Source organism: Lepidochelys olivacea, assembly GCF_965140295.1.
Source record: "Lepidochelys olivacea isolate rLepOli2 genome assembly, chromosome: 5".
In the NCBI taxonomy this organism is placed as follows: Eukaryota; Metazoa; Chordata; order Testudines; family Cheloniidae; genus Lepidochelys; species Lepidochelys olivacea.
Genome location: NC_140415.1, coordinates 68,428,079 through 69,523,903, shown reverse-complemented (window position 1 = coordinate 69,523,903; position 1,095,825 = coordinate 68,428,079). Strand labels below are relative to the sequence as shown.

General features: G+C 40.2%; 2 protein-coding genes across 3 annotated transcripts; both read left to right on the top strand.

The window, feature by feature from the left end:
* Window positions 1-151,751: 151,751 nt before the first annotated feature.
* Window positions 151,752-639,997, top strand: FBXL17 (F-box and leucine rich repeat protein 17). The gene is made up of 9 exons (XM_084629250.1): window positions 151,752-152,879; window positions 159,667-159,789; window positions 163,056-163,313; window positions 172,280-172,411; window positions 280,273-280,380; window positions 320,962-321,092; window positions 483,263-483,339; window positions 617,511-617,653; window positions 637,521-639,997. Exons 1-9 carry the CDS (start codon window positions 152,145-152,147, stop codon window positions 637,656-637,658), a joined length of 1,845 nt encoding a protein of 614 aa, XP_084485376.1. The 5' UTR covers window positions 151,752-152,144; the 3' UTR covers window positions 637,659-639,997.
* Window positions 639,998-717,622: 77,625 nt separating this feature from the next.
* On the top strand, window positions 717,623-990,108 carry EFNA5 (ephrin A5). 2 transcript variants are annotated; one of them, XM_084627981.1, is made up of 5 exons: window positions 717,981-719,322; window positions 937,055-937,347; window positions 978,764-978,829; window positions 979,246-979,326; window positions 985,599-990,108. In XM_084627981.1, exons 1-5 carry the CDS (start codon window positions 719,198-719,200, stop codon window positions 985,718-985,720), a joined length of 687 nt encoding a protein of 228 aa, XP_084484107.1. In that variant the 5' UTR covers window positions 717,981-719,197; the 3' UTR covers window positions 985,721-990,108. The 2 variants fall into 2 exon arrangements, with proteins under 2 accessions (XP_084484108.1, XP_084484107.1); XM_084627982.1 differs by lacking the exon at window positions 979,246-979,326 and having other exon boundaries at window positions 717,623-719,322.
* Window positions 990,109-1,095,825: the final 105,717 nt, after the last annotated feature.

Here is a 1,095,825-nt window from a genome sequence, read left to right as displayed (position 1 = left end):
GGAGAGTGCTCGGGGGTGGATTTATCGTGTCTAGACTAGACGTGATAAATCAGTCCCCACTGGATCGATCACTGCCTGCCAATCTGACGGTAGTGAAGACATACCCTCAGGGGTATGGATTTTTCACACCCCGAGTAACATAATTATACTGCTATGCTGGGTCGACTCTACAGGTTTATAAGAGGAAAAGTCTTGATTTTTACTTTTACAGGAAATGGTTCTTGTGTCCTACTCACAGCTGAGATGACTAGAACTCTCATTCGTGATGGGAGAGTCAGAGTGACAGGCCACAGTTACTTTACACTCTCTTGGAGGGAAGTGCAGGGGTGTTCAAAGATGGTGAAGGAGAGGCTTGCACATTCATTTTTTCCTCAAGTTCATCTTAGGCTAACTTCTCCGAGCTTCCCTTCTCTCTCACTATAATGTCCTTCTCTCACCTGGACTCTGAAATACACTGCAGCTTCACCTACAAAAGTAGGAAGATAATGAATGTAATGCATTGCTGTAAATTCCCCAGAAGGACTGAGAAAGGATTCTTTAATAAGTAGATCTTACTGCACACTCATTTACTGCACTTAGAGTTACTGACAAAAATTCTCTGCCCTGAAGCTGCACTTTCCATTTCCACATTGCACTTAAAAGGCAGACTAACAAATTGTTTAATTCCATGTATGTTGTATTATGCTAATTAAAGAGCAGTAGATGCCTTACAGAAAACCATTTTTTCTGACTTTTTCATGTTACTATAAAATGGGTAAATCTCACATACTACACTTTTCACCAGGTTCAGTTAGGTTACTACAAATTCATAGATTCATAGATTCATAGATATTTAGGTCAGAAGGGACCATTATGATCATCTAGTCTGACCTCCTGCACAATGCAGGCCACAGAATTTCACCCACCACTCCTAAAAAAGACCTCACACCTATATCTGTGCTATTGAAGTCCTCAAATTGTAGTTTGAAGACCTCAAGGAGCAGAGAATCCTCCAGCAAGTGACCCGTGCCCCATGCTACAGAGGAAGGCGAAAAACCTCCAGGGCCTTCCAATCTGCCCTGGAGGAAAATTCCTTCCCGACCCCAAATATGGCGATCAGCTAAACCCTGAGCATATGGGCAAGATTCATCAGCCAGATACTACAGAAAATTCTTTCCCGGTAACTTGGAACTTACCCCATCTAAAAACCCATCACAGGCCATGATAATTGTTATGCTAACCTAGCTGAAGTCATGTACACATCATTAGATTCTAGTGAATGTGACTATTGGCAATATAACAATACAATCATGCTATCTATAGAATACATCATTAGTGCAAAGAGTGCTAGTAGTACTATTATGGGTATTTAGTATTTACTCTCTACTGTTTAGGATAGAATTTCCACACTACTAAAATTATATGATGAAGCATTAAACTGAACTCCTGACCACCTGTGATGATTAACAATATTAAGCACTTTTCACAAGAGAAAGGATGTTCTTCCAAGTACCCTGCCAAAATAACATTCTGGTTATCTTTATTCCATTTATAGTTTCAACTGATACATTATTTTTCACATTCTATCCTGAAAAAAAAAAAAGGAACTTCTGGTAGAATGCTGATTGTCAAAGTGGCTATATACCAGTGGAGAATGTAAATTCTGTTTATGTTGCAACCTATAAAAGACATCTCACAGCAACATGGTGTGAGAAGCCAAAACAAACCACCCAAAAAAGCTTTAAGTCCTCCCCTGTGTGAGATATAATAGTTCAACAAAAAAAGGCCTTCCTTCTAAAAAGGCATACACACGTTCAGATAAACATCCTTCCTGCTACCAATTTTTTTTTAATATGTAAATATATAAAAACAACCTCTCCCTTTCTGGAGTCCACCTATGGGCACAACATTCACCCATTGCTGGCTCTCCCCCATCTTGCTTACTTCCATCTCCTTTTATATCTAGCAGCTGGGCCCGACAAGTTATTGAGTTCAGCTGCAAGTATCTTACACTCCAAAGTGTAGAACAGGATCTTCCTTACTATTTTTAACTGAACCAGTGCGTTATAATGATTTTATTGCAAAAGTGTACCAGAGAAAGCAGTATACACACTGTACTAGTACAATGGCCAGACTCAAAGATCTGTAGCAAACAAGGAGGAGATCATTTTCCAAGATAATGAAACTGGCCTGTTGTCTTCCTGCACTCTATGAGTCAAGTCCATAAGAATAAAAATTCATCAAGCTTCTCCCCCGCCCCCCAAAAAATCACCAAAATATGAAAATCACCGTATGCTGAATATGAAAAAAAATGTGTGTCACTGACATCTATAAAGATCACCGTAGGGGAAGTCAAAATGCTCATTGTGATCCTTGGAGACCCTGCTTACCCTTTAATGCCGTGGCTCATGAAACCCTACACAGGGAGCCTTGACAGCAACAAGGAGCGGTTCAACAACAGGCTGAGCCAGGGCAGAATGACTGTGGAATTTGCTTTTGGCCATTTAAAGGGCCACTGGTGCTCTCTGTATGGGAAGCTGGACCTGGCCGATGACAGGATCCCCACAGTTATATCCGCGTGCTGTGCCCTCCATAACATTTGTGAAGGGAAGGGTGAAAGATTCACTCAGGCATGGAACTTGGAAGTTCAACACCTGGAGGCTGAATTTGAACAGCCAGAGAGCAGGGCTATTAGAGGGGCCCAGCACAGGGCTGCAAGGATTAGGGATGCCTTGGTGCAATTTGAGGCTGAAAGCCACCAGTAATGTCTGGTGCCCTGCACGGGAGTGAAGTGCAGTGGTTCCAATGTTAGTAGGAATCTGTGTTTGCTACGCTGACTTGCAGTGAATGTTTCTTTCCTGGGCTAAGGTATCTTTTACTTTGTGCAATAATAAAGAATGTTTTCAAAGCCAAAAAATTGAAAAGAAAATTCATTTATTGAAAAGAGACACAACTGCTTGGGAAACAGAAAGGGCAAGGGGGTGGAGAACGGTACCATCACAGATTTGCATATGTCCTATCTGGAGTACTGTGCACTGAGTGCTGCACTTCAGGATGGCTATACTGCATGGTGATGGGGGTTGAATGCAGTGAGTAAGGATCGTAGTTTTCAGGGCTGGGTGGTGAAGCTATAGGTGTTGGAGGGAGCTGGTGGCGGTAAGAAGCCGGATGTTGGGGAAAGTGGTTTGGAGGTGACATGGGGGCACAAGGGAAAGAGTTTTGGGACAAGGGCTGCGGGGGGGGGAGGGGGGCGTGGTAGTGCTCGGCCTCCATTGCTACCAGCGCCTGTATCTAGTCTGCTTGGTGCTCCATGATGCTTAGCAGCTGCTCCGTGCTTTGGTGCCGGCGATCCGCATTCTGCTGGCAGACCCTCCTTTCACTCTCCTGCCACTCCTGCACTTTTTGATTTTCATTACTTGAATGCTGCATTACTTCATGCAACATGTCTTCCTTGCTTCTACATGGCCTCTTTCTGATTCTTTGGAGTCTTTCAGCCGGTGATAAGACGGACGGCTGAGATCTCAAGCTTGCATCTGTAAAGGCAAAATTCAACACTTAACAGAGGCAGCATTGTTCACACCAGACAGAGCAATGATTCCCCCATACTTAAGGGCAAGCACAGTCTACACAATAGCAGAATTTGCCCATCCCAAAGTGAGCGCACATAACCCACGGGAGCCCCAAAATGGTGAGTAAGCACAGGGTCAAGCGTGACTGATTGTTTCACGGCTGTACTGTCCGCTGGGTTTCTGTGCCTTCGGGAGAGCTAACAGCGGCAGGGGCCCCCTATACTGAACACTGTCCCCACATTTTTCACAGGAATTCATCCTGGAAGATATCTCGCTGCTGAGGGTGACCTGGGAAGCAAGGGAGGGTCTTCTGCTACAATGCGGCTTCCGCCCTGGCCCATATGCAGCTTGCCTGTGTGCAGCAATGGTCCCCTTGCCCCTCATGGCAGAGTGGCATAGACAAGTTAGCCTGACTGGGACAAGGACCACAGTGGCTCTCCCGAGAAACCTGCACAAGCGCATTGCCCAAGTTCTGGATGAGACCTTTGAAGAGATCACTGAGGCCGATTACTGCAATGTGAGAGAGCACGTCAACGCCCTATTCCGCATCCAGGCATGCATGCAGCCCTAACCCTCCTTGCACCAAAAGCCTGCACCGAATAACTTCCTTCCCAAAATAAAAGCCACTTACCAGGAATCTCCTCTCGTGTTTGTCCTTCCCCAAGCACCGGCCCCCGCAACTGGCTACCTTCCTCCTGGCTGCATGCATCTAGGGATTCCGGGGTGTCTTCCTCCGCCTCAGCACCCTCGCTCCCGCTTTGCTCCTCCTCCTCCTGCCTTGTTGCACTGGGCTCTGAAGTTCCCATGGTGGTCCCCGGAGTGGAGGTGGGGTTGCCCCCAAGTATCGCATCCGGCTCTTTGTAGAAACGGCAGGTTGCGGGGGCAGCACCAGAGTGGCGGTTTGCCTCACAGGCTTTGTGGTAGGCATTCTGCAGCTCCTTCACTTTAATCCTGCACTGCAGTGCATCCCAGTCATGGCCCCTTTCCATCATGTCCCTTGATATCTGCCTGAAGGTATCGTAATTCCTATGGCTGGAGCACAGATGGGACTGGACAGCTTCCTCCCCCCAAACACTGATGAGGTCCAGCAACTCGCCATTGCTCCATACTGGGACTTGCCTGGCGCGTGGAGGCATGGTCACCTGGAAAGATTCGCTGAAAGTACTCCACGCCTGGCTGAGCAAACAGGAAGGGATTTTTCAAAATTCCCAGAGAATTTAAAGGGCGGGTCTGATGGTTGGTCACCTGAGGGCAGGGCGGTAGAGTTCAAAGTGATGACCATAGTGGCTAGCACAGGCATTGCGGGACACTTCTGGAGGCCAATCAGAGCGCACTATAGGACCAGGGCATCCACATTGGTGCCGCAGCTCTCCAGCGGGGGCACAGCAAACGTTATTCCACTCGCCAAGGTGGAGTACCAGTAGTGCTCTAGCCATGGAGTCAGAGCGCCCTACGTGCCTTGCCAGTGTGGACAGGTAGTGAGCTAGTGCGCCAGGGGCTCCTTTATTGCGCTGTAACTCACAACTGTAGCCAAGGCCTTAGTGGAAAATCATCAGAGGCATCACCAAACAATCAAAACCTCTTAGAGGTAAAAAAGGAACATTACAATAGACTGAGGTTTGCCCTGGCTGTGAATGGAAACAAAATACTGTTTTCAGTATAACAAAGTGTAGGAAAAGGCACTATTCATTCACTGAGGAAACCACTTGAGGAGCAAGGGTACTTTCATGAAAATTTGGGATCCTTGTTATTCAGAAAATACTGAACTTGGGGCAGGTGGGGTGGTGAGGAAAATCTGTATTAGATACAATAGGTAACTACTGCTTAAGTATAGCCACAGGTTCACATTTGATTATTTTATTTTGTATTGTAAACATTTGCTTCCAGCACTCTTTCTTCTTTCTATTTAAATTTTTATTCTTTCTTAAATAAACCTACTTTTGTTTTATCATAAGTGCTGTATGGTTTACAGGTAGTTTCAGGTAAAACTGGGGTACACTCCACCTTTGGGTGTAGAGGATCTGAAATTTCTATGAATAGTCAGTTTCAGGGGCTTGATACCACAGGGAACAATTCAAGGGTGAAGTTAGGGCTGGCATAGCCCAGAGAAGAGAGCTTGAGTGGCTGAGAGGCTGTTGGTGCCAGGAGTTTTGTCACAGGTGCCCTTCTCTGTTCTTTTGGACCACTGCAAACAGGCTGGACAGTTCCATGTTTATAAGCACCAGTGTGTTATTGATTGGGTCTCCTCTATCGGTTCACCAGTACAGTCTTGTGCAGCAACATACAAATTAGAAGTACACTTCCCCTTTGGGCCATTCTCCCAGAAGTACTCCTGGAGGGAATTCTGCACCAAAAAGTTAAAAATTCTGTGCACAATATTTTAAAAATCTGCATATTTTATTTGTCAGAATAACACAATATAATCATGCCAGTTTCAATTATTTTGGTAATTTATTTTAAAATTTCTGTCAACTAGTATGTCTGTAACAATACAGACAACAAAAAAGAGTCAGGAAATGTTTTTTGACAAATAGATTCCTTACTAGGCATATTAATATAGAACTTTGAGTAATAATTCATTGAAACTACAATACACAAACATATTTCCCGCACCCCTTAAAAGCAGTGCAAAGGCTTGGAGTAGTCAGGGGTAACAGAGGAGCTGAGGGAGAGAGAAGTAATTGCTGGGAAGGAGCCTGGGAGTCTACCTGGAGGGTTGTTGGGTGTGGATGGGAGAAATATCGAACAGGTTGGGGGGAGGGATTGTTAGGGAATTGGGGAGTCTCCCCCATGCCTGACTGACCCCTAGCATCTCCCATTCAGTCAGGCACATCTGCCTCTATTCCCATGTGTCCCTGCACTCCCCTGTCACCATGTGGCCCTGCACTCCATCCCTCCATCCACACGTGACCCTGTACTCCCACTTACCCTCCCATTTGTCCCCATGTGGCCCCGCACCCACACTCCCATTCAGCCCCTGGCTCAATGCTGTCATCCCACTAGCTCCTGTGCACCTGCCCCAGTCTGTTCCCCAAACTAACCATTCTGAAACCCCAGTTTGTGACCTCCCAGAAGCCCTGTGTGCCCCACACTGTCTGCCACCCCTATGTCCCTTACCTTTTCACCTGGTCCCAAGGGCAGGGTGCTCTAAGAGAATGAGCTCTCAAAACTGGAGACTCATACAAAACCAACCTTCCACACAAAATTCCACATGGCTGGACTTTACAAAAACAAGACAAGCCATTTACAACACACACTTGACTTCTCTACAGAGGAAAAAGGACATTAAACTATTTAAACTCCTACATGTCACAGGGGCTACAAGAGTGGTACCCTTAACTCATCCAACAATATTGTTAATCTATCCAACCACACACTTAGCCAACAGAAGACACTGTCCTATCTTGAAGACTCCCTTTCTGCCGCAGCCCACCCCACACACATGATACAGTTCTGCGGTGATCTGGAAGACTACTTTCGCCGTCTCCTACTCAAGGAATATTTTCAACACACCACTGAACCGAGCACTGACCTACAGGAACCCTCCTACCAACATTACAAGAAGAAGAATTCTGCGTGGACTCCTCCTGACAGTCAAAATGGCAGACTGGACTTCTACATAGAGGGCTTCCGCAGATGTGCACAGGCTGAAATTGTGAACAAACAGCATCATTTGCACCATATCCTCAGCTGTACAGAACGCAACACCATCCGCAGCCTCAGAAACAACTCTGACATTATAATCAAAGGGGCTGACAAAGGAGGTGCTGTAGTCATCATGAACAGGTCAGATTATGAAGAGGAGGCTGCCAAGCAACTCTCCAACACCACATTCTACAGGACACTATCCTCCAATCCCACTGAGGAGTACCAAAAGAAACTACAACATCTGCTCAAGAAACTCCCTGCTAAAGCACGGGAACAAATCTCCATAGACACACCCCTAGAGCCCTGACTAGGGGTATTCTATCTGCTATCCAAGAGCCATAAACCTGGAAATCCTGGTGCATTGGCACTCTTACAACAGGATCATCTGGCTATTTGGACTCTCTCCTCAGACCCTACGCTACCAGCACTCCTAACTTTGGGACACCACCAACTTCCTGAGGAAACAACCATGCATTGGTGATCTTCCTGAAAACACCATCCTATCCACCATGAATGTAGAAGCTCTTTACACCAATATCCCACACGAGGATGGACTACAGGCTGTCAGGAACAGTATCCCTGATGAGGCCATGGCACACCTGGTGGCTGAGCTTTGTAAATTTGTCCTCACCCACAACAATTTCAGATCTGGGGACAACTTATACCTTCAAGTCAGCAACACTGCTATGGGTACCCAGCATGGCCCCACAGTTTGCCAACATTTTTATGGCTGACTTAGAACAACACTTCCTCAGCTCTCGTCCCCTAACACCCCTCCTCTACTTGCACTACATTAATGACATCTTCATCATATGGACACACGAGAAGGAGGCCCTTGAAGAATTCCACCTGGATTTCAACAATTTCCACCCCACCATCAACCCCAGCCTGGACCAGTCCACACAAGAGATCCACTTCCTGGACATTAAAGTGAAAATTAGTGATGGTCACATAAACACCACCCCATACCGGAAACCTACTGACAGCTGTACTTATCTACATGCCTCCAGCTTCCATCCAGGATACATCACACGATCCATTGTCTGCAGCCAAGCTCTAAGATACAACCGCATTTGCTCCAGTCCCTCAAACAGAGACAAACATGTACAAGACCTCTATCAAGCATTCTTAAAACTACAATACCCACCTGGGAAATGAGGAAACAGATAGACAGAGCAAGATGGGTACCCAGAAGTCACCAACTACAGGACAGGCCCAACAAAGAAAATAACAGAACACCACTGGCCATCACGTACAGCCCCCAGCTAAAACCTCTTCAGCGTATCATCAGTGATCTACAATCTATCCTGGAGACTGATCCCTCACTCTCACAGACCTTGGGAAGGAGGCCAGTCCTCGCTTACAGACAGGCTCCCAACCTGAAGCAAATACTCACCAGCAACTACACACCATACCACAGAAACACTAACCCAGGAACCAATCCCTGTAACAAACACCATTGCCTACTCTGTCCCCATATCTACTCTAGCGATACCATCATAGGACCCAACCACATCAGCCACACCATCAGAGGTTCATTCACCTGTACATCTACTAATGTGATATATGCCATCATGTGTCAGCAGTGCCCCTCTGCCATGTACATTGGCCAAACCAGACAGTCTCTATGTAAAAGAATAAATGAACACAAATCAAACATCAGGAATGGTAACATACAAAAGCCAGTAGGAGAATACTTCAATCTCCCTGGACACTCAATAGATTTAAAAATAGCCATTCTTCAACAAAAAAAACTTTCAAAAACAGACTTCAAAGAGAAACTGCAAAGCTACAGTTCATTTGCAAACTTAACACCATCAATTTGGGCTTGAATAGGAAGTAGGTGTGGCTGGCTCACTACAAAAGAAATTTTCCCTCTCTTGGTATTGACACCTCCTAATCAATTATTGGGAGTGGACCACATTCACCCCGACTGAATTGGCCTTGTCATCACTTTTTCTCCACTTGTAAGGTAACTCCCTTCTCTTCATATGCCAGTATATTTATGTTTGTATCTGTAATTTTCACTCCATGCATCTGAAGAAGTGGGTTTTTACCCATGAAAGCTTATGCCCAAATAAATCTGTTAGTCTTTAAGGTGCCACCGGACTCCTTGTTGTTTTTGTGGATACAGACTAACACAGCTACCCCTTTGATACTTGAGGAAGGCAGCCTCTCCCCCCTCCCTTTCCATGGCAGTGAGCCAGCTGCTCTCTCTCTTCTGGCACCGCAGCAGCCCCTGGTGGGAAAAAGGTATAACTGTAGCACCGCCCTGGCAGAATCTATTATTCTATGGGTTGAAAAAATCTGGGAGGGGAACCTGGTTTCTGCACTTATGCAGTGGCGCAGAATTCCTTCAGAAGTATAAGAAGGAAGAGGACAAGTTCTTGCAATTCTGAGATCCTGTATCCCCGACCCCTGCCAGCCTTCCTCCTTGCACTTTCTTCCTGTTTTTAGCAGTTCCAAGCTGACAGATTGATTACTCTCATTAGCTTTTCAGTCTGCTGCCTAATAAAGTGAATGAAAACCTTTCCCCACAACTGAACCCACTCCAGGGAGGAAACAGCTAACTAATATCTTAGTGATCAGAGTGCTAGGTCCTAGCAGTCTGTCATAAGCTGACACCCAACTACCACAAGAAAGACTCCCCTCTCACTGAAGGCAGGTCCCCTCTCACTGAAGGCAGGGAGTAACAAGGTGACTCACAGTCCTGGATATCCTGAGAACCATCACAATAGCCATCAGAAGTTAGATGGGAATAGAAATGGAAGCCTACACTCAGACTTTAATACTGGGTCGAGACCAACATTTCCACAATTCTGAATTTCAGCCACAGTGTTCTCATTTTAACAGGGCATTGAGATGGGGGTCTACCGACCTTATGCTGAACCAAGGCAAGCAATAGAGCAAAACTGGTCTAGGGAAACCCCACCCCTCAGCAGGTGCAGGGCATGCTCTCACTGGAGGAATAGATTAAAAGGATGCGCAGAAAAAGTGTGCAGGTTGCAACAGGAAGCAAGGCTGATGCTCAGATAGGAGTAGTTACAGCTTTGTTAAGATTGTTATAGCAACAGTTGATTTCCCTACCCCTTGAGAACTGTAGGTTTCTTTATGCTAAAGTTCTTGACCCACTGCTGGTTATTCCAAGTCTGCATGACTATGTGATTCCACCAGTCTGTGCCTGTGGCCTTGCTCCAGAAGTACCAGTCTATGTGGAGGTCATCAGTGGTTACACTGAGAGTCGTAAGCAGCAGCAGCCAGTTCAAGTCCGCCATGTCTGTTTGTTCTCCATATCTGACAGGTACCTTTGATAGGTCAGAAAAGGCTTCCAAAATGTCCACCAGTATCTCATGGGTGCTCTGCCTGTTTCCTGAAACAGGAGTGAAAGTCCACACAGGACAAATTCTTCAAATGGTGACTCTTCCATGTTGCTGGCAGCATACAGACCCAAAAGATGGCTCAGCTGGATGTTGTGGCAGGCTGCAACAACTTCCTGTTAGGTGCTGGGGAAGACAGTCACGTTTTCCCATAGTGCCTCATGAACAAAGGGCTACAGTGACTTGGGTTTACTTGGGTTTGCATCATGCAGTGTAGATGCCTGAGCACAGGTGTGAGACCTGTGTTAACAAATTCTAAACCTCAGATAAATATTCAGTGTGGAGGCCCACATCTGGGCTTACAAACACTGAGGCTGCAGGCTTGAGTCCCACAGACTCTTGGTTTACATTGCAATCCAGATATACCCAGGGCCTAAGTCTCATTGAAAGTCAATGGAAGTTGGCATCCTATGTGCCTAATTCACTTTTGAAAATAGGACCTAGCTGTCTAAGTCACTTAGGCTTTGCAGCACTGGGTGAAGCAATGCCTAAACTTTGAAAATCTGAGCCTAGACCCTTATCTTGGATTTCAAATACCCTCTCTTTTAGATGAAAATAATTTGTAGTGTCAACAATTCTTTTTTAATTTAAAAAATAGTAATTAGGGCCTGATACTGCAATGAATCCAGTACAGTTCTCCATGTTGACTTTATTGCAAGACTGAGACTTAAAATTAGTAACTAGCTTGCATAAAACCAAATATGTATGCAATGGAAAGAAAATAACCAATAGCTATTTTTCTAATTGTAAGAGGAGATGTTTGTTAAGATGCCATTTTTTTAGGTTGGACTTTTTTTCAGCTACATTGAATTTGAGAAGTCTTAATTTAATTGCAAAAATGCTGAATAAACAAAGGGTTAAATTGTCTGAAGAAGCAACTGACACATTGCGGGTCATGGCTTAACTGCAAGTGTAGACCAGGTTAGACCTTACTGTGGAAGCTTGCTTGCATAAATAGTCCTTACCCAAGAGAAATTGCTCAAATGAATAGGAAGGACAAATATGAGTAAGGTAGGGTTTGTAGGATCTAGTCCATGGTTTAGATAATCTAGCTGACCTTGATTATTTAGAAGCTGTTTCAAGGTTAGGGTAGTATTTCTCCCTTCAGTTTTGTGGGAGAAGTTGAAACAGTTTAATCTTAAAAGCCAAACATTTTTTCCATTAAAGATGTTTAATTAGTTAATTTGAGACTGCCGCTACAGCATGCTCTATTTCAAGCCTTGCTAATGTTTATGCAATAAGAGGAGGTAAAAACAGAAATCACTTTGTCTCAAGACAACCAACCTCTATAACATCATCTGCTATATCCTTTGCCAGTTTCTTACCCATCAAATAAGTTCCAACCTTTCTTTCACACTCTATTTGACTGTCCCTATGGCCCTGGAAATCCCATGTGATTTTCTCCTTTCATAACAGCTTTTCTAGTCCTGTTCGATTAAGCTCCAGCTATCCAGAATCCTTTCCTTTTTGCTTTTCTGTCTGCTATCCCTTCAAGTTCACTACCAGACCTATATTTCAATGCTTTCTCTTAATTTTGAATCCTCCTCTCCACCCTTGTCTAGTTTCTTCTGCTTTCTTATACATAGTCTTAAATTCCCAAATGAAATTTGGAGTGTGTGCTGCACAGTGCTAATCCTTGTGCTGAGAAACCTTAAAGTTGTACTTAGGGGACAGATCACTACTTTGTGTTCCATTATTAGAAAGAACAGCACAGAGAACAATATCAAATTTTAAATGAAATTACATGCCTAGAAGGGGAGTATAAATGTAAGAGGGAGAGTACCTCATTATTGCTCCTCTAAGCAGCTAAAACAAAATTCAAGTAATTGTAAATTTAAAAAAATAAAAAATAAATCTCTTGGATATACTAAAAATGCTATTATGCACACAGCAATAATATGGGAAAGTTATTAGAGAGGGACATTAAGAGTAAGAAATTGCAGAGGCAGATTTCTGTGAGGGATAAAAAATAATAAGCTCATTAATAAATATCCTGAAGTAGTCAGCTCTCAGACTTTTGAGCAGAAATTGCATTCCTTGGAGTACTCAGCCAGTCAAGTGATATAAACTCTTCTAGTTCACTTAGATTTGCTACAGGTCTTTGCTGAGCCATGCATGAAAGTATGTATCAATAATGTACTGTATATTCTTGGAAAGATTTGCAACTGCCAGTGGTGCACATCCACAGTTTCACTCTCTTTCCTCCACCCCTTCTTCGATTTGCTACTACTGCAAGATAGGAGAAATATGGCAAAGGAGTTAAAAACACAAACTAGTGAAAAAAGCACTTGAACTTTTATACCAGGTGTCATAAATATAAAGGGAAGGGTAACAACCTTCCTGTATACAGTACTGTAAAATCCCTCCTGGCCAGAGGCACAAAATCCTTTTACCTGTAAAGGGTTAAGAAGCTCAGGTAACCTGGTTGGCACCTGACCAAAAGGACCAATAAGGGGACAAGATACTTTCAAATCTGGGGGGGGGGGGGTTTGGTCTGTCTGTTCTGTGTGCTTGCCAGACACAGATCAAGGAAGCAAGCAATCCAGCTCCATTAGAATTGGTAAGTACTAGCAAGGGAATGTGTAAGCTTATTTTTGTTTTGGCTTGTGATTTTCTCTGTGCTGAAAGGAAGGTGTATTCCTGGTTTTCTTTTTGTAATTTCAAAGTCTGGCCCAGAGGGTAATCCTCTGTGTTTTTGAATCTTTTGTTACCCTGTAAAGTTATTATTTCATCCTGATTTTACAGAGGTGATTTTTATCTTTTTTTTTAAATAAAATCCTTCTTTTAAGAACCTTTCTGATTTCACAGGGGTTTGGGTCTGTGATCACTTTGTAACCAAGTGGTTAGGATAGTATTCTCAAGCCTCCCCAGAAAAGGGGGTGTAAGGGCTTAGGGGGGATATTTTGGGGGAATAGGAACTCCAAGTGGTCCTTTCCCTGATTCTTTGTTAAATCACTTGGTGGTGGCAGCGTACCTTCCAAGGGCAAAGAATTTGCGCCTTGGGGAAGTTTTAACCTAAGCTGATAGAAATAATCTTAGGGGGTCTTTCATGCAGGTCCCCATGTCTGTACCCTAGAGTTCAGAGTGGGGAGGGAACCCTGACACCAGGAATGGAGAACTGTTATTGCTGTGTAAGGGACTTGTGCTCTTCAATTTCTTTTACATAGTGAATAACAATCATATGTTAACATGTAGTGGAATGATGAACTTGTGGGTAAGAAACAGAACTGGGAGTCAGGAGTTCTCTTCCCCACTCTGCCACAGACTTCCTATCAGTCTGACCTTGAGTAGGCCATTTTCTGTGTACTTCAGTTTTATCATATGTAAAACAGGGATAACAATACTGTTATAAGCTGTGTGAAACTTTTTTATGGTATTGACACTGATAGGTGTGAACTCACCCTTCAGTTAACATAATGGTAAGCATAAGCTCCTCCTAAGACAAAGGAAGTGTGTGAACCCATCCAGGAGCTGAGGATCATTTTAGGCAGATGTAAGTGAGTGAGAAAGCAGAACAAAAAGAAATTGAGAACAGACAAGAGAGCAAGTGCTTAAATAGGCAGCCTCAATTACAGCAGGGTTAATTGCTTCCCTTAGAAGAAAGCTGGTGCGGATGACATTTGGGGTGGGATGGAGGCTGAAAATAGCATTCTTGGTGCTGTGAGTATAAGAAGCTGTTTCCTTCTGCGTTCAGAGACACAAGACTTTGTACATTCTTTGTGAATAAAGAAAGCTGCATCCAAGAAATGTCTGATTCCATCAATACCCAGCTGGAGCACCCACAGGGCCTTAACTTTGACTAGCCACTCAGGTCAAAAGGGACAACAGTACTTTCCACCATGAACATTACAAGGAGTAATGCCTGGATACTCTGGTATCTGTGGGAGTAAGTGCCTAAATACCTTTCTAGGATCTGGGCCGAGGGCATTAACAAATGCCTTTCAGATCCTCGGATGGAAGATGCTATACAAATTTGTTTATTTTATTTTTATTTTTATTTTATTCTTTATTTTTATCATCATAGGGCATAGAAATCCCAGTCATTGATCAGGACCCCATTGTGATAGGTGTTGAACAAAAAGACAGATCCTGCCTCAAAGACCTTACAAGCTAAGTATAAGACAAGGGACAACTGATGGATGCAGACAGATGGGAAACAATAAGGCAACAGAATGACAGTCAGTGGTCTCAACACAGTGGCTGTCTAACTGTTTCCAAGTTTTTTGGTAGGTCTCACAGCAGAGTAGAATTTTAAGGAGGGTTTTGAAGGAGGATAGCATGGTAGCTCTGCGGATGTTTATAGGGAGCCTCTCCCGAACATGAAGGGCAGCATGGGAGAAAGTACAAAGGTGCTTGTTTGAAAATTAAACAAGTGGGCAGTAGAGGCTGGAATCAAGGGCAGATTCGAGGTGGGAATCAACTTTTAAATACTGAATGAGAAATGATAGGTAGGGCAGAGATAGGTCATAAAGGGCCTTGAAAGTGAAGACAAGTGGCTTATGTTTGATACAATAGACAAGCGGGAGCTCATGCGGGGATTGAAAGAGAAGGGTGACATTGTCAAGCCAATGGGTAGGAAAATGATCTTTGAAGCAGCATTCTGAATAAATATTAGCAGGGCATTTGTTATGTCCAGAGAAAAGGATGTCGCAGTAACCAGGATTCAAGATAATGGGAACCTCGATGACGACAGTATTAGTTGATGAATAACATTTTAATGATTTACATTGCAAACCTGTTGATCCCCAAAGTGTAAAATTTTAAATTCTTTTACACTCACTGCATATAGAGTTACGTGATTGCTTGCTATATTTTTCTACGAATGTTTTATCCTTCCTCCCCTCTCCCTTCTTTTGTAGTTAGTATTTTGAATTTCAATGTGTGTTGCCATGACAACATCATGATCTGACTGGAGCTGCTTTCTGAGTGTTTTCCAGTCTATGCTGTGCTATTTAAAACTACACATTTTCTGTTGAAGGTGCCTGGAGATTTCCTCAGAACAACCTGATAAGCTTTTCCCTATCAGAAGCTATGCTGCAGACACACGTTCGTGATTCCTAACACCTACTGTTGATTCCTATCCCCAGGCATAAATTACTTTGAAGAATTGCTTCTCCAGGCCATGCTGGCTAAATCTGAACTGGTGAGGATGGGTGTGGAATATATACTATATACCTAGCAACACTGTCATCCCACTTTCCTTCAGGAAGCAACATGTGAACTGGAACCCCTAGGCAAAATTTTCCAGAGAGATTGACCCCAGAATCCACCAGCTGCTACCATCAGCACCAGAGAAGAGTGGGAAGGAGATAGCAAGCTCCCTTAATCTCTACAAACCAGGAAGAAGTAGCCAACTCAGTCCACTCCCAGAGAGTCAGGACTCTGGGGCATTTGGCCCCAGGGTATGACATAGTTATATCCTCAAAAGCCTCATGATATCAGCAGTTCCAAACTCCAAGCTGCTATGTGGGCTTTGGGAAGAGACTGACTGTTGGGGAGGGCCAATGTAGGTAATAGGTAGGCCACAGTGGATTCTTCACAGCTCCGGGCTGTAATGACATCAGCCTATATGCTCCATAACTGATCAATGGACTTTCTGCTCTCCTGTAGCTGTCACTTTCAGGGACCCTTCCCTGGCCCCTGGACAGGAGCAGGGAAAGAGGAATAATTTTGAGGGTCCTGTGGTGCCCAATGTACATGGGACAGGTTTCACAGGGTAGGGAACTTCCGAAGAAGTACAGGGAGGTGAGATTGTTGTGGGGATCATCATTTTTTTTTAAAGAACTAATAATGCTAATCTGTATAGAAAGGTAGAAAAATACATGCTATGGAGGTGCCAGTTGCAGTCATTAGTTACAATTCAACAGTTCAACTCTCGCCTCTCCTAATGTTGTCTAAACTCCCATACAATTTACAACCCTTATTATTGACTGCAACAATTAGCCACAGTGTAGAAGACAAGAGCTGCTAAACATTTCCATTTTAAAACAACTTAGTAGAGAGCTTATGCGAGGTCACTGCAGGCACAGATCCCGAGTCTCACATAAACAAAACCAATATTATCCAGTACATCACAGGGTGACTTAGGTGCTGCAATGGTCAACCTAACTTTTAGGGGCAATGCCACAAAGTCGAATTCCCAGCTCTGAGGCACGCAGGCTCCCTATATAATGCCTGGAGAGAGTTAAGCGTCTAGAACAGGGATTCACAGATGCTAGCATTCTGAGTGCTGAGCTGCATAAGCTAATCAATAGGAAATGCTGAGGAAAGAGATGGGGACTAAGTCTCATCACTCAGAGGGAGTTAGGCACCTAACTCCAGGCCAGAGGGAGGTGTCTCGCTCCACTAAGGATTCACAGCCTTGAACCCTTTCCCAGAGTTAGGCACCTAAACACCAGGTCAGTAATTTTTCAAGAAAAACTGAGGGGGAGCTGCTGTCCTCTATCCAGAAGTCAGAGCACTAATCCAGGATATGGGAGAAGCGGCTTCAACTCTCCATTCTGGTTGAAGTGGAACAGAAACTTGAATTCAGGTCCCACAAACCCCCTGTGACAGCCCTAACCACTGGGCTATTAGGTATTCTGGGGAGGGTAGCTCTCAATCTCTCCTTTTAAAGATGATCAGCTTGGTTTAATATACTTTTAGTACCAAAAAAAAAAAAGAAAGAAAAAGATTATCTCTATAGCCAGTAGTTATGGCACTCATGTGAAATGTAGAAAACCCAGTTTTGAATTATTCTGAGTCAGACAGAGTGAGGATTTTGAACTTGCCTTTGCCGCAGCCCTGGACTAATGGATATGTGAAGAAAAGAACAGCACCACTATCTTCTTCTTTGGCTGTTTTTTATAGTAGGGGCGGAGGGAACTGGTAGCTATGCTCTAAGGCAGTCTCTGAACACATCTGCTGTGGAGATATAGGGAGGTAGGGATGCCTAGTTTGTGACTCACACAGTACGAGTTGAGGCACAGAGATGCTTAGTTGTGTCAGGATTGACATGGCTCTGGGCATGGCCATGGGCATGGCCATGAGCAAAAATTTAGCCACCTAGGGGACTTTACCATTGGAACGTTAGATGTCTAAAAAGTTTAGGCACCTCGAGGGTTAGGCAGCAACAAACCAGATCTTGAGGATCTAAATATTGTGCTTGGGCACCAAATGTGGCAGTTCGATGCCTCAGTCTCCACAGTGCCTTTCAGAGTAGGGTGACCATACATCCTGCTTTGGTCGGGACTGTCCCTTTTTTTAGGCCCTGTCCCAGGCGTCACGACTTTTTTGACAAAACTGGGTATTTGTCCTGTTTGCTCTTTTCAACTGATCATCAGAGGGGGGCCTTGGGCAGCCCCATGCATGGGAATGCGGCGGAGGGACTCCGATGACCGGTGCTCAGCTGGCCCCAGGGGGTTCCCAGGTGTCCAATTTTCAACTGAACACCCGGTCAAGAAGGGACCCTCCCCCCAGTCCAGTGAAAATGAGCGATTGAGTGAGGTGGGGGAGAGTGAGCGACAGAGGAAGCAGGGGATGGAGTGAGCAGGGCAGGGCCTTGGAGAAGGGGTGGGAGAAGGGTGTTCAGTTTTGTTCAGTCAGAAAGTTGGCAACCCTAGGCACCAGTGTGGAGGGGGACCTCAGGGTGTCCTCAGATGGGTGGGAGGCAGGGAGGGCTTGGCCCGGCCTTGTGCGTCGGAGGGGTTGCGTGGGTGAGCGGTGGGATTCAGGCAGCCCCAAGCATGGGGAAGCAGCAGGAGGTCTGGGGCCAGCCCTGGTGGGGGGAGGGACCTCAGTCCAGCCCTGCATGGGCAGGAGACAGGTGGGGCATGGGCTGGCCCCACACGGTGCAGGGCTCAGGCCGGCCCAGGGGTGTACCATTTTCCCTTTGGGAAAATATGGTTACCCTATTTCAGAGTGACTAAACCAGTTTGTTATCCTACTTCTAATTACTACAACCCACATTCCTTTTCCAGATCCAGGAATTGAATCCAGGATTCTTGATCACTAATATTCTACTGCAGACCAGCCAAAAGTTGTGTAACCCCTCCTCCAGGTGCTGGGCTAGAAAGGAGCTAGCAATTACCCTGAATCTCAACTAGTAAGGGCCTCAGCTAAAAATCTGAAGCTCAAGGGAGTGAAGCCATGCTGCCTATATATGTGGGGGGAAGGTATGGTTACATGTGATTCACAAAGTGAAAAGACCGCTTTAAAACAGTGACTTCAGCAAATTAAGGCAAATTAAATTCCCAAATGCATGGAATGTGTGACAGTCAGATGTGCTGATATGTTGAAATACAAGCATATGAGGTCACTATTAAGCATTTCTGTTAGAGTCCAAGTTTGGTTAAGATGTAGTACATTCTGCTTTGGGGTATCTGTGGGAGATGGAAGTGAACCCCTAATGGAGTCTTGGAGTGTGTTATTGGATGTGTGGGCAATATGAAGTTGAGCAAGTCTTTCCCCTTAACTTCTTAAGGTTTTGTGTAGATGGGGTGTGTCCTGTTGCAACCTTTGCTATTACTAAACATAGTTTTTTGTTTTGCTAATTGGATACATTTCGAGGCAAGATTCAGTGTTACTGAAGCCACAGACATCTCAATTAAACCCCATATGTTTTCCACATCACAGAATTATTTGCCAGTGCAATGGTCTGGGTGGCAGGGTTGAGAGCTTCTAGGGCAGTGCAGCTGCAGAGCCTGGCCTGACCTGATGCTCTGTGCTGGGCGGTGGGCATGACTGGCTCCAGCCGGGCGGCTCAGCTGTAGCAACACCAGCCACCAGTGCTCCAGGCAGCGCGGTAAGGGAGCAGGAAGCGGGGGGATTGGATAGATGGCAGGGGACTTCGGGGAGACTGGTCAGTGGGTTGGGGTGTGGATAGGGGTTGGGGTGGTGAGAGGGTGGGGAATGGGGGGGATTGAATGGGGGCAAGGGCCCCAAGGGAGCAGTCAGGGAGAAGGGGTGGTTGGATGGGGCAGGGGTCCGGGGGAGGGGGACTGTCAGGAATGAGAGGAGGGGTTGGATGGGGCGGCGGGGGGGCAGTCAGGGGTGGGGGTTCTGGGGGCCGTCAGGGGACAGGGAGCGGGGGGTGCGTGGATGGGGCAGGAGTCCTGGGGAGGGCCATCAGGGAACGGGGGGGTTGGATGGGGCAGGAGTCCCGGGGCCGTCAGGGGGCGAGAAGCAGGGTGGGGGGAATAAGGGGTGGGGACCAGGCCACACCTGGCTGTTTGGGGAGGCACAGCCTCCCCTAACTGGCCCTCCATACAATTTCCAAAACCCAATGCAGCCCTCAGGCCAAAAAGTTTGCCCGCCCCTGCTTTGGCAAGTCATAAGAAATACAAACCTTGGGTAGTGCTAGTGGCTAGAAACACTCCAAGTCAGAAGACATTTATGGTTTTATTTTTCTTTTGCTTTGAAATCTTTCTGGAGTGGTACCAGAATTCTCCTTAAAATTCTGACCATCACCAACAAGTGGGCTCTCAGCTTGACATTTCATTTTAGCAGAATGTGGTTTGGATTTCTAGGCCTCAATCCTGTGAGGTATTTAGTGTGTTGTTGTTCTTATTAAGACATGGAAAACTGGTATTTTAAAACTATTACTCGTTAAGCATTGCATAACACAGCAATAAGAGCCTGCTTCAAGCTACAGCTAGCTACAATCTGTTTTGCCTCGTGCAGTCCACAACGCCACCTTCCAAAATGGAGGATGGCCTTTGGTCTTTGCAGCCACAACCACATCTTTACACAGCAATGACAGCTATTCCACATCTTCTGCTTTTATACAAAAGCAAAAAACAAACCTTATTTCTACACCAATAAATTGAATCCCACAAAAAAATTCTTTTTCAATAAGTTTCTTGGGTGTTTATTTGAAAACTATTCTGTCACTACATATTGTTGCAGGTGTTAAAACAGACCATTTAGTAGAAGATCCTGGAATTGCAACTGCATGTTGTGGTGACATTAGTCCAACACATCATTACCAAGAAAGCACAGTGGTTCTGTGCCAGGGTATTAATATCCTTGGAAGTCTCATCTAGTTATACCATTTCTGTGCAGATTAGTATGGCTCCAGGCAAGTCCAGTCCATAGGCTGTTGTAAGAGTGAGCACATGTGCACATTTTTCCATATGAACCCTAGTAAGTCTTTGGCCGGTGAAGCACTGGAACCAGAAACAGGTGATTAAAGTTTCTTCTTAATAAGAGTCTTACACAATGATAACTACGCCACACACTGAACTTTTCCAGCAAGGTGCTGCTCACCTTCCCATTGAAGCCCTTGCTGATTATTGGGGGGCTTGTGCCCCGGCTTGCCCCTCCTTGTGCACACCTGTGTGCCACCATTCTCCTTCATGATGTTGTGCTGTGATTCAAGCAGGCTTCTCCAAACGACCAGTAACCAGGTTCCTGCCCCATTCCACTGAGCCTTCTTTAGTCCTTGGACTTATCTTCTTCTCTTTCCAAGCCCCTTCCCTTCTTGAGGCTCTGCTGTGATTCAGGCAGGCTGCCCTAGCTCACCAGTCTCCTTTCTGGTTTGGGATCTCATCTCAAAGGCCCTCTCTCCTGACTTGATGCTCCCCTGTCATTCTCTTCTGCTAGGAGTCACCTAACGGCTGGGTTTTAGCATGTTAAGGAGGAAGCTACCTGATTAACACCTGGCTTCAGCGAGTCTGCTTCTCCCTTGAATACCTGTTTCCTTGGAGCAGGGTTCGGCTGGCCCAAAGCACCACTATCCCTTAAAGGGGACAGACCATCCTGTTATATCAGACCACTTCCAACAAGCTCATATATCACCAGTAGTACACGTACCACAGTACTACAGTAAAGAAACTGTGCCCTCTAAATTCTGACGTAGGTTTCTACATGAGAAATACTTTCTGAATTAGCCTCTTCAACTTCGGTATTTAAAGGGAAAAATCAGCAGAAAATATTAAAATAGGAACTGTCTTCCCGGTTGCAAATATAATAATTGATCTTGTTTCAAAAAATATCTATTTTGTCTTTATCTCTATTTCAGTCCTGATTGTATCATAATTGTACATTAAGTGCAAACAGTGTGCTTCTTAGAAGATTGAAAAAAAAAAAAGGTTTTTTAAGTCAAGACTCTGTTCTCCTTCACTGATAGATGTTATTTAATGTAGATGATTGCATTTGCAGGACTACTTTGATATAATTTAAAAAAAACTAAAACCAAAAACACCATTAATGTATTTGACTAGGATGTTGTATAGCGTTACTGTATGTAGTTTATTTTATAGGCACTCATCACTATATTGATTTTTATTAAACACAGAAGTTGCTTGGCTGCCTTTCATTAACTATCTGGTACTTGGGACAATGTTTGTGTTTATGTACAAAGTTGTTGTTTTTTTGCAAAAACTACCTTAACATCTCTACGTCTTTTTTGGTTTCTTTTAGATATTCATGCCAATACACCAAGAACACACTATTTGTTTCTTTTTCATCCTTTTATGTCCCTTTGTCCTTTTTACATACTGTATGAATGCAAAGGCTTGCCTGAACTTGAAAAGTAGCACAGACTGCACCACACTGCCACAGAAATTTCTTAATCTAGGAGTGAAACTCACCAGGCAAGAAGGGGTTAAAGAGCAGCTTTGGACCCACAAGGCATGCCGGTCGTGGAGAAGGAGCCTTAAAAAGGAAATTTCAACCAAAATGCTACTGCTGTTTCCGAGAACAAGGTTAGGAAAAATGCATCATTTTGCCCACGTTAAAAACTTCCAGCAACTTTTTCTTTGAGAAGCTCGAGTGCTCCCAAGTTTTGGAGGAGGGTCTTGAAATCTGGCAGAAGTGGCCTTTGTGTCAGCTTTGAGCCTTTTGCCATCCCTGTGAAAAATTAACCCAACTTTGGCATGCTCCAGCCTGGGGTAAAGAAGAACTTCACTTGCATTTGGAAACTACTGGCTCCTAAGAGCCCTGTGGAGCAGGGACTCAGACCTGTGGTCCCTGACAAGGAGGAAGGGAAGATTCTTTCTCTGAATGATGTGTTTGTTGGTTATTTCAGTCAGGAGTGACAGTGGTTGTTCCTGACTCTTTCACAAGTCAGGAAGGCCATGGGTTGGATTCACAAATCTTGGGCCAGGACTCCTTTAGTATGTCCAGAACATCTTGATGAGTGAATGTAGTGAAATCTGGGACTGCAAGTGATTATTGATTAGTGGATATAGGTGGGCTGGATCCATGCTGTCTGAAAAGACTTCCCAAATGTGTGTGATGGTTCTTCTCAGAGGTTGGTGCTTGGCTCAGGTGCAGGTTGTAGGCATTCAGGATGGATTGATCCATTCATCACCCTGAATAACTCCTTGAGGAGAGATTTGACAGCCTCAGTGCAGGCTGATTAGAAGGTTCTCTTGGTCTGTAATATAGCTAGGCTTTGAAGAATTTGTTACATTTCATCCTGTCTGAATCATCTTTTGTTTCCTGCCATCAGTGCTGGAGTCTCCACTCATCTCTACTTGTCCAGTGCAGGGTGTCAAAAAAAAACCCAGGTTTCAGAGTAGCTGCCGTGTTAGTCTGTATCTGCAAAAAGAAAGGAGTACTTGTGGCACCTTTGAGAGTAACAAATTTATTTGAGCATAAGCTTTCGTGAGCTACAGCTCACTTCATCAGAATGCATCTGATGAAGTGAGCTGTAGCTCACGAAAGCTTATGCTCAAATAAATTTGTTACTCTCAAAGGTGCCACAAGTACTCCTTTTCTTTTTAAAAAAACAGGGAGATTTGTGTGGGTGTGAGGAGTAAGGGGCAATTTTGGGGCTAACATGTAAGTGGTAGAAGCCAGTTTAGAATGGTAGTGATTCACCAGGCCGCCAACTTCTTGCCCTATGGGTGGAATGGACTTGGACAGAGAGTTGTATGGGGAGAATGGGACTGGCTGGGCAAGGAGCCTGGACTGAGATAAGAGGCCTGAGGAGTGGAGATTGTTACCCGTATCTGAGGAGAATGGGATTAGGATAAAGAAACAGGACTGGCACAAAGGCAGGTTGAAGTGGATGAGGCAGAAGGAATCAAACTTGGAGCAAAAGTGCAGAAGCTTCTGTGCTCCCTAAAGCATGCTCCCCTCCAGAGCCTTGAATGGAACCCAAGATTCCTGAGTCTTACCATTCCTCTCTGGTTAGCAAATGTCTCTGGAGTGCTGTGACAAAGTGCCTCATCCCCATCAAGGTTGATCCACATAGAGGATTACATATTACAATTTACAGTGGCTAGCATTAACTCCATTAGCTCAAGTGGCTGAAGTTTGGGTGGCGGATCTAAAGGTTCCAATCTTACTGATGAAACATGGGTGACAGTATGATGCCAAATGATGGAATTTCTAGGGTCTGTTTAGTTTGATTTTAAAAAAAACCTAGCAAATTACTCACAAAAATTATATTAAAAGAACATTATTAAGGTTGTAAACTCAAGTACCCAAAAGTTAGTAAATGCTACAATTAAGATTTCCTATGCAAACTTAATTTTTCCTTCTTGTGCATCTGCTTTATGATACAGTTTTAAATTACATGATCACATACTATTTTCTCCACAATACCCCTGCCTCTTTAAGTGCACAGAATGGACCTGCTATATGGGTAAATCAGTGTTGTGTAACAAAAGGAGATTTTTATCCACAAACCCCTGCTTCCTCCGTGAAAAAGTTGGAAGGTGTGTCGTGAATGAGGCAGGGGATTTCAGGAAGAGAAAAGATGATGTCATGATTAAGATACTTAAATGTTGCCCAGGGGAGTTAGATTCTATCCTAGCCTCTGCCACAAAGTTCCTATGTGATGCTAAGCAACTCAGTTAAAACAAGTTTTTCAAAACTTTGCACAGGTAATCTTAATTCTGGCATTTCCTAAGTTGAATGCTTGACTTTGCGACCTTAACAATGTTCTTTTAATGTAGGTTTTTGTATATAAATATATAGTTTCCACTGAACTCTTTCTTTTCTCAGCTACAGGCAAAACACCAGGAAATCAATTGCAGAACTTCTTGAAATTTAGCTTATAATAATTGTGTTTTTTCCATTTTCTCATTGTTCAGTTTTTTAAAAACAATACAGCTCTCTCAAAATTGTTTCCCACATTCATCTTCATAGGCTGTATGCATAATTAGTAGCTCAGTCTCATATTAGCATGTGGCCAGCTGTCACAGGATGGCACTATAGGGAATCCAGTATAATTTTAGTACAAGCTGCAGAGTCACATCATCCATAAATCTAAAATTCACTTGATGGTTTATAAGGGACATAATTATCATCAGACCTGGAAACAAATCCTTCATTGCTTTTATCTTGAGTCTCATCATTTACTTGGCTTAAATTATTTTAATTATATAATAGATGTTGAAGCTCGTCAGTGATAAAGTTGCAAAGTACAGTCTCAGTTGCAGAACTCTTTTAAAGTCTTCCCAAAGGCCTCTGATTCTCCCGCCCCTCCCCAAGCCTTTCAGGGTTTTTGGTTGCTTTTTTCTTAATACTTTGCAGCCCCTGAAAGAGATCTGTGGGCTGCTATCACTGAAATGTCATATCTTATGATCATGACTAAAAATAATCAGAAGCATACGTGTGTAGCCTAACTGCAGCCTAGGAATTTCAGTGTGAGTACAGATTTTATTGTCGGAAAGACTATAAAAAGTGTCAAATGGTCACCTGCTCCAGATTTCTATCAAAACCTGACTGTTCACTTCCTTAATTTCTTATGCTGATTTAATTAGTAATCATTCTTTTATTTTTTCACATAAAACAGTCCTATAGTTTTCCTGAAAAAAGAGACAGAAGATGAAATTTAGCTCAGAATCATCTTCTTACTTTAGTAGGATCAGAGTCTCACATTCCCACTGTGTGTTTAATCTTTTACCATGCTTTACAAGCTCCTGTGAATTTTGGCATAAATCTCTGATTAAGGTGGCATAAAGCACTGAATGACTTCTAGAAAGTTTTTGAGAATGCAGTGTCTAATAATAAAATTTATTGTATTTGTATAGTACTGTCCAGCCCTAAGAATCCAAAAGTGCCTTACAAACTGTGGACCTGATCTTACAGTCCAGGTTCATGCTGAAAATAACAGGGTCTAGATCTTTGGAACCAGCCACATGCAACCAAGTGCAACTTTTGAGGGGCAGCTGCAAAGATCACTCTTACTGCTCATTGATCCTCAGGCTTCCAAGTTCTGGTCTAGTCCTAAAGCATTTTTAGAGTCTCTTATAGCCACTCTAACTTCAGCCACTTGTAGTGACCCCTTCAGGGCTATTGCAGCAGCTAGTGATCGCTGGTCTGCGGCAATACTCTCATCCCCTTTTCCTGGCTACATTGCCCTCGGTTGCAGGAGTATCGGGGCGGGGGGTGCAGAGAAGAGGTGGCGTAGCACTTCAGATAGCTGGTTAAGGCAAATATAAGTCTGCTCCTTGCTACCAGAGAGGCACTAAATGTCTCAACAGAGATTGTGATCAGACTTTGGAAGTGCTGCTTGTGTTATGATTGCAGGATTGAGGTCTATGCTTAGGAAATACTTCACCCACACCTGTGTGCAGCCACTTCTCAAACAGAATGACCGTGCTGTATCTTAAGCGGGGTGGGGGGAGGGCATTGTCTACATGTCTGGGGGACAGGGGTATACCTCTCTCAGGGCAGAGGCATGGATGTTGTTGCGGCTGCCGAGTGGATCAGCATGAGGACACTGACTCATTCCCTCCAGGAGACTGCTAAGAGGGGGGAGAGTAGATAGATGCAAGCTAGGCAGGAGAAGACATCTTTCACTCAGATTCTTCTGGAAGAGCTTTGGAACCAGAGGATATACACTGGGAGGAGCAAGTGGAAGTCAAAGGAACTTGCAGAAGTCAAAGAAGGATCAAGGAGGCTGGGGTGAATCAATAGTCCTTTGGGAGGGAAGCAACCCTGGGGGCTGCCCTGTGGAGTCTTTGAGGGCATACATGGCAATAAGACCGAAGAGTGATGATCTCCTTTTTGTGCATGGTGACAGGAATTGCCTCACAACATACCAGTTCATTACAGTGTTGAGATGGGGACTGGTGAGCCTGGGGCTCCCAGGCTATGAATTTGGTTCCCACTCATTCAGGATTAGGGTAGCAACAGCAGTGACACAGCTGGGTTTGGGGGCTAGGCCAATTCAGGCAATTGGGTGTTGGCATTCGGAATCATAAGGAACCTATGTGAGACCCCAGGTGGAGGAATCAATGTTCATTTTCTGTTGTGTTTTCATTCCAGATGTGGGAAGATGGGCCAGGCAGGCAGTGGTATGGATCTGTAGGCACAGTATTGTACTGGGTGCACAGGTGGGCTTCCATGTTGTCGGAGGGTTCGCAGCTGGGGCTCACTGATTAAGCAATCCTGAGCTGGCATGGAAGGAAGGGCATGTTATGTGATCAGCTGATGCTCCTTCTGTATGTTGTGGGGGCTCATAAGTGGGAACCACATATAATTGTGATGCACCTTGGGGGAAATGATTTGGGAGTGTGTAAAGGAGTAGCCTCAATGCTTAGAGTGAAGAGGGACCTGGGGGAGCTCTTGGAACTTTTTCCAGGAGTAAAAATTGTGTGGTTGGACGTGCTGCAACACAGGGTGTGGTGGGGAACTATGAAGGTCCCCTTGGGTTGACAGGCTAAGAGGTATGTGAGTAGGGAGGTGGCCAAATTCATGGGGGTCATATGGGGCTCAGTAAGTTTGAATCCTGATATAGCATACAGGATACGAGAATTATTCAGGGAAGATGGGGTTCACCTCTCAGACGTGGTGGCTGACACTTTTTTGGCTGATATTAAAGGGAACATTAGGAGACGCCTGGGAACCTGGCTGGGTATGCAGGGGAGTGGCCGCCTAGTTAATTGCTGGCACCTCCTTGTGACAGATGTCCAGTGTAGGTACTCCAGGGAAGGGATACCGTGATCAGACAAATGGTTTGGTAAAGGATTTGAAGGAGCTGTTTGTTCAAGTAGCGGAAACAGGGTGGGATTCAGGGTTCCTATGACTGGCACGGCAGGGAGCCACCCCTCCTTCTTTATAGCCTACCTAACTCTCATTCAAGGGTTGGGGAGATGGTAAGATCCCAGCACGGGGTTGGCTGGGGACCAGGATGAAAAAAAAGCAGGAGGGCCTGATGGAAGCCCTCCAGGTAGATATTGAAATGATCATAGAATTACCTGCACTGTACACTTTTATCTGCTGGGTACTCCCAGACAGTAATATAAAAGTTGTGGTCTAATTAAACGCATCCAGTTTTTGAGCTGTAGCTCACGAAAGCTTATGCGCTAATAAATTTGTTAGTCTCTAAGGTGCCACAAGTACTCCTTTTCTTTTTCCAGTTTTTCCTGTCCACTTTCCAGTATAGCTGGACAATGGATTTAATATTTACAAGGGGATTGGTTTATGTCTCATTTTAAAGAGTGCACCCCAGAACCTCATTTCTGTCTGAAGACTATGCTGAGGCACTTGAAGAGTAACATGTTTTATTTCTATTAGGCTGGGCCTGTTCACTCCTTGGATTTCTTAATTTGGGCCGCCTATCCAGAGTGGATATTGCTGTAGAGTAGTGACAGGATATTTTATTTTGATTCAACAGAAATGCCTTTAAGACCAACAAAGAAATTCCTAGCAAAACCAAGAAAGATCAGAGAATGATACAGACAGCACCAGCTTCACTGATGTCTGAACATCCTGTTACATTATGCGTCAGTTCATCTGTGTAGACTGATGGTGAGTGCCTTCTCATTCTAACAGCATACCACAAAGCTATCTCAGTTGGTTTATTCTGCCAAGCATCTGTCACTTCATGCTTATTGTATCCCCTATTGTTTTGGACCCCTGTCTGGAACTTTTTCTTCCCTTGCTTGATTTCTGTACTTCATTGGAAATTTTTTACTTCCTAATTCGTTTCTTATAACCCTGATGTCTGCACTAAATTCCTGCTGGTTTTCTTTGACCTCTAGCTATATTTCTGGCTGATAGTTGCACTTTATTTATTTTTTTGGATTTACTTTTACATCTACTGTTCTTTAGAAAAGTGCTCTCCTGACCAGTGTTGTTATACTTCAGGTTTTTACCAGCTATTTTTCAAGATGTGAGTGGTGTCAGAAGAAGTACTTTTTCTTTGATTGGCAGTTTTAGGACCCTACACTACGCTATGAAATTAGGTCGAATTTATAGAAGTCGATTTTTTAGAAAGGGATTTTATACAGTCAATTGTGTGTGTCCCACTAAGCGCATTAAGTTGGCGGAGTGCATCCAGAGTACCACGGCTAGCATCGACTTTCAGAACGTTGCAGTGTGGGTAAGCTATCCCACAGTTCCCGCAGGCTCCGTTGCCCATTGGAATTCTGCGTTAAGCTCCCAATGCCTGATGGGGCAAAAATATTGTTGCGGGTGGTTTTGGGTACGTCGTCAGTTGCCCCTTCCTCCGTGAAAGCGACAGCAGACAATCATTTTGCGCCTTTTTTCCGTGCGGGCATCATACTGCTTTCAGCAGAGGGTGCAATAGGATGGCAAACCATTGTCATCGAACGACCGCTTCCGCTGCCACTCTGCTCTCCTGATGCTATGAATCCACCTGCAGGTCCTCTATATGACCGTCATCATCCACTGCTTCTGCTGCCACTCTGCTCTCCTGGTGATCTCGCAGGGCCACTTCCGCTGCAGCTCTGCTCAGCTGCTATTGTCTCACCATACCACGGCAAGCGTGCAGCCCGCTCAGCTATTGTGTCCTGGCAGCAGACGGTGCAGTAGGTCTGCAAAAACGGTCATCCAACCACCGCTTCCCCTGCAACACTGCTCTCCTGCAGACGCCATACCACAGCAAGTATGGAGCCCGCTCAGATCGCCGTGGCAGTTATGAGCATTATAAACACCTCACGCATTATCATACAGTATATGCAGAACCAGAACCTGCAAAAGCAGATGAGGAGGTGATGGCAGCATGATGACGAGAGTGATGAGAACATGGACACAGACTTCTCTCAAAGCACAGGCCCCGGCAATTTGGCCATCCTGGTTGCAATGGGGCAGGCTCATGCTGTGGAATACCAATTCTGGGCCCAGGAAACAAGCACAGACTGGTGGACTGCATAGTGTTGCAGGTCTGGGATGATTCCCTGTGGCTGCGAAACTTTTGCATGCGTAAGGGCACTTTCATGGAACTTTGTGACTTGCTTTCCCCTGCTCTGAAGCGCAAGAATACCAAGATGAGAGCAGCCCTCACAGTTCACAAACGAGTGGCGATAGCCCTCTGGAAGCTTGCAATGCCAGACAGCTCCCAGTCAGTTGGGAATCAATTTGGAGTGGGCAAATCTACTGTGGGGGCTGCTGTGATCCAAGTAGCCAACGCAATCACTGAGCTGCTGCTATCAAGGGTAGTGACTCTGGGAAATGTGCAGGTCATAGTGGATGGCTTTGCTGCAATGGGATTCCATAACTGTGGTGGGGTGATAGACAGAACGCATATCACTATCTTGGGACCGGACCACCTTGGCAGCCAGGCATAAACCGAAAGGGGTACTTTTCAATGGTGCTGCAGGCACTGGTGGGACAAGGGACATTTCACGAACATCAACACAGGATGGCCGGGAAAGGAACATGATGCTTGCATCTTCAGGAACTCTGGTCTGTATGAACAGCTGCAGGAAGGGACTTACTTTCCAGACCAGAAAATAACCGTTGGCGATGTTGAAATGCCTAAAGTTATCCTTGGGGACCCAGCCTACCCCTTAATGCCATGGCTCATGAAGCCATACACAGGCACCCTGGACAGTAGTCAGGAGCTGTTCAACTATAGGCTGAGAAAGTGCAGAATGGTGGTAGAATGTGCATTTGGACATTTAAAAGTGCGCTGGCGCAGTTTACTGACTCGGTTAGACCTCAGTGAAACCAATATTCCCATTGTTATTACTGCTTGCTGTGTGCTCCACAAAATCAGTGAGAGTAAGGGGGAGACGTTTATCATGGGGTGGGAAGTTGAGGCAAATCGCCTGGCCGCTGATTACACACAGGCTGACACCCAGGCGATTAAAAGAGCACAGCAGGGTGCGCTGCACATCAGAGAAGCTTTGAAAACCAGTTTCATGACTGGCCAAGGTGCTGTGTGACACTTCTGTTTGTTTCTCCTTGATGAAAACCCACCCCCTTAGTTGCCTCTAAATTCCCTGTAAGGCAACCGCCCTCCCCTCCCTGCTTCGATCACAGCTTGCAGAGGCAGTAAAGTCATTGTTGTTTCAAATTCATGCATTCTTTATTAATTTGTCACACAAATAGGGGGATAACTGCCAAGGTAGCCCAGGTGGGGTGGGGGAGGAGGGAAGGACAAGGCCACACTGCACTTCAAAACTTATTCAATGCTAGCCTTCTGTTGCTTGGGCAGTCCTTTGAGGTGGAGTGGTTGGGTGCCCGGAGCTGCCCCTGCCCCCCGTGTTTTTGGGCATCTGGGTGAGGAAGCTATGGAACTTGGGGAGGAGGGCAGTTGGTTGCACAGGAGCTGCAGTGGCGGTCTGTGCCTTTCCTGCACCTCAACCATACACCAGAGCATATCAGTTTGATCCTCCGTAGCCTCAGCATTGCATCCTGCCTCCTTTCATCATGCTGCTGCCACCTTTCCTCTTGACCCCGCCACCTCTCCTGTTGCTTCCGCCACTTGTCCTCACATTCATTTTGTGCCTTCCTGGACTCTGCCATTGTCTGCCTCCATGCATTCAGTTTGGGTGGATTGCATGAGCTCAGAGAACATTTCAACGAGAATGCGATTTTTTCACTTTCTCATCTGCGCTAGCCTCTGGGACGGAGATGCTAGTCACAGCGTTGAAACATTTGCAGCTGCAGGAGGAAAAAAAGGGAGATTAAAATTGAAAAAGACACATTGGCCATTTAAAAGGAGGGGCTGATGTTTTCGGGTTAACGTGCAGCACAAACCCAACTAAACCTCCGCACACATCCAATTCTCTGGGATGATCGCTTCCAGATCTGTGTGGCTAACGGGGGGTGATTTCTTTTCAGCCACAGGCAAACATCCCAGCAGGAACGGGCACCTCTGATGTCCTCTGAATAAAATTCCCCTATTTCAACCAGGTGACCATGAATGATATCACTCTCCTGAGGATAACACAGAGAGATGAAGAACAGATGTTGTTTGAATGCCAGCAAACACTGGGACACACACTGCCATGCTTTCTTATGCAATGATTCCAGACTATGTGCTACTGGCCTGCTGTGGTAAAGTGTCCTAGTATGGAGGATGCAATAAGGCTGCCCTCCCCAAAAACCTTTTGCAAAGGCTTTGGGAGTACCTCCAGGAGAGCTTCATTGAGATGTCCCTGGAGGATTTCTGCTCCATCCCCAGACATGTTAACAGACTTTTCCAGTAGCTGTACTGGCCGTGAATGCATCCCAAGTCTTCAGGGCAAATTAATCATTAAACATGCTAGCTTTTAAACCGTGAATTATATTTACAAAGGTACACTCACCAGAGGTGTCTCCTCTGCCTTCAAGGTCCGGGAGCCTGGGTTGGGACAGTACTGTCTCCAGGGTGATAAACAGTTCCTGGCTGTTGGGGAGAACGGTTTCTCCGCTTGCCTGGTGTGCGCTATCTTCAACCTCCGCCTCCTCCTCATCTTCCTCATCCCCAAAATCCTCATCTCTGTTGAGTAAGACTCCCTTGCAGGAGTCCATGTACAGGTGTGGGGTAGTTGTAGGGGCGCCCCCTAGAATTGCATGCAGCTCATCATAGAAGTGGCATGCCTGGGGCTCTGACCCCGAGCAGGCGTTTGCCTCTTGGGTTTTTTGGTAGGCTTGCCTAAGTTCCTTAAGTTTCACACGGCACTGCTGCGGGTCCCTGTGATAGCCTCTGTCCTTCATGCCCTTGGAGATTTTTTCAACTATTTTGGCATTTCGTCTTTTGGAACGGAGTTCTGATAGCACGGATTTGTCTCCCCACACAGCAATCAGATCCAGTACCTCCCATTTGGTCCATGCTGGAGCTCTTTTGGGATTCTGGGACTCCATGGTCATCTCTGCTGATGAGCTCTGCGTGGTCACGCCACGGTGGCCAAACAGGAAAAGAAATTCAAAATTTTGCGAGACTTTTCCTGTGTACCTGGCCAATGCATCCAAGTTGAGAGTGCTGTCCAGAGCGGTCACAATGGAGCACTGAGGGATTGCTCCCGGAAGCCAATACCGTTGAATTGCGTCCATACTAACCCAAATTCGATCCAGCGATGTCAATTTCAGCACTAATCCCCTTGTCGGAGAGGAGCACAGAAATCAATTTTAAGAGCCCATTAAGTCGACAAAAATGGCTTCGTTGTGTGGACGGATACAGGGTTAAATCAATCTGGTGCTGCTAAATTCAACCTAAACTCGTAGTGTAGACCAGGGCTCAGAATATAAAATAAAAAGCACAGTGATTAGGCAATATTTACTCTACATGTTATATAGAAAGGAAACAAAGAACAAGGAAATCTATTGATATTCCAAGCCAAATGCTGACACTAAAATGGAGTTAAGGTTGAGAGTAAGTATGAATAACATAAGGGTAAAAATCTTTACAGGGACATTGTAATCATCTCAAAACCAAATATAACAAACCCAGGAAATTCAAAGTTAAGGTTACATTTAAAAATGCAAACATTAACAGTTAAGACACCCTAACAACTTTAACTTTGCCCTGAAATGATTCCATGCAATAACCAAGTGAATTTTTTATTTAAAAATTTTAGTATTTGTACTTAGATTAAACTGATTTTTAAACAGTTAGATTTTTCAGCTTTTTTCATTTTTTTTCTCCCCTCTTGGTGTCACTTTCCCTGCCTAAGTGGCTGAACCCTATAGATATTTGAGTCAGTAGAGCCTTTGATCTAACAGATCCAGAGGTCTTGGATAAGCCGTCATGGGATAAGACAGAAGGTCATCTCATGAATCAGTGGTTAAAAGAGGGAAACAAAGGGTAAGAACAAATGGTTAGTTTTCGGAATGGAGAGAAGTAAATAGTGGTGTCCCCCAGGGGTCTGTACTGGGACCAGTGCTGCTCAACATATTCATAAATGATCTGAAAAAGAACATGAACAGTGAGGTGGCAAAATTTGCAGACGATGCAAAATTACTCAATATGGTTAAATCCAAAGCTGACTGTGAAGAGTTACTAAGGGATCTTACTGAACTGGGTGACTGGGCAACAAAATTGATCAATATTGATAAGTACAAAATAATGCACATTGGAAAACATAATCCTGACTATACATAAAAAATGATGGGGTCTAAATTAGTTGTTACCACTCAAGAAAGAGAGTTTGGCATCATCGTGGATAGTTCTCTGAAAAGATCCACTCAATGTGTGTAGCAGCAGTCAAAAAAGCTAACAAAATTATAGGGGCCATTATGAAAGGGATAGATAATAAAACAGAAAATATCATAATGCCACTTGTGATGGGATATTCACCCCATACCCGCCTAGAAGGGCGTAATGAGGCTGAGGAGAGACCAATTAACCAGATAGGCCACAGCTGAGGGAAATTAGCTGGCCTAAGTAACCCCCTGAATAATGATAGAACTCAGCTTGGAAGCAATAGGTGGGGCTAGGATAAAGCCAGGAAGCTGGTAGCAGACTGGAATTGCAGTGAACACCTATAGCCATTCTTAGGATAGTGCAGCAGAAAAGAAGAAAAATCAAGTTGGAGCTAGCATAGGAAAAGGTGGTAAGGTTTAACAGGATGCAGACTTAGCTGCTGATTAGAGGGTCCCTGAGGTAGAACCCAGAATAGAGGATGAGCCTGGGTTCTACTGGGGAAGTGGCATGGTTTGGGTAGAGGAGGTAAAACTCTTCTCTTGGAAAAAAGTTTCCAGAAGGGGAAAAAAAACAGTGATTTGGCAAGAGGGCTATGACAGGAAGCACCCTGAGTCAAGCAGAGTGAGGGTGGATGGTGGTAGTATATGCAGCAAGCAGCTGAAGGAGGTGTTGGACCTTGGAAAGAGCTAATCCACTAGTGGTGAGTGAACCTCACAATGCCACTGTATAAATCTATGGTATGATTAAACTGTGAATACTGCATACAGTTCTGGTTGCCCTGTTTCAAAAGTCCTATTAGAACTAGGAAAAGTACAGAGACGGGAAACAAAAATGGTTAGAGTTATGGTACAGCTTTCGGAGGAGAGACTAAAAAGACTGGGACTGTTCATCTAAGCAAAGAGGTGACTGGGGGCAGGAGGGATATGTTAGATGTCTATACAATCATTAATGGTGTGAAGCAAGTGAACAGGGAAGTGTTAATTATCCCTCCACATACTACAGAAACCAGAGGTTACTAATGACATTGAGAGGCAGCGGGTTTAAAACAAAGAATGTACAACTTCACAGAGTTAACCTGTGGAATCTGTTGCCAGGGCACGTTGTGAATACCAAAAGTAAACTGGGTTCAAAAAAGAATTACCTAAGCTTATGGAGGATAGGTCTGTCAAGGCCACAACCCCATGCTTCAGGTGTCTCTAAACCTCCATCTGTCAGGACCTGGGACTGTATATCAGGGGATAGATCATTTGAAATTGCCCTATTCTGTTCATTCCCTCTGAAGCATCTGGCACTGGCCACTGTTGGAAGACAGGGTACTGAGCTAGATAGATCATTAGTCTGATCCAGTGTGGCCATTCGTATGTTTAATTCCTGCTGCCAATCCACCCAAAAATAATGTGTTAATATTTCTAATGATCTGAAAATATGAAATAACAGTCTTAAAAATTAAAATTTTAAAAATAATTTAACAGCAACTTCACTGAAATGCTAAAGCAGCAAAAAACAACCAGCGTATATGAGTGGGTCTGGCCTTTATTTGCAATTGACTGGTTGACTTAGATGACTGTTAGTGAGACCATTGCTAAGTAGAGGGAGAGTCCAATTCTTGAATCCTAATATGTCTGCCCTTTAAAGGGTTCTCCCTATGTTTCTGCCCAGTTTCCCTAGCCATGTTGTCTTCGTATATAGTGGTGCCAAGGTAGCATTGCCATGGGGAGTCTTTCAAGCACTCAAGCCCAAAATAGCATGTGGACACAAAACTTTTAAAAACAGGGATAGTTAGGCCACGCAATCAACAATGAGAACTTTTGACAGTGGTATATGGAAGTATAGACACGTGACTCACAACAATAGAATTATTGCTTGCAAAGTAGTTGTAGAATGGTTTGCCTTTGTCACAATAGTCATACTTAAAGCATTACCTGAGCTATGATGTGACCCTATCTGTAGCCTGTATAATAGTCATGACAATGAGATACAAGGTTTGTTAATTTTCTCTATAAGGAAAGTTTAGAGTTTTTGTTGTCCTATATTTATAATCACTTGGAACAAAGATATCAATGCAGCTGATTTTCTTTTTATTTAACTCAAACTAATTAGTGGATTTAATTGGAAATACCCTGATTTCTAGAATAAATTTTATGAGAAAGGGCTGTAACTTTGGGAAGTGTACTCTACCTTTCATACATTAATAAGGGGTTGGATTCCTGTTTGAAGTATAAAATGGTTCATGTCCCTGCTGCAAATCAGGTAGAATGGGGATTTGAAAACAGGTTTCTGATATACCAAGTGAATGCCTGAACATCTTGTCTATTTGGTATTCTGACACTTTCACACTTGCCTGAAAAATTCCTAATCTAGTCACCCCAGTTGTCTTGGGGTGAGGCCTGATTCAGTAGACAGGTGTCCTGGATTGAGCCCCACAGAAGATAGGAGGCAGAGAGCCTGATTTAAGGAGCCTGCCAAGGCTCATGTGTGAGGGTGGGTGGCAAGCAGCTTGGTAGCATTAGGACTTGGGCACTTTTGCACAGACTCAGGAGTGGCAATGTAGATAGTTTGAACTTTTCTGGGTGCCCACAGGTATAAGCAGCAGTGGAGTGGGATTTGAGGATCCCAGGTGGATTTATATAGTGGACTTTGCCACATAAACTGGCAGTTAAGAACCTATGTACCTCTGAGAATCCCTTGATCTCGGCCTGGCCCTCAATACTGTACCATCTGAGCGCCTGACATGAAAGCATATACAAAATTAGGAGTGTATGAAGGCACAGCTGGGAGCGATGTGATACTCCAAGTGGAGGGAGATAAGTCATGACCATGAAGGTGTAAAGAAGAAGCTTGAACTTTATTTGGAAGAAAAGAGGAAGTCAGTGTGTAGTGATTCAAAAAGTAGGGGAGGTATGGTCAATACACCATGTGCTGTATTATACATATGTTTATCACTCTATTATTGCAGCAGATGACTATTGGTATTTAAAAAAAATACAAAAGAAATCCCATTATCGCTGTACTAATTGTATTTTATTTGAGAAATATGGTTCAATTTTGAAAAGGCAGTACTTTTGACTGACAGTGGACATAGCAGCAGCAGCAAGCATGGTGATTCATAAAATGAACCATTGAGGCTATGGGAAGCACAGGAAAAAGTGAGATGAGCAGATGAAACATACCACACAGTAGCATTTCTTTTTTCTGTACATGCAGTTTGGTGGTTTTTTTCCTGTGCTTTTAGCAAGAGGAAAGGCACTGATTGCACCATCCCACTCAATGAGAAATAAGATATAAATTACAGTGTACAAATACTGATTATGCTTCTAGAACCCTACAGGAAGAAGCAATGCTATTTTGTCTTTGGCTGTGTGGGCCTGCCTTATCTTTCACCATAAGAGATTAAATTCTATAATCCTATTTTAATAAATTAGGATGCAAGGGCCATGCATAGCAGAAGGAAAAAGGAGCTGAGACTTAGAGTTGGAAAGACAAAGCATTCTTATGGGGGAGAGGGGAGGGGAGGATTCAGCACTGGAGATTTTTTTTTTTTTGAGTATTTGTTGGTCTTTTGTCCTGAAAGCTTTTTTTTTTTTTTTCCCCCCCCTGGTGTTGCATCCTGTCACTCTCCTCTTTAACACGAGGATCAGGCAATTTGGAGTTAGCTAGAAGATACCTATAGAAACTCTTTCAGTATGTTGATGACACCCAGCTTTTTATCGCCACTTCATCCCATACAGACAGTGTGGTAAAGCATGCTTTCAAAAGCTTGGTAGGTATTGGGTCATGGATGACAGCAAGTTGATTGAAGTTCAGCCTATGCTAAGGTGATGAGAGATTATGAAAAAGTTACATCGGGCCCCTTTGACAGTGTGCATCCATGAGTTCACTTGAGTTCCTAATTTGGGAGAATCTTGTTAGATTCCCTAGTGTTTTTAGACAAAAAATAGCTGCAGGGACCAGGATGGCTTCCTTTCATCTGCAACAAGTCAAGATACTCTCTTGGTGGGGATCTCACTATTATGATTGAATCCTTTGTTGGCTCAATATTAGATTACTACAGTGCACTCTATTTTCACCACAAAATCCATTTGAAAATGGAAGCTAGGGCAAAATACAGCTGCCAAATTGTAGAGTATGAGCACGTGAAATCTGTACTCTGGTATCTACACTGGTGGAATGTTTCTGATTACATGGTGCTGGCTTGACCTTCTAAGCCACCTTCTCCTTTATCACATCAAACATAAACTGCTTGTAAAAAGAAAAGGAGGACTTGTGGCACCTTAGAGACTAACCAATTTATTAGAGCATAAGCTTTCGTGAGCTACAGCTCACTTCCTCAGATGCAAACTGCTTGTATTCACTGTCAAGGTCCTTCACAGTCAATCACCATGGTATCCATCATTTCTCATTGAGCTGACAAGGCTCACTTTTGATTGCCCAGGTGCCAGACTCCACTGACGACTTGCTAAATTTTAAAACCAGCATCTTCATGCTTTCTCCCATGCTGCCCCACGCACTTGGAAGGCATTGCCTGTAAACATCCACAAAGCTACCTCATCTTCAAATCCTTTGCCATGATGCCTATGTAGAACTAGATAGTGGTTAGGCTGCTTGTGTGCAGAGACCACTGCCTACCATGCTAACCAATATTGTCTCATTGTTCACTCATATTTCCCCTTCTGTCTGTATCCATCTCTTGTCTCTTACTTAGGTTGTAAGATCTTTGGGGCAGGGACTGTCTTTGTTCTGTGTTGGTACAGCGCCTGACACAGTGGGATACAAGTTCACGACTGGGGCTCCTAGGCACTATAATAATACGAATAAACAATAATAGAAGTCTTGAGACCTGTTGGTTTGAAAGACTGCATCTCTCATTAGGCAAGAATGCCTCAGTTGTGACCAGCATTTGTGCTCAAGCCCCTTTATAAACACGACTGGAATCAGAGGACCTGGGATCTATTCTTAGCTGGTTGATATTGGGCAAATCACTTAACCACATCATACCTCAGTTTCCCCATCTGCAAAATAGCAACAATAGTATTTGATGATCCCCTTCATAAGGTACTTCAAAACCTTGAATGAAAGGCACTTTGTGATTAAGTATTGCTTTTATTATAAACGAGGGGGCTGTCTCAGCAGCAGCATTTTGTGAGGGTGCTTGATTCTGGAATTCTATTTTAAATATTAGAATAGTTTTAATTCAAACTCCTAACCCTAGAAAGAACGGAACCATTTTTCTTTTAGTAGTAGATGCTGTCTGTTGGCTCTATATACTATTCTCACCCACCCCTGAAAACAAATATCTTTTGTGTTTTGAAAGATTACATTGACAACAATTACTTGTTTAGGTCTTACATGCCATTGTTGTTTGTTCTGACTGGAAAATATTTTTCATTATAAATCTCACGGACCAGAAATCAGGATACAGTAATAGATGTCTTACATTACTTCGCAGTTTTTAAATACTGACTATAAAATGCCTTTAGTGTTTGAGAGGGGGATGCTGAATTACCCCATCATTCACTTCTTGACCTTTCTGCTCCAACTGGCAACAAGCATACCAATTGTTTCTGAATAGAAACTGGACTGAAACCAGCTGGCTGTGGCTGAGTGAGGGGTGGGTGATTTGTTGAGGAGATGGGGGAGTGTTCAACAGTCAGGAGTGGGTTAGAGTCGCTTTGCTCAACAGTTGGAACAGGATTGCTGGGGGGAGAGGAGGGAGAGCTTTTCAGAGAAGGAATTGTAGGAGGATTCCATAGAAGAGTTGTTCAGGTCAGATTCCAGAGCAGTATATTCACTGAACTACACTAAAGATGAAGTTGAGTCTGCAGTATTTTAAGGGATACATCTGGTGATGTTACAGACTAGATCCCATTTCTTTGTAATGCAAGCTGGTCAGTCTGGCACTGTTCTGTTAGCTTTTTTTTTCTTCTTGAATGAAGAGTGAGTAACTTGTTCCATTCTGTGACCCCCCCTCCCCCCGACATTCAAGGGTTGTCAAAATTTTGACAGCTAATATTTTGTGAATTGAAGTGACCTTTTTAAAATACTATGTTCTGGCCACATGGCCACCCCTTTCCTCTCTGGATTTTGGGACAGTAGCCAAGGCAAATACAGAATACTGAAAAGATTAGTATCACATTATCATAACTCAGATAGTCACAGAGTGATTCCTCATTCTTCTGACAAAGCTCCTCACAAATAAAGGAGGCTAGATGTACCGACAATTCACTTGGGTTTATTTATAGGCACTTACAAACATTTTACCTTCTATGTCCCATTTTCAAAAATGACTTGGGCACTTAGGGTCAGATATTCAAAGATACTTAGGCCAAAGTTGCTGATAGGTGCCTAGCCTGCATAGGCACTCTTGAAAATCACACTAGGCACCTGGGTCCCATTGATTTCAGTGTATTATTAAAACTGGTAATGAAGCTTTGAATGATTGGAATGTTAAAATAAATGGTTATCTATTTAGGAAGGATGAAATGTACAAAAAGGGAAGGAAGTAGCACTCTACTTCAAAAACAGCATTACCTGTTTGAGTCACTGCTAATTCAGAAGCAAATAATCTTGAATGCTTATAGATCGATGTGCTATCAAAGCACAAGATGGGGTATTAGTTGGTGTCTGTCACAGATCATTAAATCACACTAGAAAACAGCTTGATCAACTTATTTAAGAACACATCTGTAATGTGTATGGGGGGTGAGGGGAAAAGCTGTGTTATGTGGGACTTCAATCTGGGTGACCAACTGGAAGCCTCAGGGTGCAATAGTAAAACATCAGAAAACTATAGATTTCCTAACTCAGTGTTGCATCCAACATAGGGGAAACCTATATTAGTCCTCATTTTGATAAGTTAAGAGGAATTGATCACAGAACTAAAAATTAGTGGTTGCTTTGGTGCATTTGAGCTTGACTTGATTTCATTCGTTGTGTGCAAACAGGATAAAGTCCAAACCAGCACTTAGGAATTTAAAAGGGCCAATTTCACAAAGTTGAAAACAATTATAACCAAATTATCTGGGAGAAAAAAAAATCAACAGAAAAATGTGAATAATTGGCAACTGCTAAGAATATTTTACTAGATACCTGAGAATCCTCAATCAAGGAAGAATACTACAATGATTAAAAAGTTAACATGGTTTAGAGTGGAAATGAAAGCAACTATAAAATTTAAATATATAACACATGGAAAAAGGGGGAAGTTGATAGCAATGTACATAAACTGGAAGCTAAAGAATTGTAGAAAATAAAATGGAAAAGAAAGATACCAAGAGAAATCAATGGCTAGCAGAGTAAGGAGTTTAAGCGTATTAGAAACAGAAGGAATTCTAAAAATAGTATCCTACCATTATTTGCCTTTTCTGCATTATTGACAAATTGTACCATTTCCATGGATGTTCAATAAATACTTGTTTTGTAGTTAGGGATAGGCTATGAATACATCACTCTTCCCCTATGATAATGAAATACTTTCAATTCCAACAATAACTCAGGATGTTAAATAGCTGCTATAGTTAGAGTCAAAGGTGTATGCAGAGAGCCAAAGGTGTAAGGGGCTGTTGCCACCCAACTTGCTCTCTGCTCCTTTGCACCACATTATCACGATCCTAAAGTAGAAGGGAGAATCAGGGAATGTGTATGTGCAGAACACATTTTGTACAATAGTTACCATACCATTTTAGTGAAAGAAAAAAGTTACGTGGTGATGAACATATATTCCACTTCAGGTGACTCGCCAGCAATTCCCATGTCGATGGCTGAACTTCAGAACCATTGAATAATAACCTAAACACCAACATGCTGAAGTTTGCATTAGCTCAGGAAGTCTGGATAATGGCTTAGCACCTTGAGAAGGTTTGCCTAGATCATGTAGCAGCCCTGCAGATGTCTACAAGAGACATAGCTTGAGGCATTCTGGAATAAGCCATTATCCTTGTTGGAGGAATGAGTTTAGCAAGGTCATGGCAATATTTTTATAAACTCAAATACCCAAAGGAGACAGTCTTTGAGCTGAGACAGGTTGTCTTTTAACTCTCTAAGCATATGCTACAATCCACCAAGAAGATGCTCTGAACACTTTGGTCCAATTGATAGAAGATAATGCTCTACAGCTATACAAGGTATGAAAGCTCACTTCACTTTTATTTGCATGAGGCTCAGGACAAGAGATGGGCAGCTAAATCTGATTCAAATGAAAAGCTGAAATTATTTGGACATAATTTCAGGATGGGGCCTCTGAGTAACTTTGTTTATGAAATACCATGAATGGCTGGCTCGCTAAGAGATCCTGCAGCTCTGAAACTCTAACAGCGGTAACTGCTATCAAAAAAGCAGTTTCCATTGACAGGACTGATAAAGACTGTGGCAGACCAGGTGCCAGCTTATGCCAAGCCCCTAGGCCTCACTGAACAGTGACAAATGCATAGGTAGAAGCCTGTTTGCTATTAGATTTATAGAGGTGTGTTTGAACTTTATGAAATGTTTGTAGGATGCTGCATGCATTAATCTCACTTTTAAAATCTGTATCCCATGTTATAAGACACTAGTTAAGGGTTTTTGCTCTAATTATTAAAGCATTTTCTATGAAACCAGAAACCCCCATAGTCAGAGAAGCATTACCAACTGTGAAATACTAGTTTCTGATGAGGTGTCATCTCCTGCCCAACAAAAGAAGGGCTATACCAGACAAACTGTTTTTGTCCACTGATGTTCAACAGGTTTTGTTTTCCCCACACCAATTAAGAAGGGATGTGCACAAATGCTTGTCCCATCATGGCTTGAATTCATGGAGAAGGAAATAAAAATCCCTGTCAAGAAGAAACTATCAGAATGTTGCTTGGAATTTGGAGAGGGCAATATTTCTAAGAATAAGCAAGGAATCTCCAAGCTGCTTAACTTAGTTTAGCCCTAAAGGACACAGAGCTTGTACACTGTATACGACTTTTTGGAACCTCAGTCTAACTCATATGTTTACTTGCTTTAACCTTGTAAATAACTCATTTCTTTTTCCTAGTTAATAAACCTTGAGTGAGTTTTTATTATAGGATTGGCTACAAGCATTGTCTCTGAGAGATCTAGGGTGCACTTGACCTGGGGTAAGTGACTGGCCCTTTAGTACTGGGAGTAATCTGAATATTATGATTTTTGGTGTAAGGGACCAACTATGACAAGGGAGACCTGTCTAGGTGGCAAAATAGACTGTCAGACTGTCTGTGACTCCACATTAAGGCTGTTAGAATGCCTGAGGGATTCACACTTGATACTGGGTTGGTGAAATGTAAGTATAGAACACAACAAATTCAGGGTTTATGCCCTGGTTTGTAACAGTCTACCCTGAGGTTGGTACTCACAGCCATGAGCCACTCCACACAGCTTGACAGACTGTCACCATTAGTTCAAATGGGGGTCCTACTGAGCAAGACAGAACTAAGTTCAGGGGGGAACTGGAAATGACATGAGGATCATCTTAGACAAGACTTCTAAGGAATTTTTGTTACCATTGGGTGTGAGAACCGAGGAACTATTGATGGGTGGGTGAAAAGTTGAAATGGCCATCAAATGAATTAACACCAAACTAATTGAGAGATGTGCAGGTTTCAGATTGAATGAATGGTCCAGCATATGCATAACTTCAGTGTGAGAAGCTGAGAAACCATGAGACTGAGCCTAGACTGAACCTTTTCCTTTGAGCTGAATATAACTCTCATTGAGTCCTCTCTAGTGCTGTGAGTCCTGTGAGATGAGCTAAATCGTTGATCAGCCAGAGATGAGATGAAGGCTCTGTAAATCTGGATACAGAGTGACCTTGATTTTGAGATGGAAGATCTTCCATCAGGGGCATGATCAGCAACTGTACTGAGAATTGCTAGAGATCAACTAAAATACCAAATAGCCATTATCACAGAGGGAATCCCAGGTGAGTGCCCTAACCATCATGGTATAGAATCATTGGCCCAGTGACTATTTATCCAAAGACTTGCTCTTTAACCCTTGGTTCCCTAGTGTGGGGCTTATATACCCATCACATACCTTCCCTCTCTGGCTAGGACCCAGAGGCAGGTCTTCCTCCTGTCACCTCCTCCATCCCAAGAAAAGAAATTAGTGTTTGTGTGCCTTTCCCAGATGATGGCGTACCTGCAAGTCATAGGACTGCAGAGAAAGGTACCCTTTTGTGATCTGGGCATTGGTGTCCTTCATGGAGTTTAGCCAGTGGAGGTGGGCCATGGTCTGTAGTGTATAGAACAGAGTTCTTTAGGAGAAATCTCTGGCCCATTTTACAGCCAGGGCTTCTTTCTTGATCATCAGGTAGCCCACCTCTGGAGGGAACATCTGTTTACTTGTGAATAGGATCAGATATTCTTTGCCCTCGACCTCTCAGGACCACATCTGACATGTCCATTTGTGGAATGGATTGTTTCATGAAGTCAGGGTGGAAGAGAACTGGCCCCTGGATTAACTGGTTCTTTAGACTTCTGAAGGCCCTGTCACCAGCCTCCATCCACTGCTCCTCCTTCAGGGCTGGTGCCTTCCCACAAGTTGGTAAGAGGGGTGGCTACTGTGGCAAAGTTGGCCTGTAATAGCCAGCCAAGCCTAGGAATCCTAGAAGATTAGAGTTGGAAGAGACCTCAGGAGGTCATGTAGTCCAACCCCGTGCTCAAAGCAGGACCAACACCAACTAAATCACCCTATCCAGGACTTTGCCAAGCCAGTTCTTAAAAATCTCTAAGAATGGAGATTCCACCACCTCCCTCAGTAACCCATTCTAGTGCTTCACCACTCTCCTAGTGAAATAGTGTTTCCTAATATCCAACCTAGACCTCCCACTGCAACTTGAGACTTACTCCTTGTTTATCATCTGCCACCACTGAACAGCTGAACTCCATCCTCTTTGGAACCCCCCTTAACGTAGTTGAAGGCTGCTATCAGATCCACCCTCTTTTCTGCAGACTAAACAAGCCCAGTTCCCTCAGCCTCTCCTCATAAGTCATGTGCCCAACCCCCTGATTTTTATTGCCCTCCACTGGACTCTCTCCAATTTGTTCACATACTTTCTGTAGTGGGGGGCCCCCCAAAACTGGATGCAATTCTCCAGGTGTGGCCTCACCAGTGCCAAATAGAGGGGAATAATCACTTCCCTCTATCTGCTGGCAAGGCTACAAATGCAGCCCAATATGCTGTTTCCCTTCTTGGCAACAAGGGCACATTGCTGACTCATATCCAGCTTATCATCCACTGTAATCCCCAGGTCCTTTTCTGCAGAACTGCTGCTTAGCCAGTTGGTCCCCAGCCTGTAGCAGTGCATGGGATTTTTCCTATGTAAATGGAAAACTCTGCACTTGTCCTTTGTTGAACCTCATCAGATTTCTTTTGGCCCAATCCTCCAATTTGTCTAGGTCACTCTGGACCCTATCCCTACCCTCCAGCATGTCAACCTCTCCCCCAAGCTTAGTGTCGTCAGCAAATTTGCTGAGGGTGCAATCTATCCCATCGTCCAGATCATTAATGAAGATGTTGTACAAAACCAGCCCCAGGACCAACCCCTGGAGCACTCTGCTTGATACCGGCTGCCAACTAGAGATCAAGATGTTGATCACCACTCATTGAGCCTGACAATGTCATACCTGGTTTTTTTGGCTGACTGCATCAGGCAATTTCCCAGCACTTGGTCCTTGTCTGCTGGGGGAGCAGCCAGCTCTGCCCCATAGTGTATCTGAGGTATGTCACCGATCTGTCTGAAGTAGCACTTGGCAGGGTTCACTATAAGTCCTGCCCTCTCAAGGGCTCAAACAATTGTGGTGACATGCAGTATGTGATCTTCCCCATTACAGCTATAGGTGACTGTCATCAATGAATGTGGCTGTGTACTGATCACAGGGCCACAGTACCTAGTCCATCCACTGCTGAAAGGTGGCCAGAGTGGACTCAGCCTTTCCCAGTCTCTTGGGTAGCTCACCCACCTGGGGCATTGGGTATGTGCAGAACGTCAATATCTCATTGACTTTCTAAAAGTCAGGGCAGAATCACATCAAGCCATCAGCTTTTGGAACCAGCACAATCCAATTCCTCCTTTTACTGTGGGACATGTTAACAACTCCAGGTTAGCAGAGCTTGTAGTTTGTGGACCACATTCCTTGGCAAGGGTAGGTGACACTGGCATAATCTTGGCTCTGGTGATGGTGATGGTGGTCGCAAAGTGATGGTGGGTTAGAGCTTTCCCCAGGAGGGCCAACAACAGCCTGGGGAATGCCTGAGTCAGTGGCAGCATTTGTGCTCATTGCATCAGGTAGAGCTCTGTCTCCATTGGCATGGAGCCTGGGTTCAGAGATGTCATGGCTTGAGGCCCCCCACTTTGGCTATGGTGGGTACGGTGCTACCAGTGAGTCCTCCTGAGATTTCAGGCCTTTAAGAGGTTGAAATGATATGTTTGCATCTCTCCATTTTCCAGGCAGATGGATCTCCCAGTCTACAGGTCCTACCCTCACTGCTTCAAATGGCCCTTGCTACTGGGCCAGTAGTTTAGAGTTTGCTGTTGGGAGTAACACCACCCTGTCTCCAGGTTCACCCCATCACAAGTCCCCTCTGTTGGGGGTGTTTTTTTGTTTTTTGTGTTCTCTCCCTTCTATATCTACTGTATTTTATCACAACAATTTGTATTCAACCCAACTCAAAACACCTACACAAGCCTAATGGGACTCACTTACCTACTTCACTTCAAGCATATATGAAAGTATTTGCTCGATCAGGGATCTAACAATATATTTTTTGAAATAAAAGTTTTAACAGTTAAAGTGCAGGAGGTTCTTGCTTAATGTGCATCTCTCTTTCAACATAATGACTAGAGGTTGTTGGGAACTGGCATTTCCATTCTGTAGGAAATTCTGACATTTAAATTTAGTTCTGAATCAGAAACATCAACATTTCTTATGAAATGAAAATTCTGAAATTTTGACTCCAGACCATCAAAACATTTTGAGTGTCAGTGTTTCATTTTGTTTTGGCTTTTGTTTGTTAATCTGGTATTGAAAGGAAGCTATAAGTGAAAATGACTCTGACCCCTTCCCCTAGAAAACCTTGTCAAAATCATGTTTCTGCAAAACATTTGGATTTTTGACAAAACTGTATATTTTGACCAACTATTCCATCAAAATTTGTATAACGAGCTCTAATGATGTAGTTTCTACTTAGTGTGCAATGTCTGAGGTCACTGTCATTCCCCCTTCCTCCATAAGGTGTAGTTTCTACTCTCAGGAATACTCTATTTGTCAGGTATTGTGCTCCTACTCGCACTGAAAATCTCTTCCTTTACCTCTACTACAGACTAGTATTTGTTTCTGTTGCTAGAAATACTGGTACTTTTTTTAATCTTTGTTTTTTGGTGGGTTCCTCCCCCACCTCTTGCGCTATAGATAAGCGGCAGCATACAAAGCTTTGCACATGCATAAGTGTTTGCCTGACTGGTATTCTAGTGTCCTAAAAATCTATAGGTATCTGTCCTCAGGCATTTTCTGAGGTCTGCATAGGAGTCCCTTTAACTCAGTCAGTAATGGGACCATTATGGTTTGTAGATACTGCTGTCTAGTTTTATACAACTGTTTTTATGATATTGTACCTTTTTTGCTTTTTACATAACAAATGTAATATGAAGGAACAACATGGGCACAGGGCAGTCCAAATAATGTTTTTTACTTCCTGGATCCTGTACAACTTACAAAGCCTAGCTACACTGCAGTTCTGGGAGGGTTCTGGTGCCTTCTGAAACAGAGGACAATGAAGCCACTAGAAGGTGTCAAATCATTTCTAGGGATACCACCAAATTCCTGTACACAGCTAACTGATACCCTTTAAAGATGAAGTACAAATCAAAAGACAAATAGCATATAAACTTATACTTAGCTGATGCTCAATCTTCTCACTGTAGGAAGCATTCAGCACAAAAACACTTTTTTAACTTCCTCTTTTAAGATACCTCCCCCTTTACTGTAGAATCAGTGATTCTACAAACTCTGTGGTCCTTACTCAAGCACAACTGCTATTGTGTTCAGGGGAGTCTTTTGTTCAATCAAGGACTGCAGAATTTGGCCTATGGGTTACAACTAGACTTTTGGTATTTGCTGTCACAGTATGACACTGATACTATCTGGGATACTTATTTTCAGAGAACCAGGAAGTACCAAGTGGTTTACAGAGGGAAAAATATTTTAAAAGTGAGTTCAGTGTTTGTTTCATGGCCTTACCCGAATAGTCATTAGTGACTATTAGCGGAGTTGTCCCTTGGGTACAGCAAATCAGGGTGACCACTCCTGGCCCTGCTCTTTGGGAGGCTCAACAGGCCAATGCAATTGGCTGGCGTGATTGGTCCCAGAAGTGACAGATTCGTCTCTTTCACCCCAGGCCCTGCACCCCACTAGGGACAGCCCTGGCTATTAGTCACAATGATCAGGGATGCAATCCCATGCTCTGTGTCCTTAAACTCCGATTGCCAGAAATTGGAAGTGGACAATGGAGTGGATTGCTTGATAAAGTACCCTGTTCGCTTCCTCTGAAGCATCTGGTACTAGCCACTGTCAGAAGACAGAATACTGGGCTAGATGGACCATTGATCTGACCCAGTATGGCCATTCTTATGTTCTTACCCTGTTCTTCATGCTGAGTAATGAAAACTGTTTAGCACTTAATTTTAATTAATCATAGATTTAACTTTTGATTTGCAGTTCACCTTTAAAGAATAACTGAGCTCTTTTTGCACAGCACAACAATCTGAAAGTAAATAAGCTAAGAAGGACAGTCCAGTAGGAATAAGCTGTGGAAGGTAACTAAAATTAAAAGTTTTAATTAAAAATGACTTTTCTAAATCTACAGATTATGCTGGCCATTCTTCTTGGAAAAATTACACTGTTTGTGACAGACATAGGCATTGCACTCTTTCAGAACTTGTAAAACCAGCTCTAGCCTACTTTCATACTGCCTTAATAATTAAGAGGAGCATCTATCCTTAAAGAATTTTTTAATTCAATTAAGTTTAAGGATAGAAGCTCTTCTAACTCTTGTTAAACCAATATGAAAGCTGGCTGGAGACTATTTTACAAACTGACATTGGAATTTCTCTGCTAGTGTCAGAAATGTTATACTTTATAGGCAGATGGTTGTATGCCAGGATTAGCTTGAGAAGTGTCATTTGTAATTAAAAACAAACAAAAAAACCCCACCTCTTTATCTAAGCAATCATAACCCCTGTCTGGTATTTCCTGGCAGTTACTGACCAGCTGGAGTTGTTGAGTTAAAGATCCAAGGCTTTAACTGGCAGGAAATGATCTTCTAGATGGTCCTTATGCCTGTTAATTTTTTAAAATATTTTTATGGTTTAAGAAATAAAGCTCATTTTTAAAGTAATTTCTGATGCAAACTTAATTGTTGCCATGGACACTCTGTTTATAGTCCCAGGCCCAGATTCTGAGTCAAGATCCACCCAGAGAGGCTGCTGGGGTGGGGAACAAGTCAAAGAGCTGGTTATAGCGATTCACAGGCTGACCTGGCCCTGGGCCCTAGCATAAATTAGAGCAGACTTGAGCTGCTTTGATTTGTCAGCTTTTATCTCCATGTAACAGGTATGGGTGGGGATCTGGGCAGCAAAGCAGGGTGTGAGTGAAAGTACTTTTGGGCTTGGAATCAGGAGGTGAATCTATTGGAGTATGATGCTATCTCACCAACATAGTTTCCGCTGCTCATTGAGCTAGTTCTATTATATTGACAGAGCTCACTCCTGTTGACATAATGTGGCTACACAAGTGATCTTACAGCAACACAGCTGTATTGGTGCAGCTCTTAATTTCATTTTGTACTTTTCCATTTATATCTAAATTAAATCTTGAGATAGGATCTCCTTTTCAACTGGGTCATGATCAATTGAGCTCCAGTCTTTCACAATCTCACATAAATACATCCATATGCCAGTGCTGTGAAGGATTTCACTATTTCCTGGGACAGATACTTAAGGGAAAGTTCACAGCTGCTGAAAATCTATTTTTCCAAGTTTATTTTTAAACATGACACAAAGTTGTGCTTATATGATTAAGCTCCATTACCCACTACCTCAATCCTTCTTCAGACTCACTGTGTATTTTTAGGATCAAGCCTTCCTAGGAGGCTCTCTTAGCTTGGCAATAAATATATCTCTAATATGAAGATAAACAAAGACTTGAGGACAGGGTTGGCTCTAGGTTTTTTGCTGCCCCAAGCTACGAGAGCGCAACTGTCCAAGCCCCTCCTCCCCTCCCCCCCCCACAAAAAAAAAAGGGTGGCCGGAATGCTGCCCCAGAATTGTGCCACCCCAAACACATGCTTGCTTTGCTGGTGCCTAGAGCCAATCCTGCTTGAGGAATTAAGATTCTTTTTTCTGTTTGTAGAATCCTCCAACATGCTGTTTCAGAATACTGATGTAAATCAGCCACCATTGGTATTAAGAAGTTGAATTTTGTATCACTAATAGAATTACTTTCCAATAATTATTTGATGGAAATACCCATTTCATCTAAGTATCACTCTTGTGTCTATGGAACTTCATGTGGATTTGGCAGGACATCCTTTAGTTTAACATTCTAATCTAAGACATATGACCCAACATCTTAATGATAGGCTAAGACAGCTGTCAGATGAACTCTTAGGGAAACTTCCCTTTATCCTCCATCTCTGACACCTGCAGGAGGTACTCAAGTAGTTTTTTCTTTGTGGTTTTTTTGTTTTTGTTTTTTGGTATGAAGCATGTAAATGGATTAATTAGAGCTTTTTTGCACTAGACCACAAACAGTTTTTGCAGATACTAATACTTTCCATAGACATACTGTCTTGGTTTTTTTTTCTTTCTTGGCTGGTAGATGCCCACTAGATATTTCTTGTTGGACTAATCCCAAGCCTGCAGGGTTTCTTGAAACAGGAGACAAGCCCCTAACAGACCTTGCTTTATATGTAAAACTTAGTGGACTGAGTGGTGGCTGCAAACAATGGCGAAAACAACATGGGAAAACCAAGTCTTAGTTGTCTGCACGTTCCTCGATTTCCCCACTCCGGAGGCAGTGAGGCATTCAAATGACAAGAGGCTACAAAGAATCTCTGGTGCCAGGTTGCCAAAAGGAAACCAGACAACTCTCTCAGTGTGCACTTATAACTGCAGAATACTGACAAGGGAGGAATCTATTAAACCATCTCATGGAGGAAAAGGCAAAAACAACCTGCAATGTGCTGGGTGTTTGTGAAACATGATGAAAGAAGGAGATAGAAGTCAGCTGGAGGGATGGAAGCACGGTCCTTCTAGGAAAAGGAGAAGGCAGGAGGACAGTTGGAGTCAGATTCATCATAAACAAAGAATGGTCTTGAAAAATTCTCATTACATTTTAAGTCATTGCATATCAGGGTTCTTTACCTCCAACTGAACTGAAATAGTACCCTCAAATCATCCAGATCTATGCTCCCACAAGTGTATGCGAAGATGATGTGAAAGGATTCTATCAGGAATGGGAGGGAACCCTTGCCCAGAGTTCCACATATATGATTGTGATGGGAGATTTTAACACTAAGGTTGGAAGAGGGAGAGAGGGCAAAAAGTTCATAGGAAGGTACAGTATCAGAGAATGAAAGGTGTGAGGAGAACAACTAGCTATATTGGCAGAGACTAGGAGAATGTTCATTGGTATGATCCAGGTCCATCTTCTGTTGGCCTTCTTTTGGAACCAGGTGTTACCAAACACAGGCAAAAAATGAAAGATTATTTTCTGACCAATAGACAATGCATTGTGCAGGATATTTCAGTAGTGCCATCATTCAATATTGGCAGTGATCATCGCTTATTGAGAGCGAGCCTATTGAGAGCTGTGTTAGGGCAGCAAAAAATGGTCGCTGTCAAAGATTGAACATCAGCTGTCACACAGAGGGCAATGGAACAAACCATTTTTGGGCATTGCGCTCCACGATCACATCCCCAATGAAATAATTAGGCAGCAGTCTAGAGTGCGAGATGTTATTGAAAGCAGGCTCAGCAAAATGCAGCGGGCGGGACGTGGCCCAACTCAGTGACAACAGACGGACTGCAGCTATATCAGAGTGGTATCCGCGAGAACAGAAATGGCCATGCTGTCGGCCTCCAAAGAGGTGGGATGACTTCCTCATAACAAGGAGATATGGACAAGCATGGTGAAGGATGTCTAGAGCGAGAGAAGATTGGAAGATGTGTTGTGTTGTGATCAGCTCAGTCTCAACCGATAAAGGACTGACAGTCTACGCAGTGGACTGATTGCTGTTATGGAATATCCAGTCTCCAGAGTTTTGAATGAAGACTGGTAAAGCAGATGGCCCAAAAGAGGCTCTAGGTCTTAAATGGTGGACAGCACAGAACCTTTTGAGAACCATTACATTAGTGCTTTCGGGGCTACTTCTCTCCATAACAATAAATAAACCTGTAGTTCCTGGAGAAATTGAGAACTCTGGGTGAAGAATTCATCCCCATGAGCTGCCTGTCCTAGGTAGGATACATCATGGTTACGGTTACAATTTAGCAGTCCCTGCATTTCCACCACGCCAGAAAAGTTTGGAGGTCCATTTGAGATATGAAGTCTTTGTGTACATTGTGGCCACTTGGACCTCAGAATCCTGAGGTGGTCTAATGCCTTTGAAACTATGATTATTGTTAATCCCTCCTATCATGGACCTGTCTTATAGCTTCTGGTTCTGGCAAGTCCTTTTTTACCTGTTGTTCAATGGTCTGGATGCCAGTCTCAGTCAGGAAAGCTTTGAGATGTCTCACATATATGTATTCCAATTTGTTTCCAGGATGCTGAATAGTTCTCTTGAACCCTAATGACTCCATTACCCTGCTCGTGGGGTGGTCTGAATCTTGGATCTCTTCCTTGATAAGTTGGTAAAGGAACACCCATACTCCACTGTGTAAATATATGGTCACTATCATCAAGCATTTTGTAAAATTGGACAGTGCCAACACCAACTCAAATTGGTGATAGTGTTACAGTATTAGACATATGAGGTATGTGTCAAGTACAGGGTGCACCTGTGACAACAATTTTCAAGGTTGATATTCTGCTCTCCTGTTTAAAACAAAACCCTATTTTGAATTTTTCTTTGACCAAATAAGTGATGGGCCTCAGATGGGCCCGTGTTCTGCCCGTCTCCAGGACTGATGCCCTAAAATCCAGAACTCAGTGGGTCAGCTATTGCCAGACACTTTCTGTCCTCCTCCACCCCATCTCCTTTCGCTCCTGGAAGAGACAGACAAGGCAACATATCCAAGAGGGAGTTAATGTTTTTGGCCTTAGTGAGGGCTTCCAGAGGAAGTTCACACTGCTTCACAAGGATTCTGGTTCTTTAAAGCCTTATCCTGCACTGAAAATAGATACCAGATAGGAAAGCAACATAGCTGAGAGAACAAAATGCCAATGAGCTGAGACAAGCCTTCCTTTTAATTGTTTGTTGCTTTGCAGGCTTGGAGCTGGTGAAGACTCCTTACCAGGTGTAAATAGGTTTTTTTTTTTTTTTTTTTTTTAGGAATTTTTCACTAGTTTCCGATGCAAGGAATTCTAGGAAGCAGTCTAGGCTATAAAAGCCTAGATGTAACTGAAGACAGGATTTAGCTCTTGCTTGTCACTTGAGGATGACTGAAGAGTCTATTTCAAGGGAGACATTATGCAGAAAACCCTGGAACAGCTCTCACAGCAGGGGCACAGATAATTAGGTAGAGCTTATATGTTTGATTTTTTTTCTCACTTTGCAATAAACAGTTTAAGTTTTGCAGGATACTACATCAGGACACTATCAAGATGCCAGCACTTCTATCACAGTATCCTTAATTTAGATGCTCCACTCAGAGAGCAAGTATGACACAAAATTTGTGCCAACTAAAATTTAAAGGCAGTGTTATCTGTTGGATTGGATAGAGCTATCGCTTCATTTATTGGGCAATGACTCTAAATTATTCATACCTGATCTAAGCAGGGCCACCAGAGTGTTCACATGACAGATTAGGAACCAATGTGATTGGATGGCTACCCAATTATCCATCAGTATTTTACCACATCTGATCATTACAAATTAAGCTATTGATTGTCACCATTTTTCTATTTTTGCAAAGAGAGGATGCCTTCTGGCATTTAAAACTGCCTGCAGGGTTGGTGATCAAGGAAAAGAAAACATACAAACATAACCCAGAATAAATGATTCTTACATATATTTTGCTTCCACCTGTAGGAGTCATAATGTAGACTGATCCTCTTATTCTCATTTCTGCCAGTGACTAATCTAACTTCATTCTCCTATCCATACTGGCAAAAGTACCAGAATCATGTGAGGATGATTGATTATAGGTTTAATGAAAGGCCCTGTGTACTCAGGGGCATCATCAGCCTAGATCCTGTGGCAAGGTCCTATGGTTTTTTTAACATACCAGTTAAAAATTTAAAGTTTTAAACAGGAAGATTGTGATGAATTTTATATTTAATACAATCGTCAGAAATATCCCTTTTTATATTGAATTTAGTTTATTTTACCTCTTCCTTGAGGCACAGATTTGTTTTTTGTACTAATGATTCCTACCCATCTATAGGAGTTGCCCGAAGAAGCTGGAGGCTTTAGCAGCTGTGGAGGGGGCAAGTGGGCCTTTAACAATGGAGTAGCAAGAAGTTTGGGACTGGGAGATAAGCCATTAGCTTCATATTTCTGCTAAAATAAACATCAATAAAATAAGTGTTGACATTAAAGTGGTTGTCGTCATACATCAGCATGAATGCCACATTGAAACAGGATAATTACATCTAACTGTCAGCAGAGTAAAAAAGATAGGACTATATCCATTTTACACTTAGCCATTATGTACAAAAACCTTAAAACAAACTATCAACATAACTTTTATTTTTTTAAAAAAGAAAGCTTAGATGCCAGTGCAAAATTCAGTAGCAAGGGGTGGATTGTGTTAGATATGGTGTGTGCTAGACTGTGAACTATACAAGGCCTTGATTTAATGCAAACATAAATTAAGGACACTTTTGCATAATCCATGTTCTAAGCATGTATGTTCTGTTACACTCCCTGATGAGGGACAGTTTTAGAACTGGAATTTTATGACACTTGCTGCAAAATAACCAACACATGCCCCATTGCTGCTCAGTCCTTTTGGAACACATGCAACTTTGCTGCTGCACACCAGAGCTACCCCCATTGATCCTTTCAGGAGACTGTCAATCCTTAAAGGGACAGAGTACAGGTAAATCAAACGCTCATATTCCCTTATGAGTGCTACATATGCACTTTTGATCCTTTAGGGAAAGGAAAAGGAATAATGCTGAAAAAGATGTAGTAGTATTCATGACATCTCTTAAAATAGGAAACTGTCATTTATATAATCTACTGTGGCATGTCTGTCTCCATTTGTGTAATTTAAATGAGATTGTGCATCAACTGTTTTATAGAATGGAAAAACTAACTATAGTAACTAGCAAATTATGACTAAGACTTTGAAAAATACCTTCCTAAAATAAGGCTTCGAAGCCAAGATTTTCAAAGGTATGCAATGGCTGTCTGTTAAGCATCTAACATAGTGTCTAAGGTCCTTCTAGTTACCTGTGCCATTTTCAGAAGGGGGGATAAGCATGAATCAGGTCTTACTGGCATATTTCTGGGGACAAATAAGTTGTAAAAATTCTATGTCTAATGGGAAATGAGGAAAAATTCTGAAAGATATGCTGGCACCTAATTTGAGCTTTTTGAATGGGAACCACACTGACCTCATCAGGGGACCTATGGGATTGGTATACAGGTGATGCCTCCTAGGGGCAGTATAAATCCTGGTTCATGCCCCTTGTAACCCAATAGAGTGTGCGGATGCACTGGATATTTGCACATATAGAACATTAGGCAGGGTCAGCCAACAATTACCTTTCCAGGAGCAGGACCAGGTAGTCTTCACCAAAATATTGTGTGCATAAATTTAGATATTTATTAGGCCTTATCTACACAGCTAGTTACTGCGTGGTCAGCCAGTGTGTGAATCTACAGTGCACCAGCTTGCTGTGCAGTAACATCCCATGAGGACCCTGTTGTAGTGCAGTGAAAGACCTAGAGTATGGGTCGGCACGCTACAGTTTCAAGAAGTATTCTAAAAATTCCATCCCATAATCCTTATTTAGGATCGCCCTAAAGACTACAACCTAACTGTAGTGCTCATTTTTAAAAATTTTGGCCTGTCATTATGCGTGTAGTACAAAGGAGAGCTGTACAAACAGGGTCCTTTTCATTCAGATCTGGAGGACAAATCCTGGCCATCACAGGGTGTAGTGGAGAAATCTGAGGAGAATGTTCTGATTTCAAACAAATGACATTTACTCCATAGTTTAATCTATTATTGAAAAATTATCACATACATTGCTAAAGAAGCATTATTTTTATGCTGAAGTGAGACTTTTCCAGTTTTCTTAACTAATCCTAATTGGGTTAAGTGAGTTAGGTGTTATGCCCTTTTTTATATTAATAATAAATTAACCATATATTAAGCCACTTGGCCAAAGTGTTCTCCCTCCTTGCACCCCCCACACCCAAATAGGTTAGTTATTTGGTTTTGTAGTTTAAATGCTGTGGGCTTTTTTTTTTCCCCCCATCACACCCACCACGTAAGATACTTATGTGTGGAAATTACATATTAGTTAAAATCTAATTCTCCCAAACACACTTGTGGGCAGAGAGAAATATCACCTTGATATTTACTTCAATGATAGACCTATGCAGTCTCTCTGGAGCTGTGAAATTGTTATCTAGGACATAGTAATCAAAAGGGGAGGTGATCATTTAAATTCCAACATGCACAAAGCCTTGCTCAATGAAGGTCACTTATAAATCAAATCAATGTCATTTCATAAACACCCCTAAACAACTGTACTCCATTATCTAAATGGGAAACAGAGCTGTTAATGGGTATCTAAGGACTGAAATCAATTTAGCTTATAGGCACTCAGCTGTTCGAACAGTTGTGAATGTGTCTGAATGTTGTTAAACATTGGTTAGTATTACCATCCCATACACATTTTGTAATGGGGCTAGAATGAAACTTTAAAATCATTGAAGGGTGGGGCTTGCTGATAAAGGTTCAGTTTTCTTTATGCCCCGGGGTGTGTAGAGTTTACCATCAGCTTTATATCAAAGCACTAGCAGTGCTAGGTTCATGAGTCTCTAAGGTGCCACAAGTACTCCTTTTCTTTCTGTGAATACAGACTAACACGGCTGCTACTCTGAAATAGGTTTTGGAGACTTACTCCCGAAGGCACTCTTTGCTTGTGATAATGCTCTGAAGGAGAATGTGACTGGGCTGTAATGTGCAAACAACATACACTATTGCACTGCATGCTTAAAAAGCATCCATGGGAAGAAGAGACTTGGAGCCATGAAGCAGACCTGTAGGGGATGATGCAGATATTTTGAAATGGAGTTTGGAAGTTGCCTAATTATATAGCTCAACTGTCAGTGTCTTTAGCCCAGCTGTGTTTTTCTTGTGATTTTTTTTTTTTTTCATAACGTGATGATGTTACTGGGAAGGGAGAGCCTCTGGTATCAACTACAGCAGAAGTAGAAAAACTCACCAGAACAAAAACAAACATTTTGCTCTCCAAAACAGGTGAGGACCATGTCAGCTCCACTTTTTAGAGGTAATTAGAAAATGTGAAAAATTAAGGGGTAATCAGTCTGGTCAGACTCTACCAATCCACAAAGGTCTGAATGGTACTCCTGGGGGAATTCTGCGTGTGCCTAGAATTCATGTCCCTTGCAGATTTCTTTGCTTCCCTGCAGAAAAATGACTTTCTGACAGGGAAGCAAAGAGAACCTGCAAGAGCAGTCATGCACCACTCCCTAGCAGGCCAGGTACATAGTTTCAGGCACCTGGAGCAGCTGACAGAGACCTAGTGGCTCCTATCCTGAGGCAGAATCAGTTGCTAGTCCCAGCTGAGGACTAGGTAGGAGAGGATTGGACTTCCTCTTCCCCTGCAAGGAGTGGCTGGGGCTTTGTCAGATCCACCCCCAGCTGCAGGAAGCTCGGCATCCTCCCCTGCTTTCTACCTCCATCACTCATCAGCTGTGGAGGGAGGAGTCACTGTATTGGGAACTGCTCCCCCATCTGCCCAACCCCATGCAGCTGGACTTCCCATACCCAGATATGACTGCTAAGCCTCACCCTACACACCCAGAACTCATGTAGCACCCAAACCCCACCCCTCTGAACCTCAACTCCTCCATCTGGAACCTCCCTGCATCCAGACCTCCACCCCTACACACAGACCACCCCCCACTGAGCTCCCTGCACTGAAACCCACATCCAGACCTCCACGACCCTCAGACCTCGCTGCAGAATTTTAAAATATTGTGCACAGAGCTTTTAATTTTTTTGGTGCAGAATACCCTCAGGAGTAGAGAGGCAATGGAGTGTACTTGCACTATCTTGCCACTCTGAAATATTGGCTGAAAAGAAAGCTCTTTGATTGAACCAATTTTGACCCCACATCCTAAAGAGGAGTCTCTTCAGAAATGTGTGCCCTCGGAAGAAGAGAAAGTGAACTGGTTTTTGGGAAGCTGCCTGGTGTTCAAGAGTTTCCAGTAAAGAGTAGAGAAAAGACCCCATGGAATCAGAGTTTGAAGAAACAAAGAAAACTATGAAATAAATGTCTAAACTTGCAAAACACTCCTAAAAAAACAACCTTGGGCTGGAACAAAACTTGGAAGCACTTGGGAATTAAGTTAGGGTTTGAAATATGCATATTCTTGGAACATCAGCTTGGTTTTTTTTGAGCCCCAAGCCATAGCAAAGCAAATCACTTGTGGACACTCCAAATGATCCCATATATATCTATATATATATTATAATAAAAAGAGGAATTATAGAGCCCCTACAGGTAAAAACAAAGTGTACAATGGAGGAAGCACAACTACTACCTTGTGTAATACGTGACAGAAAGGGATTGCTGAAAGCAGCTAAGCCCATAAGGAATCACTTACCAGAGTTAACATATTATTTTTCTCTGGTCAAACCCCTGTCATGCAGGTTGATTCAATAGTTTGTATGTCTTAGAAAGGCCATAGAAAGAGTCAGGATTAGAAACAGCTACATTATTCTTAGCAAAATTGCAGATAATCTCTTGGCTCATTAGTTCAGCTAAAGCCCTGCTGGAAAAGATCCTTAAAGCCAACTGATCTAGCTCAGCTGAATTATCAGAGGAGAAAGGGCTAATGTTTAAATAGTAATTACTGCAAATAAGAGAATTTTTACTTTAGGGTGTGTCTACACTTTGAGCTGGGGGTATGATTCCTAGCTCAAGGAGCCATACCTCTGCTCGCACTCTCATTTAGCTAGCATACTAAAAATAGCCACAGGGGCATGAAAAGCAAGAAAAGCCAACAGAGTATATGCTTAGGGTCTTGGATGGGTACACATTCAGGATGGCTAATCCCTCTAGCTTCTCGCACTGTTGCAGCTACATTCTATTTTTAACATAGTTAGCTAAATCCAGAGGTAGTACATGTTTCCCTGAGCTGGGAATCACGCCCCCAGCTCAAACTGCAGACATACCCTTAGTTGCCAGACATCTTATTCTATTGCAGATGGATTTACTGTCTATCCATCAATGGAATGCTTTTCCCCCTTCTTCTGTTACAATTGTGTATAGCTGTATCACAATGGCAGTGCATACACAGTGAAAGCAATTAGGAGAATTCTTGTGGGCCATAGTAAGACAAAACTTACATTTTCAGCAAGTTACGTTTGACATCTCCCTATTAAAAATGGCCAAAATTTTCATATTTGGATAACTAAAGTTAGGCACCTAAATAAAAATGTCTTTCTTGCATTGGGGATGCTTCAAATTGTAGCCAATACTTGAGGAGGGGAAGGAAACTCCTCTTAGCATAAAGGATCATAGGAAGATCTCCCAGGTTTCTGTTTACAAAGGGAGCAGTAAAGATTAATTTTAACCCCTTTCTTCCTAGCATACAGCTCAAGTAGTAGTAAAATTTTCCAGATCCATAATACCTCCGACCATACTGTATTTGGTGTTCAGCCTATAGTCTTTTAGCCAGGGCTAGATTTGGCCATGTGTTCTTGCTCCAGGCTATTATTAGTACTATTTGTATTGCAGTACGGCCCAGAGGCCCAATTCAGGATCAGGGTCCTGTTGCTCTAGGTGACATACAGAAGACTAGGAAAACACAATGCCTTGTACTGGTGCCAAACATGAATATTCCCCTCTCCTCAGTGGCACAAAGTCATCTTACACGAGACTGGAGCACAGGTATTGAGCATGTGTGGCAAAGTGACTCATCAAAACACCCATTGGAGTTATCACTTTGGTCTTGGTCTCCCTGTGATTTACATGCTGTAAATGAATTGAATTTGCAAAGGAAGAAGACAGGAGACATAATGAACAAAGTGGAGCCACACTGCTGGGGTACCAATGCAAAGGCACCAGAGATGCAGTGCAAAGGGACAAGGAAAGGCCTCTTTGGATCTTGGGGAACTGCCCGTTTCTGAGACAGAACAGTAAAGCTGAATCTCTGTAAGATTTTCTCCCCCACATCCCTCTCCTGTGGGTTTTACCTTGGACATGAATGATCTGGGTCAGAAATGTCTTAGTGTAGCTAAAGTTATGTGTTATGGGGAAAGTACACTTGCCTAATCCTTTCCCAGAAAGTGTGTCAGATTGATGTGGGTAACCTAATTAACATGAAAAATGGAAGAGAGAAATTGTGAGCACAACTAGTATTACTAAGTTACCTGCATTGATTCATTTCATGGCAATAGGTGAAGATGGTAGCAGTAATTGTGGATACTTAGCATGGCTCTGCTGCTCTCATAACAACACCAGTCATCTTCTCTGAAAGTTGAATGGATTAAACAGTTGTTCACAGCGTTGGGCCAGTTGGTGCCTTCACCCTGGGTACCACCATCTTCTTGGTGTTTGTCTTCAATAAAAAAGGGAAAATTAGGTTAGGGTTTTTTTAATTAGTAATATTCATTCAGCCACAGAGCACCTGAACACATGAACAGCCTGCCAGATCTTTGTACACACTCAGAGGGCTAGTACCACACACTAACAGGTTGCAGACTGATGCAGAAGTACCATGAGAGCGATGCACTATTTGCTTTTATATCCATTGTGAAGAACTATTGCTGCTGTTCATTTAATAGAATTTTGGTGAAATAGGTGATTCTACTTCAATACACTGATTATATTTCATATAAAGAGTTAATAAGAGTATTTAATTAAGGAACAGATGTTGGTGTAGGTAATTCAGCTGCTGCTCTTCTTCCAGGTCCCAGTAATAAACTATGACCTCGAAGAAATGTTATTACTATAGATGTATTATGGCTGTCCTTATGGTGAAATTGCTGGTTAACAGTGAAGTAAGCTTAATTATTTCTGGATGCTATAATATTTAGAAGTGTTACATGAGGAAAGAGATGATAAAAGATAAAAGCAAGCTTTTTAGGAAGCCTGGAGATAAGACAAAACTTGAGGGATAAAGAGGAAACAGACCACAAGAGGAGATACTAATTCAAAGAAAAAAAGAGAAAAGTAGAGGAGAGCGAAAGACAGAAAAGGTAGTGACACATTACTCATTGGCAGGAAAAGCAGCCTGAAACTGTTGGTACCTGTAGGGGAAGTTTAAATAATCTGATCTATGCATTATGTGATTTTTTTTTAATTAAAATATTTTTGAAAGACCACTAGGGGATAGGAGAAGGGAAGGGAGCCTCATATGTCTTAGAATAACTTTCAAATAGACTTTTAAAGCACTTTTGAAAAATATACATGTGGAGGATTCCAGAACTTGTTCTCCTATTGAGATTCAAAGCCTTTAGCAAATTAAGCTTCATGCCCAAGCATTTCTATTATGGCATAATGGCAAGGACTTTAAAACATTTCTGACTCTGGGGGTTTAAAGTTAATAATGGCCTCTGCAATGCTTTCAATGTATTTATAGTTTTTGATCTAAGATAGACATAGTTTAATTGTGTTTAAAAAAAAACAGGTGAAATTTTTAGGAATTTTTTTGCTCAGCTACCAAGAACAACACTCACATGGATCATCCATTGTTGAGCTCCTAAAAAAAAATTAGAGGAAACGTTATTTAATATATGCATAGGCCAAGTTTACTTTTTCCAGATTGTTTTTAAACCAACAATTTTTGAAGTTATAGTTTAAATAAGAGAATAAAGTAATTTAACATGTTATATTTCTGGTTGAAGGTTTTTATATTTCAAAATTATATAGTCCCTTCCTGCAAACTCTGTACAACACAGTGCTATAACTATGTCTTTGTGTCAAGCATAACTAATAGAGCCTACAATTTGAATTGATATGCATTATTTAATAAAAACAGAAGATAATATGCCCTTAGGGACATTGTTTTTGGTCTGCTTGCATTACTTTATTGTATATTTAAAATATCTTAAAAGAAATACATGGAATAACCACATGTAATTCTGATCTAAACTTCTCTGTGTAAAAGGAACTTTGATGCTGTCAGAAAAATAAGCTTTTCTGCTATTCTTTTGAGGAGCAAAAAGAAAACCACTGATTAGGTTCTTATTTTTCTAATTTTCAAATGATTTATTGTACTGTATACTTATCTTTTATATGCCCGAAGGTAATTATGACATTCCAGGGTGCAATCCAGACCCGGGAAGGGGCTATATCACCACCTGCCCTGAAACCTTGAGTGCCTCACAATGTTTTGCTGCTGTATTCCCATCTGGGTTGCTCCAAACAGCCTGCCAGCATGCAGGTCACACCCTGAATGTCTGTGTTTAGCTGCAATCTTCCAGCACACTCCAGTTGCACTCAGGCTTCCACCAGCCTCGGTTACTACACAGAAGGTGACCCCAACATATTGCCAGTCCTGGATATTCCCCCCAAAACCTATGATCTGTACTAGGCAGCCCTCCCTTAAACAGTCCAAGTATATTATGTCCATTGCCCCTTGAAGGGGATCAAGATAAAACCGTTTGTCACCTCAAATGGAATTACCCACACAATTCACAACACTTTTTTAATTAAAGAACAAAAAAGTGTATTTAATTAAGAGCTGTTTTAAGCAAGTACAAGTATTGAGGCATAAAATCAGAAATGGCTACAAGAGAAAAAAAAAAACATGCTTTCTAAACTTAACAAACTAGACATGGTTCAAGAAAAGTCCCTTACCACATGGTCCAGTAACTTTGCTGACTAAACTCTCAGGCCAGGATCTGTTTCCAAGCTTCAACTTTTTTTTTTGTCCTTAGGTTTATAGTTGTCACCCTTTGAAATGCATTTTCCTGAAAGTGATCTCCTACATAAATTTCTTTCCAACTGTGACCAAAGAGACATTGACTCTGGTGGAGGATGTTCCATGCTTTTTCTTTACACCTGCATATGCTGAAACAAAGATTTGCCTTGTTTCTTGCCTTCCTTTCTTTCCATGCCAATGAATGGCTGCTTGATACATGATGGCCCATCAGCTTTGACACCTGGGTAGAAGCGTCAGCTTGTCCTTTGACTTTGAGATATAGGTTTACCCACTTTCTGGACTGCTCTGGTAAACACACTTCAGTCATGATTTCAGCTTATCTTCATAATTTTATATATAATGTTACTACATACATGTCACCATATTATTGACCAGCAAGTTATTAGTTTTCTAATGATACTTTACACGAGATATTTTGTACAAATATTATTACAGTGGGGTGTAGGGTGTGAATACAGGGGTTCATTCCACCACAGTAATACAGTGGTTGGACTATCTTTCCTGGATTCAAGTTACTCCATCTGTTCTACTTCTGAAGTTTTTCTTATTATATCAAAGCAACAGAACCTCTGAAGATATTTTGTCAGGATTCTCATTCCTTGGGCTTGTGCACAAGGTAGAAGGAACTCCTCAAGCTCTAAGGATTTGTTTGATCCGTGTGGGTTAAGGCACAGCCACTCCCTACTACAATGGTGGTGCATGTCACCTTCTAGATTTAAAAGTCACATTTGGAACCCTTCCAGTTAGTTCCAGATTTGACCAGGACATAAAGGTTCAGCAAAGAAAAATCAGTAAATCATTAAACAAAATCAGTGCCTCAAAAAGTTAGAACAACATCTTTGAAAGGTAAAACCGGGCAAACAAACCAAAAAGGTTCCCTTCTGAACACAAAAGGGAGGTAGGTGAGTGCAAATCCTACCAGAGTTCTGTCCGCAGAATTACAAGGAAAGTAATTCCATGTTATCTAAAGAAACTATCTTTGGAAGCTTTCAAAAGCTTTGGGTTTTTGATGTTTTGGAGAGGGAAGTTAGGCCTGCTTAGCTTATGTTGATGATGATGCTGTGGCCAAATGCCCTGTGTTGGGGGAAACTAAGCCCTTTTAAGTCAATCATTGATTTGAAAGTTTTGTAAATTGAGTATTTCACTTCATGGCTATTGGAAGGGGGGGGGGCATTTGATAAGACACACATCTAAAGGAAGGCAGAGTGACTCTTAACTCCTTTATCTTCTCTAGATAGGTTCTTGCTGGTATAGAGTAGATCCTATTCCATGCCTCTTGGTGGAATGTTGAGATCTGCAGCCAGTCAGCTGTGTGAACATTCACTCCTGAAACAGGGCTCTTGCTACCATATGCCTAAATCACAGGACTCCTGTACCTGATGTTGTATCACAGCCAGAATTTCAGGCACTAGCTTTTTAAATTCCTGATATTTGTCCTGTGAAAGAGATTCAATAAGGGCAAATAAATTTGTCCAGAGCTTGTACCTTTTGACTATGAAGGCTTGGTTATCTAAATTGTGAAGGGTAGCAGCTGCACACTGAATTTTGTTCAAGAAATCCCAGTACCAAAGCTCAGGGTTGTGGTGTATAGGTACCATGTGTTTACAACTGGTCTTTGTTCTGCCCATGGGCACTACAGATCCTGAGTTCTCTGGTGAGTGGGTGGAAGACATAACCAGCAGCACCCTCAGAGAGGACATATTTTTGATGCCTTTCAAGTCAGAGCAGTGATCTTAGGTGTCCCCCATACCTTCTTCGTCTATTGACCCAAAATAGGGTGGAAGGATACAGTAGCCCTACTGAACAGGGTTTTGTGGACCAAGTACCTCTGCACTGTGGCCCCTAAAGATACCTGTCTCAGATTCACCTGACTTAGCCCATCTTTCCATAAACTTGCTCTCATGCAAATAGTTCTAGCAGAAATGGAGATGAACATGATATTGATACCATAGGCTGCTGAAAAAGAAGTAGAAATCTTCAGGAACCACTCTTTTCTTACCCTAAACCCACGTAAGCTCTCTTAAACTAAGTAGGATTGGGCAGTGCTAACACTTCACTTAGAGACTTGCAAGAACAGCTAGGTGCCTGGGCCAATCCCCATCTCTAAAGGCATATGACAATGTAGAGCCAGGATTGTGTCGAAGTTTAAGAGTTGAAAAGGGCAGCATTCATTTCAGTGAGTTGCAGGGGATGATGCAACACAAAGCAGCTGTCTCAAAGCTCTGGCTCTCTGCCCAGCCTTACCTCCCCAAACTTCACCTTTGTGGCGTTCACGCAGCGGGACTTCCATGTTTTCTAAGGAAGGAAATGAAACCACATAGGTTCCTTTGCCTCCCTTTACTTACTTAATGGACATTTGGGGCTGGTATTTGTCCCCCTCTTGTACTCTTCCCACCTAAAAACAAATGAAATAATTGGGTCCAAAGTTTGTAAAAGACTTTGAGATCCTTCTGTATGAAAGTAATAATATATAAATGTGAGTTCATTCTCAGTCTTATCAGTTTTCTTAAATACCACACATTGTTAATCATTCTCAGGACAGTACTAGTTTTATTTGTTTGTTGTTGTTCTGTCTTTGAGGGGAAAATGCTAATTTTTAATAATTTACAAGAAATTAACATGACAAAGTAATTTCATACTGTTATTCTTTTTATTTTTGTGTTTTCAAATGTAAATGGCTTAACAGGCTTGTAGAGACCAAAGATGACCAGTATTCTGTATTCAGTAAGAAACTCTTTGATTCCTGTTGAGTATGGACAGCTGGATGTTAGCATTTGCATTGTGCTTAAGAGCCATCATGTAAAAAAGACGCACACACATAAAGGCTGATTGTTTTTCATTATGCCCTTGAGCAGCACATCATTAACAAAACTTTGTCCAATTAGTTTATGCTGTGGAGCAAAATTCTACTATACTTTCTAAATTAGCAGAGAGGAAACTCATTTAAACCTGCCGTAAGTTTCAAGCTAGTATCTCTTAGGGTTTCTAACTTACAGGAATGTAATAACTGACCTATTGTGCTATGCCCTAAAGCAACACAAGAGTTGAAACAGTATCTAATTAACCTCCTGCTAAACCTCAAATGTCAGGCAGGAATATCATCAAACCTAAAAGGTTTTTTAATACAGTAGACATGGATGGAATTAGTTGTTCTCGATTTTGAGTCAATTGCCCTGAAAGGTGACAAGTCACTAACAGATAGGCACTTTGCATTTAAAACCTGGGACTTTGCCAAAAGGGAAATCTAAGGTCTTCTATATTTCAACCTATGTTTGTAATGGTGAGACAGACACTAGTACCTGAAAATTACATTTTGCTTTTTTTTAAGCTTGAATTCGTTTGCAAGTAAATTGGTTTTCTGTTGGGAAGCTGTCATCACTGACCAGAATGTGCACATGATGATCATTCCAATTCATGTAAATGTAGAAAGGAAAACTTATTCACGTTGTGTAGCAATTCCAATTTGAACATTTTACTTATCTGCTTTATATTCTTGATACACAGATGTTAAACCTGGATATAATGCAGAAATTCATTAACAAATAAATTTCCCATATAGCTTAATAAAACAGAATCACAGGGAAAAAAAAGCTTAGAAATTAAGATGCTCTTGGTGGGTCCATATGCTAAGTGAGTCAGTATGAAAAGCACCTCAAATTATCTTGTACATCTGCATCAGAGGCTAGAGAACATAAACTTCAGTATTTTAATTGTTTATGCTCAAATGTGTAGAGTTATGTGCTGGGAAGATGATCGTGTTTCATTAACGGAAGGGTTTTGGTCAGAGCCCAGTTACGCTCTGAACATGGAGAGGTGTGCTCCGCACCTGGAATAGTAGTTCCATTTTATGCTATTTGTGAACCATAAACATCTTGTTAGAATGATTTTGCTGCTGTGCTAGCTGTGCAATGGAGAGAGAGAAAAGTTCACTCGAGGTTCAACTCTGAACATAAAGTTACCTCTCCAGGTAGCATTTTATTGCAGGGTTTGAGATTTTAGCACAAGTTTGGCTAATTAACTGCATTCCTTACATGCTCTTTCACAAGCAGCAAACTCGAAATCCCTTCCTCAGAAAGCACAAACCATACTAGTAGCTCTCATGTTTCCCCCAAACTCTGTGCTCTGGCTTCTGATACAACTCTCCTTTTTCCCTCCCTTCACTGTGGTGCCACACCCGTATTTTAAGGTTTTTAGCTTAAATAGTAGGATGACCGTATTTCTCAAAGGGAAAACAGGACACTGCCCCCCCCACCCCCCTGCCCCACTAGGCTGTCTCTGGAACCCAGCCTATCCCCTGTGCAAGGCTGTGGCTGGTTGGTGGAACTCTGTTTCCCCCCCACACACACACACACAAGCCCTGCCTGCCCCGTGCATGCTGGCACCCTACGTGCCCCTGCCAGAGCCCTGCCTCCCCCATTGCATAAGGCTGGCATTGTAGCTTCCCCCCAAACATTCCTCTGCACCGCACCCCACTTTTTTTGACAAAAGTGGGGATTTGTCCCATTTGCTCTTGCCAACTGATTAAGTCAGAAAGAGCAAATGGAACAAATGGCCACTTATGTCAAAAACAGGGATTAACAACCGGACTGTCCCAGCCAAAATGGAATGTATGGTCACCCTACTTAGACTCCATGACACTTAGGAACATAGGATAGGAAGGGACCTCCTGGGAAACCAAGTTCAGTCCCCTGTCATTGCAGGCAACCATGTCACATAAGTGCATTCATAAATTTATCAAGCTCCATCTTAACACTAATTAAGTTGTTTCCTGCACACACACTATTCCTATTGCCCTGCTGTTCCAGAACCTCACTCCTCTGATGCTTAGAAACTTTGTAATTTCCAGATTAAATTTATTCATGGCCAGTTTATACCTATTTGTTTGTGTGTTAACATTGTCCTTTCACTTAAATAGCTCTTCACCCTCCCTGCTGTTTACAGTCCTGGTGTACTGATAGGGGGCAATCATCTCCCCTCACAGCCTTCAGTTTGCTAAGCTAAACAAGACAAGCTCTTTTAGTTTCCTCATCCTAGTAGCCCTTCTCTGCACCTGTTCTAGTATGAATTAATCTTTCTTGAATAGGGGTGACCAGAATTGTACATGGTATTCCAGATAGTGTCTTTTTTTCAGTGTCTTTTTTTCACCTCGTAGCCTTTCTACTCTGCTGTGTAGGTTCGTACATCATTCTTATCTCTGTAATATCTGCACCTCCCAGCAGTGCATTAAATGATATAACATCTGTCCCGTGTTGTTTGTTCTCTCATCCTCTTCCCAGGCGGAAAAATATGTAAAGCTGAATGTCTTGTTTTGGTAAGGATTTTTTTAATTAAAAAAAAACCCATGTTGCTAAGGATTGGGCTATTCTACCGCGGTAAATCAATCTAACTTACGCAACTTCAGTTACATGAATAACGTAACTGAAGTCGATATAGTTAGATCCACTTATTGTGGTGGCTACATTGTGCTGTGTAGGCGGGAGAGCGTCTCCCATTGACTTCCCTTATGCTTCTTGGGAAGGTGGAGTACACAAAGTGATAGGAGAGTGCTCTCCCATCGATTTAGCGTGTCTTCATCAGACCCTCTAAATCGACACTCGCTGTATTGATTGCAGCACTGCCAATCTATCGGTAAGTGTAGACATGCCTTAAGTATCTGTTAAAGAAGGCCAGGTCAAAGTAGTATGCCTTGCATTTGGAGTGGAAGGTGGTGAGATCCATCCTGTCTATTCAGAATGTAAACTCCTCAGGGTGGCGATTGTCTCTCACTGTGTGTTTGTACAATGCATAGCAGAATAGGGTCCCTACCTTGTTTTGGGTATCTAGGGCACTACTGTAACACTGTAACTAATGATATTTCTGATTCAATCACATACCATATTACGAAGCTGTAGGATTACTTGAAAAGTTCTGCTTTATTTTAAAATAACAAGAGTACTTGTGGCACCTTAAAGACTAACAAATTTATTAGAGCATAAGCTTTTGTGGACTACAGCCCACTTCTTCATCAGCAGAAAAACAAAAACAAAAACTTTTGTAGTGATAATCAAGATGGCCCATTTAGACAGTTGACAAGAAGGTGCGAGGATACTTAACATGTGGAAATAGATTCAATATGTGGAATGACCCAGCCACTCCCAGTCTCTATTCAAACCCAAGTTAATGGTATCTAGTTTGCATATTAATTCAAGCTCAGCAGTTTCTTGTTGGAGTCTGTTTTGCCGATGAAGTGGGCTGTAGCCACAAAAGCTTATGCTCTAAAAAATTTGTTCGTCTCTAAGGTGCCACAATTATTATGGTTTTTTGGGGTTTTTTTTTTTGTGGATACAGACTAACACGGCTGCTACTCTGAAACCTGCTTTATTTTAGGCTCTGTCTAGTAAAATACATGTCAGTCTCTGGGTTTGCTCATTTTAGTTATCTCAGTACCTACAGTAAATAAACTTTTACTATTTTTCTATGCATGAAAATTTTTCATTTAAGAAAATTAGAAAGATTAAAAGACAGCAGTTATTGTATGGTGTGTTACTTTCTATTTATCTGTATTAGCTTCAGATGCAAGATAAGTCTCCATCGTTTCTGTAATGAACTTTGATTTTTGTGGTTTGCTATCAGAACAATTCTGATTTAGGACATTTTGTTGTTCTAACTAAAAATTAGAACTGCATAGATTAAGCTACGGGCATGCAATATGGTACGACAAGGAAATCTGGATTAGCTTCTCATCTTGATTTCTTGTTCCTGGGAAGAGGCAAGAAGAGAAATAAAGTTAGGATATTCTTCTGGTTGGCAGAGTTTGGGAGGAGATAGAACCCTTGACCACTTCTGGTCAAATGAAAGTGCTCATTGACTGACTGCAGAAGGAAGCAACATCTAACATTACTGGAAGAGGGGAAAGGTTTTTGTCACACCAACGGACTTTTGAGGGAGGATTAGCATGACCTGGAAGGAGAAAATTGATGGACTTCAGAGATGTACCAACCAGGGCTGATTGTGCCCCCAAAGATCTGTATGTAAGGAGAATCTTTATTGCACAGATCACATCCATGCTTCATGAAAATTGGAGGAGAGAGAGAGGAAGCAAAGAGAGGCAGCAACCTCCATGGCAGCAGCTAGCTGTCTTCCCCAGAGCCTGTGGAGCGAAAAGGGGATGAGGGCTAAGGGGGGAGGAGTACTGATGGGGTTGTCCCCTTCTGTGCCTTGTGAAATGTGGTAGAGAAAGTAATACAGTACCAGGTTGTATTATCTCTCCCCGTACGTGATGGTGATACCTCATTAAGGATTGTCCTGGAGTAGCTGCTGTCTGAGGAAGCCTCGACTCCACATCCAAACACACTGAAACTCAGCAGCTTGGCCCCAATTCCAGTTGTCATTTTTTAGTTCTCCTACACCTCTCCACTTTCTTGTTTGGGCTGCACCTGAAAGCAAAAATACCTAAAGCGGAGCCATTTTTCTGGTATTTCCACCAGTATTTCCAGTTTCTCCCCCCAGTAAACTTCAGGTAATCTACTCAGCTCTTCTCTGACAGGGACCTCTCAGAACCCCAAAATCTTTGTGGTTTGTTCATCACTGGTAAAGACAAAATCCTTTGTCACTATTTCTGCTGGGATATGTCATACATCAAGTTGCACCACTCTGATCACCAAAAATGTCATGTGGCATGGCAGTCTGATAAAACAAATGGAACAGTAGCAGGGTGCACTTAAGATGCAAGGGTTAATTTCTATTAATTATGTAAGGGTCATGCACAAGAAAGTTTGAAGTATTTTTATGAATCATGTAGAACCTTTCAAAATTCCTAGATCTGTTTAAAAGTCATGGCAGCAGGCCAGCTGACTCTGTAAGTTCCATATGAAGAAAGAGCAAGAGACAAGAACAGAAGAACATTGCAACTTAGAAGGTATTTAAAGCCTTGCTAAAACTAGCATTTCCTTGCCAAGTTTGATAGGGTATAGCTAATTTTAGCAAGTTTATTTCCCTATAATCTCCCTCTCTAGAGTATCACATGCCTTCAAAAGAGAAAGATTTTTTTATTTTCCAGTCTGAGTTCACCCTCAGCCCACACCATAATGATGAAATACAATGTAAAGAGTCATAAAAGTTTACGAATGACATATTTCTGATTACCTGAGGTTTCCTTTAGAAAATTCTCATCACAGATTCCACTGGGCATGATTTAGCCTAGTTGGGATTAAGGACACTCAGCAAGATATGTTCTAGTCTAGATAGATCCTTATAGTGTGCTCATCACAGTAGTATCTGAGCACCTTCCGGTAGGACATAAATAACATGACTTCTAAAATCTGACACATTTCCTCACCCCAGGGGGAGAAGCATGTGCTGTGGATTGTCTTGTTTTGTAAATCTGTTTTTTGCGAGCACGGGGTTGGGTGGGATTCATTTTGTGTTTTATTTGCTTTTTAAATATACATGTTGCTATGTATGTGTTAGAGGCTGCAAGGTTAAAGAAATGCACCTCACACTTGGAGAAGAGATGGTGAGATTTGTTATGGTCCTTAGTTCTTGTGGGATTTTGTTCCAGAATTTTGGGTCAGCCTCTGAGACAGGAGCCTCTGGGAGCCTCTGTCTCCCACACAGATGAGTTTTACCCTTACTGTGAACAGTTCCATTGTGCCAGAGGAGAGAAGATGTCGACCACAGTGCTCATTCAGAATCCTTAGTAGTCTTTTAGATATCCTGGGTCAGATACCCTGGACCATGAAGCACCTTGAACATAAAGTGTAAGACCTTGAACTTGATTTAAAATGTTCTGGGGAAATCAATGGAGAGAGCAAAAGGCAGGCGTGACATGCTCACACTAGCCTTGGTTGCTGAGGAGACACGCTGCAGTGTTTCTATACTTGTTGGAGTTCTTAAGCATTGAAGCTTTCATGCGCAGTTATACTGCATTACTGTAGCCCAGCTGAGAGGTAACAAAAGCATGAATAGCTGAGGCCAAGTCATCATCTGACAGGATGGGACAGAGTCTCCTAGCCACCCAGAGATTATAGAAAGTGTAATTCATGAATGCTGCTAGGTGAGAGCTTAGTGTGAATGAGGAATCCAAAGTAATTATGTAATTATTCTCTGTTGCTTAGCCTGATCAAGTGAATTTAAGAGGCACAAAAACAGTGAAAGAGAGTATCTGCCCACTAAATCTGAGATGCGGGTGAATCAACAACCTCACCACTTTTCACAAGTAATTTTACAACGGTACCCACTGAAAGAACACTGCACCCATTTTCCTTTACCTTTTCCCCTTATCGTTCAGAAAGGAAGAAGCAATTTTCACAGTGAAAACACTAATGCATTTAAAATACATTTGACATTTCTGGGTCCATGTTGGTCATTCCCGTCTTGCTGAAAAGTGACATTGGCAATATAACAACCCAAAAAGCAATAGTGCTGTAAGTAGGTGCAGCCATGTATTCCATGTAGGTGTGTATGAGCAGTCCCCTTCAGACCTGGCAAGTGAAGCCATACCACAGCTCACACTGCCCAGGCCACAGACCATGGAATTGAGGCCATTGCTGGGCCCAAAGGCCTCCTCGATGCTGGTGAACCCTTTGCCACCATTGTTGTCTTGGTGACAGATCCCATTGTCAAGTTCAGTGCTGGCATCCTCTGCCCAGTCGGGCTCGACACATGCCAAGCAAGGGGCCAAACGGTCATTTTGAGGATGTACGCGAGGGCGACCTACCAGACTGTTCCCCAGGAACCACTCCATCGTATATCCTCTATCTGCACACCACACTAATATCATCCCGGCCTGGCTTGGTCTTAAAGCCACTGCTGTAATCTAATCCAATCTAAGCAGCTAGGCACTGGGAAAGCACAGATATTACACCATCCAAGTGTGATGAAAATGAGACAAAGCTGCAGGTCATCTTCATACAAATTGTCTTGCAATCTTCTTCAGTGGCTTCATTGAACTTGAATAGGAGAAATTACAAAATCGAGCCTTGTGGAAGGTGCCACAAAAAATCCTTCCAGGCAGGCTACTGTGCAAAAAGCACCCTTTGTGACTTCTTGTGGAGGAAACAGTAGAATTAATCAAGAGCAACACCATCCACCTTGGCTGGGTTGGTAGGCAGGTTAACAAAACTTCAAGTCAACTATATCAAAGAATGCTGGCAAATCTAAAAGAATTAGTATGAACTTCTAAACATGATATCCTCTAACAAATCAGCCAATGAGACTAGAGCAGCCTCCATCCCATATCCATATGTAAAGTCAGCTCAAAAGGGACCAAGGAAGTCTGAGGCCTACAGCTGATGCCAAAGTTATTTTATCATAAAAATCCAAATCTTTCTCAAGGGAAGATTAAAGAGACAGAGATCATTAGCAACATTGCCAGCATTCAGAAATGGTTTTATGATTAAAGGTCAAACAACCATTGGTTTGAGAGAAGCTGGCCATCCATCTTCCCACAGGGAGGCTGTGGAGTGGACTAGTTGGTCCAGTTGCAATTCTTTCACCAAGCTGTTTTCCTTCCAGGCTTTATTTTGAGCCATTGTGTGCATTAGTTATGGAAAAAACCCCACAAGTGTTTTTAATATAAACACAGATCCAAGAGCAAGAAAAAGTCATACTCAAGCCAACAACCCAGCTCTTGAACAAACAAGTATAAAGGTGAACCTCAGAGACCTAACTTCCGATGACCATGTAGATGTTCTTCATAGAAATTTGCTGTGTTCTCTCTGAGAGCCTGATTAGGCCTTCAGTTCTCAGCTCCGTTTCATTACTTCACCTTGTCCACCGGCGTAAGAACTAAACATATTAACTCCTTGCTGTCTGGAAAAAAGATAGTGTCTCTGCACCTGACACACATGATTGACTAGAGTCTATTTTATCTCAGTTGGAGGGGGAAAAGGCAGCAGCACAGAGGTATTGACAAGCCCAACTAACAAAGGGACAGTACCTCTCCTCTTCTTTCAGCATGGATACGAGCAAAGCTAAAGAAGGAACTTAAAGTAGGGAACCAGGAGGTGCAAATCATTAGTTCCTTCTGTATTTCATTCACCTTTTTGATTATTGGATTCCCAAGCAAGAACGAGACACCAGCATACTGGAAGCACGTTTGAGGGTAGCCAGACGATGAGTTGCTTTCCTTGCTGGTCCTGCTACGAGCTGCTCAGTGAGAATAAAGTTTGACAGTGAATTGTTTTCTCATCATCAAGTTTCCATACTAAACTACAAAGAAACAGTACCTCATGAACTGAGAGCTGGCAGGGGATGTGAGCCTCCCAAAAAGAGAGGCTACTCTGCAAGCTACTTTCATTGCTCATGTGTCAGGTGAGTCTCACATTCAATGGTACTCACATCACAACTGAAGCAGAATACCAGTGTTCTTTTCAGCCTCACGTTGGATGTTTTTTTTTGCTTTTTTATCATCCAGGATTTTAGGTAGATGTCAACAAGTTTACTGTAGCACAATGAGAAATTAAATGTCACTTTTCCAGACTGGGTTATGATTATCTAGGAGTGCTGAACAATGACTAAGATAAAAGTGAATACAAAATTTATAACTGGCTAAAATCATTACTGTTTTACCCAATGGAATTACCCTGGATATTAATTTTATTTATTAAGACTAAGAGAATAGAGGTCAAGGACGCAAAGGACATTGGAGCTTATTAAGCACCGTACACAGTGCCAGAACAACTTCTGAATAGTACTTTTGCTTCTAACCTTTCATTGGAAGAAATAGGAAATAGCTTCATGAAAATCCACTGAAAACCTCTGTAGCATTTCCTGGTGTTTAATTACTAAAACATGGATCTTCAGTGTACTGAAACTTAAACCTTAATCTAGCTCTTTTTGTAAGAAATCCTCAATTATAAAGATGGGAAATCTAGGAGGGTTTGCTTAAGGGAGCTGTGATTTGAGACTATCTTCTTTTTTTGTCATAAAAGTTGAAGGTACCTGGGTTGTGAGAGAAAGGTGCCATTCATTCCTGTGCAGAGTGTCCACACAAAACTCATTCCGCACACTTATGCTCCATGGTAAGATCTTAAACAGCATAAAGGTCTTGTGTGGGTTCTCTGTACTGAGGTGAATAAAATGTCCCTCTATGGCCCAAATTCCCTGCTGGTGTAAAATAGTGCCGCTCTGTTGGGTTCCGCTGAGAATTTGGGCCCTAGGGCCTGGATCCACACAAACGTAAGCATTGTGATGCTGACCATTGCCTAAAGGCGCCTTAAAAATCACTGGAATCCATAAAGTCTGAGTTGGGTGCTCAGGCTATATACAATGCACAGGGAGAGAGAGAGGCCCCTATGAATGGGATCCACAAAAAACAGCACACTAGGCAGGGAGCCAGCTAAACTACAAGTTTGAGAGATGGCAACAAGAGGGGTGTATCTTAAGCCCCACCCTTCTCAGGGAGAGACTATAGAATCATTTTCACCTTTTCTCTGGCTCAATTAATATTTATTACAAAGCAGAACAGCTTGAAAACAGGAGACTTGCATCAGAATAGGCCACAGGCCTGTGGTTAGGATGTTTTGCCTGGGAGGTAGGAAACCCCTATTCCAATCCTTTCTCCTTATCAGGCACATGGGGGGAATTGGACCAGAGTCTCCCACATCCAGGTGAGTTTCCAAACCACAGGGCTAAAGGCTGGTTATCCTTCTCCCTGTTTTGTGTGGAGTTAGGCAGGTGCCAAAGCCATTCTTGCAAGAAATGCCTTCGGTGTCTAAGCCTATCTGACTCCAGAAGACAATTCCCAGCTGTGGATTGCAAGCAGAGATAGGCATCAGCACAGATTTAGGTGCTGAAGGCCAGATCTTTACATATATTTAGGCATCTATTGAGAATTTCAAAACATCTAGGTACCTAACACCCATTCAAATGAATGTGTTTTAGCCTAGGTGCTTTTGAAGATCCCACTAGGAGCCTAAATAGTTTTAAAAATCTGTCTCTGAGCACTGTAATGTCTAAGTTCCTTTGTGAATCTAGCCCTAGATTCTTAAGGGGTTGTTCAGTGATACCTAGGAGCATGCACCCTCTGCACAGGGTGAAGTTCATATATAGAGGACAGTAACTATTTCTCTTCATGAAAACCTGAGCTTTCTCCCCAGAAATCATTTCAACAGCCAAGCCTTTATACTAAACTTTTCTACATTGTTATGGAAAAGAGGGAATGACACTGTATATGGCTCTAGAGGGAATAGCAAATGCTTTGGGGCTAAAAGGAATAGGAGGTCTTCAAAGGTGAATGCAAACCTTACATGAAAATTGAATTAAGCCCAGAAATGTGTGCTGAATGTCTCCCTTAACTCGTCTCTGGGAGTGTGTGGGACCAATGGGATCCGGGACCTCACAAAATGATGTAATTCAGCAGACAGTATCAGACAATCGAACAGAAATGGAGAAATAATTATTTAAAAAGTAAATGATCCATTTATGTGTGTTCCATGTCAGCCATAGTCTGGTACTGTGGGCAGCGTTTTTATTAATTAGTCAACAATATTGCTGGTCTCTTTACAGACCAGGGTGAGGTGACAAGGGCCCTGCACCCACTCAGCATATTTTTTTTTGGACTAGTTCAATTTTCATGTTAACTGTGCTGTTCACCTTTAAGCTTTTGAGCTGTTTGCTCACGCTGAAGCTATTAGGATTCCCTTTAGTTCATTCCTGGAAACAGGCCTAGTGACCTCGGTAAGTCAAATGAAAGGGGGAAAATATTGCACAGCATTTCATGGGACAAAAAGAATTTGAAAGTACATCTGTTGTTGCCTATTGTGGTTACTTTGGGATTTTGTCACATTTTGACAAAACTGCCTTTTCTCTGGTGGCAAACAGGTCCATAATCATTATTCCCTATTTTTGACAGATATAGTCTGCAAGCCCAGGGCGCTTTCATCACATTGGACAGACTCCAAGATCAACCACTATGCTGTCTACACTTATCAGTTATGTGAACTGTGCCTATACTCTATGCCCTGGTCTACACTAGGACTTTAGGTCGAATTTAGCAGCATTAAATCGATGTAAACCTGCACCCGTCCACACGATGAAGCCCTTTATTTTGACTTAAAGGGCTCTTAAAATCGATTTCCTTACTCCACCCCTGACAAGTGGATTAGCGCTTAAATCAGCCTTGCCGGCTCGAATTTGGGGTACTGTGGACACAATTCGACGGTATTGGCCTCCGGGAGCTATCCCAGAGTGCTCCAGTGTGATCGCTCTGGACAGCACTCTCAACTCAGATGCACTGGCCAGGTAGAAAGGAAAAGAACCGCGAACTTTTGAATCTCATTTCCTGTTTGGCCAGCGTGGCAAGCTGCAGGTGACCATGCAGAGCTCATCAGCAGAGGTGACCATGATGGAGTCCCAGAATCGCAAAAGAGCTCCAGCATGGACCGAACGGGAGGTACGGGATCTGATCGCTGTTTGGGGAGAGGAATCCATGCTATCAGAACTCCGTTCCAGTTTTCGAAATGCCAAAACCTTTGTCAAAATCTCCCAGGGCATGAAGGACAGAGGCCATAACAGGGACCCGAAGCAGTGCCGCGTGAAACTGAAGGAGCTGAGGTAAGCCTTCCAGAAAACCAGAGAGGCGAACGGCCACTCCGGGCCAGAGCCCCAAACATGCCGCTTCTATGATGAGTTTAGGGGGTTCAGCCACCACTACCCCAGCCGTGTTGTTTGACTCCTTCAATGGAGATGGAGGCAATACGGAAGCAGGTTTTGGGGACGAAGAAGATGATGATGATGATGATGATGAGGTTGTAGATAGCTCACAGCAAGCAAGCGGAGAAACCGGTTTTCCCGACAGCCAGGAACTGTTTCTCACCCTGGACCTGGAGCCAGTACTCCCCCAACCCATCCAAGGCTGCCTCCTGGACCCAGCAGGTGGAGAAGGGACCTCCGGTGAGTGTACCTTTTAAAATACTATACATGGTTTAAAAGCAAGCATGTGAAAGGATTACTTTGCCCTGCCATTCACGGTTCTCCTGGATGTACTCCCAAAGCCTTTGCAAAAGGTTTCTGGGGAGGGAAGCCTTATTGCGTCCTTCATGGTAGGACACTTTACCACTCCAGGCCAGTAACACGTACTCGGGAATCATTGTACAACAAAGCATTGCAGTGTATGTTTGCTGGCGTTCAAACAACATCCGTTCTTTATCTCTCTGTGTTATCCTCAGGAGAGTGAGATATAATTCATGGTCACCTGGTTGAAATAGAGTGCTTTTCTTCAGCAGACACTCAGAGGAGCCCATTCCTGCTGGGCTGTTTGCCTGTGGCTAAACAGAAATGTTCCCCGCTGTTAGCCACAGGGAGGGGGGAAGGTTGAGGGGGTAGTCACGCGGTGGGGGGAGGCAAAATGCGACCTTGTAACGAAAGCACATGTGCTATGTATGTAATGTAAACAGCAAGGTTTACCCTGAAAGAGTGTAGCCACTGTTTTATAAAATGTGTCTTTTTAAATACCACTGTCCCTTTTTTTTTCTCCAGCAGCTGCATGTGTTTCAATGATCACAGGATCTTCTCCTTCCCAGAGGCTAGTGAAGCTTAGAAAGAAAAAAAAAAACGCACTCGCGATGAAATGTTCTCCGAGCTCATGCTGTCCTCCCACACTGACAGAGAACAGACGAATGCATGAAGGCAAATAATATCAGAGTGCAGGAAAGCACAAAATGACCGGGAGGAGAGGTGGCGGGCTGAAGAGAGTAAGTGGCGAGCTGAAGACAGGGCTGAAGCTCAAATGTGGTGGCAGCGTGATGAGAGGAGGCAGGATTCAATGCTGAGGCTGCTGGAGGACCAAACCAGTATGCTCCAGTGTATGGTTGAGCTGCAGCAAAGGCAGCTGGAGCACAGACTGCCACTACAGCCCCTGTGTAACCAACTGCCCTCCTCCCCAAGTTCCATAGCCTCCACACCCAGACGCCCAAGAACTCGGTGGGGGGGCCTCCGGCCAACCAGCCACTCCGCCACAGAGGATTGCCCAAAAAAAGAAGGCTGGCATTCAATAAATTTTAAAGTTGTAAACTTTTAAAGTGCTGTGTGGCATTTTCCTTCCCTCCACCACCACCCCTCCTGGGCTACCTTGGTAGTCATCCCCCTATTTGTGTGATGAATGAATAAAGAATGCATGAATGTGAAGCAACAATGACTTTATTGCCTCTGCAAGCGGTGATTGAAGGGAGGAGGGGAGGGTTGTTAGCTTACAGGGAAGTAGAGTGAACCAAGGGGCGGGGGGTTTCATCAAGGAGAAACAAACAGAACTTTCACACCGTAGCCTGGCCAGTCATGAAACTGTTTTTCAAAGCTTCTCTGATGCGTACCGCGCCCTTCTGTGCTCTTCTAACTGCCCTGGTGTCTGGCTGCGCGTAACCAGCAGCCAGGCGATTTGCCTCAACCTCCCACCCCGCCATAAACCTCTCCCCCTTACTCTCACAGATATTGTGGAGCACACAGCAAGCAGTAATAACAGTGGGAATATTGGTTTCGCTGAGGTCTAAGTGAGTCAGTAAACTGCGTCAGCGCGCCTTTAAACGTCCAAATGCACATTCTACCACCATTCTACACTTGCTCAGCCTGTAGTTGAACAGCTCCTGACTACTGTCCAGGCTGCCTGTGTACGGCTTCATGAGCCATGGCATTAAGGGGTAGGCTGAGTCCCCAAGGATACATATAGGCATTTCAACATCCCCAACAGTTATTTTCTGGTCTGGGAATAAAGTCCCTTCCTGCAGCTTTTGAAACAGACCAGAGCTCCTGAAGATGCGAGCGTCATGTACCTTTCCCGGCCATCCCACTTTGATGTTGATGTCCCTTGTGATCCACCAGAGCTTGCAGCACTATTGAAAAGTACCCCTTGCGGTTTATGTACTTGGCGGCTTGGTGCTCCGGTGCCAAGATAGGGATATGGGTTCCGTCTATGGCCCCACCACAGTTAGGGAATCCCATTGCAGCAAAGCCATCCACTATGACCTGCACATTTCCCAGGGTCACTACCCTTGATATCAGCAGATCTTTGATTGTGTGGGCTACTTGCATCACAGCAGCCCCAACAGTAGATTTGCCCACTCCAAATTGATTCCCAACTGACCGGTAGCTGTCTGGCGTTGCAAGCTTCCACAGGACTATCGCCACTCGCTTCTCAACTGTGAGGGCTGCTCTCATCTTGGTATTCATGCGCCTCAGGGCAGGGGAAAGCAAGTCACAAAGTTCCATGAAAGTGCCCTTACGCATGCGAAAGTTTCGCAGCCACTGGGAATCGTCCCAGACCTGCAACACTATGCGGTCCCACCAGTCTGTGCTTGTTTCCCGAGCCCAGAATCGGCGTTTCACAGTATGAACCTGCCCCATTAGCACCATGATGCATGCATTGTCAGGGCCCATGCTTTCAGAGAAATCTGTGTCCATGTCCTGATCACTCACGTGACCGCGCTGACGTTGCCTCCTCACCCGGTATCACTTTGCCAGGTTCTGGTGCTGCATATACTGCTGGATAATGCGTGTGGTGTTCAATGTGCTCCTAATTGCCAAAGTGAGCTGAGCGGCCTCCATGCTTGCCTTGGTATGGCGTCCGCACAGAAAAAAGGCGCGGAATGATTGTCTGCCATTGCTCTGACAGAGGGAGGGGCGACTGACGACACGGCTTACAGGGTTGGCTTCAGGGAGCTAAAATCAACAAGGGGGGTGTCTTTACATCAAGGAGTATTTCAGGCAGGACTTTACGGGGGGTTCCAATAAGAAATGGTGCACCTAAGTTATTGTTCTTATTGGAACAAGGAGGTTAGCCTGGCCTCTGATTGATACATGGCTAGATTTACCTCACTGCACCTTCTCTGTGAGTGACTGCAGTGTGACCTAGAGGAATGAGTCCCCTAGACAGGGGAGGAGGCAAATGAGTACAAAACAAATCTGGTCTATTTCTTGTTTTGATCCACTCCATCTATCTTTTACATCTTTGGCTGGCAGCAGACGGTGCAGAAGGACTGCATGCCATCCACATCTCATGGCTGCTCGGCAGAAGATGGTACAGTACGACTGCTAGCCATCCTCATCTCTTGCCTGCCCGGCAGAAGATGGTACAGTATGACTGCTAGCAATCCGTATCGCCTGCCTGCTCACTATAAGACGGTTCAATAGGACTGACTGCAGGACTAAAGAGAATGACCTAGTCAAGTCACTCCAAATTTAGTCCCTGCGCCCATGTCTGCCCAGGCGCTCCCAGCCGACATGGCCAGGAGCACCTCGGACATGACGATGACGGCTACCAGTCGTACTGTACCATCTGCTGCCACAAGGCAAGGGGTTGCTGCTACTGTGTAGCAATGCTGTACCACGTCTGCCAGCACCCAGGAGACATAGGGTGACGGTTACCTGAGCGGGCTCCATGCTTGCCGTGGTATGGCGTCTGCACAGGTAACTCAGGAAAAAAGGCGCGAAACGATTGTCTGCCCTTGCTTTCACGGAGGGAGGGAGGGAAGGGGGGCCTGACGATATGTACCCAGAACCACCCGCGACAATGTTTTAGCCCAATCAGGCATTGGGATCTCAACCCAGAATTCCAATGGGCAGCGGAGACTGCAGGAACTGTGGGATAGCTATCCACAGTGCAATGCTCTGGAAGTTGACTCTAGCCTCGGTACTGTGGAAGCACTCCGCCGAGTTAATGCACTTAATGCACTTAGAGCATTTTCTGTGGGGACACACACACTCGAATATATAAAACCGATTTCTAAAAAACCCACTTCTATAAATTCGACCTTATTCCGTAGTGTAGACATACCCTATGGGTGATACTCTGCCCAGTGAAGCATTCTGTTTGTTGGAATGAGCTATTCTCTCCCTGTTGACTGAAATATGCTACTACAGATGTGGGGTTTGTTCCGGTCAAAGCTGCTCTGTCCATGACACAGTCAAATTATTACCAAGGACTTGTAAACTTCCCTTTTGCCTTCAGTTCATATTGGTGTTTTTTCCTGTAATCATCCCCACTTCTCCTGTATATAGAATGTCCAATATTAAAAAGCAGTAAATCTGTGCAGTTGTGATGGTGTTTACAGATCCCACACAGAGCCTAACAAAAAGAAGGAGCAGTACTGGGCCAAAAGTTGCAAAGCATGCTTCAGGGGGAGGATCTGCTTAAAAGGATACTCGGTCAGGGGTGCGGTGTGACAATAAATTTACTTGAAAGGGTCATATAGAAAGTATTACAAACACATATAAAGGTAGGATTAATCTATTTAAAAGTATTGCTGAGATTAAGTGGCAGAACAGATAAAAAATTGGTGATGATGCTATACAGAGCATTAATAAGATCAGCCATATGTTATGGGTGTCCAGCCTTTAGTTCTGCATTTGGAGAGGAGCTTAAAAAGTTAGTCAATTCAAGCTCAAACACTACAAACTCAATGTGGTGCATTTCTTAATAACACAATGTCTAATGTAGGTAGCTACTAACTAGAGAAATGCCTGTTGATTTAAGGGTGAAAATGTTAGATCTGACACTTTGGGCTAAAGTTAAGGGAAATGGCACAGATAAGAACACTGAACAAATATATGAGGCATGTTGGGAATTAAGTGAACTAAATGTAGCCTGACACAGTAAACTTCATCATGCTCTTGGGGTTAAAATGTAGGTAAAAGAGTTAAGTGAAAAGGAAGGATTAGACGAGATTAAAATCTATGGCTATGAGGCAGAAAATGTATACCTGGAAAATCATCTCTCTGAATGTGGACTTAGAATTATCTAATAAAGTAAGGGGAAAGAAAGAGCCATCTTATATGACAGATAAAGTTTGAGTTTATACGTACTAAATGGAGTCACCATTGCTGAATATAGACTGACAAATTTAAAGATGAAAAATCAGGTAGAGTAGGAGTAGCATTTTGCATCCTTGAGATTGGAGTAAAGAAATCTAAAAGAATATCTAAGTTTGTAGCCAGCCTGACAGCTGAATTGGTAGGAATAATGTGCAGATGACTGCAGCTGTTATCTTTTTTGATTCATTATCAGGTATATTGGCAATTAAAAGGAGTACCTCAAAGCAGGAGTGACCTAATGAATGAAATATTGTTTTTGACAACAGTTAGTATGCTCAGACATGAACATAGCACTTCCACCCCCTCAAGTTACCTGGTGCCAACAATTCCCTCCTCTGAAAGCACCCAACAAGAGGGGCAGGCTGTGGGATGGACAATCCGGGGGGGGAAGCACCCATGTGTGAAAGGACCCCTCTAGGGTGGTGGTGTCCGCAGCAGCAATGGCTGGGGCTGGGGTCTCTTACTCTCTCCCCCAATCAAAGGGTCAGACCCGGATGGGGACACCGAGCAGAGAACCTCGGACAGCGCCCACCGCTCCTCAAAAGGATCAAGGGAGTTGGTGGACGCCACCCAGAGGAACTCCGCCCAGATACGTGAACGGACCGAGGATCGGAAAACGGCCCCACAGTCACAGGAAACTCCATCGGCCAACTTCCTCACTCTGGTTTTATAGATGGCCGTTTTAGCCAGGGCCAGGAGGAAGTTAACTAGGAGATCCCGCAACTTTGTGAGGCCACGGATGGGGAGTGCATAAATAAAAAGGTGAGGGGAAAAATGCAACCAAAAACGTAATAGGAGATTTGTGAGGAGCCGGAACAGGGGCTGCAGCCTGGTGCACTCCAAATATATGTGTGCCAGGGTTCCCTCACACCACAAAAGGGACAAGTATCTGGGACGAGGGTGAACTGCTCCAAGTACGTGCCTGTGCTCACAGCTCTGTGAAGGAGCCACCAACTGATGTCCCTGATGGGCCTCGGAACCAAGATGGAATATAGGCTGGCCCACTGGGGCTGCTCACCCTCCAAAGGTGGCAGAAGGTCTTGCCACTTTGTGTCGGGGCGGGACACTAGGGTGAGGGCGTGAAGGGTGTGGAGCACGAGCGTGTATAGATATTTCCTTGGCGCGGTTTGGAAGCGTACCGGCTGCAGTTCATGCAGCCGGCTCACAGTGAAGTGTGGGGGGGGTCAATTGGATCTGTGGGGCAGGGGTCCAATTAAAAAGTCCGGCAGGCCTGGGGTAGAGGGTGGGCGGGGCATGCCCTCAAGCAGGACCTGGTCGAGGTAAGCTCGAGCAGAGGGCGGCAAAGCGGCCTTCACCTCCTGAAGTACACACCGGGAGGTATGAGGTCTGGAGAGTCCCATGTGCCGGGCGAGCATCAGGGGATCCAGCCAGTCTCCCCAGTCGTAGTACAGGAGGTCTCTGACTTTCGTGACTTCTGCCAGGACCAACCTCTGGCGCACCGAGCGGGACTCCGCCACCTGCACACGGAGCTGGGGGTTGTGTAGCAGGGGCTCTGTGAGGAGATCTACCCCCTCGGTGGCCGCCACGGACCTGATCATTAAAAACAGTTTCCAAGTCCGGAGGAGGTCCTGGTAGAAGACCAGCAGCCCGGAGAGGTCTCGCGGAAGGCCTCCCGGACGGAGATAAAAGAGCTGCTGGTCATATTGGAGCCCTCGGATGCGGCGCAGGATGGCGTGCGCCAGTATGCTCCACGCCGAACTGCCTGCACCATAGAGGAGCCTCTATAGGGTCTGGAGGCGGAAGACACAGACCTGAGTGTGTAGACACTTCAGGCCCTGTCCTCCTTCCTTCAGGGGTAGATGAAGAACCCCTACAGGGGCCCAGTGAGTTCCTGACCAAAAGAACCCCAGAACCGGTGTCCGGAGGTTGGTCAGGAAACCCGGGGCTGGGACCAGGGTGTTGAGCCGGTACCAGAGCATGGACAGGACTAGTTGATGTTAGGGATTGTCTATAAATGAAACAATTCCTAAAAAATCTATACCACCAGTCATATTAAATCAGACTATTTATTTATGCTGTGCTACCTAGAAACTTCCACTTTAAATGAGTTGCATCTGCTTACACGGGGAAAATGCATACCTCATGAAGCGGTGCATAGGTCATGTGGTGACTCTCTGCAAAGACATGAATTTCACCTGGTTTGAATTCAGCCCATAGGGGCTCCCATATAAGGGAATTTCACTTCCTGACAGGAATTTGAAGGAAATTTAGGGCATGTCCACAAAGGAAACCCAGGAAAGTTGACTAATCAACTAAAGGTGTGAAATCAATGTGCATAAATTAAAGTGTGTTTAATCCTCTCTCTATCAAGGATACTGTAATTCAGGAATGAAGTGGTCTGTGTTCACTGTAATTTATATTCGTATAACAACGTCGCTCAGGGGTATGAAAAATCCACACCCCTGAGTGATGCGTTTGTAGCGACCTAATCCCCTGAGTAGACAGCACTACATTGACGGGTGGGCTTCTCCCCTCAACATAGCTACCATCTCTCATGGAGATGGATTAATGAGGTTTAGCAGAGTCTTCGCTGAAGCACTACAGTGGCTCAGCTGCGCCACTGTAGCATTTTAAGTATAGACCTGCCCTTAATCCTCTTTACCTAGGGTTTGTCTACACTGCAATCACAAGGTGTGATTGCTGTTCATGTATGCACACCTGAGCTAGCTTAAATCTAGCTAGTTTGGTTAGCAGTCGCAGTGAAGCTGCAGCAGGGCAGGTTCCACAAGCCCACCCAGAACACTGGATAATTGCTTTGCTGGCTAGCCTGCACTGAAGCCCATTGTCCTGCAGCTTCACTGCTCTAGTACTCAAACTACCTAGGGTATGTATACATGAGCTGTTATCACACCCCGCTATTGTAGTGTAAACATAACCATTGTGAGCCGAAAGGTATGCTGTTTTCTCATGCCCTAGTGGTAATAAACTCTGCAGGAGAGAAAGTGGCCCATATTTGCTATTGCATCAAATAAATTGTCTTCTTTAAATATCTGCTTTTAATTTATTTTTATTTTGGTTATCAATATACACAGGTCTCTTGAACTTACTGTTGGCTGATATGTGATACAGTATTGTGTACAGCAGGCTTGTCTAGTCTTTAGATGAGCAGAGCCCATTGTAATTATGTACAGCAACACATAAGTCTAAACCCTAAATTCCTGAAAGTGTGACCTTAGGGCCAAAACAGTAAAAACCTTTACTGCTGGAGTGAGTCTTCTAATAACCTCAGTAGACAATAAAGTTATTGGCACCACAAGCTTTGCATTTATAAAACCAACAAACAAACAAAAATAAAACAGGTGACTTGACATTTCATATTTGAAATCAGGAGTGTAAATACATGTACATAAACCTTTGTATCATGATCTAACTAAGGAGATGCACTGTGCTGCTGCAGGCTGTATGAGCACAAACCAGTTTTATTTCACTAGCTCAGGAATAACAGATGTCTGGTACAGAAGAGATAATCCTCTCTCAAGAGAAGGCCAAGTAAAAAGAAGTAGGCTGAAAAAAAAAGAGAGGAAAAACCAAAGGACTGGACTGAATTTTATTTACTTTCACTTTTGTGAATTATACTAGATATATAAAACTATTTATACAGAGACTGGCCCTAGTTCTCCAATGTACTCAAGTTGTACTAGGACATGGTGGAGAGTGGCATTTACTACCCACAACATGCACATTCTTTACCCTTGTGCTAGGGCTTGAAGGACCAGACTTATGACCATGGAAATTGCCTCTCTAGTGGGAAAATTCACCTGTGGGTATCTCTGGCTGGTTTAGGTTACCTTTGTGCTGCTTATATGGTGCAATGTGAACTTGGCAGGCCAGGAAATTTGGCCTGCTGAATTTTTAAAGGTCATACCAACCCTCATGTTACAGACTGGAGATGACCAGCTTTTTGGAGGGGGTCTGGCATTACTTGCTTGATCACATTCACTTCTCACCTTGGAGAAAGCCTAATTAAAACCCTAATTGAAAACGAGTGGTTTTTGAATGATTATGTATGCTTGGTCTATACTACAGAGTTAGGCTGACAAGCCAGCTGACACTGACCTAATTATGTCAGTGTACACACTATAGCCTTGCCCCTGTGGATGTAAGTGTTCTAGTACACCGACATAATAACTCCACCTCCACAAGAGGCGTAGGGCTTACGTTGGTGTAGTTAGAGCAACGAAGTGTCTGTGTAGACACTATGTTACTTATATTGGCATAGAGCCATGAAATTGACAAGAAAGTCAGGCTGTCAACCTGGGGCTGATGGGACTCTAGCTAGAGCCCAGCTGCCCCCGAGGCTCCCTGCTCCCATACCGGCTGCGCCTGCCCTACGTGGAGCTGGGCTGCGCCCCGGGTTCTGGGTCCCCAGCCTGGCTGCTGCTCAGGCTCCATGCTCTCCACTGGATTCACCCTGGATTTCCTGCTCTCTGCTGGGCTGGAGCCCAGGAGCCTCCTGGACTTAGGGTACGGAGCTCCTTGCTGGGGCAGGGTGGGCAGCTGAGCTCCCGCATGCAGAGTTGTGTGTGGAGCTGAGAGCCTGGATGGTAATTTACTGCGGTGGTTGTAGGGCAACCTACCACAGCTTGACTAAAGTTTCTAGTGTAGACATGCCCTTAGTTTACTACAGCATTTTAATGTCATGCATAATACAATAACAGTCACAGATGGAGACCATAAAAACATAAAAATTGCCATACTGGGTAAGATCAAAGGTCCATCTAGCCTAGTATCCTGTCTTCTGACAGTGGCCAATGTCAGGTGCTTCAGAGGGAATGAACAGAACAGGTAATCATCAAGTGATCCATCTCATCGCCCATTCCCAGCTCCTGGCAAACAGAGGCTAGGGACACCATCCCTGTTCACCTTGGCTAATAGCCACTGATGGACCTATCCTCCATGAACGTAACTCGTTCTTTTTTGAACCCCGTTATAGTGTTGGCCTTCACAACATCCTCTGGCAAGGAGTTCCACAGGTTGACTGTGCATTGTGTAAAGAAATACTTCCTTTTGTTTGTTTTAAATTTGCTGTCTGTTAATTTCATTTGGTGACCCTAGTTCTTGTGTTATGAGGAGTAAATAACACTTCCTTATTTATTTTCTCCACACCAGTCATGATTTTATAGACCTCTATCATATCCCCTCTTAGTCATCTCTTTTCCAAGCTGAAAAATCCCAGTCTTATTAATCTCTCCTCATACGGCAACCGTTCCATACCCCATATCATTTTTGTTGTAATTTCCTGAATCTTTTCCAATTCCAATATCCAATATATCTTTTTTTGAGATGGGGTGACCACATCTGCACACCGTATTCAAGATGTGGGTGTACCATGGATTTATATAGCGGCAATATGATATTTTCTGTCTTATTATCTATCCCTTTCTTAATGACTCCCAATATTCTCTTTGCTTTTTTGACCTCCACCACACATGGAGTGGGTGTTTTCAGAGAACTATCCACAGTGACTCCAAGAAGAAAAGGAGTACTTGTGGCATTAGAGACTAATTAATTTATTTGAGCATAAGCTTTCATGAGCTACAGCTCACTTCATCGGATGCATACTGTGGAAAGTGTAGAAGATCTTTTTATACACACAAAGCATGAAAAAATACCTCCCCCACTCTCCTGCTGGTAATAGCTTATCTAAAGTGATCACTCTCCTCACAATGTGTATGAATGCTTTTTCATTGTTCTCAGATCCAAGGGTTTGGGTCTGTGGTCACCTATGCAAATTGGTGAGGATTTTTACCAAACCTTCCCCAGGAAGTGGGGTGCAAGGTTTGGGAGGATTTTAGGGGGAAAGACGTGCCCAAACTACGTTTCCCAGTAAACCCAGTTAGAGTTTGGTGGTGGCAGTGGAGATCCAGGGACAAAGGATAAAATTAATTTGTACCTTGGGGAAGTTTTAACCTAAGCTGGTGAAAGTAAGCTTAGGAGGTTTTCATGCAGGTCCCCATATCTGTACCCTAGAGTTCAGAGTGGGGGAGTGTGCGGGGGGGGGGGCGGGGTGAGAAAACCTGGATTTGTGCTGGAAATGGCCCACCTTGATTATCATACACATTGTAAGGAGAGTGATCACTTTAGATAAGCTATTACCAGCAGGAGAGTGGGGTGGGGGAAGGTATTTTTTCATGCTTTGTGTGTATAAAAAGATCTTCAACACTTTCCACAGTATGCATCCGATGAAGTGAGCTGTAGCTCACGAAAACTTATGCTCAGAAAATTGGTTAGTCTCTAAGGTGCCACAAGTACTCCTTTTCTTTTTGCAAATACAGACTAACACAGCTGTTACTCTGAAACCAGTGACTCCAAGATCTCTTTCTTGAGTGGTAACAGCTAATGTAGACCTTTAGTCATGACCAGAAAACCAGCTGAAGCATATGTTTTTCATAAAGGCTTTGAGGATTTTTTTTCTGATCGTCTTCTTCAGTAAATTCGTATTGAAATTGAATATGAGACAAAATTGCTTTTAGAATAAGGCATAACAACATTGGGTCTGATTTTCAGATGTAATCAACACCAGCAGTTTCCACTGACTTAACCTGGCTTTCCGTGTTTAGCACTTCAGAAAAATAAATTCCCTTGTCATGTGCCATTTGGTTTGAAACTCACTGCCTCAGTGCCTCACCTTCTCCTGCTGAAGCAAAACTCAAAAATTTACAAGTAACAGAAGTGTGTGTGTGTGGGGGAATAATAAAAAGCAGAGTAAATAGTGAAGCTACCAGACAGAAAGTGGGGTTTTTAAGTTTTTTGTATTTTGTTTTCTTCCCTGTCTTCTCATCTCATCTTCTCCCACTTACTTCACTATAAGTTAACAAGGCATTTCTCCTCAGACCACCTGTCAGATATTTGTGATTAGAGTGTCTGCTTATATGGGGAGAATCCCAAGTAGTCTTTTGAATTGGAAAGAAGAAGCTTTAAAAAAAATTATTCATTTTTTTCTTTAAAATTTGAATAGTTAATGGGGACATTTTCAATATAACTAACTGGAAAATTATTCCTATTAAATGTGCTTCCTTTTGTGTTAGATGCCTTAAAATACCTTACCTAGATAGGTAATTACCATATCTTGGACACATTTCAAAATACAAATCATGAGAGGGCATGTTCCCACAGGAGGACCCCAAAACATGAGGAGAACAAATGAAACATGTACATGAACTTGTATGAATTAGCAAACAATTGTGAGTATAGGGACAGGAAACTGGAAACTGTGAGGGACAAGCCTGTCATAAGGACATTAAATAAAGAGTTTCCTTGAACTTGCTTGTCTGAGAGTAGCTGGCCCTCTGCAATCTTTTATTAAACACTCCAACCACTAAAACAACACAGCAAAAACAGACATAAAAAAAAACAACATAAAGGGTCAAAAATAGAGACCATACTCATGCAAGACAACCTAACCGTCCTCTTCTTTCTGTCTGATATTCCCTTGACAGGAGAACCTCAACACTAAAGGTTTGTGCCCATCCTCCAAATACCATCCATTTGGTGTCCAAAGTCCAATCCAAGAAGAAATCAACCTTGATCAGTTGTCCTTGCTCAATACCATAACAGGTGCTACATCTCTCCATAGAAAGCCCCATACATATGCTGAAAATTCTGCTTCTGGCATCCTTCCAAAATGTGGGTGCAAACACAGCTCCTTGATACACAGAAACACATCGTTCCATAAAAACCAAAGGATAGAGAAAGACAATCAGCCTACAGCTATAACAAAATCCTCAGTCATTACATAATACTGATACTCTGTGCCCCAACATATTAATCAGTTAACTATACTCTTGGTCCAATGTAATTTCCCCCACCTTATACAGTAATCCTTTTCCAATTCCCACTATATCATGAGCTAAAACACATTCCAACATCCTCTTACTCCTTCACACTTTTGTCCCAAATTTACTTCCAAAGGCCTTTGTGCCTATACACTGGGCTTTTCTCCCTCAAAGGAGAGCAGCCCAACCCAAACTCAATCCATGTTAAACTCCACCACGTCCTCTCCTTCTCTAGGCTGCATTTCCTCTCTGCATGCCCCAACACCCCCAGCTCCTTCGGGATTGTGTGCATCAACTCCTTCACAGATTCCCACATTAGAATCATAGAATATAAGGGTTGGAAGGGACGTCAGGAGGTCATCTAGTCCAACCCCCTGCTCAAAGCAGGACCAATCCCCAATTTCTGCCCCAGATCCCTAAATGGCCCCCTCAAGGGCTGAACTCACAACCCTGGGTTTAGCAGGCCAATGCTCAAACCATTGAGCTATCCTTATTTCCTAATAGGTCATAGGTTTCTTCTGAAACCACCACCTCACACCTTGCCTTGTACACAGGACCATGCTGATGAGATAGAAGGTCTCTCCTTCCCACTATACCAGACGTGATATACCAGCCTTGAAAAATCCCCATATCCCCATTGGGCCCTCTCTTGTCCTAAAATAACTAGCACTTTCAGCATCCTTGCTAATCCCACCTGAACCTTCTGAGCCCACAGGTATTCCCCAACAAATACGCCAGAGCCTTCTGGACCACCACACCCCCCTGAACACAGCTGTTGCCTGGGACGTGCCCAGTCTTGTTTTTGCCAGGTTATCTATACTTCCCGCACGGCCACTTTATCAAGGCAAAGCCTCCAGGCCATCTCTTTATATTTAAAGGGGACCCTCTGGAACCTTAGAAGTTTCAAAGCCCCCAAAATGACTGAAGGGCTAAAATCTATATGCTATTTATGTAACAACCTGAAATATAGACCATGTCAGCTCTTTTTACAGGCCCAAAGTCCAGAGTTTGGTCAAGAGGCCAGAGGCCTAGCAAATAGTGAACAGTATTAGCTAAGAAGCAGAATAAACAAAAGACAACCTTGCTTATTGCTGAGATAAGCTTGGTCAGCAAGATGTCAGGTGAAGAATTATAATTGGTGGTTTTATCTAAAAGTTGCAAACAGACCTAAGGAATGAAAGGGGCCCTGTTTCTTCTGTAGGAAGAGGTGCCTTTCCACACACCAACCTTGAATTTATGGAAGAGGTTCAAACATGTTAGTATGAGATATGACATCCTCCTTCTCACAGATGTACACCCCTCCTCCAAGCCACTACCAATGCCTGCCTTAGAAACACAAATGAGCAACTAAAAAGTAATCTTTATTGCCATGTGCTTTTCATTTGTCTCTTTGCTTTAACCCCTAGGTATGTACCTGTGGACAATCAGAGGAGCTACTTCATTCCTATGGACCCCAAATCAGAATTCAACATATATATTTTATACTAACACAGTTTATACATTTTTAAAGGAAAACACCTGTGTACTAATTGTATGTTACTTGTTAACCTGAAACCATGGGTGGAGACATTATGTAATCTTTTTACTATTGGCTACTGTGCTTATCTTGTCTTGCTGCTAGACCTATCCAGGGGTTTGGGACTGCCTACCCCGTCATTTCCTCTGCCCATGGAAAATCCATATAATCCACTGTAATCAATTGTTTGGCATTGTCTCTGAGCCTAATAAGCAAGTTGACACTCCGCCAGCGCTGTGTGTAACAAACCCACATGCTTGATTCTACACAGTGTCCGTTTGGTCCTTCAATGACTATCATCTGGACCACCAGCTGGCTGTAAAGGCTCATATACCTTAGCCTCCAACACCTGCTGGTACATCCCCTATCTGGTCTATCCTCCTCTCATCTCATCCCAGCATGTCCACCATTAGACAGGAGAGATTCCAGAGGACTGGAAAAGGGCAAATATAGTGCCAATCTATAAAAAGGGGAATAAGGACAACCCAGGGAATTACAGACCAGACATCTTAACTTCAGTACCAGGAAGATAATGGAGCAAATAATTAAAGCAATCAATTTGCCGACACCTAGAAGATAAGTAACAGTCAGCATGGATTTGTCAAGAACAAATCATGTCAAACTACCCTAATAGCTTTCTTTGACTGAGTAACAAGCCTTGTGGACAGGGGGGAAGTGGTAGCCTTTTCATACTCCATTTCAGAGTGTAATCTGGTTTTCCGAATCAGGTCTTGTAACAATCCCATCTTCCACTCTCGTGTCGTTGGTGCTCTAACACAATTCACATTCAATGTCCCCATCAGAGGATCCAGCTCCCCTGTCTGCCCCTGCCCATTTTGCCCCTGCAGGTCATATTCTCACAACACACCTTGTTCACTTCGGACAGGAAGGTGGGAGGAGGGGGGAAGAGAGAGAGAGACTGACTGTTAATAGCATTTTTATTGTTAAATCATTAGGAAGTGATCATGCTCCACTGAGGGGAAACTATATAAGTATCTACATAGAACAGCTAAGTTTGTGATGCAAAGACCATGCCAAACTAACATGATCACTCTTTTTTGACATAAGTGTTGGTGAATGAAAAGACTACAATTTATCTGTATTTTAACAATTTATAATACTACACAGAAAACTCAGTGAGTGGCTGGAGAAATATTGTTGGGCTAGTATACAGTAAAATGGGTAATCTAGTTACTTAAGAAAAATATTATTTATCCCGATCAGACCAAATTACTGTGCGAGGATGTGTAAAATGGGATAAGTCAATATGGGAACAAGCATTATTCACCATTGTCATTAATGACCTTGAGAAAAATGTTAATTCAACATGAATTCAGTTTGGTGATGAGACAAATAGAAGGTACAGCAAATATAAAAGCTGATATATTAAATGTGCAGAGGGTCTGGATTATCTGAAACACTGGGCAGAACAAAGTGAGATGAAGTTAAATATTAACAGACCTGCCAAGACTATTTTCCAATATAGACTACAGGTTTTTGTCTGCAGGAAAGCTCATGTACACTGCTGGTCTTGTGCCCACTGATGTAATGGTAAAGGCTCAGTGAGGGGGATTTCATATGAAATTAGAAAGTGGTGTGGGGGTAAATACCCTTGGTATTAAAATATTTCAGTCATCTGCTTTCTTGATTTCTCTCAATATAGATTAGCCAAATCCATATATCCCGGGTTCTCTCACAAGCAAGTATCTTTCTTTCATTTTTTTAATGTCCAAATTTCTCACTTCATCCTATTTAAAATTTACTATGAGAACTTATTGGCGCTACCATGGAATTTTACAAGTGGCTCTGAAGTCAGAGAGCCATCACTTTTGCATTTTTGAAAGAAGTTCATCCCTGACTTTTGAATCCATGATCTTAAAATATAACTACCAGTTCTTATAAGAGCACCAGTGCAGTCCTTTTGACATTTTTGTGGTTGTTATAATGAAGCAAGGGATAGTACTCCCAGGGAATCCTCCCCAAGTTACTGCTTGCCAAACTGGAAATGTGGTATGAATGCTTTTAATTTATTTAATGGATTTATATACAGTATGTGACAAACAAACGATTGAGTAAATGTGTGCAATTATACCCTCATAGTGGGGTTTGTTACAGCATAACTTTAAAAAAGGAAGGGTGATGCTTCTGATGATCTATGCCTGAATTTATACAAATGTATGAAAACTTAGTTAACTTGCAAATCTAACGCTTTGTTGCAGAGGATGTTGGCAGGTGTGTGTTTATAAAAGCCTTCAACATAATACAACTGGGGAAGTAATTCAGCAAAGATATATATTCATGAATTATTTAGAAATCAGTCATGAAGAGAGATGTAACTGAGTGGTCTGCCCCTTTAAGAGCTAGGGGACCTCAGGCCAGCCACCCTTATTCTGAGACAGAGCACCTTTAAGATTAGGTATTTGGGCCTGGGGATTATCAGACACTTGTGGGAAGGGCTTGGGTGACTCCTCGATGAGCACTTGATTCCTATAACCACTGAAGGAATGGGGTGCAGAGTACAGAAAGCAGGTTGGCTCATATGGCAGTTGCTAGAGTAGGGGGATGTCCAAGCAGATGGTCTGGGGAAGAGCTGCTAGGAACAGAGAGACTCTGGCAAGGTAACCCCTGGATCAGGGGAAATATGGTTTAGCTGTTGGATTTATGTTGAACTGTTGGGTTTTGCTGAAGATTATTGGTGCCTCTGATAAATGAAGTCCAGAGGAAAAGGGCCTGATCCAGACTCAGGGTGTGGTGCCAATCCTTTGTGGGCTAGGGAAACAGATGATCAGCCCTCAGAAGAGACTGAGGAGTAACGTTGGGAAACACACTAGATGAGTTCACAGCATAGTGTTGTGAAGGGCCAATACTGTTCTGGGATGTGTAGAAAACATAGAGGGATCTCTTCACACTGCATTGGTAAGAATGAACCTGTGATATAATGCTGGAGATTGTTTTGGTGCCAACAGCTTTAAAAAGACATTAGTATGATAAAATAAACCTAAAGAATGGTAACTAGAGCAATGAAAGGATTTCAGAACAGTTTCAATAATTAAATTTGTTTAAATAAAGCTAAGGAAGAAGGTGGTATCTTCATAGAAAAACATAAAAGGTAAATTATACAAGGGAGGGAAATACTATTTAGATCTAATAATACTAGTAACACAACAAGCGGGGAAGACAAATTCAACTTGGAAAATAGGAAAGTCTTTTTTGATGACATTAAGGACAAGCAGACAGCAGATCGGTTTGCTTAACAGAGGAGTTAGAGCAAACTAAAAGCAATTCAAGTCAAGGCTAGATCACATTATGTATAGTATAGACTGTTTCTCGCTTGGCAAAGGTGCTGCTCCCACCTCTGTAATCTCCGATTGTGTAGTGTTCTGCTTTAACTGAAGATCTGACAAATTTTGGCACTTGTGAACTTTTTTCTTATTTACAGTAGTAATAGATTTAAAGTATCACTCTTAATATTTTCTGCACTGTATTGACAAAAAGTGTGTGGTGCCTAAGTGCAATGTGAAAGCATACTTGTGTATGTATCAATATGTTTCCATAGCACACATTAGAAATGTAGGCACTATCCATGAAGAAAACATAGAGTTAACTTTATTAATCTGTTTCTGCCCTCATCCATTATGTTCAGTTCAGAATGGCTTATGTTAAAATATTTAATTTTTGTTATATATGTATGTGTTCTGAATGTTTTGGAGGATGCCTCTGTCTGCTAGGCATTCACTTGGCATTCCTGTCCATAGAATAAAACCATGTCTCCACACTAACCCAAACCAGACTAGAAAAATATCATTATTTGTATAGTAAAATGTGATGGTTTCAAAGTAATTCTTACCATATCTAAAGTTAATGAGAAATTCAGTGACTCCCTCACCTAGCTTAGCTGAAATATGCTTCTCAAAACATCCTTTAATTAAATTTTACAGTGTTTTGCTTTTTAAGTCCTATTGCTGTTGGCTGTTATGAAAATAGGATAAGCGTTACTGCTGGAAGGAGAAAAATCCATTTTTTCATCCAAGAAAGCACCCTTTGGCTAATCAGCATAGCGTGTAAATAGTGTGTTAGACGGTGTTTCTGTCTAAGGGGAAGGAACACTGAAGCTGGCAAGATACAAGTAGAAACTCAGCCAAAGATGCCAGGTAACTTGCTGTAGCCCCACAGTTTTTCCATTTGGAGAAATTAACTCTTAGTCATATTGATTTGGAGGAATAGAGGTCAGTGCGAAAACTGGATGAATCATTGTTTTATTTTTTGGGTACTCATGTGGGATACAGGAGACCCAAGTTCAAATCCCTGTTCCAAGTATAGATATAAAGCTTTAACAGAAGAGACTGAGGGAGACCCACCCTCCAGTACATGACAGTTTGGGGGCACTCCCCTGCAAAGAGGGAGACCTGGGTTCAAGTCTATGTTGCAGAGCAAAGAATCAAACATGAATCTTCAACATCCCAGGTAAATGACTTACTCTGTAGGTTAACTCATTGGGTATGAGGGGCCATGAGTACTGCTTCTGCTAAATCCCTTGTGAATCTAGTCTGAATTATTTTGTCTTAAACTGTCAAATATGAGAATAGTTTTAGTCAACCTGAGACTGCATTTTTTGGGCAAATAAACCATTTGTCTGAAATTTTTTTTAACTTGGTCCTAGCCAGAATATAATCCACTGTGTTCAAAGTGCAGTGTGTACTGAGTGAGACATGATCATCTCTTTAGCGGGGGGCGGGGGTGTTATCTCCTGGAAAACAACACATGCCAATGATATTTACTGCATTCCTAGTAAATGAAAAAGACTGACTTACTAAGTAAATTGCTTAAAAGGCCCCAGTAAAAATGAGATTTGTTTCTTCTCTCCTCCCCCCCAACCCCCCCGCCCCAAAAGAGAGAGGTCAACAAATGTAATAGTCATAGGCGCCGACTCCATGGGTGCTCCAGCCCTGGAGCAAACATTAGTGGGTGCTTAGCACCCATCAGCAGCCAGTTTCCCCCCTCCCCGACCCCAGTGCCTCCGGTCTGCCAGTGGCCACGCTGATCACTTCCTCTCCCTCCCTCCCAGCGCCTCCCACCCACCACAATCAGCTGTTCCGTGGCTTGCAGGAGTTGCTGGGAGGGAGGGGAGAAGCGGGGATGGAGCATGTTCAAGGGAAGGAAAGTGGTGGAGCAGGGGCTGGAAGAGGTGGGGGCTTGGGAAAAAGAGTGGGGTGGGGCATGGGGCAGAGTAGGGGTGGGAAGAGGCGGGGTATGGGTGGGGACTTGGGGGAAGGGGGTCAGTGGGGGTGGGGCCTGGGCAGAGCAGGGGGTTGAGCACCCCTTGGTCCCAGAGAAAGCCAATACCTGTGGCAATAGCAGATCCTGAGTTTCTACTTTATCTTCTTACAATTTAAATTGTTTACAGACTTACAGCTTAGATATAGAGAAGACATAGAAATTTACTTCTTTCTGAAGATGTCATCTCTGGGATTTCCCTCTTCTTTCCATCTTCCAATTACTTTGGGTGCTACTTTTTTAGACTATGAAGCAGTACTTCTCCTGAGCTAATAAGCTCCAGGACTTCTTGTTTTTATCCTCTGAGTTTTAGCCAATGAAATGGTTACTACCAACTTAACAGGGAAAGTGGTCAACTGTTATACTGAATGTATTATGATACTCAAATGTACTCTCCATCATCTCAGCTCTGCACTCTGGCTGCTATAAATCCTTCTGCTCCGATAGTCTATAGCCCTCAGGACCATATGCCCATACAGATAAGGATGCATTGACTTCTTATCCAGTCATCCCTCTGACCCCCACCTTCTCAAAATCTACCCTTTGATGATCCGTACCTCCTGAGGAAGGTTTCCTTGCCCCTTTTACTTCTTGAACTAAGATTAATTCTATTTCCAGTTACACTAACTCTAATTCTCATTTATACTCAGGCCCATTGTACTTAATATTTATTGTTAAATTGTGTGATAGAGTAGGAAGGGGAAAGGAGAAGAGGTGACCATACGTGTTGTAAGCAGTGTATTGCAATAAAGCAGTTTATTCCATGATTGATCAGTCTGAGCCTGGATCGAGGCAGCACCTGGGGGTTAACCCTGCAGCACAAGCTATATTCTTCAGTCTGTGCACTACAGTGTTGGAATTATTATTATTTATGCAGGGTATTAACATAACAGTAATTTAACCATAAAATCCTTTATTAAATCCAAAGGCTGAATGGTATTTATACAATTGCTTATTATTTAGGCTTTTAGGCTTGTTTAGAGCAATTCACTACATCCAAACAGGAACAAAATATTTATAAGCATTATCAACTGGCTAAACTCTGGGGTGCTTAGACCCATATTAATCAGCTCTAACTTGGTTAGGCAGATATTAGCAATGAACCCTTTAAGAGTTTGTTTTTATACCTTTTAACAAACAAGTGATGTCTTTGCCAATTATCAGATTTTAGCTAAGTCCAGATGAAGGAGTTTCTTATATAGCTAATTATATTCTGCACCTGATACCCAATTAACCATGTTTTATTTCTATTAATTCAGCCCAAACCTGAAATAAGATAACACTGGTATTTCAAAAGGCCTCTACAAGTTTAGCACAACAACTCTTCTTTCTCATGATTTCATTCTTTTTTGGTCATAGGCTTTGGATCTGTTGCTCATGCTAATATCCTAACTCAATTTAAAACCATAGTTCATACAGGTTTAATTTGGGCCTATATTCCTACATACAGAATATCTGCTTGTCCTGTCACCTGTATATGGTAGCTGTACTCTGTACTTACTGCACCTGGATCCTGTCTCATTACCATCACAAAGAACACTACAGGCTTATGGATGGGGAATTTTGCTGATCTCTACTGCTGCCTTTTCTCTCTTCCCCTATGCTAATCACAAAGTAAAAAATATGATCGTTTAAGCTTCATACACAATGTCACATCTTTGGTTTTTATAATCCTTCTCTTGCCTTTCTGTTCCTCTTCCTTCACTGTTATTTCTGTATTGGTCTAATTTATGCTCCCCATTCCACTTTATGTGGGAATAATCTTCAGGAACCATGCTACAAATTTCTCCTTCAACCTCCAGCTTCTACAAAACTACCCTCGAGGGATGGGATCCACATCACAGAGCGTCAAGCAATGTAAATTGTTGCAGCCTCTGTACAGTAATTTACTCTGCTTTGGCACACGTGTGTGTGCAAAAATGTGGCAGAAATTTGCCTATCTGTCCACATCCATTGAGCTGTGACTCCCTGGAGCATACCATGGAGGAGACATCCCCTGCCAGCTGTGAGCTCTATACCTAGGCTCCCTTCTGTTAGCTCTTCAGGGAAGGGACTGTGCCAGTTTGTTTTCTGCAAGGAATCTTGCAGATTTGTGGCACAATATGAATATTAAATAATAATAATCCTGAGGACAGTAACCAGTCAAAGCAGAGGGATTTACATAATCAATGTGTGGCTGTAACTGTGCAGTTATTAGGCATATGTCCCATCTCTGGCTGCAATGGCTCTCAGCCAGTCAGTATGACTATTAGCATACTATATTGTTAAAATACCAGTAATAATTGTATGAATAACTTCCTGACAGTTCTTGCCACTTGATGTCATAGAATCATAGAATATCAGTGTTGGAAGGGACCTCAGGAGGTCATGTAGTCCAACCCCCTGCTCAAAGCAGGACCAATCCCCAATTAAATCATCCCAGCCAGGGCTTTGTCAAGCCTGACTTTAAAAACTTCCAAGGAAGGAGATTCCACCATCTCTCAAGGTAACACATTCCAGTGTTTCATCACTCTCCTAGTGAAAAAGTTTTTCCTAATATCCAACCTAAACCTACCCCACTGCAACTTGAGACCATTACTCCTTGTTCTGTCATCTGCTACCACGGAGAACAGTCTAGATCCATCCTCTTTGGAACCCTCTTTCAGGTAGTTGAAAGCAACTATCAAATCCCCCCTCATTCTTCTCTTCCGCAGACTAAACAATCCCAGTTCCCTCAGCCTCTCCTCATAACTCATGTGTTCCAGTCCCCTAATCATTTTTGTTGCCCTCCACTGGACTCTTTCCAATTTTTCCACATCCTTCTTGCAGTGTGGGGCCCAAAACTGGACACAGTACTCCAGATGAGGCCTCACCAATGTCAAAGAGAGGGGAACGAACAGGTCTCTTGATCTGCTGGCAATGCCCCTACTTATACATCCCAAAATGCCATTGGCTTTCTTGGCAACAACAGCACACTGTTGACTCATATCCAGCTTCTCGTCCACTGTAACCCCTAGGTACTTTTCTGCAGAACTGCTGTTTAGCCAGTCTGTCCCCAGCCTGTAACGGTGCATGGGATTCTTCCTTCCTAAGTGCAGGACTCTGCACTTGTCCTTGTTGAACCTCATCAGATTTCTTTTGGCCCAATCCTCTAATTTGTCTAGGTCCCTCTGTATCCTAACCCTACCCTCCAGCATATCTACCTCTCCTCCCAGTTTAGTGTCATCTGCAAACTTGCTGAGGGTGCAATCCACGCCATCCTCCAGATCATTAATGAATATATTGAACAAAACCGGCCCGAAGACCGACCCTTGGGACACTCCACTTGGTACAGGCTGCCAACTAGACATGGAGCCATTGATCACTACTCGTTGAGCCTGACAATCTAGCCAGCTTTCTATCCACCTTATAGTCCATTCCTCCAGCCCATACTTCTTTAACTTGCTGGCAAGAATACTGTGGGAGACCGTGTCAAAAGCTTTGCTAAAGTCAAGGAACAACACGTCCACTGCTTTCCCCTCATCCACAGAACCAGTTATCTCGTCATAGAAGGCAATTAGATTAGTCAGGCATGACTTGCCGTTGGTGAATCCATGCTGACTGGTCCTGATCATTTTCCTCTCCTCTAAGTGGTTCAGAATTGATTCCTTGAGGACCTGCTCCATGATTTTTCCAGGGACTGAGGTGAGGCCGACTGGCCTGCAGTTCCCAGGATACTCCTTCTTCCCTTTTTGAAAGATGGGCACTACATTAGCCTTTTTCCAGTCGTCCGGGACCTCCCCCGATCACCTTGATGTTTCAAAGATAAAGGCCAATGGCTCTGCAATCACATCCGCCAACTCCTTTAGCACTCTCGCATGCAGCGTCATTCATGTCATTCAGGCCTAAGCAGAATACAAGCACCACTCTGACGCTTGTCTATAGAACAAATGCAAGGAGTATGGAGAATGAACAGGAAGAACTGGAAGTATTAGTGTATAAGCCAAATTATGATGTATTTGGCATCACAGAGACTTGGTGAGGTAAGTCTCATGGACTGGAATATTGGCAAAGAGGGATATAGCTTGTTCATGAAGGCCAGGCAGGGTAAAAAGGGAGGAAATGTTGCACTGTACATCAAGAATATATATACACTAGTTCTGACGTACATAAGGAAGTAGGAGGAAGACCAGTTGAGAGGCTCTGTGTAAAAGATAAAAGGGGTAAAAAAATAGGGTGATGTCATAGTAGGGGTTTATTATAGACCAACTCAGGAAGAGGAGAAGGAAGAGTCATTTCTAGAATAAATAACAGAAATATCCAAAACACAAGACCTGGTAGTAATGGGAGAACTACCAGACTTTTCTGTTGGAAAAGTAATATGGCAAAACACAAAATTTCCAAAAAGTTCTTGGAATGTATTGGGGACAACTTTTTGTTTCAGGAAGTGGAGGAAGCAGTGATTAATTTGTAATGAAAGAGTTGCTGGGGCTCAAACAATTTTTTTACTTTCATATATGATGGGGCAACCCCAGAGGTGCTGGGGCTATGAACTGGAAAGCCTAGAGGTGCTTGGGCTCAGCCCTGGCAAGCCCTGGCACAAATTAAGCACTGGGAGGAAGTAACCAGGGATACAGCCATTTTAGACTTGATTCTGACCAGCAGGGAAGAATTGGTTGCGAATCTGAAGGTGAAGGCAATTTGGGTGAAAGTGAGCATGAAATGATACATGTCATGATTCCAAAGAAAGGAAGGAATGAGAGCAGCATAATAAGGACAATGGATTTCAAAAAAGCAGACTTTAACAAACTTAGAACTGGTAGGTAATGTCCCATGGGAAGAAAATCTAAGGGAAAAAGGAGTCCAGGAGACCTGGCAGTTTCTCAAGGAGACAATATTAAAAGCACAATTGCATACTATCCCTATGCAAAGGAAAGGAAAAAGAGCCAATCTGGCTCCAGCAGGAGCTTTTTAATGAATTGAAAATCATAAAGGAATCCTCCAAAAAGTGGGACAAATTGCTAAGGAGGAGTACAAAAGAATAACACAAGTATGTAGGAATAAAAGCAGAGAGGTAAAGGCATAAAATGAGTTACACCTAGCAAGGGACATAAAAGGCAATAAGAAGACTCATAGACTCAAGAGGTTCTTTAAATACATTAGGAGGAAGAGAAAGACAAAGGAAAGTGTAGGCCCTCAACATACCAGGGAAGGAGAGCTAATAATTGGCGACATCAAGAAAGCTGATGGGTTTAATGCCTATTTTGCTTCAGTTTTCACGAAAAAGGTTAATGGTGAGCAGATACTCAAAACAATGAAGGGGGAAGGAATGTAAGCCAAAATGGGGGAGGGAGGTTAAAGAATATTTAGATAAGTTAGATGTATTAGACAGATAACTAGGGACAGGTATAAAAATATTGCTAGCGCATGCAGGGGTATAATAAGGAAGGTCAAGGCACGCTTGGCGTTGCAGCTGGCAAGGGATGTGAAGGGTAACAAGAAGGGTTTCTACAGGTATGTTAGCAACAAGAAGAAGGTCAGAGAACGTGTGGGACCCTTACTCAATGGGGGCAGCAACACAGTGACAGATGATGTGGAAAAAGCTGAAGTACTCAATGCTTTTTTTGCCTCAGTCTTCACAGACAAGGGCAGCTCTCAGACTGCTGCACTGGGCCACAAAGTATGGGGAGGAGGTGGACTTCAGTAGAGTTGGAGAACAGTTGTTCACAGTCCCCTTTATAACAGCCCTTCACATATTTGAAAACTGTTATCAAGTCCCTTCTCAGTCTAGTTCTCAAGACTAAACATGCCCATTTTTTAACTTTTTCTCATAGATGAGGTTTCCTAACCCTTTTATCATTTTTGTTGTTCTCCTCTGGACTCCCCAATTTTTCAAGATCTTTACAGAAGTATGGCACCCAGAATTGGACACCATATTCTAGTGGAGGCCTCACCAGTGCCAAGTAGAGTGGGGCAATTACCCTCCGTGTGTTAAATATGGCACACTGTTAATACAATGCAGAATGATACTAGCCTTTTTCGCAGCTGCATCACATTGACTCATTTAGTTTGTGATCCGGTAACACCCAGATCCTTTTTCAGCAGTACTAGCACTTAGTCAGTTATTCCCCATTTTGTACTTGCGAATTGGATATTTTCCCTTCCTAAATGAAATTCTTCGCACTTGTCTGTATTGAATTTTATCTTGTTGAATTCAAACCACTTTTTTAATTTGTCCAGGTCGTTTTGAATTCCAATGCTGTCCTCCAAACAAAGTGCTTACAACCCAGCCAAGCTTGGTGTCATCTGCACATTTTATAAGCATACTCTCCACTCCACTATCCAAGTCATTAATGAAATATTGACTAGTACCGGACTCAGGACTGATGCCTGCCAGACCCCATGAGATACGTCTTCCCATTTTGACAACAAACAATTGATAACTACTCTTTGAGCACAGTCTTTCAACCAGTTGTACACACACCTTATAGTAATTTCTTCTGGACCACATTTCCTTAATTTTCTTATGAGAACACCATGTGGGATGGTGTGAAAAGCCTTATTAAAATCAAGATATATCACATCTACTGCTTCCCTCTTCTCCACTAGGTCAGTAACCCTGTTAAAGAAGGATATTAGGTTGGTTTGGCATGAGTTGTTCTTGCTGGCTATTTCGTATCACCCAAATATCCTCTGGGTGCTTACCAATCGATTGTTTAATGATTTGTTCAAGTTTCTTTCCAGGTATCAAAGATAGGCTGACTGGTCTATAATTTCCTGGGTCCTCTTTGTTCCCCTTTTTAAAGATAGGTACTAAGTTTGCCCATCTTCAGTTCTCTGGATACTCATCCATCCTCCATGAGTTCTCAAAAATAATTGCAACAGTTCTGAGATTGCTTCAGCTAGTTCTTCAAGTACCCTAGCATGAATGTCATCAAGCCCTCCTGAGTTGAATACATAGAATCATAGATTATTAGGGTTCAGAGAGACCTCAGGAGGTCATCTAGTCCAATCCCCTGCTCAAAGCAGGACCAACACCAACTAAATCATCCCAGCCAAGGCTTTGTCAAGTTGGGACTTAAAAACCTCTAAGGATGGAGATTCCACCACCTCCATAGGTAACATATTCCAGTGTGTTACCTCCCTCCTAGTGAAATAGTGTTTCCTAATATCCAATCTAGACCTCCCTCACTGCAACTTGAGACCATTGCTTCTTATTCTGTCATCTCCCACCATTGAGAACAGCCGAGCTCCATCCTCTTTGGAACCCCCATCCAGGTAGTTGAAGGCTGCTATCAAATCCCCCCTCACTCTCGTCTTCTGCAGACTAAATAACCCCAGTTCCCTCTGCCTCTCCTCATAAGTCATGTGCCCCAGCTCCCTAATAATTTTCGTTGCCCTCCACTGGACTCTTTCCAATTTATCCACATCCTTTCTGTAATGGGGGACCAAAATTGGACGCAATACTCCAGGTGTGGCCTTACCAGTGCCGAATAGAGGGGAATAATCACTTCCCTCGATCTGCTGGCAATGCTCCTACTAGCTACAGCCCAATATGCCATTGGCCTTCTAGGCAATGAGGGCACATTGCTGACTCATATCCAGCTTCTTGTCCACTGTAATTCCCAGGTCCTTTTCTGCAGAACTGCTGCTTAGCCAGTCGGTCCCCAGCCTGTAGAAGTGCACGGGATTCTTCCTTCCGAAGTGCAGGACTCTGCACTTGTCCTTGTTGAACCTCATCAGATTTCTTTTGGCCCAATCCTCCAATTTGTCTAGGTCACTTTGGACCCCATCCCTACCCTCCAGCATATCTATCTCTGTCCCGCAGCTTAGTGTCATCTGAGAACTAGCTGAGGATTCAATTAATCCCATCATCCAGATCATTAATGAAGATGTTGAACAAAACTGGCCCCAGGACTGACCCGTTGATCATGACCCATTGAGCCCGACAATCTAGCCAGCTTTCTATCCACCTTATAGTCCATTCATCCAATCCATACTTCTTTAACTTGCTGACAAGTATACTGTGGGAGACTGTATCAAAAGCTTTGCTAAAGTGAAGGAACAACACATCCACCACTTTCCCCTCATCCACAGAGCCAGTTATCGTGTCACAGAAGGTGATTAGATTAGTCAGGCATGACTTGCCCTTGCTGAATCCATGCTGACTGTTCCCGATCACTTTCCTCTCCTCTAAGTGCTTCAAAATTGATTCCTTGAGGACCTGCTCCATGATTTTGCTGGGGACTGAAGTGAGGCTGACCGGACTGTAGTTCCCCGGGTTCTCTTTCTTCCCTTTTTTAAATATGGGCATTATATTTGCCTTTTTCCAATGGTCTGGGACCTCCCCTGATCGCCACGAATTTTCAAAGATAATGGCCAGTGGCTCTGCAATCACATCAGACAACTCCCTCATCACCCTAAGACGCATTAGATCTGGACCCATGGACTTGTGCATGTCCAGCTTTTCTAAATAGTCCTTCACCTGTTCTTTCACCACTGAGGGCTGCTCACCTCCACTGAAGGTAGGACAAGAAGTAATGGTCTTAATCTACAGGAAGGGAGATTTAGATTAGATATTAGGAACATTTTTCTAACTATAGAGCTAGTTATGCTCTTAAATAGGCTTCCAAAGGATATTGTGGAATCCCCACCATTGGAGGTTTTGATAGGTTGGACAAACACCTATCAGGGACGGTCTATGGTTACTTGGTCCTGCTACAGCACAGGGAGTTGAACTTGATGCCTTCTCAAGGTTTCTTCCAGCTCTAAATTTCTATGATTCTAATACTGTTTTCTTTTTTCAGCTGGTGGATCTATAGCTGCTGTACTTCCAGAACTACTACTGCTGGTTTCTTCAGTGGAGTTTTATTGAATGCTCATGTAGTTGAGTTATATGGAAACTTTAGGAGGTCTGTGTGTAGTAGGTCTGAAAATGTTCTGCAGAGGCTCACATCCTTCATGCTAATCTTCAGTGCAACAGACTGAACTGTTACACTGGTGTAAATCTGAAGTAACTTCATTATCTTCAGTGGAGTTACTCTGGATTCAGAATGATGTAATTGAGGTCAAAACCTGGCCCAACGCCAGAAAGTTTATGAATATACAGTTATGCTTTACAGCTGGACATCCACATGAGCTGACAGTCTAGTTTAAAATTAGCATTTTCCATAATTTCTTTCCTTGCCCTCATGTCTGATCTTATATTTGTAAGATTCAGTCCTGTGAAGTTATAAGTATCAATATATGCCATAAGGTAAGAATACAACTCCAGTGCTAAAAATCTGACATCTAGGCAATAAAATTATTTACAGTTTAAAAACACAATCCAACTCATATTTAAAAGATACTATCCTAGATCTTTAGCTTGGCTAAGGGGCTCACAAGGCAACTCAGGAGAGGGTAATAGTACAAGCGTGACCTTTGTGCTCCCCTAATCCTGTGCTGAGGGTTTGCCAAGCCCACCTCCCCACATAATTTATTGGAGCCTCTCCAAAGTTTCCCCAAATTATGCCAGCTATCAATTGCCCAAGTAGTCACTATGGCTGCTGTGGATCAGTGGGGTGGGCATACGGAGGCCCAAAAATGCCCTCTGCATCAACACCGAGGAAGAAAATTGGTACAGCAGCCTCTTTATCAAGTCAGTACTACTGCAAAACATCTTTACGGTTGTGATCATCCCCTGTCTGGCTATGCAGCCAGACTTTACTCGTGTGTGCTTGGATTTATTAATTTTAGCAAAATCTACCACCACCATAACATAATTTGAACCATTTGGTATTGGCTGGAGTTCTAGGCTCTTCTGGGACCAATTAGTTTTAACTTATAATGCTGAATATTACACGTGAGTAGTTACTGAATATTTTTCCCATTAAAACTTCCTGAGCTTACTGAAGTGGCAAATTTTGTTTTATTTGCATGAATATAGCCTCTGCATTGCATGTTCTTTCAGAAAGGTACTTGTTATACCAACAGAAAAGGTCTGCACTAGCTTGTTTTCGAGTCAGATCTTATCCTCCTTATAAATGTTTCGCATTTGACATGGTTTAAAGGGGGAAGAAAAAATCCACACAGTTGCAGTAGATGAACATTCCTGTGGCTCAATTTTAAAAACTAGCTGTTAGCAGGTTATATTGTCACTTGTATTGTTTTTCCTATGGAAATTCTTGATTATGAGTTACCCTGGAGGCAAGTGACTCAAATCTGTTAATATTTATATGTTGCTCTTGTTATTAATTTGCAACACACTAAATGGTCAGTTTTCAGAATGCAGAGGTAAATAGTGGTGTTCCTTGGCGGGTCTGTACTGTACTAGTGCTGTTCAACATATTCATAAATGATCTGGAAAACGGGTAAACAGTGAGATGACAAAATTTGAAGATGATACAAAACTATAGTTAAGTCCCAAGCAGACTTCACAGAGCTACGAAAGGATCTCACAAAACTGGGTGACTGGGCAACAAAATGGCAGGTGAAATTCAATGTAGATAAATGCAAAAGTAATGCACACTGGAAAACATAATTCTAACTATACATATAATACGATGGGGTCTAAATTAGCTGTTAGCACTCAAGAAGGAGATCTTAGAGTCATTGTGGATAGTTCTCTGAAAACATCCACTCAATGTGCAGCAGCAGTCAAAAAAGTAAACAGAATGTTGGGAATCATCAAGAAAGGGATAGATAATAAGACAGAAAATATCATGTTGCCGCTATATAAATCCATGGCATGCCCACATCTTTAATACTGCATGCAGATGTGGTCACCCCATCTCAAAAAAGATATATTAGAATTTGAAAAGGTTCAGAAGAGGGTAACATAATGATTAGGGGTATGGAATGGCTGCTGAATGAGGAGAGATTAATGACTGGGACTTTTCAGCTTGGAAAAGAGATGACTAACGGGGCATATGATAGAGGTCTATAAAATCATGACTGGTGTAGAGAAAGTAAATAAGGAAGTGTTATTTACTCCTCAGGTCACTTGTCAGGATCATCTGAATATCTTATTTAATCAATTTCTTGCCATTGCAGGGGCCTTAAGTATTGGTGCAGCTCGGTCCCTCCTATTCTCTGCCTGTGGCACATAATAGTTTAGTCCCTGAGGGCTGTAATACATTGGTCTAATTTCAGTTGTTGGGTTTAGTGTGCAGGTATTGGCTGGTGTTGGTGTCCTATGATACACAGGTAGCCAGACTGTGTGATGATCCCTCTGGCCTTAAATTCTGACTCTATGACTCTGTCTGCTTGAGCATGTAGGCAGCCTGACATAAAAGCTCTACAGGGTGTGAACTACCCTATGCATCTTAATAGGATGTTAACTGTTCCATCCCCACCGAAGACCATGTATAGCAGGAGGAGAAGAGCCCAGCTGGCCAGGTCCACCCATGCAAACATATATACCGCAGCTGCTGAGGTAATTATTGAGGCCCCCCTCTGCTGCTACCACTGCCTCTCCAGGAGAGAGGCTAAGGGAATCCCTGCTGAATGAGTGGACCTTCCGGAGTGAAGTCCAGTGTTGTTAATGGCCTAAAGGGTGAAGTCCTACATTGCCTTAATCCTGTCCTGACCTAGGCCCTAGTAAGGTTTTGTTTCCTTTCTCCTCTTTTCTTTTTCTTCCTTGCTTTGTAATAGGGTGGAAATTAAAAAATTTTTCAAGCTACAATAAAAGTAAAGAGGAGGGTTTATTATGACAAAAGCAAAAAATACTGAAATGGTCTAACTCTCTGTTATGTCTGGGTATAGCAGCAGATGGAACATTACTTTTATCCCTATTAATTAGACACCTATATATAATAGGATGAGCAGGACATCATGGTCAGTGAATATCAGCTGATTTCTTCATCCTATTTGTTCTCTGGTAATGAGCCACTTTTGATTCTGAGCAAATGCACAGATCCCCAAAATGCAAAAAATTCACTTCTTGAATATCAAGATCTGTCAGACAAGTCATTGCCTCTGAAGTGTTTTAAAATGTCTGAAATGATTCAACTCCATTAGGAATAAGTATTTTAAGAACTTCACGTTGCAAAGTGTGTGAAATAATTTTCATCTTTGAAGATGAAAAGCAAATAGTGTCTAACTTGAAGAGCTTTATTTTGAGCCTTCAGACAACTTTCTTTTACTTCCTGCCATATAATTTGTGATCCATCAGCATGAACGACTGCAAAATATAAGGAAATGATTTGTCAGTTTTAATAACTATTTCAAAACGATATTTTATGTACTTCTGTACCAGATATGGGCTGGTCACAGAACTTGCTTATGCACACCAGATGTGTTCATAACACCCTTTAATGCTCTTCCAGCTATGGCTCAGGTAAATAAGGTATTTTATGCACAGTATCACCTAGTGACTGAAAAGTATAATACAGTATAGCATTCCATTACAGATATCACTTCTGTTTCCTGCAAAAGTTGATGGAGTTATCCAGAAGACTATTTTTCATTACAAATATTTATCAGCCAGCCCTGCTGGATTGTTTTTGGGGGGATGATCACTGAATGAATGATGTACATTATAACAAACCTAGAGGAATGCTTTTATGTACTTAATTTCTTTTATTAAACTTGAGCTCTACCTCTTTTTCTTCTAGAAAGTGTGTGTGTGTGTGTGTGTGTATGTATATTTAAAAACCATTGGCAATAGCCACTTATCTGTAAGCACCCAAAACATATATTTAGTCAATTGGTAACCCTTTATAAATGATACTTGGGAATGGGTCTATATAGAACATATGCGATTCAACTATGGGCATATGGTGGGGCATACAAATCCCACAGTAGCCAATCAGCCCCAGCACACTTCATGTGCAAGAGCTGTCAGGTATGAAGGGTGCTCAGTCTGTGTAGTGAGAAAGTGGAAGAGGAACTATCTTCTGATTTTCATTGTGGGAAAAGAAAGGATGGTCGTGAGGCTATCGCAAAAGATAGGGAAATGAGTGTTGTGCATTCTATTTCCATTTCTGCAACAAGTTTCCTGTGTGATCTTGGGCAAGTTATTAACTTCCTTGAGCCTTACTTTCCCCATCTGTAAATATAGGATAATGTCAAACAATTAATCTTTGTAAAGTACTTTGTAATCCTAATACATAGAAGGCACATTAAATTGTACAGATCCCTGCAGCACTGTCACTGGAAGGGCTCTGAGTTGCACTTTTTCTCAGTTGGAGACTGATTGGGAAGGAAAGCAGACAAGGAGCTACCACGTTGCATGAGAAATCTGCATGGGTCAAGGAGCTAACTGAAGTATGTGATCTTGCAGGACCTCCTTGTGCAAGGGTAGACCTGACACCAACTGTTATTTTGATTTGTTATCAACTACCAGGAACCTGTTGGTGGGTGATAAGGCAAGCCACTGCAGCTGGGGCCTGCCTAAAAGGAAGAGAGCTGAAAGCTGAACCCACTAGTCACTAATTCTTTTTATGTATTTATCTATTTTTGTACATTGCTATACTAGCTGTTTCTATGCTAAGTCATCTTCCGTTTCACAGAACTGCAGTATTCTTTGACTAAATGTGTCTCTATATAGTTATTTGCAGCTTATTTTCTGAGGTCTAGAGGGTTTAACACGTACTCTGACTCAAAGTGTCTCATCTATAAAAACAGACAAAAACCTAACAGGAAAGTAGCAGTTACTAGTGTGCATAGCTGTGGGCTTTGCAAGAAGTGCCTAGAATTACAGCTTGTTGGAACTATAGGTTGTTGCCTTGCAGCAAAGGTGCTATCCCTCTACATGCCCTAATGGCATAGGATTGCAGGAGCACTGCCTCCCCCAATGGAGTTTCACCCAATGGAGTCTTCAGGACACTTTGGTTACTGATGACACCAGCCAAGTCACTGCGAGAATTCAACTCCTTTCAGAGGTACAGAGTCCTCAAGTCAAAATCCAACATAAACACAAACGAAAAGAATCTTCTGCCAGTGCCAATTCAGTACCTGCTGTTTACTATGGCTCTAAGTGGCAGTGGACCCCAGTCTTTATGCTGCTTTCTTGTTCTTTGCTATAAGCTGTGCTGCGATAGTCACAAACCATATCATTCAAGATTTTTGTGGAAACAGCCCGTGTCGCTGGAGGGCTCACATGCACATCCCTTAGGATCAGTTCATTTGGGACAGTGGCTGGGGAGAAAAGAGGAAGAGGGGCTTAAGAATGAAATATCCCACTTGTCCACGTCCATAAATTGGGAGGTAAGCAAGATAGATTATCTGCTGGTTCTGAGACCCTCAAATCAGTTCTGCTCATAAAAGCTCTAGGTTTATTTGCTATTAAGATGACAGTATTGGATCCTAACAGGTGGTATGTTCTGCTGTAACAAATACTTGCAAACTGAAGTGTCTCCATTATAATGCTATTGTTTTCTGCAAGATGTGTTCTCCACATGGATTCCACTCTTGATGATATACAAAGTCTGATTCTTTTGGCCAGCAGAGTCAAACTGAAACCATGTCTGGGCCTGAGGTGCCCTCCCACTTGAGGGCATAAAGGATGGAGCAGTCCCAATCACCCATCAGCACCTTTGCCAATACAGAAGTCCATAGGAGCAGTACTCCATAGTAGTTGATTCCATGACCCACCCTCTTTCCCCGTGTGAAAAACACATTTAAAAAACCAAATCACTCCAGAATAATACTGGTTTTTCCCCCCTCCAAGTGGTTGTCCACACAGATTCCACACTTGATGACTAACAAGCAGTTGTCTATTGCTTGGAGGTGGGCAACATGAGTCCTACTTAATTAGACTACAAATCAGCCTTACTAAAACTGGCATCCGATCTGGAAATCTCTGTTAATTAATAATGTATTGTAAATGTGTTTGAGCTCCATTTAGTGCTCTACAAATCTCAAACAGGCAGCAGAGGCTGCCTGAGCTCTTTTTATTATTTGTATTACAATAGCATCTACCAGTATGGCTACAGAGCAAAGAAAAACCCATGGGTGGCCCATGGGGGTTACATCTGTAACTAGGGTCAAGCCAGTGGCTTCACAGTAACACTCTTTACTGAAGTGATAAAGACACAAATTTAGGAGGAATCTCAGTCTTTGAGCCAGTGGATAGAAATGTTTGGGCTCTAGGAAGAATGCAAGTACTGTTCAGTGTCATTCTTTCTGTCAGCCAGTAACTAAAGTGAGAACTTTCAAAATTGTGAATGGAGATTTACAATTTACATGCTCAAATCCCAGGAACATTAGTGGGAGCTTTTTTACCTAACCTGCCTCCATGCCCTCCTCCCATACCCCACTTGTGCAGCTTTAAAGATGCAACTTTTAGTAGCATTAGCCACATCACACATGTTCCTGTCTGTAGGGACAGAGATTCAGTCAAAAAGCCATCTAAATAATGGTTGGTTCTATGGGGATAGAATAATGGGGTGCTGCAGGACTCATTTAAGTTACTTCAAACAGCAAAATCTTTAGGAACAGATCTAGGCTATTTCAGTTAAGTAATTTCAATTTAAACGTGGGCAAAACATAGTAAGCCTTTTTACCTATTTCAAATTAATGCCAATGCATAGAGAGAGAAAGCAGGCCCAGATTGTAACCTCAGGCTAACCCATAGGGAATGTAGACCTATAATTAACCATCATTAGGTATCACTACTGCTCAACTTAATTGCAGCTCAGAATGCATTTATCTAGCAGTGTAAAGTACTTTATATGTCTCATACAACAGCTTTGTACAGTTGCATTTCTAAATAAATCCACTTTATTACAAGAAAGCTTGGGTGGGAGGATTGGGAAGCATGAAGCTGTGTAAATATGAAACTTTATTAAGGAATAAAATTGTATGTCATTCAATGGGAATAGGTGCCATATGTTCCAGTTCTTGCACGCATTGCAGTAAATGGGAGTTTTGCTATTGACTTTCTGGGAGCAGGACTAAGCCCCTAGGATCACTGACCACTCCTATCTGACCACTGACATTTATTTAAACTTTAAAATAGAGGCACCTCCAAGGGTCTGCCTCATGATTTTTGATCTTTTAAGGTTGGCACTATTGCAGATTTTCTAAAGAGCTGTGCATGCAACATGCTGAGCTTTTCAGAAATCTGCCTTCTATTTTGATATATAAATGGCAGGCGAAATCTTTTGAAAAACTAGCTCAACATCTCTCATAGTTCCTGTGAGGGTGATGCACCTTTTCACCAGCTCATACATGGGACTGTGCCTTCAAGCCCTCTATATTTGCCTTTTGTAGTAAGGGTCTTTTCGCCTACTGATCTGGTGCAATAGAAATGTTGAAAAATCCAGTAGAGGACCTGATCCTACAACTTCTACACACTTATGTAGACTACATTGAGACTACTCATGAGTAAAAATTGCAGGAACAAGACCACATTCAGTGATCGGAATGCAGTATGGCATAACTATTTGGATAAGATTGTATCAATTTAGTAATTAACCATGACAAAATATTACAATAAAATATTAATCCTAAAAGAGAAAAATATATATATATATATATGAAAAAGTAGTATAATGGTAGAAAAACTAGAAATGCAAGAAAGTTATGTGTACATAATTATTGTATGTGTTTTATAGTTTAAGCGGGGCTTGCTATTTTGCCAAGAAATACTTGGCAGAAGATAGATGGTATCCATTGGTGCCACACATTATGGGTGTACCTGTAGTGGTCCCTCACTCACAAGCGAGGAGGGAGGCCACTCCACCTCACTACTGCAGGCAACAATAGCTGGGCTTACTGGCCCCCATAGACGACTGGTGCCTCCCCAAACTGGGCAATCTAAAAGGGAGGACATGTGACCACCCCATGTGTCTCCTCTGACCAGCAACACCCCCTGCGCCCAGTCTGGGCCCGCCGTGCTCTCCCCTCCCCATGTTACCTGCGAGGAGGGGCGGCTTTGTCCTTTTTCTGCTGCACCATGACCTTCCACCCACCACAGCACGTTTGACCATTCTCCCTCGCAGGTGGGCCCGGGCAGGGAGCAGGACAGCGCTGCTTCTCACGTGACTGAAGCTGGCTGCTCTGGGTCGCTGCTCTGTGCAGTGCAGCAGCTGCCTGAGAGCCTGGCTGGGGCAGCAGTGGTGGCCCGCCCCAGGTCTGGCTGCCAGGGACAGGAGCCAAGCAAGCTGGAAACATGCTGGAGCAGGTGGGGGGACTCCAGCTCGCTCGGCCCCTGTCCCTGGTAGCTGGGCCCGTGTTGGGGGCAGAAGGGACGGGCCGCCCCGCCACCTCAGGCAGCTGACATAAGAAGTGGCTAGTCCCACCCCTTCCACTCCCTGCCTGAGCCCAGCTGCTTGTGGGGTGTGGGGGAGCAGGTGCAGCGGGAGGACAGAGCCCCTCTCCCACCCACCCCCAACAGGCCAATATGAGGGAGCGTTTGACCCCGCATGCCCCCCACATGCGTTGCCCCAGCTAGAACCGCTGGCCGAGGCAGAGCAACAAGCAGTCCTTAATCCTAACCCTTCTGGCTGGGGCAGACAGCCGTCAACAGCCAGAGAGGAAGTGTACAGCCAACCCCAAGTATGGGTATGGCAACAGGGGTACAGGGGCCCAGGTCCACCCCACTCCACTGAGCCCCAGCCAAGGGTTTTGTTAGTGGAAGGTGGTCCCTTCATTAGGTCAGCAAAGAAACAAAAATACACTGCTTTGCTTCCTACCAGCACAACCAGACCAAAGTCTAGTTCTGCTGGACTACTTCCTACCCAGCTCAGACAGCTTTGCTCTATTGGCCCCAGGCTCCTTCTCACCGCTTCACAGTCGGATGGCGTCCTTTCAGGCAACTCCTCAGAGTCCTCTGCCTCTTCGGTCAGTAGGGCGCTAGTCTGCTCAGTTTCTCGTCCGGGATCCCGCAGAAAGCTCAGTTCCCCAGAAAAGATGTCTGTCTGTTCCAGCCCCAACTGAGCTACAGAGCCCTCACTTTTATACTTCCTGTCCTGCCCGGATACTTCCGGCAAGTGAGGCAGGGCAGGACAGGAAAATAGCCTCTCTCTAGCCCAGAGGGAGGCCACTCCGCCTCACTACAGTGCCCTTCAGGATCTCCATTAGAAAATGTGTGAAATAGAGGGATATGAGATAAGATGCTGTACCATTTTAATATAGGTTTTACCACGGCAGATCTCTTAAGTTACTGAAGATTTCACAGCTTTTCTGGCTTTGTTATGTTTGCATAAGGGTTATGTATACCTTCAGTTTGGGGATCTGCAATTGTTAGAAGGAGTGAAAATGTTTAACTTTGTTGCCCATTGGGGACTAGACTGACAAAGCTTCAAGGAATATTGAGAGCTGTATTTTCTCTGAAAGGTTCTGCCATGGCTGCTGCTACAAGATAAAGGGCCAGGTTCCATGTAGGTTTATGCTGGCATAAACCCTGGCAAAGACCACAACCTCATTTCCATGGAGAGACTGTAGGGACTCAGCTCTGCTCGAAACATTTCTAACGGATTATCATAAATGGCTCCCTGAAATAGGAAATGGGATTTGATAATTTTCTAGCCATATATATTTTTGTCACTTTTATGAGGCAATGTACAGGTTATGTTGATAGAGTAAACTGGGCAAAGTGAAAGATTACAGACTGTTCATTTACAGACATTTTATCATTTGGCTTTTTCAAAGAAGCAGAATTTTTGAAAAGAAAGTATATTTTTGGTGTTAGCTGAGCTTCCCGGAAACACACATTCAGTCTTAACTCCCTCTTCAAAACTATTAGTTTCCAGATTACTCTTTAAATATAAACTTTTCCTAAATAAAGGTAAAAAGTCTCCTGGCAAGTCTGTTACCACAAAGGTTTTCAGCCACATTGCCCTTTGGCTTGCATCACCTGTTTCTGACAGAATTTCAGGCACATACCTAGTAAGGTTTTTCTCAAGACAGCTTTTGTGTTCAGTCCTGTATCTCTTTTGGGGGCAACCTTCATCTTGGTCTGGACTTACTCATTCTCTGGCTTCCCATCACTTGGTAACCCCCAGATATTGGTCAGGTATTTTTGGGATTGGCTCACTCAAGTTTTCAAATTCCTTTCATCATCTTGTAGCACGGGGTGGCCAACCCGTGGCTCCGGAGCCACCTGTGGCTCTTCAGAAGTTAATATGCGGCTCCTTGTCTAGGCACCGACTCTGGGGCTGGAGCTACAGACGCCAACTTTCCAATGTGCTGGGGGTGCTCACTGCTCAATCCCTGGCTCTGCCATAGGTCCTGCCCCCACTCCACCTCTTCCCACCCCCTCCCCTGAACCTGCCATGCCCTTGCTCATACCCCCCCTGCCCCCCCGCCTCCTGCATGCCACAAAACAGCTGATCTGGAGATGCAGAGAGGGAGGACGAGGTGCTGATCGGTGGGGCTGCCGTGGGCAGGAGACACTGGGAGCAGGGGGGGCTGCTGACGTATTACTGGGCTCTTTGACAATGTACATTGATAAATTCTGGCTACTTCTCAGGCTCAGGTTGGCCACCCCTGTTGTAGCATTTTATAAGTTATTGCAACTAATTTAATGATAAATCCTTCCAAAGACAACTTTCTAAAGCATATTAAACAAAATGTAACCCATTTAAAACCACTTATTAAAAATAACAAAAATGCCAGTTTAAAAAACAGCAACCAGTTAAATGGCTTGTGCATGTTAATTAGGAAGTGTTTCATGCAGCTTCTCCTTTCCTTTCGGTAAGCAGGGGAAAAAAAGCCATCAAATTCAGCCAGATCTTCTCCTCTATTTTCAGTATTTATAACAGAGTAAACTAATTTAAACAGTGAGTCAGCAGAGCTACACTAATGATCTTCCTCTGAGTACAAGGAGAGAGGAAACTGAGGTTAATACCTAGTTCCTCAAGAAACAGGCACTGTTGTATGCATTGTCACACCTCTGTGTGGCATCAACAATTTTTTTTTTCCCTTGAAGGTTATTGGGGCTTTCCTGAAAAAGGATAATCCCTCCTCTCCGTTTGGTACTTAGAGTGGAAGAAACAATGAAACTTTCAAAAAAGCATTCTATATGACATACAATCTGTCAGTAACACTTCTCAGATGTATAACAAATAAGGAGCAGTCTAGATATACAGTGTCCCATTCTCATTTGCACAAAGACCTCTATGCTGCCAGAGTAATGTAAAATGGTTATAGTGTAAATGACACTCAGACTCATATACTTTTAAACGCCTTTGTACAGAATAGGAGATCCAATGTCACTGAGTACACTCTTGTATATAGATCTGACCTAATAAAATGTACAGTTGCATTAGAATCTGATCCTACATTCCTTACAAACCAAAACTCACTTTGCATTCATCAGGCATTCTGAATGTTCATGGAAAAATTAGGCCCATTATGTACAGCACTCAGTTTGTGATCTTCAGATTGAGAATATGGGATAAATAATATAATTTTTCAGAGCACAATATGGGCCCATGTGAAAAAAGACATAATAAATAAGAAATTGGTTCTAAAAAATGTTGCATAGATACCAAGGTCATAAGGATCATTGTGATCATCTCATATGACCTAGTATAAAACACAGGTCATAGAGTTTCACCAAAATAATTGCTAGAGCATATCTTTTAGAAAAACATCCAATCTTGATTTTACAAAAGTCTGTCTATTACATCAACACTATTACCTTTATCAACCAAACTTGTAATCTCATAAAAAAAAGATATCAAATTAGTTTGATATGATCTATTTTCTATAAAGCCATGTTGACTGGTATTAATTATATTATTATCCTTTTAATGAAGTCCTGCTTCATTAACTTGCCCAGGATTGACATCGGACAGAAAGCCCTATAATTACCTGGGTCATTCCATTTATCCTTTTAAAATATTGAAACAACATTAACTTTCTTCCATTCTTCTGCAACTTCAAGACTTATAGAAAATCAACATTAACAATCTAGTGAACTCCTCAGCCAGCTCTTTTAAAACTCTTGGATGCAAGTTATCTTGGGCTGCTGATTTAAAAATGTCTAACTTTAGTAGCTGCTCTTTAGCATCCTCCTGAGAAGTGGAATGGAATGGAATACTAGTGGAATGGAAAAAGTGTTATCATATGCTATGACTACATCATCTGTTCCCCCTCCCTGCAAATACAGAATACTCCTGTAAATACTCCTCCTCATCCTTGACTCTACTAGCCATAGATTTCTCCTTGTGTCCCTTTGTATCCCTGATCAATTTTTTACAGTTCCTAGCTTCTGATTTGTATTCATTACTATCAGCTTTCCCTTTCTTCCATTTGTTATCTTTTTTAATACTTACCCTCACTTCCCCTCTAAACCAGGTCAGTTTTTTTATCCAATATAGCCTTCTTCCTCAAATGTGGATTGTGACTTTTTGGGCATCTAGTAAAGAATGCTCAAATAATTCCCAATTATCAGTCAACATTTTTCTGATTAAATTTTTTCTGTCAGCTGATTTGGCTAATAATTGTTTTCAACTCTGTGAAAGTATCAAGTACATATATTACTGGTCTAGACTTTATTCTTTGTGCACATTATAAACATGATCAGGTCATGACTGCTTGTGCCTAGGCTACCATTAATTTTTAGTTCTGTTATCAGTTCTTCTTTATCTGTCAAGAAGAGCTCAGATATTGAATTCCCCTGTGTTGAAGGCAACGCTTTTTGGCTTAGGAGATTGTCATCTATAATATTTAGAAATTCCAAGGATGTTTCAGTACAGGCAGCATGAGACTCCAGCATGTGTCATTCAAACTGGAGTCCCCCATGATCACACAGCTTTTTTTCCTATACATTATAGATAGGTACATAAGGAGCACTGGCCCTGGTCTTCCACTAGGAGAATGGCAGCCATAGTGAGACAGTTCCCTGGTCCTCAGTTGACTTCTTGAAGTTGGAGCAGAAGGGGGAGCCTCCTGACTTCTACAACTAGCTGAAGGTCTACAACAGCCATTGGAGGATTAATCGCTATGGAGCTCTGCTCCTCCACACCCCCTTTTGTCCTTGGAATGACCCCCCTCTTCCCTGATGCTAGTGGCAAAGAGGTAGCTGGTGCAGAAACCAGTGTAGAGTTCCCCTACAGAAGAAGAATTCTCTACTGTCTGTCTCAGGCCATTTTAAGGCCATGTGGCATTAGCAAACTGGAGAATCCAGACTACTGTATATTTTATGCCACAGTTATTTATTTTACCTCCTGTGTAGTTAAGATCACTATATGATACCTTAGAATACAGAATCTATAGTTTAAATTTTATGGTAGCAAGGAAGTATGAACCACAGTCATAGAAGCACTAGTTATGTGTCCCTGAGAAAAAGGTAACAGACAGATTTCTGGGAGAAGTTCTGTCTGTAAAGGGACTTAGAACTGTGAATAAAGAATCTGTCTCCTGATGTTTGATTCCTATTGTATTCAGAGAAACAGGACATTTTTACATTCTTTGTAATTAAACAAGATTGTAGCAAAGAAATACCTGACTCCATCATCTGTTTCTCCCCCAGATGGAAACAACCCAGAAGACCCTGCAATGTGGCTAATTGCTCAGGTTTATATATTGTGATTGCATCTATACAGATGATCAAATCTTGTGTGTTACTGTAAATGTCTTAACCATTTAACAGCTGTGAGAAGGGCATTATATAAGTCCATGAGAGAACCAGGCAGCCTTGCTGATGGGTGCAGCCTGCAAATATGTGGCCTAAATCTTTTGATTTTGACTTCACACTTTGCCACTGCAGCCAAAGGCCCCACTTATAGTCATTATCAGTGCATCTGATCACACCACTTCTGAAGCAATCAAACTTTCCCCAAAATGGCATGGAAGGTCAAAACCAGAGGCCTGGACTGTTGGATCTGTCACGAGATAGGCATTGGCCATGTTTGTAGGTTGTTCTTGCCACCTACCACACCGCATGCAGGTGATACCAAGGTTCCTTTGGCAAATTGTCCAAATGGGGGTGACTTGAGCTGAGATGATGGCTCAGTGGATTAAATACATCTTGAAACAGGGATAGGTGTGATATGTCTTGCATCTAAAGGAGCATATTCCACAAGGTGGCTTGCACCTGATGTCAGGAGTGGGGATGTTGAACAGGACTGGCAACCAGGCCAGGTTGATCAGTATCATGGTACCCATTATACACATGGTTCCATTCAGCTGAGTATCTATTAGTCCGGAGGGGTGGGGGAGAAGGAGGAGGCTGAGCCACACTGGGGAGCAATACTCTGCCACAAAATAGCACAAGACATGCCAAGAGTATCTTAATGTCTGCACATTGGCTCCCCAGGTAGAACCAGCTAATTTGCTGATCAGGTTGTTTCTTGTCCTTATTTTCTGTGAGGTCTTGGTAAGATGTTCCTTGAAAGTCAAGGTATATTTCAGTGTAACACCTGAAAGTCTTTGGGTTGTGGTCCAGCCTATGACAATTCAGGAAGATGCTGAGCTGTTTGTTGGTCTTTGTGTGGTATAGATGGAATCAGCTGGAATGTCTCTTTTTGGTACTATATTTAAGTAACTTTCACAATAGTGGGTCAGATCTCTGATGTTATCATTAAGGACTTCTTCCAGGTGACTGACATCCTGGTCCTGTACTCCCAGACAGATAAAACACCAGGCAGTGGTGTTGATAAAACATCTGGCAGTAGTGGTATGAAAATCATTTTTAAAGTTTAAAAAGTGTCAATGCTAGACTTTAACCCTGAAGCAGAGCATTGTTATGGGACCTCCAGGAGCTATTTTGTGTGTGTGTTGTGTTGTGTGTTTTTTTCCAGGTAAAACTTGGAAAAGATGGCCTCTCAGCAACAGTTCCACAACCATGAGAACCCACTTCGTTAGGACCAATGACAGTTTGTACAGTAGGCCTGTCTATCAGATCGTGTCATATGCAACAGTAGGATCTAGGAGTACTGTCTTCTGCCTGGTCTGGAAGGAATTCTCATTGTAAATGGTGAGTGTCAGCACTTGAACACAGATATTTAGCTACACTCAGGACATCATCCAAGGTGGGGGCATTTCTTTGAAGGATAAGCTTTTCAAGTAATTTGTACACGCAGCTTAGCAAAGAGATGGGTTGGTAATTTATTGCAAGCTGGTGATCTCTCTCTCAGGTTTTGGCAGGGCTATTACTTTTGCTCTATGCCAGAATTTAGGTATTTTATTCTCCTGAATGGCTCTAGATGGAAAGGTGGCTAGCTTTTGTCTGCTAATTTTTCCCAGGTTCTTCAGGAATTTAGGGGAGTTGTTATCAAGCCCACAGGCTTTACCATTTTTCAAAGGTTTCATTGCCATTTCTATTTCTTCTGCAGTGAAAGGCTGGAAGACTTCTTTGATATGCACTGTTTACATTGCTGCCATTTCTTCTTTACCTCTCCTTCAACCATTTTGTTCTTATTCATCTTAGCAACATTTATCAGGTGGGTAGCAATCCTGTTTGGAGAGACTGGGTAATGGGGCTGTACTGGAAGCTTCCGAGAAGCATTAAGTTATCTGATGAGTGCAGGCCTTGTGGTAGGATCTTGACATGTTTAGGTCCAGGGTAGCCTGATTACACCTTGCTCTTCTACAAATGTTCAATCTGTCTAAAAGATGTGTGCCAATGACTGGATTGCCACTCTCTTCATAATTCTTGAAGAGTTCTGTACTCTCCTCATCTGGGCAGGGAACATATTATAACAGCATCTTGGAATTGACTTGGTGGTAACTTTGCAAATAGTTTTGGTGATCCGCATGTAAGCTTCTTCAATAGAGTTGTTGTGTGGGATACAAGTGATGTGGTGGTGAGTGAATTGAGCAAATCTGGGTCAGTTTGCTTTCTGATAGTTCTAGAGAGTGTTTTTATTAGTGCTCAAAATAAGCATGATTACTTTGACTTTGGTAAGGATCCGACAATGTTGACCATATGGAAAGTTTTTCAATACACTGCTTATAGTCAATTCTTGCCTGTGTTGATTGTCCAGGTGAGGTAAGGAGAGTAGTCTTACTTCCATCGGGTACAATGAAAAGTACTCAGTTGTCCCTGTTGATCATTCAGGTCGAAAGAGGTAACACCAGTCACAATTGATTTAGTAGGAGAAAAAGAAATTACTAGGAAGTCCATTTTGCACTTAAAAGTCACAGTGAGACACATAGAAATGAAAAATTGTAAGTAAAGCACTGTAGGTGAAATCGTGGCCCCACTGAAGTCAATGGAAAAAACTCCTGTAGATTTCAATAAGGCTAAATGAATGAGTTAACACAGGACAGTATGTGTGTAGCCAAATGCACAGAGTCCGATCTGGTCTGATCTGCCAACAAGGATCTTCAGAAAGCAATGACATTTATGGCCTTATTTTAGAAAGAGAAGAGTTTAATTTTGCTTAAAGTAAAGCCCTTTGAAGCAAATATGTCATTGGGTTTAGCCAGATTTTTATAACCTATTGCAAAAAATGCACTCTTCTTGTAAGTATAAAATATAATGCAGTATAGTAGGCAAAGGATGTTAAGGATGCACTTTTTAGCCTTAACATTGAATTTCCTGGATTATGTCAATTTAAAAAAGTCTTAATGTTATCTTTAACAATTTTTGTGTGTGTGAATTTATTTTCTCCATGTTACTTAAAAGACAAAAAGTTGCAGTGAGGAAACTACAATAATTCCAAATGAGACACTCTGTAGTTTTCTTGAAAAAATCTGTACTGAATGCTTGGAAAGTAGTATTTTGGTAATAAAGTAATATTCTTCTTTAAAAGGCAGTTTCTACTTTTAAAAGTTACAGGATAATTTATTTCAAATTTTGAGCTAATTTTAATTCAAAATTAATTTCACTGCTTTTTTAAATTTCAGGATGCATATTTTTGTCTAATACTGGTAATTCTGTATATTTTTCACTCAAAATTTGAAACTTGTAATTTTAAAAAAACCTTTGTAAACGAAAAGGAAGTGGTGCAGAGCTGAGACCTTTAGCACCTAAGTTTCTGTATTAAATAAAGTTTTATTGACCAATGACAAAGGCTAACCTAACAATAAGGATTTTAATGACACCATAGACAGCAGACATGTACTTATAGCAGTATTATGGGAGACCAGAATACACCTTTTTGGTAATCAGTGTAAATATGCTGTTTCACTGCAATCTCAATTATACAGGCTTTTACAGATGACAGCGATTTTAAGAAAATTATGGCAGATCAGAATATTTTGAAACATGTGCCACCTCTTTCCCCATCCTCCCTCCTCTTATTGACAGCCTGCCACTTAGGTTCTAGTTTTCTTTTAATTGTACCTTAGCACCTGAGCTGTATTTCTTAAATGTTTGTTTTCTGAGTAAAATGCTGCCATCTTGAGGCTGTCTTAATTAAAACAAACAAACAAAAAACTTCTATTTTTTCCCCTACACTTCATGAAGTATTCATAAATGTGGATTTTTAAAAAAATTATTGAAAAGTTCTTCAGCTCAAAAGAAGCAGCTACTTTTATAGCCAATCAATTAATGGAAATATTACTTCATTTAACAGGTGTACACACTCATATGCCCAAATCCTGCAAAAACAAACACCTGTCACGGATGTTCTACATAATACTTAGACCTGCCTCAGTGTAGTCCTCAGCAGACTGGACTAGATAACCTATGGAGGTCCACTCCAATCTTACATTTCTGTGATTCTATGTGCTTAACTTTATGCACATAACCACATGTGCAAGTCTTTGCAGGATCAGAGCCTAAGTTTTAATAATGAATCAGGTACTGACAGATTCTGAATTTATACTAAGAAAAAAATCTCTGACATAATCTTTAGGATGTTATACGAATGTATGTGAAAATGAAACTGGCAAACGTCATTTATTGCAGCAGACATTTCAGATGAACTGCATTAAGCAGGCTACAAGGCATTCAGCACATCAACAATTACATTAACTTTCCTTTTCCTTCCTCACATTGCCCTGGCTAATTGTGCTTAGCAAAGTGATCACATAATGCAGCAGAAAGAAGCACGGCTGGAGTGAAGACTGGATCTATAAAAGCTCTGATAACATAGTAGATTTTTTTCATTTAAAATTTATGACATGGTTTCCTTTTTAGTACTATATACCCCTGATGATATACAGTAATATAAAGATAGGAATTTTCAGATTACCATTTTTCCAAAGATTTTTGTTTAATGTGGCACACAGAAACCATCATACTCGCTCTATAAATATGATCTTATGTATGCCATCCATAAATAGATCAGGATTCCAAAAGGCAAAAGAAATCAGTACCTGCTTGATCCTGAAGCATATTTATGGACAAACACTAACCCAAATCATTCAATTAAATTAAAAAAAACAGTTAACATACTTTTAAAGTTGAAATATCACAAACTTTAAAAGTCAGAAATTCAAATTATTATTCCCATGGACATATTCAGTCACATTATATGTATTATGTTCTATTTTCTACTACTGTTTTATTAGTTAAATGTAAAATATTCAGGATAGCATGGGTGAGTTAATATTATGGAAATTACTTAATCTTTTGGGATTTCCTAAACTTTATGTACCTGATATTGGGAACTGGAACATATCTCTTCCAGTTGTGACTTCCACGAGCCTCATGAGCAAGAGCCCCGAGATCATTGCTGAGTCTGTCTCCCCCATATAGTACAGCAACATGTTTCTTCTGGATCCCGAGGTTAGTAATGTCACTGACATTTTCCTCTTTGTGATTTATTTTCACAACCCAAATCCAGTGAGAATAAACATTTTAAATTTGGTGATAGTGATGAACAAAGGAGTGGAGGGAGTTTAAATTAAATTCTTTGGAGCGCTTCAGTTAAAGCTTTGGGGTCATTTTTCCGTTTCCCTTGTGTCAACTATGATAGGATAAGAGACTGATCTTGTGGAAACAGATATATGAAAGTTTGTGAGATTCAGGAGATCAGATACTATGATAATAATGGCCATATCAGTACCATAGATAAAATGATTAAAGGAATAAAAACCTTCTCTGATCATCAATGACTTTCAATATGAGAAAAATCTCACTTAGAAAAGGAAAAGTCCTTGGCCAAAACTATTCTTGTGAAATGCCAACCTTCTATTCCTCGTAACGATCGTTTTACAAAATGTAATGCAGCCAGTTGCTGGGAATGAAGATAACTGAAAGTTGAAAGTAGACCAGTTCTCCTTCAACCCAGCTATCCTCCTTGGTGAGTATATTAATATCTGTATATGCCCTATATAAGTACATTATTAACCAACTTTTTAAAAGTAACCCAGAGTCACTGTGTAAAAGTGTATATGCTGCCTAGATGTCCAAATGCAATTTCCATAATTTCACATGAAAATAAAGAGTTAGGTGACTATCATTTGCAGGAACAGTCACTGTAATTTCATGGGCATATGTAGGCACATGACTGCCCATACATTTTGCAGATAGACCTCAAATCACTTTCTAAAAGAGTCTGTTGGCTTCTATGTATGCATAAATACACTGTACAGAATACATTTTAATTTATACTAGAGCCAAATTCTGCTCTCATTTACACCTCTGTAAATCTGGAATAACTCCATTGTTGTTGGAGTTACTCTAGATTTACATTGATAACTGAAAGTAGAATATAGCTTTTTTCCTCCCTTGCCTCTTACTCTTCCTGTTCAGCACAGGAGAGAAGGCACCTTCTCATTCATCTCATCATTTTTTCTTTATCATTTTATTTTATCAATTTATTTTATCAATTTATCATTTTATTTTCTTCCTATCCTTTCCCTCTGACAGCTGCTGACATGATGCTTTGTCAAATAACCTCTTCCTAAGCTAGACCCAATTGCACTCAAAGTTGCAGCCAGCATGGGAACATTGCAAGAGAAATAATGTTATCAGCAACCAGTCTCCTAGGGTCCAGGTCACCTCTATGTTTAACTCATGGACATAGATGCAAGCACAAAAAAGGTTGGGTGGATGGTGAGGGAATCAGTAGACTTATTTGGACTCACAAGTTGAGGGGGAGGGGCAACAAGCTAGCTTCACAGAAAAGCTTAGTTCTATTCTTCCCAAAGGTCTCCCCAGTAACTCCACAACCTATATTTACACCATAAAGGTATGTGTGTGACTATCTTTTGTGTACATATGTGTATACCCAGTGATTTGTCACCCCCTTCACCCCATTATTCTGTCCCCTTCATTCTCTCCCTTTGTGTTTTGTTCCCCACCAGCCTGTGTTCTTAGTCCCTTCTGCACTCCCCCATGTTCTCTGTTTCCCTCACCCATCTTTTGGATCCAGGCAGTATCTGCTTCCTTCCAAGCAGTACCTTCTTCCTTTCCATTGGGAAAGTCACTGCTGGGTGTTCTCTTCTTCCTCTCATAAGTTGCAGCTTGTGGGGTCACGAGGGAGGGGCTCTTCCTCCCTGCCCCTGTGAATATAACCAGAAGGTAGGAAGTTTGACTTTTCCCTCTGGTTTTCCCTGCTGGATCTGTATGGTGCTGCCTCTGCTCTGCCTGTCAGATTGTAAGCAGCTCTTATCCTCACTCATCATCTATTAGTAGACTCAACAGGGGATGGAAGCAAGAATGCTGAGCCCACTGCTGGTGGAACTCATCCCCATTTGCTTCCCCTCCAACACAAGCTCAAAGTTGGGTGAGAAAAGACAGGGGTTGTGCAGTCTCACAAGTAATGTTATTTTGGCCCCTGCTGCAGACAGTCTTGCAATGATGTGAAAAGCTATGGCCCTCATGCAATTTTTTAGAAGTAAAACTAGAGAGAAAGACGCATCCCCACACCCAGCAATGCCCCTGTAGCAGAAGCTTTAACTGAGAGTTTATAAACCATGAGCTCTAGTCTCAGCTCTTCCACTGACTGCTGTTAAAATTTCTGTGCACTTAACCACCCTTATTATGAGCAATTTCATTCCTTTTCTGGTAATTTTCATAAACCTATTTCACAGATAAGATCAACAAGAGCTTGCACAAAATCACTTCAGACAGAGCTCACAACAGAAGTGAGCTCTCTAATAATAGACCTAAGTCTTTGTCACAGTCTTTTGAGAAGAATTTGTGAACGTAGATGTTTGTTTAACTCTTACTAAGGCAGTGTGACTCTGTCACTGTCTACCTACAGCACATGTAGAGATTTATGGCTCTGCTACTACTTCCACACTGAGAGAGCTTGTTTTCTATCTGCAGTGGTAAATGCTCATGATTTCACATGCAGGGTCCCAGTCTCAACAGACTAACCAGACAGCATAGTTGTTACATTTGGACATGCTGTCTGTAATCACTAAACAATAATCTGCTCCCAGAGCCAGGAGAAGAATCCTGGTGCTCAGTGTTCCACTGCTATCTTACAAATACTGTAACCCACTAGCACTGTGTGTATTGTAGGGGATGGTTCACATATCAGATAACAGCATGCTTTCACTCTCTAAGGCTCCTCTTGTAGGTGGAGTGGATGCTATAGATCTGAATTTTGTGGTTTCAAACCTTTCTAACTGTGAATAAATTGAGCAACTGTCTTGTCAAGCTTAAATGGAATAGAAGTATTGCAAACGTTAGGCCTCAAACTTCTGTTTACTTTAAAATGTAAGCCTTGCAAAAACAAAGCCTAAGCTTGTGGCTTGTGGTCAGGACGTGCTGCAACCAGATAACAATTTATGCTGACTCCTATGTACTTATCAACCCCAAATTACCCACATTCAAGATCTAATTGGCTACAGAAAATAAACAGGCCTGAATTATATGAACAACTAAAAATTGGACATAAAAATTAAATATGCATCTGTCATAAATATAAAGGGAAGGGTAAACCCCTTTAAAATCCCTCCTGGCCAGAGGAAAAATCCTCTTACCTGTAAAGGGTTAAAAAGCTAAAGGTAATCTCGCTGGCACCTGACCAAAATAACCAATGAGGAGACAAGATACTTTCAAAAGCTGGGAGGAAGGAGAAAAACAAAGGGTCTGTGTCTGTCTGTATGCTGCTTTTGACGGGGACAGAACAGGAATGGAGTCTTAGAACTTTTAGTAAGTAATCTAGCTAGGTATGTGTTAGATTATGATTTCTTTAAATGGCTGAGGAAAGAGCTGTCCTGAATAGAATGACTATTCCTGTCTGTGTGTCTTTTTTGTAACTTAAGGTTTTGCCTAGAGGGATTCTCTATGTTTTGAATCTAATTACCCAGTAAGGTATTTACCATCCTGATTTTACAGAGGTAATTCTTTTCTTTTTACTTCTATTAAAAGTCTTCTTGTAAGAAAACTGAAGGCTTTTTCATTGTTCTAAGATCCAAGGGTTTGGGTCTGTGGTCATCTATGCAAATTGGTGAGGATTTTTACCAAACCTTCCCCAGGAAGTGGGGTGCAAGGGTTGGAAGTATTTTGGTGGGAAAAATGTGTCCAAACTCCATTTTTTTCAGGAACCCAGATAAAGTTTGGTGGTGGCAGTGGAAATCCAAGGGCAAAGGGTAAAATTAATTTGTACCTTGGGGAAGTTTTAACCTAAGCTGGTAAAAGTAAGCTTAGGAGGTTTTCATGTAGGTCCCCACATCTGTACCCTAGAGTTCAGAGTGGGGAAGGAACCTTGACAGCATCAATTATACAAGTATTGCAACCACATAAACAATGTGGCCAACCCTGATTGGTTGGTCTGTTCTAAAACACGGCCGTCAAATCAGATAAAAAGAACGAAGGCATGGGACTGTGTGTATGTGTGTGTTTTCGGTACCCACACCCCCTGAACCAAAGGGACATGCACTTCTCGACTGTCTGTATCTGGCCAATGCGGAAAATGGCTGACTGAAGGGTAACATATTTTCGGACGAGTGCAGGGTAAGTCTATGGCGTAACGAAGTCTGGTCACTCGAGCTGAATTGATCATAGTTGTATCGATACTGTAGTATAAAATCAATAGTAGGTGGCTGATGCATAATAGCTTTGCATGTATTTGTGCTTCTTTTTTAAGTAGTCTGAGCAGATGCATGTAGTGCTGTGGTTCACTAGCTCCTTATTCGTATAGTTGTGTTGCCACAATATTACATGTACTTATGCTTGTCTTCAATATAATCTGCCTTTTGTATTAATTCTTATTCAGTGCTGGTCTTTGGTTTTCCTTTTCTTGTTTTGTTTATGCTGTTATTGTCATTGAAAATCATTAAAAGCCTTTCTTGAGGAATAATTAGTAGTTATAAGGACACCACTTAACCTCATTACATCTGTGTTGAGTGGTGGGAAGTAGCGAACACCCCGGGGTGAAATAGGGCCCCAAGGTGTGCCTCCTTCTTCCTTTATCTCCGCATTAATGAGCCATGTGAGGGTAAAATACATTTATGTATAGAAATTAGTGTAAGGATGCTGAAATGATTTTATATTGCAAAAATCACAGAGCTAAAATATGATTTCATCTTTTAAAATCTGATGATTTGGGGGCCAACTTCATGGTGTTTGGGGGTGTCATAAATATAAAGGGAAGGGTAAACACCTTTAAATCCCTCCTGGCCAGAGGAAAAAACCCTTTCACCTGTAAAGGGTTAAGAAGCTAAGACAACCTCGCTGACACGTGACCAAAATGACCAATGAGGAGACAAGATACTTTCAAAGCGGGGGGGGGGGAAGGGTTCTCTCTGTCTGTGTGTGTGTTGGTTTTTGCTGGGCCCAGAGCAGGAATGCAGGTCAGAACTCCTGTAAAAAGTCAGTAAGCAATTTAGTTAGATATGTGTTAGATTCTGTTTTGTTTAAATGGCTGATAAAATAAGTTGTGCTGAATGGAATGTATATTCCTGTTTTTGTGTCTTTTTGTAACTTAAGCTTTTGCCTAGAGGGATTCTCTATGTTTGGAATCTGATTACCCTGTAAGGTATTTACCATCCTGATTTTACAGAGGTGATTCTTTTACTTTTTCTTCAATTAAAATTCTTCTTTTAAGAACCTGATTGCTTTTTCATGGTTCTTAAGATCCAAGGGTTTGGGTCTGTGTTCACCTATGCAAATTGGTGAGGATTTTTTTCAAGCCTTCCCCAGAAAAGGGGGTGTAGGGCTTGGGGGGATTTTGGGGGAAAAGATGTTTCCAAGTAGGCTCTTTCCCTGTTATATTTGTTAGATGCATGGTGGTGGCAGCAATAAAGTCCAGGGACAAAAGGAAAAATACTTTGTACCTTGGGGAAGTTTTAACCTAAGCTGGTAAAAATAAGCTTTGGGGGTTTTTCATGCAGGTCCCCACATCTATACCCTAGAGTTCAGAGGGGGGAAGGAACCTTGACAGGGGGTCTGACTCATTACTTTTGAACTTTTTGTGTTGACTACTTTTGTCGTCCTTCCCTGTCTGAAAATTGGAGGCAGGGAATGATCCTTGTGTCCCCTTTGTACTGGTACTTCCAATCATGGATAAATTAAACAATGATCTTCCCTTTTGAGAACGTGTTTACTTGAACAGATAATTTCACCCCTTGAGCACCTATTTGTGGGCTCAGCAAATGAAGTGCTCAGCAGTCTGACCCTAATATAGCCAAACATTTAAGTACATGTTTAACTTTCAACAGAGGAGTAGCCCCACTCAAAGTTAAGCATTGCTTAAATTCTTTGCTGGATCAGGGCCAGGGTTCTCAGCATCTTGCAGGATAAGCAGGTGATCTCTGTCAAATACACAGTTGTGATGCATGAGAGAGAAAAATAGAATAGCTTCATTTCTTTTAGCAGCCCAGAATGGTTTAGTCCTACCTTTAGCTCACCATTAACTACATGTATCCTGATCAAATTTGCAAGGAGATAACTTTGATAAATGTCATACATTCAGAAAACTTGATTGTAGTATATCCACTAAATCTTTAGCAGCATAAACTAGGTGGGATAGATAATTTTTTCAGTGTCCAGGTAGTGCATTTAATTGAATTTCTTGGATAGTTAGTTATTCAGCTTTTGGTTTTATGCCTTTTAATCTCAGCTAATATATGCAATAATCATTCAGAAATGCACTGCTAGTTATGTCCTCTTGCTTAAATTAAGGTAGTTAAGACTTCACAGCTGATCAGATTGCTTGATTACTCCATTATCTAATATTTCTGTCTCATCCCGCTGCCACAGCAAACCTTCACATGGTGCTCTTCTTGCATGAAGCAATAGTGACATCCAGTGACTAAATATATATATTAATCACAAGCATCTATGCCCATTGACTTCTATGTATCCCTCAGGACAAAAATTCCATAATTGAAACTTTATGGGTTTACAGCTTCTAATAGGCCAAATTCTCCTCTCAGCTACACCAGTGCAACCCTATTTGGCTAGCTGTGTAGATGTTTAACAGTAAGCAACATTTAAAAATGTTGCTTGAAGAATTACAATTACTTTAGTCTCAATACAAATTTACTGGGAAAAAATCTGACATACTCATAGATTATTAGATCACCATTTTACAAAAGATTATAGGACCAAACTTGCTCTACCTGATCATAGAAGATATATATGACCAGATTTGGATCTAATCTACTCTGAAGTTAATAATTCATTTACCCTATGATATTTGATATTTATATCTGGGAACAAAGAATGTAGGTCATACTTACAAGATGGGGGACTCTATCCTAGGAAACAGTGACTCTGAAAAAGATTTAAGGGTTATGGTGGATAATCATGTGAACATGAGCTCCCAATGAGACACTGTGGCCAAAGGGGCTAATGTGGTCCTGGGATGCATAAACAGGGGAATCTCGAGTAGGAGTAGAAAGATTATTTTACCTCTGTATTTGGCATTGGTGTGGCTGCAACTAGAATACTGTGTCCAGTTGTGGCATCTATAGTCCAAGAAGGATGTTGATTGGAGAGGGTTCAGAGAAGAGCTACAAGAATGACCAAAGATGAGAGAACATGCCTTATAATGATATATCCTAGGGCTCATTCTATTTAGCTTAATAAAGAGAAGGTTAAGAGGTGACTTGATTATTGTCTAAAAGTAACTACACAGAGAACAAATATTTAATAATGGACTCCTCAATCTAGCAGAGAAAGGTGTAACATGATCTAATAGCGAGAAGATGAAGCTAGACAAATTCAGACTAGAAATAAGATGTAAATTTTTAACAGTAAAGGTAATTAACCATTGGAACAATTTACTAAGTTGTGGTTTCAGAGTAACAGCCGTGTTAGTCTGTATTCGCAAAAAGAAAAGGAGTACTTGCGGCACCTTAGAGACTAACCAATTTATTTGAGCATAAGCTTTCGTGAGCTACAGCTCACTTCATCGGATGCATACTGTGGAAAGTGTAGAAGATCTTTTTATACACACAAAGCATGAAAAAAATACCTCCCCCCACCCCACTCTCCTGCTGGTAATAGCTTATCTAAAGTGATCATTCTCCTTACAATGTGTATGATAATCAAGGTGGGCCATTTCCAGCACAAATCCAGGGTTTAACAAGAACGTCTGAGGAAAGGGGGGGGAGTGGTAGGAAAAAACAAGGGGAAATAGGTTACCTTGCATAATGAATTAGCCACTCCCAGTCTCTATTCAAGCCTAAGTTAATTGTATCCAATTTGCAAATGAATTCCAATTCAGCAGTCTCTCGCTGGAGTCTGGATTTGAAGTTTTTTTGTTGTAATATCACAACTTTCATATCTGTAATCGCGTGACCAGAGATATTGAAGTGTTCTCCGACTAGTTTATGAATGTTATAATTCTTGACATCTGATTTGTGTCCATTTATTCTTTTACATAGAGACTGTCCAGTTTGACCAATGTACATGGCAGAGGAGCATTGCTGGCACATGATGGCATATATCACATTGGTGGATGTGCAGGTAAACGAGTCTCTGATAGTGTGGCTGATGTGATGGTGTCCCCTGAATAGATATGTTGGCAACGGGCTTTGTTGCAAGGATAGGTTCCTGGGTTAGTGGTTCTGTTGTGTGGTATGTGGTTGCTGGTGAGTATTTGCTTCAGGTTGGGGGGCTGTCTGTAGGCAAGGACTGGCCTGTCTCCCAAGATTTGTGAGAGTGTTGGGTCATCCTTAAGGATAGGTTGTAGATCCTTAATAATGCATTGGAGGGGTTTTAGTTGGGGGCTGAAGGTGACGGCTAGTGGCGTTCTGTTATTTTCTGTGTTAGGCCTGTCCTGTAGTAGATGACTTCTGGGAACTCTTCTGGCTCTGGTATTTTTGACGTCTCTGACTCAAGGAATATTTCCAACATACCTCTGAACAACATACTAATCCACAGAGACCTCCCTACCAACACTACAAAAAGAAGGATTCTAGGTGGACTCCTCCTGAAGGTCAAAACAGCAGACTGGACTTCTACATAGAGTGCTTCCGCCGACGTGCATGGGCTGAAATTCTGGAAAAGCAGCATCACTTGCCCCATAACCTCAGCCGTGCGGAACACAATGCCATCCACAGCCTCAGAAACAACTCTGACATCAAAATCAAAAAGGGTGACAAAGGAGGTGCTGTTGTCATCATCAATAGGTTGGAATATGAACAAGAGGCTGCTCAGCAGCTCTCCAACACCACTTTCTACAAGCCATTACCCTCTGATCCCACTGAGAGTTACAAAAAAACTACAACATTTGCTCAAGAAAATCCCTGAAAAAGCATAAGATCAAATCCACACAGACGCACCCCTGGAACCCCGACTTGGGATATTCTATCTACTACCCAAGATCCATAAACCTGGAAATCCTGGGTGCCCTGTCATCTCAGGCATTGGCACCCTGACAGCAGGATTGTCTGGCTATGTAGACTCCCTCCTCAGGCCCTACGCTACCAGCACTCCCAGCTACCTTCGAGACACCACGGACTTCCTGAGGAACGTACAGTCCATCAGTGATCTTCCTGATAACACCATCCTGGCCACTATAGATGTAGAAGCCCTCTACACCAACATTCCACACAAAGATAGACTACAAGCCGTCAAGAACACTATCCCCGATAATGTCACGGCTAACCTGGTGGCTGAACTTTGACTTTGTCCTTACCCATAACTATTTTACATTTGGGGACAATGTATACCTTCAAATCAGCGGCACTGCTATGGGTACCTGCATGGCCCCACAGTATGCCAACATTTTTATGGCTGACTTAGAACAACGCTTCCTCAGCTCTCGTCCCCTAACACCCCTACTCTGCTTGCGCTATATTGATGACATCTTCATCATCTGGACCCATGGAAAAGAAGCCCTTGAGGAATTCCACCATGATTTCAACAATTTCCATCCCACCATCAACCTCAGCCTGGTCCAGTCCACACAAGAGATCCACTTCCTGGACACTACAGTGCTAATAAACGATGGTCACATAAACACCACCCTATACCGGAAACCTACTGACCGCTATTCCTACCCACATGCCTCCAGCTTTCACCCTGACCACACCACACGATCCATTGTCTACAGCCAAGCTCTGCGATACAACCGCATTTGCTCCAACCCCTCAGACAGAGACAAACACCTACAAGATCTCTATCAAGCATTCTTACAACTAAAATACCCACCTGCAGAAGTGAAGAAACAGACTGATAGAGCCAGAAGAGTTCCCAGAAGTCATCTACTACAGGACAGGCCTAACACAGAAAATAACAGAACACCACTAGCCGTCACCTTCAGCCCCCAACTAAAACCCCTCCAATGCATTATTAAGGATCTACAACCTATCCTGAAGGATGACCCAACACTCTCACAAATCTTGGGAGACAGGCCAGTCCTTGCCTACAGACAGCCCCCCAACCTAAAGCAAATACTCCCCAGCAACCACATACCACACAACAGAACCACTAACCCAGGAACCTATCCTTGCAACAAAGCCCATTGCCAGCTGTGCCCACATATCTATTCAGGGGACACCATCACAGGGCCTAATAACATCAACCACACTATCAGAGACTCGTTTACCTGCTCATCCACCAATGTGATATATGCCATCATGTGCCAGCAATGCCCCTCTGCCATGTACATTGGTCAAACTGGACAGTCTCTATGTAAAAGAATAAATGGACACAAATCAGATGTCAAGAATTATAACATTCATAAACCAGTCGGAGAACACTTCAATCTCTCTGGTCACGTGATTACAGATATGAAAGTTGCGATATTACAACAAAAAAACTTCAAATCCAGACTCCAGCGAGAGACTGCTGAATTGGAATTCATTTGCAAATTGGATACAATTAACTTAGGCTTGAATAGAGACTGGGAGTGGCTAATTCATTATGCAAGGTAACCTATTTCCCCTTGTTTATTCCTACCCCCCCCCCCCCCGTTCCTCAGACGTTCTTGTTAAACCCTGGATTTGTGCTGGAAATGGCCCACCTTGATTATCATACACATTGTAAGGAGAATGATCACTTTAGATAAGCTATTACCAGCAGGAGAGTGGGGTGGGGGGAGGTATTTTTTTCATGCTTTGTGTGTATAAAAAGATCTTCTACACTTTCCACAGTATGCATCCGATGAAGTGAGCTGTAGCTCACGAAAGCTTATGCTCAAATAAATTGGTAGTCTCCAAGGTGCCACAAGTACTCCTTTTTCTTCTTAAGTTGTGGTTGATTCTCTGTCAATGGCAATTTTTAAATCAAGGTTGGATATTTTTCTAAAAGAGATGCTCTAGGATTTTTTTCGGTAAAGTTGTATAACTAGATGATCACAGTGATCTTTTCAATCTATGAATTAAGGGGGCTTCTCTGATTTTGCAACAAAGCTTTACAGTCGTTGAAGTTTATAGGATCCTGTCTTGAGCAGGCTGGGTCTTGTCTTCAGTTAATCAATGCTGTAAAAAGAATATTGGCAATCTGAGAATCCCATAGAACTTGCAAAGCCAGAGGGAACTCTGAAGACTAACTGCTAGAAAAATCCAGATTGCCTGAGACAAATATCTATTTGTAAATAAGTAACAGAGCAATTGAAAATAATATGTTAATTAGTAATTGGGTAAAGCTTCCATCCTTAGGTCCAAATACTGATTCATATGTTTCATATTTACTGTGTGTAAATAGTCTTTTGTTATGTGAATTGGCCCCTGAATATTCCCACTGTATTCCACCTCAAGTGCTATTGAGTTTCAAGGACTTTCTGGAAAGCAGTGCCCGCTGGGGTCACAAAAATGCCCTCTCACTGCTCTAAATGTTTGGAGCTAAACTCTTTCCTTTATGCAGCCAGTAGTGATTATAGGGCCCTTCAGTTTGTATCTGGAGTGATTTCTGGGTGTGTAGTCTAGACTACAGAGTTAGGTTGACGTAAGGCAGTTTTCGTCAACCTAACTCTGTAAGTGTCTACACTACAGCATTGCTCCTGCCAGTGTAAGGCCCCCATTATGCTGACCTAATAACTCCACCTCCACAAGAGGTGTAGCGCTTAGGTTGATGTAATCAGGTCAGTGTCTGTATAGACACGGCATTACTTACATCGTCTGTCAGCTCCACACCCTGCCCAGCTCCCTGTAGGGAGTTCTGTGGGGAACTCAAAGCTCAGCTTCTCAGCACCTGGCAGCCGGGCTCCCAGCATGGAGCTCCGTGGGGAGCTGAGATCCCAGGCTCTCAACGCCAGGCTTCCAGCAGGATGCTCTGCAGGGTTCTGAGAGCCCAGGCTCTCAGCCCCTTCACTGTCCCTCTTAAGTTGGTGCAGGTGTTCCTGGTGTGGACGCTAACCACCGCAGAAGGATAGTGTGGATATGAAAAACTGTGGTAATTACTGCAGTGGCTGTAAGTTGACCGAACATAGGTTGACTTAATTGTGTAGCATAGACAAGGACTTAATTTATGGTTTGTCATAACTAGTTACTTAAGTTTGGTAGTTCATTACCCAGTGTAATTAGGGGCTGATTCCGACGCCAGTATGGTACTTCAGCAATGTATAGGGGCTGTGAATGACTTGCAATTTCTCCCCCTTCCCCTCCAGAGAAGAAACACTGGGCCAGTGCAAGAGGCTATATGCTTCCCGCTCCTAGCAAACCTTGGACCAATAAAAGATGTTATCTCCTTCACCGTCTCTCTAATTGTTGCATAAGATTGTGTGGCTGCAGAGACCAATAGTCATTCTCCCTTTTGAAAGATGGGGTTCTGGACTGCAAGCAGCAAAACAAACTGTGGCAGACTGAATCTTTCAGCAGGCTCTCACTGCTGTGTTACATAATGCTTAAATAATAATAATTGTTAATCAGTCTTTCTATGCCTCAATAAGAACAACACCACAGATATAAGTAAAAGTAGCCATAGCACTCAGCATAAGGGAGATTCTGGGCTTCATTGGCCATTATCTTTGAAAATTTGTGTGATCGGAGGAGGTCCCGGACGATTGGAAAAAGGCAAATATAGCGCCCATCTTAAAAAAGGGAAGAAGAAGAACCCGGGGAACTACAGACCAGTCAGCCTCACCGCACAGACCAGTCAGCCTCACCTCAGTCCCTGGAAAAATCATGGAGCAGGTCCTCAAAGAATCCATTTGAAGCATCGGAGGAGAGGAAGGTGATCAGGAACAGTCAACATGGATTCACCAAGGGCAAGTCATGCCTGACCAACCTGATTGCCTTCTATGATGAGATAACTGGCTCTGTGGATATGGGGAAAGCAGTGGACATGATATATCTTGACTTTAGCAAAGCTTTTGATATGGTCTACCACAGTATTCTTGCCAGCAAGTCAAAGAAGTATGGATTGGATGAATGGACTATCAGGTGGATAGAAAGCTGGCTAGATCATCGGGCTCAATGGGTAGTGATCAACAGCTCGATGTCTAGTTGGCAGTCGGTATCAAGCGGAGTGCCCCAGGGTTTTTTTCAACATCTTCATTAATGATCCAGATGATGGGATGGATTGCTCCCTCAGCAAGTTCGTAGATGACACTAAGCTGGGGGGAGAGGTAGATATTCTGGAGAGTAGGGATAATGTCTAGAGTGACCTAGACAAATTGGAGGATTGGACCAAAAGAAATCTGATGAGGTTCAACAAGGACAAGTGCAGAGTCCTGCACTTAGGACAGAAGAATCTCAAGCACCGCTACAGGCTGGGGACCAACTGGCTAACTGGCAGTTCTGCAGAAAAGGACCTAGGGATTACAGTGATGAGAAGCCATTGTCCATCAATGGCTATTAGCCAGGATGGGCAGGGATGGTTTGCCAGAAGCTGGGAATGAGCGACAGGGGATGGATCACTTGATGATTACCTGTTCTGTTCATTCACTCTGGGGCACCTGGCATTGACCACTGTTGGAAGACAGGATACTAGGCTAGATGGACCTTTGGTCTGACCCAGGATGGCCATTCTTATGTTCTTAAGCCGGGTATGAGTCAACAGTGCCCTTGTTGCCAAGAATGCTAATGACATATTGGGCTGCATTTGTAGGAGCATTGCCAGCAGATAGAGGGAAATGATTATTCCCCTCTATTCAGCACTGGAGTACTGTGTCCAGTTTTGGGGCCTCCACTACAGAAAGGATGTGGACAAATTGGAGAGAGGCCAGCGGAGGGCAACGAAAATTATTAGGGGCTGGGGCACATGACTTAAGAGGAGAGGCTGAGGGAACTGGGCTTCTTTAGTCTGCAGAAGAGAAGAGTGAGGGTGGATTTTATAGCAGCCTTCAACTACCTGAAGGGGGGGTTCCAAAGAGGATGGAGCTTGGCTTTTCTCAGTGGTGGAAGATGACAGAATAAGAAGCAATGGTCTCAAGTTGCAGTGGGGGAGGTCTAGGTTGGATATTAGGAAAAACTATTTCACTGGGAGGGTGGTGAAGCACTGGAATGGGTTACCTAGTAAGGTGGTGGAATCTCCATCCTTAGAGGGTTTTAAGGCCCGGCTTGACAAAGCCCTAACTGGAATGATTTAGTTGGGGTTGGTTCCGCTTTGAGCAGCGGGTTGAACTAGATGACCTCCTGAGGTCTCGTCCAACCCTAATCTATGATTCTGTGCAGTGCAGCTAATAGGCAGCTGGGGAAAGGCTACTGCAAGTTAGGGCAAGGTTCATTGCACAGTAGCTGCCAGAGGGTATGCAATGGTGCATGTATACTGCTTAAGGAAAACCTTGCTCTCTGCTTTTGTCTATTACTCCCATCCTCTTCAACTCTGTCTAACTCAACCTTTTCTTTGTCTCCTCCTATTTGTGGCTCAGTGTTTCCCCCTGCTAAAATATTTCCTACACCTATAACTTACTTCCAAAGCTAGCCCACCTTTCCCCATCCTTCTCCTCCTTCAAATGTCTCCTTAAGAGACTTCAAACAAAGCTATAAGTTGTACACTTCCCCGCAGTGAAGTGCTCAAATCCCCTTTAATAGCTTATTGATAGCTTTCAAGTAGGGTTGTCAATTAAACAGTTAACTCACACAATTAACTCAAAAAAAATTAATCAAATAAAAAAATTAATTGCGATTAATCGCAGTTTTAATCTCACTGTTAAACAGAATACCAATTGAAATTTATTAAACATTTGTGGATGTTTTTCTACATTTTCAAATATATTGATTTCAATTACAACACAGAATACAAGTGTACAGTGCTCACTTTATATTATCATTTTTATTACAAATATTTGCACTGTAAAAATGATAAAAGAAATAGTATTTTTAAATTCAGCTCATACAAGTACTGTAGTGCAATCTCTATCATGAAAGTCCAACTTACAAATGTAGATTTTTTTTTTTTGTTACGTGACTGCACTCAAAACAATGTAAAATTTTAGAGCCTACAAGTCCACTCAGTACATCTTCTTGTTCAGCCAATCACTAAGACAAACAAGTTTGTTTACATTTATGGGAGATAATGCTTCCTGCTTCTTATTTACAATGTCACCTGAAAGTGAGAAGAGGCATTCACATGGCACTTTTGTAGCCGGCATTGCAAGGCATTTACATGCCACATACCCTAAACTTTCATATGCCCCTTCATGCTTTGGCCACCATTCCAGAGGACATGCTTCAATGCTGATGGTGGTCGTTTAAAAAATATGTATTTAAATTTGTGACTGAACACAGGGGGAGAATTTTAAGTCTCCTCCTCTGTTTTACCCACATTCTGCCATGTACTTCATATAGCAGTCTCGAATGATGACCCAGCACACATTGTTCATTTTAAGAACACTTTCACTGCAGATTTGACAAAACACAAAGAAGGTACCAATGTGAGATTTCTAATGATAGCTACAGCACTTGACCCAAGGTTTAAGAATCTGAAGTGCCTTCCAAAATCTGAGAGGGACAAGATGTGAAGCATGCTTTCAGTAGTCTTAAAAGAGCAACACTCCTATGCCGAAACTACAGAACCCGAACCACCAAAAAAGAAAATCAACCTTCCCCTGGTGGCATCTGCCTCAGATGATGAAAATGAACATGCGTCGCTCTGCACTGCTTTGGATCGTTATGGAGCAGAAGCAATCATCAGCATCGACACATGTCCAATGAAATGGTGGTCGAAGCATGAAGGGGTATATAGATCTTGAGCACATCTGGCACATAAATACCTTGCAACACCAGCTACGACAGTGCCATGCGAACATCTGTTCTCACTTTCAGGTGACATTGTAAACAATGTCAAATATTATCTCCTGGAAATATAACAAAACTTGTTTGTCTGAGCAATTGGCTGAACAAGAAGTAGGACTGAGTGGACTTGTGGGCTCTAAAGTTTTACATTTTATTTTTGAATGCAGTCATTTTTTTTACATAATTCTACATTTGGAAGTTCAACTTTCATGACAAAGAGATTACACTACAGTACTTGCATTAAGTGAATTGAAAAATACTATTTCTTTTGGTTTTTACAATGCAAATATTTGTAATAAAAATAAATAAAGTGAGCACTTTGTATTCTGTGTTGTAATTGAAATCAATATATTTGAAAATGTACAAAACATCCAAAATATTTAAATAAATGGTATTCTATTATTGTTTAACAGCATGATTGTGATTAATTTTTTAATCACGATTAATTTTTTTAATCACCTGACAGCCCTACTCTCAAGACAAATCCTCCATTAAGAACAAAAAATATTTACGGAATAAGATAACAACACTTCCTGCTAATCGCGAACTGTAGCCTGTGAATGCCTTGCCCTGTGCTCCTTCGTTTATCTCCTCCCTAGCATGTAGTGCCTCACAGAAAAAAACACAGAACTGCTTATAGAATGTACAGGAACTGTGGCATCTCTGCTTCTCCTGAGGACTCACTCTATAGCACAGCCCCCTTTCAATTTTTTAAATTTATATTTTATTAATTTTTTTCCCTCAAAAAATAAGGGGAGAACAAAACAAACAAACAAAAAAGGAAGGGGAAGGGAAGGAAAGGGGACTGGTAGGAAGAAAGGAATGCCACATCTCAGTTTCCATCTGCCAGGAATTAATCAAAGGTTTCTAAAATGTTAGAGCAAATCTTTTCAAATTTGTATTGAGGTCCCTCGTCTCCAAAACATTTCTCACTCTTTAGCTACCAAGTCAGTCAAGTTGCTGTGCCAAGCTTCTACCCGTGGAGGCAGTCTGCTGTTCCAGCTAAGCAATATGAATCATTTGGCTACAAGCACAGCTCAGCAGAACCAAACTTTCTATGAGTTGGAGAGTTTCCAAGATGCTGAGAAGTAAGTAATTTTAAAGTCGGTATCCATTATCATATTACTTCTCCTGCCGACTTCTAGCAAAGAGGATAGTACCCTGGGACGGTCCCAAAACATATGAGCCAGTGTGGCTCTGGGAGAATCACATCTCCAGAAGCAGTCTGTTTTACCAAGGCCCATGCACTGTAACCTGTGTAGGGATCAGTGTAAACAAAATACAGTTTTCTCTTGGATTAGCCTTAATCATAGATCAATAGTATGGTTTTTAACGTTTTGTGAGGCACTTATACATTGGCTAGGTTTCCAATATATCCATAAATCTTTTTTCCAGGCTTGGTCCAGGTAATCTAAATTAGGGAGGGTCTTTTGGGCCAGGACGTAATTTTTTTTTCAACTGACATGTTACATACACATTCAGTGTGTTACGTTCTCTTTTTTTCCCTTCCTTGATTTTGTGTTGCCTACTCTAATGTAAAGCTCCTTGGGGCAGAGTCTGTCTTTTATAAGTTTGTAAAGTGCCTAGCAAATTGTGGGTTCAACACAAACAATAATCAATCATTTGTAGACAGGCTTGTAGGAATCTTGAAAGAAATCTGTCTTCAACACAGTCTTAAAGAAAGAAAATGTGGGAACATTTCTTACAAAAAATATAAATCACAGTTGTGCGTTTGATAATTTGATTTTGATAGAACAATCGTTTTAAAATCACATCACAGACAGAATGTCTAAATGTAACCACCTTGTTTGGGCAGTTCTCTTACTATGGAAGTAGGAGCAGAGTCATAAACCTCTACATGCTAGAGGAAGACACGTCATTATACTGCATTAGTGTATGCATTACACAAGCACCTGCTATGGCAGGTATCGTCAGGTAGCACTGGTATACATAATCTTCAAATTTATTTTTCTTTGAGTGAAAACAAATGATAAGCCTTGGAAAGACATGATGTGTGTTGTTGTTAGTTTTGTTATGCAAGGTTCTGTGTAGCTGTTGTGGTCCTTGGAGGGGCAGTTGTGCAAGCAGCAGGAGCATTTGCTGTCTGCCTCAATCCTTGATTAGAATCAGTTCCTGAAGTAAAGTTGCTCTGTGGGAACCAGGCATTGATGTTGGACTGGGATTATTGAAAGATGAGATTGCCAGCATGCTGTTTGACCACCTCTGTTCTAAGAGTGGTTTACATGTGTAAATAAAACAAGTTACACTTAGAATATACTCAGACTCCACATCACTGACTTCTCTTCTCTGGGAAGGCAGCCTTCAAGACCCCAGCATTTACGAACTTTCAGGAGATGGGTGATTCTGGTGTTAGTATGAGATGCTGGTGTCTGGAGAAGGAACAATACTGTTATAATTTTTAAAGTGATATTGAATAGACTTGTCCATAACATTCAAGCCAATCATATTGACAGCAAAAATATCCCTACCAAAAGAATAATTTAAAAAGTTTACTATTTCTTTCTTAAATAAACATATTAGAATATTTATAAAATGAATTTCCTATACTTGGTTCTCCTTGCATAAATGGAACTAGTCTTAAATCTTAAATTTAAGCATCACCAAATACAAGTGATTTGTTTTGAATATTGAAAAGAGATGTGTAATAAAATTGAACTTGTTTAATACCTGAATTATCTCTTTGATTTTGTCAAGCTGAATTGTTAACTTAAAACATCATAATCTTCCATGAAAAACACTGCATTTCTTAAGGAACAATATACACTGCATAAATTCATCACAATGCCTCTAAAAGAAAACTTTCTGTTAACCCAGAACACACCAACTTTCCTCTGAAACATAATTCAACATGCACATAATAAAAGAACTCGTCAGAGCTTTGATTTAAAAAGAACAGGTTCCACAATAACATTTTTAATAGCTTAAAATAAGTTTAGGTAATTTTATATTTGAGAACATCATCAAGTTTTAGTGCTCTGTAATTTTACTGTAAATTGATAAAATGCTCTAAGGTTAAATCAGCTGGAATCAGAAGGCAACCTAGGTCACAGGCTGTGTGATCATGGAACAATGAAGTGATGGATCCTGCTCTGATTCTTTGAACTGTACTAAGGAATTCATTGATTCCAAGACCGATGAGACACAGTGACTTATAAACTTAGTATAAGGCATTCCTAAAAGTTCTGGGAAGATAGGAGCATTTTGAAATGCAATGTTCACTGCAAGGGTCAATCTTTGTTGCATCAATAGAGGACTAGAAATGTTCATACTAAGTCCGGCTGCATAAACCCAGAAGATAATGAATTTTTTTCAGGGTAGCAATTTCAGACTGGATAGTGTTCCAAAAACTGACTCATCAGACTCAGAAATCCAATATTTGCATGTATCTCTTTAGATTTATTCTGTAAAATACAAAATCCCTGAAAATGAAACTTCAATTCCTAAAACTGAGCAGCTTTAATACTTGAGCAGTTATAACTGTTTCAGAGCTCCTTTCATAGAGATTAACTATTATTCCAGTATACTAAATATTAAAAAATGGAATTTAAGCACATTAAAACAGAAGCTTCATAATGAACTACAAAAATAGGAATTCATATTGAGAAAAAGCTGCTGGCATCAGAAGATTTAGTAAATCTCATGTGTGTAAAGTGATGACTGTAAGTCAGTACATTCACCATATATTTTAAAAAGGACAGTCAAGTTAAAAATAATACAAAAACAAATAAATACATTTTACAGATGTAATGCCCTGCGTGTTTGGAGTGGTGCTTTGTCCCCCTGTAGTGTTGGCTAGGCCCTGTAGAAAATTATGAGCTTGCTACAGCCTTGGCTAACAGAGATGCGTCTTCCAGAGGTCCCAGGGTTGATCCTTGCTGCTCATGCCCATGTGTGGGTAGGCTTTACAAGTGGTGGCCCAAACAGGGATTTCAGGCAATTCAACTGGGAAACAGCCTCGGAAGCTTGGGAACATGTTTCCCTGCCCAGGGGGCGTATGTAATCACCTGCTTTCTCTGAGGGGCACTCATGTAGTGGTGGCTAGGCCCTCTAGAGCAGCAGTTCTCAGACTGTGGGTTGGGACCCCAAAGTGGGTCGTGACCCCATTTTAATGGGGTGGCCAGGGCTGGCATTAGTCTTGCTGGGGCCAAAGCTGAATCCCGAGCCCCACCTCCTGGGACTGAAGCTGAACCCCGAGGCCCACCTCCCAGGCAGCAGGACTCAGGTTACAGGCCCGCTGCCTGGGGCTCAAGCCCTTGGGATTCAGCTTTAGGCCCCTCCACTGGAGGTAGTGGGGTTCAGGCTTTGGCCCTCCTGCCTGAGGGGTTGGGGCTCAGGTGGCTCAAACTTCGGTCCCGCCTCCTGGAGATGGGTAATAATTTTTGTTGTCAGAGGGGGTTGCAGTGCAATGTAGTTTGAAAACACCTGTCCTAGAGAATGCTGAGCCTGTTACAGTCTTGGCTAATAGACAGGTGTCTTTTAGCTTGTGCAGTAGAAGCTAATGCATTTAGCTCCAGAGGTCCCAGTTTTGATCCCTGCTGCCAATGCCCATGTGTGGGTTGTTGCTACACATCTATTGACAGAGTGAAAGATAAAGGAGTTAAATAGGTGAATGGTCAAAATAAAACTATGATCCTAACTTTGCTCAGCAACTCCTACTGATTTTAGCTAGAATTGGGTGGGTGGTCACCACTTGTGGAAATAGAGCCTGAGAAATATCTATGTTCAGTGCCAATGCAATAAACCTAAAAACAAAAATAGAACAAAACCTAGAATGCTTGGCAATGGAAGAGGACTGTAACATAATGGACATTATTAAAACTTGGTGGGGCAGATCCTCAGCTGTCCTGCAGTAGAACCCCTATTTTATGCGCCAATTGAGGCAGTCTTAAAATTGAACATCTCAAAAGTACAGTAGGCACTATACATAAATTGCAGTATGATTCACTGCATTGCTTTCTTCTTGTCCTTCAAATCATGCAAAGTGATTTCTAATGCACTGAAGGCATCAATGTGAAGGGATGTCAACTTGTTCTTCAATGACATCACTTCTGTTATGTGATTCCCTCCTCCCCCCCATCAGGAATAATAACTTGTAAAACTGGTCATTTGTAAGATTGGTATTTGTAAAATGGAGATTCTACTGTCAGTGGAAAGATGACAAGTTACACCAACTGAGGATCAACCCTGGTGGTTTTACAAAAGTCCATAGGATACAGTATCACGTGAGTATAATCTATATAGGAAGGACAGATTAGGTCACAGAAATTGGAAAGTAGCATTATACCTGAAAGATACCATGTAATCTAATTAGATGAAATTTCTGTAGGAAAGGACCTTACAGTAAAACCTGTACTGATACAAATTCCAAGGCATCTGAATTCCAAAATATTAATATGGTTATATTTTTTAGTATAAAAACATAGAGACCCAAAAAAGTACCACCGTGGCTAAACAACAACTTAAAAGAAGAAGTGAAAGACAAAAAGGCATCATTTAAAAAGTGGAAGTTAAATCCTAGTGAGGAAAATAGAAAGGAACATAAACTCTTGCAAGTGAAGTGTAAAAATATAATTAGGAGGCCCCAGAAGAATTTGAAGAACAGTTAGCCAAGACTCAAAAAGTAATAGCAATTTTTTTAAGTACATCAGAAGCAGGAAGCCTGCTAAACAACCACTGGAGCCACTGGATGATCGAAATGCTAAAGGAGCACTCAAGGATGATAAGGCCATTGTGGAGAAACTAAATGAATTCTTTGCATCAGTCTTCATGGGTTAAGGAGATTCCCAAACCTGAGTCATTCTTTTTAGGTGACAAATCTGAACAACTGTCCCAGATTGAGATGTCATTAGAAGAGGTAAAGAATAAGTCTTCAGGACCAGATGGTATTCACCCAAGAGTTCTGAAGGAACTCAAATGTGAAATTGCAGAACTACTAACTGTAGTCTGTACCCTATCATTTAAATCAGCTTCTGTACCAGATGACTGGGGGATAGCTAATGTGATGCCCATTTTTAAAAAGGGCTAGAGGTGATCCTGGCAATTAGAGGGTGGTAAGCCTGATTTCAGTACCGGGCAAACTAGTTGAAACTATAATACAGAACAAAATTGTCAGACACAAATTAACATTGTTGTAAGCAAGACACAAGAAATAATTCTTCCGCTCTACTCAGCTCTGATTAGGCCTCAACTGGAGTATTGTGTCCAGTTCTGGGCACCACATTTCAGGAAGAATGTGGACAAATTGGAGAGCATCCAGAAAAGAGCAACGAAAATGATTAAAGGTCTAGAAAACATGACCTATGAGGGAAGATTGAAAAAACTGGGTTTGTTTAGTCTGGAAAAGAGGAGACTGAGAGGGGACATGATAATAGTTTTCAAGTATTAAAAGTTTGTTACAAGAAGGAGGAAGAAAAACTGTGTTTCTTAACCTCTGAGGATAGGACAAGAAGCAATGGGCTTAAATTGCAGCAAGGGAGGCCTAGGTTGGACATTAGGAAAAAACTGCTGTCAGGGTGGTTTTGCACTATAATAAATTGCCTAGGGAGGTTGTGGAATCTCCATCACTGGAGGTTTTTAAGAGCAGGTTAGACAAACAACTGTCAGGGATGGTCTAGATAATTAGTTCTGTCATGAGTGCAGGAGACTGGACTGGATGGTCTCTCGAGGTCCCTTCCAGTTCTATTATTCTATAATTTGTTGTGGAAGAGTCAACATGGTTTTTGTAAATGGAAATCATGCCTCCCCAATCTATTAGAATTCTTTGAGGGGGTCAATAAGCATGTGGACAAGAGGGATCCAGCGGATATTGTGTACTTAGATTTTCAGAAAGCTTTCGACAAGGTCCATCACCAAAGGCTCATAAGCAAAGTAAGCTGTAATGGGATAAGAGGGAAGGTCCTCTCATGGATAAGTAACTGGGTAAAAAGATAGGAAAAAAACAGGTAGGAATAAATGGTCAGTTTTCAGAATGGAGAGCGCTAAATAGTGGTGTCCCCCAGACGTCTGTACTGGGACCAGTACTGTTCAACATATTCATATTCATTCTGGAAAAAGGGGTAAACAGTGAAGTGGCAAAATTTGCAAATGATACAAAACTATTCAAGATAAGTCCAAAGCAGACTGCGAAGAGCTACGAAAGGATCTCACAAAACTGAGTGACTGGGCACCAAAATGGCAGATGAAATTCAATGTTGATAAATGCAAAGTAATGCACATCAGAAAACATAATCCCAATTATACATATAAAATGATGGGGTGTAAATTAGCTGTTACCACTCAAGAAAGAGATCTTGGAGTCCTTGGGGGTAGTTCTCTGAGAACATCCACTCAATGTGCAGTGGCAGTCAAAAAAAGCAAACAGAATGTTAGGAATAATTTAAAAAAGGGATTGATAATAAGATAAAATATCCTATTGTCTCTATATTAATCCCTAGTACACCCCCATCTTGAATACTGCATGCAGATGTGGTTGCCCTATCGCAAATTAATAAGCAGCAGGTTTAAAACAAACAAAAGGAAGTCTTTCTTCACACAACACATAGTCAAGCTGTGGAACTCATTGCCAGAGGATGTTGTGAAGGCCAAGACTATAATGGGTTTCAAAAAAGAACTAGATAAATCCATGGAGGATAGGTCCATCAATGGCTATTAGCCAGGATGGGGAGGGATGGTGTCCCTAGCCTCTGTTTGCCATATACTGGGAATGGGCAACAGGGGATGGATCACTTGATGATTATCTGTTCTGTTAGCTCCCTCTGGGGCACCTGGCATTGGCCACTGTTGGAAGACAGGATACTGGGCTAGATGGACCTTTGGTCTGACCCAGCATGGCCACTGTTGAGTTCTTATACTAATGGATTCCTATTCAGGAAAAGGATATTGTGTGCACACTGCTGAGGGAGATGAAATAGATAACTAAATCTAATACAGCAGTAATGCTCAGTGACTTCAACTATCTGTATATAATCTGATTGTATATCATGTGAAGACAAGGTTTACAGAAGCTATTTGTAGACATATGACTACTTCTTAGAATAAGTAGTTCTACACCAGTCAAAAGGAGAGGCTTTACTGGTAATTCACTGTGATGCTTCCTGGGGACACAGAGTTGTGAGGTACCTCGCTACCAGCTTAGTGTGAGGAAGTGTTGTCTGTGCCTGCTGTGAGTCAGCTCCCCAGCTCCACTGGCCATAGGCAATACAAGCACTGCCTTCCAGACCTCCACAGACCTGCTCTCTCTTTCCAGATTAGTGATAGGCACATATCAACTCCCGGGCCCTGTAATCATCTCCCTGGGTTTCCGGCCCCTGTTCTACTGGACACTCACAGAATTCACAGATTCACTGCTCCCAAAGGAACAGTACACTCCAGCTTACCAGTTTCACCTCAGATCATTACTCCATTTAACATGCAGCACTTACATATGTTTATAGTGAAAACATGTAAAAGTTTACTTAACAAAGTACAGAGTTTCACGTGATACCAAGGAGTATTAGACACGAATGATAACATCTAAAATAAACATACATAACATACATTCTATAACCCAGAGTTATTTAACTAAGCACTTTCATGTTTTATAAAGCAATGCTCTCTCAAAGCCTTCCATCATTTTACGAGACAAGTCACGCTGTCAGCTTTCCTCCTCAGTGAATGCTCCAATGTTTCTGTTTGCACCCTGTGGTGCTGGAAAATTTTTAAGAGTTGGGGTGCTGAAAGCCATCCCCCTTACCTCTGTCCACCCCACTCGAGAGCTGAGGCCAGGATCCTGGGTGCCTGGGGCTGGCAGCCGGGAGTTTGGGGGTGGTGCAATACCCCCCCCCCCCGCACCCTTAGTTCCCATGCCTATGTTTGCACTCCCAGATATATCAGAACAATCCTTTGTCCTTATTCATCACAAGATACTTCTGTGTGGGTTGTTTTTCCTGTATACTTTTTTATTGTAGATTTCACAATCCTTTAATCAGCATCTGGCTCAGTATGGAAATAGGCCTGCATTGTGACACATACAATACACAATGACCAGACAGGGAGATAAGCGTCTGTTACCCCTGGCCTGAAAGGAATCCATCCCAGACATGACACCTCCTTGTTACTTGCCTCAGGAACATAATTTTAAGTATAGACACGTAATTCCTTAAATATTATTTGTGCATACATTTCACAATGATCATGGTGACCAGTGGGCTACGGGCTTGCAGTAGAGCCAGCACGTGTCACCCTTCAGTTCCCTCTGCCATTTGGCACCAAGAAATCCCTGGGTCACACTCAGGTAACACTCAAGGAACATAAACCTCAACTTCAGCTTTCCCCCCCACCTAGTCATTCCTAGTTTACTGCAGGCAGTGGTGGATTAGCCACTTGGCCCCATGCCCAGAGGCCCCGACCAGCTGGTGGCCCCCTGGAAAAAATCCACTACTGGCAACAGAAGCCTGGAGCCCCGGCCACCAGGCGGGCAGGGTGGGGGAAGCCCCCGGTGGCAGCAGCTCTGAGCAGGTGGGGTGGGAGAAGCCCCAGTGCCCTGACCCCGGTCCCCTACAGAAGTGTAGGGGGGATGGCGGGGAAGTCCCAGCACCCAGACCCCCACTGCGGCCCTGGGACTGGAGGAGCTCTCACTCCCTGCTGTGACCCCGGGACCGGGGTGCAGGGAGAGAGCTCCTCCGATCTTGGGGCTGTGGGGGGGAGGGCGTGGTATGTGTGTGGCAGAAAGGAGCAAAGGGGTTGCAGGGCTGCAGTTCTGTGGGAGCAAAGTGGGCGAGAGACCCTGGGTGGAACAGGGGCAGGCCCTGGGGAAGGGACAGAAAGGGGTGGGGCCGCAGGCAGAAGGGGTGGGGAGGAGTCTCCCACTTGCTCTGGCCCCGGGCCCCAGCAAACCTTACTCTGTCTCTGGGACATACTTTGTGGGAAGCCAAACTCTTGGTGGTTTTGAGCCTTGTTAAGTCTTAGCCCATCATTGCTGAAGACTAAGGTGTCTACACTGCAATTAAAAACCCATGGATGGCACGGACCGGCTGACTCGGGCCTGTTTAATTGCAGTGTGGGGCTTTTTAAATGGAGTGTAGACATCACGGTTTGGTCTGGAGCTTGGGCTCTAGGATGCTGGTAGGTGGGAGAGTCCCAGAATTCAGGCTGCAGCCCAAGTTGGAATGTTGCAGCCTGAGCTGGAATGTCTACAAGGCAATTAAACAGCCGCACAGCCCAAGCTGGAGTCAGCTGTCACAGGCAAGTTATAGATGTCTAATTGCACCGTAGACATACCCTAAGTATGATCTTGAAAAATACATGTATAACTTGACTCACCTTGGTAGCCCTATTTAGTTCAATAGGAACTATACACATAAATCAAGTTAGTCCCATGCTTGAGTGTCTGCAGGAGTGGGCCTGAACATAGGTATAATGCAGTGTCAGTTGGTGCAGTACCTAGCAACCATGCTTGTAAAAGGAGAAGCAGTTACTTTGTGTGGGGCAGGGGAGGCAGGAGTGAGGCTGTTTTTGCGTGTATGTGGAGGGGGGAGAAGGGTTGTTGTGGGTGTATGGAGGGAGGGAGAGGGGCTATTGTAGAGATGTATGTGTGGAGAGTGGAGTTGTTGTGGGGATGGCGATAAGAGGAGGAATTGTGGATGTGGGGGAGTGGTAGGATGACCAGACAGCAACTGTGAATAAACGGGATAGGGGGTGGCACGTAATAGGCGCCTATATAAGAAAAAGTCCCCCAAACCGGGACTGTCCCTATAAAAACGGGACATCTGGTCATCCGAGCGAGTGGAGCTGTTGTGGGGATGTGTGTAGGCGGAGAGTGGGGCTGATGGTGTGTGCATGTAAGGGGAGTGGGGCTGCTGTGTCTGCTTCCGGGGAATGGGGCTGTTGTGGGGTGTGTCCTGGAGGAGTGGGGCTGTTGGGGGTGTGCGTGGGGGGTGAGGACAGCCCCTCGCCGTGAGCCCGGGGAGTGACTTCGCGGAGGGCGGGCTCCAGGCTCCTTTCCAGGCGTCTCGCTGAGCATCCTCGGCCCCAACAGCCGTTGCGGGTTGGCGGCCCGAGTCCAGCCCGGCCGCAGGCGGCAGCAGCAGCGCAGAGTGCTGGCCCCGAGGCGGCCCCTCTTGCTGGGCCGCGAGCGGCGCCTGGGTAAGGTCAGGGCGGCGGTAGCGGAAGCTTCTGCCGGTTCCATGTCCCGGAACAACCGGCGCCGCCTCCCGCTCGCTGCCACCTGCTGCCGCGCCCAGCGACCGGCCCCCGCCCGGGCACCATGACACCCGCCGCCCCTGCCACCGGCCGCAGTTGACACCGCGACGGGACCTGCCTGGGGGCGGCGGCCGGGCCCCCGCAAATCCCCGCTCTGGAGCTTCCTATATGGGCCACCTGCTCTCGAGGGAGGGAACCAGCCTAAGCCGGGAGAGGAGTCGCCGCCGTTGCGGGAGCAAGGTGCCGCCGCGGAGCCGGAGCTGCTTCCTGCGCGGGCCCTGCATGCTCTGCTTCATCGTGCACGGCGCCAGCCCGCCCCCCCCGGAGCAGCCCCTGCCCGGCCGGGACTCGCCGCCTCTCTGCGCGGCCCTGAGTTCCCCGGAGCAGCGCGCCGCCCGCCGCCTCCTGCACCTCTCGCCCGCCGCCTGGGAGCAGCGGGGCCCCTGCCAGCGCCTGCTCCTCTCGGGCCTGCTGCCTCCGCCCGTGCGGGCCTTCCTGGGCTCGGCACGGCCGCCCGGCGAGCCGGCCCCCGACATGGTGTGTAAGCGCAAAGGGGCCGGCCTGCCCGCCTGCCCCCCCTGCAAGCAGCCCCGCTGCGGCGCCACCGCCCCGCCGGAGCCAGAGGCCGCCGTTTGCGAGTGCCCGAGCGAGCAACAGCTCTCTCCCCCGCCCTGCGCCTCAGACCGCGCTGCTGGCGGCGGGGGGCCGCTGCCCAGGGGCTCCGCCGGGGAAAGTGGCGGCAGGGGGGAGCTGGCCGCTGAGCTGCCGCCGCAGGCGGAGGAGGAGGAAAGCAACGAGCCGGACCGCCAGGAGCCGCTGGAGAACCCCAGCGAGTGCTGCCGAGAGTCTCTGCAGCCGCCGACCCCTGACATCAATCAGCTGCCGCCCTCCATCCTTCTCAAGGTGGGTCCGGGTGCGGGGCAGGCCCCGCCAGAGGGGGCTGATTCCTCGCCAGCGGCTAAGTGGGAGCCGGAGTTGAAGGTGCTTCAAACTCCTTCTGCTGATGGTGGTGTCTGTCGTCATCAGGAGTGCTTGCACCGACTTAAGTGGACCATTAAGTGGACCAGTGTTGGGGGTGACAGCAGGAGTCTCTCCTTCCCCATCCTGGGGTCTGATAGCAGGAGTCGAAGTGGGGAGGCTCCAGCAGTGAGCTTGGGACAGGGCTGACAGACAGGGGTGGCAGAGCTCAAGCTGTGAGCCCTGGGGTGGGGCGGACAGCTAAGAGATGATGTAAGTAATACAGTATCTACACAGACATTGCAACACCCTAATTACATCAACCTCTTACAGAGGTGAAGTTATTAGGTTGATGTAGTGGGCAACTTACATCGGTGGGAGCAATGTTATAGTGTAGCTGTCTACAGAGTTAGGTCAACATAAGTTGCCTTACATCGACCTAACTCTGTAGTGTAGATAAGCCTTAGCTGCCTCAACAATGCCACTTCTCCTCTCTGCTGCATCCCTTTTCCTCTAGGACCTTGCAGGATGTGGATCCATGCATGGAGGTTGATGGGGTCTGCTTATGAAGATAATGGGCGTTCCGGAGTTGGGTGGGAAGGGAAAAGGCATGTGATTACTTCAGTAGCTTTACAGAATAATCTGGGAGACATTTAGTGAGGGTAACCTTGCCTACCTTCTACCTTGTTCCCTTCAGAGTTCCTCTGGGCGGTGTCCACTGGCTCCCTTGGCACCTTCGAGGAGCAGTGGGCACTGTCCGGGGGTCTCTGCTTGGTGTCCCCCTAGGGTTCCCTTTGTTTGACCCTTTAACGCTCATACCTGCCCCAGTTACATTTTTGGTTGTCCCCCTTAATTATTTGCATTCCTGGACCTTGTGGAATCTCCCCTAAGGCTGGGGGAACATCCTTTAGCAATGGACGGGCTTTTGCCCACCCGGTTCCCGAAACCCAATAGGACCTTGTTCCTTTCTGAGAGTCTTACCATGGGATGTGGAGTGACTGAGCTCTTAGTGGTAGGTAATGAGTTCAGTTTCAAGACTTAGCTCAAGGTTAATTTAAAGAATTCTAATGTGTTCTCTCCACCCCCTGAGCTCCTAAGGCATAATCTCAGGTGAACTTCAGATTTAACCTTTCCTTGCCAAAATTTTCTCTATCATGTAAATACACCTGTTTGTTACAGCTGACAAGTACTAGGCTGTTGGAGTTGTGTGTGATTGAGGGAGACACATGGGTGACCACTGATGGGAGAATAAGAGATGCTGATAAAATGGAAAGGATTTTCATTTGACAAGATTGTGACCCAACTCTTGGGTCACACTTCAGAGGAAGTGCTGTTCAAAATTTATTTGAAATTAGTTGTACGTATTAGGCAAATCTGACTCTGTACAACAATTGTAATACTCTTCCTTAGGCATATATTACAATAACGCCTTTTAATGTATGGTTCAGTGTGGGAAGTAAAATAAAATAATTCATGTGGACTTGTGTTACAAATTTACAGAAAAGTGCTTAACGTTTTGCCATCAGTTTCTATCTATTTTCCTTTGATTCTATTCATGTATAAAATTCTATTTGTTCTGTTCACTTCTTGTTCCACCCTTGGTGTTTAGTCTTCAGATACTTGTAGACTGTTATGTCTCCCCACTAGCTATTTTTTAGCCACACTTTTCATGTTTAGCTCTTAATCTTTCCTTATGCATCAAACTCTCCAGTTCCATATTTGCTTTGGTTGAGCATTCTGATAAAGAATTACACTGGAGTTGTACACATTGGGATAACTGCTTCCCTATCCTTCGTATTCCATGATGCTTATTTGCAGCTTAAAACTGCATTAAGTTTTTTATGTTGGCATATTGCATTGCAAACTTGTCTGTTTTGGTATCCATTACATGGGTTTCTTTTAGCAGGACTGCTTTCCACATTTCTCCCAACCTGAATATTATCATCTTTCCTGGATTATTTTTCTTAACATACTGTGTTTACTGTCTTTCCAAGTACAAATTGATGTGGTTTTCCCCATTTTGCTAATTTCTTGGTCCCTTAGTATTACTTTTGTCCTCACTAGTGATCAGAGTGCTTTCTCATTTTGTTACTTTTCTTTTTGTGTTGCTAACCAAGATATTAAATGAAATATTACTGGATCCAAAGATGGATAGTTGTTACCTCTTCCATAACTTAAAACATTGTTTCTTTACCTATTTATTTTCCTTACATACATTCCCCAAGCCAGTCCTACTCATACAATTCAGCTTTTGTGAGAGACTATTGAATGCTATACTAATACTCAAGCATGCATCATATTTCCTCATCGACTAAGGTCCCAATCCTGCTGACACTTAAGTATTTGCATAATTTATAGGAGCAGCTTCATTGAGTTGATGTGCTTTAAATGTTTGCAGGATTGGGATCTTTCTTCATAATGCTGTGAAAACAATTGCTTTGGTCTGGCAATATTAATTCTTTATAAGCCTATGTTGCTCATGGTCACAGTATTCTCTAGGGATGTTAAGTGTTTGTGTTTTTCTTCTTAATATTTGTTCTATTATCTTACTGTCACTGAGGATTACTTTTTTTAAGATCATTGGCACATTTGCTTTTCTTTGGTCTTGCAGTACTTCCCTAGATCCCCAGGACTTCTCAAAATAGCAGCTTGGTGAGCCCACTAGCCCAGTGGTTCCCAAACTTTTCTGCATCACGCCCCTTTTTTAATTTTCAAGAAACCCTCAAATCCTCATGCCCCCCATCTCTCCTTTACCATCATCCAATCCCCCCTGATCCTTGTCTGCTGACTGCCCCCACAATTTGCAGTCTCTTTGACTGTTGGGGAAATCACAGTTCTTCTAGACCAGCTGTCCATCTGATTTCTCCAACACCAGTAGCTAGTAGGGGAACCCAGACCCGCTACCTGCACTGGGTTCCAGACTAGGGACCCTATAACATGTACTGTACTGACCTAGTCCTTACTGCTGTTTCCCCAGGCTTCTACCTATATAACTGGCTTCCACCTTCTCTGGGTATGCCAGCCTCCCAACGCCCGTCTTTCAGGAAGTAACAGCAGCCTGCCTTCCTGCTGTCTCTTGTTGCTCTCAGCTTCTGGGCTTTATACAGGCCCAACCTGTTCTTGCCCAGCTGAGCCTGCTACTAATTAGTTTACAAAACTTAAAAGCTGTATGTTTATTTCCTCTAATTAGTGGCCTCTTTGTAGCCTACATCTCTCCCTGATTTGCTGCTTAATTGGTTAATTAGGTGTGCCTCCCTAATTTACTTTCTCAGAGCCAGTTTGGGGAATACACCCCATCACAGGTGCTCTCTCTGGACCTTGCTTAGGGCTCTATCTTAAATATTTTTCTTTAGCTAGTAGGCATTTGACAGACTTGAAGCTCTACCTCTCTCTAGGTTTGGGAAAGACCTTTCCATATCTTTTTCCTAACTTTGTAGCCTCCTGGCTACTGCAAGGAAGTAGGTAGAAAATAAGTTAGCATTATTCTCTCCAATTTATTCCAATTTTTTCCTACAGTTGTGCACAAATTTTTCCAAGCATGAAACTGACTTGGTAGGGTGTCTTTGTTTTGTTTTGGAAAGTTCACTGCTGCCCATAGCATTCCAAAAAAACAGTCTGAAACTGACTGGTCTTGTTAACCTCATCATGCTGCTTCTGGGTGAAGCTAGGAGTAGCATCAGAGGCACTGTTATTGTCAGAAAGATGTTTTGGTTCACGTTTTGAAGGCTATCTTTGCAACCATAATGTTTAGAAACTTTTTTTTAACATCTTAAATTCTGCAGAAATTGATGGCTTGGGCTTTTGCACTTGTCATTAAAAACTTCTGACTTATCAGTGTTCTGTTGTAAGCATGCTATGTACTATAAAGATGAATTTACAAAGAGTTCAGTAAGTGTCTCAATTTAAATTGCTGCACAATGGTATAGAACAGCATGGGAGAGCAGATCATAGGAAAAATGACTGGGGGATTGGGAGAAGAGAGGAGGCATATTTGTGAAGGGAAAGAAATAGACTGGCAACGGGAAAGAAGAGGTGGGACTGGTTCAGATGCTGTATGAATCAACATTAATTTTTGACAGGTTTCAGAGTAACAGCCGTGTTAGTCTGTATTCACAAAAAGAAAAGGAGTACTTGTGGCACCTTAGAGACTAACCAATTTATTTGAGCATAAGCTTTCGTGAGCTACAGCTCACTTCATCGGATGCATACTGTGGAAAGCTTATGCTCAAATAAATTGGTTAGTCTCTAAGGTGCCACAAGTTGACTCCTTTTTTTTTTCATTAATTTTTGGTGGCAGACTTATGAAAGGCAACCTTAAATATTTGAATGCTGTAAAGTAATCGAGCATCACCTGCCTGATTTTGCAGTCAGCATGAAACAATAGTTATGAGAGAAGTGAACTCTCATTCACTTTTTTTGGAAGCATCCATGGACTTTTCCCAAGATGTTGTGGAACACCTCCCACTGCAAAAATGCTATGCATTTTGCTGCAGTCATGTGCCTTCTGTCTCTGCCCTGCTGGAGTCAGCCTGTAGCTGCCTTTTGCTCTCTAAAGCTTTTCATAAAATTGGTTGGGGGTTAATTGGATTGTCGTATGTGTTCCTGAGCTGATTTGTAGAGCCAGACAATTGTGGATCAGGAAGTCAAGCTTGCAGCCAGTGCAGGGTGGGGATCCAAAAGGGCAGGCTGGGTACTTGGGCTGCCTTGTGAACAGCACAGAGCCAAAGGCTGAAGAGATGAGCTGTTGGAGGCTGGCTACCAGCCTCCTTTCCCTGACATGCATGGTGGGGAAGTAGGTTCCGAGATTGGACTGACTGAACAGCACTACAACAGTCAAGATTTATGGAGCTGCCTGGAGAGCATAATGAATAACACCATCAAAAAATAATCATTGCTGAATATAATTGATGAATTTCTCAGTTGAACATGCTCATTATGAGCTGTAGTAGTAAGTGAGGGAGGAGATGGGATAGAATAAAATATTACTGTGTAACTTAGTGATGTTTGTTACAGAATTTGAGCCCTTGTCCTACTGAGTACACATGGGACCATGCCTGTATCCGATGTTCAAGTGTTAATACAGTTTTGTGTTCAGAATGAACTTTGAAGATGAAAAGCACTATACTATATGAGTGCTATGTAATTTATCTAACACAGACTTCAGTTGTGTTCCATTCTTTGAGGTACCTGACAGCTAAATATATTTGCTTTTTTTCCGTAACTTTTTCCTGGGAGAAGTGTTTCAGAGAAAATATTTTTCTGTCAATTGTTGTTACCAGATTTGCCCAATATTTGGGGTGTGCTAATTGATTAGGGTTACTCTTCTGGGGTGTGTGTGTGTAATTCTATCAATGTACTGCTTGTATCACTTGTGTTGTCATACGGAGCTCTACTTCTCCCTGCTTCAAGTTCCCTCCCAATGGAGCTATCCTGCAGGACCTAGGTTCCCCAGGGCTGGGTTTTTCCAGCCCCAGCATCAGACAAACGCACACATTAACAGAGCACATCTTAGCAGCACTCCCAGGCAGACCCCTTATATGTTCCTGGACTCAGCAGGCTGGGTCAAACAGCACCTCCAAGCTGTCACCCTCAAATGCCATGGGCACCACACCAGAAGTGTGGGGCCCATGCTTGGGGTGGGGGCAGCACGCAGAGCCCCGTGGTCCCACTGCCTAGAAGCTGGACCCGCTGCTGGCTGGTTCCGATACTGAGTCTCTACCTGAACTTTGAAAAACACTGCTATAAAGGATTTACTGTCTCTGAGCTTTCCGCCATTGTGTCTGTTTTTACTTTCTTTTAAACATATTTAGGAGTTCCCTAAGAGTAAATAGTAGCAACAGTATATTATTATTAATAGGTGGCAGCATCTGCAGGACATAGGCTGGAGGGGCCTTGTCTGGCAACAGCAGCCAGGCTAGCAACTTAGAGTAGTAATTGTATACCTAGTACCTTTTTTCCTAAAGCTCTGGTAGCAATTTCTTTCACTTCATTTTGGACCAAGGACTTTTGGCTGACTTTTCATCTCCCACTCATTGTCTCCAAGTGCCATGAAAGCTTCCAGCATTTTTTCTTCAGTCTTATCTGTAGTCGCAACCTTCTTTTTTCGCATTACAGCCATACCTCTGAAAGAGGACTGGGTGTGACTCCTTTCCTAGCACCTCCGCTCCTATATACCCTCTCTAGAGTGACACGGATCATTCCATCTTTGAAGATCATGGTGTGTCTCTCTAGCATTCAAAGCCTCAAATTGGGATAAGGATAAAATGCTAATCCTGCACTTGGATGCCTTGCATTGCAGTGATTTGTATTGTTGAACCTCTGGGCTATCCTTGTATGTGATCTCTGAGGATGCTTTTTAAAAAATTAATGAATATGTTTGTTAATAAAGCATTGTCGCAGTGTTTAAAAGGTGTGCCATGTCTCAGGCACATGCAGAACATCAGATGTAAAACTGTGCCTGAACTAAATGTTTAAGTAGAATCCATGCTCTATACCATATGGTTTATATGACTGAGATAAATATCTCAACAAAGCTGTTTTGTTAGTCCTGTTTTTCATCCTTGGCTGAACAAGTTGGAGACAAAGAATAGAAACAAGTGGAAATTACAACTATATGAATATTTTTTCTGTCTGTCTTATACACAGGTTTTCATGGTCCACTAATAAGGAAAGCATTTAATTCTGTCTCTCATATATGGTAACCATATCTGACAAAGTTTTTCTTCTTTTACAGATATTTTCCAATTTATCCTTGAATGAGCGCTGCCTTTCAGCATCATTAGTTTGTAAATACTGGCGTGACCTCTGTTTAGACTTCCAGTTCTGGAAGCAGTTGGATCTCAGTAATCGTCAGCAGGTATGAAGACATAATTATGAAAAATTGAGTACATTTGGACAATTCAAAATTTGTTAAAACTAAAATCAAAATTGTGAAGTACATGCTGGTAGTTGGTGATCTTTGTTCCTTCACTTTTCAACTTTACTTTTCCTGTTAGAAGCAGAAGATGAGTGAATTATGTCTTAATTTAGATTTTCTAAATGCACTTTTGCTTTACTTTGAAGTCTGTTAGAGCACACCTTCATTCTGTTCTATTTAAACCAAGTGGTGTGTTACCTGTCATCTATTCATTGTATACTTATGTAAATAAGACTACCACTGTTTAATAGCTGATCTTGGAGTAGAGGCCTGCCTTTGCTTAAATTGTTGAGAATTGGTTGCTACTAGATCTAGTTTTTGTGATCTTTGTCCAGCTGGTAATTGGTTCAGCATAATCTTAGGGAGAGGCGTATCTGTGGTGTTTTGTGGGTGTGTTTTTTTTTTTTTTTAAATGACCCTCTTCATCAGTAGAGGGTGCACCACTTAAACATGGAGTCTGTGTGTCTCCTGGGTGAACCAAGTCCAGAATTAAACCTATCTAGGATTCACAGAGCATAAAGTCCATTTTGCTCCTCCCTTAGATTCCTTACGGTGTGTGACAGGAATCTTATTGGGCCTGGTGTTGGAGTTGTAGTTGTATATGGTTATTTTTAAATGCTGGATTCTTATTCTGTAACAGCCTATGTGATTATCAAAGTGACTTGAGAATCCACTCAAAACAGTGGTTACACACTGTAGTTTATCTTTGGGATAGACCTGGAGATTGAAAATATGAAGGTAGTACATTGGTCATGGTCAGATGAGCCCTTCCTTTAGACCAGGGTGGGCAAACTTTTTGGCCTGAGAGCCACATCGGGGAATATAAATTGTACGGTGGGCCATGAATGCTCACAAAAGTGGGGTTGGGATGAGGGCGGGAGTGAGGGCTCTGTTTGGGGGTGCGGGCTCTGGGGTGGAGTTAGGGGATGAGGAATTTAGGGTGTAGGAGGGTGCTCTGGGCTGGGACTGAGGGGTTTGGAGGGCGGGAGGGGAATCAGGGCTGGGGCAAAGGTGAGGGAAGGGGTGCAGGTTCTGGCTGGGGGTGTGGGCTCTGGGGCAGGGCTGCGGATGAGAGGTTTGGAGTGCAGGAGTGTGCTCCGGGCTGGGATCGAGGGGTTTGGAGAGCGAGAGGATATCAGGGCTGGGGCAGGGCATTGGGGTGTGGGGAGAGGCTCAGGGGTGCAGGCTCTGAGTGGTGCTTACCTCAAGCGGTTCCTTGAAGCAGTGTCATGTCCCTCCTCCAGCTCCTACGTGGAGGCGCGGCCAGGTGGCTCTGAACGCTGCCCCATCTGCAGCCACTGCCCCGGCAGCTCCCATTGGAGCATGTAGGAGCTGTAGTGGGGCCATGCTGTGGCTTCTGGGAGCCCGTAGTGCAGCTCTTGACCCAGCGCCCCGGCTGGAGTGGGGCTGAGCCGCGTGGTGTGGCCCCCGACCCAATGCCCAGGCAGAGCGCCGGGGCGGGGCCAAGCTGCAGACCCCGCTCCCCAGTGGGAACGGCTCGTGTAGTTTGCCCACCCCTGCTTTAGGCTGAGGTCAGGGCTTAGCCTTACTTCTGATAAAGTGGAGGTATTGGTCTTATGGTCTGCCCTACGACCATTGGTCTAATGCTCTGATGTAGGAGGTTCCTTGTTGAGTTTCCAAGTGTGATATTTGACCACTAGTCCATTTGGTTGATTATTTAATAGGATACTAAACCAGTTTTTTAAAATGCACAGTCATATCTTCCATCCTTATGGGTGGGGTGTGTGTGTGTTTTTAGAAGTCACTATGGTTTTACAAATAGCCATTGGCTGATTAAATAAGGGTGGAGGCTTGAGGACCATTAACGGCAAACCGATTGTTTATTCCTGTACTGTACAAGAAATGGAGGCAAAAAGTTTTTATTTTCATCTGCCCATAGCAAAACCAAGATCTCATACAATGTAACTGAGTGATGAACAATTTTGTCAATTTAGCTGGGTTTGCTTTACCTCTATTTTTAAAAGTAAACTTTTCTTCCTTACTGTTAGGAATTTTCTGTTTCTTCTTTTGGATAGGCTTTGTACTGTACTCTGTCCAATATGGTAAAGCTTTGAATTGATTCATAGGCTTAAACAGCTGGAATTTGGCTGTCTTTTCTACTTTAAAAGACTTATATTATGCTAATAAATTATTGGTTTGAATTGATGAAATGTGTTTAGGTGCCAAGGAGATGAGTGCTGTTACAAAGGAACTACTGTGAAAGGCATTGTATAACAATTCCTGGTTAATGATGACTGAGCGTGGGCTAACTGACATTTTTAAAAAAATCAAATTTTCTATTTTTTTTAAAATGAGAACATTATTTTTTAAGAGACTTTCTATTCCTGTTTTTTTTTTTCCCTGTCAACATATTGGATTTCCAGTTATCATCAGACTCTCCAAGCTGCTGCTGTCATTAAAAAACCGGGTATCACTGACATCACTGTAATGTTGAGATGGTAACAGCTATTGGATGGCTGCCAAAAGCTATCCAATACATAGCTTCTTAAGTGAAGAGCAATATCGAGTAATTCCAAGCAGCACGAGCACAATAGCTCTCTACTGTGTTCATAGAAAAGTACCACAGCAGGAGTGAGATTAAGGCCAGGTCTACACTCGGAAGTTAAGCTACATCACACAAGGGTATGAAAAATCCCAGTCCATGAGCAATGTCATTAAGATGACCTAACCACCAACACAGACCATGCTAGGTTGATAGAAGAATTCTTCCATTGACCCAGGCACCGCCTCCTGGGGAGATGGATTAACTATACTGATGGGAGATGGATTAACTATCCCCTCCCGTTGCTGGACTGAGTGTATATGCTGAAGAGTTACAGTGGTGTAGCTGTAAGTGTTTCAAGTGTAGACAAGTGCTTAGTTTTTTCCCCATGAAAGACGGTGGTCCCCTGTTGAGGGTGTGAGCAGGCCATTTAAAACTATAGCTTTAATTGTCATCAGGGATTGGGACAGGACTCGTACAAAGGTAACTGTCAAGTTGATTACAGTAATTCATGCTTGGAATCTGTAAAAAACAGAACTTTTTCCTCCCCTCCTTTGTGCAAATGCTTCCTGCTACCAAGTCATAGTACTCGTGTATTCACATATGATATCTCCTTCATTATTCGCTCTATATACATGTTTTTAATCTAAAGAATCAGATGACTATGAGAATATTAAATTGAGAATTTGAATTTTGTTGACAGGTCACTGATGAATTACTGGAAAAAATTGCATCAAGAAGCCAGAACATATCTGAAATCAATATTTCTGATTGTCGCAATGTGTCAGATACAGGAGTCTGTGTGCTAGCATTTAAATGTCCTGGACTTCAAAGGTATACTGCCTACAGATGTAAACAACTTTCAGACACATCTATCATTGCAGTAGCCTCCCAGTGTCCTCTACTTCAGAAAGTACATGTAGGCAACCAAGACAGACTCACTGATGAAGGACTCAAACAGGTAACCTTAAATTTTTGTCAGAGATACCAAACTTGATATTGTCTTTTGCAGTGATATTAGGTTGTGATGACAGACTTTCTTCTAAAATCAGGCTAGTCCTTTTCAGCTGTATGACGATTGTTATTAAAGGGGTACATAAAGAGGTCAGGAAACTGAGGATTTTCCATACAGACCTTCCATAAAAGAAATATTACTTGGAGTGCCTGGTCTGGTGTAGTGTAAATACATATCTTGCAAAATACGAAAAAAAGTAACCTTTTGCTCTGTTTTGTTATGGTTTAGAAAAAGTTAATCTTTTAGACCAATAAGTTTTCCCCTGATGCTTGCTCTTAACATAAGAATGGCCCTACTGGGTCAGACCAAAGGTCCATCTAGCCCAATATCCTGTCTTCCAACAGTGACCAATGCTAGGTGCACCAGAGGGAATGAACAGGATAGGTAATCATCAAGTGATCCATTTCCTGTCTCCCATTTCCAGCTTCTGGCAAACAGAGGCTAGGGACACCATCCCTGCTTATTCTGGCTAATAACCATTGATGGATCTATCCTTCATGAATTTATCTAGTTCTTTTTTGAACCCTGTTATAGTTTTGGCCTTTACAACATCTTCTGGTAAAGAGTTCCACAGGCTGACTGTGCATTGTGTGAAGAAATACTTCCTTGTGTTATGAGAAGGAGTAAATAACACTTCCTTATTTACTTTCTCCACACCAGTCATAATTTTATAGACCTCTATCATACTCTCCTCCCTCCCCCCCGATGTCTCTTTTCCAAGCTGAAAAGTCTGTCTTATTACTTTCCTCCTACCCCTAATTATTTTTGTGGCCTTTTCTGAACCTTTTCCAATTTCAGTACATCTTTATTGAGATAGGACAACGACATCTGCACGCAGTATTAAAGATGTGGGCATACCATAGATTTATATAGACAATATATTTTCTGTCTTATTATCATTTATCCCTTTGTTAATGATTCCCAACATTCTGTTTGCTTTTTTGACTGCCGCTACACATGGAGTGGGTGTTTTCATAGAACTATCCACAAGGACTCCAAGATCTCTTTCTTGAGTGGTAACAACTAATTTAGACCCATCGTTTTATATATATAGTTGGGATTGTTTTCCAATGTGCATTACTTTGCATTTATCAACATTGAATTTCATCTGCCATTTTGTTGCCCAGTTAGCTAGTTTTGAGAGATCCTTTTGTAGCTCTTCACAGTCTGCCTGGGACTTAACTATCTTCAGTAGTTTTGTATCATCAGCAAATTTTGCCACCTCACTGTTTACCCCTTTTTCCAGATCATTTATGAATATGTTGAACAGGACAGGTCCCAGTACAGAGCCCTAAGGGAACCACTATTTACCTCTCCCCATTCTGAAAACTGACCATTTATTCCTATCCTTTGGTAACTGGTTAAAAGACAGGAAACAATATATGAGAGGACCTTCCCTCTTATCCCATGACAGCTTACTTTGCTTAAGAGCCTCTGGTGAGGGACCTTGTCATAGGCTTTCTGAAAATCTAAGTACTGTAATGTACACTGGATCCCCCTTGTCCACATGGTTGTTGACCCCCTCAAAGAATTCTAGTAGATTGGTGAGGCGTGATGTCCCTTTACAAAAACCATGTTGACTCTTCCAACCCCCCAACCCCCCCCCAGAAATTATGTTGATCTATGTTTCTGCCAATTTTGTTTTGTACTATAGTTTCAACCAGTTTGACTGGTACTGAAGTCAACCTTACTGGTCTGTAATTGCCAGTATCGCTTCTAGAGCTCTTTTTAATAATTGGCGTCACATTAGCTATCCTTCAGTCACCAAAGCTGATTTAAATGATAGGTTACCAACCACTGTTAGTAGTTCTGCAATTTCACATTTGAGTTCCTTCAGAACTCTTGGGTGAATACCATCTGGTCTGGATGACTTATTACTGTTTAGTTTATCAGTTTGTTCCAAAATCTCCTCTAATGATACCTCAATCTGGGACAGTCCCTCAGATTTGTCTCCTATAAAGAACGGCTCAGGTTTGGGAATCTCCTTCTCATCCTCAGCCGTGAAGACCAATGCAAAGAATTCATTTAGTTTCTCTGCAACGGCTTTATCATCCTTGAGTGCTCCTTTAGCATCTCCATTGTCCAGTGGCCCCACTGGTTGTGTAGTAGGCTTCCTGCTTCTGATGTACTTAAAATTTTTTTTGCTATTACTTTGAGTCTTTGGCTAGCTGTTCTTCAGATTGTTTTGGGACCTTCCTAATTATATTTTTACATTTCATTTGCCAGAGTTTATGCTCCTTTCTATTTTCCTTACTAGGATTTAACTTCCACTTTTTAAAGGATGCCTTTTTGCCTCTCCATGCTTCTTTTATTTTTACTTGTTTAGCCACAGTGGCACTTCTTTGGTTCTCTTACTATGTTTTTTAATTTGGGATGTACATTAAAGTTGAGCCTCTATTATGAGGGCATTTTTTGGTGAGTTCTCCCTGGAAATAGGACTATACGAATATGAAGCTGATACCTTAGTTTTTTGCCTTTGGTCAGGATGCAGGAATTCTGAACTTTGCCTCAGTATTTGAATTATTTTCTCTTGCTCTGTATTCTTTCACCCTAAATACAGTGGTTTCTGATTTCCCTTTTGCAGATTAGACATATTCTTCTATTAAATGGACATAGAAAGCTGTGCTACTTTAAAAAGTAACTTCTAGTTTTTACTTTTTTTCCCCCTCCTTCCATCTGAATTTTTTTTTAAAAATTTCTGCCTCTGAAATCACAGTTAAAAGAACAAAGATTGGGAGACTCCTGAAACTAAAATCTATTTAAAGCAAAATAGACCTTCAAAATAGAACTTGGCTAATTAATGGGAGACTTGGTGGGTGTCTTTCAAGTTATATCTTGAGTTTTCATATTGTGTGGAAAGTTGAAATTTCCATGAATGTTTTTTAAGTCATTTATTTTAATATGAAATAAGTCTTCAAAAACCTCTGGGTTTTTTTAGAATGATTATTCATTTGTTTTATGTTGTTTTCAAAATCAAGATTATTACAAATTTTCATCTTATAATACACCAATGGTGACAAGGAAGAGAAAAACCATAGAGTTTAGAAGTGTGTGTAGGGATAGGAAACACCAATGAGGGAAGAAACATCTCTAGTTTTGTCTCAGTTCTCCCTACCCTCCTCCAACGATTTCTGGTTAGTGTGTTGGTGGTGAGGAGTTTAGTTTTCTGGGAAATTAATGTGTTGTAATTTTTCCTTCCACCTCTTAATAGCCCTCCCCCAACTCTTTCTATAGACCTCCCCAGTACTACTTGCCTTATTTGCCTGAGCAAGGACAATTCCTGGATGACTCTATCTGTACCCCATTCTGATTATATCCTCTGCAATAAGAGTAAGCAACAGGAATAGATGAATTATTAAGGAACACAGATCCTATATTCACACAATTACCTAGTGTTTTAATAATAAAAAATACAGACTAGATCATGTAAATTCAATCACTTTTTTTCAAAGCTCACCCAGGCATCAGCAGGCCTTTGAAGAAGATGGAAAAATTGAATGTTGAAGAGTAAGTCAATATTCGACTTCAACAAAACACAACACACTGATCTTATCAAAAGAAGTTTATTTCCCCAAGTACACTTTGAGATCACAGATGCCTAAAAGACTATATGAATTCAAGTTTCCAGTACTACTGTTTGTGATATCATCTGTGTCAGGAAAGATTCTGGAGTCTGGCCGGTTTAGTCAAGTGAAATGAATTTTCAGATTTTTTGAACAGTGCAGTTAGTAAGAAATGTTGATTGTACATATAAAGCTTGATATTAAAACGAACAAGTGAACCTACAAGCATGTCTAATTTTTATACACAGCTACTATGTGGGACAGAGTCTATGTAACTGGGCAGATTAATGCTGGAGTCTTAAGCAAAGAAAGTCATCTTGAATTTTTTACTTTACCGGGTTTTTGGTGTACCCTTCAATTCAAGCTCTTCCTGGACCACTGTTGTGCCTTGACTCTTAAATCTCAATGTCTCTGTTGCTCAGAAGAGCCTCTAGGAGCAGCACTGAAGTGAGGTGTGTGCTGACTTTGAGGAGGGAGTTAGGCGTCAGTAAACTAATACATAATGTATTGTCAGTCAACTGAGTATCATGATGATTTAATTGTGCATTCAGTGCTTGCCCATTTTTAAAAGTTCAGCGTATGGAACTACCTGTTCTCAGTTTTGTAGCATAATGTTGTTTTGGTGGGAGCAATTAACCTACAAAAACAAGTGAGAGAAAACAATCCTCCTTACACAGTGACTGTGTAATTGAACCACTTGTTGGCATTTAATAGGTTAACATGGAGGCTGGGAGGAAAAATGAAATTCTTTGGATTGTTCCAGAATTGTAATATCTACCTGAGTTTTTTGCATTTTTCATTATGAGCTGTACATCAGGCACTGTGACTATTGAATCACCTTCATTTTAGGCACGCATATATCTTGCTGCACATCTATGAACTGTAAATTAGGATAAAAGCTGAGAGTATAATCTTATTTCAAAGGGTACTGTAAGTATTCAGCCTTCCTATTACAGTTGTTATGTGGCAACCCAGTTCAGTTCAGGCTGACCACTGGCACAACTTCTTATATAAAGAAAAGAGGTGAAACGTTTTTATAAGCCAAGATTTTTAAAAAGTGTCTAGTGATTTTTTTTGATGATCTACCCCCCCCCCTTTTTTTTTTTTTGCTTGTCCATGTGACAGAGTGGCCTGTTTTTCAGAAATATAGAGCACTTAGCCAATGAAAATAAGTCCCCTTTAAGGTTCCTCAGGTTAGGCAATCAAAAGTGGTGAAGTTAAAATAGCTAGTTACTTTTGAAAATTTCAGGGATATGGTAGTAGCTGTCCATGCTCAAATGCCTATTAATGATTTGAAGAATGTAGCCCATGAACCATTTTTAGTAGTTGTTCATTTTCTTACTGTAGACAGGACTTTAGTGATCTGGCAACTAGAAGTTCAACTTGTTAAAACAAATACACTAGGAAGTTTTGTTGCAAAATGGAGATGCTAAACAGAATTGATGTATCTGTCTCTGAGGTAACTTTTCCTCAGTCTGTCTGTTTTTCCCAGTGCAGACAGTGCAGCAGATACCTCTGATTTTGCCTTTGGCCACAGACATTTCCCATAAAGGGATTTCCTTTACAAAAGGTCACTATTGTACAAAGATGTGCATTAAAATACTGGTTATTCTTGCACCCCAGAGAATTTCCATTTCTTGACTACTTCCATTAAAGATCAGGTAATAGTGTACCGCCAAATAGCTACACTTTTTCTTCAGTACAATGGAGCCCTTATCACTACCGCATTCCATCCTGCACGTGGGAGTGATTATGAATTACAAACTTCACAAAATATGTATCCTGAAGTGGTCTTAGTCATCCATTCATTATGCTTTAATTTTCTCAGACTGAGTGCAGTCTGAGTTTTTCAGGAATGACAGCCTTCTGCATAGACATTGTGATCTGGGCAAGGTTTCATGAGAATCTCTGCCGAGAGTCTTATTTTATTTATCCACCAAAATGGGTCACCCATGAACTAATGAAATACTGAAGCTGGTAGTAATCTAAGTTCAGGTTCTGATGTGGGCAACTTATCTCAGAACCAGAGGGAATGGTTATCACAACAAATGGACTTTTTGACTGTGGACTTTGATTCCTCGGACAAGTTAGTTCAGGATCTGTGGTCTCCACAGGAATGTCACAGGTGTATCAATTGTCTAGATCACTGAGCAACCTGATTAACTTATTGGGCAATAATTTCAGTAAAAGGTTGCCCCATGCTATCATTAGTGAAAACACCATAGCCATGTCTGTGTGAACAGGCAAGGAAAACAGTCACCTTCCCTATATGAGGAAATTGAATTCTATGTTTGTTAGATTTCAGAGTAGCAGCCGTGTTAGTCTGTATTTGCAAAAAGAAAAGGAGTACTTGTGGCATCTTAGAGACTAACCAATTTATTTGAGCATAACTTTCGTGAGCTACATCAGATGAAGTGAGCTGTAGCTCACGAAAGCTTATGTTTGTTAGAGAAACTCTTCCCTCCATTTGGGAACTTTCATAAGAAAGGTCTTTTTTTCATAGCAGACAAAAAGTGACCTGTTGAAATGGCACTTGCACAACACTGGCTTTTTTGTCGCTCTCTCTGTTGGTAAAGATTTGGCTATCTAGCTGCAGACTTTTTTGTCAGGCAAAATTACAAAAGACCTTAGCTCTAGATGCTCTTTCCTAGCCCTTCCCCAATTTGACCCCTGGTCTTTCATTAAGTACATGGCAGTACAGTGTATTGGCACCTCTCTTAAGCTGCCAGGTTGTGCCCCAGAATCTAAGCTTTAATTCTGAGTGTAACCAATGCAGAAATATTGATCTGTGTTTGCAGAGACCTGAAACAATAGTTCTTATTATTTTAGAGCTATCTTGTTTCCCTCAGTGAGATATCCTGATGATTTTAATATCAACATAGTTACCTATATCAATTCTAATCAAAGGATGTAAGAAGGGAGATGAAAGTTCACATTATGGAATAATGGTGGAAATCTCCTTTGCAAACAGATTGGAGAAGATCTGGAAGACAGGGTAATTGAATTCAGATTTTTGTCAGAACAGTGTGTTGTGGGATCTATCTTTACTCTCCGTAACTCCAGCACAATGGTGCCCTTGTTACTGGTATTGGTGGAACTTGCCAAGTGCTGCATCATCTCCTATCCCATTGCATGGTAGGAGGGGGGTTAGGGCTGCCCTGTTCCCTGGCTGGAGGAGTTGGGGGGCCTCTGGCTTGTGATCTGTAGTTGATATTTCCAAGCTCAAATCCAAATTGTGCTGGGAATGGCCCACCTTGATTATCATGCACATTGTAGGGAGAGTGGTCACTTTGGATGAGCTATTACCAGCAGGATAGTGAGTTTGTGTGTGTGGTTTTTGGGAGGGGGTGAGAGAACCTGGATTTGTGCAGGAAATGGCCCAACTTGATTATCATGCACATTGTGTAGAGAGTTGTCACTTTGGATGGGCTATCACCAGCAGGAGAGTGAATTTGTGTGTGGGGGGGTGGAGGGTGAGAAAACCTAGATTTGTGCTGGAAATGGCCCAACTTGATGATCACTTTAGATAAGCTATTACCAGCAGGACAGTGGGGTGGGAGGAGGTATTGTTTCATATTCTCTATGTGTATATAAAGTCTGCTGCAGTTTCCACGGTATGCATCCGACGAAGTGAGCTGTAGCTCACGAAAGCTCATGCTCAAATAAATTGGTTAGTCTCTAAGGTGTCATAAGTACTCCTTTTCTTTTTGCGAATACAGACTAACACGGCTGTTACTCTGAAACGTGTTGTTTTATGTAGCTCTATTTCTCATGCTTCCTAAGTAAAGCTACTGATAGTCTTAGCTCCAGAAGCTGTGGCTTTAAGTAAAATATTAAATATCGGGAGACTTATAATATTTCCAGAGTTCGCTACAGGTGTTAACGTTCCTAATTACAACCTAGTTTTTTAAATATATACACTGGTTGAATGCGGCTAATGACTTAACTGAATTGAAGGACAGCAAGCCAGATCTTTTACAATGTTTCTCACATTTTAAAAAAATTAACAGATTTTATTTTAAAATCCCCACATTTTTTTTTGTCCACAGCTCAAAGTGCTACAAGTTTGGGGAAGATGCACTTTATTTTGTGTATGAAATAAAGAAGTCGAATCCTTATTAAAGGGGAAAAACTGATCTCGGCCTTAATAGCGGCACTACTGCATATCTATAAAATATATAGACACGTAGGTGCAGTCCTGAATGGCACTGAACAACTTCTTTCCTTCCATATCTTAGGAGCTTCTAAAACAAATGAACAAGAGTTTTGTTCAGATTATTCCACGTGTCGTCTTAAAAAACAAACGAATCAATGTGAGCATTTTTTGGCTTGTCATGCAGGAAATACAAGTGCGTTATCTGGGTTATTTAATACTGTTTGGCTCATTTTCATCAATGAGGGAAACTACAATTAAAAGAAAAAAGGGTATAAGAGAATACTCTAAAATAATTTGTATAGTTTTCTTCAGCTTGCTTGATTACTCTGAAAATCAGTTTACGATCAAATATATTTATTTACTTACATCAAGTGTAAGTATGGTCAGTATGGCTATTGCTTCTCAATTTTCTTTACAAGTGTCTGCATGATAGTGTATTGAACCAAGTTTCCTGGTCAGTCAATGAAGGAGGCTCTGGAAAAACTGCTTGTTACCTCTGAACTTTTTGAGGTCGTCTTGGCTTTCAGAAAGTTGTTTTTATTTGCCAGTGGTTGCTAGGTCTGCAGTTAGTTGCTCTTTTTCCCAACTGCTGCCTATAAACCCCCAGTTTTTTTTTTCAGTGGTTACTTTGGTACCTAGCTTTTAAAATTACTTGTCAATTGATTAAATTATCTCTAATGTGTCAGTCTGGAGATTAATTGTATTACAAATTTTTGGCTATTATGCCTGAGTTTTTCAAGGCTTGACTGCCATTTGGAACTAAGGTTTGAGTATCTAACTTGCAGAATGAAAGAGAGAGTTACTTGATTCTGACTGCTTTTATTCTTATTAGGTATGCCCCTCAAAATTTAAGGAGAATTAGAATTAATGAACATATATTTTAAACTGGTATTTACAACACAATTATATATTAAAACAAATGTGTTGGAACTGGCGTGGGGCACAATCCTCCTGGGCTGCTCAAAGTTGTCCTGTCAGAAATCTGATTTTCCTAGGCAATGTTGTAAACTTCTTTCAGGTTCTTCAATTTCGTCATACTATAGGAACACAACAATCACACTAGTGTTATTCACAAACAAGAAAAAGTATCTTTCAGATGAGCATATGCTTCAAAAACATGCTACAAATAAGTTTATATTCTTGTATGTTTGCTGTTTTTCTTTAAGTATTAACATTAATTTACTTACTTGCAGCTGGGCTCAAAGTGCAGAGAACTGAAAGACATTCATTTTGGCCAGTGTTACAAGATCTCCGATGAAGGAATGATCATTATAGCTAAAGGATGTCTGAAGTTGCAAAGAATATACATGCAGGAAAACAAATTAGTAAGTACATGTTGAAATATATGAAATTTTAAAAATGCTCATGCTGTCCTTTGTTGTTCTGGGTCCAACTTTTCAGCATCAATATTTTCTCTAGATTTTAGTTCTTAATGCTATTTCTAAAAGTTTTTTTGAAGTTGCTAAAACAACTTCTCCTCAATTTGAGATTTTCAGTTCTCTATAGATAACACAGCTGACTGACAAACTGAATGTCAAAACTCTTTTGGTATGTACTGATTAATCCTCTTGGAGGACAGCATATCTAATACCACTCCAGGTAAGTGTATGTTTTTGCACTTGTTGCATGATCTACCCTACAGACTTTTTTTTTTTTTAAACTGCTTCAGTCTAGAAATAGATTTCTTATAAAATATGTTCAGGCGTCAGGTAGATAGATAAATAAGAACAAGTCAAGTCCATGCACAACCTTATGCAATAATTACACTCTTACCAATACATTGTTTAATAGGAAGTCAGTGCCACTTTCTCTGAACTTTCAGATGTGTAGTTTTTGTAATGCCTGATCAGAAATGCTTGCAAGTACAACAATTTAGTAGTCTAATCTGGAAATGTGAAACCATTTCTCAATCAGGTTCTAGTAGAGCAATCTTCTTTAGATAAAAGGATGCTATAACTGTGCAAGTAATTTATTGAAGAGTAATACAGCGTCTTTTGTGACCTAGATATTGGAGGCCATTTCTGAAGTGACAAGTTGTTACCATCAAAGCCAGCAACTGCTGAAAGCAATAGGTTAGAACAAGTGAGTGTCATGTATGTAGGTGAGCTGCATACTATAAGTGTATGTTTGTTTAAATGGTTCTTAGCCAGTTGATCTTTAATCTCAATTAGATAGTTTCACAGTACAGATACTAAAGCAGAATGGCTGTCTGTGTGTGGTATCTAATGAAAAATGAGCTACACTTTGTGGTGAATGATAGACACGAAAGAATACTTTGTATTTGCAGAGAAGTATGGGGTGCAGCAAAAATTAATGTGATTGCCAAATGTAGCCCAGAAGAACATGGAAAGGTCACTTCTTCATGGTGAAAAAATGGCATTTTTCAGTACAAGAGAGACTAAAATGATGGTAAATAATATTGACTCAAAGTGCCTGAAAATATTAAAACAAAACCAGATTTATAGTAGTATAAGTTTCCAAAGATCAGGAGAAATAATACACACTACAGAATACATTGGTGAAGAAATTTTTTTTTTCTTTTGAAAAGGCTGTTTTTTGCTTAGTTAGATTTAATGGTACTCCAAGGAAAGGCAGAAAAACAATCTCTGCCAGATGTGAAGACCCACGATTTGTGCATAATAGCATATGTAGATTTCAATAAGTAATAACTGCAGTTGTGCATACCAAGTTATTTTATGTATTTGTGGCTGCTAAAGAGTGGAACTAGCTGCTATTGGCATAATCACTATAAATATATGGTTATGCAGTTTCTTGTGTAATTTGACCCTCTGTGTACCTGTTTTATTTTAATTATGGCATCTGTCTTTACCCACTGTATTTTCATATTTCTCACCTGAAGTCATAGTCCTTGATTTGTGACATCCTAACTATTTGCATTAGAGAATTTTCATAACAAGGATTTTGCTACACAACAATTCAACTTATTTCTGAAATTATTTTTATTAGGGTCATTGTAGAATACTCATTTCTGAAATAATTTCTGAAATTATAACCCCCTTTTAGGGACACTGTAGTCAGAAATGAGTATTCTGCAATGACCCTAATATAAAATTATATTTTCAGAAATGAGTTGAATTGTTGTGTAGCAAAAATCTTGTTATGAAAATACAGAAGGTAGAAAAACTTTTTTTTTTTTAAACATTTCCTGTAAGTAGTATGCTGGTTTAAGTTGTAATTTGAAGTTTTGTCTTTATCTTCACTTATAATGTATTATCACTAAAGCTGAGCAGAAAATGGGATGAAAACTGAAATTATTTCTTTTGAGATTTCAAATCTCAACTATTTATAGGTTTTTTTTTTAAACTGTAATTTTAAATTTCCAAATGAAATATTGTTTTGAACTGGAAACTCAAAAGCTTTCATTTTAGGAAATGTCGAAACACTCTGTTTCGACAACTTCAAAACTTTTTTTAGCATTTTTTAGAGTTGAGAAATTTGTCCAAACTGACCTGTTCCTGCAGAAAGTTTCAGTTTGAATTGTATTTTGCAGCGAATTAAAAAAATTTCAGCTCTAACTATCACAAAAAGAAACTGAATTTGTCACAAAGTATTCCTTCTCTAGAATCTTGAAACTAGAAATGAATTGTGAGACTGAGAGAACTAGATGACACAGGATATTTAGTTAATGGAAATACTGTAATATTCAGTGATGATACTTATTGGTAGCAAAGCTTTCAAAAAGCTGCTAGGTTATTTAAAAACTCCAAGCCCTACGTTTTCCAGCCCCCTAATGCAAAAACCTCATCTGCTATGGGTCAGGACAGTAGGTTGTGAGTTTTAAACTGTGTCACAGTTGTGTGGTAATAATTTTCAGTTTAGAAAGCTGAAGGAAAAGGTTCAGAATCATTTGATGCCATGGGGTTGTCTGAAAACAGAGTGATAGTAAGTGGCAAATATGTGCTGATCTATGGTTTGCTTTAAGCAAGTCATAATTTTGTAGACTTAGCTTTATAAAACACCATATATTGCTGGTTGTGCTTAGTTTATTGCTCCTTTGAAATTATGTTCGCTGTGCAGATTGTTCTAGCATCTTGTCAGATTTCATTTAAACTGAGATACATGAAACAGATTTATCCATGGACTACTTCCCTCAAATCACACATTCTCTAGCAAAATAATTTTAAAAAAAGGCCTGACATATAATTTGTATAAATATATTCTTTTTTTTCTTTGTAATTTGTTTTATGGACTAATAACATCCTATAGAAAAGCTGTTTTTATTCTAAACGTTCTGTTGTGGCTTCAGTCTATAAGATTGCAGAGCAACTCCCTTCTCTCTCTGAGGAGTTGAAAATATGTACATTTCACTGACTATTTCTCCTAATAGGAAACTGTAGCAGTGCAGCATAGAGTGCTCCCTGGTGGCTGAGTTTGCATGTGGACTCATCTCAGAGTTTGTTATATTAAAAAATGAACAAACAAAACTAGGAAGCTTCAAGTTTACAGTGAAAACAAACTCATCAGTAAAAATTCAGCTTTTCTATCAAATGCATAAACAGTATAATTAGGTCCCTGTTTATACCCTGTGAAGGAATCACAAACTAATTAATGAGCTTATTCTGTCTGGGGGATCTTGAACAGTGTAAGACACACAGTGTAGGACTAAGGGTGACACCTGAATATCCCATCTGTAATTCAAGAATGGCTGGGCATAGCACTCTGGTATTTGTCTGGGAGTGACTTGCATGCTAGAGACTAGGGTGCGTGGCCATAGTGGCAGCTCAAATGGCAAAGCAGGGCATAGTGCACACCGGACTGGTGAGTTAAGGGGACGGCACAATGCAACAGTCCAGATTCTACCCTGGGATATGTCACATAGATCTCGTATCACAGAGCTGTGGCCAGGGGGAGGCTGGCACAGGAGCCGCTGTGCTGCCTCCACTAGGTTTAGGTGAGCAGCTAATTTCTGTACACGGGGAATTCTTTGCTGGCCACCTCTAGTCAGAATCCTATGGCCACTTTGCATCACCTTAGTAGTGCATAGTAGTTGTAGTGGACCAGTGAAGCTACCTCAGACGTGCAGGCAGCCTGAAAAAACACCTGAAAGTGGCAAATTGCCCTGTTTTTCTCACTGGATTGCGTCTGAAACCCAATGATTATAGTATAAATGTCAGCATTGTTAATGGTTTTATTGCAGATCACTTTAAACTGGCATTTCTCAAACTATGGGGCGGATCTTGCAAGGGAGGTGTGGGAGCATGTCAAGGGAGGTGCGAGCTGTGTGGTTTTTAAGAGCTTTGTCAGCCCCAAGTGGCTGGGACTTGTGCAGAAAGGCTGTGCACACCTGGTGGTGGGTATAAAGGAGGCAGCTGGAGCCCCACCATTGGGCTCAATCTCTCCTTCGCCCACCCCATCCCTCACCTGGAGGTGGCTGGGTGGCATCAGCAGTGCAGAAGTAAGTGCTAAGTCTGCTGTGAAAAATATTTACAAATATCACTTAGCCACTCTTACTTCTGTGCTGCTGCTGGTGCATGCTGCCTTCAGACATGGGCGCCTGGCCAGCAGCCTCTCCTCTCTGCTCTGCCTTCAGAGCTGGGTGGTGGTATATGTACTTGGGGAGGGGAAGAATAAACAACAACTGACACAAAGAAGGGGACCTGATCAGATAAGATTGAGAACCACCGCTTTAAACAGCTAGGTAAAGTGCTTATTCCATGATCTCCATACAAATTCCAACTGCTTCTGACCCAGCAGCCAAAACCTCCATTGCTCCCAACAGCTTTTGTAATGTAGTTGTAAGTTGCCAGTTCAAAAATCGGTAGCATATCAAACGAAAATGTCTTAAAATTATATTTGATATCAAAGTAACACCAGATGTTCTGTAATTTCTTCATTATTCATTTTCATATGTAAACACGTCCTTTCTTTTTTTTATTCAAAGTAAGTCTTAAAATCTTCCCTTTGCAGCACTGTTGCGGTGTAGTTTAGGTCCGGCTTGCTGTAGAGTAAATACACTTTTGCTTATAACAAATGGTTTGGAACAACCCATGCTATTACAGAGCCATCCAGCAGCAAAATGATGTCTTTTAGAGAGAGGATTGCTTTGCAATGAAATATAGATTAGTGAATACACTTCAGTTGCCTCTTATATTGCAGAGTAACTCCATTATGAGGCTGGTGGGTAAGAACAGGGAAAGCAGAACCTTTTTGTTTTTTTGGTAACTGGCTGTTCATAGCACCAAAAGCATGCGATGCACCTTACAAAATAGACAGACGCATTCCTTGCTTTGAACTGCTGACCGTTGAATGGTGGAAATGGTGTACCATAGAACCTCAGAGCTACGAACTGATCGGTCAACCATACACCTCACTTGGAACTGGAAGTATGCAATCAGCAGCAGAGACACCCCGTCCACCCCCCCAAAAAAAGCAAGTATAGTACTGTGTTAAACTACTATAAAGGAAAGTTTTAAAAAAAAGATTTGACAAGGTCAGAAAACTGTTTCTGTGCTTGTTTAATTTAAATTAAGATGTTTTTTCTTCTGCATAGTAAGGTTTCAAAGTTGTATTAAGTCAGTGTTTGGTTGTAAACTTTTGAAAGAACAACCATAACGTTTTGTTCAAAGGTACGAATATTTCAGAGTTACGAATATGACCTCCACTCATGAGGTGTTCATAACTCAGAGGTTCTGCTGCATTAAGTGGAAGTTACAAACAATAGACAGAGAAAGAAGATGGGAGAAGTTATACTGTCACTTGGTTACTTTGTGTACATGTCTTATTACATGTGGACTGTTTTATTTCTATCCCATTAGAATGTCATGCTTGCTTGCTTGATTTTATATTCTCTCTAAACAGGAGAGAAAATACAGGCAAAGCAGGGTGTTCTCCCCCTCCCCCCCCCACCCCCCATTGGGCAATTGTTCAGTCTGATAACATAGTAAAAAGTAACAAACATTCCACTTTGCAAGCTTGTTGATTTGGTTTGATTTTTATAATTGCTCTGACAGTTTCTGATTTTATAATAGGGTAAAAACTTACATCTAACTACTTTACAGTAGCCGAACATAAATGGAAAAACTGTTTTAGAACCAGACTTTCAAGTTTAACATATTGGTGTGAGGATATGGTTTTTACTTAGCTGCTGCTGCTGCTGCTATTATTTGTCTGGCTGGAGCTAACTTCTGCAAGGCAAATATTAAATATATTTCAAATGAAATAGTAATGTAGATCAAGATGGTAGGAGATGAATTGGTTAATATTCCTCACCCTATCCCTCCAAAAAAGGTGATTAGTAAATTACTGTACATACTAAATGAAGCACGTAATCCTTGTCCTGCATTCAAAGGCACTGAAACCTCTCAAAAAGTGTAAAGCAACAGTATGGTATTGCCACCCTTATTTCTGCAATGCTGCTGGCAGTTGCATTGTCTTCAGAGGTGGGTAGTTGGTAGGGTGACCAGACAGCAAATGTTAAACAATCGGGACGGGAGTGAGGGTAATAGGAGCCTATATAAGAAAAAGACCCCAAAATCGGGACTGTTCCTATAAAATCGGGACATGTCGTCACCCTAGTAGTTGGAGACCTCCCCAGGCTACCTCCCCTCCCTGCAGCAGCAGTCTTTATTTCAGCAGTTCTCAACTGGGTTTGAGACCCCTGTGAGCCCACAGTATGTTTTAGGGGGTCTGCCAAGCAGGACCAACATTAGACGCACTGGGGCCCAGGGCAGCCAAAGCCCCATCACCCTGAGCCCCGCCATCTGGTGCTGAAGCCTGAGCAACTTACCTTTGTGGAACCCTCTGTGGCATGGGGTTTGGCCTTTGCCCTGCTTGCTACCCCCTAATGGCGGCCCTGGCTTTTCTGTGCAGAAAGACAGTTGTTGTGGTACAGGTGGGCCATGGAGTTTTTATAGCATGTTAGGGAGCCTCAGAAAGAAAATGGTTGAGAACCCCTGCTCTATTAGGGAACTTGAAATATGGTAACCTGAGCACAAAATCTAAAGGTTATCACATTTTTTTTTTCTGATCCAGTGACTGTCCTACAATAGCCTTGTTGATTCCCTTTTGGGCTGGGACCCCCAGTTTGAGAAACTCTCTGCTCTTACCAGATTGGACTGGGAAGGGTGTTTTGTTTTTTTTTCCCCCCACCTCCACCCCTTCACCTTCCTGTCCATGTGTACTTGATAGCAGAATCTGCAACAAGTTGTTCCATATTTATAATCTTTGCTTTTCCCCATGCTGTTTTAGGTTTGTATCTTTTAACAGAGTAGAAATGGATTGTAAAATCTCATGCCATAATGATTAAATGTAGCTATAAAATTAAGAGTGGATGTAAAGTGGGCAATCATTATAGTCCCTATATAAAGGAGACACTAGGCAAGGTCAGTTCAAGACATTTCAGTATAAATGTTTCTATCTCTCTATTGAATACATACATGTATATATGTATGTATGTATGTAGAAACACTAACTTAAAAACATATTTATACACTAAGTGAAACCCTCCTCTCTCTCCTTAGTGGTACTTAAAACCTATAGGAGAAAATAAATTTGCTTCTAACTTCTTCCACATAGTTACTGTGAAGTAACTTGATCATTGATCCCAAGGGTATGTCAACACTGCAGTTGCAGTTGAAAACTTGCAGCTAGCCTGTGCCAGCTGACTTTGGTGTGTGGGTCTCAGGCTCAGAGGCTGTTTAATTGCAGTCTTTCTCCACATTAGGCAGATGGGTCCAGGATATGGTTTGACAGGGTTACATTGTAGAATTTTCAAAGATTCCAAATCATTTTCCCCTTCTTCCAGTATCCTCAAATCTGCAAAAGAGGCAAAATATGTAAAAGCCTATAGATTGTCCTTTGTGAATTGGCATGATAGAGTTCCTGAGACAGAGAGGTTCTCTGACCAGTACTTGGTCTTGTTTTTGGTATCTGGGAGATCCGGGGAAGACAGCACTGTGTTGGACTTTAAACACTTGAACAAATTCATAAGGAGAAACAGATTCAAAATAGACACCTTGAGGTCAATAAGGTGGTCTTCCAGGGAGATTACCTTATGGCCTTTGATTTGAAGGAGGCCTATCGTCGTGTGCAAATTCACCAGCACACAAGAATATTCTATGATTTATTCATAGGACCAATCTTTTCAATACTGCCTTTTGGACTGCCATCCATTTTCAAAGCACTGCCTTTTGGATTGCCACCCATGCCTCAAATGTTTGCAAACGTTCTTGTTGTTCTGTTGGCTTCTCTCAGGCAGAGCATGTCCAACGGGGGGTCGACACAAGAAACTCAGACCACAGTGCAACATCATGAATTTATAGTAAATTTTGATAAACCATCTGCGGCCATCTCAGTGCCTGCTTCACTGTGAAGTGTTGATAGACAGACAGGACCTCAAAATCTTTTCATCAGCTAGGAGATCAGATTGGCGATTACCCCTGTGAAATGCCTGAGGATGTTGGTAGGCACTCTAATGAATATTCTAAGGATGATTGTGTCCTGCATAGGGACAGTGCTTTGGGCAAAAATGTGTCAGAGGACTCTCCAGGGATTCTTCTATCCTTCCACTGCTATCTTCTGATACTTTCCATTTCAGAAGGTGAACAGTACAGTACTTGTTTGAATTCACTGGTTTGCTGGATGTGTCCAGAGAGATTCCAGGGAGGCCTGGCCATGGTGGAGCCAGAGAGGTCTGTCATAACTGACATGAGTTTGAAAGGCTGGGGATCGTTTCCTGAAAGTCAGTGATTCAGAGGATTTGGTTCTTCTCAGAATGAAAGAAAAGCACACATTGTCTCAAAGTGAGGACAATAAAGTATGCTCTTCAACAAATGGCTGAAGCATTGCTGAATGGTCACATCCTGGTAATGATGGACAACACACCAACGGTGGCCAGCATAAACCATCGGGGGTGGGTACAGGGTCAAAGGATCTACAGAAGGAAATGGCATCATTGATGCAGTGGACAGAAGGCCCATCTACCATCTGTCAGGGTCTCGCACATAAAGGGTGCCAGCAATATGAAAGCCAATTGGCTGAGCAGAAGGAGAAGAATCAATTTGGCAGAATGGAGTCTTCACAATTAATCCTTCTGGTTGATCCCCAAAACTTTCAGCACTCTGATTCTGGATATTTTTCTGTGTAAGGCAAACTGGAAGGGTCACCAATACTTCTCAAGTGAGAGAGAGCCAGGAGCCTTAGGCACATATGCCCTGCCATTCAAATGGCGAAAGGGCTTACTTCATGCTTTTCCCCGCAATGCCCATCATTGCCAAGGAAATACAAGTCAGGAAGGAGGAACAGAAGTGATTTTAATGGCTCTCCATTAGCCCGGGAAGTCTTGGTTTCCTGACCTCATGAACGTAGAATTGTACGGTTAGAAGGGACCACAAGGGTCATGTAGTCTAACCCCCTGCCAAGGTGCATGGTTTGTTGTTGTGTCTTAACCATTCAAGACAGATGGCTATCCAGCCTCCGTTTTCAAAACTCCAGTGAAGGAGCTTCTGTAACTTCCCGAGGCAGTCTGTGCTATTGTCCTACTGTTTTTACAGTTAGGAAGTTTTCCCTGAGATTTAATTTAAATATGCTATGCTGTAGTTTGAACACATTGCGTCTTGTCCTGCCCTTTGGGGTAAGAGAGAAAAAACTTTACTCCATCTTTTTTATGGCAATCTTTCAAGTATTTGAAGACAGCTATCATGTCCCCCCTTTAATCCACTCTTTTCCAAACTAAACATACCCAGTTCCCTTTAGCCTTTGCTCATATGACTTGCATTCCATTTCTTTGATCATCTTTGTCGTCACTTCTGGATCCTTTCCAGTTTCTTTGCATCCTTTCTATACATTGGTGACCAAAATTGGACACACTACTCCAAATGAGGCATAACCAGCGCCAAGTAGAGCAGTACGATCACATCCTATGACTTGCATGCTATGCCTCTGTTAATGCAATGTTAAATTGCATTTGGTTGCTTTTTTTTTTTTAATTTTTTTTTGCAATAGCATCACATTGTTGATTCATGTTTGAGGTCATGATCCACCACAACTCCCAGATCCTTCCCAGCAGTGCTTCCTAGCCGGTTACCCTGCATTCAGTATTTGTGCATTTGGTTTTTCTTCCTTAGGTGTAGCACCTCACATTTCTTTGTTGAATTTCATTTTGTTGGCTATAGCCCAGTTCTCCTCCAATTTATCAAGATCCCTCTGAGTTGTAGCTCTATCCTCCAAAGGATTGGCAACCCCCACTGGCTTTGTCATCTGCAAATTTGATCAGTATGCTCTCTATACCTACATCCAGGCCATTAATAATGGTGCCTCCACTGACGTGTTGTTCCTGAATCCAAGGCTGGATTTATCATCTGGCGGTCCAGTTTTTCCCCAGGATCCAAAAAGATTATATATAGCAGCCTGGCATTTGCAAGCAAGTTTCTAAAATGAAAGGGTTGCACGGCTTGTTGCATTGAAACTCTGTTGGCATCTAGGAGAAAATCAATAAATGGGGCTTATTTTAGGATGCGGTCTAACTTGAAAGCTTTGTTCACAGGGTGATGTGTTCAGCATCATGTAGCCAAAGTGTCTCATGTTCGGGAATTTTTACAGGATATTTTTGTTCTCAGGTTACAAGCTAATCACTTGAAAGTATGTTTCTGCACTGTCAACAATTTTGAGTGTAGCCAGAAAATCTTCCATTTCCCGCCATTAGGACATATGTTGCTTCATTAGAACAATTGAGATACTGTGTCGCCCTACAGCTCATAGAACTCTGTCTTGGGATTTGAACGCAGGCACCTTTTGAAGCTTTGAAATCAGTTTTATTGTAATATTTGACTATCAAAATGACCTTTGTGATCTCTATCACCTCAGCACCCAGGGTATCTGAGCTGGAAGCATTAACAGCTAATCCGTCTTGCTGCATTTTCCACAAAGATAAGGTGGTTTTGAGAATGGATCCCACCTTTTATTCCAAAAGTAAAGTTGCTTTTCCCCTCGTGCCCCTCCCCCCCCAATCAAATTCAGGAGATCTCATTGCCTTCATTTTTGTCCAAGTCCTTTTCATCCAAAGGAGAATCTATGGCATTTGCCGATTGTAAGGTAAGCCTTAAAGCTTTATATTAAAAGAACTGAGAGCATAAGGAAAAGAGGTGCAAAGGCATCTAAACCATCTGTCTTATGGTGGATATGCTGGTTCATTGCTGAGGCATATAGAGCAAAAGGAGTCAATCCTCCAAATAGGCACAAGAGCTCACTCAGTACAAGTAGTGGCAGCATCATGGGCTGAGAAAGTATGAGAACTCTTGTAATGAAATCTGTAAAGCTGCGACTTGGTCATCCTTGCATAGTTTACCAAGTTTTACAAGTAATTTTACTTGGTTTTCAGCTAATGCAGCCTTTGGCAGGCAGGCCCTGCTCAGTGTGGTGTGACTGCTTAGGGTAAGGGAGTACTTTATCTCAATGATGTTATTTTGTTCCCTGATAAGGTCTCTCACTGAGGATCTGTGGTCCTAGCGCTGAAAGAGATTGGGAGAATTTGTGGTTGCGCACCTGAAAAAATTCCCTTATTTGACAGGATAGGACCATAGATCCAGCCCTCCCTGAAAAAGGTAACTAATGGTTAAAGTTATCTGCAGTAATAAAAATCTCTTATTCATAGTGTTCTCTTTTTAAGGTTTTTTTTTTTTTAATTTTCTTTTTTTTTGCAAGGTGCTGATGAGGGTCAAGAGATTAGTGTTTTGTTTTGTGGTGCATTGTTGTGAATCTATGACTAGTATAGATACCTACGGTGCAAAGAATAGTTAAGTGTATTAGAGGAATACTCAAAGGCCAGCAAAGCTTTCTTCCTAGCTACAGTCTGATCCTTTGCTTATTTCTATGCATGAAAATCCTTGCCTTTTGATCCAGTTAAGAAGTTTCTATTTTGAAATATGTTTTAAGGGGAAAAAAAACCTTCTTGTCAATATCTCAGAGAAATATCGGTGTTCTTCAGATTTTTGGTTAAATATATTTGGTTAAAAGCACTTGAACTGCTATATAAATGTTTAATGTTTAATTTTTATGACAGTTCTCTGTAAATATTCTAGTACTAAATACACATCTTTACTTTGTGTATTGGCCTTTAGGTGGCAGTATTGACTTTGTAGATGGCAGTAACAGGCCTTTGTGTCCTTGGTATAACAATAATGAAATGCCAGTACGCAGGCTGTTTTTAAATACAGTACTGGTACTGTATGTTGCAGTATCCTTTATTCCTGTCATATACGAGTCACTGGATGACTATCTGTTTGTTGGTTTTTCTTTTAAAAGCCATTTTAAAATATGTTGACAGCGAGCACATAACAGGTAATTTAGCCTACATATTTAAATCTTACAATACAGATATGCATATTTTAGTTGCAATTTTTTTAAAAGCTTTGCTTTTTAAGTATAGGTCATTGCTTTGTTTCCAAAAATGTTAGCAAAGAATGGGGGGCAACTGACATGAGTTGTGGTGTTTGGGGAGTATATTAAACCCTTTCTTTTATAAAGTAAAGTTAGTTAATCGTGTAGGACAGCAAACATATCCAGGGCAAGGAATATATGGAGTAGAAAATAAATGTGCTGAGGCTAAACATCATGCATCCTTAGGGAAATGTTGGAGAGAAACAACTATTGTTCCTCGATTAGACTTTTGCCCTGTCTTAAGGTCGTATGTCTGTATTGTGAGTTGTGAAAGGTGAGAGGTTGGTGGTTGCTCATAGAGCACAAAGACCCCATCTTCTCAGGATGTGGTGTATTTGGGAATTCAACCTAAAGAGGATGGAAGTCTTCATCTAAGTACTGACATGCTGTCAATAATCAACAGCTAGTGTAAGGTGGTACCTCAGGAAATTGGAGGAAATTCTGACTAGAACTGTATTGTTCATGTTCAAAATAAAATTAATTTTATTTTACTTATTTCTGTGTGCATGCACATTTCTCTCTGATACTGTGTATTTTTTATGTATCATATTACGTGCCCTGTATAATACAAAATAAAAATACTAAAGCTCTTTGAAAATGTATCTGAAGAGCTATGTTTAGTTATTTTCAAGTCTAATATATTTTATTACTTCTGAGTATGACTTAAACAAATCCTATTTAACTCCTTGCTGTCAGGTAAGTCAATAGCTCCTTATCAGTTAGCACTGTTGCATCTCAGGTGCCTCCTCCTCTAATGTTATATTAACATTTTTTTCTTATTGCATAGTTTGTTCAAAAGGCATTTTGGTATGTGCAGGAGGAAGATACCGCTTAGAGTGGAGCAAATCTTTTTATGTACATAGTCACTGTTTGTTTTTCACCATCTTTAATAAATTAACTTAGTACTTAGGCCCATTATTACTTTTCAGAATTCTAATAACTTTATCAAGCAAACAGTACTTAAATAAAGTTAAATATATATTCAGCTTTAAAATAAATTTAGTGCTTTTGAAACATGCCAGATTGACAGCATTGGAAACTGAAGTCCTCTTTTTGTCCACTGAACAGGTACAACGTGAGCAGCAGCAGTGCAAGCTTCTCCACACTGCCCCACCCCTGTGCTGCAAACCCTGACCTAGAGGATTCCTCTAGGATGGGTAAGAGAGTAGTTCAGTCTCCATGCTTGTTCAATCGTTACTGTGGCTGCCAACGAGAGTCCCCATTTGTGATAGTTGATAGCATCAAGAACTGGACTGAAACCACCAGCTCATTTTACATTAACCACCGAACATCTGTCCATGGTAATAACTTCAGTTACAGCAGACCTGGACCATTGATAGAAAAGTGAAAGGCTCCATGTCCCTTTGCCAATTCTCCAAGTCTAATCAAATATATAAACATTAATTATGATCATTACTTTGTTATACTGTACAAAAAAGTGTACAAATTATAATTATTTTGTAAAGTTAATGTCGTACAATTTTTAAATGGCTACCTCCTTAAGATTAAGGGCCATAATTTAAAAAAAAAAACAAAACAAAACTTCAGTTACATAATTGTACTACTCTGTACACTGCAGACACCTTTAAGTGCCTTTAAGTTAGCGATTTTTTTTAAATGGTTTATATGACTTTGTCATTATACAATGTTACATACAGTATTTTTAGGCACTAAGCAATTTAAATTGTAATATGTATCAGCTTGTGCATTGTATATCTATTCTTTTTACTACATGAATTATGTTTTCAGTGCTCTGTTAGGTAATAAATGGGAGATAAATTGAATAAGAAATTTTTATAATTTTCCAATTGCTAATTTTAAGTTATCAGACACATTTTTGTATAAATTTATAATTTGGACATTTGATATTTATTAATAAAACATAAATGTAAATAGGTTATTGAATATCATTTGTGATATTTATTCAGGTGTTAACTTGTTATAACATTCCTGGCTATAAATATTTCAGATATACGTGAAAAACTTGGTGGATACACAGGAGCTGTGCAAATTGCAAATGAATATAACAGAAAAGATTACATTCAGCAGAGCTGGTTTTATGGTTTAGATAAGATGGAAATTAAAAAGTGATGGATACAAAGCACTGGTAAAAGCTGTGTCTATGATTCTGGTCAAAGCGTAAATGTGGTATGATCCTGACTATTCTTCCATAAACAACATATTAATATATTTTGCATACAGTTGTATGGATTCAATGCTTTTATTAATTATTGTTGACAGGAGACTTGCCAGTCATTAAAATGCAGGCACATTAGCACTACGTAAACTTGTACATTGAATTTACAGTGTATATTAATGGATTCTAGTTTTAAAATTCTTTAAATCTTACTATATCAATCATAGCGTAATGAGTGGAGTTCAAATGGAAAATACGAAATTTAAAGCTGAATGAGAGTTAAATCCCGCTTTGACCTGAGTAATCTAATGGAGTCCTATATTGTAATTTAAATTAATACTGCAGGTAATGGGACTAATCAAGTGCGTAAGGTGGAAGAGGTTTGTCCCTGTTTTTATAGAACATACGTTTTATTTTTATCAAATATCCTATTGATCTTTATTGTAATTAGTAGTTATTTAAAAATAAAATCCTAAAATTTCATTATTGCTGTGGTTTTTTGGTAATTTGAACTGTTGGCTTTTATGGATCAAGGAGAAATGTTAGCAAAATTAAACCAATAGAAAGGTTGCGTTAAGCAAATCTGCTCCAAACCAGGATATCGCTATAGTTCAGAAAAATTATTTTACAGAAGCTAAATATTTTACTGAAGGATATTTGTAAAGTGCAAGGTATTTATCCTGAAGAGCCACAATCACCTTTTTTGTGAGATTTATTATGCTTCAAATTTTTTACCAAAATGAGCAGAAAGAATTTATTAGAAAAAACTCCAAACTGTCTGAGCAGGATAATTCAATGTTGTTTATCAGGTTCGTGTATTATGTAGTGGACATCATAAATCTTTGGTTAATCTGAAGTATATGTACCTGATATTTATATTAAAAACAATCAAAAAATCTGCCCTGAGCTGGATATGGAGCCCCTTTGATTGCTTGAACATATGCATTATATTATAACCCAGGTCAGTGATGATCAAGCCATTACATTTTATACTTCTATAAAATGAGAATTCTATAGTGTTAGAGTGACCGAAAAGGGGTTTCCGCAGGTACATATGGTTAGGTGAGAAGAAACAGAATGTTTTAGCATTTCTGAAGTACTTGATATCTTTAAAGCACTGTACAAATAGTAAACCTCTGAATAAACCCGTGTGACCTAGCTAAGTGTTATCTCCATTTTATGGATGAGGGGGAAATGAAACATAGAGGTTGAGACCTGTCAGAAGCCACACAGTGAATCAGTGGCAGAGCTGGGGCTAGAAATCGTGATTTCATTCTATCCTGGCCTGTGTCTAGTCCATTGGAGCATTTACCTACCTGTAAAAAGCTAGGAGCAAATTTTTTCTAACTCGGGAGCCCAAAGTTAGGCACCTACATAAAAATGACCTGGCAATTCAGAGTTGGTCAGCACCCAGAGTTTCCACTACAATAATTTAAACAAACAAACAAAAAAATTCCACCCACCACTGTGGGACAAGAATGATTCTGAAAATCAGTCCATTTTTACTTTAGTGTCTCTCAACTTCCAAGCTTGAAAAACTTGATGCTAGCTCCTTATGTCACAACTAAATTAAATAAAGAACTATTCAGATATTTCCTTTTAGTGTAACAACATCTTTTAGTTGAAGAGAGCACTGAAAAACTCTAATTATATGCGATTCTCCATTTACATAGTCATAATCTTGACCTCTTTTGTGTTGCTAAAATTTCTCAGCCACTCACTTAAAAGTGAGCAATGAATCAAAACAGTTGTTACTTCCTGTGAGCTGTAGTGCCTTCTGTTGAAAAGAGATCACAGTTATGATGCTATGAAGTGAGTCCTCATAAGTGTTGGTATCATTTCTTTAAAATGGTAGCGATTTGCATCCATCAAAGATAATATAAAATAGACTTTTTATATCAACAGAACACAGACAAGTTTATGCAAAAATAAAATGCCAAACAAGCCTTCCTATTTAAATCAAGCAGCTCTAACAAATACCAGTAAACATCCTTTTAGCTTTGTGAAGCTAGGTTAAATGATCATATGTTCGTCCTTGTTCTCAGTTTTAAGCAGGACTTCAGCGATTTCTGTTCCCTCAAAGGAGATATTGATTATCACCATAAGTAGTTCAAAGTTTGGGAGTATAACAGTGCTACCTCATGTTCCATAGTCTATCAAATGCCTTTTTTAGTGCAAGAAACTTCTACAAATTCTCTTCATCCATGCCAGTATAGTGCACCTATCACCGTAATAGCTAAGCACCATGTGTAATCATGACCTTTTGATTTTATGTTTTGAGCTGATTTTAGCACAGTTACTACTGCATGGTTGGACACAGGTAACATTGTTGGCATATGCACAATAGAGGCCACAGACTGAATGGGCATGGAGACTGAACTATTCTGTCAGTGTTTAGAGGTAGTTACTCCTAAATCAAGGTTAAGCCTTTTTGCTTTTTTTCTCCATTGTTATGAACAACAGAACCATCTGTCACCCATGTTTACAATCTTGGGTTCCTATTTCATGCTTCACTTTCCTTCTTGCCAGGCTTCCTGGTTGTCACCATGTTTTGCCACTTCAGCAACGTAAAATCTTTCCTGTGCTGTACAGATCAAAACCACAGTCAAACCCTGCTTTAATTACTGTAACCTCTACTTTGGCCTTTCTCCCCACATTAGTCCTGTTTAGTTTGCCCAAAAATACAGCTGCTAAAATTATCTTCTGTTAATCAGGCCTTGTTGCTTCATTCTTCAAATCCCTTTACAGACTTACCTTTACTTGTCATTTCAAAGTTCTTGTCCTTGTCTGCAAAGCTATGCACAACTTCATTCTGGCTTCCATGTCCGATTCCATTTCTTACCATGCCATTGCTCAATGATTCTATCTTTGCCTCCTTTGCTGATTTCTTCCACTCCTGTCTTTTGCCTTCGTCCATGGTACCCCCATGCCAGCATCAACATGCCAGGTGCATTACCCTTTTTGCTGTTTTCACATACCTCCTACAGACTCTTTTGGTGTGAAGTCTTTGAATACTAATCTGTGTCAGCCTGATGTCCTCTCCACTCCAGTATTGTAGAAGAGGGATACTCACGCTTCATATATAAAAATTATCTTCTTCTGGGTTTCATAGTGAGATTTGTTTTGATTGTTTACCTTTATAAACTTTTGAGGTGTAGAGATTCTGTACTTATCTTGTGCAGCATTAGAACATGATAATGCATGCCAAATAATAAGACCCGTTAGTAGGGGATTGGGGGAAAGATTGCATTGCCACTGTCCCATGCTCCACTTATTTTGCAGATAAATCAGGAGACCAACTCTGTTTAATAGAAGAAATACTTGTTTACTGTGCAGAACTGGTTAAATATCTGTCCCTAGACGACTTAAATGTTTGTTTGAAAAGAGTGAACTACTGTTACAGTAAAATGCAATGAAAATGATCAAAGGGGAAACAAAAGTTGCTTCTTAATTTACTCATTTGTTTCTTGGTCTTGTGTGAACTTTACTTTTGTTCTATGTGCCTAACCCAAAAAAAAAAAAAAGTATGTTAACAATTTACGAGCTGTACAGAAATCCAGATGAAAAGAGCAATTAAGACTTTGGAAGGGTCAGTGAAAACTTGCTGCTGTTAATATTTTTGTGAAGCTCCAAAATATTTAGTTTGATGTGACAACTAATTATTTTATTACTATAGTACTGGTATTGGAGGGCTAATAGCAGTAGAAGTAACAATAACCAAATTTATGGTACTTTTTTAGCCTTTAAATGATTGGTTGAGAATAAAACAAAAAGGCTATTGTCAAATTATTTTTAAATTAATTTGAATTCATGACTGACAAAGGTGAAACACAAAATATTAATAGTTTCCAGGTTATACAATTCATTATGCTTTTTTCTTCTTCTGGCCTGGATTCAGATGTTGGTCAGACTGGTTAAATTTAATGGTCAGTCTTGTCCCTCAGTAGATGTTTAGTCAGCATAAAATATACAAACTTTGGTATATTTGACTTTACATCTCTAAAATAGTATGGAATAGTTGATCCAGACTGAAGAGCATTAGAGTTTGTAACTTTTTAGCTACTATGATGATTGATCTATAGTGCGATCACTGATAGGTACAAGGATATAGACAGCTCAGCACTGAGAAGGTTGTGGAGAAGACAATACTACAGCAGCAGCAATTTTGATTGTCTCATTCAGACCTCCTCTTGCAGCTTCCAGGGAGTATAAACTGCAGTGGTAACTCTCACTCTTTTTAAAATGATTCTTACCAGTGCTAAGGGCGGTGTAGTCATAACTCCACTATCACCGCTTCCTGCTCCGTTTGTAAATGCGGGTGCCAGTGTCTTTTTCACGGAACAGTAGGATTGCTTCTAGGCCACTCTGCATTGATATTGCTTGTGCCTCTTTCTTCCCACAGCCTTCCTTTTATATCCGTGTAGGGCTAGCCAAAGTATAAACCTCTTAAGACAGGTCTTTTTGCACTACCGAAGTCTGCTGTGTTCAAAACTCCTTTTATACAGTTATAAGTTGTTTCAGTGGTGCACAAGGCTCACCACTGCTTCAGCAGGTTGTTCTGCTCCATTGTAGTGCGAGTGTAAATCAAAAGTGCTGGTGTCTTTTAGTTGCACTGTTGCAATTAGTTTATCTATCACAGTTCAACAATACTGAAAAAGAAATAGGTCCATGTCTGAAGGAAAACTTATTTTTGGTGAATAAACCAAACGTTTTTCAGAATTTCAGCTGTGAAGAGCTTGCTACTGCAGAACATTAAAGGTTAAAATCAACCCCCCTCTCCAAATTCTCCCCAGGCAATCCCTTCTCCACTTCTGCTTGGTGGATGGGATGTGAAGAATCTCAGATGCACACATGACCCATACTAATGTCACTCTTAGAGGGTAAAACCGTTTTGGATTGTTAAGAAAGTTCACATGATCAAGTTTGTACAATATGTGTATATTGGGTCTCCTTTCTCTTGTCTCTCTCTAGTGAAAGCTTTTGGCAGAATTTTGTTCCGGATTACATAAAGGGATGCTGGTAGAACATTTTGACAGACTTTTCAGGATGAAAAGCTTATCTACAGCACCTTTTTCATTTATTGTGGAGCAGAATTAATCTCTGTCCTGGTTAAAGTTGATTTCCTATATTTAGGCCTGTGGTATGGACTTTTTTTTGCGCCTCCCTCTAAAATCCACTGCATCTTTTCAGAATCCTGTACATGTCTTAAGATTGTGGAACGGGGGGCTTAGAATCTGGGGGAAGTGAGAGGACGAGGGGGAGAATAGTAGGTCTGCAGCTACATGTTGCTGAACTGCAATGACAATGCTCCCACTACTGGTTCTCCATAGCCTGGCAAACTGAAAGCCAAGAGAGATTTTAGTGCTTTTGAGGAAACAGCAATTTGTTATGAGGTAATAGTTTTAGTGAATATACATATCAGATGGTACAATATCTCTTTATTGATGTGGGAGTGGGAATGGTTCTGCACCCCAGCTTCTTTTGAAAGCTCATCTGTGGTGTGTGTGAGGGTACCTCCAAGCCTAAATTTTGGTTGGCTCTGCAGAAAACTACTGGCATTTTTGCCACACATATGACAAATCTGGAAGGACAGCATGGCCATCTCTGACAGCAGTAGCCTACCTGAATCAAAAGTAGACTACTGCTGTCAGTATCTTTCCTGCAAATGGAAGTAGGGAATTAATTGTTAACGTATCATGCAAATGTAAATACTGTCTCTTTTTCCTTTGAAGCCGTCTATTTGCGGATCACTTCTACACCCGCAGGAATAGTAAGGAATTTTATAAGAGGCCATGCAGTATTCATTCACTAGTATAATCTGATGCTGCTGCCTTAGTTTGTCTTTTTTAATATCCCTTCACCTTCCATCAAGAGAATTTTGTAGCTTAGGAGCTAGATGGATGCAAGCTGTTTACTATAACTGTGAATTCAGAGCTTTTAAGGAGTTTTCCCTAACTTTCTTCTTTTATTTTTTAAGGGATGTAATTAAACTAGGGTGGGGTCATCTTGGTATCCAAAAACACTCTAATGGCAGTGTTAATTTAAAAATTGAATCCTAATCGCTATGAAATAAGGCACTAATTCTGGAAAAACTTAAGTCTTTGGTACTATTTGTGCATAAAGGTAACTGTTTGGAAGATTGGGACTGAGGGTTTTAATGTAGGTATTTAGATATCAAGTTTTAGTTAAAAAATGTACTCCTAATTTTAAAAAATGTATAGTTTGCAAAAAAAAAAATAAAATAAAATATGGAAAACTGCTTGCTGTTATTGACCATTGTGTCTGCTAGGAAATGTTTCCTAGTAACTTAATTTGAAATATATATTTATTTTAACTACATATGTGTGTGAGGTTTGAGGAATGCCTAATTTTTCTACTTTAGGGCATGGGAATAGTGCTATTAAGATGGTAATATACATTTTGGCTTATTCTCATTTGTTGCTTAATATTGGTCAAGTGATTAAAGATGGACAGGGTACCTGAGCATATGAGAGCTATTAAAGGAAAATGCACATAGACTAGTTATCCCTCCAGTAATGTTTAAGACCTGATATTTCTGGCCAGGAAAGTGTGTGCTTGATTACAGCTGGTTTCTGTTCTGCAGAGGATATTAGCTACACTATATTACCCTACAAAGGAATCAATGTAACTAAACATAAGTGATTTTTTTAGCATGCTGTTTGAATAACAAGAATTCGAAGATTTCATTACCTGCTTTTAAAAAAATTATTTTTAATAAAATTTGGATCCAAAAATGTAGGAGTTCATTTTTGTCCAGTAGTTCAAACAGAAATTTTAACGGGTTCATCTTGAATTTAACCATGCTATTTATCTTTCTGCTTCCAGTATTTTTAGGAAACATTGGTTTGAAAGAAGATAAATTTAGATGCATAAATGAAAGGCAAAAGACAGATTAAAGATTTAAATCCAGTGGTTCAAGACCTTGCACCCAAAATGAATGTGTTCCTTTTATCTGGTAGCTGTGTTAACGATGTCATTCTTTATGGATCAAATCTACCCTGCTGAAGTCATTAGTATGCTGAGACTGTATTTTCTAGAACATTTGGCTTTTACAGTACTTAAACTATTCATCAAATTGGAGTTTAATTCCTATTCTTTGTACCGAATACTAGATTATTCCATTGCTTACTTCTGACAAATTTTATTATTTTATAACTAAAACTGGATTACACCATCCTAACAGTTAAAATTAGTTTTTTAAACAGTGTCCTTTTTAGTAATTTTTATTTTCCTTCAGATTTCTTTAGGGAAGGAATTACCCTAAATAATTTTCTTTGCAGTACTGGTTGGGGGTGGGAAGCAGGGGAGATTTTATTTCTTTTTTTAATTGCTTTTGCCCATTTGGGGACAAATTCCACACTTCATGATTTTTGTTTTACTCTGGACTTATATTTACCACCTAGGATAATTAGGCAGATTCATGAATTAAAGTAGTAGGTATTATTACTCTCATAACCTACAAAAGCAGCATGTTTATAAAGGAAACTGGTTTTGGTTGATACATATATTGCAAGGGACCGTTTACTATTATTATTTATTTATTATTTATTAAACTATTTTAAAATTGGGACATTACTGGATAATTGATGATGATAATTTAGTTTAACGCCTCTAGTTAATGTTGCCAAATTCTATAAGACCCTATTTTCAGTTGCTTATAACTTTGCCAAACTTTTACTGTTTGTTTGGGCTGAAATTTTCCATGTAGGGTGTCTGTCTCAGGGTGATTGTGTGATGCTTCAGCAATAAAGGTTCAACTGTTTTTGAAAACCCTTAAGGTTAGAGAAAAATAAGTTGTTTTGCCAATGTGAAATCCTAGTGTCAGGGAAATGCCATTTGCTGTCCCTGTGAAGAAAATCGCCATAAAGTGAGTCAGTGTATAATCCTCTGAAAAATGCAATTTGAACATGTTCAGCCAAGATTTGTTGTTGGCTGGCAGCACTATTCTTTGAAAATTGTCTGTCTGCTTTGAGCATGCCTCATTCCCACACAGCTCCTATGTTCCAGCCGGACTGTGCGTGCACAGAGTGACAAAGCATGTTCTATTCCGGGTTGGAAGGGGCTACAAAGCAATTGCTCCTCCCGGGTGCCAGGAGCTGCTATAGTCCTAGTAACCTGAACTAAGATCTAGGAGTCTGAACTGGGTCCCTCTACGAGCACCCAGTAGGAACTACCTGACTCAAATACAAAGGGTTGAGGAGCAGAGACGGGAAGAGTTAGGAGCAGAGTGAGAAACTGAAGTCTGTGTAAACAACTAATGTACACTCCTTTTCTGGGCCTAGAACTGAGTTGGAGAACCTTGAATCTCAACATTCCTCAGATGCCTAGCCAATGGCTGTGAAACCCACTAGCAAAATGTCTCCTCTTTTTCTTATTGATCCCCATACAGGATAACAATCTACTACTCCTATCAATCTGTGACTCTAAAAGTCCTAATCTTGTTCATAATGTGGGGGTGGTCCGAATGCTTCTGCATGATGAAATTTTTTTCCCCAGTTTGTTTTTATAAAAACTTAGCAGTTTTTTATATAATTTCCTATGTTAGAATATTATGTTTGCAAAATCAAGCACTCAGATATAAGAAATTGATATTGCCAACCTCAGTTCTCGCATTTCCCAACTTTTTTGAGTGTTTGATTTTGCAATGTTAACTTTCTTCTAACATACATTTAATTACTCCGCCCCCCCACCCCAACAGCGTGTACACACACAAAACTACGTATAGAATGTTTAAACAGTTTAAACAAAAATCTGGTCTATTAAAAACACTGAAGCACAGTGAAACAAAACCCTGTGTAAGTAAATCTTTCATCTAATGTACATTGGATATCAGGTTTCAGGCCATAAACATGGAATAATATGTGAATTAATTGAATGAAATACTCCTGAAATCTCATTGGTTTATGTATAAATGCAGTCAGATCCTGTACATACACAAAGAAATTGCATCACTAGATCCATGCTTCAAAATGAGCCATAAAAAATTGTAGACCTTTGATATAGATTTTGTCCATGTTTCCAAATTAAGGTTGGGTGGTGTGTGTGTGTGTGTGTGTGTGTGCGCGCTGCCTCTTTAACTATTATTTTTTATATTTTAGTTCTACCACCAGTCTTCTTAAATGTTGTTCCCTTCTGGCAGCTGGCGGATAAGCAAGACAGTGTATGAAAATTTTTATTTCTGCAATATGCTGTTAATTTAGCACTTTCCTGAGAATATATTGGTTTCCATGCTGGTTTATGGAATTAGAGATGTACTATTCTATAGTAAATTCCACTCCTTTCTTTAACAACCTGTTGCACTTTCTTTCCATTTGCAAAGGCACTTAGAGCCAGTTAGCAATGATAAGGATCTATGCTGAAGGTTAATCAATCCTTCCAAGAATGGATGTTCAGGACTACTGGTCTCTGCCTCAGTTGTATGGGCCCCTTTGAGCTAGGTGTAGAGACCCAGGCTGTGTAGCCTCACTAAAGAACTTACAGTGGCGCAATTGCATTGGAGAAGCTCTCCTACCAACATAGCATTTTCCACACTGGTGCTTAGGTCGGTGTAACTTATGTCACTCAGGAGAGTGGCTTATTCACACCTCTGAGCAACATAAATTATATCGACATAAGTGGTAGTGCAGATATAGCCTAAGTGTCTTCTGACTAGGGAATAACTCACAACCTTAAGAATGAGCCCGTCTTAACAAGGTTCTTGCATATACAAATACTAATTATGGATAGGTTTTGTTTTTTTAAGAGTCTTTGAATGATCTTTCTCTCTCCTAGCTAATTGCATTCCAGCTCTACCTCTGTGCACCACAGCCCTGGTTGTTTGAAAGGTTCCAAATACAACTTTATCCAATAATAGTCATAATTGGTAGCTGGAAGCATGAGCTCTAATGTGGGGATATGCCAAACAACTGCAGCTGACAACATTTGTGAAAACTTTTTAGTCTAGGTGTTTCTGTACATTCTTTTGATTCTCTAATTTCCTGAGTTTTCCAGACTTTACCACATTTGTCAAACGTGGTAACTTCACATCTTGTAGGCACCACCTACATTTGCTGAAGGAGAGTCCGGCATCATAAAAAATTTCTATTCTGAGCTCTGATGTTAGAGGTAGCTTACAGTGAATCTTCTGGATGTTCTATATAGATATTAAAGCTGTGTGATACTTAGCCCAAAAAGAAGTGCCCCCTCCAAAATGCGGTATTATCGTTGACAGTTTGTCCCATTAAGTATTTTGATGACTACATTTATTTGTTACATTTATGCCTTAATTTGTGAACAGTGTGGCTGGTTAAAGTGGCTCTGGGAACTGTAGCAGAAGTTTTTTATACTATTTTAATTTGAGTACTACATTCAGTTATACTGTTTGAATTCTTTTATTTTCCCTTTAAAATTATGTAAAACATACATTTAAAATCTGTCTGCATGTGTTTTAAAGTACTTGCTTTTCTAACTGTAGGTTTTTGGTGTTTAATTTTTGGCAGTGCATTGGTGAATATTTGACAAGTCATTGGCTCATTATGTTCTTGCAAGGACTGAGCCTCAAAGCTCCACCTCTATCCTCATTCTCTGTGCTGTTTCCCAGCCAGTCTGAGCTCCATAAGAAAGGAGGAGGAATGCTCCTGAATTGGCCCTTGCTTAGCTCTGTTGTTGCAAGCTCTTGTCAGGGGAGGCATATCTTGTGTTTCTGAACATGGGTCTCATTCCCATAACCCACTCACTGACTTGTTTAGCCAACTGCGGGGGTGGGTGGGGAATGGCTTGAGCGTCTCTTCTCATCCATGTGTCTGTCTTAAAAAAAAAAAAAAAATTTGAAGAAAACTTCAAGATGTGGGAATAAAAGAGAAAAATAGAAGCAAACTGCTTAATTTTGAGAGGTTTTATATCTTCATTTCTTTTGGTTACTTTTACAATTAACTATCACCTTTAACTAGATTGAATTTTTCAGATAGTTTCAGAACTAACCTCTTTCCCCATTCCTCTTAAATGTTTTGAGCCTTCCCCTCATGAAAATTTAATACTCCACCCCACTCAACTCTTATTTGGAAAAGGGTAGGGCTAATAGAGTGATCTCATTATGGTTCATGTTCACAAATTTAATGCAGCCTGTGTCGACAGTGGTTTCTTTTCATCAGCTTGTAATGTCGTCTTTTCTGTTCAATTGCCTACGTTAAATTAATATTGTTCTATCTTCATGATGATGTGGGGTTTTTGTGTGTTCTGTTAAACAAGTTGACTTTTAATTGTCATGTTGTGGAGGGGTTTTTTTGGTATTGAGTTTCTCTTTGTTTCTTCTCTAATCTGACACGTTCTTTCTTTTTGCTCATAATATTGTTTCCTTTACAGTTTCTAGTGTTACTGAGTTCCTAGAGAAACCACATAAAGATTTGGACTTCTTTCTGTATTTCTGAATTATCAACAGCCCTTTTTTATATTCTATTCATCATATTGTGAAGATCACATTTTCATCTCTTTATCCACCATCCCTCCCTGGAGGCTAAATGTAATTGTGTCTGCAGAGATTTTAATATCTTTCCCACTGAATCAAAAGTGTGTAAGAAATGTCTCATTCATAAGACGTTTCTGTAACAGGGCGCAGGTGGGCCCCTCTATCTTTGGCCAGTTCTGTACCCACAAACCAGCCAGAGACCTCTGCTTTGGTGCATTCACCCATGCTCTTTATTTACAGTATAAGCTCCCACCACCTTGTAACTACAGACAGCGTTCAGCTTACAGCCTCAGGGACTGCTAGCTTCTGCAGCCAGCAGGGGAGAGCAGCCTCTAACTCCCTGGCTCCTCCCTTTCCTCTCCCCCCATGGCTTCCTTCCTGCCAGCCTTTATGCAGCCCCTGGCTAACGAGGCCTGCAGTTGTTCTCTATTTGCCACTTAGGCCTGGGCCTACTCAGCCAGGTCCAATTTCCCTTTCTGGATTGGAGCTGGCATGACAGGTCTGGCTCAGGGTTTCCTAGCCTGTAACAGTTTCATAATGGCTGTCACCATTTTTTTTTCATTGTGAGCAAGTGGTCTGCTTATATAAAATCTTCAATGTGCCTTGGTTACTTAAAATATATTTTGCCTCTTTATATTAGTGTTGTCTTGAAAAATACATGAAGGAGGCTGACGAGCCTGAAGTCATACAAGGCTTTCTTTAAAAAAAATAAATAATTTGTGTGTTACAGGTTCTTTCTCTCCATTTTATGACATGAACACTTATTTTTTCCCCCATTGTTGTTCTTCCGCTATGCTCTTGAGATACTTTATGATGTCAGTAGTGATGTTTTTTCCCCTCGAGCACACTTTCTCTTGACTGCTTATTTTCTCTGTTTGTTGTATCTTCACCGTTTATTTTCTGCTTACAGATGTTGGTGCCAAGGTCAGTTTGTAGAACTGTTTGTCTAGCAGTAAAACTCTGCTACCTTCTGTAGGATGCCATCTCGCTTTATAATTGTTTCATTGTTTGTCCTGCAAAAACTGTCACTTTTTTCATTTGAGAGTCATTTCCTTTTAGCCCTTTTTTCCTTCCAGAGTGATATTTTGTTTCTAGGATGCCTTTCTTTAGATCACCCATGTTGTCAGATGCAGAAATCACAAGGTGTATATCTCCATCTCTTCAGCATGTTTTTATTATGTTATGCAAATAATTTATCTTCTTTGTCCAGGGTTTATAGATGTATGGTTTATTAAATAAAACATGCTTTTCTGTGGTTTGTTTGCAAGAACTTAAAATCAGAAACTAATTTCAAGCGAGAGAAAAATGTACCATCTTTTCTAAGTTAATTCTCAATATTTTGTACACTGATCAGTTTTGTGTTATGCAGCTTTGTTGATCTATTTTGATTCCATTTCAAGGATTTTCATGTATTGGCACCCTGTGGTCTTTTCTTTTTTTTTGCTTTTTGTTTTGCTATGAACAGTTTTTTGCCAATAAGCTAACACTGTATATAAAAAATGAATAGTACTGCACATATTTAAAATATACTTATTTCAGAAAAAGGTTGGCTTAATTTTGCTGAAAATGGGAAATCAGCCTCCAGATTTCATATTTACGTAGATCATGGATAAACAAATAATACAACTGGATTAAACTAGTTTATGACCTGAGTCCCAGGGGAGCCAGCTGAGGCCACTCAGTTAGGGTGAACTGGAAAGAATGGTGCAGATAATCCCCAAAGAATGGTGGATATTCCAATATTTAGGTTTACCAAGCCAGCACAAAACAGCTTCTTTACTACCTCACTGGTTACTCAGAAGTCAACACCACAGTTCCCTTAAAATAACCCAGCCTCAGGCCTCCACATAGGCACCCAAGTCAGATATGATGAGTGTCAGAGTTCCCTCCCCACTCTGAACTCTAGGGTACAGATGTGGGGACCCACATGAGAGACCCCCTAAACTTATTTCTACCAGTTTAAGTTAAAAACTTCCCAAGGCACAAATTCTTCCTTGTACCTTGGATTAGGTAATGCTGCCACCACCGAGTGATTTAGACAAACTCAGGGAAAGGACCAGTTTCTACTCCCTAAAATTCCCCCAAGCCTCCACACTCCCTTTCCCGGGGAGGCTTGAGAATAAATAAGATGAGCATTGACCAACCTTGGGCTTTTTTAGGACACTAAAAAAAAACAACAAAACCCAATCAGATTCTAAAAGAAACTTCATAATAAAGAAAAAAGGTAAAAGAAGCACCTCTGTAAAATTAGAATGGAAGATAATCTTACAGGGCAATCAGATTAAAAAACACAGAGGATTTCCCTCTGGGCCAAACTTTAAAGTTACAAAAAGAAAATCAGGAATACACCTTATACAGAGAAAACCACAAGCCAAAACAAAAATAAGCTAATGCATTCCCTTGCTAGTACTTACTAATTCTAATGGCGTTGGATTGCTTGCTTCCTTGATGTGTGCAAGCACACAGAACAGACAGACCAAAACCACCTCTCCTCCTCATCCCCCAATATGAAAGTATCTTCTGCGCTTATTGGTCCTTTTGGTCAGGTGCCAGCCAGGTTACCTGAGCTTCTTAACCCTTTACAGGTAAAAGGATTTTGTGCCTCTGGCCAGGAGGGATTTTGCAGTACTGTATACAGGAAGGTTGTTACCCTTCCCTTTATGACAATGAGGATTAATGAAAATCTTATTATCATACAAAAAAGGTTTTACCAATCCCAAAGGATCAGACACATTACCTCCCATGTTAATGAGTATTCCAGATCTTAGTCAAATACCCACTTACAGCCAATTCTTATTAACTAAACTAAAATTTTATTAAAAAGAGGAGAGAGAGAGAGAGAGAGAGAGTATGGTGAAAAGATCAATATACATACAGACATGAGTTCAATTCTTGAGGTTCAGATTCATAGCAGAGATGGTGAGCTTTGTACTTGCCAAAAGTTCTTTTTGAATTTAGTCCATAGATTATAGTCTAATGTCCAATATCATATTCAGGGTGTTCCAGCTTAACTGGAACTCAATCTCAATCTTGTGACTCAAACTTCCCCTGATGAAGCTTAAGCAGATCTGAGATGACAGGATCAGGACCCAAGGATCTTTTATTAAATTTCAAGGCCTTCTTTGACAGATCGGAGTCTGTTAGCTTACAGTAGGCAATCAGGGTGACTTTGAAGTAGGTCCATCACCGGTACTTAGCTACATTAATTAACATAGGGCAGTTGCCTGTTGTTCCACCATTCGCAGATTTACTATACATTTCAAAGAGAGATTAATAGAGCGATATCCTATGTTTACAGTTCATTTAAATGTTAAGAAGTTATTTTGATCTCTGAATAACAGAATACAGCATAGACAGTGACTGTTGGATTATATTGTTGACCTCCAATATGTATGTAAATACACAAAAACACAAACATTATCTCCCCATATGTTTTTACGGGTTAAATTTGAGTAATTTGTTCTGCAGGATGTTTAACCCTTTCTGGTCATTTCACACAGTTATGAATCTGTACTGGTTTCTTATATTTAGATCAGTGAAGATCTGTGCTTTCCTTACAAATATATATGTGATCACTGTGCTGCTACTTTCCAAATTGTCTCCTCTGCACAAAACTGACACAAGCAATCTGTTGTGGCCTGGCAGTTTGTCCCTTGCCCCTTACTACTTTTCTGGTATGGATCTTGCAAGGGCCTGGTTCAAAATTCACCATGTTAAAGTGGTGATTGTGCACTGTATTAGAGTGTCTTGATGGCTGGGATGAGAATCTGAATTGATGCCTCTTTTCCGTATTTTCCTTCCTCTCTCTCCAGGAATGCTGTGGGTTGCAGATCAAGCAGTGGACTGTGACCCCCTGCTTACCTAGTTGATGATCTGGCCATGTGGCAGTCTGTGTGTCTTGAGGAGTTCTGGCCCAGATCTTCAAATGTGCCAAAAGTTAGATTCTGGAGCCAGATTAGCAGCAACCAGCAGCTCCTTTAAATAAGTTGTTGGATTTTCAGTTGAGTTTGGCTCCCATTCAAATATCTGTTAGGAGCTGCTGGTTGCTGCACCCTTCTGAAAATCTGCCCCCGTCATTTAAGTGCCAAACCAGGAGCTGAGCTCTTAGAAAAGTTTTGCATGTTGAGCACTTTTGAAAATATGGTCTATACATTTATTTTTAGTCTCCTGAGTAAAGATGGCCAGAGTTTCAAAGGCATTGAGCATACTCAGCTCCCATTACCTTTCAAAAGTGTTGAGTATCAATAGATTCCTTTGAAATCAGGCCACCTTTATTTCATGGATTATAGCTACTGAAATTTGTAAATTGACACATTCTTCACATGATGATAAAATGGGAACTGTATGAAATCTACTGGGCTATGCTTGTACTCTGAATAAGACCTTTTAATCTGTTCTTCCAGACTGAAGAATACCACCATTTTCAAATGTAATATCTGAATATTTACAGTTGGGTGTCCAAGATACTATTATATAATTACAGTAAGAGTCTGAGAATGATTTTAAACATGCTGCATATAGTGTTTTCATTTTTCTTCTTTGCTTTGATATAGTGTCCAAATACTGTGTGTTTCAGTGATCTTTGAAAAGATCATATATAATATGTAGTAGTCTTATTCTGTGCTGTAAGACTTCCTGAAAATGAAATTATTGCTAAAATACATAGCCTTACTAAACTCTGAATTAAAAAATCAAAATTTGTAATTATCCCATGTATCTGTTCTTCTATAGTTTATAAGTTGATCATAGTCCTCTTATATGAAATTTCTATGTAACTGCTAAAAGCTGCATGCTTTTATTGCTGTTTTTATGTATGTAAAAAACAAAAATTTAAAAAAAAAAACCCTTCTCCAACCCTTTTCCCTCCCCGCCCTTTCATTGCCGCTTGCCAGCTGGCCTGCAGTGACCTCACACAATATCAGTTGGAAACCTTTTTTTAAAAAAAGTCCTTAGTTTAACTACAGGACATTCAGTAGCTTTTGTTTTCTGAGGAAAGAGGATTTAAACAAACTTTCTATTACATTTGTTGAATGTTTATTTCATAGTAACCACCATGAAGTTCACAGCATTTAAGGAGACGACGAAGCTGAGATGAAAAGATATAAATTCATGAAGGCTTGGCTTCACAGTTGGCGTATAATCCTTTCTGCTGTCATTGGTACCCTAACCCCAGTACCCACCAGAACAAAAGAAACTGAATTGGAAATTGTGGGAGCTAGGGAATGTTCTGTTGGCAGCACATCTCATGGCCCATAGGCCTTGTCAGGTCTCAGTTTGATACCCTTTATTCTATCTGACAGATGTGAGGTAAGTTCTATGAAGGGGAAGTCATTACTAGAGTGAGGGCAGTGTCAGATCAAAAGTAACCAGTGATCAAACAAGGTGAAGGGCTGTGGAAAACAGGCTTTTTTTTCTGGCCTTGACACCTGCCTGATCATTGAGGGGAACAGTCCTTGTGTGTCAGGTTGAGTTGATTCTCTTTGATGTACAGTGAATGAGTGAAGATGGAAACTGAACTGGAGAATGGAAGATTTTGGTTTCCCTTTTCTTTCGGGTCAATTAAAGGTGCTTTGTTATGTGACACTGACATTTGGCTATACAACTGCATGTCCTGTGTATGAAATAAAATGTTCAGTCTTGGGGTATTGTATTTTAGGTGCCTTAGTCTTGCTAATTAAATTTGAAGTAGCACAAATTGTGCTTAGTGAAAAAACAATCTGGTGTATTAGTATTTAAGATACACTTTTCAGAAAAGAATCAACTCGTGGTTTAAAACACTCAATCTTTCTAGAATAACTTGTTTAAAATTATGATTAATATGTGCTACTGTTGGGAGAAAACTCTTCTATTTTGTGGAGTTACTTTGAAAATTGCAGGATTTGGAAAGTGTCTCTGCTGTTAGTATACTCACACAGTAATGTCTCTCTCTTGCCTTTCAATCTTGATTTCTACATTTTGGTAGAAAATAATACTTTTTTTCAAAAGTAAGAAAATTTACCCACAAAAAGTACTTTTGCTTGTATCATTAATAAAATAAAGTGTAAAATATTGAATACTTTCAAATGAAGCATGTCTATAGAAAGCACCCAAAGGATTTGTATAAATCGCTTATTGCCAGTTCAAATGTATTGATAGCACTTACTGGGGTTCTAAACCTAACAACTAAACATGTAGTCTGTTCAGCAAATAGAAATATATTATGTAAGGGCTAAATATACAAATATTATAAATAGAAAATGAATTTTATAGTTGCCTAGAGTTTAATTTTAGGCTCTCCATGCATTCCATTGAATACATGATTGTATAAGCTACTGTAGTTTCAGTGAACTTCATTGGATCCCACAATTAGGATAATTTCTGCCTCATTTCTTTGCATCCTTTTTGATCTCTAGTTCAATATTTTTTACAATATTTTCATATTTCTGATGGATGGATGTCTTAATATTTGTAATAGGAAATATTGTACAAAAATTCTATGGAAAAGAAATTCAGTCCGCTCATAAAGTGTGGTGTTAACTGTAACATGTTCACAGATACGTACTGAAATTAAATAAGTCTCATATTCTCATACCTCTAAGTATTGCACATCACATCACAACTATATTTTTGTTTTCCTCTTTGCAAAAGTATATCGGGTATACAAACACACGTGCAAAAATATTGAAAATTTAAAAAGAGACAGGTACTTTAAAAAAGAAAAGCATTTGAAAGAAGAACTGTTTGATATAATCTTAAAGAAGCTGTATTTTAAATGAAATATTCTATATTACTGCTAATTATGGTCTGTTTTTTTTTAAAGATGATAGATCTGTTTCCACGTGTTTCTATATGTTTTTGTAGTTAAACTGGAAATTTGACAATATGGATTTCCCATAAATTTTAGTCAGTATTGGACCTCTTCAATATTTCTTTTATTTTTAAAAATAAAATATTTAAGTTAGATTAAGTTAGAGATAAACCTACCAATTTTAATTAAAATAATGGAAACTCTAATTGTTACCATCTTTTCTAAGCAATGCTGAAATGCTTGTGCAGTTCTTAACATTCCAAAGTTCAAATTTGAAAGATCACAGAATTGACTGTAAACATTATTAAAACAGTCACACTTGACAACATACAGAGGAAATCTTTCTCTCTCTTTCTTTCTACAACTGTAAATTTTGTTTCTGTAGTAGGTCTGAGATTCCTATTAAAAGAGTAATTTGGCCGTCAGGTGGTCTCTTAATTTTTATTTATTTAGGGCTGTCAATTAGTTGCAGTTAGTTCACGAGCTTAACTCAAAAAAATTAATTGCGACTGAAAAGATTAATCACCGTTTTAATTGCACTGTTAAACAATAGAGTATCAATTGAAATGTATTAAATATTTCGGATGTTTTTCTACATTTTCATATATATTGATTTCAATTACAACACAACACAATACAATGTGTATATTATTTTTTATTACAAATATTTGCACTGTAAAAATGAGAAACAAAAGAAATAGTGTTTTTGAATTCACCTAATACAAGTACTGTAGTGTAATCTCTTTATCGTGAAAGTGCAATTTACAAATGTGGATTTTGTTGTTGTTACATAACTGCACTCAAAAACAAAACAATGTAAAACTTTAGCGCCTACAAGTCCACTCAGTCCTACTTCTTGTTCAGCCAATTGCTAAGACAAACAAGTTCGTTTATATTTGCAGGAGAAAATGCTGCCCGCTTCTTGTTTATAATGTCACCTGAAAGTAAGAACAGGCGTTTTCATCGCAAGGCATCGCAAGATATTTGTGTCAGATGCATTAAAGATTCATATGTCCCTTCATGCTTCAACCACCATTCCAGAGGATGTGGGTCCATGCCGATGACAGGTTCTGCTTGATAACAGTCCAAAGCAGTGCAGACCAACGCATGTTCATTTTCATCATCTGAGTCGGGTGCCACCAGCAGAAGGTTTGATTTTCTTTTTTGGTGGTTTGGGTTCTGTAGTTTCTGCATCGGAGTGCTGCTCTTTTAAGACTACTGAAAGCATGCTACATACCTCGTCCCTCTCAGATTTTGGAAGACACTTCAGATTTTTAAAACTTGGGTCAAGTGCTTTAGAAATCTCACACTGGTACATTCTTTGTGTTTTGTCAGATCTGCAATGAAAGTGTTCTTAAAAGGAACAGTGTGTGCTGGGTCATCATCCAAGACTGCTATAACATGAAATATATGGCAGAATGTGGGTAAAACAGAGCAGGGGATATACAATTCTCCCCCAAGTAGTTTAGTCACATTTAATTAACGCATAATTTTTTTAATGAGCGTCATCAGCATGGAAATGTCCTCTGGAATGGTGGCTGAAGCATGAAGGGACATATGACTCTTTAGCACATCTGGCATGTAAATATCTTCCGATGCTGGCTACAACACTGCCATGAGAACGACTGTTCTCACTTTCAGTTGATTTTGTAAACAAGAAGTGGGCAGCAGTTTCTCCTGCAAATGTAAACAAACTTGTTTGTCTTAGTGATTTGGCTGAACAAAAGGTTGGACTGAGTGGACTTTGCTTTATTTTTGAGTGCAGTTTTGTAGCAAAAAAAAATCTACATTTGTAATTTGCACTTTCATGACAGAGATTTCACTACAGTACTTGTATTGGGTGAATTGAAAAATGCTATTTCTTTTGTTTTTTACTGTGCAAATACTTGTAATAAATAAATATAAAGTGAGCAGTGTACACTTTGTATTCTGTGTTGCAATTGAAATCAATATATATGAAGATGTAGAAAACATCCAAAATATTTAAATAAATGGCATTCTATTAACAGAGCAATTACTCGTGATTAATTTTTTAAAATTACTTAGCGCTATTTTTATTAATTACTAATAAATATTACATTGTTTAATTAACCTGGGAATTAACCTCAGGCTACTCTTCCAGTTCAGGTTCCCCATATGGTCAGTTACTTATAAACACAAGCACACAAATTAACTTTTCCATCTGTGGCTGTTTATTAATATCAGCTTTTTGAAAGAGAATATATCAATACTTTGGTAGGACAGTGCTTTAAATTTTGATTATTTTCTATCTGATGTCATGACACTACAGCTAAGAATCCACCAGCCAATGGAAATTCACGACATTTTTGGTTTTTTAAAGTTTTTTAGGAGGGTGACCTGTTACAATTGTTTTCATCCTCTTGTATGGTGCCCTGAGTATTCTGGGAGGAGGAGAACTGTACAGATAAAATGATGAAGTGACCATTATACATTTTTTTTTTTTTTTACACTGAAGCAACTCACTGTGTAAGCTCCAGAGGGGTTAAATGCTTAAGGTCTCAGTGAAATGCAAAGCAATGATGCAGCTTTAACTAGGAGCCCCCATTAGTGTTTTCATAGTATTCAGTTTGTCTTAAAGATTTAGAGGATTATCATCAAGAGCTTTGCATTCAGTTTGACTCCTCTTAAAATGTTTATCATTTAATGTGTAGATTCAGTTAACATGCTTCTCTTTTTGAACATACCTCCTAACAACCCCCCCACCCCCCCCAAAAAATTCAGAAAACAACCCAACAATCCCAACTTTGTGTGGTGTCTATCAAACAAATGTGTACATGTGCTGTCAGGTATCACAAGTAATGCACCTAGCTCTTTTTGTTTTGTGGTTACAAGAATTTGTGCATTCCTCTTTAAACTACTGCTTCAAGAAGAAATTAAAATAAGAAAAAGTTGATTTACAGTAAAATATTTTAAAAAGTAGTAAATGTAAGTTAAATTGAAAACTAAATACCTTTATAGTATCCCACTAAGAAAACTGGCACTAATTTTGTAAATTAAACTACCAAGTACTTAAAGTAATAGATGCTCGTTTTGTGTGCATTGGGACTCCTTCGTAAAAGAAGTTTACTGGATTTGAAATGGACAGTTTGGATGCAGCATAAATTTATACTAATATTTAAATTCAGTTACTCAAATAGTTTAGTAGAATACTGTATGGTACTAAATAATACTGATTTTGTCATACCATTGGATGATTTTGTCTGAACTATTACTTCCCTAGCCCCAGGTATTGAAGGGGGTATTGGTTCACCCTCAAATTCTCCTGCTTTTTTAAGGATATTAATCTTGTGAGTCTCCATAAAGCGTGCCTGGAGAAAACCCCCAGCATTTTATATTTGTGTACATCTCTATCTCTGTCTTGATTTTGAGGGGTTTTGGAGAAAGCTGTGTATGAATCAGTTTTTTTTTTCTTTAACTGCCCTCAAGCACTTAATTCTCCTATGTTGCTGTAAAATGCATTTTTACCAAAATGTTTAGTTTTGCTAACAGTGCACAGAGCTGACTACTAAATATCTCAACTTTTCAGAAAACCAGGGAATTTCAAATAGCAAAAGTAACTTTATTTCAATTTAACATGGCAGATACTTCAGGTATGTTTTAAATGCTGAAACCTTTCTGTCACATCTGCTGTGCTATCCGTCATTAACATGCCATTAGAACCACCAGAATATTAGGATGTCTGGTATATTCAGCATGGCTAGTGTATTGTGCCTGGAACATTAAAATAATGAACAATTAAAATATTGTATCCGAAAATGGTATAAGCACCTTGGATATGAATATCCAAACTGTGCCTTGATGAGCATTTTAGAAAAATGTATATACTGTAGCCTGTAAAATTCTAATGATCAGCTTCATAAAAGCTAAGTCTTGAATTGTCACTGTTGCATTAAGGAATTTACAACTAGTTGTGTCTTAAAGTTGTTTTGACTGCTGAGGTATAATAAAATAAAACAGTCTCATATTTATAAAATCTTTACATTAAGAGGGGGAGAAGTTTGCACATTGACCAAACCAAACTGCATCTTGAACTTCCAAGAGAGTGGCTTAGAAGCAAGTGAGTAAAAAATAATTGTAGAAATTCTAAAAGGTGGGGGGTTTTTCTTTTTGGTTTGGTGTGGGTGTGATGTGGTGTTTTTTTTTTTTTGTTTTTTTTTTTAAGAGAGAGATGAGAGCGAGCGCGACATTTCAAGTAGTATTTTGGAGGTCGGAGGATATTTTCTTGGAGGAAGACTTAATTTAAATCCATTAGAATTCCAAAGACCCTTGAGATGCACTAAATTATAGAATCCTACTTAATATTAGTATCTTTTTCTCTCGACTGCTTTGAGCTAACAAGGGGGGCAGGCGGGCAGGGAGAGTTTGGAAGCTTTCCAAGACCACAGTCTATGTGTATGAGAAGTTATGATTTCTGGCTGTGAAGTCTGAGTTTTACTGGGCAGGCTTTTCTGGTGGGTTAAAGCCCCCCTCTATCCCTTCCCAGATGGTAACTGGCTTTTATAACAAGAATTACTTGACATTCTCAGACCTAACTAAATGGGGCATCCACTGTAGGGTTCACATGCTGCCAACTGAAAGAAAGTGACAAATGAGAACAGATGACAAAACAGACTGGTATAGTAAGAGAGAGGAAGAAGAAAAGAGAAAACAAAAGGTATGAATATAAAGAAAAGGGAGATGGACATTGGGGAAAAATGAGGAAATAAAAAACAGAGGTAAATAATGAGCTCCAGCAAGTTTCAGGACTTCAAAAATTTATTACAGGAGTAAAAATATGCCCTTTGCAATTAAGGATACAGTGAAGATTTGATGATCTTAACTATGAGGTAATCTAGTGCTCAGTAATAGTGAAATGGAATGTTATCAGCAAAGTTTGCAAGATATTTCAGTGGTCTTTTTAGGTAAGGCCGGGGGGTTTTGAGTCTTTTTTAGAACCATTTTTCGAGTGTAGCAGGTTAGAAATATATTTGAAATTGGTTTATATAATCTGATCTCTGTATTTACCTACTATTACTGGTTAGAACTGCCCTTTGATTTAATTGTCTAGAGAAACTTATCATTTGCATAGTGAATACCAATAAACAGAACAGATTTCTAGTAAAGGAAAAAATTACAAAAATATATGGGCCTTAGGTGTTAGAAAATGAATTCTAAAGAATTCCACACTTGAAATTATATATTTATTATTTTTAACTAACTATTTTAAACTACTTCCACTCTAGAGTACTTTTTAGTGTTGTAAAATAAAAATAACGTAGAATGTTATTTTTAAAATAGCCAGAGGAACATGAGAGCTCAACTGAATTTTGTTTGAACTGCTGTAAAATAATTCTGAACCTCTTTTACAGAACTTAAAAGGGACCAGTGAGTCCAATGGGAGTCTTGGCAATTATTTCAAGAGTAACAGGATTGGTCTAATTCAGTAAAATCTAATACTCTCCTGAAAAATTAAAATTAAAACAGAATCTAACACATATCTAACTAGATTGCTTACTAACTCTTTACAGGTTTCAGAGTAACAGCCGTGTTAGTCTGTATTCGCAAAAAGAAAAGGAGTACTTGTGGCACCTTAGCGACTAACCAATTTATTTGAGCATAAGCTTTCATGAGCTACAACTCACTTCATCGGATGCATTCAGCGGAAAATACAGTGGGGAGATTTATATACATAGAGAACATGAAACAATGGTGTTACCATACACACTATAAGGAGAGTGATCACTTAAGGTGAGCTATTACGAGCCGGGGGAGGGGACCTTTCGTAGTGATAATCAAGGTGGGCTATTTCCAGCAGTTGACAAGAACATCTGAGGAACAGTGGGAGGTGGAGGCGGGTAAATAAACATGGAGAAATAGTTTTACTTTGTGGAGAGTGGGGTGGGAGGAGGTATTGTTTCATGGTCTATGTGTATATAATGTCTTCTGCAGTTTCCACAGTATGCATCCGGTGAAGTGAGCTGTAGCTCACGAAAGCTTACGCTCAAATAAATTGGTTAGTCTCTAAGGTGCCACAAGTACTCCTTTTCTTTTTGCGAATACAGACTAACACGGCTGTTACTCTGAAACCATCCCCCACTGTTCCTCAGATGTTCTTGTCAACTGCTGGAAATGGCCCACCTTGATTATCACTACAAAATGTCTCCCCCCTCCCCCCCCGGCTGGTAATAGCTCACCTTAAGTGATCACTCTCCTTACAGTGTATATGGTAACACCCATTGTTTCATGTTCTCTGTGTATATAAATCTCCCCACTGTATTTTCCACTGAATGCATCCGATGAAGTGAGCTGTAGCTCACGAAAGCTTATGCTCAAATAAATGTTAGTCTCTAAGGTGCCACAAGTACTCCTTTTCTTTTTGCGAATACAGACTAACACGGCTGCTACTCTGAAATCTAATTAAAATCTAGTATTTTTTTAGCAGCTGTAATGCTCTTAAGCAATAACATCTCTGCCATCAGAATCCCTGAATTGTTTATGGCAGTCCTTATAATTAATTGAGCATTTTGAGGTCTAAACTATTATACAGCACCACGTGCATTTTAAAATGTAAATAAAGTGTCATTTCTGGGAAGTCTTAGGTATGACTGTATAAATATGTTTTTTGTTGCTGGTATTTAAAAAATGTATTGCTACATTCAATGGGTAGTTTATAATTGGACTTGTAGACATAAAAACCTAATAAATCTGCAAAAGTCCCAGATATGTATAAATGTCAAACATGTTTAAGTGACAGGAATCTGTTGTACATCCTAAAGGTTTGCAAGAAGGTGATTGTTAAATACCTTATTTAGAAAACAAAACAAGAAACCATCTCATCCAGTCCCATACTTAAATTGACCATCTGCTGAATACAAGGTTCACAAACCTTGGCAGCAGTGAGATATTTTAAATTCATATGCTAATATAAATAGAAATGCCAAATTTAAAGCTTTGATAAATCAGGAAATATAAAAGTTGCACTTGAAGGCTCAAACATTTTGTTCCAATTTACTGTCTGTTTTTCATAGTCTGAATATGCTCTCAGAAGGAAGTTTTCTTCTTATGATGGTAGTAGCAGTGTACCCTTTAAGTAAATTGCTAGAAATTGGTGATGCAATTTAATATTAGTTGATTAAAAGGGTGACTGCTGTTGCTGGTTGTGTATAATATTAAAAAGCTACCAAGCTATTTAAATTTTCACATTACTAGGATATTTATTTTGATACTTCTGCCATATATGTAATTTTCTAAGGAACAGTTAGAAAATCATATTACCGAATTTGTTCTGCATTTTTGTTTTCTATAAGAACAATTAAAATTTCAGGGCTTTTTTCCAAATACAGTAACCAACACATTAATGTCTTGCATTTTTTTTCTTAGTTTCTTGTCCTTCCTTTTTTCAGTGGCTGTTGCTCAATGTTCGAGTTAAAGAAATCGATAACTTGAAAAATAATGACTTTTCAAGCTGAAAATAATGTGAACTATTTTTGTTACTTAAGTAACTTAGTTACAATGTGGAAAGCAATTTAGATTGGAAGCTCCTTGGGGCCAGGATCTTGTTTTCTATTTTTGCCTCAAAAGCTCTGTTCTAAAGTAGTAAGATTTTTAATTCGGTACTTGGGGGTCCTATCATTCCTTTGCCAAGCATGATCCATGGTGTAAAGTTATCTATTACAGCCAAAGTCTTACTTTTCAACTACATGCACAAAGTGAAAATAACCAGTTTCTATTTTTGTAGGATTTTATCCTGTGTGGGGATAGCACTGAATTGTAACATGGAGACATTATGTCACAGCATACATGGGATTTGGGAAGGAGTTCCTCTTGAAGGGAATTCAAAATTTTGGAAATATTGCAAAGGATAGGGCAGTACCCACCAAATTAAAACCCTCTGTAAAAATTGCGGATGGTGGAAAATGTGTGTGGAGAAAGTCATTAGTAAAGCGCAGCTCACCTTTGCATCCTGTATTCTATTGTGTTTGTTCTCTTTCTTACCCCAAAGTAAATGAAATAACCTGGATGTTAGAGTGTAATAATAGAAATCGGCTGTAACACGGCTGCCAGTCTATTTCAGCCTTATGGAAAAGCCATTGCAAATACCTAATTACTATTCAAGGCAATCTAGTAACTTCTGCGCTGTTACAAAAGCATTTTTCCGACTTGCAAATAAAAAGCATCAACAATTCTCACGTCTCAGCAAAGATTTCGTATCATAGGGCTGTAATGAGGTCTCAGATTACCACGATTTCATTTTTACAAAAAAAAAAAAAAAAGAAGATAGAGAGAGAACATAATGACTTTATTCTAAATAATTAAAAGTAAGTTACATTTGTCAAAATAAATTAAGCTATGTTTTGTGATGCTCTAGCCTTGATTTTTTATTTTTTTCATTTACTTGCTACTTTACAAAGTTGAGCAATATTTAATGGGTTTCCTAGTTATTATTGAGGTTCTACTGACTGTTTTTGGACACGGACCATCTTTGGGATATGTGCTTTCAGTTCCAATTACTCTTTTGTTTTAAATAAGTAAATAAATCTAATAGGCCTCTGTGCCCAGTTATATATTTCCAGTTCCCTCAGCTCGCACAGTAGTTATTTGAATATATTTTCTGTAGTCTTCTTCACTATTTATTTGGTAGCATATAGGACAAAATGTAGAGGATTTGAACAAATGAGGCATTTTCTGTACTCTATCATATTAAGGATCACAGTATTTCATAAATCTAATGAGCATTAATGAAGGTAAGTAGCTTAAGGAAGGAATGTTTGCTTAAAATATTACTAACAATGTTCACAGCACTGGAAAAAATATATATGTAAAAATGTAAACTAAATCCTGCCTTTTTTCATCACCTCTGCTTGTCCATTACTCTTTTTCATAAAAATAGGGTTTACCTGGGAGAAATTGGGAGGGATAACTAGGCTCATCAGATTAAGAGGAAGGCAGTAATGATATTGTTTTAGGACCCAATCCTCTGAAATGCTGAGCACATTGAGCTGCTTTTTAACATCATAGGTATAGCCTTCTATGTTTTACCTTTTATTTAGGAAGTGTGAATGTTCATTTTTATTTCAAATTTAACTAGGAAATATGCATTTGACAAAAGCTAAACATGCAAGAAACTGGTTCTACATACTATTTGTCCATTTTCATACTCTGCTTGTATCAATATTTCTCGAAAATGCTTCAGTGTTTTATTTTTAAAATTGGAATAAATTAAATTATTGATCATGTAAAAGCACTTTAACTAATGGTTTTGTGTATTATCTACATTTTAGTCCTGGGTTAAATTGTTTTCTTTTTATGTTACATTAGTAAAAGCACATCCACTCTTGGTAATGGAGAAGATCATTGTAACAGTGTGAGCATTTTTGCACTCTCTCTTTATGTAAAGGAGATTAACAATTGTAGATTACAGCACAGCTGCTGGATGGGGTTTTTTTTTGGTATTTTTTGGGCAAGCATATTGGTTTCCTTTCATAGAAATAAGTGTCAGTTTGCAAATTACTCCAATATTTTGAATCTTGCCTTCTATATATAGAGGCTTGATCAATGTGCTTTTAAAATGTATATTTAATGTATATTCTTTTAATGTTCAGAATAATTTTATAGGGTACATAATTGATTATACCATATTCTTAACATCGTGATAAAGTATAATCAAATTAATTTACCGAGGCTTACTCTACTTTTGCGTTTTATATGCTAGTGAATGAAAACTACACAAGACTGTCAACGGAAAAGAGTAGTGAACACTTCCAATAAAACAAACCAGACTTAAGCATCTGTTGTGTTTAAAAACAATAGACCTGTAGGCACCTGGCTCATATTTGTATGCCTTCATTATAGGTTAGGTTCCATTGCTTTATTAAAGAACATTGCCATTTGTAACTTATATATAAAATCTGCATTTCAGTAAAGTACACTATGCGAATTAAATGCTCACATTTATACTATCTGTAGTCTTGAAAGATTTGGATATATGCAGTGGTCTTGATACATATTTAAAGTGATAATATTAAGACAGGCCTTAAATTTAAAGTATCTTTAAATTGTATGGGATATTATAAATTAAAATGTGATTTTTTTAATTAATTGTTTTCATCTAATTGTTCCACAAGGCTGAACAATTTAAAAAATGAGATTAAACAGAAAAGTATGGCACACAGTGTAGGTTCCAAGAATAAATAAAAGTGCTTGCAAACATGAAATTTGTGAAGATATGGTTATATATCTCTTTGTTTCTGTAGTACCTATTAGTACCACGGATGGGATAGTTGGTTTGTTTTTACTTAATGATTCTTGCAATATATTTAATTTTACCCAAAAGCACTATGAACATGTTGTGTTTTATTCCCCTAAGCCACATAATTTTTTAAAAAGAAGTTTAATTTTGATGGCTAAGCATGTTGAGAATTCCGGTAGTAAACAAAGGAAGAGATTTTGAAAGCTAGTTCAAGGCATATCTTCCCTTTCTAAAATGCACATGTGTAAATAAATTATATTTATGCACAAGCGTACATGCAGACACTGATATATATTTATGCCTGCATAATTTTTAATAACTGGAAAATCAAAATAAATTAAAAAAATTCACATATGCAGCTAAGTTTTAAACTCAAAGAAATTGTATGCTATATACTCTAAAATTAAACAGATTTTTCCACTTAAGATCAGACATTTTCAGTAACACGGCTTCACTAAGAAAACCAGTGGCATCTACATGAATATTTATTTGAATTTTTAAAATACAACTATAGGTAGAACGTAGCTAACCAATAAGATTTGAACAGTTTAATACGTAGTGCCCACCCATTTATTATGCTGAGAAAGCTAATCTGTCCTTTTTTAGGAAATGTCTAACTTCTGATTGCTTAGTGCAATAGTAGAAAAACATAATATGTGACTCATAATTTGGAGTTAGTTCTTGACATTTTAACGTGACTAGCCATTATCTAGCTGCTATCAAAGCTGTAATTTTACTTTATTGATAGCAAATGTAATCAATCTAAAATGCATAGTAGGATTTTTAGTTTGCATAGATAACACGATGGCTCTCAGAAATTGTGGAATGGTTTCTTATTGACACAGCTTCTGTGTACTGTTACCACACTGTAAAAGTAATTTGTTTGCTAGTAGTATCTTAGTGTTCTAGTAGGTTTCAGAGTAGCAGCCGTGTTAGTCTGTATTCGCAAAAAGAAAAGGAGTACTTGTGGCACCTTAGAGACTAACCAGTTTATTAGAGCATGAGCTTTCGTGAGCTACAGCTCACTTCCTTAGTGTTCAAGTAGTAGTACTTTACCTGGTAGCGTTTAGTGGAAAGTTTAGGTTGTGGCACACAGGCTAACCTGAACGTACTCAATACTTTACATTTTCTCTTTCTAAATTGTAGAAGTATTCTTGAATTGTATTATAAACTTAGTGTTAGGTTTGATACTGTGGAGACTTCAATGTTTGTAAAAAGAGAGTATTTTATTCATGTTAAATTATGATTAAAAATATTGTATCTATAAATAGGGTTTTATTTTGCTAGAAATATTAACCACTGTGAAGAATATCAGATATACAAGAACTTAACATCTTGCAATATTTGTCTGAATGGAGACTATATGTGGATGACAGATAACTTTGGAAGTGTTTTTTAAATCTTTTTTAGGTGGCTGCTCTTTCCTGTGCAATAATATTGTAATATGTTTTCAAGGTCCTTTTTTTTTTCTTAATGAAGTGTGCTCTGCTTCGATCACTGTGAATATTTTAAAAGCCACTACATTTTAAGGTAACCTGTTCTGATAGACTATTGTTATCCCTACCTTATGAGCTTTAATAGTTTGTAATATTTTATTTTGGCAGTAGCGTAGCTCTTGTAAGTGCCATTTTTGCTAAAGCGTGGTTTCTTGATTTATTTTTTAACATGGTACATTTATTTTACTTAGTTTATGAATGTTGCTTTTTGAAAAATATTTTAAAAGTATTTTTGTTTTTATTACGATAAGTTGAACAAAATGGTTTAAAGTAATAATTGTATATTGGCCTTCTGTTTCCTCTTAGATTTGCAGATCTGCTAAATGATAATTTGAAAGTAGATACTTTTTGCTATTAATAATAATGTTTTTTTTAATGCCAAGAGCCCTTAATTTTTTGTCTCTGTATTTGATTGGTATTCTAGATATGTCACAAGAAGAAAGGGGAGCTAATGTGATGCTGGCAACTCTTTTCGGAAATTCTTTATTGCTGAACATGAATAATAGAAAATCTGAAAATAAAAGAACATAAATGATAAGAAAAGATGAAAACAAATAAAACTCTATACTGTCAGAAAGGGTTCACTGAGGTAGGGGTTCATAAAATGTCAATAGTTAGTGCGAATGGATTTTTGGATCTTTATTGTTTGACTAGACTGCCTAGGTTTTGATCTTTTGCACGTAAGAGCCACATTATTCAGTGTAGTTTGACAAAACTAGAAAGTAATTAATCTATCTGCCATTCTGAATTGATTATTAGAGAACCTTGTCATAGTGTACATAATGTATGACTTTGTCTTCTGTCGATAGTGATATATTTACAACGTACAGAATTTAAACATGCGTCAATTTCTTTTAATATGTCCTTGAAACGATCTGCTTATACTACACTTTGTGAAAAACACTTAGTTCTTGACACAGCAGAGAAGTAATGTGTTACTAGAAAGTGTAACTCATTTTAGCTTTTTGCATGTGTTAATGCAGCATCATGGTAGTGGCACTATAACTCTGGTGCTTTTAGGACGTCTGAAAGTGGCTTGATTGGAATGAAACCTAGTTTCCTTTCTTTCCTAGTTTTCAGATTTGTATTTGCTATCACTGCAAGATCACAAAAAATATTGTTTCAATCAGTGTAGTGAAGTACTTTAATCTTTCATTATATGAAGGATGGTCTTGTGCCTAAAGCATAGGATTAGAAGTCAAGAAATCTGGGCTATATTCCTAGCTCTGCCTGATTATGGGACTTCATTTTTATTCCTCTTTCTTCCCGACAGCAACAGCCTAAAGGCCTGCAGGCTGGGAAGGGGAAGAGAGAATTAGTTATTTCTGTTGTTAAATACTTGAGATGTGCTCAGACACTATACTACTTGGCACCCTGTGAGGAGATAGATTAATGAACTTCCTGTGTTACCTTCAGTAAATTACTTAACTCTTCTGTGCCTTGATTTCTCAATCTGTAAAATGGGGATAATAATGTCTACCTCATAGGGGGTGGGAAGAATAATGTTTTCAGTGTACTTTGAAATCCTGTGTTGGGAAGGTGCTATGAAAGTTCAAATTGTTTTATGTGGTTTGAATCTTAGAGCATAGGAATACTTAAATTGCATTGGGGAATCAGAAAAATAAGGCTAGAGAGCGCCTTCTGTCCCATCAAAATTTAGCAATAATTTGAAGACAGGGCAACTGAAATGTCATTTATCCAGCCTTTTATGCTGTGACTGTTCTCCGAGTACCCAGGATTGAGAATCACCTTGTTACCTTCCTGCCTTCAGCATGAGAGAGACTTACTTGTGCTTAACTGGGGATCGGCTCGTTGAAACCACCAGTCTGTTAGGCCAGAGGAGAGTGCTTGGGTGGCTATGCCAGCCTTTACGTAGGCTTGTGGGTTAACAATAGGTGTACCCGAGTTCCTGAAGCCCTTTGAAGCATTCCCCTGTAGTATCCAGCCCCTTACCTACTGAATGCTCCTAGAAATACCAGGTCTGCTGTCTCCAAGGGAACAGTGTACATCCCAGCTTGTATGAATCAGCTTAATATCACAGCATTTAGATATATTTATAGTGAAATGAAGGATACATTTATTACCAAAGATGCAAGAATAAGGATAATGGAAACCAAAGGGTTACATATAAAACAAAAGCTTCACATGCTTTCTAGAGACTAAACTTAAGTGTTAGGTTGACCTCCTGTCTAGTGAAGTTTTTCACCCGAAGCCTTTTGCAGCATCTTGAACCAAAGCTGGTTGTGGTCCCATTTTCATGAGAGTAAACGCACTGCCTCTTTACTTCTTGATGGGGTGTCTTTTTTGTTCCCCAAATATAGGCCAGCAAACCTTTGAAGTGTATTGCAAGATAAGGTTCTCTTCCCCCATTGTGTGCTCTTCCTTGTTGACTTGATCTCTCTCTGACTTGGTATGCGTAAATGTGCCTCCATTGTGATAGCTTACAGTTTACATGCCAACAGAGAGACAGGTGAATAAACCGTTGTTTGTCTAACAAGAAACGTGTTTCTCCCCCTGTGGTGTGATACAGAATCTAAGAACATATTTTCAGTATAGCTCCATAACTCCTTACCTAATATCGGTCCAACATTTCACAACAATGACCAATGTGACCCTAGGTTTTATTTAAGACCTCACATGACATTCTTTGATGAATCAGAATGTACACACCAGAATCAGGATATTCTTCTAACCTACTTGACCGTTGCCATTGAGGGGTTTTTGGGTCATATCTGCCCACTAGCTATTTGCAGATGGGAGTGAATGTGACCTCTGACTGAAATAAAGAACAACTCAAACAAGGTGAGGATCAAGAAGAACTAAGGATGTATCTACATTTGAAGTAAAGAGGTGAGTAAAGCATTGGTAGGCATACCGGTGTTAGGTTTAATCTAGCTAGCGTGGGTAACAGTAGTAATCTAGAGGTCACGCTACAGTCTTCAACCTGGACTAGCAACCAAGCCTGCCAGGGACCCAGGGTACATACTTTGGTTGCTAGCCAGTGCCACCACATCTATGCTAGCTAGTTTGAACTAGCACGGATAGGCATACCGGTGATACAGTCACATTTTCACTTGCAGTGTAATCATACCCTAAATCACTAGTGTGATGGCCACTGCTTCTTGAGGCTGCACTCAGAGAAACAGAACCTGTGGACTACTATTCTCAAATATTTAAGTTGATTGTGCTTCTGCATACTATGCATTGTGGAGGTGCATTGTGGATAGATGAAGAAGAAAGATGGTAAGAGGAGAGGGAGAGATTCTGAAAGTGAAAGGGAAAGGAAAGAATACTGATAGAGGCAAGTGTTTAATACACGTCAGAGTTTTAATATTGGGAAGTTGTATGTGTGTAAGGAAAACACTTCACATCAGGTTGTCTAATTAAATCTGTCTAGTTCATGGTAATGTATATGTATGTTAAAAAGTTACTTGAAGTCAAAAAATAAATACTGTAGGTTTATAAAAATTCTGTTAAATTTGCAGTTTATATATTGAACACACATAAAAGATTTAATTGCCAGTATATAAAGATACAACGCATCAAAGTTATGCTGGCATTTTCTACTTGGTCTTTAGTTGGAAGGTACATTTTTTTTTTATAAATACCATTAGTTTTATATAAAACATGTAGTGACCAGAATTCATACAGTCTGTCATGATTTCCATAGAAGTTTTACTAAATTAAAGAAAAGCAAAATTAAAATTTTTAAGATAATGATTCCAGGAGTTGCATTTCAGTACTCTGTCTCTGAAATACTACTTTAATGCACCTGACGTTTGCAAAAATAAATACCTTGTCTTTATCGGTTTGGTCAATATACTTTGAATAATAAGACTTTGCTCTTATATAGCTCCCTGTTTTCAAACCACTCTAAAAATATTGAGTAATTAGTCCTCATTGAGGGCATAAGAATTTAACAGTTTAACGTTTCATACAACACCTCAGGTCCTTGGGCCTATAAGAAATTGAGATGTCTTCTAACTTTTGGGAAAAAAATTTTCTTGTTCACATTGTATGTACTTAACTGACAAATGTTCCTAATAATTGTGATATTTTCAGAACTCCATTCATTAATTTATATTCTGAAAATTCCTTTCTCTCCACTTTTATCCTACATATATCTGATTACCTACATGTCTAGAGTTCTTGAGCTCTGGATGTAAATATTGCAGACTACAGTTATATATGTGGACAGAGAATGATGACAGACAGGAAAAAAGCTGAACCATAAGAAAACATTGAAATGCTGGTCCAGATCCTTGGATATTGTGTGGCAGCTTTACACTGCACCAGTGGCACATTCTGTCATGAGAAAATCACCCCAGTGTAGAGAGATCTGTCAGTGCTTCAGGGCTGCAATATCTTCTCCTTTCACACTAGTGCTGGCATAAAGACATGGTTGGCGTAAAGGTGCATGGCTTGTGTTTCCAAATGACCGGCTGATTACCAACTGCACTATAGAGCTTTTGGGGCACTGGGAGATGTTGTGACTTGGAACAGACGTCAGGTTGCATAAATTACACTGGGAGCTGCCTCAGGATCAAGGGAGCAGAGCACATTGTCTCTTGAGTTGAATGCTCGCGCTCTCTATCTCTGTCTCTCGCACTGCACTGTGAGCTCTTTGCGTTATTTCTTTCCTCATCACTAGGAATTGTGAATGTTTGATGTAGTGATTGGTAAATGGGTTTTGCAGGAGGGCTGTTAAGAGCAGAGGGAGTAATGGTTAGAGTTGTGGAACAGGGTCTGTGGTGTACCGATGCTATTTAGTGTTTGCTTCTGATTGGAATTTCTACATACAATGCTTCAAACCTCGTTCTGGAGAGGAGAGCTTATTTAGAGATCCAGGTCTCACTGGCATATCAGTTTTACCTTGAATAGAAGCCACTAAAGGCCTTAACTTAAAAATGTGTTGGAATTCATCATGATTTTGGCTGTTTTTGAAAATACCTTCTAGTTTTTCAAATGTAACACAATTTGAAATAAAAGCCAGCAAGTTTCCGACAACAGAATGTAGGGCTGGTCTATGCTTGGAAGTTTATTTCAGGTTAACTCAGGTATTTTTCAGAATCAATTGCCTTGTGTCCAGATAAACTTTTCCCCAGAAATTTTCTGGCATCACATTCCACATTCATTAATCTACTATGGAAGTGAATTTACTCAAATTCAGAAGAAGTTATTCTGCCATAATGTAGGTGTGGATTCAGATAAGCTATTCCCGTTCTGGCAGTACTCTGGCTGCTGTCCTTTACTGCATTGCTGCACACCTGCTTAAGCCTGTCTGTTTGTCTGTGTGCCTTCTATTGCAGTCATCTTGATCTAATGTTGTTTTGCTATTTAAATTCTCATGCACAGCCCTTTGTGATTGCAGCTTCTGGAGAGTTCATGCATTCAGAGTCACATACTGGTTATACAGCAGCTGTATTCAGCAACTGTGCTCTGTACTTCCCAGTTGTTCCCTGCTGAGGACTTGGACTTCCTTTCCCTCTGGGGAGAGGAAACAGTCCAGTTCCCTCATAGCCCCAGGTACTAAAATGCCAAGATATATGATAGGATATCAAACCAAATGGAGGACGGGGGCACTCTAGGGCCCTGGTCTAGTGCCACAACAAAAGAAAGATGTTCCAGCCGGGTTATAAAAACAGAAGATTATGACGACTGTTCGGGAGGAGAGAAGGTTTGTATGGTCCTGAGCCTGCTGTGAGGAGCTGGACTGGATTTTTGCAGTGGAGGCCATCATCAAACCCTGACATTTTCTGGACAGCACTGAAGACACCCCAGTGGATGCTGATTAGGCAGATTGACTATCCATGGTAGGATTAATTTGATCCACAAAACCCTGAGATGCAGGTGAGATCCCCACCCCCATCCCAGGAGGATGGGACCTCTTCCAGTAAATGTTGGGTGCTATATTACAATGCAGTTGTCGTGGGGGATTTAAATAACTTTGTGCTGGGTACTGTCAAGGCACTGCCATATTGGGCAGATGTGAGCTAGGAGCCTCTCACCTTTGCTTGCATTTTTGGTTTAAGTTGGCACTAGATTTAAATTTGTACTGTTATGTTCAATAACATTTATAATTCAAATCTTGGTTCATTTATTTACAGCTTTCACCCAAGATACTTTCAAATTCTTAGCCAGATCCTTCCTATTTGTCAGAATCAAATCTTGCCTCTCCCCTCGTTGCTTTCTCCACCTTCTGAAATAAAAAGTTGTCTCCAATGCATTCCAAGAACTTGTTGGATAATCTGTGCCATGCTGTATTTTCCCAATAGATGTCTGAATAGTTGAAGTCTCCCATCATCACCAAGTCCTGTGCGTTGGATGATTTTGTTAGTTGTTTTTAAAAATCGTCATCCATCTCTTCTTCTTGGTTTGGTAGTCTGTAGTAGGACTCCCACCGTGACATCACCTTTATTATATACCTCTTTTATCCTTACCCAAAGACTTTCTACAGATCTGCCTCCCACTTTTGTCTCAACCTCAGTTCAAGTGTATATATCTTTGATATAAAAAGCAACACCTCCTCCCTTTTTCCCCCTGCCTGTCTTTCCTGAACAAGCTGTACCCATCTATACCATGTTTCCAGTCATGTGAATTATCTCACCAAGTCTCTGTGATGGCAATTATGTTGTAATTGTGATTATTCACTACAATTTCTAGTTCTTCTTGTTCCTTATACTTCTTGCATTCGTATACAGACATCTAAGATGTTCATTTGGGGTTCCTTCTACATTATTTTTTGTTTCCTTTGCCCCTGCTATGTTTACCCATATGTTCCCCATCTTCCCCAGATTCTGATCCTTCATCAAGATCTGTCTCACTTCCCCCCACTGTCAGGCAACCTTAATAGGTGGTGGTACACAGAGCATATTCTACGTGAAGAAATGGGATTATATGTAGATATATATGGTGAATTGAAACAAGCATCTAATAGAACATAGGCCATTTAGAAAAAGAGAGTAGGGCTTCTGGAAAAACATAAACCCTGCAAACCCCATAATTCTTCCTGTAAGGATATAAAATGAAGTATTTTAGCTTGTTCAAGGCACTTTTTCAGTGTAGTGTTTCTTGATAGTTGCAGTGGGAGAGGTTTAGATTGGATATTAGGAAAAACTTTTTCACTACGAGGGTGGTGAAACACTGGAATGCGTTACCTAGGGAGGTGGTAGAATCTCCTTCCTTAGAGGTTTTTAAGGTCAGGCTTGACAAAGCCCTGGCTGGGATGATTTAACTGGGAATTGGTCCTGCTTCGAGCGGGGGGTTGGACTAGATGACCTTCAGGGGTCCCTTCCAACCCTGATATTCTATGATTCTATGATATAATTTATTCAAGCAACTTATTGATGCTCTTTGATATTTGTTTGAACAGGAAAGAATTGGTGAGAGAGGCAGGCTGCTGTTTGCACAAGTTCCAACTAAAGAGAAAAGGGGCTTACTTGAACTTAAAAGATACAAGGTTAAGAATTATTCATTTGCTAGTATTGTTTGGAATTTAGCACTGTATGAAAATACTGCAGTAGTCAATGAACAAATAAATGTCTTTATAAATGTCATCAACTTTTGACTGATTATTACAAACAGTTTTTAAAATAACAGCACAGTCTAACTTATTCCTGGAATTGTGCATAGTGCTTAATAAATTGTTAGTTAAAGGAATGGGTATGTAAATTTTTTTGAGAGAGCCATGAATATGAACATAGGAACCAGAAAGCACTTATGGCTGGTAATGTAGAAACCTGATGGTCAAGCACAGGAATTACTTCCTCTAATTTTTTTTTCCAAATGTATGGTCTATTTGGTGAGTAACTCACAGGGTAAGTCTTACAAAAAAACAACGACCCGAGGTGTTCAGATACCTTTTTCCACAGACAAGGAAACAAGCGATTGGTTTTTCTAAGGATGGAACCCAGTCTAAGTATAGCACAAGAATCAGTCACCAAGGTTCTAGGCAGAAGACCTTCATTAACAATGCAACTACATCTTTATAATTCAATTTCCAAGGCTAGCCACAATAAGGGAGAAAGTTCTTCTGAACAGTAAAAGACTGTCAGACAACTTGCACCTTGGAGATCATGTGGGAGTAATATGCTCTGGGATAGAAAGAGATGCCTCAACCAAAGTTTTTCCAATGATCAAAATCCAGCAGTGCCCTCAAACATGAAGGGATTACCACTGAGGTTTCACATCAGTTACTTTATATTTACAATATTTTTAAACAATACCAGCAAATGGAGAATCATTCTTAACCTCATATGTTTTAACAAATATGAGATGCAGGATGGAGTCCCTGGATTTTTAGACAGCTTCCAGAAACATAGAGGATTTAATGTCTTAGATCTGGGGGATGCTTAGCTGTACTTCACGATCAGGAAATCATACCAAAGTGTGTTTGAGGTGTTATTAATAGAACAGACACTTTCATTTGTGAGCGAGTTCTTTTGAACTAGCTACAACTACACTTTTTTGTAAGCATGTGAATAATGAGTATTGCTTCCCTTTAGTCATTAGAAGTGCATATTTTCTCCTTTTTGGATGGCATTTTGACAAAGATATAATCTTTCAAGCTGTGCTGTTACCTGGTTGGGCATGAGGGAACAAACCTTGAAAGTGGTCACAAAACTATGACAACTAATCACTCAAGTGTCACAGTTTTGTGATGAATTTCAAGATCCGTTTCTTCATACGCTGGTAGGTGATTGATTTCAGCACTACCCCCAGATATTTAATGTAAGAAAAATGTTCCATAACATTGAGTCAATCATGAATATGAAATTCAAAAGATCTTAATTGGTTCGAGAGATGATGAGGGTTTTGGGTAGATGGTACCTTTTGTTATAGGTGTGACATGGGCCAAATACCTCTTTAGTTCCTTGAAAATGTTTAATCAGGGACCTAATTTTTCAAATAGGTCATGCAAGTCTACCTTAGAACCTAGGGCTAAGAGTTTAACTAAAATCCAGTAGAAATCATGGAAAAAAAAAAAAAAGGACAGACCTCTTTAATCTGTTATCTTTGCAAATCTCTCTTAGCCTATTATGTGTGGAATGGTCCTTCAGAATCTGTTAGTCAAGCCTCCGTCTGCCTCATTCAGATTACGACTATAGATTTGCTTCTACAGAAACAGTGTGCACACACACTAATATATGTATGTTTGTGTTTTCACTAGACAAAAGGGCTATCAAGACATATGAACACCCAACATCATAATTGTATATCTGAAATCCATGTCTTTCCTTACCGCTCCCCTTCCTGGTATATGTTATAGTCTTGTTTGTTTCAAATCCATCCATTAGTTTATAAACATTATGGGACAGGACCTATTCTTTATATGTTTTCTAGCATAAGTGTCTAGCACACTTGAGGGTGATATAAAATAGTTGGGATTTTTTTTTTGTGATGGCTTAGAAAACAAACCACAGATAAATATTCAGTTAATATATTAAAATGCTTTATGCAAAGTTGTTTCAGGAACATCTGTATGCATTGTCCCATTTTCTGTTTTGACTGATGAAGTTGAAATGCAAACATAAATAAGGTGTGTGTACAATATGTATATTAGTATAGTGTAGTATATGGTAATGTTAGGATTTTCTTTAATAGCCCCTTGACTACGTTTTTGGAGTATACTTCTATCTATATATCCTCAAACAGCTGAAACGATAGGAACTATAAAAGCATATTTGCCTTTTAGGCAGGAAAAACTAATGGCAAGGATTGTTAGAAATTTGTGTGAACTGGTTCTATTTCTATTTTCTCATGTTATTGTTTGTATGTGGTTGGTGGGTTATTGTTTCCAGCAGCACCTAGAAGAAGCTAGGTATTGTATAAACATAAAAGCAGGTATTATCCTTCCCCCAAAGAACTTACAATTTAAAACACAAAATGATGCCTCCTCTCCACCACTCCCTACTCAATTTTAATGTGTTGGGATAATTACAAACAGATGAAAAGTGAATTGAACAACCTCTGCTGTTGCAACAAGTGCTCTATAGAAGTCACAGAACTCAGCAGGCCACCACACTGTTGGTGTCCAATAATTTTTAATTAATGGAAGTATAATGGTAATTTTGCAGTAATATCTAAGGCCCTGTCAAACACCTCATTTAACAGAATAATTAGGAGAATATTTGCCAATTTGGATATTCAAATCTTGGAATCTTCCAAAGGATGGAATGGATTGATTGCGAACTGTGCTAGATAAAGCAGTCGTTGGAATGTTCCTAATATAATAAGCAGTGTTGACATTAAGTGTTCATAAGTAGACTTCAAAGTTAACAGCTCATTTAGATGAATGAGTGAAATTAATTCCTGATGCTTACTGTTTTAGTTTTTCCCAGTAGAAAACAATTCAAACATAATTCACATACTGAAATGGATCTGAAAGCTTTGAATACTAGCAGGCTTTTTAAAATGAATTACTAGATTCTGGACTTTTGTGGGAAAGACTGTGAATCTTAAGTAATGTAACGGTAAGGAAAATCTGTTCTATGTAAACATAACACTACCTAAGAAAAGTGAATAAACAATCACTACTGCCCAACATTTCATGTAACGTTATCACAAATGTTAGGCATTGTCCTCCAGGCCATAAACTGGAATGTTCTCAGTATCAGTGCTGACTAATATGAAGGCATGAGTGAATGAGATCCTGAAATGTGACCTTGTCTCTAATTCAGGGTCCATGACATAGGCTCATAGTGAAGGAGAATAAAGAGAAAATAAGGTTTATGCTAAAGAGTGGTTGCTAGCAATTCATACTGCTAAATTCTGTCTAGTTTGAGATTTTAAAAATGTTTGTTCTTAAATTTGTGGCACAGGTAGTTTTCCATAGGATATGAATAAACTTACTTAGAGTGTTATCAGATTTTCTTCAAAGCATTCAAAGACATTTTGAATACTGGAAACTCTTTAGTTTTATTGCACGTGGAATGGGATTATAATGTGTTGGTGTGTTGATTTTTTTTTAATGATGGATTAATACAAATTATAAAACTTTATATTTTTCATTGCTGTGTAATCATTAATTCTTATAACAAGCTTATGAAATACATTAATGTCATCTTCATTTATGGAGAAACTGAGGTATAGAGTGTGACTTGTATGATGTCGTGCAACAGGTCAGTGGAAGAACTAGGGGTAGAACTTGAGTCCAGGATCGAAACAGTGTGAAATTTACAGGAATGTGGTCATTTTGAGTGAGGCTAGCATTTCTAGCCAGCAATCAAGCTGACTATATTCTTGTAGTGTGCAGTATTGTAGCCATGTTGGTCCTAGGGTGTTAGAGATACAAGGTAAGTATCTTTTATTGGACGAACTTCTGTTTGAGAGAGAGCGAGAGACAAGCTTTTGAGCTTACACAGAGCTCTTCTTCAGGTCTGAGAAACGTTCTCAGAGTCACAGCTAAATACAAGGTGGAGCAGATGTTTTAGGATAAGTAGTTAACGCATATTTCAAGGGACCATTCAACGGAAGTGGCCCATTAACACCCCTAAAGTCATAGGGGGGAAAGAAGGTGTGGGAAAAGGCCGCTGTGTGTGTTTGGGGGTGTGTGTGTGTGTGTGTTGTTGGGTTATAGATTTGTTGTAATAAGCTCTAAATCCATTGTTGAAGTTGTGATTTTTAGCGTCTTACAAAGTTATGAATGTAGCCTCCCAAGCTTGTCTTTTGAAAGTCTTGTGCAAGTTTCCTTTTGAGGAGGAGGACCGATTAGACTGATTGCTTTGTGAAAAGTCTTCATCCACAGGTAATACAGTTTTTGTCTTTTATCATTTTCCTTTGTGTGTTCATTCGAGAGCATAATAATTGTCTGCTTTCACCCACATAGTTGTTGGGACATTGAGGTACACCATATGTTGTGATAGGCATGTGTTGAACCCATGTATCTTGAAAATGTTGCATGGGGTGTTGATCATCGTAGCAATGGAGATATGTCTGCAGGTTTTGCATCTGTTGTTCTGGCAGGGTCTGGTGCCACTTTGAATTGGTGTGTTCTGGTCTGTGGGGAGCTTGCTTCTGATAGTGAGCTTGGAGAGGTTGGGAGGTTGTTTGAAGGCTGGAAGAGGGGGTTCAAGAAAGTTTTCTTTCAGGTTAGGATCTCCACTGAGTATGGGTTCTAGTTGTTTGATGATACCCTGTATAGGTTCCAGTGTGGGGTGGTAGGTGACAACTATGGTGTGCAGTTGGTGGGGGCGGGGGAGGTTATTTCTTTATTGAAGCAGATTCTCTTGGGATATTTGGGTGGGCCATTCCATGATGCAATCTACTTCTCTGATGGAGTGTCCTTGTTTGATGAAGGCAGTTTTGAGTGTGTTAAGGTGTATATCGTGGATGTTCTCCCTGGAGCATACTTGGTGGTATCTGAATGCCTGGCTGTAGATAAGATTTCTTGATGTGTGTTTGGGGTGGTTACTGGATCTATGAATAATATGGTGGTGATGCATGGGTTTCTTATATATAGTTATCTGTTCGGTTCCATTGTTGAAGCTGATTCTGGTGTCCAGGAAGTTGATGCTAGGGTGGGAGTATTCCAGGGAGAGTTTTTAATAGATGGGTGATGGTTGTTGAAGTTGTGGTAGAAATGTATGAGGGAGTTTGTCCTCTGTCTAGACAATGAAAATATTATTTATGTATCTCACGTATATCATTGGTTTTGTGATGCATTCTTATAAATGGCACTGTTTTGCTAGTTGGGAACACGATCAGAAGTAGCAGAGGCAGACTAAATTCTCTGCTGCTGTTTTGATGGACAGAAGAAAATGAGAGACAGAAAATGTTTAAAGCCTTCACTGTATTTTTTTATCTTTGCATATATCTGATCATCCTCGATCTATACCATGCCTGATTATATCTTTCAAGCTTTTGTAGCTTGTCTCTCTTTCTATAAAGTCAATAGGTGTCAGGAGTTAAAATCGAGCACATTGCTTTGAAAATGGCTCCCTTCTTAATATAGTTATGATTTCTTTTATTAAATATGGATTTCCATTGAATGCTTTTATTTATTTTTAACGTTGAATTAGGAAGTCTGTGACTGATAATAGATATCAAATATATTTACAGGCATCCCATATCTTATCCATAGGGCAGCATGCAATAAGTCTGAACTGACATTTGCTTCTGTCAAAAAGGCATTAAAAATATATGTTGCTCTTTAAAATGAGGCACAAAAGGATCTGTATGTTTGTTTTTTCTACTGAGACATCAAAGTGAGTGCTAGGACTGTATCAAAATCTGAACCCTTATATATTAGTAATGTACAGTAAATAAATCCGTGCTTTTGGGTCTCTGAGAGGTTAGTCCTTTTTCTTTTAGGTTGTATTTCTTAAATAGCAAGTATTCCTAGCATAGTGATCTCCTATTAATAAAATATCTTTAATAAAACAGGAAGTTAGAAATGAAGTACTGCATAAAGTACACAACCTTTCCCCCCAAAAAACCCTGAACAAAACTCTCCATTCGTCACATGTACATTCTTTGTTATCATGAAAGTAAGTGTTTTCTTTTAAGAAGATCTTTCTGTTTTTCAATGGACTTTGAGAACTTGTTTGCAAATTGCTTGTAAAAAATTCACTTTCACCTGAAATTGGGTATATTGTACATACAGAGCTGTAATCTCAGACCAAAGTGAGTTAAATATGTTTTTAATAAATAATATGGAACAAATATTTTATTTAAAATTTTGCCTGGTGCTGTTTCTTTGAAAGAGTGTGCTGGCTATTAATCTGTACTATGGACTAATGTGTTTTACTTTAAAACAAACAAAACCTATTGTGGTTTATAAAGTAATTATGGTTTATGTGCCGTTCTTCTTTTATGTAAAGATTTTTATTAGGCCTTTTATGAATGTTCAGGTTAGCATAATGAACATTTAAAAAATCTAAATAGGAAATTTACCATTTCCCTTGAGTAAAGTCAGTTAAAATGCTTCATTTAGTAAAACAAAAATATAGAACTTTTACAGTCATAACTCTTCATTTTGTTTAGTGTATTAAATAGGACATCTGGTTTTAAGTCAGTGTAAAAAATAACAAATAATGTTCAGCAATGAGAATAGTAGAAATTTAAAGTTTTCAAAAGTTGAAATAAGAAGAAATGGTGAAAAATTATTTTATAAAATTATTTTATATTATTTTATATTTTATGGCTATTTTGACATAAGCTTCAACACAGAAGATTAACAATTTTTCCTGGTTTTGACTTGTGGTATTTGTAGAAAAAATCATTTTACTTGCTGTTAATATAAAGCTGTTTTGTGACTCTACATTTGCATTGATATATAATTCAAGAGATGTTATCTTCAGCCTTGATGTCCAGCAATCAAGTATATGATTAAACGGTTATGGATTGTTAGCAAGAAGTCTGTGTGTGTGTTTGCACTAAATGCATTTTTAATCTAAACAAAAATTAAAGTAGAACACATTGAACACAAGCTTCATGGCCAGGACATAGTGTCATAATTCATCTTCTGTTGTATTCCATCTGAGTTATAATAAAATTATTTGAATACTTGAATTAAAATTTCAAAATATTTCAAGCATGTTTTAAAAAAAGGTTAGTGTAGTAGGAAAAATATTTTCAGAAATGAAAATAAGTCATAAACACATAAACAATAACACTCTCAAAAGAAAAGTAAATGACAGAAAAGTTAAGAAAATGAAGAAATAGGGTGTTTTAAAGTTAAAGTTGACTTCTCACAGAGTAAGGCAAGATTATTAACTCTGAACCTTGTGTAATTGTAATGACAACTGACTGAAGCAGGTAAGTACCTACAATACTGACGAACAGAAAGGACCTAAATATTTTATGGACTGGATAAATACTGTTTAATAGTCAAAATGAGCTTAATTGCGAAATTAATAGCTTGATTAAATGTATGGTACATTTTTTCTGAATTATATTCAGTCTTTTATTACGGGTCTAACTATAATTAACAGAAATCTTAAAATACTTGTTTTTAATGTTGACCAATTTGCACATACATAAGTTCCTTAGTAGTGAATACAGTAGCTAAGCGAAAGTATTTTGCAACGTTATAAACTTGCTTTCACTTACTCATAACTTTCTGAATAAACAATTTTCTGCTGAAACTTTCCATGCATGTTCTCAGATGAAAGGTAATTTTTTTTTTTTAATATTTGAAGGAAAATGGTCAAGCGATTTTTGAGTTGTGTGAGGCAGAAGAAATATTCCCCCCCTATTGAAAATAAGTGCGCACAATTTTTTTTCCTGATCATTTTGATAGCACAGAAGGTTGTTGCTGGAATAATTGTATGAAAAAATTATAACTTTCTCATTGAAATAGAGAGAAAAATCCTCCAAGCTCTTTACCATATTAACATCAGGAAAGGAGAAAATTGTGGGCCTCTGAAAACTGCATATCCCATGATTTTGTGATTTCCCTACAATTTTTGCTTAATTCTCCAACGTTCCGCTTTCATTTAAAAAAAAATCTATCTTTCTTACTTGCTAAGATACAGATATATAAAAATGGGGAATATCTAATTGCCGAATTGCAGCATCAATGGTGTGAACTCAGCCTTCCCCAACCTCCTCATCTCAAAAAGATATGAACTGCAAATTCTAATTGGAACCATTTGAATGGTAACATATTAAGCGCAGGCATCTCTTCCCCGCCCCCCTTCTTTTATAAAAATGGAATGAAAAACTAATATGGCATTGACGTTTAACACTTAAAATCACAAAATGGCAGGAATTTCAAAAGCCAAAGTTTCCTTCAGCAACATTAGGTCAGCGGCGTTGCACATCCTGTGTTTTATGGCGTACATTTTATAGCTTTGATCCCAATCCTGCAAAACCCTTACTCATAGAGGTAGTGCTTACTCATGTGAGCAGTCTCATTCATCTGCATGAGGCTTCTCATTTAAGTACTTTGTGCATATATAAGATTTTCAGGATTGGACCTTTAATCAGTGATTTACTAAGCTATGCATTTATCCAGAGGAACAACATATGGTACAGTTGGAATGTAAAATTTTATATTTCCTTTGTTTTTGAAATGTACTTTGAAGTTGCATTAATGGTAATTTGCACTTGATATGGCACTTATTAAAACAATCAACTATTTTACTAGTATTATATCAATAATTTTTTCTGTTAAACTGTTCATTTTCTGTAGTAAACCTAGTGTAATTGTTCCTTTTCCATCATTAAATGTGACCAACAAAGGAAAATTAGATTGGGTTTGTCCCCCTTTTTTCTATTCTGTTTTTTGTGTGTATGGTATCTAAAGATGCGGAAATTGGTTTTGGTTCTTTTTTTAATATTTTTTTCTTCTTGTTTTACCTTAGAAATATAAGGAATATTATTTCCTATTTGGGAATGGCATGGTGGGGCATGGTCTATTTAGAGGTCTAAACAACTGTAAACTTTCCCAGCCTAATTTAATTGGTGGATGTTGAACTGTTAAAAAAAATATTTTCACCAAAGGGCTTGTCACACATTTGAGTTATGTGGGTGTTAACAAATATAAAAATAAACAAACAAAAAATCCCAGGATTTTAAACAGAGGCTAGAAAATTGCACCACTTTAAACTAAATCGTCGGGAAAAAAATCAGTCTGGTTAAACTGATGCAAGCCCCTCATGGAGACACACTTAAATCAGTGTAAGTCAGTAAAGAACCAATGCAAGCTTAACCAATTTAAGCAAAGCTTAAACACATTTGTATGTGTGTCAGGAGTTTGTTGATTTAACTAGATCAACTTTTCAATCACTTAAGCTAAACTGATGTTTTTTTCTAGTATAGATAAAAACTTAAACTTCTTCCTCTTGCTCAGATATCACTTCCTAAATACTTGCTATGTCATAATCTTCCTAGTGTAGTTCTCAAATCATCCACAGAGTGTGCAGGGGAGAACAAAGTAAACAAAGTCTGAATTCCTTATGGAGAAAAGATCATCAGGAACTCCCATTCTTTTTAGGGGAATTTTTTAGCTTTCTTTGTTCATCATAAAGGGCAGTAGAAAAGGCACCACCACACTTTCTCCCTCCCCTACCTTTTTCTGTAGTAAGGTATATACAGATTTTTTTTTTAAGAATACTGTATAATTTTGAGTAAAATTTCCTTAAAATTAGAAATTTTATATGTTCCATTTAGCCCAATCTATGAAATTGAGAGGTGAAGGATCCATCCTGCTGTCTTTTGAAGTCCATGGCAAAACTCTTGTTGAATTCAAAGAGAGCATGAGTGGTGCTCAAAACAGCCATTTTAATGCATGCCCTTGGATATTTTACTTTTGATTATTCATTTAAAAAAATGAATAGTGTCCTTTGAGAGCTATCTACTATTGATATTGACTTTTTGGGTTGGTAAATCTGAGAGTTTGTATACTTTCTGAGAGTACAGTATAGTAAAAGTCAAGTTTTTTATTCTTTCTAATAGCATCCATATAAATACCTTGTGTGTAACCTTGTTCAAATCTTTTCTCTTAATCAATAAATCTTATTTTACACTTTTGGCTTTGCCATCTATAATCAGGTGCATATCATGTAGCAGTTTCCAATAACTGAAATAGTTTTCACTTTACTTTTCATTTTAGAAAAGAAATCAAAGCTAATTGAAAAGAGAGCTATTATACTTGGTTGACTTTATTGATTATCATAATCTTATTAATATCGAATGCAACAAATCATATACATCTATTATTCCTGTAAAGGTGACTGGTCAATTAGAAATAATATGGAATTGGCGGCATAATGTTGTATGGCTATTGGACAGTTTTATTAGAGACAGTTTTCTGCTTTATCCTTTCCTCCTCTCCGTGAGTCATTTTGAGATTTTTTTTTTAAGATATACTGTTGTGTTAAGACAAATTGGTCAACAAATATTTAATTTAATCTGTGTCCAGTTAAAACATTTATGTGTAAATACTTGTATCCACATAGGTCTCCTGCTTTCTTCCTTGATTCAAGCCATTAGCCAGTATTTGTGTCTATGCAATATTTGAAGAAGATTGTTGTATGTGAAAATTGTGTTTTTTGTAATTTTTGTGTGTGCAAAATCTTAATGTTATGATTATACCAGTGTAATTTTTTGCATTTGCCACATTTGGTTTTTAAAGGAAGTCTATGGGAATAGTTGCACAGTGATATTAATGCACACAGTTTATTACAATATTAGCAAATATGCGTGGGATCACACATTCAACATACTGCATTTATATGAATGTATAATCGCTACATGAATTACTTCAGTGCTTTGCTGTCCAAATATATACAAGCTTCTGATGCACACTGAGACTGATAAGCGCAGTACAGGTTCTAAACAGACAATATATATGTTGGTTTTCATTTGTTTCATAATTTTTAACCACAGTTTTTTCAAACTTGGAAAAGCTTGAGAACTGTTATACAATCAGAAGTTGAAATTCAGACAAATGTGTTTGAGTACAAAAATGTCTTTAATAACTAAGGTGTGAATTTTTTTTCATTACCTGATTACTGGCTAATGGCTGGATTGAAGTTTGTCAAACTTCCCCCACAAAGAGAATACAGCCTTTGAACTCAGAACATGCATGAAAAAATTGGGCACAGAGAGCCATTTTCCTGGCAATTTACATGTGCTTGAAAACAGGGCCTTAGAATTTGTGGGTTTTTTCAAAACCATGGGTTAAATTGCTTCCTCCTTGTGAAAAGACATGGTAGTGGGTTCTTTTGGAAAAAACCTCTCTCAAGATTGCTTCATGGAAATTCTTTCAAATTATCCTAGTGGAAATAGGGAAAAGCAAAGTTTTTCTCTCAGGGTAAAGTGGTGCAGAGACCTCATTCAGACCTGGCAGATCCCATTAATGCCGCATTACTAGGGGTTCCCTGACCACACATGATTACATAATTTGGTATATTATCTTTTCTGGATAAATTCCACGAGGTTAGAAGTGGGGCCATTTGCATTCTCACCCACCCAGTCTTCATCTTGTTATCCAGAGTAGACCCAGAGAGAGCAGGGCAGAGGATGTGGCTGAGTTGTTAATATCATCTGTGTTGTGAATCCGACAGGCAGGATGTGCATACAGAAGAACTCAGGTTATCTACTTCTCATTCTAATTTCAGAAAAACAACTGGGGAAATTTTGGATATCAGCTTCTTGCTGATATTTTTTATTAATCTCACAAATTAGAAATGGGAAAATACTATTAAATCATCTAGTCCATATGACTTATGTTTTGATGGTGCCCATCACCATCTAAGTACAGTACACCATCCCAGTACAGCACTGGAACCTACAGTATGTTTCTACTTCTTTGTCCAGCGTAGTTTTAATGGTCTGAGACAATGAAACTTATGTCACTTTATCAGTGAAATTATTCCACAATCTAATGTCAGTGTCCATTTGTTTGCTGATATTCAGCCAAATATTTTTCTTCCATAATTCCTAATTATATAAATTTGTAGCAACCTAAATAATTCCTCTCCTTTATGTTTATACTCTTCCTGCTTTACACACTTTATATAATTGCAAATGATTATTATGGCTAAGACTTTTTTTAAAAATGAGTGTCCAAAGTTACACTCTCTTAAATAAGTAGCCTGATTTTCAAAAGTGCTGCGCACTTAGCAGTACCACACAGTTGGTCCATGGCTTTTCAAGTCTATCTCTCATTTTTTGTATATACATATTTACATACACATATTGATTAGGAGAGTCTGTGTAGATCCCTCAACATAGCAGCGAAATTACAACAATGGGTTCTTTTGAGTCTGAAAATTATTCCCCTATCCCAGGCTTGTGGACCGAAATATAAAAATTACATAAAATAAGACTGTCCTGGAATATAAATATCGTAGCATGAATGTGTTTCTTAAATGTGAACATACACTATGGATTGATTTCAAGTTTGGAATTAGATTTGTCCTTTTAGTGATGTCATACAATGATATGTTCAAGCGAATAGCAAAGTGCTGGTAATATTTTTTGGGGGAAGAGATTTATTTATTTTTAAAAATGATTCCTTTTCTGTCCTGTCCAAACAATTTGATTAGTGTGAATATTTGACACACAGATCTATACTTAACTCAGTTTTCTTTTTTGGTTTGCAGTTAACCTTTAAATAAGTTGCATTAGCCCTTAATCAGAGTAGCTTAATTGAGATACATGAAAGCATAGCTAATAGGATAATATTTTTTGAATGAGATGCTGTGTTTGAATTAAGAGATGTTTAAAAGTGAAACAATACTTTTAAAGTAGAATTAGCCTATAAATATAATTGTACAGATAGATAAACTTTAAAATAAAGTACTTGAAAATCTGTTGTTCCTTTCTGTACTTGTCAAGACACGAGTTTAGGTTTCTATTATAGATGACAAATCAAACCGCAAAATAAGAAAAACAGGGGATTCTGCTCCCTGCTGTTGAGAAATTTACCAAATAGTAGATGAGAAAAACAGAAACTGAACTTGAATTTTGTAATTGTGGGGGGGGGGATCAGTTTTTTCAGCTCCCATGGCTTCATTCAGAGTCTCGTGATTGGTGTTTTTCTTAAAGTCCTAGCTGCTGGAATCATGTGACAGCGTTAGAATATCAGCTTTTTAAAAAAAAGTAAACTTCTACCTCTTATGGTTGGAAAGTAAAGCCTACAACCATGAACGAAGGACTAAAAACAAAAAACGAACCCTTAGTAAAAGAAACCTAATTTACTATTTTTAACAATCTCGCGATTTTTAAGTCAAGGTCATGATTTTTGAATGCTTGGAGTTAACAATACTGAGGAGCAGATAGTTAGTTCTCTTAGGCCTGTATTTAAATTGCCTCTTGTTCCCATTCTCCTCAACTCTGTTGGACTGTCCCTAGATTGTGAGCTCAGACATGACTCACAATATGAAAATTTATTTTCTTAAGATACTGAAAATTTTTAATAAAAGCATGTAGTAGAGAAATCTCTTAACATCAATAATGTTTCTGAGCAAAAATTGCAACTTCATTTTGTTCCACTTAGTTTTTCTTTGTTTAAGTAACTTCTGTTTTCTGTTCAGATTTACTCTTGACTTTCAGTATACAGTATCTGTATTATTGCTGCTGCCTTTTGTATTCTGGAAATGCCAACAATGTGGTTAGTAATTTCCAAACACGCAGACACATAATTACTGCCCTGAAGAGTTGATAATTTGCTCTTAAAATAGTGTAACGTATGTGACCAAGCAGGAATTATATCCCACATATTCCTACGTGACTTGAAAACAGGCAATAAAAAAGATTCCTTTGACTGTGGAGTAGATGTTTTGGCATAGAGCACTTAAACTATATTTATTTTGTTCTTTGATTGCATTTAAACTAAACTGGCAATTGTTCCCCCTACTGTTTATTTACTTGTATTGCAGAGATGCCTAAAGGCCCACTGAAGAGGTTCCAAAGGATGGTGCATATATTTAACACCCCAAACTTTTCATTTCAGAAAAGTTGACCTAGATTGTCTTTTAATTGTACAGCTAGAATATCTATATTGAAGCAAAGAAGGTGCTTTACCCTATACACTATTTTTGAAGCATAACTGACTAGAAAAATCCCAATACTTAACAACGCTGGAGGGTAGGGATAGGATACAGAGGGACCAAGACAAATTGGAGGATTGAGCCAAAAGAAATCTGAGGAGGTTCAACAAGGACAAGTTCAGAGTCCTGCACTTAAGAAGGAAGAATCCAAAGCACCGCTACAGACTAGGGACCGAATGGCTCGGCAGCAGTTCTGCAGAGAAGGACCTACGGGTGACAGTGGACGAGAAGCTGGATATGAGTCAACAGTGTGCCCTTGTTACCAAGAAGGCCAGTGGCATTTTGGGATGTATAAGTAGGGGCATTGCCAGCAGATCGAGGGACGTGATCGTTCCCCTCTATTCGACATTGGTGAGGCCTCATCTGGAGTACTGTGTCCAGTTTTGGGCCCCACACAACAAGAAGGATGTGGAAAAATCGGAGAAAGTCCAACGAAGGGCAACAAAAATGATTAGGGGTCTGGAACACATGAGTTATGAGGAGAGGCTGAGGGAACTAGGATTGTTTAGTCTACGGAAGAGAAGAATGAGGGGGGATTTGATAGCTGCTTTCAACTACCTGAAAGGTGGATCCAAAGAGGATGGATCTAGACTATTCTCAGTGATGGCAGATGACAGGACAAGGAGTAATAATAGTCTCAAGTTGCAGTGGGGTAGGTTTAGGTTGGATATTAGGAAAAACTTTTTCACTAGGAGGGTGGTGAAACACTGGAATGCGTTACCTAGGGAGGTGGTGGAATCTCCTTCCTTAGAAGTTTTTAAGGTCAGGCTTGACAAAGCCCTGGCTGGGATGATTTAGTTGGGGATTAGTCCTGCTCTGGGCAGGGGGTTGGAGTAGATGACCTCCAGAGGTCCCTTCCAATTCTGATATTCTATGACGTACAGCTTGATTGTCCATGTCATTGCATTGGCTGGGCTTGTTCAGAGGGGTGCACGTCCGTGGGTTGGCTCAGGGCTCCCAGCAGGCTCCAGCAGTGCTGTGCTTCAAAGTTCTCCATGAGGCCCAGTGCCTACTACCTTGCTACTGGGGCTGTGAGGCTCTGCAAGGCATAGTTGATTTTATAATGCCTGCATCAAGATAAATTCAAGTAAAAATAATCTTTGTTTTGTTGTTGTTGCACTCTAAATTTCAGTGAGCAAAGCTATTTTTTTTTAATCTTATTTTGTAAGAATCTTTTACTGCACTGTCAGGAGTTGAATATTTTAGAGGAACATTGAAGCTGAACAGCTTTCTCATCAGTTTGTTTTGACAGTAAATGATGTAGAAGTTTATATACAGGTTGCTAAAAGTAGATGACAAAATATGATGCAGAAATAGATTTTCTAAATGGTTTTACAGAATATAGTTCTTTAAATAAAAATAACAGGACTCTTATAGGAAGCAATGTCATGAGTAGGTTTTGAGTGACAGAATGACGTATATTTTAGTATGAGCAATGTTTGGTTTAAATCAAGGCAAATCAAAATTGTTATGTTCAAATAAAAATATGTTCTTTAAATGTTCACAGGAAAACATCTTGCAAAGTAATAACTATTGACTAAGTCTTTAAACCTTAAAAGACACAAAATACATCTTCGTTCAAGTGGAGATATCGTAAGCCTGACAGTGTGAAGAAGGCTCTTCTCATAAATAACTTCATAAATAGTTCCAAGGTGTCTGAGTAGGAGTACTTGTGGCACCTTAGAGACTAACCAATTTATTAGAGCATAAGCTTTCGTGAGCTACAGCTCACTTCATCAGATGCAGACGTAGCTCACGAAAGCTTATGCTCTAATAAATTGGTTAGTCTCTAAGGTGCCACAAGTCCTCCTTTTCTTTTTGCGAATACAGACTAACACGGCTGTTACTCTGAAAGGTGTCTGAGTAGATTCTTGAATCACGTTTTTCTGGAATACTCTGCAAATGACATTAACTGCATTGGGATAGACATAGTTCACCAATATCCTGTGCTGTTCAGAATCATTACCTTATTTAAGATTTTCATGGTATTTATGGTGCTGTGTGTGTGAAAAACATGAGTGCTGGATAGTTCTTCCCCCTCTCTTCTCCCACCTTATTTAGAAATTATACTGCCAGTGTGCTTGTCAAAGAGCACTATGAATAGGGAGATAAAAATACCGGTAGTTAGATGGCAGTGTTTTATCCTTGCACGTTATTGATCCATAAAGACTTACAATGTATTATTCTAAGATTGCTATTGCTATAGGGGACCGAGGAAAGAATTAAGAAACTGCATGTTCAGATTTCAGAGTAACAGCCGTGTTAGTCTGTATCGCAAAAAGAAAAGGAGTACTTGTGGCACCTTAGAGACTAACCAATTTATTTGAGCATAAGCTTTCGTGAGCTATAGCTCACTTCATCGGATGCATACAAGTACTCCTTTTCTTTTTGCATGTACAGAAGTTGTCATTTTAATAACTGGCAATTTTGTTTGGGGTAGGTGGAGTAGTGAATAATACAATCAATCCTATCAGCAAGTATTTTTACAAATTTTCCTAGTTTATAACAAATGTTGTACATACCATCGAGGTCATTTGATAGTGTTCCCGAGATACCCTTTTCATATCATTACAATACTGGTGTTTTGAATAAACTGCCATGTCCAATTCCTTGGAGTTTCCTCAGCACAGTGAAGCAATGAGATAGGAAATAAGACAGCTGCAAAATGAGACAATCACTTCAAAGTAATAGTTCTAGTATTTTTTGTAATAAGCAGTTTTTAGTACAGATCCTCCTCTCTTCTTAGTCCCTAATAAATGGCTGGTGCCCAGGCAAAAAACATTTCCAGTAGAAGCAAAAGGCCTATGTTTGACCAGAATTCTGATAACCTGAGCAGATGTGTTTTCCTTCCTTTTAGTTTTTGCCTGCTGTCTTTAATGCTCCTTTGCTCTTGTAATAAAAACTCAATGGTAGGGGCAGAGATGGGAAACACACTTTATAGACTTGGGAAAGGTTGCGCTGAGGTGTATCCTCCAAACATAATTTGTGTAGGGCATAAATACATTTCTTTATCATGAGGAAGATAATACCAGATTTGTGTTAGAGATGGAACAAATCTAAAGCTGCCTTAATGTACAGTTAAAAGGTTCAGTCAGGCCTCCTCACAGTATATGTGATTGAATCCATGCCAGTCTGACAAGAAAAAGGGTTTTATTTAGAGTACTAGGTGATTATTACAGGGATTCATGTAAGTTAGTTTTGAGAATATTCTCTTCCTTTAAGGATCCCAAAAGGAAAAAGTTCAGTATTGTGAGGTATGGAAAACTTGGGTAGTTTCATTGAAAACCTCTACACAATAAAACATTCTTACATTCATTCAGTGGAAGATTCTTCTCTGTTGATTTCAGTGGAAGATTTTGGGAGATATTAAAACTTGGGTAGCAAGCATTTAACTATATTTTTTCTCTTTTTCATTAAGAAGTATCCTGGGGTAGCCATTTACTAGTACATGTTTATATTCAGCTAGGCTTCTGGATGTTATTCCTAGCCTGTCTCCTCCACTTCTATTCATATCTTTAAAGCCAAAGTGTTAATCTTGGCACAAGCATAAATAGTTATAAACTGAACATGAACAAATTTAGGTTGGAAATTAGAAGAAAGTTTCTAACCATGAGAGGGGTGAGGTTCTAGAGCAGCCTCCCAATAGGAGTAGTGCCGGCAAATAACTTAAATAGTTTTGAGAGAACTGGACAAATTTAACAGTAGAACTGTATGATGGGGTCGCTTGTGATGATAGAGGGCCTCACTTCTAGTTTGTGTTACGTTGCTAACGCTCATATTTCAAGGTTTCAGCCGGCCACTATGTTCTGGGTTGTTTTTTTTAATCTCCTCCTTCTGAAACATCAGGGATGGGTGTTGCTGGAGTTGGGACATAGGGCGGAGTGGGCCGGGCTCTGAGGTGGCACTGAGCATTCTCTCTCTCAGGTGCTTGGCTGGCTGAGGATCTAACTCATTGGTTCTCAAACTGGGGGTCGCTGAGCCCTGACACCAGCGTGCGAGCCCTGAAACCTGCACCAGGCTGTGAGCCCCGACTGTGACGCATGGCTGCGAGCCCGACTCCTGTGTGGAGCTGCGGGGCTATGAGCCTCGACCTGGGCACAGAGCTGCGAGCCCTGACGCCGACAGGGATGCGGTGCTGCGAGCCCCGACCCCAACCCTGGCCAGGACCGGGGCTCTAGCTCCGTCCAGACATGGGGCTGCGAACCCTGACTCTGACCCCCCCCATGGGACTGTGGGCCTAGACCCCAACCCTGGCCAGGAGCGGGGCTTTGAGCCCTGAGGTGGGGCATCCAGGATGCTGTGAGCCCCAACCCCTGTACTGGGTTGTCAGGGGGAGCCCGGTCATGCTGAGGGTTATCAGCCAGGTGATCTGCCAGGCACGAGGTTAACCTCCAGCCCTGCCACACACAGGGTTGTCAGCCCCGAGCCCTGCTACCTGCTGTGAGCCCGGCCAGGCACTTGATGATGAGCCACCATCATCACCATGTGCTGACCTCAGAGCCCCAAGCTCCTCCAGCCCAGATCCACCCCAAACTTGGCTCCACCCCCAACTCCACCTCCAGCGCTGCTCCACCTCCAAAGAAAGGGCACCAAATAGAAGTTTGCCCAGGGCGCCATTTTTCCTATGGCTGGCCCTGGTACCGAGACAACATTAGAGGGCTTGATTCGCAGCTGAACAAGTACTTTATTAATTAACAGTCAGACACACAAGTGCAAACTTTCTCCTGAAAACAATGGCCAGTTGTACTGCTAAAACTGCTAAAAAACAAAAGTATCTCGAGTCTTACATTATACTTGGTTTTACCAGTATCATCACCTCTGATATTGAAAAACTGTAATGTGTAATTTGCTGTGAAGTTTTTTCTGCTGAATCAATGAAACCATGCAAAGTGCAGCGACATCTTGAAACTAAACATCCTGAGCATAAAAATCGAAACGTGGATTTTTTTCAAACGCAGACAAGAAGCAACAAAAGGCGGCCAGGCTTGATGCTGGTGGACGTGTCCGACCGCAAACGTCCTCAGCTGTGGAGGCCTCTTTGTTGTGTCACTACGAGCTGCCCGTACCAAAGTGCCGCATACAGTAGGTGAGGAGTTTATTCTGTCAGCATGCAAAGAGCTTGTGGCACTTATGGTTGGCAAGGATACTGCCAGAAAACAGAATATGCTCTCTATGTCTAATGATACCATGAAACACAGAATATGTGAGATGCCTGACGATATCAAAAAACAAGTTGTACACAAAATTCTGCTTTCAGTATGTTCAACCTGCAACTTGATGAAAACTACTGATGTTACTCACTGTGCACACCTGATTGCATTTGTCCAGTATGTTAATGCCGGGGATATTAAGGATGAGTTCTGATTCTGTGAACAACTTGAAACAACCACAACAGCACAGGACATTTTCAATAAGGTGAATGCCTTTTTTTTCAAAAGCAATGGCATTGAATGGAAAAATCTTTATGGTATCTGTACTGATGGTGCTCCAGCAATGATGGGTGCATGGTCTGGCTTTCAGCAGAAGGTAAAGTGCGTCTCACCTAATGTGATTGTCACTCACTAATGTGATTGTGTGGAATCCATCGTCAAATCCTAGCTGCAAAGACATTGCCAATATGCCTTAGTGCTGTGGTGGATGTTGTTACATGAGCAGTGAACTACATTAAAGCTCATGCTCTGAATAGTAGTCTCTTTCGAGAGCTCTGCAATGAAATGTGTGGTGAATGTGAAGTTCTGCTTTTCCATACTCAAGTCCGATGGCTTTCTAGGGGACGCGCATTAAAGCGCGTTTTTATACTCCGTGAAGAGATGGTAGAGTTTTTCCTGCGAAAACAGAAACGAGCTGAACAAAATATTGACAAGAAATGGCTTCTCTGCTTGGCATACCTAGTTGATATCTTTGGTAGCCTTAATGATCTCAATCTGTCACTTCAGGGAAAACGTTCAACATTAATAGACCTGACTAATAAAATCAAAGCCTTCCAGATGAAGTTGGATCTGTGATGCAGGAAGCTGGACACAGACAGATACGGCATGTTTCTGACACTTTCCTCATTCAGTGAGGAAGAGGAGGAAGTTAACATTGATAGTGCTCTCAAGTCAAGCGATCAGTGAACATTTGAGAGCCCTTCATGAAGAGTTCTCACACTACTTCCCAGCACTACGAGAAGCTCTTCATTCCCTGGTGAAGAACCCTTTCAGTGTGACAGCTGAGCAGTTACCTACTGAAGATATTCACACACAGGAACAGTTTGTCGACCTGATCAATGATGATGAAGTGAAAGCAAAATTCACACAGCTGACTCCAAACCAGTTCTGGTGCTCAGTTGCAAGTGAATACCCACTGGTGTCTGAAATGGCCCTGAGAGTCCTTCTGCCACTTCCCACTACCTACAAATGCGAGAGTGGATTCTCCAGCCTTCTCACAATAAAGATGAAATCTCGAAACTGGCTTCATGTGAAGTATGACATCAGATGCACCCTTTCTAAAACAACACCAAGAATAAAACTTCTTGTGTCAAATAAACCGCATCATTCACCTCACTGATTTTTGGCAGCTTCAGGTCATTAATTGCTGTCAAGTATTAAAATAAAATTCTACTTAAAAATAACTTTTCCACTTATTTTTAGTTTGATAAAAAAGTGTTTTAGTCTTAATTTAAAAGCAGTGAGAAAGGTAAATTCATTTTAAGTAATAGGGTTTAAATTCACTATTTAACATGTTAAAATATTGTGTGTGTTAAATATCCAAAATGTGTTCTTAATTTCTAAGGGGGGGGGTCGCACTCAGATGCTTGGTGTTCAAAAGGGGTCACCAATACAAAAAGTTTGAGAACCACTTATATCTGTGTGTGGGTTTGGAAAGCAGTTTTCCCCCAGATGAGATTGGTAGTGACCTTAAGGGTTTTTTTGCCTTCGTCTGCAGCATGGGATGTGGGTCACTTGCAAAGATTATCTGGATATATCATTTAACTTATTTCCCTGCCATTGCAGATGCCTAGGGCCTTGGTGAACCTCATTTCCCTCCTGTTCTCTGTCAGTGACACACAATAGTCCAGCTTCCTGTGGGTTGTAATACTTTGGTCTAATATCTGTTGTTGGGTTTAGTGCATGGGTGTTGGGGGTATTCATGGTCTGTGAGATACAGGGGGTCAGACTGATCTGGTGGGCCCTTCTGGCCTTAAACACTATGACTCTGAATCCCTTCTACAGCATAGAGTTTCTAGTAGCTAGATGTGCATTCGCCTTCTGAAAATTCCACGAGGGAAGAGACAGGGAGAAGAGAATCCTACTCCCATGGTATGGAGTGGCGGTAAATCTACTCAGCAGCCATGAGACATTAGTACCAACCCTGGCTCGTGTACTTCTGCTCTGTAGTAGAAAATGGCTGGTGAATCAGTACAGCCTTTGCTCTGCTCCAGATTTTCCCTCTGAGTCCTCACTGAACTCCACACCCCAATGCAGGCTCCTCAAATCTTGTTTCTCCCTTCCATTACAGCAGAATTAGTGTGCCCGCACAGCTGCGAGGCATAATTTACCTTTAAATACATTGCATGAAATCGTGACTCTGTTAAAGTGAATGAGAGCTTGGCCATTGACTTCAGTGGGGCCATGATTTCACCCATTGCTCTACTTGGAATCCACAGGATGACAAGGAGTTGCAGTCTGACAGTGTTGGTAAATAAAATGGACTGACATATGTTTCAGCAAAGTATAGAAATAACTTGATATACATAAGTAAAACTTACTCAAACTCATCTCAATCCTTAATGGAATGTATAACAAAAGTATTGTAGTATATTACAGAAACTTACATTCTAGAACTGGATTTAATCTGTTCTCCTTTCATGTTTTTTATTAGAAGTTTGAAGTGCAAAAATAAATAAATGTTGTGTTCTACTAGTTGAATTGAATTCAAGTTTACTTTCAATTCTTATTTGCATTGCTAATTAGTCTCCATAAGTTCTTATGCATGGGTTGATTCTTAATATGACAACTTACTTTTTAGATATGTTTTGAAGATATTGCTGGTATGCTTGAAATAGTTTACATATTATTTAAACAGACACTTGTAACATTGCAAATATTGGTAGTTTTAGTTGTGCAAAGTATTGTATTTAAGTTCTGAATATATGGTTATTGTAATTGGTTGCTACCAGTGCACATTAGCTGTGTAATTCTCACTTTATTTTCATCACAGACAAAAATTAAATCTCTAAGAATTCTGTGTCCTCTCATCTTGTTCAGAGCTTCTCTAATGCCATCAAATTGCAGTTTTGGCTTGATTGCAGGTTTAGCAGATCCTGTTTTTCCCTGTCATTGATTGAGAGACTGTTATACTTCCATATTTGTATATTTTTGTACATAGTCATAAAAAGGAAGAAATATGAGAAAATATTTATGTAAGGACTTGGATGTATTGTGCTGATATGCAGGAAACTACATGAGGTTCCTTTATGGAGCACCAAATGCAGACTGGATGTATATGAGCACAACTCTAGGGAGACAAATTTATTTTATAACAGATCTAAGTTTGGCAGGGAGTATTTGCTTATGTGCCCACTGGGAAATACACCACATTGCTTAAATGGCTCACTCATTATACAACAATTTTTTGCTAGACTGTGCAAGAGCTAGAGCAGAAAGTAATGTGCAGGAACATTAGGAAACATATGAGTAATGGCCAGTCTTTCTTTTTCCCAAGATATTTTTCTCCATTTCGGGGTAGGCCGGAGGGGCCCATATTCAGGCATATTTACTTGAACCAACAAGAAATTTCCTAATTTGGGTCTAGACTTGTATATTCAAGTTTTTCCCTATCTTCTCCCCACAATATTTTTCTCCGTGGACCGGATCAATAATAGGTCTTTCCTATCTTCATGTCAGCTTCAATGTAATGTCAAGTTTTACAGAATGTTTAGTTTGAGTATATAATGGTAATCTTTCTCTCACTCTAGGAGACTGTCCAAAGAGCATCAAGTTTGCAGCCTAGGACTGATTATTACCAGCTAACATGGTGTTGAATCTCATGCAGACTGGGTATTGAGTGAGGTTTTGAATGAAGATAGCCCAGCTAAAAGCAAACCGATTTCCTAACCTAGACACACCCATTATGTAATCTTAGACTATAGTGTTGACCCCAGTTATACCTGTTATCCTGACTTTGTGGTCTGATAGTTCCTTACTATGTGCAATCAGTTGCCTTTATGGTAAAATAAAAAGGAATTCAATAGGTTCTGTTCTGCATATGCTCAAATTTGAGCAATTCTCATCTTTTTATTTTTATTCTGAAGATTGGGTCGCTGGTGCCTATGTTAAAGATCAAACTGGGTTTGAGGTGCATGTGTGCTTTCCTTTAGTCTTCCTGAAGCTGTTCTTGATGGACTTTTTCAGTAGCAGTGTTGCTAAGTTTTACAAAATGTGATGTTTTGTGCCAGGTCCCAGCTCTTGGAGTAATGTGATTATCTGAGAATCTCACCTTTCATTTTTTAAAAAGAAAGTGGAACAGAGTGGGGTGCTAAGATCCCAGTGCACAGAAAAAAGCCTGAAAAAGTGAAATGTCAAAATGAAAAAGGCAAATGAAAATCAAAACTTTATTTGTTTTGAATTGTGGCTTAAAAATTATAAATCTCATTACTTTTTGGGGCCTAGCTCATGATGATTGAATACTTGCAGTGGGCAATACTGCAGTAATAATTGCCATGACTAGAATAGGAATTGGCAATGAACTTTGTTTTTAGCACTACTGTGTGTGTTACACAGAAGTAAATTAACAGGTATAAAATATTTTTTCCAAATATTTAAGTTTAAAAAGAAATTAAATTTGTGTATTCATATTGTAATGGCAAAAGTTTAGGACTAGGCATTTCCCAGGACCTGAGAGAGAGCCCAGGGATCTGGTCATGAGAAGAGGACAGTATTCTATAACTGTCACTGTTGGTGGGTGGCTGGGTATAATTTCTGGAAATTTTGTGTATGGTTTGGATTACTTCAGTGAAAGATCAACAAGACTCATGTACATAGTGGAAATATGTCAATAAATTGCAGTATACCTGACTTAGGGTCACAGATTTCTTTAACAACTCAATCTGACTTGCTGCAAGGCCTGAAAAAGAACTACTGCTTGGTCAAAGCAACAACAGAATTAATACGGAATAGAAAAACTACTTCTTAGGCTTCTATTTATAATTAAAAATGGACATAGATGGTAAGATATAAAAGCAATCTGTAATAAAGAAATATAAAATTCCTTGCTGCACAGTTCAAACTGGGAATATTTCTCTTCATGTTACAATCCTAGATTTGTTTAGTTGAGTTGCAAGCAGCTCAAACAGTAGTACATCAGGGGGAGTACCTCCTATCCCTAAGAGATTGATCACAATCAAGCTTTAATTGAAAAAAAAAAAACCAACAACATATCTACCCTTAAAGGTTGCAAAGAAAACCTTCTAAAAGTGCTGAGTCTGCTATTGACAGAGAACCCAAAACTATTGCAGTAAAAGAGTATACTCCCCTTATTAATTTTAGTGGTCTGTTAATGCTAACAGACTGTCTCTGGAAGACATTTTTAAAACGTTTTCAGTTATTTATTTTAAAATCAGAATTGGGAGGGATGTCATTCTCTCCAAATCCCAGGCGGCATGAGAACAGGAAACCTATGGAAACCCATGCAGAGCCAGAGAAACTATATAAGTGTTCTCCATTAAAGGCAGGAGAGAAGGATGACCAAGTAGATGGGCATAGCTGGGGGCCAAAGACAAAGGAAGGGAATAATCGAAGCAGACTGTTGTGGAGGGTGTTGTATAAGAACCTGAGTAGCAGGCCTGGATTAACCAATGTGTACTCAAAGCACTTGTACAGTGCCTCATCTCAGGGGAGGGGAGTTCCCTGACCACTGGATAAAAACAAAAATAAAACTGAGTTCTGCTGTGACCCCATGCACCAGGTCACAATGCAACTAACTCATATGTGGCCTGGCCTCCTCTCCATCATGACCGAGGGATGTTCAGGCCAAACTGAGTGGCACAGGGCTGTGAGACTGTGGGGAGGACGATGGAAGTGAGTGGATCTGCCTTAGCCTTGGAGAAGTGCAGAGCACTGAGCTGGGGGGTACTAATGAGTGGCCACAAAGGTCACAGGGATGGTGGGTGAGAGGCTGGGGGTAAGTTGTTGGTGTGCTATGGGGTAAGTGGGAGTGTTGGTGGGCTGTGGAGTGTGGAATTGGAGGTGAGTGGAGATGTGGGTTGGGGTCCAGGATGTTGGGGGCTTGGCCAGTGGGGCTCTGGGGAGTGGCATACAGGTGAGTGCTGCTGGGATGTGTGTGGTAGCTGTCAGAGTGGAGGGTTGTTGGGGTTTGTGGTGTGGGAAGAGGTGAATTTTGGTATCTGTGTGGGATGGGGGAGCTTTAAGGAAGGTGGGGGTCCCCAGTTTGCATTTTGCACAGGGCTCCAAAATTCTTTAATCTGGGCCTGCTGAGTAGAATACAAGAGTACAGAATGAAGGGAGAAGGGGCCAAAGGAAGTGGAAGTGGACAAAGGGGCTACAGGATGTTAAATAGAACTAAGGATGGAAAGAGGCAAGAGAGGACAGGGATTGCCAGCTTCTTCTCAGACCCTGCTATGTTTGCATAGCGTAGATCATCACATATTTGCTATTCTACCTATGACTACAGCTAATGGAGAAAATTATTCTTCTTCTACTGTTACACAGCTGAAGAACTACTAACATTGTAAAATGACCCAGAATTATTCACTGCTGATGGAATAGTGTTTATTCATTGAGAGTTGACTGAATTGGTTGCTTTTCAAGAAAACCAGGATCTTGAAGATTTATTGCTTTCTATTCATTATATTTACACAAAGTTGGAGCTCATTTACGAAACAAAAAACCAAACTCATTGAATGATTAATAGTGTCAATGCTTAAATTTTTTCTGTGGATGTAGTGGCTCTTTAAGTAATTTATGTATTTTAATGGAAATAAATGTGATTCATACTGATTTAAATAATAAATATGAATAAAGAAAACAACTTTTCAGATACAGTACTGTGTATGTTGCACGTTGGATATAACACAGAGATTCATGTAAGCAGTAAGACAAATTGGGTTCTGTAGCATGAAGCCGAAGTTAGTGTTACTTAAGTCTTAATGGCGATATCCGTAGGACAGCTGACAATCTGTAGCAGGGGTGGCCAGCCTGTGGCTCCGGAGCCACATGGGGATCTTCGGAAGTTAATATGCGGCTCCTTGTACAGGCACCGACTCCGGGTCTGGAGCTACAGGCGCCAACTTCCCAGTGTTCCGGGGGGTGCTCACTGCTCAACCCCAGTCTCTGCCCCAGGCCCTGCCCCCACTCCACCCCTTCCCGTGCCCTCCCCTGAGCCTGCCATGCCCTCACTCCTCCCCCTCCCAGCCTCCTGCACACCACAAAACAGCTGATTGGGAGGTGTGGGGAGGGAGGGGAGGCGCTGATTGGAGGGGCTGCTGGTGGACAGGGGTCGCTGGGTTGGGGGGAGCTGGTGCGGGGCTGCTGACCTATTACTGTGGCTCTTTGGCAATGTACATTGGTAAATTCTAGTTCCTTCTCAGGCTCAGGTTGGCTACCCCTGATCTATAGGAAAAGGTTGATAACTCTACAGAGTTTTTACACCAAGTTCAGTGGAATATTTTTAAAATTATCTGCCAAAGACCTCCCTCCCCCCAGTTTAATTTAAAATACACTTGCAAACACAAGTTGTTTACGACATTATTTGTGTGTGACCTATTCAATAGTGCTCAATAAAATAGCTCTTCCATTTTCACATTTATTTTTTACAATCTCCCCTTCTGGGAGAACTTTTTGTTTTCCTCCCCTACATGAGAGAAGGAAGCCACTAGCCAGTTTGTTGCAAAGAATTCCCTCAGATCCAGTCATAAGGCCTGCCCCTCAAAGTCGAGGAATAGAAATTGAAAGGGTATGATTTCCCTTTTATCTGTTCATTAATCTCCTTATTAGTAACATCTGGCTGATGTCCAATTCCAAGTAAACATTGCCCACTCACAGTGCTGAGCTCTATGGATAAAATGTACTCTTTTTTTACATTGGGCTGACAAAGAGCTTCTGCACCACATAAGCCCTATAATGGAGATGTGTGTGGAGTTTCTTTTTCCTTCTGTGCATACCATGGAGAGAAGGAGGTTGCCAACAGGTCTGAATAGGATAATAGAAAGTGGGGATGGAGGAGGGCTATGAGAGGCCCTGATATCTATTACTAGGCTGATCCACCATCCAGTATTTGTGGGTCACAAAACCCACAAATGAAGTTTGTGAATGGATAGTTATTGTCTTTTCCAGTGTGTAGGCTGAAATAAGTGGCTGTATTTCAGTTGTGTGGCCTTTCTTACAGTTAAGAGCTGTTAATTTAATTTCCATAACCCTGGTTAGTTCCCTGTAAAGTAAGCCCCGTTATTAGTTTATTTCTGGAGTTCTAAGATTTTCATAGTGTGGCACATGTCATAATATAGGGAGTGCATTGTGAACACATTCCTTCCCATTCACAGTTGCACTGCCTCCCCTCCCATGTGAATTTGCCTGATATATCTGTGATAATGAAAGCAAAGACGTAAATGAAGAATTGTCAGGAGGTATATAATCTTAGTTCTCTTTAACCTAAGTGTTTTGTTCATTTCATAAAAATTAATCGCACTCTGTTTAATCCTTTACTCTTTTAACACATTTTTAAATGACAAATTTTGTTGTAAAATATGCTAAAATGAGCACAAAATAGAGTGGAATATATTTTATACACCACCTAGGGTCTGTTCTTATAGAACAATGCTATAGCTAAGAGCTTGCACATTATACTTCATTATATTTTTTAGATGATGTTTACAGTGCCAGTGTTCCAGGGCTCATACTTTTTAATTTAATGCTGGAGTAGGTTTATAAAAATAACCCTACATTAATAACCAGATTTCCAGTCAGATAGATGCTTGGGCATTGTCAGCTTGTGAGATTTTTTTGGTTTTGGCTTTTTTTGAGGCATATATAACAATTAATTTGGTTTTGGTCCTGCTTCAGCTCTCCTTTTTGGTTTTGTTACATTATTTTCAGTGATAGGTAAGTTTTTGCACACGGGGAAAAATCTGGTAAGTATTTGTCACACAAGTGTACCAAGAATATCACAGGTGCTTTCCACATAAATTGTATGAAGAGAATTTTTAGTAAATTCACACTGTTTGATTGCAACTCAGTAATGAGTTGGGTCGATGTGTAAAAATCTCTCAGAAGAGATATTTGACACTATTTGACACTGTGCACTGGGGTTGAAAAACATGGACTTGCCATAAAGCCAGTGTTAAAACCAAGTGAACATATGATCCTCTTTGAATTTCAGAGGAGATGTTTCAGTTTATTCCAATTGCTTTAAATTTTGCTGCCAAAATACAAAACTACGGTTTTAAAGTATACAAATAAATTATCTGTGTTGTTTTAAAGGGTACTTACAGTAGAGAAAAAGCGTCTCTTTACTTCTTGGTTTTGTTTTTAAACTTAAGGGTGAGAAGAGAATAGGTTAAAAGAAACAAGTTGAAATAAAAATAAATGTACTTTATTTAGACAAATTCAGACTATTAAGTAAGGCGTAAATTTTCAACGGTAAGGCTAATTAACCATTGTAACAATTTACCAAGGGTTGTAGTGGAATCTTGATCTCTGTGCAGTGTAAGTACAAGAATGGATGTTTTTCTGAAAGATATCCTCTAGGAATTATTTTGGGGAAGTTCTATGGCCTATGTTATACAGGAGATCAGACTGGATGATCCTTGGAATCTATATGAAGCTATGATTGTGTAATTGGCCAGTCATCACAGGCTATTAGGTGGAAACTGTTGTGAGCTGTTAATAATGGAGGCATAATCATAGAGTCGGACTTATGGAAGTTTTGTTCTTGCTTGAAAGAACACATTGATACATGAGTGTAATGTAATAGAAAAATCCATCTCCAATCCACTTGTTGAATCGTATTGCAACATGACTAAATGTCGTCCAAGCCCTAGTTACTAGAGGCTTCACATTCCTAAGTATAAAGCTAAAGCCAACCAATGATAACTGAAGACAAAGAATTATAACAATGAAAGAGATCGGGGGAGAAGAGAAGGAGAAAGAACACTCTAAGCAAAGTTGCTTAACTTATGACAGGTAATGGCAAACAGCAGAGTCCACTAATAGAGTCTAGTATGGCTAGCTCAATGCGAATCTTAATTACAGTATTCAGTAGATATCCACTTCCCTTAAGGAGGTAGTTCTTCATTTAATAAACATTTTTTTAATGTGGGCACTCACCAATTATTGTGGATCCTTGAGAAACCTTAGCTATACAAGTTCTGTTTTATTCTTGGTCACGCTTTTATATTAAGCGTACATTTTATATATAGTTTATAAAGGGATAATACGTGATAAATGTTTTAATAGTTAATTGTTGATTTCAGCAGGTCAATATGCTGAAAAACCATCTGCAACACACACCGGTCATAGTGTTACCTGAGGTTCTTTCAACCCAAAGCTCTTGGTAACTTTTACTCTGTGTGAGGTGGTGTCAGGAAATAAATCAGGGGAGACACGACCGTCCGACCGATAGATGGCTGGCACAAACAGGACAACACAAGAGTGCTTTCACTTAAAGCTAAACTTTACTTAGTCTCAAGCACTTATACACACGTCTGCAACAGGTTAGTAAAACACCCCAACCCTTGATAATTACCAAAGCTGAGTGTGGCTCTCGAGTGACACAGCGGCAGGCTTCCAGTGGCCAAATCTTCCATCTGCCGGTGAGGACTGCAAGATGTATCCTGAGGGAGAGTCCAAAAAGAGTCTAACTACCTCAAACTTTTTCCCCTTATTTATACATTAGTAATAGAATGACATGTCCCTTAAAGAAAATGTGTTAAGTAAGCAGTTTCAATAGTCAAGCAAGAGGTTCCTTCTGATTATCGATTAACCAGGTGGGAGGTTTTCCAGAATTTGCAGCCTTGAGGCCCCCAATAGACATTCCTGGGGTATATCCTGCTCTTCTAAAATGCATGTATCCGCCACTTCAACACAGTTCTTATCAGGAAGGACGTGGGGTCAAATTGCCCTCTCTGTGGCACCCAAAGACCTCCCTCCCTTCCTGCCTTGGTTAAGCTAAGCCTGCTGACTTGATGAATTTACAGCCTGCTGACTTGGCTGCTTTTAGCAATAAGCCATAGTGGTTTCCAGCACTTTACTGTTTTGCCAAAGTCTCCCCATACAATAGCTGCAACAGGCTTCTAACATACATTATTTATTAATTGTTTGCCGACTATTCATATATATACTTTTGAAATAAAGTGGGATCCTGTTCTCCTTAGGATCTTATACTGTGTTCACTACCAAGGTATCTTAATGATCCAGATTATGCAAAGAATTATATAGTTCAGCCAGGCACTAGTGGGAATTTGACTTAGCTGGCATTGTCAAAGTTCCTGGCATGGCGAGCTATTCAAACTAGAGGAAAACAGTTGGGAGACCAAATGAAAAGCTGGTGCTACTACTAAATGAATTGACAGAAGCTGTACAAGACTTTGACAAACAATTCTAGCGTGAAATATTATTGAATTGAAAGGAGTCATTCCTTGTATAGTTTTAACAAATCTGAAAATTTGATGGCAAGCGGATGGTCTCTAAAGTCACTTAGGTAAGGTCAGGTTTCTGTACGTAGAGCTTGATTGAATCGATATAGGAGAAATCAAAATAATTCAAGGAGGATTCAGTGCCAGAAAGAGAACTTCCTCGTGTATGTGTTATATGAATTTCTTTTTTGCTACCTACAATAACTGACTCTCACACTTACCTAAGGTCACCCACAATGAGAATCTCTTTGTTTTTGTAGTCTTTTGTTATAAATTATAAGTGGCCTTTCTACACAAATTGTTGGAAGAAGGCAGAGAAATAAAGATTTGAATAATTAAAGCCTATTTCTCTAATTTTGTAATACCAGTGAAAAAAACTTAGATTAGGTTGGCAAGGGTATATAATGGTAACAAAATATCATGTGGGGACCAGTGATAGGTAATCTAGCTTAGTACTAATTACAAAGGCAGGGTCTTGGGTGCTGCTAAGACTGTACAGTCAACTATTGTGTCAAGGAGGATTTAAAAATCGGATGTTGCTTTGCACTGGCCACTTTGGTCATTTTGAATGTGTTATTTCTGGGATTTTGAGTAAGCCTCACCCAGCCTTTGGAGAAAGGATCATTGAGACATAAAGGCATTTAGGGAGGGTGGAGTAAATGGGAGGGAAAAAAAAAAGATTATTGTTGCTCCCAGACTGACTGAGGGGATTCTCACTTCCAGAAATGAAAAATAAACAATTTGGAATTCTCTGCCCTGTGTTATGTAGGGGAGAGGATCATCATATAAAACATTGCACTTGTTTCCCATTCTTCCAACACTAGTGTCCCCTTTTTGAGACTGATCTTGGCAAATGTCCAGTGCATTGCAGACAGACTTCCCAGTGGAAGAAAATTCTGTGATGCAGAATTTGTGGGTATATTCTAAGTCTCTAACTTCTTATTTAGACACATACAGCAATCCTGGATTTTAACAATAAGATGATAAATGATAAAACAAAAATTCTTCATCCAGTAATTGGAGGAGATTGCAGAGTAAAATAAATGATTGCCTGTCTTGGATTACTGAAGGCATTTAAAAATATGAATTTAACTTATGAATTTAACATGTGATTGACAGCCCTGGTGACTGGTATCTTCTTTGTGCAGCGTACGTACAAGACAAATAAAATCGTAATCTTCTCCACACTGCTTGGTCAGTGTAGTTTAACTTCTGTCCTGAAAGGAACATATTTAGGGGGGAGATGGGATAGTTCTGTGTCCAGGCTAGTGTGTCGGCACCTTGGTACAACTGGGACTAAAGATGCTAACTGTGGTGGTGTCATATATGAATGACAGAAGATGATGTAAGAGTAAACAAATTGGGGTAATAAATTTTAGGGATAACTTCTTAGGATTTGGAAATTCTTGTATTTTTCTTTCTTAAAACTCTTCTATTCTTGTAAAAATAATAATGTAAAATTCATCAAAATAAGCAGAACAATGTTTACTCTTTTCCCAACAATTTTAATATATATTAAAGCATGCTGTAGGAAATAAAGTATGTAATAAAGACAGTATAGATTTCTAAAATCCTTAGTGAATAAACTATGTATCTGGTTTACAAATCTCTGTAGATCATTTTCAGTGCAATTGTGCTATGTATTCTGCAAAAAACATTTAGAGAGTTCTCTGCATTCTAAACATTAGCAGGATCTTATATAATTGCACTCTAAGGGAAGATTAAACGCTGTGCTTTGGAAGCAGTATTTTTAACAATCCAGACTAAACAACATCTTGAAATGAATAACATTTTAGCATGAAAGCAATATTTTAATAAGCTAAAGAAAATACTTATTAGTTTTAGAACTTTATTTCAGTTTCACAAGAAATAAGTTCAAACTTTTTGATAGTCCTGTTCAATATAACGGCAGTCAAATAGTGCTTTATTAAATGGTGGGGATTATTAATGTTGAATCAAAGATAATTTTACTGTAATACTGGTATTTCTTTAAGTCATAATTAAATTCTGAAGGCATGCGAGATGACTGTACATATAATTTTTCAAATTTCCTATGCTCTTTATTTGCTGAGATTTAGCCTCTGACTAGGTCAGCAGTTAAAGTAGATCAAAATAGGAAGGGAAACGCACCAATTTTGGTGGCTATCATCACAAATCTCTATGTGAAGTGATGTGATGTGATGATTTAATGACTGGGTGCATCCAGGCGGAGAGAATAGGACCAAAAGAAGAGATATTCCGAAAGGAGGAGGTTTGCGTTTGCAGGACCCTACCCAGCAAACAAGTGTGAGTGCAATGGGCATAGCTGGCCACTTGAATTATTAAACTACTTTGTAGCTCGTACAGATACAGACAGACATCATCTTCCTTTCCAAATGCAAACGGATGGACATCATACCAAAAGGACTGAAGGTAAAAAATCCATTACAGTCTACATACCACACAGACTATGCTGACAGATTGTGCCACACACTCTCAAAGAAACTGCGGAACCACCTGTTCAACGTTCTCTACAGCAAACAGCGAAAGATTAAGAATGAGCTCTCAAAACTGGATACTCTCATAAAAAAACAACCTTCCAAACAAACTTCCTCGTGGCTGGGCTTTACAAAAACTAGACAAGCCATTTACAACACACACTTTACTTCTCTACAAAAGAAAAAGGACACTAAACTATCTAAACTCCTACATGCCACAAGCGGCCACAACAGTGGTTCCCTTAACCCACCCAGCAATATTGTTAATCTATCCAGCTATACTCTTATTCCAGCAGAATAATCTGTCGTATCTCGGGGCCTCTCCTTCTGCCCCTCCACCCTTACGAACATGATACAGTTCTGTGGTGACCTAGAATCCTATTTTCGACGCCTCCGACTCAAGGAATATTTCCAACACACCTCTGAACAACATACTAACCCACAGAGACCTTCCTACCAAGACTACAAAAAGAAGGATTCTGGGTGGATTCCTCCTGAAGCTCGAAACAACGGACTGGACTTCTACATAGAGTGCTTCCGCCGACGTGCATGGGCTGAAATTGTGGAAAAACCAGCATCACTTGCCCCATAACCTCAGCCATGCAGAACACAGTGCCATGCACAGCCTCAGAAACAACTCTGACATCATAATCAAAAAGGCTGACAAAGGAGGTGCTGTCGTCATCGTGAATAGGTCGGAATATGAACAAGAGGCTGCTAGGCAGCTCTCCAACACCACTTTCTACAAGCGATTACCCTCTGATTCCACTGAGGGTTACCAAAAGAAACTACACCATCGGCTCAAGAAACTCCCTGAAAAAGCACAAGAACTAATCCGCATAGACACACCCCTAGAATCCTGGACACCTGGAAATCCTGGACACCCCATCATCTCAAGCATTGGCACCCTGACAGCAGGATTGTCTGGCTATGTAGAATCCCTCCTCAGGCCCCTACGCTACCAGCACTCACCGCTATCTTCGAGACACCACTGACTTCCTGAGGAAACTACAATCCATCAGTGATCTTCCTGAAAACACCATCCTGGCCACTATGGATGTAGAAACCCTCTACACCAACATTCCACACAAAGATGGACTACCAGCCATCAGGAACAGTATCCCGGATAATGTCACGGCAAACCTGGTGGCTGAACTTTGTGACTTTGTCCTCACTCATAACTATTTCACATTTGGGGACAATGTATACCTTCAAATCAGCGGCACTGCTGTGGATACGTGCATGGCCCCACAGTATGCCAACATTTTTATGGCTGACTTAGAACAACGCTTCCTCAGCTCTTGTCCGCTAATGCCCCTACTTTACTTGCACTACATTGATGACATCTTCATCATCTGGACCCATGGAAAAGAAGCCCTTCAGGAATTCCACCATGATTTCAACAATTTCCATCCCACCATCAACCTCAGCCTGGATGTGTCCATACAAGAGATCCACTTCCTGGACACTACAGTGCTAATAAGTGATGGTCACATAAACACCACCCTATACCGGAACCCTACTGACCACTATACTTACCTACATGCCTCCAGCTTTAATCCAGACCACACCACATGATCGATTATCTACAGCCAAGCTCTACGATACAACCGCATTTGCTCCAACCGCTCAGACAGAGACAAACACCTACAAGATCTCTATCAAGTGTTCTTACAACTACAATACCCACCTGCTGAAGTGAAGAAACAGATTGACAGAGCCAGAAGAGTACCCAAAGTTACCTACTTCAGGACAGGCCCAATGAAAAAAAAACCAGAACGCCACTAGCCGTTACCTTAAGCCCCCAACTAAAAGCTCTCCAACTCATCATCAAGGATCTACAACCTATCCTGAAGGATGATCCATCCCTCTCACAGATCTTGGGAGACAGGCCAGTCCTTGCTTACAGACAGCCCCTCAACCTGAAGCAAATACTCACCAGCAACCACACAACAGAACCACTAACTCAGGGACCTATCCTTACAACAAAGCCCGTTGCCAACTGTGTCCACATATCTATTCAGGGGACACCATAATAGGGCCTAATTACATCAGCCACACTATCAGAGGCTCGTTCACCTGCACATCTACCAATGTGATATATGCCATCATGTGCTAGCAATGCCCCTCTGCCATGTACATTGGCCAAACTGGACAGTCTCTACGTAAAAGACAAATCAGATGTCAAGAATTACAACATTAAAAACCAGTTGGAGAACACTTCAATCTCTCTGGTCACTCGATTACAGACCTAAAAGTGGCAATTCTTCAACAAAAAAACTTCAAAAACAGATTCCAACGAGAGACTGCTGAATTGGAATTAATTTGCAAACTGGACAGCATTAGCTTAGGCTTGAATGAAGACTGGGAGTGGATGTGTCATTACACAAAGTAAAACTATTTCCCCATGTTTATTCCCCCCCCCCCCCCGATTATCACTACAAAAGGTGTTTTTTTCTCTCTCTCTCCTGCTGGTAATAGTTCATCTTACCTGATCTCGTTATAGTGTGTATGGTAACACCCATTGTTTCATGTTCTCTGTGTATATAAAATCTCCCCACTGTATTTTCCACTGCATGCATCCGATGAAGTGAGCTGTAGCTCACAAAAGCTTATGCTCAAATAAATTCCAGCCTCTAAGGTGCCACAAGCACTCCTTTTCGTCTTGCAGATACAGACTAACACAGCTGCTACTCTGAAACCTGTAAACTACTTTTGTTACAGTCTTGAAAGTTGGATTATTAGTGAGATCTGATTGTGCCAGGTGCTCTGTATAAAAGTCAGTTTGACAAGTTTTCTATCAAGAAAACTTGTAGTGTTTGTTTAATGTTAGCCTTTAAAGAAAGGGACAGGAAACTCTTTTACCAGACCAAATCTTGAATTATAAGAGTATATCTATAGCAACTGCAGTAGGCTTGACTTTTACATTATATATGTTCTCTCTCAGAGTGAATGACTTCAGTTTCTAGGAAATAATGTAAACTATCTTAAAACTCACATCTGAGTAAAGACAACAATATAACTTTACTACGTTAAGTAAATGTTCTCACAGTTGAACACAAGCATATTTTTATCTTTTGGAAATATTTGTGATTAAACAAATGTGCCCTGTGCAACAAACAGTTTGACTATGCTAAGCAGACTTTTGGGGATGCTATAAGTTTTGTGTTCCATTGAAGCAAACCCAGTCAGTAAAATGTACTGAAAATGTAAGTGTTCATTGTTGTCTTCTAGGGTATGTCTTCACAGCAAAGGAAAACTCGTGCCTGCCTGTGCCAGCCAACTCAGTCTCTCAGCGCTAAGGCTGTGGAGCTGTTTAATTGCTGTGTAGACTTCTGGCCTTGGGATGGAGCCCAGGCCCCACGACTTTGCAGGGTGGGAGGGCTGTAGAGCTCGTCTCCAGGTGGAGCCTAAAAGTCTACATAGCAAGGAAACATCCCTGCTGCCTGAGCCCCGTGGCATGGACCAGCCACAGGTTGTTTTTTTTTTGTTGTGTAACAGACCCATAGTGTCTGGACCTTCATGAAAAAAAGATGCATCACATGAGGCTATCTCAGGGTGCAAAAGTGTTTATATGTATAACTTATTTTAACAAAACTCTAATGGATATAGAATTATGGTAATTCAAATGCTTTGATCTTAGCTACAGGAACCGGAATTGAATCTTGGTAGCTTTTGTTAGAGGCTGTATATATGTAAGAGAAGAAATCCTTTGAATGTTCCTTGCCCTTGGCCAGAAGAAAGACCTGATAAAAACTTAACTAGATTGCAATAATCAGTAGCAAAATTTGAGATGGCCCATTGTAACAAATGATGAGAGAATTGATGAGCCTTTGCCTAGTATTTCCCATTAAGCAGTATGTAAATCATTCTGAGACCTGTTACAGAAATACTAATGAAGCAGTACAGAAATTATTTTAGGTATTGTAGCTATAAAATGGCACTATGTCTTCCTTTTTTTAACCATCTCCTATTGAAAATCTTCATCAGAAATTAACATACATTACATAAACTGAAATTACACTATTGAATACTTGAAACATAGGTTGGATTGTGCAGTATTTTCAACTCTTAAAATGTCATTATAAATTCATAAATTGTTCTGAAATAACTTCATCAAAGAAGTGGAGGATATTGAACAACTGGTACTAGAGAGGGATGATTCCTGGAGCAGCTTCAGATCATGCAACAAGGTTTCTGGGCTTGAGAAACCAGCATGGATTGTTGGGAAAGGATTGGTCTGCGGATGTGGGATGACTAGCAGGGATGAGATAATTTCAGGATGGCAAAGGCAATCTTTTTTGAGATATGAGCTGAACTAGCCTTGGAGCTGCAGTGACAATGCACCAACACACAATACCCCATACCCATGGAGAAGGGAGTTGCCATTGCCATCTGGAAGCTGGTCACCCCAGAATGCTAGTGGTCCATAGCCAACTGATTCAGCAACGGAAGGGCCTTTGAATGTTAGGGCCTTTGCCATGCAAGTGTGTAATGCCGTGAAAAAAGTACTGTTGCACCGGGTTGTAAAGTTTGGTAATGCTCAGGAGATTATTGATGACTTTGCACTCATGGGGTTTCTAAACTATAGCGGGGCAATTGATGGGACCCATGTGCCTATTATCTACCTTCCTTCTGCCATGCCTGCTTCCCCAGAGCTCAGAATTTATAACAGAAAGGGGTATTGCTCCATGGTGCTCCAAGGCCTGGTTGACCACTGTGGCTGGTTTACAAACATATATGCAGAATGGTCTGGGAGGTTCCACAATGCTTGATCTTTTGGAACTCAGCTCTGTTTACTTTCATGGTTACAGGATAGCTTACCCACGTGGTCATGATGGACATTAAAGGGTGGAGATTGCTCCAGTTACCCTGGGAAACCTGGCTTATCTTTTGCTTCCCTGGTTAATGAAGTCATTCAGAGGCTGCTTGGACAGAAGGAAGGAACTGTTTAACTGTCACCTCAGTAGTTGCAGAATGGCAGTGAAGTGTTCATTTGGCCATTTGAAAGGAAGGTTGTACTCTTTGTGGAAAAGGTTGGTAGCTTGAGAAAAAAAGAGTACCTAAGATTGTAGCTGCATGTTGTAATTTGCACAATATTTGTGAGGATTAAGGAGAAAGCCTTAGTGAGGGTGGGATACTGAGGTGTGGAGACTTGCTCAGCGGTTTGAACAGCCAAGAAGACATCCAGTAGAAAATGGAAACCTCCAAGGCAGTATTGGAAGGGATGCCTACTATTGCTCTTATATTGACTCTCAGGTCTGAAAATGTGCAACTGTACATCCCAGCTGTTAGCCCATGGAGGGGCGTTGGGATGGATTGTGAGCAATGCAGTTTCATTTTTGGGTGGTGGATGTGGCATGTTGTGGCAGTCCTTATTTTATCTTGTCAGTGCCTAGATACTTTTTGTAAAACCCTATGAATTAATTAAAATGCACAGACTTTCTGTGTAAAATGCATTGATGCATCTTTATGAAGGAATTTTAAATGGTTATTATTAAACAATCTATGATTTAACACCAGAAATAAACCTTTAATAAAAACAATATGAAATAAACATTCCAAGTGACACAGTGCAGAGGACGGCAGACCAATGCAAGGGGAGGGGGGGATTCAAGTCACAAGCAAATATATGCCTTGCCTCTCTGCCTCTTGTTCTTGGGCGTTAGGGTGACCAGATGTCCTGATTTTATAGGGTCAGTCCTATAAAAGATTTTGGGGTCTTTCTTATATAGGCTCCTATTACCCCCCACCCATGTCCCGATTTTTCACATTTGCTGTTTGGTCACCCTATTGGGCATTCTTGTGTTGACTGGTGATGCTTGAAGTTATCAGGGGTGTTGGATGGCTCAGAAGAGCTTGGCTCCCAAACTTCTTCTTGCTGCTCTGAGCAGGGGTCTGTGAAGGGAATGACCCATGGGAGCAGAGCTGATGGGGTACAGTGGGGATGAGTTGCTGGTGTTCCCAACACACTGTATAGTCAAGGCGCTGCAGGACATGACTGGGTCCTGGTTTACAGCATTACATTTCCTTCCTGGTGCCCTAACAAGACCCTGGGTTGCAGCAGAGCACTCTGGCTCTATATTGTCTCCAGGAGTTGCCTCTGCATCTCCCTCTGTTTTTCAATTGTGTCATGGCAACACTGTGCTTGGCCACTGCAATGCTGCCTTTGGCCACTACAACAATCTTTCTGGAAAACTCCATTTCTTTTTCTCTCTCTGTCCTCAACTGCAACCAGCACCTCTCTGTTCTTTTGGGCTATTGTTTGGGGGTGGCGGTGGGGGAGGGGAGGAGTCTGTAATGAGGTTTGCAAATATTTCATCCTGAGTTTTCCTTTTTGCCCGTCCCCCCCCCAGGGTAGCCAGCCACTCAGACGTTGGTGAAGGTCCTGCAGGTGTTCCTGGCTGCTGCAGGTGCTGTGGCTGGGAGTAGGGAAAAACCACAAGTAGTTATTGTTCATATTCATATTGTTCATAGAGAGGCTAAGTTAGCATTTTTATATGCATTTCTGACTTTCCCTTCTGGAGAGTCTTCCCTGTATTGGGAGAACTTGAGAGAGGGTAAATGGTGTGTGCATGAGGGCTGTATTGGGATTTCTGTTTGCAGAGTATATGCTCTTTGGGTTTGACTTTGTGCCTTGGAGGGTGGGGAAGGGGTAATGGGAAATACGATCCTGGTTTCAGTTTGCAGTTTTGCTTATTTGGTGTCGGAGGGCTTAGCAGGGGCATCTGGGACTGAATTGGGTAGTAATCTCCTTTAGGCTGTCCCACTTACTTACTCAGAGGTAAGTAACTAGAAGGCAGAGAATGGCCATAATTCAAAAAGGAAAAGGGGAGACCATTGAGAGATGCTGTGAAGTTAATCATCAGCATATTCCTCCAGAAGTGCTGCAGGAGTGGAAGGGAGTTGGAGCTATACTGCGGAAATGACCATGCAGCTTCCCCTCATAACGGCTGGAGCAAAACAGAGCAATTTCTCTGTCTTAAATTCTGCTTTATCTCCCCTGCAGACATGGTGAAAGTGCCGAGAAAAATAGATAGGGTTCTGCAATGATTATCTGAACCTTTCAGTGTTCCCAGTTTTTCTCGGTGGAAGCCTGTAAAAAGCCATCACGAGCTTTGCCATCCCTAACATAAAGCTCTTTTCCTGGAATAATGAGTGTTATAAGGCATTTAAGCCTAAGTGGGGAGCTGTAGTCTTTGTACCTTTATGGGCATGCAGTGCCACATCTACTTCTTGTAAACTGACAACATGAAACAAATTTCTTTTCCTGTAACCACTGTCTGAGCAAACTGTTGAATTTTCCACAATTGAATGTTTCATTATCTGAATCTGCTGTGGAAGGTGGGGAGGGAGGATACTGTGGCTGTGCCACGTTGCCTGACTGCCATTTTGAGCTGGAGAACCAAGTGCGGGCAGAGTTTGCTGGGCAGGACAGAGGCGGGGTGGGGAAAGGAAAATAGGTAGATGAGCATATACCCTCTGAGTTGTTGGCTTGAAAATGGTCAATGGTCAGGGCTTTAACATGACACAGAGGCCGATTTGCCTGGCTGGAGCAGCTGCCATTTAAAAAATATGAACGGGGGCAAAACGGAGAGTGTGGGCTATGGGAGGGAGGGGAGCCAGAGACTCTCAAAGTCTCCTAACTCACATCTGCCTCAAATGGCTTTAGCTGGGGAACGTCCGGAACAGAAACTAACAGGGCAGTATAGCATACAAATAATATTAAATTGTAACTAGAGATACTCATATGATGAGTTTCCCTTGATAGGGTCAGCCTTCTTATTCCTGGCCTGTGTTTCTGGCTGGGAATTGGGCTTATTTCCTGCATGGCAGGAATTTAGTTTGCCTGTGAACTGACCAGTGTCAGGGTAGAGCTAAGAGAGCTAATTCTGGGTAAGCTCTTCACTGGCCTCCTGGTGTACATGCTCCAATGACTTCCTTTTTGGCCTCTGGGGAGGGGAGAAGCAGAGCCAGCAGCAGGGTCCACAACCTTCTTGGGTTGGGTAGTTGTGCAGTTGATCAAAATCCTGTCCAGCGCCTCAGAAAATGGACAGGTCACATGTCCACTGCTGGAGCTTTTCCTAGTATCCTTGGTTTTTAAAGTACATTTTTGTGAGCTGTTTGCTCTTTATCTTGCACTGATAGGCATCCTAGTTGTGGCCCCTCATGGCCATTTGCTTAGCAATGTCCACAAAAGATCCTGGTTCTGATGGCAGCTTCCAGCACCAACCCTTCTCCCCAGATGACAGTCAGATCTAGAATCTTAGCTCAACTCAAGGCGGCTGCTTGAGATATATTGTAGGGCTTCTGGAGTAATATCACAGCAATGCTGATATACTTGAATCTAGGACAAACGGGTAATTCCTGGCTATGCACCAGTTTTTAGACAGGGAAGGGGACGTCCGGTAACCTTGATGCTGGAGCAGTGGACACGTGCATGTAAACGAATGCCCACAAAAGCAGTATGGGATAGCAGTTGGAGGACTGCCAAAGTTGTGCTCTGCATCATAGTGTACACATTAACTATGGACCAAACTCACTTGGTTCGCATAAAACATCTTCCATTTTGAAAGAGGACTGCAGGGTTTGTGATAAATGCAGAGTTAGTGCACTATAGTGAATTGTGTTGTGTGAACACAAGCATTTTCAGACCAGATTAATTTGAACTAATCTGATTTAACCACCTCAAGTAGACAAGCCCATAGTCATAGAACTAGTCATTATGCACATGAGTAGCTTCCCTGACTTCCGTGGGATTATTCCCATTCGTAAGGTTCACTTGCGTTCCAGGTTTTGGCTCTGTATTAGAAATAATATACTAAAAGGCCAGGAAGGGCCATTGCAGACTCGTTAGTCTGACCTCCTGTGTAATAGAGGCCATTGGATTTCGCTGAATTAATTCCTGTTTGAACTAGAGCATATCTTTTTGTAAAAAACATCCCATCCTGGTGTAAAAATTGTCAGTGATGCACAATTCACCACAACACTATGGTAAATTACCCTCACTATTAAAAATGTATGCCTTATTTCCAGTCTGAATTTGTCTAGCTTCAACTTCCAGCCACTGGATCTTGTTAGAGCTTTGTTATATTCCATGTTTAGATTTCAGCTTTAAACACTAATGTATATTTCATGTGTCCTATGACTAGAACATGTGTAGGTCTTCTTCATTAAAATTCATTATTGAAAATGTCCACTGTAGTAAAATGTTCAGTTTATTGTTGATGTTCAAAAATTGGACTTGCAATTTTGGCAACATAACTTTCCCCATGTTTTGAAACAATCAACTAAATTAAGACATGAACGTTCATTTTTTGGTTAATAATCTAGAACTTTTATTGTCATATGGTAATATAGCTCACTTGAGCAACTATAAGATTATTTCTCTTTTATAGGGTAAAAAAAAACCTAGAAAAGTTTTATAAAGCCATATTATGAAGAGAATGTATAACTGTAAATATTACAAATGATTAAAAAGAAAAAAGAAAATTGGATAATTTCCTTACCTGCTGAGACTAGAGCACAGGAGTCTGTTATCCCCCTGCCACTCCTGCTCCCCCCCATGTTTATAATACTGAGTTGGCAATAAACCTGAAAGCTCTCTATATTACTGCAGATTTAACCCAGAGCTCTTGAGTTGCCTTTTTGAATAAATCCACAGTTAAATTATCCAGCTATTGTACTGAGCCTTAAGAAATTAGTAATGTGACCAAAAGCATTTAGATAAGGTGGGCATAGTACTGAACCATTAATGAAATTTGGATGTCTTGTACATTGAAGAATAATGATAAATTATCATCATCTTATCTTTTGCAGATGTTTTGTAATTACTGTAGGGATTTGTGAATTAAAATAGTCACTTCAGCACTGGTTGCTTTCCCAGAATGTTTGCTCCAATTATCATTTAAATACAGTATGCCATTTGTAAAAAGTAAGCATCTGTACCATTTCTTTTAAATTCTGTGAGAACCTTTCACTAAATTTTAGATAAGTCCTTTTTTATGTATTTATATTGAAGCTGTTTTCCAGCAATTTTGTCTGTGTGGAAATGTGCCCCCATACCGTGTGTGTGTGTGACAGAGAGAGAGAGCGAGAGAGAGCCATATTCCCATCTAACTCAATACTACCACTTTAAATTCTAAGTTTTATATTTGTGCACTTTAAGGTAGCATGGTCAATTTCTATTAAACTTTCTTTATTAATAAAGGTTAGAAATAAATGTTAATGAGTGCCCCTGGCATGCTAGGGGAAGGTGCCTTTAATTGCCTCTATACCCAAAAATGGTTGCTGCAGCCTGATGTAGAAATGGATTTCAGTGAAACTGAACAATTTAACAGTTCAGATTAAAAACGTAATAATGAATACTCATTTCTAGGGAGGCATCTCTTTTAGGCTTCTTTCAAGCTCATCTGTGATTGCAAGTTACATTTAGTCTTTGATGTATGTTCCTCTTTCCTTACTCAACCAATAGGGACATTCCAGAATATACAGTGTGATAGCTTCACCTATGAGGAGGTGAATAGACGAATCGGTGTGCACGCCCTGTATATAAGGTCCTGGCACATCTGTCATACTATATTTAACAGGTTTTTTTTCTTTGCCTCCTGTTCCTGGAAGCATGAAGCATGCCTTTGTTCTCATGCCTAAGTTCTTCTCTTCCCAATCCTGGAAAAAGAGTGAGGAAAAGAAACGAGAGTGTGCCGGGAAAATAGAAAACCAGGGGCAGAGAGTCCTTAACAGTGAGTCCTCTGCTTCCTTCCTATCCTCCTTGTAGGACAGGGTGGTAATAGCACCAGCAGCTGTGAAAGGCAAAAGCCCCCAAAAGCTTCCATCCCTAGGGGCTCTTAAGTTGCGTTGCGTAGCACTCATCCCCACTCTGTTCAGCCATCTTGCCTTGTTGAGCAACTGCCTCTATCTTAGCTTCTCTGAATCAGGAAGCCTCTGTCCATAGCTCTTCACATGTAAAAAGTGAAGGAATTTGTTTTGCAAATTAATCGTTTGTCATAAATGCTCTGTAAGATAATAGTGTAGAGGGACTGTCACAGGAATCGTGAATAACAGTTAGCCATGTTTGGCAGATGTGTAAGACGGGTACTTGCTTTCACGTTATGTACAAGTGAAAAATACAACTCCTCTGTCTGGTATAGAAAAAGTACTAGATAACTGCAAATTTTTGAATTAGGCTGTTTTGTATATGCTTAACTTAACAGTGACAAGGTAGATTCATTGTGCCTTATTGTAAAGCAATGTATTGCTTTTTTCCGTCCTCTTTCCTTTTGAAGGACAGTATCACAATTGTATCTCCTCTTCTGATAGGCTCTGATGTCTTCATAGAAAAACTTTGAATCGATTATAGTAAAAGAAACATTTTGATTGATTACTGTGCCAGTGCTCATTTACAAATTATAGGTTTCAGAGTAACAGCCGTGTTAGTCTGTCTTTGCAAAAAGAAAAGGAGTACTTGTGGCACCTTAGAGACTAACCAATTTATGCTCAAATAAATTGGTTAGTCTCTAAGGTGCCACAAGTACTCCTTTTCTATTTACAAATTAGTTTACCTCTTATTTTCCCAGCCATATAGCTTGATTTAATACAAAACATCCCTAATTATGCAAAGATACTGACAGTGCTGGTGGTGGCAGTATGACACCCAAAAGCTGGGCCCTGAAGTATGCATCTAGGGGTGACAGAAAGGTCAAAGGCTACTTTTCCCAAACTTGCTGGCTCCTATGGCTTTTTAAGAGCTTTTCAGGGCTGAGCGGAACAAGAGCTCTGGTATGCAGAGCTTAGCTTTTGACTGAGGCTTCAGACAAATCTCTTGGGCTTTAGTTGGCATTCTCATACCTGAAACTCTGTTAATTGGGGCTCGGATTACTGAGGTTGGACTGTATGCAGAATTGTATAATATAATTACTCATACGTTTCCAAGGTAGTTTTTCTACATTCCTCAGACAAACCCTCAGATATGAACTACAAAATGACAGCAACTAATTCATTTGTTAAAATCTCTTTGGTGACGGTCATTGTAATGTTGAGTACATTTACTAAAAATTCCTCTAAAATAATACCACCATGCTCACAGTTTATTACTCAGAAGGCAAAACTTTCCCCAAGTGCTCTTTAATCTGACTTTAAATGATCTAAATGTTTTCAGTGCTATTCTATAATAAGGGATTGACCATAAACCTCTCCGATTAAGTGGATCAATCGCTTGCATTGAAGCAATTGTCACAACTGCCTTATCCTTTTAGACAAAATGGCAGAGTAAGTCTCATCTTTAATTATGCTTTTGTAATTTGACGTGCTTTAGCAATGTGGTAACCAGATTTCTTTTCTGAACTGATTTTTAGTAGTACATTTACAGTAATCTCCGTTTACAATAGTACTTTTGCTTTTGTCTGTATTCGCAAGAAGGGTACACAGAAATAGGAACAGTTTTCCTTACCTCTTGCCTTATAACATGCAAGTAGTTGTCATAACTTTAAACATTTTCATTTCTTCTGTGTTATAAAGGAGCCTACTCCCATGTTGCAATAAAAGCTGGTAAAACCATTTCCCCCAAATTTCTCCTCTGGCATATTTATAAATGTATTTATTCTAAAGTTCACAGTAGTGAATTCTGTAGGGAAAATTGTGTAGATTTTCATTGTTATAGTTTTATGTCCTTAGATTTGTTGTAGTTATATATGATTGTAAATATAAATTTTTAAAAATGTGTGTTTGTGTATAGCTGTTGTGATATGCTTGAAGTAGTTTTACCAAATCCAACCATGTCATTGCCTGAACAGTAGCCGATAAATACCATGTTAGCACATGTTATTATCATCAATTACCAATTGGCTAACTATTATTTGGCTGATCTGAATGTTCTGAAAGTAAAGTCTTTAGCATTAAATGTGGGAATCACTGATCTTAAGGACTATTGCTCTTATAAATCATTTTCAGAAGTTGCTAACAACATTTCTTCAAATGAAAGAAGAAGAAAAGAGCAGTAGCGTGGCTGAAGTTAGTATATTGAAAGATATTTGTACAAGTCAGATGACAAATTATATTCTTACAGTTTATAATCCGAAAATACTAATTTATACTAATTATTCTTTTTCTCCTTAATGAATAGATTAGTGGAAGCCATTGAAATATTTGGAAAGAAATATGGTCTAGAGCAGTGGTTCTCAACCTTTCCAGACTACTGTATCCCTTTCAGGAGTCTGATTTGTCGTGTGTACCCAAGTTTCACCTCACTTAAAAACTACTTGCTTACAAAGTCAGACACAAAAATACAGAAGTATTTTAGAACACCATTACTGAAAAATTGCTTACTTTCTCATTTTTACCATATAATTATAAAATAAACTGATTGGAATATAAATATTGTACTTAGATTTCAGTGTGATATTCGAGCCTGTTTTTCACTTGAGTCTTGTCTGAAGCTGGAGCTCTGAATGAGAGGGCTGAAGCCTGAGCTTCGCTGCCTGGGGCTGAAACTGTAACTTAGCTTCACGGGGGCTCTTTTGGTGTGGGGCCCCAGAGAGTTGCCCTGCTTGCCACCCTCTAATGCCAGCCCTGCACTTGCAACCCCCCTAAACTCACCTTGCGACTTCCCTGGGAGTCAAACCCCACAGTTTGAGAAACACTGATCTAGATGAGTTGATGTACCCCTGGAAGATCTCTGTGTACCCCCAGGGGTACATGTATCCCTGGTTGAGAACCACTGGTCCTTAGTTTAAAGAAGGGGGTAAGGAGCCATTGAGAATCTGAATCTGTGTAATAAGTATCGATTACACAAACTTGTGGGTGCACTTAAGACTTCAAGATAAAAGAAGCTGCAAGAAGATAACTTTGGTATCTCAGATACCAGTGTGTTGGCAATTCTTGGAAAAGATTGATTTCTTATCTTAAAATTATACATTTTGGCAGTGTGTCTTTACACTAGATTAAATATTCTAGAACTAAAAACAGCCATGCAGCTAGGGATGCAGAAGTATCATGTCATGGGACAGGATTATGATAATCCCACTCTCTTATTATTCTGGTGTGACAGCCTCTGTGATATTGAGATGCCTCCTGGGCTCTTCATTATCAGAAAGATGGAAAAATTGGAGGCATTTTAGGAACGAGATCTGGAAATAGTTAAGGGGCTGGTAGTTTTATTTAAGATTAAAATATACGTACTTTTAGGTTAGCTAAATGATGACTACACACGAAATAAATTCACAGGTACTTGAAAGATTTAAACACCAAGGATAGACAGAAATTCTTCATATACTTATATATCCAGGTTAGAAGAGAACCGAGAAAGAGGAAGAGTGGCCAGGATGGACCAAGTTGGGCTGTCCAACCTTCTGAGTTCCCTCCAAAAGGCACCTTTGTAGCTCAAGTGATAACGGTCTGCAGTGACATGGTGAAAATTTAGGCCTCCAATCCTGAAGATGATGTATGATATGAGGGCTGTTTAATTTGCAGATATGGAATTTGCTTTCATTTCCTTTTTAAAAAAAAGTAATTACACACACAGTCTATTCAAAATGTTATGGTTTCGTTTTAACTGTTGCTTTATATAACCTTTTTATAAGTGTACCAAGAAAAGGGAAATGTTAGACTAATGATCAGAAAAAAGGTTTCTAACAGTGATTTCTCTTGGTTTGTGGCATAGCCTTCGTAATAAAAGGCGAAGAAAGCCCTGGAAAGAATACTCTTAAGGGGATCGTCATGCTGGCAAGTGGTCATTGAGATGACAGAATAGGTTTTTTCCACTTCCAATTTCTATGAAAGCATACCTTGTAGTTTCTTTTAGAAAATTATATTTCAATCAACCAGTGAGGGTCAGTGGGTGGGTGCGCATGAATTCACATGAGTGGCCAATCTTGTTCCCACTGAAGACAAGAGGTATCTCCCTTTATCCATTATGAAGAAGCAGAAAAGGGCTCAAACAATTTTTTCTTTGCAGGTGATCCTTAAAAATAGCCCTTAGTACAGCTAAAGGGACAAATACTGCCTTCCTCTGCAGGCATGGATGTCCCAAAATCCAGTGGCTCTATTATAGTTCCTGTAAGCCAGTGGGTTAACTCACTGTCCTGCATAACAAAGAACACTCTCCATCCACAGGAATCCAGCTCTACGTTGCTACTTTCTCCCAAGCGCACATGGTAGGCGTAAGGATGGGGGAGGCACCACCTGGGTCCTAATACTACCATACTGTGCAGGCTAAGCTAGGGTGCGCACACCTTGTGTGACACAGAACACAACTAGATGGGGGCTGCACACCAACATGTTGTTGTGCAGGAAAGATTTCAGGGTGAGCTGACAGAGACCTATTTTGTTTGTATGCATTGGGTTCCATTTTTAAAAATGTGGTCCTTGATATTAAAGCTGAGATTATGTACAGTAATGTATGAGTCTCAGGTGAGTTCATACTGGGTAATGTGTGGTTTAGTGCCTGTGCACCAGGTAGGTAAAAGTGTTTTGGTTTGAATTTTGGATTTCCTTGAATTTGTCAATTTGTGACCATTAAAAACACTAACTTTCTTTAAACATAAAGCTGAATTCAACTACAAGAGACAACAACAACAGAAATTCAGTCTGGCTTATATGAGCCCTGAAAATCTTTCTGTATGGAGAAAGAAAATCTGGAAAAATAAGAATTGCATGGTTGCACATTAACGTCAATTTGTAATATGCATTTATAAGTTAGGGAACACAATTCCTATTTTAATCCAAGCTTTATTTATAACATTAGCTCCTTTTATGTATTTCCAATTATTTCTGTTTCAGCTTCTCTTTAACTTTGTTAATCAGTTATTTTCAGTATTTTTTGTTGAAATTTAAGTAGCTTGTGTTATTTTTCATTTTTGTTTAGAATTATCACCTTTGCTTCAGAGATAATCTTTTTTTGCAGACTTGAAACTTGAATAGAATACCAAATAGGCTAATATTTAGTGAATTTAATTCAGAATATCCAAAATAGTGAATCTGAATAAAATAATGCAGAACTGCAATAATAGAAACTAGTCCAATAAATTAAAGGAAAATGGTTAAGCCAGGCCTAACTTATCATAGATCATTTTAATAGGTGAAAAATATCTGTGCCATTAGTTCCAGGCCAATGTCTTTCCCATTCACAATGCTTTAGTGCATAACTTATAAATCTCTGCTCATCAGCTTATATGACTATTTCAAAGCAAGACTAGCATTGAGCAAGGCAGAATGAGTGAAAGTCAATGAAGGTCGAACAGGCAATCAAATTATTACAGATTCCTCAATGAGCACTAATGTACTTTTGTAATGTGATTAGTTGCGAATTTCTGTGCCCTTGTTGACAAGGGGTCATTTTTAGTAGAACTATAGTATATTCTTTGATTTGCTTTGAGTTGCACTGACTAACCTGTGTGTGTTTACATGCAAAGAAAGATAAGGAAAAGAAAGTTATTTTGGTTGCAAAGTCAAGCACTCAGAAATTAGGAAATCCCAAATTTACAGATGCCTCTGCAACCTTATTTCTGACTCTTGTGCTTCCATACTGTGGACTGAATGATGCAGGGGTTCACTAAAAACAAATTATGTGATCATGTAAGTAATGATTATCATAATGCACACATACAAAGGCACAGAATTAAGATTGTACAGTCACTAAGTCTGACATTTCCTAACTTTCAAGTGCTTGATTTTGCAACCTAAATAACATTTTTAACACAAACTTTGTGTAATTTCTTAGTTGCTTTTTTAAAGGAAATGAAAGAAAATTCCATTATCTGCAACTGTAAATAGCCTTCATATATTGCATCATCATCAGGATTGGCGCCCTAAACTTTCACCATTGTAATGCAGACTGTTCTTACTTGAGCTACAGAACTAATTATGTTAGCTGGGTATAGAGGATGCCTCTGGGGGGGAATCAGAAAGTTGGAGAGCCCAACTTGGTCCAGCTGGCCAGTCAGTCTTCCTCTTTCTCTCTGATCTCTTCTTACCTGGATGAAGGTTTTAAACACCAAAGATAGGCAGGTCTGATTTAGTGTGGTATAAGGATTAGAGCTGGGGATTTCCCAGGTTTTCCCAGTACAGCTGCTGCTGCTGCTTTGGCAGCAGCGTGTACTTGGCCTAGAATTTTCATGTTCCATTATTATTTTGCCAGTGTTTTCCTTAGGCCCATTTGTGAAAGAAAGGAAATGGCGATTTTTACACTTTGTATCTTAGCAAAAGTTGAATGGAATTTCCTGGGACAAAGAAAGGGAACTTCTGTAATTTGAGGGCGTTCTCTTTGCTGAATATCAAAGGTCTTCTGCAAGCAGTGGAGTTGGGGAAGCTTCTCAAATAAAAGACTGTAAAAAGGTTTTATAATGTAAAGTGCAACCTGAATGTTACCAGCTCTTCCTATGAAATATTATAATTCATTCTCACACACACACACACACACACACACACACACACGTTTTGTTTTCTGAGCTGAAATCTTACACTTGTTATATATGTACATTGTCTGTTCTTATGTATTGATGTCTGTCTATTTATATACATGTTCTATTTATATATAAATCTCTATATAAATAGCAAACACAAAATACTAATAAAAGAACATTACGAATACAAAGTTAAGCACTCAAAGTTTAGAAGATGCTAGCATTAAGCTTGTCTGTGCAATCTTAATTTGGCCTCCTTGAGCATTTGCATTTTGATACAGTTTTTAATTACATGATCACATACTATTTTTTCCACAAAACCCCTGCATCATTCAGTGCACAGGATGGACCTACTCTCAGAATGAATCAGGGATGTGTAGTGACCTTTGGTTCATTTGTTGCAGAAGTTGGAAGGTGTGTAGTGAATGAGGCAAGAAGTGTGGTCTTGTGGTTAAAGTAATTTTGTTTTGTTTTTTTAAAGATGCATATACCTCCGTTTGAATAACTCTCAAAATTTTTGAAACACTTCTCTCCAGATGAAAACATTGCATTTTCTGTAGGCCTGTTGACTCTTTGCAAGGAAAAGTAATGTCCAAGTTAGGTTTGGTAATGGGATACTGTTATCAGTGATTCTGGCTGGATGCAATGCTAAAATATTTGACCACAAAGATATTTTTTGTTTGTTTGAAAAAAAAAAAAACAAACCCTCCCAATCCATCTCTTCCACCTCCCAAAATATCAAATCAAAACAGCTACCCTAAACACATCTAACACTAAATATCTGGCCAGACACTGAAGGACTTATATCCATTTTTCCATAGAAGTCTGTCGCTTTAATCATGTCCCAGCTGATTCCCATTTTTTATCGCAGCCAGGGAAAAGAGCAGCCATGTGTTAAAATTTCTGATTATTAAAATGTCTGGTGACATCTGTTGCATACTCCCTGGACACTGCAACATTAAAATATCCATTTGCCGTGTATAGCATTTGGGCTGAAAAAATTCAGGAACTCCTGAGTACAAGTATGGTGAGGAATGTTAACTAGGAAATTACAGTGCTGACCAAAGAAATTTTATAATTTTCCCTTGAAAATTTAAATTAGCCTCCACAGTTAGTGGAATTTCTGCTGACTGGCAGCCAAGGAGGCTATCTATTATTGAACTGAGTCCACAGTTGTTAAACTGTTTCAGTGCAGTACTGGTTTTTGCAAGTCAATATTTAAGAGCACTTGTGTATGTTAGCAATACCCTATTGATGTCTGTCTAAAATTTAATCAGTTCATGCATAATGTAAATAATTTCTATGAGACCGGAAAACATATGACTTGCATACTGTAGAAAAGGAGTGAGAGACCATATTTGATTGGGTGTATACTAAAATTATATATGACATTGAAAAGGTCCACTCAAGTAATAACCTATTTTACCAGTAAAATATCCTTTGTGCAAAGATTACTTGGTATGTAAAATGTTTTGTTGAGTACATTCATGTATTAGCAGGAAAGCATTGTGAAGTTTAGTAATTTTATTATTTGCAAACAAGTCAAATATTTGACATGTTTGTCATGTATTTAATATTAGTCATATATTTAATATTAATGTGAGAAACTGCAGAGCCTTATTATAAATCTATGGTATTTGACCATCTAACCCACTATTTGCCCACTCCATATCAGCACGGGGGAGGGAATGTTACGCCACACTGAAAGAAATGATGCTCATACTCCAAGATGAGGTGGAGGAGGGAGCGTCAGAGCTAGCTTCTTCTCCAATATCAGTGAATGGAGGAATGTGCATTGGGCGGGTGTGGGGGAGGTGATTTCTCTGCCTTCCATTGGCTGGCTAAAGGGGGGAGTAGAGCAGCCAGTTGGCTATCATTCCCCCCTCCCCCATTTCAAATGTCCCCAGGCTTTCAGTAGCCCTCTTACGCTCTTTGTCTACCCCAGTAACCCATCACTAGAGTGAACATAGGTCCCATAACAGTCCTATTTCCAGTGACCGGACCCTTGGGGAGCCAAACCCTGCCAGTGCTGCTTTTGTTGCTGCCCTGATCTGGAAGGAATGTGTGCAAAGTTCTCAAATTAATAAAGTTGCAGACTGCTACTGAAATCCATCTATAACAGGGTAGATGGCCCCTCAAATGAAATTGGACCCAGCTCTCCTGTTCCAGTCCAGATGTGCTATGGTTTGGTATAATGAGGGAGGGTAGGGCTATCTCTGGGAATTATAAATGAAAGTCCAGAACCCAGAGAAGGGAGAGTTCAGATCCCAGTGTCCAGAGTGGGGGACGGGTGAGATGGGAGAGTCCTGAGAATAGAGAGAGCTCAGAACAAGAGCAGGGCTGTGCTATGCGCTTCAGAGAGGGGATGCTCCTGAAGAAGGGAGCAGTGAGAATTCCCTAGTTGGGCACTGGGGGCACATCGAGCTGGTGAAAGCAGAAGGCAGCTAGGGGTCAGCTACAAACCTTCTCCAGGCCAGACAACCACAGGCAGAGCGGGCTGGTGAGGGATGAAGGCTGAGAGCATCAGCGGGAGATGTCTGCTGGCTCTCTAAGCCAGAGAGCTGAAGTAGGAAGGCTAGAAAGGGCTGAAGGCTGGGGAATAATGGAGGAGTGAGCCCATGGATCTCTCCAGGCAAGAGTTGGAACTATACCAGGAAAGGAAACAAGGCAGAGAAGCACCCCTGCTGGAGGGGCCTGGGTCAGGCACACTGAGGAACACTGCAGCTATACCTAAGAGCCAGAGCATGGTGAGGTGGCGTGTTGATGGACTGTTGGACTGGAGAATTTTGGACTATGGTTGTGGGATTTTGGGTAATAAATTAAGCACATGAAAGGCTGTTTATATGTGAAAAGCTATGGTGTAGAGTTACTGGGGACCCTGTCAAGAAAGGGAAAACTGAGGCAGGCTTGCTGATCATTCCTGTGTGTCTTGATCAATCTCCTCCAGAATTTTTTTTAACTTTTCAAGCTCCTTAAAAGCTTTAAAAAATTCTTTGTTGTTTCCCACATTGTTCTACTTTTCCTTCTACTCCAAAATGTGGAATTTCCCTCCAGAATTATCCTGGTCTAAGGTCAATAATGGCTTTTCTACACATAGAAATGTCATGAATTTAAATTTGTCTCATGATCCAAGAAGCCTAAAATTAGTCCTATCTTCCTGTGGGGACCCAGCAGCATTCTTTTCTAAGGTGCTTGTCAGCAAAGAGGACATGGGTGCATGCACACAGCATTTAGTTGTATTAAGAGCGTTACATGCATACTGTGCATGGAAAGGAAGATTTACCCAAATGAACATTCATTTTCACATGTCAGAAGTTAACCTTCAAAAAATATTCTAAGTAACTATTAGTGAAGAAAAAATGCTCTTGATAACATTCATTTTAATTTTCTTTTTATATTTTACTGATTATAAAAATAAATTTTAAATATATGATTTTAATTCTCATAACCTTGAATATTTTCCAGTTGATTTGTTTGTGGTTCAGCACTGTTTTGAATGCACAGTTTTAAATGATGAAATGTTGCTCATGTGTTAATGAGGAACAAAAACATCCTGTGAATGGCAGATAACAAAATGGTACTGAAAAAGAAGATCAATCAAAAGAAGGTGAAAAGAAAAATGAGGGCTTCTGAGCTCTCTTTAAAGTAATGTTGCAGACTAGAAATAGTGTCATAATGCTCACAGTGTTTCAAGAGAAAAACTTGAGACAAGTGAAGTTTAGAACATGTTAGAATGTATTGGAAAAGTTATTTATTGTATCAGAATTAGAACATGTACTGTAGAGCTGTACATGAGGTTGTAATGCTGTATACAGTAATCATTCTTCTTACTATTGCAGATAAATATTATAGTGTAAAACAAAGTATCCTCATACTTCCAAGGGACAGGAAACAAGATGCATCTAGATGTATGTTTTACTGCACTTAGAATCAGCTAACTTTTGTAGCACGGTAACTTTTTCAGCATATATACATTGGGGTCCAGTCCTATTCCCATTGAGGCCAATGGCAAAACTATCTATGACTTTAAGGCAGCAGACTTTTGTGCACTTTGCTATCTTTAACTGAGCATATAACTTTATATATGATGAACATCCTTTTGATTCAACCTCAGGAAAGTGGAAAATGAGAAGGGAAACATGATGAAGAGGTTTTATGACAATAAAAGCATAGACTTGATTTGTTTATGGTACGTTGTATATTCTTTGCTTTAAACAAGTCTTCAGGAGAAAATACAATACAAAACAATGCAAACTCAAAAAAAACAAACAAACCCCAAAACCACAAGTGGCAACAATGCCTATTTTGCATTTATTAATACAACCCTTAGCTTAAATATGCTTCAGGCATGTATTACATTTGAAGGTGAGCTTAATATTTCAACAGATGAATGTTGATGCCAGTGGCTTCATTTCTTTTAAAAAGTACCCCTTTTGATTTGTTTTTATATTATGCTTTTAATATACTGTACTTAAGGATGGTGAGTTTTCAATGTCTGCTTAAAGTAGATAAAGTTCTAAGCTGACATTCTTAACAAGTAAAGCCAGTGTGAAATAGGTATTTGTAGTGAAGAATAGAAAATCTAATAAAAATATGTAATTGTCTGGATAGTAAAATTGAATTCCAAACTGTGATGGAGAAAATTGGGTTTGGTTGATTTAAGCCATGCCTTAATAAACCATTGGGAGAAATACAGTAAAATATGGAGAAATATAAAGGAGTTGAAAATTTAAGACGACTAAAAGTTTAAGGAAAGGAGTTCAGACTATTGTCCTTCCAATGAGAGAACATTTTTGTGCAGAAAATCTAATATTAGAATATTTAAGCATCAAATTGAGTGCAGCACATTGCTCATGTTACATTTTATTAAGTTTTGTTGCAGATATAGACTTACTTTTTCTACATCTATATCTATCTATATAGAAAGCTTTATAATTAATATTCCAGAATAACAAAACACGCAGCCTGTACACCTGGCTTATAATGGGAGGTGGGGGGAGAAGGGGAAGGAGCAGAGATTAAATTGGAAAATTAGTCTCTCGTATGGAAAGTGAGGACAAAGCATTATTTACAACTGCTAGCCTATGTATAATACATTCACTTCTGTTAGTCAAAGATTTACTCATTGACAAGAAATTAGGATTGTGTTTTAAGATGAAAAAACCTTATTTATTCTAGATGGCTTAGATTTAGTGGAAGTTGTTTGAAAGATGAAGTAAAAAATCTTCTTGAAATATAACATAGTTCAAGTACTGTCTGCACAGCCAGTAATGGGGACCATGAGAGTCTGCAGGAGCTGGCAATAATTTTCATTTGTTGATGTTCTGATGTTGTGCAAAGTTATGTGAAAAACAGTTGGAATGGATTGTTTTTCCCCTGCAGATAAATTCAGTAGTAAAATTTGAAATTCACTGTCCATCATCTAGTAGTTACTGTCTTTCTCTTTTGCTGGGGGAGATGATTCTTTTTTATCCCATACATATATATCTGCAGACCTGTAGGCACGCTATACTTTCTCGCTCATACTGTCAAGACAAAGAGAACTATTGAACCAACAGTTCACCACTGTTGCTGAGATGCTTGCTAGATTTCATTGAATTGAGTAGATAAGAGTGTCATCTTCAACTGCTTTCTCTCTATCTCTTTGTGTAGGTGACAGATCACTCGGTAAAAGCATTTGCTGAACACTGTCCTGAGCTGCAGTATGTTGGGTTTATGGGATGCTCTGTTACATCTAAAGGAGTCATTCACCTCACCAATGTAAGTACAGTAGCTACAGTACTTAATTATCACCAAAACTGTTGGCATCAACAGTATTATGCTTGTACGTATAATAAAATAACTAGAACTGAGTAGAACGGAAAAAGATTTTTTTTGTGGTCATAAGAAAAAAAAGTCTTTGAAAAGTAAAAAGTGGGCTTTCCCTCTTCAACTGTATACCATAAACATGTTGTGTAAAAAATCTTCCCACAGAAAAAATAGTGTAAATGTCAAATGTCTTGTAGGCAATCAGTCAGATTAGATGTATAGATTCAATAGAAAAACTTTCTGAAGTTCCGTGCCCTCAGTTAATTGCAGACATAAAATTGTGGATGCAAATAAGACTTTAAACACCTGCCTGTGTGCACCAGCATATATTTTACATGTGTATGTATATGCATACATATACTATGTATATGGATATCTGTATTATGTAATATATAATGTAAATCACTCTTGATAATTATCTTTTATGTTTCCTTATTTCCTTTTTAATCAGTGTGGGAACATGAGAGAAATATGCCAGGCTCCAGAAATTGGTTTTGGGACTGGTCTTATTTAATATCTTCATTAATGATGTGGAAGAGGGGATAAACATATTAATTACATTCATAGATGATATTAAATTGGGAGATGATGCAAAACAACAGGAAGGACAGAGAAAAATGCAAGATTAGCAATATAGCTGGGAAATAACAATGACATTCAAATAGGAAAATGCAGTCTAGTACAACTTGTAGAAATAACCAGGAATAGGGATGTCACAGGGTGACTGGACCTTTAAGGGATGAGAGGTGCAGCCCAACTTGTGACACTTAGGTTACTTCTCCTGCTTGTCATGTGACTTTGTTTATATGCCTAAAATCAGGCTTTCGGGGTGGCAAGCCAAGGGAGAAGAGAGGACAGACAGCCTGGAGAGGAGCATTGCAAGGGGAAGCCTACCTGCCTGCTTCACAGCTGAGGAGGAGTGTGGAATCCCTTTAACCTATGGGAAGGAACTGAGTTCCCTACAAGCTTAAATTAGAAGCCACAAGGGGGTGAATAAGTATGGCTATGAAGGGTCAAAGGAGACTACATTGTATACTTACTAAATTAAGCTCTGGAAAGGGGGGTGTTACTTTAAGAACTCCAGGCTGTGGATAAGCTATTGGGAAAACCAGGAGGGAACTGAGTGCAGGTTATATCAAGACCATGCCATGCAGGTTAGTGCTGTGGGATAGGATCCTACCTTAAATGTGAGAGAGAAAACTGGTAAGCAATAGTGACCAAAGAGACCTATGGGTGGCAGGTGACATCAGAGAGCATATGAGATAAGAATTTGTAATGTAATATGGCTGCAAAAAATACAAATACAATTTTGTGATGCAATTGTGTCGGCCTCTTGTCATGATAGTGGTTAATTATAGACTCTCTGTACTGGTCAGACCATCTCTAGACTATTCTGTTAAGTTCACATCACCTCAGTACTTGAAAATGTTATTGAACTGGGAGGAATTCACAAAATTAATAAAGTGGCTGGAGGGACTAATTTACTTGAAAAGTTAAAAAGAATTAATTATGTCTAGTTTGGATACATGACCGTGTTGGATACTGAAATCATGTCCTAGCATCTGAAAGGTGTAAACAACATTAGGAGAGAGGAATTACTTAAGTGGGACAAATAGGACTAACCTTCAGTGTCTTAACTGATATGTAAGTATTGTCCTGGGTATGCAGGAAGAAAGAGAAGATGTAAGGAATATGGTTTGATTAGGCTGAGACTTTATTAACTTGTCTGAGAAATACCCTGACGATAACTTGTATAGTGCAGGTCATCATTCTTTCCTTTATCATTCCCATTGGTATGGGAGGGCTGCTGCCAGCTCTCCCCCTTCCCAACCTGGTTCCTGCTTGTTGTTGGAATTCTGCCACCTTCCTCTTACAGGACGGTTAAAGGGGGTTGGGCACTATACTATATATTAGGAGCGCCAATTCACTTTCGCCAGCTTCTTTAGGGGATGCCTTCCTGTAAGTCCACTTCTGACTGGTTTATCAGGGAACTGGACCCCCTATGGAATGAGAACCTGCCAAAGAAGGCAGCAGCTAGTTTGGTTGCCTCATTTTATCGTCAGCTAACAATTTCCCGATAGCTAACAGTTCCTACCCTAATACTGGCAAAAAATATATCCATGCTGTGGTCAGACAGGTATACCCCGTTATCCCTAAATAACTTGGATACCCCATACAATATTTCCTGATGGGTAAAGCTAAGATTTAGTTATGGGTAATTTTAGTAAAAGTCATGGACAGGTCACGGGCAATAAACAAAAATTAATGGCCCTGTGACCTGTCTCTAACTTGTCCTATATAACCCTGACCAAATCTTGGGAGTTCTGGGGGACTCTGGGGGCACAGCTGCTGGTCTGCATAGGGGGCTCTGGGGCACCTGCTGGTGCTTGTGGGGGCAGCACTCCAGCGTGCCTGATGAAGCTTGGGGGGCGAGGGATGGGCTGGGATTGTCGCTGTTGTGGTGGAGCAGTGCCACAACTCCTTTTCTTCTTGCTGGCCAGACAAAGCCTCACCACATTCAGGTTGCATTGACTTCATTTAATCTAACCTATAATTTACTAAGAAATAGAGAGGTTAAGTAATCTGTCTAAGGTCCTGGAGAGATCACCTCGCATGCTTTTGATGCAGGACCATCCTTTCCCTTATTCTAATCTAGCGTTATCTATTATTTAAGACGATTACATCATCTCCTTTCACCAAGTGATCTTAAAATATACAAATATTTGTTAATATTAAGAAAATATTAGGTTTCTTCCTCTGATTAATATTAATTCATTTTTCTTAATATTTTCAATGTGATTTTTTCTTTAATAAATGAGGTTTTGTCATATCTGCACGCCAGAGTTCAAACTGGCACTCGGTGAAATATAGACTAGGGGAAGACTAGGAGAACCAGCCAGAGGAACCGACAGGCTAGCGAAGGGAGTGTGTGGTGTTCTGGAAGTGTTGTGGTGCTCGCTGGGGGGTTTGTTTTGCTGTGGGTGGTGGTGTGTTGGTTTGGTTTGTGTTTCCTGGACTAACAGGACTTAGGTGTGAAGGCTATGACAGATACAGAGGCAGCAGTGGTGGTGACCCAAGCAGTGGAAGATACAATGAAGATGACTGGATGTGGAAGCTGTGGTATGTGCAGGATCCTAGAGGGAGTATCTGAAAAGAGTTTCATCTGCATGAAGTGCTGCCTGATAGAGCTGATGGAAGAAAAGATCAGAGGATTGGAGATGCAGGTGGAAACTCTGATTGAGTTTAGAAGCGGGTTTGAGCAGATGATGGAGCAAAGACATGAGGGGAGACTGCTGGGTGGGTGAGGAAAGTGGACAGTGGAAGCATGTGACTAAGAGAACCAGGCAGAGAAAAAGATGGGCTAGTGAAGGAAAAACAGAGCTGAGGAACAGGTTTGCGGAGTTGGAAAATGAAGAAGGGGCACAGCAGGTGGTCACTGAAGGTGGGAGGGCAAGGAAGAAGAGAAGAGCAGCTAGTTCTATAGGAAGAGACGAAGAATCAATGGAGATAACACCAAATATGAGCCCCAGGAGGATATAGGATGGGTTGCAGAGGATTGCAAAGGGAGGATAGGAATCGAGAGGACTTGCAGCCAGAGGGAATGGGATAGACCGGAGAATCGCACCATCACCAGGAAAAAGGCAGGTCTACATGATTGGGGACTCCTTACTGAGAAGAATAGACAGCCCTGTAACAAGAGCTGATCCAGAGAACAGAAGGGTGTGCTGTCTGCCGGGTGCAAAGATACGGGATGTGGACCTGAGGTTGAAGAGGATCTTAACAGGAGCGGGAAGGAATCCACTGATTGTCCTTCATTTGGGAACAAATGATATGGCTAGATTCTCGCTGGAATGTATCAAGGAAGACTATGCCAGGCTGGGGAAGACGCTTAAGGAAACTGAGGCTCAGGTGATCTTCAGTGGGATTCTGCCTTTTCCTAGAGAAGGGCAACAAAGGTGTGACAAGATTACGATGATCAACAGTTGGCTCAGGCAGTGGTGCTAAAAGGAGGGCTTCGGGATGTATGGCCACTGGGAGGCATTCCTGGACAGAGGACTGTTCTCTCAGGATGGACTTCACCTGAGTAGGGATGGAAATAGACTTCTAGGATGGAGGCTGGCACAACTGATTAAGAGAGCTTTAAACTAGGAATTTGCGGGAGATGGTTGGGAGATGTCCAAGTAATCTCCATGCCGGATTTTAACATTCAGAAGTAAGAAAGGATACAGCCGTGGGTAGGAGAATGGACATAAGGAGGAAGGGAAGTTTAGATACCAGTCTGATACTGGCGGTAGAATGTCTGTGCTTAATCAGGTAAAGAATGTGAGTGAAGCCAAACAGCAAAAATTAAGATGTTTGTACACCAATGCAAGGAGCCTAGATAACAAAATGGAGAAACTAGAGCTACTGGTGCAGGAAGTGAAACCAGATATTACAGGGATAACAGAAACATGGTGGAATAGTAGTCATGACCAGAGTACGGATCTTGAAGGGTATGTGCTGTTTAGGAAAGACAGAAATAAAGGCAAAGGTGGTGGAGTAGCATTGTATATCAATGATGAGGTAGACTGTAAAGAAATAAGAAGTGATGGAATGGATAAGACAGAGTCTGTCTGGGCAAAAATCACACTGGGGAAGAAAGCTATTGGAGCCTCCCCTGGGATAGTGCTTGGGGTGTGCTATAGACCACCGGAATCTGATTTGGATATGGATAGAGACCTCTTTAATGTTTTTAATGAAGTTAAATACTAATGGGAATTGTGTGATCATGGGAATCTTTAACTTCCCAGATATAGACTGGAGGACAAGTGCTAGTAATAATAATAGGGCTCAGATTATCCTGGATGCGATAGCTGATGGATTCCTTCACCAAGTAGTTGCTGAACCAACAAGAGGAGATCCATTTTAGATTTGGTTTTGGTGAGTAGTGAAGATCTCATAGAAGAAATGGTTGTAGGGGAATAACCTTGGTTTGAGCAATCATGAGCGAATTCAGTTCAAACTAAATGGAAGGATAAACAAAAATAGATCTGTGACTAGGGTTTTTGATTTCAAAAGGGTTAACTTAAAAAAATTAAGGAAATTAGTCAGGGAAGTGGATTGGACTGAAGAACCTGTGGATCTAAAGGTGGAGGAGGCCTGGAATTACTTCAGATCAAATTTGCAGAAACAATCAGAAGCCTGCATCCCAAGAAAGGGGAAAAAATTCATAGGTAGGAGTTGTAGACCAAGCTGGATGAGCAAGCATCTCAGAGAGGTGATTAAGAAAAAGCAGAAAGCCTACAAGGAGTGGAGGATGGGAGGGATCAGCAAGGAAAGCTACCTTATTGAGGTCAGAACGTGTAGGGGTAAAGCGAGAAAGGCCAAAAGCCATGTAGAGTTGGACCTTGCAAAGGGAATTAAAAACAATAGTAAAAGGTTTGATAGCCAATAAATAAGAAGAAAACAAAGAAAGAAGAAGTGGAACCGCTTAACACTGAGGATGGAGTGGAGGTTAAGGATAATCTAGGCATGGCCCAATATCTATACAAATACTTTGCCTCAGTCTTTAGTGAGGCTAATGAGGAGCTTAGGGATAATGGCAGGATGACAAATGGGAATGAGGATATGGAGGTAGATATTGCCACATCCGAGGTAGAAACCAAACTTGAACAGTTTAATGGGACTAAATGGGGGGCCCAGATAATCTTCATCCAAGAATATTAAAGGAACTGGCACATGAAATTGCAAGCCCATTAGCAAGAATTTTTAATGAATCTGTAAACTCAGGGGTTGTACCGTATGACTGGAGAATTGCTAACATAGTTCCTATTTTTAAGAAAGGGAAAAAAAAAGTGATCTGGGTAACTACAGGCCTGTTAGTTTGACATCTGTAGTATGCAAGGTCTTGAAAAAAATTTTGAAGGAGAAAGTAGTTAGGGACATTGAGGTTAATGGTAATGAGGCATGCATTTATAGTGGATTAGTTAACAACACTGTAAACCCAAGTTTCAGAGTAACAGCCGTGTTAGTCTGTAATCGCAAAAAGAAAAGGAGTACTTGTGGCACCTTAGAGACTAACCAATTTATTTGAGCATAAGCTTTCGTGAGCTACAGCTCACTTCGTCTGCATTAGTAGCTGTCATATTCATTTTGGCATTCAGAATACAATAATCATATTCTATTATGGAATCTACAATACCAAATATGTTTACATGAAATAATTTTTCTAAACAGTAGCAGAATTTACTTAACTAGGATTTGCTGTGGAACATAACCAATATATACAAAAATTAAAAATAAGGAACGCCATTACATAAAGGAAAAGTAGACAAAAGTGCTTATAATAATTTTATATATACAAAATACAGTGCTTCAAATAATTTTGAAAGAATTGCGGCTACTTTTTTGTTCAGAATGTGTATAGGTACATTTTCATCTGGATTTTTGGAAATTCATGCATCTGACTCCCAATGTACATACAAGTGTATAAACTCTGTTAAGTTATGAATTAATGGTATTGGAATATATAATATCCAGCTCCTAAATATAAATTTGCCTTTTTTTCCAGGTGGTTTTACAGTTATTTTTACTAGTAATTCATAAGTGATTGCTTCTGGGTTACCAGGTATTAGTTTCAGCACCTATGATTGGTTCCATTAAATATCAGTTTTATTTTTTAAATTGTAGATACATGTGGGAAATGTCTGATTCCATAATGAGGTGTAGAGCTCTTCCTATCCTAATGGGAGAGAGTGGCTTTACCAAATGGCTAATTATTTATCTCATCAAGGACTTTGTTTCGCTTGTCATACTCCTTTCCTATCTTTTCCCTAATGTTTTACTTTTAAAGATAAAGATTGTGATGGGTTCGGTCACAGAGATCCCCTTGGGACTGTCACCTGAAGTGCTGAAATTACCTCTGAGCCCGTTTTCCTTCCCAGGAAACCCTGCCTTGTTGAGCCAGACACTCTAGCCTGCTGCAACACAGACTCAGGGTCTGGGCCATGCCCCCAAAGCTGGAGACTTTAACCAAAAACTGCTCAGCAGATTACCTCTCCAGCACCAGACACCCAGTTCCCAATGGGATCCAAACCCCAAATATATCCATTTTACTTTGTATAAAACTTATACAGGGTAAACTTATAAATTGTCCGCCCTCTATAACACTGATAGAGAGATATGCACAGCTTTTTGCTCCCCCAGGTGTTAATAACTTACTCTGGGTTCATAATAAACAAAAGTGATTTTATTAAATATAAAAAGTAGGGTTTAAGCGGTTTCAAGTAATAACAGACAGAACAAAGTAAGTCACCAAGCAAAGTAAAGCAAAAACACGCAAGTCTAACTTAATACATTAAGAAACTGATTATGGTTTCTTGCATCTGAAGAAGTGGGGTTTTTACCCACGGAAGCTTATGCTCATATAAATCTGTTAGTCTTTAAGATGCCACCAGACTCTTTGTTGTTTTTGTGGATACAGACTAACACAGCTACCCTCTGATAGTTGAGTACAGGTAATATCTCACCCTCAGAGATGTTCCAATAAGCTGCTTTCACAGACTAGACTCCTTCCTAGTCTGGGCCCAATCCTTTCCCCTGGTACAGTCCTTGTTAGTTTCAGCAGACATATTAGGTGGTAACTAGGGGTTCTCATGACTGGCCACCCCTTTGTCCTGCTCCACCCACTTTTATAGCTTTGGCACAGGGTGGGAAACTTTTGTCTCTCTGGGTCCCCACCCCTCCTTCTAAATGGAAAAGTACCAGATTTAAGATGGATTTCATTATCAGGTGACATGGTCACATGTCATTGTAAGACTCCTAGTCTCCATTCTTCCTGGGTTAACCCACATGTAAACAGGAAGATTTGCAAGTAAACAGCCATTTACAGTTCATTGACTCTGAAGTACCCTTAATGGCTTCCACTTAATATGTTTACATCAGTAATACAAGTTTAAATCTTATTCTCCTAACTTCAGACATAGAAATAATAAATGCAAACAAATAGGATGAACACACTCTTCATTGGATGAAGTGAGCTGTAGCTCACGAATGCTCAAATAAATTGGTTAGTCTCTAAGGTGCCACAAGTACTCCTTTTCTTTTTGCGAATACAGACTAACACGGCTGTTACTCTGAACACTTCAATCTCTCTGGTCACGCGATCACAGACATGAAGGTCGCTATCTTAAAACAAAAAAACTTCAAATCCAGACTCCAGCGAGAAACTGCTGAATTGGAATTCATTTGCAAATTGGATACTATTAATTTAGGCTTAAATAGAGACTTGGAGTGGCTAAGTCATTATGCAAGGTAGCCTGTTTCCTCTTGTTTTTTCCTACCCCCCCCCCCCCCCCGATGTTCTGGTTTAACTTGGATTTTAACTTGAAGAGTGGTCAGTTTGGATGAGCTATTACCAGCAGGAGAGTGAGTTTCTGTGTGTATGGGGGTGGGGGGATGTGAGAACCTGGATTTATGCAGGAAATAGCCCAGCTTGATTGTCATGCACATTGTGTAAAGAGTTGTCACTTTGGATGGGCTATCACCAGCAGGAGAGTGAAAACCTGGATTTGTGCTGGAAATCACTTTAGATAAGCTATTACCAGCAGGACAGTGGGGTGGGAATAGGTATTGTTTCATATTCTCTGTGTATATATAAAGCCTGCTGCAGTTTCCACGATATGCATCTGAGGAAGTGAGCTGTAGCTCACGAAAGCTTATGCTCTAATAAATTGGTTAGTCTCTAAGGTGCCACAAGTCCTCCTTTTCTTTTTGCGAATACAGACTAACACGGCTGCTACTCTGAAACCTGTCATTATGCAAGGCACTGCATTTAGCCGTATGGAGTGGAAATCTATCAACTGCATGAAAAAACTTGTACAGATACAGACAGACATCATCTTCCTTTCCAAATGCAAACAGATGGACATCGTACCAAAAGGACTGAAGGTAAAAAATCCATTACAATCTACATACCACACAGACTATGCTGACAGCTTGTGCCACACGCTCTCAAAGAAACTGCGGAATCACCTGATCAACATCCTCTACAGCAAACAGGGAAAGATTAAGAATGAGCTCTCAAAAATGGATACTCTCATAAAAAACCAACCTTCCACACAAACTTCCTCGTGGCTGGATTTTACTAAAACTAGACAAGCCATTTACAACGCACATTTTGCTTCTCTACAAAAGAAAAAGGACACTAAACTTTCTAAACTACTACATGCTACAAGGGGCCACAGCAATGGTTCCCTCAACCCACCTAGCAATATTGTTAACCTATCCAACTATACTCTCAGCCCAGCAGAAGCAGCTGTTCTATCTCGGGGCCTCTCCTTCTGCCCCTCCACCCCCACGAACATGATACAGTTCTGTGGTGACCTAGAATCCTATTTTCGACGTCTCCGACTCAAGGAATATTTCCAAAATACCTCTGAACAGCATACTAATCCACAGAGGTCTCCCTACCAACACTACAGAAAGAGGGATTCTAGGTGGACTCCTCCTGAAGGTCGAAACAGCAGACTGGACTTCTACATAGAGTGCTTCCGCCGACGTGCACGGGCTGAAATTGTGGAAAAGCAGCATCACTTGCCCCATAACCTCAGCCATGCGGAACGCAATGCCATCCACAGCCTCAGAAACAACTCTGACATCACAATCAAAAAGGCTGACAAAGGAGGTGCTGTTGTCGTCATGAATAGGTCGGAATATGAACAAGAGGCTGCTCGGCAGCTCTCCAACACGAGTTTCTACAAGCCATTACCCTCTGATCCCACTGAGAGTTACCAAAAGCAACTACAGCATTTGCTCAAGAAACTTCCTGAAAAAGCACAAGATCAAATCCGCACAGACACACCCCTGGAACCCCGACCTGGGATATTCTATCTACTACCCAAGATCCATAAACCTGGAAATCCTGGGCGCCCCATCATCTCAGGCATTGGCACCCTGACAGCAGGATTGTCTGGCTATGTAGACTCCCTCCTCAGGCCCTACGCTACCAGCACTCCCAGCTACCTTCGAGACACCACTGACTTCCTGAGGAAACTACAATCCATCGGTGATCTTCCTGATAACACCATCCTGGCCACTATGGATGTAGAAGCCCTCTACACCAACATTCCACACAAAGATGGACTACAAGCCGTCAAGAACACTATCCCCGATAATGTCACGGCTAACCTGGTGGCTGAACTTTGTGACTTTGTCCTTACCCATAACTACTTCACATTTGGGGACAATGTATACCTTCAGATCAGCGGCACTGCTATGGGTACCCGCATGGCCCCACAGTATGCCAACATTTTTATGGCTGATTTAGAACAACGCTTCCTCAGCTCTCGTCCCCTAAAGCCCCTACTCTACTTGCGCTATATTGATGACATCTTCATCATCTGGACCCATGGAAAAGAAGCCCTTGAGGAATTCCACCATGATTTCAACAATTTCCATCCCACCACCAACCTCAGCCTGGTCCAGTCCACACAAGAGATCCACTTCCTGGACACTACAGTGCTAATAAACAATGGTCACATAAACACCACCCTATACCGGAAACCTACTGACCGCTATTCCTACCTGCATGCCTCCAGCTTTCACCCTGACCACACCACACGATCCATCGTCTACAGCCAAGCTCTGCGATACAACCGCATTTGCTCCAACCCCTCAGACAGAGACAAACACCTACAAGATCTCTGTCAAGCTTTCTTACAACTACAATACCCACCTGCAGAAGTAAAGAAACAGATTGATAGAGCCAGAAGAGTTCCCAGAAGTTACCTACTACAGGACAGGCCTAACAAAGAAAATAACAGAACGCCACTAGCCGTCACCTTCAGCCCCCAACTAAAACCCCTCCAACGCATTATTAAGGATCTACAACCTATCCTAAAGGATGACCCAACACTCTCACAAATCTTGGGAGACAGGCCAGTCCTTGCCTACAGACAGCCCCGCAACCTGAAGCAAATACTCACCAACAACCACATACCACACAACAGAACCACTAACCCAGGAACTTATCCTTGCAACAAAGCCCGTTGCCAACTGTGCCCACATATCTATTCAGGGGACACCATCACAGGGCCTAATAACATCAGCCACACTATCAGAGGCTCGTTCACCTGCACATCCACCAATGTGATATATGCCATCATGTGCCAGCAATGCCCCTCTGCCATGTACATTGGTCAAACTGGACAGTCTCTACGTAAAAGAATAAATGGACACAAATCAGATGTCAAGAATTGTAACATTCATAAACCAGTCGGAGAACACTTCAATCTCTCTGGTCACGCGATCACAGACATGAAGGTCGCTATCTTAAAACAAAAAAACTTCAAATCCAGACTCCAGCGAGAAACTGCTGAATTGGAATTCATTTGCAAATTGGATACTATTAATTTAGGCTTAAATAGAGACTTGGAGTGGCTAAGTCATTATGCAAGGTAGCCTGTTTCCTCTTGTTTTTTCCTACCCCCCCCCCCGATGTTCTGTTTTAACTTGGATTTTAACTTGAAGAGTGGTCAGTTTGGATGAGCTATTACCAGCAGGAGAGTGAGTTTCTGTGTGTATGGGGGTGGGGGGATGTGAGAACCTGGATTTATGCAGGAAATAGCCCAGCTTGATTGTCATGCACATTGTGTAAAGAGTTGTCACTTTGGATGGGCTATCACCAGCAGGAGAGTGAATTTGTGTGGGGGGGTGGAGGGTGAGAAAACCTGGATTTGTGCTGGAAATCACTTTAGATAAGCTATTACCAGCAGGACAGTGGGGTGGGAATAGGTATTGTTTCATATTCTCTGTGTATATATAAAGCCTGCTGCAGTTTCCACGATATGCATCTGAGGAAGTGAGCTGTAGCTCACGAAAGCTTATGCTCTAATAAATTGGTTAGTCTCTAAGGTGCCACAAGTCCTCCTTTTCTTCTTGAGACTATAAGATTTGTAATGAGACCTTATAAGAGACCTTTTGCATAAAGCATAATCCAGTTACATCATATTCACATTCATAAGCATATTGCATAAAGTATATGGAATGCAACGTCACAAAGATAATGGGTAAAAATTTGTGCTCTTAAAATAAGACAAGTTATGACCAAGTCATATAAGACAGTGCCATCATTGAGCAGCTGAAACAATCACAGTGTTTACTAGCACCTGAAATGATGGCAATGAAATAAGTGTCACTGCAAACTGTAGCCACTGTGCTGCACTAAATACACCAGCTGTGAAGTGGTTGGTATTGCTGAGTAAATCCCTTTCTTGCTGGCTTGCCCCTGAGGCTATGAAAAATGTCAGAATTATTCTACCTTTGAGCCATGTAGTTCAAGAAAGAGTCCAGATATCTCATACAATGGGATGTAAGGCTATTGTACGGTATATAAAAATGGGCTCACTGCACTCTGGCAGCTGAATTTCAGAATTCATTGTAAGAGGACACCTTTCATGTTTAAAGGAAGTAGGGTTAATCAGTTCTTCTGTATGTTAGGTTAAATGGAAAACTGGTTTCCAATTTCCTTCTTTAACAAAACTTTTCTACTAGATTCTCTATGTTTTCCATGCTGTACCTTTTTATGGAAGGTTTACTGAAAATTCTTCCCATAAGAGTTTTTTTCCATGTTTCATGATAATATTTTGCACCTCTATAGCATCTTTCATTTGAGGACTCTTTAATAAATATGTGTGCGACATAAGTATTGCGATCCATGTTTTATTAAAGAGTAAACAGGTACCGAGAGGTTAATTGATTTGCTGAAGGTCATACAGCAAGGAAGTAGCAAATAAGCTTCGGAATCCAGATTTCTTGATTCTCAATCCATTGCTCTTAACATGATATATTTCTTATGTTATGTTTTACGTTAGGTTTAAAAATAGTCCTTTTACAAAAGCTATAATTCCTGTATGTTGTGGGGAAGAGAAGTACCTTGAATGTATGTGTTTCTTTGAATGTTTTCTGCTCCTAAACATGATGAAATTATACAATCAAACAAACAAAAACTAAATACATTTTACAAAGATAGAAGTATTTGTTCTTGTGTCTTAGGTAAAATACTTATAATCTTAGACCTAAAATAAATCACAGTAATGAGACAAATAGGTGTAGGTAATCCTAGGACTCCATTCTTTAACTGTAACCAGCAGAGTCTTCCGTTTCCTCTCAATCGTAACTTAAAATATTGTTACCATTGTCAGGTTCATAGCTGTAATGTCATTTTAAAAATAGTGCCACAAAACAGCTTGACAGTTCTCTGTGATGCCAAAAGGATTTGGTCAGTGGTTCTGCACTCTTTTGGGGTGGAGGAAGCACACTTAGTGAAGGATTGGGTGATTACACACTTGTATACACAGTAATGCGCTATAGGGATTTCTTTTTTAACTATTTCTTTAGAAATCTTCAAGTTTACACATCCTTGCTATGTAAATATCAGAAACAAAACCATTATTACAAGAGTTAGTTTTTGTTTAAAGAGACATTATACAGGATTAAAGTAATCAGATATTTTTGCTTAATAGGGTGTTACTCTATTACAGAAGGAGTATCATTACAACCCCTATGTTGTTTCTAGTGATTTTATTAAACTGAGTGAAATCTTTATCTATACATATTTAATAGACCAGGTATGTCTATCAAATATTAATTTTAAAAAAAGGGACAGGTGTGCTGGGTTTTTTTGCAGGTGAATGTACTTGTCTGAGTACTGAATAAAAGATAACCAAATAGTTATGTATCTATTCGCTGTCTGTTTTGCTGCGTACAAATTGGTGTGTTAATTTTTCCGTAATCACAACCTTCCATATTTTTTTTAAACATTCCTCGATGGTTATTTTTCTTTTCCCAGTAAGAGTCTACCAAGAGCCAAGCAGCTAGTAGTAGATAAGAGATCAGTTCATTTCCTTTTGTGTGGCTGTTTCCACTAGGAAGCCACAGGGAGATTACCAAAGAATCATTTGGTAATAAATATCCATCAATGTGTGAGATTTGGTTATGGATTGCATCCCAATACTCTGATTTGGCATGTCCACCATGTATGAATAAAATCTCCTCTTTCATCATGATTTCTCTAACATTTGTCCCTATCCTGTCTCTATATTTTTAATCTGACTGGTGTAAGGTATCATTGAAATAATACCTTAAAGAAGTTTTCTTTTGTAGTGCTACAGACTGAGGTTGCTGGTCCTCTTTTCCAGATCAAACTCGATTCGTCTGAGCTAATTTGTCTAGCCACAGCCTTCTTCCCGTGTGTCATATATGGACACCTTTTTGTCTGCAAAGATTTATATCCGCTAGTTATAAGTTTTTTAAAAAGAAAAGGAGTACTTGTGGTACCTTAGAGACTAACAAATTTATTAGAGCATTTGCTTTCGTGAGCTACAGCTTGAAAGCTTCTGCTCTAATAAATTTGTTAGTCTCTAAGGTGCCATAAGTACTCCTTTTCTTTTTACGAATACAGACTAACATGGCTGCTACTCTGAAACCTGTCTTTATAATTTTTTTGTTTCCTAATTGACCAGACACTATTGCTTCTATTAAAGTTAGCTTTCTGTATAAAACAGTGTTTCTAGAAAGTTGAGAAACATAGTGCCTGGCTTGAAAGTACTGGTACCAGGGGACAGTGGGCCAGTTAAAGTTAGTTCTGATCTCTAAATAAATTAGAAAAGTTTCTTTATTGAATAGCTAGCCAACCATGTATATTCCACATTTCTCCCATCTTTGAAGCTCTCTAGTTCTTGATTTGGGTTAAAATCTGGATTATCTGCAATGGGTGTCATTGGTGAGGGAAAAGAACTGATATCTCTAGTTCTATCCCAAATCCAAACCCACTGCTAAAGGATGTGTGTAAATTTTCTGGTGGGTATGATTTTTTTAGTAATCTGTGGTAGGCTAGTGATATTTACACTTTTGCAATCTTCTTGTGGCTAGGTTAGAGCACCCCCACTCCCCTACAGTTTAGAGCTGTCTGGCATGTTAGTACAATAGAACATTTGGAACAGCTAGTCCACTCTGTTTAATGGGTCTGTACAAAGTATCTGCTATCTCTCTTGGACTTGTCTTATTCAATATAAATTCTACCATCATCCTCTGTATTCCTGCTAGGGTGGGATGATCACAGAAGGATTTTTAAATAAGAAAGAGATCCTTGGGTGAATATTCATTTTGACTGTGGCTATTCTTCACCACCAAAAATTGGCATTCTTCCGCTAGCACTCCAGACCTTTTCTTCATTTGCTGAAGTGGTGTTTTGACATTTAACTCATAGAGCTCTTCTAGGGTTGTTTGAGATTTGAATTCTGAGATATCTTATAGAATTTGTTGCTCATTTGTATCCAAGTGTTTTCTGGAGGAGTGACTTTTCAGAGTCTAGCAAATTTATAGCTAACGTTTCAGATTTGGCATAATTTACTTTAAATCCAGACACTTTCCCAAAGTCCTGGATTTCTTTAGAAACTAATTTTAGGGAAAATAGTTGGTTTAGATAAAAATACTATTACATTATCAGCATGTAATGCTATTTTCTGATGTGTTCCCGCAAATTTAAGCTTTCGAGCAAATTGCCTATCAATTTTATTTCCTTTTTCATTAAACTGCTTTGTATACCTGCGGGCTTTTCCAGAGGTGTCTGTCCATTAACATATGCAACTGTCCTCTAGTATTAGTAACTGTTATCTTTTTTTTCTGAACCTGGGTTTTTATTAATGTCTTGTAACCTTTTCATTTCCTGTTCTAGTTTTATTTTTTCTTCAGCTCCTTTTTTCAATTGAGAACCTCTGCTTTTCAACTGACCCCTAAATATGCTTTACCTGCCTCCCAGAGAAGCCCTCTTTTTTTTATTTTTTATTTTTTTTATATTGTCCATATAATTTATTTGGAAGTATTGAACAATTCACTCTTCAATTGCTGCAACCCAGTCTTTGTCTTGAAGAAGCAAGCAGTTCATTTTCCAATACAGTGATTTTTAGGACCAACCCAGGTATCAAATATTGCTTCCACTGGTGCATGATCTGACCATGTAATGTTGCCGATTTCCACAGACCTTGTCTGCTTCGTTAATGACTTAGAGATTAACATTAAGTCTCTTCTAGTATATAACCGATAAGGATGTGAATAATATATGCAGTCTTTTTCCCCTGGGTACAGTTTTCTCTAGAAGTCTGAAAGATTGAGTTGTTGGTACAGAGAAGTCAATGCTGTATCTGCTTCCCTGTCCCCCATGTCTTTTTTTATCAGATCCCTCCCAGTAAGGAGTCGGTGTGGAATTGAAGTCTCCTCCAAGTAGAATTTCCCCCTCCCCATAGTGTTGCAGTGTTTTAAATAAGTCCTTTTAAAATTTTTTTTTTGCTTTTGGTTGGGAGCATACACTGAGCCCACTGTTTTTAATAACCTAGCAATTGTGCCCTTCAACAGTATAAATCATCCTTCCTTATCCTTAAATTGATCTTTAATCTGAAAAGTACATGTTTAGCAAATATTATTCCTACTCCTCTTTTCTTTTCTTTAGACAAAATGTCTGTTGAAACCAGTTACCTTTCATGTCTATAATTTGCTCCTCCTGAAAATGAGTTTCTTGAAGTAGAATAATTTGAGAGTCGGTTTTAAGTTCTACCAGGGCTTTTTTCCTTTTAACAACATGATATAGCCCTTTGATATTCAAAGATGTTACTCTCAATGTGTCTTCCTTTTAAAGTAACTGTTCAGCTTATTGAAAAACCTGAAATTATTGTGATTCTTCAGCTGTTTGATAAAATGAACCCTTGTGTTGCCAGTGACTCTCTTGTTTTTAATTATGTTGCATTCACTATTGTGTGCCTGAATATGGCTTAGTTTCTGTTTGTAAACTTCCATATTTACTTCTTGTATTAATTCTGCCTGGCATCCCCACTTCTCTTCCCCCTTCTGCATTCCCTTCACTCTAAATTGACAAATGAAATACCAACGTAACATGTAAAACAGTCCCAAAACGACTATGCTTTGCTGAACCCTCATCCCTGTACTCTCCCCATAAGCACTTGGATTGCTTCTCTTGCAATCCAAAGGAGGTACATTCTCCACCTATAGGACCTTGACCCTCACGTTTAGGGATATATTTCTATCTGATCATTTGAGTTATGGGGAGGGTTTACACAGAACCCGTAAAGACTCCTTCCCAACTCCTCTCTATCTTCTCTAATCTCCTCCAACCTTGAAATCTCCCCTTCCCCCGACTCCCTTCGTATTGTTCTTTATTTCCTCTACGTTTTAAAGTACAGAACACAACTATTAAAGTAAGCTTCATACTGTTTTGCTTATAACATTAGCATAGTCACTGTCCAGTTGTTCATTCCCGGTGACTCACAAGAAGTCCCTTCTGATTAGTTTTTGGATTATTGTCAGGTATCTGAGTTCTCTTGTTCAGCTTCACTTCTGCCATTACTAGTGTATGGTCTCTCTTCTTTTTTTTTCCTGTCTTCTTTTTCCTGGGTTTCAACATTCACCAAGAGATCTTTTTAAGTAGCTTAGTTGTAGTTACTATCTCTGGAGAATCTTCTTGTATTTCTTGAGATTTGGATTTGTATCCTAAGTGACTGGAGTGTATTTTTTCCTTATTTACAGTCTCTTATTGTATAATACTGATTTTTGGAAGATGAATCAGATTTTAAATGGGAATCCCTGTTTATTGTGGATATCTTCCTTCTTGAATGCTGCTGTAATTCCCCCCGGCTCTCCTCTCTTTTTTAAAGTTAGGGCAGAGAGGTCATGGAAATTTTGCAGCTTGTGGCTTTTGAGTATGAGCTCTCAATACTCTCTGGCTTTTTTCATAACTACATTTTTTTGCTGATAGTCATGAAATTTCACAATGAGATCTCTGGGTTTATTAGTATTATGAGACCCAAGTAAGGGGAGCAGCACCCTGTTTGCTCTCTCCCCTTTTCCAGAGAGTTCAGATGTAATAACTGCGCAATTAAAGTTTTTACATACCAAATTGGGTGTCCTCCTTCAGCGTTGTCAGCCAGTCCCATAATTCTGAAATTGCTGCTTCTTGGTCTTTTTTTCTATATTCTCCAATTTAAGGCAGCATTTCTGTCTCTTTGCTCCACCACAGCCAGGCAACACTGCAGCAGTTTTTCTCGCTTGCTTTTCTTAGGTCTCCAACACTGTGACTGTATCTTCTAAGTCAGCACCTTCTTTCTTTACTGCGAGAAGCCTGGTCATCAGATCATCTCTCATGGCCTTATACTCCGAGAACTCATGCCTGCTTTGGTAGCTATTTGATTTTCTTGAGCCCTGGCATTTCTGCTTGATTTGGCTGCTACATGTTCACTTGGAGCCTGACAGGCTTCTCCATACTGTGAGCCAGAAACATTCTTCTTCGTGAGATGTCCTTTTCAACTGTCAGATTTTCTCAGAGAATCCATCCTCTGCAACTATGTGCTCTGTGTTTTGGGGGAGTGTAGCAGGTTTTGGGGGTCGATGGAGGCAGATTGCTCCTGACCCTTGCTCCTTATTCCAGGCTCCCACTGCTGGTTCCTGTTTCTGCTCCAGTTGATACTCTGGCTCTGACCCTTGGCTCCTGATTCCTGGATCTTGGCTCCATCTCACTCCCTGGACTTAATATGTCAGCTCCTGATTTGGTCTTTTGCCACTGGGCCTGGTCACCTCTGCTCCAATCACGAGGCCAGGCAACCACCTTGACCTTGATAAGACTGCCCACTACCCAGTCCGCAACAGTGTCTTGTGTACTGCAGTAGCTCAAATAGTTGTGCTGGGAATAGAGGATGACCTGACATTCCATTTTACTGGGTTTGACCCAGTTTGGGTAGAAAGATAGAGGGTCCCAGCTGTTTTTAGTAAAATCAAGGATTTTAATTTGGTTTTCCTGTTTAATTTGGTTTTCCAGAGTAACCCAAAGACGTTTGGTCAGCTGCCTGTCTCATTGCCAACATGTGCTGCTTTGTCCCCCATCAAGTCTGCATTTTCCCTCCCATGATTCTGTGCTGGCTGCTTCTCAGGTCTTTAACAGATACATTTCTAGCAGATATACTCTCTTTAGAGTTGGTGTCAGTGAGTTTCAACCTTTAGAGGTTAATCTTCTGTCTAATACATTTAATAAAGCCAAGATAGATTTGTAATCATATTGAAGCCTACTTCCTTGTATTCATATTGTAGCCTAATAGCTTATCATTTTATGAACACTTCCCCTAATGCTTGTATGGGTGAAGTTGAGTGCATGATTTGGTTTAAAGTATTCCTTTTGCATTAATCCTAATTGGGCATGTCTTATTTTTCTCATCACCAATGTATCAGGTGATTCTTCATCTAAGAAACCTTTTACAGAATAAAGTTGTCATAATATCTGCCTAGCCATATTCTGATAATAGCTGCAACTATGCTATGTTGCCAAGAAATGTCCTGCACAACTTGACACAAAGAAGGTGCTACATGCCTGTGTGTGTGTGTGTGAATGGCTGGTTCTATGAGGGGAGATGGGAGGTGTTGCAGAGTTGGCCACAAGGGATGAAAGGATTTCAGGGCTCTATTAGGACTGAATGAACCTCTTAGGTATATGATTAGTTTCCAAAACCACAAGTGGTGAATTATACATGACACTTTAGTAATTAATATGAAAAGAGCAACATAGAACATAGCAGCAATTTTCCATTTTCAGCTCATAATCCCTTAACTATTTTGGGCAACTATACATGCAGCTCAACTTTTAAATACACATACACAGAAATTTGAAAAATATGAGTTGGGGTTTTTTTGGTTAATATTTTCAACCTGCTGTCATGGAGCAGCAATTTGAATACAAATGTCCTTCATTTTGTCACTGCACTGTCTGTTGTTGTGAAAAGGATGTATGCATAACATTATTGCTTTATTCAATATATCTCATCAGTAGTCATACTATTTCTCCCTAGTGAATATACAAAACACTGAATATATAAAACACTTTGAGATCGATAAATGATGCTAGATTCTCTCATTACGTAAACTCTTAAAATGTAGTCTCTACTGTGCTTGCTAGGGGTCTGATCATTAAGGGTGCAAGTCTGTCACGGAGGTCAAGGAAGTCACAGATTCCGTGACTTTCGGGGACCTCTATGTATTCTGCAGCCAGCTGGTACGACTGACCCCAGGGCCACTGGAGCAGCTAGGGTAGCCCCAAGACTGGCCACACTGGCCCATCCTCAACAGTGGAGGTCCCAGGCCACTCCTTTTCCCCCCAACAGGGACCACCCACTCCGCCGAGCTCCAGTGGGTGTCCCGGAGGGGGCCCCCCCAGAGCACTAAAGGGCGCTCCAGAGCCCCCCCTCCTGAGCAGCAGCTGCTCTTCCAGAATCCCCCCAGGACACTCAAGATTTAGTCATGGGTATATAGTACAAGTCATGGACAGGTCACGGGCCATGAATTTTTATTTATTGCCCGTGACCCATCCCTGACGTTTACTAAAATTACCAATGACTAAATCTTAGCCTTCCTGATCATACATGGTGTTGAGCATACTTCTCATTGTAATCGGTGGGAGTTAAGAGAATGCAACATGTTGCAGGATTTGACTTTAAAAATGTTTTAAAATAAAACTTGTAGACATCTGGATCATTAAAGTACTCTGTGGGAAAACAATTTCTTCCTGACCTACTCAATCATCTTTCCTTATTTTTTTAAAAACCAGGGATGATTACTATTTAATGACAGCCATAGATATGAGTAGTATAACTGAAGTTAATCACTGAATGTAAAAAGAAGCCATTTACCTCCATCTTTAGTAAAGTCTAATATTTGTACCCAGCATTTTAGAATGTGAGATTCCATTCATATCTTCTTGGTGACCTCAAGTTTTTAATGGCAGTTCTTTAGAAATGCTTTAAAGTGACAGGGCTTGATTTTGCTCTCTTAGGGCAGTGGTCTGCAAAGTGGGGTGCGCAAGACGATCGAGTGGGGGGCGCAGCAGAAGAAGCGCTGCCAGAGCAAAAGGGTGGCGTGGCAGGAGGAGCACCGCCGGAGGGGGGAGGGAAATAAAAGGGGGGGTGGGGGGCGGTCTTGAGTCCTCCAGCCCGTGGAGGAGCAGCTGCGCAGCCAGCGGCCGGAAAGAAGCGGCACTTTCCCCTTCAAAGCCGGCCGGAGAGAAGCGGTGTTTCTCTCTGATCGCTGGCTGCGCGTTTGCCCCTGCTCCTCCTGAGTCCCCCAGCCCGTGCTCGCAGGGCCGCATTCCGAAAGGGTCTTTAGCGCTGCAGGCCAGGGCCCCGGGGCCCCGAAGCCCCTAACCCCCCTGCGTTCCGGGGGGGTGGAGGGAGGGCAGCTCCCAGAATGGTGCCGCGTTGCGGAGAGCCACCTGCGCACCCCCTGCACCAAACAGGAGCTGCCCCAGGTAAGTGCTCTGCACCTCCGGCCTGCCCCAGCCCTGAGCATCCTCCCACACCCTAGCTCCCTCCCAGACCCCGCACCCCACCCTGAGCGCCCGCTGTATCACAAAGTGTTAAGCCAAGATTTTCAAAAATAATAAAGCGTATTCAATCACATTGCTCTCACTAAAAATATTATTAATAATAATTTTTTTTACTGAGAGCAAAAAGGTTTTTTGTACTGTTAATAAAATAAAATATTTTTTTTAAATATTGTTTTTCATCTTTATCTCATCATTTTTAATTTCTATTTTTGTGTATGTTTTATAATTTACATAATATATTAGTACAGTAGTACATGTATATAATTTATACATAAATAAATATACATATATTGGGGGTGCATGCTCAAAAATTTTTTACTGATAGGGGTGCGTGATGAAAAAAGTCTGGATACCACTGTCTTAGGGAATGCCTACAAGGAGACACACAGGAAAGTTAAGCTGAATTAATGTGAATTTAGAGTGCATTAAGCCCCTGTATGGATGCTCTCATTCATAAGGAAAGTGGCTTTAGTTCCTACAGGGTATTAAGCTAAAGCAAACTAAGGCACTTTGCTTCTGAATGAGAGCATCCACACTTGGGTTTACAAAAAGAAAAGGAGTACTTGTGGCACCTTAGAGACTAACCATTTTATTTGAGCATAAGCTTTTGTGAGCTACAGCTGAATGCGTCCGATGAAGTGAGCTATAGCTCACGAAAGCTTATGCTCAAATAAATTGGTTAGTCTCTAAGGTGCCACAAGTACTCCTTTTCTTTTTGCGATTACAGACTAACACGGCTGTTACTCTGAAACTTGGGTTTACAGTGTTGTTAACTAATCCACTATAAATGCATGCCTTCAGTTAATTTGTCTTAACTTTCCTAAGTGTACCTTTGTAGACATGCCCTTGCACATTGTTTCTGTGCCTGACTTTATTGATTTTCTTAAAGAAACAATGAGAAGTAAAAAAGGTCAATGACTTACAGGTTGTCTGTTTCCAAATACTGCACACTTCATGGAATCTCCAGTAGAAATATGCAAATGAGGCAATTTTGCCCCTGTCAAGGCTGCAAGACTGGACAATACTATGTAGACACAACATGTTAGGGAGGGGTATAATAGTAATAAAATGGGAGAATATATACATGAATAGAGAAGGAGAAGATGTGGGGGGCAGTGAAGAGGAGTTAGGTGGAATGGAGATCTGGCCTTGTTTGAACCTTCTCAATATTTTTTATCCAAAGGTATCTAAAATTTCTTTGTATTCAAATAATTGTTTTCTATGGCAATAAACTGTTCTTTCTTTGGCTAAAAGAAAAGGAGTACTTGTGGCACCTTAGAGACTAACCAATTTATTTGAGCATGAGCTTTCGCGAGCTACAGCTCACTTCATCGGATGCATACCGTGGAAACTGCAGTAGACATTATATACACACACAGACCACGAAACAATACCCCCTCCTACCCCCTGTCCTGCTGGTAATAGCTTATCTAAAGTGATCATCAAGTTGTTTCATGGTCTCTGTGTGTATATAATGTCTACTGCAGTTTCCACGGTATGCATCCGATGAAGTGAGCTGTAGCTCACGAAAGCTCATGCTCAAATAAATTGGTTAGTCTCTAAGGTGCCACAAGTACTCCTTTTCTTTTTGCAAAGACAGACTAACACGGCTGTTACTCTGAAACCTTTCTTTGGCTGTAACTCAGACAGGTTTGAATTCCACTGCTGTGTTCTGGGCATAAGTCTACTCTTCCATATTTGCAAAATCATGCTGTGACAGGGTCCCCGCGGTACAACCTGGACTATGGGACTGCTGAGCCCTCCAAAACCCACCAGCCTGTGATGCTGATGTCAAGCTACAAACCTCTGACAGGCACTGTACTTACACAGACATCCTTAGGCAGGTCCACACCCAACTGTGTTACATGAATGATCTCCCAGCCACTCAAGAACCATTAATAGAGAGACTCCAGCCAATTCCCCCCAGCTCTCCAGCCTTGCACCACCAGAACTTTGCCGATTTGCACTGGTCAGAAGCCTGGTCAGTATAAGCTCACTGGTACACCAGTCTGACAAAAGGGTAGTGGACATGCAATAGCTCTTGTTAACCTAAGCTAAGTTTTTGCAAACACTTCAACCAAAACACAGTTTTAGGTAAAATATAAAACAGATGCATTAACTACTGAAAGGTTGATTTTAAGTGATTATACATGCTAGTCATAAAGGTCAGAGATAGTTACCTTAAGAAAATGAAAAATAAACATGCATTCTAAAAACTAAAATTGTAGTCTAAGCAAGAGTTGAATCAAACAATGTCTCAGTCTGACAGATGGTATAGCAGGTTAAGTTCCTTAATGTACCGACTAGACTCCCTTTCTAGCCTGGGACCACTCATCCCAGTTCAAAGTCTTTGTCTTCCAAACAGATCCTTTTTCCAGGATGAAAATGTTGAGATGTGTGGGAGAGAGGCCAAGTGATGACATCACTTCACCTCTTTTATATTTTCTTCGAGCGGTTGGTTATGAGCGTCTCCCAACCTTACAACATACTTCAGTAACACGTGTAGCAATGCTTCATAACTTCACAAATTATGATAGCACCATACAATTCAATAGGATATTGATGTTCAGCAGATCAAGACTTTTAAAATGATACCTCAAAAGGTATACTTTGTACAAAACATATCATAAAAATATCACCATGGTGAATGTGGGGATTCCAGATTGGTACTTAGAGGTACGGAGTATCACACATGCGCTTTGTGATCATTGCAGCCCTAAAGAACCAAAGTCTGTGTGGCAGAGTTAATCCCATTTTACCAGGTAAATGTCCTACGATATAACTTTCATCTGCGGTTTGACTCCTGAAGCGGAGCTTTATTTTAACTCTAGAGTCCACCTCTTTCCACAGCTGCCTGACTATTGGACAGTCCCATCCGTGCATCAGGGTTCTTTTTTCTTTTTTTGTTGTATTAAGCATAGGCTGAGATCCACAGATGCACTTTTAACATTATATACTTTGCTACTGGGATTCTTTTTAAGGGATGTGACAAATCCTTTGTCCAAACTAGGTTCCCAGTAGTTGTGGCCTCTGGCAGTCTTAGGGCATCTGGATTAATTGATACATTTAAAGCGGAAAAATCCCTTTTTTATACGCAAAACCGTGGGAGTGTCTACATTTGTCAATGACTTTTTGCATTGAAACTCAGAAGTTTCACCGCAAAAATGAAACCACCTGCATGAGAGATGGACAGCTCTTCGCCCCCCACCGCCCCAACCTGTCATCAAAATGGAGAGAGCTTCACTGTGGGATAGATGCCCTAGAGCGCTGCTGTCATCGGGAATGGAAGTGCTGCTAATATAAACACTCTCTGAGGCCCGAGGAATTAAGTGAGTACACAAACCAGTGCTTTACTTTCACCGGTTCTCTTAGTTGTAAGTACTGCCACTCCACTGAGGATGGCAGGCCATAATGATGCTTTAGTGTTAGAAAATCACTGACTAATCGAGAAACGTGTATGATGCCCCTGCTCAGGCAGTTCTTCCAAATCATGGGTTTGTTCCTAATTTGCAAGTCTTGGTTGCCCCAAATAGGTGCTTTTGCACACTGGCAAGGATTAAATTGCTGCATCTCTGCTTGGATAGCCCAAATCCTTTGTGCAGCCACCACAGTATGCAGCTTATTTTTTTCTTCATCGGACAAAAAGAGGAGCCAAGGAACCCATGGGGGCAGAACAGGTTCGGGGGGAATTGGATGCATTAATACACGTTCCATTTCCATCCTCATGATTATAACAGTGTTAGCATGTTGGAACCAATCTAACATCTGAGACATCATAAAAGCATATGATTTATTTTGTAGGCCTCTGAACACAACCTGCTTCCCCTTTGCCTCTTGGGAGTTGGAGTTTTATTAAATGATAGTTGTGAACGTTGACCAGGGTCCCACCGGAAGGCTCTGATAATGCTATTAAATTTTCTTAAATAAGACAAAGGAATATATGCAGATAGGCCACTTAGAATGTAGAGGAGCCTAAGCAGAATATTCATTTTTATTGTGATAATACTTTCCCATAGACTCAGGAAGAGAGGATGCCACCTATTTGTGTCACTAACTGTTTGAGAGAGTTCAGGATCTAAATTTATTATCACTAGTTTATTAATATTTCTTGGAACTTTTATAGATAGGTTCATAACTGCATCCGTTTGCCTATGAAAATTCCACTAAAGAGTGCCCTACTACATGCCAACTGGGAGATTTCCAATAGTTCTGCTCCTCCCCCCCCATTTTATTTTGTATCCAGATATTGATAGAAGTTTTTGAATTAGTGCTAAGAGGGCTGGAATTGTGATTTCTGACTTGCATGTAACATCAATTTATTTACCATGGAACCATGTTGGAAGAGCCTATATGGCTATTGCCAGGGCTCAAGCGCCAAATCAAACAGTAATGGAAACAACTTTCCTGAAGAGGCTGAAAGTAGCCGAAATCACATTGTTGGTTATGTTGTGGAAGGTGAGGTGAGATCATAACACTTGGATCCAGGAACTAAATACAGCTCCAAATCCAAGTTTTTGTACGGTATAAAACATACCTGTAGCCCACTGTATCAAAAGACTTCCCTGCATTTAAGACTAAAATGGTATATGGTTTGGGATTGTCATATTTTATTGCTATAATATCAATTAGTCAGGCATCGGCAACCTTTGGCACACAGCCCGCCAGTTTACTTGCAGCGTCTGCAGCTTCGGCCAATCGCAGCTTCCGCTGGCCATGATTCGCCATTCCAGGCCAATGGGGCCTGCGAGAAGTGGCAGCCAGCACATCCCTCGGCCCACACTGCTTCCTGTTGGCCTGCAGTGGTGAACCGCGGCCAGTGGGAGCTGTGATCGGCCGAACCTGCAGATGAGGCAGGTAAACAAACCGGCCCGGCCCGCCAAGGGCCTTACACATGCCAAAGGTTGCTGATCCCTGCAATAAGTTGGCGAAGCTTAACAGAACCATGGCAGCCTCTGACAAACCTGACTTGATTTGGATGTATGATAGAGCCCAAAACCTTTTAATAGAATCATAGAATATCAGGGTTGGAAGGGACTTCAGGAAGTCATCTAGTCCAACCCCCTGCTCAAAGCAGGACCAATCCCCAACTAAATCATCCCAGCCAGGACTTTGTCAAACCTGACCTTAAAAACCTCAAAGGAAGGCGATTCTACCACCTCCCTAGGTAACACATTCCAGTGCTTCACCACCCTCCAGTCTCCTTGCCAGGACTCTTGGCAATATGTTGACATCACTATTAGTAAGTTAAATTGACCTGTAATTGGAGTATAGTGGCATCTCTTCCTTGTTTAGGAATAACTGATATTAAGGCTTCTCTTATCATAGGCAGAAGGGTACCCTCTGTAAGTGACTAATTAAATATTTCAAGCATCTTGTCAGACAGAAGTTCAAGGAAGTGTCTATGGCATTTAACTGAGAAGCCATCGGGCCCAGGGGCTTTCCGTACTTTTATATTCTTAATTGCCCAATTAACTCATCTTATGTTAGGGGGGTGTCAAGGTTTCAACACTAGATTGCAGTAATATTTTGAAAAATTGATCCAAAACTCTTGTGGAGAGGTTTGTGTCTAATTTGTACAGATATTTATAGAAATTAAAGAACTCTTTATTAATATCTTTGTGATGAATATAATTTACCATATTTGTCATGGCTGGTTGTTATTCTACATGCAGATGCGTTCTCTCTTATGTGGCATGCTAACAGCTTGCCTGCTTTTTCATCTGATACCCAGAAATCCTGCCTAAATTGAAATAGGGTGAATTCAGTGTGTGCCAAGTATATCTTGGTGAATTTATATCTACAATTGATCAGGGATCATAACCTATCTGGAGATGGGACTGTGGCATAAGAAAAATAAAGCTCATTTACTTTTTTCTCAAGGGCCATCATATTTTCTCCATGTTCCTTCTTCTAGGCAGATGCAAAACCAATAATTCTACCTCTCAATAGGCCTTGAGCATCTCCCACAATAGCCTGCTAGAAGCTGTTGAAGGTTCATTTATCTCCAGGAACAGACCAATTTCTTTTTCAATAAGAACTTTGAAATGGAGATATAATAAAAGTGAAGTAATAAATGTCCATCTACATGGCCATTTCTTACCCGGCTCTTTTGATAGTTGAAGAGTTTTACAGGGGCATAATCAGAGACAACAACTGGTATCGATGGAAGAATCAATTACAGAATTAACCAAGTCCCTGGAGATCAAAGGTAATCTATATGGGAGTAGGACTCGTACTGGGGAAAAGCATGAATAGTTCCTACTTATTTGGATGAGCTGTCAAATATCACATAGTCCCAGGACTTTAATGTGCAATTCCAGGCCATTCTATTTTTGGTTAGTTTATGACCCTTATGACAAAAGGATCGAGCCCTTAATTAAAATCCCCAGAAATCATAACAGGGGGTGTGGGGTTCTCCATATAATTTAGTAAATAGTATATGAAAGATTTTGGAATCATCTAGATTAAGTCCATACAGCAATTATTATTTCAGATTCATTTACTGTGACTTTATGGGTTAAAAATCTGCCCCTGATCATCTGAAGTTGACTTTGACTTTGTTACTGCCAGCACTTTTTGGAAGAGTACGGCTGCTCCTCTGTATTTGGATGAGAAGCAGCAAGACACTGCTTCTTCTACTGAGTCACATTCTAATTTAGCAGCCTCATCTGCGGTCAAGTGTATCTCCTGCAAAAAGCACTACATCTACTGTTGCTTTCTATAACTAGTACACTTTTTTCTTTTAACACTCCCCACAGAGAAGGGGAGAGGGAGGAGCAAGAATCTATGGCTAAAATGCTGCACATGTTTGTTCCACAATTTTTGGATTGTCTTAGAATCATAGAATATCAGGGTTGGAAGGGACCTCAGGAGGTCATCTAGTCCAACCCCCTGCTCAAAGCAGGACCAATCCCCAATTAAATCATCCCAACCAGGGCTTTGTCAAGCCTGACCTTAAAAACTTCTAAGGAAGGAGATTCCACCACCTCCCTAGGTAATGCGTTCCAGTGTTTCACCACCCTCCTAGTGAAAAAGTTTTTCCTAATATCCAACCTAAATCTCCCCCACTGCAACTTGAGACCATTACTCCTCCTTCTGTCATCTGCTACCACTGAGAACAGTCTAGATCCATCCTCTTTGAAACCCCCTTTCAGGTAGTTGAAAGCAGCTATCAAATCCCCTCTCATTCTTCTCTTCCATAGACTAAACATCCCCAGTTCCCTCAGCCTCTCCTCATAACTCATGTATTCCAGTCCCCTAATCATTTTTGTTGCTCTCCGCTGGACTCTTTCCAATTTTTCCACATCCTTCTTGTAGTGTGGGGCCCAAAACTGGACACAGTACTCCAGATGAGGCCTCACCAGTGTCGAATAGAGGGGAACGATCACGTCCCTCGATCTGCTGGCAGTGCCCCTACTTATACATCCTAAAATGCCATTGGCCTTCTTGGCAACAAGGGCACACAGTTGACTCATATCCAGCTTCTCATCCACTGTAACCCCTAGGTCCTTTTCCGCAGAACTGCTGCCTAGCCATTCGGTCCCTAGTCTGTAGCGGTGCATTGGATTCTTCCTTCCTAAGTGCAGGACTCTGCACTTGTCCTTGTTGAACCTCATCAGATTTCTTTTGGCCCAATCCTCCAATTTGTCTAGGTCCCTCTGTATCCTCTGCCTACCCTCCAGCATATCTACCTCTCCTCCCAGTTTAGTGTCATCTGCAAACTTGCTGAGGGTGCAATCCACACCATCCTCCAGATCATTTATGAAGATACTGAACAAAACCGGCCCCAGGACCGACCCTTGGGGCACTCCACTTGATACCGGCTGCCAACTAGACATGGAGCCATTGATCACTACCCGTTGAGCCCGACAATCTAGCCAGCTTTCTATCCACCTTGTAGTCCATTCATCCAGCCCATACTTCTTGCCAGATGATTGCCACTTGCCAACCTCCAGGGAATAGGGTAGGTGCAGGAGGATTGGGTTGATACATCAACGTTATTTGGAGCTGCCTGCAGGAGCTTGATGCAAATCACATTCATGTAGGTTGTAATTTTCTTGAGTGCTGGTGTTAGAGAGAGAGGTGAAAGCGGGTGTGGAAGAGTGAGTGTAATAAGGGCTCTGGAGAGGGGGAAGGAAGAGCCCAAAAAGACAGGTTAAAGTAAAAACATCAGGATACATAACGACTTGACCTATTACCAAACATGAATGGGCTCTCTTTGGTGTGTCGTATTTTCCCATCTCTCCTGAGTGATAACTCCACTTAAAAGGTAAATCATAATGAAAAAGCAGCAATTGTCCAACATGTAATGCTGTAAACTAAATTAAACCAATCATCAGTTCTAGAGAGAGTTCAAGGCCAGGAGCTTCATCAATACCCACTATTTAAAAACAGACATCCTATATTTCCTAGACAGCAAAGAAATAAGCACGTTGTAAGGAGATAGAAAGGGAGTATACAGTCCACAAATGTGATATTTTCTTCACCTGGAATGTCAAGTATATGCCTGTGTGTTATCCCCTAATTGTCATCTTTTCAGTTTGCCAAACCAAACACCAAAGAACTGGTAGTGCAGGTTGGAGCACTGTGAGAGATGATGTATGTTGTGGGGATTATTTTCCCAGGGCCACATGCTCCCCTCCCTTTGTTTTACAACCAAACGTTCTCTTTCCATTCTCCATATTAATGAACATATAACTGATGGGAGAAATTCATCTGCTTTACAAATTGTAAATTTATGCACCAAATAGCACAACTCTCAGTCCAATTCAGCCAGTGACTCTTCCATACTATTTTCATACTCCATGTCCATGGACTCAGGACTCAGGACTGAGCTTATAGAAAATGTTAGTTTGGGGAAAGGGACTGAAGAATTTGACAGGAGGCAGGGCCGGCTCTAGGTTTTTTGCCACCCCAAGTGCCCCAAAAAAAAAAAAAAGGGCCAGAGTGCCGCCCCTTGAAAAGTGCTGCCCCATGCGCATACTTGGTTTGCTGGTGCCTAGAGCTGGCCCTTACAGGAGGCTTTAGTGGGAGAGGGAATGAAGCAAGAGGGGGAAAAAATGGGGAAATAGAAGATGGAATAAGAGGAGCCAGGGAGGCATGGAGGGAGAGTAAGGCAGGGGAGGTGGAGAAAGAGATAAGCAGTGAAATAGAGAGGAAGTAGGAGCTGATAGGGATGGCAGAAATCACTAGTCCATGTAGCTCAGCAACCGCTATTTTCTCCTGCTCCGTTAGCCCACATGGGGTACAGCTGCATTACTCGGCCCCTGTGCATCATACGAGGAGGAAAGCTACTTCTCATCCTTCCAGCACATCCAATGTCCCGTCACCAGGCTTTGAGGACCCACCAGTAGCTAGTTGTGGTGACACAGTAAGGTCTCTCCCTGAGATGAAATTTTAAAAGATGGAATCAGAGCTCTCAGGTTCCTACGGAGCAACAGGCAGCTGAACTGCTGCTGTGATCTCTTTGATATACTTCTGTGCTGAGGTAACACATAGATCTTGTATAATCACAAACAAATATTTCATGTTGATCTATCCAGTTAGGGATGTCGTCAAATATTTCATTGACTTCCCAACACAAATACGGGCACAAAGGCACCAAGTATTGTTAATACACATTTAAATAAATCATTTTCACAGTCAATTCTCTCCCATGAGATCAGTTTAGGATGAGGTGTTCCCCTTAACAACCCTTCTGGGGGACTTCACTTTAGCCATTTGATGAGATGTGATATTTATGTCCCAAAAGTTAATAAAATAAATGCTTGGCATAGAAGAGAGAGTCCAAATAAGTTAGTTAGTCCCAGTCACTGGATAAGTTTGGATGTGCAAGTAGGGTAGACATACCGATTGGGAAGTAAACTTGGCATAAACTAGAATAGATGCTTAATTCATTGCAGGCGATTTAAAAATATTTCTGCTTCTGATTGCTTTTGGAACAGATACACTTCATCCCCCAACCTTGATGTAGAACTGTGCTGCAAACTTCTTAAAATATTGGAGCCCTTGCTGCTTCGCAAGTTCCCTTGCTCTTCTAAAGGCTGATCTCTACTCAATCACATCTTTTGCTAAATCTTGAGGAAATCATTATAGCATTTTGTGACATCCCCCCAAAACAGTTCTCTCTCTTCATGAGCTAGCTGCATTATTTTTCCTTTTGCAGTAAATCTGAGAAATTTAACAATCAGTGCATGAGGCTTTGGCTTGTTAGGTCATCTTAGGAGCCCGGGACCTTTGTGTGTTTCTAAATTATATTTAAAATCATCCAGCAGATGGAGCACTTCTGCAAGAAGCCAGGGAACCAATTCTTGTGGTTTGCCTTTCTCTGCTTCTTCCGGTATTCCTGTAATTCTTAAATTACTGCAGTGAGCCCTTTCCTCGAAGTCTGCCACTTTAGATTTAGGAGAAGGTAAGTCTGTTAGGCTTCTCTTCACCTGGGTAGAGAGCCCTTGTACCAGATCTTCCACTGAGGATATTTTCCTTTCTGCTTCATTCACCTGTCCTGTCAGAATTTGTAGAGAGGAGTTAATCGAGGTAACAGTCAATGTTATTGTGGCCGTTGTGGCCTTGATATCTGATAACACCTGCAACAACTTTCTCCAGCAGAGGCACCACAGACACCGTGCCTGCATAGCCATCTAGTTCAGGGGCCGAAGGGGGAGGGGGGGTGTAAATGGAATTGAATTAACTGCTATTTCCTTCTTTTCTAGCTTTTTCTTTTTCTTTTTACTTTCATATTTTTAATTCTTCTATTTGTACAATTCTTTCTGTTTCAAGAGAAAGGGTATGTTTACACTGCACACTCCGTTTGGTGGTGTTTAGAGTACATACACAACACGCCTTCCAAGCCCAAGTATATATAGCGGTGTAGATGGTGAGGCTCTGGTTAGGTGAGTAGACACTCCTGTATCCCATGGGTGTGTACCCCACTGGGTTCTCTACTCAACCAAGCAGTGTCTCCCCATCTACACTGTGATTTTTAGCAGTATAATGTCCTGCTACCTCGCTCTGCTGGAGTCTTTCCCTGCCACAGGTGGGGAAAGGCTCCAGTAGTACCCTGAAAGACTCCAGCAGTGGGGAGCAGCCAGAGCTTTCTCCCCTGCAGCGGAAGACTCTGGCAACAGGAAAAGCTCTGCTGGGGGAAGGCAGCAAGAAAAGGCTCTGGGATTTACCTGCTGCTGACCCTTTCTCACTGTCTCCCCCCAACCAGAGCCTTCCAATGACACATGTAGCTATATATGACACTGTAGATGCAGCCTACCACAGTGTAAACACATGTCCAACATGCCACCACCAGTAGTGTGCAGTGTAGAAGTAACCAAAGAGTAAGAGAGAGTTGTTTCGTACTTAGGGGAAAAAATGCAGAACTCAGCTTCTGCTTCACTTTGACTGCTGCTGGTAGTCAGTTTTGAGCTTTGGAAGTAAGTGTTGGAGAAAAGAGGGACTAATTGCAGGAACAGTCATCCTAAAAGTAGTCAGTAAGAGGGTATTGCTGCCTGTCAGAAGGCAGAGGAGAATTATACTCATTCTCATGCTCTAAGATGCAAAACTTAATTAATAGAATATTCTGTTCCTGCATTGTCTGTTTCTGACCGTGATTAAAAGTCTCGCATGTTTAGGACACTCAAGATTCATGCCTGACGGATCAAAAGTCCAACTGTTTACAAAGGTTTTTTAGTGTTCTGTGCTCTAAGAGCAAATATGTAAATAGTGAAATGATCATGTGTCTTGGTGCTGGAGTGGTTTGTAAATCAGTGGAATGGGAATTTGTTTGTTTTTGTATTATAGTTAATTGTGTATTAATGAATACATACTTTGCATAAAGATTTCAGATGCAGATCTTCAAAGTCCAGTTTAAACGATTAATTCCTAGATTCCAGCATGGTTATATTATTTAAAAGATTCAAGACAAATTTCTAAATCTTTCATGGACAATTATTTTTTTCTTCTACATTTCAGGTACAAATATAAATAAATGTTTTGCCAGATATTCTGCAACCTTGTGCAACTAAAAATCTACTGGTCCACTTAGGCCTAGAAACAAAATTCCTTAGTGCTTTGGAGTTTTGTGTCCCTTGTTTCCCTGTGGGTCATTGTAAAGTTATTTGGTTCTTTCCCCTACTTGTAAAACTTGAAACAAAGAAGGAACACTGAACAAAGTTTGTGAAAATTCTATACAGCTTTTCTTTACTAAGTCTTTATAATGTGTTGCAGCATATATGATGGTTGGAGTAGAAGACTGGGAGCCAAGAACCTTGGATTCTATTCCCATCTTTCCTACTGTCTTTATTGTGTGACTGTGAATATATCATCCACTGTAATTCAGTGTCTCAGTTTCCCCATCTGTAAAATTGCAATAATATCCACTTTGTAGAGTTTTTTGAATCTTTACACTTCAAAGTGCTTTTTGATCCGGGATTAAAGATGCTACATAAATGCAAAGTAGTAGTAGCAGTGCGATTATCAATTATTCATACATTTATAGTATTCGTGACTTACAGGGAACTTAACACTGTGGCACTTATGCTTTACAAAATACTTCCTTTGAAATCAAATGAGAATGCCATGAGCATATGACAAGAGAGCATACACTCAACTCTAATTTAATTCATGATGAAAATTGATGCAAATATATTTAACACAATTCACTAGTAGCTAATGGCCACTGCCATGTAGTCCTTACCAGTTAGATCAGGAGGGATATGGCCTTTCCTTTTCATTTGTATAGCACCCACTGTCAAGAAACCACAAGGCTCCACTGTAGCTCAGTTGAACTAGGCACTAATGAAGCCAATAGACCCACCACTGATGTCTGAGCAATTCAAATCTTGTATACTATTGGGCTCTCCCAAGCCCAAAACAATCCCTAATGGTTGGCTTATTCGTAAACCAGGACAGCCTTAGCAAATATGATTGTGTGGGATGGCTTTCCAGTGAGAATCACAGTTGAGATTTGCATCCACTCCTGGTTAGTGGCAGCTGGAGTATTGGCACCCTGATATACCCAAGGTAAAAGGAATGCTGACCAGATCTTACTCACCTTCCAGAAAAATCCACCTCAGTTTGATTATTAGACCAAACATTTCACACTCATTTCCTTTGTGGTCTTTGATCCCATGGTGACTAATAATTACTTCTGGCCAGTTGTGCTTGTGCTACATGGTATGGATAAGGATCACTAGTTGGTACAAGGACCTGCCTCGGATACCTTCTCATGTAATTTGGTTGAGTTCCTGTTAAATCCCAGTTGTGAGCCTCACTTTTTACCATTGACATGGTTTTGAAATAAAGGGGTATTCTGTGAGTGTTTGATAGCAACCACCTCTAGAACATAGTAGGAAGAAGGATAGATACAAACTTTCTGCCTATCCTAGGAAATTTTGCTACACCATCAGATGCACCCCTAAAAATCTCTCCAACTGCCATTTGTCAATGGCTCTCACTTCATGGTCTAGGGATCATCTATAGCAGCTGAGGTGGGGTCCTTGATATCAAAGGTTCAAGTTACATATTGTCTTGAAGGAAAGCCCAAGAGAGAAGGTCTTGCAGTGGATTGTCAGAAATTGGTACTGGATAAGGAAGAGCTCTATTCACAGAACAGAAAGCTCTTTCCATGGGGGTGGAGTGATACAACTTGACTATTGTGAGCTGTCTTGGTAATGAATCATTATAGGATGATGATCTAGGGCAAAATATTCCAAAGTGTGTCACTTAGAAACCTAAATTCCATTTTCAAAGTGGTTTAGGAATTTAGGCACTTAAGTCTCATTGAAGGTCATTGAGACTTAGCCTCCTAAGTTATTTAGGTGCATTTTAAATATCTTACCCGTAGCTCATATTCCTTCTGGTCTGTCTGTGAGAACTGGTTGTGAGGCTCAAATCAATCCTAAAATATATACTTGTTCCCCTAACTATAGTGAGTTGGATGTGTCCCATCTTCTAGTCCTTACAGGCTGTTCACTCACCTGAAGTTCCCCAAAGATAGTGATGGTGAAGTAGCTTGGAATAAATGATGCTTGAAGAGCCTGGAGCTAGCCACTCTTACTAGCTAAATGGATCCCTTAAGATTTGTGAGGAAATGTACATTGTGTATTTACAGTAATAACAATGATAAATATTAAGTCTAAGCTTCTCCACTGGTCAGGGAACTAGGTAGGCTACCTGTGAACAAGAGGATATGACAATTAATAGAAAATGAATAGAATAAAATAGAATAGGATGGTGGAGTGATGGTAATCTCTAAAGATATGTCTACACAACAAAGGAAAACCAGCAGCTGGCCCATGCCAGCCACTTGTGGGATGGGTCCCAGCACTCAGGCTCCAATCCAAGCCTGGAAGTCTACACAGCAATGAAACAGCCCAAGCCCCATGAGCCCGAGTCAGCTAGCATGGGCTAGCCATGGGTGACTAGTTGCTGTGTAGACATACTATAAATGTGAATTGGCCATGGAGTGACTGTGCAAACAAGGGATGACATTGTGGCCTCATTGAACTAAATGGCAATTTTGTTAATGATTTCACTGAGACTAGAATTTAATCCTAGTTTTGGGGGGTGTCTCCATCCAGAGCAAAAAGCCTTTACTAAGAAATTGTGTATTCTTATTTATGACACCCCCTATCCTTCCTTCCCTGAGTTGACCCTATCGTTTTGGTGCCCCACTTGTAAGTCACTTGCAGTAGGCCTCAGAGGCCTCATTTTTCAGAAGTGCTGATCATGCAAATCTCCAGTTTAAGTCAGTGGAAACTGCAACATTGGGAGCTGTTGAAGTTTTCAGCACCTCTGAAAATCGGACATTGAGTCTTTTTATCTTTATTAAGTGGTGCCCTTTGTTGGACACTGTAAAACAATAAATAATAATAATAAAACTCATGAAGGGAAAAAAGAGCCAGCAACATTGGTATCTGTGAGTAAACATAATGGGGCTTGAAAAAAAGAGTGCTTTTGGCTGGCCTTCACTTCTTGTAATATGTAGTCCCTTATTACCTCCAGGAGTTCCCTGATGGATATTTGGTATTGTGGTATGGTGCACACGCCCTGCTGAATTGCCCAACAGAATTATTTCCTGCCCTTTTAAGACACTCATGCTTCATGGGATGGTCTTGTGGCTAAGGCAATGGACTGGGATTCAGGAGATCTGGCTTTAATTCTCCACTACAAACTCCATGTGTTAACTTGGGCAAACTTTGTATCTCAGTTCCCCATCTGTATAGTGAGGATAAGAGGATAGTTGTCTACCTCGCAGAGCTCTTCTGAGGCACCTAGATACAGTGATGATGAGCACCATATGAAAACCTCAGTAAATTAATCATTGAGAGACTCTGGTACATCGTTGATTAGCAGCCCTCCAACAGTGAGAGCTAGGGCAAGTATGTGTGTTTGATTATTCTTTAGACCTTGTGTCTTTCTGGGATTTGGAGTGATTCTATGCAAAAACATTTATTCAGAAAACAGCAGTGAACTATTCCCTGGTAACAGTCTTTCATAATGTATAGATCCATTCTTCAGTTATAAGTGAAAGAGGAGAACATCTTTTCTAATATTGCTGTAGGATGTACATTTATTTGGATTGACATATAAAATATTATTGTAATGATTTGTTTGATGTTTGTGCATGCCGTTGATTGACTAAATGGGGGTTGCACTGCTTGCGGAAAATTTTTGAAGGGAACCATTAATTAGGATTACCATCCAAATTCATGACTAGCGTAAGTAAGACTTCAGTGGACTGTCATGTGGCCTGTTATTCCCAAAATTATTACTACGTGTCAGATTATTTAATATAACCATTTAGTTGAGGCGAATCCACATCCCAATAGCAGCAGAGTAATTGCAGTTTCACTGCACAGATACAAAGGGAGATGGGATGCCTTTGTGGGGGACACTGAAAGTGTTTCTCCCCTGGGCTGTGTAGAGCCCAGTGCTGCTGAGGCTCTCTTTCCAACTAAGTGCATGTATTAGACAGGAGAAGGGCCAAGAAGATCTGCTGCTGCTGTATGAGTCCATTGTCCCCCAATCTATCCGAACCCCATTTGCCATTCTTCTCCCCCTCCCAGTATGCATGCACAGAGTAGTAGGAATAAGTTAGGGTTACAGAGAGCCTTTCAGCAATTGGACTGGAGTAGCCTCTACATAAAGTTGCCCTATGTCTCATTTTGGCTGGGACCCTCCCTTTGTAAGCCCTCTCCAGAGTGTCCTGAAATTTTTTGGAAAAAGCAGGGTGCAGAGGAACATGCGGAGGGGTGAGCAGTGATGCCAGCCCCATGCGGGAGGATGGGAGGAAAGACAGAGCTCTGGTGGGGGGCAGGCATGGCTCTAGCAAGCAGCAACGTCAGCCCTAGCCTCACACAAGTGGCAGGTGGGCTCAGGTGAGCAGGGATGCCAGCCCCAACCTTTGGGAAATATGGTCACCCTATCTAGTATGTGCGTTGCTACTCACCCAAGCACTGCCTGCTCCCTGTGCGGGGAGAGGGCTCAGGTCATTCCCGCGCTGGGGGTTTGGGCGAGCGGCTCAGGCCAGCCCCGTGCGGGGTCCTATTTTCCCCTTGGGAAATATGGTCACTCTACCTCTACAAAACAGCTCTGCAACCTGGGGGTAGCATTCTTTTTCCCACTCCTTGAGGAAATATCCTCCATCCAACCCATTACTGGGGACTGGGTCCCTGAATTTAACTCTTAATCAGCAGAGTTTTGTAGGCAATAAATCTATTTAATTTCTTTTCTAACTTTAAATTGGAGAAAGTTAGACCTTGTGGAATAAAACATGGTTACACCAGTTCTAAAGATTGCCTGCATTCTAAGTCCCCAGTTTCTTTTAAATATCTTGACTTAGTGTTTAACTACTGAAGTGAACAATTTATATGATCTCAGTTGTAAGCCTTTACTTAATCAAATCCGTGGTGGTGACTTAAATCACTGAATAGGATTACTATTCTTTCATACAGAGAAGGTAAATTTAATTAAAATGTCAGTATTACCTAAATGCAATTATTTGTCCTAGAGTATGCCAGAGATTATTTCAGACAGCTTTTTTTTTTTAAACACTAGAAGTTACTATGACTAAGTATATTTAGAAAGAAAAGGATTGAGAGTTATTGTCTGAGGAGTTTGTGGCAACTTGTGTACATTAACTCAAAATATGCCTCCTGCTATATCCATCCTTCACTTACGTGCATACTGAGTTCATCCTTTTTTATTTTTACAGGGAAATACTGAAAAATATTAAAAAATGGGAATACATCAAGTTAATGTTAAAGTTACCCAGGCTATATCGTTTGTCATATTGTGCTCCTCCCAGGAAGGCAGGATTGTGTTCTGTGTGCCTTTGAATTTTGTGTAACCCTACTCTGTGGATAGATATTTGTTTAAATTCTCCATATATAACTATAGTTAGATGTAGTATTTTAGACTGTTAGGTTAATAAGATAGTACTCTTTATACAAGATCACTCTGTCCGGAATGAGCTGGAAGCTGCCTGTTCCTGGAGAGAGAGAACACAATAAAAAGACAGCACAATTTTTGATGTAGGTCTGACTACTGTAATCAGGGATCAGTTAACTATTCTGGTAATAGTAATGTCTACTGTTTATAGGAAGATTGAGTATTTTAGGGGTATCCTTCCTGTCTCAATGAATTTGAAAAAAGGCTTTGATTTAAAGGGAAGTTGTCAATATGAAAATCACATTTCCATATGAAAACTATCACAGGTCTCCCCAAAGTGACTGAAAGAGATTAGAGAAATTAAGTCGATCAAAGCGAAGGTGTCTTGATTACTCTCTGTAAATACTTACATGGAGAGAAGCTTTCAGATAGTAGAGGCCTCTTCAGCAGAGAACGGGCTTGTCCACATGGTAGGATAGAGGTTGCGCGCTAGGGGGGTGTTGATTTTTACTGCTCAGTAACATAGGCACTAACTGTTCCCTCGTTCTCATGCTTTAACGTAAAATGCGCTAGGGAACATTTAGTGCACACCAGTAAGGTCTACAAGGACCAGTTAATGCATGACGCATTAGTGGGTGTTAAAAACCACACATCCCTAGTGCTTATTACTACATTGTGTAGGCAAGTCCAAAGATATAACAAGATACAGTATTGCCAACTCTTGCGTTTTTATCATGAGACTTACACTACTTGTAATTTTCTTAAAGCTTTGGCTCCCAGAGTTAAGTGATTACATTTGCATCTCAGCTCTTTCTTTTCTTTTTTTTTTAAATGTCTCCAGCACTTGTGGTTGCAAAGAAAAGCTTGAAAATTGTGATCTAAAGTTTGTTCAAATGGCTCAAAAACCAGAAGGCAAATACCTCCCCTGCAAGTTTTTTTAAACACCTCATTATTTTTAAGCCAATCTCAAAATTTTGGAGGGGGTCTAACTTTGACTGCTTTTGGTTGACAATACTGAAGACCAGTGGCTGTGAGGATATTCACCATTGGATTACTTAACAATGGATATGAGGATTCCCCATCATGTAGTCTTTAAATCAATTTAGATGTCTTTCTAAAAGATACACTTGAGTTCAGCTGGAAATTGTGGACTCGATGTAGAAACTGTATCATGGAAAAGCAATGCGATGTCCTGCAAAGATTAACTTTAAAAGTCAAAGTCACATATTTAAGTTCTAAAGTTGTAAAAAGTTTTTGAAAGCATTAACTTTATTTGCCTTCAACTAAACCACCACCAAAGAAACATTTTAGTATTTCAGGAAAAGAAAATGCCGGAAGCCTCTGATTTCATACAGCCAAAAGCCAGAGCAGAGTTTTGCAGGTACTAAACCTGGGGGGGGGGGGGGAATTCATAATAGAACTGCTAAAACACTCTAAACTATAGATATGCTAGAGGGCCCATATAATACTAGCCAACAGTTATTCTGTCATTTTAATTGTATTACATTTTCAGTAATAAACTCTTCTCAAAGAAAAATCTGGTTGTCTCATGCTGATGTCTGTATTATGTTTCTGAGTGAGAAGGGCTTTTCATGAACTGTAATGCATCTTGCCTGTCTGTCCTATACTGCACATGATTCCAGAAAGGTGTAAAAGCTTTTATAACAGAATGTGTCAGTACTTACTGAACATTAGTACCTTTTCAGACACTTTCCTCTTTATTGTATTTCTCTCAATAGCTACGAAACCTTTCCAGCCTGGATCTACGTCATATCACAGAACTGGATAACGAAACTGTGATGGAAATAGTGAAGAGATGCAAAAACCTTAGCTCCCTCAATCTCTGTCTGAACTGGATCATTAATGACAGGTAACTTAATTATACCATCTAACAGCAGTAAATCTCAGAAGAGCAAAGTTAACCCATTGTATTGAATAATTGGAGTCAGTGATGATTCATAGCAGTTTGGTGGGAAAGAACTCCTAAAAGCAAGCAAACTGTTTTTCAAACTGATGTTTCTGTCTATGTTGGGTAAATCATCTAGACCCTTATTTTCTGGTGCGTCCGTCATATTTTTTAACAGTAGAGAGTGAGTCACTTATAAATGAATGAGGGCATTATTCAGTTTTTCTTGTAGATAAAGTCAGAATGTGCTCCTTGATTTGGTTGCTTGAGATATAGAATTCCTGTTTTGAATACTTCTGCAGACAGGTGTGCAGTATTTGAACATTGCTCATGGGCACATAAAATCCAAACAAAAACATGAGTATGCAAGGAATGATAATTTATTTGTAGGTTCAGTTTGTGGAACTTGTATTTGTTAAAAGTTAGAGAACTGTATTACTGCCAGGCTTTTGGCAAAAGAAATAGTGTGTATCAGTAAAGAATTATCCTTAGATTAACTTTAGCTATGACTTTATATGTTCCTGTTTCTTTCTGTCTGTAAACTAATCTTGTATTTAAAATTAAGAAAAATCTCATGGGAAATTTAAGTTTACACCTTACATGGGGTGGAAAATATTGTTAAAACATGAGACTAAAAAGTTAGAAGTGTCTTTTAAAACAATTTGAAAATATCTCAAAGCCAGTTCTTTGAAGTGAAAAGCAACAAAAAATTCTTCTGAGTGAATTTCTACAGAAGGAGTTTTATAAATGCTGAAAATAGAGGCCTTAAGTAGAAGCCATGAGATATCCTTAAATTACAGTGGTTGTTCATAGTGCATTTCATACTAACCATAAAGACATTGTTTAACAGTTATAATATATTCCTCTTCCTAACCACAATCACAATTTTATTTTTAAACCTCTTACAATCTTTTTTCTTTATCCATTAAAAATTATACCTGAAATAAAAATGGGAAGTAAGTATTGAAGCATATGATTAAAGAAATATTCACTCTCTCTCTCTCACATATCTATATATCTATGACTGCCTTAATTAGTTTTCTGATTTTTCTTGAAATGGCCAACAAATTTATTTTTAACTTCATTACATTTTACTGATATTTTCTTTTTAATTCACACCAGTACCAATTCAATATTGTTTTAGAATTTTTGTGGGAAAATGGGTAAAACCTTTTTGGATAAAGGTCTTCTCACTCTCCCTTTGTCTTTATTTTTAAATGCCTAACATATGTTTGTGATGTACAGTACCATCATAGACCACTAACATGAATACCAATTATACCTCAGATTCAGTCATCCTTAGGCTGAGTGGTTAATTCCTTTGATAATTAAATGGGCACAACAGATATAGTAACATACTTTCTTATAGGTTTCAGAGTGGTAGCTGTGTTAGTCTGTATCAGCAAAAAGAATGGGGAGTACTTGTGGCACCTTAGAGTAGACTAACAAATTTATTTGAGCATAAGCTTTCATGGGCTAAAGCCCACTTCATCAGATGCATGCAGTAGAAAATACAGTAGGAAGATATATATATATATATATACAGAAAACATGAAAAAATGGGGGTTGCCATACCAACTCTAATGAGAGTAATCAATTAAGGTGTGCTATTATCAGTAGGAGAAAAAAAACGTTTGTAGTGATAATTAGGATGGCCCATTTCAAACAATTGACAACAAGGTGTGAGTAACAGTAGGGGAAAAATTAGCATTGGGAAATAGTTTTTTGTTTGTGTAATCACTCATCGACTCCCAGTCTTATTCAAACCTAATTAATGGTGTCCAGTTTGCAAATTAATTCCAGTTCTGCAGCTTCTCGTTGGAGTCTGTTTTTGAAGTTTTTTTGTTGAATAATTGTGACTTTTAGGTCTGTAATTGAGTGTCCAGGGAGGTTGAAGTGTTCTGCGACTGGTTTTTGAATGTTTTAATTCTTGACGTCTGATTTGTGTCCATTTATTCTTTTGTGGAGAGACTGTTCGGTTTGGCCAATGTACATGGCAGAGGGGCATTGCTGGCACATGATGGCATGTATCACATTGGTAGATGTGCAGGTGAACGAACCTCTGATAGTGTGGCCGATGTGATTAGGTCCAATGATGGTGTCCCTTGAATAGATATGTGGACAGAGTTAGCAACGGGCTTTGTTGCAAGGATAAGTTCCTGGGGTAGTGTTTTTGTTGTGTGGTGTGTGGTTGCTGGTGAGTATTTGCTTCAGGTTGGGGAGCTGTCCATAAGCAAGGACTGGCCTGTCTCCCAAGATCTGTGAGACCCTTGATGATGCGCTGGAGAAGTTTTAGTTGACGGCTAGTGACTTTCTGTTACTTTCTTTGCTGGGCCTGTCCTGTAGTAGGTGACTTCTGGGTACTCTACTGGTTCTATCAATCTGTTTCTTCACTTCAGCAGGTGGGTACTGTAGTTGTAAGAATGCTTGATAGAGATTTTGTAGGTGTTTGTCTCTGTCTAAGGGTTTGGAGCAAATGCGGTTGTATCATAGCGCTTGGCTGTAGACAATGGATCGTGTGGTGTGGTCTGGATGAAAGCTGGAGGCATGTAGGTAAGTATAGCAGTCAGTAGGTTTCCGATATAGGGTGGTGTTTATGTGACCATCACTTATTTGCACTGTATTGTTCAGGAAGTGGATCTCTTGTGTGGACTGGTTCAGACTGAGGTTGATGGTGGGATGGAAATTGTTGAAATAATGGTGGAATTCCTCAAGGGAAAAGAAGCCTTAGTGTGCCATGTTATAAAATAGGAATCCTTATTGTCTTGTGCTTCTTTCTGGAGTGTTTCAGCTTGAGAAAATGGCTTTTTGTGGTTGGAGTCCTGGGATCCAGAGGAACATTTCCCACTCTCACTGTTGCAGAAGAAGGTAGGATTATATTCCCTGTCTCTTAGTAGACTGGAGAAGAAATGGTCTTGCATGTTTGATGGCCCTTTCGAGGCTGAGAATAGGGAAAACTGACCATTCCCTTAAGTTCAAGAAAGGAACAATCAGCAATTTTCTGAAGTGTTTGGATGGAGGCTTACAAGATGCCTCTAGAAGACAACACTAAGTATGCAGACAAGGGCAGGAGCTGTTGTTGTTTTGGAGGTAGGGAGTGTCCTATGGGAGAAGTCATTTAGGTGAGTTTTTTCAATTTTGTATCAAAACCAGTGAGTTTTGCTGCTTTTGTACTGAATTTCACTTTGAGGATTTGGATTTGTTTGTGTAAAACAAAAACTTAAAAGTGAAACTCTGGAAGTGTTGAAAACATGCAAACCAAACATACTGGTAAAGTTACATGTAATCTGGTTGACGAAAAACTAGACTTTTTGTTCAGCTTTAAGGTATAATGGTGAATAACCATGAAATGCATTTGATGTAGAACAGCAGTGAAATGAGGACAGACACATGGATGTGGCAGGCCACAATTTTTATTAATCTTAAATACAAGGGAGGGGCACTACCTACCCATGACCCATACACTCCTATGCTAGGCATTTAGTTCCAGTGTAGGTGTTACAGAGCTCCTACCATATAACCTGTAACTTGTGTGGTAGGCTCTCCTCAGCCTGCACCCCCAGGATTCAACTTGCTCTGAATCCAACACACATACCCCTGCAAGGAGAACAAAGGGTGCGGAAGGGTGGGGACCTCAGCTCCATGAAAGCCACAAAGTCTTACCTTACCCCATGAGCCCAGGGCCCGTCACCAAAATCCCAGGTCTTTCACCTCTGGGAATTGTTCATTTTATTATTTTAACTGCACAGGAAAGCAGATGCAAGTTGTGATGAATCAAGAACTCAACCAAGTACCTCAGTTAAGTACCAAGTGCATTGTTACTTAACCTACCGTGGCTTGACAGTGTGTGCAGGAAAGGCGTAAAACTCCCTGGCTCATGGGAGAAAAAATTCCTTCCTGACCCCAAAATTGACTAGACCTGCAGCATGTGTGAGGCCAGATTCCCATTCCTAGTTTGGGGTGGATAGGGTGGACTGCTGGGACGGAGTTGAAAGACGCTCCCCATTGCTCCTGCGCCAGGTTAAATCCTGGGAGCTGAGGAATTCTGGCCAGTCAGCACCCCTCTCCCCAAACTGATCAATGTGTGTCAGAGGAGTTACCTGGTGTCCCACAGTGAGTGTCTCCCTCCCTCACTGCTGGGCCTTTCACCACCAGTCCCATAAAGTTCCTCTACCTGTTGAGGTGAGTGAGTGGGTGGCATTTGCAGATTCTTTGGCAAAAGTAATCAAAGTTTGCATTTCAGATGCAAAGTACCTTAATCTGGAATCACTAGTACTGTGGCAATGCACCAGTCTATCTACAATGTTAATTCCTCCTGGTTGCACAGTGCCATCTCCCATTATGCTGCAACCGAGGCATTTCTTGTTTTCAGGAATTTAAGCCTTCAGCATGCAAGACTTTCACATGTCTTGTATACCCTGTAAATCATCTCCACATGCAGAAACTCATAAGATCTATTGATTATTTTTCATGTTTTATTAAAGCTATTTTGTCATAAGACGTCTGTGTCTTCAAGGCAAGCACAGAGAAATAAATTCATTTTCATTTTTACCTACAGGAAAAATATGTTCACTTAAGATAACTGTGAATTAGTTTTAATATGTAAAGAAAATAGGTTTCTTGTCATGACAAATAAACCAGTCTGTCAGAAGCTGAGGGCTAAATAGGAACTTGAAAATAGTTTATTTTAAAATGGCTTATTAGGAAAGTCTAAATATGTTGAATACCTGAGTAGGTATTCAAAGTCGCTCTGAACTTGCACAATATATGTATCACTTAGGTAAAACAAAATGTGGAAAGAATTCCTTACTACCTGTTTCAAATGTGAAGAAAATCAAAAACTGTCGTCAATTCCATTAATAGACAGACTTGGGGAAAATGGTCATTATAGATTATTAAATCATTTTGTATCCATACTTTATCATCTGATGGGTACAAACAGGAGATCTCTGTACACCCCTAGCTGCTGTAACACGCTTTGACACTGTATTTAAATATTTCTGTGGACCCCAATATTTTCTGCTTGCTTTCTTTTTACATCAAATTTCAGTTGATTCAATAAAAATGGTGATATTTGGAAATAAAATTAATGGGGGATTTGAGCAAGTGGTGGTTTACCAAATGTTTGCAGAGTGCCCCATAGTATGTCATTTTCCAAGAAAGGTTTTGTGAACTTGTGCTATGTGTTGTATCTATAAATGATCAAGGATCAGGCAGTAGATGATCTGTTATTCTTTTGTAAAAGTCATGTCACAGTGCACTTGGAATTGCAGTCCATGTCAATTTCAATATTACTTAATTCACCTAGAGATAAGTTTAAAAACTATACAAATGAAACAAAACTATATACTAAATATGGCACACACACAAAGTAGATTTTGTTTTACAGAACTTCTAGTTTATCTTAAACTTGGGTGCTCTGGAAAGGAGAGATGGAATTTTCACTCAAACTTTTGGTACAAGGCTTGAGCAATTTTTGTTTTTCCTCTCCATGAATGGCAATGAAATTTTTGGCATATTACGGGCTGCATAAATTGCCTTTCATGCTAAAACACTTTATTGGTAGTATTTGCACCACAGATGGTCTGTCTATGTCTATTGTGATCAACATAAGTTTTGAGTGGAGAGGGAACAGTACAGGTTTTTGTTTTTATTTTTAAATCATTACTAGAGAATTGAGGCAAATAATTTTAATTGGTGTGACTTTGTTTCTCTTAGCCAAGAGCATGTTGTACTTTTTCCACTGTATAAGAAAAGATAGAATCAGTGGGCATGGGAAAAGTAGCCACTGAAAAGATACAACTGAAAATGGAAGCAAAGAGGTAGAACTCAGCAGAGCTGAATTTTCAGTAAATCCACCAAGTGCTGAAACATAAAGTTTTTAGTTCTGTCTTGTACTTCCTTCTTAAGAAAATTGTGTGCAGTTGCATATATATTTTTGCAAGCCATTAAATATGAGGACCTATCTGCATGACAAAATTGTCAGTATTCGGGGACACTACTACAACACAGTAGTGCCCCAGCTATAATTAGAACACAGTTTGATCCTGCCTGTGTAGATGGTATCAAATAGCGTTATAAACATGTTTCAGTAGAGTTGTAAAAGAGTTTGGTAACATGGTGATAATACTGGCTGGTGCTATATAAAGAGGCAAAACCGACTAGTGTCAAAGCACAGTGGGGGGTACTACCATGTTATTACCTAAAGTAAATTATTATTAGAGCCATAACTACAATAGGGAAATATATGAACAGTTTCTATTGTTGCTCACACAGGTTCATCTGAACTAGTGTTAACAACTTTGGGAGACTGAGTGGAGATAAGGCTTCTTTTCAGACTGCCAGTTGCATTTGTTGCAACCAGTGCTAGATGATAAAGTGCTGAAAATGGTGTCAGCAGCTGACTAGCTCCCTTTGCTAGTGCTCCCAAAGTTGCTAATGATGGGTTCAGCTAAAATGGTGTTGGCAGTGGTGGAAAATGAGGCATTAGGACAATAACTAAGCTGTTACTCTCAGGTGTCTACTAAAATGCAGAATCACTTGTTGCTAGAAACAATCTTAAATGTCTAAAAATGGTCTAGTACATTTTAAAGCTTGTCCATTACATGTAATGAAACTAAAGCTGTTCCTTTAGAAAGTATAAGTTACTACATCTTGATGTTGAAGCATTATTTTAATAAAACACATTTTAAATTCAAATGTACATAGCCTTCCTTGCACCGTATTTTTACATGAGAAAGAGAATGTACGCTCTCTTTATCGGTGGTCGCTCTCTTTATCGGTGGTAGCTACAGTAGTAAATGGTGCGTGTTCAGATCCATCATCTTTAATCTGACTGAAGTGGAAATGTACTTCAGGAGCATTGATATTTATTCTTCTTCCTATCATGTAATATAACTTGTGCTTGGGGATATTTTAGAGTCTTCCAGAAGAATAAATGTACTTTGTACTGTATGACAGCTGACATGAATTACTATAGGTAAATCCTAGCATTTCTTAATTCTGAATGCATTCACTTCTTTCAGTTGTCTTCTTTCGGTGTTGTCTAAAAGATCATATCCCTTGTGTCTTGCTATTATGCATTTTGATGTCTACATATTCGTAAGACGTTTACAACCATCTACGTTTAAAAAAATGCTCAAACTCCACCACTAAAAAAATAAGTTATACAACTTACCTTACTTAAATAAGTTATACAACTTACATTAATGCACATATGACCGATATTGCAATCCTCTGCAATATCTTTGGGGACCATATTGTATTATGTATCACTGTGGGCCAGAAATTGGGGGGGGGGGGGATGGTTACCAGAACTCGTCCAGGAACAAAAAACAGTGTATGTGGGGCTGATTAAGGTGAATTGCTTAGGTTGTAAACACTTCCAGAAAGGCACCGCCCTTTGGGAAGGCTTGCATATACTGGTACTCACTGGATTTTCCAGAGATCAAAGAAAGGACTTTGGGTAAATAGCCTGAGTTTAAACTCAGGGCTCTTCTTCCTGATCCAGCAGACAAACAGGGCATTCTGTCCAGGAGGGGCCCCAACCCTTGCATTACGGTGTCATTGTTCTCTGGCTGCTGATGGGCACCTCTTACAGTACGGATACTGAAAAATGCTTTGGACACCCCATCTGCCTATATGGGAGTCTCTGTGATATAAATTGGGTCATACCGTCCACTTGTGTTTGAAGAGGATGAAGCTCTCGGATCCCACTGCCCTAGTCCCTTTAGTATGGTCTCAGATTCCCTAACCCCAAAAGGGGTAGGGGATAGAGGTACCAACCTCTACCTTGGAGCTTGCCCAACCTATCCTGTCTGATCAGTATACCAGGGACATTTTCTCCATATAGGCGGGGTGGTGGTGATGCTAGTGAATGACCTGTCTTAGGGCAGTTCCCCCGAAGGCTTCCAAATGTCTCCCTTGGGAACTATAGAACCACTGTCTGCTGTCTCCCAGCTGCTGGGAACTTCCTGCTTTTAAGCCCTTATTCCACGCCAACATGATAGACAAGGCTGGAAGGACAGGGGCCAGCCTTGCTCACAGCAGCTCTTTAATCCCTTTGTCACTAGTATGGGGTTTATAAAGGTTTGGAAATACTTTAACTTACTAGGGCCCCATAGGGCTGATGAATGATGAACTTTTAGCATGCATATGGGAATGTTTGTTGTTTTTTATGTTTTCTCTGTAATGAATGCATGTGCTTGCTTGGAAAGAGCTGTGTGGTAACTTTTAACTGCTGGCAACACAGTGTTAGTAGCCCTCAGAGAGAAAGAGAAAAGCCCAGGTACTGACTTTTGGGAAGACTGGCTTGCTGGGGATTTCACGGTGTAAAGAAAGGAGCTGTGCAACTTTAAGCCCTGCACCCCACATCAGAAGGGAGAGAAACATGAATCTCTGCCCAATGGAGGTGATTGCTGGGAGCTGGAAACCTTAAATGAGTGGAAAGTGGAAACCTTAAATGAGTGAAAAGTGGAAACCTTGAGGGAGAACTGAGGGGGAATACAGGTGCAGTTACCTGAAAATGTGACAGTGTATTCATAAAATTACTTATTCTCTGAGAGTATCATACTATTGTGCTTAATTGAAGTAAATTTAGAAGAACTTTTACAACTTAAGTCTTTCATAACATAATTAGTTGATGAGTGTAAAATATTTCAAACTTTTAAATTTGGAGATAAAGTCTGACCAGTCAATAGAACTGGAATACTTTGGATGAGCTCCTACTTTAAATTGTTTTATTCAGAAGCTGTTTTATTTTGAAGATTGAAACTGTCTGTGAAAACAGTGTCTTTGTGATGAATACAGAGGTTGCATTAATCTAGAAGCTAAAGTAAATGGGGAAGACACAAAGTGTTTGTTCCTTCACCATTAAAAACAATCGGAGCTTTGCCATTGAATTCTGTGGACATAAGATCAGGCTCAGAAGTTTAAGCCAAGTGTTAAAAATGTTCATATAATTAAGACAGATGTAAGATCACTGAGACAAGAGGGATCAATCAGGAAACTATCACAAGCATTTTCTGGCAAACATAAAATTGCTGGATGAGAAATTTGTCAACCTGACTTCTGTAAACAGAAAAGTATGAGGCACGTTAAGTAAGGACGAAGTAAAGACAACTTCCCCAGAACACCAGTCAACCTAAAAGACCAGTGCCTGTGCTTTTTCTTCAGTGGCTATGAATAGCATATTGCCAGCAGTTACAAGTTACCACACAGCTCTTTCTAAGCAAGCACATTTATTCTTAAGATAAAGGCATTGCAGAAAAACCATAAAGACAACAGACATTCCTTTGCACATGCAAATAGCTCACCAGAAGTTATTCATCAGTCTTACAGGGACCTAATAGGCTAAAATCTTTCCAAACTTTCTGTGAGGTGTGGGGCCCCCCTTTGAATAGAAAGTGCTGTCCATCTGTTGATTCAGTTGAATCAGGCTATTTATCCAAAAGTCCTTTCTTTGTCCCTTGATCTCTGAAGAATCTAATTTGCCCTAGTATCTCTCTCTTTGGGGTTATTACAATTTGGGTCATTGGGCTTAATCACTGCCCACTATTTTTAGTTTCTGGTGGAGCTGCAGCAGTCCTCCCTCATGAAGTAGAACACAAAAAGAAAAGGAGTACTTGTGGCACCTTAGAGACTAACCAATTTATTTGAGCATGAGCTTTCGTGAGCTACAGCTCACTTCATCGGATGCATACCGTGGAAACTGCAGCAGACTTTATATACACACAGAGAATATGAAACAATACCTCCTCCCACCCCACTGTCCTGCTGGTAATAGCTTATCTAAAGTGATCATCAGGTTGGGCCATTTCCAGCACAAATCCAGGTTTTCTCACCCTCCACCCCCCCACACAAATTCACTCTCCTGCTGGTGATAGCCCATCCAAAGTGACAACTCTTTACATAATGTGCATGATAATCAAGTTGGGCCATTTCCTGCACAAATCCAGGTTCTCTCACCCCCTCACCCCCCTCCCAAAAACCACACACACAAACTCACTATCCTGCTGGTAATAGCTCATCCAAAGTGACCACTCTCCCTACAATGTGCATGACAATCAAGGTGGGCCATTTCCAGCACAAATCCAGGTTTTCTCACACCCCCCCACCCCCATACACACACAAACTAAAACTCTGTGTGTATATAAAGTCTGCTGCAGTTTCCACGGTATGCATCCGATGAAGTGAGCTGTAGCTCACGAAAGGTCATGCTCAAATAAATTGGTTAGTCTCTAAGGTGCCACAAGTACTCCTTTTCTTTTTGCGAATACAGACTAACACGGCTGTTACTCTGAAGTAGAACACAGTCATACATAAACCATTGATTTAATACAATGGACTCCAAAGATGCTTCAACTTAAATTCAATAAGGATATAACAGGAAGTTGCGATATCTGTCAGATGCCTCCATGCATCTTTGGTTGGAGACTTTCAGTAGAAGTGCCCATTTGGCCTGCACATGTGCTTTGGATCTCCTTCTGCCGTGTTCTAAGGCTATATCGAGCTGCACAGGCAAACCAACCTCAGTTCCTTCTCAACTGCCCTACGGCCCGACACAGAGCATCTTGCGTACCTGCTTTAAGCCCTTTAGTTTTTACATCTTAGACTTCTTTAGTTTTAGCTTACTCATTGGACTTTGAAGTACAGAAGGAACTGAGGATCATTTATCTATGCAGCTTTGTATATCCTCAGTATGGGACATGAGGAGGTCTGGAGCACATGCGTGGGTTGAACAGGCAGTCCTACCAAAAGTCTCGAATCCAAGGCTCTTGGGACACGTGTGCTCCTGAAGTGGAGCACCCATACAAACACTCATTTAAAAAAACTCCAGTTTCTGAAGAAGGTAAATAACCTCTACAACTGGCATTGCTCTAGTCAGAGAGCATTTTAAAACTACTAATAAACGTATTTAGTGAATTCAGAATATTCTTTATTGTTTTCTGGTTATAGTGTTATGATTATGAGGAAATGGATTACAAATTCTTATTCTTGGAATTTTTGATAGTTTCACTTCAGTGAATGTTAGGTGTGTTAATAGATAAGGATGTGTCATGTATCACATTTTTCTTCATTTTTCTCTCAGATATATTTTGGTAACATTGGAAGTTGTCCTGATTAAATGGAATAAGTTTTTGGAGCTTTTATTTTGTTAATGGTGTATAGGTTCTATGCTTTAAAATGTGTACATTATTGGATGATTTGATTAATTTTTCTCTTTGCAAGTAATAGTTTTATGTGAATCAGTATATTATAGAATTTAATTGAGTGGGGGGCCTGAGGATTTTGGAGTATCAGATAATTCTGATGCAGTGTAAACAGGAAAAATATTAATAAGGTATTTACATATGTAATTAAACAAAAGTTGGCTTTCAATTGTTTTATTGCTCTTTGTGGTTGCTACTTCAGATGTATTTCTGTTAGATTAATTATAGCCAAAAAAGTTTGCTTGTTTATAGGTTTCAGAGTAACAGCCGTGTTAGTCTGTATTCGCAAAAAGAAAAGGAGTACTTGTGGCACCTTAGAGACTAACCAATTTATCTGAGCATAAGCTTTCGTGAGCTACAGCTCACTTCATCGGATGTTTATATTCCCTCTATTCTGTTGTCTCTCCAAGTCAGCTGTATCTGTTGCAGCTTTCACATGACTGTACCTAAAGGTGTTGACTATTAGGAGTTTTTCAACAGTAACCTAAAACCTGATTTTACTGTACTCATAAAATTGATTCATGGTAGCGTCTTTGACAAGAATTTATGGGAAACTAAAAGGACAAAATTATTATGTCTGATTCACTATCTCCTCCACGTTATATTCTGCCAACAATCTGTAATTTAAATAAAAATGCAAGTTCACATCTTTAGGTTCTCGCCATTGTGGTTTTAGGGAATTCCGATATCAGTTTTCTTTTAAAATCAATTAAAATGGTGAAGCTGCATTGTTCTGCTTACTGAATATCGAAGCACATATTCTGCAATATTTCATTATAACAGTAATGTAACATTTATACACACAATGTCTCCACTGACAGATTTAGGAGTTGTCACTCATTCTTTATTTCAGTAAAGTAATTTCTTGCATGATTTGCTTTTTGTTCTCATTGAGCAATAATGTATAGGTAAAAGGAACTTCATCTGATTATTCTTAGTAATCCATGATGAAATTTCTGTACAAGCTAGCAGTGTACATATTAAAGTGCCATTCCACAGAGCTTTCTTTGGATGATGGAAGTACAGCAGCCACTTAAGTATGTTTACTGAAAAACAGTCTAGGGCCAGTTCCCCAAACACCTCTCCTAAATCAAAGTGCTTACTATAGTGAGTAGTCCCACTGAAGTCAGCTTATAGTAGTAAGCACTACATCCAATTAGAAGTGCTTGTGAATTGAGGCCCTTTGGCATTTTTACATCAATTTCTATTATAGGAGACAGATTTTAAATATCAAGCATTTGATTGAAACAGATCCTTCTCATAGTTGTTTTTAAAGTTTTACCAGACATAGACTCAGAGTATATTCTCAGTGATTAAGGTGGAAGTGTATGTTTGTACCCTTCTTAATTCTACTTTTACATACCACCAGTGTTAAAATAAATGTCTCCTTAGAAACCATTTTCTGGTGGAGATGGATTTTACCAGAAGTGTTAAAATATTTAAGCCACATTGCCACCCTTTTTATTTTCTTCTTTCTATACTTGAGAATTGGGAAAGGCAATTAAATAGCTCAGTGTTGTCAAACTGCTAAAATGTATGATAAATGAAGCTCTGTAAATAGTGAAAATATGCTAAAGGTGATTAACTCCGACAATTTTCATGTAAGAAGCTTGAGATGATAAATCTCTCCTGTGGTTAGTTATTAATTCAGTGCAAGGGATTTAGCATCAGCCTAAACTATTTTATGAATTGTGGCATAAAAAATTTTTTTAGAAGTTAGATACATGCATGTTAAACCAAAGGAGAAGTTGTTTGGACTTGATTGGTAGTAATTAAAAATGGCAGATTTGACGTAAGTGTGACTTGGCTATTTTCTATATGACAGTCCTTACAGAAATTAACAGAGTGCAGTGGACCCTGAAGGTATGAAAAATGACAGAATATTATAAATGAGTCCTTAGACCTACCTGAAAACTGAAAGGTTTTATAGATATCATTCCTCTACAGATAAAATATTTGCAGTGGTATAATTTAAAGTACAAAACAGTAAAAAAAACCCAGTTATTGACACATAGAAAACAAGACACAATCTTTATTGCAATTATAGTTTCATTTTGAGGCTACCACCTATAATTTACCATGCAACTAGCATGGACACTCTATTTACACAAGAAAGAGAAAAAAGTGATGGTTGTCTTAATGATTTACGGCACTGACTATATTGTTTAGAGTCTGTCAGTATTTCTGTTATAAACACCATTTTTGAAGGGTGAATAACTCATCTTTTAAATTTGCCTTGGGGTCTGTCTTGGTGCATGGGATATCAGCGCAAATGTAGATTGTTCCTTTTTAAAATTTTTGTGCGTGAATTTGCTTTTCATAATAAATGAGTGATTAATATTACTGAGTGGAATCTGACATAGTGTGGGCAGGAGCTATGCAAGGTGCCACAGACAGCTCTGCTAAATCCCTTGAGTCCACATTTATAGTATCTCTGTGATCCCAGGTCTGGGAGCACTTTTAGCAGAGATTGCTAATAGTCCTGAATTTTTGTGGTGGTTTCGTATGGACAGATATTCGCTGGGAACAGAGGGCGAAATGCTCATATGGTCAGAATCCATGGCTGGCCAAGATGATGTGCAGGAGAGGAGATGTGAACTTCTGCTTCTACAGAGGTAGTGATCCAGGGAAGGTTGTGGGGAGGAGGTTATCAGGACATGATGAATCTCTGAGGGAGCTTAGTAGCATTAGGATGGTGAGGTGAGGGCTGCATCAGAGCTGGTACAGATTAAGCAATGGGGAATGCAAGTGTTAGCAAAACCAGCAACAGGTATACATATATGCATATTGGGAGGGGTGCAGTGGCTTCTGAAGCTTGTGAGAGAGCAGACTTCTGGGAGCGTGTGTGGAAAATTAAGAGAAAGGCTGGTGTTCTGAGGGAGGATTTAGGAGCAGTAGTGAGCACTACTAGTTGTGGTGGAAAGTAGGAGAGGATTAAGGAAAAGCAGCACAGTGGGAAGGACTATGCCTAGGGGAGGCAGAAGGAACCCCTGACTCCTCACCAAATATAGTTTCTCAACTCTCACCTTTCACTGGCAAGCTTGTCTGTCCCTCATTTGTGTCTTAAAGAAGGCCACTCAGTACTGGCTTGTCCCTCTCCTAATAAGATCTGTGTCTGCATAGATTGGTGGGCTGATTTGGAATACAGTCACCCTCTTAAAATGATGCTATATCAAGGGCACAGGTGCTTATCGTAATAATAAAAGAGGAAGAGATTCAGGCAGATAGTCGTAAACAATCTTTGACCTTGAGGACCATGAGGTGTTACTACTTACTTCCACAGCCATTATGAAGGTAAGGAAGACATTTTCTGTTCAGAAACATAAGACCCTCCAATATTAATACTTACATTTCTATTGTGGATAGAAATAATTCTTTCTCCTGTGGCATCATTGCAATTAGTGGGGAGGTCTGGCCAGGACCTACCTGTTCTTTGCTAGCTCTGCCCCATAGTGAGGCATATAGGCTTCTAAGAGAGAGAAAAAAGTTTGTAGCAGCATCCTAAAAGAGAGTCAGATACTGCATAGTGTTTTCATGATGACCTTACTTTCAGCTCTATGGAGGTACCTTCAATTTCTGTCCATGAGATATGAAAAAAGACTGGAATGAACCATTAACCCACTAGGCAACCTGTCTTCCAAAATATTATATTGGAATTGGTATAGTCAGTTTACAATTAAATAAAATCAATAGGTTTCTTTTCTGCCGGCCTCTGAGACAAAAATGTTCACAAATAGAAATGTCAAGCCATTAATCTATGACTGCTTTACTTCTGGCCCATAAAAGGATGTACTACTACTTTTAAACAGACTTTCTTTAAAAGTTAGCAAAAACAGCAAGGCATTGCAGGTATATCTGAGAGCACAAAAAGGAGGTTTGTGTCTGCCAGACATACTCGGTGCATTTGGCATTTAAATACAGTGAACTGGCAACTGATGTTTCCGTTGATTTACTGTGGTATTTTGGTGTATTTTCTATTGTGCTTATTTGTAATTATTTTCCTTCACTGTATATTTAAAATTGTTATGCTTTTGTGTGTCCTTTTTTTCCTCCTATTGTGGGTGTGCGCATGTGTGAGATCATTGTTGAGTTATGTTATATTTGGGGGACAGGGGAAATATTCTATATTTGAATAACTGCTAAGGATATTAATGTTTTCCTGCTTGCTTGACAGTTTAAAATTACTGTTAAATCTTTACAGCTCTCAGGAGTGAAGTGGGGGGAGAAGATTTTATTTGAGATGAGGCCACACTACAAAATTCAGATACAGATTCAACTCCATATTTTAACCCAAAGTTTAGGATGCTATGGCATGTTGCAGATTGAAACTCTAATTATGACATTGAAACCTGGGTTCAGATCTGGGTTTCAAGCTCTACATCACTTTGAGGTGTTCAAATTCTTGTTCCTGGATCATTTCATATACTTTGCTAAAGCAAATTATTAACAACTATATTTTTAGAAGTTAAGAGTTGTTGCTCTGTTACATACAGATGACATTATCTTTGGAGCTCTGTTGCCAGTGTTATTGAAGTTGCATGGCTTACCACAACTAAGAAACATCAAACATATGAACAAGTATAAAAAGGGAAGTGGGCTGGGGAAATACTGGAATAAATTTATATTTGACAGAATGCCAACATGAGACAAAAGCTCTCTTATAAGTCTCCATTAACTAGGGCTAAAGGAAGAGAAAGCTGTTTTCTTTAATTCTTTCCACGTAAGTATAAATTGATAAATTAACCATCTGTACAGGCATACAGCTTTTGAGAATCTAATAATTATATTTTCAATTTGGCTAATGTTTTGGATCATAAGTGGCGTGCTTACTATAACTGAGACTTTAGAAAGTTTTAGACTTCAAAGCAAAGTGCACCCTTGAAATGTATTTGTTTACTTGCCATAATATCTTCAAGTGGAATTTATTCCCAAAGTTTAAACATCATTATATTGTAGAGAACTGCCTTTCTGTGGTGAATCATGGCAGCCATCCATCAATAGGACATAACAGTGAACTTGTTAGACCGAAGACTGAATGAAGTATTGCCAAGCAGGTCTTGTCAGATGACATTCAAATATTCATGCAAGTCATTGCAGGCTCTTGATAGTGGTTGCCCACTGTGAATAAAGCAACTGCTTTAACTGGAAGTTCGTAACTTCAGAATGTTATAGACGTATTGTTTACTCTGTGCATACCCATGTTTCTTTCAGTTCTGGGTGTACACCAATTTCTTTACTGTTTAGTTTCAAATGTATAATACTGTATCTCCGATTTTAAAAACCATCACTTTTTGGACACATTTACATACATGAAAAAATCGAAGACAGTGGATTCTACTTCTGGAATTTTGATTTAACGTGAATGTTGTCTCCTACTTCAAGACATACAATGTAAGTGGTAGAAATTTTAATTAAAATTTAAATCTCAGGAATGATGCAAAGTTATGACTCTTTGTTTAATTTACATTTTGAGAACCTGATACAGTTGCATACTTTTTTTGTGATATGTAGTTTTGTGGATCTGAAATTGTTTACAGAGTGTTTTAATAGAATATACATATGTGACTTTTATTAATCTGTTTAAATATGTTTCATGTAAAGTTTTTTAAAATAGTTTTTTATTGTGTTTTAGTTATAGTAATATATCACTGTCTGTGGATATATCCACACTATGAGCTAGGGGTAGCTCATGTACACATACACATGCTAGCTTGATGAGTGCCTCACATTCAAAATGGAGTTTGCAGCTTGGTAAAGATACATATAGAGTTCAAATATCATAGACGATTCATAAACTGTACAGACAGAGTCCCCAAAATCATCACAGTGCTTAATACCCTGATTTATACATTCAAAGAACTTCTTGGGAATTTCTTTGCTTTCTTCTGACCCACATAATCCAAAACATGCTTTTAGTGATGTTTGAATCTTGATTCTCAGATAGCAAAGTCATGATTTGAGGATTCTCTTCTTATTTAAAACAGTTTTGATCGTGAGCCTGGAATAATTTGCATTCTGGAAGAAAATTAAGGACCATTTAAATGCCTACAAAATGTTACTGCATAGTGTATGATACACTGTTTGCATTTCATGCATTATTTCCCCACAATTTTAATGAGCTTTCCCAAATTCATTCCTACAGGAGCAGAAGTAGGTAAGTGACAGACGCACCACTATTGTTTACTGTACAAGGTTACCAGATAGCAAGTGTGAAAAATCAGGACACTCTTTTTTGGTGTGTGTGTGTGTGTATGTGTGAGAGAGTGAAATAGTTCCATATATAAGACAAAAGTCCTAATATCAGGATGGTCTCGATAATGTCAGGATATCAGGTCACCCTATTACTATAACAAATGTGCATACGTTGAAGTATTTTTGCTTACTTGTCATTTTATACACCAGAATTATATGAGCTTGAAACATTTTTAACTTGGTCTCATCCATAACCAAAATATGATCCCCACCTTCCTTTTACCGTTTTCTGTTCCCACAAGTACTTAAAAAGTAATTATTTTCTGAAGCAACAATTTTGGTAAATATTCTCCCTTTCATACAATTTTTAGGTAATTTAAGAGGACCTGCACACCACTTTCCTAGAATTCAGTTGCCAGTTCGCTTCATGAAATCAGAAGTTACTTTACATAAAATCATGAATACTTTTCCTCTCTTCCTCAAAGAGCACAAAGTCTAATATTACATATAAGCAAAATTAAGGAGCAAACACAATAGTGGAATAGGAATGGGGAGGAAAGACAAAGACTATTGTAATAAGATTACAAGGTTCCTCAACAAAGGATGATATGCAAGAAGGATATTTTTTCATAAAATGTGTAAGTAAAATAAGTACATGACTTTTTAAGTATAAATATTTGTCATGATTTTTTATAGGTGTCACAGTTAGAAATGGGTCTTAAGGAAGGATTTGAAGGAGAGGAGGTTATTGGCCTTGATCATACATAGACACCTCCCACCCTTTGAGACACTCCTAAACAAGCAGTGCCTCTCACTTCTCTTTGGAATGCTCCAACCAGCAAACCTGTTTTCCCCTCTACCCACAGGGGAAGGTGCTATGCTGGAGGCCTTTCCTGCTCTTCTACTCCCAATTAACTTTTTCTTTCAGTACTGCATGAGGAGTCCAGGGCGAGGGGGCTGAGGCTGGTGCTGCCAAACTTGAGATCTCTGCTGTACTAGACCTGCTTCCGGTACTGCAGGCAGCAACTGTCGGATGCTGTCTGCTGCACAAAGTGGCACAGTAACTGTCTGTTGGCCAAAGGGGGAATTGCTAGGAGCTCAGGTGAAAAGTCCGAGCTACTAGCAGTTAATGTACAGGATTGAGAGTCCCCTCAAAATCTGACCTACATTGTGACAAGTTTTGGCAACGCTGCTGCTGCTGCTGCTGCTTCTGAAGATGCCAGCAAGCAGGCTGGAGGACACCCAGAGTAGCAGAAGAATGAGCCCAATTCCGTTAGGTGAAATTTGTTTTAGTTCTTCTTTCTCTGCCAAAAGGGAATTTGATAGCATCATCTTAATTTGTGTTTATTCCCTCCCAGCACAAAGAGGCCACAGAGGACAGCTAAGGAGTAGAAAATGTGTGCGTGCTCCTTTATAATATTGGAAGGGTAAAGAAGGACATATACTGTCTATGTCGAATAAAATTGGCCAGTATTTCATTAAATGGTTCCGAATTTAGAAATGTAGAAACCCTTTGCAGTACAGATGATGTAATCATCTCCTTGAAGGTCTACATTCATGATGTATCTGGAATATTACATTATCACTAGTAGATGAAAACCCGCTTTGTCATGCACATGTGGCAATTGGGACAAGTAATATACCATATGTGCAGTCTCCCTCAGACAGCCAATTAAATTGTTGCATGCAAAATAGCTGTCAAGTAAGGTTGATGATAGGTTAATTAATCTGTGATATCATTATGGTCTAGAAACTCTTGGCATGGCACAGATACATGGCTTAGTGTATCTATACACTGCATGGGTGTAATTCGAAAAGTCAGAGTGACTGAGAACTTGAGAACTTACAAACTGGACAATTAACAGACCACAAATTCCAGTTATGATTGAATGTGGTGGTATTCTAAACAAAAAGAGCTCTCAGACATACTTATCGCTGTTTCCATCTCTCCATACTGTCTCAATGGACATTCTAGGCTTCAGAGTAACACAGTCTGTACCACAAGTTAGGAAGTGATTCCCTGCTCCTGTACGAGAGCTAGTATGAATATAAGTAGTAATGAAGCTGTGGTTGCATGGACAGTGATATGTTGCCCTGGGTTTATACCCGTTGGTTTTACTTGGCACAGCTAAGCTAAGTTTTTTTGCTGTTTGAAATATTTGATAAGAGAGTTTGCCCTTTCCATCGTTTTCCATACTAATGAAAAAGCTTCAGGAATAAGTGTGGAGTGATGCACTAAACTCTTGCAAAAATTCGGTGACATTGAAACTTCTTGGAAATTTCTTCACCTTCTCCTAGTTCATATAATAATAAAAATGCTCAGCGATGATCTTATCAGGGTTCTCAGTGATTTGGAGAATCCTTTTTCTTTCTTATTCAGATAAGTTTTTATCACTTTGTTGGTGTGCATGGAATAATTAGCATGCTGAAATCAAAGTAAGGTCCAGTTAAATATCCACGTGAGGTAACTTTATGGTGGACTTTAAGCATGTGTCCTACAATTTTAGTTTTCTTAAATCTATTCACTAAGAGGTAGACCCAAACACGGATAGATCCACTATTGTACTTAACCTCAGTATATGCTAGGGAGACCAGACAGCAAGTGTGAAAAATCAGGATGGGGGTGGGGGTAATAGGTGCCTATATAAGAAAAAAGACCCAAAAATCAGGACTGTCCCTATAAAATCGGGACATCTGGTCACCCTAGTGTATGCCCACACAAAATTGTATTGTTGAGCAACCTATGTGAGGAGTAATAACTGTTTGCTGAGTCTCAGATCTTTTACAACTATTCAATAACTGGTCCAATATTTCATGTCTATCTTTATATGGGTTATCTATACTTAGGTTTGCTGCTACTCATTAGAGCAAAAGGTTTGAGAGGCAGTGTCTAGAAAACTGTCTTTTTTTGTATTTGCTTAACGTAAGCTACAGTTTCTCTTGGTTGAAGTTGTTGCTTAATGTATGCTTATCAGGTTCAATTATGTGTTCCAAGATGGTGTTTCCCTTTGCCTTTGAGTCAGGAGTCCTAGTTTTGGAAAATTCTTTAAAGATTTTTTCCTTTGGTTTACCTGCCATTCTTTCGTGCCTGGTTGTTCCCTGGACAGCTTAACCTTGCAAATCTTGAATAGCTTTTTCATACTCAAAGGAAAGTAAGGTTCAGTGTGTCCTTGGCGCTTTCCCTCACCTAATTACTTCATAGTTATAATTTCTTCTCTCTCTGACATACATTTGTGAGAATTTACAAAAGCAAAAAATGAACTCTTGAAAAGAGGAGGAAAGAAAAATTAATTATAATCTATTACAATATCCTTTGCCAAAATGTACTCAAGTCAAGCAGAGCAATTAGTTACCGAATTAGACAAAGCTTTATGTAGTGTATTTCTCTTAATGCTGTTCTGATCATAATGCCAGTAAACCTCTTATAGGTTTGGCCAAGACAACACTGTGATGTATTTTTTGAGACATGTATAAATAGGCTTTCTTCTAATGAATAGGTTCAGTTCACCAATTTGGGCCAAGAAAACATGTTTTCATTATAATACCTTTGCTTATTTATAAGGCTGAGGATAAAGTCCTTCAGAAATTTAATAATTGGATTTCAAAAGAGGGATCTCCACATATGTGAAAGCTAGTTTCTGATTAATGACTTGGCCTTCCATGCATTTCTGTGAAGTTTAGGTTTTGTTTTTCCAGTGTATAGTGCTGGATGCAGCTCTTCAACTTTAAGTACTCAATTACACTGCTCTTTGCAGCATCAAGATTTTAATCACTGTCAATTGACATTATCAATAAAACATTTGGCACAGATCATATTTCTCCTGTACTTTACAATGAATTACACAAAATGCACAAAATGTGGGAACAGTTGAAGATTAAGCAGATTATAGAAGCACATCCTGCACATGTCATCACAATATCTCAAAGTTTTTTTTAAAAAAAAAAGAAGAAAAAAAAAAGGGTTTTCTGGGTTGTGAAGGCCATGTCCCCTGCTCTTCTGTTTGTCCAGAAACTCCTTGCCCCAGGGGGTGACCATTTAAATTCATGGAGTTTCCACACACTTCATTCCTCCTCTTTCACATTTTGTCATGGGAAGATATGGTATGACCCAAATTGGATCTAATGATTTCACTAGTATTCTGATTAACAATATTCTGCATGAGATTCACTAAAATACAAAATTGGGCAGAAAGAGATGTTGTTCTGCTCTCTTTTTTCATTTCCCCTAAGCCAAATATAGATAATAAATAAATAGATGTGCTAACATGGTAAAAATGTCATTAACTTGCTTTCAGGGGTTTTATTACTATGAATTTGCAGTAAACATGTATTCAGGATTGTTAGTTTAAATACAAGATTATGGGGTATAGTGGGTACAGTGTTTTTGTTCTTGGTTTAATAATTGTGTTGAGAGACTTGTACAAATCTCAAAACCAAAGATGTTTTGTGGCATACTTTAAATTTTCACTTTTTGTAAATAAAAAGTTGATTTAAAAAAATAAATACAAATTTTAAAGCTCAATGGTGTATAATGTGTACTTATTTAGTTATTTAAAATTTATGAGGTTGAAAATTTTAAAAATGGATTCCTCATAAGGATTGTCAGTGGCAGACACATTTGCTAGGTGTATTGTGTATAACAAATTATTTGGCTAGTGCAGTGTATTGCTTTGAAATACAATATGCAAATACTTCTCAGCCATTACAGTGAATACTGTCAGTTATATCTGTATTAATAATTGTGAAAATATGCACTGACAGAAATGTCTCACTTGATCCTGTAGAAGTTGTAGTAGTCTGTTTTATCAACTATTTTTGGATTATGCCAGTGAGTCTATCACTGAGACTTTTAAAAAACTGTTGATTATACTTACCTTTTTAATATTTCTGTGGGAATTTAAAAGTGTAATGCATAATATTAGTGCTAAGTATTATCATCCTCATCATTGTCATCACTGTGTTCATACCTGTGCAATTCTGTACTTCAGTGTCACGGGGCAAACTGAGAATGGTGTGGACGTTTTAATTCAGCTCTTTCATGGTACTTGCTGTTGCTTTTGTGTCTGAGAGATTCATGTGCTGCTGAAGCATGGTTGTTTTTAAGGCTTGTTTTCTCATTTGTGTTCCACAATCCTCCATTTGTATCTACTAAATGTTAGGCTAATAGCACTGAGTAGCCTAAAATAGAGTCTATGTAAACAATTGCTTCTGCTTTATATTTCCTGTACTCTCGAGTTCTATAACACTTAGTCTTTATAAAACATTTTGTGATAATAGTTCATCTTCAGCTTGTGTGTTCTGAATTTTTTTCAAAACGTCTAAACTTGCAGACAAAGACATAATAAAATCCACCATCAGGAAGCTGAAGCTTGACAAATTCAGAGTGAAAATAGGGTGCAGACTTTTCACAGTGATAGTAACTAACTGTTGGAACAATTTACTGAAGGCTGTGGTGACTTCTCAATCACTTGGTGTTTTAAATGAAGATTGGATATCTTCCTAAAAGCCATGTTTTAGCTCAGCAGAAGTTAGGGGCTTCATCCAGGAATTACTGGGTGGAATACTATGGGCCATATTATATAGAAGGTCAGACTAGATGATTATAATGGTCTCTTCTATTTTCAAGTTCTATAAACCTATATGCTTTAATGTAATATGAATTAAGATAAGTGAAGACAAAACTGGGTATTTTAGAAAAATAAAACTGAAGCAAGATTTGTAATTTTCACTATTTACATCCTTTTGTTTAAATCAGGGGTGGGGAACATTTTTTTTAATCAAGGGCCATTGACCCACAGAAAAAATCAGTTGCGGGCCACACACAGCCCTGTTTGCAGGGGCGGGGGGGGGGGAGAAGGGGGCACAGAAACTTGGGGCTTCCCCTAGGCTCTGGGGTGTTGCTGTTCAAATACAAGACAGCACAGAGCTTTAAGCAAGCAAACAGGCTGGTCTGCCAATGGACTGGTCCTGTCAGCTTTCCACCCTCTCCTTTATTCTTTCTCTCCCCCCGCGCATTACATTCTCCAACAGATAAAAGGAATACACTGGCTTTGTTTAATATTCTTATTTACCAATTTCTATCTACCGCATTCCTTGCTCTTGGGCCTTGAGCCCATCCTGGGAGGCTTCCCACGGTTCATGTCATCTGGGCGAGATTCCAAGGTTCATGCCCTTGAGAGGAGCTGTGTGTGCACAGCTCTTACACAACACTCCGGGTGTGCCCTGAATGTTGCCAAGTGCATGAACCCTGTATGAATCCTACAGTGGGGTGGGGCCAGAAATGAGGGGTTCAGGGTGCAGGAGGGGGCTCCGGGCTGGGGCAGGGGATTGGGACGTGGGAGGCGGTGACGGCTCTGGCTAGGTGTACGGGCTCTGGGGTTGGGGTGGGATGACGGGTTCGGTGTGCAGCAGGGGGCTCTGGGCTGGGGCCAAGGGGTTTGGAGTGCAGTAATGGGTTCAGGGCTGGGGCAGGGGGTTGGGGTGTGGGAGGAGGTTCAGGGTGCGGCCTCTAGGAGGGAGTTTGGGTGCAGGAGGGGGCTCAGGGCTGGGGGTTGGGGTTAGGGTTGGGGTGGGGTGCCAGGTCTGTGAAGGAATTAAGGTTCAGGAGGGGGTTCCGACCTGGGGCAGGGGGTTTGGGGCGTGGGCTCCAGCCAGGCGGTACTTACCTCAGCCGGCTTCCGGTCAGCGGCGCAGCAGGGCTAAGGCAGGCTCTCTGGCTGCTCTGGCTACGCATTGCTCCCTGAAGTAGCCGGCATGTCTGGCCTCTAGGCAGAGGGGCCAGAGGGCTCTGTGTGGTAAGTGCTGCCCGCTCCTGCAGGCGTTGCACCCACAGCTCCCATTGGCCACAGTTCCCGGCCAATGGGAGATGCAGAGCCAGCGTTGGGGGCAGGGGCAGCACACGGAGCTTCCCTGATTGCCCCTGCTCCTAGGGACCACAGGGACGTGCTGGTTGCTTTTGGGAGCTGTGCGGAGTCGACTGGAATATAACGGCTCGGCAACCTTAGCTTCCCACTACAGTGGGGCGAGCCAGCGCTCGCAGCTTGGCATGGAGGCTCGAGCCTTCCGGCCAGCAGTGCAGAGACTTGTCATGGGTCGGATGAAATGAAGCAGTGGGTTGGATCCGTCCCGTGGGCCAGAGGTTCCCCACCCCTAGTTTAAATAATGATTTAATAACACACAAATTAGAGATATAAAACATTTATTTCAGGATCAATTTTTATGGATAATTATGTGCTCCAAGTACCACTTCTTAGTCACAGACATCGTCTCGTACTCCTGGGGGAATTCTGCACCAATGCGTAAGTGCAGAATTATTGTCCCCACAGAATTTTTTTTCTCCTCCAGAATAATTGATTCTGAAAGGGAGGCAAAGGGAAGCAGCAATTACATCTTTCATCCACCACAGTCTGAAATGGCTCCAGAAGAGAGGCCAGCTGACTCATGGGCTGGAGCAACAAGCTGTGGAGAAGGAGGGGGCAGGGGCTGCCTTCCTCACAGTGCCCTCCCCATGGGGTCAGGTGCGGAGGCATGGGATATCTGGGGGATGGACAGAACAAGGCACATGGGATTGCTGGGGTGGGGGGTGTCACACAGACTGAGGTTCAGAAGGGCCAGCGGGGGGAACAGAAGGGAAGGAGGCCCAGGAGCTAGTGTGGTGACATTGAGCCAGGGGCTGAATGGTAGTGGGGGTACAGGGCCACATGGTGACAGGGAAGGGGAGGTGTAGGGAGTGTGGGTGGCTGAGTGGGGGTGCAGAGACACATTGGGCAGGGGCAGCTATGCCTGGGTGAATGGGGAGTGGGGGTTCAGGGTCAAATGGAGACAAGGGCAGATGAGCCTGACTGAATGGGAGAGGCTAGGGGTCAGACTGCGTCTGTATGGGGCTGGCTCTTCAATTCCCTAACAATCCTTCCCCCACCCCCAAAAAAGCAACAACTGTTCCATGCTTCTGCCACCCACACCCAACAGGCCTCCATGTTAATTCCCAGGCTCCTTCCCAGCAATTACTTCCCTCTCCCTCAGCTCCTCAGTTACCCCTGACTCCCCCAAGCCTTTGAACTCCTTCTGAGGGCTGCGGGAAATAACATTCTGTATTGTAGTTTAAATGAATTTTTACTCAAAGTTCTGTATTAATATGCCTAGAAAGGAATCTATTTGTCAAAAAACATTTCCTGAATCTTTTTTGTTGTTTGTTTGTATTGTTATGGACATACTTGCTGACAAGTATTTTGAAATAAATTTCCAAAATATTTGAAACTGGTGTGATTATATTGTGTTGTTTTGACAAATAAAATATTCAGCGTCTTGCAGAATTTTAAAATATTGTGCACAGAATTTTTGTGTGTGTGTTGGGGGGGGGGAATGCGGGGTTCAGAATTCCACCGGGAGTAATCTAGATCCATTTAGTGAATGCATGAAATCACACTGTGGTGCATAGTAACTTAATGTGCTTACCTTTCAGAAATGAAAAGATAATCACTCTTTTAAAAATGCATTTTTACCAAATTGTTGGGGTTTTTGCACTTTTTGTAATACAGTATCTTCCCATAATCTTGCATTACAAATACCAAAAAGAAAAGAATAAGCTTTGTCAAAAACTCCCTTGGGATTTTTTTATATTGACAGCCAAAAGGCAAACTGCCAGGAAGAAACAATAACAGGTGCTAATTTTACTTCACTAGATCTTGCCCTAGTTTTTGGCCCAGAGACTTACAGGTTTATTATAATCGTATGTTTATTCAGTTTTTATTGGCATCTTTCCAGATTTGGTTATTGACATGCCTAAAAGTAGCAGAATGTAACCTCTGAATTTTTGAAACAGGTTTTAGTCAGTAGAGATATAAAAATCATATTGTTAAAAAGACGTGTGCTAAGGGGACTGTCTTTTGAAGCAGAGATCTTAATATGGATATAAAGCAATGCTCAGACCAATAGAGTCTACTAATGGACACTGAGTCTTTTTGGTTTCTCTGTATGTTGTTACCATTTAAACAATAAACATCCTGTAAATAAGAATGAAATAATTAGGTCTTGAATGGAATGGTGCTGTATTTGAGATAGTTGTATGTATTATTTTGCACGAAAGCATTTAGTGCCTTCTAGGGCACTGGGCAAGCCATGGCCGTTTGGTTTAGAAGAAAAAGAGCAGTGCTTCTGCGTTTGGAAACAGTTCCAAGGAGTAGAAACCAATCATGATAGTAGCAGAGAGCTGTGGGGGAAGAATCAGTCCCCAGTTGAGCCCTGCAGGCTGCCCTCACCCGCTCAACCTCGTGGAAAAAGTGGTGCCATCAGATACTGCTTTCTTCAGTTTTAACTCTGGGCAGTTTTTACTCTCTGTTGATCAGATTTGAGCTAAAAAGCTTCAATGGCTTTTCCATTTTATTTTGGGAACTGATTTTATCACTAACTTTCCTTCACCTTGTTTTTCCTTTTTAACTGGTGCATTGAGTACTGTACCTCTGGCCTGCAGGGTAGAGTAAACACCCTCTTTTGAGACTGCTGATAATGCCAGTCACTGTATCAGCCAGCAAAGAATGCTTTAATAGCTGGCACTCTCCTCTGCATGCTATGTGTTGCTGGTCATGATTAGTCTCTACCAGCAAAGGGCAGGAGAGTAACGGTGTTAAACAGGCTCCTTCATCTAAATAACTTGCGCTATCTCAAGTCATGCGGTCATGAGTAACCTCATCAATATGTAAAACATATACGACTATATTACAAAGTAAAAGGGATTTCAGGAAACGAGCTATTTAAAAAAAATAAATATCAAGTGTCAGATTACCATATTTTAAAATCCTTTTCTGAGATTGTTTAGGTGAGAGACCTCCTCACCTGTGCCCCCCAATTCAAAATACCATTTGAATTTCAATACTCATATAAATTACTTGTATAGAGTGAAAAGGGGCAAGCCAACAACATCTCTTGTTTATAGGGAAAAATAATTGTTTCATCAAATATAGAGCGTTTTGATACATAGATACCTCCGAAGATGATGCTTTTCCCACTTCAAGATTATATATATGAGTAGAGGTAGTATTTGTAAAATTGTTTCACATAATTTGGTACTCCAGATATTTCAGTATGTTGTGAAATTTCAGGAGACTGAACATTTTTTACTTTGAGGCACATGATAAATTAAAAAGGCTTATTACACAATATTTTATTCAGGAGGTTTATTGTGACTTTTTGAAGAGGAGATTCCATGGAGAATACCTAGTGTAGAGAAAACATAGGACTGTAAGCCCCTGAGTCACATGCTGCTTGTGCCACTGATAGGACTTTACATTTATACTTTGCTTTTACATAGCACTTTGCAAGTATTGTTTGATTACAGCTCATAACATCATTATGAAAGAAGCTGTGTTTTCCAAATTGGGAAACTTCTGTTCAGTGAAATTACGTGACTTTCCCAAGATCATATAGCAAGTCAGTTTATAAAGAGGACTAAAATCCAGTCTACCGTTAAACACAGCCTCACAGGAAAGTCACTTAACCTCTCTGTTTCCCCATCTGTAAACTGAGGGTAGCAATTCTAGTCTACCTCCATCTATATGTTTGTGTATATTTTTAATGCTGCATATCTTTATTATTTTACAGTGTTATAATAGAGAATTGTATGAAACAGTATTTAATAAAAAAGTAGAACTTGATGGTCAGATACCGTCTCTCTTATGTGTTTAGTAGTACTTGGTAATTGCTTTTCTAACGGGAGAGGGAAATGATTTTTAATATAGAAGTGTCAGACATGCAGCCTAATCCATGAGAAATCTGAGCTTTTTTTAGATGCTTTTTTAAAACAGTCCTTGTTCAATGTGTACTCCGAATAATGGGGACATTTGATTTTATGTGGATTCTGCCTTTTCTATCAGTTACAATGAGCCAAAGGGTGTGTGAAAAATTGAAATGATAAAAAAAAATTCTTTAATATGGTAATAGTGACAGACAGCAGTGTTCACCTTTACAGGATCAATGGATGCGTTGGGGGATAGATGATATAGAGTGTTCCTAAAATATTTGTCACTTTTCATTATCGTATATGATGTAATAGAATTTTCTCACCCCAACTTAATTATTTCTTTCTAGAAATTAAATCTTGCCCACATGAGTGCAAATGTAAAATGCAGTTGTACTTTAACACCAGCATACAGCTGGTGACTGAGAACCACTTCCTTTGCTTTTTATTTAATATGTATGTGAAACGATAGAGATAGCGATTCGTCTAATTGCTGTACTGTAGTTACAATTATAGAGAAAAGGTCAATCTAGTCATCACCAATTAAAGTAGGAAAAAGCTACATTTATAGCCCTGAAGAGCCATTATGTCAATTTTATGCTGTTCATCAGGGTATAACACATTTTCTAGGATATATAAATCTAATCTTCCTTGGTAGCAGACTCATTTCATTATAGGCATTTGGTGCTGTAGAGGAGAAGTAACCCTGAGCAATGTCTGTTAATTGCACATCCTTTCATTGTATCTCATGTTTTTCAGGATTCATGTACTGTCAAACCTGGCAATTGTAATGAGTAGAAATGGATGTTCCAGATTGCTATTTGACCTCCTATTCTTACATATTTAACAATGTGAAGAATGAAATTGTGGAGTCTTGTGTCTTCTAACCTTTTCTTAAAGGCTGTGAGTGATAGTACTAATTGACTTCAGTTCTAGAATTGGCTACATTTTTAAAGGGACTGTTTTCACAGTTCCTAACATGATAGCAGGTACTCCCTGGAACTTTAATATGTAAAGTATTACCAAAAGCTTAAAGGGATATTCAAGAACTTACTTATTCATGTGTCTTTGCTGTGTGGTCAAAGGGCTTTCTCTCTGGTTCTTCATTTTAGTTGACCTGATTCTACTCTCATTCTGGTTAAAATCATGAGTAGCTACATTGATGTGGATAGGATTACATTACTATAAAACTGGTGTGATCATAAAATTGGCCCACTATATTTATCTTAAAAAGTTACTTAACATTTTGAAACAAATAAAACCCCACATTTTAATAGATTATATTTGAAACTCACAAATATTAGGTACTTTTAAAGAAATTATAGAACAGCACAATTATGGTGGATGGCATATATTATATTATTTAAACTTACATTTTTAGTCATTTGACTTACTGATTGCTGCAATAGATTAAATACAAGCTATAATATAAGGTTTCAGAGTAACAGCTGTGTTAGTCTGTATTCGCAAAAAGAAAAGGAGTACTTGTGGCACCTTAGAGACTAACCAATTTATTTGAGCATAAGCTTTCGTGAGCTGCAGCTCAACTTCATCGGATGCATACTGTGGAAAAACAGTATGCATCCACAGTATGCATCCGATGAAGTGAGCTGTAGCTCACGAAAGCTTATGCTCAAATAAATTGGTTAGTCTCTGACAAGCTATAATATAAGTTTCTAAATGTTTCAGAATGTGTTTGAGTTAAAATATAATTGTTGTTTGCCCCCAATGCTAACAAAATTAAATCTGAGGCCATGTCTCCATGCCCTAAACTTATTACTGTATGTCTGTCGTCATGAAGCATGTGATTTTTTTTCCTAGGAACATAAGAATTTTGAGGCAAATATTTCCTTTTCAGCAGAAGACTGAACAGCTAAAAATTTCTGTGAAAAATTACTACACTTTCACTACAAATTAAATTTAAATGTGAAGGCATACTTTCAGTACAGCTTCTCTGCCAAAGCCATCTTGCATTTCAAGAGGAGTGTCTGAAAGTAAAAACTGGTGGAAAGCAAATTAGGAAAAAAAATAATTTGACAGTGTACTACAGTTTTATTAAAAATTCCTCTTAATGATTCTTTTTAAAGTAGGTGGATGGGCATGAGCAAGGAAAATTAATATAATTCCATTAATTAAGCTCAGTGTTGATTTAAATGTTAAGAAAGGCAAAGTTTTGGTTACCTGTGCATAATGAAAGTAGTACAAGTAAGCAAGAATGCAAAAATAGTTATTGATCTTATAAGATATACTAGTTAGATATGTATATAAGATTTTTGTAGAAAAAGGTCTGGTGTATATATGGTTATTTGAGAAAATAATATGAGACAATAACTTGAGATGATAGAATTAAAGATTGTATTGTAATCCATAAATACAAGGGGGCAAAGTTAAAGTTTCATGCACAACTTTTACATTGTTTTCTCAGTTTGGAACACTTAATGCTATATTATTAATGTTCTCTTAACATAGCTTTAAAATATAATTTCTTAGGTTTTTTTTTAAACAGAAAAAACAAATTCTATAGTTTAGATCTGTTTGGTGCTATCTTGCCAGAATACTCTATTGTGTACGCTATATGTAAGAATTTTGCAGATGAGAATCTTCACTAAATTCTATGAACGGGGCTGCTTTTATGTTTCAAGAGGCACAGTGAACGTTGCAAGGACGCCTGATGTCTGGATTCCTTTTCTAACCACTTAAAATTATTTACAGTAGTTAAGGTGCACAGCGAATGCTTAGAAAATATGCGGTGAATGAGGCTAGGGCTTCTTCTGGTTCCTGAAATGCAATTTTCAGACTTATTGTTTGGTCAAACCAAAACTATTTTTCACCAGAATGCTTAAACACACTTCCCTTCAGAGAAAGCAGTTTTGAAATTTCTATGCTCAGCCATTTTGCCACTAGAGCTGTTAATAAATAGGGGTAGCATTTAAAAAAGTGCTTAGGAGGTTTAGAAGCACAAGTCCTTTTTGAAAATCTCTCCCAACATTGTGTGTATATATACACTCACACATACTCTCACACATATTTTCAACTTGTCCTGCAATTTGGCTTAAAGAATGGCTCAATCATTTTAAAAAGAAATCTCCTTAAGACAAAGACAAGGCCTGGAAAGCTTCAGGTCAAAAATGACTTTATCAGGACATTACAAAGGACTAAAGCCAGCATTGTAGAAAGGAGGTGCTTTTGCTCTCTGTATAATGTAGTAATCCTTAACTCCCAGTATCTTTCATTTCAACAGCAAACCAAATGTTGTGAACACTTAGAAGAAATATGTAGTGGTGTTTAATTATCTTGTCCAATTTTAGATAGATGTAGCAGTTTGCAGACAGAATGAAAATCTAACCTTTCTTAAAACTTGCGTATGTTTAATATTTCTAATTTTAAAAAATCTATTATGATTCTGACATAAGCACACGTTTACAAGTGTTCTTCCTGCCCATTCCTTCCTCTCCCCCTCTCCTCCCTGCTCTCCCCTCTCCTTCCCCAGTTGGAAAAGGTTTGGCACAGTGTCAGACCACAGTCAAAATACATTTCAGCCCTTTGTAGATAGAAAAATAAAATAGTGAATTATACAGTAGTATTTTAAACTTTTCAGCATTATTTGGGAGACTTATTGTTTTGTGAAGACTTAGAGCGTTGTAGCAATTACAAGCCCTGGAGAAATTAATTTCTTTGTAAAATGGTTCTGGGACGTTGCCAGAGAAGGTATTTATGTGATAGTTAACCTTCTTTTCCCCTCTGTGAATCTGTACTAAATTTCTATGAAGTAAGGGTTGGTTTTCTGTGAAAGAGGTGAACACTTTGAAAAGATTGTAGAAAAGAACTAGTGTGAATATAATGGTATTATTGTAAACTGACATCTTATGTTCAGTTGTGCTAGGTTTTTAGGTTTTAGTTCCTGAGATCATACTGACAGAGAGTGAATATCTCCCAATGCTCCATTTTAAAAAAAGGGTGAATGGATGATCCAGCTAATTATAGGCCTGTAAGCCTGACATCGATCCTGGGCAAGGTAATGGACAGCTGATACAGGACTTGATTAATAAAGAATTAAAGGAGGGTAATGCAATTAGTGCAAATCAATGTAGTTTCTGGACAATAGATTCTGTCAAAATAACTTGATAGCTTTTCTTTTATGAGACTACACAGTTGCTTGATTTAAGGCAATAGACTTCTATAAGGTGTTTGACTTGTTTCTGTACAATATTTTGGTTAAAGCACTAGAACAATATATAATTAACATGGCACTCAGCCAGTTTTTAATCCATTTAATAACTGAGACGTCTCAAAATGTAACTGTAAATGGTGAATCATCATAAAATGGGTCTGTTTCCAGTGGGGTCCTGCAGGGATCTGTTCTTGGCCCTATGGTATTTAACGTTTTTTTCAATGATCTGAAAGAAAACATAAAGTCATGACTGATAAAGGTTGGAGATGACACAAAAATTGAGGGAGTGGTAAATAATGAAGAGGACAGGTCATGGATTCAGAACAATCAATCACTTGGTAAACCACATGAAAGCAAACACTGTGCGTTTTAATACAGTTAAATGAATACATCTAGAAACAAAGATTGAAGGCCATACTTACAGAATGGGGGATCTATCCGGGGAAGCAATGACTCCGGAAAAATTTTTTTGGAGGTGAGGGTGGATAATCAGATGATTATGAGCCCCAGTATGATACTGTGTCCAAAAGACCTAATGTGATCTTGGGATGTATAAATAGGGGAATCTTGAGCAGCCATAGAGAGGCTATTTTACCTTTGTATTTAGCACTGGTGTGGCCACTGCTGGAATACTGTGCCCGGTTTTGGTGCCCACAATTCAAAAAGGATATTGATAAATTGGAGGTTCAGAAAAGAGCCATGACAATAATTAAAGGATTAGAAAACATGCCTTATAGTGATAGACTCCGAGATCAATCTATTTAGTTTAACAAAGAGAAGGTTAAGTGGTGAATTGAATACAGTCTATAAATATCTACATGGGGTACAAATTTTTGATAATCAGCTCTTCAGTCTAGCAGAGAAAGGCATAACAATATCCAATGGCTGGAAGTTGAAGCTACACAAATTCAGATTGGAAATATAGCGTACATTTTCCATGGTGAGATTAATCAATCATTGGAACAATTTACCAGGTTTAGTGTGGATTCTCCATTGCTGACCATTTTAAAATCAAGATGGAATATTTTTCTAAAAGATATGCTCTAAGAATTATTCTGGGGATATTCTTTGGCCTGTGCTATACAGAAGGTCAAACTGGTGGTCACAATGGTGCCTTTTGGCCTTGGAATCTATGAAGTACCTCCTGTCACTGAATTGAGCTCAGATGCATTTTGTGTAGTAGAAAGAAAAGCTTCATACCATGTTATAAATTGTTCAGTATTGGCCAACATAGGTTTCAAACAAACAGAATACAGTAATGGCATTTCAGACTGTTAATGGAAATATATGGACAACATGTTTTCATATTTGTGTGGAATTTTTAATTTTTTCCATACTCTTATTTAAAATAAATAGATTTGATTACTCTAATCAGACCAGCATAGATCCTAGAGTTATCAGTTTCCCCCCTGCTCCTAGTCTAGAATGCAATAGCTAAACTTCTTAGGATTACAGTTATTGATCATGTATTTGTATAGACAGTCTTAAAAACTTAGTTGCAGATTGATCTAGGTAGCACTTGACCTTCAAGGAGGCTTCATCCCTTTGGGATTTGCCATGATGCTGCTGATGATTGTATATTGGTTCTTTCATTGCTATTGTAAGGGGTTGACAGTAGCACGTTGACTGTAATATAAAATGCATCAAAAACTGGTACTATGTTTTGTGCTTAATCTTATTGTATCTTTTATCTGGAGTAGATCCTTTGTCTCTGCTCATTTTTAATTAAAAACAAAATGGACAAAACAAGTCCAGTGTAGAAGTCTTTCCACATTTTATTATTTTTATTTGAAACTCCTTCTGAACAGTTTTCAGGACAGCTTCCTTCTTTAGTGTAATTTAATAACAAAATTTTTAAAAAAATCTTTTCTACTTAGCGAATGGTAGTGAATATGTTGCACATTCTTTGTTTTCTAGTTGTCCGTGTTTTAGATCAAGTGTTAACAAATTCCACTATCTAACTGGAAAAAAAGGATAATTTAGTTTTTGTGTACTAAGTATAGTAATCAGTACTGCTTCACGTAATCATGGCAATATATGACCTTATTTCCAAATGCATTTTTTGATGGCTTAGCACATACAATATCTGTACTTTAGAAACAAATTGTGATTTCTGGGACTTCTGAGTAGGTCAAAAGTCCTAAGCATTTCCATTAGCTCATTTTGGTAGGACAGTAATGTGCCAAGTTAGAGGATTTACTTGATTTTTTTTTCAGCCCCCCCCCCACCCCCCATGGAAAGAGAAAATCTTGAAGGAAAGTTTCTGAAACATTATTCATAAGAGCACAAATTAATCTAGCATTTCCAGATGTGAGGCTTTCATGCAAAAAACCCTGTAGATTAGTTGAATGCAATGGACCTACATAGGGTTTTTCAGGCTCTTTGCTAAAGGAACCATATATCCCATAAACATTACTAAATATGACTGTAGTTCAGACATCTTGCCTAGGAAATCTCAGTGAGATTTCTGGGGAAGAAAAACATAAAGCACTTATTCTTCTGTCTATTGTTATGTACATTCAGTTAGTTCAAAATTCTGTAACTATAATGCATTTGCTGAGAAACAATCTCTTGTACATGATTTCATGGCATATAGACTTCTTTCTAATTTTCATTAGAGTTTTCATAATCCCAACACGAAGTTTATCATAATCTATAATCCCCAGAGCCTCAGAGGTGAGGGTTTTTTGTCTGGGACAACACTTGCTTTTGGCCTCTTTAAAATTTGTAAACCCCACCCCCTTCTTGTGAGCTTGAAGGGGAGAGAAAGGGGCCTTTGTGGTTGATTGGTTGGGCAGCCAATTGGCTCCTGTGCAACCAAGGGTAGATTTTGTAAGCCCTTCCCTAGCCCTATTCTGCACAGGGAAGAAAAATCCCCCTCCTCTTTTGGGATTAGGGTAGGACCAGGTTTGGGGGCCTTTCTCTGGATGTTATGCTTGTAGCCTTTTTTGGGCTGGGAAGGAATTTTTCCCTTACTGCCAGATTGGCTTGTGTAGTGTGGGTTTGGTTTTTGTTGGCCTTACTCTCGGTAGTCCAGGGACCTGGTGGGTAGGTTAGATTGTAAAATCCATTTTGTTGCAACTTGGCAGGTACCCAGTGCAGATACTTGTTCCACAAGTGGTCATATTTTCTGATAAACCAGAATTGGAAGAGGATTAAAAGAAGACATCTCCTAAAGAAGGTGAAGAATTGGGTTGGGGATCCTAATGTTTGGTACAGTGAGACAAACACCCATCTTCCCCACGCCCATACCCTTGTATAACGGGGAGGTGATGGGGTCAATTGATAAAATGTCCTGTTCTGTTCATTGCTTCTGAAGCATCTGGCACCGGTCACTGTCGGAAGACAGGGTTCTGGGCTAGATTGAAAGTTGATCTGGCTCAATATGGCCATTCTTACGTGCCCCAGAAATGGTGCTGGAACAATTTGTGTAGTGGGGGTGCTGCAAGTCATTGAACCAAACTGTAAATCCTGTATATGATGGAAACCACTTAAAGCCAGGGGGTGCTGCTGCAACCCCAGCACACCTACTTCCAGCAGCTATGGTGCTGGGATCAGTTAATAGAGCCGGGGGCTGAAGCCCTGCACCATATGGAATGGGTTACAAAGGAAGGATGACTTTCACTGAACAAGTTATGCCAGATATGCTAATGAAGTTGTGGCCTAGTTAAAACACATTTTTGCTGTCTTCCTGTGATGTCCGCGACAATTAACAAGAAGCATATCTGGTTCTTAGAATCCAGGTAAAGTTCATCTTTGGGAGGGAAGGGGAACATGAAACAGAATCTAAATTATGTATTCTTATGGAATCATCACTAATTGTAATGCCCAGGGATTTAAAAAACTTTTTATGGATAACCTAGTACTGGTGTGGTTGCTTCTATATAATCTAAGTAATGTTAGTGGACAATGCAATTGATAACTTTCTTCATGAAAATCATTTATACTATTTTTATTATAAAATATGTTTTCAGAGAATATCTAGGACTGTATCTCAAGAATACAGAAATATACATTACTGTATGCTCGAAAGTATTTAAATTTATTTTACAATGTATATAACATGACTGTGACAACTACTGAATGTTATTTATGAAGTGTATGAATGTACGTATTTGGAGCTAAATCCTTTGAGGCCAGTGGGAGATAGATGCTCAGCTTCCTTTCTCTATTATTATTCTTATTTATTTGCTTTACCATTGTGCCTAAATGTCCATCTATTGTTCTCTGATTTCATGTAATAATTGGTTAAATCCAAACCTTACTAGGCATTGCTATACTTATTATTTACTCCAGGAGAGGAGCCTGGCACAAGATAGAATGGATTAAAAGATCACGGCTGGTGGGAGAAGAAATTTACTTAGTCTGTGTATAAAGCAAGTTATTAGAATTAAGGCTAAGATTTTGTCACAGGTATTTTTAGTAAAAGTCACAGAAGGATGAAAGCAATAAACAATAAATCATGGAAGCCCGAGCCCCGCCGCTGACAGCTAGAGCCTCGCCACCCAGGGCTACAGTCACGGAGGTCACATACAATTATGGAATCCGTGACCTCCATGACCAACTCGTAGCCTTAATTATAATTAAAACAATAAACTAAGTCACCCCTCTATCTTCGTGTTATAACTACAAGCTTTACCCACACTCTCAAGGCTACTTGTAGAATTGACACAATTGCCTCTGAACAGGGTGAAGGCTTCTCTGGAACAAAAAACGATGCACATAGAATGCGTTTACTCTGTAGACACCACTCTGCAGAGATAAAGAAATCTTAACACTTGACAGTTGTTGGTAAAAGGATGTGGAACTTCATTAACCAAGGAACTAAATAAGGAAAAATAAACTATTTAAATAATATATTTGGTTCAAAAAGAAACCGTGAAAAGTTAATGTTCTTTGCCCTAAACACATGTTGTTGAATCTAATCCTTCTTTGTCACTGTGGTATTTGAGCATCTTACAAGAAAACAGAATTGGGTAGTTTATGTAGAATTAGTCACTTCTCTGTTCCTATCTCTCCTGTTGAATGGGAGGGAAGGGTATTTGAATTTAAGTTTGTTTGTTTTGGGGGCCTTTGTCTTAACTTGGATCAAAAGGTGTTGAGAGTTGAGATTGCTTTGATTTCTTGAGAACAACAATTCCACAGTTGAGGGCTACCTACTGAAAAATTCTGGCCCCAGCTCTCTCATGTCTTACCTTTACTGTGGACAACACTGTCCTCAAGGAGTGTAACTGATGTGAAAAATTGTAGGCTTGGAGGGGAGGTAGATTTGATATTTAGTGGAGAACAAGTGTAATAATAAAAACAATCATAGAATTGTAGGACTGGAAGGGACCTTGAGAGGTCTTCTTGTCCAGTCCCCTGCATTCAAGGCAAGACTAAGTATTAGCTAGACCAGCCCTGACAGCTGTTTGTCTAACCTGTTCTTAAAAATCTCTAATGTCCTACCTAAACCTCCCTTGCTGCAATTTAAGCCCATTGCTTCTTGTCCTATGCTCAAAGGTTAAAGAAAACAATTTTTCCCTCCTCTTTGTAATACCTTTTATGTACTTGAAAACTGTTATGTCCCCCGTCTTCTTCTCTTCTCCAGACTAAACAAATCCATTTTTTTCAATCTTCCCTCATAGATCGTGTTTTCTAGACCTTTCATCATTTTTGTTACTCCCACCTACGCATTTTGCTGATAGGATATCCTCACTTGTTCTCAGATGTAGGACATGTGCAATAATAATCCAGCCTTGAGGTCCCAAAAACTTGGATCATCATTCCTAAGTCAATAGTGGGAGCAGACTCATTTGAAGAAGGTTTTTATAGTGTTAGTTATAAATTGGGTCTACACAGAGAAACTCCCTTAATGAAGTGAGAAGAGACGCTTCTAGCTAGTTCTTCAAAAACCGCTTCATCTTCCTACCAACATGAGTTTCCTGGGTTTAGGTTCAGCCAGCTGCTTATCATTCATGCATTGGTATTACATAAGTATTGGAAGAGAAGGAAGATCATATTTCCTAAACTTGTTGGGAAGAAGTACCGGCACTTGAGTCTCTCAATCTCCCTTCATGATCATTTAAAAGAGATGATGAGATCCTGTACAGCACACATTATAAAACCTAGGCAAAATGGGATAATTTTTGGATTTAGGTGTAAGCATTAAGAAGAAATGTGAGGTTTTGTGGTAGTTTGTTACTCTACAAAATATAGGGAAAGCATTGGGCTAGGTTTACACCTCTTTCAGACTTTATATATTCAGTGAAATTATTAAGACTTGACACACCTCATTTAACCTTCATATTTAATATATTAATTTCAAATTGTAATTAAAATGTGACTCCCAGAAAAATTGAGCTTTTCAAGTAGCTCAGCATCCTGAAACAAAGCTTTTTCAGAAAAACAAAGAGTAGAGAATTTGACTAATTCATCTAATTATTTTATATGGTAAAATACTTTTTTGTTTTATTTTTAGCCAGGGAATTGTGTGGGAAAATTGGCAGACATCTCTTAGCTGTGGTGCTAGAGATTCTTCCTGCTCCTTCCCTTCCACTAAAAAAGAGGTCAGGAGATGGAAAAAAAAATTATCAGTATGCACAGAAAGTATTAAATGTGTTCCTGGGAGCCATGTTAAAATGCAAAACTGAGTGTCTGTGTAATTGGTTACTTAATATGGGTACTGTTCCTTCAGGTTAAAAGCTAGTCTGAATCACTTCTTTTGCTCTGAAATTGTGTTCCTTCCTCAGAGCAGTTCTGATCAGATAAAGTTCTCTGAGTTAGGCTGATTGTTTCATTTATGGGAGCAGTAAGCAAATCAAATAATTAGCCATAAAGAGGTGTGGTCTGGGCAAGGTATTCAGCAAATAGAAGGAAAATGAATGATCTATAAAGTTAGAAATAATTGCAAAGTAGTTGTGCATAAAGGGATAGGCTGTTGAGAAGCAAATTCATAGAAAAAAGTTTGAGATCTCAATTTAGTATTTGATAGTTCTAGTTATAGTCAAGATATTTTATATAGACTGCTTAAACTAAACTAAATTCCTCTTGCAGATGATATTAGATTCTTCTGTAATTTAATTCTTGAATGGGAAGATGAAACCTTCGTCAAAATAATATAAAAATGGTTTAACAATCTGTGGTTGCAAACTTCTATATTTTGAAACAGATCCCGAGTCCTTATCTAGTTCTCCCTCACTGTCTTCAGTGGGAATTAACTTGAGTACAAGAATTAAGACATAAGTTCTATAATTTTCAGTCATAATAAAAAAGAACAGATATTCCCTCAAAATAAACTGAATCTCAACCCACCAACCACTCACCAGGCCTGAGAGGAAAGATGAGCCTTGCACCATGCTATGAAGGTCAAAATACTATATCAAACCATGGGATGGTCTCTTTCCTAACCAGGACCAAGTAGAGAGGGCATTATTCATCAACATTTACACCCACTTGAATTGAACACAGAAATTAATAGGAAGCCAGTACAGTCCCTGACACAGTGAAAATCAGATAACTATATACAGGCAGAATCAAGAATAATCTAGGTAGAAACCTCATTTTTGGGAGAATCCTCCATTGTAGAACCTTTAAAGCAAGGGGTCATTTTTATTAACATATTGTAATAAATGTTGTTGAATGCTTGGTCATTACTTAAGTACCTTCTTTCTGATGCAGCGGGACAGGAGTCAGCTAGTAGAGGGCTTCATAATTCCTAGAATACAGGAAAGAGAAGTAATATCCTAAGGTCAGAGAGGCCAGACTCAGAAGAGAGACAGAGGTTTTCATGACGGCATGAGCAGCAGGCTGGCAGCAACAACCTTAGAGCTGAGACTAGAAGCATTAGAACTGGGGAGACACATCCTGTTGCCGGCAGGTGGCAAGCAATAGCCACTAGAGCTCGGTGAATTATTGAGCTGGGCCACCAAACTGAAAAATTAAAAAAAGGGGGGGATTTAGGTTGACCTAAAACAATGAATTGTTGGTTTCTCTTGCTGAAATGAAAAACCAAAAGCATGTAGTTTCTGGTCAAACTAAGGGCTTGTTATAACTTAAGTTGCTCAGGGGTGTGGAAAAGCTACCCCTCTTAGCGCCATAAGTAACACCAACCTAAGCGCCTGTGCAGACAGCACGATGTAAGTGGGAGAAACTCTCCCGCTGACATAGCTACTGCGACTTGGGGAGGTGGAATAATTATACTGATGGAAGAGCTCTCTCCCGTCAGCATAGAGCGTCTGCACTAGAAGAGCTACAGCGGCAGCTACATCGGTACAGTTGCGCCACTTTAGCGGTTCATGTGTAGATTAGCCCTAAATGTTGAGTGCTCTGCACTTTCATTCTGTTTTAGCTAAATTTCACTAAATTTCAAAGTGAAAAGTCATTTTGAAACAGAGTTCAAATGTTTTGTTTCAAAAACTTTTCAACTGTTTTGGAAAGTTTTTTGTTTGTTTGTTTGTTTCCCTGGCCAAAATTATTAGATGAACAGTTTTGGTTGGCTCCAGACTATATTTTTTTACAAATAAACAATTTGTCAACATTTTTGCCCATCTGTACTAGCCGCAGATAAAAGATATTGAGCAGTGGCCTTCATTGAAGAGTGTTCAGACATTATGAGACACTGTTACCCATGTGCCTTCCAACAGCACTGCCTCTAAAGACTTAGTTAAGAACTGTTGGGTTGATTATTTTGTTGTAACTGGTAAGGAAATTGTGTGTATGGTATTTGCATGTTTTTGTTTATGGCAGCCTTGGCAAAATAATTTTCTGTTACTCAGAATGTGAAAGTGTTTATGGAAACTTGCCAAGGTCTACAGCCAGTACCGCTTTGTGCTTGGATCTCCTATAGAGCTTGCGTCTGAGCTCATGGTCCACAGAGCAGGCTACCAAACTTCCACAGGGGACTGGGAAGTACCACTACTCTCACAGCATCATCCTGCAGTGGGGATAGTTACAATATTTTTTTAAACAGTTTATATTCAAGCTTTGGCCCATATCTTTCTATTCCTGGACACTATTGTTACATGAGTTATGTCCATAAGTGATGGGAGAACTGGCAGAATCTTAGTTTAAAAGCTTTAAATTCATTTAGCAGTGAATGGCAAAGATTTGAGTTTAAAAAGTCCCCAAGCCATTAGCATCCCCAGTCTACAACAAAATGTAATTTATTCTTTTGGAAACATTTTAAAACATTTTACCTTCACTTGCTTGACAGACATGAATTCAGGATTTCGTAACCTCACAAATCCCTTCAACAGTTTAGCAAAATGGAAAGAAAAAACATCTTATGTCCTGATTTTCAGGACGTCTGCACCACTCCCATTAATTTCAGTGAGATTTATGGATGCCCTGCATTTCTGAATCTCCGGTCACTAATGAAGAAGAAATGGAAAAAGATCAGGTTTAAACTAAAGAATCAGAACTGGGAAATTTTGGGAAGCTATTTGGTCCAGGAAGTAGGCCACTGGATGGGGACTGAGAGATTTTGATATTATTCCAGGCATTTCTTTTACTACATTTCTGACTACTGAGAAAACATTTAACCTGTCTCTGCCCTCATTTCTTCTTCTGTAAAATGAGGGTAATGATGCTATAACTCAGTTTTATATATCACTTTGATAGCTACTGATGTGGCTCTTTATAAATACTAAGTATTGATGGCTGTTATGGGCAGGGATGGCGTCCCTAGCCTCTGTTTGTTAGAAGCTGGGAATGGGTGACAGGGGATGGATCACTTGATGATTACCTGCTCTGTTCATTCACTCTGGGGCACCTGGCATTGGCCACTGTTGGAAGACAGGATACTGGGCTACATGGACCTTTGGTCTGACCCAGTATGGCCATTCTTATGTTGTTAGTTATTTTAAAACCAGATTTCAGCACAAGTAGGTAGTACTGTCTTGTGGCGTGACTGTACCTTTGTATTCACTTCCGAATTTCCCATCTCCGCTGTAAATTTTTGATAATGGTGGAGCCAGGCCACATGTTGTCCATTTTCTTTCGGTGATCAGAGAAAATGTAATGACATTTAACATGCTGCAAATAAGGAGAATGCTATCCAGTTGGGGTTGTTTTGCATAGTTAGAGTAAATTGGAGTGAGTATACTGGAGATTAAATTTCTCTGTAGTTTAAATAAAAAAAATTGCCTTGTCTTTTGTAGTTTTATCCAAATGAAAGAAATGCTTAATCTTTAAAGTCACTGACTTTTGGAGGAAGTTATCTTCTCCTCCTTCCCACTGGCACTTTTAAGACTTCATTTTTCTTAGTGTTTTTCTACTGAGATTGTGTTAATCTCTTTTCCTACATTTTCATGTACAGTTCCTTCCTTCCTGATCTATTTATTTATCTTTCAGTTTATAAAATGTGCCTGCTGCTGAAGTCTCTGAGCATACATATCCTTAGTTTCTACATGTTGTGTGTCTATTCTGAAGTTGGGGCAAGCCTCCTAGCCCAGATCAAAAGACTCATGCTGGCAGTCTTTGAGCTAGCCTGCTAAAATAGCTGTGTGTGGACTTTGCAGAGACTAGGGTTAGCCACCTGAGCTCAAGCCCGCCCAATGTCCTAGTCTTGAGTTTTGAGGACTAGCCTCAGTCTCCACTGGAGCCGCAACATGCACGCAGTTATTCTTGGTGTGCTTGCTTGAGCCCCGCTAGCAGAACTGTGTCTGCCTGAGTTTGGAGGCGTGTGCCAAGCTGCAGTGTACATCCCTTAATAGGTCAAATAATTAGCTCCTCCCCAACCTCTCATCTAAAGCCTATGAAGAGATTATCTTTTCTCTGTGCCTGTAAAGTCAGTAAATTTCAGTTCTGTGAATTCCAAAGTCAAGGATCCTTCCCCAAGAAGGATCTGTCCACTGAAATTTAAATATGTGGTCTTGTTAGCTGATGCTTGGCCCTATGGGGAGAGGGTGGAAGCAAGGACTGACTACATGTGATAAATGTTAGTCACATTGCTTAATACATTGCTGGATAGCATTCAGATACTATACTGATGGGGGGAATGTAAAAATCAATACAGAATATATCAGAAAAAAACTACATTAAAAGGAACATTAAGGTTGCAAAGCACTCAGAAGTTAGGAAATGCTAGAATTAAGAGTGTATGTGTATCCTTAATTGAGCTCCCTTTTGGGTATGTGTTATAATAGTCTACAATTATATAATCACATATTATTTACTCCATTGGACCCCTGCCTCATTCTGTGCACATGACAGAGGTACTCCCTGAATGGATAGCTGTACAGTATTTCTTCTGATACTCATCATTCAATATGTGGCCCAGTCCTTACTCACTGCATATCATCCAAACCCTCCTCTAAATACAGAATTATTAATTTTCTCAAGGACTTTTCTGTAGCTCATCGCCATAATATCTGGGTGCCTCACAAACATTTCTGAATTTACCTCCTTATTTCCCTGTGGAATTTTGAAGATATTTTAATCCTCATTTTACAGATGGGGATTTGAGACCAAGAAAGATTCAAGCCAATATTTCAAGTGTCCATTAATTTTGAGTCCCCAATTTAAGATGCAAGGGCCTGCTTTTCCAGGCCTTGTTTATAGCATTTAATATGTGTAAAGTTGCAATTGATTTCAGGCGGAGATGTAAGTGCTGAGCACCTTCTGCAAATTTGACTCCATGTGTTTCACTCTGAGCACCTGTAAAATAAGAAACACCCAATAATTTAGTTCAACACCTGAAAGAATTTTTGATTTACGTAACTTGTCCAGGGTCATATAGGAACTTTGGCAGACATCGGATAGAATCTAATTCTCCAGGATGTCACTCAACTGCCTAAATCATAAGACCATCCTTTCTTTTCTTGTAGCTCCCTGCCTCATTCACTATACAGCTTTCAGCTTCTGCAACAGAGGAGGCAGGCCTCCCGCAGATAAATCTTATTTATTACATAATGCTGATTAGTTCTGTCCTGTACACTAGCAATCCTGTGGGGGAAAATAGTTTGTGATCATATATTTAAATATTACATCATAATGCATATGCATAGGGGGGCTAAATCAAGGTTTCATGGACAACTTTTTTCTCTCTCCCCCACCACAGCTTATCTCTGCCCCTCCCTTTGCCTCCATCCCCTTCTGCTATGCCCCTTCATTGCCCATTTGTCTCTATCCTTCTGTTCTTTATTCCAGTCAGGCAACTTCCTTCTCCTGGACAATAGCAATGGGATCCTGGAGAGCACTGGAGAGTCAATCTCCCTGCTGTCAGTTCCTGTGGCTCGTACCACAATAGTCCCTAGATTCTAGGAGATGTAACGGCAAAGTATGTTGCTCAGCCCCTGCAGTCCTGGGATGGAGCATGCGTAGTACAGATAGAATCTATGGAGAATTTAGCTGCTGTTCTTGAACATGAACATCTACTGAGCATTTGCAAACTATAGTTTTTCTGAGACTTAGAATTTGGCTGAATTTTGCTAAATTTGGGTAGATTTTCATAGGGGAGCACAAAGCACATCACTGAATCCAGGCTGATGCACCTGCCAAATTTCATTTCCCTGATGCAAAGCATGGAGATCCTAGAGCTTCTCAATGAAATGGTTGGTTATGAAATTTTTTTAACAAGGGTAAAATAATGTATTTTCCCCCAATTTAATTCTGAGGAATGGCTGAAACGTTTAAAACAAAAAACAGCCTGAGGCCCACATACCAGAACTTCACCCATAGAGAACTTCACCCATTCAGTTCAAGAGTGGCAACGTTATAAGCAACAGGGTAACGGGGTCTTATAGTGGTAAGTGTTAGACAACATTAACTGTAGCCATTGCTGGCAGCTACACCTATATGAATAGAATAGAGCGGAGCTCTTGTGAAACTTTCACAAGCCAGGGCAAGGCATTCTTGATACTGGGCTCTACCTTGTAAAGAGATCCTAAATGTTGTCCTTCATTATCTACTTTCCATAATTCATGGTGGTTGAAAATAGAAGTAGGTACATTCAAATGTTTTGATTTGGAGCAATATTATCCTCTTTTATAGAATATTATTGGAAAGTGAAAAGACTATAACTTAGCATGGCAAATGGGAAAATATGTCTGTCCTGCTTTTCTGAATGAACTTGCACTTGTTAAGTCTTTTTTAGCTGGACAATTACTTAATACCTAAAGCCCTACTTCATTTGTGAAATTGCAAAAATTGTGGATTCCACCATATTAGTCTTCCACTGCAGTTTTGATTTTAATTAGCTTATTTTGCACAGTCCACAATTTTGCATAGATTTTGAGGTTTGCAACACACACTTTTTCTCCATTAGTACAGTAGAACCCCTTTTATCCGAGTTGACAGCATCTGGGGCTCGGGCTGTCATCCCCAGGCGTCTGGGGCTCAGGCTGTCAGCCCCGTGCAATAATGACTATAAAATAGTTGCCGCAAAATGTCTGATTATCAAAAAAAGTAGGAGGCATAACATAATACTTGAATGCTTATATTGTTGCAGGAAATTGTTCTTAAACAAATAGGTTTTCTCTGGCTTTTCCAAATACTGCAATTAATAAAGCTCCATTATTACTTTTCTGTGATTTTTTCGTGCCTTGTCCTCAACTGAGCCACAATATTTGACAATCGTCCTGCAATTGAGTTAGGGCCTTATTAATACCACATTTCTCACATCTCATGGATTTCTCCTCGGCAAAACTTTCTGACACACTATTCTTTTAAATTTTAATTTGCTCCTGTGAATCTGTTTTCTGAAAAGGAAATGTATCAGATATTCACATTTTGTAAGTCCAACTCTATTAGTTGCTTGAAGATATATCTACTCCAGTCCTCAACTAAAATGAAATTGCATCAGGAATGAACAACACAATGCAAGCAGTGAGGTATTATTGTGATGGGGACCAAATAAGATAAAGTAAGAGAGAGAGAGAGAGATTAAAAAAAGAGTAAGAGATACTGTGACAAATTTTTGTGGCTTTGATATGTCATCTGTAGAAGCAGTGTATATGCATTTGTACAATATTGTGTATAAGATGTGTAATATTATGTGCATATATATCATAGTTAATGTATATATTGCATTGCATATTGTAGAGAGAGCTGGCAGCATCAATGTTGCCTGACATTTTCCTTTATAAAATCCCATTTTCAGTTGGTACAACCTGTGTGCTGGAGGATGTAGGGGTCCTATGGGCAAGACTATCAAAAGGCTCACGCAGAAAGAGGCAAATTAAAGTTGCACAAGCAACCTTACCATTGGCATGACCTAAATTTTGAGTTCTTGACTTTTCAATCTTGATAATACTCTTATAACATCGTTTTGTGTGTGCAATCTAATATATACATATATACACACACTACTCCTAAAGCTATTTCAGAACCACAGAAGTATATTGTCTTTCTTTTTCCATTTATCTATATCTTGCTTCTTTTCTCTTATCTACTGATATGGCCCCCACCACTATAACACCTGAATGTTTTGCATTGTGGTGTCCCTTCCTCCTCTTCTTTAATTTTAGTTGAGGACTGGAGTAGATTTTGAATTAAGACAAATTTCTGATAGGAAAGACTATATGAATGTATTAAACATACTGTGAGGAACAATATAGGCAATGAATTTAAGTATATGAAAGGGAAAAAGCACTCTGTATACTTTTTAATGTCTGACATTTGACTTGCTTACAAATTGCCAGTAGTATTTTATAATCTGGTATGGCCATTGCCACAGAAACATGAAAATATTTTCAATCTTCGTTGACAGCATGCCTGTGTATTTTTGCATAATTTCATTCTAGATTGGATTTGTTGTATACTTATAGCTCTAAGGAATTCCTTTCATGTACTGAAAAAATTAAAATGAAGTCCACCATGCTATCACTTATTATTCCTGTGTATTCATATTATAAATATCATCTTGGGGGCTAGGTGGTGCAGTGAATTTGTGTAGTCATTTTTCATTTGTGATGGGTCATCAAAACATTTTAATACCTCCAAATGCAAAGTTATACATCAAGGATCCAAGGCATTCAGGCCATACTCTACAGACTGAAGGACTGTATTCTGGAAAGCAATGACTAAAAATGATTTAGAGGGGTCATAGTAGAGAAGCAACTGACCATGAGCTCCCAGTGCAATGATATGGCAAAATGAGCTCATCTGATCCCTGGATTTATAAACAGGGAAGTAATGAGTAGGAGGAAGGAAGTGATTTTACCTCTGAACTATGGCATTGGTCAGACCAATACTGGAATACTGTGCAAGATGACTTGATTACAGTTTATAAATCTCCTTCAAAAGGAGGTGTTACACAAATAACACAATAACAAATAACAAAGATGCCAACAGGATCTTGTAAGAGGGACAAGGCAAAATGCCACGTTTATTGTAAATACAACAAAATATTCCTATATGCAGTTTCTATATAAATCCATTCACACACACAGACATTCACAGAGGTTCTGCAAAAAGGTTGTTATAGTTACCAGCCTAGACTTTGCTCGTGCCAAGTCACTGGCCAGGTGGCCTGGACATGAGAGTGGAGCCGAGTCGTTGTCAGATGCACATCCAATGCTCCTGGAGGGTGGTCGTAGAACCAGACTCAAAGAACACAGTCCCTGGACCCAATTTTTATAGGTCTCTGGTTCAATACGAGTCTATGGAAGTTGCTTTATCATGCTGAATTTACAATGGAAATGACCATCAATCAGCAGGTGGTACATCCATGATGGCTAGGTGTTATCTTCTTGTTCTTCCTTGATGCGTTTTGGGTGGATTCCGGTTCGCCCTCCGGGGGTTATCCAGTTATCTCCACTTTGCATATCCTTCGGCCCATCGATACCAAGGTTGAAATTTTTAGGATTAGGCTGGCACCATTTACTAACCAATTAACTCTCTGCTTCAGGCTCTCAATTCCATGCACTAATCATTCATTCTTTTACTTAACAACACCATCTATGACTCTTGATTCATTTAACAATTTTTTTTTCTCCACTATCTTTTTTTCCCTTCTTTGGATATCAAGATTTACATAGGCATGACAAGGGGCACCCCCGCGGGGGGAAAGCATCAGGGTGTTGTTTTAAAGAACAGCATTGTTTTATCAAACTTCTTATCACTTTCCAGCACAGACTCTTTATCCTGTACAGGCCTGAAATAATGAGCACTTTGGCCTTGCATTTGTTACAGAGTGAAATTCAACAGCATGGAACTGATGTTCATACCCTTTTAAAATACCTATATACTCTTTTGTCTATCTTTATTTCTACTACTACATAACTAAATTATATGATACTTATATAACTTTGAGGGTGACCCAACAGAGGCAATAATGGCTACTAAAGGACTCTGTAATCTAGCAGAAAAAAGAGTAACAAGAACCCATAGCTGGAAACTGAAACCAGACAAATTCAAATCAGAAACAAGGTACAATTAACAACAGTGAAGTTGATTAACCAGTGAAACAAACTACCAATGCAAATGGTGTATTATACATCTCTTAAAGTCTTCATTTCGTGACTGGATACTTTTCTGGAAGATATGATTTAGCCAATGCCAAATCATGCTTTAGTCAAACCTGAAATATTGAGCTCAGTATAGGGGCAAATAAATTGGGTGACATTTAAAGGCCTGTGATATATAGGATGTCCTAAATGATATAATGGACCCTTCTGGCCTGAAGCCCTGTGACTGTATGGCTATGATGATTTTGAGGTAACTGGTTTTAATTGCGTTTGTGTTTGGGAATGTAAAGGGATACAGCAGGCCTTTCCTGTTCCTGGTGCTCCCTGTAGGTTGTCAACTCCACTTAGCAGATCTTCAGATCTTGGTGTGAGTTGCACTGTCAAAAACGAACCCCTTCCGGGGTAGCAAAGAGTTCAACAAATAGTCTGTTTGCTCTCACTAGGGTTTTCGGCCCCAAAACCAGGCCCTTTAAATTCAGCCCTTTGCTGTCACTTCTAAAGAAGCCTTGTCCCCTTCTCAGGACTTCATCAGTGGCCACTGGGGGAACATCCACCCACCTACTACTCCAGGTTCTAACCCAGGGACCTATAAACAGCAGAGACACACTGTTCCTTTCAATTAGTTGCTGCTACTTCCTCTTTCCACTTGGCCTCTTTATCTTCAACCCTCACCTTAGGGTTAAAATTCTCAGATCCAATATCTCCCAGCTTAAGCAAATGCAGCTACTTGAGCTCCTGTGGCCAGAGAGGAGCACTCCTCCTTGTCCCTTTGGTCTGAGCCAGGAACTGACTTGCTAAATTTCTGCAGGCCCTTTTGTCTGAGCCTGCTGGGCTCTGATTAGTTGCTTCTGTGCAGCCTCTCTAGGCAGGCCTGGAGGACCCATCTTTGCTGCTTCTTTTCTGGGGCAGGGTGTAACAGGACTGTGTGGCCTCCTGCAGAGTGCCATGAAGGTCAGGTACACCCCATCACTTGGAGTAATTACAGTCAACTTTGTATGGGGGAAAATACATTTGTATTAGGCTGATTACCTTGCAGAGAGTTGTATCACACCAAAGAACTTCCAACACCAGTTGTTTAACAAGGAAACTAAGTATTTTGACTATTCAGACATCAAAGAAAATTTTATCCCCATCAGAATCTGCTAGAATGCACTTACAATGACAGAGAGATCATTAATAAATCTCAAATAAACTTAATGTAACTGTTTTAGTGTTCTAAACTAATTGAGGTTTGAAACCCACCAGTAATAATGGTTGTACTAGAGAGGTCATAGCTTGACATAGAAGAAGGTGATCAAAGACTTCATGATATCTATAACAAGGTTTCTGTGATTGTGCCAATTTGTTAGGCCAGTCCTGCATATCTCAAACAGTGCACATGAAGTACAGTCCCAGAACAATGGCAGCTAATGCAGAGACCCATAATTCTATCTCTTGGCGGAAGGAAGAGAAATTCAGATAGGTTTAAGATTGTCAGTATACCTGCTAACTCGAAGATGGCATTAGTTCAAAATTGTCCTACTCCTTTATATGTTTAGATTTACGAAAGAGGCACATTTCATTGTAATCTCTTTTCTGTTAAACCTTTTAAAATGTTCCACAGTTTCTCTCTGGATCATGTTTCTGTGTTTGTGCATCTGAATCTATAAATATAAATATTATTTTGTAAACAATCTCCGGTCTGATCTATGAATCCAGATTAAATTCTAGTCACGCTCCATCATTTTGTAGTATCATGTTACTGCTACAAATATCCTAGAATCATCACACATCGTCCTAAATATGACAATATGCCTGAGAAAAGGTGTTATTTCTCATGATACTTTACAATAAGGAAGTTGATCTACATGGGGTAAGCTTGGTTATGGTAGACTTTTTAAATCAGAAACTAGATGCAACAGTAATAGCAATGAAACACTATATTACAAATGTTACTCAAAGAAAATATGATCTCAAGTAACCTTTAAACTAAGTCTCATATAAAATGTATGCTTTAGGCAGTGATTAGCCTCATAAATTCTGGTTCACAGTATATCTATATAATTATTGTAAAAACCTAAAGGATGTTAACGGTTCATTAAATTGACCATGTTTTTTTCTTTACATATTGTATAATGCTTCTGTAATGTCTTATAAAAAGAAAAAAGTAATCAGTAGTTAGATATAATTGACCTAAAGAGTTTTTAGGGGATTACAAACTGAGCCAGGCAAAGTGGCATAAGCCCTTAATGTTTTATTAAAGAGTTTCCTTAAAATGTTTGTACTGTCTTATAGCTGTAACAACTTAAATGTGAGATTCTGTTGTTTTTATTGGGTATGCTTTACTTGGTTCTATATCATCTTTTATGTAAACTATGGCTTAGTTAATCTTTTTTCTCATTCCTCATCTTTTGTTGAACTAGTTCAAATCTGGACTTTCACCATGAGAAAAGTGGAGGAATTTAAGTACTTTGTGCAGGGCAGGAGGGAGACGGTCAGTATCAAACTGATGACGAGTAAACACTTGTGGCAGGGCTTGTGAGTCAAGATCTCTTCCAGATTCAAGAAAAATAGCATACATTGTTTACTGAAAAAGTTATGACACTGGCAAATCACCAGTACTGATGGGATCCATCCCAGAATTCCTAGGAAATTAAATAAGAGGCTAGGCGAACCACTGGGATTTTTTTTTTTTGTAATTCACTGAGTATAGGGAGGTTACTCAATTACTGAACCAAGATGTAAGTAGTACCAGTTTTGGGGACAGGGCTGTTTGTTTATTTTTAAAAGATAGCAGCTGGTAATTACAGGTGAGTAAATTTGACTTCTGTTCCTCAAAAAACAGGAGTTAGACACTTAGGTTTACTAAGGCAATATGATATCTTCAATGGAATAACCAAAAATATTGATGAAGGCAGGGCACTGGGTGTGATTTATCTGGGTTCCAGTAAAACATTTGATGTTTGAATGGTAGCTTAAGATGGTAAATATAGATATGGGGTGTGCTCCAACAAACACCTTTACACTTTTACCCTTGTTGTCCCCTGGGAAGAGCTCCCTGTAAAAATTTCCGCTACACTACTGTTCTTTCACTTTCTCCTTAAAAGCAGCCTCAGCTATTACACCTACAAATCACTAGATAGTGGCTAGGAGTTGGTGTGCTGTGACCACTGCCTATTATGCTTATAATAGTCTTGGTGTTATCTTGTACTCCCCCCATCTCTTTGTGGTATCCAATTTCGGCCCCTCTTATACTTAGGATTTAAGCTCTTTGGAGTAGTAACTTTCTTTTTGTTGTTTTTTGTACAGTGCCCAGCACAGTAGGACTAGGGACTCTAGACATTACTGTAATAAAATAATAAAAACTATAAATAAATAAAACTATAAATAAGTAAAAATAACTAAACACTCTCCTTTATTTCCCAGCTATGGTGCAACAGAAGCAGCACCTATTTCCAAAGTAATTAATAATATGCTGTTTCCTTTCTTCACCTCCTCTGCTCTGGATTAGGCCCCAATTCACCAAAGGATTTAAGTATGTGCTTAAAATGAAGCTTGTGAGTAATCCATCCCTGTTCTGCATGTGTTTAAATCCTATTAATTTCAATGAGACTTAAACATGTGCTCAAAATTCTAATATCCTTGTACAGTGGAACTATGCCAACTACACTTTGTGTGGGGATGACTGTGCATATGGACAGTGAGGGAGAGAATACTTGTCACCAAAAGTGGATTTGTCTCTTATTTGCTAATAATATTTTAAAAATACTAAACGGATTATAGAACGTTATGACCTAATTGTTAGCTAAATACAATGTATTGTCTTAAAGCCATATTTTAATTTTACAGACACGAAAAAGCATTCAAAGCAGAGAAGCTTTTTTTCATATAATCACTTTTAAAATGAATAAAGAGAATAGGTTTGCCAGGTTTCATCTTGGAGTAAATATTCATAATAGGTGTGACTGAGAAGCTGACAGACCCTTAACTTTTCTTGAGCGCAAACTCTGATCATACCATAAACATTGCTTCTGATGTTTTTCATTGTGGATATTTGTAATCATTGTATACTGTACCTGATCAGCTTTGTTTGTTCTCCTGAACAAATGGCCATCTACACTGTAAAATAAATATGGTAAAAGTAAATATGGGAAATTCTCAGATTCTTGGAAAAGTTCAGATTCCAGTGAAGTTCAAAAGTACACTTTATATCAGCTGACCCATTCTGATCCTCTAAGACAGCGGTGTCCAATAGAAATTCGATGCTAGCCACACTGCTAGCCACCCTTGTGGTTTTGAATTTTTCTTATTAGCCACATTATAAAAAAGCCACATGCATTAGCCACAATTCAATAGTCTATTAGCCACATGTGGCTAGTGGCGAACATATTGGACACCGCTGCTCTAAGAGCAGCACCCACATCTGTGCTACCTTAAATGTTCAGATTTTATTTTTTTTTAAATAACAGAAGTAAGTGGCAAGTGTTTGATTGAAGTAATTTCCTCAATGAAAACTTCCACTGCAAATTAACAAGGCAAATTAACAAATCTGTATAAGCAACATGGTTGTGGTAACAGTTTTATTGTTACTTGTCATTAAAGGCCTCAATTGGAAAGGATGGAAGCCTGATAGACAAAAAGAGTTTAAAAGTTGTACAATTGCAAGTAAAGCAGTGAAAAAAATCTTTATGTAGACCAAATCATATGTTTGCAAATATAAACCTAATCTCTAGTCAGTGGACTGAGTTTTTGTTGTCCGTATCTGAGTTATCCCTGAAATATTAACAAAACTGACCATTACCTCTACCCTTCTATTCTGGAAATATTTGAAGTAAAAATAATTCTAAAAGAGGCTTCAATAGTCAAGAATTGACATTCCCACCTCTAGATTTATATGTTCTTGATTCTTTCAGAAAAAGTCAGAAGTATTAATATTTACTTCTAAAAAATAGTAGTTGGCTAGAATTTTGAATATTGCTGGAAGCTGACTCCATAAATTTTCATTTTGTCTTATTTCTTACTGAGCTTCTCTCTTTAATTCCTAAGTTAAAAAAAGGCCATTCATTTAAATGTTTTTCTTCATTGTCTTTTAGATTTTTAACATGCAATTAATTTTTAAAAGGCTGCAATTAGTGTTATTTATGTAGATTATAGAGACCGAAGCAGTTAACATATTGTAACAAATTGGCGTTTATTTATAATAGCCCACTGTTTTGAGGACTGAGATTGTCTCTTGAGTGTCAGAATGTTGTTGCTTTGAGTTGACTTACCAAAAAAAAAAAAAAAAAATGAGCATCTGGAAGTTTCAGTCACAAATTATTTACAGTTTTACCTTATCATTCTGGGTCTGAGTACAGATTTAGCTCATTAAACACCTTTTAAGAATCACCTGCTGCTGGGAGTAAAGTGGGAAAAAAATTCCCAAAACAGTCTTTGAAAAATTACTGTTTGCAAAAAGATTACAGGGGAAGCAAAACATTGGATGCAAAGTAATTACAGTTAGAGTGCAGCTTCACAGTTTCTCAAGTACCAGTGCAAAAGTGATAAGACGTGCATGAGAGAAGTAATTTTGAAGATGTATTCAAATAAATAAACACAAATATTTAGGGTAATTAAAATTCTAATTCCTCCTGCTGCTATCTTCTTATCATTGTGAGAAGATGTTAAATATTTATAGGGATGATGACCTCTTGAGGTCCCTTCCAGTCTTACGATTCTATGATATGGATCACAGAACATTTTGATTTGGAGTCTAGGTCAGTGTTTCTTAAACTATAAACACCTAACAATGAGAAAATCAAATAATAAGTTTGCTCAATAGCATGAATAGTAGTTATATTGGATGAGGTGAATGTTTTTAAAAGGGAGCTGAAAAATATTTGGAAGTGAATGTGATGACAGTAAAGTGTTAAGGATTAGAAGATTTCCAAGGCTCCCCAGAGTATTTCAGCCAACTAGTGACTGGATTTAGATTCTTGTATGATTTGGAGCAAGGTGTCTGCTTTCTTTTCATTGCTTCCTGGAAATTAGTAAGAAAAAGGTCTCACATTCCAATTCCAAACAAGTAAAAATATATAAAGTTCCACTTAACAATATATTGTTGTTATTTTATGTTTTGACACAGACAGGAGGAGAGGCAGAGCAAGTGAGGTCTCTTTCAAGACACGTTTTAGACTTTTGCTTTAGTTAGTCTCTGCTGACAGTGTTGGGTAGTTGCTTTGTTGTGCGTCAGCTCAGGTGCTGCAGTCCTTGGTTGCAGTGTTGAGTTTTTTGGTGGGGGAAAGTCTGTGCACAAAAATGTGTAATTGTATGTGTAAATACAGGCATGCAGTCAGGCAATTGTACATACTACTGGCTATTTAGGCATCTAAAATAGCATTCTCATCAGTCTCTAACAGACATGTGAAGACCTATAAAGATCCAAAAAGAAACTGTGCGTATGTCCATAGAAACATATGTTTTTCATTTATCGTTTTAAAGTGTAAAGTCACAAAAGGGCACTCCTGCCAACCACATGCTCCAGTCTGTCTCCACTCCCTGGACCCATCTGCTACTGAACAGCTCTCCCTGCTGGGATATTGTCATAGAGAAATCAGCCAACCTTGCAATGAGTCTTCTTAGTGATGAGCAGCAGGGGGAGCTCTAATCAATGAAATGATGCTCTGTTCTATGTCTGACCTCTTTAAAACAGCCAGAGGCAGTTAGACAATCTATTTCCCTGTTGCAGCAAGCAGCGTAATCCATGCGACAATCCAGAAATCATACAAACTTGATACATTTCTAGAATTCCCATGTATGCTGACAGACATGACTATGTCCAGTGCTAGTACATACGGTATGATTGGTGAACATGGTGGTGGTCGTGGCATCATTCCACTTTACATTCTCCCTTCTTCTGGGTCACCACTGCTGCTACCCTGCTGCGTGCCCTTTAAAAAGTTGCAGTGGCGGCAGCCTGACTTCTGCTGCTGTGTTCTATGACAAGGTTTGATTAACAGCTGGTTCCAAGCTTCTGTGTTTGAAAATAAATTTTCTTAGGTATCACACTCTTAAAAGGGACAAGTCAGCAATGGCAGTGAGGGAAGGCAGGGGAGGGGATTGAGGATCAGAGGAGGAACATAAGCCCAGCTGCATAATTAGACTGTAAATCCATTGAAGAGGAGGGGTGATGAGATAAAACATATAGACAGAACAGAGGTGGGTGTACTGAGGCTACCAGAGCCACAAGATTAGCTTTCTGTCTACAAAAGAAGTATCATAAGGGTTTAATAATTGTTGTGTTCTGACACATTCTGCTTCTCCTACCCCCACCTTCCTATTTAATTGACAGATACATTTTTAAAGAAGGCCTTGGAATTTTTTGATTTATGTTTTATAGCATGTGAAATAGTGAATTATGAACATCAATAATTGGTAAACCAAGTAAACAGCAGCAGGTGGAAAGGATATGCACCAGAGAAAAGCAGAGTGAGATTAAAGTAAATAATTTTTAACGTGCAGCAACTAGAATGATCCCCTCAGGAACATTCCACCAGCTGGGGAATTGGTGCAGCACTTTGCATAAAACCCCATTTTGCCCATTGTGCTTTCTGTGCTGGCTTTACACAGGCCCAGAATTCCTCCATACAGAGATGTGGTATCTGCCTTACACAGGAAAGAGGAAAATGTAGTATTGCCAATCCATTTCGGTTCCTTCAAACCTTGTAGTTTACCTACACCAGCAGTCCAAAATGACACTGGTAGAGCTCAGCACCTGGCCCATGGGTGGTATTATTAAGTTTTATAAACTTTAAAAAAGGTACTTTTAGCTTGTTTGTAGTACTCTGCTATAGTCATGACAATAAATGCAGTGTGCATTATAATTAGTCCACAATAGTTCCCTTGTGTCATTTCTCTCATTCACGTGATACTGACGTGACTGTGATACATGCTGACAGACATGACTATGTCCAGTGCTAGTACATATGGTATGATTGGCGAACATGGTGGTGGTCGTGGCATCATTCCACTTTACATTCTCCCTTCTTCTGGGTCACCACTGCTGCTACCTTGCTGCGTGCCCTTTAAAAAGTTGCAGTGGCGGCAGCCTGACTTCTGCTGCTAGATACGTGTGTGTGTCTGTAGGTGATGCAGTGAGTTTGTGTATGCACACAGACAGATGTGCATACACTTAACTCACTGCGTCACCTAGCCTAGTGCCATGACAGCAGGAAAAAATATTCTTACACTGTACTTCAGGGTGGCCACTTATCGTTTCTCTGCAAACTAAAGCCACAGAAAGATTCCATGCCACACTGTATATAGTGCAGTTGCATAACATGCTTGCACTTTCACTCACTGATGCAAGTGTGCGATGCCTATATCTTTGCCACTGTTTCGTTAACCTTGACTCAGACTGCCGCTGGGTGAGCTCAGGCTGGCTCTTCCTATAAGTCTTTGCTCCTGTTTGGTTGACCCTAGGTCTCTGATGTCTTGCTTGCTGCTCTTATATTTCTTCAGTTGGCTCTGAATTCCCTGCCCCACTATGCTTGGGTAAGCTGGTGGATATTATGCTACCAGCAGCATGTTTCCTCTTTGTTGTCCCTGATGCCTGAAGCTGTCCCTTAAATCCTGAATAACATTACTTACACTTCCAGTAATCACTTCTACTTCCCACACCTTGGGCTACTGTTGTTCCCTGTTTTCAGCTTACGTGGTTTCATCTTAGTACGATGAACCTTAAAAATTCTAACCTGAACCTGGCAAAAAGCACACTTGCAATCATTTCCCAACCCTCTTCTGTCACTCCCACACTTTTCATATTCAGAATTCCAGACTTGGCTAACATGGTCTCTCATTCTCCAAATCTGACTAGTCCCCTGACTTCAAACTGCCGTCTGTAATTCTTACAAATGTAAGCAATTATTGGTGTTCGGCTACTCTGCTGTGTCTATTTTTGTTCTCTTGGATCACCTGTTTCCCCTGTGTGTTACTGCCTCCTGCTTTGAAAATTGACAAAATGCCTTGACATTACAAATCTTGTAGCTGGTGACATCTTGTATCAGTCATCCTAAGAGTAGCACAGTGATTATGTGACAAATTCAAGTCGTCGGTTTAGATTTCATTGGTTGGGATTCCATGCTTTATTGATGTGCTTGCAAAATTGACCAGTCTCTCCTATAATTTTCACTCTGCTTGGGTTGCCAGTCATCAATAGCAAGACACATTTGAAGAAGAGAGTTATTAAATGTAGTTAGAAACATTCATTTTTAATACTTACACAACCATATCTCATACTACTGTCCTTATGTGGTCTCAGTCAATATCCTGAGATAAACACATTTGGCCACAATGATTCGTGCAGTTGTGATATTGAGGAATGAATGTGAAGATATTGATGCTCCAGGTTGTAGCAAGAAGCTGTCCATCTACTTACTGTACGGATCATGGCTTGATCGCTCTCTCTCTTTCTCTCTCTCTCTCATCAGCAAAGTACATGCACTAAACAGATGTTGATAGAATTCTGGATCATTTCAAGAATCTGGTGGTGATCTTGAAATCTCTCAATTGGCTTGACCCAGGCTATCTCAAAGACTGCTATTTTCTGCTACAACCTGGCTTACCATATCTATTTAAATCACTTGATTTTAAAAGATCATTGGTTTAAATCAAGTTGCCGCTTTGTACAACTAATTTGAAAATGTGTGCTATAATTTTGATTACAATTTATAATGAATTAAATAACTGCAGTGTTTTTAAATGCCACGGTTGGTAGGATGTTCTTATTTGAACTTTACTAAGCTGTTATAGCAAAAAACCCACAAAATATTGAAAGGCCCTGAATCTACAAATACTTAAGCAGGTACATAGCTTTACTTCTGCGTCTTCAGTGGAACTTGTCATGTGCTTGAAGTTAAATGTGCACGCAAATGTAGCATCAGAGACTAAATCTTTCTCTTTTTTTCTCTTAAATCTTTTGTCTTAGTGGCATAAAATCTTTGTCACTTAAAAATAACTTTGGTTCAGTGTTAACAATGGAAAGCTATTTCAATTTTCAATACATTAACAAAGTTGTTGTGAAGTCATTTTGTAGACACAGGCCAATTTTTTCCCCAAAAACAGGAGCTTAAAGGTGATAAATACAGACTCTTCCTAGCAAGCACACCACTTTTGTGTATTGGGTATGTGAGTTATCTGCAATATGAAATTGCCTATGTATAAACATATCTATTTAGCAGAATTAAGTTTGAGTTGTGTTCTGGTGCAATTTGGTCTTCTCTGTTGGGATAGGACCAAACCATTTATCCAAAGATGGGATAGGACCAACCCATCCACTAGGGAGGAGTATAAAAATATTGCTAGAGCGTGCAGGGGTGTAATCAGGAAGGCCAAGGCACAATTGGAGTTGCAGCTAGCAAGGGATGTGAAGGGTAACAAGAAGGGTTCTACAGGTATGTTAGCAACAAGAAGAAGGTCAGGGAAAGTTTGGGACCCTTACTGAATGGGGGAGGCAACATAGTGACAGATGATATGGAAAAAGCTGAAGTACTTAATGCTTTTTTTGCCTCGGTCTGCACAGACAAGGTCAGCTCCCAGACTGCTGCACTGGGCAACACAGTATGGTGAGGAGTTGAGCAGCCCTCAGTGGTGAAAGAACAGGTTAAGGACTATTTAGCAAAGCTGGACATGCATAAGTCCATGGGTCCAGATCTAATGCATCCAAGGATGCTGAGGGAGTTTCCATTTTGAAGCACTTGGGGGAGAGGAAGGTGATCAGGAACAGTCACCAAGGGCAAGTCATGCCTGACCAACCTGATTGCCTTCTATGATGAGATAACTGGCTCTGTGGTTATGGGGAAAGCAGTGGATGTGATATATTTTGACTTTAGCAAAGCTTTTGATACAGTCTCCCACAGTATTCTTGCCAGCAAGTTAAAGAAGTATGGGCTGTATGAATGGACTATAAAGTAGATAGAAAGCTGTCTACATTGTCAGTCTCAACAGGTAGTGTTCAACGGCTCAATGTCCAGTTGGCAGCCGGTATCAAGCGGAGTGCCCCAAGGGTCTGTCCTGGGGCCAGTTTTGTTCAATGTCTTTATTAATGATCTGGATGATGGGATTAATTGAACCCTCAGCTTGTTCTCAGATGACACTAAGATGGGGGGAGATGTAGATACGCTGGAGGGTAGCGATAGGGTCCAGAGTGACCTAGACAAATTGTAGGATTGGGCCAAAAGAAATCTGATGAGGTTCAACAAGGACATGTGCAGAGTCCTTCACTTAGGAAGGAAGAATCCCGTCTACCACTACAGGCTGGGTACTGACCGGGTAAGCAGCAGTTCTGCAGAACAGGACCTGGAGATTACAGTGGACGAGAAGCTGGATATGAGTCAGCGATGTGCCCTTGTTGCCAAGAAGTCCAATGGCATATTGGGCTATATTAGTAGGAGCATTGCCAGCAGGTCAAGAGAAGTGATTATTCCCCTCTATTTGGGACTGGTGAGGCCACACCTGGAGTATTGCTTCCAGTTTTGGTTCCCCGACTACAGAAGGGATGTGGACAAATTGGAAAGAGTCCAGCGGAGGGCAATGAAAATTATTAGAGGGTTGGGGCGCATGACTTACGAGGAGAGGCTGAGGGAACTGGGCTTATTTAGTCTGCAGAAGAGAAGAGTGAGGGGGGATTTGATAGCAGCCTTCAACTACCTGAAGAGGGGTTCCAAAGAGGGTGGAGCTAGGCTGTTCTCAGTGGTGGCAGATGACAGAACAAGAAGCAATGATCTCAAGTTGCAGTGGGGGTGGTCTAGGTTGGATATTAGGAAATACTGTTTCACTAGGAGGGTGGTGAAGCACTGGAATGGATTACCTAGTGAGGTGGTGGAATCTCCATCCTTAGAGATTTTTAAGGCCTGGCTTGACAAAGCCCTGGCTGGGGTGATTTAGTTTGGGTTGGTCCTGCTTTGAGCAGGGCTAGATGACCTCTTGAGGTCTCTTCCAACCCTAATATTTTATGATTCTATCAAGGTTAAAAACAAACAACAGCTCCACATGTATTATCCATCAAGGCTAAAGTATGGGGGTAAGGGGTTTTGTTTTGTTTTGTTTTGTTTTTAAACTTGGTTAATTCCATCCTTGCAAGAGTGACCAAACCCTGTTATAACACTTTTGATATTAAACTGGGTTAAACAGCTACTAATATTAAACAGGGTTGGGTTTTTTTGGTCATCCATAGTGTAAAAGGTTCTTGGGTCTTTCTAGTAGTCGCTCTCTTAATACCTCAGATCTTATTTACTCCCTTCCCTGTGACAATATAGATTTCAGGTTGTCTGAATTCTAGTTAGTTATCTTTTTAGACTCACTTAAAATGCATGTTAGATTATGGTTCATTATATGAAGGTGAGCAACGTAACAGAAATGACCTTATATACTCAGACATGCATGATAGTGGTCTATTTTGTTTTCTTTTATAAAGTTATAAAACATTATTTTAAAAGAGAATAAACTGTCACAACTGTTCTGATATACATTTGGAACATATGGCAGTCCTGTTTTATATCCAAAGTATGAAAAATGCGAACTACACAAACAAACCCGCTATGGGCACACCTGATTTTCACATTGTTAATGTCGTTTGCTTTTAAATTAGCCTGGATGAAATTAAAGGTAATACAACATGAATGCATGATTAATTTTGATTCAGACTATGGGAAAATATCTTTTACCATGTGCATTTTATTTATAGCCCATTTATATTTTTAGTCCTTATTCTTTCTTTGGCCAAACATTTTTCTCTTTTTAGTTCTGGTAAAGTTAGGAGTTTGAAATCATTCCTAAAACTGTCAAGAGAAAAGGGTTAAAATGTTCGTCTTTTGTGGTGGGGAGTGGATTAAAATGGCTTTGTTCAATTTATCTTTTTTCTCTATTGCTTTCAGGAAATATTGAAGAGACCAAAGAAATTTTTCTAGATAACTGAAAAGGCAGGTTCACAGAGAGTGCTTTTGCTTTCCCCCAGATTACTTCTAGAATTACTTTTCTCTTGAATTTGTCACATAAAGATTATCAAAGTGTGGGTGAATTTTTCAGTAAAGTTTTTGTTTTCCACAGTGGATCAGTTTTCTGTGCTTATTCTGTTTGAACGTAAGAACAAGCATTCTAGGTCAGAGCAATGGTCCACCTAGCCCATTATCCTATCTTCTGACAATGGCCAGAGCTGGATGCTTCAGTGGGAATGAACAGAGCAGGGTAAGCTATTGAGTGACCACCACTTGTCGTCGAGTCCCAGCTTCTAGCAGTCAGAGGTTTAGAGACACTCAGAGCATGGGGTTGCATCCCTGACCATCTTTAGCTAATAACCGTGAATGAAGCTATTCTGCCTGAACTTACCTAATTCTTTTTTTAAACCAGATATACTTTTGGCCTTCACAACATCGCCTGGCAACAGGTTCCACAGGTTGACTGTGCATTGTCTGAAGAAGTACTTCTTTTTGTTTGTTTTAAACCTGCTGCCTATTAATTTCATTGGGTGAGCTCTGGTTCTTGTGTTATGTGAAGGGTTATAGAACACTTCCTCCACACCATTCATGATTTTATAGAGCTCTGTCATATCTCCCCTTAGTCCTTTTTTATTTAAACTGAACAGTACCAGTCTTTTTAATCTCTCCTCATGTGTAAGCTGTTCCATACCCTTAATCATTTTTGTTGCCCCTCTTTGAACCTTCCCCATTTCTAATATATCTTTTTTGAGATGTGGTGACCAGAACTGCGCACAGTATTCAAAGTGTGGGTATACTGTGGATTTACATCGTGACAGTATGATATTTTCTGTCTTTTCCTAATGGTTCCTAACATTCTATTAACATTTTTGACTGCCGTTGTGCATTGAGTGGATGTTTACAGAGAACTATCCACAATGACTCCAAAATCTCTTTCTTGAGTTGTAACAGCTAATTTAGAGCCCATCATTTTATATGTGTAGTTGGGATTATGTTTTCCAGGGTGCATTACTTTGCATTTATCAACATTGAATTTCATGTGCTGTTTTGTTTCCCTGTCACTCAGTTTAGTGAGATCCCTTTTCAGAGTAACAGCCATGTTAGTCTGTATTCGCAAGAAGAAAAGGAGTACTTGTGGCACCTTAGAGACTAACCAATTTATTTGAGCATAAGCTTTCGTGAGCTACAGCTCACTTCATCGGATGCGATGAAGTGAGCTGTAGCTCACGAAAGCTTATGCTCAAATAAATTGGTTAGTCTCTAAGGTGCCACAAGTACTCCTTTTCTTTTTGAGATCCCTTTGTAACTCTTTGCAGTCTGCTTTGGAGTTTGAAGAGAGTTTTGGAGCAGTTTCGTTGGGTGTGATCTTTTATTTGGAGGCTGTGCTAGTTTTATTTGATTTTTGTATGCTTTTTTATATGTATGTATGTATGTATTTCCTGTAAATGAGATTGTGTAGTACCACATGTTTGCAGAAGTTGGAAGCAGCATAGTTCCTTGGGTTAGTTAACACAGTTGGGATTTTTGTCTGCATAGTTCAAAAACTATCTCATAAAGAAGTGTGAGACAGCACAGCATAGGGATGATATCTTCTCTTTGATACGGTATTAGCAGTAATTTATTAATGATTAGGGTGACCAGACAGCAAATGTGAAAAACTGGGACAGGGGGCAAGGGGTAATAGGAGCCTATATAAGAAAAAGCCCCAAATATCAGGACTGTCCCTATAAAATCGGGACATCTGGTCACCCTATTAATTATACTTATCTTTGTGAACACATTTAACAATGCTGTAGTTTAGATCCTATGTATTTATGGTTAATACCTTTTTGGTAAGCAAAATTAAAGTATTGGAAACTGTCAGCAATAGCTAATCTTCAATAAATTGATTTAATTGCTTATGTCACAATAATTTAACATTATTTTCAATTAAAGTCCTGTGACATTTCTATTTGAAACATTGTTTCTAGGAATTGTGCTGTAGGTATATCAAAGGATAAATTGTGCATTAAAAAGTATTGTTGAATCCCAAAGTATTTGATCTGAGCTGTATTCAACATAGGAGAGCTAGGCAAGATGCCAACGCAATGAAACTTATATTTTCACTTAAGAGTTTTTATTTTTCTCTCTGAGACCAACTTATAGGAAATGGAACTAATTGAAAGTAGTTATAATCTATATCTATGGTAAACCATCCATGCTGGTTTTGTAACAGCAAGACTGAGTATAAATATTAAAATCATTACAACAGCTTTGCTTTAGCCAATCAGAATTCTAGGTCATCAGAGTTCATGGATTTGTAATTTTAGAAGGGTTTAAAGTGATGGTTAATTGAACCCCTGAAACAAAGAGCACCAATCTCTAGCTTTCTGTTCTCAGTAAGAGAGCATGAGATCAACTAATAATATATCCTCGGGAGTGGTGGTGGGGAATTAAACTAATGTTACATTTAAACCAATCACTTCAAATAGAAATGCAGATAAAATTATACCTGGATGGTACTTCTTCATATTCCTAGAACCTAATTTTTGGATTCTCACTTCCAGAGTGGAGGTAGAGAGAAATTACAGACTACTTTATCAGGTGATAAACCATGATATTATACCTCAGCTCAGAACCCCAATGTCCCTGTCTTGAGATGGCATTATGGTTAGTTTTGGAAGAGGCAGATGCTTTGCTTTTCCAGCCAAACTATTCTCTAGGATGGTATGTATTCTGAAGGGGCGCAAAGGAAGAAAGGCATCTGAAAGAGGGAAATAAAGAAAGTGTAGAATGAAGGGGTAATTGAAAACTGGAGATCTGGAACTGCAGGCTGACAAATAATAATAATAATAATTAACACTGATAAAAAACCACTCTTGAACCTCTGCCCCTGGAATCCTTTTGCATATGCACTGAATTATGATAAACAAATGAAGGTTCTCTTTCTGCCCTTATATTGTAATAGAGTGTGTGTGTGTGTGTGTGTGTGTGTGTATACATCCTGAGATGATTGGAGAGGGGAAAAATTTAATGAAAAAATATGAGTCAATTCAATATTTTGTTTCTGTTGGAACAAGTAACAGGTTCTACTAAACGTGTTTCCAAGAAAATCATGTCTAAATGGCAGTCGGATAGTTTGATTGCATTTGTAATTGTTACAGTGTGGTAATGTGAAGGACAATCCAAAGGATGTCAGTCTTTGTGGCCAACCTCCAATCTATTTCTTTCCAGGGCTATTTTAGGGTCTAAACCTGCAAATACTACTTAAGTACATACATAAGTGATTGCGGCATTAGGCCCTTAAATTGCGCATACTCAAAGTCAGAAGAGTTAGGCAGTTTCCTAATACCAGATCAGTTGCACTGCTACAGTTAAGCATTAGTGATGCATCAGATTCCTCTAGCAAGGATGCCTGTAACTGTGGGGAGACCCATTGAAAGCAATGGAACTCTGCCTGGATGCAGAAGTCTATGTTAGCAAATCCCAATGAATGAGTGAATCCTAAATGGATAAGAATCCAGTTCATGATTCTAGTTTTTTCTTGTAGCAAGATTCATAGCTTGCATTAAGAAGAATAATCCTTCCCTGTACCAAAAAAATGGGGTTTTGAGTTTTATGGTAAAGCCATGTGACGTAATCCTTTCAGAAAAACTCTCAAAAGCAACTTACGATATCTTGTTAAATATCAGATTAGAAAAGTGTATTGTTTAAATCACCTTCTGAAGAGATTTGAATTTTCAGATATTAATCAAACATAAATGTAATAATGCTCCTCGAAATGGTTTGGCATTGTTTGATGTTGCTTCTTTGTTAAAATAATCCTGATGATTTTAGCCCCTTAAAGCACTTATGATTTTTTAGAAGTTGTTTTTCTGAATGTGTGGCTTTACATGCTGAACCTCATAATTGGTATCATCATCAGCTGCATACTAAAGTGTTCCCCTTTAACTTTCTTTAACAATGATAAGAGAGATCAACATCACATTAAATTTTAAAGATGCCCAGAAATAAAACTGTGGTACAGAACTTCACATAATTTTCATCTATGCTGTGTAGTCTCCTAATGCATATGAAATTTTATGAGCTAGGTACAGCCATCAGAAGATTTTTAAATAAATAAATATATAATCTTAGAGTACTACTTGCCGCAGGGCAAGTTATAATAAGATGGCAACTACACTCAATGTGACATTAACCCTTTAACTTTTCATTTATTTTACAACACTGTTGATCTTGTAAAACAATATTTTACCATTAAGCCATAAACTAGTTAGGCTAACAGACCATAACGGTATGACTCTGCAGATTTTAGGTAGAAAGCATCTCCTGTTAAAAATGATAAACTAGAGAAATACCAGAGCTGTTTGTGAGTAAATAAGCATATTTTTGCTGTGTGAGCTTTCTGATAGATGTGAAGCAATGGATAATAAACTTGAGAAGAGTGACTGAATTAGCCCTGTCTTCGCATTTTAGGGATGAAGGTAATGAGCCTCTTTTGTAGAGATTATAGATTAAAAAAAATATCATTAACACATGATTCTCCCATGAAATTTGGCAGATAAACTTTTAACATTCCTGAAATGGCATTCCTTGGAAGTGTCATAGTATTTAAATGTAGAGTACATAAACATCTATCTGGGCTTAATTCCTCGTTTAGGAGTCCACAGAGGTTAACAGCTTCCTGAAAGTTTTAAATTAAGTCATAATGATTGTTATTTTCCACAAAATTCATGTAGTGGGGGTCCTAAATCCACATTACAGGAATTCTGGTATTTTACAGGGAAATGAAACAGTTCATAGAAATTTTTTTCCCCATGCATTGGTATTAGATTTCGAATAGTAATATTTTATAGTTGTTTTTACGCTAAAAGATCTATAAATACTTCACAGATATTTACATATATGCAACATCACTGACATGCAGTCATCTCTATATTGGAAGGCAGCAGTTAACTGGCACACAGGAGGAAAGGAAAACTTTGACTAAAAATCATAGACTAAGCCTCTACTTATCATGGAAAGCAGCGTGAGAGTCATTTGAGTTTTCCTTTTAAGAAAATTAATGTAAGTTTGTGGAAAATCCAGCTCTGATTGGAATGCCCATATAACTCATTAATGTGATATGTTTCTGAAAGCATTTTCCTACCTAATTTTTTTCTGTAGCCCTGATACGCCAGTTTGGAATTGTTGGCTCATTGCTGTGATGTGAGTGGTAGAGAGAGGCATCACTTAAATTGCATGACTATTGGTCCTGCCCTGTGTCTCCTTGATTGCTTTGTATCTCTCTTGAAGGAGCTACAACCCTCAAGATCCCCTTGAAATAAAATTGGTGGGTCCCTTAAGAGATCTTACGAGTTTGTGGCTGACATGCTCATTGTGGCATGGTTGGAAGAATTTCTGTCTTCCTCTAACAGGGCTGTGTCTCAGTCCTATTATATATGTCAGGACTCTCTAATCTCATGTCCTCTTATCTCCATGATATGTCTCAAGACTGTTTAAAAATGTCTTACAGTAGCAAGCACCACCATAGTGACATTCATGTACAGGAGGAAAGAATTCTGCAAAATTCTGGATCATGGTCCTTGCACATTATGATGGTTACTTTTTGAAAGATCCTTAGACCAGATACCAATGGCCTGATCAAACTCCCATTGAAGAAAATGGGATTTTTTCTGGGACTTCAGTGGGCTTTGGATCAGGCTGTTAGGGACATTACAGAAATCAGAGGTGGTATGTATCTTCTTCGGAGACACTTCAGTCCTCTAATTCTTCTAGTCCATATATATAGTAAGTCCATACTGATTTTTTACTTTCCTTCTATAATGGATCACTTAGGGACTGATAGTGGAGAAATTATCAACGGAATTTGTTGTTTCATTCCACCTTCACTCAAGGGAGAGTTGGGAATACACAGTTCTATTAATCATCCCCACTGAGAAGCTGTGGGGAAAAGAGGCAGACATATCGCGTTTCTTAATTAGTGGTGGTGCTTTGACCAGTGGACCGTCTTGATAGTCACCCAGAGTCTATTACGTAAAGATTCTAGACCTTCCAGACCAATCCTCTCCATAGTCCATGCACCTGAAACATTAGCTTTCAGTGAAAGGTTCCCTATCCTGATGGTTAGTAGTGCCTGTTAAAATGGATCTCTCTGAAACCTGACTACTTCATAGTGACCACAGGGGCTAGGCTTGTGATATGGGACCCTGATTAGGTGTGCAGAATGGTATAAGGAAAGTAGTTCTTTTCTCCATGTGAGGATTTTTCTATTCTTTTTTCCCATATGCTTAGAAAAATCTCCTTACTCTTAAGTCCAGCCATCGGGAAAATGTAATTACGCATTGTACTAGGAACATGAATCCCGTGTCTCTGAGTTTCTTGCTATTGTTCAGATGGGACACGCTTCTTTAGGGAGCCCTCTCCTTGTCCTCCTTAGAAGCCAGATACCCCACCGTTATAGTAGCTACATCAATTCACACAGGAATCTTTTATGGATGCCTTTGTGATCTTGTATAACTGTTGCTTCTAGTGGTTGGGTTTTTTTGGCTCCCCCTCAGTGATCTTCCCTCCTTTATTCCCCCTTTTTTCCTGTAATGGACCCTTTCAAATTCATTGAATTAGCTTTGAATTTTAATGAGTAGTTTTTATTATAATTATTTTATTGTAGTTTAAATGTTCCTGCTGTTCTGCACAGCACTAAAAGCATCTGATTAGAGGAGGGGTCTTTAAGAATAAAAGGATGATGATGAAGGAATGAATTATTATGAAGTGAATAATATCCAGGAATAATGCACACCATTTTATTTCCTACCATTTTTTTCTGAGATATGGAATAATGCTGCATTCAGTTTGCCAGTTTGGAATAAACATGGCATGGAAGAGAATAGATTAGAACCACTTCCAGCTGATTAGAAACCAGTGAGCTGGGACAGTTCCCTGAACCAGCCAGGCCTGTGGGGAAAAGGGTATTTAAAATTGTTAACAGCTACCAAAATTGTTCCAAAGCTATGTTAGCTAGATTTTTGTACCGTCAGCAAGCAGAATATTGTTTTCAGTTCTTTGTCTTTTAAATGCTGCTGAGGGAGATACATAAGTTATAATTGATACAAGTGAAGAGATTTAGAATTTTATACTCCTATAAATTGGCACAGTTACATAGACTAGAAGAATGACACAGAGAAAATTATTTTCCGGGGCAAATAATACAAATGCTGTTTACACACACTAAAACATTTTTCAATCCATTCATTTTCAGTACTAGCTGTATAGTCCATTTATTGTTGTACAATAATGTGGGGGACAAAGTGAAGAAGTTTGCAGTACTTTTGTTTATAAGTTAGGGCTGTTAGGTGATTTAAAAAATCATTTGCGATTAATGAAACTGTTAATAATAGAATACCATTTATTTAAATATTTTTGGATGTTTTCTACATTTTCAAATATATTAATTTCAATTACAACACAGAATAGAACATGTATAGCACTCACTTGATATTTATTTTTGATTGCCACTATTTGCAATTTGTAAAAAAGAAAAGAAATAGTTTTTTTCAGTTCACTTAATACAAGTACTGTAGCGCAAGCTCTTTATCGTGGAAGTTGAACTTACAAATATAGAATTATGTACAAAAAATAATTGCATTCAAAAGTAAAACAATGTAAAACTTTAAGGCCTACAAGTCCACTCAGTCCTACTTCTTGTTCAGCTAATCGCTCAGACAAACAAGTTTTTTTACATTTGCAGGAGAATAATGCTGCCCACTTCTTTTTACAATGTCACCTGAAAGTGAGAACAGGCATTTACATGGCATTGTTGTAGCTGACATCGCAAGATATTTACGTGCCAGATGCGCTAAAGATTTATATGTCCCTTCATGCTTCAACCACCATTCCAGAGGACTGGAGGGCAGCCTAGGGGTACCACAGATGCTCAGGGGGGTGGCCCGGGGGCGCAGTGGGTGCTCAGGAGAGGGGGTGCGGCAGGCTCCCTACCTGGTTCCACGCCTCCCCAGAAGTGGTAACATCCTTCTTCCTCAGCCCTCTAGGGGTGGAGGCATGGCCAGGCAGTTCTGTGCACTGCCTTCGCTCTGGCTCCACACTTCCCACTGGCCGGGAATTTCAGCCAATGGGAGCTGCGGAGGAGGTGCCTGCAGGTGGAGACAGTGTGCAAAACCCCCTGGCTCCTCCACCTAGATGCTGAGGAAGGGGGATGTCCCACTTCCAGGGATCCCCCCCCCGGAGATAAGCGCCACCCAGAGCCCGCCTCACCCCATCCCGGGCCTCAACTCCCTGCCCCCTCGCACCCAAACTCCTGCTGCTGCTGGGGGTAGGATGGCCTGAGACTGCCCCAACAGCAGCAGGTGTGACTGGCCCAAGGCTGCCTGAGCTGCTCAGGTGGCCCTAAGGCCAGGCACACCCAGCCACTGCAGAGGTCACGGAAATCCGTGACTTCCATGATCTCCATGACAAACTCGCAGACTTATGCATAGCATCTGCATTAGCCTACTCACAACCTTAAACACATCACATAATCTCAATTGCATAGTAATTTCTATATTAATAATTTGATGCTTTATTCCTGCAGTTAGGGCCACATCCATTTCTCAATATTGTTTCCTTCAAAAGCAATTAAGAATGGAGAAGCCCCTCCAGCCTTCATGATGTCTGGAGAGTGCAACCAATATTGGAGAGGATGTGGGGTCGTTGCTCAAATTATATTTGGTGGATTGTTCAGTACAAATTGTAATGATGACTATTTATTATATGCATTTCCAGTGTTCTCATGGAACCCGAACGCATTGGGGTGTTCACCATTTGGTGTTCAAATTTATGTACTTGAATGTGGGACACCATGTCCATGACAGTCTCACTGCATATTCTGTATGATATTCCCGCTACTACTAATGCAATCCTCTAGGTAATAGTGCAGGCTTTGCATCATTCTCAGCACAGTGTTCACAGTTTTGTGACCTACAGTTGATTTTTCTACTCACATCAACTTCTGTTTATTACAAAGCTGTCATTTTCCTCATGAGTTGGAGGTACAATATGTATGTAGCTAATTTCTTTGCTAATTTCTTGCTCCTTGTTTTTACTATAAAGGGGATCATCTGGCTTTATAGCACAAATACTATATATAAAATAATATGTATAAGCAGTAAAATACATGCACAGCATGAAAAGGGGTATTTTAAAAAACAAAACTGTGACAGAAGTTAATAGGGGATAGAATGGACTGAGGGGATTTAGGACCACAATATTAAAAGTGTATCCAAGTGAAACCCCTGAGACACAAGCACAAACTGAGATTTGCATGCATTTTTACTTGATCACTTCTTAAAATTTGTCCCATGCTGACTTGAGAGGGAAAGATGTAATGGAAAAGACAGTGTGATACAAATGAGGAATGGACATGCTAAAAAACATAAGAAACCATGTTATACAAAGCCACAGAGTTAAATTTTATGGATGTAGAAGGAAAAATAAGTAAAGAAATAAAGTTAGCACCATGTAACAGTTAGCTCTGGACCATCAGCTAGTGGTCTGTGGCTCATCAGTTGTCCATAATCAAAATTTGGGATTGTCTTCTTTGAATGTTCCCCCATAGGCATGTAGCACAGTACCTTGACCTTGAGATTACTATAGCTTTAAGTGAGTTCCAAGATTCATCTCTATTTGTTTTTCAATTTGAATCATGACAATACACAATATATCATTTAAGGAGTAAGATGGAACAAAAGGAAAGTAAATAGAGCTAATGTAAATAGATTAGACAGTTATAGGGCAGAATGATACAACATTAAGTGGTGAATTTGGATATTATGATACAATTAAGGTTTTATATATAGAATGTTCAGATATAAAACAATATAATGGACTAATCGGCAGCTCTTGGGTATCAATGGCAGCTGCAGCTCTGTCTTTAGGTGGATGGTAGAGAAAAACATTTTAAACATTCGATCAACAGAAGCTGCTTTAACACTTTTCTTGTTGATGGAGGTGGTCCCAGTTTGCTTTCCAGCACTGAAATCTCAATGTTGTTCTTATTAATATTGAAATATAAATGTCACCAGGAATGTTTAGTTCTCTTCCAACTTTGTGCTATTATTTAACTTGGTGAAGATGGGTATAGATTTTAAGTTTACATTGTAACAGATGGCTGTTGCTAGTTGTCTAGCACACAGTGGATGCATGGTTCTTTCATGGTGCTACTGAGAAACTACAAAAAGGAAATCAGTTTAGAATAACTGGACTCTTAAGTCTGAATACTAAAATATACTTGCCATTTACATGTTTCAGTTACTTAGTAAAAAGTAGCAGGAATAACTGTATACAAAATTTTAAGTTTAGAATATGTTTATTTCCTACAATGAATCTATTAAGAAGAAAAATGGGTTGTATAACCCAAATGTGTAAACAACCACGATTATCTTGTCCTGCTTCTGTGGATTCTCTGTCTGAAATTCAATCTGGAAGAGATTGAATGTTGAACATTGATTTATAAATTGAAACCCATCACAACACAATGGTAAATAATTTCATCCGTAATTACTGAGCTAAATTATAGCTTTGAGAGCCAGTGTAACACTGAAGAAATGGGGAGGGAGAAGAGAGCATGTGAGCAATAGGAATGGTATGCTATAGCTGTATAAGGCATAAGGTAACCAGGATCCCAGAAGGCAATTTGATCCACAGCAGCATTTACTGTACCTGCACAAAAGATGTAAAAGACCTATAAAAAGACTCCCCACTGCTGTTCTCCTCACACTTGACGGTAGGTATGGGGTGGAGGCTAGGGCCTGTACATAGGTAGAAGCAGCTCCCTGCGCCCTCTCTGCTACCTACCACATGTGTAATCTGTTTAACTGTGAATAGCTCCGTCCATAGGATTATCAATCAGTGGTCTTTCAGTAGTCCATATTTCTTCTTCTTCTTCTTCAACGCTTAGCCAGACACTTGGCCATAGCGATCGTTCACCATTTGGTCCATTCCTGCACAGCCGCAAAGACTTGACGGCCTGGGAGTCCAACATCGGAACAGACTTGATGAACCCATGTAATAAGGGGTCTGCCTTTGGGCCACCTCCTCCCCTCGGTTGGTGGAATTTTATCCCAGATGTTACAAGCCACCCGGAGAACGGAGTTTGCTGGAACGTCTTGTGGCATCCCTGCAACATGTCCAAAAAGCATAAGGCCCCTCCTGCGGACAATGGCCCCAGTAGTCTGTAGACCCAAACGACCATAAACATCTGCATTACAGATGAAGTCATTCCACTTTATGCCCAGTATATGACATTGACATTTTGTGTGTAACGCCTCCAGCTTTATCTAGTCTGCGCAGCGTAGTGTCCATGTTTCGCAGCCGTACAACAGTATGGGAAGGATACAGCTCGAATAAATCCTGAACTTGGTTGTCATACTAAGATGATGTTGATTCCATATCTGTTATAAATGGCCCATGGCAGATGCTGCGATGCCAATCTAATGGGAAACCTCTGTGTGAGAATTGAAGGAGATGGTAAGTATAGAACCCAGATAGTAAAAGCTGGAAACTGACTTAATGGTTTCATTGCTCAAAGAGGCTGGAGTCACAAGTGGACCTGGTTCAAATTTTGCAGTTTTGTCTTTGACCATGAAACATGGAGACCAATTTTAACTGACTCCTCCTCCATCTGCTGGAGTGCCTCACGAAACCTGTTGGGGCTCTGTACTAAAAGAACAATGTCGTCAGCGTGGTCAAGGTCTGTGAGTAAGAGATCACTGATCTCAATTCCTATGGACCTGATGGAATGCTGCAGTATGAAATCCATTTCCCGACGAAAGAGTGCAGGGCCAGAATGCAACCCTAACACCAGATACTGATTTAAAAGGCTCTGACATCCGGTTCCTTAGACGGACACAGACAGTGGTTCCATTATGCAGCTCTCTAATCAAGTCCAGCAGAGTGGTAGGACACCTTCATCCATTAAGGCCTTCCATAATGCGACACGGTCTCCTTAATCAAATGCAGCCTTAAGATCAACATACACTACGTGCAGGGGCTTCCTGAACTCACGATGTATCTCTGACAACAAGAGAAGGGCCAAAATGGCATCTAATGTGGACCTGTTCCTCGTAAAGCCTGACTGTTGAGGACGACACTTCCGATATAGCAAAGGCTCTAGGCGTGCCAGCAAAACATGCACAAACACCTTCCCTGGAACGGAGAGCAAGGTGATCGGCCTGTAGCTCTTACATTCGCTGCACAGTCCCTTGCCCTTATTGAGTGAGATCACAATACCGTCCTTCCAGGCAATTGGCAGGGTTCCAGTTCTCCACAAGCGAAAGGATGGCCAGAAGTGATTCTGCTACAGAATCAATAGCACATTTTAGCAGCTCTGAGGGGATGCCATCAGCACCGGCTGCACATCCATTTTTTAGTTTAGAGATGGCACACTTCACTTCATCCAATGTTGGTACATCAGTCCATATTTGGGCTCAAAAAATCTAGATAAATTTACAACAGATATAAGGTTGTGTTTGTGCATGTATACAGTGTTTGGTATCAGTATACATTATTGCATACAAGATGCCTTTCTAAATTTGTATACTCCAAGGAACAAAATCTACATGTGACGATAACATAAAGGTCATAAGAAAAGGAGTACTTGTGGCACCTTAGAGACTAACCAATTTATTTGAGCATGAGCTTTCGTGAGCTACAGCTCACTTCATCAGATGCATTGGTTAGTCTCTAAGGTGCCACAAGTACTCCTTTTCTTTTTGCAAATACAGACTAACACGGCTGTTACTCTGAAACCTGTCATAAAGGTCATACTATCATACTTCAGCATGTACTAAAATTGCTAGGTTTTTGAATATACAACACCTTTTTTCCTGTATACAATTATTTTCTTGCCTGATTTGCTTCAATCAGCCATTTAGTGATATATGTATAATTGTGCGTCCATAACAGTAAATCTCAATTAAAATATATGATGTTATGAAAAATTTATAATAATTTTAAAACCAAAGATTCTTACTTATTGGGAACATAATGAGTGGGATTGACTAATCAGTGACAAATCAAAAGTAGTTTTAAGCGTAAGCAAATTGTAAAGGTTACTGTGCACAATAAATCAATAGGCAATTGTGCAGTTCCTTAGAGTTGATATAGGCAAAAAATCATGAATTTGTAACCACATCATGAAGTGCCAACTCTTCTGTTACATTTATCCTTGAGTATTTATTACAGTACAAACAATCAGAAAGTCAGTATAGTGGCCTTCACATTTGGCATTACTTTGTGCAGAAGGTTGCTTTTCGTACTCAATACAAATTCTGCAGAAAAAGAGTCGTGTATAGCTAAGGGGAAGAACTTGTTTTGTAATTACATTAACTGGTAATCATAGCTGATGAAAGCAGCATATCCTCTTATCATATATTGTTGAAATGAGGAGGAAACAAAAATGCATTTCTTGATAATTCATTTTTAGCAGTTCTTCATTTTTCCATTTGAAATCTTAATCTAAGAGATTTAATTACATAATTAGGAACCCAAAGTTTTTGCTCACTAAATATATTTTAATTATAGAGTTCAAAAATATTGTATGCCTTTGTTTTACATGAATTGTGTCCATAGAAGGTTGCCCTAAATCATTCTACTATGTAGTAGACAGTGGCATATGCTAACTATCCAACCCAGAATTTATCCAAATTTGGGCTAATTATACACAAGCCAAAATGATCTTTTTGGCTGCTCACCCTTAGCAATGCTTTGAGTTTTCTAGGCCAGAGGTTTTCAAACCTTGGGTCATGACCCAGGCACTGGGTTGCCTTGCTCAGCACCCAGGGACCCTGGCAGCCGGCCAGTAAAAACTAGTAGTCCCTACCTGTTCTGACACCACGCTGCGCACTGGAAGCGGCAAGCAGCAGATCCAGCTCCTAGGCAGGGGGGCCATGGGGCTCTGAGCACCAGCTCCGCACTCCCAGCCAATGGGAGCTGGGGGGGCACTGCCTGTGGGCGAGAGCCACATGGAGCTGCTTGCGTGCCTCCACCTAGGAGCTGGACTTGCTGCTGGCTGCTTCTGGGGCACAGCGAGGTCCGCAGTGCCAGGACAAGTGGGAAGCCTGCCTCTGCACCCCGGCTGTGCTGCTGACCAGGAGCCGCCGGAGATAAACCCGTGCCCCAACTGCTCACCCCAATCCCCTGTCCAGCCCTGATCCCCCCCAAACCCAGATCCCGCTCCTACACCACAAATTCCTCATCCCTGGCCCCACCCCAGAGCCCTGACCCCCCTCCAGCACTCCAACACCCTGCCCCAGCCCAGAGCCCCACCCCACAGCCTGCACCCCCACACCCCAACCCTCTGCCCCAACCCTGAGCCCCCTTCCACACCGCAAACCCCTCATCCCCAGCTCCGTTGGGTGATGGGCATCAACAATTTTCTTCAACTGGGTCACCAGAAAAAACGTTTGAAAATCACTGTCCTAGGCTGTTCAGCCTCCAAAGTTCCATGCAGTGCTGATTTCATCTTCATACAGTACTGCTTCTTTTCTTTCCCTGGAGAACTGTGTAACTCAGTGGCACATACATAGATTTGTTGTTTGCAGCAAGTCATCTGTTCTGGTTAGTTTGACCTTCAGCATGGCTAGAATGCATAGCTTTCCAAGTTATGCTGAATTTCTGCTAGTTAGGCCTGTTAGGTTGTTGCGGGGAGATCGGGAGGACAATTAAAAGAAAAGTGCAGGGAGGCTGAGTTCTTTACCATTGAAATATAGTAGACTTATTTTTCACCTTTTTACCAGGTGAGCTTGAACTCTGGAGACATTTCTGATTGTGCAGTAGATATGAAAGAAATTATTCTAATCTCTTGCCTAAATTGGGTATAAAAGATTTTTTGGAATGTTCAGTGTGCAGCTAGATGATTTCACCATGCCAGTATTGTGTTCTGAGTGTAGCAGCACCCAACCAGCAAAATTAATAGGTGCAAAGTTCATAGGCTATAGATTTTTTGCCAAAGTAAAATTCAGATCCACAAAGTTGGGGTGGGTATAAAGGATTTATAAAAGGACCTAGGCACCTAATGGCCAGAATCAGGCCTTGCTCTGCTGCCCACAAACCCTGTTGGCACCTAAACTTGCTCAGGGCCTAAATTTTTCAGTAAAAGCTCCCTAGGCAGCTATTTTTGTGCCTCTCACAAGCACATTGCAGCCCCGTATCAGGTGTCCAGATGTCTAAGCTCCAGACTGAGGCATGGACCCTGGGAAAATAGGTGTTCCTCCTAACTCACCTGTGAGGCCCAATCCAGTAAGCATGCTCAGATCTCACCTACCGGATTGCGCCCATGTAGACAAGCTTACACAAAATGGGGGGAAGGGAGTGAAAGGCTGCTTTAAGATAGTGGTTAGATAGGGTACTCACCCAGTTTTGAAGCCATTGCACTGTGGATAAATAATGAAAGAATCACTGGGAGAGAGAGTGAGTGTGAGCAAGCAAGCAATCAAGCATGCATGAGAATGATTCTGCAGTGTGGTAGGGAACTCACCTAAGAAATGGGAGATTCAGGGTCCAGGGCCCTGTCTCCAATGAATTTTTATTTATTTATCCACAGTGCAACAGCTTCAACAAGAGAGACTGAGGGAACCCCTCATAACAATATCCTATATCCCAGTGGCTACATCCGTCCCCTGAGAGGTAGCAGATCCCAGTTCAAATCTCTTCTCTCCCTCAGGTGGAGGGGGGAGTTGAACTGGTGGTCTCCAATGTGCCAGGGGAATACCACTGGGTGAAAAGTTATAAGGGAACGCCTTCTCCTCCTAAATTTCTTTGTGAATCTAACCCTAAATGTATTCAGGTGAGGTTTTTTTTTCATATATAGAGAAGGTTTGCTATAAGAGTTTCCAGATTTACTTTAACAATTTTTTGGTTGTAAATAATCTACCACGTTAATATTTATGTCATATAAAATATATTTTTGAAATAAATTAAATCAGTAAGAAACAATCTACTCTGAAGTGGTTTTATAGCTGAAAAACCAGGCATTGCTTAGCACCGCTATTTACAAATACTTCTAATTTATTTAATATAAAATATTAATATTTTAGTTTAAATGAGTACTGTAGCTTATAGTGGAGATTAAGGTCATACAGTTGTATAAAAATTAAGTGAATTTTGGTTTTGTACTTTCATCAGTGTTATATTAATTGCTTAAGACAGTGATAGGCCCCTTTGAAGCTATTCTAAAAATACTTTTACTAGATCCTTTTAAATAGAATCAATAAACAAGGGTGTCAAAGCTTTATCGTGTTTTTTAATTTTCACTTCAAACAGTTTTCAGCTAAGGTGTTCTTCAATTAAGTGTTGAGTTTTTAACCCCCTTTTACTTGTTTTTTCCTGTTTTGAAAAGTAGTATCTGCAGCTAGTTGTTAATATGTATAAATTCACTGGTTCACTCTAGTGCAAAAAAGGGTCATTCTGGAACAGAAAGCAAAGTGATTGCAGAATTTCAAGCAGTTTTTGCTGCTCAGCAGGGTCTGTTAAAAAAGGGTCAGGCTAGCACCTGTTGCAAAGATGTTCTGACCTTGTCACAGTTAGAAGAGACCTGATGCTAGAATGAATGGTCTCTTCATGCATTTGTAGTAATAACACTATAGCTACCATGAGAAAATAGGCCACTGTAGCCCAAAATGGTTAAGATCACTTTTTAGAAGATCTACTAAAATGTCATCCACATTAGAACTGCATTTTTTAATTCTGCTTGCCAAATATTTGAGACCAATATATATGTAACCAGGATTTTCACCCTTCCTGTTTATTAGTTCTCTCCCACTGCCACAGTGATTATAGCCAGCTTCCTTGCAGCATCTTTTGTAGGTATCACAGTCCATTTTAAGTTGAGTCTTCAAGCCCATTCCCTCATTTCTGCTTCTGCCTCCCTTAGAGTCAGAGGACAGTGTGCATCTTTCTGAAGTGCCTGACAGAGGACTTGTCTACACAGCCACTGGAAGTGAAATAACTAACTCTCTGGTTTTAAATCATTTTGTTGTTTCAGAGCAAATCTGGATGATTTCCTCTTATTTTGCATTAAGATGATCCATACTCAGGTTTGTACCAGAATAGCAAAGGGTGTGAATGAAGACCCAAGTTAAGTAATTTCACTTCCCATTAGTATGTAGATAAATCCAAAGATTATACCCGCTAGATCTCGACACAACCATTCCATGTGTTTGGGGTGGGAGTAGTTACTTGTCATTGGATGGAAAATCAAAGAGAAAATGGTAAACAGTTACGATGTAAACAGAATGATGTAAACATAGGCAAATGCAATACGAAAAGCATAGCTATGCATGATCTAAACTTAGGTACACAGCATGTTGGTTAAGAAAAATTAAATTATGTATCTTAGAAAATTCTTTCTCAGACACATTCAGCCGGCTTCTCTCACGTTTCCCCAGGCAGGAGTATGACAATGAAGTTTCTGTTTGCCAGGGAGGATCTTAGTCCTTTATAGGAAAACATCTTTTCTTTGATTTCCCAAAAGCATCTTCCCTTTCTTGTGCTGAAGGAGATCAGTTATCCATTGTCTCATGGTCCCAGACCAGTTTGAAGCCGCTGCATCCTTCTCCCCAGCCTCCAAGTGCTGTGAGCAATAAACCATATATTCTTTGATTAGCTGCTTGTAGTCCTGCATTTGTAGCAATTTGTCATAATGACCCTCCACATTTTAGCTAAACCTATGTTTTCCCGAACAGTTTTGTTCAAGAATAATGTAATTTGATCATCTGTATTAGAGATTAGTTTAATACAAATGTCAGAGGGTTTGCCGTGTTAGTCAGTATCCACAAAAACAACGAGGAGTCTGGTGGCACCTTAAAGACTAACAGATATATTTGGGCATAAGCTTTCGTGGGTTAAAAAACCCACTTTTTCAGATGCATGGAAGAAGTGGAGTTTTAACCCACAAAAGCTTATGCCCAAATAAATCTGTTAGTCTTTAAGATCCCACTGGACTTGTTGTTGTTTTAATATAAATGGATTGTTCTCCTTTAGTAAATGATTTCATATTTCCTAAATGAAGATTTCTCACCCATTTCAAATAGAAGATCCTGTGTTTCTTGGAATGCTTTATGGTTGGCCAGTCTTGTGGCCTATAAACTGTTATGTGCAGGAGATGCAAGTCTCTCACTCGCTAAACCAGCAAGACAAAAGCAGATTGTGGACTGTGATGGGAGGAGAGTCTGAGAGTTTAATTTAAAAGATTTGATCTCCAGATTCTGATTGGGATGCTTGTTTCAGGAGACACATTGGCCTGCAAACATGCTATAAAACAGGTGACAGGGCAAAAGCCATATCATTATAATAAAATCTTATTTTGTCAGCATATTAATTAAACCACACAATAAGCATTACAAGACATCTAAATGAATCCGGAATACACATTATTAGCCACATTTTTATTTCAAGATGTACAAAGAAAATGATTGACCTATTTTTCTTCCTATTTTCATTAAGCATATAAAATAGACTCAGTTCTATCAATTTTGATTACTTATTTGGGCTACTGAAATTGACTGTGAAATTCCATGTAATGGAAGAATATAATTCCCTTGTCAAATATATTGATCACTTGTAAAGAATTAACTTTGCTGTTTGTTTAAAAGCTCATATATGATAGTGAGTAGTGATGTGGCTGCCTCCCCCAGAAAACAATCATTTGATAGCCAAATGATACTAAAAATTAAAAAAAAAAACCCATAGTAATAGAGAATTACACATTTGTATTTTGAATATATAATGCATATTTCTTTTTGAAATGGTGTCTCCTTACTGTAAGTGTAGCACCCAGAGTCTCCAGTCAGGATTGGCACCCTTTTGTACTTTCCTATTGACCCTACTCTTGTCTAGTGCTTTTATAAGTTGAAACTAGTGCACAGTTATTTTCCTTCAAATTAAAAAAGCAGATTGAGGTAATCATGTCAATCCCCAAAGAGTTTTGGATGTTTATAGTCTAGTTTGGATGAAATGGGTTGCTGACCTTTTTGTTAGTCCATCACTACTATTATATAAAATATATGTATTTAATAAGAAAGCAGCATTAATAGCATATTAAGGATTTAGAAATCAAATATTCAAAAGTCAGGAAATTCCAAAGGTTACAGTTGAAAACTCCTTATATCTGTTTGCTTGTGTTCATGCTTTAAAATATGGGCTTTATATCATTATTATTTATCAAATAATACAATGTTGTCCAAATCCTGCTGTTCTTATATATGAATAGTCCCACTGAGTGGAATTACATGCGTGCATAATGCAAATAGGAGTTTACCTTATATAATATAACTAACATATAATGCATAATATAAAGACATAATATGAAAAAAAAGTATAAATTCATGCATCATACTCAGAGTTAAAGTCAAACTTTAATTTTGAAATTTCTTGTCTTCTAGACTTTGATCTTTCAATCTTAACATTGCATTTTTAAGTCTTAACGAGATCTACAGACAAGTCAACTTTGAACATTCTGGTTTCTACTGTTTTGAGCTAGCCAAGGGCAGAAATTCTGATTGGAACATATGGGGGAAATATTTTTCATAACTAGAAGACTCAAAAAATATTTTATTTTAAATCACTTTTCAGCTGTGGCTCAAAATAGAAAAACTTTTAGTTCAAAATAAATTTTTTTGAGTGAGGTCTGAGCATCTAAAAGGTAGGCTAGAGTGTAATCAGAACTAAACCTTAACTAAATGCAACCCATCCCTGTTGTATTAAAAACAGTGCCACTTTTAGCCCTAAGATATCTGCTTCTCTATAATAAACTTCATTTCAAGCCATAAAGGTTCATTCCAGGCTGCTATGTGGAATACAAAATAGGTTTGGGGAAAATTTCTTTAAATTAGTAGTATTCCAAGAATGGGCTCTGTGTAGTTCAGTATTTGGTATGACCTATGGGAAAAGGACAAAGAGGAGAGAACAAGATGGGAGGAGTGTATTTCCTTTGCAGATATTGTAGCTCTGTCAGTTTGGGGGAAGGAACTGGCGTAGTTAATTGTTTTCAGCACTTATATGTTAATAGTACTGATTAGATACTCTGGATTCTGAAGTTAATATTGGAGTTGTCTTGGCTGCTTACCTATATTTTTAGTATAAGTTCAAGCTGTTTTTATCTTGGTTGTCCCTTTGACAATGTAAAAATTGTCTAGGTGAGGGAAAAGCCAAAAATCCAAAAATAATAAGTATGAGTGTTACTTGCTATGTACAGTCACTCTCTTTCTCCCCTACAGCTACTTCTCATTTATGTCTTTGCAGATTGTCTTTATAGATTGCAACCAGTGCTCAATTAATTATTTTTCTTAACATCAGAAAGCTAGATTGAAGTATGTTTCTTCAAACATTTGCACTGGAATACCACTTTCTTCCTGATTTTCTATTCTAGGCATTCCTCCATCTTTTCCTCCTCCACAAATTCTCCACTCAGGAGACACACTCACATTTTTAACTTCCTCTGATAAAATGCCATTAATCTCAGTTCCTTTTGGCAGAGCATTGCTCAGGGCTCTGTCAAAAGAGGTATTTCACTTCATTTAACGCAGCTCCCTGATTGTTTATGTCATTTACAACACTAAGGACTCTGGTTCACCTAGTTTGTGTAAAATTTGACTGGAAGTATATTATTAACAGATATATCTCTATTAATAATCAAAAGTTTCCTTGAAGTACTTTTTTATGCCCTTGTAATGCTTACTTTGGGAAAGTTATACTATTAATACCTTATTGTCAGTAATCCAACACAAAGGCAAATTATCCTTAAAAATATCCACAACGCTACCTCATTATCCAGTTGCAAATCCCTTTTCAAAACTCTCCTTTGCTGTGATGCCTATGAAAAACCTGAAAATGATTAGGTTGTTGGTGTGCTGAGACCATTGCCTGTTGTGCTGACAGACATTGTCTCATTGTTTCCTTGGCTTTCCCTGGCTCTATCCATCTTTTGTCTCTTGTATTATACTTAATTTATTATGTATTTGTCATACTGTAGCCCCTATGGGCCATAGTCATAGACCAGGACCCTATTGTGCTAGGAGCTGTGTTATGCTATACAAAGCACACAAGATCTTTTATAGGGGAGAAGGCAAAACGCCAAATTTATTGAGAATAGAGCACTTAGCATATGCTTTTCAGTCACACACACACACACACACACACACACACACACACACACACACACACACACACACACACACACACACACACACACACCATGCACACACCATGCACACAGTCCCATCAGTCGATGTTTATAGTTACCAGTCCAGAGTCTGAATCAATCTAGTGGCCAGCCAGATTGGTCACAGAGGGGAGCTGGGCTCTGTCAGTCGCGAGCCAATGCTCCTGGAGTGTGGCAAGACGAACCCAAAGTCCCATGGCAAAGCACCCTGTTCTTACAGTCTTTTTTTCTCCGTTGAAGTCTATGGATTTTGCTGTGTCAGTCTGTGACTGGTTACTCCTTAATCGATGTTATCTTCTGGTGTTAACATTCCAAAACACCTCCGAGAGGATCATCCTGTCCTGGATTTGATTTAATCAATTGTCTTTAGGGGTGCCAGCCCTCACCTCAGAGTCGTCAATCTGCCCTTCCTCAATCATAGATGCGTGTTGATGGTTCTCTGGTGTCAATAAGTCTTGATCAGTGTCTTCGTTCCTCCTTTCTTGACCATCTGGTTAACAATGGCCTTCACAACTTATCTTTTCCTGATGCATGCATTCCTCATTCACACAAACAGTCTTTTACAGAGACCTTTAAGAATGCAAACAGCGGCATTTTACATTGAGCAAAAAGACCTTGTAAATTAAACCTTGCTAAATTTTATAACCAAAACAATTCACATTGAGGCCCAGCCCTTCAACGTTCCTCTAATCTACTTAACATAGACACAATGCAAGATCCTGTCTCTTACTAACCAAACCTTAAAACAAAGAACTAAAAGGGCTCAATTTGTAATGAGTATGGGAAACAGAATCCCATGGTACCAGAGGGTCATTCCTTTCTGCTCTTCAAAAAGGGTGACTGGCAGGATGAAATCAAATCATACATTAATTCTCACAGTACAATTATAAAAATCCTTCTCCCACAGCTGTACAGTCAGGGACCATCTTTTTGTTATGTTTGTATAGCACCTAACACAACAGGGTCCTGATCCATAACTAAGGCTCCTAATACAAATAATAAACAATAATATATGAAATAAAAGTATGTTTATAAAACTAATGTATTAATTTTATTGCTAAATTAAAAACTACAATCAACTGGCATTCAGATTGTGTGCATATCAATTACTTAAAGGCAGGGGCAGTGGAACCGAGGGGCGGGGAGGCTTGTATCCTTGCAATGGAAATATTGTGGGTGGCTGATGTATGTTTCCACACACCCCAGTGTTGTCTGCCCCCATACTATCTCTTGGAGGTGAGAATGGGACCTGGCTATGTTTTTGCTCCCCCCATCCATGTACATGGGGAAGGAGTGGAGGTGAGAGTGGAGCCCAGAGGAGGGGCTAGAGTAGCCGCTGCACACGACATTGACCCAGCTGCCAGGGAGCAGTTAGGAAACACCCAGTGGAGACACCCGGCCCAAGTGAAGGGCAGGACTTGGAACACATGTGCCAGCTGGCATGGTAAGGTGAATGTGCGGGTTCATATCTTTTACTGAACCAGCATCCGCTGGTGAAAGAGACAAGATTTCAAGCCACATTGAGCTCTTCTTTAGGCACAAAAAGTGGTCTGACACCAAGAGCTAAATTTTATTAAGTATCCATTTTTGCTGAATTTTAACTCATAAATTAATTAATCTTTTACTTGAAAATTCTCAGAAATTTCATTCTGTACCCAAAGTGTCGAAGTGTTTTAGTTTTGGGAAGGATCCACTCTGTTCATCATACATAACAAGTGGTGGAATCTCTGTGTTTTAAGTATAAATCTCAACTCATCCTTTACTCCGGAAGCATGACTGGCACGTCTATAATACTACTACTACTAATTATTATTATTATTTATTGTTATTAATAGCAATTGCTAGTCTGTAGTTGCTACCTCTGACAGTTCCTCATTGTCATTCAGCAGCCTGTTACTTTCTTGGTGCATGTTACTGGACGTACATTATTGATGAATGATGGGTATTTTCACTACAGTTGACTCATGTTATATTTAATGCATTTTTTAAAATTGTTTTGTATTAGAGCAATGTTTTTGGATCCTTTGACTTACTCTATGCATAATTTAGTTTTAAATCCTCAAGATGATTTCTTGGGTTCTCTTATTTCCCTTTAAAAAAATAAAAGGGGCAGATGTTATCTTACTTTTCCTTGTCTGCATGCTATCCTGTGCAAGGAAAATGTTAAAGGGAAAGTTAATTTTAAAAAATAAAACTTTTTTTTTATTCAATAATTAAAAACTTTTCCCCCATTTATATTGGTTGATATTGAAATTCAAGAGAGAGGTAACTCAGTTTAGTTCAAAAGCCACTTTCTAAATGAGAGGAATTAACTGGGAACAGTACTACATTAACACACCCTGCCAACAGCTGAGCTCTGCATACAAAACACTTGTTCATGTTTTCCTGAACTCCTTTGATTGGACCTAACATTCAGCTTACACTGAATGAGCTCTGTCTGAACCTTGGCAGGAATTGGAGAATGTTGATGTGTGTTGTAATGAATAGTGGAACTTCGAAAGGCTTAAGTGTGCTGGCACAAGTACTGTCTCAGTATGATGAGCTAAACACAGGCATTGTTCAATGAGAAGCCTCTGTGTCTTTTTTGGAAATTAAATCTTGGCCAGTGAACATTAGATCTGAATTGAATTTCTTTGTCTTCTTACTGTGGTATTCCATTCATAATCAAACATTTCAAGCAAAGTTCTAAAGAGGTTCTTGAATGCCACCTCCTTCAAATATGTCCTGAAACAAGTGGTTGATGTAAGGATGACATAGTCCTCTCTCTCTTAATTGGTAACATTCCTTAATTTACATCAAAAACCTTAAGAACAAACTTCTTGCTCTAGTCATAGTTACAGCTGGAAAATAGCATAGAGATTTATGACTGTTGGGGACATGATTCTTCTGAACTCAATGGTAAAATGAAATTTACAATAGAATGTATAATGTATGGTACTTTTATATCTAGAATGCCTCCTGAATTTGCAGTTGCACTTCTATATTTGTCTCAAAATAAATCTAAAGTCAAAGAATCCATCTGTTTTCTAACAAATGCCTGCTGTTTGCATGCAGAAAAATATGAAAGTAAAATAATTATTTAAATATTAATTCAAACTCATTAAAATTAGGGCTGTCAAGTGATCAAAAATATTAATCGTGATTAATCGTGCAATAAAAAATTAATTGTGATTAATTGCACTGTTAAACAATAATAGAATACCATTTATTTAAATATTTTGGATGTTTTCTACATTTTCAAATATATTGATTTCAATTATAACACAGAATACAAAGTGTACAATGCTCACTTTATATTTAATTTTGATTAAAAATATTTGCACTGTAAAAAACAAACGAAATAGGTTTTTTTCAGGTCACCTAATATGAGTACTATAGTGCAATCTCTTTATCATGAAAGTTGAACTTACAAATGTAGAATTATGTACAAAAAATAACTGCATTCAAAAGTAAAACAATATGAAACTTTAGAGCCTAGAAGTCCACTCAGTCCTATTTCTTGTTCAGCCAATCGCTCAGACAAACAAGTTTGTATACATTTGCAGGAGATAATGCTGCGCGTTTCTTGTGTACAATGTCACCTGAAAGTGAGAACGGGTGTTCACATGGCACTTTTGTATCTGGCGTAGCAAGATATTTAGATGCCAGATGCACTAAAGATTCATATGTCCCTTCATGCTTCAACCACCATTCCAGAGGACCTGCGTCCATGCTGTATATAAAAGTTTGTTACAAGGAGGAGGGAGAAAAAATGTTCTTCTTAACCTCTAAGAATAGGACAAAAAGCAATGGGCTTAAATTGCAGTAAGGGAGATTTAGGTCGGACATTAGAAAAAACTTTCTGACTGTCAGGGTGGTTAAGCGCTGGAATAAATTGTCTATGGAGGTTGTGAAATCTCCATCATTGGAGATTTTTGAGAGCAGGTTAGACAAACACCTGTCAGAAATGGTCTAGATAATACTTAGTCCTGCCATGAGTGCAGGGGCCTGGACTAGATGACCTCTTGAAGTCCCTTCTAGTCCTATGATTCTGTGATGACGGGTTCTGCTGGATAACAATCCAAAGCAGTGCGGATTGATGCATGTTCATTTTCATCATCTGAGTCAGATGTCACCAGCAGAAGGTTGATTTGGGTGGGGGGTGGTTCGGGTTCTGTAGTTTCCGCATCAGAGTGTTTTTTCTTTTAAAACTTTTGAAAGCACCTCCACACCTCTCAGATTTTGGAAAGCACTTCAGATTCTTAAATCTTGGATCGAGTGCTGTAGCTATCTTTAGAAATCTCACATTGGTACCTTCTTTGCGTTTTGTCAGATCTGCAGTGAAAGTGTTCTTAAAATGAACAGCATGTACTGAGTCATCATCCAAGACTACTCTAACATGAAATATATGGCAGAATGCGGGTAAAACAGAGCAGGAGACATACAATTTTCCCCCAAGGAGTTCAGTCACAAATGTAATTAACACATTATTTTTTTAATGAGCACCATCAGCATGGAAGCATGTCCTCTGGAATGGTGGCTGAAGCATGAAGGGGCATATGAATGTTTAGCATATCTGGCACGTAAATTCCTTGAAATGCCGGCCACAAAAGTCCCATGCGAATGCCTATTCTCACTTTCTGGTGACATTGTAAATAAGAAGTGGGCAGCATTATTTTCTGTAAATGTAAACAAACTTGTTTGTTTTAGCAATTGGCTGAACGAGAAGTAGGACTCAGTGGACTTGTAGACCCTGAAGTTTTGCATTGATTTATTTTTGAGTGCAGTTATGTAACAAAAAAAATCTACATTTGTAAGTTGCCCTTTCGCAACAGAGATTGCACTACAGTACTTGTTTGAGGGGAATTGAAAAATACTGTTTCTTTTTATCATTTTTATCATGTTATCATTTTTACAGTGCAAATATTTGTAATAAAAATAATATAAAGTGAGCAGCATACACTTTGAATTCTGTGTGGTAATTTAAATCAATATATTTGAAAATTGTAGTAAAACATCCAAAAATATTTAATAAATTTAAATTTGTATTCTATGGTTTAACAGTGCGACTAAAACTGCGATTAATCACGATTAATTTTTTTGAGTTAATCACGTGAGTTAACTGCGATTAATCGTCAACCCTAATTAAAATTGATCAGACTACTAACTTTTTTAAAACTTCACTTTCTACTCCATTTCCTCCCCAATTCAAAAATCTATCACAATGGGAATTACTGAGGGAGCCAGGCAGGCGGGTGTTGAGGAATAGGAATTTGTACAGCAGTGCTTCATTTGTGTTATGAGCCTTGTGTATTCCATGATTCTGCAGTCACGTGATTTGCTGTGGAATCCATCCCTCCCTGAATTGTGCTCTAAAAGATATATTCATGCATCTAGTCATTCCACCAAGAACCCTCTGTAGAGGTCACTGTCCCACATGGTTCCGCTTCTCAAATGCACAGTAGGGTGACCAGCCATGTCCATATGTCCCTCATCTCAGAGAACCTGCAGATGGTATTTTTTGGATCTGGGGAAGCAGGAGAAGGATTGGCAGGTGGGGTGTGACCCTGTTGGAGCCAAGCATCATTCTTGAATCAGAACAAGTTCTGAGTAAAATATAATACAGCCCCAGACTGTATTATCTTTCTATGCCACTCTACCTACTCACCCATTCTCTATGATGAGAAATTGCAATAAAGGGGGTTCCTTCATCCATGTGGATCTGGTAGATATGTGATTTTTGTGCTCAGGCCTTGCTGCCTGTTCCATGGGGGAGCAAACCTTAACTCCCAAATGAAATCAACAGGGAAAAGTTCAATGCAGTTTTTTAGTACAGTAGAAGACACACACACACAATTTTGTGCCTGTGTTAATCTGGTCTTCCAAATGACCTCACAGAATACACTGCTCTATTTGGTACTGGTGATGCTATGTGTTTGTCTTCAGGACATTCTGTTCCCTACTGAGGCATTAAGGCATGGCATTAAGGCCCAGTGTTTCCAGGATGCACTGATTCAAATACAGTTAGGCAGTGTCATTAAAGTACAAACATGGTTGATCCCTGGTTGTGTTGTAAACACAATTCAACCATATTTCTTACATCGGATGAGAATATCACAGACTGGTTATAAAAACAAGTTTGTATTGGTAGTGTAGACAGGGACTTAATTTGGGAGGAGAACAAGGGACTGGATTCTTCAAGTTTCAAACTCACCCTAACCTTCCTGGTCCTACAGGGCCAAAGTACTACAGAGAAAGCGGGTGGCTCATGTTGCTCTTGAACAACCTCTTCTGGCTGACACTTGGAGTGATATTGATGGACTCTGGAGGGATGTTTGGTATGACATGATATTTTATAGGATGATGGGGTTATTGAAGAAAATAAAGAGGGCAAATTAAGGGTTAAAGTCACCCAAATGGCTGCAGAAGATCAATGCAAACAGTGTATCGGACATCTTGATTTGATGTCAGTGTGCTTATGAGGACAAGGAGATCTTTTTCTATATGTTTTGATCCTTATAATGATAAGAAATATAAGCCATTATGTCTAGCTTTCAAAGCCAGTGAGAAGCTTAGTAAGAGCACTGGAAGTCTGTTTATTTCCTTCTTTGCAAGGGGAGTTTCAACAGTACCCTCCTGGGCATGATGTAAATAAATAAATACAGTCTCAACTAATAGTTTAGAAATATTGTCGTATTCCAAAAAGAAAATACTTATCCCATCATGGGACAATGATGACTCAGGTTTGCCGACTGCATTAGCTCCCTAATGGCAAGATTTATGCCTGATATGTACTGCTCAGCATTCCTAGATAGAAACTGTTGATAATACAAAACCCTTTTAAAAGTAGTTCATGAATTGCTATTTTTTCTCATACTCTTTCAAAATATTTACCAGGTTTGTATGTAAAGGGCATAAACAATCAAACATACATAATTAATTTTGCATTTTAAAAACATAGAGATACCTTTGTAACTTGTTTGTGTAGAAGAGTGTTTTACCTGTGGTTTATCCCAGTTTCTTGATTAACTCATGAGTCTCATGGTACTTAATTTGGATGGAGTAATGACTGAAGGAAAGCATGTCTGATTGTTGTTGCTTAGTTTCACCGGTTGTGCTGTGTGCATGTATTATAGTGGTGTAAGGCAGCTTTATTTTTGACATATCCAGGACTTGATGGTAACACGGATAGTACAATACCTTAAATTCCTTACAAGACTACAATTTGTTTTTTTATTATACTTACTTGTCCAGGTGAAATGTTTATGTTGTTTGTTTATGTTGATTTTAACAGATATGTATTGACTTGGTATTTACTCAGGGGGTAAACTCGGTGTTCAGCTACTGTTAATGACCTTCAGCTAACAGTTAAGCACTCATGGTACGAATTGAAATTCAAATACTGATTGTAACAAGGTCAGAGATTTGCACTTCTATCACAAAGTTTCCTCATGATTCCTGTGTAGTTTTTAGTAAAGATTTACAGTGATCAGTGTTACTGAGTTCATTTAAAGACTTTTTCTATTATACCTCAAGTAATATTCAGTAACTTCAAAAATTGTATTTGCTTTTTCCATAACCTCTTGTATGGTATTGTTTGACTGTCATCGTTCTAAGATAAAATTTTATATTAAACCCCACAGAGTTTAAGATTTTAAATCTTATTCAACAATATGTACAGTTAGACAGATCCACCCTTCTTGGAAAACACTATTTGGGAATGTGTAAAAGGGTTCAATTACTGGCCAGAACATGAAGGGACTTGATGCAGATTCATGTTGTCGGACATGCATAAACGCAGGGTCTGGCTGGGAGCTGTGGGGTGCTACCTGGGTGGACAAGGCACGACAGATGTTGATGGGGGTGGTCAAATTCCTTGGGTTCATAAGATGCTCGGCAGTTTGGGTATCCTGGGGAACCAAAATTACTTGGAGTTTGGGGTTCCCCCATCAAGCTTTGGAGCTGATTTGTTTTGGCTGATATAAAAGGGGGGCAGTAAGAGATGTCTGGGAACCCAACTGGGTTTTGGTGGGGAGGCAGCCAAGCTAATTGCTGGCACCTCCATGTGGTATTCTTACGTAATCCACTGAAATTCAAGTAAAGTAGTTTCTGCTGAGAATTTGAAGGGATCAGTTTGACAATATACATTGAAATTTCATAAATCGGAACAGCAAACAAGCTTTCAATATAAACCTTTCAGTAAATTCTTTAATCTGTCCTTTTAGAGAACATAATTTGGATAAGAACTGTCTGTACCTTCTGGTCTGTTAATTCTCCCTTTAAAAATTGTACATTCCCCAGTAACATAATCAAAAAGGGTCCAGTTACATATGCAGGGAAAAAGTAGTTAACGTATCCTAAAAAATATCCTTTGAAATTCAAAGGAGGCACAGATACACACAGTGAAAATCTTCATGTTTACATGAAAACAGGCTAGATATTTGAATCAGGGTTTAATGACTCGTATACTGTTATTGTCGAGGTCCTCTCTTGTTTGATAGAATATTTTGAAGTAAAAAGATAATGAATAAAATTAGGGCAGAATTTCTACCATAGCATTACAAATTAACTTTTCTCTCACCTTTCCTCTTTCTACACATGCAAAGGGCTATGGGCTGTGCTGCACTAGAAAATTAGATGAGCCCAGCTATCTCGCTGAGGGGTGTAAAAAGTCCACACCCGTGGAAGACCTAATTAATCTGACCTAACTCCCAACATAGACAGTGCTTCCATTGACCTAGCTACTGCCTCTCCGGAAGGTGGGTTACCTACAGAGATGGGGGAAGCTCTCCTGTCACTGTTGTAAGTGTCTTCATTGAAGTCCTACAGTAACACAGTTGCAGTGCTGCAACTGTGCTGCTGTAGTGTTTCTAGTATAGACATAGCCTTAGAGATTCATGTATGTAATTGAACCGAGAATTTAACCCATCATGTATTTACACTTTTTCCTTTTTTATGTGTACTCTACTGTGTGAGTCACTGGTTTATATCATAATCTAGTCAATAGTAAAAAAATAAAAAGTGACCTCACTGAGTTTCTAAATACACTGAAAATATTTAATATAAATAACAAATGAAACAATATAAACTTAACTAAAACTCATTCATTTGTATTGCTTCAGTTTAGTTGATAAATGTTAATATAGGTAATCTGATAAAAGTATTCACATAATATAAAATAGTATTATAAAATAAATGATAGTGCTAAGTAATGACATCTGGAGAAAACAACATCAGACATCATTTATATTGCTTTCCCATCTTGCTTTTCCCAAGATAAATGAGAACTTTTTAGTATCTATCTGCAATGCTAAAAAGTGATGTGACTAACTGAAATCAAAATCTATCTTCATAAGTAGTGAATAGTTTATCATATTATTAGATCTCTGTGTGAGGAACTGTAGAGAGATATGGTACATATAGACATATTACTAATTATTTTGCACTTGGTCTATTTCCTGTAGCACATCAGTACAGTCAAATGTTGGGAGATACTTTAATATGTATAGAAAGAAGAGTAGTATATACAGACTTTTAGGGACTGGTGGTAATACATTTCTACAAAAAATTATCAGGTAGGGATACTTATTGGACTGATTGAAACCATATGTAGATATATAATGTATGTAAGTATTTAATCTGATAGACAATGGTACAATGATTTTTAAGTATATAATTTGATTTCTGTGTTAAAAAATTTGCTTTGGCTCAGTGGATGAGATTTGCAAGCTTTCTCACACTTATTAATTATACTGGATTTTTAGTTTTAATTAGAGTAGCTCTTCTGGGACTGAACCTTTTTACCATTAGGCCATTTGAAACCTATGAGATAAAAAGGAAGAGTTCTTTCAGAATATTATTTACATGATTTTAATTAATGATTATAATCTCCATGGTCATTTTTGCAAAAGAGCATTTAATCCCTTAACCAGTTTTCATGATTTGCATTTTGCAAAAACACGTAAGCCCCATAGGCTTATTATCTCCAATTTTTTTCAAACCAAACTTCTTTTTAGAAAATTTTATTTTGTTCCTGCTCCAAGTCTCATTTCCTACCATAACACCTGTTTCTCATGCAGAGTGAACTGATAGGTAGAAAAGTAAAGTTTGCTTCCTTTTGCCAAGACAGAACATAGCCCTTGGCAAGGTTACCTTTGAAAACAGCTTTTCATGCAGAGACCGTATACAACAGTATTGCTGTTGCCAAGCTCCTCTGACTTTCGAAGGGTCGGAGCAATAGTGTATTCTTTCTCATTGCTGGCGGCACGTATATGTAGCATTTCTTTTGAGGAAAGGCACTCTAGTGTTCCAAACAGAAGCTAGAAGTTTAACCTTCTAGGAGGAAGGTCAATGTTAGTTTTATTGATAACACAGAAGGAAAGCAACTTTATAGGAATATAAAAGTTAAATTCCGTGCTGAGCAGAAACTGTTAAAAACAATGAGTTTTCAACTGTTTTTATGAAAATCAGTGTGAAAACTTTTATGTTTACAAAGTTGCTTCTTTAGCTCTCAATGCAGACTTTTGTTTAAAATGTCCATATTGACGATTTGGAGAACTGATTCCTAACCTGTATTAGCATACAGACTGAAATGAAAGGTCAAAATTTCAGGTGCACACTTATAGATAGATTTCCCCTTTCATTCCTAATTCAAGTTGTGCAGCATTAGGGAAAAAATGTACCCTTTAATGTTAATTTGGTTTACAAACATTGATTACTCATAATGCTGGAGAGCATTTGCACTGTGTGTGTATTTTCAAGTCTTTGCAATATATGATATTTCACAAAAGTATAGTTTAGGACCATATAGTTTGTGCTTAGACATGAAAAATTTGAGTAATGAGAGGTTTCAGAATGGCAGCCGTGTTAGTCTGTATCAGCAGAAAGAATGAGGAGTACTTGTGGCACTTTAGAGATTAACAAATTTATTTGAGCATAAGCTTTCGTGGGCTAAAACCCACTTCATCAGATGCATGCACTGGAAAATACAGTAGGAATATATATATGTATATGGACACACAGAGAACATGAAAAAATGGGGGTTGCCATACCAACTCTTAACAAGACCAATCGATTAAGGTGGGCTATTATCAGCAAGAGAAAAAAAACTTTTGTAGTGATAATCAGGATGGCCCATTTCAAACAGTTGACAAGAAGGTGTGAGTAACAGTAGAGGGAAAAGTTAGCATGGAGAAATAGTTTTTAGTTGGTGTAATGACTCATCCACTCCCAGTCTTTATTCAAGCCTAATTTAATGGTGTCCAGTTTGCAGATTAATTCCAGTTCTGCAGTTTTTCGTTGGAGTCTGTTTTTGAAATATTTTTGTTGAATAATTGCGACTTAGTGTCCAGGGAGGTTGAAGTGTTCTGCAACTGGTTTTTGAATGTTATAATTCTTGGCGTCTGATTTGTGTCCGTTTATTCTTTTGCGTAGAGAATGTCCAGTTTCGCCAATGTACATGGCACATGATGGCATATATCACATTGGTAGATGTGCAGGTGAACAAGCCTCTGATAGTGTGGCTAATGTGATTAGGTCCTATGATGGTGTCCCTTGAATAGATATGTGGACAGAGTTGGCAACGGACTTTGTTGCAATGATAGGTTCCTGGGGTAGTGTTTTTGTTGTGTGGTGTGTGGTTGCTGGTGAGTATTTGCTTCAGGTTGGGGGGCTGTCTGTAAGCGAGGACTGGCCTGTCTCCCAAGAGACAAAGCAAAGCAAAGTTGCAACAAAGCGCGTTGCCAACTCTGGACAGTCTCTATGGAAAAGAATAAATGGACACAAATCAGATGTCAAGAACCTCCCTGGACACTCAATTACAGACCTAAAAGTCGCAATTATTCAACAAAAAAACTTCAAAAACAGACTCCAACGAGAAACAGCAGAACTGGAATTAATCTGCAAACTAGACTATTCCTACTAAAAGAGTAAACCCAATTTTCTTGAAGGATTGTTTTTTAAAATTAATTTTAACTCAAAAGCTAATTATTAATAGATTTACTTCTACATTCTGTCAGTGGGTAAGTGCTGTAATTTTGGGGAGGATGTGGTGAATTTTTCGTAATACAAATAATAATAAAAAGATTGAATTCTACTTTAAGTGCAAAGGTGAACTCAGCCCTAACTATGGAGCCTCAACTGGAACCTGCATAATGCTTTCTTCCTCTCTGCAGAGCTCTTCCTCTGCTTTTCCAAAACAGAGCATTTCTTATCTCTGTTTCAGAACAAGTTTAAAACCCCAGTTTGATATGGAACTCAGGGCCTGGGGCTTTCTCTTCAGTTAAATATTTTGAATGGACAATATCTAGCTGTTTTGAGAACCTGTCTTTTCTGTGTTTACTACATACAGACATTATACATGGAGGATATTTCCCCCCATGTGTCTGCAACCCTTTTGAAGTTTACACATAGAACTTCTATTGCACACTAACAATGGGCTTGCTAATTTAATAGACCCCTATCTACAGGCCTTGGTTCACCAGGATAAATAGTTTGTCCTTTTTAATATCTTGTCATAAAATTGTATTAATTCACATTTTCAAAACCACTACAGTTTCCTCACAACATCTCAAGAATGCACCAGCCAAACCAAGTGCTTACCTGTAGTTGGTAGTATATTTTCAGTTACAATACACAAAGTGTTAAGTAATATAGAAACCTATGCTTAGTACCTGTATCTTGACTTTGTTTTTTAATTGGATATGTGCTCTAGAGGGCATTAGGTTGAAGTGAACAACAATATAGAAACAACATTGTATTCCTTGAGTATAGCCAATTAATCTCCCTCTACCTTTCAAAATAGTTAGGTCTAAGTAACTGTTGTATAAATTATGTCCCACTGCAATTGCTATACAATAAACAAAAGAGAGCCAGCTACAATGCAGATTAAATGCAGTATACATTTGATAATTCTCAACCCCTAGTGAGATAATCCATAAAACCTCATTGTTTGCACCCGCCAAATAGTTATAGAAACCATGACCACAATGATTATGTAGTCCCATTGTAATTGCATATTTAAGTCTTGCAAACAGGTGTTCATAAAGACAGATTGTTATGCCTTTAATTAGGTTCTCTGGGTCTAGTACACTGTATAGTATTGCAGAGTGTTGTTAAGAAGTGTTTACTTTTAACTAGCTGTGACATAAAAACTTCTCTAAAGGCACTTGCAAAAAGAAACCAACCAAAGAAAAACAACCTCACCCCTACCTCTCAGGGAAATAAAACAATGATGAAACCTGCTGGGAACTAGATGGCTCATATTTTGTGCACTGGTTTTTCACCTCTTCGCCTCTCGGTCACTGCTCTGAATTCAGGGTAGGTCCTCATTGACCAAAAGTAGTTTTGTGTTCAGGATATTCAGTGACCTCTGAGTAATGAGTGTGGTCATACTCCACATATGTCCACATCAGAGTTGTTGCAAACTAGCAGTTTCGTTGGCAGTGTCATTGAAGATGCCAAAGTTTGAATGGACCTGGAGACTGGATAAGCTGTTCATGCCTATGTGCTTTGAAAAGAAAGAGATGAACTGTCACTGACAAAGATCAGACCCTACTTATTATTAAAAAATATTATCATAGAGAAATCAAGAGGAAAATATTGACAACATCTTTCCATAACTATACAAATTATATATTATATAAGCTTTATATTGTGTTCTTGAAAGTCTTTGTGGTGTTGAAAGTTATAGCTAAGGTTGAAAATCAACTTTTTTAAATGAATTCCTATGTTTACATGATCATGACTGTTCCTCAAATTTTAGTTTACAGCTGAAATGTCCATGCTTAAATTCTCACAAAAGGTGAATTTATTTTGGTAAAAGTATGATCAAATGCCATTTAGAATAATGCAAAAAGAGAAAATATCAGTTTTGTATTTTAAAACAACTGATTGATTTGTGCATAGCACTCAGAAAAACCAGATTAATTTTAAAATGCCAATCTTCTCAGCCAATGGCTGTTCTTCACTGAGACAAATGCTATGTTTGGAAACCATATTTTAAAATAATGAAATTTATAACCAATTTAAAATTTGTTTTTGCAAACGTTCAATAAACGTTGTCTTAGACTTTGTTTCTAAATTGCCTGCAGCACAAAAAAATAGATTTATTTGCATATATGTATTATATAATATTATTTAAACTATGCAAATTATAATAATACAGATTCATGCTGAAATCCATATTGCCACAGCTCACATATGATTTTATTTTTTGTTTCTGCATTCTCTTTGGTGTATATAAAAATAAAGGAAAGTAAATAACAAAACCTATATTAATGGAGCATCATGGTTGTAACTTGAAATATGAGATGTCAGGAAATGAAAAAGTCAAGTTCACAATACAACATGAAGTCAGCTCTGCTGTTAAATATATGTGTAGTACTTTTTATTAATATTTAGATACCTATGGCCAGAGTCCAGCCTCCACTACAGCAAATCTTGTGCTGCCCTGGGGCGCATAAAGAGGCCTTAAAGCTTCCTTCAGTTGCTCCTACCCAAAGCAAAGCTTCCTTGTAGGGGGGAAGAAAAGCCAACGTCTCAGTGAAGTCCACTAGGAACATCACGTTGCCACTTTTTTTCATGTTGGAGACCTTAAGACATCACATTGTTTAGGCCATTACAAAACCACACCACCTCCTTGCCGACCCTTGTTGTAGTCCCCAGTGTATAGGATGTGTCAGACCAGAGTAGCTTTGGCAATCCTTCTCTTTGGAGAAACTTGAAATCTGTTCTAAATTGCATTGAGCCAAACTGGTACCTGGATGACCACAGGAACAAAGGTAGCTTAGAGCCGTGTTTGAGCTGTAAGGTCACCATACCTATAGAGGTTACCATTAAAAAGCCAATATTTTCCCATTGTCACCACCCAGTGGAATCTGAGATACTGTAGTTAGGGCTAGGCAACACACAAACCAATTCACCTGCAGCAACATAATCCACTTTCCTTTCATCTGGTCTACCACAGATGTTGACTACAAATGGAAGCGAGTTGCTCCAGCATTTGTATCAGTCTCTGATTAACACTGTCTTTGAGAATTGAATCTCTTATATTGCTTTAGTCCCTCACGGCAGCAATGACTAAACCAACCATAAATTGTTTTGCCAGATTTTAATCTTTAGCAGTTGCTCACTATGACTTTTGAAAAGCAACTTCTCAGGGGAATTTCCTTAGAGGTGTCTTACTTTCAGATAATACTGTATACCCACATCATAAAAGTCAGACCTCTTTAAGGTGTCTTATATTGGCAGTCAAAATCACTAATCACTTTTCAAAATGTCGGCCTTCAAAACCACCAACTTGCCATCTTAAAGTAATCCAGCATAATATCATCTCTTTTCTGAATACACAGATCTAAATATAGTTTTTCTTTGGAAAAAATATGCAAGTGATGGGCTATAATTAAAAAAATGGTCCTCTCTAAATTTAGTTTCTTTTGTTGGTTAAACCCCTCCTGCTGATTTGAGGGTTCTGAAATGTTTTCTATACATTAAAAAGTCAGAGTAAAGAAGTAATAAAGCTGACCCTACCCTTCTTGCTTACAGTGTCATTCAAAGGTTAGCATTTATTTATGGAGTAAGTGGTAGTTTTTAGAGCCAAAGCCCAAATATATTTTCTCCTTACACGCATCTTTATTTGGGGTTTCAAACTTTTCTTGTCTCTTTTCAACTTCATCCCACCAAATCACAATAATCAAAAAGTAAGAACAGAAGAAACAACACCAGTTATGCTACTGGTAAGCAATCACTGCTTATGATTTTAGAAAGTAGAAACTGTGTAAGCCCATACACTCATTTTTCAAAAGGAATAGCTATGGCAGGTCATAAACAGTTGTAAAATAGGCATGGTGTGTGTAGACTAGGTTGATGTTGCTTTTTAAACTTAAGTATGATCTAACTGGGTTAGCAAATTACACATTAATAAGCAGTTTTCCAATTTACCAACCTTTATCCTCATTTACTCTTTTTTTATTTATAGTACAATATATTTCATAGACGTTTATTGATGTAACTTTTGGTTCGTTTTGTCAGTTTCTAGGCTTTTCAGTAGATAATGTACTATGTGCACAGGCCTCTTGTTAAACATTTTCATAAATTTGTTTAAACTACGAATTTCAAACTCCTCCTTTTGCAATCATAGTATATTCTGAGGACTCTTCTGGAGAATCCCTTGCTTGCTACAGATCTAAAGACTATGTTTTCTCATTTGCTCTGCCATTTAGTGAGTTGTTTATGGGCACAAATACCTAGTACAGTTATCATTTCTAACTTGTAACATGGGATAGTGCTAAAATAAAGTATCATTCTGAGGTATGGACAAGTTGTTCTTAATGTTGTACTAAGTGTAAATGAAAAGAACTAGTACAATGTGAATTTCTGTGTAAAGAAAATAGTTTTCCTACCCTTTTATTCTTTGGCTTAGTTCTTGCATTTGTCAGTTTCACATTTGTCTATTTTTTTTTAAACAACAACAACTGCAAGTTTAGTGATACAATCAGCATTGAATAAGGCCTGGACTGCCTCCAGCAATTCTGTAATGTCTTCAGTACCATGGAGCTGATGTAAAATGATTTTACAAATGTGTCAGTGGTTGAGGTCAGAAGCTTTATAACATTCTGTACAACTTATATGACATTCTTTAGATTGTGATAGCTTTGATCCAGAAATAAAATAACAACAACAATAAAAATTTTTTGTATAACTGAGAGTTACAAAGGAAAAGTCTTGTTTATAGATAACATTGTTTTTGATATGACTACCTGTTCAATATCTTTAAATAGTATCATAGTGTGGAAGTGATTAGTTAACATCTTACTGCATTGGATTTCGTGTTCCTATATGCAAATCAGACTGAGTGCCTTGTTCTAAACTTTGCCTGCTTGTACTTCACAAAAAAAAATTGCATTTGTCAAAGATGGCTTGCACCACCACTTAACCTGATTATTAAAAAGTATTGCAGGAATCATAGATCCCCGTGTGATGTTCCACACAACGTATATGCAGTGTTGCAACATATCCGTTGCAATACTGAAGCACAAGCAATCATTAGAGTCAACTTTCTGCTTTCAATTTGTTTATGAGTTACTTTCTGTCAAAACTAGAGCATTACTGTAAAGGCAAACAGCAGTTTCTTTAAGATTCAAGTCATTAACAGAATATACTTGAAAAATCAAGGATTAAAAATAGTTACATACTCAAACAAATTATTTTGAAAATCATTTCTACTATCTTCAACAATCTGGGTTCAGTGAGTTGTCACCATTATTTTACAGGTCGTAGCTGTTTATGGTGTTAACTATTGAAGGGAAACCACATAACTGAAGGCAAATCAGTTTTAAAATAATGGTCCAATTTGTGCATTAGCCTACACTCCTGTGTGTAAATCAGCATAATATTACACCTATTTTATTTAAAAATGTAAAATGCTTGTTTGTAATTTTAAAATCTACAGTAATTGTTTCTTCGAACTCCCTGGTATGTATGTCTGTATCCATGTGTTGTCCTTTGTCTTATACTTAGATTCTAAGCTCTTTGGGCAGGGACCACTTTTTTTGTCTGTTTGTACAGCACCTAGCGCAGTGTATCTTGGTCCATGACTAGAGATTTTAGGCACTACACTGAAACAAATCTATCATAATCATAATTAATAATATACATGGATCAAATTGGAAAACATAAGTGTTGATAATCTCCTAGGCTTTGCCTGCTTGAGATGCCATCTTGAGATGACACTGGCAATAGATTTTGCATGTCTTTGAAATACACTTGCTGCTCTTCTTTCTTGCATGCTTAAATCAATCAGCAATGAAAAATAACAATTAATAGTTAATCTTTCCATTAAAATTATTATGACTCTTCAGAGATTGTGAACTGTTACTTAAATTAATGAGCAATTATTCCTGTGACTGGAACCCACTTCAGCCAGTGGGAGCTACTCATGAAAAAAGTGCTCACTAGCGAGAGTGAGGGTGGTCACAAACTGACCCTTATATTTTTTGTAATAAAGAATTAAACAATGAAGTTGAATTCAACCCATATGTGTGCATATATCATTAGTGATTTCTGACAAATTCACACTTTTAAAGTGCCATTCATCTTTAACGTAGCTTGTTTATATGTTGTTTATTATTTTTTTCATCTAGAATAGAAGGATTTTTTTTTATAAATAATAGAAAATGTGGGGAGGTTGGTCTCATGAAGAGGGTTTGAATAATTTTTTCTTTTTACACAAATTCTTGCATAGTAAGACTACTATTGACACTTCTTAGCCTGTTCAGAAACGTAACATACAATACACAGAGCATTATGTGAAACTGTTTTTGCTTTATTATGATGGTGAGACTAAAATTCTCACAGTACTTTATTAACCTAAAATTCATTATTCTGAAAAGAAACTATTTTGAAGCCTTTGTGGGCAATAAATTTTGGCTTTTTGGAAAAGAAGTGCTATTTGTCTTTGAAACTTAGAATATTTTTCCATGTATATGTTATCTCAAACCTATAATAAATCTTTATTTTTATCTTAGAAATTATTTTTCTCCAGTACTCCCATGTACCATGCAAGTGGTCTTAAATGGTAAATGTTGTTACTCAGAGGGCGTTCCTATAGTAGAGGACTGAGATGAGTGGGTGTTATTTTGCTTGAATTTTGAGACTGTATGTTACAAAGAAAGCATTCTCCGAATGTTGTACTGTATGTATTATTTAAATCACTGAATTAAAAATAAAATTAAGCAATTATAATGTGCTTTAGTCAAACAATAACATTGATCTGTCCAACAAACAGGTCAAAATGGCTGAACCTTGAAACAGTATGTGGTTTTTAACTAAGTTATATGTGGATTTCAAATGATAACTTGGTAGTGTGTAGAATTCTTTTGTCTTATTATTTAAGATAATGTAAAGTTCCTTTAGATTTATTATAGTAAAATAAGGAATTAGGGAACATAGTATATAGAGTTTCAAAATTCAAATAAGCTATTTAAAATAATATAATGAACTAGTCTTCCCTCTCAAATAAAACACTGAATATGAATGTATGAACAGATACTTTATTCTCTGCCAGTTTTAACGATGTCCAACCTTCTAAAATTTATATAAAATAAAAAACATAAAAAATTGCTTTGACAGTGGCTGGTTCTCAAACTGTGGTCAGTGGACAGCCACTGGTCTTTGAGCCCTTTCTATTTATCTGCAGAGTGAAACCTGTGAAGCAGCCCTGGCAGAGTGGAGATCAATTAAAGGAGAGTTGCATCCATGAGAAGATCTTTCTCTTACAAAATGTTCCTCAGAATAGCAATTTTGGAGAACCACTGGCCTGGCACCAATATCAATGGCAGAGGATCACAGTCCTGGATTCAGGTTAGCAAGGACTGTGAGTGCTACAGAATAGTGTAAATGAATCATTCATATGCCTCCTGTTGCTCTCCAGCAACGTTGGTAGCTAACAGGTGGAGCATTATTTTGTAGTGCCCATACGTTTTCTGGTAGCTTCACAGGAAACACATAGAAGATCGGCTCATGATCAAGGGAGCTTAGAATTTGAATGATGGACTTTAGGATAAAACATACACAAGGAAGAGGAGGTATGAGGAAGTGATTTTTGTGAAGCATACATATGCCATGGTTGTTTGGTTTTCTGGGTAAGTGAGCCAGTGTTGACTTGGCAGTAGAGGAGTTACATATAGTTCTCCTTATCCTGAATTAAACATTGCCAGGGTTTAACAGGATTTGTAAGGAGAAGAAATGGGGAAATGAATGATGACTCCTCAAAGGGAGGCCTGGATACATTGTACTTGGTTGTTTTTTAATTATAAGACGTTTTGCAGAGGTTTTCATTGAAGAGTTTTATTTATTTATTGCCTTTAAGTTAGTAATCGCAGGATATGTTAGGAAGGTATCTGTAATGCTATTTTATTAATTTAGGGACAGATACTTCCTGTACAGTGGCAAGGAAAATCATTTCCTTAAATGTTTTGACACTTTAAATGTTTTCTCCTCATTCTCACATCTAGTGTGGATGTTCTGCTGTGCCCCACACAGAAGTGGAGGAGTGTTTGGCCCACAGAACTTGTGATTTTCAGAAAATATATGCAGCTCTCAAGGATGCACTAGAATCTAGGGCCTGTACCTTCAGACTGTCTCCCAGCCTCCTCTTCCCCCAGTTTGTAAGCGGTTGCCCTGCAGCCCCCCATTGTGGGAGGATCCAAGTCTTTCTGGGGAAACGCACACAATTCATTGCTGACTATATTAGCATGAACTTGTCCCAGGGTTTTCTTTGACGCTTTGAGGGAATGTTCTAGAAAGCAGCCTTCCTCCTAGTTATCCCTCTTCAAATCTGCAGGGGCCAGATCATGTGGGGCACTTATAGAAAGGCTCACATTGGGTTGGGAGATGCATGCCATAGAGCCAAAGCAACAGGCAGAATAAAACTACCCATTTGCAGAGACTTCAGCTCACAGTGAATGATACAGGGTTGTCCTCTGTCCCCCTCCATTGTTTGACATCTCCATAGAACCTATGGCACACTGTGTTAAGTACAATTTTTACATAGAAGATTTTAATTTAAGGGTTACGAACCATGTGCTTTCTTTATTAATGGAAGACATCCTATTCTATCTGGGGAGCTGTTCACCTGAAAGACCTTCAGATTCTAATGCATATTGAAGTAAAACTAGTCTGTAAATAATGTGAAGAGACTCAGTGTTACTTCCAGTAATAACAGTGCCCCAGGAATCCTTGTGGGAACCTACCTGTAAGGTGTAAGGAGGACACCTGAGAAATGTGTATATACAGTGTAAATGTATATACATGCATTGTGTTCAGATAGGGTTAGCAAAACAAAATAACACAATCAGAACTATGTCCATGACTGTCACTTCCATAATTGATTCACTTATGAAAAATAACTGCAAAAATTAGATTTGCTCCAATAGAATGCAGTAATGCCATTCAGAGGAACATCCCCCATACGTTGCCTATATTTCCTGAGGCTTTCACATTAACTATGCACACCAGTCTATCTCTGTGTTGACAGACTATTGAACATATTCCTGTGAAACGATAAAATGGTGGGAGCTTTGCCATTGACTTTGAATGATACCAGGATTTCACTCCAAGAGTTTGTTTAAAATATTGGTATTGTGTTTGGTTATCAGTAACCTTCTGGGCCCTTCTTTTAATTGTTCTTCTGGGTAGGTCAATTATAATTTTAATATCTGAGTTGCAATATGGCCACTCTTCTACAATATATCAGCTTGTTAAGACACTTCCAGCTCTATACCAGCCAAGCAATATTCTGTCTACTTTGACAAAAAATGAAATTAAAGCCATTACTCAGGACAGAACTATAACAGCATGTATCATTTGACATAAAGTGCTCAAACTTTGTAAAGTACATAAGCAATATCCCACTTTGGTCTTTATCTAAAAATCCTATGTTTCCACGAGCTTTACAAGATAACATTTTAGTCACTGGAAGTGCCAGAAAATCAAATTGCTATTAAATATTTATGGTGGAAGACACCTAATGACTTACAGGGGATGCTGAAAGAGAGTCAGTATCCACAGAGTGCACTTATCATAGTTTGTTGTTGTTGTTGTTATAATTAATTATTTAAGTGCTGACAGTTTGCTCAAAGTTGTACAAAACACAAATAAAAATAGTGTCAGCCCCCAAGAACTTAGTCTCCATCAAAGACAAGACAGTGTGTACCAGGAGATCCAGAGGAAGGAGCTAATTTATTTTCTTTTTAAAGCACTTTAGACAAATTGGCAGAAGAAAAGACCTGGAATTAGCAGTGTTATTACAAAGTTGCAGTTTTGTTGTAGCTGATCATTTTTTTTTATGTTGATGCTAAGTATACTTGTTTTCATATGGATTGCTAGTTATTTTAATGTCCATGTGGCTTGATTTTTGTGTTAATATGCTTACTTATTTTTTAATATAATGTATCATAATAACATAGGAAGGGCAAAAGCTATAAAAAGGGAATTAAAGGCCATTTTTTATTCATGTATTTTTTGAATATTCCTTCTGTAGCTGATTCTAGATGCAGTTTAGCCTAATAAAGCATACCAAATGAAGCTACACAATCACTGCACCGCATCTAAAAGTGGGGGGCGGGGGGGGGGGGCGTTGTCCAGTGTTGCTGGAGAAAGGCAGCAGTGCTTTATGGCAGCAGGGAAGGGGGGAGGGAAACAAGGTCAGAAACTGCTGCAAAAAAGGTTAGCGGTGGTCAGCTTTCCAGCGCTGACTCACCCCCCTGAGAAGGGCTGAAAGCTTTAAAGGTGCAAGCCCTGGCGTTGGAAACCCCTTTCTTCATGCAGCAGGCAAGGCAGCACCTACCCTTCTTCCCCTAGAGATGCGTTTATCAGGTTGTGTTTGCTGTGGGCATTGTGCTAGTCATTCATTTTTAGGGGGGCTGGGAAGGAATTGTTCCCTCACCGCCATATTGGCTTCAGTAGAGTTGGGGGGTTTTCACCTTCCCCACAGCAGGTGTCAGGGAAGACCTATTATGGTGAGGAAAAAAGTGGTTAGGCTGTATATCACAACTTATTTTGTAAATGTGGGGCAGATGTCCAGTGCAGGTAAAGGAATCCAGTGCCCAGATAAATGGCCTAGTAAAGGACTTAAAAAGGAGGTGCTGATTAAAGGAGTGGAACAGTGGGAGATTTTGCGGCTCTTATGGTTGGAACGGCAGGGAGCCAATCCCCTTTCTTAAAGTCCACTTTAATCCTCCTCCAAGGGAGGATGGATGGTAAGGTCCAAGCCACGGACTGGCTGGGGAACCTGGATGGAAAATGAAGGGGGGGCTGGTGGAAGCTCTGGGTAGCTATTTGAATGATCATGGAGTTGCCTGCACTGTACACTTTTATCTGCCGGATAGGCCAAAACATCTAATAATAAAGTTGCGGCCTGATTAAATCCATATCTAGTGTCTTCTGTTGTTCTTTCAGTATAGCTGGACAATGAGGGAGCTGTGGGTTTGTTTGTTTGTTTGCAAAAGGAAAGGTCTGTATATTTTAATTTTAATTCTTTCAAATGTATGCACTTTTACTTTTTGAGAATGATAGCTACTTTTTTATTTTTGATCACAGCCTAATTTTCAGAGGTCATTGACGAGCACAAAGTTTTAACTTATCTGAGCACCAGAGAGACTACTTATTTCAATTACACTATACTTTTGTGAAATACATTTGCTAAAACATCTTATTTTACAAACCTGAATATTATATTGATATTGTGAGTACTTACTTAAATTGGAACTGAGAGTACTAGAATATATCCACAGGTTTAAACTATCCTTCATTAATTCAAATAATATAAGTTTTTGCAGACACTTAATCTATTAAAAACTTCAGACACAAAGAAGTTACTTTTAAAATTAAATGCTGAATATCTGAATTTATTCCAGTTTCCATTCCAAGAAAAATAGGACTGTCAGAAATTTAAAGACAATCCTGTGTTTAAAAGGTAAACTGATGTAATATGTCATATTAATAACCTGCTATACATTTATGCCACTCTGATCTAGAGTAGGAACAAATGCAGTGGGAAGGAGCACAGCAAATGGTAGTTTATTTCGATAACCACTGCAATAATTGTTGAAGAAGTAATGCATTTCTTATTGTGCTACCTATATTTGAAGTTGAGAGTTTGTGAATGTTACAGTTTGATAAAATTTACAAAACATCTTTGCAACTGTGTCTCCTTTTGCATTATAGAAGAAGGAAGGCATAGGGCTGTGGCCCCTTTTTGAGAGGGTAGTAATTAGAAGTTGTCAAGGTTCCTCCCCCACTCTGAACTCTAGGGTACAGATGTGGGGACCTGCATGAAAAACCTCCTAAGCTTATCTTTACCAGCTTAGGTCAAAACTTCCCCAAGGTAACAAATATTACCCCCGTTATCCTTGGAATGGCCGCTACCACCACCAAACTAATACTGGTTACTGGGGAAGAGCTGTTTGGACGCGTCCTTCCCCCCAAAATACTTCCCAAAACCTTGCACCCCACTTCCTGGACAAGGTTTGGTAAAAAGCCTCACCAATTTGCCTAGGTGACTACAGACCCAGACCCTTGGATCTTAAGAACAATGAACAATCCTCCCAACACTTGCACTCCCCCTTTCCTGGGAAATGTTGGATAAAAAGCCTCACCAATTTGCATAGGTGACCACAGACCCAAACCCTTGGATCTGAGAACAATGAAAAAGCATTCAGTGTTTTACAAGAAGACTTTTACTAAAAAATAGAAGTAAATAGAAATAAAGAAATCCCCCCTGTAAAATCAGGATGGTATATATCTTACAGGGTAATTAGATTCAAAAACATAGAGAACCCCTCTAGGCAAAACCTTAAGTTACAAAAAAGATACACAGACAGAAATAGTTATTCTATTCAGCACAATTCTTTTCTCAGCCATTTAAAGAAATCATAATCTAACACATACCTAGCTAGATTACTTACTAAAAGTTCTAAGACTCCATTCCTGTTCTGTCCCCGGCCAAGACGACTACAGACAGACACACAAACCCTTTGTTTCTCTCCCTCCTCCCAGCTTTTGAAAGTATCTTGTCTCCTCGTTGGTCATTTTGGTCAGGTGCCAGCGAGGTTACCTTTAGCTTCTTAACCCTTTACAGGTGAGAGGAGCTTTCCCCTGGCCAGGAGGGATTTCAAAGGGGTTTACCCTTCCCTTTATATTTATGACACGCCCCCCAAATCTCAGCTAGGGTGAAACACTGGCTGGGATTTCTTCCTGGAGCTCTAGGAAAACAGAGTTAATAAGACACATGCATCTCTAAATATACTACCAAGTACATAAAGACTAACAATATTTTCCACATCTCAAGGACGATTTTAACCAGTTGATTCTGGGAAACTTTCACGGGAGAGTGCATCAGCCACTTTGTTAGAAGCTCCTGAGATGTGTTGGATGTCGAAATCAAAATCTTGGAGAGCTAAACTCCACCGAAGAAGTTTTTTGTTAGTTTCTTTGACGGTGTGAAGCCACTTTAGTGCAGCATGGTCGGTTTGCAGGTGGAAACGCCGTCCCCAAACATATGGGCGTAGCTTTTCCAGAGCGTAGACAATGGCATAACATTCTTTTTCAGTGACTGACCAGTTGCTTTCCCTCTCAGACAGTTTTTTGCTGAGAAACACTACAGGGTGGAATTCTTGATCAGGTCCTTTCTGCATTAAAACTGCTCCCACACCACGCTCGGATGCATCTGTGGTTACTAGGAACGGTTTGTCAAAGTCTGGGGCCCTTAGTACAGGGTCAGACATGAGTGTCGCTTTAAGCTTGTTAAAGGCCTTCTGACACTTTCCGGTCCACTGAACAGCATTTGGCTGTTTCTTTTTGGTTAGGTCTGTCAGTGGGGCAGCGATTTGGCTGTAGTGCGGTACAAATCGTCTGTAATAACCGGCCAAGCCTAAGAAGGATTGAACCTGTTTCTTTGACTTTGGGACAGGCCACTTTTGGATAGCATCCACTTTGGCCTGTAGGGGGCTGATAGTTCCTTGACCCACCTGGTGTCCAAGGTAAGTCACTCTGTTTAGGCCTATTTGACACTTCTTAGCCTTAACAGTTAGTCCTGCCTCCCTTATGCGCTCAAGGACTTTTTGTAGATGTTCCAGGTGGTCTGCCCAGGAATCCGAAAATATGGCCACATCGTCAAGGTAGGCGACTGCATATTCTCCTAATCCCGCTAGGAGACCATCTACAAGTCTTTGGAAAGTGGCGGGTGCATTTCGCAGCCCGAAAGGGAGTACATTAAATTCATACAGCCCGAGATGTGTGATGAAGGCTGACCTTTCCTTGGCAGATTCATCTAGTGGTACCTGCCAGTACCCCTTGGTTAAGTCCAAGGTAGAGATGAACTGGGCCCTTCCCAGTTTCTCTAATAGTTCATCTGTGCGTGGCATGGGATAGTTGTCTGGGCGAGTTACAGCATTTAGCTTACGGTAGTCCACGCAAAAACCTATTTCCCCATCTGGTTTGGGAACTAGAACCACTGGAGATGCCCATGCACTTTCAGAGGGGCGGATTACACCCATCTGTAACATATCCTGGATCTCCCGTTCTATAGCAGTTTTAGCTTGAGGAGACACCCGGTAAGGTTGGACCCTAATTGGGTGAGCATTACCTGTGTCAATGGAGTGGTATGCCCGTTCAGTCAGTCCTGGGGTGGCTGAGAACGTTGGCGCGTAGCTAGTGCACAGCTCCTGGATCTGCTGTCGCTGCATACGCCCAAGGGTCATGGAGAGGTTCACCTCTTCCACACCACCAGCACATTTCCCTTCGTAGTAGACACCTTCAGGCCACTCAGCGTCGTCTCCTCCCTGGGCTGTAAACTGACAAACCTTTAATTCTCTGGAATAAAAGGGCTTTAGAGAATTAATATGATACACCTTAGGCTTTCGGTTGGAGGTGGGGAATGCTATGAGATAATTAACAGCTCCCAGGCGCTCCTGGACCACGAATGGCCCTTCCCACGATGCTTCCATTTTATGGGCCTGGAGCGCCTTTAAGACCATGACCTGGTCTCCTACTTTGAAGGAACGCTCTCTGGCATGTTTATCATACCAGGCTTTTTGCTCTTTTTGAGCATCCTGTAAGTTTTCTCTAGCAAGGGCTAAAGAGGTTCGGAGGGTGTTTTGTAGGTTGGTTACAAAGTCCAGAATGTTAGTTCCTGGAGAAGGTGTAAATCCCTCCCATTGCTGCTTCACCAACTGCAATGGCCCCTTAACCTCACGGCCATATACAAGTTCAAATGGGGAAAACCCTAAACTGGGATGTGGTACAGCTCTGTAGGCAAAGAGCAACTGCTGCAATACTAGGTCCCAATCATTGGAGTGCTCATTTACGAATTTACGTATCATGGCCCCCAAAGTTCCATTAAACTTCTCCACCATGCCATTTGTTTGATGATGGTAAGGAGTGGCAACCAAGTGATTTACCCCATGAGCTTCCCAAAGGTTTTTCATAGTTCCTGCCAGGAAATTAGTCCCTGCATCTGTGAGGATGTCGGAGGGCCAACCTACCCTGGCAAAAATGTCTGCTAGTGCCTGGCACACACTTTTAGCCCTGGTGTTGCTTAGAGCTACTGCTTCCGGCCATCGGGTGGCAAAATCCATGAAAGTCAGTATGTACTGCTTTCCTCTGGGTGTCTTTTTCGGAAAAGGACCCAGAATATCCACAGCTACTCGCTGAAATGGAACTTCAATGATGGGGAGTGGCTGGAGAGGAGCTTTGACCTGGTCTTGGGGTTTTCCCACTCTTTGGCACACCTCACAAGACTGGACATAGGTAGAAACATCCTTGCCCATTCCCTCCCAGTGGAATGACCCCCCCAAACGGTCTTTGGTCCTGTTCACCCCAGCATGGCCACTAGGGTGATCATGGGCTAAGCTCAAGAGCTTGGCCCGGTATTTAGTTGGAACTACCAACTGTCTCTGAGGATGCCAGTCTTCCTGGTGTCCCCCAGAAAGAGTTTCCTTGTATAAAAGTCCTCTTTCTACAACAAACCTGGATCGATTAGAAGAGCTGAGAGGCGGTGGGTTGCTCCGTGCCGCCGTCCAAGCTCTCTGGAGGCTTTCATCTGCTTCCTGTTCGGTCTGGAACTGTTCCCTTGATGCTGGAGACATCAGTTCCTCATGGGATTGTGGACCTAGGCTTGGTCCCTCTGGAAGCGATATAGGGGATGGAGCTGTTTCTGTTGACTGTGAACCGCTCTCCGCTGGTGCACTATGTTGGGATTCAGGCTCCGGCTGAGCCTCTTGTGTAGGGTTATCGGCTGCTGCCAGTTCAGGTTCGGTGGGGCCCTCTGGTGTTGAGGTTGCAAGTACTGGATTCAGTGCTGGCACGGGGTCTGGTGTTGGTTGTTTGGCTGGTTCCGGTTCTGGGACTGGTTCCGTCTGGGTCTCTGGGACTGGATCCACTACTGCTGTTGCAGACATTGGCCTGGGGTCCAGGTCCATCACCTCTGACTGGGTCCTGATAGAAGTTTCCGGAACAGAGCTAGGCCTCACGGCTTGTTTAGCCTGGTTGCGGGTGACCATTCCCACCCTCTTGGCCTGCTTCACATGATTGGCCAAGTCTTCCCCCAACAGCATGGGGATGGGATAATCATCATAGACTGCAAAAGTCCACATTCCTGACCAGCCCTTGTACTGGACAGGCAACTTGGCTGTAGGCAAATTGAAAGAGTTGGACTTGAAGGGTTGAATCGTCACTTGGATCTCTGGGTTGATTAAATTGGGGTCCACTAAGGAAGCATGGATAGCTGACACTTGTGCTCCGGTGTCCCTCCACGCGGTGACCTTCTTCCCACCCACACTCACAGTTTCCCTCCGCTCCAAGGGTATCTGGGAGGTATCTGAGCCTGTGGACCTCTGGTGTGATTCCGGTGCAATGAACTGTAACCTGTTGGGGTTCTTGGGGCAGTTGGCCTTTACATGCCCCAGCTCGTTACATTTAAAACATCGTCCAGCTGACGGGTCACCGGGGCGAGGTGGGTTGCTGGAGAACGGGGTGGTGGGACGATAAGGGGTCTGGAGGGTTCTTTGGGAGGTAGGTGGGGCTTTGGGCGGCCCCCGGTAATAGGGTGTGGTCTGGGGTGGTCCCTTCTGGTCTCCGCTCCAACTGCGACCAGTTTTCTTCTTCTCTGCCACCTCCACCCATCTGGCTCCAATCTCTCCTGCCTCAATTACAGTTTTGGGTTTCCCATCTAGGATGTATCTTTCTATTTCCTCAGGAACACCCTCTAAGAATTGTTCCATTTGCATTAGGAAGGGCAAATTTACTGGAGATTCAACACTTGCTCCTGATATCCAGGCATCCCAATGTTTTACAATGTGGTAGGCATGTCGGGTAAATGACATGTCTGGTTTCCACCTTAGGGCTCTGAACCTCCGACGAGACTGCTCGGGTGTTATCCCCATTCTGACTCTCGCCTTGGATTTAAACAGTTCATACTTGTTCATGTGTTCTTTAGGCATTTCAGCTGCCACCTCAGCTAAGGGTCCACTGAGCTGCGGCCTCAGCTCTACCATGTATTGGTCAGTAGAGATGTTTTATCCTCTCCATCTCCTCCACATGCTTCCTTGCCTCCATTTCCCTCTTGTGGGCAGCCTCCTGTACCTCCTTCTCCAGCCGCATGAGTTCTATCTGTCTTTCATGTTCCCTTTGTTTTTCCTCAGCCTGAAATTTGGCTAATTCCAGCTGTAGTCGAGCTGAGGATTTGGCCATTCTAACCTCTCTGTTTTTAACTAACTTGACACCCGAGGTTTAGAAATAAACAAACAAAACTTGGCTGTAAACTTTTGCTGTGCTGGAATAGAGTACCTATTCTCTGATAGTGATTGTCAGCCTACAGAAAAAGACAATTCCCTTGTCTCTGCTCTGGGCCCAAATTAAAGCAAAAAACCTCCAACTACTTGGAAAACTGCTTACCCAGCCCAAAGAAAAAAAAAATTTCTTTTCAAACCTGTGCTCCTTGTAAAACAAAAAAAAAAAAATCAAAATCCTAAAAAAAAACCCTGCCACTTTTGTCTCCAGGCAAATGGGTAGAGCACACACCCCCTATTTACTTTTAGGAAGAAAAGAAAAAAAAAAAAACCTCTGGGTTGGAAGACTGTGAATTTCCCTGCAGGAGTTAAGTACCCTGCCTCCAGGCAAGAAAACCTGCAATTCACAAGATAATCCCCTTTTGTCTCTGCTTGGCCACAAAGCAGAGAGAAACCAAGCTGCTTTCAGTTTCAAAGCTGCCTTCTGGACTTCCTAAAAATTCCTTTTTAAAATCTGTATTTCTAGTTCAAAAAATCTCAACTGGATCTCAAAATGATTTCAGGTTAATCCCACCGCTGCCACCATGTCAAGGTTCCTCCCCCACTCTGAACTCTAGGGTACAGATGTGGGGACCTGCATGAAAAACCTCCTAAGCTTATCTTTACCAGCTTAGGTCAAAACTTCCCCAAGGTAACAAATATTACCCCCGTTATCCTTGGAATGGCCGCTACCACCACCAAACTAATACTGGTTACTGGGGAAGAGCTGTTTGGACGCGTCCTTCCCCCCAAAATACTTCCCAAAACCTTGCACCCCACTTCCTGGACAAGGTTTGGTAAAAAGCCTCACCAATTTGCCTAGGTGACTACAGACCCAGACCCTTGGATCTTAAGAACAATGAACAATCCTCCCAACACTTGCACTCCCCCTTTCCTGGGAAATGTTGGATAAAAAGCCTCACCAATTTGCATAGGTGACCACAGACCCAAACCCTTGGATCTGAGAACAATGAAAAAGCATTCAGTGTTTTACAAGAAGACTTTTACTAAAAAATAGAAGTAAATAGAAATAAAGAAATCCCCCCTGTAAAATCAGGATGGTATATATCTTACAGGGTAATTAGATTCAAAAACATAGAGAACCCCTCTAGGCAAAACCTTAAGTTACAAAAAAGATACACAGACAGAAATAGTTATTCTATTCAGCACAATTCTTTTCTCAGCCATTTAAAGAAATCATAATCTAACACATACCTAGCTAGATTACTTACTAAAAGTTCTAAGACTCCATTCCTGTTCTGTCCCCGGCCAAGACGACTACAGACAGACACACAAACCCTTTGTTTCTCTCCCTCCTCCCAGCTTTTGAAAGTATCTTGTCTCCTCATTGGTCATTTTGGTCAGGTGCCAGCGAGGTTACCTTTAGCTTCTTAACCCTTTACAGGTGAGAGGAGCTTTCCCCTGGCCAGGAGGGATTTCAAAGGGGTTTACCCTTCCCTTTATATTTATGACAGAAGTATATAGAAATAATATAATGATTAGATAAAATATTGTACAGAGTTTTCTTTTATGTGATTCTGCCTGTTCTAAAGTCAATTTATGAAGTGAAAATGCTAAATCTCTCTTCCCCAGCCCCAGTTTTTTTTCTCTCTCTCTCTCTCTCTTTGGTTCTACACGTTTTATTTCAGGCTGAGACACTAAATCTGTGTGTATTTAGTTCACAAATTTCTTTCAAGTTCTATTGCTGCTAGCTATAAAATATTTGGAATTTCTCTATGCTTTGCATCTAAGTCTTACCTAGACTTGGACATAGATCACATATGTACATCTGAGATATATGGAGGACCAAAAAGGCTTATTTATAGTTTTTGTGATGTAGGGTACACACTTTATACTCATTTTTAGGCTTTTAGAGAGAAGAGATGTGATTAATGAGATTTGGGAGGGGCAGGGAGTAGAGGTTGTTGGTTGGGGCAAAAATGTATTGGAGCCTATAAAACTACATTTCTTGGTTCGTGTTCTCTCATCAGAAATCCTAATCTTAGTTACAGCAATATGATGATGGTGAGATACATTGTAATGTGTTATTGTAAGAAATGTTTCATATCAGATATTTTACTTGGTTTTATTTTTAGTTTGAACTCTGAAAACAAAATTTAAGACTCAGGACAAAGAGAAACTGACCAAAACTGGAAACATTTAAATGAATACCCCTGTAGATGAAATGTTGACTATTCAAATAAATGGGATCCGGATATCAACCTTTCCTGGTTTTGGCTTGGCAAAAACAAACCAAAAAACTATAACAAAGCTTTGCTAAAACAAAATCCCCTCAAGTTCAGTCCCTCTCTATGTAGAACCATGTAGCTGAACTGTCCCACAACTCTGGAAAGTTGGATGAATTGGGATCAGAACTGAGCCTTCTTTGAATTTAGCTTTCCAAAACTAAAATACTCAAATGCACATTTTTGGGGTAGCTACTTAAAGAAAATTGTGTGAAACATGCTGGCTTACACTAGCACAGGGTTATCATAAACCAGTGGATTTAGTAAGCACGGATTAGCATCCTGAGCATAGAGTTCATATGATCCTTAAGTGAAATCCGATAAAAGTTTCCATTTTCATACTGAAACTGGCAACTTTCATCAACTATAGGTACCAGATTCCTCTTCTAAGGGAGAGCCAATGTGACATTCAGCATCCTTTCCTTCAATATCTGGGAATGGCTGGCCAGCCTCTTCTATTCCTTCTGTGCTTGTTGTCATTTGTAGTAAAACACATAGTTTGGGGGTTTGTTCTGATAGCAAAATTCAAACTGGATTGAGTTTCACAGGAGCTATACGAGGGCATAAACCACAAGGGGTGTTCTAATACAGAGATGGTGGCTCACAGTTACATTTGCAGACAGTATTGTGCAGCATGGTTTAGAAGTGTTGTATTAGTCTTCATATATTGCTGTAAATATTGCTCTACTGGTCCAAGGAAGGCACCTGAGGAGTCTTTCCCTCACTATCTTCAGGGATTCTGTTTTTCTCTTAAATGCCTCTCACACCTCTCCATTAAGAACACTTCATCAGCACAACAAATTCATCGATAGACTTCTGATAGCCTAACACAAGTTTGTAGAAGTACCTCAATAGACAAAAAAAAAAAGGAGTAGTTGTGGCACCTTAGAGACTAACAAATTTATTTGAACATAGGCTTTCGTGAGCTACAGCTCACTTCATCGGATGCATTCAGTACAGTAAGGTACAGTACTGAATGCATCCGATGAAGTGAGCTGTAACTCACGAAAGATTATTTTCAAATAAATTTGTTAGTCTCTAAGGTGCCACAACTACTCCTTTTCTTTTTGCAGATACAGACTAACACGGCTGCTACTCTGAAACCTGTCAATAGACAAAACCACTCTAAACTAGCCTCCCTTATCATCTCCCCGGTGCCCCACCCCACAGCTTGGAGTGAAAGAATGAGCTGGAGTGAGAGAACAATTTCTAACTTTACCCTCCCACATGGTATTACAATGTCTGTACCATGCAACACACTTTAAGAAAAGAAAATCAAACAAGTGACTACAACTTAAAAGAAGGATATATACGGTATGCTATATTAATGTAAAATAAAAAACCTTTACAAATGCTACAGTTAAAAAGACTTGGAAAATGTCAGCAACAACATAGGATACAAACTACAGAGAGTAAAAAAAAATTTGGGATACAAACTTTTCCAAATAATTTATAGGATACCAATGAACCACAGGCAAAAAATACTACTTAAAGAAAACTTCAGTGGAAAATGGGAAGCTCAGAATAAAAAGTACTCCTAGCGGAATGAAGCTTTGTTTAAAAATAACCAAAGAGACAAAGCTTAAAATATTCAATTTTTAACTCGAGTAAGGAATAGTGAAACTGAATCGAAAAGTTTGTGACTTGTTCGAAAACTCTATTAAAAAAAAACAAACCCAAACAAGCTCCGGTTTCTGTTTAAAACTATTTTGACATTCAGGTCTCATAATACATACATTTATTTGTGTAAACACCACACTTTTATGGCAATGTTTCCTTGTCTTTTGTAATGAAAAGTGTTTTATTTTATTTATACTATATCTTGCATCCAATTAAACAAAAAACAAAAAGATCCTTTACAATGTCACAGTTAAAGAGGCTTGGAAAATGTTTGCAACATATAGGATACAAAATACAAAGATCAAAAAACATTTTGGATACAAACTTTTAATAATAATTTATAAGACACCAACGAACCACAGGCAAGAAAGACTACCTCTTATAATCATGTTATTTATAACCTGTTCTTCCAAAATATAAAATCACTGGTTTCTCAGGATAAAATTATGTGAGATTAGGGAAGGTCAAACTAATTAGAATAACTTAGTATTTTCTGCCCTGAACTTTTGGCCAAAATGTGAATCAAACCTAAACTTAACCTTTTTTAAAGGTCTGAAAAGTTCAGTTACATTTTTATTATTTTTATTCATTTATTTGAACTGTCATGCATCTCCAATTTCCAGGTTGGTCCGAAAGTCTGAATGGTACTTCAAGCCCAAGCAGAAGCAGGAAGCACTGCAAAACTCATAGAAACACTAGTCTCTTGAGATGATCAAATGAATTTTGTAGAGTCAGAAAGTTGGTTAAGTTCAGATAAGCATCTGGCCTTTAAGATGCTTTCTGAAACCAAACTCAGACTCTGAATGTTGTGGAATTTGTCCATCATTAGTCGAGAACATGCACAGTAATGGAGTTTGAAATACAGTCTCGTGCCCAGGGAATTCATCAGTCCAGAACAGAGTGCTGGTAGCCAAGCCTACAAGCATTCCTGGAGGCAGCTCAACTGGATACTTTTTGACCCTGATCCCTCTGTTTCATGACGGTGGAGATGTTGTTAAGGGCGCAATCTGCCCTAGTGTGCCTTCTTTGGAGTATTTCACAAAGTGGGGGTGAGGAATTCTCCTTTTTGTTCTTTGCACATAGCTCCCATTGTCATTAGTGAGAGCTCCATAAGAGATCCTCATTTCTTGAAAGTGCACCCACACTTTCAAAAGTGTAAGTTCTGAAAATGAAGGGTCTCCCTTCAACAAGTGTTCCTTTACATTGGCTGAGAAAGTTTTCCAAGCCCATCAATTAAGGCAGCCTTTCTGATAGACCCAAGGTGCATCTGACTGGAAACTTGGCACATACTATATAACACAGTGCATTTTGGAACATTCTTAAGAAGGAGTATGTATAATCTGATTTACGGGGCAGTAGGGTCCTAGCAAAGAGGCTGCGATAGCTATTAGATATTGCAATATTATTTGCTGTGGTACAAGTGCTTTAAAAGACACCATGCTGTTGTCATGGGCTTCATGTTGCTAAGAAGTCTATGAGGGAAGTCATATAAGTGGAAAGAAAGGAAGTATCATATTTTTCAAGTGAAAATTAAGTTTTGGAGAAAAATGCAAACTTTCTAATATTTTTCAGAAACCACTGGCTTTCTTAAGCTTTGTTCTTCTTATACTCGCTTATCACCTTATTACTTCATTTAAATCATTATCGAAGGTGAGAAATTTTCAGTATGTAAGAGACACCAGAATATGACACTTAATAGAATCATAGATGATCTTTTGCACAGTCACAAATAAGTACTAACGATTGTTTCCTGGAATGCTGATTTAAAAAAAAAAAAAAGATAAGACAATAATGAACTCTCTCATTTCTCATACCATTGCAGGATTACCTGTGTCTCAGAGTCAAGGCCAACTTCGCACTTAAGACAATTTGGATAGAAAAATGATTTATGAAATTAAGTATATAATGCAAGATGATAGACTGGCCTCCTTTGGTTATTCCTGGGAGAATTTTGTGCCAAAACAATCAAAAATTCTGTGCACAATATTTTAAAATTCTGCAAAAATCTGCTTTTTTTAAATCAAAATAACAAAAGTATCACTCTAGCTTCAATTATTTGGGTAATTTATTTCAAAGTACCTGTCAACAAGTAATCAACAATACAGACATACACACAAAAATTTTCCCCGGGAGTATAAAGAAACCTCTACAACAGCCTAGTTCCAGTTCAGTGCTACTGGAGGGGCTGCATGGGGCCCCCCAGAGACCAAATATCTGCACCCTTCTCCCACCAGAGCTCAGCTGCAGAACATTCCCCAGCAAAGACACCCAAACCCCCTTCCCCCAGAACCCAGCTATGGGGCACCCCCAAGTCCAGACATCTGCGCTTCCTCCCCCCAGATCCCAGCTGCAGGGCACCCCAGAGCCCAGACACTTGCACTCCATCACCCCCAGAGCCCATCTGCGGGGCACCCCCAGAGCCCAACATCTATACTTCTCTCCCATCAGAGCCCAGCCACAGAGCACTCCCCAGCCCAGACACCTGCACCTTGTCTTCCCAGAGCCCAGTCATGGGGTACCCCTAGCTGAGACACCCGCATCCTCCTCCCCCAAGAACCCAGCCATGGAGCACTCCTGGCCCATACACTTGCATCCTCTCTCCACAGCTTCTTTACTGTCCTATCAGGGGACGAAGTATGGTGCCGCCCTGCCCTTCCTCACCATTTACCAGAGCCGGGTCTCCCAGACCCTCTCCTGTCCCTGATGAGGATCAAGGATCCCTTGATCCTTGATGAGGATCAAGCCTGTCAGCCAGAGCGTGCAGAGCCTCCATCCCCCACCAGACTAGGTGCTCCGCTCACTGTCAGCTGAAAAGCTAGGCTCTGCAGAGCGTGGGGGCCTGCAGCCTCAGTTCTTCAGGGAAACATAAAATTCTGTGTGCAGAATTCCCCCAGGAGTAATGTGGAACTAATACCAGCTGCCACTGTCTCACAGTTCCTTCTTTCAGAGGCTATGCTCAAGGATTCATTCAAGGCTAGGGGACAATTGATTTGTTTCAACTCTCTGACCTCTTGAGGAACACGTTAAGAAATATAGGGGAAAAGTCTCTTTGTAGGAATAGCTTACAGGTGAATTAATGCTTTGCAGCACTCTCAGTCTCAGTCTCAAAGAAAAATGGGAAAAAGAAATGACCCTTCCACATTTCAGTTGAGATAGTAAGGCTATCTGGCTTAATGTAAAGATACATCAGATACTCTTTATCCTTGTGATTGTTCCAGAGCAAGATATTTAACAGGTGCTACTGAACTATGAAACATTTGTTTCGCTAGATAGGCAATGCCCAGCAAATGTTAGAAATGCAAACAGCTACATGCTAAACTTTTGCACATCCTGTGTATCTGTCAAAAAAAAAAAAAAAAAGCATGTGGTCTGAAAAACCATATTCATTGCTCTTTCAAAAACTTAGTGTCACTATTTTTCCATCTCCATACTTGTGTATTTTAGGAGTGCTAGATGACTTGGTATTACCACTTAACATTAAGAAATGCATGGCAGTGAGTATTCAAGTAGCCCAAAGAATTATTTGAAGAAAATGAAATCTGTAATTCCTCCCTCATACATAGACTGGCTTAGTGAGCTCTTTACTACAACATTAATGGGGGAAAATGACTGTCTAATAGAAACAACTGGAAAATATAGGAGGATGTCTGGTTGCACACAAAACTATTGCATACTTCTTCAATTTAGTATATATTAGTTCCCAATACTCAGAGGTTATGTTCTCACTTACCTATCTATTTAGTCATTTAATAATTGATGCCCTGCACAACCTCTATGTGCCTCCATGGTTTTTTTCAAAAGTTTTGCAAATAATGAACACTGGATTATGTTATTTTTGTTATTTTCATCTTATGCATGTATTTATACATGATTGTTATGTGTTTATAATATATATTAGGGCTGTCAATTAATCGCAGTTAACTCACACACTTAACTCAAAAAAATTAAGCGTGATTAAAAAAATTAATCGCTATTAATTGCAGGTTAAATCACACTGTTAAACAATAGAATTGAAATTTATTAAATGTTTTGGATGTTTTTGTACATTTTCATATGTATTTTATTCTGTGTTGTAATTCAAAAAAAGCACAAAAACAAAACTATGTAAAACTTCAGAGCCTACAAGTCCACTCAGTCCTCCTCATTCAGCGAATGGCTAAGCCAAACAAGTTTGTGTAAATTTACAGGAGATAATGCTGCCCTCTTCTTAGAATCATAGAACATTAGGGTTGGAGAGATCTCAAGAGGTCATCTAGTCCAACCTCCTGCTCAAGCAGGACCAATCCCAACTAAATCATCCCAGCCAGGACTTTGTCAAACCAGCCATTTAAAACCTCTAAGGATGGAGATTCCACCACCTCACTAGGTAACCCATTCCAGAGCTTCACCATCCTCCTTGTGAAATAGTTTTTCCTGATATACAACCTAACCCTCCCCCACTGCAACTTGAGACCATTGCTCTTTGTTCTGTCATCTGCCACCACTGAAAACAGCCTAGCTCCATCCTCCTTGGAACCCCACTTCAAGCTGCTATCAAATCCCACCTCACTCTTCTCTTCTGCAGACTAAATAAGCCCAGTTCCCTCAGCCTCACCTCATAAGTCATGTGCCCCAGCCCCCTAATCATTTTCGTTGTCCTCCACTGGACTTTCTCCAGTTTGTCCACAATTTCTGTAGTGGGGGGCCCAAAACTGGATGCAATACTCCGGATGTGGCCTCACCAGTGCCAAATAGAGGGGAATAATCACTTCCCTCAATCTGCTGGCAACACTCCTACTTTTGTAGCCGGCATTGCAAGGTATTTATGTGCCATATATGCTAAACATTTGTTTGCATCTTTGTACTTTGGCCACCTTTCCAGAGGACATGCTTCCATGCTGATGATGCTCGTTAAAAAAAAATGTGTTAATTAAATTTGTGACTGAACTCTTTGGGGGAGAATTGTATATCCCCGGCTCTGTTTTACCTGCATTCTGCCATATATTTCATTTTGTAGCAGTCACAGCTGTTGACCCAGCACATGTGGTTCATTTTAAGAACAATTTCACTGGTATCTTCTTTGCATTTTGTCAAATCTGCAATGTAAGATTTCTAAAGACAACTACAACACTCGACCCAAGATTTAAGAATCTGAAGTGCCTTCCAAAATCTGATCGAGACAAGGTGTGGAGCATGGTGTCAGAAATCTTAAAAGAGCAACACTCTGATGCGGAAACTACAGAACCCGAACCACCAAAAAAGAAAATCAGCCTTCTGAGGGTGGCATCTGACTCAGATAATGAAATTGAATATGCATTGGTCCACACTGCTTTGCATTGTTATCGAGTAGAACCCATCATCAGCATAATCCCCTTGCTGAAATATATTTTACTGAATATCCTAATTTTGAAAATATTCTCTTTTATTTTTTTTAGGGTTCATTCTTAGTCTTGGCTGTTGGCCAAGTGGGATCTGACTAAAGCCTTGTAACATTAAACAGAACATTAAAACCGTGGTTTCCAACCACCGGTAGGGGTGCTATTACTGGTGCTTCAGCTTTAGTGACTGCTACTCTATATTTCCTCTTTATGCCATAACTTCAAAGATGAGCCGGGCCTCTCTGAGACAATTTCTGTCATTTAGGGGTTTTACCCATAAACAAACAGAGGTCATCTGAAAGCCTTCCCATTGATTTCAGTCAGCATTGGCTCAGACCCAATCTCGTACAGTTTCCTGAAAAATTTAGCAAAAAGAAAAGGAGGACTTGTGGCACCTTAGAGACTAACCAATTTATTAGAGCATAAGCTTTCGTGAGCTACAGCTCACTTCCTCAGATGCATATCGTGGAAACTGCAGCAGGCTTTATATATACACAGAGAATATGAAACAATACCTATTCCCACCCCACTGTCCTGCTGGTAATAGCTTATCTAAAGTGATTTCCAGCACAAATCCAGGTTTTCTCACCCTCCACCCCCCCACACAAATTCACTCTCCTGCTGGTGATAGCCCATCCAAAGTGACAACTCTTTACACAATGTGCATGACAATCAAGCTGGGCTATTTCCTGCACAAATCCAGGTTCTCACATCCCCCCCACCCCCATACATGTGGGTGGGGGGGATGTGAGAACCTGGATTTGTGCAGGAAATAGCCCAGCTTGATTGTCATGCACATTGTGTAAAGAGTTGTCACTTTGGATGGGCTATCACCAGCAGGAGAGTGAATTTGTGTGGGGGGGTGGAGGGTGAGAAAACCTGGATTTGTGCTGGAAATCACTTTAGATAAGCTATTACCAGCAGGACAGTGGGGTGGGAATAGGTATTGTTTCATATTCTCTGTGTATATATAAAGCCTGCTGCAGTTTCCACGATATGCATCTGAGGAAGTGAGCTGTAGCTCACGAAAGCTTATGCTCTAATAAATTGGTTAGTCTCTAAGGTGCCACAAGTCCTCCTTTTCTTTTTGCGAATACAGACTAACACGGCTGTTACTCTGAAACCTGAAAAATTTAGGAAACACTGCATTGAGGCATTTCTTTTGAGGAGATAAATTAGAAAGAATTACCCAGAGTTTGCCAACAAATACTGTATTTGCAGGAAGAGAGGGAAAGGGAAGATCACATACATTTTGAGCCTTAGCAATATGGGCATAAAATTAAAAAGGTTGGAGAGAGGACACTCAATGGCTTAGAAGAGTGATAATGAAATATAAAACTTTTCTTCTGTCTCCAGCTCCCACTTCAGATTGATGTATTGGGAAGCAAGGTGTACCCAGAGGAAGTCAATATGATGCTTCCCAATTCTTGTTTGGCTGGAGCTAGGAATTTTTCATCACAGTGGGCATTTTCTCTTCTCCAGGCTCAGCTCCACTGCAAGACTGTCAACCCGGCAGATGTACTTTTTAGGTTGTACAGTCCCACTTAAAATTCCTCCTTAGCTGACTGAATGTCAGCTTAGAAACAGCCACATGTGGTATTTAAAAGTAGGTGGATGCACTGAAGTGCCACTTGGGGTAAAGAGCAGCCACTGTGTAGTTAAGAAAAGGAGTACTTGTGGCACCTTAGAGACTAACCAATTTATTTGAGCTTGAGCTTTCGTGAGCTACAGCTCATAAGGAAGCTCGTGTAGTAGCTAGGTCAGTGGTTGTCAACCTTTTCTAATGTGGACTCCTAAAAAATTTCAAATGTAGGTGTGGACCCTTTTGAAAATCTTAGACATAGTCTGTGGATGCCCAGGGGTCCGTGAACCACAGGTTGATAACCACTGTTCTATGGTAACAACAACCTTTTCTGGGCCCTTAGACGTAGTCTGCAGACCCAGGGGTCCATGGACCACAGGTTGAAAACTACTGATTTAGGTTCATTAGTTCTGAAAGCTGTTTTCCCATGAATAGAGCTCTCATTATGCCATCTTTAAGCCTGACATGAGAGAGCCTTCTAATGCAAAGACTTTTGAACCAAAAGATGCCTCTGTTTCTTTTTTGTGGATTGTTTTCCAAGATTAGTATTGGGAAACTGCTCCTCCCCTGTGAGGCTGCTGTCATGTGGAATTCTGCAGGGTTCCATTCCATCACCCCTCTTGTGTAAAGTGTATAGAGAGTTTTTCAGTGCATTAGTCTGGAGACTGGGCTATGGTTTTTCAGTACTATGATGAGTCTTGATACAAGGCTTTACCTCTCCCTCACCCAATCTTATTCAATGTCTGGGTAAGATTTGGGAAAGAATGGGCATTAGCTGGCTGAGACTTCGACTAGACAAGACCGAAGGGATGTTAATTTGGTAGGGAAAAAAACCAGAGGATATAGCAAGAATTATATGATTCCCATTGAGGGGGTGTGTCTGTTATTCACAAGTCAAATTCACAAACTAGTATTCTTGTGAAAAGTGGGTGCCTACTTGACATCACTGAAGACTGAAGTCCTCCATCCATAGAACAGTTATAGTACAGAATTCTAGACAATTACTACTTGTAAGATAGCTCAACTCCGAGCTGGGGAATAAAAAGACATTTCTATGGTTGTTTAGGATTTAAGGTTCTTAAGGGTTTAGAGGGTTTCAGCCTCATAGGGTATGTCTACACTGCAGTTAAACATTGATGGCTGGCCTATGTCTGTTGACTCGAGCTTGTGGGGACTGCAGGGCTATAAAATTGTGATGTAGATGTTTGGGCTCAGGGACCATCCCGCCTCATGTGGATAAAAAATTTTATGGAAGATTTTCAATAACAAAATATGTACCTACTGGCAATAAAATGCTTTCATAACTTTCAAAGGTTTTTTTCAATGGTTTCAACAGCTTTGTAAGAGAGTCCAAAGGTCTACGTTTCTGTCTAGAACTCAACAGTCGTGACAGGTAATATCAGCAATATGGAGAAGATTAATTTCACTCACTTTGATTACATATATCAAACAAGATCAGATGGTAGCAACTTTCTGTCACTATTCAATAAAATTGTTTCAGGCTGGTAATCTAATGGAGAACAACTCCATAACCTACTACCAACCCTCCAAATTACTCAGTGTGAAAAATTATTTTTTTCTGTTTGGTGGAAATTCTGTAGTGGCTCTCATTGATTCAGTCTACGAAGTTTTGTTGATTTCCTTCTAATCCACATAATTTTAATGACAATATTTACTTTTTTTTAACACGTCCATACTATGATGCATCTGTCCAAAGATTTTTTTTTTTAGAGAAGATTCAGCAGGATCAAATTAGTTATATGTCCATAGATTGTTTACTACCCTTTTGTCCCAAAATTGTAATTTTTTTAGAAACCCAACTTGTAAATTCCTATAATTGGTAAGCGTGAGCACAAAATTTTTTTTGCTTCTCCAGTTGGTGCACTTTAAGTGATTTAAAACAGTTCCTGTTAGCTATTGCATACTGAATAATTTCTTGATGACCAAGTAATACATTACCACCAATTTTCTCTTTGAAAAATTTAAACAGCAGCAAGACATTTAGGATGAACATCTAAGATTACATTTCCCATTTTTCAGAAGATCCAGCATGTCCAACACTTGATCCTAATTTAATCCACTCCCATATTTTAGTGCAAGCTGTTTTTAAAATGACATCTATTTTGTTTAGCAAGGAGAGACATTCAGTCTCTTCTCTTACACCATGCTTGCTTGCATTTCCCCCTTTTTCCTCAATAAATCCTTTGCATAAATGATCAAGATGTGTCTCTAAGGGGACAATTTGAACATTAAGAATTCCTAACTCTCACTGTGTAGGATTTTATATTCAATTTTTCTTCTTGTTTCTGTTGTTGATATTTAATTTCATTTAAAATAGTAGAAGTGTTTTAAGTTTTGAGTGCAATTATATAATCTGCTGATATGGAACATTGTACATATTGGTGAACTCGGATCTCTAGAAATTGTTGTATTTTAGTATGTCTAATTTTCTTCCCCATGTGTCCTCTAGCTTTTTATGTGGCGTTTTCCCCCATAATTCACACCAACATGCACTGGGACAACTTCTGAGTCCCAAGTCTTAGCCAGCAGTGTGCAAAGCATATATATGAAGAATGGGATTGTAGATTTTCTACTGCTGTGTTTTGAGATTTGTGGTGATGGTTAACAAGGCAGGGGTCTAAATAATTTTTCTTGTGGCAGAATAGAGAACTGAACTATTAAATGTTTCAAGTTGATTTATATCATAACAGTAACATAAAAGCCCATGTAGATTTACATATTTCCCTTGAACTACTAGCGGTACCATTTGTTTTTATATAATGCTGTTTGAATTCAGATGATCGAATTCTACACGCTGGCATCTATTTCAGATATGTTTATTTATTATCTTAGATTTGCTTAGTATTGTATCCCAGGAAAAGTTTACCACACTTTCAGCTTTACTGGCCATTATTTTATTAGTTTTGCCAGTTTTTAGTATTATTTATTTAATTACTAGTAAGTATATATGATATTCAATAATTCATAGCTGTTTTATTATTTTATTTATTTTTGCATCTCTACAACAAATGGGAATGCTTTGTAAATGACATTATTTGATTATGATAAATATGAAGGAAAAGCACTGAATTAACTATTATTCTTTTAGGACAAGATTACCACCTTGAAATCAGCCCTGAGTAAGGGGCAGAACGTAGTAATGTTGTGTGGCCCCAGAAGCAGAACATAAACAGAATTGTGACTGAAGAGTCACAATTTGGTCACTGGTTCCCCCTTGTTTTTCTTATGTTAACATTTTAGATAAACTGATCAGAACTAACACTGGTGTTTTTTGTTTTTGAAAGTTTTAAAAATCTATTTTGGTATGACAGTAAAACTGAAGTATCTGGTGAAAGAATTTTGCTGTTTTTCGAATCATAACTGCATGAAGCAAAACAAGCCTAAGTCTTGGATTTATCTACAATTAGACAATCCTTGATGTGTCATATTATAACTAGTCTTTTTATTATAACCCACTAATAAACTCGCTGGAACTCCAGCATCAGGAGTATACTGGTTTCTGTAAGAGTGGGAAAGTTTACACTAATTGTGAATGTCAGCCATTCTAACATGTAGTCCAGAACCAGTGAGGTGCTTTGTATTGTTTCTGTAGTAATTGAAAGGGAAATTAAAATTTTGTGAAGTCCAGTTGTTTGAGGTTTACAGGTTTTTTAACTCGACTAATATCAAACATTTTATCAATTTCTTGCGAATATTTGTTCCTATGTTAACTTATAAAACAGATCCAACTTCAGAGATGTTCCTCATGCTTTCTTTGAGTAAAGCTATGGAACATTTAATTGCTTGCACCCATTTTCATGGATGCATGAACTTGCTAGATGAATACCATCAGAGCAGTTATTTCTGCAATTATCCTTGCTCCTGTTTGTATGCAGCCCTATACTTCCTGAACTGTCTGTGGCTGCATGGGGGTTACAGACCTCTCCCTGGCAAACAAAAGTTTAAAAATAAAAAATACCCGAACGGGGAGTCACACTCTCAAAACTCTTTCATCAAAGTAGCAAAGATTGCTTTAATTCATGGAGCCACAGCACTCCTTATGAAGACTGCCAGATCTTGCTTGAAGGAGCAGAGAATGAAATGGGTGTGGGTGGGACAAGAAGCCCATTTATTTGTTTTTAAATAAATACTTCATATGTTTATAGTTTTTATAGCATTTATGGAGTCATTGAAATTAGAGATGGAAAAGATTTCTCTGTTAGTTATAGCCCATTGCCCTACCTTTGCCAACTTGTTTTCAAGTGTTTTTTATAATGTAGTTTTTAAATGACCACTATTTAAACTATTCCTCGGCATGTTTCCTGATAACCATCCTGAATTTTCCTTTGCGGAATTTCATCCCATCCTATTTATAAACTCTTGGAGTATCATTATAGACCCAGACAGAGATAAATTATTTTCTGAAAGTCCACATTTCTTGGTCAAAGTATAGTCAAGGTCTAGACTCCAGAGAAAATAATACAAAAATAGTAATAATAATGATTGCAATAATAATACATAAATAAAAAGATTTTGTGGTCCATTGAAAAGCATCTGGTGTCCTGATTTGACCCGTGATCTGCCTATTGATTACCCTGGACCCAGATTTTTAAAGGTATTCAGGCATGTAGGAATTGACTGTTAATGGAATTTAGGCTTCTGTGTGCCTAAATCCTTTTTGAGAATGAGCTTTAGGCTCCTACAGGAGTTAGGTGTTGCAATGCTGAATGCAGTAATGCCTGAATACCTCTAAAAATCTGGCCTTAAGTGTCTAGGTAATTAGAAGACTTATATCACTGAAGGACCTGATAACCTCCCAAGTATTTATGGATTTATCCTCCACACATCCCAATGAGGAAGGAAAATTTCATTATTCCCATTTCACTGATGCAGAACTATCACCCAGAGGAATGAAGTGAATTGCCCGAGTCAAATAAACCAGTTTTCCTGAGTCCCACTGCAGTGCCTTTAACCACAATATCATTCTTCTCTCTCTCTCCCTCAAATAGGTATACACTACTACCCATCCTGGCTCCTAAATCCTCCTTAGTAATCATTTAGACAAGCTACACCTATTTATTTATCTTCATTTTTTTGATAAGTCATCCCACTAGACAATCATTTTTATTGCTCTTCTCTGAATTCACACCGTGTGTGTCAACCTCTTCCTGGTTGCCCACCCATCTTAAGTCAAACATTATAATGTTATGCTGTTCTGCCATTACTGCTTTCCAAAATTTTCCTAACATTGTATACCTTTGTTTTGATTTATTTTTTCCTCACTGTATTACTTTGCATTTAATGGGTTCATTCCCATTGAAATTCCAATTGCTGCTTTTCACATTATTTGTTTGTTTCATCACATTCATAACACACTTTTCTTTTTTAACATTAACTTTTCAGACTTTGAACTTAAATAGTGGATTATTCCACTAAATTTCAGGAGTTAAAACTTGTAGTTGTTCAAGAGTGTTTTCTGTTTGGCAATGTATATTTGAATTGTTCTTTCTAATTTGCTGAAGGTTTTTGTTTGTTTAAATCATTGCACAGGACAATTTAGCTGATGTAAGCTAATGTACAATGATGCTTTATTTTGAAGACAGGGTTACTTGCCTAATTAATTGTGCTGGCCAAGAACAAGAAAAAAAAAGTAAAGCATTCGTATTATTATAGGTAAATTAACATATACCCATATCAAATCTGTGGTAAATGTTTAAAGGGTCTGCTTTTAGTACACTAAAGGGAATTACACTGATATTTTGATAACAAAAAGAACAAAGATTTTCTTTTTAAAAACTGCAGAATTAATTGAACTGATGGACAGTGGATGCTGTGTTTTTTAAAAAAAAATCTATAGAAGCAAAATCCTGTTTGCTGTATTTATTATTGGTTTCTGAAATAAGCAATGTTTTATTAGAGCTGGATCTGGCACATGCCTGGATATATGATGTACAAGCTTTTCCTTTAAAAAACAGCTGAATCATGCTTTCTGCTGACCCTTCCTGAAAGCTGTAAAAGAGTATGAGATTTCTCATGTTCCCACTTCAGGATATAAATAGTATAACTGCCCACAGTAAAGTTACCACAGAGCTCTTTATAAGCAAGCACATTTATTCTTAAGGTAAAAGCATTACATAGAAAACATATTTAAAACAGTCAAAGAGTCTACATTCATGCTAATAAGCTTGCCAGAGATCACCCCAACTCCCAACCAAGGCCTCTGGCAGGTGAACAGTACTTCAAACCCCACCAAGGGGTTTTGCTATGGTCACAAGTTCACAACAGCTATTAGCTCAGAAGAAGCACATTCATGAAAAGTTTAGTCCCCTCTTTATAAAACCTGGGTCTTTAATCTGAGATAAGTAATTTGTAAACTGTGAGTTTCTTCTCAGAGCATAGCTTCAAAAGTCTGGGGTTTTGCATAACCGTAGGATTTTTCATTTGCATACACTTCTCCCTAGAGATTTCCTGGGAAACCCACTTAACTTTAAAAGTTCACATTGTTTCAAATAGTCCTTTGAAGCTCATAATGCTTCCCAGGTTTTACATTAGTCAGAACTTCTCTCTAGAGATGTGTCAAAGTCAGATTCAGGACTCACATAATTTGTCAGACCACTCTGTTTATTAGCAAAGCGCTTTGCCAATGCACCCAGATATGTGAGCCCTTCTCTGAGACTCAGGCTAACTTATTTATACAAATAAGCCAAAGCCAATTTAACATAAGAGACAAAAGGAAGCAGAAACTGACAAATATACATACATATCTTATTTGCATACTAACATTTACCAATCTCCTAGCTCAGTAGGAGCTCTAAGTTAATTAGTTTGAGGACCCATTGTCTCACACTCCTTAATGTTTCTCTTCCTGACAACTATATTTCAACAAACCCTTCAAGTAGCATTTCTTTAATGAATTATAATTTCAATATAATTCATTCTACTTTCACAATCCCTCCTTTTCGTCAAGCTACGCAATAACCAACAATGACTGGGTTCCACATATCAATCGTTCTTTATCTCTTTGTTCATCAGTGATATTTAAAATCATCAAATTAGCACTCTGGTTTGGGGCAGCTATCTGTGTAGCATGCCTGACACAATTTTGGATACAACAGGAAAGTAACTGAAAACATACAAAAATTATTAGGATTCCAAACAGGAGAGTTAGGGCTCCCTGAAACAACCAGTTTCCTATGCCAGAGAAATTGAAAAGGTTACTTAGCCACTTCCATAAAGAACTTGGCTCTTCGTGCGGAAGATATGCGATTTGTTCTCAGTGGCTAGCATGATCTATTACCTCATTGGTGTTGTCTGGTATATACACACAGCAGTCTTTTCCAATGAGAGCACAAGTTCCTCCTTTTGCTGCCAGCACTATGTCCAATGCCTGACGGTTTTGGAGGGCCATCTGTCGGATTGCCCCTGTTTCTTTGGCCAGGGCTCTTAAACTTTCTCCGGTTTCATTTGCCATTATTTCAACTACTGCTTGTAACCTTAGGAGCCTTTTTGCATGGTGTATTACTCCCCCTCATGGTATGAAGGAACCGCCAATGGCCTCTTCCCAGGTTAAGGGGCTTATGTTATTTACATACCATTGGGCATCTGTTAAGTCCCTTCTTTTTCACCTGAAATTGCGGATGCGTTCTCAAGGGAAGGTTCCTAGCACTCGGAATTGGGGAAGAGTCGGGCGGGATAACAGATTCCTGACCAATTAGCTGGTAGTGCGGTATAAGCTCTGGTCCCACACACCCAGTGATGGCCTATTAAGGCCGGGAAGGGTCGGTTGCACCCATTTGTCATATAGGTGTTTGCAAAGGAGGAGGAGTATCCCCCACAGGGTACAGCGTAATTCTCCTTACGAGGAGTGGTGTTATTTGCATGACTGTAGGGGGAACATGAGATTGATTTCTCTGTTTGATCCCAGATTGAGAAAAAAATTCATATCTCCATACCTGGCCCGCCACTTTTTAGTTTTGTTTGAATAATCCCATATACCATTGGCCACAATATGCTGAAGGCAACGGCTTTTCCCCAGATCCAGCCCTGTCCCATTACACACCCAACACCAGTGACCTTTTCCCTCCACCGCACTTATCCATTTAGATGCATTTATTTCCACCGCTTCCCAAGTGTCATTGCTGTTCCATATTTTGTTAAACGGACGAGGCCCTCCAGTGAGGTTTGGGGACTTGAGTGGGATAGCCAGGACAGGAACACCAGTTTGAGAGTGGGCTGGGATGTGGCTGCAGACTCAGCAATTAGAAATATTAAGGGTCTGAGGTATCCACACCTGCTGCTGGATAAAAGAATTATCATCGTGGTCTCCCCAAACCGTAAGATACCAGCAGCCGAGAAACAGGCAGAGGCGCATGTTGGAGGCAAGGCTCTTCTGGTTCTGACAACCTCAACTGAGGGAACCGTGGTTTTACGCCCACCGGGTTTTTTTTTTTCTCGTCTGCTTCTGGCAACCCTTACGAGAGCGTAGATTGTAAGGTATTGCAGACTGTTCCTCTACGTCTTCTTCTGGAGTCAAAATTGACTCTGCATTGTCCTGAGGTGATGATTGGTTCTCTGGGGATGGTGCCTTCTTACACTGTGAAGCATGTATCCATGCTGCGATGCCAGATAGTTTAACAGCCGTCTGTGTAGTAAGCAGTACCTGATGAGGACCCTTCCACCGGGGCTCCAAGGAGTGCTTTCGATGATGGTGCTGTACGTAGACCCAATCACCTGGCTCGAGGTTGTGGCAAGCGTCAGAGGTGGGTTCCGTGGGCCAGGCGGCTCGAACCTGTGAATGGAAGTGACTTACACTTGCATTAGTCCCTTGCAATACTGAAGAAGCACACTGTGAGTCAAGTTTAAATCTGGAACGGGAGTAATGGTAGTCATAGCTCGCATAGGGCGTCCCATAACAATTTCAAAGGGACTTAATTTATGCCTTTGGGATGGAGTGGATCTCATGTCCATAAGGGCTAATGATAAGGCTACTGGCCAGCTTAATCCTGTAGAGTCAAAAATTTTAGCAAGCTTATTCTTAAGTACACCTGTCAAGGTTCCTCCCCCACTCTGAACTCTAGGGTACAGATGTGGGGACCTGCATGAAAGCCTCCTAAGCTTACTTTTACCAGCTTAGGTTAAAACTTCCCCAAGGTACAAATTAATTTTATCCTTTGTCCTTGGAATATCCACTGCCACCACCAAACTCAAACTGGGTTGACTGGGAAATGTAGTTTGGACACGTCTTTCCCCCCAAAATCCTCCCAACCCTTGCACCCCACTTCCTGGGAAAGGTTTGGTAAAAAGCCTCACCAATTTGCATAGGTGACCACAGACCCAAACCCTTGGATCTGAGAACAATGAAAAAGCATTCAGTTTTCTTACAAGAAGACTTTTAATAGAAATAGAAGTAAACAGAAGTAAAGGAATCACCTCTGTAAAATCAGGATGGTAGATACCTTACAGGGTAATTAGATTCAAAACATAGAGAATCCCTCTAGGCAAAACCTTAAGTTACAAAAAAGACACACAGTCAGAAATAGTCATTCTATTCAGCACAGTTCTTTTCTCAGCCATTTAAAGAAATCATAATCTAACACATACCTAGCTAGATTACTTACTAAAAGTTCTAAGACTCCATTCCTGTTCTATACCTGGCAAAAGCAGCATATAGACAGACACAGACCCTTTGTTTCTCTCCATCCTCCCAGCTTTTGAAAGTATCTTGTCTCCTCATTGGTCATTTTGGTCAGGTGCCAGCGAGGTTACCTTTAGCTTCTTAACCCTTTACAGGTGAGAGGATTTTTCCTCTGGCCAGGAGGGATTTTAAAGGGGTTTACCCTTCCCTTTATATTTATGACAACACCATTTCGTCTTTCAACTGCACCTGCACTCTGTGGGTGGTAGGGACAGTGCAACAGGTGTTTGATATGCAATACACGGTCCAGGTGTTGAACAAGTTGTCCAGTAAAATGTGTATCCCGATCACTGGACAGAGTAGCAGGAATTCCCTTGGCAGGCATAATATAATTTATCAAACATTTGGCAACAAACAGTGAGTCAGCCTTGCAACAAGGAAAGGCTTCAATCCAATCAGAGAATAAACATACCATAACCAATATAAATTCATATTGTTGACACTTAGGCATTTGTAGAAAATCAAGTTGCCAATGCAAGAACGGTGCTTGAGGCAGACCCCGGAACCCCTGGGCCACTTTTACAGGTTTAGCAATAGTATGGCTTTGGCAAATGGTACAGGCTGCACAGTGGCAGGCTGCAAAAGAGCTAAAATGGGGGGGCCACCATCCTGTCTTAGTTACAGCAGAGACCATCCCCTTCTTTCCGACATGCGAAACACCATGTAGCAGGGCGGCCAGAGATGGGTAGAGTGAAAAAGGGGCTACAAAGGTACCAGTAGGCGAGCGCCAAAAAGAATCGGGATGTAGAGAGCAACCTTGGGCAACCCAGGATTCTTTCTCAGTTTCTGGGGCAGAGTCTTGGAGCAGGGTGAGGTCAGTGAGGGACCATGAGGGTAAGAGGAGAGCGGAGAACAAGGGAATCAGACATTTCGACTAGGTGTGCTGCAGCAGCCACAGCACGCAGGCAGGGGGGTAAGCCTTGGGCAACAGGGTCTAAAGTGGCAGAGAAATAAGCCACTGGACGGTTCTTTTCTCCGTGCATCTGAGTGAGAACTCCAAGTGCACACCCAGATTGTTCGTGGCAGAAAAGGGTAAAAGGCTTAGAATAGTCAGGCAGCCCTAAGGCAGGGGCAGAAGCCAAACCCTGTTTGAGGGAAACAAAGGCAGAATTGGCCTCAGGGGGCCATGGCAGGGGTCAGGCACAGAGAAAAGAGTGAGTTCCTGGAGAGGTTTTGCAAGGGAGGCATATTGGGGAATTCATTGTCTGCAAAATCCAGCCATAACTAGGTAAAAGGCTTAGAATAGTCAGGCAGCCCTAAGGCAGGGGCAGAAGCCAAACCCTGTTTGAGGAAAACAAAGGCAGAATTGGCCTCAGGGGGCCATGGCAGGGGTCAGGCACAGAGAAAAGAGTGAGTTCCTGGAGAGGTTTTGCAAGGGAGGCATATTGGGGAATTCATTGTCTGCAAAATCCAGCCATAACTAAAAACTTCTGGACCTGGCGTGGGGAGCAGGGTCGGGGAAAGCTAAGGATAGCTTGGACGCGGGTGGGAGAAAGTGCATGGGAACCCTGGGAGAGGAGAAAGCCAAGGTATGTGACAGAAGCTTGACAGAGTTGTAGTTTAGAGCAAGAAGCTTTGTGACCCTTATTTGCTAGGGCAGTAAGGAGCACTATAGAGTCCGTTTCAGAGGCAGACAATGAAGGGGAACAGAGGAGTAGATCATCTATATATTGGACAAGTGTGGACCTGGACAGGAAAACAAGGTCAGCAAGGTCTCAGGCTAATGCTGGGGAAAAATATGACGGGCTTTCAGTATACCCCTGGGGCAGTGTGGTCCATGTGTACTGTTGCCCCTCGTAAGAAAAGGCAAACAGGAACTGGGAGTCAGGGTGAACCAGGATGGAAAAGAAAGCAGAGCACAAATCAACAACAGTAAAATGAGTTGCATCTGGTGGGATAGAAGCCAGAATCTTTGAGAGAGGCAAGTTTTGATTCTGTCCACCTATGATTTGCCTCTTCCCACCACTGCATGAAACAATCAACCTCTCCTTTTGCCAATTTAGTTTTAGGTTGGCCGAGTTTGCTTTTAAGACGTCTACTCAGTCTTTGTCCCAAGATCCTAACAGTGGCCACTGAATTTTGGGATTCTCCTGAGTTAGCCTAGACCATTTTTCCAGAAATTTACAGGAGTCCAGACCCTTCCTAAAATACATAAAATGAGCCGGTGTTCCTTTAGGGAACTGTCCCGACATAGACATCTGGTTACCCATACAGGAGGACTTTACACACCAATCACACAAGAAGGAAAGTCGGGTTTGTCAGAGCGATGCCCGGTGCAACACACAAAAGGAGCCCACAGGCTACTGCCTCAATCGCCCTTGTTTTCACACCAACGGTTTTACCCAAGGCGCGGTGCGGCTGCGATTGTGCAGATTTCACTCACTCAGATCGTGGGGACAGGGACCCTTTGGTCAGCCGATCCCCGGATGGAGATGGCGCCCAGACTCAAACACACCATAGGGAGGATGGATAGACACAGAGACAAGACAGTCCTCAGTCCGGACAAAACACAGAAATAATTACCTGACCAGATTCCTGATGTCAGATCCCGGGATCCCTACCAGAACAGAGTGGGAACCAACAGGTTCAATGGCGTAGACTTCACTGTGGTCATGCACCCTTCCGTTCTGGCGGAGGACCGCTCGGGCCAAATGCTCAGGTGCCGGCTTGCCACGGCAGTCCTAAGAACAGTCAGGAGTCACACGGCCCCAGTGAAGATGGTTGCCATCTTGGTGGAACTTCCAAATTGTCAAAGTCAGATTCAGGACTCACATAATTTGTCAGACCACTCTGTTTATTAGCAAAGCGCTTTGCCAATGCACCCAGATATGTGAGCCCCTCTCTGAGACTCAAGCTAACTTGTTTATACAAATAAGCCAAAGCCAATTTAACATAAGAGACAAAAGGAAGCAGAAACTGACAAATATACATACATATCTTATTTGCATACTAACATTTACCAATCTCCTAGCTCAGTAGGAGCTCTAAGTTAATTAGTTTGAGGACCCATTGTCTCACACTCCTTAATGTTTCTCTTCCTGACAACTATATTTCAACAAACCCTTCAAGTAGCATTTCTTTAATGAATTATAATTCATTCTACTTTCACAGATGTTACTTACAATTCCACAATAATACAAAGAATCATTGAAATGTAGGGCTGGAAGGAACCTCAAGAAGTCATAAACATTAACATTTTTGTTACAATGAACTCATAGATAATCATAGAGTTTAAGGCCAAAAGGGACCACTAGATCATCTAATCTGACCTCCTGTATAGCACAGGCCACCAACACCACCCAGCACCCACACACTAAACCCAAAACTGAAATAAGACTAAAGTGATATGGCAAAATTTGTGAATGATACAAAATTATTCAGGATAATTAGATCCAAAGCTAACTGTGAAGAGTTGCAAAGGGATCTCACTAAGCTGGGTGACTGGACAACAAAATGGTAGATTAAATTAAATTTTTATAAATGCAAAGTAATATACATTGGAAAACATGTTCCCAAGTATACATACAAAATCATGAGGCCCAAATTAGTTACTACTGAAGAATGAGATCTTGGGGTCATTGTGGATAGTTCTTTGAAAACATCCACTCAAGTGTTAGCAATTGTTAGGGAAAGGATGGAGGATAAAACAGAAAATATCATAATGCCACTATATAAATCCATGGTATGCCCACACCTTGAATACTGTGTGCAGTTCTTCCCATCTCAAAAAAGATATGTTAGAATTAGGGAAAGTACAGAGAAAAGCAACAGAAATGATTAGGGATATGTAACAGTTTCCATATGAGGAGAGATTAAAAAGAATGGGACTGTTCACCTTTAGAAAAGAAATGATTAAGGTGGGATATGAGAGGTCTATAAAATCATGAATGGTGTGGAGAAAGTGAATTAGGAAGTATTATTCACCTCTTCGCATAGCACAGGAAACAGGGGTCACCCAATTAAATTAATAGGCACAGTCAACATGAAGAACTTGTGAAGTCCAAAAGTATAACTGGGTTTGTCAGAAAAATAAAGGGAAGGGTAACCACCTTTCTGTATACAGTGCTATAAAATCCCTCCTGGCAAGAGGCAAAACCCTTTCACCTGGAAAGGGTTAAGAAGCTAGGATAACCTCGCTGGCACCTGACCCAAAATGACCTATGAGGGGACAAGAACATCTGAGGAACTGTGTGGGGGGGCAATAAACGTGGGGAAATAGTTTTACTTTGTGTAATGACCCATCCACTCCCAGTCTTTATTCAAGCCTAAGTTAATTGAATCCAGTTTGCAAATTAATTCCAATTCAGCAGTCTCTCGTTGAAGTCTGTTTTTGAAGTTTTTTTGTTGAAGAATTGCCACTTTTAGGTCTGTAACAGTCTCTACATAAAAGAATAAATGGACACAAATCAGATGTCAGAGAACACTTCAATCTCTTTGGTCACTTGATTACAGACCTCAAAGTGGCAATTCTTCAACAAAAAAACTTCAAAAACAGACTCCAATCAGAGACTGCTGAATTGGAATTAATTTGCAAACTGGATACAATTAACTTAGGCTTGAATAAAGCCTGGGAGTGGATGTGTCATTACACAAAGTAAAACTATTTCTCCATGTTTATTTACCCCCTACTGTTCCTCACATGTTCTTGTCAACTCCTGGAAATGGCCCACCTTGATTATCACTACAAAAGGGTCAACCCCTCCTCACCCCCCCCCCCCACTCTCCTGCTGGTAATAGCTCACCTTACCTGATCACTCTCGTTACAGTGTGTATGATAACACCCATTGTTTCATGTTCTCTGTGTATAGAAATTTCCCCACTGTATTTTCCACTGAATGCATCCAATGAAGTGAGCTGTAGCTCACGAAAGCTTATGCTCAAATAAATTTGTTAGTCTCTACGGTGCCACAAGTACTCCTTTTCTTTTTGCGGATACAGACTAATATGGCTGCTACTCTGAAACCTGTCAACGTGTATCTATATTACTAATAGGTAATCTGAGGGATTTGATCAAAGTTGCATACAGTTGTACAGTAGTGGCAGAGATAGCAATAGAAAAACAGTCTTGAGTCTCAACCACTAGATCACACTCACCCCTAAAAAGTCAGGTTTTATCTCTGTCTGATGTTTTAATGCTACTATTTACCCAGGGATTCTTGTATACAAAGTGTTTTACACAAGTGATTTTTGTGCCACAAATTTATTTGTAGTGGGGAAAGCCAGGGAAATTCCTCTCTCTAAATTAAACATTCTCTAGCTCAAAATTCAACAACTTCCATACCAGATGATGTCTCTTTCCTTATGTCTAATGTATTCTTCTTTAGTTTGCATCATTACTTGGTAAATATATTACAGTATGTTATTTATTTGGTCTATACTTTCAAGAACTTTACATGCATTCCTTCTTTCTTTCTTTCTTTCTTTCTTTCTTTCTTTCTTTCTTTCTTTCTTTCTTTCTTTCTTTCTTTCTTTCTTTCTTTCTTTCTTTCTTTCTTTCTTTCTTATCTATCTAAATAGTAATTCTGAGTTTATAGTACTTTGCTAAGTACCTTCACCCCACCCTGTCCTGTATGTGGTTTATAATGCATGGTAATAGTTGTTAATTACATTACTTCCCTCGTCTTTTCAAAGTACACTACCGTAACTCTTGAGAATCCTTAATAGCAGTTATCAATAACCTTTCTATGTCTTTGGCCCTTAATTGAGTGCTTTTAAAGATTTTTGACCACTTCTATTTTCCTTGATCTTGTTGGGGAGAGATGCCTACAAAGAATTATTTAAATGACTGAGGTTTGGCTGTTTTATACAAATCATTGAGATCATAGGTGGATCGTTTTATGTGAGGTATAAACAAAATTTAAAACAGAGTGATAACTTAACCAGACAGTGTATTCCTTTTCTTTGATCTTTTTTGTCCTGTATTTAATTATGATAAGAGAAAAACAAGCTTTTAAAGTTCTGCAATCTTTACAAAACATCTTTCTTTTATTTATTTGGTGACTTCAGTAGTTTGAGAATGTTTCAATAACAACTTTAATTCTATGGATTTATTCCAGTAACAACAGAGGTTTGTGACCTTTATCTACCTGCCTTGTATGTTCTTTAAAGGATGTGTAGATATAAATTTTTTTTTTATTGCTTAAGAAAGAGAAAGTTATTCTTGTTCTTTCCCCCACCCCTGGCCTTACTAAATAGAGGAAATTTCCCAAATTGCATGAGGAATCAGTCCTCTAAGTGTGTAAAGATATGTCTTAATAATGCCTCCCATTATCTCGGACAAACGTCAACATTGCTATTTAGGTACGGTACCCCACAGAGCCTAAAAATATGTCATGGGCTGTGATCTTGTCAGCTGTCATAAATTAAGCAAAGTTAGTTCTAGTAAAAACAAAGCAAAGTTAGCTGTAGCTCACGAAAGCGTATGCTCAAATAAATTTGTTAGTCTCTAAGGTGCCACAAGTCCTCCTTTTCTTAATGTTAAACTAGTATAACTGGATGTTTCTGAGAATTGGTAAGGGGATACAGAATCTTTCATCACTAGTCTTTCACCACAGTTCAGATATAACCTACATGAGAAGTTCTCAGAAATCATGATCATTTCATGACTGTTGGTGACCTAAGTAAAATGAGTTCATAATTTCCTTATAATTGCCTACAAGTGTCTCAAGTAATGCCGTTCTCAGTAAGGAGGACAGAAGTGATTGGCCATGGAGACTGAAGTTCTGTCTCACAGGGTGTGTTTCCTCCAGTTTAAGGCTAAGGCACGGTTGATAGAGCCGTGAGTCTAAGTCACACTGCCATTGTCTGTGCTGTCCATCTTATATGGATAAACAGATGGCGTAAGTCTCTCGGCCTGGCGGTCCACAAGCGCTAAAATTATTGAAAATTTTAGAAACTATCCCCAGTGTAGGTGCTGCAGTCATGGTGCTTATTTGTCGGGGAAGCTGCGGTGATAAGAGTGTCTTCTTTTGGATAAAATTAAAAAGAAAAAAACCACTACCCAGATCCCTGAGCATGTAGGACACTTCCAGCTAGGAGTTATCTAGCAGTGTCAGCACTGGTATCTCGGCAAATTGGCATGCGAGCCATTGAAATGGCAAATTACCTCTTGTTTCCCTATATTTGACGCTGTAAGTTACTCACCATTTTTCAAACCTAAATTGTTATTAGGTGCTGCTGATACTGTTTAAAGTTGTGTTGCATTTCAGCTTGTGGTCTCTTGTTCAGCTAGTGTATGTGAAATGCTGTTTGGACTCAGATCTTCTAGGTAAAAAGTGTACTTAAAGTTATAGAATTATTATTCATCAATATGTGGGAGCTGATGTACTGTAAACCATTCAAAACACCATGCTCATATGCCACATCCATGTGTAAAATTATATGTCGGTTAAGAAAGAGGGAGAGAAATCTAGCTAAATTGTCTTTCTTATGGATGCGAAGCCCAGAATTGTAAGGAAAGTAACCAAAAAAATGTCATATGCAGTGGAGTTGTAGCCATGTTGGTCCCAGGATACTAGAGAGACAAGGTGGGTGAGGAAGTATCTTTTATTGGACAAACTTCTTTTAGTGAGACAAACATGACTATGAGCTTATACAGAGCTCTTCATGTCTGGGAAACATACAGAGTGTCACAGCTAATAAAAGGTGGAACAGATAGTTTAGCATCAGTAGTTAACATTCAAGATGAAATGCCCATTAACACCCCTGCAGTCATAGGGAGGAAAGAAAGGTGGGAGTGTGGAAGGCAGGCATGGGGGCAGGCGTTGTTAGTTGATTATAGATTGTTGTAATAAGCTGTCAATCCAGTTTGTCTATTCAGTCCATGATTTTTAGTATCTAGCAAAGTTACGAATTTAAGATCCCAGACTTTTCTTTTGAAGGTGTTGTGCATGTCCTTTGAGGATGATGACTGAGAAGTCAGATATGGAATGATCACTTTGTGAAAGGTGTTCATCTACAGGTGATACGGTGTTTGTCTTTTATCATTTTTCTATGTGAGTTCCTTTGAAATCATAGTGATTGTCTGGTTTTACCCACATAGTTGTTACTGGGGCATTGAGTGCACTAGATGAGGTACACCGTATGTTGTGATAGGCATGTGTAGGACCCATGGATCATGAAAGGTGTTTTGCTGGGGGTTGAGCATCATAGCAGTAGACTTATGTTCTTAGGTTTTGCATTTCTTCTTCTTTCAGGGTCTGATGCCTCTTTGAGTTGGTAATCCTGGTTTGTGGGGAGCTTGCTTCTGATGATGAGCTTGAAGAAGCCATCCTAATACCCATGGCTGTTCCTGTGGTTTGGACAAAGTGTTTGTTGTTGAATGTAAAATTCTTTTGAGTGAGGATAAAATGGATGAGAAAAGAATGCCAACAGGAAAGGCAAAGTTGTCCAGTGCTCAAAAAAATTTCCACAAAGACCTCCCACACCAAATCAGTGATATAGACTACTGGCAAGAAAAGGACTGTTGAAGATTGTGATTACTAAGGTGAAATTGATAAAATGTAACCTGGCTAAAAGGAAATGTCTCAGTAGCGAATTTCCTTTGTCTCCCACCCTCCAGGAAAGTGGTGCACAACAAATCAAGATCTGAGAATTGCCTTCATGCTGAGTACTAATGGGACAGTCCTGGGCTCAGTATGATATGAGGAAAGAGGACATATCTAAATTTGCCAGGACACAAACCATTTAGCACTTTACAGGTGAAACCCAACAATAAAAATTGCAGTCAAAAATCATGTCAAGCACTCCCTTGCAGGAAATACCACATAATAAACAGTCACATTCTGCCCTAATTGAAATTTCTAAACAGTTTGAATAGTCTAACCTTTATTAAATATTTAAATATTTATTAAATATATCAATAAATTCTTTGCAGAACACAGATGACAAAATACATTCTTGGCAGCCATTGCTATCTGAACAGCAGCTAAGAACAAGCAAAGCACCTATGTTGTGAATCTGAGTAACAAATGCTAGATATATCCCTTATTTGTTTTCTCATGTAATTATGATGGCTGAAATCTTGGCAGACCAGGGATTAAACTGTGGACCTCCAGAGCTAAAAGTCTAAAGCTCACTCACTTGGGCTGTAACATATTCATCTCCTCTGAAGATTGGGGACAGAAGGGGACCTGTAACACACACCAGATAGTTACATGATCTCTGTAATGCCTTCTGGTCACTTCACCCAGCACATAAGCATTAGCTAACTCAAATCTAGGTTGAGTCTCATCAGTGTCCCAGTCCTGGTTAGGCACTGTTATGACTGAGGTAAATAGTACTGGATGGATTAGATGAAATGGAGGTGTAGAGCTTTGTGTCATCCATATTCTGAAGACACTGCAGCTTATACCTCCCTATTAGCCTGCTAGCAGCCTCATACACCAGCTAAACAGGAGAGGATGGCAGAATTAAAACTGGTGAAACCCAACAAGAGAGATTTCTCAGTGCAGATAAACAAGATCATCTAGGATCTTGCTAAGAAAGAAGAGAATGGAGCTACTCTCATCATTCTGTCAAAAAAAAAACCACATGGTTATGTTAAAGATAGCTGACACATATAACAGAATCAGCACTGATGCCTGATCATTGTGCACAGCCAGAAAGAAATCATCTTGAACCAGGATGTAATAATTATTTCCTTAACTGATGCTGGAATCTTGCTTTCCAACAGCAAAATATTGATGATTGATTCCAAAAATGCCTCAAAGACATGCCTTCACGAAACAAGACCGGCAAGTATCCAACTTGCATGTTGCAACCTGTCATAAATATAAAGGGAAGGGTAAACCCCTTTGAAATCCCTCCTGGCCAGGGGAAAGCTCCTCTCACCTGTAAAGGGTTAAGAAGCTAAAGGTAACCTCGCTGGCACCTGACCAAAATGACCAATGAGGAGACAAGATACTTTCAAAAGCTGGGAGGAGGGAGAGAAACAAAGGGTCTGTGTCTGTCTGTAGTCGTCTTGGCCGGGGACAGAACAGGAATGGAGTCTTAGAACTTTTAGTAAGTAATCTAGCTAGGTATGTGTTAGATTATGATTTCTTTAAATGGCTGAGAAAAGAATTGTGCTGAATAGAATAACTATTTCTGTCTGTGTATCTTCTTTGTAACTTAAGGTTTTGCCTAGAGGGGTTCTCTATGTTTTTGAATCTAATTACCCTGTAAGATATCTACCATCCTGATTTTACAGGGGGGATTTCTTTATTTCTATTTACTTCTATTTTTTATTAAAAGTCTTCTTGTAAAACACTGAATGCTTTTTCATTGTTTTCAGATCCAAGGGTTTGGGTCTGTGGTCACCTATGCAAATTGGTGAGGCTTTTTACCAAACCTTGTCCAGGAAGTGGGGTGCAAGGTTTTGGGAAGTATTTTGGGGGGAAGGACGCGTCCAAACAGCTCTTCCCCAGTAACCAGTATTAGTTTGGTGGTGGTAGCGGCCAGTCCAAGGATAACGGGTGTAATATTTTGTACCTTGGGGAAGTTTTGACCTAAGCTGGTAAAGATAAGCTTAGGAGGTTTTTCATGCAGGTCCCCACATCTGTACCCTAGAGTTCAGAGTGGGGGAGGAACCGTGACACAACCTGAATGTCTTCTGGCACCTCCAGAATCTCAGAGAGTAACAGCAACTGAAATTCCTCTTCAAAAACAGAAATGGTGCTAATAAGAAGGGAAAATATTTGAAGAACTTGTCAAGACTCAGACCTCACCAGTGACCAATGGCATTAGACCACAGATCATCAAGTTGGTGTGAAGCCTTAGGCTTTTGCTGGACTCATCGCCACTCCAGGAGTAATAGACTCAAAAATTGCTACTGCAGTGAGGAATTTTCGATGGATGACTTACCAGGAAACTGCATCTTTTTTTCTCGGGAATGGACCAGCATCCTTCATGCTAAAACTCATTCTGTGATGCCAGAGTCTGAAAATTACAGGTGTCAAAAGAAAACTGAAGTTGGTGCAGCATATGGTAGCATATATATCAGAACAGTGCAAGACATCGCCTGTGCTTTGTGAATTCATTGGTTCTCCATTCATTTCAGAACAGAATTCAAAGATCTGGTCCTAACCTATAAAGCCCTTAATGAACTGGTAAAGATGAACAGAGAAAATGCCATTTGTTCTTGACTGCTACTTTTCATCATAATATGGTCCAGCTCTCAGATACCAATGTACTAAGCACCTTGTAAAAAACTGCAATATAAAGACTGATAGAAACATAAGCTGAGGAAGCTCTGCATTGTCACCAATAGACATGATTCTGCTACCATGGAGACAGATAGATCGGTATGAATCTAAGTACTTGTGGCACCTTAGCGACTAACCAGTTTATTTGAGCATCCAATGAAGTGAGCTGTAGCTCACGAAAGCTTATGCTCAAATAGATTGTTTAGTCTCTAAGGTGCCACAAGTACTCCTTTTCTTTTTGCAAATACAGACTAACACAGCTGTTACTCTGAAACCTATGAATCTGAGTGATCTTATCTGCAAAATAATTTGAATTTATAATTTAATAGAATGAGGTTACTTACGCATCCAAAATGAGTTCTGTTTTCCCTATCTTTGAGCAACAAGGTTGTCTACCTGTCCTGCAAATAATCAGCAAACTGTTTTGGGCTTCAAATTAAACAGCATAAACGAGTAATTTCATTAGGAGTTAGAGAGAGACTAATATTTCTCAAATATCCCAATCAGTATTTCCTAGGTATAGCCTAGGTAAATAGTAACCACTAGCCTTGGTAAATAGTAACCACTCTGAATTAGATTTTGAATAATATAAAGCAGCATGTTGAAGGTTGGGAGTATTGTTTGCGCCTACTGACTACCAGACATCAGCAGAGTTGTTTAACCATCTGGGGGGAAAAGTAAGCATACGTTTTTGTTTTCTTGGTGCTTATTTCTTCTCTGATTTCACAACTTTGTACATGTGGAAACTGTAATTCCTCCTCTCCCCTCCCTCCCCCCACACACTGTTTCTAACAAGCTAACCCTAAGCATTCTAACCTAACCCTAAGCTAACCCTAACCCCTCTAACCTTCTAACCCTAAGCATTCAAACTAGCTACATTCGTTTTCCACCATCTTCCCTGGTGAGTAAAGAAGTGTGCCTAAACTGCTTATATACCAATTGAGTGGCAAATCAAACCAAACCTACCTGATTTTAGTGACTATCAAATTTCTAAGCTAAGGCCAATAATACAGTCCTTACCTTTGGAAAGCTTGCATCAACTGTAATATTTCTTAATTTAATAAAAAGGTTAGGAAGGACAATTCATATGTTAATAAATTGTGATCAAAATAAAAAGCGTAGCTTGCTTTGACTCCAACAAAACCATTTTACCACAGGAAAAGTGAGGATTGATGGGTTTGCCATTTTAGTGACTTAGACTGCTTTATTAATAATTCTTTGGAAGCTGACTTTCCCTCAAAATAGGCAGTGTTTAGTCTCAGCGTCCTTGACTGAAATTGTCTACCTGCCAATGAGCAGAAGTGGAATCCACAAGAATTTGTTTGCCTATCTAGCACATAGATTTTAACTGATTTAGATAAGAATGGTCCATCCAGCTCAGTATGCTGTCTTCCAACAGTGGCCAATGCCAGATGCTTCAGAGGGAATGAACAGAACTAATATCAGTGATCCATCCCCTGTCGTCCACTCCCAGTTTCTGTCAAATAGAGGCTAGGGATACTCAGAGTATGCATCCCTACACATCATGGCTATTAGCCATTGATGGGGCTATCCTCCAGAAAGTCATCCAGTCCTTTTTTTTAACCCTGTTGTAATTTTGACCTTCACAACATCTCCTGGCAAAGAGTTCCACAGGTTGACTGTGCTTTGTGTAAAGAAGTATTTCCTTTCATTTGTTTTTTTATAGACCTCTATCATATCCCCCCTTAGCACTCTCTTTTCCAAGCTGAAATGTCCCAGTCCTATTAATCTTTCCTTGTATGGAAGCTGTTCCATATTCCTAATAATTTTTGTTGCTCTTTTCTGTAGCTTTTCCAATTCCAATATATCTTTTTTTAGTTGGGGCAACCAGATTTGCATGCAGTATTCAAGATGTGGGTATACCATGGATTTATGTAAAGGCATGGATTTATGTCTTCTTATCTATCCCTTTGTAATGATTCCCAACATTCTGTTAGCTTTTTTGACTGCCACTGCACATTGAGTGGATGTTTTCCAAGAACTCTTCACAATGACTCCAAGATATCTTTCTTGAATGGTAACAGCTAATTTAGACCTCATCATTTTGTATGTATCATTGGGAAGTATGTTTTCCATTGTGCATTATGTTGCATTTATCAACACTGAATTTCATCTGCCATTTTGTTGCCCAGTCACCTAGTTTTGTGAGCTCCCTTTGTAATTCTTTGCAGTCTGCTTTGGACTTAATCATCTTGAGTAGTTTTGTGTCCTCTGCAAATTTTACCACCTCACTATTTACCCATTTTTCCAGATCATTTATGAATATGTTGAACAGAACTGGTCCCAGTACAGACCCCACAAGGAACACCACTATTTACCACTATTCACCACATTTTGAAAACTGACCATTTATTCCTATCCTTTATTTCCCATCTTTTAACCATTAATTGATCTATGGGAGCACCTTCCCTCATGTCCCATGACAGCTTACTTTGCTTAAGAGCCTTTGGTGAGGGACTTTGTCAAAGGCTCTCTGAAAATCCAAGTATCGTATATCCACTAGTAGATCGCCCTTGTCCACGTTTGTTGCCCCTAAAAGAATTCTAATAGATAGATGAGGCATAATTTTCCCTTAACAAAAGCCATGTTGACTCTTTCCCAACATATTGTGTTAATCTATGGGTCTCATAGGTCTGTTCTTTACTATAGTTTCAACCAGTTTGCCTGGTACTGAAGTTATTGGCCTGTAATTGCCGGGATTGCCTCTGGAGACTTTTTTACTAATTGGTATCACATTAGCTATTTTCCAGTCATCTGCTATAGAAGCTGATTTAAATGATAGGTTACATAGCACAGTTAGTAATTCTGCAATTTTGTATTTGAGTTCCTTCAGAATTCTTGGGTGAATACCATCTGGTCCTAGTGACTTATTACTGTTTAATTTATCCGTTTGTTCCAAACCCTCCTCTAATGACACCTCAATCTGGACAGTTCCTCAGATTTGTCACCTAAAAAGAATGTTTCAGGTGTGAGGATCTCTCTCACTTCCTCTGCAGTGAAGATTGATACAAAGAATTCATTTAGTTTCTCAGCAAAGGGCTTATCTTTCTTGAGTGCTCCTTTAGCACCTCAATCATCTAGTGGCCCCATTGATTGTTTAGCAGGCTTCCTGCTTCTGATGTACTTAAAAAAATGTTTGCTGTTACTTTTATAATCTTTGACTAATTGTTCTTCAAAATCTTTTTGGCCTGCCTAATTATACTTTTACATTTTATATATGGGAATTATTTTGATTCAGGGATGTAACCTGTGTTTTTCTGTATCTTATTACAACTACTCAACGATAAAGTTTCCAATTGGGGCAAATTAGTCACACTACCTAAATATAGCTTTAAAAAACCTTATCCTTTGGTTTTCTGTCTAGTTAGACTATTTCCCAACAAGATTTTATTATTCATTTTAGGATTTTGGAAAAAGCAGACATTTTTAAATACTAAGCAATATTTAAAATATGTATTTGCAAAACACAATTGGCAGTATCCTAAGATTATAATATAAAGAAGGAAACTCTCCCTTCCCAGTCCAGGAGAAAATATTTTGCTAGATCACCTCTGAATTACAGATGTAATTTTATTTCCTATAAGCAGAGACAGCGTCATCAGGCATTTTTCTCAAGTAATGTACCAGTGATAGGAGTGCTAGATAGGCAACCTTGTTGAAGGGAATTCCTAATCGTTTCAATAATAGGTCCTGAAATCTTGCCTTTAAACGTTTTATAAGAGTCACAGCCGTCTGTCTCTGCATCATTTCTAGATTTAAAGTGAGTGAAACATCTTAGAACTGTGGTATACCCTATCAAGATTTATAGTAATATTTCAGTCCAATCGAGAGGCTTAAGATTATACAGAAATTTCATATCAGTTTTAGGGTGGGGTATTGAACTTCAGATAAGATTTATACTGAAAATTTCCCATGTCTTTGTTAGTATTGCATGACATAAGAGTTCTGCCAAGGAAGTTTTGTAAGCCTTGCTAGCATTTTACCTGTCTTATTACTCTGTTGAATAAGTCAGTGTCTTGCAAATAATGATGGAGCATTAGCCTGTACTAGGTGCTTTAGAGTTTCACTTGCACAAATTTTACACTAGTGAAATGCCATTTTACTTAGTGTTCACAAATCAAAAGGTGCTGTTCCCTTTGTAGAGGCTGAGGCCATATCTATACATACTGTACTGCAGCGGTGCAGCTGAAGCACATCTGGTGAAGATGCTCTGTGTCAGCGGGAGAAGCTCTCCCTGTGCTCATGAGGGGGTTGGAATATACACACCTTTGAGTGACATAAGTTTTGCCAACGTACATTGTAGTGTAGACATAGCCTTGAGATTGGGGAAAGGTATTCAGTGTCGCAGCTAAATACAAGTGGAACAGAGTGTTTAGCAGAAGAAGTTAACACTAGTTGCAAGAGATCATTAAAGGTGAAGTAGACTGTTAACACCTCTGCAGCTGTAAGAAAAGGATGGTTATTTGGTTACACGTTGTTGTAATGAGCATAAATCCTGTGTCTTTATTGAGTCTATAATTTATTGGGTCTATCAAAGTTATGATTTTAAAATGCTTGTCTTTTGAAGGTGTTGTGCAGGTTTTCATTGAGGATGAAGGCTGAAAAGTCAGATACGAGTGATCATTTTGCGAGAAGCGTTTGCCCATGGGTGCTAGGGTGTTTTTGTCTTTTATTGTGGTTTTGTATGAGTTCATTTGAGGAGAGTAGTGATTCCTCTCTATTTAGTTATCTTGGTTCTTATTTTTTACCTATAACCATTGTGTTTAAGCAGGAACTTGTAAGAAGCAGTAGCTATATAGAGAGAGGGAGAGAGAGAGAGTTACAGACACATGCTATATAGATTTTAATGACTTCTGGCAATAGGATTGAAATACTTAGCACTTAAGTAAAAAGAAAAGGAGTACTTGTGACACCTTAGAGACTAACCAATTTATTAGAGCATAAGCTTTCGTGAGCTACAGCTCACTTCATCGGATGCATGAATACATCGGATACAGACTAACACGGCTACTACTCTGAAACTTAGCACTTAAGTAGTGCTTTTATAATTTCAAAGAACTTACTGAACAAACATTATATAAACAATCTTCAAAACACCACTGTAAATTAGAGAAATATTATTTACTTCCATTTACAAAAGGGGGAACTGAGATGCAGATATTTTGTAATATGCCCAAAGTCACACAGGGAGTCATTGTCAATACCTGAATTAGAGCTCAGGAGTTCTTGACTCTGAGTTTTGTTTTCAGTCCACTACACCACATTGACTACTATGTTCTTCTGCACTATTTATTTCCAAAAGGGTTAAAAGAAATAAAATTCTGGGGGTTTGGGTTCCATTTCTGTGAGGCACAATCAGTAACAGTAATTGGCCCAATTATGGTAATGATTTTACAATAGAGACCAACCAAAAGGTATTGATGGGTGAACCTCAATAGAATTAGTTAAGATAAGGATTTAAAATTTTAGTTGCTTAACTTCAAAAGCTTCACCAAATTTATTCTAACTGCTTTGGTCTGGAAATTGAGCTGTGAATCTTGTGAGAACAGGGTTTCTTGTGAAACTCAGCCTAGAAATAATGTGCATATTTTTTAACAGTGAGGGTAATGACCATTGGAACAACTTACAAGGGCTTTGGTGGATTCTGCATCACAGGAAATTTTAAAATCATGAATGGATGTTTTTCTAAAAGAGATCCTTTAGTTCAAGCACAGCTATTGGAATTGAAGCAGAAATTAATACAGGGAAATCCTATGGCCTGTGTTATGCAGAAGGTCAGATGGTCACTTCTGGCCCTAAAATGTGTGAACCTATGAAAGTGTTCAGTGTGGCCAGAAGTAGCACTTGGGATGGTACTCTGGTACTTAGATACATGTCCTTGCTGAGACCTGAGCTGTATGAACACTGAACATTTTGGTTAGTTTTCTTAAAACTTCAAAGTATTAAGTGTTGGGTGAAAGTTTCTGTTCATTCCTATTTCATTAAAAAAATGCACCCAACTCTTCTAGAAGGATATGTGTTTTAGAAAAGCATTTTCAAAAGGTTCAAGTATAATGCAGTGCCCTTTATGTAGAAGGGCTTCCGCACATTAAACAAGACTATTTTCTTGCTGTAGAGAACAGCTGGTTTTGAGTACTCTGTTTACTAATATGCCAGAAACAAGATGACACAAAAGCATTTAACAAACAAATAAAAACCCATCATCATTGAGTCTACATTATCATTATATATGAAGGCCTCTTTAACTCTGAAGTAAACTGTCATAATCCTTAAAATGCAGAGTTGTTGTAGCCATGCTGGTCCCAGGATATTAGAGAGACAAGGTGGATGGGGTGATATTTTTTATTGACCCAATTTGTGTTGGTGAGAGAGATAAGCTTTCGAGCCACACAGAGCTCGTTCTTGAAACCTGGTCTCTCTCACCAACAGAAGTTGGTTCAATAAAAGATATTACCTCACACACCTTGTATCTCTAATAATCTGTAACAGGCAGAAGGAAGTGGGACCAGCCTTGCTAGCAGAGGTGCTGTGCCTGGCCAGAGTTTAAAGCTGCCTTTCTCTACCTTTATTAGGGGAGAGTTCTGTCCAGCATTCTCAGGAGTGAATCTCTTTTGCACCCGTAGGAGCTGCTGCTCCAATGGTTAAGAGGTCCCTGAATCTTTCTCCATGTGTGAGATCAAATAATTATACTTGGCACTTATAAAATGCCTTTCATCTGAAGATCTCAAAGCCCTTTTCAGTATGTATCCTCACAACACCTCTCTGTATAATTCCCATTTTACAAATTAAATCAAGTCACAGGGAGGTGAAGTGTTTTACCCAAATTCACAGTTGCTTGCAAAGCTAGAAATACAATCCAGATATCCTGACTCCCAAGTCCCTACTCTAATCCCTATACAGTGCTCACCACTGAAATTTTTACAGTTTTGCTGTTTCAAATAGGTAATATTACCATCATTTTCCTTATACTCAGGCATGGGGAGTGTCATAATGTGTGAATTATTTGCAAAGGCATTTGTACAGATTGTGGTGGTGACGACTGTAACACAGAGTCATCCATCTGAATCATAAATAAAATTGACCAAAATGCAAGTCATATGCAGGTTTCTCAAGAAAGCAGTAAAGAGCACTTAGTTCTGACCTTAAGTAACATAAATCTGAGTTACTAAAGAGCAATCTTGTACTTAAAAGGAGATCGTGTTTAAATCAGTTATTAACAGGCATACAGAAAAAGTGGAGGGGACATGGTGGAGGAGGGGCTCTTTGAGCAAAATAACCTGTTTTCCTTTTTAAAATCATTTAGAGGGCATAATAATTAAGTGTTTTATTGTGTTTTTTGAAACATAGTCTGTGAATGTGTGTGGGGAAGTGCACCATCCTGGCAGCAGTTCCTGAGGGCCTGATTTCCATGTCGCTTACACCATTACACTAGCATACTCTTATTTACTTCTTGGTTTACATCAGTGTGAGAGGACAATCAGGCCATCTAGCATTCATGGAGACATAATACCTTGATGAATGATTAAGGGGCAGCCAAGTGTGCAATGTGCATTCTATCTACAGTGGCTGAGCTTTGCAGGCTGGCATAGAATGAAGAGCCAGGCCATGCCCTGTCCCACTCTGGCCCCTTTGGTAATTCTAGCACTGGTGACTCTAGAGGCTCTCCTGATGCTTGGTTTCAGAGTAACAGCCGTGTTAGTCTGTATTCGCAAAAAGAAAAGGAGTACTTGTGGCACCTTAGAGACTAGCCAATTTATTTGAGCATAAGCTTTTGTGAGCTACAGCTCACTTCATCGGATGCTCCTGATGCTCGTACTTTGGGAATGTAAGGACTGAGATGTTGGCTATCACATACCCTGGGTAGAAAGAGAGGCCCATACGCACTCTTCCTCTCTTCCCTCTTCTGTATGTCCATACAGGGCTAGCTCCAACCTAGCCTCATGTTGCTTCTTTGTCGTTTAACCTAATAATATACAATAGCACAACTAAAATGTTTAAAAAGGAAGGCATTATTTATTTGTTCAATATAGGCAAAAATCACTGCTGGCAAAAATTTTCCAACTCTATTGTAGTCAGTGGAATTGATTGCTCTTGTTTATTCAGTGGAGATATTGGCCCTATGAATTTAAGATGTTACACTCGAAGTTCTTGCTATTAAAAAGGTTGATGGCCTCTCTTCATCTGTCATCCACGTTTCAAAACCTTATAGAAAATGGATAAAATGTAACATTTAATTGTCTTGCAGTCTCTAGCATCCCTCGTAGTGGACTTTTCCCTCAAGGTTCGTCCAAACAAGTCCTAAATCTTTATTATTTTCCACAGTTGCTGTTATTCTGTAAATCTGTTGTAACGGCACCTAGTACTTCCAGTCAAGTGAGGAGCCTGGTGCTTCAAAAGCCACCTCCAGTACTATTAATGTGTAGGCCTGCAAGGAGAATGAGACAATTAGCTGATTCTCCCCTTCTTTTCTGTTTTTCAGTCCCCCAAATTAATACAAATCAATTGCTAGTGTTCCACACCATTAGGGTAGCAAAAATTCTAAAGACATTTAATTTTAAAAACTACTAGAAATTTGAAAATAAATATCTGTCCACTTTTTGTGTCTTCTAGCATGACAAAACATTTATTAATTTCTGCTGTTTTAAGTAGCAAAGCTTCTTGGTAAAAATGATTTTCTAATGACATTGGCTTTCTAGAGAATACAACTTTGCTAGTGAGAATTTAATGACTGCCCTACGATAATTGTTGTTAACTCGTGGAAGTGGTGACATTTTGCAGATCAGTCCCTGACTACACCATAGTCTGCTCAAAACGTGCTTTGCACACACTATTTAATGCTTTTAATTGCAAGTCTTAGTCTGCTTTCTCTTGCTTGCAATTAATGTCTGTTGCTATAGAACATCTCTAATGCTCAACTGAAAAGTAATTTACAAGCATATATTTTCTACTGAAATTTAATTCAGCAGATTATTTAATTGTGTCCTATGATAGTGAAAAGAGAAGTGAAAAGCCAGTTTCTCATTGATATAGAGCATTCACAAACAAATATATAGAAAGGGACAAATTTATACATACCTTAAATACAAAATAAGCAATAACAGGCTGTCCTGTGTCCAAATATACACACTCATTTTTAAATAAAGAGTCATAGATTTTGTTTACATGGTGTTTTGGAAAGATTCATTTGATTTTATTATAGTTTTTATAGATGCTGGATTTTGTTACTTCTCCCATTGTTCCTCTGAAAATGAGTACAAATTTCCTAGGAGTTCATCGGTTCCTTAGTATCCTATATCCGATCCCGTTGTCTTGATGGGAGATTTTTCTGAGCTACAACTGCATTATTTGCCTCTATGAGTTTTTAAATGATTCTGATTTACTGATTACTGAGTACTGATTTAATCCCTTTTCCCATTCATTTTATGCTTATCCTATCTGCAGCCTTTCCTCTCTACTACCTCTATCTTACTTGCAAAGCCATCCTTTCTGAGAACCCTGATGCATCTCTTTCACAAAAGTGTTCTGTCTCCACCAGTTTGTACATTAGAGCTCCATGTTCATTCCAAAATCTGCTTCTCTTCTCAATGTACTACAGTGCTGTTCTTGCTTATGTTTTAAAAGATAGCAGGCATTTGGTTTTCTGCTCACAAAGATATCTGTGCTAATCAAATGCAAAAGTGACTTGGCGTGCACATTCTGATGTTTTTTGAATCTCATCAAGTCATGTATTAATGTGTCTCTAATGGTATGATTTCTTTTCACACCTCTACGGTGATTGAAACTCAGTCCTTTTAAGTGAGATCTCCTAACCAGTGTATGGCGGTTCCAATTAGCTTCTCTTGGGCCTGAAGTGCATCACAAACGGTAACAAGGTCTCCCAGGAACACTTTTGTTGCAAGTACTGTAGTCATATTTCCTCATTAGTTCCTTTCAATTGTCACTAATGCCATGTTCCAAGCTTTTGAGAAGTAGACCAAAAACAGAAAAACTAGGTATCAGTGTAGAATAGACAATTATTTTTCATATTTCAAGACCCCTTTGAATGCCTTTGATAGTTTTGAAGCTTACACAGTTTAATTTATTAACCATTACCACTCACTAAAGTCAGAGGATTTAGTGATTTGTTGCCTCGGAAAAGAGAAAAAATATTTTGTCATGGCCGATGGTTCATTTTCTAAATTTGTGATTTTTTAACATTATTTTTAGTCTTTTAATTAAATTTTGCACAAACTATGAGCAAAATAAGAAAAACATAAAGTGTTTAACCATGTTGTGTGTACTTTTATATGGGTACCGTCAAAACCAATAGGCCTCAATTTTTGGTATGGTCTGTGTGTGTCCAGATCATGCTTTTTTCTGCTCCACTTGTCAGCGCAGTTCTTGGGAGGATAACAGTTTTTGGAGACTCTTGCCCTTGCAGATGCTCTAAAGGAATGATTTTTTTTTAACATTTCATTACTCTGCCTGCTTGTGTATGTAGAACTGAGAAGGGCTGAGGAAAGGAACAGCACAATATGGAGGTGCACTGTTGCACACTTTCTCCAGGGTTTGTCAACAGTGGTCCTTCTAACCTAGGAAGCTGAGATTTTAACAATGTTGCAGTTGTTTTTTGTCAAGTTGTCATGCTTTTCAGAAATATTAAGACATTTTTAACTAATAGGTGTAAGAGGCAGTTTTGATCCTGTCATCCTCAGAACACCACTTAACTATGGGAGTTTGAAACTCCATTCATCATCACAGTACTGAACAGATTCTGGTTGCTTACAAATTCGTAACACATTTCGTAACACTTCATATTTACGTTAGTTATGTTCTTCCTCTGTGAAATATTATTTAATTGGTTTTGTACTGTAAAATAATTTTGTGCTATTTGTATTTTCCTGGGCTCTGTACATTTGCTTGTTCAGGCTACCAACTATCAAATTTGATGATAATTAACTGCATATCAGTCTGTCAGAGAGTAGTCTTCATAAAACTTATGGTGGATGTGGAAAAGGCTTGGCAAGATGGCACAAGGGCTTTTCCTTTGGCATCTTCAGACTGAGTGAATGAGTAATTACATCCCTCCCATAAAATACACTATTTATAGTTCGCTCTTCTTTGGAATTTTTCCTTTGTTAGATGGTTCTAAATTCTCCTCCTTGAGAAAAGTCACAAATCAAGTCAGAAGATTATATTTTTAGTGAGCTCAGTTCCTGAGTATCTTGTTTTTATTCTACAAGCTCTACTAATTGAATTTCTTTAGCCCTTTGATAAGGAATAATTCATTGTTTTGATTATAAAATTGAAGGGCTCAAAAGAATATGTACATGTAAGTGTATTTTCATAGTCTGGGAAAAGCAAAACTTATTTTTATCGTTATTCTAAGACGCACTCCTATTTCCAACTTTCTTTCTGCAAAAACGTTTGCTCTTTCTATAGGTAAATTGACATTAAATAATGAATTGTTCAAAATAATATTTTTTTAAAAATCTAACATTTTATGAAAATGGGTGCAAATCAGCCACAGTATAAACTTAATGTCTTAAAAAGACAGATATGGCTACAATTTGGGGTAATTTTTTGATGGATTATAGCAAACAGAGTAAATATGACTTGGTCCTTGCTTTGTAGAAAAGGTTAATATCATTTGATGCTTTTACCCTTTTTCTTTGATTTCATTTTTAACAATGATTAATAAAGGTAATGAATATACAACTACTTTCCCCTCTCCCTTTCATATTGTAAGGGACATGTTCACAAAAATAGTTTTAATATGTGTTCTTTCCTATACAAGTTGATTAGTATGTGGGGGAGGCAATCTAAAGTGTTTTTGATATCCCTACAAATTAATTTACATGCGGGTGAGCTACAGAAGGGAACTAAAAGTGAGAATTAAATGGTGGAGCATAGAGGCAGCTGAAGGTGAACACAGGCATTTCTATAGCATTGTTCTAGCTATATTAAAAATTGCATGCTTTCAAAGAAATATGTGATCAATTCATTTATTTGGATGCCCCAGGTGATTCAGTGTTTTCATAAAATGAAAAATGGTCACATTTTGACAATGGGTTTCATGTATTCAAATGTAGTGCAATCAGCTGAAAATTGTGAAAAATTTACTCGGATTGTAGAAAGTTGAACCGTGTTTTCAATTTAAATTCTGTGTAGTTGCTCTGAAAACTGTAGAGGATTCCACAAGCCGTGCAATGGGGGTTCAACTCTCACAATTAGAATAGCACAATTTGGGAAAATTAAAGAATAGTCCCTTGGGTCCTAGTTAGTGAACTCACGTGATTATGTTAAAATTTAAGCTTTCATTAAAAATAATGCAATCTTGTATTTATGCTCATGGAGAAAAGTTGCAAAATATAAACTGAGTGTAAATCAGTGCAGTGCATCTGTCTCAGTCTTCAGCAAACCTGAAAAACAGTTCTCAGAAACATAAATTGCCTCCAGAGTTGGGTGCTCCTGAACCCCAGAAACCTCTCCTAATGCCATTCCTAAGAGGTGTGAGGCCATGACATGGGTAGGGGAAGCCATTTAGGGCAATGGATTGCCTTCACCTGGCCCTGAACATGGTGTCTTTGCAATGTTTCATAATTGACGACAAAATGAAAAACTAGGTTGTTTCTTTGGTTTGACTCTCTTCAGTTAGTAATGTTCAGGATTAATTATAATGCTGTGTACTTGCTCAGTTAACCTTCTCTTGGTAAACACTGACATAATTATAAAAAATTCTAAACCTTATAGAATACATCTCATGAGACACAATAATATAAATAATTTTTTCCAAGATTAGAAGTTGGCCCAAAGTGTGTAATGTATGTAAGAAACATTTTCAAATTAGGATTGGAACTTCAGTTCTGTGCCTCATGACTTACTTCATAAATGTTAATAGGCAACATATCAAAATGTTCCTGTTAATTAAAAGGGCTGTTCAGCTTTTAATTTATCTAATTTGCAGATATATGGTAGACTGCAAGTAGTTCTTGTTAAAATGTATCTAGTCTCATTTTGTAGGAGGATAATTTTCTTTTTATTCAGATTATGGATGTGCGTAGTAAAACAGTATTATCATGGAATACAATACAGAAATAAAGTCTTACATTTATTTGTCTTAAAAATAATCACTTTGTGCCACCTCACAAAGGCAACAAATTCCTCTGCCAAAATGAGGTCCTCCAAAAATGTAAATGCATTTAATAAATTTTATACAATAAGAGGGTTTAACTGTCTAGATAGTTTCTGATTTGTATAAAAGTAACCTGATGAACCTGCGTAGTTCTAGAACGTAAGAATGGCCATACTGGGTCAGACCAACAGTGGCCAATGCAGGAGCCCCAGAGGGAGTGAACCTAACAGGTAATGATCTTGTGATCTCTCTCCTGCCATCCATCTCCACCCTCTGACAAACGGAGGCTAGGGACACCATTCCTTACCCATCCTGGCTAATAGCCATTAATGGACTTAACCTCCATGAATTTATCCAGTTCTCTTTTAAACCCTGTTAGAGTCCTAGCCTTCACAACCTCCTCAGGCAAGGAGTTCCACAGGTTGACTGTGCGCTGTATGAAGAAGAATTCCTTTTATTTGTTTTAAAGCTGCTGCCCTTTAATTTCATTTGGTGACCCCTAGTTCTTATATTATGGGAACAAGTAAATAACTTTTCTTTATTCACTTTCTCCACACCACTCTTGATTTTATATACCTCTATCATATCCCCCCTTAGTCTCCTCTTTTCCAAGATGCAAAGTCCTAGCCTCTTTAATCTCTCCTCATATGGGACCTGTTCCAAACCTCTAATCATTTTAGTTGCCCTTTTCTGAACCTTTTCTAATGCCCGTATATCTTTTTTGAGATGAGGGGACTACATCTGTATGCAGTATTCAAAATGCGGGCGTACCATGGATTTATATAAGGGCAATAAGATATTGTCCATCTTATTCTCTATCCATTTTTTAATGATTCCTCACATCCAGTTTGGTTTTTTGACTGCCACTGCACGCAGCGTGGACGTCTTCAGAGAATTATACACGATGACTCCAAGAGCTTTCTCCTGATTAGTGGTAGCTAAATTAGCCCCCATCAAATTGTATGTATAGTTGGGGTTATTTTTTCCAATGTGCATTACTTTACATTTATCCACATTAAATTTCATTTGCCATTTTGTTGCCCAATCATTTTGTTTTGTGAGATCTTTTTTAAGTTCTTCACAGTCTGCTTTGGTCTGAACTATCTTGAGCAGAAAGAAAAGGAGTACGTGTGGCACCTTAGAGACTAACCAATTTATTTGAGCATAAGCTTTCGTGAGGTACAGCTCACTTCATCGGATGCTTACTGTGGAAAGTATAGAAGATCTTTTTATACACACAAAGCATGAAAAAATGGGTGTTTACCACTACAAAAGGTTTTCTCTCCCCCCACCCCACTCTCCTGCTGGTAATAGCTTATCTAAAGTGATCACTCTCCTTACAATGTGTATGATAATCAAGTTGGGCCATTTCCAGACAAATCCAGGTCCCCCCCACACACACACACACAAACCCATGCTCCTGTTGGTAATAGCTTATCTAAAGTGATCACTCTCCTTACAATGTGTATGATAATCAAGGTGGACCATTTCCAGCACAAATCCAGGGTTTTTTCAAGAACATCGGTCGGGGGTAGGAAAAAACAAGGGGAAATAGGTTACCTTGCATAATGACTTAGCCACTCCCAGTCTCTATTCAAGCCTAAATTAATTGTATCCAATTTGCAAATGAATTCCAATTCAACAGTCTCTCGCTGGAGTCTGGTTTTGAAGTTTTTTTGTTGTAATATCTCAACTTTCATGTCTGTAATCGCGTGACCAGAGAGATTGAAGTGTTCTCTGACTGGTTTAAGAATGTTATAATTCTTGACATCTGATTTGTGTCCATTTATTCTTTTACGTAGAGACTGTCCAGTTTGACCAATGTATATGGCAGAGGGGCATTGCTGGCAAATGATGGCATATATCACATTGGTGGATGTGCAGGTGAACGAGCCTCTGATAGTGTGGCTGATGTTATTAGGCCCTGTGATGGTGTCCCCTGAATAGATATGTGGGCACAGTTGGCAAGGGGCTTTGTTGCAAGGATAGGTTCCTGGGTTAGTGGTTCTGTTGTGTGGTATGTGGTTGCTGGTGAGTATTTGCTTCAGGTTGGGGGGCTGTCTGTAGGCAAGGACTGGCCTGTCTCCCAAGATTTGTGAGAGTGTTGGGTCATCCTTCAGGATAGGTTGTAGATCCTTAATAATGCGTTGGAGGGGTTTTAGTTGGGGGCTGAAGGTGACGGCTAGTGGCGTTCTGTTATTTGTGCTGGAAATGGCCCAACTTGATTATCATGCACATTGTAAGGAGAGTGATCACTTTAGATAAGCTATTACCAGCAGGAGAGTGGGGTTGGGGGAGAGAAAACCTTTTGTAGTGGTAAACACCCATTTTTTCATGCTTTCTGTGTATAAAAAGATCTTCTGTACTTTCCACAGTATGCATCCGATGAAGTGAGCTGTAGCTCACGAAAGCTTATGCTCAAATAAATTGATTAGTCTCTAAGGTGCCACAAGTACTCCTTTTCTTTTTGCGAATACAGACTAACATGGCTGTTACTCTGAAACCTATCTTGAGCAGTTGAATATCATCTGCAAACTTTGCCACCTCACTGTTTACCCCTTTCTCCAGATCATTTACGAATAGGTTGAATAGGATTGGTTCTAGGACTGACCCTTGGGGAACACCACTAATTACCCCTCTCCATTCTGAAAATTTACCATTTATTCCTACCCTTTGTTCTCTGTCTTTAACCAGTTCTCGATCCATGAAAGGATCTTTCCTCTTATCCCATGACAACTTAATTTACATAAGAGCCTTTGGTGAAGGACCTTGTCAAAGGCTTTCTGGAAATCTAAATACACTATATCCACTGGATCCCCCTTGTCCACATGTTTGTTGACCCCCTCAAAGAACTCTAATAGATTAGTAAGAATGATTTCCCTTTACAGAAACCATGTTGACTTTTGCCCAACAATTTATGCTCTTCTATGTGTCTGACAATTTTATTCTTTACTATTGTTTCAACTAATTTGCCTGGTACTGACGTTAGACTTACTGGTCTGTAATTGCCAGGATCACCTCCAGAGCCCTTTTTAAATATTGGCGTTACATTAGTTATCTTCCAGTCATTGGGTACAGTAGCTGATTTAAAGGACAGGTTACAAACCATAGTTAACAGTGCCACAATTTCATATTTGAGTTCTTTCAGAACTCTTGGGTGAATGCCATCTGGTCCCGGTGACTTGTTACTGTTAAGTTTCTCAATTAATTCCAAAACCTCCTCTAGTGATGCTTCAACCTGTGATAATTCCTCAGATTTGTCACCTACAAAAGACGGCTCAGGTTGGGGAATCTCCCTAACATCCTCAGCCGTGAAGACTGAAGGAATCGATAATGTGAAAAGAGTTGGTCTCAGTCCAGTTCCCAGAGTGAAAATCACCATCACAGTTGATGCTAATAGGCGCCCTTGTTGGCAGTGTCAGTAGAGAAGAGAAGGACTGGAATGGACATGGAGACTGTATTGTCCTCTGTCCCCTAGGATTTTTACTTAAAGTCAAGGTTGAGATGCAATGGTAAGAAAGTTTTCAGTCTTTCTACATTTGCTGTATCTGCTCTCTGGTTGAAAAGAGGACTTCACTCTTCAGTACTGCCACTCTAACAACTTTCCACAGACTAAGTTCACCCAATTTTAGAAAGGAAAATTAAAAAATTATTAAAAATGTGACCTGATGGATGATATAAATTTGGTGAGGGAAATCAAGGTCAAAGTGACCTCCACAGGAAGTTTTTTAAAAAAGTAGGTTTTGGTTCAGGATTTGAGGAGAGGGAAGGGGACAGATAACACCGAAAGTATGTGATGCTGTTATCACTGTAAATTCTAACAGCTGTTCTGATTTAAGAAATCAAATTGTCAGCATCAACAATAAAATCAGGTTGGGGAATATACTGCTGCTCCCGCTGCTGCTGTGTGGAGTGTGTTCCTGAGGGTATAAATGTATTTTTCCCAAAAGATTATGAAGAATTCAAGCATACATATTTTCACTTTAAAGTTAGCAAATATTTTTATCCTGAGTAATGCAGTTGGATTGACTTGGGAGCTGTAGCAGTCTATTGGGTCAATGACCTGCAAATTAAAGAGGACCCATTCTGGCTCTAAAGGAATTGTTACAATCTATCTTGCAAAAAATCCTCTTTTAAAAATATGTCTATGTAGAAAGTTACCCACTCAGCAGGCTATCACAGCTCGTCTAATGAGCAAGGAATACATTTTAAAATTAGCAGAACAAAAAGACATTTTATGGTACACAATTGATACTGTGTAAATAATACAGTTGTAAACATAACATATAAAGAGATATTAATCCAGATTCAGTTATAATTAAATTATAAAGGATAAACACATATTTTACAATATATTTAGTTCATTTTCCCCCTTTTTTTTGTACTTACAAGTTAAAGAATGAGAGAATTCACAGATAAAGAACTGTTCAATTATATAGTTGTGACAAACCAAACAGAAATGTAGAATTTCAAACCCCATTTTCATAAATTAGACCTTCTGTAAGAACATATTGGAACACAAATGGTACATGCTATTTCATGACCTGATGAATGCTGATCTCTACAATAATCACAGTAAAAACATAAAACTGAATTTCAGCCTGACATTTATAATGGCTGGTATATTCTGTGTCGCTATTGTAATGTAGCTTATGCTTTTTGTCTGCAAAATCTCTCAAAGCTTAAACACTGCATGAAGCAGATCTTGTATCTGATAGTTGCACTGAATTTTACAACAGAAATCAAAACATTTCTGTAACATTTTTTTTTCAAATAACCTCTATGTGATATTGTATATTGAAACTGCATTAGTGTGTCTTTTTATAAGGGTTGTCACAGTCCCACCAGGCTGTTGAGTTTGGGTCCACACAAGTCAGACCATGTATACTTTTAAGCTTACCTTGCTCTGTCTCTTTCTTTGGCCTCTCTTTTTGGGACATGGAAATCTTAGTAGTCAAAAATGTGTCTAATTGAACTCATACATTTTTTAGCATCTGAGTTTAAAAGGTGTGGTAATAATAAATTCTATTGAAAGAGTTCTAGGGAAGGTCACAAAAAGAAGAAAGTTTTGTATAATGCGTTCAGAATTACCTTGTTGTGTTACCGTTGTGGATGAGTCCTTATTGATTTAATATGAAATGAATTCTTGCAAGTGTGACTCTTATTTTATGTGTATTCCAGATGTGTGGAGGTCATTGCTAAAGAAGGACAGAACCTGAAAGAGCTGTATTTGGTATCCTGTAAGATTACCGACTATGGTATGTAAAATGGCTATTGTTTTTCACCCTTTATCAAGACTGATCTGTTGAAACTTTACATGGAGACTTAAAAAGTGGAATTTACCTTGTGATACTTGTAAAAATGTTGCTGTGACACTAGACAGAGAAGATTTAGAATGAAGAAGCTACAGGACAGGCACTCTGTTAGATTTCAGAGAGCTGCAGATTTATCCTTCATATAGAATTGACTAAAAAAATTTGATTGATCTCTGTGATGAGAGTTTGAGTGTTGATCGATAAGCACTCAAATTTAAATTAATTTGCCTCGTACTCTTCCTTTTTTCTTTGCCCTTAGTTTAAATGGAAATTTGCAGGGTCTAGTAGATATCTAGTCTTTTTAATGAACTCAGACTGATTCTTCCTTTCAAATCTTGCACTGTTCTGGGATCTGAGAGTTGAAAACAGAGATTATTTTTGGCCCAGAAGAGAGGAAGGGCCATGCAATGCTTCATGAAGAGGCAAATCACATCCACTGCACACCTAGCCCGAGAACAGTGGCTTGGTGCAGGGGAAACAGTGATCCTGGGTTTTGGGAAAAGAATCCCTCTCAGGATGCAAAATGATAATGAAGTCACTTTATGGCTACTGCTGCAGTTTTGGGGTTGTAGTAGCCTCTGCTCTGCTTGAAACCCCTCCCTCCCTTCATGTAGTTGCAGATCCGCTAGCCATGCCGTATCCTCAAACCTTTCTTCCTTGGAAGGAAGGAATTCCTATCGGGTTCATGGCATCCTGTCCCTCATCCCAACCCAGTGAACTCACATCACCCTCTAAGGGCCTTCTTCGGCTGAAGGGGCTGACAAGGGAGCAGTAGTTTCCCTCAAAAGCAGTATGACCAGACTAGCAAGGTAGTGGGGAAAGGAAGGCAGATGAATGTATTGTACTGGATTTGATGGAAAGTGAAAGGAAGTGGTTATGCATAGATGAGACATGGGAAGAGCGATGATTGGGAGGATGAGTGGGGGGACAGGGAGCATCTCCATAGGCTTGGTTGGTTAGATACCATAATTATCCAAACTGCACTGTTACATCAAATATTTTAAGGTTTGCCCATCACTAATTTATAAGATTCTGTAGTCGTTGCACATCATCAGTGTTCTTGATCTTGTAGTCATTGGGACTTTTCAAACAACTTTTGCAGGTGCTACTAATACTAGATGCTCATGCTGATACTACTAATAAATTAATTACCTTTGTGATAGTGTTAGTAAATTGTTCAGTACAGTAATTGTGGCACTGAACAATTTTTAACATTATTATTGAATTAGGGTATGTCTACACTACGAAATCAGGTCGAATTTATAGATGTCGGTTTTTTAGAAATCGGTTTTATATATTCGAGTGTGTGTGTCCCCACAGAAAATGCTCTAAGTGCATTAAGTGCATTAACTCGGCGGAGCGCTTTCACAGTACCGAGGCTAGAGTCGACTTCCGGAGCGTTGCAGTGTGGATAGCTATCCCACAGTTCCCGCAGTCTCCGCTGCCCATTGGAATTCTGGGTTGAGATTGCAATGCCTGATGGGGCTAAAACATTGTCGCGGGTGGTTCTGGGTACATATCGTCAGGCCCCCGTTCCCTCCCTCCCTCCGTGAAAGCAAGGGCAGACAATCGTTTCACGCCTTTTTTCCTGAGTTACCTGTGCAGATACCATACCACGGCAAGCATGGAGCCCGCTCAGGTAGCCGTCACAGTATGTCTCCTGGGTGCTGGCAAACGCGGTACTGCATTGCTACACAGTGGCAGCAACCCATTGCCTTCTGGTAGCAGACGTGCAATAGGACTGGTAGCCGTCATCGTCATGTCCGAGGTGCTCCTGGCCGCGTCGGCCGGGAGCGCCTGGGCAGACATGGGCGCAGGGACTAAGTTTGGAGTGACTTGACCAGGTCATTCTCTTTAGTCCTCCAGTCAGTCCTATTGAACCGTCTTATGGTGAACAGGCAGGCAATACAGATTGCTAGCAGTCGTACTGTACCATCTTCTGCCGGGCAGGCAAGAGATGGGGATGGCTAGCAGTCATATTGCACCATCTTCTGCCGGGCAGGCAAGAGATGAGGATGGCTAGCAGTCGTATTGCACCGTCTTCTGCCGAGCAGCCATGAGATGTGGATGGCTTGCAGTCCTTCTGCACCATCTGCTGCCAGCCAAAGATGTAAAAGATAGATGGAGTGGATCAAAACAAGAAATAGACCAGATTTGTTTTGTACTCATTTGCTTTCCCCCCTCCCCTGTCTAGGGGACTCATTCCTCTAGGTCACACTGCAGTCACTCACAGAGAAGGTGCAGCGAGGTGAATCTAGCCATGTATGATTCAGAGGCCAGACTAACCTCATTGTTCCAATAAGAACAATAACTTAGGTGCACCATTTCTTATTGGAACCCTCCGTGAAGTCCTGCCTGAAATACTCCTTGATGTAAAGACACCCCCTTTGTTGATTTTAGCTCCCTGAAGCCAACCCTGTAAGCCATGTCGTCAGTCGCCCCTCCCTCTGTCAGAGAAACGGCAGACAATCGTTCCGCGCCTTTTTTCTGTGCGGACGCCATACCAAGGCAAGCATGGAGGCCGCTCAGCTCACTTTGGCAATTAGGAGCACATTAAACACCACACGCATTATCCGGCAGTATATGCAGCACCAGAACCTGGCAAAGCGATTCCAGGCGAGCAGGTGACGTCAGCGCGGTCACGTGAGTGATCAGGACATGGACACAGATTTCTCTGAAAGCATGGGCCCTGCCAATGCATGCATCATGGTGCTAATGGGGCAGGTTCATGCTGTGGAATGCCGATTCTGGGCTCGGGAAACAAGCACAGACTGGTGGGACTGCATAGTGTTGCAGGTCTGGGACGATTCCCAGTGGCTGCGAAACTTTCGCATGCGTAAGGGCACTTTCATGGAACTTTGTGACTTGCTTTCCCCTGCCCTGAAGCGCATGAATACCAAGATGAGAGCAGCCCTCACAGTTGAGAAGCAAGTGGCGATAGCCCTGTGGAAGCTTGCAACGCCAGACAGCTACTGGTCAGTTGGGAATCAATTTGGAGTGGGCAAATCTACTGTTGGGGCTGCTGTGATGCAAGTAGCCCACACAATCAAAGATCTGCTGATATCAAGGGTAGTGACCCTGGGAAATGTGCAGGTCATAGTGGATGGCTTTGCTGCAATGGGATTCCCTAACTGTGGTGGGGCTATAGACGGAACCCATATCCCTATCTTGGCACCGGAGCACCAAGCCGCCAAGTACATAAACCGCAAGGGGTACTTTTCGATAGTGCTGCAAGCTCTGGTGGATCACAAGGGACGTTTCACCAACATCAACGTGGGATGGCTGGGAAAGGTGCATGACGCTTGCATCTTCAGGAACTCTGGTCTGTTTCAAAAGCTGCAGGAAGGAACTTTATTCCCAGACCAGAAAATAACTGTTGGGGACGTTGAAATGCCTATAGTTATCCTTGGGGACCCAGCCTACCCCTTAATGCCATGGCTCATGAAGCCGTACACAGGCAGCCTGGACAGTAGTCAGGAGCTGTTCAACTACAGGCTGAGCAAGTGCAGAATGGTGGTAGAATGTGCATTTGGACGTTTAAAGGTGCGCTGGCGCAGTTTACTGACTCGCTTAGACCTCAGCGAAACCAATATTCCCACTGTTATTACTGCTTGCTGTGTGCTCCACAATATCTGTGAGAGTAAGGGGGAGACGTTTATGGCGGGGTGGGAGGTAGAGGCAAATCGCCTGGCTGCTGGTTACGCACAGCCAGACACCAGGGCGGTTAGAAGAGCACAGGAGGGTGCGGTACGCATCAGAGAAGCTTTGAAAACCAGTTTCATGACTGGCCAGGCTATGGTGTGAAAGTTCTGTTTGTTTCTCCTTGATGAAACCCCCCGCCCCTTGGTTCACTCTACTTCCCTGCAAACTAACCACCCTCCCCTCCTCCCTTTAATCATTGCTTGCAGAGGCAATAAAGTCATTGTTGCTTCACATTCATGCATTCTTTATTCATTCATCACACAAATAGGGGGATGACTACCAAGGTAGCCCAGGAGGGGTGGTGGAGGAGGGAAGGAAAATGCCACACAGCACTTTAAAAGTTTACAACTTTAAAATTTATTGAATGCCAGCCTTCTTTTTTTTGGGCAATCCTCTGTGGTGGAGTGGCTGGTTGGCCGGTGGCCCCCTCACCGCGTTCTTGGGCGTCTGGGTGTGGAGGCTATGGAACTTGGGGAGGAGGGCGGTTGGTTACACAGGGGCTGTAGTGGCAGTCTGTGCTCCAGCTGCCTTTGCTGCAGCTCAACCATACACTGGAGCATACTGGTTTGATCCTCCAGCAGCCTCAGCACTGAATCCTGCCTCCTCTCATCACGCTGCCGCCACATTTGAGCTTCAGCCCTGTTTTCAGCCCACCACCTCTCCTCCCGGTCATTTTGTGCTTTCCTGCACTCTGACATTATTTGCCTCCACGCATTCGTCTGTGCTCTGTCAGTGTGGGAGGACAGCATGAGCTCGGAGAACATTTAATCTCAAGTGTGTTTTTTTTTCTTTCTAAGCTTCACTAGCCTCTGGGAAGGAGAAGATCCTGTGATCATTGAAACACATGCAGCTGGTGGAGAGAAAAAAAGGGACAGACAGCGGTATTTAAAAAGACACATTTTATAAAACAGTGGCTACACTCTTTCAGGGTAAACCTTGCTGTTTACATTACATACATAGCACATGTGCTTTCATTACAAGGTCGCATTTTGCCTCCCCCTACCGCGTGGCTACCCCCTCAACCCTCCCCATGGCTAACAGCGGGGAACATTTCTGTTCAGTCATAGGTAAACAGCCCAGCAGGAACGGGCTCCTCTGAGTGTCCCCTGAAGAAAAGCACCCTATTTCAACCAGGTGACCATGAATGATATATCACTCTCCTGAGGATAACACAGAGAGATAAAGAACGGATGTTGTTTGAACGCCAGCAAACATACACTGCAATGCTTTGTTGTACAATGATTCCCGAGTACGTGTTACTGGCCTGGAGTGGTAAAGTGTACTACCATGGAGGACGCAATAAGGCTGCCCTCCCCAGAAACCTTTTGCAAAGGCTTTGGGAGTACATCCAGGAGAGCAGCGAATGCCAGGGCAAAGTAATCCTTTCACATGCTTGCTTTTAAACCATGTATAGTATTTTAAAAGGTACACTCACAGAGGTCCCTTCTCCGCCTGCCGGGTCCAGGAAGCAGCCTTGGGTGGGTTCGGGGGGTACTGGCTCCAGGTCCAAGGTGAGAAACAGTTCCTGGCTGTCGGGAAAACCGGTTTCTCTGCTTGCTTGCTGTGAGCTATCTACAACCTCATCATCATCATCTTCTTCGTCCCCAAAACCTGCTTCCGTATTGCCTCCATCTCCATTGAAGGAGTCAAACAACATGGCTGGGCTGGTGGTGGTGGCTGAACCCCCTAAAATGGCATGCAGCTCATCATAGAAGCGGCATGTTTGGGGCTCTGACCCAGAGCGGCTGTTCGTCTCTCTGGTTTTCTGGTAGGCTTGCCTCAGCTCCTTAAGTTTCGCGCGGCACTGCTTTGGGTCCCTGTTATGGCCTCTGTCCTTCATGCCCTGGGAGATTTTGACAAAGGTTTTGGCATTTCGAAAACTGGAACCGAGTTCTGATAGCAAGGATTCCTCTCCCCATACAGCGATCAGATCCCGTATGTTCCGTTCAGTCCATGCTGGAGCTCTTTTGCGATTCTGGGACTCCATCATGGTCACCTGTGCTGATGAGCTCTGCATGGTCACCTGCAGCTTGCCACGCTGGCCAAACAGGAAATGAGATTCAAAAGTTCGTGGTTCTTTTCCTGTCTACCTGGCCAGTGCATCTGAGTTGAGAGTGCTGTCCAGAGCGGTCACACTGGAGCACTCTGGGATAGCTCCCGGAGGCCAATACCGTCGAATTGTGTCCACAGTACCCCAAATTTGAGCCGGCAAGGCCGATTTAAGCGCTAATCCACTTGTCAGGGGTGGAGTAAGGAAATCGATTTTAAGAGCCCTTTATGTCGAAATAAAGGGCTTCATCGTGTGGACGGGTGCAGGTTTACATCGATTTAACGCTGCTAAATTCGACCTAAAGTCCTAGTGTAGACCAGGGCTTAGTGTATTATCAGTGTTCACTCAAACATATAGCCCTCAACACCACTAAATAAATAAATGTTATGTCAGCGCCCCCGACAGTTCCATTCTTGTGTTTTGTGTTAAAAATCATGAGTGATGAATGCTGTAGAGAAGCAGTGCTCATAAGCACCACTTAGCCGTTGTGCGCAACTCAGGAACTCTTACTTAAGTGGGGAAGGAAGGTGCCACTCTCCGTACAAAGCTCCAGAGGTCCTTAGGGGGAATGGAGCCTCTCACCAGCAGAACCAGCAGAAAGGATGGTTTGTTGTGGTCTGGTTTAAGAAATTTCCCAATGGTCTTATTATGCTGTTGATTTCACATGCATAACTGTTCAGGCCCCACGAAATGGCAGATGCTTCTCTCTTAGTGGAAGCATGTTATTCTATAAATTTTCAGGATAAGTGTCATACAAAATGTAGACTCAGTAATGTCTTAGCCAAATTTTTAGTATCATATTACACTGTCCAAAGTTCTGGGAGGGAATAACTGTATGTGAACATCCATTACTGCTTAATCTACCTGGTAGTCTATTGAGGATATTAGCATATGCACTTGGTCCATGTCGGTCTGGTAGATTCAACACACAATTAATGCCTGCTTTTTATATTTAAAATTTGACTATTTGCCAATTGTGACTGTACAGATTTCCATACATATTTAGCAAGACACCTGAGCAACTCTATTTTCCCAACTAATTTTGAAGATAAAACCAGGATTTTTAGAAAGAGACCAAGGAAATTATGCACCCATATTCCATTCAAGTTCATTGGAATTCAGATGCATAAATCCCTTAATATCCTTTGAAACTCCCAGTCCACATTTCTTGATACATTAGTGATTAACTTAGTGGAATTGCGACTGCTGGTTCAAGAGCCTAATTGTCTCAAGGTTCAGTTAGCAAAAATGCAAATTCCATAGCTAAATAAAATATTGTTGTTTGAACAACCTGTTTTAAGCACACCTTTAATTTGAGACATCAGACAAGAAAAAGAGATTAGTGCTAATAGTGATTGCTGACTCATAACTAATACCTAATATAGGGACAGATGTGTGAAATAATTATGTGTATTCCAAGAAAGCTAGACTATGAAATGTCAGATTTAGCAGTTTTCATAGTCCTGATTTGATTTTGACAATAAGATGTTGTGAGAAAATAAAAGAAGCAATATTGAAAATGGAAAAGGAGTACTTGTGGCACCTTAGAGACTAACAAATTTATTTGAGCATAAGCTTTCGTGAGCTACAGCTCACTTCATCGGATGCAGTCAGTGGAAAATACAGTGAGGAGATTTATATACACACAGAACATGAAAAAAAATGGGTGTTATCATACACACTGTAACCAGAGTGATCACTTAAGGGGAGCTATTACCAGCAGGAGAGCGGGGATGGGAGGGGAAATCTTTTGTAGTGATAATCAAGGTGGGCCATTTCCAGCAGTTGACAAGAGCGTTTGAGGAACAGTGGGGAGAGGTGGGGGAATAAACATGGGGAAATAGTTTTACTTTGTGTAATGACCCATCCACTCCCAGTCTCTATTCAAGCCTAAGTTAATTGTATCCAGTTTGCAAATTAATTCCAATTCAGCAGTCTCTCGTTGGAGTCTGTTTTTGAAGGTTTTTTGTTGAAGAATTGCCACTTTTAGGTCTGTAATCGAGTCACCAGAGAGATTGAAGTGTTCTCCGACTGGTTTTTGAATGTTATAATTCTTGACGTCTGATTTGTATCCATTTATTCTTTTGTGTAGAGACTGTCCAATTTGACCAATGTACATGGCAGATATTGCTGGCACATATCACATTGGTGGATGTGCAGGTGAACGAGCCTCTGCTAGTGTGGCTGATGTGATTAGGCCCTATGATGGTGTCTCCTGCATAGATTTGTGGACACAGTTGGCAATGGGCTTTGTTGCAAGGATAGGTTCCTGGGTTAGTGGTTCTGTTGTGTGGTTGCTGGTGAGTATTTGCTTCAGGTTGGAGGGCTGTCTGTAAGCAAGGACTGGCCTGTCTCCCAGGATCTGTGAGAGTGATGGGTCGTCCTTCAGGATAGGTTGTAGATCCTTAATAATGCATTGGAGGGGTTTTAGTTGGGGGCTGAAGGTGACGGCTAGTGGCGTTCTGTTATTTTCTTTGTTGGGCCTGTCCTGTAGTAGGTGACTTCTGGGTACTCTTCTGGCTCTGTCAATCTGTTTCTTCACTTCAGCAGGTGGGTATTGTAGTTGTAAGAATGCTTGATAGAGATCTTGTAGGTGTTTGTCTGAGGGGTTGGAGCAAATGCGGTTGTATCGTAGAGCTTGGCTGTAGACAATGGATCGTGTGGTGTGGTCTGGGTGAAAGCTGGAGGCCTGTAGGTAGGAATAGTGGTCAGTAGGTTTCCGGTACAAGGTGGTGTTTATATGACCATCGCTTATTCGCACCTTAGTGTCCAGGAAGTGGCTCTCTTGTGTAGACTGGTCCAGGCTGAGGTTGATGGTGGGATGGAAATTGTTGAAATCATGGTGGAATTCCTCAAGGGCTTCTTTTCCCTGGGTCCAGATGATGAAGATGTCATCAATGTAGCGCAAGTAGAGTAGGGGCTTTAGGGGACGAGAGCTGAGGAAGCATTGTTCTAAGTCAGCCATAAAAATGTTGGCATACTGTGGGGCCATGAGGGTACCCATAGCAGTGCCGCTGATTTGAAGGTGTACATTGTCCCCAAATGTGAACTAGTTATGGGTGAGTACAAAGTCACAAAGTTCTGCCACCAGGTTTGCTGTGACATCGGGGATACTGTTCCTGACGGCTTGTAGTCCATCTTTGTGTGGAATGTTGGTGTAGAGGGCTTCTACATCCATAGTGGCGAGGATGGTGTTATCAGGAAGATCACCAATGGATTGTAGTTTCCTCAGGAAGTCAGTAGTGTCTTGAAGATAGCTGGGAGTGCTGGTAGTGTAGGGCCTGAGGAGGAAGTCTACATAGCCAGACAATCCTGCTGTCAGGGTGCCAATGCCTGAGATGACAGGGCACCCAGGATTTCCAGGTATATGGATCTTGGGTAGCAGGTAGAATACCCCAGGTCAGGGTTCCAGAGGTGTGTATGTGCGGATTTGTTCTTGTGCTTTTTCAGGGAGTTTCTTGAGCAAATGCTGTAGTTTCTTTTGGTAACCCTCAGTGGGATCAGAGGGTAATGGCTTGTGGAAAGTGGTGTTGGAGAGCTGCCTAGCAGCCTCTTGTTCATATTCCGACCTATTCATGATGACGACAGCACCTCCTTTGTCAGCTTTTTTGATTATGACGTCAGAGTTGTTTCTGAGGCTGTGGATGGCATTGTGTTCTGCACAGCTGAGGTTATGGGGCAAGTGATGCTGCTTTTCCACAATTTCAGCCCGTGCACGTCGGTGGAAGCACTCTGTGTAGAAGTCCAGTCCGTTGTTTCGAGCTTCAGGAGGAGTCCACCCAGAATCCTTCTTTTTGTAGTCTTGGTAGGAAGGTCTCTGTGGGTTAGTATGTTGTTCAGAGGTGTGTTGGAAATATTGCTTGAGTCGGAGACGTCAAAAATAGGATTGTAAATCACCACAGAACTGTATCATGTTCGTGGGGGTGGAGGAGCAGATGGAGAGACCCCGAGATACGACAGATTCTTCTGCTGGGCTAAGAGTATAGTTGGATACATTAACAATATTGCTGGGTGGGTTGAGAGAACCACTGTTGTGGCCGCTTGTGGCATGTAGGAGTTTAGATAGTTTAGTGTCCTTTTTCTTTTGTAGAGAAGCAAAGTGTGTGTTGTAAATGGCTTGTCTAGTTTTTGTAAAATCCAGCCACAAGGAAGTTTGTGTGGAAGGTTGGTTTTTTATGAGAGTATCCAGTTTTGAGAGCTCATTCTTAATCTTTCCCTGTTTGCTGTAGAGGATGTTGATCAGGTGGTTCCGCAGTTTCTTTGAGAGTGTGTGGCACAATCTGTCAGCATAGTCTGTGTGGTATGTAGATTGTAATGGATTTTTTACCTTCAGTCCTTTTGGTATGATGTCCATCTGTTTGCATTTGGAAAGGAAGATGATGTCTGTCTGTATCTGTACGAGTTTTTTCATGAAGTTGATAGATTTCCACTCCCTACAGCTAAATTCAGTGCCTTGCATAATGATAGGTTTCAGGGTAGCAGCCGTGTTAGTCTGTATTCGCAAAAAGAAAAGGAGGACTTGTGGCACCTTAGAGACTAACAAATTTATTTGAGCATAAGCTTTCGTGAGCTACAGCTCTCTTCATCGGATGCATTCAGTGGAAAATACAGTGGGAAGATTTATATACATAGAGAACATGAAACAATGGGTGTTACCATACACACCATGTTTATCCCCCCTCCCATCTCCCACTGTTCCTGAGACGTTCTTGTCAACTGCTGGAAATGGCCCACCTTGATTATCACTACAAAAGGTTCCCACCCCCACCCCCTGCTCTCCCACTGGTAGTAGCTCACCTTACGTGATCACTCTGGTTACAGTGTGCATGGTAACACCCATTGTTTCATGTTCTCTGTGTATATAAATCTCCCCCACTGTATTTTCCACTGAATGCATCCGATGAAGTGAGCTGTAGCTCACGAAAGCTTATGCTCAAATAAATTTGTTAGTCTCTAAGGTGCCCCAAGTCCTCCTTTTCTTTTTTGCGAATACAGACTAACACGGGTGCTACCCTGAATATTGAAAATGTAATACTAATTGATTATTATTTGAAAAATATTACTAAATACAGTGCACTGAAAGATTTGCCTTCATATTGAAAGTTAGAAGTCGATTAAAATTCTCTAAACTGTAACATATGGTCATAGGCAACATTAGTTTATCTGACACATTGCCACCATGGAATTTAATTTGGTGGAATGAAGTACAGAACGATGAGATTAAAAACATTACTGTAGTGGAGGGCAGCAGACTCTCTAGGTCTGTGTTTAGACACCAACAAATCTCCAAAACCTCTTTTAGTAGATCTTCTGTTCTCAGTACAGCCACACAGGACTTTTTTTTTTATATGGAACATTTAATTATATTAGACAAAAAGAATAACAAAAAAAGGAAACCAAGATGGATTTGAAATAGGCAGCAGATGCTAAGAGTTGTTAACTGCAAAGAAAAAAGAAATATATTGTTGCTGATTGCACTGCTACTGTTAAGAGTGTGTCAGCACTTCTATTATAAACTTCTCACAAGTATATAGCACAGCTGTAAAATTTTTCCCCAAGTTAACACTTGCCACATAAAGTCTCAATCTTGTAATAAATTTATTTGTGTGTGTATGAATGCATATATATAAAATCACATACAAATACATTTATTACAAAAACATGACTATATATATAATTATAATTGAAAAAACAGCCAAAATTATTTGGCTTTTATAAAAACACACATATGTCTGGTTTTAAAAAGCAAAATCATTTTAGCTGTTATTCAGTTTTACTCTGTATGCTAAAAATGAAGTGTTTTGGTTTGATGTTTCTCTGTCCTTTTTTGACCCAAAAAATAGCTTCATTTCGGGATTCTTTTGTTTGTTTTGAAATGCTTAGTGAAAATTAGTTCTTGATATATAAAACTTGTCTGCCATTCAGTATTAAAATTTATGAATGTTAACTTATTTCATAATGTTTTTATCTTTATATACATATTAATATAATGCCACATTATAAGACAAATTATTAGGATACTAAATAAGGATTTAAATATTCTTTTCAGTCTGGCATACTAGGTAAGTACTAAGTGTTTTAAATATTTGACGAGGCATACAATTACTAGACAAAGTTACCAGAGAAGCTGCCTGCAACATATGTGACTGAACCACTATGATCTCTATAGTAAACACCTGTTTACCCATGACCACTGACAGAGTGAAGTCAAATCTCACATTATTTCCTTATGCCATTTTGCCTTTTTACAAACAATTATGAATTAAGCATTGACTGTCAAAGTTATTTTTGAATTTCCTGCCTTTTGTTGATTTGTGTCTCAACCTTAACTTTATTTATGCATAGGGGCTTTGTATTTAATCTTTTACAAAAGTTGGACTTTCTAGCTGTAGGGAGACTGTCAAATGGATTAGGTTAATGTGAAGATGTATAGCTGTGAGAGAAAGCAGCAATCATATACACAATTGTGTAACTGTCTTTTCAGTTTTCCATTCTAATTCTGTAGTTTATTGATTCCCTGGGTATTGAGAATTTATTTCTAAGGAATACTTCCAGGAGTAAAATATTACTTACAAGGTTAATGATGGTGCATCGTGCTTGGTACAGAGAAAAACACAAAGGTGGGATTTATGTTTAGAGATGAAAAGATTTGATGAAATGAGCTGGTGTGAGAGTAGGAGGGTCTCATGATCTCGCAACTGTGCTACCCAGGCAGTTACTAAGAATTACTAAGAAAGCTTGGCTTTCTCAGCTGTGGGGAAAGATAACCTTGGGTTTTAGAGTCAGTCTCTCTCGCTTTCACCAGAAAATTCAATCCTGGACCTGAGAAACCTTTTTGAAATAAGTTTTGTCAAAACCAGTAACTTTTTATGAAAAGCTTTGGTTTCGATGACTTGGTGTTTTTGGACAAAAAAAGTTTCATCCAAAAAAATGCCTGAAGAACTCCACCCATCATTTCTGTATACTTATTGTCACTTGTACACTGCAAAAGATACAACTGAGCTGGAGTGCTTGTCTTGTTTCATTTTGATTCCCTAATAGTTCTGGACTTCGCAAAATTAAGGAATTCCCCACTTCCAGCTGTTAATTGCGTGGGACTTCTCAGGCACAGTGAACGCGAGTGTAATGTTCTCTTGATCCCTTAAGATTCTGAACACTGAAGCTGAGCTGAAGAACTCCAGATTTCTGGCCTTTTTGTTCTCTAGCTAGTCGCTCATGCATATAATGATTAGGGTCGTTCCTCCCTTACGTCACCTCTTCTCCTCACGCCCTCCAATACATTTAGTGCTCCTAAGAAATTTTGAATGTGAGTGGCAGGGGGAAGAGGTTTCATTCAAGAATTTCATGGATGTAGGCTCTATTTACAAATACCTGTCTGGAAGGCCCTATGATAATGTTTGTACTGACTGGTGCTCCACTGTCACAAGCGAAATCATTATTTCAAGTAGCTTCTGTCTTCCTAATTAGAAGGAAAAAATTTAAAAGAAAAAAAATGAAGTATAATTAACAAGATTAAACTATAAGTGCTGATGAAAAAATGTTATGTTAGAATAATATCATTATAGATTCAATATACACTATATCATCACTGGTATTAAAGGAACTTGCATATAAATTCTGCCTAAAGAATAAATGTCCCTCTTTCTTAAAAAGTGCCTAAAGCAGTATGTGTGCATGTATCCTTTCTCACGGACTGAATATTGCCTGAGTAAACTTGATTTAAATATTAAGAAATTGTCACAGGGCAGTTTGCCTCTGTGATTAAAAATAGGTCCAGCTTTCCTGTGCCAAGGCAGGTGCTCCCAGTTGAGCTAATTAAGGAGGGAAGGGCTGCATCTGGGTTATAAAGGGTCAGAGGGATTTCTGCGAGGGCTTCGGGGAGAGAGGGTCTCCTCCACAGGGAAACTAATGATCCAACCAGCAGACCAAATTTGGTGATGAATCTTGGTCATGTGCCACCTAAGGCACATTGCGCATACGCTAAGAAGTGGTCCCCAAAGAAGGATGTTGGGGTCGTGGAAGAAGACCCAGCGCCTCAGTACCTGTTGGGAAAGGGCACACAGTTATTGTCAACAGAGATAAACTCCCAATAGATGTGAGCTGAAAAAGGAGAATCAATAGAAAATATATTTGCTAGTCAAAAAGATTTTCTCTTTATGTATTACGGATTATGCAAGCTCTCCCTCAGTTTCTATCATTTAAATACACATAGCTTTTACTGCTTCTCTCAAAATAATACTAAATTGCTACATTGTCGAGTACTTCTTTTCTTGTTGCGAATACAGACTAACACAGCTGCTACTCTGAAAACTGTCAATTGAGCTTCAAGTTTCCCTTATTTGTTTTCTTCTCAAAACTGGTCTTTCCCTATTTCTGTTTTCCTTCACAGTTGTACACATAAGTATTCTTTTCTCCTCTGTTTCTTTCCTCCTTTTTATGGCCTAGATCATGCAAAAATTAAAAACATGAGTACTACTCTCATGAATAAAATTAAATGTAAATAAATCTTTGCAAGATCAGGGCCTATATTTTTATCTTCAATGTTATTTTCTGTAATTTTCTAAATTCTGAAATTTGTTGTTTTCCAAGGAGTCTTTCTTTTCAAAAAAGTACTTTGTTTCTATATTCTTCTTTTGTTCTCCTATTATTTGGGAACTCAACAGTGAGCACCTGTTGAAGACACACAAATAAATGAACTGTATCTCAGATGGTCTGCAGAGAGCCCATTACTTTTTTTTGTTATTTTGCTTTGATGGGTTGCAAATTTTACTACAGTGATCTGTAAACTTCAGAGAGAGTTGTATAATCTTATATTCATTAATGATACTTCCCTTGGAAAAATAAATATAGCAACTAACAAGTTTAAAAAAATACTAGAATGTTCTATGTTTTAGAATCATATAAGAGGTAAAATCTTTCTTCCTTTCAATGAGACTGTGGCAATCTGGAGAATTAACAGCATATTTCAGAACCTTTTAAGTTCCCCTTAATTTGAAATTAGAAACATGAATTATTTATTATATACCGTAGCTAGGTCATTTTTATATATTTAATGTATTTTTATATTTTCCATGTATTTTCTAAAAAACTAAGTTCTGAATTTGACTATTTACTGATTGAGAGTACAATCTTGCAAACACTTATGCACAGGAAGCCAACAGGTTTATTCATGTGAGGAAAATTCAACATATGCACAAGTGTCAATGTTTGCAGAGTCAGAGATCCAATTTGTAAAGCTCCTTCTTTTTAGCAGTAGTACTCAAGCAGTGGATTGATATTTATTCATCTAAATAGAGTTTCATTATTAATCATTATTTTTTTAAAAAGTCAATTAAAACTTTGTCAACACTAATCTTAGCAGCTGAAGCAACAACAAAAACAAAAAAACCTTTTCTACACACTGGCAGTCTCATATGTAATTCATAACTATCAAAAATTTGTTTTCTCTGCTTAACTTTTAAGACTATTCCTAATGTGATAAGAATTCTGTGCAGTTTTCTTTAAAAGTTGGTTTACAGTGCCACTGTGCATCTTGAAGCCTCATACAGTGAGATAAATTACAGCAATAATATATTTTTCAAATACTATATAGTTGCAAATCCTTTGTCCTTCAGTACATAATAAAGGATTTTCTCCTCGAACAATGAGGTAAACTGAATTTTTAAGGGTTTTTTGTCTTGCTAGCTGGTGAACTGCACCCCTTTGTGTGTGCCATCGCCAAAACACTGTGCGATATAATGGCTAGTTAGAGGAACCTGATGTAGAAGCACTTTTGGATCAGTATGCACAGAGCATTAGTCTCCCACCTGTGATTTGCATTCCATCTCTTCTGAGGTGGTCATTCTAAATTCAGAAGACTGTTATATTGTATTTCCCTCCCAGTTCCTCTCTGTAAGAGACATCCACAGCTACTGAGGCTTGCATTTAAATTCTTCTAAAAGGAACTTTCACAGTGTTTAAGGGTTTGTTGTGTTGAACGGATGGGAAACTAGAGGCAGTAGAGAATGGACATGATAGCAAAAAAAATTTAAAAATCCACAAAATTACAGAGTAGTTTCACAGTTAACCTTCTAAAGATACAATATAACAGCTTTCTGAATGTGCATTATTTTTGACTACTAAAAGGACAATATTTTTCTCATCTAATAAAAAAAATAGCAGTGACCTGTTTCTGTTCAGTACTATATGTAATCACAAATATATTTTCAGATTTCCATTTTATACATTTACTGTATTAGGACATAATAATTTAAGACTAAACTTTAGTTTGACCCAGAATGTGTGTTCTGTTTTCGTGTGATCTTTCAATACATTTTGCAGTTTTATGTGACCTTTTAAAAATAATATAAAACTTTTTTTCCTCAGTTAACATGTTAACTCTAGATTGCGTATAGTGCATCAACTGCTTGCCTCAAAACAGTGGCGGAAACCGAAATATTTGCTATGATATCTAATCAAGTTAGAGAACTGATAGCCTTAGCTCTGCATTTATTTATTTTTGTGGACTTGCTTTATGTCTGACTCTTAACTATATTTGATCATATTTTCCCTATGATGAAATACGCTCTGGTTAAAAAAATCTGTTGCCATCACAGTAAACCATAGAACTCTTCCAGGATCTAGCTGCAGAATAGTGTAGATGCTATGTTGTTACTGCTGAAGAGGACATAGTTCATTTAATAAGAAAGCTGAAAGGCTTTGTGCTTCCAGTAATAAAAATGACATCAAGGACCTACTCTGGTCAGCCTTAAAGATTTAAAGAGTTTGCCTTTAAAAAAAAAAATGTTCAAAGTCGCTTTTAATTTATGTATTTAAGTTCCTCATAAGTCAAGTGGAATGATTCTACCTTTTGAAATGTCAAGGTTCTTTTTAACCTAGCTTAGCTAACGACATTACTTGATTTGCAATTCTCTTTCATTCGGTGTCATATTGTTGCTTATTTATTAACTGTACATGTTGAACCACATTACTTCTAATTACAGAATGCCAAAAGCTTAATAAAAGGTATCCATAAATATGTAAGCACTGGGTCTTAATAGAACAAACAAACAAAAAAGAATCTTGCAGTAGGGGACATCTGAAAGTGAATAAAGTAAAGGAAATAAATAAAGTCCTAAAAGACACAAGTGCTTGATTTATGAAAGACAACAAATTATACATAGCCTGACCATTTTGAAATCCAGGTTGTGGATTTTAATTTTATTTTTTAAATCTTTTTATAACAGATAACTGTAATAAATCCATAGCCCTCAATTATTTACATTTTTACAAGAAAAGGTTTTGAGCTTGTCTGAACATTTTGTGCTAGACATAGTAACTGAGTATTATTCCCTTCCCATTTTTTTCATTAGCCCGAAGTCATCAATATTCTTTGTGTATGGTCATGTTACCACATAATATGTAGGATATATTATGCAGCTAAGCAACTCTCTCTTATGCCCATGTTTGAAAACGCATGTTTGTTAAATATGATGCAGCTGAGCTCCTCCATCAAGCTTAAACATGTAACTCTATCGGATTAACTCAGGGTTTAGACTGCGCCCCTATGTCTATATGTCCCAGTTAACTACAAAATAAGGATTCCACTCTGCCATGGGACTGGACATTAGTTTTGTTTAGATGAGTAAAGGAATACCCTCATTCTCTTCAATGGGGGAAATTCTTAGTTATCACTAATGTAAAACAGACAGACAGCACTATAACAGAATAAAGGGAAAGTATGAAGAAAATAGTACCAACAGTGAGCCCAGTGCTCCACAACGAGTGGGGTACTCAGGCCTTGTTTCGGGTGGGGGGAGGGAATTAAGCCTGAAGTGAACAGGAGCGTTTGTGATTATCAGGTGAGGCTCATCATCTTTATGATGAATCCAAACAGAAGGCTTAACAATTATTTTATATAAATATAATGGAATATCTTATATTATTTTATTTGTATGATCAGAACCTCTAGGCGCCCCAGTCATGGACCAGGACCCTTTTGGGCTGAGCACCATACAAACAGAAGAAAGAGATAATCCCTGCCCTGAAGAGCATACAGTCTAAATTTGAAACATGATTAGTCTTTTCATTTCTGTGAAAACCCTTTAATGATGTATTCATGCATACAGAAATTGGAGCAATGTCTAATTTTGCACACTTATGAAAGAAACAGCGCATCCCAGTATTTTTGATGTTTTCTGTAACATTTGCATAATATCTTGCAAAACTAATAACTTTCAAGGAATACTGTGAATGCTTAAATTTGCCCAGTAATGTAGGGGAAAAGGATTGGTATTAGAATTGGTCTGTGTTTAAAAAACAAAAAATAAAAAACAGCTTGCACAGGTGTATACTTAGTGCTCAAAGTACACATTCTCCAAACAGACGTCAATACTTCTTCCCGTGCTGCCTGTTCACAAAGTGTCATGAATTCAGTGGCCTCATGTTCCAGGCTTGGGGAACCTAGAGCAGAAAGTGCAATTTTTCTTTCCTGTAAATTATATTTCTTGAAGATGCTCTTCCACTTTGGGGTGCACCACAAAATAGCTGACACTGAAGGTCTGACCATTTTTTCAGTTGTCTTGTATATATTACCAATTTTCGAAAGTGGTGTTGGTGTTCATTGGTGTTGTTTTTTTTTTAAATGTGTTTAACTTCCTGCTAAATCATTTTAACCTGGAGAGTATAAGGTCAGGCTGCTCCTAAGAGGGAGCGCTGTTGGTCCCCAAATTCAACCAGCAGAGCAGTCCCTTTACCTCTTTGGAGTACGGCATGAGGAACAACCTATCAGTTCTTTGGTAAAAGCCTGTAGCCTACATTTGCCAAAGCGACTAGTGATTTTGTGTGTGTCAATTTTTGCGGGCCAAACGTATACAGCTTCAAGTTAAAGGATTTTCAGAGTACATGTGCTCAGCATTTTCTGAAAATCAAGTCCCTATAGGGCATCTCAAGTTGGGCACCTAAAATCACTAGATGCTTTTGAAGTTTAGGCTTTAAATTTTAGTAAGCACTCAGGAGATTGGAATATTAGGAGTGAAAACACAATGCTTTTTATCAATAGCATGAGCACTCAGCTCGTTCCCAATGGGGTCAGGCTTTGGCAAGTATCTAGCTCACACTGTGAATGCTCAGAGGCTTAATGCCAGTATTAGCGTAGTCATTCTATATGTATTCATAGTAGCATTACATCATCTCATGAGCCATAGTCTTGGTACCTTTCCTAACAGTGTCTCTCACAGAAACACAGTTTGCAGGTAAAACAAAAATTAGCTCTTTTGCTAATTTGAAATGAGGCTGCAATTCAGACATTTGGAAATGAATAAATATTAATAAAATGATAAAAATTAAATGTTCTTAAAGAACTTCCTATTTTAATTTTTTTTATATTTCAGACCTTTAATAGTCAGTGTGTCCTTTTTATTTTTTGCATATTTTTGTAATGTATCATTTTTATTTTTTCTGAATGATATGAAAATAAGTGATTTTTCTCTGGTTTCAGAGTAAAATCACCTTTTAGCTCTTCTGTTTATCTAGGGAGAAACAAACATCTTATTAATTACTTGTATATGCCCCATAGTGAGCAATTGCATAAAGACAAACTAAAAACACATTGACACTACTGCCTGCTGCTTTGTTTTAACTCACTGGAACAATGAAAAACTAAGAACTGCTTTAATTGGCTAGATATTAATGCTGGCCATATTCAGCATTAGAGGGATAGTTTCTATATTCCGAGGCAAATCTATGCACAACCCACTTCCACAGGAAATTGTGCCATATTGAAAGATCAAGTTATAACATGGTAGTGCCCTGAATTGATCATAACACATTTTGGTTTTGCTAATGTAGACAATACCAAACCTTGTTATTCAAACCGTGTTACAGCAGGGTCTAACTGTAACCAGAGTCTGTGCCAGCTTCTGCCAGCAAAGAACCCATCATAAAGTTTAGCAACATAAAGTTTAAAGTCTGTTGAATGGAGTCCCAGTGATAGACAAAATCTCTCCAGCAAGGGGACCGCTGTAGCCTGAAAAATGAGTGATATTGACTGAAGGAAGGGCCATGGGTTGAGCAATCAGTGAATGCACTGATGCAACATATCCTTGAGGTACCCTCTGCCTCAGGTACCCAGAGGTACCCTCTGTATGTTCTGGCTTCCTTTTGCCCCTCAGGGCTACCGCCCCAGTACTCCCTCAAAGCAGCAGTTTGTACCTCTTTGGGCCAGTGAGTATGAAGCAGGTAGTGGAGGGAAACCTTTCCAGTTAATCTATAATTATTTTTCTTCTAAAGAAGTTAACTTTGTCATATTGATCAACTTGCTTATTTTCCTAGATTGATGTTCAAGGGGGACCTAAACCAGTGTGGAAAAGTTTGGAGTATGTTACCACTCATACAACCTCCTTTCTGCTTCAGACTCTGAAAATAATACCTACATCTTTCATTGAGATAAAAGATAGCAGCCATTGATTTTACTAGGAGCTACAGAAAGATCTCCATTGTCTCTCTTTGATGAGATAGGGACAACTGGACTCTCTGTTCTGCCTAAACAAGGCCCATCAGTTTTGCAGTAAACAGATCTTACCCTTCCTTCCATGCCATGTTGTTGCACCTTGTCAGACAATTAAAGGGGGAAAATTAACAGACCACTCTGTTCAAATGCTGTTAGGAGAATAAAAACTAACAACCTCTTTAATCAATAAATACACAAGTGCATTTTGAAATTAATGGAGACTCCAAACTGGGATCACATCCCTCACAATGGTGTGTTTTCCCTTTGCAATTCATTTTCTTTCCATACTTGTTTATGATTTATGGCCATGGGAGTGCACAGGCAACTAAGACTTCAGTTTGCTTGTCCAGCAAGAAGGTATGGCTGTCTCAATTTCTGACTTGTGTTGGAGTTCTCGCTCTCTCAAGCAGGGGTTAAAGTGTGGGGAAATAGAGGAAAAATGCAGCTCCCTAACCTCCTAAGTTGGTGCTGTGAGAGCTCCCTCTTTTATTTCAGACCACTTTAAACACTGATTTCAAGTAAATTAAAATTATTGTTGTTGCTGCTCTGCTTTTGTTTGTTCCATTTGAGACTGGTAAGCCAGGGTTTCTTATTCTTATTCTCTTGTTTTTAGTGTGTCTGACTCTCACTTGTATGTTTTTTCCTTGCCTGGGCTCAATTTGAAGGTGTAGTTTGCTAGTAACCTGATCCGTGGTCTCTTATGACAGGGTAGTGGGAAGAGAGGATCAGGGCTTTTCAGCTCTGGTCACCTTGTTTTGCAGATAATGCAGTCAACAGCTAGATTTTCAACAAACGTGGACAAGGGGAATCCAGTGGACATACTGTACTTTGATTTCCAGAAAGCCTTTGACAAGGTCCTTCACCAAAGGCTCTTATGTAAATTAAGTTGTCATAGGATAAGAGGAAAGATCCTTTCTTGGATTGGGAACTGGTTAAAAGACAGGGAACAAAGGGTAGGAATAAATGGTAAATTTTCAGAATGGAGAGGGGTAACTAGTGGTGTTCCCCAAAGGTCAGTCCTAGGACCAATCCTATTCAACTTATTCGTAAATGATCTGGAGAAAGGGATAAACAGTGAGGTGGCAAAGTTTGCAGATGATACTAAACTGCTCAAGATAGTTAAGACCAAAGCAGACTGTGAAGAACTTAAAAAAGATCTCACAAAACAAAGTGATTGGGCAACAAAATGGCAAATGAAATTTAATGTGGATAAATGTTAAGTAATGCACATTGGAAAAAATAACCCCAACTACACATACATTATGATGGGGGCTAATTTAGCTACAACTAATCAGGAGAAAGATCTTGGAGTCATCGTGGATAGTTTTCTGAAGACGTCCATGCAGTGTGCAGCGGCAGTCAAAAAAGCAAACGGGATGTTAGGAATCATTTAAAAATGGATAGAGAATAAGATGGACAATATCTTATTGCCCTTATATAAATCCATGGTCCGCCCACATCTTGAATACTGCATACAGATGTGGCCCCCTCATCTCAAAAAAGATACATTGGCATTAGAAAAAGTTCAGAAAAGGGCAATTAAAATGATTAGGGGTTTGGAACAGGTCCCATATGAAGAGAGATTAAAGAGGCTAGGACTTTTCATCTTGGAAAAGAGGAGACTTAGGGGGGATATGATAGAGGTATATAAAATCATGAGTGGTGTGGAGAAAGTGAATAAGGAAAAGTTATTTACTTGGCCACCAAATGAAATTAAAGGGCAGCAGGTTTAAAACAAATAAAAGGAAGTTCTTCTTCACACAGCATTCAGTCAACCTGTGGAACTCCTTGCCTGAGGAGGTTGTGAAGGCTAGGACTCTAACAGGGTTTAAAAGAGAACTGGATAAATTCATGGAGGTTGAGTCCATTAATGACTATTAGCCAGGATGGGTAAGGAATGGTGTCCCTAGTCTCTGTTTGTCAGAGGGTGGAGATGGATGGCAGGAGAGAGATCACTTGATCATTACCTGTTAGGTTCACTCCCTTTGGGGCACCTGGCATTGACCACTGTCGGAAGACAGGATACTGGGCTGGATGGACCTTTGGTCTGACCCAGTATGGCCATTCTTATGTTCAGCCAAGCTAGAGTAGTCTATGTAGCAACTTTAGAGGCCTGCAAACTTCGTAGCAGCTGAAAGAAGGTTTTATTTGATTTTAAGAGGGAGATTAAAGTTTGCAAGCTCTTGGCCAGTCAGATACTTCAAAGACAATTATTTCTGCCAGAAAGACAAGCAATAGTTTAATTTGCTAACTATAACAGAGTAGGCTTTGGGATAAAATAAGTACAATTTGATTACTTGCTACTGATACAAAAGACAATTTGATTTGATTTTAAGATGAAGAAGGCCTCTAATGGTAGGGAGATGGCTTTTATGAGTGAAATTCCCTCTCTCTGATACCTAGCTACAGCCTTACAATTGAAAACTTAGCTGCTTGTGCCAAGGCCAGGAAGTATAATTTATAAATCAATCCTTGAATTGTATACTAATTTAAAAAATGTATATGCAAACTTTACAGACCCAGACTTGATTGATTAAAAAAATAGAATGAAATGTCTGGATTACATGAAACCATCCCATTGGCTTTAAGCATTAAAAAACAAGGTAGATAAAAATAAATTAAAAACAGATTATTTTGTATTTAATTAAATACAGGTATATGTTAAAAAAAAATCTGTGTAAAATTACATTTAAAATTGACAACCTGTGTTAAAGCCTAAACTACTTACAGTCTATTAAAATCATTTAAATTAAATACAAAACATAGTATAAACTATTACTGCCAAGTTTTAAAGAAAGTCAAAGTACCAGGAAGTCACTGACTAAGCACCTGGAACCAGCATTTGTTGAAGTGCTAAACAAGCATTTGACAGCAGTAGCCTCTTCGTCAGATTCAGATAAAGTATTTTCTTCATTTCAGTTTATTCAGCTAGTTCAGTTCAATGACTAGTCCATTCAAAGTTAGGAAAACAAGCTTTTCTGCTTTTTCTCTTCCAAACTGTGAATAAAGACCAGGCATGAGAAAATGAGATCTACTGGTTCTAAACCTTTGAAGGACTGGTGACCAGAAACAAGCAGTTCAATTCATTCAGTACAGATAATACTTTCTTTATTTAATAAACCAGGTAGCTTTAAATGCAAAAAGTGTTTGGATATATAATGGAAGAGTCATTGGTCCAGAGAGAGAGAGAATAAGTATAAGAGTGACTCTGTAGCCTGGTGGTTAAAACTCCCACCTGGGAGGTGGGAGACCCGAACTCCCAGTCCCTGTGCCCCAAAGCCTTTTAAAGTATTTATCCACAGTGGAATAGCTTCAACAGGAGAGACTGAGGGAGATGCCAGTTCAGATCTCTTCTTGCCCTCAGGTGGAGCAAGGACTTGAATCAGGAGTCTCCCATATCCATGGTGAATATCCAAACACTATGCTAAAAGTTATGAGGGAGCCTCCCCTCCGCAGCCTCTTGCAGAAAAACATTGTGTAAGTGCCTAACTCCAAGAGAAGGTTTTATTTTATTTAAAAAAGGATCCCTGTCTTTTCTCAGTCATTGTATAAGGATCCTAGGCACCAAACTCAGGCTTTGTGAATCCTAGGGATTTTCTAGGCACCTTAGCATTGCCAAAACTAAGTTCCTTTTCGGCTGTAGCCCCCTTTGTTTACCCTACACTTAATATTAAGGCTGTTTGCTGTTTATACCCACCCATAACTTATGCCTTTGTTCCTGTAGCCCTTCCTCCCCTGAGTAACCCATACAAGTAGGATGAATAAACTAAGGCCCTTCGTTTCTCGTTTTTGTTTTATTTTTTTAATTTCCCCGGGATTATTCAATGTTTATTTCAAAAATTAAAAAGCAGGTGAAAATCAGTGCATAAAATTAACATCACAGTTTTCCGTGAAAATATCAGGGTTAATATTGTAGGCATAGAAGGACAGAAAAACAAAACAACAAATAGAGAAAAGTAAAAGTTTGTTTATGAAATCATTGTCTTTAATTCCCATTGAAAAAGTAAAGCACCTTTTTAAAACAAAAAGTTTACTGTTGGTGACTTGCACATACACTTGACAAAAGGGTCTTCATTCTGAATTTCAAAAGTCCAGGCTAGCCAGGCTTGCAGCAGTTTTTTCACAGTGTCTTTCCCAAGGCTCATTCTCCTGCAGACTTGGTCACATCCCTGGGCTCAGCTACTCACAGGGGCTATAAGGGGGGCAGTGGTTGAGTGGAGGTTTTGCCTAGCAGAAAGAGCAGGTGCCTGATACTCAAGGATCCCCAAAATCATCATCTTTCCTTTCACAGGCATGGGACATGGATTGGCAGCAGATCCCAGTCACTAAGGCTATGTCTACACTGTGCTTCAGTTCAGTATAAATTTCATTGTGCTCCAAAGTGTTGCACTGTACATGCCCCGTGCGGATGCTGCTGGTGCAATCTAAAAAGTACCTAATGCATGTTAACATAATCCTTGTCAAATGCAAACTAGGTGCTTTCTAGGCTGCACCGGCAGCATCCACACGGGGCAGTTACAGCACAGAACTGCGGTGCATGTTGCATTTCACACTATGTAGTCTGAACTGTGAGGCCATGTAGACAAGCCCTGAGACACAGACCCGCCAGCAGCACAGAGGCTGCCACTACCCTCCTCCCCACGCCCTCGGCTCCTCAGGGTCACAGGGGGGATTGGAGCGACCTGTTCACTGGGGGCAGGAGGGGTCTCTGGTGAGTGAAGCAGACAGGGCTCTGTGCCCTGGGGCTCTTCTCGAGGCAGTGACTCATCTCTAAGCCTACCTGCTCTTAGGAGCTATCATGGGAAGGAAATGGGCAGCCACCAGCCAGCAGTTGCCCTTTCCTGCACAAGCACAATGTGCTGTCCACTGGGGAGTCTGTGAGCGGGGAGCTGGAGCAGGGGAATTTGGGTATGTACAAAAAGGTTGAAATAAAAAAAATTGAAATACTGGATTTTTAAAAACCTGGGGATTTTTCTGAGATTTTTGGTAAAAAATGAAAATGAAGTGCACTAGAATATGCTCATTGAGCCATTAACATTTTTTAAAGCTGTACATAAAATTGAAAAAAGGAACAAAAGTCTTGGAGTCATCGTGGGTAGATCTGTGACAACATCTGCTCACTGTGCAGTGGCAGTTAAAAAAGCTAACAAAATGTTTGGAACAATTACGAAAGGGATAGATAATAGAAAATATCATAATGACACTATATAAATCCATGGTATGCCCACACCTTGAATACTGCATACCGTTCTGGTTGCCCCATCTCCAAAAAAGATGTATTAGAATAAGAGAAAGTACAGAGAAGGGCAACACAAATGATTAGGGATATGGAACAGCTTCGGTACGAGGAGAGATTAGAAAGACTGAGGCTCTTCAGCTTGGAAAAGAGATGTCTGAGGGGAGATATGGTAGAGGTCTATAAAATCATGAATGGTGAGGAGAAAGGTTTCAGAGTAGCAGCCATGTTAGTCTGTATCTGCAAAAAGAAAAGGAGTACCTATGGGACCTTAGAGACTAACAAATTTATTTGAGCATAAGCTTTTGTGAGCTACAGTTCACGTCATCAGAGAAAGTAATTAAGGAAGTGTTATTTACCCGTTCACATAACTTCACCCAGTGAAATTAATAGGCACAAATTTGAAACAAAGAAAAGAAAGTTCTTCTCCATACAACACACAGTCAACCTGTGGAATTCATTCCCAGGGGATGTTGTGAAGTCCAAAAATATAACTGAGTTTAAAAATAATTAGATAAGTTCATGGAGGATAAGTCCATCAATGGCTATTAGCCAAGATGGTCAGGGATACAACCTCATACTCTGGGTGTCCCTCTGACTGCTAGAAGCTGAGACTTGATGACAGGGGATGGATCACTCAATAGACTACCTTGTTCTTGTTCCCTCTGAGACATCTGGCACTGGCCGCTACTGGAAGTCAGGATATTGGGCTAGAGGTACCATTGGTCTGATCCAGTATGGCCGTTCTTTATGTTAGAGCAATTCTATATTATTAGTTAAATGTGATGACTCTTTTTAAAATGCAAACACTAATATGACATTTTAAAGGGAAAATGAAGAGTGAAAATTTAAAAGAAAAAGGAAATAAATGGAATAAAAGTGCTGTGATCAAGAAAGTTCACAATTTAATCTGATGTCCTGTATGGGTGATGAACTGAAAGCTGCTTGCTAGCTAGATCCATGGACAGAGATTTCTTCAGTTTGAGAAGATGTGAAAAATCAGAGGAGAAACTATATATTGAAAAGAGCCTTGCAAACAATTCTTCATTGGGAGATGAGGCACCAGGGAGGCATTTCTTCTGCACTCCTCTGGACTCAGGTAAACCTGAGTGTGAAATCACTTAGAAAGAAAATCCTCAGGAAAAGTGGCAATGCGCGTAAGACATCTCTGCTTTAGACTCCAAATTAGATAAACTGACCTGTTTAAAAGGAAGACCGGTCATGGCTTTGGGTTGCATGATCCATGCAGAAGTCAGTGCAAACTAATGGAAGAAGGTTTTCGCATTAGTCAAAGAAAGAAAAACATCACTGCAGTAGAAACTGGAAAATGTGGAAACAAATGGCAGACACAAATTGTGCAGCTGGCAAGTCTGTTGGAGGGCAACAAAGGGAAACACCCTGTTTGCTTTGTAGAAAATGGCTCCCTGAAGTTTTGATTTTGGCTATCATAGATGACTCTATTTATTTGGAGAAAGTTTATCAAATCCCTCTCAGGCAGCAATAAATAACTCTTTATCAGAAGCAAGCCTGGTAATTTTTAGAACACCCTATAAAAAGGAACAGACAATTTTCATGGCAAGAAAAGAAACCTAGTGTTTTGTACAAAAACAGGATTTCCCTAGACCAATGTGTCAGCCAAACAACCCAGGCAAAACAGCAGGAGCTGATTCCACTTAAGCATTTCTATATGTTACTGGGAACAGAGGGCTCTCTGTTATATCTTGCAAAGCTGTGCATTAATGATGAGGCTAAAACCCTTTGGGGAGACAAACTTTTATCAAAATTAGCTATGGAATCAACACTTGTAGATTGTGTGTTTGGAAGATAAAATAGCATTAGATGGCAGTAGCTGAAACACCCCAATAATCGTGTTTTGCTGGATCTTTAGCCTCACTTTGAAGCCCCCAATCTCCCCTGACATGAGAATCTGCCCTGTTTGAATGGTGGTTGTCGATACTGATCAGAATGTTTTATTGTTACTAGGCTTCTCTTTAGCCAATCAGCGGCATGCTGGTTGGGGAAAGGGTTGAAATTTACCTTTTTTGTTGACGCTAGCCCCAGCTCACTTTACCACCACCTCTACCCTTCTTCCTTTCTGGAAGTGGAAGGCAATCTTTGGATTTGCAAGGAATAAAGGCAGGAAAGGCAGGAGAGTACCACACCTACATAAGGAGAGAGCTTCTACAACACAATCAGAGAGGGGAGGGGATATCTTGGGGGAGGTAAGAGGAGCAGTAAAAACAAGGGGAAGAAGGAGAGAAGCAGGAGGAATGGATGACTGGAGAGGAGTAGAAAAATGGGAATAATTAAAATTTGAATTGCAAGCTCTTCCTTTCTCCCCTCCTCCCGGTTTTTAAATCCCATCCCTCTCCTTTACAAGCTATTCATTTGGGGAGATTGGCTTCAAAATTCTCTGCCACCATTCTTCCATTTTCCTCCCCCCCCCCCAAAAAAAGACCAATTTTTTTTTAAAAAGAAGTAAGAAATTAAGTGGTCCGGAATCTCGACCATGAGATAAATTTACAAACAAAACAATTTGCAAAGGTATCTTCAACTGATGGTTCAACATTACTGGGTTATAGTAACAAATAAAAAATAAATAAATAACAAAAACAAATAAAACCTAAATGTATTTAACAAATTTTAAAAAGCTTGCTTCAATAACAAGAGAGAAGACACATTTCTAGTTTTGTGAAAAATATTTTTCTTATGAATAAATGGTCTGTACTAAGGTGACAGCTCTTCCATATTGGAGAGAGCATGCTATTTTTATGCTTTTTAACATTCATGTTTTTAAAAAATGCATTTAATAAAAGTTCATAAAATACAATTACCAGCCAACATTAACATTCCTACTCGTGTTCAGTATGACCCAGTACAAGGAAGCATCCCAGTTCAGAAAAATACTTAATCACATGCTTAAATGCAGCATTGAATAGGAATGGGTTTAAACACATGTTTAAGTGCTTACCTAAGTCAGGGCCAAAGCCAGTAAAGCCTGTATGTGACTACTGGAATAGAGACATGAATCTTACTGATCACAAGTCGGGTTATTTTGCTAGTTTCCATCTTTGCTTCTAGGCAAGGTAGTGAATGTATCTGAATCACTTATATTTTAGGCTCCAGTTGCTTTATCGAGGTCTCTTGGGTATGTGTACACTTCAAAAAAAGACTTGCGGCAGCGAGTCTCAAAGGTCAGGTCAACTGACTCAGGCTTGTGCTGCGGGGCTAATAATAGCAGTGTGGGTTTGAGCTGGAGCCCAAACTCTGAAACCCAGTAAGGGAGGAGGATTTCAGAGCCCGTGCTCCAGCCTGAGCCCGAATGTCTGTACTGCTGTTTTTAGCACCGCAGTGCAAGCCCTGTGAGCCTCACTCAGTTGACCAGGGCTCTGAGTCTTGGTCCTCTGGGGGTGGTTCTGTGTACGTGTACCCTCAGTGTGTTGGTTGCAGTGCTTTTTTCTACTTTGCCTGGGGCTTTATGCTTTTTGTTTTGAAAAGACAAACCAAGCACAAAGCTGTTACTGAGAGTGCTTACTTCCCACAATAGGTCAGAAGACATAAGAACATGGCTCATCTTCTAGAGTCATTGTTCACATCAATGTTTTCTAAGAATATCTTCTTCCTCTTAGTTGCCTAGAAAGTTAAGAAGGTTGATGAATCAGGTTCAAAACATACATGTCTGTGCTAGAAGTTGATGTATCTGGTGCAATAGCTGACATATCAAGTCTACTTCATGATATTTGTTTCAATTAATGTTGTCAACAAACAATTTATGGAAATTGATTCAATAGATTTGTTTCGAGTGAGGAATGGCTTTGTTTCAATTAATGTGCTATATATCTTTCCATATAAACTGTATCAGATACATTCTATAATATGTTTATTTCCATTTATTTTTATAGATTTTTCTATGACACTCATCATTGTAATAGTCTTCCAAAATTATCAAAAAAACATACCAGCCTTTGCAAAAATCTACTAACCTATCCTTAAAATAAACACAAATATGCACAAGGCCCCCCTCATACAAGCACTCTCAATACATGTAGGTACACACCGGTGGTACTTTTCTCCCAATGTGCTCAAACATGCCTGCAAATTCTCACCCTTGGGTATCTTTCCCATGCACACCACCTCCAGCGAGAAACTGCTGAATTGGAATTCATTTGCAAATTGGATACAATTAACTTAGGCTTGAATAGAGACTGGGAGTGGCTTAGTCATTATGCAAGGTAGCCTATTTCCCCTTGTTTTTTCCTACCTCCCCCCCCCCCACGTTCCTGGATTTGTGCTGGAAATGGCCCAACTTGATTATCATACAAATTGTAAGGAGAGTGATCACTTTAGATAAGCTATTACCAGCAGGAGAGTGGGGTGGGAGGAGGTATTTTTTCATGCTTTGTGTGTATATAATAAGATCTTTTAAACTTTCCACAGTATGCATCCGATGAAGTGAGCTGTAGCTCACGCAAGCTTATGCTCAAATAAATTGGTTAGTCTCTAAGGTGCCACAAGTACTCCTTTTCTTTTTGCGAATACAGACTAACACGGCTGTTACTCTGAAACCTGTCATTTTGTAGCATTGTTTCCCTAGTCACAGTAGATGAGCTGGAATTCTGCTCAGCCCCCTGTCTTGCTTATAGAGATTTCCACTGGAACTTTGGAACCTCCCTGGACGGGAAGGTGTGTGGAGTGGCCTGATGGACCCTGGTTACGGGAGGAGGCTGGGGTCAGCTGTGAGAAGGGGCAGCAGAGCAGGATTGTCCTGTCCATTGCCTCAGCCATCTTGGGGGGAAAGGAAAGAACAGATCTGGTCAAGGAAAAGGGTGGGTGGGGTGGAGTCTCAAAGAGTTGTTGATCTTCACTTCCTTGCCTTTGCTATCTGTTTCCACACTTGCTCTAGTGCTGAATTGCATTAGAGTGGAGCTCCCAGTATAAGTCTGACTGTGTAACAGTTTCAATTGCACTCATACTGGCCAACAGCTGCAACACTTGATACACTTTGTCCACATTTTTAAGAAAGCTCAAATTCTCTAGAAGTTGACAGCATTAGTCATGCTCACCTGGGCAATTTTCTTTTCCATCACAGGGAGAGGTATTTTTCAAGTCTGCAGTAGTATCTGAACATCTTATGTGTGATATGAATGTTTTACAACCATTATATATTTGACGTCTTAATGTACACAATTACTGTCAGGGTGTAGCATGTCTACTATTCTCTTATTCTGTATGTAAGGGCAATTCATTCTACTTAGGTGGTTCTCTGTGTAATCTGATGGTCTAAGGTGAAATTTGCACATAGTAGTTCTCATTCAAAAACAATTGAACCTCATTAACTGGCTGTCTGAATCAAGTGCATAAACAGTGTAAGATAGAGAGAGATTATTTATGAACTCAGAGAAGAAGGCATTCTTTATATAAGAAATACTACACAATCGTTGCTGCAGCAGTTAACTTGAGTTACTTCATTTCAGCTAGCCTAGGTCAAGTGCAAGCAGCAACACTGAGAAACTCCTGAGCTATACAGAGTGATTGGATTAGCACCACAGAGTGACTGAATTAGCAGAATGATTGGATTGGCAGCTGAGTTGTTGTTGTAACTCAGGCCTGGTCTACATTAGAAAATTAGGTCAGCAGAACTACCTTGGTCAGGGGTGTGAAAAATGACCTAAATCCCTGTGTAGATAGTGCTAGGTCAACAGAAGATTTCTTCCATCAATGTAACTACTGCCACGTGGGGAGGTGAATTACCTATGCTGGTGAGAGAATCCCTCCCATCAGGGTAGGTAGTGTCTACACTGAACCACTACAGTGATGCAGCTGTGCGATTGCTGTGTTTTAAGTGTAGACATACCATCAGGCTGCTGTATCTCTATTGCATTATGAGCTCCAGAATCAGCAGCACTCCAGCTTCCACCCACCCTCCCTGATGGGCCAGCTAATGTAAAGCTTAACTTAACTTGAGCTAGAGACTTTTTGTGTGGACTGGAGTTGGGTTAGGTGCACAACTCGAGTTATTCTCAGGCTAACAATGCATTGAAGACAAGCCCTCAGTGGTGTTCTTTTCTGCATTACCAACTAATTTGTAATGTAAAAGACAAAAAAAGCACAAGAGGCTAATTTCAGGAGATGCTTCTAGGATGGTCTCTAACATACATCAAAGTATGAAGAGCTTTCAAGAGAAACATTAGAGTATTCTCTTTGGTAATCCTGGAATAAGTACACCATCTGTGCCGCTTTTATTGAGCTTTTAGCTTTCTCTTGAGGCACTTGGCAACATGCTATGTCAACCTGATACCAGAAATACAAGGTTTCAGAGTAACAGCCATGTTAGTCTGTATTCGCAAAAAGAAAAGGAGTACTTGTGGCACCTTAGAGACTAACCAATTTATTTGAGCATGAGCTAAGGTGCCACAAGTACTCCTTTTCTTTTTTCAGAAATACAAGAGTCGATCATCTTTACCCAAGAGTTTTTATAAAGTTGCATATAATGCTTTTAAAAACAGAAATAGGAACACAAGACTGAAGTATCTCTTTCCAATGAATTTTATTCATGAAGATCTGTAACAAAGTAAGCCTGTTTCACATGAACTATCAAATGTTAAGGAAAGTGGATTGCAAAAACTTGTATTTTTACTCATTTCCATTTTGTCACCATGAGGTTAAAAATGAACTTGACATTTGCAAAACTCCATGAAAAGGAATTGGTTTGTATCTTTGGCATTATGACATAGTGGGGCTATAGCTGACCCCATGTTAATTTGTTCAGGTTCCATAACAAAAGTCAGACTGCAGTTAATGCTTCCATGGAAAGGCTTTTATTTCTAACCCTTTATGCTCGCTAGTTAAAATTGCATATGAATCTTATATTATGTTTCTTACCCCACAGAAAAAAAGTTTGTTAATGGTATCATTTCAGCCTAGACTCCTTTACATTATCTCAATGTACATAGAGAGTATATTTGACTCAGAAGAGTCTAAATTTATCACTACCCATTGTGCTGCCTTACCATACGAGCAGAATGATGTGCGAGCTTCAGTTAAGAATTTTCTTGCTTTTGAATCTTAAGTCAAACACGTAATCAATTCCAGTATGTTTCTTTGGGGTTTAATAAAGGAATTAGTCACAATGTTTAGATATGGTTGTAATTATTGTATATGTAATTTGATTTAGAAGAAACATCTATCTCCTAAAATGTGTAAACCAGAAAAATGCTTAGCAGCAGCTGAGCTCCTGCAAGTTCTGTTAACTAATCAGAACACTAAGTCATCTCTTGACTCCCACTGAGTTCAGTTGTAGATGCAAGAACTCAGCACCTCATAGAATTCAGCCTTGTGTTTTCATGTGTTAATTTCCTTACTCAAGACATTCGCTGAGCCTGAAGAACACTGGCGTGATGTACAGTAACAGCTCCTTGAGAATACATACTCTGTATCAAGGCCTACTTGGTGTCTAGGCTATTTGATAGTGCCAGGGATTAGTTGAAGACTGTTTAGAGGGTTTTTTTTTTTAATTTAACCCTCCACATATTATTTATTACTACCTTCTGTTAGTGCCCACCTTGTGTGAGGTGCATACACACAAAGGAAAGCAAATCCCTGCCCCAAAGTTCTTACAATCTAAAAGGTAACACTCATAAATTGAACTCTGAAATGTTTATGCCTGATTTAGATAGTGAAAATAGTTTATAATGGACATACTGACAGACCCTTAACTATGAAGGCACGACAGAGCATCAGTATAATTCATCTCTCACAAGGAATGCTTTTAAACTGTTTATTGGAAATCTATTAAATATGACAGGAAGACAGACTGAGATCTATTTCTAAACATGGCATTATAATCGGTACATACACTAATTAAGAATGGCTTACAGAAATGTTGTCTGCAACTCCCATCAATTAAACAGAAATGTTCAATAAACTGAGGGGGTGAAATTTAGTAATTTCAGAAGCACTATTTAATACTGACAGTACATTCAGCATGCAACCAATTTTTTTCAGACTCTTGATGGAGTGAATTTCTGTACTTACATATTAAACTTTTTTCACAAGAAGTTAAAGTTAATTGCCATGTTTTTGTTGTCTTTTAAGTATGCATTGAACCAAGGGCTGCAGTCTTATAAAATGAAACATCCATCTACAAAACCTGAATGACAAGCTTGCTATTTAACTTGTACCATTTCCTTGACACCCTAACTTTAACATCTTTTGAGTGGATACTGAATGGTACAGATTGTATTGCTGTTACCAGATTCTACTGTCTTTAAATGTGCTCTTCTGCAAACAAAGCAACAAAACAAATTCATGTTTTTATTTTTAGATGAGAGCACATGTATATTACATGCCATAAGCATCACTTAAAACTGACACACCTTTGAGCCCGCATTTTTTCTTCCCTTCATATTCAAGTAATGGAGAGTTACAGGAGTTGTAACAAGTATCAAACTACAACATATTTCTGTGCTCTGTCTGCTTATAAGAAACGCCACTCATCTTAGAACTAACACAGACCTACTGTTAGACCACTTTCTTTACTCTGAATTTTTAACATCAGAAATACTAAACCATGTTTATTAAAAACTCTATTATTATGTAAATTAAATCCATGTTATTTCACACTTTTCCTTTTTCATTATTTTGATGTGTCCGTAATTTTGTGTCTCTGACACACATTTGGGCCTAACAGATTGTGAGCTATACATAAATGAGGGCATATTGAGTGTGAATTTACTCATTCATATATATTCCATATGGACACACAATAAAAAGGCACAGATGTACGTACAATTTGCTTTTAGTTTTTATTTATTTAGATGTTTACACTCATGTTGTAAAAATGAACACCCATCCTTTGTTGCAGGTGCTTCTTCCACACTTTAAAAAGAGACTCCCCAACTATCTGCCATTGCCCAAAAGTGAAAATATAGAATAACCCAGCAGTTGAAAACATATTTAAGATCTTGACAGTCTCCCATACGAGTCTTACCAGTCCCTCATCACTACAGAATATAAATGAGCCTTGCAGCATGCCCTAGAGATTGATAAACTAGACTATTATGGACCTGGAAGGAAAACAAGTTCCAAAGTAACACATTTGCTTTGTAGTCCTGAGCACAAAAGAAGTTTGAATAAAAATTATATTTATTATTTATTTATTGTATATATGATCAGACAAATTTCTTGGCTAGAAGCCCCAGTCATTGACCAGGACTCCATGGTGCTTGGCACTATACAAACACAGAACAAATTCTATGTTACGCAAGCTAATAGAATTAATAGTAATATTAAAAAAATCCTTACGTATCATTGTGATGTCATTCATTGAAGCTTACAGATAATCAGATAAAGTAGTTATAAGAACTTTGTCTTATTTATTATAGGCAAGGCTGATAGCATTGACTATTATTAAGGTTGCTCAACATTTCCTATTATAAGACCATGTTTTCAGTTGATTTAACTTTGCCAGACTTTAACTGTTTGAGCTGAAATTTTCCATACTGGGTATCCTCAGGCTTAATTTGGCTGGGAAATTTCCGCCATTTCTGAGAACAAAGCTAGGGGAAAATACATTGTTTTGCCCTTGTTAAAATTGTTTTGAGACCTATACTTTGAAACGTTTTACTGACTCCAGGCTTTGGAGCAGGGACTTGAAGTTCGGAAGGGAGTGGTCTTTTTATCAGGGATGTGCCTCTTGTTGTTCCTATGAAAATCTGCCCAAATTTAGTGAACTCATTTGAAAAATTTAACTTTACACATGCTCAGTAGGGACTTTTAGCTCTAACAGCTAAAATCTCCTCAGTGAGCATGCTTGAGCTTCTCACAACTCCTAATGTTGACTGGACTATGCGTGCACCATCTCCACAGAACAACTGAGCATGCTCACAGCTCCTGTATGTGACCAGACCAATGACCTAAATATGATGGGAGGCTGGGACTGAACCTCCCTGCTCCTCCCACAACCTGGGCTTCAGCAGTTCTCCTATTCTCTGTGCTAGGTAGTGCCACTGAGCCCTGGGTAAAACTTACTCCTCCCAGGGTTCCCAATCCAACCTCCAGGGTCATAGACCCCTTCTTCTTCCCTGGCACAGTGACCCCTCATGGTGTCCATCCCCAAAGACTGGCTGAGTATGCTCTATCCCCCAGCTCCTGGTGCTGACCAGACTGTGTATATGCCATCTTGGTAGAGCAACTAAGCATGATCCATCACAGCTCTGTAGGGCTTCAGAAGGGCTTTCCTTGTAATGGCTGCTTCCAGCTGCTCTGAGTCAAACCTGGGCACTGGAACTGAGAAGTTCCTTCTCCATTTTCCCTGGGAGCCTGTCTTTTATGCTCTTAATCACCCTTTACAGGCACCCAGGGAAAATGGAGAAGGAAGCTGTCAAGGTTTCCTCCCCACTCTGAACTCTAGGGTACAGATGGGGGAACCTGCATGAAAGACCCCTTAAGCTTATTTTTACCAGCTTAGGTTAAAACTTCCCCAAGGCACAAATCTCTGTTTGTCCCTGAACTGAGGTATGCTGCCATCACCAAGTGATTTAGACAAAGAATCAGGGAAAGCATCACTTGGAGTTCCTATTCCCACAAAATATCCCCCCAAACCTACACCCCCTTTCCTGGGGAGGCTTGAAAAATAAACAAGGTGAGCACAAACCAGACCCTTGGGTTTGTAGGACACTAAAACCCCACTCAGATTCTTAAAAAACAGAACTTTATTATAAAGAAAAAATAAAGTAAAAGAAGCACCTCTGTAAAATCAGGATGGAAGATAATTTTACAGGACAATCAGATTCAAAACACAGAGGATTTCCCTCTAGGCAAAACTTGCAAGTTACAAAAACCAGGGATAATCTAGAGCAGAGAGAATACATATGCACCAGCAGCAGACACAATTTTCTACACTCTGGGTCTTAGTGGCTCTCCCTCTCCCCCAAGTCTGGCACCTGAGGCGCCTGAGTTCGCCTCATGGTAAGGCCAGCCCTGCAACCAGGGTATGTCTCCTACCTTCTCTTTGGTGGAACCTGTCAAAGGCATGCTCTGGGTAACCTGCCTTTAACTACAATGTTCTAAGAACATAATTTCCTATATATATATATATATATATATGCCTATCTCCTTACATATTATCTATACATACATTTCACAAAGGTTATGATGACCAGTGTGACACATATTTTCAGTAGAAACTTTACATGATACTCTTTGGTGAACTAGAATATAAATTCCAGACCCAGGGGATCCCTGTAACTCTTGTGCACCCGTCCATTTAGCATCAAGAGGTTCCTGGGTCACACACAATGCTAAAGAATGTTGATGAATTGTCTAATTCTGACAAAAAAATGTTTTGTTGAAATTTTTCCGACCAGCTCTAATCATTACCTTGGCTGGTTTAACAAGCAGTAGTGCTGAAGAGGAGTGATTGTGAAATAAAATGGAAAGGGGGGGAAAAAGCTGAAGCTTTTAGACCTAATCAGTAAATTGGCATGTTCTTCATTTTCCCACCCGTTTTTTGTGGGAAAGCGTTAATGCATTAAGCAGACTATAAAAACTATAATTGTACACCACTTATTTTCTATTGTCTCGTATATAGTCTAACCAGATTGTATCTTTTCTTTTGTGGGACATTCATCATGCCATAACCCTGTCTTTGGTTATTTGAACCTGATGAAAGAAGCACATACTTCTGATTTCTTCTTCTCTTGCTTAACTTACTTAAGCAATTTCACATCTTTGACATAGTCTTTTGCTGTCCTTTCTTTTTCCCCATACCATAAAAAATAGTAAGGAAAACAGATGGGCTCCTAGAGAATTGTTTAGATGTAGATAATTGACTGCCTTAAAAATTAATGCTTTAAAATGTTCTCTTTTTTAAAATGAAGGGGACAAAATTGCCTTCTTTGGGACTTACTCTAGCCTTCCACAGGGACCCTGTCTCTCTTTATTACCCTTCTGCTCCTTCCACATAGTGACTGACTGACACTTTCTGTTTCTTCCTACACACACTGTCTGGACGCTATTAGTGGGCAAACCCCCTGCAGCTCCTACAACATGGAATAGCTTTTTATAGCTCTCTGCCTCTCAAATTTATATCTATTTTGAAATTTCATCTGCAAACATCTATATTTACTCCCTTACTTGTACCTTTTAGTTTTTCTCTTTCCCTGTTCTCATTGTATATTTTAACGCTGTGTTATTTATTGAGGGAGGATGGAGGCCTGTCCCATAGTTTGAGAACTGCTGTACTAGAGCATACCTTTTAGAAAAACAACTGTCTTATTTCTGTAGATATGGAAGTCCAAACTTAAAAAAAGAAATGTAAATGAGTCCTTTATATGAACAGACACATTTATGATAATGACAACAAATGTAAACTCCCTACTGTTCTGTCTGCCAGCACTAGATTATTTTGTCATAGACAAATGATCACTCACATGCTTAATACAAGTATAATTTCTCTCACACCTAATTTATGGGAATCTGGTACTAGGCCTTATTCATATTAGAATAGAGCAATGGTTAAGAAATAGGCCAACTAACTCTTTTAGCATGACAAATCTGGTGCATAGCCAGAAATAACATTAAGAAAACACTGTATAAAGGCCAAAGAGACTGTTCTTTTTTCGAACTAAACATGGAAGGCATAACTAAAGAGGTTTCTTAGGCCCAATCCCCTCAGCCCCTGGAGTTCACTATACTAACACCTATCTATGTGAGGCATTAGAGAGACAAGGTGGGTGAGATAATTGGACCAACTTCTGTTGGGGAGAAAGACAGGCTTTTGAGCCACTCTACCTTGAGTGGTCCCTTACAATATGTACTAACTACTTATGCTAAACAATCTGTTCCACCTTGCATTTAGTCGTGATGCTGGGAGTATATTTCCCAGACCTGAATAAGAGTGCTGTGTGACTCAAAAGCTGGTCTCTCTCACCAACAGAAGTTGGTCCAATAAAAGATATTACCTCACCCAACTTGTCTTTCTAATGTCCTGGGGCCAACATGGCTACAGCTACATTGCATACCTACATAGGGTAGTCAGACCCATATAAGCCAAGAAATATAGCTTTCCTTTCCTAAAAAGTTTGGGAGTTTCATTTGAACAAAAATATGCAATTAGTTGCAATTCAATCAAACTACCCATACTATATCTTGGGAAGGATTTATGGTTCGGTGAGTACCTTCCTGCCACTTATAAAGGTACAAAAAGATAGATTGATACCAAACAGTAACCTTAGAAACACAGAATGCTAGACTCTTATTTACAAAAGGGTTTCTGTTTCTTTTGAAAGCGCATACACATGTCAGGAACTAAGAGAGCTCTTGTAAGGAATATTTCCACCATATGTCCCATAATACGTGTTCATGGTGTTTCTAAACTGAGGTAAATTTAGTTTCAAATCTGCATGTATTTATCAACAGGTATTATGTAAAGTCCAGTACTCTGCTTGTGCACATATGTCTCACAGCTGGTTTTATAAATGGCTAGTTGTACAATATTAACATATTAGAGATCAGTCATAGAATCCTTATGGTGTATTGTATTTTCTCTTCTCTCTGACACAAGTAAGATCCACAATCCGATGTTTGGTTTCTGAAGATTCATAGATTCTTATTTCTCATTTGTTTTTTCTCTCTGTCTACAAGGATATTTAAATACAGCAAACTAGTTTCTTAGCCCGAAGTTGTTTCTACTTTTGCTGTAAAAAGCCAGTAACATTCAGAATTATACCTTGAAATGTTCATGTTTCATGCTTAGTGAATGCACACCCTGCTAGCTGGGCCCAGGAACAGCAAAGACACCTGCAGGGGGTGGGGAAGGGAGATCTCAGCCAGGATCAGCTGTGGCTGTGTTCCAGGTGCCTCTTCTTTCCCCCAACCTTCACTTCTGTCAGGTGGGACCTGCTGCTTCACTTCCCCCAAACTACTTGTTTGCCCCCATGCTGCATGGTGTGGGGAGGAAAAAGAAGGAAGTTACATGTTACATCTGAGACAGTCCAGGCCCTTGGCTGGAGGAGTTGCTACAGTTTAATAGAGTGGGCGACTAATCAGTGTTAGAATTTGGGTTGGGGATGTATACAGGTTGCTTCACAGGCAGGGGTTTTCATTGCAGGATCTTTGTTTCAGCCTCATCTTTAAATTAGTTACTGGATCTCCTGTGATGCAAAGGCATGGCTGATCGTCAGCTTTGGGATCTTGAAGGCAAAATTAGCCTTCAGGATCCCAAAACTGACCCCACAAAACTGCTTTGTGGGCTTTTTCATCTTCTTCTATATATTCTAACTTCTAATTTGCTTTTTCTCTCTGTCTACAGTTGATAGAGTAGGAAGGGTCCTGTTGAGGGCTGCGTAGGTGATGATCCCAGGAACTCACATGGCATGGTGAGGGGGTATGTCTCTATATTTGGTGCAGCTTGTGGGTTTTTCTTCCACCTCCTGGAATACAGAGGGTATGATTGCATTAATTAACTTTTTATTACATGCAGATATTATCAAATGCATCTTTTCCATAGGCCAGAAAGCTGGGGAGCCACCTGGGCCGTGGCCCAACCATTTGACACTATATATACCTTCAAGTCAGCAGCACTGCTATGGGTACCCGCATGGCCCCACAGTATGCTAACATTTTTATGGCTGACTTAGAACAACGCTTCCTTAGTTCTCGTCCCCTAACAGCGCTACTCTACTTGCGCTACATTGATGACATCTTCATCATCTGGACCCATGGAAAAGAAGCCCTTGAGGAATTCTACCATGATTTCAACAATTTCCATCTCACCATCAATCTCAGCCTAGACCAATTCACACAAGGGGTCCATTTCCTGGACACTACTGTACTAATAAGTGATGGTCACATAAACACCACCCTATACCGGAAACCTATTGACCGCTATACTTACCTACATGCCTCCAGCTTCCATCCAGAACATACCACACGATCTATTGTGTACAGCCAAGCTCTACGATACAACCGCATTTGCTCCAACCCCTCAGACAGAGACAAACACCTACAAGATCTCTATCAAGCGTTTTTACAACTACAATACCCACCTGCTGAAGTGAAAAAACAGTTTGACAGAGCCAGAAGAGTACCCAGAAGTCACCTACTACAGGACAGGCCCAACAAAGAAAATAACAGAACGCCACTAGCCATCACCTTCAGCCCCCAACTAAAAGCTCTCCAACGCATCATCAACCTACAACCTATCTACAACCTATCCTGAAGGATGACCCATCACTCTCACAGATCTTGGGAGACAGACCAGTCCTCGCTTACAGACAGCCCCCCAACCTGAAGCAAATACTCTCCAGCAACCACACAACAAAAACACTAACCCAGGAACCTATCCTTGCAACAAAGCCCAATGCCAACTCTGTCCACATATTTATTCAAGTGACACCATCATAGGACCTAATCACATTAGCCATGCCATCAGGGGCTCGTTCACCTGCACATCTACCAATGTGATATGTGCCAGCAATGCCCCTCTGCCGTGTACATTGGCCAAACCGGACAGTCTCTACCCAAAAGAATAAATGGACACAAATCTGACATCAGGAATCATAACATTCAAAAACCGGTAGGAGAACACTTCAACCTCTCTGGCCGCTCAGTAAAAGATTTAAGGGTGGCAATTTTGCAACAGAAAAGCTTCAAAAACAGACTCCAAGGAGAAACTGCTGAGCTTGAAATAATATGCAAACTAGATACCATTAACTTGGGTTTGAATAGAGACTGGGAGTGGCTGGATCATTACACATATTGAATCTATTTCCCTAAGTTAAGTATCCTCACAACTGCTTGTCAACTGTGTAAATGGGCTCTCTTGATTATCACGACAAAAGTTTTTTCTCCTGCTGATAATAGCTCATCTTAATGAATTAGCCTCTCACAGTTTGTATGGCAACTTCCAGCTTGTCTGTATGTGTGTGTGTATATATATATATCTTCTTACTATATGTTCCATTCTATGCATCGGATGAAGTGGGCTGTAGCCCATGAAAGCTTATGCTCTAATAAACTTGTTAATCTCTAAGGTGCCACAAGTACTCCTGTTCTTTTTGCGGATACAGACTAACATGGCTGCTACTCTGAAACCTGTCATTTGGCATTTGGTGACACTCTGGCACTTCAGAATTTCCCACTCATCTTCTCCCATTGGCTCCCTCTGAGTCTCATTCTCTTCCCTGACGTGCCATTACTGGGTTGCCTGGGGAGATGTTGTGGATGGGAGTGGCTGAAGGGGCACAGGCATCAGATAGTTTGAGCTAGAGGGCGCTTAAATCTGAACCACATGCCACCTGCTTGCACATCCCAGCTTGGCAGGTGAAGCTCCGGCTCCAGGGACATCAGAGCAGCAGGATGAGCAGGAAGAGTCTCCAGACCTTGGTGGTTAGGCAAGTCTGCTGGGACTGCATCACAATGCTGCAGACAGCACCCAGCCCCCTCCCTGCTTGTCCCTTCCTGCTGCTTTGGAGTGGAGCTGGGGCTAGTGTCAGCAGTGGAAGTGGGGAGGGAGTGAGACGGGAGGGGAGGAGAAGGGGAAGGGGCTGCAGAGGAGGGAGCTAGGCAGTTCTCTGTGCTCCCCCATTCCACAGCTCTCTGCCATAGACCTCGCACCCTTCCCACAGCTCTCACCTGACTCCCCTCAATCCCCATCCCACAACCCTTACCAGACCCACAAATAACACCCCCACTCAGCCCCCTGCCCCTGCTTAAACACACACCTGGACCCATCTCCCACCCCCGCAAATAAACCCACTGCCCCAAACCCCACAAAATCTCCTCCTTCCATGGTCCCCACTCATCTCACCTCCCCACCACACCAGCCCCCATCTTCTCAAATAACCCAATCCCTTGTTGCACAGCCCCCAAAATAAACATGCCCAGAAAACATCACCCTGCCAAATCCCTTCTTCAACCTCCCTCTTTGCCCACGGCTGCTCCACTGCTCCTTACTGCCCACAAGGCCCTTCTCCTTCCCACAACACCCAAATCCATCTGCCCTACAGGTCAGTCCAAATGGCCTGAACTCCTGGTTGCACTAAGCCCCCTCTCCCTTCTTCATTTGCTCCAATCCTCTATGACTCATCCAGGAAGCCCCCACAGGGCCTTTCACCCCTTTAGCCCTGGCATCAATATCCCATCTTCACTTTGGAGTGTTATGTGAGTGTGGTGACCTTTTCCCTCTTCCTCTTCTCCTCCTTGTCTTCTTGGATAGGGGCTTCCTGAGAGGGAAGAGGTGGATCAGACTAGTGGAAGTGTGCAGTATACTGTATGGCTCCACAGTCCTTAATCTTTTCACAATGTTGATTCTGTTGCCTCTGTAGATGGATACAGTCATGTCTGTTCTTTGACAAAATTGGCCCAGTGGCTGAGATGCCACCTGCTTGTGTTCACACAATGGGGACCATATCTTCCTGCAGCTTTTGCTGGACCCCACTGGCCTTTTGGTGAATGACTTTTCACTAGGGAACCCACTGATTGTCCACTGATACCAACATATGGATTTAGTTTAATTTCATGTATTTGCAACTGTATGACCCCAGATTACCCACCATGGACATATGTAAAAGACAGCTTTTTGAATTGGCAGGGGGAGTCATACCATTTATAAGGGTAAATCAGTATATGTGCATGTCTTTCTTTTCTGTTAACAGTAAAATAAAATGCATTAGATTATTGGTGGTTATCTTAGGTAGGATTTCTTTTGTTTGGTTTGGTTCTTTGTTGTTTTTATAGCAAGATTGGACTTTCTAGCCTTTTTGATTGCATTGGTTAATCCTTAAAAGAGGGCTAACATCTGATTTATTCAAAGACACTTAGGAAGATGGGAGTTCAGTGTTTCCTGATATAAGAGTTGTCGTGATGTGGGAGATTATAACGTATGTAGTAACCAAGTCAGCAATTTGGGATATCAGTGGAGGTCAGAACAAGTGTGGATACATGTCAGCAGCTTGCCATGCCTGGTAACCACCATGAATCAGTATTGGGGTTTAGATCAGGGACCTGCTGATTCCCCATTGCTGTGATACAATGGGAGAAAAACGTTCTCCTTCTCTTCACACATGCAAGGACTTTCTATTCTAGGACTCTACCTTAATCTCAACGTTCAATTTGTGTATTCGCACAACAGTGTGCTTTGAATATAGGAGGGTATGGGAAAATGAACACTGTTAATGAGATGGCACTCATTGCTCTTAAATCTGGGAAAAGTCTAATTCAGTATTCTACCAAAGCATTTAATTTCGTAAATATGTTTTATCAGTGTCACTGGCAGTGATGCACTTTTAGCTTCAAAATTAAGAGAGAAAGTTCCATTTGAGTTCATTCCCAAGACCAGTTCCTGTTCACATAGGGTAAACATTACTTATAAAGATGATTCTAAAATTTAATTATTATTTCAAAGCTGTTTTAATGATGTTTATAAATGTTATAAATTGGACATTTAAATGAGTCCTTCCATTACTGTATAATTAAGACTGACTGAAAGTAAAATTACATTTTAATAGCCTTCTCTCTTTTCCATGAAGGCAATGGCAGAACTCCCATTGACGTCAGAAACTGCAGCATTAGGCCCTAAATGTCTCTGTCTTTGTTGTGAGTAATCTCAATAGCAAAATACTGTATCTCCTTACAAGAGTACTGTTTAGCCAACCATTGAGTGGCTGGTACAGTGCTTGTTCCTGAGAAAATGTTTCTGAGCTAGCATAGAGATTTTCATAAAAACTGATAGATATCATAATGTTTTGGCAGATTTTAAATTGCCATTTCATTTGAGAGAGAACTGTATTGCTCTAGCCAGCATCAGCGAACTGTAGTAGCCTTTGTTTTCTGTACTGAGATTATTCACTGGGAACTACACTGAACTTACCTGGACCACTTTGACATGCATCCACATCTAATTATGCTCCAGTGATGCAAGGCCAAGATGATGTAATGGAACATGAAATCCAAGTGAAAAGCTGAATGCGACATTAAGGCTCTTCAACTCTGCTATTTATTATTGCGGCAGAGTTAGCACCTAGATCCAAAGAACAAATAACTTGGATAGTCTCATTGGAATATCAAAGTGGATAACCACAATGGGATGAAAGCTTTCTCAGAGCCATTAAAAATGTCAGGCCAAACACCTTTAGTAAAATGTAGAAGAACTGGAAGAAAAATATGTAGCTGCTGATTATGATGTTGGTGTCAACAAACAATTTGTTTTTAATGTGAGTTATAAATACGTCTCCAACAAATTCTGTTCTAAATGTTGCCACTCATTGTGGTAATAACATAAATACAGTGACTTGTATTAGTGCATCTGTCTCCTCCAACTGATACCTAAGGTGAAGATGTGAGACAAAGGAGAAATAGGTGAGTTTCAGGGCAAGAACATCAAAACTATATATTTGAGCCTGATCTTCCTTTCAGAGATATCCTGGTGCACTGTGTGTGTGTTAACTTCTGTACACATATGGTATAGCTGATTTTACAAAATACTCTTTTACAGTGGTTGCACTTCAAAAGTTTCTTCTGTTTTGAAAGATTCTACCAGTGTGAGATGTTCCTTATATTTAAAACCAGTAGAACCAATAATATTTCTCAAATGAAGAGAAATTTGAGGGCATATAGGGAAATATGTAGGAAAAAAAGTAGCTTTGAGACCAAAACGTATTCTGTTAAGAGCTATGGTCCCGTAATAGGCTTTATTTAAGAGAACGGTATTGTTTCATATATATATATATATGATTTAGTCCATTTTATTCAGAACATCCCGTATGCAGAATGTATACTTTTGTTAATTGAGAATTTAAAAAAATATTTCAAATAATTCTCCTATGGCACTTGTTCTTTGCAGTAGACTTTACTGCAGCTGATTATATTGTTTGGGCTAGTTCCAGCCCTGTGTTGGGTCTTCTTTTGCTAGTGTAACCTATGGACAAGGAAAGTCCACTGGAGGGGACATTGTGGCAGAGAGAAGGCAGTCACAACCTTTTCTCTGATAAAGACAGAGGTGATACAACCCAGCTAGTGAATTTCTAAAAGTAGGAAGTGCTAGCTGGAAGGAAGGGAAGCCAAAGCAGATGGGATGTGTTAAATCAGTACATCCTCTGGGGAGACTCTGTAAATGTAGGAAAAGCCTTGGCCTGAGGCCAAATTAGTCTATTCTTGTTCTGGGGAGGCAGCCCTACAATGTATTGCTTACGTTAAATTCCCTTCCCTTCTTCTATGGAAACAAAGTTTCAGAAACCTGGGTAAAAAGAGCCACACAAGCTCTTAAACTCATATAATTTGTTTAGTCTAACTTTAGTATGTTCCTACATATTGTGCTTCTAATAATGAGAAAAGTAGCTAGGCCTATAATAAGCAAAAACAATGTAGACAAAAGAGAACATTGATTTAAGGTCATTGTGTCAAATGCAGCAAAACACTCTGTTTATAGCAGGTCAGGCATGAGTTTACAATTAGCACTAATTACTGCAGAAAAATCAAAACAGCAGCTTTAAGGAAGGACACTTTTCACTGCAAGATCAAAGCCATGTCTGTGCAGAATAGCAAAGCCTCCACTATTTAATTGTACTGAAGTGCTAATTGGATTTTGAGGTGCTTTCATGTGTTCCCCCAATTAACCAGTCACCCCTGACCAAATCCACATAAAAAGAGATTACGAGTTTTTAAAGCTTTTGTCTGCTTGATTTTGGTTGGGTAGAAGGAATGGTGCCTTCTTTCTATGTAAATTGCGGGGGTTTGGGTCACAGTTACTAACTTGCTTGAAATGAACGGATATGGGGCAGAGCAACAATATACTATGCTGTAAATAAATAGTTAACTGGCATCTAGAAATCAGTGGAGGAAAACAAAAGCTACAGCTAAACCTTATATTTATGTTTCTTAGTTTACTGATACACATTTTGAAAAGGGAGATTTTGATGCCTGGGGCAATTCCTGTGATTAGTGAATTGTTTTTTATTTTTGTCAGTGTTTTATATTTTTCATTATGATAGAACTAGCATTGCTTATTTTTAGTATTCATTTTTTAGACATATTTGCAAACTTTTCCAAGCATTTTTTAAATTCTTCAGTTTGTTTTTATGACATATGTAAAACTACTGTACACAATTATTTTAAATTTTTTAAAAATCTTTATTAAGTTATTAATGTTCGAACATTATATGCATATGTGAAAATACAAGAAATATGATGTCAAGACACCAGTAATGCAATTCATGAACCTCAGAGAGTTGGGAAAAAAACCCAGTTTGTCAGTAGTAAAAGTTAGTTATCTAGTAGTCACAAATTGTGAACCTTTTAGGCAAGGGGTGGAGAAATTGCCTCAGTAGTAAGCTGTAGGCATCACCTTTAACATACCCTAAAACTCCGTCTCCAGCTTACAAGCAATACATCTCCTCATCCAGATTCAGATAACTTGCCATCATCCAACCTCTAACTCAACTAAATCTGGGAAAGCACGGACAGTTCACCACACAGATCTGATGAATGTATGACATAAAGCTGAGTTTTATCCAAGTATTTGGGCACTGCAACCCAAATCATCATGCTGTTCCCTTCAGTGACTTCATATACATGTTGAACAGGAAGAGTGACACAATGTGAACTCCACAAGAGAAATTCCTAGAGGCAGGTCAATAATTGATCACAAACATTGTATTAGTACTTCTCTGACAAACCATTCTAACAATATCACCTGTTCCTGCCAGGGTCCACAGAGGAGTCAACAAAACCTTTCCATCAGTGATATCTATGAGTATGATAAATGTAGAGTGATTGGCACCCGGGTGAGTCTACCTAGGGTATGAGAAGCTATACACCAAAGCTGTACACAAGTTACTGTGTGCTCACTGGTGCTGCGGTTACCTGTGTGTGTCACTAGGACTTCTGGGGGGCATATTCCATGGTTCTTTGTGCTGCACTAAGCTGAGCTGCTCTAATTCTTTCTCTGTGACTTGTGACAGAATTTATCTGTCCTTCTGGGCACACAGGAAGAATTGTGGGAAGGCATTAGAGGACTGTCAGCTTGAAGCCATTTGGTCTGTGTCCTCATACGAAAGTGGGTGGATTACCAGCCTAAGGGCATGGCTACACTTGCAGATGTAGAGTGCTGGGAGTTAAACCAGCCTTCAGAGACCGCAGCAGGGAAAATGCTGCCGTGTGTTTACACTGTCAGATTCAAGCACACTGGCTTGGCCACATTAGCAGCTCTTGCAATACCACAAAGAGCAGTGCATTGTGGTAGCTATCCCAGCATGCAAGTGGCTGCAACGTACTTTTCAAATGGGCGGGAGGTGGAGTGTGACAGGGAGTGTGTTGTGTGTATGTGGAGGGTGAGACAGTGTGTTTTGAGGGGACTGAGAGAGAGTGTCAGCATGCTGTCTTGTAAGTTCAGACAGCAGCAGACCCTCCTCCCCCCCCGCCCCTCTCTCTCTCACACACACACTCACAACAACAGCATTCCATACTAATGGTTTGTTTTGTCCCGGAGCAGATAAGCATGCCGGCTGTCAGAAATGGAGCTTTGAAGGGGGATATCCGCATTCCTACAGCCAATTCCAAAACAATGAGAAGAGTGGCCACTTGACTTGACACCTGGGCATTTCAGCCGGAGCACAGCAAGCATTATGCTTCTTGTGGAGGTGGATTACCAGGAGCGCTCCAGTTCAGGGTCCAGGTGCTCTATGTGCCTTGCCAGTGTGGACGCATCGGGAATTAGGGCTCCCGGGGCTGCTTTAATGCGCTCTAACTTGCAAGTGTAGCTAAGCCCTTTGTGAAAGTGGCACTCCAACTCTCACCTGTACCACCTCTGGGTCAGCTAACTTGGGATTAAAGCACCTCCAAACTCTAGTAAGAAGCTTTTGTGAGTAGGTGGGAGGGAATTTAGAGGTGACTACAGAATAGGAGCCTGAGTTAACTCTGCAGTGAAAACATATCCTAAGACTTGACAGATGGACACCTGACCATTGTTCATCACTAGGAAGAGGCTAGGAAGTGAACCAACAAGGCTCAGTCTCTGCAATACCTAGGCCAAAACCTGACTGAAAGAAATCAGGAAAATCTGAGGACTCCAAATGGCACCTGAACTGTCATGCCATGATTTTCTCAGTAATCTTCCTGAAATAAGGTGCTCAGTTGGTAGAATTGACAGCACTAACAGATAAGTGTCAAATAACCAGTTGCTAAAGGGTTCCTGGTATCCTGCCCTCCCATTGGCTCATCGTGGTTATGAGAGGGGTCTCTCTTCTTTCCTTATTAATCAAACTTTTCCATGTTTTTTACTGAAGACAGATTTTTAAAAGGAGAAGCTGTGTACAATATCGGAACTACACCAACACAAGTAAGACTGTTCTATTTAGTAATTTCACTATAATTACTTTAAAGTGTTTAATTGACTTAACCAGGAACAAGCTGTGAAAATAAACAATGTAAAGACCTTTATTTCAAACAAGGTTTGAGATAAGGTCCAACCCCCCCTCACCATTCTTTTACTTTCTGATTTGACAAAACACGTTCTCCCTACCTCACTTTATTGGTTTTTATATTTCCTTTTCAAAGTGTGGCCACAGGCTCCAACCTTGGGACTTCATAGTATTCTCTCTTGGTTCCTTTTGGCTGATATGAAGGCTGAGCTGTGCCTGGTGGATGATCTAAAGATAAGGGTGGACATACAAGGCAGGCTGCAAAAACCGTAGGTGGCTTTGCACTTCCCGGATTCCTGGAGTTGTGTAAGGGATTTATTAACGTAGGCTGCCTGCAGGCTAACAGCACCCCAGACTGTTGCAGTATCTGACATACAGTATGACTCCATCAGGAACTCTTTAATGACCTGAAAATCAAAAAGGAATCCTACAAAAAGTGAAAACATGGATAAATTGCTAAGGAGGAGTACAAAAGAATAGCACAAGCATGTAGGAACAAAATCAGAAAGGCTAAGGCACAAAATCAGTAACACCTAGCAATGGACCTAAAAGGCAACAAGATGAGGTTCTTAAAATATATTAGGAGCAAGAGGAAGATAAAGGAAAGTGTAGGTCTTCTATCTATCAGGGAATGAGAGTTAATGACTGATAACATCAAGAAAGCCGAGGTGTTTAATGCCAACTTTGCTTCAGTCTTCACTAAAAGGATTAATGGTGACCAGTTACTTAACACAAGTAATATTAACAACCAGGCGGAAGGAATTCCAGCCAAAATACGAAAAGAACAGGTTAAAGAATATTTAGATAAATTAGATGTATTCAAGTCAGTAGGGCCTGATGACATTCATCCCAGGGTATTTGAGGAACTAGCTGAAGCAATATCAGAACTGTTAACAATTATCTTTGAGAACTTATTGAGTTCCCAGTGAGAGTGAGGTCTCGGAGAACTGGAGAAGGGAAAACTTAGTATCTTTAAAAAGGGGAAGAAAGAGGACTGGGGAATTATAGCCCAGTCAGCCTAACTTTGATAAGATACTGGAACAAATTATTAAACCATCAGTTGGTGAGCATCTGGAGGATAAGGAATAGCAAGCATGGGTTTGTCAAGAACAAATCATGCCAAACCAGCTTAATTCATTCAGGGTTACTGGCTAGGGGAGAAGCAGTACATGTGATATATCCTGATATTAATAAGGCTTTTGACACAGTCCACATGACATTCTCATAAGCAAACTAGGGAAATGTGATGTAGATGACGTTTATATAAGGTGGGTGCACATCTGGTTGAAAGACTCTAAAAGTAGTTATTAATGGTTCACTGTCAAATTGGGAGGACGTATCTAGTGGGGTCACACAGGGATTAGTCCTAAATCTGGTACTGTTCAATATTTTCATTAATGACTTAGATAATGGAGTGGAGACTGTGTATAAAATTTGCAGATAACATCAAGTTAGGAGGGGTTGCAAGCACTTTGGAGGACAGGATTAGAATTCAAAATGACCTTAACAAATTGAAGAGTTGGTCTGAATTCAACAAGATGAAATTCAATAAAGACAAGTGCAAAATACTTCAGTTAAGAAGGAAGAATCAAATGCACAACTACAAAATGGGGAATAACTGGCTAGGTTGTAGTACTGATGAAAATGATCTGGGGTTATAGTGGACCACAAATTGAATATGAGTCAACAATATGATGCAGCTCTGAAAAAGGCTAAATATAATTCTGGGATGTATTAACAGGAGTGTTGAATGTAAGATGTAGGGGGTAACTGTCCTGCTGTTCTCAGCAGTGGTGAGGCCTCAGCTGGTGTGCTGTGTCAAATTCTGGGTGCCACATTTTAGGAAAGATGTGGAAAAGCTGGCGAAAGTCCAGAGCAGAGCATAAAAAATGTAAAAGTTTTAGAAAACCTGACCTATGAGGAAAGGTTAAAAAAAAGCCCTGAGCATGTTTATGTTTAGAAAAGAACACTGAGATGGAATCTGATAACAATCTTCAGATATGTTAAGGGTTGTTATAAAGAGGACAGTAATCAGTTGTTCTCCATGGCCCCCCCATTTTGTGTCTCTAGTATCCTGGGACCGACACCACTGCAACTACACTGCATACAATTGTTTTCCATGTCCACTGAAGGTAGGACAAGAAGTAGTGGTGTAAGGGTGTAATCTGCAGCAAGGGAGATTTAGGTTAGATAGTAGAAAAAAACCTTTTAACTATAGGGGTAGTTAAACTCTGAAATGGGCTTCCAAAGGAGGTTGTGGAATACCCATCATTGGAGGTTTTTAAAAACAGGTTGAACAAACACTTGTCAGAAATGATCTAGGTTCACTTGGTCTTGCCACACCACAGGGGGCTGGACTTGATGACTTCTTGAGGTCCCTTCCAGCCCTACATTTCTATGATTCTATGATTACTGGAGAGCAGTGTGCTCCAAACACACACTTCCCTGACATATCCTTGTACCTGGGGTTCTGAGGGAGTGGTGAAGAGCCAGGTACAGAAGCTCTGTCACCCAGGGATTCTCCTACGCCAAAGGAATACTTAGATAGCCACTTAGGCCAGCTTTAAGGTTACTTTGTGCTGCTACAGTGTTGCAAGGCAGTGCTGAATCAGAGCCTATATCTAGAGACCTGTGTCTTTTGCAAATACAAAATAACAGAAAATTAAAAATGAAAAACAACCTATAAAACAGAATAAAATTTTAAAAGTCACCCTGTAGCAGCTGCTCCTGTGCTGTAGGGCTGGGCCAAGTTCCCTGCTCCCGGCGTTGTAATCTCCCATGTGGGGTTGCAGCACCACTCAAGTTTGGCCTGTCACCTCGCCATCATAAACCCTGTCCTGCCAGCTCACAATGCCACTGAAATTTGGCTCAGCCACCCCCCATCATGATCCAGAAAGGGTGGCAGAGCCAAATTTGAGTGAGTGGTATTGCAACCTGGCACATAGGGTGGCAGCATCTCTCAGGTTTGGCCTGGCCACTCCTCCATCATCATGATAGGGGCAGGGGAGGGGGAGAGGAACTGAGACAAATTTGAATGTGTGGCATTGTGACCTGGCAGGACAGGAGCAGCTGCTGCAGGGTGAATGTGGGGCAGGATCACTCTGCAAACTCCACCTGCCAGGCATCCCACCTAACCCCCATTGCCCCCCCCCGGGGGGCAGGACCCTCTCTTCCCCTGCACCCCCATGTGGATAAAAACAATAAAACAAAATAAGAAATTCCCCAAAAATTAAATGAAAATATATATATAACAGGGATTTCATGGGTCTCCATCTATACCCATGTTTTAGTAAGGTACTTAAGTATGTGCCTAACGTTGAAGCAGGAATTCCATTGAAGATCCATTTTCCATACTCTAAAGTTTTTGAGTTATTTTATTTTACTGTTACAGCTACTGCTCTTGAACTTTGAAACTCATTTATTGATTTTAGAGGCTTTAATTCCTTCTTGAGAGTCAAGTCATATTATAAAAGACTGCGGCTTCACTACTGTGATTTGTGAAAATAGCAGAACCTTCATAGTACCACTCCTTCATGTTTTGCAACAGTCAAGGAAAATAGATTAATCAGACATACCATTGCGTGCAATACAGAACTCTATATCTACAGTATTTGTTTACAAATATACACAGATAGCTAGAAAAACAGCTCACTAAAGCTTATAAACATATGTATAAGGCACACACATTTCTTTCTTGTTGCCTATTTTTCCTCTGTTTTATACGTAGTAATAATGTCCTGATCCTGCAGGAGTGTTGATGGGAGTTATGTAACAGCAGGAATGAGCCACCAGTAGTGCTTCTGAACACGGCAGTTTATGTTTCAGTAAGGTGAAGTAAGTTGAAAGGAGTAGCCACTGCTGGCTCATGTCTTAGCAGCTGGATGTGAGCATTAATGTTTCATGGGAATCTTTGGAAGCATGTCTGTCAGTGGGTGGCCATCATCATAGCTATCCCTGCTCTGATTTTTAAGTGCCTGCTCTTGGTCAGTAGAAGGAGTAACTGAAAAACCTAAAGATGGCTATTACCCACATAGTTTACATACACTGTATTCCAGTTAAGCACTTAGCCTTGGCTGCTCACCATCTCTACTCTGTCATGTCCTCTCTTCCTCAATCTTGCTCACATTGCTTGGATATAGAACTGCACATTTCTCCACACTATGCATAAGAACGGCCATGCTTGGTCAGACCAATGTTCCATCTAGCCCAGTATCCGGTCTTCCGACAGTAGACAATGCCAGGTGCTTCAGAGGGAATGAACAGAACAGGTAATCAAGTGACCATCCCGTCGCCCATTCCCAGCTTCTGGCAAACAGAGGCTAGGGACACCATCCCTGCCCATCCTGACTAATAGCCTTTGTATTTATCTAGTTCTTTTTTGAACCCTGTTATAATCCTCACCTTCACAACATCCTCTGGGAAAGAGTTCCACAAGTTGACTGTGCATTGTGTGAATTAATACTTCCTTTTGTTTATTTTAAACCTGCTGCCTATTAATTTCATTTGGTGATCCCTGGTTTGTGTGTTATGTGAAGGGGTAAATAACACTTCCTTCTTTACTTTCTCCACACCAGTCAATTCTATCGTATCCCCCCTTAGTCATCTCTTTTCCAAACTGAAAAGTCCCAGTCTTATTAATCTCTCCTTCTAAGGAAACTGTTCCATATCCTCAATCATTTTTGTTGTCCTTTTCCAATTCCCATATATCTTTTTGTAGATGGGGAGACCAGATCTGCACACAGTATTCAAGATGTGGACATACCACGGATTTATATAAAGGCAATATGATATTTTGTCTTCTTATCTATCCCTTTCCTAATGATTCCCAACATTCTGTTAGCTTTTTTGGCTACTTCTGGATGTTTTCAGAGAACTATCCACAATCACTCCAAGATCTCTTTCTTGAGTTGTACACCTAATTTAGACCCCGCCGTTTGATAGGTATAGTAGGGATTATATTTCCAATGTGAATTACTTTGCATTTATCAACATTGAATTTCATCTGTCATTTTGTTGTCCAGTCACCCAGTTTTGTGAGATCCCTTTGTAACTCTTCTCAGTCTGCTTTTGACTTAACTAGCTTGAGTAGTTTTGTATCCTCTACAGATTTTGCCACCTCACTGTTTATCTCTTTTTCCAGATCATTTATGAATATGTTGAACAGCATTGGTCCCAGTACAGACCCCCTCGGGAGGACACCACTATTTACTTCTCTCCATTCTGAAAACCTACCATTTATTCTTACCCTTTGTTTCCTATCTTTTAACCAGTTACTGATCCATGAGAGGACTTTCCTCTTATCCCATAACAGCTTATGCAGAAGCGTCTCTTCTTAATGCTATCACTTTGGCTGTTTGCTCTTATTTGAACATTGTTTATTTCCCTCCAGAATTAAGTACATAATATCTAAAATATTTTTCTTATGCTTTTGGTAGGTAGATAAGATCCAGGGCCAGATTCACCACTGTGTTACTCTGGTTTCACATCAGTATAGCACTGGAGTAATGCAATGGTGAATCAGGCCCAGGTGTTTACTAAGTATTCTATGGCTGTACTCTACATGATGGATTTGACAAAGTACCTATTCAACTTCAGTGATTAATTTACACTTTGGGTAAAGGAATCCTTTGTTAAAAATTCAAGCAAAAAGTTAGAGCTAACAAAGAGTTTTGAGATCTTGTAGAGGTTCTCCAGCCATACAAGGAACAACTTTTAACTACTGATATTTTCAAGGTAAAAAAATTAGCAGAAAAAAGCTCATGAGGCATTACGTATATACATCATCATCATAAAGAATAAAAAGAATCCCAAAGCCTAGTTTTAAAAATAATTCTGTACATGTCACCTTTAATAGGTAGTGCTCAAGGAGTGTGTTGATAGAAACAGAAGGGGACTACTTATAAGAAATGTATCTTGTTGTACAAGAAGTGTGCATGTTACTGTATTTTTCATTTTTCCTTTGTTGTGCTCAAACAATATGCTACAGTGCTAATGAAATGTTAAGATTGCATCATTAAAAATATAGGAATTGTCATACCAGATCAGACCAGCGGTCCAACAAATTCTGGTGCCATGCCTCTGTCAGTGACTGGTACCAGATGCTTCACAGGAAGGCGCAGAGATCTTCAAAATAGACATTTATGGAATAACTTGTCCAGAGGGGAAGATTCATTCTAATCTCAAGGTGTAAGCAATGAGCTTACAAAATTTTAAAAAGGAAATGGGAAAGTGAAAGCTCTACAGTAATGTTAATCAGGTCAAGTTGCTTCTAAGTAGTATTTTTTATTCCAAGAAAGAGTTTTGTTAATTATATATCTTGCAGTAAACGTATGTTGCTGTTTATATTGTTAAAAGTATACAGTAAAATAGAGTTTGCAACATAGCCTGAGTGAGTTAATATGCCATAGTTAAATTTTGTGACCTTATTGTTGCATTAACATAGTTTCCTGCATTTAATAAGGAAAATTATTTAAACAGACTCAGTTTTACTATAAATACATTCTGTTCTGTCACCAAATAGTCTTTGTGTAATCTGTCTAGCTTTTGAGGAAGCCAGACTCTCTCTCTCTCTCTCTCTCTCTGTGTGTGTGTATATATATATATATATATATATATATATATATATAAACTTAAATTGTGTATTGGTATACCTGTTTATGTATTTTAAGATTTAGAGCTTTTGTTTGGCCTGAGACCAAATATTATAGGATCATTAATTGCAGTGTAAGCTTTCAAATGATGCACAAGTAAGGGACTTGACCTGATTTGACCACATCATCTAGCGGGAAGAGAGAGAGATAATTCAGACTTCATATTTACTCAGCCTGAAGTCTTTTCTGAGTTGAGACTGACAACAGTCACATGTTATACTCATAAAACCCAAGGAATCAAAACTGAAAAGTTTCAACATCAGCAAGAGATTATTTCAAATGTAATTAAGACAGCAGAAACACGTTACATTTAAAGTTGATGCTGCTCTTTAACATGTAAATAATTAACTCTCTACTTTTATAGAATACATACTTGGCATCAAAGCTTTACATGAGTTAACGTGTTGAAGTGCAGTTTACTCACTATCACTGTGTTGAGTTCAGTCAGAAATCATGTCGCATGACCTTGGCAATTGTCATGTTCATCCTTCTCCTTTCTGTGTTCAAAAATTAAAAAAAATTTAAAGGAAACTTGAAAAGCACCAACTTAACTGGAGCTTTAGTGTTTCGGGGGAATTCTTCTTCTGAAGTCTACGAAAAAAGTGAGTGCAATTTGCATTAAAAGATTCAAGCTTTCCTTTCTTTTATACCTTATTCCTTCTTAAATTATCCAGGTGTTTCAGTCTTTATGTAACCACTATTACCATACCAGTCTCGACACTTCAGATCCTGCTGAATGCAGTGAAGTCGGTCGGGGGGGGGAGGATGAAGATGCTCAGCAATTCCCAGGAACAGTTCTTTATCTGAAAGGTCCTAAGGATGAACATCCTCTTTTCTCTTCAAGTTACATGAGATCTCTCACTTCCCTTCCTTTTAAATTTGTTGGATGACTTGAAATGTAGGCCATTTAGACTAGAGTACTCCTTTCATTTGCTTTTTTAATTTTGATGTGATTATAATTGGCTGATGAAGTTTTATTTTTGGGTACATCTGCGTTTAGTGTTTTTTTTTGACACACATGAACATTGATTTTTAATTAGTACATGTGGCGACTAAACAACTGGTCTTTGTAGAGGTTAGTTTAGAGGGAAATTAGGAACAAGGATGCAAAGATTATGTGAAGAGAGGGAAAAAAGCATAGTTGCATTGAAAGAATAGGATTTGGAATAAATAAGGCCCAGCTCATATTCTGTCATTCTCTCCGTGCATTTTTCATGGAGAAGGGCTGTTGGTAACACTCACTAAAGTGCTGCAACATTTTGCAAATTTAAAAAGGTCTGCCTCAGATCGATTGCGACCTTATCAATAGGATAGTTTCATTCATCTGCTAAGCAGACTGCTGTCACATTGTACTATAATAGCTTTAGGCTGAAGTTACTCCTGTTAGAAGATAGAGCGTTTAGTAATGCTTTGAAATGGGTCTCACACAAGGTGAAACAACATTGTCCAGATTTCATGAAGACACTAGTTTCACTAAAACAATCAAATTAAGTTCTCAAAGCACAAATGTAATTGATCAAATCGTAAATTCTATGACTGACTGACAAATAGTGTTTTGTTTTCACTGATGAAGAGATATTTTGCATAATATACTAGATTTGTAGTTAATGAATTTCCCCATATATTGGAGAGTACTTAGAGTTTATTAATATTTCCTGATCACAGGTGGCAGAGGTAACCCATGCTATAGTTAAGGTTTCACAACACTTTCCATTATAGTACCCTATTTCATTTTCTTATAACTTAGCAAACTTAGTCTGAACTGAATTTTTCCATGACTGGTGTCTGCCTCCAGCTAAACTTTTGGAAAGTTTCAGCTAACAAGTTTCAGCCATTTCTGAGAATGAGATTAGGGGAAATACATGATTTTGCCCATGTTAAAAAATTATCACAATCATTTCACTGAGAAGCTCTCATCACTCTATACTTTGGAGCAGGACCTTGCAATTTAGCATTGGAGATTTGCCTTGGTGTCATAGATGTGCCTTTTGCTGTCCTTGTAAAAATGTACCCAAATTTTGCCAAGTTATAACCTCTGAAAAATATTTGTTCACACATGCTCAGTAGAGACTTTTTAGAGGAATGACTGGCAGGGAAATGGGAGCAGGAGCTTCGGAAGAGAAGAGGACCAGGAGCTGGCAGAGCATGTAGGGTTGCCACCAGTTCAGATTTTACCTGGACAATCCGGTTTTTGGTTTCTGTGTCCGGGTGCCATTTAGGGTTGCCAAGCACCCAGTTTTCAACTGGAAAGTCCAATCAAAAAGGGAGCCTGGCAATGCTAAATGGCACCCAAACCAAAAGTCTGGTTACCACAAAGTTGGGTGAGGCACGAGGTCATTTACCCACCTCCTACCTGCAGACAGTCTCCTTGAGACAATCCAGCAAGCAAAGGGGGAAGAGGGGCAGAGGAGTGGTCAATGGAAGCAGGGCGTTGGGGGGAAGAGGTGGAGCAGGGGTGGAGCCTTGGGGGAAGAAGTGGAGCAAGGGCAGGGCCTCAGGGGCCCAGTTACTAGCAATTAAAAAGATCGCAACCCTAGGGAGACAGGTAAGAGCAGATGGGTACAGGAAACTGGGGGAGGGGCAGGAGCAGAGGAAGGGGAAGGATAGGAACAGAGCAGGGGAGAGCAGGAGTAATGGAGGGAAGAGGATAGGAGCAGAGGTGGAAACATGGACAGGAGCCACAGGAAGAGATTAGGGACGGGGCAGGAATCCAGTGTGGGGAGGCGATAGGTCAGGAGTCAGGGGATGGATAGTAGCAGGACAAGGGACAGGGATAGTCTTGCAGAGGCAGGGACAGAAAGGTTCATAATCACTAGGGCATATTCCCCTGCAGAACTTGGAACTGAACCCAGGAGAGAGTCTCAGATTCCTTGGTTGTCTAGCGAACAGCTGTGAGACTCATTTTTAAAGCATGAAAATGGCAGGTCCACACAAGTCTGGTGCTAATGGTTTCTCCATTATCTCAAGTGGCAGAGGACTGTACTGTGGATCTAAAGTTCTCAACCCCACTGATGACGGATGGGACTGGGGAGTGTCAATCTGGTTTCACAGGATGAAGTTTTTGTTTTTTCATTTGTAAAGATTTTTAGTACTTAGGAAATGACATAAACCCCCCCAACATTGATAGAATATTAACATTGCAAAGTCAAGCACTGAAAAGTTAGTAAATGCCTGAATTAAGGTTATTTGTACAACCTTAATTCATCCCCCTGGGGTGTATGCATTATGGTATAGCCTGTAATTACATAACCTGTTTTTCCCCAGAAGATCCCAGCCTCATTTGTAGAGAACAAATCAGAGTTGTGTAGTGAATGAGTCTGTTGTCTCTAGTACCCCTGCCTCATTTGTTCCAAAAGTTGGAAGGCATGTTTTGAATGAGACAGGAATCTGCAGGAAAAGAAAGAATGGTCTCATGATTAAGGCAGGTGAATGCCATACTGGAGAACTGAGGTCAGTGTACTGAGTGAGGCAAGGGTTCTATGGGGGAAAAATGGGAGCATGTGGTTAAATGTTTTATCATAATACTTACAGACAAGGGACCTTAATTAAAGTTGTATGGACAACGGTGGCATTTCCTAATTTTGAGTACTTGTCTTTGCAACCTTGCCATTCTTTTAATACAGTTTGGATGTAATTTTATGTATATATTGGAGCAAATTCTCCAGCCCCCTGTGGAGACACAAAAGGCTGGATTGGTAGAAGAACAAATACTGGTTATGCTGCGCAAGCTGTGGCCAGATAGTGGGAATACATGCAATGGGCCACTTTCTGTGTACACCAGAACTTCTCTCTTTGGTAGTGGAATCAGCACTACCAGAGAATAGGGTTTTTGGGTCATAGAATCATAGAATATCAGGGTTGGAAGAGACCTCAGGAGGTCATCTAGTCCAACCCCCTGCTCAAAGCAGGACCAACCCCAACTAAATCATCCCAGCCAGGGCTTTGTCAGGGTCGGGACCACGCAGCAACATATATCCACTAGCCATACTGCAGCCCTCATACTGTACTTCCCCTCCCACTGCTCCCATTACTTTGCAGTGGTGGAGGAGCTCTTAGGCCTGGAAGTGAGGATTCTATCCCTCTGCAAGCCTCCACTCAGAGGACCTGTTTACTTAGGCTGTACACTGTTGCCCAGGATTTGACCCAGGGTAATGGTAAGTAGATCCTATAGGAAGTTTGTTGTGTTTAGAAGTGTTTATCGTTATGGTACCATCTCAGATTGCTAAGATCAGTGTTTTCCTGCATATGTGCTGCTGTGATACTAAGATAATGCCTGGTATCATCGTGCTGTGATTTCCCATTCACATGGGCTCTGATGGAGTGACAGTTAACAATAGTGTGGTGATGCTGGAAATCACTGCAGCAGCATTTCAAATAATCAAGGTGGGGAATACAATCGCCACCTTAAGCATACAGTTCTGTTCATTTTTCTGTCCCCTTCTTTGGCTAATTTTCAGGCAAACCCATGTATGTATATACTTTACAGTTTAGTTTTGTGTCTTTTCCCTGGGTTTCAGACAAAAGGAATGAACTAAAGTTGAATCCTAGGAATAAAAAATGAAAGTAAATTCCTTTTAAAAACTTCCCCCGCCACCACCAAAATAAAATAATAAAAGCGAGGAGAAAGAGACAGACAGACGGACAAACTGTTACTCTGTAAAATGCTGCTGCATTAGCCTCTGCTACATCAGCATTGCTGTTAACTTGGCTCTTCAAGGAGAACTAACATAGAGGGATGAAGGGGCGGGGACAACAGCATGATATCAGCACTAAGTATCATGGGGAGAGAAGGCATTCCTAATACCTTGAAAAGATCAGGAGGGTTACTGCTGTGATGCGGTAATAAGGGATGCTGCCATTGTATTTACATGAACTGTTTTATAGTTCAATGCCAAAAACAGGTCATCAAATACACGTTGATAGAAGAAAAAGTGTACCCTTTTAGAACATTTTCAAATGAATAGTGGTCTGTTTGCCGTAATAATGATGTGTAATTCCATATGTGCAATCTTTTTTCAGTGATTACATCCATGTGCTTTTTTTTACTGCAAAATAAAAAGGGTCTTTTGGAGCTGTAAAAATGTGGCTTCTGTTAAGTCCTATACTTGAAAAATGGTCAGTGTTTTTCATCAGTCTGTGACTTATTTTAAGACATTTAATTTATCTATACCATATATCTCTGGAAAACAACTTGCCCTGAAAAATTAATATGCAACAATTGTTACTATTACTATTTTATTATTTTGTTAAGCACAGAAACTGATGAAAATAAGGAAAATATTTTCTCCATTTTACTTATTGTTCTATGTTCACTTATTCTTTTCAAGTTAATGCTCTCTTCTGTCTGTCTCCCTTTCTCTGAGATTTCAGTTTCTTTCATTTGCTCCTTCTGCTCATTTGTGATCCAAGCCATTTTTCCTTGTAACTTCTTCTCTTAATCTTTTGTTATCTTATTTGAGTTCCTCTCCTCCATTTTAATGAATATTGTATAGTATTTTGTTTATGTAAATCCAACACTTATCGTATACAATGAAAATATCTGGATTACATGTGATCCCAGTGTAAATTGGAGCTTCAGTGCACAAAGACCAAACTCTGTCTACATGCCATTACAGTGCTACCTATTGTGGAATATTTATATCCAAAAAATGTATTGAATTGAAGATGACCATATGAGTGAAACTAATTGATTAGCACAATCTTTAGATAGATGCTGTAATATTTTAGGGCTTGTCTATTTGTCTAGTCCAGGCATTTCTAATGTACATGTGTCACTTTAAGCCACAATTTAATGAAACAGGTAGCTAAAGTTAGCTCTTAAATCTACATATAGTCACCTAAAGACGTGGCCTTATTTTCAAAAGTGCTCATCATTCCTCATTTCACAGAGATGTCAGTAAAAGGTGCTGGAGGCTAAGAACATTTGTAAAATCATGCTTTAAACACTTAAATGTGGATTTAGAAGCCTAACTTTAAGCATCTGTGTTTGAAAATCTTGTCTGTAGTGTCTAGACACAACTGTAAGGTCTGTGCCTGCTTCTAAACCTACTGCTTATTTGGCTCCTGTAAATCTTCGTGTTTCATAGCTTTTAGAAGAAGATCCATGAGTATTTGAAGTTTTAAAGTTAAATTTCTTATTCTGAAATGGAGGGTTCTTTAGAAAGTAGGTATTTGGTCAGGAAGTAGAGAAAACTGGAATACGCCTTGACAGAAAGTACATTTTTCATTAGTTCCTGTGAGACTTAAGTAACTCTTTGGCACCCTCTAGCATTTCTTCTTAAAGAATTGTTTGAAGGTGGTACTTCACATGTGGTTTACCACTTTATGACAAGAAAAAGTGTGTTTGTAATAACATATCTCATGGGGAATTTGCAACTTTCCCGACTGGAGCAATAGGTCTGATTTTCATACAGTAATGTTTTTTAGCAGGAAAACTACAGCATAGTGGATAGGGCCCTGGATTGGGAGCCAGGAGACCTTTGTTCTCTCCTGACGCTGACTTACTATGTGATCTTTGACAAGTCACTTCACCTGTCTGTACTTCTAATTTTCTTCCCACCTTTTTTCTCTTTTGTTTATTTAGATTGTAAACTCTTGATGCAAGGACTGTCTTTCACTATGTATTTGTACAGGTACTAGCACAATGGTATCAGTTAAGAACATAAGAAAGTTTGTTTGTAAGAACATGGTATCAGTTAAGAACATAAGAAAGGCCATACTGGGTCAGACCAATAATCCATCTATCTTATCTTCTGCCGGTGGCTGGTGCCAAACGCTTCAGAGGGAATGAACAGAACAGGGCAATTATTGAGTGATCCATCCCCTGTCATCCAGTCCCAGCTTCTGGCAGTCAAGGCTTAGAGACACCTGGAGCATGGGATTGCATCCCTGACCACGTTGGCTAATAGCCATTGACAGACCTGTTATCTAATTTTTTTTAACCGAGTTATGCCTTTGGCCGTCACAGCATCCTCTGGCAAGGAGTTCCACAGCTTGACTGTGCATTGTGTGAAGAAATACTTCCTTTTGTTTGTTTTAAACCTACTACTATTAATTTAATTGGGTGATCCCTGGTTCGTGTGTTATGTGAAGGGGTAAATAATACTTCCTTCTTGACTTTCTCCATACTATTCATGACTTTATAGACCTCTACCATATTCCTCCTTCATCATCTCTTTTCTAAACTGAATTGTCCCAGTTTTTTAAGTTGCTCTTTGTATGGAGGCTGTTCCACATCCCTTATCATGTTTGTTGCCTTTGCCTATAGTTCTTCCAATTCTAATATATCTTTTTTGAGATTGGGTGACCAAAACTACATACAGTATTCAAGGTGTGGGTGTACCATGGTTTTATATAGTGGCATTATGATATTTTCTGTCTTATCTATCTCTTTCCTAATGGTTCCTAACATTGTTAGCTTTTTTTGACTGCCACTGCACGTTGAGTGGATGTTTTCAGAGCGCTATTCACGATAACTCTAAGATCTCTTTTTTGAGTGGTTATAGCTAATTTAGACCTGTGATGGGGTATCTGTCCAACACGGGCAAAGAAGGAGTTAATGGAGCCCTAGGGCGGCTGCGCAGAAAGTAGTCAATAGGAGAGGGGCTGTGAGGAGCAGCCAATCAGGGCCCAGAAGGCCGACATAAAAAAAGCCTTAGAGCAGAGCAGGGTCAATATTGCCTGGAGCTCGAGGAGGTGGGACTGTATCTGGAGTAGGCTGCAACCCTGTAGCACCTGGACAGAGCAGTGCAGGCAGGAACCCAGGGAGACGAGAAGGAGCTCTAGATGGGCTGCTGAGACTGAGGAGGGTGCTGTGGCTGCGGGAATGTCTCCCAGGGAAACATAGCAATAGGTAGAGGCAAAGGAATACAGTAAGTGACTGCGGTCTGGAGGGTCCCTTGGGCTGGGACCTGGGGTAGTGTGCAGGGTCGGATCGTCCCCCCCACACTTGCCACTGGGGAAGTGGCAGGACAAGTGACTGCAGTGGCCATGTGGAAGTGGCTGGAGTGGGAACTAAATTCCCCTGGAAGGGGGGAACATAGACAGTGACATTGCCAGAGGGCTGAGCCATGAAGAAGACACTGCAATTCCTGATGCTATGAGAGAGGCAGCAGGAAGACATGATGCTGTGCATACCATGGACGAGGGTGTTGGCCTCTCGCTAATCCGCAGGACAGCTAGCAGGAAGTGCCATTCGGGCTGGCTGTGAGTGATGCCCGCTGTGACAAGACCCCATTGTTTTGTATGTATAGTTGGGATTATGTTTTCTGTGTGCATAACTTTGCATTTTCAACATTTAATTTAATTGCTGTTTTGTTACCCAGTCACCCAGTTTAGTGAGATCCCTTTGTAGCTCTTCTCAATCAGCTTTGGATTTAACTATCTTGAGTAATTTTGTATCATCTACAAACTTTGCCACCTCACTGTTGGCCCATTTTTCCAGAGCATTTATGAATATGTTGAACAGCCCTGGTCCCTGTACAAATTCTTGAGGAAACCCCACTATTTACTTTTCTCCACTGTGAAAACTGACCATTTATTTCAGAGTAACAGCCGTGTTAGTCTGTATTCGCAAAAAGAAAAGGAGTACTTGTGGCACCTTAGAGACTAACCAATTTATTTGAGCATAAGCTTTCGTGAGCTACAGCTCACTTCATCGGATGCATACTGTGGAAAGTGTAGAAGATCTTATTATATACACACAAAGCATGAAAAAATACCTCCTCCCACCCCACTCTCCTGCTGGTGATAGCTTATCTAAAGTGACCGCTCTCCTTACAATGTGTATGATAATCAAGGTGGGCCATTTCCAGCACAAATCCAGGGTTTAACAAGAACGTCTGGGGGGGGGGGGGTGTAAAAACAAGGGGAAATAGGTTACCTTGCATAATGACTTAGCCACTCCCAGTCTCTATTCAAGCCTAAGTTAATTGTATCCAATTTGCAAATGAATTCCAATTCAACAGTTTCTCGCTGGAGTCTAGATTTGAAGTTTTTCTGTTGTAATATCACAACTTTCATGTCTGTAATCGCGTGACCAGAGAGATTGAAGTGTTCTCCGACTGGTTTATGAATGTTATAATTCTTGACATCTGATTTGTGTCCATTTATTCTTTTACGTAGAGACTGTCCAGTTTGACCAATGTACATGGCAGAGGGGCATTGCTGGCACATGATGGCATATATCACATTGGTGGATGTGCAGGTGAAAGAGCCTCTGATAGTGTGGCTGATGTTATTAGGCCCTGTGATGGTGTCCCCTGAATAGATATGTGGGCACAGTTGGCAAGGGGCTTTGTTGCAAGGATAGGTTCCTGGGTTAGTGGTTCTGTTGTGTGGTATGTGGTTGCTGGTGAGTATTTGCTTCAGGTTGGGGGGCTGTCTGTAGGCAAGGACTGGCCTGTCTCCCAAGATTTGTGAGAGTGTTGGGTCATCCTTCAGGATAGGTTGTAGATCCTTAATAATGCGTTGGAGGGGTTTTAGTTGGGGGCTGAAGGTGACGGCTAGTGGCGTTCTGTTATTTTCTTTGTTAGGGCTGTCCTGTAGTAGGTGACTTGTGGGAACTCTTCTGGCTCCATCAATCTGTTTCTTCACTTCCGCAGGTGGGTATTGTAGTTGTAAGAATGCTTGATAGAGATCTTGTAAGTGTTTGTCTCTGTATGAGGGGTTGGAGCAAATGCGGTTGTATCACAGAGAGAGGCAGCCTAATAACATCAGCCACACTATCAGAGGCTCTTTCACCTGCACATCCACCAATGTGATATATGCCATCATGTGCCAGCAATGCCCCTCTGCCATGTACATTGGTCAAACTGGACAGTCTCTACGTAAAAGAATAAATGGACACAAATCAGATGTCAAGAATTAGAAGTAGACGATGGATCATGTGGTGTGGTCAGGGTGAAAGCTGGAGGCATGTAGGTAGGAATAGCGGTCAATAGGTTTCCGGTATAGGGTGGTGTTAATGTGACCATCATTTATTAGCACTGTAGTGTCCAGGAAGTGGATCTCTTGTGTGGACTGGACCAGGCTGAGGTTGATGGTGGGATGGAAATTGTTGAAATCATGGTGGAATTCCTCAAGGGCTTCTTTTCCTTGGGTCCAGATGATGAAGATGTGTATATAAAAAGATCTTCTACACTTTCCACAGTATGCATCCGATGAAGTGAGCTGTAGCTCACGAAAGCTTATGCTCAAATAAATTGGTTAGTCTCTAAGGTGCCACAAGTACTCCTTTTCTTTTTGACCATTTATTTGTATCCTTTGTTTGCTGTCTTTTAACCAGTTACTAATCCATGAATGGATCTTCACTTTTATCCCATGACTATTTACTTTGCTTAAGAGTCTTTGGTGAGAGACCTCATCAAAGGCTTTCTGAAAGTCCAAGCGCACTATATCCACTGGATCACCATTATCCACATGTTTGTTGACCCCCTCAAAAGAATTCTAATAGATTGGTAATCCATTATTTCCCTTACAAAAGCTGTATTGGCTCTTCCCTAAAGATTTTGTGTTCATCTATGTGTCTGATCATTCTATTCTTTAGTATAGTTTCCAACAATTTGCCTGGTATTGAGGTTAGGTTTACAGCTTGTAATTGCCAAAATCTCCCTAACATCTTCTGCAATGAAGACATATGTAAAGAATTCAGCTAGCTTCTTTGCAATGGCCTTGTCTTCTTTGAGTGCCTTCCTCAGTCATCCTGTGGCTCCACTTATTGTTTGGCAGGATGTACTATTTCTGATGTAGTTAAAAAAAATTACTGTTAGTTTGTATCTTTTGCTAGTTGTTCTTCAAATTTTTTTCTGGCTTGCCTAATTATACTTTTACATATAACTTGCCAGAATTTATGTTCCTTTCTATTTTACTCACTAGGATTTGACATCCAATTTTTGAAGAATGTCTTTTTATGTCTAATTGCCTCTTTTACTCTACTGTCTAGCCATAGTGGCATTTTTTTTTGGTCCTCTTACTGTTTTTTGTTTGTTTTTGTTTGTTTTTTTTTTCATTTGGGATATATGATAAGCCTAGTTTGGGGAAAGGCAGGGACATTGCCCCTCCAAACTGCAAGCCTCAGGCAGGTGCGGAATTTGCCTCCCCCCACGCCTGGCCCCACTGGCTCACGGGAGCTGTCCCCCCAAATGTAGAAGTCAAACTATGCCTATGGATATACGTTTAATTTGAGATCCTATTCTGGTGTTTTATAAAAAGTTTCCATACAGCTTGCAGGTATTTCACTCTTCTGACTGTTCCTTTTAATTTATATTTAATTAACTTCCTTATTTTGGTTCCCCTTTTTAACGTTAAATGTTACTGTGGTGGGTTTCTTTGGGATTTTCCCCCCTACGAGGATGTTAAATTTAATTACATTATGTTCATTATTACTGTGTGGTTCAGCTGTATTCACCTCTTGTACTAGATCATGTGTGCCACTTAAGACTAAATCAAGAATTGCCTCTCCTCTTGTGGGTTCCAGACTAGCTGCTCCAAGAAAAAGTCATTGATGATGTCTAAAAATTTTATCTCTGCATCACTGCCTGAGGTGACATATACCCAGTCATCATGAGGATAGTCAAAATCCCCCATTATTATAGGATTTTCTATTTTTTATAACTTCTCTCAGTTCCCTGAGCATTTCACAATCAGTCTGACCATCTTGGTCAGGTGGTCAGTAGTACATTCCTACTGCTATACTCTTATTATTCAAGCATGGAATTTCTATCCATAGAGATTCTGTGGTGCAGTTTGATTCATTTAAGAATTTTACTGTATTTGATTCCATGCTTTCTTCCACATATAGTGCCACTCCCTCCATTAGCATGATCTATTCTGTTTTCCCTACATATTTTCTACACTGGTATTACAGAGTCCCACTTATCATCATTCCACCACGTTTCTGTGATGCCTATTATATCAATGTCCTAGTTTAATACCAGGCACTCAAGTTCACCCATTTCAGTATTTAGACTTCTACCTTTCGGATACAAACACTTATAAAATGAGTTAATATTTAGTTGTCTGCCTTCATGTGATATAATTGAGTGGGACTCTTGTTCGTTTGACTTTTCTCTTCAGTTCCTACCTGTATTTTTTCAACTTCTATCCTCTCTTCTTTACTAGGATGTAGAGTATCCCCTTAAATAAATCCTCCTCTAATGGATGTCTCTCTCCAAATTGTGTGCTCCTCCATACCCGTCGCCTTTCCCCCAGCTCTGAGTTTAAATACTCTTCTACAAAGCTTTTAAATGTACATGCCAGCAATCTGGTTCAGTTTTGGTGGGCTCTCTAGCTGCTACTATAATACAAAAAATAAATAACAATCAAATTAATACTGTTTTAACATCATCTATGCCAAGTGTGTTATGGAATATAGTGAATAAATGCAGGTATAGAATTAAAATCTATTTAACTGATTTGATTTCCCTGCTTCAGGTTCTCTTTTTGAGTTTAGACTTACCATGATTTGGTAAAATATTTGATCTACTACTTAACTTTCCAAGCGGTGTGGTCATTTTTAAAATTTACCAGTTCTTTATTATTATTGTTGTTTTGTTTGTTTGTTTGTTTGTATTGTGGTAGGAGCAAGGCCACATTGTGCCAGGCACTGTATAAACACACAAGTAGACACAGTCCAAAAGAGCTTTCACTCTTTAAAACCAATTTCAGACCAAAAGGAACAAAGTACTGGGGAAAAACCTTTAGTTTCTCAATAAACATTTTATTTTAAATCTCCCACTCTGTCAATGTGAAATCTGTATAATAGGCTTCAGAGAGACACACAGAGTGACAAATTTACAATCTTATTATGTCTGTATAGTCATTGTGAAATGACGGAAACAGCTACAAGCTTAGGTGAGAGCTCTTTTTGTTCAGAATATCACCAGGTTGAATCATCACTGGGTTTCACAGTCTGTTACCATTCAGTTATTAAGTTCTGAGCCATTTTGAATTTTGAGTTACACCTGTGCGGCATACATCTGCAGTAAGGCAAGTATCTATGCTATGCCAAGAGCCCTAAACCATTCTAATATCAATCGCCACCTTTACGCTACAGCTGATTTGCATGCAACAGTTTCATTGGTTGTATGAGGGAGACTGCACATATGGTGGATTACTTGGGCCAGCTGCCACACCTGTACACTTAACTGCCACCCACAACAATTAATACAGATCTCCCAGCACAACCTTCCCTACAGACAAATCAACACAACCACCCATACAACAATACAACAATCATACACAATAACCCCAAACACACATAACCCTTCACTGCAGCACACACCCCTCATTTGCCATCCATACAAATCAACACAACTCTGCCAGCACAACACAACCACCCACACAGCATAACTAGCATACACAGTAACCCCAAACTCACAAAGCCCCTCTCTGCAGCACACATCCTCATCCACTTCCTGCGCAAATCAACACACATTTCTCAGCACAACCCCCCCGACAGAAATGAACACAACCTGCACGCACAATAACCCCAAACGCACATAGCGCACGGCCTTCATTTGCCACCTGTAAAAATCCACAGTTCTCCTAGCACAACACAACTCCACACAAATCAACACAGCCATCTACACAGCAATACAGTCAACCCGCACAATAACCCCAAAACATCACTCTGAAGCCTAGAATGTCTGTTGAGTTAGTGTGAAGCGATGGAAATAGCCAGAAGCATTGAGAGCTCTTTTTTGTTTAAAATATCACCAGGTTCAATCATTACTGGGATTTGAGGTCTGTTATCATCCAATTTTTAAATTCTAAGCCTTTTCAATTTTTTTACACACATGTTTTTTACAGATTACACCTGTGTGACAGCATGGACTTTCAGCTACTAGTTTGTTTGAATTTGAATCACTTAGGTGTAGCCTACCTGTAAAGACACACATGGCATACGGGAAAATTTATTGCAGCTTTTAGTCACAACCAATTGAACTACAGTGAACCTAAGCCAACACTGGAAGTTCTAATTGGGCCTAAGCTGTACCAATGTGCATTGGTAACCCACACCATTCAGAGCCAGCTTCAGTGATTCACTGGGCTTGACACCATAGGTGAGATTCCCTTATTCCCTAGAAATGGTCCAACATGGTAGGCTGACCATTCATAAAGGAACTCTTCTTCCTGCTGCCCCAAATCCATTATCATTATTTATTATTTGTATTGCAGTAGCGCATGGGAGTCCTCATCAAGGAGCAGAACCCCATAGTGCTAGATGCTGTAAACACAGAATAACCCCCCACAGAGATACAATCTAAATATAAAACAAGAGACAGCAGGTGGAGACAGACAGATGGGAGAGTACAAGGAAACAATGAGACAACATTGGTCAGCATGATAGATTGCTGATAGATTGCCCCAGAAGCTTAACTGTTGTCAGGGTTTTGTAAGCATCTTGGAAAGGGAGTTTTCAGCAGAGTTCAGAAGGAGCATAATGAGATAGCTTGGCAGATATCTAAGGTGAGCTCCTCCCAACTGTGAGGGGCAACAGGAAAGCAAGAAGAGAAGCAGGAAAGAACAGAGGTGCTTCTTTGAAAATTTCACAAATGGACAATGGAGGCTGGCATCATTTTCCAGTTGGAGGCAGGAGCCAATGTCTTGATAGTGAATAAGAGATGACAGTAGGGTGGGGATAGACCAGGAACGGCCTTGAAAATGAAGCAAGTAGCTCGTGTTTGATGTGATAGAGGATGGGGAGCCAGTGGAGGGATTCAAAAAGAAATGTGACATGGTCAAAGCAACAGTCTAGAAAAATGATCTTTGCAGCATCATTCTGAATGGATATGAGTACAGCAAAATTGAATTTGTCAAGGCCAGAGAAAAGGAGGTTGCAATAACTGAGATGCGAGATGTTGAGAGCCTGGGCGACAGGTTTAGCTGTGTGGATAGAGAGGAAAGGCCACATTTTAGGGCTTGTCTGCACATGGAGTTATTCAATACCGGGGACTGCTATTCTTAAATAACTCTGTGTGGACACTCTTATAAGGATGCCTTGATTCTTTTAGCTTAATATACTTGAAAGTGGGCTAAATAGCTAAACTCCCTTTGTACTTAAGACCTGTTATGCAGAAAGAATTGCTGAGATTTAGACATAGCCTGGATGTGAGGGATCTCAGCTGAAGATGATGCCTCGGTTATGGGCCTCAGTGACAGGCAGGAGTGTGGAGTGGCCCACAGCGACTGAGAAAGGTGGTGGAGGGAAGATTAAGAGCTCTGTGGTGCTATATATATGCATACATCACATATGTGGAGGTGATATCCATGTGAAATATTTCTCTCACTTTCATTCTATGGCCCAGGGACTTATTGTAACATTCCAAACTCCTGAGCAACTCAAACAGCTGCTGTTTATTCCCCTTCAACTCCCACCCCCAATATGAAATTTTCCATCAGAATTACACAGCCCAAGATCTAGGAAGGCAAGATTCAGTCCTGCATCAAAAATAACTTTTCTATATAGAAAATGTCTGATATTGCCTTCCAAAGTGTCCAGATTTTATTTCATCAGAGGAGTAGGGAGAGAAACTGTAGAGCAGTTAAATACAAGTATATTACTGTGGGTACAAAACATGGTTTTGCACAGTGAGTTAGAGTACTCAAAAGATGCTGTGCCCCTCACACCTAACTAGTCCATTGTGTTAGCAGTATCATCCATGTTCAGCTTGTTGCAGGACACAGGTCTCACCAGCTTCTCCTGCTATTTAAGATGACTTCAGTGACTGTCCATCCTGCAAATATGTACATATTGTCATACAAAGAAAAAGGCAACCTTTTGAAACTTCTTATTAGAATTCCAATATTGCCAGTATCGGTATACTGTATTATTTCTGGAATTACAATGACCATTTATCAATTGGCATCCCTGTTTTCCATGTTGTAATTGACAAACAGATAGCAGACAGCAGACCACCGAACCCACATATCATTACACTATGGATCTCAGTTTGTTCCATTGACTGACCAAATCATGAATATATATTTTAAGTACCCAAACTTATTAACTGTATAATGTGTGCTCCATAACTGCCATGTTTATTGCTTTCTATATACTTCATACATTGTATACATTTATTTCATTTATATTTAAAATAAAACATAAAAGCATTTATAAGCTACCAATGTGGCGGTATCTGAGTGCATTTTATGTGTCTTCGATTTAAAGTAAAAATATTTCCCAAATGCAGGAAGAATATAATCATGATCCCACACAGCATCATATCATTAAGAAGAATAATGAAAATCTTGCTAGTAGAGTAAATACTAGGGCCACACGAGTGAAAAGCCATGTGGTGCGTCTTGCAGTTTACTGAATATAGCTGGGCTTGGATTTAGATATACTTCTGGCAGAAGTGAATTTCAGAGATGATTATGATGACTCTCTCAAATTAACTAAAGAGTCTGGGAGAAATGCAGTGTGGTAGGATAGAGGGAGTGATAGTTTCTGAGGTAACTGGGCCTTCACTCATTTAGGACTATAATTATATTGTATAATATATGATGTACATGCTATATGTTCCTAATACACTATATAATCATATGTGAGTATATTTTTATTGAAGTTTTTTTACAGGACCCATGGGCCTGATCGAAAATCCAGTGAAGTCAATGAAAAGTCTTTCATTGACCTATTTATTTAAACAAAGAATAAATCCAAGTCTCTTGAAGCTCTTGCCATAAATTACCAAAACACCAAACTCCTATTCACCCCACAATTCTGATTTCCCTCAAAAACCAACCTTTGCAGCAGCCAGTGTAAATAGACACATTTCAGCATGCTCTGAAGATCCATAGAAAGGCTGTGTTAGACTGGGGGAAGCCTGTTCCACAGCCAAGTGCTCCTTACAGAAATGCTCTACTGACTGCTCCCCACCCCCCATTTTAAATCACAGGCCTCCAGTGTGGGTGCCTTGCTGATCACAACTGTAACAATATGGTTTTAGATGAGGTCCTACATGAATGGCAGTGATAAATTTTAAAAAACGCATTGGCTTACTGTAGTATATTATCTTTTTTTCTGTATAAGGTATGGTTTTTAATACCACAGATGGCAAAGTCATGGATGAATTATGATTATACATTTAATGTGTCAAAAGTAAAAGTTATATCTCAGGGTTACTACTTTCATATAATTTATGAAATATGGGGACTGCAATGATTGATTTTTCAAATTTTAGAAATGCTTTACTCTATATACGTATGTTTGGGTTTGGCATACAGCACAACTGGGATTTTTTTTCCTGTCAAAAAGTTTCCCTGCTGGCGGGGATTTTTTTGTTTTGTTTTTTTAACGCAAAATACTGAATTTTGGAATTGGTTAACTCCAGTGGTAATACTGAGTATTAGTATGATAAGATTTGTTATAGCGTCAGATGTGTGGAATGTGATCTGTGCCTATTGAAGGTTCCTCCGTATTGGGGAAATCTTTAGTTTAGGGAAGCCAACTAATTTATGACCCTTTTGTGCCTCTAGAATAATGCAAAGGGGCAGTATCGTGGGAGACAATAAAGCCTCTGGTTCACATTAAGCTTGCAGAGTCATGCTTTTCTAATTTTTACCAAACCTTTTTGATTGCTTAGCACCACTCAATGGAAGTTAGTGGACCATTTGACAAGACATACACAGAGCTCGATTACACAGCCCTTCTTTGGGGCTGGTGTGGAGCAGCACTACCGGTGGGATGCTCCCAGAGGAATTGTACATCAGCAGGGCAGAATTACTCCACGAGTTCCCCAATGTTATGCTCCCGGCTTGTGGGCATGGAGAGGTTAGGGAGAGAGGGGTGTTAATGGTCTTTGTAATCCTTGCCCTTGCCCTCCTCTTTTATTAATTTATTATTTTGAGGCACTGAGGAGCCCCAAGGGGAGCAGGGTAAATCAGCCCCCTGATTACAGGGACTATTCTTACAGGTGAACCTCCTGTGTAACACCGTAAGGGCCAGGCACAATCTGTCCAGTAGTAAATATATCATTGATCCTTCTTGCCAAATGATCCATAAAGAGGCTAGAATGATGAAAAGTATAGAGAAGTGATTAAATGTCTTCCGTGGCAACACATAGAAATTGTATCCTTTTCTCCCTCATCCCTCCTGAAAAATATTATTTTGCTTCCAAGCAGGGCAAATGCAAGAATTGTGAATTCTAGAAAGATGAAAGGTGATTGCAAAAACTCCCATTGACGTCAATGGGAGCAGAATCAAGCCCTATAACTTAGACGTGATTGGAACAACATAAAATGCAGGCTAATAGCAATAACATTAAAACACTGAATGTACTAAGGATATTAGATCAGGAAGGATAGATTTCAATTTACTGTAACAAAGAGCCATCGTCTTGTTCTCAGTGTTAGAATAGCAGAATTTCTTAAAGCAATGCCCATGGTGATGTTTTATGCCACATGTGAATGGAAGATGACTCGTCTCTGTGGCACTTAAAACATGATGAGAGGAAAACTCAAACCATTAGTTCCCGTGAGTTACATTTTTCAATTATGTTTGATACACATATGGTTGTTACAGTACTAACAGTGCCCCTTGTTGCTGGGGTAGTTTTAGCCCTTGCTTCTTTGTGGTTGCCCATGCTTGACAGGATATGCAGAAGCATGATTCACTGCAGAGAGTTATGAAGACAGATTTCAGTGCTGTGAATTATCATTTTTTCTGCAGTAACATTACTATTTAGATACAAAAAGTAATATGTCATGATAAAGGTCTTATGATGTACTCTTCTGTTGTTCTGGTAAATCAGGAAGAAAATCAATTTAGGCACTTCTGTACTGGCCTCAGCTATGGTAAATCAATTTACCTTTTCATTTAAAAGATGTAATGTTTATTTCATTTAGAAACTGGATTGTATTTAGTGACATTTACATTATAAGCATAATATAATATGTAAAACAATAAAGGGCAAACAAACATTGTTTGCAGTGATGGAGATGCAAAAATTAACAATCCTGCTCTGTTTTTGTATAGCTGAATGCTGTTGTCATGTTTCAAGGTTACATGATTGAAACATGCAGGACAAGAGTATAGATTTGCTTTATGTTATGTACATTGTATTTTAAGCATGCAAAATGAAAGCCACGGACTGTGTTACTTTTTGAGCCTTCCTACAGTAAAATGCAAAGGGTTTGCACACTTCTGGTTTTGCTGCTCTAATTATGTGATTTTTTTTTCCATTTTATAGTGAGTTTTATAATGAAATACCATCAAATACATAGTGCAAAGAAGACTGATCACAAATTTAAACGAAAAATTCAATATAATTATATTTATGTAAAAAAGAAAAGAGACAATATATTTTCGATAAATATTTTTTCTGTCAGTTGAAATAATATAGGTTACGAATTAAATCAGAAAATTGTCATTTTAATATAACAGCTAGGTTGTTAATGTAGATTTTTGTGTTTTGATGCTATTATTTTATTTGGTTTCTGTGGTTCTCATAACAGATAAAAAGAAAGATGTTTGAAATCATAAAATATATTTATAACACAAATTCTAGTTCTGTGAGTAATGAAATAATGATGAATTAGGCTACATACCCACTCACTGACCTGAGAATAATAACCCCAAAATAGACCTTTTTAAGTATAGTTAATACTCCTCCTATATCATAAATAAAAGACAGAAAGAAATGGGAAAAGTTAGCTTTGGTAGCATTAATATGCAGGCATGTTGTTGTACTGCAGGGTTGCATATATTTAATTTGTTGACCTGGCACCCAGTTTTGCAAACCTCTATTGATATTAATAGTCCTGTTGAAGCTCCCTGTGTGATCTATGTGCAAAAATTGTTGTTTATATCAATTGATTAAGTAAATTCTCTTTACTTATCTACATATAAAACCTTTATATTCATTAGTTATACTTAGAAATCATGACTGTAGTCTACAGTTGCAATTTTTTGAGGGAGAAAACATGAGTTATCAGTTCAAGTTATCCCTATCTATTTTATGTTAGACCTTATATAATTTTTTATCCCTGTGTCAGCAATGGAAATTAAGCACATTTTCTGATAGCCAGCTGGGCTTTTGATTTAGTAGGATTGATATTCCAGCCTATTTTGTTCTCTAATTGGATAAATAAAGATATAAATCAACCAAGAAGTTAATATCTATGACATTTAAAAAAAATCCAAGTTTTGATACAGAAGAAAGTGTTTTAATTGTTTCTCAGCACAGTTAAGTATGTCACCCACCATGAGAATTGTTAAACATCTCTAAATAAAGAAGTATTGCAACTACAAATCTTCATGAGATTATAACTCTTTATAAATGAAAATTAAATAAACATCAAATAAAGAGACTTACTCTGATCCCTTTGGGAACAAATCAAGCTACAAAACAAGAAACAGTTAGTGACATAATATTGAAACACCAGGGAAAATATAATTGCTGATCAATAAAATAAACTCTTATGTAGTTAAAGAGAGTTTCTAACTAGATGTCCCTTTCACAAGAGAAAATTAATTTTAATATTATGAAAAACAGTTGCAAAACTAAAAAAGAAAAGTTTAAAAGGCAATCTAGCAAAGTCAATATCTGGCAAATCAGATATATTTATGAATGATTATACTGATCTGTAGTTACACAGTATAGCTCGGGGTGGGCAAACTTTTTGGCCTGAGGACCACATCTGGATGGGGAAATTGCATACAGAACCATGAATGTAGGGCTTGGGCAGGGGGTTGGGGTGCAGGATGGAGTGAGGGGTTGGGGGGGGTGGAATGTGCAGGAATGGCTCAGGGCAAGGGGCTGGGGCAGAGCAAGGGTGCAGAGTGTAAGAGGGGGCTCAGGGCAGTGGTGCAGGTGTGCGGGAGGGGGGCTTAAGGGGTTGGGGTGCAGGGAGGGGTGCAGAGTTTGGGAGGGGGCTCAGGGCAGCGGATTGGGGTGCAGGCAGAGCGCTCTAGGCAGGAAGTTGGGGTGTGGGGTGCAGGAGGGGTTCAGGGTGTGAGCTCCGGCCCGGCACCACTTACCTGGAGCGGCAACGGGGTGGCAGCAGCGCGCACTGGGGCCAGGGCAGCCTGCCTGCCTGCCTGCCTGCCCTGGCCCTGGCCCCACGCTGTGCCGCTCCAGGAAGCGGCTGGCACCATGTCCCTGCGGCCCATGGGGGATGAGGCCAGAGAGCTGAGCATGCTGCCCTTGTCTGTGGGTACCTTTCCCGAAGCTCCCATTGACCACAGTGCCCCGTTCCTGGCCAATGGGAGTTTCGGGGGAGGTACCCACAGACAAGAACTGCAGGTGGAGCCCTCTTCCCCCCTTCCCCAGGGGCCTCAGGGACGTGGTGCCTTCTGCTTTCTGGAGTGGCGCGGGGCCCACGGCGCCACCAGGATGGCAATCCCACTGGCCAGATCCAAAGCCCTGAGGGGACAGATCCAGCCCACGGGCCATAGTTTGCCCACCCCTGGTGTAGCTGGATCAACCATAATAAAAATGTGACTTAGAAAACGCCAGTAAGTGTAGTTTAGTTTTTGGCCCGAGGGCCACATCTGGGTATGGAAATTATATGGCTGGTTATGAATGGTCCCAGCCAATGGGAGCTGCAGGGGCAGCACGCGGTGCCTCCTGGCTGCCCCTATGCATAGGAGCCAGAAGAGGGACATGCTATTGTTTCCAGGAGCTGCACAGAGCTGTGGTACACACGCGTGGAGCAGCCCCTGACCGCACGGAGTGGCTCTCGACCCCGCTCCCCACTGGAGTGTGGGAGCGGGGCAAGCCCCAGATCCCACTCCCCAGCACAAGCTTGAGGGCCACATTAAATAGGCTGGCGGGTCGGATGTGGCCAGTGAGCCGTAGTTTTCTCCCTCTTGTTCTAGACATTCTGTGCCTGAGGGGCTTCTGCAGATCCCTAAAAAAAAAAAAATGTAAATATGCTCTTAAGGCCAAATCCCCGGGGCAGGGCAGGCAGAGATATCTCAGGGGTCCATTCCTCTTCCAGCACCATTACCCTCAAGACATAGGGAGGAGGAGTCTGCAGTCCTGGGATCACAGGGTGGCTGGGATTTTGACATACGAGCTCGCCCTCTCTCTGTTCTAAAGCTCCTGCAGTACTTTGGGAAAACGCTGTGACTGCATGGAGATGCAGGCTTACCTGTGAATTTCCTTGTTTTTCTGCAAAAAGAACAGGAGGACTTGTGGCATCTTAGAGACTAACCAATTTATTTGAGCATAAGCTTTCGTGAGCTACAGCTTCATGCATCCGATGAAGTGAGCTGTAGCTCACAAAAGCTTATGCTCAAATAAATTGGTTAGTCTCTAAGGTGCCACAAGTACTCCTGTTCTTTTTGCGGATACAGACTAACACGGCTGCTACTCTGAAACTTGTTTTTTTGGACTGAATTTCAATCTGAATGCCCTTTTAATATCATAGCACTATCTATCTCACTGTTTTTAGAAACTGAAAAAAGATTATAAAGTGCATCTCAAAAGGAAGCAAGAGAAATACTTCTCCTGCTCTTCTGAATGAGTATTGAGAGTGACCACAAATGTGTAGCACTTCAACGGAAGGCACTGTACAGTGTCCAATATGACTTTAATTATTCTTATCCTGTTACGTGCCTATAGATATTTCAAAAGCCCAGCAAGAAAGGCTATAAAAATATAATGAAGCCTTAAAATTATACAGGTATAAAAGCTAAGCATATGGCTGTTTGCTAGAGGATATGTTAATAGTGATATAGCATATGGGTACCCATATGGGAAAGAATTGCCCTGGCAGTGCTTTGGAGATTAGACTAATATATCACTACTAAGCAGCTGTAAAACCCAGTTCCTTGGTCACCTGTTGATTGTTACTGGTAGTTATGCAAGGTGCTTCTCTATAGCTGCAAGGTAGAATGTAGACCAGATATTTGTGAAGACAGAAATTATATATTTATAAAATATCGTGTATTGGAATAGAGTCACAAAATGTCTAAGTTGCAAGTCAATAATAATGTGCTTTTCTGCATTAAAGAATACATTTTTCTCGCTTTTATTAAAACACTGTATAGAATTTCAGTAGTGACTCCATAACTTTATATTTCTTAATGTGACTCATGAAGCATTTTCTCTTATTTTGTGTCTTTGGTACAGAAATTTGGCATGCTCCTCCCTGTGTTCACAATTGACAGGCAGCAGGAACTGTCATGTAGCAGAATTTTTCCTGCCTTATTTGTGCTCATTCTTTCTCCTGTTGTGACTTTTTGACCCCAGTTTTTTCATGGAAACAGTAGCATCAGGAAGTACTCAAGTACTTTCTTCTGTATACAAACCTGCATTTTTACAGGCATGCTTAAGTGTGAGCATGTGGATTTCCTTTACATTCAACTATGGCAGCATCAGTATGGAATTTCCTGAGCTTTTGCCCCCAGGGATAGGGATTTGGGGGGCTAATGTTTATTGTTGTTTGTTCATTTATTATTTGGTATAGCATTAGGAGTATGTTTTACAGACCCTGAAGAGCTTACAACAAGATATATTCGTTCTTATCCATGCCTGGGGAAAAATGAATACCTGCAGGAAATTCACTGGCTCCACCACCTGGCACTCTGACTAATCTGCAGTTTTAATGGGATTAAGGGAATGCTGAGGCAATATTATGTATAACTCTATTACAGCAACCTTCTTCCTGTACTGCACCTTAATTCTTTGCTGAAGAACATATCAGAGTTCTGTCTTTTCATGACTTTTCAGAAAGTATCACAGAGTTGAACTCCAGGGCTATTGTAAATTAAAATATTGATCAATAGGTGTTAATCATTTCCAGTCAGCTTCAAAGAGAAAATACCATACAGTTTCTTAGTAAACAAATATTTAATACCCACAGAAAACATTGTAAATAGTATAAAATATTGTAAATAGTATTTGCAATATGAATAACTTTTAAACTGATATGCAGTAGATCAACTAGTGTTCCTTACACAGATTTTCCCACTTTGTTGCCATTATGTATATTCGCATGTAAGATTCCAACGTAACATTTACACACATATAAACACATTCCCCTTTGATCTTCTCTTGGAGATGATTTCTTGGTCTTTATGGAGTGGCCATAATATGTAGTGTGCGTCACTTGGACTCTTTAGAGCTTGAGCAGAAAGGCAGCATTTCAGTCCTTTCAAAATACTTCAGAACCCTGTCACCAAACAATCAATCTGGGGATCTCTAGTAACATTCAAGACATTGGGTTAATAGTTCACTGGTCCTCAGTTGCTGGTGAAAGAAATATGTACCCTGTATCCAAAGTGGTACGTATATTGGGACCCAGCCCTCACAGCAGACTCATCTCCACATCTTGTGTGGATCAGCTACTAAGTCCACAGGACTGCCTTTAACTCCTATATTTATAACCTCTTTCCCCTGTGGCTTATGTTTCCTTCTTGGTTACATCAGTTTGTAGTAGTGAAAATCACCTTACACTTGGTATATCAACAGCCATCCCCACTCCTTGTTTTACAAACAAACACTAACAGATTTTCTTTGGAGGTCTTTTTTTCTACAAGTGTAACTAATTAAATCTTATGATATTACAGCCTAGGGTGATACGGTTGCACGCTATACTCAATCCAATATTAAAGACTAGCACAGAAAACCCAAGGTTCTTTCACGGTAACCTTTCTGGATGTCACCATGTCGTCCCTGAGCCCACTTTTTCCCACCCTTACTGCTAAACTGAGCACCTGGTTTCAGTCATTCACACATAACAGCCCTTAAGGTGTCTCATTCCAAGCAGTGTCCTGACATATCAATATAAATTTAAAAACTGCAACTTCAGAACAGCCTTCTAGTAGATCAAAGATATTCTTCCTAGAATAAATGAGAAGCAGAAATGTAGCAAAATACTCATCAGTAAGCAAATTTTGAGTATGTCCCAAATAAAGCCACAGAAAACAACATTAATGCAAGATTCATGCTAGAAAAAATTTGCTGTTAAAGAGATGTAAAACCTGTGATAGAGATGGCACATTACTTCAACAGATATACTTATCCTTTTGAGCCCTGGTCTACACTACGAGTTTAGGTCAAATTTAGCAGTGTTAGATCAATTTAGCCCTGCTCCCGTCCACACGACGAAGCCATTTTTGTTGCCTTAAAGGGCTCTTAAAATTGATTTCTGTACTCCTCCCCAACGAGGGGATTAGCACTGAAATCGACATCACCAGGTCGAATTTGGGGTAGTGTGGATGCAATTCGATGGTATTGGCCTCCGGGAGCTATCCCAGAGTGCTCCATTGTGGCCGCTCTGGACAGCACTTTCAACTCAGATGCACTAGCCAGGTACACAGGAAAAGCACCAGGAACTTTTTAATTTAATTTCCTGTTTGGCCAGCATGGCGAGGTCATCAGCAGAGGTGATCATGCAGAGCTCATCAGCACAGGTGACCATGCAGTCCCAGAGTCGCAAAAGAGCTCCAGCATGGACCAAACGGGAGGTACCGGATCTGATCGCTGTATGAATGAATCCATGAGATGAGATGAATCCATGCTATCAGAACTCCGTTCCAAAAGATGAAATGCCAAAATATTTGAAAAAATCTCCAAGGGCATGAAGAACAGAGGGTATAACAGGGACCCACAGCAGTGCCGCATGAAACTTAAGGAGCCCAGGCAAGCCTACCAAAAATCCAAAGAGGCAAACGGCCGCTCCGGGTCAGACCCCCAGACATGCTGCTTCTATGATGAGCTGCATGCAATTCTAGGTGGTGCCCCTACCACTACCCCAACCCTGTATGTGGACTCCTGCAAGGGGGGAGTCTCACACAACAGAGATGAGGATTTTGGGGACGAGGAAGATGAGGAGGAGGAGGATGAAACCATTCTCCCCGACAGCCAGGAACTATTTATCACCCTGGAACCAATACCTTCCCAATCCTCCCAAGGCGGGCTCCCGGACCTTGAAGGCAGAGAAAGCACCTCTGGTGAGTGTACCTTTGTAAACATAATACATGGTTTAAAAGCAAGTGTGTTTAATGATTAATTTGCCCTGAAGACTTGGGATGCATTTGCGGCCAGTACAACTACTGGAAAAGTCTGTTAACATGTCCAGGGATCGAGCAGAAATCCTCTATGGATATCTCAATGAAGCTCTCCTGGAGTTACTCCTGAAGCCTTTGCAAAAGGTTTCTGGGGATGGCAGCCTTATTCCGTCCTCCATAGTAGGACACTTTACCATGCCAGGCCAGTAGCACGTAGTCTGGAATCATTGCATAACAAAGCATGGCAGTGTATGTTCCCGGTGTTTGCTGGCATTTAAGCAACATCCGTTCTTTATCTCTCTGTGTTATCATCAGGAGAGTGATATCATTCATGGTCACCTGGTTGAAATAGGGGAATTTTATTAAGGGGACATTCAGAGGTGGTTGTTCCTGCTGGGTTGTTTGCCTGTGGCTGAGAAGAAATCATCCCCGCTGTTAGCCACGCGGTAGTGGGAGGGGTGAAGAGATGATCCCAAAGAACTGGGGGGGGCACGCAACCTTTTACCAAAAGCACATGTGCTTTGTAATGTTAACAGCTTAGTTCACTGTGAAAGAGTCTACCCATTGTTCTCTGAAATGTGTCTTTTTAAATACTACTCTCCCTTTTTTTCCTCCCACGGCTGCAAATGTTTCAACACTCCCCCTATCATCTCCATCCCAGAGGCTAGCACAGATAAGAAGGCAAAAAAAATCGCACTTGCGATGAAATGTTCTCTGAGCTCATGCAGTCCTCCCGCACTGAAAGAGCTCAGCAGAATGCGTGGAGGCAGAAAATGGCAGAGTCCAGGAAAGCACAAAATGAATGCGAGGACAGATGGCTGGAGCAACAGCAGAGGTGGCGGCAGCGTGATGACAGGAGGCAGGATTCAATGATGAGGCTACTGGAGGATCAAACTGATATGCTCCAGCATATGGTTGAGCTGCAGAAAAGACAGCAGGAGCACAGACCGCCGCTGCAGCCCCTGTGTAACCAACTGCCCTCCTCCCCAAGTTCTATAGCCTCCTCACCCAGACGCCCAAGAATGCAGGGGGGGAGGGGCCCTCCAGGCACCCAACCACTCCACCCCAGAGGACTGACCAAGCAACAGAAGGCTGGCATTCAATAAGTTTGGAAGTGCAGTGTGGACCTGTCCTTCCCTCCTCCACCACCCTACCCAGTGCTTCACTCCTCCCCCACCCCTCCTGGGCTACCTTGGCAGTTATTCCCCTATTTGTGTGATGAATTAATAAAGAATATATGAATTTGAAACAAGAATGACTTTATTGCCTCTGCAAGTGGTGATCGAAGGGGGAGGTCAGTTGGCTTACAGAGAAGTAGAGTGAACCAAGGGGGCAGGTTTTCATCAAGGAGAAACAAACAGAACTGTCACACCGTAGCCTAGCCAGTCATGAAACTGGCTTTCAAAGCTTCTCTGATGCACAGCTCACCCTGCTGTGCTCTTCTAACCGCCCTGATGTCTGGCTGCACATAATTAGCGGCCAGGTGATTTGCCTCAACCTCCCACTCTGCCATAAACATCTCCTCCTTACTCTCACAGATATTGTGGAGCACACAGCAAGCAGTAATAACAATGGGAGTATTGTTTCGCTGACGTCTAACCGAATCAGTAAACTGTGCCAGCGTGCTTTTAAACATCCAAATGCACATTCTACCACCATTCTGCACTTGCTCAGTCTATAGTTGAACAGCTACTGACTACTGTTCAGGGTGCCTCTGTTTGGCTTCATGAGCCATGGCATTAAGGGGTAGGCTGGGTCCCCAAGGATAACTATAGGCATTTCAACGTCTCCAACGGTTATTTTCTGGTCTGGAAAGTAAGTCTCTTCCTGCAGCTTTTCAAACAGACAAGAGTTCCTGAAGATGCGAGCGTCATGTACCTTTCCCAGCCATCCCACGCTGATGTTGATGAAACGTCCCTTGTGATCCACCAGTGCTTGCAGTACCATTGAAAAGTACCCCTTTCGGTTTATATACTGGCTGCCAGGGTGGTCCGGTCCCAAGATAGGGATATGGGTTCCGTCTATGGCCCCACCACAGTTAGGGAGTCCCATTGCAGCAGAGCCATCCACTATGACCTGCACATTGCCCAGAGACACTACCCTTGATAGCAGTAGCTCAGTGATTGTGTTGGCTACTTGGATCACAGCAGCCCCCACAGTAGATTTGCCCACTCCAAATTGATTCCCAACTGACCGGTAGCTGTCTGGCATTGCAAGCTTCCACAGGGCTATCACCACTCGCTTGTGAACTGTGAGGACTGCTCTCATCTTGGTATTCCTGTTCAGGGCAGGGGAAAGCAAGTCACAGAGTTCCGTGAAAGTGCCCTTACGCATGCAAAAGTTTCGCAGCCACTAGGAATCATCCCAGACCCGCAGCACTATGTGGTCCCACCAGTCTGTGCTTGTTTCCTGGGCCCAGAATCGGCATTCCATGGCATGAGCCTGCCCCATTGCCACCAGGATTTCCAAATTGCCGGGGCCTGTACTTTGAGAGAAGTCTGTGTCCATGTCCTTATCAATCTTGTCATTGTGCTGCCATTACCTCCTTGCCTGGTTTCGCAGGTTCTGAACATACTGCAGGATAATGCACAAGGTGTTTACAATACTCATAACTGCCGTGGTGATCTGAGCAGACTCCAGGCTTGCCGTGGTATGGTGTCTGCAGGAAAGCAGAGTTGCAGTGGAAGTGGTGGCTGATGACGGATGCAACGAGAATAGATATTTATAGAGAACAACGAGAGGACCTGTGAGGTGGATTCATAAGAGCAGGAGAGCAGAGTTGCAGCGGAAGCAGGAGCCCATGACAGCCAACATGGAGAAATTCGCTATCAAGACAAGAGCAGGAGAGCAGAGTTGCAGCAGAAGTGGTGGTTTGATGACAACGGTTAGCAGTCCTACTGCACCGTCTGCTGAAAGCAATATGGCGTCTGCACGGAAAAAAGGTGCTAAACAATTGTCTGCCATTGCTTTCACGGAGGGAGAGACGACTGATGACATGTACCCAAAACCACCCGCGACAATGTTTTTGCCCCATCAGGCATTGGGAGCTTAACCCAATATTCCAACGGGTGGCGGAGACTGCGGGAACTGTGGGTTAGTTACCCACAGTGCAATGCTCCAAAAGTCGACACTAGCCACGGTACTGTGGATGCACTCTGCCAACTTGATGCGCTTAGTGGGGGCACAAACAATCGACTGTATAAAATTGCTTCCTAAAAAATCGACTTCTGTAAATTTGACCTAATTTCACAGTGTAGACATACCCTTTGATAATCCCTCTCTTTTGAAAGGCAGTAAGCCTGTGAAAGATTTCATTAGATGTTTGTGTGAGTGCATTGTTAGCGAATGTCAGTTTTTAACTCCACGGTCTTTATTAAAACAAAACATCCAAATAGTATGCATGGAAATATGGGGAGGAAAGATTTTTTTAAAAAAAAAGGATGCATAAATGTTCTCCATTTCATATAAGTATCAGTAATTGTTTACATATCAAAGTAATAGAAAATTAAGGATCAATAGATAATTCTTGCAGTTTCTTAAACCTGCCTGCCCTTGGTGAGCCCCTGCAATTACCTAGCAATTTTTAAAATTCTATAATAATACCTCAGTGAGGAAAAAGCACTCATTAAAAATAATGTTTTAGAAACATTTAGAAACTGAATTTCTGTACACTTCTAATTTGATAAACTGCCTATATATTAAACGGAAGTATATAGGGGCAAGTATAAGTAGGGGCATAGCGAGCAGATCGAGGGACGTGATCGTTCCCCTCTATTCGACATTGGTGAGGCCTCATCTGGAGTACTGTGTCCAGTTTTGGGCCCCACACTACAAGAAGGATGTGGATAAATTGGAAAGAGTCCAGCGAAGGTCAACAAAAATGATTAGGGGTCTGGAACACATGACTTATGAGGAGAGGCTGAGGGAACTGGGATTGTTTAGTCTGCAAAAGAGAAGAATGAGGGGGGATTTGATAGCTGCTTTCAACTACCTGAGAGGTGGTTCCAGAGAGGATGGTTCTAGACTATTCTAGACAGGACAAGGAGCAATGGTCTCAAGTTGCAGTGGGGGAGGTTTAGGTTGGATATTAGGAAAAACTTTTTCACTAGGAGGGTGGTGAAACACTGGAATGCGTTACCTAGGGAGGTGGTAGAATCTCCTTCCTTAGAAGTTTTTAAGGTCAGGCTTGACAAAGCCCTGGCTGGGATGATTTAATTGGGGATTGGTCCTACTTTTGAGCAGGGGTTTGGACTAGATGACCTCCTGAGGTCCCTTCCAACCCTGATATTCTATTATTCTAAACTTTTAAGCTTGCGAAAGGATCAGTGAAGTTGTCTGCATTTACAGTACTGTCCCTCATACTGGTTGATATAGTCAGTAGCCCACAGCATTAACCCTAACCACATGATCTCCTGACAATTTGACAATAATTTAGCCTCTAGCAAAAACACTGGGAAGAGTATAATAGCACGAATATTTCAGAATTTCAAAAGGTTGCTTGGTGAAAAATCATTTAAAATAGCTGCCCGCTGTCTCTCCTCCAGGAAAACAATTGGAGATATGTGTTTTAATCTTACTAAATCAGAAAATCAGACCAACTTAAACTGTAGAATATTTTTATAGACTTTTGTTATGCCTTTTTATTTTCTGTAGCAGTAAAATTCAACAACTCCAAATTTCTTTCAGAAATGGATTTTTTATTTTACTGGAGTTATTTCTTTCTTCCTTATAAAAGCTGAAGTGCAATACAATATCTGGTTCAATTTGGAACATATTATTAAGTTAAGTTTCTCTTAAGGCTCCAATTTTAGGTGTATTCAGCCACTAGCCTAATGGTACATTTGCTATGAAGTTTTAAAGTCTAGAAAAGCTAAGTTCAGACATTAGGCTAGCAAAGACTGAGGAAAATTGCTGGGGTGATGATCCCAGGTGCCCAGGGAGGGATACAAACCTACACCACGGTAACAATGTCTTAGCTGATACATCTAGTGGAATTGTGGTCAGAAAGGCAAAGAGACATTTAAGTACTTTTTCAGCTGGAGTCATGGAATTGTGCTATGAGACTAGTAAACTTTATGAAGAGGAAAAAGAAGCTGCCAAATCAAAAAGAAACAAACACCTAGAAAGTCAGCAAAAGCAGCTGAAGTGGAAAATATGGCTAAACCAGCTGCCCTCTGAGTTAGTTTAGTGACTACTATGGGATTCTCGCTCCCCAGTTAATGGAAATTAGAAATTACCTATTGTGGTTACCCTGTGTATTCTGGGTGTTGCATGCTGCTTTAAAATCTTAAATGGGCAAATGTATACACGTTAAAATCAGTCCTGACCGTGTGGCTGCCAGGGATGTTGTGTTCCCAGAGCTTCCTCAAAAGAATCTGAGAGTGGGTAACTTTTTTATAGTCCTGTATACGGTGAGAGGTTCATGTTACAATGTGGTATACCAGGGGACAGCCCTGGCTATAGAGTTGGCTTTGGAATAAGTAAACTGTGAAGGAATGGGTAAAAATTCCCAGGATGATTGCATTGAAAGATAAGAGAAACATCCCTTTGTGGAGGACCCGTTAACACTGTCTCTGTAAAAGGTACTTCTGCTCTGAGAAGTAATTTTGTAAAAATGGCATTATGGAGTTCTACTTGTATTGGGTCTCAATGATTTATTTCCATGCTACATTTCCTCAGTCTACAAATAAAAAAAATGGTGTGTTTTTTTCTGCCAGCCCTGCAAAGTCTTCTGGGATCTGAAAGTTAAGCTGGGTTCTTCCAGGCTTGTGGAGCAAGCTTTCTGCAGGCAAAATGCTGTACTTGCCTTCAGTGGGGCTGCACAAGAGTAAGCGAGGGAAAAATTTGTTTTGATACAGTGGGACTGTAGTTGGAACTTAAGCCATGCCTATCTGAAAAAAAAAAAGTTACACTGCTTTAACTGAATTATTTTTGAATCAATCCAATTAAATGGGGCGAATCGCTCATTAGATATTTTTAAACTATTTAACCCTCATTTAATATGTTTTAGGGCTTGTCTTCACCATTGTAGCTACACCACTATATTGCTTTAGTGAAGACACTCCTATGCTGGCGGGAGAGCTTCTTCTATCGGTGTAGTTAATCCACCTCCCTGAGAAACGGTAGCTGTGTAGAAGGGAGAAGCTCTCCCATCGACATAGCACTGTCTACATGGAGGGTTAGCTCAGTATAGCTATGTCGCTCAGGGATGTGGATTTTTCACACCCGTGAGCAACACACTTATACCGATATAGGTGTGTAGTGTAGACCTGGTCTTAGGTGGAGTTAGTAAATTACTGAATAAAGCTAAACTAATTTAAGTGAGGGCTTAATTGGTCTACGTGGATTTACATTAAAGGTTTGCACTGGTTTAACTGGATTAAACCAGTGCAAATTTTCTCCTATAGGCACAACCTTAGTTAAATAATTTGGTTCATGTGTGAACCAGAAAAGAATCCAGCTTGGGTGCTGTCAGAAGTGAAAAGCAGTAAAACTTAGTTTTGTCAATTGAAGTAAGTGAAATATGTGTTTGAATACACACATGTGGACCCAGATTCTCCTGAGTTGCTGAACTGTGCTTAGCACAAGCTTGTTGGGGGGTGGGGGTGGGGATAATAGGTGGTGGCATTAATCTACTTTTGGAGATCCCTAACATTTTTTAAAAAACAGTTACATTTTATAAAAAAGAGAGGTTAACATGTTTTAAGATAATGTTAAACCTATATTGGAGACTGTTGGTCACTTCACTGTTGGTTTGACTCCAGTGGAGCATTTTGGCTCCACTGAACCTGCACTGCCAGGAGAAGAGCGAGCATCAGCTTAATGTCAGAGGTACTGCACAGCCATGGGGCTTCCCCATGAATAGCCCTCCCTTCCCACAGATTCTCTGGGATTCTCATAGTTTCTGGATGTCCCATAAAGTTCACTTTTTGTCAGGGAAAACCCAACAGCCCCCCAAATGAATGATTCTGGGGACCCGTGCAAGGAGATTCTCACAGGGGTTTTCCTCCCTCAAGCTTCCTCCCATAAAAGGGGTTAATCAAGCAGTCTTTCCAATCTCCTTTAATCACCACTGGCTCAAGTCTCCCCTTTTGCATAGCTAGACTCAAATAAGAACATTCTTTGCTTTTGTTATCAAAATAGAGCAGCAATCTGTTACATCTGAAATTGTAAGAATCATATTTCCCTCTAACCTTCTACTGCCATTCCAAACTTCCATTATGATAGTTTTTCTCAATGTATATTGAATCCTCTGCAGTACATTCTAATTCAGGAGTCCCATGAGATTTGGGATAGATTTGTTATCCAATTGTTTCTGTTTGCTCAGCCCAATGTAACTTTCAGATCATTGTCCATAATAATATTTTACAATAATTTTCCTTTATTTGGTCCTTGCTGATTTCTGTACTGTGTTCTGTTGAAACCACTATGGTCATAGACTCAAATAGACCATCCAAGGAAGCCAGTGGGTCTTGCAAATTTACAATCTGCCTAGCATGATTGGAAATATTCCTCAGCAGATCCCGTTGATGCATGAGACATCAGATTCTGTTTCTTAACTGTTATTCTGAGTCCGACAGTTTGTCCTGCAGGTATGGTCCACATTTTTTGCACTAGCCAGGATGTTTGTCCCAAATATCCAACAGCTGCTTAAAGAAACCTGTATCAGGTGTCAGTCCAAAGCACGAATTACTTCATGCTGCTCAACAAGTGCACTCTATATGCATCTGCCTGATTCATTTGCATTATAGTAAAAGACACCCTCAAAATTTGTGTTTCTTTACAGGATGGACCTGCATAAAATTGGAAGGTAAACCTATCTGATTGAAACACTCAAACTAGTTAATTCACTTGTGCTTTTAGGAAGAACTATCCAGCACATAATTTATGTCAAATACACAAAGCTGTGGCTGACAGGAATGAGGGACTATAAAATGATTTGATATACACTTTCTGAATTCCCATCATTCTCAGAAAAGAAATAGAAAGATAAGCTGTTTAGGAACAAAGTATCTAAAGGCCCTGGGTATTGAGTCTTTTTAGCCTTCACAGTGTTCAATACTGACAGTTGAGTTTCTTTTCACCACTGATATGGCAAGACTCTTTGAGGTACTGTATATTAGAAATTTCACCTTTCATTGCCTTGTATTATTTGCCCTCCATTGAACTATGTGCAAAAAGGTAGACTGTAAAAGACAGTGCATAACAAGGCAAGATTCGAATTATTCAGTCCAGCAAAACTAAAGAGATTCTGTGGTTTCTGCACATAACTGAATTTTGCCAGCGCAAGAAGCCCTCTGAAGATGTTGGTAGGAAAAAAAATTAGAGGACTTTTTTTGAAATGCCACATTTGAAACCAGCACCTGTATGCAGTTATAATAATTAGTGTAATTGGAAGGAGGTATGCAACTTAATGAAGTATGAAATGCCATAGTCATTTTAAAATTAGGAGTACATTGAACTACAATGCTTTCTGCTCTTCTTGTAGAAATCAGATATTGAATAAACAGTCAGCCTGTTAGTGAGAAGAGATCCATTTTCTGAAAATATGAACTTTCCATCCAACTGCTGTAGTCTTGTTGATCAACAGAGATGAAATTATTTTGTAAAGATATTCCATCCTTTAGTCTCTGACTCTTAAATTCTTGTGTAAATATTAATACTTTTTAAGAAATAAAATTGTTGCAAGGTGAAACTACAGTATCTGAAGCCCAAAGATAAAATGCAATAGTAAGAATAAACCTTTTAAAAATCAGTTAAACTTGCTGCTTCCCAAAGCAAATTATACAACATAATTGTCTTATGTGAATAAAGGTTTAAATGAATAAACGTTTTAGAACCAAGGGTGGAACGGATTGCTACTGTATACTTACTTTCCTGCAAAGCTAGTGAAAGGATTTCATTTCATTTCCCTTTTTAATCTTAATGAAAAGCTATTCCCTAGAGTTTGAACATGCTCCATAGGTGTCCTATTTTCCCATTATTTGCCTCTACATGCTTCCCCTCTTCACCAGACTTTATGATACATCCAGGTTTCCTACACCAGTGGTCAAAGAGAAACAATATTTTCTCACACTTATTATTATTTAGAATCTCTTTTGTTATGGAAGATAGAGAGTATGTCCAAGGGATGCTTTTCCCAGGACAGCACTAACGGTTTTTTAAATGGCCTCTGCAGGCAATCGGAACCTCACATCTCTGAGAGTGACACATGCAACCCTGAAATACTTTCTTTTCTACACTTAAATGCCAAAGAAGGTCAGTAAAAAAATAAGTAGGTGGAAAAAAGTATAATTCATGCTGCTACATGGAAAGAGTGATAACACTTGCAAAACAGCAATGCTCAGCTTTGAAGAAAAAAGCAGTATTTTGTAATTCCTGCCATGCTTTTGGGGCTTTCTTTGGAAAAACTTGATATGTCAGCACATTGAAATTAAACATGCAGAAGAAAATGATGTGATAGTAAATAAGGAATCATGAAGAGCTGTGAAAAATGTTTAGTAACCTGAGCATAATTCATGGAAATGAAATACAGTATGAAGGTTTTAGCACATATAAGAGAGGTAGCTTGACTAGTGACTAGCTGAAATGGTAGCAAGTTGGAACTTGCAGTTTCTTCCTGACTCTGGCCAAACCACTTAACATCTTCAGTTCTCCAGTTAAAAATGGAGATAAGTCACCTTTGTAAAGTGTTTTGAAATCCATGGATGAAAGACATTACATAAAAGACCAACCCTGCAAGCCCTTATTACTCAGTCAGTTATTATTCTAATTAAACATTTATATTAGAGTAGCATTCAAAGGCCCCAATGAAGATTGTGGTCACATCGTGCTGGGTGCTGTGCTAATACAGATAAAGCGACAGTCCCTGCTGCTGAGAGCTTACAATTTTAAAAGACACAAGAACAGATGAGGGGTGGTATATGGTGATGTAACATAGGCAAATGAACATGGTGAGGACTGACACAATATAATTAGTTTTATGTTTTATTGTTGGTCTTCTTTTGTGGGTAGAGGTAAAATGAGGGGGTATGGCAGAAGTAGGGGAATAAATAAGAAAAATGGGAACAAGAAAGGAAGTAGTGTGCATTTTAGTGGGACTAATTGGATGAGTAAAAGCTTTCAGGATCAGGCTCAAAGTACCAGATACTATTATTTATGTATTATATTTACAAATTAAAAATGGGGAGTAATTTTTCCTGTATGAGAATGTGTTTCTGTAACTCCTAGACTATCTCTGTCATATACTGTAAGTGTACGAGGATACTCAGTTACACACGTCAGTGAACTTCAGAAGATGGTGCACTCAATGAAAACATGGCAAAACAATCATACTTGATAAACACTTCATTTCATGAGGAGTAGGGTACTCAGATATCATACACAACACCTGAAATAATCACATCAAAATATTATTGTAGCTTTTAATTTTGCTTTTATAATATTTAAGGAGAAACTGCATTTTATAGTAAGTTGACATTTATCCCACGTTTTTGAAGGATCATTTTCTTTTAAAGAACTTTGTGGAATAGCATCTTGTGGGTTTTGTCTGCGATATCATATTATAAGAGGGAAAAGAACAGTGCTAAGGTTGGTAATACTATAGACCAACACCACAAATCTGGCATATCTTTCTTATTTTTGTTGACAAAGAAGATATTATTCATCCTTTTCTTCTCTCCCCCACTCCCAAAATAAGAACCTGATCCTGCTCTCATTAGAGCAAATTGAATCTATGGAACTGGTTTTTGGAGCAGAATTGGGCCCCAATACAGTCGTATATTTGTAAAACAATTTTCAAAACTCTATGCCAGTAATTCATTAATCCAGACCAACCCTGTAATAAAACAGTATGAACACAAAGCAGAAGGAAATCAACTTCATTTTTCAGTCTTTGACATTTTATTGCTATTGTATGAATGTAACTAAAAGGACTTCTTGTAGCATAGCACTTCAATATAGTTACCCTGTGATCAGCTCTACGGCCAAAGGGGACTTTTCAACAGTTATATTTTTCATTCATTTCATTGAAGCTGTCACGCAGCTAATACAGGGGACATTGTAGACAGCTGCTATCCACAGGGCCCCGGGCTGGAACCTGGTACAGAGGGTGGGCCCGGGTTCCCCCCATCCCCCCAACTCCTGATCGTCCACAGGAGGAGTTGACCTGGTCTGTGAGAAACACCAGAAGGGAAGGTCTAATTTGGAAAGGGATCTGGCCTGTCCCTGACCCACTAGGTGGGACACAAAGACTGCGGGGATTGTTCTCCATTTCCCCCATGCTGGCCAGTGATTAGGTTAGCTGAGTGAATGGCAGGTTTGAGCCTCTAGCAGAAGCAGACAAACTGAGGGCTGCCGTGAACCTCTGAGGCGAGTAAATCCACCAAAAAGCGCAGGACTCACCAAGGCAGAGGAGGAACTTTGTCACAGCTGGTGTCAGGGGTGGAATTTAGGTGCACAGTGCAGCAGAAGAAGGGTGTGGTTTTTTTTTTTTAAAAAAAGAGTTTTTAGAAAAAAAAAAAGAGAGAGGTTTTTTTTTTTTATTCCCACCGCCACAATGGATGATGTAGTGTGGGCACTAATACAAGCCACGGCTGCCCAGCAGGAGGCTACCTGTATCCAGGCAGCTGCCCAACAGGAGGCAGTGAAGCTGCAGCAGGAGACCAATCGCTTGTTAATGGACCAGGCTGCTCAAGAGCGTGCTATGTTGCGGGAACTTGTAAACTAGGTAAAGGCCCTTACAGAGCTGAACCGTGGCCATGATGGGATGCAGATCATACGGGCCAGCAATTGGCTGCAGAAAATTACTCAGGAGAATGACATAGAGGCATATCTCCTGGCATTTGAGAGGACAGCCCTGCGGGAGGCTTGGCCCCAAGAACAGTGGTCTGGCATCCTCACCCCGTCCCTGTGTGGGGAGGTCCAGAAGGCCTACTATGATTTGCCTGAAGAGGCTGCGGCAGACTATCCCAGCTGAAAGCAGAGATCCTGTCCAGATCTGGGGTAACGACCATAGCGCAGGCCCAGCGATATCATGAGTGGAGGTACCAGGAAAACAAAACCCGCAGTCTCAATTATATGACCTCATCCATCTCGCATGAAAGTAGTTACGAACTGAGTCCCAGAGTCCGGAGGAGATACTAGGGGTTCTGATCATTGACCGGTACATGGGAGCACTGCCGCCAGACCTTCGTGCCTAGGTAAGCCAGAACGAACCCTCCACCTACAACGAGGTTGTCGCACTGGTAGAGAGGCGAAGGACGGCGAGGGAGCTGACCCGACCAGCTAAGGAAGAAGCACCCTGGGTTAAACTAGCAGCCCCAAGCCCCGGAGTTCGGGCAGTGGGGCCGCCAGGAGGGCCCAGATGGAAAAAGAGAGGGGCTGAAGGCCCGTCGGAGCACTGAGGAGGAAGAGGATAGTGTCACTAAACTACCCAAACCAAGAGACCGGGGAATGCCTAGGGCCCCATACAGATGTTACACCTGTAGGGAGTGGGGACACATAGCTGCACAGTGTCCCAATGCCGAGGAGCCTATGCAGTGTAACCTGGGGAACTGGGCAGACCCATGCTCCTTAATCCACTAACCCCGCATATGTACACTAGACCAGTAAAACTAAATGGGTCAGAGACCATGGCACTGGTTGATTCTGGGAGTGCGATCACGCTTATTTCAGGGAAGCTTGTGAAGTGTAGTCAGCTGCTGCAGGCAAAGCGCACAGGGGTGACCTGTCCATGGGACAGTTAGTTACTACCCCACCATTCCAGTAAAAATTGAAATCCAGGGGAACACCACTGAGGTAGCAGCAGGTGTAGTCCCTAAACCCCTATACCCGGTGCTCATAGGGAGGGACTTTCCAGGGTTTGGAGACTTACTCCCGGTAGGGGGATTGGAGAAAGGGGGAAACCTTGAAGTTAGTGAGACATCCGCAGTAGTTTGTCAACCCCCAATCTTCTCTGAAATATCTCCATGATTTGTTCTCTACTCCCAGGCAGGGTAGAAAGATGAAAAGGGAAAGAAAGGCAGCTAAGGCCTTGGGGACCCAGATCGTGGCCCAGAGACAGAGGGTCACCCTTGTGGCAGGCGGACCAGGGTAGCTGGAAAGGAGGCTGCCCCGGAGGAGGAGGCTCCCGAGCCTGACGCCCATCCTAATGTCTCTGAACCAGGAGAGGCAACAGAGACTGGCCCCCTTGAGCACGGGCAGATTAGCCCCGGGAGAGAAAATTTTGGATGGGACCAAGCTGAAGACCCAAGGTACGACAACTTTAGGAAGGAGGTGACCGAAATCGATGGGGTCCCTGTGGAAGGGAAAACCCAGGGACCAGGACCCTACTTCATAATGGAAAAGAATCTCTTGTACCAGATTGCATCAGTACAGGGGCAGAAGGCACAGCAGCTTCTAGTACCTCAAAAACACCAGAACGCTGTATTAACTTGCCCATAGTTATCTTTGGGGGGGGGCATTTGGGGGTAGAAAAGACCCTGGCATGGTCCTAAAACGGTTCTTCTGGCCTGGGGTGCATGAAGAAGTGCGGAGATACTGCGCCTCCTGCCCAGAGTGTCAGCTGCACAGTCCCCGTCCCCACTTGAGGGCACCTTTGTTACAGCTACCCATCATAGAGGTCCCGTTTGAGTGAATAGCCATGGACTTAGTGGGACAGTCTACCCAGGGCCACCAATATATAATTGTCGTTCTGGACTGTGCTACACGGTATCCAGAAGAAAAGGAGTACTTGTGGCACCTTAGAGACTAACCAATTTATTTGAGCATGAGCTTTCGTGAGCTACAGCTCACTTCATCTGTAGCTCACGAAAGCTTATGCTCAAATAAATTGGTTAGTCTCTAAGGTGCCACAAGTACTCCTTTTCTTTTTGCGAATACAGACTAACACGGCTGTTACTCTGGTATCCAGAAGACATCCCCTTGCGGAACACAGCCTCTAAAACAATAGCCAAAGAGCTAATGGGGATCTTTGCCAAAGTGGGGCTATCAAAGGAGATACTGACGGAGCAAGGAACCCCATTTATGTCAAAACTAAAGAGGGACCTATGTGACCTTCTCCACATACATACCCTGAGGACTTTGGTCTATCATCCACAGACCGATAGGCTGGTAGAAAGGTTCAACCGAACCCTGAAGGCTATGATAAGGAAGGTGGTAAGTCAAGACGGGAAGGATTGGGACAATCTACTACCATACCTTATGTTTGCCATCCGGGAGATACCTCAGGCCTCAACTGGGTTTTCTCCCTTTGAGCTATTATATGGATGCCACCCCCACAGCATCTTGGACATAGCCAAGGAAATTTGGGAGGAGGAGCCCAATGAGGGGAAGAATGTAACTGAGCATGTGTTACAAATGAGGGACCGGATAGCACAGGTCACTCCCATTGTGCGGGAACACCTAAAGAAGGCGCAAGAGGCCCAACGAGTTCAGTACAGTTGCCAAGCCAAAGTTTGGCAGTTCCAGCCTGGAGACCGAGTAATGGTGTTGGTATCCACAACAAAGAGTAAACTTTTGGCCCAGTGGCAAGGACCCTACGAAATAGTTGAACCCGTAGGGGAGGTAAATTACAAGGTGCAACAACCAGGACATCAGAAACAAGAGCAAATATATCATGGCAATCTTCTGAAACCCTGGCATGCACAAGAATCATGTGCAGCTGTCCAGAAAGACCTACCCCATGAAAACAAACCTTCCGAACAGGTGAGGGTGTCTCCCGATTTAATGCCAGACCAGAAGAATGAGGTGTCTAAGATGATCTTCCGGAACCAAGATGTGTTCTCGACAAAACCAGGTCGAATAACCGAGACACATCACCACCGGGGGCCAGAGTAACAATGAGGCCCCACTGGGTGCCAGCAGCCAAAAAGGAGGAAATAAAAGCAGAAGTAAAAAAAATGCTGGAGTTGGGGACCATTGAAGAATCCCCCAGACAGTAGTCCAGCCCAGTCGTGTTAGTGCCCAAACCTGATGGCACCACAAGGTTTTGCAAAGACTTCCGGCGACTAAACGAGGTATCCCAGTTGGACTCATACCCCATACCTTGCATAGATGAACTAGTGGACCGTCTGGGCAATGCCCGGTACTTGACTACCCTAGACTTGACAAATGGGTACAGGCAGATTCCCCTTGCCGAAGAGACAAAGGAAAAGACTGTGTTCTGTACACCAAAGGGTCTTTTCCAATATACTGTCCTCCCTTGGACTACATGGGGCCCCATCTACCTTCCAGTGCCTCATGGACAAACTGTAACGCCCTCATAATCATTATGCTGCTGCCTACCTGGACAATGTGGTCATTCATACCCCAGACTGGGAAACCCACCTAGAGAAGGTGGAGGCAGTCCTCGATACCTTCAGGCAAGCTGGCCTTACAGCAAACCCTGCCAAGTGTGCCGTAGGGTTTACAGAGGCCAAATATCTTGGCTACATTTTGGGAAAAGGTTTGGTAAAACCCCAACTGAATAAGTTAGAGGCCATCCAAAATTGGCCCCATCCAAATTGCAAGAAACAAGTCTAGGCATTCCTAGATGTGGTGGGTATTTCCGACGATTTATCCCCCACTTTGCCACAAGGGCAAGCCTTCTGACAGACCTAGTGAAGGCCCATGGATCTGATCTGGTGAGATGGTCTGATGCAGCAGAGAGAGCGTTCACAGACTTACGGGCTGCCCTCTGAAGTAACCCCATACTAATAGCCAGATTTCACCAAGGAATTTATCCTGTAGACAGATGCATCAGAAGTAGGGATGGGGGCCATCCTATCACAGATGGTCAGGGAGGAGGAACACCCAATTCTCTACCTCAGTAGGAAACTCCTTCCGAGGGAACAGAAATATTCCGTGGTGGAGAGAGGGAGAGTGCCTCACCGTAAAATGGGCCACGGAAACGTTGTGCTACTACCTGCTTGGGCACAGATTTTTCCTCGTAACCAACCATGCCCCTCTTCAATGGAGGCAGTGGAACAAGGAGAAGAATACATGGGTGACCAGGTCGTTCTTATCCCACCAAACTTTCCAGTTCTGTGTGAAACACAGAGCAGGGAGCCATCACGGCAATGCCGATAGCTTGTCATGTGTGCACTGTCTGGCATCCCAAGCTGCCCAACCCTTGGTGTTGAGCAGGCGAGAGGGATATGTGACAGACCCAGACCAGTGGGGTACAGGAGTCTGGTAGAAGGCAAATATACTGGCCACTGAATGAATAGTTTTCTGTTCCCTGAGTGACCGGAGTAGAGGCTGCCCTAGGGCAATCAGGAACCTGCTAAAACCAATTAAGACAGGCAAGCAAATTAAGGCACCTGGAGCCAAGTAAGAACCTACTAGAATCAATTATGGCAGGCAGGCTAATCAGGACACCTGGTTTAAAAAGGGGAGGGAGGGCGCAAGGAGCAGGGAGTGAGAAGGCATGCTGCTGGAGGATTGAGGAGTACAAGCGTGATCAGTTTCAGGAGGAAGATCCTGCAGTGAGGATAAAGAAGGTGCTGGGGGAAGGCCATGGGGAAGTAGCCCAGGGAGTTGTAGCTGTCATGCAGCTGATACAGGGGACATTGTAAACAGCTGCTATCCACAGGGCCCTGGGCTGGAAACCAATGTGTAGGGGGCAGGCTTGGGTTCCCTCCATTCCCTGACTGGACACAGGAGGAGTTGACCTGGTCTGTGAGAAACACCAGAAGGGAAGGTCTAATTTGGAAAGGGCTTTGGCCTGTCCCCGACCCTCTAGGTGGGACACAAAGACTGTGGGGATTGTTCTCCATTTCCTGCATGCTGGCCAGTGATGAGATTAGCTGAGTGAACAGCAGGTTCGAGCCTCTAGCAGAAGCGAACAAACTGAGGGCTGCCGTGAACCTCTGAGACGAGTACATCTGCCAAAAAGCGCAGGACCCACCAAGGCAGAGGCGTTATATATATTTGTCACAATATGTATAACTTTGGAATTTCAATAGGCAGCTCAAAGAAGGAATGAAGGAGAGGGATGACCATAGTAGAAGGAAGAAGAAGAGAGAGAATAAGGCAATATAGAAGTCTGAGATCTTCACTTGTCTTTTGTACTTTCTTAATTTTTTCCTACATTTGAATTGTTTTTATATTCCAGGAAAATTTCCCAAATATTGTAAAACTTTCTCAATTGATCATTAATTCAATCTGTTGGTTCCTTTTAAAATCCTGCCTCTTTGATACTGTATATAGGTCCTATTCTCCTATATGTTGGAGTAACCTATGTAGAGGAGTTGTATCAGCTTATTGAATTTTTATGCATTCTTCCATCATGGAGGCAGGTTTACTCCTTGTGGAAGAGGTAGGTAGTTCTAGTCCCCTAAAACTGCTGGCTTCCCAAAATATACTTCAAGCTGTGGCTTCCATGTGAATGTCCCTTATTTTTGTACTGCAGCTTCCTTGATCCATGGTAGTTATAGGCATTTATGCGTATTGAGCTACCCTTAGGTTCCATTTAATTCTTCTCATGACTTTTTGTCTGTTTTATCTAATCAGATTTAGGCATTTACACTGCAGTCATCACCATGGTATATGAGTATCTGTGAAAGAGATCTGGTATATAAAAACAAACAAAAACAGGATTTTGTGAAAATTAAAAATAAAAGTTGCATTGGTGCTTTTCCACATAAAAGCATAATAAATAATAGGGTTTTTATCTGTGAAAGTTGTTTCACGCACAACAGATTTATTCCCCCCTGTTGAAATGGCTTCCATTATTTACATTAAGGCAATTTAAACTTATTTTATATGTACTTTCTAATCCACAGTCTGAGGAAGTTACAGGCCCTTTTAGTTTAATTTAATAGTGTCCTACAGTCATGGCAGTAGAGAACCACAATTGAAGGAACTGTTAAAAGTATTACTTATTTAAAACCAGAATCAAAAGGATAAGACTGTAGAAAAATAAAATTAGAAACACCAGTAAAGATACCCTTTGAAGGTGAGCAGTAAATATTTTTTTAGTGGGCTACCTTTTTTTATTCTTTGATGTATAAAGAGTTAGTAGTTAGTTTTACTTTTAAAATATCATACATGTCAAATCTAATCATCTGTTTTTGCAGTAGGATATCTGTAGGGGGTCTCAGAGCATCTGTACTTTTAACTGAAAGGTTCCGGGGTTCTAAATCTTTAATAAAACGTCCTTTCTACAGAATGTTCATTAGTCACTGGCACTACGTAGGTAATAAGAAAACATATTTGAAATAATCTCACTGAAAATCCCTCTCAGTTGTTCATCCTTCTGTTCTTGATTCTTGTGATTTCTTAAGTTCTTTAGTGAATTTCTGATGGAGGAGAGGGTGTACCATTTGTTCTTTTATGACAAGAATGTTCAAGCCGCCTTTATGCATCAGAAAGAAGCTAAAACACACACACCATTTTCCCCCTTTGAAGATCACTTTTAAAGCCTTTAGCTAGGAACTCTGATAAGACTGGCTGTAAGTGGTGCCCAAACAGCTACTCTCCACACTTGGGCAAGCAGTCACATACTTCCTTAAATCTTTGATATACCACTGTCTTCATTATTCCAGTACTAAAAGCCAAGTCATCCTTTTTCAATAAAACTAAAAATGTATCTCTTGGAACTGATTTTCTGTTATTTTCTCATTGCATTTCCACCCATTAAAAACTATGCTGCTAGGCTCTGACTAAACAGGTGTGAAGAAGCCCGCAATGCTCAGCACAGAGAGGCTTCTGGATATGTGCACATGTGCACAGTCTTCAATGCAAATAATATGCCTACACTGGAGAGAGGGAAATGGGGAGGGGGGAGGTAGGGCAGAGGTAGAGGTAGAGATGGGTGTGATCAAGAAGTAATGGCTTCAGTATAATCCTATGCATGCAGAAGATTGGCCAGATCCTTGGCTATGTAAATGAAATCAGTGGATCTATGCCAAATTACTCCAGGTTAGAATCTATCTCGTGTTTGTAGTGTTCATTTCAGTATGCTCCTGTTGCCACTCTGAAGTATTGCTTTATGGGCAGTGTGGAAGAACTGATCTTAGGTGAGAGTGAGCACAGAGGATCTCATAAGGAACAGCTGCAGACATAGAATGCTTTTGATGTTTTCTATCAACATTATGTCTTACATGACTTATTACATAGGCTAAACACAGTTTTCTCACTGAACTATAATGCTGCAAGTAACCAAGCATCATATTCAGCAGCCCTATAAGTGGCTCAAGTGATGCTCTCTCTCATATCTCATCCATACTCTTGTGGGATCAGGCCTTGTTATTCAGGCAAAACTCTCACTGAAATCAGTGGAAATGTTAGTATGAATATAAAGTGCTGCATGGGGCTCTTAGATTTACACTTTTCAAAATTTTCACATGGAATAGCCAATTTTTGTAACGTTTCCTGAGATGTGTACTTATTTTTGCTTTAACAAGTAACTATTGACGTAAAACATCAATACAAAGAAAAGGAGTGTCAACTTATTGAGATAACGTGTAGACAGAACTGTTTTAGATAATATTCGGCCACTGGGATGTTTCATTTTTAGCCTGTGCATCATTGGGGAACATTAGTACCAAAGTTGTCTGTTGAATTCTCAAGGTCTATTCAGACCACCTGGGCATTCCTTGATGTGATTATCTTTTCTGAGATCTTTGCAGCCTCTTAACGAAGATGAAAACAGACACCTATCTCTCTGTGAAGTTGTTTGAAATGAGCAATAGTCTAAGAAAGTATTCTAATTGAAAGGTTTCTTATACCTATTGAGTGCTGGAGGACATTGGTTTCTTGATGATGTATTATATCGAGGATGGTTGCATGGATACAAACTGACAGATGCTGCTGTGGGAATTGTGCACCTGGCATCGCCACCCTGGTGACCAGCATATGAATTCTGCAGCGTAACTGATCTATAATTATTCAGAGAAAATGCCCCCTTAATTTCCTTCAGAACTAACATATTTTCCACATGCCAGGATGTGCTAGGTATTTTTTTCAATAGTTTTGTCTTTTACCTTTATTAAAAACTAATAAAAAAGAGAGAGAGAAGCAAAAACATAATGTCTCAACTATTATTAAAGAATATTACGTCACTGAGATTTCTATAGCACTATATTAAAAATGGATTTTCCAGTTTTAGCAGAATTGCTGTACTCTACTACTAGATAAATACATTTAGAAAACAATTAAATACTCTATGCAAATATGGTTTCCTAACATCCCTAGACACTTATTTTTTTTTTACTAGAACTGCTAAATATAGTAGACCTAGTTAGTCTGTGTAAGATTTATCTGAATTTAGTCTTGACATCTAAAAGATTGCAGTTGTTGTTAACCTTATAGCATGTTAAATGGAGTTATTAATGTGAATGGTTTGTAACTCCAATGGAAACAGAGTTTGCAAGCTAGAATAGAATAGATAAAGCTGGCAGTACATCTGAACTTCCAATCTTAATTTATTGTGAGTGTAAATATATGGTGGGGAGATAAGATGCAGCTAAATATCCAATATAAAATTCAGGAAATCTGTGAAATCTGTGTTTATGTCCTATGAAAATGGCAAAGCACTCTGGTAATAGTTTTGATACAAGGAACTCATACAGCTCCTAGTGGAGCTATGCAGTAATTTTCATGGCTTTATAGTCACAGCACAATCTTCCAACACTGACAGATTATACCATGGAGACCTGTTAAACACTTAGCCTTGGTGAACACTAAATATATCCCTGCAATACGTTTATTGCCAGATTAGGTACTTATTTCAGAGGACTTCATTGTATGTATGTATTGATGTAAATAGGTGCACAGCTGGTTTATAATAGGTTTCTTTATGTTATGGATTTGATTTTTGAAAAATGTTGAAATGTTGCAATGTGGAATATTTATTAATTTAATAAAGAGGATCTTTTAAAAGTATTAACTGAAAATTTTGCAGCAATGATATGGCATTTACTAAAACTGAACACCAAATTTGTTACTGTTATTTTGCTTATATAGCTGTTTTATTTTTATTACTACACCTGCAATTGGTGGCATTATTTTATTACTCCACCTGTAGTTGGGGTAAGTTTGTTGTCTGTAGCATGTGTATCTGTGTTTGTGGTGTGCTTGCTGCTTGACTGAAATATTTTTGTTTGTTTGTTTGTTTGTGGGACTGTGTGCTGACCATGTGTGTGTTGAGCCTAACAGCCTGCCAGGCAAGGCTGAGAGCGTCTTAACACCGCTGTGATCCGTAAGCCTTTTAGCACCCATCAACCCTTAACTGGGGGGAGGGGCTACTCAGGGAGACCAGGGCTTTAAAAAGCCCGTTCCTGAGGCCTGGTCTACAGTACACGGTTATTTCGGAATTAGCCGAGTTACCTCGAAATAAAACTAATTCCTTCCACACAACCAAACCAGTTTTTTCGATTTAAAGGGCTCTTTATTCCGATTTCGGTACTCCACCTCGGGAAGTGGAGTAGCGCTAAAATCGAGATCGCAGTTCCAGATTACAGGTACCATGGACGCAATTCAACGATATTGGCCTCTGGGAGCTATCCCAGAATGCTCCCTTGTGACCGCTCTGGACAACACTCTGAACTCCGATGCACTAGCCAGGTAGGCAGTAAAAACCCCGTGAACTTTTGAATTTCCTGTTTGGTCACCATCAGCACAGGTGACCATCAGCACAGTCCACCGTCACAGGCGACCATGCAGAGTCCACCATCTCAAGAGACCACGCAGTCCCGGATTCACAGACGAGCTCCAGCATGGTCTGAATGGGAGGTACTGGATCTCACTGCATGTTGGGGAGACTAATCTGTTATGGCAGAATTACGTTCCAAAAAAAGAAACGCAAATACGTATGCTAAAGTCTCCAGGGCCATGACGGAAAGAGGCTACTCCAGGGACACAGAACAGTGTCGTACAAAAATCAAGGAGCTCAGGCAAGCATACCAAAAAGCCAGGAAGGCTTCTACCATGAGCTGCATGCAATTATGGGGGGTGACGACACCACTGTCTGTGAACACCTGCAAGGGGGGAGTAGCACGGAGTGAGGAGGATGAGTTTTTGGAAGACGAAGAGGAGGACGAGGAGGAGGAGCCACAGTGCACAGGAGGCAAGTGGGAAATCTGTTTCCCTCCCTAGCCAGGAACTATTCTTAATGCTGGAGTTAATAGCCTTCCCTCCCCACCCCACCCCCAAGCATGCTCCCGGATCATGACCCTGGAGAAGGCACCTCTGGTGAGTGAGAGCTTGATCAGAGTCACACGATGGGGGGGTGGGGGGTAACCCAGCCGCACTGGGCTGTTCGAGTTTAGTTTAAAGGGCTCATTCCTGCTCAGAGCCTCATCGGAGCCCTGCAGTGGGTGGGTGTGTGGGGTGGGGGTGTTGTGTGAAGCGATCATCACAGAGAGCCCGCAGACTGCCTGCAAGCTGAATTCTGTTGCCTGGCCGCATGTGATGGCTTACTCTCACCAAAGTGGCAGGCACTTCAGTATAAGAGGCAAAATGAGACCTTGTACAGAAAGAACATGTGCTGTGTAGTATGAATTACCTGTTTCACTAAGAAACAGTGTCCCCTTTGTTCTCTAAAATGTATCTTTTAAAATACTACCCTCCCTTTTTCTCCTCCTGCAGTAGGTGCAAATGTTTCAATGCGGCCCCTATCTACTCCGTCCCAGAGGCTGGTCCGGATTAGAAGGCGGAAAAAACGAACTCAGGACGACATGTTTGCCGAGCTCATGCAGTCCTCCCGCAATGATAGGGCGCAGTTGAATGCGTGGAGGCAAACAGTTGCGGAGTCGCTTAAAGCGTTACATGAATACGAAGAGAGGAGGGACGTGGGCGATGAGAGCAGTCAAAATGCTATGGTCAAGCTCATGGGGGAGCAAACTGACATGCTCCGCTGTATGGTGGATCAAATGCGGGAAAGGCAGCAAGACCACAGACTGCCACTGCAGCCCTTGAATAACCGCCCTCCCTCCTCCCCAAGTTCCATAGCCTCCTCACCCAGACGCCCGAGAACACGGGGTGGGGAGGCTACGAGGACCCACACAGTCAACCCCAGAGGATTGCACAAGCAGCAGAAAGCTGGCATATCCTAAATTTTCATTTGGTTTCTAGACTTGTCCTTCCCTCCTCCGCCACCCTCCTAACCCAATACCCCCCATCCCCCTTCTAGCTTCTGATTTCACTCAATGTTTTGTGCAACAAATAATAAAGAATGGTTTTTAAACAATTGTGACTTTATTTCCTTTCATATATGTATAGGGGGCAGGCAACTTAAAGAGAAACAAACACAACTCTCACATCGTACCCTGGCCAGCAATGAAACTGGCTTTCAAAGCTTCTCTGATGTGCAGCATGCCCTGCTGCGCTCTTCTAATCACCCTGTTGTCTGGCTGTGCGAAACTGGCCACCAGGTGGGTTGCCTCAACCTCCCACCCCACCATAAATGTCTCCCCCTTACTCTCACAGATATTGTGGAGCACACAATAAGCAGCAATTATAATTGGAATATTGGTTGTGCTGAGATCTAACCGAGACCGTAAACTGCGCCAGTGAGCTTTCAAACATCCAAAAGCACATTCTACCACCATTCTGCACTTGCTCAGCCTGTAGTTGAACTGCTTCTTACTACTGTCCAGGGTGCCTGTGTACAGCTTCATGAGCCGTGGCATTAAGGGGTAGGCTGGGTCCCCAAGGATAACTATAGGCATTTCAACATCCCCAACAGTAATTTTCTGGTCTGGGAAGTAAGTTCCTTCCTGCAGCTGTTCAAACAGACCAGAGTTCCTGGAGATGTGAGCGTCATGCACCTTTTCTGGCCATCCCACGTTGATGTCAGTGAAACGTCCCTTGTGATCCACCAGTGCTTGCAGCACTATGGAAAAGTACCCCTTGCGGTTTATGTACTGGCCGCCCTGGTGTTCCGGGGCCAAGATAGGGATATGCGTTCCGTCTATTGCCCTGCCACAGTTAGGGAACTCCAGCGCATTAAAGCCATCCACAATGGTCTGCACATGTCCCAAAGTCACTACCCTTGATAGCAGATGGTAAATGATTGTGTTGGTTACTTGCAGCACAGCAGCCCCCACAGTAGATTTCCCCACTGCAAACTGATTCCTTACTGACTGGTAGCTGTCGGGCGTTGCAAGCTTCCACAGGGCTATGGCCACTTGCTTCTTTACTGTGAGGGGTGCTCTCATTCTGGTGTCTTTGCACTTCAGGGCAGGGGACAGCAAGTCACAAAGTGCCATGAAAGTAGCCCTACGCATACAAAAGTTTCTCAGCCACCGGGAATCATCCCATACCTGCAACACTATGTGATCCCACCAGTCTGTGCTTGTTTCCCGGGTCCAGAATCGGCGTTCCATGGCATGAACCTGGCACAACAGCACCATGATCTCCCAATTGCCACATGCCATGCCGTCTGTGTCCTTGTCCTCATCAGTATAGTAATCGCGGTGTCGTCGCTTCCTCACCCGGTTTTGCAGGTACTGCACATACCGCTGGATAATGCGTGAGGTATTTACAATGGTCAAAACTGAAGCAGAGATCTGATTGGGCTCCATGGCTATGGCGCCTGCACGGGTAATCCTGGAAAAAGGGTGCGAAACGTAGGAGAGCAGAGTGGCAGTGGAATCTGTGCTGTTCGGTTCACGGTAGCCGAACAACGGCGGAAAATGGTTGTCTTCTGTGGCTTTCACAGAGGTGGGAGGCCAGGACAGACAACATGGAGAAGCTCGGAAGCGTAGCAATAGCGGGAGAGCAGAGTTGGTGGCAGAAGCTGTGCTGCTCGGTTCACAATGACGGAGCAGAGTTGGCAGCGGAAGTGTTCGATGAGGAAGAGAAAGAGTAGGGGTAGTAGAGATTACATAGGAAGATGAGAGGAAATGAGAGGTGGATTCATAGTAGCAGGAGAGCAGCGGTGCACCGTCTGCTGAAAGCAGTATGGCGTCTGCATGCCAAAAAGGCGTGAAACGATTGTCTGCCGTAGCTTTCTGATGACACACACCCAGAAACACCCGCGAGAATGTTTTTGCCCCGTCATGTACTGGGAGCTTAACCCAGAATTCGAATGGGCGGCGGGGACTGCAGGAACTGTGGGATAGCTACCCACAGTGCACCACTCCGACATTTGATGCTCGCCTTGGTACAGTGGACACAATCCGCCGAATTCACTCGCTTTAGTGGGGACACAGAAGACCGAATGTATAAAATAGCTTCCGAAAATTCGAATAGAATAATTTTGAAATAATTTCGTACTGTAGATGTACCATAAGTGACCAGAGGAGCTGGGGAACGGGAGCAGCTAACAGGGGAGTTTGGCGAGGGAGTTTAGAGGGGGAGTGTGAGCAGGGGCTAGAACCCAACATTCTTTAAACTTAAAAGCCAGAAACACCCCCTTGATATAAACCCAACAACAACAAAGGAACCAGCTGCAGGAGTAAAGAGAGAATCCAGGCAGAAGTCCAGCAACAGAGTGGGGGCTACCCAGTTTACTGCACCCAATGCAGCATGTATGATTACCTGCCCTATGTGCAGGTGGCATATGTATGCATTCAGTGCAAGGAGCACCTGGCCCTCAGAGATCGTGTACGGGCTTTGGAGACCAGAGTGGCTGAACTGGAGTAGCTGAGGAGACAGAGAGGTACATAGATGAGACTTTCCGGGACACAGTAGAACGGTTCCATCCCCGGTCTGACAGCCACTGTGCTGTTGAGGACGATGAAAGTCCCATGGAAGGAGAGCATCTAACTGGAGCAAAGGGCAACAATCCTATAGTTGCAACCCTCCTTCTGAGGATACCTCTCTGGGGGAAGAAACTCCAGCTATTAGAAAGAGACAGGTATTATTAATGGGCGATTCAATCATTGGAAACACAGATAGCTGGTTTTGCAATGATCAGGAGAACCACATGGTGACTTGGCTGCCTGGTGTGAAGGTTGCGGATCTCACAAGACATCTAGATAGACTTATGTGTAATGCTGGGGAGGAGCCAGTGGTCATGGTACATGTAGGTACCAGTGACGTAGGGAAGGATAGGAGAGAGGTCCTGGAGGCCAAATTTAGGCTGCTAGGTAAGAGATTGAAGTCTAGGACCTCCATGGTAACATTCTCTGAGATTCTCCCAATTCCAAGTGCAGGGCCAGTTAGACAGGCAGAACTGCAGAGTCTCAATGTGTGGATGAGATGATGGTGTAGGGAGGAGGGGTTCAGGACAGGATGCAGAGATAAAGTTTCTTCACATCTTAAATGACTGCTGCTTGGAGCAGATCCTGGAACCCACCAGAGGAGAGGCAATTCTTGATTTAGTCCTAAGTGGAACACAGTATCTGGTCCAAGAGGTGAATATAGCTGGACTGCTTGGTAATAGTGAACGTAATATAATTAAATTCAATATCCCTGTGGCAGAAAAAATACCACAGCGGCCCAAAACAAGCATTTAATTTCAGAAAGAGGAACTACACAAAAATGAGGAGGTTAGTTAAACAGAAATTAAAGGGTACAGTGCCAAAAGTGAAATCTCTGCAAGCTGCATGGAAACTTTTTAATGACACCATAATAGAGGTTCAACTTAAATGTATACCCCAAATTAAAAAACATAGGAAGAGAACCAAAAAAGAGCCACTGTGGCTAAACAACAAAGTAAAAGAAGCAGAGAGGCAAAAAGGCATCCTTTAAAAAGGTGGAAGTTAAATCCTAGTGAGGAAAATAGAAAGGAGCATAAACACTGGCAAATGAAATGTAAAAAATATAATTAGGAAGGCCAAAAAAGAATTTGAGGAACAGGTAGCCAAAGACTCAAAAAGTAATAGCAAATTTTTTTAAAGTATATGAGAAGCAGGAAGCCTCCTAAACAACCAGTGGGGCCACTGGACAATCGAGGTGCTAAAGGAGCACTCAAGAACGATAAGGCCATTGTGGAGAAACTAAATGAATTCCTTCACAGCTGAGGATGTGAGGAAGATTCCCAAACCTGAGCCATTCTTTTTAGGTGACAGATCTAAGGAACGGTCCCAGATTGAGGTATCATTGGAGGAGGTTTTAGAACAAATTGATAAATTAAACAGCAATAAGTCACCAGGACCAGATGGTATTCACCCAAGAGTTCTGAAGGAACTCAAATGTGAAATTGCCGAACTACTAACTTTATTCTGTAACCTATCATTTAAATCAGCTTCTGTACCAGATGACTGGAAGATAGCTTATGTGATGCCAACTTTTAAAAACGGCTGCAGAGGTGATCCCAGCAATTACAGGCCTGTAAGCCTGACTTCAGTACCAGACAAACTGGTTGAAACTATAATAAAGAACAATATTGTCAGACATATAGGTTAACATAATTTGTTGAGGAAGAGTCAACATGGCTTTTGTTAAGGGAAATCATGCCTGACCAATCTACTAGAATTCTTTTAGAGGGCAACAAACCTGTGGACATGGGTGATATAGTAGTGGATATAGGATACTTTTTCAGAGAGCCTTTGACAAAGTCCCTCACCAAAGGCTCTTAAGCAAAATAAGCTGTCATGGGATGTGAGGGAAGGTGCTCTCCATGGATCAGTAACTGGTTAAAAGATGGGAAATAAAGGATAGGAATAAATGGTCAGTTTTCAGAATGGAGAGAGCTAAATAGTGGTGTCCCCCAGGAGTCTGTTCTGGGACCAGTCCTATTCAACATATTCATAAATGATCTGGAAAAAGGGGTAAACAGTGAGGTGGCAAAATTTGCAGATGATACAAAATTACTAAAGATAGTTAAGACCCAGGCAGACTGTGAATAGGTAGAAAAGGATCTCTCAAAACTGGGTGACTGGGCAACAAAATGGCAGATGAAATTTAATGTTGATAAATGTAAAGTAATATGTAATGCACATTGGAAAGCATAATCCCAACTATACATATAAAATGATGGGGTCTAAACTAGCTGTTACCGCTCAAGAAAGAGATCTTGGAGTCATTGTGGATAGTTCTCTGAAAACATCCACTCAATGTGCAGCAGCAGTCAAAAAAGCGAACAGAATGCTGGGAATAATTAAGAAAGGGATAGAAAATTGGACAGAAAATATCATGTTGCCTCTATGTAAATCCATGGTATGCCCACATCTTGAATACTGTGTGCAGATGTGGTTGTCCCATCTCAAAAAAGATATATTGGAATTGGAAAAGCTTCAGAAAAGGGCAACAAAAATGGTTAGGGGTATGGAACAGCTTCTGTATGAGGAGAGATTAATGAGACTGGGACTTTTCAGCTTGGAAAAGAGATGGTTACGGGAAGATATGATTGAGGTCTATAAAATCATGACTTGTGTAGAGAAAGTAGATAAGGAAGTGTCATTTACTCCTTCTCACAACACAATAACTAGGGGTCATGAAATGAAATAAATAGGCAGCAGGTTTAAAACAAATAAAAGGAAGTATTTCTTCACACAACATACAGTTAACCTGTGGAGCTCCTTGCCAGAGGATGTTGTGAAAGCCAAGACCATAACAGGGTTCAGAAAAGAACTAAATAAATCCATGGAGGATAGGTCCATCAATGGCTATTAGCCAGGATGGGCAGGAATGGTGTCCCTAGCCTCTGTTTGCCAGAAGCTGGGAATGGGAGACAGGAAATGGATCACTTGATGATTACCTGTTCTGTTCATTCCCTCTGGTGCACCTGGCATTGGTCACTGTTGGAAGACAGGATATTGGGCTAGATGGACCTTTGGTATGTTCTTATATTCACTGAAACACTGAAGATAAGATAAGTAAAGCATAGCACACCTTGATCTGGTTCTTTTTTTTTCTTGAGGGGATCCTGAATGTAGTTGGTCATTACTCTTCTATCCTGAGAACTCTTTCATGTAGAGTGTCACAAGGCTCTGTTCTTCCATCCCTCCAGCTCAATGTGTATATGCATTCCCTAGGGATGAGTCATTTTGGGTTGCAATGGAACCTGCATCTTCTTTTCATGAATCTCTATGGAGCAGTTTCTCTACTTTTCTGGTGTCTAGCCAAGACTGGGGCCTGGAAGGGTATGTCTACACTGCATTGTAAATCCAGGTCTATGGAACCTGAGCTTATGGACTCAGTGGGTGCATCTGTACTGGAATAAAAGATTTGCAGCACAGCCAGGGCTGGTCTAGGACATCTGACTCAGGCTCATGGGACTATAGACTTGCAGTGTGCTTTTGGATGCGGCCTTGAGTCCTGACTCTGAGACCCACCCACCCCTTGCAGGGTCTGAAAGCCTGCACCAAATGTCTACACTGCTATTTTAGCTTCACTGCCCAAGCCCAAGTCGTTTGACCTGGGCTCTAAGACTCGGTGCTACATTTTTTTTTATTGCAGTGTGATCGTACCCAGTGTTTCCAAGGCTGCATTTGAGCATCCATTCTGCACTGTAAACCTGGACTTACAATTGCTGGACCTGGGTCTCACAGTGTGCTAACACATCCATACTGCACTACACAGATCTTCTGTCTCAGGTCTGCAGCTTGAGCTGTGTTCAGATTCCAAAATGGCAGGGCTTGGACCTGAGTCACAGTGGGACTTGGCTCTGACCCACTTCCCTCACAGGGTCCTAGGATTTGTGTTTGAATAGAAAGGGAGCTTGGCCATAAACCTGAGTGAGAGCCTGGGATTAGTGTGCAGTGTAGACATACGAAAGAAGGCTCCCTGGTTGATTCTTAGCCCTTACTAGACAAAAGTGAAGCCAGTTGGCTTTGAGGAAACACCCAGACGGTGAAAATGGTACATTTTTTCCTGCCTTTGTTAGTAAAGTGCTGAATGTAAGTGTATTGTTGGCTTGATGGCTGCTTTGAATTGATCAAATAGTAGCAAGTAATCAAGAATGATATATTTGGCTAGGAGATTGCAAGGTTTCTTCTTAGTTATGGCGCTCACCATATTAAAGTTCAACTCTAGAAAAATTCACCCAGAATCTTGTGGTGCCATACAAAACTTTGTGTTTGCTACTCAATATATTAAAATTTGACATCTGTGTTAATCTACAAAAATCCACTCAAAGTTTAGCGTGTGCTCCTAAACCTTTTTAACCTCTCATTGTAAAATCAGTACAAAAATGTTCTGTGGATTCAATGGTATTTTGCTATCCTAGCTTTTCTCCTCTCTCATTTATTGCAATGGAGTTCTTACTGGAGTCTGCTTGTTACTGTGTCCCATTTCCCATCAGTTACCCGCTGTTGGTGGCATCTTCATCTCTCCTGTTATCTGTCTGTGGCATAGCACATAGGTTAGTCTCTAGAAGACTGAAACGCTTTTGTCTAACTGAAGTCTTTGGGGTATATCTGGGTGAAAATTAATGGCCTGTGATATACAGTAGGTAAGACTAGATTATCTAATAGTCCCCTCTGGCGTTAAATTCTATGAAACATGAAACCTTTTCTTCATCTGTCAGCTTTAGAGCAGATGAAGGCAATGTGCTGTATTTGGAGCTACATCTGAAGGCCACTCAGACATTCCAGCTAGTACAGAATGTGGCTGCCAACTAATTTAATGGTGTTTCATTCAGAGAACATATAATATGCGCTCCAGAGTATGCTCTAGTTTCCAGCTGGTTTCCAGATGCAGTTCATGATGTTGGTTTTACCTATTGAGCCCTATATGGTTTCATCCTGACTTCCTTAGAGACAGCCTCCCTTCTCTTGAACTATTCCAGGAGCTGAGGTCATCTAAAAGGCACTCAAGTTTACAGTGTACAGTTTTAAAAGGCTTTTGGTTTCAAGAATTCGGGAACTCTGGAATTCTCTTTCTCCACTGGTCCAACAGTTAGTGTGGGGTCAGGGGCAGCTTTATCCTGAATTAGGAACTTTGAGTCATTCAACTGACATTGAATCAGTTTGATTTATAGTTTCTATTGTTATGTATTATTTTAAAAGGTCCATGCATTGAGAGATTTTGATAAGCGCATTTTATGCATTTGACAAATAAATAAGTTTAGTGTTCTTTGCTTTTTGTAATACAATGATCAGACCTTCCATTTGCTATTTCAGATGAGATAGCAAAATTTGTAATCCGTACACTGCATAAGGGCAACCGACCTTTCCAAAGGCCTAATGTGATAATGCTTTTATGCACATTTTAAATGGATTGTCTGCAAAAAGAAAACACTTTCTGCAAATAAGAGGCTTGACTCTCCACTCCATTGCACTGGGTTTACACAACATAACTCTATTAACTTCGATTTACACCAGCATAAAATTAATGCACTAGAGAGAGAATCAGGTCCAAATGTCTTTATTTTTTTTCTTAAGTAAACATTCCTTTCACCCCAGCCCAAATCCAGCAATTACAAAATGGGTGGGATTAACAGAAAAATAAGTTAGTTGCTCATTGAAGGATATATTTGTAAATTTAAAAACAAAGTAAAATAACTTTGCATCATACGCAAAATGGAACAAAGCAGTTGCAGACTTACAGAATAACTCTGGGTAAACTCTAAATTTTCTTGGCACTACTGTGTTCTGTACATGTTTTGTCATTATGTCAAGATATTGGAATACATGTGAAAATTTGTACCTGGTGTAATTCAGACTACTGCTCCTCTAATTTTCCAAATGCAACATACCTGTGTAAAAATATGCACCCTGAACTTGGACAGCCTGTACTTGCATTTAAGAATTATGCTTTCCCTGCTGCACTATTTATTCATCTTTTATCTGTTTTATGCCATAGTAGTTATCACCTTTCATAAATCCAGCCACCAGTTTGCTAACTTTTGGTATTATTACTGCTAAGAAAATTAAGAGTATTAATTCTTTGGCTTTCTAGCACTATTTATGTTGACTTCCTAGAAAAAGGAATGTTTGTTTAAAACAATTTGGTTTACATGCTTTCCTATATTGTAATTCATATAAACAATTGTTTTGATTGTTACTATTATACATAATATATTTATTTGTAGTATATATAAAATGTATCTTTTCTAAAATGGAGTTCCTTTTCTTCCTCTGAAGTACTGTAAGGAAAGGATAGTGGGACCTGGAAAAGTAAATGAATTCTTAGAAAAAAGGGACTATGACTTTGTGATGTACCTATCATCACACTCCAAGACTAAGTTCTTAGCATGTTGCAGGGAAAAGAAGTTAATACAAGGTTTTTATCTGTTAACCTCAGAAAACTGGAAATTATACGAAGTCTTCAATTCTTTCACTCTCCTTTACAAGACCAAATTAGGGAGGGTTCAGAATTTGGGGATTTGATCAGTTGTGGTTTCCTTCATTAAAAAAAAAATCTGGAGTATCTATATCAGGGGGAGCCTGGAAGGGGTTAATACTCGTACCTCTTGATAGGGAACTGTTCCCATAATTCTGCTGAACCTCAAGCTTCCAGCTATCAGTTTTCGTTCCTTCCTGCTGAACTCAAAGGGTTGCCAACTTTCTGATTGCAGAAAACTGAACACGCTCCGAGGCCCCGCCCCTGCTTACTCCATCCCCCCTCCCTCTATTGCTCACTCTCCCCCACCCTCCCTCACTTGCTCATTTTCATTGGGCTGAGGCAGGGGGATGGGGTGCAGGAGGGTGTGAGGGCTCCGGCTGGATGTGCAGGCTCTGGAGTGGGGCTGAGGATGAGGGGTTTGTGGTGCATGAGAGGGATCCAGGCTGGGGGGTGGGGCTGAGGGGTGCAGAGTGTCGGAGGAGGCTCTGGGCTGGAGCAGAGGCTTGGGGTGAGGGCTCTAACTGGGGGTGTGAGTTTTGGGGTGGGGCCAGAAATGAGAGGTTCAGAGTGTGGGAGGGGTCTTTGGGTTGGGGTGCGGGGAGGGGGGGTAAAGGCTCTGGCTGCGGGTGTGGGCTCTGGAGTAGGGCCCAGGATGAGGGCTTTGTGGTGCAGGAGGGTGCTCCAGGCTGAGGCCGAGGGCTTTGGAGGGTGGGAGGGGGGTCCAGACTGGGGCAGGGGGTTGGGGCGCAGGAGGGAGTGAGGGGTGCAGGCTCTGGGCAGTGCTTACCTCAGGTGGCGGCATGTCCCTGCTCCGGCTCCTAGCCAGAGGTGTGGCCAGGTGACTCCACACGCTGCCAGCGCTCAGGGTGGGGGAAGCACACAGAGCCCCAGTGGCTGCCCCTGCACCTAGGAGCTGGAGGGGGAACATGCTTCCGCTTCCGGGAGCGATATGGAGCCAGGGCAGGCAGGAAGCTTGCCTTAGCCGCGCTGTGCTACCGACCGGACTTTTAACGGCCCAGTCTGTGGTGCTGACTGGAGCCGCCAGGGTCCCTTTTCAACCAGGCGTTCTGGTCAAAAATCGGACGTCTGGCAACCCTATGAACTCAGGAGGAGAGCCCCTTCAAACACTAACAAACCAACAGCAGGGAGCCACACTTTCCTGCATCTCCTATTCTCTGCAAGAGAGAAGACTTGACCCTGAGGATCTGTAGAGATTTTCAAAATTTGAAGACAGTTGTACCTTAGAAAGTGCTAAACTGGTTGAATAAAAGCCTGGGGTACACTTGCTTTGTCTTAACTAGAGTTTTAGAATGTGGTAACCAGAGGCACTTCATACCTTCTGTAGGCAGAGCTATACTCCCAGTGAGAGAGCGCAGCATGTGATGATGATGCTGTCTGTTATATCTGTAGGCAGTAGCAAGGGGTGCCACAGAGACTCCTCTGTCTTTAGCAATTTCATGACAGGAGGGGATGTGTAGGGCATGGGGGAGGGATAATGGGGACCAAGAGAATGGGCAGAGGTAGGAATCATGGGGGCTTACAGACCCCAGCCCTTGCACTGAGAGCTGTTTTGTCCTTTACCTCCAATTACTCATTAATATCCCCTACCAGAATTATCCCCCTTCCACTTGCCCCCTCAAGCCCCGGCTGGGAATTGCTCCCTTCCCACCCCTAGGGCCTTTCTCCTTCCAGGGTGGATATTTGTAGAGGTTGAGCTGAGAAATCCTTCATTGTGCCCTCCCGCCCCATCCCTGCTTCTTCCACCACCAACACTCCCCTCAGGGTTTCTATTTCCCCACACCTCTTGGTCCCTCCCCATCCCCAATTCAAATTCTTCCCCTCCACATCCCTGCTTCTCCCCTGCCACACCCCCTAAGTCCCTGCTGTTTCCTCCCATCCAAGTTCCAGCTAACCCCACCACCACTGCCCCATCTCTCCACTCCCTGCTGCTTACTACCACCACCACTACTCTTGCCCCCTCCCAACACTCTGCTTCCTCCCCTCTCCCTAGGGCCTCTGCTCCCCTCCTGTAAAAACCCTCCCTGTTATGCTAGCAGTGGCACTGTTCATGAGTTTTAGATTATCCCAGCAGCAGAAAAGGCTGGGGATGGGGGGGAGCAGAAGTTGGAGAAAATACCTGAAATTGTTAGATTTTATTCTGGCTTTCCAGTGGTATCACAGGTAGACATCTCATCTGGCAGACACTGCTAGTGGCTTTATTTTTTACAAAAGTGACCGAAAAGTTTAAGTCAAGGGATAAAGGTTTACAGAAGTAAAGACAGAGATTTGGCACAAGTACTATTTTGTATGAAAAGGAGGTTGAACTTCTGAAACAATTATTGTCAATATGATTGAAGACAAAGAGAGCGATAAAGTAAGGCCAAAAGCAATAACAATAAAATGCGGTGGAAGTCCATTTCAGGTTTGGGGACGTATCTTCTACAATATAATAGGACAGGAGACATGTTCAGAATAAAAACTGTGCTCACAGTTGAGAAAAACAAAGAGGTATTGATCCATTTCAGGGATCAAAATTATTTTTTACACTACATGCGCAAAGGTGTATTCAGTGCTGAAAATTATCTGCACTAGTATGGTTGCTATCTGTGAACAATGTTCACTGAAACTTCAGACCAACAGACAGAAAAAAATAATTACTTCTGTAACTTCCTGAAGAAAGTTTGTCTCACATTTTTTTCCTGGCTATTGAAGAAAAGTGAAACTCTGGATTTAAGTTTAAAAGCACTTACTGACCTTTTGTTTTTCATGCCTGGGCAGTAGTCTCTGAGAACACAAGCTTGAGTTAAATATGCACTGTTTTGGTTTTTGATGGCATCTAAATTATATGCAACTTGGAAATAACTTCTCAACATTAGTTCTTCTACAAGAAAATTGCCTTCATACATTCACACCCTTGGAATCTCATATCCCAGAACTGTGAACCTAGACTGGGGTCTTGACACCATGCCCACTAAGCCATCTGTAATAGCAGGCACAACAGCTCAGTCCCATTACTTCCCATCCGGAATTCAGAAACTCTGAAGGCATGCTAGGAAAGAGTGAATTTATCTGCAGAGATCATACATTTGGAGATTTTCAGTTACTGGTGACACATTTTTTTCTCTTCCATGGCTCTACGTGGTTCATTCTTGTAGACTAGAGAGCTGGGAACACAGTCCGTAACAGCACTCTTCCTCTTGAAGTTCTAAAACTCATGCCCAAATAATACGAGTAAATTAACTAAAGGAATTATTTAAGGAGTTAAAGTGTTTCTCCAGCACCTATAACTGCCTTAGAGACCTCAGAGATTGGAACTTGGCCAAGGTAAGTATTCAAAGCTGCCATAGGTCTGATCGAATGAGTCTTTAAACCATATAAAAGTAGGGTTGCCAACTTTATGATTACAGAAAACCAAACACCCTGGCCCAGACCCCGCCCCACCTACGAAAATGTAGTCTACGCCAATTTGTCTCATTACTCTGATTTATTTTAGGTAATTTTGCTATTATTTATAACCACCCTTGGGAAAAAACACTAAAATTATACTGCATATTTTACCTAAGACACAAGAACTAGTACTTTTATCACTATGTTAAATATATTTAGGTTTTGTTGTCTGTTTAATTTCACCCATGTTTAGGAGCAGGATTAATTCAAAGCAACACATACATTCAAGGTACTTCCCTTCCCCACAACATACGGGAATTATAGCTTTTACAAAAGGACTATTTTTAAACCTATTGTAAAACAAAATGTAAGAAGAAATGTACCATGTTAAGATAGAGTTGCCAACTTTCTGATTGCAGAAAACTGAACATCCTTGCCCCACCCCTACCCTGCCCCTTCTCCAAGGCCCCGCCCCTGTTCCCTCCATCCCCACTCCCTCCATTGCTTGCTTGCTCATTTTCACTGGGCTGGGGGTGCGGGCTCTGGGGTAGGGCTGGGCATGAGGGGCTTGGGGTTTAGCAGGGGGCTGGGGGTGGGGCCGAGGGGTTCAGAATGTGGGAGGGGGCTCTGGGAGGTATGGGAGGGGGTATGGGAGGGGGCTCAGGACTGGGGGCAAGGAGTTGGTGTATGGGGTGGGGTGCAGGCTCTAGGCAGCACTTACCTCAGGTGGCTCCCGGAAACAGCCAGTATGTCCCTGCACAGAGGTGGCTAGGGGGCTCTGCGTGCTGCCCTTGCCTGCAGGCGCCACCCCCGCAGCTCCCATTGGCCAGGGTTCCCAGCCAATGGGAGCTGCAGAACCGGCTCTCGGGGGGGGGCAGTGCTCGGAGCCACTCTGGACTCAGGACTGGCTTTAGACCTTAAGTCTGAAACTGTTAGTGTCTGAAGGTGAAGGGAACCTTTCCTTCTTCCCGTCTTTGTACAGTAGATAGCAGGACACATGACTCCAAGAGTGTGGATCTGTGGAGACAAGATATTCAGTGAATCTCAGTTATTGGTGGGTAACCTAGTTTCCTTTAGAAGTAAGCAGTACCATTTAGCTATTATTAATTTTGGAGGAAGAGGTTGATAGGGCTTCTCTTGCCTTTGTTTTGAAGCATTTGAAAGCAGTCACAAGACTTCAAGAGGCTGGGTCATGGAACCACACAAACAGAGAGCTTAACGTGGTTGTGATGTAGGCTGGTCACTAGGTGTCCAGGCCATACGTTGTCATTACAAGACATTGACAATCCATCACGGGGTGATGACAGGCCAGTATTTATCTGAGACTGCTTTAACCCCTCCTAGCCATCTCCCAGCATGCCTCACATCCACCAGTCCATATCCTGCAACTTATGTGGAACATCTGCCGAATATAATTTTGAAACGTTATCTGTTGTCCTTTGCTATCAAGAAAAGGAAACGTTCTTTGTGTATTACCACAGCATACAAAACATGTAGAAAATAAATAATTAGCTGTCAAGGAGAGATTAAAGAGACACCATCACTGAGTTATAGTGGTGTGTGGTATAATGGTTATATGGCAGAGTTGGACTCATTTTTTACTTTACATTTTCAATATTTTATACATTCTGCTTTTCTAAATGCCAGTTTTTCTGAATGCTTACAGCTTGACATTAAACTGAAGATTTTTTTCATATCTATCTTCTAATGTAGTGTGTCTACGTATATATATACACACATGTCCTCTCTTCAACCAGCAGACATCCTTTACCAAAAATGATTTTCAATTTAGCCTTGGATCTCTGTTGAGCCAGTTGCCCAATATTAAGTTATAAGGTGAGTGATCCAGTAAATTAGATTCTCAGATAAGATCACAAAGGTACAAAACTATGTTTATATTAACTGGCAAAAGGAAATGATTTCCAGTTGACCAGCTTAGCCAGATAAGCTTAACTTCTGCATTTTAGAAAAACACCATTGATTTGAATTTTGTAAAAACTTTCAACTATAAACCTTAAATATGCTTGAGTAGCGTATGCATTTAATTTTGGTTTAATAAGGTAACTGTATTTTAATTAAATACTTGTTGAGTATTAAAACTGTTTCAATATCAGTTAACAATATAGTTTAAATCCTGTGATCCTCACTTCAAACGCCCATTAACAGACTGCAGGCTTTGGCTCGTAGTCCATAACGTTGAAGTAACATAGCAGATAATCCTCAATCATTTTTCATAATCAGTTTGATTTAGTTAATATTTCATTCAAGGTCAAATCTTTCTTTCTCACCATATTAAAAAAGAAAATGGGGGCCCCATGTGTGATCCCACAATTTTTACTAAAGCTTCTCTTTATAGTGATAATCTTTCTGATATTCACAATATAATGGGTAACAATAGAGCTGTGCAAAACATTCACATTGAAATCAATCACGCAGTTCAGAGAGGGTTAGAGTTCTATTGTGTTCACAAATGATTTGTGAACCTGGACTCAAGTTCCAGTTTGCATAGCTCCCTCTTTTCCCACATATGGTTGGATTACTGCAAAACCTTACACAATGAATTCCAGTGTTTGAAATAACCTAGATGTGTTTCTGTCCCTAGAATTGTCCTAACCACTGCAAATACGGCCAGTACCTTTTTTCTTGGTCATTGAATGCTTCCCGCAAAGTACCTCAACAAATAACTAAAAAACTCAGTCTGAAGTATCTTGCAAATCCAAAACTGTATATGCAGTTTCTTCTCTCTCTCTCTCTCTCTGCAGTGTAGTTGTAGCTGTGTCAGTCTCAGGATATTAGAGAGACAAGGTGGGGGAGGTAATATATTTTATATATATTTTATTGGACCGACTTCTGTTGGTGAGAGAGGCAAGCTGTGTGGCTTGAAAGCTCGTCTCTCTCACCTACAGAAGTTGGTCCAAGAAAAGATATTACCTCATCTACCTTGTTTCTCTCTCTCTCTCTCCCCCTAGTTAGCCAGTTACTATAACTAGTTGAGTATCTATAAAGTACCTATCATATTGATAGTCCCCATAGAATGTAGGTACTGGTAAATGGACATCTAGTTGGAATGAACTCAAGCATTGTCCTCTGTTACAGTAGTGCCATGCTGAATGACTAAATACCCAGTAAACCCAATAAAGCTATCAGTTTCGCTGTTAATAGATCTTCTGTTGAGGAAGGATTTAGCCAAATTAAAGTGCTTTCCTATAGGGTCCCTCAGGAAATGGCCCTTACTAGTGAAGATCCTGAGGAAACTGAGATTATGCTATTGAATGCAAAGTGCACTGAAGAAATACTCAAAGAAAAACAGGGTTTTTCAAGCCCTTGGGAACTAACATTTTTGTTTGCATTTCCATCATGTTAATTATTATTCAAAGAGTTCCCGAGGTGATTACACTAAGCTACTTTCATGAAGTTTTATCCCATTTATTATGCATTGCAGCTAATTAATGTTGGAAGAGTTATTATTCTAAGGAAGATGGAAATAACGTGTAACCATTCAGCTACAAACATCTTGCATATGTACTGTAGGTGTCATTATTTGAAAGAAATTTGATGAGTCCACTGCACACCCACTGTAATAAACTGTTTATTTCTTTTCATGGGAACATGGCTACAGTTGTTCTGTTGGGGTATCCAAGACACATCTAAAGTATTTAATAGAGTCTGTCAGTTGTGTTGTCTGAAAGTAGTTCCTTCATTAAGTTTTGAGTCTGTCTGTGATGATTCACAGTATGAAGCCATTTTAAATTTTTGTTCATTTTTTCCTGAGTCTCAGTAGTATTCACTCTAAACATCCATTTACACCGATTTATATGAGCAAGTGAGATTAATACAGGTTTAGTTAATCATAATTAACTTAGTGGCAAGATACAATATTGTGGTCATTGGCTATCCCTCCCAATTCAAAACTGTGTATCTTGACTGAAATGGACCAATCATAAGGTTAACGAACACAGACACCTTGCTAAAGTTAATTCATGTTGAGGTTTGGAGTGATACACACTGACAAAAGTTGGAAAATTCAAAATTAAGTCTGACAGTTTGTGCTTACCTTTCCTGATTGTATAAATGTGTTGTGCCACATCTAATATGTAACTTCATTCTGTAACCTGGGACCTAAGCATAGAATCATAGAATATCAGGGTTGGAAGGGACCTCAGGAGGTCATCTAGTCCAACCCCCTGCTCAAAAGCAGGACCCATCCCCAATTAAATCATCCCAGCCAGGGCTTTGTCAAGCCTGACCTTAAAAACTTCTAAGGAAGGAGATTCCACCACCTCCCTAGGCAACGCATTCCAGTGTTTCACCACCCTCCTAGTGAAAAAGTTTTCCTAATATCCAACCTAAACCTCCCCCACTGCAACTTGAGACCATTACTCCTTGTCCTGTCCTCTTCCACCACTGAGAATAGTCTAGAACCACCTCTCAGGTAGTTGAAAGCAGCTATCAAATCCCCCCTCATTCTTCTCTTCCGCAGACTAAACAATCCCAGTTCCCTCAGCCTCTCCTCATAAGTCATGTATTCCAGACCCCTAATCATTTTTGTTGCCCTTCGCTGGACTCTTTCCAATTTATCCACATCCTTCTTGTAGTGTGGGGCCCAAAACTGGACACAGTACTCCAGATGAGGCCTCACCAATGTCGAATAGAGGGGGACGATCACGTCCCTCGATCTGCTGGCTATGCCCCTACTTATACATCCCAAAATGCCATTGGCCTTCTTGGCAACAAGGGCACACTGCTGACTCATATCCAGCTTCTCGTCCACTGTCACCCCTAGGTCCTTTTCCGCAGAACTGCTGCCTAGCCATTTGGTCCTTAGTCTGTAGCTGTGCATTGGGTTCTTCCGTCCTAAGTGCAGGACCCTGCACTTATCCTTATTGAACCTCATCAGATTTCTTTTGGCCCAATCCTCCAATTTGTCTAGGTCCCTCTGTATCCTATCCCTGCCCTCCAGCGTATCTACCACTCCTCCCAATTTAGTATCATCCGCAAATTTGCTGAGAGTGCAATCCACACCATCCTCCAGATCATTTATGAAGATATTGAACAAAACCGGCCCCAGGACCGACCCCTGGGGCACTCCACTTGACACCGGCTGCCTACTAGACATGGAGCCATTGATCACTACCCGTTGAGCCCGACAATCTAGCCAACTTTCTACCCACCTTATAGTGCATTCATCCAGCCCGTACTTCTTTAACTTGCTGACAAGAATAGTGTGGGAGACAGTGTCAAAAGCTTTGCTAAAGTCAAGATGCAATACATCCACTGCTTTCCCTTCATCCACAGAACCAGTAATCTCATCATAGAAGGCGATTAGATTAGTCAGGCATGACCTTCCCTTGGTGAATCCATGCTGACTGTTCCTGATTACTTTCCTCTCATGTAAGTGCTTCAGGATTGATTCTTTGAGGACCTGCTCCATGATTTTTCCGGGGACTGAGGTGAGGCTGACTGGCCTGTAGTTCCCAGGATCCTCCTTCTTCCCTTTTTTAAAGATTGGCACTACATTAGCCTTTTTCCAGTCATCTGGGACTTCCCCCGTTCGCCACGAGTTTTCAAAGATAATGGCCAATGGCTCTGCAATCACAGCCACCAGTTCCTTTAGCACTCTTGGATGCAACTCGTCCGGCCCCATGGACTTGTGCACGTCCAGCTTTTCTAAATAGTCCCTAACCACCTCTTTCTCCACAGAGGGCTGGCCATCTATTCCCCATGTTGTGATGCCCAGCGCAGCAGTCTGGGAGCTGACCTTGTTCGTGAAGACAGAGGCAAAAAAAGCATTGAGTACATTAGCTTTTTCCACATCCTCTGTCACTAGGTTGCCTCCCTCATTCATTAAGGGGCCCACACTTTCCTTGGCTTTCTTCTTGTTGCCAACATACCTGAAGAAACCCTTCTTGTTACTCTTGACATCTCTCGCTAGCTGCAGCTCCAGGTGCGATTTGGCCCTCCTAATTTCATTCCTACATGCCCGAGCAATATTTTTATACTCCTCCCTGGTCATATGTCCAACCTTCCACTTCTTGTAAGCTTCTTTTTTATGCTTGAGATCCGCTAGGATTTCACCGTTTCGCCTGCCATATTTACTATTCTTTCGACACATCAGGATGGTTTGTCCCTGTAACCTCAACAGGGATTCCTTGAAATACAGCCAGCTCTCCTGGACTCCTTTCCCCTTCATGTTAGTCCCCCAGGGGATCCTACCCATCCGTTCCCTGAGGGAGTCGAAGTCTGCTTTCCTGAAGTCCAGGAGCAACATGTAGGCACAATAGAAAACATTCAGAACAGACTGCCAGCCAGAACTTTTAATTTTATTGTGTCTTTTTATCATGTGTAGGGAACTAAAATTTACTTGCATGTGTTAAATTCAAAAGTATTTTTTTTAAAAAAGGAAGAATCAAAATATCAACACATTTGGAACACTCATAGTGTGAAGTTCACTTTATAAAATATAAATCTCTATGTTTTTTTAAATAAGGCTTATGAAACAGATTTATTTTAAGTACCAAATTTCAAAATATGAGTGTAGAAAATACACGTGCAGTTGCATTAGGGTGTATTTAAATCAAGTATTACACTTCCAAATGGCTAATGACACTTAACTAGCCATTTACAAGTATGAATCCTTGATTTGCATTTGCAGATTTTGTAATTTTACATGCAAATGTAGGCACATAATGGTGCATCCATCTCTAAACTCCTCTGTTTAGCCTTTTGTGCATAATCCACAAACACAATGTTCCTACCCTTGTTGATTATGCTACAACAGTTAACTGTGAATAGTATTCCCAGAGCTGTCCTGGCATAAATGAATGTTGCTGGTGTAGAAACGTGTTTTGGCATGATTAGTCAGGTGTCTGCATAAATATAAGATGTTGCAAAATTAATGCTGTCACTGTCCACATTTACTTCATATTTACCTACCAGCCCCTGGCAATGTCCTCTTCTGAGTGCAGCTCACACCATCATCAGGGGGTCTGCTGATGATCCCACTGCACTGGAGTTGCTTGGATGTCTTCACAGAAATTGCTGTCTGCCTACTCCCCAGCTCTTCTATGTGTGTAAAGGAGGTCGCCGGTGACTGGGTCTCCACCTTAGGCAGCAACTTTATGTTGTGCATATATGCAGCATGCTCATTAGAGCAACAAAAGAAGTGGGCATACAGTTTTCAGTTATGTAGATTATACATTTTTGTTTTAATTTATGAACCTTGAGAGAGACTTTCTAAGCAAAATAGCTATGTTAATTTTAGCTCCATTTTAATGAAAAAGAATGGGCTAGGGATAGGATAGAAAAGGAACAAAACTGGTGGTTGGGTAAGACACATTATTTTCCACAAAGTTAAAAGGATATTACAAATTGTGCGGAATATGAAACAAAAATTTAAAAATATGATAGATAGCAATAAGCAATTGGAGGCTCAGAATTGCCTCCCTTGGATTATATAGCCTCATCATTCCCATTTCATCTGATTTAATTTTTTTTTTTTTTTTGGAAATATGCAATAGTGATGTCTCAATCACATCTCTTGGTGATGTATTCCATTTCCTATAATTGCCACTACTGTTAAGACTATTTTCCTAATGTCAAGCTTAAACGTTTCTTTCCTGTGCTTCAAGCTATTGCTCTTTTTTCTACCATCATTTGAAACTGAATACTTTGTCTTTTATTTACATTATAATCGTGAAGATCTCTATAGACTGTCTTTTTATATCTCCTAACTCTTCTCTTTCTAGAGTATATGTACTATATATTCTTTTTTAAAAAAACCTACATTAATTCAGTGTTGTTTACAGTGCAAAGTCAAGCACTGAAAGTTAGGAAATGCCAGAGAGAAGTTGCCCTTACTTTCTTATTTTTGCTCTTTTGTGCATACATGCAAAAGAATGCTTAAGATTTTGAGCAACAGATCATACATAGTGTGTGGCACATTGAAACAAAGTAGTACATGCACAGTGCTAATATAATATCTAGGAATTTAGGCAGCAAGCCAGAATTTGCGTTAGTGGAAATGATGATTTTCAGCAGCTCAGAACTAAGCCAAACCTAACAGATTTGCATGGGACAAGCAAAAGACACCTCCTTCACCTTCGTGTATCACATTGCCAATTTCAAAGTCCTGCTACAAACCATGGAGGTCTTTGTAGCTTTTTTTTTTTAATTTAATAAATGATCTAAATAATTTTTATAGCAGAAAGCATAATCATGAAGATTGTAAATTAAGCAACGTCACTCCAGAGCTATGCATATTTTCACTTATCATTTTAGTTTTATATGTAATCCTGTGTATCTGTTTAGTTTTCACCTTTTTTCCCCTCCAATTTGCATTGCATTTGAAGCTCCTATTTAATTTGCTATGTATTAGGATCCCTAACTCTTTCTCAAACTTGCTACTCTAGAGCTTGATCTAAAGCCTATTAAACTCACTGGGAGTCTTTCCATTAACTTCAGTGGACTTTGGTTCAGACCCTCATTCCCTCTTCCTAGCTGTATGACTTTACAGGTTGAGTAATGAATCTCATCCAGTTGCATGCATCTCACTTTTCCAGTCTTTCCAAATCATTTTGCAGGAAGACCAAGTATGAAGGAAATCAAGGATAAAGTGACTTGAACTACTAAAAAAAATGCAATCTCTTGTTAAAAACAGCCACAGAGGATTAGAGGATTGTACTAATGCAAAAGTTGTACCTATATTTTTTAAAGGCTGTAGTGGTGATCCTGGGAATTATACACAAATAAACTTTACATCTGTACCTGGCTAACTGGTTGAAATGATAATTAAAAGCAAAATAACAAAACACCAGGAAGATAATGATATGATCAGGTCTAACTAATATGGGTTTTGCCAAAGAAAATCATGTCTCATTTACAATTTACCAAGGATTGTGGTGGATTCTCCATCACTAAGTATTGTTAAATCAAGATTGGATGTTTTTCTAAAAGATCTGCTGTAGGAATTATTTTGGGGAAGTTTATGGCCTGTGTTATACAGGAGGTCAGACTAAATGATTGCAGACTAGATGATTGCAGCTCCCTTCTGGCCTGGGAATCTAGAAATCTATAATCTGTGTGAATTCTCTGAATATATCAATAAAGTAGTAGATAAATGATAGCCAGTTGACATAATTTATTTAGGCTTCCAAAAGCCCTTTGACTTCCCACATCAAAGGCTACTAAAGAAGTTAAGTAGTTACAGGCTGTAAGGCAAAGTATTGTGATGGATGAAAAACTGGCTAGGAGACAGAAAACAAAAAGTAGAATTAAATAGTTAGTTTTCATCATGGCAAAAGGTAAACAAAGGAATACCTCAGGGTTCCAACTAAGTTCAGTATTGTTTGTTATATCAATAATCTGGAATGGCGGATGAATAGTGAGGAAGCAAAATTTGCTGGTGGCACAAACGTATTTAGGTAGTTGGAACTAAGAGGATGGTGAGGAACTTCAGAGAGATCTCAACAAGCTAGGTGAAGTAATGCACATTAGAGTGAAAAATGTAAACTACTCATACACCTTGCAGAGTTCAAAATTAACTGTATCAATTCAGGAAAGAAACTGGATAAATACCAGCTTTGAACTTTGAAATAATTGAGCTGTCACCATAGACCAGGAATTCCCAAACTTGGTGTGCGGCTTGTTCAGGGTAAGTCCCGGTGGCCTACGAGACACTTTGTTTACCTGAGTTTCCTCAGGTACAGCCGCTCCCAGCTCCCAGTGGCCACGTTTCGCCATTCCCAGCCAATGGTCTCCCCTTCCATATTTCTTGAAGATATTATCTCTTTTCTAGTCCCCTGGTTCTCCTTCTGACTCTGATCGAAACTGAAGGTTATTTTAGCTAACATAATGTAGCCTAAGTAGATAGAATATTTTTCTAATACAATTAACTAGATACATTTTTCTTTGTTTTAAAGGTGTATAAATACTGTATCCTTTCCAAACAGATTTTTAATAAAAATTACTGCATTCCCACTGGTTGAGTGATTTGTCACCTAGTTTCCAAGCAAAGGTCAAAATATGCATTCAGATAAAGGGAATTTAACCAGATTTGCTAAACTCATAGAGAAAACAGACTTGCTCTAAGGAAGCAGTCTGACTCTCTCCCTTTTCATTTCCTCACGGCATCATATTAGATTGGTTTCCCAATGTGGTCATGCCCCATATTCCTTTTGCATTTGATTGCAGTCCCATACGTCATTCGTAAGAAATGTTGCCGGAGCCACAAATGCACAAAGGTATAACAATAAAATTATCACAGCAGACCTCAAGCAGCCTGAGGCAGGTGAGGCCCACAGAAATACAAAACATACTTATTTTATTAAAAAGCAGGTTTGCTACCCAAAAAGAGATGGTATAGCATTCCATTATAAAAATATTTCCGGGTGGACAAAAGCTTGATTATCTCTCTGTCTTGTCCTTCTATCTACCTACCTACCTATCTATTCACCCACCCTTTATCACCATATTTTATGAGCTCATTTTAAATATTAAACACTGGAAATACAATACTAATCTCTCTCTTTCTGTTTTCTTTCCTAAGCTGTGGGGGAAATGGTGAAATTAATTTTTAAAAAATGTTTTATGGTATGGATGTGTGTGTGTATTGTGGGAAAAACAAGTTGAACAGATGAGTTTCCATTTAGTTGAGTGATGAAATCCATCGTCATTTTTTTTTATTTCATAGGAATTACTCATGTTTAAAAGGAAGCATATGCTTAAGTTGTGTGCTGGATCAGGGCTTTAGTGAGCTCCATATTCGAGGTCCAGTTCCTGTGAAAGTTCTGGCTCCTGGGTTCATCAGCCTCCGTATTAGTCAACTGGTCTGTGATTCCACTGAAATGTAGCTGTCGTGGAAGATCATAACCCCAGAAGGAGATGAGATCTCTCATGTAGCTAGGACCATAGTAGCCATGGAGGGCTGTGACTATCAGGACAGAGGACTTGAACTGGACTGTTCATTCTTTGGAAAGCTAGTGCAGAGGGTGAATAGCTGGGTGGTATGCTCACAGTGACCTGTATTGAATAGCAGAAGGGCTGCTGTGTTCTAAACGTCTACCAATTTGAACTTTTTCACAGTGTTCAGATTTGTTTGTAGATATGAGTTGCAATAATTAAGCCTAGAGGTCACATATGCTTAGGTTACTGATGGTAAGTCTATGTCTGCTAGGTTGGGAAGCAATCTTTAGTCTAGTCATGGACAACCTTCAAACCTGCCAATGTGTACAGGAGCAACTGAAATATTATAAGAGGTCTTATTATAATTTGTTCACAAGTGGGTCTTTGCACAACATGGATCAATTAGGCCACGAGGGGTTTGGTTGGCAAGCTGCAGCCTGCCACATCCATGTAGGTTATCACAGCAGTTCAGCGCAAGTCTTGGGGGACACGGATCCTACAGGCAAAGCCTTTTTAATTGAGCTTTTGCACATGGCATCCAGTTTGGGTCCAGAGCGCCAAATTCTGTTGTCCTTGGCCTTATTCAGACAAAGTATCTGCAGTCAGTGAGGGATTTTGCCTGAGCACTGACTTTAGGATTACAGTGGGTTCATTTTTAGAAGCTGAAAATAAATAAAATTATATTTTCTGAAGGACTGAAAAATGCATTATTCAGGAGTACTATGCTCCACTAATAGTTGATCATAAGGGAAGGCTCTTTTTCCTATGTAAGCTAATGTTTTTCTATATTAAATGTATATTCAGTGTTTCCTACATATTTATAATACATGCACGCAATCTAGATTCGCTATTTTTATCCTTTTAATTGTTAAACATGTTAGTATATGGTGAACTTAAAATCAGCTTCAGCTGCAATAAGTCATCCCTTTTACTAAGCTGTATACTTCACCAGTGAATAGAGTTTATTTTAAGATCAAGGAATTACTTAATTTTCTGAATGCTATTCCACAGATGAGTGGAAATGCAATATCACAAAACATTATATGTAATATCAGTTTATTGCATTGAAGTCTCTGTAATTTATCTGCATAGTTTATATCATTCTTCTTTTAATTTAATAGAATAGAAATTGACAGTGAAAAAGATCTTTCAAATCCTCTTGTCTGATCCTTGCCAGTACAACATTGTTCTCTGTAATCTCTCCAGAGCTTTGTCCACTCACTTTTTAAATGACTCAAGCAAAGAGACTTCCACAATTTACCCTGGGAGAATATACTACAGTCCAGCAGATTTGACTCTTACAAAATTTTCTTAATATTCAATCTACATTTTCCTTTGCTCATTTTCATTCTATTTCATCTAGTTATTTCCCCCTGGACCATCTTGAAAAAATCCTCACCCTTCTTTGTTCTTAAGCCCTTCAATTGCTTGTAGATGGTTATCACAGACCCTTTAATAGTACATGAGCCAAGATATACATGCTGTAAATAAAATGTAATGGCAAGTACCATAAGAAGAAAACCATTACCTGGTATGATTTAGTGGAAAGATTGGTTTCTACTTGATATGTAAGCCTTTAGTGAGCTTAAAATTTTTAATTCTTATATTTTTAAAGGCTTAATGATTAATTAGATCTAATAAACCAACATGAGGTTGTTTTAAATGAATGTATATATATTTATAGTGCTACGGTTTTCTCTAGTCAATCATGACCAATATTTGAAGACATCTCTCTCAAATCCTGTCCTGTTGTTGGCTAATGTGGTGCTTGTTGCATATACAATGTGTAGCTGACGGAAAGAAGTGAACAGCAGCACAATTGGATTTCATAACGGTTTATTTTCAGTTAAACTGCAGTAGGTCTTGTTGATATAGGAAATGTTCTGCTAGGGCCAGGTGCATTTTAATAAAATTATTTCTTTAAATAAATCTAATTATGTTCAGTTACACTAGACATTCAGTCACTTTACCTGGATAAATTATGCAAATCATAGTGTGTTCTTCTTATATTTTTCCCAGGTAAAAAACTATGTTAAAATGGAGTTAAGCTTAGGACAACGTATCGATAATTTAGGCTAAACACTAATTATAGAGATGTAATTATTCTAACAACAATATTTTAAACCTGGAGTTAAGAAATAAATTTAAAATAACTTCAAATATGTTAAGGGATGGAAATACAGAGTTAGAGCTCTCTTAAACCTTAACTCTGCCCTCTCATGGCAGTAACCGTATGATTAAGGCATTTCAGTGTTTGTGGTCCCGTATTAAATCAAACTGATTTCACATTAGATTTTTTTCATTTATTTACCCTGATGGTATCCCTGCAGGGAAGAGATAAAGTTAACTCATAAGTATTTAACAAATTTACTTGTATATTCTTAGAAAATTCATTCTCTACTGAAAGAATAAGTTCTGTAATTTTGGGGAAGACATGCTGTATTTTTCAGCCATAAAAAAGAAGCTGAACCCTTATTTTAAGTGCAACACTCATCTGCACCTTAACTGTGGGGCTACAACAGGCAACTCCATTTTTATGTTAAATCAGGACAATTTACTAAGACAAACCTAGAAATCAAATTAAAGTTAAAATTAACCCAGGTGTCATTTGCTGGTGGATGGATGGGGAGGTAAGAGGCTAGGGATATGGTAGGCAGAACAGATCGTGGGTGTGGGCAAGGCGCGGACCCCCCCTGGCCTCTCTGCCTAGGAGTTGCAGGGACATACGGGTAGGAGCCCCCCACCCCGAGGTAAGCACCGCCCTGCACTCCAATCTCCATCCCCTAGCCCTGAGCCCCCTCCCGCACACCCAATTGGACACTTTAGAAGTCACAGAAAGTTACAGAATCCGTGACTTCCATGACAGACATGCAGCCTTAATTATAATATTGCAAAATTTGGCAGAGAGAATCAAGGACAGGTGTAGTGCCTGAAATGACTTGTAACTTATTTTTTGAAAATTACTAGATTTCAAATTGACAATGTTCTTTTTGTCTTATTGATATTCCTTCTGTAGGGTTTTAAACCAACCTATAGAATTTCTTAGAGAAGTATATACTTGCTATAATTTTTTTTAGATTGGTTTAAAAATTCTGTAGAAAATTTATAATTTTCTGTTCTGTTTTCATAAGGATGACACATAAAAGGGCTGTGTAGAGGAGAAATGCAACAAAGCTATGTGCTCTCCTGCCACCACATCACTTGCCATTAGCCACTCTGTGTTAGCAGTACATTTTTTACTCCTGAAGGAATTCTGCTCCAAAAAATTAAAAGTTCTGCAAAATTCTGCAAATTTTATTTATCAAAATAACACTATATAATCACACCAGTTTCAATTATTTTGGTAATTTATTTCAAAATACCTGTCAGCAAGTATGTCTGTAACAATACATACACACACACAAATTCCCCCATGAGTAGAGAGTTAAAGAAACCCCTACAACAACCCAGTTTCTGCTTCTTTGACCCCTTCTCTCCGGAGCCCAGCTGGGGAGGAGGGAGGCAGACACTCACACCCCCTTTCCCTGAGAGGCCCCCTCTTCCCCCACCCAGAGCCCAGCAGCGGGCCCCTCCCCAAGCCCAGACCCTCACACCACCCCCCATGAGTCCAGCAGCCAGGTCCCCCCCAGCCCAGATAATGACAGACCCTACCCTTCTAGAGTCCAGGGATTCAGAGGGAGAAACAGCTTGATGCTGGGAACCAGGCTTGCACAGTTTCCTACATGCTGCCACCTTCATCCTTCAGGACATGCTAGGAACAGCAACTGCTGGAAACCCTCCAGTTCCCTCCCCCTTCCACCATCCTTGTCTTCTATTTGCGAGCTGGCCTCTGTCAGGTCCCAGTGGCAGGCAACATCTCTGCAGCCCATTTCTGTGGTGGGGGAAAAGGAAATTCTGTGCAGACAATATTAATTTCTGCAAAATTCTGCATTGCACAGTAGCACAGAATTCCCCCAGGAGTAATTTTTGGAGATGATAGAGAAACAGAAGGAATGGCCCCAGGGGAATGTTCAGAATAGAACTGGAGTGCTGATGCTCTACATCAAATCTGCCCATGAAACCATGTCTTAATGTATGCAACAAATTGCAGAATAAATTAATGATGCCAGTTAAAGGATTAAATTAATGTGATCCCTTTTTGCCCAGTTGGATAGCCAGTTTTCGGGGTCTTGACAGGTTGTTTCCATTAGGAGGCGACAGAGTCAGGATTTCTGTGGTGCAATCCTGTTTATTTACAAAGAATATATAAAAAGTCCTGTTACCATTCACAGAGTAGGAATCAAACAATAGAAGAAAGTTTCCTTTCTCAGTATTCCAAAGCCGCCTCATCTGGCACTCTTCCCAAAAAGCTCTTTCTCTTAGCTTACTATCAGTGTCATACTGCAAGTGCTTCTCTGGCTGTCCTTGGCTTCCTGCTGTTTTCTTGATTGTTTCTGTGGTGTTTCTGGCTGCATCTGCTCAAACACACACTCAACTCCACCAAAACAATACCCAGCCCTCTACATTTGCGTTTAACCCTCAGTAAAACAACTCTGCCCACATAGTACAGCTCTTGACCAGTCCTGCATATGGCCTGTGTTTTGGGCAGTGGTTTCTATTGTTTCCGCTATTTGACTCCAAAAGGAGCTTCACTTCTTACATTTATCCTGAATGAAGGATGACTGTTACACCCATCAGCTTCACAAGGTTTGACCCTATACCCAGCATAACATTACTGTAGCATTTCCACACACACTTGGAGAGAACAGGGCAATGGCAGCATGGCATCGGAAATAACCAATCTGCTAGTTTGTGGGTTAGAGATGCTGGGAGGATGATCAAGGCAGACAGGCTACTCATAAATATAGTAAGGCCTGCAAGATAGGCCTTGTTTTGCCTATGCATCCCCAGGTTCCTCACACCAGCTAGAACATGCTCCTGCCCATTACATATTTGCACCAGTTCTGCAATGCAAGAGGGAAAATATGCTGCAACAGTTGTGGAGTTTGGTAAATAAAAATGTTCATCATTAAGAATGTTATATGGGAGAAGCTGATATGCCCATAGGAAGCACAGCAAGAAACTTACTTCACAGTTTATAACAATGGACACAACTGTAATTCCTTTTCCAAAAAACTGTAGCTATTACTATGTGATTTTGTATTAAGTTTAAAAAGATCTATATTTCAAAACAAGCAGAAGCCATGAATAACAATAAATCTTAGACATAGCATAAGTAACAAAAAATGTTCACAATTTTTTTTATTTCTATTAAAAAATTGTCACTGACGAGGCAATTCTAAGGTGCAGCAAACTACTGTTGTTACAGCATCAGTACAAGCTATGAAAAGCAACAGTGGTGTACTATAGACTATATTGTTATAGAAAACTTTATGCACACTGAACAACATCTGCTACCTGTAGTTTTTTAAAAACTTGTTTTGATGAGTCATAAAATGCCCTATTATTCTCTGAATATTCCTGTAGTAATTGTTTATCAGGTTGGCAACCCTGTAGCAGAGTGTTTGCTCATAAAAGGAATATAATCTCAGTTGTTCTCGCAGGAGAGTCTGGTGGAATTGTCTCGTATTCTATAGTTATTTCACGGATGGATTGATCCTTCAGAAAATCAATTGAAGGAGTCCATACAGTATACAATTCTGCTAACAGATCTCTAGAAACATCTACTGTCTTATCTAGTGGGATAATATATCTTGTAGCACTTTGACAATATATAATACAAATAACAGTAAGTTTGTTTGTTTGTTTGTGGTTTAGAGGGGAAATGCTCCAATAACAGAAACTGAATTGAGTTACTCTGATAATTTTTAACATTACATTATTTGTTTTCTGTAAATAATTCAGAGAAAGAGTTCTAATTAATTGTTTGTAATTCACCATAACACATTTCCTTTCTTTCACTAGAATATACTTTTAAATATTAAATTAATGCTTTTAATTCCTAATTTGGAAATATACAGGTTGTTACGTAGAAGTGAAGTATTAATGTAGAAAATGTTTATCAGAAGGAAAACATTATGCAGATGAGTAGAGAAAGCTATGTGCTGTACAGCATATTTCTAAGGGATATTTTAAACTTAGCTCCCAGGAAAAATTATGAAAAATGCTCTAGGAGGAGTTTAGTTCCAATTGCATGATTTCAAGTGTGTGCATGTGTCTATTTAACCTAGTTCCTCCATCTCTGCTATTAACTTCTGTACTTTGTCTTTCTTATTTTTACAGCCCTGATAGCCATTGGACGATACAGCATGACAATAGAGACAGTGGATGTTGGGTGGTGTAAAGAAATTACAGATCAGGGAGCCACCCAAATTGCACAAAGCAGCAAGTCTCTCAGATATTTAGGGTTGATGAGATGCGATAAGGTAAGCAGCTTCTGTGAAAAGCGGATGTAGGCTTCTGAGTATATGTATGGAATGTGTGAGACAGACTTGTTTATTTTTTCCTATAAAAATATCTTTCTTCTTCGAGTGATTGCACATGTCCATTCCATTGCAGGTGTGTGCACCTTATGCACAGTTGTTGGAGAACTTTTTCCCTCAGCGGTACCCACTGGAGTGACTTAAGCACACTCTGCCACTGGGCACCACTGTGTGCCGGCGTAAGAGGGAAGAGCTACCTCCAATCCCCTTTAGTTCCTGCTTACCACCAGTGATGGTTGTTGGAGTGCTTCCAGTCTGGCTAGCACAAGTTTATTTCCCTCACTCTTTGTATATAGTCTGTTTCTTGTTTAGTACGTAGTTAGATATAATGTATAGTTAGTGTTAGGTTTTAGTTGTTAGGTCACTTTTGGACCAGATTTGATTTTTGAGACTGGGACTGGAGCCATGCCTCTCTCTCTGGGGTTCAAGTCTTGCCAGTCATGTGCCAGACCAATAACCCACACCTCATCTGCCTGAAATATCTTGGGGAGTTCCACATCAGTGACAAGTGTCACATTTGCAGAAGATTTAAGCCTCACTCAAAAAAAGACAGCGCAGCGAGACTTAAGTGTCTCCTTATGGAGGTGGCACACCTCCTCCATCAGAGCCCTTGGGTCCAGAGTATACTCCAAGTGCGGCACCATCAGTGCAGAGTTCCCCTACTGAGATGTCTTCAACACCATGCTCTGTGTGTCTGGTACCAAAGAAGAGAGACAGATCTGCCAAGGACATGGTACCTTGTCCAAGAAGACCTTTGGTACCAAGGCCAGCTAAAAGCAAGATCTCTGGGAGAGAGGAAGTGGAGCACTCCTTTGCTGCAAAGACTCTGTCGACTCTGGGACCTATCCCAGGTCCACCAAGGCCATCCCCTGAAATTTCTATTCACAGACCCAAGACCCAATCCCAGTACAGATGATGCCGGGAGCATACACTGCTGCCAGAGAATTACTTAACCTCTCAGTACCGGTGTCCCTGGCAATGCAGAAAGTGTTCCACTCGTACCAATAACTGTAGTACCTATGCCAGCTCTGCAAGAGCATATGGTACTGATCCCAATTCTGGTACCTGGGAGGCCAGTACACTCCAAGGGCAAGCCGCCATTAACGTCCCTTGTACCACCATCTCTAGGTTTGGCTTACCTGTCTCCTGTCCACATGGGTTCTGCTCCACCATTTTCGCAGGACTCACTCATCTTTGTCAGATACAGAACTGAGGCTTGTTTTGTCCCATACTAGCTAGAAAGCTTACCCTCCATCAGAGGCGTGTGGTCCATGGATATTCCAGCAGTTCCAACGCTGGGCACATCACAAGGGACAATGGCATGTGCAACCATGGGGCCCACCATCCACATGTTAATGGTCATTCTGGACATCATGGGGTGTCCCTCTCCCTGTTAGGACCTCTCCTCACCTGTCTGAGTTGACTTCCTTGAGGGTTCACCAAGATCATTGGCATCACAGATAGTGTACAGGCACCAAGCAACTGGAAGTTGCTCAGACAGCTCCTCCACCACAAGAGGCAGATCAGCCATTGCCTCAGCATCCTGGTGCAGCTTCTTCCTCATCACAAGATGAGGCTGTAGAGATTGTGAGCAATTCTTCACCCCAGAGGATAACAAAGCTCACCAAGAACTGCTTAAAGGGGTGGCCTTGTTTTAGACATTCAAGTGGCAGAGGTCTGCGAGAAATCCCACAAGATAATGGACATTTTAGCTTTTGCAGGACTCTCCAGAGTGGTGCTTCTGATTAACTAAGCAATTTTGGAACCAGTTAAAATCTTTGACAGACCCCTTCTTCCCACCTGCCTATGGCAAAATGGGCAGAGAGGAGATACTGTGTCCCTTCTAAGGGCTTCAAACACCTCTACTCTCACCCATCCACAGACCCTTCAGTGGTGGCAGCAACTAATGAGTGGGAGAGGCAAGCATTGGTGCCAAGCATTGGTGCCAGTGAATAAGGAATCAAAGAGGCTGGTCTGTTTGGCCGTAAACTTTATTCAACAGGAGGTCTACAGCTAAGAATTGCTAACCAGCAAGCTCCACTAAGTCACTATAACTTCACCTTGTGGAAAAACATAATGAAGTTTAAAGACAGGCTACTGGAGGACTCCGGGCAGGAGTTCATTCTCATGATAGAGGAGGGTAAGCTGGTGGCAAGAACAGCTCTTCAGGACAGTTTGGATGCGGCGGACTTAGCAGCTTGTTCCATGGCATCTGTTATCTCTGTGAGGAGGTGTTTGTGTCTGCAAACTTCTGGTCTCCCCCCTGAAGTACAGCAGACCATCCAGGGTTTGCCATTTGAGGGGCCGTCCCTCCTTTTGGAAAAGTCTTGGATCTATTTTAAATCTAAGAGAGTTAAACAAGTACCTGAAGAAAATTAAGTTCTGCCTGGTTATCCTGACTTTCATAATTCCTTCCCTGGAACAGGGCGACTGGGGTGCTGCTCTCAACTTTCAAGGACACTTACTTCCATATAGAGATGTGTCCAGAGCATCCCAAGTTCCTCAGGTTCATAGCAAATGGAACACATTACCAAGTCAAAGTACTTTCATTCGGCCTATCAGCATCCCCTCACATTTTCACAAAGTGCATGGTGCCAGTAGCAGTATATCTGCGAAGATAGGGAATCCATGAGTTCCCCTATCTGGATGACTGGTTGGTGAGGAGCCGGTGATGCTGTCAAGTGCTGTCCAGCAGGGCCATCATTGAATCCACCTTCAGTGCCCTAGGTCTGTTACTCAGTCAAGACAAATCAATTGTAAAACCTGTACAAAGAGTTTATTGGAGCACTACTGAAGGCTATGCAAACCAGAGCATTTCTGCCTCAGTCAAGGTTCCAAACACTTCTAGATCTGGTTCTGAAAGCACATTCTATTACTACAGTGCACATTTGCCTCAGACTTCTGGAGAACATGAGCACGTGTACTTACATGGTGTGACACGCGAGACTATGCCTCAGTCGGCTTCAAGGATGTCTAACATCAGTGTATACCCCCTGTCGTCATCGTCTAAACAGAGTGATTCATGTTCCAGGGGTAATTTTGTCCTCTCTGGACTGGTGGACGGATCCTTGGAATGTTTGTGTGGGTATCCCTTTCTTTCTCCGCAGCCAGAGCTCATTTTGGTCACAGATGCCTCATCCCTAGGTTGGGGGCATACATCAGAACTCTACAAACTCAAGGGCTGTGGTTCTTGCAGGATCTGACTCATAAACATCAGATAGCTATGTGCTATCTATTAAGAAGGAACTGAGGGAGGATGTGGGCAGCTCCGCCCTCTTGTACCAGCATGCAGTGATGTGTGGTGGTAGAGGGCATTCAAGCCACCTTAATGGGTACAGCTGAGGGGAAAAGTTCTCCGGCATCTGAGCACAAGGCCTTCACACACCTATAATGGAATGGATATGTACAACACAACTCCACAACAGCTATGGAAAGGTAGGTAACCTTTTTTGCCTTTCATTGTTATGGTGGTAACTCTTGTAGCGTGTTGTATTTGCAGGTTTAAAATAGGAATTAGCCACAGAGAGAAAGAGAGCATATCTTTTTGCTGACCTAGATTTCTGACATGCATCCTTACGCTACTGGCTCTGAGCGCTAACACAAGTTTTGTGTACAAGCTATCCTTTTCTGATTTGATATATGATTGATGTCTCATATCATTAATATAACAGTCTGTCTTAAAAAAAAGTAGAAGAATTGTAAAAATGCTGTAGTGTTACTTTCAAAGGAAATTATTTTCTGTAGCTCCATTCTCTTGATCACCTTTGTATAAACATATGAATCAAGAATGTGGATGTTGAGATAAGGTTATGAGAATTTGAATTCATGACCTTTTGGAGTAAAAAACTTAATCGCATGGAGTATTTTAAAATTGTCAGCACTTACTGCTTTTTCCATTAAAAATAATTGTAAAGATGAATTTTGTAAAAAAGAATGTTCAGCTATAATTTTACAATTATTCAAAAGTTGGTAAATCTAAGATATGAACATTCCACCCAAATTTGGGTTTAGGCAGTTTAACTTCATGGTATGTGCAGTGGGAGACTTTGGGGAAAGAAGGGTTTTGGGATTATCCTGTGCTAGAGCTAATGAATTTTCACATCAGGAAGTCCAGACTCAAAATGTCAGAGTTTAGTGGGACAAGCTGGGAAAATAGGCACACTGATCAGAGGGAGAGAGGGTAAACAAAAAAGCTACAGCATTCATATCTGAATTCTCTTTAATCTCAATTGAAATGTATATTGCTTTATATAAATAATGTATTTATCTAAATGTATTTTCAAGGATTAGTTGAATGTTTAAACTGTATCAAAATGCAAACTTTCTTAATCTGAGACTTTTTCTGTTTTAGCTTCATTTACAACCTCTTGGGTTCAGTCAGAAATAAGAACAATGAAACCTATTTATCCAAAAAAAAAAATCTCTTCCTTTTCCTTCCTCCTTTTTCCTCCTTTTCACTGTCCATTCTATAAAAAGAAGAGGTAGAAAGCATAATTAAAACATACATCGATTGGATACAGAGCTGTGTGAGCTGCTCAATTCTATAAAGGTACTCAAAATCAGACCTGGTCTCACTTTAATCACACTCTGGTCAGAAACACATTTAAGCTTGTGTCTAAGGAAAACACATGGTCAAGTGTTTTCTTGAATAATTATATTTTCCTGAAACTGGGCCCCTGCTTTCAGAGTCTTCAGGTCTAGAGATGAGTGAATAATGGGGTTTGTTGAGGGGTTTTTTTTGTTTGTTTTGAAGATGAACCGAAAAATCAGGCTGGGGGGAACTTTCTGGTTCGATTTGAACTGAAAACAGCATTTTCCTAATGTTTTCATTGAATCAAAAAAAAACCAAAAGTTGTGTTTCAAATCAGCATAAACATTTTGAGTTGACTCAAACTAATTTTTCTGAAGTTTTTGTTTTGATTCAGCCATTTCAGGTGCTTTTCCTGTTTTGTTTCTCTTGTTGTTTTTAATTGGCCAAATTTGAAATTGAATCGCTGTTTCAAATCAATTTTTAAAAGAAACTAAATGTTTCAACTCTTCAAAAAAAATTCCCAACCAAAACTATTTGTCAAATTCAACCTGAATTTGGTGAATATTTTTGGGACCTGAAAAATGCATTTTTCAGCACACACACAAAAAATTGTTGAAAACAATTCACCCACCTCTGCTCATTTCACACTCACAAAAGTTTGGTGAACATGGGCAGAGGTTGTTTGCACATCTGTTAAAAATAATGAACCTCCCTCCAACAGCCATCCTCCCTTCCTTCCCTTCACATAATCCTTTTCACTCCATTCTCAAAGAAGTCTCAGTTAAGAGGAGAAGGTCCCAGAGTCCATAGGGATTGACTCTGTGGGTGCTCCAGGGCTGGAGCACCCCTGGGTAAAATTTAGTGGGTGCTCTGCACCCACCGGCAGCCAAGCTCCCCTCAACCTCCTCACCACCTCTTCCTCCTCCCTGCCCCCCAAGCACACTGCATCCCCACTCCTCTGCCTACCTCCCAGCATTTCCCGCCCAGCCGCCGCCAATCAGCTGTTTGGCAGCGTTAGCACGCTCTGGGAGTGGGGGAAGAGCAGGAACGTGGCGTGCTCAGCGGAGGAGGTGGGGAAGAGGCAGGGCCAGGGCAGGGATTTGGGGAAGGAGTTGGAATATTGGCGGAGCGGAGGGGGAATTGGGATGGGGACTTTGGGGAAGGGGTTGGAATGAGGATGGGGAAGTGGTGAATGGGGGTCGGGAAGTGGCGGGGCCTCATGGAACAGGTGGAGTGGGGGTGGGGCTGGGGGCAGAGGGGGGATCGAGCATCCACGGGAAAGAGGGGAAGTGGAGCCTATGCCAGAGTCCATGGGACCAGAGATTAAATGACTATGAGTCCTTGGAGGTTTGAGACCTCTGATCTCAAATCTCCTAGTGAACATACAGGGATTATTTCTTTCAGTCCCCTGTGAACCAAAGTTCAGCTTGTGAACCACATTGTGAAACAAGCACAGCCCTAATTGGATACAAGTTTTAGAACCACATTTTTATCATAAAACAATCTGTGCACGACAACTATGCTATGAATTTGTTGTGATGTGGAGAGCAGTGAAGAAAAGTATTTCAGCCAGCAATGAATAAAAAATTCCAGCTCAACTGTAAAGTTTTAAATAGCATCACACAGCCTCAGCTTTTATAGTTTTCCAGATTGAGGGGAGGATAAGCATGTTAGAAGAATTGCTCTGGTTTTTGAAGCTGACTCTACTTAATCTCCTAAACTTTAGTGTTTTGTTAGAGCCAATAGAAGAAAACAGTGTGTGAGTTGCCTTTGATGAATTGGGCTAAGATTATGTACTTAGAAATTGTTCAAAGCGTTACTTGACCTTGGGAATTAGAGCTAACCCTGAACCACCTGATCAATTTTACATATATTTATTTTGTGGATTAGTTAAAACTGCTTGTACAATCAACAGGGATCTAATAAGAGCAATAGGTTTATCCGGTCTTCAGTGGCTATAGACAATCAATTGCCTTGATGCTGAAAACAAGTTTTACCACATCAAACAGCAGCTAAACCACATATACTGCATAATCTGTATTCCTGTAATTGATGGCTTATGTTTTCCTAGTTTCTTTCAAAAAGATTGTGCAACATTTGGGAAGGCAACTGAACTGCAAGGAATAAAAATCTCTGAGAAAGTTGCAGGACAGATGGAAAAACAGTGTTCAGGATTAATTAAAAAAAATGTATTGGGTAACCAAAGCTTTCTGAGAATTGAATTAATTCTGTAGAGCAAACATTGTGGTGCTAGGAGTACCATGGGGGGACCCTTTTACTTCTTTGTGGAGCCTTGGTGTGAAGAAAAGTAGCAGCCTGAGAAGGCGTGAACTAAGTAAGGAATCTTAGAAGCACCATCCCTGAATTTCACGTGTTGAAAGGCAATGTGAAATTGGCAGATATAAGATGACAAGCCCTTTCCCACAGCAACTGAATAGAGATGTTACAGAACAAAATAATTTCTTTCACTTTTTTTTCCAGCTTTGTGCAGAACTAATTTTTTCCAATGACTGCTCATTTAGGTTGAAAATGCCAGCATCCGGGTATCTGGGGCATCATTAAAGCAAATTCTTGGAGCGTGGAGAAAGATTTATTTGCATGTCTTTCTGATTAAAATCCATGTCTTTATATTGTATGAGTTTGCAGTCTGGGGGAGGTGAGAAGATTTGCCCCTTCTGACTAGCCTCCCCCCCCCCCCCCCCAGAGCAAAATCAGTACTAGGTAGGTACTGTGTGTTATGCTTTTCTAGGAATTTCCATGCATTCAAGAGAGACGTTCTTAAACACAAAGTTGCATAAGGAACATATATAAATAGATTTTAAATGGTTACCACTAAAATACCCTATGACTAAATCTCCTTGGAATTTCTTTGATATGCAATTGACATAAATTAGACTTACACAGGCGTCAAGCGTCCTCCCAGAAAAGATCAGAGAAGCTGCAGGGCTGGGTAAAGGCGTGCTGTGTTTGATTCCATTGATTATCTAACTGCCTTTGGGCAATGGGTCTCAGCCAGAGTGTTATTGATCCACACCATGAAAATAATCAAATTAATTCATTTCTCATCAAACTGCCAGTGCCATGACCTTCTTTTTCTTTTCCCCCTGTGCGCCTGCCTCCTAACGTGCACAGCTCAGGAGCAAAATATTCACTGCTTTAAAATAAATGTCATTGTTTTCATGATGCTCATGAGAAATGTCAATCTTAACATTATATCCTTGTAATGAGGAAGATTATTTAGGTTGGGTTTTTGTATTGTAGCATTTTAAACCCAATCTTCTAAACATCAGAGTTCATTATTTAGTCAAATCAATAAAAGAATAAGGCCCAAGGCCACTAAGATAATGCTGAAATCCCTTTAAAACTACCAGTAGTAGTTGTGCTGTACAGCTCTTGGTTTTTGCTGAGACAAAAAAAAATGTTTAATGTAATGTAAAAATATTCAGCAGACATACATTTCTCTAGAAAAATAATTACATTAAAGGAACTACTGTTCCCCTTAACAATCTGATACATATAACTCTAGATATATTAGAAGATATTGGAAATAGGAATTTCTTCAGGTTTTTAGTTGTAGTGGTGAGGAAGGGGAGTGGGGCATTTCTGATAAACCTGGCTTTTATTGCCAATGGGTAAAGATTTTTAAAAGCACCTACATGACTTACGTACCAAAATTTTCAAAAGTGACATAGCAATTAGACACCTAAATCCCATTGACTTTCAATGAGAGATAAGCTCCTAATGGCCAGATTTTTAAAGATATTTAGGCACCTAAGTCCCACAGAAGTTGGTCACCTAAATACCTTTAAGTGTCTAAGTAGCTATTGAAAATGTAATTTAGGCTCCTAAGTCATTCCCCACATCTCTTTTAATTGTTTAACAGGGTAAGAGTTCAGACACTAATAAACTAAAGACAGAAATAAGATGGAATTCTCCCAGGTGTAAAGGAGTCCACACAAGGCCAACTTCAGCTTCCCATAGCCCTTCTGTGGGCAGAGTGGCCACGTGAGGGCAGAGGGATCTGCACCTCCTGCATGCCATTAAGAAGAGCTCTGTGCCAGCCCTAGATAGACCAGCAGAGAGGGAACAGGGAGGCCAACAGGTAGATTTTAGGGGCAACATTTATGAGCTTCCAATGATTCAACCCCCCCGCCCCCACATAGGAGGCAGAATTGAGCTATGGTCACAATTCCAGACCAGAGGCAGAAATAGTGCTCATGGATGGGCTGCATTGCAGCCCCCTGGCATACCTATGGTATCTAGTGGTGAATTCCATTCCCTCCAGGTCTGTGGAGTTCCCTGCAAGAATACTGCATACAACATGTTGTTTTTGTGTCACCTCGCCCTGGGTCTTCCCAGAAAAAGGTTTCTTTTATTTATCATTACATGTTTGTGTATCTTTTACTTACGTCTTTCAACACGTTACTTTTGTTCTGTCAGCAGTAACATATTAAGCAGATTAGCAATTCTATATAAAATAATTGGGAAAACTACAATTATGCCAGCAAGGACTTAGACTAAGTGTTACCTCATCTGCTCATTCACGATACAAAATTATTAAAATACAAATTATTAAAAATATAGCTATCAAAACTCTTCATCTTACCATTAACAATTCTTCATTGTATATTTCAATATTATAAGTCAGTGCATGTTATTTTGTGCTACCCTCAATCTATTAGAAAGGAGTGGGGGGGAATACGATGTTTCCTTAATGTCAGCATTTCTTATCTTCTTTAAACAAGGGTTTTTCATTCAAAGTCCAGTTTTGTTTGTGAATCATTACAAAGAAACTTCATTAGAAATTTTCCTGTGAATGCATTTTGAGGGTTTCTCAATTTTAGGTCCTTAATATTTAGTTGTTTTTAATGCTACGCCAACAGCTCTATGCTTTTTTGTCATTTCAGTCACATGATCCCAAATATATTTTCTGGAAAATTATAACAGATAGGATTTCAAACACCAACACTCACTGTTTAGGATTTGAGCTGGACATTTTAACCTTTAGTTTGGATATCCTTATTTGAAATTTCCGGCAGTGTGTCAGGGTGACTGCAAAGATGCAAGTCTTCAGCTTTCTAGTTTACTTTTTGTAAACACGATTATTTAAACTTGTACCCCTAAATTGTCATCTAGACTGATACAGGAGGTTCCCTACAAAGTAGTTATTCCAGTTCATTTTTAAAAAATCCAACATGATTCAAACTGAGGGAAATGTGACAAACTGGGTCGCATTAAATTAACTCATTTATTGCTAAAAGAAAAGGAGGACTTGTGGCACCTTAGAGACTAACCCATTTATTTGAGCATGAGCTTTCGTGAGCTACAGCTCACTTCATCACTTGCATCCGATGAAGTGAGCTGTAGCTCACGAACGCTCATGCTCAAATAAATGGGTTAGTCTCTAAGGTGCCACAAGTACTCCTTTTCTTTTTGCGAATACAGACTAACACGGCTGTTACTCTGAAACCTGTCATTTATTGCTGGAACTCATGTTTTAATGATTTTATTTGGTTTCTATAGTGTCCTTTATAACATCCCATCAGTTTTTGGCTTATGGCAATCTGAACCCTTATCTTTCCTAAAAAAATCTCTTGCATGATGCCTAGGAAATATTGAATGAAAACTTCATTAATTTTCCTGACTGACGGTTTGGTTAGTTGGACTATCTGTCATAATAATCTTCAGTTAGAGGTTGTGAGTTTCCTATCACAGATTCTCACAACTCTGGATTCTTTGTGCAATCTTATGGTGTTATTTGAAATGGCTATCAGAAATACTAGTGTTAAAATGCAGCAAACATTTCTTGAAAACATACATAAAATGGCATTGAAAAACCCAGCCCCCAGGAATAGTGACAGAACTCAGCACCTCCAGTCTGACGCTGAAGTGAAGTTAATTTGACAGAGTTGGCTGTGAAGGAGTACACCAATTTCTTTCATTAAATTCACCATAGTCTTGGCTCTTCCAAGCTTTCTGTTTTTAAGAAATTTAAGTTGATCTTCAACAGGAATATTTCTGAAACCATATAACTTATCCCAGAGGCTTTCTTAGATCATCTGCAAAATATATTTTCCATCAATACTTTTATTGAGATTTTAGGACATATAAAGTGCCAATCAATACAACTGACAAAAGACCAACCCTTTTAGGAAACTACAAGAGAAAAAAAAAGGTCAAACTGATCCCTAAAATTGAAAAAGTCTGTTAAGAGTGTTTTTTCAATATGGTTAGGTGATGTCACATTTCAACTGCAAATCCTTAGTGTGATGAGGACCTGTGTTTTTTTCATGAAGAATGTGATTTGTAAAGAAACACCAACTTATGAACAAGGTTGATGCCTCAGTGTATAAAGAATTTCCTGCTTTTGTATATATTAATAAGCATGGTCTGTGCAACATTTTTCAACCTTTTGTGCAAGGTCTGTTGCTACTTACACAGATTGCTTGAAAATGAACTGAGTGGAAGGGCGATAGGATCTCAGGTGCTGGATCTTTATCCGGGCCAAACCATTATTAGTCAACAATGCAACTACAAGAATATAGGGCCATGTCTTGATTTAATATAATTAGCATAGCCATTGGCCTTACCATTTTAAAAAGCTAATAGAAGCTAACTTGAAATAGAGCAAAATGCCTGACAAATTACTTCCACTTTAAAAAAAATCATTTTGAGAATTACATTATGGTTTGATCTTGAGAACTGCAAAATCTGTTTTTCTCCCATTTAAAAAAAAGTCTGTAGCACTTATTCTCTCCCTAAATCACTGTAATTTGTTCAAATGACATTGCTGCATATTTAAGAAGATTCTCTGTATTTTTGAAGTAACGTGAAATGTAGGAGCTTCCATTGATATATCTGTTTATGAATAATGAGAGAGAGAAGGTGGGTGAGGTATATGAATAATGAAGATATCGGATGCATAAGACCACTGAACCCTATTAGAATGAAATTACAGCAATCCTCCCTCCCCTGATAAAGACCCCACTGTCTTTTAAAGTATTCATTTTGCCCTTTGATTTTCAATATGAGCATTTTAAAAAACGGAACAATAAATGATTCTTTTTTTAGCTAACTGGAATAGCTTACCCATTAAGTGCATGACTGAAAGTGTCTGCTAAAATGCAGGGGAAGAGAATTCAAGTTAACTGTATGCTATTGTATCTTTAGTTTAACTATTTCATTTCCAAAATGTGTGCAAGTTGTAGGCAGCAAAGTTCGACAATGGGATACATTGAGGACTCAGTCCTTTAAAGACTTACTACAGGGCATACACAAGTCAATAGGTCTACTCATGTACCAAAGGCCTGATCCAGTTCTTAGTATAGTCATCGAAAGGATTATTCATGTCAATGTGATCAAATCTAAAGCCCATTGGTAAGTATTTGCAGGGTCAGGCCATTGTTGAGGGGAAAAGCAATGTGAACTAACCAATATTATGTATGGAACACAAAAAGTGAGGGAATACTTTCTAGAAGTATTGTCTGAGTAACTTTTTAATGATGTCTGTTAACTGTGAAGTTTTTTAACTGATTTTTGCACTTACTTTTAAATGTCTCCCAGTTTATTAAACATTACAGTAATATGCTCACGGAACGGAGGAGATAGCTTTGATAATCCATAGTTTTCCACAAAGCAAAACAGCCATCACTATCTTATCAGTATGAACATTTCAAGAAGTTGAAAGAAGGTCCATTGTTTATAAATAAATACCATCGTTTCACTGGGCAGTCATCACTTACAAAATATTTTTCTAAATAAGGACAAAACAGCCTACGGAGTTTGCGGGGTTTATTCATTTGAAATAATTGTGAATAATTTTGTATACTATTTTTGAGGTTTGTACTCTCAAGTGCTGTACAATCTGTGTCTAGAAGCAATTAGCTACTTTGTTTGAAACATACAAAAACAAACAACCAAAAACACTTTGGAAAGGCTTCTCTTACAAAATAACAAAAGTAATAGGCTCCTAATGATCCTGGAGACTTGAGAATGAAACATCTTTGTCATTTATGGGAATGTAATACTTGATATTGCAGGAGATGTAAGAGATAATGGTTAGCATGGCCAGCTTTGGGATGTGGGCTCTTCAAGAACTAAGTACGCTACAGAAACCTGAAATTGATTATTTTGTTAATTTGCAATAACCTTTGTCCTCTCCAAGAGACCACAGTGATTGTTTGAGGCAATAGCATTCAAATGTATGAGCAACTTCTCAACAAAGCCTTTGTCCCTGCCGGGTTGTGCATCTCTGTGTGAGCTGAAAGAAATAGAAAAAGGGGACACATATTCCACAAGTAGATTTGCCACAACTTCTCAATTGGAGTTTCATGATGTCAGTTCTTTTCTGAAACCTCAAAAGGTACTTGAGCTAATTATGGAGTTTGTGTATTTCATTTGTTTAATTTTGGCGCACAAAAATATCAGACATATTTATACTTCTACATAGTTTCTACCCCTCCTCCTTTTCCTATCCCACGCATAACTGGGAAATAAATTGCTATGGTCTTTGCAGTACAAAATTAAGTGGTTTGAATGTCATGATAATCATATTACATCAATATTTTGGAGGAGACAGGACTTGTCAATTGCATTAATCATCAATCCACAAACATAATGATTTTGTAAAAGAACTACATCAGTTAAGCCAAAATGCGTTCTTTGTCTAAACCAAAAGGGAATTTATTCAGACTGTAAAATGTTGTACTAATATAGTTAGTGCTGTTATTTTATTATTAAAGTAGTCCTAAGCAAGGGTTCTGCTTCTGGGAATTAGGGCAGTCTTTTAAACTCTGTGGAACATATCTGCCTTAACTGATCAAATGCATAGCACTTCACACAAAACGATTCCAGAAATCTTTCATTTTGTTGTGGCTATAGGCAACAGTTATAATTGAGCCACTTGAGAATGTTACTCATTCGACTGTTAGCTGGGGGGAAAAAATCAAACATTTGTTGTTAAGTATACTTTTAAAAAACTTTGAATTGAGGAAACAGTAAACTAAAGCTGGAGAAAGGAGAAGAAGAGTGAATAAATTTGACTACTCTATAATTCCCTTCCCTCTAAATTTTGGATTTCATCTTTAAAACATGGGAGAGATTGTGTGTTTGTGAAATATGTCTAACAAAATCTAGTCCATGACTCAATAACCAAAGTTCTTTCTGTACTGTGGACTCATGGCATATTTCTCCCCACAATATAAAGACAAACTTCCCTCTGCATTCACAACATGGAAAAATGGGCTTCCATATTATATCATCAAGCATGCAGAGAGAAAGCTGCATGTACCATTTCCATGGAAAGTCCACTCCCCTGAGCGACACACTTATACTGACCCAACTCCCAGTGTAGACAGTGCTATGTTGACAGAAGAGCTTCTCCCATCAACATAGCTACCACCTCTCCCATCAGCGTAGGTAGCATCTTCACTGAGTGCTAGCGTGACTGCTCTACTGGTTAAGCTGCGCTTTGGATTTTGTGGATTTTCCACACCCCTGGGTGACGTAGTTAAACCAACGTAAGTTGGTAGTGTAGACCAAGCCTGGTGTAACTTAGAGAGCCCTTGGGCCTGTCTAAGTTTCAGTAGCCTCCCAAGGCTGCCCTGTGAGCCACAGCATGGACCAGAATCTCTTCAGGGTTGTGTGCTGCAGCCCTGCCCCTGACATACTCCTTACACCGGGGCTTTTTGAATGTGTCCTCTGAAGGCAGCCTTTATGGCTTTTTATTACAGTACACTAGAGGAATCCTCTTGCATTCTGGAACTGGAGCTTATAGGACCCCTTTACACCACTTCTGCCCTTTTACTCAGCATAAAGGGTCCAGAGCAAAGGCAAGTTATCGTCCCTGGAGACTTAGTTTAATTTTATAATGACTCCTAAATTATACTGAAACATAGTACTTCTATAGATACAGAGATTTCAGCAATTACAGCTTTGACATCAGAAAGGTATAGATGGTCTGTCATTACCTCTGTCACTGTCCCCACTGCAGTCCGCTCTTGGCAAATGTTGCTATCCACTTCACTGAAAAACTTTTAGATTCAGCTGATTGTATTTCAGCTGCAGCACCTAATTTCACTGAAGAAGATTCTTGAGGCTAATGAGGGGCTTAAATAAAAAATTGATTCTCTTGGATCAAAATATGATGTATTTGACCAACTTTATCTTGAGGGCATAATGGAGGCAGTGAGGAAAAAAACCTAGAAACAATTCCCTGATATAGAAGTTACAGAATATAGTATTAAAACTCTCTCTGGAGTCCAATATAGAACACTGCCTGAAGCATTTTTTAAAAAACCTGTGAGTCTTTTGAGAATTACTGAAAATCTAACAATGTCAGGGGCTTTTGGATTTTCCTTGACACCTGAGTGGGGAGGGCCTGCCTGAATTTACTGTTAATTTCTTTCAGAGTAACAGCCGTGTTAGTCTGTATTCGCAAAAAGAAAAGGAGTACTTGTGGCACCTTAGAGACTAACCAATTTATTTGAGCATGAGCTTTCGTGAGCTACAGCTCACTTCATCGGATGCATACCGTGGAAACTGCAGCAGACTTTATATACACACAGAGAATATGAAACAATACCTCCTCCCACCCCACTGTCCTGCTGGTAATAGCTTATCTAAAGTGATCATCAGGTTGGGCCATTTCCAGCACAAATCCAGGTTTTCTCACCCTCCACGCCCCCCCCCCCCCACACAAATTCACTCTCCTGCTGGTGATAGCCCATCTTTACACAATGTGCATGATAATCAAGTTGGGCCATTTCCTGCACAAATCCAGGTTCTCTCACCCCCCCAGGAAATGGCCCAACTTGATTATCATGCACATTGTGTAAAGAGTTGTCACTTTGGATGGGCTATCACCAGCAGGAGAGTGAATTTGTGTGGGGGGGTGGAGGGTGAGAAAACCTGGATTTGTGCTGGAAATGGCCCAACCTGATGATCACTTTAGATAAGCTATTACCAGCAGGACAGTGGGGTGGGAGGAGGTATTGTTTCATATTCTCTGTGTGTATATAAAGTCTGCTGCAGTTTCCACGGTATGCATCCGATGAAGTGAGCTGTAGCTCACGAAAGCTCATGCTCAAATAAATTGGTTAGTCTCTAAGGTGCCACAAGTACTCCTTTTCTTTTTGTTAATTTCTTAAGTTCTTTGGAGCTTTTTAACCCTCATGTTCAGCTGTGAATGGCCTATCAATTCATTGATCTTGCTTTTAGGGACAAGGACTGTGTTTTCCTTATGTGCAGATAGCATCTATCACATTGTAGGTGCTATTGGAATACAAATAAATGATAATGTATTAGATAATGTAATTGATTTATCTTAGCTAATAGCCTTTCTTTTGACATTTCAATTGTTGGAGATTAATGAAAGTTGGTTGGAGAAAAAAAATAACATTTAACATGAAGATGTAAACATTCACATTTTTCCCTCGGTGTCCAATGTCATACAGGCTTGAAGGGGGAAATTGCTTTCTTTAAGTGCTGAACTTATTTTTGGAGGTTTCTGTTTTATTGCCAGGCAAATTACATCTTATCAAAGATACAGACGCTTAATTTTTTATGATTTTAATTATGAAAATGCTTGTTGGTATCTTAATTTAACATTAGAGGACCTGATGACAAGGACCAAATGATTGACATCTTTTTGATTTAAAGCTATTACCTCCTCTTGGAGAATATACTATTTATCCCTTTGAGTAGGATACTGAACCTTTACAACTGCTAATGATTTAGTATCTGATTTGGTCTGAGTTTTTCTGGTGGTAAATAGCAAGATTTCCATTTGGTTTCAGAGGGAATAGTCTACGGCCTTATTTTTCAAATACAGTTTTTTTCTCATCCTAGAACTTACATAGGTTTTTATAATGGCTGAAAGTTTTTTTAATCTTTTTTTTTTACTATGATGTAAGCTGGATTGATTTATCTTGTCTAATATAATTTTGTCATGTTTATGATTACTTTTATTAAAATGAATTTTTAAAGTGTTTAACAACTAAATATTTAACTAAGTCAAACAATTTCATCATGTATCATGAAACCTGGGGAAAAAATTCTCCTCTGGCATGAGAGTAAGCTTGCTAGTTTTCAAGCTCAAAGTGGTTTCTTTCTGGACTTTTAAAAGTTCCAAATATGAACATAAGAGAAACCCTAACTGCAATCTTACCGGTAGCAACTAAGGTTTATATCTAGAGTCTGAATAAGAAAATTAAGGTTTTCAAATGACCTTAAAACAAATCTCTAGAAATCCTCATGACAGCCCTGGAAACTAGTTGTGTCTGTAAGTTTTTGTCCACGTTCAGATTTTGATTGAGAGACAGGTGATTTATTTCTTGCTCTTTCTTCCATGGTGTTTTTGCCTGTCCCCTTCGTGCTCAGGTTTATCCTGTAGGCCAACTACATGTAATGACCTATTTATGCTTGAGCTTGCCCCCTGGATTTACTGTCTTACCTTCAAGAACTGTCTGTTCCTGCAGACTCTAGATTTGTATAACCTTCAATTTCACTCCCTCCCAAGTGGTCCTAGTTGGGTGTCCTCTTGATACTCACTGGACCACAGTCTGCCCATTTGGCAACCACAATTGCTAACAAACCTGTGTGTTTTTCCCCCCACTTATAAGATATTTCTATATTGTGGCACATAAAAGCCAGCAAGTATAACTGCCTATAAAGACACATATGGCATTAATGGCTTAAGCGTTAAGTGCTTTTTTATAGATTCATAGATTTTTAAGGCCAGAAGGGATAATTAGATCATCTATCTGACCTGTGTATCATAAGCCATTATATTTCACCCAGTTACTTCTGTATTGAGCCCAGTAATTTGTGTTTAACAAAGCATGCCTCCCAGAAAAGCATGCAGTCTTGATAGAAAGACCTGAAAAGATCCACCACTTTGTGGTTACACATTCCCACTGTTAAAAACTGTGTGCCTTGTGTCTAGGTTGAATTTGTCTGTTCCCTATCATATGAAAATCTGTTTGCACTATTATACACATTGCTCCACTAAACCCTAACCACGACATCTAGTAAGAAACCCCAACTTGTTTGAGAGTGAGTGCAATAACATCCACACATTAGTGTTTAAAGATAGTTAAATGATAGTTAGATGAGTGTAAACTCTGCTTCCTGGGTTCCCAGCTAGGAAGGTCAAAATGGCTGACTCTCCTTTCTGAGCTTCTTCATTCTGTCTACATTAATGTAATGTAAAAATCATGAAATTTGGGGGGTTTAATCCAGTGATTCAGGTTTAGTATTCCAGAGAGGGAGGTGAGGGATGATAACATGATGAGTTCTGTACTCTATCTTTGCTCTCTGCAGAAAGCCTGAAAGGTATTGGCTGAAAGAAAACTGTTTGTTGACTGTTCTGAATAGGACAAAATGGTAACAAACACAGTTATGGAGACTCTACTTCCAAGAAGCATTTCTGCTGAATGTTGCTGTTAGTTTAAAAGTTTGTATTCACCAGTGAGTGTCAAATATTTTGGAGGTCTGATGCAACCTCTAATTTCATTTGGATTTATTAAAAGATGCTTCTTGTTTTTCAGCACCCACGGGTGTTACTTTAACATAGCTGTTTACCAAAAGAGTACAGAGCTTGCATTTTTCCTGTGTACATGGAGGAGAAGTTAAACCAGTTTTCTATCCAAGTCAGCCTCAGATAGATGAATCTTCCCATGAAGATTGAGTGTTTCTATTATCAAAGCAGAAGAACTGGAGATTAAAGTCTTCATTTATCCCTGACAGAAAGTGCAATCACTGTTCAATCTCTGCAATCCCTGCTAGAGTTCTTGGGTTTTTTGAGAGGGAAAAAAGCTTTATTAGATGTTGTAGCTTTAAATATTCCAAGAAGACTCTCAATGACGAAAACAAACATTATTTTTCATTTTTTTCCTTGAATGTTGGACACTAGAAAAGTGGAGGATTGTATTACCGGTACATCCTGTCAGTGTAGGCTGCTCAGTATTTAAATGAAATAGTCATGCATTGTAAAATGCCTGAGTGTTCAATAAAGATTTCAAAGAAAGGTACCTAAAAGTTGTGGTTCTTAGGTTAATCTTTTATTTATCTAAAGGATGAAGGAAGCTGTCTACTTCTGTGATATGAACTGCAATCAGCTTAAAAATAATTGACAAATTAATCCCCTCACAGCATTGCAATTGTAAAGGTGTTAGGTTTAATTAGGCCTGTCTGATTGCCTTGTCTAATCAAGAATAAAGGTGGTACCTTTGATGGTTAAGGTCTAGCGGGGACATCCCTGATCTGCCAGTCTTGTACGTTTTAATTATTGATTCCTACCATTTCAGCCCGTCTCACCAAGGACCTGAGTTCTGTGTTAGCTTTACAATGAAAGGCTAAAAACAATAGCTGCCACCAAAGATATATGTAGAGCTGTGTGGGCTTTTAAATATTTCTGAGGGCTCTTTAATCTTTGGAAGTGCTGACCCATATTACCATATGATGTTCATATCCAATACAATTTGTTCTTATTGTTTTCTCCCTACATAATCATGTGATTTGATGTTCTTCATTAACAGAGGCCCACACTCTGATTCACGTTGATTAGTACCATTTCAAAGGTGCTGATTGTGGAGTTACTACTTGCTGTAAGTAAGGGTATCAGAACCATGCCCAAAGTCGGGGGGGGTTTTCACTTATATTCAGTACTCTTACAGCCAATTTCTCATTTTTCTGTCACCAGGAAAATCTTACACTTGGTAGGTAAGCTTCTGTCTGGCTGGTAGAGTTTGAATGGATACTGCTCTGTGAAAAGACTCCTAATACAGGTGTTTGTCACTCTGACCAGTGCAGTCGTGAACAAGATACTGTAGTCTTTGAACGTTTACAATTTTGGCTCCCCTGAGTGTCCAGGGTAGTGGCACATGGGATCTTAAAAGGTTTTAATCTGTTTGGTAAATATTATCAAATGGTTTAAAACGAATGCTTATTTCAAAATAAAGATTATGTGTTTGACTTTCCTTATCATTTTCCACCACAAACAATGGTATTAACTTATGACTTGCATTTTTTGTCATGATGGAGCCGTGATTTTTCTCATTTTTGTCATAAAAAACAACCGCACTTAATTACATTCAGATAACCCAAATTATAAACCAAGGGTCCAATGCTGCAAGCTCTTCTAGCATAAAAAAAGACTTGCAGGATGAGTCATGCAGCTTCATATTCAGAAATCCAAACCCTGATATGTCTTGTTCTCCATGTCGGGTTGCATGTTTTATTTACTTAGTGTGAGTTATAGAATCTTTTCTTTGGTTGTAGGTGAATGAAGCAACAGTGGAACAGCTAGTGCAGCAATATCCATACATAACCTTCAGTACTGTACTGCAAGATTGCAAGAGGACCTTGGAACGGGCTTATCAAATGGGCTGGACACCCAGTATGTCTTCTGCTTCATAACGACCTATGTGATACTACAATTCGACTAATGCATTCAGCAGGTCTAATGGGGACTGCAGATTTTGGTTGTACAATGTTGCAGGAATATTTTAAACCTTTTCATGTTTTTAAATGTCATTTTGCTTTCTGTGAAATATATGTTCAAGAGTCCATCGTTCTAAAAGAGGTTTTTATTTTAGTTTTAAGTTTTAAATTAATGTTTTTTAAAGCAGTGAACATTTTATGTCTGGTGGTACCTCCTGGAATTTTGGAACAGAAACTGGACTCTCTAATTGTAGTTAGACTCATGTAACTGTTCTGAATGTTAATTGTCATCCTAAAAATCTGCAAATCCCCAAAGACATTGAAGAGGGCTCACAACCTTTCATGTTGCAATATAATTGTGAGTTTACACAAGTTACAGTAAAATGGAGTTGACTATACACTGACTTTGATGTACTGTAAAACTATGTACGAATGTTGAAAACAAATCTTAAGAAATGCATTGTATCCTTTTTGTACGCATAAACACAATGTAAAAGCCTTTGGCAGATTTCCTGAAGTGGATTCCTTCTAGTTCTGTGGATGGCTTGAGTTATATTAGATGTTAAGCCTATTTTCTTTTGTTCTATTCCCTTTGCCTCAGTCATGCGTGTTTCCTTTGGTTTGTAAGTGATACCTCAATGCTAGTACCAGTGTAACTGATCGGTATAGGCCTCTGCTGAAACTGGGAGCTAATCTTAATCCATATTATTTCTTAATCCATATATTACTGACACCACCCATGTATTTTAGGATGCACAGTAATATAAGAATCCACAAATAATTGTGATTTTCTTCTAAACATTTTGCTAATTACAAAAATCATTATTTTGAAATTCATTTTTGAATGGAAACCTTAACAAATGATGGTAACTATTGAATGGTTATTCACGTAGACAATCTTACTTGTTTTATGTTGTAGAACAGCAGACGTGATTTTTCCTTAAATAGTCATGTAGGAGATGTTGTATAGATTTCTCAATTTTTGCACCTTGCCATTTTTGTAATAGGTGAGCTAACAGCGCTTTAATTTACCACAGATAACCAATTCCCACCTTGTGAGGTCAAATGCTGCATAGAAGACACCCGCTGTGGGAAATAAGTTATAAGGCCATGTTTATATAGCTTAAAATAAAGTTGTTGTTTTTTCTTTGTTTTTTTTAATTAAACTTTCTGAATGAACCAGTTTTCTTTCACAACGCTGTCATGTTACCGAATTCTGAAATTTCAAGTAAAAAGGAAAGTTCAATTAATAAAAGCCACACCGCTGATTTTCACCGATGTAGTGTGTGGTTGCTAATGTGGGTTCCACTCCTGCAAAGCAAGAGCGTGGCATAGGTGACTTCAGTGGGACTCCATGTGGGCATAAGGGTCCAACCACATGCATCACTTTGCAAGATCAGGGCCTTACTCTAGAAGAGAATAATTGCTCTGGAAGAAAAATTATTCTGGCATCCTCTAAATCGTGTATTTTAAGCCTTGTACTCTCTGCTTTTCATATTTGTTCCCAAGCTCTTGAAGACTACTTTGGTTGGCAATTGTGTACTCTGTTTTTTAATCCAAAACTGATTTATAAGATAATATATGCAGAAAATAGTTGAAGTGAATACATAAAAAGTTTAATTTTCTATATGTGTTGCAAGAGTTAAATTTGACAAGTGTTGATAAGCAGCCATTGAACATACAGATGTTGCAGCTTTGGTTTGAAGTTGCATTAACCTTTAGACGGTTGCAATTTGGTGAAAGGATGATTTTTTGAGGTGTATAACACTGCGTATTTGCTTTTTAAAGGTTATACTCTTTTAATCCAAAATATCAAATGCTCAAATTTCAGCTGACAAATTGCCATTATTGTCCAAGTGTTTTGCTAATCCAGAAGAACTGATGCAGCATAACCTAGAGAACAGTTTTCATATGTCCGTGCAATTCTGCCAAAACTGTATTCCAGTCCCATAGCATTAATTCTTGACAATTACAGAAAGCATCAACTCAAAGTCCAGTGACAGTTGTTAAATGTTTTCTTATTAGACACTTCAAAATGAAGCTGAAAACATTTATCTGGAAAAAATATTAAGTAGAGTTTTGCTTGGAATGTCATAAATACATGTGAACACATATTATGCTGGACTTTTTATTGACTCCAAAATGGCAACAGTATTTTCAGAATAAAGACAGTGAATAATATTGCAGATATAATGGAGAACTCAAGTCATTTCTCTTTAATGTCTTTTTATGAATGCAACAAGACAATTCACACAATTTGTAAGTTTCTATTTTTCCGTGAAAGTTTTGACTTTGAGATTGGTTGCAATAAAAGAGAGAAGCAAAACTGTGTGTCTTTTGTTTGGTTATGTAGATTACTAACACTGTTTAAGTTTTTGTATGTAATATTGGCCTATTACATCACCACTTTTTTTTTGATCTTCTGTTAGGTCAACTCCCTGCCAATGCAGGATTTTTCCCCTGTTGTACATTTGCTAATGCATTTTCCAGTCTAGTTTTAAATGTCCCAAGCAATGAGTCTTTCACCCTTGGAAGATTATTCCATCATCTACTCGATTGTACTATCAAAATATCCAGGTTATATTTTATCTGTCTTATTTCATTAACCATTATACCCACATGTAGCTGCTTAAATAATTCCTCTTCATCCTTGGTATTTACAGCTTTCAGATGTTTGCAGACTGTTATCCTATTATCATGTCCTAGTACTCATTGTGTAGCCAGGCTATACTCATTTAGCCCTTTTAATTCCCCCTCAATAAATCAGAACTACCTAGATACTACAATGATAGGTACATGATAGACAGATTAGAAAGACACGTGACCTCATTAATTTTGCTATTCTTTTCTAAACACCCTCTAGGAAAAAGCGTTCACTGCTTCTTTACCCCTCCCACTATTCTTTCCTCTGTTTTCAAAATGGAAAACAGCTTGCAGTGGAATCCAGACAACTTCCAAGCTGGATTGTCTTGGTTTCTTCAATCCCATTCTATATGCTCCATTATTTTATTTCTTCAAGGGAGTCTAGCAATTTATTGGTACCTGTCATTGTTAAGACACTTTATCCTCTCCCTCTCAGAACTCTTTCAAAATCCTCATTTACTGCTCACAATTTATGTAGTCCGAGACCTTTAATCTGCCTTTACTCCACTATCAACAATGACTCATAGCCCCAAGCTATTCACGCACAAACATATACATCGAGTTTATTTATCTCTATTTTGAAAGCAACTAGACTCCTATCAAGGATCAGGGCCCTACTGTGATTGACTCTGAAAGTACATAATACAAATATAGACCCTCCCCCTGAAGAATTTACAGTCAATAGAGAGTTTTCAAACATAGAACCCTAGGCACACACAGAATCCTAGGGGACCAGACTTTATTTTCAATCACTTGCCACTCTAATTCCAGATTTTAATTCTTCTGTAATCTCCTTTGAATCACTCTCTTTGCAATGGTTGTATAACCATTTTTTTTCTCAGCACCACCACCCCCAAAATAAAAGAAAAAAGGAAAAGAAAGAAAGAGTGTGTGTGTGTGTGTGAGAGAGAGAGAGAGCAAGTGAGTGTCTGTACACGCACCTTTCTGCCTCCCCCACTTAGAGAAGTTCTGTGAACTTCCTGGGTTCAACAGCTAATGTGAATTCCCTAAGAAAAAGTAAACATGTTCTTTGAACATTCACAGAACCTTCACCCACAGGCATTCTATCCCCTCTATGATGCAGAATCTTTCTCTGCCTAGTCCAAGAAACTGCCATTCATGACAGCAGAACTGAAAGACAGCACATTCTGCTCCTGAAATCACAATATTGAGATAGATGCTTTGTTGATTGACTCAGAGATATTATTAAAGGTGTCTTATATATAATGACCTAGCTGATTTTTCTTTTTAAATGGCCATATAGAGTGGAATCCCTGCAAAATGGGGAAATTTACTTTGTGAGAACATAGGGTTTATAGAGAGGGAGCTGAATAGGTTCCTAGGTGAACTGGCTGATGTTCACCTAGATTCTCAAAGGTTCTGACCCATGTTGCTGACTTTAAAAAATATCACTCAGTGTCCTCTTTATACATTTTATTAGAGTTATTAAAAATAAAATCAAGACAAAATCATTACCAGACTACATAAATGCTGCCAAAATATACAATACAGTCATCAAATCAAAATCATATTAAGTTCAAGTGAACAAGTAAATAAGCATATTGGATTGCAATTAAGACCAATTTAGTGAAACAATTGGATTAATGCAGCAGATAATCAATCCTTACAAATTCTAGAAAGGAATCCAAGGAGATGGCTGTCAGTTTGGTTATACACCACAACTAAAGAACTTTGCCAGTGGTGTGCAATCAAAACTTAGCTGGTTGTATATTTTAATATTGCAACCAAATTATTGTTTATCTCTTAAATCACAAACTCAAAGCTGATTAAAGATTCCTCCTTGGATTTTACTATCACAGGCATAGGTGCTGAAACTAGGGATGTTGGGGATGCTGTCACACCCTCTGGCTTGAAGTGGATTCCATTTTTTACAGGGCTGACAGTTTAGTTCAATTGCTCTCAGCACCCCCACTATACAAATTGTTCCAGCACCCCTAATTAATGTGATGGCTAACCTTATCTTCTCCCCAAATGCTGATACAGACGTTACTAAGATTCTTTGATCAACAGAAGCTTCACTTTACAATTTACCACTGATAGTTTTAAAGGCTTCTTAGGACACTTCTACAAAATGGGGACACTTTTAGCAAAGATTTTATAAGGGAGTGTCTTTCCGGTGCCTTCCATATGTGGACTTTACAGGTACTTGTACACACAGGCACGCACACAACCACACTTTCACACCCTGAAATGATTAACGCCTGGGATGTTGCCCAACTAATAAAAACAAAAGTCAAAACTAGAAAAAGGAAACACAAGATACTCACAATAACAGCGGGTTAAACTCTTCAGCGCTGCAATCTTTGGGTTCACATGGAGTACGAGGAGGAGTAGCAGTCAAGGAACCAGACGATGACATTGCAGACATAGTATTTCATTCAGGCTTTTCCAGGTGCAAGGAGACTGGTCAAAACTGGCATGGTCTGTCACTGATGATTTGACTGCCTAAATGATTGAACTCAGGGTTCTTTTGATGGCTTGTTGCCTGGAAAGGCACACAGACCGTCTTCCTTTACCTCAAACTTTATATTGACAGTTCTATCTTACTCCACTTTCAGAACCTCCCACCAATGCCTTTGGGCAAATCAGGTGTGATGTATGCTTTGGATGCCAACAACATGGTGGTCCAATCAAACTGGAATGGAGGAGTTATTAGGATACTATCGATTTGGAAGAGTCACACTTAAGCCATCAGTTCTTCTAAAAACATTCTTGTTGCGTACCATGTGCACTGTGAGTCCATAACACCAAAAAATATCAAAACTAAAAGAGGCACAAGATTACTTTTGAGAAAGATGACAGCGTCTCAGCCAAGTGACAACACTCTTGAACTTACCAACAAAAGATAAAGAGGGCTCAGCCTTTTCTGGTTGCAAAACTTTTGCAATAACTGGTTGCAAAAGATCCTAATAGGAAAAAACAAAACAGCAACCAATGATAATCATGCATTCATCAGCAATTGTTAAAAATAACTTTAGACCTCCTATGATAGGTCATAGATTTTCTTGCAAACAAGATAGTTGGGAAAATTCTCTTATTTCAAATGGGGTGAGAAGTGATACCGCTTGTCTGTTTGGAAATGTCCATCTTAACAGAAAGTTACTTTAAAGCTGACCAGGATAGCCCATTTAAAATTTATGCTAGGTCTGTATATGCTATTTTGCTCACATTCTTATCCATGTCTCCCACCCACTCCTCTGGCAGCATAGACCATGGGTTTTTTTGTTCAGTTTAGTGTTACTGGTGAATTTGGATCTGGGACTGTTGAGTCTGCTCTGCAATCCACAGACACACACTCACACACGAGATACTCCAGCGTTGAATATTTAATTTTCCATAGGTCAGCAACATTTAAAATATTCGATTGGGTGACATGCTTTAGCAAGCTGTTGCTGATAGACAGATGTGGATGTATGCATGTTGCTGAACCAGACAGGTTGGTTACAGAGTTGGGGGTTCTCTTTGCACCCCTCCCCTTTGGAGTTTTAGAGAGGGGTTGTTTGCTTTTTGTTTTTTAAGGATTAACAGTGGAGCATTTACAAAAAAACTAAAGTGGAAACCTTTATGGTTGTTTTAAATAGAGATGTTGCCTTGGTGAATTCAGGTGGTTAATCCCAAAAATGATATTCCTCTGTAAGATTATACTAAATGTAAACATTTATATTTATTTTCTTTTTTACAATTTTACTGGTGACAAGAGTCTGCTGGTCTTCTAAATTATAACTGGAAAAACTTCTGTACTGAGTCATCTGTTGGGGAAAAAGTAACAAACTATTAGATTAATATGAGGAGCTGAGTAAAAAGGGGCTATCTGTCGGAAGTGTTCCATTTTTTTTTCCTCTTTCCTCTTTTGGTTTATGTAGGTTCATTCCCAGTTAATTTAACCTATATTCAGCTAGATAATCAACGGGAAAAATGGTTATTCCCTGGACTTCATGGGAGAGAGGATTGCTTAAAAATGAGCTTAGGTTTGCCCAAAACTCAGCCCAGGTGCAGATGTCTACAGAAACTGAGGCCCTCTTTCAGGTCTGTAACAAAACTTGGATTGGTTGAAGTGTGCTTCTTTTTGAGTTTTGTTCAGAATGTTTTGCACAGTTCTGTATATGAAACTAAGTGGTGCTTCTGTTGGGCTTTAACTGTAAAAGCCTGACAAAATTAAGCTAACGACTTACTGGTAAATATTTGTTTAAGCCCCCAAATCCCTGTAATCTCTCCTGCCACGATTGTGCTCCAGGTACTATATCATCTTTTCTCTGCTTCTAGTCAGTGTCACACTGAGAAGTAGCATGGGGCTGATGACTGGGTGTGTGCAGAGCAAAATACTGAGCTTTACAGACAGGTATTTATTGATCAGTAAATTACACACATAATTTCTTTTCCTATTTTGTGACAAAAAATACAGAAAATATTTAATGCTGAACTAGTCCAGGGCAGAAGAAAACTAGTCTCATTTGGTATCTTTTAGAATTACGCTTGAGTTGAAGAAAATGATTTGTTTTGCTATGTGATGGTTTTGAACTAGGAACGTTATGTATTTCACTTTTTATGGGTTAAGCCCAAGAAAAGAGAAAATACTGTAGCACAACCAAGGATCAGGGTGCAAGGTAATGAGAACACTTTTTAGAATTCCATTTCTGAGGTTGTTTATTCCGGAGCTGGTTAAGCCTGGGCCAGACTGATTGTTTCCTGTCCAATGTCTTCAATTAAAAAACAGACATCAGTAACCTCAAGGTAAGAAACAAGCATTTGCCAAACATTCAAACTTCAACCAAAAGCCTTAAGTGAGAGAATTCCTTGCTATTACATTGCTCTTTTCTTGCCTTCAATATTTCAGGAATTTAAACACATACAGTCCTGTTCTCTTCCACTGCCGCAGCTGTTCTTGATCAGTTGCCCCACCTCTATTGTTCATCAGTGCAGAAAAGAAAAAGTAAGGTGGGACAAAAGGGACGAAATACACCATGTAACAAAGCTTTAGGAAGTTTGCTTACATTCAGACCTTCTGCAACACTTTAAGCTGGAGAAGCCCAGGGTATCCTTTGCAACACAGGCCCTCCTCAGTGTCCTAGAATGCAGGCCAGGGCTTTAAAGAACAATCTGGTCCTGAAGTGGTAAAAGACTACTACAAAATGCACTCACCTTAAACCCATTCAGAAAATTAGTACAGAATGCAGTTGCTCATTAATCAATGCTTCAGACTGCGTTTACCGTACCCCGTGTCCTGTGCATTGCACTGGGTGCCTATACCTTTTTGGATGGAGTTTCAGGTATTTTGTTTAACATGCAGTATGAAGCCCTAAATGATTTGAGATTTGCCTGCTTGAGACACTGTTCATCTCCCTGTGTTGTACTGCCATAACTGCAATCACTGAAGGTGTTATAGCTGTCAGCCGCCTAGTTTAAAATAGCAGGGGCTAGTGGCAGGGCATTTCCCATAGAGAATCCTCTGGGCCACCCTCTGTCTGAATTAGGCGATGATGCTCATATCACACTAATGTGAATGGGTAAGGTGAGTTTCCACCTTGCTGTTGCTATTGCTTGGCTGGAGACATTTCTGTAAGGCTAAAATAATAAAGATGGAAAGTTAGGCCGAGATTTTAAAAAATGGGTGAATTAAATTTTGTGGAAGTTGCTGCGTATGGAGCACTTTTGATCATCTGTTCTAGTTACAGTATTTAGGTGCCTAAATCTAGATTTAAGAGCCTAAATTTCAGCCTCTCTTGTCTTAGAGCTTGACCTTAATTTATTTTTAATATGAAAAGTGAAATGTGAACAACAATATAGAATGTAAGTGAGCAGTGGAGAGATTCTAAAATTGTAGAGTTGCACATTTTTCCTGTTCCTCATGTTCAGGTAGGGTTTTTTCTTTTGTATGTATGTTTCAATAAGCCCTTTATAACCCCCATCGTACAGTGTCCTAGCAGTCCCTTACTTAACTTGAGCCCATTTATCAGGGCTGTTGGGGAAAATGTGTCACAAAATGGGTGGAGTTTCAGTAACCTCTGCGATAAATGTAGTTGATACCCACTTTGCATGCTCAGAAGTGATATGTCAAGCACTTGTCATGTTTTAATTTCCCCTTCTCCCCAAAGTCCTTATATATCGCTGAAGTCAACTTTCAAGATTCAACCATTACTTGTTTTGGCCATAGATGTGTTGTTATGTTTTTCCCACTATTAAAAAAATGTTTCTACAATTCCATAATTTAGAACCTGAAGGGATTTTGTTCACAATTCTCTCCACCCCACCCCACCCCCAAACAACTTCCTTCCCCCATGCAGGGGTGAAAGTAAGTTGAGCGACTTACTGGTACTCTGGGGCCAGCTCTGGCCCCCGGAAGGGGCGGGGCCTAGGGTGGAAGGGGTGGGGTTGAGGGGGTCAGAGCCAGCCCCAGCCCACCCTGTAAGGTAAGTGCCCCCCCACCGGGGTAGCAGCAGCAGCAGCAGCCCGGGGCTCCGTGGGCTATTTAAAGGCCCCGGGGCTCCCCTCTTCTAATGCCCTGGCCCTTTAAATAGCTGCCAGAGCCCTGCAGCCGCTACCCCAGGGCTCCAGCAGCGGGGCTCTGGAGGCAATTTAAAGGGCCTGGGGCATACCGGGGCATACCGACTTACATTCACCTCTGCCCCCATGTTCACTCAGACACCAATCATGGGCAATTTCAACCCAGTTGGTTAATATTTTAGAGAAACAAGTGTATGTAAAAAAGCTTAAGAATGAAAACTGGCTTGTTACTTGATTACTTGGGCATATGAATTGCTATAATTGTGTAATACTCAAGAAGTCTGCAGAAGCTGTAGACTTAGCTTTGGACAGAGAATATCACCATTTAATACTTTCATCACCTTGCAGCTGGACTACAGCAAAGTGATATGCCTGAGCATGATGCCTTCTGCGCACCAGAAACTCCAGCTAGTACATAATGCTTCATAATCTCCTCAGCAATATCAGCTACCATGAACATATCACACCTGTCCTCCACTCTCTACGCTGGCTTCCCATAGAATACTGAAGCAAGTTCATGGTCTTGGTCCTTCTCTTCCAAGTGGTCCACAGCCTGGGCCCCAGATATCTAAAAGATAGACGAAAGCTCCAGGATGAAGACTGTGATTGACAACTTCACTCCTCTGGCACTCTGAACTCTAGGTTACAGATGTGGGGACCCGCATGAAAAACCCCCTAAGCTTATTTTTACCAGCTTAGGTTAAAACTTCCCCAAGGTACAAACTATTTTACCTTTTGCCCTTGGACTTTATTGCTGCCACCACCAAGCATCTAACAAATATATAACCAGGAAAGAGCCCGCTTGGAAACATCTTTCCCCCCAAAATCCTCACAAACCCTATACCCCCTTTCCTGGGGAAGGCTTGATAAAAATCCTCACCAATTTACATAGGTGAACACAGACCCAAAACCTTGGATCTTAAGAACAATGAAAAAGCAATCAGGTTCTTAAAAGAAGAATTTTAATTGAAGAAAAAATAAAAGACTCACCTCTGTAAAATCAGGATGGTAAATACCTTACAGGGTAATCAGATTCAAAACATAGAGAATCCCTCTAGGCAAAACCTTAAGTTACAAAAATATACAAAAATAGGAATATACATTCCATTCAGCACAGCTTATTTTATCAGCCATTTAAACAAAACAGAATCTAACTCATATCTAGCTAGATTGCTTACTAAGTTCTAAGACGCCATTCCTTTTCTGTTCCTGGCAAAAGCCTCACACAGACAGAGAGAACCTTTGTTTCTCCCCCCCTCCAGCTTTGAAAGTATCTTGTCTCCTCATTGGTCATTTTGGTCAGGTACCAACGAGGTTATCCTACTTCTTAACCCTTTACAGGTGAAAGGGTTTTTCCTCTGGTCAGGAGGGATTTAAAGGTGTTTACCCTTCCCTTTATATTTATGACAGGAACCTTGGAACTTTCTACAACAAGGCTAAAGTTTGTCAGGGGTGACCGAAGACCAAACTCCACCAGAACCTAAAGACCATCACAAACCTCTCCAAGTGCAAGGCACATTTCTTTATCTTTCCTTCTCTAACAAACATTTAGCAACATGTGTGTGGATGGCTGTGTAAAATATGAAAGTGTGTGTGTGTGTGTGTGTGTACAGCTACTAGATTAATAACATTTCAAGGGAAGGGATGAAAAGGGAATGACATCTGTGTAGGATGGGGACTGGATCTGGAGGTCTTCAAGAGATATCAATAAGGTTACACCTAAAATATTATTTTAACGCCATTTAAAGAGGTTTGAATTGAATCCCAAAGCTCAGCTGCCTGGATGAACTTACCAAAGGTAGACTAGGCCATGGAAGTGGATCCACTTAGAGTCTTTTCATTTTGAGTTAAAATTATGATGCACTTTAACTGCAAAACTAAAAGGCCATTGTCCAGTGTATGAACCTTTAAAATAATAAGACAGGATCAACAAAATATCCTTAAAACTATAGAACTACCAAATTTAATAGAAATACTGGACACTTCAGTTGAGTGTACATTTAAATTGGATGTTAAGAAACAATTGGGAGGATAGGTCACAGGACTCAGAGCCCGGAAAGAGGTGATCAGATACTAGTTCTGCCCCTGAGTTGCTGGGTGCACTTAGGGAAGTGACTTAGCCCTCTGTGCCTCAATTTCCCCAATAACTAAATAGGAATAGCAATACTTTGTGTACCTCCCATTTGGCTATATCCATTCATGTTTCTGAAGTGCTTTGACATCTTCAGATAAAATAGATATCCAGAGTATTATTGGTTTATTTAATAATTACTATTGAAAAAGATCATTAGCCTTTCCAAACCATTGCATCAAGGTTCCAGTTAGGCCAGTCTGGAAATTTTCCATCTTGGCTGCCCATTGCCTTTTGAAACAGAAAATCCAAATTCATGCAATCAAAGAGTTTACATGAATAGCCTCAGATTAACTGAGGCAAAGCTGTTTCTTTGCTTTTTCCTCTGTTTGTAGCTCTGTGCACACAGCTTGTCAATGATTCCACCATGAAGTCTAGCTGAATTATTGCTTTTTTAGCAAGCACCTCTGTACAACAGAAACTGTAGAACTCTGTGTTCTTACAACATTCAAAATGCTGAATATAGTCAGGCTTTTCAATACAATTGACATAAAGAACAAATGCCATAACCCCCTTCATGTTTTCAATAAAAGTAATTTCCATTTGTAGTCTCCTGCACATGGTCACAGGAACAGTTAAGTGTATGAAGAATATTTGCATTAGCTCAGCTACAGATAGAAGCAAAATGCATTTATGGATCAATGTAATCCATTCATTGGTTATGGTCCCAAAGTCCTTCAGGGAGTGTCACATATCCCCAAGCTGTCCCTGAGTGCTAGATTTCGCCATTGCATCTCTGAGCTAGCTGAAAGACAAGTAAAATGACATGTAGCCAGGCAGTTAGTTCCCTATTGACTAGGCATCTGTGAAGGCTCGAGGCACTAGGTCCTCCAGGAAGGCTGTGCAGTAAATTAAACTCAATAAATTTGCTTCAGAAAAATACATGCTCTGTAGAATAGTACCAGGAAAATGTAGATGCTGTACTAAATCCTTCCCTCTTGAGGCTCTTCCATCAGAAGTGGACCCAGAAGATGACAAAAACTGGTAGGTCAGCAATTAAGCATGGAGTTGTCTGCCCCTCAAAAACCCACATTTTTTTTCTTTTCAGAATGTTGTATGTATATATGTGTGGGTCAATAGGAGTCCTAAACTGTAACGACCTTTTAATTAAGTTCTATTGAGATTCCTGAAATTTGAGAACAAAACATTATGTCATAATCCATTATGAAACAAATTGGTGCCACGTGACATTTTTTAATAAAACGAGTGATATAGGCACTATTTTATAACTAGGCAGAAGAGCTGGTACTTGATAGGAAAAAAACTTACCCACCAGCCAGTTTTCTGAGTAAAAGAGCTTATCTGAATCTCAACACAAGCTTTTTTAACAACAGAAATGAATACATTTAGGCAGTGGCCAAGGGCAACTCTAAAGGAAGACAGTTGGTTACAGTAGCTATAATTCTCTAAATAAGGTCATCTGCTTTTCTAGACCAGCCCTTTGCCATTCAGGGAACTTGCCCACTATATCTGGGGAAGAGGAATGAGTAGGGGAGGAGGGAACTACATTAATCAGATGAAATCAAGAATCATTAAGAACAGAAATGAGCAATTCTCTCCAAATTTTCAGTGTTACAATGCTCATATGTTGAAATCCTAGGAAATGCTAGGAAACACAAACTATTATTGACATTAGATTAAGAGTAACATTTGCAAAAACACCCACATAACATAGGTCTTAATGCACATAGGCCTTTTGAAAATTTTACCCAAGATGCCCACATACCATGGCAATAGGTGCCATAGAAATTTATCTCTTTTGCTCTTTCTGCATCCAGGAATAGTCTGAATCAACATAGATGAAAACAAAGCTGACCTAGCCAACAATTATGCTGAAATATGGACCTCTGACCTTCTTCTCTCCTTCCTTTTGCTTCACAACATCTAACAACTTGAATTCTTAGTCTCTGCTATGGGATAGCTCTGGAAACAGAGTCTGTCACTGATCCAAACCTTTTCTTCTTTTCTGGATCCTTAGCTCTCTTGGATTGTGCACCTGACACGGAAGCTGAATTTTACTTCTTCCCTGCTAAATTGGTTGGAGGTGGTGCCAAAGCCAGTCTCTGAGTACCGGCTGTGATTCCTGCAGTAAAGTTGCCTGAAGCCTGCTTTGTCTCTTTGCTCTTGTGGTATCAATGTTAAGCATATTGGACAGATATAGAGAGAATGTCCTTCCTCCAGACATATGGCAGGCACATGCATCTGATGCTGCGAATACCACCGGGCATGAGACAGATCTCCTGAAGCCAGGTTTCATAGCCTGCTGATCCAAATAAAACAATGTAACCGATGTACTTATGTAACAACTAGCCTCTACAAGTGATCGATTGACTAGGGAGCTGAAAGGATCAGACAGCAGCAATGTAACCATCCAGCTGGTTGCAGTTGAAGGAACTGAGGCAGTGGAGCACCATGCTCCTTTTAAACCCTTGCCCTAGAACGTCCAGAGTTGGGGGGGATAAGGAGGTGTGTGGATGCTCCAGTGGCTACTGCTAGTAGAATTTTACCATGCAGGCTACACCAGCTGGAGTATTCCCATGAGTAGGAATATGCAGAGCACATTTGAAGGAAGACCCTTTGTTGCCCCTTGGATGCAAAGCACTATGATAGTGTTATACTCTGGTCATTTGATATGTCATCTCTTTGCATTGTTTTCTTTGTCTGTGTGGCCTGTAAGCGCTTTGGACAGGACTCTGTTCTGTGTAGCACCAAGCACACTCTGAATGTTCAGTAACGAATAAGCCAGCAGCTTATTGTTTGTCAATGAGTAAATGTTATTCCTCTCCAATCACACTGCATTTTCATGGCCCCTCCAAAAACTTCACTTATCCGTGTATAGTTCTTCTCTACTCAGTTTTGGATATAGTGGTCCTTTTCTTCTAGCCTCCTCAGTAGGTAAGTTAGACATTCTTAGACTTGGTATTTTGGTAATTATAACAAACGCTCCTTAGCCATTTTTTGAGATGGTTGCTGTGTAGCCAAAGAAGCTTTTCCTTTTAAAGAACATTGGTTAAACCATGCTCAACATTATCACTATCAGGAAAGCAGCAGTTCAATCATGCCCTTTTACCAAGATTTTTGACATGGCTTTATGATTTGTTATTTCACCCACAAAGAAGACTCTTAATACTAAGTACTTGTCAGGAAGACAATAGAAAATGACAAGAAAAACAAAGGTAACTAAAACAGGACCTCATTATAAAATTAAGTACCACAAGTTAATTCAGTAACTGAACACAGAATCATAGACAATAGGGTTGGAAAGGATCTCAAGGGCCAAGATGCAGGATTTCTTGTGTCTAAAACATCCAAGACAGATGGCTATCCAGCCTCCTTTTGAAAATCTCCAGTGAAGGAGATTCCATGACTTCCCTAGCAGTCTGTGCCATTGTCCTACTGAACATAACTACCATAAAGAATCCCTCATCTTATGTTATGCTGTTGCAGCTGGTAAATGATATGCGAATGCTAACATATTAGAGATAGTTTTTCCCAGAGAGAGAGCTTAAATGAAACTTAAATAATACGTTTTGTGATAACAAAAAGAATAGTTTTTGGTGTGGCCAAGGGCAAATCAAAAAATAAAAAAGGAAGACAATTGTCTCGTGTTAGCTGCCAGCAAGTTAGATTGATTGTTTTGCAGACATTCTAAAAGGAAGCCAGATCTACGTATGATTTGCTCTGTATTTATTTTACTCAGGTGTGGCACCGAGGAAAATTTTGCAGCCCTCCTCAGTGTTGGTCTCATTACAACAAGCCAATGTGAGAAAGAAGGATTTACAGGGGCACAATCTCAGTGTGAAGCCAGGCCATGATTCAAGCTCTCAGCACACATTTAGGAGCCATTCCCCTATGGATCTGACAATATCAGACCCAGAGGAGCCTTTCCTTAGGGTGAGATCTAAGGAGCAAAATAAGAGAGCTGATAAGATTTTTGTTAACACGGCTCTTCACAGAATTACAGTTAAAGCTGTAGTTCATCAGGTAGATTGTACTATGACTCCAGTAATAGTTGAACCAGGTACGGCATCTAAGGACACGTCAGGTGTGTTACTACAAACCATCAGGCTAACTGCTTCTCCAGGAGTCAGCAGCGAACAGGAAAGGGTCGGGAACTCTCAGCTGCTGCCTTCTCGACAGACAGCTTGGGGATCTCTGAAGAAGAACTTCTCTCTGCTTTCTTTTTTAAGAAGATTATTATCTATGGTCCCATCTGAGCTGTAAATGGATTGGGATGAGAAGAGAGATGCAGATCACAGATTAGAACCAGGAAAAATTTTTTATAATCAATTCAATGCAGCCCCACAGGATCCGCAGGCACAAAGATATTTCCAGCCAGATCCATATGGGGTTTTGGCATGAGTGGCATGTAGCTCCTTGGATAAGGTGGTTTCACTGGCCATTTCTGGCATCTTATCAGGAAGGACCAATGTATGGGGACAGAGCTTCAGCAAGACAGCATCAGGAGGACAATTCAATTGTCAGTTCCAAGGGTAAAGACCACCCAATGCCGCTTACTCAGAAGAAGTCACCTATGGAAATAGGTGAAATATTATCTGATAAGGAAGAACTGGAGCTGGCAGAATCTGATTCAGAATTAAAGGATATGCCTTCTCCAAATGAAAATGTGGGGGACATCTCAATATCATCACCATCGGAAGATGCTATAGCCTTTCATGAATTAGTATCTAGAATGTCAAAGATGTTTGATGTTCCTACTCTTTCTGTGGAGAAATCATCACTTACTGTCTTCAGTATTTGGGGACAGTAGCTAGTCAATGAGTTACACTTCACTGTTTAGAGGGATTGCTTCAACCAGCAATGGAAATCTCGAAAACTCCCTCAACTATTCATCCTCTATGTAAGAAGGCTTACAAATTATGTAAATTCCCTCGAGAAGGACTTGCAATGATTCATACTAATCCTCTTCCTAATTCATTGGTGGTCAAAGTGGCACTTCATGAGCTAAAGGTGTCCTAGCTCACTCAACTCCATCAGATAAGGAAGAGAAGAGGCTGGATGTACAAGTAAGAAAAATACCTTCTTCAGCTGCATTAAACATACATATATCCAGCTATGAAGCTGTCATGGCTAGGTACCAATTCCACCTCTGGAGCAAAATGTCCTCTTTTATTAAAGTACTTCCAGGGGAACACAAAAAACTTGTAAAATGTTATTTTGAATGAAGGACTGAATGTTGCTAAGCAACAATTGAGAGAGGCTTTTGACTCCTGAGATATTTCAGCAAGATCAATAGCTTCAGCAGTCTCACTAAGGAGACACATGTGGCTAAGATCAGTGGGACTCCTTCCCAAGACAAAAATGATGATTGACAACTTTCCATTTGAAGGAGCAGGTCTGTTTAGTATTTAGACTGATGAAGTACGAAAGACGATGAAAAATGTAAGATCTACGGCTAGCTCTTTAGGTTTCTTTAATACAGGAAAGGGGCCATATTCTACTTCCTTTCATGAGTATCAAAGGCAATAGCTTCCTTTTTCTTCTCCTTCATTTAATTACAACTATCAGAGAAGGGCATTTCCAACTTTAACATTATACCACCCCCCACAACACCAGCTACAACAGAGGAAGAAACTTAAAGCTCGTAATAATAAAGAGAAAATGTGTCTTCTTAGTCCTCTATAGTTCCTCCAAGACAGTTGACATGAGGACATGGAGCTTAAAGCCAGTCCACCTGGACATTATTTATGCACAGTTTTTGGACTGGTTGTCCCATTGTTATTACCAATGGGAGTTAATAACATTGGACAAGATGGATTTAGAAGTTCTCATGTGGCTACACAATTTAATTCAAAAGTGCCCCCACCCCACCCCACAAGCCATCTACTTCATATCTGAGCAGGGATTAAAGCCATCTCAATTTGCTGAAAAAAGAGGTTCCCTCGCTACTGCAGTTAGGTGCAATGGAGGTAGTTCTGTGAAATCACAGAGGGAAGTGGTTTTACTCACTTTATTTCCTAATCCTCCAAAAAGACAGGGACCTTCACCCTATTCTGGATTTAAGGAGATTAAACACTTACATAAATAAATTTTACTTCCACCTGTTGTCTCAAACTTTAACTTCTCTTTCCCTCCAGGAAAGGTTTGCAGCTCTGGAATTAAAAGATTCAGACTTCCACATTTCTATATGACCATGTCATTGGAAGTACCTGAATTTCTTTGGTGGAGAGGACCATTTTCAGTACAAGGTCCTCTCTTTCAGGTTGTCTACAACACCCAGGGTATTTGCAAAATGCCTGTCTGTTGTGGCAGCACACCTAAGAAGGCATGGGATGTATGTATACTAGGGCTGTCAAATGATTAAAAAAATTAATCGCGATTAATCATGCGATTAAAAAAATTAATAACGATTAAAAAAATTAATCATGATTACTCACGCTGTTAAACAAATAATAGAATACCATTTATTTAAATATTTTTGGGTGTTTTCTACATTTTCAAATATATTGATTTCAATTACAACACAATACAAAGTATATAGTGCTCACTTTATATTCATTTTTTACTACAAATATTTGCACTGTAAAAAACAAAAAAATTGTATTTTTCAATTCACCTCATACAAGAACTGTAGTGCAATCTTTTTATCATGAAAGTTGAACTTACAGATGTAGAATTATGTACAAAATAATAACTGAATTTGAACGTAAAACAATGTAAAACTTTAGAGCCTACAAGTCCACTCAGTCCTACTTCAGCCAATCACTCAGACAAACAAGTTTGGTTACAATTTGCAGGAGATAATGCTGCCCACTTCTTGTTTACAATGTCACCTGAAAGTGAGAACAGGCGTTTGCATGGCACTGTTGTAGCTGCAGTCTAATATTTTTCAGAGTTTTAATGATTCATGAACAAATTCTTCCAAAATCTCACTAGCAGAGATCTTGTCTTCATTCATTCATTCATTCATCTATTTATTTTTACTAAATGATAGATTTTACTCACCTCAATTTTAATTATTCCAAAAGAGAAACAAAAAGATACTCTGGGTGAAATCCTGGCCCCACTGAAGTCAGTAGGGCCAGGATTTCATCCACACTTTCTATCATAGAATATCAGGATTGGAAGGGACCTCAGGAGGTCATCTAGTCCAATCCCCTGCTCAAAGCCAGACCATGTGACTATCATGTGATCTATAGAAGCAGCATAAGTAGTAATACATTGGCCCCTTTTCTACTGGTTCGGACATTATCTGTGAGGCTTGCTGGTTAAAGGAAACAGTTATAACACTGCTGGCACAAGAAGAAAGGACAACAAGAGCTTTGTGAGAATGAACCTACTAAATAATATTACTGAACGTTGCGCAACTCTGAGAATTTACTGCAATTATTCTAGATGAACCTTGGTGTTTAAGTTAATGGATAAGATGTGCTTCCAGATCTCTGTCTTAGTTCTTTGTGCCTGCAGCCATCACTATGGAGTCTGAGCACAAAAGTTTTTGAGGGAACTGAACACTGTAAAAGTAATGTTTATGCAAAGTTCTCCTCACATACCAGCTGGAGTTAAGTCTGCCTCTGTAAAATCAGATCCATTTCTTTTCAATACCCTATCGAAATTAATTTGTTGACTCAGTCAGATTCACTGGCATCTGGTTTTCCTCACTTCCTACCTTTTACTACTCCACTTCATTGAGGAAACATATACACAGTGAGAAAAATGGGATGTTTCGAATCAGCTTAACACAGTAGGTTTTTCTTCCATCTCAAAGCCTTCTCTGATTTCATGTTATGGATTTAAAGGTATGGCAAGGGACACTGGTTTTTATTCTTTCTGGGAAAAGTGTGTTGACTTTAATAACATTTCCTACCATTCCTGAATAGAAAATGGGCCAAAACCTAGTGGAGTTATGCATGGGGTGAATTTGGCTCAGTGTAATGAGATTAACTAATTTCTTTTTTAACTGTGAACCTCATTTCAATCCAATCAAAATTTTAAATCCAACGTCCTATAACATTTTCATTCACAGATAATTGGGCTTTTTAATAATTTATCCGTGTTGCTGGAGAGATGGGGGGGAAAGGACTGGAAGTTTAAAACACAAAGGAGAAAAGTTAATTTAAAGTGATGTTTGGAAAAAAGTCCCCTTTGAGATCCTGTTGTGTAATTGAACAGATTAAGAGAACTGACAGTAACTTCACGGTGTGTCTAAGTGGAGGTCTCTACGGGTCAACTCTCGGATCCTGTGCTGACATGTTAAACAAGTTTGTCAATTTTCCATCAGATTGATTTTTCTCACAGGTCTGGAAGCCTCGTCTCATTTCATCTTATTTCCACAGGGGTTCTTAACATTGCAAACTGCCGTTTACTTTTGTCTCAAAGTGTGAGGAATGATTTTTATCTCTTAGTGGCAATCAAGGCAGGAGGCTCCAGAAATGGAACTCTCTGTTTACCCTGTAGCACATTGCATTCACCCACTGTTTCTTTTTTTAAATTCTTCCCCCCACTCCTCCCTTTTCCAATATGATGTGGAGGTTTTGAATAAATTTTTAATAATTATGAACAATTTACTTAAGGCAATTGTCTGTATCCAATTTCTGAAGCATTGTTTTATGAAGAAAGAAATGGACAGAAGTCATATTTTCCTTTGCAATTTCCAGCATAATGAAGAGTCAGCTTGAGAAAATATGGTACCCCCTAAAAGGTCACAAGAAAACCTATTAACGTCTATTTACATTTCAGTGTCTGTTCTCCCCTCCTGTTAATATTAAGGGAAATTACATGCATGGAATAAAGGGAGAGCCTGTTTCTCAGTGGCCAAATGCTGCTAAAAAAAACCACTGTGTAATTCTGAAGTAATGCCATAAGTGACAATGGAACGACTCTAGATTTACACCAGTGTAACCAAGAGCAGAATTTGTCCTCATGTCCGTAAGCCCTGATTCTATTCTCATGTGGTTGCATACGTGTGCAATTCCACTGACCTCAGTGGACATCCTGATTAACACCAGTGCAAGGGCCTGATCCGGTTTCCACTAAAGTCAGTGGAAAGACTGCCATTTACTTGAATGAGAGCTGGATCTGACCTTAAGAGAGGAATCTTAGACCCCAGGGATCTGATTCTTTGTTGTCCTACATCTAATGTAGTCATTTACCCCTGTGCAAAGTAGGTATAAAACACCACCAAATCATAATGGGAGCATTTTACATGTACTTCTCACTGATGTAAATGTCTGCACAAGGTGCAGGCCAATGGGCCTGATTCTTATTTACACTAACCCAATTTACACTGTGCTGGCAATGTAAAGGGGCCTTGTTATGCCTTCTTTAGGGCTCCTTTATATTACCAGAGCAGTATAAAATGGCCATAGTGTCAATGAGAATCAGGCCCATTCTGGAATGTAATATGCTCGAGTCTAATTTAATAAAATAAAATAAAATAATGATGTGAAATATTACAAAACAGTTTATCTTATTTTTGCAGTATTTTCCATATTTTAAAAAATGTTTTCTGTAAAACTTTTTGATTTCACTTAAAGTGAAGCTTTTGGAACCAAAATCCTGTTATTACAAGTGAGGAAATTACAGTTCAAAAGGAAAGGGAATTTTGGGATTGGTTAAAAGGATGCCGTCGATCCTATGGAAATTGTCCTCTGCTACCTTGCAAGTTGTATTAAGTCATGGACTTACCGTCTAACTTTCACATGACTATGTATTTTGTTAAAAGCTTTGCTAGTTCCTGAAAATCAAGACAAACCCATTAAGCTTCATCAGGACATGGAATGAGCTGAATTTTGTTTTATAAATTTGGAGAAGCTTTAGTTTTAGTTTTTTGTAATCCTGTGTGGACATTAAAAATTACAGGGCACTTTCCTAAGAGTAAGGATATGTTTCAAATATTCCTCATTATAGTTTCTGACCTGCACAGTATCAGACTGTGATGTAATATGTTAAAATTGATGTAGAAGGGTATCATCGATATGATATTGGTCAGATAGGTATGTCTAGGTAATAATTGAGTTAAACAAGTAAGAAAAAGGGGACAAGTGCAGAAAAAAGAGCAACAGTTTAGCCATTTGTGTGTTTTAAGTGCAAGGTCAAATTGAAGCAGAGAACTCAAGAGTTTCGAAAACTGGGTTCTTTTCCTGGCTGTCACTGATACACTGGGCCCCCTGTCACACCCCTTCTGTACTCCAACCCCCTGCCCTGAGCTCCCTCCTGCACTCCCTACCCTTCCTGAACCCCAGCCCCCTTCCCTGAGCCCCCTCACTCACCCTCTTGGTGCCTCTTTCCCAACCTGAAAAACAAGGATCACGTTTTCCAACTGCACAGAATTTACTTATGATTTATTAATAGATGTAAAATTCTATAAAATTGCACAATCATTATTATAGCCATATATTCATATATTTTCTATGGAAAAAATACTATGCAAAATGGCCCAATTCAATTTGTTTTTTAATTTTGCTCTCAGGCTGAACTCTTGTGTTACAAGTTTCTAGCTGCAGCAGATTTTTACTGGTTGATTTACAAACGAGTTTCTGATGTAGTTTACTGATTACCATTGCAGTGCAAATGTAATGGAGCTCTAATGAGTTTTTTGGTCAATTTGTAATGTGGGCTTAGGGGTTGAAATTGACAGTGGTGCTAGGTTTCAGTACCACAACTCCTATTAAAATTAACAAGAGTTGTGGCAGCTAAACCTCCAGAATGATCTTAGAAAATGTATCCCATGGTGAGTTTCATCGAGATTTATGTCCTGTCGCTACCACCTTAAAAAAAAATATTTCAAGAGAGTTGGCTAGTACCAAAAGTAACAGTGCTATGTCTTTACCACATAAAAATATACTAAAATTTTCCAGATTTCAAACCCTTTTTGTATTGGGATAACGTGAATTTTTTTACGCTTTAAGAGTTTTGTTGGTATTTGACTTTAACTAGTAATTGCCTGAACAGTATTTTAATCTGAGAAGTTCATGCTTAACCTATTTACCATCACTGTAGAACGACAGAGTGATGGAGTGCAACTGCAGGAAGGGGCATCAGCCTGACAAGGCTAATCCCAAGACATGGCCAGAATGAGGCACTCCACTGGTGAGTAGAGTACCCCAGGACAACCTGGTGGAGAATGTGTGTAGGCAATTACCCCTGATACAAGGGGAGGGTTGAAAGACTGTGCATGATGATTGCCCCGGATAAAAGGGGAGTAAGAGACTGTGGCAGACAGTGACCCAGATACAAGGGGACTGTGAAAGGCCATAGCAGAGAAAAAAGGGAAAGAGACAGTGGAGCTGCAGAGTGCAGATGTCTTTTTTGCTGAGGGTCCTTATCCTCCCAAGCTGGACCCCAGAGTCACCGCCCCTGTTGAAAGGGGCCAACAAACAGCAGGGATGGATCCAGGCTCTGCTGAGGTAGGTGCTAGAGAACAGCTGAGATAGTGGGAGGCACATGTGGCCCTGTAAAGCTATTTGACACAGCTGGCTGAAGAGAAGCTGTATTTATTTAAACTCATGCTGGAAGAAATTAGCAGAGGCTGCAGATTGCAAGATTGGAAAGGAGGGGCCAAGAGGCCAGAGGCCTGGCCAAAGATGTTTTATACCTGTGGGCAAAGGGGACACCTAAAAAAGAGAGTGCTCTTACCTGTATGGAGGAAAGAAGCCTTATTCAGAAGGCAGGAAAACAAGAAAGCCCAAAAGAGTCCAACCTGTGGGGAGAACTGGAAAGGGAGAGACATGTTTTGTCTGTGCTCAGCATGGGTACCTAAGAAGGAGATGCCCATGAACTGTTAGGGGAAGGCTAAGCCAGGAGAGCAGGCTAGACAACAGAAGGCTGGAGTACAGCCTACCCACAAGTCAAGGACAAGGGTTTGTTTTGGGTTCTGTGAAGCTGGCCATGTAAAAAGGCACTGCCTTCTTAAGAAATTGTGGGGTAGCAAAGGGGAAGCCATGGACACCACTGAGATAAAAAAAAGGGAGAGGTGTCTGGGGACCAGAGTGTGCTGGAGACTGTCAGGGTAGACATGGCAGTGATGACATGGACCTGGCAGATGGCCAACCCACATGCCAATCGTGGGTTGTTAGGAAATAGCAGATAAAATGATTGGGAAATAGAGGGCCCAGACAAACACAGAAGCAGAGCTGGCTCCTGTGAGCACTCAGACCCTGAGTGAAAGGGTGATGGGGGATCCTGTGGGGCAAGTAAAGGAGCTATAGGAGAAATTAGTAGCAGTGAAGCAGGCCTTGCAAGAAGCTGCAGGGACCTATCATTGCAGCGAAGAGAATACCAAGACTCCATGGAAGAGACTGCTCCTTATGGTGGGGGACCTGGAACAGGAAAGGGATGACCTGCAAGCCCATATCAGACAAATGCAGGGCGGGAGGCATCCCTACCCCTGAGGTTACAGGATTGAGCAGGAGGGTATGTGATGGGGAGTCCACCCCACACCATGCCAGGGGTTAAGGTGGCAGGTGGGCTAATTAACTGCCTAGTCTGCATCTGGAGGAGGAGCCAGGGAGTGGGGACTAATTAGGGAGGAGAATCAGCTGGACAGGACCAGGAGAGCCCTGTATAAAGCTCAGGAGCTGAGAGCAACTAGGGGTTGCAAAGAGAGAAACATGCAGTCACTGTCAGGGAGAGAATGCCAGGTAGGAAGTAGCCCAGGGATACAGCAGTAAGGTTTGGGACTGTGCAAACATTGCTTGTTGTAGGGTCCCGGGGCTGGGTTCCCCTACCGACCACTGGGGAAGTGGCACTATTCAGGGTCAGTGAATGGGAAGACTGCCTGGGACAGTGGGTCCTGAGAGACTTTGATACCCTGGAAGGGGAGGATTACAGTGACCTGGCTGGAGGGCTAAACCAAGTGGGAGTAGTTGAGTGCAAAGAGAACAAGACAAGGAAACTAATGGAGTGCAACTGCAGGAAGGGCGTCGTCCTGGCAAAGCTAAGTAAGACATGGCCAGAAGGAGGCACTCCAGTGGTGAGTAAAGCACTCCAAAACCCGGGGCCTAAGCTTTTGGAGCACCAAAGCTATTGGAGTCAAGGCATAGCCCATCAAGCCTTGTCTTTCCAGGAAACAGGCACTCCTTAATTAGTGAAGAAACACTCCTTAATTAGTGAAGAAAAGGGGCAAAAGGGAGGACTTTCTACCTTTTTTTAATCCTCTCTTTAGAGCCAGTGGGAATTCAGGGAACTCAGCACCTCACAGGGCTAGACCTTTCTCCTCCTGGTCTTCTTCAGATTCTAGGTCTAGGCTCAGGGGACAGCAGACCTATTCTTGCCTTCCAAGGATAAAAGGCACCCACTAGGTCTAATGCCCTTTCAAGTAACTGGATGACTCAGCAATGTAATGGTGAGAATGCAATCCAGTGGATGATGTTTGTTTGCTAAGTTTTCTGTATCTAAATAATTGTTTAAGAAACATTATTTGTGAAGCACTTTCTTGTACTGAAAAACAAATTCATTAAAATTTATCCTCCCAGAAGAGGGAGAATTGTTTATTGTCTTGGATCTAGCAAAGATATAAAAGGATACATTGGCTGGAATTTGAAGGAAGTCAAGTTCAAACAGGAAAAAAGATAAACATTTTAAAGTCAGGGTAATTAAGCATTAGAACAGATTACCAAGGGATTTGATAAATTCTTCATTATTTGCAGTCTTGAAATCAAGTTTGGCAGTCTTTCTATCAGATATGCTTTATTCAGTCACAAGTTGCTGGGCTAGACACAGGAATAACTGGCCTGTACTTTGCAGAAGGTCAGATTAAATGTTCTTAATGGTCCCATCTCACCTTAAAATCTATGTACAGTATCTGTTAAAATATTCAGTGAAAGCAGATTAGGCCATTGGGACCCTGATCTATGCTACATCTCCATCCTGTTTTAAAATATGTTCAGCTGAATCAATTTTAAAACTGGTTAGAAATTTCCACTATGTTGACTAGACCAGGGATCGGCAACCTTTGGCACGCAGCCCACCAGGCACCATCCCTCGGCCCGCGATGCTTCCTGCAGCCTCCGTTGGCCAGGAGCGGTGAACCACGGCCAGTGGGAGCTGCGATCGGCTGAACCTGCGGACTAGGCATGTAAACAAACCGGCCCGGCCCATCAGGCTAAAGGTTGCCGATCCCTGGACTAGACCTTTGAGTCCCTTGGTCAGTAGATGATTTACTTTTGTGCTTTCATACTGTTCAACATCATGGAGAGCTAATTTTCATCTAAACATTGTCTTATCACCTTATCATCCAAAGTATGTGATTTATTTTCCCTTCGTGTATTTTAGTAAAATCTTCAGAGTAAAGAATTCAGTGTCCCCAAAAATATGTCCAAGACTTTCTATTTCTTCCCATTCAAACCCCAACACATCTGTGAGCTATGCAGCTACCTTTGTGTGTATTGGTGTCTGTCTCACTTGAGTTCAGAATTTCTGTGTTTTGTACTGCCATAACATGCAGCATTTCATACTGGAGCAGAGGTTTCCCTGACCAGGTCTATAATTATGGGTGGCGGGGGGGGGGAAGGTAAAGCTGTCCTTGCATAGTGGGGAACAGAGTTCCTGTGTCCCAATTTTGTTCCATGCTTAGGCACGAATGAAGTAGGCACCTTGAAAATCCCACATATAAAATAAGATTAGATTAAGATAGATGTGTGTGTATAAGGGGATAAAAGGCCCATACCAGGGACAGGAGTGGTGTGTGAAGAATGGCATAATAAGGCATGGCAGGTGAGGATATCTGCAGTGATAAGTGAAAGATTTAAACTACATCACAAAATCTATTGTCTGGAAAAAACACTCTTATCCCTTATAGGCAAAGCAGTAGTGAAGACAGATCCTTTTACTGAACTAATCTTTTCTCAGATAAAGTTCTAGATGGAAACTCTGATACCAAACAGTTTAAGCAAGATCTTTTATGGATGCCTGTTGGGGACTTACTGTTTTCGTAAGATGGAGCTCATGGATGGCCAATTTTTTAGTATAAATCACAGGCGGAGTGGATAATTTTGAGTCTCTCTCTTCATATAATGTGTGTGTGCAGTTCACACTGGTTTTTTTGATAGAACTCCACGCCCAGAAAGCCAAAGTTGTTTCCCAAAATCCTATCTCAAAAAATAGAAAGTGATCACACTCAGCCAGCAACAGCAGAATGTCAGCAGGAAGGCACCAACACCCTGGAGCAGCATCGTTTAGAGCTAGAGGCACAATATGTTTTTAATCCAAGCCCTGATCTCGCAACTCACAAGAAATTAATGAAAAAAGATTTAGGTGAAGCAGTTACCCAGTCTGCAGAACGGCTCATGCTGGAATATCAGTATTACGAAAAACTAGTTTTCATGTTACAAACAGCAGTGATGAAACATTTAGGCATAGACAAATAGCAAACCAAAATAACAACCAAACAGCCTTGCATTCTAAAACCTTACATGACAGGTTTAAAGATTTCTTTATGCAAAACTTTAAGGCTCCCTATAATGTAAATGCAATAAAATATTTGCTAAATGTGTGTAAACTAGGAAAGCTTAAGGGTGATAATAAGGAAGAGTTGGATGCTGGGATTACCATATGAGAAATAAAAGCCCCAGCCCATCCATGAACTATGGAAAGGCATGGAGCAAGATGGCCTTGCAACTAAACTATAGAAACTACATGCAGAAGGTCAAATCCTGACCCCGTACCAAGGCCAAGCACATTGCCTGGTGCTGGGGTTCTCTGCTGCAATCAGGGGAACAGAAACTTCCCAAAACCTCATCCTTTTCTGACATGCACAATAAGAAATGGACATTGATCTTCCACTTGGCACAACCCTTCTTCTGTCTGCACAGGAGCACATCACTGTCCCTACTGTGCATGGTAGTTACTCCACCTAACTCCATCTCAGACTCCAGTTGATCCCTGTTCAGTGTCTATAGACTTACACAGCAAAGGAGAAATCCTGCATCCCTTTTATGAACACATAAAATACAGCAGAACAACTGTGGTTCCTTTGCACAAGTTGGGACAAACCATGGAGAAGCTCTGCAAGAATACTCCACATCCTTTGATTCATTATTATCATTAAACAATGGCCTTCTCCAGGAATCTGTACTCAGTCTGATGCTCTTAAATATATACAGCTGACCTGCTGCTCACCTTGGCAAAGAAGTTCGTGTACGTTGATGACATCCGCTTGGAAAGAGCCAGATGGATCTTTGAGGAGCTAGAGTCCTGCCTGCCATCTGACCTTGTCACCTTCGCCAAGTACTTTTCAAAGTGGTGACTTAAGCTAAATGCCCTAAAGACAGAATCATCTTGTTTCCATCTCGCCTGCTGGTTAGCTCACGGACAGCTGCAGGTCCTTCTGAACAATCAGCCAATCATTACTGAACCATGCCTTATTTATTTGCTCTCTGTCCTTTTGACAACACATTCAGAAGACACACGCCGAAGTCCAGTTGAGAGTCACACTTGTCTGCAGGCTTGCTGGCAACTCAGGCCAGGTGCCTTCTGGACATTTCCCAGTGCCCTACTTATTTCACCTGCTGAATACCGTGTGGCAGCTTGGGGCTCCAGTCTTGTGGCAAGCTGGATATCAACTCTGCCCTTCATATCATCACTGTGCCCCAGATAAGTCCAGTGTCCAATCTTCCAGGCCTGGCTGGCATTGTTCCCCTTGCAATTAGGTGTGAAGGCAGGGCCCTGGCTACATTACTGCACACAGCTGGCCATCAAGACAGCCTTCTTCGCTATTCCCTCTCAACGTCACATCAGAAATGCCAGATAAAGACAAGATGCCCCTTTTCTGAAATAGTTGAGCATCTCAGATGGTACAGTCGACATGACTTGTCTAAGGAACAGTGGCAAGAGGTGGTGTGGGACTACATTTTGAATCAATGGCACATTTCTTGGCAGACTGACAAGTCAGATCTGCTCTCGCATGAACCAACAGGATATGTTGTGCTCACAAGTGGTTTAACTCATATCTGTACCACTGGGGCTTCATGAGCTCTCCATCCTGCCCCTGTGGAGCTCAGGAACGAACATGCATGCCATCTGGCTGTGGACTCCCGTCTTTATTATCTTGATAGTGGATGGACGCGCATGATGTCTCTGGATGCTGCTTCTGAGACAGAGTGGCAACATCACTTACCCAACATTTAAGAAATTGTTTGCATCATCAGAAGCTGTCCTCCAAAAGATTATTATTATTATTCAACATGTGCGATAGCACCTAAAGGCTTCCACGTGCTAGAATCCATACTCATGGGAGTGGTACAAACATACAGTAAATAAATGGCAGTCCCTGCCCTCCATGCGTACAATCTAAAAAACAAGGCATAACAGGTGGATCAGACAAACCTATGGGTCAGGGTAGAATGGGGAGATGGGTAGGAAAAAGAATAAGATATTCACAATGCTGAGCCAGTCATGAGTAGTAATCACAGCTCATCACCTGCTTGGCCATTGTCAGGCTAGAGGTCACTGCATACTTGCCATGGAGCAGTGCAAAGGAAAGGACTGTGGGCAGGCCAGGAGCAGAGCAGGGCTGTGGTTAGTGGGTCCCCTGGCTAAAAACTTCACAGAGGGGAAACATAGTAGACTGTAGAGTGGCTACATCAGAGCTTTGCAAGTTTGATGTGGGATAGATCCATAGATCTCTTGTACAAAGCTGTTTACTCTGTGTGGGTGACATTGGTTTCCCCACAAATGAGCTCCTGTTCTGTATTGGGTGGGTTATGTCTCTGGTTGGGTTATATTCATTTTAGCTGTTCCACTGCCTCTTGACTCCTGCTCTATTTCCACCAAGATCACTGCTGACTTTTCATTTAAATGCTATAACAACACTGTAAAAGATTAGCTTAATAAAAAGACTTTAGAAAACATAAAAATTGCTTCCATTCTCTGAGCATCTTTCTTACCTCCAATCTAATGCCAATTTGCATGACCCAGACACACATTTTATATGCTCCCTGACCTCCCAGACGACCTGAGAACATAATGTGACAGACAGACAGCAGTATGAGTATGCAGGAAAACAATGCAATAGAACCACACTACTGTGCTTAGATTTTACAGGAGTCAGCTCAGCAAACATGGACCAAACAGGCATCTAAGAAGTGAATGTGCCATGTGTATTTCCCTCCCTGTCGGACTATGCTGTGTTGTTAGTTGCTTGGATGCAGTTCTGAGAAGTGGGTTTTTCCAGCTGAGAACAGATATCTGGTTAACAATTTATAAATCTACCCTTCAATTTCCCTCTGACCTAGCAAAATAATGGAGCACAAATAAACCTATATTTAAAGCATACTGCCTGCCTCTTCCCAGGAACTGCTCATGATAGCAAAAAGACAGATAAACAAATAATTTTCTGGTTTTAATGAACACATCCATTATAACAGCAATAGTTATGGCAACAGGAATTATGTACTTGGTGCAAACATCTCTTGTGCCTTGTAAACACCTCAGCCTTCTGTCAGTGCCCCCTCTGGGGCTATTTACAGCCTCAGTATTACAAGGTAGCTACTGTCTAATTATACACAGCTGGATTGGTTTCTACCACTCAGGTCCTTAGTTAACCCTTAATAATAATTAAATTTTTACTGTTACATTGTATATCAACTTTAAACTTTCAAGATTCTAAGGTGTCCCAGTAGAATTGAAAACCTATTAAGTTATCAAGACATGCATGCTTTGCAACTTCTGTTTTCATTAGCAGAAGAAGGTCCTAAAGAAAAAAGAGAGCTGTACAAAGGCACGGTAGCTGAGGTCTCAGAATTTAATGCAGCAGCACTCAAACTGCAAAAGGGCCAGAACCTGACATCCTTACTTAGTCACACATTAACTTTGGTGAGAGCTTTGCCTGAGTAAGGACTGAATTAGACTCTCAGGATTTGGTCCAGAGTAGATAGAAGATCCATGCGTCAGCAGCACAAGTAGCCAGGTCAACTTAGGTAACAGATACATTGCTCAATCCTAAAGGAACCTGAGCTTTGGAGAAATTTTAGAAATCCTGTTACCTACTCCACTGGAGCCTGGAAGCATCTTGAGTCACTACTCAAAAAAAGAAATGGCCAGCTCAGAAGACAGAGAAGGGGAAGGACAAAGAATACACATTGCTAGAATAACAGGATGCTATTGAAAACCCTGTAAGACTTCCATGAGGTTTTACACTGAATAATCTGATTCAGGTTCAGACCAACAAGGTGATGGGAATCCCACACCAGAAGCCCCCCACCCCCCTACAAATATATGGGGCTGCTAATGCAGTGTGAAAAGCTGAAGTGGGGACACAGGCAAATTAAACTGCTCCAATTCTGCCCTTCCCTCGCATCATTCCTCCCCTTTCTCCAATCCCATTCACTTAAAATACTGGGATAGACTCTGATCCTGTTGACACTGGTGGAAATAATAATAATTTAAAAACCCAGGACAATTAGATTTATTTCAGGCCAGGAAACCTTCACCGATGGAGATGGAAGGTGGAACAGCTGGTGGAGAGGGCAGGCAAAGCCTGGTGACAAAAGAGGATCTACTTCCTGGGAGCAATTCCAGAGGAAATAAACGTCAGAGTGAATGACTTACAAGGTACTGTAACCTCATTTGTTGGCAAACTGGATAATCTTACCACACAGATAAATATTCTTGAGTTGAGGTCTGATGTTGTGAGCTCAAAGCTATTAAAACAGCATGGATTTAACAGCATGTGAGGAGAAGGTTAAGCAAACATCTGAGCTGTAAAACTCATTAATGAGACATCATAAAATAGTAGGTTTGAGAGATGAATTGCTTGAAAAAACCAATCAAGTCTCAGAATATTCACAAATATCGGACCCAGAGGGACTAGCAGAGGGGAGGAAATGTGCCACAACTCTGAAAAATAACTGCTAATGGATTGGGATCAGCACAGAGGATGACTCCCTGCACACAGAAAGGTAAATTCACCCCAAACAGAAGGTCAGCCTAAGGCCTATGGACACTTATGTCCTATTTTGAGGGCTTAGGTGGGACTTAAGTGGTGCTTAGGCCTTTTGCTGTATCCCACTGCACAAGAGTGAATTCACCTGGAAAGCTTGCAAAACAACAGGAGACATTATCCCCAAATCTGGTAGACAGAAAGCAGCTGTTTGTTTGGTGAATTTCCCAGATAAAACCAGGAATGAGACCCTGGTCGAAAATAGAGAGAATGTTCCTATACTAAGGGGATTTTGAGTTTCTCCAACACAAGTTTTCAGACTTATGCAATATATATATATATATTTCTCCTGCTCAGGGAGATAATTCTGGGTAAGAAAATGGAGACATCTGAAGGGGAAAAAACTAAGGAGGACCAACCTATTTTGGAACTTTGACTAGGATTGCCAAATTTGGTTGAACAAATTCCTGGAGATTTTATCACATGACATAGTCTTTAATTAAAGATTAATCTTTAATTCTTGAACACTATAGGACAACCCTGGAAGGGCTGGCAATCCTAACTCTGACTCAACCTATTTTGGAACAGTTAAATCAGTGGTTCTCAATCAGGAGTCAGAGACCCCCTGGAGGGCTGCAAGTAGGTTTCAGAGGGGCTGCCAAGCAAGGCCAGCATTAGGTTCACTGGGGCCCAGGGCAGAAAGCCAAAGCCCCATTGCATGGGGCTGAAGCCCAGGGCCTTGAGCTCCGCCACCTGGGCTGAAGCCGAAGCCTGAGCAATGTAACTTTGTGGGGGCCCCTGTGGCATGGGGGCCCTGGCAGTTGCCCTGCTTGCTACCCCCTAACGCCGTCCCTGGTTTTTATTTGCAGAAAACCAGTTATTGTGGCATGGGTGGGCTGTGGAGTTTTTATAGCATGTATGGTGGGCGGGGGGCCTCCAAAAGCAAAAGTTCCCAGAGTTAAATAACAGAAAAAATATAGATTTAGAATGAGACCTTGATAGACCTATGGGTCATGCCTAGAACTTTGCCTGTCTTTCAGCCAGGAAAATTATTAAACCCTGACACACACATCCTTGGTTTCTTGTTCAAATTTGAATCATAGAATATCAGGGTAGGAAGGGACCTCAGGAGATCATCTAGTCCTACCCCCTGCTCAAAACAGAACCGATCCCCAGTTAAATCATCCCAGCCAGGGCTTTGTCAAGCCTGACCTTAAAAACTTCTAAGGAAGGAGATTCCACCACCTCCCTAGGTAATGCATTCCAGTATTTCACCATCCTCCTAGTGAAAAAGTTTTTCCTAATATCCAACCTAAGCCTTCCCCACTGCAACTTGAGACCATTACTCCTTGTCCTGTCATCTGCTACCACTGAGAACAGTCTAGAGCCATCCTCTTTGGAACCCCCTTTCAGGTAGTTGAAAGCAGCTATCAAATCCCCCCTCATTCTTCTTTTCCGTAGACTAAACATCCCCAGTTCCCTCAGCCTCTCCTCATAACTCATGTGTTCCAGTCCCCTAAACATTTTTGTTGCCCTCCGCTGGACTCTTTCCAATTTTTCCACATCCTTCTTGTAGTGTGGGGCCCAAAACTGGACACAGTACTCCAGATGAGGCCTCACCAGTGTCGAATAGAGGGGAACGATCACGTCCCTCGATCTGCTGGCAGTGCCCCTACTTAAACATCCCAAAATGCCATTGGCCTTCTTGGCAACAAGGGCACACTGTTGACTCATATCCAGCTTCTCGTCCACTCTAACCCCTAAGTCCTTTTCTGCAGAACTGCTGCCGAGCCATTCGGTCCCTAGTCTGTAGCGGTGCATTGGATTCTTCCATCCTAAGTGCAGGACTCTGCACTTGTCCTTGTTGAAACTCATCAGATTTCTTTTGGTCCAATCCTCCAATTTGTCTAGGTCCCTCTGTATCCTCTCCCTACCCTCCAGCGTATCTACCTCTCCTCCCAGTTTAGTGTCATCTGCAAACTTGCTGAGGGTGCAATCCACACCATCCTCCAGATCATTAATGAAGATATTGAACAAAACCGGCCCCAGGACCGACCCTTGGGGCACTCCACTTGATACCGGCTGCCAACTAGACATCGAGCCATTGATCACTACCCGTTGAACCCAACAATTTAGCCAGCTTTCTATCCACCTTATAGTCCATTCATTCAGCCCCTTTAACTTGCTGGCAAGAATACTGTGGGACACCGTGTCAAAAGCTTTGCTAAAGTCAAGGAACAACACGTCCACTGCTTTCCCCTCATCCACAGAGTCAGTTATCTCGTCATAGAAGGCAATTAGATTAGTCAAGCATGACTTGCCCTTGGTGAATCCATGCTGACTGTTCCTGATCACTTTCCTCTCATGCAAGTGCTTCAGAATTGATTCCTTGAGGACCTGCTCCATGATTTTTCCAGGGACTGAGGTGAGGCTGACTGGCCTGTAGTTCCCAGGATCTTCCTTCTTCCCTTTTTAAAAGATGGGCACTACATTAGCCTTTTTCCAGTCGTCCGGGACCTCCCCCGATCGCCATGAGTTTTGCTTTTCCTCTTTGTTGTTTAAAGCTTCAGTAGTTGTAGTAAATGCTGTGTATAACTATGTGTCAGCTCCAACAAGGCAATTTGTATGATATGTTTGTGTTCTTTCTGTCTTAAACAAAGAAAACAAGAACATGATTATCTTAATGCAAAAGGTTTGTGGAGATATTAAAATGGATAAACATAGTTTGGAAACACCTGACTCTTTCCAGTCACATTTTCAAATGGCCTCTGTTTGCAGAATCAAACACCCATTAGTGTGTGAAATTGCCACATTTCTGAGTGCAGATCAGATTTGCACATGTCATTTTATGTGTAAGGGGCTAATTTGCATGTGGTCATTTTATGTACAAGGGGCTGAGAGTGAACATACACCAAAAGGAAACCATTTGAAAGTTTAGCCTTTTGTGTCTTAGAAATATATCTTGAAAAAGTACATTTTTCTAGTTCCTCACCCTTTCCCAGTTCCATTTCCTCCTCCCTTGGGATATAGGAATATCCCAAGGTAATTTGTTGTTGGACTGTTGGAACACTATAAGTGTAAGGTTCTGAAATTATTATTTGCTATTTTCTTCCTTGCAAAGTTGCAGGTCCTTATCATTATTTTCTTCTGTCCTGTACCTATCAAAATTCATAAACATTTTTAAAAGAAGTTTCTATGTTGTTCAACTTTGAGTAAGGGCAGAAGTTCGAGGTGGGGTCGTGATAGTTCTTAATTATCCAAAATTGTTTAGATGTCTCTAACTGTAATGGATTTGCACAGCACTTAGATACCAAGATGACAGATGGTGAAGAGAGATTTGAAACAGAAATGGCAAAAAGGCAGCTACAGAATATTAGACAACGATACAATATTGTACATTGTATCAACACTAACACAATATACTGTACTTTGGAATATATGTTTCATAAACGCTTTTTGTTCTGTGTTTGTACAGTACATAGCACAATGGGATCCTAGGCACTATGATAATGCAGATAAGAAGAAATTAGAGAAGATTGGTTTTTTAACATAGTCAAATGCTACTAAAAACCAGAGCTGGTAGAAAACCCCATCTTCTTTTGTGTGGCAAAGTATCAAAATATTTCAAATTAAAATCTTCATTTCAATTCCATTTTCAAAAACTGAAGGAAACTTGAAATTTCAAAATTAAGTGTTTTTTGTTTTTGTTTTTGTTGTTATTGCGTTCCTCTTTCTCCTGCTTTTCCCTTTTTTAGCCACTTAATGCAAAAGAAGGAATTCTGTCTAGGGGTTTTATTTTCCCTTTTTTCCTTTTTTTTAAATCTCCTTTTCCCGCCCACTCTGTAATTTTTCAAAATGTCTCCAATTTTGAAGCTTACAACATGGCAAAAAGAAAACTGAAACATTGGAACTTTGTCACTCTGCAACTTTTCCACAGTTTGATAACTTTTGAAAAGTTACAATGCAGCAAAAGTAAAAAACCAAACAAGAGAAAAGTGAAGAACTCAGCCTCTGAACATTTTTCTTTTTCTTTTTCTTTTTTTGCACTCACTGGGGGGAAATGGAGAATGGAGAAAAATTAAAATATTAAATTTTAAAATAATTGATTTATGAAAACTATAACAGCACAAAAATTTCAAATTGAAACTAAAAATGAAAAAACCCAACCCTCATTTTGTTTTGAAATTACCCATAAGAAAATTGGAAAATATCAAATGAATATAAAAAATTCATTTTTGATTAAACCCAATTTTTTGGCAAGAAAAAATTTTGGTCAAAAAAACATCAAACAGCTCTGTGGGTTTGGTTTTTCTGTTTTTTTTAAACCACACAACCTCTTATTTTGCTCAGTGAAGCCTGTATTTCTCAGCTTATGTTACCTTGCTTTCAGTTTCCATGCAGCTGATGATATTATGGAAAGAAAAAGGTTACTTTGCAGACTAAAAATATGCAAACCCTTGAGTGCTTGCAGTATTTTTTTAATCAATTTTATGTTGTGCAATAAATAGACAAAGTATGTGTGAGGATTAATTTATGCAATGTGCTTTGAGATCCTCAGATGATCTATGTAAATGCAAAGTAGTAATATTCATGTGACCATTTTTAGAATGTTCATATTAATTCCATGTTCATATTAATCAGCAGCAAGATGAAAACCTCACAAAATAAAAAATAAGCATAGTTCTGCCAGGACTCTGTTAAATCCCCCATCCCGTGTATTTCCCAATAATATTCCCCTGTTGCTTTGCTGGGTGATATTGAAGGATGTGAGAATAAACCACGGAACTTGCAACAGAGCAAAAAAAAAAAATAAAAAGCTCCTCTTTGTTATATTAAATAGTATCCCGCAGTGTTTCAAATAAAATCTCATTTGATGGATCTCATCTCTTCTGTGAGCTGTATTTATATATTTAAAAAACAAGATCTTTGCTGCATTGCCAGTTCCTTGTCAACTCTTTTGGTGGCCCCTGACAGAGCAACAGGGGAATATTATTGGAAAGGGGAGGTGTAGGGGAAATTAAACAGAATTCTGGCTGCATTCAATTTTCTGTAGTTTGGGGAGATTTTGCACCTTTCTCAGAGACTGTAGCCAGCTGGGATTAGTACATTCCATTTCCTGGGCTCCTCACAAGGCTGAGAACTAAAGAAAATTAAAATACGTCTGTGAACTTGGCTTCATTTCTCTCTCAGTAAAAACTTGTCCATATGTTTGCTTCTTTTTTCTGTGATCCCTTCTTGGTTTTTCAGACTCTCTCTATATATCTGGTAAGCTTTTATTTATTTCAATTCTATTACATAACCATTGTGTGGCTCCATTGGGATTAAGTGTATACAAAAAAGCCTTAAAGGAAGACTCAGCCCTTCTAATGCAGCTTAATAAACTTCCACTCTTTTGCGCATGAAAATAACTTTTTTATTTATCTATATTTTTACTCTTTGATCAAATTCACTGTTAATGAAAGGTGATGGATTGACAGTCCTGGAAACTGAAACCGTCTCTCTGTTCAGACAACAGGCTATTCAAGCTTCTCACATACACCTGTAGGAGCATCCCTTACCATGCTTACGCAGTGCTCAGCCTTCCTGCTGAGATTTCCAAGCAACAAGGTGGTGATTTTGTGATAGAGGCACCTGACTGCTGTGGCCTGGCCTGAGAGTACCAAAGTCATTTCACGCAGGCGCCAAGTAGTCATCATAGGGTCATAACTTTTGGTCACTACTAATCTAGTCTGGATTTAAATCAGCAAGATAGAGATGAAAGACTCCAACCCTCATTATCAGCCTCCTGAGCCAGCCAGTCTTGCTTATATATTTATGTACCTAATTTACCTTACTCATGCATTAATATTTCTAACACATTAACTATACACTTCTTTCCTGGACCACCACCCATCTCTTGAGCCCAAGAATCATGCCCTGAAAGTCTGAAATGCACTTGTTGACATGGGCAAACATTTTCAAACTTCAGAGTAACAGCCGTGTTAGTCTGTATTCGCAAAAAGAAAAGGAGTACTTGTGGCACCTTAGAGACTAACCAATTTATTTGAGCATGAGCTTGATGGTCTCTGTGTGTATATAATGTCTTCTGCAGTTTCCACGGTATGCATCCGATAAAGTGAGCTGTAGCTCACGAAAGCTCATGCTCAAATAAATTGGTTAGTCTCTAAGGTGCCACAAGTACTCCTTTTCTATTTTCAAACTTGGGTTCCTAAAATGAAGCACCTAAATAGAAGTGACCTGATTATCAGAGGTAATTGGCACCAGCAGCTCCTACTAACTACATTTGGAGTTGCATTGCAGGCAAATAGTCCATTCACTTGCAGCTGAGTTCAATGTACATAGCACAAAGAAGGAAATAAATCTCTGAAGAGTTCCTGTTGAAGACAAGGAGAGCAGGCTAGTAGCAACAGCTTTTCTGATTATCTTCCTGCAGTGGTTGATGCTATTGACCATCTCACTTGCATAGTGGCTTAAAAAAAACAGCCACTGCAGCAGTAAGAGTTGGGTCCTGTCATAAATATAAAGGGAAGGGTAAACCCCTTTGAAATCCCTCCTGGCCAGGGGAAAGCTCCTCTCACCTGTCAAGGGTTAAGAAGCTAAAGGTAACCTCGCTGGCACCTGACCAAAATGACCAATGAGGAGACAAGATACTTTCAAAAGCTGGGAGGAGGGAGAGAAACAAAGGGTCTGTGTCTGTCTGTATGCTGCTCTTGCCAGGGACAGAACAGGAATGGAGTCTTAGAACTTTTAGAAAGTAATCTAGCTAGGTATGTGTTAGATTATGATTTCTTTAAATGGCTGAGAAAAGAATTGTGCTGAATAGAATAACTATTTCTGTCTGTGTATCCTTTTTGTAACTTAAGGTTTTGCCTAGAGGGGTTCTCTATGTTTTTGAATCTAATTACCCTGTAAGATATCTACCATCCTGATTTTACAGGGGGGATTTCTTTATTTCTATTTACTTCTATATTTTATTAAAAGTCTTCTTGTAAAAAACTGAATGCTTTTTCATTGTTCTCAGATCCAAGGGTTTGGGTCTGTGGTCACCTATGCAAATTGGTGAGGCTTTTTATCCAACATTTCCCAGGAAAGGGGGGGTGCAAGTGTTGGGAGGATTGTTCATTGTTCTTAAGATCCAAGGGTCTGGGTCTGTAGTCACCTAGGCAAATTGGTGAGGCTTTTTACCAAACCTTGCCCAGGAAGTGGGGTGCAAGGTTTTGGGAAGTGTTTTGGGGGGAAGGACACGTCCAAACAGCTCTTCCCCAGTAACCAGTATTAGTTTGGTGGTGGTAGCGGCCAGTCCAAGGACAACGGGTGGAATATTTTGTACCTTGGGGAAGTTTTGACCTAAGCTGGTAAAGATAAGCTTAGGAGGTTTTTCATGCAGGTCCCCACATCTGTACCCTAGAGTTCAGAGTGGGGGAGGAGCCTTGACAGGTCCTATTATCCCTCAGGCTAAGAGGAGAAATAGGGAACACCTACAGTTAGTGAAGAAATCTCATCATAGAGCCCGGAGTTCACAGCTCTCCTATTGCTTGCATGGAGGGTTCTCCAGTAGGCCTTGCCCCTGGGGGCTCATTGCTATTCCCCCAACAGGGTAGATCAATGACGTTCAATTGTGGTTTCATTTTTACAATGAATTCTGCACAGGAATTGCAGTCAGATAAAGGCCGTGCAGCCTGATTTTGAAATATGGCTGAGCTGATCTCAACAAAACCTGGAGGGACCAGCAAATGGCAAAACAGCTTGTACTGCTCAGACCCAAAAGCTTTCCTTCCTTTGTCTCTAATTCCACATGCTAAACATCTTGGTCCCAGGAATAGATGTACAGCAGATGTCATTAGAGCTTCTTTTCATTTCCTTTTTTTCTCTCTCTCTCTCTCACTGATGTTGTTTAATTTAAATCTCACTAATTCTGAGACTCCAAAGCCTGCAGAGAGGTGTGACTCAACTGGACTTTGGCGTGTGTCTCCTCAATATGTCGTCGAAAAGACAGAGAGCAAATAAGTAGGGCACAGTTCAATAATGTACTGGTGACTTTGAAGACTAAATCTTGGGAAATGTAATACAGCCTAGTAAAAGGGCTACAACTCTTACCCTTTTTTGTTAGTTCCTAAAGAGGGAATTTTGCAACTTAAGAAACTTCTTGTTTTATATCAGAGTGCAAGTGAACAAGCCACTGTATAAATTCACAACTAGTGATTCCTACTTAGCTGCAAAATTAAAAAGGAAGAGGAGGATTAGGATCAGTGAGGGAGAGATTTATAGGTATTACAGGAAGAGAAAATGATAAATATTACAGAGGGTAAAAAATGCAGAAAAGAGCATAACAGAATTTAGAAGATTTGGATTTTATTTAATTTAGCATTGTCCCAGTGTATCAATATCAAAATTCTTTTAAACTCAAACAACTCAGAGAGTGAGCTGGATTTCATTACTACGTATGTATCATCCACAGAAATATAAAATAAGGTCCAACTGCAGAATCTTGACTTTAAAGGTCCCAACTTGAGTAGGCAGAACTGGCAGATAGGAAAAAATCTTTTATTTGTAAATGGAATGCAGTTGGTGGTAAATCAGAAGACTCAATAAACAATGAACCATGATTCAGTTTTACTGAGTCACTTTTCGAGTAGAAGTGCACTTTACATTTTCAGAAGAATTCTGTAGTGTGGACAACACGAATTTTCTCCTACCTGGGAATCTTTGCCCCATTTTAAATAACACACACGAGATTTTTTTTTTGGTTTGGTTTTTTGAATGAGTTGTTTCTGGATAGGCTGGATTCCTGCAGAGCGAGGATCCACAATCTCAAAGGGCTCTTTACAACATGGAAGGCCACAGATGTTTTTTTACTGACTCAGCCCTTCTCTGGCTATTTTATTGTTTTTATTATTTTATGTATTTAGTCACTCTTTCAGGATCACGTATACAGTGACAAATGTGGGAGTATGGGGTCTTAAAAAGTGCCATTCCCAGCTAATATAAATTGAGATTTACAGAGATTTACACCAGCTGAGGTCTGTTCCAAAGTATTTTAAAAGGGCATTTTATGTTGTTAGACAGTAAACATATTTTCAGCAAGCTGGAGTGCTTGTTCTTGGATCTTTAAGCATTCCAGCTTGCTGAAAAAATGTTTGCTATTGAAAAAAGTACAATGTACTTTTAAAATACTTTGGAACAGACCCTCAGCTGGTGTAAATCCCTGGGGAATGTATTTTAACACTGCAGGATATTATGTTTAGACTAGTATTTTACAGTCCCTTTGCACTCAAAAACCCACTTATACATGCACATTTACTGAGAATCTGCCACTAAGCTAATTGCCTTCTGGGAGTCTCTGTGGTGCAGAGCTCTGGAGGTACTTGGTGTAAATTTTTTAAAGAAGCCTGCTCTTTATCACATGGTAAATTCAGGTTTCACTGACCAAAAAAACAAGCTGTAGGCATACCTACGGAGTGTTGTAACATCTGCTACCAGTCAAAGTCTGCAAAGGGCAAATTGACCCAAGCCCCATTACTGGTGCACATAGATGGCTGCATGGACTCTCCCCCAGATACCTCACAAAAAGGGAGGAAAATATCAAAAGGAAGTTAAGGATGTTTTTGACAAAGTCCTTCACAGGTGACTAAAAGACAACTAAGTACTCCTAGGGTGAAAGGTAAAATAGTCATGTATTAAAACCTGATTGGAGGCAGGAAATAAAGTTGGGATAAATGGTCAGTTTTAAGATTCTGTGGTTTGTCTGGGGTTGTTTCTTACATGCATTAATTATCTGAAAAAAGTGGTAAGCATGACCTGGCAACATAAAATGATGTAGATTAGACAAGCAGAGAGGACTCTGAGGAAATTCAGAGACACCTATCAAAGCTAGGGCAATGGGCAGCACCAGACCAAATAAAATGTGTTGATGATAAAATTGTTAGGTTCTAAATTAACTAGCTACTCAGGAAGAGAGGCCTTCCCATCATTCTGGACAGCTCACTGAAAAACTCTGTTTGATGTACTGCTGAGGTCAAAACAGCCTAGTGTCAGGATGTATAAAGAACGGGATGGAAAATAATTGTGTATACATAATGAAGCCATCACATAAACTGATGGTGCACCCTGGTGAGTTCAGTTCTGGTCACTCCTGTATCAAAAAAGCTACAGCAGAAATTAAAAGGGATTGATAGCTTGGGCGTGGTCTAAAGAGAAAGAGTATTGGGCTGAATTTCTGAGATCTTTTATGTAAGATCCATTAAAGGTGGTTGATTCTCCTTAGCCTTCACAGTGAACTTGCTTCCTAATTTATCAAATGTACCCATGTACTAATAATTAAAACAAAATGGAAATGAATGTCACAAAGATAAAATGTTCTTTGTCTTCCTGATTTGTTGTACAATGTTATATAACTGACTATGGAAAACAGACACCAGCATCCCTTTGGACTACACCAAAGGTACTAATATCTCTGTCAACTTTTAAATCTCCATCACAGTAGTCAGAGAGTTGCTCACAGTAATGAATGACAGAGGCCATGTGGCCAACTAGTCTGGTAATAGGAAGTCGTGTTGGAAAAGCTCGGCTCTACAAAAGGGACTTAGGCCTTGTGATGCTGAGCATTGCAACACCTAACTTTTAGGTGACTAGAAAATCACAGGAATAACAATGTGATCCACAAATCCTGAAATAGTGGTAGAGGCTTCTATACAATGAATGGGGAGGAGAGGCACCTTTGAATGTGAATGACAAAACCTCCATGCTAGGTGGGAGCCACCTGAGCTAGCAAATGATGATGAGTCCTAAGCTCCAGCCCTTCACAGAGATAAGCACCAAGACTGGGCTACAGGAAGGTGCCTATCTCTGCTTGCGGTCCATGAACTGGGGGAAAATAGATGTGCCTAAGTTGCATACAGGGCCTGATCTGATAGGCATGCTCAGGGGCTGCCTAACGCCACACAAAGCAGCACTGGTAGAGGGAGAGGCAACCTGAACCAGGGGGTCTCCCGCATCTTGGGTGACTTCCCCATCCAATCGGCTATAGATGGTGGTGCTGCTGCTGCATGTGAACTTGCCTGAGAGTTCTGATCCTGTAGGTGCGCTCAGAGGCTGCCTACCAGATCACGTCCCTGCGTGTGCCTTGGGCAGCCAAATCCCTGTCTTTCCTGGGTTGTGAATTGCTCTGGGGCTTAGGTGGGAAACGGCTCTGTATGCCTATCCTGAGGCAGTAGTGCACATCTTCAGGCAGGAGACAGGTGCCCAAGTGTTTAAAGGGAGGCTGCAGTGTGCATGCCCAGAGGAAAAAACTTAGGTTCTAAGTCAGTTTAGTTGCCTCCAGGGTTAGCTGAGTGGGAGTTCTGTGGATTGCAATGGTGACTAAAAACTAAGTACCTTTGGAGATCCAGCCCAAGATGCCTAAGTACTTTTGTGAATCCAAGCCTAGCTCAGCAGGCCAGTCTTTTTGCTATGAGTGTATACTGCGATGTGCAGCCTATTCTTGTAGAGACAGACTTTTGGAAACAGTGAGGATGATGAGGATGGTATACTCCACTGAATGAAACTTATGCTCCTTAGTCAGTCTGCTTTTTGAAGAATTCAGCTGTAGAAATGACATTTACCAAGAGGCTTAGTGCAGCCAAGTGATAAATGGGGCAAGTTGGGTGTAGATGAAAGGGCCTCTCTTCCTCTCCATTCATAGACATGGGCAGGCAGTGGCATGCTAAATAAGTACATGGTGAGTCATGTGTGAAAAATTCTACTGGTAAAAGATAATTAGAAGTTAAAATGTTACTCTCATCTTCAGAGAGTTGCTAAAATAATGGAGGGTACGTGATACCATTTGTGTTTGAAAGAGAAGCTAAATAATTTAATATTACAAACCAAGATGCTCAGTACAGGGCAGAGATGATGAAATCCCCGTGCAGTCTGTGTTGTGCAGTTGCCACACTAATTACAGATCAATTACTTCCCAGTTGTTTGCAACCTTATCAAAGAATAGTAAATTCACCGAGAGCAAAATGTGATAAGATGACTTTTCATTATTACAGTAGATTTGTTGAAACAGCTCTGACACTGAGATTAATAAGAGCTTTCCCAGAGGTAATATGATCTGTAAGCATAGAATGAGAATTTTAAAAGCCTAAAACTTGATTTTAGGCACTGTCATAAAAATCCTTGCTTCTTTAATTGTTATCATGAGAGTGATTTTAATACAGAAGGGGGAGGAAGGTTTGATAAACTGAAAGCTTGTTACTAGAAATGTTACTATACCTTTTAGCTTCCATAGATCAGGTAGTGAGTGAAAACAAAGTACAGTAGTATAAAAATGTACACAATTCACAGTATAAATGAAGTTTAAAATATTTATAATAGAGTGTAAGAAGGGTGTTTTTGTAGAACAGTGGGCATGAATAAAAAGTAGAGATTCTCAAGTATGTCAAGATGGGTGAAGTATGGTACTTAGAGTAAAACACGGCATGTTCTGGAGTTTATTCCCAGAACTCCCATTGACTTACTGTGTGACCCTGTTACATCAGCCGAGCTCGCTGTCTGCCTCAGCTTCCCCATCAGTAAAATGTTATAACCTACCTCGTCAGAGCCGTTCTGAGGCTGAATTCATAAACGTTTTGAGAACTTGGGTTGGAAGAGAGCATTATTATTATTTTAATATTATCTCTTTAATATTTTACAGCCATTTTTCCACCTGAAGGCAGACATGAAGAAATTTAGGTTTGGTTTGTATAAGTATCCCAAATCCCGCTCCAACCTGACCTGAAGTGCAACAAAGAAATGTTTGTGTCACAATGACATTTGCATGAAGGTATCATTATTGCTAATTATCTGTATTGTGGTAGCAGCCAGAAGCACTGTTCAGGATTGAGTCCCATTTTGCTAGCAACTGTACAAATACATAGTAAGAGGAGGCCCTGAATAGTTTGCAATCTAATTTGTATACAATCTATTCATGGTGTGGTGCCAGCCCAAAGGAGCCCGCACTCCGGTGGGAAACCACACTAGCATTATAGATAGCAGAGTAGGGCTGGTGGCATGGGGAAAGGGCACCAGCTGAATCTCTCCTCCTTTCTGAATTCTGGGGATGGACACTTGGAGCATCAGCTCTTCTGGGTTGCTACTGTAACATGATGTGTATGTGCTGGTGACACAAGGAACACTCTGAGACACAATTATCTCTCAAACAGGACCGCAAATGGTTTGGATTTGGTTCAACAGATTCCAACAAGCCAGTTCATGTAAGGTCAAATTGTCTCCCAAATTCTTTCTCTATTCCTTCATATATTCATTAACCCCTTGGTTGCCTTCAGCCACAGTGTATATTATGGACCCACTCCAAATCTCATGGACTTCTGTGGAAGTTGGATCAGGCCTTATATGAAGAAGAGGCTTTCATACAAGACCATAGAGATGCCCTGTACACTGAAAATAGAAATGTCGAATGCCATGGCCCTGAGTTTTCAGAAGAATACCAAGGGAGTCATTGTGCCATGGATTGCTGCAATCTTTAGACACATGTTGTAAATAATTAATTAATTAATCATGGTAAAGTGCTTTTAAAGAGGAAAAGTGTGATTTGTGTGATGTATTAAGCAATATATTCTTCTTAAGAATCCTATTAATTACTGCACAAACATTACCTATATTAAAACAAATATATATTCCACAGACTGGAAAACAAGCAAGGAGCTCTCTCAATTTATTGGGTAAATGTATTTTAAAAATATCATAAATATAGTTTAATACTTAAATTAATAAAAATGTGTGATAAGTATTTACTGGATCTGATCTCTCGGGTAAATATAACTCGTTAAGTGTTTTCTTTTCTTCTTTTCTTTAAATTAAAACAAAAATATCTCTGAATGTGGACATTTAAATAAGGTTTAAGAGTTTGATACAAAGGTTCAAAAGCCAGGAACATCAAAGTGCAGACTGGCATGCTGTTTTAGTGAGCTCACAGTTACAGAAAAGGCACCAGCAGTGTGCTTTCAGGACAGGAGGAATGACACTCTTTACTTTCATTTTCCTGGCGTTGGTCAGTTTTGTGTCACAGGTGCACATTATTTAAATAACTTTATGTTACATTACATTTTCTTATTTGTTCATTGGAAAATTGATAACCAGATGTAAAGAAAAACCTGATTAAGCTGTGAATGACACAGATTCATAGTGACTCTCTGCTCCTGGGAGTAGACAGCAGTTAATAGTGGGGTGCACCAAAGAGATAAGGAAGCACAATAGCTGAGGAAAATTAACTTGAATAAAAGCAGTGGGCCTGATCATGCTTCCATGGATGTCAATGGGGCAAAGCTTCCCTTGATTTCAATGACAGCAGAATTGAGCACTAAGATAAAACACAGTGGTGAAAGTAGCTTACACCAGATATATGTGCTGATTACTTCTACATTTGCAGGATCATACACAGAAAAGGACTTTGAGTCATTGTTGCTAAGTCATTGCAACTGTTTGCCCACTCAGTGGCGGCAGTTAAAAATCAAGAGACTCATGGGATAGAAAATAATATGAAAAAAAGTATAATGACATTATTTCAAAAAAGGGTACTCTGTTATCTAGAGTATCGTACCCAGTTTTGGAGAACAATCCTATCTTACTTACTTAGGCAAGACTCCCAGAATCATAAGACTGGAAGGGACCTTGAGAGGTCATCTAGTCCAGTTCCCTGTGCTCATGGCAGGACTAAGTATTATCTAGACCACTTCTGACAGGTGTTTGTCTAACCTGCTCTTAAAAATTTCCAATGGTGGAGATTCCACATCCTCCCTCGGCAATTTATTCCAGTGCTTAACCACCCTGACTGTTAGGAAGTTTTTCCTAATGTCTAACCTAAACCTCTCTTGCTTCAATTTAAGCCCATTGTTTCCTGTCCTATCTTCAAAGGTTAAGAACAACAATTTTTCTCCCTCCTCCTTGTAGCAAACTTTTATGTTTTGTGTTTTGAAAACTGTTATGTCCTCTGTCAATCTCCTCTTCTCCAGACCAAACAACCCCAATTTTTTCAATCTTCCCTCATAGGTCATGTTTTCTAGACTTTTAATCATTTTTGTTGCTTTTCTCTGGACTTTCTCCAGTTTGTCAACATATTTCCTGAAATGTAGCTCCCAGAACTAGACACTCTACTCCAACTGAGGTCTAATCAGAAGGTATTCCTATGTCTGCTGGAACTAGGGCTAATGGAGAGACCAAGAGGAGGTGGTTTGTGCCAGACCTGTTTAGGGGCTCTAAACAGCTAAACCAATCCCAGAGACGAAGGCAACCATATGGGTTTTCCTAGCTTGCATCCGCTACTGCTACCACTTGTGGCAGCTGAGAATTGTCAAGGTTCAGGGCTGCCCTGCCTATACCTCCTCTTGCTTTTGGCTCAAAGCTGGTCTGCCTTTGACATGCCCCCTGGGCTGGATGCTTCTGTATGGACTCCACAGAGCCAGCAGAGCTGATCCTACTCCTGGCAGAAAGGCATCATTTGCTGGTGCTACTTAGATTCATGGATGAATCTAGCCCCCCCAGTTGCTGAGTGAGGATCAAGCCCTTAGTAAACATATAGCAGAAATTAAAAAGATCCAGAGAGGGGCAACAATGAGGTGTGGACATGACAGGAGATTGCATAAAGTAGGACTGTTTAACAGGACAAGAGGAAAAAGTAGACGGAACTTGAAGGAAATATTCACATAATTGCAACGTACATATGCAAGGTGCAATAAAAACTGATCCCTTTCCCTTTTTTAGTCTGTCCTATAGTATGAAAGTATGGAGTGAAATTAAAAAGCAGTACATTCAGACCAAACAAAAGAAAGATTGCTTTCCTCTGAGATTTCCATCAGTGAAATCTCTACTATGGAAGCTTATTGAGTTAAATAATCTTGATAATTTTATGATGACTTATAATATTTATAGCTTTGCAAATAAGGATCATAGTGACAACCATAATGTTTTGGTGGATCAGGACTAAATCTTTTATCTCTGTGTGTTGCCCAGTTAGCTGGGTGCATTATCAAGTGTCTCTTCCCTTTACGTCCCCCCGCCTTTCTCTGAAGCATCTGGTGTTGGCTATTGCATAAGCTAGGAAACTGGGCTCTGTGGAATCAATGGTCTGATCCAGTATAGCAAATCCTATGTTGCTAAATCAAGGCTTTAAAGAGGTTTCTTAGTATTCAGAGAACTCTTCCTTTTTTAAGCAACACCGGGAAAGAATCTGGCCTTTAACCCTTGGCATGGTACAACAGATCAGAGTTATTGTTAGTGCCCTTTGGCCTTTTGCATGTCTGAAAGGCAAACTTCTCACAGAATTAGAGATAATCACTTCTGAATGTTTTGCACCCCTCAGGTTTCAAACAGCCAGTTTCAAAAATACTACTTCAACAATTCCTGTATCAAAAACACTATATATCTACTACCACGCTGCCCAAATATATTTCATTTGAATGTGCTTTCCATTAATTATCATAGTTCACCTCACTGATTTTTTTTTCCTTCATGGATCAGTTTAGGAGTACATTGCTGTGCAGTTGCTGATTTTATTCAAACAGATCAACAGCTCCCTGCAACGAAGTGTTTCCAGGTTAAAACTGCCATCATTCCCACATGCCAGTCACAGGAAGGGATTGTGAGGGTGGAGTGGTTAGTTATCTCCAGCCTCTACAGAAATCTTCTATAGCTAACAGTGCCGCTGGTAAGGAGATCCACCATTTCATTTACATTTTAAAATCATTTCAATCATCACAGCAGACTGACGGTGGTGTACATTTTGCTTTGGATGCTACATTTCTACCATTTGTCTCCACATTTTTCTGTACTAAAAAAGCAACATTCATACATTTTTTTCCAGTAAGGAAACACTGTACCAAACCCAAGAGTGAACAGTACTTTTAAAAATAATGTGTCTACGTCTTGATGTTCTGATGCCCCAAGATCCTACCTTGCTGCTGGTCCCCGATGGCTAGCTGGTCACCTTGTTGGCTAATGGAATGTCTTCAGTTATCCTGCTACACACAAGGATCTAGTTAGGAAGGAATTATAGTATGACAGCTTCCATGAGCCGTTTGTTCTGCAGCCTTAATAAATGGTAAGGACCTAATTCTTACAAAAGTTAGTCATGTAACTGCATGCACAAATGGAGTAACTGTGCCCAAAGGTATCTGTAATTAGCCACTAGTCTGTGCAAGTACTTAGTTTGTACAAGTACTTGGGTACTTATGTACACAAATTTGATACATAATTGCTCATCTGTAACCCTGCAGGTTATATTTTCCAAGGAGAGCCTAATGGGTGCACCAGCAAAAATTCAAGCATACATAGTATGCTCATACTTGTTCATGTAAATTAAACTATTGTGCATCTATTTTATTTACAGTCACAATCACCCACTTTGATAATGACTGCAAGTTTTTTGCATGGCCATTTTACAGGAGTGCCCAGTGCACTGATCTTTGAAAATTTGTCTTTAAAGTTCCAAGAGTCTGCATCATTGGGCTCTATTTTGGGGAAATTTCACTTAGCAAAATAATAATTTTCCCTCTACTGTCCTCCCTTGATGTTACACCAAAGAGCAGAGCACCACAGAAGCAATATAAATTAATTAGAAACTTGTTATGTTCTCTATGGATTAGATTTAGGTACCAGACTCTCAGCTTGCACTCATTCTGATACAAAGCTGGAGGGGAGATAAAGTGACCTAATGATCAGTGTGTAATTTGGAGTCTCCAGTCAGGACAAAGCTTTCTGTATTCACCACTAGCTGAGCAGTCTGGGGCTGAAGTGGACTAAGGACTATTTCAATAAATCTTACAGATTATTTAACAAATATGAAATTATTTTCTTAAAAGGCTTCTTCTTCCACTGCTGATTTCTATCATGGTGCCTGGAGTGTTCTGCTTCCGTTTAATGCCTTTTGTCCTTGAACTGTTGCCTTCTAGAACCCAACCAGTCTTGATCTTTTTGCAGCTCCCACTTCAGAATGTGAAGATAAGGAGCTCTCTAACATGACTGCTCTTTCTCTAGCCATGGTATTTCATTTTTTTTTTAATTAAAAAGGCATGTCTGTCTGCAGTTTTCTGCTACAGTTACAAAACACAAAGGAGGTGCATATCAACTACTCTGCTGCTGTTGCATTGTGAAAAGTCATGAATTATGTTCTCCCAATTGCTGGCTTTTCCCCCTAGTTTCAGTTCCCATTAAACCATGTCTGCCAAATTAAACAGTTAAAAAACAACAAGAAAACAAAAAAGCCACCACAGACAATGCTACAGTAAACTCTACTGCAGAGGAGTTTGGAATGTGATTTTCCTCCCTCCCTAGAGAAGTGATATGATCATACAAAACTGTAAGAAGAAGAGGCAATGTTACAGTGCTGATTTGTTGGGTTTTTGTTGTTTGGAGGAGGGGATTTTGTTTTAAAGGCATATTGCCAAAAACAGTAGTTTAGGCCCAAAATTTGACAAGCACTCAGACTCTAGGAAATGAAACCCACAATGCTATCATTTATCCTCCACTTCCAGGAGGTTAGGTTGGGGATAAAAAGGATTGATACTCTACTAAGGCTTTGCCTTCAATCCCCAGAGTAGGTGGATGATTGTGCTGAAGTACTGAGTGCTGAAATAGTTGACAGTGTTGCCATTTAAATTTTCATCATTAGGTTTGAAAGCTTGCAGAACATGAGTAAATGAAGGGAAAGAATCCCGCAACACCCCAAACTGTCTGTGTTTAAGGCCTCCCAAGACCAATAAATCGAAATTCTTATCCCACAGCCATCAGCATGACATCTGAGCACCTTACAAGTGTACTGACAGTTCTCCACTGTCTCTTTCTCTTTCCTGCTTTCATAGGTATTTGTTTGTTTGGTACATATATGATTCAGGTTGAGAGAGCATTTGAACTGGAGCAGAATTTGACTTATGAATATGAACTGCCAAGTCTGCAGTCTTTGTTCTACATCAGGTCACATTCAGAGGCATTTCTTTGCAGCCATAAGGGATAGAAACTTCATTTTATTAAATAAAAGCTTAAAGTCTGCAGAAACTGATGAGACAAGAACTAGCATGGTCTGCTGTCATCTCTTGACTTAATCTAGTCCCTGATCGGTCAACTCATTGTCTCCTTCCTGGGCATCCTTTTAGTCTGGTTACCTGGACACTCTGGTTACCTTCCCTAGACCTGAAGATGAGCTCTGTGAAACTCAAAAGCTTGTCCCTTCCACCAGCAGAAGTTGGTCCAATAGAAGATGTTACCTCACCTACCTTGTCTCTGAGCTTCCTTTCCTAAGATTTCAAATGATCTGTCTTCACAACAACTCCTAGGGAACAAGTGTCCAGCGCAAAACCTAGCCCCTCCCTCAGCATTTCTTAGACTATAGGACTGAGTTCTCTGTGGAGGCATAGACCTTTCCCAGGAGACTCAAGAAGCCCTTGGAAAGTGGGAAAGAAATACTTTTTCTATTTTCTTTCTTTTCCTTTAGGACTTGACAAAAAACAAATGGCCAGAACTGAACATTCAGAAATGAATATTTAATACTCAGTAGATGACTCCTAATTTTTTCTGTTGGAAATGATCCAGCAAAAGAGAAAAATAGAAAGGCTGTTCTGTCTCATTCCAACCGTTCAAAATAGAATGTCCAAATATACCATATTTTCAACATCAAAGGCTTTGCTTTCCCGGCCCTCTTTCCTCCACACATGTCCTCATTCCAGTTTTCAAAATGTTAGGCCTGAATATTTTTTCTGCCTTTAGGGGAAGAATGTGATGATAAAATTCAGGGAACCTTGATCTAACTTCCTCCCTGCCCTCCCAATGGTTTGTCAAAGTTGTTACTTTCCAGTTTCTATGCAGCCTGGAACCTGAAAACCTCAATTCATCCACTAAATAAACTGAGAGGCTAAATGCTTGATGGACTGTAGTTTTGTAGAGGTGGAATCCAGCCCCGTGCATGGGGCCTAAACACTACTTAAATTGAACGTAAGCCTTCAGAATAGGCCCTGTTTCTGCACTGGGGGAAATGTCCAGCTACCCTTCTCTTGAAGCCATAGGCACAGCTATAGCCGTCCTGAACACTAATCTAACTGTCTAGGCATACCATGAACATTGCTCTGTTGAGATTTTTAAATGATGTCATCCATCTTTTTATTCCATGTTACCATTTCCTCCATCATAATAACAGTCTGATACTGCCCTTTGGTTTAGTTGGGTTTTAGGGCAATCTTTTGTGTCTGCTAGGGCAGCTATCCAAGAATACCACATATAAATCCTCACCCCATCTCAGAAACATTCCTAACACCCCCTAGCCGGAGGACTGATTCAGCATCTCCTTTATGTGCTAGCTACTTGAGCCTGATCCACAGTACAACACTTCAGCAGGTTTGAACACAGTTGTGAACAATGGAAGTAGTGCACATCATGTACTAGGTCATTGTCAGTATCATGGCATCTAATTCAATGGTTGAATCATGGTAAAATTTTGTAGCAGTGACATAACCTTGCACTCCAGAGTAAGTCCTAAGTTCTGTACTGAAAGTAATTCTCCTTCAGTTTGCCAAAAGACTGCAAATCAGGTAGATCTGGATATTTTAAAATGAACGAGGAATTTTTAGGTTAGCTTTACCCTAAGCTAAATGAAAAGCTAAGTATCTGTGTGTTTGCTTTGTCAGAACCCAACTGAATGGCAGCTGCAGTGAGCTAGTGGATTTTTTTCTGGTGCACTATTTAATGCTGACTCATTGGAGTTGTTTCACTGGGTTCACCAATAAATCCAAGGATTTCCCCATGACCACTTTCTCTAAATACTAAAAATCCTTCCCCAGGGCCCCTCTCTTTGTGATGAACTGAGGGCATACTGCTGATCCTATACCAGCACACTCTTCACTCGGCAGATTGGTATTTTTTGCAACTGAAGGGGAACTGTGAAGAAGATTATACTCCAATCACAGGGTAATGCTCAGCTTTCAGAGCTGGGCCAAAATAGTAGTAACTTAGTCAGCAGAGCAGTGATTTGATCCAGGCTCATCAAGAACATGTTACTCACACTCTCTAATGCCGCTATGGAGGGCTCAAGGTGTGACCCAGTTAATTTAGGCACCCCTGCCCTTTTTCTTTTGTGGGCTTGGGATGTGAGGCACCCATCCTTTCCTGTCCAGGGCTCAGAGCAAAATTTGGTCAATTTAAGTACCCATCCTTATCCCATTTCCTTGGGGCTTAGGGCTTTATGGGTCCACAGGACCTTTTTCAGTGAAAGTGCCTTACACACTAAAGCTGCGCTTTAAACATTTGTTTATTAGCAACACACACCGAATACATATGCTCATCAAAGCTATTATGCTTACCACTTTTAAAACACAGTCTTATTTTATCCAATGGACAGTCAGTCTCCACTTGTATGGAGTTCCGGTGACCTTACATCACGGTTGTGCAGGGGGTATGATGTTTCGCAGCTTGTTTTTGCACTGCAGTCCAGAATTGATTTCCAAGAAATCTTTGTTTTTTATGTACATTATATAGGCAAACCTTTTAAACCTATTATATTGTTCACCACGCCTAGTTAACAAATTACCCACTGGCACCTATGTGTTTTTCTTTTTGCCAAAGTTTTTTACATTTTTATTTTTTTGCCCAAATTGTAACTTATTTATGATCTTTTTTTGTTTGTGCAGATAGTCAGCATAAATTTGCTGGTCAGAGCTTATTTTATTTACTACCATTTCTTTTTGAGTGTTGTTTTATTCTTTTTAAAACTTCTCAGTGCCTGTGTGTCTTTACTTTACAACCTTTGGGGTGATTATAACTTTTGTTAGGGGCATTTTTGCAGGGAGCTTTATTAGCTTTATTAGCAGCAGAAAATTCTTTTTTTTAAATTTCAGTGGTGAAGTCCCTGAGTTTCACCCAACACTGGTCCAGGCTAATATAGCATGGGGGTGGGTTAGGTGCCAGGCCTACAAAAATAATATTTCATATAATTTTTCTGACTGGATTATCAGTCACAAAACCCTCCTTGTGCTCCTATGCCATGTACAGCTGTGTGTGTGTGTGTGTGTATATAAGCATAAAGTATCTGCATCTCTTTTTTGGTGGCACAAAATGCAAAAGTATTTTTTCACAAAGAACGAGTTAGCAACCTCTAAAATAGCTGAGATTTGGACTTGTTGAGGAAAGAAACCAGAACAAATAAGGCAAGCTTCATGTCACTAACTTCCCTAATACAACACGGCAGAGTATGCTGAAGATCTCTTATAATTCATATTTGGATGTAATGTTAAGATGGAGTGCTTTGTGCAGTTGCTTAGCACTTCTCTGAAACTGATTGGCTTGAGATGCTGTGAAGTTCAGCCTTGTTATTGGCACATGTTAAAACAACATGTAAACTTTTCTTGTCTCTTTGTCTCCTGATAGTACTGAATATGGTGGGACAAAATAAACAGAACAGGCATCCACGGGTTGGAGACAGTCTCTGGGAGAAATACAGTCCTGATATTATTGGCAAGCACAACTCTTATTGACTTCAGTGAGAAATGCACTAGATTACTCCAGGGATGAGTTTGATCTTCAGTCTCTCCCTAGTAATGAGTGCACTGGCAAGAACATTAAGCATAACAAGCAAAGAATTAGCAGCCCCAGCATTATCTGTGTGTTGTTGTCAAAAGACACGGACAGCAAGCAGGAGACAGAAGGCAAGGTATCATATGTGCTTTACTAGTTTGCAAATATATACTAATTCTATCACAAGCAACACATTGACAAAGTTAGGGCTTATTTTTTCCCCTGCTAAAACCATACCCAAATAATAATTATTTAAAGCCCTTAAGCCATCTATTAATAAGTTATCACTGTAAGGGGCAAAGGCCCTTAGAAAGAGGATTATAACAGGAATAAATGCAGTGCTCCCTCAGAGACAGAGATAAATTGCTGAGAAATGTTTCTACCATGAGAGCTACTAGGTGGCACCTAATCAAGTTGCATAGGGTCCAGAGGAGGCTGGCAACATCTGAATTGGGTAAGCAAGCCTGGTTTGTCCCCCCAGGCCAAAGAAGCTGAAAGAAAGGGCCACTTTTAATCACCTCCAAAGAAAAAGGGAAAAATAAAGGCAGAAGGAAAAAAGATGTAGGAGTCAAATGAAACAGAAAGAAGCAATATCAGAAAAAGCAGTAGGAGGAGACAGACAGAGGAAAATATGAATAACAGAAAAGCAGGGATAGTCAGAGACACATTCTCTACCCTCCCCATTCTGTAACAAACACTAAACACAGCATACGCCTGGCCTGCACCATGCACCATGATTCTGATGGTGGTGTTTTTCAGTACATACTCTGCTTCTCAGCTGAATCTGGCCATAGCTATTAAGCTGGGAATTCCCATAATGGGAAAGTGGAGCTCTCAGATGGCAGAAAGACAGTGGAGCTGGCTCCTGTGCCAACCCCTACCTCCTTTACACCCACCCCTGGCATGTGGTGGGCAGGGAGGAATGGGGAAACGGTAAGGTATAGTCACTCTTTGCTGAATCTCATTTGGTGTATCGTTCCAGAAGAGGCTATACCCAGCTGGAATGTTAGAGTGAACTCAGTCTTGGACCAAACTAGCCCACAAAAATTAGGTAGCTGCAAGTAGCTTCTAGATGCATGTACCTTGCTCCCCTCTGCTAAGCAGATCTTGACCCACCAAAGAATTTGGCTCTTTAATCTTTGTCCCTCTCTCTGTCCTTCCTCTTTTCCCATCTTTTGTTTCCTCCCTTCTGTGCCCCTCATTTTTCAGTGTTCTCTGTTTTGTTTTTGTGTTATCCCCCCATTATCTTACTCATATTCCTTTGTTCATTCTCCGCTGGTTCATCTTCAGCCATGAGGAGAATGGCTTCTCCCTTCCTTCTCCCCGCTCTGAGCCCCAGTTTTATTCCCTATACAAGAGATTCCCCCTTCTCTAATCAGCCTCTGGTTAGAAGTCCCTTGTCTCACATCACTGCCCCCCTTTCCACAGGACAAGTTGCTCTTCCCTTCTTTCAACCATTCTGTGCTCTTTTCCATCCTTTCTCTGATTGGCTCCATGTTGCTGAAGGCTAGAGAACAATGCAAAGTCTAGAGGTTGGGAAGGAGTTGGGCTTTTCCTGAAACAGGGAGATTGCTCTTGCTCTCATCCAGGTGGTCTGCAAAAGGGTGGAGAAGGGGTCTCTGACAGAGACTGCAACAGAGTAAATCCTTAGGAGATTTCTCCTAGAAATAAGAGAGAAATACGAAGCCTGGGACTGAATCTCCACTCCAGTACACTGGTTCTACTTCAGTATGTTACTAGACTGAGTGGACAGCCAGGCTCCCTATGTCTAAAGAAAGAGACTCTGTCTTGACTTACACCCCATGCTTCCCTACTGAAATCATGGGGATTGCATGCAGTGTACCTTAGAGTAAAATTTGGCTTTAAGTTTCTAGGAGCTCCTTAACCTCATGCTTTAAGGCTCTGCACAATTCTCTCACTGCCCACCTCTCAGCTGTCATTTGCTCGTGCACCCTATCTTTAACTGTATACGTTGGCCAGCTCCATCTCTTCAGTGCTACCTTTGTCACTTTCTCTCACTCTGAATTCCATGCCTATTTGTACAATGGCTCCTATATGTGGAAAAGCCTCCCCAATGCCTGTGCCTCAAATCTCTTCTGAAACCCACCTAGACTTCCATTGCTGGTTGACTGCAAACATACTCATGCCTCACCTATTCTTTTTATTGTTTTCTTTCCCTTTAATTTATCAGAGCCTTAAAGCAGGGACTTGCCTTTTTTCCACATCTCTGGAACACCATGCATGCTCTTTGATGCTGTATACATAAATAATCATCTCCTGAAAACCCCTCCTGTGGAGTGTGGATGAATGAGGAAGGGATGAATCCTCTTTTTGTTATTCATCACACCTTCCCTCTCCTGTCCCCCCTCCCCCAGGTTTCAGCTAAAATGGCTAAAGTAGTAAGCAGAAGACTGCTAACTAAAGACTGTATTCTTCTATGAGTGTGACCTTCCTACTGAAGGCAAAGGAAGCTGTGTGGATTTGGACATAATATAGCACTAAAGCTGGCTGAGCTGTAAACCCTAAAAAGGAAAACACTTGTGGCTAGTTTAAGATTTGTTTCTTAACTAGAGCAGGATCAGCCATCACCTGCCATGTATGATTGATCCGCAAATTCTGTTGAATGCACTCATTCTTGGAAGTCACTAGGGTATAACCGTATACTCAGCTGTATTTGAATGCTGCATAGAAATAAACGTCACATTCTCTGGTAAAATGAGAAATAGATGGGCTTCTGTTGTGAATAATGCAGGCTTATCAGTGAAAAAACAAAATGGGATGAATGATGCTTATTTTGTTTTCCATATTTACCATTGCAAACTCTAATTCTTTACCCCATGAACAAATAAACTGTGCAGGAATGGACTGATTTCTGATAAAGCAAGGGTTGGTAAAATCCTTGGTGCAGAATGAAGTGTATTTGGTTTGTGTACAGCATACAATTAGATTTCCTCTCTAATCTCCTGACCTTCACTGATGCTACTAACTCAAGGCTATCCTCTCAAATGAAGCAACACTGTACAGCAAAAGGTGCACTGTTCTTATGGCACAAGGTGAAGTGGGACAAACTAGTATGAAAATAGGTCTCCTCCTAGGGTGAAGGCCTTTTGTCAGGTTAAAAAACATAGCTCTCCAGCAAACATTTGTCGCTGGTCTCTGGAGAAACATTCTTTCCTTTTTAAACAGAGCATGTGTAAAAAAACAAGCTGAAGAGTAATTACTGAACTTAGTCTTAAACATAAGAGCCCACAAACCCATTTTTATTCAGTGGGAATTAAAAGATTATAGTGTCTAAAAGGACAAAAAGCAGCATAGTTTCTTCATCTATTTGACCTTGAGGTAGTACTAATTAATTGGCCAATGGAGCCCATCTCAGAAAGACATGCAGTTTGCAGTACAACTGTGGAAGATAATTATTCAAGAAGCTGACCAAGGACTAGTGGCTTTATTAGAGAAATACATTATAAAAGGACAGAGAATCTGTTACACCAGACTGACCTTGTCTTTCAAAAATGTTTACCTCTCTCTGGCAGTGGCTAGTCTTGATCATTAAGAGGAAGTCAACACCCCATAATGCACCTACACAATTGTGCAATATTATACATAACTGAGGGATGGGTGGGCTTTATTTCTTCTTTCCACTCTTGTGCCCAATTCTGCTCCTGAAGCAGGAGACCACATTACCAATATCTTGAATAACCATAAGTGATATCAGTGGTCACAAAATTAATCAGACCTTTTTATCTTGCAATAGTATTTAACTCAGTGACCCCCTGTGACAGTGAACTTTATAGGTTAACTACACATTGTGTGAAATAAAGCAAAAGAAAGGAAAAAACTAAGCTTACTGGCCATTATATTACAGATCCTCAGTGGTGTGCCAGCTATTTCACACATTATTTCCTTTAGAACTCTTGGACAAGTCTTATATGTACCTAGTGATTTACTGTACTTGAATTATTTCAGTTCCTCCCTACCGTTCTCTGGCTGACATGCCCATCGGTATGGTATTTTAGTGCTTCTTTGTCAAGGCCACAGTCTCCAAATTCCATCACAGTCTCTTTGTTTTTCTCTCTTTGTTTTGCTGCCTGCCCTAGTGACAGCTGCTTAGTTCTAGCGTTTAGTCATGGCCATGGCGTTCTCTCTGGTGGGTCAGCCTCCAGGTTGCCCTCCATTGCTGCACAATCTCTGTCAGATTGGACAGCCAGTGCTGGTGCATGCTAGTCTGAGCTCTCCCAGCCAGACTTTCTAAGATTTTATCCATTTTTATTATGTTTATTATGCCATTTAAAGATGGCATAGACCCAAGCAGTGGGCCTCAGTGAGAGGAAAGCGGCACAGAGCACGAGATAGGGAAGGAACTCAAGCAGCAGAAAATTGCTACCATTTTCTTCCACTGGGAGGTCTGGTGGAGGCCAGCATATCATGAAAATTAGTTCTTGCTAGGAAAGGGGCACGATCGGGGTGACTGACAGAGCAGCGAGTCCCTTTAGCTCGCTCCACTAGCAGAACCCTTATGGCATGCAGTCTACAAGCTAACACTTACCCCCAGTTATCCTCCATCAGAGTAACCTCCCCTGGAGAGAACAGGACCAGTCTGTCATAGGAAGATGTATTTTATACTTCCCTGTGCCAGCTGTGGTGAAATGGTCTCGCTCGCTCTCTCTTTCTCGTGGCCCTAAGGTTCTCTGGCTAATTGATCAGACAAAAGGTACTCAAATGAATGATTTTTCTAGTATCCAAATATATTTGTACATAATGGAGGACTATTTGTAAAAACACACGATAAGTTGCTCTGAATCCGTGAGATCCTCATTTAATTTCATTCTAAATCCTTGCTTTACAAAAAGGTTATGACATGGGGCTGGGAAGATTCATCCCTTCTTCAGTGCCCTGGGATCTCCCCATTGAAAAGTCTTATTACTCAAGTTTTGCACTGGGTTCAGGGTTGGCCTTTTAGAGCACTGTTAAATATATCTATACACTGGGGTATCTCAACATCCTTTGGTTCATTTAGCTGTAATGTGGTGTGATGTCGGTCCATCTATGAAACACAAGTTTGGCTCATTGCATTATTAGATATAATGTTGTTATCTGTGTTTATGTATTTTGGCAAAATTAAAGAAACCCAAACAAGCCTTAAAACGCCTTTGCTTAAAATATCTGTAAAAAGGTTGAGAGGGTTTTGCAAAGTGCTGGATTAGGAGCTCTGGACAATGTGCCCTGAACTGATACACCTTATGCATCCTGATTATACTGCCCCACTCATATGTCACAATTTTGTTACAAAGGGACCAGCAGGGCTACTCAGTCTCCATGTCATTGTAGTCCTTGTTCCTCTCATTTCAACAGCTGTCCACTAGGAACTGGACCATTTAAACTCACTTCACATGTGTCACTGAGCAGCCATCAGAACCGACATGAACATGAACTAGATTTGAACCCCCATGTTTGTTGACAGATGGCTTCTCCATCCTGCATTGGTTGCACTGGGTCAAAACTTACCTGGGGTTTGGCTTTGTTCACAAGAGGAACTCAAAGTCAAACATATTTCTTCTCCCAGGCTTGGCTGTTCCTTGAATTTCTCCCTGAAGATTGCTCAGCCCACATGCTAGTTTCTATCCAGAGAGTCACTGTCACCTCTCTATTTCCCAGTCAGCATTGAGGTACATTGGTAGGGTGGTGTGGAGGAAGCTTGAACTACTTCTCTCTTCTTTTGTGGATAAAGAGCAGACTTCAGTCTCCAGCTGGCACCTTCTATGAGCACTAAATCCTCATGAAAGAAAATGCATTTTCTTAAACAAAGAAGCATCTGCCGAGCATCCTTAGCCAATTCATAGCAGATAAATACATGGCGGGCAAACAGCTGGATCACCCTATTGAGATTCTTACTACAGAGAGGTAATAGCATTGGTTTAGAATGTTTTAGAGAGTATATTTGTTCACATTGGGTGGGCAGGAACCAGTAAAAGTTAGAGAGAGGCTCATTTAGTGCATGGTAGGCTGCTACTTTGCTGCTGCCTGTTATTGACTAGATGACACTGACTGCAGTGCTTCAAACACAGTAATTCATCAGACAGATGCTGACTAGTTACCCATTCATTGCTTATTTATGAGAAATGAAAGATTTCCAAAGGTTCTGAGAACCCAGCAATCAATGCATAGATACTTCCGGTTATAATTCAAGCTAAATTCTATTTTATTATCTGAAGTAAAAAAAATAAAATAAAAGCCCTCGGGGGCAAGCCAACTTTTGTTACTGAAGGAATTGCCCATTCAGGGTGGACTCTGCCTCCCAACTCCTCATTAACTATTTATCAATTCCTTGGAAAGAAAACCTACTGTACAGTGAATCCCCCTCAATATTTAATATAGCAATGCCTGGAGCACTGGATTGACTTTCTCACTTGTGCAAAAGGGAAAAGCACTACATATACTAGTCAGTTCCTTACTGGGGAAAACCTCAGATAAATCCCAGTGTTTATTACTTCCTTTTTACTGGTTATTTTATTTTATATACTTAGCATTACTAATGATCTGTTGCTGAGTATTTCTGCAAGAGCTCTTCCCGTTCTCATCCCATGACACATAGCAACTACATTTATTGATCATCATTCTGTTTTGTCTGAGAGCCAGGGACGTTCCGTGTTGACCTAACGCTACCATCTCCGGCTCAAAAAGTGCCTTTGCCAGACTTGCTGATTGGTCATTTGTTTGAAGTTGTGTTATGAAACAAAATGATCGTGTGTGTAGCTTGTATCATTGCTCTGGTTTTAGTCCCCTGGTTTATGAAGCTCAGATTGTAATCTGTCACTGGACCATATTATTCATTAATAGAATTTGTTTCCAGTTTTAGATCCATCATAAAAATGTTTAGTGATTCCTCCTAGTCCTTCGGTTGTTCCAACACTATCAGGCTGGCCAGTTCTTAATATTAGATATTCTGCCATCATTCCAATTAAATTTACAGCTGCCAGACTGCAGTTAGCCAAACCTCACTTTCCTCATAATTTCTATGGCTCAGATCCTGACCTAGGGTAATATGATAACAAGGGAGTAAGGAGCAGGTTCATCCTTTATTTCTGCATCACTTAGACCCAGCTCCTCACCAGCCCAACCAATCCTGAGAGTGGTTAGGCCAGTAATGAAGGGCTGCAAAGGGGACTTGCACTTGTTGCATGACTGTGGGGTGGGATGCTACTTAAGAGACAGGGACCTTGAGTGACACTTGACAGATCCTGATCACCCTATCCTGGTTGTACCTACTGAGGTTTTTGTTTTTCACCTCAAGGCAGCAGTAACTCCCATAGACCTGCTGCAGTAGGAGAGAGAAAGATCAGAATCAAGGGTCCCTAAAAGGGATTAACCAAACAACCTTAACCCATTATAATTCTGAGGGTTGCCAGGGTTGTCTGTTCTCTCATTACTCACCCTATCTGATTGTTCTCTCTCAGCCAATAGTTCTATTTCAGGACTGTCAGCTAGGACTCATAGCTCTGGGCTCTGGTGAGCAATTTATTCTCCCTGGCAATCAAGTGTAGAGTAGCATGTCCACTCCCATTTAGACATTTAGGAGGAAATAATATCATCTCCTGTCCTCTGGTTGCCATATATGGCAATCGGGGAGAGGACTGAGGGGACACTTAGGAACTATCTGGCCACCCTGGAGAGGATCACTTCAGGGTGTAATCATGGGGTGTCCATGACTTGCTAAAGCCTTCGCACCCAGTGGCTACATTGCCTGATTTTGTCCCTTAGTTAATTATAAGCTAATATGATTTCTTCCATAACCTTGAAATACTTTGCCTTTAATTCTTTTCCTCTGGCTGTTCACATTACTCAGCAATGATCGCTCTCTTTCTTCTCGGTTCCCTTTTTAACCGTTTGGGAGCATCGTGGCAATCTGCCACGCAGTGTTGGGATAGTTTTCTGGTTCTGGTTTATTCCTTAGTCTCCTCAAAATTTATTGCAAAGTTTTAGTTTATGTAGTGCCCAGTCCTACTGGCAGATGCACATTGGAGCTCTCTGAAATTTGGAGTAATTTATCTGTCAGAGGAACTGCCAGCAGCTTCTTTGCTAGACTGTTGATCTTCTAGTCTGTGGCTGTCATCCAAAAAGCAGGACTCTCCACATTTGTGATGGCAGATTCCCCAAAACGCCGTGGTTTGGCTAAAAAGAGGTAGATTTAGCAGAATATGTAAACTCATGTGCTACCATTGGAATTAAGGGTAGTGGAAATCCACTTATTGTGGCAGTGTGATTTCTTTCAGACCTTGGGGCCTGACCTGAGAGGCATAAGCAATAAACCTTGCTCTTCAGATATGTAGGTAATATGGAGCTCTCTCCTTATCTGAGGAATAGGTATTTTTTACATGTCTTTCAGCTAAATCAAAAATCCAAATCCAAAATCACCCTTGGATATCAGGCAAATTTGTGCTATTTCCTGGAGGACTTTACCTCCATAAACTAGATTTACAGTCATCTTCAGACAGCATGTAATCACTTCAGGGTGTAATCAGCAAGGTGTACAGATGCAGTGAATCTGCTGCCTGCTCCCCCACTGGCCAGCAGCTATATTAAAAAAGCCTGCTTTTAAAAATAGATAGGCTCACAATGTGTCTGTGCAACTGCAGGCATAATTTGCATGTGCACCTTGATTGTACAAACATTTTATGTAATTGTATATGGAATGGTTAATCATGGTGCAGAATTGCACTTGCGTTTCTTTTCTTCTTTTCATTATTTTCCCCCTTTCATCCTCTCCAGCCTTGCTTGTAGAGGTGGTAGAATATTATTTGTTGAATAATCTATTCCCATGGGCGGAATCTATGAATCTGAAGACGACCTGAAATTTGGTGGGATGGCCATGCCCACAGCAACGTATGGAAGTAGCTCTGTTAGAAAGTTCTGGAATCAAAGATCTCTCTCTATAGAGAGCTGAGACTGCAGTACTTCCCCAGAATTTTGCTTCTCTTGCAGTGAAGACAGCTTGCTTATTCTCTCTGCTCTTCTTGGAACATAACTAAGCTTTTTCCTTAGAAGGGATTTGGAACTGTGTGATCTGAACATATTCCTCTCTCTTTTTCTGTATATTGACCCTTCTCTTCCCTTACTTCCCTCATGGATAATAACTCGGAAGCTTTCAGCACAGGACTTCAGAAGCAAGTTAAGAGTAGATGGGCCCTGTCTGCTAATTACTGCTCTCTACCACCTTCAGTGATGCCACCGTTGAGTCTCCAGGCACCCCACCCACCCCCAACACAGGGCCTCATCCTTGTGACATGGCTACATCTCTTCACAGAGCAGCAGCACATTTCAGAACTACAATGAATTGGGCAGTTCACACCCCTGAGAGTTATTGTTTCAGGCTGTTTGCAAACTCAGGAAGGCATCAGTTATCCTTAAGTCATGTCTTCAAGCTTTTCTCTGAATCCCTAGGATCTAGAAAAATAAAATAAAATAACCTTCCCCCATGTGATTTTGACCTCATTATGTGACTCCAGGATCTGGGTTCTAGTCATGGGCCTATAGTGCCTGAGCATTAATCTGGCCCTGATTGGGCTCCAGATAATCAGTTTAACATTCAATTACTGTAGCCCTCTTGCAGCTGTAAACCAGCTTCTCAATGGGATCTATGTGTGAGGAATTTTAGCGCTCCTAAATGCAGCTGATCCAGCAGCTGTCAGGAAGACTGAATGGGAGACTCTATTACAGCTTCCCTGTGCTTTGTCACACCTCTATTTACAGGTAGAATGGAACATTGTAGAGCTTGGGGTTCCTGTGGGTGATCTTTCTTTGGAGGGACCCTTCTAGCTTCTGTGAGTTCAATCCACTCTCATTCATTCTGTGTATAAGATAAGACAATTTTGTTCTCACCCATACGTATGTCTTCTCATTACAAGAGTGTTATTGCTTTGAGGCAGGAATTGTGCCTATCTCTGTGTTTGTACAACATCCAGTGCAATAGGGCACCACTCCTGACTGGGGCCTCTGTGAACTAATGCACTATGTCATAAACAATCATGTTAATATGGCACAGTGGCTTCAGGTAATTTATGTAACCAACTGCTGTATTGTAAAATGATTAGAACAACACTTACAAAACCAATAATATTTCCCAGGGATGTCCTGCTAACTAATTATTATTTGTGAAAGTGCTTTGAGATTCTTGGATGAGAGGAGCTATATCAGATCTTAGCAGGCCCTTAAGCATATCCAACCTGTTTTATCCAGTTCTATTTATGATAATTAAAGAAAGGGGTCCATAATCCTTTTACGAATTTCATTCTTTTAAAAGGTTTCAGAGTAACAGCCGTGTTAGTCTGTATTCGCAAAAAGAAAAGGAGTACTTGTGGCACCTTAGAGACTAACTGGTTAGTACTCCTATTCTTTTAAAAAGATGTTGAAATCTTCTTTCCTTTATTCCAATTAATGGGCCCAATCCTGTTCCTACTGAAGTTGATGGGAAAATGTTTGCTGCATTCAGTGTTAGACGGACTGGGCCTTATGCATGTATCAAATGTATTTTCATTATGCTATTCAATTCTTAAGTATGGTGTGATATGGATGTAACTGCCTGTGTCATTTATACTGTTTTCTTTGTCGATGACCTCACCAGTGCATTAGCTGAAGTGCCTGGATCTTAACATAATTGTTTCTCCTTTCTTTGTGGGAATAACTGCATAATCGCAAAAGGTCAGGTCACATCAGCCTAGTCCAATAAGACAGAGTCAAAACTGGTTTTGATCGTTCTGCTTTGGAACATCTTCTAATTAAATTCAAATACAAGCATGTAAACACCATGGAGGAAGAAGAATTGTTTAGGGCTATAACTAGCAGGAGTGGGATGAGAGTAAAGCAAAGCAAAATGTAGCTCAGATATCAAAATAAAAATCTTTATGGTTAAGTCTGTAAGACTGCAGACTATTCTCCCCAGAGAAGTGGAAGATTCATCATTTGAGGCATTTAAAACTCCACTGTCCAAATCACTGGAGAATATACTGTAGGGAGCATTTCCACTTCCATTTTCCATGATTCTGTGCAATTCATTTTAAAGCTATTGCATTTGCTCGTACAATGCTGCTTTCTCACTGTAAGATTCGGTTCTTTCGCTGTCACTGATACCATTATTACCATTATCTTAAAAACAAGTCAAAGCTTAGCTGAAAATATGCATTTCATTAGTCTTTTTTTACTAGAATCTTTTTCCAGTTGGAAGATCAGGCTACAGATATCTAACTAATGCAGCATTGAGAACAGTGCATAAAAATAAATAGGCAGACAAAGCAACATTTACTCATTGTTTGGGTAAGTGGGGAGAGGGAGGTCTTAGAGTACGGGAGAACAATGAGAGAAAAAGAGACAGTGTCCTTAGGAGAGGAGATAGAAGGGGGAGGTCTGGTGGTTCTGGGAGAATTGAAAGGGGTGCATGGCGGGAAGAAGAAGGAGAGAGAAAAAAGAAGGTGGGTAGGGGAAAGGGAGTAATGTGATGGGGATTCTAGTGGGATGGAGGCTCTCAAAACTAATCTGGCTTGGGGTTCTCAATATCCTAAAGCAGGCAATTATAATTTAAACATATAAAGTCAGATTTTTTTCTGGCAGGGAGCAGAGTGGGGTGGGAGGGAGGCTCAAGAATCATCTCTGATTTTCCCCTCCATTCTAAAGCCCTTCATTCAGAAGAAGGTTTTAATATGGGGGGTCCCTGGTATACATTGGGGTTGTGTTCTTGAAAAGGGCAATGGATACAGAAATGATGTAAACCGGGGAATTTTTCCCCATAAGAAATAATGGAATAAGGGGGGGGATGTGTTCACAATTTCACCACACTCGCCTATGATAATGCTCTTTTCACCTTTACAGTGTATGTTTTTACAATGTCAGGTTATACAGTACACATTTTACACATAAAACATTAAATAAAAGAATGTAGAACCCTACTAACACCATTCAAACACATAGAACATTTTAATACAGTAATAGAGTATAAAACAGTGTCAATTACGCTCTGCCGGCTGGGTTTTCTTGGGCTGGCTTTTCTGTGGCTGGCTTTTTGGTTGCAGAAGTCTTAAAAAGTATTTTATTGATGTCTGCTCTCCTGCATGAATCTTTGAAAGATAGATCTTCCTGTAGCAAGCCACTGCATCACTGAAAGCCCTGGAGACTTTGGCAGACCATTCACGAAAAGGATCACCGTTCTGTATGATTTCCGTCATCTCATCCAGAAATCAAAAGAAACGGGAGAGATTCTTTGTCATCAGACTCCTGGCTTCCTGCCCCACAGCATCGTCAGCATCGTCCTTGCTTTCTTCAGATATCCGTTGTTGGTCCAGCTCAATCAGTTCCTAATTTGTTAGTTGTTCAGCGTGAGACTCCAACAACTCCTGTACATCCTCCTCCTCCACCTTCTTGAAGCCGACATCCAAATTGACAATTTCTTGCTTGAGAGCACGAACGGCATCAAATCCTGTGAAGCTGTGGACAGCATCTGGCCATGCATGGCACCAAACACCGTTCATACATTGCGAAGTGACCTCTTCCCATGACACATCAATTTTTCCACACCACTCAAGATGTTGTAGGACTTCCAGAACTCCTTTATACTGGGCTTTCCTTCACCTGCCGTCTCCTTAATCAGCATGGAGAACATCCTCAGTAGGTAATAAGCCTTCAACGTGGCCGGCGGACGCAAGTACAGTACTGTACAATAGGGGAACGTGTTCCAATTCATGTCGGTCCCAATCCATGCAAACGATGGATATGCAGATCAGGATCAACATAAATTGTAACACGTTCCCCTATTGATGAGCTACGGATATCTGAAACCATGGATAAGGGGGAGATGTACACCAGGGACTCCCAGTATGCTGCTGTTCCGGGGTAACTCCTTCAGAATTCAGGTTTAAAATTTGTTTTTAGAGTCTAATTTTAAACCCATAGTATTTGGATAGATTAGAAATTAAGCAAAAGAGTTCACTCTTTCCTAGCGATTATTAATTATTATTAGTCATAAAACATGTGATTTAGTCCGTCCCCCGGCCCGTGCCACTTCCAGCAGCTCCCATTGGCCTGGAGCAGCGAACCACAGCCACTGGGAGCCGCGATTGGCTGAACCTGCGGACGCAGCAGGTAAACAAACTGGCCCGGCCCGCCAGGGGCTTTCCCTGCACAAGCAGCGGAGCAAGTTTGGGAACCACTGTCCTAGAGCATATCTTTTAGAAAAAATCCAATCTTGGTTTAAGAATTTTCAGTGATGGAGAATCCACCACAACACTTGGTAAATGGTTCTAATAAATTGCCCTCACCTTCAAAAATGTACACTTTATTTCCATTTGAATTTGCCTACCTTCAACTTCTAGCCAGTGTTACACTTTTCTCTGCTAGATTGAAGAGTCCATTATGAAATATTTGTTCCCCAGGTAGATACTTATATACTGTAATCAAGTCACCCCTTAACCTTCTCTTCTTAAGCTAAATCGATTGAACTTTTTGAGTCTATCATGTATTCTAATTCTTTTATGATTCTTGTGGCTCTTCTCTGAACTTTCTCCAATTTATCCACATCTTTCTTGAATTGTGGGCACCAGGACTAGTCACCGTATTCCAGCAGTGGTTGCACCAGTGCCAAATAAGAAGATAAAATAACCTCTCTACTCCGACTTGAGATTCCCCTGTTTATGCATCCCAGGATCTCATTACCTCTTTTGGCTACAGCCTCACACTGGGAGTTTGTGTTCAGCTATTATACACCCCCACCTCCAAATCTTTTTCAAAGTCACTGCTTCCTAGGATAGAGTCCCCGATCCTGTAAGTATGACCCACATTCACTGTTTCTAGATATATATACATTTACAGTTAGCTGTACTAAAATGCACATTGTTTGCTTGTGCTCAGTTTATCGCCTCTATATTGTTAGACTTCTTTGCCTGTTGGAATCATCTCATATTTGCATATAATGTCAAACAAAATTGATAGTATAAGACTTTGAATATAATGCACTATTGCATTCCAACTCACTATCAGCAGGATATGTTATCTCTCTTGTCCATGACCAACTATATTTTTCATATATTCTGCACCATGCATCCTGACTAACCAGGATCTATTACTGGTCATACCACATTCAGTAAATCATAGAACTTTCTTTTATACGTTGGAGTAAAACTTGCAGACTCCTTAAATCCATGAAAAATATTTTTGTGTGTCAATTTGTTGCAAATAAAACATGTTTACTTTGGTGAATGCAAGTCCTGGATTTTAATACTAAGGTTTTAATGCTATTTAGTTGTACACTTTAAACATTCTCTTCCAAGCGACTAGAATACTTGCTAACACTTTAAATAGGATGTACAATATCAGCAGAGAACAGTTAATCACTCTGGGTGAAATCCCTCCCCCACTGGAGTCAGTGCGACTTTTGCCATTGACTTTAATGGGGCTATAATTTTATCGTCTTTTCAGACCAAATCAAATACTCCAAATGAAGAGTCTAGGCTCCTAAACAGGACAGAGGACTTATTGGTAACTAGGACCAAACACTTTAAAACAACACTTACGCAGACGCAGTACAAACAACAGCATACCGTGTATGTAGAAACTTTGTGCAATGCTGTAATTTTTACTACTTCTGTATCTTTAGAAGTTAAGCTGCGCTCTTTTTAAACGCATGCTACCAAATTACATCCAGGCAGCCTTTATTATAAATCAGTGACAATATCAAAAAGAAGCTAAGAAGGATCAGAATCTCTCTCATGTGTAACCTGACTTGCTATTAGTGCAGTTACTTAAATGAGTATAAGTGACAAGGAGATGAGGAAAGGGAGAAAGGGTAGTGGACGGTTCTTGGGAAAATGATACAAGGCATCTGTCTTTTGATTCTCTAAAAGGCTTGTCTGCAGGGGTTCTATTGTGTTCTAACATTTTTTAAAATACTTACAAGTAACTTTAATATATTCCATCCATCCAACTATGCTTAGAGAAAATAATGAACTGAATAGCGATGATACTTTGAAGGGATTAACTGATTGTTGCAGAACAAACTAGATCAACTGCAACTAAACCAAAAACTTACTGAATTTATTATTTATAGTTGCTACCAGACAGAAAAGCAATATAGTCAAAATTAAGTAGTCTTTTTTTGAAAATTGTAGTTATTTTGATAAACAGTGCTGTCAAAACAGCAAACGTGAATGCCACAAACTCTAGATCATTCACTTTCATGTAAGGTTTGCAAGGTTTTAAGTGAGAATACTTCATAGTTAAAGTATGTCTTCCCTTGGGGATCACACGAGTATTTAATTTTTGTTCTGGCATTGCGCCTATTGTGTTTATGAGGTTCTTTGGAGAAATAGAATTGATGACCACAAAGGAAAAATTGAGAGTTACTTATTTTAAACCACTATTATAACCTTTTAAGTTTTTCAGGAAAAATATGTTTTCTTCCAGATATAAAATAGAGGCTTTACTGTGAAAAGGTTTCAGAGTTCCATATTTATCCTACCAGTAAACGTTCATATCAGGCTTTGTATTGTAAGGCTATCTATTGTGTTATGATGGTATCCTTTGCTCTTCTGCCCAGTTACATTAAACTATTATGAACTATATTCTCTTGATTTAGAACATATAAAATGTCTGTTGGCAAGTATAATTTTATAGGCAACATTTGATTTTTCACATAGCCCTTTACATTGTTAATAGCCATTTATTGTGCTTTTAATCAATAATGATTTCTCAAACACATATGTAAATATACAACACACATACGGTAACACCATCTTTAGCAGTAAGCCCTAAAGCTTGTGCAGCAGCAAATGACCATATATTGTGAGGTACGTGCATAGCAAGAGCAATCCTGCTGTGGCAGGCTAGCATGCCACTTGCTGATCTGACTCTATATTTGCTATCTTGTAGCTGTTGCCATGGCCTCTGTCATGAGTGACTTGCATGCTGCTTTGTTGGCTTCTTGCACAGAGTTACATCATGGTTGCACATACACTTTTCTAGTTTTCCATCTTAGCATCCACCTTACTGGACACATTCAGCATCTTACAGCAACAGGCAATTTGTGTTTAACTATACACTGTTGTAGGTTGTGGTAGAGTATAGGATTTACCTCAACACCATGTGCAATGCTGCTTGTGCGCTATATTTGGAAAAAGTACACTATTTAGGAAGGAGAATTAATATGATAATTGATATTTCCTTAAAAATTACTTCCCAGAACTGTGTTTAAGGATATTTCCAATCATCCTGGGAACTCTCCAACTCGCGGAAAGCTTGGTTCTTTAGACCATGGCTTGTAGTCAAATGACTTATATTGCTTGGAAGAGCAGACTGCCTCCAGGGATAGAAGGTTGGCACAGCAGCTTGGCTGACATGGCAGTGAAAGAGCAGGTAGCATTTTCAGAGAAAGAGGAACCTCAGACAAATATGAAAGATCTGGTCTAACATTTTAGAAACTTTTGATTAATTCCTAATGGATGGAAACTGAGCTGTCGCTCTCCTTCAAACTTTCCCGACCGCTCTTCTTTTCCTTCCCCTCCAGGCCCATTCCTTTACTTTTTTGATCATTATGTCTTTCCCCCCGTCTGCTCCCTTTATTTTTTTTTGGGGGGGGGAAGTCAATAAAATATAAATATAAAAAATTGTACACTCATTTTGCTGCTTATGAACCTGTGTAGACATGGGCAGAATTTAATCTGCATCGTATAACAAGTATGTGAATATGCCAAGTGATGATGATAATATACCATGTAAATCTCTTCTGATGAAACTCAACTACAAATCATATTCTAATACGTTAGAGAAACATTGAACTGGTCAAACCTTAAGTAACTTAACTGCATTGAAAAATGTTCTTATTTTAAATGTGTTTTTGCCCTAGAGCATCACATCCTGATGTTTTCCGAAGTAGGGTCTAGTAATAGGGGAAAATGAATTGTTATATTCCTGTTTCATTGCTCAGGGGAAAAGTGGCAATGTTTGCACAATAGATAACATCGGTTGTCACTCAAAATGAAAACCTTTATGCTGTCATAGGAGATAGCAGATTAGCTGATTTCATCGGCAACCTCCACAGTGACATGATTTTCTACTCTAAGTGCCTCCTCCATGTCCCTGTTGACATAGGATTTTAGAAGTGTAAAATAATTAGTTTCTTTTCTTTTGTTTATGCAAAAATGCTAAATGCTGTTATTCAAATAGAATACACAGTAGATTTTGTTAGATAGTAATAATCACCTTTCATTAAGAGATCTTACTTCGGAATTCTCTTCATGATCACATTTCTTCTCTTTTATGACTTATCAGTAATTACTCAATTCTTGACTTCTGTTCAATTATAAGATATTAATATATTTCACATCTATCCTTTATTCATTTATAGCTAAATTCTATAATCTTTGGTGACTTCCTCACTTTGAAATTAAAGTCTGATATATTTTGATTTCAAGAACACCTTTCAAAATTCAAATAGATGACATGTGCCTTTCAAATATTTGTGACAAAGATCCAAAATGCAAAACAAACATCAAAATAAATCTTGAAAAGGTGTGGGATTAATTTATTACATATGTATGAAGATTTCTATAACTTTGTTTTCAAGAACCAGCATTTTCTTACGTTAATTTACAGTAAACAAACAATGAGTTTATACTAGATTTGTCTGGGTAGAAGCTACATAAGGGTCTAATATGTACAGAATAATTCACGTTGAAACATTTGAAAGAGAAATTGTGAGCTAACTTTTCAAAAGGAAGTACCTCCTGTCTTACCCCAAGGCACATACAAAATTTAGTAACCCTAGCCACCTTGTAGTTGTGAGGTTAGTAAAATATAACATTCTAACATTTTACCTATTTGGATCTCTCAAGTTATAGCACTTTGTAGCTTATGCCACTATAGATGGGCAGGGGAGCAATATTAGTTTGGAATTGGTGCAAGCATAGCATGGCATGCATACCATTGGAGATATCCTAGAAAATGAATTAATGAAAACATTTTCACAGTCTCATCAAGATTACAGCCTACCCAAAGACTGGTTTGGACACTACATACAACTTGAAATATATAATCACAGTGTCTCAGAAAATCGAAGTTCTACCTCAGGTCCATTTTGTCTGGTCTATGTTAATTCAAGTGACCAGCTACATTATGGCAGCCTCGAATATATGTTAAACATCACTCAGGATTCCGGAACAAGTTTACAGTTGATTTCAGGCAAATATTGTGGAGAAATTTCATCATAAACAAGTTGGCTATGCAACCTCGGAAACATGACTCAATGGATGTTCATATCACAGCAATTTTATCTAAGATTATGCACCAAATGGTCTGGGCACCATCTCACCTTTTAAAAATCAGTCAGGTAGGCACAAGTATCTGTTGGAAACAACCAACCAACCATGGAACCCTAATTCACATGCTTTGGAAGTGTATGTGGCAACTCTATCTTGGATAAAAGACTTCGGCCCAGATTTTTAAAAAAAGAAATATTAAGTAATTTTGGATGTCCTAGACACCTGGAACATAATTTTCAGAAGTCCTGGACACCCATAATTACAATGCAAGTCAGTGGGAGCTGTGAGTGCTCAGCACCACTGAAAAATGGACTTCAGGAGTCCCAAGTCGGGCACCCAAAATTAGAGGTCACTTTTGAAAATGTCCTTAGATTTTAACTTTAATAGAATGTGCAGCATCTAAATGTATATTTTAGGCAACACATCTCAGCCTTTTGAACAACAATCCATCAGTAGTGCACTTGAATATTATTTGTGTCCGTATGCTGTTCATGAAAGATTTTAGTGAAAGCTTCTTTTCCCTATCTGGATTTCCATGAACTTTATTAGCTTGCTGTTTGTGGCATTTTTCAAGTTTAAGCCCATTTTGTTGGCATAGATAACATGGGGCAAGTATTTAATCAGTGTTCCTGTATTTGGCCAGGCCCAATCTATGTTCTCAGGAGAGTCAACCCAGCTCAGCGGAAGGCATGCAGAGCCTGCATAAAACTCTAGGTAGCTAAGTGATATGTCAATTGAACTTTCTGACTGAGATGGAAAAATCTGCGAGAAAAAAAGTTCTGCCAGTCACATTTACTGTGTCTTTCTGATTTAACAGGCCTAGTACACTAATTATTTTCCTTGGGTAGCTGTCTTATTAGTTCATAAACAGTATTGCCAACCCCAAGCATCCAAACATCATGAATTTTGTGTTCTTATTAATCATCTTCTGCTTTTTAAACTTTTATGGTGCACTTTTCAAGCTTTTCACTACAACCATGAGGGCTAGAAAATTACTTTTCTATATATGAAAGCTGAGATTCCAGGAACTGGGGCTTAAAAAACAAAACAAAACAAAAAAACCCACACCACCAAGTATGGTGATATTTGACAATGCGGCAAATATCTTCCCATTTGCTAAGGGGCCATTGATTTATTTCACCACTTAAACCTCTGATTTTTCTTTGTTGCATCCCTATTCCCTCAAGCTTGCAGCACCACATGGTATTTTTAGGATTTGCCTGGTCACTGATTTTATATTTATTTCATATCCTGTTCATAATCAGACAGACCTTCTCCGTAACATGAACATGCTTAGACCTAGAATCAGATTGAACAAATGTCTTGCTGCTAATATATGAAAGAGACTATATCCCAAGGCAGAAAAGGGATCATGTAATTTTCTTAACATTGGCCACCTCTCAGTTAGGCATCTCCACCTTCAGAGCTGTTGCCCAACTACGTGCCTGTATAGGAAGAAATATGACTATAATGTTCATGAACAAGTCACTGATCAGTGTACAACTGCAAGCATAAGCATTTCTCCCTGAGTTTGGTAAAAACACCTGAAAATAATGATTTATTTGCATGTTGTTTCCTTTAACTGAACTTTCCCAGCAGCAGCTGGTGACATCTGAAGTTGCATGGACGAACGGGGCATAATATAAATGCCTAGTCTGTGTTAGGCTTCTCTCCTGCTTTTCTTCCACTGCTTTACATTTTGTCTTACTGGGTGGGTTTTGTACACACCTCTGAAAAGCAGGGCAGGCATTGCTTGCCTTTCATGCTCTGGACTGGCCTGGACCATCTCCAGCCTCTGAAGGCTTAAAATGTACCCTGAAAAGCTAATTCTCCTTACTTTGTAAATTCTGAAGGAACAGATTCCCTGTGTGGGCCCTTGGAGGACACAAGATATCCCTTAAAAACATCACTTGGCCAAACAGCATCTCTGACTATTTACCTGCTTGTTTATCTTTGTTGCTGAGCCTTGATCCTGAAATGACTCCACACCTGCACACAGCTTCATACCTTCAGTGGAGCTTTACTCATGGGGCTGCCTGCTGGATCAAGACTATATACAACAAGTTGTCTAAAAGTTTCCCGATGTCTAACTTTCATTTATTTTCACACATCTATTTTACCACCCAGACAATTCAGTTTAACATAGTCTTTCTTAAGCCTAAGAGGTCTGTAATGTAAGAACTGTCTTCATTAAATGTAGTGAGTCATAATCAATTAATCCCACAAAGAAGGTATTTTTAAATTTCTCAATAATCTTTTTAATTTAAAAAGAGTGCATGTGGGGAGAAGTAGGATGTATGGGCAAAAGGAAGTTAGAGCACTGCTTAAAAACTATGGCTTCTGTTACTTAGCAACAATTGCCTGAACTGCATCAGCTGGTCTGTTTTACCATATAATTATTCTCATTGATTCATCATTAATGACAAATCAAGACAGCTGAACATGACTTCCTTGGGTGGCCAGAGAGACTAATCTGAATATTTAGACTGGATAGAGAAGCAAACTGTTAGTTTAATATTTTCAGCATAGTAGGATACAGAATATTGTAATTTAACAGAATTTTTAATTTAAATGTTCATCTTCATAAATATATCAAAATTAGGAAACTGACCAACAAGAACACTTATGAGTAAAAACCACATGATACTGAAGGCAATTACACTTTTTATTTGATAGCTATTTCCAATTTTACATATATTCTGTGACGATATAATTTCATATTGTATGGGAAGATTTTCCAAAGAGCAATCAGGTGCTTATCTCCCATTTATGGATTTGAAAATCTCTCCCTGTAATGCTTTGTATATCAAGTTTTGCTGGAAAAAAATGTTTGATGCCAGTTTGAAGTTCAGGGAAATCCTCTGCTTTCTTCTCAAAGGTCTTTCTTGAAATATTTAAACTCTAAAGTTTCCAGGCTAGCAGCCAATAGACATGTGCAGAAGATGTCTGTCAACAGCCCCGTTCTTTTTCTAATTGGTGAGTTCAAGTGCTCTGGGTGCTCAGACAGATACACAGATTTTGTACGGAGACGTTGAAACAGAAACAGTGTGGATGGTTATTGATAACTTTCATTGAAGGTATAAATGAATTCCAAGAATAATTTGGTAAAAAAATAGGCAAGGTTTCTGGGGGTGTCAGACAGCTGTTGAGAACAGCACCAAATGAAAATTTTCAAAAATATCATTGACAGTTTGTATTTACGCAGCTCCTTTCAACTGAGGATCTCAAAGTAATTCATCTGAAAATCTACAAACATTAATTAATTGAGTCTTGACACATTCCAGTGAAATAGGTATATCTATATTAGCATCTTTTAGTACAGGGGGATACAGAGGCTGAGAGGTTAAGAACGTGGCCAAGGCCACACAGTGTCATTGAAAGAATTGCGAATAGAATTGAGAGTCTTCCATTCATCCTCTCTTCTAATTAGTAGAAAATGTAATTAAATATTTGAGGCAAGTTTATCTGTGATCATTTGATTCTCTACTTTTCCACAAAATTACACAAACTCAAAAAAAATGAAATAAAAAATCCATGTGTACGTTACACACACGCTATCTCACTTAGGTAAATGCATATCTAAGAGGGGAAAGAAAAAAAGAAAACAAATCCTTAAGTCAGAAAATCACCCAGCAAGGAAGGCTTTTATCTGGCTCATGAATATTTGCCTATGCTTGAATCAAATAATGAATATACTTCTCTGTAAAGAATTATTGAATTATTATTATAATTCAATAATTATATTGAATTATTCTCTGAATTATTCTCGCTAACATTATTACGTATGCCTTTGGTACTACTCATGTTGTATGAAAAGTATGTTCAAGATTTTGTTTTGTATTACTCTTTAATAGCCTACAGTGTCAGGAGTTACAGTAGAATAGAGGAGGATTTATAATTATTAATCATTCTGTTCACTTATTAATTTTAAAAACAGTCTGAACTACAAGTTTTGAAAGTCATATTTCAGTAGTTGTTTTATGGCAACAGGAAGGGATTTTAAAAATGTAAGGAAATGTGATGTTTGGAAGTTCTGAAACAGAAATTTCAATGTATGCAATAGATAAACAAAAGCTCGGCTTTTAATATATATTGTTCTTCATAAAGAACATAAGATAAGTTAGAGAGAGTCCACTAAGAGAGTCAGCTATATAAATAGGATCTTGTTTTAGGTTAAACCCAATAAAATTCCGCTTAAACAAAAATGTAATGAAAAAATTTCCCTCCCTTTCTACAAAACATACACAGAAAATTCTTGAAACTTACACTGTTTGCAGTTTTAAACTGTTTTTGCAGAGGGTTAGTATTTCTTAAAGCTCTTCTTTGCACTCCCCCGTATTTTTAATTATAGATAAAATTCTAGTGGTCAATCCTTTCCCCAGTGAAGTCATCAGCTTCAGTAGAAGCAGGATTGGGCCCCAGTTGTTTACTCTTAAAATAGGATCCAAAATTTATACCTCAAAAATCAACACTGCAAACCAAAAATGCTACACATATGCTACAGGAAAAGTTTTAAGGTGCTCTGTCTTATTGTTTATATTTGTGCATTTAGCTGACACCAAACTATCTTTAGTCTAGTTCATCTGGCACTTATGAAATATACAAGTTATTTTAACAGAACTGCTTGCATGAATAAGACAGGCAGGATTTGGCTCAGTATGTAATTCATATCTGTTTAAATGACCAACTATTGCTCTTGATTAATGGTTCAAAACACTGTGTAGTTACTTAAAAGTCCATGAAAAGCCAAGTATATCTCTGCAGCTTTCTCAGGTATATTAAAGGAAAACCCATTATAAGTGTAAGTCTAAAGCTACTCTTAGTTATGTACTTTAAATTATTTCAAGATACCTAATCAGTTAGCCTAATGTTTAACAGCACCACAGTATAACCAAGGCAGTTAAAATGCTATGTAACTGCCAGAAAACACATATTACATAATTCATATTTAAACATTTGTTAAGATTGTCAAGCGGGGGATAAGGTGGTGGCTATGGAAGCCATTCATCAGCCAATTCAGATCTATTGCTTATAAACTTGGAAATACTTTATTCAAAACAGTTTAACTGAAGTTAATGCTGAACAGTTCCCAGTTAACAATCCTTATGATTCCACAAAATGCATACAAGGCCAAGGTGCTCATTGGAATGCAGTAGCAGTTTACATCTTTGATGTCAATAATTGCTTAATCATGCAACTACAAAAGGAGGCATTAAGACAGTGGATGACATCTTGTTGGATGTTAGATATTCAGTATGCCCATATAAATTGCTCATGATGTGACATCTGCAAAGAGCACAGACCTTTCAGTCACTAAAGAATTATTTTTTTAAAAGATGCTTTTTGTTTTGTTTTGGTTCAAAGTGCTTGTTTCTCTAATTCTCTGCATTGTCTATAAACAAATAAAATACAGCCATCTATAGTTTATTAAACAAAAGAAGGTGGTGAGAGGGAGACAGTACCATGACAGCTATGTCTTTCTGCTTCAGCCAGTATTCTCTTTTTTTACATTTACAGACTGTATTAATTTTACTCACTTTACTTGTGTTCTGCACCTCCCTGTTGCTGTTAGTATACAAAGGGTCTGCTCCTGTATACCTTGCAGAGTATTGGATGTGCAGGATTGAAACTCAGTGGAAATATATAACAGACTATCTATCAAAAATGGCTTAACTAAAAAGTCAGCTTTTTCCTGCAATATTTCTTACAAGACACCAAGGGAAAAATAAATTAAAGGAGCAAAAGCCAACCACTTTTCTTTTTAGCTGTGGTTAAGGAGATCTCTTGAAAGGGTCTATAATAAGATTTCTTGCCCAGGCAATGCAAGGATGTCTGTGTATAATATTCCTATTATCAAAATAGTTAAAGGAAATTTAACATAAGATGAATCCATTCAGGCACAAAGAACTCAGCCCAAGCTATCAAAACTTGGGAAGCCTACAAAAGTGACAAAAAATAATAAAGGTAATAAAATTAGAAATGCTTTTTTTTTTTTTTTTAGAAAATAAAATAACTTAGCTTTTTGGGGGGTATTTGTTACTTCTGGAGTCTTAGATGGGTTTTTTTCCCCCCAGGAATATTTCATGGGCTGCAACATGTTAGAGTAGGAGGCTGAAGGTAACCCTGGTAAGTAACAACTAGGTAAATCCTTTTAAATCCATGATAAGGAAGTAAAAACAAAACAAAAAACACTAAAGTTGTAACTTTTGTTTAGATAGATTTTTTTTTTAAAAATAGTTCAGGTGCTATTAGTCCTTGCCTTGTAATTGAAATATGTTTTTTTTAATTGTGGCAAAGCTGAATATCCATTCACAGCTTCAAAATATTTTTATGTAGTAGAGTGTATACAAATAGAAAATATTGATTTAAATATACTTTAGATGCAGAGAAAAATGCGTAATGAGATCAAAGCCTAAAGCTAGAGCAGCTGTGAATACTATTTATATGAGGGATTTTTACTCGTTTAAAGGAAAACACACAACAAAACAGAGAAACTGAAGTGGTGTTTGACCTATTCATTTTATTTGGTATTTCGGACTAGTCCAGTGTGGGGACTTTTATCGGGCTCACTTTTCTAGTCTGTTTAAGAAATACCAACATGAAGTGCGGCATGATAATCTACCACTGGAGGGAGTCTGGGAGCTTTCAAACAGCTCAAAAGCACCGGGAAAACGGCGAGCGACAGGGGGAGAAGGACACGGTGAGAGAGGTTTTTATTGAAGCAAAAGAAAATACAGCGGCGCCGGCACGATTTCAGTCCAAAACTAAAGGTGCTTGGGTCAGACGAGACAGGAATACTTGAGAGGGACCTGGGAGGGGGATCCCCGTTGGTAACTGTAGCCTGCGTGCTGTGACCCTTCGCAGTCAATGCCCCCTTCTGTCCATAGAAAAAGAGCAAAGCCCTTGTCCACAACTATTGTCCCATTCAGGCAACCTCTTCCTGAGGCTTTTGCAAACTTCGGAGCTAAACGGGTTTGTGGCTTGGGGGGACAAATGGAAGGTAAGAGACCGTGTGTCTGTATAGACACAACACCCCCCTTCAAATTAGGGATGGAGAAGCTCACCTGATCTAAGCTCCCTGCCAGCGCAGCATAGCACGGACAGCTGGTGCATGGTGATGGCATTTCTGCCCTTTGAGAGATGTTAATGAAACAGAGCCGAGTAGCTCCATTATTATTAGCTCATCCTCATAGTTTACACGTAGAACTTGCAGTGGTTTTTGGGCGGTTCATTTTGCCGCATTAACACCAGCTCCGCCGATGCGGGGTTACATTTGTCTGATAATTATCCAAGGAGATATTTGCAGGACACGCCCAATTATAAACTCTCGCTTGAATAAACTACTTTAAAGACACACACACAGCCGTTTAGCAAGCCAAAATGCAATTGTTGGAAGAAGAGGATTAAATCTGTTTTCCAGACTGCTAAACAACCGTCCGGTTTTAATTTGATTATGTAATATTTAAGATTAGCGTTGCAATTTTGCAAACCAATTCAATTGATCCTGTCGCATCTCCTCCAGTAACAGCTGATGTCAGATCCCCGGTGGCGTATAAATCATATATTTAAATCTAAACTAAGTGATGAAGGAGCTTTATTGCACGATTGAATTATTTGCTACACTCTTTTCAGTGACTGCTGTCCACTCTTAAGATTGAGTTGATGGGCGTGTATGTGAGTGAGAGAGGACCCCTAGACAGAACCTGGGTTGACATGGTTACATTTAGCAGTAAGGCCATATAGGGACCACTCGGAGCTCCTTGTAATTCAATTAGTCAGGTTTCAGGAAGGTGAGGCTGGGTAAATTTTTTGGCATGGGGTAGGGGAGAAGAAGGAAACGCCCCTTTTCTCGCGTCGTAAACCAATCCGCGTGCAGTAAAAAAAAAAAAAAGGGGAAAAAAGCAGTCTGTAAGCAAACAGCAGGCTGTGCCCTGACTGGCTGCGCCGGCACATCCCCCCCTCCCTTGCTCAAGTAAACTGCATGCAAAAATCCCACATGATCAACCAGCAGCGCCTGTGCTCCGAGCTAGATGTCTGCGCCTCCTCCGTGCATCTACTCCTCGCACACACCAGCTTCCAGATCTCTCTTCTGACGCACACGCATGTGTATGTATGTGCGTGTGTGTATATATATAATAGATAGATATACCGTGTATATAGCTATGCAGCTGTCTGTTGCACACGCACATGCACACAGACGCCCAGAGCACTAGGCTCCTAGATTTTCCTAGGCTGCTGATGTCGGATTTACAGGCAGTGAAGGGACCAGCGTTGCAAAAGGGGGCGTGACAGTTTAAATATCCCCCCCTCCCAAACATTTTTTTTTTCAAAACTGACTCCCCCCCCCCTCCCCGCCGCTGCATTCAAGTGTATTTGCTTGCTAGGGCGGAATATTTTTTTCTTCAGAGGGAAAAGCTGCCGGGCAAGACCAAGACGAAGGCTTGATTTGTTTTCTGATGTAGTCCTCTGAGGGGTGCTTGCTTTCCTCCCCCTTCCCTCGCTCCTTCAAACTGGTTCGTCCTTCGTCCCAAGTCGATGGTTCAGGGATGGACCCTGCTTTATTCTAACACAGACACTTTGGGAAGCTGAGGGAGGAGATTCCTGCGGCTCCATCTCGTTCCCTGTGCAGAGGAGGCGGCTTGACACCAGCATCACCAGAGGAGTTTGTGGGCTTTCAGTTTCCGCGCCTGCGGGGTTCGGCTGGTTTTACAGCCTCTCCTAAAACACCCTCATTTCCATCTGCTCGAGTCCCGCGCCGCAGTACTGCTTGGATTGGCCGCTTTTTGTGCCTTTGCTGTGGCTCGGTCCGTGGTGCATCCAGCGCCCAGGAACAGGAAGGACAAGAAAGCCACCCCACGAAGTCTCCTCCACCCGAGACGCTCTCTGCTGCAGAGCAGGCTCCCCAGCTCCATCCGCGCAGCAGCCGGACTGCGCGGGGCTCGCTTGCTGCCCTTCTGCAGTGTGTGTGTGTGTGTGGGGGGGGAGCCGCAAACTTTGTACTTGCTGCACGGATTCGCCTCCCGCCCGGCCCAGCTGCCTGGACACATCCCCAGGAGCCCGGGGGGGAGGGCGCCAGGGGGAAGATTTGTTGCTGCTGGTGCCCCTCCATCCTCGCGCGCTTACCTGAACCGGTTGCAGCTGCCTCCAGAGCCGGAGGGCTGCGAAGGAAGGAAGGACCTTGAATCCCCTCCCCGCATGTGCCACCAGCCACCAAGTAACTTTGCAAGAGGCCGGAGAGCGGTGCCTTGAGAGGAGCCCCCAGCCTAGCGCTAGCAGCCTCCCGGCACCGGTGTATGTCTCCTCGTGGGCTCCGCACTGGACTCCCGGCTGCCGCCGCCCGGCTCGGCTCCCACATCCCCCTGCCGGGGTGACTAAGCTCCAGCGGCTCCTGAAGGGACCTAAGGATCCTCCCCCCCCCCCCCGGCCACACCCTATCGGGGGGGCGTCTTGCTGCGGCTTGTCAGTGCAGCCTCCGTGTGGCCCCCTCCCTGCCCTTTCTGTGACTTGACTGCCTGAGTGGACACCCCCCGGTGGCGGTGTGGGCCGGGACTCAGTGATGTTGCACGTGGAGATGTTGACGCTGGTGTTTCTGGTGCTCTGGATGTGTGTGTTCAGCCAGGATCCCGGCTCCAAGGCGGTGGCCGATCGCTATGCCGTCTACTGGAACAGCACCAACCCCAGGTAAGAAGGGCGAGGGGCGGGCGTGGGAGCCGATCCCCGAGCACCCACTGTGCTGGGCTCTTCTCCCACGGGCGGCGTGAGGAGCCGGGCATCGGAGTGAGCAGCGCCGCACGCCGGGGGAAGATCGGAGCGCTCCTCCGGCTGTACACGTGCTCCGAGCACAGGGGACGAGGACTGGGAAGGAGAGGAAGGGGCTGTCCCCCTACTTCACGTAGCCGACAGAGAAGGGCTTCTGGGCAGCGCCCTTCGGGGCTGGAGTAGGAGGCTCTCGACCAGTGCCTGGAAACCTACTTGTCTGCAAGAGGGGCGAAAACTTTCTTCTTCGGGCTGCGTTAAGTGCAGCAGGAGGGGGAACGCTTAGTTTGGGTCTTCCCGGTTCTCCATAGCAAACAATATTGCATCAGGCTAACTGCCCCCTTGTGCTTGGCACTCTGGTTCCTTAGAGGGCCAAATAGTGATACTTGTGTATCAAAGTGGAGGTGCGGCATCTACAGTTAATAATGAACTCTGCGTATGTGTGTCTGTACATATATCGGCATCTGTGTAAGCATATGCGTTTATAAACATTTTAAAATCTAATTCCCTATTCTAGATCGGTAGTGAAACCCATTTATACTGACCTCTGCTGCAGGGAAACTCTTTATAATGATGTGAAATGAAAGTCTTGAACTGTTTCAGTGCACTGCCGCCTCCGTTATAGTGAACCTGTTTATAGTGGATTTGTTCGGGGGGGGCGGAATTACTTTTCTGTAAGAGGGTTTCGCTAGGGAGAGAAGGGAAACGTTTTGCCTGGATTGAGATTGTTAGAGGCGCCTGGAACTGGCTTCCTTGCGGCCACATGTAGCAGCTGTTCCATATCAGGGCTTCAGAGATGGAGTAAAGGAGCAGCGTCCCTCTGCATGAATTTATGTAAGCTGGTTAAGTCACATTAACGGAGCAAAGAAGCCTCCAACTTCTAAAACTTCAGCACTTGTAGATGAGTCCTGGACTGAACGTTTCCCATGAAAAAGGGCAGCTTCTCTTGCTCAAGTTGTCATAGCAAATTCAAGTGCAATAGTTAGTGATGCACTCACAATGAAAGGGGCATCTGATGGTTTAGAACTACATTTATAAATGTTGGTGTGGGAGGAGGAACCAGTTGTTCACTGAGCCACTTAGTGAGAATCAAACTGTTCTTGAATTATAGTTGACAAGACAAATAGACCGCAAGCTTTCCAGTTGGGATTGTGCTAAAAGATTTTTTTTTTTTGTATCTTTGCACGTTTTTGGACAGTGTAGCTATAAATGAAAGATTTTTATTTAAAAACTTTCTATTCATAATGTTAAATGAACCTTCTTTGAAATAAGAGGTTTTATTTAACATCTATCAGTGTTCCTGTTATTTCCCCTTTACTTCAGTATAATGATATTTCAGTCCTGTTCCAAATGGTATCCATATGTTTAAGTAAAAAGTCACCTGTTGTATTTTTGCCTTGTTAAAGTAAATGTGAGCAGATTTTTTTTTTAAACCTGTCAACCTAGTCAAAGTAAATTTGAGGACCTTAGGTTATCTCTGTTTTATGTTTCTGATACTGCTGTTTGGTTTGCGATTAGCACATTGATTTTTGTTACGTCATGTTTTTTAATACATCTGCATTGTTTGCAGAATATCTTTGTACTCTGTATACCATTGGTATCACCTATTTTGAAGCCAAAGTTAACTGGCAGAATTTTCAAGTGCCTGGAGTTTGCTAGTTAGCTTAGTTCTTTAATGTTATGCTTCTGATGGCAGCTTTTCAGTAAAGTTAAACTCATGTAAAAGAAGAGTGACAGAAAATAATGATTTATCTGGATAATTTTTTAGTTGTGATGAGTAACTATACTTTTTTTAAAAAAAATCTGTCACCATGGGCATAATGTTAAAGTACTACTAGAGTAGAATTAAGGAAGGTCCTACCTCCCATCACACTTAGATATATTTTAAAGCATATGCCTCTTTAAAAAAAATTGTGTCATCAAACAAAGTTTTCTTAAAATAAAGTTGAAATGAAACACAGTAAAATCATTTAAAAAAAAATCAACCCTCAAACAAACAATGTTTACTTACTCTACTGTAAAGAGAGAGAAATATTTGAGGGAGTAAATTTGACCAAATGATATGCACATGTTGCTAGTATGGAGATTTTTTTTAAAAAAAAAGTCTATAATTTTAACTTTTCTGCTTCTCTGTGTGTAGTTATTATGCATGGCTTGTAAAAAGGTGAAGATACTTGAAATAATATTTAATGTGACAATAAGTAGTATGTATTTAATGGGTTGCTTTGTAATGATTTTTATTAAACTTTATAAATTTACATCACTGTAAAATAACCTTTTGTAACTTAAACTTTCAACATCTTCAAAGAAAACTTTGTTTTGTTAAACTTCCAAATACAGGAGGAGCATGAGTTCATTAAAAATTATTTTAAGCCATCTCTTCTTAAAAAACAAAGCAAAACTAAACAAAAAACACTTTCTTGATATCTTAAAATAGGAAGCAGCCTTTTTTTTTAAAGTATCTGTTTCTATATTACATGTTTGTTCAAGAGTTAAAATATGGTAAAGTTATAAAGAGCTACTCTTCTGTTTTATAGAGTAGTGGCAGTAAAACTCTGTATTTTGTTCATGCCTATCAAGTTCCACAATCTTGTGCTATAAAAACAGGCAAACATCTGTTTGAATATACATAAGAGGATGGGAGGAAAACTTGCTTTGTATTTTGTATTGCCTTTGTCAGGATCTAAGTTCAGAAGGTAACATTCAGTCTGGTTATCAAAATTTTAAAACTAGTCAGCTGTTCAATAGTCATAACTTGTCAGTAATTTTTCTTTGTATGTCAGAGGATTGACTGCATTTTGTTTTTACTAACATGTGGCAATCAAAAACAATATCTAATTGGATATTAACAATCTGAATTGGCAGGTGAAATAATGTTGTATTTCTTTGACCTCTAATGTAGCCATAATAGTTTAACTTACTTTTTTATAATATTTATCCAAAATTACCAATCCATTGTGAACTAATTATTCAGTTAAAAATTCAAATTTCAATTCAAGCGTAAGAAAATAGAAAAATGCTCTACAATACAGTTTCTTCAAACCTTTTGAGTGAATAGATTTTTCATTTACTTCTAACAAGTACAGCTATATCTTGGTTTTATAGTTACTAACCTAACTAAACAACTTATGAAAACAGAAATAATTCCTATTATTATTATTATTATTATTATTATTAAAAAGTCATATTAACAATCTGATGAGTGGTGCAAATAGATTAGTGCCTGCAGTATGAAACACACTTCCTTAAATAAAACACCATGAGTATATTACAAAGGTTTGTATTGGATATTTTTTGAATAGATGCCAAAATCCTGGTAGAATAGTTAAAATATCTTCTGTAATACGGTTAGTAATATAACAAGTAATTTATTTTTAAATCATCCAAATGTATTTTCAGAAAAATCACTTAGAAGTATCATTTTGCTTACTTCCTATTATGTCACTTTAATTAACAAAATATATGACTCCTCATAAATTCCATATGCTGATTCCAAATAAAAACATATGTTCCACTTCTATAAATGTGAAGCTTTTCTAAAATGTGGTAAAATAAGGTTGCTTTATTACAGGTGAAACTCTGTGTAAAAATTTGTGGATAGAATATTTTACAATAGGTATTCTTGAAAATTTTATGCAAGTGATTTTTATACGTGGTTTTGTAGATGTTAAAGTGCTTGTGAATTCTGATCTTCTCCTAAAACACATTAGTCTTACATCTGTGACTGCAGAAGTACCACTTCACTGTAGAGAAATAGTAAGATTCTTGTCATAGCCACGTTCCTGTGTGCAACATTTAACATAGTTTTGAGAGTTCATTCAGAATGCAACATATTGATTTCATCTGACTCATCAGTACCTTGATGATGACGATTCGGTCACCGACATTTCTCCCGTTTAGGGCCAGATCCTGCAATTGCTAGCTACTGAGCACTTGCCATTGTGAGTAGTATTACTGAAGTCAAATTGGACGACTTGCCGTAGTAAGTGCTATGCGCTGTACTCATTGCAGGATTGCATTTCAAGACTGCAATTTCTGTTTAATTATATAAGTTATTTCAAGAGTTGCATGTTATGTAGAATTTATAAATTGATTCTGGTTTTAAAGAATTTTAAATAGTGTGTGTTTCTAGTTAGGTCAAATCTCTTATCACTAATACAAAGGGCAAAATCTTGCTCGTCTCACTTGGAACTAATTCTGTTGAAATCAGCGGTATTTACATGAGAAGGGTGTATGCCGTTGGCTGTAATAAATAATTTAGGTAAAAATATATGTAATTTAAAATTCAATATAATTATTTGTATTCATGGATTGATCGCTCTAAATATAGATATGTGTGTATATATGAGGGTCTACTGGAAACAATATAGTCAAAATAATTTTAATCTCTAACTCTATGGTTCTAATAATCATAAGTGATGCCATAATTTGACTCATCAATATTAGAGTTCTCATTAGGACAGTTGCTTGAGGTCTCAAGTACAGAGTAGAAAAATGAGCGTGTTCCTGTAAATTCCATGAATAGATTAAAATTTCCAATGCAGGTGTCTAAAGTTAGGAAGCTGAATCCATAGTTAGGCACTTAGCCCTTGATTCAGGGAAGTATCTGTGTTCACAAAAGCACTTATGTACCTGTTTAAGTCCCATTATAATAAACAGGACTTAAGTATATGCTAACAGATAAGTGTTCACTTAAGTGATTTCCTGTATCAGAGCCTGAAAGAAGTGGACTGATTTTTCAGATTCGTTTTCAGAGTTTATGAGCACCCTCAGCTTCTGTTGACTTCTCAAAACTGTGTCCTACATCTAAGTACCTCAGCATGTTTTTATGCACCTGCGTTTGAAAATTTGGCCATAATATGTTGATTTCAAATGCACAAGTCGTATGGATGGGTTTATTTTTTAAAACCATGAAATATTCCTGCAGAAATGAGGGAAATTACATGGAAAGCGTTGGAGCTCAGAGAGTATAGATTTCAACTGATCAGTTTGAATCGGTGTTGGGAGCAAAGTGGGGAGAACCAAGGTGTTTGATATTGATCATTCAGAATTTGTTAAACTTCAAAAGGGACATACTGCTTTCAGTACCAGAAGTATTCAGTCTTTCCATCTTTGGGTACGATATGTCTTGTATTTGGAGGGATAGTTTTATCTGGCAGCTCAAATCGGAAAGACAATAAGATCTCTGGCCCAATACATTTCTTATGATTAAACGTGCAGCAGTAGAGGCTTCAGTAGTTCATTTCACCTAGCTTAGCAGATTTTAATAATGTTACTCTTCCCTTTGTGACTCTGAAAAAATACCTTTTGGTTGAATTAGTCATGGCGTCCCTCTGTGAAACCTGCACAATAGTTTTACAGGCCCACATCTTTGCAGGGAGGAAATTTAGTTAAGGGGTAAATTACTCTCCTGAAATTCTTCCCATTTAAACTTTTGCAAATGCCCATAGTGAGGGCATTTCATTACACTCTGCCCACTGGCCCTATTTCCTTGGAGAAGGACAGATAAAGATGAGCCTTTCTTTTTCTCCCTTGTTGCTATGAGCCCAGCAATCTACCAGTGCCATGCTGGGCTGGGAAAATGAATGAATACAATTAGTCCTTCAGGAGTCCTGGCCTTTGCAGTCTTAGGGAGGGGCATACATACACACACATACATGTACATAGACACATAGAAGTGTCTTTAAAAAGTGGTGGTGGTGGGGGGAGAATAGCATAAATGTAACAACCACCAAGAAAAGAAAGGAAATATGAAAGTTTTTTTTAATTAATAAAGATGGCTAAACTCACAGGATGAACAGTGTGTTGTACAAACGGTTTCCCAGCCATCCTCTTCCAATAAAAAAAAATACAATTTCTTATTTGATTAAAAATAAAAAAATGTTGAATAATGTGGTTTTTAGTTCTTGGCCTTCCCCTCCACTACCCTACTTCTTTCACACATTGGTAGTCCCTTAGTAGCAATGTATATAAACAAATGTAATATGAAACACATGAAATTACAGGCCTCTGCTTCAGAAAACAAACCACTGAGAATTCTCTGCATTTATTAAAATACAGTGCTACTGCTTTTTTCCTGAAATAATCCCACATTAGGAAGTACGCTATACTGCTTAAATATTGTGATTTAATTAAAAGAGCACATAAAGTGGGAGGGTTGTGGGGAGTTCATGTTGCTGTGAGGCAATAGTTCATGTTGGAGAAAACAATATTGAGGAGAAGACACTCTTGCAGTCTGAGAAACTATGAGTTGAGTGAAATTCTTCCTTGGTTAGCAATATGTGTCCTTTTGTTTTGGTTGACAGGTTAAGGGTTTTATGTAAGAAATGTCTTAAAATTGAAATGCAGAGAAGCTCAAGAATTTTTTTCTTCTTCTACTCACTCCATGCCCTTCTCTCCACTTCTGAGCACTGCTTTGAAAAAATGTCTTTGGGCTCATGATTAATCTAATCTTCTACTGTTGCTGAATGATGTATTCATTATTGAGAAGAGAGGATTCTGTTTTGTTTAAATTTTCTTAACACTTCTGCATAAAGATGTAGTCAGCAGCATACTAACATAATTAAATGGACATGTTTAGTTTAAAACAGGCATGTTATTGAAACTGCTTTCTGGTGATTATTACAGCTATTGTGAGTAAACCTATGGTAATGTACTTCAGCATAGTTGAATATAAAAATAAAAATCTTCAGGTCTCAGAATTCTTTCTGGTACTTTTGCATTGTCTCTGTTAATTGTACTCTCTACATGATGGATTACAATAGTTGAGCCCATTTAAAATGGAATAGTATTCTTTACTGTGCCAGCCTCCATATAGTTGAAACCCTGGTTTTTAAGGATCCTAAGATCGATTGCAAAATAGTGAAATGATACATTCCGGTATTGGCAAAATTTAAAACAAAAAGAATCTATATTAAAATCAACCATTTGAAAGAGAATACACTATTTTACAGTGATCATGAGCTTGGATTTCACTCAGGTAGAGTTCTATAGGTTCCAATAAAATAAAATAAAATCTTTGTCTTAAGAATTATACTTTATATATTTGACATTTGAAAGGTAGATGAAAATGAACTGTCAATCCTTATTTTTCATTTAAGTTGAGAATAAAAATGGGTTTAACTAATTTATTTTTCTTCAATACTTGCTGCAAAACGTAGAGAAATGTTTGTAATTGATACCCATGTTTGACTATCTCGTATGCTAGAGTTTTTCCATGATTTGTTTCAGTTAAATAAAGGAGCAATAACATGCATTTCAGTGAGAGAGCATCTAGTAGCTAAATGTGTGAACGTTCTGCTAACTGACAAGGTATATACTTGAGTTGCTGATACTGATGTTTGATAGCAAGTTCTTCATGATCGGCAGTTTTCATTTATAATCTTCAAGCCTGTTTGTTTTTTAATTTCTATTGCAACTACTTTGTAATCTGTTAGCATGAATGGGCAAAGATTCAGGCATGTCAAAAACTTTCAATAAGGTGAAATCTATGAATACAGTATTTACAGCAGAAGTGTGTTTTTACTTTTAAAAATTTCCTTTTCGCTCATTAAGTGAATATATTTGTCCGGGAGACAATTGCACAACAAAAACTACTTTGCTGCATTATTATTGGTAGGTTGCTTGGCTAACTTTTTACTTTCATTTCAGTTACACCAAGTACTTTCCAAAGAGCCATTTTTGGTTGAGTTGAGCCTGTTCGGCTCTTGAGGAGAGCAGTGAAATGGAAATGGAGAGTAGAGAAGGACTAAACCATTTGAGAGTCATTTGGTGAGGTAAAAACTGGACTGGGAGAAGCGTGAGGTTTCTACTTTTATCTCCCTTCAATTTGCTAACATGTTGCTAAATGCTGTGTTCTATTTTATAGCAAATATTTGGCCTGTTTCTTTTTTTTCTTTTTCTTTTTTTTTAAAAGATTAAAATTTCTGCGTCACGTGCTTTTGTATAAAACTCACTCGCTGTGCCAGAATTAATCTTTACTTTATGGCAAGACATCCGTTGTTCATTAGAAGAATATATTCTTTTTTCTCCCCAAAGTTCTTTTTCATTTCTTTGCTGTTGGGTGAATGCTTGCCAGCCGCTGGCAAATCCACATTGCACTCGAGTGGTCCACGAACACACGCTGTATACCTTAGCACTTCCCTAGTGGCTAGTAACGAAACATTGCATTTTTGCTTTTTGTACATTTTAAAGTAGTAATCCACATATTCAGGTTCTTTGTTATGAAGAACCATCTTGCCTCCTACATACGTGCATACTCCTCAGCCCCCACAGTTATATAATCTCGTAGGGAATTATTGAGGGACATAATGATTTTTTGATAATGCACATTATTATACTGTGTGGTTTTGGTTTGTATTTTGTTTTGCTTAAAGTGTAATTTCCCTGCTGAGTATGTTTCTCCAGATACCAAGTGCTTATCTTTACTGTGGAATCAGGGTTCAGTAAATTCTAAATCACTTAATAAAAACAAAACTTTTGTGGTGCTGTGTAACCAAACATGTAGATTTTTGTTTGATGCCAACTTTAAAATTTATTCTATCTGTTGATATGGTGATAATCTTTACTGTGCCAATCTGCTGTCTTGGACTGGCAATATTGGTTAGTGATTGGCCCCGGGCTGGCAACAGTTTACCAGAACTGCCATTGTCTTTCTTTGAATTAATAAAATGGCTCCAAAGAACCTTAAAAATTAAATAGACATTCTCTATTTTGATTCACTCAACATGTTTGTGACAGATGTTTTATAATAGTAAATATGCCCTAAAATAGTGGGGGAGGGCGAAGGAATGGAGAAATGACGCGCTTTAACAATGAACAGATAACTTGTTCCTTAACTGACCAACAAAGACCTCTAAAGGCCACTGTTGCCAAAATATTTTTCCTCTGATTTAGTTATGTGGTAAACGCAAAAAATCTTTATTTGCTGGTCCAAGCTTTTGAGGTTTACATTTTTAAGTTTCCTGTAAATTATTAGTGTTTGTCAAACCTGTAACTGCAGCTACTGTTATGCTCCTTGTATAAAAATACAACAGAAAGAGAGAGTAAATAAAAAGCATTTTTTCCTTATGACAACAGAAACTTGTTGTGCCTTAGTTTAGCTTAGTTGGTGAGTTAGTGGGGTTGGGTAATTTGGAGATTTATTATTTGCCTGCCCTTGATAGCATTAGAAGTTTGTCTTTCCCTGCAGTTTTATTGGTATCAGTGAGGTTTTCTTTGAGTTGTACTGTAAAGTTGCTGTTGAACAAAAACAAAAATAATTCAACTTAAAAGAACAGTAAACATGCTCCTAGAGAGAGGAAATGTATTCTCCTATCATTAGCAAGTAGGAGTTGACAAAGTAGAAGCTTTCAATCCTACTTTCCCTCCTAGTGTTTTCAGGAAAGGAGGGAATAAAGAGAGACGCTGGAATTTCAAAGTGGTGACCTTCTGACACTCACACACAGCATGGTCATTGCACTGGCACAGAAAGTGCCTTAAGCTACCAGAATGGCAAACTGATTTTTGAAGTCACTGATATGAGAGCCAGCTGAATGGGGGATGGAGGCTCTGCCATTGACTTCACAGCTATTTGCAAATTTCCATTTTATTTCAAGATACTTTAACTTTTAAATTCCAAAACTTACCATTTAAGAATAATGTTACTTTGTTCAGTTTAGCCAGGGATTTGTGACTGTTACATAAACTTACTACCATTTGGTCCAGAATTCTGTGGTTATTCTTCATAGAGATCTGCTGCGCAAAGTAATTTTGTTCATCTGGTGGTGGGGAGGGATGAGAAACAATGACGGGAGGTTCATATCAACATTCTTCTGCAAGTAAAATCCTCATCCACGTTATTTAGTCACTAGAGCCTTTTTTAAAGATGTAGGCTGAGATTTGGAACAAGTAGCAAAGAACAGGTTCAGGCCGTCCCCGTCCCCCCCTTCAGATTACATGAGATCTCCTGGATAACCACTGCATGCATAGTATAGAAAAGACCTAATATTTTACATGCTGCCCTTTTGTATTTGTTTACTATTATTACTTCAATACACTTTACATCTTTTTATAGTTCTCTTAGGGCTTAGTTTATTAAAAATTAGTGATCCATCACTAAGAGGGGTACAGTACAAATAGCGGTGCTCCCGTCAGACAGTTTTTGTGCCAGACCGAGGAAATAATAGGGATGTGAAAGCTGCCAAAAAGTGCGTCTCCCAATTGCTAATTAATCAGGCAAAAAAACCCACAAAAACAAACAAACCCCCAACTTCCCAGGGACAGAACTAGAGAGGCTGTCATAGTTGATATTGGGAAAATGTACTCTAAATATTGAATAAAGCTATTTTAAAACAAAGTAAGGGGATATGTTGCCCTTTTAGCTGCTATCACAATATATGTATTTTCTTTAAAACTATTTTAAAAATGTTAACTACAAATTTGAGTTGGTGGGAAATTTTGGTGGTGGTGTTCCTGATGTTGTCAATAGCTTGAGCTTCTTAAATAACATGTCACTTTTTTTGAATGAACACACATTGTTTTCCCTATTGAGCATTCCCCAGTAATTTTAAGGTGGGGGTCATTTGAAGCTGTGTAGCACTAGAGTAAGTGGTAATACAGTATAATATTAGTTTTAATTGTCAGTAAACAGTCACAGGGAAAATATATTTGAAAAGCCCACATTTTCAGTAATTTGGGCACTAGAATAGGGAAGAAAGACCTATTTTTGTGAATATCTTCTATCCAAAGCTGCAAATCACTTCTGGCACAGCTCCCATCATAGTTGCTGTGCCTTTAATTAAACGCCTGCCATTAGTGTATTTTTTCCATAACATTTCAAATGGAAAAGGCAAGGGGTCCTTGCAGAGCTGTGACTGTCAGGGGAACAAAAAAAACTAATTACATACTGTACTGTCACCATTGTCAGCGCTGCTTTTAGGGGGAAAGAACATGGAAAGTGTGTGTATAACAATGTGTAATGCATGTGCATGTATGTACGTGTGTGTGTGTATCTAGATAGATATACACATTTATCAATATAACTGAGTTTACCCAAGAGTTACTGTGTGTGTATATATAAATAATTGTGTGTACAGATGTACACAATTATATTTATCAGTATAACTGAGTTTCCCCAATAGCATGGGTGTGTATAACACATTCTGACTCTATTGGGGAAACTCAGTTACATACACTCACAATTATATTTATCAATATATTTATATTTACATACACATGTTCATATATAAACACATGCATTATATATTTAGTGTACACACACTAACACTATTGGAAACTCAGTTATATTGAAGTGCCATTTACATGTTTGTTCATAATTTCTGCCTTCAAAAGACTTGAATTCTTGCAGAATTTTCCCCCCTCCAATTTGTGATCAAATCATATATATATATTATTGCTCTTGCAGTTCACCCACTTTTTCCTTTCTCTCTGTTGCACATGCTTTCTGTGAACTGAGCTTTCCAATAAAATTGCAGGGATCAACGCTGTATTTGCCTGCATTTATTGAAAGGGTGCAAGTCATCTGTTCTATTGTACATTTTAGATTGCAGGCTGGATAGTAAACTTGATCAAGAAGTTGAATAAATGCAGCCAGTTATTTTCAAATTACTCTGTATAGTCAGGTGTGTTTTTTTTTTTTTTCTGCTTACAATCTGGGGATGTGGGCCATGTGCAAGGCCCTTTGTTTTCTGTTTTTATTTTGTTTTAAAATTTTCCAGGAATTTATTGGTGGTTATTACGATTGTTAAAAGAATGGGTAAAAATTAGGGCCAAAAATTAACTTCATAGTTTTCTGGGTAAATCTGAGGGTTATTTCTGGAGGAATGGGAGTACAGAAAAAAGCAACAAATAGAGAATAGTAAGAGTGTTGAATGTAAAAGCAGTTTAATTGTGGTTTATTTAATGAACTGTTCATTAACAGTATGTACACACATGCACACACATTGCCTTGCTTTAACAGATAAACAGTTAGTGTAAACGTGAAGTTATTAACATACATACTGTAAATGTAACGTATTGGATTTTGTTAACATAATCTGTTTTTTCATATACTTGAATGGTCCAAAATTTGGTTGAAAATCGGTAAACCCCCAAATAATAGCTTTTGTAAAACCCAGGAATCTATTGGTAAGAAATGAAGGATTTTAGCCATCTGCAATGAAATCGACAGGCTATAGGGCTTTGGGATGTCTTTGGGATGTTTTGGTTTCGTCAAACATTTGCCCAGTTCTTTTTAATATAAAAGTCTGCTTTCAAATATAAGGCTATAAACACAAATGAGGATAGAATTGAAATTTTATCAACATTTCAAGCAGTAAGTAAAGTGGAAGAGAGAGACAGCACATCATGCCACTTTTTTGTTATTACTGTTACTTGCATAGCCACCAAAATGTAGACTCTGCTTTACTGACTGACTAAGCTCAAGAATTTAAAAGATGGCTGAGTAAAGTTAGGTTCTTAGGGCCAGATTTTTAAAGGTATTTAGACACCTAAATATGCAGCTAGATGCCAAGGGAGATTTTTAGGCGTATCTACATACCTAAATCTATAGAAATTAGATGCCTATGTGCTATGAAAATCTAATTTGTTGTATATCTGCCTATGTAGCCGCCTAAATACTATTTACAGTCGGGTCCCTAAATCCTTAGGAAGGTGCCCACTGTTCTTTAAATGCCTTGTTTTTTTTTTTTTTTAAATTGCTGGAGGCAGTATGAGGTGATAATCAGTTTGGGAAATTGGGGCACTTATTTTCAGTATGTGTATAAATGAGGATTTTAGGAGCCTAATTTTAGGCACCCATTTCTTTTAAAAATCATGGTTTGATATCCCTGTTCCACAACCATTTAAGCCTAGGCCGTAGTCCGCTCCTGTTAAAATCAATAGGAGCCTTTCAGTTGACTTTAGTTGGTGTTGGATTAGGTTCTACGTACATAACTGTATTTATGGACATAGTCCCCTAGACTTCACTAGTTATGCGTGAGCTTAAATGTGGGCCATGTATATCTGCAAGACGCACTTTATGTATGTGAGTCGTGAGGTTAATGGGGCTACTCAGGCATAGAGTTATTTACGTTTGTAGAACTGGGTACAAATCATTATTAAATTTGTTTTTTACAGAACTGGAACCTCCTTGTTTGAGGAACTGGAAGGAAGTGGGTTTTAAACAATTGTTGCTCTGGCTTCAATAGAGTTAACCTCGAGAATGAATTTTGCACGGTAATATTTTATTAGGTAAACAGAATAGGGAGTAGTTAAATTATGATGTGTGTTGGATACTTTACACCAGTGGCTGTACCCCTTTCGGGAGTCTGATTGGTCTTGCATGCCCCCCAAGTTTCACCTCCCTTAAAAACTTCTCGCTTACAAAATCAGACATAAAAATACAAAAGTGTCACAGTACACTATTACTGAAAAACTGCTTACTTTCTCATTTTCACCATATAATATAAAATACATCAATTGGAATGTCAATATGCTTGCATTTCAGTGTATAGTTTATAGACAAGTATAAACAAATCATTGTCTGTATGAAATTTTAGTTTGTACTGACTTGGCAAGTTCTTTTTATGTAGCATGTTATAAAACTAGGTAAATATCTAGATAAGTTGATGTACCCCATGGAAGACCTCTGGGTATCCCCAGGGGTGTGTGTACCCCTGGTTGAGAATCACTGCCTTACACAATACAGACCAGTTTAGTACATGATAACTATGGTGAATAAAGTCAGAAGTTTAAAAAGGTAAGACCATAATTAATCAGATGTAAGAGTGCAAAATATGTAAAAGCAGATGAAATCTCCTTGAAGTATCATGTGATAGGTTACTCTTTCAAGACCACCTGGAACTTGCGAACACTTACTTGTGTGAATAAAATTATGTGGTGTTCTATCTACATGACCAGCTTGTTGCATTCCTTTTGAGAAGTGGGTTTCTACTTCTGCAGTATAGCTCTAGCCATCAACTCTCCTTGCAGTATGAGCTCTGTATTAGATGATTCAGTCATCCCTCTTCCATTGCCTAGAATCTCAAGCACTGGGTCCTGCACTGTAAGTTTAACTAAATTAGGGCTGAGGGTGTTAGGAGGGTGTAAATTTTAAAGATTGTCATTTAATATGCTGTCGTGTATTTGATGGTTTTGTTGAATTTAGGTGGACTGGAAGATCCCTTGTGAGGTCTGATGTAATGGGGAAAATGTAGGGGAGATTGAAATCTCCGGAAGTTGAGATGTTGATTTAATTTTAAAAGACAAGACTTGGTGAAATAAGACCATTTTACTTATAACTACTGAGTAAAATAAAATAATTTGAAAACTAAGCTCCAATCTTGTAAATCGATTCAGCCCTTCACTTACGTGGAGTCTCATTTACTTCTATGGGGCATGTTAGCAGATCCCATTGTAGGATCAGGGCCCAGATAATGTTTTTATATGTATTCATGCTGAATTTATCTTAAAGAATCCAACACATTTTTGAAAAATGTGTGTATAACTTTGTTTTTCAGGTGAATTTCTTTGAATTTGGCAAAATATCCCATGGATTTCCAGTGGCATTATTCCGATCACTTCACAGGCTCTCTTTTAAAAAGATCCTATTATAGATGTATTAAGAAATTAATTTCTGAAGCCACCTCCAAACAAAAATACCAGAAACACTTCTTACACAGAGCATCATTTTGTAACACATTTAATAGCATAATTGTCCTTTAAATCCATGAAGTATAAATCAGACAAAGTCTCTTATTAACTTGGAACAGAAGTTGTCTTGCAAATAGTTTCTTTGCTTTCATTAGCAAATGTACCATAAGCAGGCTGAGCATTTGCTTGAGAACCATAAAGAGAATATTTATTAAATAAAATAGTGGCATTATGTTAAATATTCTTAGTTTAAACCAAGTGATAGGAAATCCATAAGTGTCCTGGAATGTCATTTGATGTATATTAGCATAGCAGGTAAGGAGTGACAGCATAGGGCAAAGGGGAGGAAAATAACTAAAGTGGGAGAGTTGTTCTTTTCTTTCCCATTACTATTTTCATGACTACCTACCACTTGATAGCCATCAGCAAACTCTCTCTGTCTGAAACGTACAAAATTTATGTGCCAAAAGCGCTTACGGATAGATTTTCTGCCCTAGTTTCTAGTCCCATTCAGGTTAGTTTTTTTGTTTTTTTTTTTAATGGTTTGTGTTTTACAGTCTATTTTCTATTTTACTTTAGCAGACCCTGTCACTGAGTGAACTGTATTTTATAGTTCAATATAAAATGGACTCCTAGCCTTTCATTTTCATATTAGCCATCTTGATTTACTGCTGATAAAATGGCCTTCTTTAGAACAAAACATTTGGAAGAGTTTCATAAGCACTTTATTTTAGGTGCTGGGTTTGGAGCTAATATAATTTTATTGATGAAAGTGTGTTTGCCTGTAGACTATAGCGTAACTTCTCTGGGTAAATCAGACCGTTGTGCTTCTTAGCAGTGACATTGAGGCAGTACCCAATTAGGACTTTTGTTCTCATATACAAAGGAAGAAAGTCTGAATCTGTGTGTGTGTTTCTGTTTCTATAAAGCAGGTGCTCTAGGTGCCTACAAGATTGTTGATTTTTAGATTAGAATCAGTATGAGGTAGGTTAAGGTCTTTGAACTGTGTGTTTCCTTGCATATCAGTAAAGTTACGCCCTTAAGACAAAAATGTCCTCTACATTCCACATGTTAATCAAAATGCCCAGGGACAAAGCTGGGAGGGTCTGAAGCCGTAACACACCTAGATCAAGGCAGAGTTCCTGGATGAAACAGTTTAAAAATGGAATTAATATTTGGTAAAGATGTTAGAGATTTGTATTTTTCCTCATGGTTACCACTAGTAATGACATTGCACTTAAATGCAACATTCTCATGTTAGCAGTCAGAGGACAAAAGATCAAAATCAGGATCAGGTTCTTGGGCTGTACAAGCAGGCTATCTAATTTTGAAAAACATCTAGGTTAATTAATCAAAATTACTAATTTAAAATAGGATATTTTCTGCTCTAAGCACTTATATAGCCCACATCACAATTGTGCCAGATATTATTAAATATTCCTCAGTGAGGGAAAAATGTGGGGAAAATATAATCCTGCCAATTCAAAAGGCACCTGAGTGGCATGAAGGATCCATAATCATGACAATAATATGGGGATATGAAGATGACCCTTACTGTGCCTGGGAGTATTAATCGATATTTAAGTGTTGTGGAGATGCTAATAAAATCAACACTGGGTATATACTGTAAGTACATTATAGTAATATTTATTTGAAGAACCTATTGTAAAAGTCTGAACTGGTTGCATACTCGCAGATATGCTGACGAGATGCTACAACTATTTGCATACAACTCCCATTGCATACATCCTACCAGTGAAGATTAAACACAGAAGGATTTGCATCTCTAAATACAGTGAAATAGTGTATAACTAGTAGTTCAACTAGTTTTAGTAGTGTCAATGTATTTCAGAAGTTAGGGTATGATTGAAAGAGTTCCCTAAAGAGATTTCCCATGCCTCACTCTTGTGCTTAATATTTCAGTTCTGGTGTTTTAAGTCTATTTTATTTTCGTATTTCATTGGTTTTCACTGCATGTTTTGTCCCTTTTAAAAACTATTTTCCTCCTAACTTTGACCTGTGGGAATTGTTTTAAGAATGATGTAACACTCCCTTAAAACTCCTGTTTAGCTTGAAAAATGGGAGAGTACAATATAAAAGGGTGGGGGAAGAGAAACTGGCTGTGAAGTGATACCTGGAGTCATTTATCCAGGAATCTTTCTTGAAAACATCTAGTCGTCTTCCTTTCAGACTCTGCTTAGGAGAAGCAGTACACTCACAGCATCTTTCATTCACTCTGGAATCCCTCTCCGTCCTAGCCCTGCTTGTCCTTAGTCTGTAATCTGATTGCGCTAATCCTTTGTAGCTATTATTTTGTGCTTATAAGCATTTCTGTTTTACCTGTAAAATGGAAAAAAGGAAAGCAGCTTAGAATCCTTTCTATTCTCCATTTAAAAAAAAATATCAAAAAAGTGCTAGCAGGAAGAGGGGGAAATGTAAAAAACAAAACACAACTTTCCATCATTTCAAAAAAATAGTAGTGAACTGCTGTTGCATGCCCTTTAACCCCAGGACTGTCATAAACTATGATTTTCAATATGTCTGGACACATCTGAAGTTTAAGATGTAATTTTTCCTATTCTAAACTACAGTTTGTCAGAGTCTTTGGTTGAAGAGTACAAGTAAACTGGGAAAATGTGAAAGCTACATTTGGACAAGTCTCTAAGCATTTTAAAAAATACAGTTACCTATCAGTTTGAACAGGTAAATGATGATCATTATGACTCTGGTTATACCTAACCTTCATAATTTTTTTTAGTTTACTAGAAGACAGTCCTATTTTATTTGGTTTTTATTTTAATGATTGCTGTTCCCTAAGATACTGTACTAAGAAATCATTTTAGTGTCCATTTTTAAAAAAATTGATCCAGAAGTTGTACCTACGAAATGTGTATGTGGAAAATGCTTAGCTAAAAGTTGAAAATGTGTAACTGCCTACTTTTTCCATTTAAAACAAGTCACTTATGTGTTTTCGGTGACAATTACTTCTGTGCACACAACTTAGGTCCTTAATGTCATAGAGGGGAAAAAATATTCTGTCTCCTTTTTCTAGTTCTGTTCCGCTAGCAAATTTCAGGTGTATTTTTAATTATAATTTCAAAACATCATCAAACAATATGTTTAGTCAGGCTAAAAGAAAATGGTACATTCATGATCAGTGTCCTTGCATATGTGGTTAACTTGGGTCACTTTAACTGGATTTGCATACTGTAGCTGTCTGATATGTGATTTTCAAACTCTTCTAATCAGCTTTAAGGGGAAGAGGATTTTCCTAATTCTAAATTGCTAATTAGTCTTGAAACCTAAATTGTTTCATTGTTTAGAATCTTCTGCACCTTTATGGTCTTCCTCCTCCTCCTTTTTTCTTTGTTTGTTCCTTCTCTCACCGTGATTATTTTCATGAAAAAGTGGTTTTGGTTGTGATCTCTTTACCTCCTCATTGCTTCCGTGTTAAAATAAAATCTGGCAACCTCTTAGGGTTCCCCACTGGTAAGTTCTGCTTGGAAGGAGCCTTAAAACAGTGGTTCTAAACTGCAGTAAATATTGACTGGGTCTCTGAGCTGAGCCCTTCTCAAAGCCTACCCTGAAGACTTGAAAAGCTCCTATTGTTGCTCCTTAGTCAGCACTCCATAGCCAAGGCTAAAGTATGCATCTGTTAGAAAAAGAAGAAAAGCAGTGGGGGAAATTAAACAGGGAACACTGCTGATCTCCTAACTGCTCAATGTGGAGGAACGGAAAACCTACAACAAAGAGGGCAAGAGCTTACTCTGGGTTACAGAAAACTTTGCAGAAGTGGAGTGCCAAACATTGGCTGCCCTCTCTCTGTGGGAGAAGTTAGATACATGTAGCTGCTTGCCTTGGCTAACAGTTAGTTAACAATATGTGGCTAGGATTAGGTAAGGCTCTTAAGTGAAATCCTAAAATTGGTCCCTTCTGTCAGTCTCTGGTGGCTGCCCATGTTGTAGTTAAAGATTCCCTAATACGTTTTGGAACAACTAGGTAATGAGCCTGGATTCTTGGCTAATAGTCTTTCTTGGGTTCTGATAACAAATGCAATAACTATTTTTGAGTGCTCAACTGCTCCCATATTTGCCAGTGTCCAAGAGGTGTCTATCTCATTACTGTAAAGAATATTGGGATACTTCAAGTATGAAAGGCACTGTATAAAAACAATTTTTTATTTCTCTTCTGAGAGAACCGTTGTCTAAACTTGTTACTGCATTGGCCCTTTCCTTAGGAAGGGACAGTGCATGACATTGCCTGCTCCTAAAAATGAGCTTGTAGTTTACTTTAGTTGTCTCCTACAGGACTATGGCAAGTGGAATCCTAATCTTTCAGAGGTGTATGTATGATGAATGGAAGAAAGCCTTTACTGAATCCTGTGAAAATTGTCTAATGATCTGCAAGTATTCAATGTTATGCATTCACAAGTGCAGTAAATATGCCAAGTTGGTTATAGCTCATGAAAACAGTTTTCTAAATCCATGTTGTGCAATATAGTATTTCCAAGAATACAGAATACATGATCTTTAGATAAGTGTGGAAATAACACATGGTGTGCATTGCAGTTGGGGGGACTTGCCCAACCTTCTGTTAACCAGGAGTGTCAGTTAATCAGAGGCTGGCTAAACAGGATTGTAAAGTAATTCAGTATAGAATATTGATTTAATGACTTTTTTTAAAGTTTGACAATGATGGTTTTCAACAAGCAGAGAGATTCATGCAAAACTCATATAATTGACTGCAATAGTATAAGAATACTCAACCACTGTGCTGAAGATCTATGTCCAGTATCATTAGCTAGTCTGTGTTCACAAATAGTAGAATAATCAAGACCTATTTAGAATTAGAAATGAGACAAAAAAGGGCAGATTTATGTTTTTTCCATAAATGTATATTTTTCCCTTTAAACCAATAATCTAAAATCACATTTTTTGTGTGTGCCATAAATAGTAACTATCACTCGTATTTTTAACAGCTGGAAATTTTTGTGTTTTAGTGACAGGTTTCAGAGTAACAGCCGTGTTAGTCTGTATTCACAAAAAGAAAAGGAGTACTTGTGGCACCTTAGAGACTAACCAATTTATTTGAGCATAAGCTTTCGTGAGCTACAGCTCACTTCATCAGATGCATACTGTGGAAAGTGTAAAAGATCTTTTTATATACACAAAGCTTTTTTTTTTTTCATGCTTTGTGTGTGTAAAAAGATCTACACTTTCCACAGTATGCATCCGATGAAGTGAGCTGTAGCTCACGAAAGCTTATGCTCAAATAAATTGGTTAGTCTCTAAGGTGCCACAAGTACTCCTTTTCTTTTATGTTTTAGTGAAAACCGCATATACTGACTTATAAAAGTAAACATCCGTAGAATAATTTCTCATGTGCTTCAGATGCAGAGTGACTTTCAATAACGACAGTATAAGGAAACCAAATGATTGGATTGGATCCAGACCAGTTTCCTTTTCTTTTTATATCAGTCTTACTTAGTCTGAATGCCCAAACTCCTGGCTTCTTGCTGGATACAATGACTTCAGTGTTATGGTCGATTATTTTATATGCAGAAAAATGTAAAAATTCAGAGTTATTGTTCTCATAGCAACTGGTATTCAGCCCTCTTGAAAATACTATAAGTAATATTTTCTGTTTCCATATAATGTGTGTGTATTGAGGGTAATTTTTCTTCCTAATGTGCAGTAGGCAAGTGGAGCCAAGTTACCGCTGCTATGAAATACAAAAATTAGAATGTCCTGCTCTCGTGTTGGTAAAACCTCAAACATAATTTTTCTACTGGAATAGTTTATGATTTTTTTCGGGGGCTGGGGGTGTATTTCTTGATTAAAAATAGCGATTGTGACACATTTATTTCAACGTTCTCGTATCCACATGCCATCACATGTGAAAACACACTCTTCTCTTTATATATGTAACCCTTGAAATAAATTGAGCTTTATTTCATTGAGCAGATATTTATTTACTGGTATATGCACACTCACCCATGCAAATATTGGAATAACACTTGGAGCCTTATCCCGCACCATGGAAATCAATGGGAGTTTTGACACTAATTTCAGTAGCAGCAGGATCTTGATGCATACATAAGGGCCCATCATGATCCAAATAAAGTAAATTGTGCACCTGTCACTGAATGGATAGGAGCAGGATTGGGCCCTCAAACCTTGGGGGGGGGGAACCCCCTCACCCAACATATTGGCATACCTAATGTGGTTTCCCGTATATATTGATTTTTTTTTTAAATTCTCGTCTACTATTCAAACTTAGTAAAGGCACATTCCTAACTGAGGACTACAACTCAAAAATAGTTTCATTTTGAATATTCAAATTTGACAAGTATGATCAAATTTATGATCTATTTTAAAAAAAAAAGTGTTTGAAAAATACCTTAAAGCTTAAGTGCATCTTTCTGACAATTGGGTCACTCAGAAATGAGCAAATGGAATTTTAATAAATTATATTACATTTGTTTGTCTAACAGATTCTTAATACATCCTTCTCCTTTGCTGCACTGGTTATATTCTTATCAGCCTCTCCAGCTCCTCATTTTTAAAAAGACACCAATTTAGAAAACAGATTACACTGTAATATATGTTTTGTTCAGTTTCCACTCTAACGTCCCAGTTCTGCAAACACTTATGCATGTATTTAACTTTATTTAATCCTAAATTAGTATTGTTTCTAGAAGATGCAATATAAATTTAAAGTTTGTTTGTGTATAATTGATTATATCTATTTTTTCTTAGATGTTGTCACCCACCTTGTTGTCATCATTATTTATTTTTTCTCACCTTTTAAATAATAGAAATTTAAAAGTAAATAGTATCCCAAAGTTGAATGGGTTTACCATAAACTTTGAAAATGTTTTCAGTGATTCCTTATTTTACTGGATTCATTGTAGTTTGAAAGAATTTCACAACAAGAACTGAAAAGTTAGATGAGCTGAACCTATCAAAGAAAACTTTTGAATTTTATAATGTTTTAAATTAAGCTTTTAAAATAATGTTTTAAATTAAGCTTTATAGACTGAGAGTCAACAAAGGAAAGAAATGAAATAATCTAAGCACTTATTAAACATGTTTGCATGAAGATTGTGCTAATGTATGCAGAGGCAGGTTACAATAGGCTATGTAACTGAACACTAATGCACCTGTTAACTATCTACTCAGCTTCACATTGAAATAGACCTGCTTAAGGAGGAAGGGGGAAAAAAATCTAATTTATTTACTGACCCCAAGCCCCATTTCAGCATACATTTCCCTTAGCTGTTCCCAAATCAGATTCATCTTAATCAGTTTCCTGGTTGATTGGAACTGATTCAACACATTTCCTGTGGCACCGTGGATTTTTAATGAACTGATCGAAATCACAGAGCACAATGAAGAATGGTTCTCCTAGAGGTTAGGGTTTGTTCTCAATCAGCCATTGCTTCAAGTAGATTGATCAGGAAACACACACGGCAGCCTAGCCATTGCAAACCGATGAATATATTCATGTTTGCCTGTGTGTTTGCATTCAGAAATTTGTTGAACGTGTTTTTATGCCTTTTCCTGTTCCTCACTTCCATGTTATCTAATAGTTTAGTGACTCACTCTCTGACCTTGCTTTAGTTTTCTAATGGCATTTGTTTTTCTTTATGTGCGTTCCAGTTTTTTAAAGACAAACATAAAAGTAGGTGATTTAGTATTTTGAATGACCAAGGATGGATTTTATATATGGTGCAAGTGATCAAACATTTATTATTATTATTCCGTTTTAAAGAGTGGATAATTCGTGATTTAGGAATAGGAAGTGGAATGTAATACATAGCTGCGTAATACAGTTTTAAATCCCAGAATGCATTTGTGTTTGTTTGATTCTTGGTTACGATTACTAGAATTTGTATTACACTCTGTACAAGTCTATGTGAGTGCATACAAAGTGTGTATGTGTGAATGTGTTACATTTTTTTAGAAAGGTGGTTGTGATGCACACCAACAAAAAAATAAGCAGTGCTTAGGAAAGTGTCCTTAAGTCAACCCATTATGCTTATGTATTGCAGTGAATGTTACATAATTTCACACATTTTTTGTAATTCTACAGTACCTTAAAGCACCTGGTCATGGATCTTTCAATTGATGAATTATAAGATTTCTTTTGAGGCTATTAGAATATATTTTATCTGTGCTGTGGAACCCTTATCATGCATATCTTATCTATCAAAAAAGTGAACCTGTTCCTGTTCATAAAATTGTTTTGAGTACATCTAATGCGTTAGTCTATATACCCCCCCCCTCTCTCTCTCTCTCTCACTCACTCTCTCTCTCTCTCTCTCTCTCTCTACTATTTGTGTGTGTGTGTGTGTGTGAATGAGTAATATTTTACAAAGCCTGAAAAGGAGAGAGTTTGGCTGGTTTTATGTATGTTGGTTAAGCGATTACTGTGCACATGCTTAGAATACTTTTCAGTGATCATATTTCTAATATTTATAATTTGAGATGTCAAAATTTTTGCACTTGGATGCTTGAAGTTAGGAACCCAGTAAAAATAATCTGGCCCTGCCTTTTACTTAAATGCCTAGCTTCACACCTTTACTGTGAAAATGTTGGCATATACATTTTATCATTCTCTGACACTTAAAAAGTACAGTATAATTATTTAAAGATTATGACAAAAATTAAGACCTGAGATCCAGTCTGGTATGTATCATGTTATCCGGAGGTAGACTTTTAGATACTAATTAAGGTTAAGGGTCCAATTAACATAAGTGGGTTTATCTTTGAAGCAGTGAAAGCCTCTTAACTTTAAAAAAACATAGTGTCATTGTTTCTGATTTTATTACTGAAGAATTATTGACATCTCTTTATGCCCAGAAAACATTTTTTGTTTATCAGTGTATGAAATATTTTAAGGTATTGAACAAATTATTATGAGGATATGTTTAGTTTCAATTTTTAGGATTCATTTTGTTGAACTCTACTGAAACATGACATTTCACAGCTGAAAGTCTTTGGTTTCCTAAGCGTCCTCTCTCCTGATAGGTGTCCAGTAGCGCCTTTTCAACAGCTTATCTAAATAATTGTCGAAATGAGAGAAAGCATTCACTTACTTGGTGAATTATAAAACACACACACACACACAACCCCCCCCCCCCCCCGCGCTTTGGAAGGGTTAAAGCTTTTCATGAAGGTTAATAGAAAATAAAGAAGTGTAGCAATGTAGTGTTAGTCTGAGGAATTTGAGCCAAGGTGTCTGTCTATCTCTAATGGAGGATGACAACGAAGGATTTAAGAAGTCATCCCACTTATTGTCTCCAACACAAAAACCTTCCGCCTGCATCTTTCAGTTTGCTTCACCACTTCTCAAGGAGCCATGGGCAAACTGCTGAATTTTTATTAATCAGCTTATCCTAATGAAAAGACCTTTTCAGAAGAATGGGGAGAGACATACATACAGAAAACTGTTTTTGAATCCTTTTACATAAACAACATGTAGGAGTTTTCTTCTTAGAGGTTGGGGGAAGACAAGTTTCAGTTCTGCTTTTTACTCTTTCATCTGGCTGTTCTCTCCCTCTTTCTTTCACCTAATTTTATACTTTCTGTAACCATATGTTGATGAGTGGTGGGTTTTTTTTTTTTTAAGACAACTAAAAGGCAGACTTAGTGGTGGGAGGGGGGAATGGGCGGAAATACCTTTGGGAACTGAGGCAAGAAAGCCTAAGCTGATAAAACATGACTCTCTTCTGATGGGGGCCCTGCTTGGATAACTTGCCCTCTTCTAAATTCTTAGTCTCCCTTTCTACACCCCTCCTTCCTCTCCTTTTCTCTCTCTTGTCAAACCCACTTCATAAACAGTAACAGCTGGAGGTCTTTTTAGTGGCATTCAGGGATTACTGCCCTTCAGGATTTTAATAAGCCCCAATGCCTGAAATGCCTGTAAGGGTGCTCTCTGAGACAATTACTATTCAGGATGGGGATTGAGGACCCTTCAGTGGCCCAGATGGCCAGGGTTCTGTGCACAGGGAGATAGCGTTCCAAGAACAACAGATCACTGGAGCAAAGAGGGTTTTTTTTGTTGGTTAAAACTGGGAGCAGGAGAGGGAGAAAGGGAAGGGAATAAGGGGGTTCTCTCACCTTCCAGCTAATCAAAGCAGAGTTTACTCATTCTGTACTTAACTGGATTTAAAGCTGTAACCTCTTAAGAGCAGCAATTTTAGGTTACCACAGTCCTATGGTTGACTTGCACAGGGCACTGTAAAATGTAGGGCAGCTGCTCTTCGTAGTTTAAATGTACAGTACTCCTGATGATAAAGAAGCATAACTAAGTATTCCTTTTGTTAGGACCATAATGAGGTGGCTACCCATAATACTTCAATACTGAGAGTGGGTGGCAAAGGTTGTGGCGATAACAGATTTTTAGCTATGAGTGTTTTGGAGGGGAAAGTCTGGAAAATGCAGTTTTTCCACATAGGGCAAATATCCAGTCAGGAAGAACTGACTGTTTCAGTTTCCCTTTACCTAACATACTGCATGGCTTCCATAGGGTAATTCAGAGCCCATGGGAGAGAAGTGGTTTGCTATCTCAGAGTCCTGTCATGCAGGGATTTCCCAGAGAGAATCTATTTTTAGCCCCAGGGCTGATATGAAATAGGCGGGATGGTAGAAAGTTTGGAATTTGTTTGGGTTATCAAAACCCTCTGATTTGAGCAATGAAAGGGCTTCGATGGTGACTTTGCTACAATCAAATCAGTTTGGTCTTACTGTTCCTAACAATGGGTGGGGAGGAGTGGCTTATTAGCTGAACAGCTGTTCTCTGTCTGTGTGAACAGACATTAATTTTTTAATCCTTGTATCCCCTGATGGCAGAAAAATCCTTTTATGCCTCTTTAGATTAAGGTTAATATTTGCGGTACTGAGTTCAGATATTCCATTTGCTGACCACTGGTGTTTGATTTTTACAATGTATCCTTTATTGTTGTACATCAAACTTAATTATAAAAATAATTACAATAAATAAAATACATCATTACATCATGACAGAGAAAGTGAACTTGCCTTAATAAAAAGTATACATCTGGACTAAGCCTCATGATTGAAAAATCTAGATCAGTGGTTCTCAAACTTTTTTTTTCATGGACCACTTGAAAATCGCTGAGCGTCTTAGCGGACCACTTAATGATCTTTCTAAATGCTGTTTGTACCGTCAGTGCTTTGGATAAATGCACTGTATAAAAAAAAAGTAGTAATAATTAACGTTATTTTGTTCTACAAATAAAAACACACAACTCCTATTTTTATATCAGTCGTCTTTTCTAATGTGATGGATATGCCCTCTCTCCCTGGCTGTGGCAGCCCCGAGTTGGGGTTCTCTCCTCCGCCACAGAGCTGAGGCTGGGAAGGAGGGCTGTCTCTCCCTGGCAGCTGCAGCCCTGGAGCTGGGGAAAGTTGCCTCTTTCTCTGGCTGCTGCAGCCCTATGTCCCAAATTCCTCCCAACCCCTCTTCTCACCCCACTGCCCCCCCACCTACCCCCTATTCCCCCCCCAAGGCTGGCACCTCACCTTACATGTGCGTCTTCTCCAGGGTCTATGCATCTAATTCGCGGAGCCACGACTGTGTGGCTCCAATAATTAGGTGGGTGACCCTTCATTCTCTCGTGTGCAGACCACAGTTTGAGAACCTCTGGTCTAGATGGATGAGGATAATTCTGTAGGTATTGATTTTGAGGCTTTTGTCCTGTCTGCTGCGTCCCGTGTCTCCCCTCCCTCTGTAGTCAATACCCCCTGACCCTTCATCTGTCTCTTAAACTACCTGTACTGAGGATACTTATAAGGTTAAGAAATCATTTGTAATATGAACAGTAGTACAGCAAGACAGTCAGTTCACCTGCAGATAATGTTTCAGTAGCCTCTTTCAAACTGACAAGTGTAGCTGCTTGAATATGCTCCCCTTGTGAAGCTGAAAGATCTGGTTTGTTTTTCTTCTGCATTGCTTTCACAGGTCATTTTCCATAAAAATCTTGCTCCTTTGGCTTTATTAGGGAAATAAGTTAATAAACGGATAAATAAATCTCATAAAGCAGGAAGGACCTAACCCACTAGTGGGTGTCAGTAGTCGAAGTTTTGCTGACCTTGGCATGAATTGTAAACTGTGCAGGCAATGTAAATCTTACGGCAGTTTCTAAATGGGCGAAATCCAGCTTGCCTTGCTTGAACGAGTTGACTTGCTAAAGTCAGTGGGATCATTTATGTGAATAAAGTGAGTGGCATTTGGCCCACTCTAATTTGTTAGTCTCTAAGGTGCTACAAGGACTCCTCATTTTTTTTGTTTTGTTTTTTGCTGATATAGACTAACACGGCTACCACTGAAACCTGTATAGAAATAGTATCTCCTTTAGTCTTATCTTTTCTCTCAGTTCTCCAGGTTAAACTCTCAGGAGATATAATATTTTAAAACAATTTTATAAAATATGGAAACTTAATTCTTGTCTGTTTTCACAATTGAATTAAGAATACCACAAAAATGTAGTAAGAATATACATTTAATGTTATATATAATGAAAACTATACAGTTCCCCACCCATGAAGTCCATTAATTTCAGTAGAGTTATGCTAGCATATAACTTGGCTAATGTAGTAAAGTGGTGAATCAGGCGAGTGTTTTTAGAGCATATGTAGAAATATATAAAATAAACATGATGCGCTCGCTCGCTCTCTCTCTCTCTCTCTCTCTCTCTCTCTCTCTCTGTGATTGATTATATATCTATGTTTGTGACAAGGGCAGTTCTTCTTTCTGATCAGCATGATGGATCTCTTCAGGATGATCCTGCTTTCCCATACCTTTGAAGGATTCTAATTTATATTAAGGATGGTGCCTTTTCAAGGAGATTTCTGCTCTATTTCTGTAGACACTTATACCATGTGCATCACCATGATAGGTGAGCACCTCTGTGGTATCTAATTGCTGCTAAAGAAAGGGTGCACAGAAGAGATTATAGTGCATATCAGAGAGGAGAACTTGAGCTCAGTATCACACCCTTTATTCTCTCAGGAGCCTTTAGCCTTAAATGGCATCTGTGGTTTGAGTTACAGAGAGGGGCCATTCCCAAATGCTCCAGGTCTTGCCATGTTATGATAGGATTTTTTTCCCAGTTCCCTCCCACTTTTAAGGGAAATATTTTAACTACATTGACTTAACACACGGAATCCTCCCGCCCCCACCTCCATTGTCCTCTGCCAAGAATTCTTAGTCCCTATCTGAGCCTGTAGCATTCTTCATTAATAAGTGAGACCTGAGAAATAGACCATGATCTTGGATGTTAACCTGTTTAAAATAACTGTTTGTTTTAAATGTATGGCTCTGGAGTTTTTATTCCTTATTTCCCCCAAAAGGATGTAAATGATTTTAGTCTCTTCACGTTTTTCTCATTTCTGCGTCAGTGAATTGAGTATGAGCTGTGATTTGCCTGATGCTGTCTACGACTGCCAGATGCTAGAAGGCTGATGGAGTCATGGAACAGCACTACAGTGCTTGGCATTCTAGATATCTTGAACTGAGAGGACTTCTGTAACCTGATTAGACTCTTGCTTTTTTCTTTTTTTTTTTTTTTTAGAGATACAGTCTCAAGCTACAATACTTACAGTTTCCTAGTTACTACTAATGGTTTTCATTATTTATTTTATACATTGTTGGTTACAAATGTTGCAGAGTTAGGGCGGAGAGGAGAAAATGATGAGCTCATTTGCTATAGTTGGATTGTTAACAAAAACCTAAACGGTCTGCACTGTTACATGGTTGCATAAATCATCCTCGGAAAATTTGCAATAGTTTTAAGGTCAGCTAGATAAAATAAAAATGTATAAAGTGGCACACAGATATTACTGTAATCTGTAGGTGGCATTTAGTAGAACATGCTTATAAAACTGAACCAGCAATTTTGAATCTGCTCTAGTGGAACTAATGGCCTTGTATTCAAATATAATTTATGTTAGAAACATGTAATTCCTTCAACTAATGCTCTACTAATTGTGGTATTATATTGTATAAGTGCTAAAATAATATTAAACCTGTTTAATTTTAGAGACTTGCTTCAGAACTTCAAAAATATTTTAGCTTCCCATTTGAGACAATCTTTACTAGGCTTCTGCTAACACAATAGTATGTTGCTGCTACCTCCCTATCTCCCTGTTTGTCCATCCTCCGTCCAGGCTCATCAACATAGGATCACACAACATGATGTAATGATACACTAGAAATTCATTGATGTCAGGCTAGGATGCCTTTCAATGAGATGAGCTGACATGTCAGTCTCTGTAGATATGGAAATCCATAAAAGTAATGATAAATGGATAACAGGATAGTAATTAAACTGGACTTGCACTCAAAGCCCTCTACAAATAGGAGAGCTGTGAAGATTAGGTACTGTTAAGTAAGTGTTGTTATGAGATGAGAAACTGAGGCATAGAGTTTTAAGTGACATGTACAGGGCCAAAGAGCTAGATTGGGTCAGAGGCTTCACTGGAAGACCATTCCCTGTACTCCCCTACCTAGCTCATGGTGCCAGACTACACCTCTCTCTGCATGAATGATCAGTTGACTCTTAATCAGTGTCTTATTTACTCTGTGTCCCAGTCAGTAAACACCAATAAAAGCATTCAAAAGCATCTGCTCGTCATTTCCTAAAAACTTGCCATGGCTGCCTGGCGCTTCTGGTTTTGACGGATTATTAGTCTGTGAAGGCAAAGATAAAGCATTTCCTTGTATTAAATTTGAGCACGCTCTGTGCTTTGGGCTGAATGAAATATTAAAAGCTGTTTGCGATCTCACAGATGACTATGGCAGGCAAACTTTCGCACGCACATAGGGGGAGGAAAAAAGAAAACCTGGCTGAGACATCCATAGGCAACAAGACCTGCATAGGCAGTTTGTCCATGTTTGGTGGTAATATTTCCCTCTGATGCACTTTTGGAAAGGAGGGAAGCGATTAACACCAATGGCACATGTTTTACATTATTATTTTAAATGTACTTAGGCCACCTACATTTGTTAATCCTCTGATTTACCACAGCTCCTGAACCCATCAGTCGTCAGAAGACTATAATAAATTCTATGAATAACAGGATCTAGTTTACAGGAACGTGTGCATAAAGTATAATATACTTACATAAAATCTCATCTAAAGCATGATGAGGAGAGGAGGATTTTTGCAGCATTGGCTAATCCTTCTAATATTCTATAATAATACAGAAGTGGTAATTGTCCTGTAGAGATTTTGTCCAGTGCAGTCCTTCTTGATTACAATTACCTTGCACATTGGCTCACTGCTGAGAACTTTCATCCCATGGATGGCTGGTTTTACAAGTTTGGCCTTATCTGTCAGTCTGTCTATGTGGAACTGAATGGAAACGCATCCATGTTACTTAATAGAGAAACTTTGTCTTAAGTGTAGTGAACCCTCTCACTATGAGGATGTCTGTTACCTAAGGGCTTAAAATCCATGATAATTACCATGTCTATAAAATGCCCCTCATTACAGCACATAAAATGCTTGGCTTCAGAGAACCGCTTTGTGGAGATGGTTGCACTGTGCCCGTCAGCATAAAATAAAACTCCTGGATTAAAAAAAAAAAAAAAAAAGCATTGCACTTTATTTCATTTGCGCATCATACAGTAAAAGACATCTCCAAATTCTCTGGCTTTGGCGTGGTAGTGACTTGAAGCATGGGCTGTTCATCAGCAAGGCACTAAAATGGAGGGCAAAGTGACACTTGTAGAGGCCTGTAGGCCCCACTACAATAAAAGCTATGGCTCTGGGGGGAGCACTGTTCACGAGGGATTAAGCAAGGCTGTTCTCAGTAGATCAATACTGGAAAAAAATACAGTAAGAACCTCGTAACCTGCCAAAGAAGTTGTTTTGAAGTGTTCATATAACAGTAAAGGGGCAAATTCCCCTCTTATTTGAGGGGAATTTAGCAAAGATGCACCTAACGTGAAGAAATACAAAAACTCTTGTACTCAATTACAAATGGTTAGCTTGAAGCAAATAATGAAATCATTTCAGAAAATAACTGAATGATTAGTTATTGAATTTGGCCACATGATTTGCTGAGTCATATGGATGCTTTTAAGTAGGTTTGCTTTTTTGAGCAACTACTTCCCCCTCTTCCCTGTACCCTCTTTAATTTGCCATGGCTAAATTCCAACACATTTTTGAAACCACAATTTGAAAACTTAATATTTTCAAACTTGAAAAAATTACATTTATAAATGCAATGTTTCCTTTTTTCTTAATTGTGTCCCCCTCTATTATTTTGGAGTATTTCTGTATGTTGCAGTCACATCTCAGATAGAAACAGTGTTGACTTGAATTGTGTCAAAACTAATTTCCTGAAGTGTGGACTATCAAGTGGAAACATTCCATGTATCCTCTATTGCAGTGTCCAAATTATTAGTGAATTTTCCAAGCAAACAAAAAATGTAATTTAGATCCATTCATGTCGTCTACACTTCATCTTGAAGATCCCCTTGTTTTAAGTCAGTGTGAGCTGGACCTAGCACGCTTTAGGAAAAAAACCCCAAAACTATAAAGTGCTGGTGTTACAAATGCTGAATCATGAAACTGATGTTAGAGAAAACTTTGTGTATATTTAAACTAATCCAGTGCTGTTTTGAACTTGTTCCTCTGCTGTTTTTGTCTGAGCAAAGCCCTCATTTTAAGTCTTTGTCATGCATTTGAAAGGTTGGTGTTGCACATTTGATCCTTGGCAGGTTGCGAGCTTGTTTTGAATCACATATTAAAACCAAAATGAAAGCTGTTCGGAGCAGAGATTGGAAAATGTCACTTTTTACATCAGTGTCTAAGTGGCAGGAGACAGGTACTGGAGTGGAGAGGAAGGAAGTGAACTTACTGTTGTCAAAGTACCAAATAATATTTTCCAGTATGCTGTTCTTTAAAGAAGTAAGTTTCTGTCCCCCATTAAGTAGCCAGAGAATGCTTTTTATGGCTATCTTTTAAAACTTTAAAATCTAATTTTTCTGTCTGAAGACCCCTTTTCTCCTTTCCTTCGATTGAGCAGTAGAGGAGGGAGCCTAAGACGCTCAGAGTTAAGCAGAGCCTTCCAACTTCTCTTGAATATAGATCTTTGAAACTCTCCAACTATTCCAGCATTTGTGATGCTAATATATTTTTTTCTAATTAATAATAATAATAATAACTAATAATTAAAATATTTTAACTGTCCCTCACCCCCTTCTGCAAACTGGGGAGTTGTCAGTACATTAAGAATCTGAGCCTTCTCTAGCAGTACGTTAGATTTTGCCAGCCTCATATCACTAGTAAAAGGAACATGGCACGCAGGTGTTTAAATTATTTACACTCATAATAGGCCTTTATGTTACATTGCCGAGCCAGCCTCTGTTATTCTAGTGCATAATTGATGGTGCTCAGAAGTGGAAAAGTTAGAAAAGCGGAAGTAATGTGATGCGAAAGTGCAGTGAGGCAGCTCCAGCTGGCACAGCCTATCGGGACTGAACAGTCTGAGGCAGAACAGGATGGCGTGCACACGCCCACCAAGGAGAAGACATCAGAAGTAACAAGTCTTGACTTGGCATGTTGTCAGGAGTTTTATTCAGGAGTTGAGTGGGGAAAGGAGTCAGCCCTTCAGATTTCTTCAGCCAACTCATGTGACTAACATAGAGCTAAAAAGTTGTAAAGGTTTGTCACAAAACACCTTCATGAAGCTTTCAAAGGAATTGGAGATCAGCATTCCCAGACAGGGCCAGTTTATAGTGAGACTTAGCAAGCTTTTCTAATGGATTGATGACTGGTACGAATGCACTTTATGGCAAAAGGGAGTTTAATCCCCTAGTACTTTTACTATAGGGACTCCAATAACAGGAACATTTTATAAAGAGGCTTGGAAACACGGCTAAAAACTGTTAAAAGTTTTGCCCATTTTATGTTACACAAGAATTTTGTCATAATAAAATCCAAATACTTCAAATTTTAGGAGCATCCTTTGTAACATTGTTGCCGTCTTGGGTGAAAATGCATATAGAACACATCAAAGAGTAATTAAGTTAGCTGGAATTATTACATGAAGTGGTGTTTAGAAAGAGCTTGCATGCATGGATTTCAGATGATGTCATTTTTGTGCATAAATAAAACACTTGTAATGCCCTGTTTGGAAATTAACCTGGAGGTCTTTCCTAAAGAATACATCCCATTTAGATGGATAGAAGTCATTTTAAATTTTTATTTCATTTATTTATAAGAAAGAATCAGCAACTTTATTTTGCTGCCTACTTTATATAGGCTGCATGTGAGTCTTGTATGATAATGCACTTTGCCTCCTGATGGTGCCTATTTAGGAAATAGGGTTGCTTTCCCCAGTAAGAACTGAAATAGGCTTTTTCTTAATAAATAAATAACTGGTTGTCATTTTGGGCTGGACTTGCATCTATTGACGCACATAGAAGTTTTGCACTAACTTCAGTGGGTGCAGGAGCAGGCTCTTTGCTTCCAGTTCTTATGCGTGAACCTCCTAAGGTGCAGAAAACTAGCAGTGCTTGTGGGCAGGTTGAGATCCTGGGAAAAAAGTAGGGATGAAACAGTCTTGTTTTTCTCCTTGTTCCTTTAGAGCTGGCCAGAGATGATAACAGGAGGTTAGGGCAGGCAGTTGAGGAAATGTGATGCAGATGATGATTTTCATTCTTCAGGCTTTTAGCACTGGAATTCTTTCTTCAATGACAATATTTGTCCTTAAAACAAATGAGTGTTCAGCTATGTACAGTAGCTAAAGGTAAAACTTCTTCATAATTGGCAGTGAATAGTGCGAATGAATTGGACTTTCTCAACTCTTGTGAAAACAAGTGTTGCAGCTTGTACAAACACTACTGATGTAATTGAAATGGAGATACTGTAATGTGGGACACACAATGGAAGTAATGAAACATTCCATGTTTATCTTTTGTTTCTAGTAGAAACAGATAAATTTCTACGAACTGGAGCATCTGGACACAAGCACAGTGGTTTAATGCACTTTAATTATGTATTCTTATTCTAACAAACACTAGTGTTGTTTGTGTGCGTGTTGTAAATGTCCGCACTCTAGTTAACTAAACCTCTGCTTGTATTACCTTTATACAGAGGTAGCGCTAAACACAGGCGTTTGCATGCTAAACACTCCCTCTGTGACAATTCTTTAGGTGATAAAGTGGCTAATAACTTTTATTATTATTTCTATGCAGAGAAAATGAATGTTTCATTCCTATTCATTGGGAAGAATAGTACAGAGGTCCCAAATCAATTCATACCCATGCTTTAATAACCCTGCCTCATTAACATTTCCTATATTAATTCTGCCAATGAAAGAAACAAACAAATAAGAAAAGAAAAAAAGAAATAAAGGAAATCAGACAAAGATTATTATGACAATAAAAATGACAAAAAAGGTATGAAATGATATCTCATAGAGGAAAAGGCAGTCTCATAACGTTTAATGAAGCAACACAAATCCTTACCACTTCTTTGGTGCTGATACTATAAAATATCCTAATAAGCTATAAAGAAAGGAGCCTACATCCTGTTGAAAATAATGACTGTTGCAAAGTCCCGTGCCACAATGTTAAGAAGGTAAAAACAGAGGAAAGTAGACACTGAAAGGAAGAAAACCTCAAACAGCTTTTTCCTAGTGCTACAGCTATCAAGCTCTCTATGGAAGTGCTGTTAAGAAACAGTTTTTTTGTTAAAATATATTTATGAAGGAATGAATTAACACTTTTAATTATTTTTACTTATTTATTTTATTTTTTTCCTATTTCATCCACTGCTTCAGTGTAGACTATGTATGTCAACAGGAGGGGTTCTCCCATTGGCATAAGTAATCCACTTCCCTGAGATGCCGTAGCTAGGGAGAGAGAAGAATTGTGCCTCTGTCTATGCAGGGGGTTAGGTCAGCATAGCTAAGTCTCAGGGTGTGGATTTTTCACACCCCTGAGAGATGTATCTATACCAGTGTAGACCGGCCCTCAGTTTCTCTGTGGTGTGGTTAAACTACCAGTACAACGGGAGTGTTTGTAAACTGCTTTGAGATACTTGGTTAAAAGGTGGATTCCTGCTTAAGAAGGCCAAAACTAACAAAATTTGGCTTCTGATTCTGCAGTCTTTGTCCAGGTAAAAATCCTATGAAGTTCAGTGGCAGTATTGCATGCATAAGAATGTGGGGCCCTTCCTTTTGAAAATATGAATTTAAGCTGAACATTAACTTTATTCTTCCAGTTATAGACATATGAAAAAATTATTTAAGTTGAACCATAGAAACCTGTGTAGAATTTGACTGAAATCTACAAAAACAGTAATGTACTGAATTAATGCCCAAAACTTCATCTGACACTTGCTTCACTGTGCTTAATTTTTGCAATCCTCTCCAGGCAGGAAGTGATTTTATTTGTGTTGCCGTACTTCAAGAGGGTGAGAAAGGAATTGAGTTTTTGACCTGAACTCTGAATTTTTCCTTGCTTTTGTGGGATTTAAAGTCAGACCATTTAACTTTCTGTATTAAAACCACAAGAAACTATAATCAACATAACATATGCCTGTTGTGTCAAAATCTGCCATTCTTATGTTAAAGAAGGGGGCCATGTTTAATGGCGAAAGCATAGGATAGAAAGTTCAGAAATCAAGCTTCTGTTCCTAGTTGTGTCAAGGACTTGCAGCGTGACCTTGGGTAAGTCACACAACCTATTTGTGACTGTTTCCTTTTTTTGTAAAATGGAGATATGACTTGCCTAACTCACGGGGGTGTTGAGTCTTAATTCACTAATGTTTATAAAGTGCTCTGAGATAGGCGGATGGAAGCTGCTATATAGAAGTGTAAATATTATTGATTTAGAATTAATGAAGGGGGAAAAAAGGGGGATCTCAGTCAGGATGTATCAATACTGAAGTGTGCTTGGCATGATCTTTCACTCACATTAAAACAAAGATTATTGCAAGTGATGTCCATGGAATAGTGTTATGCATTCACTGTAATCATAATTTTCAAAATATGTTGTTTAAAGGAAACCAAATTTATGAAACTAGATGAGTGTCTCCTTTTTTGCTATATATTTTTCATATTTATAAGCTACATGGTCATTATTAATCTTTGAAATTAAAGCTATTGCTCAATAAAGAGCAGGAGTATTGATGCTAATTAAAGCTCGATTTTGGAAGCCCTTCCATTCATGTATTGCTCATTTCAGGGGCAGTTTTGCATATGGAGGGACAGCAATAATCCTGTAATACTTTGCAGTAACTAAGTGTTAATTAATGCTCAATTACAGTGGGATTTTTCTAAAATTAGATCTTTCATTGACCCGAAATCAGAAAGTTTGTTGTATTTAATGTTTAGTGACTGAATGTGAAAAGCATTAATGTGAATGAATATTGTGAAATCTACCATCTTTGTATCAAACCTCTTGCTCTGCAGAAGAGCTTGCACTGCAGGCATGTGTTGGGAGAGATTTTGTTTTTTAAATTTTTTAAAAAGAGAAACCTCTGGAGACATTGGTAGGTGGCTAATGAATATACTGTCTAAAGGATAGGAGTACTTGTGGCTCCTTAGAGATGAACAAATGTATTTGAGCATAAGCTTTCATGAGCTACAGCTCACTTCATCAGATGCATTCATCGGATGCTGTAGCTCACGAAAGCTTATGCTCAAGTACATTTGTTAGTCTCTAGGATACCCCAAGTACTCCTTTTCTTTTGCGAATACAGACTAACACGGCTGCTACTCTGAAACCTGTCTAAAGGATGACAGTCAAGTACATGAGACCTTGTGATGCCGTGCCCAGATGGGCCTGCGACATGAAGTCCAAACCACACATCTATCATAACGAATTAGAAGGCGCTTAATTATATTGCTGAGATGGTGTCTCCACCTCCTGATTGCCATTTCAACTCTTCTGACTCACTCGAGCATCAAATCTGTCCGCGATCGCGGGACTTGCCCTCTGTATGCTATCAGTGCAGGGAGAGAGCACGGCTGGCATGGAAAAATTTTTTAGCCGACATTACCCATCCTGAAATGAGCCAGCTCACAGAGCAGGAGATGGGAGATTTCAAGAACAATGGTTCACTTCATTTTGTTCAATAATTTCAATTATTTTCTTTTCATCTTCAGAGTTATAGCAGGTCTTAAATTTTTACTAAATACTGTCTGCTGTACTCTTTGATTTAATCACCTATTAGGTGTTTCAGTGTAAATACTAGTTATTATGTACACGATGCCATAAATGTCCAGATATCTAAGGATGTTTCATTTCTAAAACAAAAAGAAGTTAGGGAAGGATGTTTCTAGATATAGGTTTGAATGTATAAACAAGTTGCCAGCCACCTGCTTTGTTGCCTTTATATTTACTCTGCCATGTAGATCATAAAAGCAACGTAAAGGCTCATACCTCAGAAACGTATTTGCACAGATAACAGGACATATTTTATCACATTTCATGTGTTTACTTGACCTATTTTTTTTGTCCCTACACACTTGTCCTCTGTGTTCAACCATATAGTTCTGTGCTTAATTCTGTCTAGGTGGAGGTGTCTTATGGAGAAAGAGAGGACAGCTTAAAAAAGTGGCAGCCAGGCAGACAATTTTTCGGGAATTGGACATCTGCATGTTCAGAAAAACTTCATGAAATTTTCCTGAATCCTTTTTAGTTTTATTTTGTGAATGTTGTGCCATTTGAAAAGGAACAGAAATAACTGGACGCCAAAATATACATAATATAAATATATATAATCATTATCTGGGGAACACTACACAGCAGATTCAGGGAGGTGGTTCTTCCCAGTATTTAGCTTATCTTTTTCTGGTGGAGAAGGAAGAATTAGTGCATCCTTCAGGGGCACAAAGGATTTTTCTGCCAGAGAAATTTATAGCATTGAGTAAGTATTTTTCATAGCTGCCAAGTGCTCTTTTTTATGTTTTTGGAAGTAATAAGGCAGGATTACAAACTATAAATTATTATAGTGGTCATTGCTCACTGGCTTGCCCACCCATTCACGCTGCATAATACTTTATGGAAAGTTATGTTTAATGTCACTTAATGAGTACTTAGGACCGAGTGCTCTCAAATGCTTTGATGGGCTGTTAAATTTACAAATGTCCTGCAGCTATAAATTACCATTAAAGATTAGCAGAAAGAAACAGAGTGCATTGCCATATATTTCACTGATTTACTTTAACTGGAAGGTTCTTCTCCCAGAACTGGAAATCCACAAATGAAGAGAGAGGATTTATCAACCATCTGTGGTGACTTCTGTTGATATGTACAGCGTAAATTCCCCCTTTTTTGGTGAATTTTGGCATGAGCCTCTTTATTTTGGGGGATTTTTCTGAGGAAGCATTTAAAAAAAATATTGAAATCATTACAAACCAGCAAATTAGAGTAAGTATAATTTCTGTAATTAATAGTACTACCCAATTGGGGTAGTCAATAGGTGGGTCGCGGGTCAAATCTGAAGCACCAGACGCTTTTGAACAGACCCCAAAATCTTTTTATTTACTTAATATCAATAATGTTGGTTTTTTTATTATCTTCTCTGGAGTCTGGACCTTTACTGTACCTTGACCAAGAAATTTGGACCTTGACAAAAAATAGATTACCCCTGTACCCAATCATAAGAGTAGATAAGAATATTTTTTATCACAGGCATAAAAAGAGGCAATGACTCTTATTCTCAGTAGTTATTTACTGTTTCTCCTAAATAAATAATGGTATTAACCAACACAAACTAGGGGCTCAATTCTGCAAAATATCTACTTGTGCATATAGTCCTTACACAGGGACTTCACTAAGATTTACTACTCATGTGAAGAAGGGTTGCTTAGGTGAATAAGGGTTTGCTGGGTTGGTCCCAGGCACTTGTAGCTCAAGAAGTGGTTTGCAGCTGGAGTTTTAGGGACAATTTCTGGTGGAAATGTAGTGTCCCATCTTTTTGGAACAGAGATGTGTGTTTTTCCACATGTAAAAGAGAGTTGAGAAAGTGCAGATGACCTGGATAGAAGATGGAAGTAGGAAAAAGAGATGCATTGATTTAATTTAGGCTCCAAATTGTACATTTAAAAAAAAAAACATTTATGGCAAATTATTCCCTGATTTATATACCCTTGGATTTCAGATGAGTTATACTGTGTATCAGTTAAGGATTTGGCCTCTTAGGATATTTTTACCACCTCCATTGCTCTTGTTTTCCCCACTCCTCCTGCAAAAGACTCTTTCCTTTCCACTGCTTTTAATAACTGCACAAAGTTTTGGAAAATTGATTGCTACCAAATTTGTACTGAATGAAAAGTGCGTATGGGCAACTTAATTAAGGAGTAGCAAGAGTGCGCTCCTGTATTGATGTCAGATGATAATTGAAGACCACCTGGTGACAACGATTTTGTAAATATTCTTTATTGCTGTAGGTTTACAAGTGAAAACCAGTGAAACCACTGTGGTATTTAACTGTAGAGATATTTGCAAAATCAGCCTACTCTGAAGAACAGTGCTGTGGTTTTAAATGTAAAAGTAAAGATTACAATTTCTTCTGAAATTTACCACAGTGAGATGCTTTTGGGATGAACTTTTCCTTTTCAGAGATCCAAGAATACCATTTTGAAACTCTTCTTTTGCATATTGATAATGTTGCACCAATTGCTGTTCTCCCCCACATCCCTTCCCATCCCCTATGCATCATATGGAAGTAGATTTAAAAATGTGTGAATGGTTTTTAACTTCATTTTTGTTTCTTAGCTCTGATATACATCAGAGCTGCTGGACTAATACTTACAGCCATGACCCTCCATTTACCTCCATGACCTGTATGTACTTCCCAGGGCAGCTGATATGGACTCACAGACATGATGTAACCTTTGGAAATAGGATATATAGCAGGTAAATTTATTCCTGATAATTATTTATCAAATAACGTTAGTAGAGGATGTGGAGCAGAAATTAATGGTTAAAATACTATGATTACTGATTTGCACTATGTTATATTTATAGTCCCATTGAAATGAAAATGCTCTGTGGTTCTTGTCCCAGGTAATATTTTTCAAAGTTTTTGTATATCACAAAATACACACAAAATATATTCCTCCTGCTTCTGTGGCCTCTAGTAAGTCCTATTTACTGTCTTCAGAATAGGTTTGAAACAAAAATAAGGTTTAGGAATTTTGTAATTGCTAGTATGTATGTTAATTATGTGAAGGACATGTCACATACATCCTTCTGTGTGTTTTATGCTACCTGTGCTGTGTAATACCACTGTTAAATTGAGGAACAGCACAGGTTAGACACTGTACTACTGTTGAATCAGCTGTATGACATGCCTTTCACTTTATTGGTGTATGGTACATGTTGCAAAATGCAGCAACTCCTTTCAGATTGGAAAATTAGTAATTGTTTATGATGAGCTAGCTATACGTTCTAAAGTCTTAACAAGAATATTGTACACATATTAGTCTTCCCCCAAAATTTGACACGTCAAAAGATGATGCCAAATGTACTTTCAGATATATTTCATAGTTTATTCAAACTGAGAGTTACTTATTTTCTTTTGACAGGTTTCAGAGTAGCAGCCGTGTTTGTCTGTATTCGCAAAAAGAAAAGGAGTACTTGTGGCACCTTAGAGACTAACCAATTTATTTGAGCATAAGCTTTCGTGAGCTACAGCTCACTTCATCGGATGCATTCAGTGGAAAATTCATCGGATGCATTCGGTGGAAAATACAGATGAAGTGAGCTGTAGCTCACGAAAGCTTATGCTCAAATAAATTCGTTAGTCTCTAAGGTGCCACAAGTACTCCTTTTCTTTTCTTTTCTTTTCTTTTCTTTTCTTTTCTTTTCTTTTCTTTTCTTTTCTTTTCTTTTCTTTTGTTTTGTCAGACTGCTGGTCTAAGGAAAATGGGTACAATTATTTTTTATGGAGCAGGACAGATATGGAAACACACCAATATATTCAGAGAGTTTTATGCTACTGTTACTCACACCTTCTTGTCAACTATTTGAAATGGGCCATCCTGATTATCACGACAAAAGTTTTTTTTTCTCCTGCTGATAACAGCCCACCTTAATTGATTACTCTTGTTAGAGTTGGTATGGCAACCCCCATTTTTTCGTGGTGTGTGTGTGTATATATATTTATATCTCTCTCTCTATATATCTTCCTACTGTATTTTCCACTGCATACATATGATGAAGTGGGCTTTAGCCCACTCAAGCTTATGCTCAAATAAATTTCTTAGTCTATAAGGTGCCACAAGTACTTCTCGTTCTTTTTGCTGATACAGACTAACACGGCTACCACTGTGAAACCTGAGATACTGCTGAGTATGTGCAAGATGAAGCTAGGGTGTCTAGACCCTATGGTAGGACAAGTAGTAGTAGTAATTAATGTTTTACTGGCTGATATTTAAAAGGTTCATGTTTAGGTTCACATATTAGTACTTTTAACTGACAAAGAAATTATTGTACTGTGAGGGAACCCTCAATTTCTGCTCTACCAAGTAACTTTCTGCATGCTGTCATGCAAGTAACTTTAACTTCTCTTTGTGATCCCATTCATAAAACTGGGATTAAAAACAACCACCTTTGTAAACTGCTGTGAGAGCTACAGATAAAAATAATTAAGTGATACTTTATGTAGGACTAAATTAAAATAGGCCAATAAACATAATACATTTAGTAAACATTTTTTTTATAAATGGGTACTTTCTTTCAGATACACACATACAGGTACACCTATCGAGTACCTGTCAGCAGAGACTAGCGAAGATGAGTTATTCCAAAGTCAGTTATAAATTTGCTGCCTCCAAAATGTGTGTGAAACTGAATATGTATATTATGGAGCATCTTTACTTTTATTTCCTAACCCCCAGCTCCCCATTCCTCATGTCTTCATGACTGTCTTTGTGTCCTGAGTCACTAATGTGGAAGGGGATGGTGAAAATTGAATCCCAGACTCCGTTGAGTAGGGTAGATTGTGGCCAAATCTGAATGATGTCTGGAGACTGCTAATGCAAACAAGATTGCCCGGTATCAACCTTTCTCCTGAAATCTGCAACACACGTCCCAGAAGATTGCTGTGTCAAATTTGGCCCATGACTTTCAGCAGCTTTACTTGATAACTCTCAGACTTCTTGTGAAAAAGTTCCTGTTGACAATTAAGCTCTCATCAGCTTTATTAAATTACATTTCTGTGCAAGTGTGGTAGATGGTTTTTTTGAAAACAAATAGTGGTTTGTTTTCAATGGTGGCAAAACAGTGGAGAGTTTACCTTTGGAAAAAAAAAACCAAATACTCCCCCCCCCCTCCCTTTTTTTGTTTTGTTTTTGACTTAGTCTAGTGGAACTTACAGCTCTTGCCACAGCTAGGAATAATGCAGCAAAGATAAACCGCATAGTGCACTTTTGTTGATTGCATCTCAAGAAAAGTGAGGTTTTGAGTGATGGGCTGGGAGAGTATTTAGTCAGATTTCATGTAAGAACAGCATTTAAAGTCCAAGTACTGGAGAGTTGGTGAGGGGGGGAGGGAGGTTGTCCCTCCTTTAGAAATTTGAGAGGAAAAGATATAGACTTGTGCAGTTCAGTGAAGATCTAATCTTTTTGAATTCATTGCTTGTGAGTTGTTATTTCTAATCACACGCTTGATTGGCTCCAGCTAAATGACTCGGACTGAAAAGGCAGGGTGTTTAAATCTAAAACTGCAAGTACATATTTTAACTGAAAATAGGGATCATCATGGAATGTGTTCTCAATCAGTGCTTGACACCCCACTGAATATATAGTTAAAAAAGAAAAGAAAAAGAAAGTAAACTGTGCTGTCCTTGGGCAGGAACAGAGCGTAACAGACTGTGATTGAGCTCTGAGGAAGAAAATGAAACTCAGGAGGGTATATCGAATGATAAAAGTGAGCTCTTTGATGCCATGCTATATATAGTTAACAGGCCACTTTACTCTGACAGGAGAGTCAGGTGCCCCTTAAAACTCCTTGCTATGATTATAGTGTTATTATGAGGTTTCAAATTTTTTTTTTTTTACAATGGAATTGCTGATTACAACAAAATGTGGCTACTTGGGGATATTATTTATATTGGGAGCAAACGCGGGGCACAATTTGGCCAAGCCATTTCTCATATAAATTGTTCTTACTCAAAGGAATAGTCCAGGTCTCCTCAATGAGAGACTCCTGAAAACAACCATGTGGGGTCAGTCCCAAATTTTTTATGATCGCGTATTCCAACTACGTGCAGAATCATTGAGGTAACTGAAAAGCTAACTTAATTTGGTTTTGGTACAACAAAAAAATAAATCAAGAGAAGGAAGAATCTTTTAAAACAAACAGAAGAGTTATGCTACCTGCAGATCTCCTTTCCACAGGTATTGCAAAATTTTCTTTTCCTGTGGTTCAGACATCTAACTTGCCACTTCCCTTTGCCTTTTAGTACACATAATATGTTCATATACTGAGGTTTTAATACAGAGAGCTCTTTGTAATTTTACAGTTTAACAGTAGCCCTTTTCTTAATTTTCCTACAAATTTTATGATAAACTAAGTACTTCTAATCCTTACACTATTGTGTGTGGTTTGTGTGGACATCCAAAACGGTATAGGGAAATCAAATAGTATGTTTGAACAAATGATTTTGAACAAATAACTAATTTGGAATTGTTAATTTCACATAAAAGTGGAGCTGACAAAGTGACTAATATCTACAAGGCATAACTGTAAAGTCTTTTATTTTTAAGAAAGGAAATACGATGGCAGTCATTGGAGATAATAAATCTAAGCATGTCATTCGTTTTGGTTATTTTAGGGCCAAATCATAGTCCCATTTAAGTCAATGATAAAATTGCCATTGACTGCAATGATTTTGACCCTTTTGAAAACAAAGAGAGTCAAACATTTCTAATAAATACATAAGTGTGCCAGACATGTTTAAATGTTCTGTTCAGCATATGTGAAGTAAAAACAGACATGGTCAAATTGTAAAGAGTAGGCAATTTTAATTTCCTTTGTGAGTTTTGAGATTAGGATGATTTCTGTCTAGATAAATTAAAGTATTTCTACATGTTAAAAACAAATATGTGATTTTTCTCTCGCTTGAGTGACATTCGGAATACTCATCATAGAGCATTTACAGCTTTGTACACGTGAGCATTTAGGTAAAGCTTTAAAAAGGGAAGGAAATATGGAATGTGTTTGTGTCCGCATGTAGATTGTGTAGTACACAAGTTACTCTGAGATTTCAGTTAATCTTTTTATGAAGGTTATCTGATAGTGACCATGGACAGGTGTTGGAACGGCTGTCGGGTCCCCAGGGATCAGAAGGTTAGACAAACTGCCCCTAGAATTTGAACAGGGCAGTTGTTTCATGTCAGTTTAATTATCCTTATGTTTTATGAGACAGTCGGTCAAGTCATCTGGAAATCTTAAGAAATCGGAGGCTTTCACAGCTCTGAGGGCAAAGTTCTGATTGGGTTTGTTTGATAATCATTTTCTTTGTGATACTCTTAATGCAAGTGGTGGGCTGATAAAACCACAAGGCATTCTTAGTGCCAAAACAAAATTTAATCAAGATGGTATCATTCAGTGAGAAATGCCTTTCATTCCAGTTTTATTTATATGAATTTAGTCCATAACTCAGTATATCCGCTTGGGGTCATTACTTTGATTATAATTTAGCAATTTAACTCCTGAAGTGCTTCAAATAAAAATATCCTTGAAGGAATAATAAGTTTAAATAGTGCTGAACTGGTAGAAAATAGTTTTTTAATTTAGTTCAGACTGGGAGCACAAACTGCCAGGAAAAAAGAGACAAAGTATAAAATATATCACACTGTGCCATGCAGCCACAAAACTTAACAGGGGGAAGGTTCATTTTTCCTTCTTTCTAGCACATTTGCGTTAATAAATACCCAATGATAATACATAATAAGTAATAGCCCAAATAATATTTTTGTTTATTTGTTTGTGGCTTTGATTATACAGATCTCATTACTAATACTGGAGATTTAAAAATGTAACTATGACATCCTAAATTAACAACTTAGTTACTAAATGGGGAAAAGACATTTTAACATAAATAAAAATAAAAATCTCTAGTCATTTCAGCCAGCCCCATTGCTTTTATAAAGCACTTGAGATTTTATTTTCATTAGCACTGAGAGGCACTTTGAAATGAGTAGCTAGAAAATAAACTGAGATAATTCAAGTTTATATTGTTGAGTTAATAAAACTAATAAAATCTGAACATTTCCCAAGGTTTTCCATTATTACTATTTAATTTTTTTTATTGCAGTATAAAATTGTTAGGTTTATATAGTCTAAGGCATTATGAAAAATTCCTCTTCCTATTTTATGTTCCTTTATGACTTGTTGAAGAAAATGAGTCTTGTTTTGCAGCTTGTGAACAAGGAAATGCGTTCTTCAGCGGTTTCGGCCGGGTTGGGTTCATCATTGCACGTTGCCTCTTGGTGTGTGCTTGAAGGTTCAATCCTTTAGCAGTTATTCCTCTAAGAGGATTCAGGGATCTTAGTGCAGATTTTACAGTCTGGTAAACAGAAAATGTATTCTTTTAGCAGCTCTGTTCCTTTAGCAGCTATTCATTAAGTAGGTTTCAGTGTATTAATACAGTGACTGATAGGAACATCAGAAGTTGTGCCTTCACATAAGGATGTCTATTCGCTCCTTCTCTGTACCGCTTCGCTTTGCCATGCTGTGGGTTTACTTTTGTCTTGTGCCGCTGCACAATTTTTTAAACAAGTCTCCTTCTCTTTTCATCGCTGACCTCCCCCCCCTCAAATACCTATCCTTGCAGAGTAGATTTGCTCAGACTTGACTGTGCTGAGGAGGTGAAAGGTCCTTGCCAGGCGGAAATGCTGGAACAGATTTTTAAAATAACGTAGATCATTTATCTAACAAAGGTTGACTTTGCCTTACCATATGCCTGCCTGCCTTCTATTTATTTGGACCATCGCCCTGTAATGTGCACTTTCTAATAACAAGAAGCCTTCTCCTAATCTCAACAAACAGTCTGGGAATAGACCAAATAATTTGGAAAAACTGTCTAAGAGCTGTTCAGCCGTAACTCACATGTTGTACCTCCGGTATTGATGTAGTGTAATCCCCTTATTTTGCCATTGGATATATTGCATTATTCCAGGTGGAATTTTTTTCAGTTCCAAGTTATGTTGTAATTTGCATTCATTAATTGATTCTTAGTACAACTATGTGACACTTAGCTCTGGGTAAATATCAGACGTGACAAAAAAGATGAATAAGTTAATGATCGTGAACAGTGCAGAAGTCTGTGTAATAAGGCCCAGTTGAGTTTTTGATATGACATAAAAATGCACATATGCAACCAAGTATTTGAATGATCTGAAAATCCATTAAATGTTTCTTAGGGAAGAGAAAAAAAAGAAAAGCTTTTGGTGACTTTTATGACTAAGTTCACGTTAGGATTTTCCAGACTCTTGGTCATTTTCTCTCCTCTTTCTTTTACTTCTGTATAATTAGTAATTTGAACATAATATAAAGCCTGCTGCAATATGGAGTTGCCTTTATTTTCTGTTAACAGACTAGTAAATAAGAAATCAAACTTGAATTCATATTACATCTAATTTTTAGTACTCAAAAAAATAAAAGTTACACCTTTAGATTTAATTCAGGGGATAAAAGATGGCAGAAACATTTACAGAGCATAATTTGTCTTTCAGAATGCCCTCATTTTGATTGTGCCCTGCCCTTCATCATACCCATAATTGAAAGCAGATGCTGAGTGAAAGGGAAAAATTGAAAGAGGGTTTTTGCTTTAATTAAGAAAAATATCACTTACTGATATAGCTGAATGTTTTGCAATATGAATTGATTGTTGTTGTGGTTGTGTCCTTTGTTACTTTCCTGGAATCAAGATGGAATCCTGCACAAAGGCTTGGCTCAGGAGGAGTGAGACATCAAGTAGAGATAATTTCATTTCTGTGTCAAATCAATAGAGCAAGATAACTTCCTCATATTTTTGTGCATGCCAATATTAGTTCCCACCCCCTGATTTCAATACAAAAGGACTTTCAGATTTGATTTATTGTTTTCACCAATCTTTCCTCCCTTCCCCGCATTTTGCTTTGTCTAGAAGCAGATCAAGTCGGTAAAGAGTTAATTTCCGGTGAATACGAGACAGGAGTTCTTCCATGGTATTTCGTGCTAGGTTTCGTGTCTGTCACTGCCCCTCTTTCATGCTTCTGTGAGTATGGAAATGATTTGAGACAGAAAATTGTTGGAGTGGGCAAATGGATAAGTGCCCAGGTCTTGTGACCGTGCATTGCATCATCAGAAGTGTCTCTGTAGAACTCCTCTGGTATTCTTGGCACGCAATGCGCAGAGGGGATGAGATCGAGAGAGCACGGATCAAAATCTGCACTTCCAGAAAATTCCTTGCTCCTCAAACAGCCCCCAAACTTCACTTCCAAAATCCCCCCATCAGTTTAGTAAGTGGCAGGATTGCTGTAGAAGTGCCAGGCAGTACGGCAATAAAATGTGAATAACACGAACAGTTGGTCACATAATTGTGTTAATTGTTTTTTGCTCTTAATGGTCTTAGATTTTGTATAAAATGCTGTGTGTGTTGCCTTGAAAATGATAGGGTTGTGTGTGTGGATTTTTTTTGTTTGTTGTTGTGGGTTTTTTTTTTTTTTTTTAAGTTTTCAGTATGACTCTAACTACTGGATAATGGCTCATATTTTTTCCAGTGCCCTAAACCATCCCTCTCAAAAAAAAAAAAAAAAGAAAAGAAATTATATCAGGAAGAAACTCACCCACAAAGTAATAAGAAAGGGAATCATTGTGGCATCTCTCGTGGTAAGACAGGAAAGGTAACCTCCGTAGCCCAACAACTTAAGGGACTAGCCCAAATAGCTAGCTTTAAAATACCATGGCATGGATGATGTAACACATTTATTAGCGCATCTAAATTGACTGTTGCACTCTCGGATCATCATGGGGAGGAAAGGAAGCACCTCCCAAAGGTACTACGATCAGCAGAAATTCACAATAAATAGTGTTCTCTTGATGTGCCTGAAAACTGTAGAATATAGTAACAGTATTGTTAGTAAAACAGAAAAAACTGATGTCTTTATAGATGCACAAAGTGGTGTGATTTCCGTGAGAGGAGCTCACCCAAACTGTGCCGTATCCTTTTATAAATAATACCATTGTGCTTTGTGGTGATCGGAACACTTAGCTATCGGTCTGTATTAAAACTGGAAATAATAGAACAGGGTTCTATTTTGAAGAGCAGACTTTTATTATTATTATTATTTATTATTCCCATCCTGTTGGGTATTATCTATCCTTGCTTCTTAAATGAGAGGTGATCTTGCTGATGAATAAAATCAAAAGCTAATACAATTTTTTACTTATTCAGATTCTTCCATCTTTTTGGTTTTGTCCTTTTGGAAATAATAAATTGGGTTTGTTATCATGACCTTTCAAGGTGTTCAGTTCAGTCATCTGTTAATCAACCAGTAGGTGGAGGAATGGAAAAAAAAGGTGGAATATAGACAAGCTTCATACTTGTAAGTCTCCCATAGCCTTGAATAAAGTGCTGGACGAGGAAGAAATGTGACCAAAAAATATTCTAAATGATACTACTCAAGGTTAGCTGCCGTCGCCTACATGCTGACAGATAGCTGTTCCTCCAGTGATTCAGCACAGCAGTCACGCTGCATGTTGGGAATATTTGGTATGTGTGGTTGGTTTTTTGGGGGAATGTCTTGGTGTCTCTGGCTGCTTGCTCAGTTCAGATTCGTTCCGCTCAGGAATTACTTACCTCATTTCAACTTGAACCTGCCACTCCTGCAGCTCATGTTATTAACACAGACGGACAGATCAAAGGAGACAAAGCCCCAGGAAGAGGGAAGTAGGGTAGCTCTAGTTGGCATAAAAGACCATTAGTTTTAATTATTAGGTTCTTTTATGATGCAACTTTAATAATGGAAAATGAATCGCTTTAAATAAGCAAATATTCTCAATGTTGAATTATTACTGTTTTTAACAAAATTTGTGTTTTAGATTGTATGCAGACTTAGAACCCAATCCTGAAAACACTTATGGATGTGGTTTTACTACGACTAGCCTTCTCATCCACGTCAATAGGAATACTCACGCTAGTACACACTATTCTCAGTAGTAAGCATTGTGGGATTTGGTCTATAGGAACTGCTTATAAAATGGTTCAACCTTTAATGTATGGAACATGACTCAAGAAATTTTGAATAGGAAGCCATGCTTGGCAGGTATCAGCACATATAATTGTAGCTGATGGTAATTTTTTTTTTCTTCTTCACAATTAGTCCGTGTTTTGATTAAAGATAAAGTCATAATTTTCATTAGGAACTGTCTTTATTGTTACAGTTTATAGAGTAAGAATCACACTCTGGATGGAGGGAACTATCTGATCAGAGCCAAATGCAAAGAGAAGGAGCTAAGAGCACAAGGAGACAGAGCAAAGCTGTGCCCATGGAAGAATAGGAGGGTCAGTGCCTGTTTCTAGCAGTGCAGACAGATCTGGCCTCATCCTTCCTCACCTTCAGTAAGTGCCAAGGGGACACAGCTAGTTCCCTTTAAAGCTAAAAATGTCTCCTCTACAGAGCTATAAAAATAGACCACATTCTCCAGTCATTGTGAGCCCTTGATAGTGGTTACAAATTGAATATAATTGTGCTGCTTCGCTTTACTGCCACACTGTGGAGAAAGAAGCCAAACTTTGGAAGCTTTACTACATTTTTCACAGCATGGTAGTAAAGCAAAACGATGCAGCTGTATTCCAATCACAACCTGGATTTGCATTTTTGCCTGCTAAAAATAAGCAGCTAGTGAAGAGATCCCCAAGATTCAATTTCACATCTGGAACGGGAATCGATATGTTGCTCTTCCCCCAAACCAGGCCCCCTGCCCTTATACCATTGTAAATCAATACAAGAGAAATTAATTTTGATAAAAACACATTATTAACTGGGCAGATGAGACCAGATTACATGCACCACAAAATTTGAAAGTGTTCCTGGATGAGATAGGAAAAGTTTCAGGTTTTGAGAAGCACATTTTTGAGGCAACACTTCATATAGTAATTGGAGGCCAAAGGATGAGAATCCGATATTGTCCGGCACACCACAGATTCAGTAATGGCTCTGAAATCTCTTCTGAAAGGAAAGTAGATTTAGATTAAATCTCAGGAAAAACTTCCTAACTGTAAGAACAGTAGGACAATGGAACAGACTGCCTAGGGAGCTTTTGGAAGCTCCTTCCCTGGAGGTTTTCAAAAGGAGGCTGGATAGCCATCTCTCTTGGATGGCTTAGAGACAACAAATCCTGCATCTTGACTGGGGGTTAGACTAGATGACCCTTGTAGTCCCTTCTAACCCTATGATTCTATGGTTCTATGTTCATAAGCGAGGGAGAGAGAGAGAGAGAGAGAGTGCTCTGACCAGACCTATATGGAAAGAGCCCTCTTTACTACTTGAGCCTTGGATCCCTGCCAAATTAGTTTTCTGTAACGAGCCAGACAGATTTAGTGAATGACACATGTGTACTAAAGCCTGATTGTTTGTTAGTAATTCAATTTTAAGAGTAATTCAATTTTCACTGCTGTGTGCCTGCATGTATCTTGCCTTACATCCTACAAAGTAGCAGCAGCAGCGATACATGTGTTGGTTGCTTTGTTGACTTAATAGTATCGGGATCAGTTTTGGCTCAGTGATGCTCTGTTTCTTCTTGTGCCGCATTTTATTTAAATAAAGTCTCCCCCCAAAAACAATACAGCTTAAAGGTCTGAGGAAGATGGATCACTGGGACTGCAAGGCCTGACAATTAATCTGCTTTTGTCCTTTTTTTTTTGGGCAGGCTATATGTAACATAGCAGCCTGCTCTAGTTTGCTCTCAGGTGAAAGCTGTTCATTTTAGCATGTGTAAAGGTGGTTTCCCATTTAACACACAAGATTTATTTGTCCTTTTCTCTTTCTCCTCTTCTTTCTTCAACCCCACTCTCCCAAATTTCCAGTTTTGGTACTATAAGCTGGTAAACTCAAATTCTCTTTTTACATTTTACATGGTGAAGTAATTATCGGTCTTTTTAAAATAAATAGGCATTATTGGCTGGGAAAAATACATATTTAGTTTGCCTTGAGACATGTTTTTGCAGGCATTGATCTCTAGGTACCCAGCTCCGCCGTGAACATTTGGGTGAATAAATAAATATGGCATAGATGTTATCTGCAAACCACTAAGATTTTGTGAACTTGTGGCATAGCTCAGTAGGCAGGTCTTGTTGTCTCCCTTCAGTCAATCCAGTATTTAATTAAATGCGTGGTGAAGTGCTTTGTAAAACCTAGATACTATGGTGATTGGCACCATATAAATACCTAGGTCTGATAGGTGGGAGTGCAGCTTTTTTCCCCCCTGCATATTTACGTGAAAACCAGTATCTGAAGCTCTTTTTCCCAGAGTTCTCCCTTCTCTTTATAGGGCACAGAGCTGAAACATTTTCTTGACTTTAGACTCTTGATTCAAAAACACATTAGGGCCAAATTTTGTAAAATTCCTCTTCCTTCATGAGAGTAGCGATATGCAGGGTAGTAAAAATGAAGCCCTTAATTTGGTGCAGAAACACTCTTTTATATTACATATTTCTCCTTGCTAAGAACATGCATTTCCCACGCAGATCCCTGAAGGGAACAATAGGATCGTGGGTTTAATTAACCCTCCCAAAATGGAAGTTAGGGGAAGAAAATGTGCACATTCATTTTGGGGGAGGTTTTCAAGAACATTAAGGGATTTAGGAGCACAGTGTAAAGTGAAGCTTTTGAAAATCTTCCCCTTTCCACTTATGTTGCACTAATTTAATATTACAGTAACCGCTGTGTTATCCAGCACTTTACCAACTGGAAAGCTTTATAAACCAGCATTTCTGATCTTCAATAGGGTTGACAGATATCCGATTTTCAACTGGAAAGTCCGGTTGAAAAGGGACCCTGGCTGCTCTGTTCAGCACCGCTGATCAAGCCATGAAGAATCAGGTTGGCACTGGGCTGGCAGGCTCCTTACCTTGCGCCGTGTGGCTCTCCAGAAGCAGCAACATGTCCCTGTTGCTCCTACATGGAGGAACGGCCACGGGGGCTCTGTGCACTGCCCCCATCCTATCCCGCCTGAGCACTGGCTCCGCAGCTCCCGTTGGCCAGGAACCACAGCCAATGGGAGCTGCAGGGGCGGCATCTGTGGGTGGAGGCAGCGCGTAGAGCTGCCTGGTTGTGCCTCCGCCTAGGAGCAGCAGGGAGAGGTTGCTGCTTGCAGGGAGCTGCCCAAGGTGAGTGCTGCCCAGATCTGGCACCCTGAAATCCCTCCCATGCCCCAACCCCCTGCCCTGAGCCCCCTCCCACACCCAAACTCCCTCCCAGAGCCCGTGCGCCGCACCCCCTCCTGCGCTCCAACCCCCAGGCCTGAGCCCCCTCCGGCACCCAAACTCCCTCCATCTTAGTTAACCGGAATTTTGGACTTACCCCCCATTCCTCCAACATGCCGGATAACAAAGTTTTTTTACTGTAATTATGAAGTTGCAACAGAACCTTTCATAAATTAGATAGTCTTCTACTTCCCCCTCTTTCAAATACTATTTTTAGAGATGAGGACTGAACTAAAAGTGAATGAGAATGTTTTGTTTAAATATAAGATGATTTTTAATTAATAAAAAAGCATATTAAAAAGTCAGTAAAAGCAGACCTTAGGCTTATGGACAGCAAAGGGCCTGGCACTGGGACAGCAAAGGCCGCAAATATCATCTTTTTGATAAGTCTCAAAAGGATCTATTGCCACTTCTGTTTCTTCAGAAAGCCAGTTAGAGTTAAGGGACCTTCTTGGCTCTGGAACAATCCAATTTCCTTGCATCTCTGATCTGCATGCCATTGTCTAGGGAGGCAGCAAATCCAGATGTTTAGTTGGCGTCTTGGGTAGAGTTGGGAGCGGGAGGGGGGACTTTCTTATGGGGAAACTTTGAATGGGAGGCTATCACATATTCAGTGAATTGGAACAAGCAGACTGTGCTGTGTCTCATTCATCCATGTCGTCTCCTTTTTTATTATCTGTGTCTTTGATATCCTTCCTGCTCCAAAATTACTTGAATTGATATTACATGAGTCGAGGGCTGTGATGAAAAGGGTTGGGACAGGCATCCCCAAGGGAGTGGACTTCCTCCATTATAATAGAAAAGAAGAACACTCCCAAAGTTGTTCCTTTGGCAGCCCGAAGAAGAGGGAGAGACCATGTTGGTGAGTGCATGCGTGTGGGAATTCAGAGAGAAATGCAAGCAGAGGGAAACCTCTCCCAAGAAAAATGTCTACTTTAGTTTTTATTTTAAATCATTTGCAACATCTCTTCTAAATTAAAGCTGAAACTTTAAACCATTTGGAATATGACAGGTTTCAGAGTAACAGCCGTGTTAGTCTGTATTCGCAAAAAGAAAAGGAGTACTTGTGGCACCTTAGAGACTAACCAATTTATTAGAGCATAAGCTTTCGTGAGCTACAGCTCACTTCCTCAGATGCATATCGTGGAAACTGCAGCAGGCTTTATATATATACACAGAGAATATGAAACAATACCTCCTCCCACCCCACTGTCCTGCTGGTAATAGCTTATCTAAAGTGATCATCAGGTGGGCATTTCCAGCTGGAAATGGCCCACCTGATGATCACTTTAGATAAGCTATTACCAGCAGGACAGTGGGGTGGGAGGAGGTATTGTTTCATATTCTCTGTGTATATATAAAGCCTGCTGCAGTTTCCACGATATGCATCTGAGGAAGTGAGCTGTAGCTCACGAAAGCTTATGCTCTAATAAATTGGTTAGTCTCTAAGGTGCCACAAGTACTCCTTTTCATTTGGAATATGTGTGAATAAACAAAACCCCGTCCTCACCCAAAAAGCAAAAGGTGCTGGCAGCATGCCATGTTAAAATACTGTTGTTTGAGAGTTTGAAGCATGATAGAGGTGGTGGAAGGTCAACTCAGAAACAGAATCTGCCATTCACAGAAAAAGAAAACTAAGCCTCCGATCTCCAGTTCTCTTGACTTTGTTGCTCCGATGTTGGCTCACTCAGTTATCATTACTGATATCTGCTAAAACTACAATTTAATGCCAATTATGGTATTTTGATAAGAAGAGGTTGAAGGTTTTGTTAAATAAATGTCTCTTCCCATTGCCCCTATGCTTCTGGTTAGGCATTAGTCTCATATAGGTTAGGTTATGTTCTCATGCCTTTTGTATGATGGAGGGAATTGATCCCCTTATGGGTCACACACACTTTCTCTCATAAGGGGTTTAAGGGAGGGAAGGAGAGGAATATAAACACAAAAACCACATCCTGACAGCTGCCTCCAGTTAGCCCTGTTTTTCCCCCTGGCTCTTAAATCTTACAGCAGCTCCTAATTTGTCCCACATGACTCTTCTCCCAACGGGGCTGTTGTCCGTTTCCTCAATGCTTTCATTTGATCCAAAGCAAACAGTTAATGAAGAATAAACCAATTCAGGCAGCTGTCAATGGGCCATCAGCTTTCAGGTGTCATGGACAGGAAAAAGAGGGCACATTATTTTGGGGGCAAGGAGGGAAATCGGGACTGAAACCTGATGCTTTTTTAGAACTGAAAAAAATCTCCAGGTCAGGTATGCTTAAGACAATGAGATCACAGTATGTCCTGGAGAGAAATTTTGGGCCTTCTGGTTTTCTTTTGTTAATGCAAGTTGTACCCTTTCACAGTAGGACCCCGAGAAATTAAAAATACATATGTTGTATATGGTGAAGAGGCTACTCTTCAACAGAAAACATGTCCCAGTGCATTTCTGGTAATTCGTGAGATTTGCAGGCTCATTTCCCAGAGACCGGAATAAACGTGCAAACATCCCTGCTGCTAAACGTAATGGCAGTTGCACATTTATTTGCTGGTGTTTAAGATGAGATTTTTTTTAGATACAAATGTGTCTTGCCTGTTCGGTATGAAAATAGCTAGCAGGAGGAAAAAAACCACCTTCGCTTTAAAATCAGACATATCTAGAGTGGTAAGACTAGTGTTTTACTGCAGTCCAATCCTGTTAATCTCTGCTATGGATAAATTGCTTATCAGATCTGTGAAACTAAAGAAAGCAATTCATCACATCACTTGAAAACTTCTGTAGTCTGTGTGAAAGAAGGATCTGAAGGATTTTTGTGACATTTCCTGAAAAGTAAAGATTTTCTCACAAGAAAGAGACTTTATATTCTTATCCAAGTGCCCCTTTTTTTGTAAGCATCTCAGTAGTGACTTTTAATAACACAGAATTATGTATATGTTGGCTCCTTTTCTCTCTCTTTCCTTCCAAAATTACAATTTAAAAGGAAAAGAAAAATAAATGGCAGTGCAGTTATGTATTGGAGAAGATTGTGTGTCTATATGCGTGCTACTTTGCCTTTTTTGAAGGCATTTCATTAAAAATTCCGTCGAGGCATGCATTACATCAGCACCTTATCAGCAGCTGAGGAAGCTCCACTTTTCTGCTCACTCAGTACTTGTAAAAATGGAATCCATATATCGGTTTCCTCTTATCCCATAGAAAATCTCTGGTTAAGCATCTGTTTAAGTGAAGCTTGTTACATGTGATATTCATCTTGCGGGAGCAACAACAGAGCATGAGGCTCAGACTTGCTCAGCCTGGCTTTTGTTTCCATTCATTTGCAGTACTACTATTACTTAGAGCTGTTTTCCCTTCTTGTTTTGCCATTTTTTTTTCATTTTCAAAAAATAATGTTTTACAAGCTTTTTGTGAAATATAAGATGGCATATTGTTTCAATAAGTACCATAGCACCTAGGCCAGATACTGGTTCAGCTGCTCACTAAAGAAATTAGAAAGTGTCAATACCAATGGAAGGAAATATCTTTGTAGATACAGGCAACTTTTGGCCATAAGGTGTTTACTAGTTTTACGTGGTGGATGCTGAACAAGAGAAGCCAGAGGAAAATTGTCTGTCTGTCTGTCTGCCTCATATAGGTTAGGTTATGTTCTCATGTGTGTACATACACGAGAGAGAGAGAGTGATTTTTAAAGTACAAAAACACAGTAAAAACAAGAAAATAAATTACAAACTCAAAAATAATTGCCTGCCCCGAACAGTACAAACTACACTTCCAGTAACCCACCACTGAATAAATTGATCGAAATTGCTTATATGAATATAATATCTAAACTGCAAATGAGGGCATAAAACCACTAAAATTTAAAGAACATTGGCAACCCCAATACCAAATAATTTACGTCATTTTCTTTTTTAAAATGGCCATCTTTGCTTGACACAAAGTAAAGTTTGCAAAGCATAGTACAGATCTATGTACGAATCTATATCAAACAGTAAAAATAAATGCAGTAGGAAAAAAATCAAAGGACAATAACTAACAAATACCCTGAAATAAAACACATAGTGGCTTTAACTTGGAACAAGTAAAAAATCATATGAGAAACTGTCTCCTCCATGTCACAAAAAGGACATGACACAGACCCCTTTGGAATTAAACTATGCACAAACACATTCATGGCATGAAGAATTCTCTATTGGAGATCACCCATCCTTTTTACAATTGGAGGCTTGTATACAGTTCACCAGGGTGGATGGGTGGAGTCCATCACAAGAAGCGGTCTTCTCCATACTGTATTGGATAATCAACAAGCATTCAGAAATGATGAATCTTTACCACAAGCACATACAATGACTTGTGGGCTAAGAAGTTGAAAGTAAATTTAGAAGATACACTGAAGGTAAGCAAGCTGCCAGGCTTGTCAGCATTCCAATCCACAGTAGGAATACCAGGCAAAAAAAATAGAAACATTTAGTAGAATCAGAAATGGCTTGCTCAAGGAGGCAACTGTCCAGACTGGCAATACTGTCCCTAGGAAGGGCAAAATCCTCCTTCTGATTAAAATCTGAGAAACCCAGTGAATTGAGAGCTTGACAGCCAAGATATCCACTGAGACTCGTGTAAAATTAGTAAAATCAATTAAATGAACCTGTTTTGTTACACCTGCTGCATTAAGGGAAGAGACAGGACTCCTAGAAACAAACCCGTGGAATCCTCATGGCAGGGTCATTAAAAAGGCGTACAGCAAGCAGCCCTGGGAATTCCAGCCTCCTATTCTGTGGTTTATAATCTCCAAGCTTTGAAAAGGCTTTGATTAAAAATCAGGTAACACCTCAAAATTGAGGCACTCAGGTTCCAACAACAAAAATTCAGAATCGAAACTCAACCACGCTCCCCCACTTGCCTAAAAAAAGCAAAGGCCCGTTGCTTCCAAGGAGGAAGGTTCTCCCCAAACAGCAGCTGCTGCAGAGATTGTAACCGAAAAGTAGTGACTCTGCTCAGAAAGTCAATGAGACCTTGACACCCTTCTGCACACAAAATACTCTGCCTTGTCAGTGATGGCTGTCAAGAGTTTTGGACTGGCTCAAATGCATTAGTACCAACCTCGGGGAAGACCCAAATTGGTTTTGAGTTCTATACTTAGATTTCAACCACCAAGTATCAAGTGTAAACTCCTGAGGCACTATAACAGCCAGTCACATATAGTCCCCTTGCATACCTCCATCTTGTCAACGGGGCAAGCTTACCTTTAGGGTAGATAGTCCCTTACACCAAAAAAAATCACAATAATATTCAGGTTACTCCCAATCCCAAAGGACTGGTCACTTACCCCAGGTCAATTGCACTTTAGCTATTACATCAAAGATAATCCTATAATAAATTAACTAAAGATTTGTTAACAAAGAAAAAGAAATGAGATTTATTTACAAGGTTAAAGCAGATAAACATGTTCACCCACAGACACATGAGTTACAGTCTTAGGTTTCAACAGGTGATAGAGAGTTTGCATAATACAGAAGCTTCTATGTCCTTTAGGGCTAATCCAGGCTAAGCAGCTGGGGATCCCTTGCTTATGCATAGAAATCTTGACATCCCAAAGTCCAAACAGCATAGAGATACCATTTTTCTTATTAGGGATTTGTATTCCTTTCCCCCCCCAGAGTTCAAGCAGATGAGATGAGTTTGTGAGCATATCTCCTCTTCATGGGGGGAGGGAGAGGAATGCATTTAATAAAGTCTTTGTTTTTTGTTGTTTCACAAGGGCTCATTTGGTTTCCATGGGCCTTCCTGGTGGACAGGATCTTCTGTAGAAAGCCAACATTTCTACATGAATTAATGCTGCTTTCCTGTTTGTTTGACTTACACAATCACAGAGGATTATGATACAAACACTCACTGTCACCTTATAACATGGGGTACAGATGTTGTAAGTAAGATGAATACATGCAGCATCCTACATGCGTTTCATAAAGTCTAAACACTAAGCACGTTTTTATATTTCTAATACCTGTTTTAACAACACTAACACACAGGTGAGCCAGACTGGTTATGGCTGTGCATTCGTCTTTGTTCAGTTGAGGTCTAGGGCAGGGGTCTCCAAACTACGGCCAGCAGGCCGGATCTGGCCCGGGGCTTCCATTTGTCTGGCCCTCCAACCAACAGGGGAGAAGCTGAGTAGGCATGCCAAGCAGGCAGGAGGAGGGGCCGCAGGCAGCAGCTCACATGGGGTGGCAGCACAGCTGAGCTGTGCAGAGGAGTGAGTGCCTCTGGGAGCCAGTGTCCCCCCAAAAGAGGAGCCAACTTTGGGGAGAGTTGATGCTGCAGCTGAGCAGGTACAGGGAGAAGCAAACAGGCAGGCTGCAGCTGAGTAGGCACGCGGAGCAGGCAGGGGGAGGGGTTGCCGACAGCAGCTTGCGCGGGTGGCAGGGGGTAGCTCAGCTGAGCTGTGCGGAGGGGTGAGTGCCCCCGGGAGCCAGTGTCCCCCCAAAAGGGGAGCCAACTTAGGGGAGAGTTGCTGTTGCAGCCGAGCAGGCACGGACCCCTGCCTTAGAGTAAAAAATACAAGCCAGATGCTTCATTACATCTCCAATAAATGGAGTAAAGAAGATGGAAATTAACAATTTCATAATGGTTAAATTTTAACTACAGCACTAATAGAACCAAACAGTCCCAACCAACAGTGGGAACCTGGAGCTTCTCTTACCAAAGTACAGCCAAACTTTCAATCCTTTGTCATTTTCTTCAGCATAGCAGGCATGCCTAGCAGGCACAGGGAGAAGGGAGCAGGCACGGGGCAGAGCAGACCCAAAAAGGGGAGCAAACTTACAGTACCTGCATCGATTAACTTTTATACCTGATTTAGAATTTAATGCAACACTGACACAGTAGAGTAGTGTTGTTTTTTTAAGTATTTTGCAGCTGGTCTGACCCCCTTGCCGATGATGGGTGGCCTTTACAGACTGCAGTTTGCCCCAGTGACAGGGGGCTAGATAATAACTGGCAGTAGCCACTGAGGCAGGTGGGGGTAGAGGGTTGGGGGTTCCCCTGGGAGGGGAGACCCAGCGTGTGGGGTTACTGTGGTGGGGCAGCACCCCAAGGTACTGGGCACCAGGGTCTGGGAGGGACATGGGGCCTAAGGCAGGTGAGACACCAGCCTGCAGAGGGCGCTCTGGGCTGGACAAGAGCTAATTCCCAAGATGACCAGCAGGAGGTGCCATGCCGGTGAGTCTCACTTTGCTGCAGTCCAAAAGAACCTTCTGAACTCCTTTCTAAAGTGTGAAGGGGGATCCAAAATAATAGAATTATGCCACAACATAAAGGCAGTTGGGGGGAGGGATAGCTCAGTGGTTTGAGCATTGGCCTCCTAAACCCAGGGTTGTGAGTTCAATCCTTGAGGGGGCCATTTAGGGATCTGGGGCAAAAATTGGGGATTGGCCCTGCTTTGAGCAGGGGGTTGGACTAGATGACCTCCTGAGGTCCCTTCCAGCCCTGATATTCTATGAAATGATTAATGATTAACACCCACTCTTAGAAAGAGAGTTGAGGCAAACACCACTTCCACTTTTGCAACCTTCCCTCCAGCTTTTCCATAACTCCCTCCCAACTTTGACCCAAAGTATCATTTGGTCCCAGCATAATTCCCAGTGCCTTAAAGCCATTTCAGCTCCACAGTAGCCTCCGATGTGTCGAAAGAATAGTAAATATGGCAGGCGACCAGCTTGGCTTAACGGTGAAATCCTAGTGGATCTTAAACATAAAAAAGAAGCTTACAAGAAGTGGAAGGTTGGACATATGACCAGGGAAGAGTATAAAAATATTGCTCGGGCATGTAGGAATGAAATCAGGAGGGCCAAATCGCACCTGGAGCTGCAGCTAGCGAGAGATGTCAAGAGTAACAAGAAGGGTTTCTTCAAGTATGTTGGCAACAAGAAGAAAGCCAAGGAAAGTGTGGGCCCCTTAATGAATGAGGGAGGCAACCTAGTGACAGAGGATGTGGAAAAAGCTAATGTACTCAATGCTTTTTTTGCCTCTGTCTTCACGAACAAGGTCAGCTCCCAGACTGCTGCGCTGGGCATCACAACATGGGGAAGAGATGGTCAGCCCTCTGTGGAGAAAGAGGTGGTTAGGGACTATTTAGAAAAGCTGGACATGCACAAGTCCATGGGGCCGGATGAGTTGCATCCGAGAGTGCTAAAGGAATTGGCGGCTGTGGTTGCAGAGCCATTGGCCATTATCTTTGAAAACTCGTGGTGAACGGGGGAAGTCCCGGATGACTGGAAAAAGGCTAATGTAGTGCCAATCTTTAAAAAAGGGAAGAAGGAGGATCCTGGGAACTACAGGCCAGTCAGCCTCACCTCAGTCCCCGGAAAAATCATGGAGCAGGTCCTCAAAGAATCAATCCTGAAGCACTTAGAGGAGAGGAAAGTGATCAGGAACAGTCAGCATGGATTCACCAAAGGAAGGTCATGCCTGACTAATCTAATCGCCTTCTATGATGAGATTACTGGTTCTGTGGATGAAGGGAAAGCAGTGGATGTATTGTTTCTTGACTTTAGCAAAGCTTTTGACACGGTCTCCCACAGTATTCTTGTCAGCAAGTTAAAGAAGTATGGGCTGGATGAATGCACTAACAGGTGGGTAGAAAGTTGGCTAGATTGTCGGGCTCAACGGGTAGTGATCAATGGCTCCATGTCTAGTTGGCAGCCGGTGTCAAGTGGAGTGCCCCAGGGGTCGGTCCAGGGGCCGGTTTTGTTCAATATCTTCATAAATGATCTGGAGGATGGTGTGGATTGCACTCTCAGCAAATTTGCGGATAATACTAAACTGGGAGGAGTGGTAGATATGCTGGAGGGTAGGGATAGGATACAGAGGGACCTAGACAAATTGGAGGATTGGGCCAAAAGAAATCTGATGAGGTTCAATAAGGATAAGTGCAGGACCCTGCACTTAGGACGGAAGAACCTAATGCACAGCTACAGACTAGGGACCGAATGGCTAGGCAGCAGTTCTGCGGAAAAGGACCTAGGGGTGACAGTGGATGAGAAGCTGGATATGAGTCAGCAGTGTGCCCTTGTTGCCAAGAAGGCCAATGGCATTTTGGGATGTATAAGTAGGGGCATAGCGAGCAGATCGAGGGACGTGATCGTCCCCCTCTATTCGACATTGGTGAGGCCTCATCTGGAGTAGTGTGTCCAGTTTTGGGCCCCACACTACAAGAAGGATGTGGATAAATTGGAGAGAGTCCAGCGAAGGGCAACAAAAATAATTAGGAGTCTGGAACACATGAGTTATGAGGAGAGGCTGAGGGAACTGGGATTGTTTAGTCTGGAGAAGAGAAGAATGAGGGGGGATTTGATAGCTGCTTTCAACTACCTGAGAGGTGGTTCCAGGGAGGATGGTTCTAGACTATTCTCAGTGGTAGAAAAGGACAGGACAAGGAATAATGGTCTCAAGTTGCAGTGGGGGAGGTTTAGGTTGGATATGAGGAAAAACTTTTTCACTAAGAGGGTGGTGAAACACTGGAATGTGTTACCTAGGGAGGTGGTAGAATCTCCTTCCTTAGAAGTTTTTAAGGTCAGGCTTGACAAAGCCCTGGCTGGGATGATTTAATTGGGGATTGGTCCTGCTTTGAGCAGGGGGTTGGACGAGGTGACCTCCTGAGATCCCTTCCAACCCTGATATTCTATGATTCTATGATTCTATACTCTAGCAAAGTCGGGGGCGGGAGATCACCAAAGCCTCCAATACGAGTGTGCCACTCTTCTCCCACTTTATATGAGCTGAGCAAGCCTTCATAAAAGAGTGCTGAGACTCTGTCAAAACCTGGCCATCACAATCATGAGTAACACAGTCACGTCGTCAGCAGAAACTTGCACCGGAGTATAAGCTGGAACAGGGAGAGAAAGGCCACAAGGCTCTTTTGCAACATGCATAACAGAGGCTTGATAGAAAGAACCTATGGTAACCCAGAGAGGGAACAACCCTATCTGATTCCCCTGCAGACTGGAAAGGGGACTCTTAAAGCACCGTTCACCTTAAGTATTGTTAAACAGCGACTGAAAGTAGGAGACAAATCTGGGCCCAAAAGCACAAAGTGTGCAAAACAAATATCCATGATCTACATGATCAAAAGCTTTTTCTTGATTAAGGGAAATCAACCCAACATTCAAATTTAGACATTTCTGAGGCTGAAATTACATCCTGCAATAAGAAAGTGGACCACTCAGGGACATAATGGGCTCAATAAAGGTGCACGACCAAACCAATCAGTCTATTTTTTCCAAGGCCTTTGAAAATAGTTTTTCTAGTTCGAGCAAAGCAGGGACAGGAGCAAAGCAGGGACATGAGTCTCCAATTCTTCACCTCCCCAAGATCCCCCTTCTTAGACAACAATATAAGAACCATTTGACAACAAACAAATGGCGATATCTTCTCTCCGCTCTCCTGAAAAATCTGGAACAAGTGAGGCCCAAGAAGGATCCAAAGGCCTTATAAAACTCAATAGGCAAACCATCAATACCACGTGCCTTCACTGGAGCAAAGTCATTTAGGGTAGAAGTCAATTCTGTGGTTGTCCGATCCTGTTCAAGTCTGTCTACGTCCAACACTGAGATCCTAAGAAGAGCCTCAAAGAGCCGCTGAGTCTCAGATGGACACACTGGCTCTGTGGCATACAGGTCTGAGAAAAAAATCACTGCAAATTTCCTAATCCTTACATGATCTGAAAACTGTTGCCTTACGATGTCTTGAAGCGGCCAATCATCTTCTGTTTCTTTTCCAGGTCGAATTGAAAGTGAGTAGGCTCATCCGCTTGAGAGAGGCCATGTAATTGGGCCCTAACCAGTGCACCCTGAACTTTGCTATCCAACAGAACTCTTTGTTTTTATATATATATATATATGTATGTATGTATGAGGGCTTGAAATATACATATATTTCAAGCCCTCGTACAATCCAGCATCATTACTGTCATGGAAGACTTGAAGTTCTACAATCCCCCACTCTAACTTCTCCATACTCTGGCAAAGGCCCAGGGTTTTGTGCTGCGTGTATTGCTGACAAAACATTTAATATTAATTTTATCCGTCTCCCACCATTGCCTCAAGGAGGGGAAAACATCCTTTGAGGCAACCCAGGCTCCCCAAAAATGAACATCTTGTAAAAGGTGACTGTTAAAATACCAGTATGGGTGTCTTGAATAGAAAGGAGAGAAAAGACAAATAAGACCCCAAACCATTTTCTGAAATCCCAGTCGGGACAGTGTAGCTAGAAAGCAAATGAGACAAATGAGTGAAAACAGCCCCAATGCGCCATAGAGAAAGAGGTGGCAGTAGCACTCAATCAAATGTAATGCTGCACATAAGGTTGAAAATGTCACTACGCGTCAGTAAGGTCAGAAGCCTGTAAAAGAGTTGCAAGTCACTGAACAGACCATGGGTGCTGTTCAAATGATTCCTATCTAATCTCTCATTAAGAGTACAATTAAAATTACCTTGCAAAATTAAAATATCACTTGTCAAACAATTTGTCAAAAGAGCACCCAAGCATTGAAAAAAACACACCCTCTCTTTCCCTACAGTAGGAGCATAGAGAATAATCAGAGAGACTGCTCAAAAGTAGCTTGAACTGTCAATAAATAGCTTGCAACAACTTCTGCTTGTGACTCTGTCCACAAAGAGAATGGCAACCCCTGCACTTGCAGTGGAACCATGACTCAGAAAATCTCTCCCTCGCCAATCAGCAAGCCAGCCAGTTTGGTTGCCTGCATCTGTTTGTCTCTTGCAAAAATGAAATGTCCACCTTTTTTTGTGATAGGTGCTCAAAAAGAGCCATGCATTTTTTAATTTCCCTGTACCCAATCACATTCAGAGAGCCATATACAAAATTATCCCTCAGACCAATACTTATCAGAAAAAATAAGAAATAGATCCAGAAACCCCACCCCAAACAAAATCACCAAATTTTCTATATCCATTAATCCCCAGATTTCCATTGGTCAAGGAGACAAGCACTTTGTCATCAATTTTGTCAATCTGTATAACTTCTTTTTGTCCAACTCAGACATGTCTCACAGTATTCTGAGCAGACAGTAACAACCGATTAAGGTCAGGAAACCAATCTGCTACCTCTACTCCACGGTTCCCTGTTGTCTCGTCCAGAAACCTACTAATAGCATCTGGGGTATATCCCCTCTCAGGGAGTTCAGTAACTTAAGAATATGTGAGTTTGTCATCCACCACATTCTGACTTAGAGTCACTACCAACCTCAAGAAGGGAAACCTTAGAGACCGGAGGGAGAGGGGCTGCTGGGAGTGGGGTGGGGATCAAAACTAATACCGGAGAATTCTCCATGCCCCCAAGAACCACCCTCAGCAATGGGCATCCCAACTACATTGACAAAACTAGCCCACTTTGCAGCACCCTCCAAAAATGGAGCTCCTGCCTCCTACAACAGATGCTTTTTGCTTTGGGGCTTTGTCAGCAAGCCAGATTCTTCAGCTGAGGCTGCAGATTCCATAGCAACAGGCTCAGCCTCCGTTTTGCAGTCAGACTCAGGCCACTGAGTCAGGAGCCACAGAACCAGTAATACCATCTCCCTCAGGTTATAAAGGGGGCACTACCCCACCTCCCCCGAACCAACATCCCCAGAGACACTGGAGCCTGATGGGACCCAGTATCTTTCCCAGCCACCCAGCACCCTTGTGCTTTACTCTCAGAAACCTCCACGTGCCCAGGCACAGGGTCACCATTCCCAGGGCAGTCTGCCTCCTCTTAGGCCACTTATCAGCCAAATGTGTCAGACTCCCACAATGAAAGCAGGCCATGTCCTCAGTGGCAATAAACACAGTGTAGTTAAACTCCTCAATCCTTACTTCAGGGAAACTTTCAACTTCGAAAGCATTGTTTAAATATCGTATAAACCTGCCTACAATAGGATAACACATGCCAAACCTCTAGGATATTACAACCCAAAGGAATCCGTCTAATAGGGCTAGTGATCTTACCATAACTCACCAGGTCTCTACCCAGTTGCTCCTTTCCTAAAAAAAAAAAAAAAAAAAAGGAGGAGCCTTAGAGATAGTGACAGCAGATGTTGAGAGGGGCACTACAGGGACAAAAACATCCTGCACAACAGTCTCCTCCACAACAGTTTGCTTAGCCATGCCAACAAACAAAACAGCATGGCTCATGTGGGAGGCATACTACATTTTTAAATTCAGTCATCTTCTACATACTTTGAACATGCTCCTCCCAAGGAGCAGAGTCTGGAGGCAAAATCCACAACCCATGGCAACAGGTTAAACCTTCATGATCCACAAGAAACTGAGCCAGTGGGCAGACAAAGCTTGCGAAAACTAAAGAAATCCTGAAATTAAACCCATAACAACCACAAAACTAAACAAGCACAGAAAACCGAAACCCCATTTCCCACCAGAAACACAGAGGGAACAGCAAAGCACTCCCACTCACTCCCACAATCCTTTGAGAGAGATTATTTTTATTTTATCAATATTTACATCTCTCCCACACACACAAAAGTGTGTATAAATACACACACACATATGTATACCATTATAGGAGTGTGTGTGAAATAAATATCAACAAGATAGACTTTGGGAGTTTTATTGCTGATGTAGTTGGGACTAAGTTTGCCCTATGGTATAAGTCAGTCTCTTGCAAATCACAAACATTGCAAAACATTAGCTTCAATTAACAAGTTGGAGTTGTAGGGAATGCTTGTTAATTGGCTTGAAAAATGCATAAACAGAAGCTGAGTGGATATTGAGTGTATATCTTTAGCTTCACTGTTCATTGTAGTCAGCCCCGCCTCTCATTCTTGTGAAATAGCAATTAGAAGAAAGCTAATACTTTCTCATGGAAGTTTAGAGAGAAGGGAGGTCATGTGTATGAGCTGTAATCTCTGACCTATTTTTACATGCTCTTACTTCAGCTGCATCATTACATTCTCTGCAAGAGAGGGCAGGAGTTGATTGTCAGGTTGTCCTAAAGCCAAATTCAGTGCTGTTCAGGTGAGAGAGTAGGTACAGATTTTGAAGACTAACTTTCAGGATGATAAACATAGAGGGTCTGTTCGGAATGAGATGTTCCTCTTTGTGATCTTCTTCTTGAACTATCTTAACATTTTTATAAATAAATCCTAGGGCATATGCCATCCCCAATGTGGGAGAGACCTACGATGGGCACAAGGCACCTAGGTAATGTCTATACCGCAATTGGAAGTAAGCTTCCTAGCATGGGTGGTCAGATTCACATTAGCTTGGCTTGAGCTAGTGTGCTAAAAATAGCAGTGTGGGCACTTAGGCTTGGGTGGCAGTTCAGACTCTAAAGCCTACCAGATCCCCTTGGTCCAAGCGTGAGTGGTTAGCCTGAGCCTGTGCTGGTTCTGCAACATCCACACTGCTATTCTCGCGCACTGACTCGGGCTGAGCTAGCACAAGTCTGTCTACCGGGACTGGGAGGCTTGCTCACAGCTGCAGTGTAGACTTATCCTTAGCAAGGTCCACCTCATTTTCCCCTTGATCTTTTCATTGAAGGACGGTGTTTGTGCCACTAACCACAAAAACAAACAAAGAAACAGAAAAGACCCCAACAACCAAGGACAGGGCCATCTGTGTGGAAGCCATTTGCCTCTGTACTTCCTCTGGGCCCCCCTGCTGTATCCCTCTGCCAAGCTGCCAGGGACTCTGTCGCTAATATTTCCTCTGGAGTTTCCGTAAGAGGGGATGGTGTGCAGAATGTGCAGGAGGTATGTACAAAAGTTAATACTGACTGATGTTCTGCTGAATTTGGGGAGAGGGCAGAAATTATGTATTTCCTCCTCTCCATGGAATTCAAGTAAAGGGCGGGGGTGAATGATGAAGAGTTAGCATTTTCCCCATCCATGGGTTCTCTCCCCTTTTCATTTAGGGGATGTGGGGACAACTTAAGTCTTATTTTATGTATCTGTTTTTTAAAAGAAAGTCTCTGTTTTCTCAAAGAAAAAGAGTACTTGTGGCACCTTAGACTAACAAATTTGATTTGAGCATAAGCTTTCGTGAACTACAGCTCACTTCATCTGTTTTCTGTTATCTTTGCTTCTGGAACTCTGAACATTTGATTTCTAGAGCCACAACTTGTAGATCCTCATCTCCTACGTTAGATGTATCTATTTCTTAATGAGCCCCTCGTATTCTAGTTAGCTGGTTCTGCATTTATGAAGTGACACAAAGACCTCCCTTTGCAAAGTGCCACTGCCTTTCCCACTCCTTTATGAAGACAAATTATTAATTTTTCCCTCTTAATTAGGTTCCATCTGCTGTTAGTGTCTTGAATTCTAAAGGTTATAGTTATTACCATATTCATAAAACTGCCCAACCGTGTAAGAGAACTTTAACAACAATTTTAAAGCCAAGATTCTCCATTATGCTTTATCCAGGGTACTGTCTGCAGTTAATGGTAGGGGAGTGGATCATACAGGACAGGGTTCTACATATTCTCTCTCCATTGCCTGGTCTTAAAAACATGCCACACTGCGAAGAGAAATATTTCTGTAGTCCAGTACACATCATATAAACTAGGGCGTTCAGCATAAAATACATAAAGAGGAAATGTGCGTAGTTGAGTGGCTCTTGGATGCAAGACAGTGGTGCTGAAACAATTTTTATAGTGGGGTGCTGAGAGCCACTGAGTCTTCCACACCCTGTGCTGTGTTTTATGCTCTTGTTTGTCAGTGCTGTATGTGTATAGTTTGAGAGTTGCTTGAGGATCCGTTGGAATGAAAGGTGATATGTAAATGTTAATTATTAGTATTACAACTATTGTGAAACGATTGCAAATTTATTTTCCTAAATTTATCATTGTCTTTAACTTTGAGTTAGCTGTCCCATTGTGGAGTATACCATGTTGCTGACAAAGACTGACTAAAACACATTGTAATTGTTATCCATACACAGAAAAACAAAGTGTATTGTCTGTCTGGTGCACTGTCTGAGCCAGTTTGGACACCAGAAGTAACAATCCATTCAAGAATAAGGCATCAGTGCAGAGAAGTGGTCTTAGCAGTTACTATTCAATTAACTCTTGCTATTGCTGAGGGAGGATGAGCGGTCAGTGTAATTTGCATATAGAAGCCTATTTCAGAAGGACTCAGTGAGTAGCTATGTCTTTATGGGAGATTAAAAAGTTTGCTTTTTAATTTTAGCTATTAGTGACAGATTTCAGTGTGCGTTGCTCATGGTAAAGGTGCTGGGGGTGTCTCTTCAATAGATTTGTTTGCATAGTATAAACTGTAGTCAAGATAACATCACACTTGTGACTAGAGCTTTGTGACAGGGATATTTGACACAGGCTATAAATTCTTTTCCCACCAGACCTTTATATGTGTTCTCAGGCATTTCAAGAATTCCATCCTGCTCAGTGCTGCCCTTAGGAGAGTTCAGGATTTAGGGAAAGAAATACATCCCAGGACCGAGGTCAAAACTGTATAGGTTGTTAAGCTGAAACATGTATTTAGGTATTGATAGCACAACACAGTTCAATTCAGTGTGCCTTTTTTAGCTTGACAAGCTATGTTAGTGTTGCTAAAATAGGTTTTAAAGACAGGCCTCTCAGGTATCTGTTCGGGGTAGGTGAGATCTGCCCACCATAGGGACACTGTGTTTGGAGTCTGATCCCCTGAGTCTGTTAGTCAGCAGTGTTCAGTGCTGACTTGGTGGCAGTTTGCTACATACAGTGCCATCTTCACCACCTTTCTCCTAGGATTAGGCACAGTTTTGCTTCGTGGCTCTTGAGAAGTCTTTTATGGTTCATAATAATTTTGAGGAAATATCTCCCTCGTGTTTTGGGTATTGGAGTAGAAAGTGCCTCTCTGCTTCTGATTGTCCTCTAAAAGAAAAGGAGGACTTGTGGCACCTTAGAGACTAACAAATTTATTAGTCTCTAAGGTGCCACAAGTCCTCCTTTTCTTTTTGCAGATACAAACTAACACGGCTGCTACTCTGAAAGACTGTCCTCTGTTGCATTGATTGCACAGTTGCTTTTCTCTAGGTTTGGATTGTGCTCTGTGCCGCTCAGTTTCCATCTATAGGTTATGGTAACAGTTCCTGTATTTTGGTGGGAATCTACTTGTGCATTTCCTTGAATGGGCTAGCCTGTTAGTATAATGGGTGGGTGCAGGCATGTGTAGCAATCTAGCTTTTTGCTGTTTTGGTATTTCTTTCCGGTGACTGCTATATATTGGTGTATTTGGTCTAACATTTTGGGTCAGAATTATTTGCTTCAGAGTTCAGAAGGTTAGGGTTGTTGAGTCCAGGGAGTGAGGAAACAAAGATGTGGATCATGTTTTCATTTGGATTCTGTTTGTCTTTCTGGGTCATGCTAGAGAAGGTAGGCCTCATTTAAAATAAATAAATAAATAAATAAATAAATCCAAGCCTCCATGTATGAGAAATCTTAGATTAGTACTATCTTGCAGTAGTTCAGCTTGACTGGATGGCCACTTTTATTTTGTGTGTAAGGAGAAAGAAGGGGAAGTACGGCAATAAGGATCTTTTTCTGGCATAGCTCAAGGAACTAGAAATTTAGAAATTAGCAGTTTTGGAGAAAATAATATAATTTTTGGTTTACTTAGTGGGGAAGAGGGAAAGGTCCAAAGCAAATATACTTTACTGTCTAAGGCAGTGGCATTCAGAGTAAAATTTTGTTCTCTTCTTCTGGGATTCACAGCAGTAGCTGAAGCAGAGAATAAATGAGGAATTAAGAGCTGGTCTTGTTTGAATCTTTTTAGCATCATGGTGGTAAAACAGCAACAACAACAACAACAACAACAAAAAACAACCTATAAATGAAATGGAAAGGAGTGAAGGAAATGACCCTCCCTCTCACAGCCTGAGTTCCCTTGTGGGGGCTGCAGAAATGGATTGTGGAAAAGGTTTCTGCACCGCAAGATTAGGCATGGGGGTGGGGAGGGAGATGAGCAGGGCCGTGCTTAGGCATACACAGAATACACAGCTGCGTGCTCTGTATGCGACAGCGGCCAGTCCCATCCCCCAGCTAGTCCCCCTGTGGGGTGTGCCCACTGCAAGGGGAAGGGCTGTTCCTAGGCGGGTGTGGGGCCCGGGACAACTCCCTCTGCCCCTGCCCCGCCTCTTCCCGCCCCCATTTCCCATCCCTTCTCCAAAGTCCCCTCCCACAGCGACGGATGCGGCCCAGGAAATGAGCGGGGGGGGCCTGGCCGCTGGCAGCAGGGGTCAGGCCTACCTCCGCACTCACCGGCGGTGGCAGAAGGCAGAGCATCCCAGCTCCACTCCGCTGGCTCCCTGCTGTGTCGCTCCGCTTCCTGCCGCCGGTGAGTGTGCGGGGCTGAGGGGACCCCTTCTCCCAAGACCCCTCCCACGAGCGACATGGCTGGGGTGGGGGGGAGTGAAGTGGGCTGGCGCGGGTCGTTCCGCTTCCTGCTGCCAGTGCCAGGCTCCCTCTAATCCCCCAGTCTGCTCTGGGCCTGTGGGGCCCCCCAAAGCGGCCCCCCACAGCTCCTGCCTCTGCGGCCCCGCAGGCCTTGAGCACAGCCCTGACTCTCTGCAGGGGGGAAGGCAGGTGCTCAGGCTGCGTAGGGCACCATAACTGGTAGAGGTGGGGCTGGGGATGTGTATGACTGCCTATATCTATATATCTTTGTCTGTGCTGTGACATAATTTGGAATTATTTTTCAACTTTAGTGCTGCAAGTTGAAGTGTAGTGTATGGCCTGAGGGCCCTATTTCTGGCCACTTACTTAGCTGTGTTGTAGGAATAAAGGGAGAAGTGATTTTTGTTTTTTGCTCCTGCTGAACAGGGGGAGAAATGCTGATGCAGAGCAGGTTGGTCAAATGCTGTCTGTGCCTTAGGAGCCAGAATGGTGTACACATTCCCATTTTGCACTAGAGCCAAAGCACCTGCTCTGTGAGAGGAATCAGCTAAATTACTAGATGTAATTGATGTTTGTGCAAAACAGGGAACATTTGTTTTTCTCTACTTGTGGTTAATGCTCAGCATGATAATGTAAATGAGTCCTTGACTCCCCCTCCCTCTCCTATTCCATCACACATACTTTTTACCCTTTTCCTTTGTCTTGTGGGTACTAACAGTTGCTAAATGGTTTTTATGGAGGATAATATATTTAGGAAGCAATTTCCATTTGAGATTTTAACTGCTGCCTCTCCCTTTCTACGACTTAGGGAATGGAAAGCAAATATAATACAGTTATCTTTCCAAGATGAGTCACTTTAAAGCATGTGCACGTAATATATAGTTTTTAATAATCTTTCCTGCCATAGAGCATAAACTGGTCTCAGAACGAGGACAACCAGATGAAACTTGCTTCCCTGTAAACATGGCTTGAGCAGAATCAGCCAATTTCAAGGCAGATTAGTGTCTGGGCAATGAAAACAGGATAAGGAAAGTATGAATATAAGGATAGCAGGAACATCAGTTGAAGAGCAAAAAATCTGCATGAGATCACTTTTTATTTTATTTATTTATGACACAGAAATATTTTTGGTTGACTACATTATGTCCTGCCTCTCGATTCTTCCATGCTTTAAGCCTAGAGAGATGTGTGGCAGGGCAACGTTCTTCCGTACATTCTGCCAGCTCATGATACCGGTCTGCAGATTGCCTTGGCATGTTCAGTGTTACCACAGACCCATGTAAGCAGCAAACATTTTCCTAACATTCGTCCCAGAGCATGCTTTGGTTTGCTTGTCTAATTTCTTACCAAACTATACTTTTTAATGAGTCTGTTCCCAAGCCAAAGTAGTGGGTCACCGTGAGTTTTTGGCTTCATCTTCACACATGTTAAATTGTTTAGGCCTCTCAATTTGTCTGGATTTGATTAACTTTTGTTGTGCTCAGTGGTTTGCCTGCTGGTGACTGGCTTCATGAGGCCTGTTCCTGCTAGTTTAGACTCTGGGAGCCGACCCATTTCTCCCTCAGCTTCCTTCGTGGCCTTGTTTATTTTCCTAGCCAGCAGGACGGCCAGCCTCAGAGTGGAGGGAGACTACTTGTCACTTCTCAAAACTGCAGGCGGCATAAAACAAAACAAAACAAACAACCCCCCACCCCAATAACCCCCAAACACAGAGAGCAGTAGAACAAAATTTGGTGGCAGAGAGCTATCACTAACTAATCAGCTGTAGCTTTCAGCTCAAGGGTGGTGTTGCCAGGATTCTACCACCATGGTATTTCAGGGCTAAATGAAAGTCCTACAGTTTCTAGTGGACATAGTGCTCTACTTGAAGGTGAGTCTTAGACATCTAAATGGCAGTGGTGTCTTAAATCTGGGCCACCTGTGCAACTGTATAAGGCTCTGCTTTCTCAGGGAAAAACTATACTTGTGTATAGGTCACACTATACTTGTGACCCACCATTGACTCCACCTTTCTTGATTACTGTGGCTGTGAGCCTCTTTGGCTCTGGTTACAGTAGGTCACAGAAGATGGAGATGCTATTCCCTAATTGCTCTGCCCTATTATCCCAGTCTCCATTTGGAAAGTCACACTTAAGTTCCACTTCCTGGCTTCCCAGTTCATGTAAGAATGTCCTGAGAAGCCATAGAGTCTCATAAACAGGTGTGTTGAGTGTGTGTTTACCACAGCCTGATGAATCACAGGCTGGTAGAGGCAGAAAGGGGGCAAAAAACAAAAGGTTAAGATGGGTACAAAGAGGCTGAAGGGCCCAGTCATTAGTGGATGGGGAGTTGGATGTATCCCTGCAAGTCTGGTCCTATGGAGCTGGATGAGGAACCTAGGGCTGACATTGACAAATCGACACTCTTGGATGCTTTGCCAGAAGTGAGACCATCCCCTTTGTACTCTCTCATTATTACAGCACAGAATGCATTGTGTGATTAAGTAGGTTTCCCTTGGAACTTGGTATTTGATATTGTTTCAACGGAGCCCCTTTTCCTTTGCTGCAAATAATTCCAATATATCTGAATATTTTACTCCCTTTTAAATTATTGTGATCAGACAAACAGGTTAAAATTGCAATTCACTATGAGTGTCACGTGTCGGAGTTATGCACGGTATGTTCATTGTTCAGTGTTTCTTTCGGTGGGTCTTGTGGCTCAGGTTGTGAATGTTTTAAATAGTAAATCAGCCTGTTAAAATTGGCTGAACATGAAGCTGTTAAAAGCTGAAGACTCATACATCTCAAATAATGAAGAAGAAAAAATACATACATTGTGAATTCATTGTTCAAAGTGATGGCTGAGGTTGGGCATGCTCAGAAATATAAGTAGGTAGGTGGCAGAACTGTCAGGAGTTTTGAAGCCCCTTTGATATTTACACTGGTCGATCTGTTTTATTTGGTAGTCCCACCTTGCAGCAATTTAACTTAGTCTGTTATTAGAGAGTATAAAATATACCAATGAATCAACCTGCCCAAAGCCCATTCAGAATATTGTAATTCCATTTCTTACCATATGGTATCTTGTATTGATTTATTACCTGACAAATGCTGCTAGATAACTTCACTTCTAAAGAGTTGTGTTTCCATGTCACATTTCTTGCTAATTTGAGGGAAGGGACCTTTTAAGGCTCAATTGTGGTGATGATGGCAACCTTTTCTCATGGGTGAAACTTTTTTTTCTCTTCAGAAAAGCACTAATTTTCTCTGGGGTGTCACTCTTCCATTAATTTGGAGCATTTTGTAATCAGATCCATCCCATTGTACTCACTCAGACAGACTTTGTCAAAGACCTGAGTTAATTTAAACATGAAAAGTTTGCTTCCTCCCTCATTTTGTCCCTCATTTTAGACTTAAATTTCCCCTGTCCCACAGAGCGTGGTGTTCTCACTTCTGTCAGAAAACTTGAATCAAATCATGAAATGGAGGTTTATGCTGAAATAATTAGCCATCATTGAGCTTCCAGCTTTATTCTCCTTGTGTAAAATTGCCCCCCACCCCCCTTTATTTTTAAGCTGCTGTTTCACATTCAGACCTTGGTAAACTGAGATGTTATGGTTTAGCTGCTGTTTCCCTTATATTTTTTAGAAATATGTACCTAAATGATGTAAAGCTTTGAGCATGACAAATTTCTCCCCACTTACCCTTGAATACTTACTTGCTTTTTTTTTTTTAATATGAAAGAGATTATTTTGCACTTTAGGAGATACCATGTAGTTTCCTTCTGGGGGGTAGATGGAGGCTTAAATTGGGGAAATTTGGGGCCCTTATTGTCATAACCTTTCAAACCATAAAGGAATCCAGGTAACTAGATTACAGTGATTTACAGCTGTTTCCTCAAAAAGCCAAAGTTCTCTTCATCTGTTGTTTGAAATGGAATGAGGGTTTTTTTTTACACACTAGGCTGACTGGAAAGTAATTCTCTGTAGTAATATGAAGAAAAGAGAGTATTATAGAAAATACGCTTTCAGAGGTGAAGCTTTCTACGACTCATGCCTGGTGTCACTCTTTATTTGCCATGCATGTTTGAGAACTAAGCCTGTGCACCACATACAATAAAAATTCCAATTCAATAGTAAATAATTTCTCTGATGAAGTGAGCCAGGGAGCAAGTTCCAATTTAAATACTCAGCAGTACTGTGTGTTTTTAAGTTGCCGGATATCACTGTGGTGTCTGGCAGGAGCTCAAAGGAGCATATTTTTCTTCAAGTTAATCAGTGATAGGAGAAATTTGTAACAGTTGCATTCTTAGTGTTCTGTTGCTAATTTTGCTCTGTACACCTGGCATCTCAGCTCTCACTCTGCTTCTGTAGAATTTTGTAAATTTGCAACAACAAAAGAAGAGAAGTTAAGGAGCTGTTATTGACTATGACAGAAATGCTATTGAATGTTCTACTGAGAACCAATTCATGCTTATATTTGGGATGGACAAATTAGTTAGTTTGGATAAAATGGGAACTGACTCAGTTGCCACTTAAAACTGATGATTGATGTTTGATGCAGTTTAACTTTGTTACAGTTTTTGTATACCTTTGTACTCTCTGGTTTCATCCCCATGTGGAAATATTTCTTGAGAGTATTCTTGTGGTATTTTAAAATACTAGAAATAGTGTGATAGCCTTAATTTTATTAATTTGAATTCCCAGATTAATTAATATCCCTAATAGATAGGATAATTGGTTGGATTAGGATCCAAATTATAGGGCGTTACCAAAACTTTGAACTTTTTGCAGTTCATGCATCTTTGGATTGAACATTTAGCTGGGAATTAGAACTGGGTTTTATTCCTACATGTACCACTGACCCTCCCCCGCAACCCCCAGACCTTTTGTAAAACATTTGTGCCTCTTTGTGCCTCAGTTTTCCTATCTATAAAATGGGGCAAAGGTTTTTTTTTTTTTCCATTTTGCCAAAGCACTTAAAGATCTATGGATGAAAAGTGGTATAGTATTTGAAACTATTAATCATGTTTTTCTTTCTTTTTATTTTTTTTTATTTCAAGGAACATTTTAATGAGACAGGAATTTTTTTGTTTGTTTGAATCATCAGTCTCAGTGATGTCACTATCACTTCTGAAGGAAACAATTATAATACAGTAGAACCTCAGTTACGATCTGACTGGTCAATCAGACACCTCATTTGGAACTGGAAATATACAATCAGGCTGTAGCAGAGACAGACCCCTTCTTCCCCCCCAAAAGCAAATACAGTACTGTGTTAAATGTAAACTACTTAAAAAAAAAAAAAAGGCAAGTTTAAAAAAAAATTGACAAGGTAAGGAAACTGTTTCTGTTTCATTTAAATCAAGATTATTAAAAGCAGCATTTTTCTTCTGCATAGTAAAGTTTCAAACATTAAGTCAATGTTCAGTTGTAAACTTTTGAAATAACCACCATAACGTTTTGTTCAGAGTTACAAACATTTCAGAGTTGTGAACAACCTCCATTCCCAAGCTGTTTGTACCTCTTGAGGTTCTATTGTACCACTAACAGAGGGTTCTGTCTTCAAGTGGGGAAGAAACAGAGGAAGCAGATTAATAAATTAAAGTGAAAATCCTGGTTTCATGCATATTTCACAATCAACAAAAACAGGGGAACAAAAATACAGAATGTATATGATAGACTGTATAAGAAAAATCTCTAACAAGAATACCTCTCAAAGTTTTTCATGAGCCATCAGCGGGGCCTTTAACTTGAATTGTAAGCAGCATCAATTACACTATGGCTGCTGTGTAACTGCAACATGTTACATTTTAATTGTATTTAGTTAAATAGGCTTCCCTAGCAACTTCAAGAGTGTCATTACATAGCTGGCTAATACAATGCCTTTATGAAGGGGTTGCATTATTGTTTCAATCTTTGTCCAGAGCCCATGAAATCACTCTTTATGTCCTATATAATCAACAGGTTACGATAAATTTATGAAAGATTTATTAACAAAGACTCTGACTGTAAGTATTCTGTGTTTTTAATTGAATAGACATTCCACTTGTTCCTCGTGTTACAGATGCTGTAAACAGGGAGGAATGCGAATGACAACTGAAATTACCAAACAGTGTGGAAGTCAGAGAAGTATAGTTTAATATAGTCTTTCACACAATTGTGTACATCTTTCAATTATACTGAGTTATGGGGTCAAACAGTCCACAGGGCCCTACTGTTTCTCTATTTCACTTTCCCAGCATTGTGGATATCCAGTATGTCAGTGAGATTGAAAGAACTTCTGCTCCTCACCCCAGGAGTCTTTTAAAGGTAGGCGTAGACAAGGAGCTGCTGACCCATTTAAGGAAGGAGAGGGCTGAAATTAGCTGATCTTGGGAGAACATTTTGCTTTGGAAATAATTGAAAGTTTGGTCTGGATATTATTTTGTCTGAACTAGCTCGCTGTTCTCTCTTAAGACCATATAGGAGTCTGACCTTTTTAATCACAACCTTTTTAACTACAGAGTTAGCATACTAGCTATTTAAAAGTGTAGAATTTTATAGTTGCTAGAAGCTTTTTTTCTTTTAAAATTCAACTTCTGAGAAGAAAGAAAACACTTATTGCTAACTGAAGATAATTTGTGAAGTCTGTGGTCAGAATAAAGGCCTTCCCCCACTCTCCTCTCCTGCCAAATGCCAACTGCATAATCCAGAGGTTTGGGAAGGAGACCTAAGGTCTTTTTGAGCTCCAGCAGGCCAATGAGATTTTTCTCAGTTTTTGGATGGCAAACCTTGGCAACTCTCTTCTAAGCAGGGAGAGAGCAACCTTATCCTTTTTTATAATGACATTTTTTCTAATTTTGTTTTGGACAGGTGAGTCTTGGGCATTATCCATCTGGAATAGCAGGTATATTATAAAAAGCCCCCGTATTGCAAAGCGCTGTTCTCATTTCCAAGTTCCATCAGACATATAGTAATTCAGATTCTGGCAGTAACAGCCACTATGGTTTTCATAGGTCACTATGTCTACAGACAAAAAGGCATGTACTGAAAACACTTTTATACAAGCAGTATCTGAGGAGAAAATAAACTCAAAAAACCCACCCTTATACCAGAGGTGTAGGTTGTGTATATCCAGGATTCACTTGTTCACGATGACAATAAACCAAAGATGAATAATGGCTTCAGAAGGACTCCAGAGGACCTGAGAAAGTAAAACTAATGCTGTTTGATTCTTTGGGAGGTGAAGAGGTTTTGGCTTACATTTTGCACTGAAAAGAAGTGCTGGCAGTGAAGGCTGAAAACCTGTTTGATTGGCCTGTGGTCTTTTTGATCTGTGGACACAGTTTAGTGTATTGTTGGGGGGGGGGAATGTTTTCCATTGAAGGAGAGGGATCAGATGGCTGCCCAAGTACACTTCCATTTTTGCTGTTCTTGAGTTTCTTCCATCTGGACTGGAGAAGGGCATGAAATTTCACTCCTCCAAGGTCCAGTGTGCAGCCATTTTGGCTGCTGAAGATCAGGACACATTACACCATTCTCCTACTATAATTAGGGCCTTACCAAATTCACAGCCATGAAAAACGCATCACGGACCGTGAAATCTGGTCTTCGGTCTGCTTTTAGCCTATACTCTACATTCATGAGGGAGACCAGCTTTTCTCAAATTGGAGGTCCTGAAGGTTATTGGGGTTGGGGGTTGTGCTATTGCTACCCTTCTGTGCTGCTGCCTTCAGAGTTGGGTGGCTGTTAGCTGGGCGCCCAGCTCTGAAGGCACCGCCCTGCCATCAGCAGTGCAGAAGTAACGGTAGCAATACCATACTATACCTGCTTACTTCTGCAGTGCTACCTTCAGAGCTGGGTGGCTGGAGAGTGGCAGCTGCTGACTGAGGGCCCAGCTCTGCAGGCTTCAGTGCAGAAATAAGGTTGGCAATACCATACCATGCCATCCTTACTTCTGCGCTGCTGCTGTCAGCAGCTCTGCCTTAAAGCTGGGCTCCTGGCCAGCAGCTACTGATCTCCAGCTGCCCAGCTCTGAAGGCAGCACCACTGCCAACAGCAGTGCAGAAGTAAGGGTAGCAGTACCGCAACCCCCGCCCCCCCATCCCACACAATAATCTTGCAGCCTCCCCACAACTCCTTCATGGGTCTGGACCCCTACAATTACAAAATCATGAAATTTCAGATTTAAATAGCTGAAATCATTAAACTCCTATGACCGTGAAATTGACCAAAATAGACCATGCATTTGATAGGGTCCTAACTATAATCTATTCCTTTGAAGCTGTTTCTTCTGAGAACTTTGTGTATATATAAAGCAGTTATTTGTTTTGGACTTATATGAAGTTATTTATTAGAACTCTGCAAGCTAGGTAAACAGCAGCAATGCTTGATGTCTTTTGTTTTATTTTTTTATTGGGTGCTGATGGAGTGCTTGGTGCTGTACAGAATAAAGAGGCAATGTAGATCCTGACCTTGAGACATCTATAATCTCTTCAGATGAACTGAAGTCAGTCTGAGTTGCTTTGTGAGAATGTGCCATACCAAAATTTCTGTTGTGCGACTATCACTTTCTGTAAAATTTAAACTTTTTTTAAAAAATTAAGTTTCTAGTCCTTCTGATTGGGGAAAAAAAGAACCTTCTAAATTTAACCCTAATGCGTGCTAGTTTCTTGTAACTGAAAGACAAAATGAAGTTACAGGTGAGTGTTGTGAACTGCCCCAGTCATCTTAATTGAATGTTGATTCTATAACCTAAAGATAATTTAACTGTTAGGATTGTCTATCATGAGAAGGATCCGAGTCTCACATCTTTCCTCTGTTTTGTGATCTTGATAGATACAGTGACTGGATTGCATAGTCAGATGGTTGAAGGGTGTCAAAGCATTTGTTTTCTTTTTATAAATAAGAATAACAACATTTTTTGTGTTAACTGGGTATGTGAGACTTCATGAAAGAAATATATTCTAAGGGAAGAGTTGGTGGAAGCAGTGGCATGCCAAGCCCCGAAGAGAGATCCAGGCATATGAAGCTTCATAGATGAAGAAGCAAAGATGAAACTCTTCTTAAAATCCCCAACTCCAGACTGACATTGAAACATTCCTTCAAGAGCAATTTGTTTCTGCTCATGAATCTCTTGTCTACTAGTTTTTCACACTAGCGACAACCAAACATCAATGTTAGTAGAGCAACAGTTATGGTAAAATGCCTTATTTGAAGATGATGCAGACCGTTCCTGTAGTACTGTACATAGTCTTATATGTCCTATTGCAAGGAGATCTAATAAAAGATTATGGTTCGGAGCAGTGGTCCCCAAAGTGTGGTGCATGCCTCCCTAGGGAGGCATGGAGGAATATTTGGGGGGCACATGGCAGAGCCAAGGCTAGTCCCCAGAAAGGGCAGAGAGGGAGCACTGCCCAGCCTCACAGTACCCTCCGGCGAGCTCCTACACCCAGCTGCAGCTCCGCTCCGCCCCCTGCTCTGCCCCTGGCCCAGCCGCAGCTCCGCTCCGCCCCCTGCTCTGCCCCTGGCCCAGCCGCAGCTCCGCTCCGCCCCCTGCTCTGCCCCTGGCCCAGCCACAGCTCCGCTCCGCCCCCTGCTCTGCCCCTGGCCCAGCCGCAGCTCCGCTCCGCCCCCTGCTCTGCCCCTGGCCCAGCCGCAGCTCCGCTCCGCCCCCTGCTCTGCCCCTGGCCCAGCCGCAGCTCCGCTCCGCCCCCTGCTCTGCCCCTGGCCCAGCCGCAGCTCCGCTCCGCCCCCTGCTCTGCCCCTGGCCCAGCCGCAGCTCCGCTCCGCCCCCTGCTCTGTTCCCGCTCCGCCCCCAGCAAGTTCTGCCTCTAGCCCCAGCTCCTCCCCCATCCTCAGTTGTGCCCACAGCTCCGCCTTCAGCGCAAGGCCCTCTGCTGAGGAAGCCTTGGCTGTGCAGAAATGAAGGGAAGGGGCTGTGATAGATTCTATTACTGGTAAGGGGGAGCATGACAGGAAAAGTTTGAGCACCACCAGTTTAGACTATGTGTCCCTTCCCCTTAATCTGTTTGGTTTTTAGATTGTGAGTCCTTTGGGGGCAGATATTGTGCCTTTACTGCTTGGAAAACATCTGTCATGTGGATGCTATAGAAATAAAAATAGGCAACTGGTGATAGCCTATAATGGTAAGGCGCGGGATCTGGGAAGGGTGTAGTTTGTAGAAGAATTAGAATGAATTAGATTTCTGTTGTCTAGAAAAAAGGTGACCGAAAAGGGACATAACTGATATGTAGAAATGGAGAGATACATGGGAAGTTGATGGTACAAATATTTGATGGGGAGAAGCTCAAAACAAACAGAGCATTAACTGAAGCTAATCTAGGACCAAGTATGAATGGTGTTTAGGAAAAAATTCTCTACCCTAAAGAGATTTAACACTATAGCTTGATGACAAATTGCCTCAAGCAGAAAAAGGAGCTGCAAACACAAATATATTCATTAAAAGGCAGATAGACCTATAGCACACGGCCTTCTTTCCATCCTTGAATGCTGCTGACCTAACCACTGGGCTATAAACCGTCCTTACTTGTGCTCTGGTTAAGTGCATATTTAAGTATTTCATGTACAGTGGATCAGGTTCAACAGGGGATAGTGAGAGAGACCCACATCAGAATATCCCATAGTTTGGTGGTTAGGGTACACACCTGAGATGGGGGGGACCCATGTTAAATCCCTTCTCCATTATCAGATGGGGGGAGGTGGGGAACTGAAATCTCCCACACCCCATGTGAGTCCCCTAATTACTAATCTCAAGGTCTTTCCTCCTTTTCTCATGGCTGCAACCCTCTCACTTCTCCCCCGCCCCCCATTTTGTGTGAAGTTAGGCACGTACCTTTCTTGTAAGAAATGGCTTAATCCAGGAGAGGGTGCCTGTCTGTGAATCTCAGTTGGAATTAGGCACCTCTCTCCAGCCTGGATTTAGGTGACAGACTCCCTAATAGGGGTGGGGTGTAGGCCATACCCCTGTCAGAATTTCCCGTTAGCTGGTTTAGGTGGCTTCCTGCTCAGTTTTCTGGCTAAGGCAACTCCCATCTTTTCCTGTGCTGTGTATTTATTCCGCCTACTGTATTTTCTACTCCATGCATCTGGTGAAGTGGGTTATAGCCCACAAAAGCTTATGCCCAAATACATTCGTTAGTCTCTAAGATGCCACAAGGACTCCTCGTTGTTTTTGCTGATACAGACTAACAGGGCTACCCCTCTGAAACCATTCTTACATGCCTAACTCTTTGTATGCACTGTATAGAGAGCCTGGGCACCTAAGTCAGCTTGTGTGGTTTCCAGAAGGTGGCTAGAGGCCTGAAAGTTAGGCGTTGCTCAGCGTTGCCATTCCTAAATCCCTTTGTGAATCTAGCCCTTAGAGTATGCAGTGAACAGTGGTGCCTATGGTGGTTAAATGATTTAAGAGGGAAGAACAGGTAGAGGAGGATCTTGGAAAAGATTCACTATGTCCATCTGCTGGATGTAAACAAAATAGCTGTAGAGTCCTAACCAGTGGTGAAACAGAAAAGAAACTTATAAGTTAGGACTGTGTCAAACCCATAGTTTCTCTTGCTTAACAAACATAAAGGGAAACTCCTGTATTAGGTCACACTAGGATAATTCATTGGTACAAAAGCTTCTTTCTACCATGAGAGTACGCTTTGTGGTAAATACTGTTTTCAAATTCCTGATTGCAACTTTTCTAGTATTTGGCATACCCCTGACTTAATTTTATAAATAAAGCTGCAGATTTCATCCCTTTAAATAGCCTGGAAAACAGTCAGTTGATAAAGCACAGTGTAATAAAAAGTGGTGTAGAAATCAACAACCAATATCTGGTACAATGATGTACTGCTAGTAGCTTATTTCCTTAAACAGTTTTCTAAACCTGTTACCTGATTGTCATAATCATGCCAGTTACTGGGTTTTAGGGTAGTACATTTACTTTGTAGGGACTTGGTGTAAACATATCTTTTTCAGTTTATACATTTGGGAATGAAAAATCACCTCAGTGGTTGTGCTGAAGGGAGGAAAACATTAGAAGGATATCAAATTAACAATTGCTCCATTTTATTACACATCAGACACAGCCAAAATGTTGGCCACATTAAAATAAGTTGGGTTTAGAGCACTTGTTAGACTTGCGTTTGAAGATGATCCTTTAATGACTGAAGTCCGTTGTGTATTAAATGGGTGAATTTACTAAGAGTCTTTAGAGACAAGTTGATTTATGTAGCACAGCATATGAGGTGTTGAAGGCATGTGCCTAAAGGAAGTGGCCCCTAGGGAATATTTCTTCTAGGGGAAAGGTTACCATGGTGATGCCAGTAAAGCAAGAAATGAGGCAATAGGTTGTGGTGGCTGGAAAGTGAAATGAACGACTCTGGAAGATGGCTATTCTTGATACCTTGGATGCGAAAGAATGTTTTGATTTTTTTTATTCATGTTTAATCTGATTAATTAGTTACAAATTTCTGTCTGTGAGAGAGACATTTTACATGGTGTATTTTCCCTTATGGTCCACTTTGATTAACCACCCGTGTCTTTTCCCAGATGGGAAGCAATGGAACACTCCAGTTTCCCTCTTTGCTGTATCTCAGGGATTAATTGGAAATAGTGTCATGCTTTCTCAAGGGACAATTTTTCATACTAATGTTTGCAAAGCAGAGCTAGTGCCCTGTGCTGTGGCTCTTTACCATATTACAAAGGAATGTCCTTCTAAGTCTTTGTCAATGATGGGTATAAATCAAAGTAAGAAAAATGATACATAGTAAATTTAACATTACTGCATTTTTTAATATATAAGTAGGCTTAACTTCTTTTCCTGTCTTAATCCCATCAAGATCAGACTCAAGCAGCGTTCACATCCACAATTGAAATGCACCAGCCTTTTTCTTTGTTAACATTGGTCCAAACTCTCCCCACTGCTTTTGTCAATAGATCATTTAAAGGCAGGCAATAGAGTTAAGTTTGCCTTAAGTCTTCTTTTCTTCTTCACAGCTTCAAGCTCAAGGGCATCTTTTTTAATAGGCATTAGTTAGGGCCCAGAATTAAGTAGACATTTGTGAAGGAGACTTGAAGTTTGGAACAGAATTGTCCTTTATACTTTTTCACGGGGGGAAAAATCTTCTTATGAGAATAAAGGCTGTAGGCTAATCTCTTGCCGTCTGGAAAATGGAGAAGCCAGAGGTTGTTGGCATCGGGTCATATCCCTTATGTAAACTGTCAAATTCTTTTCATATTAATGGCATATTGAGTTAAACCCATGAGGTTTGTATCAGCCACAGCTAATTTATTGATTTATATTTTGGTTGTTTCCTATTAAAGTTTAATATCATTGACTGATCTTTGATAGAAATTTGTTGCCTGTTTTTGGATATGAATTTTCCTACCTTTTGCTTCCTCCTTTCCTCCCCCCACCCCTGCCCCCTTTGTTAGCAGGTGATGGTGTTTGTTAGACTCCATTAAATGAAATCCACTTAATTTTGGAGTTTTCTTAAGTGACTTTTGCAGCTAATTAACTTGAAAGGAAGCTAGGGATAACTGTTGTGTGCAATGAGATCGCCTGTCACATGCCATATTTAATCCTGGCACTGTAGACTACTGGAGAGGTGCTACCATCCAATGTGGAAACTATTTGGGGATGAGACTTGATGGAACCTTAAGCAAATTCAATCAAATTAAGATGTTGTTTTCCTTGGAGGACTTATGCCTTGTGGTGGTGGAATTTTCTTTTCTTTTCTTTTTTTTTTTTTAAACAGAGAACTTGAGTGGGGGGAATAGGTTATGCTGTCATATGGATATCTTCCTTGTAATGTAATATAATGCTGGCATTTTGGCATTGTCAGTATCTTCAGCAAACCTTCCCCCCTCCAAAAAAAAGGAGCAAAACAGAACAATGATTGTTTAAAATCATTAATTCTCTAGGCCTAGAAATGTAGCCTCCAATGGAAATTGGGCCAAATAGCTTTTGGACATATTGACAACTTTGTTCAAAGACGAAGAAACACTTGTCAACAGCTGCTGTTATCAAAGTTGTTGTGTATTGATTTTTTTCCTCTTTTCTGAAACTTTTCATTCTTCTTCCTTCCCCCAAATAAAAAAGAAACCATGAAGTTGGTTTTAGACCTTTTGATAGCTAAGGGCTGAACAACGTAAACTACACCAAGGAAACACACTATGTCTTGTTATTCTAGCAGACAGCCTTTAATGTTACATGCTGGAAATAATGGCCAATAAAACAACACCATATTGTTTTCCTGCCAAATACTGCATACTCAGAATACATTGCCAAAATGTAAAATGTGATTGGTAGTGACTTGCACAGTAGTTTGTTTCCCGTTTCTCCATCCCTATCTGTCCTTTTATTGCACAAGTCTTACTAAGACCATTAGGATGAAAGTGACCAGAATTAAAGTATAAAGATTGATATTTTCATATTATAAAATCATTATTATTTGATGACCAGAAACCTCTCCACTAGGGATCAATGTGTCTTCCCCGCCCCCCTTTTCTGTTGGTGTATTGTCTAAACCAGAGCACTAAAATGAGGCCAGATAACCAAAGGGTCTGACTGTTGTTTGTTCTATCCATTATATTTCTCTGCTCGCTTTTAGATTCCTCCTCTGTCCCCTGTGTTTGAAGTAGAGAGATGGGAACAAGCAGAAGATTGAGGTCCCAGGGGAAGTCAGTTCAGCCTCAGCCAGGGCAGTTTGTTCTCCCCAGTCTGACTAAAGGGACGGAATTTGCTCAGGAAGCTTTGGGATGGCATATCCGGTAGAGGGGAGAAAGAGAGAGGAGACTTGTGGAGGGACGATCAAAGGCTTTGTCCACACTTTGTAATGTGTACTGTAAACAGCGCCTTTGTCATCTGTGTGTATGGAGCTGAGTGGAACATATTGGCAGTTTTTCTTAAGTAATGACAGGTTTCAGAGTAACAGCCGTGTTAGTCTGTATTCGCAAAAAGAAAAGGAGTACTTGTGGCACCTTAGAGACTAACCAATTTATTTGAGCATAGGCTTTTCGTGAGCTACAGCTCACTTCATTGGATGCATACTGTGGAAAATACAGAGAAAACCTTTTATAGTGATAAACACCCATTTTTTCATGGTTTGCGTGTATAAAAACATCTTCTGTATTTTCCACAGTATGCATCCGATGAAGTGAGCTGTAGCTCACGAAAGCTTATGCTCAAATAAATTGGTTAGTCGCTAAGGTGCCACAAGTACTCCTTTTCTTTTTTCTTAAGTAAGTGTTTCCAATTGATGATGGTGGGAATGTGCTTGCAGACATTGCCTGTGTTACACAGGATTTTCTATCAAAACCCTGAGATACTACAATAGCGGTGATGTGGTATGGAAAACTTGCTACAAAATGTCAGTGTAATTCTGTGAAATAGCAATAGCAAAAAAAAAATTGCAAAACGAGAGGTCTGAATTAAGTGAGAGTATGGAATGAAGTATTATGGCATGATAGAAAAACAAGAATACAAAACTGATCTTGCTGTTATCTTTTCACGGGTTAGACAGAGATCCTGCTCTAGTGTTAAAATAATTTTCAGTGCTGTGTCATAGTGTTGGACATTAGGGATTTAAAATTATTGCATGAAAGCTTCCTGTGATAAATGCTTGCTTATTAAAATTGTTGCAAAATGATCTTGCCTTCTCAGTCCCCAGTGACAAAAGGTATTTTTGTGGTTGACGAGTACTGTTCTCTTTCTTCCTAAGTCTCTCGCTTGCAGATCAGCCATCAGGTTAGTAGTCATTCACCACTGTCCTCTTGGAATTAATCTGACTCAAGAGAATTAAGATTGCAAATATATCGTGATTTGGGGGCTGTTGCTTACGCAACCATTTTCTTTTCCTGTCCCTTAGTAGGGATTGAACTCTCATTGTTTTGTGACCCTTTGTCAGAGTTTAGCTGAAAATATCTGATGTCTCTAGAGCAAGTTCTGAGCAGGGGCCAGCAGGGGGGTGCCCTTACCAGTTAAAGGCAGACATGGAAGAGTACAGTACCATGAGAGAGGGAGAGGCTGGGGAGGAGCTCAGGCAGTCAATTTGAATCTGCCTTCCATCCCTTTTATTAGGTTGAATAGCTAGCACTAAAGCATTTCATACCCTTCATTCTCTTGCCGTTCCCCCCCATCACCCAAAAAAAAAAAAAGATATATCTGTACTGTTTCACCTCTGTGGTGGTGCTGTAGTCAGCGTAGGCTGCAACCTGGGAATTGCGCATTCTTTATAACACCTGTCATAACCATACAGCTAAGGGCAGCCTAGAATTCCTCCTTACCTGTAAGGGGTTAAGAAGCTCAAATAACCTGGTTGGCACCTGACCAAAAGGACCAGTGGGGAAAGAAGATACTTTCAAATCTTGTCAGGGGGAGGGGGGAGGCTTTGTTTTGTGTGTTCTCTTGGGAAGCAGAGAAGCATCAGGTCAGAAAACTCCTTCTCCTGTAAGCCATTGTAAAAGTCTCTCATATTACAAAAATTGTAAGTAAAAGCCAGGCAAGGCATATTAGATTATCTTTTGTTCTGCTTGTGAATTTTTCCTTTGCGGGAGGGAGGTTTATTCCTGTTTTTTGTAACTTTGAAACTAAGCCTAGAGGAAGTTCTGCTGTGTTTTTGAATCTTTTGTAACCCTGTACAGTTATTTTCCATCCTGATTTTACAGAGGTGATTTTTACCTTTTTTTTTTTTTAAATAAAATCCTTCTTTTAAGAACCTGACTGATTTCTCTATTATCCTAAGACCCAGGGGTTTGGGTCCATGATCACTTTGTAACCAATTGCTTAGGATAGTATTCTCAAGCCTCCCCAGGAAAGGGGGTGTAAGGGCTTGGGGGGATATTTTGGGGGAACAGGAACTCCAAGTGGTCCTTTCCCTGATTCTTTATTAAATCACTTGATGGTCGCAGTATACCCTCCAAAGGCAAATAATTTGTGCCTTGGGGAGGTTTTAACCTAATCTGGTAGAAGTAAGAGTAGGGGGTCTTTCATGCAGGTCCCCATGTCTGTACCCTAGAGTTCAGAGCGGGGAGAGAACCCTGACAACACCCAGTCCTCCTTGTTTCTTTAAAATGTCTTTCAGAGGGAAAGTTCTATGTCAGCCTCTCCCACAGAGTAAAGGGGGCAAACATCATCTTTAGGGACCAGGAGCAAGTTTTCAGACAGTAATATTCCCAAATTACATTATGTAGTTGCTAAAGAATGTCAAATCTTTCTAGAATAAAGAAAACCTATTTTGCTATCTCGGTGGAGAGCTGTGTGTTCCCTTGTCATTACTGGTGCTGCTCACTGTCTTTCTGTGGATTTGAAGTTAGGGAAAGTGTTAGAAATTTGAGCAGGAACATTCCACTGAGTGATTTCTGGCTCTTGTAGCCTGGAGGATGAAATCTGGGTTGCTGGGTGCCATGGTAGTTCATTCAGATAGTGAAATAATGACACAACTAGATATTCCTAATGAACAATAATGTCTTTCCTTATCATTCTTCAGATGGATAGCACAGTATAACATCATCTAAGTGTAATGTGAGTAATGTTTTTAATGAAGTACAGATGACACATAATTTTTACTGGGTTTAGACCTGTTATGCTGTACCCAGACAGCGAGCCAGCTGCACAGTGAAAAAAGTTCACTGGTTGTATTGTCAGAGATTGTAATCATAATGTGGTGCTTTATCACTGAGCTCTTTGGCTTGAATGACTGACCCAGTGGGTTCCCATGCACTATGCCCCGTGTTGGATTAAGTGCATCCCTGATGCTGGGGTGCTTCCCAGGCAAAACTAAAAGAACAGAAGCCATGCAGCACGTTGCACAGCTTTTGAAGGTTCATGCGCTGGCCACTTTACCTTTAGCTGGGAATGGTACCCAATAACAGCTGCTACCAATTCTACTGTTAGTTACTCATTTTCACTTTGAGACAAATCTTCCCAAGAAGAAAATGTGTATAAACATCATCATTTTAAATGAATAAGCAGAAAGCCATTAGTTCTTTTTACAGGTTTTCTGGTATATCAAGAATTTATCAGTTTATGGGTGTTCTTTTACTTAAATAGGTCTATTTAAAGAAAGTAAAAACTTTCTCCGTATATTAATTAATTGATACAAGGGATTAAGATTATCACATGGGAGGCAATGCAGTTTCTTTCTTAATAAGTTGCCTGGAGTGGGTGCCAAACCAGTTCTCGATCCCATTTGAGCAGTGTGTTTTGATAAAGGCATAGATCAAACTATTAAGCTCCCTATGGCAGCAGGAATGTAGATCGTTTTGGTTTGCTATTACTGCTGATCTGCAATGTAAGATATTAATCAAGACTAATTATACGCACTGGCTATGAAACAAACTCAAGGCCAGCGCAGGGCATGCTTCTCTATGTAATTACGGACTTTAAAGGTACTGGGGTAATTACTAGAAATTAGAGGACCTTCTATTTACAGACATCACATCTCAGAATAGCAACACAGTGCATTGGTTATTTCTTTACAGCTCTGTCTGGTTTGTTATGTCATGTCAGTCTGCAATTAGATAGGCATCACTTAATTTCCTATTTTTCAGATTCCATACTCAGACTCTACCAAAGTGGGTTTTTTTAATTTTTGTTTTAGAAACAAACTTTAGATAGTGAGGGGCATCATGTGATATTACTATGGAGGATGTGGAATGTGATCTACTTTTGTTAAACACTCTGATAGAAGATCCCCTTAACCTAAGCTATTTTTCAGTACAGTTTAATCACTTTGTGTATAATATGCATTATAATATATGTTAAGTATATAATGTATATAATTGTCTGTAAACACACAAACCCGTGTGTATATGTATATAATTATATACACATAAGCATGCATGGACATTCTCACACGTGTGTGTGTGTGAGAGAATGTCCATGCATGCTTATTGTGTATATAAATGGTACAAGTGGTCTTTCTCTGGAAAGTGGCAAGATTGCTAGTGATCATGAACTAACACTTAACTGCAGTGACAGAAAGGAAACTGGAATGAAGAAAAGGCTGATATTCGACAGTGGAGATGATTGCTGATACTCTTGAGTTTTTATTACCGTGGTCCATCAAAGATGTGCTAAGATTGATTACAGAATTATGCAGGACTGTCATTCAGGGCCATATCCAGAAGAATATACCGAGAGAAGGGAATTCAATAAATATTCCTTCTGCTATTAACTTTACACTTTTGCAACTGTAATTGTAAGTACAGGAGGGAGAGCTGAGTCTCTGAGGGTATGTCTACACTACGAAATTACTCCGATTTTACAGAAGTCAATTTTTGGGAACAGGCTGTATAAAGTTGAGTGCACGCGTCCACACTAAGCACATTAATTTGGCGGTGTGCATCCACAGTGCTGTGGCAAGCATTGACATTCTGAGTGGTGCGCTGTGGGTAGCTATCCCACAGTTCCTGCAGTCCCTGCTGCCCATTGGAATTCTGGGCTCAGCTCCCAATGCCTGATGGGGCCAAAAATTTGTCGCGGGTGGTTATGGGTAAATGTCGTCAGTCAACCCTTGCTCTGTGAAAGCAACGGCAGACAATCATTTTGCGCCCTTTTCCCTGGACTGTCTGAGCAGACACCATAGCACGGCAAGCATGGAGCCTGTTCAGCTCATGGCGGCAGTTATGACCATTGTACACACCTTGCGCGTTATCCTGCAGTTTATGCAGAACCAGAACCTGAAAAACCAGGTGAGGAGGCGACGGCAGCGCGGTGACGAGATTGATGAGGACATGGACACAGATTTCTCTAAAACCGCGGTCCCCAGCATTTTGGAGATCATGGTGTTAATGGGGCAGGCTCATGCTATGGAACGCCAATTCTGGGCCCGGGAAACAAGCATAGACTGGTGGGACCGCATAGTTTTGCAAGCTTGGGATGATTCCCAGTGGCTCCGAAACTTTCACATGCATAAGGGCACTTTCATGGAACTTTGTGACTTGCTTTCCCCTACCTTGAAGCTCAAGAATACCAAGATGAGAGCAGCCCTCACAATTGAGAAGCGAGTGGCAATAGCCCTGAGAAAGCTTGCAACGTGAGACAGCTACCGGTCAGTCGGGAATCAATTTGGAGTGGGCAAATCTACTGTGGGGCTTGCTGTGATACAAGTAGCCAACGCAATCATTGAGCTGCTGCTATCAAAGGTAGTGACACGGGGAAATGTGCAGGTCATAGCAGATGTCTTTGCTGCAATGGGATTCCCTAACTGTGGTGGGGCGACAGACGGAATGCATATCCCTATCTTGGGACTGGACCACCTTGGCAGCCAATACATAAACTGCAAGGGGTACTTTTCAATGGTGCTGCAAGCACTGGTGGATCATAAGGGACGTTTCACCAACATCAACGTGGGGTGGCCGGGAAAGGTTCATGACGCTCGTGTCTTCAGGAACTCTGGTCTGTTTAAACAGCTGCAGGAAGAGATTTACTTCCCAGACCAGAAAAAACTGTTGGGGATGTGGGGTGGTGGTGGCGGCTCCCCCTTGAGTTGCATGCAGCTCAGCCAAGAAGCGGCATGTCTGGGGCTCTGTCCTGGAGCGTCCATTTGATTCTTTGGTTTTCTGGTACGTTTGTCTGAGCTCCTTAAGTTTCATGCGGCGCTGTGTTGCATCCCTGCTGTAGCCTCTGTCCATCATGGCCGTGGGGATTTTTTGAAATGTTTTGGCATTTTGTCTTTTGGAAAGTAGTTCTGATAGCATGGCTTCATCTCCCCATACAGCAATTAGATCCAGTACCTCCTGTTTGGTCCATGCTGGAGCTCTTTTTCGATTCTGGGACTGCATGGTCACCTGTGCTGATGAGTTCACCTGGCCAAACAGGCAATGAGATTCAAAAGTTCCTGGGGCTTTTCCTGTACACTTGGCCAGTGCATCCAAGTTCAGGGTGCTGTCCGGAGCAGTCACAATGGTGCACTCTGGGATAGCTCCCAGAGGCCAATCCATCGAATTGCGTCCCCACTAACCCTAATTCGAAACGGCGATGTCGATTTCAGCGCTAATCCCCTTGTCGGAGAGGAGTACAGAAATCAGTTTTAAGAGCCCTTTAAGTAGACAAAAATGGCTTCGTTGTGTGGATGGGTGCAGGGTTAATTTGATTTAACACTGCTAAATTCAACATAAACTCGTAGGGTAGACCAGGCCTGAGTTACAACAGCTGTTAGGGTTTTTTGCATTCCACATCCTTAGTGTGAATTGATTGCTGGACTACCAAAGGAAACACAAGAATCCCAGTTTGTGCTTTTGTGATGTATTTTATTATGGTCCATGTGGCAATGAGAAAAAATACTGTCTTTGTGTTTTTAATAATAATTGCTGGTAATGGTAATAGTTCTATCTTCTTTTCACAGATGTATTTGATTGCAGTTCACTGAGTGCCACCCTTAACAAGCTGGAAACTGTTGCTACTGTCAAATGCCTTTTTTATCTAGGTTTGAACTTCTCTGGCATGAATTGCTTATAGATGGAGTCTGAGCCAGTCCATTCCCATTGTGTGTGCAGAACTAGACACATGAATGCCCAAAATTAATCAGATCTAAGGCAAGAATAGAAAGCTCTCACCCACTTACATGTTTCTGAATGCAGCTTTGAGTTGGAGGGAAAGAACCTATCAAATGTACATGAAAAATGGTGAGTTTGTGAAGGCCAGGGAATTGTGCAGCTTGACTGGACCTGCATGCCACCATGTGGGGGTGGGGGGTGGAGGAGGTGGTACAGGGTGGGAAGACTACCAGTCTGTGAGGTTTTCTTCTAAATGATTTTCTCTGATTGATTGATGCTACTGAGGTCATAAATGAGCTCCTTGCTGAGGCAGGGTTGGAGGTCAAAGTGTAGTGCCAGCTGCCTGGCCTGCCATAGCACAATAGCAGCACCCTTCTATACATAAGAAAGGAACATTCCAGCATAGACTTCGGACTAACCTTTCCTTTTGCAAACCTCAGGATTCTCTTGGGCGGAAATTATACAGTGTCGTTTATAATTAACCCTTTTCCCCCAACCCATGTGCACTTGAGTGTTCCTTAAAATCATCTATAAATACCATGCATTAAACACTCCATCCTCTCTTCTCTTTCTCGGTTATGTTTAAAAGTATGATAGTGTAAATGAAACTGAAATAAAACTACTCCTAAAGGTAAACTTTTGGAATGATGCACTAAAAATGTGGTGGTCAACTCCCATAAAATAACAACTGGAATTATATGCCACATTCCCTAGTCTTGTGTTTAAATATTTAGCTTGAGATGCAGCAGAAAAATTGTACTTTTTAACAAACATATGGAGCACTGTGGAAGACTAGAAATCACATTGCTAAAGAAAATAAATGAAATCTTGGCATTTATAGAACGATTATAATAAATACAAAACCATCAAATGTGCATACATTTTTAAAAATTCCTGAACACATCCTGATTAAATTGAAAGTTGGTCCTAACATACTGCTTTTGGTCTTATGGCTGCAAGATTTTTTTATTCTTTCTGTGGTTTGTATTCCACGTCATGTTTACTTTTCTCCATTCTTCTGTTCCTCATATGGAAACTGCATAGATCTTTCTGTGGAAAAAAGAGCTTTGTATCACACTTCCTGTGCAGTGCCAATTAGTTCCAGCGTGGACTTTCTTTGTGGCTTTCTCTTGGAAATACTATAGCACCATTATTGGCCTTCAAATCTGCTGGAGCAGCTACACTTTTCCAACCTCCAGCCCCAAGTCATGCCAAAGGTCACACTAGAACTAACCTCAGAGGGTAAAAAACAAAGTAAGGGTGTACCTTTTCTCAAAGAGATGACCCTCCTCAGCTTGGCCTCTGCAAGGCTCTAATATATTGATAAAGCTTAACAGCTTGTAAAAGCACTAACGGCTTGAGGATAGCCATGTTAAACAAATGGCTGGCTCACATTACTCTTTGTCACTATCAGATTTATAACTCAATATCCACCGAAAGACTCTTCAGGAAGTTGAGGCAGGGGAGTGAATAGATAGGAGGATTTTGTAGGGACTCAGCAGATCATTACTCATACACATTATTTAGAAACTTTAGCTAGATACTCCTCTCTTATCAGCATCCAAAGAGAATTTTGGGAAACTCATATATAAGTAACTAAGTAGGACTGTTGTGCTTCATATCTCTGTCAAAAGATTGAGTACACCTCTAAATCCAGTCAGATTCATAGTCAGACTCTTAATTATTAGTCCAATTTGAATAGAAATTAGAGAACCGTTTTTAGACTGAAAAGCTGCCTTTCTGATGATTTCGAGGAAAACAAAACACTTCAGCTCTTGAGACTAGGTCAGCCCCCAGCTTTCTGCTGGCAGGCACAGCACTTTCATCCAAGTTAAAATAAAACATCCATAGAGAAGGAAACACTTTAGTTCCTTCCCCACACCTCATTTCCTGTCAAGTCCCTTGAATTGTCTGGCTCTAGCTGCAGCCTGGGATGGAGTTGGACAGTAAGGTTATAACTACCATCAGACATTTAAAGTCAACAGAGCAAGCTCAGCTGCAACCATCTTCAGAGCCTAGGAACAGCTAAAACTTGCTTTGTATTCAGATCTGGTTGTGGCCCACCCAAATCCCAAACTCATCATTATTGTACATAGATAGAAGTTTCTGTTGAGAAATCCCAATATCCAGAAGAAGGCAGAACCCTGCTACTTCCCCAAAAGTACGAAATAATTATTTGTTCATTGATTTATGCCAATCCAGGTGCCTTTAAAATAGTAAACTAGGAGACAAATCCAGAAAACAGGCAACCTACTTGTGCCAGTTAATTAAAACTTTCAGAAAAGCAGACTTTGACTCCCTCAGGGAACTGATGGGCAAGATCCCCTGGGAGAATAACATGAGGGGGAAAGGAGTACAGGAGAGCTGGCTGTATTTTAAAGAATCCTTATTGAGGTTACAGGGACAAACCATCCCGATGTGTAGAAAGAATAGTAAATATGGCAGGCGACCAGCGTGGCTTAACATTGAAATCCTTGCTGATCTTAAATACAAAAAAGAAGCTTACAAGAAGTGGAAGATTGGACAGATGACCAAGGAAGAGTATAAAAATATTGCTCGGGCATGCAGGAGTGAAATCAGGAATGCCAAATCACTCCTGGAGTTGCAGCTAGCAAGAGATGTTAAGAGTAACAGGAAGGGTTTCTTCAGGTATGTTAGCAACAAGAAGAAAGTCAAGGAAAGTGTGGGCCCTTACTGAATGAGGGAGGCAACCTAGTGACAGAGGATGTGGAAAAAGCTAATGTACTCAATGCTTTTTTTGCCTCTGTCTTCACAAACAAGGTCAGCTCCCAGACTACTGCACTGGGCAGCACAGCATGGGGAGGAGGTGACCAGCCCTCTGTGGAGAAAGAAGTGGTTCGGGACTATTTAGAAAAGCTGGACGTGCACAATTCCATGGGGCCGGATGCGTTGCATCCGAGAGTGCTAAAGGAGTTGGCGGATGTGATTGCAGAGCCATTGGCCATTATCTTTGAAAACTCATGGTGATCGGGGGAAGTCCTGGACGACTGGAAAAAGGCTAATGTAGTGCCCATGTTTAAAAAAGGGAAGAAGGAGGATCCTGGGAACTGCAGGCCAGTCAGCCTCACCTCAGTCCCATGGAGCAGGTCCTCAAGGAATCAATTCTGAAGCACTTAGAGGAGAGGAAAGTGATCAGGAACAGTCAGCATGGATTCACCAAGGGCAAGTCATGCCTGACTAATCTAATTGCCTTATATGACGAGATAACTGGTTCTGTGGATGAAGGGAAAGCAGTGGACATGTTGTTCCTTGACGTTAGCAAAGCTTTTGACACTGTCTCCCACAGTATTCTTGCCAGCAAGTTAAAGAAGTATGGGCTGAATGAATGGACTGTAAGGTGGATAGAAAGCTGGCTAAATTGTCGGGTTCAACCGGTAGTGATCAATGGCTCGATGTCTAGTTGGCAGCCGGTATCAAGTGGAGTGCCCCAAGGGTCGGTCCTGGGGCCGGTTTTGTTCAGTATCTTCATAAATGATCTGGAGGATGGTGTGGATTGCACCCTCAGCAAGTTTGCAGATGACACTAAACTGGGAGGAGAGGTAGATACGCTGGAGGGTAGGGATAGGATACAGAGGGACCTAGACAAATTAGAGGATTGGGCCAAAAGAAATCTGATGAAGTTCAAATAGGACAAGTGCAGAGTCCTGCACTTAGGATGGTAGAATCCAATGCACCGCGACAGACTAGGGACCGAATGGCTCGGCAGCAGTTCTGCAGAAAAGGACCTAGGGCTTAGAGTGGACGAGAAGCTGGATATGAGTCAACAGTGTGCCCTTGTTGCCAAGAAGACCAATGGCATTTTGGGATGTATAAGTAGGGGCATTGCCAGCACATCGAGGGATGTGATCGTTCCCCTCTATTTGACATTGGTGAGGCCTCATCTGGAGTACTGTGTCCAGTTTTGGGCCCCACACTACAAGAAGGATATGGAAAAATTGGAAAGAGTCCAGCAGAGGGCAACAAAAATGATTAGGGGACTGGAACACATGAGTTATGAGGAGAGGCTGAGGGAACTGGGGATGTTTAGTCTACAGAAGAGAAGAATGAGGGGGGATTTGATAGCTGCTTTCAACTACTTGATAGGTCAAAATGCCCCCAAAAATTGTTGATCAGATCGAAAGAAACTTCCAATATCTGTACATTGACATCAGTGACAATCGCCCAAACAAAATACACCTCACCTCTTCATTGAGTTTCTTACTAGGAACTTAAGTTGGATCATGTAGAATATAGTATGTGATAAACTAAGTCCAGCTGTCCTCTCTCTATCAAGATGGAAATCTCAAGTCTACATCTCTAGTGGTAAATGCTGTGAAACAGAAAAGCATTGTCCCTAAAGTGAAAGTAGAAAAAATCATTTTCCAAATCTCATAATCCAACCTTGAAAAACTTGATTTGCCCATTCACTAAAGTGCGGGGCTTTTTCATCTTTGATTTTGATAGGCAGGTAAAATATCTTTAGCTTTTTAATTATCAGTGATTGTGGTAAAGGGCAGGCAAGTAGATTTTATGCCTGGCCTGGTACAATTTCATTACAGTTTTGAAAGTCTGCTTGAATCTGAAATTCCCTCTTACCCAAATGCAAGCTGGTTAGTTGGTTTGTTGATTTATATTTTAGACACCTATTGATAGTATCTATGTTCTTACAAAAGTAAATTTAAACCAACACTTCAGTTGGCTCACTTAGATCTTGAGGTAGGATCCAGATCTTCACTTGACATATCCTTGAAATCAATGGGACTTTGTGCATTTATAAAAGCGTCTACTTTGTAGTCCCATTGCAGGATTGGGGCTTTATCCAACCTGTGGCCTGATTATCCAGCCCCGCACACCTGCAAATATTTCTGATGCCTATACAACATTTTTGATAAATGAGTTTGTATTGTAATTTTATTCCATGGAATGAATGTCAAAAATATTTGTTTTAAAACAAATGTAAAGAACAGGAAAATCAGCTCTTCAGTGGAAAGAATCTGAGCGAACTCTAATTTTAAAGAGCATCTTCATATCTCACAGTGCTCACAATAATGAATTAGTGATTAGAACCAATATGAATACCATATATCTATAGCTAGTCTATATAGTCAATTTTAAAACATATATATATATATAGGTAAACAATACATTTGTCTTTGCATAATGATGCACCTACCGCGCTCTCTATAATTCCACTCATTATACTGCAGAGATGACTACTGAAATTTCCTCCCCAAGTGAGGCATAGAGTGTTTTAAGAACTTCTTGTCAAGAATTAATTTTTCCTCTTGAGAAAAAATATTCTTTTTCCTCTCGATATTGCTTAACTCAGTGAATATGCTGACATAAACCTTGAAAGAGGGTCATTCTGCAGTTAGAGACAGATGGATCAGCAGTACTACAGATTATTTTAAGTTGGTTTTCAGAACAAGGGGATTCACTGAACCAAGTCTCCAAAAATGACAAATGCCGCCAGAAATACTGTCCTTTTCCTCCTCCCCCTCATTCCCATTCCTGCCTTTTTGTTTTTCGGTGCATATTGTGAGTCTGTAAGCAATGGATGGAGAGGAAGATAAATATTTACCATAGTTGTTTTCAGAAATCTCTTGAAATTTATTTGTTGTTAAAACTATATACAACAAGATTGTCTACAGTACCAAAAAATTTAGATCACTATGCACTTGATGCTTTCACTTAACCCCCTTCCAAATATTTTGACATCATTTTAATAAGAATTTATTAAAGATGAAACTTAGCAAGGTTAAATACTATCTGAATGCAGAGTGGTGATACTGTTTGTAGTATTGCTTGCCAGATTTGAAGTTACTTTCTAACTCTCAGTATTTACAGATTAATTTATTTGGAGCTTGTCTCCTCAGAAATAGCCATAATTCCAAACTAAGGGCTGAATCCTGGTTTGTAAAGGTTGTGTATCCTTTTGGGACAGGGACCCATGTCTGCATCAGTCTTTGCGCAGCACCTAGCATGGAGAGAGCCTAATTATGCTTGGGGCTCAGGGTGCTATGGTCATATAAATAATAATTAATAAAAGGTGAGAACTCTCAGTTTGGGGCTAAGGTAGTTTAAAGCTAACCAGTGTGGCCTCCTGATCTGGGGTTGTCCAGGGCTCTCAGCGTAACTGCCTGTCTGAAGTTCAGTATCCCCTCGCTGCATGGAACCTCAACAGCACTTCCCAAGCTAAAGTGATGTAGCTCTCCCCTCTGTAGATGCTACAGCAGGTGGCAACATGCTCCTATAAACCTGAAAATAATCAGGATGTAATTCAGTTGGTGGTGCTTTAAAAAAAAAAAAAAATCAGGCATGTAAAATGTATTAACCTTTTTAGCTTCAAGGGCATGAGCTCTTTCTCAGCAGATTATAGCATAAAGATGAGTTTTACTAAACATTTGTCTTGGCTGGGGGTCTAATGACGTTACATCTGTAATGCAAAGAACAGTATTCTCCATTGTCAAGGGAAAATATTAAATACTGAGTATTTTTATATATATATATATAAAATATATAATATATATATTATAAAATATATTTATATTTATTTAAAATATAAAATATATAATATAAAATATTTCACATCTAACCCTCTGCTATTGGCAGTTCTTTGTATACACCAGTTCTATGGCAAGTTAACTGAACAAAAGCTATGGCCAGTTTCCATTAGAATTGACGATGTACTTTGCAGTCAAAATAGTTTAAGGTGACTATGCCTGTTAATGTGGAAACTTGCTTTAAATAAAACATCACAATAATACTGCAAATTGCAACTTTATTTACAAGGCAAGGAGGCAAACTCTAGTAGCCATACAGTCTAAGGTATAGTTTATTGGGTAGTGGTGGGAGATGAATAAAGAAACAAGCCACAATAACAACAGCTAGAAAGCTAATGGAAAATAAATTTCAGCTCCACACAGAGACCACACAGATTTGTTTGCTGGATGTCCGACTAGATGATGGGGGAGCATAGCTGTCTTAGGGTTTTGAAGGTTTTATCAGAACAAGGTAATGGAACTGACTGTCTGACAGACAATCTGCTTTGAGAATTCCAGTCAGCTATGAACTAGCGTGTTGACTAATAAGTCAGTGGCTTGCTAAGCCTTGTCATTACCTAATATGTTTTTGTTTAACAACTTGGGGCCTTGCAGGAGTGCTCTGTTTCCATTGTTGTCAATGCCTATTTTATTCTTTTCCCTGCTTCAGAGCTCTGAATGGTTCCAAAAGTTGCAGCTTGAAGGTTCAGTATAAGGTAGTGGGGTTTTTTGTATTCTTACCATAAAAGCTTTACTGGTATTACTGAGTTACATTATTCTTATTTTTTTTTAAAATCTACAGAAGTTAATGATCCCCCTACAAATTGGATGCAATATTAGAGTAATGTCAGCATGCTGAGATTTTATATAATATCATTGCAATGAGACTGCTTGCTTCGTGTTATTAAACCAAACTGCTCGATGACTTTAATAACTATTTACTTGGTATATAAAAATATCCATCTTGGATAAAGATGCTTTTTGTTGTTTGAGTTTGAAATTTAAATAACTACTACAGTTATTGATCCAGTATACTAATAGTGTATTTTTTGGACCCTATAAAATAGTTTGAGCCCAAACTATTTTTAAACATTGGCCTTTAGTTTTGCAGGCAAAGTTTTGTACCCACCAATAATTGCGTGTACATTTTTGTGTTCAGGTGCAACTGATAGTACTATCTAAATAGTTGTTTGCCAGTACAAGTCTGGTAGCTAGATTACTTTTAGTGCTTCCAGATGTGTCTGAAATTCAGGCACAGAACTGTGAGAGCAGTTAATTTTCTCTGTTTTTTTAATTCATATTTTGTTGCTTAGGAAATGAATTCCCTTTCATATCCCCAACAAAAATACTCCCTGCTCCCGGACCTTTTTTATGTAGGATGTACTATATATTTTTCTCAGGTACTGAAGAGCAAGCTAACCGACAGAGGGAGTAGAAGTTTAAAGGGACTCTGTCATGTTAAATATCTCAAAGGCTATTGTAAGCCTAGCTTGTAGGACATAAAGGACTATAAAAAGGCCTCAAAATAAGTCTTGCACTCAGTGGATTGTCATAACAGTGCATCGGCATTGTGATGACAGAATACACGCATCACAGCAAGCAACCATATCCCATAGGAAAAGCGTAACTTGAATATTTTTATTTCCTTTTTGGATGAGTCATGACGATGACAGGAACTGAAATATTATTCACAATAAATGGTCAGAGCAATAATACACTTTTTTTAAAAAAAAGCTTTAATCTGCATTGTTTTCAGTCCTCCATATACAAGTAGTTAAATAAAGCACTATACACAAATTGCTAGGTCATAAGTTAAAGAAAAAAGAAGGGATTTTTTTTTTTGGGTGGGTTGGGGGAACCAGGAAAAGGGGCATGAGGGAGAGGGGAAATACATGAATAGTTGGAGCACATGACTGTGAGCCAGAAACTCTATTAACTTTAATCTGCACAGAACAATTTGCAGTTTGCCCTGTAAAATGGGTTTAATCATATTCTTACCTTACAGGAATGTTCTGAAGATGAATTGTTTAAAGTTAATATAACATTCTGAAGGTGGAAACATGCTGGTGCTGCAATTATATTATTTATTTCTACTGTATTTGTAAAATGAGTTTTCTTCCAGTTTGAACATTTTAAAAATGTTCATTTTTTCTCTTTAATTCACATTCACATTTAATTCACAGTACTATAGCTATAAATTATTATTTTTGACAGGCTGTTTTAGAATTGCACAATTTTGACCCAGCTTTGCGTACACTTAAGCAAGTGTATAACTTTACTCCCATAATTAGTCTTACTGAGGGAAGTTAGTAAGACTACACACATGTATGAAATTATGTATGTGCTTAAGTGTTTGCAGAATTGGGGGCTTTTTTAGGTACATTACCGTCTCTTAAGACACTGTTTCATGAATTCCAATCTAAAATTTGCCTTTGTCAAAGTTCAGTCTAAAATCAAAACTCGTCAGATGACCCCTGGTCAGTAGAAATGCTTTCATAAATTCGTGTATGTTCAATACATTTCCCCTCCCCCCCCCCGGCCCCCATAGGTATTGTAGTGTTTACAATCCAAATGTTGTAGCTTTGTTCTAGGGCAAAAGAACAAGAAAGTGAAACAGGTTTTTTCTGAGCTTAGAACAGGAAGTTCCCACTAGTTGCTTGGCGGCTCTGGAGAGAACAGACCACAGCTCTACAGCTTCCAAAAGAGACTCCTGGAAACCTTCAGGGGAATTGCCATCAGGAAGGCCATTTATCAGTACCCCTGTGACTTCAAAGAGACAATGAGTCTGGTGTACTGCCTGGATCGGATAGGTTCAGCAATCCCCAAAGCAAGCCAGTTGGGCAGTTGGTGCTGCTATCCTCTACCCTTTTCATGGTTAGGGGATCTGAGACAATACTAAAGGGATTAGGAGTGGGAGCCAAGAGCCCTGTCCCCTTCAACCCAAAAGGACTCTCTCTCACAATTTGTATCCTAGAGATGCCTACTTAGGCAGATGTGAGGTGCCGTAGGGGCTTTCAGTGTCAGCCCAGTACAAGGCACCTGTCAACAGCCCAAAAACTGTGACTAGTTTCACAACAGAAAAGAGATCTGTTTTTTTAAATAGGATCTTTATGTTGCTGCAAGGTTTTATGCAGGACTGTGTGATATTTTATGCTAGTTATTAAATGATCCAAATTGTATATTTCCAAATAACTTGGATATAACCACAAATGTCAGCTTAAAACACTGTGGATTTAGTGCTGATGAATGCATTGGAGCCCTGGTGAAGTCCTCTGTTTATCTACAGAGCTGCAGCAGAGTAAGCTTTCCACATACCCTGCCTGCATGCTGATCTGGGAGCAGGGAGGAGGCTTCCTCTTGGGGCAACAGGGCTAGTTCAGTCACCCATCCACGACCCATACAGTTCTTGGTCTCTGAGCCTGCAAACTGTGGTAATGAATTTGTAATGCAGCAGCTGGAATGAAAATTCACCTCATCGAGGGGCTGCTAAACATTCATTACACAGAAACAGCTTTTAATCCCTGCTCAGCTGGGCTGGATTCAAACTAGTGACCTATAGGTGAAAGTCTGTGTAACTCATTAGCAATGCCCCAAGGCTTCCAGCCACCCAACAAGTGCTAATGTTAAACCTTTGAGACAGAGGCTTGCTTTCTTGACAGATAAATTTATTAAATTAAGTTCTGACCTTTTAGGAGCCCACAAAGGCAGGATCTTCCACTTTATGTATACACAAACAAAATCATCTACACAGCACTATTCGTTTCTGGCAAATACATTTTACAATCTAGTGCCTCACCTGTTTCTTAGAGACAGCCATCATTAATCCAAACAGCAATAAAACAAATATTGATGTCAAAGTTCTCTTCTAAATGCAATATCTTGCAGTGTAAAATCAGAATCATCACCCAGGACCTAGCAGACCACTTGAACTAAAGGAGGAACCAGTGAGAAAAGTAAGTTATCTTCTGTGTGGGGCAGCCTCTAGAAGGGACATGAAATACACTTTGCCAGTAGGTTTTGTGACTATTTGTGAGATAGTAACAGAATGTTATTCAGATTCTTGGTTTCTGTCCCTGGCTGTGATAGCAGAATGTGGATTAGTTGTTGGAGCAGAGTTAGAGCACATGCATGAAAATAGATTTGACATCTTCCATCTGAAGGTGACTGTGGCTGAGACTTGGCCATGTCATACAAGAAACTGGGTTCCATATTTTCAGCTCTTCCTGAAGTGAACTTGTGCAAACTACTAATATCCTTATTTGTAAAAAGGAGGAAATGTTAATTGCTTGTCTTCTGGGATGTGAGAGCGAAACCTTTGTCAGTAATAAGGGTAACTGTACAGAAATATTAATATCTCTCAGTGGAAGAGATAACACCAGAACTCCTGGCTCCCAGCCCAGTGACCTGCCTTGAAGCCAAAGGGGAAAGGGTGTCTCTCTCTCCAATGAGTGAAATTTTTATCTAAAATGCAGGCACTGTTTTTCTCTACAGTGTTTCTTTTAACTTTAATGTATGTTTGGAAGGTAAAAGGGGAAGTCTCATATTCTGTGAATTCTGCACTTTTCCTGAATTAGTATCTTAAATTCAAATTCTTTTAGCCTTGCTCACATGAATAATTCTGCTGAAGTCAATGGGCCTATTTGCCTCAGTAAGACCAGCAAGATTTGGCTCTTGGTACTTATAGCCTTACCCTGTAGCCGTTCCTCATACATAACTTCCCTATGAAGACAATGGGAATTTTGTGTAACCCTTCTGCCCGCCAGAGTTGGCAGCAACAAGGGCCAGGTTCAATATCTAGGGGATCCATTCCAATAACACAATGCAAACCGGCTCAAGCCCCCATCCAGTGACCTGGGACAAATATATACCACCCCCGCTGGGCGCCTCCAAGAGGCAATACTTCCCCTCTCGCAAGCACATAGTCTGAGCGTAGCAAAAAGCCTTTTAATGACAGAGAGAAACAATGTGGCATTATGTTGGGGAAACACCACCAACAGGATTTGTAACACAACCCATGAGCAAAAAAACCCACCCCAAGCAAATTGGGGCATGCCCCTTTCCCTTTGGTTCTTGAGTCCAGCAACCCCAAATCACCCAAAGTCCCAAAAGTCCAATGACCCCAAAGTCTCTGTCCCTGGTCAGGGCAGCCCCAGAGTTCGCAAGTTTATCTGCGGAGCTTTACCTCCCAACCTGGGTAGAGATAGGACGGGGGTAAGAAGCACCTTACATGATCTGAAGCTGACCGCCCCACAGCTCCATAGGCCTTCGCTTCGCTCCGCTCTGCCAGCCGCCCCATGAACTCCTTCGCTCAGCTCCGCGGCCCACAAGCAGCTCCCGCCGTCCCACAAACTGCTCCGTGTCCCACAAGCAGCTCCCACCGTCCTACGAACTGCTCCACTGGCCTGTCCACAAGGCACTCCAGCCGTCCCACAAACTGCTCCACAATATATCTTCAGGATCCCCCACTACTTAACACAACACTCAGTAATTTCAGCTCTTAGTCAGTTCAGCTCTTTGGTGAATTCAGCTTGCAGTAGGGGAGCCTCAGTGCTGGTGCACCATTAGCCCAAAGTGAGCTCAGCAGCCTGTAACTAGACTCCTAATGGAATCAAAATTAGCTCCGATATTCCACAGTGGAGAGAGGAGGAAGTGCAATTAGCATGTAAGGCCCTCACCAAGGGGCCCATGCCACCAACTATTAATACTTGTCCCCAGCCTCTCTCCATTCACACAGTTTTGGAACCCATGACCCTTGCCTAGCGAGTGCTACTTAGTTGATGGTGAGTCCCTCCATCATAACAAAAGGCCACGTACAGTTCCAAGCACAGTTCCCATAATCAGGGTAATAACAATTTATTCTTCCTGCCCCAATAACAGAGACACTGGGGATCCCACAGCAGCCAAAGTGTCCATTTGGGCAGCTATGGCCTAATTCTAGGTGGGGTGGGTGTGCCTATGCAAATGAGATCGGCCCCTGAAGTTCTTTTCCACAACTTGCCACACCTCACCACCAGATGTCAGGGTGGAGCTCATCCTGACACTGCTTACATCTGTGTGTGGAAAAGCTGCAGAACGGGCTAAGCAAAATGCAACTCACAAGATTACCTGATGTTCAGAATCAAAGTACATCTTATACCTTTTAAGTTTCAAACTTTATAATGAGGGCATTTAACACTTACTCCCCTTTATATACTTGGACCACTTATTGCCTGCCCCCTCTCCCCCCAAAAGAGTATGAGGCTGTAGAGTGAAAAGGTTTTCACCCTTGTTCCCCCTGGTTAACAGAATAAGTAATACCTTCAAGCACCTGTGTGGTGCAGGTTCCGCCATGCTGAAATGCACTAACAAAAAATAGCAAGGATCAGTCCAGAATCAACGCAAAATAATTTTTTAAAATTTTTTGTTTCATACACATACATAGCATAATTGTGAGAATCGGCTCTTTTATTTTTAAAAAAATCCCATACATGTGTGTGTTAAAGAAAACTCCAAATAGCCTACTTTTGAGGATTTTAAACAAGGGTGGGGGGTGGTATATTCTGGAGAGCATCACAGGAATTTTTTATCAACTTGCTTAGTGAGTATATTATTTACACATACACACAGTTCCTAGACTTTGAGGAATTTGCAGGTCTTAGGGGAAATTTCTGAACAGAATTCTCATTTAGGGAAATCTAAACAGTTTATATTCAGAGTCTAAAAGGTGGCATTCCATCATGGAGGGTGAAAGAGAAATATAGGAAGTTCTATTGTAACCTTATTAAAACATTACCCATGCACTGGAAATGCCACTTCTCATTGGAGATACCGGTATACTTTTGCACTGTAACACAGATTTGTTTTAATAACCTTAAATTGGCATTGAACAAAGTTAAAATATACAGGTAGATTGTGTAAACAATTACACGGTCTGCTTGTGCACTGGGCTGTTGCCTCTCTTACCCTCTTCTCTCCTGCCATGTCCCCCTCACCCACTTTTTCTTCACTGTCTCCTGTCCCTTCACTTTTCTTTCTATTTAGCTTATCCCCTCTTAACTAAATCCACCTGAAAATAGTAAACATGGAACTAACATGATGTTTGTTGCCATCACATTGATTGCTCTGCTTGTTGTTATACCTCTCTCTCCCATCCCATGTCTATCTTTTATCTCATTGTAAGCTCTTTGGGGCAGGGATGATCTGCTATTCTGTGTCTGTACAGTGCCTAGCATGATGGGATCTGATCTTGGTTGATCCTTAGGTACTACTGTATTAAACATGATTAATAATAATACCGAAAGAGGTGAAGTAACTGCTTTGCTGTCTAATGCCAGTGCTCAGTTAGGATCTGATTTTGAAAATTGGCGCTGTGCAATTGTGTATCCAATTTGTACCCACAATTTATATCATTACAGGAGCAGATGGCGTTCTATGCTACCTGGCTATTTGCATATGTAGTTACCCAGATTGTGTGTTTTAATATTTGGCATACATTTACACTCTTATTATAGTGATTGTGAAAGGACTGGATTGAAATGCCAGGACGCTAATTTACTCTTTTTATCTACAGTATAGATAGGGCACAACAATAGTGGTGCAGGCTTCTGCATACTCTACCTACCCATTTGCCTCAGTTCTGGGGTAGAGGTTAGTTGAGTCTCTATGGCTCCTTCATTCCTGGGCTTATCTGCCAGGAAGGGTTCCAGTTATTACAATATATCACAGTGGTTTTTGAGGCATGGAGAGCTGTCCAGCAGGAACTGGATGAAGACCACCAACTCATTTCAAATAGTCTGTCTGATAGCAATGCTTTTTACACATTTTGTCGCTATGCACAAAGAGCTTATTCACAGACATGTAATATGGTGTCAGTACATTTACTGCAGTAAAGCACCGAAGTTTGTCTCACTACAGTTCCACATTTCAGGAAATGTCTGTGCAGCATGTAATTTTCATAAAATACCTTGGTACATTATTCTGGGAAGAGTGTTTTCTTTTCGCAATCACAGGTATTGCCGATATTATGCTCTTGTTTGTCCACGAAGAACCTCTGCAGGAAAAATCCATCAATTTTTATTTCTTTTTGCTCTTTTTGACATGTGTTCATGTGAGTTCAGTACTTGGGAACGGTGCTGGATTGATGATCGTGGAGACTGAAGTGCTTTAGTTAGTCATGAAATGGGTACACAATAGGGACAAACTGACCCACTGCCCTGCCTCACTTCTGGGCCACAATTTTAGATGCCATCTGTGCAACAGTGGTGTCACATGACAAAGCCTATACCTGCCGGAGTGATCTTTGGAAGGGTGAGTGGCCTTATAGCCCTCCCCATGGAGGTTGTTCAGTCTCCTCCTTTGCTGAGACTGCTTCCCCAGATGCCAAATACCTCTTGTTTGTTTTTTGGTTTTCTTCTTTGTAGTATGGTCAGTCACTTGTAAACTGGTCAAATGACTGAAACCACCAACCAGCTTCACATAGACCACAGAAGAGTATTTGGAGGTTAATATCATTTGGTTACTAACTAGCTACCTGGTCTGCACTTAAATCTTTTACCTGGAGATGAAAGACTTCTACCTCTGAGTCATCCAGTGCCTTCTTAACTGTGTTTCTGTATTGTACATTTCTTCTCTTTTTGGGAACAAGACATAGTTGATTAAGAATGTTATCTAGATGTGTTTAGACTTTTAAAATGTGCTTATCACAAGTCTCAGTGCATATACAAAACTTAAACCAGTAATTAAAAATATTTGAAAACTAGCTCAGTGCCAACAAAGGACTTCCCTAATAGCCAGCTCTAAAACGTCAGTCAGTACCCACCTCCTCCCTTGGAAAAGCCTGACAATATAGATAGGGCTTGCAGCATGCCCTGAAGATCATTCCATTATTGTATTGCAATGATAGTGTTTACATTAAGTTGTATAAAGAAGTTCATTTCTTCTTTTTATCCTGTTTAACAACACAAAACTTGCAGCATCTTCTCCCCCATACCCAGGCTGCATATGTATGTGTTAGGGAGAATGTGGGGTGGAGGGGACTTTGAATTGCAGCAGAAGTTTACTATGATCATCTAACCCTAGCCTAAGAAATGCTAAGTGGATCCTACCCCCTTGACTTCGTATATGGAGCAAGGCTGAGTCAGGAAGTAGCACACCTTCATTCTGCGCCATCATTTTAGGCATCATCTGTGCAGCAGCTGGATTGCAGCACAAATCCTAGGACCTATACCGAAGAGGGTTGACCACCTTCCTTAAGGCACTGCTACTCTAACTAGCCTCTACGTTGTGCTCAATAGTGGTTCTTTCTCTACATTCCTGTCTGCTAGCATGGGCTGCTGAAGGTATTTCTGCCTCAGTGGTCCCGGTCCCTGCTGGGTTACAATGGTGTACGGTGTTAGTGGACAAGGGAATAAATCTCCTAGGAAACAGTTAATTGGTTCTTGTAACAAGTACCCATTAAATTCATGTAAACTTGTATAATTGGTAACTGTCCTCCTTTGTGCCTTGTCCTCCATTAATTGTATGTAAAGGCTTCTTGGGGTGGGTGTGTGTGTGCAGTTCATAGGTTATGTTGATTTTAAAAAAAATCCAAGTGTACTGCATATGAATATATCTAGTTTAACTGTATGTTGTTGCTTATTGCCTGGCCATTTGAACAAAAATATGGACTATATGGAGTTTATGAATTCAGAGCTAGTGTATAGATAGTTCAACTGCTCAAAAAGGCAGAAATTACTTTGCACTAGTATACTAAGTGCATTTGAGGCGTGCCCTGGTATCATTCTGTCTCAGGACTGGGGTCATGATGAGGTGTGCATCTCATATGTCAGAATTTATATGAAGCTATCTTTCTGAAAAAAACTTTTCCCTGGAGTCCTGGGGAGGGTTTTCTCTGTGTTAGTTTCATTATACTGTAGTTTTCAGATAGGGCAACATAGCGCAGTATATCCATGGTCTATGTTTGCAATAAGGGAATGAGTCTATAGTAATAATACAAAAAGCTACTTCTCTTGAGGCTTGATTAAAGCAATACTGTTTGGAGATGCTTGGTTGTCAGTTTGGGCTTGTGTCTATCTTCTTTCTTGCCTCATTCTTCCATCCATCACTCCAGGGATCACAGAAGGAAGAATACTTGCTTAGGCCTTGGCAAATAACCATTCATCAGCCCACTAGCTTTAAAAGAGACCATTCATTGGTCTGGTAGAACATTACAGCTTACCCAGTGTTCCCTGGTGTAAGAAAAGTCACATGACCGGATCTAAAAACAAAAGGAATCCCACAATATGTTCTCGGCATTATTAATTAAAATAACTGGTGTTGAAAGGAAAGCACATGAAAGCTTTTGTTGCATGATCTCAATATTTTGTGGAAAGATTCCTTTCCTTCCTTGTTTCTCAGAGAGGATTGTTCAAAATAATAAGCATGCCCCTTGCCCCCAAAACCATTAATAAACTATTTTCTGTCTGCACGGTTTCTTATTTCAGAGTAGTAACTCTGAGACTTTGTAGCTCAGGAAAGAATAAATGTAATCAAAGCAATTGGCTGCCTGAGATCTTTTTTAATGCACTGCTTTGGACACGGCACATATGCTCTGCAAATAAATACAGAATTAGTGTTCCTGTTGGAAGCATTTGGTGAGAATGAGTGATTTGTCTTGCTTATGAAAGGTGCATATATTTTCCTCTCTTAGCTGTTTATCAGCCTGCCGTTTTTCTGCTTATGGATTCAGAGATGGAATTTATCATTTGTTAGCTCATGAGCAGATGTGCTGGAGACAACCAAATTGATCAGTGAGGATGAACAGAACACTGGTGTCAGAGTTGGGAGGGCAGCTCTTACAAATTGTATTACCTTCCTATTTTTTCCCCTTTTTCATAGGTTATTTTCCATTAGCTCTCCTCCAAGTTGCAAGGAGAGGAAGGAGAGAATGCTTTTTTTGTTTTGTTTGGAGACAGGCACTTCAGTACAGTGAATGAGAAGGACAAGGCAGACAAAGACTGCACCCAGAGTGAAATCACTTTGCTGCAAACACTCTTTAATGACATCAGAAAGGCATCATTTAGTGCCACATATCAGTTAAAAAAGATCACAAGTATTACTTGCTGTGTTACCATGAGGAGTTATTTTAATTGTTGTCTGTCTTTCATACAAATCCCGGTTTGAGGGAAGGTGATGGGAGGTGAGAGAGCGCAAGCTATTTGACAAAACTGATTGACTTTTGAAAGTTTCATTTGCTTTTAGCTTGTGCAGGAAAGACTGCTGGAGCTGGGTTGATTACACAGCCATCGAAGGCCTTTCTTGCCAAAAAGCCCTCCTTTGCATTTGTGTACTGTTGAAAATTGTGATCTGATGCCAGAGGATTGAAGAGCTAAACACATGTTGCTGAAGAGCTACATGTGGCTTTCAAACCACAGGTTCCTGACCCCAGCCTTAAGTAATTAACAACTGTCTCTGGAATGATGCAATGCTCTACATGAATCATTAAGAATAAATACCTGCCCGTCTTCAGTAAATGGGAAGGTTTGAAAATGCATTGTTTCTGGTTTAGATGCAGGGGACAAGGATAGATATCCCTTATGGGATTTGGGGATGGGATTTATTTTTTCCCCCTTTGCATTGTGGTAGCACCCAAAGGCCCTAGTCCTGCTGGTTAGCCTTTCATGGTAGGTGCTGTACAAATATGAGGATGGATAGACATTTGATGTAATCAAGATGCCTAATTGGAGCTGGAGTTCTTTTTCATTAGATAGCAGGCTCTCTGCGCAATGTTGCTGCTTATGAATACAAACTTTTTCTATGGGGTATATTATTTCATAATGTTTTTTTAATTAAGTAGACTCATAAAAGTTAGCATATGTCATATTATGCTTAAGATCATATAAATACAAGACCTTTTGAAATTGCAGCTGATGGATTAAGTACGTATCGGTGGCAGTCAAGATCACAAAATCAACTTAGTATTTTGCTTTCCAGGATCTGATATCTTGACAGGTAGGTAATGTTTGTGAAAGATGTGGTTTTGATGCAGTAAGGAAAGTGAGAGGTGCAACATGTAGCTTTTATTTCCCATTTATTATTTTATTTCCCCCATTTAGTGGGGATTGAGGTAGGGCTTTTAGAAGGCAGAGAATAACATATGTCTCAAACCTGTCATTCAACTTGTAGCCACTTCATGCTCTCAGTTATGCTAGTCATCAGTATTTTTAAAAGCTCATTGCTGCCGAGGTGGAACTGTGTAAATATAATTAGTAGGATATCTAAGATTCAGTTAATTAAAAATTTAAAGGAAGAGATTGTCAATATTAGGAACTGGAAAATGGGTGTAATTTCAGCAAGAGTTGTAGGTTGGGTTTTTTTCTCAACAGGATTTTTCACCGTGGTGTGTGTGTGTGTTTTTTTTTTTCCCTATCGTCCGGTTTTGGTAAGGTTTAAAAAATAATTTTCAGAGTTTGCAAGGACACAATATTTCCTGCTCTTGTGTACTTTAAAACCTAGAGCTTTGCAAGTATACACAAGAGAGCCTGTCTCTCAGGAGCAAACTTGTTTCACAGTCAGTGCAGGGTAGAGGTGATTTGGTACCTACAGAAGTCACAAGGAAAAGCTCGTCCTTGTTCTGACTGGTTGTCAGGTGCTCAGGGTTGCTGTGGACACTAGATTTCAGGGGCTGTGTACTGCTTAGTGATGATCTTGTAGGAGATAAAAAGGCCTCTTGTAAATATAAGCACTACAGTTCTTCCCTTCCCCTGTTTTCTTCTTCAGCAAATACCAAATTTCATCTGCATTGGCTGAACTGTGCTGATTGAATACTAGTTAGCGTTCTTCTGTTCTCTATAATCTCCTCTTCATTTCTTTCCTAAATGATCTTAGTTGCTTAATACAGAGGCTCCATTCTAAAGCTTTCTTCAACAGTTGGCTGTCTTTTCCTAACTGTAATGATGTTAAATGTAAAGAGTGAGGTATTCTAAGTGGACCCTAGGCGCAGCTCTGCTGCTGATTCACTATATGGCCTTGGCAAGTCAGATTGTAAAAATTGGCCTGTAAAATTGGGGATAATACCATATATCAATACCACATATGAGTATTGTGAGAATAAATTAATGTTTGTGAACTGCTGAGATATTATAGTGCCATAATATGAGAGCCATAGAAAAGCCCATGAGGAAATGAATAATTCTGTATTTAGAGTAGAGTTTGAAAAGTGGTAGCATGCTGGGAGTCTCACAGTGTATCAGAGTCTTGAGACTCTCAGCCTGCTCTTGATCCTGTTCCTGTTTGTGCCTTAGCCTTGCCCAGGCCCTGTTCCAGTCTTGTCGCTGCCCTGCTCTAAACTTGCTCTAGCCCTATTACTGACCCGCTCCAGCCTTGCCTCCACTTCCTGCCCCTCCCGGACCCTCAAACTCTGACTACCCTGCTTTGACCTATGGCCTGTACCTGGACCCCAGCTACGATACGGATTTGCCTTGTCCCTGGGCTCTGACCACCAGGCTTTAAACCCAGGCTTGTACTTGGACTCTGGCTACAGTACGAATTCTGGCTTGTCCATAGGTGTGGGAACTAGGGATGCGGGGGGGGAGGGGGCGGTGCTGTAGTACCCCCAGGCTGCCGGCTCCACACCTGGGGTCTTGGTTGCTGGCTCTGCACCTCAGCTCTTGCTAGGGAAAGATGGGGTAGACGGGGTAAAGGGCCTGGCTTAGAGCACCCCCACTATTAAAAATGTTCCAGTGCCACTAGGCTTGTCTATGAACTGTGATCTCAGTTATGACCCTAGCTGGTCCCCGGATCTCGGTTCCAGTGCCACGCTGCATCTGGCTTTGGCAGAGGTGAAAGTAAGCCGGTCCGGTCCGGCATACCGGCAAGAGCCAATACGCCAGACTGGACCGGCTTCCCCATGCTGGCGATTTAAAGGGCCTGGCAGTTTGAAGGGCCTGGGGCTCCGGCTGCTGCAGGGAGCCCCATGCTGACTATTTAAATGGCCCGGGGCTCCCTGCAGCAGCCGGAGCCCCAGGCCCTTTAAATTGCCACCGGAGCCCTGCTGCCGGAGCCCTGGGGTAGCGGCGGCAGGGCTCTGGCAGTGATTAAAAGGGCCAGGGGCTCTGGCAGCTGCTGCCGCAGTGGACCCCAGGCCCTTTAAATCTCTGCCTGAGCCCCGGGGTAGCAGCAGCAGGCGGGAGCCTCTGGGACTCTGGCAATTTAAAGGGCCCGGGGAGCCCCGGGCCCTTTAAATTGCCCTTGAGCCCTGGGGCTCCCAGCCACCTCTGCTGTTGGTAGCTCTGGGGGTGATTTAAAGGGCCCAGGGTTCCCAGCCGCCGCTGCCAGAGTTCCAGGGCCTGTAAATCTTGATTTAAAGGTCCTGCCTCTTCTGGTTGAGGCCATGCCCCCTGCTCAGGACTCCGGCGTACCGGTAAGTCCTTTAAATTACTTTCACCCCAGGGCTTTGACCTCTGCTCTAACCACTAGCCCTGGCTACTGGGAGGCAGTACCTGGTCCTGGCATAGCCTGTACGAGCCAGGAGCAGCAATTGCAGGGAAGTTCTGTTCAGGCCTGGACTAGAGCATGCTGGAATCTTTGAGGAATTTGGCTGCTAAAATCTAAGAAACCTTTACTGAGCATGTGCAAATTGTGATTTTTCAAGGGTTATAGTTTGGCCAAATGTTGTGGATTTTCACAGGGATGGTAAAAGGCACATCCCAGACATAAATGTACTCCCTGCCAATTTCAAGCTTCTGCTCCAGAGCACTGAAATGGCTGAACCATTTTGGCTGAGATTCTGGCTGAAATTTTCCAGAAAAATTCATCCTGAGGTAGATACCAGCATGGAAAATTTCAGCCCAAGTGGTTAGAATTTGGAAAAGTTATAAGTAACTGACAACAGGGTTGTATATTGGGAAGTGTCGGGCAACCAATAATGGCTCCACCAGTAATATAAAGAGCTTCTGCTGAAAACATGTGAGGTAACAAGAACACAATTTGCTCTGCATCATGGTGCTCCATCCCAGTACCAGAATTGTTGTACGGGGCTATGGATGTGTTCAGGAAATTCCCTTGTGAACTGCAGATACATAGAGAAAAGTGTAGAGAAAATCCCACTAGCAAATTCACAAAAGATGCCATTCTATGGCCTCTCTGGTTGTTTTTATCCTCCCTTCTTCCCAGCATACAGGCAGGTTTCACTGCCCTGAAAGTTGTGTATCACATGTGGTGACTTCAAATGCTCTGATCCCACTTCTGGCATTTATCATCACTTTGCATCTTAATGCAGTTTAGGATAGCATCAATTAACACAGTTGTATTCATTTTTAATTATAATTTCTGTGATATTTGGAGCCCAAACGTCTAGTAATACGATTCCTTGCATTTCCTCCTGTGTGACTACTATAGATCTTGTTGCTGTGGCTGTTTGGGCAATACACCACATACTGTTTCACTGATAGGCACTTTGTAGACACTTTTAATAGTAATTTACCAACATCATCTTCCTTTGCAGCATGCATTAAATAGGTGCATATGTACCTAAACTTAAAAGAACCAGGGAGAAATAGTAGAACTTAGTACATCTGACTTTTTTTAAATTTTCCAAATAAAATCTTTTATATAACTGTGTTTAAACCCCCCTCCTTTTTTTTAAATGTGAGGGTGGGAAATATATTTTAAACAGAAAAAGATCTGCATTGCCACTTAAATTCAAATGCCATCTTAAAATAAATTCTGAAGTTGCTAACACAACTGTTAAAATCATTTCTGTCTCTGAGGACGATCTTTTTCTCTTGCTTCTATTTTTAAACGCGTAAGTTAATTTAATGCTCAGGCAAGTCGGAGACAGAGAACACTTGGGTGAGACACCCATGCCAGTGCGTTCCAGTCTGGATCTGCAGCACCTTTGCTCTTTTATTCTTGGGCAATTCCTGAGCAGAGACTGTCGGCTGCATTGTGTTGGTTTGGGGCAAACAGCGTGGTGTCTTTATGGGAACTAGTATTTGTCCACCAGTTTTATCGCTTGTGGCTTCCTATAACCTTAATCCTACAAATACTTCTGCACAGGCAAGACTCTCTTTTTGTAAGGTGTCCCATAGAAGTCAAAAGTAATCTTTAAGAGAGTAAAGTTGCAAGCAAGTGTAAGTGTTTCCAAGATGGGGGACAAGTTTTGAATACAGCTCTTCTGTTGTGAAATACTTATTAACTAACCCATTGTATCACACAGATCTCCGTGTATTTCAAGTAAAGAATTTTTCCTCCTTTTCTTGCAGCTGAAAATATTTTGTTTAACATAAAACCAAATTTATTATGAAGTGGATCAAAAGAGATATTACATACCGATTGTGAAATGCAGTATGCAGGATATTTACCAAGACAAGACGCCATCCAAAGTGTCTGAATCTTTGTTATCTTCAAATGTTAAACGTTTTTGTATTAAATTATCTGGTAACCAGGAGAACACTGTGTCTGGAGTCTTTTCCTTGCTGGAGCACACATTAGGGCTATTTGCTGGCAGAAGAAGTATGTATCTCCCCTAATGGTGGATGGTGCATGAGCAGCTCAGCTGTCAGGTTCCTCACAGATACTAGAGTTCATCATTCCCATCATCACTGGACCAGCTCCTGTAATCTGCACCTTCTTCTTTCCCTCCCCTTTGGCATGGAGACGGCTTGTCCTCTGCACAGCAGGCTCTCACTGTGCCTATAGGACCAGATCAAAAAGAATGTTTTATATGCCTCTCTCTTCACCAGTGTCAGTGCACTTTTCTGTCAGGGTTTTTTTTTTTTTTTTTTTATTTCCTGAAGGCCTTTGTCACTCTTTTCTCATTGCATTCCCACAAGGTCTTGCAAAACATAAAACATAGAAGATGGAATAAATCTTCTCCAACATAGGAAGGGGCGCCAGGAAGATAGAAAAATGCAGATATGAAATTTCTGTCCCTCAAAATACATTTAAAATACAACTTTAATCTGTGTACAAGATGTATCCCATGATGCTTTTGCATTAAATACAAATACTTTTCTTATTAATTATTATTTGATTTGCTGCAGCTCCCAAAATGTACTAGGCACATAAGTAGACATAATCCCTACAAGCAGACATCCTAAAGACCCCAAACTCATAACTTGTATATGGTTGCAGAATTGGATCCTTTGACAACAACAGGTGAAGGGAGAGAGAATAAACACATTACAGATTATTTGAAATAGAACTGGCTCTCTAGCCATGACTAGTTGGTTAATTTCTTGTCATGTACAAGTGGTCCTTGAAGGTTTTGAAGGAGAAGAGGGTAATGGTGTGTCAGACTAGTTCAGAAAGGGTGTTCCATGCAGGGAGGGGTATATGAAGGAAAGCATAAAGCCCACGGTATGAGTTGCTGTTACAGTAAAATGGAGGACAGGGCAAGGGGGCATGATGCAATAAGAGACCAGGGCAGTTAAGTAGAGATAAGAATGTGCAGAGGTATAAATGAACTTGAGGGTGAAGACGAGAAATCTGTATTTAATCAGAAAATGAGGGATTTAAAGGGGTATGTTGACATGGTTGTGAATGACTGAAGGGGAAGATGACTTGAGCAGCGATGTTTTGCGTTTACTGGACGGAATAGAAAAGTGTTAAGTATGCCAAAGAGGAAGATGGTAGCCGTAGATCGATCATATATGATTTGTCCAGTAAATATATAAGAAAGTAGAGAAGGGGACACTATGGTACTTAGATGTTGAATGTTTTATGCCCCTTCATTTTTGGTGTCCTCTGGGCCTGATCCTTTTAGATGTGGGTTGAATATTTTACTTTTCTGTCTTACTTTTTAAATTTCACCTTACTAAAAATACAATAATTTGCTTTAAGGTTACAAGTAACTAAGCCAAATAAATAAACGAGAGTGCAAGAAAATCCTCCAGCCCCCAGAAGAAAGCTTTTGTGCAAAGTTGCAGTTTGAAAAGAATTATTATCTGTAAATGCTCACTGCACCTGTGAACCAAGGGGGTGTAATTTAAAAGACCAATCAACTGATAATATGATGTTATAATTCTACCTATGTGCACATGTAAAGCTATTATATTTATATATATAAAAAATAGCACATGCCCTAAGAAGGGGTTGAGATTGGTTTTTACTTTCAGTTCTTTGAAACATCCCCCCCACATTGTTTCATCTTTCTTTTAGTGTATTATACAGGTCGTTTGTTCAGTTCATAGAGTTCCCTCGTGCTCTTAAAATAGTCTGGAAAAAATAGTCCATGGTGCTAAGAAAGCTGATGAGCATTTTAGTGTGAAATACCAGTAGTGGCTGTGGTTGGTATCTGCTGAAAATATAGTCAGAAACTAGATGCCACAGGCTATTCTGTGGCCAAAAGCTCTTCAAATAACAAAACATCAGTAGTGTAGCCACTGCCTTCAGGAGTCTACTGCTATTTTATATGATTTTGTATAATTAGAATATAAATGGTCTGAAATCATTTCAAGATCTTTATAAAGCCTAAGAGGATTTTTTTTCTTAAATTTCATTCTTATCTGGTAGTAGTCTCTTTGCAAGGCAGGGTTTCTGAATTAAATACACTACCAGGAAACTGACCCAAGTTGTCATTGTTGTCTACATGCTCTGCCTATAGCCCTTCAAAGGAGGGTGAAATCCCTTGTGTAAGCTGTAGCCTTTTGCATTTCCTCTGTAAAAGGTTCAGCTCCCTTAAAAACATAAATTAAATTAGCACATGTTGCACCCTTAAACAGTCCAGACATGTAAAGCATAGTTATCTTGCCGAGAAAATGATCACAACAACATTCAAAGAGCCCAGCAATCTGCCAAGGACATCTCAATGTGGCATGACCTTTTCAGGATAAATGGGATTTTAAATTCAGCCTTTTCATTAGCGTCCTCTCTGTGTATTATGCCTTGCAAGTTGGAGCTAGCTTTGAAGCTGAGAATGTTGTGACAGTGGCTATTGTTCCTGTGTGTGCATTGTTAATTGTAATAGCAGGAAATGTGCGAACCATATCAAAACAAGCGAGAACATAAGAGGGGAGAAAAGTCTGGAAACTTCAAAGTGAACAGTAAATAAAAAGGTGCAAAAAGCCCAAACAAATATGTTCACAGACAGCAAAATGCTGTACAGAAGGATTGGGTTTTTTTCCTCTGAGAGAATGATATGGAAATAGTAACAGCCAATCTTCCCCTATTTCTAAAACACATCTTTCTGTGAAGGAAACATTTAAAGGGCTCTGAAGAGAGGAAGAAGAGTAAGGCATTAAGATGCAGAACTACTGCTTGGATGCTGAAGGCATTCAGATGGGGGAGGGATGTTGCCCCGCATTGCACCAAGTGCATTTGGTACCGGGGTGTTGCTCCAATATGCACCATACACCTATTCTGTAATAAAAAAGACTTAATTTTAATCCTTTGGGGAGGATTAGGCCATCAGTCTTTCTCCTAAGACACCACACTGGTGACCCAATAGTGACCCCATAGTTGTAAGAGTCAGACAAACCAGGTGGGAAGACATTGCTAAAACAGACTGAAAAAGTGCAAGGCATGATGATATCTGGGAACACACACTAAAGTTTGGATGGGGATAATCACTAGGTCAAATAGGAGGTTCATAAGGAAGAACAAAGTTTTAGGAATGAATGAAGATTGCATGAAAACATCATGCTTAAATCTATTGTATGAAATAGGAGTGTCATAGCTTACTGTGTTCGTAGAGGTTACCTGGATTTAGTTTTTATAAGAAAATAACAGAATAGATGATTAAATAACTTTTTGGGTTTAAAGGAAATGCACAGTTTTCTGCATCAATCATTTTTTGTGCTCAGTGGATGATCTGAATGAAGGACTTTTGTGCTCCAAGCTCCTCTAAGGCTTTGTAAAGCCGTTACTAGAAGAGATGGCAGAGATTTGATTTGAAGAGGTCAAGAGTAGGATCTCATCTCTAAGTAATACTATCTGATTCCGAAGACAATGTCCCCTTTTTGTTTAATTTAAAAAAAAAAAAAACCTCAAGACTAACATTCTCTCCATCACTATTGGTTTCTTAGAACTCAACTGACAGTTCCCCCCTCTCTCCTTTCAAAGAGAGAGGCAGAATTTGAAGATGTTTCACAAAGATTTGAAGGGTCCCACATGTGTAAACGAGGGCAGAATTTGGCATGCAGAACCTTTAATACTAGTGAGGTTGATATACACAATACAGACAGAACACAACTTGACTTGCGAATTCTGGTTGAGTTTACAAGGAAGGCAGTTAGAAAAGACATTCTTTTACCTCTAATCTGAGCAAATGTGATCTAGAATTGATTCAAACAAAATATAAATTGAAACACATAATGTCCATTTTTACAGAATAATTTTTCAGAGGAGAATCACATTTTAAAAGTGTTGCAATGAAATGTAAAAAGAACGGGTGAATAGGAAGTAGAGCCAGAGACACTGTGTGTTCTACTAAAGACTCTGCTATTGTCAGTCTGTTTTTATGTGGAAGATGCTCAGATACTGTAGAGACTGGCAAGAGTAAAAATCCTGTGTGTGTTAGGTTTTAGAATTTGTTTCCTGAACAACTCAGGTGACCTGGGAAGTTTTTAAGAACCCTATTTCTGTAAAGAACCCCACGAAGCATGGTGTTGAAATTTCCATGAGCACTCTGGGGAATTTATGTTTGCTGTCATTTTTATGTTTCGCATCTCCATAGTATTCCTTAGCTGTAAGCTTGTGAGGAAAAAAAAAAAAGGCAGCTCAGGACTTAAAGTTTGGAGTCTCATCTCAGGGTTTTGGCAGTAGCACTGAGAAATTTATCATGAAGTAGATTAGCGTATGAACAACGCCAGACAGAGATGCTAGTGGGATTTCATAAGGTAGAAAAGAGACTGATGTAAAAAGGTGAAAGAAAAATGTGTGTAGTCTATTTATTATGAAATATTCGTGCTTGACAGTTAAACCATAAATAGCATTTTACCTTTAAAAATTCACTAGGTTTTCAGCATTTGCAATTATCAGCATTTGCAACCCAGCAGTTCTTTCAAAAGTAATTAACAGCTCTTGTAGTTCTCTGAATATGTAGCATGCTCACTCTTTCTAAAACTCTCGCGCACATATGCATACCCTCTTCCTTCGCCCATGTAGAGCAGGAGCTAGGTCCTGTGTCATATTCTTGATGTAGTAGAGATAGTATCAAACCTCTCCCTGTTTACACATCCTTTAACTGTATTTATGGTGAAAGTCAAGATTTTGAATTGTTCGCTGTTAATTGGTTTTATCTGCTGCTATCATAAGAGCCTTATCTCCGCAGCCAGTTGCATGGATAATATTTGGAGATCAGCATTCAAGCCCAGCCACACAGTGTCATCCAGCAATTAAATGTTATTTGATTGTTCTGTCTGCGGCTCAGGTGCCACGGAGCTCCCATCTCTGGTTGAGTCTTTATAGCATCATAAAACTGTTCTCAAGGGAAATCTGGTTATGGAAGGCTTTCCGAATGGAAATGGTTAGAAAAGCCTGGGTAAAGTGCAGTTCAAGCTCAGTGGCACTTCTAATCATTGACTATTGGCTAATGACTATGCAGTTCAGCTCTGAAAGATGTTTAATTATTTCTGTTGTTGGCATTTGGTGAGGGAATAAAAAGCCTCTGTCTCATGACATGGATGCTTACATGTACTATGGGGGAGAACGTTAAATGTCTCAATATTGCTTTTCTTATGGACTTCCCCAAGTGTTTTACAGGGCTGATTAGGTAGCCTTTCTGTTGTTTTGTTGGGCGCTTGGCTTTGTTCCTGCTGTATTCCTTGATGTAAGAAAAAAAGAAGCATGTCTTAAAGCAGCAGTGGTGAGCACCTGACATAGCTAGAGTTCAAATGCTATTATAGTGTGTTTCTGGCCCCTTTGGGAGTGAATTGTTTCTTGACCCTATTTGGCCATTATAGTGGAACTATAAAGAAACCCAGTATGTGCATTTTTTGGTAGAAACACTAAGTGTTCTGCTCATTACACCTTTTAATTGCTCAGTTGCACCTAGGGTGTAGATTATTGTAGCACCTGATTAATTTCACCCCAGATGGGGGTAGAGACCAGTAGGATGACAAATGGAGTTGCTAAGTGGAACCCTGATCGATAGAGTGCTGTCCATTTGAGTAATAGACATCACTGTCATATCAGCTGTTAAAAAATTAGCTGAGATGGGTCCCCATCGGTCTACGAAGTATATAACCTGTCCAAGACAAGAAGCATTACCAAGTACCCCTAACATAAAAGGTAAATCTCAGGAACTCAATCTTTGAGCTGTTAGAAGCACACGTTCACTAAATATATTAGCTATTTATTTAAAAAAACCAAAAAGAAAATGCTTTTTTATTTCTGGTAGAAAAAGACCACATATTTATTGTGCAGGGTATGGAGATCTTTGTGAACATTTTTATTTATCAGAAGTTATGGTTATCCCCTTCAATCATTTTCCTTTCTCCTTGGTGGTAAAAAGCCACTACCATTCCCAGAGTCAAGAAGATTGCTGATGAATACTTTTGAACTAACAGCATATATCTGGGACATTGGGTAAGAGAGACTCTAACCAGTACACAGGTTTCTTATTCTACCCAGAGGGTAATCAACGTTGCCAGTTCATTTATCACAGTTGTCCTTGTAAAATACCTGATTCTGCAACTGGGTTGTTGGCCATAATTTATAATTTATCATAATTTATCTTTTGAAGTGGCCATCACCACATAAATCCTCCCCCAGCAGTAGATGGCCAGATTTTCTGGAAGTACACTTATCGTGATAACAGCTAACAGCTAACCTTAACAGCTAGCTACATTTCTTCTCCTGAAAGGGAACTGTTCTCAATGCACATGTTCCTGTTACTGGCAGTTGCTAAGTCTGAGGACCATGGAGGAGGAGGACTTCCTGGAGAGGCTTCTCTGACCAGGATACTGAAGGCTAGTGGCTTCCTCACCTTCAGAGGGTAAAATATTAAATGTTACTCTTTGCCTCTCTTCACTTTGCCACCACATGAGTGCCTTTTTATATACCTTTTGCCTACTGCTTCCTCTCATTTCCTCCCTGTCCCACCTTTAAATACCAAGTCCCTTCCACACACTGCTACCTGGTACATACTTCCCCTCTTGTCCCAGACCTCCAGAGTTCTCGCCACATCCACTTGCTGCCTCTCCCTGCCCTTTCCTCCTTCAGTGCTGCATCCTTTCTTTCTTAAAGCCATTGCTTTCTTTCCTAAAGCCATTGCTTTTTTTCCTATGTGCTCCATCCATCATCCTCTTTCACATGCCTGGACCCCTTTCTATCATTGTGCTACCACATTTTACTTGTGTCTCAAATCCAGGATTGGTGTATTCCAGCACCATCTCTCTCACAGCTGCTTCCTATACCAGTAATTGGGAGGAGTGAAGTAGAAATGTCCTCCCTCCTATTCTTTTTCTTTGTCAGCAAGCAGAACAAGTGATGGAAACTCCCAAATCCAGTAAATAGTAGAACTGGATGTGGTTCACTGACTCTAAATTCAGCAGCAAAGCTACAGAAAGCAGAGAGATTTGTTGACAGTGGATCCTGTGGCATATTAGAATGTAGAATTTCTGTAGAAATTAGAAATCAGCCTAAAATGCAGAGGAAATAGATTTTAAAAAATGAAATGAAATTAAACAAGAAAATGGATTTTATCGTAAACTTCAGTGGGAGCAGAGTTAGGGTAATGCTGAGCACTTTTGAAAATCTCACCTTACAATGATATTTTGAAGGAGCTTTTTATTTGAGGTAATAACTATTTCCTGGGCTGATTAAACTCTAAGCTACAGATGAAATAAGCTCTCAGGCCAAAAGCCCAAGAATTTATTAATCTAGGATGAGGTTATTAATGAGTTTTTTCATAGATATCAGAGTTGGAAGGGACCTCAGGAGGTCATCTAGTCCAACCCCCTGCTCAAAGCAGGACCAATCCCCAATTTTGCCCCAGATCCCTAAATGGCCCCCTCAAGGATTGAGCTCACAACCCTGGGTTTACCAGGTGCTCAAACCACTGAGCTATCCCTCCCACCTCTCAAATAGGTTACCCTCTCAAATTGTTGGTACTGTATATGGAAATGTTTAAATGTGTTAAATGAAAGAGGGGCACCCAAAATGGGCTGTGAAACCACTGAATGGTAAGCTTTTTTTTAAGTTAAAATGTCCTTCAGCTCTTCCTTCCTTTTCTCTTCCTGTTATCTCTCCTTATTTTCATCTTTCTTGCCTTTCTCTTATCACTCCTTGTGCAACAGGTTAACGCTTCTCCCCAGGCTGCAGTGTATCTTTATTTATGTTTTGTGTCAGAACTGACCCGAGAGGGAGAGACTGCACACAAACAAAGCAGGCAGTGTAGTCAAACAAAGACAATACAAGTGTATGCAAATTATTATGAAGACAAGCCCTTCTGACCTGTAGGGAGGGAAGCATGAGAAGGACTGATCCTACTCCTGTAGTAGTCAGTGGCAATGGGATAAAGTTGCAGTTTGAAGCAGAGAAAATAGTTCCGTTGTTTTAAATTTTAATTATTTCTGTTTCAGTAGTTCCACAGACTCTATTTCTTTACTTATTTGTATTTAGTTTTTCTTCATTCACAGACATTTGTCTGTTTCAGCTGAAGGTAGTGAGAAACTAAGATGGGATCCTTTTGGCCAACAGCCGTTTGGCTGTTCTGGGTAGAGGTCTAATGGAGCTGAAGAAGTGTAGTAGTCAATCAGAATACAGAGATGTGGGCATTTACATTATGGTTATTGAGAAATAACTGTATGGTGATTGTGTATTGCAGACAACATCAGCCCACCAAAATAAAGGGAATTTCATAGCTACAAAAACAGTGATTCTCAAACTTTTTTTACTGGTGACCCCTTTCACATAGCAAGCCTCTGAGTGTGACCCACCGATCAATTAAAAATGCTTTTTTAATATATTTAACACCATTGTAAATGCTGGAGGCAAAGCAGGGTTTGGGGTGGAGGCTGACAGCTTGCGACCCCCCCACGTAAGAACCTTGCGACCCCTCTGTTGGGTCCTGACCCCCCAGTTTGAGAACCCCTGTACAAAAATGTTTTGTCATGGGTCAGTAACTGTCAAGGATCCCTGCGCTCTGGCTGAAATAGTTTCATAGCATAGTCAATACTGTTGTATATAATATAGTAAATCCCTCTAACTTTCTTAATGTTTTTTCTAGGACTCTCATTTTGATGCAGAATGTCTGGTTTTTGGTAAAATTTAGCATTGATATGCTGCAAAATGTAGGGAGTTTTGCTTTACAGTTTAGGTGCAATAGGCCAGTGTACCTGAGGCATTGAATATTATTCCCTACGTATTGCATTGAAATATTTAGATTGAGGAAGCATTCATGTTTTTCACTCTCCATCCCTAGACTCCACCGTCTTCTGCCTCTCACGGTATGGAATATACAGGATATAATGTTCATTGCTTTATCTGTGTTAATGCTTTCTGTTTAATTAGCTGGCCTCAAATAATCTCCAGTAACTGGTACCCACCAGATTCAATCCTGAATGTGAACATTGTTATGTGGAGTAGAGTTTCACTGGGTGGTCAGATGTGGGTCACTAATTTTCAGCGCTGCTGTTTAACTATTAATGAGGTCATGGCCTATGGGACAAATCTGATGTTACCTATCAGATGTCTTACATATCCCAATAGGCCTCTCACTTTTAGTCAAAGCTCTTGACTAATAATTGTCTCCTGCGGTGTTCACATTCCATTGTTTCATCTTTTACCCTGACCTTCTTCTAGATTAGATATAATTCCTTGTGCCCATCTCCACACTCCTCCATTTTCAGCAGGCCCCATAAAACAAAACTGTTCCCATACTCCATTAACCTCCTTGTCATGCAACTAATTGATATACATATTTGCTTTTTCAACCAAGGCTACCAAGTTACCACCAGTATATTTCTTGCTGAGAGGCATCACTCACGTTCATTCCAAAGTTGCCTATACAAACTTGGTATCCCCTCACTTTCATTTTAAAAAATAATTTACATCAGAAACAAAGAATTATGAAAATAAAGTGAAAGAATTATGCTAAAGGAATGAATCTCTTAGGATTTTAAGTTTCCTGCATGAATCAAATTTTGGGTCTTTCATTTTGGGTCTTTGTAACACGTGGTTTTGACGGATTGAGAGGTGTGGTCACCAGTTCCAGGAAGTCTGGAGAGGCATCCAACTTACTGTTGCCACCACCTTCACTCTTGGTTTCTTGTTTACTAAATAAGTTGAAAAACTCTAAAAATGGATGATATAATTCTTAGCTGTCAGCAGCCTTACCATATCACATTTGACAGCAGATTTCATAATCTGAAGGGACATTCTGCTGTATCAAGTTTCATGGGATGTTGGGAAGGCCAAAATTATAACTGGCTTCAAAAAAGAATGAGATAAATTCATGGAGGATAGGTTCATCAATGTCTGTAGCCAATCCCATGCTCTTGGTGTCCCTAAACCTCCAACTGCCGGAAGCTGGGACTGGGTAACAAGGGATGGACCCGTTGATAATTGGCGTGTTCTGTTCATTCCATCTGAAGCATCTAGCTCCGGCCACTGTCAGAAGACAGGATACTGGGCTAGATGGACCATTGGCCTGACCCAGAATGGGCATTCTTATGTTCTTCTGACTTCAGAGTAAATAAAAATGGCTTTTTCAGAGCACGCTACTGCTTGCTCTGTATAGCATGTAATATGAAAACTATTGACATAATGATCAGTATTTTTGCCTTTCCTTACTGCACATAGTTGCTGTAATTTATAAGATGCTGTAACTCTCTCTCTCTCTCTCTTTTTTTTTTTACATATGTTTGTTTGTACTTTTTGACAGGTAATATTTGAAATTGGGAAAGCCAACAACAAGGGAAGACTCTTTTTTAAATTCAGGGCTATCCTCAGAAAGACCTTGTGCACTCCTCTTTCAGAGCAGTCATCTTGCAATAGTGATGTGACAGTTATGGGGCCTGTGTTTTTTTATGTTTTGGCAACTCTGCTTTGCCCATTGGAATGGTTTTATTTATATATATTTTTTCAGGTAGAAAAAATAGTGCCAGTCATGATTCTTGCAAATGAGCATTCTCCTGTAAATATTGAACAAATCTGCATTTTGATTCAAGTCTTTTCATTCCACATACATTTTTTTCAGTGTATTTCTGCTCTCCTGATAAGGGACATTGCTCTACTTTACATGTTTAGATTTTTAACTAGAAGTTTTATTGAAGTTTACAGAAACATTGGCCGTGTATGAAATAATTTTGAGGAGAAAGCAAAAAAGAAAAATGTGGAAAACTTGAACAGCAATAAGTATGGTAGAACTGCTGTCAGTTCACCTAGTGTTAGGAAAGTGATTGATGTTAGTAACCAGGAAGTCTAGGCGGTTTGGAATAATATACTTGAGGTCACTCATCTCAGAGAGAGGGGCTCTGTTCTAGGAAAGATGATATCCATTCTGATAGAGACAAACAGCAGTTCCCTCCAGAATCTGACAAGCATATATCTGCTATGTATAGGACAATCCTAATGATTAATGACTTTTCCAAATGTTATTCCTAGAAACTCCAGATCAACATGTGTGATCCACTATTTCCTTGTCACAGTGCTTGAGTGTTGCTGTTTTATGCCATGGGCCTGCTGATCCTCTCTGCTGTGTTTCTCAAAGCATTTTTCACTCTCTGCCTTCTTTAACTCTCTCAGGGCACAGATACATCAGGACATGGAAATAGATAATGAGGCTCCAGAAGGTCTGTGGTTCTACCAGTGCAGAGGGTCTGACTCTTCCCTCCAGTGCCTCAGGATCTGTGAGGGATTAGAGCCTGATTTCCCCACAGTCATCAAGTCCTCTGCTCCTCTAGAGTGGCTGCAAAATCTCTTTTTTGAGAAGTATATGTTGTGTTAACTTCATGAGGTTTATTGTGGGCTGGATTAAGGCATAGGGACATTATCGACCCTGGGGGCACTTAGTACTCCAGCTTCTGGAGTTATGTGATTACATCAGAATCTAAATTTTCATTTTTAAAAGGAAATTTCTGTTTTCACGTTTGTGAGGAAAAGCTTGAAAAAGTTAATTGTTGCAGTGATCTCTGCCTAGAGCCATGTCTACATTATGCTTTACTGGTATAGGAATACTGGTGTAGTATACCAACAAAGCTCTCCTGATGAAGATACAGCTATATCTGCAAAACTGATCTTTGTACCAGTATAAACCTCCTCCCAGAAGCAAAATAAGTTATACTGGTGAATGTGCAGTTTTGCTGGTGTAACTGTCTACACTAGGGGCTTCTGTTGAAACCGCTATGTTGGTCTGAGATCCCACCTTTTCACATCCATTCGCGACATAGCTATGCTGCCCGAAGTTTCTAGCGTAGATGTGGCCATGTCTCCAGTGGAGCCAAAACAATAGCTCAGAGGTATGAACTGCCCCATTAATCTTAACGATGAGACGCTAATTCCAAGACGAGCTACTGTGGGTGGGTGGAGTAGAGTGTAGAGAACCCAGTCTATTTACCCAACAGATGCTGGGGTAAGTACGAGGGGCTGTCTTGTTGCTACCTCTGCCGTCCGTTTTCACTCCTGGGGGAATTCTGCACCACTGCGCAATCCAGATTTTCTTCAGAACTAATATTTTCTGCAGAATTTCATTTTTCTCTGCAGAATTGATGCTGCAGAGCTGCTGGCTGTCACTAGGGGCTGCTGGACCCCAGCAGAGCCTGCCTCTCCAGCTCACAAATAGAGGACATTGTCGAGGGAGAGGGGAGGGGAGCTGGAATGGCAGCTACGGTTCCCAGCATGTCCTGAAGGAAGGAGGCAGCATGCAGCAAACACCAAACAGGCGCAGGATTCAGCATCAGGCTGTTTCTCTCTCTCTCTCTGCATCCCTGAGCTGTGGGCGGTAGGGGGTATGGATTTCTGGACTGGGCTGTGCCCCACGGCTGGGCCCTGAAGCGAGGGTGTGTAGGTGTCTGGGCTGGGGTTGCCCCGTGGCTGGACTCTGGGGGTGCAGGTGTCTGCTGGGGGTTGCCCAGTGTCTGGGCTCTGGGGAGTGGAGGGTGTGGGTGTCTAGCCTGGGGGGGCACCCCACGGCTGGGCTCTAGGGGGTAGGAGCTGTGGGTGTCTGGGCTGGGGCATATCTCCTGGGAGGGGTACAGGTATCTGGGCTGGGGGGTGCCCTGCAGCTGGGCTCTGGGCGGGGATGCCCTGCGGCTGGGCTCTGGGGGGGGGAGTGGTGATGTGTCTGAGACTAGAGGGGCAGATTTTTTCCCCCAAGATGTGTCCAGCTGGCACATGTGACACACCCAGACTCAGCTGCCCAACAAAGCATAAAAGAGAAACAGGGACTGGGTTATCGTAGGGGTTTCTTTAACTCTCTACTCCTCAGGTTAAACTTTTTTGTTGTCTGTATTGTTACAGACATATTTTCTGACAGGTATTTAGAAATGAAGTATCAAGATAATTGAAACTAGTGTGATTACATTGTGTTATTTTGACAAATAAAGTATTTTAAAGAATTTTAAAATATTGTGCAGAGAATTTTTAATTTTTTGGCTCAGAATTCCCCTAGCTGTAGCTTTTTGTTGCATTCCGGGAGAGAGGGTCCTGTGTCATAATATACGTAAGGCCGTGGATTACCTTAACCCAGCCCTGGGTTCATCTTGTCCACTGACCATATTCCCCCCCCCCCCCTTTTCTTCAAGAGAAGTGGGCTAAGAGTCATATTTTAGAACATATGTAAGCTATTTGTGACCCCATTGCTTAGAGTCTGTTAGGATCTTCAGTGTGAGACCCTATTTATAAGTTAATAGGTGCTTGATTGCTTACACTTCTAAACTCTTTTAAAAAAAATAAAAAATGCTAGGACAGTCCCGAACCTTCGGAAATATCATCACATTCTAATTAGATATTTCTAGTCTACAAAATAACTGTCTAATACTTTTAGAAATGCACATTTTCATGTAAAAATTATCTGTCTGTAACTCCTACGCTAATAGTTACAAGCACAATTCAGTGGCATAATTCACCTGCATATAAACACATGAATTCTTACAATGTGAACAATCTGAGTTTGATTAAAGGCAAAGAACGCAATTCTCATACATGCTACTAAATCTGTGCACTATAAGATTGTAATTGAGGTGATTCACTGTAATCTGCATTTCTCCGGTAATCACCCTGCAGACTGCAAGGACTGAAAAGTTGAACGAATTATTCAAAAAGTCATGAGAAGAAAGATGCAAAGCTTCAGTGTCTGTTGATAACAGGCAAAATTAATTCTTGAAGCAGATTTATTGTGATTTTAGCCTCTAGAGTACTTTAATTGTAGTTTCAAGGAGATACATGTATAAGTCAAGGAGTAGTATTTTGTATTTGTGAAGATGGGTAGGAATTTCATGGTAGTATGTCTTTGGAGATCATCTACTTAGTCTTACTGAAAAGCACTTTTACATCTGAACAGTGATGAAAAGGATATTGAAAATGGTGCATGTCGTTATTCTTATTATATGTATATAGATACGTTAGCACAGGGATCGGCAACCTTTGGCCTGTGGCCCGCCAGGGTAAGCCCCCTGTGGGCTGGGCCAGTTTGTTTACCTGCCGCATCCACAGGTTCACAGGAAGCGGCACGGGCTGAGGGATATGCTGGCCTCTGCTTCCCACAGCCCCCATTGGCCTGGAATGGCAAACCGTGGCCAGTGGGAGCTGCGATCGGCTGAACCTGTGGATACGGTAGGTAAACAAACCGGCCCGGCCCACCAGGCCGCCTGCCAAAGGTTGCTGATCCCTGTGTTAGCAGCATGATTCTGCATTCCTCACACACTCAAAGTTCTGATGGGCATCAAGAATGCAGAATCAGGCCCCAGAAACTTCTTTATGATGCTAATTGAGCTAGAAGATTTTTTTTTAATGTTGTGGTAGAATTGGAGGGTGGGGTAGATGTTGAGTGGTTATGATGGATTAATGTTTTTCTGCATCTTTTATGTTGCTCATATGGGGAAATGGTCACCATGTACTCCAAAGGCTTTTTCAGATTCTCTATTCAAACAGATCAATCTGACTCTACAAGTGCAAATATCTAAACTAAGAAAATGCAAATCTGATCGATTGGGATGAAGGTTTGCAAATCGCAGATGTATAAAAGGGAGGACATAGCATATGGCAGGATACATCTTAATGCATCCAGCTCTAGGAAGCAGATGTGCAGAGTTTACCCTATCCACTACTAAAAATTATGCTTAAGTATGACTTGAACTCATAAAAGGAAGGAAATTCACAGTTAAAACTGAAAATCCAGTCTGATATAACAGCGTTCAATTAAGCTCTAACTCACGTTATTGTAACAAGTTAAAAAAGCATGTGTCTTAAATCATTCATGAAGGTAAATCTACTTACCTGTTCATTTTCTTCTCTTTGTAGAATTAAATCAGGTCCTTAATGTTACATAAAACGTACATTTTTAAAAATATGGTTAAACTTCGCAGTATGTATCATACTAACGTTTTTAAAAAGTAGTTTTGGTGGTTATCTGTCACATTGAAGTGATAAGAATTTAAAACGCATAATACAAGAACTTTTAAATTGGCTGTTATTTACTTTGGCTTTTACTTGAAAATCCCTAACTGTTCCCTTAGAGCTCTTACAGATGGTCAAGTAAATACAAAGGAATATATGCTGTCAGTACAAGGCTTTCTGCTGGGGTTGTGCCAGAAAATCTGTGTTGCTAAAATTTTATGACATTATAACTTTAAAAAAGTATATGCACAATAATCTGTTTGTAAAATGGAATTACTCAGGTTTCTTTAATTAGGATAGCAAAACCAATAAGTTTCAGAGTAGTAGCCGTGTTAGTCTGTATCCATAAAAAGAAAAGGAGTACTTGTGGCACCTTAGAGACTAACAAATTTATTAGAGCATAAGCTTTCGTGAGCTACAGCTCACTTCATTGGATGCATTAAACCAATAAAACGAATTAGCTTACACTTTGAAAAGCTAATCATCTGTAAAAATGCTCTGTGATTTTAAGGAAGGAATCTGTTTTAGTTTCACGATTACAATAGAAAACATAGAAGAGCATCTTAAGACTCCATTATCCCGTTTATTTTTTGCAGACTCATAACTCTGAATTTTGGTGTATACTGATATGTACAATTAGTATGTGCAGGTATATTGTTAAATAGTGGTATATATCAAAATTCTTCACCCATCCTATTCGATTCCTCCCCAAACTGGTCAATTCCTAGTTCATATCACAGTATCCATAATAATAAAAGCCACTAATTGTCAACCTTCCTCGAAGAAGTAAGGAAGACTAATTGGACATGGACACTAAACTACTTTTCACTCCTAACAAAAACACACACTCAAAAATGTTTGCTTCTCTTGAAGTCTCTTAGCTGTGTCTTTTTTCCCTTTCCAGTGGAGTTTGCACTGGGAGCTGCACTAAGTGCACTAAAAAGTCCACTAGTAAACTCTGAGAACTAACGAAGAATGCCATGTTGCAACATTACACAAACACGATTTAACAAATAAACCCCAAAGAAATCTTAAAGGAAATGGGTGGAAAAAAGTGCCAAAAATTTCATACCTTTAGCAATACTCACGCAAACAAATGGTCTTCAAATTCTGTAGGCTAAATATATTGTTTTGGTCAACTTACAAAATCCCAAAGAATTTTTTTTTTTTAAAAATTCTTTTGGCATGACTGAGAAATGTTTCTCACACATAACTCTCATGGGCTTCAATATGAATTATGTGAGGGGAACATGTCCCAAGGTCAAGTTCTTTGTGATTAATTATAAACATTTTTCCAATGTTTGTTTGAAATGGGGAGTGCTAGAACCATGCATTACTAGACAATTTCAGGGCATTAGTTTTTCTTAGTAGTTACTGTACATTACAGATATTTTTATTGTGACCTTTTATAGACCATGTGCAGCTTTGAGTTACTAATTTTGAGGTGTTGGTGTGTAAAACACAAGGCTTTTTTAAATTATAGGGAAAACTTGGGTGATTTGCTTTATAGTGGAGAATGCAGCATTTTGGGACTAACTCTTTATCATCTTTACTCATCTGAATGTTCCTATTGACTTCACACCCCACATGACATATTTCACAGACTCTAGTCAATATCCCTCTGCCCTTGAAAAACAAAACCTCAGGTTGATCCATAGTTTTTCTAAATGTTTTAAAAGAATTGTAGCTGTATAAATGTACATATTTCTAATTCTGTGTGTGTGTGTGTGCGTGTTTACCAAATGACAAAGAATTTATAAATTGCTGGCTCGTAAATATGTAAATAGTTCTGGGAAATAATTTCTTGTGCTTTTGTTATCTAGAATAGACTTTTGATCTTATTTTCTTTGGCTACCTGTAAGTAAGCATCTGTATAGCTCTCAAAAAAAATTTTTTTTTAAGCATTTCTAAACAGATGAGCTGTGGGACTGTCCTGTCGTTTACTTTGATGTCTGGGTAAGGCCCAAGGAAGAAATGCTGTATTTGACTCTGTATAAATAACCAGAAAATGTCAAGATTTTGACAGGGTGATTTAAAACCACTAGCTTAAAAATTAACTCTTCTGATTGTAAGATTATAATCACCAGAATGACGTGTAGAAAATTGTTGCTTTAAATTGCTATGCATTTGAATTACTTTATGGCATTAAGAATGGTTAAAGCACTTGGGGAAACAAAAAAGGTCTGCTTTTGCTAACTGCGTGCCATAATCCCCAAACAGCTCCCGCTACCTGTATTGATTTGTCTTTTGCCAACCAAATATAAAAGCAGCCATGTCCCTCCTCATCTGCATACAGGACAAGTAGGAAACTCTCATTAGGTCTTACAAAGGGGTTTATTTAAATAAAGAAATAAAGCAGAGGGATGACAGATAAGCACACTTAAACCCTTTGAGTGTTACGTCAAGCTTGTAGAATGTGGACACCAAACATGATAAGCTTTGCATTCTTCCTTAATGATATAGCCTTGTAGAGAAAATAATGTTGTGGTCTGGACTATAATCTCTCTTTATGCTGCTCTGAAGGCATCAATCCTTGCAGAAATATGGATGTGCAGGTGCATTTCTAAGATTTTCCCCTGCCTGGCTCTGAAAGCAAGAGCAAGTTATTCCTTTTGACGCTTGTGTGTGTCTGTCTCTGTGTGTATTTTCTTAAATATAAGCATATGTGTGTGCATGTAGGGTGGCAGGGCTTTCTGGGATTTTATACATTGTTGCTCAGTGTGGGGTGAAGCAGAGATCATCTTTGGCCAGAGTATGTGCTTACATGTATCTTCTTCAAAAGTGTTGTTGTTGATTCTTCATGAAAACAAGTAGCATTACTCATCTGCCCACCACTTCTCACTCTGCTCTCAAACAGAGATGGACCTAGTCTAAGAACATAGGTAGAGTTTCGTTGCCCTTGGCAAAAAGGGGTACCTACTGCAACTTGTGCAGGTGGAGAGGAAAGGGGATGAGGAGCCTTTCTGTAGGCTCCTTGGCATTACACACGCTGCCTGGAGTCATCAGTAATCCTAGTCCTTGTTCATTGCAAAGGAAAGGAAAACACAGCACCACCAAGATGAGTAGATGCCCCCAAAGGGCCTGCGCGAGCTTTTGGCCTATCTCCTTTAATAGCCAGCAGAGCTGGTAAAGGATGAACAACTGCTGTGTCTGTTAGAGTATCACAGCTTTAACATTTTGCATCTGCAAAATGGTGCCATCTTCTGAGTGGAAAGACAGTACTCCTGAATAATGGTGGTTCAAGAGGGCTACTCAAGCCCAGTGAGACCTGGAGAAATGCTGCCTCCTGATCTTTTTTCCTGAAACAGGTGACAGAATGAGAACATTACTAGATGGAGAAACATTTGGGTCTATTCTCAAGTGCAGTCCAGGGGTAGAATATCAGAGCTGAAGCATGTCTACACAACTGGGTAATGTGCACTACTGAAGTGTGGTTTCTAGAGCACGCTGATGTTTTGTGTGCTTATTGGTCCATGTAGAATCTGGTGTTGTGCACTAAAAGTTCCCTAGTGCATTTGGTAGTATACGCTATGTTAAAGCGCAAGGGAACTTTTAGTGAGCACCAGCAATGTCTACATGTACAAATTTCAGTGCCACATGTTAGTGTGCTTTAGAGCACACTACCCCGCTGTGTAGACCATTGCAAACCCCATTATGCCTGACTTTGGCTACACGGTTAATTCCACACTATTATATGATTCAACACACACTTTAAAAAGTCATGAGACTTTGCAATCAAGTTCAAGGGCGTACCGAAGGTACTTTTACTGACGTGTTTGTATACATATAGCTTATTTGTGAAAGAGATTGAGGATCTGTTCAGCACAAAGAACTGAGCAAATGAAGAATTGGTTTATCTCTATGACTTACAGAGAAGATGTTTAAAAACACAAAACACCTCTTTTGCAAGCCTGAGAGATATCCCAGAGAGTTTTAATTATTTGTTCATTTATTTTGTTGGAATAGATATTTTTATTTACACCGTTCTGTGTATTTCTTGAATCTGAATGGTTAAGAAGATGGCAAAATGGAGGGTTTTTTAAAATAGTTTCAGTTGCCCAACATCTTGTAAGGTGATTTGAGCAGGTTAATTTAAAGGATTGCGTGATCTGACAGTGCTTTATTTTTCATAAGAGTAATGCCCAATCACCTTTTAAAGGTGATATATTTGTAACCTATTTCTGATGATCAAGGTTTTATAATATAGAATAGAGTGTGTATATGCAGTATGTATTTAACTATATTTGAGTATACTATATATTGGAGGTGATAGCCTTTTCATAATTGTAGGGGGATTGTGAAACATTCATTTATCATCAGTTTGATTGCCTCATCTGCTCTCTAATGCATCTTTCTGGGACTTGCTTTAAAATTTCAAACTGCTACTATTTAAAAAAATCAATCTTCCAGAGAAATGTTTATACTCTCTGGTACCTTGCTGAAAGCCCTAGAGGTCAAGATTTAGTCCTTAGTCAGTAAAATTTCTTCCAAACATAAAAGTCATAAATTTAAAATCATGGCCCTGCAAGTCTAGAAAGGGGAGCTCTATCCTACTGGAAAGTGGAGATGATTCCCAGTTGGACTAAAGAGAATTCTAGCCCTGGAAGGATTTCAGGTAATCAAGATTAAAGCCATAACTTTTAGATATTGAAAATAAATCATTTTTAGAAGTTTTTATGACTTCCTCTGAGTTCTATACAGTTGAAATCATGGTTACTAAAACCTCTAAAAATTTAATCTAAGATAGCTCTTCCATGTACAAAAAGTCACAGTTTTCAAGTTCAGTTTGTCTGGAATTCCTAAGCCTGGAAATAAGGGCTGTTTATCATATTAGAAACCTGAGAAATTCTCATGTTCTAGAACTTCTGTTTCTAGTTGTGAAGGGTTATAAGAAATCAGACCTTTAAATCTGTCACTTGTCCAGGATGGAATATTATCTGAATGCTGGGTTCCACAACAGAGTAATTTGGGAATGAGGAGGAGGAGGAGGAGGTTGAAAAATGTATATATTGGTGGTTTAAAGCTGTTCAGAAATTTGGAAAGCATGGGGAAGTCCTAGGGGAGATGGATTAATGGGCAGGCCTAAAGAGAGCTGGTCAAAAGGGCAAGACAAATGCAATTTATCATGTGGACATGACCACCAAGTGTGTGGGAGGGGAGGGGGGAAGGAGAGTGCTAAACAGCCAAAACAGACTTGTTGGACATGTGGTTGGAGTGGACGATTCACTAGAAAGGTGAGATTTCCACAGATAAGTGGATTCCCTTCGCTGAAGGGTCCTGGTCCATGACAAGGACACATAGGCACTATGGAAATACAAATAATTAATAGCGATAATATATACACAGATCCCCATATGGCTATATTTCCTAATGTTGTTGTAGGGCAAGTATTTTGGAGAAGATTCCTTTTGCCTCCTCAATATATGGCTAGCTGAAATTTCCCTGTGGACTGCAGTTTACTGGATTGGCCGTAAGTTTTTATGTACAAGTGTTGCTTGAGACCAGAAACTTGGAAGGTCAGGGAAGAGGGAGGGATTCATTATTTTACATGATACCATAACACATTATGTTTGACTAAATAGCTCAGAGTTGATAACTGTTGACTACTCTAATCACTCTATGGTATTGCAATTAAAGTTAATTTATAGCATGAGTAGCAAAAATATCCTGCTCATTATACATCACTATCAATCCAGGCCGGATTAGGTAGAAGTAAATTGTATAGTAAAACTATTGAAAAAACGCACAATAACTAACACTCTTGTTAGTGTGCTAATAATTGTAGCTCAATTGACTACTTCTTTGATCATAGAATCATAGAATATTAGGGTTGGAAGCGACCTCAGGAGTTCATTTAGTCCAATCCCCTGCTCAAAGCAGGACCAACACCTACTAAATGGCTGACGTGGTGTTGGAAAGAGAATCTTGGGGAGACAAAGCTATGAAACTAGCAATACACTGGTGCTTTGGGGATTGTATCCTGAAGCTGACAGTCTGGGATTTTAATATAACTGTCTGTGTGTGGGTGGAGGGTGGTTCCTTGTCATGTAACAGAGTGGCATATCTAGAACTGAAGAATGCTTCTCTTCCAGTTTATAGTGGTTTACTCCATTTGTAGAATTTACTGACAAGCCAGCTGTGTTGTTTGCTAACCATATCAACTCGCCTGTATAAAGAGGGAAAACCTAGAGTACAGTACATGAGAACAGTTATTGTTATACCAGAGACACTATGATTTATGAAGCGTCAAACCAGGTTTCCTTTGAAGAAATCCTTTCTTTACATCTGTCTTTTGTGCTTACTTCTGTTGTCCTGGTGACACAGTATCCCTCTAGGCTCCTGAAATAGTTCTGTGGCCCTGCTGAAATGAATGGAGGGCCTCTTTTTTCTGTCTACACCGGGGAAACAAAGCTAGTGAATGAGGAATCAGGAAAGAATGGGAAAGTGAGTCACTGTGCTTTGTCACAGGTACACTCACTCCATCACACCTAACACAAACTGAGCAGTACTCAAAGTTCAAAGGGAAAAACCAGGCCCTACTCTGGTATCATTTTGCCTCAGTTCCAGGGCTTTCGAACTTAAAATATTTCCAAAGTGTGTCTTTATTTTTTATTTTATTTTAAGAAAATACCTAAATGAAGCTGTTTTAAGTGGTACTGTTGTTTCGTTCACCCCGAATGCTGTATGGAAGTTTGCGAAATAACTATAGCACTTGTTTAAGATTTTATTTTCACTCTTAAGATGCGTACCAATATTTTATGCTTCTGTGTGTTGTAAGATTTTTAAGGAATGTCTGCCTTGCCAGAAATAATCATCCAGACAAGCTTTCAGAAGATATTTTATTTTGCAAGACTAGACTTTGCAGGTGCTCTTTGGCATCAATTTTCTTGTATTTTAGAGCATATCGTTTTTCCTCCAAATTTTGCTGCTGTATTTCTTACTGTTTCCATATCATACTAGAATTCTGTGCCAGGCTGTCAGAACAATGGGGTGAATTAAATAGATCAAGGCCTTAATTCTGTTCCAATGGAAAACAACAGCAAAATTCCCAAGGTCTACAGTACAAACTGGATTATGCCCCAAATGTTTTCCGCACAGACCAGGATAAGGGCCTGCTCCCACTGATGTTAGTGGGACTTTCTCAATGGGAGCAGGAGGAGCCCCATGAAAATATTTGGAGTTCTCATGCCAAGACAGAATAGCTTATATCAGATTTTTGTTGAGGGGAAATATTTACAATCATACTTGCAAGAGGTGCATGAGCAAAGAAATTAACATTGGCTTCTTATACATTAACAGATATGTTAGCAACAAGAAGTAAGTCAAGGAAAGTTGTGGGCCCCTTACCGAATGAGGGAGGCAACCAAGTGACAGAGAATGTGGAAAAAGCTAATGTACTCAATGCTTTTTTTGCCTCTGTCTTCACAAACAAGGTCAGCTCCCAGTCTACTGCACTGAGCAGCACCGCATGGGGAGGAGGTGACCAGCCCTCTGTGGAGAAAGAAGTGGTTCGGGACTATTTAGAAAAGCTGGACGAGCACAAGTCCATGGGGCCGGATGCGTTGCATCCAAGAGTGCTAAAGGACTTGGCGGATGCGATTGCAGAACCATTGGCCATTATCTTTGAAAACTCATGGCAATCGGGGGAAATCCCGGACGACTGGAAAAAGGCTAATGTAGTGCCCATCTTTAAAAAAGGGAAGAAGAAGGATCCTGGGAACTACAGGCCAGTCAGCCTCACCTCAGTCCCCGGAAAAATCATGGAGCAGGTCCTCAAGGAATCAATTCTGAAGCACTTAGAGGAGAGGAAAGTGATCAGGAACAGTCAGCATGGATTCACCAAGGGCAAATCATGCCTGACTAATCTAATTGCGTTCTATAACGAGACAACTGGCTCTGTGGATGAGGGGAAAGCGGTGGACATGTTGTTTCTTGACATTAGCAAAGCTTTTGACACTGTCTCCCACAGTATTCTTGCCAGCAAGTTAAAGAAGTATGGGCTGGATGAATGGACTATAAGGTGGATAGAAAGTTGGCTAGATTGTCGGGTTCAACGGGTAGTGATCAATGGCTCCATGTCTAGTTGGCAGCCGGTATCAAGTGGAGTGCCCCGAGGGTCGGTCCTGGGGCCGGTTTTGTTCAATATCTTCATAAATGATCTGGAGGATGGTGTGGATTGCACCCTCAGCAAGTTTGCAGATGACACTAAACTGGGAGGAGAGGTAGATATGCTGGAGGGTAGGGATAGGATACAGAGGGACCTAGACAAATTAGAGGATTGGGCCAAAAGAAATCTGATGAGGTTCAACAAGGACAAGTGCAGAGTCCTGCACTTAGGATGGAAGAATCCAATGCACCGCTACAGACTAGGGACCGAATGGCTAGGCAGCAGTTCTGCAGAAAAGGATCTAGGGGTTAGAGTGGACGAGAAGCTGGATATGAGTCAACAGTGTGCCCTTGTTGCCAAGCAGGCCAATGGCATTTTGGGATGTGTATGTAGGGGCATTGCCAGCAGATCGAGGGACGTGATCATTCTCCTCTATTCGACATTGGTGAGGCCTCATCTGGAGTACTGTGTCCAGTTTTGGGCCCCACTCTACAAGAAGGATGTGGAAAGAGTCCAGCGGAGGGCAACAAAAATGATTAGGGGACTGGAACACATGAATTATGAGGAGAGGCTGAGGGAACTGGTATTGTTTAGTCTACGGAAAAGAAGAATGAGGGGGGATTTGATAGCTGCTTTCAGTTACCTGAAAGGGGGTTCCAAAGAGGATGGATCTAGATTGTTCTCAGTGGTAGCTGATGACAGAACAAGGAGTAATGGTCTCAAGTTGCAGTGGGGAAGGTTTAGGTTGGATATAAGGAAAAACTTTTTCACTAGGAGGATGGTGAAACACTGGAATGCATTACCTAGGGAGGTGGTGGAATCTCCTTCCTTAGAAGTTTTTAAGGTCAGGCTTGACAAAGCCCTGGCTGGGATGATTTTGTTGGGGATTGGTCCTGCTTTGAGCAGGGGGGTTGGACTAGATGACCTCCTGAGGTCCCTTCCAACCCGGATATTCTCTGATTCTATGATTAACAGTTTCTCTATCTGTAAAATGGGTCTAATGATGGTGACCACCTTTGTAAAGCAATGAAACAATGAAAAGCAATATGTATCATCATTGCTAGGTGGTGGTATTATTTATTAACAGGATGGTGCTTCAGTAAGACCAAAAGAATACAGAATTTTAACCACTTGTTGAAATTTTAATCACAACTTATAGAATCAAATGTTACTCCTGTAGCCTATGTGAAGAAATACAGTAAAGCATAAAACGTGTAATCAATAATTTGTCGATAATTCTGTTCACTGAAGCTATACATTTAAACACTGAATAGAATTACTTTTTCCCCTTGATATAAAGATGTGATTGTTTTCTAAAACGCTAGTTGGAGACAGATACTACTTAAGATATGATTTCACAAGTCGGCCTTCAGAGCAGTAGCTGGAGAAGAGGAGTGGAAGTAACAGCCAAAATAGATGGGTAGGACATGGAAGAAAGAAAAGTTACCCATATGCAGTCACATCATAAACCAGTTTATTAACATGCCAATGAAAGCAATTTGCTCTGCATTAACCAACAAAGAAAACTGGTTTGTAAAGATGAAAGGAATGGAAATTTCATGCTTTTCTGATGTATAGATGGTGTACCTTCTAGTGAAGGCTATCTGACTGCAGAAACAAAGATCAGAATCCAAGTAGCAAAAATGTTAAGAATTGCTTGCAATCCTGTGATGCACTGAAAAGATTTCACGTTATGGCTGCAGTAAGCATTCAGCATGGAATTTCTGTTGAGCAGGTCTTCATCTGATTTGAGGCTGTGATTTCCTGTCTCTATCACACTTCATGAAATCCCAATCCTAAAATTTAGGTTATTGTAGATTACAGAAACTGAAGCCTGTGTACCCTGGTTAAAATGAGTTTTCTAAACAACTTTACTGCTATAGTAACTCGTATAGCACATTTTCACATGGGAGCCCAGACATAAGTACACAGCAGCAAGGTGCATGCTAAAAAGTGGTTACAAAGGTAGTTTTATGAAAGACAATCTCAGAGTGGAGGGATTTATTTTTTCCACGATGAACCCTCTTGCTTTCTAGTTGGTACTAATTGACTAAGAATGTAATTTGCAAAGTTTGAGACACCCCCTAGCCTTCCAGGCTTTGCCTGCTTCATTGTTCAGCCTACTGTCTGCCCTTCCCCTATTAAGCATGGTCAGTACTCAGAACTTGCCTCTCCAGAGATGTGTATGTATTATCAACCCTTATACAGGAACCAAAGGCTTGTCAATCACTGTGACCTCCAAGGGCCTCTAACAAGCCCAGCAAACAAGGCGCTGAGGTTTGAAATGGCCTTTTATTTTTCAATCAGGTTTTTTGGAGTGGGGTTCTCTAATTATTTGGAAGTGTATGCAAACACTGAAGGAGCATTAGGAGCATCAAGTGGGGCCTCTGCTTTTATTAGGAAACTCTTTCTCTTCTAAATAGATGTCAAACATATTCTTCACTCTTTAGACAGTTAACCTTTCATCACTCCTGTAGCAGAAATTCCACACTCTGAGCTATGCTAATTTGCTATTTGCAGTATTCTAAAGCAGAAGAAAAATGTCGTTCTACAGGGCCTTCATTAAAAAGCCCTTTATCTGTGTTCTACATATTTTCTGCATTCCAGCTAGTTACATTTTATTAAACAAAAACACCCCTATATGTCCTGTCCTTCTAAACTATAACAAGACAAAAACCCAAAGAGAAGACAAAACTGCACTGTAGATAACTCTTTGCCATGCTTGTATTTGGTACAATACTGTCCTGGCTTCACCTGCCATGAAGCAGGAGACAGAAGATTTCTTAGTCATCCAAACTTGCATAAAGATAATCTCCACCCAGTTCCAACAGTCTGTGTGCTGCCTCTCTGTTGGAACAGCCAAATTAACAGAGCCTTTTTCTGCATTGTTGTTGTTCTACCAATGGAAGAGTTTTAGCAGAGAGGAAGGAAACTAAGAGAAATCAAAGGGACTAAGAAATATATGAGGAATAAGCAACAGGATTGAGTTGAGGCTTAAATGTATGGAGGGAATGCAGCCTTCACAGACTCAGAAGCCTTCTTTGCTATTTTCTTTTGTCTTTCTTGTCAATACCTGGCTCTACTGACTAGGGCATGTTCTTATGTTGCAGCCCAAGCAGGCTGCATCAGTTGCAGCAGAGCGAGAAGGAGATGTCACAAGTCATGCCTATCTTTCATAAAATCCACATGTATTGCAAGCCCAGGCCTTTAGGCTATGTCTATGCTGCAGTCGGAGGTGTTGATTCTAGTGTAGGTAGCGTTCATCTTGCTAGCGCAACCAAAAATAGCCTTTAAGACGTGGTAGGCATGGGCTATGCAAGTCTGACCAGTACTTGGGTTGTTAGCTGACGTTTGGGTCTGTGCTACTAGACATAGCCTTAGCTGCTTCCCTGAGGGTGCACATGCCATGGTTGTGTTTCCCTTCTTCCACTTTTCAGTTGGGTGTAGGGAGAGAGAGAGAGAGAAAACATTCTCTGGCCTGGTCTAGATTAGGTAAAGGTGTTGAGATTGACATCATGTTAGATAACATGATGCCATCTATGACTTTGTCCCTCTTGTAGACAGATTAACATCTTTTCATGTGTTTATTGGTCATGTGCCCCTCCCCACCTCCTCTCCCATGGCAGGGAGACATTCTCAGTGTCCACTAAAAGAACATTTCATACACTTTAGGAAACACTGTAAAATTTTGTGTAATCGGTCATGCAGGGGGTGATTGTTCTCTCCGAATCTGTGCCACAGGTCAGGTGTCAGTATCTCCTTGGCACCACAGATATGATCTGCTTTTTCCACAGATGTGTAAACCCTGACATCTTCCTCTTCCCCCTACCCGTTCACGGAAATGGAATGACCTCTGTGAAGGCTCTTCATGGTTTTCCTCCCAAGATCTCCCACCCCAAGTAATGAGTTTAACTATATTCCCAATATAATCCCATTTCTCTTCCCTTTTGTGTTTGCATTATCCTAATGATTTTTGCTGGCAGGCTAAGCAACTTGCATTTGCAAATGTAGTTGTATAACAAGCATCCATTTAGCCAGATTCAAGGCCACTGGAATGTTTGTTTTTCCTTAAATTTTGTTAAATTGTTATTTATTATTATTTGATGTTTCCAGCTGAGGTGAAATATCACATTCACTACAGACTCCTGAGGAGGGCAATAGCACTTACATGATAGAAAAATAATAACTGAAATTGGGTTTTAAACCTAAATAGTTCAAACAAACTCTGATAATTAAAGAGCGATAAAGTACTTGGAAAACATCAGGTTCCTTAATCACTTTTCAGTGTTTTTAGCTTGTGCAGGTTTGGGGTTTTTGCCCCAAAACCACTTCTTTTCGTCAAATAAATGATGGTAAACAACTCTCCATTATGTGAGCTGTTTTTGCAAGGACCACACTGGAAATGTCCACCTACTCAGGCAGACAAATCTAATTCTTCACAAGTGATTGGACATTCAACATGACTTTCGTATTGTACACAGGTAAGTGGAAAAAATAGAGCTCCGTAAATGAGTCCAATATGGGATGGTGGTGGTGTGATATTTTGTCTGCGTACCATGGGGTAGGAAGGGTGAAAGAAGGAGGAGAAATAATTACAGACAAAACAGTAACCTTTTCTTCTTTCAGACATTCTCATAGGCAAAGAAAAACACACAAATGATTCCTTTCCTATCATGTATTTAGACATTCCGTTAAGATGGATCTTTGTGAATTCCCAGGTGGAAATCCCAATCTGTATTTAGTCTAAAGTACTTGGAGTGGGGGTGGAAATAATCTCTTGACAGGAGCCTTTGGCGCTCTTTTGTTTAGGTCTAAAGAACCAGCTCAGTTTAGGCCTCAACAGGGGGGATGTTTCCAAACTTAGTGCCAGAAAAAGAAGGAAGATGAATTATTATTATAGTTTTTAATGATGTGGCAAAACACACAGCTAAAACCAGGAAATCAGGAACAGAACAGCCAGCAAGTGTGACGGTCACAGAAATAACTCTTTTGACTTTTGCTTTATTTTTTTATTTGGCTTGGTTCATGTAATGAGAGATTTGTATTCCCCCTTCCCCTGCCTCCCCCCCCCCCTTTTTGGTATTAGCTGTTGTTTTTATGTTTACTGCAGATGTTCAGGAAACTAATTCCAAACCCTGCACCTGTGCAACACTGACCCAGGTCTACCTTGCTACATCCTGCCTTTATCGGTTGCACAGATCAATTTGCAGTTTATTCCTCTTCCCTCTCTCCTTTTAACCATTCATCAGGCACTCTCTTCCAACAAGTTGGGAGGGTGAACACTTATTTCTGTGTCTCCGGGCTGTTTTGGAAGAGCAACAAGAGACCAGATTTTTATCAGGTTAAGGTGCCATCTATTAAAATAGTATTCACATTTTCATTATGAAACCCATTTTGAGGGATTTATAACTTGGATATAAAAATTTTGCTTCAGGCTGAAACTTGTCATACATATTTTAATCACAGGGGAGATTATCATCATTCTCTCTCTGATTCTCTGAGCCAGTCCAGATTCTTAGGATATAGTTCTCCACCCGCCAGAAGATGGAGACGGAACAGTACATTGAGACTCTTTTGGGGTAATGTCATTTCCTGCTTGCTGGCTCCAAAAGTTCACTTGTTTCTGTCACCACCAGATGACACATCAGTGCATTTGTGAATTTAGGGGAGAGGCCAGAACAAAGAAGAAAATGAATAGACCTCAGAGGTCTACTAGTATTTCTGGTCACACATTAGTGTGCAGTTGCCCCTACAGCACCCAAGTGAGGTTCCTATAATCTTCAAGACCTGAACTCCAATCCAGCAAGTCCCTTTCTCTCACAGAGCAGATCCCCATAGTAGATTCTTCCCCTCTCTCCACCAGGGAGTGGGTAGAGTACTGAGAGGCTGGAGGGGGAAATTGGGGAAGATCCACAGTAAGAGTAACTACCTTTTACAAAGATCCCTTCAGTGGGGCCCAGGTAGAAAGTGGTTGCTAAAGAGGGTTCCCATTCTTTCTCTAGGCACCTTGCGCCTGAGGTCCCAGAGGTGTCAGTGCGTCTAGCTAACAAGACCATGTTAGGCAGCCTGCAGAATTTGTCCCTGTCACAGTGCCATTGCTTCTGCCCAAAACCAGGCTGCTACTTCTTCCTTCTTGTGTTTATTCATATATACAGATCAAAACATATACCTAATCTAAATTGCCTGTATTTTAAATTAGAGGCAGGACAGGAACCAAGCAATAACAAAAGTAAAGTCTCTGCTCGAAGACTTAGTGTGCTGAATATGTCACTCGCTTTGTGCCAGACTACAAGCAGGTCTGAGAATAAGATGGCTGCTGCACAGTTCTATGTGGTGGGAATTTTAATGGCGTCAGCAGCAGGCTGTTATCCACTCCTTTTCCAGCTACACAAGGGCACATCTTCTTCTAGGTTCCACTCTTGCTCCTCCTACTGGGCAGTAGCTCCTTTCTCCCCTCACAAAGGAACTGCTGTCAGGCTGCACAGCAAGAGAGTCAGGAATTGTGGGGGGGGGGCAGGGGGAGGGTTCAAATATAAAGGAAGGGTGTCCGCTGACGAGAGGTGAGACCATGAGGGCGAAAGTGCGCTATATAGCACAATAGTAAAAACTTTAAAACGTTTCACAACAATTTTATTAGATTTAACTCATCTTTTAAAAAAATCACACAAATTAAAGTTGACTATTCAAGCCTACTGTGAAGCGCTACATCTACATCCTTCTTGGTTTCTTGTTGTAATTTTGCACAAATCTCTTAATGACTTTCTTGAATGAATCATGTTCATCTTTGGTGTCTTCTAATTTGTCCGGTACATCCAGTCCTTCATGATATGTTCATAATTAGGCAGAAGGTGACTGCTTTCAGAAAACAACATTCTATTCAATGAAGAAAAAGAATGCTCAACAGTAGCTGTTTTGACTGGGAGTAGCAAGAGATGAATTCCTACTTCTTTCATACCAGGAAATGGAGCACAAAGATTGGGTTGAACCACTAGTGATGATGATGAAGAAGAAGTTGAAGTCAAATCTTCATTCATTTATCATATGATATTTCACTCTGTGTTCAAATTTTCTATTTTGTCCTTATCACATAGCAGCCTCATTGTTGGTAGTGCCTCACTCCACTCAACTGTCAGTGTTTCATAGGACATACATCTGTAAAAACTATGTAGAGGCTGAGTAGAATCCAGAAGTTGCTGCTGTAGATTTGTAAGAATCACATTTGTGTACTTTTTCCGCTGACTTAACAAACACTTCCTGTTCTCTTCACATAAAGAGTCAATATAAGTGCCTTAATTAGTCAACTTCTGAACTGAAGTCTTTGCTTCTTCCACTATGTTTTCAATGGATATCTCTCTGATTGATCCAAATGTAGCTTCTATTGCTGGACAAAGATCTACTACTGTTGCAGCAGGTGCCTGGATGGCATTGTTTAATGACCCAAGTGCTTTCAACAGTAGACTTACAAAAGAGAGAATGGAAATAGTCTTCTCTGAACTTAGTAGCAAAAGTAGTCCACCAGCCTCACTACAAAGATCCATCCCATCGCGGGAGATACTTTCCAAAGTCAGTAATAACGGTTGCAGTAATTTTAAGACAACAACCAAGGATCACCCATGAAAAACCCAGCATGTTTTCCTAGATTGGACTCCCACATTCAGTCCCAGTGTATCTTCTGTTTTTTGCAAGATGTTCAGTCCTTTTGGACTCTTGCTGAAAAAAAGAGTATTACGAAGACATTACATTTATGGCTTTTTTAATGTCTTTTGAAGATTCTGCAGCTTGTACTAGTGCTAGTTGGAATAGATGGCCTCTGCAGTGTGTATAGAAGAGATTGGGGTTATACTTTTCTCTGAACAAAGCTTGTACTCCACTATGTCTTCCAGAGAAGTTTGCAACTCCATCAAATGCACAAGTAGCCATCTCTTTGAGGTTCAATTTACAAGCATTTATCTCTTCTAAGATGTGGGTTATCACAGATGTAGCCTATGTGTCTTCTATAACCTGAACATGTAGGAATGGATCTGCTGGACTTTTACTGACATCAAGATAACATATGCAGTGACTTAATACTTGACCCCATTTGCATCATTGCATTAATCAGCCATGTATGCGCATTTTCTGAATGTGGGGAGAGAGTTCATCACTTTTTCAACTGCTGAGTCTTTCACTGTTGCACCGCTTGGTTCTAACCAGTCAGTTGAGTTTCTTGCAGAAAGATAGTGAGCATTTGCCAATATTGGTTGGAACCAGTGTCCAACTTCAGGATTAACAAGTCACAATACATTTAACATTGGCCTCCAGTTTGTTGTCTGTGGTATCTCTTGCTTAAATAGAAAGTATGATGTGACAGCCATGTTTGTTCGCCTAAACTATGTTGTGTCTCCAGCATTCTTATCAGCCTCATTAAGTAATTCTAATATTGGCTTTTACAGTGACTGGCTTATAAGGCTTTCTGCGTGTCGATGCAGTCCAGAGGCTTGGTGCAGCCTTTTCATGTAGGTTGTCAGTATTGGCTTTGCTGATCGGTCTGGCAAACCAAGCTGCTCACTTTTTTACTATATAAATCCATGGCATACCCACATGGTGAATACTGCATGCAGTTCTGGTCGCCCCATGTCAAAAGATATATTGCACCCCACTCACAGTTGTTGCCCTTGGTCAGTGGAGACCCAGAGTTCAGAGGTACTTTTGAGTGAGTTCCCCTCCCACCGTGGGGGGAGGAGGAGGGAGAAGGCACTTTGCTCGTTCCTCTAGCCACTCACCACTTGTTCTGGCAGCTCGCTCCGGTCGCTGTTTGTCATGTCACCATTCACTCCACCACTCGATGGCCCTGTGCTGCCACCTGCCATTGTGACCTCTGTGAATCTTTCTCTTGAGGCTCCACCCAGCTCTCAGTAATTTCAGCTGTCTGTGATAGAGCCTCACTGCTAGTGCAGGCGGGGCAGGGTCTTCCACAGAAAAACTGTCCCACAGCATATCTAAGCACTTAGACCTGACTATCAGTGATTTCAGCTGTAGTGGTCACTTAACAAAACAAAAAGCTCTCAGAGAGCCTAATCAGGTCTATCTTTAAACAGGCGAGGGGGCAGGACAAATAGGGCCTGTTACTCTTGTGCAGAGCCCACACCAGCAGGCAAAACCCCTGTATCCACACTCCCCCCCCCCCCCATTGGGATCTGGCATCCAAACACCCTGCTTAGCAAGGTCAGTTCAGTTGAGGGTGACCAGTGCTTAACTGGTAATGAAAGAGGTGCCAGGGCTCAACCAAGTTTTTGACTTTCATAACTGATGTGGAAAGTCCCGGGGCTATGAACTACCAAGCCTAGATGTGCTGGGGCTCAGACTTGGCAAAAATTAAGCACAGAGGGTGACCCTTTCAATCAGGACAGGCTAAGTATAGCTCTGCTGCCCTTGATAATAAGGATAACAACATTTCATTACCCCCACCATTCAATACTAAAGTGATTTATAACCCAACACCAGCCAAAATTGATCGTGTGGGCAACTCAGCTCTGTCTGCTGGATACCTAGGCAGAGTAGGTGTGTTCATGTAAATACAGTGTGGTCCTGAAGCCTTCCCCTCACCCCCCCCCCCCCCCGGCTCATCACTAGCTGTCAGGGGAGAGCTCACTCAGATCTTGCTTACAAACCATAATGTGAAATTATAAGGTTTGCCAACATTGCCGAAACGAATGCACTGACATTGTCAGAAAAAAACAACAGCTGTGTGAGGAAGCTAGTCTTTGTTCATACTTCTCAAACCTATTATGCTTTTTCAGGTACAAATATTTTATCATACACGGTATATGCTTTTCAAGTGTGTATTAATATTTCGGTTTCAATTCAAAATTCCAACTACTGACTAAATTGGCAACACTACATATAACTAGTTGACCACTGGGGGGAATGTTGGGGAAATTCGGGGTAGGGGATGTATGCACCCTCTGGGGGAGAGGCTGTAGGGTAATCCCTGGTCAGGAAACCAGCTGCTCAGTAAAATCCTACAGAAGGTTTTCAGTGTAGATTCTGCAAGTTTATGAAAACAGCATTTATTAAAACATGCGAAGAAAAAGGGCCAGACTTAGAGAGAGGGGAGAAGAAAGAGACTCCTCCCCTCAGGAGCAAACTCTGTCCTCTTCCAACACACTTTACTGTGGGTCCAGTTACAATAAGGATTCTTTATGGAACAAAGTAGGGAGAGATCTACAGCACTAAGAAATGTCTGACTGATTCCACAGCTAAAGAAAAGGAGATTTCAGTCTCCTCAAGAAAAGGGATGTGTCCCCTTTAAATACCTAGTTATCACAGATTTAAAGTTTGGCAGAGATAAAACCAGTGGACCCATACTGTGGATCCTGTCCTTTTGAACAGCCAGAGGCCCCAATAGCCTTGTTGGTAGAGCCACATGTTATAAATACGATTACATTTCATAGGTATTCTCCTAATAAGAAACTTCAGATTAATAGACTTTGTGTTTTATTTGCAAGAACATAATTGAGAAATTTCAGGTTGATCATCTGTATCTAGGATGGCTAAGCCCTGAACAGGAGAATAGAAGGTTTTGGGTCATCTGGTTCCATCTTTTTGGCTTCCATGCAGGTGACATAAGCTTGCTAACCTTGCAGATTTATAAAGGTAGAAGGGAGGTGAGATTACTCAAAGCGAAACTTGTGGATGTTGAAAGGGATATTTTGGGTGTGTTTTTGACTTAGCATGTTATGGGAAACTCAGTTTTGTGTCATAGCTAGGATTTAAGTTGAAAATAACTTTCCCATCTAGATGCTGTGATCAGGTGGATGGATGCATAGGTTTGGGGTTTTCCTAACAACATTAACATTTCTAAATAGATTTTTCACATGATCTGCAATTTAGGCACAATATGTTTTAGGATTTGGAATATACATGTCTTGAAACTTGACTTAAATATTTTAACACTTTTTGTTGTTGTTTTATGAAAATAATAGAACTTCCATCATGGTCTCTCATTTTTACTCTCTTCTGTTAAGCTTTTGAATGTGTGTTTTGTGCTACACATTGTATACACAGTATATTGCATAAATGCATATCTGGGGTAGGACAGTTACATTTTCTCAGTAAAACATATGAGATATAGAATCATTCCCCAAAGTTTCCAAGTTGAAGTAGAGTCACATTTCAAAAATTTACCTCTCTGCACCTAAGATAAATGTTTTTTTTCTAAAAGTAAACAATGAATACTATATACAAATGTATTTGTTGAGTACTGAATATATTCCAGAGTAGTTCACTTTGCTCTTGAAAGATTTACTTGAATATTCCCCTTGTAATACTGAGACCATTGCTATCTGTTTTCTAGCTCTTTTTTTGCATTTACTTAGCTGTGCTTGTCTTTTACTGTTAATATCACGACAGCTCATAGTAATTTGAATTAAAGATATACAACGTCTTTTTCTTTTACACAGAAAGTCTTAAGGTAGCTGTAACTGTATGATAAACTTGGAGCATGTATTATAGCAACACCTTTAAGTACAGGAAACACAAAGAGTTTGCCAGAGTTTCAACATAAACTCTTGTTTTCAGGATTATTTTTAACTCCATCATAAAAACTTGTTCTTGGTATAGGAGCAGTTTCTTTTATCACGACTAAAAAAAGATGTGGCTGGATTTTTTAGGTATGTTAGTGTTTTTTTGGTTTTTTTTTACTCCTGAAATTTTGTTTAAAATGGAGGAGGAAAGTATTGTATGTTTGTGATGGGTTTTTTCTTTTTGATTTTATTTAAACATATATATTCTTTTTCTTCTTTTCATCCCAAAGAATTTTTACTGGCAGGGGGAGCAATTCAGCATCGCCATTTTTTCCTGCTTGTTCCTCCATTAAGCCCAGCTTGGTCATGTCCCCGTGTACAAACTCACACCATCTATTGGTGGTTGGACTCTAGGTCAGACAGACATTGGTTATGTTTGTATAATTTTCTTTGATATCCTGTCATCTGTTTGTTTTCTGCAATGTCCCTGGCATTGTACTCTTTTTGACGAGACAATCCCATACCTTGAATTCACATCCTATTCTTCTTTGTCTTAAAATCATTCCACTTTAAGCCTGCCATCTTTCACATAAATCTCATCTCTACTTCCTCCAGCCTTCTGATGTCTTAACAGCAGGGACGTACTGGCCGCCGCTTCCCACAGTTCCCATTGGCTGGAAACGGCTAATCGTGGTCATCATCAGCAAAATGTCTTGTGGCCTGCAATCAGATTACCCTGATTGGCCACATGCGGCCCGCCAGCTGCAGGTTACCCACCACAGTGCTAGATGAACAGGGCAGTTTACAAGGCAGAAGGGATATCAGCACTGAACCACCATCAGAATTGAAAACAGAAAGAGCAGTGAAGCAGTTAAAAGGGGGAATGTACATATTGACAAATGTTTTGCTCAGAACTAATGTGTTATCACATTTGGTATATAACAACAAAAAACAAACAAAAAAACCCAGGAGTGATTTAAAGGCTTTAAAACCATCTGTGTGTACATTTATTTATTTTTAAATCCATAGCTTCAGTTATTTGCATTAGGCAGGCTTAGTGCACATGCATGGGTGCCAAACTGACTTAATAGATTGTAATTACTCCAAAGGAGCATTCACAGTCCATCAAGGCAGTAATCTTTGACCTAGATATTTACATGACCGAAACAATAACTGAAGGAATTGGGGAAGGCAAGCACTCACTTGTGCTTAAATAAGGTATTGCTCAAATGAGCATGCTAACTCCAAAGGAACAAATGTCGTTAATCGCTTTGGACACAATCCTGAAAGGTACTGAGCACTTCTTGAGATGTCTTGAGGACCCATTGGCATCCAGTGAAATAAAGTAAATACTTTGTGATAAATGGAACTAGATAAGTATCACACAGGGTTTTTGTTAAAACAGATTAAAGGAATTAGCTTTCAGTGGGCTTTCAAAGGTGTCACTAATAGCATAAGCTGAAGGTCATAGGATTGCACAGGTGTGGTAATAATACCTAATAATAATGCCTAATTTAGTGTCACTTTGCAGTAGTACAACCATGCAGCTCTACCTTGAGAAGTAACTGTAACAGTGACTTTGGTGGGATTCCATCTTTATTGTCTCTCAGTGACTTCCACATCAAATATGTTCAGTTTACAAGTCAAAACATGGTTGGTTCGGTTTTGTAACTATTTTCCTTGCAAACTCTGCCTGATCCACTGAGGATCGAACAGGGATTAAACGATTACTCCATCCTTTGCAACAATAAAGCTTCTGCAGGCCAAATTAGGCCCACAGTTAACACTCTTGCAATCCAACTGCCTTCTTATTATGCCTAGTATATCTGTGCAAGTCCACACCTGCCCTTCTAACAGGTACAATTTACTAAACACTCCTATGGATGAAAATGATTAGATGGAATCTTCTTTTCATTACTTTTCTCAACTGTTTTGGCTCTGCAGGGCTAACAGGAGTAAAAAGCAGTAAAAGCTAATTTTTGTCACTAAAGTCCACAGATATGACTGAATGCACACAGAAAACAGATACGACAGCCAAGAAGCTGCCATTTTTACCCAAATTCTATTAATATTAAGGATATGGCTTGACTAGGGAAAAGCTTGTTTTGCCTTGAAACTTGACTGTTTTCTTCTTCTTTACTTCTATTGCCTTCTGCTTAACATTGCTATTAGCAAATAGTAACAGGGCACAATTCCAAACTTAAATGTTGCTTTCAACAAAACAGACATAACTTCAAATTAATGATGCTTTCAAGACCTATAGAGCCTCCAATCCATTACTGTAAATATGTGTTACTATGCTTGTAAAGGCCTATTCAATTTTAATGGGATTTTTTTATATTCTTAATGGTGTAGAATACTGGTACTTTGAAACAGTCATGAGGTAAAGATGATTAAAAAGTGTATATCTTATATTAAGCAGGGTATTTCCTGAGAGGGAAAAACACTAGTAGGAGGTAAGAGCCTTAATTGGCATGTGGCTTAAAATTCACTTAATAGAAGTATGTATCTTGAACGCTTATGCAATAAGCAACGTAAGTATAAATAAGCAACTTCAATGCAGATACGATTTTACATGACAACCTTACGAACAGCCATCCTGTGGTGCACTTTGAGTTAGCACCTCTTATCTACCACGCAGGTTCCCAATTCAGTTTAAATTCAGGCAAAGCCAGTAATTCTATTTGTTTTGGGTAGATTTATCAAGCTGTTCCTGGTTACACCTTAGCTGTGGACCATCTGTTGACAGTGCATCTTTCTGTGAAGTAGTTTCTGCAGGCGATGAATGGGAAAAGTATTGGAGCACCAATGCTATAAGAAAGCAGATGCATGCTATCATAGAGCATCCTTCCCGCCTTTCAATCTGCCAGGTCCCTGTATTGATGGAGTGTTGTATGCCTGCAAGCTAGTCTGTCCTAAGGCAATGAGAAGTGCTCTCTTAGGGCCCATTCATCAAGTATTTCTGCTGGTGTTCGATGGACAGGAATTATGAATGCATAGTTTAATACAAGAACAGAAAACATGGTCTGATTTTTCTTTGCTCTTCCCTATCTTATACTTGAACCACATATGCATGTTTTTCAACAGTGAACTGTTAAAAGATTTGGTATTAGAAACAACAGGGTACAGTAAATCCCAAAGTTCCAGGAATGGATGATTTTTAATTTTGTTTCCACAACTGCCAGTTTATCAAATCAAATCAAAAGACGCTAGACCAGTACACTATCTTAGGGGACCATTTTTGAGTCTGACCTTGGCATGTTGGAGAATGTCTAAATGATTGGGTTTTTTTATGTTATAGCTATTAAAATCATGACTAAGGTTGGTACTATATTTTCAGTTCACCGCAGGCAGCAGCTTCCTATTGCAGGAAGATTCAGAAGATGGCATTTGTGAAATAGCATGAACTGCTTCATCCTGTGTTTTGAAACAGTTGGAAGAGAGAGAGATGGACAGATAGTGTGATCGATTGGGTAATGAGTTATCCGTTTAACTCTGTGAACCTAAAAACTGAATAAGATCAGTGAAGTAAAATGACTGGTTATTTTTTTATGGTAGGTGGTGTACAATAGCCCACTGGATACAACTAGCAGTATGCCAGACGGTACAGTTATGAGCCTCACTTAAGGTTTGCTCCTCACTCTGCTCGTATGGAAACAGAATTTACCCATGCAGATAGTGTTAATCTACTCAGATTACAGGTTTGTTGTGGAGTCCTCACTGGAACTATGGTTTCTGTTGGGCAACCATACAATTTGCATAGGCACTTTCATTAGTTCTCATCTTCAGTGAGCCAGGAAAGGTGTGGAAGCTAGATAGGCAGGAAATTGTGTGTCCATCAAAATTTCACATAGTGCACCCACCACTTAAATTTATCCAAAGGTCCATGTATCCTGGTTCAGAGACACATAAGGTAATGAATCACAAAAGTGACAGTTTGTGCTGCTATACGATTCTGAGAATCTTGATGTAGTAATTTCAGCACATGATTAGGTTAATCGTGAATTCACTTTAGTTTTATAACAAAATATAATGATTGCATATTAGATACAAAGTGCAAGAATGTGGCAATGGAATTAAGATTAATGAGCTGTGTTAATTCTTTAAGAAAAAGAAAACAAAAATACAGGGAATTTCTGACCAACCCAGGGCAGTCTGATTTTATTGCAAAGCCGTTTAATGAATATGAGGTTGATTTAATCTGCCATAATGTTTGCATTAAGCTACCAATGCAGTAAATGTATTGTATGTGAGCTCTGATAGTGCAGCACGGTAGCAGATCAGTGAAAACTATAAGTCCATACAAAACCATACATGTAGGGACATACTGCAGGTGATGCTGGGAAGAGGGTTTACCTTAGAGCTGGTAATCTGTTAGCTTCTAGTAGCCAGTGATTCAGAAAATAAACCCTGGGCTTCAAATAGGATTATTTTGTATTATTTGTATAACAGTAACAGGAGGCCCAAAGGAGGATTGACGGTCCACTTTGGCAGGAAACCGTGCTTGCCCTGAAGTGTTTCTGATCTGAATAAACAAGATGGGCAAAGGATCAGAGGGAAAACAGAGGTACAGAGAGGTGAAGTGGTATGCCCAAGGTCACAGAGCATGTCCGTGGCTGAACTAGGAATAGAATCAGCATCTCCTGACTCCCAATCTAGCGGCCTAGATCATGCCGTTTGCCTGCCAGACTGCCCCTTTGAAAAACAGGCATGTAATCCAAGTCTTAGGGATTTTCCTTTTCCAAGTCTTTTCCTTTCTTCACTGTATGCACTAGATTTTCACTGGACTGCTACCAACTGATCACAAAGCAAAAACTGTGTGTGTGTGAGTGTCAGTCTGGTTCCCTCCTATATGTGCTGGGCCTAGGGTGACCAGACAGCAAGCGTGAAAAATCGGGATGGGGGTGGGGAGTAATAGGAGCCTATATAAGAAAAACACCCCAAAATTGGAACTGTCCCTATAAAATAGGGACATCTGGTCACCCTAGCTGGGCCCAATTCTTCTCCCACTGGTAAAAAAAAAAAAAAAATCACACCGAGTTCAGGAGGAGCAGGACTGTGCCCATTGTGTGTTTAAGTCTCGGGTTTATGTTCAAACTGAGGTAATGGCCCTCATGCAATAATGCTGGGCAGTCTTTACGGAGACTTCAGTAGGCAATAATCTACATGATAAAACCATCTGAATAATTTTGTACACTCAATAGTGCTTGAACAGCATCTGAAGAAATTGGTCTTTCCAGGTCATGGCTGCTGGCTGTTTATAGGGGAGCTTCATAAGCAGTGCATTCCTGTGTATCTGGTTTGGTGATGCATGAGGAACTGTTTTCAGTCTTATTTTTGATATTATAATGTCAGGGTTGTAGAGCACAACAAAGCACCTTATCTTGACATATTCAAAGATCGCAGTTGTGAAGTTCTCTTCAAGTGCTTAACTGTTTCAACTTATTGTAAACAAACAGTTCTTGTGTTACTGTTTCCTGTCTGTGATGACATTTCCTGTCGGTGAAGTGTATTGGCTTTAGGCTTTACAACTGACAGTGTCCCTTTTTAATGATACAAAAATTGAAAAGAGAAAACATTTTTAAAAGGTTGTTTTTAGGCTTTTCTGATGTTGCACATTGTAATGCAAAGACAAGATCGTGGGGCACTTTGTCCAGCAAGAAAATGCAGACTAATAATAAATACTGTTTTTTGGGTTTTTTTTTTATCACAATGGAAAAGATTATACAGGCATCAGCATCCTTTCTCTACATGTTGTAAATGAGAATCTCTTTTTTCTTTCTGCCTCTCTTTTTATTTCTTTCCCACTATGTGGCCATTTTTCAAAGAACCCAAATGAAAACAGAGCTCAAATAGCAGAATACTTGTTTGTGATGAGCTGATACAATAGGAAGGAAGTAATCAGCATCTGTTGATGGGGCCCTGCAGCAGGGGTCAGGCTGCAAAAGTATGGCATTTGGATAAAAAATGAGGCTTTAGTCAGGAGACTGTCACAGTGCCAAGTCACAGCTGCCTTCGAGCTATTGATCAGTGTGATTTCACCAAGCAAATTATTCCTACCAGGATAACTGCAAAGCACAACAGCATTGAGACACTGACTGTGTTTTGTTTATTTAACCTCCCCCCAAATATTCTGTTTGGTTTACCTGCGTTGTGATGTGTGTGTCATTCTCTGCATGGAAAATTGATGCATCTGTGTGGGTAATATTTCCACTGTAAGGCATTCAGATCTTGTTTTCTCACTGTTGCAATAATGCATTACAATAAAAAAGGCTTTTACTGGCAGGAAAAGAGTATGGAAGAAATAAAACTCCCAGTTATGGCAGCTTTAATTAAAAACAACAAAAATGTTTTATTCCTGTTTAGTCATTAGCTGATACCTGGATATTCCTTATACATCTGGGCTAAGACTTTTGCCAGAAGAAATCTAGTTCAGCCATGGCATGAGTGTTTGGGTTTATGATTTTTCATTCACTGCCTGTTAGTTTAAAAAGAGGCGATCACAACTTAGGGTGAAAATATATCAAGATTTTTGTGTCACAAATGGCAAAAAGCAAAGGTGTTGTGCACATATGGAGAAAATGATTCTGAATAAGAGAAGTATAAATGAGAACTGGTAGGTATTAAGTAATTAAGGTGGCTTAAATATGCTTGCCAAATTCCAGCTGTTGACTGAAGATGTATATAGAGTGTTTTGTTTGTTTGTTTTTTAACAAGTTCAACTGGACGTTGATAAGACCTCCCTAATGGACAGCATCATCAACGCTACAAGTAAATGGCAGTTGATGGGTGAAGAACCAAGCTCTCTTTAGTTCCCCAAGTGATTTGCCATGGGATCTAGAGTAATGGCTATCTGTGTGCTACTTCAGTTCAGCAAAGACTCTTATGTATAACCTGTAAATTTATTTCTTAAAGGCAGATTTGATCTTCAGACTGTTATTGAAGGATCCATAGGCTGAAGACACATGCTGGGTAGAAGGTTAAACAGCTGGAGGTGGTGTCTGTGATGCTATCTCTGGGTGCCCAGCACTGAGAATCACCCTGATACCCCCTCTGCTTCCAGGGAAAGCGAGAGACATGCTCTTGCTTAACTGGGTGTCAGCTCCCTGACACCACATTTCTGTTAGCCAACTAAACAGTCTCCTCAGAGTTCTGCCCGCCCGCCCTTCTTTTACTTTTGCAGGTTAACACAAGGTTCACCCCAATCCCAACTGAAAGCATTCTTTGTGGTATCCAGCCCCTGCCACTGGACACTCGCAGTAATTACCTGGTTTGCTGTTCCCAGTGGAACAGTATGCATGCAGTTTGACTGGTACAACTCAGGATCAGGTCCTTCATAACATCACAGCCTGGAACTATATTTATAGTGAAGCAATCATAAGTTTATTATCAAGGGCTAAGATTTGAGTGAGAACAATAACTGTGGGAACAGAATAACAATAACAGTGGGAACAGAAATGGCTACATATAAAACAAAAGTAAAACATGCTTTCTAGAATCTAAACTTAACCTTAACAGGCAAAAATCCTTTTCTAAAGTAGTTTCTCACCTAAAGCAATCTCCCATCATCACCAATCCACATGGCTGGGATCCACTGTTCATGGATGCAAAAAGCAGTGTCCTTTTTGTACCCTCAGTGATGGATGGGCGGTTGCTGTCCCAGTCCCCCAGTTATAGTCCAATAAATCTTTGAGGTGCTGCACCCTGCCCCAAACAAAGCTCTTTTCCCCCTGCGCATCTTCTCTTCTTATTAAATCTTACAATTCTTCATCTGCATTTAGCTCAGATTGATGATTTTGATGAGACAGTACTCAATTTATAGTTAATCAGATAGATTGATAAACCCTTTGCCAGTTGGCATTGAGGAGCTCTTAGGCTCACAGTGTCTGGTCCAGCAGGAAACCAGATTTTCACTTCTGCTGAGGAGTAACACTTTGATACAAACTATAAAGACTTATTTCCAGTCTATGGAGATAAATTTTAAAATATCACCAGTCCATATATTACACAATGATATTGATAACCAGCATGATCCTGGTTTTCATTTAAGATTTTACATGGCTAAAGACTATGAAAGAAATGTGTTAGATGTAGTGAGTTGGTCAGGCTGATAGGAGTTGCTGTTAGAGTACAGTGACCTCTTCACCAGTTGGTATTTAGTGGCTCTTAGGGTCATAGTGGTCATGACATTTTCTGTGGAGAAACCGACAACACTGAGTCTTAGATCTGACCTTTTCTAGTAGAAGCATAGGTACAATACACGTGCAAAAACTCCAAACAAAACACTAAGCTACTTGTTAACAAGATGGTATTACTGAAAGAATTTGCTCCCAACAATTAGCCTAGTAGAACAATGTCATGTTTCTTGGTGTGTAGTGGACACTATTTCTAAATCTATCGTGATCAGAAACTGAGCACTGGGAAACTACATTTTGGTGTCCGTCACTGCTTGGTTGGTGCACATCTGGAACTAACCACTGGAATTGATACTTTCAGATATAACAGTTCATTATTCTAGGCATGCTGGTGAGTGACGAACCTTCAGTGAACGAACGTTTTAGCACCCACTCATCTTCAGCTGAGAGCTGGTTTTCACAGGAAAATTGACCAGAATGGCTATTGTGGACTAAACTGTTCTGCAGTAGGTATTCTGAAGTTGCTCTATATGTGGGCTATTGTTCTTTAAATTCACATCCTCCCTTATTCTGGAATAACTTCTCCATGTAGACAAGCCCTAGGTAGTTAGAAGTAACTGCTTAGTTTACCTATGCAAATAGGAAGATATTTTGATAAAAATATAACATTTTAGTTAAAAAACTAGAACAGTATAAAATTAACATGGTACACATTAAATTGATTAAAAACTGGCTAACTGTTAGGTCTCAAAATGTAATTGTAAATGGGGAATTGTCATTGAGTGGGCGTGTTTCCAGTGGGGTCTCACAGGGATCAGTGCTTGGCCCTATGCTACTTAATATTTTTATCAATGACCTAGAAGAAAACATAAAATCATCCTGGATAAAGTTTGCAGATGACACACAAATTCGGGGAGTGGCAAATAATGAATATGGCATGTCACTGATTCACAGTGATCTGGATTGCTTGTAAATATGCATTTCAATACAACTAAATGTAAATGTATACATTGAGGAACAAAGAATGCTGGCTGTACTTAGAAGACGGGGGACTCCTATTCTGGGAAGCAGTGACTTTGAAAAAGTTTTGGAGTCTTGGTGGATAAACGGCTGAACATGAGCTGTCAATGTGATGCTGTGGCCAAAACTGCTCATGTGCTCCTGGAAGGCATAAACCAGGGAATCTTGAGTAGGAGAAGAGAGGTTATTTTGTCTTTATATTTGGTACTGGCGCGACTTCTGCTGTAATGCTGTGTCCAGTTCTGGTGCCCACAATTAGAAAGGGATGTTGATAATTGGAGAGGGTTCAGAAAAGAGCAAGGAGAATGATTAAAGGATTATAAAACTTGCTTTATAGGGATAGACTCAAGGAGTTCAATCTATTTGGCTTAACAAAGAAAAAATTAAGGGGTGACTTGATCACAGTCTGTAAGTATCTACATGGGGAACAAATATTTAATAAAGGTCTGTTCAATGTAGCAGAGAAAGATACGGCACGATCCAGTGGCTGGAAGTTGAATCTAGAAAAATTCAGATTGGAATTAAGGGGTACATTTTCAACAGTGAGGGTAGTTAATTGTTGAAACGATTTACAAAGGGTCATGGTAGAGTCTCCATCATAGATGATTTTAAAATCATGATTGGATGTTTTTCTAAAAAAATATGTTCTAGAAATTATTTTGGGGAAGTTATATGGTATTAAGGCCAGGAGCTCAGACTAGATCATCACAATGGTCCCTTTTGGCCTAGAAATCTATGAATACATAAATGTGAGTGCAGGATTTTTCATCCAGGACAGACACTTTAAGTATTGATCCAGGTACAGATTGGATGAGAACTCATAGTTCCCAAGTATAACCATTTGAATAATGCTGGTTGTGAGGACCAAACTAGTGGTTCCCAGACCCCTTTCCATTTAACAATATGTGATGGACAAAGGTGGTGGCAGTAACCAGAAACAAAAGGATCCATGGAGCATTCTCTCTCAAACAATTATATAAAGATTTTCACAGGGGTTGGAAGTCTCTAATTAGAGGCCCATACAGAAATGTTCAAAATATTAAAACTAATTTTAGTTATTAAGAAAATGTGCAATCTAAAATCAGGTGTAAATCTTATAAGATATTAACTGTTCTAATTTGGAAACATTCTGTATTTCTTGCTTTTCCATATCGACAGATTCTTTAAGAGTCAGTACAATTAAAAAACCTCCCTCCTCCCCCCTTTAACATTTTTGGTCTGTTTTGGAGTGTTCATTAGGGTCGGAGGGTTGAGAGTTCATAATAGTGGTCAGTTTGGACAGAGGCATAGCCTATACAGAACGCATATCAGTATGGCCATTGGGAATTAGAAAAATGTTCTCTTATTCCTGATCAATACATTTAGGGCTTGTGTATATGGAAAGTTATTGTGGCATAAGGGCAGTATGAGTTTATGCTACTGTAATTCTACTGGTGTAATTCCCTGGGTGGATGGACACTCTTATTCCAGAATAAGAATAAATTTATTCTAGTTTAGTTTATATTGCTTTGGAAGCAGTTTAAACTGTTTTGGAAAAGGCCTTTTATTCGGAATTAGTGTGTCCACATGGGTAGTTATGCCAGTAGAACTGTGGAGGCATAATTAGATTGGCATACTTTTGCGACTTAATTTCCTTAGTATAATAACCAACCTGGATAAAGAAAGATACAAATTCTGTCACAGCTCTGTGATCTCCACTGTAGAGGTTATTCTCAAATACTCACACTTGAGTCGATCCAAAATAGTACAATATGACAAGTATAACCTGAGCTTTGTAGGGGATTATTGTGTTTCATTAAGTTTTATTAAAGCTGCGAGTGAAGGACTTTATGCTTGAGAGCTATAAAAATTATTCTCCTGCAACCTTGTTCTGTAAAATTGTGGATGCCAGTCTGGATTGCGATTCATATTCACAGTGGGTTGGTTCCATAGGAACAAAGAAGGAGGTGTGGGAATCTGGACTCCAATTACCTCACACATTCTGCTGCTGAGCTCTTTAATTTTTCTTATCAGTAATTCACTTCAGATAACAACCCTGTAGATAAAGTAGGCCTTCAAGGAAAAGGGGGAAAATGGAGGTTTTATTGGCTTTTATCGGTTTACTAAAGAGTGTTTGGTTATAAAACATTAACACAATATTATTCTATCTATAACAAAAAGTAAATGAATAAAAGTAACAATTATAAGCCAGGGCAAATAATGACTAGAATATATTTGCCTTTCCCTGATCACTGGGGGCCTCCAATTTTTTTCTTCTTGTCTCCATGATTGTCTTCATTTACAGCATGTCCACCGAACATGCTAATTACAGTTAACCCCTTTTTCCTTTCACAGCAAGTCAGAGGGACTTGACCTGCTCTCATTCTGATTTGTATTCATTTAATTTTGTACATGTCTTTCCTCTGAGACTGAAGTCTTGTCTTGGGAGAGGAGCATATGAGAGAGTCATTAAATGAAGCCAAGAGGTTCCTATTTGGGACCTGAGGTTATGAGGATCTTTATTATAAGGAAAACCTGCAGTGCTACGTGTGCATTAATTACAATTCTCTGCACGTTGATAGTTTCAAATAAGAGTTCTTACCAAGTTTTTTGTTGTTGCTGTTGTTAGAAAATAATGATTATAGTGATCGTGTAATCTTCCTTTTTCACACCATAAGATGATACTTATAAAAGAGTCGGGGTACTTGGGATGATGAGTGGTGGAAGGATGTAATTAACAAGCAGGTAATTTATTAATTTACAACAGTAGATTTTACAAAGACATTACAGATTTTTAGCAGCAAGGAGACCTGTTTGGCGACATAGTCCAACTTCTTAAATGTGAAGGTTTCTTTTGTATGTTGTGTTCTAGTTTTTTGTCCCACTAAATGATGGACTGCTACATCTTCCCTTTGAAAGTTTGCCATAGTAATAAGTTCTGTTTTTAGGAAGTGTAAAGTGCAGTTGTAGTTTTAAAAAATACACTGTGGAAAAGTGTAATGAATATACTTTTACTCAACAGATTTGTTCCGAGTGTGTACTCTGGGCCATTTTAGCTTATTAAAGTACTTGAAATTTTTCCCCAATTCTGCATTCGCAACCCAAGAATAGAAGAGAGCTGAACTCTGATTCACGCATCATTGACAGAATTCAGAGTAACAGCCGTGTTAGTCTGTATTCGCAAAAAGAAAAGGAGTACTTGTGGCACCTTAGAGACTAACCAATTTATTTGAGCATTGACAGAATTGTTAATTAAATTTCTGAGCCAAATTCTGCTGCCATTTGCATCTGTACAATGTCACTAATGACAATGAGTTGGCACAGGTGTAACTGAGGACAAAATTTCATTTATAGAATCTTTTATTACTGGTGATGATGGCTTAGTTGGAAAGAACACATCTTGATTTCCAGGTTCCAGATTGAGTTGCAGGGCTAGCAGTTAGAAAAGCCACCCTTTTTGCATATAAACTATGCAGATTTGCTCTAGAAGTCATTGAAATACACTAAATCTAGAACTTCATAAGATCATTTTTACAGTCACTTTTTAAAGCACACTTCCTAGATCTAAAAAAAGGAAATTTTAAGTTTGTGTCTTTAGCATTTATTTGAGGGAACTGCTCTAGACAATTGGAAGTGCAATTTTGAAGTGAAACTGTCCAAGCAGAACATTTGTTTGTTTTAAAGAAAATTCTTTCACCTTTCCATTCATATAGATAAGAGATGGCTCATATTGATTTGCACAACATCCTAGAGGAAAGACAGCATATTGGAGCAGAACTACATTACACCACAATTCACATGATGACATGAAGAGGGAAAATTAGTTTCAAAATGGAAACACAGTACCCACTAAATCCCACAAAACCAGGGAGTTGCCTAATGCAGAATAAGTAGAAACCCTAGTATACCCCAACTTTTTCCAGTTGTGCTCAAGATAACAAGGAAATAATTAAAGAGTCTACCATTTTGAATTACAGACCTTCACCAAATTTTAATTTCCTGAAATGATTAGCCCACAGTTTTTCTACTCAAATATTTTTACACTGAATTGGCAATTCTCATTTTCACCTGGTATGTCTGCTCATATGTGTCTGTTCATAATGTCCTTGCCTGCCCAATTTATTGAATTTATTTACTTCTGAGTATTTGATGGTGGAGTGAGAGATTATTTAAAACAAAACTCAAAAGGTTGATCTGTTTATAAGCATTTACTGCATCAGTATGAGTTTTGACTCATAATTAATTTTTAGATGTCTTTGCCAGATCAGAGGTGTCATTTACCAAAGCCACATCTAATACACAAATTGATAGAGTTAGCAACTAGGCATACAGATGTCCATGTGATTTGTTTACAAAATAAATAAGGGATTATAGCAGCATTTTTTCCATATGGTTATTGATTGGTTGCCTTACATATTTTAGTGCTTTTAAGTAAAGAAAACCATAATTTACTCTTATTGTTTTCTTCACACTGAGATTAAAGATTTTCAGGCCATGCTCTTATTCATGTAAGTAAACATCTGAGGAAACCTGCTTTTAGATTTTTTTTTAATCCTTCCTTACGCCCCTTTACTCACTTTAGATTATATTCCTTTTGTTCATGAGATCTATAGCATCTTCCCAGCTACAGTAATAGCTACTGATCAGGTTCACACATTAGCCCTATATTAATAGACACTGTGAATTCACAGTCCTTCCACCTACAGAGACATGAGGAAGACCAGCCATTTCTAACACAGTGGACTAGCTAAATTTAACAGTATCATTTTAGCCAGAACAATGATTTGTCCTAACATAATATATCTAATTTGTTAGCTTGTGGGCTCTGAGCATTTAAAAAAAATACTCATGTATAAAATCTTGCACTTTTTTCATGATCATGATGATTTTAAAGCTTATGGGTCTCTGTGGCAAAGAGAGAGAAATATTTTATTGAAAGTATCTGTGGGATTGGTTTTAAAGTGTTTTTAAAGATCAAAATATACTTGAAAAGAGAGCCACCGTCATGTGGAAATGTAATACTTCTGCTAATACAGAACCAATAGTTTTCAATCATAAAATAAAAGTTGAATTAAGACTGCGGATGGAAGAAAACAACAATGGAGATAAAGTTTAAATTTCTTTTTAATTTGAAAGTTCTTGCAACATTTTTTCCACCTCCTTAATCCTTGGTGGAAATTGTGTGCTGTGCATGTTTGTTTTTTCCTTTGGGTAAAGCTGCAATAGACTTGAGTTTCTTATTAGTCGAAGGCGTTGGTTGAACACTCATCTGTGTTGTGAACCAACTTGACTAGTAATTAACGTTTTGATGCCCAGAAATATGAAGAATGCAAAACCCAGTGGCATTGCGTTGAGATAAAGCTTCAGCAGGAGAGCTCCTTGCAAACTCTCACAATTAACTTACTTTACAGATTATCTGAGGGTCTGTCGGGTTAAGTTACCTGCATGACTTGGAGACTATTTGACATGTGTATATAACCTCAGTTTAAAAAGAAACTATTCAAAACAAAAGTGTGAAGCCTGAGTGTCTCCTACTGGTGCACAGGATGGAATGATCCCGCTGTGCCTTGGGGAGACGGGCGTTCTCTAGGGCAGGACAAGAAATGTTTATAACTGTCTCCCTCCTTGTGTGTGTAATGGATTCCACTGGGAAGGGCAACTTTATACAACTTCTGGGCCTCTGTGTGAAGGCTGCCCTGGGGATGTGCTGACTTTTGCAAGTGTATCTCAGGGCTGCATTATGTTATGTTCCCCACTATCACAGATAGTTATGGACTTGGATAATAGTAGTAAATAAAATGAGCTGGGAGTGGATTAGTCTCCTATAGGAACCTTTGTCTTTAAAAGGTAATTTCTGGGTTTGGTTTGCATTATAAATTCTCCACTCAGCAATGCTCATTGAAATCTAGAAGCTTGAGCAGACCAGTATCCATCAGGAAGGGAAGAGTGAGTCATGATTGACCACTGGTCTTGTAAAATGTATGCTGATCTGGGAGAACTCCATTTGTCGTGCCTGGATGCAAACTGTCACTGGTTGTAAAATTTGTGCTTCAAAAAAACAGACGGTGTCAAAAACAAGAGAAGACAGAGATAAATTACACATACACAAACAATCTAGCCAGGCTTTGGCTGGTGAGAAAAAAGCATGGAAGTAAGCCAGATATTGACGGAGGTTTTAGGATGCAAACAAAGTAGGTAGATTAAGAGTTACATATCTGCATTAAGCAGGAGCACAGGTTCAATGGGTTCCCTCATGGGGCAATTTAGTCAGAAGACTAGTTGTTGGACTAGAAGTGGTCTGTGTGAAGAGAAGAGAGAGCATGTTTTCTCATACAAGTTTATGTATCATTAAGGATTTCAGGATTTATTTGTAATTTAACTTGAAAGCCATTTTGCACCAACAAAGTGAAATTTAATTTGGACCTTCAGTGGAATTTGTTTTCTGTGGGGAATCTCTTAGGTAAACTGTATTTCAGCTGTATATTCCTCATATATGTTTCCTGCCTAATATAAATTATGCAGCGCTTTTACCTTTAACAGGACACTGATCAGGAATATAAATGGGTAAAAAAAACAAAGCCGAGGAATACAAATATTTTATTCAGAGTATTTAATTTTTATATGTTCATGAATAGTCATGTAGTCCCAGCTCTCTAAGATGAACAAATGATGTTTAAAAGAGTAATATGTTATTTCAATATATTACAAAATGATTCAGCTAGTTGGGGTCACATATTTATTATTCACACTGAGTACTGAGTAGCACTGCTATTTTACAAGTAGTCCCATTAAATCAAATTGCCTAGTAGTATCTTACCTTACAAATAGTCCCATTGACATGATAGGGACTATTTTCAGACTAAAGTGCTACTCAGCTTGAGTAAAGGTGATGGAAACTGGCCCTTAATATTATTTGACCAGTGCTACTCAGAAATATTTTAGATTTTATTAAATGTGGCATTTTCCCAATCTTAGATCAGTCTCCCTAAAAAAGAAAAAAAAAGACTAGTGAAGTTTAGTGAAAAACAAACTTATTTAAAATTCAACTCTGAACATAAGCATGTGCAGAGATTACTTTCTTTAGCACTGTAAAATGAATTCTTCATGTGATCAGGAAAAGAAACAGACTGATCTAAACCCAAATTCGTTATCTGAAAATGCGCTCTAGATCCCAAAACCATACGCATTTCATCAACTCCCGTTTGACCACTGATGCTTGTGTTCTTAAGGCTGATCTTAAAATAAGCAACAAAGGATGCTGGCCATCCTGCCATTGCATGGAAAGGGAATAAACGAATAACTGTAACTCTGAGAATTGTGACATTTCAAAGATGGAAAAGTAGACACAGTGATACCTTTTACTGGACTAGCAAAGAGGTCCAATAAAAGTAGCACATTATCTTGTCTACTTTTTCTTGAGTACTGATGCGACTACAAACATTTTGTGCACTACAAATTTAAATGCTTTTAAATGGATTTTTCTGTTTATCTGTCATTTAAGAAAGTTGAAACATTGTGTAATATATGGACATACCTCAAGGGGTTGCGTTCAAGAAGCTACATCTAGTACACTGTCTTTGGAAAATGTATTTGGCTATTTAAACAAATTTATTAGTACTTTCTGTCCTTCATGATGGAGAGGAGAGAGGGTGGGAGAGGGAAGTGAAGGACTCCCCCAAATCCTGGACTTTATGAATTGAAGACAGGAAAGTAGGTAAAGGCATGCAAAGTAGTCAAATACTCTTGTGGCTAAGGGATTAAAGATATGTTAATATAGTTCTGTTTTGTCTTTTTCTGTTTTCAGCTAAAATTAACTGTACTTTCCATAGGAATATAATCAAAGAATCTTCTGTTTTAAAAAAAAACAAGTTTATTTTCTTTAAACTTTCTCCCAAAATTATAAACTACTAACAGTGTTTGTTGATCAGAAAAATTTGGGTGTTCACTGTTAGGCAACTTTGGGACTGGTTAAAGTATATATGAAGTATTCTTGAACAATGGACCTGTTTTTAAGCATAACTTCCATCTATGTACTAGACAGAAGTTTAAAGCCAACAGTTTAACATGTAAATTGAAGGTTAATGAAAGTTAATACTGTAGCAATATTTTTCACGCTTTTCACTCACTTACAAAATTTTTCCTATAATCTTTCATGCATTCAGAACTATGCAAGCTGTCTGTAATCTACTAAATCCCTGAGTAGCTGTGTGATTTCAGGTATCTTCATTTAAATAGCCTGCTGCTTGCTAGCTCTCACAGGACTTACAGACATTAGCCTTGTGGGAGAATGGAATAGTCCCTTAAGCACAGCAGGATATGGCTCCTGTAGGTGTTTTGGGGTCACAAAGTCACAGCTGTGTTACCTGTTCTTTACTAATTAAGAGTTACTATGAATCTCTTTGACAATTAAGAACAGATTGAACTTTAATGTAGATAGGCACTGTGGGACAGTAAACAGTTCTAAAGCAAGTAAAGAGCCGGCACAGAAAATACTGCTGACAGCATGGACTTTCTTTTAATGATGTAAATTGCAGTGCATTAATAAATGTCTAAACTCACCATTGCAGGATCGAAGCTTGTATCAGGTAGGGACACTGTCAAAAATTCTTGCAACCATTAGATTTGTCTATTCCATGCTTCACAATCTTCAGAAAACTATTGGTCCTAACAGTCTCTTCTGAGAATGACTGTAATAAACATCATGAGAGCCAATGCTCATTCCCTGATTAGTGGTTAAGAGCAGCACAAGAAGGTTAAAGTTACAAATGACCTGGGAGGAGGTGGGAAAGGGGTGCTAGGGAGGATCTTACATAGTCAGAAGATATTCATTAAAAAGGGAACCCTGGTTCCCCAAAAATCAAGGTTTCCTAATTCAACCTAGTAATTACAGATGCATCTTGGGGTTTGGTGGTTTTGTTTTTGTTTTTGTTTTTTTTTTGTTCAGTTTATATTAGCCGGCTATTTGGTTTTCCAAGTAGTTTTAACTTAAAAGAAGGTTCCTTTAAAAAAATTGTAAAGGGGAGGGATGCTCTGAGATTACTCAAATTTTCAGAGGGAAAAATATTCTTCTTGTTCATGTTTCCCTAGGAAGGTATATATTGTTGTATGCTAATAGGCTGGTTGAAAACTGGAAATGTAAATTAAATTTAACGAGGTGCATTCTTTAACAATAAGAGATTAGGGATTGGTTGATATGGGAGGCCATTGAAACACAAGTGATTGATGCCAACCTGTTTATATCCCCCTCCCAGAGAAGGAGGAAAAAAAGGGAGAGGTGCAGTTTGATGTCTATATGAAGTAATCTCCAGAAAGAAAAAGATTATATTTGTTAAACTGTATAAAAAAAAATCTGAAGATAATATGGCTTTGTTCACAGTGTTACATAAAGAAGATTAAAGACAGGAAACAAGCTGCTTAAACACTGTAAACTAATTAGTTCGACGAATTGTTTTCCCGAGGTTCATGAGATATGAAACATTGGCACCAGTGCATGAAATACACTCTGCCTCACTGCTCTTTTCAATTTATTTTTCTGTTAGTGTCATATGTATATATATATAAAAAAGAGCAGCCAAAAAGAGAGAGGTTACAGAGGGAGACCAATGCCTGTCAAATGATTGAAGCTGACATTTTGTCATCTTAAGCCTGATGCAGGAGGGCTTTTTTCTGATATCCTTGTATAAATACCAGCTTTATTTTCTGCCATCACAGGCTACATTGCACAAATGATGTCATGACAAGGCCCAAAGGAATTCCTCTTGTTGCTCAGAGCCACTTTGGCAGCTCCAAGCTAAGCTAAGCACAAGTGAGCTGACACATCATTAATTAGTTTGCCCAGTATCAGGATGTTCTGGGGGAGGAGGAGAGTCAGAAGGGCAATGGCAATGGAGTGGGGACAGGTGTTCGGCATCTTTTTTTTTTTTGTTTTGTTTATTTTTTCCCTTCCCCCTAAGTTGACACATTTATCAGATAACATGCCAACCAATGCACAGGTTCAAGGCACTTTCCAAATTTGTGTTTGCATCTGCTGTCAGATCTCCGAACTTTTATCCGATGATTATGTTGTTGTCATATTTATAGGGTCCCAGAGAAGTAAATGACAAAGCTCCTGTTGACGTCAGTGGAGGCAGGATTGCATCAATAAACTTAAAAAAACCCAAACCCTTACAATTATATCCTTTTCCCTTCTCTTTCTTGCTCTGCATGTTTCTTTGTAAATGTGTATACAATATAATAGCTTATATGGAGACATGTATGCACAATGTGGTAGAGTGGAGAGAGTGTGTGCACAAGTACAATAATAGTTTTGGTTTGAAAGAAATGAGGAGGGAAAATCCAATTTTGACTTTAGGGTGCATTGCTTAATAGTGTTGAAATATTAATAAAGTGAACATTTTCAATTTAAATAACAGCCCATGGGTTTTTGAATAATATCTGCGGGGCACTGAATATACAAATGAGACATAGTAGAAAGGACATGGTATACATTTAGTTGCCTGTGTGGAGGAAAAAAGAGTTAAGATTTTTGCCTCTAGGTTTTCTAATAATCTTTTGCTTTATGTTGAGACACTCAACACTATATTTTCTGTACCATGTACAGAATCTGCAAGTTATTGGTATTTGCTTTATTAGTGAATATATATATATATATATATAGAGAGAGAGAGAGAGAGCAAGTCTTTTACAAACTTTATATTTTAGGAGGTAATCTGTGCCTGTGTTTGAGTTGTTGAAATATGCTGGTATACAGTAGAGTATTGTTGCTCAAAGAAACAAACCAGTTGTTGAAAAGGGGAAGGAAAAAAAAAAGGCTGTGGGTGAGGAGAAAAGAAGACATTATCTTTCAGAGTGAATTAAATTGTCACTTCCTGTATCCTAGAGCACTCCAGTAATGTCCCGTTTCATCAGCGACAGTAACTACCCAACATTCTTCAGTAGCTCCTTGACATCAAAGCTCTTTAATGACCGCAAATCATATTTTGGCCTAAATAACTGAGTGCAGCTGTACATTTTTAAGATTTTTTTTTTTTTTTACTACTTTCCCCACCTTGATTTTTGCTTTTATTGAGGTCAGTGCATTAGTGCCTAAAAAGTGAATCCAGCCTGGAAATCATTGTAGCCTGGGCACTGCTCAATTATTACTTTTAAATAGGCAAATCAGATTCTAATTAGCACCACAATCAGAACTATTAGTGCTATTTTTATTCCCCATTATAATGTATTTGCTTACAAATGTACCCTGAGGTTACAGATGTTTTATTCATTATTTTTGTTGGCCACAAAGGTAGCGCTTTTTACTTCTGATTTGAGAGGTACCAAATTGAGCAATACTTTTTAAGTCACTAGTCACAAAGACATGAACAGCAACACGTGTCAATTTTACGGCACATCCCAATGAACTACAAAAATCAGTGCCTATTGGGTAGGATGATTGCCTCCTGGTAAATTGTAATTGTTCCATCTCTTCCCCACTCCCTTTAAAAAAAAATAATAATGACAAAACACCTTTGCAGCTCATATTAAAGTAGAAATGTAGGCATGGCAGCTATTGATTTTAATGGTTGTTCTGTTCAAAATCTGATGGAAATATGTGGCCTATTACCATTACTAACTTTGTTAAATACTCCATCTGACTGAAAAATTTGCATTAGTTACATTAAAATGTAATGCTTAATATCACTTAGTTATATACCCCTGGAAGGACATATGGTGTATACACTATTGTATCATTTCAATAAGAAGAAACCTTTAGCCTTCTTAATGGATGAACTTCATTTTAAAATGCTGACTAATGAAAAATGAGCCAATCTACTGACAAAAGTAAATGGAGGAATAAAACCTCAGTCCTTTTTTTCAAAAATAATTAGATACTAAGGGGCCTTTATAGGTTCCAGAAGTAAGCCCCTGTGACCCTGTCCTATTTATTAAGACTGATGAACTCTTGTTAGTGTGTTTACCATTTCCCTCCTGCATTACTATTTTTTTTACAAGCTGTCTAGAAGTTTGCAACTTTTATGCTATATATATTTTTCCATCTGACTTTTATGACTTTTCCCATAAAATTTATTGGCTGGCTGAGTCTCACAAATCTTAAACTACTTAATGGTTCTGGCTGCATCCATTATATCGCCTATATTTTTTTCCAGACATCTGTGTAGATATCTTCTGAAATTTACAAAACCTTTGTAAGTAATCCCATAGGCTGAGCTGCCCATTGAAATCTCTACCAGTGTTTGTTGCTGCTAATTACTTAGTGTAAACCTGTGGGAATCAGGCCCTTTCTTAATGAGTTTGGGCAAGTGACTAAAAATTCCTGTGTAATTTTAAGGAGATTTACTACTCAATTTCAGACCTAAAAGTCACAATTCTCCAACAAAAAAACTTCAAAAACAGACTCCAATGAGAAACTGAAGAATTGGAATTAATTTGCAAACTGGACACCATTAAATTAGGTTTGAATAAAGACTGGGAGTGGGTGGGTCATTACACAAAGTAAAAACTATTTCCCCATGCTAATTTTTCCCCTACTGTTACTCACACTTTCTTGTCAACTGTTTGAAATGGGCCATCCTGATTATCACTACAAAAGTTTTTTTTCTCCTGCTGATAATAGCCCATCTTAATTGATTAGTCTTGTTACAGTTGGTATGGCAACATCCATTTTTTCATGTTCTGTGTATATATATCTTCCTACTGTATTTTCCACTGCATGTATCCAATGACGTGGGTTTTAGCCCACGAAAGCTTATGCCCAGATAAATTTGTTAGTCTCTAAGGTGCCACAAGTACGCCTCGTTTTTTTCCCCCTACTGTTGTGACTTTTGGTCAAGACTGGTGTCCTGCATAGACCTGGTCCACAGTGCTGCCTGTGTAATTTTGTTCTTTGTTAATTTAGAGAAAGAGAACTGTGTTTGGCACCACTCTATAACAAAAAGAGCTGTGTAATGTGGCACAAGTGGGTTATTAGATATGACATAATGAGTAGTATTTCTATCATGGAATTATATATCTGTCAGTGCTTTTGTCAGGCAATTTTTTCAGAGGTTGAAGTCCTACTTGTCTGTTTTCAGTGGGTATCAGTTAAAATGTCCAGAAATCCCAGTGCAACCAATCAGTTTTGCTTCCTCTAAATATCCGCCTTTGATTGATGGCTTGTTAAAATGAGTTAGGAAGCCATGGGGAACTCAACTTACAGTGTGCAGACACAGCCATAACTTGACACAAGGAGTATTGATTTGCAAGGGTTAGGCAATAAAGCTAATCCTCTCATAAGTAGAGATCTGTGTAATTGAAGATCTGGAGGCTTTTTTTCCCTTCCTCTTTAAGTCAAGAACATATACGGATCCCATGCGTTTTTAAAATCCCCTGCATACATGCATAGTTGTAATGTCTCATATGAAGAAAAAACAGACTGACTAACAAATTGTCTTACACATTCATGCAGGCACTTGGCCTTGGAAGCATTTGAAACAAGACACTTTGGTCCCATACGGGGGGGACTGTAATCTACTTCTAAAGGGGGCAAAAGATTTGTAAGTCTGTTCCTGCTCTCACATGGCATTGTTATCAGTAGTCTATCTCCCTATTAGGGTCTGTCATAGGCACCTTATTATGTGACATACTGATTCTGTTGCTGATTTCTGTGCTCTGCTCTAGAATATTATGTAGAGTTCCAGATTTGTGAAAATAAGTGTTTATTCCATTTCAACACAGTTATTTGATGTGTTCTGAGTATATATTGGATATCATATATTATACAAACAGTGTTCAAATGCTAACGTCTGCACTGACGGACAGCCAGGAACTTGTGGGCCACGCCTCATAATTTGCCATAAAACTGACCAGATTGCAGCCACTTTTATCTGTGTAGGCTACTAATGTGATTGCTTGGATCAAAATGGAGCACTGAATGCCAGGATCTTAGCAAGCTGCCCTCCATGTTAAAGATGTGTGTTGCTGCAGGCCATATTGTAAAATTCTGTGAACCGCAATTGGTCAATGGGCCACTTTGGCCACCTCTCTCTATACTAAAGTAGAAATGAATTCAGTATTTAAGAGTGAGTTGCTGATTCACAGTTTTAAAGTAGTTTTCAGTACCAAGAGTAGGCAGACCTCTCTTCTCTGTCACTAATTCACCACTCAATAACTAATAAGGCCACCCCAACTTCACTTCTCTTTTTATGCTGTTAAGAGTTGTTCTTTCAGTTAAGATAATTTTTTAAAAAATTATGTCTTTAAAATATTGGAGATTAAAATTAAAGATTTAAGTATCATAAAAAATTGGTTGAGTACTTCCTTTTAATCTGGTAATATAATCCTGGCTATATTTCTGAGTGATAGAGTTGCAGAGATAGGACATAGTTGGATCACGATGGACGAATGAATCAGAATCATGCTTTCTTCTGATAATGGAAGAGGTCAGTTGATTGAAAGGGGGTTATCTGAGAAATAGAATTACTTCTGGGGGAATTCTGCACCACTGTGCATGCGCAGAATTTATGTCCCCTGCAGATTTTTATGCTTCCCCACAGAAAAATGACTTTCTGACAGGGAAGCAAGAAGAAGCCACAAAAGTGGTCATGTGACCCTCCCCAGCAGTATGTTTTGGATGCCCAGGGCAGCCGGCAGAGAGGTAAATCACTGTGGGGCAAGGGGCGGAACTAGGGAAGACCCAGCTGGTGGCTCCTACTCTGTGCCAGGCTCAGCTGCTAGTTCCAGCTGAGCTGGGGAGGATGGGACTTCCTCTTCCCCTGCATGGTATCTAGGGCCAGATCAGACCCACCCCCAGACTTCTCCCCCAGCTGCAAGAAGCTCTGCAAACACCCCTCCCCCCACCACTTCTTGCCCCCATTGTTCCTCAGCTGCAGGGGGAGGGATCCCTATCAAGGTAGCTTCTCACCCATTCACCCAACCCCAGGCGTCCAGACCCCCCCATATGGACACCCTCCTGTCGAACCTCACCCTCCACTGCACTCATAACCCTCCCAATGAGTCCCATTCTCCCTGCACCTGGACCACCCTAATGAGCCACCTGCACCCAGATCCCCACCCAACTGAGCTCTATCCCCCACATGCCCAGCACTACACCCCCCTCCTTCCCCCCCCCCCCCGCTGAGCCCCAACCACCTTCACCTGGACTCCCCTGCAGAGTCCTATTACTGTTGCACCCAGATTTCCCCCCCTCCGAGCTGCCTGTACCCAGATTTCCCCACACAGAACCCTCTCAACCCACACCTGGATCCCCCCACACTTCAGGCCTTTGCTGAACCTGCCTGCTCACACCTCGTGCACGAGGCATGGAGGGGCAGGGCCTAGGGTGTTTCTGGGCAGCCCATTCGTTGCGCTACGTCAGGATTGGGTGCAGCCTTACTGCTGAGTCCATGTCCCAGGGGAGGGAGGCAAAACTGCACAATCATTTCCCAATGCCATGCTTGAGCCTCCACATTTATTTGACAAATAAAATTTGCAGAATTTTGCAGAATTTTAAAATATTGTGTGCAGAATTTTTATTTTTTGGCACAGAATGCCCTCAGGGATATAAAGTGAGGAGAACAAGAGTTGCAGTTGCATTGAGCCTTGGTGCAGAAGCTTGGACGTGGTAAACCCCTGACCCAAGAGATGAAAAATAGTAAGATTGAGTTCTGCATGAAAATCCTGTTGGAGAAATGGCTGTATTATACCCAATTACAATTAAAGAGAATGAGTATTCCCAGAGGATGTCTCTGCAGCTAGTTAGTTAGGGACATGTATTTTGATCATGTGGTTTACTCATGCACAAATGGAACCCTTCATGATCATGTTGAGAACAATTAATTTTGTATCTCTTGCATTATTGTTGCCTCTTCTGCAAGACATATAATTGTTCATTACCTCCCTTTCCCCTGGAGATAGATGAGTGTTTGGAAGGCCCATTGTTTGGGCCTTCCAAGCCCAAACAGACATTCTGTATTGTTTGGACAAAAAGAAGCATTAGCTTAGTTATAACAACTGCCTCATGCTAATTCACTGGCGATCCTTAAATTCTAATAGTGATGTAACAGGATGATTGAAAAATAGTTCTATGGTATGTAAAAAGAAAAAGAGTACTTGTGGCACCTTAGAGACTAACCAATTTATTTGAGCGTAGCTCACGAAAGCTTATGCTCAAATAAATTGGTTAGTCTCTAAGGTGCCACAAGTACTCCTTTTCTTTTTGCGAATACAGACTAACACGGCTGTTACTCTGAAACCTGTTGGTATGAATGTAGAGATCTTTAAATATTGTTGATTTGTTTTTATCCAGATCTGTCCCCTTTCCCTGATTTCTTTTTCCTTAAATGTTGTTTCCTTGTTAAATTTGAGTATTTGTAATTCTGTTTAGCGTATAGTATTAAATCATGTGGATTACCCAAAAAGTGGAACTCGGTTACTGGATTGGGTGGAAGGCACTGCTTTAAAGTAAGATCTTGGCAGGTGTTTATCAACTGCCAATCCAGGACCCAAGAGATAGAGGTGGTGATGCCATGTGAACTTTAATAGGACCCAGGCCTATCATTCCAGATGGTATCAGTGAGTTAGCTTGCATTCATAGCCATCAGCTGTTAATGGATGACTGATGTTTATATGTGCATATGGCTTAATGTTTCTGTGTTTGTGATATCATATTTATGTGGCTGGCGCACAGATATCAGGAAGGATAAGGGATCCACTGTTCTACTACCATGACCAATTAGGAGAGAGCTCCACTAGGTCTAATGGAAGAAGCCTTTGGTAATAGAGCTGGAGAAATAAAAATTCCACTTCCAGATCTACTAGTGTATAGGAGATTTTTTGAGTAACTGTATCCGGTTTTTGCAGCACATGGATTCGGTAAAGGTGACTACAATAATGACTGTACACACCTTAACCATAAGCCTTACAGTTTTAGTGTAACACACGATTATTACTCTTAATAGGAAGCAATATCAGCTACTTGTCTTTACATCAGTTTGATAGACATTCTCTCCACTATAAATGACTGTAGCTTAATAAGATATGATTAAGCAAGTTTAGCATATTTAAGTAATTCAAGACTCTTATTAAAATATTTAGTGGGTAGGAGAACATGTTTCAGTTCTTAGAAACGTGTAGCGCAGCCTAGATAACAAAGTTTAGGTAGATAAAGAGCATTGGCAGATGGTTCAAGACTCTATTAACAGTGTTAAGGTTCCAGAATATCAATGAGTTTGCAAACATTATATTTCGCTCTTTTCATCAGCTTTACATTTGCTTTACTTTATCAAGCAGCTTTATTTCAGAAGTGAGTATGGTTTAGATAACTGATCTGCCTCATGTTACTGATCTGTATCTGTTTGTGTTTCTACCCCCTTTACCTCCTACATGAGTTGTACCTTTCTGGTGCAAATAAGCTGCCACTCCCCCTTCCCCCCCTCCATGCTTGATCTCTATACTACAGATGTCTCTAATTAACTTTACTGTGACAGGCCAACAGGATACAGTTACAGAGGTTGACAGGTCTCAGTGTCCTTGGAGACACTACCCTGTCACCTGATGTATTCCTCATGCTAACATTCTTTTGGCAAGCTTCCTTAGTGATTACAGCCATCAAATACCCGTGTGTTTAATATGGGGAATGTGGAGTGATAGTGACTAAGAGTCAGCAAAGAATGCAGGACTTGAAAAAAAAATTCCAGTAACTACTTTTGGTTATTGATATAAAAGATGTCACTAGGTCTGCTTTCAGATCTGGCAGAGTTCTGTTCGTATATTGCACCAAAAACCAGGTTTGTTTTATTCTTAAGGTCTTACATGAGATGTTTGCAGTGCTGGTATAGCCATGTTGACCCCAGGTTATTACAGAGACAAGGGTGGCTACCTTTTATTGGACCAACTTCTGTTGGTGAAAGAGACAAGCTTTCAAGCTACACCGTGATCTTCAGTCCATTTCAGACATCCGTGTACCTTGAAATCTTCTCTTTCACCAACAGAAATTGATCCAATAAAAAATATTACCTCACCCACCTTGTCTCTTTAAATGAGATGTATCTGCTTATTTATTTAACTCCATTAATCTATTGGAAGGGCTATGCTCTGGCGTTCACTTTATCATAGGCTAAACATTACTGCAAATGTCACTGGTGGCGCAGCATGGGAGTGAGAGTAGTAGGGGGTTATAGTCCTGTACCACGATATTAAACTGATTGTATTGCACAATGCTGATGCTTTTCATCCACCTGAGTAGGATAACTTGCTATGGAGGGTACTTACGCTAGAGAAGAATGTCCTGAGCTTTAGGGGCATCCACATTGCCTGGCTTTGTCCTGGATGAACTTTTCATTTTGGGGTGTCTGGAAAAAGTGTGTGTGAGAGCGAGGGTATCATGGCAGTCCCCATAAAGGAGGAGATATCCTCAATATTTTATCTGGGCTGGCCATCAGCCATTACCAGACCAAGTGAGGAAGGAGACACACACTTCAATGTCAGGGGGCAGGAGACACCATTCCCACAACGAGCGACCAGTTACAGAGTTAGGCTTGTAATCAGAGTTCCAGAACCCACTTAATGAATTTAAGATTGAGAATCTCATTCTCTTAGAGCTATCACTTGAGAATCAGAGTAATTATTTCCTATTGCCCTTTGTGGAATACAATTATAATTGCATTACTGTAACAGTGTTCACATTAACACTTACTTGTTAATGTCCTCCTAATTTGGAGGAAATCATCACTTCTTCATATTTCATTGCCAGAAAAGACTGTGAAATTGAAAGAAGAGCATTTGAATCCACTGAATAAGGGAAAAGGCGCAGCTGATATATCATTGGCTTGGAAGACAGAATTCAGATATATATCTCTATTTTTCTGAGATATGTTTCTCTTGTCCTTTAAGGTACTCTACATCTGCTTCCTCTCAGAGGTTAAACTAGACTGAGCAATCGTTCATCAGAGAGAAACAGGGATTCCTGTGTGGCATGAAAACTATGCTTGTGTTCATTGTAGGAAAAGGGCAGTAACTTTCTCATGGCTGACATCCTGTCCAAGTGCTGAAAGATACATTAGCAAGAACAGAAAGACACCACTGTGGCAAGGTCAGCCAGATGATGGTGGTCTACAAGTTTCCACATCCAGATGACTGTAACTCATTCCTTTACACCTGACTGAAGTTCTTTATAGAAACAGCCATTAGGCATGAACTAGACTGTCCACTTAGCAGCACTGTCAGATACTTATACAGTAAAATTTCTAGAAGAAACATAGGAAATGGTCATTGCATTGCCTCATTTTTATCATAATGAGCAAATATTTGACCTTGTTAAGGCATTAGTGGCTTGATACCTCCAGTGATTAAAGCAGTTCGGTATAATAGGGGGAGCTCACCAGTTTTGATGGCTGTCATCACGAGTCTTGAAAAGACATCACCACAAGATCGACACAAAACTGCATCACCACAAATGTCAAGACTCATGACAGGGAACAATTGACTATATGTATCCAAAGGGAATACGCTATCTGAAACAGGTCCCTTATCCTCAATGGGAAAATTTGTGGGTACAAAGGCTTATGGGTGTGGCTGAGCACATTCCTGAGGCTCCTGTGCCAGTTCTTAGAAATGCCATCATTTAGAGTTGATCAGATTGGAGAATCTGTAATGATCAAAAAACAAATAAAAATGGGGGAATCCCTCCCAAATTTCTTACATTTTACCAAATGTTAAGACATTTCAAAGAAATTGTATAAAAAATCTGTTATCCATCTTTCCCTCCAAAGAAAGTCAGAGGCAGCACAGGGAGCTGGCGGTGATGTGGAACAAAGAGGAGATGCAGTGGGATGAGAGGAAAGTAGGTGAATAGGAGATTCTTTGCTGGAACTCTTCCTCTTTCCCTACTGGGTGAATCTGCTCCTCCACCAATTGGTGGAAAAGGATCGTGGTGGAAAAGGATCAGGGTTGTCCCTATCCATACGCAAAGTACACAGCTGCGTATGGCACCAGGAAATTTGGGGCACCAAATTTCCTGGTGCCCTGCGCAACTGTGTGCTGCTCCAGGCCCTGTCCTTGCCCTGCCCCAGCCCTGCCTCCCCCCCACTTCCCTGAGGACTGTTGCAGGGCCAGGTCTGTACTCACCAGTGGCAGAAAGTGCAGTGACCCGGCCCCTGGCACGCCACCAGTGAGTGTGTGGGGGGGGGGGAGCAGTTCCTCCCATGGAGGTCTGGGGCCAGCCTCCTCCTCCCCCTCCCCGCAGAGGCCTGGGGCCCCACACACACACCCTTTGGGGAGGCTGCATAGGGCCCCAGAATAGCTAGGGACGGCCCTGGAAAGGACAGGAGCCTCATAAACTCCTTAGCTAGACACCACCACCTCCTGCTCCCTCTTTAAATTCCTCTTGCTGGTAAGTCCTCACCTAACAATCCAAGAATGATGGGGAGGCAAACAAGTAAAGCAGCACTCCCCAAAGACAGCAGAAGGTGAAGGGAGAGGACAAAGGAATAAAAATTGTGCTACCCATTATTTTCACCAGCAGTTGCTGCCATTTGTGCATTCGTTTTCCTCCACTGTCAAGTGGAGATGTGTTAGGTATCACAGTGTGATGTTTCACTTCATCAAAAACCTTGTGACCGCTGGCTGTACGTATACAGCTCTCCAGCTGGTTGTACATGTATAGCTCTTGTACATATACAAATAGTTAGAGTAGCCGGCAGTTATATCTCAACAGGTTAGAGTAACTGCAGCGATGTTCCCTTTTGCTGGCATTGAAATGGTTAATCTTTTTAGTCATACTTGTTTTAACATAGACTTTTATCACAAAAGAACTGTCAGGGCTGCTGATTCAAAAGTGGGCTGTTTAAAAAAAAATAAGTGTGTGTGAGAGAGTGGTTTTCATATACCATTGGAATACCCTGGGGACCTCCTTATTTTGTAGGAGTGTGATAGCTTAATTCTGGAATATTTCAAAAACACCTCTAAAAAGTGAGGCCCCTCCTCTAAATAAGGCCAACTGGCACAATTATGGTTCAGGAATGGCTGTAGAAGGATTGCTCTTCGTGTGAGTTGATTTCTTATCAAGTTGTGTGCTGACAAGTGAGGAACTACAAGATTCATTTTCTTCTGCTCTGTGACTCATTAGTTTTATTTCTCATAAATGCCTTCCTCTCCCTCCTCCTTCTGCCTTCTAACTAGAAGCTAAAAAATTCTGTCATTAGAAGCAATTTTGTCTTTTCTGCCTTAGGAGGACTATTCCAAACAATGTATGTTCATTTTTGAAGATATGAGTCCTGCCTGTTTAAAGCTGTGGTATAATTCCTTTTTATTTGGTGATAAACTTATTTTCAGTCTTCCAAGCTCTGGGAAAACATAAGACTTTCAATAGTTCTCTGTTTTAGATTAAAAAAAAAAAAAGCATCTGTGATTTAGCACTGCTTTCCATATCATTCAAGACAGATTTTATGTAGATATACTTGTTACATCCAAGGCATACTAGCTGTGCACCTGACCTGCATACTGCCTTCCTATTTCAAGCACAACATGGTACTGGAGTTCTACAGAGGCCAAAAACAAACAAACAAACAAAAATCCTCCCAAAACACAGAGACAAAAGAAACAAAATAAAATAGTAGATGCTATCTGTGAGAGAGATGGCATGTCAGTCACATGCATGGTAAGAGACCCCCTAGGCTTTCAAGTTCAAATGCTTGAGCACTCTACCCTATTCTAGTCATTTGGAGGCAGTCTGAAGAATTTGAAAGCTGATTTCAGGGAAGAACCACTGCAAAAGTTTATTTCCCTTCCTCTAATTTTCTTTGTTTTGTGCAGTATGATGCCGATAGCCAGAACACTATGTTGTTACGCTTTATGGGAAGTTCATAATTGTGCAGATTATTATCACAGCCAGTCACTCCACCTTCATGAAACAATTTTTTGGGGGTGTGTGGGGGGGAATATGTGCAAACCAATACCAACCCCTTACTCCAAACAAAAAGAACACCCCTCCTTCCCAAACTCAAATCACATGTGAGTTTTCGACTTTATATATTTGTATCACTGGATCCAAATTGGATGTTGGGATTTGCTCTTGCTATGCCTACCTTCCTTTTGCTATGCCTACCTATGGTATGTGCCATGGGATTGTGTGTGTGTGAGAGAGAGAGAGAGAGTGTGTGTTGCACTTAAGACATAGACTTTCAGTTATAATATTGGTGTCAGCATGCTCTCCCATCCACTCTTCCATTTGAGCTGCCCAGGTTTCCCGTATTATTGTTGTTAAAAAAAAGATCCCATGCTTTAGTCACAACTTCACCATAAGCACAAACCTTATAGCCAAGAGACACGTAATGAAGTCTTCTCGAGACTGTGAGTTTTCTGTAAGTGTCTGGTGGAGAGGAGGTAAGGAGTCAAGAGAACAATGCTATGAATTCCCTTCCATTTCCCCATGACCTTCTCAACCTCTGCCTGTTTTTGTTTTCAGCATAATTTACTATCCCAAAACCATTAGTCTGACCCTCTTGGACAAACTCATTTTGTTAGAAAAATAAGGGTGGGAAGGGAGGGGAAACTGGATATTTGTAAATTTGTAGGACATTTCTTGTGGCTCCTGTGGTGGATATGGTTAGAAATAATGCCCAGTACTTATTTTGGCTACCTGTTTTTTTTGGCTTTTAATTAAGCTGGACTAAACTTTTCATAAGCTAAATTTCCATGACAGGATGCTTAGCAATCCAGATGAGCCACATTTATGATGGAGAACACATTGATATATGTAATTTTCTTGACCTGCCTTGAAGAGGAAGTTTTCCTTTTCCAGAGCCCCTTTATTCTAAACCTTTTAATGACCTGGCCAGAGATTCTTAAATAGAATGCAATAACTCCTTAGACTCTTTGTGAAGTATATGGTGCAGAAGGATGACATGATGCACAAGAGGGTTTTTACCATGAGGGAGGAGGGGTTTGAGAGAGAGGAAAAGGATACTCATTTCTGCCTTTATCTTTTTTCAGCCAACCTGGAACTCTGTGGATTTGACTGTGGGACCCGTAAGGGGTTAAAAACAACAGCAGAAATCACATTTTTAGCAAAATCAACAGAGTCACTCTGACAAGGACATTCCCAGATTTCAGGGACATATGGTCACTCTACTTGGCTTGAGCTCTGAAGGTGTAGAAGGATCAGTTAACTACCTGGAGAAAGAGGGGTTAGATTTAAGTGGGGATGTGAAGTAGGTAATGTTGAAGGGTATGTTTCGGAGAGAGGATTTTCTTGAGGCATTAGCAACAGTGGCACAATTAAAAAGCTGTTTCTAAAATGATGCTATAAAATATTTTTTTAGAAAGCAATAAAAGTTCATGTCACAGGTGTGAATGCTTAGGCATTGCTTCCTCAGTGGCTCCATGAACGACACAGAGGACAAAGTAAAGAGTTTTACATTCTAAACAAATTTCTGTCTTTAGTCAGAAGGACCCAGGCTGCCATCAAAACCATCTCTATTGCACTATGGGGCTTGGAACTGGAAGCAGTAAACCATTTTCCAGCTGTGTATTTTCCTCTGATTACCTGAAAACCTCGCTCCCCCCACCTGGTGTGTGTGATTAATTTCTATCGTATGAAATATTTTATTCAAAGTTCTCACTGTACTAAGTTGAAGGTTGGGGACTTGGGGCTAGGTACTGTGTTTCAGCCTATGAGTGACTCCATTTATGTTAAGGGATGATATTTGCTGAATCTTTCTCTCTGGGTTCAATAAAGCTGTCTGTGTTGCAGGGAGCTGAGTTATGATAGCTCATTGTAATAGTTTCAGTCAGGAGATGGAACTGCGTGCCATATAGAATGAGAGTTCTGGGGCCAGAATACTCTGTGGTAACTGGATCCAGAGGAAGAGTGCCTGGAATTTGTCTTTTAGTGAAATTGTGTGCAGTAAATTTCCTACTGATGCTGTATCAGCAAGTAATTACTTCTGTTGTATCTTAAAAGCTTTTGATATTTAAGGTTCTTAAATGCTCTTTTAAATTTTATCTGTTGCTTTGAATAACTTCCCTCCACACTTAAAACCCATTCTGCTTCCAGAGTTTCTGAAAGTGGACACTGTGCAAGAAAATTACTGCTGTACTTAGGGGAGGTCTGCCAGCTAGGCATTTTGGTCCCAGATATATAGCTCAGTAATTGCATCCTTCTATCTGTAAAGCTGATCATGAGTCATGTAAAATCAGGGCTATGTAGTATGGAGGAGTCCTTTTCTGTTCTCAAGAAGAGGAAAGAAAAGATAATACGTGCGAACGCGCACTCTCTCTCTCTGCATATATTTACAGTTTTGTACAGGGAAACAAATCTAGCTGTAGTATTCAACGATTAGGTATTTTTCAGGAAAAGTGGGGGTTTTTTGTGTGTTTTTGCTTAACTTATTTCCTTGCTATATGATAATCCAATAATCATTTAATATGTTACTCTTGGTTTTGGCTAGGAAAAGACCTCCGTGACTGTTCAGAAGAAGGCTGTGATAGTACAGTTAAAAGCAACAATCAGTCTCCATAAATATAGAAAGAGAAGAACATTTCTCAGGGGAATGTGTTCAGTGTATGCATTTCCTCATATCTGTTGGAAAAAATTGTGTGTTTTGGAAGCAAAATGTAACACAACATCCAAATGTTTTGAATAAGTTGTTTAAAGTCAGTTAAGTGGAAACAGGTTTGTGGTTTTTTTTTTTTTTTTCATCTAACCGAGTAGGACTAGAGGCCACTCTGAGTTTCAGCATGCAAGAAAGAGAGCTCTCAAAGGCACATAAGAAATATGAATGAGAATTCCAGCCACACAGGTGCGGACTTCTTTTTTCTGGCCAACAAGCACAGTGTGCTTGGAGTCTTATCATTAAGTTATTCAGCAGTGTGGGTGGTTTGCTTGGAACAAAGTTTGCCATTGAATTAAAAAATACTAACACTATGTCTACAGTGAAGCAGATGTTTAATTTTCTGTTTGTTTGCTGCATTTTTCAATACAAAGCCTGGTGTTTAGGACACAGCTAACTAAGTGCATGTAAAATATAGCTGTGTCGCTCCCTCTGTCAAAAGATAATTACATGCAGTAAGGTTTTCAGTATGATGAAGTACAATTTTTGTACATCACAAGACCTATCTAGGCAAATCTAAATTTTTTTTTAAGAAGTTTCAGGAAATAATTGATCAAAAGGTTACTGCATGTAGGGCACATTGGAATATAGTTAATATGTACCCTGCAGTAGGAGGTTCCTTTTTGAAAACATCTATAAGCATTTGGTGAGAACTTCAGAACTCTGTGAAGCTGCCTTTGATTCTGAGGACATCCCAGATATTACAGATGCATTCTCCCCCATCTAATTTAGGTATTGCCTATATTAAATAATTGCAATTTGCAAACTAACATGATTAAATAGGTTAATCATCTTATTGCTGCATTTGCTTAACTTGTTTTGTGCGTTTTTAATTTTGGTTTTACTGTTTAAAGAGGCAAACTGGTTCCGTCTGCCTCCACTAAAATGGTACTGCACTCACTGATCAGTTAAAGTGATAGCTGTGAAGTTGGATCTTGTTATCAAATGTTCTCGATCCCACTTGTTCAAAGCTTTAAACCTTATTTAAATCATACACCAGTGTGTTCTCTTTATCAGTCTTCTTTCCTTTTACATTTAACTTCTTACACAAAGCAATTGCTTGATGTGAGAACTCCAAGCACGAAGTCAGGTGTAGTAGGAGATGCACAATTTCAACATTCCTTTTTTGTTGTTAAAATATTGTCTTTTCCCCCCATCAATATTGTATCAGTGTTAGGTCAAATCCCACATCTCTTACTCACTCGCATAGCCCCACTGCAGTCAGTGTAACTATTATTCCTGTGCTTAAAGTGACTCTTCCATAGTCACCTGCGTAGTTCCTTTACTTTGATCATGCAAGTGGTGCCGCTGGCTTTAGCCCTGTATCTGTATTTGGTCTACATTTGAAATCAGCCTACTTTTAAAAACAAATAACTATATGTTTGAAGGCTAGAGAGTCCAAATCCATAAAGAGACTTTAGCATCACAACTTTGAGGTGCCTAGCCACCAAGTGGCATCCACAAACCCTGAGTTAGATGCCCGGGTTCCCTGTATAGTGCACTGGGAGAGATAAGTGCCTGAGAATAGGACCTACAAAAGCCAGCACGCTGCTCAGGGGGCCACGTAAGCTAGCCAGGAACAGATCCCCAGGACAGTGGTGTGTGCCAAGTTCCACCAGTCTCAGGGAGCTTGGTGCCTAAGTCCGGGCTGGAGGGAGATGCCTTTTGTTGCTTGGGATCCCTAACCAAGACCTGTTCTCCAGGAGTCAGGCATCTAAGATGTTTCTTGCAAGAAACTCCACACAGAATGGGCTGGGAGAGGAGGAGGTTTCCCCTATAACCATTAGCCCAGTGATTAGGGGACTTATTCAGGTTGTGAGAGAGCCTTTTTCAGTTCCTCCCTCTGCTTGACACAGAGAAGCAATTTTAACCTGGGTTTCCCACCTCTCAAGTCAATGTCCTAACTACTGGTCAGTAGAGTCATTCTTACTCTCTTGCTGGCCCAATGCCTATGTAATTATTTATATAGTGGAACAGCTTCAATAGGAGAGACTTACATCAGAATATCCTATAGTCCATTGGTTAGGGCACTGACTTCACATGGTTTGAGGATCACTTGGTTCAAGGATCCTGCTGGGGCTTAGACATGAGATAGGTGCAGGCTGACAGGTAGTGAGAGAGTAGTGCACGTGCCCCAAGGAAGACACTTAGGAACTCAGGGACTTTTATTTTGAAAATTTAGGCGGTGAGAGATTTTTAGGCCAACTCCAAGGTTAGGTGGCAGCTTAGCAGGGGTTTTGAGGATCTCATTGGTACCTGTATTTTTGACTTGAAGAATTGAAGTGGGAGTTAGATACCCTTTTGAGGATTTGGGCTGAGGTGACTTAGAGGAAAATGCTCTCTGAGGTTGGTCTGTTTATTGGACAGGAGTGGGGGAAGTTGAGAAGGAACCTGCATTTGTCCTTTTCCTCTCACCACATTATGACCCATCCTATGATCACTGGTTGTCCAGATGGAACTTTTTAAAAAAAAATGTGGCAAATCTAGATGTCTGGAATCACTGGCAGGGTGTCTTCCAATGGAATATGATGACTTTTAGGGAGCTGCTACATTCCCAAAAGTATCTGAAACCAATCTGTACCATAAATGGGTGGTCATGCTATTTAGTGTGATCTGGGAATATAGGATGGGGGAGAAGTATTTAGCAGAGGAAGTGGGCAAGATTATCTCAGCTTTCCTTTTCTGAAGTTACCAGTTATTTGTAGGGAAATGGGGCCTACCTTTTCCTTTTAAATTATTTTTCTTCCAGCAAACAAGTTTAAAAATAAAAGGAGTACTTGTGGCACCTTAGAAACTAACAAAATGTAAGGGAGAAGAGATATCAAGAGCAGATTTTTATATATATATATTTTCTCTTTGATGAATTAGATTTTACTCAGTCAAGTTTTCAATAAATCACTTACACTGATATGCTTGCTAGGTGACAGGCTGCTACTGAACCTCATTATTCATACGTGTCTGTGTGATGTGACTGAATCAATTTGTGCTGTATCCATTTTGTACTCATGGATAGTTCACACTCCCTTATGATCAGAAATAGTCAGCAGGCAATAATGGGAGACATGGAGCAGAAATGGATTGAGCCCACAATCCTTTGCTTTGTGGCACTAGGTCTTTCTTTCATCCACTTTGTGTCTTTTTTTTTCTTGCCTCATCAATATGTACAGAGCAGCAGCTAAGTCAAAAAGCAGATACACTCTAGCTCTTTACAAATCAATCCTTTTACATTGTAACAGGCACAGAGTTAAATGAGGGTAGAGAAAGGTCTCCCTATTGTCTGATTGACAGAAGAGGGCCATGCCTGAATGTAATTGCTTATTGGATGTAATTCTGTTCAAAGACACTGGCACGCCAGTCTTGCCAGTGCTTAGGCTGGTATAAACCGAAAGGCTAGCGGAGGGCATCATTTTTTGTTGCTGCAGTACTGTGCATAGCAGGTATGAACTATCTGTCTTACAAATTTCACTTGATAAATAAGGAAAAAGTCAAGGAATCTCTTTAAAATTTATTTGCTGGAGAAGTATGTATCATATATATCAAACATCTATGTTTAAGACTATACACACTGTGATATTACGTATCATCATGTTTCTCCTATCCAGCCACATTGCTCTTATCCAGCCTTTTTCCTTTGCCTATCTGAGAAATGCTGCTTAATAAAATGAAATAGAGAAACAGGACCGTATGTGAAATCAAAGATGACAGACATGTAAACAACAATAGGAATTCAAAATGTTCCAATTATAATCCCTCGCCATTTTATCCCTTGTGTGCTTTTGTTTTAGTATATAACAGTAGTGCCTATTGGTTTTTGGCAGGTGATGACATAAATGTAACCATTGGAAGTGAATTCTAGTAGAGTTGTCCAGTACCTTAATATGTCATGCAGCATGCTGATATGTCATCTTGCAGGTGGTGCATTCCTCTGCAGGAATGGACTCATTCTCTCTGTCACTAGAAAGACGAAAAGTCTTTTCTTCCTCTTCTTCTCCACCATCATTTCATTGCCTGACGAAACTCACTCCCTGAAGCTTGCTTTGATTGTATCTTTAATTCTCAATTGTTCTAAGTGTACTGGGAATTAAGTTATAAATTGCACATGTCCCCAGGCTCCACAAACTAGCTACCTGGGGCATTTAATCATTGTGCACGCTTGAGTCCCACTTTTCCTCAACAAGGCTGAAAGCGTCTAAAAAACCCTGAATGTTAGTATTAAAAAAAAAAACAGTCAAAATACAAGAAAAAGCAGATTTAAAGGATGCATAGCTAGAATGCACAGCACCACTGCCATGTGTCATGCATCTCTTATGACAAGCATTTGGCAGCCCCTTTGCACAGCCCTGCTGGGTTGTCATGTATCCAAATCTGCAGGGGGGCAGCAAGAATTACCCCTGGCAGGGATTCATCCTTCCTACCAGGGGCCACAGTGGTTCTTGTGGAGATGGTAACCCTCCTGTCTTTCTGCTTCCACTCTTCGGTGGTTCCATTCTTTCTGCTGGATCCCAGCCACCATAATGGAGAAGCAGCAGCCATGGAGGGCAGAGGAGAGGAGGGAGTAGAGCAGACACACAGGGCTGTGGGGTTGAAGAGGCATAGGTAAGAATCAGGGAGAGCATTGGGGCAGAGATGGCACTGGTAGCGTCGGGGAGGGTGAGGAGGCTGTGCAGCAGGTGCAGAGGAGATACAAAAGGGGGAGGTGATGACAGTGGGGAGCAGCTAGTAGTGATCATAAAGTGAGGGCCCAGTATTGCTCCAGACTCTTCACCCTCTCTTCTGATTGCCCAATTGCCTGTCCTCCCAACAAATCCCTTGTCTCTAGCCCTCGATCAACTGAGTCCGTATTGCATCCTAACCCTCTGCTAACTTAAAACTTGCACCCCTCAGCTTCCACTGACTCCTCTTATTCTCTATTGACCTGAACATTCATTCCTATAATGGACTAAATTCTTTCTCGCCTCTCTGCATGTGGGAAACCCTTCTCATTTCAAGAGGGAATTCCAAGAGACTTCTCCTGCCCATAAAAGACAACTTCATGCTGAGCTCCATCTTCCCTTTAAACTGGGTGAGTGGGAGGGAATCTCTTCCTAGTGCAAGAGTAAAATAAAGAGATAGGTGCTCTCAAAACTGTGCTAGCCCACCAGATGGCATGGAAACAGCATGGTGTGAGCTGGGAGATCCAGGTTTGAGAACAAAAGCAGACTGTCTTACTCTTAGCTGGTTGGATTTGATGGAGAAAGGAGGGTAAATAAATTGTTTGGACAACAAGGAGTGGCTAAACATGCAAACACCTCCTACTGACTGATTCATAGAATCATAGAGATGTAGGCCTGGAAGGATCCTCAAGAAGTCAAGTCCAGTCTCCTGTGCTTAGGCACGACCAAGTAAACCTAGACCACCCCTGACAGGTGTTTGTCCAGCTTGTTCTTAAAAACCTCCAATGGTGGGGATTCCACAACATCCCCTGTGGAAGCCTGTTCCAGAGCTACCTTTACAGTTAAAACGTTTTTCCTAATATCTAGGCTAAATCTCCCTTGCTGCAGATTAAACACATCATTTCTTGTCCTACCTTCAGTAGACATGGAGAACAAGTGATCTAATAGCCTTTAACATATCGGAAGACTTTTATCAGGTCCCCCCCCCCTCAGTCTTATTTTCTCAAGACTAAACATGCCCAGCTTTTTAAAATCTTTTATCATTTTTGTTGCTCTTGTCTGGATAGTCTCCAATTTATCCACCTCTTTCCTAAAGTGTGGCACCCAGAACTGGACACAGCACACCAGCTGAGACCTCACCAATGCTGAGTAGAGTGGGACAGTTATCTCCCGTGCCTTACATACATAATGCTGTTAATACACCTCAGCATATTAGCCTTTTTCACAATGGCTTCACATTGTTAACTTATCATATTCACTTTGTTATCCGCTGTAACCTCCAGGTCCTTTTCAACAGTTCTAACACCTAGCCAGTTGTTCCCTATTTTGTAGTTGTGCATTCGATTTTGCTTTCCTAAGTGAAGTACTTTGCACTTGTCTTTATTGAATTTCATTTTCTTGATTTCACACCAATTGTCCAATTTGTCAAGGTCATTTTGAGTTCTAAATTAATCCTGTTATCCAAAGTGCTTGCAACCCCTCCCAACTTGATGTCATCTGCACATTTTATAAGCTTACTCTCCACTTCATTATCCAAGTTATTAACGAAAATATTGAATAGTATCAGACCCAGGACTGACCCGATATACGTTCTCACAGTTTGTGAGCGAACCACTGATAACTACTCTTTGAGTGTATGGTCTTCCAGCCAGTTTACAGTAATTTCATCTCGACTGAATTTCCCTACTTTCCTTTCCTGCAACAGCAGAGCTACAGTCCTATAAAATCCTCTCTTTCCCCGATACACATAAAGAACTAGATGAAGATGGAAAACATGCAGTAATTGTTTCTCACCATGAATTATCTCCTAAGGATTCTATATGGACTGGCCTCATCTGCAGCTAACATAGGTGTATGTAGAACTCAGTTTTGGAGAACTGATCAGAATACATCCAAAGAAAGAAAAGCTGGGTCTTAAATGGTAGGACAAAGTTCTCTGAACTGATCTTCCTTGACATACTTCCCTCTAGGTCAGAGGTGGGCAAACTATGGCCCGCGGGCCACATCTGGGCCGTGGCATCGTTCTGCCTGGCCCCTGAGATCCTGACCCGGGAGGCTCACCCCCGGCCCTTCCTCTGTTGTTCCCACTGCACTGCCAGCGCAATGCTCTGGGCAGTGGGGCTGCGAGTTCCTGGGGCAGTGCAGCTGCAGAGCCTGGCCTGACCCGGTGCTCTGTGCTGCGCGGTGCATGGCTGGCTCCAGCCGGGTGGCTCAGCTGCCTGTCCTGGCGCAGCCATGCCGCCAGCCGCCGGTGCTCCAGGCAGCACAGTAAGGGGACAGGGACCTGGGGAGGGGGGTTGGATAGAGGGCAGGGGAGTTCGGGGGGGGGGTGTGGATAAGGGTTGAGGCAGTCAGAAGGCGGGGAACAGGGGGGTTGAATGAGGGCATGGGTTCCGGGGGCAGTCAGGAAGGAGGGGAGGGGTTGGATGGGGCGGCAGGGGGCAGTCAGGGGTGGGGGGTTCCGGGAGCGGTCAGGGAGTCAGGAAGGAGAGGGGGGGTTGGATGGGGAGGTAAGGGGCAGTTGGGGGGGGGGTCCGAGGGCGGTTAGAGTACAGAGAGCAGAGGGGGTGGATGGGGCAGGAGTTCCGGGGGGGGGGGCATCAGGGGGTGAGAAGCAGGGGGGTCAGATAAGGGGCGGGGGCCAGGCCACGCCTGGCTGTTTGGGGAGGCACAGCCTCCCCTACCGGCCCTCCATACAATTTCTGAAACCCGATGCGGCCCTCAGGCCAAAAAGTTTGCCCATCCCTGCTCTAGGTACATACATGTCCCTCATTGCTGTCAAATCCAAGTGCCTCACAGTCATTAATGACTTATTTCCTCACAACACCAAGAGAGTGGGGAAATGCTATCCCCATTTTTTTCAGATGGGGAACTGAGAAACAGGTCTGTGTGCTCAAGGTCACACAGGAAACCTGTCACTGGGAATTGAACCAGAACTCCTGTGTCTCTGTCCACTGGTCTGTGCCCTAGACCATCTTTCCATCCTATTGTACTTTATAGTATTGTGGAAATAGTTCACATGACAGAAAGAAAAAAAAACGAGTAATATAAGGGAGATAAACTGGAACAATGAAGAGATTCATATTAGGCCTCTGACTGTATCCTACTATCCCAGTATCTCAAAGCTCTTTTATACTATACTTTCACCATGATTATATTGTGCAGCAAATCTCTTCTTTGTAAGTACAAAAGTAGAGTAACAAAGAAATCTTACGATACAATCTTATGTTTTCTCCTCTTAGTAATTATGCTGTGACATTCCCACAGTTCATCAGGAGATGGAACTCAGAGTAATGTTGCTTAATCAGATGATAAGTAGCTGGGAGTTGCATTCCTTAATGCATTCAATACCTTGATAAGAGATCTGTAGTTTGCAGGGGGGAGGAGGGGTGGAATGTCCTTAGATTTTGTCAGTTGGTTCCAAGAGTTGGGTCTTTAAATCTGTATCCCATCATTCTTTTCTCCCAGTGCATAGAGCTTGTATTCTGAACCAAATGAGCTCTTCTCCGAAGGATGCAATCTGGACAGAAAGCTTGTGATGTCAAAGCTTAAAATCAAAACAGAGAAATGTATGAAAGTAATGTTTCCATTACAGGGTTAGGCGTTAGCATTTGAACAGCCCCCTGTCTGCAAAAGGAACATGAAATAGGCAGCCCATGTATACAGCCATTTGGCTATTGGAGTGCCTATTGCAGTGCTTTGAGCTGACCTAGAGTATACTTAGAATGGACCCAAAATCTAATAATGATGGACTCCACCCCCACCTCCCAGCAACCCACAAGCCAAACAAAAACACCACATGTGGTGCTGAACCACCCAAATCAGTGGCGTAAATCAAAGTGTTCTTTTGGTGTTGCCTGAAGTTACAGTAAATCAGTGATGAGGGCAGCTCCCGTTTACTGACCTGGTATGAGCCTGCTCAACAAACCATTGATGACATCCAGATAAACACAAAACCTGGGCACAACACTGCGTTGCTTGGTTTGCATTTTGATTTGCAATATTCATTCTCCAAAAGGGATGTATGAGCTCTCTGGAGGTTTAACAAATGTGAAGGATTTGGAATATGTTTGCTGACGGAAGCAGGCATTGCATGATATAACCTTCACCTTTACCTATGCTCAAAACACTGTATCCTCCTGCTTTGCATGTTCAAACAAGCCCTGCTTGGCTAGATTACAGTGTGTGAACAGCTGGTTCCTGAGATGCTGCAATGTCCTGATGTTACCCAAACAATCAATACATTTTTTTTTTAATACTTTAGCTCAGAGGGAAACTTTGGTATGTCAGGAAAGGGCTACAGGTGGTTTCTCTGTGAGGATTCCACCAATGTATCTATCACAGTGAGCATCCCTAGAATAGAAACAAAAACTAATCAGCAGATGTTGAGCAGATTCAGACTCCATTTATAACCATCTTTTACAGGAGAGTCTCCTTGGCTACCCCATCAACCATACAAGCGTAAACCAACATGCATCAACAAAATTAACAAGTGAAATGTGAGCCAGTATGATCAAAATCTGTTTGAATTGGATCCTGATTCTAGTTACTATGCTATGGGTGAAGTATTACATTTCCTGTTGAAAGAATAAACTCTTGCAATATAAATATATCTACATAAGGAATACCATACATGTGCATCTATGTATATCAATGCGTGGACATAAAATCAAAATAGTAGCATGCCATATACAATAGGTACTCAGAATCATTATTTTCTGTTGGTAAATGAAATTTGTATGCTGAAAACTTTCTGAATTGGAGGTTCTGCTTCACTAAAGCATCATGGTTATAGGGCTTCTGAATGGATGCTGATACTAACTGGACCAAAGTGTTGGTTTTACAGTTTGCTGGGAATCTTGTGAAAAATAGCAATTTGTACTGGGTCAAGTGAAGAAAATTCTCCATTGCCAGATTGCTATGAGTTCTGACTGTGTAGATGGAGAGGCACCACCCATTTTCTTAAATCCATAGCTGACTGTGTGGAGTGGGTGGATAGCAAAGAGCAGGCTTTCCCCCATTCAAATACCTAAACAGCTTTTTTGAAGCAAAAGGGCAATTCTTCCTTTAAAATCCTCATTTGGCGTCTCTTGACATGTATCGGCCTATATAACAGGTCTGCTAAATAATCTTTCTCACCCACACATTTACTCATTCTTTCTTGGTTAAACGGTTTCTGGCAATGCACTTGACACCTTTGAATGCAAGGGGGTTTCCCGATCTCCTTCTGGACACACCAGGTAGGAGCATGAAAGGATCTGGGCACAGACAAACATGGTTAGCTGGCTTTTACTTATCCTGACAAGAAGAATTTTAAAAATGTGCCAGGGTTAGCGGGTCAGAGGCTAAAATATGGATGTGTTTAATGTGTATTTTGATTGTCCCTCTAAAAGACAGTTTGACACATTCTTTCAATGAATTGTCTGCAAAGTAAATATGCTCAAAAGCAGAGGAAGGGGGAAAGTCTTCAGTCTCAAGAACCAAAATTTTATCTAATTAATGCAGCTATTTGCAAGCAACAAGCAAACTAGCTGGAAATTCCTTTGATTCCTGTTGCAATTTGGATATGTAGATTGAAGTATTTGGTGGTGCAAAGTGTTTAACTTCTCTAACCTGATCATAACGTATACAACCAGGGATATTGGCTCAAAGGCCTGCTACAGTGTGGGCTTATTGGCATTAACCTTTTGATAACTCATTTAAAAGAACATTAATCAAAAACATGCCATTATGTTCAGTCAGCCAGGTGAAAGGAAATATAGACCACCTTCATACATTTCATGTAACTAAAGCACCAAAAGTTCCATTTAAAGAATCTCCTCTACATGTATGAAATATGGATTATGAAAGCAAAGGTCTATTTTTAGCTCCTCTGTCCTTTTACTTCTCAGCTTTTTATGTGTGATCAACTTCACAGATTTTGAAGATATCAAATAAACAATGCTACCACACTGCTTGACATGATGTGCTTTTTGAAATTATCAGCCTAGAAATAGAATTTGTCATTGTATATTACTGCTCATTCAAATAAATACTCATCATTTTCACCAGAAGACAAATACTAATGGAAACATGAATTCATTATAGTCAAGATAGTAAAAATGGTAGAATACAGCATAGCAGTACAGAGACAGCATGACACAAAATCTGTTTATTTTAAATATTGCAGGTTTTCCTAATGATCATAATATTAATTCCACATTTTCAGAGAATCACAGTTGTACAGGAAACTCTGGAGAGATGAGCATTTTATCAAGTGTAAAAAAGAAAAATGTATAATTCTGTTTTGAAGGGGTTAATTAAGATAAAACTGGAGAAAAATGTTGTCTACTTAAAATATCTTGAAAGTAATTTCTGTTTTATGCAGTTAACTCTTAATGACACGTATCATTCAGCAGAGGTTCAGGGATTTGGTAGCTCTTGTTTTTTCGGTGACACAGTATGATTGGATCCCCACTTACAAGAAAGGCTAGAGATCAGCATTTGCTTTAGTCTATATGAAAGCAATGTCAAAGTCACAGAAGGAACATGTCCAAACTAATTATGAGGAGAATTATTGGCTTTGTTCATATAGGAACCCCTTTATGTTTGATGAGTGGGTAAATTATGTGATCTGGCATTCATTCTGCGGTGCATCATCATTATCATCATCATCATCATCATAAAAAAAGCCCTCGGTTGGCATTTTTGCCTACAGGCTGCTGAGAGCTGATTATTCTTCTAATCAGAACCATCATAATCAAGGGAGACAATTAGCTAGGTTATCTCTCTGCTGATTTCTCTGTGGCCCTTAGCATCAGATGGTTTTGAACATGCTTGAATCATATCAACAAGTATTTCTGTAATACCTGTTCTGCTCCACCGGCTGTCATTAGGACCCTCTTTTCATTCCTTGAAGTGCTGGACTTTTGGCATACTTATTTATAGTAAATCGAGGCTGCAAGGTATTGCCATCTTTCAAAGGAGAAAACTTGCCAACAGATGGAGAATTTAAGCATCTAGTCTGCAGCATAAAACTGTACTACGTGTATTTGTGTCTAACCCTGAATTTCTGCCATTACAGATACGTTTTAGTTCATAAAGTAAATATATATTTAGAATAGATATGTAATCAAATATACAGCATGGATGTGTCATACATGCAGTGAACCTGTGTGTGTTAGTAAATAATTTTTGCAACACAGCGTGCTCCTTCTCCCAGCATTCGCCTTCTGTCATGGGTTCTGGTTTTCCATTAGTATTTTTTCATACAGCAGATGCTGTTCTGCTTAGTAGGATTTGTCATACCTAGTGGCCTCCTTAATAGCTGAATGAATCAAATATTAGATAATGGGAGTGATTCTGCTCTCAGTTACATCAGTGTAAATATGGAGTAACTGCACCGAAAGATGAGAGCTACTCCAGAATTATACTGGTATAACGGACACCAGAATTAGTTACAGTATCTGTTGGGATAGACTTCTCTGCCAGTACAAACAACGAGGAGTCCTTGTGGCACCTTAGAGACTAACAAATTTATTTGGGCATAAGCTTTCGTGGGCTAAAACCGACGTCATCAGATGCATGGAGTAAAAAAAAACAGTAAGCAGAATATATATTATAGCAGATGAAAAGATGGGAGTTGCCTCATCAAGTGAGGGGTCAGTGCTAACCAGCCAATTCAATTAAGGTGGAAGTGGCCTATTCTCGACAGTTGATAAGAAGGGGTGAATACGAAGGGAGGGAAAATTACTTTTATAGTGCTAACAAGGCCAATGCAATAAAGGTGGCCCATTTCCAACAGCTGACAAGAAGGTGTGAGTATCAGCGGAGGGAAAATCACTTTTTGTAGTGACCCATCCACTCTCAGTCTTTATTCAGGCCTAATTTGATGGTGTCCAGTTTGCAAATTAATTCCAGTTCTGCAGTTTCTCATTGGAGTCTGTTTTTGAAGTTTTTTTGTTGAATAATTGCCACTTTTAAGTCTGTTATTGAGTGTCCAAGGAGATTGAAGTGTTCTACTGGTTTTTGAACGTTACAATTCTTGAGGTCTGATTTGTGTCCATTTATTCTTTTGTATAGAGACTGTCCAGTTTGACCACTTTTCATGGCAGAGGGGCATTGCTGGAACATGATGGCATATATCACATTGGTAGACGTGCCGGTGAACGAGCCCCTGATGATGTGGTTAGATCCTATGATGGTGTCCCTTGAATAGATATGCGGACAGAGTTGGCAACAGGGTTTGTTGCAGGGATTGGTTCCTAGGTTAGTGTTTTTGTTGTGTGGTATGTGGTTGCTGGTGAGTATTTGCTTCAGGTTGGGGAGCTGTCTGTAAGCGAGGACTGGCCTGTCTCCCAAGGTCTGTGAGAGTGAGGGATCGTTCTTCAGAATAGGTTGTAGATCCTTGATGATGCGCTGAAGAGGTTTTAGTTGGAGGCTGTAGGAGATGGCTAGTGGCGTTCTGTTACTTTCTTTGTTGGGCGTGTCCTGTAGTAGATGACTTCTGGGTACCCTTCTGGCTCTGTCAGTCTGTTTCTTCACTTCACCAGGTGGGTATTGTAGTTTTAAGAACACTTGATAGAGCTCCTGTAGGTGTTTGTCTCTGTCTGAAGGATTGGAGCAAATGCCAATATATTTGAGATGAGCTATATCAAAACCCTTGATGACTCAGTGATACTTCTGTCTTCACTCACTTGCACCAGCTTACCTTTTTATAGTGCACAAAAGTTTAGGTAAAAAGTATGCTGGAGATTTTTGCAATATATAGTTTGTTTGTGACAACTGCTACTTAAGAGTATCTGGTTGAGCTACTTGATAAAAACAATCTATTCAACAAGTTTAGCTCTCTTATGTTCACAAATTGTGAATACATTATGGATTTTACAGATTTTTCCATTATTTAATGTTTTTCAATGAACTTATTTGAGCTACAAATTGTCAGTGAACTGTTCACACAAGTATCCAGTTAGGTATCCATTATTTGGAATTTGCTATTGGAGCTATTTGACTGATCACCTAAGTCACACAGTATTCTCTTTGCTCAGTGAATAACCTAAGCTTTATAAACTCTTTCATGAATTTTATTTTGACATGAAAGCCATTTCACTTCCTGATTAAACAAACTCTGAAATGAGCCCAGAATTCTGCAAATATTCATGTAAACAAACTTTGAATATTTGCAAATGGTGAATAATAAAAGGAGTATAAACAGGATGAATTGATATCCATTCTGATATGTCAAACTGTTTGTAAACCAGCTTTAAACTATTCCACCAGCTCTGTTTAATTCAGTAAATCCCTTTATAAAGCCAATAGTTACAAGAGAAAACAGATGAACCACAAATAGACTTTTTTTAAAATGGGCATTAGCCCTGTAGCTAAGGCATGTGAAAGAAAACGAAGGAAGTGGCAGATGATTGCACCAAGTAAGATGATCTGTAACATTTTTTTTTTCCTTAGAGGCTGCAATGTTTTGGGGTTTTTTGGTATTATCCGTGTAAACTCCATTGCATATATCTAACATTAAAATTTGCACTAAAGTATGAATATGTTTTGAGCTTGTTCAGTAGTAGAAACTGTTCCAGTTACTACTGTATGTTGGAATTGCCTTCAGATTAAATACAACATATTTGCCAAACTTTCAGATTGTCCTGTCCTTAGATGAAACAATTCGCTCTGTCAGTATGTTCACTTTTTCTCACTAGTAGGTGAATGACTAAGCTAGTCAGGATGGTGGACTGATTCTGCATGTGTTCACTCACTTGTGTGCTTTTGTCTGATGTCAACAACAATAAACGTTGCATACAGGCTGAAAAACAAGCAATTCAGTATTTGGCACCTGTGGAAATAAAGGGATAATTTGTTGAACTGTCACCTGAACTGTTAGGCCCCAATTCAGGAAAACATTTAGTGGTATTGTAACCATATTGGTCCCAGGATATTAGACAGACCAGCTGGATGAGGTAATATAAATATGTATACACAAGAAACCCACAAATCACCACACTTAAGAGATCTAGTAACCATCCCAAATACGCCAAGAAATCCATTATCTACACCGAGGCACTCAGATACCACAGAATATGCTCCATAGTGAAGGTCTGGGATATCACCTTGACACGCTTAAAACTGCCTTCACCAAACCACAAGACACCAGAGAAGTAGATTGCGTTGTGGAAGAGGCCACCCAAATACCCCTAGAGAACTTGCTTAAATATGGGAGGTGGGGGAAGCCTCTGACTGCACACCCCTAATTGTTACCTATCATCCCACTCTGGAACCTGTATGGGGTGTCAGTAAACCATTACAACCCATATTTGATGGGGATCACATCCTGAAAGAAATCTTTCCCAAACCTCCTTTTCTGGCCATTAAACAACGCCCAACCTTGCCAAGGCAAGGCAAGGTCCCCACAGATCAGGACACACCAAATCAAAGTGGCACCAGTCCCTGCCATAACAGATGCAAAACTTGCAGACATATCTCCACTGCTACAATGATCAATACCCTCCCATAATATGCATTTCAAGATCCATGGGGGTCCTACACATGTCTATCGCAACATGGTGTGTACATCATTCAGTCCCGGTCTGCATTAGCAAATTAGGTCAGTATAACTGTCACTCAAGGGTGTGAAAAATCTACACCCCTCAGCAATGCAGTTAAATTGACCTAACCCCCAGTATAGATAGCACGAGGTTGATGGGAGACTTTTCCTGTCAACTTAGCTGCCACCTCTCAGGGAGGTGGAGTATCTAAGCCAATGGGAGAAGCCCTCCTGCTAGCGTAGGTAGTGTCTTTATTGAAGTGCTACAGCATCACAACTGTGCCATTGCAACATTTTAAGCGTAGATAAGCCCAAAGCGCACTAACTGCCTCAATAACAGCTATGTTGGTGAAACGAAATAATCACTATGCTCTCAAATGAACTCACGCAGAGAAACGATAAAGACAAAAACACAGTATCACCCGTGGGAGAACACTTTTCACAAAGTTATTACTCTGTCTGACCTCTCTGTCCTTGTCCTCAAAGGAAACTTGCACAACAGATTCAGAAGGTCTAACTCTGCTAGACACCAAAAATCATGGACTTAATAAAGACACTGGCTATATGGCTCATTACAACAGTCGTTAAGCCACTAACCCGCCTTTGTTCTACAGCTGTAGAGATGTTAACTGCCCACTTCACCTTGAATCATCTCTTGCAACATATGTTAACTCCTTGTCCTTGTCTGTTCCACGCTTGTATTTCGCTGTGACACTCTGAGTACTTTTCCCAGGCCTGAAGAAGAGCTCTGTGTAAGCTTAAACCAATAAAACATATTACCTTCCCTTTGCCCTTCTCTTCCCCCTCCCCCCCGCCCCGGTCTCTTTAAAAATGTACTTAAGTCCCATGCATATGGGCAATCCTGCGTAGGGCCACTTTCCAGAATTGGGGCCTTAATAATTAGATAGATAGCTTTAACCTTTAGCTCTTTTTAAAAACTGTGGTTAGTTGTAGCCTCCACAGCTTTGAACCAGTGTGTCAGGCTTTATTAGTTCTCATTATAATTTAAATAGAAATCTATTTCATTCCAGTATTAGCAAGATAATTCTTCTGTCTAGTGACAGTGTCCTATAAATTGCTTCAAAGTACATCAGAATTTCAGTATTTGAACATGTTAAGATGTGAATAAGTGTGAAAATACCAAAACTAAAGAGCAAAAGGTGCTTATTAATAAATGAATAAATAGTTTGGAAACAGAAACAAAATAGCCAGTGGTATGGTGGTGGAACAACTCAGTTCCCATAGCTCAGTGAAAATAATACATTGCTCTAACTAATGGCAACAATTTTCCATTTGACAGATTTGTCTGTGTTTCAGAATTACAAAGGTGTTTTTTTCGGATTTAGAAGAAACTGTTTTTCTGCTCTGGAATGGATCAGAAAATATAGATGCCCAGGAATAGTATAGAATGATGGAATCAAAATGCACAGGGTTGGGTTTTTTTAATAATTTTAACCACTGTTGTTCCCTTGACATAAAAACAAACAAAAAAAACTCATATATAAAATTCTTCTTAAATTTTCATCATAATAAACTCAAATTTACTGGTGAAATCATTAATCATTTAAAGTAAATTGCTTGCCTCACTGCTGGGACATGCATACATATACATAATAACAAAGAGGTTTTCAGTATATTTCCCTTTACAGAAGAAATGAAAAGTTAGGGAAATAAAGAAAATGACCTCCATCTGCCCAGCATACTGTCTGCAAATTTGGTGACGGCCAAAGCCTTAAATTACCATTTCCTTTTGGGAGCCTGGATAGCATAATTTCCTTCCTAAAGCCTTTGGAATAGGAGGAAGGTTATCATTCAAAGGCGTGCTCTACAGACGTTTCTTGCTGTCATTGTTTTGTAGTGGGGAGCAGGTGTAAAACAGGTTTGATTTTGCGTGCTGCACCATAAAAATTCCCACAGCAGGTGTTATGGAGCATAGATAACTTCCCAAGAACCTTAGAAATTGAGACAATCTGCAGAATTGAGCATAAGAGGATTGTGCTATTAATCCAACACGTTTGACTATTGATTGTAAGGTATGCACATGTATGGGAGTTATATAAAGAGAACAATAGAATAATAATCTCCACTGTCCATGAAGTGCATTAACATTTTACAAATAAAGGTAAACTAAAGTACTTACTCTGTTTTTACTCAGTCCTTGCTTTGGCCAAACTCCCATTGTAGTCAGTGGTAGTTTGACTGAGTTTGGATCAGAGGATTTGATCAAAAATAAGGAAAACCTGGAATCCCCACTTTGCCTCAGCTCATTTTATGCAAATATGAAAACATCCTTGGAAAATCAGTGACTTCCATTTGGACCCAGTGTTCTAAAGTCTTCAATTAAATTGTGATGTATCTGGCTTAAAATGTTACAAAATGGGAAATTCAGAGATAATATGGCAAATCAAATCTAAAACTACTGCATATTCCTCCCAACAGTAAATAATTTTACATACCAGCTATGCTGCAAAATCACATTATCTTGGGGCTGATTAGAGATCAAGTTTTATCCTTAATTCTGGGTAGGTTTTAATTAGTGATGGGGAAACCTTGGGAGGTTCAGAGGTTCCGTTCAGGTGTTCATCAAACCTTTTGACTCAACACAACACTTGAGTGGAGACATCTAGTGAACTGATCTTTATTCCAAGCAGGTGTTATCTCCCTCCCTTGTGATTTCCCATCACACCCCCAAATCTTTCCTTTCTTATAACTGTCTTATCAAAAAGAAAAGGAGTACTTGTGGCACCTTAGAAACTAACCAATTTATTTGAGCATGAGCTTTCGTGAGCTACAGCTCACTTCATCGGATGCATACCGTGGAAACTGCAGTAGACATTATATACACACAGAGACCATGAAACAATACCCCCTCCCACCCCAGTGTCCTGCTGGTAATAGCTTATCTAAAGTGATCATCAAGTTGGGCCATTTCCAGCACAAATCCAGGTTTTCTCACCCTCCCCCCCCCCCCCCCAAACTCACTCTCCTGCTGGTAATAGCCCATCCAAAGTGACCACACTCTTCACCATGTGTATGAGAACCTGGTGAGAGAACCTGGATTTGTGCAGGAAATGACCAACCTTGATTATCATACACATGGTGAAGAGTGTGGTCACTTTGGATGGGCTATTACCAGCAGGAGAGTGAGTTTGGGGGGGGGGGCGGAGGGTGAGAAAACCTGGATTTGTGCTGGAAATGGCCCAACTTGATGATCACTTTAGATAAGCTATTACCAGCAGGACAGTGGGGTGGGAGGGGGTATTGTTTCATGGTCTCTGTGTGTATATAATGTCTTCTGCAGTTTCCACGGTATGCATCCGATGAAGTGAGCTGTAGCTCACGAAAGCTCATGCTCAAATAAATTGGTTAGTCTCTAAGGTGCCACAAGTACTCCTTTTCTTTTTGCAAAGACAGACTAACACGGCTGTTACTCTGAAACCTGTCTTATCAAAAGTTACAGGTTCTTTCCTCTGTCCTTAGCCCCTTTGTCTTTGAAAACCCATGTAGCAATAACATATCTGGCTATAGTTTAGTAATAATTTTTTTAAAGGAGAAACCATTCATGTATAAGTATAAATATCTATAAAATAGTGTAAACTTACTGATAGACAATCATGGCTCCAATCATTGGTAGATGTGCAGGTGAACGAGCCCCAATCATTGCAGCCAATAATAAACAGGTAATGTGTTTACAGAAAATACTGCCTCAAAGGTGCATGTTTGGGAGTGCTTTACTGCTGTTACACTGACCGTAGAAATAAGGAAAACAATTTAATTTGTCTATAGTATTCTCTATTACTTATCCTAAACTGTAGTGTAGCATTCTCTGTTCTTAAAACAGTTGTGGTGTCCTGCCAATGAGGTGGCCATGATTCAGCTGTGGGAGAAGTGATCTCTGTATAGAGCAGGCTGAAGATGAAAATTGTGTACATATTTTGCTGAAACCCTTTGGGATGAAGGTACTATGAAGAGATTGAGGGTGCATTTTGGTAGTTTTAACCATTTTGAAAGTTATGCTTTTGAAAGAGTCTTTCTTTCTCTCAAAATAAAATGGTCAGATTCTTACTCATGTTGAGTGGAAGTCATACATATGGAAAGGATACATTTGTGGGTTAAGTGCTATTGAATGTGAATAAGAGATGCAGAATCAAATAATCCCCATAATGGGAATATAATTAGAAACAGTAAAAATTTTCAAAATGGTAAAAGTTTTGTGTGTGCCCATTGTATAGAATTATATCATTTACTAGACCTCATTCAGTTAAAAAATATTTGTAATTGTTGTCCAACAGACAAAATATTACAAAGATTACAATCTGCTTTATAGGGCTTGAAATATGTGTTAACTACTTATGATAAATAATCCCTCCCACCTTCTATTTAACTGTGACACTCTGAGTATGTTTCCGAGACCTGAAGAAGAGCTCTGTGTAAGCTTGAAAGCTTGGTCCAATAAAAAATATTAGCTCACTCACCGTATCTCTCTAATATCCTGGGACCAACATGGCTACAACACTGCATACAATATCTCAGCACATTTTCTTATGCCAGATACCAAAACACAGATTGTATTACAAACTAATTGCCATTTTAAAAAGCAAAGCAGAGCTATTTGAATCATTTTTGTAAGCATAAAACCCTCCCTTGAATCAGTATCTTTCTATTTTGTTTGAACTGGATAATTTACAGAGGCACATTTCTCTGGAAAAAATGTTTTAAGTGCATTTGTTCTGAGACTGTGTGTACCAACATTCAGTCTGATAGCAAATTTAATAGATTAGTTGTACTGTAAGTCTTTAGAAAAAATAACAGTATTAGAATAATATTTCTATCATTAATAATAGCTTTACTTGATGCTGTAATTTCTAATATAGAATTGTATTTTTTCTTTAAATTTCAGTGTGTGTGGAATGCAAGAGTGTCTTTTAAAAAGACTCGAATATAGAAAGTTAAAAAGAGTGAAGTTTAAATTATTAAATGTCCCTCTGGAACCCTCTCTAAAATTGTTCTCTTGATGTCATTAAGGTCAATCTTTTTTTTTTCTTACGATCTCATAGCTAAACATGGTTGAACTTTTTGTTACAAACAATTTATTCATTGATTGTGGCCCATTTTTCTGATATCAAATAGTCTGTGAATAGGTAATGACATTTTACGCATTTGTTAGTTATTCTTAACGGTTCAAATAGATTTGGCAAATGTATTTGAACTTGTGTTATTCATGACTTGTTCATAGCAAGTACCTCTTTGAGTATTAGATATTAGGATTTCCCTGATTTAGTAGTTAGTTTCCTGTCACATTGTATAGCTTACATTCTCTGATTTGATCCTCTTACTTGTATAGATCCTGATTCACAAAACCATCTGTATTCAGGACAGCATTTCATCATTTGCATTATCTTTAAGCACTTGTTAAAGCCCATTGAAAACTACTTGAAACAAGGGTCATGCTACTATTCAGTTGTTGAGATCCTACAGGATATTTTGCAAATAATTGTGAGAGCGCTACCCATATTGTATTTTAAGATACATAGGTCTTGAAATAACTGTTTTTCCTTCACAGTAACAATATTTTAAGTATGTTACAAAAATTGTTTAGTCCCAGAAGTGAAAGTAGTATACCCAAGACTAACAAATTACAAGGAAAGTGTCCATAACTGAGTTGTCCGGTGGCACCGTAAAGACTAACAGATTGATTTGGGCATAAGCTTTTGTGGGTAATGCATCTGAAGAAGTGGGGTTTTTTTACTCACAAAAGCTTATGCCCAAATCAATCTGTTAGTCTTTAAGGTGCCACCAGACTCCGTCTTGTTTTTGTGGATACAGACTAACACGGCTACCCCTCTGGTACTTCATAATTAAGTTGGAAATTAACAATATACTTAACTTACCTAGAAAAGGTGACATACGTATTCTGTATTTTTGCAGCACCCTCCCATAGGTTCTAAATGATAGACTAAGGAAGAGAGCTTATATTATACGTTGCTTTTTGGGTGTTCATGTTGCTGCTTGAATGGAACCAGGCTGGTTCATGGAACATTTGTGGTGTTAGGTGTTGCTATTAAAAAGTGGTTTTTCATCTTACTGCACTTGGTTATAGGATGTGGCATTGACACCATTTAGGTGAAAAGTTGTGAAATTATGGCAGTACATAAGTTTGTTAAACATGAAAATAAGGAGATTTTTTGGTGAACAATGTATAACTTTTGTGTTTGCCGATAAGGAAATTAATAGTTAATGTGATCCAGCTAACTTTTAGCAATCCTAGTAGCTTTTAAAAAAAATCTAAATTGATCGCTAAACAGTTAAAATAAAAGTTTATTAATCACTTCAGAGATTAATTATAAGCAGGTATATAAACAGTTGGAACTTTTTATACCCCTACTAACTATGTTTGCTTAAATATAAATTCATTGTCATTTACTGTCCAAGGCTTCAGCTGATACAAATCGACATAGCTATTTTCCCATAGAGTATTGAAGTCAATGGAGCTATGGCGATTTACACCAGCTGGCTCTAATTCTTTAGTCTGACTTTAATATATCAGTGGGAAAAATTGTTTGCAAAGATGACCTGCATTAGTGTCAGTGAACTATTTATTCTGTACTCCTCAAGGTGGAAATTGACTCCACTTTATGTATATCTATCACATTGTAGGTCAACCCGCCTGTCGTGCAAGTGTTCTTTCTTTGGCTTTGAGTGTGAAAAACAAGACCTTTCGGCAAATGGGGCATTGTTCTCCATATCCATTAATAGACGTCAGTGCATGCCTCAGGCAGGATTAATCAATACCAATCATGGAATCACATTCTATCAAGCCTGATAGACTGCGGCTTCTAGGTTAGACACATGGTCAACATATGTTGTTATGTAGTGCAAATCTGGACTGTTTAACACTAACTTATAATTATTAGTGCCCTGTATTTGCCCAGTTTAATTTAAAACCCTCCTCAATTTTAACTTTGAATGGGGGAATTCTGCCCCCTAATCTCTGCTGATCCTAAAGCATGCATGTTAGTGTGCCTGAAATCTGAGATGCAGACCATGATGTTCATTTAAAAAAAAAATCTGCCAGTTAATAAACAAGTTTTTTGAGATGGCCTAGGCTAGGGCATGAATATTGATGTGGATCTTGTGTTTGCAGGTAAGTTTGTATTACACATACTATAAAAGGAAAACCTTGAGAGTTTCTGTGAATATCTGTAGGGGAGTGAGTGTGACTGAGGGGATATTGTGAGTGGTGAATATTTTGAAGGCAGTGTATAGAAATGTGTGGATGTTAATTATCAGCTTCACAATCCACCTCAGATAAATTGGAGTAAATGTTGAGTGCCAGGCCACGAGTACCATTACTGGAGAGAACTAATATGAACAAAAGTAATTGGGAAATCCACATGAGCACATGTCCACAAATCAACCTAGCAAAGCGGCTGGCATTGTCTCAGGCATTATGGTTCCACAATCTGGATAAAGAGTCTGTGTGGAAACCCAGACTGATTTGAGTGTCTTCTTGGGTGTGGTTCCCTGCAGTTTGTGTGACTCAGGTTATCAGCACTGAAGTTTAATGTGTAAGTCTAAGGGTATATCTACACTCTGAAATTAGGTTGATTTTATAGAACTCGATCTTTAAAAATCAATTTTATACAGTCCATTGTGTATGTCCCCACTAAGCGCATTAAGTCGGTGGAGTGGGTCCTCAATACTGTGGCTAGCATTGACTCATGGAGCAGTGCACTGTGGGTAGCTATCCCACAGTTCCCACAGTCTCCACTGCCCGTTGGAATTCTGGGTTAAGCTCCAAATGCCTGATGGGGCAAAAACATTGTTGCAGGTGGTTTTGGGTACATGTTGTCGGTCTCCCCTCCCTCCCTTCTTGAAAGCAACAGCAGACAATCGTTTTGCATCTTTTTTCCTGGGTTACCCATGCAGACGCCATAGCATGGCAAGCACAGAGCCCACTCAGCTCACCACTGCTGTCGTGAGCATTGTAAACACCTCGCGTGTTATCCTGCAGTATGTGCAGTACCTGGCTAAGAGATGCCAGCACGAGGACGATTATGAGGAGAACATGGGCACACGCGTTCCTGAAAGCACAGACTGTGGCAATTGAGACATCATGGCGGCAGTGGGGCTGAATGATACAGTGGAACGCCAATTCTGGGCCCGGCAAACAAGCACAGACCGGTGGGACCGCATAGTGTTGCAGGTATGGGATGATTCTCAGTGGCTGCGAAACTTTCACATGCATAAGGCCACTTTCCTTGAACTTTGTGAGTTGTTTTCCCCCACCCTGAAGCGCAGGAATACCAAGATGAGAGCTGCCCTGACAGTTGAGAAGCGAGTGGTGATAGCCCTGTGGAAGCTTGCAACGCCTGGCTGCTACTTGTCAGTTGGGAATCAATTTGGAATGGGCAAATCTACTGTGGGGACTGCTGTGATCCAAGTAGCCAATGCAATCACTGACGTTCTGTTATCAAGGGTAGTGACTCTGGGAAATGTGCAGGTCATACTGGATGGCTTTGCTGCAATGGGGTTCCCTAACTGTGGTAGGGCAATAGACGGAATGCATATCCCTATCTTGGTACTAGACCACCTTGCCAACCAGTATGTAAACCACAAGGGGTACTTCTCAATGGTGCTGCAACCACTGGTGGATCACAAGGGCCGTTTCACCGACATCAAGGTGGGATGACCAGGAAAGGTGCATGACGCTCGCATCTTTAGGAACTCTGGGCTGTTTGAACAGCTGCAAGAAGGGACTTACTTCCCAAACCAGAAAATGACCATTGGGGATATTGAAACGCCAGTAGTTATCCTTGGGGACGCAACCTACCCCTTGCTTCCATGGCTCATGAAGCCATACACAGGCAGCCTGGACAGTAGTAAGGAGCAGTTCAACTATAGGCTGAGCAAGTGCAGAATGGTGGTAGAATGTGCCTTTGGACGTTTAAAAGCTCACTGGCGCTGTTTGCTGACTAGGTTAGACCTCCGCGCAACCAACATTCCCATTATTATTGCTGTTTGCTGTGTGCTCCATAATATCTGTGAGAGTAAGGGGGAAACATCTATGGTAGGGTGGGAGGTTGAGGCAAATCGTCTGGTGGCCGATTTTGAGCAGCCAGACACCAGGGCGATTATAAGAGCACAGGGAGGTGCGCTGCGCATCAGAGAGGCCTTGAAAACCAGTTTCATGACTGGCCAGGCTTCGGTGTGACAGTTGTGTGTGTTTCTCCTTGCTGCAAACCCACCCCCTTTGTTGATTTTAATTCCCTGTAAACCAACCACCCTCCCCCCTTCGATCACAGCTGGCAAAGGAAATAAAGTAACTATTGTTTTGAAACCGTGCATTCTTTCTTTGTTAATTTAAAAAAATTGAGATAAGTGACAAGGTAGCCTGGGTGGAGTGGGGGAGGAGGGAAGGACAAGGCCACATTGCTTATTGTAGCCACACTACAAATCAAAACTGTTTGAATGACAGCCTTCTGTTGCTTGGGCCATCCTCTGGAGTGGAGTGGCTGGGTGCCTGGAGCCTCCTCTCCCCTCTCCTCCCTCCCCCACCGCGTTCGTGGGTGTCTGGGTGAGGAGAGTATGGAAGCTAGGGGGGAGGCCAGGCAGTTTACACAATGGATGCAACGGGCGTCTGTGCTCTTGCTGGCTTTCCTACAGCTCCACCAGATGCCTCGTCATGTCCATTTGCTCCCACATTAGCCTCAGCATCGCCTCCTGCCTCTGCTCATCGCAGTCACTTAATGCTTTCCTGGCCTCTGCCACTGAATGCCTCCATGCATTAAGCTGTGCCCTATCAGTGCAGGAGGACTGCATGAGCTCGGAAGACATGTCATCGCGAGTGCATTTTTTTCACCTTCTAATCTGCAATAACCTCAGGGACGGAGATGACAGGGAGAGCATAGAAACATTTGCAGCTGCGGGGGGATAAAAAGGGAGCATAAAATTTAAGATGATACATTTCTGAGAACAAAAGGGAGATTCTTTCACAGTGAATCAAGCAATTCACACTAGACAGCACATGTGCTTTAGGTACAAGGTCGCATTTTGCCTTTTATATTGTGCGCCTGCCGGTATGGTGACACATGACACATGGCTGGGCAACAGAATTAAGTTTCCAGGCAGCCATGGTAAGCCAAAGGGTATGCGGGGTTGGCTTCTTACGCCTTCATAACATGTGGGAATGGTTTCAAACCGCAGCACCCTCCTTTCCCATAGCAAGCAATGCCAGTTGGGTTTCACATTTAAAAGGGCTGCAGTTTTTGGGTGGATGTGCAGCACACACCTCCCTCCACCCCACCGCGTGGCTATTCTCTGGGATGGTCCCTTCCCCCCACTGCATGGCTATTCTCCCTTTTAGCCAAGCACAAACAGCCCAGCATGAACGGGGTCCTTTTGCTGTTCCCTTACAAAAATTCCCCTATTTCAACCAGGTGACCATGAATGATATCACTGTCCTGAGACTAACACAGAAAGATCTAGACACAATATTGCTTGAATGCGACCAAAACCCAGGACCATTTGCTGCCGTGCTTTGTGCTGCAATGATTCCAGACTACTTGCTACTGGCTTGGCGTGGTAAAGTGTCCTACCGTGGAGGACAAAATAAGGCAGCCCTCCACAGAAACCTTTTGCAAAGGCTTTCAGAGTACCTCCAGGAGAGCTTCATGGAGATGTCCCTGGAGGATTCCTGCTCCATCCTCAGACACGTTAACAGACTTTTCCAGTAGCTATACTGGCTGCGAATGCATCTCAATTCTTCAGGGCAAATCAAACATTAAACACTATTGCTTTTAAACCCTGTACTGTAGTTACAAACGTGCCCTCACCAGAGGTGCCTTCTCTGTCTTCAGGGTTGGGAATCCTGCCTTGGGAGGGTATTGGCTCCAGGGTGATGAAAAGGTCCTGGCTGCCAGGGAGAACAGATTCACCGCTTGCCTGCTGCGCATTCTCCTCCTCCTCCTCATCCACAAAATCAGACAGTGGTGCGGTAGTGGTAGGGTCCCCCCATAAAATGGCATGCAGCTGATCATAGAAGCGGCATGTATGAGGCTCTGACCTGAAGCCACCGTTTGCCTCCTTTGTCTTTTGGTAGGCTTGCCTCAGCTCCTTAACTTTCATGTGGCACTGCTGTGTGTCCATGTTGTAGCCTCTCTCCACCATGCCCTGTGCGATTTTGGCATATATATTAGCATTTCTTCTTTTTGATCGGAGTTCGGCTGTACACATTCTTCTCCCCATACAGCAGTCAGATACAGTGTCTCCAGTTTGCTCCATGCTAGAGCTCATTTGTGATTCTGGGGGGGACTGCATGGTCACCTGTGCTGCTGAGCTCGCTACGCTGACCAAACAGGAAATGAAATTCAAAATTTCCCAGGGCTTTTCCTGTGTACCTGGCTAGTGCATCGGAGTTCAAAGTGCTGTCCAGAGCAGTCACATTGGAGCACTCTGGGATAGCTCCCAGAGGCCAGTACTGTCAAATTGTGTCCGCACTACCCAAATTCGACTCAGCAAGGTTGATTTTAGCAGTACTCCCAGACCAAAGTCAATTTGAAGAGCCCTTTATGTCGATGGAAGAGGGTTGGTTATGTGGATGCATTCATTTTAAAATCGACCTAATGTGGCTAAATTCAACCTAACCCCATAGTGTAGAACAGTGCTAAGTAACGCCTTTGACAGAATAATAACTCCTCCTCTACTCTCCCTTCCTCCTTCCCCCTCTATCTGGCTCAGTAAGTTAAATGCCCACAGCAATGAAAAAATCAATAAACAGGTAGAGGCTGCAGCTTCAGGGATTAAAGCTATCAGAACTGGGAGAAGCTGAGGACGGGAGTCCGACCTCTTTGGGATCCATTCTGACATTCCGCACGGCATGAGGGTGTCCCTTTTCACTCTCCTACTTTATCGTCCTCGTGTCTTGGCATGACTGTGTCACTGAAGCCCCACAGACCAGGCAAGTGCTTCGCTTCACAGGCTGTAACAGAACAAAAATTCTTAGAGATGAAAAGGAGGGCATGTGTGTTTACTTTGAACCGAAGTTCTTTTTCAAATGCAGACTTTGAGAGAGGACAGTGTTATTAAAAGGAATGAAAAATGTCCACATCATCAATAGGCAGTTTGGAAAGGCTGTGAAGTTAAGTGGGTAAAGGTGTTGCAGGACTTGAGCATCCCTAGAGCACTCAGATTTATAGATGGGAAATAAACGTTGATTTTTGTTTCCCCTTCCCTCTTATGTTTTCTCAGGAAAGAGCAATTAGTTTCTATTTTTTATGATTACATTATCATTGCATATATATCTTTCTGCAGAGCTGGCTATAAAAAAAACAATGTAGGACCCAGCTGTACAAATAAACATAGTTATGAGTGTGAGGAGGCTATATTAATAGTAAATGGAGCACACACATTTTTGCATAGTTAATAAACAGCTTTTAAAAAGAAGTCCTCCTTATTTTTAAGTCAGGTGCCATTGGTAGTTGCTTTAATGTAGCTATAGTTTCATATGCAGCACTGAGACTGGGAAAGTTTTTTGAGGGCATAGTGCTTTTAATGGAATTTGCATAGAATGTGCTATCTGAAGACATTATACTTATACACAAGAGGAAACAAAAAAGGATATATTACTTTTCTGCTCAAATCCACCCCTTTCTCTTTTATTTAGTGGTGTCTCTGATGTAATGCCATCAATACAAACCTCGTCCTGCTGACTATAGTTTTCTCAGTGTGGAGGGTCAGTTTCAACCCTCAGGACTGCTCAGTTCTAAATGCGTTCCTTTGATTAAAAACCAAAGGTCAAGTTAGCTTTGCTCTCTTCTTTCTTCCCACTCCCCCTCTCTTTAAATAAGTTGTCTGTCAGTTTTAGCATGTAGCATAATGTTCCATATATGTTGTCAGTTTATAAGAAGGGTAAACTTGCTGTTTAACAAAAAAATAAAATGTCTACAATGAACAGAGCAATTGATAACCAGGGGGAAAAGGATGAATTCCAAAGGGAAGGCAAACTATATAAACTGGCCCTGTGCTCTTGAAGTCCAGCTTAATGCTATTCTGTTCTGTACCATGCCACTGTGCTGTCTCGTCTTTGATTCTCTCCTCTTTCCCCCATTCCAAGGAGTATGTCATATTTTGCTGCCAGTGCAGGAAGGCAGCAGGAATAAGAGGTGAAGTTAGGTTCCTAGTACATTTGTACAAAGTGAAAAGGCAGGAAGACTGTATCAGTTTTACTGCGAAGGCGATAGGTTGTTGCAGTCTGTTGTGAAACAGTAATTTGAAGTCTGATGAACTCTCAAGTGCAGGGACTGGATTCTGCTCAGCTGCGTAATTGTGATGGAAATGGGCCAATGAAAGCAGAGGCTTGGGCACAATCTTTTGGGTGCCTATCTTCTCACAGAAGCCTGACAATTGCGGAGCAGCTTTAGCTGAATGCCTGTGACCATGTCTTATTTTGATCAGCTGCGTCATAGCAAAGACATGTAATTATCATAATCTAACAATTAGTCTGACATCCTTTCCCAGTGTTTAATTACCCCCGATAAATGATAATTTAATAGAGGACTTAATGACAAAAGAATAACTTGCACTTTGCTTCATGTACTTAAGTTGCCTCTTTGTCTAGGCATGTTTTTGTGGCGCTGCTTGAAGAACAGTCTTGATGGTCATTTCCTTTGTTTGTTCTGTCAGTCATTATTTTGTCTCCTAATATTCTTTTCTAATAATATTTGAACTTCTCCTAACTTGTGAAATTGTAACATATAGGACCAAAAGATGATGGTAAAATCTTCTTTATTACTTTCATTTTTGTTTGTTTGCTTGCTTTCTGAGGTTGGGAATACACTTTTAGATGCCCTAAAATGTCACTTATTTCATTATACACACTTTTCTTAGCATCTGGAAAATGCTAAATATTCTTCTGGTTTGAATGGAGCTGAAATTAAAAAAGCTCTTTGATTACTTCATTGTTTGTGCATCAGAATTAGTGATGATGTCAGCACAGCTATATGAACAGAGTTTATTAAATGTTGTGACAAAGCCAGTAAAGGCAGCAGAAAAGCATTAATGGGTGCCACAAAAATAGCAGCTCTAAAATAAATTCACAGCAGTAAAATTATGTACTTAACCCCTGAGGTTATTAGCAAGCATGAAACCTTCCCCATCACATTATAAGAAATTTTAATCAAATATGGGTCTTGGGGGGACTGTTTAAAAGAACAAAGAATAAATAGACATAGGTTTTCCTGTTATGAGTTACCATGCTTCCATCAGGATTCAATGGAAGTAGGAGTTTAATTTTGGATGTTAAAAGGCTTTGAATAAATCTGTTTCTTATGAGTTGATTAAGCCACTGATAATGTGTTGATCGTGTCATTATAAGTAACACAGCACACCTGTAAAGGGGATCAGTGGTGCTTAGGATAGATACATACATCAAATACATCTGAAGGGACATCAAAACGTTGTCATAGTAGACATCAATATCTCTTCAAAAAGGATTTAATTTTGCCTGAGATTGTACTGTATTATTTCATGCAGAAATACCCAAATGTACATTCAACTCTCAAAACAAAAGCCTTCTACTGTTCTGTTTCTGACAAAGCCCAGCTAATTCATTCGTTTCATCTTTCTTTCTTTTCCGCTCTCCTGTTAAATTTATGTTAAGAATTTGTTGGTTCATTGAGCCTGATTCACTGTTGCCCTGCACTTTGTATCATCAGTAACACGAGGACAAATGGGTGTTTAATCTTCTGATTTGGTAACATCCGCTTTGCGTAGGTAACAAAGAATCAGGGCCACCGTCTGCAATTGACTACTTCTGGGGCTATAATCAAGACTAGAATTTCAACATTCATGGTTACAGCACTTACTTGAACTAAATTCCTGTTAAAATTAAAGACCTTTCATCCATTTGAGAGAACAAACTTTGAGTAAGGGAAGGAATGATGCTACAGAAGGAAGTGTTTCCTGTGCACTCAGTGTGAAATAGAGGAGCTCCTAGTAGAATATGTACTTAAGAAAGGATATGACTTCTATCATTTGTATGGGAGAAGCAACAGGGAGAAGCTAATGCAGTTTTTTATTCATCTATATGATAATGGGCAATTAATGTCAGTTGCGCTATGTTTTAAACCAGGTTTTTATATTATTTATTTAAAGAAGGAAAGAAAGAAAAGAAAGTGAAGTAGAGCAGCATGCAAAATATTATTTCAGTCTAAATACCTAGTTAAATAAATCATTTCTTATTTCAGTAGCCAACAAAGTTATTAAATTCAAGATGAGGCTTGCATATGCTTCAGAATTTATAATTGTGAAAAAATGCATGTGCACAGACTGTGTGCTTGAATTTGCATTAATGGATAAGCAGAGCACCAGAATTAGGTTCAAAAGATTTTTGTCATCATGATGTTTCTGTCATTTAAATTGTCATGCAGCTTTTTCACCATGTTCTGAATTCCTAGTGTTGAGAATTAAAAAAACAAAAACAGGAGGCATCTGAGAAATTAAGTATCCTTATGTTTGTTGTTTCTCCCAACTATTCTATAGTGGTATCAGCGTAAGTTTTGTGTAATGATCTGGTATGTGTAGGTTATGGAGAAATTTTGGATTAGAAGGTACTTAGCTATCTGTTTTTGTGTCTTCTAATGCCTCTTCCTCTTCCACGTGAGTGGATCCCAATGCAGGATCAGGGCTGACGGAAGGAAAAGTAAAAGAGCATCTCTGGTGTTGGGAGAGACAGTAGGAGAGCATAAGGTTTGCATTCTCAGCTGAAAGGAACAACAGAAGTGGGGGAGGAGGAAGATGCTTGTTATGACATAAACACAGGCTGCTGTTTTTCTCATCCTTTCTCAAAACATATTTGTAAACTAATTCCACTTCCATTCTCTGTGTTGCCGCGTTCTACAAGCAGTTGGCTAACAGGGGCTGATATATGCACTTATTTAAAGCCAAAGCTTTGTCTCACTCTAGTATTTGGTTTTACACTAATAATATTAGGTTTGCAGCTGGTAAATGTCAAATATATTCCCTTTGGATTCAGTTTAGGGTGCTTTAGGGGCAGTTTCATCTTCTAGTTTTTAGCTAGTTACTAATCAGCATACTTAACTTTTTAATACAAGCAGTGTCCTGTCTCTTTTTGTTTTCCCTTTCTGAGCATAATATGGCACTTGAAGAGGGGAGAATGTAGTCTTAATATACTCTGGTAGGCATGTTGGAAATTATGTAACTTCTTTGGTAAAAATAAAATAAGTTTTGAAAATCTAGTAAGCCTCTGTTCCACTTAGCTTGGACTCACATTAACTTGGTTACTGGATCCCTCAGAACATTACAGGAGAGGGAATAAATGTCCTGTCTGCTTCCTTCCTCTCTAATATCCATTCTGTCTCCTTTCAGTATTGCTGTTACTATATTTATGGAGTTGCTTGATAAAATATCTGGTATATGTTTTCCCTGAAGCAGGTTCACTGCTGTGCCAGCAATATCAGCTAAAGACCAATTTACATCACTTTAAATATGCACCATCTTCTTCCTTTTTCAGACATTTAAATGTGAATGCTTTTTGGTGATAGAAAACGATTATGGAATGAAAGTATAGACACTGTAGGGAAAAGTGATTACAAAAAATACCAAGAGGAAAAAAATGACTTAGCTGTGCACTTCAGCTGCAAATCTGCTTTGCAGTTAGTGTTTCCTTCAAGGCTTTCTGTTTCCAGCTGTCCATATTAGTGACATGGGAGTAAACTGAAGAGCTTGAAGAAGACCATAAGGTCCATGACTTGTAGAGGCAGAAGGAAGTTCAGCCAGTTCTTAATTTGTGCCGGGCCTGAGCCTGGACTCCTCTAGGCTTGGCAGTTAATGGCCCTGGCACCTCTGGGCTCCTGGCCGGCAGCCACTGCTCTCCAGCCACCCAGCTCTGAAGGCAGCACTGGAATACACTGTACCATGCCACCCTTCTGCAGTGCTGCTGGTGGCTGCGCTACCTTCTGAGCTGGATACCCAACCAGCAGCCACTGCTCTTTGGCCACCCAGCTTGAGCCCCAGCACCTCTTTCATTACAAATTAAGGACTGAGGTCATGTCTGTTAAAAAGTAACGGTCGAGGAGAAAAGTTAGGTCATGGATTTATTTATTTATTTGTTTATTTTTGTTCAAAGGAATAAAATGGAAGGACACCACTAAAAAGGGATTAGACAATTTCAACATTTATAATATTAGGTGGAGCAGCTCTTTCACTCCCACTAGAGATGAAGTTTAGATCACAGATTTTTTATTAGTCTATCTCTTTATTTATATGATACCCATTACCATAGCCTTGGTTCTTAAGCACAATAGCTCCCATCCCTAAACCATAATTGTCCCTCTCTATTTGGGAGAGGTCTAGTACCAAGGAACCCGGTGAATAACCATGCAGGAAAGTTTGCAGTGTCTGCATGTGTATCCCACACACCTTCTGGGTGTGGTGGTCTGTCCCATCTGGTGGCACTGAGACCACTTAAGGAGAGAGATAAAGGAGTCTGCTCTACAGCTTAGCTAACAGCCAGTTGGCTTTTAGCTCGTGCAGCAGAGGCTTATGCATTAAGCTCCAGAGTTCCCTGGTTCGATCCCACCCACTGACAACTGGGGTCTGTTGACGTTACACATGCGCAATAATTAAAGCCAGGTAGGGCACATACTCACTCTTCTTTACTAATTAAAAAATGGAATTTTAGAAAAATATAAATAAGGAGATTGTTGGGAAAATTGGGTTTCTGTATACACACAAGATATCCCTGTTTGTAACCTCTAGGTTACAACTAATAATTTAAATAAATGAGTTTTTGTCTGAAATGACAGTAGTTCAAAAAGGGTTTTCCATATTACAGGAAGAAACCATGGGGCTGTGCGTTGGCAAGAATTCTACAGCTATATCAGGCTTTTTCCTTTAAAAATCTGTTATTGAAGCAAAATTATTGTAGGGATATGAAAATGTATAGTTTGCTCTGAATATTTCCTTGGAGGACCAGCAGATCATTGGTTTTCTCTGAAATTCGGTAGAAGGACCCAGGTGGCAGATTTCAAGCCCGTCAGGTATTTAAAATATGCCCTTCAGCTGAAAAGAAGTATTACAGTTAAACCTGTCATTATCCCTTTATCATTCTGTGGTGCACTTGACAACTGTAGCAGTCAAAGAAAGAAGCCACAAGTAGTGATGAGCAGTCAGCCTGAAGTGGAATGGGTCAATGTTTGGTTGCACGAGTTGCCCTAGGGGAAGTTCACATCCATTGACAGACTTACAGGTGTTGGTTTATGGAATCTTTAAATGTATCAGGGTGGGCTCATGTGAAGGTGTTGAATTCCTTCTCATAGTTTCTTCCACAAATAATGCCAGGCATTAAAAAGTCAAAGTAAGTGACACTTGCTAAACCTCTTCCTTTCAATGTCTAAAGAATCTTCAGTAATAATAATAATAATATAAAGGAGTGCATCTGGGCCACTGCCTTACACTACATTTCTCATCTGGCTCTCATTCAGAACTGTCAAGTTAGGCTGAGTGCTGATAATTCATATCCCAGTATCCTTTTATCTGAATGTAGCAATATCTCCTCTGTGTACTTTGGCAGTGGAGTTACACTGCTTTTCAAATACCTTTAAAAAGCAATCCAGGCTTTTCTTCCATCTTGACAAAGTGTTGCCAGTAATGAAGAAAAAAGTAAACGTAGTTGTGCTGCTGTAGTCAATTTAAGTATTTTTAGCCCAATCAGCTTGCAGCACGTAAGTGCTTACTGCTGGATTGGTGATTTTGTGCGTGTCTGTGTTGATGTGTACAGTGAGACTGATTTGGTGAACCTAGTGCATTTTCTCTTTCTTTTCCTCTTTTTGCTTAATTTTAAATTAAAAAAAAAACACTGTTCAGAAAACCACAGGAGAAAATACACTTTAACTTAGTGTAAATTAGCAAGAAGATAATTCTACATGCTGAAGGAATGAAAGTGTGAATGATCATGGTACTGCATAAACAGGTGCAACTCTGCTGATGTCAACAGAGTAGCATCCATTTACACCAGAAGTGAATTTGGCCAGGATTATTTTGAAAAGTGAATGATGTGGCTGAAGTGAAATGAAGTGGAAGTAATGACCTTATCATTCTCGAAAGAGAAAATCTATAGCTAAGTATCCTGAGTTAACTCTATCTTTTGTCTTCGTGTTTCGTTTAATTTTAGATTCCAGAGGGGTGACTACCACATTGATGTCTGCATCAATGATTATTTGGATGTGTTCTGCCCTCACTATGAGGATTCGGTGCCAGAAGATAAGACTGAGCGCTACGTTCTTTACATGGTGAACTTCGATGGCTACAGCTCCTGCGATCACACCTCCAAAGGATTCAAGAGGTGGGAATGTAATCGGCCTCATTCCCCAAATGGACCATTGAAGTTCTCAGAAAAATTCCAGCTCTTCACTCCCTTCTCACTAGGATTTGAGTTCAGGCCAGGCCGGGAATATTTCTACATCTGTGAGTATCTAGAGATTTGTCATTGTTGCATAGCAGCTGTAAGAAAACAGGCTAACTTTTTCACCTATGTTTTATGGAGCTGCAAAAGACCAGCCTATATGGGTGGCAGATGCCTCTTAGTAAATGCAGACTTCAGGATCCCCAGATTCATTAGCTGGGAATCTAGAGTAAAAATCAGATTAAAAGCAGTTTCTTTTCCCCACATGAAATAGCATGTCAGCCTGTTCAATGAACCTTTGCTGATGTTTAAAGCTAGAGATACTACTGTAGTTTTTCAAACATTCTAAAAATTCTCAGGGGAAAATAATTAACTTTGTATACATAAGTCCCTAACTGTTCTTATTTGTGTGGCTGAAATACCCCTACCATCACCATCATCGTCGTCATCATCAGAGGGGAAATACTGTATACCCTGAAGATGCAATAGCTGCACATGCCAATGGTCCAATATTGTTTGAAGTAATAATGTCTCAGGGTAAATACTTCTTGTACCAAGCCAAAGAGAACTTTATTCAGAGCAGCTGTTTCTTTAAGTGTGGGGTATATGGAATGCGGTGGAAGCGGGTTCGAAGTAAATTAGCATGAATGAATGCATCAGTAAAAAGTGATGGTGAATGCTGTGTGCTGCAAGCTGTGTTCCAAGGAGACCTGTACCAATTTAGGCAAGAGAGAGATGAGGAAGTGAGGGCAGAAACCTAGAGGAGAGGCAGGATAACTGCTGGGGATAAAGGAATACAAATATCAGGAGGCTAAAACTGGAAAGTTGAGCTAACTGGAATTTCATGATCTCATAGCCGGTCTGGATAGCTGTCACTCCTTCAGTTATCTTGTTTGGGTAATACTCCACCAAAGATCTCATTTCATCCATTTATTATGTACCTGAAGTCTCCTGTTTCCTAACAAGATTCCAGTATTACAACTGCAATATTTTCCCATGCTTTCAGTGTCAGACAAGGGAATTAAAAGCTTTAAACAGGGCTGAAGTTCTCAATAAATATTGCCTTCATGTCTGGAGATGGCCTTTCTACTGTGAAACAGTCATTCTACCTCATTTCAGCAGAGAAACTGAATACATAGCATTCCTATTTTTCAGCCTCATTTCTTTAGCATTTTCCCTTTTAAACCTACAGGGAAGTGTACTCATAGTGAATTGTTTTCAACTTCCTTTCCTCCCCATCAAATAAAGTTTTATAATAAGAGGGATTTCAGCATCATAAGAATACTACCTTGTTCTCTCTCTCGTGCTGCAGTGCAATAAAAAAAAAAGAACTGTAAAAGTTTTATCATTTCAGTACTGGTTCCATGAGATAGTCATGAGAAAACATGTAAAAGCCTGATGCCATTTCACATCTTGTAAGTGAATAAAAAAGGGAATCATAGCTATGTGGAGAATGTTGTAGAATAAATAATGCACATTGTATTGAAAACATGAAAACTGCCCATTAACGTCCGAAGGAGTTTTCTGTCACTAAATATTACAAAATCAGGCCCCATGTAAGCATCAGGTTTGTCTTTTAAGTGAATTTTTTCCTTCTTAAAAATCCTGCTGAGAAAACAAGCAGGGATATATAAGATGAGGAATGAATTCTAATTTGCATCATGTGATTGCTTTGCAATAAAATGCTGTACAACTACCATACCACACACACTGTTCAAACCTCCTTATTTGCTTTCTAGACTAACAAACAGTAATAAAAGTGAAAACCAAACAAGAATGTAGAGAAATCTCAACTTGGTCTAACTAGTTAATAGCCTGATTATCAGAAAATACAAAATCCACTGAGCTTTATAAACAAGACATTATTATTCAAATGCACCCACTGTGCTTATGACTGGTTTTCCTTGTTTGTGGTTAAATTCAATATTTCACTAAAAATCATTGTGTCTTCTATAACATTCATTTAACAAAGTCATTTAACTGTCAAGGGTTCCCATCAAAGTAATTGTTCCAAAGAGCGTTAAAATATCAGGAGTTTTATGCTGTTCAACTGAGTTTAGCTGGAATTACTTTTTTTTTAATGAAAGACAAGAGCACAAAATTAGCAGCTAAGAGATGTCCGTTTACCAGTAGTATATTGGCCTGGTAGTCAGTTAAATTAGATTTTCAGCCATGTTTCAGAGACACAAAAACATTCTCTCTCCTTTGCTATAGTTGGAATATTTCTTCCTCTTCATTCTTTCACTCATTGTGAGCAGTAGCACAGAGTAGCTAATACAGTGATCCCAGAGAAGCATTATATACTGTGGTAACAATTAAACATGAAGATTCTCAAAGGAAGGTTGTCCACCATGATATCTTTTTTTTTTCTTCAAATATGGGCTGAATGAACAAGATGGTAAAACAGTTCCTTGTTCCTTTCTTGAAGTTATCAGCATGCCCTCCATTGCAGGCCGCAGAAACAAGCATTGCTACCTTACTGTCTGAATGGTTAATATGCTCATTGCTCAGCAGGGGGATGTTTCATCTACCCATCAGATCCAAAAATTTTGACATTTATAAACATGTTATCCAAGGACAGAAGGCTAGTAGCTTTCAGGTTGGTGTATTCTGGGAAACAGGATTCAAATTGTCCAGTGACTAGATAGCCTGGAAAGTAAGAGGAAATTGAGCTATTGCCTGGGTTGGTGTAGTGTTAGGCTAGATTTCACACTCCTTGGTATTTATTTGCAAAAGTTTTTAAATAAGAGCCATTATCAATCTTCCTGCCGTATGCTTTAAGGACAATTTTTGTCCCTCCTACTTCCACCAGTCTCAGGAAATGTAATAACCATAAACCAATTATTTTCTTTCTACCTGAACTATCCTTTTTATGAAATATCGCTTCCCTTTATTGCTCCATGTCCTCATTGGCATTTGGCACACAACATGTATCAGCGGAATGGAGTCAGATCTCCTTGTTCTTTATTTCCCCCATCTAGAAATCTTAGATTATTACATGTTTTGTATCAGATCATCTCTATTTGCACTTGAGAGATGACTTCAATAATATAAACCTGCATATCAGCAAAATATCAGTTAAGTAGGTTTACTTTTGGAAGGGGAAAAGTTTATTAACTGGAGTTTAGTTCCAAAAACCTAACTGCTTACAGCAGCGTTTATTAGGGTAATTTTAGTGGAAAAAATAATGGATCAAATTATGGGGCTCAGTCCTTCTTCAGACTACCATCTGTGGAGGGTAGAATGTGTTAGCCTGACTAAAAACCAAGTAAAGATCATGGGATTTAGACCTTTATTATTATTGTTACTACTGAAGCAAAAGCAGACAGAAGAAGATGTAACATACTGAAAGAGTGAGGTGTACCCAAAGAACTTGAATGTTTCATGGAATTTTTATGTTTTGAGTAACTTCTTTAAGGAGGGAAACAGAGAGAGCATGCAGTCTAATAGCAGAAAGGGGGGAAAAAACAACATAAGGAAGAGGGAAGTTTCAAACTGACCTTAACATTTGGATTTTTATATGGTTCAGAGTACAGATTTGTCTTGAATATGTTTCAGTATTTTTATCAATGATGTGGAAGTAACTATAAAATCACTGCTGATAAAAATTTACAGATGACACAAAGATTGGCCTAATGGCAAAAAATGAGACAGTCTGGAAACTCATATGGAATGATGTGGATTGCTCAGTAAACGGAGTCCATTCAAATGAAATGCATTTCAGCACAGCCAAATGGAAGATTTTACCTCTAGGAATAAGGAATGTAGGCCACACATACGGAAATGGGGGACTGAGACTCTGAAGCAATAATTCTGAAAAGGATTGAGAGGTCATAGTGTATAAACACCAGCATGGCTGGTCCCTGTGACCCTGTGGCAAGAATTTCTAATGTGATCCTTGGATTTAGATTTACAGGGGAGCAGTGAGTAGGAGTAAGGTGATCATTTTACATCTTTAAACAGCACTGGCAGGACCTGTACTGGGATACTGCATTGAGTTCTGGTGCCTTCATTTTTTAAAAGATATTGAAAAAATTGGAGAAGGTGCAAAAAAGAATCACAGAAATGATTTGATGGCTGGATAAGGAGCTCAATTTAGTATAGTTATGAAAAAGTAGCCTGGGAGGTGACTTGATTATAACTTATAAATACCTTCATGGGGAGAAAATACCAGATATTAAAGGGGTCTTTAACTTAGAGGAGAAAGATATAACCAAGGCCTGGTTGTTATAACCAGACAAATTCAAATCAGAAATAAGGCATATATTTTAATAATGAAGTTAATTAACCATTAGAACAAATTACTAAGGGAAGTGGTGGATTTTCCATCTTTTGAAGCCTTCAGATCAAGACCGGATGACTTTCTGAAAGATATGCTTTAATCAGACACAAGTTACTGGACTCATTACAGGGGTAACTGGTTGATATTCTATGACCTGTTTTATGTAGGAGGTCCTACTAAATGATCTAATGGTCCCTTCTGTCCTTAATAACTATTAATCTAGGAGTCTTTCTGAGCTTGTTACTACTAGTTTGTACTGATGGGTATTCCCACTCAGGTAAAAACAGTCAGTTACCTAGCATGATATTAATAGGTTCTTTCCCACTGGCTTGTACATACCTCTTTGGATTGCCAATCTATTTACTGTCGTAAAGTAAAGGAGATTAATACAACCATATCTCTGTGAAGTTAGATTTGTAGGGCAAAATTTTCAAAAACTCCTAAGCTCCATTGTTAAAAATTACTTAGGCACTTAGAAGTCTAAAGTTTCATTGAAAGGTTGTGGGATTAGGGTGCCCGATTTTTTAGGAAATATTAGCCATTAATATGTTTTCTGTGTAAGTGTTGGGATGCGGGAGAGACCAAAAACAGCACTATGTGGTAGTGACATTCAAGGTGGTGGTGTTGTGAAAGATGTAACAGGAAGATAGATTCCCAAATTCAGTCCTAGTGTAAGTGGATAGAACCCCAGTGAAGGCTGTAGAGTATGCAAATGCTGAATTAGACCTTGAGGCTACTATGCCAAGAATCCAGTCCCTAAGTGCCACAAATACAAAACTGTAAAAGATTTACCCTTCATGGCGAGAAACATCCTCAAATCTCTGAATGAGGTTGGCATTAGAAATGTCCAGGACAGTCTAACAAGAAAACTGGCAGTGATCTGCTTGTTACCAGAGCTTGGTATGTGCAAACACAGACCAACAAGTAAAACAAGAAGGGCATTGTCCTGTTCTCATGGAAAGTTAAGTCACAAAGAGCAAAATAATTTTCCATGACTAAAAACCTGGCAAAGCTTCACAAATTGCCAGTGTGGCCATTATCCCTTAGGATTGTTTTAGCTATTGCAGGAGTTTTTTGATCCTTTAGAAGGGGTGGAGAGGCAAGGTGGTATATTGGACTGTAAAGCTATGCTAGAGAAATTTATTGGGAAACCACGTAACCTACAGCATATTAGTAGGTTATGTGGTTTCCTAATAAATTTTGGTCTCTGAGTCTATTGTACTGTATATTAATTTTAAAAGCTATATTAGAAGGATCATAGAGCTCCCTACTTTCACAGATGCACTGCACAGACTAAAAGTGTATCTGGGCAAATGTTCTGTATAATGAGGCACAGGATTTAATGAAATAGGACTATTTGATTGTAGATAGGGACCACCGCTTGCTCTGGAACAGGGTTGGATTTGTGTGATGAGGGGACAAAAAGGGAGGATTAGAACTGCAATCTTGTCCTTTCAGAGATTATTTGGAGAATATTTAAATCAAAACTAAAAGCTGTGGCACTCCATGAGAACACGCTATTCTTTCAATCCAGGAAATCAAGTTAGTAAAAACAATCAAGACAGGTCAAATCAGAGTTATTGTTTATGCCCTGATATGTCCCAGGATTCCAGAGCTAGTTTGAAAGTCACCAGAACAACTATTGATATCACTACTTATAAATCTGCTGACTGTGAAGCACTGTGCGGTGAGATCAGCCCAGAATTGCTCTAGCTCCTAGTTTGAATTGTATGAGCAAGCTCCTGTTGGAAAGTGAGATACGAAAGAGAAGCTAGTGTGACTACTCTGTTGCACCTTGCAGAATGTTGGAAGTCAACCCAGGATTCCTGTAGATTAGATCAGCGGTTCTCAAAGCTGCGGAAAGCCCCTGGCAGGCCAGGCTGGTTTGTTTACCTGCTGCGTCCGCAGGTTCGGCCTATCGTGGCTCCTACTGGCTGTGGTTCACCGCTCCAGGCCAATGGGGGCTGCGGGAAGCGGTGCAGGCCGAGGGATGTGCTGGCTGCCCTTACTGCAGCCCCCATTGACCTGGAGCGGCAAACTGTGGCCAGTAGGAGCCGCAGTTGGCCGAACCTGTGGACGCAGCAGGTAAAAAAACTGGCCCGGCCCACCAGGGGCTTTCCCTGAACAAGTGGTGGACCGGCTTTGAGAACCACTGGATTAGATCACTATCTTTTCATAATGCAGAGATAATGAGGTCTTTTTTTAGGAAATCAGTTGATCGATATTCTCAGACTCTTGCAGTAGTGGCAAAGCAATAGCTAACTAATAATATCAGTGAAGTACATTTTTTCACATCTAGTGCCCTTAGAAAACATGGTTTCTCTATAATCTCTCATTCCTATAAAGTCAGGTCTCTTGGGACCCAATTCTCATTTACACTAAGGCCACTTTACACCACTCTGGCAATGCAAAGGGGCCTAGTAGTGGGTATAAATTACATCCACCTTTAGACCCCTTTGCACTTCCAGAATGGTGTAAAATAGCTTAAGTGTAGATGAGAATGGGCCCTTGATGTTCACAGATATGACCAACATTAGAACTCAGGTAAGATAATGATTAATTCTTCTCTGAAGCCTTACCATGGTTGTGTAAAAATATAAACCTCCATTTGAATGACTGGGCTCTGTTTCTCCGTTAAACTGTCCTGGAGCTATTGCCTACTCCGTCATTCAGCAATTTCCGTGTGGCTTTTCATGAGGAAAACTGGTACTTTGCAGTCTTCTGGCACTACTTCTCAAATTAGAGTCCAAATACAGCATTAGGTGGTAAATTAATTTCACTAGTGTTATAATTCTTCCATATTATAAAGACTTTTTAACATTATTTTAATGTCGACAGAGCCATTCCTTTTTATTTTGTTAAGTAACAAATCTTCCACACAAGTGGCTTTCCTTCTGAGGTCCCCACAAAGGAGCATTAAGTTTATGGCCTTGTCATCCTTGCCAAACGGCTAAAGACTTATGTCAGAGCAGGCGGAAGATTTAAGGGGTTGTTAGTCCCAATGGAATCTGGATTCACTCCATCAGGGCTGGCTTTTCCACTTGTGAAGAGTGATGCTTACACAGTGGAAAGAAGGATAAAATATGGCTCAGTGAAGGTCTACCCATGGAGATCTGTGTGTACCTGTGTGGGGGGTATTCAGGTTTTGATGATTGTCTTTCTCTTTTTAAGAGTCTTGATATTCAGAACCCACCTGTCTGAAGTAGCAGCACCCAAACCTTGGAAAACACAGAAACTCGCAAAATCCAGCAGGACACTGATAATTTTGATTAATTAAAATATTTTTTTCAGTACATATTGTTTCCCTTGTCTTGAAGTATGATGTGTAAGAAATTAATTGAAAGGCAGTTTAGTTTCATTGTGACCTCTGTAGGTGCTCATCCTTTCTTGAGATGCTTGTTTGTAATGTTTTACAGCAATACTCCCTTGTGAATCACAGGCATATTTATGCCTGTAACAGCATTCATACATGAAGATGGTCTGTCTTTCTTTCTTTCTCCACTGATGAGAAAATACAACTGTCACGAGAGGGTATTATACAATAACTATTATCCTTTCTATACGAATACCAGTAAATTTTGTGTATTGTACAGACCTAAAAGAAGACTTTTTTTCTATAGTTTCTTTTCTTAGCTCATTAGTCATGAGGTTTAAAATCTGGTATAATTCAGGTTGAAAATTTATAACCTGAAAAAGCAGCTACTTCGCTTTGGAAATGAAGACTAGTCTGGTGGTTCAGTGAGAGTTTCATAGGGTATGTCTACACTACGAAATTAGGTCGAATTTATAGAAGTCGGTTTTTTAGAAATCGGTTTTATATATTCGAGTGTGTGTGTCCCCACAGAAAATGCTCTAAGTGCATTAAGTGCATTAACTCGGCGGAGCGCTTCCACAGTACCGAGGCTAAAGTCGACTTCCAGATTGTTGCACTGTGGGTAGTTATCCCACAGTTCCGGCAGTCTCCGCTGCCCATTGGAATTCTGGGTTGAGATCCCAATGCCTGATGGGGCTAAAACATTGTTGCGGGTGGTTCTGAGTACATATCTTCAGGCCCCCGTTCCCTCCCTCCCTCCATGAAAGCAAGGGCAGACAATCGTTTCGCGCCTTTTTTCCTGAGTTACCTGTGCAGACGCCATACCATGGCAAGCATGGAGCCCGCTCAGGTAACCGTCACAGTATGTCTCCTGGGTGCTGGCAGACGCGGTACTGCATTGCTACACAGCAGCAGCAACCCATTGCCTTGTGGCAGCAGACGGTGCAATATGACTGGTAGCCGTCATTGTCATGTCCGAGGTACTCCTGGTCGCCTCTGTGAGGTCGATCAGGAGCGCCTGGGCAGACATGGGCACAGGGAGTAAATTTGAAGTGACTTGATCAGGTCATTCTCTTTAGTCCTGCAGTCAGTCCTATTGAACCATCTTATGGTGAGCAGGCAGGCGATACGGATTGCTAGCAGTCCTATTGCATCATTTTCTGCCGGGCAGGCAAGAGATGAGGATGGCTAGCAGTCCTATTGTACCATCTTCTGCCGAGCAGCCATGAGATGTGGATGGCATGCAGTCGTTCTGCACCGTCTGCTGCCAGCCAAAGATGTAAAAGATAGATGGAGTGTATCAAAACAAGAAATAGACCAGATTTGTTTTGTACTCATTTGCAAACCGCCCCCCCCCCCGTCTAGGAGACTCATTCCTCTAGGTCACACTGCAGTCACTCACAGAGAAGATGCAGCGAGGTAAATCTAGCCATGTATCAATCAGAGGCCAGACTAACATCCTTGTTCCAATAAGAACAATAACTTAGGTGCACCATTTCTTATTGGAACCCTCCGTGAAGTCCTGCCTGAAATACTCCTTGATGTAAAGCCACCCCCTTTGTTGATTTTAGCTCCCTGTAAGCCAACCCTGTAAGCCGTGTCGTCAGTCGCCCCTCCCTGCGTCAGAGCAACGGCAAACAACCGTGCATCTGAGTTGAGAGTGCTGTCCAGAGCAGTCACAATGAAGCACTCTGGGATAGCTCCCAGAGGCCGATACCGTCGAATTGTGTCCACGGTACCCCAAATTCGACCCGGCAAGGCCGATTTAAGCGCTTATCCACTTGTCAGGGGTAGAGTAAGGAAATCGATTTTAAGAGCCCTTTAAGTCCAAATAAAGGGCTTCATCGTGTGGACGGGTGCAGGTTTACATCGATTTAACGCTGCTAAATTCGACCTAAAATCCTAGTGTAGACCAGGGCATAATAAAAGGTGTTGGCTTTATTTCCTTCATTTTAAAGGTCCTACAGTTAAGCCAGGAAGACTACACTTGTTTGAGTTTTTAAATTTCTTTTTAAAGCTGTCATGTCAGAAGAATTCTCCCCAGGCATCTTTTTAAGAATTATGAATGTATTCAAAAAGTTAAGAAATTAAGGTTAACTAAAGAGCGTTAGGAAGGGATATGAGGGAATTTAAAACATTTTAAATGTGTTAATAGTACTTTTGTTTTGGGGAAACAGTTGTTTATTACTAGGCGCCCTATTAACCTTTCAGTCAAGATCTGATCAGCATAAACACTGATGCTACTTTGACAACAGTGGGCCCAGACATGCTGCACGAGTAGGAGTCTTGTCTTTGATAGTTGGTTCACCCAAAGCGCTTGAGATGTTCTGAGTGAATTGGAAGGGTTTGCTAAATGTGTACGTTAAAAAAATACATTATTTTTTTATTTTGGTGTGATAATATTAGACAGACGAGCAAGGTTACCTTTACAAGGGAATTCATGCTTAGCTTCATGTGTAGATTAAAGGACTAGTGGCTATTAGAAAGCATCAGAAGAATTAAGTTCTGGGTCTGTTTTTAAAAAAAAATCAATCTGGAACAGTCGCCAGAGACTAACAGATTTTGACGTTGGTAGTGTTCTTCGAATCCTCAAAGGGTGTATTTAGAAGCTGGTGAATAATTTGGTACTCAGGAGAAATCCATATAAGAAAATTAAGAGAGAACCCACAGAAGTATTGGTCGCTGTTGTTTGAGTTTTTCAAAGAGAATGTCTTTCAGAGAAGTTGAAAGAAGATGATTTGGATTCATACGCTTCAAAAATTCAAGTGCTATTAAGACACTTAAAGGGGGAGGATACATAATACATCTGCAACTTTGAAAACTGTTTCATGAGCATATTGTAGAAGGTCTTGACCCCTGTAGGAGGATGAATGAATTATGTTGCATTCCACTGTTATATGCTCCATTGATACTGGACATTAAAAGAGAGTGTAGGGGGAGCTTTTTTCTTTCTTTTCATCTAATGTTGGAAGAAAGCCAGCCTGTCTCTGGGGGGAAAAGCACATGTTGAATTTTGTTATATCTGTGATTCCATCAAATCCCATGACTTAACAGGGGATGGACTGATTAGTACCTGGATAAAAAACCTCCAAGGAGCACGTAGGTGCTCGGTGATTCAGTAGGTGACATTCTTGCCTCAGTGAAAATACTGAACCAAAGTCTCAACATAGAGCTAGGGAGCACGGTATTTCTGAAGAGTAATGTCATTTAGATATGTAAAACTGAGGTTCTTAATATTTATGGTAATTAAAGATCCCATAGGATATACTTGGATACCACTGAGCCTGCCTGTTCCACCACCCTGGGCTCCCTTACACTGTCCTGCTGACGATTGCAGCTGGTACAGGAACCCACAATGGGAGAGGCAACTCTCGATCTAGTCCTGAGTGGTGCGCAGGATCTGGTCCAAGAGGTAACTATAACAGGACTGCTTGGAAATAGTGATCATAACATAATAACATTTAACATTCCTGTGGTGGGAAGAACACTTCAACAGCCCAACACTGTGGCATTTAATTTCAGAAAGAGGAACTATGCAAAAAAAACCCCAGAAATTAAAAGGTACAGTGACTAGAGTGAAATCACTGTAAGCTGCATGGACACTTTTCAAAAACACCATAATAGACGCTCAACTTAAATGTATACCCCAAATTAAAAAACACAGTAAAAGAACTAAAAAAGAGCCAGCGTGGCTTAACAACCATATAAAAGAAGCAATGAGAGCTAAAAGGCATCTTTTAAAAAGTGGAAATCAAATCCTAGGAAATCAAATCAAATAGAAAGGAGCATAAACACTTCCAAATTAAATGTAAAAATGTAATAAGAAGAGCCAAAAAGGAGTTTGAAGAACAGCTAGCCAAAAACTCAAAAGGTAATAAAATGATTTTTAAATACATCAGAAGCAGGAAGCCTCTAGTTAAAAGTCAGGTTGACAGAAGGATGTGACGTCGGGGATACAAAAGGAGCACTTAAAGATGATAAAGTTATTGCAGAGAAACTAAATGAACTCTTTGCTTCAGTCTTCACGGCTGAGGATGTTAGGGAGATTCCCCAACCTGAGCCGTCTTTTGTAGGTGACAAATCTGAGGAATTGTCCCAGATTGAAGTGTCACTAGTGAAGGTTTGGAATTAACTGAGAAACTTAACAGTAACAAGTCACCGGGAGCAGATGGCATTCACCCAAGAGTTCTGAAAGAACTCAAATGTGAAATTGCGGCACTATTAACTATGGTTTGTAACCTGTCCTTTAAATCAGCTGTTGTACCCAATGACTGGAAGATAACTAATGTAATGCCAATATTTAAGAAGGGTTCTAGAGGTGATCCTGGCAATTATAGACCCGTAAGTCTAACATCAGTACCAGGCAAATCAGTTGAAACGATAGTAAAGAATAAAATTGTCAGACACATAGAAGAGCATAAATTGTTGTGCAAAAGTCAACATGGTTTCTGTAAAGGGAAATCATGTCTTATTAATCTATTAGAGTTCTTTGAGGGAGTCAACAAACATGTGGACAAGGGGGATCCAGTGAACACAGTGTACTTAGATTTCCAGAAAGCCTTTGACAAGGTCCTTCACCAAAGACTCTTACATAAATTAAATTGTCATGGGATAAGAGGAAAGATCCTTTTTGGATTGAGAACTGGTTAAAAGACAAAAAGAAAAGGAGTACTTGTGGCACCTTAGAGACTAACCAATTTATTTGAGCATGAGCTTTTGTGAGCTACAGCGTGTGTATGATAATCAAGGTGGGCCATTTCCTGCACAAATCCAGGTTCTCTCACTCCTGGATTTGTGCAGGAAATGGCCCACCTTGATTATCATACACATTGTGAAGAGAGTGGTCCCTTTGGATGGGCTATTGCCAGCAGGAGAGTGAGTTTGTGTGTGGGGGAGGGGGGGCGGAGGGTGAGAAAACCTGGATTTGTGCTGGAAATGGCCCAACTTGATGATCACTTTAGATAAGCTATTACCAGCAGGACAGTGGGGTGGGAGGAGGTATTGTTTCATGGTCTCTGTGTGTATATAATGTCTTCTGCAGTTTCCACGGTATGCATCCGATGAAGTGAGCTGTAGCTCACGAAAGCTCATGCTCAAATAAATTGGTTAGTCTCTAAGGTGCCACAAGTACTCCTTTTCTTTTTGCGAATACAGACTAACACGGCTGTTTCTCTGAAACCGGTTAAAAGACAGGGAACAAAGTGTAGGAATAAATGGTAAATTTTCAGAATGGAGATGGGTAACTAGTGGTATTCCCCAATGGTCAGTCCTAGGACCAATCCTATTCAACTTATTCATAAATGATCTGGAGAAAGGGGTAAACAGTGAGGTGGCAAAGTTTGCAGATGATACTGAACTGCTCAAGATAGTTAAGATCAAAGCAGACTGTGAAGAACTTCAAAAAGATCTCACAAAACGAAGTGATTGGGCAACAAAATGGCAAATGAAATTTAATGTGGATAAATGTAAAGTAATGCACATTGGAAAAAATAACCCCAACTATACATACATTATGATGGGGGCTAATTTAGCTACAACTAATCAGGAGAAAGATCTTGGAGTCATCGTGGATAGTTCTCTGAAGACGTCCATGCAGTGTGCAGCAGCAGTCAAAAAAACAAACGGGATGTTAGGAATCATTAAAAAAGGAATAGAGAATAAGACGGAGAATATCTTATTGCCCTTATATAAATCCATGGTATGCCCACATCTTGAATACTGCATACAGATGCGGTCCCCTCATCTCAAAAATGATATACTGGCATTAGAAAAGGTTCAGAAAAGGGCAACTAAAATGATTAGGGATTTGGAACAGGTCCCATATGAGGAGAGATTAAAGAAGCTAGGAAAAGCTTGGAAAAGAGAAGACTAAGGGGGGATATGATAGAGATATATAAAATCATGAGTGGTGTGGAGAAAGTGAATAAGGAAAAGTTATTATTCCCATAATATAAGAACTAGGGGCTACCAAATGAAATTAAAGGGCAGCAGGTTTAAAACAAATAAAAGGAAGTTCTTCACTCAGCACACAGTCAATCGGTGGAACTCCTTATCTGAGGAGGTTGTGAAGGCTAGGACAGGGTTTAAAAGAGAACTGGATAAATTTGTGGTGGTTAAGTCCATTAATGGCTATTAGCCAGGATGGGTAAGGAATGGTGTCCCTAGCCTCTGTTTGTCAGAAGGTGGAGATGGATGGCAGGAGAGAGATCACTTGATCCATTACCTGTTAGGTTCACTCCCTCCAGGGCACCCGGCATTGGCCACTGTCAGTAGACAGGATACTGGGCTGGATGGACCTTTGGTCTGACCCAGTATGGCCATTCTTATGTTCTTATGTTCTTATATTCTATCTGGTGGGCATTCCCCAAGTGCAAACACTTTTGTAGTACAGTTGTATAGTCAACATTCCTAACTTTAGATACAAAAAGGATACATGCCTACGAATAGGATAATCATATTCAGTAAATAATAACCTTTCCAATGATACCTCACATGACCCATCTTGCATAAAATATATCTTAGCTATGCTACAATCATATTATAACAATATTTCAATGAAGAATATGGGGGTGTAGTATCACATTGGTGTCCTGACCAATTCAGAACTTGAGTGATTACATTGTCTATCTAAATTCTTCCTGCAGTTTTATTTTGATATAGCATTTATCACTTCTTGGCTTAAACAGGTTTTGGTGCTGCTGTGTGGTGTTAAACAGCTACCTCTTTTCACTTCAGAGGTGGCTGCATTTTAGTTGTTGGTAAAGTTATTTTGTAGTGATATTTTGTCTCTTACCTACTCTTCAGAGATGTAAGGAGATTAATAAAGTATATAAAACACTTACAGTCCTTGGATGAAAGGCACTGTAAAATTGGAGAGTATTATTTATTATTATCTCAAGGAAGCTGTTTCTCTCAGATTTATAAACCTGTATCGCTGTGCTAATTTGATTTCTGAGCTAACTGAAGCCAGTTTAATGAGCTTCTGTATTGCATGTTTGTATTTTGTAACATGGAACAGATGCCAGGAGAAATGGAAATAACACACCAGTGCCATTTGGAATAACAGTGTTTATATTCCATTGCCTCCATGTCATCAGCATGTTAGTCTCGTAGTTCCTCAGACTAACTTTATTGAGGCAGCTCATTCTAGGTTGATATTGTTGATGTGTCATGTTAGACATGATATATATCCATGCCTACAATTGAAGGACCAAAAAAACTAAATAACCTCCAAACAATAAATAGACATTTCTGTGTTCTGAACAATTGGCTGTTGGAGTTTTTAAAAAACATGAACATATAGGTTTCTTTGATTTGGAGATGCAAGTGGTTTAAACTGAGCAAACTTGTCTATCATGATGATATTACAATGTGGTTTAAAGAATGAGAATGGTATTCCAGGCATTTTTTCCCATTAATGCATAGAACCGCATAGAATGACCATGTAACTCTTGTGTGAGTATTGGGCCAGGTTGGTCCCAGAGAGAGTAGGTGGGTGAGGTAATATCTTTTATTGGACCAGCTTCTGTTGGTGAGAGAGACAAGCGTTCGAGCCACACACAGCTCTTCTTCAGGTCTGGGAAAGATACTAGTGTCACAACACTTTCAAAAGATAAGCCCGTGAGCTTAAATTCATAGCTCTGCAAGACATTAAAAATCATGGACTGAACAGACACACCGGATTTATGGCTTATTACAGTGATTCTCAACCTATTTACCATAGTGGTCCACATCCAATACCACCTATATGGCCCTGAGGATGTCACATGGGCCGCAGCTGTGTGCTGACTGGGCTGCAAGTTGAGTACCACTGGCTTATTACAACAATCTGTAACCCACCAACCCCCTCTTTTTGTCCTTGACTGCAGAGATTTTAATGGGCCACTCTGCCTTGAATGGTCCCTTACAGTATGTGCTAAGTACGTATGCTAAACTATCTGTTCCACCATGCATTTTACTGTGATGCTGGGAGTTCGTTTCCCAGCCCCGAAGAAGAGCTCTGCATGGCTCCAAAACTTGTCTCTCTCACCAACTGAAGTTGGTACAATAAAAGATATTATCTCATCCTCCTTGTCTCTCATGTAATTCTTGGCTTAAAAGGGTGTCATACAGCCACATGGCAGGTTTAAATTATCTCTCAAGTTCTTTAAGGCAAAATAAATCACCCAAAATTAGATTTTTTTACAGCCAGAATTATTCAAAAATTTGTAGAAAGACTGCTTGCATACTGAAAAATATCTTCAAGGCTACAGGAAGTCTCACACTTCTTTCTCTTTGGGGAGGTGCCATGTAAGCCACCCTCAAAACTTCCAGTTTATTGCCCAAGGAACTTTCCCTACCCCTAAACATTTGTAGGGCTTTCTTTGCATTGCAGATCATTAACGCTAAGTATGAAGTAGTGTCACCAGCTAGACATCAGTCCTTCTTTAGGGAATTAGGAATGGCTTGAAAGGCTATAGAAATCTGTGCAGCATACCTACTACAGTGACCTTCATTCACAGAGTTAACTAGGCCTCCATGGCTACTGGTGGTAGGTATGGTGAATGCCTTCGTTGTTGCTGATCTGCTGGGGTACCTTGATCATGTGAAGGATAATCAAAATGGCAGTATGCTGATCAGTTAAAAGAGCACTGGTAATTTAATTGTAGCAGTGGAGTATAAAAATGCTGCTGGATGAGGATTACCACACAACTGGGGCTGAAACACTCAGGTTTATTAATTCAAACCTTTATTTGAAGCAAAGCATAGTCTTGTATTTTACAATTACTATAAAAGCAGTGAATGACGGATATACAAAAAAGGTATCGATCAATGATCTTCTTCCAGGGTTATGATGGATTTCCTCTACAAGTCTTCAACTATACCTTACACTCTAGCATATTTATACCTTTCCACATAACGACCATCAAATCAATCATTAATCATTATGTTTTAGTAACATGCACAACACACAAGCAGAGACTTCAGTTTACATACCTTTTGCTGTCCACATTATTTTCATGTTGTGTCACCTTACTCCATATAGGAACTTTCCTTTCCCCTCCCCTCCCCAGTACAGAGGCTCTTTGGCATTACGTTTTGTGTATTAAGAGGATACTGATTATTTTAAGAGGGGGTTGGTGGGTTACGGATTGTAATAAGCCAGTGGTTCTCAACCTGCGGCCCAGTCAGTGCACAGCTGCGGCCCATGTGACATCCTCAGGGCTATATAGGTGGTATTGGATGTGGCCCACTATAGTAAATAGGTTGAGAACCACTGTAATAAGCCATAAATCTGGTGTGACTGTTCAGTCCATGATTTTTAATGTCTTGCAGAGCTATGAATTTAAGCTCATGGGCTTGTCTTTTGAAAGTATTGTGACACTAGAAGTATCTTTCCCAGACCTGAAGAACAGCTGTGTGTGGCTCGAACACTAGTCTCACCCACCAACAGAAGCTGGTCCAATAAAAAATGTTACCTCACCCACCTAGTCTCTCTGGGATCAACCTGGCCACAATACTCACACAAGAGTTACATGGTCATTCTCTGCAGTTCTATACATCAACGGGAAAAAATGCCTGGAATACCATTCTCATTCTTTAAACCACATTGTAATATCATCATGATAAAGAAATCTGTCCTTCAATACAGTACAAAACATTACTTTTATCCTACATAGCTAAAAGCATTATTTAATCAAGTCCACACAACAACACTCATGTCAAGCAAAGACTAGGCCAAATTCAGTTACTTTAGCATAAGTATTACCTTGGCCTATATACATGATCCAGGATTGTGATATTTCCAGCAATCTATTCGGGGAAAGGTTGGGAAACTGCTTACCTTGCAACATTTTGGACAGATTTATAGGGGCACATCCTGCAGAAGTCAACATGTAGGATTTTTACATACTTTTTTTATTTGTCTGTTTCATTTGTGGTGGCTCCACCCCTCCTCCTCCTCCTTGTTTAACCTGATGTCTTAAGATGACTCTCACTACAGGTCTGGTGGAATCAGAGATGAATTATGCTTTTGTGTGGCCCTGGGCCAGAGCAAGTGGGGGTCCCTCCCCACCCCTTTGGCCTGCAGTCCCCTCTATCCCCCACCACTCCCGTCCCCTGTGCTCCTGCTAAGGAAATGGGGTCTGGGCATGGGGTCTCCTCTTTCTCCCAGCAGGAGTGCTGGGTGGAGTGGGGCAAGCCCCTGCGGCCTGACCCCTCTCCCCCCAGCAGGAGAGCCGGGCAGAGCAGGTCAGGGCTCGGGGCGCCCATTTTTGTGGGGCTGCCCCCCAGAAGGCCATGACCCATTGGCCCAGTGGCTAATCTGCCACTGGGTGGAATTAAAATGGTGCATACGCTTTCTTTCTATGAAGCGTTTTAGTTACACTGGCAAGTAGAGCGTGAAAGGGAATACTAAAGAGTGGGCTGGATTATGTACCGTTATGGCGGTACTGTTGAGGTAAACTGCCCCAATAGGAGCTAGAGGAGACACTGTGCCTCAAGACAGAATGCCCCTCGAGAGCACAGAAGGAATGTGACCACTGTTGTATCCTTTGAAAAGGTGCATATTTACTTCTCTCTGCAACTGGCCAGCATTGCAATTAAGTACACAGGAGAGTAAAACCATGACTTGGCTCCCTGTCCTTCTCGCACATCTCTCTTGGGGTGCCTAACAACGGTAGCCCCCTGGAGTTCTTTGCATTCCCTGAACACCATCTGCCTGGCCCCTGCACATGAGAACAATGGGGAGAAAAGCTTCCTCTGCCCTCTCCTTCCCTTGAATGCCTATGTATAGGTTGGGCCCAGCCTGATCTCCTGTATACAGAATAGGCAAAAATAATGTATATGTAAAGGGGCTGAAGTTTTCTAAAGGAGGTAGGTGCCCAATTCCCATTGAAAGTCACTGGGAGTTGGGTGCTTAACTTCATTAGGCTCCTCTCATAATACTAACAAAATAAAAGGAAGGAACAACTTAGCCAAAAGTCAATAGGAGCATATTCCAGCCAGAAAAATGTCAGCACACTGACAGGTCAGTTTCCTTAAGACTTGAGAAAGAAAAATGTAGACAGAAAAGGTATATTTAGAGAGAAATGAAAATAACTTCTGAGGAGGAAGATGACTGTAAGTTGTGGCTGAGGCCTGAACACCTGACCTCAGGTGGATGTTGGTGTAATAAAACTCTTAGTTATGAAAAGTCATAAAACGTATAAAAATTGTCAGTTCTTCCTTACTTGCTTTCTTTTGACAGTTGAGGAGTGGACCATATTGGAAAGTATGTATGTGAAAACATAATTCTGTTAAAACTTAAGATCAATAATGTTTGTTTAAGAATACTTTTAAAGTTCATTTATGGTAGAGCAACAATTAGATATTGAACTTTGATGTCTGCATTGATCTCTGGAGACATGGGTATTAATTATTGTTTATTATTTGAACACTGGTGATCTCCACTTTTCACCCAGCTTTAGAGACTAATGGAGTAAACTAGAGGCCACTGGATCTCCTTTGGATTTTAACTTTAACTGGCAAGTTAAGCAACTATTTGGCAACTATATGGTATCATCCTGTGGAATGTATACATTCCAGCCCACTCCCAAATTTTAAAGAACTATCACCTGTCTTTTTCCAACAGTGATGTGTGTCCTCCACTTGACTTGGAGAACACCCCATTTTCTCCTTGTTTTAACTGTCGCCTATGGATGCCTCCATTGTTATGACAGTCACAGAACTAAAAAGATGCTGCTGAGGAAGCAGAGCAGCACCCTCACTGACCCCAGGTGTACTTTAATGACTCCTGTGCATGTGCAACATATGCCAGGGTGTTGTCAGTGAGAAGCTAGTAGGTGGTTTTGAATGTCGACCTTCCGCTCCTGTCAACGCAGAGTGATAAACCAATGAAGATGTGGTTCGAAAGTATTGCCATTGATAGGATTCTTCATACATAGCACTGTACCTGTGTTAGCTTTCCTCAGAAACGTGCAGTGATATGATAGCACATTGTGCACAGTCCCACTTGAAATACTAAGTGGTAGCTCAAGCAAAACTGTATAAATTAGTGTCTGTCACATTTAGCCATTAAAAGTGGAATTAGTAATTTATATTAATCACAAATGTTTATCCAAGTTTATTAACAAGCAGAATGGCTGCCAAAGTGCTTTCTGGAGTACACTTTTCACCCCCAAACTGCCACTGAGAACAAACCAGTTTATTATGGTCTCTTAGATAAAGATTAACCGTTTCAACAATTCATTTGTGGAAAACCGTGTTTTACTATACATTCCCCTTCAGCGCAGGGCATCACTGCTGGCATTATTTGACAGCTCTTTGATAAAATTATACAGTGGAGAGACAAGATGGTGTAATTCATTTTAAGAACAGAAACAGATTAATCAATAGAGCAGTCTAAAGCTACAATCAAACCAGACCCACATTTCTTAATTTTTGGCAAGTCTAGTATTCAGATAAGAGAAGCAAGATGTCTATCTAGTTGCTGTTTCAGCAATTGCTGGATCATTTCCTCTTCACGCTTATGCATTTTCTTCCCTCCTCTTCCCCCTTCCCTTCTGGCTTCTTTTCTTAAGAATGCTTCAGATGCCAAATTTATGGCTCCAGGAAAAAAAAACATCTGAAGCTATTTAATATTCTGTACATTTGCAAGTAATCCTGTAGAATACTGTAGGAACTGTCCATGAATAATGGTACAGAATATGTGGAGCTGACCAGAATGATAAGAAAGAGGATAGAACAAATCCTGCAGGGTCTAAGACCAGTGTGGGGCAGACTGTCAGTATGACCTTCACACTTTATGTATCTTGTACAGGCAAAATCAATTTCCTAGCATACTACTTTTTGAGGCTTATCATGTTCCAACAAATTGAAGAACAGACATACAGTATCCTATTCTGTTCGGGTTAACTTCCCCTTTCCCCCGTGCTCTTGTGTTTTAAGATGGTAGAAAAGGAAGGAAACCAAAACAAACACACACAAAATCAACTGCTTGCTACAAAAGACATAAACAATGATAAGGGGGAAAGAAGCTCATTATAAAGATATTAGAAAATTAATTGATTGGTGGCTCTGACAGTTCCCTTCGGACATCTAAGGACCCTGCGAAATGAAAGTGTAGTCTCAAACATAACATTCCTTCCTATTTCTTTTTCTCAGTTAGGAACTCCTCTGAAGAATCATTAAGTTCCAATTATTTTCAGTGAAATATTTCACAAGAAAAGGCCATGATAAAATCAGCAGTGGTGGTGGTATTCCCTAGAGAAACCTACTATGTCTGATATTAGAACTGTATAAGAGGAGGCTCCTATTCAACACAAAATTTAGATGCTTGAGTAAAAAGGCTTCTGTTTCATAGAGAATTGATACTCTAGTGGCAAGAGGTTTAGCAACCTCTCTTGATTGGTATTGGAACGTTGATGAATTTAGTGGTGGTGGGGTGTGACAGTTTGAGCAGATATGCTGGACTGACTAACATAAATATAAGTGAAATCTTCATTGAGGGATTTCTTTTTAAACATGACGTCTCAAGATGGATGTTGAGTTAAAGATTTTAATTTAAAAGCCATGGTGTCATTTTTAGAAACTACAAAATATTTGTAACCTTTAATTGTTGAGGACTTCGTATATATCATTCCATCAAATTGTGTCTCTAAATGTGTGTTTAAATTTTAAGTCAAAACTGTGTTTGATGGAAAATTAGTTTTTCACAAAACAATTTTTTGTGTGTGAAAGAGTCTGCTTTCTGCGAAATTTCATTTTTTATTGAAAAAGTGAAAACCCAACCTCCCCCCAAACAATTTTGGAAGGGTTTTTTGGTTTGTTTTTGGTTTTTGGTTTTTCAGCTGAAAATTGAGTTACTTTGATTCTGAAATGCCACCGTGGTGCCTCATGGGAGATATAGGTCAGGTGCCCATTCTTCTCTTTGGGCTGGGCTGGGCTCCCCAGCTGGGCTGCTTCTCCCTGGGCTATGATGAGAAACCAGGGTACATTGTGGGAGATATAGTCTCATCAGGGAGTCTGACCAGGGGAATGTGTGTGGCACCTGAGCTTTAACTTCCATGACGCAGAATTGAAATATTTCAGTTTTTCCACCAAAGTAGTTCAGATTTTAAATTTTCTCAGAAATGCAATTTTTTTGTTTTTAGTGAAATTATTCATGGGAGAAAAACATTTTTTTTCAAACCATCTCTAATATGTAATATATAAAATTTCCACTTAGAGCAGCTTTTCAATTGATTTAGGACCCAATCCTGTGAGGTGCTGAGCACTTCCTCTACGTTGGGAGTTGAGGGGGCCCGGACTTGGTTACACTGGTGTAAATTCAGAGTAACTGCACTGAGGTCAATGAGGGCCACATAAACTAATGACTGGAGGAAAGGAGTACTTGTGGCACCTTAGAGACTAACCAATTTATTTGAGCTACAGCTCACTTCATCGGATGCATACTGTGGAAAGTGCAGAAGATCTTTTTATATACACACAAAGCATGAAAAAAACCTCCTCCCACCCCATTCTCCTGCTGCTAATAGCTTATCTAAAGTGATCACTCTCCTTACAATGTGTATGATAAATCAAGTTGGGCCATTTCCAGCACAAATCCAGGGTTTAACAAGAACGTCTGGGGGAGAGGGGTAGGAAAAAACAAGGGGAAATAGGTTACCTTGCATAATGACTTAGCCACTCTCAGTCTCTATTCAAGCCTAAGTTAATTGTATCCAATTTGCAAATGAATTCCAATTCAACAGTCTCTCGCTGGAGTCTGGTTTTGAAGTTTTTCTGTTGTAATATCGCAACTTTCATGTCTGTAATCACGTGACCAGAGAGATTGAAGTATTCTCCGACTGGTTTATGAATGTTATAATTCTTGACGTCTGATTTGTGTCCATTTATTCTTTTACATAGAAACTGTCCAGTTTGACCAATGTACATGGCAGAGGGGCATTGCTGGCACATGATAACATATATCACATTGGTGGATGTGCAGGTGAATGAGCCTCTGATAGTGTGGCTGATGTTATTAGGCCATGTGATGGTGTCCCCTGAATAGATATGTGGGCACAGTTGGCAAGGGGCTTTGTTGCAAGGATAGGTTCCTGGGTTAGTGGTTCTGTTGTGTGGTATGTGGTTGCTGGTGAGCATTTGCTTCAGGTTGGGGGGCTGTCTGTAGGCAAGGACTGGCCTGTCTCCCAAGATTTGTGAGAGTGTTGGGTCATCCTTCAGAATAGGTTGTAGATCCTTAATAATGCGTTGGAGGGGTTTTAGTTGGGGGCTGAAGGTGACGGCTAGTGGCGTTCTGTTCTTTTTTTGTTAGGCCTGTCCTGTAGTAGGTGACTTCTGGGAACTCTTCTGGCTCTATCAATCTGTTTCTTCACTTCAGCAGGTGGGTATTGTAGTTGTAAGAATGCTTGATAGAGCTCTTGTAGGTGTTTGTCTCTGTATGAGGGGTTGGAGCAAATGCGGTTGTATCGCAGAGCTTGGCTGTAGACGATGGATCGTGTGATGTGGTCAGGGTGAAAGCTGGAGGCATGTAGGTAGGAATAGCGGTCAGTAGGTTTCCGGTATAGGGTGGTGTTTATGTGACCATCGTTTATTAGAGGGAAACTTTCGGAATACTCTAGGCTGTTCCAAAAAGATATGATGCTGGCCAGGATTATTCATTTTTGTAAAATTGTCCTGAGTCACGAATAGTGTAAGCCAAAAAGAACATACTGTTATATTTAAGAATTCAGGAGAAAAAGAAGAGAAAGTATTCTGAACTATATGGTCTATAAAGAACACGATGATTATATTTTAAAAACTTGGCATTAAATTGCATTTTAATATGGGGGCCTAGATGCCCACAAGGTTGTGTGCCATTCCCAACCATAAACTGGCCATGATATTTCCAAACCAGATGAAGCTATGTTTAGGCACACCTGCACAACTTCTGGAAACTCCCCCCCCCCCCCAAATTAAAAGTGGGTGAAGCAACGGAGATTTTCATGTAAGTTCAAATGTAAAACTCAGCAATGAAAGCTTTCATAAAAATGAATACATAACAATTGAAATGCTTTTAAACTTGTTTTAGCTTGTAAAGTGACTCCAGTAGTGTGAAGTAAAAGGAGGACTCTTAAATGAAACAGAAGACAGTATCCTGTGAGAGCAAACATAATTAGATATATGTAATTATTTTCCATTCTTCACAGAGGAACAGGGTATTTTATATGACTGTACAAGAAAGTCCAGTTTGGGCTTCTGTATGAAGATTTGGGCAGGTGAATGTACAGAAACCTTGTATGTGTATGTAATTATGAATGATGTGATTTGAAACCTTTTTAGTGACTGGTTTACTAAAACAAGTATTAACGAAGATAGCTAAATTCAGCCCTGGTATAAGTAGGTGCAACTCACACTGACTTCAGTGAGCATTGGATCAAGCATGTAGAGCATATACATTTTTTCTTAGATTGGAAAACAAATAAGACTAAAACAAAAAAAATAGAGTATTACATTCTATTAATCTATCCACCTATCAAAATAATCCCATCTCGGACCACATGCTCCTTCAAGCTCCCCCACTTTCCCTTCTCAAAAACTTGGTAAAGTAGATGGGCCTTTCATTGTCTTGCTGTGCTACCACTGCAAGTATTATTCCATGTTTCTTGTCAGGGGATGAAAGCAGGCATTGTGCCCCATCCTGTCTGTCAAGCCCGTCTACCCCAGATCCACTGCACTACTAATATGTACTTTTTCTTTATTTTTTTTGGTGGTGTTTTCATATGACATTACATATCCGTGAAACTAAGCTGGTGTGATTCTGTGCAATTTAATAGGTGAGTATGTTATTTTCAGCCTCTTTAGAGGATGGGCAAAGTTTAAATTTTTTTGTCTTTGCATTTGCAATACCTCTCATTGGCTACTAATGAATGTAATCGTAGAGTAGATGGGTACAAGTCAATACTTCTTTCTAAATGCTTCCTACCACTAATCAGATGAATGAAGCTTGTCTTTACGAACCCCAGCACCGTCCCTAGAGATGGCTACTGCAGTGTGTCGTTGCTGGAGTCCAGACTGTAAAGGAGACCTAGTGAAAACGTTGGGAACATCTGATGTTTTCTGGTCCTTGGCACAGCTGTGGCACTCACTCTCCCTGCTGCGCTGCGTAGCACACTGGCCATTTGTTGGCGAGTTCATATTTCACACTGCAGGGAATTGAAATGATTGAACAGATAAGACGAGTTTTATTTGTGGTAGCCTGTGTATCCCTAGACTCTGATTTGGCATAAAACATCTGCTTCATGATCTGTTTCAAGGCCAGTTCCCTTCCGCCAGCAAAGGTTACGACTTCAGGCAAGCTGTGCCTTCGCTGGCAGGGGGAAATTTGCCTGAAGACTTGGTTTAGTCAGAATCAAAGCATCCTGCCACAGAAATCCTTTTTCCATTACCTCTGAAAAGGCAGCCAGATGGTAAATGTATCAACATAATAAATGTAGTGAGTAAAGGAGGCCAATGGTTTTTGTTGTTTGGGCATTTGTGAGAAATAGACATGTACAATGTGTGTCTGTGTAGCTATGTACATATAGAAATGCACATTTTAAAATACTTTGGTAGATATTCTGCATGTACTCACTCCACTGCAAATGAGCACAGTAGATCAACAGTCAATAAGCACATCTATTGGTTTCAGCTACAGTATATGCATATTTTCAATTTGTAACATTAATTGGTGCAATACTGAGTGTAATTTCTACAGATAGGCACTGCAAATTGCGGTACTTGGAAATGAATCAGTACATTAGGTCTTCGTTTTCCTGATAGGTACCTAATCACATCTTTCTCTTCTATATATTTTTTTGAGTCCGATATAGATTTCTGTGCAGGACTGTCATCTTGATACATACAAATATATACACAAATGAAATGCCTGTTCCTTCTTGCAACAGCATAGTCAGATTCAATCTTTATTACTGTGAGTAGCATATTATCACCCACATGTTTTACTACTGTTGGTACAAAGTCTATACAACATATGGATATTTCTCCTCCTTTAAAAAAAAATCCTTTTTCTAGCTTTGAAAAAAATAGTAATTGAATATTTGCATATCTCCAAGGAGCCATGCGGGTTGAACTGTGCATTCATCTTCCGCCATTCTTAGGCCACTTTGGTTTAAGAGTAAGAACTATTGCTTTTATGAAGTGCTTTTTTCTATAAAGTCAAAACCTCCCAGCAGTGCACAGAAAGCCAGTGGTATAAAGGAGCTAAGTAGAGTCTTTAATAGAGAGAGCTAGGTTGTAAGTGTTTTTGTTCCTATGGAGCAGATAGATTTGGCTCCATCTGTTCCATATTCATAACAAAGGAGCTCACTTACAGGAGGGCTGACTTCCCTGGAGTAGCATGGTAATGATCTTTTCACCACAGAACGAAAGGATCTGAATGCGGTCACTTCAACCCTGCAGAAAGCAGTGAGCACTGATAGCACTTCAGACCTGCTATTTTTCCTACAGCTCAGTTTTAGCACAAACCCTTTTATGACATATTTAGGATACACCCCCCCACCCCCGTATTCTCTATGTAGCAGTCTTGCTGCGGGGATGTTCAGAATGATGTTATTTCTGAAACAAAAAGGGGAGTCACAGTTTACAGACTGGGAGTGGGGGTTCCCCTTTCATATGATCTCAATACTAAAGACAGAAATGAAAACTGGTATAAATACTACTACTTTAGATCCCGTTTTTGAGCTTTTTAAAGATGCTAAATATCTTGACTTTGTGAACTGCAAATCTGAGGTACGCAAAATGTGTTCATAAGATCCTTGCTGGGTCTTATAATTAGGATGATCCAAAGCCAACTTTGACTACACACCTTATGGACGTACAGAAAAAAATATTCACTTGGCCCAAGACAAAATATTTTTGGCTCCTCAGGACATTTCGCAAAGGGAAAAACAGAGAAAAACTTTCCAAAAATGTGGGAGTGGAGAGCAAATGCTGCTTCTTGGCCAGAGCACAAATTATACAGTGACCCCTTGAAGGTGAACTTTCAGTATGCAAAGCTTTAAAAATTTAATACAGTGTTTAAGAACCCAAATCATACAGTATTTTAAAATTACACATCAATTGATTTTTAAAACAAAATATTTTAAAATCCATTGGCCAGCTTCAGAGTTCTAGTTATGTGCTGCAACAGCTGATGGAAGCACAACCATCTCATACAGCTCTCCCTGCATGATTAACGTAGTTGGAGGTTGATCCACTCACTTGTATGGGAAGCACAGAACCCTAAAGCTATTTGGAATTTGCCTGGGAAGTAAAGAAAAAACTCTCATACTTACCTGGTATGTCTCACCCTGCAGCCAATAGAACCATATTATTGGGCATATAATTTATATAGGTCAACTTCTATAACATCTACTGTTGCCAGATATTAAAATTGGTCCCTCTAGAGGATTTTCATTACCATGGAATATGAGGGTAGGATCCTGAATCTGAATGGATCCCTGAATAAGTTTGAAGCCTTCTGATCAGACTTTTATCTTTTATCCAAGGAAACTTAAAAAGACCACATATCAAGTCAGAGGCATTCAGATATAACAGTGATGGGTGCTGTATAAGATACATAGATAAAGATTAATTCTATGGACAGATTTTTTGTGCTCTCCTTTGAAATGAAAAATGCATCAGTCAAATTTTGAAGAATGGTCAATAAAGTATTATCAAGGCTAAGTGATTTTTGTAGTCTCCCATATAGTTAATATAACAATCATCAACTAGACATGGGAGGACTACCTGGACTGTATAAAAATTCTAATTACAAGGTTACTACAAATAGACTTAGAATCATAGACTTTAAGGTCAGCACGGACCATTATGATCATCTAGTCTGACCTCCTGCACAGGCCACAGAATCTCACCCACCCACTCCTGTAACAAACCCCTAACCTATGCCTGTGCTATTTAAGTCCTCAAATCGTGGTTTAAAGACTTCAAGATGCAGAGAATCCTCCAGCAAGTGACACGTGCCCCACGCTGCAGTGGAAGGCGAAAAACCCGCAGGGCCTCTGCCAATGTGCCCTGGAGGAAAATTCCTTCCCGACCCCAAATTTGGCGATCAGCTAAACCCTGAGCATGTGGGAAAGACTCCCCAGCCAGACACCCAGGAATGGATTCTCTGTAGTAACTCAGATCCACCGCATCTAACATCCTATCACAGGCCATTGGGCATATCTACCGCTAATAGTCGAAGATCAACTAATTGCCAAAATTAGGCTATCCCATCATATCATCCCTCCCATAAACTTATCAAGCTTAGTCTTGAAGCCAGATATGTCTTTTGCCCCCACTGCTTCCCTTGGAAGGCTGTTCCAGAACTTCGCTCCTCTGATGGTTAGAAGCCTTTGTCTAATTTCAAGTCTAAACTTCCTGATGGCCAGTTTATATCCATTTGTTCTTGTGTCCACATTGGTACTGAGCTTAAATAATTCTGCTCCCTCTGTGGTATTTATCCCTCTAATATATTTATAGAGAGCAATCATATCTCCTCTCAGCCTTCTTTTGGTTAGGCTAAACAAGCCAAACTCTTTGAGTCTCCTTTCATAAGACAGGTTTTCCGTTCCTCGGATCATCCTAGCAGCCCTTCTCTGTATCTGTTCCAGTTTGAATTCATCTTTCTTAAACATGGGAGACCAGAACTGCACACAGTATTCCAGATGAGATCTCACCAGTGCCTTGTATAACAGTACTAAAACCTCCTTATCCCTACTAGAAATACTTCTCCTGATGCATTCCAAGACCGCATTAGCTTTTTTCATGGCCATATCACGTTGGCAGCTCATATTAATCCTGTGATCGACCAATACTCTGAGGTCCTTCTCCTCCTCTGTTACTTCCAAGTGATGCATCCCCAGTTTACAAAAAAAATTCTTATTAATCCCTAATTGCATGACCTTGTACTTTTCACTATTAAATTTCATTCTATTACTATTACTCCAGTTTACAAGGTCATCCAGATCTTCCTGTATGATATCCCAGTCCTTCTCTGTATTGGCAATACCTCCCAGCTTTGTGTCATCCGCAGACTTTATTAGCACATCCCCGCTTTTTGTGCCAAGGTCAGTAATAAAAAGATTAAATAAGATTGATCCCAAAACTGAGCCCTGAGGAACTCCACTGGTAACTGCCTTCCAGCCTGACAGTTCACCTTTCAGTGTGACTCGCTATAGTCTCCCCTTTAACCAGTTCCTTATCCACCTTTCAATTTTCATATTGATCCCCATCTTTTCCAATTTAGCTAATAATTCCCCATGTGGAACCATAGCAAATGCCTTACTGAAATTTAGGTAAATTAGATCCACTGCGTTTCCTTAACAAGTAGGGCCAAAAAGTGCTATCTAGGCATGGGGGGGATTCCTTTAGTGAGGGTGGAGTTTGGGGAGTGGGATAATAAAATCAGAGTCTGCTAAAAAGGGAGGTTGTTAGAGTTTGGCCCACTTCCACAACAAAGAAGGGCTTTTCTGGGGAGATAATGAAGAAATACTCCTGTTTTCTGAGCCATTATGGTAGCATTGCAGCCCTTATCTTGGATCTGATAAAAAGACAAATGCCAGAGTAACTTGTCTCTCTCAAGAGTGTGATCAATGTTTTTCATTGCCTTTAAGAAATGGTTGGCAAAGTCACCCATGCTTTTGAGTGAAGTGCACACAAATGCATCTAACTTTGAGTTATGCTAAGACCAATCATTTTGAAGAGGGATGAGTATCCCGGGGTGCATGTTACTAAAAATTTAGTACTGAGGGAAATTATTTGTGTCACATGAGAAAGCCTTGCTATAGTGTAGGCATTCCAAACTCTCTCTCAATGGTAGTTGTGACAATCCAGTCTCTTTTTGGGTTAAACTGTATGAATGAGACTACTGTGGTAAAGCAATTCTTGAAGAGACTGCAGTAATATAATTAACACCCATGCAGACTGGCTTTTTCCTTAAATATACAGGATGACTTGTAGGTAGCCTGGAATGCTGCCAGAAAGAATGTGCCAAAGAATGTTACACTTGCTGAATTTCAAAGGAATTAGTTAGGAGTTAGGGCTTGTCTACACTGGCACTTTACACCACTGCAACTTTCTTGCTCAGGGGGGTGAAAAAACACCCCCCTGAGCGCAACAAGTTTCAGCACTGTACAACACCAGTGTAGACTGTGCACGAGCACTGGGAGCTGCACTCCCAGCACTAGGAGCTATGCCTCTCATCGAGGTGGGGTTTTTTAGAGCGTTGGGAAAGCTCTCTCCCACCATGCTGCCACAGCAGAGCTTTAACATTGCCAGTATAGACTAGCCCTTGGATGCGTATTTAGATGGATAGTTTTCAAGGAAGGGAAGACAAGTTGGCTAAAGGAGTTGGGAGTGGGGGAGAATCCTTGATGTGGAATGGAAGCAAAGTCCCTGGCTCATCTGGCGAATAGAATGAAGGGCTGAATAGTGATTAAATTTAGATTAAAGGCTCAGCTGGCCCTCCCCAGGAGTGAATAGCAAACTGGGAATTTGGCTGCTGAAGGGTATTATTGATTTAATTAATTGATTATTTATATGGCAGTAGAACATAGGAGCACCAGTCATGAACCACAACCCCATTGTACTAGGTGCTGTACAAACACAGAACAAGCAGACAGTCTCTGTCTCTTATTTTCAGTGATAGAGATTGGGGATAAGAGAGAATCTATCACATGATTTTAGACAGGTATATGTTTATCTTTGGTATTTCAACCTAATTTTAGGGCTTGATCCTGCAAACCCTTGGAAAATCTTGTGTGAGGGTGGCTAAGTAATCTTTATGCAAAAAAGCATTATTTTGGATAAAATATACTGAACTACTCTCAGACTTTCACTTATGGAAATCATTTACCAATACTTTGTGAGCAATGGTATTCTCTCAACACAGTGCATTTGCACACACACATTAGAGTTCAACACTCACTCAATTCCCAGGGTCTACCTTTATTCTTAACTTAAGTAACAACCGAATACAAAGCTCAGCCTAAGTTTTCTCCTGAGTTTCCCTTTTTCCTATGGCTTCCCCCTGCAGGATCCTCTGTCCCTGCCTCTGGTTCTTTTCTCCCCTAGATAGAGAATTCAATCCTGGGTTTTGTAGCTAATAACACTTATCTGGTTGCATGCATCAATAGAAATAATACTGTATCTTTATGCAGAATCAAAGCACTTATCACACACTTGGTACAATACAAAATGTATGCTTATTTTTATAAACGAGCAAAATTTAGAAGCATGGCATAGTATGCTAGAAATTTTTTCTGAAATATTTCAAAGCTAGTTATGAGCCATGAACATGCCCTTCTCAGCTGAATTATAGTGTCAGTATTGGTAATGCTAGACATGGGTAATGTGAAGTCCATTAATGTATATGAGGTACAATAATATGATACAGTATCCACACATTCCATGCTGGTGAATATACATCTGCAAAGATCAAAAGAGATGGTGATTACTAACAAGACTATACCGTCTCTTCAAAGAATGTACTTATGCCTAGTTCTTAAAGATGGAAATTAGCCAAATGGATAGCCTGCTTGTAGAAAAAACAAGTTATTTCCAGTGATACCAAGGGAAAAGCAACATATGAAAGTGCTTATGAAAAGGAGAAAGGGGATGCATTTTCTCTAAGTGCTGTTTGAAAATATTAACTTGTTTTATTAGCAATTTACTGTAAAACAATCAAAATGTTGTAAAATAACTTTTTTTTCTGTTAATACTGTCAGAAACAGTAATGAGATTTGTGGCTTTCATTTCATTCTAGTTAACACTAATGCTGGTATCATGCAATAAAAAAGTGTGCCACAAAAAAGTGTCCTTGTTTTGTGACACATAATGTAGCTTGTGTCTGTTTATGCAGGGGGAACCTGATGTTCGTGTGAATTGCCTGTGTATATTTCTTATAGAAACATCCATATGACCCCTTCATCTTCTATACCAGGCCTTGGTATCTTTTACAGGAGCCTATGTACAGCTGTAAGCCTGTCCAGAATGTGGTATGTCTAAATTTTAACTGGGTTTTATTTTTAATGAGGGGAAGTACTGTCCAGACAGGATAGATTCACTGGTAAGTTCAGGTTAGCATGTGCTTCTCTGGCAAAGTAAAGCAGTGAGAACACACTAGTGACTAGCATCCATCCTCTGCAATAAGACCTCACCACAGTCTGCAAACAGATAAAAGAGCTCTTTCTTTTGTGAAGAAGACTTTGCAAAGCACAGCTGAACTGGGCTGTTGTAGCCAAGGTTGGGTCTGGGAAAACTGTTCAAATAGGGTTATTTTCATAGATGATATGTGTTTGCCATTTATTGTTCTCTTGAAGGAGGTCTGAAGGCAACAGACTACGGTGCATTGGGATGATTTCGTATCTTCCCTACTCAAGTGAACTCTGTGTCTTGGGGCAGGAAGTGGGGAGGTTGCAATAAAACTCAGTGCCTTCTGAGAGCCCTCAGCTCCCACTGACATCAGGAGGTGCTCTGCAACTTGAAGGATTGGGCTATTGGGTGCTTTTAAGTTGTCCCGCAATAAAATAAAACAAAAAAACAACTCTGACTGAAGTGCACTGGCAGGGCAGTTATCTAACAACAGAGAAGCCTTGGTATTAAGTCAACCCGTAGAGCAGATAAGAGGCCTTCTTGAGTGAAATCTAGGACTAGACCACACTAAATTCCTAATAGAGGAAATATTGGACTAATGATCTAATTACAGTGGAAAGCCCCAGTTTACATCCCTCACTATGTAGATAGTTTGATTTTGACTTTTTATATGAAATCTAATTTCAATCCATTCCGTTTTCAACCAGATCTGTAGGCTGCAGTGGATTAGAGTCTGCAAGATAAATTATATCCTTACTGACCAAGCAGTGGAAATAGGACAGTTGGTTCACCAGTAAGTGCTAATGCACAAACAGTAAATGCCTTTACTTTCTTCCAACAACTCTCTCTGAAATACAGTTCATTCTTGCATATGTCTGGCAAGCCATTTCCATTTACTAGACTATTTTTAGCTCATAAGGGGGAAATAGCCATTTATAATGTATAGCCTGATAATTCACTGTCTTACACCAATGCAAAGTGAGTGGAAACTGGATATAAAAATCCAAATAGTAGCATTTTAGATCCACTGTGCCATTTTGCACATCTAGTTTAATGAGCCTGTCTCTCCATTGCTTTGTACTGTGTGTAGTCACTTATATTTGTGAAAAGTGAGTGCAAATTGCTACCACCCATGTAAGTAAGTGGAGAATTATGCTTTTAGTTCCATTTTGCACTTTGCACAAGTATAAATGGCTACCCGGGGTGTGAAGCAATGGAGAATCTGATCCACTGTTTAGATTTGGTACCCTCTGATATTTTATATTAAAAGAACCCGTCCCCTGACCGAAAACAATAGTTAGTACCTACAGTACCTTGTCTCATACCAGTCTATAGGCTATATGAGAGGTTCTTTTATCCGTTTTTTTTCCTTCTCACTGGTCCTTCTAAGACACAGAGGCATCATGACATGGTTTTTGACTTCCCCCAGCAATGTTAAAGCAAATGGAATCTTCCTGTCTGATGCTTTCAGACATCAAAGTCCTCAGCTTGCACTATACTTTTTTCAGAATAGCAGCCATGTTAGTCTGTATTCGCAAAAAGAAAAGGAGTACTTGTGGCACCTTAGAGACTAACAAATTTATTTGAGCATAAGCTTTCGTGAGCTACAGCTCACTTCAATGCATCTGATAAAGTGAGCTGTAGCTCACAAAAGCTTATGCTCAAATAAATTTGTTAGTCTCTAAGGTGCCACAAGTACTCCTTTTCTTTTGACTATACTTTCTGTGTGTGACCTGATCCTACCGATGATTAATGTGGAGATACGGTAGGCTAAGTGAGATCAAATGTGCTAGAAAGTTTAGTCACCGCGTTTGGCTACGTAGCAAAGCAGTTTACTCAGGATGCATGCTTGATAAATCAGGTACCAAGAAAGAGCAAGCAATGAATGGACAAAACTTTAAGTTTCCATGAGCAGAGAAATCATATTTATATGACCACCGCAGAACGTGACATTTCACTTTTGCATTGAAAATGGAGTCAAAGAGCATATCTGCATAAATATTTTTAAAGGACTCAACTCAAATTGGTAGAGGCTAAGATTTCCGTAGGAAGAGAACACAGCTATTTTTTCTTATAGATTATAAATTTTATCCTGAAAAGAAAAATCTGTAAATTCTTTTAAGAAGTCTCTTATTTTAGTTAATAAATTTATAAAACTCTCACTTCTTTTTTACAACATAGCCCCCACTCTACACGCACACACACATAAAGTGGTGTTTTACTGATTTATTAAATTCCAGCAGACTATTTCAGTAGTACCGTTTATGCAAATTTGAAACTTTTTTCAATGTGCATTGTGAGAGAAATATTAATGTCTAATTCTGCATTTACCTGGCTAATTTCCATATATTTGTGTTGTATGGTAAATCACATGAAAACCTACAGGGGAAAGTCTCAGCTCTGCTGACAACTAATAGGCTATCTTTTCTTTAGACTTGCACAAATTGAGAAATATAGCCTGTGGCAAACATAATGGAAAACTGCATTTTTAATGCTCCCACACATACTCATTTCTTCTTCTTTACAAAGAAGAAAGCAGATGACTATTCTTAAAAAATAAAACTTGCCAAAGCTCTCGGAGTGATACAGGGTATTGGAAACTAAATGCTTCTAGCTGTGGGAATTTTGATTTGAGGGTTATTTTTTGACTAATGGGAGTGGCATTGTGCCTGAAAGGTCTCAAGGAAAATCATAGCTATACATACTTTTCCCCCAAAGATTATCTATAAGTTACAAAACTAAAAGAGCAGAAAGATTGCCTAAACTTGAGTTTCATATTTACCGTGTTCTGCATGTTTTGTAAGGTAACTCCCTTCTCTTCATGTGTCAAGTATAATAAAGCCTACATCTGTAATTTTCACTCCATGCATCTGAATAAATGGGTTTTTTACCCATGAAAACTTGTGCCCAAATAAATTTGTTAGTCTTTAAGGTGCACCAGACTCCTTGTTGTTTTTGTGGATACAGACTAACACGGCTACCCCTCTGATACATGTTCTGCATAATTGCTGCATGTTCTCCTCTTTTGGTACTTTTAAAGGTGATTACAAAAGATGCTCATAACAACCCTTTTGACTGGGCTTAGTGATGTCTGGGTGGCTACATCTGCCTTTTGGACAGCTTTTCTATTTAAAATTACAAGACATTTTAAGGTTTAGATTTCTGTCTCTCAGCAAGGAGAGACCACTTGGTTGATCTGATATTTCTGTTAGGTATTCATGGGTCAGACACTCTGTTCAGTTTCTGTGGTTTACTTCACATATATGCAGTTATTCTTTTGATGTCTGTCATGAACTGGACTGTGGAATTCTAAATTGAACTACAGTAAATAGAAGTCCGCACTGCAACAAGATAGTCCAGGTGGACCATATTAGCAAAACACAAGTGTTCAGATACAGGGGGAAAGAGATGAAATAACAGTTTTTTTAAAATGTAGTGAGAACAAATAGACTTGTCTCTGGGAGTGTTTCATAGACAGCAGCTTATAATTATCTACCTTCAAGGAATATTCTAAGTGGATTTGTAATAGAAGCTTACAGAGTAGTAAGAGATCTTGTAGTTCCTAGTACCTCCTCAGCATGGTATGACAGGGCTGTGAAGACTTGTTGGAGGAATGTCGTTCTATTTAAATAAGGAATACTTCTGTGTCACTGCCCTCCTGTTCTGAAAAGAAGGTGACTGAAATATGAGACTCCACTTGTGTACTGAACAGTTCAGTGTCCTTTTGCTCTGCCTGGCTAATAGGGCCCATGGTGGATTGTGCATTGAATATTAAATTAATTTGTAATGCAAAATACAGATTTAAACTGCAGTCACGAATTTTTTTGACATCAGGGTGTTCCCTGACTTGCATTTTTCTAAAAGTTGCAATGTTATAATTAGACAGCCAGTGCTGAACTCTGAGGAAAGCAGTAAATACTGTTGATTACACATGAATGTCAGTAGATACTTTTGGATGGTAGAATTATAGAGAAACTTTTAAATGGTCGTAAATAGTGTACAGCTCAATTAGAAATGGAAACTCAAATAGGTAGGAGCTAAAGTGCTGCTACTTGTCTGAAGAAAGAAGTTAGTGTAGCCCCAGCTCGTGCTATACATTTAGCTTATGGCAGTAACTGTGAGTTATTTTTAAAGTTTCGAGTCCTGTTTTCTTAAAACTTTTCCCTTTGCTTTTAATTAAGACCATTCTCTGACTTGCTGCAACTCACATAGGGGATTTGGGGAGCTTAATGCACTGATTCAACCACAAATCTATTAGAAGAAATGTTTTGTTGCCTGTTCCTATTTGTTGTCGTTCTGTGACTTTACTGCAGATCTAAAGTAACTCTGATAAGATTACCCTGGCCAACTAGGATTTAAACTGTCGTATTATATCTGTTATATGATTGTATCCACTAAATTGTATCCATTGTGTAATATGATCTGATTGAATTTCTCAGTTGGGGAATGGAAGTTGTTGTTTTTTTCTATTTAAGGCAGTATGAACACAAAGGATGGGGAGGTGTACGTACATGTGTATTTACATATGCGTATATATACACACACACAGGTAGTTTTAACTGTTCTCTTTGGAGACAATGATTTCCATCGTTGCCAAAGGAACTAACAGACTAACATTTCACTGTTTTGGGGGTGAAAAAGAAGGTATGGCTAGCAAACAGAAAATGTGTGCTGTATATTGTGGCTTGATCCTAGATGCTGAGAATGTGGAATCTTTTCTCATTCACTTAATTTTACTTATAAGCCATAAAAAATGGCAGCCAAAATGATACACACAAGAGAGGTTTTCCCACCCATTCTGAGCTATAATTTCATGTCCCATGTTGGATCTATTGCCATGGATATTTCTGTCTAATGTAGCTGAAAGGAGCTAAAGTGAGTATTGTCAGCCTCAAGCATTCAAAATCAAGAGTCAGGCCCCCCAAAATCATGAGATTATTTTAGAAATCCAGAAATTAAGAAAACAAATGAACTAACCTATTGGCTCTTTTTATGTGTCTTCTGACTTTGGAGCCTTTAGGATACACTTGCTTCTCATTTTCAAGCTTTTCTCTGCAACCATGACAGGTAAACCATTGGGTTTTTTTCAGTGAAAACTGAGATTATCATGCAGCCTCTTGAGAGAAAAACACCAAATATTGTGTGAGTTGCAATAAAATCACAAGAGCTGGTAACAAGGCAGAGTTCTTCCTTTTTATTTTATTTTTTTCAATCAGAACTCTTCTTGCTGACATTTACTCAGGTGACCAAACTCTCCCCATTTTCTCACCTACATGGAGAGGAGAAGATACAACTTCTGCTCTTTGTCAGAGATCCTTTTCCAAAGGATTCTTTTCCTTGTGCAATAACAGTTTTCTTCATTTCCCTCTCCCCCCCAGGAATTTTGCCATGTGGAATGGGGGGCATTGCTGAGGACAGATTCCATTCGTATCAGAGGCTTCTTGCTCTTGGGACTGGCCTCTATTTGTACATCTCTGATAGTACAGAGTACAAATAGAAAAGACCTATAGCAAGGCCTGAGAGATGAACTTGGTTCTCTGCAACCAAAGAGAATGGTATTTTCCCAGGTACTGTCCAGACAAGAGACTTTTTTTGTAGCAGCATGTCTAATTTCAATAGATGCTAGCAACAGGCAAATGGCATCTTATCCTGAAGATATGCTACAGATGCCAATTGAATAGTTTTCTCCTACAGGGGGGCTAGTTCACTCTCTCCTTTTGCAGAGTTCAGAGATTCTGCTTATTTCACAATTGTCCACAAGTAAGCGCAAGAGTCTCCTTGAAGTTTTTCCACCTTCCCTTGGAAAGGAAAAATGGCCAGGAAAATATACAAAGACAAGGCAGTGGTCATTCCAGTAGCACTTTGATGACTATGGCTTTCCTATTCTCCTCAGTTAGATGTGGAAGTCAAACAATAGATCCTTCCAGCAGGGGGTTGGACTAGATGACCTCCTGAGGTCCCTTCCAACCCTGATATTCTATGATTCTAGTAATCCTGGTGCAACAGGGTTTTTTGGTTAATCCTGATCACCGGTGCCTAAAGCTTCTCACCTGGAGCTCAGGGATTGTTAACTTCTTGGGTGTATTGAGGCATTCTGAGATTTTAACTTCATTGGAGTCCTAGCTGAAATACTATTCCTCCTCCCTTGCCCATGAAAGTTATCGTAAAATCTGATTAGCAGTGTTCTTCATAAATAAAGAGCGTATTTAGACTTTAATCTGAGCAGTATGCGTTGTACATCTTCTCCTCTTCTGCGGTAGACTTTGGTCACATTGGCAGAGTTTCTGTGTAGCTGTGATTTGCAATGCCTACTTCTAAATCACCCCAAGGACTGAAGGTTATGTGAAGCTAAAAACTCTCAATAAAGCTACTTTTAAACAGTGGGATGGGAGCCTATGCAACAACTCAACTAGCTAAATTGAACTTCAGGGTGGTACCATGCATTTGCATTGGGAAACAGGCTAAGTTTAGGTCAGATTTAGCTAGCAAGTGTTAACTAAACTCAACCTAAAAACTCTGATAGTGTTTCCTAGTCAAGACAACATCTGTGATGTGCCTAATATTCACCATTCAGAAAGAGAGGATCCAGAGGCAGCCAGTCATATGTTACCATCTCAGCCCAGACTTCTGTGTCCTAATGAAAGGATTAAGATAATCCCAAAGATTTTCAGTATCTGAGTTTCATGAGATGAGTGGGCAAACTATTTCACAGTAAGAAGAAGAAAACAGGTCTTGGAAGATGCAATGACACTAGCACGCCTGCTGCAGTACGTGTAAAGAGGACAGATGATAGGAGCCACCTTAAGTCCATCCTGTGAGTAATACATCTGGATCTAAAGTGTACACTAACTGGTCGTTGGGTTTTGGGGATTTCTTTTTTTGTTTTCTTTAAGATGAAAAGAGAGAAGGAAGGGAAGAAATAAAAACTGATTGCAGTAGCCCAGTTTGGCAGGCAATTCTTAATTTCTCCAGAAGTCCAGAGAGATTACAGTGTGTCCCTTAATCACCTTATTCTTGGTAGTTCACGCAGATGTAAGAGCAGGGCAATAACTCAATTGAATTTTTGTCCTCCTGAGGTAATAAAACATTATGGGGAATGAGGAGTATTATGCATTTGTTTTACTGTAAGCATACAAAATAAATGACCTCCTTGGAGAGGAGAGGGGGAAGCTCTTACCTCATGTCTATCATCAAAGTGTGCATCTGTTCCTAGGAGGAGGAATTTAATATTGCTGTTACATTGTAGTCATTGTATTTTTATCATGGAAATATCAGTCAGCTGGTGGAGTAGAAAATTGTTTACCACACCCATGTTACCATTTGTGAGGCTCTTCTGAGGAAGGAGGGCTAGATAGGATACCCCTTTTTTTTCTTCCAAAGACGCAGACCATCAAATATTAATTGTGTCTGTAGGTTTTTGCTTCTAGCTGTGGCAGTGCAGGTGCAACATTGGAGGTGTATTCAAAGCATCACTTTTCTATTTTCCCAGATGAAATATTAATCCTATTTATCACAGGACTACTTTCATCACAGTTAGCAAACCGCTCTAATAAAAAACAGTTATGCATGCAAGTCCATGCAATCTCATTTATGAAACTGAATAACAGTTTCCAGACTTAAAATGTACGGGCTACATTCTGCCTTTGAATAAGTATATGTACCTTGCTGAATCATTTCTAAAATCATTTTCTACACAAGATAGAACTGTAAGTGGTGAATCAAGTATGTGTTGGTCTTTGCTTAGGCTAGCAGTGGAAATGGTTATATGTACAATGGTATCACCACATCTATATTAGTAATGCAGGAATAGATATAGCTTTTTTTCTATGAATAATCCATGACTATGTGTGTAGTCTAAGCAAAATATTCAGTACTTGCATGTATACAGTCATGGGGCCATAGGAAGGACATAATTTCCTGGATGTAACCACAGAGTGCAAATATTGTGCCCTAAAAATAACACACCAGTTACTGTAAATGTCAGCAGGGGGAGTTTTTCTGAGTTTGATTTAGTGAGAGCCTACAGCAGAGCCAGCTGTTAGCACTTCTTAACCACTTGTCATTGTGCACAAGAGAGGGAAAGCATCATTTCTCTATATTTTTGTCTTGTGATTAAGAGGAGACAATCTCTCCTGCACTTGCCAACAGGCACAGAATCAGAGCACCAGTTCTGCTTAATTTCTTTCTCTTGTTTGCATGGTGAATTTGCTGTTTCTTCGCACTGATGCCAGCCCAGGAAGCAAGGAATCTAGGAGTGAGGAGAATTTGTTTTAAGTTAGTTCAGAGTGCTTCAAGTACACTGTTACCTTACAGAGAGTGTGTGAGTTTGTGTCTGCGTGGGTAAATCATTTTAGTTATCTGTTACACACAGGAGGACACAGTTAATAAAAACAGATGAGACAGGAGCAAGAGACAGAATCACTTTTTTTCCCAAAAAATCTTCTTGTAAACCAAGACAGCTCCCAATTGTTGTCATTTTCTGGAACACAGAACCACTTGCTATTAGCCAATACATAGCTCTTTAAATCACTGTGGATTCTGTGTATTGAAATAAAAATTATTTGCAACACTATGGGCTGTGCTTTCAGCTACAACCTCTGATATTTGTGGCCACAAAAAAGTGCCCCAAAGTGTTTGCACATAAAGAATGTGCTGTCTGCGTGAGGACTGAATGCAGGTGACTTGACTCTCAGTTTACATGCACAGATACAGGTGTGCTTACAATTTTGTAGTTGCAAACATTTATGCAGGTGCCAAAGATAATTTGAAACTAATAGAAAATTTACCTCGAGAGATCTATATTCTCCTCTTGTGGATGTTTAATTTACAGTAGTCACCATGCATTTTAAGGACAGGCTAGTCCCTTAACTGACAGAACTGTGTAGAGCTGCATTTGTCATGGGGAAACAAGTAGATACTAACCACTGTCTTCCCCAAATTATCTTTTGCACAGTATGAAATTTAGTATTATGGCCCTGTTATTAATTTCATATTTTTCTCTTCAGGTATTACCTCTATAAAGACATAATTTGAATGGCAAGTAGGAGGTGGCTATTTTAGTTTAGTTGTATAGGATGCGGGGTGAAGTTTTGAGTAGATCCTCTGTATCACTGGCAAACAAGTTTTAGGAACATAAGCACTATGTTACCTTAGTAAAGTCAGGTTATGTTAATTTTCTTCTGATTATTCTTTTAAAGTCATCCCCTACCATTTCATTTTGTGATCGTTTGGTCACCATTTTGTGGCACTAATTCTAAAACCGACCAATATCAAGACTAGCTTTTCCTTTGGTGAACTCAGGAGAATCCATTTCATTGTAAGTGTGGGGAAAATACTGTAATGTGTCATTTTCCAAGATAAGCACCTGGAATACAAATTAATGTTAAATAGGCTGTTGAGAACAAGGGTTGGGAAGGGAGAGAGGGGAGATTGAAACTTTCAAGAATATCCTGTGCTTTGTTTCTCCCATTTTTTAAATAGGGACATAGACTCATAGAAGTGTAGGACTGGAAGGGACCTCAGTAAGTCATCTAGTCTGGTCCCCTGCACTCAAGGCAGGACTAAATAATAACTAGACCATTCCTGACAGGTGTTTGTTTAATGTAGTCTGGCCTGCAATTCTCTTCATGCACTTGCGTAGCCAGGGAACCCGGGTACTTGACTTTTTTGTTCCTTTCTTTGTATGGCAAAGCCTGGAATATGTATATTCCCTTCAGAAGATCTGGAATATTTGCCTTTAAGATAAAGAATAATTGTATTTTTCTCTCTTTCTCTTCTTTTACAGCTTCTGCAATCCCAGATAATGGAAGGAGGTCCTGTCTAAAGCTTAAAGTCTTTGTGCGGCCAGCAAGTAAGTTCTTTAGATCAAGCTTTAGAGGGTGGCTTAATAGCGCATGCTTTATTGTGTGGTCTGGTAAACAGCAATAAACCTTTTTGTTTTTTTTTTTACTGTTAAATCTTGTGTGGTATTTGTTCTGTATAGCAACATTTGTGTTTCAGTTTTCCCCATATTTTCTTATCATCCTTCATAAAGCTTTTTGTTTTATTACCTAGCAGTTGCTAACTTGTTGTTTCTTAAATTGTTGTACAAATGGACGACTATACTGGCATTTGGACAAGTGCCAGAGACTTTAAAATATAAATATATATATAGATATAGATATATATAAAAAAAATAGAGAGAAAAGATAGAAAAAAAAAAGGAAAGTGGGGAGTTTAAGGGTGTCTCACTAACATATTTGGCTGTTATCTCTATTTTTGTTATAGACAGCTGTATGAAAACTATAGGTGTTCATGATCGTGTTTTCGATGTTAACGACAAAGTAGAAAATTCATTAGAACCAGCAGGTTAGTATGCTTAGAGAATCTCTTTTAACAAATGCGTCTATCCCTCTGGTGCTTCAGTACTTTTTTCCTTCTCTTTCTCTCTGCATGCTTTGCATGGTATAATTGCTCTGCTTTGGCTCATTTCTAGCAGTGCTAATATTGCTTATGGTATACCTCATTCTTCCAGTATCCTTATGTAATGCATGGGAGACAAAATGTTGCTTTTTTGTGGCATATGGTTTAATAAAATGCAGTGCCCAAATTTAAAATCTCCAGTGACATGTCCAGAAGCCACTTTCTGTTCCATCTCACACCCCAAGCATGTTGACAAACCACTCTATCTTCTAAATGGGTCCAGAGTTTTAGAAAGATAGCAAATGTCTGAACTGTAAATACTCTGGTTTCATGTGGTTTGTATGCACATTTAAAAGGAATTGGGTACTGCTTATTTAATACTAATGCATGACAAAGGCATGTAACTGATAAAAGTTAATGTTTTCCTAAATAATTCATTTGTACACTTAGTTAGGCAAAGTGGTGGTATAAATTTTCCCAACTAGTTTTTACAAGAGAATTGTAATCATGTCATCTTCTGGTCCAAATACGAGAGCAAATATATTCTAAAATCTTGTGGCCTCTCTTTGTATCCAAGTGTTGTAGCCTTAAAAACAGAGAGAATGCTTATATCACCAAATATTTCCTTTCCCCTTCCCTTCCTCCCCGCCCCTGCCACCCACGTGCACAGTCAGCAATAAGTCAAATTAATGTCAGCCATGAAAGTGTGTGTGTGTGTGTGGGGGGTTATATGTGGTTCAGACCATGCACAGATTTAGACACATGCTTACCTTTAAGAAAATGATTAACCCCACTGACTTCAATGGGTCTACACATGATTAAAATTAAGCATGTGTGTAAGGCTCTGGAGAATCAGGGCCTAGATGTATATTGTATAGAAACATGCACACATAGTAATGCACTGCTAATTGAAAATGGGTAATTAAACACACTATACCAAAAAATTACACAGACACAATTTTTAATGCAAATTCAGAGAGCACACTAGAAGAACCTCTCTTTTTTTAGGTTACTTGAAAAAGGAACTTCCCTTTGATATGAAGCAACAAATTATTTTTTCCTTGCTCTGTTTTGTAATGGAATATGTTTGCTGATACTTTCAGCTGAACTAGGTTATTAGGCAGCAAAATAAATAAGACTTTAAGAAATTTACTAGTCTATATGATATGCCTGTGGACATACACTGTCTTTCATTATTTTTTACTCAAGAGGATATTCCGGGCTCTCTAAAATGTATTGATTTTGGAAACCGACTAGATTCTCAAAACAAATGAGCATCTAAATGCATGCTGACTCCAAGCAATGTATTTTTGTCACAATAAATGTAGTAGTTTTATTATTTTAGCATACTCCTAGACGAGGCCATAAGGGCAATATCTCCCTAATTGTTCATTAACCTAAGAATCGAGAAGCCCTATGTGTTTTCTCCTGATATGAAATGTAGTGAATACTGGCTAATTAATACATACACCCTTTGTTAATGGTTTGCAGCAAAGACTTTAGTCTGGGTGAGACCAATAACAAAGAAGTGCTTTCAGTAAAGATAGAGGGTCAAATTTTCTAAAGTGCTGAGCACCTGCAGCTCCCATTGACTCTGTAGCGCCTACTTAACACAGTAACAGAAGCAAATCATTAAGACATCAGGCAATGGGGAGACTAAACCACATGGTGGGCATCCTGCAGACAGAGATGAAGTGGAGTGGTGCCATGAGGATGAAAGTTGGGCTTAATAAGAAGTTTATATTTAGAACACATCAGTTACCAAAAAACTCTTCCCCCCACCCCCCCTCCCGAGCATGGCATATTCACAACATTATTTGAGCTAATCCCCAGTTGACAATTAACCATTGCTGGAGCTGACAGTTTGCTGATGCGCTTCTTTATTGTTAGGATGTAAGACAGTGGATCTTGTGGCATGCTGTCTGCACTGTGTACTAATTTACCTGTCCTTGGAATGCATTTGTCTGTTTTGCATCTTCTCACGTTGTCTGCCACCATGTTCTGTCAATAAAGGACACGAGGGTTGGGGCAGGTCAGGGGCACATTGTACAATTGCCAATCATTCTATCTAGAAATCATTCTTGTAAAAATTGGGCACTTATGTGATGACCTTCCTGGTTTCAAACAGTGTTTGTTCATAATCGGGAAATGGCGGGAAACCGACAAGTGAAAAGTCACTTCTTAATTTCAGAATTTGGGTTTGTAGCCATAAAACCACATAAAAACTTCAGAAGCCATAAAACGTATCAAATTCAAAAAGGCAAAGTTAAAATAAATTCTTCCCTCAAATGAAATTGAGATTGTGTATTTCAGGCCAGAATTAGACCCCCAGGGTATAATTTAAAGTGATGGTATCTAGAAAATTCATATTTGAGACGGTTGTACTAAAGTGTGGTCTATTTTCATTTCCTACCTTCTACGATGGTAGTGACATTCTAGTTTTTACTAGTGAGGTCCTAGTCTCCTAGTTTAACTTTCCTTTTTGCTAAAATAATCCAACCTCTTTCCCCTAAGTATTTAAGATTGTGCACGGTTTTAACTGCACAAATGCAATTAATAATAATATTTATAAAGCAATATGGGAGCCACGGATAAAAAGTGTGCTCTACTGTACAAGTGCAAAGAGACCTTGGGATCATCTTGCCAAAAAGCCCAGATGCTGCTTTGAAAAAGTACCCCTTCATCTTACATGAAAAAAGAAGTTCTACGTGGAAAAGTGGCTTTATAAAAATGGCATCATAGGGTCCTTCATCTATTAGGTCTCCGTGATTTCCAAACCAGATTTGTTCATTTACAGGTAAAAAGGATTTGGGTTTTGTTTTAACCAAATTGCCAGTGCTGCATTCACCATGGGATCTGTAACTCAAGCTGCCATTTGTATAATCACCACTCACAAATTCTGCCTTTATTTACACCAAGGCAGGCCTGTGTGTGATTGAGGCCAGAATTTCATGACAGTGAGGGTTGTACAGGGAATTATAGGCGGCCCAGGAAACGGAACTTAGTTTGCAATTTCATTGATGATACATGAGATAGAAGAGAATCAGTTTCATTCCCCCAGGAGTTTTGGTTTGACAGTAATAAGTAAACTTTTCCTCTGAATTGAGCAGATAGGGACTCTGAATAGACACTGAGAGCAGATCTGATGATTAGGAAGATGCTATTCTTACACAGAAACTTTTCAGAGTATTTTCTCAATGAAAGGCTCTTTTAAGAAATCTTCCATTCATAAAGTAACAGCGTGAAACACATAAGTGTGTAAATCATAAGTAAAAATTGTGCATTGCGTTTGGGCCATATGCCCTTCTGACCCAGTTCTGTTATCACTGGAACTAGTGAAGTTCTTTAATTATCTGTTGCAGTTACATAGTGTAATTTGTAAGGTGTTTTGAAATGAAAGATGCTGGATAGAAAGATACTGTGGGCCTGATTCAGAACCCATTTAAGTCAGTGGGAGCTTTTCCCATGTATAAACTGTAGGTTGTTCAGTTGAGTCCTGAAGTCATTACTCTGACTTCAGCGGGACTTTCATTTGAATGAAGGACTGTGTTTGTCCCATTATCATGTAACATAAATAATATAATAAAATATTTATATTTGAATTTCAGTTACTCTGCATGCATGCTCTTCATAGTTATACCTTGAAACAACACTGAAAACATGTCATGATAAACTTGAGACTGTTCCATTGGCAATTTGTCCTGGAGTCAAACCTTTGATAGATTGCTAGTCAAAGTTACTATACAGATTCCAGTGATTTCAGATTGGGTATGAAGAGCCCATGGACCCAAAATCGTACTTCCTTTATCTTTTAACATTCTGTGCACTTGCATGTTGGGTGCCATTACAGTGCAAATATAGGGGTTTCTTAAAAACTGCTTTTAAACTAACATTAAGGGGTACATTTTCAAAACAGTGTGGCATTTTTAGCACTACTTCCCCCATCATTAAGGAGAGTTGTGCAGCTCACATTGTATACAATCCTGGCAATGTAATTTGTATACGTAGGAATTAATTGACTTACCATGGAAATGTGGACACATCTTGCATGAAATGCAGTAGTTGTTTATTACACTAAGTTGTAAGTGGCTGTGAAGTTTTCTGTGAAATTTTTTTAGCTAGGTTTCAGAGTAGCAGCCGTGTTAGTCTGTATTCACAAAAAGAACAGGAGTACTTGTGGCACCTTAGAGACTAACAAATTTATTTGAGCATAAGCATCCGATGAAGTGAGCTGTAGCTCACGAAAGCTTATGCTCAAGTAAATTTGCTAATCTCTAAGGTGCCACCAGTCCTCCTGTTCTTTTTAGTTAGGGTGGATCAGAAGAAACGTCTCAAGTTAACAGTACATTTTTTTAGACCACTTCGTTGTTTTAAAAAGATGTCTGATTTAATCCATTTATTTGGAAGAAAATTCACATCCAAGACTGATGCTTTTATCCCCACCTTAGGAGAGATGAAAATTAAAATATCTAAGTTCGATAACTTAAACTCTGAGATACATAGTAATGGAAATGGTAAAATCATCCACAACTACAGGTATATCAAAGATAGTTTAATGTGATCTGTGTACAGTTTCTTTAAAATGTCTTATTGTGTTAATACGAAATTGTGTCAGAAATTTAAAAGCTTATAAAGAGAGAAAAAATGTTCTGCCCATCATGTTCTACTACTAACATACATGTACTTTGCAACTATTTTTTCCAGTGATGCTGGCGGATTTACATTAGTTTTAGATTTAGCAGAGTATATGAGTAATCTGCTAGATACAATAGATAGCAAATAACTATTTACTAAGAGTTATCAAGGTTTGCATGTTTTCTCTTTCAGATCACTGATTGTAACCTGTTAGCATTTCTTCTTTCATTCATACTTCTGGGGGAAAAAATACATTCCTTGTGCACCCCAAACTCCAGTTAACTGTACTGGAAGTTTTGCACATGGAGTGGACTCATAGGCCAACATTCCAAACTTAGGAGCCTAAAGGTAGACTCCTAAATCTATACTTAGGTAGCTAAGTAAGGGATCTGATCTTCAAATGTGCTAAGCACCTGCAACTCCCATTGAAGCATCTTTGAAAATCAGGCACTCTTATTTAGCTGTCTAAATATGAATTTAGGTGGCTAAAGTTAGATACCCAAGTTTTCACAGATTCTAAGACCAGGGGAAACCATTGTGATCATCTAGTCCAGGGGTGGGCAAACTTTTAGGTCCGAGGGCCACATCTGGGAATAGAAATTGTATGGCAGGCCATGAAGGCTCAAAGAATGGGGGTTGGGGAGTTGGAGGGGGTGGAGCTCTGGTTTGGGGTGCGGGCTCTGGGGTGGGGCCAAAAATGAGGAGTTCAGGGTGTGGGAGGGGGCTCTAGGCTGGGACCGAGGGGTTCGGAGGGCGGGAGGGAAATCAGGGCTGCAGCAGGGGGTTGGGGTGCAGGAAGGGGTGCAGGCTCTGGATGGGGGTGCAGGCTCTATGATGGGGCTGGGGATGAGGGGTTTGGGGTGCTGGAGGGTGCTTTGGGCTGGGATTGAGGGGTTTGGAGGGCAGGAGGGGGATCAGGGCTGGGGCAGGGGGTTGGGGTGTGGGGAGAGGTTCAGGGATGCAGGCTCCAGGCAGTGCTTACCTCAAGCAGCTCCCGGAATCAGCAGCATGTCCCTTCTCCAGCTCCTACATGGAGGTGCGGCCAGGCAGCTCTGCATGCTGCCCCATCCTCTGGCACCACCCCTGCAGCTCCCATTGGCTGCAGTTCCCAGCCAATGGGACCTGCCGTGGCAGATGCGGAGCAGAGCTCCCTGGCTTTCCCTACATGGAGGAGCCAGAGGGGGGCCCCTCCGCTGCTTCTGGGAACTGCATGCCAGATCCAGCCTATGGGCCATAGTTTGCCCACCCCGATCTAGTCAGACCTTCTGTAAGTGTGCACCATACTGTTTTATTTTAGGGGAACACTGCATTCCTTACCCTAGCAAAACCACCAAGAACCTCAATTTTTGCTCCCATTGCCTTGAGTAGGAGTCTTGCCAGAAAAAGGAATGAGTAAGGAACACAAGATTTGACCCCAAGTTTGTTACATAATGAGTTATTACACGCTTGTGGAAGTCAATTTGCTAGCACAAGGTTCACTGCCCTACTTCACAGAGGATACTGAAATCTACTTGCAGACTGCTGAAAGAGACCTTATTAAGGATGCAAAACCTCATCGGAATGTGTGCTTTCTGTTTGAACAGATGATACCGTACATGAGTCAGCCGAGCCATCCCGCGGTGAGAATGCAGCACAGACACCGAGGATATCCAGCCGGCTTTTGGCAACCCTATTGTTCCTCCTGGCGATGCTTTTGACATTATAGCACAGTATATTCCAGTAACCTTCTCACAGAAAACATCAGGGTCTTGGAACATCAAAGATCCACCTAACTGCTCCTCCCAGGAAAGGGACTTTATATTGGTTTTGCAGATGTCAAATTTTGGGGGGAGGGCTGGAGGGGTTGTTTGTTTGTTTGTTTGTTTGTTTTCTTTTCAGCCTGAACTATGAGCAAGAATTTGAGGGGAATAACTAGTTTCAGTTCCCAACCTTCCCCATGACTTTCCTTGACCCCTCCAAAAATCAAAGGACTCAAAATGAAAATGCCAAATTATAACAGTGATACTAGTGATTCTTATTTTCCTCTTCATTCTCCTTTAAGAAGTCACTTCTGCTAGCTCACTGTATCATCTGTATGTGGATACGGAAGAATAGTGGCAGATGCAGTCAGTGAAGGATAAGGAACCTGAGTGGAAGCCCACCAGGGTATTACTCTCCAATACAATATTTATGCCTTCTCATTCAGTACTGTAAGATGATCCTGCAAGGCATCATGTCACCATGTCAGGACTGGAGGGGAAATATTAAGAACAGATATAACACTATTTCCTCTAGGAGTTTCTAAATGAACAGGCTTTTAAAAGGAAGAGACACAGTTTCTTATAAGACTGTCTTGAAACATCACTGACAGTAAAAACCTGTGCTCCATAATAGAAGCTCTCTTTAGAAAAAAAAAATTAATATTTAGGAATGTTAGCACACAGCAAGCAAGGTCAGATTTAGGAAACTTCACTGGGGGTACGAGTGCCTCTGTTATTTTCATTTAAGTGGGTAGTGCACACCAGATTATTTTCTTTCAAAACAAATCACCATGGTGCTACAATTTTTTTTTCTTGAAATGCAAAGAGGCATTTTTTTGTGAATAAAGTGACCTTCCCCAGGGCTGACTTAGTAGCTGGTAGCTTTGTATGCAGCTCTGGGTGACAATATGCTCTAAGGAGAGGACTTCAGTGGCCAGAGGAAACATTTTTTGGGACACAGGATATCCAGTGTGTTCTTGAAAAAAGAAAAGGAGTATTTGTGGCACCTTAGAGACGAACAAATTCATTTGAGCATAAGCTTTCGTGAGCTACAGCTCACTTCTTTGTCTCCCTTGCAAGTTCCACCATCATGGGAATAAAAAAAGCCAGAAGAAGCCAGGACAGCCAGTCGGCATTGTTTGGGGGTGGCGGGGGGTAAGGAAAAGTGTTTGAAAGTAAGGAATACAAATTGAAATGTTGATTTTATATCTTCTCCCTTTCCAACACAGTTTGAACAGTAGAGGAAATACGTTTATCAGCAGGAGATAAACCAGATGGGCTCCCAAAGACTTTAACAAAATATTTTTTTAAAAATCCACTAGAATAGAAAATACATTATTTAGATATACTTTATGCTGAGAGTGAGTATATATGCTTGTCCTATTTAAACGTGAGAAAAGTGGTAACCCTTGATGCAATTAGGAATATGGGAACTGTTTTGTTTGATGAAATTGGGGGGTGACCCTGTTTAAGGAATCTGAGCATGGCCAGGAAAGGACTTGAGAAATCATTCACCAGGAAATGCAAGACTTGGGGTTTCTATTGGTGAGGCTGCCATGATCTTTGAAATCTGAAATATAGTCAGGGAAATATGTCAGGCCAATATCAAAACAAAGCCTTTCAAACAAAAACTGATGATTATGATTATGTTGAATGTGGAAAAAAATGGAACACATTCCAACAAAACAAGGGATTTTATGTATTAGTTAAAAATTAATAGGGGTTGTTAATGGGCTTCATTTTGTGAAAATGATTATAAATTAAATTAAATTAAAAAGAGCTGCTTCCTAGAATTTTGAACAGTCCATGATCCAAAAAAGAGAAAAGGAAATTGTACACATGTTAAACTTAATTGTGGGGTTGCCTGATACTATACAGTATGGATATTGATGCAGAAGCTGCCCTTGAGATAGAATCAAGGAAATTTCTACTAATATTGAACACACAAAATCAAAAACCACAGTCTAGACACTGAAGAAACTCACCATTTCATTACGAAATAGTCAATACATTTCTCTTTCTCCAGCATGTATAGTTGGTGCACATGCTAATATTTCCTTCAACTAAGAATTACAGAACTTTGGGGGAGGTGGGCTTAAGGATGAAAACACACCTTATAATAGACAGCAAAAAGATAATATTGCTCGGTAAGCATATTTAAAACGATTCACATTGGCTGCACTTAGTCATACTTATATTAATAGTGCTGATTTTATTTCAGAAGTGAATTTCATTATGTTCTATCATTTCTCTATCCATGACAATGGACTCTCACAACCGTAGGTGTAGTTTAACTTCTGTATTGGGGAGGGACAACTCCAGTCAGGACAATAGGATTGCATGTCAGGGGGGAAATTCCATGCCTGCCCAGGCTTGCAGTTGGGCAGGGGGCAGAGGCGGAGAAAGGCCCCCCATCTCCAAATTATGCCTATGCTCAAAAGCCACACTTATCAACAGAAAACTCTTTTTTCACTAGTGTTTTCCACAGTGAAATTCAATCCTTTATTTTACCACATTATCAGCGCTAACTAAATTAATAATAGCAAGACTATCACAGCTAACGGACAGACTACTACACTACATAGAACAATATAACTGTGAATTGCAAGCTTACCAGACATCAGCTTGGATACTTGATGGCATCAGGCAATCCCAGTCATATCAAGTAAGCAAGTGCTGCAAACCATTGAATCTTTGGTTTTTGTTGTGCAGAGTTACAAGACTCTGGAAGCTTTGAAGGATGTTGGTGCAAGTGTAAGCAGCTCTTCCCCCCCCCCCCCCCAACACACACATGCACCCACCCTGTGAAGTCTGAGGGACTAACTAATTCTGCAGCAGACATCTCTCAGCCCAGATAGTTCACCCCTGTGACCTGCACTCCTGGTTGCCAAGGGCTTTGCAAAGTGAAGCAGGGAAATAAGGATCAGTCTGTTTAGTGGATACTATGTATCCTTTAATAGACAAGGTAACATTTCGTGTTAGTTTAGAATATTGTTTTGTACTGTACTTTCTTGAATGGCAAAGGAAAGACAAGTAAAACTTAAAAAAAAAGGTATGTTCTTTAAATTCTGTATTTAGCAACCTCTGTTGTATATAGTGTTTGATAATAAAGTATTAATTTGATTCTTATGTCTTTTGTAAGTGAGAACAATAGACTTTCAGGATATTAAAAACATGCATTGATTATAAGACAGAGCTTTGAAGCATCAAGTGTAATCATGGCTGAGAACTGAGTTATAAGGGGCCATGACACTGCATCATACAGGACTCATCTGTGAAAACTGTTCACCTGATCTCAAGACTTCACAATGTCAAGACCTGGAACAACATGACTTTTGATGATCAATGTTTTGTCCTCAGTGTTTAAAGGTCTGATTTACAGCGTGTGGTTTTTTGTGTTGGTTTTTTTGTTTTGTTTTGTTTTGTTTTGGGGTTTTTTAACATGTTGGTTTCTAAAAGGCTTTGGGGATCGAAAAATTCTTCTATTCCTTTGTTTTCTTTATTCTTTGTTGTTTTCTGTTTTCCTTCTGTCTTTTCCTTCCCCTCCCTTCATGGATAGTTTTTTTCCCCCAGAAGGGATCTTGCCAGTATCATGTGTGACATGTGCATGGACTTGATTCCAAAACAACAAGCAACAGACTTGGGAGAGTCAAACGTGGATTATTTCCTTTCCTGTATATTTGTGGAAGGAAAGGGATTGTATTTGTACCTGTTGATTTTTCCTAGAAACTGAACTTTATCTGTTGCCTCATGAGAGCAATTGTTCTTTCAGTTTCAGAAAATTAGAAAATAATTTAATTTTCCCCCTTCATCCATCCACTCAGATTTGTGCTCACCAGTTTTACTTTACAACTCCTCACTTTACTCCCATCCCCCTCCACTCCCCCTCTCCCTCGTTCTTTTAATTTGGAACAGTGAATGGGCAGATCTGTTTCTGGTTTGGCATCACTGAGTTTTTCCCATGCATTCGCCCCTGAGCTTCTCGGATGTGAGACAAATCTCCCTACAATAGGCTTGCTGCCATTGTCTGTACAGTTTAATAGATGCTGGCATGTTGGAGGTTACCCATGAGTCTGCAAAATCCGCTTTCCATGCTTACTCTTGACACCCCATTGAAGCCACTCATTGTGTGTGCATCTGGGTATGAAAGTCCAGCTCAGTGTGGTCCTGTGCTTGTACTGCCCTGCTTTGCAGTTTCTTTGCACTTATTCATTGAGTGCTGTTTTTGAAATGCTTACATTATATGAACTTAAAAGAAAATGTTAAAAAAAACAACCCATAAGATCTGTATTTGTATATACACGTGTCCGTACAATTATACTTAAATAAAAATTAAAGATTTTCATCATTTTAATTGGTTCTCTTAGGCTACATTTTTGTTCACTGAATGATGCCTTTATTTCAGGGACTTTCGTCTTACGTATTTGTGGGCAATGGACGGCAGAAAGGAGTATAATAGGGAAAGGCTATGGAATGTGAGGAAAGCCATGTGTGCAATGACAAACTGCCTGGATCTGTACCCCCCAACATCCTGGCTGGTGTACTAAACTCTGGCAGCTGTGAGATTTTTCACCCCTAATGTATGTGTTAATAGCTTTTCAGAGTACTTGGGAGAGTAAGGAATTGTGTCCTCCAAGTGCTAGAGTATTCTTACCGGCTTTATATTTAGGGCCCTACCAAATTTACGGTCCATTTTGGTCAATTTCAGAGTCATAGGATTTTAAAAATCACAAATATAATTCTTGCAGCTATTTAAATCTGAAATTTCACAGTGTTATATCTATAGGGGTCATGACCCAATTCTGAAGGCAGCAGCGCAGAAATAAGGGTGGCATGGTATGGTATTACCATCCTTCTGCACTGCTGCTGGTAGGACGTCGCCTTCAGAGCTGGGTGCCTGGCCAGCAGCCACTGCTCTCTGGCCACCCAGCTCTGAAGGCAGCGCAGAAGTAAGGATGGCAATACCGTGACCCCCCACAATCCTCTTTTGAGTCAGGACCCCCATTTCGAGGAATGCTGGTCTCCCTTGTGAAATCTGTATAGTATACAAAAGACCAGATTTCAATGTTGTTGCTTTTGCCCCATGCTGGACCTTTTTAATAGCCGCCTTTATGGCCCTTGCTAAGATGGTCACAAGTTCCAAAGCAAGTATTCTGCTTACAGAGGATCCGAGCAGGTGCAAGGGACATACAAACAGGGCAGTCGCACATGGCCCCCCTTTAACCATGATGCCCCCTGACTTACAAAGAGAGGGGGGGTTATTAGCAGCTTTAAAATAAATGTTATTAAAAAAAAAAGGAGTGAGAGCTGTGGGAGCCTCATGGGAAGTGGGGAGAGTTTGAGCAGTGGTGCCTCCTCATGAGATGGAGGGGAAGTGAAATGATGAGTTGCTTCTTTCCCTTTTCCCCCAACCATTCTTGCAGTGCCTCTAAAATTATGTGAGACTGGATTGGCAAAGATTTGTACTCAGCTCTGAAACTGTCTTTCATGGTACCTGTTCTGGGATCGCATGATAGGTACAGCAGCTTAACCTGAGAAATTAAGTCACGTGGGAGGTGGGGGATACATACTGAAACCTCTAATATACACACTATGCATTTCAAAACTCAGCTTTAATTACACCATGTTAGCATGAAACTCACTGAAAGCTTTTTATTACATACAATTAATTGACAGGGCAGCAAGTACTAATTGCAACTTACCGTAACCTCTTTTACAAATAAGGAGTGACAGTTTTGTGGGAAGAGGAGCGGTGTATGCGAGTGCTTAGTCCAAAGAACTGGTGCTCTGGACGTTTGCCCATGGATGTGTGATCTTACAACCAGGGCATGATTATAAGTGACACATGTTCAATATGTCTTAACATAATAGCCATGTCTGACGCAGCTAATAGTCTTGGCTCAGAAGTCACTCTGCGTTTGCTGAGAATGGCCTTTGATTTCATTTCTAGACCCTGCTTTACACGAGATGTCTCTGCATTATTTTCCCCAAGAATAATTTTATTCCCAGAATACCAGTGTGGGCATTACTGAGAATATTCTGACACTCCTCACATCATTCTGATACAGCAAAGTGTTGGTGCAGTTTGCTGTACATTACACAAAACATGTTATTTTGTTTCATTTAGAGACACGGCAACCAAATAGGGTGGTTGGGTGTGTGTTTTTCCAGATTTTGTGTAATATAAATTTCCCCCTGTTTTTTCTTAGTCCCATTTTCATTATGTTTTGCCTTTGTTAGGAAACTTGGTTTAAACATAGTTCCTAATAAACAGTATATTACGTGGCACTTAGGAGCCACAATTGGGAATAAGGCTCCTGTTATACTAAGTGTTGTACAACCATGTAAAATGAACACTGTTCCTGTTCTAGAGAGCTCATCATGTAGCTTTGTTTTTGACATGATTTTGGCCTTCAAGAGTGAATCGGGCCACACTGTAGTAATACTATGATTAAAATACTATTCTAGACTAACTAGGGACCTACAAAAAACATACAAAGTGTCTCCTAGATGAAAGAATGCCAGTATGTTACTTCAAATCCAATTCAAATGGTTTAATATAGCCCTGTTAAGTGAGCCAAAACACAGCACTATTGCAGAAATATAAAAGGCAGAGACAGATTTTTTTCAGGTAAAACACTGTCAGTCCTGGTTAATTGAGAAGAATTCAGACTAACGGGTGATTTGTACAGTCAATAATGCACTTCGAAATATCCGGATTTTCCTGTGATGATTACTTCAGGAAGTGCAGGTGTCACTTGGTTACACAAGGATGCTTGTCAATCCTGACAAGAAAACTAAGGAAGAACAAGAAACAAACTAGATACATACACTGGGGAAAAGAAATGGAATGCTTCCATGTTTTGCTAGGAATGGCTAGACTGTACATAGTATTTAAGATAAGGTAGCCAGAGTAGTTCCTACAAACTCATACATTTTATAATTTACTAAAGGAAAGCTAATCCCTCTTTCTCTCCCTCTAATCTTAAGAGCATTCTTCCTGCCTTTCAATTCTCGTGTTCAAAGTTTACTCTATCTGCTCTAAGTTCTCTTTTGTGGCACACACATGCCCCCTCAGTGACTTGTATTTGTCTTTACTCGTTCTGATTTTAACATTGAAGTTTTGCCCACAGTACTTTTATCTCTGGGGGGAGAAATGTGTTTCAGTTTTTGTCTGTACAGTATCTGTAAAAGGAAAGGTCAAAGAAATCAATAGCATACTGTAGATATAAGCATCCCTCTGTTACTCCTACTGTTGAGAACCAGTAGTGTCTTTGTTCTCATGTACTGTAACTTGCAGTACCTTAACTAAAGGTTCCACAGAGAGATCAGCTAATAACCGGCCTCCTAGTCCAAACAGTTAAAGAAGGGTTCTTTATCTCTGCACTTTTACTTCACCCATGGCAAAGAAAAAGCGCAGTAGAAAAATGACCAAAAATCAAATGCAAGAAGAACATGTGATTAAAATATATTTTACCCTGATTAGCAAGCCAGAAGTGAAATTGTCGAGCTGTTCCCTTTATGTTAATGGTGACTAGAAATAAAAATATTGTAGCTGCTATCCTTTGTCTGAGGAAGGTCAGGATCAGGCCCCGGGCCTGGTGTGAAAGCCTAAGGGAAATTTGGATTGATGTGCATCATGGACCATTATGTATATCCTAATGCTTCCACTTTTCCACTATTATAAGCCAGATTTCATTCAATCGGGAATGTCATCAGTAAGAGCAAGGTGGGATAGACTCCAAACAAAGGAGATTACTGTTGGTAAAAACATTCTCTTTCAAGTTTATCCCTGCAAAAAAGTCCTCCTCTAATTGTGAGGATGCATAACAATCTAAGTCATAAGCCAGAAAGACGTGAGGCTGGGATTTCTGAAATTGCTCATCACTGGCCTAACTCTATTCCTGTGAAGTCCATAGATGTTCTATCATTTGTGTCACAGAGAGCAGACGTAGGCCAACCGGGAGCAATTTTGAAAAATCCCACTCTCAATGCATTTAGAAATGTGAGGTATTAATTAGTTATACAAGAGCCCAAAATATGCCAGGTGCTTTAGAGAGCAAATGAAGAGCCATAGCTTACCACTGGAGCTAACAGCCTCATGTGAAACAACGCTCAGGGAGCGAGTTGCAAACAATAAGCCATGGGGTAAAGAGAGGCCGGGAATACCATAAGCACTGGTTACTCAAAAATATGCCATTTCATTCACTCCACCCTTTTTAAAAAGAGGACAATTCATTTCTTGTGAATTATATTGGAGCACTAGGTTTTATCAGGGATTTGTATGGGGGAGGGTACAGTATAGAATGATATATTCTAGTTATGCATCATGCTTAAAAGATCACCTTCTGCAAAATCTGAACCACTCAGCTGTTAACTCTTAATATCTGCAAGGAGCTGAGCACCTCTTTCAGGCTGCACCTGGAGCTAAGGGCATGGGTGCGTACTCAGTATCTTTGCAGGATCAGAGCCTTATGAGGGAATGCACAGCTGCCCCCTGGCTGCTGAGCACTCTACGCATCAAACATCGTAGTAGGTTTAGTCCTTTTTGTGTCATTAAAAAGACCTTAGTGCTGAGGCAGGAATGCAGAGCATAGATAAACTGGCTTAAAGGAGTCAGACAACTGCTAAAGTTGCACCCAAGAACACTACAAAGAACAGGATGGCTGCTCTGCTTTAAAATGGGGTTTTCTGATCTTGAATCATGCATGATGTCAATAATTATACTTCAAATGAGAAGCAGTTCCCTGTAAACCGATGCAGTGATGTTGATCTGGCTTTGCAGCACTGGCGTTAAGTCCCTTAGTCTTACAGCTTCCTGGTCTCCATAATACCCTTGTAGTGCAAAGTGTTTTGTGTTATTGCTTCCCTATAACACACAGGAAAAAGTAAGCAAGCTAGTGAGGACATGAATCTTCATCACCAGTGAATGTGGTCTCTGGTGGGTTTTTTTTGGTTAATTATGTAAAAAAACATATTTATTCTGCATTTGTTTTCAGGTAAAAAGGAAAACCTGAACCCATTTCCTGTGCTCTGGTCTCATTAGCCAGCTTTCCTCCAAACTCTTGTGCTCTCGAGAAGTTTTGCCAAGTGGCTAAATGAAATGCACACAGTGGCAAAGTGTTATGAATATTTATGATGGTTTAATGATGTGATTTTTGCATCCATGAATAATAAAGATTTTTAACAAGAACAGATAAGATCAATACAAAACAGTGAAGTGGTTAACACAAGAACCTCTTGGTGCGGAGACCCCACTGAGAGCAGCAGGGGCTATTCAGCTTCTCGGCCCTCCCCCTTCCTCTGCAACCCAAACCAAAAAATACTAAGAAGGGGGACACAGATTTTTAAATAGCTTCATAGAAAGCAGGCACTTTATCTGTGCTTTATGCCATAGTCATCAGCTCCTGCATGCTTCATTTGAGGAAGTTCAAGGTTTTCAACAATAAAGTAACCTTCAACTTTTTATCCTAGATATTCTCAGGGTGACATTTACATCTTGAGTACAGGCTGAGGCTGCTGCTTTTCCAGTCTTTGTAGGAGCAACTAACTGAAAAGTGTTTGCAAGAGGCTGAGGGTGCAGGATACTGGAGTACATAACTAAAGTCAAAGGAGACCAATTGTCATATGGTGACAGAGGGGAAGGCTGCTCTCAAACAGATCATGTTAAAGGAGGAGCACATAAGTAGAGGATTGTTAGACTTTTTCTCTGGGGGTGGGGTAGTGCTCCCCTTCTTAGTTCAACAACCCGTAAAAAAGCAGTCTTGTGTAAAATCACCTTGTAGTTTACTATGAGGAAACCGCTAGGGTATGTCTACGCTGCAGCTGGGAATGAGGAGCCTGGGTGGACAGACTTGTACTAGTGGGGCTCCAACTAGCGCACAAAAACAGCTGTATGGACATCGCAGCTTGGATTGGGGCTTGGGCTCTCAAGCCCACCCCTCCCGGCAGCAAAGCCCGAGAGCCAGTCCAAACCACAATGTCAAAAGCAATGTCTACACTGCTCTTTTTAATGCACTAGCTCAAGTTTCACTAGTACAAGTCTGCCAACCCAGGCTGGGAGGCTCACTTCCGGATGCAGTGTAGACATACTCCAGGGGACTCCAACACTCATTGTAACTATCTGTAGCCTCAACTGCCAAAGGGCTGAGTTCTCTAGAATCATGGAGAGCTGCTCCAAGGCCACATTAATGATATGCTGTGGGGGAAAATGGAACATTTTATTTTCAGGACACATTTTAGAATCAGGATTGTGTATTGATCCTGCCTGTTATGCTGACCTGATTATGTGGAAGCAGGTAGGCAACATAGATTTTACATTAAGGAACCTAAAGTCAAACACCAAAAATACTCACTTTTAAAAGTGTATTTAAAAGATTTGTAAGCTTACTGAGCTATGGCAGGCCAAATTCATCCCTGGTTAATTCTTTTACAGACAGTGGAGGTACCCCAGGGATGAACTGAGACCATTATTTCTCAATTTATTAGTCGTTGACGATCCAGTTCACAAATCTTCTACTTGGAAATATGACAAACTGTTTGCCTGAGTTTTCACCTTTGGCCAAATCTCCCTCAAAGCTGACATTCAGCTCTGCTCTTCATTGTGAGTCTGCCTGACATAGCTCATTAGACGTTTGATGAAGAGTGGGCCTGAAATTGTGCCCCTGACGCTGGGAGCAGCTTCTCTACCAAAGCAAGTGCTAGAAGAGCTGTAGGTAGTGTTAGAATGAGATTACTGAGGTTCGGAATTTTTTATAACAGAGCGGAGGGGCTGGGGACACAATGCAGACAAGGCAAAAAGATTGAGGGAGCAGTTGTTATACTGTGAGACCATTTCCTGCCTCCTCCCCAAAAAACAGGGAAGAAAATGTAAAACAAAAGAGTGAACGTGAAGTGAATGGAAAAAGGTCACAGCAGGGTGCATTCTTAAAAAAGAGGTTTTAATTTATACAGGTGGCTAGTCAGGGCAATAAAAAAGAGAGACTTTAGTCCTGGGCTCCAAATCAAATAAAGAAACACAGAGCTTAAGTCACTGCTTCCCCATCCTCCACATGGAAGTTTATTTTGTATTATACCTGATACCAGTTAAGGGGGAGCAAAAAATCTTGGAGTGCTTAAATGCCAATGGTTCCATTAATTTTTTGTAACATGTAGCAAACTGAGTGCATAAAGCAAATGTGGCTGATAATGAGCTGCTGCAGCTATGTTTTCTCACAAAGCATACACTGTCCATACAATATAGCAAGCTCTGTCTGTGTTATACATGTGCCTTATGCAGCGATGCCCTTTCACTCCATCACAAGTGCCTAAGAAACCTTGTCACTGTCATTTTGCACACATTTTTCTTTTTCTATCTTTTGATGCAAAGTTGACTCCCCAACCCACTGTTAAAGGCTACATGGTCTCAAACTCAGACATAGGAATTAATTAATAGACATACCACTGGCCTAGGTCCTGCTCTCCTGAACTGTACAGCCACCAGGAGAGCTCAGTTAGAAAGGCATGGAAATGTCTAAGTGTTATTGGGAGAGCTGAATAGTTTAAGAACACTGAAGAATAGCAAAGCATTTTTGTGAAGGGTAATTCTAACAGCCAACTGCCTTTGCTACAGAAAACTAGTTATACTATGAAACTATACTACCCTTTCCTCTTTTTCTACTGAATAAAATGTGAAGACCTAAGAGTTGCTGCTGAGGAGATAAGAACTAAAGCATGTACCACAGCCATTTGAAGCACTCTGCAGCAACAGTGACAGATGCAGCTCAGATTTTGGCAGCCGAATATATACCCCCAAATGCTAAATCTGTGATTAAGGCACAACTGATGCTATCAGCAGAGAAGACATGACATTCTTGGTCTTGCAAAGAAGTAAAAACAAACAAACAAAAGGGGTGATCTTCAGGATGAAGAGAAAAGTGTTCCTGATGAAAACAAAGCCATGCACGTTTAAGACCAGAAGGGAGTGATAGCAATTAAAAGAAATCATCTGAAGGAGAGAGAGAAAACAGGTTAATGATGCTGTCACCCCATTGGATGGGCAGCTTCCACCTGATGGAAAAAGTCACCAGAAAGTCATTAACATGCAAAATTGGGGATTGTCCACATCAACACAATAGATCTAGCCAAGGCCATTTGTGACATGGATTTAGTGAGCTAGGGGAAGCCAGGAAGCCATGATGGTGCATCTACAGTCACAGTGACCAATAATACATGTAAAGTATACTGCCCCCAGTCAGTCTGAAAACACAAGTGATAAATCAGTGGGTCTCAAGCTTTTGTATTGGTGACCCCTTTTACACATCAAGCCTTTGAGTGCAACCCCCCCCTTATAAATTAAAAACACCTTTTTTATATTTAACACTAGTATAAATGCTGGAGGTGAAGCAGGGTTTGGGGGTGGAAGCTGACAGCTCATGACCCCCCCATGTCATAGGTGCTGACTCCGTGGGTGCTCTGGGGTTGCAGAACCCACAGAAAAAAAATAGTGGGTGCTCAGCACCAACGCCGATCAGATCCTTCCCCTACCTCCCACCACCTCCTGGCCACCAGTGATCAGCTGTTCAACGGTGTGCAGGAGGTGCTGGGGAGGAATGGGGGTGGGCGTGCTTTGGGGAAGGGGGTGGAGCAGGGGTAGGAAGACGTGGGGGGCATGGGGGCTTGGAGGGAAGGGGCGGAGTGGGAGCAGTGCCTGGGGCAGAGCGGGGGGGTTGAGCACCTCCTGGCAAATCACAAAGTTGGCGCCTCTGCCCCAAGTAATAACCTCGCGACCCCCTGAGGGGTCATGACCCCCAGTTTGAGAACTCCTGTGATGATAATAGTGATGTCCTGACCTAGAAATAAAACCTAAATAAAACCGTTGCAATTCTGTTATGAATTAAATAACTTCATTTTATGATGTGAGCTATGCTTTTACTCCAGCTCCAACTGGCTGCCTTACTAACAAACATAGTCAAATGCCACTGTGCCATATAGCCACTCTATCCATACATAGCTGTAAAATTTGTCCACCTCTTGGTTATTTTCAAACAGCTGTTCAAATACTAGTATGATGAGTGTGGCATAAAATCCTAGGCAGATAGATTAGTTACAGGCTGCAGGGCTGTTTGGTGCATTTGAAGTAGAAATCATGAGCAAATCTATAGTACAATTAAGAAAAATATTTTGGTTCCTTTTACTCTTTTATTGCCACTTCTTGGGTCCTATTTCCTCAGTCCATTCTGCCTCCTGCCGTGGTGTTGAATGTGCTTTGTTTGAGACCTTAGTTAGTCATTTTCAAAGAATTAGATTTGCAAACATTTCCATTGCATTGTATTTATATAGATTCTTATATAGCACTCATCGCCATAGCTTCTGAGCACCTTCCAGTTATGCATTAAGCAATGTGACAACTAACTGTCTGGTGTTGTTTATTCTTTCAGCCTCTCCCCAGGGTGAGAAGTATGTGCAGTGGAGTGTCTTGTTTGGGAAGGGTTTTTTTTATTATTATTTCTGGGGGGGTTGGGGTCGGGGTTGTTTGTTTAATATATATATATATATATATATATATATATGTTGTTATGTATTTGTGTAGGCAAACTCAAAGAAACACACCTTGCACTTGGTGTGGAAAGTTATGAGGCTTGTGATGGTTCATTCCACTGTCTCAGCCTGCCACCAGAGAAGGATCTGTTTCTGGCCCAGAACTTTATTGTAATGAGTTTCATTGTGCCTAAAGAGAAGAGTTGACAACTGTGATTTTCATCCTGGCGTGCTTGTCAACGTTCCTTCCCCATTCTGAACTCTAGGATACAGATGTGGGGACCTGCATGAAAGACCCCCCTAAGCTTATTCTTACCAGATTAGGTTAAAAACTTCCCCAAGGTACAAACTTTGCCTTGTCCTTGAACCCTATGCTGCCACCAGCAAGCGTGTTAAACAAATAACAGGGAAAGAGCCCACTTGGAGACATCTTCCTCCCAAAATATCCCCCCAAGCACTACACCCCCTGTCCTGGGGAAGGCTTGATAAGAATCCTCACCAATCTGCATAGGTGAACACAGACCCAAACCCTTGGATCTTAAGAACAATGAAAAAGCAATCAGGTTCTTAAAAGAAGAATTTTAATTAAAGAAAAGGTAAAAGAATCACCTCTGTAAAATCAGGATGGTAAATACCTTACAGGGTAATCCGATTCAAAACATAGAGAATCCCTCTAGGCAAAACCTTAAGTTACAAAAAGACAGGAATACACATTCCCTTCAGCACAGCTTATTTTACAAGCCATTAAACAAAAGAAAATCTAATACATTTTCTAGTGAGATTACTTACTAATTTTACAGGAGTTGTAAGGCTTGCATTTCTGATCTGTTCCTGACAAAAGCATCACACAGACAGCCCAAACCCTTTGTCCCCCCCCCCTTCAGATTTGAAAGAATCTTGTCCTCTCATTGGCCATTTTGGGTCAAGTGCCAGCGGGGTAACCTAGCCTCTTAACCCTTTAACCAGAGGATTTTGCCTCTGGCCAGGAGGGATTTTATAGCACTGTATACATAAAGGTGGTTACCCTTCCCTTTATATTTATGACACCTGGAGCACCAGAAGGTCTTTTAGATACCCTGTGCTTAGGCCATGGAGTGCTCTGAAGATGAGGGCTGAAACCTTGAAGTTGATATGGGAAGCCACTGTGGAGAATAACCTTGAAGTTGATATGGGAAGCCACTGTGGAGAATGGATGAGCAGTTTGATGTGCTCATGGCAGCCTGTGTTGCTGAAGAGATGCTCTGCAGTGTTCTGGACTAGGTGATGTTTCCTAACTGCTGAAGGCTTAATGCCAAGACTTATCACATTGCTGTAGTCCAGATGACAGGTGACAAAAGTGTGTATACCTGAGGCCAGGTTACCATCTGTCTGGTTGGGACAGAATCTTCTAGCTAAACACAGATGCTAGAAAGCATTACTCATGGCTGCTGCTAGGTGAGTACTTAGCATCAGCAAGGAATCCAAGAGTTCTCCTAGACTATGGACTGAATTGAGCAGTTGTGGATGTGTATCTTCAACCAAAAGAGGCTACAGCATGGCTGTGAATTCTTCAGAATGCTTTTTTCCACCTACCAGTATCACCTCTGTCTTGAGAGGCTTCAACTTGAACTAGTACTCCATCCATGAACTGATCTCATCTAAGCACTGGGCCAGCTTGGTGGTAGTGGTGTGGTCATATGTAGTGAAGGCTAGGCAGAGCTGTGAATCATCCGCATAAAGCTGGCATTTGAATCCATTTCCTCTTCCCTGTTCAGCTAGTGGTGCACGTAGCTGTTGAAAAGGACGGGAGAGAGAACCGCTCCTTGTGGGACAAGTGAGGGGGTTCATGGTAGAGTTTCCTATCACTATTTTTTGGGTGCATCTCTCCAGGAAGGACTCAAACCATTTTTGTACATTACCCTGGATCCCTGCCACTCTTTCAGGTGAGACAACAGTATCTCATGGTCAACAATGCTGAATGCTGCAGAGAGGTCCAGGAGAATGAGAATAAATGTCAATGTCATTGGCTGGAGGAGATCCTCAACCAGTGCCACTAGTGTACTTTAATACTATGGGATGGGTGTCTAGAGACCATGCACTGGTACAAAAATGTTTAGGCAGGTTGCTAGGTAGGTGCACAAAAACTCCTGTGGTGGCAGAAAAACTGCTGCGGAGACACAAATCGAACCACGCGCCATGTCATATGTAACAGGCTGAGGTGACCATGACGCTTATCTGTTACAAATTCACAGTTAAAAGTTTTAACGTGGGCCAGGTCTCTAGTGACTAAGAATGTTCTAAATAGATAATTACGCTGCACTGAGTTCAATAACAAAGATGGCCATCCAGCAACTTGCCTCAACACTATTGCCCCTTTTTGACCCGAGTGGCTAATCAAAACTTTTGGGCCATGGAGATGCTCCAGTTGAAAGTAGACATTGATGAAGGCTGGTATTTCTTTGATGCAGCCTTGTTTATTTACAAAGAATGTACAAAGACCACCTTCTCTGAACGCAGGAGGAACCAAGAACAAATGGAGTTGTTTCTTAGCTTAGCTCCCCAAGCGTCTTTAGCCAACACCAAACTGAAAGCTCTCTCTCTAGCTTTTTCAGTGTCAGACACCATGCTCACAGGCTACTGCTTGCTTTTCTTACTTTTTGCCTGTCTCTGTTCTATCTGTTCTCAGCTGCTAATTTCTCGGCATACTCCATGGGTCTGTCTACACAGGAAAGGAAAACCCGTAGGTGGCCTACACCAGCTGACTAGGGTTTGCAGGGTTCAGGCTGCAGGGCTGTTTCATTGCTGTGTAGACTTCCAGGCTTAGGCTGGAGCCTGAGCTCTAGGACCCTGCGGGGCGGGAGGGTCCCAGAGCTTGGGCTCCAGCCCGAGCCCAGAAGACTACATAGCAGTGAAACAGCCCTGCAGCCTGAGCCTGAGTCAGCTGGCATGGGCCAGCAGCGGGTTTTTCTTTACTGTGTAGACAGACCCTATTAGGCCCTGTGTATTAGGCCTTAAGTGTTTCTTACAGTTATTTTAAATGAAGGGTGCATTCACACCCAATCTCGGAGGTCATATTGTACTCTTCCATGAAAATGCTTGTAGGACAGGGTCAGAGGGCCCAGAAAATTCCATGATGCTTATTGAGTTTCTGACAAATCTTCTCCCAAGCCAGAAGAGAGGTCTGCTCAGAAGTGGGAGAGGCAGGGACTGCAGACTTCCAACCCCCCAGACCCTTCATAGCCACAGGCAGAAGAAGCTCCAGTCCCATGAAGGCAACGATGCCACTCTGATCCTGCTACCCCTTGCCTGGATGGATCTTGCATTCATCAATCATCCTGAACCAACAAAAAACCTCTCTCTCTCTCTCTCTCTCTCTGAGGGAGATATAGGTGTGGAGCATAAGTGAATACTACTCCACTACCCAGGGCCATCCCAATCTAGCCCTACCCGTAAATTAAAAAAAAGAGCCCTGATCTCCCAGCTCTACTGTGTGTGTATGTCTGTGTGTGTGGTGGGGAAGATCACACTGCTGAGCTGGTACTTTTTTCTTTCGATGCCCCATCCCTTTCCAGATGCACCTTATCTGACAACCCTCCCCTAACAAAAACAGATGGCCAATAAGGCCCCCTATGACTAATTGATATCAGCTTTCAGATCAGAGATTGGAATAATTCCTAGCTGCTTTTCAAAGGGGTTTCAATATATAATTTCAGTGTCTTTGTTCTTCTCCCCCCACACTTCATCTTCTTTGAAACACACCATTTATTATAATTTAACGCTCTCTTGGCTCTCAAACTTGGCTCGCCTTTTTTTTTTTTTCTAAAGGAGGGAGGAGTTGCAGGGGTAGGAGGAAATGAAACTTTTTCCTGGCAGATGGATTATTCCCCAGCTCTGACAACTCTCCTTATAAGAACATGTTGCACAGTGTGGAGGACAGACTCAGCAAGAAAAGGACAGTGGAAAGTAGAATATGCTCTTTAAATGGCTTCCAGGCACTTTCTCTTGCCAGTCCAAATGTTTGGGTTTGATTTTTTTTTTTTTAAGTAGAATTCATTGACCTCTCACTAAAAATATTTATCCAATGTGATTTCTATCAGATGGATAGTGACCTTATTTTCTTCTTCAAACCTTTTCTTTAAGTGTTGTTTCAAACGTAATTCTGTGCTGTCACATCACATGTAGCAGTTGCCAGTTCCATCTACTGTGGAACACAGCTGGGAGGCGAAAACCACTTGTGATACCTCACACTCAAGCAACACTCATCTTGAAACAAATCTCTTTAAAATATTCTGCCAAACTGCATCTTTGTAAATTTTTCCTTCTAATGTAGTAAACAAACCAGAAACTCTCTGTGTATGAAGAGAAGCATTCGCTACCTAGCCAGCTAGGGCAAATAAGAAATGTTAATTCGATAAATTCTCTAACACACAATGCTTCACAGAGCTACCCATTTTTTGAATGTGGTACTGTAAATCCTTTTTCAGTGCTTGCTAAATCTAAAAAGTCACAAGAAATGAGACTCATTTGATGGGGGGGGGAATAAACAGAACATTTGAACAACACTACTTCCCCTGCACTGTAAGCAGTCAGCTTGGGCTATTTTAAAATTAGCTATGATTTGCATAACATATTTTACTGTTATAATTCACTGGCTGGATTTATAGCCATTTCATAACAATCAAGCTTGTTTTTCACTGGGGCATGTGATTTGTATGAAAACCATGGCTAAGTCATATATTTTTTGTTCCAGAAGAGCACACGAGATGAAGAGACATTGTAATGTCATATGTTTAGAACACCGTATGATATGATAATTCCAGCCTCCTTGAATTAGAAGCTTCACTTACCAATGCTCTTGTTTTTCCCACTTAACTAAAGAAAGCAAAACCTTTTGCAATGACTGATAGGAACAAAATATGCACATATATCACATATTTGAATTAAGACCACCTGCAGATCAGTTAAAACAACACAATACTCTTTGACATTTCCATATTCATCAAAAAGAACTAGAAACCAAATGCTAATATCCTGCAAAAATAGTCAGTCACCAGGCCTGAAAATCACCGCATTAGGAGACTGCACCAATGGAGCAAACTAGATAAAAGGTCATTTTATTGCACATTGTATTTTTCAGTGCTTTAAGCTCTAATGGCCCAGATACGTCTTTGCCTTACAGTGGAATTGCTACTTAGCAACAGGTTTGAATCTTACATCAACTGAGACTGTGCTGGGTTGGAGATTGCCTGAACAAAATTCTCAGAGGCTGTGGAGGCTTCATATTGCATAAACAATCCCATGGAGCTGTCTCATCTTATCATTGCATTACACAGAAGCATGCATTCCTACTATCACTCCTGGTGAGTGAGGTTTAAACAAGTTTTAACTGGATCAGCCGGTGCCAAACATTCAACTGATCCTGTGTGCTCATCACTAACATAGATTTGTATGTATGTTTCACAACAGTGAAATACTACCACGTCAGTGATATGTTGTTCTTCTGCATTGCTGCTCTGGCTATTTGGATGACATCTTTAAGGAGAGGTAGTACTCGCACTTCTGAAAAGTTCCTGGTGTCCCATTTATTGTACGCATATACTCTGGAAAAGTGGAGTTTGGAGGAGATTTTTTTAATAATATACCTGTTAAAGTGGCAGATTGATCCAACATGTCACACATAGCATGCACTGGGGTTTCTTCCTACATAGGTAGTTGTACTATTTAGTAAAAAGGAAAGTTTTTGGACTATATCTCATAGCAAAGCCTGTAAATGGATAGAATGGAAACAGCCAGGATACAGAGAAAAAAGAAAAAAAAAGCTGGTAATAGATAATTGAAATAGAGAGTTTTTGGCAAGTATGAGCTTGCATGGCTTCTGAGCAGAATAGCATTTCAGGCTCTATTTGACTTATTGACACTGATATTTTGTTGTCCATTTTAGTTGACAGGATTGATTTTATAATATCTGGAACTGCCCTATTAGTTTTGTTGCAGCAGAAAGTCTTTGAGTGAATCTTACCACTAGGAAACCTCCTGTATCTCCCCACTTGGGGCTCATCATCATCATATGTAGACAGACAGGTATGGTATTGTGTCTTTAATTAAAATATATATGATCAACCAGGGACAGAGATGATGTCCTACATCTGAGGGAGGTGTCTAGGTCCCAATTCTGTGGGGGGTGTGGGAAAAGGTTAGATTAAGTAATAACTAGAATTAGTAATTTACAATAAAAGTAGTGGATGAACATCACAACAGAGGCCAAAACTCAGGCAAGTAAAACACACAAAAGTTACAAGAATCAGTGCACCTACTAATCATCAAGGACAATGAACAGGCCTTATTACTGATCTTCCATTCTAGAAAAAGTCTAGCTGAGGATAGTCTAACAAAATATAATAAGACTGTAACAAAACAATCTCCAGATCCCCTCTAGAGGCCAGTATCCACAGTGACATCACCATCCCCTGCAAAACCTGCTCAGAAGATTTTAATCTTAGTACGTAGGATGACATGGGAAAGTATGACCATCCTAGGGCCTGTTGTTGCAAGATGTTGAACACCATATGAGAGCTGCTGAGCACCCTGAGATTTCAGGTCAAAGTGCTCAGGAAACTCACCATGTCAATCCATATGGCTATAGTAATCATATGAGGAAATGAAAACATAAATTTAAACATAAAGAATTACAATCCAAGAAACTTTTTCACCCGAGCTAATGAAAACAACCCCAGTCCCCCTTTTTTAACCATCTATGGCACACCATACAGAGATCTGTAATTTCTTCACAAGTCCATGCCAAGTACTGACCATTTTTTATTTCTTTAATAACTGTGTCTCATATGCAGAAGAATTTACAAGATCCATGGCACCAATCGCTGCATCTTTCATCTGGATTGAAATTGCTTCAAATCTCTTGTCAAGAAAGGATCCAAGCAGCACCATCTTGGATGTTATATCCTTCTACATTTAGTAGCTATCCAAAGGATTTAAGATAGCTCAGATAGCTTAAGAATGGTCAGAACAGATTCACATATTAGCATGTAAACTAAAAGACATTTGCTGGTATAAATCTCTGTACCTCACCTGAAGCCACTGGAGCTACACTGATTTACACCAATGGAGGAGAATATAAATGACTCAGCTCACATATATGGTGTGCTCCCTGCCTAGCATTTTACTTTCTCTGAGCAACTTTGATGCCCTCTTGTAAAATGTGATTCACAGTTGGGATGCAGTGATCTAGTGCTTAGAGTCAAAATTCCTTAAAGATACCAAGATGGCATGAGGATTTATGTCTCCTAACTGAGTGCAACTGAAATAATTCTGAATGAAAATCCTCCCACTGACATTCTGTTCAAGAGCTTGTAAAACTCAATTTAGTTTTTGGAGGTGGCTTTCTATCAGTGAAATATTGCCCAAAGTTATAAACATGTTAACACTGATCTTATGGATACTAATTCTGATTTGATCTTGTGACCTTTAAGCAATGCACAAGGTGACATCAAGCCAGGTGTAACCACTGCTTTGTTACAGTTAGCACTTTATGTGAAAGAAAGCATAGAGTTAAATTTAGTAAAAATCACCATAGAATCTCTGTGGATGGAAGTTTTATGCTTGAACAGCAAGCAGTAGGAATATACTACTGACCACCTGACCAGGATGATGACAGTGATTGTGAAATGTTCAGGGAGCTTAGAGAGGCTACAAAGGTAGAAAACTGGGCAATAATAAGGGTGGATTTCAACTATCCGCATATTGACTAGGTAGGAAGGGACGTAGAAATAAAATTTCCAGACACCATACATGACTGCTTCTTGGAGCTTCTTGCCCTGGAACCCACGAGGGGAGAGGCAATTCTTGATTTAGTCCTAAGTGGAGCACAGGATCTGGTCCAAGATGTGAATATAGCTGAATTGCTCATTAATAGCAACAATAATGTAATTAAATTTAACACTCTAGTAGGGGGAAAATGCCAAAGAAACCCACTACAGCAGCATTTAATGTCAAAAAGAGGAACTACACAAAAATAAGGAAACTATTTAAATAGAAATTAAAAGAAACAGTCATGCAGTGAAATGCCTATAAACTGCATGGACACTATTTAAAAATATTATCATAGAGGCTCAGACTAAATGTATACCCCAAATAAAAAATAAAAACAAATGTTAAGAGGACCAAAAATTGGCCATGATGGCTAAACAGCAGAGTAAAAGAAGCAGTTAGAGGCAAAAGGCATCCTGTAAAAATTGGAAGTCAAATCCTACTAAGGAAAATAGAAAATAGAATAAACTCTGGCCAGACAAGTGTAAAAGTATAATAAGGCAGGCCCAGAAAGAATCTGAAAAGCAACTAGCTAAGGACACAAAAATAACAGCATTTTTTAAAAGAAAAACAGAAGCAGGAAATCTGCCAGTCAGTGGGGTCACTGGACAATCGAGGTGATAAAGGAGCACTCCAGGAAGAGAGGGCCATTGTGGAGAAGCTAAATGAATATTTTGCATCCGTCTTCACTGCAGAGAATATGGGGGAGAACTCCACAACTTAGCCATTCTTTTCAGATGACAAATGTCTCAGAGAAGGAACTGTCTCAGATTGAGGCATCAATAGAGGAGGTTTTGGAACAAATTGATGAATTAAACAGTAATAACTCACCAGTACCAGATGGTATTCAGTAAGTGTTCAGAAGGAAATCAAATATGAAATTGCAGAACTGCTAAGTGTGGTATGTAATCCAGCACTTAAATCAGCCTCTGTAGCAAATGATTGGAGGGTAGCTAATGTAATGATAATTTTACTTAAGGCTCCGCTCAATGTGCAGCAGAAGTCAAAAAAGCTAACAGAATGTTAGGAACAGGATAGATAGATAAAAAGGCAGAAAATATCATAATGCCACTATACTAACCTATGGTATGCCCACACCTTGAGTTCTGCATGCAGTTGTGGTACCCCATCTCATAAAAATATATTAGAATTGGAAAAGATACAGCGAAGGGCTACAAAAATGATTAGGCGTATGGAACAGCTTCCATATGAGGAGAAATTAGAAAGACTGGGACTGTTCAGTTTAGAAAAGAGTTGACTAAGTGGGGATATGATAGAAATCCACAAAGTCATGAATGGTATGGAAAAAATGGTATGGTATTTACCCCTTCACATAACACAAGAACCAGAGGTCACCCAATGAAATTAATAGGTAGCTGGTTTAAAACAAACCAAAGGAAGTACGTCTTCACTCAGTCAACCTGTAGAAGTCGTTGCCATGGTATGTTGTGAAGGCCAAAATTATAAATGGGTTCAAAAAGGAAATAGATAGGTCCATCGATGGCTATTAGCCAAGGTGGTCGGGGATACATCCTCATGCTCTGGGTGTCCCTACACCTCCAACTGACAGAAAGCTGGGTCTGGATGACCAGGGCTAGATCACTTGAAATTGCCCTGTTCTGTTCAGTCTCATTGAGACACCTAGCATTGGACACTTAGCATCAGAAACAGAATCCTGGGCTAGATGCCCCATTGATCTGACCCAGTATGGCCGTTCTTATGTTCTTACTGTGGATAGGACTTACAGACTGGTTGGGATATTTAGGAGATGGGGATGGTTAGGATTAAAATCTTGAGGACAGACTGTCGATTCTGTATTGTTATGTAGGACACACTAAGGATCTAAGGAGGCCATGTTTAAAAATAGTATAATAAAATTAGTACAGTTCAATCTGCCCAGTGGGGCTGACATGACCTGACTTGATGAAGCTGCACATACTGAATGGCTTTTATTTTTAGGGCACTCTATCTGGGATAACAATGACTCTGCTGATAGTGAAAGAGTGGGTATAGTTTGTCTTGATGGCTGGCACTTATGCCTGAAAAGAACAGAATAGCATATTTAAACTGTTAAGCCTTAATTGTTTCATTAGACAGTGGTACCTTTTGCACAAAAGGAGCAATCTAACTGCTGAAAGAAAGAATGATGAGCTGCAATTCTGGAAGGGCACAGGGGTGCTGCACTAGTTACCTCTTTTTCTTTGTTTCTTCCCAGTTCATCTCTGTCACCAGGAGAAATTTAATTTTTTAACATAATGACTGTTATTAAAATCAGTTAAAAGAATTTCATGAGCTCTGTGGCATAGCTATCCCATATTTTTAGATAGAAATGAACCACAAAAATATTCACGCTGCCGAATTCAGTTATTGTGTCTCCAACATCTAGTTTATTGATAATGATGACTTTCATTTATAAATGTGTCTTTTATCCTGTAGAAACCCAAAGTGTTTTTATACACACAGGGTATATGAATCACTTCACCCACTGCTTGAAGTTCAGCTACCTTGAGGTGTCAGCTGCTTAACTGTGCACACCAACACAACAAAACAGTTTGAGACAGGAAGTGAAGAGTATAAATCATTGTCAATTGAAACTACAACACGGGGCTCTCAACATATGTGAGATCTAATAACCCAGCTTAGAATTTGGCCAGGACAGCAGGGCTGATCATGGGAGCTATACATTTCTGTGGTGGGGGAAGTGATAGCTATAGAGTACATTGAAGCTGCGAGGAGTTTGTGTGTTCTTCATATCAGTGGGATATCAAGAAATAGGAAGGGATAATGGGGGTCTCTCTGATTTATTTCCCACTACCATGTGGAATACAGATCTATAGTCTGTTTCCCACTTACATACATTTAAGAATTTAGAAGCTTTTTTATGGCAAAAGGATGGTTATATTTAATCAAGAAATAAAAAAAGCTTTCCTCTCTTTTAAGCATGAAACCAGATCCCAAAGGTAGGTGTTTTTCCTCAGTTATATTTATCCTTCATATCATGATTTTTTTCAGGTACAAAGAACAGACTGTGATTAATGTCTTTTTTAAGAGCTGGAATCCTGCTCTTGGTGCGCTGTAGAAATGGAGGGGAGGATTCCTCACAGATGTCCTCCTTTATTCTCTGGAGGGTGGATGGCAGTAGTTTGGCTGTTTCTCCTTTGTGGGCTGTGTAGCCCTCTGCCTTTTAAGGTGGACAAGCTGATTTATTGTCATCTCCATTTGTTAAATTGGTTTTAAGTGGTTAGCTATCTTCTTCTTAATCCAGTTTCACTTTTATTTGAATCTTACTTTTTGCAGATATGTGTCTAGCTGAGTTGTACAAGATTGAGGCATCATGGGCCTGATTCCTAATTACAGTGAGGCCTCTTTACATAATTTTGGCATTGTACCTGTCACTTACATTCACTTTATGACTCTTTTACACTGCCAGCATGCTGGGGAAAACCTGAGCATGAATAAGAATCTAGGCTTCTTTGATATTTAGGGGAGTTTTAAAATCTGTTGAGCGGCTCCTGGATGGCTTTACAGTTTTCTAGCTTGCTGTTGGAGCAGGGAGAAGAAGGGATTCATGTTCTAGGGCATTTTACAGGAAGTTCCTCACTCATACCAGTTCTATGCTGAGTAACTCTCAGGACTCTGGTCTCAAACACAGTCCTTTCATGAGGTAGCCTTGGCTGTAGCTCCACATCAACATACAAGATTACTAGCAAATTCACGGACTTGGGTGGGCCAACTTCCAGGGTTCTGCAACCCACTTCCTGATTGGCCACATGATCTTGACCCTGATTGGCTGGTGACTATATATAAACTTCCTGCTTCCAGTCTGGTTTTGTTAGGGCAACATGTTATTGCAGCAACCTGACTCTGCCTTGTATCTCTCCTCCTGGGAAATTGGCCTTGCTGCCCTACCTACCCACCAGCTGCCTTATTGTACCTTCCCCTGGGATTGGATCTCCTGGTGATTGGACCCTTTGTGTGAACTCTGCCCACTGTCTGCCCTGTGACCTGCCTGACTCCTGGGCATTACAGTAACTTCATTGACTTCAGTTCTATTACTTACAATTTATACACATGTGACTGACAAGAGACTCAGGCCCCTAGTATTTTGACTGCTGCTGGAAGGATTACAGAATAGCAGACAGTGGAGTGCAGTGAGCATTGATCAAGGGTGGTGGGAGAGACAGACTCCAGAGAAGGTCAGTAATGTGATTTGAGAGTGTGTACTTCGATAAACCCCTTGTGGAAATACCTGCTGCAGGATTCTGGAGAAACAGAGAGTTTCCAAAAGCTGCTGAGAGACCTCGGAGAATGAGATGAATAGGGCAGGAAAAGGTGAGAACTGCAGAGAGAGACAATCTCTTGCCTAATGCCATACTACCTTTACCTTTGAAGTTAAAATGAGGTGGGCATGGAAAAACAGTAAGGTGGTAGAAAAGCCCCCATTTGCTATAGGAAGAGCCTGTAGATTTGAATTGTGAGATAGTGAGTGTGGTCTCATGGTGAGACTTCTAATGAGTTTCTTATATAAAACAGCTGATATTTATCCTTTTATAGCGGCAAAGAGTCCTGTGGCACTTTATAGACTAACAGACGTATTGGAGCATAAGCTTTTTTGGATGTCCGACGAAGTGAGTATTCACCCACGAAAGCTTATGCTGCAATACGTCTGTTAGTCTATAAGGTGCCACAGGACTCTTTGCCGCTTTTACAGATCCAGACTAACACGGCTACCCCTCTGATACTATCCTTTTATAGTTTCCTCCACTCAAAGTTTCCAAAACACTAGTGACTGTATTTTATCTTTGAAGTTTAGTTGCAGCCTTCTCCAAGTGATTCATTATGACTCATTATGTGGCTAAGACCAGTATGATGCTCATTTGCTATTTTAAAACCTTCACAGCCTTTTAAAACCACCTTTTTTAGTGCCTGAAGTACTCCAGTTCATTAAGGATCTGGGCCTCTGTCAGTGTAGTTGTGAGTATAACTGTGGTGGTTCAGTCACCCTGGATGAACAAAATGGTTCTTGCTGTGCCAGGAAGATTAGAAGAAGATGTTACACACATTCTACAAGGGGAATGAATCACTCTGCTTTATAGTCACCTAGTACTGTAGGCTTTCATCCGTAGTTCTCCCAGGGCTGATTGGTGGAAATAGATTGGATGACCATTCTCCTATGTTCTTCTAATCTCTAACCCCTGTTTACTACTATGACCTGTTTACTACTATGTTAGTTGCTCAGTTTGTCAAAAAGCTCTCATCTGCTGGGCATGGTATAAGAACCAAAATCTAATAGAATATTTGTCATGATCATATGGTATTGACCTGTACTGCAAAGAAATATCTTGGATCAGATGATGCAATGGTAAATACGCTAAATCCATTTTAACTCTAATCCAAACTGGTATGCTGATGCAGTAATTTTTGTGTGTATTTATTCACATTTTTCACTTTTAGTTCTGCTTATTTAATTTTGAGCATATTTAGTTTTCTGTTGTGACTGACTCCTCCTTTACTGACCTTATGTTTTATTTCCCTGCCCTAACACAGAATGTTACTGTTTTTTCTCAATCCTTAGAAGCTAATCTGATGTGTTTCCATTAGGATCATGGAGGTTATATCTCCCATATTGGATGAGTAAAGCTGAATATTTAGAGTAATTTCCTGGAGCCTTTGTAGAGTCAAAACTCCCCTTGGATTCTGACAAATGGTTTAGGGCTGCAGGGTTGGGCCTTTACTTTTAAACTCACTTTATGGTTTAATTATAAGAAAAGGAGTACTTGTGGCACCTTAGAGACTAACCAATTTATTTGAGCATAAGCTTTCGTGAGCTACAGCTCACTTCATCGGATGCATACTGTGGAAAGTGTAGAAGATCTTTTTATACACACAAAGCATGAAAAAATACCTCCCCCCACCCCACTCTCCTGCTGGTAATAGCTTATCTAAAGTGATCACTCTCCTTACAATGTGTATGATAATCAAGGTGGGCCATTTCCAGCACAAATCCAGGGTTTAAACAAGAACATTTGAGGGGGGGTAGGAAAAAACAAGAGGCTGCTCGGCAGCTCTCCAACACCACTTTCTACAAGCCATTACCCTCTGATCCCACTGAGAGTTACCAAAAGAAACTACAGCATTTGCTCAAGAAACTCCCTGAAAAAGCACAAGATCAAATCCGCACAGACACACCCCTGGAACCCCGACCTGGGATATTCTATCTACTACCCAAGATCCATAAACCTGGAAATCCTGGGCACCCCATCATCTTAGGTATTGGCACCCTGACAGCAGGATTGTCTGGCTATGTAGACTCCCTCCTCAGGCCCTATGCTACCAGCACTCCCAGCTACCTTCGAGACACCACTGACTTCCTGAGGAATCTACAATCCATCGGTGATCTTCCTGATAACACCATCCTGGCCACTATGGATGTAGAAGCCCTCTACACCAACATTCTACACAAAGATGGACTACAAGCCGTCAAGAACACTATCCCCGATAATGTCACGGCTAACCTGATGGCTGAACTTTGTGACTTTGTCCTTACCCATAACTATTTCACATTTGGGGACAATGTATACCTTCAGATCAGCGGCACTGCTATGGGTACCCGCATGCCCCCACAGTATGCCAACATTTTTATGGCTGACTTAGAACAACGCTTCCTCAGCTCTCGTCCCCTAACGCCCCTACTCTACTTGCACTACATTGATGACATCTTCATCATCTGGACCCCTGGAAAAGAAACCCTTGAGGAATTCCACCATGATTTCAATAATTTCCATCCCACCATCAACCTCAGTCTGGTCCATGCTTTTTTCATGCTTTGTGTGTATAAAAAGATCTTCTACATTTTCCACAGTATGCATCCAATGAAGTGAACTGTAGCTCATGAAATTTTATGCTCAAATAAATTGGTTAGTCTCTAAGGTGCCACAAGTACTCCTTTTCTTTTTGCGAATACAGACTAACACGGCTGTTACTTTGAAACCTGGTTTAGTTATGATCACTTTTCTTTTTTTACTTCATTCTAAGAATACTTTGTGATACTTCCAGGGTGCATAGTCAGTAATTCTTGAAGTAAAAATGGTATACTTGAATGATGGGAGTCTGTGTACAGAGCATATCCTGCCACTGAATGATCTAGCAGAACCTGCTGAGGTGGTCTCAAAATTACAAGGATGGTATTGTGGATTTGTGATTAGAGCAGGTTATTCACTAGCTGAGCCATGCATATGGACAGAATCCACACAAAGATTTACTATAAGGTTAACTACGTTACTGAAGAGTAACTTGCATTACCTTAAATGCACAAATGAGAGACTTCTGGGAAGTTTTTCTTCTGGTGTAAAGTGGTTATGTATGTCAGTTATATTTGATCCCTGCCAGTTTAGAAGAGGGGATTAGCTTTGTGACTAACATTACTATTTATACAATATGGTTGTTGAAGAAACACGAGAGGTTCTGAATGCTGTGGGTGAAAGGGTTAAGGCTCCAAAATGGCCTACTTTTGGGCAGTCATCCCATCTGAACAGCTTTACGTCTTCTGGAGTTGTTCCATCTATATTCCCTCTCCTCCCTCCCTACCCCCCATTGGAACTATTCTGTGGAGTCTGTTCAAAGTTTTCACTTCTTGTCCAGATAAAAGATCAACATTTAATTATAGTTTCTAATATAATACTCCTAACCCATTGTTATCTTCATTCTGACCCCCACATTTAATTTATCAAAACTGTTCTCTTCAGTACAATGCATTACCCTTTTCCTCACCATGAGTACTTGAGTACAGAGACACAGTACTAGAGAAAATATTGTAGCCATACTGCATTCCCAACACTTCAGCATATGAGTCTGGCTAACTTTTCCAGGCTTTCTAAATTTCTTTGTTCTAGTTTCCCTCTCCTTTTTGTAGACCACATTCTAACAGCGTTTTGAGTTCCCTGTGCTTGAGAGACTGAATCTGATTTTGATTTGTATAACACCAAAAAAGAGTCCCTGTTCAAGTCACAGTTAATATTGTTTTTCTTGGAGTTTCCTTTTCTATTACAGTTCCCTTCTACTTTTAATGTATTTTTCCTAAATGACAGGAGGACATTAAATCTCAAATATTAATCATGTGTCTTGTTGGAAACCCAATTCCTTTAAATCTATGAAGCAGCCCCTGTAAAGAGGGGAAAAGGAAAAAAGAATAATAATTTGTGGGAAAATGCTTTGAAGTATGATATAATAGTCTTATGTAAAAGAAAAGCAATTCAAACAAAACGATAAAAATAAACATGTTGTATGGATGGTCTAATGCATAAACAGCTGGTAAGTAGATATACAGAAAAGAATCTGCTTTCAGTTTTCTGCTCTTATTTCTTTCCATTAAAGTCAGCAGAAGATATTAGTTGAAAGCTAAATAAATAAATAAAAAGGAGATGGAGAACTACTTAGGGCTGCTCAAAATGTTGGACGAGGGAACAGATGTTGCAATTTTATATTTGTCCACTTACTATCAGCGTCTGTACCTATATGTAATATATGCATATATTTATAAACAGATACAGTATTCATTACACAATCATAAAATATTAAATAGTAACTGGTCTGAGGTCAACAGTTTATAGCTATTTCTCAGCAGTATATATCAATTATTTTGTTTATTACACTCTTTCTAGTCAGAGTACAAATGTTAATTTAAAAGGATGCATGGGATTAAAGTTCCAGCGAAGGTTACCAGCTAAAGTGCCACATAACTTGTTTTGGGATGCTAAAGCTGTTACAAATCTGTCTGTTCTTCGTGAATAAATGTACTCTGTGTGTGAGAGAGAGACACCAATCTAGGATGAAGTCTCTTTTTATACATAAATGACTTTCTCAGTATAACCCCTGGGTTCTGTTCTCATTAAGTTTGGGTGCCTATTTCCTCTGCAAGTCGGGGTCAGAGGTGTGGGATTAGCAGGGAACACTGACTGCTGGATATAGGAAGACCAAAGATTCCTGGGAAAGTAGGTCCAAATATGGTAGCTCTTGGGCATCTAAATGCTGTGTCTTTGCCTGCATGTCACAACCAGTAACCGCCCCTTGACTGACTCAGTCATTGAGATGCTATTCGTTCCCTTGAGGTAGCTGACAGGATTCTACCTGCAATAATGGAAGTTAATTGCTGCTTCTAGTATCGTTAATTTAGAATGGGTTTTCCAGAGTCATAGAATATCAGGGTTGGAAGGGACCCCTGAAGGTCATCTAGTCCAACCCCCTGCTCGAAGCAGGACCAATTCCCAGTTAAATCATCCCAGCCAGGGCTTTGTCAAGCCTGACCTTAAAAACCTCTAAGGAAGGAGATTCTACCACCTCCCTAGGTAACGCATTCCAGTGTTTCACCACCCTCTTAGTGAAAAAGTTTTTCCTAATATCCAATCTAAACCTCCCCCACTGCAACTTGAGACCATTACTCCTCATTCTGTCATCTGCTACCATTGAGAACAGTCTAGAACCATCCTCTTTGGAACCCCCTTTCAGGTAGTTGAAAGCAGCTATCAAATCCCCCCTCATTCTTCTCTTCTGCAGGCTAAACAATCCCAGCTCCCTCAGCCTCTCCTCATACGTCATGTGTTCCAGACCCCTAATCATTTTTGTTGCCCTTCGCTGGACTCTCTCCAATTTATCCACATCCTTCTTGTAGTGTGGGGCCCAAAACTGGACACAGTACTCCAGATGAGGCCTCACCAATGTCGAATAGAGGGGAACGATCACGTCCCTTGATCTGCTCGCTATGCCCCTACTTATACATCCCAAAATGCCATTGGCCTTCTTGGCAACAAGGGCACACTGCTGACTCATATCCAGCTTCTCGTCCACTGTCACCCCTAGGTCCTTTTCCGCAGAACTGCTGCCTAGCCATTCGGTCCCTAGTCTGTAGTGGTGCATTGGATTCTTCCATCCTAAGTGCAGGACTCTGCACTTATCCTTATTGAACCTCATCAGATTTCTTTTGGCCCAATCCTCCAATTTGTCTAGGTCCTTCTGTATCCTATCCCTCCCCTCCAGCGTATCTACCACTCCTCCCAGTTTAGTATCATCCGCAATAGTTAATAGTCAATAGTTAGCATCTATTTTTGGCATATTTTTCTCCATTTACACATTTAATATTTCCTAAAAGCACACTGTTCAGCTTTTCGGTGAACTTGGCTGTCAAGGACAAAAAATTTTAAAATTGTGCTTTGATAGCACATTTCTGAACAAAGACACAACAGAAACCAGAATGAACATGTATGTCTGCATTCTAGGCCAGATTTCAGGCCACCTTTTGGGTTCAGTCAAACCAAACTGGGTAGACTCCAAAGACCTCAAGACTTCATTGTCTACCCAGACCTGGGTAGTTCGCTGGATAGGCAATCTGGCTGGGACCACAGTGAGACCGATCCTGAATTTTACTTAGGCCTTGTTCAGGCAAAATTCCTATTGACTTTAGTAGAGTTTTGCCTCAATAAGGCCCAAATAAAGATTTGGCTCTGAGTCAGTGAAAAGAGTTAGTTCCCATTAAAGAATCTCATGGCATGTCAGAGAAATCTTGACGTCACAATCTCCCACAGACTCAGACTGGAGATTAATCACCTTCCCATACACCAAAAGGCTGTATATATAAACTCAGTTCTCAGTAAGATCTGTTCTCAATTGCAAAAAGGAACACAGAATTGAGAATCTGAATACAGTCAGGGGTAAAACCATTAAAACGTCACTGCCAAGCAATGACGAAGGAAGTACATAGCAACAACAAAACCAATGTCACTGCAAAGAAAGAAAACATAAACATTTGGTGCTAGTGACCGTACCAGTGCATACATAGCTGCTTCAACTAACAAACTTAATCTTAATAACAAATTCTCTTATTTTCCCCCACAATCCCTTTGCTCCAACACATGGATTAGTGTGTAAAAACTATTAGCTAGAGTAAGTGAGACAGCAAAATGGGCCCTTGAGTTGCTGCCCTGTTATTTATAGGGCTACATCAATCGGCAGGCCCATCTTTGCATCTTTGGGTAATGCATGAATTTGCCAACCTTTAAAATCAGTCAGTAATTGGCCAGTTGGTGTTATAGTCGCCGCTGATCTCACCGTGTGGGAGGGACAAGGGTGATCACAGCATTTTGTCAATCACCTTAATGTGTTTTTTTTTTTTTTAAATAAAAGACTGGGGGGAGAGAGAAGAGAGACCTCCTCAACCTCTCCAAAATCAGATGGAGATTCAGCATCTGCCACTTCGTTTTCTGAATGCTAAGCAGGTTGAAGCCTACACGTTAATTGATAGACTGGCTGCTTTCACACATTGGTTCTCAGTTGCATCAACAATGTCTGCTATCTCTGACCACATGACTGTGCTACAATGTGAATGTTTAACAATCAAAAGCCATGTGCATAGAGCCATGCACTAAATTCCATGCAAAAAAGCTGCCGATTTAATCTTTCCCAGGTTTTAAGCAAAATCATGGAGAGAGCCCTTAACTGATGGTTTGGTTCAGATTTCCAATATCATGAACTTCAGGTGGATTCTATTTTTCTTCCGGGTCATTAGTGTGGTACTATCCATTCCTTCATATGGCCTGAAATTCTTTAGTATTCAGCCATCATCACTCCTTCTGAAAGCTTCTTGTGGTTGAATGTTTAAGCACTCTGAGAGCTGAAAGGTATTTAAATGGTGTAATGAATCCTTATAATTAGATTTACTCTTTTTAATCAAGTATGCAAAATAGTGTTTCTTGCTCCCAATGAAGCTTCTGGCTGAGACAGAGGATATGTAACAATAAATGAATCTGCTTGTGCCTATTAGAAACTCTGCATCTCTCTTGAATTATTCTTATTATTCCATAATGTTCTTCTCAGTGTACAATTATTTTTATGGATGTAAAAAAACCCAAACCCCACAACTACAATATTCAAGTAATAAGAATTCCAGCCTGGTGGGACTGCATCTGTATGTTGTAGTGAAAGCTATCTTTGTGCGGGTGATGAAGATTAAAAGAAAAAGAACAAGAAAGTAAAGAACAAGAAAAATGGAAAAGGAAAATGTAGAAATGTATACCTTCACTCCCGTTAAGTTTTGGGATTCCTTTAAACTGTTCATGTGAAACACAAAATACCTGTCATAGAGAAGCCAACAAAGACAGGATATTAGAATGCAAAAATCTTATTTTTCTTAGAGCTGGTCGGGACTTGGTAGAGATCTTTCTTAAAACATTCATTTTAACTAAAATGAATTTGTCGGTCTCAGGAACCAGTCTCCATCTCCAGATGAAAAATAATCTTGTTGTGATTTATGCATTTAATATTTCACACTGGAAATATAAAACTACAGCAGTTATTTTATTGTGACAGATCAGGAAATATAGGGGCAATTTATTACATTATTTTGCTTTATAAAACTATAAATCAACATTATTGAAAATTAAATGTACATTAGACTGTAAGGGACCTTTGAGGTATAACAATGTTTTACATATGACTTTCGAGGATATGATGGAAATCAGAATTATTCATGGGATCCTTGGATTTTTCTTTGACTTAATCAAATTAATAAAACAATTTCATTTCTAAAACTTATTAATGGAAGAGAGCAACCGGGATGCATTTATCTTTAGGGGCATGTGTACACACACACACACACAAGCAAAGAAAAATGCTGTAATCCTAGGGGTTTTATTATTTTATTGTGCTGCCTTCTAGCCTGGCTATTTAGGGTCTATCACTGGACCCCCTATAAGCTCTGTATTTCAGGGGCCATTTCAGCAGTAAAAATCAGTTTGGACAGAAATGTGTACAAAGGCCTCAGTGCAAGAGCACTCTTTAAAACTAAGTATTTAAAAAAATTCAACCGTTAAAAAAAGTCAGCCATTTAATAGTGAGGTTTAATTGTTTTAAATGTTTTGTCTTTTATTTTTTTTAATTTTGGGAGTGTATTAAGATCCTGTAGAGGTGGGGAACAAGAGCCAGGGAAAGGAAAGACAAGTGTTGCCCAAGTTTCCATATACAAGTCTGTCAATGCACTGAAAGTCTGACTTGCAACACCGAGGCCATTCCGATTATGGGTCACTCGTACTTACACACACACACACACGCGCGCACAGCCCTGTGATTTCTTTCTTCCAGATACACTGTACAACCAGCTCATTTTCACTCATGAAGCCCTAAAATAAGATGCAAAAAAGCACCTTCAGAAATGGTTTCACTGCATCACTTACTCACCTTTATGCTTGAAATATCCAAATGAATAGATGGGGTGTATGTATAAAATATACGCAACTTTGCACATCTCTCTTAGATGGACTTTTTTTTTAATGGCTAAGATACAGAAAATGTTTTACTGCTCTGTGTACACTGAGTCTCCAAAATGGTTGCCTAAAGTTAGACTTCTATATTTATATTTTGACACTTATATAAGTGACCTAAAGTGAATGGGAGATGCTAGGTGCTCATTAGTATTAAATAATCAGGCCTCTTATTTCAGCGCCCAAGAATGGACTTAAGGTAGAATCATGGCCCTTCTGGAGTCAGTGAGATTTTTGTCATTGATTCAATAAGGCCAGGATTTCACCAGTACCCTAGGTGCCTAAGTCTAACATTAAAGTACCATTGGCATTCAGCACTCCCCCTCCCACACGGATGCCACCTAATCCTGAAGGCACTTAAGCATCCTATGTACCTATGTTTCTGCAGTTAGTTTTCAATGTGCCTAAATATTAGCGACTGTGCATGGGCACGTTCACAACCACCTCAGTCTTGACGCTGCCCCAGCCCAGAGCCCTCACCCCCTACTGCACCCCAACCCCATACCTGGTGAAAATGAGCAAGTGAGTGAGGATGAGGGAGAGTGAGGGAGGGGGGAATGGAGTGAGTGGGGGCAGGGCCTCGGAGAAGGGGCAGGGTGGGGACGTGGCCTTGGGGAAAGCATGGGGCAGGGCAAGGATGTTCGGTTTTCTGAGATTAGAAAGTTGGCAACCCTACACACAACACCTAGAAGAGGTGCAGCCTTATAAACTTTAGTTCAGTGGTTAGGAGGCTGACCCAGGAGCTACAAGACCTAGGTTCCCACTTCCCCTTTGCTTGATGTGCAGAAGGGATTTAACTTTAGGTCTCTCAACTTCCAGGAGAGTGCCCTAACCACTGGGCCATCAGATATTCTGGGATGGGTGTGTCTAAATCTCTCCCACTGAAGCTGTTCACTGTGTTTAAGTAATTTAACTATGCATTGTGCCTGTGAGAGAGTGTGACTTTGTAGCCTGCTGGTTCGAGCAGTCACCTGAGAGGTTGGAGGTCCAGCTTCTATTCCCCCTGCTCCATGTGGAGTTTACATGCAGCCCAGGGGGAGGCACCTAACTTACTCTGAGGGATGGTGTTTCGGTCACACTCCTCCTCAGCATTTCCTATTGGCTAGCTTAGGCAGCTCCTTGCTCAGCATGCTGACTCTTGTGAATCCCATTTCTCAAGTGTCTGATTTTCCCTGTTGACTGTACAGGGAATCTAGGCACCCTACTCAGGGCTGTGAATTTCACTGGGTGGCATCTGCATCTTTAGCTGCCTAAACAACTTTTAAAAAAAATCTAGCCTAAAGTGACTTAGGAGCACAAGTCCCACTGAAAATCCCAGTTTGGAGCCTAATTTTGATCACCCATTCATGAAAATTTTATTATTTCTCGTAGAACTTCTACTCCACATGTCAGCAAAAGGAAAGAGCCACCACTAACTCCTATTTGCAGGTTAGAGGACTGATAGGAAATCCCACTGCTGACTTCCTGTCCCCACCAGCCTACTGCCCATTAGAGGAGGCAAATGCTGTTCCAGAGTGGGAGTTTAACCTGCCCAAGTGGGGCTATGATTGTTTGTAGGCCTCCTAGGTCAATTTAGTTTCAAGAGAGACAGTGCTGGGAGAAAGTGCATGTCTTAGGCAGAGAACATATGAACCCAGGGCTGAGTCCAGGTGCAAAGCTGTAGCCAAGGTGAAGAATAGTCCAGAATGAGCAGAGGAAGCTTGGACTGGCAAAGTGAATACAGGAAGAGACATCTGGAGACACTATGAAGACTAGGACTCATGATACTGAGCTCATACTGCACCCAAGCACTGGTGATCACTACCAGAGGCAGGAGGTGCCCTGTTGGGATGCTCAGAGACTGAGGCTGGATGGCAATTTGCGCTATTTGTCAGGTAAATTAGGATTTATTCTGTTCAAGTATTAGGGACACTGTATTATTACTGAGTTTATGTGTGTGACTTCCTTTAGGAGTCTCACAACGATCCCTTGTATTGATTGTCGTTTTGTCCCTGCCCACTAGACGGCAGTGATATATAGCAGTGTGCAGCAATTATTCCTGGGTAAATTCCTGACTCCCCAATCAATCAAGAGATCTAGGCAGATCTAGTGAAAACACAAGAATGAGGGGTTATTCAGTGAAATAGAAAGTGTGTGAACAGTATTTCCTTTTATGTAATGAATTTTCCGAATGTGTGGTTAGACTGTGGAACTCACTGCCCCAGGAAGACATTGAGGCCCAGAATTTAGCAAGATTCAAAGAGAGATGGGATATTTATATGAATATCAAAAATATCCAGAGTTGTTATAGTTATTGCTAAGAAATATTTTAAATCTGATATTAGGTATTAAGATGAGGCTTTCATGGAGGGCAGATAATCCCACATATGCCTATTTCAGGGTATCTAGCATCTGATTCTGGCCACTTTCAGAGACAAGATATGGGACTAGCTGGATCAAAGAGCTGATCCAGCCTGGTAAATTCATTCTTCCTTCCAAACTAGGTGAAAACTGGATTGTCTAAACACAGAACAATCAGACTGTAGCTTTCATAGCTAAAGTTGGATTATATGGTAAACCATAATCTCCACAAAAGAAGCGTTTATCAACTTTTTTCATACACTTCTTTGAACAGAATTTTTTCTCACCCACCCCCCTCAAATCATGTTTGTCATTCTTAATACAAAGACGTGTGGGGAAAAATACTGTGACACAAAACATAAAACCCATTTTGCTAATAAATAGTTAAAACCAATTACCATTAGACTGTAAGCACAGTCTCTGTTTGTCGGGGACTAGTTCAATGCAGCCCTGATCTTCTCTCTTGTCTAGGTGCTAGTGTAATGCAAATAATTAAGAATAGTAACAGATGAAAGTTCTACCAGTTATATGATGAAAATGTTGCTAAATTTCTGGTGGTTTTTGTTTGTTTTTGTTTTTTTAGATTTAATTCTTTGAGTATATAATAAAAGGAAAGTAGATGATTAGATAACTGGCATGTATGAGTGGCTTGCGGAACTAGTCAGCTTTTCTATGGTGAGCCCATGCCAGATTTGCTTGATCGTTTACCTATTTTGCAATTGAACAAAGGTTAGCGTTAAATTTGTATGAAGTGTTTGACAACTCAATAAAGCAAGGAAATTTTTGTCATTCCTAACTGGCATTCTTCACTTGCCTCATCATGCCTTGGTACTGCAGCCTGTAAGATATATCAAGCATGATTCCAAAACTTCAGCTACAGGGACTGTTTCAGGTGTGTGTATGGGTGGGGTGGGGTTACATAATTAAGTACTTTTGTTATGCTTGCATGCCTCTGAATTGCAAAGAAAATGTTTGACATCTGTTGAAATAGGGTGTAGGGTTTGTTTTTATTATTTCACCCACAAACATACTTTACCAGCTCAAGCTATTATGAGTTTTATATGGTTTTCTTGAGCATGTTTGTTATAGGTGACAATGATGAGGGAATAATTTCAGAATAGAGTTTTTTACATGGATGTGCTATATGGGGCTTAGGGGAGCTGAAGAGGGGAGCAGTCCATGGACCTGCAATACAGCCCCCAGCTATTTAGTGGCCTCTAAATGGGGGTTCTTTGCTACTGAATCTGCATTATTTTGGATCCAAAAGCCCTGCCTCCCAGTTCCTATGTAAACTCCTTTCCATGCTGGCCTATTCAGAACTGGTATGGCATCCCCCAAAATTGGCAATGCAGGCAAGGGTAGAAACCCCATTTTATTGTCACTTTCCCTGTGGCCTTTTTTCCTCCATTGCATGTCTTAAGTGGTATGGAGGACTTTCTACCAACTCTTCACATCAAGGTGAATTTCACTCTGAGTAGCTATAACAGCATAATTCACTCAGACTAGATTTCTTGCACCGATTCAAACTTTTGAGGAAATTGCCAGTGGTGGAAACTCCCCTGAGAGATCAGGTAGTGGCAGTGCAATTCAGTCAGATTTATCTTTTGAATTAGGGGGGAAGCTATGAGAGATTGGCACAGCTCATAGAGTTGGTGGCTCTAGCAAAAAATAAATCTATTTTTATTCTTTGTGTTAATGCCCAAAATACCATGGTGGTGGGTGCTTATATCAGACATTGATAAATGGGAAGAGGACATGGAAGGGCAGCTGGATTGTGCCCTAATTCTCCCCACAAAGGCTTCCACTGAATTATGGGAAATGAAGCTGCCTTTCAGAGGCTACCCCAAGAAGGACTCTGTCCTTTGGGGTGAATATTGTACAGGACTACATAATTTCCAGTACCCTGTGCCAGTTTTGCTGAAGTTGATCCTCTATCAGTTTCACCATGCACACTGTTCAATAGAGAGCAGCTGCCATAGAAACCGACAAAGCAAACAAATTGAAAAGAAACACCACATCCCATAAATCAGGCATAGTGGAAAAATCTGCTGTATGGGACAGTGATTACACTCTTTCCCCCCACTGAATAACTACTCCTCATGAGAGAACCCTATGCAATTCTTTAGGGAATATAAGAGACACACAAGGTTGGACCGAACAGATTCGTCCTAAACCACAGGGATCAGCAGCAAAACACTGACCAACACTAGAAGACAAAATAGGAAGACTTGAAAGTTCAGCTTCCACATAGAGTGTAGGACAATAACTCGTTCTCTCCCTTCAATCAAAATCTCACTTCTTACCCTTCATTCTCCACCCATGGCAAAATAGGATACACTGAATTTTGGGCCTCATCCTCAACTTCTGTAAATCAGCATGTCTCCGTGGACTTTAGTGGAGTTATGTTGATTAACGCTCGCCCTTAAGTCTACCCCCTCTAGTTGGCTAGACCCACGCTGAATTCAGCTTCCAAAAGAAATCAGTGTGGGTTAGATATGGGCAGGGCAGAATGAGCTGCCAGAGCCCTGTTTCTTGGAAAAGTGTTTCCTAAACATGCTGGGACAGTTCACTAACTGATCCACCCGCAGTGGAAAAGGTACAATATTGTTGATTAAAGTCCAGGTACAACATGTTTGATCAGAGCTTTTGTAAAATTCATTGCTAGTTTGCCTTGCTTTTAACCTTAGGAGACTATATATCAAATGCTATTTTTTTTTTTTTTTTTGGCTACCACTTGTTGCTTAAGGGAATTAATTTTTTTCTTGTTTGACCTAATAGTGGATTTCCAGAGGTGAAAGCTTCCATCTGAGAAGCTGACTTTCACTAAATTTACTGACAGTTAATAACAATATCATTAAATAAGTGCCTGACTCAAGCAAAAATATGACCATTGGTAATACCTTATGAGCCTCAATTAATAGGGTTCACTTTTAATTTGTGCAAATAATATTCAGTCAATAACTTAAGAATGCTAAATAGCTCTTCAGAAACTACTGGAATGTACCGTGGTTTGCTTTTCAAAGTCTATCTGTTTTACATAGTCCTAGAGTTGGTGTCAGTAAAAGCATGTGCCCTGTTTCAGTAAATGTAACAAGGTGTCTGGCAGACCCGATCCATCCTTGTCAAGCTGTTCTTCTTTTGTTGCAGGGGGGAAGAACCAGTGGGTTTCTTCTGAAAACAGATTCAGCTTTCTTTATGGGAAATTCATCTCTCTCCTTTTGTAAACTCGCCTTTGAGTTTTATAGGACACCTCTAGCAGAGACTCATAAGACATGTATCCGTCTAAAGCCTGTAGGTATCTGTGCTGCTGTAGGAGGAGCCCTTCCATTTGTCTTTCATTTAGATTCGTTGCATGTTTACCAAGGTGAAAGGATTAGTGCCCTGGAGATCATTTGCTTTCATAAGCTTTAAACTAGAGTAGAAAAAGTTTCATGCCTTGATTCTTTTCCAACAGCCCTTTCACTCTCAGCAAGGCATATAGGAGCAAGCTGAGACATATTGATTGCCAGCAGACTCTTCCAACAAAATTGCCCTGTCTGAATCAGTTAAACTGGGTGGGAAGAGAGAACTTTTGCCAGTTTCTCCCATCTTTTCTACCACGTGGTGAGACACCTGGAGCGTTCCTTGGGGGTTTATAATCAAGATGAAATACTTCAGATTTCTACATCTAAAAAATGCCAAAATCCCAGACCATATGTAACGATAATTCACATGCCTTCTAACCTTTTGTGTTTTGCATATAGTCTTGCAGTGAAATATTGATTCCCTAGATGCTTTTCTATAGAAAGAGAAGTTTAAAAAATTGGAAGAAAAGAGGAGTCTTGGTTTAGCATCATTTCCATTTAAATATAAAATCAATAGTAGGTAAATACATTAAAATCCTTGCTGTCCTGAAATTGACATCTGATGGTATTTCTCCCCTCTGAGACTGGTAGCTTAAATAAAAAAATTAAAAAAACATAACATTTGACTGAAACTGGCTATAATAAATTAATACCAGCTAGAAGAACAAAACCCCAATGCAGGAAACTCCAAAGTAGATAAGTTCAAACAGACATCTTTCTCTGAATGACATTTTCAGAACATTTCATTAATAATTATAAATTCTCTGTGATGATCCTTTCACCACAGAGTGTGGTGTGTTGCAGGGGGAGGGGAGGGTTTATTTACTGATTTACAGTGAAATACTGTGGAGGTATTTAAGGGATAATAGGAGGAATCCTCTGCTTTACAAGGGAATAATCCAGTTCCCAAATGGATTAACTACCAGTCTATAGCAGAACAGTTCATTTAAGCAAGGGAACTCCCTTAATACTGAGAAAATCAGAGCAGCTGTTCTGTTGTCAATATTGTACAAGTGAAATCATTCTTATTAAAAGTAAAATTGAGGTTCTCTTTAACCAGGTAATTACCCTTAATTACATTGCATTTTAAATTCCTCATTCTCTGATAAATGTGATCTGGGTTTCCCACTACTGCAGCTGAGAGAAAACATTCAACACAAGAGGGACTAGGAGCAAGACAAATGTATGGAACAAACTAATTAAAGAAAAAGCTTGCACAAGGCAGTGTGGTCTGAGGATGGAGAATCAGGAAGTCTTCAGTTCTAATTCCAGTTTTGCCAATGACTTATGTTATACTAATAAAATAAAAACCAGCAGGATCTTAAAGGGGAAAAGGCAGAATACCACATTTATTGTGAATACAGAAAGAATAATAGTAAGCAGTTAGTTATAGCTATAACATTTCATTCAATCTCATATTTACTGACACATTCATTCATTCATACACACACACACACAGGTTCTGCAAGGTTGTTATCATAGTTACCAGCCTTAGAGTTGCTCGTGCCAAGCCACTGGCCAGGTGGCCTGGACATGAGGAGGGAGCAGGGCCTTGTCAGATGCTCATCTGATGCTCCTGGAAGTTGGTTTGCAGAATCAGACCCCAAAGTTCTCACTTTCTAGAGTCCATTTTTATAGGAGTTTCTTCCTATGCCAGTCTATGGGAATTGCTTCATCATGCTGTTGCTGAATCAATCAGCAAATAGCACATTCCTAACAGCTCCGTGCTACTAGATGTTATCTTGTTCTTTGGTTCTCCCATTCTTGAGGCTGTTGGGTGGATTCCAGTGGACCTCTGGGGGGGGGGGTCCTCTGGTTATTTCCACTTGACGCCTTCTTCAGCCGATGGACACTGGATTCTTAGGCTGGCACCTCCCTGATCATTCAGTTATTGTCCACACCAAGCATCCATCCACATACATCCTCTATCTCTATTTTTAATCACAATTGTTAGCAAAGCGAGATGAATACAACAAAAGGGCGGGGAGTCTCTGGGTGCGGTTTCTGTTAGAGTATTGCTTTCAGTCTCTCTCTGTGTTATTACAAAGAATTGCTTTGAGAACAGACTCTGTCTTAGAATGTACTAACACAATTAGCAGCTTGCAAGTTTAACACATAGAGGGAGAGAAACAGTACCAAAAACCAAGAGACCTCTTAATTAGTAATACCCTGGAATTTAAACTAGGGGAATCAAACTCATTTGTGATTTTAATACAGAACTTCTTTAGTATGATCCAACACTTGCTGCATGGCCTTGTGTATCCTCACCTTCTGCTTCCATTTCCCTGTGGAGATGAGAATACCTACCTGCTTCACACTGCAGAGTTGAGAACATTGGTTAAATAGTGTCTTAATCTTCCACCCTCACTCAAGCTGAGTACTTCTTACTATACTAGTGGTCCCAAACCATTACTCTACTTCAATACATATTACAATGCTGGAGTAATGCATTATAGTAATTTTATAGGAGAATTGTATCTGAGTGCATCATGCAGACTTGGAGGAAGAGGTGGTGATGCTGGCAGACCAGGTCATGCTAGAGTGTATTCAGGTCAATTCAGTTGTGTATTAGTATAGATCAAAGTAATGGTCAGAGTGTATTGTATGTTTAAACTCCATGAAAACTAGTGAGAGGTTATTTGCATTGTTTTCACTTATCTGTTCCTGTTACAATGTAAGAGCAAACATTTACATTGTATGTACCCCTGTAACTAAATAACCCATCAAAAAAATCTTGTGAAATGCTAACGAAGGGTTTAAGGACTTTAACAGAAAATGTTAATTTCAAGCAAGTGGCTATTACGTATGATGGTCAGAGGTCCAAATACTAAGTGCATTCCTCACTCAAAGGAAAAGCTCATGTGGGCAGAGAGACTGTAAGCTTGTCTTCTGTGAGAAGAAGCTACAAGAATGGAGCCAAAGAAAGATCCTTCATCTCTGAACGGTTTGGACTCTTGCAGAGAAGCGTACGAAATGCAAAGCAGAGATCCCCAGAAAAACTTTTGGGAAACTGTCAATTTATTACATCACTGCCACAGGAGTTGCAAACTGTGACTCACCTGTACATATACATTACTTGCTTTAACCTCTCATTCCTTTTCTTAGCTTTCTATGACTCCAGGATATGATTGGTATAGTGATCTAAGAATTCAGTTGTTACTGGCTGTGTGAAATCTAATTATAGAACCATCAGCAGCTTGGGGTATCTGCCCTGTTTCTGACAGTCTGCCCTGAGGTAGGTGCTCAGTTGTGAGTCACTCCAGAACCCCCTGACAGAGCTTACATGGCTACTTTTTCCTGGGAATTATAAATTTCTTTGAGAATGCAGGAAAGGGGTTTGCATTATATGGCAAGAATGTCTCCTTCTGTAAGAACACCATGGGAGGAGGACAGAAAACAGGAAAACCCTATGCTGTTCCTTTAAAGCACCCTTTCAAGGAGAGCAGGTTTGCAGCCCTGTGTATATGTGGAGAGGAAGAACTCCCTCTTTTTGGAGATAGAGGCCATAAACATAGGAAACACATCAGACTGAGGGCTTGTCTACACTGGCACTTTACAGCATGCCACTTTCTCGCTCGGGGTGTGAGACCCCTGGCAGCATAGCAAGTTTCAGTGCGGTAAAGCGAAAGTGTAGACAGTACCCCAGTGCTGGTAGCTACGCTCTGCCCCCGTGGAGCTGCGTGGTTTTTTTTTTTTTTTTTTTTTAAGAGCTCTGGGAGAGCTCTCTCCCAGCACTCTGCACGACTAAATGAGTCATGTTAAAGTGCTGCTTTACTCGCACATTAGATTAGCCCTGACTGTATGGTTGAACACCCTACTGCTGATCAGCAGAGGCCATGGTGGGAATGTATACTGCTGCCTCACTCTAGACATCTGGATGCCTACTTCCTGCCTAAGCCCTAGAGCGCATCGGAAACTGGGAGAAGATACGTGTTAGGTCATCTTAGTCATGTGCAGGGCCTGATCCAGTAGATGTCCTCTGAACATGCCTGCTGGATAGGGTCCCCTTCGGATCTGGCCAGAGGAGGAGATAGTGGTGGTTCTCCCACTCACCTTATGTCTTTTAGCCCAGTGGTTAGAGCTAAATGGGATGGGGGAGACCCAGGGTTCAGTCCCCCTGTTCCAATCACTCTTTCGCTATTTGTCCACAGTGGAACACCTTCAATCGGAGAGACTGAGGGAGCCTCACATAAGAATCTCTCATATCTTTGTGGTTAGAGCACTCTCCTGGGAGGTGAGAGATGCCCTGCTCAAATCCTGTCTCCCCACTCCTTGGGGAGTAGTCTAACCACCGGGTGAAAACTTAAGGTGGATAGTGGCACCATCACCTCCCCTCCCCCTAGAGGGATAGGTGCCTACAACCACCACCTCATCCAGCCACTTACTGTGGAGTAAGGCAGGTGCCCACCACTCCTCCACCTTAGCTATTTTGACTTTGTCTACACTTCGAGCTAGGGCTATGATTCCTTGCTTGCCTAGGCATATTTGCACTAGCTCTCGTGGAGCTAGCATGCTAAAAATAGTGTAGCTGTGCTGAATACAAACCCATCTAAGCTCCATGAATATGTATTTAGCCTGGCTAGCTCATAACACCCTGGCTACACCATTATTCTTCGTGCACTTACTCGAAGAGAACTAGCTCAGATGTCTCTGCAACCTGGAAGTCACCGTCTTCCGCTCCAAGTGCGGACATACCCTTCGTATGGAGTGAGGCCAACACTCAACTCATTCCTGCAAAAAATGCTTTAGGCATGTAAGTCACCTGACTCCAAGTGGCTGGTTCCTGCTGAGGGTCATTAAGCAGAGATAGGTGCCTAAAAGTTCAGCACTGTTACTCAGCATTGCAATGCTTAATTTCCTTCATGGATCTCCCCCCCGCCCCCATATATTTTCATTTATAATACTCATGAAGAAAACATTTAATTCAAATTAAAATTTCCTGTCTTGACTGTGCTCTGAAGAGGGAGATGGAGATGGGATTAGATTTAAAAGAATAAAGAGGCAGCAGATGTTTTCCTTAAGGAGAAGCTAGAGGCTGCATATATTGTTATTGGCTGACCCTCAGCTTGAGCTCAGCTGTAGTATCTTTGGGTATCTTGCCCCTGGGTCCCCTACTTCTGGGCAATCTTACAGTTCCTGGCAAGAGTTCAGCTTTTTCTCAGGTTCTCTTCAGTACCTAATTTACAGCCCCCTTATCTCTAGCCCCTGGCAGCCTTTCCTAATACCTACCAGAAGTCAGTGGTTGGAAGTGGCCCTGCAGGTTAGAAGTTTGCTCATATCAAGATTGTAATGTCAATCTGCCCCAAACAGAGGGTTGAAGAAAAAAGTTAGCAAGTGCCTTACACTGAGCTCTCCTTACAATCAGTGCTCACTAGCAGTCCCCTAGTAGCTTCCCTGGTACTGGGAAACAATCTTTCTCCCCCTGCCCTTTTTAAGAGCCACTTCTTCAGTTGGTGCATGTTTACAGGTGCACCTAATTGGCACTGCCCAAGTGCAGTAATGCTCATTAGCCTTTCTACCAGTAGGATAGGGTGTGTCCCATCACATTACTCACCTATTTGCTCTAAAAAGCTGTTAAATGGAAATTTCACATTGACCATTAGCTGCATCAGAGTGGAAATTCTAGACTGATTAGTGCTGTAAGTGTAATTCCTTGTTACTTGAGTAATAGGGTAATCTTCAAGTATTTTTCAGTGGCCTCACTGTTTAAGCTACCATATTTTTCTGGACTGGTTGCAGAGATAGTTTTCACTCTGTAAATCAATACTCGGTGGCTTTGTTGGTTCTACTGCCAAGCAGACTGAAATAAAAGGTGTGAAGCTATTCTATTCATCTTAATGGGGTGTTAATGATTTCAAAGCCTAGCTGTGACCATTTAAATGTGAACACTATTAATCAATGGCTATAACACAAACACTCAGCTTGAGTCACTGAAATTTAAATGCACAGGGCAGTTGGTTAGCAAATGAAGATTTGTGGGGGTTTTGTAAGAGGGGAAAAAAATCCCTGCCACATTAATTTAGCAGATTCAAGAAGGAAAAAAACCCATAACTCCTGCTTTATTGAGGATTTAAAAAGTATATTGCTACCATAGTCACAAATTAACCAATCTGCATGAAATAAATACATTTCAGCAGTGGTGTCATTTTGGTTACTACTACAAGACAGCGACTTGCAAAATTAAATTTCCTTCCAAACAGTTCTCATGTGCCCTTTGATTGCAAAGCTCATTTAAACAGAACCCCCCTTCAGAATTGCTTTAAAAAGTCTTTAGTTCCACAGAATATTCTCATTCACTCAAATAGTATATTACATGTCTGCAGAAGCTACATGTACAGATTTTGCTAGGGCTGTAATACTGTCCTTATGAATTTGGAGAAAATCATACTGGATATATCACTATTAAAGTGTCAGGGAAAGCAGGCGGTAGGTAGAGGTTGGAACAGTGTAGCACAAGGTGGCAGGTGTGCTATGACTGTTGCTTAATACACATCATAACTGTTCTCTCCATCTAGTTGTTGCATCTGTAAGTTGCCTCTTGCTGATATTCAGACTGTAAACTCTTTAGGGCAGGGCCCATCGTTCTGTTAAATGTTTAAATGTACACAGTTGGGCTCTGGCCCTTGATTGGTCCTACTGCTAGACAAGTAATAACAATCAGAAGACTTTGGTTCTTTTTCCAGCCCTCCCTGCATGATGTTAGGTAAGTTATTTAACCTTTTTGTCCTGGTTTTCTCAATCCCCCTTCTATTATTATAAATGAACTTTGGAGGGAAAAAAAATGTTATAGATTCCAAATTGTCTTTTTGGAACAGAAATCGTAATTAATTTTTTAAATTTAAGGTGACTGTAGTGCTTATGACAAAGCCTGGTACAGTTAAGTGTGTGGCCAGTCCTTGAACAAACTCTGCTAATGTACCTCAATTCTGACATGTGTCAATCTTACAAACTTTCTGAGGACATATGAGACTTGCCTGAGGGCTGCAGTGTCATCTCCATTTTACCTCGTGAATATACCTTGCACTTGTTCCTAATGGTAGAGACCCGGTCTACACCTAAAAATTAACCTAGCTACATTGCTCAGAGCTGTGAAAAATTTCACACCCATTGTCACGTACTTAGGTTGATTTAGCCCCCACTGTAGATGCCGCTGGAAGAATTGGAAGAACAGCTACTGCCCGTTGGATTACCTTTTCTGTCAACATAGGAAGTGCCTATGCTACAACGGCACAGCTGCAGCGCCATAGCTGTGTTGCTGTAATATAGACATGGCCTGAGTCTGGGCTACATCTCTTATATGAAAGGGGGACACACCCTTTCCAGCTAAGGCCTGGTCTACCTTATGTTGGCATAGATACATGAAAAAAATCACTCGTGACTGATGTAGCTATGTCAGCTACTGGGGATTATGTTGATGGAAGAGTGCTTCAGTCCATATAGCTAACGTGGGCCGATCTAATCCCCAAGGTAGAGAGCACTCTGTCAACAGAAGAATTTTGTTGCCCTAGCTACTGCCTATCAGGGAGGTGAATTACCTACACCAACTGGAGAACTGCTCTTGTCAGCATAGGTACTGTAGTGTCTACACTGAAGCACTAGAGCTGCAGCTTTGCCACTGTAGCATTTCAAGTGTAGACAGGCCCTTTGTTTGGGGAGGGTGTTCTTACACCTACAGGAAAAAACCCTGCTGTCAGTGTAGGCTGTCTATGGGGTTATGCCAGCGTAGTTATGATGATATAGCTATGCCATATAGTCTTTGTAGTGTAGACATGCCCTAACCTACCTACAAAATAGTGTTGTAACATTCTCATCTTATGTTGTGGACCAATGTGGAGATATGAAAGGATTATTAATAAACTCTTTTCTTAAAAAATCAGATGAAAACTCAAAATCTCTGCTTTTTGTGGCTTCTTCTCTTTGGAGCATTCAGCAATTTCTATAAATTAATGAATTCTTCTGACCTTGTCAATCAGAAGCTGAAGAATAGTGCCACAGGTATACCACTGTGAATCTAGTTAAATATGTAATTTGTGCTGGTCCCATGCAGCCCCGCTGTCGCCCATCTTCTTCCACATAGCCCTGCCAAAGGGATGTATGCCTACAGCCAACTCTCTTACAGTATCTTGTTTGCCTGTGATTTCAGACAACAGTGAGAGGCCATCAAATTAATAACTCACTCTTGGCTTTACAAAGAATCTTTTTTTTTCCTTTTATCGGGAGTAACTAAGGAGGGAGATGGAAATAATGCACAGAACCTGTTGTTGGTTGTGATGGGGTATTAACCCTGCATGGGCTCTGCCAGAGCCTAATTGGGCCAGGTGGACCCAATCAGCCAATTAGGCTGCAAATGGGGGAGATTTAGGTTGTGTGGAGAGTTTTGATTAGAAAGAAGTCCGCCTGTGAGGGACCAGGCAGGGCTTCTATAAAGCCAGGAGACTGGAAATAGTGTAAGGAAGAAGTCTTTAGTTCTTGTCTCTGAAGTGAAGGAAGGGGAGAAGAGGCATGGTAGGAAGGAGTCAGGTAGTGAGAGTAGTAAGGTGGTGCAGATGCAGGCCTTGACTGTTCACTACACGGGGTCCTGGTCTGGAACCAAGAGTAGAGAGTGGGCCTGGATTCCTCTGCTAACCACTGCAGAGTGGTAGCTCTAAGGGCTATGGATATGAAGACTGCCGAAGTCGTTGTGAGAGTGATGTAGTCAGGGCAGTGAGAGGACTACCTGATGCTGCTTGTGGAGAGAGACGTTGAAAGACCACCCTGGAAAGGGAAAACCACTGAGTGACCTGGCCAAAGGGCTAAGTCATGAAGAGGTAGTAGCAGTTCCTGAAGCAAGAGTGGGGCTGCAGACAGACAGAGAGAGAGAGCAAGAGTGCAATAGCGGGAGGGGTGCTGGTCTTCCAGAGCTAATCTCCAGAACCGTCAGGAGGAAGTGATGTCTAGTAGTGAGTACTGTGCCCCCTTACTCTGGTGTGGGCATCAATTTCCTCCTAAAGCTTAACTTACGTTGCTTCTGTTAATCACAAAGTTCAGTACCTGAAATATATTTTGCAATAATCACATCTTCTATCAAAGGATAGTCCTGGTTATTGTGATCATTTTTTCCCACACATGTAGCCTCAAACCTTGGAAGTGCTTTAGGGGCAACAAGTAAACAATAGGATTCCTCAAAGAACAGCAGCGGGAAATCTGCTCCAAGTCAGCAACCCTAATTATATTTGACTCCCAGGTCTTTATATCAAAATCCACATATTGGTTGAAGGGTAGAAAACAAACCTTTCCTAGAGGAGGAACATATTACTATCTGTGATTCCCAGTATTGCTTCCAATTGTATACCGAAGCTGTCCTGAGACTGTTCACCTGACACATGGAGTTTTTTACAAGCACATGTATTTTAAAACCTTGTCTAAGGGGCATGTCTACATGTACCGCTCTGTAGCGGTGCAGCTGTACCAATGTAGCTGCAGTGCATCTGGTGAAGACGCTGTATGCCGATGGGAGAGAGCTCTCCTATCTGCATAATAAAACCACCTCCACAAATGGCAGAAGCTATGTTGGTGAGAGAAGCTCTCCTGCTGACATAATGCTGTGCACATGAACACTTACGTTGCTCGGAGGAGTGATTTATTCACACGCTGAGCGACATAAGTTATGCCAACATAGGCTGCAGTGTAGACCTAGACTAAATTTTACTTTTTCTCCTGCTTGGATGTTCTTAGTTGTGTGTACAACTGCTTGTCAATATTTACTTCTATAATAGGAGATTCCCCAATCTCCCCATGTCCAGTTATTGATTTTTTTTCTAATGTCAGGGGCCATTTTATCAAATAAATCCTTCAATCTGTCTTTTTTAAGAATGTTTTCTCCATCTTCAGCGCTGATTTACATAAAATTGGTAGGTAAGCCTCCCCTTCACTTAGAAAGATCTAATGGACCTAAGTGCATCTTATGTAAGCGCAATATTGGTGATAAGCATGAGGTTGATTTCCAAGCTATTTATTATAGGAAGAGCACAGAGCCTGTGGCTCAGATTAAGAGCTAGTGTGTAAGAGTGTAGCTGTATGTCAGTAAATGACGTTAGAAAATCTAAGTAGTTGTAATTTACCGAAGGCTGATAACCCCTTCCCTCTGTAAAACCTACCTATTGGGGGTTAACAGAAAAGAAATCTCTACCTGGAAACCTTTTGCAAGGTTTCTCACTGATCCTTCTGTTGGAGAAGGGAGTCTGTATTCCTGCAGAATGAGCCAAGGGCTCTTTCCTATGTCCATGTTAGGCTCTGGATTTCTGGGTCCTTGATAGAACAACTTCAATGGAATTCCCAGTGATTTTCTTTGACCCCAAACCCTCCCTTAAATGGTTTCGCCCCTGTGTAAGGGCTCTATAGAAAGGATATTCAGGTGCTGTATTACATTAGCTTTCTCAAATCAGCATGGGGTCAGTGGGGTGAGGGGATGAGGCCCCATGGTGATTTGCCTCCTAGCCACCTAGCAAAGGGCCAACTGGTCCCTCCGCTGCCTCCTCCAACCTCCACTCAGATTCCTGGATTGTTGAGTGCCTTTCATAAGGCTTGGGGGAATGGAGGTGGGGAAGGCATGTCACCCCTTCTGTGGGGGAGAAGTTCAGGTACGGAGAATATCCACCACACATGGATTGTGGGGCATGATGTAGCTTGGAGAGGCTAGAGAAGTTTTGTTTTTCACTAGCTTAGACTCCCCTAGAGTCACTGATGCTACTTTATACATCACTTCTGAATTTGGCCCTGTAGTATTGCCAGGCAGGCTAAAAGTAAGAGTTGATCAAGTTGGTACAGGCTTTTGTTGGGGTAACATCAGGTGAAGTTTTCCTTTTTGAGGTCATTGACTTGTTGGCTTCATAAGACTAAAAACATAAAAGCTGCCAAATAGCAAAGAAATCACAATGTCAACAGCTTCACAGAAAGGAGCAGGAAAGAAATGGGTGAGTTAAAAGAAATCCTGAGACCGGCACCAGCAAGTGTCTAAGTGGCACTCACTCAGTCTGTCATCTTGCCTTCTGCTACATCTTGCAAACATTGGCAGGCATTCCTAGGCAGGGAGTAAAGACTGCCACTACACTAATCTACACCATTACTAGCCCTTGGAGAAGCCCTGAATGTTTTTTGATAACCAGACCATCCTGTATCCAACAGCTGCTGAAGACAATGGGAGCTTTTCTGTTTAACTCTCATATGACTTAGATCAGGCCCCTTATGTGAGGAGGAAAGGCATTTAAAAATAACTTTATATGTTAGTTTGAAGGGGAGGGTGCTACACTGGCCAAACAGCTGTGATATGAGAGTGCAACAGAATAATAAAAGCATAAATTGGAAAAAAAAAATGTCCCCAATCCCTTTTAATGTGACATCCCTGCCCCTAGCTTATAAGAAAATGATGGAACAAAATCTATTATCACTTACTAGTGTGCAGCCTTCTCTTTTCTAGTGACAAATGTTAGTTTCATCAATCAAACGACTAAACTGAGTGAATATTCCTGTCTGATTTGTCATAAACAAAACTAAAATAATGAATCAAATTTGTTGATAAAACTGTCAATTAGAAAGATTCTTATCTAACAGCGGGTTGAAAATCCAAGATGTCTGCCACAATAGAAAATGATGAAAATGACAGCTGTTTAAATGCCAGTGCAAGATTTCTACATCTGCTTTGTACAGCAGCTGAAAGTTCAGACTCTGGGCTTTAAAATGATAGAAAGATTAAGCTAAATCTTCATGTGATTGTCAAGATATCAATGTTTAAAGCAGATGTTGGCAATTTTTTAAGGAATGAAAACTCCTACAGATGTTGGAGGCTGGAGCACTCAAAGTAGTTGGGCTATATAAAACTCTGTCTGAGGAAAAGAACATGATTTTTGTAGAAACTAAATGATCTGCTATTTCTGAGCTCAAAAATGGAACTTCCCTCAGCATGGGTATGAAAAGCACTGCTTTTCCGTGCTTGTTCCCATTCTGCTTTGTGACATTTGTCAGATATGCCCAGAGATTTTTACCTCTTTCTTTATGGTGATGCCACAAGTTAAAATGAAAGATGTTGGCAAAGCTGGTTTAAAAGGAGGACACATTAATCACCAATTCTGGAATAAACATTTTCAATGCTTGGCCACCCCAGACGTTGGTTATTTTTCTTCTTTAACTGTATATCTCCCATTTACAAGTTCCACTTATAAATATCCTGGATCAAATTCAAGGTCCCCATCTTAATTTTCAAGACCCCTGCCTCTGTCTTTGTGATGATGACCTCCCTTGACAGCCATGTTCCTCAAAAATTGAGAGCCTGTCATTCTCAAGGGTGAAGCTGATGAAAGCAGGAGATAAGGCTTGCTTGACAACAAGGCAAAGGCTTTGGAACTCATTACTAGAGGAGATAAGAATTATTACAAATTTTGCTGCTTTCAGAACAAAGCCTAAAACTTACTACTTCAATTTAACTTTTCGCTAGGTACTGTTAAAAACAGCCAAAAAGAAGAGGAGGAGAAAGAGGCAAAGGGAAGGAATTAGCAGGAGAGGGGGCAGGAGAGAGCGAGAGAGAGAGAAAATAATTAAAGAAATAAAATGTAGTCCTGCCTGTCTGGGTAAGTAGAGAGGAGAACTAATTTACTGGCCTGTTGTGAGTTTGGTTATTATTTCTTATGAGGTACTCAACCACTACTGTGATGGGAAACATTATAAGAACTTAAATAGAAAGGTATAACTCCAGTTTCCAATGACAATAACAGACATCCTAATTAACTAGGTAATCAAAAGAATAGTTGAAAATATCTGAGTAATTAAACTGTGATAACTTCTAACTTAGATGGAGTTGAAGGGTCCATTTACTCATAGCATGTGCAGACATTTTCCTCTCTTTTGTTTGGTCTACTTTAGTGGCCTAAATGTGGTGGAATAGGACATAAATTTCGACCACCTGTGCTGCTCTGCCTCCTTATACCTATAATATTACTGCCAAAACCCTAACTTTCTACTGGTCTCCCATGAAGACCTATGGCTCAACTATCTGTCTGTCAGTCAAGTTTGTTGAACTGGTAACCTACAGTACTGCATAAGCAGCATATACACTCATACATTAAAGCATCTCCACATAAATTTACCCACCTACCTTAACTGTGTTATCACTTTCATTTTTTTCACCTTTTACCACTTGCTTGCCTTTCAGCATAGATCCCTCTTATAATCATGCGAACACCCATACAAACTTATTCTCCTTTTAGCCTTCTTCCTTGGTATCCCATTTTCCCATCTATGCATCTGGAGTCCCTGTCCAAACTTGCTGCCCAGTCTTAACTCTGCTCTGGCTTAATTAACACAACTCTTTTTTTTCTTCACCTATTATAACCTATCCCTGTGGACCACCTCTATGTGTGATCAGAAGAGCAACTAATTGAGAAGTTATTCTTAGGCCTAATCTTGGCTTGTGCCTCTGTACTATTCTCTTATCCCTTCTTGAAAATAAAGAGGTCACATTTCTGAGTTAACTACCTGTTAGAGTTTTCACTAAAATTAGGACCAAATTTCTATTTCAGATACATGCACAGGGCTCCCATTAACTTAACATGTTCAACATTGGAATTTGGTCCATAGACCTTGCTTGACCTTTGTACAGAAGAACAATGTAAGACTGAACTTTCTGAGGGCTGTAACATGCCAAAGGTCTGAAGCAAACATTTTCACATCATGGCTAGAAACATCATGCCAGAAACATGCAAATAAGGCTGACTATTAAAAATCGTACGGGATGGTGGTGTTTGTCAAGATTTTTGCAATTTCAACTATCAGTTCTTTTGTTTCTCTGGAGAAGATAAAATAGTATTTCTGTGTTTGTGACATTAGTCCTCTAAATGGTTAGTTTCTGCCAAAAACCAGGCCTTTGATGTATATATGTATAGCCTTCAGAAATATGGCTGTGACATAAATTAGAACTGTAATGTACAATGAAACTGGAGTATTCTTGCCATAACCTGATTTTGTTTAGCATTGCTGTAAACTATTTGAAAGAGGGTGTGTGTGGGTATTTTTTGTTTTTGTTTTAGTCCTAACCAAGAACAGAAAAATATACTAATTTCATTGTGTTTGAAATTCAAAAGGTACAGTATCTGGATACCTCTTTTCTTGCTATGAGCTCCTGGAACTGCATACCTACTGGTTTTAAAAAAAAAACAAAACCAAAAACCAAAAACACCCCCAAACCCATTTTTGACAACTTGTGTCTCTTCTTTCCACCTCCGCTCTAACCCCAGCGATCTTTTGATTCTCTTGGTGAATCAGACATACCTTTCACTATGCCTCTTATATTTTCTGTTAGAAATCCAGTTGGGAAAACCTTGCATAGACCAAAAAGTCGTTCCCCATGATCTGTCATTGTCTGACTTTGAGTGGGTGCATCTGGCAGAGATAAAACTGGTATCTGTGGGTTTTCTTGGAAACAGTCCACCTAATGTGTTCTTCTGAATTTCTCAGAATTTTTGTTTTCCTAACACAGAGCCTAAGTGCCACTTCATGCTGTGATTAAAATTCAAATGGCCAAAGAGATTATTTAAATTCTAATAACAGAATATTCTCATCTAAATTAGGAACAAATTCTGGAGTCAGCAAAAACATGACATTGTAATCTTGACATTAATGTTTACCTAATTCAACTCAAGATCATGATCTTAAAGTCAGAATGTGTTTATTTTGTCAAGTCATTACAAATATGCTTCTTACCGTAGAATGTATTTACTTGTTCTTATTTTCTTCACTATTTAGGTATTCTCTGGGCATAGTAATTCCCTTCTGAGGCCAATACCATTGCTAATACTGCATTAATAAAGATAAAGACATAAAATAAAATGTTGCAATAAATATATCTTGGTAGATACAGACCTGTATTTGAACTGAAAATTGTCTCAAGACACTTTCATTTTTTCTATTGCTATGGTTGTAGAATTAGGGCACATTGCTAAGGGGACCTCTATTACATCTATTAATGAGATTTATAAGAATGCTAATAGGTAAATCGAAAGTCCAACTCTAGTAACAATAATGCAAATTAATGCAACGCCAACTCTTTGCAATTCAGGTTTATAAATATTCATGATTGTCTTCCATTCTCATATGTATAAATACTTTCAGGACATACTTAAAAATAAAATGTGTATGTTTAGAATAAATCCTATTATATGTATGTCCTGTATCACAAAGGGGGATATTAAATCTACTTAATGTGTAAGGATTAAGTCATGTCACTCTCATTATTGATGAACTGGAGAATATATTCCAAAGTATTTGTGCCTTGTGGTTAAGAGAGATTATTGCTGTGTCATTACCATGTTAACTTTTTTCACTTGCTGCACACAGTATTAATGTGAGTTTATCTGGTTCCTACATTTCTCATGTTTCCTGTTTTGTAGGGTTTTCTTATTAAACAGGTAAAAGTTAAACCATGAAGAGACTGCCAAACAAAATGGTGTTAGAAAAACAAAATATCTCATTGGTTCCTGTGATGATATTGGAAATTGGATTGGATTATATAGCGGTAATGTACATGTATAAGAATAATACCTTGCTCCACCACTTAAGTCATCCCATTTGTGAAAATCAATACCACATTAAAATTTGACCTATTAAATAATATGGCATTTTTCCAGTGCTATAATAAATGTAACTGATATTCAAGTCTACTGTTTGTGTGTGTGGTTTATGACTGTTAAACAACATGTACAAGGTCTTTTTTGTTTTGTTTTTTAAGTATTATTGATCTTGTCCATGGGTTGCTTTACTCAGTTATGTGATATTTAGGGCATATACTTTTTACTTTATTTTGATGATTAACTTCGACCTCTATACTTTTCATTCTGTTGAAATAGTTACTTATCTGCTCACTGTCTGTCTTCTCAAATCAGTCAGGTTTTAGCCTTAAATACAAATAAAATTAGTTTAGTTCTCTGCTTATTTTGGTTTTGTCTTCAATAAGACTAAAAGGGGGAAGTTAGAATGTGTTAGCTAAAAATGTTTGAACTAAATCTAGTGTAGACAAGGCAGTGTAGGGTTGAACGCATGTTAGGTTGGTCACGTTAAAGCCTAGGCTCCCCCTTAGGCCTTACATAAGAATGGTCATACTGGGTCAGACCAAAAGTCCATCCAGCCCACTATCCTGTCTCCTGACAGTGCCCAATGCCAGGTGCCCTGGAGGGAGTGAACCTAACAGGTAATGGATCAAGTGATCTCTCTCCTGCCATCCATCTCCACTCTCTGACAAACAGAGGCTAGGGACACCATTCCTTACCCATCCTGGCTAATAACCATTAATGGACTTAACCGCCATGAATTTATCCAGTTCTCTTTTAGACCCTGTTATAGTCCTAGCCTTCACAGCCTCCTCAGACAAGGAGACTGTGTGCTGAGTGAACAACTTCCTTTTATTTGTTTTAAACCTGCTGCCCTTTAATTTCATTTGGTGGCCCCTAGTTCTTATATTATGGGAACAAGTAAATAACTTTTCCTTATTCACTTTCTCCACACCACTCATGATTTTATTTACCTCTATCATACCCACCCTTAGTCTACTCTTTTCCAAGCTTTTCCTAGCTTCTTTAATCTCTCCTCATATGGGACCCGTTCCAAACCCCTAATCATTTTAGTTGCCCTTTTCTGAACCTTTTCTAATGCTCGTATATCTTTTTTGAGATGAGGGGACCACATCTGTACGCAGTATTCAAGATGTGGGCGTACCATGGATTTATATTAGGGCAATAAGATATTCTCCATCTTATTCTCTATCCCGTTTTTAATAATTCCTAACATCCCATTTGCTTTTTTGACTGCTGCTGCACACTGCCTTGATCAGTCTAGCACATGTTAAAGCAGAGTGTCTACACTAGACTGTGTGTTCTAACTGATGTTAGAAAATTGTCTTACATGTTCTAACAATGCACCTCTTATCCTAGTTTAGACAAGCCTTCATGTACCTCCCATGCAGACTACAAGAACTTCTTTATTGCCACTGGAGTTTTCTTACTTGTGATGGAAACTGTAAAGCCAATGAAAAGCGTGATCACTTTTTAGCATGCTGTACTAGGGGTTGGATTTTCCAAAGTGCACAGCGTTGGCCTAACTGAAATCAGCAGTAACTACCTTTCCCAAGGCAGCATTCCCCTTTCCTCTTCATTATCAAACGCCTCTTTATTGCTATGCTTCCTTTATTATATGCAGGCTTTCTCAGCATTATTTGATAGTAAGCATATTTTTGATAATTACACTGCATGGCCTTTCCTTCCTTCCTTCCCCTTTCCTTTTTGTACAATAACTCAGTTTTCATATACCATTTATTCTCCTATACTATGAACACCGAGCTCTTCTGCTCTTGGCAAGGTCAGCACTCAAAATGTCTTCTCTTAATTCTCCTGAATGTTGTAAAGGATGGTAATTTGATTCTTTGTATCCGCAGTCTTGCTCTGAGAATGCTTAGCAAGGTAGCACAGCTGTACATACCCAAATATTTCTCCATATATTTTCAACACAGGAAACATCTAGCACAACCCAGAAATGACAAGATTTCTTTGTATTTGAGTCCCTAAACAGCTGCAATCCACACTTGATCATAACCGCTACAAAAATACTTGAAATCTAAACAGAGAAGGTCAATGAAAGACAGCAGTCAATGGCTAATACTCATGGACACTGCCACCTCACAAATACACTCCAATCAGCTGTAGTCTGAGTAAACTCAGAAGTACACAGGTATAAACAGAAATGACTTCAATAATTATTCTTAACAATCTTTTGTTAGGGCCTTTTGAACAATACACACTGGCAACACCAAATCAGGAAAGACCAGGGAAATAGTAATGAGATACAGCAAGAAAACCCCCAATCGGACCAGCTGTTGCCCAATTAAACTCAATAGTTCGCAGGTGTTCACTGGAGAATACACAATTTTGCCTAAGATGATGTATCTTCCTAAATAACCCATAAGAGAATAATACAAAATGCACTTTTATAGTGCTCTTCACATACTTTTTAAAGCTTTTTACATTAAGTCAATAATTTTATCCATTAAATATCTCCCTCTCCACTTATGACAACAAGAGGGTATGCATACACTGCAGCTGAGACTGTGCTTCCCAATGTGGGTAGACAGACACAGGCTAGCTCTACTCCAGGTAGCCTGCTAAATATAGCAATGTGTCTGGGGGGAGCTTGGCAGGGGCTAAGGCTAGCCAACTGAGTGCAAATCTGCCTGACACTTGCTTATATACTTGGGTGGCTAGCCCAAGCTGCTGCCCAGGCTTCTCCCTGCCACATTGCTATTTTTAGTGCACTAGCTTGAGCAGAGACTGGATGTGTCTGTCTAGACATGCTGGGAAGCACGGTCCCAGATGCAATGTAGACCTACTCTCAGTCAAAACTGAAAATGTAAGCCTTCATACCTAATGTGTATGTTCCCTTTTCTTTTTAGCTCTTAGCCTGCTTTGAAAAATAAAAACAAAAAACCCAAGAACAAAGTAATCTAGGGGCCTCAATTTTTTTTTAAAGAAATGCCTTTTGAAGTCTTTCCATGCTGAGCTTCAGAAGGTTAGAATAGTAGCAATTCAGTTCATAGACAAGCTTTTCAGTGAAAGTATTCATATAATTCAAAACATTTCAAAACCATAGTATTGGGTATTTAAAATCCTGGTGTGATACATGCAGAATACTGAGTGCTGAACAGTAGGCTAGCAAAAAATGTAGCCTATTTGCAAAGGTGATGGAATAACCTTCACAATTTAGCTGTAAATCATTGTGACTTCTTGTCACTTTCTGATACTTTTTTTTTCCTTCTGTCATTCTGCTTCAAAACACAATGGGCAAATTAAATATCTCTCCTCAGTTGAGAGAGAAAATGGGATTATAATATTATGTAGAAAGACCAGTCATAGAAAGATCATTCCTGCCAGGTGAAATCCATTCCACACAGAAAGCCATTAGGATCTATGTGGGTGGAGGGCAAAGTGTCTGGGAAAGGTAGAATTCTTACCATCAAACCAAAGCCTGCATGAGGGGTGCTGTGTAGCCCTCACAGATGCTATTCATCCTATAAGCTGCAGTAGCAGCTTCTGCCTCTATATATCAGTTGTGTGGAGTTCTGGGCTCAGCTGATTTCCCAGTCCATTAACTAAATTACTGTCCCAGTACATTCACTAGTCCACAATGATATCAGCCAGCCTTGGGCTTGCCCTGAGTTATTGCACAGTCTGAGCTCTTATTGTGCATTCTAATACATCTGGCTTTGGTTTTAATTGGGTTTTTCCTCATACTTGCTAAATTGCTAATCTGAAATGGTTGTCAGCATTAGGGCAGGTTAAAGAGGTTCTAATGCCCAGCAAGAAGGGTTCTAGTGTTCAAATAAACAACTGAAATGTTGAGGCTTATTGCTTATCCAAACTAAGTCAAATTTCCCAGTATTTGAGGTCTTCCCATCACTACTTCTCATAGGGATTTTTTTATATACTTATGATTTAAAGAGATGCATATGTATAGCATACATGTTGCAGCACAGTTCAGCACCGGCAGGGAGAAAGTTAACTAGCTGCTCAAATCTCCTGAACATGTAAGAGGGATGGTGAATAAGGACTGGATGGAGTGTCTGCTCCAGAGAATAGGAGTTAAACCAGGGAACTCTGTAAACACAGCTCATTGGTAGTCAGGGGGGAAATAGGTTTTTTTTTATTCTGATGGACAATGTTGTCCTTCTTGCCGGAAGGGTATACATTTAGGTCCCCTTCCAAACCCACTGAAAGTTGATAGAAAGTCACTGGCTTCCCTAGGTTGCTCTACATCATCCCCCCCCCACATTGTGAACAAACACTAACACAGGGTAAAGTTCACCACTGTGCAGAGTCCGACCAAAACCTGTTCACCACTGAAGTCCTACTTTAGACACAAGTCCAGTTTCAGGCCTTCTGCACAGGAGTGAATTTAACCCATTATGTGCAAGATGTGGTGTTGGCTGTAAATGCGCATTAGCATGTGTCCATTGTGACAGCTTATGTAGGAATGTGATGGACTCTCCATCACTTGAAGTCTGTAAATCAAGACTGGATGTCTTCCTAAAAGATGTGCTCCAAATCAGTCAGATCTTATGGTTTGATATAGAAATTATTGGGTGAGGGTCTATGGCCTGTGTTATCTGGAAGGCCATACTAGATAGTCATGATCTTTTTTGACCTTTAAATACCTATGGATTAACAAGAATACACAAAAGTTGGATACACCTGAACAGATAGTCTAATGCAGGGCTCAGCAACCTTTGGCCTGCGGCCCGCCAGGGTAAGCCCCCTTGCGGGCTGGGCCTTTTTTTTACCTGCTGCGTCCATAGGTTTGGCTGATTGCTGCTCCCACTAGCTGCAGTTCACCGCTCTAGGCCAATGGGGGCTGCGGGAATCAGCTGCCAGCACATCCCTTGGCCCGCACAGCTTCTCCCATCAGTGTCATTAGTCCATCTCCATTAATGGGACATAGCGCTGTCTACCATGTAGCTTAGGTCCGTATAACTGTGTCGCTCGGGCGTGGATTTTTCACCACCCCAAGCGACGTAGCTATACTGATGTGAGTTTATAGTGTAGACCTACTTCTAAGAAATACTGCAGACCTTACTTCTAAGAAATGATTAGAAGTCTGAAAGCCATTTCATTCCCTGAGTGCTTATTTCCTTTTCAATTTAGCAGGCATTCAGTCTTTCCTTCTATTTCTTTTTTTACATACAAGTGCACACAGTAAAATCCACCACAAAAACATCACATCACATTCATATGTTAGAGTGAAACTACTATAGCTAACATATATGCTCTTTTTTTAATACAAATGTAGATATGAAAATTGTCCAACTGCAACAGTAAATGTGATTTACACACCACATCCGTTTTTTTTTCCTCTTAGGGAACAAATGGTGATTTATTTAGTCTCTCTAACAAGTCAGTCAATCCATGAAGGAACTTGCCTTTTCCTTGGAGTCAGGAAGGCATTGCTTTCTCAGATGTCCTCCTAAGCACCATTACTGCCATATATGGTAGTCAGAGGCATGTAGTCAAGTATTTCTGCCTGGGAGAGTGGTTGGTGAAATGGGTATAAAGCTTTTAACACAAACTGCCTCCAGCGGGGAGATGTCCTACCAGGACTCTTACTGGTTAATACTAGATAATACTTAGTTCTTCCATGAGTGCAGGGGACTGAACTAGATGACCTCTCAAGGTCCCTTCTAGTCCTGTGATTTTATGATGTCCCATTGTGGGCTTCAAACACAGGTAGTTAGGATTTGACACTAACTTTAAATGGACACTAAAATAACATTTTCCCCCTAAGTATCCAATCCTGAGGTTCCCACATAGACAATCTTGCTGCTGCTAAAGCAAAATTCATATTGTGGACCAGATTTTTCATAGAGGTGTGTAAGCAAACACAAAATTGCTTCCCTAACTTGTATGCACAGTTACTGGGAATGCATGTGCACAGACATAAAATGTGTGTGCAAATGATCAAATACAGAGGGCACTCTCTGCGTAAGACCTTTTATTAACTTGCTGTACAAGGTTGAACGTTATGCATCAGGAATATCTGTTTATACCTATAATATCTTACCTAACCGAGTGTCCTTTCTTTATACATATTTATAATATATATGAAAGGGCACGCAATGTATGTCATTGTGCACTGATCTACTGGGTATGTGCACAGTTCTGGAATTCTGACTGAAAATATACAATTCAGCCCTTAACATTTTAGTGACCGAGTCTGATCTTCTTATGCTGGTTTTACTCCTGATTTTCAGCAGCATAAGTGAGATCAGAACCAGGCAGTAGGTATTACACAGCTATTTTTCTGACTGTTGTAATAAATATTATCCTCTTTATTCAGAGGATACTTGAGGTTTTTAAGGGACTGAATCTGGACACATTTACAACATGTCCTGAGATCAAGACTATATTCCAGTCTTGATTCCTGCTCTTGTCTAGACACTGGTAGCATAGTTTTAAAGATTCCTCTTCATTTAGAAATGCATCAAATGTATCAGTTTGCTCATCTAGTGGAACTCTTTCTATGTAAATGGTTAACTTGTGGAATTTTTCAATGCAAGATTTTTTTAAAAAAAATTTGAAAGAAAGAGAATAATACTGTCCTTGATGCATCTTTTCAACTTTAGCATAAAAATGAATCAGACTGTGTCTGTAAGCTCATTGTAATTTTCAGAGCTGTATCTAACCCCTTTCTAATTATTGTAATGTAATTTCATCCACTTAGGAAGAAGAAAACTTTTAAATGATTCTGTGCGGTTCAAGGGCAAACTAACTATGCAGGGCTTTATATCTCAAGATCTTGTGTCAAAAATGCTGCTTTCATGGTTTTTGGGGCGAGGATAAATGTTGGATTCCTTTAAACCCAGGGGGTCAGATCCTCAGCTGGTGTAAATTAGCATGGCTCTGTTAATTCCAATGGACGTACAGTAATTTATAGTAGCTGAGCATCTGGCTCAGAGATGGAACTGAGCCATGCAGCATTTGGATATGATTTCAAGCACCCGAATGCTTGGCATTGTTCCAATCTAATGTTTTGGTTTGGGTCCATCTTTATTTAAAAACCTAAACATGCTTTTTTTTTTTAAGTAACTTGATGCTGACATTGTTTGCTCCATCCATATTGTTCCTTTACGTTTATTTGGTTTTTTTTCTTTCCTTCAATGAATAAGCAGAAAGAAAAAACAAAGGTGAAATCTTCGCACTTTATTTAGACTAGAACTGGTAGACATGATGGCAATGCAAACAAAATGATAATGCTATTGGAATGCATGCTTGCTTATTTTTGAATACTGCCAAAAGATGTCCCAATCCTTTGTCTTTTTTTTTTCTGAGAGTTTATTTTTATTACTAAATGTTTAAAATGGACTGCAGTTCAGTAAGACTTTTATCTAGTCTTAGATCTTAGTCTTAGAGCATGCGACAGGGCTGCTTATGAATGACAAAGCTCCAAACCAGAGGCCAGGTTAGATAAATGTAAGCTCTTCTACATGGGCTCTATACGAGCCTCTTAAAGTTGACTAGAGCTCTGTGAAATGTTAATCATAAAGCCCAGAATTCATATGAAACGCACCCGGGTTGCAGTTTTGTTACAAACTTGGGCTAGCTCCTTACAAAGGCTCACTCAGGTATGCAACCTTTTAGAGCAAAACTTGACTAATTTACAGTTTTGCATTGCAATTAGAGATAGACCTGAGCTGCAAGCAAATCTAGATATTAAACTTTCTAAAGTTCAGGTGTGTTCAAATGCAGGATTTTGGTTTGTCATTTTGTACAGTCAGAGATCCACAACAAATTTCAGATCTGGAACTTAGTTTAGAGCCCTTTCTAAGTATTGGAGTACTGGGATCCACTGATGTTTGGGTCCTTCTCTGACTGAAATCTGGAGAAACTCAGTGACTTTTTTTGACGGAGTTTCTGTGACACTAAGCTCCCCTGTGTTCACGCCCTACACATTATTGTAACAATCTTTGTACAAAATAAGCCTGGAGAGTTATCATTTGAAAACTAACAATTCACCGATCATTAGTATCCTTGCATGATGCAGGTACTGGATGGGTCTTGACTTATGAATCTATTCTGGAACTATGACTAAAGTGTGTGTGTAACCGAGGTCTGACAGGGGGAGTTGTTAAACAGGTCTATCCTAAACAAAGGAAAGTGTGTGTACCTCAATTTACATATATGCAGTAAACGGACCCATGAAGCTAAGGCAAGCCTCACCCTAACAAGAGTAGACAGCGTAGTGTCTACATCCAACAGGAGAGAGAAGAAAGGTCTGGATTTTATTTTTCAAAGAATCCATTTCAAAGGTTTAAGGGTTTATAAAGGCGGAGGCTAGGGGCAGGGGAAAGCAGCTGAACCTCCAGTGTCAAGCACCTGAATCAAATGATTGTATACAGTATTACTGTAAAAATTTAAAAAAACCCCAAAAACTAAAAGGGTATAGAGTGAGGTCTCCTTTGAAAGCAAATGACACACTGGTGATTGATATCCTTGAGAAATGTATATATTAACACTATAGGAGGAATTAGGAATTTCCTGTGCTATTTATTTTATGCAAAAAATTAAAAGGGCGGACTATGTGAGGCTGTAGATACCTCTCCTGTAAGTTACAAAAACAAGTGCAGAACACCAAGCTCCCCGCTGTATTTTAGTCTTGCATGTTTATGATCACTTAAACTTTGACCCACAGAATAGGATAGTGCATTTTTAAATCAAAGGATTTGACCTTCTGGTTATGTTATTGTCTTGAAATGACTTATTTTAAAAAGTGAATTTAAATCACTGGAGAAGTTGCTGCGGACTTTGCCAGAAATGTGCTGTGCTAATTTGTCCCCTCAAAAGCTGCCCTTCCTGACTCAGGCTCTGAAAAGAGAAAGGAGATGAGTTTTTGGGCAAGTGAGAGAAGATGAAAAAGGCAAAAAGATGGCAAATGACTATATTTGAGGTTAATGTTTGTAGAACCAAATATTTAAAGGGCCACCATTTTTATATGCACAAAACTTGCCTGAATACACTTTCACAAACTGCATTACCCAGGGAGGTTGCAGAATCTCTACCATTAGAGATTTTTAAGAACAGGTTGAACAAATGCCTGTCAAGAAAGATCTAGATAATACTTAGTCCTGCCTCAATAAAAGGCACTGGATTAGGTGACCTAGTGAGGTCCTTCCAGTCCTACACTTCTGTGTTTTTAAGATTTATGAGTGCAAATTGGGTAATTACTAGAGTTGCGTGAACTGGACATATGCTGGTTAGTGTTAGTTGGACACATACTAAAAGGTAATATAATATTGTTTCTGTTCTCTGGTTAGATTAGTGTAAGGCCTGGTTTACACTGAAGTTTTTACTGGTAAAACTTGCGTTCTGAATAACGTTGGATGCATTGACACTCATTGTTGTATCTTGATGACAAACCCCTGAACCTCAGCTGATTAAGTTAATCAGCTCACTGTGCAGTATAAGTCCTCTGCTGACACTCTTTCACCAGTACAAGCCTGCATGGTTGCCTGTACTAGTACGGTCCCCAGCAACAATCCCAAAATGAATTTCTGTCCCCATAGCAGTGACGATTGAGGTCATTTTTTGAATGCTGCTTTCTAGGGGTCACACCTTGGCCTACATCCCTGCCTTTAAAATCTCTGGTGTCTTTTGGAAATGCCTCTCTTCCTAGTAGCCCACCTTAGTGAGTCCATCTTTGCTATCTTAGCATATAGGTATGGCCCCACATAAAGTTGCAACTAAATCTTGTGCTGCTGCCTGGTCCAGGAAAGAAATCCTGGATTTCCTCAGTGCAGGGAGATGAGAAGTGCAAGCACAGCTGCAGAATTTCTTCAGGAATAAAAATGTTTACTTATTTTTAGTGAGGAGATGCAGAAGCTGGGTATGACAGGGATGAGTTCCGAGGCTAGGCAAAAAGGGAACTGTGGCAGTCCTGCCAGAGGACAAAGGAGGCCAAAGAAACATCTGGTGGTGCTCCTCTTCCCCCCCCCCAAAGGTGCCACTACTCTGTGGAGATAGATGTTGAACTGTGTGGGGACCACACTGCCTTCCAGTGGGTGACAGTGGACACCTTGTGATGTCTGGAAGAAGGCATCACAGGGCTGTACAAAGATGAAGAGTTTATTTTGGAGAGGGAGGTGGAGAATGCAGAGCCCATGAACAGCCAAGAGCTCTTTGAAACCCAACCTAATCCCGAGAGAGAACCCGCAGAGGGAGGGGAAGGGGACTCAAGTAGATGTAACTTCTGTTAATGCTCATCTTTTGGGGAAAAAATTCTTCATGGCCTGTGACACTTTTCTCTCCTCCCATACCCCTGCTCATGCAGGCAGTTGCAAAAACTCAGTCTCTCTCCCCTTCAGAATGGTGGCTGATTGTGCATGGTCAGAGAACAAAGGAATTCTCTTTTAAAAGAGCCAGTTTATTTTAAGAGCATGCACCGATAGTAATAGGCAACAAATAATTAAATACCTTAAGCAACCAAAAAGCATTCTGACATACATACTTTAAACTATATTTCTTATTTTTTGCCTGCAAAATAAAATCTGTGCCAATATAATTAAATGCATTCAGAACCAAAAAGGAAATACGTATTAACCAATACCTGAGCATTCAAACTAAACACATCAAAAATATAAAAGAATGCTTGGCATTCAGATAACATGATTTTGCAGACATAGAGTTATAAACTTATTGGATGTGGTTTTCTAGTCAAACACAATATTTTGGTTTTCAAATCCATGAACAAAACAAATTACTTGCATGCTATGCCTAGAGTCGTAAAGTAGAAACTATTGCTGGCTCAGGGGGCTTGGCTTGCACAGGCTCATAGTAATATCCGCTGACTACAACTGTACTGTGCTTTCAGAGCTTCTCCTTTTTCTTGGCCCAGACATCCTTTTCATCCTCTGGTATCAGCTATCCAGGGTTGCAGGCTTTCAGAGCACAGTTACCACCATTTCTTCACTGTCACAGCATCTCTCATTTCAGTGTCTGAGTTGGAGTGCTGGGACAGACGTCACACACACAAAACCAGGCATGTGGTGAGCTGCATCCAAGCGTTCTACAGCCACTGCTGACAGTCCGATTTGTTGCATGATCAGATCCCCATCACTCAGTGCTCTTTCATGGGCTCAGAACCCCTATTTCCCCATTGAGACCTGGTCAGTGAATATCTGCAGTAGCTGGCAACTTTCATTCACTGTTTTGTATCATTCACTGCTCCGTAGTTTTCTCATTTTCACTGCTACACCATGGTGGTAGTTGATATTCTGCAGGTTCAGAAGAGTCAATCACTTTGTCTCTAAAATGGATGAGATAGCTCTGCTGATCGGTTCAGCATCTGTGCTTCTGCAACCAAGATGGCAGAGAGTTTAAGAAGTGGCACAAGGAAGAGAAGATTGTGGCATGGAACTGAGGGATAGTGGAAATTTGACCCCAGACTCCCACAATTCCCCAAGAGGAGCGCTGGTATCCCATAACGCATGGCAAAATCTTCCCAGAAGATGGCCTGCTGGAAGGTGGGACAGGTGACACTGGGATGTCTACCCATGTACTGCATGTCTTTTGCTGACATCTGTTGTGTGAGGATATGCTGTACTGGCAAAGGCAGCCAAACGTGAACACATTTTAGGAAGATAGCAAGGATGTCAGCAGGGATATGCCAACAGAAATTTTAACTGGTAAGATTTTTATAGTGTAGAATTAGCCTAAATCTGAGCATTAGGTTTCTAGTGGGAAGATTAAGTAGGACTCAGACTCTGTCTATGCTAGAAAATGGTACTGCTTTAACTATACCAATATTGTTAAAGCCGTACAAGTGTCCTAATGTAGGCACAATTATACCAGTTTAAAGGTGTCTTATACTGGCATAGCTATATGCGTACAGGAAGCGGAGTAACTATACTATACAGATATAGTTACATCCACAATAGGCCTTTTACTGGTATAGCTATTTTGTGAAAAAGCACACCCCTAACCAAAATAATTATACCAGTAAAACTACTAAGCCCTAAGGGAGGGGAGGGTGGGGGGCATGCACCTGATCCTGCCTCCTCTCTCATTCTTGAATACTCTCTAAAATTTATTTTTCTAAGCATCTATGGTAGTAAGTGTATTAGCTGGAATAGTCATGGAAAGTAAACACAAAGGCAGTGCAAACTCAGTCAGAGACTTAATGTATTTTCATTTGGGTGAATGTGTGCAGATATTTTTCTGAGGTATTCACTCAGATCTGGTAACTGCAGATCTAATTGTCAGATTTGCGCATGCAAATGACTGTTTGAATATGCAAACAGATGTACGCAGATTTTCACACAGGCAAGGGAGACCTAAAAAGCTTTATGGCCGATGTAGAGGAAACCTGTTTAGACCGTTCCACTGAGCATGTGTATCAACTGAGGTTATTTTGACAGGGGTAGTCTCTCTCTTTCTCTGTCAATATACTGATGTTAAGGACAACAGATGAAAAATTTGTTACGTCTGAGTTAGAAAAAATATAGAAAATGATGATTGAAACCAAATATTTTATCATATTCCAGAATCAATGAATCAAAGTAACTTTTCTTCCCAGAGGGAATATGTAGCAGCTGTTGTTGTCTGAAATACAAGCAACTATTTATTTTTTATTACGTTTCTGTATTTTTTTTTTTAAAGATTGCACATGAAAGTTACTTCACTTTTAGTCAATTGAGGGTAGATGTGGGTAATCAGAGTACAACCATTTCAAAGGTAGAAATCTTTAAAGGGCCACACCCACTCCTTTGACACTTGTGAATACTGGTTTATGCTTGGAACCTTTTTGAATTGTAGTGTTTCCTATCCCATGCTTTATTGTAACTGATTCCAAAGCATCTGTATCTGGAAAACTTTTGGTCAAATCACCGGACAAAGCCTGCATTCTAAAAAACAAAATAAACCGCACCTTCTTTTTCTTGCTCTCTTTATCTGAAAAAAGGCAAGAGACAGCCAGCTGCCATTCTCAAATTACCCACATTATTACCATAACCTCTCACTAGCTGGCAAGCAGTTCTCTTCACATAAATTCCTTTTCATTTTTCTGCCGATAATAGATTTATATGATGCTGATCTGTCCATGGAAGCAGCAGTGGGAGGAGTGTGAGCACAGCAGTTGGCAGTCCATGGTGCTGACAGGGAGAAGAAACCAAGAACAGAAGATTTTACTTTTTAAGGTCAGCATCTTCATTTCATAACTGAAGCAGGAATAATGATTTTTGGTGAAGTTTTAGAAAGTTAATTTGTCCCTGTATATGCATCAGCATTGGCAGGGATCCATTGGCAGAAGGAGAAAAGATATGTTAAGTAGCATTACTGAAGCAAATAGTGCTTTCCATTGGGTGTTGGCTGACCAAAGTCCCAAATGCTGCATGTTATAAACTATACTCGCATCTAAAATTGCTACTCTCCCACTGCCTCTAGCTGCCCAACTGAATTGTTTCATTTCTTAACACTCCATTACTTTCACCATGCTATAGCTGTTGTTTATGGGATTTGTGGTCTTCTCTAATTGCAGGCTCTATGTTCTCTTCTCTTGACTTTCCCTCACACTGGTGGGGGCGTCTGACAATGTAGGGAAGAGTGGCAATGTTTTTCTGGGAGTCCTTGGCACAGAACTGTCCAGGAACAGCAGCATACAGTTTCTCAGCTACTGTTTCTCTAGTTATACAACACAGTATGAAACAGTCCTGCTATGTGGATCCCCCTGAACATTTCAAGGCATCCTGTTCCCTCTGTGCCGCAAAAACACAGCCATTCCATGATCTATTGTATTTTCTTGCTCACAGAGGACTGAAAGGCAGGATTTACCCCATACGATACATATTATTATACTCTTACTAACGAGTACTGCCTTACTCCACAAGTCATCTCGTTGACTTCAGTGGGATAATTTGTGGGGCAAACTTGAGTACACATATCAGTCTGGCCTGTAATGAATAATTTTGTTCAATTTCTGAGGGGAATATTCATGGGAAGTGGGGGAAGACAGGGAGAAGAGTCAGTCAAACCTGGAGATAGCATGTAGTAATATTTATGTCAAAGAACATACTCTAATATTACATATATGGTACTTGCAAAGCATCTTAGCACAGAATTACTCTTAGCATTGATAAAGTTTTGTTTTACAATTAAATAGCAGCAGAACCAGAAAAGCAATGAGCACATATGGATTTTCCTTTAGCAGTTAACTGAAGTTTTCTATATTTCCTTTTAGCCTGCAAATAGATTTTGGACTGGAACCATCAGCATATTTGCATTTTTATTTATTTTTTTATTTGCTTATTTTGGTTAAAGCAAAGCAGATGTAAGACCCAGCTTTCAATAAAAATAAAATCTCATTTACAAAGCGCCTAATACAGGAGTGGGTACACCACAGGCTGTTTTTATCTTCCAGTGTTCAGAGTGGGGTGAGGGGAACTGGGCAGTATTAGAAAACTGCAAGTCATTTTTATTGTTTTAGAACTAAATGTGTGTTGAGCTGATACATTGAAAGGACCCTGAGACTGAGTTTACATATGGTGTATTGTAGTGTAAAATTTATAAGCATAATACAAACCTGGATTCCAACAAAGACTAGTTCCAACTAGCTGTGGATTTATGAAATGATTAGGCAATTTCATGTAGCAAAGCCTGATGACCGATAATGTAGTTTACTTAAATGGCAGTGGATTAGCACTTAAATTGTTTAAAGCTACATGAAAAGCAATCTTCAGTGAGCCACAAAAATCTGCTTTTTATAAACCTCATCTTTTATCAGGGATTAAAGGAGCAATGTTTTGACAACATAGTTGATTTACGTGCAACTCATCATTTGTGTATCATTAATCCAAGTTGATTAGTGCCCAAGTTTTCTGTGTCTGGTATGTGTTTCAGCTGTTTACATTTTGGGTAAATGATGCCTTTTTTTATTGTACATGTTGGGGTTCAGGGCTGTTTTGTGTCTTGGATACACATTCTTGTGATCAGTCCCATCTATGCCTCAGCAAAGTCAGAGATTTATGACTTTTCAGCACGTTTTGGTTTAAGTGCTAATCCATCAACATTGTATAGCTGAATTCTGAAATCAGCATCCTCCAAGATGCATTGGCTTCTGAGGCCAGGCCTCAGGTTCTTGTAGAGAAACAGAGGTGCCACTAGATAGTTTTGGATTGAGGATATGTGCTCAAGAGGAATTTCTAGTTGGTATCTTTTATTCAATGGAGTGACATGTCATAATAAAATAAAGCTTTTTCAGAGACTATATTAAGATTACAATGTACACTGTTTTTACAATAATAGAATATTACGTCCACATAAGAATCATGTACTTTTAAAGCAGAGTTCTATATGAGGTGGTGCACCTTGCAAGCTGGTATTTATACATAATTTTCATTTTTGCTTGCTATAGCAACTCTCAGTGATTTAAAATATTTATGGCCAGAAAGCTATTTTTTTCCAACTAAAAATGTGCTTGAACTATTCATTTGCAGAAGTCCATTTGCATATAGACTTTCTTCAGAAAGACTAATAAGCTTGGGTTTTCAGAAGTGACTAGTGATTTTGGGTGCCTCTAATTTTGGGAGCCCAGTTTAAGATGTCTTAAAGGGAATTAATTGTCAAAGGGTGGGATTTTCTAAAATTTGGGCCCCTTTAGGGTACATTAAGGCGCACAGAAATAGAAGCACCCAAAATCACTAGTTATTTTTGCCCATATTACTAGTGTCTAACTTATTATAGTTGTGTGTATTGTCTCCCCTATTACATTCATTCTGTAGAGTAATAAGTATAACAGTTACAGTATTTTATCACATAAGTTAAGTGCAAAATACAATAAAATAATTATGCATACTAATTAATTCTACTGTGTCTTCACTGACAAATGGCTTCTGCACTGCTTGACATACTGTTTTACTTTAAAACTATTTTACTCTGTTTCTGAATGGATAATCCAGTTTTGTCTGATTCTAAAAAGATGCAGTAATTTCTATTATACTTAAAAGTGCTGTAGTTTCCAATGCGAAAATAGACTTTAGAAAAAGTCCATATGATTCCCAGCTATTAATACCCCTGAAATCTACTGGTTTCCAAAATCAACAATATCATCCAAGAAGGTTGATGCAGCAGGGATCCAATTTTATAGTATTTATTTTCCCAGGGTGATCATTTTAGTTGTCCTGTTTGTTCCTAATATTTCCTATAGAGTTCTTTGTGGTTTTCAGTATCCTGCTGGCACTATTTCTTCATATTTGGCATAGAGTTTTATATACAAAACCATTTCCAAAAGATCAAATCAACTTGTGTAACATGTCATAGTTGCTTGTATTTTAATATGAGCGATGTGTTTGTTTTTGTGATTTTTAGAAACTATGTAAGTATGAACTTTGGCTTTAAGCAGCTTAAATTGTAGTGAGCAGCAATATGAGGACTAGATGGAAGAAATTTGAGAGTTGGCCTATCTAACCACTTTTGCAGTTTTCTATGTGATGCACAGAAATGAAAATAACATTCTGCTTATTATGCATCTGAGTCTCAATATGATACAAGCAAGGCACAAAGTTGTCCTCGCCTAGAAAAATCTATCATAATCTGAAATGTACTATATGTAGGGTATCCTCTCTCAATGGATGTCCTTGACAGCCAAGCAATTAATATATGATAAAAAGGTTAGACTAATAGGAGTCAATAGAACAGGGGTCTAGAGGATAGTGTTATGTTGCTAGCTGGCATATGAAAGACCGCTATAGACTGAAGCTTCAGTCACAAGCATATTAGAATTTTGTTTATCTCCCTAATCTCAATTCTACTGATTTAAGTTCTGGGCTTTAAAGAAGTAAAATATTTTTGAGATAGGGCATTAGTAGTATTGATATTCTAACTTGCTGGATTAACAATATGAAGAGCAGGGTATTAATTTTTAAGAATCTGAATCCTTCCTGTCCAAAAAACCTACTATTTCACTAATACAACCATAGCAGAACATTTATACATTTGCTGGAGTTTACAAATTAACTTGAAAAATGCAAATTTGACTTTAAGATTCTTCAATAGAAAAGTCTACTGAACCCAAATACCTTGAAGTAAATTTACTGTGAAGTACTGTAATAAAGCAGAAGATATTCAGATTGTATGTTTTGTTTATATGACAGAAGGGGTGAAGGAGCTTGTCAGTGTTCAATTAATTGAACACTATGTCTTCCACTTAATTGTGTTATCTCCCATGCTGGTCACACTAGCTCAGCTTTATTAAAAGCAACCATATCCAGCTCAAAAACAATAAACAAGCAATGAAAATATTTAACCATTGTCAAGGTTCCTCCCCCACTCTGAACTCTAGGGTACAGCTGTGGGGACCTGCATGAAAAACCTCCTAAGCTTATCTTTACCAGGTTAGGTCAAAACTTCCCCAAGGTACAAAATATTCCACCCGTTGTCCTTGGACTGGCCGCTACCACCACCAAACTAATACTGGTTACTGGGGAAGAGCTGTTTGGACGCGTCTTTCCCCCCAAAATACTTCCCAAAACCTTGCACCCCACTTCCTGGACAAGGTTTGGTAAAAGCCTCACCAATTTGCCTAGGAGACTACAGACCCAGACCCTTGGATCTTAAGAACAATGAACAATCCTCCCAACACTTGCACCCCCCCTTTCCTGGGAAATGTTGGATAAAAAGCCTCACCAATTTGCATAGGTGACCACAGACCCAAACCCTTGGATCTGAGAACAATGAAAAAGCATTCAGTTTTCTTACAAGAAGACTTTTAATAAAAATAGAAGTAAATAGAAATAAAGAAATCCCCCCTGTAAAATCAGGATGGTAGATATCTTACAGGGTAATTAGATTCAAAAACATAGAGAACCCCTCTAGGCAAAACCTTAAGTTACAAAAAAGATACACAGACAGAAATAGTTATTCTATTCAGCACAATTCTTTTCTCAGCCATTTAAAGAAATCATAATCTAACACATACCTAGCTAGATTACTTACTAAAAGTTCTAAGACTCCATTCCTGGTCTATTCCCGACAAAGAAGACTACAGACAGACACACAGACCCTTTGTTTCTCTCCCTCCTCCCAGCTTTTGAAAGTATCTTGTCTCCTCATTGGTCATTTTGGTCAGGTGCCAGCGAGGTTACCTTTAGCTTCTTAACCCTTTACAGGTGAGAGGAGCTTTCCCCTGGCCAGGAGGGATTTCAAAGGGGTTTACCCTTCCCTTTATATTTATGAAAACCATAAAAGAGAAAAGTAAAAGTAAAGAATTCAAGGGTGTGAAAGAAAATTGCTGAGTTAAACGTGTTGAAAAGAAAGGTGGTATAAAATTAAAGTGAGGCTGGATATGTGTAAATTTATGGTGAAGAAGAAGAACCAAAGAGACATAAAACAAGGAAAATCGGACAGCAAACCTAATGCAATTTTGGGGGATGACAGAGAGAGAGAGAGAGAGAGAAATTAAAAAAGGAAACCGTTTTGCAATCTTTACTCTCCTGAGTAGTCCTACTGAGGTCATCAGGATTATGTAAGAGGCTTCAGGATCAGGCTCTTAGGAAAGATACTGTATATGCTTAATGAGCAAGTAATGGATTAAAGGATTTCAATCTTTTACTGAAGTAAACAAGAACATAAGAATTGCCAAACCAGTGATCCATCTATACCAGTATCCTGTCTCCGGCAGTAGCTGGCACCGGTGACTTGAGAGGCAGCTGCAAGAATCACTATGGTACACAATTAGGAAATGGCCTGCCCATAATGGAAGCTTCTTCCTAACTTCCATCAGTTGGCATATATTGTATTCAGATGCAAAGAAGTTAGCACCCCATCATTTAGTGACAGAGGGGCAAGATTTTAGCAAACTTACATTATTACAATGACCACTTTTCACCAGTAGCGTGAGATTCCCAAAGTACATTATTCTGGTTTCTAAATCTCTTACACAGTCTAGACTGTAGGCATATGTTAACTTTACTTCTCTTTAAACCTAAAACAACTCTTATTTGTCACTCATGCATCCCCACTGTACTTTGCAGGATTATACATCATGTCTGAAACCCATTATCCACCATTGATTAATGGAGGAGGCACCAGAAGAGCTATGGTGAACAAGTGCTAGATATCTAATGTGTGGCAAGTCTCTGCAGACCAGTAATATTACAATGAGACTGTGAACTCAGTCTTAGTTCTTAATAAATGCTCACCCTCTGGTATGTCACTATGTAAAGCAATATGACTCTAAAACCAGGAATTTATTTAAAGGTGAGTTAATGTGTAGGCTAAATAAAAGGTCATGACTGCTGGAGCAACTGTGGGGTGGATGGGAACTCAAAAAATCGCCTGAATTTTCCTTTTGACCAAAAAGCCTTGCTATTTCCTGTTCACCTAGCTGTGTGGTAAGAACTCCTCAGATCTAATTCCGAGCATTCTGCAGAATGATACATAAACGAATGAAAAGCTTAAAAATCCTGTTGGTTTGATTCTTCTCACACCATTTTTTCACTGGTGTTACGCCATTGACTTCAATGGATTTCTCCCTGATTTACAGTATTGTAAGAGGAGTATTGGGCCCTATATAGTGAATTATGTTATGGCCATATTCTTAATGTTAAAGTGATTTGAATTAAGAGTTTTATAGGCTTTAGGTTGGTTTATTGTATGAATACAGTACTTCTTGTGGTTTTTTATATGACCTATTTTGCTCAGTCCAGCTATTTGAAGTTTTGAGGAGGGGGGAAAAGCACATCTCAACAGTTTGCTAAAACATTTGGAACATTTTCTGGCTCCCCACCTCCAGGGGTGTGAAAATAGGACAAGCCACCACTGCTGTATTGTTTGCCAACTTTCACTTGACTCAGTGGTAGCTCCTATCGGGGACTGGGGATCAATGGGCCAAAGGTGGGAAGGAGTAGGGCTAGGAGAGGGGCATTCTTGGTGGCAGCCATCTTGCTAAAATAGTAAAACTTGTGACCCTTTCAGTCCATTAAGGTTTGTGAGAACAGATTGATGATGATGGTTTTTCTTTAATAACGATCATGATATTAACCCGAAGGAATTCTCCAGGAGGAAGTAAATCCCCAGGCAACTGAAAGGGTAGGAGCTTAGGAGTGACAGTAACAGGAGAGAACACACAAGGAGGTATCCCTCATGGGGGGAAAAAAAAGAATTATTGAGCAAGTATTAAGGTACTTCTGTTTTAGCAAAAGAGTATCACAATCCAGCAGTTTTACTTATATTTTGTAGAAAGTGAATAAGGTACCAGAGATGTTTATTGATTAAATGAACTTGGTTCTAAATTTCTGTAAAGCAGAACTTCTTATTCAAACCTGATGGGGAGAATGATCAGAACATCAAAGTTTACCATGTCCAAATCTGGCATTTTATTCTTACCATTACATGAATGCCAAGAAACCCAGATTAGGCTTAGACCCTATTCTACTAGGTACTGTATAAGCATACAGGAAGACATCATTTAAGACCATACATTGCTACAGGTTGGTATAAGAAACAAAAGTGGTCAATGAGGGAAAGAAAACTAGTGACAGTGGTTCTCACTGGCAGTGCAGCTAACTAGAATTTGCCAATAAAATAAACTTGACATTTCTAGTACATTTCCTGTTAGGTTATTATGATTTAATCTAATAGGATTATATTATATTGTAAATCTCTAAGAATCCTTTAGTATTAGTCTGTATTAATAGAATAGTTTTAAACTTTTGACATATATGCTGTATAAAATATGCAAATATTAGTTCAAACACTTTTAATCAGCTTTATCTATTTTATATTGGTAATGGTAAATGAAGTGTGGAAAGTCTGTATCCAGTCCTGTGAAGATATCCTGTTAGTCTGTTTTGCATGTTACTGTAGTACTAGGCAAATGTCATGCAATAACTTGCACATATTACAGTAAAAACAATGTCTGGATTTATTTTAACAATCATACAGTGAGTGATATGTTAGTATTTTAGTTCAAATATGCTGTATTGAGCATGCAAATTCAAGTGTATTTTATAGAACAAGCTAAATTCCTAGACCTTACAAATACTCTAGTGTATAACTAGTAGTTTGTCATAATACATCAAGAAATTATCTAAAAGCAAATGAGTGCAGAGATAGGTTGCTTTAATATAAAATGTTTCCCAAGTAGAGAGTGACCCAGACCAAAACCCTAAACTGAACAGACCTAAAAGTTTATCTGAATTTTGAAGCTGGAGCCTATCTCTAGAATAGGTCAAACGAAAATCCCGGTTCTGGACAACTCAGAATTTTGGGAAAATTTGGGTCCAAATCTCCATTTTATTGTTGGATCCTATCTCAGTACTATTCAGACCAAACCCCCAGATTCTGTCCTTCAAAGTTTGGATCTATGATGGCATATTAAAATATTGCAGCACAAAAAGAAGGGATGTTAAACAAAATAAATTTATATTTAGTATCTGGGATATTTTATTAAATATGCTGCATTAAAAAGAACTACTAATAGTTGGGCTGGGATTAGAAACAATAATCAGATCGTGCTTGATTAGATACAGTTAACATGATGTATTTACTTTCTGTAATACAATTTTTTGCATTTTGTTTGCATTTTTCTTTATCTTTTTTCTCATTTTTGTTTGGATCATAATTTGTTTTAAATAAACATTTTATGTATTATAGGTTTAGCTTGAAGTTGATTACTGTGCAAGGGAAATGTTCGGATGTCTATGGATACTGTGGGTATTTCTGCATCTGAGCTTTCTGAACAAGTGTGTTTCCGTTCTTAAAATTGCAATATTTGGCAACACTATCATGAGTTTTACAATATTTATTTTTTTCTTAAAACCCCAGCTCCTGGAATCATGACATTTCATAAGAATCTCAGCTTTCATTTAAGTGAAAAAAAACTTAAAAACATGATCGAAGTATGCTCTAAAGGCCCAGATACCAATAGGCAAATAAAAATAAATATGTCACAACTTTAAAGTAAATCTTGTGATTTGGGAGGGGGGGAGCACATGATTCCTGATTTTTGAACACTTAGGCGTGGCAATATGGCATTCTGCTGATTGTCATTCCCAGAAGTACTGCAGTGAAAGTGGTATTCCAAGGCATCACAGAATTAGAGATTCTTTCATTAATGATTCACTTTGTTAAAAAATTCCCAGAATTAGTGCCTTCCAGAGATGTCCCTTTTAAGTAATTCCCAGGAAGTACCACTGTCAACTTGGTATTTAGACAGTTTTAAAAAGAGAGTTAAAGAAGTTTCAGGCAGTATACTTGCCCCTGAGTCTCCCACACAATGTTTGTGGTTTTACAAATATATTTTTTTCTAGCATGTTTTTTCTTTCTTCACTTGCTGTGAGACACAGGCAGGGGAAACTGCCTAGTTAGGGGGAGACAGTAACAATGACTTTACACAAAAAGCTGCAAACGCACAAAGTAACTAGAGGAAAAAAATACTTTTTCAGTTTATCTCTTTCAATTCCACTATTATCAGGTATTGTTTGTAATTACAGTAGATAATGTTTCTTTAGACAGATATGATTTTTAAAAAAATAATTTATTTTAAAGATGTGTGGTCCTTTTTAATATTGAAGGAAGAAGGATCAAAGATATTTGATCTATGATAAGTCACTTAACTGGTCTGTTTCAGCTGCCCTGCTAGCAAAACAAAGGTAATATACTTTACATGCCACACAGTTATATTGTGAAACTAGTTAGTCAGTGGCACAACTATCGGAATTTTTCATAAATAAGGGCCGAGCGATCAGATCCAATATTTGCTGCTTTATGGCATAACATGTAATATAAGTGCCGTTATTGATGTTCACAGTAGTTCAAAACAGAGTTGTTGTCTTTAGGGACAATAATGGAGTAGGTATTTTTTTTACAGTTTATTTAGACCAGCTATTTAATTCCATTCTAGTTTCACTCTGACTTTCATACAGAATTCAGTTTTCTCTGGTGCAGAGGGCTGGTTTGAGTTGTATTTCAGCCCTATCTTTAATAAGTAGATAAGACTTGCGTTGGCCCTCTGCATGAGAATGAATTTGACCTAGATTGACTTTAGATAGAGCTGAATAATCCGTGACTGAAGTTCCCCCATTGGACCTATTCCCTTTTTTTTAGAGACTCCTTAAGGCCTGAATCTGCCAAATAGTCTTGAAAGTCCTGAAGAGCTGAACTGGAGAGGTTCTGCACCTTCTCTTTTCATCAAGCTGTAAAGATTCTAGGGGGTCTTATGTAATTTTGAAAGACATAGGAAAAAATCCCCTTTCTTACCTCTCATTGCTCCTGGGAGCACTGAATACATAATTAAAACTTCACAAATTACTTTTGCTGTGTTCCCAGTTGTATTTTGTTTAGTAGGCCCTTAAGGATTTGATGAACAAAGCATTTAAATGCTATCCTTAGTATTTAAAACATACCAACAGCTATCAATTATATTCTGGCCCAGTTCCCCCCTTTATTTGTGTGAAATCCCTTCTTTGAATCCGGCAGCATCAGCTCCTCCCCACCCCCATGTACTACATTATCATGGTGATGGTGATGATGATTTCCTGGTGATTCAATGAACTAGATGCAAATGAAACTATCCCAGAGCTCACTCTGCCCTAATATCTTAATCCATACCTTTTATCCAGCCTAAGCAGTGTATATTATGAATCTCCTGAGATGGAAAGGCATTCTCTGCATGACTAAGTGATAGGTGACCAGTGCATGTCAGAAAAATCATCTCTGTTAAGTTTAACCCTGCAGCAGAATTGATTAAGCTAAGTGGCACATGCATTACCGTCTATGTTACTTACAGAAAATCAGCAGCTGATTATGGTCCTGAAGAAAAGGAAAAAGATTTTCTTGTTTACTCTCTGGAAATGAAAATCTTAAGATTTTAATGTTAATCTCAGTACAGTGACTCCAGTCTTAGCTCTTCTCCAGCAAAGCAACTTGTAGAAAACCGCTGATCAATTTCTACATACAGCATTTTTATTTAGAATTCATTTAGTCTTTCTTGATGTTGCTGGTTTTAAAAAAAAACTTACTATTTTCATCACTGATGTGATGAGATCTCATTTGTGGTGGTGGGTACCTGACATGATATGTAGGGTTTTAACCTAAACAAAAATATCAGGGATGGCCCAGAAAGCTGCCTCCAAATCTGCAGATGTCTTTGTTGGAGGCTTTTGTAGTATGACAAAAGAAAGTATGAAAGAAAGTATGACTTTCTAACCTCTCCTACTTCTGAATCCAGGAATCTACACTTCAGTTGACATTTCTAATGTGGAAGAGTCCACCCAGATTCCATCCTGCAAATGCATCTCCTTGATCTTTTCCCATTAACATTTCCATGAGGATATAAACCCATTTTAACTGATAGACGCAAGAAATATGACATATTCAGCATATTACAGCCAGGACTTGAAGTCATTAATTCATGTTTTCCACAAAATGCTAAAAATGGTCCTTGTCACTTTTGAAATAACAATCATCTTATTTTGGTCTCCTTTTATGCTGATTAGTTGCATGAAAAGGGTGAAAGGCCCTAAACTGTTTTCATTATATTAGCTGCATAGCTTTGCAGGGTTTTTTTGTCTTACTCACTTGCAGTTGTATTCAGACAGAGCCAATCAAAACACTAATGGCAGTTTTTACCATTTAATTTCCCCTGGTGGGCTGCTTTATTATTACTATGCTTTTATTTTTTACCGTTCCATATTTCAATATATTTAGCAACACTAGTTAATCTTCCTCAGTTTGCAAATCGCTAAACAAATACCACATCGCTGAATCATCTGAATTTTGGAAGCACTGGTCTCTATGCTGATCTTCAGTGGTTTCACATGCATAAGTATAATAGGAGTCACAGCAGTGCATAATTTCCATAGGGTTTTCTTGTTTCTAGAAGTACCTTTCAGGAAGTCTTAAATTTTGGGTGCATTTTTCTACTGAAGCTAAATACAGCCAAGGGGTAATACTTGCACTCCTTATCTGGGAAGAAGTCAAAGTATGAATCTTACTGGTGTTTAGATAACACATTTAACCTGGAGGCAATGTGAATCACTCTAGTAAGCAAACACTATAGGACATATTTCATTCTCAGATGTGTGGTCCTTTGCACTATCACATCTCTTGAAAAACCATACGTTATATATTAGAATTTGGCCTTTGGAAAAAACAGCCGCTGAAAAATGTAACCGTGTTCCCTGGAAGTGGGCAGGTATATATATGTAAGTCACATCATGCCGTACAACTTAACTTACTTGGGGCATCATTTCATTTGGTGAGTAGGTTTGTTATTTTTATTCATCAGATAATATTTTTAATAACACATTACTGTATCTTTTGCCTGCCTGCTGGGTCTATGATCAAACTGTGTATAATGTCAAGTCTGCAAAATGAAGAATAAAGTGATATGGCAGGTGGGGGACAGTGTATGTACACATTTTAAGTGATAACACCATCCATGGAAAATGTGATATACAATATGGGGAAAATAAAAATCAGTCAATGTTTAATTATATCTAATGTAGATACTCAAACTGTTTGTATTCAGTGGTGATACATGATGAGGTCAGGTATTCATTGCATAATCGTTTTTTATCTTGTCTCACTGGATTGCAGTTTTTCTGTCCTGTTTTATGTATTTCCTGGATCAGACAAAATTTGAATACACTCTTGTCTTTCATCTGATGTTGCTTGACAGCATGTCACTGTATAATAAACATATCTTACTTTCTGTCTGATATTGAACGTGCTGCTGCTTGTTTTAATCTTCCATTTCAGTAGAGGTGATCTAACAGTTTTACATCTAAAATTTTCCTTCCTTCCTGTGAACAAATTTAATGCTCATGAAAGAGAGGGACTAATAGAACTGGTTTGATTTAGGCATAGTAAAAGACAGGCATTATGCTAACCTTTGCAATGCATTTCAATACTGCTTTGAAATGTCTCTGCTATTCACTGTGTCGACTTCTCTTGAACAGAGCCTTCAAAATAGGCCGAAGTGAATGATGGTTTTATGATGTGATCAAAACACTTTTTTATGCTTTGATTTCAAGACAGTTGTAGAGTAGCATACGTGATTGGTAGGATTGTGACATCAGAGTTCAATCAGAAATACAAATGATTTTTGTTCATGTGTATACTGTAATCTGAGTGGTTTCAGAAAAATCTATTTTTCTTATTAATAGGACATGATAACTTTATTATATCTGTATTGATGTAACACCACAGAAGTCTATATTTTTTTTCCACTAGCCTTCATGGTGCTGACAGGGCAGATTTGTGCAATATTAAAAACGTTGTAGATATAGACCACTATAATACATGGAGAATATTATATAAGGTATTTAAGGTCCTGTATAAGGCTAAATAAACACATCAAGTGGCTCTTTGTATGATATCAAAGTAAACATGAAAGTGAAGCTAGTGTCAGTTGCCATGTCATTAGAATCACAATATATTTGTTTACATTCCTTATTTACAAAACAGTTATCTGCATTTTCTCTGTCTTATGAAAACTACATTTTATATTAAATACTTTTCATAATACCCTTCAATTTTCCTTTCAATGCTGATCACAAATAGGACTAAGGCATGATGGGGCCTAATCTAATACTAGTTCAAGTCAGTGGGAGTCTTTCCATTAATTCTAGTTGGAAAAGGCTTTTGGGGTTGGGGTTCATAGCTAAATGAACATAAAAGCTCACATTTCCCCAAAATATGGTCTTAAAAATAGAAACAAGCTATGGACTACTTTCTGAGATGTGATGATCACCCACAACTCCTCTTGACCTCAGTGCTCAGCACCACAGAACATTTGTATGTCATTGTCAGTGGTTCATGCATTTGTGCTCTTGGAGAGAGGAGAGGGAGATATCTATATCTATATTCATAGGGGATCCTATGCCATGCCCTCTCTCTTCTGCCAGGAAAGCAAGCCTGATGAGTCCTTTCCTATGTCTTACTGATCCCTGTCTGACATTTCAGCCCTTTGGGGCTATTGATAAATAGGCAACCCAAGCTCAAGGAAGTGCAATGGCAAGATTTACTTCCTCTGCACCATTCCCTGCATCCAAATTGCACTGTGTGCTCCTAGATATAACCAAAGATCTGGTAAATAAACGTTGACATTTTCAACTTATCAAATAGGAGGGACTATGACAAGTTGGTTTGAATTTCCATTCGTGATGGGTCTTTTGATTCTCTCCTATTTGAAGTTGGGTAAATTTCATTTTCTAACAGGTTGTCACAAGTGCTTTATGTCAACTGCCAACAAAGCAGTTTTGTAAAACAGTACAAATGGATTCATAAACTTGATGTGCTTTTGAGTAGGAACCACTTACAAAAGTTTGGGCAATAATTACAAGTGAGGATAGTAGTAATAACTGGTATAAACTGTGATGGACAAACTTAAGAGTGAGATACTTTTTGTTGAACTGCCAGGCAAAATGAAATAAAAAATGTCCCCACCCAATTTTATGATTGCAACAAGAACCCTGGACAAAAGGCTAAGGTTGTTGTACTGTTGTTAATTAAATATTTCAGTCTTGATGCCAGAGGTTCTGCTCACATGAAACTGGAACAGACATGTGTAATTATTTTTGCCTGTTAAGAAGACAGCTTTGTTAAGCATTGATTCACACAATTCATAGCAGGAACTTGGGGTGTCTAGAAAACACAAGATAAGTGCACCAGATCTTGCTTTTAAAAAAATGATGGGGAGGAGGGCGGTGAGAGGAAGAAGAGGTCATAATTTGTTCCATGTACTGTCTGATATGGACTGGTCAGGATTCAGACATTCTAAAAATCTGGAAGAAGCGATTTGGCTATTGTATGAATAATACAACAATGTACATTTAAGGATGGGTGAGTCTGAAAAAGACTCAAAACTCTGATCTGGTCCAGCCATCAGAGTTTATGTGAACTCATTTGGTTTGTAAATGCAGGAGGGGAGAATCTTACAAGAACAGATCACACTGTGTCAAACGGAGCTGAGAAAATATTTTTTGTGAATAATTTTTTGACAGATTTAGCCTTTTCTGTTCGCAAATTATCCAAGCATCTTATATTTTTCAGATTTATTCATAATTTGATCTGCAGAATGATTTTGTTGAAAAATAATGCTCGGGGCAAGGTTTTTTGTCTGGATTCTGGCCCTTTGCCCCACCTGAGGAGCACAAAGGGGCTAGAACTAGTCTGCACATGTCTATTTGAGAATCCATTCCATGAAGGAGAGAGGTGGTTGAGATGTCTTATGGGCCAACCTCCTCATCCTTGGCTTAAGGGGCGTGTCAAAGCATGCTTGCGCCAGGATAGAGTCTGTCGGGCCAATGTAACTTTTAGAATCAAGTTGTTGGTGTGAATATTCATGTCTACAAATTTAAAGATAGCTTTTTATTAATATATTCCAATATTTGCTTTTGAAAAATGAGTTATTTTACATGAATATTGTTACCAATAAGCTTATTCATCAGAATTTTCATGGAATCAAAAATAAAAGGATGTGATTGTCACTGGCTGTTGTATTCCCCTCTGTAAGCAAGGACTGGCCTGTCTCCCAAGATCTGTGAGAGTGATGGGTCATCCTTCAGGATAGGTTGTAGATAGGTTGTAGATTGATGATGCGTTGGAGAGCTTTTAGTTGGGGGCTGAAGGTGATGGCTAGTGGCGTTCTGTTATTTTCTTTGTTGGGCCTGTCCTGTAGTAGGTGACTTCTGGGTACACTTCTTGCTCTGTCAATCTGTTTCTTCACTTCAGCAGGTGGGTATTGTAGTTGTAAGAACATTTGATAGAGATCTTGTAGGTGTTTGTCTCTGTCTGAGGGGTTGGAGCAAATGCGATTGTATCGTAGAGCTTGGCTGTGGACAATGGATCGTGTGGTGTGGTCTGGATGAAAGCTGGAGGCATGTAGGTAGGAATAGCTGTCAGCAGGTTTCTGGTATAGGGTGGTGTTTATGTGACCACCGTTTATTAGCACCATAGTGTCCAGGAAGTGGATCTCTTGTGTGGACTGGTTCAGGCTGAGGTTGATGGTGGGATGGAAATTGTTGAAATCATGGTGGAATTCCTCAAGGATGACCCATCACTCTATCAGATCTTGGGAGACAGGCCAGTCCTTGCTTACAGACAGCCCCCCAACCTGAAGCAAATACTCACCAGCAACCACACACCACACAACAGAGCCACTAACCCAGGAACCTATCCTTGCAACAAAGCCCGTTGCCAACTGTGCCCACCTATCTATTCAGGGGACACCATCATAGGGCTTAATCACATCAGCCACACTATCAGAGGCTCATTCACCTGCACATCCGCCAATGTGATATATGCCATCATGTGCCAACAATGCTCCTCTGCCATGTACATTGGTCAAACTGGACAGTCTCTACGTAAAAGAATAAATGGACACAAATCAGACGTCAAGAATTATAACATTCAAAAACCAGTTGGAGAACACTTCAATCTCTCTGGTCACTCGATTACAGATCTAAAAGTGGCAATTCTTCAACAAAAAAACTTCAAAAACAGACTCAAAGGAGAGACTGCTGAATTGGAATTAATTTGCAAACTGGATACAATTAATTTAGGCTTGAATAGAGACTGGGAGTGGATGGGTCATTACACAAAGTAAAACTATTTCCCCATGTTTATTCCCCCCCTCTATCCCACACTGTTCCTCAGACGTTCTTGTCAACTGCTGGAAATGGCCCACCTTGATTATCACTACAAAAGGTTTTTTCCCCCCCGCTCTCCTGCTAGTAATACCTCACCTTAAGTGATCACTCTTGTTACTGTGTGTATGGTAACACCCATTGTTTCATGTTCTCTATGTATATAAATCTCCCCACTGTATTTTCCACTGAATGCATCCGATGAAGTGAGCTGTAGCTCACAAAAGCTTATGCTCAAATAAATTGGTTAGTCTCTAAAGTGCCACAAGTACTCCTTTTCTTTTTGTGAATACAGACTAACACGGCTGCTACTCTGAAACCTGACCATCATAAAATCTGAGCTCTGGCAGACCAAGGAAGGAAATGTATTTGAGTCAAAGTATACTGCCTGAGAACATGCTGACAGTCACCTTCTCTTGTTTAAACCAGAAGGCTGCCAGCTCGATTATCTTGGCTGATTACAGTGGTTGCGGTATCCTTTTGTACCCTCATTGTCATGTACTAGAGGCAACATCCTTCTTACCATGAAAGACTGAATGAAATTCCTCTAGAAGCCTATCAATGTCATTTTAAAATCACTGTTAAGTGATGTGAAATATTCTTCCTCCCAGGGAATGAGACAGAGTGAGACGCAAACCCTTTACAATGTTCTTGTAGCCAAGGTGTCTCCTTCAACTGCATCATGGATTTCTCTGAAGCTTCTCCATCCCACTGTGTTGCCCTGATGAAGAGAGAAAAACATTATGGGCTTTCCAGGACTTTAGCCCAAATTAGACATACACAGTGATGTCTTTGCCCAGTGGCCCAAGTACGTGCTATGGAGTTCAAAGTAATTTCACTTTGTTTAATTTCATACCTCATTTAATTTCCTTTCCATTTTGTGGCCCACTAGTGCAAAGTTCCTTTACCACACTGATTACAGCATGCTATGTTTGTCTAGATTTGTGGACTTGGTCCTTGTTGCTGAAAAAATGGAGTGCTCTCAAGGCACTGAAGCTGTGTCACTTCAGTCTGACCCTTATCCATGCACTTCTAAATGAATACTTGTCAACCAAATTTTGTTGAACTTCAAAACAGATTCCTAAAATCTCATTTGAGTTATTTTGCTTTAAAGGAGAGTGAATCTTCACACCAGGACAAAAAATGAAAAGAATCTCACCTCGTTCTCAATGAATTAGAGCCTGTGAATATGGAGCTGACTTGCAGCACTTGATGCTAAAATGTAGCCCCTTGCAGTAGTTTTAATAAATTAAAGCGACTGTCAGAGGCCGAAGCTGTCACACCTACAGCAAAAAATATATTACCACCCTTGAAATTTTGTGCTCTAAGAAGAATTTCAGCAAGTTGATGGCAAAAATAGACAAAACCAATATTGTAGGATGGTGTGCCAACGATGATGTGCAAAAGCCTATGAATGTCTTGCCTTAAGCTGTGAGTTATAGCTGCTCCATCTTGAAGTGAGAAATGGCATATTTCTTGAGGCCCTTAGGGCATGCAGGTTATGCATTTCTCTCTTGAATGACAATGTGGTCAAACTCCTTAGCTAGCAGTACGCTGGTCTGTTTTTTCCCCTTTTACGTATAATAATATAAAGTTGCTATTAATTTTAAAAACTGTCACTCTCATAATGTGGAAAGGGAAGACCAACTGAGACACACGCACAACAACTGAAATTGGTAACCTGAGCTAGGTAAAAATTTGGTGCAGCTAATTACCTTGCCCTCCACATATAAAATGTCAAACATAATAAATTGTGGGTTGGGTGGTTTTTATTTACTGTTTTTGTTTTTATGAGGGATATCTTAAAACTTGAAGTCAGTAGTGACTCTGTCATGTAACCCAGTTCTCTATTTAAAAAAACAAACATGACAGGGCTCAGTGGATTTTCTTTCTCATGATTCATTTTTCCCTGTCCCTGACCTTGTCACTGGGCCCTACGCTACCAGCACTCCCAGCTATCTTCGAGACACCACTGTCTTCCTGAGGAAGCTACAATCCATCAGTGATCTTCCTGATAACACCATTCTGGCTACTATGGATGTAGAAGCCCTCTACACCAACATTCCACACAAAGATGGACTACAAGCCGTCAAGAACACTATCCCCGATAATGTCACGGCTAACCTGGTGGCTGAACTTTGTGACTTTGTCCCATAACTATTTTACATTTGGGGACAATGTATACCTTCAAATCAGCGGCACTGCTATGAGTACCTGCATGGCCCCACAGTATGCCAACATTTTTATGGCTGACTTAGAACAACGCTTCCTCAGCTCTTGTCTCCTAACGCCCCTACTCGTGCTATTTTGATGGCATGTTCATCATCTGGACCCATGGAAAAGAAGCCCTTGAGGAATTCCACCATGATTTCAACAATTTCTATCCCACCATCAACCTCAGCCTGGTTCAGTCCACACAAGAGATCCACTTCCTGGACACTGCAGTGCTAATAAATGATGGTCACATAAACACCACCCTATACCAGAAACCTACTGACCGTTATTCCTACCTACATGCCTCCAGCTTTCACCCTGACAACACCACACGATCCATTGTCTACAGCCAAGCTCTACGATACAACCGCATTTGCTAGAAATAATTTTGTGCGATTGATCAGTTTAGAGTTTCATGTCCTGGAACTGTGCTTTCAGAATCCTGCATCTTGAGTAACAGTTTACTTATAAGTAAATACTTATTCCTATTCCATAGGAACAAAACAATTCCCAGAATTTGCCACTGGCGATAAAGTATTTCATTTCTGTGGCTGTGACTTAATCTCAGCTCAGCTTTTGTTCTCTCACTGGCAGAAGATTCACTTGCATGTGAGGTTTAATTCATTTAATTGATGCTCATCACAACTAACTTAATGTTTGTGTCTTTTTATCCTAGTGCGTGTTTTGAATTTACTTCTGGGAAAGCTAGCAATAAAAAAGTGCAGTGGAAGCATCTGTAACAGATGCCATACAGTAAAGAAACACAAGACCTGATCCACTAGAAGGTTGTTACTTTCTTAATGCATATAACTGCTCCCTCACAAACACACACTTTTCACTAGTACTGTTGAGCATCCTTACCATTTTTTTTCTTGAATTGCATTAATCTGTGATTTTATGCCCTCTTTGAACCTAAACTATTCTTATTAATACCTACCCTGACACACCTGAAATCACAAATTTACACCCATCACAGTTTTTAATACAGCATTTCTCATTTTCATTCTCCCTCTCCCTCTTATGTCTTATTCCCTCCAGTCTCAGCCCTGGTCTACACTAGGACTTTAGGTCGAATTTAGCAGCGTTAAATCGATGTAAACCTGCACCGGTCCACACAATGAAGCCCTTTATTTCGACTTAAAGGGCTCTTAAAATCAATTTCCTTACTCCACCCCTGACAAATCGACGTTGCCGGCTTGAATTTGGGGTACTGTGGACAGAATTCGATGGTGTTGGCCTCCGGGAGCTATCCCAGAGTGCTCCATTATGACCGCTCTGGACAGCACTCTCAACTCAGATGCACTGGCCAGGTAGACAGGAAAAGAACGGCGAACTTTTGAATCTCATTTCCTGTTTGGCCAGCGTGGCAAGCTGCAGGTGACCATGCAGAGCTCATCAGCACAGGTGACCATGATGGAGTCCCAGAATCGCAAAAGAGCTCCAGCATGGACCAAACGGGAGGTACGGGATCTGATCGCTGTTTGGGGAGAGGAATCCGTGCTATCAGAACTCCGTTCCAGTTTTCGAAATGCCAAAACCTTTGTGAAAATCTCCCAGGGCATGAAGGACAGAGGCCATAACAGGGACCCGAAGCAGTGCCGCGTGAAACTGAAGGAGCTGAGGCAAGCCTACCAGAAAACCAGAGAGGCGAACAGCCGCTCTGGGTCAGAGCCCCAAACATGCCACTTCTATGATGAGCTGCATGCCATTTTAGGGGGTTCAGCCACCACTACCCCAGCCATGTTGTTTGACTCCTTCAATGGAGATGGAGGCAATACGGAAGCAGGTTTTGGGGACGAAGAAGATGATGATGATGAGGAGGTTGTAGATAGCTCACAGCAAGCAAGCGGAGAAACCAGTTTTCCCGACAGCCAGGAACTGTTTCTCACCCTAGACCTGGAGCCAGTACCCCCCGAACCCACCCAAGGCTGCCTCCTGGACCCAGCAGGCGGAGAAGGGACCTCTGGTGAGTGTACCTTTTAAAATACTATACATGGTTTAAAAGCAAGCATGTGAAAGGATTACTTTGCCCTGGCATTTGCGGTTCTCCTAGATGTAGTCCTAAAGCCTTTGCAGAAGGTTTCTAGGGAGGGCAGCCTTATTGCGTCCTTCATGGTAGGACACTTTACCACTCCAGGCCAGTAACACGTATTCGGGAATCATTGTAGAACAAAGCATTGCAGTGTATGTTTGCTGGCATTCAAACAACATCCGTTCTTTATCTCTCTGTGTTATCCTCAGGAGAGTGAGATATAATTCATGGTCACCTGGTTGAAATAGAGTGCTTTTCTTCAGGGGACACTCAGAGGAGCCCATTCCTGCTGGGCTGTTTGCCTGTGGCTAAACAGAAATGTTCCCCGCTGTTAGCCACAGGGAGGGGGGAAGGTTGAAGGGGTAGTCACGCAGTGGGAGGAGGCAAAATGCGACCTTGTAACGAAAGCACATGTGCTATGTATGTAATGTTAACAGCAAGGTTTACCCTGAAAGAGTGTAGCCACTGTTTTATAAAATGTGTCTTTTTAAATACCGCTGTCCCTTTTTTTTCTCCACCAGCTGCATGTGTTTCAATGATCACAGGATCTTCTCCTTCCCAGAGGCTAGTGAAGCTTAGAAAGAAAAAAAAACGCACTCGCGATGAAATGTTCTCCGAGCTCATGCTGTCCTCCCACACTGACAGAGCACAGACGAATGCGTGGAGGCAAATAATGTCAGAGTGCAGGAAAGCACAAAATGACCGGGAGGAGAGGTGGCGGGCTGAAGAGAGTAAGTGGCGGGCTGAAGACAGGGCTGAAGCTCAAATGTGGCGGCAGCGTGATGAGAGGAGGCAGGATTCAATGCTGAGGCTGCTGCAGGACCAAACCAGTATGCTCCAGTGTATGGTTGAGCTGCAGCAAAGGCAGCTGGAGCACAGACTGCCACTGCAGCCCCTCTGTAACCAACCACCCTCCTCCCCAAGTTCCATAGCCTCCACACCCAGACGCCCAAGAACGCGGTGGGGGGGCCTCCGGCCAACCAGCCACTCCACCACAGAGGATTGCCCAAAAAAAAGAAGGCTGTCATTCAATAAACTTTAAAGTTGTAAACTTTTAAAGTGCTGTGCTTAAAGTGCTGTGTGGCATTTTCCTTCCTCCTCCACCACCCCTCCTGGGCTACCTTGGTAGTCATCCCTCTATTTGTGTGATAAATGAATAAAGAATGCATGAATGTGAAGCAACAATGACTTTATTGCCTCTGCAAGTGGTGATTGAAGGGAGGAGGGGCGGGTGGTTAGCTTACAGGGAAGTAGAGTGAACCAAGGGGTGGGGGGTTTCATCAAGGAGAAACAAACAGAACTTTCACACCGTAGCCTGGCCAGTCATGAAACTGGTTTTCAAAGCTTCTCTGATGCGTACCGCGCCCTCCTGTGCTCTTCTAACTGCCCTGGTGTCTGGCTGCGCGTAACCAGCAGCCAGGCGATTTGCCTCAACCTCCCAGCCCGCCATAAACGTCTCCCCCTTACTCTCACAGATATTGTGGAGCACACAGCAAGCAGTAATAACAGTGGGAATATTGGTTTTGCTGAGGTCTAAGCGAGTCAGTAAACTGCGCCAGCGCGCCTTTAAACGTCCAAATGCACATTCTACCACCATTCTGCACTTGCTCAGCCTGTAGTTGAACAGCTCCTGACTACTGTCCAGGCTGCCTGTGTACGGCTTCATGAGCCATGGCATTAAGGGGTAGGCTGGGTCCCCAAGGATACATATAGGCATTTCAACATCCCCAACAGTTATTTTGTGGTCTGGGAATAAAGTCCCTTCCTGCAGCTTTTGAAACAGACCAGAGTTCCTGAAGATGCGAGCATCATGCACCTTTCCCGGCCATCCCACGTTGATGTTGGTGAAACGTCCCTTGTGATCCACCAGAGCTTGCAGCACAATCGAAAAGTACCCCTTGCAGTTTATGTACTTGGCGGCTTGGTGCTCCGGTGCCAAGATAGGGATATGGGTTCCGTCTATGGCCCCACCACAGTTAGGGAATCCCATTGCAGCAAAGCCATCCACTATGACCTGCACATTTCCCAGGGTCACTACCCTTGATATCAGCAGATCTTTGATTGCGTGGGCTACTTGCATCACAGCAGCCCCAACAGTAGATTTGCCCACTCCAAATTGATTCCCAACTGACCGGTAGCTGTCTGGCGTTGCAAGCTTCCACAGGGCTATCGCCACTCGCTTCTCAACTGTGAGGGCTGCTCTCATCTTGGTATTCATGCGCCTCAGGGCAGGGGAAAGCAAGTCACAAAGTTCCATGAAAGTGTCCTTACGCATGCGAAAGTTTCTCAGCCACTGGGAATCGTCCCAGACCTGCAACACTATGCAGTCCCACCAGTCTGTGCTTGTTTCTCAAGCCCAGAATTGGCGTTCCACAGCATGAACCTGCCCCATTAGCACCATGATGCATGCATTGGCAGGGCCCATGCTTTCAGAGAAATCTGTGTCCATGTCCTGATCACTCACGTGACCACGCTGACGTTGCCTCCTCACCCGGTATCGCTTTGCCAGGTTCCGGTGCTGCATATACTGCTGGATAATGCGTGTGGTGTTTAATGTGCTCCTCATTGCCAAAGTGAGCTGAGCGGCCTCCATGCTTGCCTTGGTATGGCGTCCACACAGAAAAAAGGCGCGGAACGATTGTCTGCCGTTGCTCTAATGGAGGGAGGGGCGACTAACGACACGGCTTACAGGGTTGGCTTCAGGGAGCTAAAATCAACAAAGGGGGTGTCTTTACATCAAGGAGTATTTCAGGCAGGACTTCACGGAGGGTTCCAATAAGAAATGGTGCACCTAAGTTATCATTCTTATTGGAACAAGGAGGTTAGCCTGGCCTCTGATTGATACATGGCTAGATTTACCTCGCTGCACCTTCTCTGTGAGTGACTACAGTGTGACCTAGAGGAATGAGTCCCCTAGACAGGGGAGGAGGCAAATGAGTACAAAACAAATCTGGTCTATTTCTTGTTTTGATCCACTCCTTATATCTTTTACATCTTTGGCTGGCAGCAGACGGTGCAGAAGGACTGCATGCCATCCACATCTCATGGCTGCTCGGCAGAAGATGGTACAGTACGACTGCTAGCAGTCCGTATCGCCTGCCTGCTCACCATAAGACGGTTCAATAGGACTGACTGCAGGACTAAAGAGAATGACCTGGTCAAGTCGCTCCAAATTTAGTCCCTGCGCCCATGTCTGCCCAGGTGCTCCCAGCCGACGTGGCCAGGAGCACCTCGGACATGACGATGACGGCTACCAGTCGTACTGTACCGTCTGCTACCACAAGGCAAGGGGTTGCTGCTACTGTGTAGCAATGCCGTACCGCGTCTGCCAGCACCCAGGAGACATTGGGTGACGGTTACCTGAGCGGGCTCCATGCTTGCCGTGGTATGGCGTCTGCACAGGTAACTCAGGAAAAAAGGCGCGAAACGATTGTCTGCCCTTGCTTTCACGGAGGGAGGGAGGGAACGGGGGCCTGATGATATGTACCCAGAACCACCCGCGACAATGTTTTAGCCCCATAAGGCATTGGGATCTCAACCCAGAATTCCAATGGGCAGCGGAGACTGCGGGAACTGTGGGATAGCTACCCACAGTGCAACGCTCCGGAAGTCGACTCTAGCCTCGGTACTGTGGAAGCGCTCCGCCGAGTTAATGCACTTAATGCACTTAGAGCATTTTCTGTGGGGACACACACACTCGAATATATAAAACCGATTTCTAAAAAACCGACTTCTATAAATTCGACCTTATTCCGTAGTGTAGACATACCCTCATACATTTCCATGCTGCCAAGTATGTCAGCAAGTATGCGTCAGATGGTAGATTCCCAGGCCAGAAAGTCATGACTTCAAGTTTCAGTCCATGATTTGGTTGCATATCTAATCTGAACAGTGTAATACTGGGTTAAGTGCACTCTTAGAGTTGGTAGGTAAAATTTTCACTTCACCTATTATCTATTTTCAGAAGTAATTTAGGGAAGGGATATTATTCTTTGGAGGGAAGGGGTCACTTTCAATGGGACATAAGCGCCTAAGTGTCTAATTCACTTCTGAAAATGGATCTTGGCCTCCTAAATTACGTATGTGATTTTGAAACTGTTACCTGCCCTTATCTGGGTTCAGCATGAAGCCAAGGTCCCTTCATTCAATCTTTGGTGAATGTCCAGGTGGTACTCTTCTCTAAGAGTAAGTCAGTGTTCTGGAGCCCATTATTATTTACCGAGGTTCTGATATCTGCTGTTGTATAGTTTTTCTTTTTAAAATGTTATGGTAGTCAGCTTTAATTTTCATGAGAGATGGCGAAGAGGAAGATGACCTTGAGTGAGCTCTGTATAAGGGACAGTGTTGTTAATAATGCTCTTCTTAGACATCCAGAGAGATCTGTCTCTGCACTGTACCTGATGTCATGGTGCTGAAGATAGTCTCTTTAGTCTACAGCTATAGCAGTTGAGCTGTCTCTCAAAAGAGCCTACACACAGTAACCTTGCTAGACTTAGCTGTCTGTCACCACGCTGGAGTGCTTTGTGTGTACAACCTGACTTTTCAAAATGTAAAATGAAAATTGAAAATGTAAGTCTCTCTGGGCCAAAATAAAATAACAGTCCGTTTATTGCCTTTCATGTAAAAATTAGATGAATGTAATACAAAGACCAGTGTGTCCTTAGCAAATGAATTTTTTGAGCTGGCTGTCAGAAAAGAGAAGCAGCACTTATATTGACTGCAATGCATAGACTCTGACCCTAAATCTTACATCTATCTTTTCTGTGCTTGTGAAGTGCTGTGTACACTTACTCAATCATATAATTAATACATAATGTGTACTATTGGAGAGTTTGTGTCCCTGCCTGTTCCTCCTTCCTCTTCTCCTGGTACTCCTCCCTATCCCATTTTCTATTGAAAATGAGTTAGAATGTTGTCAGTAGAAAGGAAGTGGTATTTAATATGCAAGAATATAATACCTTCACCGCATTCTTCTTCTTCTTCTTGTTCCAAATTTCATCTATCTAAATCTATCAAATTTTGGAAAGGGTTTTTTCTTTTCTGGGCCCCTTCACTAAGGACTGAGAATGAAACAACACAAAACTTCCAGCACTAAAGTAAAACATCTAAATGACAACAAAATGGCTGGCACAAAATCAATGGTTAAGAATCTAATTGCAGTAAGTACTGGCTCAAGAGCTCTTTTTTTTATACTTGGAATTTTCTATCAAATACCCAACTACTTCCTCCTAACTGTATTTTGTTGGTGGTGGTGGCAGACATTCTCAAAAATACCCAGCAGCCAAATATTTTTTCCAATTTATATTCAGGAATATTTACCTTTGCCAAATATGGCAGCTATACTATTTAGGCAAAGACATTTAAAAAAAAATGAAATCAGCTCTATAAACCGAAGGTAGTCTGTTCGTTGTTCTGATGTTTCTATTGCTCTCCACATATCTGTCAACTTCTGTACAGTTAAGTTATGCACCTGTGCTAATGGTTGTCTTGTATCTCTTGCATACCTAAATAAAGGCCCTTTTGTATAAATTCAGGCAGAGTTGCTATTCACAGCAAAAAAAATCTGAACAGTGCCCTTTACAGAGACTAGCAGTTTCTCTGACTGCACAGACAACTAGCTTGAACTCTAATGTCCCAAAACTCTCCAATCCCACTTCTCTCTTAAAGGGAAAACAACCTCATTAATTTCTCACATAACATTGAGAACGCTATTTAATAGTCTCATAATTTATAAACCTTACACTGTTTTTCTCAGAAAAAATATGACAGGAGAAACATTTTGGGCAACCACAGCAGAAAAATCAAACCCTATTCTCTCACAAATTGAACATAAATCTTTGATACTATATGGGTCAAGGTTCCCAATGGGTGGGCTCATAAAAATGAACATGTACTTGGTATGGCTGATTATGACTTATGGGTATGGTACAGTACCATACATAAAGGAGTTTGAAGAACAGTTAGCCAAAAGGTAATAACAAAATGTTTTTTAAGTACATCAGAAGCAGGAAACCTGCTAAACAGCCATTGAGGCCTCTGGATGATCGAGATACAAAAGGAGCACTTAAAGACGATAAAATCATCACAGAAAAACTAAATGGATTTTTTGCTTCAGTCTTCAAGGCTGAGGATGTTAGGGAGATTCCCAAAACTGAGCCATCTTTTGTAGGTGACAAATCTGAGGAATTGTCACAGATTGAAGTGACACTAGAGGAGGTTTTGGAATTAATTGAGAAACTTAACAGTAACAAGTCACTGGGACCAGATAGCAATCACCCAAGAGTTCTGAAAGAACTCAAATATGAAATTGCGGCACTGTTAACTATGGTTTGTAACCGGTCCTTTAAATAAGCTACTGTACCCAATGACTGGAAGATAGCTTATGTAACGCCAATATTTAAGAAGGGTTCTAGAGGTGATCCTGGCAATTATAGATCGGTAAGTCTAACAGCAGTACTGGGCAAATTAGTTGAAACAATAGTAAAGAATTAAATTGTCAGACGCCTAGAAGAGCATAAATTGTTGTGAAAAAGTCAACATGGTTTCTGTAAAGGGAGATCATGTCTTACTAATCTATTAGAGTTCTTTGGGGGGGTCAACAAATGTGGACAAGAGGGACCCAGTGGACATAATGTACTTAGATTTCCAGAAAGCCTTTGACAAGGTCCCTCACCAAAGGCTCTTACTTAAATTACGTTGTCATGGGATAAGAGGGAAGAGCCTTTCGTGGATTGAGAACTGGTTAAAAGACAGGGAACAAAGGGTAGGAATAAATGGTAAATTTTCAGAATGGAGAGGGGTAACTAGTGGTGTTCCCCAAGGGTCAGTCCTAGGACCAATCCTATTCAACCTATTCATAAATGATCTGGAGAAAGGAGTAAAGAGTGAGTTGGAAAAGTTTGCAGATGATACTAAACTGCTCAAGATAGTTAAGACCAAAGCAGACTGTGAAGAACTTCAAAAAGATCTCACAAAACGAAGTGATTGGGCAACAAAATGGCAAATGAAATTTAATGTGGATAAATGTAAAGTAATGCACATTGGAAAAAATAATCCCAACTATACATACAATATGATGGGGGCTAATTTAGCTACAACTAATCAGGAGAAAGATCTTGGAGTCATCGTGGATAGTTCTCTGAAGACATCCATGCAGTGTGCAGCGGCAGTCAAAAAAGCAAACGCGATGTTAGGAATCATTAAAAAAGGGATAGAGAATAAGACGGAGAATATCTTATTGCCCTTATATAAATTCCTGGTACGCCCACATTTTGAATACTGCATACAGATGTGGTCCCCTCATCTCAAAAATGATATACTGGCATTAGAAAAGGTTCAGAAAAGGGCAACTAAAATGATTAGGGGTTTGGAACGGGTCCCATATAAGGAGAGATTAAAGAGGCTAGGAAAAGCTTGGAAAAAAGTAGACTAAGGGTGGATATGACAGAGGTAAATAAAATCATGAGTGGTGTGGAGAAAGTGAATAAGGAAAAGTTATTTACTTGTTCCCATAATATAAGAACTAGGGGCCACCAAATGAAATTAAAGGGCAGCAGGTTTAAAACAAATAAAAGGAAGTTCTTCTTCACTCAGCACACAGTCAACCGGTGGAACTTCTTGCCTGAGGAGGTTGTGAAGGCTAGGACTATAACACGGTTTAAAAGAGAACTGAATAAATTCATGGAGGTTAAGTCCATTAATGGCTATTAGCCAGGATGGGTAAGGAATGGTGTCCCTAGCCTCTGTTTGTTAGAGGGTGGAGATGGATGGCAGGAGAGAGATCACTTGATCCATTACCTGTTAGGTTCACTCCCTCAGGGGCACCTGGCATTGGGCACTGTCGGGAGACAGGATACTGGGCTGGATGGACCTTTGGTCTGACCCAGTATGGCCATTCTTATGTACCGATAAGCTGCAGTAAATGGCGTGGTGGGTTAATGACCTAGCATTTCTCTTCTGCCAAACTTTATTCATTCAAATGCATTAGGTCAAAAGTGGAAATGAATTTTGCCATCTCCTACTGTTCCAATTGGACACTTATGCACAAGACAACACCACCACAGCAGGCATTTGTTAACACCTATGCAGGATATTTAAACAAAAAAGTCCATAACTGAATGACAATGGAAGCTGAACTATGCTTTCTTTGAAGCCCAGAACTGTGCCCTCCTGCTTATGGATGAGGCACATTGTGTGAAGAAAGCTGGCAATAGTGCTACTGTGCTGTACTTGTTCTTCCACAGTCCATCCTGTTAACATTTTTTCCTTACTCTCCTATACTCTAACTTCCTCCCTATTTGCAACTTCCCATTTCTTAGCAAAGCATTTGATTTCCCGCTTCTCTCTTCCTACTTTTCTCAGAACAAAACAGCATGACTGACCGTTTTCAGTCCAGGTTTTGCTTTTAGTAGAGCACAAAATTGTATCACTTTTTCATGTAGGTATAGATCTCCCTTCAACTGGTGATGGCTCATTCTCCCTCTTTCTTTTTGCCTTGGACAGGCTTCATGCTGTTAGGGTCTCATTCTTCATCCCCGTTGTATAGGCTTGGTAGTTGGATACTAGACTCTGGTTTTGAAAATGCAAGGCATGCAATGGTATGTGCATTGTCTCTCTCTCTACTACCTAACATATCTCATTGTGGTATCTGAACACATTTAACTAATTTCTTTCCTATATGAGGCTACAAAAAGTCTATTTGTATCATACCTTTTCTGAATTTGGCTAGTTAGATAAAATCCGGAAGAGGAATAAGCGGCTCCCAAACATTACCGTATGTTCTTATCATATTAAGGTTTCTCCCTTCCCTATCCCAAATATTTTAACTTTTCTTAATATTTTTCCATAAAAAAATAGGTGCAAATCCTTGATTTATATAAGAGGTTGCATTGATTATATACCTGACTTTTTTTTCAGATCAGTCAGTAAAAATGGTTTGCTGTTTAAATGCACTCCATTTTTACTTTCAAAATTTTTGTTACATAATAGTGTCATTTTAAATATTCCCTTTCTGTAGCTGGCATACGCTAATGGCTATGCTGCAGAACTTTAGCTTTTTCTTTAATAGTTATTGCTGATTTCCTGCTGTGGATATATATTGAACATAAGAAATTAGCTGCAGAAAGAATTAGAGGGTGTAAGTGTGATTTTCTGAGTCATGTAAATGCCAAAAGCTTTTTGTGACATCTTTCAAATGGATATATGTTATTTGCACACTGGCTCCTGATGGAATATGACACACTGCAACATGCTGTGCGTTTAAGATTGGGTTCTAGGCCATTAAAGGCTGAGTACATGGGGGCCTCTGGCCTCTGGGAGGGAAGGCAATGAACCACTTTCTGTATGGGCAGCTTGTGCTGAAGAGTCAAAGAATCTTCACTTAGATCAATGAAAACTAATGAGAATTAAAGACTTGCTTGAACCTGTTATCCAGAGTTAAGGCTTAAAGATTATAATTCAAGTTTGATGTAACATTTGTCGTTTTTCCAGATGGTCTTGCAACATCATTATATTAGCCTCTGAAATATTAATATTGTCCAGTACATACAGTGTTTAAATGCATGACTTCCAACTAAAAATATTCCAGTTTTGTTTAAAGAGGTACTGTCAATTTAAACTTCTATCTTTAATTTGTGTACATTTTGAAATCCCTGTGCATGAACAGTCATCCTGTCTATATTTTACATTTCCCCCCCAAACTATGTGGATTTTTATTTGTTGTTTTGGCAAGTAAACAGTCTGAGAGAATCAGTATGGAGCATGGCTTCTGAACCTGGGCTGCTGCCATTCCCCCAAAAGATATGAGGGGTTGCTCTTAGGGAAGTCATGGAAGGAGGGTTAGGAGACAGTGTGGCCTGAAGCACCTATCCTCCGTAAACAAAGGGAGAGGAATGACTAAGCTGGGACCCCTAAAACTCAGAATAAACTGTTGAAACCCCCCACACCCAAAAATATCTTGCATAGTGGGTAAACCCAAAATGCTCCTGCAAATGTTATTTAAAGTTCTACTGCTTGGGAGCCCCCCAAACACTTTTGCAGGCCCACTTTTCTCCTCCCAGTAGATACTCTTGAGTTTATATGCAGCAGAAAAATTACTGGTTCCTGCTGTGCTATAGCAAAGGTAGTAGAGAAATGGGCCACCTTCAGGAGACAATTTTGCATTGGACAAGGTAAAATGGGCTTTGTTGCTTCCCTCTTAGCAGGAGACCAGATGTTAAACAGGAGTACAGTAGCAGGCAGCTGGACCTCCTGCCATCATCCCCAGAAACTCAACGCAAGAGGTCAAAGGAGCCATGGTTGGTGGTACCTTTTGAGGGAGGAAGAGGTTCTGTGGCCTGTGGGTGGCAGGGCCTATCCTCTTGGTAAGGAGGGTAGACCCCAAAGCTTCAGTTTTTAAAAAAAAATTCTTATTTGAACTAAATATCCAAACCTTTTGAGATCTGTCCATCACTAGTTTCCAACATCATTTTAGCCAAGAATATGCCACTTACTTGAATTCCATTATAGTACTTCACTGTAATTCTAATTATCATTCATCTCAGTAGCTGGTAGCTTTTCTATTAACTAATCATCTATTGACTCTGTGGGGGTTCCATAGCTTTCAAGCTTTTTTAGTGAGGTTGAATTAGATTATCTGCCCTTTTTAAAACATAGATTTCACCTGAAGTAAAAATGACCTCCCAGTGTTAATATATGTAAAATATATCATTATACTTGTTGGTTGCCTGAATTGCATTGCAAATTGCAGTGTTCCAAATTGGGCTAGTTTTACAGATGAGCTAAACAGCATATGAAGAATTTATATTGTATAGTGTTTAAAGCAATTAATATAATTATGTCTGAAAGCTGACCATGAATTAGCATTTATGTACACGTACTGAATAGCAATGAAGCTCAGAGCTTATTTGTGCTTTACGTGCTAACAAGGAGGAAGAGCCACAAGAAATATTTTTCTTGGTATTCCAAATCATTTCTTTTCCAGATCCCTGTTACCTGTTTTTATATTTCCAGTTTAATATGTGATTACACTGTTTTGTATTTTCCTTTTAATTTACATAGATACCTCAGCATTTGGCTCTACAATTTTTATGCATGTAATCCTATTGACTTCATGAAACAATCAATATTTATTTAGGAAGCCTGTAACTGGTGTATGGGGAGGGGGTATGCATTATTTCTGCATAACTGGCTATGAAGCATCATATAAAGTGCATCAGTTTTAAAACAACAACAGGTACTTTGACTAACAGGACACGGTATCTAGGGCCTGATCCAAATACTATACAGGAAAATGGGGAATCTCTCATTGTCTTCAGTGGGCTTGTATCAGACATACAATGTATAGGCTGCTGAGCAAGTAGCCTGCCGTATTTTAGATAACATTTTCTAGTGAAAGTATTCAGATTTAATTATTTGGTGTGTGATTACAATGACAGTCTTCCTAAAATGGCACTGAACTAAAACTGTGATTTCCTCTGACTGTGCTAATTTTGCACTGCGATTTTTAATTTAATTTGAATATCATTGATATTTTTGATGACTTCATGTCTTATGTTAAGAATATACATTAAGGTTAATCTAAGTGCAAAACAAAACTTCTTTTAATTATGGCGTGACACTCTGTATCTCCAAAGTAAGACCCTGGCACCCCATATTCACAGCTGTCATCTGAGTATGTTATGTTTTGTGTAAAGTATATATAATCTCTTTAAAATCAGTCTTTAGTTAATAATTTTATTTTAATATTTTATCCTTACAAGCGAGTTTGTCTAAAATGCTTGGGAAATCTCAGCTCAGGTTACAAAGGCTGGTACATGTCCACTTTCCTGTGAAGAAGTGGCTAACTATGTAATGAACATCCACTGGCCAGGCTTTTGACCAGTGTAAGACAGTACAGTTCTTGGGTGCTAGGCTGAGGAGCTGGGGGGAATTGGCTGGAACCTCGCAGTTGATGGTTCATGAGTGGCTGGGAGATCATTCATGTAACACAGTTGGGTGTGTCCTTGCCTGTGGATGTCTGTATAAGTGCAGTGCCTGCCAGAGACTTGTAGCTTGACATCAGTATCACAGTGTGAGAGGCAACCAATGTTGGTGGGTTTGGAGGACTCAACGGCCCCACAGTCTAGGTTGCACCATGGAACTGCTCACATATGGATGTGACCTTTGTTTTCTCTGAATGACATAGAACAATTTGAAATGCCATAAAATAAAATGTATGGAGATGGACATAAATTCACCTGGAATTATTGTAAGGTTGCTTGACTTGATTTTCTCTGAATCCACCAAATTTAATGGACAATAATAGAGTTTGTACTCTGGGTTTTTCCTGTACATTGTAGCCTGTATGTTGTAGTCTTTTATGAGATGCTCTGTGACTGTCTCATGGTAGTAAAGGTGCAGCTAAGTATTCTTGCAGGCTATTTACACTCTGAGGAGAATGGGAGGATGGAATATTGAGGTAGTGTTATGGACGCTTAATTTTTGTGTTTAAAAAAAAATAATCAGAATATGGCTCTCAGTGTTCTCCCATGTTAGCTAACAGTGTGAATCATAGAATAAGATGAAATAGATGGAGGGAGACTGAATGAGTTCCACAGAGATGGAACAGCACATGTGAAATTATAACCCATCCCAGCTCTGGGTAAATCTTGATCTCAGTCAAAGTTAAATGCCCATTATTACCATTAAAACAGACCAAGGCTATTTTGTTTTGCAATTCTTGGATGTATAACCAGGGGAATCTCAAGTAGGTGTACTGAGGTTATATTACCTCTGTATTTGGCACTGGTGGGACAACTACAGGACTACTGTGTCCAATTTTGATGTCAACAATTCAAGAACAATGGAAAAATTGTAGAGGGTTCAGAGAAGAGCCATAAGAAAGATTAAGGATTAGAAAACATGTTTTCTAGTGATGGACTCAAGGAGCTCAAACTATGTAGGTTAGCACAGAGGCAGTGTAGCTTAGCACAGAGTACCCACATCCAAAGTTTGCTCAGGGGGCCATTTTCCCTAAGGCCAGTCCTGCAGTCCCCGAGAAAGGAGAAGCTAGTATGATGCCCAAAGCAGGTCCAGACCTGGTATTTTACCAACTCCAAGGAGAGGGAGGGTGGGTGATCCTCTGTCTGGTCTGGAGAAAAGGGTCTTCTCCTGCTGGGCTTGCCCCTTTTCAACTCCACAGCCCTTCCTGGAACCATGCTGACCCACTCCCCCTCTTTTGTAGCTTCTGAGCTCCTCTCGCACCCCTCACTGATAGTGCTATTCCCCTTTCCCTGGCAAACTGGACAACAGTCCCTGCCCCGCTTAAGGTGGGGTGTTGTCATAGTTACTACCCTCAAAATGGGTTGTAAAAATAAGATACAGAATTACAGCTCCTTTTCCCGGTATATTTAGATGCAGGGGGCTACAATTTTCTGAATCTTTTACCTTTTTTAAAAAAGTAGGAAATTGAGGCTGTGAGTCTTCACTCAGTTTTCTGTTATACAATTAAAAGAAAAAAAATTGCAATTAAACTGAAGTTGCATTAGGAATGTTTCATTACATAAAATATTTAATTACATAAAGTTTAATTTAATTGCTTCCAATATATTGGTCAACATGGCACTACCCCTCCTCACCATGATTTCAATTAACTTTTCTGCCCTGTGTGAAAGTTCATCTAAGTGTCATCAGTTTAAGGGTAGGATACAAGGTAATACAGAAATCCCACAATCCTGCAGCTCTGAGTTACATTGCTCTCACTTACTGCTGGAACTGATAAAAGGAATTACATGCATTATACACTTTTTTTTTTTTTTTACAGGAGGTTATCAAAACAAATATGGTACTTTGGCTGGATTTCAAAATGGGTGGATAATTTCGTGACTACTAATAACATTTATACCTGTGTAAATTAGGATAATGATGAGGGTAATGAAGTTTCATGTTTCAGGGGGAAAGCTGATAACCTTGTTTGCTGTGCTTTGCCCTTCTCATAAATCATCAGTTTTTGGCCACTGTTGGAGGCAGGATACCAATATTGACAGGCCAATGGTTTGATTTAATATTTGTCAAATCTAATGGGCTATGTTCTGTCATAGTTTCATAAGAAAAATCCCATTGAAGTGAATTAGAGTTTTGTATAAAAAAATCAAGCACAGGTTGAGCTGAGAGTTGTGTGAGCCAAAATTCTAGATCTGGACTCTTGAGCTGGATTTGAGTTTGTATCCAAATTCAAAATTCAAGCCTCCTATAAGCTGAATCTAAATGTGCAAAACTTGGGGAAAATTAAACTTTGGGAAATCTGTATCAAGATTTAAGAGTATTTAGCTTTGGTTATGCCTATTAAAGAAATAAAGTATGGATCCAAATCCACATGCGGAGTCATGGGTGCTAGAACTAGGGGTGTTGGGAGTGCTGCTGAATCCCCTGGCTTGAAGTGGTTCCCATCATATACAAAGTTTACAGTTTGGTTCAATGGCTCTCAGCACCCCCACTATATAAATGTTCCAGCACCCCTGTGTGGAATTCTGATTCTGGCCCATCTCTAGTGCAAACCCTTTCCAAAGTTAGCTCAAAATGTATTTTGTATTTCCGTGTGCCCGTTCACATTTAAAATTCAAAATTTGAATTCAAAATTAGTTCACATCCCCTGAAGTTAAAAAGAGATGCAGATTCAAATTAACCCAGTTTTTTCAAGTTTGAATCTATTGGAACCCACCATCAAGGTTCAGATTTGGTGGAGTCGTAGGTGTTCAAATGTTTGTCAATTAACTTTTCACCAGAAATGGAAATAGTGGCTACATTGAAAAAATACCATGTTCATTGTCCCATGTGGTCTCTCCTAGTGAATATAGCTCAACCTCGAAGTCTACCAGCAAACAACGTCTTAAATATTTGCAGGTATCAAAATAAGGTTTAAAAGTTTGGACAAAATCTGAGTTAATCAAAATCTAGTTAATCAACACAGATTAAACTCCATCCAAGACTAATTTTGAATCTGAGCTGGAGTCACATGCCTCTATATTCTTAGTGTTTAAGATTTTTAACAAGCTTATTTTTCTGCTTATGAGACTACCATCTGAAAGCCTTTGAAATCTGCTGGATAATTCAGTGTTTACAGCAGATGGTTTCTTCTTTGAAGAAACATGTTATTAGCAGGTTAGTATTGAACACTGACTAAACTTCAGTAAATATTTTCGGTTCTAAACCTGAATTAAGATCCCTTGATACTGAATCTGATCTGATCTGCTTGGATCAATTGCCTTAAATTGGATTATTGTACTGAGCAAGTGATCACAATGCAGTATATGAGAATTGATTTGCTGTACAAGAGTTTATCTCATTTTAATTGGATAGAGAGGAATGTTATCACTTCAGATTCTTTCCAGTTTTGATATATAATGGTATTTTATACAAAACTACATTTGGTGATTTACTGAAATGACTTACTATTAGCTACCACATTCTGACATGTATTCTTACATAGATCCTGTAAGATTTTTTATGACAATTTTAAAAATCATTCTTATGCTTTGTGTACACATGGTGTAGATGCAAATTATTCCTTCACACCTGCTCAGTGTATAATTTTTTGAAACCCTGAAGATCATGGTAATCGTCTGTTATGAAATTTACTTTGAGCATGTTAGTTCATGGCCTACGTCATTCAAACTAGAGGATTCAGCTTCAATTTAATTTCAGTTGCCTAACTTTTATATCTTTGCCGGATGCTGTTTCTAGAACGTGAGATGAAAAGATGCATGGGGAAGCACAGACAGAAGGAAAAAAAATGTGGCACCAAAAAAGTCAAGCATGTTGATCTGTGAATGAAAACTTCCTTCTCCCCACCTCACCCCCAGCAAAATTCAAGTGAGCAACTTAAAGCTGCTTCTGGGCAGCTGTACATTCCTAACCGGTGCTTATGGGACAGATTGTATAGACTGTCTTTAGTAATATTGCTGGACTCAGATTTTCATGAGAGTGAACTGTTTAATAGTTTGCGTCTCTGCTTCATTCTCTCTGTCTTCTTGCAGAATCAATGGCAGTTTCACACAACCTCTGTGCGGACAGTTTCATTTTCATTCCTCCTACTGCTGTTCCTTAGATCTTTATTGTTCTTTTTGATTTCTAAGCCCCTACCTGCTCACTTTTCCGCACCAATTAGTAAAGGTCGTGAACTGAGCAGCAATGCAACTGAACCCAAGAAATACCAGACTAATCCTATGATACTCTGATGAAACACTCTGAAATGGATTTCATTTGCTCTAAAGTCAGGCAACTGACATAGTTCAAGGAAAACTAATGGAAGGCCTTTGAATAAGTATAAACAATCCATAAGAGATTTCTACATGAAACCAGACGTGCAGTGCAGTAGTGTCTCAGACAGGATCTCTCTCTCTCTCTTTTTCTTTCTTTCTTTCTTTCTTTCTTTTTTTTTAGACTAAGAGATGGGTTGAGCTGGTCCAGCTTGAGTTTTGGAAAATCTCAGTTATCCCTGAGTTTGTCTTCCAAGCCCCACTAACAATACTGGTTTTGCTTTTGGCCCTGGTTTGTTTTTTTTAACCCTTTTTTAAAAAATAAATAAATAAAATTGAAGTAAAATTTGAAATGAAAAATCATTTATATGACCACAAATGAAATTTCAATGCAAAAGACCATTTTTTGTCTGGAAAACTTTACCCAGCTCTACTTATCATTTTGAGGTACGTCTGCTGGCATTTGGTGTTTTCCTCATCTTGATGGCACTCTCAAAGTCCCCTCCAGTGTGTTCTGGGCTGTATCGCTAACCTATAGGGAGACTGGTTGTGTTTGGTAACCTTCTGGACCATAATTTCATCTTCTCATTGATTTCCTTGGGTCATGCTGAGCTGCAAAATATATTAGTTCTGAAACAGTATTGGGTATCTTGATTCCTGTACAGCTGAAGACCAGGCATATCATAAAGGTGACTGGTTCCATTTTCCTAGTACTTGTGTACCTTCTGCTAGCTGATTTAAAGGAGCCAGGACACAGTAGTGACATTAGGATTAATATTACAATTCTGAGAAGCAATTTTTGCAACTGAGGTCTTGGCTCTGAAATATTTCTTTTTAAAATCTAATTTTCATATCAGCTCCAATAATAAAACTGTACAGTGAGCATGGTTTTTCAAAGAAATTTCATAAGAATTTTCAGCATGTGCCCAAAGACATATTTTCATAGCAGGTGCTAAGCAGTCAATAGGGTCGCTGGATAAATGATTCATAAATATGTGTTCACCTACTTGAATAGAATGACACTGGTGGAGCTGCTTTAGTCTCCGGAGTACATAGTATTCATTTGGTTAAAAAACTGAAATACAAACAGTACTGTGTTTATCCAAGAGAAAAAGGCTGCTTGGAAAGTTACTGATTTCTACAGTGTCAGTGTGATGCTGATTTCAGACATACTGCATATTAAAAAGGATTGGGGAACAGGTAAGTGCATAGGAAATATCTGGGGGCTAAGAGGAAATATAACAGAGAAGTTGCTAAAAGAGCATCTTAAAGTGATTTCATAGATATATTAGTTAGCATGTTAAAAAAAAATGATTTGCCAGTAGGCTGTCGTCTTACATCATGTATGTCACTTTTATGGATTTAAGACAGCATAATTCAGTCTGGCTCTTCACTCAGGAGTTACTGAACTGATTCAATGAAATCTGTGCTCCTCTTTATTTTCCATACACCGAGAAGAAAACATGTACTTTTTAGATTTCTTTTATTTTAAATAAAGGAGAAAAGCAAATAAAACTATAAAACCCAGACTATATCCTCAGTTGCTGCATGAACTACTGCTTTTTTTTCTTCCTGAGGTACTATGGCATTGGGACATAAAGTGGTTTCGTTTCTTATATCCCTTGTGCCCATAGAATAAGCATTTTTCTTTGTGCCTTTTGTGTTGCTTTCCACAGTCTATATACTGGACCAAGATGCCTTCCTTCTCAGTTGGTTGGTCTCTGTCCTGCTTCCTGGGTTCTTTTAGCCTGACCCTATGTATTTGTTCTGCACTCGTGGCTGTCATTGTTTTGATCCATTTGCTGGACTGTTAAGGTTTCCTTACTGTTTGGAGGCATTTCTTTAGGGTTACCACTATTTAAGAACATAAGAATGGCCATACTGGTTCAAAACAATGGTCCATCTAGCCCAGAATCCTGTCTTCCAAGAGTGGCCCGTGCCAGATGATTCCAAGAGAATGAACAAAACAGAGCAATTGATCCATCCATCGCCTGTCATCTAGTCTCAGCTTCTGGCAGTCAGAGATTTCTCTCAATAGTCTGTTCTGTAAGCTGGAATGAAATGTTCCCAAATTATTCTGTCTCTAACTGGTAATTCTGTCTGGAATCACAGTACCCATCAAACACCTTTATCAGCTGTTCCAGTGTTTTTAGTCATTCTTCCTGTTCTTTTCCCCTAATGAGATAGTAAAGCTTTTACTTTAATTTTCTCATCTTTATTCTCCATGGTCAGCTCTGTATACAGAGGGTTTTTTTATTTTATTGTTTTGCTTCCATAGTTGTGCAAAGTTTTCTTTGTTCAGAAACCCAGCTTTCCTGGTTGTCTGAGTCCTACCCATGGTGCCTGTTTGCTCTATTTCTAGGTGCTGCCTTGTTTTCCTGCGAATCACATTGTCTTTCTTGCTCTGGGTCTCACTAAACTAAGTGCTGCCACCAAGTTTCATTCCACTTTTATAACTGAGGGTCTCTTACTTGTCCACATCCATAAGAAGCCAATCTGGCAGGAGTAGTAGGAGCATAGCTCTTTATGCCATCTTTATGCCCTGCTATGTCCTCATAACCTCCCTCCCTCTGCTGAGGAGTTGCATTGGGGGTAGCTTCCAGTTGTTATGCTTTCTGTAAACCTGACTCTCTCCTCTTTTCTTAATGCTAGTGATTCACCATAGCATAAGTAAGGGGAGAATCAAGTCTTGTTTGTGTAGTTTTAAACAATTGTTTATGAATACAGTTAACTTAGCAGCAGTAAACGCCTACCAATGTAACACTTGGGCAGAAAACTGGACCATTTGGCTGAGGACCACTTCAATCCCTCATCTATCTTTTCTTGAGTACAAAAAAATAGAATTCACCTGTTAATTAATTTTTTAATTCCATTCCTTCATAGAAGCTTTACTGAGAACATTCACGTGTTGCACTGAGCAAGGAAAGAAGGCAATGAAGCTGGCTCTAGCAGCATGTTTGCATTTTTCAGATCTGGAAATTAGTATTTTTCTAAAATGTTTCCAGTGGCATAGTTTAAAAAAAAACACCCAAAACCCCACCTTTTCCTCCCCCCAAAAAACAAGAGAAAACAAAACCCTGCTACTGTGGGAAATCCTCTTTCTTGTCCTGGAGGAAGACCGTTTTGTAAGATTAACAGACCATGCCTGTCAATACAGGAATCATTTGCTTGGATAAAGGAGAAGGAAATAGTTCCCTTTATTCTCATTACAAATTTAAAAATTGCCTTAAAGAATGTCTTTTTTTCCGTTCTCAATAATCATGACATCAATGATTTATTACAAGAATTGAGAATAATTTGAATTTTTATTACGGTCTATATTAGGCTGGGTTTTAATCACTTCCCGAAACTCTGGCTTATGTTTTCTGCTTAACTTTAGCAATATTTCATTTTCCAGGCTATGTTAAATTAAGAATTTCCTTTTACTTGTTTCCATTCTTGGAATACAGTAAATATCCTAGCCCTATTCTATCAGTTTTGATCCCTCAGCAATAAAAATCAGCTTAAACATTCCTAACCTTATCCAAACATTTCCTTAGCAGGATCTCCCACTTATCACTTATAATACTGGTTGAAAACCATTTTAACTCTTCTTTTACATGACTTTGGTTGGAGTTTTCAAAGTTGGCAGCCTGAAGTTAAGTGTTTAGTCCCTGAATAAGCTAATTTAGATAAGCATGGACACCTAAATTTTAGCTTGAATTTCCAAAATGTTGCACTGTTAATTTAATCTGACCTAGCTTGCAGACCATTCAGAAGATAACACTGGTATAATATTTCATTGGGTGGTGTAATGCATTCTGAATGGTTCTAAGGTCACACTTTGCATTCCGACAGTATAGTGGAAGGTGGGTTGTAGTATATTTCACCAGCAGTTATGCCTACATGTGATTTAGTCTGTATGTAATTAATCTAATTGACTGAATAACATTAGAAAAGTATTTGCATGTCTGAAGAATATGCCTCTTTTTTTTTTTAAACTATCCTGGACTTGCATTGAGGTTTTCATTATTTGTATATTATGATTTTGTGTGTGTGTGTTTCTTCAACTCTAAGTATTCCTTATGAGGAATGGTCAAGCT

Coding starts and splice junctions, on each gene's coding strand:
- FBXL17 (XM_084629250.1), top strand. CDS start 152,145: ATGGGCCACCTGCTCTCGAGGGAGGGAACCAGCCTAAGCCGGGAGAGG. Junction 152,880..159,666: donor CGCCCTCCATCCTTCTCAAG/GTGGGTCCGGGT, acceptor CTTCTTTTACAG/ATATTTTCCAATTTATCCTT. Junction 159,790..163,055: donor ATCTCAGTAATCGTCAGCAG/GTATGAAGACAT, acceptor TTTTGTTGACAG/GTCACTGATGAATTACTGGA.
- EFNA5 (XM_084627981.1), top strand. CDS start 719,198: ATGTTGCACGTGGAGATGTTGACGCTGGTGTTTCTGGTGCTCTGGATG. Junction 937,348..978,763: donor CCGGGAATATTTCTACATCT/GTGAGTATCTAG, acceptor CTTCTTTTACAG/CTTCTGCAATCCCAGATAAT. Junction 978,830..979,245: donor AGTCTTTGTGCGGCCAGCAA/GTAAGTTCTTTA, acceptor TTTTTGTTATAG/ACAGCTGTATGAAAACTATA.